Source organism: Triturus cristatus, chromosome 1_2, assembly GCF_964204655.1.
Source record: "Triturus cristatus chromosome 1_2, aTriCri1.1, whole genome shotgun sequence".
In the NCBI taxonomy this organism is placed as follows: domain Eukaryota; kingdom Metazoa; phylum Chordata; class Amphibia; order Caudata; family Salamandridae; genus Triturus; species Triturus cristatus.
In genome coordinates this window covers 663,732,026-664,780,828 of record NC_140580.1, presented here as the reverse complement: position 1 = coordinate 664,780,828, position 1,048,803 = coordinate 663,732,026, and the positions used below count along the sequence as shown (strand labels likewise).

At 44.7% G+C, this 1,048,803-nt stretch overlaps 2 protein-coding genes across 4 annotated transcripts; one reads left to right on the top strand and one right to left on the bottom strand.

The window, feature by feature from the left end:
- Nucleotides 1–99,370: 99,370 nt before the first annotated feature.
- On the top strand, nt 99,371–193,585 carry C1_2H10orf53 (chromosome 1_2 C10orf53 homolog). Of its 2 annotated transcripts, none has more exons than XM_085608456.1 (3): nt 99,371–100,306; nt 179,321–179,440; nt 193,118–193,585. In XM_085608456.1, exons 1-3 carry the CDS (start codon nt 100,210–100,212, stop codon nt 193,180–193,182), a joined length of 282 nt encoding a protein of 93 aa, XP_085464582.1. In that variant the 5' UTR covers nt 99,371–100,209; the 3' UTR covers nt 193,183–193,585. The 2 variants fall into 2 exon arrangements, with proteins under 2 accessions (XP_085464582.1, XP_085464575.1); XM_085608449.1 differs by lacking the exons at nt 179,321–179,440; nt 193,118–193,585 and adding exons at nt 154,239–154,431; nt 155,359–156,379 and having other exon boundaries at nt 99,403–100,306.
- Nucleotides 193,586–335,062: 141,477 nt separating this feature from the next.
- OGDHL (oxoglutarate dehydrogenase L) lies at nt 335,063–1,048,373 on the bottom strand. Of its 2 annotated transcripts, XM_085608426.1 has the most exons (24): nt 1,048,222–1,048,343; nt 1,023,365–1,023,569; nt 979,646–979,889; nt 895,814–895,999; nt 852,759–852,861; nt 750,673–750,788; nt 726,590–726,744; nt 725,517–725,663; nt 709,482–709,572; nt 690,351–690,530; nt 689,094–689,222; nt 683,960–684,139; nt 683,024–683,176; nt 669,971–670,073; nt 658,137–658,265; nt 640,734–640,884; nt 593,163–593,290; nt 508,540–508,718; nt 407,115–407,186; nt 383,516–383,641; nt 357,869–357,941; nt 354,129–354,292; nt 347,587–347,741; nt 335,063–343,540 (listed from the first exon to the last, which is right to left on the bottom strand). In XM_085608426.1, exons 3-24 carry the CDS (start codon nt 979,850–979,852, stop codon nt 343,417–343,419), a joined length of 3,051 nt encoding a protein of 1,016 aa, XP_085464552.1. In that variant the 5' UTR covers nt 979,853–979,889; nt 1,023,365–1,023,569; nt 1,048,222–1,048,343; the 3' UTR covers nt 335,063–343,416. The 2 variants fall into 2 exon arrangements, with proteins under 2 accessions (XP_085464552.1, XP_085464561.1); XM_085608435.1 differs by lacking the exon at nt 1,023,365–1,023,569 and having other exon boundaries at nt 1,048,222–1,048,373.
- Nucleotides 1,048,374–1,048,803: the final 430 nt, after the last annotated feature.

Genomic DNA, 1,048,803 nt, shown 5'->3' with positions numbered 1-1,048,803 from the left:
GATTTACTCAGTTTAGGAATTCACAAATGTTTCCCAGGTGCTGTGTGTAAACCGGCTGCAGTTGCCGGTTTCCAGGGGAACCACTTGGAAACTTTCATGAACATACAGTAGCGGCCATGTGGAGGCATTTCGGTTATGAACAATTGCATGTAATGCACAGCTGTGCATGAGGAACTGCCATTGAAAAAAACATGTTTTTGCCACAGGTATTTTTTTGCTCACCCCTTCATCTAAACCTCACCAATTATGGGGTGTTGGATTCTCCTTCCGACTCTTGAAAGGGGTTTAGTCTTCTCTTGGCAAGATTAAATCTCTGATGACTTCCAAAGTGGAACTGGATCAGAGGAAAGTTTGAGAATACCTACAAATACTCAAGTTTGTGTGTGCCCTTAAACTTTCAAGCGAATCCCTACCCTGGAGAGCACTCTTGACTCCTTAGAGTAGAATCTATTCTTTTGTACATACCCAACACTTTTGGGCTTTGTTAATCTAGCCTATAGTAGTGTTGAGTCACCGGTATATTATTGAAATGAAAATTTCAAATATTGTAACAAAAATATTGATGTGCACAATATAAACGAGGTAAGGATACAGATTTAATATGCTTAACTACACTTCTGTGTAGCTTGAAGAACTATTTACAGCCGCGGTCCGTGCAGGTAACATCGGTGGGGCCGCTTAGGGAGGGATTTTGAGGGACGATGCCGAGGGAAAATGAAATAAATAATACATTTTCCCTCTGCATCGTCCCTCGAAATACCCCCTTACCTGGCCCCACCACCCCACCGCTGTTATCTGCACGGACCGCGGCTGACTATTTACATAATCTTCAAGCTAATTGACGTGGAGATGAGAATAATAAAAGTGTACTCACCTCATTGATAGCCTGGTTGTTGCTATTGTTGCAATCATACTCTTGTAGAATGATATTTGTGTAATCAATATTCTGATATACATCTGAACCATCAGCCTTTGCTTAAAAGGACAAAAAATGATGTCCCTCTTTTACAAATGGCTGTACGAGGCCTGCAATTTAGACAAATGATTTGGTCAGCTGACCTGCATCATTAGATATGTTATGAAAAGCTGTGAGAAAATGTTCATATATAGACTTTTTGTCAATGTGTCCACTCACTACCAACACCGATCTAATGTCAGCATAAATACACTGCAATAAGAGTACCATGTTCTAAACTTCAAAAATGTTTATATACAGCTGTGTAGGCCAGAACAGTCTTTGAAAAAAAGATACTGGGGTGGCTTCCCTATTAGCATAAATCTGGCTCCAACTCTTATAAAATTCAGAAAGGCAATCCTGGGAAAATGGAATCTGTGCGCACTAATTACCTTCCCCCATGGCTATTCTGAAGATGTCGGTTCTTGAAAACAAACTTGAATCGTACCTCAGAAATCCTGCTGAAATATCCTCAAATATATACATAGACATTGGTCATATTTGAACCAGCGACGAATAAATGCATCACATCTGCATATAAGTGTAAAGCCAGAGACAGTCACGCTCAACTGCACCATGATTCTACATCCAAAATTAACCTCTAAGGCAGCTTGAGTGTAAGAGGCTACAGGAGCCAATTTAGGCCCTCATGAAAAGCTGCGACTAAATTCTGACCCTTGTGTAAGTGATACAGATCAGGGTATCAGAAATATGCCCACTACCACAGATAGAGTAATATTACAGTTACACGCACATACATTCATCATACGCTAGGGCCCATTTCACTAACATACGCTCCAATACTCTACCAGCAGCAAACCTGTGGGAAGAAAACTCCTAAAACACCCTGCATCTGTATCTAGGCGATAGGACCAGTTTAGTGGTTGCCTAACATAATATAAACAATCTATAAACAATAATCATAAGTCTTCAATAAACGACAAGGAAAGAAACAACCAACACCATGTTTAAAAGTTATATTGCTTTATCTAAAATTAGTCAGAGTAAATCAGAATAAATCATTTCTCATAGTTACCTATTCTAACTAGTGTCAGAACGGGTCAGGACCAGTCTCTCAAAAGTCTTTTCAGGATAAGGTCCTCAGCATCAGTCCTCAACAACGCAAGTTCACGCAGCAAGGCGACGAAAGAAAGTGTGGGGAGAGCCCTCCCTAAGCTAACATTTTATAATGCAAAATACAATGAAAACCCTCATGAATTCAACAAGTAAAATTGTAGCACTGAGCGGAACGAGAAGGAAGGGATGTAACTTTGCAACATCTTGAAATCTCTGCTTAGGAAAAGTCATAATACGCAAGCCTCGGAACAGGAACCAAAGATTAGAAACTATTAAAGTTCATTTCCCTCGGCAAACCGGCTTTAGCACAGCGTTCTTTCTGAGGCTCTTTGTTTACCAAGGACAAATCATTTCTTTTGGAGATCCTCCAAACTTGCTGATGTCCTCCCGGAAATTTCCATATAAGGACTACGGTCAGTTGTCTGTAACCGAATTCCAGCAGGGGTCTCCCTTGTCACATCACAGATTTCGCCTGCACCACAGCTCAGCCAGGCTTCAAATCATTCTCAGTCATTTCACAAAGGCCTCCATAGGCCACAATAGACCATCTTTAATTAAAGAGACAAAATAAAGATTACTACATCATAATGATTAAACAATGTTAACCCCACTAACACCCTTATGTGTATGCATTTATCTAGCTTTGCGACATATAGAGCATTAATTCAGACAGCGTTTTGTGCTCAAAATAAATAGCACACAGCAACATTTAAACATGAAAACTTGCACGTTATTGTAAATACAGAAACAGCACACATAAGCTAACCCTCGTGTAACCTTCTCTTGTGTTAGGACAAACAGGTTGATTAGTGAAACACACTTGCACAAGATAAATAATTAGTTGTTAATTATTAATAAATTAATAAAACGCATAGACATGCCAGAGCTTCAAAAAACCCCAGAATTTTCTAACAGAAAACTCTGCTCCAGCAATCCCCCCTTTGGTGATTTTATCACCAAATAAACCCAAAAAAAAAAAAATTAGTGAAAATTTAGTCCCATTTTAGGAGAAATCAGAAATGTCTTTTCCCCTTACACAACATTAAACACCAGTCACTCTTTCATCATCTCTCTTAGTCTCTAAATAAACACTCTCCCTCAATTCTTCTAATTCAATCTCTTCTGGTTCTCTTTTCGATATTTTCGAATTCTTATTTTTCTTTTCATTTTTCAATTTCTCTTTCCCTCTCCTGTTTTTACAACACACACACACTAATCTCAGTATCAGCAAAGCAACAATTATACAAGACAAGGGAAACAATATTCTACCTATAATAGTACTACCTATTTTTGCAATAAAATCCTTAACAGCTATCATCTTATTAGCTAGTTTAGTCCATAAACTCCCAGTTTCAAGTGGTACTAAATCTTCATGCAAATCAGTAATATTTTTGATATAGACCTTCAGGTCTCTACTTTCATCAGGAATGTAAGTGCAACAATGTTGAACTTTCAAAATTCCACAAACTCCACCCTCCTTGGCCAAAAGAATATCAAGGGCAAGTCGATTTTGCATAGACATGGCACGTACGGCACTTAACTCCGTATTTACCAAAAGAAATCCTCCTGCGGTATTTGTCGATAAACGATCAACCACTGTGGACAATTTCCGAATCCCATAAGCATTTAAAGAAATTCCCACTGCTGGAATCAAAACCCCAAAAATATCACCCACAATTTCAGACCAAGTTTCTCTCTTAAAACGTTTTAATAGGTTAATATCTTCTACATCACTTATTTTATCTGTATGAAAAATCTTAGGAAAAACCAAACCCACATAACATGTGCCATACCAATGGTCAGGCAACTTGTAATAAGCCTTGTTCCCACACACATAGTACACTCCTGGAAAAATAGTATCTTCTCCACCTCTGAAACCCCAACCAGTCGCAACGAAGTATGTATCATGGCACTCACTAGTCCCCACAAAATACGTATCATATTGGGATCTCCTTCTGGTAATGCATAGTTTACCCTTCTGCGGTGCATCTAGAGCCAAAGTTGGACTAGCCCCATTTCTCAACTCTTTTCCCATCTCAATGTCCCAAATAGTCTCACTCACTTCATATTTCCCTGCTTTCTCATGCATGTTCACTCTCCTTTCCTCTACCATATCTAGGAAAGCTTTCTCCTCTTCTTTCAAACTACAAGTTAAATTATTCTTAAAAATGTAATCTAATGTTAGTCCTTTTTCTTCAATAAAAATCTCACCAAAAGTGTTAGCTTCTTTAGCTGGATTCAGTTCTTTGTTCATTGGCAAATGCCCAAAAATACTATCTCTGTTAGACATCTTATAATCTATTTTCCCTAACAAATAAAAAACACTACTTAAAATACTACAAGAAATACCATATGTAGCTGGTAAATGGTGATAAGTAACACCCTCTGAAACGGATGCAGGTAACTGCATGCAGACATAGCAATCCCTTACTTCCATTGTCTTCACATATTCATATAACAGTTTAGAAAAAACATTACTAGAAAAATTGTTAATTGACCTATCTTTGTGTATGTAATTATTTCTAATTGGAACTACTTTTTGTGAATTCTTCTCTATATTAGTCATATTTTCTGTATCCATCCCAAATTCAACCTTAAAAGTAACTAATAAAACTAAAACACCCCATAGAAGCATTAATATTCCAGTACAACAGCAGCACATCTTGCACCACCTTCTAAAGAAGGCACATCTATTTTGATTATTCTCTATGTTAGCCATTCTGTTTTAATTTCTACTACTCCACTACTGTAATTAGAACTTTTCAAATCTCCAACGTTTGTTCCAAACTCTTCAGCTTCTTCAAAGATCCTTCTGTTCACTTAGTCCAAGTGAATCCTTCTTTTACTCATTTTGGATACTCATCATTTTTCACTCCAATTTCTTCAACATCAAATTGTATCAGATCTCCAACGTCAGAATCCTCAGTATCTGACTCTTCTCTGATGTCAGTCAAGAGTACTTTCAGAATTTCACCAGTATTTTCCTCAACCACTTCTCTCAAGACCACTTCCGGATTATCTTGAGTCACTGTTTCTTCTTTTCCTTCTTCAGACAGTGTCACATAAGACCATTCCGGTGATCTGTACTTTTGGTTGGGTCTTTTAACTCTTTTTATTTCTACTGGTTCTTTTGTTCTTCTTGATTCTTCTTCTTCAGCCTTTGAAGTTTGACTGGATACCTCATTCACTTGTTCAGCTCCCGATGTATTTGCTCTTATTATCCTGTATCTCAGTCTTTTCACTCTGTTGTTAGGCCAACGATCTCCTTTCACAACCTTTTTCAGCTTTTCTTTAACACTCCTTTCTCCAATCGAAGTTCTCTTTCTCAGAACTCGACCTTCTGTTTGTTCATTCTCATCATCCGATTCTGTTTCAATTGCCTTTTGCTTTCGTTTCTTAGCAGTTTTCTTTTCTTTCACAGATTCCTTCACCACTATTTGAGACTTCCCTATTTCTGTCCCTCCTCGGGTCTCCGACACGCAATCTTCTTGCTGTCTATTTGTCCCTTTACCTAGCTCCTCATCAATGTTCCCTACACCTCCTCGGGGGTCTTCCGCAATCTGTCCCTCTCTATCTTCTTCTGACCCTGTTTCTTCAAGAATAATCTCAAGTGGCTCTTCAATCTCCTCCTCTTCTGATTCAGGAGTAGTCTCAATGTGTTTTCTCTTTTCTTTTCTTTTTCCTCCACTGCTACTCGAAACTTCAGGCTCTTTCACAGAATCAGAATCTGATCTCCCTTCTGATACTCGCAGTGAATCTCTTGAAGCTTTCTCTGCTTCTTTTCTCACTGATTCTGTATCTTCAGGATCTTCACCATCACTGGAATCTGACTCTTCATAATACTCTTCACCAGTCCCCTCTCTCGGACTTGGAATTCTCAGAGTATGACTTGCATGTACCCAGTGTCTTACTCCAGCACACTTTACTGCAGTCGTTGTAGTCAGAATAACTTGTCTCGGCCTTCCCCACCTTGGAATCAAGCAATTTCTTCTTCTGTGCACCTTAATCCTCACCCAGTCTCCTGGACTTAGATCATGGGCTTGCTTCTTCTCAAGTGTGGTAGCTTCTTCTCCAACCTGGTGAAACACAGAATGAACTGCGTCAGCCAGGCCTTTACAGTAATCCAAAATCATGTCATCAGTTATTGTCATCAACTTATTCACAGGCACGAATGCATGGCGCATTGCACGTCCCATAATGATTTCATGCGGACTCAATCCTGTAGTTCTGTCTGGAGTAGATCTCATAGTCATCAAGACTAGAGGCAGAACATCTGGCCATTTCATGCCAGTGGCTAAGCACATTTTTCCAATTCTGTTTTTGATTGTGCCATTAATCTGCTCAACCACACCAGAAGCCTCTGGTCGGTATGCACAATGTAGCTTCTGCTGTATTTTTAATGCTTCACAAATCAAACTAATGAGTTCATTTTGAAAGTGTCTACCTCTGTCAGATTCAACTGTAACTGGAAACCCAAACCTAGGAATCAACTCCCTCAACAGTAATTTTGCCACTGTTAATCCATCATTCCTCCTTGTCGGGTAAGCTTCCACCCACCTTGAAAACAAACAGACTACCACTAGGACATACCTCAGTCTGTTCACTTGGGGCATTTCAATGAAATCAATTTGCATTCTTGTGAAAGGACCTCCTTCTCTGCCAATTGTCCCTAAACTCACCACTGTCTTTTTCCCGGTATTAAACTGCTGACAAATTAAACACCTTTGACAGATGCTTTCCGCAATTGTCCTAAACTTTACATTATACCAGGTCTGTTTAAAGGACCTAATCATCGCGTCCCTCCCCAGATGTCCCTGACCATGATACATCCTTGCCATTGACGACAAAATTGAGTTTGGCATTACTGGTCTGCCATCTCTGTAGACCCAAACATGGTCTGTTTCTCTTGGAGCACATCCTGCCTTAACCCAATCTCGTTTCTCTTCTTCTCCTGCCTCATCTTGTAACTGTTTCACTTCATCCCACGTTTCTAGGACATTAGTAAACATCACAGAAGGGAAAGACATTTCCCTTTTTTCTCTTTCCCTGTTAATTGATTGGTTTAGTTTCGCACAATACTGTGCCACATCGTTAGCATATCTATTGCCAACAGTGATAAAATCCTCTCCTGAAACATGTGCTGCACATTTTACAACTGCTAACTCCTTAGGCAGCTGTATCGCCTCAAGCAATTTTCCAATCAGCTCAGCATTCTTTATCGGAGTTCCACCCGATGTCAAGAAACCTCTTTGTAGCCACAGTTGGCCAAAATCATGCACCACTCCAAACCCATACTGACTATCAGTCAACACAGTTGTTCTCAAATCTTTCCCAATCTCACAAGCTCTTGTCAATGCCACTAATTCAGCAACTTGCGCAGATTTTACTCCTTTCAATGGTGATGCTTCCATAACCTCTGAAACTTTGCACACTGCATATGCTGCACATAGCACACCATTATCATTTCTCAGGCATGATCCATCCACAAACAACACATGATCATTCTCAGGCAAGGGAACATCCTTGATATCTGGTCTTGGTTTCGTACAGTACTCAAGCACATCCAAACAATCATGATCATCTTCCATCTTTATACCCACATTCTCAATATCCGGCAAAAGTGTCGCTGGATTCACATTCGTACATCTTTCAAGAGTCACATTTGATGCTCCCAAAATCACTTTCTCATACTTAGTCAACCGACTATTTGACATATGCTGAGTTCTGCTTCTTGTCAAAAGAATTGCCACATTGTGAGGTACGAATACCCTTACAGGATACCCCATTATGATCCCCTCACTCTGTTCCAGGCTTCTGCATGTTGCAGCCACAGATTTTAGACAACCTGGTAAACCCACAGCTACAGGGTCAAGTGTCGATGAGAAGTACGCAATAGGCCTTCTCAATTGTCCATGTTTCTGGATTAACACTGAAAGTGCACATCCATTTCTCTCACTGCAGTACAGTTCAAATTCTTTTTCATAGTCTGGCATACCCAGAGCTGGAGCTTCACACATTTTTGTTTTGAGCTCTTCAAATGCTGCCAATTGTTCTGCATCTAGATCCAATGGATCTGTCATGTCACTTTTTGTCAATTTAATCAATGGCTTTGCTATCAGGGAAAAATTAATTATCCACTGACGACAATATCCCACCATACCCAAGAACATTCTCACTTCTCTCTGGGTTTTTGGAGCTTTCATTTCTCTGATTATTTTGATCCTGTCAGTAGTCACTTTTCTCAGACCTTTCTCAATATTATGTCCAAGATAATGCACCTCTTTCTTACAAAACTGCAATTTGGCTGGGGATACCTTTAACCCTCCATCTGCCAGATGATTCAGTAAAGCTATGGTATCCACTTCACAAGCTTCACGTGTCTTTGATGCCACCAGTAGGTCATCAATGTATTGTACTAGCACTGAGCTTTCAGGCATGATCAGACTTTCCAACGATCTTTTCAATAACTGATTGAATATCGAAGGACTCTCCGTATACCCCTGTGGGATACGACACCATGCTAAAATACGCTGGCCAAACCTAAATGCAAAAATTGGCTGGCTGTCATGATGCAATGGAATTGAAAAGAATGCATGACACAAATCAATCACTGTATACCACTCAGCGTCATGTGGAATTTGATACAGAATCACCGATGGATTTGGCACGATGGGACAACATGCCACCACAATCTGATTAACCTTTCTCAGGTCCTGCACGATCCTGAACTTGCCATTAGGCTTTTTCAGTCCCATTATTGGTGAATTACACGGGCTACTCAATAGTTCTCTCAGGACTCCTTGCTGAATCATTTTCTCAATTATAGGAGTTATCCCTTCAATTATCTCTGGTGTCATTTTGTACTGAGGAATGTTAGGATATGCAATTCCCTCCTTCACTGCAATTTTCACTGGATCTACATTATTCATCAATCCCACATCCTCTCCTGTAAAATCCCAAACTGCTCTTTTCACTGTGTCTCTCAGCACCTGGGGCAGATCCTCCGGATTGAACACTGGAAATGCACCAATTAACTCACTTTCTCTATTTTCTAGAGTCATTCGGTAGAAAACATCATCATCTGGTGTCTCAAAAGCTATTCCATCTGGTGTACAGAAAATTGTGCAGTTCATCTTGCATAATAGGTCCCTACCTAACAGGTTCACTGGACTCGTGTCACAGACAATAAATCTGTGCATGTCTGAAAATTTCCCTATCTGTACTTTCACTGGTTCAGTAAGACGTGTTCTGATTTGTGTATTGGCTACACCAACTACTTGGATTGCTTCATCCGAGAGAGGAAGATTTCTAACATCTGTTGACCTGACAGTTGATCTTGTCGCACCTGTGTCTACTAAAAAAGTAACACCTTCTTCATTAATTTTCCCATCCACAAATGGTCCTGCCTGGTCTATTTCTAGAGTTGCACCAAGTATGCACTCTTCCTCCTCTCCTCGGCACCGTCAATAATCACCTTCAGACTCACTCCCTTCACTCTTTAACAAGTACTGTTGTACCTTGTTAGTACGTCTTGGTTTGTTTACCTGCTCATCATTGAAGAATCCCGAATCCTGACTGTACTTTTGTACCCCTCTATTCTGCGGTAAAGGTGGTTTTGGCTCTTGACTCTGCTGCTGTCTCACAACTTTCTGCTGTTGTTGCTGTTGCTGCTGGTTATTCCCTTCATTCTGCACCTGTTGATTTAAGGATTTACCCTCATTTAATGGTGGATTAGGACATTCCGACCTCCAATGTCCCAGTTGGCCACAGTTGTGACACGGGAACTTTTTCTTTGCTTCCTCAAGACTTCCTCTTCCTTTTCCTGCAAACCTTGGTCTATTCCCTGTATTATTTCCTGGATTATTTGCCTGTTCCACCAACTGTGCTTCCTGTCTTTCTGCAACTTTCACTTGTGCCCACATTGCTTTTTCCTTCAGCTTTCTTTGTTTTGCTTCAATTTCATCACTGAAATATTTTGCATGTCTCAGAATCTCATCTACTTTCTTACTCTGCCAATCCACTGTGTGTTCACGAATTCTCTCACTAATTTCAGGTCTAAGACCATATACAAATCTGTATACAAAATGACTCAAATCTTTGTCACCCAGATGTTCATCTCCACTGAATTGTTTAAAAGCCAGTATCAGCCTTTCGTAAAAAGCATGAACTGATTCTTTTGCTTCCTGTTGTGTTCGATCTATCTTAACCCAGTCTGTCTCTTTTGGAGGAACTTTACTCTTCAGGTATACCATCACCTGATCGTACTTCCTCATTACTTCCGGATCTGGTGCCCCTGTTCTTGGATCTCTTGGATATTCCTCACTAGGCCAACTCACAACTATTTTACACTCTGTCCACAAGTCTGCTGGAACAATTATATCAAACAGACTATTCAGGTCAACCCACAGCACTTTTGACAATTTCACAAACCTGTCTACCTGCCTATACCACTCGACGGGCTTTTCTCTCAATCGAGGGAAATCATTAGTAAATGATAAAATATCCTGTCTGGTCCATGGAACATGTACATATCCTCCTCCAGGTATTTCTCTCATTGGAAACTGCTCCACTGGTTTCTCTTTTTCTCTCACTGGAAATGCTGAGTAAGTTGTTCTATCTTCACATTCATCCCTTTTCTTATACCACCTATCCTTCCACTTTTCCACATCACCCCATCTACGCAATAATGCCACCATTTCTTTAATTTGTCCTGTTCTACCAGAATTATTCAAATTCTCTATGTCCTTCTCTGTGAAATCCATCCTGTACGTTTTCTGTAAAGCCTTTACTTTATCAATGTCAACTCCTTGCTCATTTGCTATCGCTCTCAGTCTATCATGTGTATTTCTTGCCCTCCATGTTATGCTCTTGCACATGAACAATAATTCACCATCATGATGACTTTTCAGGATTTCTGTCGGAACCGTTCCTGTCACAAGCTCTTCTAGTTCTATACGTAATTTAACCACATCAACAACTTGTGAATCTTTATCCTTTTTCTGAAGAACCTTCATCCAGTCATTTAGGTCATCAACTGTTATTTCCGCAGTTTTTCTCGCTGAAACTATTTTTTTCTGCGGTTCTAAAATTGGCATCCCTAAACTACTAGAATCACTAATATCCATGAATTCATTACCTGTGTCATGTCTTGTTTGTCTCAGGTCATTTCTCCCTGTCCTTTTACCTGAATCTCCTGAAGGACCAGCTGAATTATTTGCAACATATGGAACTACCAGCCCATTTTCACTTGCTCTCTGTCCGTCAAACATAGGAATTACCGGACCTATAGTAACAGGCACTGTAACAGCTTCCATATTCATCGTTAACTCTCTAATTTTCTCAGTCAGTTCTGTTGTTGTCTTTGCTAATTGTCTGGCATTTCTGGCATTTTCCTCTCTGAAAGAACTATTATTTCTTAATTCAGGTGTCATTTTTTCTTTCTCAACTGTATCTCTTATCGGAGAAACAACTGGTGTACTCTCTTCCGATTCTGATCTATATGGAGGTGGTCTCTTGTACATCATATCATTCAAGACCTCATCTTCAAACTCTCCATATCTTCTCCTATCTGTCTCAGAAACCCCTTCTTCTGAAGGAGCCGAAGCTTCAACTGTTCTCATAGGATATAATCCATCTGACATGGTAGCATCTCGCCATCTTTTCATTCTATCCTGATGTGTCTCACGATCATGTCTCCTCCCAAACATATACCTGTACTGACCTCCAGTTCTCTGTCTTTCTCGATTTAATACTTCTTCTTCCCATTCCACTAAAGCCTCGAACTGTGTAGGTCTCGGCTTCGGGTCCAGATGTGCCATCTTTTCCCGTAAATTTCTCAACACGGCCAGATTAAATGAACCATGTTCTGGAAATGCTAGAACACCATCTTCTTTAGTATAGCCAACCCAATTCTGCAACCATATACAGGTATGTAATCCATATTTCGCAACCATAAAAGATGCAGGTGTTTTCGCTGGAGGTAGCAACTCACCCTCTCTTGTCTTAACCTCTTTATCCTTGCTAAACCACTTCTTAACCTTTCCAAAGAACGTCTTTTTCTTTTTCTCTTCTTGATAATACATCTTAGCTAATACTTATTAAACTCTCTACTTTTAAGTCGAAAACTCAATTCTCGTTAACGCACCAGTCCTGGAGCGTCTACGTCACTAAGCAGCTCTTCCAATCCCTGCGCGACTCACACTAACGCACCAATCCTAGCGCGAACCCTATTCTGAATCACTATCCAATCAGTGCGCGAACCTTCTGACGTCAGTAACCGCTGCAGTCTGTGTCTCCTGTCTCTGTCACTTGTCTACCCCTCCTTTACAAAAACTCTCAGTAGACTTTGTGTGTCAAAATTTCTACAAAACTATTAGTTACAACATAAAAACATCTCCATTGTCTGCTTCGCTAACCACAGAATAGTAAAAGAGTGTCTATTTCTCAAGAGTCAACAATTTTACATACATCTCATAACTGTTTCCTCTAGGACGTATCCAAAAGAGTCTTACAATCAATAAATGTATATGCATTCACGCACATTCATACGAGAAAAATATAGTACATGCACACAGAATCCTGCTTCTCGAGAACAGCACAACCTGTCTCTGTACAGAATTATAACTCACAACAACTAAGCAGCCTACCTCTGCCCAGTTCTGCTAACAAGCTCAGAGAATACCTACTACTCCTCCCGCAATAAGCTTTAACGGCAATCCTTACGGATCCCTGGGACTTAAAACCAGAGTTTCACAGATAACCTTCACTATGATACACACTCCTTATATACTAGAAATGCCCTAATAGTAACATACAATGTCACCGATTCCGAACCCAGACAATGTGAACGCGCAACTTCTATTGTCACACGTAATTCCTTACAATCCCGTCTTTCCCGAGAGCAGCATATACACCTTCCTCTGCCCTACTACGGAACTGCTTCCACAGCTTCCAAGTTCCAGAAGCACTACATATAACTCAACATTACGACTCCAACATTTAGTATTAGTACATATACCAAAAACATCAAAAAAGATCAATAATCCATAAGCTAATTTACAAGCAATCTTATCTTATCAGATCAAGACAACCATCTAAACCATCCTCTGCTACCAGAGAAATTGATACAGATCAGGGTATCAGAAATATGCCCACTACCACAGATAGAGTAATATTACAGTTACACGCACATACATTCATCATACGCTAGGGCCCATTTCACTAACATACGCTCCAATACTCTACCAGCAGCAAACCTGTGGGAAGAAAACTCCTAAAACACCCTGCATCTGTATCTAGGCGATAGGACCAGTTTAGTGGTTGCCTAACATAATATAAACAATCTATAAACAATAATCATAAGTCTTCAATAAACGACAAGGAAAGAAACAACCAACACCATGTTTAAAAGTTATATTGCTTTATCTAAAATTAGTCAGAGTAAATCAGAATAAATCATTTCTCATAGTTACCTATTCTAACTAGTGTCAGAACGGGTCAGGACCAGTCTCTCAAAAGTCTTTTCAGGATAAGGTCCTCAGCATCAGTCCTCAACAACGCAAGTTCACGCAGCAAGGCGACGAAAGAAAGTGTGGGGAGAGCCCTCCCTAAGCTAACATTTTATAATGCAAAATACAATGAAAACCCTCATGAATTCAACAAGTAAAATTGTAGCACTGAGCGGAACGAGAAGGAAGGGATGTAACTTTGCAACATCTTGAAATCTCTGCTTAGGAAAAGTCATAATACGCAAGCCTCGGAACAGGAACCAAAGATTAGAAACTATTAAAGTTCATTTCCCTCGGCAAACCGGCTTTAGCACAGCGTTCTTTCTGGGGCTCTTTGTTTACCAAGGACAAATCATTTCTTTTGGAGATCCTCCAAACTTGCTGATGTCCTCCCGGAAATTTCCATATAAGGACTACGGTCAGTTGTCTGTAACCGAATTCCAGCAGGGGTCTCCCTTGTCACATCACAGATTTCGCCTGCACCACAGCTCAGCCAGGCTTCAAATCATTCTCAGTCATTTCACAAAGGCCTCCATAGGCCACAATAGACCATCTTTAATTAAAGAGACAAAATAAAGATTACTACATCATAATGATTAAACAATGTTAACCCCACTAACACCCTTATGTGTATGCATTTATCTAGCTTTGCGACATATAGAGCATTAATTCAGACAGCGTTTTGTGCTCAAAATAAATAGCACACAGCAACATTTAAACATGAAAACTTGCACGTTATTGTAAATACAGAAACAGCACACATAAGCTAACCCTCGTGTAACCTTCTCTTGTGTTAGGACAAACAGGTTGATTAGTGAAACACACTTGCACAAGATAAATAATTAGTTGTTAATTATTAATAAATTAATAAAACGCATAGACATGCCAGAGCTTCAAAAAAACCCAGAATTTTCTAACAGAAAACTCTGCTCCAGCATAAGCATGAGTTTTTTTCTATTTTTTGTAGTTTTATATTGCACAAACGCGGCCCGAGTGTATTGGAGCGATCTACATGAGCACAAGATTAGATTGTACAGGGTCAAATTACTTTTTCTTTTTTCTTAATGAAGTGGAAGTTTAAGTAGATTAAGTGATTTGCCCAGAATCACAGAGTGGTGTGGAGATGCCAGAACTCGACCTGGTATCCTAGTTCCAAAGTTGGCAGCTCTTACTGTTAAACCACAGCAGCTTGCTTAGATATCAGAAATCAAAGTTGAAGTTGTGCAATAATTATCACACCCCACTGTTTTCCACTGACAGATTTTAGCAGGCCAAGCTGCCTAAATTAATATTTGGGAGAGGAAGAGCAAGAAGAAAGGCAACAAATGTGAACGTTAATGCTTCAAATACTAAGGGGCTGATTACAATAGCGGACGGCCTAAAGTCCATCCGCCATCCCCCCGGGGATTGGGACCGCCCACCTATATGGTGGTGGTCCCGCACTTCAAATTACAATGCGGCTGCCACCACGGCAGCTGCAAAAGGCAGTTTTAACATTGCGGCAGGTGCTGCTGGGTGCAGCACCTGCCGCAATGTTAAAAATGCAGGTTTTGCTTTTTTGCCTGCACTACCTGGCAAGCACCACATGGTGCCTGCCAACTGGTGCAGGGAAATGTAGGGGGAACCATAGGTGCCTCCAGTGCAAAAACCAACAGCCCCAGTACAAGGGGGGCCTGCAACGGGCCCGAAGTCAATCCCCTCCAGCCTTTCCATGGCGGGGGAACCGCCATGGAAAGGCTGGGGGGGATCCAGCATCCAAATCTGGTGGGCAGTGCCTGCTAGGCACCGCCACCATTCTAGAGATGCAGGGCAGGTCTGACAGGCAAGCGTAACGATTGCCTCTGTCGGACCCATGGCGAACGGGCTTTCAGCCCGCCAGGCACATCGCCCGCCATCCTTATCTGGCGGGTGGGAATTGGCCTTACGCGCCATCGTAATCAGGCCCTAAATTCTCATCTTAAACCTAATTTCAAACTGAAGAACTTTGAATAGAGTGTATTTACCACACTTGGGAAATACGCTACCCCTGGGTAAGGGAATTTACTAGGTTTAGTAAATACTTCACCCCATCCATCTTGCATTGGGTACCTTGATGCATGGTGTGAAACAGAAGAAGCAAAAATACAAATTGAAGATACACTATTCTGCTCTGACTAAAGGAACATGTAAGTTTGACTCGGAAAGCCAACAGTTTCTGAATGCCCGTGTGATTACATTCTAACACAATAACATGAAATGGGTTGCACTTTCTCTTGCAATATAATTAAGTTTTCGATCTATTGATTTTTATGACTTTCTAGATAATACAATTGTGGAGTTCGGGCTGAGTTCAGTATACATTGTTTGAAGATTTTCCAGTGCTTGCTAAAGTAGGCACTGCTCCACATTACCGTCGTGTGGTCCAAAGAATATAATATTTCACTGTCATTGAAAAATTAAAGCACTCACCAAGTGTAATTGTTACAGAGGATAAAATCTCAATGGTATATTGTGGGATTAAGTATTACAGGGCTTCAGCGAGTCACTTCTTTGCGTAAAGGAGAGAACAATACAAAGGCCATTTCTCTATTGTTTTTTTTTTTTTTTGCAGTGACTAGCTCATCTCCCAATAGTCACCATATTCTGGCAATTAATTATAACTCATAGGCCCAATTTCTTTCTTCATTAATACCATATACACACTATAGAAGAAATTGGCCCTATCCACAAAGGCACTTACCATCCGAAAAGCACGGGTCTCCAGAGTCGGGACCTTCCCAAAACGTTATAGGGAGGAGCACAGACCTTGGGAGGTAATACAAATTAAGTATGAAAGCCCTCACTCACCAACCTGGTTGGTGACATGCTTCATCATCGGGCTCCACTGGGTATGACCGAGTGCCATCCCAGTGTGCTACAACGCCAGGTTACTGCGGAGCGGGATTTTGTGAGGTGATAGTGAATTTGGAATTAAAAATACCCAATTGAGTCAAAAAATATATAATTTAATAGTTTTGCGAATTGGGAATGATTAAAAAGGAGTGAGGGTCAAAAAATAACAGACCGGATTCACTCCATGGCTAAGGTTTACCCTGCCGTGGGCTCTAATGTGAAAAAGTAAATAAACAATTCAAAATCCGCCAAGTGGTATCAAGGTGGAGAGAAACGAGTTTAAGTAAACTCGTTTCTCTCCACCTTGATACCACTTGGCGGATTTTGAATTGTTTATTTACTTTTTCACATTAGAGCCCACGGCAGGGTAAACCTTAGTGCGTTTATACCTCCGGGGCTCACACACTCCCACTCTGGTCCTGATGAAAGCCTGTATAACATACCCAAGGCAGAAACATGTTGACCGCCATGGAGTGAATCCGGTCTGTTATTTTTGACCCTCACTCCTTTTTAATCATTCCCAATTCGCAAAACTATTAAATTATATATTTTTTGACTCAATTGGGTATTTTTAATTCCAAATTCACTATCACCTCACAAAATCCCGCTCCGCAGTAACCTGGCGTTGTAGCACACTGGGATGGCACTCGGTCATACCCAGTGGAGCCCGATGATGAAGCATGTCACCAACCAGGTTGGTGAGTGAGGGCTTTCATACTTAATTTGTATTACCTCCCAAGGTCTGTGCTCCTCCCTATAACGTTTTGGGAAGGTCCCGACTCTGGAGACCCGTGCTTTTCGGATGGTAAGTGCCTTGCAGACACTACACTGACTTTGTTGTTCTGGAACTTTTCCCTTGAGGGGACTAGTCGTGTTTTTACCCTTCCTCTTCTGTTGTTGATTGACCTATCCACAAAGGTAAATGCAAGTTTAAAAATGAAAGTGCTGTATTTACGACTGACCGGTATTCCCAACGGGATTCCTGGCAGGTGTCAGCCCTTTCCAGGTGTGGAGATCTCCATCATGAGTGCGGAGATCTTCACACCTGTAAATTTCACTTAAGGGCTGAATTTAGAGTGGTTAGTCTTGGAAGTTTGTGTTCACCCACAATAACTACATTTGGGAGCATTCACAAACTATTCAGATTTCCCTCTGCAGCATGGAACAGGTTATATTTCTTTCACTCTAGCCAAGGGTTTCATAAATCCTTTTCCAGGGTCAGAAGGGAAATGAATCAACCTCACATTTGGTGGGTGTGCAGATCAAGGGGTTTCTTCATGATGAAAAGTATTTTCCCCATTGGAAAAAAAACATTTAAAAAATTGTCCTTTGCAGAGGGGATTCTATTACTCCTTTTCAAAGTGCTATGCCATGGGGCATTACGCAGAGAGAGAATGGTATTCCGGATGGAAATTATGGACAATCATAAAATCTGCATGGTACATTGCATAGGGTGCCACATTTTATTTAGATCAAATTTTGTGATTTCCACAAAGCACTAAAACTACACTTGGATAGGTATTTAAATGTCTGAAGGTGGTTTTACAACCTTGTATTTTAATCATGCCCATGTGTGCTTTCGGATAGAGAGCTACAAAATGATGTAGCATTGAAAAACGAAAATACCATTGCTATCAATGTATTTAGCAGAATTAGGTTATCCAAAAACACCTGCACCATGGGACTCATACATGTGATTGGACAGCTATCAGTTTTAATAATGGAGCAATTATGGGAATGTTTTGGTGCAATGTTTAATTCTCAGTGCGAGAATGGGAAACTATATTTTTATTTTATTTAACAGTTTTTATAGCATAAGAGCCTTTTACTACAATTATGAAAGATATAAAGAGCAATTATCCAATAGTCAAACATTGAGAAAACATTTAATGACAGTAATAAAAATGCAGCTAAACAAAGTTCATTAATAATCATATCCGTAGGCAAATTATGATGGCTTAATTAGAAATAGTAGAAACATTTCAATAATCTTATTAAAATAAACATGAAAATGTGTGTTTTAAATTCTTTCTAAATTTAGTTGATGTACTGAGATTTTGCAATATCATTGACAAACTTTTCCTGTGGCCAGCATGGGTTTGAGACAAAAACACTTGTTAAGAGATCATTGGGCATCAGGCTCAGCTCTATCTCCTTATTACTTTACAAATTACACAGGAAATATATGTGCCAGTAGAAGGCAACTCAATAAACCAGAGACAGCATAGGCAGTGTAGTGGGATCACCCACATCACTCTACTAGTTTGCTTCGTGCCAGAGTTCTGCATGTCTACTGAAAAAAGTAACACCGAATGTGTACTTGTTAGGTACTCAAATTCTCAGATGACATTTTTCACAAACATATTCCAGTTATTGCCAAATTCTAATGCTGATTTTCTGTGTGAGAATGAGCACATGCCCAATGAGATCACCAAACTTACTTTTCATTGCACATCAGGAAACTACCAGATGTTGATCAATTTCTTTCAGTTTACAGCCTGGCTGAGCAAGACAGATGAAAAACTCTCTCATACACTGCCAAACCTGTTAAGCTGTCTAATTACCCATTCTATAATTTTTTTACAATAAACAGAAGACTCTTTACAGCCCTTCATAGTTTATTATCTGCATAGTGAAAATAAGCCTGAGTGGCTGTTTGTATTTTTATAAACACAAGTGTACCTTTGTTCACATGTCTACCAAACACTAAAACCCTCTATCATGTCGTGCATATCAAAAAGACGAAACAGATCAACAGGAAAGTAAAGCAAAGCTGCTCTAGACGCTCCACACACCACACCACTCTTTTGCAGCCTTTTATTATGGGATTGCACCCTGGAGCTAAACAAAAGTCATGGGAGCGCAGATTTCCAAAGGGAAACACCAATATTTTTGCCTCAGTGAATTTGCTCAGATGTTCAGAAAAAAATGTAATACATTTTAAAGGAAGATGATATGCAATGTCATTTTTGTCACATATTTAGGTGCCGATTCCGATCCGTTAAAACAAATTACCGTACGACTCGTATCCGTATTTTTTTACGTACGAATCGTACAAGTCCCGTACAAACGGCGAAGTACGATTCGTACGTGAAAAATACATACGAATCGCTTCGGGAAAAGTCTATGAGACGTCCCCGGGCAGTTTTACATACAAATCGTAAAACTGAAGACCGAGCGCGCAAGTACGATCCGTACCGCCCGTCCGAAAACACAAGCGCATGGAAAAGGCCCCGTACGGAGCAAACTTTGTACGACCCCTACCCCGAGTACACTTGTGCCCGGGGTACAAGTCGTACGTCCCCCCCAGCCTCCCACCCCTCCCGTGTACGTCCGCACCGTACCCCCCACCCCCCGTATGTACAGACCGTACCCCCCACCCACGTACGTCCGCACCGTACCCCCCACCTCCCGTATGTACGACCGTACCCCCCCACCCGTGTATGTCCGCACCGTACCCCAGGCGTACCCCAATCCTCGCGTATGTACGGTCCGTACGACCATTCGTACCCGGGTTTTACAGCATCGGAATCGGCACCTTAGTTTTGTAATTTAAATCCACATGAGAAACTTCACCAATGATGGCATTCAAACAAATTCAAATTTGTATTCTTGCAAAATAAATCTTAAATGTCTAGGTACTGGGGATTTTTAATAAAGAATGTGTAAAAGTTTTTAAATAAATTTAAAACAAACCTATTTTCTACTTGCTTGGTATGATTACACACAAAAGCACTTGTAGATAGCGCATACGAAAAATGCAGAAGGTTTTCCTGTGGCAGATGCTTCATAGTCATGGAAAACCTAATGGCCTGATTTACAGTGTGGCGGATAGGTTACTCTGTCGCAAACGTGGTGGCTATAGTTTCCGTTGTATTGCTTTTGCCCTAGAATATAATGCACTTGTAATAAGGAGGATTGACTATCCAGTTGGCAAACTCTAAATAACGCCCTGTATCTCTTGTTTCAGACTGGCATCACCTCCATTAAGAATATAATCTAATAATATATTCAATGTAGATCTATTACTTATCTCATTTTTAGGAACTAAAGGAAGGTGAAGCTTCTGACAGGGTCTGAGCATGGTGTGGGCCCCCCCATGTACTTCACAGAGCGACCCCCTCAAGTTTCGTTACGCCACTGGTGTGACATCAACACATACTTCACAGTTTTACCAATAGCAATGTAGATACAAGGAAGGTAGCAATCACCATCCAAATATAGGTGTCCTTAAGACAAAAGCATTACCTGGGATAGAATCCCATGACAGATGTGCGTGCCAAAATGTTGGAATGTTAATTATCATGTTGTTGCACTGAACGGTTTAAGTCCAAATACTTTCACCGACACCCTTGAGACATTTTGTGTAAGTTTTGGTTACTTTAGAGGAAAACCCTTAAGTTTCTGCAGTACCAAGTAGAAAAAACTAACACAAAAAACTATGTGAACATTAAAAAGATACTAATACAATTTAATTTGATATGAATTAATTGAAGATGTGTCGGTCATTCTTAGCTAATTCTTTTAAGAAAAGAAAACTGTGAAAATCTACAAACTTCAAGTGACAATAACATTTTTAGCAAAACCTATGGGGGAAAACAGTTAAGAAAGCTGCCCAGTTTCTGAATTCTTCTGATGTCAAAATATTGTGCCTCTAGACACGGAACACAGAATGTTCACTGCAATTAGAAGTGATTGTGGACTATAGGAAAGTCTACATTTTGAGTCTTCTAAGTGACCAACAGTCTTGTATTGTTAGAAAGAAACTGGTGTCAGTTAATGTTGAGTAATATGAAGAAATGAGAAATGTTGTTGCCAAGGAATTCTGTTCTTAGATTGTTCTCAGATTGGCAACTTTTTCAGACATGTCTGAAAAAACACAATTTACCGGTTGGTACACTGTGCAGTTGCCAAATTAATTTTGTGCAATTTATTCTGTAAAAAAAGATTTATCAATAAAATTGCCTCACTATATAAGCAATGCATGTGGCCATTTTGTGGTCTACACGTTGTGAAATAAACAGTAAATATTATAGTGATACTTTTATTTTTTTACAAAATAGTAGATATTTATGACAGATGTAAATGTGATACATTTATTTTACTTTTAGTCTAAAGATATGGGCTTTGATGCCATTTAAATCTATATATTAGAAATTAAGAAACATCATCTGTGTTAATAGCGTAAACTGTCAAATTTTATGTGTTGAACTAAAAGTGAATCAAGAAAATACATTTACGTTACTCTTGCTTTTATTTTAATAAAGAAGCAATTCAAACAATTTTCTCCTGTCTAATATTTTTTCATTTTAGAATGTTTCAGTAAGTAGTTAATCATCAAACAGCACTTTTAACACCCAAATCTAATTTACAAAGCTCTTGATGAAAAGGTTGGAATCTGTTTCTGGGTGATTACTGCTATATTTGTTCTACAGTTCTGACTTTATTGAGATTCACAATCAATTCTAGAAGTGCAACAGGAAATCAATGAAAGTTGTAGATCTTGGGACATGTCCAGTGCCAGTAAATCGTGTTTAAAATGTTCTGGTAAGTTTGGAGGAAAACCCTGAAGTGTCTGCAGTACCAAGTAGGAAATACTAACCTAAAAAAGTAAGTAGACATTAAAAAGATGCCAATACAATTCATTTTAATATTAATTATCTGAATATGTATTGGTCATTCCTAGTTCATTCTTTTTTTTATGTGAACAATTCACAAACCTCAACTGACAATAACATTTCTAGCAAGACTTATGGGGGGGGGGGAGGCTAAGAGAGATGCCCAGTTTCTGAATTCTTCTGATCTCAATGGATTGTGCCTCTAGACATGGAACACAGAATATTAACCCTCAATTAGAAGAGATTGTGCATAATTGGAAAATCAACATTTTGAGTCTTATAAGTGACTACTAGTCTTGTATTATTAGAAAGAAACTGGTGTCATTTACTGTCCAATAATATGAAAAAATTAGAAACATTGTTGCCAAGGAATTCTGTTCTAAGATTGCTATCAGATAAGCAACTTTTTCAAACAATTCTGAAAAAACATAATTTACCGGATGGTACAATACTGTGCAGTTGCCAAATACATTTTGTGCAATTTATTCTGTAAAAAGAAAATATATCAGTAAAATTGCCTCACTATATAAGCAAAGCATGTGGCCATTTTCTGGTCTACACGTTGTGAAGTAAACAGCAAATATTATAGTGATACTTTTATTTATTTTACAAAATAGTAGATATTTCTGACAGATGTAAATGTGATACATTTATTTTACTTTTAGTCTAAAAATATGGGCTTTAATGCCATTTAAATATATATATTTTAGAAAATAGGAAAAATTGTATGTGTTAATAGTGTAAACTGTCAAATTTTATGTGTCAAACTAAAAATGAATCAAAAAAAATACATATCCGTTACTTTTGCTTTTTTATTTCATCTGTCTAATATTTTTTCATTTTAGTATGTTTCAGTAAGTAGTTGGCAATCAGCAAACATTAATTTTAACACCCAAACCTAATTTACAAAGCCCTTGATGAAAAGGTCGGAATCTGTTCCTAGATGATTATTGCTATATTTGTACTACAGTTCTGACTTTATTGAGATTCACAATCAATTATAGAAGTGCAACAGTAAATCTACGACAGTTGTAGATTTTGGGAACATGTCCTGTGCCAGTAAATCATGTTATAAATGTACATTTTAACATGTAACTTTTTATCCACACAGATAAAAAATTTTAGCCAAGCATGAACTCTATCCCCTTCACACCCAATAGGTGCTCTTCTGCTTTAGTCCTCAGGGAAGGCACTTACTCCTGGATTTAACAGAAATACATTTATATGGCTTTCCAGTGTGGGATATTACCTTAACTAGCTTTAGCAAAGCAAATGGAAGAGGCCTAGGCATGATGGTCATTTGTAAAAAAATAAAAAATGTAAGCATATGCCACAAAAAAAGGGGGGGGAAAAAACATGCGGCCAAATAATTGTGGCAGTCATATGCTTGCAATAAAACAGTTTATGAAACAAACTGATAGAAGATTATAATTTTAGATCAGTACAGGTGCTTCCTAGCAGCAGGTGGACTTGGAACAGGAATGGAAACCCTTTTAGGTTTTATTGAATATCTGTGGAGAATATGATACTGCTTGGCACAAAGAAAAGTTAGTGCTGTCTTTGAATTACTGTAACCAAAAGACAAAGATATAGTTTAAACACACAAGCATGACTGAAACAAATACAATAAATGATACGCAATAGAAAGAATAAAGCAGTAATAACATAATTGTATTGTGACACAACCCCTAGCCATGAAGTGCATTACTTTTTATGGGATGTGTACATGAGATCAGGTAAAATGCCATCACTCATAGTGCAAGAGAGCCAATGGTTGAAGTAGGCTGACCTACTGCCTCAAAATGTATGATTTGATGTGTGAAAGCAAAGTGTAAATGACGTTTGAACAGACCAATTGATGAAGAGGGCTAAAGCAAATTCCCTCTATGGTTAAATATTATATGAAGGTATTTTTTAATTAAGTATTGAGTTGAATTACAATAAGCTGGCTAGACAGATGAAGGTGTCTTTAGGTCAGACATGAAAACGTAGCATATACATTTCTGGGTGTGTACTGCATTGTGTAGGACCAACCTTTATAGAAAGCACAATCTCATCTGTATCCATGATGATCTGTATCCATGAATTTGAACAGACCAATTGATGAAGAGGGCTAAAGCAAATTCCCTCTATGGTTAAATATTATATGAATGTATTTTTTAATTAAGTATTTATTTGAATTACAATAGGCTGGCAAGACAGATGAAGGTGTCTTTAGGTCAGACATGAAAATGTAGCATATACATTTCTGGGTGTGTACTGCATTGTGTAGGACCAACCTTTAGAAAGCACAATCTCATCTGTATCCATGAACTTGCAAGTGCAGCAATTCTTCTATACTGGCAGATTTTGTACATTTGTAAGTGCACTATACTATAGTACGATATCATAAATACCGAGTCAGTGAATCATTAACATTTTTATATTTGCACAATAGAGAACATTTACCAAACAATCAAGGACACACTAAAGTTTTTTAACCTTAAACATGACAATGTGATTGTGAGGCAAATATCTACTGTAAAAACCCAAACCATAGTAGAAAAAAACTAATGCAGTCTTTCTTACTGTGTTTTATTCTGCATACTTAGTTAAAACAATCCTCTAAAACTCCAGCTCCAGGGAAATATAATGCACTTTTTATTACAGCACCAACAAATGCTTTGATGTTTCTTTAATTTCACATTGTGGCCAACCTCAATTTTTATGGTAAACAGCCATTCCATCTTTTAACAGGCAAATGAGAAATTTCATAAACCCCAAAGCAATGATACCTGATAATTCAAACCAAAAACACTATTTTTATTCTCTTTGTAATCAGCCAGCAACTTAATAAGGTGTTTATTTGGAGACTGGCAATGCTTAATCTGTAAAACTTTAACACTTTTTGCACATCTGATATGTGCTGTACAGTTGGGCACACATGTGAAAAGGTAGGAGAAATTAAAAGATTTTCTCCTACTTAGCACTTCCCTTAGAGGAGAGACATTCATGCACACAAAGCTGTGTTTAACAATTTTAGTAAATAGGACTTTGCATAAAAAACAAGAATTAGAGCTTGGGAATGCCTATGTACCACCCATGGCTCCCCTTAATGCAAAGTAGTGTCAAGCAGTGCAAATCGTAGTTTGCGATCGTTTTAGGGCTACCTTCCAGAACAAAAATGTTTTTTACTGTAAATATTTTATCAAGACTTTGTACCAGTTAGCATCACTTTGTGTGACTTTGCAACATGGATATCAATTAAGGGGTGCTAATTCTTGTGAGCCCCTGTCCTCAGAGGTGGCAACATCAGTGCTAACAATAGAAGGACTCTGCACTCATTTTCTGTCGATTTTTGTTCTACTAATAGTGAATAATATTGCATTAATCACTATTAGTGCAATGTAAAGGAGTACAATTTAATTAAGCATCTGAGAATCCTACCCCGGATTATATGGGATATATTTAGCTCTACAGAAAAAGCTGATAGTGTAATCTGTAACACATAATATAACTGTCCACTGGTGATGACAGTCTGGCCAGGTATTTGATTGAAGGTTCCTACCTGATTATAAAGAAATATACTATATACATTGTACACTCAACGATGCAGATCGGCCCTCTCTGTTATTTCAACTCTGCCTATAAAACAAGCAAACTGATATAATGCACCATGTTGACTGCGCTGTGATGTGTCTCAGACCTTACAGAAAATCGTCAATGATGTCAATGAACCCGTATCTCATTCAGAATGTAACAAGATCACAACTTGTGTAATCATATTTAAATTTTAAATATAAAATAAAAAACTGTTGGAAAGTAGATATGGTGTTAGTTGTGAGAAGAGATGGAGTTGAAGTTGAAGAATACAGGTATACATAAGCATGAGTTGAAAAAGATGCAAGCAAGGTCCTGATTTTGGTGGATTTGGGAGCCAAGATTCTTATTATTTTAAAGAAATCAAGTTCAGAACAAATTAGACTAATAACATGCATTACCACCCAATGTTGCTCTGAGATGAAAAGGGTATAATTACAATGGTATTTCTGGGCCAATCTGAGGTTCAAGAGACAGGGTAAACTTCGGTATACACACACTGGCTTGGCAACGCCTAGATATTTCAGAATAATGTTGAAGGCAGGTACAATGGAAAACGTTTCTCACAGGACATGACAGAAGTGAGTTTGAAGGTCTGTTGAAAAGACATTGGAGGGTTTCATTGGGCAAGGTAGGGAAGTTAGAAGGTTTTGTTCTTACTATTGAAGAAGCAATGATTGACATTAGGCACAAACTGTCCAACATACTGTTCAATGTGAGAAATGATGTGTCGCTGTTATTGAAAAATGTGTGCGATAAAGACCCCATGAGCATGACCGTTCGGTGGCCAATTTAGGCTTTCAGGGGATGTTTCATTGGGAGGGAAAAGTCGAGGTTTCATCGAAAAGTATTAACAAACTGGCATTATCTGATAGATTTCAGAATGATAATGAATTTGGGAATAATGGAAAAAGTACTCTCAGTACTTGACAATAGTGAGCTGGCATAGTAGTTGAATCCATATGGGAATGTTTTCTAAAAGAAGTTACAGAAATTACAAGGGTTTGTTCATACTATTGAAGAAGAAAAAGTTGGTATACAATCATAAAAAGCTAGGCCTACCTGTTTTGTCATGGGTTATCACTATGCATTCAAAAATAGAATATGAAAATGTCACCATTATTAGGCATTCAAAACATTACCAAAAATATGCACCTATTTTGACTTTATTCCTAAAAAATGTCATACCCATGGACTACTTTAACCATTAAACAAGGTTGCTTAACAACCACAAAGAACCCAGAAGCTCAATTGGTGCACTATACTCCGACAGACCACCAAAAGGCCTGAAAACTGGTTAACCTCTGCAGGGTCACTTATTTGTGGCAACCTCCAAACCAAGGTGTCAGGCTCTTGTTGGGGCTATGAGGCTCCTGGCAGCCCTGAACAACCTGTTGAACACTTTGTGGTGCCACTGTTTTTTCAGTAGGCAATACAACCAATAACTCAAATTAGCAACCTAGAGCAGTCAGGGTGGAGATTTTGCTCTATGTCAGTGTTTTCTCTCCTGACCCTTTGATGTACACGTCAGTTAGCCAAGAGGTTTTTACTTTCTACTTTCCTTTGTTTAATATGCCCACTGGCCAAGCAAGTACCCATGTTCTTGTTGGGCGCCCGCAATCCCATGTGGCAGGCAGGGGACCCAATTCTCTACTGCCGCCTTCAATGCTTAAATCAGGGAATAGATGAGAATGTGCTACACAAATACTGCTATTAACATGATACTGGGGCTAATGTTAGGTCACTTACTTTCAAAAATATATTTGAGCCGTCATTTATTACTTTCATGCCAAACCCCATTGAATTTACAGTTAAGGGGGCTATAGTTGCAATCTCTCTTGGCCCAAATTGAAAGACCCCGGGTCTCGATAGAGTCCCAAAGGATCCCAAGAAAAACGAGGTGGACAAAACAAGGTGGATTTATGCCCTGTCCCCTTATTAATAATGTTCTCCATAAGACTTGATGATGTAATCATCTAGAATCTTGGTCAAACTTGATAATTGTCCTCATTTATGAAAAGAAAGTGAGGACAACACTGCGATAGACCAATATCTTCAATAGATTCAGCGTTGAAAGTTGCCCAGATGGTTCTGATTGACAGACTCTACTAGTGAGATGAGGATAATCATATTTTATCTGATATACAACAAGTTATTTTTGGGGGGGTCATCATTGAGCAGTGCCTTAACGTATGTCTCATGTTAAACAAGTATTCTGTGCAAAAAAAGGGTTATGTTCCCTTAGCTTTCATCGACCTGAGTTTGGCGTTCCATTGAGTCAACAGAGTTAAGTTGTAGTCTAATATGCTCTCTCTTTGCTTTGACCCTGGTGTGGTAAATTGCCTGGGCAAACTATATTTGAACATCTCTACCAGTTAGAGATAGGGGCAAAGGCAAATGCACTGGCTCCAGCAAGGAGAGCCCCAAGGCTGTGTTCTTGCCATCTTTCTTTTAATCTTGGATATCAATAAATTATAACCTACCATGGTGGCTCAAGAATACCTCACGGTAAGAGATGGGTTCCCACCCTCCTATATGCTGATGATGCAGTACTCATGCCTCAAACTACCAACAGGTTAAAAAAAACTGGTTGTCACCTTTGTACAGTTTATGAACCAGCTTAACTTGTGTACTTATCATGCAAAATCTTTTCCCAAGGCTGTTGCACCAAAATCGATGCAGTGACAAGGTGTTTAAAGATACAGGATACAACAAATAAAAAGTGTAAGAAATTGGAGTATTAGTTGAGGGGGTGATGACCTACCTCAAAGAATGATCGCAATCCTTGTCAGGGTGAACCACCAGAGTGGCTAAATAAACCAGTGCTCAACCATCTAGTAGCTTAACACAGAGTAGTTCAGTTTAATTTAGAGGCAATATGTAAAGTATTTATGCAGTACTCAAATGGTAATAAAGTGAAAACACAACCCGAGAAAAATCCCAAACCAATTTAGAAAAATAGTGAATAGTGAAATGACAGCAATCCAATAAGTAGAACCGTCGGTATGAATGTTTAAACTTAAAGTTAAAAATAGCGTCAAAAGTGGGGTGTGGCCTGGAAAGATGGCCAACAGAACGTAGAGGTCGCCTTTACCAGCAAGCCCATCTACAATCCTTATGATAATGTTTCCTGGAGTGCATATGAAGGCTGCTGCGGAGTGAGGGGGATCACGGTGGAACTTGTGGACAGCCCTGGCTACTTTTAGTCATCCTCAAAACTTTTGGGATGCACTCCAGCACAGGGATTGTGGCAGCCAAGACTTTGATGGCCATTTTGGGTGTTGCCATTCTGGTGCATAGAACAGCGGAATCTGGAGGGTCTGGGGACTCAGGCAGACGATCACTGCCAGGTGACCGCAACAGTGTGCCGAGCCTGTGGGTCTGTCCGGGTGGACTGCAGCCTCAGGGGTTAGTGAGTGTGACCAGGGCTGAAGCATGGCCGCGTGCATTGTGTGGGACCAAGCCGTAGGCTGGAGGTTCTTGACTTGGAGCAGGAGACACACTTAAAGCACACGGTGTTGGCCCCCGCTAATGCTGGTTAGGGGCTTTACCCCTTTGTTAAGCCTTGACCCATAAGACAGTATATGAGTTCAACCGCGGGGCAGGTTGTGAAGGGCGCTGGTTAAATAATAAAAGTGATTGACGGCGGTGAGCAACAAGGTCCGGCCATTGAGGACTGGAACCCCCAGAAAAGACCAATGGTTGGTTAGAGGTACCCCCTGAGCAGGGGCGGTGGGTGAGATTTTAAAGTGGTGGGCGCAAACGAATTAGCATACAGCACCGTAGCGAGCGAGCGCAGCGAGCGAGCCCGAACCCCAAAAGGGGGGTTTGGGGGGTTACCCCCCCCCTAAGAAAATGTTGAAAAAAAAGAAGAAAAATCGTGCATTTTCAAGCAAATTTGAGAAAGCAGAAAGGTTAATAAAGCAATTGTGAAAGTGCAGTTATTACATTAATAGATGGCATAACATAGGTAGCTGCTTATTCAGTATTACCACAGAGCTTCATACATTCTGTCCTATTATGCTCAGGTGCTGAATTCAGACTATAAGACTCATGGAAATCTCAGCTCTAAGAGTAGATGTGTCCAACATAGTTCCAGGAGGGCCAAATCCACGGCAGATTTTCAGGATAAAATAAATGTCGGTAGAATTAATCTAAATGCTACTCATTTACATACTAATTACATATTTTGAATCTGTGATGATGGATCCGGCTCTCCTGGACCCCTGCTTTAGAAAATGACAATTTTGTGTAACGTTTGTTGCTTTTTGCTGCACCCTAAAATGGATACCTTAGCTACCGTTAGTGTAGCGCCAGCCTCAAATCAGAGATAACATCTAATAGAAAAACATAATAGTAAAGGGTACACTTATTTAAAGAGACAGCATGCATTTTACACAGGGCCGTCAGACAGAAGGGGCTTTTGATTTGGGACTGTACTTTACAAGGCCCTTCGTTGCTGCTTCAAATGTATACATTATAAAAACAGGTCTTGCTTGCTTTTGTGGCATAATCGCAACATGGCAGATAATGGCGGCCGCCTATAAATGGCAGCATATATTAGTGTAGCCTTCAAACTTACATAATTTATTTCTAGTCTGAACGACATGGTCGTGCTGCCGGAAAACCATCTTACTGCCTGATTTTACTGTCTTTATGATTACCAAAAGCACACGGTACTCCTCTGTGAAGGAAGATTTCAAATGGAGTCCCATCTCTGCTCCCAGAACCCTCGGAATATTTGTGTTGAGTGTCAATCAATGAAACGTTAGTTGGCATGGTGCTTCAACATAAAACATCTCCCAGACCCTTGTGTGTTAAAAAAAACAGAAATAAATACATAAAAGACTTTAGAAAAATTGTCTGACAGAAAAATAAAATGTAAAGTCCTCCTTCCCCTGCTTTGTTTATCATGTCTGTATGGTGGCCAAAAGCATCTCAAAGTAATTTCCTCTGGCTCATTACATTTAATTAAATGCTGCAGGAGGTGCTCAATATTTAGTATAAAGGCAGAAAAAAATGGATGAGGACGCAATAACCTTCATGTGAAGAAAAAAAGAAAATTAGAACAACCCATACGCTGGCGAGGCATTGTGCATTTTTGTTTCCAATCGCCACCGTGCAGAGATGCCCACGGAAAAAATTGCCCACCAAGCATATAGTTCTACTCATGTCCATCCGTTTGAAGTATAAAGCCGAAAATAAAACAAACAAACACTCAAAGAAAAATGTTTGTCATTCCATATAAAACATGTAAGAAAAACAAAGAAATTATACATATGAATCAATTGCCGCCATGAGACTCACTGAATCAAAGGGCATAGCGAAAATCCTCCTGTTCCCGACTCGCGCAAACTCGTGTCAATATCCAAACATTGCATTACATGTTGCCGGCCTACATTTTAAAAAATTCATTATAGCAGCCAAATGCAATTCCTATCACGTGCATTGTGCGCAGCATTCAGTGAAGTTTCCCATGTGGCGTACAGCTCGATAGCCTGGTCACATTAAAAAATACAGGCAAGTACCGCAACATGAAATGCGATGCTTGGATATTGACATGAGTCAAAAGGGCCATGTGAGCCAACACCAAAGTGTCTTCGAACGTAAACTACTGCTGTGGAGTGGCATGTAAAAGGCTTAGTGAATCAGGAATACAACACCCAGAATGCAGCAGAATGCAATAGGTAAATCCAGGGCCGGAGTTCAACACGAAATAGAAGACAACCAATCCCAGGTTCAAAAGTCAAAGGATTGAAAGCCAATGGCCTCAATGACTCAAAACAATGCCTACCACCCAAGCATAAACAAAAACGCCAAATTAACAAGTCCCACACTCAATCCAAAGACAGATGGCATACATTCAATCAAAGACAACGCGTAAGAAGAACCAATACCTCAGAAACCCACGGACAAACCGCAACTTTGAACGCTCCGGAAGAAACACCTTGCTGCAATAAAAAAAAACATGAACTGGAGTCACTCTTGTCTGAGTATCTGTTAAGGAGTGCAGACATTAAAGACCATCTGTCTGGTTCAGAAGGGTGTGCCTGATTCCCGCTCAAATATCCTGTTCCCAACATAAAAACACTTGTCTAGGAGGAGCATTCTTCTATTTCCAGAAAACATAAAATTTGGAAAGGCCCTAAGGACCAGTCTTTAAACATACTGACTGATTTCAACTGTTTAGTTCTGGTCCCACTCAATATAGCCGCAAAATGTCCACAGGCACACATTTGCACTTTCGAAAGCTCAAGATAAATATATAGGTAATGAAATGGTCTGAGGTAAAAAAAAAAACGATATTAATTACACCTGGGGTGCGGTATAATAGCTTGGGAGTGGAAAGGGATATACGGTGTGGGAAATGTAAGTGAAGGTGACAGAGGGGAGAAACAGATATGAAAAAACATTACAAAAATCCCTGACCACCAACATTCCTATGGTCTAAGGCTCACAATAAATACAAGCGAACATTTCCGACATGGTTTTTATGCAATAGCACACCTGTCCATCCCTCAATAGCCTAACAACAATCTGCCCAATATTGTAACACTTGTTCAGTTAATTGTTTTTCAACATGTCACATGAGTAGACAAGGGGAAAGAATAAGCTGGGAAATATCGAGTCTTTTTGTATTTTCTTACCATTGAATAAAAGTCTTCTAAAAACGAGTACAAATAACTGAATGCAAAATCAAAGTGCTGTCATTTCTCATAAGTCCGGAAAAATATGTTTTCGTTAAAATTATTTTATGCACTGCAAGGTTACAAAGTCAGCTCTCTGGTCAGTCCATGATTTTTTTTTAAACTGCCTTTGTAATAGGTAATCTAACCACGGTCTCTTTTGCGGTTCGATGGAACAACCAACCCTCTTACAGAGTTGCGGCACTCGCGGCACGCAATTCTCGGGGGCGGGGGTTGGGGTTTAATGTAAAATAAAAAACTTGACTTACCTGATCCCGATCCCGCGCGTGCCACCTCTGCGTCCAGTTCCTGGGTCGGTTCGGACTCCGGAGCAGGAGAAGGTCTGGGCAAGTCCGTCTGCAGCAGGAACAACTTCAGACTGCGCGGCAGGTGTCTGCAGCGTCTGGATTGGCTGAGACTCTCAGCCAATCCAGATGCTGCTGCATTAGCAGCGCCACTGGATTCATTGGCTAGGGCACAGATACGGCCCGCCCACTAGGAGACCGGGGGGCTGCGACGGCCTCTCGGGTCCCCCCTCCCTCGCTCTCCTACTGAACCTATACTAGTGGCTGACAATGCGCATGTTCTGGCTGGTCATAAAAATGACCAGCCCAAACCCAAGCATGCGCACTACGTTCTGCTATCAGATACAGTCTGACTGTCTGTCACTCAAACCTTGTTGAGTGCTGCCGCAGCCCCGCCCCCACCCCCTTCAGTGGCCGATTGCCGCGCATGTTTAGAATAGTAGCGTCTGCCGTCTTTTATCAGCGGCAGCACGAGAGTGGTGCTTGCACGAATTAGGGCAATGTGTCTAGTGGGGCTACGCCCCGGCGCCCCAATGGACGCACCGCGGCTGCCCCTGAGTAACGCTGAGGACTACCCTTAGTGCACTGAGCTGGGGAAGTCGTCTCCCAAGGTCAACAGGAAGAGGAGGCAAAGGCCAGCTGTGAGGGTGCTATGGGCTGCTGCATACTGGTTGGGACCCCCTTGCTGGGGGGGCACGACTTTAGTGTGGCCAAGGTGACAGTATGGGGCCAGGTTGGGTCCTCTGGTCAAGGTGCTGAGAGCAGTACTAAATCCCTGAAGTTCCTAGACTGGATGGATTGAGCTTGTTTCTTGGAGAGCTTAGGATGTGTGGAGTATTGTGTTGCTGGACGTTCTACAAATGGGCCCTTAAGGGATTTGGACGAATTGCAGCCCAGTGTGCAGGAGAAGCTCAGCGTTGAGAGTCCGCTCTGAGTTGCAGGTGAGGTGCGGCATGTGAGGTCCTGCTCTAGCTTGGTCCTCTTCAAAGGAGGTGATGCTGTGTTGTCCGCAGGTTATATACTGGATCCTGAGACTGTAGCTATAGGCTGTGGGAGGACCTGAGCACTGTGGTCTTGGGGGCCGCCTTGTAGCACTGGACGAGTGCGTCAGTGAGCTCAACTATCATTGAGTAGTGATCTCTGACGGTGCTTGACCACCTTGGGTTGCTCTGCTGGTCGGGACTATGTGGAAAGACAGGCATTCCAAGGTCTCTGCATCTAATACTATCACACAATACACGACCCTTCGGCAGTCATCGCAGAGGTTGATTAAGAGGAGTACGGGCTCAGAGAGTGCCTCTCCGGATCCAGAGGGAGAGCCCTCAAAGGCTGAATTCTTAGCTGCTAAACAGGGTTCGCACTCAGCATTGGAGCATAAGATTGAAACAGTATTTTATTGATGTGAACTGGATTAGAGCTGATTTGCGGAAAGTTGCTGAGAAAGTGACAAATTTTGGGAATAATATTGAGATGCTGCAGGGGGAGGTCCCAACACTTAAGCAACAAATTACTAGAATGGCAACGGTACAAGGGACCTGGAGACCCAATGGAGAGCGCGGAGGGTGCCCTTGCCACTGCAATCTACTGTTCTTTGGGGTTCTGGAGGGAGAAAAGGGCTTGTTGACAATTGACTTTCTGGAAGCAATAGATCAGGCTGCAGCTGCGTCTGAAGGGTCCCTGCAATTTTTGTGGTTCAGATGGAGCACCCGGCTATAGTGCCACCTCTGCCACCTGGGGTCCACCGGGGTCTATTGTAGCCAAAATACTCAATTGTTGGGATGGCGACTGCATCCTAAGGGTGGCTCAGGAACAAGAGATTCTGAGAGTTTACAATCATGATATTGCCATTTTCCCGGAATATACTAGAAAGGTACAGGAGCAAAGCAAGCTATTCCGTGCTGTCAAGCAGAAGTTACGTGCTTTGAACCTGCAGTTTATTTTACTACATCCCTCCAATAGAGTCACGATACAGACGGATGATACCATGCAGGTGGCAGACATGACTCCCTTGCGGATTGAGGGGGCCGTGCCTCCTAACAGGGAGAGAAGTTCTCTCTCTTGGTTGGCTCTCTCACGCAGCAGATGTGGTGGCAGAGACTATTTTAAATGCTATGTAATATACTGACCTGTGACGTTTTCCTTGCAGGTGGAACAATCCAGTGTTCGCTGACGTGTGTAGGGGGTGATTAATGGCTATGGGGTGGGGTTGTTGTCCCTGCTGTTTATGCCTGAGACCTTAGCTGATTAGTGGCGTGCATCTTGGGAACTGTGACACATTTTCATGTAATGTGAGGTTCATTCTTCTGCAGTCTTCTTGCTCCAGGGGTTGAGGTTTTCCCCGTAGGCTCAGTGGTGTGCAGCTTCACACCCGCTGGAGTCTGGGGGGTGAATAGACGGGAGCTGGGAGGGAGAGGGGGTGTGTGGGTGTTCTTATCCCGGTTGGATAAATCGGGGAGTCTGCGTTGTCCTGGCACATGGTACGGGTGCGCTTACGTAGCATAACTGTTCTGTTATGTTCGTCCTGAGGTGAGGTGGATTGGTTGCTGTTTTTGTTATTGGTTGGTTGTGCAATTCTTTAAGCAGCATTCCTGGCAGCTTGTTGAGGTATGGAGGAAACGGAGTAGTGTGGCTTGTCTTTATCGTACAGATGTGTGAAAGAATTCGTATACTGACCCGGAACATTCTGGGTCTGGGTACGTATGTTAAAGGTAACAGAGTCCTCTCCTTTTTGAAACGCCATAGGGTGGACATCGCTTGTCTCCAGGAGACACACCCCACGGATTGTGCGGATGATAAGCTTGCTAGGAAGTGGAAGGGTCAATTGTATTATATTTCTTACTCATCTTATGCTGGTGGGGGGGGGGGCCTGTTTGGGTGGCCCCGGGGACTCCGTTTGTGCTTGGGTATGTAGAAGCTAATCTGCAGGGGCAGTATGTTTTACTACATGGTAAGTTGGATGGGTGGGCGCTTTCGTTGTTCGGTATTTATGTGCTAAATGTAGCTTGCCCTCAATGGCAACTGAACTAAAGGTTGTACTCGATTGAGCTTAAACCTTGCAAGAAAAATCCTGTGTTGTGAGTTAGCACCCAAATCAAATAGGGTTCGATTGCTGGAGAGTTCAAGATAGGAAAATAAGTAATGACAGTTTTTTTCTCCTTTTGCTGCACATGCCAAGGAAACATGCCTTTACAGAAACATTCCAAGACTAAGTCATTTTAGAAATATTACTATATAAAAAATCCGATAGACACAGGCCAAAACATTGACTTTTAATGTAATTTAACCAGGGGATCTTGGTAGTGTTATCTAATTTCAGACAGTCCTCCGATACCAGCTGATTGAAGTGATTTTCAGCCTTTGTCCAGATTTTTATCCAAAGCATCAGAGGACTCATTTGAATGTGATCCAAGATGTAAACTAGCCCCCGTTCGGAATGGCAAATAGATGTCGAGGTGCTAGAAGGAACTGCCAGAAGCCTCCTGAGAAACGCATTCTTTGTTCTCTCTATGCCTAATTTATTAGTATTCTCCCAAATCCCAGCACCATAGGTAACAATCAGGAAACATTTAGACCTAAAGATGGTAACCATTTCTTTTGAGGGTTTATCCCACAGTTTGGCTACAAATCTGAAGACAGTTCCAATGCTTCTAGCAAACTCTGAGTTTTTGGACAAACCCAGGAGTTTCCAAGTCAAATGTTTGTCGAACAAAACCCCCAGGTAGGAAAAGGTGGAAACACTCATAATCCTCAAATTATTATCCAGCGTAAACGTTAATTTTCAAGATTGGCACTTCTGCTAGCGGGACTTAACGAAAATGAGATGCGAGGTGGCCATTCCCATGCAAAAAGCGCTACTTACCACATTTCGTGATATTTACAATGAAATTCCGGTATAGCCATAACCCCCCAAAACTGCAGCTAAATCCAGTTAGAGGCAGTTGTTTAAGGCCAGAAAATAGCTGGTCTTAAAACTGATGCAAACACTTGGGTCCACATATAAGATATTTGAGTGCCGGACAGCGCTGCAAGGAATATTGCTGCACTGCCTTGCGCCAAAACAAAAGGTCAGAGATGCACCCTATCAATAAGATAGTGCGCATTCCCGGGCCCCATTCATGAAAAATGTTCTATCACTGCGACAAAACAGTGTTGCGACAATTTTCACTGCACCCTCCTTACAACACCATGGATGCACCGTATTCGGTGTACGGCGCTCCATGTCGCAAACAATGACATACATCTGGAATCCTGATGTATCTGGCAGTGCTAAAGTCAAGCATTGCAACAGTTGTGTCACAAGCATGTTGCAACTCCAGCAATGCATGGGCCCAGCCTATCCCTAAGGCTCTGCGTCACCTTATGCCTGCCACGAGGCAGGCATAAGGTTTTGACGTAGTGGTGCCCTAGAACTGTTGCAGTGAAATCTGAACAATTTCACTGCGCCAATCCTACGAGGTTTTGTTGCATGGGAGCGCCCATCCTGCATACATCATACCTGATGCAGGTATAATGTGGCACAGGGCTTCACAAGGTCACGCATATGCCTAGATGCGTCACTTTGTAAATACGTCATAACGTGGTGCAAAATTCACCCTGCAAGTACGTCAAGAAAAAGACGCACCGGTGGTGTTAAACTGCCTGAAGGGGCTCTGGATCAAACCCCCCTGTCTTTTTTCCCTATGATGGCACACAATGGCTGCTATGCGCCAACGCAGGCACCCATGCGCCATGGTGCAAGGGTGACTGTGTTGCGGAGTTGGTTGATGTTGTGGCTCCATCTCTAATCGAGACATCTGCAGGTGCGTCTGGACTAGTGGAGGGCAGGAGTTAACCAGTTGGCCTTCTTGGAGTGTTGTTTGCCCGGTTAGCCTTGAGGGGTGCTAGGGTGCCAGCGCAGTTAGAGATCCATCGGTGGACGTTGTGCACTGCGGTGTTGATGTCTATAGCATTGGCGGAGTTGTGGTGCTGAGGGAGTTGTCGAAAAGTTCTTCTGTGGCCTTGATTCAGCTGCGACAGGGAGGGGTCAATTATGGCGGTTGGTACGGTGGACATGGTGAAGGCGTGATGTATACAATGGTGGTTGGTCCAGGAGAGTTTGGTGGTGTGGCTGCAGTTGTAGGATCTCTCTGGTGGAGAAGACGGGGTTGAGCGTGTGTCTGGCTATGTGGGTTGGTGCGGTGACTACCTGCTTGAGTCCGATGTTGGTGAGTTTCTCAGGAGGGTGGTGGTGTTCTGGTCACTGGGGTTGTCCAGGAGGAAGTTGATGTCTCCGAGTAGGATGTACTTGGTGGATGGGAAGGCCAGTAGACAAGGGTGCCTGCTGAGGGTGTGAGGGTGGTGTTGGACTTGGTCCGGATCTGGAGGTGGAGGTGTTCTATGGTCTCCGTTGGGTCATTAGAGTGCGTGGTCAGTCGGAGTGTGCTTTTGTAGACAATGGCAATGTCTCCTCCTGAGCAGTCAGGGTGGTCCTTGCGGGTGATATTGTAGCCGTTGGAGATGGCGATGGCGATGTTCGGTCCGGAGCGGAGATTGGTCCAAGTTTACATGAAGAAGGAGATGCCTGAAGAATTGGCATCGAGGAGGTCCCAGATATCTGTGGCGTGTTTATGGATGGGCCATACATTGAGGACAGTGCAGTTGAGATGCTCGGGTGCGCTGTTGGTCGGCTGGGCGGCCAGAGGCGCTGGTGTGTTAATGTGGCAGAAGGTGCGTTTTCAGTTTTGGCAGGCGAAGGTTGCAAGGGTATTCAGGCGGAGTGGCATTCAGGGTTGTGGGCAAGGAAGGTAATGGTGTCATAGCAGTGGGGTGTCCGGGAGGCAGGGTCCCTTGCAGTGGACATGGTCCATGCGCGGACAGCACAGACAGGCTTGCCTTTGGTGCAAATTTGGTGCACCAGTGGTACATCCTCTGCACATGGCTGCACCGCGGCCGCCATTAAGTAGTGCTGCTGGAGGGCTGGACAGCTGGGAGGCGGGAAACGCAGAAAAAGAACACTTGGAGGAGGAGGGGCTGCGGGGGATCACAGTGTCAACGAGGGAGAGGAAAGAGAAAAAGGAATCGTACATAGGCACACGAAAGACAAAAATAAACAAAGCAACGAAAAAAATACAGAGTCAACGGTAGAAAGCTATGAAGAAGAGTAGAAAAAGAGACAGGAACAGCAGTAAAGAGGGACAGAAGGGAAATCAAGCAGCAGAGCAGTGACACTGGACCACCAACGATGAGGCACAGGCAGGAGCCTGCAGGGGGAGGAGGGCCTCAAACACCTGACCTCCAGGGCATTGGAACCAGCAGCAGCAGATGGGGACAGCAGCAGCAGCTGCCAGATAGCACTTCACTGTGGGGAAGCAAGTCCACTAAGGGATAATCCCCTGTACACCCAAGAGCTCACTATCAGGGGGTGAGAAAAGTCAGCACCACCCGTTTGCCACTTCCAATCTAACAGTGGTGACCATATTCCGTGTTCCCTATTCCCTTGCAAGTAACGGTGGATCAAGTTGCATACCCAAAGGCCTGGGCCCGAACTGGCCCCCGCTGTCAGCAATGGCCGATCTCAGCGACTTGAGCCAGTTAGTGGAGTCCTCCACCAGTCTTGTGCGGTGTCCTCGGCAATGTGTGTCCTCCGCAGCACAGGGATTGCTCAGGGTACAGTGTGGGCCACCCACCGGTGCTAGGCCTGGGCCCGATACGACCCCCAGGCCTCCTCCGCTCCCCATCCCACCTTCTCCTCACCTGGACATCGACACCGGTACATAATCCTCCGCGCTCTCTCCGAATCTGTGACTCAGCCAGCAGGAGCCATAGCCAGGTGGGATTTCACAAGCCTGGGAACAGCAGTCGACGTCAAGTCTGCTGGGGAACCTCCCAATGTAGGTAATGCAACAGGGCCCCCTTAGGCGTGAGGTTGCAGTGCCCCACCACACAGGTTTGGCACAGCTTAGGTGCCTCACCCTTAACAGCGTCAGTGCACGGCCACATCCTCCGACCTGTGGTGCAGAGAAGCACGGCCCACCATTGGCAATCTCCTCCATGCCCCCCTGTGTAGTGGTACAAACCAAAACTGGGTCCTGGCTCAAAGAAAGCTCAGCTGAACTGAGCCCAATTAGCAGAAAAAGCAAAACAAACTGTCCAGACTGAGAATCACTAAAAACACCCTTTTATAGCTCCTATCATGAAAAGTAAAACGTGAGAGGAGGGCTTTATAAATTTCCTTTTTACTCAGGGAAATATTTATTGTTTATTTCTCATTTTTCTCATAAACAATTATTCATTGCGCATTTACATTTTCCAAAAAACAACATAGTAAAAATACAAATACATTACACAACATTACACAATAATCTTGATCCCCTATATGGAGATTTCAAACTACATTCACTCCTCAAACATTCATGGCCAATACACTCATGCATACAATCAACATGCACTGAACAAAGTGGACCTAATGACACCTTTCCTTTTTCAATATATTGACTGCCAAACTTTAGATAAGTCAAACTACTTTTTCTTTTTTTATGCAATAAAAGTACAAAAGGACGTTGTTAATAAGAACACCTCAAGTGGGTGCCAAAAGGACCAATCTGGTCGACGCGTTTCGAACCTCTGTCTTTATGAGGTTCTCTTCAGGACCAACCAATTTCTGTAATAAAAAGACAACAAACCCTCTTTAGATAATTAGAACAACTCAGGACCTCTAGAGAGCCATCAGCGGCTGAGCACACCCACCTTAGAAAAGTGCGTCAATATGGAACCTTAACTGTCTGTGACCAATCCAGCTTGCCCTGGGGCTGTGAAAAACAAATAGAACCCACTTATATCCTCATTCTTTCTGTCAAAAAATGTTAAAAAGACACACATAGAGACAACTGTAAGCGTTCATTTAGCTCACCCTTCGACGTAAATCTGTTGTCTGAATGGGACAGCCGAATCCTATAATAGATATTAAATTTATATCAGCCGGAGTGTAAATGGGTTCCCCCAACCTCTTGGTCTTGTAATGAATACCATAATGGCTTACGGAATTGAGACGGCTGCCTCCTTAGCCGGCTCCCTCGGTGGAGAACTATATTTTCTTCCTAAGAGCGAAAGGAAACACTAATTGGTAACCTCTTTGTGATCTCAACGGGCTGCGGGAAAATGCCATTGGATCCCGAAGGCAGCCGCTTACCTATGCAAGTTTGCGTGCTGGTCTCACATTAGAGTCCCGTGCCGGCATCTAAAACACAAAGGCGTAAAAAAATCGCCATTAGTATTGCTCGGCTGGCCATATCTATGTAGTATGCGGGGCTGTCAGAAGGAGGAGGCGCTTATCGAGATTACTCTGCTCCTCCAGCACTTCGCGGCTCCATCAGTCCGTCAGCCATACTCCTGGGAAGACTGGGGCGAGTAACAGCTGAATGCTCCCGGGTCATGATATCCCGTTGGCTCATGGGAATTGTAGTTTAGTGTGCCGATGGTTCAGCGCATGGTGGGACATGGAGTTCTTTGATGGAAAGCTGACTGATAGCCTTATTTATCGGTGCCTATATGATATGTCATCAACGTTAATACGAACAAACGAAACAGGCACGCTTTATGGAGAATAAGTTGAACTGATGTGGTCTAGCCTGGCAAATGGTAATGTGGCATCAACGGGGGACCTGAAATCAGAGTATCATGCTGTAAAAGACAAAGTTTATACCACTGGTCTAAAGATCTCCGCTATCTCATTTAGACCGTTAATTGCCGTATTGAATTTCATAATGAGCAATGCTTCACGCTGACTCAAATGGCCCTCCAAATCACCTCCTCGGGGGTCTCTCTCAATTTTAGAAAGTACTGTCCATTTGAAGTCTTCCTCACTGTGTGTTTTTGTAACCCAGTGGCTGACTAGTGGAGCATTTTCCACTCGTCGTCGAATCCTCGACTTGTGCTGGGTGATGCGCTGCCACACCTCCTGGGTGGTCTTTCCGATGTAAAGCTTTGGACATGGGCAGGTTACTGCATACACAACATTCCTAGTTTTACAATTTGTAAAAGCATTGTGCTTCCAATGGATGTTATTGAGCGTGAAGACATCACCTTCAATGGTTTGATCACAGCATGTGCAGGTCCCGCATTTGTGGTGTCCTACAATTGGTGGTAGATCTAACATGCTTCTCAGAGTCGGGGGCTGCTGTTTCGGTAAAGCCGCTCTCACAATATAGTTGGCTATGCTTTTCTCTTTTTTATATGCAAATAGAGGAGGGATGGAAAATTCCTCATGAAGATCATTGATCAAGTGCCAATTAGCGAGGATGAGTTTTCGAAGTTGATGTGTGTTAGGGCAAAACGTGGTGACACAGACTGGTCTATTGGCCATTTTCTTTGTTTTTTGCTCCAACAGTGTTTCCCTTGGTGTCCACCATGCTCTCTTGAGAGAATGTTTTAGTAACTTTTTGGGGTATCCCCTCGCTAATAAACGATCTTTTAGTTTGTTCGCATGCGCAAAATACTCCTCTTTATTTGAACAGTTCCTGCGGATCCGCAAGAACTGGCCATACGGTAGATTTTGTCTCAGACTTCGAGGATGGTTGCTGGTGTAATGTAGCGCCTTATTCCTATCAGTCGATTTCCTAAAAAGTGTGGTCTCTAGATGTCCATCCGATGCCTTCACTTTTACATCCAAAAATGTGATTGATTCATTTGATGACGAACAACTGAACTTGATGTCATTAGACCGTCCATTGAGCCATCCTACAAACTCATCAAGTAATTGCTGTGTGCCTGTCCAGATTAAAAAGATGTCATCGATGTAACGCATGTAACTAGAAATGTTTGCCAAATAAGGGTTGTTATTATATATGAAATTATTTTCATATAAACCCATATATAACACCGCTAGTTCTGGGGCGAAGGGACAGCCCATAGCCACGCCTTTTGTTTGGAAGAAGAACTGTGAATCAAATGTAAAATAGTTCTTGGACAATGAAAATTTGGCAAGTGCCAAAAGAAATTCCATGGGTACTTGGACCGGCTGTTCTCTTTTGCCCAAGAACCACTCTAAAGTCTCTAATGCTTGATCCTGGGGAATTTGGGTGTAAAGTGATACTACATCCAATGTGACCATCAGTTGTCTTGTGTTGTCAAAACCAACCGGTGCTATTCTGTTTAGGAAGGCCGTGGTATCTTTAAGGTGGGCCGGAATTTCACCAATGAAAGGTTTCAGGAAGAAGTCAATATATTGAGCCACTGGCTCAATAAGTGACTCACAACCCGACACTATCGGTCGGCCAGGGGGGTCAAGTTCGCTTTTATGTAATTTGGGCAGAACATAAAAGACGGGTGTTCTAGGGTTCTTATTCTGTAAAAAAATTAGTTCTTTTGGACCAACAAAGCCTTGTGTGTAACCTTCTTCGATGATTTGGAATAGTTGGTTTTGTAATTCCTTTGTTGGGTCCTTGGAGATTTTTCGATAGCATTCAACATCCTCTAACTGGCGTAGCACCTCTTTCTTGTATTTGTTCACATCCCAAATAACAATTGCACCCCCTTTATCCGCCTGTTTGACCACTACCGATCTATCATTCTTAAGGTCCATCAAAGCATCTTTCTCTTGTTTAGCTAAATTGTACTTGACATAGCCTCTTTTGCCTTCCATTGCCTGTATTCCAGATAGAACGGTTCTTTCAAAGGTACTAATTTCTTTAGGGACTTTGGGGCTTGATGGACAAAAAGAGGATTTTCTCCTCAGTCCTGTTAACTCTGTTGTAGCAGCTTCACTGGAGTCCGAAAAGAACGTTTTAAGACGAATTTTGCGGCAAAACTCCATTGTTTCCAACTTCATTTTCACAAAGTTTGTTGGTCTAGATGGAACAAAGCTTAATCCTTTCTCTAGTATTGACATTTCAGCTTTTGTTAGAATTTTATCAGACAGGTTGAATATCGGCGAGGAAACTAGCTCCTGTAGTACTGCCGGCGTGTCCTCATTTCCCATTTTTGGGAGTATCGTAACCGTCCTCTGCCTTGTCGTTGGCCTCTGGCTAAAAAACGTGCCTCTTGGTTTAATATTTGCGGATCCTGATTTTGTTGATTTAGCCTTGGATTTTGATTTGCCCTGGTGTTGACGTCCGTGTTCTCACTCGAGGACGATGATGATTCTGAGAAGGTGATGAATTTCTTTCGCGACCGGCCTCGATAATTCTGAAGATAGTTTCTCGAGTCGTTTTTAGTATAGAAATCTTTATTTAAATAAGGATAAGTTGATTCCAACGAAAAATTCTTTTTGTCCAACTCGAACTTATTGCTTTTTTGAATGACTGTATAGTCTTTGAACTCCGATATCTCCTTTTCAACCTTTTCCAATAGAGCTTTTGCGTCAGTTAGATGTGGATTATTTTTAATTTCTGCCTCCATATTTGTTTTTTGCGTAATCACGTCATTGTATGTTTTAGTCATTGTTATCCCCAATTTCAGTGTGCGATGGCAGAAAAAGATGCCTTCGCTTATAGTGAAGAACATATTCAGAATTTAATGCGAGAGCCACCAGTCTTTGCATCAGCCACCTTAAGTGTCACTGCAAAAACTCAGAATGAGTCGGACAAACTAACGAGATTACGCAAAAAACAAATACGGGCGGACCTTCATGGGCACTTCTTATTACAACATCTAAGGGAAGGGACAATTCCATCGGGACTACAGATACGTAACATCCCGGCCGTATTCATTGATGATCCGGTATATAAGAAAGGATACAGCTGCATAGAGACGAAATGCAGCCGGGACCTAATGGTTCTAACTGTTGAGACGGCACACAGGCTGTCTTTGGTACAATTACAAGAGATTGCGGACTTGGAGGCAGAAATTAAAAATAATCCACATCTAACTGACGCAAAAGCTCTATTGGAAAAGGTTGAAAAGGAGATATCGGAGTTCAAAGACTATACAGTCATTCAAAAAAGCAATAAGTTCGAGTTGGACAAAAATAATTTTTCGTTGGAATCAACTTATCCTTATTTAAATAAAGATTTCTATACTAAAAACGACTCGAGAAACTATCTTCAGAATTATCGAGGCCGGTCGCGAAAGAAATTCATCACCTTCTCAGAATCATCATCGTCCTCGAGTGAGAACACGGACGTCAACACCAGGGCAAATCAAAATCCAAGGCTAAATCAACAAAATCAGGATCCGCAAATATTAAACCAAGAGGCACGTTTTTTAGCCAGAGGCCAACGACAAGGCAGAGGACGGTTACGATACTCCCAACCATGGGAAATGAGGACACCCCGGCAGTACTACAGGAGCTAGTTTCCGCGCCGATATTCAACCTGTCTGATAAAATTCTAACAAAAGCTGAAATGTCAATACTAGAGAAAGGATTAAGCTTTGTTCCATCTAGACCAACAGACTTTGTGAAAATGAAGTTGGAAACAATGGAGTTTTGCCGCAAAATTCGTCTTAAAACGTTCTTTTCGGACTCCAGTGAAGCTGCTACAACAGAGTTAACAGGACTGAGGAGAAACTCCTCTTTTTGTCCATCAGGCCCCAAAGTCCCTAAAGAAATTAGTACCTTTGAAAGAACCGTTCTATCTGGAATACAGGCAATGGAAGGCAAAAGAGGCTATGTCAAGTACAATTTAGCTAAACAAGAGAAAGATGCTTTGATGGACCTTAAGAATGATAGATCGGTAGTGGTCAAACAGGCGGATAAAGGGGGTGCAATTGTTATTTGGGATGTGAACAAATACAAGAAAGAGGTGCTACGCCAGTTAGAGGATGTTGAATGCTATCGAAAAATCTCCAAGGACCCAACAAAGGAATTACAAAACCAACTATTCCAAATCATCGAAGAAGGTTACACACAAGGCTTTGTTGGTCCAAAAGAACGCATTTTTTTACAGAATAAGAACCCTAGAACACCCGTCTTTTATGTTCTGCCCAAATTACATAAAAGCGAACTTGACCCCCCAGGCCGACCAATAGTGTCGGGTTGTGAGTCTCTTATTGAGCCAGTGGCTCAATATATTGACTTCTTCCTGAAACCTTTCATTGGTGAAATTCCGGCCCACCTTAAAGATACCACGGCCTTCCTAAACAGAATAGCACCCGTTGGTTTTGACAACACAAGACAACTGATGGTCACATTGGATGTAGTATCACTTTACACCCAAATTCCCCAGGATCAAGCATTAGAGACTTTAGAGTGGTTCTTGGGCAAAAGAGAACAGCCGGTCCAAGTACCCATGGAATTTCTTTTGGCACTTGCCAAATTTTCATTGTCCAAGAACTATTTGACATTTGATTCACAGTTCTTCTTCCAAACAAAAGGCGTGGCTATGGGCTGTCCCTTCGCCCCAGAACTAGCGGTGTTATATATGGGTTGATATGAAAATAATTTCATATATAATAACAACCCTTATTTGGCAAACATTTCTAGTTACATGCGTTACATCGATGACATCTTTTTAATCTGGACAGGCACACAGCAATTACTTGATGAGTTTGTAGGATGGCTCAATGGACGGTCTAATGACATCAAGTTCAGTTGTTCGTCATCAAAAGAATCAATCACATTTTTGGATGTAAAAGTGGAGGCATCGGATGGACATCTAGAGACCACACTTTTTAGGAAATCGACTGATAGGAATAAGGCGCTACATTACACCAGCAACCATCCTTGAAGTCTGAGACAAAATCTACCGTATGGCCAGTTCCTGCGGATCCGCAGGAACTGTTCAAATAAAGAGGAGTATTTTGCGCATGCGAACAAACTAAAAGATCGTTTATTAGCGAGGGGATACCCCAAAAAGTTACTAAAACATTCTCTCAAGAGAGCATGGTGGACACCAAGGGAAACACTGTTGGAGCAAAAAACAAAGAAAATGGCCAATAGACCAGTCTGTGTCACCACGTTTTGCCCTAACACACATCAACTTCGAAAACTCATCCTCGCTAATTGGCACTTGATCAAGGATCTTCATGAGGAATTTTCCATCCCTCCTCTATTTGCATATAAAAAAGAGAAAAGCATAGCCAACTATATTGTGAGAGCGGCTTTACCGAAACAGCAGCCCCTGACTCTGAGAAGCATGTTAGATCTACCACCAATTGTAGGACACCACAAATGCGGGACCTGCACATGCTGTGATCAAACCATTGAAGGTGATGTCTTCACGCTCAATAACATCCATTGGAAGCACAATGCTTTTACAAATTGTAAAACTAGGAATGTTGTGTATGCAGTAACCTGCCCATGTCCAAAGCTTTACATCGGAAAGACCACCCAGGAGGTGCGGCAGCGCATCACCCAGCACAAGTCGAGGATTCGACGACGAGTGGAAAATGCTCCACTAGTCAGCCACTGGGTTACAAAAACACACAGTGAGGAAGACTTCAAATGGACAGTACTTTCTAAAATTGAGAGAGACCCCCGAGGAGGTGATTTGGAGGGCCATTTGAGTCAGCGTGAAGCATTGCTCATTATGAAATTCAATACGGCAATTAACGGTCTAAATGAGATAGCGGAGATCTTTAGACCAGTGGTATAAACTTTGTCTTTTACAGCATGATACTCTGATTTCAGGTCCCCCGTTGATGCCACATTACCATTTGCCAGACTAGACCACATCAGTTCAACTTATTCTCCATAAAGCGTGCCTGTTTCGTTTGTTCGTATTAACGTTGATGACATATCATATAGGCACCGATAAATAAGGCTATCAATCAGCTTTCCATCAAAGAACTCCATGTCCCACCATGCGCTGAACCATCGGCACACTAAACTACAATTCCCATGAGCCAACGGGATATCATGACCCGGGAGCATTCAGCTGTTACTCGCCTGAGTCTTCCCAGGAGTATGGCTGACGGACTGATGGAGCCGCGAAGCGCTGGAGGAGCAGAGTAATCTCGGTAAGCGTCTCCTCCTTCTGACAGCCCCGCATACTACATAGATATGGCCAGCCGAGCAATACTAATGGCGATTTTTTTACGCCTTTGTGTTTTAGATGCCGGCACGGGACTCTAATGTGAGACGAGCAAGCAAACTTGCATAGGTAAGCGGCTGCCTTCGGGATCCAATGGCATTTTCCCGCAGCCCGTTGAGATCACAAAGAGGTTACCAATTAGTGTTTCCTTTCGCTCTTAGGAAGAAAATATAGTTTTCCACCGAGGGAGCCGGCTAAGGAGGCAGCCGTCTCAATTCGGTAAGCCATTATGGTATTCATTACAAGATCAAGAGGTTGGGGGAACCCATTTACACTCCGGCTGATATAAATTTAATATCTATTATAGGATTCGGCTGTCCCATTCAGACAACAGATTTACGTCGAAGGGTGAGCTAAATGAACGCTTACAGTTGTCTCTATGTGTGTCTTTTTAACATTTTTTGACAGAAAGAATGAGGATATAAGTGGGTTCTATTTGTTTTTTACAGCCCCAGGGCAAGCTGGATTGGTCACAGACAGTTAAGGTTCCATATTGACGCACTTTTCTAAGGTGGGTGTGCTCAGCCGCTGATGGCTCTCTAGAAGTCCTGAGTTGTTCTAATTATCTAAAGAGGGTTTGTTGTCTTTTTATTACAGAAATTGGTTGGTCCTGAAGAGAACCTCATAAAGACAGAGGTTCGAAACGCGTCGACCAGATTGGTCCTTTTGGCACCCACTTGAGGTGTTCTTATTAACAACGTCCTTTTGTACTTTTATTGCATAAAAAAAGAAAAAGTAGTTTGACTTATCTAAAGTTTGGCAGTCAATATATTGAAAAAGGAAAGGTGTCATTAGGTCCACTTTGTTCAGTGCATGTTGATTGTATGCATGAGTGTATTGGCCATGAATGTTTGAGGAGTGAATGTAGTTTGAAATCTCCATATAGGGGATCAAGATTATTGTGTAATGTTGTGTAATGTATTTGTATTTTTACTATGTTGTTTTTTGGAAAATGTAAATGCGCAATGAATAATTGTTTATGAGAAAAATGAGAAATAAACAATAAATATTTCCCTGAGTAAAAAGGAAATTTATAAAGCCCTCCTCTCACGTTTTACTTTTCATGATAGGAGCTATAAAAGGGTGTTTTTAGTGATTCTCAGTCTGGACAGTTTGTTTTGCTTTTTCTGCTAATTGGGCTCAGTTCAGCTGAGCTTTCTTTGAGCCAGGACCCAGTTTTGGTTTGTAGCTGTAGGAGCGGGCAGAGGCCCGCGAGGTTGTGCTAGTGGGGAAAAAAAAGGGACCACGAGGCTTTAGCAACTTCTGTTGTGAAATACATGTGCTGTGCGTGTGTCGGATGGTTTTGTGAAATTGTCGTGCTGTTATTTGTCTAACACGTCATTGTATGTTTTAGTCATTGTTATCCCCAATTTCAGTGTGCGATGGCAGAAAAAGATGCCTTCGCTTATAGTGAAGAACATATTCAGAATTTAATGCGAGAGCCACCAGTCTTTGCATCAGCCACCTTAAGTGTCACTGTAAAAACTCAGAATGAGTCGGACAAACTAACGAGATTACGCAAAAAACAAATACGGGCGGACCTTCATGGGCACTTCTTATTACAACATCTAAGGGAAGGGACAATTCCATCGGGACTACAGATACGTAACATCCCGGCCGTATTCATTGATGATCCGGTATATAAGAAAGGATACAGCTGCATAGAGACGAAATGCAGCCGGGACCTAATGGTTCTAACTGTTGAGACGGCACACAGGCTGTCTTTGGTACAATTACAAGAGATTGCGGCTTGGAGGCAGAAATTAAAAAATAATCCACATCTAACTGATGCAAAAGCTCTATTGGAAAAGGTTGAAAAGGAGATATCGGAGTTCAAAGACTATACAGTCATTCAAAAAAGCAATAAGTTCGAGTTGGACAAAAATAATTTTTCGTTGGAATCAACTTATCCTTAGTTAAATAAAGATTTCTATACTAAAAACGACTCGAGAAACTATCTTCAGAATTATCGAGGCCGGTCGCGAAAGAAATTCATCACCTTCTCAGAATCATCATCGTCCTCGAGTGAGAACATGGACGTCAACACCAGGGCAAATCAAAATCCAAGGCTAAATCAACAAAATCAGGATCCGCAAATATTAAACCAAGAGGCACGTTTTTTAGCCAGAGGCCAAAGACAAGGCAGAGGACGGTTACGATACTCCCAACCATGGGAAATGAGGACACGCTGGCAGTACTACAGGAGCTAGTTTCCTCGCCGATATTCAACCTGTCTGATAAAATTCTAACAAAAGCTGAAATGTCAATACTAGAGAAAGGATTAAGCTTTGTTCCATCTAGACCAACAGACTTTGTGAAAATGAAGTTGGAAACAATGGAGTTTTGCCGCAAAATTCGTCTTAAAACGTTCTTTTCGGACTCCAGTGAAGCTGCTACAACAGAGTTAACAGGACTGAGGAGAAAATCCTCTTTTTGTCCATCAGGCCCCAGAGTCCCTAAAGAAATTAGTACCTTTGAAAGAACCGTTCTATCTGGAATACAGGCAATGGAAGGCAAAAGAGGCTATGTCAAGTACAATTTAGCTAAACAAGAGAAAGATGCTTTGATGGACCTTAAGAATGATAGATCGGTAGTGGTCAAACAGGCGGATAAAGGGGGTGCAATTGTTATTTGGGATGTGAACAAATACAAGAAAGAGGTGCTACGCCAGTTAGAGGATGTTGAATGCTATCGAAAAATCTCCAAGGACCCAACAAAGGAATTACAAAACCAACTATTCCAAATCATCGAAGAAGGTTACACACAAGGCTTTGTTGGTCCAAAGGAACAATTTTTTTTACAGAATAAGAACCCTAGAACACCCGTCTTTTATGTTCTGCCCAAATTACATAAAAGCGAACTTGACCCCCCAGGCCGACCGATAGTGTCGGGTTGTGAGTCACTTATTGAGCCAGTGGCTCAATATATTGACTTCTTCCTGAAACCTTTCATTGGTGAAATTCCGGCCCACCTTAAAGATACCACGGCCTTCCTAAACAGAATAGCACCCGTTGGTTTTGACAACACAAGACAACTGATGGTCACATTGGATGTAGTATCACTTTACACCCAAATTCCCCAGGATCAAGTATTAGAGACTTTAGAGTGGTTCTTGGGCAAAAGAGAACAGCCGGTCCAAGTACCCATGGAATTTATTTTGGCACTTGCCAAATTTTCATTGTCCAAGAACTATTTTACATTTGATTCACAGTTCTTCTTCCAAACAAAAGGCGTGGCTATGGGCTGTCCCTTCGCCCCAGAACTAGCGGTGTTATATATGGGTTTATATGAAAATAATTTCATATATAATAACAACCCTTATTTGGCAAACATTTCTAGTTACATGCGTTACATCGATGACATCTTTTTAATCTGGACAGGCACACAGCAATTACTTGATGAGTTTGTAGGATGGCTCAATGGACGGTCTAATGACATCAAGTTCAGTTGTTCGTCATCAAATGAATCAATCACATTTTTGGATGTAAAAGTGAAGGCATCGGATGGACATCTAGAGACCACACTTTTTAGGAAATCGACTGATAGGAATAAGGCGCTACATTACACCAGCAACCATCCTCGAAGTCTGAGACAAAATCTACCGTATGGCCAGTTCCTGCGGATCCGCAGGAACTGTTCAAATAAAGAGGAGTATTTTGCGCATGCGAACAAACTAAAAGATCGTTTATTAGCGAGGGGATACCCCAAAAAGTTACTAAAACATTCTCTCAAGAGAGCATGGTGGACACCAAGGGAAACACTGTTGGAGCAAAAAACAAAGAAAATGGCCAATAGACCAGTCTGTGTCACCACGTTTTGCCCTAACACACATCAACTTCGAAAACTCATCCTCGCTAATTGGCACTTGATCAAGGATCTTCATGAGGAATTTTCCATCCCTCCTCTATTTGCATATAAAAAAGAGAAAAGCATAGCCAACTATATTGTGAGAGCGGCTTTACCGAAACAGCAGCCCCCGACTCTGAGAAGCATGTTAGATCTACCACCAATTGTAGGACACCACAAATGCGGGACCTGCACATGCTGTGATCAAACCATTGAAGATGATGTCTTCACGCTCAATAACATCCATTGGAAGCACAATGCTTTTACAAATTGTAAAACTAGGAATGTTGTGTATGCAGTAACCTGCCCATGTCCAAAGCTTTACATCGGAAAGACCACCCAGGAGGTGCGGCAGCGCATCACCCAGCACAAGTCGAGGATTCGACGACGAGTGGAAAATGCTCCACTAGTCAGCCACTGGGTTACAAAAACACACAGTGAGGAAGACTTCAAATGGACAGTACTTTCTAAAATTGAGAGAGACCCCCGAGGAGGTGATTTGGAGGGCCATTTGAGTCAGCGTGAAGCATTGCTCATTATGAAATTCAATACGGCAATTAACGGTCTAAATGAGATAGCGGAGATCTTTAGACCAGTGGTATAAACTTTGTCTTTTACAGCATGATACTCTGATTTCAGGTCCCCGTTGATGCCACATTACCATTTGCCAGACTAGACCACATCAGTTCAACTTATTCTCCATAAAGCGTGCCTGTTTCGTTTGTTCGTATTAACGTTGATGACATATCATATAGGCACCGATAAATAAGGCTATCAATCAGCTTTCCATCAAAGAACTCCATGTCCCACCATGCGCTGAACCATCGGCACACTAAACTACAATTCCCATGAGCCAACGGGATATCATGACCCGGGAGCATTCAGTTGTTACTCGCCCCAGTCTTCCCAGGAGTATGGCTGACGGACTGATGGAGCCGCGAAGCGCTGGAGGAACAGAGTAATCTCGGTAAGCGTCTCCTCCTTCTGACAGCCCCGCATACTACATAGATCTGGCCAGCCGAGCAATACTAATGTCGATTTTTTTACGCCTTTGTGTTTTAGATGCTGGCACGGGACTCTAATGTGAGACGAGCACGCAAACTTGCATAGGTAAGCGGCTGCCTTCGGGATCCAATGGCATTTTCCCGCAGCCCGTTGAGATCACAAAGAGGTTACCAATTAGTGTTTCCTTTCGCTCTTAGGAAGAAAATATAGTTCTCCACCGAGGGAGCCGGCTAAGGAGGCAGCCGTCTCAATTCGGTAAGCCATTATGGTATTCATTACAAGACCAAGAGGTTGGGGGAACCCATTTACACTCCGGCTGATATAAATTTAATATCTATTATAGGATTCGGCTGTCCCATTCAGACAACAGATTTACGTCGAAGGGTGAGCTAAATGAACGCTTACAGTTGTCTCTATGTGTGTCTTTTTAACATTTTTTGACAGAAAGAATGAGGAGATAAGTGGGTTCTATTTGTTTTTCACAGCCCCAGGGCAAGCTGGATTGGTCACAGACAGTTAAGGTTCCATATTGACGCACTTTTCTAAGGTGGGTGTGCTCAGCCGCTGATGGCTCTCTAGAGGTCCTGAGTTGTTCTAATTATCTAAAGAGGGTTTGTTGTCTTTTTATTACAGAAATTGGTTAGTCCTGAAGAGAACCTCATAAAGACAGAGGTTCGAAACGCGTCGACCAGATTGGTCCTTTTGGCACCCACTTGAGGTGTTCTTATTAACAACGTCCTTTTGTACTTTTATTGCATAAAAAAAGAAAAAGTAGTTTGACTTATCTAAAGTTTGGCAGTCAATATATTGAAAAAGGAAAGGTGTCATTAGGTCCACTTTGTTCAGTGCATGTTGATTGTATGCATGAGTGTATTGGCCATGAATGTTTGAGGAGTGAATGTAGTTTGAAATCTCCATATAGGGGATCAAGATTATTGTGTAATGTATTTGTATTTTTACTATGTTGTTTTTTGGAAAATGTAAATGCGCAATGAATAATTGTTTATGAGAAAAATGAGAAATAAACAATAAATATTTCCCTGAGTAAAAAGGAAATTTATAAAGCCCTCCTCTCACGTTTTACTTTTCATGATAGGAGCTATAAAAGGGTGTTTTTAGTGATTCTCAGTCTGGACAGTTTGTTTTGCTTTTTCCCCTGTGTAGTGGTGGTGCGTGTTTTGCGATGCAGACCTCCCTATGTTGGTGCGCAGAAGTGCCTCTACTGATCACAGCTCCAAGAGGCACTAGGCGGTCTTCTCACACAGGTCGGCAACGTGTCTCCATGCGACCTGCCGGACTTCACGACCAGGTAAGAGTGATCGACGATGCCTCAATGTCTACTACCGCAGCCCAAAGGCTTGGTCCCAACATGGCCCGCCTCCACCGTCAGGCCGCAGCAACTCCACAGCACCTCTACCTCACACTCCGGGTCTCAGACGCAGGCCCAGAAAGGCCTCCAGAATAGGGACTGTCCACACTTCCAGCCTTTGGCTGCCATGGTGTGGCAAGGGAAGCGCTATGAAAAGTGATGCATCACTGGTTTTCCCCAGCGATGCGCCTCTTTACATATATGTAGCCCTGAATCTGCATTTCCTCTTCCCCTCAGACTCTAGCTGGTCGTCCGGGCTGTTGGGGGGTTTGGCAGGGTTGTTTACATGTACTGAACTTGCCCAGGCTGCTCCAATCTGCATTCCATTGTTTTTATTTTATTTTGTTCATTGGTGATGGACTTATAGGCTATTTTTGCCTCTAGAGGCAGAAAAGTGACGTTGGGCTGACTAACGTGAGTTTTTCGCCTCTAATTGGGCTTTCATCACTTTTCTCTTGCTGGTGGCAAACTTTTTATCGCCTTGCCGCTAGTGTTAGCAGCAGTTTTCGCCGCTGCGAGCAGATCTTATCGCCATGTAGCGACGAATTTTCAGCGATAGGCGGCGGTAAGAAAATTGCCACTAACACTACTTAGCGGCAATTTTTGTAAATATACCCCTGAAAATCAAGAAGAAACGCTTTTGTTAAATCATGAGCAACAAGAAGAAAGAGAGACTGGCATTCCAGTTCATGAAAAACTAAGGCTGAAAATCTGAGTCTCAAGAGCGGTCAAGTCCATTAAACCCATGATTGAAATTTACAACAAGAAATGTATATTGAATGTATGTTATGTGGCTGGTAAGAGGGGTTTTATTAACAATGTTAATATTCTAACTAAGGATAGTAGATTTTGACGTACTCGTTAGCCATACCCCATAGTATATCATCCTACATATGCCTTGAAGAGCTTGATTTACCCTTTCTGGAGGACATCATAAAAATTCCGCTGTTCTTCTGTGGGTTTCTTTAAAGTTTAAGATCAAAACACATTTTAATAACCAGTTATTTGTAATTATCTGTACTAGAAGGAGCCAACTAGATACTTTGGCTAAATTGTGTTCAAAATATGTAGTGTCCTTAGCAGACCTGTGATATTTACTAAAATTCCATAAAACTACAGGATCTGCTCTCCGTCACAACTGCTTTTCTTTCTAACAAACATGCCCTGGGTTGAGAATATGAATTTCACAAACCAAGTGTTAGCGCTCATGTGCTTCTAAAAACTACTTTGACACAGCAGCATTTTCTTAATCTTGTACAGTGTGCCCATCACAAATTTCTACTTGACCATTTTAGGTTGGGCATAGTCAATTACACCTTGTGGTTTGCCAGATGCTGGTCAATAAGAGATGAGGAGTTAATATGTCTGCGTGACCATACTTCTATACAATCAACAATAGATTTCATTTAATTCATTGAATTTTATTATATTGGTCAGAAGCATGATTTGGTTAACTTTATTAAAATCATTGAACTTTAATCAAGCCAAACCAGCCTTAGCACACCTACAAATGCAGAATGATGCCCTGATGTGTATGCTAATTGCTAGTTTTCTAAGAGATGCACTTAAAATCAGGGATCACTTAACTGTTAAAATATTTTATGTTCTATAATTCTATTTTGGATTTTAGCTTTTATTTACCTGTAATTTATAATCTTGATAGTATTGTTTGTATCTTATTTGTTTTTGCCCTCATATCATCAAGCAAAGGCTACCTCGGGCACAAAAAAATAAATGAGACGGACCACAACCCTAGGTTCTGTAGTTGCCACTGCCAATTAGCCAATAACTCGAGCTATAAAGCCTGGAACCCTGTGGCACATTGGTGTAATCATAGGAATGATTGGCTTTAAATAATCCCCATACATCCCCATTTCAAAAAACCATCCCACATGGTATCATCCCTACCATGGGCACCCTCAAAATTTAATTTACAATTCCGATGAAAGGCCTTCAATCAAGTATCTGGGAAGGGAAGGTTTAGCCAGTTCTTCGCTTAAAGCAAGAAGCAGAAGGTGGAATAATAGAGACCGCTGAGATGTATTGAGGCAATTGTATCATGTAATATCAACACTGAGCAGCACAAATATGGAATTTACCTTGAGAGAGACTCCCAAATGTCAAACGATGATTCTGTTCACAGTCTCCCAGATGCAAAAAGAACAGATGATGGATGAATGCTGCACAAATCAAACATCCAACCCAAGTCACAGATCTGGGTTAAATCCTTTGGTTTCTTTTGCTTGCCATGCCATTCCAGTTTGGATCCAGCCATGTGCAAATCAGTATTTCCCTGCTCCCCATTGGAACAGTCCAGCCTGAACTGCCAGGCCAGGTCCTTCCTGGACCATAACAAGCATCCTGGGACCGGTTTCAGGATATCACCCCTCATCATCAGGCTAGCTTGAATCCAGTGACATAGCAAGCATGGGACCCATATCTGGGCATACCCTTCCCACTTAGGGTGACAAATGCAAAAAGAATAGAAGATGGATGAATGCTGAACAAATCAAACATTCAACCCAGACACAGATCTGGGTTAAATCCATATTTTTCTTCCTAGCCATGCCAATTCAGTTCGGACCCAGTCATATGCAAATTAGTCTTCTCCATGCTCTCCATGGGAACAATCCAGCCTGAGCTGCCGTGCCAGGTCTTCCCTGGACCAGAAACAAGCATCCTGGGACCGGTGTCAGGGTATCACCCCTCCTCAGTCAGGCTAGATTGAACCTGGTAGCATAGCGATCACAGGACCCACGTCTGGGCATATCCTTCCTACTTAGGGTGACAAATTCAAAAAGAACAGATAGTAGGCGGAATGCTGAACAAATCAAACATTTAACCCAGTCACAGATCTATCAATCAATCAATCAATCACGACATTTGTATAGCGCGCTACTCACCCGGAAGGGTCTCAAGGCGCTGGGGGGGAGGGGTACGTTACTGCTCGAACAGCCAGGTCTTGAGCTGCTTCCTGAAGGAGAGATGGTCTTGGGTTAGCCGAAGGTGGATGGGGAGGGAGTTCCAAATCTTGGCTGCCAGGTAGGAGAAGGATCTTCCTCCGGCGGTGGCTCTGCGGATGCATGGTACGGTGGCGAGGGCGTGGCTGGTCGATCGTAGCTGGCGGGTGGGCATGTAGAAGGTCATGCGGTCGTTGAGGTACTTAGGGCCAAGGTCGTGGAGAGCCTTGTGTGCGTGGGTGAGGAGTCTGAACGTGATTCTCTTGCTGACGGGGAGCCAGTGCAGGTCTCTCAGGTGTCCGGTGATGTGGCTTTGTCGGGGGATGTCCAGGATGAGTCGTGCGGAGGCGTTCTGGATGCGTTGGAGTCTTTTTTGAAGTTTGGCTGTGGTTCCGGCGTAGAGGGTGTTTCCGTAGTCCAGTCGGCTGGTGACGAGTGCCTGGGTGACGGTCTTCCTGGTTTCTGTGGGGATCCATCTGAAGATCTTGCGGAGCATGCGCAGGGTGTTGAAGCATGATGAGGAGACGGCGTTGACTTGTCTGGTCATCGAGAGGGAGGAGTCCAGGATGAAGCCCAGGTTGCGCGCGTGGTCCGTTGGTTTGGGAGTGGTGCCCAGGGCAGGGGGCCACCAGGAATCGTCCCAGGCGGAGGGGGATGATCCCAGGATGAGGACTTCCGTCTTGTCTGAGTTCAGTTTCAGGCGGCTGTTCTTCACCCACTCGGCAACGTTCTTCATCCCTTCGTGTAGGCTGGCTCTGGCGGTGGCGGGGTCGTTGGTGAGGGAGAGGATCAGTTGGGTGTCGTCGGCGTAGGAGATGATGTTGAGGTTGTGTTGGCGTGCGATGGCTGCGAGGGGGCTAATGTAGACGTTGAAGAGGGTTGGGCTGAGTGATGATCCTTGTGGTACGCCACAGATGACTTTGGTGGCCTCGGATCTGAACGGGGGGAGGCGGACTCTCTGGGTTCTTCCGGCGAGATCTGTGTTAAATCCATTATTTATTTGCTCACCATGCCATATGCAAATCAGTCTTGTCCCTGCACCCCATGGGAACAGACCAGCCCAAACTGCCAGGCCCTCCCTGGACCAGAAACAAGCATTCAAGAACCAGTTTTATGGTATCATCCATCATCAGTCAGGCTAGCTTGAAAACGGTGGCATAGAGAGGACTTGGAACCCATGTCTGGGCGTACCCTTCCCACTTAGGGGACAGATGTAAAAAGAACAGATGATGGAAGGAATACTTAACAAATCAAACATTCACTTCCAGTCACAGATCTGGATTAAATCCATTGTTTTTTTGCTCGCCAATCCAATTAGACCCAGCCATATGCATGTCATTCTTGACCCTGCTCCCCATGGGAGCAGTCCAGCCCGAACTGCCAGGTCTGGTCCTCTCTCGACCAGAAGCAAGCGTCTTGGGAATGGGGTCAGGGTATCGCCCCACAGTAGATAAGCTAGCTTGAATCCAGTGGCATAGCAAACTCAGGACCCATGTCTGGGCATACCCTTCCTACTTAGGGTGACAAATGCAAAAAGAACAGATGATGGACAGAATACTGAACATATCAAACATTCAGCCACAATCACAAATCTGGGTTAAATTCATTGTTTTTCAGAAGCTGGAAAGCAAAATACAGGTAAAGAACATATGCTCATCATTTGCTTTGGGGCACCCATATCTTCTGTACACAGGAACCTTTTTTGGGGAAATTCTTAATATTTTGGGGGGTCCAAATATCCTATTAAGGGCAAACAAATGATTCCTCTTTAGGTTAGCAGGTTTAACAGTATGGTGTAATAGTTTTAGGGATATTTGCCATAAACCCTGTGACTCTGACCTAGGCATTATCTCTTCCCAGATCAGATGTGAGGCCTTCAAATTTCCTTCCTCAGCATCCAATAACGTCCAGTTCCAAATGCAAAACTGTTTTTTATAGGCTGCATATCCTGCAGTCTAGACTTAATCTCCCATGGTTCTCAAGCATCATGTTTTCCTTTTGCATGACAAGAGCCCAACTGCACATTGATAAGCGACCCTTGGTCTTAACCCGAAGAATTTCCTACAGGTTCTGGATCGCTAAGAGCTGCCCCAGGTAGTGATGCCCGCTTCCCTCAAAGGAAGGCTTAGAGTATCTAATGAACATTCCGGAGTACTAGGAGAATCCCAAATATGCGATAAATCAGAATAGTATGTGATGGCCAATGTCTTCCTAATTCTATACCATAAACTAAGTGCAGCCTTTAAGACCTTCAACCAGACTTTTTTAAAGTATTTTGGTGCCCCAAACTTATAGAGGAAACCAGAGGTTCTGAGATCCTTAATCATTGCTTTCAACACCCAGCCCCAGGTTGAATCATCCAGGCCCTCTAACAACATCCTACTGTTCTTAAACTGGAAAGCATCACAATATCGCCTCAAATCGGGTAATGTAAGGCCTCCTTTCTCTAATCTTGGCTTCAGTTTCTTCAAAGAAAGCCTAACTGCCCCTGAGGCCCAAATAAAAGATGTTATCGTCCCCTGGAGTTTTCCAATAACTGTTTCAGGAAAAGAGAGTGGGATACAATTAAAGAGATATGTCAATTTTGGGAGGATGGACATTTTCATTAAATTTACCCGCCCATATATATTTTTTGTGGGTGATCCCTGCACTTAATAAGCAGGATTGCCTCTAGGGATGGACTATAGACATACCCAGATTTTTTAGCTCTTACTTTATCTCCAAATCAAGGCCTGTTATATTCCAACACATAACCTCTGATTTAGCCTTGTCAAAAGAATACCCAGAGGAAAAAAAAACGAATCTGCTAACTAGTCTTATTTGAGTCTGCTATGTAGATTATAAGAGCTATCTTAGTCCTAAAACCCTATGGCACAAAAGGGATTACTTGTCGATCCACCCTAAGCAACTTGGCAAAAGGCTCGATATATATGTCAAAAAGGAGAGGGAAGAGAGGGCATCCTTACCTAGTACCTCTAGAGATACTAAACCTTTGGGTAAACAACCCATTGAGTAGAATTAGGTCTGACAGGGCTCTATACAGCTTTTGCACGGCTGAAAAAAAGACTGGACTGAAATCCAGCACCTTTAAGACCTCCCAGAGATATTCTCAACAAATTCTGTCAAATGCCTTGGCTGCATCTAACGTAACTACAGCCTAAGGGTCTGACGATGTTGTGAACAAGGTCAATCATACCGATTAGTTACTGTGTAATCTTAGGAATCTGCCATTTAGGAACAAAGACTTTCTGATCAGGATGGATTAACTGGGGTGCTAGGTTTGCCAGTCTACTACCAAAAATGCAAGTACATTCCTTATACTCGACATTCAATAATGAGTTTGGCCATTAAGAGTCTGCCTTTTTGGGATCCTTGGCAGGTTTTAATATTAACACTAAGGTGGCCTCTTTCCAGGACTCCAGTACCTCTGCAATCCCTAGGTATATACAATTAAACCGCTTTTCCCATACAGGTATTAATTACCTCTCTTAAGGGCACATGCATCAACGTATTTTGTGATCGCACACAGTGCAAATATCGGCCATTTGCGATTGCAAAATAGCCATAAGCAATGCATCAACCAAATTGGCAGACTTCCCCTTGTATTCACAAAATATAGTGATTAGCTATTTAGCAAATGACAACTAGCAAATCTGTATTAGCAATTTGCTATTTGGAAATTGCAAAATGGAACTTTGATGCATGTGCCCCTTAATAGTTTATAAAGCTCGGAGGGAATAGCATCTGGGCCCACTGCCTTCCCGTTTTTCACACATTTCAGATGTTCCCATATTTTGGCTTCAGTGAGCCTAAATCGTAGCAAGTTCCTCTCCAAATTTGTAAGCCCAGTAAGGCCCCCGTCCCTCAACCATCCCCTAAATTTTATTAAATGTGGGCAGACCTCCTCCATGTAGAGGGTTGAGAATAAAGCTACCAAATAACCCTCCATTTACCCTACCTTATTAGAGGTCTCCCCCTGAGAGTTAACTTCCAGCTGTTTTATGTTATTCCTGGTCCTCTCCGATCTTCCCTTCCATGCCAGTAATGTCCCGTTCTTCTCCCCATACTCAAACCGCCTTTCACAATTAGCCTGCCACTTCTCTCTACTCTTCCCTTCAACCTTTATTTTATACCCTCTTACGAGCTTGGCATCTATTCACCACAGGGTTGTCTGTCTGTAAAACAGCCTTAACCCAGCCTATATCTTGCTTTAAGGCACATATCTCTTCTCTATCCTGTTTGTTCATAAAAAATGTCTGGCTCTGCAGAACACCCCGTATAAAAGCCTTGTAAGTATACCAGACAATGGCTAAGGAGGTAGACCCTATATTATCTAAAAAAAAAATCCTAACTCACCTTCTCCAAAGTGTGACCAATTCCTGTATCTAACAGAAGGGGCCAGTTAACAGTCCACCGGGGAGTTTCCCACTGAGCAAGAAGCTCCACGAGCATAACCACGGCTGAATGGTTGAAGATGTGTCCTGGCAGATGCTTGACCTCTCTAACCCTCTCCAAAATGGTATTGTCAACAAAACAAAATATAATCAAGAGAAATGGCAGTACTTCCTACTATGGTATGTATGCCCCCTCTAATGGCCCCCTCTAATGGCCCATGCTATCTCGCCACACATCCACCATACCCATATCTTACAGCATGCTTTTAAAGGCTTGCCTAGTCTTTGGTGTAGGAATACAATCTCTTCTAGTTGCACAATCAAAACTAATTTACAAAAAAATGTTAAAATCTCCCCCAAGATTTATTGGAAGTGGGGACTCTAATAAATTCCACTCCAGAATCAAGAGGTATGATGGGTCGTTCATAAAATCCTGCACACAAAAAGTTACAATTAGACCACCTCATCTGCCCTAAAACCCTTCTCCCTGAACAATCAGTTTTTGAGTACCGCAATTCCACCCTTACTCCTTTACCTACAATGACCCCCTTAAAATATTTGGCTTGATCATAAATTTCGCTCTTCTAACCCGGACTCTATGAACAGATTATGCTGGGACGAAATTAGGGTCCAGATGAACTCTGAAATACCGACCTCATGGGACAGCTTCCTGAAAACATCTCTGGATGTGCTGGAATCACAAACCGCATGGGCAAACGGGGATGACAAAGAAAGTTTCATCAAAGCTGCAAATGCTGCAAGAAAAGGAAATCTTTGCTGGCTGACAAAAAAGATCTCAGCAAGCGCCAGCACGGGTGGACGGTTATCAATTCGTATAAAACCTTAAGGCCTCAAGCTTATTTATCTGCTCACTTCAGCCTGCAGTTAAAAAAGAGTTTTACAAACTTCAGAATGGGTGTGCACGCCTCAAAAGACCTGTATCCAACCTGGAAAAAGCCTTTTCTATCCGAGAACTGTCGACTATGTGGTTATAAATCAGAATCTTTAATCCACTTATTATGTGCCTGCCCAGCTGTCGTGTCCCAAAGGAGACAGAGCCTAAAATTAATTTTTAACGTCTTGGACATTCGCTCGAGCAGGCAAGCAGTAATACGCTGGCTTGAGGGCACGTCCATTATCTTGGCCTGCCGGGGTGTCAAATATATGACAATGGTTAGAAGACTTTTACATCAAGCTGACAGCGAGCAACTAGGATAGTAGTTATCTCTTTATAGTTAATCCATCATATTAATTAACCGGACAGTAACCGTCCAGTTGCCGACTGTAAACAGACAGTAAAGCCCATCAAAGTCTTGAACACTGAGGTAGGTTCAAAACATTTCACTCTTTCACAGGGTGTCAATACTTTTTATTTATGCTGTTTAATTCTAATTTGTACCCTCCCACCGGAGAGTAATTCTGCTGCTAAATAGGCAGCTAGGAGAATGTCTCCGTAAGTAGGAATTTCTGTAAATTAATTTTTAACGTAAAGCAATTGCACCTTTTATAAACGTAACGTAATTTTTATCACGATTTCTATGTACATGTAATGGGCCCGATTCACAGAACTAACTTAAGACAAAATCCTAAACTTACTACCATTTTGGTATTCACAGAAGGCACTTACTCATTTTGGTATTCACAGAAGGCACTTACTCATTTCAGTATTCACAGAAGTTAGGAGTCCTAACTTTAGGACTCCTAAATGCCTTCTGTGAATACCAAAAGTCTTAAAATTAGGATTTTTCTCAGTTTAGTAGTAGTATAGTTGGGACTCCTAATTTTAGGACTCCTAAGTGCCTTCTGTGAATAACAAAAGCCTTAAAATTAGGATTTTTCTCAATTTAGTAGTAGTAAAGTTAGGACTCATAACTTTAGGACTCCTAAATGCCTTCTTTGAATACCGAAAGCCTTAAAATTAGGATTTTTCTCAGTTTAGTAGTAGTATAGTTAGGACTCCTAACTTTAGGACTCCTAAATGCCTTCTGTGAATACCGAAAGCCTTAAAATTAGGATTTTTCTCAATTTAGTAGTAGTAAAGTTAGGACTCCTAACTTTAGGACTCCTAAATGCCTTCTGTGAATACCAAAAGTCTTAAAATTAGGATTTTTCTCAGTTTAGTAGTAGTAAAGTTAGGAGTCCTAACTGTAGGACTCTAAAACTGTGAAAAATCCTAATTTTAAGACTTTCGGTATTCACAGAAGGCATTTAGGAGTCCTAAAGTTAGGACTCCTAACTTCTGTGAATACCGAAGTGAGTAAGTGTCTTCTGTGAATATCAAAATGAGTAAGTGCCTTCTGTGAATACCAAAATGGTAGTAAGTTTAGGATTTTGTCTTAAATTAGTTCTGTGAATCGGGCCCAATGATTTTAACTAATCAAACAATAAAACTGAATTGAATTGGCTTGATCGGAGATGGCATGCTCCCTGATCCACTTTTGTTTCGCACACATTGCCCTGCTCTCTATTGCAGTCAGATGAGACTCCTGCAATGTTATAATATGGGCCATACAATCCTCCAAATACTGAAACACAGTGTTCTGCCTTCCCATAGACCTAAGCCCATTTATATTCCAAGTTAGTACCCTTATCACTGTACCCATCTTCAATTGGCCCTAATTTTCATACTGGCATCACCTATTACAGTTATACTGGCTATAGGCTATATTGCGATTACTGTAATGAAAAAATGGTGACCATGGGGACTAAAAACAATTTGTTTTTTTGTTGCATTTTTGCCGCTGCTCCCTACCCCCAGGAAACGCTCCCACCACTAACTGGCATTTTTAATACTATATGATCACTGTACTGGAGGAGAAAACCTATAATATCATAGAGTGTACCCACCTTGCCTTCCCCCAGCGCCCCAGCCCCACTCTATTCAGATACGATAGTACTCTACCCGAGGGCAGCTTAAAGGCTAGGGGCCTTTATAATGGACTCAATCCGGGAATCAACCTCCTCCGGACTACAATAGTTATACATTTGATTGTTCCACATTATGCCGAGCATAACCAGAGATTTCAGTTGAGCCTTAGCACCCAGCTTGTGGAGCTCATCCATCTGGTGCTGTTATGTGGCCTTACATAGATCTAACCTTATTATAAAGATGCATTCCTTACTAGTAAAGGGCACATTCTTTAATGCAATCCCCACTTCACTGCATAGGACATTTTTGTACTCAGAAGGCTTGGATCCCTATCTGACTAACCACAGATACTTCAAATCTATTCTTGATCTTGACCCTAAGGCCCAGCAAAATTCATGCTAGTGATCCCTCGAGCCGCCCAGGATCCTCAACTTCACCCGGCCCAGCACTGCTTGGTATGGGGACCCCATTTGCTCTCCTAAAGGACCTGGCTCCTATCCCTTGTTGCGCCTCATAGGAAGTGCCAGGACTACTAATTTATTGCTATGGTTATCAGGGGGTTGTACAGGGTAGGGCCTCCCTCTGCAGAGTCAATTTGCTCTATGACTGACTTGGTTGAAGTTCCTGTAGTATTATTGCCAGGTGGGCTTGGGTTAGCCCCCTACCTTGCCTCCTATCTCCAGTATTTTCAATAGAGAGTCTCTCCTTCCAAATCTGCAAGGAAGCGGGTGACGCCATAACCCAAAAGAAGCAATTTAAAGAGGGGTTAACTTTAAGCTGGGCAGTTGCCTTATTTCTCCCCCTACCAGCAGCTCCCAGGTTATTGGGCAGACCAGGGTACCTCCCCACACCTGTTCTTTTGGTCTTACAGGTTGATCTCTAACACTTTAAAAAAAAATACTTTCAGGTCCCGCTTGAATACAATTCGCACCAATTCTAGGATTGTGCCTTGCTCCGAAGCACCCCCAGATAGGGGTGTAGGTAGTATTGCACGCAGTGAATACCTTAAACACTGATTCAAGTAGGAAACACATGCATCCTTAGAGTAGACAGTCAGTGGTGACTCACCTTCCTCTGGCCCCTGCAGTGCAACTACTAAGGTCAGAACGCCTTTACTCTCTCCCAGGTCTGGTGCCATCTATTCGATCTCTGGAGAAGTAGACAAGGGGGAAGAAATACAAGGTCTTCCAGTACCCCAACTTTTATCACAGGCCCGCTCCTCTAGACTTGTTCCCGCACTGCAGTGAGGAATCCACGGCAGTGGTCTCATGTTCTGCAGCTCCCAGTGGGAGCAACTAATGCAGTGGGAGTGCTCGGACATGAAGACCCGACAAGGCATCCACCAGCTCTCTTACTCATCAGCGAGCCCTCACACGGCCGTCGAGGCATCTAGCCAGGAAGTTATACTCTTCAGGCAGACAAAGACAAGTAAGGAGTGCAGCTGTCCTTGTTCTCCAAATCCCTATTTAGAATACATCTAAAATGCCCAAACAGTCCTTCTCGGGGAGTGCCCTTCGACTTCGTCTGTACCACTCTATGCCACCAGAGATAAGACAATGTCCTTATTTGAAATTTTTTAAATAAAGTTTAAGGACCTTGTATTTGAATGCCACTTATCCAGTGGTGGCTCCTCAACAGGAGTGTCAGAGTGCAACTGTGGCACCTGTGAGCCACCACATAATGTCCTTGCCTGTGCACAGACTGCTAATTATTTAATGTAGCCAATGCACAGTTCAGCCATATCAGCATCTCCAGGCTCCTGATGACAGGAGTGGGAGGAGGGGCAGCTGAGGTGGCTAAGGCACGATCCATCTGCAGAGTGCTGTTTAAAAACACAGCACTCTTTAGGTGAATGCCTGGATTGCACATGCCTGAGGGTCATAATTCAACCCTGATCCCAACATTCTGGCACAATCCATTTTATTTAGCAGACATATTGTGCATGTCTCAGGCAGCAGAGTATATCTGCTACATGGGGTTGGCAAGGCACACATCAGTGCATCTCTGAGGACAGTGAGTATCGAAGCGGAATAGCAGGGACAGGATCCCAAGCTCTATCCCAGCTTCTGATGGGGATGTGCTTCCAGTCCTATCAAGAAGTCAGTAGGGGGCTTGAGGTTGGTCTTCACCTTAATCCTGGTCTGCTACTCTGTCTTGCTCTTCCTTGGGAATCGTTCTTTGCTGGTTGCAATGTTCAGTGCTGCATTCCTGCCCTGTTACTGCTTTCATGGCAGAGTTCCCAGAAAAAAAACCAATGTAAGTAAAATAAAATCCACTGGTGTTTCTCTGCGCATGCTGGAGTGAATGAGTCCATCTTTGTTAGTGTCTTTGTGAATAAGAGTGCCAATGACAGATAAAATGATTGGGAATGATGATTTTCCAATTAACATGCAACGATAATCTTGATTTTATCAAGGAAAATACAGGCTATCATTATGCAAAAACCTTTATTGCTGCCCCAACATGCAGCCCTTTATTAAGGAACAGCATATATAGCCATAACAACAACCATCTTTCTCCTTTAGGCTGTGGCACAAAGAAGGAACTTAAACTCGTTATAACATGGAACATATGTAAACAGTATATCTCCAGGAAGGATTCCAACATTCCCACCTAGTTTGATCCAATTAAAAAGTATTCCCTATGGAAAAAGGATGGATTAAGCACTATTCCTAAGAACAGACTGTGCACAACTCGCTGGCTATATATCTTACTCTTACTTCTTTCTTATTTTTATATTAATTAATTAATTGATGTATTTATTTATTTAATAAAAACCGAAATTTACCTTTCATTATTACATTTCCTCATCTACCCATAAAGGAACACAGGGTGAGGTGGGTGGGATAATAATAGCCTCCGTTGTCTTTAATGAAGTCAAGATTCTCTTTGCATGTTAATTGAAGAATCGACATTTCATTACAAGTTCGGAGGCTATCATTATGCATGTTTAAAGCTTTCTACAAATAATTGCTTACATGCTTCAATGGTCTTAAATTGAAATTTGCAAAGGTGCTGGCATTCGACCAATCTGCCGCATTGAAGATCTCAAAGAGAGTACCACCGGCCCAGAACACTTTACTTGCCATTGCACCTCTTGCTAAATGAGCACCACAATTTAACTAGTCTTCCCTTGCTTCACTCATTACTGCCCTAATCCATCTGGCTATAGTGGTGGTAGCCTCATGCAACTTACCACACAAAGTTTTGGACAATCCTGAAATGAAGGATCTATGGCAATTAATTTTTCTGTAGGATAATCCTGACTGAAACAGCTCGAATAGATAATTGGCTAAATCTGTCATAGTAGTCTCCACTGGATCCAGATCCCTTTCCATAAACCAACAATGCCATCTACACCAAACCCCCTTATATCTTTCCTAGTCCCTGGTACCCATGACTGTCCAGTAAATCCTTAGCCTTTTCTGAAAGGCCTAAGAATCTTGCAGAACCCCTGAAACTCTCCATACAAGAAGGTCCAGCTTTCCCTCTATCACCAAAGGATGCTCTTCCCTATCTCGGCCTATTAGCAAACTCTTATGCACTGGTATAAGCCGGGGTTCCTGCACTGTAAGTTCCATCACCCATGGGATCCAAACCTGAGAGGTCCAAAAAGGGATGACCAGTACTAGCTTGCACCCCTCTTTCCGAACCTTCCAAAGTACTCTCTGGATCATGGCAAACGGTGGAAAGGTATCTGCTTTTCCTAAGTTCCAATCCTGAAGAAAGGCATCTACTGCTAGGGCTTCTTGGCCCGGTCTCCAACTGAAAAACCTTGGCCCCTTATGTGTGAACCTGCTAGCAAAAAGATCTAAATCTATTGACCCTCAAACTTCCTGAACTGTCTTGAAAATCTCTGGGTTAAATTGCCTATCGCTGAATCCCTGAGGTGGCAAGAATTTCAATCTGCCCTCTGATTCTGCTAGCCTGGAATGTGACCTGCTGTCTGAATAATTTTGTGTTCCCAACAGAAATACCATATGTCCCCTTGCTAGTTTGGCTAACTGCTTTGACTTCGAACCTCCAAGGCGATTGATTATATGAAACTGCTGAGACAATCTCCATGCGAATTAGGACTACGCTGTTTGCCAAACGCAATTTAAAGCTCTTTAGACCAATCAGACCTGCCACCAACTCCAAGCAATTTATTTACAATGAACTCCCTAGACTTGACTAGAGTCCCCCCTCTCTAGGTTGTTCCAATAGGTTCCCCAGCCCAGTGAACTGGCATTTGCCTCTAAAATAAACTCTGACACATTCCCAAAATTTGTAACACTCTAGGCTGCTCAACCACCATTCCAGGTCTGAACGAGCCTCTGGAGATAAGCCTATTGAATCCACATACCAAAGCCGCTTGGGTAAACCAATTGACTTTAATCTCGGGAGGAACCTGTAATGCAGGGGGCCTGGTGCAATAGCCTGGATCAAAGAGGACAGTATACCAATGGTAGTTGCTAAGTCTCTGAGAGTTACACCCTCTTTCACTAAAATATATCTCACTTCCTTATTTTATTTATCTTTTTATGGGGCAAAAGAAGCCAGGATTGTAGAGTAGTTATCTGAAAGCCAAGAAACTCCAAGTACTGACTGGGTATCAGCACTGATTTCTCTACATTGATAATAAAATCGAGAATCTGCAAGAGTTCCTTTGTTACACCTGACTGAACCAGTAGCTCTGTCTTTACCTGACTCATCAACAGAATGTCATCCAAATATATTATAAGTCGAATCTCCCTCAAGAAGGCCACCACACGTCTTGGAGCCTTGGTAAAACACCACAGAGCAGAGGAAAGTCCAATGGGACAGAACTGCTAAACTACCCCCCTCCATCTGAACTGGAGGTATTTCTGTGAACACTCTGCCACGAGGATTGTGAAATATGCATCCTTGAAGTCCAGCTTTACTAGCCAGGCTTTTTCCTGCAGAGTATCCAGTAGAAGATAAATTCCCACCATCTTGAAGTGGTGATACACCAAATAGTTGTTTGAGGTCCCTTAAGTTTATAACTAGGAGCCACCCCTTGTTTTTTTTTCACAAGAAAAAATTCGATCATAAACACATTGGGTGAGTCTACCACATATTATTACACCTTTTTGAAACATTTGGGAAACTCCACATCCACCAAATCCATTCTCTCTTTGTCGAAGACAATCTCTTGGGGTTGAGAAGTCTGTATATAGTCCTCCCAAAAATCTATGTTGAAGTCTGATATAGCCCCTAACACCCAGAGGTCATTTGTTATCTCTCTCCACCTGTGTATGAAAAGTTTCAACCTTCTGGCAACCTTTACTGGGGAAAAACCAGCACAAATTGCTCCACATACCTTCAGACATTGAGCCTAGAGATCTTGCTCTTCCTTCTCGAGATCTCGATCAACCCTTCTGTGGGTAGAAACCAGGTGAGATTTGGGAGCATTGGCCGTATCCTCTGGAGCCTTGAGTGTACTGGTTTTGGGAACAGAATTGGGACCTGCTGAATCCTCGGTTGGCAGCCAGTCCCCTGCTGTCGACCCTTCCAAAAAGAAGTGACAATTAAACACGCCTCAAATTTTACTGGGCTTGCTTAAGGTCGTAAAGGTGGCAATGTATTTGCTCAATAATTAAATTCATATGTGTCCAAAGAGTAAGCCTCCAAGGTCTCCTTCCGCCTCTCTATTAGCTAATTCTGCAAGCTTTAGACTAATACTCATAAGGGTGGCTTTCGTTTTTCAGCTAAGAGGCCCGTGTTGGCATAACCAACATGCAGACCTCTCACTGGCTCCAAACTCTAAGGAGGTCAATGTCTATTTCAGAATCACCTACATGTAACTCCTCTGCCATGTCCAGTAGTCAGGCCAAAGGGCCTAGGACGTCCAAGAGACCGTCCTTATATTGTTTCAGGCACTGTTCCAAGCCCTTTCTTCGGTCCTTACGAGACTTAAAAAAGGAATGTAATCAGTTCCAGGTCCAAATTAGGCCTATTGTATGCCGTGTCAGCTATGAGCAGCCCGAGGCATTCGGACTGCATTAGGTTACGCTGTTGCCTCTCAAGAGATCTCCTAATCCACTGCTTGATAAAAATTCGCTACGTGAGTAAGTGACCAGCACTCGCAGCTGTGTGGGTGTTTAATAGCATCTGGGTTAAACATGTCTTTACCCAAAGGATCTTTAAATGGTCTAGTGGAGGAAGTGCCTTGCACATCATCGTCCAGAATGTCAAAGGCATCTGGACCTTCATCAGGGTCAAATACTAATTCATCAAACACCCTCTCGCTATCATTGAAATCGAACATATCAAGGCTAAGCAAGTTCTGGTTGTTTATTGTGCTGTGAAGGACACCACTTTCTCTTGCACCACGGCAGAAAACAATGTCTTTTGTAGCAGTCTGGCTACCCCGGTCTCTTGTTGCGCTCATGCTACAACATTTAGAGGACAGGGTCTCATCTCCCTTTGTCCTTTACCAAGTGTTCTTGGGTCTGTCCAGATGCCTAGTATTACTTAGGACCTTTCCACCCTTTTTGGGGTTTGTGGGTCTATCGTCATCAGAGATAAAGGAATACGCCTCCTCTGAAGAAGCACTACTCTTTCTCTTGGATATAGCAGCCTCAACCACCTCCTTAATAAAGGTCTTCAGACTGGCCTCAAAATACTTCTTGAACATACCTTCACCTACCTCCAGCTGAGGCAAATCTCCATCCTCGGCCATAACTACCAACAATAGAAAACTGAGAGTTACTAAATTATTTAAATTACTACTCCTACAATAATACCAGTGTAAAAAGATATGCTAATCCTGAATATTACATTTAAAGTATCATAAGCAAAAGAAATATTTGATTGAGATCTTCTAAAATACACTAACCCTAATACACTAACTCCAAAATTATCAAACTAACCCCAGTCTATAACTTTCCTTCTCTTTTTCTCTCTTTTTTTATGCAGCTCGACAGTCAGAGGAGACTTGGGTGGAGAGAAAAAAACAGCTGATTAACGGGCGAGGCATGGGCAAAGCAGTACACCCAACCGGCGTTTGCTGTTTAAAGATGTGTAACCATGGCAACACGCCGTGGGGAGCTCATCACAAAGAAAAATGGCGGCTGGAAAATAAATCTGCTTTAAACCTCAATAGCCACATTCAGGAAGAGCTAGGCAAGCAGGAATAGTTCCTGACGAGTTATGGCAATTATCACCGTGGCCAGGCTAAAGGAAGTACATGAGCTGAAATATGCACCGTGATCGGGGCCGTAGCGCAGCAGAGAAATCCTCCTCCCCTCTCGGCCGAGTCCCCATGTACCAGCTGACGGGAGGACCACCAGGAGCTTGAAGGCCGCACGGGAGAGCCACGAGTCAGAGGACTCATGCAGGGCAGTTGCTGAACAGGGCTGTGCGAGCGCCAGGCAGTGCCTATTTTAAACCACTCTGTGCAAATGATCTTGTACAAGTGGCTAAAAAATCTCTACAAGTTTACAAAAACAGCACCACTAACAGGAAACAAATTAAGAGGGAAAAACATCTATACGGATGAAGGAGCATACTGCAGGAATAAACATTAATAGATACCGGGAATAGAAATTATGCTTAATCCATAAATTAGAATCACTCCATCAACCTCTTTGTATTTATATAATATGCATAACACCAATAACCTATATATAAAACCGTTTAAGAAACACTAAGCAAATATTCAGGAGATGTAAAGTAGTACTTATCTGTATGAGGGAGCAGCTAATAAAAGAGGAAGATGGTTGTTCTCATGGCTATATATTCTGTACCATAATTCCAGAATGGAATATTTTACTTTATGATGTATGTTTGTTCCTTAAAGGACTGCGTTTTGGGTCAGCAATAAAGGTTTATGCATAATGATAGTCTCCGGTCTTATAATGAAATCAATGAGAGTATGATTTAGTTAGAATAAGTGAAAATGAGGATGAGGGAGACAGTGAAGGAGAATGAGTTAGAATGAATAAACGAGTGATGATGAGTCAGGGGCATAGCTATCAATTGTGTAACAGGTGCAGTTGCACCAAGGCCCAGTAGCCTGAGAGACCTGTTTACCCCCTAATTACTTCAACAGAGCACCTGTATACCAGGAGTTCAACGTAGAGCTTCCTGTGCACCAGCAGTTGTGAGCAAGAGTCACTGAGAGTGAAAGGGAGTGTCTAATTGTTATGTGTAAGAGTGAATATCAGTGATGGTGAGTGTGTGTGCATTTGTGTGTGAGTGAAAGTAAGTCTGAGTGATTATGAGTGAGAGTGTATGGGTGAGGGAGTGTGAGCGAGTTAGAGTGAAGAGAGAGTCAGTGAATGAAAGAGGCTGTGAGAATGAGTGAGTGAATGACTGAGTGAGTGAGTAAGTGAGTGAGTGAGTGGGTGAGTGAGTGAGTGAGAAAGAGTGTTTTGCTTGAGTGTTATGTTTGAGAGTATGCCAATGGCCATGACATAATCAAAATAAATGTTGGCTTATGGGGGCACCCAAGGTAACGTACTGTCACTGGCATATTGGAGGTAATTCTTGGCATGCGGGAAGACACCCATGGCAAAATGGAGGCCTCAACATACTGGAAGTAATTCTTGGCATATGGTGGCACCTATGACAAAGTGCTAGTGCCGGCAGACTGGAGGCAATTCTTGGTCTCAGAGGGCAACTCAGGTATACTGGGGGTGGGGAGTCGGGTTTTGGGGAAGCAAATCATGTGAAAATACTTGCTTTGAAATACTGAGGGTAATTTTTGACATAGGTCACCATGGGACATAAGCAGCATCAATGTAAAGTTCTGGTACAGGCATACTGAATGTACCGCTTGGCATAAGAGAATACCCATGGCAAAACGCCAGAATGGGCACACTGGAGGTAACTTTTAACATATATGGTGCACTCAAGCCACATTTTGAAAACAAAAGGGGGGGTGAAGTCACGGTAAGCATCTTTCTCTTGTCATTGGGATCTCAGAGAGGCATGCGTACAGTCAATGTTCATGGAAGCACACACGTGTTGTCATGAAAACTGTTAAAATAAATAGCAGTGCACAAGAAACTAGGGACATTATGTAGCAGCTCACAAGTGGCAAGGCACTGCCAAAATGCCCCTTTTCACGACAATGGTAAGTGCTCATTTAGAGGCTATGGCTCTGTAACAAGATTATTTGAAAATGATGTTTTAAAAAGCACGAATTAACTCCTTTTTTAAAACTATTTCTTATTAGGAGGATAACCTTGAGCCCCATTTAATGAAGCCGGGTTTGCATCATTTGCTCACTTAATTGAATTACTCACAAGTATTATGCTCCACCACTTTCAGAGATCGCCAGCTTCCACTGCACCTCACACTATGAAAAATCCAATCCCCCACATCTGCCAACTATTCCCCGTCATATAACATTTGTCTCTCTATAATCTGCATAATGTCCGATCATAAAATACAAGACTGACTGCTCTTTGCAATCTTCATAAATTTGTGTCTAATGCATTTACCTGTAACATAATTCTGTTCTACTGTTGTTCGCCTTATTTAATTGTAAAGCGGTCTAATGTCCTAAGGACTTCTTTGTACTATTGAAAACAAAATAAAAAATAAAATAACTAAAATATTCCCAGTAACATTTTAATGAGAAAGATATAGTGGTCATTTTTTCCAAACGTTCCAAGGTTGGATAAATTACAGATAATCATTTAATGGTTTTCAGGTAGCCAAAGTTTCCTTCTCATGGAGAAAGAGGAGTGTCAGAAGTAGTGGAACAAGGGGTTATAGATAGTTTTCAAGCAATATCCAAAGTGAGCATGAACAGCATTATTGGTTGCTTCCCTTACAAAAGTGAGGGGCAGGTTGAAGACGTTCAACAACAATTGGAGGAAAATAATTATGGATCAATGGGTGTAGGATACAGTGGCAGTTTTCAAATTGCAATTGTAAGCAAACTGGTTCAGTCAGCAGAACCAAGCAATTTGCACTTGGAAAAAGAGGACGGGTTTTTGGTAGATCAAGAAGTTTGGTAGATGTTAGGAAAAGGTGAGATTATCAAGGTGAAAACAAGTTCAGATTTTAATTAAGCATAACAATGAAGAAAAAAAAGAAAGATAAAGGATGGAAGCCAGTGATATATTTGAGAAGTTTGGACAGATTTGTAGTTTAAAGACATTTCAGGATGGAGGAAATTCATCTGCTGAGAAATACTTTAAAGGCAAGAGATATGTGGGAAAGATTGATCTAAAAGATGCAAATGTTACCATTCCAATAGCACAGGAAAGAAAAGTATAGCTTTAGTTTTGCTGGAAGGATCACCTTTAACAATTTTTAACTTAGCCATTCAGTTTTCTATCAGCTCAAAAGGCGTCAAGTTAATAAAGTACCTGAATGATATTTTAATTATGTCTCAGGATAAGAAGGGGTTAGAGGTACTTTTGAATCTAGTGAAGATACATTTAGAAAGTCTAGATATAATAATCAATCTAGAGAAAGGAGTTATGGTTCTGACCAGAGAGGTGGAGTTTCTGGGGTTTCAAGTGCCCACTTCACAGACAGAGTTAAATCTTTCAAAGAGAAAGGTCAGAGCTTAAAAAGAGGCGCAGCGACGTAGACTTTTGCAAGGATTATAGGCTTTTTGTATTTGCTGATTCAGACACTGTGTTCCCATCACACTACACGAAATTATGCCATGTGAAGGCAAATGGACTGAATTCTGGTTTATGGTATGTAGACAAGGCCAGTTTGCCGAAAGAGGTAAAAGAGTAGTTAGCTTGGTGATTAAAGAATTTGGAGACATGGAACGGCAGGGAAAGTGTGGGGAGAAGCCCATCTTATGTTGAGATATCAGATGCGAGCTGTCACAGGCGGGGTGCATATTGGGAACAGCAGGAAACAAGGGAGAGATGGTCTAGCACATAAATTGTGAAGGGGTTTTAGGAGAGATAGGGAGCTATTCAGTTTTACTACGTATGGGCAAAATGTCAGCAGTAAGGTTTTAAAGCGTTAAGGTATATACACTACTTCACAGACCTTGACAGAGTGACAAATGATATATGGCATTATTGTCTAGAGATCAAGATAAATCTTGTGGCAGAGTATCTTCCAGTCAGAAGAACCTGACCTCGAATTCAAGAGTGGAATTTAGGATATTTGACAGATTACAGCGATTGGATGCTGTAGCTAGATTGTTTCAAGAAGGTTCAATATTATTGGGGAACGTTAGAGGTGGATTTGTTTGCATTATGATTAAAGATTCAATTTAAGTATTATTACAGTTGTTCACTGGATCCAGGACCTCCAGTGGTGGATGCGTTTCATTAGAATTAGACAGCATGATAAGATTATGTCCACACTGTTTATTATGATTAGGGCTCCTGGTTTTATGGTATTTATTTTTTTGACATTTACATCTGTATTTAGCTGTATTTATTTGTTGTCAACTTTATCTGTATTTATCCATATTTACTATGGGTTTTGTGAAAAAAAATAAAGCTGAAACTGGTATATTTCCACAATTATTTAACCAATAAATATGCAGTCATGCTTGAATGCCTGGCAGGTTTCAGTGATACAAACACCTGCAGAAGATAAATCAATGCACTTCTATGAAAATATGCACATTTCAGTATCAGCCCTGTGCATATCTACTGCGGTTTAGGCCTCTTTAGTAAAATTCATGTATCCCCCTTACTTATCAATACACACAGGGCCATATGTATCATTCTAAATTGTGATCGCACGAATTTCGGCGTTTGCAATCGCAATTTGGCTCAGTGGTATGTATTAAAGAAAAACTGCCTCACAAAATAAGGAATCGCAAAATTTGCGATTCCTTATTTTGCAATTGCATTTAAGGAATCACAAATTGCTATTCCTTAAATGCAATGTAAGAAGCACAAAAAAAGTGCAATTTGGCCTTAAGGAATCGCAAATTACCACCAACTTCAAGTTGGTGGTAATTTGCTATTTCTATGAAAAATGCACTTTTGTGCATTTTTCAAAGTGCCATGTGGCGCACATATATGCCTTTAGGGCATGTATGTGCGCCACATGTGCACACATGTACATTTCAGGGGTGCAACAGAGTGTCCTTTTGACACCCTGGCACCCTAGAAATTGCATTCTCAATTTGCGATTCTCTAATTGAGAATCGCAAATTGAAAATGTCTTCCCATTCATTCCTATGGGCCTCTTGGCCCATAGGAATGAATGGGGAGGTATTCCTTAACTACGAATCACAATTTGCAATTCACAATTAAGGAATATGTAGGATTCGCAAAATTATTTGCAAATCCTACATACATAGCGTTTTGCCATTCTCAAATAGCGATTCACAAAAAATCCCTATTTGAAAATCGCATAAATGTATTTTCATACATATGGCCCACATTTATTGCCCTGGCAGTCATGGCAAGTGTATTTAGATTCACTCAAAAAGCACCCAATTTCCATTTTTATCCACATTTAAAAATGAATACAGACAAGAAAATAAATTGCTTTCTGTCTGTATTTATCTGTAAAAATCTGTAAAAACAGAAAACAGAGAGCCTTAATTATGATTCAGATGGCATTGATAATGGGGAGGAGGTAGAGTTGTTAAATAGTTTTAATTACTTTATTTTGGGTGGCACAGCCATGGTTTCTGGTGGCAGTGGAGGAAACCTTTGTAATTCAGACCTCAAAAGGTCTTTTGGCAGGAGGGGGAAAGCCTCTATTGGTGGGAGAGTGGTGTCCTGAACCTTCTTGTTTGGAAGATATCAGGAAATCTTGTGAGACTTGCTCCAGGAGACAGGAAGAGATATAATGGAGCAATGAATGCTTGTCTATGCTGGTACATGGAAGGGGATCTATATTTCTTGGATGCTTCTGAGGTGATGATTTTGAGTTTTTTATTATTAGAGTTATTTATCTATTCACAAGGGTGATTTGGTATGGTCAATTAAAACATTTAAACATCAATAAAAACAATAAAATATAAAGACAACTGAGCCAGGAATTGGATTAGAAATTGCTACCTTGCTATTTTTGATTTCTTTCAGAAGAGTTTCTGCTGATGTGCATGCTCTGGAGGTGGACAGCAGTTCTTTTGGGTCGGATGAAGTACTATTTGAAATTTTGGAAGTGGAAACGTTTAAAAACTCGTTTTGAGGATTTTCCACTATTCTGTGCGGTATTGTTTGTGGGAACATTAAGAGAAGAATGTTGGAATTTGAACCACATGATCTGATGCAGTTGTTGATTTCTTATTTGAAACCTTACAAGCGGGGTTACAAGGGCAATAATCGCAAGGCAGGTGAGTGTTATGTAGAAATCATGATAGTTATGAGTGCATTAAGACTCATTTCCTGCGAAGAGCCATATCGAGCAAAGTTTTTCCAATAGGACAAAAACTGAAGAGATTTTGAAGTTTTTAGAGTGGACAAATGCAAGTGGTTTTACCAAAGATTTACTTAAAGCCAATGGGGCATGTAACGATGGCAGCATTAAGAAACATGCATAATTCCTTGGAACGTTGATCTTTTCAATTCATCAGATTCACTGAATGCTATTCTATGGTTGTTCCCGTAAAGAAGTGTATGTGAAGATTCATGCAGGTCTAATTAAAGAGCTGTCGTATGGTCATGCTGTAGTGCCCGAGATAGTTAGCCTGCTATTGTGTTTTTATTAATGTTCAGATACAGCATCCATGCGATAAGTACATTTCAAGCGTGTTTTCTTTACTGCTAGAGTTCAGTAAAGAAGTGTTCAGTCATAATGTTTACCTCCACATACTTAATAAGAATCTAAACATCCTGTCATGTTGGTGCAGGAGCTTCTACATTGAATTCCTGAAAAAAACTCTTTGCAGCCAACCTTAGACAAATTTAAAGTACGAACTCCCTGCACGAGTCCAAGTCCAGAATGGTGGTCCATAAACATGCTGAGAGCTCAGATTGCTTATATTTCAAATGGCTTGATGTCATGTGTTCCACCTTCAACCAGTGGCATCATAGCCTATAATGCTTTGAATTCCTCTAGTTTTGTTATTGATATGAAGGAATAGGCTTCAAAATCTCAGCATGAATCACTCTAATAACATCAGAATTTCAAAGCACAACTGAGGTGCACCAACAGAGCTCTATTTGTGGCCAGTGTTGAAATAGTAGGTTTCCTCTGAAAAGAAGGGTGATGTTAAGCAAAGCTAGGGTATGTTTCTTTTGAAATTGGGTGTAGAGGATTCAGTATTGAAATAGCAGGGACAAGGGATGTGGAAGTCTATAACAGCATGTATGCTGCAAACAAAAGTTAACTGCATAAGCAGAACTGTGATAGAGGTCATGGTGATTGAACGGATGGTGCTGATATAAATATTGGGTTGCTTGGTGGATCTTGGCAAAAGTGAAGCTTCAGTTACTGTTGATTTCTTGTGCGCATGGATGAATCCCTAAAATTGTACACCCCAAGATTTACCTCTACAGTAAACCCGGAATTTTAATGAATCAGAGACTGTGTTAAACCTAACTTTCATGAGACAATGTGACTTGGAGAGGTAAGGCACATGTCACCACATCAAAGATATCCCAAAACAGTCAATGAATGGAGAGTAAAAGGGTCCACTCAAACCACGTGACAGGATAATTGCCATGAAGGCTCTCAGCAAATAGAGTAGTACAGAGTACTGCAAAATCAAAGATATTCCAAGTCAAAAGTGAGCAGCACAATCAGGAGAGAAATGGACAATATCCCTAGAATAGGAGAATCTCTGGCTCATCCTCATAATGTAGTGTTTATATATGTTATTTTCGCATATAGAAGTAACAGAACTGCAGATATATCGTGATATGATCAGAAATGTTACTTTCACAGCAGATCAGAGCGCACTCTTTTTAAACGCCATATTGCCTTAACACCTAAGCAGTATCCCATTAAGTGACTAATTTTCATGCTTACTCTATGTTAATGCCACCTGGATATCATTGGGCATGAAGGTGCAATGTTCCCTGAACTCAAAGACATTGCAAACACAGTCTTTCTTCGTGTTGAGGTTATCGATGAACTCAGAATTAATCTGTTTTATGGCACCAGCAGTGGTTGAAGCAAGCCAATCCACAAGTGTAGACCACTGTCTAATCGTCACATAATTCCTAGCCCCACCAATGATGGAATCACGGCTCCTAAAAAATGAAATACTTTCTGTCCAAAACGACATTTCACTCTCTTCAAACCAACAGTCCCATTCATTTCATTCGCATGATAAAATCTAGGAAACACTATAGCAAGATAGCCTGAGCCTACCCAATTATATGGCAGGTTGAAATAAGCACTCTTACAAGACACATAATAAATCCCTCTCAAAATTGGTTCCTCAACAATCAGGAAATCACCATTGACAACCTAAAGCCTTTCCCACTCTCACTCACCTACATATTTAAACGATCTAACTCATGTAGGTTCATGATGAATCATACACAATTTACTTTTTCTCTGATACTCTATTCTCAATCCTTGATGCAATTTTGACAATCTAATTTCATCTTCAGTCTTAATCTGCTCTCTCATTTTCTTCTCATCATATTTGCTATTTCATAGCACCATGAATCACTCAAAACAAGATAGGGGCCCATATAGTAGATGAAAATGTGTTTTCTCCCTTACTTTAGGCAGCCCAACACAGTTCAGGGCATCGGTGGGAGCTTTCGACTTACTGCTCGTTGGGTTACTGATAAGCATTGGTCCCAGTAAAATCCTCTACATTCAGACTTAGAAACTTTTCTGGAAGTCAGAATCCTTTTGGTGGGTCAAATCAGCAATTTGAGATCAACCAGAAGTTGGCCTTGGCAGCTGCAGATCAGTAGCAGTCTGATGGTAGTCACTGGTTCTTTTTGCAAAAAGTTCAGAACAAGATTTTTTTTAAGTGTCTAGTCTTGCAATTTTGGAGGGGGGAAGAGTACACTCTCACATCAGCCAAAGATCGACAACCTTTTGGGCACAACCTGAGGGTTAGGACTCAATGTCCCAAAATACACCAGCAGGGTCCAGGGCAAATCGAATTGGAACTGGTCAGCTGGGTTGAGCAGAAATTTGGGTTTCATGCAGGTTTGTGTTCCTGGAGCTCAACAGAAGGGTTGCCAACTAGCCCTTGGAGTCCACCCTTCTGTCCTGGGTACAAGTAGGGAGCACTCCCAGACCTTGGTATTTCTCTCCAGAGCTTCAACTGCAGGTGCAGCCCTTCTTCTGTCTTCCACAACACCAGATGTGTTCTGAAGAGGGTACTGAAGGTGCCACTTTTATGACCAGTGCTAGCCTGCAGGTGGGGGAACACTTGGCCACTCCCTAACTAATAAGGTAATAGTTTCTAGGGGTGTTCCTACCCATTTTTGCAGCACTTCCTATGAGTTTTATTGTAAACTGTCCCACAGTGCACCTCTCTATCTAAACCCAATTTGGCACCAAACTAGTCAATAATAACCATAGCTCTGCTACCAGAAAACTGATCCAGCGGGTTACCAGCCACAGATACTCAAACACCATATACTCACCTATTATTTCTGAAAAACTAGCTCTCTTTCTACGTGTTAGTTCTTTAGTGTTTTCATTGCTTCCAGTGATTCTTTTTACATGGTACACGTTTGGGAACACTATCCCGAAATACCAACTCCCGGACCACCGTTCAGGCAGCCTATAATAAGCTTTATGTCCACATACCTAATAAACTCCAGGAAATACTGGATCTGTTCTCCCTTTTACTCCCCATCCTCCAATAATCAAACAAATATGTTCACATTCACTGGAACCAATAAATACATTGTTATAGTCAGTCTTTAGTCTATGGAGGCAGATCTTCTCTTTCTTTTCAAAATCTAGGGACATCGCAGCATGAGTCTTGCCAGCTGTATAAATTTCTTCTTTCTCAACCCATTGAGGAATCTGAGGTTTCTTTTCGGAAGCTTTTCTTTGGAAGTCCTGTCTCCTTCCTCTGCTAAATTCAAAAATATCTTTACATCTTCATGTAATGAACATGTTAGAATGTTTTTGTGTGCTTCTGCTATATCTATTGTTTTCATAGTTAAGAAATATTCACCCATGAACTGTGCATCTTTAGCTCTAAGAACTGGATTCATACTCTTGCAAATAGGAATTTCTGAAAATATCACATCTAAGTTTGAATAATAATACTGTAATCTTCCTGTTCTATAAAATAAACTAGTTAAAATACTACATGAAATACCATATGTTAATGGTAAATGATGGAAAGTGACGCCTTCTGCTACTAAAGCTGGTAATTTCATACATGCATAACAATCACTAATCTCCATGGTGTCTACGTACTGTAATAATAACTTTGTGAATACATTTAAAGCAGTTTCATTATTTGTCACAGTGTGATGTAAGTCTAACTCATCTGGCGCTTCTAATTCCACTCTATCACCCTTTATGTTAGCCATACTTTCAACAGTATATGTGCTATTTTTCTTTTCTGTCATCATTAACCTCTTCTGTGCCCATGACGAGATGGTCTCGTCATGGAGCACAGTCGCGCTGTGCCCATGACGAGACTATCTCGTCATGACACCCACCCACTAGGGAAACGCCAGGCACAGGAGGGGGAAAAGGCCTGGCACCCAAAGGGTTAAATAAGGGATTTTTATGGTTAATACTAACCAAGCTATGACTGCTAAAAGTAGGCTACATATACACATTCTACAACATTTCTTTATACAATTTTGTTTTGGTCTTCCAGTAACCCTATCTTCAGCCATTTTAGTTTAAGAAGATTTTTCTTCTTTTCTTTACTTTGCTTTACAAATTTTATTTCTTTTTGTTACTTCAAGGAGGTCTCACTTCTCCCTCATCAATCTGATCTGCAATTATTTCTTCGTCGCTTTCTTCATTTAAATCTAGATTTTCAAGTTCTTCAAGAATCACATATGTCCACTCAGGGCCTTTGAACTTATTGTTCAAGATTCTAAGTCTTTGGCTTCTTTGTCTGGTTTTCTCAATCAACTGTCCAGACTGATTAGTGACTTCATTTACTTGTTCAGGTTCTTCACTTATTGTTTTTAAGTGATATTTTAACCTTTTAACACCCCCTGGCCAGTTATCACCTTTTCTGACACTTTTGGCTTGCACTGCACTTTCACTTTCCTCGTCTCTTTCGAGAACCCTTTTATTTTCGTTATTCTGTGGCACAATTTGATTATCCTCGTCTTCAGAGTCCCTCTCTATCTGTCCTTGTTCACGGCTTATTATTGTAGTTTCATCTGCCTGAACCTGTTCTTCTTCCTCTATCTGGTCCTGTTCAGGTCTTATCTCAACGTATTCTTCTTCCTGACCTTGTTCTTCTTTTCCTAACTGGTCCTGTTCAGGTCTTACTGCATGTTGCTTTTCTGCAGCCTGAATATGTCCTTCTATGCCTGTCTGTCCCTGCTCAAGCTCATTTAATTTGTTATTTGTCTGAGTATTGTTTTCTTTCCCTGTCTGTTCCTGCTCAGGGTCTCCAACAGTTTTATTCACCCTTCCCTGACCTTGTTCTTCCAGACCTGTCTGATCCTTCTCTAGTTTCCTGTCTTTCTAATCTGGTTCTGCTTCTTGTCTTAATAATCACCTCTGGTATGTCAACCACTGGTATCCAGTCTTCCTGACTTGTGCTCGGTTGTTCTTGGTCAGCTACTTCAGAATCTGTTATTATAGATTCTTCAGCTGCACAACCTTCAGCGGCCTCAACTGCTTGTGTCAGTTGTGGTTCCCTTTCCTCAGGAGCTGGAACTCTTTTGGTTTGACTGGCATGTATCCAGTTAGGCAACCCTGCACATTTCACTGCTGTGGTTGTAACCCGTGTGACCTGTCGCGGCTCATCCTACCTGGGTGCTAGGCACGACTCTTGGGTGTGAATCTTCACCACCACCCAGTCTCTGGAATTCAGATCATGTGCTTGATCCGACTGCCTGGCAACTGCGTCTTCTCCAACCTGGTGAGAGACAAAACGCACTATGTCAGCCATTCCTTTACAATAGTCTAATACCAGATCATCAGTTATATTCAACAGTTTGTGTCCTGGTATAAATGCTTGTCTCATTGCCCTTCCCATGTGAATTTCATGGGAAATCAATCCTGTGTTTCTACCAGGAACACTTATGAGTCCCATCAGAACAAGAGGTAATGCATCTGGGCAAGACAGTGATGTGGATGCACACACCTTTGCCAGTCTTGATTTGATTGTGCCATTCATTTGTTCTACCACTCCAGAAGCCTCTGGGCGATATGCACAGTGCAGTTTTTGTTCAATTTTAAATGCTTCACAGATTAACCAAATTATTTCATTATTAAAGTGAGATCCTCTATCTGATTCCAAAGTTACTGGAAATCCAAACCGCGGAATTAGCTCACTCATCAGCAGTCTGGCAACTGTTATGCTGTAATTTCTCTTAGTAGGGTATGCATCTACCCACCGTGAAAATAAACATACTATAACGAAGATGTACTTCAATCCCCTGCATGGTGGTAATTGTATGAAATCCACCTACAACCTCACAAATGTTCCTTCTGCTTTTCCAAATTTTCCACAACTGACTACTGTATTCCTGCCTGGGTTTATCTGTTGACAAGTTAAACATCTCTGGCAAAGACTCTCTGCGACAGCCCTAAATCTTGAATTATACCAAACCTGTCTAAAGAGTCTGATCATGGCGTCCCTGCCTATGTGTGTGTCTCCATGATACATTCTGGCCATTTTTGAAAGCAAACAATCTGGCATGACTGGTCTGCCATCTTGATAAATCCACACATCCTCCTCTGTTCTCCTTTGACACCCTGTTTTTATCCAACCCTCCTTTTCACTCTCTTCCACTTCATCCTGCAGTTGTCTCACTTCATCCCATGTTTCTAATGTTGAGTAGCATAAGTTTACAGCTGAATCCACTCGTTTGAATTTTCTTGTTTATTGCCATTTTATTTCTGGCACAGTATTGAGCAACCTGGTCAGCGTATCAATTACCAGCTACCACATAGTAATTTCCTGACTGATGAGCAGCACACTTGACCACTGCCACTTTTTTTGGCAATTGTATTGCTTCTAACAATTCTTTCACAAATTTCCCATTTTTAATAGGGGATCCTGAAGAAGTCATGAAATCCCTCTGCATCCAGTGCTGGCCAACGTCATGCACAACCCGTAACCATACTGGCTAGCAGTGAAGATGCTTACTTTCTAGTTCTTCCCAATTTTGCATGCTTTAATTAAAGCTATCAATTTGGCTACTTGTGCAGACTTGACTCCTGGTAAATAGGATGCTTCAACTACTCCAGATATTGTGCATACAGCATAAGTTGCCCTTAACCCCTTCTGTGCCCATGACGTGCTGGACACGTCATGGAGCCCCATCGCGCTGTGCCCATGACGTGTCCAGCACGTCATGAGGCATTCCCTGGGGAATCCCTCTGGTGTGTAATGACGATCGGCGCGCACGTCGCGCCGACATCATTACAGTGAAAGTGAAACTGAAATGAGCCAAGAGGCTCATTTCAGTTTCACTTTCTACGTGCTCAGGGGGCTATCTCAGCCCCCTGAGCACGTAGAAAGACGGGAGAGGTATCGTTGGAAAGGGGAGAATCTCCCCTTTCCAATGGTACCCCTCCCCAGGTGATCCCTGCTTGGGGATCACCACAGGAGGGCGATCCCCAAGCAGGGATCTACCCACTAGACAACAGGGAGGGGGGAGCGGCCCCTTGGGCAAGGGCCTTTGCTCCCCCCAATTAATTTTGGCAACATTTAGTCTTTTTGCCCCCCCTGGGGGGCAGATGGGGGCAGTAGCCCCCAATCTGCCCCCCCGGGGGGGGGGGGCAAAAAGCCCACTAGACACCAGGGAATTTAAAAAAAAAAAAAATAGGGGTGGGGGTTGCCCAAAACAGGCAGGCCCATGCCCCCACCCCACCCCCAATTACTACAGTCTTTCTGCCCCCCCGGGGCAGATGGGGCATTGGCCCCTAATCTGCCCCCTCGGGGGGGCAGAAAGCCCACTAAAAACCAGGGATTCGTTTTTAGTTTTTTTTTAGTGTGGGGGCTGCCCGCAACGGGCACGCCAATGCCCCCACCCACCCGCCACCATTACAGCCTTTCTGACCCCCCTGGGGGGCAGATAGGGCATTGGCCCCCATCTGCCCCCCGGGGGCAAAAAGCCCTCTAGACACCAGGGAATAAAAAAAAAAAAAATAGGAGTGGGGGCTGCCCAAAACGGGCAGGCCCATGCCCCTGCCCCACCCCTCAATTACTACAGTCTTTCAGCTAAATTTGAGGTTTGCAGGGCATTCTGGGTAAGGAAACATTGGGGGATCCACGCAAGCCATACCTCCCTGGAATCCCCCGGGTGTCTAGTTTTCAGAAATGTGTGGGTTTGGTAGGTTTCCGTAGGTGGCCGCTGAGCACCGGGCCAAAAACCCAAGTGACCCCCCTTGCAAAACCAGGTCGTTTTGAGATAGGCAATTTTCATGTCGCTTCACTACGTTGTGGGCCCTTGCCTGTCGCGGGTACTTGGGACTCCCACACGAGTGAGGCACTGTTTTTATCGGGAGACCCGGGGGAACGCTGGGTGGTAGGAAATTTGTGTCAGCCCGGTGATGCCACAACTTTCCCACACGAAAATGTGTGAAAAAGGTGATTTTTTCAGCTAAATTTGAGGTTTGCAGGGCATTCTGGGTAAGGAAACGTTGGGGGATCCACGCAAGCCATACCTCCCTGGAATCCCCAGGGGGTCTAGTTTTCAGAAATGTGTGGGTTTAGTAGGTTTCCCTAGGTGCCGGCAGAGCTAGGGTTCAAAAACTACAGCTAGGCACTTTGCCAAAAAAAGTTCATTTTTCACTGCGAAATTGAGGTGTGTCCACGATGCGTTTTGCGCCGTTACCTGTCGCGTGCACTAGGCCGACCCACACAAGTGAGGTACCATTTTTCTCGGAAGACTTTGGGGAAAACGGGGTGGGTGGAAATTTGTGGATCCACGCAGATTCCAGAACTTTCCACCAGAGAAATGTGGGGAAAATTTGTTTTTTTTTGGCAATTTTTTAGGTTTGCAAGGGATTCTGGGTAACAGAACCTGGTGGGAGGCAGTCAAGTCACCCCATCCTGGATTCCCCTGGGTGTCTAGTTTTCAAAAATGTATAGGTTTGCTAGGTTTCCCTAGGTGCCGGCAGAGCTATGGTTAAAAAACTACAGCTAGGCGCTTTGCCAAAAAAGGGTCATTTTTCGCTGTGAAATTGAGGTGTGTCCACGTTACGTTTTGCGCCGTTTCCTGTCGCGGGCACTAGGCCGACCCACACAAGTGAGGTACCATTTTTCTCGGAAGACTTTGGGGAACGCGGGGTGGGTGGAAATTTGTGGATCCACACAGATTCCAGAACTTTCCACCAGAGAAATGTAGGGAAAATGTGGTTTTTTTGGCAATTTTTTAGGTTTGCAAGGGATTCTGGGTAACAGAACCTGGTGGGAGGCATTCAAGTCACCCCATCCTGGATTCCCCTGGGTGTCTAGTTTTCAAAAATGTATAGGTTTGCTAGGTTTCCCTAGGTGCCGGCAGAGCTATGGTTTAAAAACTACAGCTAGGCACTTTGCCAAAAAAGGGTCATTTTTCACAGCGAAATTGAGGTGTGTCCACGTTGCGTTTTGCGCCGTTTCCTGTCGTGGGCACAAGGCCGACCCACACAAGTGAGGTACCATTTTTCTTGGAAGACTTTGGGGAACACTGGGTGGGTGGAAATTTGGGGATCCAAGTAGATTCCTGAACTTTCCACCACAGAAATATGGGGAAAATGTGTTTTTTTGGGCAATTTTTGAGGTTTGCAAGGGATTCTGGGTAACAGAACTTGGTGGGAGGCAGTCAAGTCACCCCATCCTGGATTCCCCTGGGTGTCTAGTTTTCAAAAATGTATAGATTTGCTAGGTTTCCTTAGGTGCCGGCCGAGCTATGGTTCAAAAACTACAGCTAGGCACTTATCCAAAAAAGGGTCATTTTTCGCTACGAAATTGAGGTGTGTCCATGTTACGTTTTGCGCCGTTTCCTGTCGCGGGCACTAGGCTGACCCACACAAGTGAGGTACCATTTTTCACGGAAGACTTTGGGGAACGCGGGGTGAGTGGAAATTTGTGGATCCACGCAGATTCCAGAACTTTCCACCAGATAAATGTGGGGAAAAAGTGTTTTTTTGGCAATTTTTTAGGTTTGCAAGGGATTCTGGGTAACAGAACCTGGTGGGAGGCAGTCAAGTCACCCCATCCTGGATTCCTCTGGGTGTCTAGTTTTCAGAAATGTATAGGTTTGTTAGGATTCCCTAGGTGCCGGCAGAGCTAGGGTTAAAAAGCTACAGCTAGGCACTTTGCTAAAAAAAGGGTAATTTTGCATTGTGAAAATGTGGTGTGTTCACGTTGGGTTTTGAGCCATTTCCTGTTGTGGGCACTATGCCTACCCCTACAAGTGAGGTACCATTTTTATCGGGAGACTTAGGGTAATTCAGATTTGTAAAGGAACTTTTATTACCTATTGACTTTCGATGCATTTCAACCTGCTTGTACCATTCAACTGGTATTTCTCTCAACTTAGGAAAATCATTAGTAAATGACAAAATATCTTGTCGACTCCATGGAACATGTACATATCCTCCTCCTGGTACTTCTCTCATTGGACACAATCTCTCTACTTTTCCTGATTCTTGATGTCATTCAACTTGCCTGTGCTTCCTCCTTTTTCCTCATCCACCTAGTTTTCCACTTGTCTAAGTCTCCCCACTTTTGTAAAATGATCATTAACTCCTTAATCTGCAATTTTTTTCCAGACACATTCATGTTTTCTAAATCTTTATTAGTAAATTCTGCTCTATATGGCTTCTGTAGTACTTTTGATCTCCCTATTTCAATTCCCATTTCGGAGGCAAGATCTGTCAATTTCTCATGAAATATATTTGTATTTCTAGTGAATGAACAGTAATTCTTCTTCACTGTAAGCATTTAGTCTATCTAATCCCACATTAACAGCTATCTCCTCTTCCAATTCTACTTTCAATTTGTAAATATCTAAAATCTTTGGTGGTGGATTTGGTTTCTCTAATCCCTGTGCCTATCTTTCTAGATCTTCTGGGGATACTATTGTTGCATTTTTGACTCCTGTGGATGTTATTAGTCGTGCTTCTTTTGAACAGCTAGGTGTAAATCTTCTCGGGGTTTCATTTACCTGTCCTCTTATCGGCAAATCCATTAATGAAATTACCAAATCGCATTCACTGGCTTGATCATCAGTTATTACAATTTATTTTCTAGGCTCGATTATAGGAGTTGTTGCAATTGGCAGTTTGGGACAGTTCGCTTTATCCCCATACAATGGAACAACGGGACCTATAGTCACGTGTATATTCAATGCATCAGGGTGTGCATTCAATTGGGTTATTTTCTGCATTAGTTCTTCTTTGTTTTTATTTATTGCTTCTCTTTCTTTTTCCTGAAGTACCCTTCCAAATATTGGACCATGTATAACCTGTGGAACCAAGGGTGGTCCCAAGGTTGGGGCACTTGGAGTAGTTCTACTAGGTCCTTCCTCATATGGTGGAGGGTTTTTTGGTTAGAATGCCCTCCATAAACTCATCTTCTGATTCACCACAACCTCTCATTGTTAAATGCTTAGTTTTCTCTGCACACTTGCCCCCTGAATGTTCCTCAGCCATTAATACAGGATACAATCCTTCTGTAATCATTGCTTGTCTCCATTGTTTCATCTGATTTTCTAGTGAATCGTGCATCTGTTTAGGGAAAATCCTCTATAACTCCTACTACTTCTGGATCTGTTGCGCTCAAATGACTCATTCTTCTAATGCTTCATACTGCGTTAATCTAGGTCTGGGCTCTAATTAATTCATTCTCATTCTCAAATTTTGAAGAATTCTCCTATTGAACGTATCATTTTCGGGAAAAGCTAACACTCCGTCACCTTTAGTGTATTCTATCCAATTTTCTAACCACACACAGGTATGGTAGTCTCTCTCCATAATCATAAATGATGCAGGTGTTTTTGGTGGTGGGATAAGAATTTCTTCTCTAGTCTTAATGGGTCTATCTTTCTTAAAGTAATTTTTAATTTTCTGCATTAATGACATCCTTCTTTTTTCTCCGTACATTTTAGGTGAGGGTCTTTTTATATATTTGTCTCTGGCAAATCCTAAATATCTTCTGTCTGGGCGATTCGCTATTAGTGTCGGATCATATTTCCACATGCACACTCCACTGTCCAATACTATTCCAGCTTCTATTTTTGACAACCAATTAGATTCTTGCTCACACTCGTGGTTTTACCAATCTCAGCGCGGCCTTTTGAAACATCAGTATCACTCCTTACTACTGACCCCTCTTTTACAATTTCGCATCAGCCACACGCCCGCTGTTTCAACCAATCCCAGCGCGGCCCTCAGTGACGTCTGTGCAACTCCGGCAACTGACCCTCCCTTCACAAGATAACACGAAAACTTATTTTCTTACAATTTTGCAATTAAAAGTTTCAATAATAACAACGTAAAAACATTCGCTACTCTGTCTGTTCCGCTAAAACCAAAGTACAGCTGATTTCTTTTGCTTCGAGTAAAACCTTCCGCTTACTCTTTATACACTGTGAGTAAAACCTTCCGCTTACCCTTCACTCAAGCTCAGACAAACCTGTTACTCCTTCGGTGTTACCCTTTCTAGGTGATATAAGACCAAAGTTTCACCAGCGAACTCTTTTGCTATCAATCACTCTCACTTTTAAACAAAAAATAATCCCTAATTTTACACTGTTAGCCCTGCATAGCTTCTCAGCGCTATTCTAACAGACGAGTAACCTCACTGCAGTGTGGCTTCCATTTACCACCCGCTATTCACTTCCCGGGAAATTTCCAGACAAAATAAAACAAAATACAAATGATTTTGTTAAACCATAAATCAGTAATCAATATTTATCACCAAACTAATCAATAATAACCATGGCTCTGCTACCAGAAAACTGATCCAGCGGGTACCAGCCACAGATACTCAACCACCATATACTCACCTAGGCCCATAAACACACACACATAGGGTAGTAAATACCGCTGGGGGGGTCAATTTTGTAATATGCTTATTATAAGATCAGTTACATGTCATTCCTAACTAATCTTTCACTCATCAAAAAGTTCTTTCCTCTGCTCAATGGACCTATTAGTTGGAACTAGTTGATGGTGAAATGACATAGAATTATATTTCCTTTCTATTATTGAAATAACCACAGATTCGGGAAAAGTTTAAAGGTTTTATCCAGTTAAATTCATGTGAGCCAAAATCAAAATACAGTAAGAACTCCATCTCTCCAAGGAAGAAAAATAAATTAATCAAATAAATCAGTCATCTATATTAGAGCGAAATTTCACAATGACAGTACTCAGAAAGGAGAGAATAGAGAGAACAGTACAATGACATATTTCACAGAAGTATAATTACCTAGAATGTTGTGAAAACCAACCCCTTGGCCAAGGAGCTGGAAGGGTCCCCTGGGAAAGATCAGGCGACAAAGATTTCAGGACAGGTTTCAGGACAGGACTCAGGACAGGATAGATGACCTCTCTAACACCGACGCCTGCGTCGCTCCCCTCTCTGACACTCTCTTCCTCCTTTAGATTCTTCTGTGATCTTCTTCTAATTTAATTTAAAGTATTGGTTCTATAATTCAATTCTTCTTCAACATTCGTTCAGCTCTAGGACAGCATCCCGGTCTCTCAGCATCTCAGCATCTCAGCATCACGAGCTATGTCTCCATCTCTAACTAACTAGAACTACCTCAATGATACCGTTTTACACTCATCTTCCACCCATTAATGTTTCAAATTATAGAAAGTCTAATTCTGATTGGACAAGCAAGGGGGATGATCATCACACCATGCTAAATTTTTAATATATTTCTTTGGTTCTTTGTTTAATGTTCCCGCCCCTTAATTTTTATTCACAGACTTTATTTCCCACCTGTATTCACATCTTTATCAACCAAAAAGTATACATATAACATTTGTTCCATTCAATATTCAGGATGTCCAGCAGGTTCCCAGGACATGTACAAAGGCGTCCTTGGACGGGATTCAAGTATCACATCATGGCTTCTGGCTTCTTATTATTGCGCGTGTGTATAGATCACATATGGTACAGGCTTCACTCTCTCTCAGAGGCCCATATACGAACTAGTAGAGAAGTCAAAAAGAAACATATTAATTTCAAAATAAAATGATTTCACTGTATACCACCTATCTCTACTCTATATTAGCACTTAGTAAATAGCTTGTTTTAGTTTCAATAAAGCAGATGCTTAACATGTGAGCTTTCAAGCAGCCATTTTAGATGCATCTGGGCAGGTGCAGAAAATTCCCTCCAAGCGACAGACTGCCATTCTGCGTAGATGCAGTTGACGCATGCGCAGTACAGTTTCCAGCGTTAGCAGCCATTTTAGATTTCACTCGAGTTACTGGTTAGTAAGACACGTAAGCAAGCTTTGTCTTGCTAAAATATGGAATGCAGTGCATATTAATTATACGATACACAATTAGTATTGACATTATGAGTTATATGAGAGGATTTCTTCGAGCAAGTCTCTTTTATACAAGTCCTTGCTCCATCAGGAGCACGCCCAGCCCTTGGGATTTCTCTCCACAGCTTCAACAGCAGGTGCAGTCCTTTTTCTGTCTTCCACAATTCCAGATGTGTTCTGAAGAGGGTACTGAAGGTGCCACTTTTATGGCCAGTGCTAGCCTGCAGGTGGGGGAACACTTGGCCACTCCCTAACTAATAAGGTAATAGTTCCTAGAGGTGTCCCTACCCATTGTTGCAGCACTTCCTATGAGTTTTATTGTAAACTGTCCCACAGTGCACCTATCTATCTAAACCCAATTTGGCAGAACCTTTCTTCCCTTGATCAAACTTGATCAAAATACAATAGTTTTGAGTCGTGAAGTTTACAATGGATGTCTGCCGGTCTTGCAGATACTCATGACTTTATTAGGTTTTTTAAGTCTTCTCCATTGGATTATGCCTTGAGGAAGCCCGTGATAGGGTGAAACTTGTTGGCTGCGTTTGTTGCTTTTCCTAACAAGGAACAAGAATAAAAGATACAAAAGACAAAGGATTTACCTGTTTTGCTTTTTTATTTGAGTGACCTCTTTTTCTGTATACTCTTCATTTTTGTTGCCTCTCTATTTTAATTCAATGTCTCTAACATTGGGCCATCTAGTAGCTGGCCTATAAAGGTGGGAAACTAGCCATATGTACTCAGTGATTATTAGAGGTGGCTCTGTAGCAGGTTCCCTAGGTGCCATTGTTTGTTCAGATGCACATATGAGATCACTGTGTTGTTCACAAGTCCACGTTTGCGCACCATTCTTAATCTTGCTTTTTCTTGAGTTCATTTTTCGTTTCTGGTTTATGACAGCAGCAATGGCGTCTACTGTGGTTCACTTCTTTCAAGAATTTTCTGTCATAAATTTAAGTTCTGGAGAAAGTTAGAGGACTGACAAAGGCTATGGATCACGCGTTTGGGGCCTATTGGCTTGTCCAATGCCTTTTAGCCATGCTGTACAGCATCAGCAAGGCGAAAAGAAAAACAAAAGTGCAATAATGCAACTGTGTCATTTTGTATAGGCCTACAAAATGAAACAATTATTCCAAACAAAAGGTTCAGAGTGTACAATTCAAAAACAAATATCCAAAAGCAATAAAAGCATGAATTTATATGAGAAAGAAAAAGAAAAAGAAGAAGAAGAAAAAGAAAGAGACCCTAATAGAAAAACATACAAAATGTATTCAATAAAACAGCTCAGTGTGTTAAGCTGGTACATATAACATAGGAACATATACATGACCAGACAAGTGGCAGACAAGGAGATGAGTACATACAAGGGAGTTTACACAATTTTTCATAAAACTCCAACAGACAAAAAAGTGTGTCCTCCAACAGTTGCGGCCACAATAGCGTCGACGGCGTTTCGACCTTTGGTGTTAATCCATGGTCATCTTCAGGACGAAAAATATACTGAGCATCCTAAACAAGTAATCTAAAATTACAAAAAATTGCATTACATCATAAACAAAAAAGGGCCAAAGAAACAGTATTATCTTACAAAAGAGGAAAAAAGAAAAAGAAAAAGAAATACTGTTTCTTTGGCCCTTTTTGTTTATGATGTAATGCAATTTTTTGTAATTTTAGATTACTTGTTTAGGATGCTCAGTATATTTGAAAAATTGTGTAAACTCCCTTGTTATGTACTCATCTCCTTGTCTGCCACTTGTCTGGTCATGTATATGTTCCTATGTTATATGTACCAGCTTAACACACTGAGCTGTTTTATTGAATACATTTTGTATGTTTTTCTATTAGGGTCTCTTTCTTCTTCTTCTTCTTTTTCTTTTTCTTTCTCATATAAATTCATGCTTTTATTGCTTTTAGATATTTGTTTTTGAATTGTACACTCTGAACCTTTTGTTTGGAATAATTATTGAATGCCCCTGGTTCAGGTGGTTTGGGCTGCCCCTGTGGTGGTTAATTACAAAATGAAACAGGCTCCTTTTATTTTTCATTTACCGATCTGAGATGGATCAATTTGACGCCTGGTTCTTTGCAACAACAACAAAATTATATATTTCTTTTTTAAACGCAGGTGATTTGACAGACCCTGGGAGAAAATGCTTAACTGGCTATCTTAATCAGTGGTGCTTTAAAAGCTATTTACAAAAGCATAGCATTTTCGAAGAGGAGTGCTAAGAAAATGATCTACTAGAAATAAAGTAAATTATAATTATGTTTTTAATATTAAATGCACTAAAAGTAACTCTGCTACTGTAGACCATGTAATATATATATATGTGTGTTTGTGGTGTTTATTAAGTGACTGCATGAAATTAAACTTGCAACCTATAGTTTTGTGCTAAAGCTATGGGACATCTTTACTAAAGTTCATGCAACGCAGGGCAGCAAGCTGCGTTGCGTGAATAGGAGAGAGCTGAACAGCATCAAATCTTCTAAGCTATGGTGTTCTTCAGCTCTCTATCTATGCTGGAGCACTTGATGCTGCCTAGCTCCAACGCAGGTACATGCATGTGATGCTGCAAGGGTGCCTGTGTTACCGGCAAGACTGTTTTGTGCAGGAAGGGACACCTTCATGTGTAAACAATCCTAAGAGGCTATTTCCTCTTTCTCTGCCGGATTCAGAATGCATCCACCATAGAAATAAGACGTAATGAGGAAAGATAAACATAATTCTCCTCATTGCGCATCTCTGTGGTTGGTGCACCATTTTGGCACTGTAGGAAAGTGGTCCTTTTTGACAATGTCACCCCCACTTTTTTTCAGGTAACTGATGTGATTTCGTCTGGACATGCTCTGAGTTCCTGCTAACCAGGTCCCTAGTGCGAGAGCTCTTTCCCAAAACTGTTTACCCAAATTGGCAAAACCTTTAGCACACTCTGTAAGTCCCTAGTAAATGGAATTCTGGGACAGGGTTATGCCCACTTCCTACAGAAAGTGGTCATATAGGGGGTGTAGTGACCCCAAAGATCAGTAGTCCTTTGACTACTAACCTACACTCCCCTAATGCCCCTAAATTCTGTATTTAGGGGAGTCACTGGCACCAGAGAAATAGATCCTGAAGACCTAATCAGAGAGAGGACCCCGAAGAGCCCCAAAAGCAGAGAGGAGAGAAGAAGAAGCTGACCTGGTACCAGCCCCGCCGGCATGTCTGCATCCCTTGTTGAAAATTGTGCCAATGTCGACTCGTCCTCCAGCTGTTGACTCCAGAAACTTGGGAGGACTGCCTGCCTTCGATAAAGAACCAAAACCTTCTGTGGAACAGTGGAACTGTTCCCTGCATCTTGTGGCAACTTCAAAAGAAAGGACGATGTGGCCTCCGGAACTGCCAAAACCCGACACCTGAAGCCACCACTGCACCCGTTGCTTCAAGCCTGAGTCAAAGTGGGCCAACAGTGCCAACAAGGTCCTCTAGCCCTCCAGAGCCTGAGTCCATCGTGGTTTCGCCCCTCGTGGACCCTCTGATGGTGTCTGCATCCTCTACACGCAGGCACCCTGTACTGCGACTGCTCCCGGAAATAAAAACCGACGCCTAAAGTCACCTCTGCATCCGTTGCCCCGGGCTGTGGAGAAGAGGACCAAGGGTGTCCCTACGTCCCAGAGTAGCCCAAAGCCTGAGCCCCCCTGTTGGTTCAGCCCAACTGGCCTCTTAGCCAGAGTCTGCAGCCTCTTCTCACAGAGACCGGTCTCCATAGAATAAAATTGACTCCCGATGCTGTTTTGTTCCCTGCACCCGGCCGCCCTCACGCCGCTGGTGGTGTACTGTTGGTGCTGCCTTGAACCGTGCCCACCACTCACCTTAACTCCTGGAGATTGGTCCCATAAGACACTGTACTATACATGTTTGCAGAACGTGTTCTCTCTTCTGAAGGATAACACTGCAGAACTCAAAAAATTGCATTGTGTCCACTTTTTGAACTGAAAAGAATGTATATTTAAAAACGACCATAACTGAACGATTTGTCTCTGATGTCTAAGCATCTATAAAGATACTTGCTATTTTTATAAAATGGCGTGGATCTCCTTCTTGAGTTGTGTGTGTCATGTATTGATCATTGTGTGTATTTGCAGATGTCTTGCACTCCTCTCAGTTAAGCCTAAGACTGCTCGACCACACTAACCCTAATAGAGCACCTTGGGATTGCTAGAGCAAGCCCTGGTCCACTTTTAAGGAAACCCCTGGACTCTTTACACTATATTTCAGATTATTGATATATCACATAAACAGCCAGCTTCCTACAGGCACAAACCCAGGCTTACTGCCTTTAGTAAATCTGGGATTGAGACAAATTCCATGAGTGGATGCATTGGAACACCCATGTTTCACCCACAGAACACCTACCACAACTAAAAGTAATGCAATATAGTGCAAGATGCTGTGTTGCATTACATTTCTTTAAAAGGTCACGCAAGGTAGTGCATATAGCCCCGTTTGGCACCTCAAGAAGCTATACTGGCTCCCGATCCAGAAGAGATGCCAGTTCAAGATGTTGACCCACGCATACAAATCCCTGCACAACAAAGGACCAGCATACATCAATAAATTAATGACCTTCCACCAACCGACCAGACACCTGCATTCCGCCTCTCTCATCCTCCCAGGCACTCCCCAGATCTGACGAGGCAAGATCTGAGGATGCTCCTTCTCCCACTTGGTGGCCAAAGCCTGGCACGACCTACCCCTCATCTTTGAACTGCCCCATTACTCCGATAATTCTGGAAAAGATTCAAGACCTGGCTGTTTGAATGAACAGACCACCGCGAAAGCAGCTAGCAACTCCAGTGCCTTTAGACCCTCACAGGTAATTTGCCATGATTTACAAATCTTAGATGATTGATTGTAAATCCTATTTAAGAACTTGTGTTTCCTTACGATGACTTGCATCACGCAAAGGCAACACAAAGCCTTAAGAAATCTGGGCCAATGTTTTTAGCTGATGAGTGTATTTCAAGTCCATGAGGAGGTATATACATAGCTGCTTCCAGTGTGTCTTTCTGTTCTTCATATTTCCTGCAGGTGATCTTTTTCTCGTCCTTCATTCGCATTTTCAGCCCACAACCACAACTGCAATGTTGGTGCTTATTCACATTGACACAGGCCTTCGCTACAAAATATATTCCAGTAGCACAAAAACTTAAGTGTTAACCACACTACACCAGTTATCCATCAAATCCACGATGAATAAGTGCAGCATAAAGGACAGATGGGCTCAGCACACATCTACAGTCACCAAGCAATCATGATTTTGGCCTGATGCAACAATGGGCAGAATCAAAAATGTTAAACAAGCTTCAACAGGAGATGTGAACGTGACAAGTTAAGCTGCAGCTGAGAAATGGGTGGCAAACGTTGACAGCAAGGGAAGAAATGCAAGGTGAGAGTCAGTGAAAAGAGAAGAGGTGAAATGGAGAACCAAACTGTAGGAAGAGAGAGGAAATAGAGTTGTTTGAGGGGAAGTGAGAGGAAGAATGAAAACTTCAGATACACTGATATTGGGTATGAAAAGCTGTTTGTGGAGGGGTTTGTGGAGAAGATACAGGAAGAGGAGAAATATTCGGTAGCATGCAGGAAAGGGAGCTCCAGGCGGAGAGAAGAGAGAGATATGAGGGCTTCAGTAGGAAAAGTGAGAGAAAGAAGTGATAATTACAGCTGTAGAAGTGACAGGTACAATAGAACATTGCAAGAATAGCATTGTTAGAGGAAAAGGAGAAGTTCTTAAGGGAGAGACAAGAAGGGATTGGGAAAGCTTGGTGGTAGAGGTGATGGAAATGGGGAGCGTTAAAGGAAAGGTGGTGACAGGGAGAAGTGCAACTTCATGAGCCAGTGGCGGTTTCTTCATTTGGGCGGAGGAGCATCACCCTCCTGCCCGCTGTGCATAGCAAGCTGCCCGTTGTAAATGTGAAAAATAAAATGCCAATGAAATGATTTAATTGCCATTTTATTTTTTACTGATGCACAGCCACAGCCTGCCCCCAAGTCGAGTTAAACATGGGGAATCTCATCTGCTAATGATTGTCAGAATTGAGGACTGGAGTAGTGGCCGGACACTCCAAAGAGCACGTCAGTTGGTCCGGCTGTCTTGCGTCGGCCTGCCTAACATTCGCACTTGAAGATCTCCAACCCGAGCTGTGTTATAACTGGGTGGAGAGCAAATACAGGCCTCCATGACCTGAAGGAGCGTATAGCCAGTCACCTCCATCCAATCCTGGATGGATTGGTTATGGGAGTTAGCTCGACTCGTGCTTGGATCCACCGACTGCAGAAGAACACCAAGGAGGATGGGCAGCCCTTGGGTAAGTAACATGTAATTTTATTTAATTCAAATGTTGGAATAATGCATGTTAGTGTAGTGATTTTACTTGTGTTTTTGTTGCATGATGCATGGTTTATTTTTGGCTTTTGGATGGGGTCTTTTATTTTTGGCCTTTGGGAAGCGGTGCAGCACTCTGCTCGTCTACCACTTTCAAATGTTACCAGCCGCCACTGTCATGTGAACATGAGAAAGGAAAGCGGCAATGGATTTGTGGAAAAGTCATAGGAAAACTGACAATAAATACGTGGGAGGAAGGGGGTGTTGAGAACAGGAAGAGCAGTTCCTATGGGTAGCTAGTTAGGGAGGGGGAGGAAGTGGGGAAGCACAGGTCTTTCTTCGTAATGCCCTCACACACCCCAAGGGATGTCATGCTTCATCATTTGGGCATTTGCCCCTCGTCAGGCCGGCGCTGCAATGCCTGACGGGCTCCCGAAACCGGGGCTCTTTGTCGGGGATCTTTTGAAGAAGCCGTATGGGTGCGTGTGGGTGTGAGGGCAGGGTAGTGCACGAGGAGTGAGGTGTTTTAAAAAAGGTATAGGGCCGTCCTACTTATTTAAGTATTTTATTAATGAGGTAGCTCTAGCCTTGGTAAAAAGAGGTGTAGAAGCCCTAATTAGGAATAATGGTCCGTAAGGGCTAATCATGTGAGGGTGTGGTCAACATGTTTCGTGCCCCAGCTGCCCCAAAAAGGGTCAATGGCACTTCGTCAGGACCAAGAATAGAACGTTTAAAGGTGAGTGCACTACCGTTTTAGCAATTAAATAAGTAGGACGGCCCTATACCTTTTTTAAAACACCTCACTCCTCGTGCACTACCCTGCCCTCACACCCACACGCACCCATACGGCTTCTTCAAAAGATCCCCGACAAAGAGCCCCGGTTTCGGGAGCCCGTCAGGCATTGCAGCGCCGGCCTGACGAGGGGCAAATGCCCAAATGATGAAGCATGACATCCCTTGGGGTGTGTGAGGGCATTACGAAGAAAGACCTGTGCTTCCCCACTTCCTCCCCCTCCCTAACTAGCTACCCATAGGAACTGCTCTTCCTGTTCTCAATATTCCATTGGTGCCTTCGGAGCAGGACCTAAATCAAAACTAGGCTCCTTGTCCCTCTCTGAATAAAAAAGGAAGGGGGTGTTCCCGGAAGCTGACTCTGAGAATAGGCAAGCAGGAGTAGATTTAAAAGGTAGACCGGAGTAAAATGAAAGGGAAGAGGAAAGTGTCGCCAAACCTGTGAGATGGAATATATCGTTATCTCCATAAAACAAGCACTAAGGTTACATTCAAAATGGTTTGTTAGCCTTTTGCCCCCCGCCTGCTTTGAGTCATCATATTTACAGTCTTTATTTAATAGCAGACGACTGAATCGCGATTCCATAATTTAATAGTATCAGCGCAACATGGTAGCTGAGCATACGCTTCTTTCTTCTCTCCGACTGTCACTGCCGCGCTGCCCGCGCACAGAAAGAGTAGCTTTAAACCTCCACGCACGAGATCCTAATGACACGGGCTTTCTGATTGGAGCTTCCCGAGTCAGACGCACTTCCTTAGCAACGGCGTCTCACCACCGAGAAACATAAGTAATACTGCGACTAGAGAGCAGAAACACAACTTGTTGGACTAAAAGGAAGGAGGTTCGAGTACTGCTGACCTTGAACACGCACAACCCCTGGCCTGAACTGCATTTAAAACAGACAGACCTCAAGCGCTTCTCCGGAGCAAATTTTAACCACTCCCGAATTAATAGTCAGCGATACAAAACAAGGCAAGAAGTCCCAAACATTTGACCTGCATGCCTGCATGTCATACCAGCCTGTTCCGATCATTCCTCACTTTTGCGAGTCTGGTTAGAACCTATGCCGCAATTCAAACACCTACAATCTCACGGAGACTGACAAACCGAAAGTAAAATCAATCGCAGAGTGCTACTCCACTACTACTACTATCAAAATAATACTCCTGCGATCCAAACCCACGACGGCGATTGATTCAGTGCGTATTTAATGAAGTAAATCGTAGCCTTGGTGAATAGTGAACTCTCGCAAGCCCCCCCTGTACACAAAGGAAAATCCCACCACCCCTCGCTGACTGCATTGGAAGTAGGAACTCCTGTTATCCTCGACGAATCCAGTGGACACTTAGTTGTATTTGACCCAGTCTAGCTCTGTCACTCATGCTCCTCGAACCTAGGGCAGTACCACAACCAATTTTGATTTTACGTTGCTTATCGCGATCCCTACATTGTACTATGTAAGTACATGAACGGTTAAATCGAAATTTCATTATTGCCACCCGACCGAGCGTATTTCAAACGTAGATTATTCCCATCTTGTTCAGATAAATCTCCCTAACTTGTGCTGAATTTAACAGTTGCCTTTCCTTACCATGCCGGAAAATGCCAAGGTGATCATCAGATACGGTCCATACAAGGGCAGCGATGGCCTGGTCAAACACCGGACATTTCGATTGGAAGGGATGGAAGGTAAAGAAAATAATTTTGGGTAAATAATATTATATATGTACGTGGCTCCTAACAGAAAAACACAAAACAATATGGTACACGCATATGAAAGTGCAGATAATTCGTAAACACACATTGAACATTTTCTTTGGAATCTATCATCATGTCTACAGTCGATCCTAATGCTGTATAATAAATAAAATACAAGGGATTCTGAATCCACCCAAATAATTTGATAAACTAATACAAGATGATAATGCAGAATTGAAAGAGACAGGTAGGATTAGAATTAAACCGAGCGAATAATTATATTTACTTATGAATGAGACTGTATGGGTAACAAAGACAAGGGGATTGCCAGTCGGAATTTGCACCTTAATTTAATATAATCTGATGGCTACCCATATCCAGTTTGAATATTTTCCCATATTGGGGGGCATTGGGTCAGGTGAAGCAGCAGAGTTGATTACTACATAGTGATGATGCTGACGAGGGATCAACTGCTGAAATACTACCCCCACAAGATTATGTAGGTAATAGTGTTTGGCTCTGTGGTTGACTGATTAACATATTGCCCAAGAGCCAATGTCATAGATTGTGACACTTCTCTCCTGAAACATAGCCAAGCTCAAGCGATTCTTAAATAACCATAATACAGCAGAACTGCTAGACATTTACCGATTATTTTTGGATGGCTGTTCCTGTAGTTGTATAGGCTTTTGGTCTATTAAGCTCTAATGCAAATAAGGGCAAAAAATGTAGATCTTCCAGTGGTTTTCTCTTTGGGTTTTCTACAATTTCTTGTCTCCACAGTCCTAGAGTCCTGCTAAGGTGCAATATAACTGTTGTTACAACAGGAATTTCATTGGTTGAAATGTAGCTGGGTGTAAAGAGCTGGTAGTGTGTCAGTCTATACTTGTCTTCTGAGCAGGGCAATCGTCACTTATTTGCTAAAATGCAATCTATTTTTAAATTGATTTCATAAATCCCTTTGGCACATCGCAGAAAACTTTATTGGAAAAATGACGTGTTCAGTTGTTCTGGCCCAATAATTGAGTACTGCGATGAATTCAGGTATGTGCTTTGAGTCTACATGTTTACCCCAGTGTGGATGCTTGTGGTAAAGTATTTATATCCACCAATCTAGCGCTAATCTTTGAATGTAGAATGGTTACACTTAAGGAGATATTCAAGCTATTGTTCCTTGACCAATGGTAAGATTAGCTACGTTATTGACTGTTGATTTGTTTATGGAGAATATCTTGAGGCCATCCCTGGGCCCAAAAATATATATTAAGGGTAGAGGGTGTGCAGCACCTCTTCTCAAGCCTAAATAGGCCACAGGGATCCCATCCTCTGGGGCAAAATTCAGTAAACAAACTGGAGGGTTTTAAACATAGCAAACACAAGGAGATGATGGATGGAATGCTGAAACTTTTCAAACACTCGCCCCCAGTCACCGATCTGGGTTGAATTCATCGTCATTCTTTAGCTCACTTTGCCACCCCAGTTTAGACACAACTATATGCAAATCAGTCTTGACCCTGTGCCTCATGGGAACAATCCAGCCCGAATTGCCAAGCCATGTCTTCCTGGACCCGAAACAAGCATCCTGGGACCGGTTTCGGGCTAACAGCCCTCATCAGCCACGCTAGCTTGAATCCAGTAGCAAAGTGAGCAAGGGTCCCACGTCTGGGCATACCCTGCCAACTTAGGGCGAACAAAGCAAACACAAGGAGATGATGGACGGAGTGCTGAAACTTTTCAAACACTCACCCCCAGTCACAGATCTCGGTTAAATCCATCATCATTCTTTAGCTCACTTTGCCACCCCAGTTCAGAGACACAGCTATATGCAAATCAGTCTTGACCCACTGGACTCAAGCTATCCTGGCTGAAGAGGGGTGAAACCCCTAAACCGGTCCTAGGATGCTTGTTTCCAGTCCAGGGAGGGCCTGGCTTGGCAGTTCGGGCTGGACTGTTCCCATGAGGCACAGGGTCAAGACTGATTTGCATATGGCTGGGTTCAAACTGGAATGGCATGGTGAGCAAAAAAACGATGGATTTAGGCCCAGATCTCTGTACTGGGGTGAATGTATGACATTGTTCTGCATTCTGTCCGTCAACATTTGTTTTTGCATTTGTCACCCCGAGTGGGACGGGTATGCCCAGACGTGGGTCCTGTGCTCTTCATGCCACTGAATTCAAGCTATCCTGGCTGAAGAAGGGTGAAACCCCAAAACCGGTCCTAGGATGCTTGTTTCCAGTTCAGGGAGGACCTGGCTTGGCAGTTCGGGCTGGACTGTTCCCCTGAAACACAGGGTCACAACTGATTTGCATATGGCTGGGTTCAAACTGGAATTACATGGTGAGCAAAAAAACGATGGATTTAGGCCCAGATCTCTGTACTGGGGTGAATGTACAGAGCTCCCAGAGCTCCGCTGAGATGCCGCCTCTGGGGGTTGGGGTTCCACAGGGCTCTGTGCTGAGCCCATCACTGTTTAACATCTTTATGTCCCCCCTGGCGGCGGCGGTGGAGGCTTACGGGGCCCAGATCGTGTCCTACGCCGACGACACGCAACTCCTCTTCACTTGTGGTAAAGATCAACCATTTGATGGAGAGAGTATCCGGGGTTGTTTGGGCAGGGTATTCGACTGGTTCCAGCATAACAACCTGAAGGCCAACTCCAGTAAGTCGGAGGTCCTATTCTTCGGCTGTGTCACCGACCCTGAGTGGCGGCAATGGTGGCCATCTGAAATGAGCCCTCCTGTACAATCATCTGCGGTTGCTAAAAATCTTGGCGTCAAACTTGATAATAAGTTATCACTGAGAGCGCACATCCTGGGTCTGGCCGGAACCTGCTTTGGTATTCTGAAGATGCTCCGCAAGTTTCTTCCACTGCTTTCTGCGGAGCATAGGCGGATTACAGTGCAGGCGCTTATCGGGTCCCGGCTCGACTATGCCAATGCCCTCTTTCTTGGCCTCCCGGACTACCTGGTCCAACGCCTTCAGGTGGCACAAAACTCTGCTGCCCGTGCCATCTTTGGCCTGCATAGGCGGTCACGAGCCTCTGGGTTGCTGCAGAAGCTTCATTGGCTGCCTATCCGTAAGCGGATTATGTTCAAATCCCTTACGTTGATGCATAAAGCCCTGTTTGGCTCAGGGGCTGGGTACCTACGGTGTAGATTGGCCTTCTATCGTCCTGCCCGCTCACTGCGGTCCGAATCTCTTTTTACTGCCGTGGTGCCACGTGTACGGAAGGCGCGGACTGGGGGCCGTTCCTTCAGCTTTAAGGCACCCCAGCTGTGGAACTCTCTGCCACTGGTGCTACGCAGTACCTCTAATCTGCTTCAATTCAGGAAGAGCCTGAAGACTTGGCTTTTTAATGTTTAACTGTTTTCTTTGCGGGGTTCTTTCTTTCTTTCCTGTATTAGTTTTTTCTTGTTATGTTATTACACACGGAGCCGCCTGTGGAAAGCGCCGGGACACTCTTTTAGAGTAGCTGTGCGCTATATAAGTTTATTTTAACATAACATAACATAACATAACAATGTATGACATTTTTCTGCATTCTGTCCATCAACTGTTGTTTTTGCAGGGTTTTAAACATACCAATAACTATTAGTAGTATGCCAATTCGACCATGTTAGCACAGGGTAAAATGCTCAGAGTTTTAAAGCCAGTAAAAATCTAAGGTCCAGTAAAAGGCAAAGGTAAAAATACAGAAAAAAATACAGAAAAATGCAGAAAAGCCGGTCTTCCTATAATCAAGATTTTGCCTATCAAATTGACCCATTCTGCCGATGTGAGTAACTGTGGTATTTGGGCCTGGGCTTAGCTGACACCAAGAGAAACCAGTTAACAAAAGAAAGAGAGAGAGGAGGAAGCATAGGCGCTCATTCATCCCTCCTAATCTTGAATTAAACAAACTAAGAGAACGAGCTCAGAGCTACGCCCTAAATAACCCAGTCATCAGGGTCATTGGAAAGGAGTCTCCCTTGCAAGGGACCAATTTGGTTTATAGAAGAACCCTCACCCACCTACCTATTTGATGGCATGCTTCATTATTGGCTTCCCACCCAGGAAGCGAGTGCTTCCTAGGTGTGCTTCGACGCCTGATTACAGCGGAGCTGCCTTTTTTTGTGCTTATGTATTGTTTATGTGAGTAGTGGATACCATGAAAGTGAAAGGTTAAAATTACCTCCAGGGTACCCAATTCTTTTTTTATTATAGTGATCCTGGGGTAGGGTTAAAAAATAGTTATTTGGACGTGAATGAGAGAATTAATCTTGCACGTCTCTTCAAAGATATGTGAAAATAATAATCCCAGTGAAGTGGTCTACATATTTCAGCCAATGAGTTTCCAATTGATTGGCTTTCTTCAGGACCTGTGGTTTAGAGTAAACCCTGAACTCACATGGACTATGCACACACGTGTGCATAGGTGTGTACGGTGCATAATTTATGGGTTTCACCGTCAGATTTTGTAATTTTTAGAGCACTAATACTTTTCGTGACATAGATCCCGGTGGGAGGCGGTGCCTATTGTCACACTTGAGTCAAGGGTAGCCGCCTGCAGGTTTACCTTCTTGAATCTCTCTTCCGGGATCTCTGTGAAACCAACCAGTTCCAGACATTTCTAAAAACTAGACACTCAGGTGAGTCAAGGATGGTGTGATTTGCATGGATTCACTACGTTTACTTACCCACATCAAACTTTGGCTAAAGTCACAGATGTTAATTCTGTGAAGAAAAATTCCAAAATCCGCAGTGATCCATCAAACTCCTACCACCTAGTTTTGTGTTCCCACACTTCTTCTGATAAAAATGGAACTGCTCTTGTGTGGCTGAGCCTATTGCTATGGACAGGAAAGCCCCAAAGAAACATCAAGATTTTGCCTTTCAAACTGACCAGATCTTGCAAAGTGAGTAGCTGTGGTATTTGGGCCCGGTCTCAACATACTTGGATTCTTCTACACCTTCTTCCACAGAATTCACTGTAAACTATAAACTTTGGATAAAATCACAGATTCTCCTCACATTTCGGTGAAGGAAAATTCCTGAATCCATTGTGAGCCACAAAATTCCTACAACCCAACATTACCAAACTCCTCCCAATACAAACGTCCCCTACGTGTGTGACTGGGCCTTTCGCTCATGACTGGAAAAGCCCAAAATCACAACTATGAAACATCAACATTGTGCATGCGTTATAGGTCATTTATAGGAAAGGTAGCATCTCTGCAAGTTTCTAGACAATCAGGCTATAAATGTTTTAAATATGACTTACATTAAACATATCTTTTTGCAACAAATTATTAACTGCTTTTTGGTGTGTTAATTTTGCACAGCAGGTTCCACTTTTTTATGTAACCATACTATCTTTTTCATAGGAAAGAACAAGACGCCAATGATTTAAGTTGTTTGTGTGAAAGGTGATGGTGTGACCATGTATTGTAAGGAATATAGTATCCTGGCATATTTTAAAAGGATATTGCTAGTCACGTCATATTTCCATGACCATATACAAGAGCCTGGCCTTTGTCCTCTATATCTTCATAGGACTCCTTGGTGGCTTGTACTATTCTCCTTGTGTACGACAGGGTGCATTTTATCCCATATATAATTGATAAATATAGCACAGAAATCCTATTTAGAAAGTGATGTTACACACATATTGTTACTTATTGTTACATATGAAGCAATATTTAAGCTAAATGGGGATATCAATGTAACAGAGATATCAGTAATACATGTAACAAAATTAATTCTTAAAAGATTCTTTACGGATGTGTAGCAGAATATATTCAGTAGACACCGATTACTTCAATTTCAGATATTTCTTGGTGAACAAGTTCTTTCCTTCTTTACTGAAAATGGAAAAGAGATGGTATTTTGGAACTGGTCAGGGAAAATTTCCCAATAAGGATGTGGACGAAGAAAACTCCAGTCTGCTATGACCCGGAGTTTACATTTCAGGTATTTACAAGTGTTTAGACAAGCTTTCTAAAAGGAGCAGGTGGCCTCAATGGGCAACCACTTACTTGTAGATATGCAGTTTTTTTTAATGTAACTCAGGAAATCTCAGTAAACTTCGCAATGCAAATCAAAACATTCAGCAGTCCCACTCAAAAACAAGTTCACCCACTGAAACAACACTGTTTGAGATGGTGGCCGAATTACATTTTAGTTATATGAACCCTGGTAACATTCCTATCATTGAGTAATCATAAGCTATTGAGACTGAATTGCTCAATAACATTAGAGGAAATACCCATTTAAAAAGTGCAGAGAGTTTAGCTCTGAATGAGTCAGAGGGACCATCTATTGCTCCCTTTATAATGGCGGATAACATGTTAAGTTCTATCAACACAACATTTTTGCTGCTCCTAAAACTTTGCCATGGAAATCCCACAAGCTGGAGCTGCAGGTAGTCTTACTGCAATTTCTGGCCACCTGCATTTCCAATCTAGACGACAAAACCAGCAATTTAGAAATAACACTGAATTTATTTCCTAGTAAAATTGCAAATGTGCATGCATGCCATTTGTGGACAAACATTGCGCATTACTTAATTTACTGAATCTTGTAATATCAAATTTTAAAACATTGAACTGTCATAAAATAGATAACATTATTAAAGAGACAGAACAGGAAGCTGTTCCAAAAACCTCTGACCCCCAAACAGCAGAAGGTAGGAAGAACACAGTTGGCATTGACAGAGCCAATAATAATCCAGAAAATTACCCAGCAATTGTACAATATATAACATCTAATTGTAATAATAATGCTTTTGTAACCATAGCTTTAAGTTTAAAACGTCTGAGCAGAAAGGAAAAGAAACAATTGAAAAACATCCATTTCTAAGAAACATTTCCTACCAGCAATGAGAACAGAGATCACAGAGGACAAAATGTATCTAATAATCAACATCATACCTGTCTAAAGACACTTAAAACTGCAACTGAAGAAAGTGAAAACCTTTACATAGCAACTTCATAAAGTTAGAGTTTAAATGTAACTAGTGAGATAACCAACCAAAAAGTGGTCAAGACCAGGTCAAGGATAGTTTTAAATATCTAGGCATACAAATCGAAAAGACGGATGCAGCATTCCTGCCGGGGAACTTAAAGCCGCAGTTAGATCGTTTGAGGAGAGATGTCGCACATTGGAGGAAACTACCAATTTCCTTGATGGGGAGGGCAGTCCTCTTCAAGATGATGACTTTACCCCGAATGTTGTATATTATACAAAACACTCCATGTCCCATACCAGATAAGTTTTTTAGGGACGTAAACAGTGAGTTGAGAATGTTGTTGTGGGATGGGAAGGGTGCACGGATAGCACTAGCCAAATTACAGAAGGGGGTGTATGAGGGTGGTTTTGCCATCCCAGATCTTCAAAAATATTATTGGGCATCGCACCTGATGGTTATTAACGACTGGGCTTTTGAGGACCGAAACAATCCAGCATACAGGGTTGATCATTGGGAGATGGGGGCAGACGGATGCTTAAGGGCTCTATATAGCCGAGGGAAGCAGGGTGGAATGCACCCACATACTCAAATAGTGCTGACGGCATGGACTAAGGCTACTCGATTTTTGGGTTGGGAGGGCCGGTTGACGGACCAGACTCCTCTGTGGACTAGTGTAATGTTGCGGGAGGTGGGGTGACTACAGGGTTTTTCAAAATGGAAACTAATAGACATAGTACGCTTAGGTGACGTGAGGCGGTGGCAGGTTGTGCTGTCGTTTAAAGAACTACAGACGAAATTTCAACTGACGCCCACGGAACACTATCGATATTTACAACTGAAGCATGCGCTGGGTAGACACCTTAAAGATGGGGACCAGATTCCTGAGTATAGTCTGCTGGAAGATAGACTATTACTAGATCCAATCCCGGAGAAGGCACTCTCATGCACATATAGGAACATTTTAAATACCTCACTTGATTTGCTACTCCAATTGCGGGAGGCATGGGAATCCGATGTGGGATTGCTGGAGGACGATTGGGCAGAGGCGGTGCTGAGTCCAAGGGAGGTGGCAACCCAGGCAAGATTTAGACTAGTCCAACTGCGACTTTTGCATAGGCCCTATTACACCAGCACACTTATGTTTAAATTGGGGCGCATACCAAACGAGGAATGTCGGAGAGGGTACAATAATCCATATTTTGTGGGATTGCCCCCCTATACAGAAATTCTGGAAGAAGGTAGCGCACACTATGTCAGAGGTGTTAGATCAAGAAATCCCCTTTGACGCTAGGTGGCATATATTGTGTGTTTCTGGGGAACAGACATGGACTAAATACCAGAAAATCTGGCTGCAGGTGGCGGCGATGGTTGCTATAAGGAATATAGCAGGGGCATGGGGGGGCAACTCAGCCGCCAAAAGCTTCTCAGTGCAAAAGAGACATGGATTGGTGTTGTGTGGCAGAAAAGACAATTTATGAAAGTTGGGGATGCCCCAAGAAATGAGAGAAAGTTTGGCAGCGATGGGAGGCCCACAGGGTATTCGGAGGGGGGGGGGGGGTTGAACATATAGGGGGTGCAATTGCGGGAACTAACTATTCTGTAGATGGGAGCAAAAGGTACAGTTACTACTGCATTATGTCTCTAGATTGTAGTATGTGTACGCCGTTGTTAATGCTTGAACCCAACTTTATAATTATGTGACCACTGATGGATGCTGACAACTGTTTAAGAAAAAGATTAAAAAAAAAAAGTGGTCAAGAAAACCTTTAGTGTCGAGACGCCTTGAAAATTCAATAGTTTACTTAGATTCCATCGAGGCAGTTAGTATCCATCGATATCACTATAATCAAGAGCCTATCATTTAAATCTGACTACTGGGATCTTTGGTTATTTACATTATGTCAAACTTCATTTCAACAGGCACAAGAGCAAGATTATTGGCGTGGATCCATATTACCGTCAATATATAAGAAGGGAGAAAGGACTGATCCAGCCAACTACCAACGTATTACTTTTTTTAATGAGGAGCTCAAAGCTTGCACCAGGATTCTTTTAGGAGAATTAGAGGCTTGGGCAGAAGAAAGAAAACAAATAATAATCAATGTCTTTCAGACAGGACTTAGATCAAATTGCAGCACAATTGACAATGTCATTACCTTGACTTATATGGTACGCAATTGTACCCACCCTCACTGATCCCCATTGTTTGCTTGTTTTGACGACTACAACACCACCTTTGGCAGGGACCACCACATATGTTATGGGACAAATTAACCAATGGCCGATTGCTCCTTGTTATAATTCAAGTGCATGAGTTAGAGCAAAGGCTGACAATGTCTTCAAAGTCTCAGATCACATATATACTAATAAAGGGCTTTAACAGGAGTGCATTATGGCACCTGTTTAGTCTCTACACTGCTGATATTGGTGAGGAACTTTTTAAAGCCAGACAGTTTCCTCCAAAAATCGACCTTCAAAAAATCCAATTCCTTCAATACACGGATAATCTTGTTATACTAAATCAAACTGCAGTTGGTCTAACACATGCATTTATTGAATTGTTAATTTATAATCAACTTAATAAACTAGTGGCTAATGATTTTAAAACCATGGAAACAGTTTTTGGTAAAGACAAAAACAAAGGAAAACAATCCTGGTTGCTTGGTTGTTCCAAATTAGGCCACACATCCTCATAAAATTATTTGGGCACTTTGTTATCTGCCAGACTCTAAGCATTCATTAACCTAGATTATATTAAGAACACATTAATACCTTAATGTTTGCTTTTTGTAGGCTAAACACAAAATTATATAGCCCCTCTGCTAAATCAACTTTGAAAATGATAAAAGCTAAATTCTAATCCATGTCCAGCTAATTTTTCAAGCTAAATTTGTGTCCATATTAGACTCCAGTGTAAGGCCTATAGAAGTTTTTTTCAGTTACCTCACTATCCACGCAGCATGTATCTGGAATTTGATTTGTTTAACCAAGACTCAGCTTGTAAATCTTCTTTTGTTTAATATTACCATCAAGTTAAACAACCAAAATTGATTCCTTAAAATATTTCCTACAAGTAATTTTTCATGAACCTAAACGTGTTTCAAATCCTCCAGTCAAATAACTAATTTCTTTTACTCACAATCTAGACCAGGACATATACAGTCCTGAAGACAACTCCAAAACACAGTTATTGCATGTTTCCTGCTCAGCAGAACTTGAAAGATTTTTACAGTCTAGCCATGCAGGTAAATGTTTTGCGTTGTCCGACCAAGGCCCTGAAGTATAGGAATAGGACAGCGCTAAATCAAAACTACCACTTAGGCCATTTTTATTTAAAAGGTCCCGACAAAAGTCCCAGGCCATAATTGGCCTAACCACTAGGGCAGAAACATGTTGACACATATTAGGGTGTAGGAACACTAAATCACCTCCAAATACTTAGCCCGTTTAATGTTAACCATACCAAAGCACCCAATATTTAAGAGATACCGGGGGTCCTTTAGGTATTTTTATTCTTTTCACCTATAGACCCCGTTAGATAAAATATCCAAAGTGCTCCCTGGAATATGATTACGCCCATCCTAGTTTATAGGGACCAGGATGTGACCCAATTATGAAGAAGCGTTCATGCAGGTCTAACAGATATCCTTTTGGGCCTCCCTTTTGGAGGCTTGAGTTCACCTGGGCTGTGGGTAATAGTATTCAGAGTAATAGTATACCTATTGTGAGTTGTATTGTGGTCAGGGCGACATTATCCCAAAAAGATCTCTCTCCTTACCCCAAAAGAGAGAACTTTAGGAAGTTTGTGAGTTATGAGAGTTATTCAGGATGCTAGCTCTTCATTAAGTGCTTCCCTCATCCTCAGCAAAATGCACAGAGTCCTCTGTTGAACTTATGTTTGCTTCAATTGGAAACATGAATGCTTTGTACAGCATATGTTAAAGTATTAAGGATCGAACAATGGAACAGAACCAATACACACACCAGTAAAGCTGATTGTACTAGAAGCGCAAATAACACTTGTGATGACATTTATTCACACAGTCATTCAGAGTCATTTGAATGTCAGAGCACCCATAAAGCTGAGGCTGTGGTGTGGTTTTTCCTCCCACACAGATAGGAAGAAACGTAAATGGCAGATGGGGATGTCGGCCACACAGGAAAAAAGTAAAGGTTGTTGCACAAGGATAAACAGGACCCAGCATAACACCTTTGTTTGGTCTTGAAACATAACAGCATAACAATACATGTAGTTGAAAACCTTAACAATAGAAGAGTTTCAGAAATATGAAAAGAGGTCAACACTCTTTTAAAAAGCAAAGGGGATTCTAAAACCCTGGTGATTGTTCTTTCTTTGGGTCATCGGAAGAGGTTAAAACATATTTTGTCTGTCGGCTGATTAGTTTACTGAAACTGTATCTCCAGTGTGGTAGAAAGTGTTAACATAGCATCTGTGAGTAATAAAACAGTGTTGTTTAAGAAGATTTACTCTATTATTTACTTAGAAACTACTGTTTAAGAAACCTTTTTTCTGCAACATTTGTTTATCGGTTTTGAAGAAAGTCTCAAAGCAAACCGTAACATCATGCAGGAGGTACAAAGGTGAAGTCACAAGTACAATAGATACATAATAATTCAGTGCCGCAGATCCCAAGAACCGTTTTACTTTTCAGTTGTGAATTGTGTGGAGCGTGTTATCTAAAATAGTCTTAACACACCTTTTGTTGTCTTTCTACACCCACTGGACACAGGGTGTTTCCAGCTAACAATCAAGTTGTGTGCATAATCTACTACAGTTGCATGTATTTTCTGTTATCTTTAACAGGTGTGAACCAAGGAGCCCTACAAGATTGTAGCATTTTAAAAAGCATTAAAATGGCCTACTGGGGTTAAAGGGAAAAACGTGAGTTCACAGTGGGGTTGAAGGTGAATGAAGCCACTTCCAAAGGTGATTTTAAGAAAGTCTAGTCTAGTCTAGTCTGATCTGCATCTTGCAGCAATCTCCTGTTAACTACTTTACAGCTGCCCATAATAGTTTAGAGAAAGGTGAAATATGGCAACAATTTTAAGCATTTTACAGTTTTTTGCTGCTATTAAGTTCCACAATATCAGAAGAAAAGTGTAATCGATAACCAACACCTATGCTCCTTGCACCAATTTAATGCTGAATTCATTAATGCAAATAAATCCAAATTAATAGGATAGTTTGTATTGGCGATTATTTTGGAAAATCACAGATAATGGCCTAATACCTTTAACCGGAAGATTGTCAGCTATTAGAAATATTTTTGAAATAAGTCAGTAATGAAGTCATAGACCATGTCATGAGTGACGTAATACATGAGGTCATAAGCAGTGCAAAGTGGAGGCACACGTTTTTAGTTATCTCTGCTAACTGTAACTGGTGAATTTCTAATGTTTATTTTAGTTCAAAACGTTATGTTGGCAGTGACCTATTCAAGTAATGATAACATCACTTTAACCTTGGTTTTTTTCAGTGAATTGCTAAGATTTTTTTAAATGTAAAGTAAAATATAATAGCAATTCCTAACTATACTGCATTTTAACCTTTGTTTTTTTCAGTGACTTTCTAGTTTTTTTAGGTCGAGGACTACCGGTCTGCCGAAGGCAGAACCGGAAGTCGGAGATTTAATGTTTCCTAGAGTGGCTATTTAGCCCGCCTCTCTTTTTGCTTCTCCTCCATTGGCTGGCTTCCTAAACGGAGGCCAGCCATTGGAGGAGAGAGCCGTCCCTCCAAATAGGCTCCGTCTTTTTCAGATTCGGGGGCGTGTTCTTGCTGTTCTTTCTACTTTTTAGCCACGCCCTTTCTCAGGCGTGTTTTTCTCTCCTCCAGCCAATGGCAAGAGGAGAGAAAAAGAAACACGCCCCCGAATCTGAAACCGCCGCTGCCTTTCTCCGAGGCATTTCTTCTTCGCCTCGGAGAAAGGCGGCGGTGTTCATGGCGTCCTCTCCCCCTAGCTAGGACAGTAGTACCTGCGTTTTACCGGTTTATTAAGTCCTCTCATGTTGAGCGTACAAAACTTTAAGTGGCTTGACCGGCTTTCGGAGTAACCAGGTAGGTGTTTGTTATGGGATGCAGCCTCATGTCGAGCCTGAAGTTATCGCTAAATTGTATGGAGCTCTCCTACAAATCCCTGCCTGTTTTCCGTTGTGTGGCAGGCGACATCTGCCTCCAGCGCGAGGCGCTTCAGCTTACAGCGAGCGAGTGATAAGGCGTAACATAACGTCAAGTCGGGCCCGCCTTGGAAAAGGGGGGCTGCGATACGACACAGCACCACCATACGAGTGTAGGTTGCCCAGCGTGGTTACATGCAGTTTGCACACTAAAATAAACTGTGCGCAGTGTCGAAATGGGATGCCTGTCAAATGAAAACACCGCAATGTCTTTGGGTCCGTGTATGAAAGTAGGTTCTCCAAAGAGGGCATGAACTTTCGGCCAGCGCCTCCCTTTCCGAGAGATTGTCCTGCGTACCCCGCCGCAGACTGCAGTGCGATGTTATTATCTGGGAACAGACCCGCCGGGCAGAGGCCTGCAGAGAACTGCGCCGTCCACGAACTCCGGCTTTGCTTGTGTCTGCGCTGTTCTTGGCTCGTCGTGTGTTTTCCTTCATGTTTCGGTGCTGCTGCTTTCACTGTTTCAGAAGTGATAGCTACGAACTCCAGTCCCCCTATAGAGTAATGTACCTAGCTGCAAGCGAGAGCAGGGGTGATGAGCAATAAAACAATGCTCGGACAAATCGATATATATTCAGCGAAGGCTGCTGCAGAAATTCGGTAGTCATGAGAGCTATGCGTTATTTCTTTTTACAAACTCCCTCCTCAGAGAAATTGGCAGCAGGGAAAAGTTGGATAGTAAATTTTATTTCTTCTGGCTTACTTTAGTCACAGGCAGGCTCTGTTTTACACTAGGTTACGGGGTAAGGCACCTGTTGCAACGATCGGTGCGTATCCAGGACTTGTTGGGTGGAAGACGGTGACTGTGGTGTTAAATGCATTTGCAGGAGTGACCTGCGTGGCCTTTCATCTCATGTTTAGCTCTTACAATAACACAGCAGGTTAATGTTCCTGCTTCACAGCATCGCCTATAAATGTCGGTTACAGATGTGTTTTATGTAAGACAGCTGAGCTCAGTGGGTTAATGTCTTTGTTGCATAGATTCGTATGCTACGTGCAGGCAGTGCAGGAAGTGAGGGGGTCAAGCTAGATCAGGGAACCAGCAGCTGTTATGGAGCCTGCTCTGGTTCTGCTGGCCTGATGGAGTATGCTGAATTTGCCTAATGTAATTTGCCAACACCGGGATGCATTCTAGATGTGCTTGTAGCATTGTATGCTTTCCGTAGAGAGCAGCAGCCTGCAGGTGATGAGGTGTCTTTCCCACTTTCACTTACAACTGGGTCCAAACACACAGGCCTCACTTAAAGAGCCATCAGTCTCACTTGTGTTCCAGTATCATCCTGGCTGGAAGCTATCTTGATCGTAGCATCTAAATGCCAATGCAATGGAGGGAAACAAAGGCTCTTAGGTTATCACTTCATAAATTCTTAAAAGAAACTGTGATTTGGAGACATGTTTTTGACTTTGTGTGTAAGAGATATGCATTCACTGTAAGAATATCAGCTATATCTGTCTGTATGAATACCAACACAAATAACAAGTTAAATGCACTAATTTATGTTTAATTTAATTCTTTAATACCTCTCGCATCCCAATATGGGGCATCTGAGCACTTTAGAGCATACGCATACATTAGAAAGAGACAATAAATCATACAAGTGTGCAAATCAATGTTTTGTTAAAGCCCTGTTTTGCTCCAGACTGAAACACACGCCATGCCACCATCTGTGCGGCATTAGCTTTGCTGCTTCGCCCGCTGCCAGGGTGAATGGCTGCGCGCGCTGACACGAAAATCTCCACAGAAGTGGGGCTGCGCCACCCGCCTGTAATCCACAGCTGAAAGGACGCGAACGAGGCTCTGTGAAAAGGCCGTGCCACAAGTCTCTGTTAGTCAGCCCGGGTCTATTTTCTGTCCCAGCCTGAATCTGACCCTGCAACATCGACGCCCTAATTGTTCGCGCCTCGGCAGGTTTGAGGTGCTATGTAAACACACTTACAAAAGCCATGCAGCCCACCACCACCTTAGGCACGCCCCCGCCCACACGGGAGCACCCCCACTGTATCCCTAGCGACCCCCACCAATTTACCTCACAGTGAGCTGCTATTGACCGCCCACTGTCCCTACTGGGAAGTAATCGGCGCCATCTGGATGTAAACAAAGCCCGGACCCCCTGGAAAAGGGGCTTTGACATTCAAGAGATGCCCCATCCCGGAAGGGCATCTTCGCACATTCCAACACAACGCCCTGGTCTTGCTGAGTCCTACCCGGGGTTATTCTGAAAACCGAGGTGTGTGTTGAATGAGTCTGTGCCAGTCTACCCAAAGTACTACAGAGTGGGCACATTTTGCCAATACAACAAACATGCAAATCCTAGCGCTTTATTATGAACATGGGGCGTCTTTAAAATCGGTACTTGTGTACCACGAGTCCCACCGCGTGGGTAAAGTTAACAAAATAACACTCTCATCACATTACACCGGAGCAGTGAGGTGCATGTATACAGCCCACGTAAATACCACAAGTGCACACTTTCAAACAAAATGACAAATAAATACTCCATATGGCATTGAAATGGAAAATTAAGATTTGCGAAAGTAACTGTTACAGTTTACAAGAAATATTCATTATATCACAAAAACGACATTTTGACTAAAAATTGAGCTGTGGTCAGTTTGCGTCAGTCATACTAACAAGTGATGCGCCGTCGACACAGTTTATATCAGTGTTTAACGAGACTGAGCACTGAGGTTGTAGTGTCCCCGTGACCATTACAGAGGGGCTTTCCCTAATGGTTACAGTTTCCATAAACTCCTCTAGCGCGTGAAACCTAAGAACTGACGTGCACGTTGTGCAGTTATCAGAGTAGTTTAAGTGCGGACGAGCGGCGCGTCTATGTCCAGTGTGTGTGAACCAGCAGTCAATGCCCGCTTGAGTCGGTTTCAGGCAATACCTAATTTCTGATGTTGACCATGAATTTTGAGCTGAGTTCAGGCCCCGCATGCGTTACAGACAGTACTGAGAAAGCTACTAATCTCGTCGCCACAATGTCCCCCTGAGGACTGAGCTCTGTTGACACAACTGTCTATCTCCCTCCTCAAAGGGGCACGGAGTGCGCAGTTTCCTCAGTCGGACCGCGCCTTCGTGCCGGATGCGGATATCGAGGCTTGCCCCCTGACTGAGCGGGGTTCACAGTGTTGTTATTGTAGTCAGTGTGTCATGGGTCCTAGTGCAAGGTAGGACATGCCTCCCCGGCTGCTGTTTGAAGTGTGAAATACAATAATATTCAAGGCTCAGTGTGTCCCTGGTGCCACTGCACCTGCTGCACCAATGGAAGCTTCACCCGTGGGGGGTCCTTTGCAGGGACGCCTGAGTGAAGTCTGTGAGGTTACAGTAAATGGCGGCAGATAGGACTTGCTTGCTCGCACGAAGATCACGGCTTGGGAGGGAACTCTGCCTTCTTTGGCCTGCAAGGCAGACAGCCCTGGGCAAGTTTTTGGGGCACACGCTCTTCTTGTCAGTGGTTATTGGTCAATGCTTCTTGTGAAATACAGGACTCGATTATTTGCAGTCGGCCTCGCATAATGCACTGGGGGTAGCATCTTCAGGAAGATTGGTGGGGGGGAGGGGTATATACGTCAGATTTCCCAACAATCACGCAGGTTAAAAAACATTATATGCACTCTCTATCTCACTACCTCACTCTCTATCACTATATCACTATCTATTTCTATCTCACTCTCACTACCTCACTATATCACAACACACTCTCTCAAAACTTCACTACATCACTCTCTCACTACCTCGCAAATTCACTCTCTCTTTCTAACTCACTAATTCACTCTCTCTATCTCACTACCTCACTCTCTCTCTCAAATACACTGTCACTTACACTCACTCTTTCACTACCTCACTACATCACTCTCTGTTTCTATCTTAATACCTCACAACATCCCTCACTACCTCACTCTCTCTTTCACTACCTCAATCTTTCTCTATCTCACATCACTCACTGTTTCTATCTCACTACGTCAGAAAATACCTCACTCACTAACTCATTCTTTCACTACCTCACTCTCTACCTCACTCTCTCTCACTACCTCACTCTCTATTTCAATACCTCACTCTCTCTCTCTATCTCACTACCTCACTCTCTCTCTGCTAATGCAATAGGTATCACATATGCAAAAAAAAAACTAATGCCAATAGAAATGACAATGCCATTTATTTAGGGATACAAAAATGATAAAAAAAATAATGAGCAATACCAATAGCTCTACCTATAATATTGCCGAGACCATTGCATTGCAAATGCTTGTTTTAAACGTAAAGTAATATGAAAATCCAGCCTACCGCTGCGCATGGGCTTTGGCTCTGTGCCGTGGGCAGTTGGACACCAGGCCTGGCTTGCAGCCAGGCCCTGTGACCAACTTCCCTGCAGGCAGTCAACCCTCCGTCCCGTAGATTGGGGTGTCATACGGTTAGAGGCCACAGGAACTCTATTCTCCTAGGCATTTTTTTAAAGGGGAGGGAGGACCCCTTCCCTGAGCCTTTTTAGGCTCCAAAGACCCCATATCCCGATTGGCCCCAGGCATGGGGTCCAATTCAAATAAAATGGCAAGGGGGCTGTGTGGCCCCCTCCCTCAGCCTTACTAGTCCCCCAGGACTCCATTCTGTGGGGCCAAATTGGGAGAAAAGGGGATGGGGGCCACGCGGCCCCCTCCCAAGCCTTATCGTGCCTTGGGTACCCCATCCACCGGGGTACAAATGGATTCTTAAGGGGAGGGGGCATGCAGCCCCCTCTCTCCAAGCCTGCTTGGACCCATAGAACCCCATCCCTTGAGGCCACATGTAATTAAAAAGGAAGGGGGCAGTGCGGGCACTCTCCCAAAGCCTTTTTAGGAAATGTATTGTTAAGGGGAGGAGTTGTGCGCCCCCCCTCCCCAAGCCTTCTAGGGCCCAGGGATCACCTCACCCAGGGCCAGAGGTTGGTGCCCCGGTACCCACTCTGGGCACCCACAAACCACAAGTTGGGGGATGCAGGGGAAGCCCCAAGGCCCCTGTGGTCTCAGCCCACTCCCTGCATAGTGTGGGAGCCAGCATTACCCCTGTCTAGAGGAAGCAGGTAATTATGCTTGCTCCCTCTGAACAGGAGCAATATGTGCTCAGTTTTTCTACCCGTAGGAGTACAGGCAGGGGAACAGAAGTCTCCTCACAGCCATTGGGAGCAGGTTTAAATCTCCCACTGGATGGGAGCAGACTTGCCTTTCCTACCCACACTACTGCAGGGGCAGGGATGGCATATTTACTTCCATTTGGCAGGAGATTTTTAAAATGCTCCTACCAGATGGGAGAAAACACATGTTTCCACGGGCAGGGAAGCTACTGTGTCCCTGTGGTAGCATCCTTGGGCACAGTAAAAGAGCTGGTCCCAGGGGATGGGGTCCCCGGGGCCTATCAGGCTCAGGGGTGGGGCTGCGTGGCCTCCCTCCCCTTTGTTTATAGTTGCAGCCCCCGGAGATGGGGTCTCCAGGGCCTAACAAGGCTCAGAGAAGGGACAGCACTCCCCTCTTCCCCAAAATAATGCATTGGACTCCGGGGGATGGGTTCACAGGGCCCGCAATTGGCTTGGGGGAGGTGGCCATGTACCCTCTTCCGCTTACTTAGGTTACCTGACCCCAGGGTTTAGGGGCCCAAAATGGGCTCAGGGAGAAGTGCCCAATCACGCCCCCTCCTTAAATGGTGGCCACACTTTTAATCTTTTTTCGCCACTATCCTGCAGAGTCGTTTTTATTTTGTGGGCATTCCCTCCATGGCCCCCCCAGAGGGCCTAGGAGGGCAGGGTATCCCTACTCTGTCCCCCTTTTATATTAGTCTGAAAAAACTGTAGGACAGGGGATTAAGAACCCAAGTCCTGTAATGGCTGGCAACAACATTTTCCTAATGTTGCTGGCAGCCAATCAGAGCACTCTCTCCTGTGGGAGTCTTACTCTCGCGGGAGCAAATTGGCCAAAATGAAAAAACACGCCAATCAGAGCGCGTTATTTTTTCGAGGGACTCTTGCAAGAGTACCTTTGACCCAACCATCTATAAATGCAATTATTTTTTAACCTTAGTTTCTCAAAACCTACTGAACGGAGTTACATCAAATCCCTTTCTGGACCAGGATCTAGTTGCTGTCAAATTTGGTGTAAATCTATTCAGTAGTTTTTGTGATAGCACTGTCTAAAAAAAGTCTATAGAAAATTCATGGAAGATTTGTATTTTAGGACCCTTCTTTTTTCCCGGCTCCCACTTAACGGATCACCTTGAAACTTTCCATGCACAAACTAGTCAAAAGGTAGCGAGAGGCTCACAGCAGAGCCAATTTAAAAATAGAGCTTTCTGATTGGCTCAGGGAGTTTTTTTCCCTTTGACCATCTTGCTCCCACAAGTGTCAGACTCCCGCAGGAGCGAGTGGTTTGATTGGCTGATGGTGACATGAGACTCTTGCGGGATCGCAACAAAAACAAGCATTGGCATAGTCAATAGGTCTCGCCTTTGGGACCTTATAAGTGTTTAGTTATCCAGCACAATATCCTTGGTGCAACAACATCAAGTGTTGCATGGCTAAACACTTATAAGGTCCAAAAGGCAAGACCTATTGGCTATGCCAATGCTTGTTTATTAGGCATAGTGTTTAATATCCAGTGCAATCACTACAATGTAGCCTGTGTATAACATTAGTCACTCTATAACAGATGACCAGCCAGTGCAAGCATCCTCAAAGCTGGATTTTGACCAATTATTGTGGAGTACACATAAATCACCTTAGTCATGTAGAATAAGGGATAGGATGTGGCGTAACTGCCAGTTGCCCCATTTTGAACTGGGGAACCAGGTTCGAGTTTATGCCTCGGCTCAAAATCCTGTTATTCTGTACATATCACTTAATCTCCCCAGTCCTACAAAAAATGAATTTGTTCTTGTGTAATGTAACTGGTGCTCATATAAAGTGCTCTAATACCTTCGGGGGGGGGGGGGGGGGGCAATGTCACGGTGTACACAAAAGACAACTGCAGTGGTAATCTAAAATGTAGTATACGTTTCGTGAATTTCAGCTATCAAACGCTGGCTGCCATTTCACAGCCTTTTGTTTTCTCAGAGATGCACAGCAATGATCTGCACGACTCTCTTAAGCAATGTACTTTGCTCTTCTTTAGCTGTATGCTGGTTTTACTTCTGATTCTCCGGGCATGGGTCGTGACAAAAAAGCATCTGGTGATCGAGTTGAGGTGTTTTAACGGACTGCGTGGCCCGCAGCTGCTCGCTTTTGTCATGGAAACGTGATATATAAGTGCACTCCGCTTTCAGACGCGCTCCTCCCTCATCCTGGGACAGTCAGCCATTCAGGTGCATTGAAGCATGACCGGATTAGTGCAGTGAGGCCCAAGGCCAACGACGAGATGTATTGTTACCTGCGGGGATCGGTTGTCTGTGTCTGGCAGCTTGAGGTATTTTTTCAGGTCCCCACACATGTGCCAGTGAAGTACTCCGAAGCGAGCCCCAATAATAGCATTCATTTCACGGCTGTTTGTTTTAATCGCTGTAAAGTTGTCTTGGGGTCTCGACGCTCAGGAACCAACACTCCTGCCTGTATCAAAGCCAGCATGGCAATATTTTTCATCAACAAACATAATTGCACTTAAACACACGGCCTGTTTAGTTTTGGTTGAGTCATTACTAATGTAGTTCCCCCATAATCGGAAATGGCGCACGGCCGTCAAAGCGGCAATTTCTAGGTCAGCAAGCACCCTGTGAGCTCGCACACGCTGCCTGTAAGAGCGAGCCCTTATGTCGTGTAAGCACCTGCGTAAAGGCGAAAATGTGTCATACGGTCAAACTGTTCTGTGCAGGTTCATAAACACAAATGTAAATAACACGAAACGATCGTCTGTTTGCCGTTGCTCGTATTTAAAGCAGGAGGAACAATCATTGGCCGCGCTGCCGTGAAATTGAAGTGGCCGCGTGGCCGTAAAAGTGATCGCGATCGCAGGCTGTAAGGGTGCCCGAGAGCGATGCACTTAATGAGCCATGATGAGAGAGAAAAGCCAGATGGCACCTCTGCTCGTAACTGTGCGCGTAACCGCACGCTCTAGGCCACACAAAAAGCTGTGGTCGGCTTTTTAAAGCCCACTCACTAAATGTCTCGCCGGAGCAGCGCACGCGCTGGCTCAGGCGAGACCTAAAAACCATAGTGGTAGCGCAGGCCCCATTCTTTATTTTAGGGGAAGGGGGCGTGAGGCTCCCCTCTCTGAGCCATTTTCGACCCCGGGGACCCCATCTCCCTGGGCCCAATTTACATATTTTGGGGAGGGGCGCCAGACCCCATCCCCCGGGCCATTTACCTTTAATAGGGGGAGGGGGCCATGGGGCTCTTCTTCCCGAGCCATTTTTAGCCCCGGGGGCTGCATCCTTAGGGGCCCAATTTAACCCCTTCAGCGCGGCGCGGATATCCGCGCCACGCTGAAGATTCCGTGCGCGGGCGGGGCCATGACAGAACGGTTCCGTCATAAGCACAGCCCAACCGACGTGCATGACGGAACCGTTCCGTCAAGCGCGTCAAAGGGGTTAATTACCGTTTCATTGTGGCGGTCACATTCTTGACCCCATTTGCTCTAACTTCCCCATTATGGTCAAAAATCCTCTTCCGGTGCCCTGGTACGACCACTTCCTGTCTTATTTTTCCTGGGCCTCAGAGGGCAATAATTTTCCGGGACAGGTTAGACATGGTCCTGCTTCCGCCAAAGTTGACCCTCTGACTTTCAGCCATGCTCTGGCAGAGTCAAGACCAGTTCATCCCACTGACCTAGAGGGAGCGCTGGCTAGTTTTTCTAGCTGGATTAAGCGGTTGGTGGATCGTCTCTCTCCTCCATCCCTTCACAGGCGGGCCAGGGATTCCACCTGAAAACCTTGGTTCTCGCCTGAACTTAAAGTGCTGAAGCAGCAATGCAAAAAATTGGAATGATGCTGGCGGAAGGATTTCTGCCTGCTGGCGAAGCTAATGCTTAGGAAAGCCCAGAAAATGTATTACACCGCCATAGCTCATGCTAAAAGCCTCTACTATGCGAATCAAATTTTTTCAGCCAGAAATAACTGCCTCATCTCCTTCCCTGGTGGCATTACACCCATCGATTTGCCGGACTCACTTAGGGTTCTCATGGCCTTGAAATCAGGTTATCTATCTGACCCCTGTGCAGCTAGGCTTATGGCTTCAGTCGCAGAGACAGTTAACCCTAAAGTCAATAGGCTCATCAATTTGTCCCTCCAGGAGGATCTTGTTCCGGCAGCATGGAAACAGGCTAAGATTCTACCACTCTTAAAAAAAAAAACGTTGCTGGTTCCACTGAACCCTGTGAGCTAACGACCCATCTCCCTTCTACTTAGTGTGGCTAAGATCTGTGAGAAGGTTGTGAATAAACAACTTACCGAATACATCGAAAGCTCGGGCTTGCACCATCAGGCCCAATCCGTGTTCAGAGCCTCTTATAGTACCGAGTCTGCTTTAGTAGAAGTCTCTGAAGCTATTCGGGATTGCTTGGACTCTGGCGGAAAAACAGCCCTGATTTTGCTGGACCTTTCGGCAGCATTTGATACCGTTCCCCATTCTTTGCTACTGGCTCATCTGGCGGACATAGGTATCTCAGGCACTGCCTGGAGTTGGTTGAAATCTTTTCTGGAAGGTCGCACACAACAGGTTTGCCTCCCCCCGTTTGCATCCCCACCACAGTTGGTGACCACTGGAGTGCCATAAGGGTCCTCTTTGAGCCCCTTTCTTTTCAACATTTACGTCACTCCCTTGATTCGGTTCACGGAAGAGCTTGAAGCCAAAATTATTGCATATGCCGATGGTACTCAGCTTCTGTTTACCTGGGGCAAATCTGAGTACTCCACCCCTGAGGCGAAGAACTGTCTGACAGCAGTCTTTAATTGGCTTTCTTTAGCACAGCTAAAGTGCAATGAGGACAAATCGGAAATCCTCCTTTATGGGAATTTCCTTCCCCAGTTTAGAGAAGCACTCTGGCCAGCTGACTACCCCTTGCCTACTTCTTCAGGACAACCCGCTAAGAATCTGGGGATTTGGTTTGAAGAGAACTTGTCCTTTTCCATCCAGATCAAGAAGCTTGTTGTTAACTGTTTCGGGATTCCTAAATCCCTCAGGAAATTTCTCCCGCTTCTTCACAGGGCAGCCAAGGAAACAGTCACTCGGGCTTTGATACTGTTGCGTATCGACTACGCCAACGCTTTGTACGTTGGCCTATCGGGCTACCTGCTCAACAGATTGCAGGCAGTCCAGAATGCTGCGGCCAGGCTTCTTTTTAACATCCCAATTAGAAGCAGTGTTAGACAACATCTGCGCACACTTCACTGGCTGCCTGTTGCCGAACGTGTTAAGTTAAAAGCCCTGGTCCTGGAGCATTGCGCCCTACATGCTTCTGGACCAATTTACTTAAGGAAATGATTTATGTTTTAAACTCCAGCTAGACAGCTTCGATCAGCTCCTCAGCTTCTTGCCCAGATACCTCCCTTTCGTCTCCAAAGAATAGGTGGCAGCTTGTTAGACTCAACGTCCTAGGGGTAGCTTGGCTCAGGTCAACAGGCTCACACCTCCCTCTGGCTTCTCATGCTTGCATCCTACCCAGCTTGCAATCTGGCGCAGCCTCACCCAAAAAGGACTCTACACTGATTAAATGTAAAACTTTATTAAAAAGACTTTAACACCTCTCTTCTTTGTTAGGCTCAGATAAGCAATTTCCTATTAACATTTCAGTAAATTTTTCAAATTTAACATTCCCCTATATGTTGAGGCACACAAGGTCTTACAGTACACAATAAACTTTTCAAACTGTGTTTTCAACAACAAAGGCTTAACCCCCTGTCACAATTCAGTCTGGCCTTTCTTAGTATGACTTGACCACTCCACAGGGTATGTTATTTCCAACTTGGCACCCCACTACTACTTCCCTGGGGCCTATGCACAGCAACTGAACTCTCCAGGTTGTCCCACAGCAGCTTAATTAATCATCATTCACCATTGCTTTCCCTTGTAGCCATTGTATCAGTCCTGGCAGCTGGAGGTTATTAAACCCTTCACACAGTTCACCTCATATCACTATGGCATAGGCCTTAGCCTAGTTCTGCGCCTGCCTCCCAGGGGTCCTGGCTTCCAGGAGGACAAAAACAACAGGTTTGATTATCACGCACCCTGAACTTAGCTGTGACAGAAATCTCCCTCTCCCCTCCCTCCTCCACCAGGCCCGGCTTACGGTACAGTCTTGCTATCCTCCGCACCCAAATGTCCTGCCGGCACTGGAGCTGCTGTCCTCTCACTCCGTGAGAGACGGGTTTGGTCGTTAGCGTTGAGTCCTCTCCCCCGCAACTGTTGGTACAAGGCCCCCGTCCGCTACGGCCTCCTGACAGTCAGATGCAGTGACTTAAGTCGGGCCCGGGTTGTCTCTCGAACTCCCCCTCAAGCGATGTAACACGCTGATTTCCTCATTCCCAACGGCGAAGGGCGGCGCTTCGGCCCCGCTTCACGTAATCAGAGGACGGCGGCCTCCAGGCTAGGCCCGCCTCCTCCCCTTCCTGCCTGCTTCCTGAAGTAACTCTCGCCGGAGCTCCAACGGAGTCGCAGACTCCCGGCCCCTCACCTCTTCAGCTAACTGGCGCCGCAAGACCAATCGGGGGACCACCAGCCACTCGACCATGGCGATGGGGTCCGCTTCAGGTAGGGACCGGACACAAATATTTTTCGGGGAAGTAAAGGGGGGAGGAAAGAGTCTGTCGCCGCACTTACGCTACCAGGAAGGCTCCGGGAGAGTTAGACATTATGGCCCAGTCTTCTTGCTACGGGCTGCGTTCCACCCTTCCACGACCAGGGTCAAAGGGCGGAAGTTAACGGGTGCTGGATCCCACACGGGGACAGTGACGGAGACCAGATAGACTCTGGGGCTTGGGCACGATCACCTCTTCTATCGGTCAAAAGGGGGTTTGGCCACAACCGGCCAGTCCTGCAATCCCAGGCAACAATGGATTCGGGGAGTAGGCGGCCCCAGGCGTTAATTCACTCCCTCGTCCATTGAATCAGGGGTTCAAACTACCTTGAGACCTTCTCTGCTACAGGGATCTCCAAGTCCCGGCTGCGTTCAGGGACCGGTCAGGTGGTTGAGGGTGGTGTCACTGCCGAAGATACCCTGGCAAATCCTGAGATCTGTCCACTCCTTGTCCAGCGCAGCCACCTCCCCACTCACGTGCCTTACTCCTGACTAGCCTGCCGCCTCACTCTCACCTAAAATGGCTGCCCTCCTGCCAGCTCTATTTATCACCTTGGGCCTGACTTGCCAGAGGGGCCCAGAAGGTTCCGGAACCTCTCATGGCAGTCATGGCCCAGGTGCTGAGGTGACAGTTGGAGCCACCATTTTCTGCCTCTCACCTTCCTCATCTATTTTCCTCAGAGGAGCACCTTGCGTCTTTCCCTCATTTGATGTGGAAAAGACACCCAGAACCTCTACATCAGCACCCAATAGTTAAGTAGACAGAAAAAATGAGGAGGGGGGAAAGGGACAAAAAAAATAAAAAAAATAATAAAAATGAGGAGGAAACTGCCAAAGGGCTGACAGGTCTAACACAGCTCTTTTGCTTTTAGGGCTGCCACGGCCTGGAACTCCCTTCCTTTTGATCTTTGCAGCATCCAGGAGCCCACCCTTTTTAAAAAGCGTCTCAAAACCTTTCTTTTTATTTAGCCAATCCTTCTTCACTTCTCAAGGCTCATGCGGGGACACTCTTTGGAGTATCCGTGCGCGTTACAAACTTCAATAACATAACATAATATTTAGGGGAGTGGGGTGCACATCTCCCCTCCCCGAGCCGTGTTTGGCCCTGAGCACCCTATCCCTGGCACCCAAAGTCTTTTTTTAAAGGGTGAGAGGTTGTCTGGTCCCCCTTCCTGAGCCTTTAAAGGGGGCTGAGGAGCCCATCTCTCAGGGCTGTGATTTAAAAAAAAAAAAGGGAGGGGGATACGCCACCCCCTATCTGAGCCTTTAACGACCTTGGGGGATGGGGGCCGGCTCACTTGCTGTGTCCTGGCGATGCCCACCCCAGGACACAGTGCTTTTTCTGCCCACATAGGTGCCTAATTAGGCTCAGGCAGGGGGGCTGCTCACCCACCTCCCTTTATTAATTACTCAACCCCAGTGTATGGAGTCTCCAGGGCCTAAAAATGCTCTGGGATGGGGACTGCATGCCCCCTCCCCTTTTTTATACAATTTGTCCCCAGCAGTTGGGATCCTTGGGCCCAAAAAGGCTCTGGGAGGGAGGCTGCACGCCCCTTCCCCTTTTAAGCAAAAAAAGGCCTGGGGGCTGCACTCCACCCCACCCCCCCTAGATTTTGGCGCAGAAGATGGGGCCCCCAGCATCCAAGAAAGCTTGGGGGCAGAGGACCACGCTGTCCCCCTCCCCTTTTTTATTTAAATTTGGCCCCAGGGTATGAGGTCCCCAGGAGCCTAATAAGGCTTTGGGAGGGGGTTACATGCCCTCTATCCCTCTAGATTTTGACCCTGGGGCCCCCTTCCCTTTTCATTGTATTGGGCCCCAGGGGATGTGGTCCCTGGGGCCTATAAAGGCTAGGGGAGGCGGGTTGCATGCCCCCATACCCTTAATATGTATGTTTTATCCCCTGGGCACACCAAAGGCTGTGCTCAGTGTGGGGTTGGCAGTCTGCTGGGGGTTTAGCCATGGGGCCTGGCATCTGGTCAAGCCCTGAGGCCAGCCCCCTGCACAGCTTGAAGTTGGCTGCCTGAGTGAGCTGGAAGCAGGGCCTGGCTGCAAAACAAGTTCTGCAGCTAAGCCCACGCCACGCATGACCAAACGTTATGCATAGCGTGGGGTTGGCTGCTAGGGGGGGAGGGATGGCCGCCTCCAAGTGGGTTGGCCATGTTGCCAACTCCCGGCTGTGCCTTGTTTAAGCTCGTGCGCAGCATGGGGTTGGTTGCCTGCGGGGGAGGGCATGGCTGCCACTAAGTGGGTTGGCCATGTTGCCAGCTCCATGCTGTGCCTGGCCGAAGGCTGCGCACAGTACGGGATTGGCTGCCTATGGCAAGGCCATGTGGGCAACACCCTGCCACGTATGACCTTCGGCTGCAGGCAACACGTTTCAACCTTCCAGTCTTCGTCACAGCCTAACAAACAATATGCGCTGTCACCTTTAAAAACATATCCATGCCAAAAAAAATAGAAAGCTTACTACAATGTTTAACAGGGCCAATAATGACATGGAAGACAGACTCAAAATATTCTATTTCTTTTATTTAAAAAGTAGAGATTGGAAATGTTTTGTTGAATTAATAAACCACAGTTAAGATGGAGTTATAACTGCAAATTAAAACTGAAAACCCACTGAAATTCACAAATTATGGCTAGGAAGTTAATCCATAATTCGCACAGACATGCATATCATAACTCGCACACTAAATGCAGTCCTCTTTATCTCAATTTCGCTATAACAGATGTAATTCTAAACATTGTAAGTATTCTTACAGGAGAAATTACTTATCATGTTACCCATAACACTACGAAAGAGACCACTATGAACGTAACATCATTTATTGGTCTCAGCATGTATTGTTATTTAATTATGTTGTGCTTTTAGGTATTGTTACATATTGGGATAACTATTGTTAGGTCATAAGCATTGCATTTGCTGTTCAAGATACATAATTTTGTTTATCTGCCTTTCAAATAATACAATCACATTTTTATGCCAAAAGCGTGTTTGCATTTTCTGAGTGGCAGATCAATCATTAATCATAAATACGTTTTTACTGCAAGTGATGGAATACTCTTTGTGTGAGAATATTTTTTATTGAGGACATATATTTTAGACAGTACACAAGAGGAGCAATTGGCACCTGCTGTTCCCCAGCTATGCAAATGTACTCATAGTCTGGTGGAACAGGTGGTATTGACATAGACGAATGAGGTCTATACACAATGTATCCCATTAATAGTGAGAAACATATTTGATCTCTTCTTTATTTTGAGAGGCCTTATATGTAAATTGGAGGAGTTAATATAACTTCTGAGTAGAAATGCCTTGAAGCTGTTCTTTACCCATAATGAGCTTTGTAAAAATAGATTATTTAGACATCAGGTCACATGTAACAGATGGGAATTTGGTAAAAAAAAGTTTGTACTACAAAGAAACAGCTGGGAATAGTAATTTACATTCAACCCCATGTATCCAGAAAAAATAGCAGATAATCCCTAAACCCAACTTTTGCTCCAGTTAATCATAGGATGCTGAAATGCTAACTATGGTAAGATTCAAGGAGAGGATATTAAAAAAAGATATTGATCAAAGCCTCTAGAAGAGTAAAAGCCAAAAAATGAGAGGAATTATAATGTCCGATTTATAGAGGAATAAGAACAAAGGGATACATATTAGATTTGGTACTACATTTTCCAGTGATTCACAGCAGGTAAAGGAAAGTCTAAACAGACATTTGACAGTTTTGACAAGTGATAATGTGATTAGGAAAATTACTGGCAATAGATCATATATAAGTTATAGGAGATCATGGACACTAAATGATATATCAATATTCAGTCATTTAAACTAAAAAGATACATCCAATTGACTGAAAGGGCTTTTTCAGTATGATAACAGCAGAGCATGCAAAAAAGCATCCATAGAATTGAGTTTCAACTACTGTAGGGGAAAAGAGAAAAAATCAGATATTACTTTCAAGTTTTGTTGATTGACATTGATAATGGTCCATTGAATTCAATTAAGAATTTACTTGTATCTACATGAGACGTCCGCAGGTTAAGGAGAAGTGTGGCACTGCAGCCAGGACAGCTGACTCCGGAGTAAGGGGCTCACGGTTCGATCCCCAGCACTGGCAGAAGATCAGCTCAGCATCACATGACTCTGGGCAATAGCACACTTAGTCTCCTCGATAGCCCCCAGCACCTTGAGACCCTTAGGGGTAAATAGTTTGTGCTTTACAAGTACCAGGTTAACCCCTAGGTGAGTGCATGGCATATCATACGTGCCACGGTGTATGGAAATGGGGTTATTGCACTCCTTAACCTCACAGGTTCTTTCCGCGTCGGTAGCGGAATGCTCCATCCGGCTTCCTCATCCTTGGAATTCATCCTTGAAATCCATCGCGGACATAATCAGGTAAACCCCTGCCGGTCCCCATCTTAAATTCCCTTGCTTACTGTTCATTGTCACTTAACTTTATTCCTGCTTCTACTTCTCCTCCGCAGGTAGTCTTTGGACACCTACTCCCTCCTTGCCCCAATGATTGCTGGCCCGCATCAGTAATTGTTTATGCCCTTGGTTATGCACCCAGAACTTTGGTACGTGCAACACTTCTCTTGCCAAATTATCGCCCTGTCCTCTGTCACCACATTCCTATTAATGATTATTGACTTTGGCCTTTAGATTCTCCTTTGGACCATAATGGCTTTGACTTGACCCCTGGCTAACATTGTATCTGCTCTTCAATTCTGCATGATCAGGTTAGTTGCCTTTCAAGTTGCCAGAGGCTTGGCATGATCACTGCCTGCCTTGTACTATTAAATTATATTTTCTCACAGAACCTGGGATTCAAAATCCCACTTGTTTATCTGCACTATAGGCACTTACCAGCATGTGCGCACCTTGGGGCTCACCTGCATCGTTATCGTAATTAATTTGCTCTATAAACCTATTCTCTCCTGTTCCCCCCTTTTCCCTCTCCATTTGCCCTTTGCTTTTCTTCTTCCTTTCTTTTTTTATTCCTCACTTCAGCAGGCATCTTTGTCAGGCAACACCCCCTTGTCCTGATGATGAGGGATGGAAACGCTGTCGACTTTAGCATCTTGACACGGAATTGTTCAGTATAACTACTGTATGTATACTGGTGCAATGGTGCCCATACTATGTTTGTTGCCTAACCGTTGATTGTACCTTGGCCGTAATTGTTTACGCCTGAGTTCTTCTAACTCTGCTTCTTGTCACTATCCCACTTTCTTTTTTCCTGTGTTTTTTTATGATGTAAATAAGTGTTTATTCTTCCATAATGAATTCTATAACACAGACTTTATTATATTGTTCCGAATACTTTATTTCGGTCAGCGGACCATAAAAGTGCAAATGTGATAGCATCATACAATACATTAAGACAATCAATATAAAAATAAAAATACATATGCAAGTGACCAGCGAGGTCCTAGATTACAACTACGGTTGGTGAACCTTTGCTCCCTTTAATATCTGAAAGGGAACATGCAAGATATGTGGTCCCTTATTAAAAGGCGCTAAAAATATACAATAATAAAAGTAACATTTAGCAAGGTGTACAATCTGGTGACCCAATTGAATCTTTGATTACATATCCCTTTTCCCGCCGAGATCAATAAGACCTTATACCTTTTAATACACAGGGACAACCTACAGGGTAAGAATAACCCCTGTAATAAAGTGCTTAGAGTTAATATTCGCTACTCCCACAATGGTAAAATCAGCTAAAAAACCTGTTAAAAACTGAATTAGTTTTAAGATGTTAAATTAAAATGGGGCATGTCCCTGTTAAAAAGTGTGTCGGCTTAGGTCTGCGTATTAATTCCCAGAAATTACTTGCACGCACACCACATAGAATACATAGACACAGCAAATACAATTGGTTTTTGGGTATCATATTTCAGGAGCCTAAATACTTCTACACAGTGTTTAAAACCCAGATTTTTGCACAGTTGGATCAACCATCTATGTCTGGCTTTTTTATAACCAGTGAAGTTCAGTCTCCACCGCGTTCCTACAGGCCGGACACCCTAAAGAGGAGGTAAAGGAAGTGACCCGAATCGGGCCACCCGGGTCACTCGCAACCACCTCTCTGCCTTACAAGAAATGAAGAGTCGGGAAGACAGTAAAGAATACAAACCATATATTTTATTAATAATTCACTGCAGCAGAGCCCAGTCTGACCAGTCTCCTAAGATGACGGCCGAGGGACTGACTCCCCCCAACATAACATCAGATATTATACATTTCCAGGTCTCTAAAAACACGCCCAGACTGGAAAATTCCAGTTCGGGCACTGATGAACAAAGGAGGCACAGAGAGATGAGCTACCACCTGCAGAACAGGTACATCTTATCACATTCTCAAGGTTGCTTTGCTTCAGCTCAGCGCTCTTCACCGTGGGACCAGGGATACGAGAGAGGAAAGGCATGCAAGGGCAGAATAAACAATTCATTAGTACATTAGGATACAGCCTTGAATATGATGCAGGGAAATAAATTGAAGCTGTCTCCTTCGTTGAGGCAGGCAAGCAATGGGACAGAGTCTGACTTTCGATCATAGTACAAAATAGTGCCTAGATTCAAAATGGCACTGCAAATGCTAACTTAGGGCCCCATTACGATGGCGGGCAGACTTACCGTAATGGAAAATGGGACCAACCGCCAGGGGTGCGGCGGTCCTGCAAGCCCAATTAGAATGCACCCGCCACACTGGCGGGCGCATTCTGGACTTTAACATTGCGGCGGGCGGTTCTGTAAGCAGCACCCGCCGCCCCAATGTTAAATAGGCATGTTGTGCATTGCCATGCACAACGTGAGAGGCACCGCGCAGTGCCTGCCACCTTGTGTATGGCAATGTAGGGGGTACCTAGGGGGTACCATAGGTACCCCTCAAGTGCACCACTCCCACCCCCCAGCAGAAAGGCCCTAATTATTAATTATGCAAATCATAATATGGATGGCGGTGCCTGCTTGGCACCGCCGCCATATTATGCCCCAGATCCACACAGCAGGCAATCGTAAAGATTGCCTGCCGGCAGAGAAGCAGGGGTAAATCAAGCACAGCTGGCGAGCGGATCGCCATCGCTGGCCACCATCATAATGGGACCCTTAATGTGCAAAATGCTAGAAGGAGTCAGCTAGACGCTTTTTCAGTCCAACAGACCCTCCTTTTAGCATTTGCTAACAATTTTGGCTTTACTAACACTACAAGAAGATTAGTAATTGCAAGGTCATACATATGCATACTAGTATTAAAAAATGCTGTCATCAATGTTCATGAGGTCATAGACACTTTCCATCATCATAACTGAGGGCTTAGTATCCTGCCTTGGGGCCTGGGGTGCAGGTGTTAACTTACTAACACAATACGCACTGCATGTTGGGAGACAATTAATACACAGGCAACAAGCGAAAGCAACACCTGCAATGGCTACTAGGAAGAGGAGTATTTTCCAACCCCAGGATGCTATCATACCCCACAGCCAACCAGAAAGAGACCAGGTGCCATTCTCTTGATGAATATCAGATGCAAGTCGGTGTAACTTCTGTATTGCAGCATAGACACTCGGGCGTGGTCCGGTATGTTCACACAGCAACTACTACCGATGACGCGACATGCCCCACCCCGGTCAGCAAGGATGACATCTAACACCATCCTGTTTTGAAGGGCAACAATTCTCATAGCCTGAAGCTCAGCTGTAATATTTGTCAGTATTCCTGCCGTAGTGTTAATAACTCCCTCTACAACTCTTGTGAGTGTTAAGACTATGCGACACAGGACCCCAGAAAGGCAGAATACCTTTCATGCATCAGTGAACTGCTGCAAAGTGGTGTATGTCTGATCAATGTCTTCAGTGTTAATAACCCTTCTAACTCTGGACAAGGATAAACTTCTACGTTACAGTCGATGATCTCTATGGTGAGTGGACATTGCTATATACACTGGGGGAAGGAGGAAGGAAACATAACAGATGCCAAACCATCCCCTGGGAAGCTATACATAAGCCTGAGACCCACAGACAAAATAGACATTGTGGGGTGGAAGTAAAGGCGGTCTATTTGTCGTGTTCATGTCATAAGTATAATTGCAAATGCTCCTTCCCACTTTAACATTTCCGAAACCTTGGACGCAGAAACTAGCTGCTGGCTACTGGCACAGGCATCGCTGTATCCTGGGTAATATTACAAATGTGGAAGGACCTAAAGTATTCAGTAACATTAAAGTCATGAAAATCCAGCATCTCATTCTGGAGCCATGTAATATTTATTTTCACTTCAAACACATTCATACAAGCATCTGGATGCAAGGTGTCAGGGGCCCCTGTCCCCTAGTTGTAAACCCTTGATGCACACTAATATACTGTAACACAGTCTCTTAATCACTGTATGTTATGTTCATTGCATCAGCATAGTAGTGAATATACACCATTGTAAACAACTGAAACCAGGCCTCACAGCTCCCCAAATAAGAAAAGTATAGGGACATCAGCAAATCATTTTTGTGCATTACAGAAGGGAGCAGGCCACAAACCCAACAATCAGTAACGTTAGTGGTATGAAGAGCCTGGTGAAGCATCTGCTAAAAAGCATTGTCAACATAGGTCTGTCTATGCCTCTCCTTGTGAGGGGAAAAAGTAACGAATACATGCTCAGAGAGAACACGACTAGTATCAATCAAGGAATGCACAGGTTGTTTTTTTTCTTCGAGGAACCATAAAATCCCAAACGCAACTACTAAAGCGATCAATACAATTATTAGCTCGACCAACTAGGACTATTTTGCTCAAGACGGGGTGCTGCTAAGGGCTGTTCTTCATCTAGAACAAGACGGCCAAAGGGGTACCTTTTTTTTTTTTTACACAAAAACTACCAGAGGAAGGTTCGTACTATGGAGCCAAGAATTTCGAAAAAAGGCACACAACAGTCCAGTGTCCGTTCGAGCCTCACTGGTACACTCCTATTATTCATCAACGATGGTGCTATTGAGCTCTTCGCAGTGGGGCTGTGCAATCACAACCCTTTCTGTATCTTCACTCCTCCCTCCTGGGAAAACACCCCCAACTTATCCTGTTCCAGTGTCTCGGACAATACACCAATCTCCCTTTCCCTAATCTATCGTTGGTACCATGAACAAGGCACATACACCCTATTCTTCATCCATGTAGTCCATCCCTACTAATCCTTTGGTGCACTGTCCCTCCGCCGAGGGCGCAAATTGTACCTGGCCACTCCAGGCACTGTGTCGTCGCGGAAAAGAATCTTAAACTCAGAGGGGGCTAGGGATTGAGACTCAAGCTTTTGTGGGCCAGAGAGAGAGGGATCCTGAGAAGCCCTAATTTCTGGGGGGGCTGCCTCATTCAAGGCATCTTCCTTCTCCTCCGTCTGAGCCCATGTCAGTTGGGCATCAGAAAAAGAAACAAAATGCTGCACTTTCTCCGTCTTGTGGTCCCCTGTGCCATCCAGGACCCATTTGGCATAGGGGAGAGGTAGCGGGATCCGCTGGCAATGCGATGAGTGGATCCAGTGCTTCCAGCCATCCACCCTTACCGCTGTCCGAGTAGCAAGTAGGACTTGCAGAGATCCTTTTCACCGTGGCTCCAAGCAGACCTTCCTCTGGAAGTTGCAAATCAATACGAAATCGCCAGGCTGAATGCTGTGTCCTGGCCTTTCCGGTAGTGGCGGCAACGCCTCATGGATCTGTTGATAAATAGAACGCAAATTTCTAGTCAACTCACATAAATAATCTACAAGCAACAAGTATTCAATTTCCAAGAAGTGCCGGGGCCGGGGAACACCCCAAACATTTGCAGGACACCCGAAAACAATCTCATATGGGGACAATCCTGTTCTAGAGTGGGCCTTCGCCCTTGTGGACAATAGGGCTAGGGGCAACCCATCTGGCCACTGTAATCCTGTGCTCTCCCTGATCTTTGCCAACTTCAGCTTGAGAGTACCATTGTCCTTCTCAACCAAACCTGCTGACTGGGGATGATTTGCTGCATGAAACTTTTGCTGGATGTTCAGACCGTCGCACACCAGGTGAATGACCTTTGAGTTGAAGTGATTGACTTCCGTTATCACTCCAAATCAAACGGGGCAAACCGAAATGCGGGAAGAACTCCTTTATAAGAGCCTTCTCCATTGCTATGGCTGTGTTCTCTTTAGTGGGATAAGCCTCAATTCATTTGCTGAATGCACATACAACCACCAGCACATATTTCAGGTTGTTGACTTCCTTTCTTTTGAAATCCATCTGGAGAACCTCAAAAGGGAAAGAGGGTGGTGAAAAGTTACCAGAAGGTGTAGGGGTACCCTTCCCAGGGTTATGTATCATACAGACCATACAATATTTCACCAGATGAGCAGCTACCCTAGGAATGTTATCATTCTTCCACACAGGGTCCAACAGTCTACATATTTCCTTCCCACTAATGTGGGATGGCCCATGTGCCATCGTGACTACTGGGAGTACATATGCATCTGGTAACATCCATCTCTGCTTCTCAGATTTGTCCGTCCAACACCCCTCATCGTCTAGCCGTCCTGTTCTCTCCTGACACATTGCTAGCTCCTCAACTGTTGCCTCACTCTGAATTTCCTTCACATTTTCCAATGTATCTTCAAACATTGCATTATCGGGTACCCATCTAGCGGAACCCGCCATAAGCATTCTTTTCATCTTTGACCCGGCTATCTCCTTAGCTGTCTGGTCTGCAAACGCATTTCCCCTCCCCACATCATCAGTAATTGTCTTTTGGGCACTGCACTTTACCACTGCTAACTTTTTGGGAAGTGTCAGGGCTGACAAAAGTCTGTAAATCAGTGGGCCATTTTGAATCTTTGACCCGTGTGAAGTCAGGAAGCCTCTCTCTGCCCAGAACCGCCCGAAGTTATGAGTGACTCCGAATGCATACTGACTGACTAATAAACCCAGTATGGTCCGAGTTTATTGGAAAATTTAAAATTCTTTGTTTCCAAGAAACCTGGGCAACAGATGGAATCCATAATAACGGTTTTCAGACATATCATACCGCCGCAATATCTTCCATTCACGCGAGTGCTAAAGGGGGATTATGCACTTATGTCTCCAATCATATTAATTTCTCCAAGATAACTATTTTGATAACGGAAACCTACTACCAAATTATAACCATCCAAGTAGACAAACATCCCATCTTGGCCCTGATAAATTTTTGTAACAATGCGCCAAGGGATCAGATAATGGAAGTGCTGAAAAAATTAAATAGCAACTTCACCAAACTCCAAAGAGATAGGAAGCATGAGGTGATTATTGTTTGGGGCGGAGATTTTAATATTGGGCCTTGCCCCTCTAGCAGGGAAGGTAACTGTAGATTACTATCTGACGAAAATAATCCTTATCACCATTTTTTTCATTCAATCCCTGGGGATTTTTTAAATGAGATTTTATTTTTACATGATATGGGCTTCTCCAATAGTTTGTGTTCCCTTCCAGTTCACTTTGAGCATACTTTCAACGGGAGTGGTTTTAACTCAATCATTGATTACAATATTTTACCTAATCGATATGCTTCATTCCTTTCAAAATATAAAATTCACAAAAATGCTATAAGCGATCACATCCCTTTGAGTTTAAGTCTAGTGCTCCGCAACACCATGCGGAATTCTCAAAGAAGCCAAGTACCTTGGGCCCAGAATCTATCTCTGGGAAGAACAAATGGCTATTCATTGCGCTGGTCTAGTATTGAACCTGCAGAGTTCACTAAGAACATTCTGACCAAGTGCTATAATTCCTTTCTAACCTGTTTGGAAGAGACAAGTTCTCACGCCAATATTCTAGAAGCTTATCCTCACCTCACGCATGAAATACAAAACACTCTGAGGTTGAAGTCAAAGGAGCACGTACACATAGTCAGGGATGGTTTGATGCAAAATGTACAAAAGCATATATTAAATTAAAGTTTGCCCTACATAGACCAGAAAGGGATAGAGACAAAATAAGGGAGTGCAGTAGGGAGTACAATCAGGTCTTAAAAAAAGGCAAAAGGGAAATAAAGTAAATGCGTGGGCTACACTTTACGAAGCCTCGCTGAATAAAGATAGTGCAGCTTTCTGGCACGCGGTAAATGCTCCTTTTTTTCTATATATAGTAATAAACCAACGATAGAGGTCACCATAGATGAAAGGCAATGGGTGGATTTCTTTTCAAAAGTTTACAATCAACATCCGGGAGATGGTTACCACGAATTCCCATTGTAGTCAACTGGGCACTATCGGCCATAAAAAACCTCCCATCGATCTTTTATTTACTATTGACGAAGTCATTCGTGCAATTAATGCGAGTAAGGCCGGCAAGGCTCCCGGCCCAGATGGTGTGCCAATTGACCTTTTAAAATCCAATTTGACCCTTTGGGCTCCATTAATAACGCAAGTACTGCATGCTTGTTGCTCGGCCGGATTCATTAAGACCTGGTCAGAGTCAATAATAGTACCTATATTCAAAAAGGGCGACCGGCACAATCAAGCTTGCTTTCGCCCAATTTCCTTGTTGGATTCTTTGGTAAAGGTAGCAGGGCGGATCGTCCTAAACCGGCTCCAAGACTGGACAGAAGACAAAAATATTCAGTCAGATGAACAATTTTGTTTTAGACAGAGGTTGGGCACTATGGAGCAAGGCCTCAATCTTAATATCTCGATAGGGAAATATGTGCAGTCCAAAAAAGGTAGACTCTATCTAGCGTTTGCCAACCTTACAGCCGCATTCGACTGTGTTATACACGGCAAACTCTGGGTCGTTTTAACAGATATGGGAGTGGACCCCCCACTGATCCAGTTCTTGAGGGAGCTGTATTGCGGGGCGACAGCTAGGGTCCGCTATGGGAATGCACTGCACTGTTTAGCGGGGAAAGGGGGGTCAGACAGGGCTGCGTCCTTGCACCGTTTTTATTTACATTATACACTAATGGCCTGGAACAAGCGATGGTGGAGAAGACCTATGATACGCCACAAATAAATAATCGCCCTATAGCCACCCTATTGTACACGGACAATGCAGTGCTGATGGCCCATACGCAACTGGGTCTTCAAAAGGCACTTCTAACCTATACTGCATACATGGATAATCTGGGAATGAGACTCAATGTTTCAAAAACTTACATAATGAAGTGTGGGAAGGGTAGTTCTAAATGTAGGAGTTTGTTTATTGGGGACAGTAGGGTGGAAGTAACCAAGACATTCCCATATTTAGGTATCATATTTGACTACAAGGGGACGTGGTATCAGGCAGTCAAAAGCAGGAGCTTACTTTGTATGAAATCCACGGCAGCACTGGCCAACTTCGCAAAGAAGCTGGGCAGAAGGCCACCAGCTAGGCTCCTGCAAATTTACCAAGCAAAATGTGTTAGTATAGCCGCTTATGGGGCTGGCGTGTGGGGTTTCTGAGATACCCAGCATATCCAACGGGTCAAAAATGCATTTTTAAGATATCTTTTGGCGGTCCCTGGTAGTACACCAACTTATAACTGCCATACTGAATTGGGCGTTTCGTACATCTCCAACATCATTAAAACCCAACCTGCCCTCTTGTGGCATAGGATCGAGACCTCCCCTAGAACTGATCTCAACCGTGATATCATCAGCGATAGTATGAAGTTGGATCAGGTCACCGAGATCCCATGGTTAAGATATATAAAAAAAAATATGCATGATCTCGGTCACCCAGACTACTATAATTTTCCCGATTCCATAAATTCTGTCTCCCGGAAAGAGTTCAAAAGAATCTGTATGACACACCTGGAGGCAAATAGGTTCCCCTTAGAAGCAAGTAAACCGTCTGTATAATCGCATCAATTGATTTTAACCACTTATATCATACAGCCGTATATACAGTTTACTTTAAGCGGGTTTGACAGATTTGTTCTGACTCATTTCAGATTTGGGATTTTCCATAGTCTGATAAGCTTACCTGAAACAAACAGCTGTTCGAACAAGCTATGCAGTTGCCCATGTGATAATCAGTCCCAGCAATCGTCAATTCATGTGGTTTTATTCTGTAAATTTTATAAAATACAAAGAAGGAGGTGGATTTTACCAATCCTAAGACTAGGGGGATGGACACCATGTAAACCAGCGTATTTATTTTGGCAATCTTTAGAAAATTAATGTTTTACAAATGCAATTGCCTGCTTTTTAAAAAAGCACTGTGAAAGCCAGAAAAATTATCCTGATCTAAAAATGTAAAGGGGTATATGCATTTGAAACCCCGCGATGAATTTGAATCTTTGACGTATTGTATTAATCATCATTTGTGATATGAATTGCTATGTTTGGTTCTTATTTTAAAAATGTTAATCATGTACATCTTATCTTTTATCTGCACTATTGATAGTCTGGCCATGATGCGCTGACAGCATGTTAGATGCAGGCTTAAGTACGGTATTAGCGTGGCCCGGTCGCATGCACTTGTTGTAGTACGTATAGGATGATGGAACTATTTTATACTGTTTCATTTTCTAAAAATTGTGCTTTACTTTTCTCCCTTATTAGCTTTTACGACATGAGCGGTCGTATTAGTATTAATGTTTATACAATTGCAACACTTCCTGGTGGGATACCAAATGCATCAAAAAGGGGATTTTAGGACGGCCATGTTGTTATTATTCATTTTAGCCACCATTTTGATTGTTTGATTGTCTTTTTATCTGGAAATCAATTTTTATCAATGTTATTAGAAATTAATTTAGAGGATTTTTCCTTTTTTATCTTACACTCGAACTTGAAGTTTTGCATTCTATGCATTTCCACTTTTTTGGGGTTGATTGTTGCTCATTTAATGTTCTTTGATACGATCTCAGTCTCCCAATGTTTTACTGTATGCATTGCACTTTTATGGTCATAAATGACTGAAATAAAGTTCGAAAGATATGGATTGTATTTTTAACAAAAAAAATAACATGAGTGAGACATTGTGCTTTTAACTTTTTGGTTTGCTTTTATGATTTTACATCCAAAAATCGAATAATGCTTGTTCTGATTCTGATTCTGCATACTGACTGTCGGTGTAAATATTGACAGCCAGTCCCTCACTCAACTCACAGGCACGAAGGAGAGCAACCAATTCAGCAGCTTGGGCCGAATGGTAAGGGACGTGTGATATCTCGACTACTGTGTGTAAGGTGGTGATGGCGTACGCCGCAGTTGTTGTGCCATCTGATAGTTTGAAACAAGAGCCATCGACATATAGTTCCCCTTGGGGCTCGTCCTTTCGTCTTTTCTGCAGTGCGGAAAATACTATCATGTACGTCCGCTTCCTCATTCTCAGATGGGAGGGGTAGTAACGTGGCTGCGTTCATCGTTTGATGGTGATGTTGATATGTGGTGTAAACAGGGTCAATTTGTAGCCAGTCAGACGGGCACTGGTGAGGAGCTGTATCTTTGTTCTGTTCAAAAGTGTGTCCACAGCATGCAGTATCATGACTGTGAGATCAGTATCAAGTACGAGCCCTTTAGATTGTCGGATTGAGACCGCCATGGCCATGACAGCTCTTAGACAGCTCAGGAGGGCGCTGGCGACATTATCAAGGAAAGCAGGGAAATAAGCACATGGCCTTTGCTTACCTTCAAAAGCTTGTGTTAGACAGAGACCACACAGCCAGCGGTTTCATGTACGTACAACACAAACGGCTTCTGGTAGTTAGGATTGCCAAGCACAGGCGCAGAGCATAGCGCTAATTTTAGTTGCTCAAATGCTTGTTGGCATTCATGGGTCCAAGGCAAACGTTCATGCACATCCTTAGTGGTCAATTGTAGGAGGGATTTTGTTAGTAGGGAATAGTTAGGGATCCAGTGGCAGCAATACGAGGTAATACCTATAAAGGCACGCATATTCCGCTGCATCTTGGGGATGGGCATTTTAGAAACAGCATTAATACGCTCAGATGTTAGTCTCCTTCCCTCCTTCAACAGTAGGTGACCTAAATAGGTGACCTCCTGTCGACAATATTGGAATTTCGAAAGGGACACCTTATGTCAGTGATGTGCCAAATGCAGCAAAAATGTAACCGTTGCATCTTTGCAACCTTCTTCTGTGTCAGAAGCTATCAGTAAGTCATCCACATACTGTAGCAACACATTACCTGAGAAAAGTGTAAGGGAATCCAATTTGCTTTTGAAAACTTAACTGTATATTCTAGGGCTTTCAGAAAATCCCTGAGGAGCTTGACAGAATCAGAAGTTTCTACCGGCCAAAGTGAACCCAAAAAGATGCTGGCTATCTCGGTGAATGGGGATGCTAAAGAAAGCATTTTTCAAATCAATCACAGAAAAGTATTGTGCAGTAGAAGGAATCATTGTTAGGAGAACAGTGATGTCGGGGACCACCTGGAACTGGGGATCCACTATTTTGTTAACTTCTCGCAAATCAATCACAAAATGATAGACATCAGGAGGGGCATCAGGGGAGTCTGAGGGCACCTTCTTAAGAATGGGGAGAATAGGGCTGTTACACACATTCGCTGCTGTCTCCTCAACCACTCCTGACTTAACCAATTCCTGTATAATTTGTAACAAAGTCCGCTCCCCGCCTGTGGTATTGTGTACTGGGGGATATGAGGCAACACAGCGTTGTCCTTTACATTGATAGAGACCGGGAGTATCTACAACAATCCCACATCTGTGTCACCTGTGACCCACAACGCTGGCGGCACGTCCTTGAATTCAACAGGAAGCGGCATATCTTTGGAAAAACACTGCTTGGTACTAGTCACATTCAGTCCTATTGTCATATAGACACCATCCGGGGAACAAGAAATGGCAGCATGCAATTTCTTCAACAGATCTAATCCCATTAAGTTCTCACCACAGTTTGCTGTCAGTAAAAACGGCAAATCTACGGTAAAGGGGCCAATGGTCAAAGCAAGGGGTTTGGAGATTGGCTCACAACTGGTACGCCTGAAAAACCTACCGACACGTTATTTTGGCCAGACAGGGCAGCCAGTGAACGAGAAACAGAGCTATTCATTGCACCCGTATCCACCAGAAACTTCTTCTCCGAGCCATGCAAATCGTCTGTGACATAAGGACCACGCTGATCTACAGGTATCTGGGCTGGTCCCTCACCCTGTCCTTGGCTGTCCTAGCTATAGGACATCCCTGTCACCTCATCCATATCATAGTCATCATGATAGTACTGCCTTCCTCTAGGGTCATCAAAATAATTTTGGTCATGACCACCTCCACCACGACCCCTTCCTCTAGGGGCCACCACTTTCTGCAACAATTCCGGGAACTCACATCACCAATGCCCATCCTTTTATACAATATGCACACTGATTCGGCCCCACAGGCACACTACTCTTATTGGTACAAGGCAACTGTTGGGTTGAACTGGTGCCACGTCCCTCTACCGTTCCCCTTAGCTGCCTGCTGCATCAACACCTTCGTTTTCAATTCCTTGTTTTTCTACTCCTCCTTCTCCCTGTGCTCATAGTACTGCGCCATGCTCAATATCACTGAAGGTGAGGAGGTGGGCCAAGTGCTCGCGGAAGCCTGCAACCAGGCAGCGATCTCTGCAAGCAGATTTGTAACCAATCTATTAACGAACAATTGGACACCTCCTTCCATTGACAAATCCTGCCTACTGAAATCCAAAAATACCCCCTCAAACCTGGTGAAAAAGTCCAACACACTTTCATCTTTCTTCTGGCGACATGCTGCCAACTTATCCCAATCAACCAGCCTCTGTGGTTTTAGAGCATGCATATAGGTAATAATGAGATTCAGCAAAGCTAGTATCTCAGCCCTAGGCTTCTCACCAGGTTTCCTCTCCTTATCCCATGCCCTGATCTCATCCCAAGAGCCACCCAACTCCACAACATGGTCCTGTGTATGCACCTGTCTCCAAATGTCCACCGGTACCAACAATCCGAAAAACATCTCAATGTCTGCCAACGTCATCACTGTCGACGAGGCAGCCTCTGTCAGTTCCTTGTAATATGCAGTCAGATTTTTCTAGGGTCGGGCAATTGGCTTTTTAGAGATAAAACCTCACTCCTTTTCAATGGAGTGTAAACCTACTGTTCTCTAAAACGGGCCTCCACTCGCTGCCTGATAATAGCGTTCTGCTGATTATGCAGCTTCAGTATCTCAGAGTGAAAAATAGGGTGTACTTCCCTCATCGCAAACTGAGACCCTGTTGTTGGCGTGTTCTGATGCAGCCTACCTCGATAACCAACCAATGTTGCAACATTACTAAATACGTCTTTAGGAGCTAGGTCGACGGCATACATGCGGTCCCAGATGTCATAAATTATCTGAGGTGCAACGCCATTAAAACACTGTTCCCACAACCCTATTAAGGTGGGAGACATATGCTTGAGGGCATGCTTCTGCACGAACGGCTCATAATCTTTCATCACACTCCACACATGTTCCACGCTATAAATCAGACTCCGAGCCCACTGCACGGCCTGGTCCGCCACCATCTTCTTCTCCTCATTTCCCACATCTGATCGAATCAGCACCCGTCCCATTTGTTCTTGGGCTGCTGCCCAGTCACCCTCATCCGATCCACGCACCGGCGTCCCAATGTTCAACAATAAAGGGGATGAGACATTCGAGGAAGATACAATAGGTGGAGGGGTAGACACAAGCGTTAACAATGGCTGCGTTAAGGGTGTGAGTGACAGAGGGAGCATAAGCGGAAACTAGAGGTGTAGCAGGAAGACTCGTATTCACGACATCTGTAACATGTGAAGCTAGAGAAAGAACGGGGGATGCCGTGGCCAAAACAGCCGTGTCAGGGGCAGGAGGACCTGTAAGGGAAACAGGAGAGGCAGAAGATGAAGGTGTCAGGACAACTGGATATATTCTCTGCAGGGTATAGGGTGGAGGAGGTAGAGAGTCTAAGCGCTCCTTCACAAATGCATCACCCTCTTCTCGAGTAACATAGGACTTGTCGCATTGCAATCAACATTTTCTATCAGCGCATTTTATCCCTTTTTCTATTTCTTCTCTATCATGCACTACTGCTTAGTCACTGTCTGCATCTTTACTCGCCTAGCCTCTTTTTCCGCTCTTATGCGCCTCTGCCTGGCTTCCTTTTACCATGCCTGAAAGGAATCAAATATTGACTGCCTACTCCATTTTGCAAACAATTTATCCTGCAAAAAATTCAATTTTTGTTCATTAAAGGTACCTGTTAATGGCCACTGAAGCTCAGCATTGTCCCTAGTATATTTGTGCCATAATGTACTAAACATAATAGGGCCAATACTGTGCTTCACGTACATGTCAACATTCGTGGTGCCTTCTGGAGGTGCAGGTTGTCTTTCCTCCAGTTGAGCATCAGCAGAACAACAATGGCACCCCCAAACACCACATTTTGCTCTGACAAGGCAGCTTAATATAAGATACGTTTAATATTCACATCAGATGACTAGCAAAGTAAATTGGTCCCCAGACCACTCCAAACGAAGGCATCCACAAATCAGTCCTCAGACTGCACCAGAGAGACAGGCTCAAGCCCCAGGCATTTTCAAGAGTAAGCCAAGTTCGCTAAATTGCCAGGCCGAGTATCCGCAGACACCCCGTATCTCTAAACGGTCCACAGACCTACCAAGTACAAGCACGTCAAGAAATGGTCTCTAGACCATACTCAAAATTAATCAAGATGGCGCCATATTCACCAAAAGTCAAGACAACTCATCTGGTGCACACAGGTCAAACAAGTTATCCTCCACTGCTGACTCTTCGGACCAAACGGTCAGATCTAAGGGTTTCGCCTTTTCGGACCCCAGTCGGGATGATCACTGGGCGAGGCACCGCCCGATCAGACAGGCGGAGTAGCTGCGAGAACTAAACTCTATTGTGTGGGGATCCCTGATCTGCCCATCCGACCCGAAGTGGCCCCATCCTCTACACCCAGTTGCGGGCGAGATGGATCAGCCCAATGGAATCCCTGTTCGGGTGCCAACTGAAGGAAGTGACCCGAATTGGGCCACCCGGGTCACTCGCGACCACCTCTCTGCCTTCCAAGAAATGAAGAGTCGGGAAGACAGTTGAAAATACAAACCATATATTTTATTAGTAATGCACTGCAGCAGAGCCCAGTCTGACCAGTCTCCTAAGATGACGGCCGAGGGACTGACTACCCCCAACATAACATCAGATATTATACATTTCCAGGTCTCTAAGAACACGCCCAGACTGGAAAATTCCACCTCGGGCACTGGTGAACAAAGGAGGCATAGAGAGATGAGCTACCACCTACAGAACGGGTACATCTAATCACATTCTCAAGGTTGCTTTTCTTGAGCTCAGCGCTCTTCACCACGGGAGCAGGGATACGAGAGAGAAAAGGCATGCAAGGGCAGAATAAACAATTCATTAGTACATTAGGATACAGCCTTGAATATGATGCAGGGAAATAACTCAAAGCTGTCTCCTTCATTGAGCCAGGCAAGCAATGTGACAGAGTCTGACTTTCGATCATAGTACAAAATGGCACCTAGATTCAAAATGGCGCCACAAATGCTAACTTAATGTGCAAAATGCTAGAAGGAGTCAGCTAGGCGCATTTTCAGTCCGACAGAGGTGCCTGCCCATTTATTAGAAAATGCGCGGAGGGGAGAGCCCCATGCCTCAAATAAAGTTTCCTAACTAATGCTGGTTGTATATTATCCAGGAATGACTCTAATTTATTATGGTCCGTGATTCCCATTACGGTAGCTGTTAGTGAACCTATGCCTGAGCTTGCCTGTAGCTAAGCAAGTTTGCCCTCCCTATTAACTGCTGACCAGTTCATTCCTTGTTATTGCAGGACATGCTATCTCTGAGTTACTCTATAAGCTCATTCTATATATGCTACAAAGTGCGTCCCTAATGAGTGCATACCAAGCTAGTTTTCCTGCACCCGGTAGACCCAGTACGTCCTTTAGTTCAGACCTGTATACAGTCAATTCCGGGGTCACCCATAGGCGATGCCAAAAATTGTCTAAGACCAATTTCCTCTGCAATCGGTCTCACGCCTAGGTCCAAACATAAAGGGGTAAGTGGGGTGCTAAGAGGGAGACCAAATAGCTGCCTGATAAAGTTGTTCTCTGACTTGGTAATATTTTTTAAAGAGCAATGCCCCCAAAGTTCAGCCCCGTACATTGTAGCATCCCTTGTTTGCACTTTATAGAGCTCCTCAATCGGACCAACGGGTTTGTGAAAATAATTCCTAAATAACTTGATCAGCCCCCCTGTTGTCTGTGCTATCGTAAGACTTGTTTTGTCTATTTGTGGCACCCAGTCCATTTTTTCAGTTAGAGTAACACCTATGTAGTCAAATATTGATACCCTCTTGAGTGGGGTACCATTCAAACAGGGATTAGGACGTGTCTTGCTAACTGGGTTGAAGACCATATATTTGGTCTCCTGAATGTTGATCTCCAGCCCCGGCATTTAACAAAAAGCTTCAAAGCTGGCAAGAACCCTCTGGATGCCCATTGGTGACTTTGAAAGCAAGAGGGTATCGTTGGCAAACATCATTGCTGGCACTTTATTGTGCTCAATCTTCAGGGCATCGGTATCCTTCCTCTCATTCAGTGTGTCAACCAGTGCATTAATATAAAGACAGAACAAGGTAGGCGCAAGAACACATCCTTGCCTAACTCCTCTGTTAACTGTAAGAGGTGAGGTAAGTTCGCCATATTTCCCATACCTGATTTGGGCATAGTTGCCTTCATGCAATCTCCTAAGCATATGCCAGAGATAAAAGGGGACCCCTCGAACACTTGATACAGACCAAAGTTTATCCCTCCCTGGGTACCAGGTCAAATGCGTTTTTTTAGATCCACAAATACAGAGGGGCCGATCCGGGTCGGAAGGGCACCGAACTCGATCCGGACGGAAAAACTACGAGCTGTACATGTGTTTTCCGCCTGACTCGTACAGCTGTACGAGCGGGCAAGTACGATGCGAGCTACGTGAAATTCACCGACCGAGTCATTTCCGGGTCCGAACCGCTCCGTATGTCTCGGTCGGAAGCTAACCGTGGCGTGCAATGGATGCGAATTATGACCGAGCCAGTACGATGCATGTGTTGGACAGCCTGTGCGAGCCAGAGTGTCCGGATCGCAAAACGTCCGGGTAGTTCCCTTTGGGGGTCCGCATCGGACCCCCTGTCACCCGCAGCCCTACGACTCGGACACATGGGGAGACCCAAGGGTCCCCCCAACACAGGCATGTATGGTGCGGATGGCACCGATGCGTACCCACTGTAGGGGGCACCCTTGCGCGAGACGCACCCATTCAGTCAATGGGAGCCCATGTACTGCAGGACTCCGGCTCGGTCGGAAAACACTCCGGATCCGGCTCGGTTGGAGTGCTTTCCGACCCGGATCGAAATCAGCACCTAAATAGAGACTGCCACCCTCTATAGACACCGTTTTCCAATAAAGGAGTTGGAGCCTAAATATTTGATCAATGATGGAAATGTTTGTTCTGAAGCCTGCTTGGAATGGCCTCAAGATTTTATGTTCTTCCATCCAGACATGGAGACGGGCCAGCAGTACCCAGGCAAAGATTTTCTGGGTTACATCAATTAAACTGATGGGTCTAATTAACGGGCAGAAGTGGTGAACCCTTTTTATATACTGGGAGGATTTCAGCTCCAGCCCAGGTTGCGGGGAGTGCCTTTCCCTGCAATATGTAATTAAATAAGGCCCACAAATAGGGCCCACAAATTATTGGTTCTGCTCGAAAGAGGTCCCCAGGTATCTTGTCTAGCCCGGGTGCTTTGGACTGGGCTATTTTACTGATGGCAATATCTATTTCAGTCAGGGTTATCTCAGGGGCGGTGCAGAGACAGAATATAGAGTACAAAATATCGAATTGCACAAATATCGAATAATTAATATCATGGTCAGAAATATCGACAGCAAGAATATTGTGGTCTAGAATATCGACTTAAGGTAAGTAATATCGATTTTAAAAATATCGAGGTGTTTAATATCAGTTGCAAAAATATAGTTAAAAATATCATTTTTTATTATTGTTATCTATTTTAGTATATATTTTATATGTATTTTTAGTACTTATAAAAAAAAAAGAATTTGAATTTTGCGCTTTTAGTTCCGTAGCAGGTTGTGGGTTTATAGGGGAATAGGGTCGTAGTAATTTCATTATATTACATTTATTGATTAAGTTTTATTTATTAATATTTGTTTAATTGAGATGCTATAGTGTTAAATGTGTAAAGTGTATTTTTAATTTATGAATTAATCATTGGTTGTTAATTCATTTTAATTAATTAATTGGCTATTAATTTTGTTAATTTAATAATTAATTTTAGGTGTGTGTTGTGGTGTTTATAAGTGTAAAGGGTGGGAAGTAAGGTATTTTTAATTGATGAATTATTTATTGGTTGTTAATTAATTTTAATAAATTAATTGGTAATTAATTATGGTAATTGTGTAATGAATTGTAGGTGCGTGTTGTGGTTTTTATAGGATTAAAGGGTGGAAAGTAATTTGTGTTTAATTATATATAGTTGTTAATTAATGTTAATTATTTGATACTTATTTGGGTAATTGTTTATTTTTTGTGCTGTTAAAGGGGTAAAGGGTGGGTATTAAATACATTTCAATTATTTAATTATTAGTTGTTAATAGTAATAGTTTTTAATTTTAAAATAAGTTTTAGTTGTGTTTTATTATTTTATAGTTTAATTTAGGTGTGTATTGTGGATATTATAGCGTTAAAGCGTGTGTACTCAATTCATGTTTATTAGTTTTTTGTTTTTTTTATTCATTAATTATATTAACTATGTAAATAAATGTAATAAAAATGTTGAAGCGTTTAGTTATTGGTGCGGTGCATAGGGTAGGAAATAAAATAAATACATTTATGGTTTGAGTAATTTTTTTGTTTGTAAATATTTTCTAGTTTAAAAGAATCATTTTTTTGTAAATGTATTTATTATTTTATTTTATATAATATTTGTAGGTTTTTGTTATATGTAATAAGTATTATAATATGTGTTCTTTTTATATGTTAAATATTTCTTTTTTTTAAATTTTGTTTATTAATTCTTATTTCTTTTAAATGTTTAATATATATATATTTTTTCCAAGTGTTCGAGTGTGAATAGTAATTTATTTTCTTCGCTATCCAAAACTTTCCTTACTGTTGCATTCACTGGAGTGGAAATAGTAATTTTTACCCCTCTGCTATCCAGCACTTACCCTACTTTTGCACTCACTGGATAGGGAATAGTAAATTATATCTGTCCGCTATCCTGCACTTTCTCTACTGTTGCACTCAAGAGAGTTGGAATAGTAATTTTTACCTCTCTGCTATCCAACACTTTCCCTACTGTTGCACTCTCTGAAGTGGGAATAGTAATTTTTACCCCTCCACTATCCAACACTTCCCCTACTGTTGCACTCATTGGAGTGGGAATAGTAATTTTTGCCCCTCCTCTATCCAACACTTTCCCTACTGTTGCACTCACTGGAGTTGGAATAGTAAATCTAATTATTTTGCTATCCAACACTTTTCCTACTGTTGCACTGATTGTATTGGGCAATTTAAGTTTAAATATTTGTTCATAGTTTAATGTTTTAATTTATTCTTGTTTTTTATATATATTTCAAATTATTTATATCTATATATTATTTTTTATATAAATTTAAAGTTTTAAAATAAATTAAAGATAATAGTTTATTAGTTATTTTAAAGTAAGTATATATATGTATAAACTATTATATTTGTGTGTTTACTTTTTTAATGATGTTTATTTGTAATATTTTGAAAAAATGTATATTACATTTATTTAAATGTGTTAAAATTAATGTTAATATTTAATATATTTAATATATATTATTCTTTATTATATATATATATATTTAAACCAATATTTGTTACATCTATATTTTTTACATCGATATTTTTGATTCAATATTTTTGTACTTACATGTGTAGGTATGGGAGTCGATATCTTTGTAGTCTATATTTTCCCCCTGATATTTTGAACATCAATATTTTTATCATCGATATTCTATCAGTGAACCCTCAGGGGCCTCACTATGAGTGGGGTTTATGCTTGGGCTGTGGGCATATCCCCAACCTCAGGACTGGTGTATAGGGCCCGAAAATGTCCCTTCCAAATACCAGCCGCTAAATTGGGCTCTATAGCCTGCTTCCCACCACTACAGCCTGTATTGAATATATTCCAGAAGGCCTTCATGTCATTGGTTGATTGGGCCATTTTCAGAGAGTCCCATTTGTCCATCTCCCAGGTTTTTTTTGCTAGAGTAATGCTGTGTTTATATGACGCCCTCATTATTTAGATTTTGGTCCTGTCCTTAGATTTAATGGCATCTATCAGAGCCAGTTTGGCCACCGGACAGCTATCATCAAATCAAATCAGGAAAGGTTGGCCTTTTGTTTCCCCGTAAAGGATTCTATTGGAAAATATATATCAGCCAGGTTGGATATCAGGATTTCATGAGTCACTGCAATTCCGGTCAGTGGGGTAAAAGTACCTTTAGTGGTTATAAACTTTCTCGCTTCCAGCAGGATCAGATGATAGTTTCATATAAGGAAGCTAACCTATCAGGATATTGTTTGATTAACGACCATTGTATTCTTCTCCTGTTGTTAGTAAGAATTAATCTATCGTCTGGCGTTGTTTTTGGGGAAAAATTATTACCAAGGACAGACAGCTCCAGAATCAAAGCACTGTGATCACTGTCATGTCGAGGCATGACAGCCTTTGCTACATCCTGGATTCTACCAGGATGTAGTTTAAAAAAGGAGGATTGACCAACTCGTTTATTTCCCAGAGTCAGATTTTGTGTGACCATTACAGGCTCTTAGAGAATAATTTAAAGTGAGGGATTTGATATGGAGAGCCAGCAGCTTCCATGCCCTAATTGGCAAGTTGTTTGGCTCAGGGATAGCCCATAGCATATCTTCTTCACATGAAGTTGCACTGTTAGAATCAATCAGGAGCTCAAATTGGCAGATGAAATTGACACCTATGACCATCAAGGCATTTTTGGTAATGGTAGGGTTAAAAAGAGCCAGTTGGTCAATAGTTGGAGATTCTTGACTGATACTTAAAAGTCTAGAGTAGACGTTGGCCAGTGCTATTCTAATCTTTGGTGCAAAAGTGAGTAGGACGCACTGGATATCATTGGAGGAAGACTCCAACTGCTTTGCCATGCATCCCACATGTGTACCTACCCATATACAAAGACCACCAGACAGCCTGCCCTTTCCCTTAGTAGTGGCATCTTTTCTAAATAACGCAAATCCCACCCGCAGTGCATCCTCCCTTGCCCATGTTTCCTGGAACATACATACATCATGTTGGTCCACAAAGGTCCCCCAGTCAGGGGAATCCAGTTTGTGTTTGAAGCCAGCAACATTCCAGGATAATACCATCAGCTTAGTTGGTTCTTTATGTTTGTCTGGATATACCGTCTGGATATCGGTGTTGGTGGACAATTTTTCTCTCAGAAGGTCACTAAAGCACTTCCCCAAATACCTTGATTGAGCACTACTGAAAGGTGCAGTGTTAACTAAGGGATTTGGGACAACTTGTGTTCCTAATACATTAACCTGACCCTGGATTTTGGGAGAGTCTTATGGGTGGGCCCATTAGGTTGTCAATTTGGAACTGACTCTTGTCCGAAGGCTCTACCCAAGTTTAACCCTTGCCCCTGCCTTTATGTTTTATCTCAGAGTACATGTTTGCTCCTTCGCCCCCGACCCATGTGTAGTGCTTGGGCTGCACAACCCTCTAGTTGGAATATCCAACACCATTGAAGCCCCTTGGCTATGGGTTGCCTGATCTGGATTATGGGTTTCTTTTAGTCCGTCTACCTCTTCTAGGACCCCATATCTATTGGCTGTGGGTAAGTTGAACAACAAGGGTCTGGGTGGTTGATACCACTGCCCCAGTTGATGTTGGTTTTGGTTCCACATGCCCTGTGCAGGGCTATTTTGAGCTTTGGCTGAAGTCACATGGTATGGTTTGTAAAAATAGGCAAGCGGAAGGGGCTGTATCACCAGGCCCACATCCAATCTAGAGCGATTTATGTGCAAAAGGTTGAGGACAATCATTGGGCTTTTAAAATTGATCACTACATAGTCCCCTTTCACATCTTTTGGTCTTTTTTTCCACCCAGCTGACCCTACGAGTCATGAGAATCTCCCCTGTGTTTTCATAGGCAAACTGCCTATGTCTGACTAGCCAAAACAAAAATGTATTCTTTAATTCAAATTGGGTTTCCTTCTGTCCAGCTTTGATCTCGGGTACACCTGCTAATACAATGCAGGGGGGTAAAATTAATAGTGGGAAGGTCACTCCTTTCATCCCTGACCTCTAAACTAGTCTCATTCCCCACCCCCTCCCTTCTGTTCTTGGGCCCCTGTGTTTACATGCGATATCTCTTAATAGCTTTGTTGGGTTGTTCTGAGTCACCACTCTTGACATCATTGTTAGCACTGCCAATGTCAATGGTGGAGGTGAAATTTTGTCAGTTTAGTGGATCTGCCTTTACTACATATATTGTAGTAACATTGTCTGTCTGACAACTAAAATCAGTTTCCCCGACTATGGCCAAGGCGGCCTTTCACTGCTCTTTCTGGCCCTGGTTTCACACAGTTCATCCAACTTGTCCATTTGTGCTACCAGAGAGGTGAGCTCTTCTCTCACAATGGTTCTAATCTGGCCCTGTAGATCTGCCACCAAGTTCGCCACCCATGATGGATATTCCAGGTCCACTCGTGTGCAGCCAGTATGACCCAGATCCAGGTCCTGGTCGTCCAGCTACACAGTGTTTTTGGAGTACCCGTAGTTTAACTTCTTTCGTTTGGCCCCCACCCATGTCATTTGTTTGGGTTCTGTGGTGTCACCCCCTTTCTGCATATGTACTTTGGATGCAGCTCCAACCTCTGTACTAGCAGCCTGCATGGACAAAGTAAAATTGGGATCCAAGGCAAGGGCAGCTAGGGGTGGGGGCAGGCCAGTCAGAGAAAAGCGAAGGTCTGGGGTTAATGCCAACCGTCTTTCAGTAAGTTCTATTTCAGTTGCCACCATGCCTAAGGCCCTCTGTAGCATCCTATCAATTGAAGTTGGTGGCAGAGATGAAGATAGTGGCTGCAACAAAGTTTGCTGCTTATTGTGGCAAGTCTGTTTCCCCATTGTAGCTAGGTATTAGCAATGCTCAAATGGACACCCACAATAGTAAGTCACAGAGGCACAACCAGAGTAAATGGTTGGAGAAAGCAAGGTGCACAATACAGGATACGGGGTGCTTGGTGCAAAACAAAAAGCAGAATCGTCAAAGATTCTTTACTGACCAATGTTGTCACCCTCCACTGCGACTGCTGCCGGGCAGAATCCTTGCTAGCTTTACACTAAACTTTGGTTGACGCTCGGAGCGATATGAGATCAGTGCAACAGCCTTTCCAGAAAACACAGAACCAAGAGGGGGCCCAGCCCGGCCTCCTCCGGTCTCTGACAGACGAGGATGGGCGCGCCCTTAGGCCGGGCATTGCCTGGGCACCGCCCACGCACTTCCCACTCCACAGAAGCTGCGAGGTGAGTTTAAGCACCTCCTGGCGCAGTGATGATGCAGTGGTACTGGAGACGCCTGGGAAGTGTAGTCCTCCTCCCCAGGCGCAAGGCTGGTAGATGCGGGCTTCACACGCCGCGGGAGCCGCGAGCTGAGTTTAAGCACCTCCGTGCACAGCGATGATGCAGCGGTACTGGAGGAGCCAAGGAAGTGTAGTCCCCCGCCCGAGGCGCAGGGCTGGTAGGTGCCGGCTTCACGGGCCACGGGAGCTGCGAGGTGAGTTTAAGCTTCTCTGGGCGCAGCGATGATGTGGCGGTACTGGAGGAGCCTGGGAAGTGTAGTTCATGTCCCCACGTGCAGGACTGGTAGATGCCGGCTTCATTGTGTTGATTTGTTCTATTTATCTATGATGTAAGGGACCATGGTTCCTGTATAATTAAGTTGCTAACAACCTGTGCACACAGGAGAAAATTAGGAAGAGGTGGAACGACCTGCAGGGAAGGATGAATTTCCTGGCCTCCAAGCATCACATGGATGCCCAGTGGACTGGAGGTGGATCTCCCAGGCCTCCCTTACAACTTATGGTCAAGGAGGAGAAGGTCTTGCAGATCAGACATCCTGACGGCTTAACAGGAATACCTATTGGAGTGGAGTCTGGTAAGTTACACCTTACAAACTCTCACTAAACTTCAACGTTCTGTTTGCTTTGAAGTTAGCTGTTGCTAATGTGTTATGCACATATTTTCATAACATAGAAACCTCAAACTATCAGTTTCAGATAATTTAGATTGTTTGTATGAATGTATTCTGTTGTCTGTAAGATTACAGGTGTCAATGCCATTGCATGTCACATGATGGTATGGTGCCTGTAAGTGTTACAACACTAAATAACCCATTACCCATATGTGTGTCATGTTGGAAGTGTCTGGCCCATTTCCAATGCATATTTTACACAGGTATGTTCCACTAACCATTTTGCAAGTGTTGAAAAGTTTTCTTTGTAATGACTACAGCTACCACAGTGCCCTATTTCTGTTTTGTCAATAGAATATTGCTGTGAAAAATTGCTCATTTTCTCTTGTCTGACAGATTTCAACATATGGTAACGTGTCATGTAGTGATCAATTCCTATTCAAAAATGGTTTGTGTCTTTTCTGAATGTTGTCCTATTCTTCTTAACCAATTGAATTGATGTTATGAGTTACACAAATCACACTGTGTTAACTCAAAAGATGTAAGGTATGTAAATTACTATGCTGAATATAAGTGTTACTTGCAAAACGTGACTCTACACTGTTCACTTGATGAATAATCCCTAACATCTATCCAAGTTGTGCAAATGTCTGTTTTGAAATCAGCTTGACCTTGGAATCGTCACCTTTCCAGGGAATTGAGCTGAATGGTTGGGGTATGTTAGGTATGTTGGAAATTGCTAAACATTAGGGTAATATGTGCAGTACCACTGAAAGCTTTCATCTCAATAATATCTACGTATTTTTTCTTCTAGATATCTACATTGTCTCAAAAGATTTAAATGTACCATACACTCTTTTACTAACAAATATGTTCTCAATTTCTCAATAGGTCCAACTGGCAGAGCACGTGGCCAGGAATCTGCCACTCCAATCCAGGATCAAGCCGCCAATGAGGACAACACTCTTGGTAAATTGGATAATGATGAGAAGCCTGGTCCATCTGATTATCATGGGCAGACGGCTCCAATGAGACTCACTGCGCCCACACCAACACCTCCAACCCTAGCTTTAAAACCTCAGCAAGACAAAGATTCCACTTCCTGTGTTCCTACCATTGTGACACAAATCGTGTGCTCTTCAGTCCTGGGTAATGTTGACACCACAGCACTTCCTGCTCCAGCTCACCCAGCAACCAGTCGGATGGGGCATACTGAGCCAAGGGCACAGGATAGTGGGGTTAGGGGCTGTGGGTTGTAGGCGTGATAATGTGGACCAGCATAGTGAGGCCACTGCGGTCACTCTCACCCAGACCACCATTGACCAAGTCTTGGGAGCCTATCATCAGTCCCAAGACATGATGGGCCAGATACTCACCGAGCTCCAGGAGATAAAGCAGTTGCAGAGGGAGCTCAATCATCAAATGGAGGCTCACAACTCCAATATGGGCCTCCCTGGCGTGGGTGCTGCAGGACATTTGCACCCATATGTACAGGGCTTTCCCAGCACCATCTACCCCTTCCTGTGGGCCTACAACATCTGTCCCATCTACATCTGCCACAGGAAGGGAGGCCCTGCCACTGGAAGAACCACCTGCAGCCACCCCTGGCCCTGCAACTGTGGATCCCACAGAGGGGTCATCCACGCATATTATCAGGAGGTGAGGATGGCAAGACCTCCGTCACCACCAGCAAGAAAACCTGAACCTAATTCCCTCCAGTGTTTGCCTACCATTCACTCTGAGGACTATTTCTGGACACCTTTGCCTTTCTGATGCCAGTCATATTTTGGACACTGGACTTAAAACCATTTTGGCTCTCCAGCTTTGGTCTCATTGACCTTGAATGACTTCCTCACTTTTTGGTTTTTATTTTCACCCTGCTTAGTTCAATAAATTCACAACTCAAAAACTCAGACTGGTGTTGTATACTTCAACTTTATCAATGCATATGTTTTCTTCCATCATAACTTTACAATGACAGAAATCGAAAGATTGTGTAAACATAGATAATTTGCAAGTAGGTAATGTTCTTCTCAAGTTTCCAACCATGACTTCGAAAAAATGTGATACCATTAAATCATCTACTACTATGTTTATTGCATTTGAGCAATAATTGTCTGTCAACATTTGCCCTACCATAACAATCCACACGTGTCATTGATATTCAGTGCCAGTTTTGACATTTCCAGTCCCAGACCTTGCCCACATTGAAAAAGAAGATATATACAAAACAATCAGATAGAAAAGGAGAATGACCATTGACTCATGTTATCAGGTGGAGTTAGATCTTCTGGCTCGCATAAGGAATCCCACATAAATACCACCAATAGACAAAAACATGGCATTACTAATTTTTTTAGACACAGGATCATTCAAATCCACTGTTCCAGTATCTGGTGGAACGCCACAACCATGTTTCAGTGTTGTGCTGGAAGAAGTATGTCCTACAATGATGAAATACATCAACAGCAACATACACTTTACACACAATGAGGATTTTGCCAATGTGAAGGGAGAGTAGCATGATTTGGCTCCACTACCACATGTGGTTTGAGCTAATAATGGCAAACATAGTGCCTTAGTGCCAACACATGACAGATTACAAGTCTAATGTATTCTTAAAATCTTCCATTCAATCACAGTGCAAGTTGCCTTGGTACAAGAATTGTACCCCCAAAGTCTGTGTCTACCCTTCCCAGGACCAATCCATGTTCCCTTTGTACTTCGAAACAGCACCATATACCTCCAAATGTCACAACTCTTAAATGTTCAAATGAAAATGAAATGGTGAAGGAACCTAAAACAGATCAAAACAAAAAGATTACCAATCAAAACATAACATGATAGACAGCTTACAAATTCAACTTTTGTAGGACACAGTTTAACAAAACAATCAGAGATAAACAATGTAACTGAACACAGTAGTCTCTTTGTCAAAACTTTGATTAACAAACACCTGATTTTTCCTGAACTTGCCCTTCCTAACAAGTTACCATTAGATACTTCTCTCATCACATCAATATTTGGTGCAACAATAAAAGTGATAACATGTAAAGATATACTTACACTCATGAGAAGATGTTGTCAATGACATCTTGACGTAAGTCAGCTCCTTCCTCTTCACCATTATCATCTTCATGTGGCATTTCTGGATCCTCACCCGGTGACTCTTCATGGTCTCCATCCTCTGCGATGTAAGGGATGTTTCATCGGAGGGAGCCTGAAATACCACTCCACTGGCCACTGTGTCCTTCGATGGGTCTCATTGAAGCGGACCTCTCCTGGTGTTGTTGGATTCCTCAGTGGTGCTAACAACCATGTGGGCATATCATCAAGGACTGGCGATAATTATCGCTAAGCGCACTTAGCGCTAGGATAATTATCGCCGGGTAATGTGGAATTTTATCGCGGAGATAGCGTGCTATTAGCAACGCTTATCTCAAAAGCGATAAAATTCCAAGCGCTAACTGCCAAATGTGAGATTATCGCTGGAAATCCAGCGATAATCTCACAAAGTTTGGCGATAGCTTGATGATAGGGCAAGGCATACTTAGCCATGATATTCACCTTACATAGGATACCATGGCTAAGTCAGTCTTGAAGCAGGCATAAGGAAAGTAGCGATAACAGAGGATATCGCTACTTTGCTTGTCGGTCTGCAGGTTAGCGTGCCCATTGATAATTGGAGAAATGTCGCTTAGCGACATTTCTCCAGTTATGTCAGGGCAGGAACGCCCACTTTGCATCTCATTAGAGATGCAAAGCTGGGCGTTCAGAATACAGGCGCTAATGCAAGGTTTCACGCAATAGCGTGACCTTGCTGATTAGGCAATAAAATTATCGCCGCTCTTCGTCCGAAAACGGACGCAAAAGCGGTGATAAATCGCCTCGTTGATGATATGCCCCATGGTCGGTTGGGATAAGCGGAGTCTCTTAGATGGAAGACAAAAAAAGTGTCCAAAAATGTTACACAATTACAGGTTATTCAAATAGGCATTTCCCAAACATTATTATTAAATATTGTACAGACCAACAAGCCAGGCTCTCCCAGGTCCAAGTTGTGACATTTGCCGGAGGTATGGAGATGTTCCCTAGAACAAAGGAATCATAGGCCAAATGGGGAAATATGCACAGACACTTGTGATGTACAAATCCTGTAAGCAGATTTTCAAGTTGATTGAATGGAAGTGTTTCCAATTCCGGTAGACCTGTCTTCTGGTACATTGTGGTACTAAGGTAATATGTGTGCCATTAATTGCCCCATCCACATGTGGTAGGCAGCCCAATCCATAAAAGGCCCCCTTCACATTGGCTAAATCTTGCTGCAGTGGAAACTGGATGAAGTTGTTTATGTGTGTCATCATTGAAGATATAACTTAATGTAACACACCACTGAAAGTTGGTTGTGACATTCCACCAGATACTGCCAGTGTATTGGAAGGATCACGTGGCCACAAAATTAAATACTGCCATGAGTTTGACAATTGTTGTTATAGATGTGAGATTTCTGTTGTGAGGCTGAAGATCTGGCTCCAGCTGATGACATAAATCCAGCATAGTTTGCCTATTCAACCTGAACTTCTTGATTATATCCCTTTCTTCCATGGTGGCAAGGTCTGGAAATGGGCGGTTCACCTGAGGCTGTTGTCTCCTCACTCTCCCAGGGTTCATATGTCTGCATTGGAACATACATGTGAACATTTGACACATTTTCTACAGCAAGATATTTGGTAATTAACACTAAATTAATGTAGTTCTACAAAATATATATGGTTTAACTACATATTTTAATCCAACATTTTGCTAATTGTCCTTTATTCTTCACAAATTACATATGTAGCCTACTATAACATTTTAATTAAAAACAATTGTAAATATTACATTTCAAATGTATTATTTACTTGGGGTGGGCAGAATTTGCGTAGTCGCGATACGCAAAGCTCCGCGAAACGGTAAAAAAATCTCCGCGAACACGCAAAAGTTCCGCGAACATGCGGAATTGCTTGTTATGCCCGTTCGCGATGCTTTTTTCCTGTTCGCGAATGCTGTTTGCGTGCTCGGGGCAAAATATCTCGGGAACACGCATTTTGAAAGCGTGAACAAGCAAAAAATTCCGCGAAGCCACGGATTGCGGAATTTTTGGCAATTCCACGTTCTCCGCGGAACGCGAAATTACCCAAATTCCGCAAGCGGAACATAATTTACCGCACAGACCTATTATTTGCACATTGTGGTTTTTTTTCCCAAAATACCATCAACAGAGGTGTAAACAACACTGTGCTAATATTGCTTTCCAGCACAGTAATGCACTACATATAAATGTTTAAAAAAAAAAAAAGAATGAGTGTCCATCAAAGTTTGAATATGTAAACAAACTAGCCCCAATTTTGAGTGGTAGTTTTGCACTTAACAGCCAATTTCAATTTGGTACTTTATTTCGGTCATAGACCAAAAAAGTAACAGTTCATCAATACAAATAAAAATGCACCATACCTTAAAAAGATAAAAAAGAGTTCATTTAAGCTATATAGATTACATGCTCAGAAATAGCTCTGATTTGATAAATGCAATAAAACCATACATTACAATGTTATGTGGTGAAATCTACATAATCAGAGGCCAAATGCTACCTAGCAAGGGATCAGCCACATTGTTTGGAGCAGGGGTAGAGAGAATTTTTCACTGAATTGGCCAGATACTCTCAAGGTACTGAGCTACAGAAAAGACCATGACAGGAGATATATCTACTCTACAGATCTTTGAGGCTACGTTAAAGTGGCGGACACCTAGATAGCGACATAGGGGAATTATCCAGTCTTTCCACTGTTTGCAGTAGTTAGGGCAAAAGAACAAGAGATGATCAGAAATTTCTTCACCGCAGCCACATGCCGGACAGTTTTTACAGCCTTCTTGGTCACCTTTCCATTTGGCTGTAAGGGTAGCAAGAGGAAATTAACCTAGCCTAAACCTTAAATAAAGTGCTTTAGTGAATGGATGGTCTATCTCATCCATGTATGTATTGGTGTTGACGCACTTAACAGTCACAAAACACACTATTTTGAACTTCACAAAAAAGGCGGGTGCCTTACATCCCCAATAGGACATTTGGAATCAGACTGGCGGGGTGGAAGGTCACCGCTTAGTTGGCAGTAAACAGCCTTAGGATAACGGTGAAAGTAATGTACAAAGACCAATGGCTGTGTGTGTTTACTCTGACTATCATGGTGTACATGTATGCAGCAGTTGGAAAAAAATCTCACTTGCCTCCTAACACTGCTGCCATCAAGACCTCCTCCACTGTTGCTGCTGTTTGTCGCCTCTGGGAGCAAAAATGCCAGGTCGAGCAGTTGAGAGGGCTACTCCGTTCTCACCAGAGGAGCTGGATTTGCTGGCACAGGAGGGCCTCTTCCTGTACGGCCACCTCTATGGCTCACCAGAGGAACAGGTCCATGTCTAAAATATATATGAGAACCTATCTAACTGGTTATTTTTCTATTAACACAGGCTACAATGTCCCTTTTGAGTTCCTGATTGAAGTCTAGTTAGTGATGTGAAATATCATACACTTTGTCCTTACAGAGGACAATGATGTTGGGGATTTCTAGGCACTTTAGAATGTTAAAAAAACAACAATAGTATGTGCTGTGTGTTTATAGCCCTAGATTCCGATTCGTGTGAATGGAGAGATGTATCTATGTATATGTTTAAATTACATGTGCTACATGGAAAACTCACATCATGGAAATTAAGAAACACATTATATACTCTTTACAACTGTACATAAAAATGTTTTCGGTACAAACAAAATGAAAATGATGTTAGATATGTGTATCACTCATCGAATATCAGGGGTCTCCAAACAGTTGTATGAGAACTAACTACCAGTAGTTCCCAGACCCCTTCAGAGTAGCACACAGCCTTGAGGTAATTTATAAGATGGGCACAAGGTCATTTTTGCATGTAAACGTTAAAGGAAGTCTATGGATATGTGACATCATGATCATCAGTTTGCAGATAACAAGACCCTGCAATGAGCAGTGTTCAGTCAGATTAGTGGGCCAGGCTGGGGCTGAGTCACAGGGTAAAAAAACTGTCCTAAACAGATATCCTTGCCAGGTCAAATGTTGAGGTGTGCTTATAAATATGCACCTGAATGCTTTTAAATGGACAACAGTTGAAAGGCAGGTTACCTAACACTTAATTTCATTTTACTATTTACTTGCTGCTGCCTCCCAGCCATCCCACTCTTGTGCCCCACCTCCTGCCCCATCGCCATACTAACTTCCTATTCCCAGACCTGTACCAAGCACACTTACATATTTGTACACATCCACTCACACAGACACAAGCAGCACATCCACACAGAAACCCAAATACAACAAAAAACACAAGCTTGGATCCGGACAGACCCCAACCCCCACCACCAACAAAGCCACAGTCACCGCAGCCACGACCACACCCACGTGTACTAACACTACCAGCAGCATCCCCTAGACACTGCACCCACCAACATAGTCACATCCACCACCACAAGCACACCCTCCGACACTGCAGCCAACACCATACTCACATGCACCACAACCTCACCCAGCACCTCCACAGCACACAGACCCACAAAACAGAAACACCCACACTCACCCACTCAACATATTTCAACAAAGCAACACACACCCAAACATGCACAACCTAAACCAGACCCACAAACACCTGCACCTTCAACAAACACATGCACAACAGCCACTTCCACTTCGTCTACCTCTCAACCCAACTCCCTTCCGACCATCTTACCTCTTGTCCCCGTGAGAATCTTAGGTGTGCCCTCGTCCTGATAACTGCCACCCCCAACCCATCCCTCTCAAACACACACCTACCTCTTCTACCCCAACCCATGCCTTCCACATCTCAACCCACCCCTCAAAAGATAAGAATCACCCGTACTACCCCCCCAAGGTACCCCTAAAAACATAAAGATCCCATCCCAAAACCAAGACCACCCTTCCCAAACCCACACCCTCCTTCCAAACCCAAGCCCACCCCTCCCAAACCCACCCCCCACCCAAATTAACATCTTTGAGGTGCGTGCTGTGCCCACTAGATGCCCATTCCTGCTGAGGTTTCCTGGCAATGCAATTGGACGCAAGCTGGGTGCCACGACACCCCTGTGCTTTGGACTTTCTGGGCACCATTGGGTCTGGCATTTGCCTTGTTTAAAACACGTTTAAAGACTTCTCATTGTGAATAATCACAATTTTTATTTTCACTATGTTTGTCCTGGCATTAATTGTCCTTGCAATTGTTTGAGTCTTTGCAATGTTTCAGTACATATTTTCCATAGCATGATGGCAGGAACTGCAGCCATTCAACATAGTTGTGGACACTTGCACCAGCAAACAGATGTTGACACATTATTTCAGGATATTTTAGTACATGTTTTTGCCTCACCTTGATTACTGATAAGTATCTACACATATGCATTGCGCCTTGTAATACAATGTTCAAATTGAAATTGTATACAATACAGGACTTGCACTAGACAAGGGGCTGCCATTGATTTTTTTCAGGTAATCTATGGGGTGAGGGTTACAGCTTGTCTAGTGTGATTGCGGTTACATTGCACTTATCCCAATGATGTGTGATGCATATGTTTTTATTATGGCAGATTTTGTCCTTTATTTAAACACAACTGTATGGAGAGTTTTTGATTTGATATCCTTTTTATGTGCATGTGTTTTCTTTTTTGGAAGGCAGCTGGCGCCAAATTAATGAACACAATGTCATGAGTGATGTCATGAGTGATGTCACTGATCATGTCATGAGTGATGTAATATGTGAGGTCATAAGCAGTGTATTGCGGGGGGGGGGGGTGCAAGTCATAGCTATGAGTGATACCTGAGCCTAACTTTAACTGCCTTTTAAATAGCCTAAGAATGCAAATGCCCAAAATCCATAGTGCCACTCACACACCCACTTACAGACACACAGAGGCACTCACAGACCCACACAGCCACTCAGACACACCTGACAAACTCATTGCCCCACCCATAAACCCAGTCACAGACCCACACAGGCACTCTCACACCCACTCATAGAATAAATGCAGCAGAAAGATCTACACCATCAATATGGAAACTTAGCTCGTCTCCACCAACCAAGAGCCAGTTTCCTAGCATTAAAGAGAGATGAGTCTCTATCTTTGCCCAAGCAAAAGCTGGACTGTCAGGTTCAGAGGTGGTTTTGTTGCTGGGCGCCTGCCGACCACAATAATCCTTGCAGTGCTTCTAATTAAACAATGCAAAAGCAAATGGTTTCAAAGTGTGCTTAAAGCATACTTTAAAACAACTTCTTTTTACATTGTTTATTTAGAACGAAACGCCCAGTAGCCAGTCTGGCCCTGGTCGGGTAAGATCCTAGTAAGTGAGCAACCCTGCCAGATCCACACATCACGTCCCCGCCAATCGTCCATCTGGTAATTTCAACTCATATTCCTCTACTACACACATTCCAGTTCTCACATTCCATACTTCACTATTACCTTATACAGATAACTCAAGCTACCCCACCTACCTTTTTATTAATACACTCCAGAACACAGTATTATGTGAATGAGTGATTCATGATTGTAGCTATTTGCGTTTAGAAAACTGTACAGAAAGAGGGACAAGGGTTACCAATACATTGAATGGGACTCATAGTCCTTTTGGTGGACTGGATTTCTAAAGTCAATAAGAGTTTCACAGTAATAACTGATGTGGGAATAATTCTGACAGCAGACAGAGCTGTACGCTGATTATGGGAGGGATCCAGGCCGATCAGCTCCTGCTGAATTGGAAATAATCTTATCACCAGTATACTAAGGCACCCAAAATACCATCTCTATTTGAGGCTGCCTTATGTGTAGACACCCTCCTAATAGAACAGGACCAAGACAGATTTGCAATTGGTTGCCCTCTGTCAGAGTGGCACAAGTATGGGCGTGCGGAAAGGTTAATTAAATGAGTTAAAATATCGTGTAACGCTACAGATAGAATGCGAAACACAAGGGGAGTAATACATTATAGCCATTAAAAAAGCCCTATAGTGACAAGCTATACACAATCGATATAACATTGAAAATAATGTTGTTATATAACAGCTTTAAATTACAGAATACAGACCATCATAATCACAATCATATGTAATTGACTCAGGATCATAAGGGCGTGATAGGACGTTGAAACTTTGACGGTATCTGCCTCTGGGAAGTATTTGAGAAAGAATGTTTATATTGCAAGCAGTCACCTTCGTAGCTATGTTGTGATTCTATCATACATTTTGTTTGATCCTTTTACCCATCAAATGCCAGACCCAAGCATTAATAAGGTAACTTTCAGTCTAGCTTCACATGTTCATTTTTTTTTAAAAACATGTTTTTGAGAAGCTGCTTTTTATGATATTTTAAACATCTTAACACTTTCAATGCTTTCTTGCGGTGCTTGCATTTTTTTTCTCTTCTCTGTTATTTTCTGTGCCAGGACTCTGTTTTTAATATGTCCACTTTACCTCAGAGTTTCCGAGCTGGTCAATTTTTCTTCGGTTATTGTATTTTTGATATTGTGTTTTATTTCAAGAAGCATGGGGAAATCAACGATGGGAGTTATATTTTGTGTACAGCACAGATAATGAGTTTTCAGCTGACAAGTAGACATGTATTGATCTGCCCTTCACTGTTCAACAAGACCTGCATTCATAGCCTGTACCTTTAGTTTAAGCTAACTGAATACCTGTATGGTGTTTTGTAAATCATAATAACAGTACCACCTTGACGATTAGAGTTTAACAAAGAAATCTAGGATTAACTATCCTATGAAAGGGCATATAAAATGTCGTTTTTGGTTTATATGCACTGAGAGTGGACACTAATAACTATTGTAATATCAAATTACATATTTTATATACAGGAAATATGGTGAAGTTCACACTTCAGTGCAAGCTCTCCATGCATCCTTTCTTCAGTTAGCACCCTTTTACATACCATATAGCTGAACAGACTTGTCACATTGGCCACAAATTAAAGGCAGTAGATTTTCTGTCTGTGGAAGTACTGCACTTTAATTTTGAGCTTAGGAAATTTCACTTTTGTCATGAACTCAAAGATCTTCCAGCAATGAACTTACTAAACTGCCCATTAGCTAAGAATTGTGGGGCAGATTTACAAGCCCCTTACGCTTCCGTTGCGTCACCTTTGTGACGCAGCGGCGTCATAAACAATGCGCCACGATGCAACATATTTGCAACGTGACGCATCTCGGAAGATAGAGATGCGCCAGTTCTTGTAAATCTGCCCCAGTGTATTCACTTTAGGATACCCGGGGGCACGTTCATAGACTCCCATGTTTACTGATTTAGATATACTGCTAGTTATGCTGCTCATAGGATGACATTTACTCTTTGTTTGCTATTAGAGGGTCCCTACACGAGAGTTAAGTGGTTTAAGAACCATAAATTAATCTGATGTGCGAACCACCACGTCAAATAATAACAAAGCAATTTAGTGTCTTACATTTGTAATGGTTAATACCAGAATCCTCATACTTTCACTGGTTGTTTTATTACAGTTCTGAAATACTTTTACCAGTCGCTATTTTAATGTTCTAAAATTGAAAGATGGTTATTAACCAGTAGTTCCACTTTAAGAAATAGAAATGCCTCATTTATAAGTTCGCAAAAATAGCACTTTTAGATTTCATACCAAGGGCTGGTAAATGTATTTTCAGCTGAATTTGGGTGGGGCTAAGCCTTAGAAGGATAAGACCAGAGCCGTAGCTTTAGGGGGGCATTTGGGGTGTTACAACCTCCCTAATAAATGTATTCTCTAGTAAATTATTGGGTACAGGTGCTTTCAGGTTCGGGTATAGTGAGGTGGCTGTCGGATATCACCTAGGATTTTTACATGCACACACAGACAAAAACATACACAACACACTCTCCTCTTAATTTTGAAATTCTTAAAACTGTTGACTATCTTGCAACATATTGTCTTTTAAACAACTCAAACAATCCACACTGCTATCCCTTTCCACTGCCCCTTAAAGCCACCTCCTGCTGTGCAGGTCAAATAATGTATTTTACCATGATATGTCAGCTTGATTGATGGGAAATTTGAGGCTGGCACCCCACCTCAATCTTACTGACCAAGCAGCGCCCATGGATAAGACCAGTGAACGTTGTCCAGTTTGAAAGCTTTACACCATAGACTATACACCTTATTAGCACAAAGCATCAAGAGTGGGGTACATATTTACATATTTGTCTTGCTGGTCATGACAAGGAGGGTTTGAGCTTTCATCTTGTCTGATACTCAGTCGTAACTGATACATCTTTAACTGCACTTTTGTTATCTTGCTGGTGCGCTAAGAAATAAAGTGCTTGAACACATATCTTGTTCAGCTTTCGAAAAAAGTTCAAAGATGGGATGGGAAACCTGCTCTCGCTTTCAACAAGCAAAGCAGAATTGCTTTTGGGCAAGGGGAGCTGCATGTTAGCAGCTCCGCTTGCCCAAAGCAATGCTGGCTCCCGCAGGAGGTGGGGAGCTGGCTGGGATAGTGGGGGCATTGGGGCTCCCCCCACGCTCCCCAACTTAAGGGCCCACCCTGGGGGATGGGGTCCCTGAGGCCAGAAGTGGCCAAGGGAAAGGGGCCATGTGGCCCCCCTCCCGTACTATTTTATTTAAAAAACAAAACAGAAAAAAACAAGGCAATGCCCCGGGGCCATTATAGGCCCAGGGAAGGGAGGCCACGCCGTGCCCTTCCCTATTTTTCTTTTTTTTTTATAAATGCTCAGGCCCTGGGTGATGGGGTTTCCTGGGCCCAAAAAATACTAAAAGAAGGGGGGCCACACAGCCCCCCTTCTAAACATATTTAAAAAAGAAAAGCTGGCATCTCGCCGGAGGCCCTGCACCACTCTGCAAACACGACCCCTGGCACGTTCTAAGTTGGGTGATTAAGTCCCCTTCATTCCTGAGGGTCTCTGGCGGCCAACTAGCCCACCAGGTACCTCCAGTAAGCCCCACACAGTGGGATTGCTGAGAGGTGGTCCGAGGCCACGCCCTTTTTTACACCACAGGCAAACACACCTCTTGGCGCACTGCTGGTGGGTCGATGAGGTCCTCTTGTGTCCTGAGTACCTCAGGACACAAGTGGACTTCATCCCTCGAGCAGCTGTACGCCAGCCGGCACGTTTGCAGAGTGGTGTAAAAGGGGGGGCTGGGCCTCGGACCACTCTCAGCAATCCAGCTGTGTGGGGCTTACTGGCGGTACCTAGTGGGCTAGTTGGCCCCCAGGGACCCTCAGGAGGCAAGGGGACTTCATCCCCCAACAAAGAGCATGCCAGGAGGCGCGTTTGCAGAGCGGTGGAGAAAGGGGCCGTGGCTTGTGTCCACCTCTCAGCAATTCCACTATGTGGGGCTTACTGGAGGTAAGAGGTAGGCTAGTTGGCCCCAAAGGACCCCCAGCAGCAAAGGTGACTTCAATGCCCACCCAAGAGCGCGCCAGGGAGCGCCTTTGCAAAGTGGTGGGCAAAGGGGGCATGGCCTGCTATGAGAACTTAGCAATCCTGCTGTGTGGGACTTACTGGAGGTAATAGGAGGGGTAGTTGGCCCCCAAGGATGTCCTTGGGGGGCCAACTACCCCTCTTGTTACCTCCGGTAAGTCCCACACAGTGGGATTGCTAAGACGTCTTCGGAAGCCACGCTCCCTTACTCCACCACTCTGCAAATGTGTCTCCTGGCAGACTACGGGATGGTGGAGAAAGGGAGCGAGTCCACTTTACTCCTGAGGGATTTTGGGGGCCAAGAAGCCCTCCTGGTACCTCCTGTAAGTCCTACGCAGTGGAATTCCTGAGCGCTGGTCGGAGAGTTAGAGCTATTGGCATTGTAAATGTAAACGTTTTTTCTAATCTTTTTTGGTGTAGAGTGGATGTATGTTGTGTGTAGTGGAATTATGTGGTATGTTGTGCAGTGAAATTATGTGAATAGAAAGTATGTGGTATTTGGTGTATAGTAATTATGTGGAGTGGGATTATGTGTTTTGGAGAGTAATTATGTGGTATTGTAGTCTGTGTCAATGAGACACAAAAAAAGAAGGAACCACTGTGGAGCACTTCTGGACTTAGTTGGAGGTATGAGCAGGGCCACTGGAATTATGTGACTGTTCGGCTGCGCCAATTTTCACATATTTAAACATTTACCCATATCCACAAACCTCTCTTCTTTCTGTGCCTCGCTTGCCTCTTTCTGCATCCCTCTTGCCTCTTTCTGTACCCCTCTTCCCTCTTTCTGCACCTCTCTTGCCTCTGTCTGCACACCTGTTCCCTCTTTCTTGATGTCATCAGTGATGTCATTCACCATGTCATGAGTGATGTAATATGTAACGTCATCAGCAGTGCATTGTAGGGGCGCGAGTTATAGTTACCTCAACTAACTATAACGGCCAAATTTCTGTGGTTTTGTGCGACTGAAATGTCCAACTAACTGTAACGTCCCTGAAACCTGTGGGTTTTTTCAGTGAACATATATATATATATATATATATATATATATATATATATATATATATATATATATATATATATATATATATATATATATATATCATGAGGAGACAAGGGGAGGTGGGCTGTTTTGAGCTTTTTTGCCTGGGCTGCTTTTGATTTCCCAGTCTTACCATGTTTAGCTCAATGATTCCACACAAAGCCAGATTGTGCTACTTTGTGTGAATTTAATTGATGTGGCTTTGCGTAGAATCCTTCAGGTGTTTGTGTTGTTTCTGCCTCGTCACTCCCACTGTGCATACTTTATCAGGGATTAGGGTGCTCTGAGTCAATCAATCAATCAATTAACTTTATTAGATCTTAAAAATAAGATCATAAAAGTGCAGTACAACATAAAGTGCATATTCAGTAATATATCACATTTCCAATATCTGAAATACAAATAGCAATTTTTTTTATATAAGATAAAAACCGGGGCTCAAAACGGTAGCTTAAAACCTTCTATTAGGTGATTACTAAATCCATCCAATTCATAGCGTAATATACAAAATTCCAAACTGGGATTAAAATAGTGTTACAAACCAATTAATCTCCTAGAGTGCTCTGAGTCCATGTAAACCTGGACCTGTATCAACGTTTGCGCGTTACAACAGAGAGTACTGCTTTACATTGTGCGAGTATTCACCATAAAGTTGAGTAAATTGGTACCTTTATGTTCTATCGGCTGCCACTATTTCTATTCATATTTGTTGGGAAATGGTCACTGAATAAAGACTGAAAATTATAGGTGTTGGAAATAGGAGTGCAGGGGTCAGTGATTAATTTGAGCCCGTGGTTTCTGGTTTTCGGCACCAGCACTTAATTGTCAGCACCAGGTCTGTGACAGTCTGCCACAAGGGGGCGCTATCTGGCAAATTTAGAGATGACCCCAACAACAGTTAATTTTTAACTCGAATATACATCTGCCACAATGGGGCGCTATCTGGCAAATTTAGAGATGACCCCAACAACAGTTAATTTTTAACTCAATATACATTAAAAATGAATATTACCTGCAACCCAAGCCATTCTTATAGCTTTGGGGCCCTGAAATAGTCTTAATTGTCACACTTGTAGGAGTATGGATGTTAGTACTTGTGTTGTTACTATAATTGGCAGCATGGCTGGAGAATATGTGGTACAAGCTGCAGTGGCCTCCTGACGAGAGCCTCGGCACAATTCTTTTTGCAAATTAGGCACTGGCAGGGGTGCTTTAGAACCCCCAAAATAACCAAGTTGGAGTTCAGAAAGTGAATGAGCAATAATGATGCCTTTAGAAATTAAATAGCTGTAAATGAGCTGTATATATGTTTCGAAATATATCATCAGCAAGGAAAACACAAATGAGGCACATTTTTAATTCTCTAGTGTGATGAAAACAAAGATTTTATTAGAATCTAAATGAATCAAGACACTTTACTTGGTGATGCGCAATGATAAATATTAGCTGAAACACAGTTTTCCACACATTATCAATTTATCTGTAAAACTGTATGCCTCTGCACATTTAGTGGCCATTGCAATGGAAAATGTGCTTTCTGTAAATGATTGTGTGCTACTACACCATGCAACAGTGTACTCCAGAATCCACCACTGGAAACATACTACCTCCTAACCACTCTGCTGCTAAATGGGCATGGCTGATTTGCTATACTACTTTATGTGACATTTGGATTTTTCACGATCCCTATGACTTTTGTGAAGTAATATTGATGTCAGACCCCCCCCATTGAAAATTGTTCCAGCACCACTGCTGAAAAAGTAATTACTGCAGATAAGCAGGAGCATTGATACTGCACAGTTAGGCTCTCTCAAGTTTTACACTTCATGTACTTCAGCACATGCACAGTCCACAGGTGCAAACATAGAAGTAGCTACTTCAACTCAAGTGGGTTTTTCTGATACTCGAATAATGCAGTACTGGTTTGGTTTGGCCTCAGTCTAGCTACATACCATGACTTTTCTACCAAGCCAGTCCCTTAGTAATGGCCTCACATAAAGGTGCAAAAGATCAAGCTCTAAAATTACAAATATTGGCCGAAGGATTAATCCTTGTTCTACAAAACTGACTTTGTGATAAACTTTAGGCAATGAATGTGGGGACCACTGTTAGAATCTGAGGAAACAGAGAGGCCTGGTTACAAATTGCACAGTACTGGGGTAATGGTACTTGCACCAGTCCTATGTAGTTATGACTAAAACCCCATGGAATAGGAAATTACTGCATGGAACTGATTTTTCAGGTCTTAAATTCACACTGATTCTTATTTCCAGAGGGTTTTAATGCATGCATTTACCACCTGCTCTGAGAAGGTGCAGGTGGTACAAGGCTTTTTCTGGCAGGGAGAACATTTTATGTGCAGAAGGAGAACAGTATGCTCCCCCATCAAAAACAAAATTAGGAGTGAGGCTTGGTTGCTGCTGCAGTCAATGCCTAATGCAATTTGTCTGGGCGGAATTACCAGCAGAACAAATCATGAATGTATCTTTGAACCAGAAAGAACCTGGTGTGGAAAATCCTACCCACTCTGAATCAGGTAGAGAGTAATTCCATGCTGAACTTTCGCTCCATCAGACTCAACATTTTGTTTCCAATGCCTATTGATGAAACCGGGGAGATCTGCACCCTCTGGTAAATAATAACACAAGAGGAGAAAGCAACTGGACAGCCATGCATGATGGGGCTTATGTTGACCTTTCACATTTAATGATAGCATCAGCAGCGGCTCCTCCGCTATGGCGGAGGAGCATCGCCCCCCACTCCCTCCTGCCAGCAGCTGCAAAAATTGAAAACTAAAATGATAATAAACCAGGTTTATTATCATTTTATTCTTCTCTACCGTGTGTGTCTTGGGGGCGAGGCCATCGGGGTGGGGGGTAGCACTGTGATTCAGTGCGCATGACAGTTTGGCTGGCTGTCTTGGGATGGCCAAAGCGTCATGTACACTGAAGCTCTCTCCAACCCCAGCTGCATTGCTGGATTGGCGAGAGCAGTCTCAGGCTCCCAGTCTCCCTGGGAGTGCAAATCGAGGGCGCTCAGGCCAATCCTGATGTTTATCTCACGAATGAGAGCAGCGTTACGATTGGCTGCAGGGGATTCTGGGAGTTTGTGCTGGCAAGAAGAAGAGCGGTGGTGCGGCAGGACGGGCAGGTACTTTTTTTTTTATTTGTTATTTTGTTGTAGTACTTCTCCCTTCCTCCCTGTTTCCCCCTCCCTCCCCCCAACCGCCACTCAGCACAGACACCAGCCACTACTAGATAGCATTCAATGTTAGCACTTAAAAAGAGCTTCCTCTGTACTGTGCTAAATGGGGAATGAGAAAACAAAGGGGCCTCAAAGTAAGCTAATGTAGGTCTTGGTACTGTCAGCTGTAATTGATTTTTTTTTCCTGGCCTCGGGAGGGAAAAACTATGCCTTCTATGGAAAAAATCAAACAATTTTGTTATACATTTCATGTAATTACATTTCATACAGCCAGCACATTAAAAACAGTGTCACTAGGACTGGGTTTTTAATTTCTGAGAAGAAGGTGACCAGACACCGAAAAAAGAGAACAATATCACTTGATCATTTGGGCGCAAAGTGACACCCTAGGACATGGCCATAATCGGTCAAACAAATTGCTACTTGTACAAAAAGAAGTTTTTACAAGGCACATTACACTATAGAAGTGGTTGATTCCCTGTGTGTCTTTGGTCCAGCGCCAAGAGACGTTCAATGACTAGGAAATAATTCTCCTGGGTAATGTTTATGGAGAGTGATTTCTACATCTAGAATCACCAAATAGTGTGCTAGGCTTTTAAATAAAAGTCCTTCAACAAAATTCATTGTAGTCATAATGCCCTTCACTGATGAAAGCATGAGTTAGGCAAAAGGTTAAAAGGGACTATGTCAGGAGATAAAGGCTCCAGCATTGAGTTTCGGCCAAAAACGATCCGTCTGCCTGGCGGCATCACTCTCAACCTTAGGCAACTTGTGTGGAGCTGAGAAAGATGGACAGGTATTTTGGTGACCTTCTGGCAAGTGCACTTGCTCATTTATAGATGCAACCAAAGCTAGTCTTATCTCATTGGGGTGAAACGGACATTCATAAAAAGTGTTATTATTCAATGGTCTTACTAGTTCTCGTTTGTGCCCATTATCGCAATGTCCCACGCCCTTGTGAATGGGACAGATTACTATTGCATGGTTATTTTCAAGGTCTTCTACATGTTTAAGAAGCAAGGATTCTTTGCAGCTTACAATGTTCACCTTAGATAACCTTTTTTGGTCTAAGTCCTCTAACCAATAAACAATACGTCCTTCTTCCGGTTTTGGGTTTCACACTTATTAAGTGTGAGAAGTGGCTGAATCAAGAGGGCAGATGTAGGCTTATGGTATCTGTGAGCGCGCCATTGGATTTATCAGCAATGCACACTCTCTTAGAGGCCAGACCTGAAGAAAAGCATTAACTTGATGTGAGTCTCAAAGGGATCTGACTTTTTCATAGGTTCATAGCACAGCCTTTTAGCAAGTAATTGTAGCTCAGCCAGTACGGTTATATTTCGGAAGACTAAATAAAAATTGCCACCTTATCTATTTGGACGTTTTGTGGGAGAAAAAAACATGGTTTCGGGGTAACTGAATTCAACTGTGTTGGCTGTACAGCTCTATCCCCAGACACGCCAGCTTCTTCGTCTAAAGAGCCAGACCTACTAGAGGCTGCTGATTCGAAAAATGCATTTTATGAAATAGGAATAATAGAATAATAATTGTTAATCACAATACACTAACTTATTGATATATAGAGCCTCATACTGCCCCTCTGGCGTTTCTAAGCATTGTAAATAACGATTATTAATTACTGTCACACTGCTTTAATGGTGCACAGTTTAACGGTCTTAGAAGGACTCAAGGCCGAGCTGGCCTTCCTGGGATTTGAACTCTTATGGGGATGTTTACAAGAAACTGCTGGAACGCGGTGTTACACCAAATTTGGCACCATCGCACTCTGACATTTTCAATACGCAGGGAGGTGCCGTATTTGCAAAAATATGGCACACCCCTGCGTTTCCCCTAGCGCTGGTGCTAAAAAAGCTACCTAGCACCAACACAAGTACCCTCGCGCGATGTTGCCATGGTGCCTGTGCTGCCTGGGTGATTGTATATGTGCAAGAAGGGACACTTTCCTGCACATAAACAATCAATAATGGCGATATGCTCTTTCAATGTGTGCTGCAGAATGTGCACACATGGAAAGAGCAAAAAACAAGGATTAAATCTGGGGCAGTGTCAAAAAGCAATGGGTGTTGTGGGGGAACACCCACAGCAGCACCCATTGCCCGCCCCTTTGCCGCAGCAGACTGCGGCGGTAAGGGGCATATTTACAAAGTGGCGTTAAGCCAAGTTAAGTGGCTTAGTGCCACCGTGTAAATATGGGGAAAAATGTGACGCTCCAGTGCCGTTAGGGGCTTGTAAATATGCTCCTTAGCCTTGACCTGCTGATTACTGATGTTGGCAGCGACAAGCGTTTAAGTAATTCAGTATATTGCCGGTGACTGATAAAATAGAATTCGTACCAAACTAATAAAAGAAACCTTACATTATAAAATAGCAATTATTATATTTTTTTCAATTTGGCAATAATTGCCGTGCAGAACAATTAAACTCTTCATGGGCTATTGGAAAACATCGGATGGAGGTCGACACAAACTGTTTGATGACTGCTTGAAACGGCCTTATTACCCAGACTGCCTGCTGAGCTCGCGCGCAGCAGCGGAATTCAAATCGAGCAATCACATTTTTCACAGTTGGCCCTGGTTAGTCTGAAGTGATTGCATGATGAGGCCTAAAGTCGCGCCAATATTAGGAAGGGGCAGCGACTGTCTTAGATTAGGCACAGCAGAGTATTTAATACTTAAAAAGAGTTCATTGGGCAACTAGCTAATTGGGCAACTAGCGTGAGAAAAAAACTGTTCATCGGAAGTTAAAGAGCGCACACTGTATTTTATTTTTGTTTGTTTGGTGTTTTGTAAAGCGCTTTTGTCATTTTGCATTTGCCTCAAAATGCTTACATTCTGTATATTCAGATTCTTCCTCATAAATGTTAGCGTGCAAAGATCAGTCTCTGAAAGTGCAAGCAAAGCAAGAAACAGCTAAAAACTAGCTACAACCAGAGGCCATTGAAGATGGATGTGTGTCCTCGTACATCCTTCCTCACGCTGTGTTAAATGTTCCTGCCTGCATTTCTTTTATTGGCTAGACAGAGTGCCTGTGCTTCTCAGAAGGGTGTCAATTACTTGCAGTGATAGAGTACTAAGGCTACTCAGTTAGGATCCATTATTAACAGTGGGAGAGTACCAGCACTTCTCAGCATGGGCCCAATACTGGCAGTGGTAGAGTCCAGCAATTCTCTGCAGGTGTCTATTCTGGCAGTGGTAGAGTATCAGCACTTCTCAGCAAGGGCCTAATACCCGCAGTGTGAGAGTTCGGCACTTCTCAGCAGAGGTGCATTACTAGCAGTGGGAGATTGCAAGCTATTTTCAGTAGTGATGCATTACGAGCAATAATGGGAGATTTGCAGCACTTCTTAGAAGGAGTCCATTATTAAAAGAAGTGAGCGAGTTGCAGCACTTTTCAGCAAGGGTCCATTATTACTAGCAGGGGTCGAGCAGCAGCACTTTCCAGCAGGGGTCCATTACTAGCAGTAGGTGAGTGTCAGCAATTCTCTGCAGGAATCTATTCTGGCACGGGTGGGGTACAGGTACTTCTCAGTAGGGATCCATTACAGGCCGAGCGAGAGTACCAGTACTTCTCATTAGCAAAGGTGCCTTACTACCAGAGGGAGATTGCAAGCACTTCTCAGCAGTGATCCATTACTAGCAATAATGGGAGTTTTGCAGCACTTCTTAGAAGGGGTCCATTATTACTAGCAGGGGCGAGCGGCAGCACTTTATAGCAGGGGTCCATTACTAGCAGTAGGTGAGTGCCAGCAATTCTCTGCAGGAGTCTATTCTGGTAATGGTAAGGTACCAGCACTTCTTAGTAGGGGTCCATTACAGGCAGAGCAAGAGTACCAGTACTTCTCATTAGGAAACAGGTACTCCTCGATTGTAAGCACCTTCATGTCTTACTCTCCCTTTCAGGCGCTGCTTCCTTTCTAGCTATGAATAAATTGTAGTCGAATAGTTTAATTTTAATTCAACATTTCTTGAAGAAGAATCAGAAAAAATCTAAATATCTCATGCAGGAGTCATTTTATCAACTGTTTGCAAAATCTAATTCAGTGTTATTGTGAATAGTGATTGACCCCTCTTTCCTAAGCGGAGATGTGTCGTGAACTAGCACCCACAATTCCTCTTTTTCACTCTTTGCAACTTTTTGTGTCCCACACAATTCTATCAGTGCACTGTATCCTGGGTAGCAAAAAGAACCAGGAAATCTTACAAAGATATTTATCGGAACAGGAACCCAAGGCATTACTGTGTCTGGGAAAATGTTGGTGCTGGGAGCCCACGAGCTCTGCTAGCCAGTTCTGTGATGAAAATGTCTTCAAAACATCAAAGCCACTGACCTCAAAATGAGCATGATCTTAATCATGGATCGATATATATACACGACTCGAAGAGAACTGTTATTCCCGATGCCTCTTCCCCCTTCTTTTCTGGGTCCCGTGCTCTCCATGCCACTGGAATCAAGCTATCCTGGCTGAAGAGGGGTAAAACACCGAAACCGGTCCTAGGATGCTTGTTTCCAGTCCAGGGAGGACCTGGCTTGGCAGTTCGGGCTGGACTGTTCCCATGAGGCACAGGGTCAAGACTGATTTGCATATGGCTGGGTTCAAACTGGAATGGCATGGTGAGCAAAAAAACGATGGATTTAGACCCAGATCTCTGTACTGGGGTGAATGTATGACATTGTTCTGCATTCTGCCCATTAACTGTTGTTTTTGTAATTGAAGTCCTATGTATGCATTTGAGAACCTTCTGCAAGAACAGGCTTCTAGAATTGCCTACAGCAACATAGAACTTGATTTTTCCGTGCAAGCTGCTGTGACCAAGGGCTTTAAGCAACAGTATGGATTTGTGGAATTCTCTTTGCCCACCACCTTTGAAACCAGATCTGGCTTTTCTAATTTGAGCTCCAAAAAACTAAGTACAAATGTAACTTTTTCAATGAGAACTTACAACCAGTACCAGGCCAACCTAGTCCTGCAAAGTAAAATATAAAAGTAGAATGCTACAAGAGAACATGATGATCCTGGTAACACCACATGACTGTGGGTGAATTGAATTGGGAAAATGATGAAATGCGAATAAAAATGTGGGTAAAGTTCATTTGAAAAGATGCATTCAAACAATCTAGGGAGCACTATGTAATAATGGTTAGAATTGCTGCTTAACAATATAATGACAAAATCATGTAATCTTGAACACATAAGTAAGGCTAGTTATCTTTCCCCAGGTTGATCCTATAAATTAATGAGTTTTTCCAATTGTTTTCAGGCTTTCGTTTGGCAAAGCACAGTTTATCGCAAAATGCATTGGGAAGCAATAAAGAATGGGTGTAGAAATCATATGATTCAATGAACAGCAAATCAATGGGGCATAATGAAAAAATATACTGCAAATAAAAATGGTAGCTCAGTAAAAAAACAGTTGCAGAAAGAAGATTGTGTAATTAAATTTCTTTTCTCCATAAAACAAACTCAACAAATTAGCTGATAATTTGATCATAAAATGAGCCCTCAAATGTCTGAGCCAGGCCGCATTAGAAGTGCAACAAGGTTTGCTGTGTAAAGGAATACTGAGACTTGATGATTTTTTCGATTCAGCTGCTATAAGTTGCCCTCCACCACTCTGGAACCTCGATCTGGAACATGCGTTCTTGTGATGTAAGGGAAATTCTGTAACTATGGCTTTTTCCAGTAGGACTGGACTCCCTCCTTTGGTGATTTGGTGTGCTCCACATCAGTTTTATGAATGCCTCATTCACAGCTCCGTAAAGTTTTGCAAACGCTTGAAAAGGATTCTATATATTTAACAAACTAACCCTCTTCCAGACTTCAAATCTCAGATATAACAGGTGAGGGGGAATCTGGCGAGAAACACAGATGCCCAGACTGCTTACCTTTACCTTCCCCTCCCTGGAAGTCTGGAAAGGAATATGGTGTTGCCAATTGGATCACCCTGTGGCCAGACGTGGCACCCAGGGAATTAGAATTTATTTACAGGTAATTGGTAAGGCCCAATATATGCTGCTGAAAGCTACTTTGGCATGCCGGTGCAGGAGACATCGAAAAGCAAGAATGTAATTTCCTCTGGCTTCTTTTCTATCCAGATCCCACAATCCATGGCAGCCTCATACAAAAAAACCTTTGTGTCCCTCATGTGTTGAGTAAAAACATTTGTTTCTTTGTCAGTAATTATCCACGTTCTCAGTGAAATACAGGGCTGACCTTCTATGTAAATTTGGGAGGAAACACTCCTCCCCACACACACCCATTCCAGTGAGTGTAGAACATTAGTTATGTGATTCTTAAAGAATAAGCCCACTTTGGGGTCGGTTTTCAGGAATCACATAAGTGACTACAGGCCATCATGTCATCATGGAGTTGCAGACCTGCCGCCCCGAATCGTTTTTAACCCCAAATCAGCTACCCCATGTCTGCAGGAGCCATTTTGGTGGAACAGTTTCTGGAAAATGGCAGCCATGTTTAGATTTGACGGCCCAGCAACCAACGGCATGGCTATGGTCTTGCTTCCCCTATAAACTTGGTTCAGCAGCAGGGTCGCCAGAATTTAAATGAGCCATTTTGTCTGATTATGTATTATGTTGCACAGTTTTATATTTCGCATGTCCTCAGCTAGTTGGCCCTTTAGCTCTCCGGCGAATTGCAGAACACACTCGCAATCATGTAATGTTTAGAAGAACAGGCGTACAGGTCCTAATGATGCCGAAAAAGGTAAATCAGGATTCACGAAATTATTTTTTTAGGTCTGTTGATTTTTATTGTTAAAAACTTGGTCGAACGGGTCTGGGTTTTTTCTCCATAAAAAGCTACTTCTCCAATTTTAGTTCAATGTATCAGTGTTCATTGCTTGAATATCTGAAATCTAATTAAAGCTATATTTTTAAAGGAATCCTCTCATTGGGTAGAGATTGGAAAATTCTTTTGACAATAGAGTTACGCCTGTACCGGTCCGAAAAGTGATTTCCCCAGAGTAGCAAAGCTTCGAAATTTGATTAAAAGACTATTTACTGCTGTGCACATAATTCACTGTGTGTTGAACTTTTGCTTTGTTGCAGCTGTGCTGTTGGCAGATGGGCACCAATTCGTTTTTGAAGAAATGCAGGACTGGAACTTGGTGGAACTCATTGTGAATGGAGAGAATATTTTTCATTGCAACATCACAGACCTCGACTTTGGTAAGGACAAGTACGGAAGCAGGAGAATGACATTTCAGAATCAATCATTTCAGTCTCATAATTCACTCGCTTGTATGTGCAGTCCATAATTCTTGGCTATGTGCACTGCATAGCAATCTTTTCAAATCCCTTTCTTCACTCTCGGTGGAAGCTTGCTGTAACTTGTGGGCTTTTAGCTACTGATATGTTGATGATTATTAGAAATACACACAGGGTTTACAAGTGACATTCAGTTTAATAATAGAGTAGTTTACTTTGTGTTAGTAGTTATGTCTCAGAATTGAATGTTGTTTTTTATTTTTTATATCAATCCATGAAAGTGCTTAAAGAATATTTATTTATGTATTCCGATGTAATATTTAGCACCAAATATTCTATCTTTGCAGCTGCTACAGAACCATTTTTTATGCATATTTCAGATTCATGGGGTAATGGAGTTCATATGTGTGATGGGGAACAGAGGATTATGCAAGCTGAGGATAATGTCTTGGGTAGAATTTGTACCCTTACTGGCACCTAAGGGGTTGGGAGGTTTAGGGATAACAGTGTGGTAGTCCATCCATCCAGGCATGCCCTATGATTTGCCACTTATTTAAGCAGCGGTGAAGAGAGAGTCCAAAGATGCTTCCTTGGTGGCGAGGGTGGGTATTTATTAAGAGGAGTAAGGAAACGACAGGAGAACTTTAGGCTGTGGATCGTGGGCAGCTAGATTCCATCTAGGGTGAATGGGGGTACCCATTCTTTAATGACCATCCTTAGACAAAGGGCTGCTTAAAAAGTTCAGATTTCAGGTTTTATGTGAGGAGTATGTGGTTTGGTTCTGCTGTCATAGTTTGGTTGATAGCATTGCAGATCCTTTGCCAGGGGGTATCTCAAAATGTCTGCTCCCATATTTAGTTTTGTTTTGTGAGATACATACTCCAGCGATTCTTTAATGCCATTCCTGAGTCAAAGGCCTTCTTAAGCAGCTCTTCTTTCAGGTTACATTGAAAAGTGCAATGTTTGGTTCTGCTCTCGTGGTCTGGTTGAGAGCGGTCCAGATCAGTTGATTAAGGGTGTCTCAAAAAACTTGTGCCTGTATTTACCACCAGAATTGTTTTGTGGGATTGCATGATCAATCCATTCAATAAGGCTTTTCTGTGATTATAATTAAATTGTGTTTGTTTTGTTTTTCCTGCAACTGGTGGTCCCTGAGAGACCTCAGTGAATATTCACCAATAAAAAATATGCCTCACAGCCTTCATCAGATATCCTGGGTCATTGCCCCAGAAAGGATATTGTGTTTATGGGATACAGGACATGATGTTAATCCTAGCTCACACGAGGAGCCAGTGAAATGCTTGTAAGGCAAATAAATACAAAAAAGCTTATGCAGCACACCCTCATATATAATAATCTGTCCAACACTAGTATGGGAAGAATTCAAAAACACAGAGTACAAATATTGGTCCAGCCGATATTGGAAAACTCAATTCCATTGATGTTAATCAAAGCCAACAGACAGTCCAAACCAAAACAATTTTCAGATAATTGTCTTTATTAGTTCTTTTTTTAAAAGATTCCCAGCACACGATCTAGCGGACACGTGTTTCGTCTGTACTCAGACTTTTTCAAGGCGGTATGGGAATACGGCAACAGTAAGTTCGAACACCGAATAAGCACAGAATTGCATAATACTGTATAGCAGGTATCCTACATATTTCTTGTGGATATGCCGTGGATCAAAATGCACTAAAATGATGTGCGACTAGTCGTAATGAAGAGTCACGGATTGACAGTAGGCCCGTTGAAAGCCACAAGATATCCCGCTCTAATGGCAAAAGCCTCAATATAAATGCGTCAAACGGTCAGTCAATACAAAATAGGAGCTTCGATAAGTAGTCAATACCGGGGATACAATTCCATGATAAGAGTGTATCCCGAAAGTAGGGTTGTCAACAGCAACTAGTGGCGGGCAATCCGCGCGCAATGATTAAAGCTTGTAAGGCAATCTAAGGCTGCGGTTCTTAAGGACAGAGTCCAGACCCATGAGGTTTAAGTTACTGCAAATTTCTTCCGCTTTTAGGAAGCACGATGTCGACTGAATTACAACAGTGAAGGTGCTCCATGATGTGGGCCCTCGTTACCTCCACTTGGTAATTGATTTGTAAAAGCGATTCACGATTGCAGGTATTGTGGGTTTGTGGTTTTGTACACGATTCGAGAACTTCAGAACTAGTTAGGGGTGATGAGATGAAAAAGGCACGAGAAAACCTATTATTTTCATATAGCTTTTAATATTGTTTTGAAGAATCTAAGTGTTATAAATAGCAGGTATTACCCATTTTAATAGTACTCAAGTTATGAACCATGGGGGAATTAAAGCCTGGGCTAGCCCTCCCACAATTGAACACTTAAAGTCATGAGCCATTATACCAGACCATTAAATACAGTACCCCAAGGATTATCTTTCCCCAGTACAGCTTTTGCCACCCTAATCATGGCCACCCAAGACAATAGTTTTTATGTAATTAACATCCAACAAGACCCCTAGTTCTTACTCCACTCCTAGTCATATGCCAGATACTGAAGGGTGGAATGAGGTGGTTGGTGGGAGTCGGGGGAAGATAGAGGTAGCACAGATCATTGGCATCAATTGTTTAACTCTCAATTCTTCTTAGATTTATGTATTTCCCTATGTTCAGTATCCTGAGAGAAGTTTAAATTCTGAGAGGAGATGCAACGACTTTTCTTGCTTTCACCGTATGTCCGAAACAAACATAAAATTATAAGAGGAGTGCTTGAATTAATCAATCACTGGTAGTTACTTCCTATGCATCCCATTCCATTACTGTTTGCTCACTCCACCATTATCGACCCAGAGGTACTATATGCAAATCAGTCTTGGTTGCACTCCAAAAAAGAAAAGCCTGCACTGCTAGAACCCTCTGTGAAAAACACAGGCACCTGCAAAAAAAATGCTGATGCATTTTTGCCCCATTAAGCCTTGTGAGTGGCGAGTCATTGTTAGCATGGTGAAGCTGAAGCCAATCCTACCTCTCCTCCTAGAGGTCGAAGCAACCCCCTTGTATGAGGTCAGTAATGGTAATGAAGACCCCTGCTAAGGGAAGAAGGGGGTGAGGGTACACTGAGAGAGGCACCTCTGCCGTTTGGCGGTTGGAAGATTCAGACAGGATTCCTAGTCACAGCGTTTCAAGTCTAGCTGTGGGTGAGAGAATTTAAATTACTAGGCGGTCTACACAGAGAAGGTAACTACAAAACACATATAGTACAGGCTGGCACTTACCCGGTGCAAGCACATGGTACACTGCAACTTGCCTCTGATGTGTCACGAAAACAACACAGTAACAGAAAATGGAGACCACTGCCACACTCGGAAGGAAGGACACTAGATAGGAAATACAAACTTAACAAATGGAAATGCAAGGCGATAATATGACGCAACCGGAGAGGAAACAAAGGAACTGGGGAACTGAACGGGGGCAAAAGTGAAAGAATGAGTCAAGCTGGGTGTGAACCAATGCAAAGCGTCATGACAACCACTGTTGCCAGACAAGTAAGCCCTGTATGAGTCAGCCATGAATACACTAACTTCTACTATTGATCTGGTCTGGATACGTGTCTGCATGTGCCAGTTCTCTAGTGCCTGGGGCTGCAACTCTGACTCTGGGAAATGTAGTTTTACATGTCAAACAGTGTCATTTCCATCGTCCTATATGCCATTCCTCCAGGTTTGCTTTCTGTTGTGCCATACTGTGTCCTGTGACCTGGCATGAAGTGCAAATTGATTTTGTGTGATAGAGGAGGCTACATGATCTGCATCATTTAAAAAGCCTCACGAAAAAAAAGTGATGGATAGAAATGCGGGACTTAACTACTAGTAATGACTCCAGTTGCATTCCAACCCATGTTTTGTGCTCACTGTGCCGAAAATACAGAGGCCAATCATATGAAAACCCCTCTTTCCCCACATCAAAAGAGACAATTAAATCAAGCATGCCTTCCCGTTATTTGGAAATATTTCTGTGTATAGCATTGGGAAGTGACCCTTCGTGGGACCCGTAAGTTATTGCAACGCGGACCCGACGAGGAGCACCCACCCGATGATTAAGCACGACATCCCTAGGGGTGTGTGAGGGCAACAAGAGACAATCCTGTGGATTGCCCTTAACGTCTTGTCCTACAAACTAGGCCGCTCTTTCAATAGGAACAGGACCCTCTTGTTGGATTGAATAGTATTGGGGATAGCCTTATTTTTTTGAAAATCTAATAAAACTGAATTTTAAAAAAGCAGCTATAACTGTGATTAAGTTTTCCCAACAGGGACTCTTGGACTTATAGAACTGATAAGCAGTTTCCAGAAGCAGTGTAGAGTAAAAGAAATGGAAACCAATGTATGATGTGCAAATATAGGAGTCCTTGGAGTATCACTCTTACAAGATGTTCTGCAATGACATTTTGGTTCAGGATTAAGACAATGAGAACACGTGCAATCATGAATTAAGTATCAGTGGATTTACAGCCATTCGCTCGTATGTATGCAGGGGCGTAACACTGGCCCCCGCATTCGCTCGTATGTATGCAGGGGCGTAACACTGGTCCCCGCGGTGCGGGTGGGCCCCGAGCAGCAAGGGCCCCCCTCAGCACAATACTCGGGCCCAAAAGCTCCGGAATAAATCCGGAGTGCGGCCCCCTTTGTCTACGTGGCAGGGGGGCCTCCTCAACTTTCGTTACGTCACTGTATTTATGTATGTTAAAATGTCAATAATTCTTAACAGTTGATTTTGTATGTGGTGAACATGATGGCTTCAGGGTATATACCCCTTGTCAGAAGTCAGTTTCTCTACAGCCAGGTTCACACTGCCCAAAAGCACTTACATACATGCATATCAAACTACCAAATATGAAAAATGGTTCCAACATGATAGCGACTGGAATCCCTCTGAAATGTAAACATATACAAATAAGGCTCTGGAAGGCTAATACAGACTTAGAGAGGTTCTCATGGGCAGACCCACACAGATGCATCATCTGCTGCTCACTCATTTGTAAGAGCGAAACTGGAACCGTATCATGATGGGCTCCGCTGCCTCAGCGCAGAGCCAAGCACCTGTTTTTATGCGCCTGCTGTGTGTAAAGTCACTTAATTTAACCCAATATGTCCCTGAGTTACAGAATCATTTTTAGACAGTGCAGCTCAGAATTACCCGTGAATAAGGCTTTCCTTCTTCTGCTTTTGAGCAGTGCTGTCTAAAATAAAGCACTAGGTCAAAAAAATATTGGGTCAAATTAATTGACTTTATGCACTGCAAGTGCATAAAAACAGGCGCTGTGCTCTGCGTTGTGCAAGAGGAGCCCATCATAATTCAGCTCCTGACATCTAACTATTCAGAGAAGCAAGCACACCTTAGAACTCCAAAATATGAAAATAGCACTTTGGTTTAAAGTTCTACAATGTGGGATGATTAGAAATTCTGGTGACATTCTTCCCACTTTTGGCAACGACTGGCTGTGAAGCTTTTTCTAAACTGTGGTCAGCTTTCCTTTTAAGAGAATTATCTGGGTTTCATGCATGCCTTTGTTTAAATCTCTTTATTAACAGGAGATCAGATGGTACAAGCTTTCTATGACAAACTCTAGTAGGTACCACTGGTGTTCCCTATGTATCCTTGATCTGTGTGTTTTAATATAGCCTTATAGCCAGTCGCAGCGTTAAGGGTCCGAGCCGAAGGCGAGGGCCTTTAACAAGGGAGCTGCCTTTAATGGCTGGTATAATCCAGCCATGGCAGGCTATAAGGCTATTAGAACATTCCACCACTAGAGGAGAATGTTCTTACAAATAAAACAAAAGCCTCGGGGAGCCCGAGGGGAATTAAATCCTAGCAGGCTCCTGAGGGCTTTGTTCACAGCAACAGCTATGAACAACAACATTGGAATGTTGGAGCTCCAGGTTTTTACCGACCATTAGAAGCCCGGAGCACTCCATTCTCTTCAATGGAGCCCCCAACATTCCAATGTTCTAATTAAGAAACAATAGTATTGTTCGAAATAGCTTTACCCACGGGAATGTCCTACAGTTTATAAATGATGGAGAAGTATTATTACAGGTAAGTTCTTTTTCCTTTTCCAATTGCTGTGGTAGATTTCACGTGGGGAACCTATGTTCAATTTGAGTACATGCATCACACACTTCCACGTGTAAATTGCTCTTCGGTTTACTGTTACGAAGCATGCATAATTTACGCCTAAATATTTTTTGATATTCTGACCCTAACTGGCTTAGTTTATTGGCCGACTGAGTCTAGCAATGAGGTTATACAAACTAAGCTTGCCTTCTCTTGCCTCTGTAGCCAAGACAACCTTCAGCTTCAAGAATGTAATTAATCTAATAATTTGCTCAAATCAATTGGGGAGCTCCAAAATTAACATGTAAGATTTATGAATCCCTTAGAATCTATGGTGGGTGCATGACTGTGGTCCTTCGACTTATTTTTGAGTTTACCCGCCTTAGAGGACTATTACAGTTCCTTCCAGGATGTAGTTGCTTATGACACCTCTGGCAAAATTAAATGCGTATCCAACATCAAAAACATTCTATCCATACTCGGCTTAGGTGAATTTTGGTCTTCTTGTCCTGCTACAAACCAACTATCCAGGGCCTCTCTCAAGAAAGCCTTCTGCGAGTACATGCACGTTGATGAAATCAGAAATATCCCAGAGGAGTCTCTTGCTGAATATTTTTTTGATTTCAAGATTGAGATGGGTTTTGAGCTCTTTTTAGATTATATTACACCTTCAGCTGCCAGGAGTATATATCTCAAATTCCAATATGGCACCTTACCTTTACTGTCACTACAAGCGAAATGGAACCTCGGCCACCTCTCGAGTTCTATAGGGCTTATTTACAAGCCCTTTGCGCCACTCGTACGTCACTTTTCCCATGTTAAAAATGACGCAAAAGGGGGAGGAGCCTAGCGCTTGACCAAGATGGCCGCGTGAGCTTCGAGCTCCCGCGACCCTCGCGCCCTCCTGCAATTATCTTGTCCTAAATCCTGTTTTTCATGCACGGAATCCTGCAGATGAGTCACAGCTGGGGCGATTGACGTTGTGCGGGCTAAGATCGCCCACCGGGAACCAAAGTTGTGCATGGCGGAAGATTGCGGCCTACCTCCGGAGGATGCCAGGGGCTCGCGTTGTCAGGATGCCCGGCCACTAGTTGAACAACAGCGGCCTTGGGAGGTGTGAACTGGCGGACGGGTGCCGCTGCACTTTCACTTTCGCTTTCTCGCCCTTTGCTTGCTCTGGCCCGGGAGTGCTTCATGTCGATCCCCTGATGTCTGGAGGACCTGCACTCGACCCTGGCTGGCTGTGGCAGTTCTGGTTGACCCTGTTTCCTCTGGCTGAGCGAGGGACGTCTTTTTGTAAATGACCGCCCTGCTGTTCGAGATGTCGGCCAAATCGGAGGTGGACAAGCCGAAGTCTAAGGCTGCCAGGCGGGGAGGCTATACCCAATCCAACAATATGGATCGCTATGCCCAGCAGAAGGGGTCGCCTGGTGGATCGGGACAGTCGCTGGAAGCACAGAAGGCCGATCCATCCCCAGCCTCGGAGTTATCATTGCAGGATATCAAGGGGGCGATTGAGGGGATGCAATCATCGATTGGGCGACAGTTCGAGACCCTGGCGCACAAGGTGGACATGATTTTGGTTGATGTCAACTTGATTCGCGCGGACCTGGGCAAAACCAATGAGCGGGTCAAGTCCCTGGATCTCAAGGCCACGGGCCTCGCGGATGATGTCTCGGAGCTCCAGGTTGAGGTTCGCAAGTTACGGTCCGCGAATGACCTCTCCGCCCGCCGGCTCGAGGATTTTGAAGGTCGGGCCCGGCGCAACAATGTGCGCCTTATTGGGGTCCCGGAAACTTCGGATGAGCTCTCCGTGGATTTACTCGTCGAGGACTTGGTGGTGAACCATCTTGCGCCTAAGGGCCTCGGCAAGTTCTTTGCGGTTGAGCGGGCTCACCGCGTGCCTGGCGGAAGGCCTAAGACGGGAGCCCCCCCGCGACCGATTGTCGCCCGGATCTTTAATTTTCGAGACCGAGACGCTATCCTGCAAGCATCGAGGGTGACAGGCCCGGTGCCTTTTCAGAATGCCTCTGTGAGCTTTATCCTGACTTCACCCAGATGGTGCAGAAGCAAAGGCAGAGTTTCCTGGGGGTGAAGAGGCGGCTTAGGGAGATGGACCTGAAATATGCCATGCTTTTCCCCGTCAGGCTACGTGTGGTGTATGAGGATCGGACTTTCTTCTTTGAATCGCCGGACATGGCGGGGGACTGGTTGGATGCGCTCCCTCGGCGACAGCCCGGCGGGGACCGCGTGGTTGGAGCGGAAGGCGACCGGGATGGACAGGAGTGATACCTCCGGTGTCGGTCTGTTTTGACTCAGCCCCGGACACACTCTACTGCAGTAATGGGAGGGCGGCGGGGGGTAGATAGGAGCTCTTTCCTCCCTTGGGGTACTTTTTGTAGATTTGTTTTTGATAGGGCGACAGGCACACTGCAAGTTGGGGGGGCTTTGCAAGCTGACGCAGGGGTGCAGGGAGGGGGGGGATTTGGGATGTTGGGGTTGTTGTTGGGGTTTTTTTTCTTGCAAGGCGTAGTAATTGTTGTCAGTATTGTCCGATTGTGGTTCTCCGGGGGGGGTGGAGGTCTCTTTGTGTTTGGGGATGGGGGGTAGGGGCTTAAACATAATTAGCTGGAATGTTAATGGTTTAGGGGATCGTATTAAACGGGGGATAGTCCTACAGTTCTTGAAACGGACCTCGCCAGATGTGGTCCTTTTGCAGGAAACCCACCTTATAGGGAATATGTGTTATGCACTTAATAGAAAGGGTTATAAATTCATTGCTCACTCGGGGTTCTCCTCGGGCTCCAGGGGTGCGGGCATACTTGTTAGAGCTTCCCTACCATTAGAGGTTGACTCCACCATTGCTGATGATAGGGGGCGCTTTGTGGCTGTGGCGGGGAGGTGGGAGGGCAGAACGTTGGTATTGGTCTCTGTTTATGTCCCCCCTGCCCTGCAGGCCTCCACGTTTGCTGATCTGGGCAAGGCCTTGTTGGAACTCCCTGAAGGGATGCTGGTGGTGGGAGGAGACTTCAATGCGGTTGGATCTGGATTGCTCGATAGGTGCCCGCCCAGGGACACCGGGGGGGCTCAGAAGTGGCTTCCCGACTTTATAGATACTTTTGGCCTGGTAGACTGTTGGAGGCTACGGCACCCCACTCAGAGACAATATACCTTTCACTCCGGGGCCCACGGTAGTCTTTCTCGGATTGATTACTTGCTCACTCTGGCTGCGCACGCCTCATTGGTATCTGAGGCTAGGCACATGGCACGGGGTATATCCGATCACTCGCCGGTGTGGGCCCGTCTGGATATTGGCCGGGTAGTGGGGGGCAGGGTGGCTCCCATTAACCCCTGGTACTTTCGTGACCCCAAGCTGCGCAGTGCGTTGCTGAAGGCAATTGATCACTACTTTCAGGATAATCAGGGTTCAGTTGAATCTGCGGTGTCCTTGTGGGAAGCGTTTAAGACCGTACTGAGAGGGGAGGCCCTTTCCTTCGTAGTTGCCGCCAAGTGGCGGAGAGACGCCGAGGTGACACAAGTTGAGGACGAGATTGCGGCTTTGGACGTGGCCTTGGAGGAGGAGGTTGCAGCGGCCACACTGCATAATTTGAGCTTGAAGCAATTGGAATACAGGGATCTGGTGACGAACGCTGCCAAGACCCTCAATAGGGAGCAGCAGGGTCGATTGTACGATGTCGGTGATAAGGCCGGGAAACTGTTGGCGTGGTTGGATAATAAAGAGCGTGTTAATCGAGTGGTGCCGGAGTTGTCGATGGATGGGGGAGAGGTTGTCATTGACCCCGATGGTATAGTTCAGTGTTTCTCGGACTACTTTCGTACGGTATACACCTCGGTCTCGGACAGGCCGACTGAGGACTCGTGCGACCTTCTGCGTGATATTGCTCTGCCCTGCCTTTCTGCCATAGATAGGGATGACCTCGATGGAGATATAACTGTTGACGAAGTGGCGGGTGCTATCCGTGCGTTGCGCTCGGGTAAGGCCTCGGGCCCAAATGGGTTGCCGATTGAGTTGTATAAGCTCCGTCCGGATAAGTTGGCTCCTCACCTGCGCGCCATGTTCGTGGAGGCGCGGGTGAATGGGTTTCTTCCGCTCGATCAACGACTGGCGAAGATTGTGGTAATACACAAAGACGGTAAGCCCCGGGATAAGTGTGGTTCCTATCGGCCGATATCACTTCTCAACGCCGAGCCGAAAATCCTTGCCAAGATCCTTGCTAACCGCCTGGTCCGGGTGCTTGGAGATTTGATCCACCCGGACCAGTCGGGCTTTATCCCGCACCGTAACACTGCACTGAATCTTAGACGCCTTCATGGAGTGATCGCTAGGACGGGCACGATGCGAGAGCCGGCCATTGTGGCGGCCCTCGATGCTACGATGGCTTTCGATACGGTGGAGTGGGCATACCTGTGGGCTGTGCTAGCCAAGTTCGGCTTCGGGCCTGGCTTTGTAGGCTGGGTGAGGTTGCTTTATGAGGGGCCCCTTGCTAGCGTCGTGGTGAACGGGCGGGCGTCGACACCGTTCGAGCTCGGGAGGGGCACCCGGCAGGGTTGTCCCCTGTCGCCGTTGTTGTTTGCCCTTGCTCTTGAACCGCTGGCGGCGTGGATACGATGGCACCCGGATATACGTGGGATTCGTTGGTCGCCTGACCACGAGGACCGTATTTCGCTTTACGCCGACGATATTCTGTTATACCTCACCTCGCCTAAGAAATCTCTCATAGTGGTTTGTGACGTCTTGACTTCTTTCGGTAGGAACTCTGGTCTTGTTATTAATTGGGGAAAGTCATACTTGTATGTCCTGTGTGGTGATGTCCCGCCTGTCCCGCGAAACTGCTCGATCCAGATCGCCCGGCAGGGCTTTCTGTATTTAGGGATCTATATTTCCACTGACCCCACTTTACGATACGAGAAAAACTTGCTCCCTCCCTTGACACGTTTGCGGCGGGACGTAGCGTGCTGGCGGCGGTTGCCGCTTTCCCTCCTTGGCCACGCCGCCCTGTTTAAAATGATGTCTCTTCCCCGTTTCCTCTATGCCTTGCAGAATACCCTTGAATTGGTCCCGGACAGTTATTTCCGAGAGGTCGAAAGCCTCCAGCGCGCGCTATTGTGGGAAGGGCGACCGCGCATAGCGATTGCTAAGTTGACGCTTCCGTGGTATGACGGGGGTATCGCGCTTCCAGACATTCAACGTTATTATTGGGCCACTCAGTTGAGCGCGATTAACCATGGTGTCTATGGTCCGGCGCTGAGCCCCGGCTACGCCATGGACCGGTGGTTGCTGCGCGGGGGTAATTACCACAGAGCGTTGTACTCGAAGTCGTTGGACTTAACCCTTACGGGGCCCACCAGGGTGGCCGTGCACATGTGGAAGGTGGCGACAGATTCACTGGGCTGGAAGGGTAAGCTTACCCTTGCCACCCCGTTGTTTGACTCCGATATTCTGGGAAAGCTTTGGCATACAAAAGGGTTTGAGAAATGGGACCTGATCGGTATATCCAGGGTTGGAGACCTTTTGGTTAAGGGTAGGGTGAAGTCATTCGAGGAGCTGCAGAAGGAGTATGAGCTAGGGAGCACGGAGTTCTTCCGATACGCTCAAGTGTGTCACGCCTTGCGGTCAGTCCTTGTAGAGGGGGAGACGGTGCCTGAGTCCTCTCCGTTAGAGGACCGGATCCTGGATGGCCATATGCCAGAGAGTACAATCTCTCTCATTTATAAGAAACTAATTAATGTTCGGGCAGATCTTCTTCTAGGGTTGCGCGATCAATGGACTAGGGATGGCCTCGAATTAGATGATGAGGATTGGCAGTATGCAGTTTCTTCTCCCAAAGAGGTCGCGATCCCAGCGCGCTTGCGGCTGGTGCAGCTTAAAATACTCCATAGAGTTTACGTGACAGGGCCTAGGCTGGTCCATATGGGTTTCTCTGAGGAGGGCTTATGTAAGAGAGGCTGTGGTATGGTGGGCACCTTCCTACATACTATCTGGGAATGCGGTGCGATCATGGAGTTCTGGAAGCGGATCCACGATGTGATGGGGGAGGTGACGGGCATCGCCATGCAGCCGGAGGCGCGGTGTTGTCTCCTGAATGTTTGGGGTCCTACTGACCACGACGCGGCACAGACTCAGTGGGTGACCCTAGGGAACATGGTAGCTAAGCGCGACATCGCTCGCCTGTGGGGCTCTACTAGGCCTCCTACATTGACAGCGTGGATGGAAAACATGGATTGGAGCATGTTTAGGGAGAAGACAGTGTATTGTGCTCGAGGGCGCCCCCGGAAATGGCACACCGTATGGGGGCGATGGAACCAGTACAGAGGGGGCATATGCCTGCCCCCGGACCCGGACCCGCCTGAGGAGCAGCTCTCCCCTTAGCATTCTTTCCGGCTTTGTATTCTTTGCTGGTATGTGTTTGCCTTCTTGAGTCTCTGCCTTCCCCTCCTTCCCTTACTATAGACCAGTGTCTGATGGACGAAATGGGGCTCGCTCCCCCCGATGGGAACCCTTTTTGTGCTTTAAGTACTTATCGCCTTGCTTGTGTTTAGGTTTGGGTTTGAGTTTATTTAAAACAGAACCTTTTGATTCTCCTCTCAGTGAAAAGTGGACGCTCGCTTGTGTTGTGTCTCTAAAGCTGCCGTACCTCCGGGTTGTCGGCTGAATAGCTGTGTCCCTGACTTAAAAGAATAAAGGTTTTTAAAAAAAAAAAATGACGCAAAAGTGGTGCTAGAGGCTCGTAAATAAGCCCCCATATGTCCAACCTGCCAGCAGGCCGAGGAATCCCTGGGACATTTTATTTTATTTCATCCCTCTTACATACGCCCTAGAAAATCCTTGATCATTCCTATATGTAAACAACTGGTTTGTAGACAACATCAGGAGGCCATACGGCTGTTGCGCACAGAATCTAAACAGTTGGTTGTTTATGCAGTTTCTAAATTTCTTATTGGAGCTGGTGTATCAGAGCCAAAGCAATGGCTTGAGTCTCTATACTAATAATTATGCTCTGACCGAAGCTCTGATCTCTATTAGACAGCTTGGCCATATCGCATGAAGCTCTTTACCTAGACTGACCCTTTTTTAGTTTAGCCTCGAGATTAGCAATTTTTATATATATTGTTATACATCTTATTATAAATCTGAACTTGTAAGGGCGGGTTGTTAAAGTCTTTTTTCTCTTTTTATTGTATTTTAGCTGTGTTTATTGCATGTATGTTTGTTTATGTGTTATGTGTTTTTATGGTTGAAAAAATACCGAATAAAGTATTTTGAAATCATGAGTTTACTGTATATTGCAAATGACACACAAACACACACACACACGCACACACAACTGCATCCAGTTTATGCCTCGAAACTACAATAAATTCCTGGAGAGAAAATTCCCCAAAGTATTGCAACCACGGTTCTTTTCAAACCTTAAAATACTTTCTTGGATCAACCTCCGAGGTAATCCGTGAAGCTTTGTTGCCTCTCATATAAATGAAGTTATGGGTGAGTGGAAGCACAGGTTTTTAATTCGTGCTCTCTTTCCCTTAGGGGGTGATGGCCAACTGGATCCACTGTGCGAGGAAGCAAGACAAGCTGTGCTAAATGCCTACTGACAAAAAAATATGTTTAACTCTCTGTACGCTGACCAGTCATTTTGCCACCTTCTGATGGATTTTAGCAAGAACAGACAGTGAACAAGATTTCATGCATTTGTTCTGTCTTAAAAGAAGATCTAGATTACAACAGCGCAGTGACGTAAACAAATAGATCCTTAATTATGGGTATTTTCTTCTGCAAAAGGCAATCTGAATGGTCTAATCACCGTACCGTCACCACCACCACCACCACCACTCCTGAAGGTGTGCACACAATGACTGATATCTTGAGGTACCTACATATGATTGTCCTTCTGCCAATGAATACAAATACAATTAAAAATGGATTGTTCTTTGTGGTCTGTGAACAATAAATCACATTTTGTAGGTGCCAGAATTATAAAATTATTACTATACCTTTCTACATCCACAAGGAAATAATTGCTACAAAATTAATGACTCCAACTATCCTGTTGGTATTGTGTGGAGAACAAATGTTATTTGTCTAGAAAACAAAAATGTGTTTGAATACATTCGATATGTGAGAGGTTGTATGCAAGATCACATTTATCAAGATCAATTATGCCCTCTGTCTGAATCTGATTAAATATTTCTCTGCGGAGTGCAGCCAAATAGTGTTTTTAGCTTGATGTTTTAGATCACAGCCAGTCCTCGGGTGTGTGTTTATTTTCTAATCCGAAAATTCTTCTGAACTTTTACCCAAATCTGTAGGAGAATTGCCCAGAAAAAAAGCTTGATATCCCAAAAATGTACTTCTGGAAGGTGTGGAGAGCCAGTGTTCTATTTCATAGGGAGAGTGACATCTTTTTGCATTGACATTTTTTTAAGCATACTGTTGTATGGCTTGTACCTCATCTGTAAAACTGTGCATTTGTCGGACAACATAAATGTGTGCATTGTGCCAGACTGATTCCATGCACACTCTCAGGATACGTTGGTCTGTTTTTCTGCTAGCCCACAGTGCACCATGTGCACCCCTAACCTTACAGGGTAAAATATGTGTGTGCAACCTCAGAACATGACAACCAAATCTCCCAAGGAAATCATGATAACAGATCTAGAACCCTTTCATTTGGACTCTCATGCATACCCAAAGAAATACGCAAGAAATACTCAGCAAGGCTTTTCAATATTTATTGAAGCATTTTAATTGTTGTGTAAAATAAGTGTGCGGGGATAATCAATAGAATTAAACAGATTAGAGTAATTAGCCTCACAAGAATAGTGAAAAAGATGAAGATTTCCAGCTTTGTGCTAAAACAGAGAATATATGCAAGTGGTTCTGTATATATGATAACAGCACCACCAAGATGCCATGTTGCAATCCCTGTCAGGCCGCAATTGTTTATTCTAGCTCAATAGCGTTGTCATCTACCGGACAATAACATAAATAACCTTTGCACAGTGAACTTTATCCTTTGTACTGAATGTTTAAAGTGTTGTGATAGTGTGCCTACGAAGTGGAAATGTAAGCAATGCAGATTCAAAGAATGTTATCCTGCATGGTCACATACACAAATGTATGTCAAAAGTCACTGTTTAAAAGAGAAGGCAACTTAAGAAATTTGTACATTGTAAATGGTGGCATTTCTAACCAGGCATATCCTGACCACATTACAATACCACGCCTTTTTGCTCTACAAACTGCAGAATTTATAAAGGTACAAAACCTAATAATTTTTAACATTTTAAAGGATATCGTTGGCCTAGTATTTCTAAAAGATCCAGTGACCTTGTTGTGTTCATTCAGTAATATTTCAGTCCATGAAATAACATTGTGCACTGAAAATTATTCAACCCGAATATTTTTTTCAGAATGTCTGCACTTGAAAAAAGTCTGTTGGTCATATTCACTGAGTGTTTGCTCTGGCACTCAGGCAACGCGAAGTGACCCAACTTCACAAATCACATTAAAAAGAAGTGACAAATCAAATTTCATGTGCAGAAGCTATTTTGTGCTGAAAGATGTCCATTGCTGTGCACCCAAATCCCTTTGTGCCACCCCTGCTAAAGAATGGAAGGGAGTGTCCCTGGGACGGGCCAGCACAAAAGCACTCAAGATTTGCTGCAAAACCGGGGGCGTGGCTTAGCCGTGCAGCCAGATGGCTGCTCTCTGAGAGGGCTCTACCGGCCAGACTCGTCAATCCTAAATTAACACGCCGGTTCGGGCATAAAAACCCAGAAATAATTTCCTGTCTGGCGAGGTGCTAGCGGAGGCAGTAACTGAAGCCCAGGAAAGTGTGCGTGCTGCGGCTGTTGGCGCCTGTGCCAGTGCGGGTGACTGGCAAGAGCCCTGCCAGCCATGGGAGGAGTCGCCGGGGAGCGCAGATCTGGCTCCGCTGTGGCTGATTGCTGTGAGTGCCAGGGGGCCCTCGTCGTTGTACACTGCTGCGGGTTGCACAGACTATGCAAAGCAACAGCTAGTGGGGGAGGTCACCCTCTGTGCCCTCCAGGAGACATCGACGCTGACTCCGCAGCGGTGAGGCCGGCCCATACCTGCTGAGAACGAGGTTGCGATCGGCGGCACTGGAAGGCTGCGCTGGACTGGGTGCCTTGCCCGGAGAGTGGAGGAGAACGCTGCTGGGCCCACAAGACTTGAGGTGAGATACGCGACGCAGTTCTGGAGGGCCTCCCCTGCCGAAAACTACCTGGCAGACCTGTACGCTGAGCCCAGCCAACATAGGCTCAAAATCGCACCCGGCTGTCCCCCAACACCATAGCAGCCAGATCCTGGAGGTGTCCCGGCAGCGAGCAGGGTCCTGCGAGGGGGAGGCACTAAGGGGCCCCACAGGACGCAAGATAACGCAATCATCTTGACTGCAGGGGGCTCCCACGCATCCAAAGTTTGGCAGATCGGCGCTCAGCGGAGAGACGACGAACGCTCAAAGTGGCGCCCAGCACCATGGTGGCCAGCGTCTAAGGGCACCCTGGTAAAAAGTTGGCACCGGCGGAAAGGGAGGACTAGATCTGTTAGCGCATGGTGATAACTATGACATAGGAAGGGCCTCTCTCTCTGTTTACTGGTGGGCGGTGGCACGCAGGATCTGACTGGGAGATTCACATGCTGACCCTTCTGGAGGTGACTCGCTAGGCTTCCGCTGAGGAGCCTGTTCAGGCCCGGAGGGTGCTGAACTCGGATCCACAAGGGCAATCTAGATAATGTGGAGTACATGACGGACGGGCGGCCCAGCCGAAGAGGATTGCAAATAGAGCAACTTCAGAGGTACAGCTGACCCGGGCTGGGCAGGCCGTGCGTACAGTCAGCGATAGACTTTGAGCAAGAGTAGTGGTGTTACTATCTACAATACAAAATGGGCAAACCAGATACTACACAATCCAGGTTGAACTTTGATAGTAGCAAGAGATTGATCAGACACACTGAATTGGAAGCAAAAGATGCTGAGACTTTGCCCAGGAAAGAGTCTGGTCAATCGGAGGTAGACCTCCGCACCCTGTGGCTGCAGATGAAATCTAGCCTCCAAAAAATAGATGATAAGCTAGATGCCATGACTACCAGATTAGACCAAGTGAAAGGGAAAGTTGAGGTCCACGAGACCAGATTAGATGCACTGGAGAATAGAGCTGAGGAAGCACATGCATTTCAAGTGGACACAAAGGAGCAGATGCTCCAAATGGAAAAAGTACTATCAGTCACCAGAGCCAAGAACGAAGACCTGGAGGCCTGCTCATCACGGAATAACCTGCGCATCACAGGGGCTCCAGAAACAACTGCCATGGTTGAAATGGAGCAGTACGTGGAAACGCTGCTCAATGATCTGTTTGGCGCGGACCTGTCTGCAATGTTCATTGTCGAAAGGGCTCACTGCTCTCTGGCTCCAAAGCCGCCGGTGGGGGCGCCACCTAGACCAATCATTGCACGATTACTGAACTACAGGGACCAGGATGTGGTTCTCCACCTGGTGCAGGAGAGAATCACAGTATAGCACCAAGGGAAAAATCTGGCCTTTTATCTGGATGTCACCCTAGATGTGCAGGCTGCACGTAGGGAATTTCTCCCGGTTAAGAGACTGCTCCAAAAGACGGATACTCCTTATGCCTTACAATACCCAGCAAAATTGTGCATTTCCCATGAGGGGAGAGCGCATTACTTTCCGGATGTAAAGTCCGATCTGAAATTCGCTAAGCATATCGGAACCATCAAATCTGCAGCGTTAAAGTCCTCAGAGACTGGCAGCAATGCAAATATGAGCGACAATGACTGAATAGCTGATGTAGCCCCGCTGGGTGATGCAAAACCCAAAGGACTGGCGTGACCGGGCGATCCCGCTGGCAGGGAAAAGTGGCAGTAATAACTTTCAATGAACAAACATACCGGCTGCCGACCTCGCCAACAAGGCCATGACTCAAAGTACACTTGTAATGTAGGGTACCGACGGACTGAGATATCTGGCCACCTCACGGTACCTGTGAGGTAGTATGCTAATGACACCTAGCCCCCAAGGGAGATCTGTTGAGTACATACTCATATGTTTGCTGGTTGGACTTGGGTGGGGGATGGGTTTGGAGGCGCAACCTAGTTGGGGGGTTGGTGTGGGAGGGTGGGAGGTAGGGGTAGTTAATGTTGTTCTTATTTGTTCTGAGCGAGAGATAGGGAAGTATCCCTTCCAACACTTTAACCAAAGCTTGATAAGACAAGTTGAGTACTACATGAACACTAGAAATCAACACCAAGTTCAGACTGTGAAGACCGTATCGAAGAGCGTCCACATGGCTATCCCGCACAAGACGGCCGAGTGGCCCCAAGCCACGCACACTCACAAATGACACCCATCACGCTTGTCACCTGGAATGTCCGTGGCCTAAACTATAATAGGAAGGTACAGCTGGTTCAGATATACCTGCTTAGGCATGCCATTGACGTCTGCTTCCTGCAGGAGATGCACCTCACAGCCCCGACACTGAACAGGCTGCGATCGAAGCGCTGGGCTTACGCAAATGCAGCGACATATTCCGACTACGCCGGGGGTGTATCAATTTTAATTCGTAGGGATCTAGGCTGGACTACATGTCTGACCATAAAAGATGCAGAGGGAAGATATATAATAGTACAGGGACATATTGGAGGCAAATACCTCACACTGGTGGCGGTATATGGCCCTAATACGGACGACCCCGACTTTTTAGCAGAATATGGGCAGAAGTAATAAAGATAGACGTAGGCATAACAATATGGGAGGGAGACTTCAATGCAATCCTTGAAGGCAGAAGGGACAGGCAGGGACCTGCGCGAACGCTACACCCTAGAGCCACTGCACGATTACAGTCTATTACGAGAGACAATTACTTGGTCGATATCTGGAGACAAATGCACCCAGACACACTACAAAGCATGGTCCAGAATTGATTATTGGCTACTGTCTGGCGAAGTTGCATCCTGGACGAGTGAGGTCAAACACATGCCACACACGCTATCTGACCACGTGCCGGTAATGCTCAAACTGCTCCTCCCGCAGATGCCCTCCAGGGCCTTCACATGGCGCCTGCCTTGGGAGGCTTTGCTGGGCCCGGTCTTCAGATATGAAATCCGCAAAGAGATATTGGAATATTTCGAGATCAACGAGTCAACTGTGCGCCATCAGGGAATGCTATGGGAGGCATTTAAAGTGGTAATAGGAGGTGCCTGCATAGCCAAACAGGGTGGAATTTTCAGGGATATAAGGCGCACATTAAGTAATATTGAGGCAGACATTTGCAGCTCTGAAAAAGACTACTACCAGTCCCAAGACCCCGCATTATTAGCCAAAAGAAGAGAACAGATTATGACATACGAAGAGGAAGCGAATAGAGAGCTGAGCTTCTTAGGTAAGCATGCGCAGGCCAGACAATATGGCGAGGATGATCGCCTGGGTAAAACCCTGGCCACAACCTTGGAAACGCCACACTCTCGCACCTACATAACTGAATTAATGTACGAGGACTCCTAAGGATCTCCAAAAGGAGGTCACTACCTACTTCAAGAAATTATACACATCCTGCATTGCGCATGACCCGGCCCCGGTGATCGAATATTGGGACACCATCGAATTGATCTGGCCGGAGGGGGCACACAGGGACTACCTAGATCTCCCCTTCACTGAGGAGGACATCATACAAGTAATACACAGCCTGCCCGGGGATAAGGCTCCAGGGTCGGATGGCCTCTCGGTTCCCTTTTATAAGACATATGCCTCAATACTGGTGCCACACCTGCTTAAAGTGTACCAGGAGGCTTTTGACTGTGGCAGGCTTCAACCGTTCATGCAGGAGGCATTAATAACCATAATACCCAAACCGGGTAAACTGCCAAATAATTGTGACTCATACTGCCCACTATCTATGATTAACATGGACAATAAGATTTATTGCCAAATTCCTGGCGTCTCACCTTTAACTGCTGCTGCCCCAGATGATCCATCCAGATCAGTCTGGTTTCATATGAGGTAGATCAACCTCCCATAATTTAGACACTCTTTGCAACGCTGCATTACCTACACCCACAAACATCTGCAATCGCTGCCCTGCTTGACGCAACCAAGGCGTTTGACACTCTGGAGTGGTCATACCTGTTTGCATTGCTGGCGCGCGTTGTCCTCAGTGCTCAGTTTAAGCGGCAGATTAAACTGCTATATAAAAGTCCAATGGCTGCTATCATCTACAACAATGCAATAACAGAGCCCTTCAAAATCTCGTGCGGCACCAGACAGGGGTGGCCATTTTCACCCCTGCTGTTTGCCATAGCGATGGAGCCCCTGGCCACGAGCCTGAGGCAACACCACACGCAACGTGGCTTACGATTCACGGTCAGAGGTCTGGTGATGCCACTCTATGCCAATTATATTACATTATATGTTGTTGACCTGCTAGAAAATCTAAACCCAATGATAAGAGGGTCCAAATCCATAGTGCTACAGCTCACAAACCAAATGGTGCGGTTTCCATTGGACTTCCCGGTACAGTGGGTCCTGTCAAGTACCTCAGGGTTTGGGTAAGTAGGGATATAAAAGAAATTTGGGAGACGAACTATGGCCGCATAGTGATGTGGCTGGAAGAAAAGATCCCCATTTGGATTAAACTGCCCATATCGATGGGGGTAGAATAGCTATTGCTAAGATGATAGTGCTGCCCACATTATTGTATTTGTTTGTAAATATTCCCATCCCTTTGACAACAGCTTTCTTCAAGAGACTCAGATCAAATATGATCACTTTGATTTGGGTGGGCAAGCAACCCAGAATTGCGTGGTTAACCCTGACACTGCCACTCCGTCAGGGCGGTTTGGGAGCACCAGACTTCCAACTATATGCCTACTGTACGCAGGCTCACTTCCTACATTATTGGTTATACCCCACTCCTTTTCAGCCACATGTGGCCATTGAACTGGACAAGATTGCCCCACTCACCTCGGCTACGGCCCTATACCAGGACTATAAACATCCCACTGGGGAGATCGACACAGTTGAGTCTTTGAGGTGGGCATGGAATGGGTTAAAAAGAAGAGGGAAGACACCAGTCTTGTTTTCCCCTTCTATCCCACTGACGCGACATCCACATTTTCCCATGTTGAAGGGCAGAGAGTCTAATAAAAATGCAAGCACACTTCGCGTAGCCGGATTTGAAGATCTGTATGAGAATGAGGTTTTCAAGGCCCCACCATAGTGTGCGGAAGGAGTTCCTCCAAACTAAACAGACACATTGTTGTATTACCAACTTAAAGCCACCTGTTAAGAACTTCATTCAAAATTTCCGCCCCCTGCCTACACTGGCCTCACTGGAACACTTTTTGTCAGACTCATCATCCAAGAAACTAGTCACCCATCTCTACACTATCGCAAAACAAAAACACCGATTGACACATCCTCGCGCGCTGGACATCTGCAATGCGGAGCTTGACAACCCTGTCACACCGGAGCAGTAGCTTTATTGCTGTGGCCAACTGGAGCAAGTGTCCCCCCAACTATAGGCTGAGATTAATTCATTTTAAATACTTCATCAGCTATATAGAACCCCCAAGCAGCTCTTGAAAATGAGGCTGAGAACATCTAGCAATTGTTGGAAGTGCAAGGCACCAGATGCTACTTTTTTGCATCTGGCATGGCACTGCCCCTTGGTAGCAGCTTATTGGGACAAGATGTCCAGCGCGATCACACAAATTGCTGGGGTAGATATTGATTGTACACCTCTAGTGGGACTTATGGATATGTCAAGGAAGTCCCTCGAGCCTATAGCTGTCTGACCACAATGTTGCTCCTGATGGCTAAAAGAGAACTGGCGAAGCACTGGGGGAGGAAGCAGGACTCATCCATTGACTGCTGCATAGACGCTGTAGCGTACTGCCAGGAACAACTCTCCAATTTCTGGGAACTCATGGCTCTCGCCTATAGACCAAAGGACATATGGGCCCCATACTCAGACTGGCTAAGGGAAAAAAGAGCGCAGACCCCCTCTCAAAAGGGTCCCCCGGTGAGGGAGTGACTGATTGGCAGGCAGTTATCATAGAATGTAACGTGATTGTTAAATGGGCTAAGTTGCTACCCATATGGAGATGCCGGTGTTGATGCTGATGGGTAATATATTTGACTTGAAATGTGGACTCCGAAGTAAATGTGCTGGACTTAAAACTGACCTAATCATACCTTGATGTGCTGTAACTTGGACGATCTAAGAAGCGATGTTGGGATGTTTTTGTCTCTCGTAGTTAAATGTTTTTTGTTCCAAGTGTCCATGATAAGGCATATGCATAATGACTATGTACTAATGTAAGCTCTGCTTTGCTATGCCTGGCACTGTTTTAAATTATTAATAAAAACCTCATTTAAAAAAATGTAAATAAATTTGCTGCAAAACCAGATTTATTAAAGTAGCGTGATCTGCCTTTGACCCAAATCCTAATGCCAAATAAAAGCAGGCACAAGCAAGATATCAAGTGCTATATCTCCTGATATGCCTAAGTGCAACATGCATGCTCTGCCCTAAAACACACATTTTACATGTCTGATCCCTGTACTGGTATATATACTTAGTAATTTGTACTGAGGCAGTGATTAATTTGTCCCGGTGTTTTTCGGTACTTGGCCCCCGATCCTCTTTATAAACGCCGGCACATGTTTATGAGAAACAATCACATGGTGACACTGTGTGTGTGTATTTCTAAGAAATGTTCACTACCGGAACTTTAAACTATTTAATATATCTGAAAAAATGATAAAACTTGAACTTAAACCTGCAGTTTAAAGTGACTTGGAGTGTGGCAGCTGCAATGGACCAGTAAATATTACCCTGGGCCCTGGCACTTAATTTTTAGCAAATTAAGTACTGACTGGAGGGTGTACCTTGAGTACAAATCTTAGGCGGGACAGTAGAGTGTCCTTTGTGCCAGAGCGCAAGGCTGTGCATGACACAAACCAGCCAGACTTATCGTAAGTGCTTCTGATTATATCGTCAGGCGTCTCTTGCTATTTTATGCCATCCATGTAACGCAGCATATAACTTTTTTTTTCCACACAGCTCTGGCTTACCTGAAGGACAGTAAATCTGGGCTGTGATGTCTGCTTATCCCATGTAATTTCCTTAATTGGGAACAATGCATATACCTAGGGAGTGCGGACCTGGGCATGTCATGGGAGACACCTCCTTCCGATATATAGGGGTCCAAATAAACTATTAATAGACTTATTTCATGGACAGAAACTTGGAAGCAGCCCTCCGACTGCGAAGAGGGTGTGTTGAATTCTGAAAAGTTCTACCAATAACTGTCATGGGCAGAATAGCATTCATGAAGATGGTGATACTGCCTCAATTATTGCATTACTGTATCAATATTCCATTACAGACAACTAGATCTTTTTTCATGGGGCTGGATTAATTGATGGTGGACTTGATTTGGAACCCAGGCAGATGCACGGTTGCTCTAAACAAATGTAAGCTACCAGTAACTGAGGAAGGATTAGAAGACCTGGACATTGAGTTATATCTTCTGGCTGCACAATTCCAGTTGGCAGCATGGTGGTTAGGTGGAGTGCACATAGGCGAAACTGAGCTAACTGAGGCAGAAATATGAGACAGAACCATGACAAACTTCTTAATGAGTAGAGGGGCAAAAGTTGGAAACAGTTCATGCCTGCTTTGAGCAACTTAAGTTGCTTGAAGAAATGCAAACTGAGGCCATGATCGGCTCAACTGTGCCCTGGCTTTACCACTGAGGTTGGTTTGCAAGAACTACTGGGCTCCTACATAGCTAAAAAGATGAAGATGTGGACTAGAGTAGGTGTAGAGACAGTAGAAGATTGATACTTGACTGGACAATTGGATACGTTGACCGACTTGGTAGAAGATGACAGGTTACTCGTAGGACGCAGTATGCACATCTGATGTTATGGAGTCCTCATGCGTGGAATACACGTTGTGACTTGCCTTTCTGAACGTTTTGAAAGTACACCCTTACTCTGGCAACCTGACGGCTGAAAATGTCATTCCGTGATCTTAATAATATCAGTTATATATACTGAACTTTAACGAGGAAGAACTCTCCACAGAAATCTTTTCTATGGACTTAAGACAAGCCTTCCAATCTTGTGCCCCGATGAAGTCCCTATGTGTTGAGACAAAACACATTGGCTGGCTCCCTGTTCCTATTTTAAAGTGGAAGTAAAGAAATAGAAAATGAAAATTAAGATCATATGTGTCTCATGATGGTTTTTGGTTTTGATGACTAGATTTTTGTTTTAACTCTGTATGTAGACTCCTTTTTGGGATATTAGGCCCAGTGCTAAATGTTTCCTGTAGACTCAAAGCATTGCTAGGGTGCTTCTGCTGCTTGTTGTGACCCATAGGTAAATGTTTCAATTATGGTGCACTAATGAATACCATATTCAATACATGGGACACTGCAGACACCAATCCCATGACACATGCAGTAACACAGTTATTATTTACGATGGAAGGGGGTCTGAAACAGGTAACTTGGTTTTATGGAGCTCTACAGTCCATGGCCAAAGTGGACATGGCCAGAATCAGACCACAATGGGAGACCAACATGGAGAGGGAACCAGATTAGAGGGGCTGGGAGAAAGATCTAGGATTCTCCCAAACAGTTTCTAGAAATGCCCATTTAAAAAATATTCAGTTGAACTACTTACACAGAACGAACTTGACTTCCAAGAGAATCAATATGATGTACAGAACTAACACACTCATAATACACTCATAGATGCAGGGTTCCACCACATGGTTGGGGACTGCCCCGTTATAGGACAATTTTGGAAGATGGTTAATGACCGACTAGAAGTAACACCCGGGAAAACTGATTTCTGCATTCTGAGCAATGCCTGCTGGGTTTATTTCTGAGATCAAAATGTAAGAGGATCGGCAACAGATTTATGGACCTGGCCTTATTGATGGCAAATAATTCCATAGCTATGTTGTGGAAATCTCAGGGTTCCTGCATACCCTGATGGTCAAACGCAGTCAGTAAAAAGAGGGTTGTGAAAATGCCCAAAAGCAGCACTGTGGAATGAGGTGGTGTTGGAATGTGAATCTAGTTGGCAGACATCAGAGGGAGTTGTGTAGACTACTGTTTAAGTTTATACATTAACTGTAAATTTAACAATATAGAATATTGCATAACCCCATTGAGACCAAGTACATTAATAAGACGCTGTGGTACCTCCTGAGACGGATTCATCCGACAAACTGGCAAAAACTCTGACCTCCAACTGCCACTTTACTTGCCACACATTTGAGGGATGGGAGTCCTGGCCTGACATGCCCCACATAAGGGACAGATCCACCTATAGATCTACTGTAACAATGACATCAGACCCACACTCGGTTTTCTTTTTTATGTTAAATAGTTAAATGTGATCATGCTTATTCACATTGTTGGCAGATAATCAACTACAGTAATGGAAATGTTTACTGGTGACCCTTATCCATTCATATATTCTGTCAACACTAATATACTTTGAAATGTCCCGAAGTAATGGAACTTGCAAGATAAATGTGTAAATCAGTAAAGGTTTTTAAAAAAATAAAGTTGATTACACTTACACCCAGTAACATGAATACTTTCAGTTGATTGTAATGAATTTAAATGTTTGCAATAATTGTGTGACTGTGATAGGAGCAATACGTGTGCACAGTGGAATACATACGAGAAGAGGGCTGACCAAGTTAATCACCGGATCACCTGTTCTTTAGGGTTAACCAGATCTCTGTGTGCAAATAGGGTGTCCAACACAGAGGACTGATGTTCTTTAAGAAACGACAAGGAGAGGCCATCCCTCTTCACTCTTCTTCTCCAGGGCATTTGTGGCTGTGATACATGAGGATTCCCACTACAGAAGCCATTTGGATCTACCTGTTTGTGGTGCCAGACAGCAACCAGTCCTTATAATGTATCATTGGAGCAACAGAAGCTTCCTTTAACCTGTATCCTCTCTGAGGTAAGACAAGCTCTCCACCTAACTAGGTGAACTTTTGAGATGTAAAGATGCAACTGAACATAACAGTAGTGGGCTGCTGATCAATTGCCAATGACTGTGCGTATAATTTGAAGACTCACTTCAGCATGTTGAAGATGTGCATCAAGACAGACCTCAATGGACCCTACAGCAGTACTTTTTAAATGTGGGTCTGAATATATGACGTTACAACGCAAACAATTACAACACATGCTTTTACAACATGGTTTTTACATTGCACCTACCATTACATTGTATGATTTTACAACACATGCCATTACAAAGCATTTTTTAAAACTACCATTACATCACATTCCATTACAATGCATACCAATACAGTGCATACCATTAAAACACATAATACTTTTAGGGCAACAGTAGGGTAAGTGTTGGATAGTGTAGGGGTAAAAATTACCATTACCACTCCAGTGAGTGCAAAAGTGGGGTAAGTGTTAGATGGTGTAGGGGTAAAAATTAGTATTCCCACACCAGTGAGTGCAACAGTAGGGAAAGTGTTGGATAGTGGAGGGGTACAAATTACTATTCCCATGTACCCCAAAACCCATACCCACCCTAAAACTAAAACAATCTCCATTACTTACCTTATAATGCGTTGTTATAGCATGTATTGTAAAGGTATGCATTGTAATGGTATGCGTTGTAATGGCATGCGTTATAGTGACATGCGTCGTAATGGTATGCGTTGGGATGACATGCGATGTAAAGGCAGTTGCGTTGTAAAAGTTGCGTTGTAAAAGCAGTGCAATGTAATGACTGCGTTGTAATGGATGTTTTCCGTGGGGCTGAGTGTTGCTTGTTTCCTCAAGGCTAACATTACATCTGATGCCCTGCTGAATCTTTGCTGGCCTACTATGCTGCTGCCCTTGCCAGAGTGAAAGACCCAACTAGACCAAAACATCCAGAGAGCTAATAATCTCTCAACACCTTGTCAGAAACAAGTGATTCCAAACAGTATAGTATGTTTAACTTAAGTAACCAGTGTTACTTCATTGTTTTTGTTGTTAATTTCTATTGCTGGGTTAATTTTGTTTTAGAGTGTGTATACATTTAGGATAGTGTTAAAAATATTTTCCTGGATGAGTGTTGCAATGCAAGCAAGTATCATTGTGTATGGGTTTAGCCTTGAAAAGACGGGCAGGAGTATAAAAAAAAGTCTATTGAAAAAATGTAAAGTTTGGGTGAGGCTAGCAGTACATGCAGTGGAATGTATTTTGTACCAAACGCCATCGTAGAAAGAGACTTGCCAAGCAAGGTGTAAGTCAGCTTCCTACAATATTTCTCTGGTTGTTTTGGTCCTCTCTGGGTCAGATAATCTAATGTGGTTATAGATGGTAGCAGCCTTAGAATGTGTGGACAGTATAATCGGATGAAGAGGTGCGCTAGGAGAGGACGATGTAGGGGGGAACTGTTTTGAGAAAGCATTGTGTACCAGGATGGAGAACTCATTATACTGGGTGCGCATGGTAGGTAGGAGACTGAGTATATGAGGAGGATAACTCAGCAAATGAAATAAGGGAACCTGAGTGATGTAACTGTGAAATGAAAAATAAGCCTTTGTGTATCCATGCTTTCCATCTTAAAGTCTTTCCATTTTTTTGAGCAAATTGTTATGCCAGATCGGACTATTCATGAATTTATTGATGGGAGTAGGAGGAGAAATTAGAATGTGTTTCAATTTTTGGATGTGAAACACAGTAACTGGCAACCAAAAAGTGGGAGGGTTAGATATGAGTATAGTATGTTTGTTAGAAAAGGGTGATAACATTGCAATTTCCAGAGAAAATCATAATTTGCTAGGAGTTTCAAGAGAATGGGACAAATAACTGTATATGCTTAATGCCAAAAGCCCTGGGATATTTGATAAAATCATGGAAGTTGATACCGCCTAAAGTCTTAGAAGCTTTTAATTTGGGCAGAGGGATTTGAGGTGTTTTACCATTCAAAAGTTATGTAGAGATAGTCTTATGAATAGAGCAGAATAATGTTTTCATGATCTTAAGAGATAACATCATGAGAAAGAAATTGACTATAGGAAGAAGTATCATTTTAATGGTATCTAAACGTCCCCATGAGGAAAAGCAAAGTTGGGCCCATTCCGGAATAAAGTGATTTAGCTTTGCTGAGAGGACGTCTGAGTTTGTTTTTAGTGTGTCCTCGACAGTTGTGCTATACCAAATATCCAAACATTTGATTCAGATGGATACATCTGCCAGTGGATTCCTCACCTTGTGAATATCCCCTGCGCCAGCAACATTCGGAAACTTTTGTAGCAGTCCACGCCAATGGGGTCGAAGACGACGTCACAGAGACACGGCTCCGCTCGCGACTCCGCTGACGTCACCGGCGCCATAAGAAGGCCTCGTCGGCGTGATGACGTCAGTTCCCTTTTTTCCGCGCCGTCGACGCCAACGGATTTCGGGAATTGCTGTTGGTAGCTTTACTGTTACTTTGTTTTTCTTCTGGGTTTTCCCTGTTTCTGTTCGAAGAAGATGTCGACGAAGAAGTCGGGTTTCAAGTCCTGTCGGGAATGTGGCAAACACATGTCGATTACAGATCCACATGAAGACTGTGTTTGGTGTCTCTCTTCCGACCACGATGTGGATGGTTGCTCTTGCTGTCGCAAGATGAGCTCCAAAGCTCTAAAAGAAAGGGAGGCGAAGCTTTTCAACACTAAGATGAAAAAAGAAAAGAGAGGAAGAAGGAAGTCAAGATCGAGGTCACGATCGAGGTCGAGGTCGGCGTTGAAGTCTACTTCGGGGCATGCTTCGCGAAGCAAGAAGCATAAGAAGAAGAGGAGGCATTCTTCTCATCATCATTCTGATAAGAGTTCGGCTCCGAAGTCTCCGGCTCGACGCCGAAAGGAATCCATGTCTCCTTCACCGGTCCCGGATTCTCCTGGTCCTTCTTCTCCAGTGAATTCGCCGGCGATGTCATCCCCGACGCCGGTTCCATCTCTGGCTCCATCTCCGGCTCTATCTCCGGCTCCGTCTCCGGCCCCGGTTGAGGATCTTCAAGTGCCGGGTGAGCCTGCGACGCCGCTTGTTCCACCGTCGGCGCCGGTTTGCCCGAGTCCGGTGATGCCTGACCAGTACCCTGCATTCCCTGTGCCAGGTCAGGACCCCTCGCAATATCTGAATGCGATGTATGGGGCGTTCGCGAGAGCCATGTACACCACTGGTGCACCTGCGGGTCCGATGGGTCCAATGGCGTTTAATTTGGGGGTGCCGCAGGTCTATCCGCAGGCCCCTTTCATGCCGTTTTTTCCAGCGATGCCGTCTTGGCATCGATCGGTGCCGAGGACGTCGACGCCGCTTCCATCTTCACCGGCGCCGGCTCAACCTCGTTCGACACCGGCTGCTCCTGCGGATCCACGCTCGACACCGGTGCCGGCGCCGTCGGATTCGATCACGGCGCCGCCGACGCCGCTTGTGCGGATTCGATCCAGAAGGGAAGCACAGAGAGTGGTGGATGAAAGGAGGTACCTTTTGGAGGAAGCTGAAGAGGGAGAGCTGGTTGAGTCTGATGAGGTGTATGAGAAACTTAAGGAGGCTAGTGGACTGGATTTGTCTCCTGAGTGGGAAATCACTCCACCTTCAGATGAACCCTCAAAAGATGTGGCTCCGTATCATGCGGTCATCAGGAAGGATGCGGAGCTGCTAGATCTTCAGTTGCCAACTACGGAGTTCAGATCGAATATTCTGACTGAGGTGCTGCATTCGCCCACTACAGTTTTGGAGCCTTTGTTGCCCTTTAATGAGGCCATTATTGACCCTGTTCTGGAGGTATGGCATAAGCCTTTTTCTGCTCCCGCAGTCTCTAAGACGGTCGCAAGAAGGTATAGGGCGGCTCCAGGGGATCCTGAGTTTTTAACGTCGCACCCATCGCCTGAGAGCCTGGTGGTTCAGGCAGCTTGTTCGGGTAAATCCAAGGGCACTTTCCCTCAGGTTCCGGGGGACAGAGAAGCTAAAAAGGTAGACCAGTCGGCCAAGAAGGTCTTTTCATCGGCCAGCATGGCCCTTAAGTCGACAAATGCGACTTGCCTGTTGGGACACTATATCCATGCGCTCATGGACTCAGCGAAGAAATTGGCGCCAATGCTTTCTGAGGAGGATAGAGCCGGCTTCAATGAAGTTTTGACTGATGCCCAGGCGGCAGCACGCCAAGTAATACAAAGTGGGCTGGACACGGAAGACTCAGTAGCAAGAGTCATGGGGTCTTCTGTTGCCACCAGGAGGAGTGCGTGGCAGAAGACTTCTGAGTTCTCCCTGGATGTGCAGTCGACTTTGTTGGACCTGCCATTTGATGAGTCTGGTTTGTTTGGTAAGAAGGCTGATGCTGCTCTTGAACGCTTTAAGGAGAGCAAGGCTACCGCTAGGTCTTTGGGCCTTCCAACCCAGTCAAGGGGGTCTTTTAAAAGATACATAGGCTTCGGAAGGGCATCCTTTCGTTCATACAGACAGACCCAGCAGCAGCAGCAGCAACAGCAGCAAAGCTCTTTGTCCAAAGGTTACAGAGGTAGAATCAGGGGTCGCTCACGTGGCCGTCAACTCTCCTCCTCCTCTTCCTCCTCCTCGGCCCCTCCCACCACCACAAAACAGCCCTAGATCCGCCATTCTGGATCATGCTGGTCCTGTGGGGGGCCGGCTTACCCATTTTCTGCAAGATTGGGAATCTGTCACTACAGATCTCTGGGTTCTGGATCTTGTAGAAAATGGGTACGCGCTTCCCTTTTGGGAATTCCCTCCAAATTACCCTCCTTGTCAAGGGGCTTGCTCGGAGGACCACCGTCTTCTCCTGCAGGAGGAAGTCCTGAAGTTGTTTCAAAAAGGTGCGATAGAGGTGGTTCCAGAGCAGGATTGGGTTCGGGGATGCCACTCCCGGTATTTCCTGATTCCGAAAAAGGACGGCAGATTGCGACCGATATTGGACCTCAGAATCTTGAATCTTTTTCTAAAACAGGAGAAGTTCAAGATGCTCACCCTTGCTCAGGTTCTTCAAGCGCTGAATCAGGAGGATTGGATGGTGTCGATCGACTTGCAGGATGCGTATTTCCACATCCCCATCCTGAAGTCCCACAGGAAGTATCTCCGGTTTACGGTAGGATCGCAACATTATCAGTTTGCGGTCCTGCCGTTTGGTCTTACTACTGTACCCCGAGTCTTCACGAAGGTGATGGCAGTGGTGGCAGCCCATCTCAGAACGTCGGGGATCTTAGTTTTCCCCTATCTGGACGACTGGCTGATAAAAGCGGAGTCGCCAGAGAAGGTGCTACATCATCTGCAGGATACAACTCAGCTGTTGTACAAATTGGGTTTCTCGATAAACGTGCCCAAATCTCACCTGGTGCCCTCTCAGCACAACCTGTTCATGGGTGCGGTACTGGACACTACTGTGTGTCGAGCATTCCCTCCTCCTCAAAGGATTCTCGACATACAGGAAATGATTCCTTTGTTTTGCAATGGAGCGTTCGGTCCAGTTCTGAAAGTCCTCCGCCTGCTCGGCCTGTTTGCATCTTGCATTCTGTTGGTCAACCATGCACGCTGGCACATGAGGGCGCTCCAGTGGTGCCTCCGCAGGCAGTGGTATCAGCACAAGGGAGATCTCAGGGAGTCTGTGAGGATCTCCAGAGAAGCTGCAGCGGATCTGTCTTGGTGGAGCGTGGAGGGCAATCTGTCCCAAGGAAAGCCCTTCCATCTACCTCCATTGGTGGCCACAGTGATTACGGATGCATCCACTTTAGGGTGGGGTGCTCATCTGGGGGATCTGGAGATCAAGGGTCTTTGGTCTCCAGAGGAAAGGTTGCTTCACATCAACCTTCTGGAATTGCGGGCGATTCGTTTGGCGCTCAAGGCCTTCCTCCCTTCCCTTCGCGGTCAGTCTGTTAAAGTCCTGACGGACAACACTACCGCGATGTGGTATATCAACAAACAGGGAGGAGTGGGGTCGCATTGTCTCTGCAGAGAGGCTCTGCGTCTATGGTCCTGGGCTCAGGACCATCAGATTTGTCTGATGGCAAATCATCTGGCCGGGGTTCTAAACGTACTTGCGGACAGTCTCAGTCGGCAGTTCTCCGCCGACCACGAGTGGAGGCTCCATCCGGAGGTGGTTCGTCACGTCTTTCGAATGTGGGGAACTCCTCGGGTGGACCTGTTCGCCACTCACGAGAATGTTCACTGCCCGTCATTCTGCAGTCTCCAGTATCCGATGCAGGGAGCGTTGGGGGACGCGTTTCAGTTGAGTTGGGGCTCACGACTCCTTTACGCGTTTCCTCCCATACCCTTGATTCCTCGGGTTCTGAGGAAGATTCGCCAAGACCGGGCCCAAGTTATATTGATCGCCCCGGATTGGCCATGAAGGGTGTGGTATTCAGATCTTCTCCACCTCTCCTTGTGCCCTCCGCTCCGTCTCCCTCTGAGGGCAGACCTCCTCTCGCAATCGGAGGGGCAGGTTCTACACCCCCACCTCCAGAGCTTACACCTTCATGCCTGGAGATTGAACGGGGCAAACTGAATTCTTTTTCTCTCCCACCTGATGTGGTAGATGTAATTTTGTCTGCCAGACGTCATTCCACCAAATCTATATATTCATATAGGTGGTCTAAATTTGTTCTCTGGTGTGGAGAGAAGTCAATTGATCCTTTGAAGGCTCGTCTATCTAACATTCTACAGTTTGCCCTTTCTCTTGCTCAGCAAGGCTTTGCTGTGGCTACTGTAAAAGGATACTTATCGGCTTTGTCGGCTTTCCTTTGCTTGCCGGATCAGCCGTCATTATTCAAATCACCTATTGTTCTTCGTTTTCTTAAGGGCCTTACAAACAGGTTTCCTCCTACTCCCTTTATTGTACCTCAATGGGACTTAAACCTTGTCTTGACTTATCTTATGGGTTCTCCCTTCGAGCCCTTACACAAGTGTCCCTTGAGACTGTTGTCTTTTAAGACGGTCTTTCTCATTGCAATCACCTCGGCAAGGAGGGTAAGTGAGCTTCAAGCTCTAAGTTCAAAACCCCCGTTTTTGACCATTCATGCTGAAAGAATGGTACTCAGGACCAGGGCTGCATTTCTGCCTAAGGTGGTACTTCCTTTCCATCTGGGGCAGTCCATTACCCTTCCTTCCTGCCACCCTCCCCCTCACCCTTCCAAGGAGGAGGAGAGACTTCACCGCTTGGACCCTAAGAGGGCGGTGAGCTTCTACCTGGACAGGACTAAGGACTTCAGAGTTGATGACCAGCTCTTCGTGGGCTTTGTTGGCTGCAGGAAAGGTCGAGCGGTGCACAAGCGCACCCTTTCCAGATGGATTGTCTTGTGCATCAAGATATGCTACTCCCTGGCTGGTAAGGAACCTCCAGAGGGTTTAAGGGCTCATTCCACTAGAGCAAAGTCTTCCACTTCTGCTTTGTCTAGGGGCGTTCCTGTGGAGGACATTTGTAGGGCGGCAACTTGGGCCTCCCTTCACACCTTTGCAAAACATTATTGCTTGGACACCGAGGTGAGGAGGGACGGACACTTTGCTCGTTCCGTCCTTCAGGACTTTCTGGTATAGAAGGGTGGACACCCTCCTCCGGGAGTGGGACTGCTGTGGGAATCTATTCACAAGGTGAGGAATCCACTGGCAGATGTATCCATCAGAAGAACAAGTTACTTACCTTCGGTAACGCTTTTTCTGGTGGATACAGTATCTGCCTGTGGATTCCTCACTGACCCACCCCCCTCCCCATTGTCCACCCTTGTATACCTTTAGTATATGATGGTGTTTCAAGTTATGTTTATTACTGTCAAAGGCATTGTGTTGTTTCTTTTGCCTTTCTACTTATTCTCCACACTGGGTGTGTTGCTTTGTATATTATGTACTGTGTATACTGTGTATATATTGCTGTCAGTCAGTCCGTGTGCCTCGAAGGCACGGAAAAAAGGGCGGAACTGATGTCATCACGCCGACGAGGTCTTCTTATGGAGCCGGTGATGTCAGCGGAGTCGCAAGCGGAGCTGTGTCTCTGTGACGTCGTCTTCGACCCCATCGGCGTGGACTGCTACAAAAGTTTCCGAATGTTGCTGGCGCAGGGGATATTCACAAGGTGAGGAATCCACAGGCAGATACTGTATCCACCAGAAAAAGCGTTACTGAAGGTAAGTAACTTGCTCTTTTGGAGGAGTTCCAGGATAGTCCGCCTCTATAAAGAGCTGTTTGATATTTAGAAAGTGATTCTACTTCTGATTTGTCTATGATTAAGTTTGTAGCCTGAAAATGAAGACTAAAGGTGAAGTTCTTGGAAGAATGCAAGATGTGAACGTTCAGGGTGTGACATAAATAGAAGAATATCATCTGCATAGGCAGTGAATCTAATGTGAGTATCCTTAATTTTAAATCCAGAACAATTGATATGGTCCTTAGTTGGTGATGGAAGGGTTCCAGTGCCTAAACAAAGAGCAGAGGCGATACCTGTCTAATACCTTCATTGAGTGGAAAATATGGGGATTGTATATCATTAACTATAACCGAGGAATGATTAGAGGAATAAAGCACAGAGATAAGTTGTAAGAAATTAGGACGAAACCCTTGCCATTGAAGAGCCTTCATTAAAAAGCACCAGTTGACTATCAAAAGCTTTCTCAGTATCCAAAGATAGAGCTGCCAAAGGATCCTTTATTTTATGAGATTTATTATTGATATTCAGAAAGGCTCAGGAGTTGTACGCAACATTCCTGTGTTGGATGAAACCAGATTGATCAAGATTGATGAGATTGGGCATCAGAGAAAGTCGTCTCAGGGCAAGTGTCTTCATGAATACCTTACAATCAGTGGTAATTAAAGAAATGGGTCTGTAATTCTTACATTTGGCCAGATCTCGGTCTTCCTTAGGAATTAGACAAATGGTAGCCTCTGAAAAAGAACCGAAGGGGGAATTCAGAGAAATAAAGTGACTAAGTAACTTAAAGAGCTTGGTAGAGTTGTTCTGCAAAATGGAGGTAAAATGCAATAGTGACACTATCTGGGCCTGGTACTTTGCCTTTGGGAAGATGATTTAAGGTAATATAGAGTTCCTCAATATGCAGTCGTTATTTTAGAACAGAGAGATCTGGCCAGGGCAAAGTTTAGGGTTAAGTTTAGAGGAGTTATTATTAGGAGCATCCTCTGTTGGCTTGGTTTCAGGAGTACATAGATCTTTATAGTATGAAGCAAAGCACACCGCAATATTGGTGTCACAAAAGAGCTTATCACCGGAATCGTTGATGATGGCTTGCACTTTAGGTAACGAGCTAGAAGAGAGCCAGCTCTGTTGTTAACACCATAGTATCTAGCATTGAGTTTAAGAAGTGTACCACATGCCTGTTCAGTTGAATGCTTGTTAAATTTCTATCTTGGCTGCTACTAAACTGTCCTGATCCAAGTTATTCTTTTTGGACATGTAATAGTTACGCTTCAGGTGCTTTATAAGGGCCAAGATGGAAGCAGACTTCTTTTTCGTATTTTTCTTTTTGGTATGGACGAAACCTATGACGAAGCCTTCTGAAGCTGCCTTGAAGGCATCCTATACAAAATGAAACACTTTGGCCGTTATTGTTAATCCTGAAATATTTCTTAACAAATGTATTTTAAGATGTGAGAAAAGAAATGTCCAAAAGCAAAGAGTTATTGAATATCAGAGCGGTGGTAGGCCTAGTGGCCAGGATATCCAGGTCTGTCAACACTGGGGCATGATCCAAAATAAATATTGAACCTATCTCAAAATTGACCAAATGCTGTCATAACTTGTACTGACGAAAATATAATCCAGACGAGAGTGAAAGTGGTGAGTGGGTGAATAGAAGGAGCATTCCTGCAGTTCAGGGTTACAGAGTCTCCAGGAGTCAGAGAGGGAATGATGAGAAATTAGTTCTTTAAAGGCTTTGCGGGAAGCAGGACAAATGAATAGAGATGTGTAAAACGGGAGGGAGGAGGAAAAAATATAGTTACTAAACAATGTAACAATCGTCCACAAACCAGTCACCTGAAAAGTAAAAAAGCATTAGATATCAGCAGGACATTGCAAAAAAAATAATTAAGTAGTTATAAGTGGCCCTAAGTTCATAGCTTCAGCTCCGTGTTGGTTAATGAAGATTTGTAAGCCTGCGGGTTCCGAAAAGGAATATGATTTATCCTTGAAAGTAATTCTGAAGCGGCAAGGATGGAGTAACCCATATCGGATGCTCATGATTCTCAGTTGGGGCGGTAGAGCAAGAAATTGCAACTGCCTAGCTGCTGAAGCATGAGAGACATCCTGTGTGAAGAAGACCTTATTTCCCGACCACTGAGGTGTTCCAGCTTTTCTACCTGCTGAGAGATTTTGCATTAGGTTGGTGAATTGAAGAAATGGGATGATGATTCCCATGGGGCAAGCATTTAAGGTGAAGAAGGTTTTTGGACCAAGACGATGAGCCAGATGTGTAGTGGGAGAAGAAGCGGTTGATAGTTGCAATATTGTAGGTATCGTTGTTTACAAAAAAGTGATCATGTTGGAGCCTTCTTAACCTTCTGGGATACCAAAAAGGCGTAGAATATTCTTTTTTGTCAAAATAATTTGGGTGGAATTTTATACAACGTGAAATAGCCCCGAAGGTATCAGGGTGCTTTACTTGAGCACCAGTTGCGTTACGGATCACACATTCATTTGAAAAAAAAAACTGTTAGGCACGGGAGATTAAGTGATTTGCCCAGAATCACAGGATGTTGAGCGTCCCTGCTGAGACTTGAACTCGGTTCCCCAGCTCTGAGATCGACCGCTCTTGTTGTTAGGCCACATCTTCTCTTTTTTTGTTTGTTTTTGTTTTTTTCTGTTAGTAGTTTGAGTTGATCAATGTCTTTAGCCATTTGTGATATATTAGGAGTGGAATCTTCAACGTTGCTCACTCTTTGTTCCACGATAGATATGCGTTGGTCATGGGAGGACCATTTGTCTTCAATTTGTTGGAAAGAGCCATTAGTATCAAGTATAAACCATTTTAGGGTCCTTAGTTCTACCATAACATCCTCCAGAGTCTAGGAGGAGATGGTGATATAGAGGAGGAATTGAGATCCTTTTTAGGCCTCTCCTCCCAAGCGCCAGAAGGTTCTCCATAAGGTCTGGGTATGTAGAAGTAGTGCATGCTGACGGGGAACGAAGAGCTAAGTAAACATTCTAGTTATTTTAGAACTCTGATCTTTACAGGCAGCTGGTAATAGGAAGAAAGCGTGAGATATCCAAGTTAATACTGTAGTGACGCATGGCTCAAGTACAACCGAAATGCAGAATGTTTGGTAGTGACTGCTATTAACCTTTTGCTCCTAGATTGCAAGGATAGTCTTTCTGTTTAATTTTATACATTCTTTCATCATTGGTGGAAGTTATAACCTGTAAACCATCCGGCTCAGTCTGGAACAGTCATTTAAGGCCCAGTCCCATGTCATTGTTCTTCCCTTACGAGTCAGGCCTATAACACTGGTAGGGGGACGATACTGACTGGTATAATCCTCAGCAGTGAACTATAATGCTATAGCTATCATTGGAAATGACCTATGCAAACTATATTTTTGCCATGAAAAAAGTAAGTTCCTAGGAATAACATTGGAAGCAAAGTGATGTTATAATTCACCAAAGACACAATTATTTTCAAGATTTCCCCGGTGTACCACTAGCATGTCTTTTGCTGGATTATTTGTGGTAACTGGGCAGTATTCCTTGTGGAAACTTTCATTTCCCACTAGTGTCCCATGGCTTTGGATACTTTTACACTCCAGTGGAATAACCAAATACTCCCTTGTTGGACTTGTTTCTCCTATGGTGATTGATGAATACTCAAGCTTTCAAGGATCTGTCTCTCCCATTTTCACTTGGGTGAGCACTCAGGAAGAATGTAGCAGGTTTGGAACTCATATACAGCATGAGGTAGTGTGGTGTCGCATTCTAGTGCTGCACCCTGACGTCAGGACCCACATGACCTCGTGGGGCCTGACGTGATCGCGCGCTGCATCGCGCCAGTGCACCAGCCATACGGAAGGCTATAGACGCACTTGCCCCTCTCTGTAACTAATAAAGTTAATTCACAACCCAGCACGAAGTCTGTACATTTGTCCGCCACAGGAACACCATAAATTGGCGACGAGCCGACTCGGACCCGCTGTCCCGGCCGCCACACCGACTCCCGCTCCCAGCCGCACTCCCGGATCGGCGCGCACTGCCGGCGCGGACGCCAGAGAGGGGGGGTGACGTCACCCAGCGGCTACACGGTGGAGCGTACCAGCCACGATCCCCCGCAGCTCATCGAGCACACATAGCGCGGTAAGCAGCCGACGCTCCCCTGCTTTCAGCCAGGCGCTGCCCCCCTACAAGACACACGTGCCTTACAGCAAGGAACTGCCCACTAGGGGGCAACAGCAAACCAAACAAGGCATTGCCCAGCGCCTTCCACTACCAGTGGTCACAGCCAGCCATGGGGGGCATGTAAGGCACTATCCCCTCCCAAGACCCAGGAAGCCCTGCATGCCTGAGCACAGCTTGGACCAGTCAGCAACAGCTTTCACCACAGCGCCCCATTAACAGCAGCTTCTCCTACACACCTCCTCCCTCTTCGTGGGCCAGTGAGCCTTGTCGTCTGCGCTCTTAAAGTCTTCCCTGTCTGGGTCCACGTCCAGGGATTTCCTCTTCTCGGGGTGTGCCCAACCTATTGCCATGTGTGCCCAGACCTTCTCCCTCACGAACCCTGTGCCGCTCCTCCCGAAGCCAGGAAAACCGGCAATGAAGTGGGCAGACTGGAAGGGGTACTTCCTAAACTACTTGTCGGCGTTGGAGGATGAAGGGGAGGAAGAGTTCTCCAGAAAACGCAGAAAAAAGATCCTACTACACAACCTGGGACCAGAAGGATTGCGGGTATATGACAACATGGTGAAAAAAACGAGGGCCACCACTGAGGTGGGTGTGTTCCAACATGCTTTAGAGGACTTAGACTCCCACTACCAGCCAGTCATCTGCACAGCTATTGATAGGTACACCTTCTTCCAGCGAAAACAGAACGACATGGAAACAGTGGAAGATTACGTGGCCGCAATCAAGAAATTAGTGAAAAACTGCACATTTGGCCACTTGCACTACGATTTAATAAGGGACTAAATAATAATGCACACGACAAGCACCAACATTCAGGAAAAGTTATGGGTGAGTGGAGAAGCACCTATCCATGAGATCATAGCCATCGTCAAAAAGGCTGAACTCTCAAAACGCTCTGCCGCCACTGCCAAGAAAGAAGCGGAGCCGAAACCTACAGTCTGCAAAATTAGCGACTCCACTGGGTCAAAAGACAAGCCGCCTGCTTTCACACCCTATTGCCAGTCCAGGCGAAGCACTCGCACTCCGCCGGTGCAAGGCGCTACCACGGGAGAGAAGAATGGTTCATGCTACAGATGTGGCAGTTGCGCCCACATGGCCAACGATAAACGGTGTCCGGCATATCGCGTCAAGCGCTCCTTTTGCGGTATAGTTGGACATTTCGGCAAAGCCTGCAGGAGAAGGCCCAGCAACGCTACAGTGAAATGCATCATGTACGACTCTGAACCCGACGTGGGAGAAGGGCATCGGGATGACGACTGCATACTATGTATTGACGACCAAGTTTGGGGCATTGACTGCCACGCCAAGAAGAAACCATTGTGCACTGTGACCATTGAAGGAGTCCAGGTGTCAATGGTGGCGGACTCAGATTCCCGGTTCACCATAATACAAAAGGCCGTCTGGGATTCAGAATTCGCCGACGTCATAGGACCCCAACTCAACCCCACGGACATACACCCGGTCATGGTGGGGTTCAGACCCCTCACATTCTAGTTCAAAGGCAGAGTGGCCACAGGCAAATTGTATGTTGCAGAGAAAGGACCCTCGCTCCTGGGATGGGCCGACCAAGGCGCCCTGGGCATCCAACTGAATCCCAGCGGTGACATTCAAGTTCTCATGACCGACGAGCCGCCTGCCCTCGCAGGAGACACGTTGAGAAAAGACTTTCCCAGCGTCTTCGGAGGCACCATAGGACAACTATCCCAATTTATGCACAAGATCGTTCTGAAAGAAGGGGCTGTACCTGTCAGCCACAAAGTGCTCAACATTCCTTTCAACTACCGGGAAGCTGTGCAACAAGAATTGCAACCCCTCAAAGAGAGTGGCGTCATTTAACCCATAGACAGCGGCGAGTGGTTGGCGCCATGGTCGTGGCGGGGAAACCCAACGGGAAGTGGCGGACTTTCTCAGTTGTTCAGCTGCCATGGAGATAGCATCAGCATCCAGTGAATGGGACGACTACCAAGTCGCATTCATGGAGGACCACGAGAGCAGCATTAGTGCCCAAGAATGGACATCAGCGTACGACAACGATCACACATTGTTGACAGTCAAAACTTTTGTCATGACGGGGTGGTCGGAGACGCAAAGAAGTATTGGGAAGTACGGGATGAACTATCCCTTAGTGATGACTCTGTCTTCCTGCTCAGAGGGGACAAAGTGGTGCCCCCAGCGACACTACACGACCGCGTCCTCACCATAGTCCATGAAGGCCACTTGGGGATCGTAAAGTCCAAAAGAAGGATTAAGCAGTCATACTGGTGGCCAGCCATCGACTCCTCTGTGGAACAACTCGTGAGGACATGCCAGCACTGCTCCAATGCAGACAAATCCATCGCCCTGCTACGACCCCCGATGGGAGAATTCGTCACCCCCGCAAACCCTTGGGAAGAGCTGTCAGTAGACATCTTGGGCCCAGTCCTTGACGCCTGGGTCAAGCCCAAGTACGTCATAGTCCTCATAGAGTGGTACTCCAAATGGCCAGAAGTGGAGATCTGCGGGAAGGCAGACACAGTCAGAATCATCTCCTTCCTTACCAGCGTTTTCTTGCGGGAAGGCATCCCGAGGGTCATCACCTGCGACAATGGACCCCAATTCATCTCGGACAAATGGAGCGCCTTCATGCAGAGGAACGGGATCAAAATTCAACATACCCCAGTGTATCATCCAGCGGGCAACGGACTTGCCGAACGCTGTAACCGTGTCATCATGGGCTCCGTCCAAGCTGCAATCAACGCAGGCAAGAACTGGGAGACAGAACTCAAAAGCACAATCTGGGCCTACCGGATAACGCCCACAGTCACGGGATACAGCCATTCAAGATCCTAAGGGGCAGGGAACCCTTTACCAAGGACAATCGCGCATGGATGAACATGACGCTCCAAAGCAAGTGGTCCCCTGCGGTGGTCAGAAGCAACATAGCCAAGGCGCAGAAAATCTACAAAGAACACTATGACCGGTGACACGGAGTCCGAGAAGTCTCCTTGGCAGCAGGTGACTGGGTCAGGGTGAAGCTGGGCCATCTCTGCAGGAAAGGAGACAGCAAATACAGCAAACCACTGCAAGTTCAAGAACTATATTCGCGTTCTGCCCTCCTGAGTGATGGAAAGATTTGGTCACACTGCCGCATGGCGAAATGTAACAAAGTCCTCCGATGGGCCAAGGACAGCACTGCGGCAGAAGCCGGTTACGACGGGGAAGCGGAGGAAACAGTGGACAGCAGCCCGTCAGAAAACTCCAATCGACCCGGCTCTGACGGGGGGACAGGGGGTCGCCCTGACCCATGCACCAGCACAGACAACACTCAGCATAGTGCACCCCAGCAGACCAGGGAGTCAGGCAACTCAGGCACCGAACAAAGGGAACGGAGCAACACAGGCATCACACCTGGAAGGGCAGAGACACACAAAGGACAGGACTCTGGCACTCGCACCCGTACAGGAAGGTTAGTGGTACACCCCACTAAATACAGAGAATTCGAAATGTAACTCCACTCATGGGATACTTTCCCCTCTTCACCTCCCCCCCCCCTCTTTTCCCCCCAGCCATCACATACAGCCCAAGCCGCAGGACTACCCCTGATGTGTGGACTGATATGTCATCTCCTTGTTATTGGAAAAAGGGGGAGATATGTGGTGTCGCACTCTAGTGCTGCACCCTGACGTCAGGACCCACATGACCTTGTGGGGCATGACGTGATCGCGCGCTGCGTCTCGCCAGTGCACCAGCCATACTGAAGGCTACAGACGCACTTGCCCCTCTCTGTAACTAATAAAGTTCAATCACAACCCAGCACGAAGTCTGTACAATTGTCCGCCACAGGAACACCATTATTCGCATTTAATAGAGTCATCCCCCAGCTGAAAGTATTAGAAATATATGCAGGTCTCTATTTCCATAGAGAATGAGTGGAAAAGTAAAAAAATCCATACCTATCGGAAAAGTCCTCCCCCTTTTTGGACCAGCTGCGTTATCACTCCGAACCTTTTATTAACTCTTAGAAAATTGTAGTGCTTGGTACTAAATCTCTGTGGTAAAACTGGTACACTGTGAAGATTGAACGTGATTAGTGTGGAGTTTCAACTTTGTCTTTAGGCAAGCCCTGGGAACGCTAATAGACTAGCTGACAATCCAGTCAATGAATCAGAACAAAGTATCTAAGATGCTATGCTAAATCAGCCTTAAATCCAAATTATATCTGCAGCTCAAGATTAATGAGGGGCTGTTTAGTGGGTGTGAGTGAGAATTTCAAAGATTGTGCTCGAGACCCAATCGCACTGCTCCCAAAAGTGAATTGGGAAGCCAAAACAAGCAAATAGTAGTGTTACTGGTTGCCAATATAAAGCACTAGACAAAGTTTGTAGTTCCGGGGTGGCCAACATACAATGGCTAGAAATGCAAGTGGTGGTAAAGAGGTTTGGGAGACATGATTCAAGACGCAAGAGGAAGAAACGGAATGATTAAATCATTATTCAGAATAACAGCTGGGTACATTCTGGTGCTTCACAGTTGGCATAGAGTGCATCATCCACCTCATCAGGACATTACAGCATTTCCCAGCACCCTCCTCTTCACTTCAGGAAGTGACATCATTGGCTTTTCTCAAAAACCATAGTTAAAAGAAGCCAGACAAGCAAACTTCATTCTCTATGACCATCTTCACTGGAAGTGGACATTAATACATTTCCCAGCATCCACCTCTTCAGGTAGTGGCAACGTGGCTTCCAGCCAACCCCATATATAGAAGACTAAGTCTGACAAGAGGACTTCATTCTCAATCATACATGTCAACAGGAAGTGACATCACAGCATTTCTGGTGAAAAAAAGATTGACTTGGTTCAGTTAGAAAAAGTGTTTGGGACGAATATATATGACTTAATAAAGAATACCCCTTTGTAGTCCATATTCTAAAGTTGATTCCTTTAAAGCCTGGTTATGCTTCATGAGTTGAGGATACACATATTACTTGGGCTTATAGTTCACATACAAACGTTGGGTAGACATTGAGTTTCTCCCCTATATACCCTAATTATTTATTAAAGAATGTATTATTGCAAAAACATATTTTGGCAATGAATTGTTATTACAAACAACCTTATTAAGGTGGTGAATGTTTCACTTAGTTTTCAGACAGTAATAAATTTAAAAAAAAGTATTATAACTACCATCATCATGATATGTGCGTGCTGATCAACAAAGTGCATGAAAAGATCAACAGTTAAAAGTAGAAATTCTCCAATGGGATGAAAGGAATCTGAAAAAATCACTTAGCAGCCAATGCTGATTCAAATATTTTCGTACCAAAGTAACTTTGATTGATACAGCCCTCAAAGGGGTATATAAGAGTGGAACGTAGAGATAAATTAAGTCCACTTTGAATTTCTTTTGCCACGTCAAATGAAAATGTCTTTTACAAGCCTATGGGCATTATGTAGAGTTTTGTGGACTTCATACGGTGGGAAGAAATATAGGACCTTTTTGATGTGCCTGAACAGTAAATTGTCATGTAAAACAGAGCTTGACAAGGGTCCACCATCATTAGTAAAAACAATCAACTTGAGAATCAGTAAAGCATTTACACACATAATTAGAATGCATGTGCACACAAACACATATCAATTCAAGCACCTTCACAAAAATCACATGCAAGGGAGAAATAACCAACTGACAATAACAGCAACCCTCTACTTCCTGTACGATCTTTAACCAAAGCCATTCATATAAGTTATCTACTAGCAGCTTCACAAACCCCCTCGTCAGACCTTTTTGTTCAGAGCTCTCACACCGCATTAACATATACTCACTCCCTCCCCTGGATTAGCTGTATGGCAACTTGCAGTACATCCACAATTTTAACCTCCGGGAAGGAGTGAGCCATTCATGAAGAGGGAACCTATTCCAACAGATTTTCAAGATTTCTCAGAAGTAAGTTCTTAGCTCTATGGTATCCCCCATCCATGAGTTACCATACCCTGATGAATCAGTAATATCAGGTGTGGTATCAGCAATGCAGTGTTCCCACATTCTTTCTAATAAGACCTTACATTTCTCATCACTACTGTTTTTGTGAGCTTCCTTCCACATTCCAGACAGTTTGCTAACAATCGGCCTGTCCTGTTGTATCAATTCTTTATGATAGTCTAGTTCTGAGCAAATAATATCCCTTTTTTCTGCAAAAAAATGCTATTGAGCTGATATGCGACAGTAGCTTTCAGTAGCGTCCAACTTTATATGAGAAAAATGTATTTCACCAAAAAGATAACCTTTCATGTGAGAGTGGCATTAGATGGCACCATGCATTTTTTACCCCATACTGAAGAGGTGATCTACAAGCTAATGTTTCACTGTTTCAAAAGCAGAAGGAAAAAGTATACAACGCACTGGCTATCCACGAGTTAAAGCAAATGATCATTTTTGTTGACTGGCATATCCCATTTTTTTAAATTAATCAGAAATATTGCCAGTAAATGTGGCAAGACGATTCCAAGGAAAAAGATAATTTTATTCAAGGGTGAGATGTAAAAAGACATTAAGCAAATGGGGTCAACACTGTATATGCATGTGACTACCACCTTTAGAAAAAAGTAAAGGTACGGGGTCAGTTACCAGGACTTGGGGGCTCCATCTTCCACAAGAGAGAGAAGAACACACAACTACAACTCAAATGTGCATCGTGGCTCCACTCCAAAAGTAACTGGAGAACTGTTTCTGGCAGACTAAAATTAATGTTATTTTATGAGAAAATGGACTTTGGAATTAAAAGCACTAAGTGAATGAGGATGAGCCAGACTGGATACCACAAGCATGATTAAGTGTGCTTTTAACACAAGTAGCAGAGCAGACAAAGAATTGTTCCCCTTTCAGTAAAATTGTCTTTCAGTAAAACATAAACTGTATTTTGGATGCAGTGATCTTTTGTTTGATTTTATTGCTCCAATACTAAAAGGTCCTAGTTGAGGTGTTTTTGTGACTATGGGCGTGGTTTTGAAAGGGGAGACTAGCCACGGTTGTTCATTGGTTATAGGCAAAAGAGTCCAACCTCCACTAGAAATTAAGGGCCTCATTTATTAAAACTGCTACGTTGCTGCGATAAAACAGAGATGCAACAGTTTTCAGTGTGCCCTCCTTGCGACACGATGAATATGCCGTATTTAATGTACAGCACTCCATGTCGCAAGGTAGGTTTAAATAACTTTGATAGAAATTAAAATAGAATGAGCTCTTACTGTTGCATTATTGCATTATTGCATTCAATGCCCACCGTCTCATTATTTGTTGCACAGTTAAATATGCATGTAATTTATGATTTAGAATATGTACTAATAAACTCCTGGTCAATCTCACAGAATAGCCTGTCAATTTTCTAACGTGGACAGGCAAGAGTATATTAAAATTATTATCAAATGATTGCTTCATTGAGGGATGCCTCCATTTTGGTCCAGATTGAATGCCATACCAATATCTGGAACAATTTAATTGTGTCCTCCAGAAAGTTAATTCCCAGTTCCTGATGACAGATAAGGATGCACTATTCTATGAAACCATGATTAGTCTACCTAAGAAAGCATTCTGAACCTTCTGAATGGCCTGTCAGTCTACGCAGCCCCACACTCCAGCCGCATAATTAACAGCTGGAACATATTTGGTATTGTATTTGAAACACAGGTTCAGAGCTCAGTTTATTTTAAAATCTGAATACAGCCTCATTTTGGAGAACTGTTGTTTCTTTCTGGTTCTCAGGTACCCAATTCCAGAGAAATCTATGTGTATTCTGAGATATGAAAAACTGGAGACTCTACTTATTTGTGCTCCACTTATTGTGTGTACATGTGTCTTAGCTGTGCCCTGTCCACAGATCATGGTACATGATTTACAAAGATTTACTATAAGATCTAATTGATCAATTTACTGTGTAAACTCGTCAAGAAGTGTTTGAAGGACTTTTGCTTTCTTGGCCATTAGAATTGCATCATCTGCATATAATAAGACCCCAGTTAGAAGACTACCTACTAGAGACAGATCTTTACATTTTGATTTTAAAACTTGTCTAGATCATTGATGTAAAGTGTGAATTAAAGGGGGGAAAGAACACACCTTTTCTGACTCCTTTTTTGATATGGAATGGGCTGGTAGTCTTTCTATGAGGACCATAATATACCCTAGCAATAGCATTTGAATGCAATTGTCTTAGGTGTGTGATTTTCGCTTCTTCTACTCCCAATGCTTTCATAATCAACCACAATTTAGAATTGATAATACAGTCAAATGCACTGCCTAAGTCAATGAAGGCTAAGTGCAAAAATCCTTTCTTAGCCCTGGTGTATTTCCCAGTTAGGAGGTTCAGGTTTAAACTTTGTTCCAAAGTGCCTATTCCTTTCTTAAAGCGGTATTGTATATCTGATAATATACAATTTTCCTCTGTCCATGTTTCCAGTCTTTCTACCCAGCTGCCTAATAGATTAATCAAGAGGGAAACAGGTTGATAAGATTTGAAATCAGCCTTAGTCCCTTCTTGAAAATCGAGACTATAATTGATTGGGACCAGGTTGTCTGTAAATCTCCTCCAAAAATGTTCCTAAGGATATGTGAAAAGATTTGTGCCCACATATCAGTGTTACTTTTAAAGATATCCACTGGGACTCTGTGAGGCCCATCCTCTTTCCTTGGGCTATGTCTGTTATTCACCGCATATGCTTCACTTCGGTCAAACACAATAGAATTATTTTTTAACCACTAGGCATATGACTATCTAAGTTACCACTTAGGGTCTCTTGTACTAGGCAAAATATATTTTTGAAATGGTTAACTCATTCTTGAGCAGGGAGCTGGCAGTCAGTGGTAGGTGTTAGGTATTCCCTACAAAATGGAGCATTAACAGTATTCCAGAACATTTTAGAATTTTTTGTCTCACTAGCCTTAACCAGGTCCTCACCGTCTTCCTCCCTGGTTCTAGTTTTCTAGTTTGTAACACCTGTTCATATCTTAGAAGACAACTTTGTATTTCTATTTGGTCCCTGGGAGATACAGGTAAGGCAATCTTTAAATGTTATGTTTCTTGGTACAGGAACTGTCAAACCATCCACAATGGTTAGTCTTTTTCTTAATATTAGGATCTGTGAGAAGTGCCTTATTTGAGCCACAAGTTAGATCACATAGGGTTCTTACCATATTACCTATTTTATTGTTGTCTAAATATATCTTAAAGTCATTTAAGTGTTGCATAACTAGGGTTCATAGAAACAAGTTTTTATTGACCTCCACCCATTTAGTCCTTCACCCATTATTTCTGATAAGTTTTTGTCTAGCGCAATAAATTAAACTCAGGTGCAACCTAACCTTAGGCCCGACATAATCAGACTGTGGTCACTCATGCAATTCGCAGTTACAGCGTAACCACAAACTGAGTAAAATTGAAAGAGATCAAACAAAAGTCAACAGTATTTGTCACTAATTTGACTGTAAACTTTGGAATAGTGTCCCCTATAGTACCACTAATGTCTCGTACAAAACAAAACTATGTTTCATGAATAAGTATTTGAATGCATTCCCAAACGAGTTATGAGCAAAATGTGCTTGCCCCTCCCCCTAAATAACAACTATTAGACATATCTCCTTCGGTGGGTGTGGACATAAATGAGCACTGAAACCACATTTCTTGTAAACATATAATCTTAAAATAAATCGGTGATAAAGGTAAGCCAATCATCATTCCTCAATTCAGACAATTTCTGCTACATTCCAAGTACTCAATTTTAAATTGGCCTTCTTGAGTCTTGACTGTGTTGTTCTTGTGCACTTGAGCGGTTTTCTGGAGAATTAAAAACTATACTGTTAGCATTGGAGGCTTTTCAATTGTCACGCTCATGCCTCATCTTCAGGTGTTGTGTCATGGACAAAGTATCAAAAGAGTAGAGAGCTTCTGCTCACTGCTAAGTTTCTGGTCATAGAGATTGCAGATGACCCTCCTCTCATTCAGTTTCTTCTATCTGGGAAGCACTGAAAAATCCTCAAATGAGAGAATCCTATATAGACTTCTCCAGTCCCACCACCTCTCACAGTGCAAATAACTTCTTCTTCTGTGGAGAAGATGATGGTTTAACCACCTGTTGAGCGTTGTCAGCTATTGATCCGAGGTAGAATAAAAAAGTCACTCTAGTTATTAAGTACACAAGCTTCCTCCTCTTCCCAGAATGGTGGCTGAGCCTTCTATTGTTGTGGTACAGAGAGATTTGATTTCGAGCCCATGAAAACCTCAGAATACCTTTTAAATTGTCAAAAAGTCCAAAGTCCAAAGAGCATGAGGTACCAACAACACCTTCCTAATCCTACCCACAAACAACTCATGAGTCATCATGCCACTGTTAATCTGCGTATGCATCACCCTGCACCACACAGCACTGTCAGTCATACTATGATTTAATATATCAGGTGACACAACCCGCATGGGCACAATGATACCAAGCCTGTGCACTCCTAATACTGTGTCCACAAAGAGGATTGAACTAGCGGGGGCCTGGGGAGGGGGTAAGAGCAGGTTGGATGATTGATTCCAGTGCTCGTGTAGAGCAGACTGGAATTCCGCCACTCGTGGAACTCCGTGGAATGACACAGAGTTCTTTGGTAACTCCGTGTAATTGTACGGAGTAGAACACCGCAACCTCCGCCCACCCCTAGTCAGCTGTTGGAGTCGTCAGTAGAAGCCACTCCAAACATGGGTCAAGTAGCACACAGCCACACAAGCAAATGCATAGATCTGCTCCCTGTGAAGTCCTAAGATGTCGATTTTGTCCCTCACTATGTTACAGCATAAAATATACATTGCATTCAGGGTACACAATCCCACATGACTCTTGCTAGTAATTTTCCATGGTTCCGGCACAACTGGATACTTCCACCACCTTTCCCACATCAATAAGTTGCAACTTGAGTCGTCTTTGGCCATTTTTCTTCTCCTTCAGGAGAACTCACCTCTTTGCTAATTACCACACTTCTTCTTGCCAACTTCGTCTTCTCATACCTTGCTACCTAATGAAAACAAAATGCTTCGATGTTAACTAATGAGGCTTTATCCATACCTACAGTAAAAACAAAAATACAAGCAAATGCATTCAATGTTGAGGGTTGAATATGAATTACATGTTAGATTTTAAACGTGAGCTTGAGCTGAACAGGTTTTTCTCAAGGCCCACTCTAGTCAACTTTAGCAGTGCACAGGGTTACAAAATACGTGCACATTTCTACACATATCATAAATGCAGCTTCTTAATACACAAATAAATTGTAAAGGATTACGAAGATATCATTCTAAATGCACCTGCATAGAAATAATTCTTGTTACACATATAAATGTTTCAACATTAGTCTACACATACACACTCGATCTTATTAACCTCACAATGGGACACATTTTATGTTAACTTCTGTCACATTAATATATAAATGTTACATAGACCTTTATTAGTCATGTTCTATACACAAATTCTTCATGTGGAGTAATTTAAATATGCAATACCCCATTATCCGTAGTAACATTAATCACACAAAATATATTTGAGTGCTGACTACGCATGATTATGATGCACTCCTACAGTATCTCAGATGGGATCAAAATTACACTTCTCCTCTAATTTCTTAAAAACTACTAATGGAGTTACAGCAAAGACACTTCTTGTTTCTTGCTAAGTTTGGTGTAATTGTGTTATGCGTTTTTTCTGTAGCATATAGCAAGGCTTCCTATGGGAATTAAAATAAAATTATATTTTTGCATCCACCCACCTTTCACCAGCAGATCTACACAAATCTTGCCATGGCAAAATACTACCAAATAAACATGTTTTTGGGAATGTTTCGCACAAATTTGTCAAACAGAGCCACAAGTTATTATCAAAAGAAAAATGGCTTTGCAATGAAAACTTTGACCTAACCATAATTGGAGAGCTTCTATCACGGAGAGTGAGATAGGATTGATACATAGATAGATAGATAGATAGATAGATAGATAGATAGATAGATAGATAGATAGATAGATAGATAGATAGATAGATAGATAGACAGACAGACAGACAGACAGACAGACAGACAGACAGACAGACAGACCCATAGATATTCTTTTTTTTTAAAAGGTTCACTGATGCTTATTTAGGAAAAGAAAATTATAATTAGAAAGCTGCTATCCCAGAGAGCGAGATAGGATTGATAGATAGACAGACAAACAGGCAGGCAGACAGACAGATAAAGAAACAGATACATAGGTATTCTTTAATTTTAAAAGTACTTTAGGTTCACTGGAGAAGTACATTAAGCAGACCCTCCAGGATATCGCGATTTCGCGATTTCGCGGTTTGCCGCGAAATCGGCACTTTTGCAAAAATGCCGCGATTTTCGCAAAATCGGCACTTTTGCAAATGATAATGTGAAATTTGATTTACAAAGCAGGCCGAGGCAAAGAGACACTGGCTAGTGTCTGCCAATGGAGAGAATCAAGTACGCTCGGTTGGTAGGGCAGAAAGATTCACTATTCTTCTAAAAGAATGAGAATCATTTTTGCCAAGGCTGCTTTTGGTTCTGCAGTCTGGCCCTGGGCGGCTCATGAACACACGCAATATCACATCACATGCAGTGGCATCCCAGGAAGAGGGTGCTGGGCCCCAATAATTTACTGAAACCCCAATAATCATGATACCCCCAATTTTACTCAGGTGGTCACATTCCATGATTCCTTCCTTGATCTAGCAGTAAGAGACACCATCCTCTACAGACATCAATATTTAATGACTAGAGTACAAATCAGGTAACAACTAAGAACAAAACATGAATGTGTATCCTCATGTAACGTAACTGGTGCAATGTAAAGTGCTCTGATACCCGATTGGATTCGGATATAAAACTCTGAAAAAAAAAAAAAACTGAGTTCTAGATCATGGAAAAGTTTAAATGGATTGTGATAGAATTCTTTATAAGTGATGCAAGTAAATTCAATACTGGTGCTTCTATGCGGGACCCGGCTGGGGAGCCTTAGTGTGGTTTGTGCTGGTTTGTTATTACGTTTCAGCTGATTAAAGAATCTCAGAACGACAATGTAGAATTGATAATTTGAGTTTCTAAGCTTCTGAACATTTCTGATAAGCTATCATCATTTCGTTATTCGCATAGAGACATTGACATGGAATTTGGACAAAGACACCATTTTAACTTAATCCGATCGCAGGATCGTGTCACCTGTAAGTGTGTAGGTTGCTTTCTTTTTGGGCACACGAGGCACGCGGCGGGCCATGGGGGGCATCATTTTTTTTTAATCACATATATGTAGCCTTGAAGCCAAACACAGTCTCTACATTGTAAATAAACCAAATATACATAGCTTCATGTTGTTAAATACTTAAAAAAACTAAGATATCTGTGTTTGTTGTAGGAAAAACTGCAAACTAAAATGCCGCAAAATTGCCGCTAAATTTCCATATTTGTGCCGCTAAATTTCCATATTTTTGCCGCTAAATTTGCTAATCCATGCCGCTATATCCTGGGGGGTCTGATTAAGTAGTAGACCTGGCACTCATAAAGTACTTTTGTGTTTTGTATTGAAGTAATTCAAATGGGAGTCATGAAATGTCCACTCAAAATCTTATAAATTTGTCATAAAAACGTATTCCTCCCCTTAAAGATCCAAGCATCACATTATACAAGCATGAGCAATATAGTTTCTGCCATGAGCCTTGAATTTGCTTCACATGAATCATAATTTTGCCATTATTGTCGGGCTGAATAACTTTTTTCATTTATTTATGGAGCATGCAAAACGCTCATGGAAACCTAAAGGTCATATGAAATGGTAGGGACTAAGAGGCAGAGAATGAGAGAAGAGTGCACTATTGGGGGCTGCAACAAAAGTGGAACAAGAGATCCGATGTTTTTCAAAGGTCCTCATGATTCTCATTGTATAACTAGATTGTGTGGCTAGTCCCACACAAAATATATCGTATTTTGTTTGGGTAGATCCAAAGACTAGAGATACGCAAGATATTGCCTAAACAATAAATTCAATGCTATTCAGTCCCTTTCTGTAGTATTTATGTTGTGCCACAGTTAAAAACAAATTACAAATTTCATGAAACACAATAAAACAAATTGGAAACATAGGGGGTTATTACGATGGCGGAAGGACCACCACCGCCAGCCATGCGATTTCCCCCCTCACATTATGATGGCGGTGGGATCCAGACTGTGACCATGGTGGACGCAAAGGCCGTCTGCTACGGAACCGCCACAGGCAATCGTTCCGATTGCCTGGTGGAGTGGTCTGCATCCATAAAATGGTGGCGGTGCCTAGCAGGCACCGTCCGCCAAATTAGGATGCTGTCTTCAGCCAGCCTTTCCATGGTGGGTAAACCGCCATGGAAAGGCTGGCGGATATTGGTTTTGGGGGCCCGTTGCAGGCCCCCCTTGTGTCTGGGGATGGTGTTTGTGCACTGGGGGGGTACCCATGGTAGCCCCTACATTTCACTGCACCAAGTGGCAGGCACCATGTGGTGCCTGCCACGTAGTGCAGTAAAATGCACAACATGCCTTTTGAATATCGCAGCGGGTGCTGCAGTCAGCAGCACCTGCCGCAATGTTAACCATGGCGGTTGCATCCTAATTGGGTGTGCGCGACCGCCGGATGTATTGCGGACGGTCCCGATCACCACCACGATGGCGGGCGGACTGCAGTCCGTTCGCCATCATAATCGGCCCCTTAATCTTTTCAATGTGTATTCAGGTCCATATTTATCAAGGTTTTGCATCTCTCTTGCGCTACGCAAGGGGGCGCAAGTACGATACAAAACCTAAGCAAGATTTATAAAGCCATGCCTGGCCTGATAATCCAAAGTAACGCAGGGCAGTGCAAATTACTGCCTTGTGTTACTCTGCAGTAGGGAGACATTTCATGGGTGGAGCGTAGGTGTTTCCACACACCCACCCATGGATTTTGATGCAGCCCCAGATTTACCATTTGTGGTAGACCTGGGAATGCGTCAAAATACTACGCCTCCCCAGATAAGGTATAACGAAGAGAAATTGCTATATTTCTCCTCTTTTTTTCCTAGGAGATTGTTTATATACAGGAAGATATCCCTTCCTGCACAAAAACAATCTGGCCTACAACACAGGCACCCTTGCCACATGATGCAAGGGTGTCTGCATTGGCGCTAGGCAGCCAAAAGTGTGCCAGTGCTAGGAAAAGACAGGAATGTGCCATACAATGGTAAATATGGCGCATTACTGCCCTTTCACTCAGTGCAGCAAGGTGGCTTGCGGCATTGAGCTGCTTTGAAGAATGAGAAATCATCCCCTTACTGTCTACAAATAAACTTCATTGTTGCATTTGCCTAATGAGAGGTAAAGTGAAGATAGAATGGCGAGAGTTTAGGACTTCTGAAGGAGAAGAAAGAAGTGGTGTAAGTGGGCAAACTATTGATTAAGAATTAGTAATTGTTCCGTTTCTCCGGTCGGAGTTATGTGTCAAACTTGATTACAAATAGGTTCCATAGACAGACATACTTGTCCTGTTCCATTCTTTTCCCAGAAAAGAGACACATGCTACTTTAGTAATTTAGGTGGATGTATTGAAATCAGAGTGCAACGTAAAATGTGTCAGAGAATAGCAGTGCAGTAGAAAGATGATGGCTCTGAAGCGTTAACCTTCAGTTCTCAAAGTTGGAAAAAAGTGACTAAAGTTACCTTAGGAAAAATAAAAGAACTGATGATTCTAGTATTTTATATTGTGGACCATTCAATGCCCTTCAAAAAACAAGTTTTGTGGAACATTCCTTTGATCAGAAGAAAGGCCTTTGATTTGCATGATGGCTTTGTGCTACAGACTGACCTCAATTTAACTAAGATCTTTGGTGGAATTCAATGAAATACATTTATGCACATTAGGTGTGTTCATGGGGCATGCTAAAGTCTGGTTTCCTTATTATGGATTACCTGAAGATTGGAGGCTTTGGTCTCGGGAGGCCTCCATAGTGGGAGTTTGCATACTCAAGCTGTTGTGAATTACGACCAGGACCTAAAGTCCCTGTTTGAACATTTCTGCAATGAGATTGTGCCTCTCCGCATGGAATTGAACACCCTTGCACAGGTTAATTATCTAATTGACTAATCATGAACATGCAGTGAGCATTTTTTTACATTAGGTTCTAATAAATGCTCTGATTATAGAGGTTTTACCCTGGTAGTAAAATATGCGAGCAGGTTCCAAGCCTCTGAGAAGGTAGTGGTTTATCCATTTCATAAGGAAATTGCTGGTTGGGTGGACAGAGCATTAAGCTGCTGCGATTGGGAAGGGGATTCCAAGGAAGAGTATTTCTGCTTTGCTTCCTATTAGGTTGACCCTATTTTGATGAATGGAGTGTTTCAGTCTTTGAGGTGGTCAGAAATGGAGTGACGAAAGGTGAAGCTTTGGCCGTCTGGTTCCGCCTTCTGAACTATGATGGGTGTCATCTTAGTTCACTCTCCCTCAATATGTATTTGACTTCTGCAAGTGCCCACTAGTAAGCATTGAACAGGAAAGAAACAATTACAAGTTTTGGGAATCATCATATTCCAGGGTGTGACAAGAACAGAAAGAGTGACTTCTGTTCACCTACTCAGTAAATTCTTCATAACATACAGTAGTGACATCACCACCCAAAAGAAATGGCCCCCACATGCAGTATGTTAGTCATGAGGTCTGACTTTGCCCTAAAAAAGCATCCTCTGATTCTCCTCTGATTCTCAAACTCTTGCTTAATTTTTTTAATGTTCTTTTTGTTGAGGTTAACTTAACGCCACAACTGGGCCACAGTCCAGCCCCACTGCAGGTTCATAAGACTAATACATTCCCCAGGACAGCAATGGAAACTAGATGCGGTCGTCATATTAGATGGACACCTTCTTTCCCAACTGAGCCAACCACCCCCTTCTAGGCCACAATGTTTGTAGAGTGAAGTTGGTTGCGCCACCAATCCTAAATGTTTGTATGTTTTGCCGGCCTCCCCTTGCTTACATGGTGTCTCCTCAGCCACTACGCAGATATAAATGCCTTCATAACACACACACATAGGTTGGGCAACGTGAGCTCGCCAGTGTCGCACTATATCTCTTTTAGGAATTAATAGGTCGGTATATACCAGTTTTTTCCAAGCCTCTCCTCACCCCTCATCTGACATTGGCCCCAACAGGGCGACTAGAGGTGTCTTTAGTGAGTGTCTTCCTGCATACCTGTGTAAGCGCATTGTGTATTTTGGACCAGTACGACTGACTTACTGGACACTCCCACACGACATGGAAAAAAGTAACCACACTCAGCTGGCAACTGAGGCATGTATTCTAATTTCTTCTTCCCAGTCTATACAGCCTAGTTGGTGTGCAGTATATCCGATAGAGCAAAACAAAATACAGGAGTAAACCCGTTAACCAAGGTGAGACCGGGTGGAATATGTATCAAAGCAACAGTGTCTCAACTGGAAATAATTAAGGAGCACAATTGTAGAGATAGTATAAATCACTTGATGGGGATGGGGGAAAAACACCAAGGAGACCACAAATTGATTTTGTAGGGTATAGAGTATTATTTGTAAGTAGTTGTAAAAGCACTACAGTACAGTTTATATACAGTAACCATAACACACAAGTGTGCACTGAACGTGCTGGTGACGGTGAACGGTGCAGTGACACAGGGGTGAGAAAACAGTGTGAGCGGCAAAAGAAATGAAAGCAAATAATTAAGTGGTCAATGGAACAAGTGCAGATATGTACAAGGTTAGTTTTCCGAATTAAATTGAATTGATTGACCACAATAATGCCACGGTTTGCGCTGGGTAGTCGACGGCACTTTTTCCTGTTCAATTCCAGGTCATCATCAGGACAATGGTTACTAAATTCAGAATAGTGCTGTACAGAGAAAACGGGGAAAGAAGGACAAGTTGAACAAATGAGGACCCGTGTGTAGGTAAAAGTAGATGGTAAAAATAGTAGGTGGAGGGGTGAAAGAACTACCTGGATTGGTAGTGCCACAGAAATCCAGACGTCAGGGGGCCGTAAGGATCCGCCAAGGTAGGGGGTCATGGAGAGACCACTAGAGAGAAAAGGGAAAGGGGGTCAAGTCTGGGACCATACAAAAGATGGCAAATAGATAAACATAATATGTTGGTTATGTGAACAGGGTAAAAAGCTGCAGTGTCAGAATAAACGGTGATGGAAAACAATTTGCATTGGTGTTATTACAGAGTAAATTAGGGGAGGCAGAAGGCAATGAGAATAGGGTAAGGAAGGAGTCGAGGGAAAGGGGGCGGGTGGTAAGGGCAAAGGGCGTGGGTAAAGGGGGGAGGAGGAGGGGGTTGGTGCGGGGGGGGTTGGTTGGAGAAAGGTTTGGTGAATAATTCAGGAAGAGAATGGAAGCATAATTATGTAGTACAAGTGCAGATAAGTAGAGCAAAATTACATAGAGGATCATATTCAGTGTATATACATGGGAGATTTAAAACTTGTCAATGAAGCCTAGGCGGGGTGTTGTCAGTACTGTCATGATACAACAATAACAGTGTTCCATTCATCAAGTGAGTTAAGCCCTTTATTACATCACATTGTGCGATCCACCTGCACTCGCATTTATTCAGGAGTAGTTGTAAGTTCCCGCCCCGGATTGGAAATTCCGGGCAGTCAATGACCTGCCACACAAGGTCGGTTTCAGAATGTTTTTTTCTTTGAAGTGCATAACAAGTGGTGCTGTCTCAATATTGCATCTTATGCGGCTTTTGTGTTGGGAAATGCGCTGTTTTATCATCTGGGTAGTTTGGCCGATGTACAGCAAGTTGCAGGGGCAACGTATGGCACAGATCACGTTGGATGTGCAGCAGTTTGAGAATTGTTTCAGTTGGTATGTGTGATCAGTAGTGACAAATTCCTTTGTGTTAAAGGTGAGATCGCACACTGAGCAGGACTGGCATTTGTAGTGGCCGATAATGGGTGGTAGCTTCCACATGGTGGTCACGGATTGGGTTTTCTTTTCATTTTTTGGCCAAGTTATGGCATGGACCAACTTGTGTGAGAGGTTGTTGCCCCTCCTGTATGAGAAGAGGGGAGGTTCCTTAAAAGGGGCATGGGTGCGAAGTATGGACCAGTTTCTCTTAATCACCTTGCTGACCTTTTTGCTTGAAGGACTATAGGTTGACACAAAGGGGATGCATGAGTTGGTACGCTTCGGGGAAGGAGAAAGAAGTACTTCCCTGTGGCTGTACCACGCACTTTTGGATGCACGGGAAACAAGGCGTTTGGGATAACCCCTGTTGATCAGTTTGTCTGAGAGAATGGCCACCTCTCTGAAGTAATCCTTGCGCCATTTACAATTTCTTCGGATACGGAGGAACTGTTCGTATGGTAGGCTGTCCCTAAAGCCTCTTGGGTGATACCTAGAATATAATAGAATGGTGTTGCGTTCTGTGGGTTTGCGATATAGAGTCATGCCGATGGCACCGTCTTCTGCATGAAGGGTTAGATCAAGGAATGGAAGGTTATTGTTTCTCACATCAGAAGTGAATGTGAGGTGTGCCTGGCAATTGTGAAGCCAAGAGATAAATGTAGACAGATCTTCAATATAAAGACGCCATAGGCTGATTTTGTTAAGGAAAGGGTTTTGTGAAGATAGAACGTGAGTGGTTTCAAGATGGTATACATAGAGGACAGCAAAGTTGGGGGCAAAGCAAGCACCCATTGAGAGGCCTTTAATTTGGAGATTTTTATGTTAATCAGGTGTGTACTGCCCTGACAAAGGTGTCTGTCAATGGGACAAACTCTTTCAAGATTGAGTCAATTTACTTGCCTAGCGGTTCCAGAATGGAACCACAACCAGACACTATGGGGCACCCTGGTGGCTCAGATGAGTTTTTATGGACTTTGGGCAGTACATAGATTACTGGTGTTCTCCTTATGGATTATTTAGGAAAGCGTGTTCTTTTTTGGATATAATATCCAACAACAAGACATGATTGGTAACAACTTATATTTGTTTGTGGATGTCGGGAAGTGGGTCAGAGGTCAAGGCACGGTAATGTGTGTTTTTGGAGAGTTTGCGTAGGATTTCCACATTATATTTGTCTATATCCATAACAACTATGCCGCCGCCCTTGTCTGTGGGTTTGATAACTATGTGTTGGTTGTCACATAAGTTGTCTAAGGCCTGTTTCTCAGAGAGTGGGAGATTATATGAGACAAATTCAGATTGATGTTGTAGTTCCTTGATTTCATGCAGTCTCTTGAAAGTCAAGATTACGGGTGGCATCATGGATGCAGGGGGAAGAAAGGTGGAGGCCGGGTGGAATTGCCTATCGTGGGGTTTGTTGGACTCAGGTTTGTCAGCAAAGAATTGTTGAAGGCGAATGCGCCTGAAAATCAGGAGTAAATACTCTTGTAATTTAAAGAAGTTACTGCAATCAGCGGGGACAAAGGAAAGGCCCTTGCTGAGGAGTGAAACTTCGTCTGAGGACAAGATGTGTTTCGATAGATTAAAGATGGGAATGGAAGTACATGTTGAGGTTCTGGGGCATGTAGGTGTGGAACCCAACCCAATAGCTAGGCTATGGTGGGCACTTGCTGTTGGGTGCCCTATAGAAACAGTGGTGTGGTTTGGGAAATTGGACACATTGGGGCTATTTCATCATTGTTAGTTGTACTTGGTTGAGCACTCACTGTTGGGGGCCCCATTGATAGAATTTGCAATCAGTTTGTTGCCCGCCCGTGTACTGGTAGTGATAGTTGGGTTTTGTTTGCCCCTGGCCGTGTCCGCGGTTTACTCCTAAAAAAAGAGTAGGTAGGAGTGGTGGTGGGTGGGGTCTATTTTGTGGACGCTCTGAGCTTGAACCTTCACCCAGGTCCGAATCTTCAATGGAAGTATTAGAAGAATCTGAAAAGGTAATGATCTGATTGTTTCTGTATCTGCCCCAGTTCCTATTCCTAGGTCCTTTGGTAAGGGGTGTTGTAAAAAGTATCAAGTAGGGTATGGGTAAGTCGTGTCCTGGTTGTAGTTTTTTATACCTTTCTGTGTTTTAGTTATTTTTTGTTCTGTTCAAAGATGTGAAATGTGGCAATAGTGCTGTTAATTTTATCGAGGAGAGCCCTAGCGTCAGCAATGGTTGTGTCCGATAAAATGATTTTTTCAAGTTCGGCAATCTCCTCGAGTTCTTTACAACTGTGCTCTATGGCTGTGTCTATACCAAGCACCATCTAATGCCTTGAGCAGGTTGGGGCATGGTGGCTGTAGCCGTTACAAAACGTTGGGTCTTGGGTAAATATAGCTGGCACGTTACGTATTTGAAGTCCCAATGGTATGGTGTCAGACTTAAGATATTCAGTTATCATACGCGTGTGCAGATCAGTGCGAATCTGTTTTTTCTTTAGATTTTCGAATCTTTCTAATAGAGCCCTAGAGATATTGGGGGCTGAGGGAAGGTGAGTGGAAATGTGTGAAGTCAAAGAAGGGCCACTCAAAATGCGTTGGATGTATTCATCCGTGCAACTAGGGGTCTCCCTAGAGGCCATGATGTGTAGAATAAATGCACATCATGTGACACAATAATGTGTGAGGTATATAGAAATACTGTCGCAACCCAGCGGTTGCTCAATGTCAGCAAAACAAAATACAGGAATAAATCCGTTAACCCAGGTGAGACCGGGTGGCATATGTATCAAAGCAACAGTGTCTCAACTGGAAATCATTAAGGTGGACAATTGTAGAGATAGTATAAATCACTCGAAGGGGATGGGGGAAAAACACCAGAGAGACCACAAATTGATTTCGTAGAGTATAGAGTATTTTTTTAAAGTAGTTGTAACAGCACTACAGTACAGTTTATATACAGTAACCATAACACACAAGTGTGCACTGAACGTGCTAGTGACAGTGAACAGCGCAGTGACACAGGGATGAGAAAACAGCGTGAGTGGCGAAAAAAATGAAAGCAAGTAAATAAGTGGTCAATGGAACAAGTGCAGCTATGTACAAGATAAGTTTTCCAATTTAAATTGAATTGATTGACCAAAATAATGCCACGGTTTACGCTGAGTAGTCGATGGCGTTTCGACCTGTTCAATTCCAGGTCATCATCAGGACGATCATTACTAAATTCAGAATAGTGCTGTACAGAGAAAACGGGGAAAGAAGGACAAGTTGAACAACACTACTACACTACTTCCCTGAACATCGTTTCCCTTTGCACACAGGTATACATTACCTCTGCCCCTGTTGCCTTGTTCCTAGTCGGTCTTCACTGTCGGTCCAGGTCCCAGACTTGACCCCCTTTCGCATTTCCCTCTAGTGGTCTCTCAGTGACCCCCTACCTTGCCGGATCCTTACGCCCCCTGACGTCTGGATTTCTGTGGCACTACCAATCCAGGTAGTTCTTTCACCCCTCCACCTACTATTTTGCCATCTACTTTTACCTACACACTGGTCCTCATTTGTTCAACTTGTCCTTCTTTCCCCGTTTTCTCTGTACAGCACTGTTCTGAATTTAGTAACCATTGTCCTGATGATGACCTGGAATTGAACAGGTCGAAACACCGTCGACTACCTAGCGCAAACCGTGGAATTATTGTGGTCAATCAATTCAATTTAAATTGGAAAACTTATCTTGTAAATATCTGCACTTGTTCCATTGACCACTTATTTACTTGCTTTCATTTTTTTCGCCGCTCACGCTGTTTTCTCATCCCTGTGTCACTGCGCTGTTCACTGTCACTAGCACGTTCAGTGCACACTTGTGTGTTATGGTTACTGTATATAAACTGTACTGTAGTGCTGTTACAACTACTTACAAATAATACTCTATACCCTACGAAATCAATTTGTGGTCTCTCTGGTGTTTTTTCCCCCATCCCCTTCGAGTGATTTATACTATCTCTACAATTGTCCTCCTTAATTATTTCCAATTGAGACGTTGTTGCTTTGATACGTATATCCGATAGAAGCACTTGAATTGTAGGAGGCATAAGTTAGCCAATACAATCACCTGACAGTTTGTCATTTTAACTTATACCCAGCCCTCCCTCTCTAGGGGGACCAGGACCTATTCCAATTTGTCTTTTAGGACGTAGAAAGGGTCGGGAGTATCGAGTGCCCTATAAATACGAGATATCCCCTTAGTCTCCTCTATCATGTCTAGAACTCACTTTGATTCAAGTGGGTTACAATCTGGAACGGCTCCAAGGTCAGCCCTGTGTTCTTCTAAATCCTGCCTGATTTGTAATATCGAGAGAACTGTGAATTGTGCCTTGCTTAAAAAATGCAGAAAGCTACTTGTATAGATTTCCTCCCACATTTGGAGTGGATTTATCACTTTTGGGACATACCACAAATATTCCCAGTCATACTCCTGGAATTGCATGAACATTGTAAATGTCAACGATTACTCAATCTGGCTAAACTTACTTCTATGGAGGTTGCATGTGTTTTATCAGGTCCATTCATTACCATGATTTTAATATTGAGTGATTAATCTTGAGGTGAATAATATGAATTTTCTATGAGTAATATTGTCTGTGTGATAATTTGTGTTCAATAATATAATTTTAATCCAATTTTTATCTATTTTTTTCTTTGAATTATGTATTTATTACTTTCTATGTATAGTATGGATTCCCATCCCATATACCTCTCCTAAACTTTATTTACATGTTTTTCTTAATGTAGTATCGTTTTTATTTTTAATTACAGAGGAGACCCGAGTGTCTCCCTTCTCTTGACCTTATTCTTCTGTTTCTTGTTCTGTGTACGCTATCTTTTATGATTTCAATCCCTAAGTAAGTCTTATGGTTAACCCTGCATACTTGTCTGACACTTTCCATTTTGTCTTTCTGAAAACTTTGTGTTTCTGATATTTTTTCCACTATTTTGGTGTCTTATTGTTTAATTTTCGATAAAATCATTTGACACTCATACTTATGTTTCACTATGTGCATTTGCACAATTAACATTTTTCCCTATTGAGAAACCCTTTACCATACACCACCATGATATTTGTTTGAATTCTTTGCCATAAGTTTCCTGTTAGCACAGTTACTACTTTGCTTGTCGATCTGACTGACTTATGACAAGCTTTTCGAGTGTTATTCATGTAAAGTGCATATGAATCCCCACAAGCCTATTGGTTTGTGGGTATGTATGCATTTTATTCTGGCCAATCACTGCTGTAAACAACACCTTTTCCTGGCAATAACCTGTAGTTTTTCAAAAGCAGATACATGGCAAGCTGGTGGATAACCCACCTTCATAAATACATATTATGATTCCAATATTCTGCATATCCTCATTCTGTGAATCAGACTGTGCAATTTAGAACCGCAAAGGTATTTTTGCCCCAAAACATTTTTTTGTCACTTTCGAATTGCCAAACAATGTTTGTAAAATTGTCTCAATGATAAAATCACCTACCTTCACACAGACCAAAAACTGTCCAGACATTCAGGATTTAATTGCTTCTACACAAACCACAAACATGCCCTGCTATTAAGCAGGAATTTTGGGGGGCGTGGTTTGCAGCCCAAGATGGTGGTCACATAGGCGACAAGTTCCAGGCCCGGGGCACTTAATCCGCCTACATATCCGTTGTTCGCCCTTCACACTTAGCTGATGGTGACATCGTAGAAACCCACAAGTCGGAGGGCTCTGAAAAAGATACTGCCGGGGTCCGTGGCGGACTGCAGCCCTTGATCCGGCACACAGGCGATCTCGGCGACGTGGTGAGCCTGTGAGGTGGGTGTGGCCTTGGACGCCGGGAGTTCTCCTGCAAGCTGTCCGAGACTGCAGCAATCGGAGGCGGCGTGCGGCTGCACGCAAGGCCCTGGATCTGGGCCTGAAGGTGCTGAGACTGCCTGGGGGGCCAATGGAGATCTGTATCGGCTCGCCAAGGTCCACGACAACTGCCGGGTAGGTGTTTATCCCAGCGGTGCTGACGAGCACACAGCGACCCCCCCTTTTTTCGGCGATGGTGGAGGATTTCTGGAGCGACTGGGGCAGTGTCACTCCCTTTCCCTTTCCCCCCTCCTGCTTGGGCACAGGATACTCAAGGAGCGCCCCCCCCCACCTGGTCCAATGACCATAATGGGTAAAGGGAAGAGCAGAACAACATCAAGATCTTGCAGGGCTGGGTCCCACTCCCCTCCTCAGAGACCTCATCTGTGTGCTCTCGGCAGACGGACGATGGGGCCACGTCTGCTCCCCCAGTTGATAAACTGGACACAATCCCTCAAGAAATTCACGATTCTAGATCTGCACTCGAAAACCAGTTGGGCACGATTTCGGTGGAACTCAATCTACTCAAAGATGACCACAGGAAATCAGCTGACAAAGTTAAGTCCGTATCATGGGACTCCCGGAGGGCACAGAGGGCCCCAACCCAACGCTTTACGTGGAAGAGTGGCTGAAATCTAGTGTAGCCCCTACAGGCCTGTCCGCGCTCTATACTGTTGAAAGAGCCCACCGAGTTACCACTCGTCGCACTTTTCCTTGAGCGACTCCCCGACCGGTCTTGGCCAGGATCTTAAATAATAGGGATCGCGACCATGTGCTACAAGCAGTGGGGGAGAATGGTCCACTGCAGGTTGACAATGCCAGAATCTCCATATTCCCAGACTATACGCTGGCGGTCCAACGTAAGCGCTTCTCGTTTATGGAGGTCAAGGTTAGGGTCCGTGCAGCAGGCCTCACGTTCGCATTGCTTTTCCCAGCAAAGCTGAAGGTCATTCATAATCAGCATTCTTTATTTTTCGACACACCGGATGCTGCATGGGGCAGGCTGGACAGGCACTTCTCGGGCACAATGTCTGCCAAACGCACAGAGTATTCACAGCCGAAATCTCAGCGAGGCCCTCAGAGGCGTCAAAAGGGTCTTATGACACAGAGCACAGGGTCCAGTCCTCCACCTCGCCAGCTGATTATGGAGGGTAGGCAGGAGGCCCTCCGGTCTGCCACGGCCTTTCGTTCTCTACGTCCACCTATCAGCACCAGTCCCTCTGAGGAGGTGAACACTGACTTGGACTCAGGAGGGAGTGTGGCACTGTTCCCTTCAGAAAACACGCAACTCAGTAATGATCCATTGGGTTAACTCCGTGATGTACACATTAAGGGGGTTCCCCTATGTCACTTGGATGTTATGTGTATACTTAATAATCAGTTCGTGAATGATGTTGATCAGTCCCTAGCCATTACCTGTTTTACTATGATGTGTATAGTATTGGAGAGGTGCATAAATAATGCTTGGATGAGTTCCGTGGCCCGGGTAATCGGCAGGTCCACTTGATACAAATGCAACGTAAACTAAGTACGTGGCATACCCCACAAGCAAAAGCAGTTGTTTACAATATATCATGTTACGCTTTATTGCAAAGTTTGGTCGAGCAAAGTTGGATCATTGGACCCAGTATTGGGTTAAGGTTGTTTTGATTAGATTGTTGCCACACTGTCCGATTGCAGTCTGGGGGGGGGGGTGATTTGGGGGGGCAGAGGATGGGATGGGAATGCACCTGCTAATATGTCTTCTTTAAAATGATGTTGGTGGTTAAAATTTACACTGTTATTTCCTGAAATGTTCAGGGATGAGGGCAATTCACAAACGGCATAGATTAGCTGCACAGTTACATCACCATAAAGCCCAAATAGTCTACCTCCAGGAGACATATTTAATACCATCGGAGTCTTGCAATTTGGTTGCGGGCTGGGTTCCCTTTTCCCTCACCGAGAGTAGAATTGATGAGCAAGGTAGATACGTGCTGCTGCATGGGGATCTCGATGGCACACAAGTTGTATTGGAATCCCTCTATGCTCCCAATGTGGACCAAGAGGCTTTCCAAACCAGAGTGTTGCAGGCACTCTCAGACTGGGCGTCTTACCCTTGGATATTGGAAGGGGATTATAATGCAGTATTTGATGTACATCTGGACCGGTCCCAACCCCCTGCCAAATACTGCCGTTGTCACTCAAGCTGCCACTCTGTCCGATGGGTGCGGGGGTGGGGACTCTTGGATGTCTGAAGATCACAACACGTTAATATGCGCAAATACTCCTTTTATTCCCACCCGCACAACTTAACACACCCATTTGGGTCACTTCCTTTGTACTCCAGATTTGTCCCCAGTGATCACACAGAGTACTCATCTGGGTAAAACCATATCTGACCATAATCCTATAGAACTGACATTAAATTAGGGCCGTGTTTCCACGCCTATCCCAATGTGGCGATTGCAGCCCTTGTACTTGGAGGATCAGGTGTTCCGTCTTACATTGGCGACTGCTATTGCCACATATTTTGATGAGAATGAGGGTACTGCCACAACTAGATCGCTGGAGTGGAAGGTTTTTAAAGTGACGATGCGGGGAGTCTCTATGGGGTCCCTGGTGGGTGTCAGACGAGAGGTATCTAGGGACATAAGGGATTTGGAGGATAAATTACAGTCATTAGAATTAGCTGCCCGGACAAACACACAGGGTGTAGGCAATCTAAAAGAGGCCAGGATAAAGTACGCCAAACTCTTAGATAAAGTACACCGAACTCTTAGAACGACTCAGAACGATTGACTTGAACGCCTATACTCTACTCACACCCTGGTCACCTCCCAAGTTGATATAAATAGAACATTTCAGGAATTTTATACTAATCTTTACATGGCTCCTTCCCTCGACACCTCAGATGCAACTGCTCTCTTTCTTAGAGCTATAGACCTCCCTACCATTACAGAATCATAGGCTGAGGAATTGGCAGCCCCACTCACTTTAGCAGAGATCCATAGGGCTGTAAATGCTCTGGCCCGTAATAAGACCCCGACTCAGATGGGCTCCCCATCGAATTCTATCCCACTTATACTTTATACAAATCCCACAGCTTGTGCTAAAACAGGTGCCACCATCTCGCCAGCATATCAAATATTTCGAGGAACACGTCAAGGCTGTCCCCTATCCATCCTCCTGTTTGTACTAGCCTTGGAACCCCTAGCACAACATTTACGTTGTACTATGGCCCCATATGGTATACCGATGGGCGCAACATTCCACTCTGTATCACTTTATGCAGATGACATGTTATTATATTTTAAAGATTTAACAGCGGACATGCAACCCATAGCCAACTTATTCGCACAGTCAGTGAAATATCTGGCTTGTGTCTTAACGCCTCAAAGTCCGTGACATATTCCTTTTATGATACCATTATCAGGCCCAATCTGCAATTTGGCAAATTGCAGTTTAGATTGGAACCCACTACTTTCAAGTACCTTGGAATATATATTTATAGGACCAGCGCTGACAATATAGATGGAAATCTGACTAGGACTATTAACTCTCTCCACTCCCAAGTGGCTTTCTGGACCACATTTCCGTTGACGACAGCAGGCCGATTGCTGCCCAGACTCCTATATCACTTTGTAAATCTCCCTGTTGCCCTCCCGCATGGATTTTTAAAACACTAGACACTTTGTTGGCATCTTTGCTTTGGGGAACGGGCCGACACAGACTGGCCAAAATGTAGTTGCCGAGTTCTGCGGGAGGAATGGAGGCCCCTGATTTTAAGGCATATTGCGTTGTCGGGCAGCTGCAATGGCTGGCGTACTGGTTAGCCGGCCTCAACATATTTGAAATAGGTTACTCCCCTGAGCGTCTGCCGCTAGGGACACTACAAGCATTGGTATGCCCCGAAGCCACCAGGGTGAGAGATCCTCCCTTTCTCCTACAAATTGCATCACATTACTGGAAGCTGGCGTTAAAAAAGTCAAAATATCTACTCCTTACGCCCCGAACATTTCACTCTGTGGCCTGCCTACCAGGCTCGGAGTGTTGTCAAATGCTGGACTACGGAGCTAGTCATAGGCTGGTACGGTGACTGTTGGGTACTTATTCCTGGAGGGCAACTTGATGCCCCATGCCGAGTATGTACGTAATAACGTAGTCCTGGACACCTTATTCTTAACGCATGCGGCTATTGTACAATTTATCCTTAGGTACTGGTTAGTCGACCAGAAAGAACACACTACCTTTCAATTATTGCAGGCTATTCACCTTATAGGTCACAGGAGCCATCCGGTTAGGTGGTTATACCGCGGTTTGAGAGAGTTTGTGTGTACTCCCCTTCAGGCCCTTCGTCTGAAATGGGAAACAACGTTAGCCAGGGCATTGAATGACAGAGAGTGGACTTTGATGCTAGAACACCCTAAGAGGGTTTGCCATAATTTTTGATTAAAAACAATACAGCTGACAACATTACATAGGGCCTATCTCACGCCACTAGCAATACACAAAATGTACCCTATGGCATCCTCGGATTGTCTAAGGTGTTCTCAATCGGATGCCGACTTTATTCATATAATTTGGGCTTGCCCCTCTCTGAGGTTGTTTTGGTCTACAGTTACTCAGGGTCTTACCCGACTTACTGATTGCTCCCCTTGGGCCACCATGGAAGCTTGTCTTTCGGGCCTCCTACCCCTTCTGAAGAAGGCAACCCTGTTACGCCGATTTGCGGGTCTGGCCTTGATGCTTGCTAAACGACTAGTCACGCAATGTTGGAAATCCCGCACAGCACCGCGCGAGGGTAGATGGAGGGAGGAAGTACTTAAATGGGCCACGGCTGAAAGGGAGGCGTTACAGCATCATACACCATCAGGTGAATAAATCCTATTAGAAATGCCTAATGCTTTAACGTCTGAAACTCGTCTAAAAGATATTAAGCAAAGTAGTGTAGCTAACTTAATGGAAAGTTGTTTCCTTGTAAGGAAAAGGTTATCAGGCCAGGATGTAAAAAGGTCGAAGATAAGATTTACGTTCCATAATGAATCATATTTGGCTTTAAGAGGACGTTTCAGTCTTATTCCTTTCATCACTCTACGAACTAGGGGGTCAGTACCGATAGAGAAGTCATTTAACAAGGAATGTCCTGCAGAAATCGCTGATCTGTAACATGCTTGATTCATAGTTATACCTCGGACTACAACTATAAATGTAAATGTCAAGGTAATTATAGAGCGCACTGTCACCAGACGGCCACCTTGCGGTGTCGCCTTTTGCGGTTTCCTGGCGCTGATACTCATACCGCTGTGGAACCCCTCCTGGCTTTCCCTGTGAAGTGTCCACTCCTGGGCACCCCCAGGGTAAAGCCAGGCATCCTTAGCGCTGTTGGGGCCGGTGTGGAGGCTAAGCAAGCTATTGCCCAGAGTTGCAGCATGGGGCCCGTGATTAGAATAGGCACCGAGGCGAGAATAGACAGGTCCGAGGAAATTGAGCCCGAGCCCCGCCAAGGCGGGAATCGAACCCTGGTCCCTGGCCAGAACTCTGTTTCAGGGTCTGCCGCTCTAACCATTGAGCCCCACTCCTCCACTATGTGTCTGTTCCTCCTCTCCCATCTTTCTCACCTCCCCTTTCTTTGACTATTTCCGTGTTCCTCTCTCCCCTCCCCCAGCCAGGTCTATAGCCCTGGCTAACAATACTGTAGGATAGGACAGAGTAGTTCATAGCGGCAAAAGTTAAGGGGAAGTTTTTGGGTGGGTTATACAGTGGGAAGGTGTTAGACCTGTCAGCCCTTTGGGTGGTCCCTCCTCATTATTATTTATTTTGTCCCACTTCTGCCTCAAACCCTGTTATAATTTTTCCTTTTTGGGAACCACCAGACTTTTTAGTGTTGATGCAGGGTCAGGGAGCCATTTTCCCTACCCCTGGAACTTCTGTCTGAGGGCCTGAGACACAAAATGGTGGCCACCCATTGTCACCTGTGACATCACCAGAACCCACTGGAGGTTTCTAGAACCTTCTGTAACATTCTAGAACCCTGTGACAGTGGGAGGCAGTTTAGAATGTTGGGAGGCCATCTCAGAGCGGCAGTTGGCAACTGACTGGAGAAGAGAGAGGACAGATATAGAAGGAGGTCGGAGTAAGGCAGCAGGGGTCGAAGCCAGTGCTTGGAGTGGGGTCCAGAAACCCACCCTTGATGCTAGTCCCTACTGACCAAGCCCAGCCTAAAGCCCTGTGTGGGACCAAGACCAGAAGAACCATCTTAAGGAACTGAACATTTGAAACCGGCCTTAAAAAGGAAGAACAGCAAGCTCCTGACCTGTTCAGTGGTTTCCTCCTGGAGTCCTGACGTCGAGAAGCCTGGAGACCGGGGGCCTGAGGTAGAGAAGCGGCGCTGACAGAAGGCAGACGTCGTACCCGGAGCCGCCAGAGGTCGAGTGCGGGCGCCGACGGAGGTCGTGGAGAGGCGCCGGAGGTCGAGTGGAGATTCATCCGAGGTCGAGGTGAGGGCGCCGACGGAGGTCGTGGAGAGGCGCCGGAGGTCGAGTGGAGATTCACCCGAGGTCGAGGTGAGGGCGCCGACGGAGGTCGTGAAGCGCGCCGGAGGTCGGGAGTGGAGATCGCACTCCGGAGACACCCGGAAGCGGGGAGGCCGTGTCCCTGCGACGCCGGAAGGCGACATCGAGACGAGGCCGCCCAGCGACATCGAGTCGAGACTGCCCAGCGACATCGAGACGAGGCCGCCCAGCGACATCGAGCCGGAGCCGCCTCACGACATCGACACGGCGCCGAGCGGAGCCGATCATCGTGAAAAGGGCAGTAAGTGGTAGAGGGGGCGTCTGAGGCCCCGTGGAGCCCTAAAAGACCATTCTAGGGGCTAGAGGGGTGTTAGAAGCAGCCTGGGAGTGCCAGGGGTGAACTGAGACTGGTGCAGTGACATCTGTGAGGGGCTGTGTAGTTTGGAGGGCCAGATCTTTAGGTTACCCTTGTTCTGCCTCAGCTTAGGCCCCAGCCTTGATCAATCTAGGTGGGACACCCCCATGCCATCCAAGTGTCCTTAAGTTGTGTATGGGCAAAGTAAGACCAAGTGACCTCATGAAAATGATTTGAACTGTAACTGTCATTGATTGTTTTACCTTATTTATTGAAGGTGCTTTATTTATTGTCATCCACTAATTTATTCCTGCACTGTATTTATTGTCTGACTGTATTTATTTGCCATCTGTATTTATTGCACATCTATTTATTCCTTGCTTAATGATGACCTGAACCTATTTATTGAAATTCCAAAGTAGTATTATTTATTTGACCTGCTCTTTTGAAGGAAAATCCCATTGTATTGTATTTATGTTATGAAACCTGCAACTAAGAGAAAATAAGATAAAGACATATATATTTTCAACTTGACTTGCATACTTTTTACGGTGTAGTGTCGTTTTTGGAACGGATGAACGCATGCTTATTGTGAGGGTGTGACGTACGCTTATCACGGTGCCTGACCCCCAACCGCTCGAGCCAAGCTACCCCTGTGCTGGGAACCTGGTAACTGCTAACCCGGTTGCCCGGTTTCCAACATAAAATTGGTGTTCAGCGGTGGGATAGAGCTGTGCTTGCGTCTACTCGACAATAACTGTGGGTAGTCCATAGGCCTACACCGGGAGTTTTCTCCAAGCGGACTTCCTAATTTTGAGTTTTGTTTTTTCCAAATTTACTTCTGGTGGTGGGAGGAGGTATTACAAAAGGTACCCCCCTGCATAGCTTCTGTAAGCAACTGTCTTCTATCCTGAGTGGGCAAAATGGAGTTTGTGTTGGAGGATGTGGAAACTTACACTGTGGTCCAACTCAAAGAGTTTTGTGAGAGAGAGGGGGTGTATTGTCCCCCAGGTGCAAAGAAGGGTGAGCTCCAAACCAGCTTGAGGGCTTGGGGGGAGGCACGACGAGAAAGTAAGGCTGAACAGGAGGACAGGGATGGAGAGACTGACCACGAGGGGGCTGGTTTGTACCAACCTGAGGTGGGGAACCTAGTAGAGGGGCCCAGAACACTTTCAAGGAAGGGCAGCAGTGTCTCTAGTGGCGGCTTATCAGAAGCAGTATTAACTGACCGGAGGGAGAAAAGACGGCTCACATGGGAGTTGGCGAAGCTGGAGAAAGAAAAGGAAGAACAGAGGATGGCTCACGAGTTGAGGCTCAAGGAGATAGATCTCCAGATCCTACGGGTCGGGGCACACACTGTTCCTAATGGTGGCAGCGAAGAAAGAGAAATCACCAGGGAACCCAAACCCTATTTGCCAAAAGACATAGTAGCTAGCTATAGTGCGGGAGATGATATCGCCAAGTGGCTAGCAGCCTATGAGGTCTCTTTAAGAGCCCATGGGGTTCCAGAGAAATATTGGGGAGGGGGATTGTATAAATACATGCCTCCAGCTGGCAGGGATACATTATTGGCCCTAGAGCAGGATGAGCAGACGCACTACCCCACCATGAAAGTGGCGCTCGTGACGAAGTTTAGACTAACACCCGATAAGTATAGACAGAAGTTCCGGGGTAGCCACAAACTGGGCACACAGAATTGGGTGGCTTTCCTGGACTATGCAAAGAAGGCATTAGAGAGTTGGATACAAGGCAGCGAGGTGAGGGACTACAAGGGGTTGTTTGATTTGATGTTGAAGGAACACCTGCTTGAAAAATGTTTCCCTGACCTGCGTCAACACCTGGTGGATAGCAAGCTGACCAATCCCCGGAAGCTTGCTGAGGAGGCGGACATTTGGGCTAGTACCCGGGTGTCCACAAGGGGGACTGGAGGGGACTCTCAAAAAACCGGACAGGGCGCCCCCCAGAAGAAAGAGGGAGGGGAAAAGAAAACGGAGTTCTCTAAAGGCCCCCAAAATAGTTTCCAAGGGAAGGGAACGGGATTCACCCCTAGGGCTAACCCACCCAGAAACCCTAATCCTGGCCAGAGTCAGCAGCCAAGGGTGGTCCATTGCTTCGAGTGCGGTGGTATCGGACACTATAAGGGAGATGTGAAGTGCCCGAAAAGACCACCCCCTCCCATCGGAGGAAAGGCCCCCAGAGTAGCTAGTGTAGTGCTCGGGGAGGAGATGCCTTTAGATAAGGGAAGGGAGTGGGCGGGTGTCACTTTAGTGTCCCTGGGAGAACGGGAGATGGTTCCTAAGATCCAGGTGCCCACAAATACCACAAAGTATGGGCAGTGGGTCACCATCAACGGCCAAAGAGGGGAGGCTCTGAGAGACACAGGAGCCAGTATGACTATGGTACGTAGCCAACTGGTGTCTCCAGAGCAGGTAATTCCCGATGTACTCCACCCTGCCGCGATGGCTGATGGCAGAATGGGTCACTACCCGGTGGCCGAGGATCCATTTGAATGGGAAGGGGTTGCAGGTTCACTTCGAGTTGCCGTAAGCCCTGCCGTGCCAGTCGATTGTCTGCTGGGGAATGACATGGAGCATAATGCTTGGAAGGAGGTGGAATACCGGACTCATGCTGAGATGCTGGGTACACCTGACTGGGCCTGTGTCAGCACAGGGTCTGCGACTACCCGGAGGGGGAGTTCGTTTAGGCGGGAGCCTAGAACAAAGGCACCGCCGGCTGCCGACCAAGGGAAGAACCGAGGGCAGGAGGAACCTGCCTCGGCATCCGCGCCCCGTGTGACGGATAGGCCACCGGAGGTGGTGGACCAGGAGTCCGCGGAGGGGGATGTTACCGAACTGGAGAACCTACCCATCCCGGCCGAGTGGCACGTGGAGGGAGGGCCGACCAGGGAGGAATTCTGCAAGGGCCAGAAGGAGTGTCCTACCCTTGAGGGACTGAGGCGACAGGCCGAAGCCCAGGCAGCAGGGAACGTTGAGGGGAACTATAATATTTACTGGGAGGATGGCCTCCTCTACAGTGAACCCAAGGCACCCATGCACGGATCGTCACGGGCCTTGGTTGTCCCTCAACGTTATCGAGCCTTCCTCCTGGAATTGGCTCATGAGATCCCCTTGGCAGGACACCTGGGGCAAGACAAGACCTTTGCCCGGCTTGTCCCGCACTTTTATTGGCCTCAGATGAAAGTGTCGTCCGACACCTATTGCCGGACGTGTGTGTCTTGTCAAGCCAGTGGGAAAACAGGGGTGAAGCTGAAAGCTCCCCTGGAACCACTTCCTGTCGTTAGCACCCCCTTTGAAAGGGTGGGCATCGACATTGTGGGTCCATTAGATCCGCCTACTACAGCTGGTCACAGGTTTATCCTGGTTCTGGTGGATCATGCCACACGGTACCCAGAGGCTATACCTCTGAGGACCATTACGGCACCTGTTGTGGCTAGGGCCCTGATGGGAATCTTTACCCGAGTGGGTTTTCCCAAGGAAGTTGTGTCCGACAGGGGGACCAACTTCATGTCAGCATATATGCGGGCGATGTGGAAGGAGTGTGGAGTGACCTACCGGTTCACCACTCCTTACCACCCCCAGACCAATGGTCTGGTGGAGAGGTTCAATAAAACCTTGAAAGGCATGATCAGAAGTCTGCCTGAAAGCCTGCGGAGGAAATGGGACGTCCTCCTACCCTGTCTATTGTTTTCTTACAGGGAAGTGCCACAGAAGGGAGTGGGCTTCAGCCCCTTCGAGCTTCTGTATGGGCACCCTGTGCGTGGACCTCTCAGCCTGGTGAGAGACGGATGGGAAAGAACTCCCAGAAAGCTTCCCCAGGATGTGGTGAGCTACATGCTGGCCTTCCGGAGCCAAATGGCTAAGTTGTGGAAGCAAGCTTCTGACAACTTGGAAGCCAGCCAAGCAGTGATGAAGGCGTGGTATGACCACAATGCTCACCCGGTGGAGTTGGAGCCTGGCCAGAAGGTGTGGGTGATCGAACCAGGAGAGCTTAGCGCCCTCCAGGATCGCTGGTCAGGACCCTTTGAGGTGTTGGAGAAGAAGGGTAAGGCTACCTACTTGGTGGATCTGAAGACCCCTTGCCAGCCCCTACGGGTGCTGCATGCCAACCGCCTCAAACCCCACCATGAGAGGCCCGAAGTCATATTGCTGATGGTGACTGACGGAGCAGAGGACGTGGAAAGCGAGCCTCTCCCCGACTTATTTGCATCTCAAGAGAAGGATGGGTTGGTGGAGGGAGTGATTCTCTCCCCGTCCCTAACTCCTGAACAGCAGGAGGACTGCCGCCAGGTCCTGGGGCAGTACTCTTCGTTGTTCTCCCTTGTTCCGGGTAGGACTCACCTGTGCGTCCATGACGTGGACACAGGAGACAGCCCACCTGTGAAGTCAAAGATCTACCGGATGACAGACAAGGTGAAGGCCAGCATTCACAGTGAAGTCACTAAGATGCTGGAGCTAGGAGTGATTGAACCTTCCAGCAGCCCCTGGTCCAGTCCGGTGGTACTAGTACCAAAAGCTGCACCACCGGGAGCCCAACCGGAACTAAGGTTCTGTGTGGACTACCGGGCACTGAACTCAGTAACCAAGACTGATGCTCATCCGATTCCAAGAGCGGATGAATTGATTGACCGGCTGGGAGCTGCCCAATATCTGAGTACCTTTGACCTTACTTCCGGGTACTGGCAGATCTCTCTGACTGATGGAGCTAAGGAAAGGTCAGCCTTCTCCACGCCCAAGGGCCACTACCAGTTCTGCGTGATGCCCTTTGGGCTCAAGAACGCACCTGCCACGTTTCAGCGTCTGGTGAACCAGATCCTCGCCGGAATGGAGAGTTTCTCTGCTGCTTATCTGGACGACATTGCCGTCTTCAGTAACAGCTGGGAGGATCACTTGCGTCACCTGCAAACTGTTCTCCAGGCCCTGAAGCAAGCTGGGTTAACGATCAAGGCCAGTAAATGCCAGATCGGGCAGGGGTCGGTAGTGTACCTTGGACACTTGGTGGGTAGGGGAGCGGTGCAACCCCTCCAGGCGAAAATCGAGGCTATCATGGCCTGGGAACCCCCCAAGACTCAGACTGAGGTCCGAGCTTTTCTGGGCCTCACCGGATATTACCGCCGCTTCGTGAAGGGGTATGGTACCATTGTGGCCCCCCTCACGGAGCTCACGTCCAAGAAGCAACCTCGACGGGTAGTCTGGACGGAGGCTTGTCAGCAGGCCTTTGTGAAACTGAAGCAAGCCATGTGCAAGGCCCCGGTCTTAAGGGCCCCAGATTTTTCCAAGGAGTTCATTGTCCAGACGGATGCATCGGAACATAGCATTGGGGCAGTGTTATCGCAACTCAATGAAGAAGGTCTGGATCAACCCGTGGTCTTCCTATCCCGGAGACTACTTCCCAGGGAACAGAAGTGGAGTGCAATAGAGCGTGAAGCCTTTGCAGTGGTATGGGCTCTGAAGAAGTTGCGGCCACACCTGTTTGGCTCGCACTTCCTAGTTCAGACCGACCACAGACCCCTTCGGTGGCTGATGCAGATGAAGGGGGAGAATCCCAAGTTGCTAAGGTGGTCTATCTCCCTACAGGGAATGGACTTTCAGGTGGAACATCAGCCTGGAGTGGACCACGCCAATGCAGACGGTCTCTCAAGGTATTTCCGCCTTAGTGATGAGAACTCCCAAGGGGTTGTGTAGCTCTCCCCACTTTCAGCTGGGGGGGACGCGTGTTAGACCTGTCAGCCCTTTGGGTGGTCCCTCCTCATTATTATTTATTTTGTCCCACTTCTGCCTCAAACCCTGTTATAATTTTTCCTTTTTGGGAACCACCAGACTTATTAGTGTTGATGCAGGGTCAGGGAGCCATTTTCCCTACCCCTGGAACTTCTGTCTGAGGGCCTGAGACACAAAATGGTGGCCACCCATTGTCACCTGTGACATCACCAGAACCCACTGGAGGTTTCTAGAACCTTCTGTAACATTCTAGAACCCTGTGACAGTGGGAGGCAGTTTAGAATGTTGGGAGGCCATCTCAGAGCGGCAGTTGGCAACTGACTGGAGAAGAGAGAGGACAGATATAGAAGGAGGTCGGAGTAAGGTAGCAGGGGTGGAAACCAGTGCTTGGAGTGGGGTCCAGAAACCCACCCTTGATGCTAGTCCCTACTGACCAAGCCCAGCCTAAAGCCCTGTGTGGGACCAAGACCAGAAGAACCATCTTAAGGAACTGAACATTTGAAACCGGCCTTAAAAAGGAAGAACAGCAAGCTCCTGACCTGTTCAGTGGTTTCCTCCTGGAGACTTGACGTCGAGAAGCCTGGAGACCGGGGGCCTGAGGTAGAGAAGCGGCGCTGACAGAAGGCAGACGTCGTACCCGGAGCCGCCAGAGGTCGAGTGCGGGCGCCGACGGAGGTCGTGGAGAGGCGCCGGAGGTCGAGTGGAGATTCACCCGAGGTCGAGGTGAGGGCGCCGACGGAGGTCGTGGAGAGGCGCCGGAGGTCGAGTGGAGATTCACCCGAGGTCGAGGTGAGGGCGCCGACGGAGGTCGTGAAGCGCGCCGGAGGTCGGGAGTGGAGATCGCACTCCGGAGACACCCGGAAGCGGGGAGGCCGTGTCCCTGCGACGCCGGAAGGCGACATCGAGACGAGGCCGCCCAGCGACATCGAGTCGAGACCGCCCAGCGACATCGAGACGAGGCCGCCCAGCGACATCGAGTCGAGACCGCCCAGCGACATCGAGATGAGGCCGCCCAGGGACATCGAGCCGGAGCCGCCTCACGACATCGACACGGCGCCGAGCGGAGCCGATCATCGTGAAAAGGGCAGTAAGTGGTAGAGGGGGCGTCTGAGGCCCCGTGGAGCCCTAAAAGACCATTCTAGGGGCTAGAGGGGTGTTAGAACCAGCCTGGGAGTGCCAGGGGTGAACTGAGACTGGTGCAGTGACATCTGTGAGGGGCTGTGTAGTTTGGAGGGCCAGATCTTTAGGTTACCCTTGTTCTGCCTCAGCTTAGGCCCCAGCCTTGATCAATCTAGGTGGGACACCCCCATGCCATCCAAGTGTCCTTAAGTTGTGTATGGGCAAAGTAAGACCAAGTGACCTCATGAAAATGATTTGAACTGTAACTGTCATTGATTGTTTTACCTTATTTATTGAAGGTGCTTTATTTATTGTCATCCACTAATTTATTCCTGCACTGTATTTATTGTCTGACTGTATTTATTTGCCATCTGTATTTATTGCACATCTATTTATTCCTTGCTTAATGATGACCTGAACCTATTTATTGAAATTCCAAAGTAGTATTATTTATTTGACCTGCTCTTTTGAAGGAAAATCCCATTGTATTGTATTTATGTTATGAAACCTGCAACTAAGAGAAAATAAGATAAAGACATATATATTTTCAACTTGACTTGCATAATTTTTACGGTGTAGTGTCGTTTTTGGAACGGATGAACGCATGGTTATTGTGAGGGTGTGACGTACGCTTATCACGGTGCCTGACCCCCAACCGCTCGAGCCAAGCTGCCCCTGTGCTGGGAACCTGGTGACTGCTAACCCGGTTGCCCGGTTTCCAACAGAAGGAGTTTAAATGGGAGGGACTAAAAGTTACCCTAAATATGTAATAATGTCAATTGATATTGGATGATGTACAATGTGGAAAACAAACAGTTTTCAGATACTTGAATGGTCATGCAAACATAATGGCTTAATTTTATTTTATGTTTAAATACAAACCTGTAATGTAACAAGCATGAGTTACGCACTAATTAAGACCTGACAGCTTGTATGACCTACCAAGACTAAGCTAGCACTTGACCCACAGATTTCATAACTTGACCTAACAAAATTTTGCTAGTGAACTAGAAGGTGGATTTGCCATCAATCAAGTTTCAACTAAAACAAATCCATTCAGCTATCAACAAGGCACAAATGTGGTAACATAAGACATTATTATTATGGTGAGTCTTGACATTTTTAATTAAAAACATGGAACAGCAGTGGCATTACTCTGCAACTGGCAGCTACAACTTTTCTTATTGGAGCCAGGCACTGGTTGATTTGATTAACTGTTTTATTTATCATTGGCAAACGTTAGTACCATGATCCCTGAGTCGGCGATTTGGGTCATACATTTTCAGATAATGCACTTTCTGGTTTGAGTGATAACTGTGCTGAACAGTGCTAATCCGAGCCAGAAACGTGCTAGTCTGCACCAGATAGGGTCTATATAGAACTATGAATTTGCCAAAATAAATTGTGAATATCCCAGCAGGCTGAGACGGCCCTGTTGCTTTTCCTCTGTTGCCCCAGGAAGGAATAGAGCTGGAAAAGAAAAATATGTTTTTACTCTCTTTTATAAAGTTTTGCAAACCCTAAAGAGCAGGTACATAGTGCTAGGTTTTATTCCATTCAGCATACGGCATTAGCGTGATAAAAGCATTTTCTTTCAACATGCACTCAGGAATTCACAATTTGCCCGTGAAGTGTCAAGTTTGACCAAAAGGACCAGTTGTTGTGCAAGATTTACAAAGTTTTTGAGTCGGGTTTGTGTTAAAAAAGTAACGCAATCCCGACGGAAAACCTTTTTGGGGATTTCAGACTAACGCAAAATGGTATTTGCTTTGGTTTGTAAGGAAAAGTAACATAAAACAGCGGAAAGCGCTGCTTTGTGTTACTTAGCTCCATGGGGGAGTTACATGGTTGGTACATGGGCATTCCCATGCAATCGCACTTGCTTTTTGATGAAAAAAATCCCTATCTACTAGCATTACAAAACAGGGTTTTGCGCCTAAAAATAACGGCACTTTAAAGCAGGCGTTAAAAGGAGATATGTTTTCATTTATCCTTTCTTTTCCGACTTCGCATGCGTGCTGCACTGTACAGCAGACACACAAAGTAGAAAGCCTTAAAATTTGTCTAGAAGAGTATTTTGTACTGGAAGATTACGCTTCCAGTACAAAACCTATGCTAGACTTATGCACAAACCCTTGCACTACGATGCAGAGCTGTGTTGGAGGTGCTCGCAGGGCCGGACTAGGAACCCAAAGTAGCCCTGGCAATTTTGTCGTACCAGCCCCCTGGGGGGGGGGGTGCAAGTGTGAAACACTGCTACTTGTTACTGAGGGACGATATTGCAGCACCCCTGCAAAACCAGTCCCCAGTAACAAAACCAACCCCCACCAGTGCAAAACCGGCCCATACCCTTACAGCCTCCCGGGGAAACGCCAGAGCCCACTACGGCCAGTCTGGGCTGGCTTCACGGAGGCAAAATTCTGCACTGGCGCTAGGGAGAGGGGAGGAACTTGCTGAATCTCTGTAAAAATGGCACTCTCCTGCTGTCACTCCATGTCACACAGCACCTTTGGGTGCTGCGCTGTGTTGCGTGACACCTTTGTAAATCTGGGGAAAATATCTAGAAAAAGCCCTCAGGTGAACATCTTCCTTTCTGTGTGTCTGTAATCTAATGTATTCGTTCAAGCACAAATATGAATTGCTCATTTTAATAATCTTAACATCTAGGTTTATGTTGCTTTAATTCATACTGTGTTCAGAAAAACATGGTTCATCCTAAAACTTAAAAACTGTGCGCAATTTAAATGCTTTCATCCAAGTAAGACTTCTACCATCCTTTTTGTGGCTTGTAGCTTAATTCTTTGCAACCATGCACACGGAAAGGGCGCCAGAACCCGATGTGAATCAAAATGCTTTGTGGGCTTGTTAGGTGTACATACGCTAAATAAATTCTTCAACACCATGCGATTTTATGTTCTTGATTACGAAATATAGCATTTTTATGTTGTGTTTTCCATTAATACCTTTTCTTTCAAAGAACCTTATTGATAATCACGTTTTTTGGTAGCACTACAAATTCTCTTGGGCCAGCCAGACGCATTAAATCAGAGCTGTTACATTTATCCAGCTGAGAGACAACCACAATGATGACCTTAAAAAGATAAAGTGGAAAAAATACGGGGTTTACCCAAAATTACCCTCCTATACCTGGGTATTGAACACTATCATATGCTAAACAAGTGGTATGGAGGAATTAATATCTTATTTATTTTGTAATAGGATACAATCAATTATCCTAACATCAGTACAAAATCCTATAGAGAATATCTTCACAAAATTAATTCACATATGTTATGGGACCGATCTTTGGGCATAAATCATTCTAAAATCCATAAACACAAGGACATAAACATTCAAAAGTGCATGTAAAACTGATATGGAAAAACACAAACACCACTAAACGGCGTGGACGCGTTTCAGCTGTCAATTTCTTCTTGGCCTCCTCAGGACAAGAGCAAATGGAACGGGTCTCTCCCTGTTGAGATATCGTGTGTGAGTCGCAACTAAAGTAAACGTCCTCATGAGGAGAACACTCCCTAAATCGAGGTCCCTCTGGTTGCGCCTCTGCTTGAGGTGCTAACACCTCTCTTCAAAGTCAGCTACCTTCTCTTATTGGGCTCACGCAGGCGGGCAACTAGAGCCAAATTTCGGGGGGGGGCTGAAAAAATTTCGGGGGGGGGGCTAAGTCTTTCAGCCATAGGCAGAGCGGCTGTAAAAAGGGGTGAAAATACAACAAAAGCCTCATTAACGAGTAAATGGTCTTTCAAAGACCTGTTAAGTACTCGGCTCCGGCTGCAATTAGACGGACGCCAGCCCGCGAGGCTGTCTCAGTCGGGCTGACACACATGACGGGGGTGGGGGGGGGGGGGGGGGGGGGCTGAAGGCCGGTGAGCCCAATGGGTGTTGCGCGCCTGGGCTCACGTGTCCGTTCTGTAAACTGTTTCCTTTTGTTAAAGAGCGGTCTCCTCTTTAAACCATGCTCCTCGGTCCTCGCCAGCAGCGTATCCACGTATGCTACCATGTGTGTTTATGGATTTTAGAATGATTTATGCCCAAAGATCGTTCCCATAACATATGTGAATTAATTTTGTGAAGATATTCTCTATAGGATTTTGTACTGATGTTAGGATAATTGATTGTATCCTATTAAAAAATAAATAAGATATTAATTCCTCCGTACCACTTGTTTTGCATATGATCTTAAAAAGATAAAGGGCTGGAAGGATCGTGCTGGGTACTCAGGTTGGGCGCTGATCTTGGCAACAAGTACATTAACCCACCGAGCTATCTCAATTCTAATTCTATTCCAGACCCAGAAGAAGCGCGCCAGCGCCTGGTGTTGTGGAAGGAATACCTAGTAACAGGTAGTGTGTGGCTAGACATCCATGGGAGGCGAGTAACACTGCGTTACCTTCCCGGTCTAGTGTAACACTGTGGCCTCTTCTTTGTCTCAAGCTCTGAAGCTGCTCTAATACACACCGGGTCCCTTATTTACAAGAAACTGACGCATCGCTGCCTTAAAGAAGCAATGTGTCAGTTTTCTTGCACCTGCGGGAGAAACCCTTGCGCCGCCATGGATGCGTCATATTTACAATAAGGCGCACCATGGCGCAGGGTTTTTTGGCACATTGGTGGAGTTGGCATGAAACCCGACGCCACTCCATCAATGCGTCAAAATACAGAGGCAATACAACAGTTTTCAGTGATGCATCGTCTACTGTATAGGTATCAATATAATAGAGCGTGAAAAGGTGGAAAACTCACCGTGCGCTCTATTAAATTGGTCCTGTATGTCACGCATACAAGTAGGCAGAGTGTACTTATGCCCTCTTGTATGCCTGACATAGGTCAGTAATGTCGCAAAATGTGTCATTTACTGTCTTACCTACCTCATACCTGTTGGAGGGATGTCATTTCCATCGTAGGAACTCACATCAGCTGGTCAACAGCCAATGCGTCATTCCTACGCCTGGGTTTGGCCGGCGTAGGGATTGTGAAAAATTGCCAGCAGTGCAGGCTGCGTGAAAAAAGTGGTAAATACAACTGCGCCACTTTCAAGGTAGGCCTTTCCGACAGAACACCTACCTTGCATAAATTAAAATCCCACACGGCGCAGGCGATTTTCACGCAGGTGAAAACCGAAGCCGCCTGTAAAATAAGTGACGCATCTGCATCCATGTAAATATGGAGCAGATGCAGTGCCGCTGTTGCGTCAAAAAAAGTGACGCAATGGCAGCGCAAGGCAACACAAGGGGCTTTTAAATAGGCCCTGGGATGTCTCGGAATGCCTAGAGAATTAGAATGTTAATGAGGCCTTGTTAATGAGAGCAATTCTGCGTTTAACTGGTAATAGAGACCGAAGCAGCTTCGTGCTGTATCATATGATGTTAGTATTTATACAGTACTTTGCATGACCTTGCAAGGCCTAAAGGGCTTTCTGGATAGTTAGCCTGCATTATCGACACAGCGCTTCATACCTCAGACGCGTTTGTGAAGCACTCCTATTTGTATGGGTCCCCTGGCACTTCTCGAAGTGCGTATTTACAGGTTTTTTGTTGGAATTTTGCCTACTTGGGACATGTTGAGTGAGGTATGAATGATTTGGACTCTGAAACACATTAAGCCGAATGTCACTGCTCATAGCCATGTGGTGTAGTGGAGAAGCCGTCACGTATGCAAGTACCTACTAACTTAAGAATGGAACGTGTGAAATGTAGCACCTCAATTTGTGTGCACCTATTGGCTCCCTAAGGGTATGTTGATTCCACCCAGTACCATGCAGAGGCCGACGTCGGAGGCACTGTTAAGTCACTAGGGATATTGCAAGGACTCCATGTAAGGGGACAGAGGGCCCGGCCTTGTAAGCCATACAGGAGTGGCCCATTAGAAGCGCTATTAGACTAAGAGAGCGCTATATGGAGTCACTGAGGGGTGACAGAGGACAGGCTTATAAAGGGGTGGGGGTAAAAGGGTGGCTGTTAAGCCACCAACAAACAATCTTTCCAAAATCTACAAAGCACCACTTCTTACCCAATAGAAATCAGTGGGACTTGTGTGCATTTCATGGATCTGGCTGAGTATGTTTCGCCTTTTGTATTTTTGTGCCATCTTTGATAGCTTATTAAATACAGAAGAAGAATCCTGTCAGATCAAAAAAGTAGTTAGCAGTTGCTCTTACGGCCAGAGTCAGATTAGGTGTGCAACAAGTACATTCCTAAATGCAAGAAACAATGTGATCATTGACTCAAAGTTCAAAATCACAATACCTGAGCTGTCCAGACCACCGTGACGGGTCATCATCGCAGGCTGCACACCCGCACAGCATTTAAGGTGCCCCTACCTCAGTGCACCCAAAGTCACCGTCCCGTGGCGGGGTGCCTGCGCCGGCCGCAAAGTATTGGGTGCCAATAACCCTGTGCAAACCCAGTCAGCGCCACGTGGTGGTAGGCCCGTGACGGCCGCAAGACCTCGGCGCCACTAACTCATGTGCGCAACAACGCATGGGCCCTTTATGATTGAGAACTGTGGAGCGTCCATGATCCAGTCACCACCGGTAGAGGGGAATGTGACGTCGTCGGCCCCTTATGTTGGCAGAGTCACATGGCCTGTGACGCCTGTGCCGGATGGGTGTGGTGTGTGTGCAAACCTGCCCTCAGGGAGTGGCTGTGACATGCTGACAACTAGACCAGTGACCTGCACACCACCAGCGAGTACGCCTGCGACGTGTAGCAATGAGGGCCCCCCCTCGGAGCGTAAGCGGAGTGGTCTGGCCTGCCGTACGCCGGACCAGCGCAGGGCTTGCAAAAATGACTCGTGCGCTCTGGGCGTGGTTCAGTCCATGTCCAGACATGGAAGTGACTGATGCGTGTGTCCCTGTTGTAGTGTCCACGGCACCCGGAACACATTATGCAATGTAGCACCCTCTGACTGGCATCCCACAGGATGAGCATCATTGACGCAAGGGAAATCACTGTCCCTACATTCATCCACACATTCATACAGAAATGATGAAAGACATAACACAGCAGTGAGTCACTGAATGTTTATTGCACATCCAGTGCAGTTTTGCAGCTGGAGTGGTACAGGGCAATGTCAAGCACACTACACAATATGGACCCGTGGAGGGCCAGCCAGAGTCCATCCGGGAGGACAAGTACAGAGGAAGAGGAAGGGTACAGTCCGCAGTCTGGTCGCCATGTCATTGGTCATCAAACAGGATATGGCAGTCCATGTCGCTGTCCAAGGTGAGTGCATCGGAGTGTATCGGGTCAGTAGAAGGTCATGGGGCCATGTGAGGCACCAAGCAGAAATAGGCCAGGTGGTGGAAATTAATGCTAGTGCCTCCTGATCACAAACCCATCCACGTCCTCGTCCCCGGATGTCTGCACTGCCCCACTTGTGGGTGTTGCAGTACCGGCTGAGGCACTGTGTGCCACTGCACATCAGGTGCCGGAGTGGATACGTCTGCTGCACTGTGAGACAGTGGCACACCAGGAGGCGGAGATGTGGATGGTGTGCGGGCAGCAGCATTTATCATCGCCATGATGAGGAACTGCAGGGCATGGTAGATCCCAGCGATGTTTCGCTGGTGTGCAGCGGTGGCTGCCATCCTTCCCGCCTCTATCCTCACCATGTCCTCCATGAGTCTCCGCATGTGTGCCAGTTCACGGCTGGTATCGCTGGAGTCCCTCTGAGCGGACAGGTGTTCTTCTCTCTGCGTCATGACTCCAGCGATGTCAGTCAGGGCTCATTGGAGACCATGGAGCAGGCCTAGACACCCATGGATGGCGTCCAGTTTGGTAGCCATGAGGTCGAACCCCACCCGCACCTGCTCAGCCGTCTCCCTCTGACCCTCCAGCACACGGCGTTGGAAGGCTGTGTGTTGTTCCTGGGGGCTTGGGAGACGGCCGGGGCCGTGGGTGCCTCCTGCTGGGTGGGTTGAGTGGTGGGTGGGATCTCCTCGATGCAGCTGGGCAGCCCTGATCCTGGCGGTGAGTCGCGGATGATGTCAATGATGTCTCGGAGGGCTTGTGCGTCGATGCTGGGGTTGTCCTCCTCGTCATCAGTGAAGAGTGGCTGGGACTGCTCTGCAGGGGGTGTTGACGGTGGCCCTGCAATGTGGAGGGGATATGGTGTATTGCAATGTGTCCAGATGTATGAAGCCGCATTGCACATGTTGACATTCAGACAGCATGGCATTGTACATTGTGACAGTCTATAGATCTGGGCGATGACCCAGAGTCATTGAGGGTGTGCACTGTCCTCTGCTTGATTGTGCATGTGTGCCATAGTGGCCATCTTCAACCGTCCCCCCAGTACCTGGTGGTCACTCACCCTGTTGCGGTTGCGTTGTGTCCTGTCGGGCAGTGTCCGGTCCCCCGACTTCGGCTACAGTATCACCACTGATGACTGTTGGCACCAGCTCCTCCATGTCATCCAGCACGAGCTGTGGCGCTGAGCCCCCACCTCCAGTCTGCATTGCTGCCTTCTGGTTGGCTGCGAGTTTCTCCTTGGTCTTTCGCTTGATGTCATTCCATCGCCTCTTGACCTCGTCCATTGTCCTTTTGTGCTCTCCGGCGGCATTCACCTTGTCCGTGATGTCCCGCCATATTCCAGTTTTGGTGCCCAATGACACATTGGAGGTGACGAACAGTTGTTGATGGTGTTCTATCACCTCCGTGACTATGATCCTGTTCGCCTGCGGACTGAACTTCATCTTCCTCTTCTTCTTGCCCATCCCTGTCCCCGAGGTCCCGGGCTGGTCGTCCGGGGTGCTTATGGGGTTGCGCTCGTCCTTTGCGCCTGCTCCGGCTGCCTCCATGGTGCTTGAGTGTTGGTCAGTTTGTGTTTGGGTGTTTTTTCTACTTTTATTGTGATTTTTCCCACCTGCCAGGTGTGTGTTGCAGGCCTGGCTCTGCTTATCGCTGATTTCCTCATCGCGCTTTGGCCCAACGCAGGTTTTTTTGTGTTGTGGTTTGTGTTTTTATCTCCATCGAGGTGGTTTTATCGCGGACATTGTCCGCGGTTTCGGCAGACTATCGCATGGTACCGCCTTGTTGTGAATTCCATGTTGACACGGGGTTATTTTCCCGCGATAGACTGCGATGTGTAAAGTTGCGTTAACATTCTTTGGTGATGTTTAGCAAACGTTCTTGTGAATAAACCTCCTGGTGTTTATAAAAAAGCTCTGTGCCTTAGAAGTAATGAATGGCCACCTGAAATGTGAACTCAATTACATCACTACCTTTTATCCATTGCCCTACCAAATCCCAAATCAATTAACACTCAAATATTTTACTATTTAACTAATTTCTTCATGAAACTGCCTGGACAGTACTGGTGGCCGCTCCTTGTCAATGGGCGGTACCCCAGCCCCAGTCCATGCAGGTAACAGCGGAGGGGCAGTGGGGCCGCGTGAGTGGATTTCGAGGGACAATGTTGAGAGAAAATTAATTATCTATTTAATTTTCCCTCGGCATCGTGCATCGAAATCCCCCCCCACACACACAGCCTCACCGCTGTTACATGCAAGGACCACGGTGGCGGTACCGGCATATTCACAACCGCCTTTCTTACTTGATTGTACGATATACATCACCAAAATGTAATGTAATGAAACAGAAAAGCTTCCATATTTCAAATATTATTCATGGGATCTGTCACCCACTTGCGTCTAATCCCCACTATATAAAACTGCAAATAAATAATTAAATGCACACCAACTACTGTGATCTATACGTTACAGTTCCAATTCCACCAATACCTTAGACTTCTATCCTTCTGATGTCGGTAGTTTGAACTCCATTACATAGGTTGATAACACAGGTTATTTACAGTATTTAGAAACGGCAGACACAACAAATAAAGATAGTTATTGCTAATTCTTACAATACCCCTACACTTCAATTAAGATGTGATGACCTTAAACTCCGAATAGGCTGTTGCCTTCTAGGCATGTGTCTGCCATGAGCCCTAAAAATGATAACAAAGAACTGTTTCCCTTATACACATCCATATGAAATGGGTAAAACAAACATGTTGTACTTGCAAGATGCCTTTTTCTGCAATAAACAAACTCTACAGTTAGGATAATTCCGCATTTGTCACTGCCAATTCCCTGTCGATGTAGTTAAAGTCGAGGAATATATTTCAGAATTTACCAGAGCTTCCTTCACATCAGCTTTTAACAGGAACATGTTATGCCCCTTGATTTATGAAGGAAGCTGGAGATCCTGTCTTATGCTGTATATTTCATGGCGTCTCCATGTGTCAGAGAAGTGCTATTAGAGCCCTTCGCTATCTCCAATTTACTGCTTTCAGTCTAGTGTTTTAAGAGATGACATCAGATGCTTGGGGCAGAGTATGGATGCTGGACTTTCAATTTATCTCTAGCATCTGCTCCTTGGAACACTAACACAGGCAATGTAATTGTGAACATTCTAACAAGGTTAGGAATAGCTGACTGTATTGAATAAAATATATGTCAGCCAAACATGCCCTATCATTGCTTTCAGCTCTGCATCCACAAGTGTTTTGATGCAACAGTAGACTCCTGTTTACACAGATTTTTGGGGTGTCGAGAAGGTATGTGATTCCATATGTGTAGAATATGCTATTGATAAAAAAATAGAAGTTTTGTTTTCTGATTCCTCCCAACATGGACGTCAATTCACCAAAATGTCCTGGATAGCGGAAGTGACATCACATACCCTGTGACCTTAATGACATCACAGGTAGTGATACCGTACGACCTTTGACCCAGAATATTCCTAGGGAGTCATGTCACATGACTTTAAACCTGATGACATCACAATAAGTAACATCGCTGAAGTTCCATAATACCTGCATGACTAATAAAACAACAAAACATAACACATCTATTTTAGATACCACCTATATTAGGGTGCTGTTATGATCTTTGAAAGGTCTGGGGTGTAATACTAACTCTGATTTATAGCAAGTGAATCAGACCTCTTCTAAGACGGCTGTGGGGTCCTGTCCTAGAGAAATTTCAAAAGAATGAAATCAAATTGTTTATTTTGAAGCACAACGTTGACATATATTTGTTAAAAAGCAATAGGCTCTAAAGGGTTACTCCTTAAATATTCAAGTCCTTTCACACTTATTCGTTTTCACTCACTTGAAGTCATTCTTACTCACACTGAGTTTCACTCACTCTGATTCACGCACACTCACTTACTGACTCTCAGACTCACATGTTATCACTTACTATCTGTCACTCGCTCACACACACATGCTTACACATATTCACAGATTCACACATACACACACTGTCTCCAATATTAACACACACTCACCTGCAAGCACTCACACAACATACATTTAAAAACTTTTTTAAATTTTACTTGCCTCAGCAGCCAGGTTAGAGAAAGCATCCAGACAATGTATATCCTTGCTTGAAGCTGTTATTTGTCAGCTATGGGCTCATGAAGGCCCACTTGGGCACTTTTACATTAGATACTTGCCCAAATCCAGCACCGACAGCCCCCTGCCATAAAAACTATAACTGAAGAGACTAGTTGGGACTGTAGGGGGTCCCCCTTGAACTGTGTCCTAGGACACCAACCCCTTTGGCCAGCTGGCCCAGTGAACTGGATCTCAAGACTTCGGACCAAAAGATAGGTGCTGTTGTACTGAATATTGTTTATTTCTTAGAATGTTTTTGCATTTAGGGGCACATTATCAAGGGCAGTATCGCCACTTTAGCGGCACTTTTTGCCGCTAAAGCGGCAATATTCTTATCGCCCTATTAACAAGGCGACGCTAACATGCATCAACGCATGTTAGCAGCCGATTTTCTAATGCTACGCATCTTAGCGATATACATCGCTAATGAGATATAAAGTAGGCGTTCCTTACAATAACTTCATTGAAAAACGTTGCAAACACAACTTCGCTGTATTATCAACGCTGCCCCGGACCCGCGTAGCGATGAGAAAAGGCACGCTAAGCCCCCATTATCGCATGATCCTAACGCCTGAATAAAACCTGCCTTACCATTACTGCCTATGGGAGGTGGATTGTATGGTTAAGTACACACTCCCCTATTACCAAGATTTTCATTAGCTCTGTGAAATTACCGTTGGGTTTCACACGCTAATGAGGATTATCGCAGTCTATCGCTGGAGAGTGGACTATGATAGCGCAGCTAAAACGATATATAAAAAATCACTTAAAGAAATGCATAAATTAATGAAGGAAGTGAGGAGAGATTTTATAGCTAAATGTATTGAGAATGCGGATTAACCTGGCAAGACTGTCTTTAAGGTGATAAACGCTTTCCTTAAACCTCGTGAGCTGATGACTGACGCACAACCTTAGGTGGAATTATGTGAGAAAATATCGGATTGTTTTTTTTACACCAAAATCCGTAAGGTCTATAATTCCTTTTCGGCTATCGTTGAAATGGTCAAATCAGACATAACTGAAAGGAAAGTACCCAGGCCCTCCTTCTCAGAATTCACTCAGATCTCACAGAAGGAGGCACTGGCGGCGATCCAGGGCTGTAAGTCTGGCTCACCGGGGAACCCCTGTCCTCCGAAACTGTGGAAAAAGCTGGCTAGCTCTTCTATCCAGATGTTGTCTGAAATATGGAACACCTCACTTACTACTGGCATCTTTCCTGACTTATGGAAGCATGCCACTCTCCTCCCCCTTAAGAAGAAGCCCAATATGGATGCAGGCGAATTGAATAATTACAGACCGATTTCATTGCTGCCTGCACCAGCTGAAATGCTTGAAAAGATGGTGCAGAGACAACTATCTAATTTTATTGAGAGCCATGGTATCCTGCACGACACCCAATCTGGCTTCTGTGCTGGTTTCAGCACTGAAAAAGCACTGATAGAGGTGGCAGATTCGGTCAGGATGGCGCTAGATTCAGGGGCATCAGCAATGCTGGTGCTCCTGGATCTTTCAGCCGCTTTTGATACGGTGGACCATTTCATATTGGTCCAGCGCCTCTCGGACATTGGGATGCAGGGTACTGTCCTGGAGTGGCTCAAATAGTTCCTCCATAAGCGCACGCAGAGGGTGGCGCTTCAACCGCATCAGTCCACTCGCAAGCACTTATGGTGTGGGGTACTGCAAGGTCAGCCTTGAGCCCTCTACTTTTTAACATTTATCTGGCCCCTCTGTTCTCACTGATTGCCAACTGGGGGGTGAAGGCGATCTCCTATGCCAACGATACCCAGTTGGTTTTTCCTTTTAAAGACCAGTCGAGTAACTTTTTTTAGAATTTTAAGAGCTGCCTAAAGGATATAGCTCAATGGATGAATAACAACAAACTCAAGCTGAATGCGGACAAAACAGAGGTTTTGTTTTTTGGTAAAAATCCGCCACCCGTTGCAGATCCGCGGTGGCCGGAGGAAATGGGCTGTCCTCCCGCCCCTGCAGAGTGTGCAAAAAATCTGGGAGTTAATAACAGACAGAATTATCTTTTTCAGCCCAAATTCAGCAGGTGACAGGAGCGTGCTTCAGCAGGCTGAGAAACCTGCGAAAAGTTTTACATCTTTTGCCTGAAAACTACCAGCGGGTTGTGGTCCATGCCACAGTAATGTCTCGCTTGGACTACGCAAACGGCCTTTATCTGGGGCTACCGGCATACCAGATAAAGAAATTGCAAATGGTTCAGAATGCAGCTGCGAGATTGATCAAACGTGTCACATTCAGAAAACATATCTCTCCGCGTCTGAAAGAACTGCATTGGCTGCCGGTCGCCAATAGAATCAAATTCAAGGCATTAACCCTAGCCTTTCAAGCATTTCATGGAACTTGCCCCAGCTATCTGAAGCATAGGCTAGGGGCATACAAGCAGGACCGTCTACTTAGGTCTAGCTCGCGGAACCTGCAATGTATCCCTTGAGTCAGGAAAGCACAGATGGGAGGTAGATCTTTCATGCTCAGGGCATCCATAATTTGGAATGCCTTGCCCAATGCCCTCTGCCAGATTACCTCGGAAACGCAATTTAGGAAAACAGCTAAAACATGGCTTTTTAATCAAGATTAATCTCCCTGGACTCCTGTTTCACGGCTTGCTTTCTTACGCGCCACTGTTGCTTTAGCGCCGAGACACCTCTTCGGAGGTAGCTGTTCGCGCTCTATAAATGGCAGTATTATTATTATTACTTCGCCTGTTAGCAAAGCGTTTCTAATACACCGGTAACACGGCGATGTAATTCAGCGATAGAGGGCAATAATGTAAAACGCGCTAAGCGCGTTTTGCGATATTTATCTCAGTTTGTAGATAATTTGCCCCTTAGTATTTAATATTTACTACTCTAGTTCTGTTTCTTTTCAAGGCAATATGTGCTTATTATCTTTTCTATTTCTGCTTCTCCTTCTCTTTTCTCTCTTTTTCTTCTTTCGCCCTACCTTAAATCTATAATGTTTGCTTCTACATTGCATCTTCAGCATGTTTTTCTCTCTTCTTTGCACTTAATTCTACCTCATTATATCTTTTCCATTATATTTATCTTTATCATTTGGCAATGTACTGTTTTTGTATTTATCACTTTTTGTGATTCAATAACATTTATTTTAAAAAAAGACTTCGGACCAAGTCCTTTTGCTTTCCAAGTCCATTATTTGATTATGGCTGGAATCCAAGTTCGCTCTGACTTTAGGGGTTTCTTGCCGCTACAACTGAAAAAGCTTCACACAGTTTTCTTTATAATCTCTTATTAAGTGTTTATATTATTTTAGTTCTTCAAACTCAATTTTTAAGTCACATGTGCTCAACTATCACAAAACTTTCTTTCAATTTACAAGAAACTGGCTGAGCACGGTGTTACACCAAAATTGGTAATGTCGTGCTCTGCCAGTTTAAAAATGCAGGGATGCACCGTATTCACAAGAATGCGGTGCACCACTGCATTATTCCTAGCGATGGCGCCAAAAAAGCTGCCTAGCGCCAGCGCAGGCACACTAGCGCCATTTTGCCAGGGTGCCTGCACTGCATGGGCAATTGTTTATGTGCAGGAATGGACACCTTCCTGCACATAAGCAATCTTTACAGGGGATTTGCTCTATCTATGTGTGCTGCAGAATGCAGCACACATGGAACGAACAAAATACGAGAAGAAATAAAACATTTCTCCTTGTATCGCCTGCTTAAGACCAGGTATTCCCTGGCAGTATTTGCGGCGCTGCCCCATACCTTGCAAATATGGGCAGCGTCAAAATGCAATGGGTGTTGTGGCAGAACGCCCACTGCAACACCCATTGCACACCCCTTTCATGCTAAGTGCTGCGTGAATAGGGGCAATATTTACAAGGCGGCGTTAAGCCACATTAAGGCGAAGGAGTTAACACCACCAGAACGTCAGAAAAAAGTGCTGTTCTGGTGCTGTTAACTCCTTGTAAATATGCCCCAGAGTTTCTTCATGGGCCTTCGTCTCATTACACTACTATGCCATCTTAATTAATAATGAATAATATGATTTGATTCACTATTAGTGTAATAAAACAAATTGTCAGAAAACAAAGAGAATGGATCCATAATCGACACACATAGGGATGAGCTGCACCTGTGTTTCTGTCACTGATTTTGCCACCTCTGAAGCAAGGGGTCGCAAGGGGCAAACCAGGGGTCACAGCTGCACTCCCTGGAGATCCCTAAATGATGTCCATGCCTCCCAGTGCTTAATTGTTAAATAAGAATAATAAAAATATTAATAATAATAATGTTGGACCTGGCCCTCTTTGCTGGGTCACCCTCAAACTGTTTGCCTTCATCCCTACTATTCTTCTAAATTTGTTTTCGTTGGCTTTATGACTATTCACTTTACCACTGCTGATCAGTGCTAAGGAGCTTGCACTCACTCCCTAAAACATGATGAAATTGACTTACACCTAATTGGAATATTTAATTTACTTATAAGTCCCTTGTAGAGTGGTATACCATATACCCAGGGACGGTAAATTAAACACTACTAGTGGGCCTGCAGCACTTATTGTGCCACTCACTTAAGTAGCCCCTTAAAACATGCATCGGGATTGCCATTGCAGCCTGTGTGTAGTTTCAAACTGCCAATTCAACTTACAAAATAATAACCTTACCAGACAAAAAACTCTGGGACAAATTTACAAACCCCTTGTGCCACTTTTGCGTCACTTTTCCCATGTTAAAAGTGACGCAAGGGGCTTGTAAATCTGCCCCTCCCTTTTTAATACATGTCACAGCTAAGGTAGGCTCTAAACAGCCCATAGGGCAGGGTGCATTGTATTTAAAAAGTCTGACATGTACTTTTAAGTTTTACATGCCCTGGTAGTGAAAAATTCTTACATGTGCTTTTTCTCTACTGCAAGGCATACCTCTCCCATTGGATAACCTTGGGTTACCTTGTCACATTTAATAAGTTATAACATTTGATTGGGAGCAGGTTGGAATGCCATCTTTTGTGTCTAAGAAATTGTAATTTAAAATCCTCTTTAATTGTAAAGTCAGATTTTAAGTCACAATCCTGAAAATGACACTCTTAGAAAGTTCGCAATTTCTTGTCTTAGCAATTTGGTGCCTACAGCCTCTTCCTGGGTCACATTTCCAGGTGTAATTGGCAGTTGGCCTTTGTTTGTTCCTCTCAGACAGCCAAACATTAGGGTGACTGGGTGTTGGCAGGATGGGCCATCCTGGTAGGATGGGGGCAGAGCTGTGTCGGGCTCCATTTGCACATCAAAGACACTGCCTAGGCTCACACACAAAGGACTTCATACTACCCTTTTGTGACTCCATGCATCCTGGGACTAGGGAGGCAGGAAATCACAGACACTTTGTGGGGGAAAACTCCAGACGTTTCTTCCCCTTCAAAGTTGGCAGCAGGTCTTCAATTTGGACCCACTCTTCAGTTCACTTCTGGACCTGTGGAGGATTCTCAGAGGACTGCCCTGATGCCTGTGGCCTGCTGTATACTTAAGAGAACTGCCCTGATGCACCAAGAGGTTTGCTCAGCTCCCTGAATCCTGCTTTCTGCCCTCAGAGGCCTGCCCTGCTGCTTGAGACCTACTTCTCTGCTTGAACCCAGGAGTGACTGCAAGAGGTTGTCGGCTGGCCTCCTTATCAGAGCCTCAGATACAAAAAGGCTCCAACCATCTTGAACCCACACCTGGACCCATCCTGAGTGAGTCCTGACCCTCCACATGGTGCCCCTCCAGTCACAGACCCTTGGAAGTGGTGCTAAAGGTGCACAGATAGCCCAAATCCAAAACTTGTGACTTAGAAAATGTTCTGTCAAAACGTGCTCTGCTCTGAGAACAGAGAGGAGACTGGAACATACCTGCTCTCGCTATGCTCCTCTCTCCAGCAGCAAATTCTGTTCAGCAGCTCCTGTCCAGAAGTTGTGATGATACCATCAGAAGATATGGGATCTTAGCATCCTTAACATCTTAGGACATTCAAGAAAACATCCCAGAGCACCTTGAGGGAGTTTTAGCCCTCAGTGCGACTAGGTTTTCCCACTAGGAGGAGAAGCCCATATGATGAACCATGCCACCCATGGTGGGTGAGGGCATTCGTCCTGAAAGGGATTGCTCCTTAGAACCAGGTTCACCAGTTTCAAGGTCAGTAGCTTGTTTTCGCTAGGTTATTTTTGTGAAGGGAGAGGATGTGGCGTAACAGCCAGGCAGCCGGCTTTGCATCTGGGGAGCCAGATATGAGTTTCGGCGTCAATTTAACAGCCTGTGATTCTGGGCAAACCACTTAATCTCCCCATGCCTATAAAAATGAATGCTTCCTACTGTTATGTAACTCGTGCTCATATAAAGCGCTTCAATACGCGGGTCGAGTCTGTGCTATATAAAACTGCATTTAAAAAAAGGCTTTTAGCAAATGAGAACATAACATTCATGGACTAGGAGGGACATTTTTTTACAGTAGAAAATCCTCAAAAAAGTAATCCAATTGCTCTTGTGAATGAAAACTATTATGTCTAGACTCATCTGTGTCTGGGCAACAACTATAGTGAGAGTAGTAGCTATAATTACTGGTAATTATAGTCCCAAGTCGCTCTGTGAAGGTGGGGCTAAAAGCCCGTATTAAGGTTACACTAGTAGTGATTATTTTCAACGTTTTTATTGAGATGTTATTTCCACACTCAACACTGTTTCAGCTAATAACTTCCATGTTGCTTCATAAACAGTTATTGTATTTCTCATTATTGAAATGATACATTTATACAGTTTCCATTTCTGTGATTCCCAATGCATTTCTGACTGACGGTCCCTTGTCAAGAGAAAAGTTGTTAACTGATGCAGGAAAATGAAACAGAACTTGCCTTAGCTCGAGGGGGTCGGAAAATGTATTAAAAAAAACCTATGAGATTGTTCAAAGTCTAAAAGAAACTAGATACAAGGATGATTCCCGTTTGGTGAAGAACTTATGCTGTGATTGTTGGTCGAAATATGTTTAGATGTGTCCCTTATTATAAGGATACTGTCCCAATATCGTTTGTGAGTATAAGATAGTGTTTAAATTACATGCCATATCCGTGACTCCACTTACAGAAGACCACAGTAAACAAGCATTTACAATGCAATAGGTCTCACACTGACATTATTTTGAGCTATTGACATTGTAAATGACATTGTTTTTGTGTTTTGTTTTTATTTTGTAAAACATAAATAAAATGCATTGTAATTTACTATGTCAATTGCTAAAAAAAAGTTTCAATGCCAAACCTATTGCATGTACACTAGTGTAGAGTTATTTTTTGCAGAGTACTTTATTGGTTCTTCCAACAAAAGTGTGTTACTGTCTCCCTGCCCCAGACTGGGCTTTAAACTTAACAGACTGCGATTAACTCAGCCGCTATTTTGTCATCAGTGCATCTTGTCAATTGTTCATCTGCCTAATGAAGGGTTACATTTGACATTGGGCGCTACAGTGGGCTTCTGTCCCCATGATTGCAATTCACTATTTTAGGTTTTAATAAAACACTGCTGGCAAAGTATGATATGCAAAACACAGCTGCCCTGTGTGATCTTAAGTACATATTCGTTCTAAGAGATGTCAACTCTGAGGTCTTACCCCCATTAGCTTTCCATAGTAGGCTAACGTGCAGCTCATTTTCCCAAAATTAGGCTAGTTATGTGGGCGTCACTAAATTGACCCTCTCAAATGCTCTACACTGAATAAGGCCTGATGATTAGAAGACGTTTTCTCTCTATCCTTGCTTCATTATTGATCAAGCGTGTTTTATTCGAGAACAACCTCTCATGTAGAAAAGTTAGCTTGTTACCCTGTCTGCTTTTATGGAGTCCTTTATTCCTTAAAGTGTGCTCTAAAAATGCCCAAAAATCACAATAAACCAATCAAAAACAACGCATGAATGTGAAGTGAGAAGCGGAAAGCTACCAGAGTTTTTGCGGATTTAAAATGTCAATTCACGCAATCGCGTGGGGTATGGCATATGTGGTGGCAGCAGCAGGAATGTTTTTGTTTCTATTTACTAATAAATATGGCATGAAATGTTGAAAATTATTTTACAAAATTAGCTGAAAAACATTTCAAATAAGCCTGAATTCTAATACCTAAGCTCCCCGCACCATAGAATACCTGAGGATCCTCACGCAAAGTAATGATAGTTTGCTGCCACTGCATCGCAAAACTATACAAGCAACATTACATGATTCAAAAATATCACCACCAGGCTACGGAATTTGTTGTTGTTGCGCTAACTAACTTAATTTTGGGACTCAAAGCCACTATGGTTTAAGGTTAATTCGTACAGGTCTGAAAAAAACATTTAGTGTGTGCATTCCTGATTACTGCGTGTTTAATACACGCCTGTACTTTTTTCTCTTTCTCAATCTGTGTCATTGCACTCGGCCACGCTTGCCTTGGGTTTGGGACTTAATGTACGTTTTATTTTTAAAAGGCACATCGTTGTTTTTTTTACAACTTCAGTCTAGTCAACACTCCATGGGGTGTGTATGAATGACTTGAATTGATGAAGTAGTTTAAAACGAGAGGGGATGGGAAATAAAGAAGTTAGTAAATGGGAACGACCGGGAAGATTTGAAGCAGCTGGTGAAGAAAGACGATAAGGGGCTGAACGAGCTTGAATCGGAGAAATAAAGGTTCTTAAGGGGAGCTGGTACACAAAATGAAATTGATTTACGTGAGCTGTAAAAGAGTGCCCCACAGATGGACTGGAGCAAGAAGCATGAGCTCTTCAGCAACTTCTGAGGCCAGTGCGCGCCACCTCGGAATGAACTCTCATGGGAGAGGAGCATGAGCGGAGTCTGCGAGGCCAGGGGGAGGTGGACAAAGCCTGGCCCTCCAGACCCTGTGTGCTTACCACGTAGCCACACTGACCAGCGATGAGAGGCGGGGACCAAAGCTGGGGAACCTTCTAGCATTCCACTCCACATAATCTCGTCAAGGCCCCCGTAACCGCTACCAGCGGGAGAGGGCTGGGCTGCTGACTGTGAGGGTTCTTACTTCATCTCTATGGTTCTCACGCAGTTTATGTAGTTGAATCCCACTCAAGAGGGCTGAACTAGATTTACATTCCTCGTATGAATGCATCTGCAGCTGGCAAAGCGACAACAGCAATAGCTGGGAAAAGAGAGTGCATGCGAGAGCTGTGAAGAGCGCTCACGCACTCGAGGTCTGGTTACTGCACCGCTGAACTCCGCCCCTCTTCTCAAATGCCTCTAGGGGCCCTCGCCACGCGCTCTCCCTGGAACAAACCAGACCCATTTAACAAGCCCGGGAGTGGTGCGCGGCGAGTAAGGGGCCAGGGAGGTGGGGGAGAGAGAGGGAGAGATGGGGGCTGGTGAATGAGAGAGGGGGGCAGGTCTCAGTGTCTGCGAACATTTTCTTCTGAAACCCTGGAGAAGCATTAACCAGCTGCATGCACAGCGATGAGAGCCTAGCGTTTCTAGAGCTTTTCTTCAACTAAAGGACCAACCGAATTTAATCCAGTGATGCTAATGATGAAGTCAGGGGTGCCGGGTTGCTTTAAAAAATTAGCCGAATGCGGAGTGTCTGACCTTGCAGCTGCCCAGGTCACCAGGAAAACTCCTACTAATTAAAACAAGACTTCGGAAACATGAGCCGCCACTACACGCCCCCTATCGATAAGAAATTTCTTCACGACAGCTGTGAAGCTAATGACCCAGTCCGGATGGGTCAAAAGGGAGACAGGGCGGTAACCAAGAAGCATCCTTTTCAATGGGAAGCCAGCATTTACCATAAATGCTAACGCAACCCAATGAAAATAATGGGCGGGGCTTCAAGTTCCCTTCTGAAATCTCCTCTACCACAATATGTTTCGCAGATGAAGCAGCGCATGCGCGCTGCAACGCTAGGCAAGAACTAAAAAGCCCGTCAGGCAACAAGGTAGACCTGTACTAAAATGACGCGTGAACGAGAGTCTATGTGAAAAGTTCACCGATAAAAATGACTAACAACATTGTAAAGTCAGAGCTGAAACTGTATTAAATGGGTAAAAATCAGTGAAAATATACTGCTGTCTTGAAAGCCAAATTTACATATATCATGGAAATTCCTCTGGCAAAAGCGGTGTCTCTGCTTCATGAAAGTCGATCAGTAGATTCAAACTCCAATTTACATGATCCATTCCTCACTGTCAATTTCTTTTACTTAAAGTACTACCAAAGCCTTTGCATTATTGCACATTAACGCGTATTTTAAATGTACTGCCATTATGCATTTCAATGTTGTACATAGCACATTTAGCCCAGATGTTCTAATAATCATAGCTTCATTCTGAAGTTTTTATAGTTAAGCATGGACATAATGGACAACCTGCGACCTATATCCCTGCTACCTTATATGGCCAAGTTAGCAGAGAAAATCGCTAACAGTCAACTCATGGAACATCTTGAGACCCATAATGTTCTCCATAAATCTCAGTCGGGTTTTAGAACTGGCTTCTCTACGGAGACAGCTCTCCTGAGGGCCACTGAAACCTTACGTGAGGGAGCAGATAAGGGAAAGACAATGGCCCTCATCATGCTTGATCTCAGTGCCGCTTTTGACACTGTAGCACACTCCATCCTGCTACAGTGTCTAAATAAAGCGGGAGTTACCAACAAGGCACTGGGGTGGCTGAGGTCTTTCTTGATTAACAGGACTTTCCAAGTCCAAAGAGGAACTTTCCTCTCTGACAGGGTGATGCTGGAACAGGGGGTTCCTCAGGGCTCCGCCCTGAGTCCCACCCTGTTCAATCTCTACATGGCCCCTCTGGCAGAAGTGGTGCAGTCGTTCGGCGTGGAGCTTGTCTCCTACGCCGACGACACGCAACTCCTCATATCGCTGACCCATGCTCCTTCTAAGGAAGCTGATAACTTCAACGCCTGTATGTCCAAACTGGCTATGTGGATGAATGAACACTGTCTGAAACTTAATGGGACAAAAACAGAGGTCCTCATTATGGGAGGCAATGAGGTTAAATGGACGACAGAGTGGTGGCCCAGCTGTCTGGGTCCTCTGCCCTCGCCTACACGAGAGGCGAAGAACTTAGGTGTATGGGTGGATAATAAACTGTCCTTTGACAGCCACGTAAAGAAGACTGTTGGCAAGTGTTTTGGGGTGATGAAAACCCTCAACCGCACCCTCGACCTGTTACCCATTAACTCCAGGCGTACCATGACGCAGGCATTAATAACGTCCCGTATTGATTACGGCAATGTACTACTCATGGGGACATCAGTGAAAAACATAAAAAAGCTACAGGTTCTACAAAACTCGGCAGCTCGCCTGGTGCTTAGGCTTCCCCGTCGAGCTCCTTCACGTCCCACTCTAGCAGCCCTCCACTGGCTACCGATCAGTAAGAGGATTGTTTTTAAAGCTATGCTCTGGTGCCATAAAATAATTCATCACAGAGCTCCGGCATATTTGTCTGATTTGGTGTCTGTGTACGAACCTAACAGATCTCTTAGATCCAAAGGAATGGGTCTACTCAAAACTACCTGCCCCAAAAAAGCTAAAATGGGTGGCAGATCATTCCGCACCTTAGCTGCTAAGCAATGGAACCTCCTGCCTCTAGATATCAGGCTGGAGAATAATGAAATCGTATTCAGGAAGAGACTGAAAACTTGCCTCTTTGCTGTGTGAACTGGTTCCTTCTTCTTTTTTTCCTCTACTGCTGCATTCTCTCTCCATAGCGCGGGGACACACCGGGAGGTGTTACCAAGCGCTCTACAAACTCCTTTAAACTAAGCAAGGACAGAGGATTCAGTTTTCTGCCACAAACCACCATATCTCCTTCCTAAGGTCTTTCCTTCTTTCCAGAAGAACAGTTAGACACCTGATTGTTAGTGTCTATCATGAGTTTAGTTTTTATCACGGCCTTTTTACTTCGCTTGCTGCATTGTAGAAAATATATAACAGAAGTGTAAAAATGTACTGAAATTAGCACTATGTGATGGCAAAGCACTGGTCCAGTGACATTGCGAACCGCACTTGCAATATTTTTGCTGCTACTATATTTTTGCAATAAACATGTGTTAGACTTCTATGCGCTTTCCCGAGTGTCTATTTTCTTTCTTATCCACTAAGCTACAATAATTGTAGTCTTGTTTAAAGGTTGAGCTCTTCCTTTCCGCCATACTTTACTGAATTCTGCTATTCATTTTTTTCAACAACTTCCATAATTAGCCACACCAGACATACACACACAGTACAAACATCCATTTCTCACACATACAGCGGCTACAGTGCAAGCATCTACTGATCCAGCTTTACTCGCACACTAAACAGGTACAGTAAAACCATCAGCAGTGCACAATTTCCTAACACACAAACAGTGGCGTAGGGCAGGGGCAGTCCACCCCGGGGGGCATGAGTTTTGGGGGCGGCGGTCTCACCCCCGCTCTTACCTGTGGCCATCATGGGGCATCAGTGGCAGGAATCACCAGAACCTCGCACTGTCTTTCATTCGCCCTCCGCAGGCGGCAATTGCAGGGACTGCCATGGGCGGCATAAGTCCTAGCTATGCCACTGCACACAAAATAGGTACAGTACTGCCATCCAGGGTGCAGATATCTGCCACAGACACCAACACACGCAAAGCAGTACAGTACATACATCCACAGCACAAACATCCCTCATGCACAGCAAGTACAACAAGCCTTCTCTATTAACTACCAAATAGTTCCACTTTTTCCAGTGGACAATACCCAATTACGAATTCATGTTGACTATATTGCTGTGCACTCTTTGATCGGCTTAAATCAATGTCTCAAAGACGTTCAAAACTGGATGAGCAGTAACTTTTTAATCTGGTGATAAGAGGAGGATCCTACTAATTGACAAAAATAGTGACACATGGAATAACAATTTCTTGCCACTATCTTTAGGAAAGCCACTGAGAATTCAACACAGATCATGTCCTTTGTTGTTCAAATGGATACCATATTGGCTATGGACAAACAAACAAAACTGTGCCTGCTTGTTTCGTGTTTTAAACAATTGTCTAAGTTCCCCCCGTTTATGCACTTTTATTATCAAAATTAGATTACTACTACCTTCATCTACTTCTTCCACTCAAGGCCAGATAGATTTCTTTTGCCACTGATTTTTATCTGTTTCAGTTTGTTTACTATCTTGCACTCTCACCACTAGTAAAGTGCTGATCCCACCACTGCACAGTTCCCACCTTTTTTCAGTGGTGCTTACAATTCGAGCTGGGGGCCTGTGGTTATTTGACACGTCCCTTGAGGAACAAGCATCGGCATACAAATAGAACATGGTGACCAGTACGGGGTTGTTTGCTCTCCCCCACGCCCCAGTGACACACTCAGGAGTGACACCCTCAGTAATGACACACCCAGTAGTGATACATCCAGGAGTGATCACCTCAGGAGAGACACACAGGACTGACAAACTTAAGAGTGACACGCTCAGGAGTGACACACTCTGGAGTGAAAGTACATGGCCCCCTGTCCCTGCAGGCTGGACTCATTAAGATGTGGCCTAACGGTTAAAGCATATGACCTCGAAGCTGAGTTACCAGGATCGAGTCTCTGCGGCTCAACCTCTTGTGATTCTGGGCAAATCACTTCATCTCCCCACACCTAACAAAACATGGATGTGCCCGTCTGCAACAGCTGGTGCTCGTGTATAGCGCCATGATACCTCCGGGTTGAGTTCGAGCTATATAAAATTGCAAGACAAAGAACACGGCTCTGCGGATCTCACACGCCCTCACACGTGCACTCACTGTCACGTGCCTCAGAGGTACTCTCGTGCTCGTGGGGGATACACTCTCTCCCCTCCATAAGTGCCCCTCGCTCCCAGAAGATTCACGCACTTCCTGCTGGTTGGCGAAGAGTGAGACACAAGCTCTCACGTGACAATGTCGGGGTATAGCGCCCATGGTTGTTAAAGTCCCCAGAGAAGCCAAAGACACTTTTCTCTTTTAGAGACATCCCAGTTGGACTGGCTCGCCAGACTTCCTTTTGTGCTAAAAGGTTTCTTATCTTTATGGAGCCATGTGTTTGGCCCCATAAAGATAACAAACCTTTTACGCCAGCAGTAAGTCGGGGCAGATAGTCAAACTGGGACGGCTCTAAAAGAGAAAAGTGTACGTCACTGGAAGCTCTTTTCCAATGGCTGGCCACCGTTTACCATAAACGGTGACGCCAGCCAATGGAAAAGAGGGGAGGGGCTTAAACCCCGCTAGTGAAAGCTACCCTAAATTGTTAAATCTCGCCAGTGAGACTGCGCATGTCTGTGCAGCCTATGCCAGGCGAGACCTAAAAATGGTGTAAATGGTGACCTTCCTTTGGCGGTCTTTGTGACATAAATTTTTTAAATGGTCTCAATTTTGTTATTTGCGAATCTCCGCCAGAACGGATGATTTATGGGTAACTGATATGTTGATCTTGAGGTTGACTAATAAGGAGGATGACCTCTTGTTTTCATATTGCTTGATACACTTGGTTGGGAGGAATACTTAGTGACCGGTTTTATTATTTTGTATGCTTCCGAGGTCACAGAAAGGACTTAACATGGTCCTGTTTCAGATGGACTGACCTCGGCGTATTTAACTGGAATAAATAACTCGGATTTGCAGTGACTACATATATCACTACGACTGTGATCCTTCTGGTAAGATGAAAGTCCTTCTTTATCTCGTGACTTTCACTTAGACTAGCAATCGTATGAACTTACACTCCTATGTCCCAATAAACAATCTTTCCCTCTCTTCTATTTACGTTGCAGAATTAGAGAGATAAGGAATCAGAAATTGAATATATGGTCAAGAAAGTAACTTGTTTTAACAAAATTAAATATACAATAAAAGAGAGGAATAGGTGAGAATTCTTTGCCTATCTTTTCCAATATCGTGGTGATTGGTGCGCAACTATAGACACTGGAACATCTCTTTTCTGGCACGTCTTCTCACATATCATAAATAGGTGCACAGAGGATCACACCTCAATTTTGCATATTGAATGCTACTTTACTTCGATGCACGAGGTATGTATGATATCTCTTCAATGTACATGAATGATTATTTTAACTTTTCTCTTGTCTTGTTTGGTGGTGGTCTATTCACGGTTGGTCACTATTTCCAGGTGGACAATGATTTTAAAGTACTGTATATATAAAAAAAACTTTTATAAATAGCATTTATATTGAGTATTACAATGGTTTGTTTTTTATATGTGATTTTTGCAGCCTTGAGGAAGCCCTGCCGAGCGAAACGGGTGTCGGCTGCCGTTTGTTTATGAAATAAAAAAGCAATAACCGAACACTCTTTCTCTGGATAAGGATTATTGTCTGTGGACTATTTTAATTAAATAGCACATATAGAATTGGACTTAATGATTGGGAATCATTTTGTTCTAACAAATTTGTATTGACTAAGGAACTCTACAGGAACTTTTTTCTGGTGTGCTTTGGTGCTTGTGATAGTAGATTGTATTTAACCCCTTGCCTGCTCATGACGGAACCACTCCGTCATTAGCCACGGGCGCCGTGTGCTCATGACGGAGTGGTTCCGTCATGCTGCGGCCGTTGTGGCCGCTCCGCCCACGCAACACTGATTCCCCGCCTGTGCGGGCGAACAATGCAAGTGGGCGGAGTCGTGACGGAACCACTCCGTCATGAGCACAGCGCGCCTGTGGCTCATGACGGAGTGGTTCGGTCACGAGCATGGCGGCGCCGCTAACACCCCGAACCCTCCAGCGCCGCAGCAAAATTCGTGCCGCGGCGAAGGGGTTAACCTACTGTTGTAGGTCTAAAAGTGTAATACTCAAGTTGGGCGAGTATTTGGCACCACGTGAGCACCCAATACGAAATTGAAATATTGTGATATTTACTGCGTATGTACTTATATTGATGTGCAGATGAAGATAGCATATTCACCGATTTTTCGTATACAATTATTTTGGCGACCATGTTCGCCTGTTCTTCATTTACTCCTTCTCTTTGCAGTTCTGACTATGGTAGAAATAGTAGCCAGACTATGACAATCGTTTTTTGTGATCCACCTTATTCTGGTTTTTCTTACTATTTAAAATTATATCTCAGTTTGTTTGATTTTAATAATTGTGGTAACGTTATTTAATACATGTGTGACTCCAAACCATGAATTCAGTTCCATACAGTGGGTTTCTTACCATCTTTTTTCATCATCTTGGCCATTTGTCTACATGGGTTTGTCTGACTCAACTTCTAACAGCCAGTCTTTGTTAGCTTTGTATTTACCAAGTTAGCATTTCATAACAATCACATAATGTTTCAAGGACATCACAGCAGCACTGATTGCACCGCATCATATATTCATGTTATCGTATAATCAGTGCTCTGTAGTGACCGTGCAAGAAACTTGTACCAATGGTGAAGGCCAAGTCTGGCACACTTTATATAGTCTATTATCTCAAGACCTTCGTGCTAACTTTCGACTTTCGGTCGCAACCACAAGATTCAGCATTATGACAAGGCATTAATCTTGCCAGAAAGTCTGAGATCCCGATATATTAAAGATTTTTGACATCGGAGAACCTGCACAGAGATGCCTGCCTGTGCAAAGGGGAAGGCTTTACATGGGTAAAAAATGGTAGCAATGTATTAAAATTACATTAAGTAACAAATGTATTTGCTAATCACCATGTCAAAATTATGTTTCTATTGCAATTCCATGTGAATCACAAGGACGATGGGGCAGCAAAGAGACGATTCCTACTTTCTTGCAGATAGACCCAGCAGTTTCCGGCTGGCTGGGATGCATCGAAGCCGGTCAGAATCCACTGCCCTAGATAGGCTGAGTACAATACACATGTCCGATAACCTGTGCTAACCCTTGGGTAGCTTGACACTGAGCAGTCGGCTTATCCTCCGGGCCCAAGTGTAAAGTATTGGCACCACACCACTGAGAAACACACTGCGTACACCACAAAAAGACTCCACATCGTATGTATAAAACACTGGTCTTTGTATTACGCACACTTTGAAATCAAAACGAGATACACATTATATATACACTTTACAGCTATATGTAATTGTCGAAATTTTCCATTACTAGCAAAATGGCATGAACAAATACGCCCTATTTAGAGTTATTCATCAACCACAACATTCGCAAATATCACATACCCTAACAGTTGCAATGGTCAAGAAATCACAAGTCTTTGACTACGCCTCTTGACCCAGCCCACAGTTACTTAACTACACCAGTTAACGATATACGTTACCCCTGCTGGCGCCACGTTCTATAGACTGACATTACTACCTAAAGTGGAACAGAACAGTTACTTAGTTTTGTCCATCTGGATTAGACCTCCAGGCACCCGGTGGCACCTGCACAAGGGCAGGATCGATATCCCCTTAGACAAAAGTTTGTCACCCAGGAAGCTGGCGCGCTTCCAAGTCTGGAGAAATGGTTCCCCTCAGGTGGAGGTGCGAGCTGTCGCAGCTCCTGGCAGCCAGCCATAGGTGCCAACAAGGCACATAAACCCCTTCAAGGTCCGTCATGATGTTCTCCACAACAAAGTAACTTGTGGCATGGGTGCAGCGAGAGGGAGCAAGCAACCTCGGACAGAGGCCGCAGTGTCAGGTACTGTTGTCCTCCTGATCTGGAGGTCAAAAACAGTCTAAGCTCCTAGCTCAGTTCCCCCAATACCCCTCAGACAACACACGCTCCGGAGTGCAAGCTAGCACAGGTCCCCTGGTTGCAAGCACGGGTCCCTCAGACTTGCAAGCTTCCCCCACATGCCTCGAACCCCTCATGTCCCAGCACCTCAGGTGGGCTGTTGATCTTTACGAGTACACTGCTCTGCACAGTGTGATGACGGTGTACGTCAGGACACGCCTTGTCCCAATCGACACTCACTTCCACCTGTTTCCGCAACACCCTGTGTAGTCCTTACAGTCTCGTGGAAATGGGGAGATCTTTTGTGTCCCTGGGATCTCAAGGACAGGAGGCTGGCCAACCCGCCCTTGGAAAGTACTTAGGGCCCCTGGCCATGGCAATTGCCACATAGCTGCAGGCCACAAACGTACTGGCAAAATCCACCAAGTGATAGCCCCCTTCCTGTAGCTCGACAGCTCCAGGCCACCACAAGTCTGTGGATAGTTCAGTTGCACTCCCTCCTGCCCTAATGATTCCTTATGTCAATGTCCCAGATTTGAACCAGCCTAGAATGGTTCCAAATCCAAAAGTGTCTCTAACTTCGGATCCTCGAGCCCCAGTAGTTATACCCACAAAGGCCTATGAAGATATGACCAGTTCAAAAAGCCACCTTTCAAATGCACAGGCCCCTCTCTAAATTTTGTTCTGTCTGCCATTCTACTCCGGGAGGTTTGATCACTATCTTTAGTGGGGCCAAGTCCCTGCCCCTTGGAATGCAGGTCCCAATTCCACCCCCACATGACCATCCCAGAAAGGCCCCTCAGAGTCAGAGGTTTGCCTTGAGCCCCTAGTATATGGCCCTCGATCAGGAATGCACAGATGTAGCTGTCCCCACAAGCACCCAGATGTGAATTAGAAGACAGGCTAATAGGCACACAGAGCCTAGAGCATTGAAATGCCCACTTTGCCAAAGTGGCATTTCCACACACATAATGTTGGATTAACTCGCACTACTGGAGAAGATTCGCAATTACGAACTCATCGATATCAAACACTATACTTTTACTATTCTGGAAATATTCCTCAATAGCCTTTCCTTACATTCTAATCCAATGCCAGATGCAGGTCCCGTTGTATCGAACACACCATCCTTTGCCATTCACGACTCTGGCATTTAACACACACGAGCACATGCACTACCTCTTCCCAACACCGCACCCTGTCCCCAGGGAGATCTCTGATATAACATGAGATATGCAGAACCTTGGCACATAGCTTTTTAAATGCCAAGCTGAGTAACAGTAATCTGTGCACATAGGCCCCACCAGGGCCAACATGTGGCACGATTGATGAGTTACCTCTGTGGATGGCACGACCTGTGCTGGAGGCCCCAGGAGGTGCATTCAAGGTACATGCCCTGGTTAGATATCTTACCTCTAAACAAGGGATTTACAGCTAATTCGAATTAGCCGGTTATGTATACACCAATGACCAGTATGTATATGACAAGCACAGTGCTTTGGCACTGAATGGCAGTGTCAAACGCGCTCAAAGTCCTAAGCCAGCAAAACAATATCCAAACATGAAGTTGGCAGCCAAAAAGGTCAGCGGAGACCTCGCCAAAAGATGCCAGGTCTAACACTTGTGATTCACGTGGAACTGCAGCAATGCTTTGTTACCCCTCATGCAATAGTACACCACTGGAGCGGTTTCAGGGTCATTCGGACTGGCCTTTCTGGAAATACCCGAAGGGCTGGTATGACAGGTCAGTGGGTGGGATGTGTTTGGCTGTTAGTGGGCCTATTTTATGGTCAGGTGGTCAGTTTCTTACTGTTGATTTCTCAGATATTAAAACAACACTGCCTACAACAACCACAAAAGCATTTTTCCATACCTTGCAAAATGTTTACACAGCTTGTCTTTACAAATTTAGAATTGCCCCGATTTACAAATGTGGGTGTTGTAACTTGCATGTACTTCCTGTCTCAGTTGTGTGTCCTACGTGTCTGAGTATAGAGAATGCTACTGATGTCATCATGGAATATGGACGGTGTAAGTCTGTTTGCGGAGAGCCAGTTGAAAGCAATTGGAGGCTGAGCAGGGAAGCTATCCTGTTCCTGGTAGGGCTATTATTTGTACTTATATCAATAATCTCTTGTGCTCAAAGTATTTATTTTAAAAGTTTTATATAGCGCTAGCTTGAGTATCTGCATGCTACATGTCTGTCTCCTTTGCTTTACACAAGTGGGACTTTCCTACCTATCTGATTCATTATTTTGGTGCCTGGGCCTATTTTCTGTCCCAGTCTGACCCTGACAACTGTCCTTGTCAAAGACAACCATCCACACGGATAGGTTCCACTTTGGAAACAACTGCCAAGAGAATTGGCTACAGTAGGCAGTCAGCAATGGACCCCTGCAGGCCAGTGGCGTAACGAAAGTTGAAGGCTCCTCCCTGCAAGGTACACGGAGGGGCCCCCACTCTGGATTTAATCCAGAGCTCTCAGGCCTGAGTACTGTGCTGAGGGGGGGCCCCCTGCAGCTTGAGGAACCCCGCACCGTGGGGGCTGCGGGGGCCTGTGTTACGCCCCTGCTGCAGGCTTCCCAGATGTACCTTTTTCATAAAGTGCCCCTTTAAAGGTCAAGGATTACAATAATGACACCCTGTAAACATGAACGTAGACCTGGAGGTGCATATTTATGAGCCCCTTGCACCGCCATAGCAACACATTTTGTGATGCTCCAGCGGCGCAAACTACAAAGTCTTATTTATGAGGTCAGGCAAAGCCACTTTGTATGGCTTTGAATGGTCTCATAGATACTGAGTAAGGCAAGGCAGCGCAAATCGATGTGTTGTCTTACTCTGCACTAGGGAGGTGCTCCATTGGCGTTGTGGGTTTTCCCACACAGCACCCATGGATTTTGATGCTTCCCCAGATTTACAAAACCATGTACACCTGGGGATGTGCCTAAACCTTACAACTCCCCAGGGGAGGCCCAACGAGGAGAAATCATTTTATTTCTCCTCGTTTATTTCCTCTTTCCATGTGTGCTGCATTCTGCAGCACACATAGAAAGAGAAAAAAGTCTCCCAGGATTGTTTCTGTGCAGGAAGGTGCCTTTTCCTGCACAAAACAAACCTGTCGACAACAGAGGGGGAGCCTGCATTGGTGCTAGGCTGCTGAAACTGCACCAGCACAGGGGGAAAGGACAGGAATGCACCTAATCAGAGAAATACAGTGAATTCCTGTCCTTTCACTTTGGCGTAGGGCAGCGCAGCACGATGACTTGCTGCGCTGCCCTATGCCAAAATCCCATTAAAAAGGCCCGGAGTTCTGCTATCTGACATTCATTCACACTCATTTGTTGTGTGCAATTCACAACAAGCAATTGAGGCAAATACAAGACTATACTGTATAAGATTGTTATTGTATTGTAATTGCATTTATATAGCGCTTACTACCCCTGACGAGGCGTCGAAGAGCTTTTTCGGCGAGTAGCATGCTACTCCGGAACCCATAAAGGATTAGTGTTGAATTAGTATAGTGAAATATGAAAGTAATTTGAGTGGTTGATAGGTTAGTCTATTATTTGGATTCAGAAGGATAGCGGAGGGATAAAAGAGGGAAAAATGTTTGCATTTATACAGCGCTTTGTACCCCGATGGGTGTTGAAGCGCCTTTTTCGACAAGTAGCACGCTATTCCGGAACCCATAAAGGATTAGTGGCCAAAATATCTCTTATAATGTAAACATAAGATCTCAAAAAAAGGCATTTGAGACCCTAGATGTTAGTGGAATACATTCCTGTTGATTTTCATCTCCATATTCTCAGGTATCTTCTCGCCTCTTCATTTACGTTTCTTTCTGCCTTTCCTCCTTGTAAGTCATTTTGCTTACCTTGCAAACATGTAAGTATGCGTTTCCGGTTTAAAAAGCTGAAAGCATGTCATTAATTGATCATAGCAACCTGACATTAGCAATCATATTTTTTAAAAATACAAATCAAAAAAGAAAAACCCTGGCTTAAAACCTTGTCATTAATTATACTTCAATTGACATACGGTTACATCTCTAAATAAGGTTAAGGACAGAAAGATACGAGTGCAGTTCATATTTATGAATATCCTTTTTTAAAAAATCATCTGGCAATGGACTTCTTCCTTAAAACGGAATTAAAGAGAAAATGTTGCACTTTTCATGATAGGAACCTGGAAATAAATTTGTTCCAATTTTTTCCAATCAGGTTAGGAACACATGGCCATGCTTCTCCAACAAGGGAGGTCTACCAAAACAAAACCTCAGGAAGGTAATGCATGCCCAAACTCTTTTGTCAGCTATTCATAGGTGGAGGGACAGTCCGAAAGATGTTGAGAAAGTTATTGCATAGATCCTCCCTAATTGTTGAAGCCATCATTGCTGCTTTGATTAACCTAAACTATATGCCACAAATTTTCAACATCTGCAACTGTCCAAGTATGCAGTTTTATGTTCAGTTGATAAACCTGCCGCTCCAAAGTAAATAAATACATAAATTATGAAAAAAACACAACACTTGTGATAGCATATACAGTTCAACTTGAGTTCCATGGAAAATAGCCAGCAAATAATCAAAATAATGCAAAGAAATTGCTATTTTAACGGACCAGAACTTCACCCTTGACCAGCTGGAGCACACAATGTTAAAATCCATATGATCCAACATTTAATTTTGTAATGAATCAAGCGCCAGTTGGTCTGTTCACTTTCTCTGTCGGTTCGTTGTCAACCAGACTCCATCGTCAGGCGGCTATCTACTAGGATGCCTGACGTCTGGTCCTGACGCGCCCTCGGGACCTGCATTTAGCGACTGCCTGACTCCTGGCACACTGTCATTACACACGTGCAGACGGACTCAGGCGGTTCTGCACCACGCGTAGCGGACGCACGCGTTCCCTTTTGGAGGCCTCAGTTGGCAGGTAAGAGCACTTTTAGTGCCAGCAGATACTACACTGCTGCAGCAAGTGAATTAGTCACTTATCACGCTCTCATTTTTATAGATACACGGATCGACGTGTACTTCAGTGCCATAAATTCTACATCTCCCAATACAGAGGGCAGAACGATTTCGTCCTGCTCCCGGTAAGGGTTCTCTCTTTTTTTTGGCACGGTACTTGTGCCAAGGTGGGGCAGACTTCACTGCATGGTCTTTCTTTACCCTTCACAGAGGCCATATTATACAACTAGGAGTGTTGTGATCTGAATGAATAAATTTCTTCACTATATTCTGCAAACCTGTGCAGCCACCAGTGTCAGCCTCCCCTTCCCTCCATGGGGTGAGTTCATACTGATTGTTTTTTTATACAGAGTAAATAGGTCCAGCTTTTGTGATTACTTGCGCTGATTCTTCTTCTCATTCCTCCCGCCACATGCGCAGTCCCCGGCTGGGTCCCATGTGAGTAAACACCCTTCTTTTAACACTATTACTTCCTGGAGGTGCACGTTTTTCTCTACGCTGACCTGATATCCTCCTTTTCAGGTACAGGCCATTCCTACCTCTCTGACATTGCCTGTGAGACTACACAAGGGCCACTCTGAGAGTATCCCCTTTTTAGGTCAAGGACCGTCCGGTCTGCCGAAGGCAGAACCGGAAGTCGGAGATTTAATGTTTCTGAGAGTGGCTCTTTAGCCCGCCTCTCTTTTTGGCTCTACTCCATTGGCTGGCTTCCTAAACGGAGGCCAGCCATTGGAGGAGAGAGCCGTCCCTCCAAATAGGCTCCGTCTTTTTCAGATTCGGGGGCGTGTTCCGTGGTGTTCTTTCCACTTTTTAGCCACGCCCTTTCTCAGGCGTGTTTTTCTCTCCTCCAGCCAATGGCAAGAGGAGAGAAAAAGAAACACGCCCGCGAATCTGAAAACGCCGCTGCGTTTCTCCGAGGCATTTCTGCTTCGCCTCAGAGAAAGGCGGTGGTGTCTCCTACCTACTTCCCCTTTCAAAGACTCGTTTCCACCCTGTTGGGCACCATCAGCGAAGTGCGACGTGAGGTCAGTTGTATGGTCACTTGTTGCAGTTATTAATATTTTTATTTTAAGATTACCGTCCCACTGGCCACTTCCATCTCCCCCCCCCCCCTGTGAATCCACCCGCCCGTTTTGCTGGCCGCGACTGGTGCCCTGAAATCCCCACTGGTTGTACTCTCGCACACAAACAGCAGCCGGTGAGGAGGCTGTGCACCACACCCATCTATCCTTACAACCCCCCCACATACACACACACCGCTGCTGCATGCACGCAGAGCCTCCCCCGCTTCAGACCCCCTACCCAGGGCTCACTGTCCCTAACAGCCCCATGCAAGGCATTAAGTGGCAGTGCAGTGCGAGTGCTGCTACCCACAAGCCAGGATGCGGCACCAGAGCTCTTCTGCAGCCCCATGCTCCTCGTCGGACTGCTGGCCGCCTGCTGCAGCTGCTCAGAAGGGACGCCAAGAGGACCAGGTACGTACCCCCGCTGTTAACTAACTTTTTACAGACACTGCAATCTCTGGCGTCCCACCGCTTCTGTTTTACTCCTACGCTCGTTGTCACCGAGCCGGCCGCGACTGGTGCCCTGAAATCCCCACTGGCTGTACTCTCGCACACAAACAGCAGCCGGTGAGGAGGCTGTGCACCACACCCATTTATCCTTACAACCCCCCCCCCACATACACACACACCGCTGCTGCATGCACGCAGAGCCTCCCCCGCTTCAGACCCCCTACCCAGGGCTCACTGTCCCTAACAGCCCCATGCAAGGCATTAAGTGGCAGTGCAGTGCGAGTGCTGCTACCCACAAGCCAGGATGCGGCACCAGAGCTCTTCTGCAGCCCCGTGCTCCTCGTTGGACTGCTGGCCGCCTGCTGCAGCTGCTCCGAAGGGACGCTACGAGGACCAGGTACGTACCCCCGCTGTTAACTAACTTTTTACAGACACTGCAATCTCTGGCGTCCCACCGCTTCTGTTTTACTCCTACGCTCGTTGTCACCGAGCCTGCTGGTGTGTGTCCGGTTGCCCTCAGGCTAGCACTTTACTCCGGTAGAACAGTCGAGGGTGCGCTGCCAGCCAGCTGACCACTTGCGAGACCCCAAGCTTTAATCCCATTGGTGCATTTTGGATCGCAGTTCAAGCTGGACCCAGATTTCGACCGACATTGCTTGCATAAACTGCAGCCTGGAAAGTGTCCGCGCTGTCTGCCGTCCTTGGCACTCTGAAGCTAAATGTGCCATGAATATAGCACAATGTACCATGCTTGCCAGGAGCTGTACTGGGGATTATCGTGTTAATAAGAGCTCATGGTTTTCCGGATGATCATAGAACTGGGGCACATTGAGATATAGTAATATGCCCAGGAGCACACCATGTGTTTGTGTTGTTATATTTCAAGTCAGCTTTGGCCACTACATCAGGAGCTATGGTAATCCCGCACAATGTATTGTATTTGTTATCTTGAAGTTGTTTGTGTCTTGTGCGCGCTTTTCGTTGGGAGCTTGTGGAACTGTGGCCCTCTGTTCCCGGCTGCCACATAAATAACTTTAAACTGAAGAGGTCTTGAACGAAGAAGCGCTGTTCGCTACGAACACTTCAAGAATGTTCTTTGGCGCTATACATGCAGATACGTGAACTCAGATGACGTGCTCTACAATACTGATTAAGTTGTCAACAACTACGTTAAAAATCCTTATGGCCATCTAAGTCCACACTGCAGGTCCCGTTTATATTTATCTTCACCTTAGATAATTTGTGTTTTTCATAACTCTCTCTACCTCACTACTCCACTCTATCTCACTACCTCACTATCTCACAACTTCTCTCTCTCAAAACATCACTCTCTAGCTCACAACCTCACAACTTCACTCTCTCTCACTCACTACCTCAATCACTCTCTATCTCACTACCTCACTGTTTCTATCTCACTAACTCACTTTCACTCTCTCTTTCACTACCTCTCTCTATCTCACTACATCACAACATCACTCTATGCTTATATATCACTACCTCATTATATATCACTACCTCACAACATCCCTCTCCCTCACTACCTCACTCTTTCACTACCTCACTCTCTCACTATCTCACTACCTCACTCTCTATCTACCTCACTCTCTCTCACTACCTCACTCTCTATTTCAATACCTCACTCTCTCTATCTCACTACCTCACTCTCTCTCTGCTAATGCAATAGGTATCACATATGCAAAAAAAAAAAGCTAATGACAATAGAAATGGCAATGCCATTTATTTAGGGATACAAAAATGATTAAAAAATAATGAGCAATACCAATAGCTCTACCTATAATATTGCCGAGACCATTGCATTGTAAATGCTTGCTTCTCATAGATGTCTCTACATCAATAGGTCCTGAAGAGACCTCTCATTGCACTAGGGGTCGAAACGCCGTCGACAAAAGCAAAGAGAACCATTTTTTCCAGCACCTATTATTTAATAAGGATGCTGTTGTAATTATTCACTTCCTCTAATGGTCGACTTTACAAATGTTGGAAACCGATTGTATATGTCACTAATATGTCACCACTGTTTTGTAGGTTCCATGCTCACTGGGGACACTTAATCACTGTTCTTTTGGAAAATTTGTAAAACTGAATGTATACTTAAATAAATAATTACTATTGAATATTGAGCTGAGTATTTTTTTTTCTCCTTCTGACATCGATGTAACCCATAGACATTGCGATTGCGCATATTAGTACCACATCCTTTGTCATTTTTCCACAGGAACCGCTGTTTCTGTTTATAACACACCTAAACAGAGCCAGTATGGAAAAAAAAATGATAACAACATGATGTTAATATCATTTTATTTTTCCTGTGGGGCGACGCTCCACCGCCTTGGCGGAGGAGCCGCCGCAGATTTGTATACATTTTCTCTCAATGCAAGTGAATAGGAGTAAGACCATGTGATAAGCAGAAACCCAAAGATAACGATTAGGGAGCAGGTGCCAAGATCTTCTTGTGGGAAAGATAATGAAAAGTCCTTGAAATTGAGATACAAGTAGCCCTAAGGGGCGGTGACTCCTCTACTTTCTAAAATTCCTCGTTTCGTTTTCCCAATATCAGAATGATGCTACGCTTCACTAACACACTTCAGAAAAAGTGCATTTTACAACATGAAGGTATGGGGCCAGATATTCAAAATATGTGTAAATGTGCAAGAATATTAAAATTGCAATGGTCGTCAAGCTGATATAAAAAAACAACATACCAAATGCAACCGTGTGCATTGAGCATAAAAAAGCATCAACATTCTTATAATGTTTTCCTTTCAACACTCTATGATGCAACGTGGTCCCTAAGTAAATTAACAATATTTGATTTTTAATTATATGTTACCATTCCATCACAATGCAACGATAAAGTCAGAAAACATCTCTCTGCGTAAATATATCAGGCGGATTTACAAGCCCCTTACGACACTTTGGCACCACTGTCGCATCACATTTTGTGACACAGCAGCGGCGCAAACAATGTGCCACATTGCGGCCCATTTACAACGTGACGCATCTAGGGAGATGTGTCACGTTGTAAAACCCTGCGTCACATTATACCTGCGTCAGGTATAATGTATGCAGGATGGGCGTTCCCACCAGGAAAACCTCGTAGAAGTGACGCAGTGAAATCTACAAGATTTCACTGCGCCACATCTAGGACGCCACTGCGTCAGAACCTTACGCCGGCTTGCAGCAGGCGTAAGGAGTGATGCGGTGTATTAGGTATGGGCCTCCCCATGAATTGCTGGAGTTGCATCGTGCTTGCGACATAACTCCAGCAATGCGTTACTTTTGTGCCAAAAGATGCGTTAGAATTTCTGACGCATCTGTCACTCCTTGCGCCATGGTGCGCCGTATTGTAAATATGACGCATCAATGGTGGCGCAAGGGTTTTTTTGCCCGGCGCAAGCAAACTGACGCATCTCTGTTTTAACGCACAGATGCCTCTGTTTCTTGTAAATCTGCCCCATCAACCTTACCGTGTGCACTGAGCACTCCATCATTTGCATCTCATCATTGGTTCATTCAATTCTTACATTCGAAGCAGTTTCAAATAGACGGCCATAGGTTTTCTGTTTCCTGCTGCGGAGTTCAAGCAGGCCCTACACAGCGCCGGATTGTGCTCAAGAGAATGTTTTTAGCTGGTCCAAACCGTATTTTAAGAAAAAAGGGTATTTCTCCACTTCAAAATACATTTAACATTCGCGGATATTATTTCTGCACAACGAGAAAAATGTCCTCGTGTTAATGCTCTTTGGCAGGCGTAAGACTGGGGTTTGTGTGTATTTATTTCATTATTGTGTACATCTTACCGTTTCATGTCTGGCTATTTTACAGATGTGCAACGTCGTTTTATTTTCACTGATGGCTTAATTGAGCACTCTCCATAAAAGTGTCTCTAAAGATCGGCCCGAGCAGCCCCATTTGTAAGTGCCCAGACATTCAAACTAAAGTGAGTCACTAAGACTGTGACAAAAAAGAAAACAAAGCCAGAAAGGCCTTGAAATACTGCTGCAAATGGTCACAGAGCAAACCCACCGACACTGAAACAAGGGAGATCGGCGCGCGAGCGATGAGCAGTGCACACACCCATCAATCACAGCCTCCTCCATTCATCTCTCTCCAAGCCTGAAGGAAACATAATAGCATCGCCTGCGTCCTTGGGCCCTTAATGTGAGCCAATCCCCCGGACAGAGGAAGGCACCTTAAGTAACCCTCGGCTAACCTGTGGGTGTCATTTATCTAGGCTTGTTGTCACAATGTGACGCAGGGGACTACAGGCGGGAAGAAGCGACGCCGAAACTTCAAGGTCACGTAATTGTAACGTATGGTGACCATCACGGTCCCTTAAGAGACATATCCTTGAATGGCGTCAACAGCATCCTGCAAGATGCGTATTTCACATCTAACTTTAAAATATTGGTGTTTAGAGGAAATCATCTTTTATCGTATTATCAACCCTGTGGGCAAGTCACAGAAATGCAAAGCAGCACATTCCCCCCCCCCCCCCCCCCCCAATGTTGCTGTTAACGATTCTGCTTCCTAAACACCCAGGCACCTATTTTCCAAACATGTTAATTTGTGTTCCTGAGTGCTTCGGTTCCAGAAGCACTTGTCCACTCATGCCTTTCGGTTTCCCCCTCTTGCAGTCCCTTTTCTTCATTCAAACACATGGAACACAAAGTAAGTAAAGTCTGGGGGATATACAAGACAATGTCAGAGGGCGGGGAACGCCAACTTTGGCAACGCTGTGCTCTGACATTTTCAAAACGCAGTGATGCGCCTTATTTACAAAAATACAGCACACCCCTACATGTCCCCTAGTGCTGGCACCCCTGCTGCATACTGCAAGGGTGCCTGCACTGCAGGAGTGATTGTTTGTGTGCAGGAAGGGACACCTTCCTGCACATAAACAATCTTTAACCACTTTGCTGCGGCGCGAATTCCGCCGCAGCGCTGGGGGGGTTTGGGGTGAGCGCGGCACCGCCATGCTCATATATATTGTTTTTTTTTTAAAACATGTTTTTTATTGCAGAATTATGAACAAAGCATCCATTAAGTCAACCTGTACCCGCTTGTCTCAAATCACAGCCATCGTTATAACAATGCACACAGCCATTCAGCCCACATCTCGGGGGCCGGGCGGCGTACTAGATCAGTGACTCAGAGTATCATGGCGATCACCTCATAGAGATGCCAGGTCCACAACCTATTATAGTATCTGCATTTATACCCATCAAACTCCCTCCCCCCCAAAAAATACCGCCAGACAGAATCAACCACTCAGAGTGGTTGGCACTAGTATTGTCTGTGTCCACAGCCTCCGTCCGCACCAACGCCCTCCCGTGTTAGCAGTGCCTAAGGCCTATCAGTCATCACCTTCTAGGCGCCCAAGGAGAGCTGCCCAGAGGCCCCGTTCCCCAATGGTCAGCGATCATAGAGCCTTCCTACCGGCACTCATCTTAACACTACAACAATACCCCAGTAACTCCCCTCCACCCTACCCACCCCCCATCTGCTGCTGATGTGGGCCATAATTGTGGGTTCTAACGCTAATGTTTGCCATTCATCGGGGTTTGCATGTAGTCTCCCCATTCTCAAGGAACCCCGCTCTCCGAACGTTCGTGCTCCGTACGCTCCAGCCGGTAGTCTTGCAGAGCTTGTACTATCATCTCCCAGGCCCTCGCCCACTCCAAACCCTTCTCGTTATCCGCCTTGGTGGCCTGTCGCCTTCTAAGCACACTCTCACATCTAGACCATTTCAACAGCTCAGTCATCCATCTCCCAACTGATGGGCCCTCCCGGGATTTCCAGTGCCATGTAATTTCTCTCTGGGCCAACATGAGACCTAGTCCGCCATGTTCATGATGGAACCACGCCGTCATGAGTCACGGGCGAGCTGTGCTCATGACGGCGTGGTTCCGTCATGACTCCACCCACTTGCGCTGATCGCCCGCACAGGTGGGGAAACAGCGCCGCGTGGGCGGAGCGGCCGCCAACGGCCGCAGCATGACGGAACCACTCCGTCATGAGCACACGGCGCCCGTGGCTCATGACGGAGTGGTTCCGTCATGAGCATGCAAGGGGTTAAAAGCGATTTGTTGCTTATGTGTGTGCTACAGAATGCAGCACACATAGAAAGAGCAAAAAACAAGGAGAAAGCAATCATTTCTCCTCGCATCGACCATCCTAAAACCAGTTTTCACCTGACCTTAGTTTATGTCGCTGCCCCATCCTTGTGCACATGAGGTAGCGTCAAAAAAGCAATGGGTGTTGCAGTGGAACGCCCACTACAACACCCATTGCCCGCCCCTTTGCCCCAGCGGACTGCTGCGGAACAAGGTGGCGTTAAGCCACTTAATGTGTAATGTAATGTGTTACCCTTGTAAATATGGGTACTGGAGCAATGGCATGGGAGCACCAGAAAAAGTGACGCTCCAATGGCGTTAGGGGCTTGTAAATATGCCCCTGTGTGTGTGAGCAGCTGAAAGAAAACAGACTGTAGTGAAATAACAACAGACACACTTTTGAGTTTGATTAAATGCTGGGTTTCTTATGGAGGCTGTGTACACCTTGCAATGTGCAAACTCTGCCCTCTTTTGCCTTATACAGCTTTAGAACATTCAAATAATAAGAGCTCTACTAAAGATGTGGCGACAGAGGACCAAACATTGCTAGTATAGACCCTCTGCTTCAATACTCCAATACCTGTCTTTTTTGCTTCTTCTGTAATTTAGAATATTCCACCCTTAGTCGGTGGAATGTTTCAATAAAATTATTATCCTCCTGCTTCGGCCTATATCTATTGCTAAGGGCCCTCTCTTGTTATAGGTAACTCGTGAACAGGGGCTTCAAAAACAGGCACAGCTCTCAGCAGTGGGCTATAATGCTGTTTTCTAATTGTTTCTTCCCCCTGTTTTTTGAGTACATTCTCCCTGCTTTCCTTTTGTTTTCATTGCTTGCTCTTTGTTTTCCCCTGTTGCTTTTCCCGTTTTCACAGTTCTCCTTGCTTTTTCCCCTGTTTTTTGAATGACCTTTCCTTGCTTTCCTTTCATGTTCATTGCGTTTCATCTTGTTTTTTCCCACTTTTTTTGAGTGCCTTCTCCTTGCTTTTAGCTCATTTTCACTGCTTTCTCCTTGCTTTTTCTCTCATTTGTTGTGCATTCTCCTTGCTTTCCCTTTGTTTTGATTGTTTTCTCCTTGTTTTTCACCCCTTTTGTGAGTGCCTTCTGCTTGCTTTCCCCTCATTTTCATTGCTTTCACCTTGTTTTTTCCCTCATGGCCACACCTGCCTGCCACCTTTTCCCGCCCATCCCTGCACTCTGCCTCCCAGATCCCCTTCCTCCTCCCATAACCTACTTAATGGAGACTGCAGCGGGCCCCATTGACCAGTCCCCAGGCCCAGCTCTCCCCATGCTACTGCATAGCTCTTGCTCCTGTCTTCTTGCTTTCCCCCCTGTTTTTGAGTGCCTTCTCCTTGTAATCCCATCGTTTTCAATGCTTTCTCTTTTCTTTTTATATCAGTTTTTTAAGTGCCTTCTCCTTGCTTTTCCTCCGTTTTCCTAGCTGTCTCCTTGTTTTCCCCTGTTTTTGGAGTGCCTCCTCCTTGCTTTTCCCTTGTATAAAAAAAAAAAAAGCAGTTAGCAACATAAGTGCCTTGTGACCCTCACAGGTGATTTGCCGTGTTTTATAAATCCTTGATTCATTGATGCTATATCATTCTGTCCCATCCAAATAACACATACTAACTGTAACTCCACTCATCCTTAAAATGAATACATTTTTGCTCCTCTTAACCGTTCAACAATTCTTGTCCTACTGGTTCTGCAACAAGCACTTTGTCCCCTTCATCAGCTGAACGACAGGTCTTCAACTGTCAACGGACCAGTTTCTTGGCCAGGATTCCCATATTTATTGCAGGGTAGATATCCATTCCCTCAATTCTTTTTGCCCCAATTTAACAGAACCTATAATATAATTTCCAATTTTGTTCGCCTGGGCAATTCACCTCTCTTTTGGCGCTGAAACACCCTCCCCTTGCCCATTCACCCAATGTTTCTGAATTAAAGTCTTTTTAATGTTTATGGTCCTTCCATTCCTCTATCTGCTCTACCAACACTCCTTTTTCAGTGGAACTACCACACCTTTAGCTACTACATAGTAAGATTTATATTCGCATCACATTTGTGCCTGCCATCCATCCCATACTTCCAACAAACTTCTTCCATCATGTTTATTGTATCAGGCAGAGACATGTTACCAGTACCACGTTGTTATTCCCCAAATATACTGCTTGTTTGTTCTCACCCCATTTCAACCAAGTAGGCAATAACCGACCATATCGCACGCTCCTTTACCCAACTGCCTTACATATCTCTTCCTACTGGAGCACACTCTTGCCAAGCTCATGATGGAATGGCCACACGTCCACACCTGTAGTCACTCTTGCTTCCCAGATTTCTACTATTTGGATGTCTATAACTCACATACCTGCAGGGCTCCCATCTTCCGATCTCCATTTTTTCCCACTACCCAAGACAAGACCACATTACTTGCTGCCTCAAAATAAATGCACACCAAATGAAATTAATGAGTACTGTACATAATGCTTTATTGTCTCAGTTTCATCACATAGCTTTATTCCCTCATTCCACATTGCACCTACCACCTCAGCTCTGAAAGTAAATGCACCAAGATACAAATTGTAAATACCCACTGAAACATCTTTGCCTTTCATCAGCAGTACACTTGACATCTGCTTGCCCCACTATATTAGTCAAGATGTCTATAGTTATCGCTTTCTTCATACCTGTATTCAATCTTCATTCCTTGACCAACCTCCCATAGTATGGGGTTCAAATTCCCCTCCCTAAGCCACCAAGGTCTCCAGCACCCAAAATTATTTTTTCATCAAAAGATCTGTATACTAATTTCCTTATCATGATAAGGATTTCCAATTCTTTCCCTATCAAATTGAACAGAAAACTCTTAACATGATCTCTCCTTTTCTCAAACCCTCCAGCTCATTCATTATCTCTAAGCTTATCTCTAAGGTTCAATGGCTGCCTATAAACATTTCTTATTCCCGGCACCAGCAATCCCACAACTAGTTGCTGCACCATGACTCTTTCTATAGAAACCCGGGTTACAAGCTTTGGCACTTCCTGAGCCAGTCCAAAGATTCTTGACATCTGCAACCAAGATAAAAACAAATTGGCTGCAGTATTGTTCAATCATAATTCATGCCTATTTTCTAAAGGAACCACGTTACCTCACCAGTGTTGGTACCCAGTTATCGTTAATTGTCTTGTTCTCTGTTGTACAGAACACTACTTTGATGTCAATCACAAACATTACTTTTAGATTGCCCATGCCTCTTACCCTTATCGTACTACCGGCACAAGTGGGTCCATGCTCTTCAGAACATTGACCACTCATCAGCACTCAAGAGTCTATCTCAGTGTAAACCAAATTCACCTGTCTCTATTGCATCTGAAAATATCTCAATCTTCCAAGTCACAGGATTCCATGGCAGCCACATTTACACACCACTTTAAACCTTCAAAAAATGCCCTGCATGTCAGTCCTCCCTTCCTAGACTCTAACCCTGTAATGAGGTTTCATCCCCCTTTCAGTGCCAGTACCTTCTGTCTGCAAAATACTCTGCCTGGTGGCACCACTCTATATAAAAATTCATGATTCACGATGTCTTCCTGTCCTTAGTGGGGGATCCTCTGGAATTCGTTCTTTCTCTACTTTTGTCAGTGTTGCACATGCCCAAGGAAAACTCTCCTGATGTGTCAGGGCCACAAACGAACTCCTGCTTTGTGAGCTTGTTTTGGAAAAACAAAAAATGAATGCTGAGTGAGTTAAACAAACATAGCACCTGCACACCTTTCAATAGTTATGAAAGAACGGCACTCAAGTCAGCATCTGCACTTTCATTACAGAGAACCCCGCAAGGAAGGCTTTGAGCTCTAAATATGGTCACCTACGCTAGGGGAGCAGACAGTGGCGGCTGCTACCTGAAAGCAGCAGTGGGGCGAGGTGTGGGAAGGAGCAGGAGGGGTGGGGGGATTGGTTAAAAAACAAATCACCTGGCCATCTGCTGCTTCTCCTACGTCCTCCTTCTGGCTTCTTGGGGGAGACAGAAAGCAGGAAGCACCAGGGCTTCCCGGGTCCCTGCAGCCAATCACAACGCTGCATTGCAGCATTTTGATTCTGGGCATGTTCCCCATGCAGGCTGTAATGCAGCCTGCATGGAGAACACGGTATGTGCGCATGACTGTTTTGGGCGACCCAAGAGTGCCGACCAAGCACTCATGCTCACATAGGGAGTGCAAACCACTCCTCCCCGTGCTCTGAGAGCAGCCTGCCCCCCCACAAAGACACCGCAACGGGGAAAACTAAAATGATAATAACCTTGATGTTATTTTCATTTTAGGTTTCCTTTTTTTACACTGCAAAAAGCAGTGGGGTGATGCCCCTCTGCATTAGTGGTGGAGCTGCCACTGGGAGCAGAGACATAGCCCGCTGTCCTACCATAGTCTTAAATACCACATGAGTCCATGGAAAACTGAAGCATAAATTGAATGCTACATAGCGAAAGATCTTTAGCTTATATTCATATGGATTAAAATGTGTCCTGAATGCAGTTTTCCACTCAATACATTCCTTGATACATGAACGTTAGATTCTAAAAAAAACAATCTGCTAGCTTAATCAACTCTGGTGAATCTTTAAATGATTCACTTAAAGTCATAGGTAGTTCTCCATAACCCATACATTATTCAATTCCCTGTAAAAAGAGTAATAGCACAGATCAAATGTCTTCTTACTTAAAAAAAGAAGCAGTTGTAGGAGAATGTAAAGTAACATTAAGGCTATATAAATCTTTTGGGAGGTAGTTCTATGATTCTTCTCTGTATTTTTCAGAAAAGGGATGTTGGACTTGGCCCTTTTGAAGGGTCATCCCTGAACTTTTTGCCTTCCTCCTGTATTTTCTCTGACCTGTTTGCTGGTTTTAGATGCTTTGGGCACTGTGCCACTGCTATTCAGTGCCACAGTGCAAGTGCTCCTTATGTTAAATTGAGCTAATGATTATTGACTCCATGATTGGGTTATTTGATTTACTTGTCAGACCCTAGTACAGTGCACCATGTGTGCCCAGGGCTTGTAAATCAAATGCTGCTGGTGGGCTTGCAGCACTGATTGTGCCACCCACAGAAGCAGCATGTAAAGTGTGTCTCAGGCCTACCATTGCAGAGCCTGTGTGCAGTCTAGTACTGCCATGTCGACATGGTAAGCGCGCCCACTTGCCAGTCCCCAAACCTTCCCTTTTCTTCATATCAGACACCTGTAAGGTAGGCCCAAGGGCAGGGTGCATTGTAAGCATAAGGTAGGACATGCCCTGGTGTGTGTGGCATGTCCTAATAGTGAATTACAGCCATTTTAGTTTTTCACTATTGCAAGGCTATCGGTCCATATAGGCCAGAATGCGCAGTTTGATTATAACACCTTATAATCATAACTGACCCAGGGAACATGGTAGAAATTCGAGTTTTATGTGCCTGAACTCAGACTAATAAAATACATCTTTTAGTAAAGTTGGTTTTGACATTCTGTGTTTGAAAATACCACTCTTAGAAAGTAGGTATTTTCTTACCTAACCATCCAGCCTGCCTCTGTTAGCTTGTGTATTGTGTGTCTGGTTTTGTGAGTGACAGGGGCTGGGGGATCCCAGGAGACAGGGTGAGTCACCACAGGGTTAAATAGACCCATCTGCATGTAGAGTGGTGGGAGGAGTCAGCTCCTGGGTCTGAATAGGGCTGGGCCTGCCTTCCACAATGCTGGCTCCACCTCCTGTGGTGCGTCTGTTGTCCCTGGCCCACACTGTCAAAGGAAAGAAGGAGTCCTGTAAACAAAGTGCTCCAGGACTGCACACAACTGGTTTGGACTAGGAAAAGGCCCCCCTGCCTACAGAGGACAAACAATTTAGTAGTATAAATATGGGGACCCAGACCCCAAGACTTGAGATCACTTCTGGAACAACAAGACAAACCTCTGCCAAGGAGAAGCACCAAAGGAAGCTGTAGGAGTTGGACTGCCCCTGCCAGTGTGCTGTGTTGGCCTACAGTGGTGTTTTCAGTGCCAAGGAGAGGAGAAGGAACTTTTAAAGAACTTTCATCATCTTGCAGAATATTACTCCAAGGGCTTGATTTGAGCTTGCCTCCTGACCAAAGTCTCAGGGATACCAGACTTCACCCCTTATGTTGGCCTGAATCTGGAACATGCTGCTCTAGCTGCTACCGAAGGAATTTTGCAACACCTACGGCCGGCGAGCGACGCCGTCTTCTGACTCGAAGCCGTGAGCGCTGCTCCGACTTGCAACAAAGACCCGACGCCGGCCACCATGCCACATCGACGCCAGTGAACGACATCGTAAGCCTGCCATAGCCGTGAGCGCTCCTCCGACTAGCGACACCGCCCGACACCTGCTGCTGTGCTGCATCGACTCCAAAGCCGACATCGCAGAGCCGATCGTCGACGTGGGTGGTCAAGAATCCATTGACATCGTACGGAACTGTGGTTTCGGCGCCAACGTGATGTCACCTCCTCTCCGGTCAGAAACCGACACCTCCCCTGCCTGCGCAAGCACCCAGGTCCCAACGCATCAGCTCCCCCGAAGCAAGGAACCGACGCTGCAACGCACCAACGACACAGCACCTCCCCGATGCCATGAGCTTTGTTCCCGCTTTTCCAAGGTACTGTTCTTTGTGGGTATGTTTTGACTCCGGGCCCGACGCCGCGCACCTCGCGGTCAGCGCCGTACTTTGGGATTTCTTTGACCTTGACGTCGTGATAACTCCAGTTGGGGTTATCTGTTGCTAAAGACTGCTTTGAAGTGAATAACCTATTTGTGACTTCTACCATCTTGAAGAATTATTATTGGATTACAGTATTGTGGATTTTTGTCGTTTATGATCTTGTGATAAGTCTATATAAAGAATACTTATTTTTATAAAACCTGTGTGGTGTCCATCTGCAGTATTTTCACTGTATTACTGTATGTGTTCACAAATGCTTTACACACTGCCTCTGAGATTAGCCTGTCTGCTCGTGCCAACCTACCAAGGGGGTGAGCAGGGGTTATCCAGTAGTGTAATTCCCTTTCCCTGACTTAGAAGCAAGGGTCCCTATTTGGTCAAAGGTACCTACCTCTGCCAACTAGAGACCCCCAGTTCTAACAAGGGATATAGGTATCAAATGGAGCAATAGCAGCAGGTTCAAATCATGAGCTGCTAAGTTGTAGTACTTCTGTAACTGAAGGTGGTAGGTAAAACCATTGTCCTCGAAAGGAAGGAAGATAATGGAGAACCACAGATATATTTTCAAAAGGCTAACTAGAATATAAATGCCATTAGTTACCAAGTGTGTGTCTACACGTAATTAAAATTACAATTCAACATATAAATACAGAAAAACAGATTAAATTGTTTAAGATCATTTATTTGTTATTGATGCAAAAGAAAATAGAATATCTATATACAAAAATGATGATTCTTTCCAAAAATATGGAAGTATTAAACAACAATTCAGACATTTTTGATATACCAGTCATATATTAAGCAAATGATAATACGGTCAATGTAAAGATTGATGTGAGCAAAGTGGTAGATGGAGACTACGCGCGTTTCGGCAAGGCTGCCTTCATCAGGAGACCGTCTATTGCATGTTAACTATATGGGGCACAAATTGATACAGAAAAAGAAGAAATATATAAGTGAACAGATAAAGTAATCATATATTCTTTGTTACTATAGTTAAAACGTGTAGTTGTATATATACACACACCTGGGCAATGTGTGTTGCGGTGGATGTTCTGCAGCTGCACCCATTGATTTTGACGCTGCCCCATATTTACAAAAGTGGCATAAATATAGGGCAGTGCCAAAATTAAGACCCAAAAAAACCTGGTCTTGACATGGTGCAATGAGAAGAAATGCTTCATTTCTCCTCGTTTTTGCGGTTTCTATGCGTGCTGCATTGTGCAGCACACATAAAAACAGCAAAACACCATGCATGATTGTTTATGTGCAGGAAGGTGTCCCTACCTGCACATAAACAATCATTTTAAAAATGACGAGTTGCAACTTCTGTGTGTGCTGCACAAAGCAGCACTCATAGAAGATACAAATCGCCATTTAAAATTGTTTATGCGCAGGAAGGGACACCTTCCTGCAAATAAACAATCATTACCACAACACAGGCACCCTTTCACTATGGTGCAAGGGTGCCTGCGTTAGCGCTAGGAAGCTGTAATTAGTGACAGCTCAGGGGGAAGCACAGGGCTGCAACGTATTGTTGTAAATATGGTGCAACCCTGCGTTCCAAAAATGGTGGAGTGCGGCGTTAAGCCAAGAAGGCTAATGCACCTTTACTTGTAAATATCCCCTGAGTTTCCTCCTGTTTCAGCTCTGGGAAATAAGGTCACAGGAGAATGGACTGAAAGTAGAGGGATCTAGCAATGGGGAATCTGAACGGCCTAGATTTCCGCCCCATCTATGTAGCGATTCCTTCACAAAGCAAACTACTCTATGCACACCTTAATCCCAATAGATCCTAAGAGGCCATGTGGCCAGAGTGTTATCCATGGGACGCCCACTCCATATCTTATAGATACTAGTACCAGTATTGAATGTTTTGGACTTTCTGTTCTTTCCTACCTCATGTAAAATGATGCAATTGGCATTTCTAACCCTACGGTACGCAAAACGTTACCTGCCACATAACTATATCCTTAGGTTCTTTTTCCAATCTGCATGGTTTTTATGCCCAGTGCATTATTCCCAGCTAATCTGCTGGGGGAGATGCTCTTTGTGCAAAATGAACTGTACTGTGTATTGTACGCCTCATAGTCTTTCTTTGGATGTTCCCCTGGAAAATTAAAATGCTTTTTTATCCTTGCTGAAGTCAGCTCCTCCCTTTCACAACTGGAGCTGCAACTCTTTTAGAGGATAGGTCTGTGATTTTTGGGACAACATCTTTGTTGTCCTGACATACTAGCTAAACAAGGTGTGTCCTCGATTCTGATCCTGTTAGGATTTGTTTGCACCCCATGAAAAAGCTTCCTAGGGCCATATTATGCTGTTTCCTTGTTTGTACCGGGCGCACCTACCAAAAGGTGCGCCCAGCGCAAACAAGGAGAGTGTGTCGTATTGGAATGAATGTGCTTTACCCCAAGGCAGGCGTGAACTCGTACTGCCCCCAGGGCAGCACATTCAAGTGAAATGCGGAGCAGCTTTGAAGCAGCCACTCCATATTTTACTATGCAGGCGGCATTCCGTCTGCACTTTTAAGTGGGGTGAGATATCCCCTTGAAGACGGGTGCAGGGAGTGACTGCACCCACCTGTGAAGGGATGTCTGGGGGTCCATAGGACCCCCTTCACAACCTCCAGAGGGCTGCCATCAGGGGGCGCACTGAAAGTGCACCACCTTTTTGTGGCACACTAAAAGTGCACCTCCTGAGAGCTTCTTTTCCTTTGCGCCTGCGTCTATACAACGCCACGGGCACAGAAACAAAGAGATCCCCTCATTTGCATGGGGCCATGTCCCCATGCAAATCAGGGAACGCCCTATGATGATAGCACTGGCGCTATATGCAAGCCTGCGCTATTTGTATTTTAGAAGGGGCAGCAAAAGCATCTGCAGCCCCTTCTGTAATACCAAAGGGCCCCAGGGGCTCGCAAAGCGGGCCAAAACACCTGTTGCGACCCGAGGGTACTTTTTAAAATATGTCCCCTGGTATACCCCTTTATCTCCTCCGATCAGGCTATGAAGAAGGAATTCACTCTGCTATATCTGCCATATAAGAACAATGTATCCTTGTCCCCAACTCTAGCATTTGCTAAATCCCTATCCTACATTTCAAAATGCCTGAAAGGGACAGCTATCACTTTGTGCAGGATCTGAGAGCTGTACATGCAGAAGTGTTACAGTTTTCCTGTTGTTCTCAACCCAGCAACTATAATGCCTTGTACACTGCCTACCACTACTAATTTCACTGTGACCGATTATTGTGCTCCTTCCCAAAGCATTCCCATAACCAGTTGTCGATTGACTTCACATTTGAAAAGAGACAGGTAACTTGAACGAGGATAACCAATGGCTATACAGAATCACCCACTATTTTGTCACAAACTCTCAAGAAAGTCCTTGATTTCTTCACTTTTACTGGTAGTTCTGCTCTTATACAGTATTTGGACAACATGTTGGTTGCCTACCATTCTTTGGACCTATGCAAACGTAATGATTCACTGTATTTACTCTCCGAGTTAGCCAAGAAAGTGCACATAGCGTAAAAGTAAAATTTTCGTTTTTTATTACCCATTCTCTATTTATGTGATAAATCTACAGCAGGAGAGAAACACTAGTCCACAGATCACATCCGAGCAATTCTCAAGTCACCATGCTCCATTATTGTGTCCCAAAGGCATACCCTTTTAGGGATAGCTGTTTTTGTTACCATTGGGTTTTGGGTTATGGTGACCCCGTTAATCCCCTCCAGGACCTCACTAAGAAAGACACCCCTGACAATATGTCATGGTCCAATGAAGCAGTAAATGCTTTTGCTTCTTTCAATCAATCAATCAATCATGGCATTTGTAAAGCGCACTACATACCCGCGAGGGTCTCAAGGCGCTGGGGGGGGGGGGGGAGCTGCTACTGTTCGAAGGGCCAGGTCTTGAGAAGTCTTTAAAAGCTGCTTTAGCTGCAGCCCCTTGTACTAGGTCTGTCGGATTATTTGAAACCCTTTACTGTTCTGTCAGGAGCAAGAGGGTTTTGACCTCGGGTACAAACTCAAGAACATGGTGACCAAAAGATACCAAGGGCCTAATGTATAAAGAGCACATTTGCAAAACGAGAAGGACATCTATACATTGCTTTTGTTGAGCTGAGGGCGGCATTTAACCTAGCCCCACAGTGCTCATTATGGGACTACCTCAAGATGCAAGGAGTCCCTGAAGACCTCCTCGACCAAATAATAAGACTGCATCATGAGGATTCTCCACAGGTTTACTGGGGACCCCAGGCGGAACTTAGTGATCGTACCCCAATACGGAGGGGAATGAGGGAAAGTTGTGTGCTCACGTCTAATCTCTTTTCACTTTACGTAAATGATGTAATAAAAGTTCTCATAGAGTGTAATAATCATTACCCCAAGTTAGAAGGGGCCCAGCGCATGCACTTTTATTTGCAGATGATACTCTCTTGCTTTCACAAACCCCGAAGGGATTACAGTTGCTACTGGATAACATTAATACATACTGTGAAAAGGGATTAAAAATCAACGTAATTAAAACCAAATATATGGTAATTAGACCCCATAAGACCTTCCGAGGGAATATATGTTTGCGACAGAAGAGGCTAGAATGTGTATCTAATTTAAAGTACTTGGGCATAATGCTTAATAGCAAGTTGTCTTGTACCCCACACATACAAAAGCATAGAGCTATTCTTCAACACAGTGCCATGGCAATATCTAAGAAGCATCAGGCAGCAATATCTAGAGCCATTTCCCCGGCCCCTGAAGGTTATAAATATAAAGCGACGGAAGCTGCTCTACATGGTGCGGAATTATGGGGAGTAGTAAATACTGAAATGTTGATATTGAGTGAGAAGAATATTATAAGGTCCTCACTCCATCACCCCTAAAAGCACTGAGCTCATTCTCCTGTTTCATGATGTAGCACTTAAAAGAGTAGAGTATATGGTAGCCTTTGGACTTTTACTATATTGGGTACGGATTTGGAAAGTAGAGGAACTTGCTCCATATAGGGATGGCACGAGGGAACTGCTGGAGATTCATAATTTTACCAGCTTCCCATCGATCCAGCATGTTGAAACCTGGTTTACCAAGCTAAGTTTAAGATCTTTCTGACACCAATCCTCACTTTGTCAACGCTTTCGGAAAAGCAATTCCCTATTGGGACTATGTTATGGCTAACCTTCACGAATATGATTGGTGATATGGAAAAGAAGGTGATTAATCAGTACTATTCACAATGTTTACTATGTGATGTGTTTATTCAACAACAACAAAACCTGGATCTTAAGACTGCATAGACACATTTTAAAGGTTTAAATAATGCACTTGCACTTTAATTTTTACATCCTTAATTGCCACTAAGAGATTGGTACCAACTGGCATCTTAGCAAGGGAGAATAAATCTATTGGGAATTTTAAATATTGTACACAGTGTTTCAATTAAACTCATAAATGGAATCGGTTCCAAATTGCTTATATCATCCTTTTTTTTCTTTTTAAGGTTTCTTTTATTATTTGTGTTGAGCAAAGTTTATTTGATTGAAGTTGGGAACTTTGGTTTTAAATGCTAACAGTAAGTATTATGACTTTTTGAATGGTTAAGAGTGTTTTAACTGCATATAGTAGATTGAGTCATTGGTAATTAACAGGGTTGCTTAGACCAAGTCCTATTGATATGAAGAATAATTCATTATTACAATTACCTTGTATTTTGTTTAATTAAGTAAATGTATGACAAGTGAATTGTTTTTTAATAATATTGTATGTCAATGGAACTGGTTATATTGTACCTTGTTTTTAAGGAAAGAATTTTCTTAAATAAACTATTTTGATGATGATGAAAAAGTGGGTTGCATGCAAAAGGAGAGCAAGAGCGAGTTCCAGTGTTTCATCCTGTGGAAAGGGAAGAAGAAGACTCCACCCCTGGAACAGAGGATCTTGGGGAAAGAGGAAGAGCGGAGATGGGCATTGGGTTGATGATGTATTTATTCTATTACGCAGGTAAGAGGGGCCAAGACCATGGACAGCCTGATGACACAGGTAGAGTGCTTTGAACAAAGAGCTATTAGGAACAGGAAGCCAGTATAAGGTAGTCAGATGCTGCAAAATAGGTGAATTGCATGGAAGATTGAGAGGAAGATGGGTAGTGGCATTTTGCACCAGCTCAAATTGAGCGGTCAAGTAATGTGGAAGACCGAGGAAAAGAAAGTTCCCAAGGTCCCAGTGGGAAAGGAAAACTGCCTGGAAAATCAATAGGAAGGAAGGGAAGGAAGGATCTTTCTTAGAAGCCGAACGCTGAAAAAACATGCTGCTAGTGTAGGAGAGATAAGAGAGAGCAGGCAGGATAGTGACGATAGACGGCTGAGGAGATAAAACAGAAATAATATCAAAGGTCAATAACAAGGTAGGAGACAGTGGAGTTCAAAGAGTTTTCTTACCAGTTTGATGTCCCCCAGAAAAGGAAACTTAGTTGCGGCAAGATTAAAAGGGTCCGACATTTCGCTGAGATTCAAACAGAGTCAGAATGAGGGTATGAAAATCAGTAGCATTGTGACAGAAGGCCGTTGGAAGAGAGAACAAATAAGAGATGTGGCTGAGGAGAAAGGCCTAGTAGGTAGTAGTGATGAGAAGCAAGTCACGAAAGATGATCCTGACTCTGCCACCTAGGCAGTTAGATCCATTAATATGAAGAATTTTGTAGCCAGAAGGTACGGAAACACTCACGTCAAGGGTGGAGGAGAACCATTTTTCCTTGAAACAAATGATATTAAAGGAGTTGTTGATTATGAGATGTTGTAATTCCAGGGCATGTTTTGGAAAATAAAGGAGGTAAGGTAAGCTTAGGCTAAGATTAATAGTACACTGGCTCCGATGTTTGGGCTAGACAATGGGGTGTTTGACGAGGTGGATCAGAGGAATGAGAGGAGAGCTCGAACAAGAAACAGTAGAGTGGGAGATTTGAGTGGCCTGGTGTTGGGAGCATCTCGGAATATGTTGGAAGGGTCCCAGAATGGTTGAACATTAGCATTGGTGAGCAGACTTACCTTTTCGAGGATGGTGAGTAGACCTGCCTTAGTATATCGGTGAAGCAGAGGACTGTTGGAAAAGTGAATTACCTTTGGTAACGCTATATCTGGTAGAGGCAAAGCCTAGCCGCAGATTCCTTAACTTTGAATTTCCCCCTGGTGCCAGTCTGGATCTGGAAATTTTTCAGCAGTACCTCTGCGCCATACTGCTCTGTAGTGATGTCGTCTTTGTATATGACGTCAGTGGAGCCATATAAGTCCCCTGAATCGCGCTGCTGTCAGTTTTCTACTGTGAAACATTTCTGCGCCAGAACGCGGAGCCACTACAAGAACTGGTAGTCGAAACAGTGTGCCAAAAAGATCAAAAAATCTTTGAAACAACAATAAAATGAAAAAAAAATGGTAAAAAAATACCAGACATGGATTTTAGGAAATATACCCAATAAAATAAATTTTAACACAGGACCACAAGAAACTGTGCACCCTAGAGAATAACCTATAAGAGGGGAGAGACCATACCCTCTATGAACCAATCATTAAAAGTAATGAATGGTACGGTAGTAGTTAAACAGAACCTACAACAACACTAACTGTTTGTTAAGTCACACCATTACATCATCTAGTGACATCACCAGTGTCAAAGTGTAACGGTACCAAGAAGAAATAAATTAAAACTGCTCACTGGTGTAAAAACCAGGGTGCAAAAGAAGTACACACATACTTTACCAACCACACCCATTTGAAAAAGGGTGGTGAACGGAACATTTAAACAAAAGCTAAATGACCAGGTCAAGGAGTTTGTTTAGACCAAACATAGATTGAGATAGTGATATCTGGCATATAAAGCCAGCAATGAAAGGCTATAACCGCTATCTCAAAAGACCTTCGCAGAGCGGGGAGGTTGGGTGGGGCGTTAAGGAATCTGCGGCTAGACTCTGTCTCTACCAGATATAGGGGTCTATCAGTATGACGGGCGGATCGCCACCGCCCAAACGGCAGTGGCGATCCACCCGCCATACTACACCGCCTGCATGCCAATTACCCCCCCCGCCATATCAGTATGGCGGGGGGTACCGCGGCGGACGGGAAGACCGTCTGCCGCTTTTCCACCCGGTCGACGAGTCAACCGGGTGGAAAAGGGTTTAATATGGTGGCGGTGTCTGCTAGACACTGCCATTCATATTAGTATGCAGGTGGAGAGCAGCCTTTCCATGGTGGCGTTGCCCCCACGGAAAGGCATGCAGAGTTTACAGTTGGGGGCCCGTTGCGGGCCCCCAGGAAGTTGGGGGGGTTGGGGTGGACAAGGGAGGTACCTATGGTACTCCCCTGCATTTGCATGCACTTTGTGCATGTAAATGTACAACATGCATTTTTACCATTGCGGCGGGTGCTGCTGAAAGCACCGCCGCCGCAATGTTAAAAATGCGTGATGCGCCCGTCAGTGTGGTGGGCGCATCCTAATCTCCCCCACGGGACCGCCGCACATATGGCAGGTGGTCCCGTTTTCCGTCAGGATGGCGGGCGGATGATGCCCATAGCGTTACAGAAGGTAAGTAACTTGTCCATCAGATTGAGTCATCTAGCCGCATATTCCATAACTTTGAGTTAAATACCATAGCTATATCCCACTGGAGGAGGGTCTACAAACTACTCCCACAAAGGTTCTCAAAGAGAAGTAGCCCGTCGACTAATGACTGACCAATTATATGTGGGAATAGTAAAACAAGAGTTGGCTCTTAATAGAGACTATGACCTCTGTTGTAGAGCATTATAAATAAAAGCAACCTTACAGGTCAGAGAAAATCAGTCCGTGAAGGAAAAGAGTTAAAAACCTTTAAGAATCTCTTGACAGAAGACTGACATGAACCTTTAACCATCAAAAAACAGGAAAAGAAGATGGATGACCAAAGGGATCAAATGCTTAATAGAAATCATATAATCGGTATTGTTGCTGACAATAAAAAATCATAAAAAACTGCTGTCCTGCCGAAATCCTAATAGGAAGGGAAAGATGAACAATACCCTTGTGTCATGATTAATTTAGTGTGGACACAGTAGCATCCACAATCATTCAATGCTATAACAGATGTATATATAGACAAATTATCTACTGGCGGTCGCCAGTATATAGTTATAGTTAGGACCTATTTTCCATAGGAAATCCGCAACATTCTATTGCCAATAAGTCTGGCGCCGGTTGATGAATCCTCGCGAAATTTTCCAAAACGTTTGGCCAGCTCCGCTCCGCTCCTACCCTGAAAGTTTCGTGGTGATTCGTCAAGTGGGGGCCGAGAAAAAAGGGGGGTCCCAAAATGTGTTTTCCCCCTGCAATTTCCCATAGGATCTGTTGTCGCAGCTACAGCCCGAACCGCCGAACGGAATGACACCAAATTTGGCAAAGAGGTAGTCCTCAGTTCAGACTCGTGCCTTTTGCATACATGGTGTGAATCCGTTCAGGAGTTCCTGATAAAATTAGAGTTAAAAGTACATATATATCTATGGCCGGGGTGGATCAACGGACCCTACCCGCACCGTAAGCGCACCCTCCCCGAACTGTGGCGCACCCTCCCGATCGCGCGCTGAATGCTAATTGGCTATCGAGTGTCTGTCTACATTCGAAACCAGGAACTGTTGGCGGCCATTTTCTGCCTCGGTAGAAGCAAGGGGAATAAGTGTGTAAACATATAAAGGGGGCAGAGTGGAAATACTCTGACCCTCTAGAGGTGCTTAGGGGGTCCGCACCCCCTGGGGCCCCCTTTTTTTCTTTTTTTTTTTAAACGGCGAAATGCGCGCAGGGTGCGCGCATCCTATCGCGTTGGGTGCACGGATTCTCTCGCGTTGGGTGCGCGGATCCAAGGAAAACAAAATTGAAAAAAGACAAGAAATCATTGGTTGTATTACAACTTTCTACACTGAAAGGTAGGGTGTATATTTCTGTTTGTTAAAGGCATGATTCTTATTGGTTAACAAAAACAGTTTGTAAGGAACATTATATATGATAAGCTGATATGTTGAAAAGTCAAGCACACTTGCTGTCTTGTTTAGCAACATTGTGTGCTGAACTTGTGACCTGTGTGCTCAGTGCAGTGTTCCATGACCTGTTTCTATGGTAACAGGCAGAAGGCAGATTGGGGGATGGGTTGAAATGTATTTCATTTGGAAAGGGTTGAAATGTTTAACCAATAGAAATGTGTGTTTGCTTTTGAATTTATGTGTGAAGGATTGTGATTTGATGTTTACATGTATATGTGTGGAAAATGAAAGGGAAACTTTTCCATTCTTTGTTTTTGCTGAAAGGTGCACACTGCAGAGATTCTGTAAAAGAAAATCTGGTGTGTGACTGTGTTAGACCTGTCAGCCCTTTGGGTGGTCCCTCCTCATCATTATTTATTTTGTCCCACTTTTGCCTCAAACCCTGTTAGTATTTTTTCCTTTTTGGGAACCACCAGACTTTTTAGTATTGATGCAGATTCAGGGAGCCATTTTATCTACCCCTGGAACTTCTGTCTGAGGGCCTGGAGCACAAAATGGTGGCCACCCATTGTCACCTGTGACATCACTGGAACCTACCAGCACCTTCCAGAACATTCCAGAACCCTGTGACAGTTGGAGGCGGTTTGGAATGTTGGGAAGCTAAGCCAGAGTTGACAGTTGGAGCTGGCAGTTGGCACCTGACTGGTGAAGAGAGAGCAGCAGAAACCTGAAGGAGGAAGGAGTGAGGCAGCAGTGGTGGAAACTTGTGCCTGGAGTGGGGTCCATAAACCCACCCTTGATACTAGTCCCTACTGACTGAGCCCAGCCTGGAGCCCTGTGTGGGAGAAAGCAAGAAAAACCATCTTGAGGACCTGGACAGCAGGAACAGGCCTTAAAAATAAAGAACAGCGAGTACCTGACCTGGTTACTGGTAACTACCTGAAGTCCGACGTCGAGAAGCCTAGAGACCTGGAGCCCGAGGTGGAGAAGCGGCGCTGACTGCAAAGCAGACGTCGTACCCGGAGCCGCCAGAGGTCGAGAGAGGGCGCCGACGGAGGTCGTGGAGAGTACCAGAGGTCGAGGAGGAAATCACCCGAGGACGAGTGTGCGGCGTCGACGGGGGAGTGAAGTCCGCCCTCCGGAGTCGCCGGAGACCGAGGTGAAGCGTGCCGGAGGTCAGGAGTGGAGGTCGCACTCCGGAGTCGCCGGAACCTGAAGAAAGGAGCACCGGAGGTCGGGAGTGGAGATCGCACTCCGGAGCCGCCGGAAGTCGACATCGATCCAAGGCCGCCCGACGTCATCGAACCGGAGCCGCCCGAAGTCGACATCGAGCCAAGACTGCCCGACGTCATCGAACCGGAGGTCGACATCGAGCCGAGGCCGCCGACATCGAACCGGAACCGCCTATCGACGTCGTCAAGAACTGACATAGCGCCGAGGCCGCCGACATCGAACCGGAACCGCCTCACGGCGTCGACACGACTCCAGCGGCGTCAGAGCTTCATAAAAAGGGCAGTAAGTGGAATAGAGGGCGCCTAAGGCCCTGTGGAGCCCTGAGAGACTATCCTAGGGGCTAGAGAGGTGCTGGAACCAGCTTGATTGTGCCAGGGGTGAGCTGAGACTAATACAGAGGGGTTGTGTAGTGTGGGAGAGCCAGATCTCTAGATTCCCCCTTGATCTACCTCAGTTTAGGCCTCAGCCTTGTCCAAGCCAGGGAGTATACCCCTCAGGCCATCCACCTAACCACAAGCTGTGACTGGGCCAAATCAGCCCATAGTATTTTAAATGTGATCTGATTTTACAAATGTCATTGTTGGCTGATATTATTTATTGAGGGTACTGTATTTATTGTATTTATCTAAGTTATTCCTGTGATGTATTTATTGTCCTGAGCTAACTTATTCCTGCACAGTATTTATTGCCTCACAGTATTTATTTGACCTGATCCTATTTATTGCACCTGTAAAGTGTTATTATTTATTTGACCTGCACTTTTTAAGGAAAAGCCTTGTGTACTGTGATTGTATTATAATTTATTTAATCAGCAACTAAGAGAAAAGAAGATAAAGAGGTATATTTTCAGTATAATTTTTAAGGTGTAGTGTCGTTTTTGGAACTGATGCACGCATGGTTATTGTGTGGGTATGACGTATGCTTAGCACGGTGCCTGACCCCTGACCACTCGAGCCAAGCTACCACAGTGTATGTCTGGGAAGACCCCATTACCACCACCCTTCCGGTGTGGGAGTGGGGTTTTTCTAACATAATTGGTGTTCAGCGGCGGGATTGAGCTGTGCCTACGTATACTCGACAATAACTGTGGGTAGTCCATAGGCCTACACCTGGAGTTTTCTCAAAGCGGCCTTCCTAATTGTGAGTTTTTGTTTTTCCAAATTTACTCTGGTGGTGGGAGGAGGTATTATATAAGGTACCCCCCTGCATAGCTTCTGCAAATAACTGTCCTCTGACCTGAGTGGGCAAAATGGAGTTTGTGCTAGAAGACCTGGAAACCTATACTGTGGCCCAACTCAGGGAGTTTTGTCAGCGGGAGGGGGTGTATTGTCCCCCAGGAGCAAAGAAGGGTGCACTCCAAACCAGCTTAAGGGCTTGGGGGGAGGCACGACGAGAAAGCAAGGCTGAGGAGGAGGACAGGGATAGAGAGCCCGACAGCGAGGGGGCTGGGTTGTACCAACCTGAGGTGGGGAACCTAGTAGCGGGGCCCAGAACCATTTCCAGGAAGGGCAGCACTGTCTCTAGCGGTGGCTTATCTGAAGTGGAGTTAACAGACCGGAGGGAGAAAAGACAGCTCACATGGGACTTAGCAAGGCTGGAGAAAGAGAAGGAGGAACAGAGGATGGCTCATGAGCTAAGGCTGAAAGAGATAGATCTTCAGATCCTAAGAGTCGGGGCACACACTAATCCTAATGGTGGCAGCAAAGACCAAGAAATCACCAGGGAACCCAAACCCTACCTGCCAAAGGACATAGTAGCTAGCTATGGAGCGGGTGACGATATCGCCAAGTGGCTAGCGGCCTATGAGGTCTCGTTAAGGGCCCATGGGGTTCCAGAGAAGTACTGGGGAGGGGGATTGTACAAGTACATGCCTCCAGCTGGTAGGGATGCATTATTGGCCCTAGAGGAGGATGAGCAGACCCACTACCCCACCATGAAGGTGGCGCTCATAAGAAAGTTTGGACTAACACCCGAAAAGTACAGACAGAAGTTCCGGGGTAGTCACAAACTGGGCACACAGAATTGGGTGGACTTCCTGGACTATGCAAAGAAGGCACTAGAGGGTTGGATTCAGGGCAGTGAAGTAAGGAACTACGAGGGGTTGTTTGATTTAGTACTGAAGGAACACCTGCTCGAAAAATGTTTCCCTGAACTGCGTCAACACCTGGTGGATAGCAAGCTGACCAATCCCCGGAAGCTTGCTGAGGAGGCGGACATTTGGGCTAGTACCCGGGTGTCCACAAGGGGGACTGGAGGGGATACTCAAAAGGCCGGACAGGGCGCCCCCCCAGAAGAAAGAGGGAGGGGAAAAGAAGAAGGAGTTCTCCAAAGGCCCCCAAAATAACTTCCAAGGGAAGGGAACAGGATTCACCCCTAGGGCTAACCCCCCCAGAAACCCTAATCCTGGCCAGAGTCAGCAGCCAAGGGTTGTCCATTGCTACGAGTGCGGTGGCGTTGGACACTACAAGGGAGATGCGAAGTGCCCGAAACGACCACCCCCTCCCATTGGAGGAAAGACCCCCGGAGTAGCTAGTGTAGTGCTCGGGGAGGAGATGCCCTTAATTAAGGGAAGGGAGTGGGCGGGTGTCACTTTAGTGTCCCTGGGAGAACGGGAGATGGTTCCTAAGATCCAGGTGCCCGCAAATACCGCAAAGTATGGGCAGTGGGTCACCATCAACGGCCAAAGAGGGGAGGCTCTGAGAGACACAGGAGCCAGTATGACTATGGTGCGTAGCCAACTGGTGTCTCCAGAGCAGGTAATTCCCGATGTACTCCACCCAGCCGCGATGGCTGACGGCAGAACAGGCCACTATCCGGTGGCCGAGGTTCCCTTTGAATGGGAAGGGGTTGAAGGTTCACTTCGAGTTGCCGTAAGCCCTGCCGTGCCAGTCGATTGTCTGCTAGGGAATGACATGGAGCACAATGCTTGGAAAGAGGTGGAATACCGGACTCATACTGAGATGCTGGGTACACCTGACTGGGCCTGTGTGAGCACAGGGTCCGCGACTACCCGGAGAGGGAGTTCGTTCAGGCTTGAGCCTGGAACAAAGGCCCAGCCAGCTGCCGATCAAGGGAAGAACGGAGGACGGGAGGAGCCTGCCTCGGCATCCGCGCCCCGTGTGACGGATAGGCCACCGGAGGTGGTGGACCAGGAGTCCGCGGTGGGGGATGTTACCAAACTGGAGGACCTACCCATCCCGGCCGAGTGGCACGTGGAGGGAGGCCCGTCCAGGGAGGAATTCTGCCAGGGCCAGAGGGAGTGCCCTACCCTTGAGGGACTGAGGCGACAGGCCGAAGCCCAGGCAGCAGGGAACGTTGAAGGGAACTACAGTGTTTACTGGGAGGATGGCCTCCTCTACAGTGAACCCAAGGCACCCCTACATGGATCGTCACGAGCCTTGGTAGTCCCTCAACGTTATCGAGCCTTCCTTCTGGAGTTGGCTCACGAGATCCCCTTGGCAGGACACCTGGGGCAAGACAAGACCTTCGCCAGTCTTGTCCCACACTTTTATTGGCCTCAAATGAAAGTGTCGTCCGATACCTACTGCCGGACATGTGTGTCTTGCCAAGCCAGTGGGAAAACAGGGGTGAAGCTGAAAGCTCCCCTGGAACCACTTCCTGTCGTTAGCACCCCCTTTGAAAGGGTGGGCATCGACATTGTGGGTCCGTTAGATCCACCTACTGCAGCTGGTCACAGGTTTATCCTGGTTCTGGTGGATCATGCCACACGGTACCCAGAGGCAATACCTCTGAGGACCATAACAGCACCTGTTGTGGCTAGGGCCCTGATGGGAATCTTTACCCGAGTGGGTTTTCCCAAGGAAGTTGTGTCCGACAGGGGGACCAACTTCATGTCAGCGTACATGCGGGCCATGTGGAAGGAGTGTGGAGTGACCTACCGGTTCACCACTCCTTACCACCCCCAGACCAATGGTCTGGTGGAGAGGTTTAACAAAACCTTGAAAGGCATGATCAGAAGTCTGCCTGAAAGCCTGCGGAGGAAATGGGACGTCCTCCTACCCTGTCTACTCTTTTCTTACAGGGAAGTGCCACAGAAGGGAGTGGGCTTCAGCCCCTTCGAGCTTTTGTATGGGCACCCTGTACGTGGACCTCTCAACCTGGTGAGAGACGGATGGGAAAGAACTCCCAGAAAGCTTCCCCAGGACGTGGTGAGCTACATGCTGGCCTTCCGGAGCCAAATGGCTAAGTTGTGGAAGCAAGCTTCTGATAACTTGGAGGCCAGCCAAGCAGTAATGAAGGCGTGGTATGACCACAACGCTCACCCGGTGGAGTTGGAGCCTGGCCAGAAGGTGTGGGTGATCGAACCGGGAGAGCTTAGCGCCCTCCAGGATCGCTGGTCAGGACCCTTTGAGGTGTTGGAGAAGAAGGGTAAGGCTACCTACTTGGTGGATCTTAAAACCCCTCGTCAGCCCCTACGGGTGCTGCATGCCAACCGCCTCAAACCCCACCACGAGAGGCCCGAAGTCATTTTGATGATGGTGACTGACGGAGCAGAGGACGCGGAAAGCGAGCCTCTCCCCGATTTGTTTGCGTCTCAAGAGAAGGATGGGTCGGTGGAGGGAGTGATTCTCTCCCCATCTCTAACTCCTGAACAGCAGGAGGACTGCCGCCAGGTCCTGGGACAGTACTCCTCGTTGTTCTCCCTTGTTCCGGGTAGGACTCACCTGTGCGTCCATGATGTGGACACAGGAGACAGCCCACCTGTGAAGTCCAAGATCTACTGGATGTCAGACAAGGTGAAGGCCAGCATTCACAGTGAAGTCACTAAGATGCTGGAGCTAGGAGTGATCGAACCTTCTAGCAGCCCCTGGTCCAGTCCGGTGGTACTAGTACCAAAAGCTGCACCACCGGGTGCCCAACCGGAACTGAGGTTCTGTGTGGACTACCGGGGACTGAATTCAGTAACCAAAACTGATGCTCATCCGATCCCTAGGGCGGATGAATTGATTGACCGGCTGGGAGCTGCCCAATATCTAAGTACCTTTGACCTTACTTCTGGGTACTGGCAGATCTCTTTGACTGAGGGAGCAAGGGAAAGGTCAGCCTTCTCCACGCCCAATGGCCACTACCAGTTCTGTGTGATGCCCTTTGGGCTCAAGAACGCACCTGCCACGTTTCAGCGCCTGGTAAACCAGATCCTCACCGGAATGGAGAGTTTCTCTGCTGCTTATCTGGATGACATAGCCGTCTTCAGTAACAGCTGGGAGGATCACTTGCGTCACCTGCAAGCTGTTCTCCAGGCCCTGAGACAAGCTGGATTGACGATCAAGGCCAGCAAATGCCAGATCGGGCAGGGGTCGGTAGTGTACCTTGGACACTTGGTGGGTAGGGGAGCGGTGCAACCCCTCCAGGCGAAGATCGAGGCCATCATGGCCTGGGAACCCCCCAAGACACAGACTGAGGTCCGAGCTTTTCTGGGCCTCACGGGATACTACCGCCGCTTCGTGAAGGGGTACGGTACCATCGTAGCCCCCCTCACGGAGCTCACGTCCAAGAAACAACCTCGACGGGTAGTCTGGACGGAGGCTTGTCAGCAGGCCTTTGTGAAGCTGAAGCAAGCCATGTGCGAGGCCCCGGTCTTAAGGGCCCCAGACTTTTCCAAGAAGTTCATTGTCCAGACAGATGCATCAGAACATGGCATTGGGGCAGTGTTATCGCAACTCAATGAAGAGGGTCTGGATCAACCCGTGGTCTTCCTATCCCGGAGACTACTTCCCAGGGAACAGAAGTGGAGTGCAATAGAGCGTGAAGCCTTTGCAGTGGTATGGGCTCTGAAGAAGTTGCGGCCATACCTGTTTGGCTCGCACTTCCTGGTTCAGACCGACCACAGACCCCTTCGTTGGCTGATGCAGATGAAGGGGGAGAATCCCAAGTTGTTGAGGTGGTCTATTTCCCTACAGGGAATGGACTTTCAGGTGGAACATCGGCCTGGAGTGGACCACGCCAATGCAGACGGTCTCTCAAGGTATTTCCGCCTTAGTGATGAGAACTCCCAAGGTGTTGGGTAGCTCTCCCCACTTTCAGCTGGGGGGGACGCGTGTTAGACCTGTCAGCCCTTTGGGTGGTCCCTCCTCATCATTATTTATTTTGTCCCACTTTTGCCTCAAACCCTGTTAGTATTTTTTCCTTTTTGGGAACCACCAGACTTTTTAGTATTGATGCAGATTCAGGGAGCCATTTTATCTACCCCTGGAACTTCTGTCTGAGGGCCTGGAGCACAAAATGGTGGCCACCCATTGTCACCTGTGACATCACTGGAACCTACCAGCACCTTCCAGAACATTCCAGAACCCTGTGACAGTTGGAGGCGGTTTGGAATGTTGGGAAGCTAAGCCAGAGTTGACAGTTGGAGCTGGCAGTTGGCACCTGACTGGTGAAGAGAGAGCAGCAGAAACCTGAAGGAGGAAGGAGTGAGGCAGCAGGGGTGGAAACTTGTGCCTGGAGTGGGGTCCATAAACCCACCCTTGATACTAGTCCCTACTGACTGAGCCCAGCCTGGAGCCCTGTGTGGGAAAAAGCAAGAAAAACCATCTTGAGGACCTGGACAGCAGGAACAGGCCTTAAAAATAAAGAACAGCGAGTACCTGACCTGGTTACTGGTAACTACCTGAAGTCTGACGTCGAGAAGCCTAGAGACCTGGAGCCCGAGGTGGAGAAGCGGCGCTGACTGGAAAGCAGACGTCGTACCCGGAGCCGCCAGAGGTCGAGAGAGGGCGCCGACGGAGGTCGTGGAGAGTACCAGAGGTCGAGGAGGAAGTCACCCGAGGACGAGTGTGCGGCGTCGACGGGGGAGTGAAGTCCGCCCTCCGGAGTCGCCGGAGACCGAGGTGAAGCGTGCCGGAGGTCGGGAGTGGAGGTCGCACTCCGGAGTCGCCGGAACCTGAAGAAAGGAGCACCGGAGGTCGGGAGTGGAGATCGCACTCCGGAGCCGCCGGAAGTCGACATCGAGCCAAGGCCGCCCGACGTCATCGAACCGGAGCCGCCCGAAGTCGTCATCGAGCCAAGACTGCCCGACGTCATCGAACCGGAGGTCGACATCGAGCCGAGGCCGCCGACATCGAACCGGAACCGCCTATCGACGTCGTCAAGAACTGACATAGCGCCGAGGCCGCCGACATCGAACCGGAACCGCCTCACTGCGTCGACACGACTCCAGCGGCGTCGGAGCTTCATAAAAAGGGCAGTAAGTGGAATAGAGGGCGCCTAAGGCCCTGTGGAGCCCTGAGAGACTATCCTAGGGGCTAGAGAGGTGCTGGAACCAGCTTGATTGTGCCAGGGGTGAGCTGAGACTAATACAGAGGGGTTGTGTAGTGTGGGAGAGCCAGATCTCTAGATTCCCCCTTGATCTACCTCAGTTTAGGCCTCAGCCTTGTCCAAGCCAGGGAGTATACCCCTCAGGCCATCCACCTAACCACAAGCTGTGACTGGGCCAAATCAGCCCATAGTATTTTAAATGTGATCTGATTTTACAAATGTCATTGTTGGCTGATATTATTTATTGAGGGTACTGTATTTATTGTATTTATCTAAGTTATTCCTGTGATGTATTTATTGTCCTGAGCTAACTTATTCCTGCACAGTATTTATTACCTCACAGTATTTATTTGACCTGATCCTATTTATTGCACCTGTAAAGTGTTATTATTTATTTGACCTGCACTTTTTAAGGAAAAGCCTTGTGTACTGTGATTGTATTATTATTTATTTAATCAGCAACTAAGAGAAAAGAAGATAAAGAGGTATATTTTCAGTATAATTTTTAAGGTGTAGTGTCGTTTTTGGAACGGATGCACGCATGGTTATTGTGTGGGTATGACGTATGCTTAGCACGGTGCCTGACCCCTGACCACTCGAGCCAAGCTACCACAGTGTATGTCTGGGAAGACCCCATTACCACCACCCTTCCGGTGTGGGAGTGGGGTTTTTCTAACAGACTGATACACTTCTTAATCTACAAAAAGGTGAGTTATTTAATTGTGAGGGGATGTATGTAGACTATTTTGATTTTAATCAGACTAATGTATTTCTCCTGCTAAAGTGTAGGTAGTACTTTTTTTCTCTACAATCTTATTGACAGTGTGTGTGCTTGTAGAAACCATTCTGTGATAAGCATTTGTGTTTTTCATGTGTTTGCAGACAGATAACTGTGCTGTTTTTATATTTTGGGAGAATTAGAAACCAGTCATTGTTTATGAATTTGTGAAATGAGTTATGTTTCTATACTAAAATGTAGTACTCCTTCTGATGAAGAAATGTGTTTTGGTATAGTGCAAGGGATAGTGTTGTTTGTCTAGAATCACACAGTGAGTATGTGTGCATTTGGGAACCACTGTGAGAGAAGCATTTGGTAACATTGTGTATTTGCTGACAGATAACTGTTTTAAAACCTGTCATGTTGTTAGGTTTTAGTAGCATTAGAAGCCAGTCTTTGCTTATGCATTGATAAAATAAGTCATGCTTTGACACTAATGTGCTGTACTTTAATATGTAGATTGTGTGTAGTCTCCTTACCCCTTGCACAGTAGTGAATGAGTTTTGGTAAGCTGCTAGGGATAGTGTTGCTTGTCTAGAATCACACTGTGAGTCTGTGTGCATTTGAGAACCACTGTGAGAGAAGTATGTGGTAACATTGTGTATTTGCTGACAGATAACTGTTTTAAAACGTGTCTTGTTGTCAAGTTTTAGTAGCATTAGAAGCCAGTTTTTGCTTATGCTTTGATTAAATGAGTCAGGCTTTGACACAATAGTGCAGTCCTGAAATATGTAGATTGTGTGCAGTTCCCTTATCACTTCCACAGTAGTGAATGATTTTTGGTAAACTCCTAGGTATAGTGGTTGTTGTCTAGAATCACACTGTGAGTCTGTGTGCATTTGGGAACCACTATGAGAGACGCATTTGGTAACATCGTGTATTTTCTGGCAGATAACTCTTTTAAAACCTGTCATGTTGTCAAGTTTTAGTAGCATTAGAAGCCAGTCTTTGCTTATGCGTTGATTAAATGAGTCATGCTTTGTCACTAATGTGCTGTACTTAAATATGTAGATTGTGTGCAGTACCCTTACCTCTTCTAGACTAGTGAATGAGTTTTGGTACACTCCTAGGATAGTGTTGCTTGTCTAAAATCACACTGTGAGTCGGTGTGCATTTGGGTAAGGATTGTGAGAAAAGGATTTGGTAACATGGTGTATTTGGTGACAGATAACTGTTTTAAAATCGGTCATGTTCTCAAGTTTTAGTAGCTTTAGAAGCTATTCTTTGCTTATGCATTGATAAAATGAGCCAGGGTTTGACACTAAAGTGCAGTACCATGTACTATTCTCTTCACTGTGTCAGAACTGAAAATTTAAAAGTTTTACCCAGGCACTGTCCTAGCAGTAGTCTGATGATTTAGTCAGTTTCCAAGTACTCATGTTGTGAACCATACTTTACCACTTAGACTGCTTCAAATGTCTATGGAGTATGCATGCAGTCTTCTAACATACTATACACTTGTCTTTCACATCTTCAATTTCCTGCGCCAAAAGCCTACCACTTATAAATTCACCCAGGCACTCTCCTTGCTGTACTCTAATCATTCAGTCAGTACCCAAGTACTCATGCAGTGAGCCAGGCCTTATCACATAGACTGCTTCAAACCCCTATCCACTATGCATGCAGTCTTCTAACCACCTAGACACTTGTCTTTCACACCTTCAATTCCCTAGTCAGTATCCATACAGTCCAGAAAACATCCTGTCACTCCTTTTGCACTCCTCTAGTGACCCATTCAACACCATGTACTAATCCATTCACTGTGCCAAAACCCAAACACTTATACACTCACCAAGACTTTCTCTTTGCAGTACTCTAATCATTCAGTCAGGGCCTAAGTATTCATGCACTGAGCCAGGCCTTAGCACATGGACTGCTTCAAACCCCTATCCACTATGCATGCAGTCTTCTAACCACCTAGACACTTGTCGTTTACACCTTCAATTCCCTAGTCAGTATCCATACAGTCCAGCAAACATCCTGTCACTCCCTTTGCACTCCTCTAGTGACCCATTCAGTACCATGTGCTAATCCATTCCCTGCGCCAAAAGCCTACCACTTATAAATTCACCCAGGCACTCTCCTTGCTGTACTCTAATCATTCAGTCAGTACCCAAGTATTCATGCAGTGAGCCAGGCCTTATGACATAGACTTCTTCAAACGCCTATTCACTATGCATGCAGGCCTCTAACCACCTACACAGTTGTCTTTCACACCTTCAATTCCCCAGTCAGTATTCATACACTTCTAGCAAACACCCTGTTACTCACCCAGTGGGTCTCCTTATAGTACTGTAATCATTCAGTCAGTTGTAGTCTTTTAGTGAGGTAGGCTTTAGGGCATGAACTGCTTCAAAGTAGTATGCACTATGCATGTAGTGTTTTAACGATCGTCACACTTGTGGTTCAGGGCTATAGTTTCTTAGTCAGTTTTTATATAAAATGTGTTTGTACAGTAATGGAATAGTATACATTTGAAAGTTATTAATATACATTTATTTGTGATTCTTTTTTACAGATACAGAACAGGAGTGTTTCTCATCTGTTTGCACTCTTCTCGTGCAAGATTGTTTGGATGAAGGGTCCTTCGGTGTTTCATCACACTTGCCGTGCCGTACGAGTATTTCTTGTTAGGATCCCCTTGCAACAGAACTCTTTTGCAAATTTTGCACGTGACCAAGGTGGCATTGATCTTTGTTTGCCCCTCGGGAAAAGTAAAAAATGTCCACACCACTGAGGGAAAACGTTGTGGGCGTGGTGCGTCCTCCAAAAATTCATCCTTAGATTCGGTGAATATTTTAAAGCGACAACATTTACAGTTTTCGTAAGTTAAACTTATAAAATTTTGTTAGCTGTAAGCATTTTATATATCTGTGATTTGTATCTTGTGGTATTTTGTTGAGAATAGCATGTTGTTTTTTTTTTAACAATCTTTTTGATTGTTTTTTTTTTGCCAGATGTTAAGTGATGAGTACGATTGAAATCACAATTTTTAGTGAAATTTAATATATTCTGAGAACAGCAAAAAAGGCAAACAAATTACTTTGTGGAAATTATGCTGTGTTGTAAAAAATGTATTATGGCATGTTATAATTTTTTTTTCCTTTTCTTTCACAGATCCAAATGTTAAAATAAGCAATTTATATGAATTTAGATTGCAATGAAAATCTGAAAAAAATGTATACCATTTTTTATTCCTATTACTGTGAAGGTAAGTTTAACTAAGTCTCAATATGCAGAATGAGGAGGTCTGCAAGAAGCTACAAAGTTGAAACACGTTTCTAAAAACACTCTGTTTATACCTATGTAGTTTTGAAATCTGACCATAATCAGATATCATGTGACCTGCAAAAAAAGAGATTTGAGGGGTTCATAATATTTCCCATTGTAGCTATTGAAGGACCGCAATAATTTCAATCATTCTTCTTTGAACATCTTTGCATACAAAACTCTGTGGTTACCTTCTATCATTCGCAAGGAATTTTAAAACCGGAAATATGTCACTTTTTGTAACATAGTTATTGTGCAAGACACTCTTTCATATTTACAAAGAGAGGAAAAGGCACTCTGTGTACTTTTTAAACTCCATGTAAATACAACCTCATTATGCACACTACTTTGCGTTGAAAGGGTGTTCTATAAGTGTTGTTGTGCATGATTACACTGAATACTCATAGAACAAGACACTTGTCTAGATTTATCAGAAATCATAAATCTCGATATGTGTGTCAATGCTGCACCATTCTAAAATTGGTGTAGGAAAGCACAACAAGGAGAATTGTTTTAATTTCTCCACATTTATATATCTTCAATGCATGCTGAAATGTTCAGCATACATTGAAGGAGAAAAATGCATTTTCTCATTGTTTTTGTGCAGGAAGATGTGTCTTCCTGCACAAAGACAAACAGCACATGACACAGATATCCTTGCACTATGGTGCAAGGATACCTGTGTCACCACATGGCTGCAGTTTAAGCAGCTGTGCAGAGAGCAGCATAGATTTGCAACGTATTTATGTACATATGTTGCATCCCTGTGCTTCGGAAGTACTACAGCACACTGTAGTTAAAGAGGTTACTGTATGATGCTGCAGCACTTCCTCATAGTTCTGCACTTATACATTCACCATACGCTACTAATGCATTCATTCACTCAATTACGTGTGTTTAAAGATCTTAAGGCCGAAATAGTGGACGCAAACATATTTCGGCCACATGTCTCCAACCACCGAGTCTCCCTGCTCGGTGGAAGCAATGGAGGAGCTTCCAAATTCAGGGAAGCTGAAATTGCCTGCACAACAAGCCCTGTAACCTTAGGGTGTTGACAAAGACAAACAGGATCATCTGGAGCAGGTTGATGATGGTGTGCAATGGCATGCTCAACAGAGACTCCTGACGTTGGCCTTGCCCATGTCCCCAGAAGAATGTTGTATAGCGACTCTCCAAAAGGAAGTAAAGGCTTAACCCCAGTGTCTCCTTGATGGAGCAGACACAATAAAGGATCAGAGGACATAGACACCACAGAAAGCTGCCTTTTTAATGACCACAGCAAATGCTACACTAGCCTCCGTCGCTATTCTAGGTGGTGAACATAAATCATAGGTAGGGGACGGTTGCAGGCTAACGTCCCCACCAAAAGCCAAAGAACCTCCTGCATGAGGCTGGCAAGGAGCACCCAAACGCTAAACTCCACCAGTATCTGTAGACTCTTCCTGCAACACTGGGGAAATGGCAACCACAGTAGCCTCATCCTCAATTTGTAGAAGACATGGTGCAGAAGCCTCAGTGGCAATAAAGGGTGTTTCCAGGGCTGACCGACGTTGAGATGGCGTTGTATCGACGTATACCGCTAAAGATGTCTCCGGCATGAACGGTGTCGAGACGGCGTTGTATCAACATCCACCACTAAAAGTGTCTTCGGTGTCGCACAGCGTCGAGGTGGTGATACAGCTCCCTCTGCGGACGCCACTGACATCATAACAGGAAGCCACACCGGGCTGTTTCCCGACGTCGAAGCAACTTTAGCTACGGAGTCAGGGTCCTCGATCGCGCCGAGGGCAAACCCGCTGGCGAACTCCCAATCAGAGTCCCTTCAACTTCTTTGGGGCCCAAAGGTGCACCAGGGAGAGGTGTTGACTCAAAAAAGACTTGTAATACTTGGAAATATACTTCCATTTGGGCCATAGTCGCCCACTCACCAGGATATGGTGGAAAGCTCGGGGTCGACTCCTGCACAACTGCCTCTGGTAAGGACCGGGAGGAACTGGCACCGGTGTCACGACCTTGCAAGGCTGAAGGCCTCCGTGACTTCGATCCCTTCAGATGGAATTTTCCTGATTTTGATGAGTGAAGTCCACGGGAACGACTTCTCGACCTGCCCCGAGCAGGAGCCTCAGAACGGGAAGGAGATCGGCGCTTCGACATTTGCCCCGTCCAGGTCCCGCATGATTTAAAGCCTTAAGGCATCAGCACTCTGTTCTAGACGTGAAAGGCGTTGAGTACGCAACAAAACAAAAAGGGCCAGAGGAACCGCTTCTCCTTCATCTGCGTTACAGCACGGAAAAGAAGAATACTGATGGCAGCGTGCCGGAGGGGACTTATATGGCTCCACTGACATCATCTGAAGACGACGTCACTACGGAGCCGTACGACGCAACCCCCGGCGCGCAGAGGTACTGCTGAAAAATCTCCGGATCCAGAATGGAGCCTGGGGAAAATTCAAAGTTAAGGAATCTGTGGCTAGAAGTCTTTATCAGATGGTAGAGTATGGGGCAGTGACCCTAGCCGTGGCAAGTATGGGCACAGACAGGCTTGTCTTTCTTGCACTAAAAGCAAGTATGTGCTTTCATCAGGTTAACATAACTAGCGGTGTCTGTAAATGCGGTAGTGAGCAGAATACAAACTGGACCCTAGTGTCCTCTGAATGCGGCTCATAGGCTGCTAATGGGAACAGATATGTAACCAAACAAAATGCAGTAACCAAAAACAAAAAGTTCCAAAGTGAAACAATAAGAGCAAGCAAAGCCCAACAGAGCCAAAATAACAAGTTAAAATACAGATAAATGACAAAGAAACAAGGCAAACAAAAACAGATTGCTAAAACAATGAAAACAGGAGTGTATTTGTTCTGGTCAATCCTTCACTGAGAATAGAAAGCTCATGTCACACTATGTTGTGTGCACACAAACTAAAGTAGATAAAAGATAAGTGTTTTCCCCGAGTGCAACGTCCCTCGGTGACCAAACTTGTTGCCCTTACAAGAGCCTGTACCCAATCACAGTGGTTCTAAACCTTTTGACTACTGTGGACCACAACTATATCGTTACTGGAATCCGTGGAAACATACGGCCATTAATGAGGGCCAGGGAACCCCCAGCCTAAGCAATATCTACGATTTGTACCTCAAAACAATACAGACAAATACAGAAACAAGTATACAATGAAAAATACACAAATAAAGAAATATTTTGTTTAATTCACAATGAAATATTGGAACATCGAAATTGGAATTTTAATAGGAAGTTTTGAGCTTTTCTAAAGAAGTTTTTTTATTCTTAAAGAAGAGATGTGCTAAGCTCTAGCATACCACCCCGTCTTTTTTGCTCCTAGTGTATGCTCTCTTTTTGTTTTGTTTTATTGAGGCCACCCACTGTCTATATATATATATATACTATATTCCGGTTGCTTTACTTGCACTGCTCCTATGAATCAAGCTAAGGATATCAACTTAATTTTTAGTCTCCACTTTCAAATTCCTTCACATTTATTGAATGCTTTATTTTTTTTTATTTTCCTTCCTTGTTTATTTATGCTTTATTGATCTTAATAATATTCAATTTTCTATACAGTCGTGGATCCCCTGAATAGGCATGTCGGACCCCCAGAGACTCGCAAACGACAGTTTAAAAACGACTTCTCTAAGAGTAAACCAGTGTGTTGTCATCTTAACTGATTAAAAATAAACCTTTGGAGTTAACAATGACTTCAGACAGTCCTGACTCCAAAGAGGTGTTCTCGCATTTACACCAATCAAATTGTGTACGTATGTCAAGGATCGACTTGATCTATTGTTCCTTCCAAAAATTGTGCTCCAGCCGAGTCATTACAAGATAAAGTGTCTCATGGCAATATCAACTGGAAAAATGCCAGTCATCATGATTTGAGACAAGTGCAGGGGCACCAGTGACAGCACCACTGCCCTCGTGAAGCACGTCTATTTGGGTCGCCTTTAAAAAAGAAATTTAGGGGCACCACTGTTTTTTTTTATTAGACATCCGGTGATATGCTTTGTAATACGAACATTTAAGTCCAAGAGAAAAACTCTTTATTCACATCATCGCTAATAGTATGGCATGAATCATAAGACATGGTTGCCATGCCTGGGGAACCTCATCTCCATGGTGGCAGGCAGGAAATCTGAGCCAGCCAAAGTACCTTTTTAACGTCCTTTTAAAAATAGGGAGAGGTGCATCCTCTTCTTTTTATCACTTGTTACCCATAGGTTCTAGTGTAATGATACCAAGGTCATGCCACTTTGGCCAGCCTAATGTGTCCATGTGGACCCTCCAGACGGGTCCCAACAGAGTCGGCTAGGTGTCGGCCAACAACACATGAAGAGGTGGAGAGTTTTGTATCACTGTAGTAGAGGAACCTTATCCAAGTTACAATTTAGGAGGGTGTGGAAAGAACATTGCAGGCCGAGTCCTGCAGAAATCTGGAACTGATTTATTAATGACAGAATACATGAAAACTATATATCTTCATGAATGTGCAAATGTTATCTGTGTTTTTTACTTTTGGTTGATCACTCAGCCAAAACATGAACATTTCATTTGCATCTGGCCTCATAGTCACTTAGTACAGGACCATGACATTCACACTAATTTGAAGCACCCCTGGTCATTATAGCTTGTAAAATCGTTTTAATGTAATCTGTGGTGAATTATTCATTTTGTATATTTTTTGCATTTCAGTTGGGAGTTTTTTTTTATTTAAGTAAGTTAGACACATTCACGTATAATTGAGTTCATGGGCTCAGTTTGTAAAACTATTTATTGGCACACTTGCTGCTGTCAGTGGGCACATACACCAAACGTCTTCACGTTTATACCTAGTTCATTTAAAGGCCCCCCTCCACCCCTCTTAGCTAGCCACCTAACAAGATAATAATTCAGGATGCTGAAGCTGGGTTAAGGGCCAGCAAGAGCAGAACATCTAGGCTACTTGCAAGATAACCAGCCATCTAATTTATGTGGCTACCTGAGGCAGGAAGTTCGGACCTGGTCTACAGTAACCAGCTGCCAGGGAAAAGTCACTTGGCCCAAAGGGTGCATTTGGTCCGACTATAACAGGCATCTCATCAATTGTTACCTGGCCAGTGATAACCAATCTAGGGAAATTTAAGGAACACATGAGCCAGAGGCCATGCTCCATTTGCCAATTAATATTATCAGGATCACAAAAATCTTGCTTGTGTTTTTTACTGATTCCATGGCGGACTGTTATTTATTTTCTTGAACTGGGTGCACAGTTGTTAAGAGACTGACATGCACTGTGCAGTGGCCGGAGTGTGTAAGTGCTTGGACCTGGCTCGTGGCTAGTGATCAATGGTAATTTAGCGTAGTGCAGCCTAGGAGGCCAGCCACTATTGGATTGGTGAATTCTCAGATTTACATGTAACAACTTTGCAAGAACTGAGCTGCTATGTAGTTTTCCAGGATGGTGATTGTCACAGCTTCCAACATGCTACACTACCAGCTGGCCGACATTTTGGGAGTCTTATTTGAGTCTGGAGTGATTTATTTTGCAACGGTTGAATTGAAAATTGGGCCTTGGGCTAGAGCCAGGATGCACTGTCTGAGTGACTGTGCGATTTACGAGTACCATTTTTATTCACTCATTCATCTGAAGAACTAGGTTGCCATGTTGCTGATTTCTAGTGCTTTTACCCTTCAGTCCCACTTTCTTTGAATCAACAGTGAATGAGTGAGTGAGTGAGTGTGTGTGTGTGTGTGTGTGTGTACATGTACTGGTTTTCTTCATAGCAAACCTATCTTCAGTAGGCTTTGAAAGTGCACATTATTTGCCTGACGTTTCTTGCTCTAAGGCATGAGTCTGCTCACCTGCTCCCATCTCTGGCTCTGACACTCCAGCCCAGTGCACATCAGTGCCAGCAGCATAGTGGAGGGAGGTGCAAGGCCCTATTGCTCTGATGGTAACAAGGAGCAGCATGGGCCAATATTAATCATTGGACTAGGAAACTGCACACCCCGGAGTAGGCAAATGTGGTATAAAGTTTTGAATGTTTTCTTGTTTATGTCTGGAGGTTCTTGAATCTGCGTTTTTTTCCACAATGTTGTGCAATAGGAACTAATGCCCTATTTTTAACACCAACTCCTGGTGTGAGCAAACATATTATGTTTATGAATATTTACACCCAAAAGTAGAACCACTTGAGCCAACTGTATGCTCTTCCTCACGATCTAGATTCTAAGGAATCACCACCATTTTCACTTCTCTCTACCAGCTACACCCAAGAGGGAATCAAAATGGGTTCCATAACTGCAGCTAACCCATTTTCAGATAAAGGGGCACATGCATCAAGCTAATTACCGGTCGCAAACAGGCCGATTCGCAGAATTGGCCCTTTTGCGAACTGTAATTAGCCTTTTGGGATGCATCAAGCCCAAAGCAATTCACAAAATAAGTAATCAAAAAATTTGTGATTACCTATTTTGTGACTATAGTTAGGGAATCGTAATTTGCGATTCCTTAAATGCAATGCAAGAAGCATTCTCAGAATGCAACTTTGCATTAAGAAATTGCAAATTACCATACACTTCAAGTTTATGGTAATTTGCAATTCCTTAGAAAAATGCACAAATTTGCATTTTTCTAAGTTCCACATGACAATTTTGGGGGTGCATTGGGGTAGCCTTTTGGCCCCCTTGAAATTGCATTCGCAATTTGCAATTACCTATTTGGTAATCGCAAACTGCGAATGGTTTCCCATTCATTCCTATTGGCCTCTAGGCCCATAGGAATCAATGGGAAAGCGTTTCCTAATAGAGAATCGCAATGTGCAATTCACTATTGGGAAATGTGTAGGAATCGCTATTTTTTAGCGAAATCTACATGCATAGGCAATTGCGATTCCTTAATCGCTATTAAGGAATTGCAATTGCTTAGCCTGATGCATGTGCCCCTAAGTGTTGTAGCTAAGAACCCCCCTGAACACTGAATCATGTTTAAAATAAGCCTAGTTTACTACAAGGCAAGGATCTCACCTTAGATCAGCTAGAATGTATGCCTGATTTAGCAGACTGGTACCCCGCCAAACAGATCCAGGACTTTGAGTGTGGATGCTGTTGTGTTGGGACTTCTTCCTTGAGGAAGTGGTATTCCCACAGCATGCTGCCTCGTGCCCCTTTAAATGCCATTCACTCAAGCCCCCCATGTGCTCGTGGTAAAAAAGGTGAAAGGAAATGAGATTTTAGCAAGGAAGCAAACCACCTTCAACCTGACCCATACACCGGAAGTGTGCGCATGATGCTGACCCATCTTTCTTACAGTGTTCTAACATGCAGTAGCGTGATCTCCATGCACTCCTTTGGTTCTCAGTCATCCGAGGAAAGTCTTCCAGTGACCACGCCGTTGCACTTTATTTTACTTTCCCTGGATGACGTTAAGTGAATTAATCATACAGAATTTCCCCATTTATTCACCTCCCTGGAATGCTGATCTGGCAGAGGAATCAGAAACAAGAGAAATGTCAATTTTCACTGTGGATGTGATGCTAATGCACATCCTCAAAGGAGCATCTGTCAAAAATGCGCTCATAAAGAAATCAAAAAACATCTCTCAGCTTTATTGTTTTATGCTCTTGGGTACCACAACATTCTGACAGAATGCCCTGTGAGTGTGATTAGCCTTTAGAAGACAGGATCAGAACAAACTTTTGTTACTGCTCTTGAACAAATACTGGTGGCATAGTGTGGGCACTCATGGGAACTCAGAACCTGCAACGCTTTAAACAAAACAATAGTTATTCACATACAATCTCACAGCTAAATTACAGACCTTGGAGCAGAGGGACCTACGTTTTGGCTTCATCACTACACCGAAACACTTTTCCTTGAATTTTATTGATGTTTGTAAAGATACAGCATCAAAACGAACACGTTTAACAACCCACGCCTGCTGGTAAACTTAAAAAAGGTAATCTGATGTTATCTCAGTATACGAAGAAAAATATATGTCTGGAGAGGTATGTACCAAAAGTTTCTAAATATTGCTTCAATATAGTAGCAAAACAGTGATGTATGGTCTATGCCAGTACTGTGCGTGCACAAAGCATCACTGAATTAGTGGTAAATCAATAAACCATTTCCTCTCACTAAAATGTCTTCACAGTCACTAAAGCTGAATCTGAAAACATTTTACATAGAAATTGTTAGTCACACCAACAAAAGACGTTTTTCATTTGAGTATATGAATAAAATTAACACACTAGGGAATCTTATCAGGTTTCAATTAAGTACATTGTGCTTTTTATTAAACTTAGATAACACACTTTCCTCGAGGTTTAAATTTTAGTAATATTTCATACCACTTGTTAATACTGGGATAGACACATTTTGTTTTTCTAACTTTTCTACCATGGTTACAGAAAATAAAACAGAATTGGTAATAAACTCACCTAACATTGCCTCAAAAGTAAAACCGTTAAATACAACCTGGAGTGAAAAGTAGAATTTACAATTACTTTTGCTCTTAAAAAAGTGGTAACACTTTATCTCTGACCGAAACAGTGTCGTCAGACAGGGCCCCATTTGATTTACTTTCAGCTCAGGCTGGGGTACAGGTCAAATGATAACACTATTGAAGGTGACTGAAACAGAAGATGACCAATCACCTAACTATTTAACAGGCACAATGGTAGTTGCAATGGAGCCTTCAACCCTGTGTTACATTTGCAAATTATTCACATTGCAAGACAATCTTGGGAAATATTACCTGCTCTTCATGCGAATAAACATATCTAAGGACTTCTAGAGCTTGTAGGACTAGTACGGCGCGATGGGGAGTGATTGATAACAAGACTCGCTCAAAGTCAATAACTTGTTCTTATCCTACGTCACAGCCACTCTTACTCTAAACTTATTGTAAGGTTAACAAGTGAACAGAAACCTACGAGGGAAGGTAGTGAAGTGAAAACCCCATATATGTATTGGCCACATATAATTTCAGTATAACTTTGTCAAACTGTACATCTACTCTCGACCCAATGACTATGACATAAAGGGTCTTTTAGAGTTTGGATGGGACAACTGGTAATAGGGATTCCTCTGTCAAATTTGTGGCAGCTCCTGTCTCCTTTAAAAGAGTGGGAGCTCATGTAGAACCATCAAAGGGCCTGCCAGTAGTCAGTCAAAGGGGGCAACCAGTTCGCTACAAGGTTGCCACCTTTCATGCAATAGGATGTCCTACAAATTTCGGGGTTTTACTAATACATATTTCACTGACTGGATTCATCATACAAGGAACAGTAGTTCTGTGAAGGGAAAAAAGACAATGGCCCTCAAACAGAGAGAAAACCCCCCTTGTGTTCCGCCATTTTCCTTTTCAGAAATAAACCCAAACTTAGGAGGTTTCTTTTTGAAAAGCTAAGATGCATTTCGAGTGGTCTGGGTAGCCTTGTAAGTTGTGTCAAAGTGAATCAGCTGCATCAGCAGATGCACTTTTGTTACAGAGGTCCCCGCCACGAAGGCAAGGATCGCAAGGAAAAACTTGTGGTCTTGTGCTGGGGAGAGGCAGATTCAAGGACCCTAATGACCAGGTGGCTGGCTGGACGGCTAGAGGGATGGCCTTCCACCAAATGTTAACTGACCCCCACAGTGTTTACAAAAAAGAAGGAGTAGTAGCTAAAGTGGCTGTCTTGACTCTAGACGAAACTGATGCTTAATAGTAACTCATGATAATCTGGCATTGGCTGTCTGAGCATAGATAATGTGTCTATAATTAAATCCTCCCACCTCAAATATTTTGCAGCACTGAAAGATGAAAAGATTCCAACACGCAAACAAATCTTTGGGAATCTCATTTCTAAAGGCAGTGCCGCCATTAGGGACAAACATTTTATTTTATGATCTGGAAGGAGTTGTGCAGCCTCAAGAGAACCTGGGAGTCCTCTGGATATCAAGAGTATCATCTCTAAACACAAAGAAGGGTTTTAAAAAAACGAATTTAGGAAGGATTTTTTATAATTCATATCAAATTCTCGGAGGAAAGTCAACAAAAAAAGAATGATCGTGGAACATTTCTTAGAAAAGTAAACCAATCTAACTAAAAGTAACACTCTTCCATTTCACTAGCCTTACAAAAAATTGAAAGCCATTTGCTTCCAGCACTTAGGATCCAAACGTGTTATAACATTTAAATCCCAAATTAGATTGGGTCACCAAAACCAGAGGTGTGTAGAGGGGAGGGAGTTAGTATGAGTATCTAATCAAAATGTATTTCCACAGCGTGCTACTGCAGGGAGAAATGCTACAATACAGTGTACTACAGATGCCAAATAGTGCTGGACCGGCACTATTCAAACTGGATGTCGGATAAAACTGGAATAGAAACAAAAAATCAAGGCATAGCCAACTGTGCAAAGGCATAGGCTAATATTTTCTAATGTTTGGGTAGCTTGACATACGCCATTCACTAATGTATTGGTGCCTCTGTTCCACCGTATTACTTCAGTGTTATAATGCGCCAACTCAAATGCCGTTAGTTTCCAGTGAACTAAGCATATACTTCAGAGACTGAGAAAAAGGGTGTAACACCTCACCTCCCAGCAGAAATTGGAGACCAAAGAATCACTCATGAGGAAAATAAGAGAGGTCCTACTTGAAGCTCCGAGAGATTTGAGAGCCAAAATCTGTTGAACTATCACAATCAATTGGCAGCCTTAGTTTCTCTTTGCCTTGGGTACCAACTTCAAAACAATAAGAACTGGATGGAAGCTTGCAGGAATTTTATCTCCAACTGTATTAACAAAGCAAACTTTTGTTGGGTTTCCCTATGACCATATGCCTCTAAACTATGTGAGCAGGATGCAGGGAAATAACTACAGCATTTTGTAGAATCACATTTCCTCTTGGATTCTTACCTGGTTGTGTTTCGTCCAGGGCTAAAGACAGAATGGGAAGTGATTACCTTACAGAAAGAGCTATGCATGATAATGGACACTAGCGGTGGCAGGATACTGCTCGGATTAGATCTACTGACAGCTTTAGTCGGCCAGCAAAGTGGACCCTTACACCTCATCCTTCAGACAGGGCCCATGGGGCGGAGGGAGACCCTCTCAGGATTCTGGTCTCTCTTTTGATTTTCAGTTTCTATCTGTCTCCTATTGCTCATCAGCATACACAGAATGAGTTTTTCGTTCATGTATGCAGATGATACCCAGTAATAGATGAATACACGTACAAGAGAAAAAACGTGTCTTGTGAAGCCTTCACATGTGTATCAGACAGCATCTCTTGGTAAATGGACCAACATTGACTTAAACTGAACTGCTATAAATGGAAAATCCCTTTATCCATGATAAGGACAACACCTGGTATGGCAACCACTTGCTGGCTACTTTAGACTGCAGTCCCCCTCCAGCAAATGTTGCCCACATTGAATCAAATCTGCAGTGTCCAAAACCTGTTTTTGCTACCTACATTCCCGTCAAGGGATTCTCTTATGTTTATATTTTATTCATAAGATTACGATACAGAGTGCGTTCATCTACTTGCATGATGATATATGCAGCTCACTTTATCCTGAGCTTCCTAATTAATCTCTACATTGGTTACAACACGTTCAGAACACTTCTGCATTTAAGGTTTTTGGCCTAAAACAGCTGATTTTGTTTCAGTTCGGATCTTTCAATTCCCCTTGATATTAGGGAAGAAAAGATTCCATTTCAAGGATCTTTGCCTGTTGCACCACATTTTCTTCTCTTTGGACCATCTGTCCTTGGTAAATATTTTCAGCTATATCACCCTCGTCAGTACCCTCAAACCGCCTCAAAATTTCTGCTTGCAGTTCCAAAAGGTAAGTAAGTCATAAGGGGTGGAATTTTCTTTTTAAATTGCTGGCATCTATTGTTTAGAATTCTCTTTTGATCAAAGTGAATCTAATTTTCTAGTTTGCAGAAAGCAATGAATACCTGTCTTGCTAACAAACTGCTGTAAAAAAATGTGTTCTCTGGCATAGGGTAACAGATGTTCAGATCATATATTGCACTGAGACCCTTCATCAAGGGTGTGCACTTTGCTTTTCTGAAATATCTTTTAAAGGAGGATAAAATGCATTTCTCAAGTAGTAGTGGTCGTCACCTAACCACAAAGTGTAACACACAGAAAGATTTGACCGCCACTGACCTAATCCTGTATTGTGTCAAAACCTTGATGGCCAGGTAGGGCATCTCAGTGCGGCCTGTATGTTTACTGTTATTCGCAGTATAAGCCTCTGGATGCCATGTATAGATACTCCTAGGTCGAGCTAAACAATACAATGCCAATTACACAGTATCGCCCAGTCTTCCCACTAACTCACTAAATAAAACGGAGGTTACGGCTTTAATTGAAAGGAGACTATTGCTCCTCACCAGACTGTAGCCACTGAGAAAATTATATGTGCTTTTTTGAATGAAAGATGGTGCCACATTTAGGTAATTTTTCAAAGTGAGGACTGTGGCGGATGATGACAAGTAATGTATGTTACTGACTGGAGGAGGATTTGAGCATGGCATTAGATTTACTAGCAAGAATCCTGTGTGCGCTAGGTTCCCGCCATACCTTTGCAGTTACATCTAAAACGGCCACTATTAGTGTGGTATGATACATGTATTATGCCTTGTTGGGCAGATTCGCTGCCAGACACATATCTTTGTAGAAAAAGAACGTTTTTTCTGTTTTTTTAAAATGGTGTTTAGTTCTTTCTGGTCTTGGCATATAATCACATTTTCTATTAGTGCCTGAAAGTGCTGAATCTTGCTGAGTAATCTTCCCCAACTGCCTCATCAGAATGTGTGTCAGTGTCCTGGGTCCAGAGTTGCCAGAAGAAGACTGTACATTGTGTACAAGCGGTGCATACACTTCATGGCAGAAGGGAGTCAGATAGTCAGACAGCATCGGTGTCTGATGATGGTGAATTGGGGAGACATTTTTGTAAATCAGCTCATCAAATAAATATCTTTAAGAGGAGCTTCATAATCACTGTCAATGCCACAGAAAGTCTTGGAGGGCTTTATCCTTGGGCCACGGGCACAAAGATTTCCAGACCATGCATGAATCTAGCTCCATGCGAAGGCTCACACCTTGGAAGGTGAGATACCCCGGCGTGTTTGGCTTTATGTCCAAAGTGATGTATAACTGTTTGTATTGGTAGGATATAGCCATTGAAGAAGCAATGAAGCATGTCATAAAAACAGCAAGGAGTCTAGGAGCCTGCATCCTTTAAAATCTCGGAGATTCACGATTTGTGGAGTCTTTCATGTGAGGCACCTTGAGAGCCTAAAAATGACTTCAATCCAGGACAGAAAGGTGTAACAAGCGGAGAGAAAGCCGCAGATGGACAGCATGCCATCATGTCAACCACTAATTCTCTACACACAGTCTTGAAGCGACCATGCACGACCATGCACTCTTCCCTTCCTCAGGGACTAGATGGCCAATCGTCGTGTGAATAAGTAAAGGCCAGGAACACTGGGTACAAAACTCAGTTCAGTGTGTAATGGGGTAGAGCCCCCACAAACATTTATTTGACCTAGCAAGGCTTGTGTGTCTCCACTACCAAACATTGGGGGCTGCTTTATTGCTACTGCCCTTTGTTGGCTTCAAAAACTATGTACTTTTGTGGGAACTGATCTCTCTTGCTTTCTACTGTTTGAGCTGGTAAGCTACAAGATGCTGATGGCTGTGCGCCATGGACCCTCGTTATCTGGTGAAGAGTGTCTGCTTATGTGTGGAGCAAGTTCTCTCAGTATTACCCAGCTACGTGCTCTTGCTGTGATTGGTAAAGGGACAGATGGCAGAAAGAGAGTGAGAATGAACCTTAAGCCAATTGCTAGTGTTAAGCTGTTTTAACACGTTGGGGGCACACCTGCGGCAGGACAGGAGACACTCACACCAAGGTCCTTGGTGTTAGGCTGACCCCCAACATGTGCGCTATCAATTCAATGGAGTGATCTCTTGTGCAAAACACTCTCTAACTGCGAATGCTCTTCCCTGATATGGAAGTGCCAGCTATGAAGCCGCTGGGAAACTAAATCTTTGATGTTCGAATTGAAAGTCAATTAGATATGCAGCGAGTGCAAATGGGGTGGTTAAAACCCAGATCGTGTCAGCGCAACCTATGAAGAGCAGACTTTCAATAATACAACTGGCAGAACAAGCATTCTTCAAAATGATACTGTGTCCACAACCACTGCTTGAGGGAATCAGTGGGATTAAGAAAATCATGCTGGCCATAGAATATTGAGTTAAAAAAGAAACAGCGCTATGTGACTGGGAATTGGTGAGCCCCCTGCAGGAAAATCTATTCTTCACAAGCAGAGAAATTAAATGAGCTTGAGATTTCATGTAGAGTAAAGGGTGGCAAGATGATGGAGGACTTGAACATTCAAGACCTCCAAAGTGTTCTTTTTTAATTGATGAACGGAAACAATTCCCTAGTACTCTTGTTGGCCACAGGGATGTTCCAATAGCTGGCTGACTGACTGCTGCAAGCATTCTGATGCAGGATGGAACAAACTGACCAAGCACAATGGCCCTAGATTCTGTTACTATTTCAGAGCGTTTGGCCAGGCCTAAAAGGGAACTCAGATCCGAGTCAGATGTTACGAGAAGAAGACATACTTTTCTTTCTTTAGCCAAACGTTTACATGCATCAACAGCCGGAGAGAAGAAGTCGGACTACAGGATAAGTGTAGACTGGATTTCTTCCATCAAGGCAAGCCATTTAGTTACACATTTTTGCAAATTGTCTAATGATACAATATTGCACCACATAAGTTAATCTCTCCCTTGCTTCCTTCTCCACTTCTTGTCTAACTGCCTCACCCAACCTGGCAGATTCAAAGAATAAATGCTGCATTATCATAATGTCAATGAAGGAGTCTGACCTTAATACTAATACACGGCTTTCTATTTCCATAGTCTTAGCATACTCTGAAAGGTTTCGAACGGAAACAAAGATATAAGTGGCTTCGACTCAAAACTCCAATACAGAATAAAAGAAAAGAAAAAACTACAGTATACAGAATTGTCACACTCAAAATGTCCCATTCCTACTTTTGCAAATATTAGGCAATACTTGCGTCATTAAAGCAAAAGCTAGTCTCTGCTGCTTTTTCATGAACATGTTTCCAACAAAGGAAGAGTAAATGACAGCTGTAAAGCAAAAAACTGGCAAAGAAAACATCAATATGGCAGACTGAGGATTGCAACTTTCAATCACGTTTTAAGGAAAATGGGAAAAGGAGGAACAGCCGTTCTAGAGTTGGTGAACTAATCACCAGACTTTGTTTACCAATGTAGTTGGTTTAATCAGTGTAGTAGGAATACAAATTCAAAACTCGATCACTTAGGTCTTGAAAAAGAATTGGACCAAGGCACCAACAAATGTTATGTCCCTCAAGAACCCCTGAATGTACAAGGAATGCTTATCCTGGCCTTGACGCTTTGGTGACTTGCACTTTAAATTTAAGGAACTTTGTGAATTTGATTCGATTGAAATGTTACACTCAAATTCTACAGTTTTGAACAAAATACATAATAAACTTGTTGTAAATTGCTGAAAGAGTCTCCACTGCTACTATAATATATTTAATGAATGAAGTTCCATGGCGCAGCACTTCTAAACTGCAATTTAAATCTGATTCAATAACCAAATTTATCAACACCCCCAGGTGTAGATTATTCTAGTGGAAAAAAGGATTCTTGCCCAAAATCTGCACAAAACACGAATAACAAAAAGTGCGTGCTACAAAATCCAACATTTCTTTCTTACATTAATTCAAAAACAATTTCCTCCAATGGCCCTGTCTTCTATCGCCTGATAGTCCCTACTGTAATGTTGCCTCGTTTTAAGATGTATTTCGCAAGGGAAAATAATGTGCCTTGAAGTTTATGCGCCTTGAAGTTGTGCTTTGGTCTGGATACTAAAATTTCTTTCCATGGAATGACTCAAGGTTGAAGGATGTGGTGAGTAGTCTCTTCAGCTCTAGGTTGTGAGTATTCTTGTTGCCGGTGGCAGGAGCAGCGGCTGGGTCACGACCAACATACCTGAATGAACACAAGGAAAAGTGAGTGGGATGGAACATTATTAAATCCAACATGCAAAGCAGTGGCATCTCCAGTCAGAGAGTTTTAATGATGGGAATTTAGTTCAAAATCAGTATGCTTGTGTTCAACATTAAGATGTCCACAATAACCTGTTTCATTAGAGAATTAATCCACCATTTTCTATGCAAATAAAAATTAATTAGAATGAGTATCAATTGGATACACAGTCACCGAATAAAAATCCACTAAACAGTCTATTATTCAAAGAACAACTACCCAGAATTTGAATAAATTGCAGGTTTTGATTGCAACTGTGTAATTAAATGATGTGACTTGGGAAAATTTTAGTGGCAAAGAATTTCCCAAGTCACATAATTTAGTTAGACCTTTGCAATCAAAACCTGCAGTTTATTAGGATTCACCAGTTAGCAGTGGGCAATGTGGCAGTAACACGTTTGAAATCCAGTCATATAATGTCTATCCATTCACTATTCTGTCCTCAGCTAGGAAAACAATAAATGCCTCATCTCTAACTAAGGTAAAATTCAACACCTTGTTGTCACATAAGAAGCTGTCTGATAACCTAGAAACAGCAAAAGTTGTTATCCTTAAATCATTGTATAACAACTAAGCTGTTCCATTGATACACATATTAGTAATGCATTTCAATTTACAATACCAGCCCAATATTTCAAAAACTGGGGCAGGTGAAAGAGCTGAATGAACAGATGGATATCTAAACAGGATCAATTCAGCATCGGCTCACTAAAATGAGCACACAGATGTCGAATCACAGGCTTTTCCATGCGACATGGATTTTGATTTGCAAAGTCCATCCTAATTTGTCAGCAGGAAGGCAGGAGGAACAACTCCCATATTACAAAAGCTGCACATAACCCAGTAAGCAAGCTGACAGCAGCAATAAGAAAAAATGCTTGATGTTCACATGGTCAGAAAGACACATTATTGCTCTAGTCCAATGTCTAAACTCTACCCATAAATTCTCATTCATACTACTAGCCACAATTAAAACAAACAAAGGCAAAGTCATTATGTCTTGCTTTACCAGTGTGTTTCTATTAGCTGCATGCAAACCAAAGGGTCATGGCACATGCATATGCATGGGAACGCATGTCTGGCAAATTTGTAATGGGTTTTCTATCAAAGAACCCCATTCCAAGACAGGTACAGTTACGCGGGAAAAAGTCATGGCTCATGTACATGTTTTGATGTGTAGCACACATATGTCACGATGCATGGCAGATATGTTTAATTTACAGCTGTAACATGAGGGATGCCCATATGGGAACAGTCAATCAAAAATAATAAAAATAAAAAGCAGAAAAAAGCGAAAGCAAAGTGCATGCAAGCACAAAAGCAGGAAGAGAGTGACCCGGTGGTAATTTGCAGCTAATAAACACCAAAAGCCAAAGGAAATGATGGACGGAGTGTTGAACATTGCAAGCACTCACCCCCAGTCAACTGATCTGGGTTTAATCCATCACCATTCTTTAGCCCACTCTGCCACCCCAGTTCAGACATGGCCATATGCAAATCAGTCTGACCCTGTGCCTCATGGGAACAGTCCAGCCCGAACTGCCAAGCCATGTCTTCCCTGGACCGGAAACAAGCTTCCTAGGACCGGTTTCTGACATTTCAGCCGTCTTCAGCCAGGCTTGCTTGAATCCAGTGGCAAAGTGAGCAAGGGACTCACGTCTGAGCATACCCTGCCAACTTATGGCGAACAAAGCAAAAGCCAAAGGAAATGCTGGACGGAGTGTTGAACATTGCAAGCACTCACCCCCAGTCAACTGATCTGGGTTTAATCCATCACCATTCTTTAGCCCACTCTGCCACCCCAGTTCAGACATGGCCATATGCAAATCAGTCTGACCCTGTGCCTCATGGGAACAGTCCAGCCCGAACTGCCAAGCCATGTCTTCCCTGGACCGGAAACAAGCTTCCTAGGACCGGTTTCTGGCATTTCAGCCATCTTCAACCAGGCTTGCTTGAATCCAGTGGCAAAGTGAACACGGGACTCACGTCTGAGCATACCCTGCCAACTTTTGGCGAACAAAGCAAAAGCCAAAGGAAATGATGGACGGAGTGTTGAACATTGCAAGCACTCACCCCCAGTCAACTGATCTGGGTTTAATCCATCACCATTCTTTAGCCCACTCTGCCACCCCAGATCAGACATGGCCATATGCAAATCAGTCTGACCCTGTGCCTCATGGGAACAGTCCAGCCCGAACTGCCAAGCCATGTCTTCCCTGGACCGGAAACAAGCTTCCTATGACCGGTTTCTGGCATTTCAGCCATCTTCAGCCAGGCTTGCTTGAATCCAGTGGCAAAGTGAGCAAGGGACTCACGTCTGAGCATACCCTGCCAACTTATGGCGAACAAAGCAAAAGCCAAAGGAAATGATGGACGGAGTGTTGAACATTGCAAGCACTCACCCCCAGTCAACTGATCTGGGTATAATCTGGTTTAGCTAATAAACACCCTCATAAAAAAAGAAAATAATATTGAAACCTGAAAGCAGGATGGAAAGTGGGATAGGGAAGCATCAAGGAGCAGGGGCGAGGAGTAAAAAGGTTTGCGGGTAAGAAAGGTGGGTGGCACAAGATCAAGCAGGGGAGAGACCAAGGAAGCACAAGGCGCTCCTATGCAGTGCTAAGTGCAATTTTTTCTTTTTTTTTTAAAGAATCCCTTTGAGTTATCCAATCTGAACACTGTGAGATAGAGATGACCTAGGGGGGGAAAACACGATTAGGGAGGAACGCTGTGTGATTGAGGGCAAAAACCTAAGAGAGACAACAAAGCCATCCGCTCATGAGTAAGGGGCTGACCAAAAACCCACATTAAAAATATTATGTAGAGGAAACAATGGGTCTACCAACAGATCTATTGTTTCCAATATATCCAATATCTAAATATGTTTCTAATACATCTTATGATCTAATGTCTGTAGCGGAGACTTAAAAAAGCTTCAGAAAATAAGCATCCTCACAATACCAAAAGGACACTTTCCCCAATCTGTAAGAACACATAGAACTTTTAAAATCTGGTCCTTCTTTTACAACGCAATAAATACATAACCATTGTGGGGCAAAATAACGTAATATCAGCTGCTAAAAATAAAACAATGTCTACTACACATTATAGTCATTCCAGCATCAGGAGTTCTATACATCCTTAACACTTGAAACTGCTAGATGTGATTTCTATTAAATCTCGTCTCCTCTTTGTGCCTATGAACATTATAGAATTGTCAATACTTTTGTTTATTCTCTTTGGAATATAATAATGTCTTTCTGGAGGCTTGTGTTTGCAGCCAATGAACGTCTCTGCAACATTCATTGGCTTTAATGTTTTCTCCAATTGCACCAACAAATGCACATCATCAGACCGACCTATATGATGTACCAGAAACAAACATTTATCCTATAAAAAGAATACACCACAAGAAATAAAATGGAGTATTTTATGGCGAACCTAGCAGGTCAGGGAGAAAGAAAACTCGAATAGGAGATAGATAAGGAAGCTATCAGACACAGACACTCTCAAAATGTATACTCAGTCTTTTCCAGAAGTCTAATAGTACATGTAAACAACTAATTGAATTACTATTTGAGATAAACTGTGGCCTCGTATATTCATAGGCATGCCAAGGTTTAGTTAGACAACATGCAATAAAAAGGACTCGTTTAGCGAATTATACTTGGCAATGTTTTTTTCTATGGCTCCTTCTTAACCTTTTTGTCCCAGATTATATTTCCATGCACACAACCCCCCAAAAAACCCTGTCTTTCAGTGGTCCCAAAATAAAAGTTTTCATTGTTCAGTGTCATTGTGTGTGATTCAGGATACTGTTGAACTGCCAGTGAATACTCAGGAGAAGTCTATGAAACCTAGGTACACAAATCTCACATGTTCAAAGACTCATTCCCCCTATGTTACAAAAGTGGCACTTGACCTTTGTTTTTAACATTTATATTCTGTTCCCGCCCTCCCCAAATACCAATCGCTCGACGGTGTAATACCATATGGGGCGAGTGTGGTTGACAAGGGCGAGGAAGCGAGGCTTGATGTAGTCATAGTATCCCATGTTCTTGTGTTCTTCCTGGCACCACACCAGATCTGCTTCAGGGTATTTCTCTACCTCCTTCTTTACCAGATCATAGGGGAAAGGGGAGATCTGAAAAGAGAGACAACATTTATTACATCCACTTCTAACTGAACTAGAATATAGTCTTAGATTAGCCGGAAGCATCTGTTTAATACAGTAAGACACCTCTTTCTAAACTAATGGTTTTGGAGTTCCATGCTCCCTATAACTATGAAAGCTGTGCTTGCTTTCCTGCAGTGGTTCTTAACCTTTTGACTTCTGTGAACCCCCACTTAATCTTTACAGGAATCCGGGGGACCCCACTGAATCATTCTTGGAATCCGGGTACCACCCTAAGTCGCTATTGAAATCTAGGGACGCAGGCCTCAGCAATTTCGCTGATTTGAACAGCAAAACAATACATAAAAATATGGAAATAAGCATTCATCACAAATAATGAAATAATGTATTTAATTTACAAACAAATATTAAAACATCCAAATTTTTATTTTCATGGGGAGGGTGGAGGTTTTCTAAATTCAATTGAGGACACTCATTCTCCATACTATATTCTGTTTGAAGCACTTGCAGTGCTCCAACGCATCAACCTGAGGACACCAACTGAATTTTTAGTCTCCAATTTCAAATTCCTCGACATTTACAGAACGTTTTAAAATGTTCTATTTTACATTTTGCCTACTTATTTATACACACTTTATTAAGATGTTAAAATTATTTTAGTTTTTAAGCAATAAGAGACTCACTGAGTAGGCGTCACGGGCCCAAGACCAGATCATGTCGGTACAGACATTTTGTAATCCACTGAAGTTTGGGCTGGGCAACTAGGGACTTAGGAACACCAGCCTCACCTAAACTGGACTTGCCTCCCAGCTCTAATGGCTTAAGCCCCAAAGTTAGCAATAACATCTTCAAATTATCTAACGCACAATAGCTTTTCTGTAGGTGTCTTCAGCTATACTAGTCATGCTCCGCACATGTTCGATGCAGAAGGGGTACCTGGCATAAACATGGATTTGTTGCTTGTGCACTAAGTTTTAAAATGTTCCAGAAATAAGGTGAAGGTCATAAGTACTTGGTTTGCATGTAATGTCAGCAATTACCAACATGTTTCATGTTGATCAATGCAATTAATGAAATGTGTTTGAGAGGTGTGATATGGAGACTCTGCATTGTTTAATATCATAACTGATAACAGCGCTGGGGTGGCAATCAATTAAGCAATTTAGGATCAGTTTCTGATTGGTTGTTTTAATGGGAAGAGATCTGGCTTAAAGGGATCAGTGCGTGAAGAAGTTGTTTTGGCAATGAAGGGAAAAGAACACACTTTGGAAGAAATGATCATTCTTGCAAGGAGACTCTTTGCTCTTCGATGACCACTGATACTACAGGAAGAGAGATCATTTATCTTTAACCACAATGACATCACAGGAAGCGGTGTCACATGACCTTTAAGTCTGATGACATCAAAAGAAAGTGACATCAAATCAGCCGCAAAGAATACTACGTCAACATTGATAAAATAAATAGAAAGGGTCAGAAAAGCAGGTAGAAGTAACTTTAAACTACAGGCAGGCAGATCTCCCTGGTCATGCTGCTCTACTTTATGCATAATCCCCACATTCAACTAGTTTGTTTGTGTGGGAGTTCTTCGAGGTATCTAGGGCCCAACCTCTGCGACTCACTCCCCTCCTGGCCCGTGCCATATTAACACCCTTCTCTGCCTTTGCAAAGCCCTTAAAAACCACTTATTCTGGGAGACCGTTCAGTCTAGCGCTCCTCCAATGCACTCTTTATGCAGTAGAAACTGCCTGAGCAAGGATTTTCAATGGAGTTATCATTCTGCACTTATATTTAATCGCTGTTGCCGTTTCGTTTTTTGCAGGGTTGCAACAATAAGGCCTGCCAGGGATACAGTCATCATATACCAATGCGCAGCCATCACATGTCGAGTTACACTCTCAAATGGCAGCCTTGCATTATTTCTAGGCATAACAGCCATGCCCAGAAAAATTGATCATATGCCCCAGCATCGCTTAAAGCGTTGAACCAAAGTTCAAATTCAAAAATCAAAACCACAGAATTAAACACACAAAAGCTCTCAGCTTCCTAGGCACAGCCTCAAATGCTCAGGACCAACCCAGACATGCAATGACAGTCTCGTGATGAGATGCAGCTATATATGTGAAGGTATATCCTCAATCCTAGTACAACCTTCCTTGTGCAAATACAGACTTACGTTTACTGCAGCCCCCCCAGTGCACAGGCAGGTGGGGTAGACTTCACATGACCGGTGTAGACCAGTGACCTCTAATGTGTAGACATAGACACTAATGCCTGGCACAGTTGCAAAATATACAGGTATGCTTTCAAAGACCCAGTAACAGCCTCCCTACATGCAGACAGAGAAGTACAGTCCTTCAATTTGCAGGTATAGCCCGAATGTTCAGTGGAGTGTCTCCATGAACAGGTATCTAGTGCAAGCTCTCCATGGACATACAGGGCCTCAAATGTGTAATATCAACTCCCGAGCACAGGTATATTCTTGAATTTTCATTATGGCCTCCTCATGCACAGATCTTCCCTCAAATGCAAAATACAGCATTCCCATGCACACGTTTGTTTTCTAGTTTTCTGATGCCCAAGGGCTATTCCTCCCGTGCAGGTATAGTATCTCAGACCAACTGTAGGCTGCTTGTGCACAGGTTTATCCATAGCCATATACAACTATTGATTCAAATATCGAGTGCATGGTACACAAGCACACATATGGCCTTAAAAACCCAATGCAGACGCCAAAATCCTCAAGCTACTTGTGTAGAGGTAGGCCAGGTTTGTCTGCAACAAGGCACTTTGGCACTCCACTAGTTTCATTTGCAGGGCCTAAGTGTGGGTCAACAGGTGTAAACTAGAGAAGGTCAACTTGGTATACCTTATACCTTCTCATACTTATTCTGCCCGCTTTTGACATTATCTTTCACTGGCCAATACCCTCTAGTTTCACTCAAGTGGTGCCTACCTAAATTCTCACGGTCTTCAATAATCATCCTTTAGACAACAAATTCTGGAAAGGACTCTACCCTGAAAACGTAATCAAACCAAAAGTAGCGTTTATTTCAAACTATGCCACCGGAGATCATCAATCAGGAATCCATGTTACTCAACATGAGATCTGCATTAGCACTCATTTGTGATATTACTGACAGCATTACATCTCACAATCTAGATTTTCCATTCATTATATTGGAACCTGTTTTTTTCCCATCACGGTACCACCATTTGACTTTCTAATACCAGAGGGTTACACTCTTCTTCACAATGATATGCTCCACATAAATGGAGGAGACATAGCGATAATAATTGTGAAATATGAGATTCTTCATCTTTTTACTCATTTGAGATTCTTCGGGTATCCATTAGGTAAATTACCAAATCCTCAAATGCTCCCTCTATATAATACAACCTTCCTCGATCAATGAAACAATCACTCTAATACAATGATGAAACACTACTCAATCGCCATTCTTCAATGGGACCTCAATATCCCTTACAACATCAGCAAAATCACATTTCCATCAAAGCTGTAATAAATGTGTACTCTTGATGACCTTCCCCAACAACCTGTTAACAAAAGAAAACATAGCAAACAAAGGATGCTTGTTTCTGTTTCAGTGAAGACCTGGTTTGGCAGTTCGGGCTGGACTGTTCCCATGAGGCACAGGGTCAAGACTGATTTGCATATAGGTGGGTTTGAACTGAGGTGGCGAAGTGAGCTAAAGAATGATGAAGGATTCAACCCAGATCTGTGACTGGGGGTGAGTGTCTGAATAGGTTCAGCGCTCCGTCCACCATCTCCTTGTGTTTGCTTTGAACAAAATAAAACATATCAAAGTCCAGACCACGTTACAGTTTCAATCCAATCTACCCATGGAGATTGATAATAAAGGACAAAATCCTATAGAAATCCTGAGAAATGCGATAAAAGCCATCTCTACACATCAACTAATGCAATCATTTAAAGACTAAGCATAACTTCAAGCATTCCTCAATACGCTGAAAATCTTACTGTTAGAAACATGCCATACTTGACAGGATTGATACAATTGATCATCTCACACAAAATGTTCATTGGGGAGAAACCCTCTGTCCTGCGACATGTCAGATACATGAACGTCAGCAAAACAAGAACCACAAAAGTAGGAATGACCAGAAGAACAGGGAAGCACACCAAGCACAGAAATGTCAGTGAAGAATTCACACAGGTCTAGCTCCCCTCACTAAGTCCATCTATTTAATAAACAGATAAATGAGGCCTCAAAACATTCCAGAACACGGTTTTAAACTATCTAAAACTTTGTCAATCCAACTCAAAAGTTAATAATTGCAAGGTACCCATTTCCCCAGCCTTATCTTGAGGATGAATATGTTAAAGCCCTCTGGTTTCAGGAAAAAAGCTCCTTATACAATTTTACTTACAAGAGTACTGGCACTGCTCTTTTACTACGTACACAGTCACTTTGTTATGCCTTTGTCCATATGCCAGACTGCCTTGGCAGTTCCTACACTTCATTTGTGTTTCCTGTATATGCCCATTATCTGATGTCAGATTCATTTAGCTCATCCACCACATTATCATTCCACCTCCTCTCATTCTCTGTCAGCACTGTGAAAGATGGGCCACAAGCTACTAACATTGACATCTTTCTTCCATCCACTTAGATTCCTTCGTAGGGCTCTGGTTTTATTATCTCTTATTGTCAACACCAAATGCACTGTACTTTACCTAAGCCACTTATCATGTATTTCTGATAGGTATTTCTAACTGCATATTCCTCACATTTAGAATGTTACCCAGGCCCCAGACTGGGACCGTTGCTACTCCCCTGTGATTGACTATAAACACAGGGGTGGTGCCCCCAAGGATCCTTGTGACTGCCTGCATTTCCAAATGGGGTTCATTTCTCTTTTAAAGCAGTCCACATTCTTAAAATCCCAAAAACATCAAGGTGAGCAGGAAATGGATCACTGACTACTTCGACAAAGGCTGCCAACACCATTCACTTGGATGACACCTTCCTCTTTGTGAATCTGTAACTACCTCCTTCGAGGTGGCGGGTACTTTTCTGCAGTTGCAAACCACTGATCATGACATGCTGCCCCGAATCGTAATCAGAAGAGCCAGCCCCTTTTACACCCCTTTCCTGTATACTATTGATTATTAGTCGCTAAATCCATTTTGCAAGGTGGAAAGTCTTTCCTGACTCACAAAAAGGTCATTTTGCAGTTGCAAACTGTGTGATTTTCTTAATCATAGGATTTGCAATCGCAAAAAGGCTTTATACATTTGGACTTAAATGTGCTAAGTCAGATACAAATGTCTATTAGGATGTCTAGATCATGCTGCCCAGAGATTTAGTGGGTTATGTAGCATTTGGAATCTCTACGACATTTGCCAAAATAGGACCTATGCATTCTAAATAAGGCATAATGGACATCTTTCTACTTTGGTTGATATCCTGCATCTTTCAAACTCTAAATACCATCTTTAGTCTAAACAAGAGTTTAAAGACAAGATATGGGGAATTCTGCCTAGTGGAGCAAAACTGAATTATGATTACTTTAATGTGGTGGGGGTTGTTAAGTTTTAGAGGGAAACTGGGTGAACATCAATGTTTCAGGAGAATGAGGAAAATGAAAACAAGAGTTTTCATATTTACAGCGCAGAAATGGCTGCAGAATGCGTGGGCTACGTCGGGTGGAAAATGGTGGCAAAGGATCCAGGTATTGGTACATAAGCAAGAAGGTTGTGGCGATCATGAACGTGAGCAGGGGGCTTCGTCTCTGAAACTGGACGGAGAGCATTTAAGCTTTAGAATGGAACAGATAAAAGGCAAGTTTATAAGTGTAGAAGACTACCACAGCATGTACATCATGTACATAATTTTATACCACAACAGGTGGATTCATTTTATTATTTGCAGCCGAGGTGTTATTTCTACTCAGTTTGTCACTATAAAGTGTCAATATGTAATGTGATATGGATATATGGTGTTGAGATATGTGTGTGTGTGTTTGTGTGTGTGTTTAAGGGTGTGTACGCTGGCATGATGTCTTTGGGATTGACTGGGCAGAATATGATTAGATTAAAAAAAGATGACTTGAACTTTCACTGCTGTCCCTGACTATTGAATATCCCTCACAGAAAGAACCACACTTTCGCGGTGCTCTGGCATGCAAAGTTAATTAAACGAAGGGCATGTGGACACATTAAAGTAAGGTATGTGGGCATGTCTAACAGGTTCCACTCTGTGCCACAATATGTTGCTAATAAAAGGGGTGGGCATAAAAATAACGTAACAAAATAGAAGACTTGAGTAACAAATCTTCTAAATCATTCTATTCTGTCTCCAGTCTGCAAAAGCTAAGATTGAAGTTTGTCATATCTTTAATGGATTTTACCTGCTCCAACCTAGTGATTGCCACTTGTTTGTCCAAATTTTGAGCGTTTCTTTCTTTGACGAGTTCGTAGTATACTTTCCCAGTGCAGAAAATCACCCGATTCACTTGCATGGGCTCCAGCGATGCTACTCCATTTTCTGGAATCAGACGCTGAAAATAGGTACCTTAAGGAAGCAGGGTACAGAGAAGGGCATAACAGAATACATTGATGAGGCTTAATAAACATTATAAACCTGCACATACTCATTTGATGGTTTAACTGTTTTATTCAACTTAATTTAATGACAGACCTTTCCCATCAACATACCCAACAGGCTGGCTTTCCTCCTACCCCTTACCTCTCAAACACTATAGAGCCCCAAATCCCCTACACCCACCCCAAATCTATAACTCTAAGACCTTACTGGGATGGTGCTAAATAAGGACGGGGCCTCGGTGACTCCTTGGTTACAGACTTATTACTATTCAGGGCTCGAAGAGTCCCAGTTAGGGCTAACAAACTGATCATGGAGCTGACAAAGCCCATGCACTCTGATCACATCCAAATAACAAGGGCAATTTAGCACTCAGAAAGCAGCAGATAAAAAGCACTATATGGAATTCAAGTTGGTGTCAAAGGCTTTAGATGTATCATTTACAGCTGGCGTCTGCTATTGCTCCAGCATGCTGGTATCATTTGTTTTGCAAGAAACAAGTGTTAGGGCTGTATGTTTCCCTCTAATGGAGTTTAGAGCGAACATCTGTAATGGGAACCCTAGCAGTACAACCTCAGGGGTCCTACGTAAAGCGGCGCTGCAAATCTCATCAATCAAGTTCAGAACTTCATCCCACAATCTCAATTTTTTCAAGCAAAGCATATGCAATAAAATGCCTGTTCCCTCTCCAGCAATAGTTACTTATCCCACACAAGTGTCTTTGTCGGCATGTTGTACCACCAAAGTATTACAGAGGAATTCTGTGCCTTTGGCGTATCTAGCTGCTTTATGTGCCCATCCATTCTTTGTGAAGAAAGTCTAAACTCAGATCATTATCCCAATGTTTTTACCCTATTGTTGATCCTTCTCCACTCTAGGTACCCAGGAATTTAAAATCTCAAAGATGACATGTCTTTTAAAAATGGAGCGAGGGTTCTGGTTTCCCCTGGCTTGAATGTTGAAGTGAGTATCAGAAACACTCTGATTCTGGAAGGATAAATTAGCCCTTCATTTGTACAGAGATCTGATAACTCTGCAGATGTAGACATCCCCTATCATGATGCAGCCACTCTCCCTTCAAGTGCAACACCTTCACTCAGCAGGGCTGGTGTGTAGACAGAGTTCGACCCAACAGAGGTAAGATAAGAAGTGATGGGAAGGATGTAAATTCTCAGAAGACGGCTATTTTGTCGTACACCCTTAATATGCGGATCGTGATAGGATACTTGAGCAATCTCTTACAACTGTATGCCACAAAAGACACATAGTGAGCTATTTTCATACATGTGGTCGATAAAGCACCACTGTTTTTTCCACTTCCTATGGCATTGTTTCGTTATGAAATGCAACTGCGCTGTCTGGTAGTAAATTTGGATGTTTGGGGCAACAAATCCACCCTCCATAAGATGACAAGCCTTCTGTCTCCTAAAATTCTCTAGGCTTATATTGCTGCACATGAAACTGTATATTGCCCCTGGGAGGCCTGTAAAAATCAAAATGAGAACACTAACATTATTTTGTAAAATGTAATCATTCTGATCGCTGGTATGTATCCGATATACAAGTGCTTTTCCTTATGTCAAGTTTGGAGCTCTTGTTGAACCTCTTAGAGCAGCAGGGTTTAATTAAATTGGACTATTTGAGATAGATCTCCTTCACAGAGGGAAGCAGGATTTCACTGCTGCTTCTTGATCTTTGGGTGTAGCTAAGTTCAAAGTGTCAAACCTCTGGAAGTTAGGTTTGAATCCCAAGACTTCTTGATATTCAGCCAGTTGTTCATCCAGGAGCTGGGCAGAGACTCTAGTGAGTTGGGGATAGTACTCAAATGTAGGTTGCATACATCGTCATCTTAAAGTGTCTTGGCCAATCCTGACTCCGTACAACATAGTGTTACTTGGTATTTGGTTCACTAAAGGTTTCATCGTTGCTACAAAGAGGAAACTTATGACACCTCTTAATGCAAAACATTTAGGAACACCTGAAATTTTCCCAGATCCCAGCACCTGGCGACTGGTAGCTGATCATCAACCAGCTCTGAAAACATAGCGTCCCCAACATTCGCCTTAAAAAATACCAGCGAGCACAGTCAAATGCCTTTCAATGATTCCTGTAATCAGTATGTTCTTATGTGAGCATCGCACTTTATCTATGAGATGGAAAACTACCTCAGTATTATCTCCTCCATATCAGTCCATGATAAAAAATTACTGATGGAGGGTCAGCAAATTAAGGGATCGATGGATTTAAACAGACTGCCAAGATGTCCATGAAGATATTTACACAGAAAGCACGATGCGTGTGTGGAAGCTACAGAATGTCGGCTTGTTTGATTATTGAAATGAGGGATTATTACATGGTGCGCCCTTGCAACACCTTTCCGCTACAAATGCGTTAAAGGGATCAATTTTTTTGCTATGAGATAGTGGTTACTATGGACTCTTTAGGAGACTCTGCAGGGAAAGGAGTTAGTCTATACACGATTTAGTGTTTGGCATACAGGTAACTCCATCCCAAACGTGACCGTACACCTTATTACAAGTGCATTATTTCTGAAAGCACTTGTAATAAGGCAGACGGATATCTGTCATGTTTGTGACAGAGTACGAATCTGCCAAATGCTAAATCAGGTCCAAGTCTTTAGAGGGTTATCAACATGTACAGTGAGTATGTGCAGCGCAGGGTTGGTGCTGTTTGCTTTCCACTGCAGCTGGATTGCTACAGCTCTATTCTGTCATCAGAGCTCCAATGCTCATGTTCACTGCTTGGCTCCCAGCCCATGGCTCTGACTCCTCACAGTCCAACTCCTGTAACAAACCAGTCTGTAGCCAATATGCAAGATGTGGTCAGTTTATCAGGGGCTGAGGCCTTTTGATTATATTAGGCTATTCTTGCATCCCTTTGTCAGGTATGCCGAATACCGTGACGTCTCCCCCCCCACCCCGCTCCCCCAGGGTTAACACCACAGGTGAGGCTCCACTCTCCAAACCGTGATAGCAGAAGAAAGTCTTTGCTGTGGATGAATCAGCGGACAAACCTCTCTGGACCTCCCTTTTCACTGAGGCCCATTATGGATGATTGGCAAAATCTGCCTTTTCTGTGCTAAGGTTGGGTAGTTCTCCCACTGGTTGAAATGCCAAGTCTCAGAACTGAAAAACCCTGGGGCCATCGATCATCACTGCTGAACACAGAATCATACAGTGTAATGCAAATAACCACCATGTAAAAGCCACAGAGAGCAAATATATCAGCCTAATCCTCCCCAGAGATGCACTTTCAGAATTTGTGTTTTTTGTTTCTCTGCATCCACTGTCACTATCCATGGTGCTGGGCGCAAACTTGCAATAAGTCAATTGCTTCACCTGTCAATATAACAACAGTGCACTAGTTAGTGCCTTTGCAGACTAAACTGAAGAAAAAAAAGATTGGTTTCACGCTACAGCGGTTTATAGCCAGCCAAGAAAGAGGGCACCAAATTAGTGGGTGGTGTGCAACATTGGAAGAGAATTCGGTTGATGCCAAAACATTAGAAACTCAAAATTTACATACCTGTCTTCATGTCTTCAAAGCTGGATTTGGCTTCTGGATGCCTCAGCAATGATTTTGGTGTGAAGATAATCAGCTGAAACAAAGAATGCGGTTAAGCTCAGTTTAACACCAACTCACCACATCCTGCATATCTCCCCTTATACTGGATAAAAAAGTATGCGAGTTATCAGTACATGACGATAAAGTTCAACCACTGTTTGAAAGTGATATATTAGAATCAAATGACTTTTCATGTGTCCCTCATAAGTCCTTGTGACCGCCCTCCCTGTTGTTCCCTATACAACCTTCCCAACACGAAGGACCATAATAGTGGAGCCCCTCACTTTTACTGTGCATGTGTTAGCAGCTCATCGACTGCAGGGGCACACGTCACAGGCAGATGATGGATTGACAGGCCGAGGCGGGAGACCAATATGTAATCTCAAAATTGGCTGTATCAGGTAAGACTCCTCAAATTCCCTACACCCTTGAGTATTATAATAAGAAAAGGAGGCCTAGTGCATTAAATAAGACCTTGTCCAGAATGAAGTGGCAGAAGATTGTTACACTACATACACAGTTACCAGAATCCTTCTGGTAATTATTACGACTCTACAACCTCTGTGGTGAACGTCTTCAGAAACCTGACACAATTGAGTTTGGATTAATAAAGTGTGCAAGCTCACACGATGAGAGTTTGCAAGATTGGCAGAGTTCAGCTGAAGGACAAGGACGACCTCTGACCCGAGGACCTCGCGTTTCAGTCACTTAAAGGGACAGTATTAGGAATTCAAGGTAACATCTGCCAGAGGCACACACGCTGCTGCTGACTGTTGCTTAGGGGGCGCCAATCCTTGCACTACCTCACTAATTCAGCGACACCATTGACAGGTGAAACTCTGCAAGTAACCTCCATTAACACCTCTGATCTGTTCATTATATGACCATAAAATATGTTATTTGGACCTCAATTAAATTAGGTTCTAAGAACTTTCAAGTATAGCTATAAATTGAATAAACCAAGATCAATTCTGTGTCCCAATGATTCTATGGGAGGAGTCGCATTGGTTGCAAAACATGCTAACTGCTTAACCTATTAAGCAGGCTACTTTTAACTAACTTGAGCAAATGGAATTATCAAAGATGAAAAAGGTGAGTGGACTCCAAAAGGGTGTGACCTAAAAGCTTATCTAATAGACTTTTCCAAGATGTATAAGTGAAAGTAAGGGTGCAGCACACTACATTGACAAGAGATGAGTGTGCCTGGCAAGTTCATAACTAGATTCTTACTAGACAAAGGATAGCTGAAAGCAGCAGGCAACAAGATATTTCTTAAACACTTTATATAGCACAATTATCCTGGTCCAGAAGCAATAACACACTTTATTAAAATACATTTAAAAGTAAGCTGCACCTTGACTGCTTGCTATTGCTAAACCGGCAGAGTGAACTGTACAAATGGGCTAACTTGGTTGTTCAATGGGGAGAGGGTGGGCTAGGGAGGGGGAGGGGGGACGGTTTAACCAAGATTCCTTGTTGATTGCAATGTAGTTGTCATTTATTGTAGATTTCCATTGTCAGGTCAAATTGTATTGATGTTAACAACGCCATTGGACATTCTCATCCTCGCTTTTCTAGCTCAGGAAATGTCACATGTAGCCAGTATAAGTCATATGTATAATGTTTTAATATAACGACAAAAGACTGTCTCTGTGGAATGGCTATTACATTTCAAACTGTTGAACTCATCAATAAAGTTTGTTAAAAAAAAAAAACTTGGTTGTTCAACTGAATGTACTTTTTTGGCAGTGGAACAGTAGTGGTAAACAACAGTATCCTCCATTTTGCTTCATCACCGTGTCACAAAGGGTACTTTCGGTGCTGCTGCCTTACACCTCTGGCGACTGACACCTAGGGAGATAATGTATTTTCTCCAGGTGGCAAACGACAGAAATAGATGTCCCCGTGCAGCCATGACTTGACATCTTAATTTTGTTTTGTTTGGGCTCTGCCTGGCAGATCCTGGCACACTTGGTGCACCAGTCATCCCTGAATGGGCTTTCCAGGTGAGTAGATGGTATTAAAGTGGACTTTGTGTCGCATCTCAGGGAAATTCTAATTACAGTAGACTTGAAACATCTAGGACGAGAAGGTGTGAACCCAAAGGTTGCTTTATTTCAAACCCTCCTAAAAGATTATAGCTCAGTGTCTTGGCACAAATAATGATAATACGGGTGACATCCACCAGGTCCTAACGTGCCTTAACTTAGACATCAAAGAGAGAATAGTCCAGCCCATATTATATGTTAGGTTAATAATAAAAACTTCTAAGGAAACAAAACTAGCAAACACTTAATCAGAAAACCTGTATATCCGGAATTTGAATTCCAACTTATGCATCTTAGCAGAATTGTCCTCATCAGCTCAACAAAGGAGTTAAGCTGTACAACGATCCCTTGTACACTGCTTACAAAATCACCACCCAAGAAATAGACCAGGAACAAAGCAAAAGCGGTTCACAGATGAGCTTTAAGGTCTCAAGGTATTGGTCACATGACAGAAAGTAATCCCTCCAATAGTGAAGCCGGCCACAAATTCAAACGCAACTATATGTAATGTAATGTAAAGTAGCTTATTCTTGTGTCGAGCACTTCCAACAATTACTTGGGGCCCGATTCACATAGATACTCCGCACACATGGCGGAGGTTCCGCAGTCGAAGAACAAAATTGCAATGCGGAGATCCCGCCGCGACTGTGGAGCCTCCACCACGAGTGCAGAGGCTCTTTGTTAATCAGGCCCTAGATCTTTTGGGGTTTTGATAGCTGAGTTAGTGATCAGTTCAAGAAGGATCATTTCTGGAGCTGGTAATTCACCCAAGTATTTTTCAAGGTCCTCAAGCGTTTTAACCAGGTCAGCTGCAGAGCGCCCACACCTGACAGCTCAAAGGAACTCTCTAGTTTAATACAAATGTAGTTTGAGAGTAAAACTACAAACAGCATTAGAGATTAATGGGTACCAACTAACAACCATGCCATGTTAGGGGTATCTCTTTTGAGCAGGCCAGAGAGACCCGGTCAACCCCAATCATGTGCACCTGAGATTTTTCACTAAAACGTTTACTGCTAGAGTAAATGGGGTCTATCCGTCTTTCATCAACTGTGTAAACACTCACCAAGCATGGAGACTCCTACATTTCAAAGGCTGGTACAAAATGCCCTCGTGCTCTCTTGAGGACTGTTGTTAAATTAATTAAAAAAAAAAATCCGTACAACATCCTGATAAAGCCTGAGTGTTCTACTCATTTCATGAAAAGAATGTCCTTGGAAAATGTCCTTGGATCCGAGAGCTCTAGCGTCCTCATGCTGCGGGTCATGAGGAAGACCCTGCCCTTTGTCTTTTCTTTGGGTAAATTGAGAAACTGGTCATGATTCGATGCCCCTGTTCTGAATGCACAGTTGCATCACTCTGTATCAGACTCGACACCGATAGTCGACCAAGATCAACCCTTGGTTGATCAGTGGATTACAAATTCTTTGGAGGCAACGCTGCCACTGACATTAAGGTCCTCACAGAGAATCATTCACCATGCTATTTGGTTGAGCAAAAGTCTTCGACTAGGGAAAACACGTTGTAAGAGGCTAGAAAGAGAATGGAGAAATGCCTATGATGACGGTTGCAAAGCAGAATACAAATTAGGTCTGAAACAGTATCACTGATGCTCCAAGGCCACCAGAGCAGCATTTTACTCGGACAAAAAAGCCAGAGTCTAAAGTTGTTTGAAGACACTTTTTAAAGTGGTCAGGGAACTGTCAGACCCTAGTAAAATATCTCAGACACCTTCGCTATCTCAAAATCAATGCGAAGAACTGGCACAATTCTTCGTACAAAAGATGGCTGAGATTCAGAGCCACCTAACGGAGGCTTATCCAGCTGATGAGCAGGTTGCTTTTACTTTGCTTAGCATGAGCACCTGGGATCATGTCCCAAGAAGGAAAGCTGATTTATTATATGTGCCATGGCCGCTCCTAAAATGGAGTCACTGCCCCAGCAGGATTTACTGTTTCTGACCATACCTCAGTCAATTAAATCGGGCTCTCCACTTGATTTGCTCCCTCCATCAAAGCTCACTCTCTTGGACCCAGATCTTTTACAAATGGTGGTTGGACTGCTCAGTGCCTCACTATGACAAGGTCCGATCCTGCCGGCCTGGAAATATGCCATGGTCTTACCGCTTTTAAAAAAGCCTAAATTCGACCCCACCAATTGGTCTAATTTTAGACCACTTTCAATGCGGCCCCTCTTCTCCATTTTAGAGAAGCATGTAAACTCACAGCTTACCACCTTGAAGTTCAAAACGTTCTGCATCCATCGCAGTTGGGTTTTAGGGCTAGGAGTCAAAGAACACCTGAGATGACTTTTGGATGAGGGTGGAAAGCCATGCTGATTTTATTAGATCTCTGCGTAGCTTTTTATACGGTGCCCCATTCCATACTCCTTGAAAGGCACAACTTTAGCCTGGATAACGTCGTTTTGGAGGACTGCTCATTTCAGGTCTTCTCAGCCAGTGCTAGATCTGAGACGTATGCCCTCACCTCGGGTGTCCCCCAGGGCTCGGCCCTAAGCCCGATGCTCTTCAACCTATACGTTTGCCCTTTGGCAGACATGATGAAGAGTTGTAGCGAACCCTGTTTTCATATGTAGATGAAACACAAATACTTCTCTCACTATCCTCTGCTCAGGGATGCAGCACTGGAGCCTTAAATCTCTGCTTGAGTAAGTTTTCCACTTGGATGGGAATTAATGCACTCAACTCAATGGTAAGAAGAGAGAGCTCATGGTGTTAGGAAAAAACCCTCAGTTATAGGGCCCCCAGCATTGGCCAGAAGCTCTTGGAGCCCTTCCAGAACTGTCCTCCAAAGTTCAGAACATTGGCTCCTGGTTGGATGAGAGGTTATCTTTGAAACTGTGGGTGGCTATAGTGGCCTCCACATGCTTCGCAGTACTGAGGTGGGTCAAAAAGATAATTGGCCTGATTCCACCGCCAGCCCAGAAAACAGTGGTTCAAGCTTTCATTCTGTCTAGAATTGATTATGGGAACATCCTATATCTGGGAGCAGACAAGAAAGTTATCCAACGTCTACAAGTCACTGAGAATGTTGCTGCTTGGCTACTTTATTGCCTTCTGAAGTATGCTTCGGTGTCCAAACTTTTATATGAGCTACACTGGTTGACTGAGGGTAACTGGATACTGTTCAAAGCTTTGTGCTATATACACAAGGCTACATTCAAGACAGGTCTGCAATAATGTCAGGATCTGGTGGTGCCTTACCAGTCTGTGCGTATGCTTTAATAATGCAACCAGTCTGTCTGTAAACTGCCGAGAGTCCATTTGGCGCGCATGGAAGGTCGTCCTTTGCGTACCTAGGCCTGATGCTATGGAATGACCTCCCAGAATCTCTGAGAAGCTGTATTTCCCTCATTGTGTTTCGCAAAAACATGAAGACTTGGCAGTTTTAGTTATGGGTCTGATGCATCCTACCTTGGTCTAGAGATAATAATAATATTACCAGCATTTGTTAAGCGCGCAGCTACCTCAGGCAAGGTGTCCCGGCGCTGGGGAGCATCGGGAAGATTAAGCGAGCTATTGCCCAGAGTCACAAGGTGCTGGCCTAACCTGCCACCGGCACTGGGGATCGAACCGTGAGCCTCCGTGTTCTGGAGTCAGCCGACCTGGCCGCTGCACCACACCTCTTCCCAGAGATGGGAAACCCTTTGGGGCAGCTGATCGCTTTACAAGATGAATTGATAATAATAATAGCAATGAATAATAATAATAATATTTGGCCTTTAAATAGTCCGAATTTTAGGATCCAGAGACTAATTCTTTCTCAGCTAAATTAGATCGCGATAATTTATGTTATTTAGGTCTTACGAAGCACCTATTGTTGTATTTACTATACGACGGCAGATTGTCTCACTGTGGCACTAATAATCTATGGCTGGTCATCTGAAAATGCTTAATTGGTTTGCTGGTTAAGCAAGTTATTGTTAAAGTAATGTGCATGACTTGTAAGACTGTTCATGGAATCTTCCATTCTTATTTTCATTACTGTTTCAATAGTTGCCAATACTCTGTGCTTTGCCTTATTCCGTTTGGGTCTGCTTTTAGCACTTAAAAAACACAGGGTTTGGGGAAGGAGGATGACCCCACTCTTATATGGCACCCAAATAGTGGGAATACATTCCCATTGCTCAATGTGTCAATAAGAAGCATTCTAGCTTTGTGAAATTCCTTGGTACTCAGACCTACTCTGCAATCTTCTATGATTCTTGCATTCACTTCTGTTTCAGCAAAACATGATATTTAGCTCAACGAGAACAAGAGGAGTCACAGTTTACATTTTACAAGAATCATATCTATTCATTCATTCTCAAAAACACCACCATGGATGACGAAGAGGTTGTTGAAGGAATAAGGCTTCTTATACCTCTTAATGAAAAAAGGCACTCCTATCTTTGTTATTACATGCAACTTCAGGTTAGGCTGTGTGAAGGCCCAAGAAAAAGATAGGAGTTTCTCTTGAGCTAGAATTTATTCAGCCCCTAAGGATAAAGGATGGGTGGGCTAGAAGTATTGCCTTTTTTTGATGAAAAACAATGCAAGGCTCCAATATGTACTAGGCCTGCGGCTTGTTTTGCAGAAGTAACTTCTACAAAAAAATAAATCTTTCAGGAGAGATTTTACAGGTCACAAGAGGCCAAATGTTTAAAGAACCTGTGATTAAGATGAAAGCCCACAAAGGTCAAATCCCGCTTAGACCTCGGTTTTTGCAGGCAGGGAAAGATATAGAAGACACATTTAATGACATTTCATGGGTTCATTGGAGGAGGATAAACACTCTCCTGCCTTGTTTCTGTCTATGGTTGCCAAATAGGTCTTGCATATGTTGATTTGAAAGAGTCGTTCTTTCAAGTACTTGAGAAAAAAACAGAATGGTGGCCACACAAAGTTTTTAGGAGTCACTAGAACATCTAGATTGTCTGAAGAAAGAAGAAACTAATAAGAGAGAAGCTAAACGTCCCAGCAACCATGTTGGCAAACAGCAATTGTAAGGCAGGATGTAATTTTTTCTTGCATTTTTCAATATTAAATCAGAGGGAGCTGAATGGCTGCCCACTGATGGAGGTGCACAAGCTCAGAAACCAGACCTTTAAAGATTTGGCTGAAACCACAAGGATGTCTGAGCTGCCATCTGGTTACTGAACTGCAGCAGAACTCTTAGAGTTACAGGTGCATGACGAAAAGCACAGAGAGTCTTCACCAGACCGTAGACCATAAGACCATCACACCATCACACCCAATGAAATGGGTGTTGATGAAGGTGTATTTCTTGTGCTTTGTTTTCAGGAGATTTTTTAAGAGGTCCCTGCCTGGATGACCCCAGTTTCCAAGTTGAAGACTGCATGGTTGATTTCCTTCATCTGAGGTGTCTAAAGGTGTCTGGTTTGAGGCTCAAAGATCAGTTTAAATATCCTCAGAATGTGAACCCAAGGCAACACCGTCTGAGAATTGTCCCAACACCAGATCTCCAAATACAGGCAGCAGAGTGGAGGTGACTCCCTGCTGTAAGATTTGTTAGTGGTATTCCTGTGAGAATCCTGAGTGGCGTGCACCTGATCAATGGCACGAAGGCCTTTGGAGTCAAGAACATTTCTTTCAAGTCCAACCTATTTATGGCCCCCCTCCCAAATGAACTCATAGAATACATTATTGCACAGATCCAGTGTCTCGGGAAGTGAAATAGGTAGTCCAAAAACTGTTTGGGCCCACAATGTGAGATTACAGGAGTCACACATGGAACAGGACAGGTTTGGATAGGCACCTCAATATCTGATCCCAGTTTAATTCAAGGTCAAGCTTTGTGGGGCTCATATGTAGTCTAGCCTGGGAACAACGCAGCTGCAATATATTAGAAGGGGCAGAAGATTACAGAAATACCAACCAACCATGGTGCTGAGCTCAAGGAAGATATCAGTTTTCTAAATGGCCTTCGCCATCTCAAGGAGAATGTTCCTAAACGACTTTTGTCCAAAACAGACACTAGAAACTTTCTGAATGAAACAAAAGAAGATTTTTTAAAGTTTACAGTGAACCCTTGGTCCAAAAGGGTTCCAAGGGCCAGGGACAAGCAAGGTGGGTAGGTCCTTTTATGAGATAATCATTCATATAAGGTCTGTTTCTCTTTATCATTTACACAACAAGTTAGATGAAACAGACCCCCCCTCACCCCACACCCCCTGGAGGGGAATGGTTGTATGGTCACTAACAGCAGACGGTATTGAATCATCATAAAATGCTGAAGAAAAAGCACTCTGAATGTGGTGATAGCTGTAGAGTATAATTGCTGCACAGAAAGGAGAATTCAATTTTTTTGCATATTAACAGATCTTTCCATCAAAATTTAAGACAGGTGTATATGTATTCAAAATAATGATTTGTTATATAGATCAAAAATTATGAATATTAAAGGGTACACAATCATAAAACATACAATGCAACCAGAAGTTACAGTCATATGAAATTAAAAATCCTTCTAAGTTCCCCGGTACCTGGGCATCGGGTGTCCCCAATCCTAGTTCTGATCTCTCCCCCCCCTCTTGAGACTCCTATAGATGGCTAGATTCCCCCTCTAGGGGAGCACGTGTTGCTATTTCGATTGAGGATTGCCTTGTGGGTTTGTTTGTGTTTGCTGTGTTTTAATTTAAAATGGAACCGTAGGACGGGGTCTGCATAATGTGACACGCAACGATGTTATCTCCTGTAAATGCTCGGCAGCGGCACCATGTGTTTTACAAATGTATACCGTATGCTCCTTATATTGCTAGCGGCCGGCCGGAAGGTTGTAGGCCCATACTTGTACAATTTTTTGAGTCCTGTAATAAACGGTTTCAAAAAAAAAAAAAAAAAAAAAAATCCTTCTAAGTTACACTTGTGAGCACCTTTTCACACAAAATCTCGAGGCAACCTGGACAATTTACACAGAAAGCATTGCCCTTAATGCAATACAACAGAGAATAGGTGCAGCTGTCGATGTTTTCGTCTAATGATGTCTGTGTCCGCTAGACCATCTTCAGGACTTTAAGTATATGGATGAATGACCCTTCAAGATTACTAAAGGTAATAGTCGGTCTTAATGATCCGAAAAATATGGAAAGGCGAAGGTGTTCACCTCTAATCCAGCACTCAATGGCTGTTAAAGCAATGACCGAGGTGTATTCGGATTTTCGTCAGATGAACACGCTGAATCTTGAGCAAGCGCGATTATCTTTCAAAGCCTATTCCACGTAACACAGACTTACGCGTGTTCTTCTTCTGTATTTAAAGCCAGTCCTCAATGCTGCTCCTCATCCTGCCCCTGGATGAGCGCAGTAAGGCCACGGACCCCGCCGCATGCGGTAAGTGTTTGCCCTGACCCCGTCACCATCATCAGCACTGGCTTGCCCCTGTGCTGTATCATGGCCGGTACCTTGCAGTCTTGGCCTGCGGTCTTGCTCACTCGATGTCCCGCAGCCCCCCACTCCTGGCAGTTCGTTTGTTTGAACTTGCGCATTTCGCCGCCATCCCGCATGGGTGATGGACCCATCCATACCATCATGCGGACGGTCTGTCCCTGCCAGTACATGAGTGGGCTTCCACGAACATGCCCCTTCTTAGATCAATTTTCTTTCAGCCTGCTCCTCACTTGGTGCTCCAGCAACCGTGAGCCATCAACATACAGCATGCTTCCAGTAACATGCCCTGGCTATTTCGTTGCATCCCAGGGACACTAGCCTACAACCGGTTCGCCCACTGATAGTGCGCGCCTATGGCTTCTGGTTCAGCACAGGGCATACCACGCAGCTGGCGGTTCCCCACGCCGCTCTCCGGTAGTGCGCGCTCCTGCCTGCTTGTTTTCTACACACCGGAGCGGACCTCCCCAACTAGCGGCCTTTGACACCTGCCCTTTTTCATAGTAGCTGGCTCTCCTCCTTGCGCACCACTAATGGGGTTTTCATGCTGCACACCCAGCTCTTTTACAAACAAATATTTGGCCTCCTGTTGTCCTCCCCCCCACCCTCCTCTTGTCGCCTGACGTTTGATACCTTGAACTATGGCACGTTTTCCCCCCTTTCGGAACTCTGTGATTCCTAATGCCACAAACCTTTCCCATTAGGTTTTTTTGGCGCACGTACCCTTTTGGCTAAAAAGCCGGGACAGAGGTGGTGAACTGCACAACCAAAATTGGTGAGTCACTCATCTCATTACACTACACATTAGTCTAATTTAGCGAATGTGTCTCAAATGTAGCATCTAAATGGGGATTACCCGTGTAACATTTTTACTAGCGCTTGTTTAACAGCCTATTTGTTTTTTCATATAATGGTACATAATGCTTGATATAATTTGTTCTCTGTCTCCACCACAGGTTGTGCGTTGAACATACTGAACAGGCTAAACTCACTGGTTCAGTATTACACCATTATTTGTTGCATGTGTTTTTAGAATTTTGTTTTCACATAGCTCACACGTTTCTATTTTAGCAGATAGCTATATCATTGACCCTGAAGAAGGCCATGACACTTTTTATAGGTCTATAGGCCGAAACATGTTGGTCCTGGTACAACACAGAAGCCTCTAATGTCGGCACCTGAGTTTTCAGCAAAAGTCTGTTTTTAATCCTGACACCGGGTAGCGGAATTAAAGTTGCAGCATAGCTAACCCCGTAGTTAGTTTTAAATCACTCACATTATAGCACTGCATGTTTTTCACAACACACCAGGCTCTCATAGGGTGTTAGTACACCTGCTGACCTCGCAATAAAAACATCCCTGAGCTCTTCCCTCACAGTGAGGGGGTTGTAGCCCACGTAGAGACTAGCAGCCTCATGCATCAACCCAAAATCCAGTCGGTAAAATACCGATTCGGTAATAGCTCCCGGTATTAAGTAAAAAATACCCAATCCCAATGCATCAACCCAAAAGCAGAAATCGCTATTTAAGGAATCCTTAAATAGCGATTCTTTAAATAGGGATTCCTTAAATACCGATTCCTTAAATAGCGATTGCATTTAAGGAATCCCAAAGTGAGATTCCTTAAATGCAATGCATCAAAGTTAAAAAATTAGCGACTTCGCTAATAGGGGGAGCAAATTACCATGAAGATGAACTGCATGGTAATTTGCAAAAACTTTGAAAAATGCACTTTTGTGCATTTTTCAAAGTTTCATGTTGCGCACACACATGCCCTTAGAGCATCTGTGTGTGCAACATATGTGCACATATCATTTTCAGGGGTGCAACAGGGTGTCCTTTTGACACCCTGGCACCCTTGAAAGTGCTCCCGCTATTAGCGATTTGGTAATACCGAATCGCTAATACAGACTGGCTTTACATTCATTCCTATGGGCCTCCAAGCCCATAGGAATGAATGGGTAGGTATTCCTTATTACCGATTCGGTATTACCGATTCGGTAATAAGGAATATTAAGGAATCGCTATTTGAATAGCGATTCCTACATGCATAGCCTTTTGCTATTCCTTATTAGCGATTCCTTATTTTTCGCTAATAAGGAATCGCAAATGGCATTGTTGATGCATAGGCCCCTAGGTCTCTCACGTGAGGAGGCACCCCCTTGATGAAGCATGACACCTCTGGTGTGTGAGGGGAACCGTCCTGAAAAGGGAATTCCCTTTTGCGGGTAACAGTACACTTAGCTATCCGCTGAATAACCCCCCCTAGCCAAACTGGACCCGGGAACCCCTTTTTTGTGATATTATTAATGAGCGGGGAGCCGGTTCTCGGTGGTCCTTAAATCTCCTCAAGCCCCCCTAGTGTGATACACTTGACTCTCTTAACCGCACAACCATTTGAACTGACGCCAGGCTACGTGCACCTTTGTTTAAGTTATTTTTCTTACACCGAGGCGAGTATTTGTGAAAAAGCTGATGTAGGGGGTGTGAGACCAAAAACCGAAAAATAGTGTAGAAAGGCAAAAAACGTACCTACCCAACAAAAGGTTCTAGATGAAAGTAAACAAAAATTGATTTAGAGAAGTAAGAAAATGAGCTTCAAAAAGTGCCTTCTAAAGAAAATATATAATCTGGACGAAGCCTTACAATCAGGAAAACAAGCACTGGTAATGTCAATAGGTCTGGCTTGAAGGGCTTTATTTAGTTAATAGTGCAAATATGGAAATATGTTAGTCTGGTACATGTGGTAGATAATTTTGGTAGACAGGTACAGTAGGTAGGTTAAGTATGAGAGTATGGTAGGTATTGTATATAGGTGAGATAGTATGTATAATAGATTGAAACTAGATTGTTATGGTAGCTAAGTAAGGTCTGCCTGGTTAAAACAACTAGTACTCAAAGTACTATTGCCTGACAGCCAGGATGGGCTCAAAGTGTCATACTGCTCACACTACCTCTTTGCACTTGTTGTGTAGTTGTGCAGCAGATTTCCCTGCAACACAGTAGCTCTGGACACCAGTGTACATGAACCAAAACAGACACCCATGGGCACTGTGGTGTCCAGTTGGACCTGCAGTCTTGAGAACCGACCACAGGGATGAGACGCTTCATTTACTGCTTGTTGGGTCTTGCTTGAAAGTGCATGGTGCTTGTAGTTGCATGTTTGAAGAACTACAAAAACATTTTCAAGGACAACATCCCATACAGAACAAACTAAAGGGAAAAGCAGCATGGTTTTACACATGTCAAGCTGCCTTATAAAAGCATACATAAAGCGCTCTACACTCTATTTCAAAGTCAACCCCTGCTCCCTGCTTAACGTTTCGTATTTGTAACTGAATGGAAACATATTTTTTTCTTTCATTAAAACTGCACATAACACTCCTGCCGCTTTATTGTTAAATACTGCTGTTGAGAGCCACTTTATACAGCACACGGACACAACAACTAAGCGCTAGATTGCATATTTTAAGCCTCAAGAACCAGAGGCAATACAGAATGAGTATGGTCCTAGAAGGTGACATGACAATATGACTCTTATATCCGAGTACAATTGCAGTATTTATATGGCAGAGATATCCTGAATGTCAGACCATAATACATTCAAATAGATCTCTGGCATATGACAGGCAGCTACTGCCTCAGTGCTAACCACATTCCAGGTCACTTTTAACATGGAAGGAGCGGCTGGAAGGTACTGGACGGAGGAAGAGATCAAAGCACAGCTCAATCTTTCGGTTTGAGAAATACATCAAAAAGCAAGTCCACTACATGCTGAAGAATAAGGACATATTTATACACCTTGATAAAGAGTGCAGGAGCTAGGGTGTGCCATGACTGGAAGTGGTGCAGAGTATAGTAAAAATACAAGAACCTGAATGCAGGCACACAACACTGAAATATGACCACAGCTCAGATCAGGGGGACAAAACCAAGGGCTTCTTTACGAGATGGATGAGATATAGACCACTGTGAGGATTTTTAACAGAATGGAGGAATAGACAGTTACAAAAGAGGAGGAGAGAGGGCACAGAGGAGGGGAGAAGCGAGAAGCAGTGAGGACAGTAAGGGAAAGTGAAGCAGAAGGAAAGTATTCTGACAAAAAGAATAACAAGAATGTCTGCTGTAGAGAATAAAATAACAGAAATCGACTGCGCTGGGTATAGAGTACATTTATAAGATAAATGAATGTGATGTAACGAGTGATAAATCTTAGCATTTTCAGATATTCAATAGTCCCTCGTGCAATCAAGTAGAAGCAATTCTTAGGAAGTGCTATGCTAGACCCAAAACGTCAATAGCATTAACTGACAGACAATAATATTTTTGGACTGATCGAAAGATTTGATTGACAAACTCCCAAGCCAATGGCTGAAGAGGGCAGATCGAAGCATTGGAGGAAGGCTGACCCAAATCTCACTCCATGTACTACTGTACACAGGAAATTGGCTTTACCAGAACTAATTAACAGAAAGATTTAATTGTGCTGCAAAATAAAACTGGAACAGTGACAGGTGAAATTAATTTCGTGTATGGCTTCTGCCTATCTGCTCCAGTTCCTTTACATGGAGAGTTAAACAATGTCTAACACACCCCAGTTGTTTTTTAAACATGACATAATTCCATCTGGCTTAATCAGAAAATCAAAAAGTAAAATGTTGTTTCAAGAAGACATTTTAAAAGATATTTTGGGGAAAGTTATTTTTCTCTTTATTAAAAGGGCGCTGGGGACCTGCACGTAATTGAACATTTTGTGCTGAAAGAAAAAGAAAATCCCATGACGAAGAAGTTGAATGAATAAGGAATGCAGCATGAACCACAATTGTCAGGATCCGTGGAAACTGATAGTGGCGAAAATGTGAATGAGCCAAAAAGCTGCACAGTATTTTGCTAAATAACTAATAATAGCCCTTTAAGAACTGTTCTTACTAAACTTTAAAACCTGATGAATAATCTTTATGAACGCAGTAAATATGTGCCTCTTCCTGTGGTCTTTTATTTCTCTTCTTTTCACCAGGACAACTTTGGGTATTAAATAATGAATAAAAAAAACGTATTAATTAATAAACAACATGAATTACATTTTCAATGCAATTGTTGAGTTAAAGTAATTTTTTAACCCAGATCACAATTCTGTGAGCATGATTTTCAAACATTTGGCTTCAAATATGGCTAATTACGAAACTACTTGAGCTTTGGCCCAACTTGAGTTGAAAACGCATGTCAAGTATCGGATACATCTGCAGGGAAAATTATGAAAAAGTGAAAACTGATCTTGTAGAAATGTTGATGGCAACAAAGTAAACATCATGTCCCACAGCCCAGCAAACAAGCATTTTAAAACACAACACTGCTTAAGCATCAAAGCACAGCATGTTCCCGCAAATTAGATTAAAGAAAACCTAAATAAAAAAGTATTTTTGAGTATGAGAATTGTCCCACAAATTTCAAATCAGATAAGCAATATAAACCTAGTTCTGAAAAGTAATTCAGTGGATAAGAGACAAAGACCATTCCCAGCTTTATGCTTCATTTAGAGTTTGGGATAGTGATTTTGTCAGGTGTCCCGCATCCACCCAACTCTAAATAGGGACCTTTGTGCCACATGTACAAAATGTTCATTCACAAAAAGTGGATGCAAGTTGGGTTTGCGCACCACCAACTTTTTCCGAGCAAAGAAAATGTTGTGATCACAAAATTCCCAATTGTTGCAGGTCGCAATCCTCTCTACTTCAATAATGAGGTAGGTTACAAATTGTGACTCACTATTTAGAAGCCATCACAGAGATGGTGGCCAGATGGGTTCAGAAAACCACCAAGTCTGCATTTAAATAAAGTAAACTTTTTTTTAATGCGATGTATTTAAAAAGGATTTTTTTTTTCTTTTAGTTTTTAGGTTGAGCCTAGCGGCAGCGCGCATGCGCAGCTCGTTCTGCAAGACTGCTGTAGTAGAGTATGAGAAAGAAGCTGCACCAACTCATCTCCCATATTTTTCATTGGCTTGTGTCATTGTCTTTCATAAATGCTGCCTTCGGATTCGTTAATAGGCTTGTTAGTCCCTCCTTAGTATGGCCTTGTCTTCATTGGTACCCTACCATGGCGACTGGCCTTTTACTTCGGTTGTTACACGGGACCTGTTATTTAGTCTGTTAGCACTATTTACTTTATTGAGTTTCACTTACTGCAGGCCAGACATGCGCAGCTTCAGCTGAAATCGTTTGCGTTTCTTTAAGCAGCATGGCCGCCCCATAACACGGGCTCCTGCTTTCAATCAATTTAACCCAGCATTATCTCGTATCTGTTTCACCGCCCTCCCCCAAGTAAAATGGATTTAAAAATGATTAGCGAATGAAGTTATGTGAATTCCAGGTAGCACTTAATCCTGTGCTAATGGGCTGGAGCTGACAACAGCAAATCAGTGTTACATGTCATCTGTGCTAAAGCCACCTAATGGGATGTTTTCAAAAGCCTGTTTACTAACAACAACACAACCACCACCACAAATACCACCACCTCCACCCCCAATACCACCACTGCCAATACCACCACCAACAATACCACCACCAATAACACTACCACCAGTACCAATACCACCACCTCCACCACCAATGCCACCACCAATACCACCACCATCAATACCACCACCACCACCAATATCACCACCACCAATACCAACACCCCCACCAAAACCACCGCCAATACCACCAACACCACCACCACTACCAATACCACCACCACCAATACCACCAACCCATATACTACCACCACAACCACCAATACCACAACCAATACCACTACTAATACCACCACCACCAATACCACCACCACCACCAATACTACCACTGCCACTAATACCACCACAACCAATACCACCACCAATACTACCACCACCAATACTACCACCAATATCACCACTAATACCACCACCACCAATCCAATTCCACCCATACCACTGTCAATACCACCACCAATACCACCACCATCACTAATACCACCAATACCACCACCAATACCACCACCAACACCAATATCACCACACCAAAGCCACCACCACAAATACCGCCACCACAAAGACCAATACCACCACCAACATCAATAACCCACCACTCCAACTCCAAAGTTAGTAAGTTCTCAATGTTTTGCGACCAGATTTTGGTTACAAAACATTGATACATACCATAATCAATCACTATTTTGAAAGGATGCTGTAAACAAACTCCTATGAAATAGCGAGTCTTTATACCTTTGGAAACCCTTTTTGCAATTCGTTAAAATATTGCCAAACTGCAAAATGGGTTTACTACATTAAAAATGGCATTTAGCGGTCTCAAACTCTTTGATTAAATGAAACACATGCTTTGTGTCTGCTAAATGGCTTCATGCATCTGTCCCTTTGTCCCCAATGCGAGCCATCGACATTTCTAAAGTAAACTTCAAGCCAGTCAATTCAGAGCAACGTTTTACTTAATGCTACCGCATGAGACAAGAGCTTCAAACAAATGGATGAGTCACAATGAGCGAGAAGTGGATTCTCAAGGGACAGAAAATTATTAGATATGAGACTAAGCGTGTTACATTTAGCAAACCTTTCTATTGCTTCCCTTATGTGGGAAAAGTGAGTTTTGTTACATTCAGTGAAATAAGACTCTACATAGAGTTATGTTAGTGTTAGTGTGTAATATTAACCAGGACAGCATTTGTTCATGCTAGAGAGGAAGTGATACACTTCATAACTGTATTCCTACAGTAGATTAATACAAACTATTGATAGAAAGCAGTAGTTCTTGACCTGTGGTCCAGCGACCCGAGGGGGTCCAAGAACCCTACTCAGGGGGTCCGCGACCGCTTAGAAAATTAAATATAAACAGTTTAATAAAGTGCACATGAATAAGCAAAATGTAAAATTGAAAATGTTAAAACATTCTGTAAATGTGAAGGTATTTTAATTTCAAGGCTAAAAATTAAGTTAGTATCAGATTGATGCATTGGTGCAGTGCAAGTGCATCAAACAGAGAATATAGCATGGACAATGAGTGGCCTAAATTGAATTTAGAAGAGCTCCAAACTTCCCATTCAAAATAAAATTGTGACTTTTTCTTTATATTTGTTTGTGAATATTTAATCATATGTGTTTGTTTGATGAATGCATGTTTCGGTATTTTTGTTGTATTCTGCTTCATGGTTAAAATCATAGAAAATGGTTAGGTTTGGTTCCAGGCTCCCAGTACTGACTTAGGGCCTCATTACGATGGAGGTTGGCATCACAGCGGGATTGAGACTGCCCGACAAGTAGTCGGTGGTCCCACCTGCCATATTTTGATAAGACCAACGTGTAGGTTGTCTGAAACTGCAGTTTTCTACTGCGGCTTAAGCTGCGGCCCTGCAAAGGGCTGCAGCACAAGCTGCAGAAGAAAAAGGCATCCATGCACCGTGTGCCAGGCACAATGTGGTGCCTGGCACACAGTGCATAGATGTTGGGGAGGGGGGGCACCACATGTGCCCCCTAGCCACTTAGCAGTGGCCTACGGGGGACGGGGGCCTTGCTTGGGGCCTCCAAAATCCATTTCTGACGGCCTTTCCATGGCAGTAGGACTGCCATGAAAAGGCTGTGGGAAATGGACATACTAATCCCTACGGTGGTGCCTGCGCAGGTGCCTGCCATTGAAGGGATTAGTGTCCGACTTCCGATAGGACAGGCACCTTGAGCCTGTTGGAGGCGGCAGTCTGTCTACCTGACCGCTGCGGTCCGACTGTCCGCATTGTAATACAGCGGTCAGACCGAAGGCCTGAATGTCTGTGAGACCGCCGCCGTTGGCCTGCTGCTGGCAGTCCCACTGACATCAAAATGAAGCCCTTAGTTGGGGATCACTGGATTCCTGAAAAGAAACAGTAGGGGTCAAAGAAGTCCAAATGTTAAGAACCATTGATACAGAGCATACCACATACTTAATTGTGTCTACGTTCTTTAACATTAAGGGACTTACTCTAATCCATGCGCTAGATCCAGTTTGGGTGCAAACTTCACAATATAACTGCCACAGTAACTGGAGGCCCCAGCGGGTTTTACCTACACGATTGATGGCAGGAAAAACCTGACGCCAGTTGTGAAGACAAACATTGCACAAACCAATTTTGTGCAAACTGGAATGTGGTAAGCACATGCAATTAGCATGTTATCCCCATTCAAGGTCTGAAACTCGAAATGGTGCAGTATTTGCATCCACCGCTAAATACTGCACATTATTATCATAAAATATGGCGCTGTAATAATGCACCAAACTTCTGCAGGATTTAGAACGAGCGCCTAAGTGTTCATATACAACAGTAGTCGTTTTTATCAACCAGAGAAGGGTGAAAGGCTTAGTAGTCTCTACCACAGTCAAACCTTTGACCTACATGCTGGTGGACAGCCATTCAACCCTATGGGTAAGGTATGAATGCTAGGCAGGAAGCTGAAGGAAATGAACAGAGCAGCTAACCCAAACGCACTAGAACTATGACTGCTCTTCCTCAGAGGATGTTCCCATATGCTGACAATACCATTCTGCTTTTCCACAGTAGAAAAACTGCTGCATGCAGAGAGAGCACATGTCTATTGCACACTGTAGACACCACAACGGCTGATTGAATGAGAGGGAAGAGCAGAAATATGATGACCCTCGATGTTAAGACATATAGGGCATGATTTAGATCTTGGACCTATATTTTAAATTTTCATCAACTAGTTTAGATATCCTTCGACGTGAATTGCTTGGCAAATTTAAGACCCTTAGTTTATATTAGTTTAATTTTTGCTATGTGGTATAATTTTCACTAATATTAGCGGTCGATGTGGGTGAGACAAACTCTTGACTTTTGGAAGGAGATGCTATATACTAAGCGTAGTTTGTGCACTTTAGACTCCTGGTTAGTTGCTGTTATGTGGAATAATTCCTCGCTAATATTGGCGTTTTTATGGGGGAGATGCTATACGCTAAGCTCTGTTTTGAAATAAGTTTTATTTGATCCTCGCAGTTGGCATGGAATCGAATCAATTACTTTGACGCCACCGGGGGCCCATCCATTGAAAATTAATCCTTAAGGTATTGACCTTTTATGTAGTATGATCATTAATTAAATTCATGTGATTTATCATGTACATTTACCTTAAGTACGATTTCCCCCTCCTTCATAAGATTACGCTGGATTAGCATATCCATCCTGTCGGATTCACTAGAGGAACCACGGACCCCAGTTCTTACCTTTAAATGACGGGTGAGACAATTTAAATACACATACATTTCCAATTACGTCCTAAGTTTTTAACTCTTGAGTGCAACGACCTGACCTATGGTCCCCCACTTATTTCAGGTTGCCCCGCCCTGTCCTGATGAAGATCCGCAAGGCCGAGGAATTAATCGCCCTCATGGCTACAAGTCGGATCGAAACATCGACGCCCATTTAATCAAGCCTGGACCCTGAGCCTTATCCCCGCGTGCCATCCTAGAATTGATTTCTAGTCTGAATTGACAAAAAATTCTTGTGATTGTACTTTGGCCAGGCTACTAAAGGACGGTGATTTACAACCAGTCCCTTTTGTTTTTTGCTTTGACATATCAAAATTCTTTATGTATTTCTGTTGAAATATTTCTTCTCATCACTTCACTCTTGAGCACTCTCACTTTTTTCTGCACGTCTCCCTCTGGAGCAACCCTTTTCAAATTGCTATTTGTATTGAATATTGTCTGGGTTTCACCAATTGATTTAAATAAATACACGGTGATCCAGAATGTGGTAGTTTTGCACTTTTTAATGTTAATTTACAAATATACTTATGCTAAGTCATAATCATTGATTAATTGAAAATGTAGCGCTTCAAGATAACTCTATACCATTGGTTAATCAGAGCGACTACAGACAGGGGCAGAGTTGGTACTTACTACCGTTTGAATTAACTTCAAAGAAACTCCGGGGGTTAACCTGACTCGCGCTTCAAATCCGCGACGCACGGGCGTATTAAATCGGTAAACAACATCAGCGTGAGGCATTACGTGATCTGTGTGAGAGAGAAAAGGGAGGAAAGACTCTCCCGGTGTTGATATATGGCACTAAGGAATTGGTTGGACGGGGTTGCCAAAAAATTATCAAAGCACACATAAATAAATTAAGGCATCTGAAATTACGGGCAAATAATATGGTATTTAGTACAAGAATCCTGAAAGGAATTGATTGAAAAACAGAGATACAGCAATAGCAATGATCTGTACAGGATTACAATTTACATTTAAAAACCATATAAAATGGATAGACAACATTGACAGACATAGTGATCAAAAGCATATCATTACATTATTAAAAGACATACTATGAGATACACATAGAACTTAATCAAACAGTGTCCCACACTAGATCCCTAGTGAACTATATGGGAAGTGTATTAAACCACTAACTATTTACGAACACATAGACCTAAATGTACTCTACCAACCACCAGATCCCTGGTGTGTCTAATGGCTCGCTACCTCAAAAATAAGGCCAGATTCATGTATTACTGAGTACAGACACTTGCCTGCTGATCTCCTCAAATTCATTTAAATTCAATTCAATTTATCATTGAGCTTCTACGGATTGCCATGACCAGAAACTACTTTACATTTCTGGGAGAATACTATGTACAAACTAAGGGCATAGCGATGGGGGCGAGATTCGCCCCAAATCTGGCTATCATGAGTGACTATGAACAACGCTTTGTCCTTAATGAGTATAATCCATATAGAGACTGCATTGTATTGTGGCGACGTTATATGGATGACGTCTTGATAATTTGGAAGGGTAATGAGGAACAACTTACATCTTTTCACCAGTGGCTCAATACTTGCTCTACTGATATTAAGTTTACTCTTGACTCCAGTAGAGAGACAATCAATTTTCTGGATATTAAAATAAATGCCCAGTCAGGTAAGCTATATACTAGTTTGTATAGGAAAAGCAGTGAGCGTAATACTCTCTTGAGATACACAAGTCATCACCCCCGCAACCTAAGGGACAATTTGCCTTTTGGCCAATTCCTGAGGCTGCGGAGGAATTGTTCCAAAAAGGAGGACTATTTTGAGGAGTCAGCAGGCCTTGTAGCCAGATTGAGTGAACAAGGTTACCCCATTAGACTGCTAAAGAAAGCATGTAAACATGCGTGGCATAACCATAGGGATTTTTTATTAGTCCCAAAGGTTAAAACTAATACCAAGGAGGAACGTCTAGTGTGTGTAACTACCTTTAATACCAAAAGCAATGCTATTAAGAAGACCATTAATCATCATTGACATTTGGTATCTGATGAACTGGGAAATAAAACGACCCCTTTACATGCATTCAGGAAAGGCAAAAATATCAGGGATTATGTGGTTAAATCTCTATTACACACACCAAGGACCCCTGGGCAGACCACTCTACGGGGGATTTAACCCATCAAGGGCCATCACAAGTGCGGCTCATGTAAAGCCTGTACCATGTCTAAAGAGATGACTGAGTTTACGCACAATGACCGGACATATACATTACACGAACACAGTAACTGCAACACTAGTGGCGTGATTTATGCAATCGCCTGCCCATGTGGGTTTATATATGTTGGTCAAACCATCCAGAGAGTCAAATGCCGCATTCTACAGCACTGTAGCCGTATACGATGTAAGGTACAAGGTGCCCCATTGGTTGAACATTTTACGATGTTTGAACACGCAGCTGACAGCCTCAGATGGTGGGTCATTGAAAAGGTTAAACCTAACCCAAGAGGGGGTGACTTTAGCACTGTGCTTAACAAACGGGAGTGTAAATGGATACATTCGTTGGACACAGTTACCCGGGGTTTAAATGAATTTGAGGAGATCAGCAGGCAAGTGTCTGTACTCAATAATACATGAATCTGGCCTTATTTTTGAGGTAGCGAGCCATTAGACACACCAGGGATCTGGTGGTTGGTAGAGTACATTTAGGTCTATGTGTTCATAAATAGTTAGTGGTTTAATACACTTCCCATATAGTACACTAGGGATCTAGTGTGGGACACTGTTTGGTTAAGTTCTATGTGTAGCTCATGTCTTTTAATAATGTAATGATATGCTTTTGATCACTATGTCTGTCAATGTTGTCACACTTAGAACGGAGGAGGCCCGAGGGATGCGCAAACACCCGATCTCCATGCCCTGGGCCATGTTATTGCACGCCTTCACGCAGGAAACAGCGGCTGCGGCGAGTACACAACCGATTGATCCCCTGGGAGCGCCAGCGCCCCGGAGCCCACCCCGGGAGCGGCACGGGCAGTCCAAGCACCCGGTGCCTCGCAGAGGCAGGCATCACAGGCCCCACCGCCAGATCCCTCATAGGCTACAACCGATTCCCCAGCCCCTGCGGCCCCCTCTCCGCATCCGCGACCACCCCGAGCCCCCCCCTTTTCTTGTTCTATCACGTTGGTCCAGCTCTCGAGCGCATAGTCACAAGCATTCCTGATAGACGACGTAGTGCACCCCCATCCCCTGGTTCCCTGCCCCCAGTTCGTTCATAGTTACTCATCGGCTGCACTTCTCTAGCCTCCGAGATACCACACAAAGGGGTTCAATCACATTGTACGGCGCCCCTGCGGCGCGGCGATCAGGGCGCGCTCCGGTAGGGCATACCCAGCGGCTGATCCCGGCCACGCACCTGCAGCACTACTTAGGATAGGGTCGGATGGCCTGAACGCCCACGAGACTGTGAGGTCGAAAGGGCTGCGATAGGGCGCTCGTGCTATGCAAGTCTCTGTGTTAATGGCGATACCACCTGTGCATGTGTATATTATTACATATAAATGCCAATAAAAACGTTTTTAAAAAAAAAAATGTCTGTCAATGTTGTCTATCCATTTTATATGGTTTTTAAATGTAAATTGTAATCCTGTACAGATCATTGCTATTGCTGCATCTCTGTTTTTCAATCAATTCCTTTCAGGATTCTTGTACTAAATACCATATTATTTGCTCGTAATTTCAGATGCCTTAATTTATTTATGTGTGCTTTGTTAATTTTTTGGCAACCCCGTCCAACCAATTCCTTAGTGCCATATATCAACACCGGGAGAGTCTTTCCTCCCTTTTCTCTCTCACACCGATCACGTAATGCCTCACGCTGATGTTGTTTACCGATTTAATACGCCCGTGCGTCGACCGCATTTCATTAGGCAGTCTCACAAGCCCGGAGACGGTCGCGGATTTGGAGCGCGAGTCAGGTTAACCCCCGGAGTTTCTTTGAAGTTAATTCAAACGGTAGTAAGTACCAACTCTGCCCCTGTCTGTAGTCGCTCTGATTAACCAATGGTATAGAGTTATCTTGAAGCGCTACATTTTCAATTTTCATCAACTAGTTTAGATATCCTTCGACGTGAATTGCTTGACAAATTTAAGACCCTTAGTTTATATTAGTTTAATTTTTGCTATGTGGAATAATTTTCACTAATATTAGCGGTCGATGTGGGTGAGACAAACTCTTGTCTTTTGGAAGGAGATGCTATATACCTAGCATAGTTTGTGCACTTTAGACTCCTGGTTAGTTGCTGTTATGTGGAATAATTCCTCGCTAATATTGGCGTTTTTATGGGGGAGATGCTATACGCTAAGCTCTGTTTTGAAATAAGTTTTATTTGATCCTCGCAGTTGGCATGGAATCGAATCAATTACTTTGACGCCACCGGGGGCCCATCCATTGAAATGTAATCCTTAAGGTATTGACCTTTTATGTAGTATGATCATTAATTAAATTCATGTGATTTATCATGTACATTTACCTTAAGTACGATTTCCCCCTCCTTCATAAGATTACGCTGGATTAGCATATCCATCCTGTCGGATTCACTAGAGGAACCACGGACCCCAGTTCTTACCTTTAAATGACGGGTGAGACAATTTAAATACACATACATTTGCAATTACGTCCTAAGTTTTTAACTCTTGAGTGCAACGACCTGACCAATGGTCCCCCACTTATTTCAGGTTGCCTCGCCCTGTCCTGATGAAGATCCGCAAGGCCGAGGAATTAATCGCCCTCATGGCTACAAGTCGGATCGAAACGTCGACACCCATTTAATCAAGCCTGGACCCTGAGCCTTATCCCCACGTACCATCCTAGAATTGATTTCTAGTCTGAATTGATAAAAAATTCTTGTGATTGTACTTTGGCCAGGCTACTAAAGGACAGTGATTTACAACCAGTCCCTTTTGTTTTTTGCTTTGACATATCAAAATTCTTTATGTATTTCTGTTGAAATATTTCTGCTCATCACTTCACTCTTGAGCACTCGCTCTTTTTTCTGCACGTCTCCCTCTGGAGCAACCCTTTTCAAATTGCTATTTGTATTGAATATTGTCTGGGTTTCACCAATTGATTTAAATAAATACATGGTGATCCAGAATGTGGTCGTTTTGCACTTTTTTATGTTAATTTACAAATATACTTATGCTAAGTCATAATCATTGATTGATTTAAAATATAGGTCTACGACCACTGTCTTTTGTATCAAATATTACCCAGGTCCTTGACTATTATTGGGTTACCCCGTTCTTTGTAATGGCCATGATTTAGATCTTGGCAGATGGCATGCCTGCAAACTCACACAGTGCCATTGTGTGACACACGATATCGGCTCCCATCAGTCACTCTCCCGGTGAGAAGCCGATAACACATGTGTCAGTGAAAACGAGCTGAAACCCACTGTAAATAGTGGGTTCCCAGTTCATTTTCCGAGGCTTTAAACTGCCGACGTCCATTAAGGGGTGTGAAAACAACCCAGGACGTCACCACCAGCCTCAGCAAGCTTTTTTTGCGAGGTGGAGGAGGGGGCGTGGGGGCGGGCTGGGGTTCAAACAATCCTCATAGGTACTTTTCGGCATGATCCCCTGCCCCTTCGAGGCCCCACCCCCTCTTCACACAGTGAGATTGTTCTTCAAGTTGGAAGGTATGGGATGGGCTATTTCATCATAACCCTGAAGATATCCCGTCCGCCGTATTACAAGCTCCATCGGATATAATGCTCTTGTATTATAGCGGATGGGTTATCCGTCACGTTTGTGACGTAGTATCCTGTCCGCCAAGATCTAGATCATGCCCATGATGTTGCTTGGCTCACTAGCATCCTGTTACCCTCACTCACCGGTTTACGAAAAGGCAGCAGGATCTGCCTCCGGAGAACGTGGAAGTAGCTGGCAGGAGTCGAGCAGTTCACAACAATCCAGTTGCAATCATACAGCTGATGGATGTCGAAGTTTTCTGTGAATTCCTACAGGAAAGAACGAGTAAACAAATGAGTTATCTTCTATCTATGTATCAATTCTCTGAAATGATTATTTCTTTGTAATTTATAAAGTTCTCCTGCAGTTTGAATATGGCAGTTTGAGAGAGTTACTTTTTTCCATGAACGCGGCAACGAGGTGCTGTTTATTCAACGTGTTTATATTTTAATTTATTGAATACTTGTCATCACTTTCACCCCGTCTCCATCCACAACGTTGAAATGCATTGTTATGCTCCAAAGTTCTTCCTGGACTACCACCTTACATTCATCCGCCTCTCGAAGAAACACTACACCCATTCCCCAAACCACCATCACCCAATTATTTCCTCTGTATTACACAAGTCTTTATCACGCTGCCCGCAACAAGTAACTCTTAATCACATAGCCCTCTCAAATTCCACTCTGTGACTGCTTTCCGTATACAACAAGTCTATTGATCAAAATACTTTTCTTTTTTTACAAATAAATGACTCACCAACAAGCGGAGCTTGAATATAATTAAACAATTATCTGAACCAAATATTTCGTTTTACTTTCCTTTGGTCCTACAGCACTTTATGAATTATTTACTTATTTACAGTATTTATATCGCGCTTTGTGTCTCCTTTTGGTTATTTCATAACGCTAGGTGATAAGCAGAATGCGGGTCAGAGTCCAATCAGTTAAGAGAGGCAACAGGTCCGATAGTCTTCAGTTAGTACTACTGAAGAAGTGGGGTTTAATTAAATGTCTGCTGGAACAGATCAGTTTTCAAGCCTTTACTTGAAGGGTTTGAATTTGAAACCTCTTTGAGCGGGTTCAAAGTGTGGATCTCCAGACTCCTAGAGGTCTGCATTCAAGTTTATTCTGTCTAAAGGCTCGTTATGAGATAAAGCTGACTTTGCTGATCCCAGGGTTCCATTTTGCAAGTTGTGGGTGGACATGCCTCGCAGGTATCCCGATCCTCTGCCCAGTAAGCAAGGTACAAACAATTCTGAACTGCCGCAGGTTCAGACACATTGTGGCACCCTATGTTCTGGACCCTCTGTAGTCCGCTGATTAGCTTTTTTGTCAACTTGGTGTAAACATTGTTACTACAAGGTTAGCAAAACCATCACAAGTGCTCCCATCAGTATTACTCAGTAGTCGGTTCAGAAGAGTACGAGGATTCTCGAGACGGGAAAGCAGCGGATTGATGCCCTTGACCCTCGCATTGACCAGAGGAACGTACAAAAGTTCAAAATCAAATCTGAACCCCATGTTCCTAACTATATGTGTTGTAGCAAGGGTTCTCTTTGATTAGCATGCTGCTCAAAGCGCAGTGAGTTAGTCATCCAAACATATACATGGTCCAGACAGCTGAATATGTTAGTATGGTTGGCTAGGCTGTTTTCCAGCTAAAAGTGGATCTCACTGTCTTCTGAGTACGTCTGGAGGTTTAACTGGTATTGTTCTAGGAGCTGTGCCTGGGGAAATTTGTAGATGTTTAGAAGAAGGCATGAAAGGGATGAGCACTGGGATTCTACACTTGACACTTTCCAAAGTGAAAACACCACAGACCCAATTCAGATATGATGGCTGTGGTTGGAAAAAAAGAACTAGACCCATTCCAAGGCAGAACGTCTGACTCCACCCTAATTCTTGAATCTACTCAACAGTACCCTGTGGTACACTGGGCAGAAAGATCAAATATTATGATGGCTTTGTGATTGTTTTTGTCCAATAACAAAAGCAAATGTTCTCTGATATGATGGCTTAGGTATCCCTTGCTGACCTGATACAGACTATTGGTCATTAAAGATGATATGAAGTTCAATGTTTCTTTGTAGCTGTCTTGTTATCTCCTAATCCACGAGGCAAAGTATGGCACCAGAATATTTTTGCCAGAATATCATCTGACACACATATTGTGTCATAAAGAACATGTTACTTACATTCAGTGATGCTCTCTTTGGTGGATACATTATCTAACTGTAGATTCCTCACCAGAATATACACAGGCACCAGACTGGATCCGGAAACTTATAAACAGCAGTGCTCCCATGAGTTAGTGGGTGGCGTCATGCAGCTTCCTTCATTCTGTTAGGAAGTGATGAAAAGGGTTGCATATTAGCGCCAACCCTGTGCACTGTCAGTTTCTTTTTGATTCCCTCAGACACAGAGCCCATAATGTATCTGAATACCAGTGTGCAGATCTGTACCTTGGGACCTTTTTAGATGAAAAAAAGAGACCTTTCCACAGTACGATGAGGAAGGCAGGTTGTGAGGAATCTATGGTTAGAGTATCCACCAGAAAGAGTGCCAACGAAGGTAAGTAACTTGAACTTCTTATGGATACTTCTAACCGTAGAATCTTGAACGTTATAAAAAGATATCAAAGCAGTACGTCCCACGATGGATGGCCTGTGGAATGGGCTCAAACCAACAGTACTGCAAATCAGAATGGCCGAAATGCCCTCCCCATCGGACCTGGCTTCTAAGGCAGTAGTGATTTGTGAATGTGCACATGGATGACCATGTTGCGGCCTGACAAATGTCATGAACAGGCATATTTTATGCCAATTCAGTAGAAACAGCCTTGGCTCTGGTGGAATGAGCTCTCAGTCCTTCGGAAGGCTGTTTCTTGAATGCGTAGCAGATCTGGATGCAGACGACTATCCACCTTGACAAAGCATTTTTCTGCACAGCCTTTCCTTTCTTTGCTCCAGAACCAAAACCCTGGAATCCCGCACCGCCTACAAAGCAGCCACCTCATCAAATCCACAAGGAAGAAATCCCTCCAAGACAGAATCCTCACCAGCGCACACAACACCAAAGAGCTCTTCTCCCAACTCCCAGCTAGCAAACTTCATCAAAGCTAACAACATCCTGGACATCTCCCATTCCAGATTCCGAAGCAACCACAACACCGGGACCGCCCCACTCGCCCCAACGACGACATCTGCTACCTCCTCAACTAGGGCGAAATTGAAGCCCTCATCCTCCTGAACCTCTCGGCCGCATTCAACACCGTCTCCCACCACACCCTAGCCACCAGACTCTAGGATGACAGCCTTTGCAGCAAAGCCCTCGACTGGATATGTTCCTTCTTCACTGGCAGAACTCAGCGGGTTAGAATACCTCCCTACCTCTCAGAACCGACAGAGATCAACTGCGGAGTGCCCCAGGGCTCCTGCCTGAGCTCCACCCTCCTCAACGTCTACATGGCCTCCCTCGCAACCATTGTCTGGAACCAAGGGCTCAACATCGTCTCTTAAGCTGACGACACACAGCTGATCATCTCACTCAACAACGAACCCAACATCACCAAACACAACTTCCAAGAAGGGATGAAAGCCGTTGCCACCTGGATGAAGAACAGCTGCCTGAAACTCAACTCTGAAAAGACAGAAGTACTCATCTTTGGCTCCACCCCTTCCACATGGAACGCCTCGTGGTGGTCCTCTACCCTCAGAACTCCCCCCACCCCGACAGACCACGCTCAAAACCTCTGCATGATACTAGACTCATCTGTCACAATGAACCGCCAGATCAACGCTGTATCCTCGATTTGCTTAATCACTCTCTGCATGCCCCGAAAGACTTTCAGCTGGATCCCAACAGAATCCAGAAAAACCATCACACATGCACTTATAAGCAGCAGACCGGACTAAGACAATGCTCTCGATGCTAGAATCAATGAGAAACTCCTTCACAAACTCCAGACTGTCCAGAATGACGCAGCCAGACTGATCCTTGACATCCCCGTCACAGTCACATCACCCAACTCCTGCGCGATCTCCACTGGCTTCTAGTCGAAAGAAGAAAAACCTTCAAATTCCTCACCCATGCATACAAGGCCCTTCACAACACTGGACCCGCATACCTGAACAGTCGACTCTCCTTCCACGCACCCAAAAGACATCTGTGATCAGCCCAGCTCTCTCCGGCACCGTCCCTCGTATCAACAAGACTAGAACGGGATGAAAGTCCTTTACCTACCTCGCAGCCAAAGCTTGGAACATCCTACCCATCCACCTCTGACAATCTCCCGCATTGCACCAGAAGGAAGGACCTCAAGACCTGGCTCTTTGGTACATGGGTCACTCCTGTCAGCTCTGGGTGTGAAAGGGAGAGGTGTCTGCCGCTAGTCTAACTGCGGTCAAGCAGTCACCACAGCAGATCTTTTGCAGTCTCCTCCGAAACCTGGATGGAATCTAACAGGTTTCCTTGGGCTGGCCCACTGTAACTTCAGGTTTCACTGCAGAGTCTGAATATGCCACCTGAAATAGTCGATGAGCAGGAGTTGGGAGGCAAACAGTCCAAAAACCATCAGAGCTCAATGCAAGGGAGCCTTTACTAATTGTGAACCCTAACAATGTTTAGTGGCATGCAATCATCTGGAGGTGGTATACAACTGACTGGTGAGCCCGCCTTCAATAGCCTGTCATCGAAGTGGGGGAAAACTGGTATCCCCAATCTCTGAAGGTGTGTCAGGACCACCGCCATCACTTTTGTGAACACCCGAGGGGCACAGGTGAGGCCGAAGTGGAGCATGGCAAATTGAAAATGCTCCTCGCCTACCCTGAACTGCAAGTAATGGAGGTGGGACCGTAGGACGGGTATAAGAAAGTATGTACCCTGCAGGGCTACCATCTAGCCTTACAGACACAGGGCAGACCAAACTTGAGAGTATCTTGAATCTGTCATTCTACAGGAAGACGTTCAAAGGGCTGAGATCTAAAACAGTATGAAGGCATCTGTCCTTCGGCACAAGGAAATAGCAGGAGTAACAACCAGTCCCTATTTACGAGGCCAGTACCCTCTCTATGACCCCTATGGATAAGAGAGCCTGCACCAAATGGCCAGGAGCTCCTCTGAAAGCCACTGTGATGTGTGTGAAAGATGCAGTGGATTGAAAAGTAATGGAAGTCACATCTGAATCTTTTGAAAAGACTCCCTTTCATTGCAGCCATCAAAGGTATGGTGCAGTTCACGGCCTTTACTTCATCAACATGAGTCAAAGACATTCAGGCTATGTTCCTGATGTTTTAGTCTTGGTTCTGGGACCCAGGAGGACAGACTTCTTCAGGGCATGCCTGCCGGCAGAATTTCGAATGGAGACCCCTATGGCTCCGTAGGGTGCAAAGATGCACCAGAGGGAGCAAGAATTGCACTGAGGATCTGAGGCATTGCCACTCTGAAGGCCGTTATCTGCTGTGAGGTCGAAGACAGCCCAGAATATTTGTGGCCTGTCACGCCCAATGTGGGCTGGGCCGTATTTGGGTGACATTGGAGGCGTGTGATCTCCATCTTGATGTACTGACACTTTCTCCATAAATTTCAAGTGGTGGGATGTAGTCTAGTCCCTTTTAGTCTTTTTGCACTGATATTTTGGATTTGACTTATCAGAAGCCTTCGATGAGGAAGCTGACATTACACAGGAGAAGCCTCCAGACTAAGACCACCTTAGAGCACGCGACTTGGGGCGGGATCTGTGCTTTGACTGTGACCTCTTCTTATGTTTGGTGACATAAAACTTTGCTTCCCGCTCTTGAAGAGCATTTGAGTGCATACGAAAACAATTGTTGCACAAACAGTCGTGATCAGAAACCAAGCATCACAAACACATCATGTGCAGATCCGTGACCAACATCTGCTACCTGTAGTTTTGTATTGGCTTGAATCCTGTCATTTCTGTTGGGGACTTGCTTCCCTAGCCACTGCTGTAAAAATTCGAAAGTCGTTGGAAAACTGAAAATGTTGGTAGCAAATCTCCAGATCTGAGTCAAAAGGCATGGAAAGAGGGGAACTGACATCAGCTCTAGACAAGGAAAAAATAATTTGATGACCTTTTCCTGGGGGACCCAGTTGATGTCTTTGCTGATTTGTACACGTTCACTTGCTTGTCAAAATTAAACGAACATTTCAACACCATTCCTATGCAGCCTTTCCCGTTAATTGAATATGCACAACCTCCTGCATAGACTGTGTCCGATTTGTCTGACTTACAAGTGTTTATGTCCTTGATGGATGATGAACCTGCAAGGGTTGACAAACTAAGGGATGACTTGGATATTGTTGAAAACGTGAACATGGACAGCGGTCTTAAGCCACGCTCCAAGTTCGTGCCCTCTGACACACATCATAACCTTGATGAATTCCAAGAGACAGTGACTAGGGATTTACACAAACATTTTTAGAGACCCAGTAGTCAATCATGCAAGAGTCATAACGTATCTCAAGCTGAAAAGTCAGCACATTTACTATCCGATGAGAGCATCGTAATAAGAAAGGCAGAAAAACGCAGAAACATTGTAATAATGGACAGAAGTGTCTACATTCAGGAAATAAACAGGCCGCTGGGAGGATACCAGCTGCTATGAACTTATCACGCAAAAACCCATGAATGCATTGGCCTCATTTATTAACATGAGACTGACTGACTATAAATGTGACTGATTACAGAGTATAGTTACCGCTCTGTAAGGAATCCACACTTCCTACGTATGTACATATTACCCAAAATCAATAAGGAGGTGAGTTTTCCCCGGGAAGACCCATCATCTTGGGTGTATCACCACCCACGTAACAACTATCAGAGTATGAGGACAAGTTTTGCAGATTTTTCTCAGCAACCTAGCAGCATACATACAGCACAGTAAGTGGGCTGATCAGGCACCACCAGATCCTGTATGTAGCTCGGACCTGCTCTAGCTCTGGTTTTGAAGATGTAGCACAGAGCTTTGAATTGAATATGCTTTGGAACCAGGAGCCAATGGAACTCTCAGAGAAGGTGAGAGACTAAGGCATGCTTCAGGAGCTGATACAGAAGTCTAGCCACTGAATTCTGAACTATCAGCAGGCGTCGTATGAGATGCTTATCTATTCCTAAGTACAAGATGTTACCAAAGTTCAGTCTAGATAAGATTAGGGCTTGGACCACAGTCCTTAAGGCTGATTGGGGAATCATCCTGATGATCTTTTTCAGCCACTTGAGCACAGCGAAATAGGTGGCGGTAACCTTGTCCACCTGAGGCTTCATAGAAAGATTCTCATCCAATGCAAAGCCCAAATTCTTAACCTTGGAGGACAGGTCAGGAAGAGTCCCTAAGGATTCTGGTCAATGTTGCGGGCCCCAGAGTTGGGGATTCTTGCCCAGGATCATGACCTCGGTCTTATCACCATTAGCTTGAGAGAGTTATTGTTCATCCAAGAAGCCATATGACTCAAGCCAAAGTTAAGATTGGATGGTCCATGACCCTGTGCACATGACAAAGAGAAGATGATTTGAGTGTGATCTGCACAAGAGAATATGGTCAAACCACAACTCTCTACAACATCTGCCAGTGAGCATATTAAACAGCAGTGGGCTTAAATCTGAGCCCTGAGGGACACCCGAAGTTAAAGTCCTCGTCTCCGATCTAGCATTGGCCGAAAAGACTTGAAACGCCTAATATAATGTAAATAACCATTTTTGGAATTAGTAGATTGCCTAGATAAATACATATCCTTTCATTTAACCATCTCACTGATAAACATTTCCCCAAGATATATTTATGACCACAGGAAGAGGTCACACTTCAGCCGGCTTCATTCATTTCCCACATATTTTATCCATGCCAAATATGCATCTTTTATTACCACATGCTGGGGTTTGTACAGATATCCAGGGGTTCTAAATTACTCTGAAGTAATTGAGAAAATAGCTGGAATGCGGCAAAATGTTTTTAAAAAATTCAGAGCAACAATCTGGGTTTTACAGCTAAATTTAGGGCTTTTTTTTTATTTCAAACAGCTGCTGTGCAAGAAAGTATTTTTTTCTAAAAATGTTACTAACAAAATGTTTGCTGTCCCAAATTGTCCTCTTCTCAAGCCTTTGAAAAAGGCTGAGCAAAAAACACATGCATTGGCAGTATTTCCGATGTTTCTGTTATATGCTTCTAGTTTGCATGGAAAATAGACGAGAAATCGATGGATTGACCAATAAAGTAATACAGTTCTAAAAACTAAATATTATTAAGAATTCAGCAATACCTAATTTCAAAAGCTATGCCCAAAAATAATAACCATAGAATTAGAAAACAGTGTACGCAAGTGGGACAAAAGTGAAATTTTTCAGAAAGGTTTACATCTGTAATGTATGTAATGTTGCCGTATGAAATGCACAACACTACTATACCACTACATTGCCCAAACTCTTCCATTCACAAAGTAAAAATAAACAACTCTCATTATCTGTCCAGAAACACCAAACAAACAGAGCTATGGCTTATAATTTTGCTTATCGGGTATCGACTTGAAGTTCGAAAGTCGAATTAATTCAAATTAGTTATCAAATAAAGCTATACATTTTAGAACTGCACCTGATGATCCTATCTCAAGGATAGGAGTCATTAGTACCTTCAAGAATGTCAGAAAGAATATACCACCATCAAATTATGAGGAACGTTTTGCAAATAGAGCTTTTTATTGACAAACACAATTACAATAGTTAGTGCAAAATCATGCAAACATCATGTGGTAGTAGCAAACGATCTGCCACGCATCTCTAAATAAAAACGCTGTCTTCTTGTCAGAAATAGAAACCGGTGAAAATCGCACCATGTCAAGGGCATTTTTGCAAGGCAGTTTTCATAGCTTTAGCATGATCGGTTGTAGCAGTGTTTGGCCTTATTACTGTGAAGATGGTTGTGATACCATAGGCCACATATGTGGGGGGGGCTGTTTTTCATTGGGAGAAGTGTGAGAATGCAGACTGGCAGGACTTTTATCACAGCCAGCTTATTTTGGTCAATGTGGGTACTGAAGGAACATACATTTAAAATAGTGTATTTTTGCCACAATTCGACATTTAAGAAAAGAATTTCAATCTACGTTAGTCATGACTTACTAGATACCACTGGATCTCTGGCTTTTTTTAATTTATGCAGTTTTTTGTTAAATTTTGTTGCAGTTTTCATATAGCGCGAACTCGACCCGAAGGTATTAGAGCACTTTACATGAGCACCAGTTACATTACACAAGAAGACATTAATTGTTTGTAGACACAGGAAGATTAAGTGATTTACCCAGAATCACATGCTGTTAAGCTAACGCCGAGACTCAAGCCTGGTTCCCCAGTTCCAAAGATGGTAGCTCTGGCCTTTACACCACATCCACTGTTGGGGACTTCTGGTGCCGGGTGACCCTAAAGCCATAAACTGACTGTTTCTATCCTTCAGGGTAAAGGTCTATCAAAACATGATTTGCCTTTTTGTGGTTTTGGCCTATTCCTCTGCTGTAGAATATGCAAATTCACACACACAACTACAAATAGGGTGTAAGGGACAATGTACCAGGTGTTAGAAACAGGGTTTGCGCTGGGGGGCTCTGTGTCAAATGCCTGTAGGGAGGTGTGAAAGTGGCAGGATACTGCATGGGGATTGAGATAAGACGGCAATCCATGAACTGAAATCTTTACCATCGGACACAGGGTTAGTTGTATGTCATGACGATGTTCTACTCCACCACATCCAAAACCAATTTTTCCCCTTGACTAGATGGGCTAAAAGGGATCATACCTTCCAAACTGGCCAAGCCTCGGGGAGAGGAAAGCTAACTGAACAACAGTAATATTTTGACTCCTTTTACGACAGATAATAGGAAAAATTGCAGACCCATGAGCATCAAGATTGAAGGGAAAGGATCTTTTGGAAAGGGAGACTACCCTTTTAAACCATGACAACCCTAAAATAATTCCTTCTCCTAAACTTGCAACAGAACCACAATCTCTGAGCAGTTATCACTTAAGTAGGAAGATGGTGTCCATCCCACAACGTTCCTGCTTAGACATCATGGTCCTGACCCTGAGAAGGAATCATTCAGGGAGCAGCACTGGTGGAATGGTGACATTTTAACAATACATTTCTCGATTGACTTTTCCTCAGCCCTTTCACTAGCACAGAAAGGTGACCCAGAGTTGTTGATGCCTAATGGGCACTTAAAATTGGTGGGAAATGCAACAATCGTTCCCACTAAATGAAGGGACCACTTGTTCATGAGAGTTTATGGGAAGTCTAGCACATGGCAAGGGAACCCCCTCCCTCATTCTAAATCCCTCTGTGTGTCCCCTGGGGAGTAGGAAGGCTTCAGAAGGTAGAGAGGGGGGAGAAAAGTGATAGGACCAAAAAATATATTTCACCTCATATGCCCTGCGAGTAGGGGAAGCCATGTTTCTACTTGGGGTTTTTGATGGAGTTTGGCCGAGGCACTTCCTCATTCTCTTTTCCTGGTGTCTAGTGAACTTATCAAATCCCTGTGAGAAGGGAGATGAAATACTTGGTAATGATCCTGATTGGGGAAGATGGGTTCAGTTCTGGTGTGCTGTTATGGGGTGGGGCCCATTATAATTCCCAATATAATACTCTAGTGCCTACTGTTTTTTCACATAACTAGGTATGGGGAATGCAGCGATAGCAGGTCGTTGGTCAACTCTACCCATGCCCTTTCTCAGGCGAGGAAAGACTGCTTGTGATGGAAGGATGGGGAGTTGGCCTTCTGCCTGTGGGGATCAGTTCAGTAAAATAACTTTTGAGGTGTGCAGTGGCACTTCCGTTCAATGTGTAGGGGCAGATAGAGGGGTTATCTGCTGATCTTTCTCCACCTCAACCCTACTCCAGTTGGACAGGGAGGGGGAGGGTTTCTGTCTTGTAGGGTTAGAGTGAGCCAGCGCCAGTGCTTGGGATACTCCTGCAAGAAATAGTCTTGGTGGCCTTTGGGGGGGCGGAGTCATGTTTGGAGATTTTGCACTTATGATGATTCGCAAGCAGGAATTATTTTGGGGTGCTTATCACTGAAAAGGGTAAAGTCCACCTTTTCAAAAGTGCAGCTGCACCTCACAGGACCTCCGGGAGCGGAGCTATGGTTGCAAGGTTCTTTGATGATGATGTCATGCAAGCATGTGCCATTTCATTCAAGAGAATAAAATAAAAAGCAAACTAGATGTAGACGGAGTTCTTGGTGTAAAAGAGAGCCTCGTCTGTCAACATTTGTTTAGAAGATGATGATTAAAATACATAGTATGACCTCCATGTCCGTAGTAACTGGTGAATGAAATGGCCTTCTCAGGCTTTTATATATTTTATCAAACATTATTATATGCTTTAACACGCAGTATTAATTAATTCCGTTAATTTTTTGTGCATGCATATGAACTGGAAATATAAGGACAGCTACCAGCATAACAACAGAGTGAACCGAGGAGATAGTGCACAGTGAAGCCAGGTTAGGTGGCATCACAATGTGCTCAAACCATGGCACAGTGGCATGATAAAGGGGGGTCACAATAATGCTTAATGGAAACAATGAGAACTAAGGTGGCATTGGAACTCCTTCCTGTTAGAAATGGGGGTCTCTAGTTGGTTTGCACCTTTGTTCAAACAGGGACCCTTGCTTCTAGTCAGGGAAAGGGGGATACACTCCTAAAATAACCCCTGCTCATGCCCTTGGTAGCTTGGCACGAGCAGACAGGCTTATCTCAGAGGCAGTGTGTAAAGCATTTGTGAACACATACAGTAATACAGTGAAAACACTACAATGGACACCACACCAGTTTAGAAAAATAAGTAATCTTTATCTAGACTTAACACAAGACCAAACGACAAAAATCCACAATACAGTATTAAGATTATGACTTTCAGATGGTAGAAATAGCTTAGTTCAATATAGATGGTAAATGCAACACTTTATTCTCAAAGTACCTTGGATGCGTCACGCAAAACAAACAAAATGGTCGTAGGGAAGTCAGTTCCTTGCGTCGGGGGAGGCGGCGCACCTATTCCTTACAGCAGCGCTGGGGAGGCGATGCGTCTGTTCCTTACCGTAGAGGAGGCGAAGCGTCTGTCTCTTACTGTGATCTGGTGCGATGCGTCAAGATGGCACCTCGATGTGATGCGACGATCCGGTGCGATGCGACAAAATGGTGTCTTTGATGTGATGCGACAACGTGGTTGCGATGCGTGCACGCCTGACGGCCGTGCGGCGAATACAATGGTTTCCTGAGCCGCGACAGGCCCTGCAACACGCTTCTCTGGTGATGCTATGGCAACCTCTACGGCGACGACACGCTTCTCAGGTTATGCGACACACTTCTTCGGCAATGCGACGGCGAATAGCTGCGGCGGCGACATGCTTCCTCGGCGATGCGACGGCAACTGCGGTGGCGGCGACACGCTTCTTCCTCGTTGCATCGCGCTTCCAGCTCCCAGTGACACGCAGTCTCTAGAGGGCCCAAACCAACAGCAGGCACCTCTCTGCAGGTAGAAATCCCAGCAAGGAAATTCAGGGGGAGCTGGTGGTGAAGTCTTTGTGTCCCTGAGACTTCAGAACAGGAGGCAAGCTCAGCTTCAAGCCCTTGGAGATCTTACTCAAGATAGTTAAAGTACACACAAAGTTCCTTTTCTCCTTTCCTTGGCAATAAGTAACCACTGCAGGCCAACCCCAAACAACAAACAGCAAAGGGGCAGTCTCCTCCTTCAGCTTCCTTGGTTTCTCTCCTTGACAAAGGTTCGTCTTGATTTCCAGAAGTGATCTAAAATTCTGGCGTCTGGGCCCCAATATATATACTACTAAATCCTCTGTTCTCTGAAGGCAGAGAGTGTCTGTGCCCAGCCAAAATCAGTTCTGTCCTCCTTGGTGCGGCTTCCTGGCAGGAGGTGGAGACAGCATTGCTGAAAGCAGACCTGGCCCAGGTAGCTGAAAGGAAAACTCCTCCCCCTACCCTCTATTCTATGAAGGCACAGGCGAGTGAAAGGAAATCTCCTCCCCCTACTCTCTATTCAATGCAGGTCCTATTCAGCCCAGCCCTGACCCATCAGACTGCTTGAGCCAGGGCTCTCCCCAGTCCCCTGTCACTCACAAACCATACATGTAATACACAAACCTAGCGGAGGCATACTGGATGGTTAGGCAAGAAAATACCTACTTTTTAAAAGTGGTATTTTCAAACACAGAATGTAAAAATCACCCACACTAAAAGATGTATTTTAACATTCTGAGTACAGGCATACTAAACTTTATTTTCCCATCTTGTTCCCTGGGTCAATTATGATTATAAGGTGTTATAATCAAACTGCCCATTCTGGCCTATGGGAACAAATAGCCTTGCATTAGCAAAACATGAAATTGGCTGTAATTCACTATCAGGACATGCCACACACACCAGGGCATGTCCTACCTTTCACATACAATGTACCCTGCCCACAGGAGTACCTTGGGCCTACCTTAGGGGTGACTAACATGTAGGTAGAAAAGGGAAAGTTTAAGGACTGGCAAGTGGGTGCATTTGCCAAGTCAACATGGCAGTACCAGACTGCACACAGGCTCTGCAATGGCAGGCCTGAGCCATACTTTACAAGCTGCTTCTGTGGGTGGCACAATCAGTGATGCAAGCCCACCAGCAGCATTTCATTTACAGGCCCGGGGCACACATAGTGCACTGTACTAGGTTCTGACAAGTAAATCAAATGAGCCAATCAAGGAGTCACTAATCCATTACAACAATTTACAATACGGAGCACTTGCACTTTGGCACTGAATAGCAGTGGCAAAGTGCCCAAAGCATCTAGACCAGAAAAAACATAGCAAAACACAGGAGGCAACAGCGAAAAAATGGAAGGGAGACCCACGCCAATGGTGCCAGGTCTAACACTTCCCAAGAGGCATTAATAGGAATACTTCTCAAACCCAGGGGGAGGATCAGAAATTTGCCTCACTTGTTTAGAGTTTACAAATATTGTCGGATGTGATGCCTAGAATGGACGTGTGCTACCGCACCTTATGCACCAGTAATTCCACTGATAAGGTTCCCGGGCCACAGTTGTGGGAGTCAAGTACGATTCTGGAAGGATGGTGGACTAGCACAGGTTGCAGGTCTATTTAAAGAAGGAACGATTAAAGACAATCATGAACTAATGAGCAAATATGACATCTCCGCTAGGCAATTCCTACTTCATGGGTCCTTGAAAGCTGCTATTCAGTGAATGTGGAAAAAAGGGGCAGCAGAACCACCAAAATACACGGTACTACAAAAGACCTAGGAAGGAGAAACTCTAGAAAGAAGGAACAAAATGGTACGGTAATTGTTCAGAGTGTTTCTTGAACATTCTAAAGGCTCACTGGACAAGCTCAGGGACAAATGGGCATCTGGCACTGGCAAACGCATACAAGGCATTGAATGCAGGCATCTCCTCTTACCCTAGGAGGTTCCAGGAGCACTAGATCCAAATTGATACAATTACATTTCTTACACAGAACATACATCATGTCACAGATGATCAAAAAATACTACCCAAATGAATCAGCACAGTGGCCCACATAAAGGAAAGCAGGTGCAGGCTTCTGTCATATGGTGTGGAGTTGTAGGAACCTGGAACAGTACTGGGAGAAGGTAGTGTGGCAAGTATATGAAGCCGCAGAAAGTCAATTCGCAGATAGTTAATTCGAGGTCTCACCATTGATCTTTCCCACACCACAAAACTGAAAAAAAAACTAGTAGGAGATTTGGTGACCTTGCACTAGTACTAGCAAGGTGGCAAACTGCAATGTGCTGGAAAGCGGTGAAGGGGAATGTGGTGGAAAGTGGGAACTAGGCAACATGGAGACAACCGGCTCAGTGCAAGAGCACACCCTTGGACATGAAGGCTAATGGGGGAGCTAAACAAATAGAATTGGTCCGAGCAATGGGATGTAATCAGGCTCACTTTCACACAGAAAAAAACACGGCGAGGACCCGCTAGCCCAGCAATGAGGGTGACAGCACCGTGTTACTGAAATATTGTAACCCAAAACTAACCCCCAATGGGGATTGGGGTACAGTAGCGTATGCTGAAGGTGTGGCCTGCTCCAACGAGGGATCACTTAGGAAACATCATAGATACAAGTCAGGCTCTAACTTTAAAAGCCTAGGTGACCCCAGTGTTAGCTAGTTTATTTATTTACTAGTCAGTGCACTCTGAATCATCAGATACCGAAATTGGTCCGAAAGATACGATCAAGACTTCATAAATGTACTAGCACACCTGCCGGCCATGTTTGTGATATAATATTCAGATCAGACATGCTGTCTATTAGTTATGTATAAAATACATCAGTATTTGTTTATTTTTTAAGTCAGTAATACTTGATGGAAAATGATAGCAAGCAAGTACTGGTAGAAAAATCCGAAGACCACAAAAATGTTGAGCACTGACAAATAAAAAGAAAAAAACCAAAAAGGGCCATATTGAAAAAATAACTTAGCAATAATTGAAAATGGTCACTGAGCACGCTTACATTTGCCTACATATTCAATTATTGATCTGTTCGTCCGGATCACAAAACAATTTGTTCTCTGGACTATTACAAGTTCTTCTTGGTAAACAGGGTAGTGTTTTGTGCGCACACCTTTACCCACTGTACCATGTGAGGGGATTTTTGATGGCGGTATTGTGTGACAAGGATGCTTGTGCACGTTTAAGGAGATGGACTGCATTTTAAATGCATAAACAACAACAACACATCACCACATTGCAATAATAGAAAAACATCGTAAGATAATAGCAATTAAAGACAATCAAATATCGATACAACGGGGAGGAGCCTAGCGCTTGACCAAGATGGCCGCGTGAGCTTTGAGCTCCCGAGACCCTCGTGCCCTCCGTCGTCTATCCTGTATATAATCCTGTTTGTATGCATGGCATCGTGTAGATGACTTGTCAGGGAGGCGATCGTTGCCACCCGAGGTCGAATCGCCCACCGGGAACCGGAGTTATGCATGGCGGAAGATTGAGGCCCATCTCCGAGGGATGCCAGGGGCTCGAGTTGGCAGGATGCCCGACCTCTAATTGAACAACAGCGGCCAGGCGAGGTGTGAACTGCCGGACAGAGGTCCCTATCCTTTCACTTTCACTTTCTCGCCCTTTGTCTGCCCAGCCCAGGGAGTGCTCGCGTCTGCTTTATTATCATTTGGACGCTCTGCATGCCACATTGGCGACCCATCGCAAGACGGAGCACTCCTGCTCTCTCTCGCTGAGAGAGGGCAGTCCTGTTTGACCCGACCTGCTCGAGCCCACCATGTCGGGCAAAGCAGAGGTGGATTGGCCGAAGCCCAAGGCCACCAGGCGGGGAGCCTACACTCAAGCCAACAACATGGACCGCTACGCCCAGCAGAAGGGGTCACCGGGTGCACCGAGCCAGTCCCCGGATACACGGAAGACTGCTTCACCCTTGGCCCCGGAGCTCTCACTGCAGGATGTCATGGGTGCACTTGACGGGCTGCAGACTTCGATTGGGAGACAGTTTGATGCCCTGGCGCACAAAGTGGATACCATCTTGGTGGATGTTAATCTGATCCGCGCGGATTTGGGCAAAACAAATGAACGGGTTAAATCCCTGGACATCAAGACCACGGGCCTCGCCGACGATGTCTCGGACCTGCAGACCGAGGTCCGTAAGTTGCGGACCGAGCATGATCTCGCAGCCCGTCGGCTGGAGGACTTCGAGAGCCGGGCCAGGCGCAACAACGTGCGCATTATTGGGGTCCCGGAGTCCTCGGACGAGATTTCAGTGGACCTGCTCGTGGAGGACTTGGTGCTCAATCATCTGCAGCCTAAGGGTCTAGGGAAGTTCTTCGCAGTTGAGCGGGCCCATAGAGTGCCTGGTGGGCGGCCCAAGGTGGGAGCCACACCGAGGCCGATTGTCGCCCGGCTCTTTCACTTTCGAGACCGGGACGCTATCCTGCAGGCCTCGAGGGTAACGGGCCCGGTCCCCTTCCAGAACGCGTCGGTGAATTTCTATCCTGACTTCACCCAGCAAGTACAGAGGCAACGGCAGGGCTTCCTGGGGGTGAAGAGGAGGCTTCGGGAGAGGGATCTGAAATACGCCATGCTCTTCCCTGCCAGACTACGTGTGGTGTTTGAAGACCGAACATTCTTCTTTGAGTCACCTGCCATGGCGGATGAATGGCTGAACGCTCTGCCTCGACGACGCACGGAAGAGGACACTGCCGTGGACGGGGACTGTGGCCGGGATGAACAAGGTTGATGTATTCGGAACCGGACTGACTCGAACTGTTTTTAGATAATGACTTGCAGTAAACACGGAGGTTGTGGGAGGACGAGGGGAGCTCTTTCCTCCCTTAGGGTACTTTTTGTAGATTTTGGGTTTGGTAGGGCGACAGGCACACTGCAAGTTGGGGGGGCTTTGTAAGCTGCAGCAGGGGTGCAGGGTGGGGGGGGGTTTCGGGATTTTGGGGTTGTTGTTGGGGGGTTTGTTTCAGCAAGGCATAGTGATTATTTCCAGGACTGTTCCATGGGGGCTCTTCGGGTGTGGGGTGGGCCTCTTTATGTTTGGGGATGGGGGGTAGGGGTTTAAGTGTTATAAGCTGGAATGTGAATGGTTTGGGGGATCGCATTAAGCGTGGGATTGTTTTGCAATTCTTGAAACGGTCAATGCCGGATGTCGCCCTGCTGCAGGAGACGCATCTTATAGGTAATACGTGCTATGCCCTGAATAGGAAGGGTTATAAATTCATAGCTCATTCGGGATTCTCCTCTGGGTCCAGGGGTGTGGGCATCCTAGTCAGAGCCTCGCTACCATTTGAGGTGGACTCCACCATTGTTGATGATAGGGGGAGGTTTGTGGCGGTGGCGGGGCGGTGGGAAGGAAGAACTTTGGTTTTAGTTTCGGTTTATGTCCCGCCGGCCCTGCAGGCCTCCACTTTCACAGATCTGGGTAGGGCCCTGCTGGACCTCCCGGGGGGTATGCTTGTAGTGGGAGGTGACTTCAACGCTGTTGGCTCCGGCCTGCTGGATAGATACCCGCCCAGAGACACGGGGGGGCTCAGAAGTGGCTTCCAGACTTTCTAGATACGCTTGGCTTGATAGACTGCTGGAGGCTCCGGCACCCCACACAGAGCCAATACACTTTCCACTCCGGGGCGCATGGTAGCCTTTCTAGGATTGACTACCTACTCACTCTGGCTGCGCATGCCTCATTGGTGTCTGAGGCCAGGCACATGGCGCGTGGTATATCTGACCACTCGCCGGTGTGGGTCAGGCTGGATCTGGGTCGAGAGGGAGGGGGAAGGGTGGCCCCTATCAACCCTTGGTATTTCCGAGACCCCAAGATGCGCAGCGCGCTGGTAAAGACAGTAGATAATTTTTTCAAGGACAATCAGGGATCCGTGGACTCGGCAGTGTCGCTGTGGGAAGCATTTAAGACCGTGCTGCGAGGGGAAGCCCTCTCCCTTGTAGTGGCTGCCAAGCGGCGGAGAGATGGCGAGGTTTTGCAGGTTGAGGAGGAGATCGCGGCTTTGGAGGGAGCGCTGGAGGAGGAGGTTACAGAGGCCTCACTGCATGAGCTGTGCTTGAAGCAATCCGAGTATAAGGACCTGGTGATGAATGCCGCTAAGACCCTCGGTAGGGAACAGCAGGGCCGTCTGTATGATGTTGGTGACAAGGCTGGGAAACTCCTGGCTTGGCTGGACAAAAAAGAACGGGTCAATAGAGTAGTGCCGGAGTTGACGGGAGAGGGGGGAGAGGTGATTGTGGAACCTGAGAGGATTGTGCAGTGTTTCTCGGACTATTTCCGTATGGTTTATGCCTCAGTGTCGGACAGGCCGCCCGCGGACTCGCATGACCTCCTGCGTGATATTGCATTGCCCTGTCTCTCTGATATAGATAGGGACGATCTAGATGGTGACATAACGGTCGATGAGGTGGCGGGGGCTATCCGCGCGTTGAACTCGGGCAAGGCCTCGGGTCCGAACGGCTTGCCGGTCGACCTGTACAAGCTATTTCCGGATAGGGTTGCCCCTCACCTGCGCGCCATGTTCGTGGAGGCGCGGGGGAGTGGGGCCCTCCCGTTGGATCAGCGACTGGCGACGATTGTGGTTATACACAAAGAGGGCAAACCCCGAGATAAGTGCGCCTCATATAGGCCTATCTCACTCCTTAACGCAGAGCCGAAAATTCTGGCTAAAATCCTGGCGGCCCGTTTGATCAGGGTACTCGGTGACTTGGTCCATCCGGATCAATCCGGATTCATCCCGCACCGTAACACAGCGTTAAATCTTCGGCGCCTACATGGTGTAATCGCCAGGGCGGACACGCTGCGTGAACCAGCTATTGTTGCGTCTCACGAAGCCACGATGGCCTTTGAAACGGTGGAATGGGCATATTTGTGGGCCGTGTTGACCAAGTTCGGCTTTGGCCACGGTTTTGTGAGCTGGGTTAAGTTGCTGTATGAGGGCCCTCTTGCGAGTGTGGTGGTAAATGGCCGGGCGTCGACTCCGTTTCAGCTTGGGAGGGGTACTCGGCAAGGTTGTCCCCTGTCGCCATTGTTGTTCGCCCTCGCCCTTGAGCCGCTGGCTGCGTGGATACGCTGGCACCCGGACATACGGGGACTTAGATGGTCGCCTGAGCACGAGGACCGTATATCGCTCTATGCTGATGACATCCTGTTGTATCTTGCCTCACCCAAGAAATCACTTATAGTGGTCTGTGACGTACTCACATCTTTCGGTAGGAACTCGGGTCTCGTTATCAACTGGAGTAAATCGTATTTATATGTTCTTAGTGGCGAGGTTCCACCGATCCCTCGAACTTGTTCGATCCAGGTTGCTCAGCAGGGCTTCGTGTATCTGGGGATCTTTATCTCCATGGATTCTGCCGTGCGATATGAGAGGAACCTGCTCCCCCCCCTAGCGCGCCTGAGGCGGGATGTGGAGGGCTGGCGGAGGCTGCCGCTCTCCCTCGTTGGGCGTGCGGCCCTGTTCAAAATGATGTCTCTTCCCCGGTTCCTCTACGCGCTGCAGAATACTTTGGATTGGGTACCGGCCAACTACTTTCGGGAGGTCGAAGGCCTCCAACGAGCTTTGCTGTGGGACGGGCGGCCGCGAATAGCTATTGCAAAGTTGACGCTCCCATGGTACGACGGGGGTATTGCGCTTCCAGACATCCGACGGTACTATTGGGCCACCCAGCTGAGTGCGATTAATCATGGGTTTTATGGCCCAGCCCTCAGCCCTGGGTATGCCATGGACAGGTGGTTGCTGCGTGGTGGTAACTATTACAGGGCGTTGTATTCGCGGTCCCTGGACTCGTCCCTCACGGGGCCCACTGGTGTGGCGGTGCGTGTGTGGAAGATGGCAACTGACTCGCTGGGCTGGAAGGATAGGCTCACCCTCGCTACCCCGCTGTTTGAATCTGAGCGATTGGGTAGGCTTTGGCACACAAAAGGCTTTGACAAATGGGACTTGATCGGCATCTCCAGGGTTGGAGATGTCCTGATTAAGGGGAGGGTGAAGTCCTTTGAAGAGTTGCAGAAGGAGTATGAACTGGGGCCATCTGAGTTTTTCCGCTATATTCAGGTGCGTCACGCCCTCCGATCAGTCCTCATAGAGGGTGAGAAGGTGCCTGAGTCCTCTCCTTTGGAGGACCGGGTCCTTGATGGTCATATGCCCGAGAGCACGATCTCGCTCATCTATAAGAAACTGATAAACGTCCGGGCGGATCTGCTTCTGGGGTTGAGGGACCAGTGGACTAGGGATGGCCTCGAGTTGGATGACGAGGATTGGCAGTCTGCTGTTTCCTCTCCTAAGGAGGTTGCGATCCCGTCGCGTCTGAGGCTGGTGCAGCTTAAAATACTGCATCGAGTGTACGTGACGGGGCCAAGGTTGGTTCACATGGGATTCTCGGAGGACGGCCTATGCAGGAGGGGATGTGGTATGGTGGGTACTTTCCTGCATATCATTTGGGAATGTGGTGTCATCACGGAATTCTGGCGGAGAGTCCATGCAGTGATGGGGGAGGTGACGGGCATTGCTATGCAGCCGGAAGCGCGGTGTTGTCTCCTGAATGTCTGGGGGCCCACTGATCACAATGCGGCGCAGACCCAATGGGTGACTCTGGGCAACATGGTCGCTAAGAGAGATATAGCGCGATTATGGGGATCCGTGGGCCCCCCCACATTGACCGCGTGGAAAGAAAATATGGACTGGAGTATGCTAAGGGAGAAGACGGTATATTGCGCTAGAGGCCGCCCTCGGAAGTGGCACGCCATCTGGGGGCTGTGGAACCAATACAGGGGGGGAATTTGTCTTGCCCCTGATCTGGATCCCCCCGAGGAACAGCTTTCCTCCTAACCTTCTTTCCAGCTCAGTATGGTTAATGGACTTCTTTGGCCCCTGCTGTCCCCCTTCTTCCTCTTTTCACGATACTGTAAATGGTAGATGATTGGGGTCCTGCCTCCCCTGGGGGGCTATCACCATGGGCATTCAGTGTTCTTGCCTTGCTGGGGGTTATTGTGTGTTTTGTGTTTATTTAAAAAATGGAATCTTTGCACTCCTCCTTCACTGTACTGTGGACGCGTCTCTGTTCCTCTTTACCGAAGCTGCCGAACCTCCGGGTTGTCGGCTGAATAGCTGTGTCCAGACTGTTGAAAATAAAGGTTTTTAAAAAAAAAAAAAAAAAAAAATATCGATACAACATCACAATATGGCATACAAAATCAACAACAAAACGAATCACACTAACTAAACTCAACAACACATCACCGTAATACAGCATAACAGCACAGTTCGGCAACACAACATTACACATAACCCGAAATGTGATAATGTTTCTTTTGCGTTATGTTAGATTGTGCTTTTGTGATGTATATTGTGTTGTTTTACGGTAGCACTGTGTTTTGTTGTTGAGATTTTGTGTGGAACTGTTGCGCTGTCTATGTGTCGCTGTTGTGTAACATACAACAGCTCTACATATTTTCAGGGCACCAATCAGCCCACACTCTCAGTGAACGAGTTTGTCCCGGCTTGACTACACAAGACAAAATGTTATTTATTTGCTTTCTCGCCAGACAAATCCTCATCATTCTCGAAGAACAGGAAAATGAGACAGATACAGGCGCCGCGCAAGAGACGTGAGAGAACGACACACAAATCCACCTGTCGGGCCTAGCATGAGAAATAGCGCTTCAAAATGACAGATGCTTCCCTTAAAAACAATGGCAAAGAGGCAGGCACCAGAAGGGGTGAAGGGAAATGCAGAAGGCAAAATCCAGGTATTTGGTAAGTCAAACAGAAAAAGCAATTCTCATAACGATAAAATAATGTCTCTCTTAAAAGTTCTTATTAAAGCACAGGTTATGCAATTTATTTTATTTTCTGTTAAGGAATCCATTTAATTTAACAACTCATACGTGGCCAATAGGCTATGGTGAAACAAGCTCTGGCGTTCGCTGCTTCCAGAAACCTAGGATAAGTGATATCCTGTCTGGTCCATCAAGAGGCCTTTTAGTCAACAGAAACACCAAACCGACGATTGGGATCAAGTTTGAGGATACTTTTTAAGACTGAAATGTTAGGTAGACATTTGTCTGAATTACCACAGCAGTAAGGGTACCGATGGAGGAATACTGCGTAAAGGCTCACAGCTCCAATGATTTGACTCTACCCAATTTGCAGTGCTTTGCGTTACTCATCCATACACCCTACACCCGCACTTTCAGGAACCTTATTACTTCAGTCTACATCTAGGATATACCGCAGTTCTCTGCGTCCCTTATTCTTTCCCCCAACACCCCGAATAAACCCCAGGACTCGGGGAACCATGGTGTTTCAGATCACACCTTGCATCTACCCGAGGTCTCTGTGGACCTCCTTCTTTAGCGCACGCTCTGCATATATCCTAGCTCTTTGAGGACCTTACTCTTATACCCTACATCCTGCGCAAACCTTAGCACTCAAGGATCCCATTCAGAGGCCCGGCTCCCACCTAACATCTACCGTAGTTCTCTGTGAACCTTCTTCCTTCAACCCAAAGGCTGCAGGCCCACCAACTAGCTCCTGGCGTGATGTTGCTGTATCTGCTCTCCGTCTTTGATCATAGAATCATGGTGTATGAAGCATACTCTAATAATAAATTAGATATATGTTAATCTAAGCCCTTGAGATGGAACTCACGACCTTCTGGTTTACCCTACAGTACCACCACCGACCTTCTGGTTTACCCTACTGTACCACCCTACTGCCACAGCCAGCGCAGGAAGGTAGCGGATGGGAAGGCAGGACTTCTAAGGAAGAGCTATTTGGTGCCAATAGCCAAAATAGCTTTATAAAGAGCGACTGTCTCTCTTAGACCCATCATATGTCATGGCGTTAGGTGCTGCACCCCAAGGCAAGATGAGAGCACCTCACCTCTCAAGTCAATCGCGTGTGACACAAAACACACAGGCTCAAAACAAAACACTCTTCTAAACAGACACCCCACACTGTTGCATGCTACCTTCGTGGGTAAGTCCTTCAGCGCCTCCCACAGAAGTAGAAGGCACTATACAATTGCCACAAAACTCTACACTGCTCCAGACATAGGCACACAGAGGCGCAGTGACACACTCCGGAGGCAGTGAGCAGGGCAGGTTACAGAAACAGAGGGAAGGATCCTGGACAGCACAGCACGTTTTAGACAAATCAACTTACAGGCCGCGCATCGGAGTCGTCAATGCTCATCTGCAGAAACCTTTCAGGCCTCGCTGAAGAATGTTCTGGGCCCTGGTAATCAAATAAGAGAAAACAAGGAGATTACAAATCTGTGTCTCACGTGGCCTTCCAGATGATACAAATGAAAAGGGCGAAGGTGGGGGATGGGGAGGCTAGAAGCATTACATTGAAACAGTTATTGAAATGAATCACGCAGCAACAGCCCGTTCACTACGATGGTTCTCAAAGATGGAAACTATATTATGACAAAATATTTATTCGCTATAAAGAAATATGCTTCAAGATGGCGAAGAATGTTGACAGAAGGGTAGAAGCACCATATACCACACACAAAAGGCCATTCTTGGGTGCTCACAATATTTAGTCGCGGCCAATGTGGGAGTCGACTGACCCTTTTACACATAGGGCCTTATTACGATGAGGAAAGGAACCGCCAGCACTCAGGTCAGCGGTTCCGACCACAGTAAACCTCCATTTCGCAGTGGCTGGGTACAAGCTTCCATTAGGAAATGGAGGTTTTGAAACACCCCTGCACCGTGTGACAGGCACCATGATGTGCCTGCTGCCCACGGTGCAGGGATGTTGAAAGGGGCCCCATTGCGGATGGCCAGGGGAGAAGGAGGCCCTGCTAGGGGCCCCCCCAAGTCAGCTTCCTAAAGCCAAACCATGCCGGAAATGCCGACATGGATTGGCTGTTGGAAACCAACATCAAAATCCTGATTATTAAAATTACTATTCCGCTCCTGTTCTGATGGGCTCAGAGCCCGTCGGAAGGGGAGTGGAATCTACCCGCTGGTTTCGTTCCGACCGCTGTCATCGAAAAACGGCGGTAGGAGAGAAATCCAGGATTTTGGCCAGAGAGCCTCTAACCGCTGGTCGCAGGCTTTCCTCCGGACATCCTAATTAGGCCCCCAGTGGGCATTTGAAGCCATAGTGGTTACCAGCGTCGTTGGGAATCTCAGATGTTGGACAAACTACTGCTTTTGCCAGTACCATAGACCACATAGCTTCCAAGAGGCATCTCTCATTTTCTTATCTTTCCGATTGGTGATATGCCATCACCTTGGCATAATAAATGACTAGCAGCATATCGAGTCTATGCTATGAGGAGGCGGCAGACTGAAATGCTGCGTATATATCACCACATGAGATTAGTCTAAAAAGGCTTGTTCTAGACTTCAGGGCACCACAATGGCAGTTGATCAAAATGGTGGATGGACCATTCTATGAAAAACTGGTGCCATCAACCTCGGCTTATCCAGCAGAGGCAATATTTTACTGCATCTCCAAATAATGATAACCAGCGTCACAAAGGAGCAATGTACTTTTACAATAATTGTGACATTTTCTTGTGCAGCTCGCATGAAACATTCTGGAACGCGTTTACAAAGCACCAAAGTTGCATCCATGGCACAAATGAAAGCCCTTTCTGGTGTATGACTCATTGTAATGTTCACATCTGCACAACCAGCGTTCTAATTCCACAAGCACTCGTCTGATATATACAAGGGTAGGAGTTGTGTGTTGAAGGGAGCGATTTAGAGCACACATTTTATGTTTTGGGACTTTGCTGCACTTATTTATTTATTTATTTGTTTTTATTTTTAACTGGTGCACAATCAATAAATTCACCTTCCCAGCCCCCAGTGACCCTTTCTCGAGCCTGCCACCACAATTTACCACCAGCACTCATAGGAAAATGAATCATTCTCTTTTGAAACCCTCAATATTGTTTCTTCATTGAATGCATTTTAATGCATATTCCTGCGTTCTATAATGAGATGGTTCTTATGCAAACTGCCCACGTACAGGGATATACATTTGGGGAACAGGGAAGTACAATCACTGAATTATTTTTCAGCTGCAGTGCACGCTTTTATTCATTAGATAAAGCAATTTATTGACAACCTCCCCACCCCATTAAATGTTTTGCAAGATTCCCAGCCAGGTGTTCACCCCATTAGAGTCAATGGGGCAACCCAGTGTCCCTCAGAACCTGGGTATTAAAAAGAAACAACTACAAGTGGTTCTGCCGGGGAGAAACGAAGTACATGTAAAGAATTAATCAACAAAGTTAAAGTCTAATACATTCTTTTGAGACTTTTAAATGAAACACACACGGGAAAACTTTCAAAGCGTAGTATTTATTAGTTCATTTCATGTCTGTCATTTCTTATGAATCTCAACACATAAGTGACATGTAAATAAAAGTGAATCAAGTGAACAAGGTTATATGAGTGACACTGTGATATATTACATGAAGTGTACACGAAATATACAAGAATTTACAAAAATGAGTAATGAAAAAGGATCTGCCCTAACACATTTTTCTATTTTTCTCAGTCCTTTTATTGCATGTTTTTCTTGGGGCTTAGAGAATTGTGGGGCATGAGCGGGAATAACTGTTGACGTTTCAACCCTGTGGTTTGCACAACTGAAATGCGTCACGGCGGGACTTCCTCAGGACTTAAAGCAGTGGTTGACACCAAGACCAAAAAGCGATAAAAGTCCACGTTCATCTGAATTGCAATAGTGGTGGATGGCATATGTTTAGAAACATTCATCAGGTTTGAAGCCCTGTGACGGTTGTATCAAATATGATCCGAAATTTTAAGGGTAGTGGTGTGAGGATTACCACCTGTGCAGTCAATGCAACAGAACACCAGCCAGGTTGGAATCTTGTCTGATCAATCAGAAGCAAGGCGAACATTCAGCCACTCTCTCACGGAGTCTTCGCTTTGACCCTCGTTTTAAGCGCATAGTGAATGTGTAGCCCTCAGTGCATAGTGTTCACCCCAAGCATGGACCTGACCGGTTTAGCCAATCTGCATCGAGCTGGCATACAATGGACACGAGAAAGTGCCACATGTTTGTTTTTGTCCAGACATCTCCGCGCTAGCCATGAGTATTTGCTGCTAGGGAATGTGGTTCACAAAGACAGAGTCTGGATGAGCAAATAACAGAAATAGGTGCTGCCGCCAAAGGATATCCATCAAGCTGTAGAAAGGAACCAGCAGAAAACATTGAATACAAGCACAGACGTGTTGAAACATAATTCTAATTTATATTACATGACTACTCGTAGTTTGTGCCCAATAAATTAGACACATGCCTCACGTTTATTCTTATAATATATTTTACTTTAATCAGGAGTAACTTTTTATTTTGGAACACAGAGGGAAGGTTTTATGAACCATATATGTGAATAAAAACAGCACCACAAAGCATAAGTGGGTTGATACATTTAATATTAACTTCGTGGAACTTTAGGAATAGGAGACAAGACCAGCAACTTGCAGCTGCGATTCACATACAGTACTATCTACTATAAAAGCAGAGGAACTTTTGTTTCGCAACCCAAAGCAGATGGCTTTCTCACAGTGGATTAATGAATAGATCACTCAGAGCCTTAATTTAGGGAGACAGTCAGAACAAATCCGACTGTCGCTGGCAACTATTGTATCACATAGTCTTACGAGAGATTCACCATTCAGCACATTGTGATATGTTCTTTTTGGTCGGCAGGACATGCTCTCAATTCTTGCTGTGCAACATGACTTGTATCTCTCGCATTTCTGCACAAATGAGAGTTCCCTTAACCACTTTACAGCAAATCTACGATTGCCAAGGGGACACACCATTTCTCTTAGTAGAGCAATGGTCTGACATCTTTCTTAACTTATCAACTAATGACAGTTAGGAAACAAGGGTCAGATTTTTACGCTTGCAAACAGCCCGATTAGCAGAATCGGGCCGGTTGCGAATGCAAAAAGGCATTTTAAATGTACAAAGGCACAACTGTGATTCAGTAACCTGTTACCCAATCGCAATTTGGGTTTGCGATTCAGTATTACGAAGGGCCGTGCTTAGGATGTCCCTTATCAATAATGAATAGCAGTGGCATTTATGAATGTTTTGCAACCGAAATGTGGTAGCAAAATATTTGCAAATTACCACCAACCAAGCGACCACTTCCCCTTTGTGAATGTTTGTAAAACCCTTTTTTAGAGCAGGCATTGGTACCATGGTTCACTGACTACTCACAGACATGGTGGTCTGCTGACCCCAGCAGGCCACCATCCCTGTGATTTTTGCGGTTCCCAATGGGTCACAAACCAAGACCTACCTCATTATTATTCATGAGGTAGGTCTATTTGCAATGCACTGGGAATTGCAAAATGTGTAATACACATATTTGTACATGGGTGTTTACGATTACCAAATAGCGAATCCCAAAAATTTGCTATTCCGCAATTGCAAACGATTACCTACCTACATCTGGCCCCACATGAATGAACCTGATGTGAACCCAGCCCTCAGTTTTAAACATAGTGATTGCCGCAGAAATATGGCTAAAAACTACTAGTGGCTATTGGAGAGAAGGGAGGAGAGTGAGAAACACAGCTGCACTGATATCTCTTTCCTATGGTAAATGAAGGCCTATATATAATTGGCGTTCTCGAGGTATGTGTGTGCAGGCTTACTCAGCAACCTCCCTCATGCAGATAGACGAGCCCTTATTGTATAATCCAGCCTAATATGAACATTAATGCTTAACCCTTTATCAAAGCACACAGTTGCCAGGCTATGATTGAATTCCCTACACATGATCTTCTGCAGGTGGTCAAGTACTGACCCAGAAGTAAAGTCACTAACCCAGGAACTCTTATCTGCATATTGAGAAGTAGACCAATAAACTACACCGTAAGTACCATCTTCCTGTGTTCCATAATTTTCAGGCTTTCTGACCATGCAACAAGTCTTGACCCTTCCTATTTCTGACACTAAGCCCTGCACCAAGGTAAAACTACCAAATCTCTCGTAAAGAAGGATGAGGGGCATTGAAGCTTATTAGGATGTCTGCATTGATACTAGATGTGAATGAAATGCTTTCATGCAAAACCTAACCTTTTTGTCACAGTGAACCAACATGGACTCCCAGTGTATCATCATTGTTCAAGTCAAATGTACAAACTGCAATGCATGAAGAAGTAGAAATGTCAGCTCTGCAGCCCAACAATCTTCCATAAAAAAGGTAACATCTCATTTGGTCTATGGGCCTTTCTACTGTTTGCAGATGGTACTGCCTCCTACGGCTCCAATTGCAACTGCTGTCTCTGGCCTCTGTTGACTCCTGGTCCAGCCTACCTCTCTGCCGATATCTGGACCCCAGGAGTACCCACTAATGGTTTTGCAGCTGACAGTGTAATCAACAATGGAAAACACCAACAACCCCAGGCATTTAAAAATTTACTGCAAATGCACACGGACAACAGTCAGCGAACAGCGGCTGTTAGCAGCACTTTTGTTTAAATGTGTCGTTCTGCCAAAAATTGATGTGAGAATGCATTTTGCGCTAAAATAGAGAACGAAATGATGGATTTTCCCATACTTTTGTGTGATTATGCAAAAGCAAATATTGCAAATTCCAAACACCACTAGAAAAATCCTGATACTTGCCAGTCTCAAAAGGGAACTCCAAGAAAATAATGAAAGAGGCATAAGGGTAAAAATAAAGAGCCAAAAAGCAGGTCCACATCAGATTGTTTGCTCCTTAAGGTGCCCACTTTGATCAGCCTGACTGCAGGGGCACGCTAGTAATTGTTATTGCCCTTTCAGCTATTCTCTCCCGGGCGTCCCAACAAAGTAAACTGGATCGGTACACCTGTACGAAGGCGGATCTATCTGACAAGAGGGCGCAGGGAGACATGCCCCAGCAGGGCGCGGAACTGGCCCCTTCTGAGCCCACTATGAAGGACCTCATGACAGCCATTACTGGAATTCGCACATCCATAGACACTCTCTCCTCTGAGATGATGCTAATCAGGGCTGACCTCGCCAATTATCGGGAGAAAGTGCAGCAGCTTGAGACCACCACAACAGTACTAATGGGCGACACCTCACAACTTCAAACTGAAGTCGTGGAGCTGCAGGCCTTCCGCAAAGTTACAGAGGACAAGCTCGATGAGTATGAAGGAAGGATGAGGCGCAACAACATACGCGTCCTGGGAGTGCCTGAAAAAATGGAGGGCCCTGCCGTGGACCTTTTCATCGAGAACTTAATCACGACTAACCTGCAACCTAAAGGTCTCTCAAAACTTTTTGTCGTCGAGAGGGCGCATAGAGTGCCGGGGGGCCGCCCGAAGCCAGGAGCTCCACCTCGCCCAATACTGGCCCTTCTGCTAAATTATCGAGACAGGGACACTATCCTCCAGACTGCCAGGGTCGCCCCCCCGCTCCGCCTGGATAATGCCACCATCACTTTCTTCCCTGACTTTACCCGCGGGGTGCAGATGCGTAGGCGCACGTTCCAAAATGTTAAAAAACGCTTACGAGCCAGAGATCTGAAGTACGTCATGCTCTTCCCTGCGCGGTTACGTGTCGAGGCGGAGGGGAAAACATACTTTTTTGACCAGCCAGAGGCCGCGTCAGACTGGCTGGATAGCCGGGGGGACCTTCGGGGGAGTGCCCCCTCGGGCAGCTGAACTACAGGGGGTAGCAGCATTGAAACAACTATGTGACGTCGGTGTCACTGTCTCCCGTTATGTGTGGCGCCTGCCTGGCGGGCTTCCCGACGACGCCTGGTGCAGCACCGTGTACCTTTTTGGGACATTGCACGCCATTGCTCAGTCTGACCCTCTTGAACAATGATTTAGATGTACTTACAATTGGGAGTGAGGATCGGGGAACTGTTAAAGCCTCCCCCCACGTTCTTCCTTTAGCTGGTTTCTTTCTTTTTCTTCCTTTTTTTTTTTTTTTTTTTTTTGAAAAACCTTTATTTTATATCAGTGACGCAGCTATTCAGCCCACATCCCGGAGGTACAGCAGCTTTAGAGATTCAACACATGCTTGCGTCCACATATCACTGACAGGAGAGCCAAAGGTTCTATTTTGCATAAACATAAATACAACCCTAAACACAAGCAAGGCGAAAGGTACTGTAAACACCAAGAGAGGTTCCCATCAGGGGGGACGAGCCCCATCACGGCCAACAGGCACTGATCTATAGTAAGGGAAAGGAGGGAAAGGCAGAGACTCTAGAAACAATCACATATCAGCGGGAAAGTCAAAGCCGGAAAAGGACTAAGGGGAAAGTTGCTCCTCAGGCGGATCCGGGTCGGGGGGCAGGCATATGTCCCCTCTGTACTGGTTCCATGGCCCCCACACAGCCTGCCATTTCCGAGGGCGCCCCCGAGCACAATACACTGTCTTCTCCCTAAACATGCTCCAGTCCATGTTTTCCATCCACGCTGTCAATGTGGGCGGCCTATTGGAGCCCCACAGCCGAGCGATATCGCGCTTGGCTACCATGTTCCCCAGGGTCACCCACTGAGTCTGTGCCGCGTTGTGGTCAGTAGGACTCCAGACATTCAGGAGACAACATCGCGCCTTAGGCTGCATAACAATTCCTGTCACCTCCCCCATCACCTCGTGGACTTGCCTCCAGAACTCCATAATCGCACCGCATTCCCAAATAATATGGAGGAAGGTACCCACCATACCACAGCCTCTCTTACATAGGCCCTCCTCAGAAAAACCCATGTGAACCAACCTGGGCCCCGTCACGTAGACCCTATGGAGTATTTTAAGCTGCACCAGCCGCAGGCGCGCGGGGATAGCGACCTCTTTGGGAGAAGAAACTGCGTACTGCCAATCCTCATCATCTAGTTCAAGGCCGTCCCTTATCCATTGGGCGCGCAACCCTAGGAGAAGATCCGCCCGAACATTGATAAGCTTCTTATAAATGAGCGAAATCGTGCTCTCTGGCATGTGACCATCCAGGATCCGATCCTCCAACGGAGAGGACTCGGGCACCTTCTCCCCCTCCACAAGGACTGACCGCAAGGCGTGGCGCACTTGTGCATATCGGAAGAACTCCGTGCTCCCCAGCTCGTATTCCTTCTGCAGCTCCTCGAACGACTTTATCTTACCCTTAACCAAAAGGTCTCCAACCCTGGATATGCCGATCAAATCCCATTTCCCGAACCCTTTGGTGCGCCAAAGCTTCCCCAGAATCTCGGAGTCGAACAGAGGGGTGGCAAGGGTAAGCTTACCCCTCCAGCCCAGCGAGTCCGTCGCCACCTTCCACACATGGACGGCCACTCTGGTGGGCCCCGTGAGGGTGAGGTCCGACGATTTCGAATACAACGCTCTGTGGTAATTACCCCCACGGAGCAACCAGCGGTCCATGGCGAAGCCAGGGCTGAGCGCCGGACCATAGACACCATGGTTAATCGCGCTCAACTGGGTGGCCCAGTAATAACGTCGAATGTCTGGAAGCGCGATACCACCGTCGTACCACGGAAGCGTCAACTTAGCGACTGCGATACGCGGACGCCCGTCCCATAAGAGCGCGCGCTGGTGGCTTTCGATCTCACGGAAATAGCTGGCCGGGACCAGGTCAAGAGTATTCTGCAGGGCATAGAGGAAACGGGGAAGGGACATCATTTTAAACAGTGCAGCGCGGCCAAGGAGGGAGAGCGGCAATCGCCGCCAGCCCGCCACATCCCGCCGCAGGCGCACCAAGGGAGGGAGCAAGTTCTTCTCGTAGCGCAAGATGGGGTCGGTGGAAATATAAATCCCCAAATACAAAAAGCCCTGCTGGGCTATCTGGATCGAACAGTTACGCGGAATAGGCGGGACATCTCCACACAGGACATACAAATGTGACTTCCCCCAATTAATGACTAGGCCCGAGTTTCTACCGAAAGATGTCAAGACGTCACAAACCACTATCAGAGATTTCTTAGGCGAGGCAAGATATAACAGAATGTCGTCAGCGTAGAGTGAAATACGGTCTTCGTGGTCAGGCGACCAGCGAAGCCCACGTATATCCGGGTGCCACCGTATCCACGCCGCCAACGGCTCAAGAGCAAGGGCAAACAGCAACGGCGACAGGGGGCAACCCTGCCGGATGCCTCTCCCGAGCTCGAAAGGTGCCGACGCCCGCCCGTTCACCACGACGCTTGCAAGAGGCCCCTCATAGAGCAGCCTCACCCACCCCACGAATCCAGGCCCGAAGCCGAATTTGGCCAGCACCGCCCACAAGTATGCCCACTCTACCGTGTCAAAGGCCATCGTGGCGTCGAGGGACGCCACAATAGCCGGCTCTCGTATCGTACCCGTCCTGGCAATCACTCCGTGGAGGCGTCTAAGGTTTAGTGCAGTATTACGGTGCGGGATAAAGCCCGACTGATCCGGGTGGATCAAGTCGCCAAGTACCCGGACCAGGCGGTTCGCGAGAATCTTGGCAAGGATTTTCGGCCAGGCGTTGAGGAGCGAGATCGGCCGATAGGAGCCACACCTATCCCGGGGCTTTCCGTCTTTATGGATTACCACGATCGTCGCCAGCCGTTGATCGAGCGGAAGAGACCCGTTCCTCCGCGCCTCCACGAACATGGCGGTCAAGTGAGGAGCAAACTTATCCGGACAAAGCTTGTACAGCTCTACCGGCAGACCATTTGGGCCCGAAGCCTTGCCGGAGCGCAACGCACGGATAGCACCTGCCACTTCGTCTACAGTGATATCACCATCGAGGTCCTCCCTATCAATGGCGGAAAGGCAGGGCAGAGCGATGTCACGCAGAAGATCACACGAGTCCTCAGTCGATCTATCCGAGACCGAGGCGTATACCGTACGAAAATAGTCTGAGAAACACCGGACTATACCGTCGGGATCAGTGACAACCTCTCCCCCATCCGTCAACAACTCCGGCACCACACGATTAACACGCTCCTTTTTGTCCAGCCATGCCAGCAATTTCCCGGCCTTATCACCAACATCATACAACCGCCCCTGCTGCTCCCTGTGAAGGGTCTTGGCGGCATTTGTCACCAGATCCCTATACTCCAATTGCTTCAGGCTCAAACTGTGCAGCGTGGACGTCTCAACATCCCCTTCCAAGGCCAACTCTAAAGCCGCTATCTCGTCCTCCACTTGTATCACCTCGGCGTCTCTCCGCCGCTTGGCGGCCCCTACCAGGGACAAGGCTTCTCCTCTCAGTACAGCCTTAGAAGCTTCCCACAATGACACAGCGGAGTCAACTGAGCCCTGGTTTTCTCGAAAGTAGTGGTCAACTGTCTTCAGCAACGCGCTGCGCAGCTTGGGGTCCCGAAAGTACCAGGGGTTAACGGGGGCCACCCTGCCCCCCGCCACCCGGCCTATGTCCAGACGTGCCCACACCGGTGAATGATCTGATATGCCCCGTGCCATGTGCCTAACCTCAGTTACCAAAGAGGCGTGAGCTGCCAGAGTGAGCAGATAATCAATCCGGGAGAGACTCCCGTGGGCCCCGGAGTGGAAGGTGTATTGTCGCTGAGTGGGGTGCCGCAGCCTCCAACAATCTACCAGGCCAAAAGTATCAATAAAGTCGGGAAGCCACTTCTGAGCCCCCCCGGTGTCTCTGGGCGGGCACCTATCTAGCATTCCAGAACCAACCGCATTGAAGTCCCCTCCCACCACTAGCATCCCTTCGGGGAGTTCCAACAAGGCCTTGCCCAGATCAGCAAACGTGGAGGCCTGCAAGGCAGGAGGGACATAAACCGAAACCAAAACCAACGTTCTGCCCTCCCACCTCCCCGACACGGCCACAAAGCGCCCCCTATCATCAGCAATGGTGGAGTCAACCTCAAATGGTAGGGAAGCTCTGACAAGTATGCCCGCACCCCTGGATCCCGAGGAAAACCCTGAGTGAGCAATGAATTTGTAGCCCTTTCTGTTGAGTGCATAACACATATTCCCTATAAGGTGGGTCTCCTGCAAGAGGACCACATCTGGCAAGGTCCGTTTCAAAAATTGCAGGACTATCCCCCATTTTATACGGTCCCCTAAGCCATTAACATTCCAGCTGAGTACGTTTAAGCCCCTATCCCCCATCCCTGAACACAAAGAGACCTCCCCCCCCCCAGAGAACCACAATCGGACAATTCTGACAGTCATTGCTACGCCTTGCAAGAAAAAACAACAACCCCAAACAACAACCCCAACATCCTGAAACCCCCCCCCACCCTGCACCCCTGCGTCAGCTTACAGAGCCCCCCCAACTTGCAGTGTGCCTGTCGCCCTACCAAAAACAAATCTACAAAAAGCACCCCAAGGGAGGAAAGAGCCCCTATCTTCCCCCCGCCGCCCTCCCATTACTGCAATAAGGTGCGAGTCACTGTCCAGGGCTGAATCGAAGCAGGCCAGCACCGAAGGTATCACTTCTGTCCATCCCGGTCGCCTTCCACCCCATCCACGCTGTCCCGGCCGGGCTGTCGCCGAGGGAGTGCATCCAGCTAGTCCCCTGCCATGTCCGGCGATTCGAAGAAGAAAGTCCGATCCTCATATACCACACGCAGCTTAGCGGGGAAAAGCATGGCATACTTCAGGTCCATATCCCTAAGCCGCCGCTTCACCCCCAGGAAACTTTGCCTCTGTTTCTGCACCATCTGGGTGAAAACAGGGTAAAAGCTCACAGAGGCATTTTGAAAAGGCACCGGGCCTGTCACCCTCGATGCTTGCAGGATAGCGTCCCGATCTCGAAAGTGGAAGATCCGGGCGACAATCGGCCGCGGGGGGGCTCCCACCTTAGGCCGTCCGCCAGGCACTCGGTGAGCCCGCTCCACCGCGAAAAACTTGCCGAGGCCCTTTGGCGCAAGATGATTCACCACCAGGTCCTCGACGAGGAGGTCCACGGAGAGCTCCTCCGAAGTTTCCGGGACCCCAATAATGCGCACATTATTGCGCCGGGCCCGACCTTCAAAGTCCTCGAGCCGGCGAGCGGAGAGGTCATTCGCGGTTCGTAGCTTGCGGACCTCAGCCTGGAGTTCCGAGATATCGTCAGCGAGGCCAGTAGTCTTGAGGTCCAGGGACTTGACCTGTTCATTGGTTTTTCCCAGGTCCGCGCGAATCAAGTTGACATCGACCAAAATCATGTCCACCTTGTGCGCCAGGGTCTCGAACTGTCGCCCAATCGAAGATTGCATCCCATCTATCGCCCCCTTGATATCCTGCAATGATAACTCCGAGGCTGGGGATGAATCGGCCTTCTGTGCTTCCAGCGACTGTCCCGATCCACCAGGCGACTCCTTCTGCTGGGCATAGCGATCCATATTGTTGGATTGGATATAGCCTCCCCGCCTGGTAGTCTTAGACTTCGACCTGTCTGCCTCCGATTTGGTCGACATCTCGGACAGCAGGACGGTCAGTCGCAAGAGGACGTCCCTCACTCAGGTAGAGGAGACAGGTACAACTAGGTCTTCAACAGCCAGTCAGGACCGGGTGGAGGTCTTCCAGACAACAGAGGATCTGTATGACGCACTCCCAACCCGGAGCAAACAAAGGGCGAGAAAGCGAAAGTGAAAGTGCCACGGCATCCGTCCGTCAGTTCACACCTCCCAAGGCCGCTGTTGTTCAATTAGTGGCCGGGCATCCTGCCAACGCAAGCCCCTGGCATCCTTCGGAGGTAGGCCGCAATCTTCCGCCGTGCACAACTTCGGTCCCCGGTGGGCGATCTTGGCCCGGACAACGTCAATCGCCCCAGCTGTGACTCATCTGCAGGATTCCGTGCATGAAAATCAGGATTTAGGACAGGATGAGTGCCGGAGGGCGCGAGGGTAGCGGGAGCTCAAGGCTCACGCGGCCATCTTGGTCAAGCGCTAAGCTCCTCCCCTTTTCTTCCTTTTTTGATGGGCGACAGGCACTCTGCATATTTTGTTCAGATGGGCAGTTTGAGGCCCAGAGTGCAGGGAAGCAGGGAGGGGGGGAGTTGGGAGGGATTGTGTTTTTTTTTGGTTGTTATTCATGTTTGTATACTCGACGGCATGGTCTCTAACTGTACACCGCAAGCTCACTCATTACTGACACACAAATGGGTACGCAATGTAACAAGGAAGTTAAAATCTTGAGCTGGAACGTTAACGGATTGGGGGACAAAATCAAGCAAAGTGTGGTGACCCAACATATCAAAAGACTCTCCCCAGACATAGTCCTGCTCCAGGAAACACATCTAATAGGCAACAAGTGTGGGGCGATGTGCAGGTGGGGATACTCGATGGTGAAACATGCGGGCTTCACGCCTTTCTGTCATCGCGCGCATTGTCATTTTAATTATCTCTCGTTCACTGGGCACTTGCTTTTAAATTTGCGCTGCTCGTGTTGCCTTACATTTTTTGCCAGCCACTAGGCGCTTGCTACTTGGGGGATAGTCAGGCTTACCTGCATTGTAATTGGTGTTGCACCCGCATTCGGCGGGATTTAGTCAGTGGGGGTTCCTGGCTTGCGGCGCTCCGACAGCCATCTTGGGTGGGTGAGTGAAGGCTTTGGGACACTTCAGGCGCCATATTGGTTGGGTCCAGCAGCTCTACTAGGCGGACCACGCGTATTGGAGAGCTATTTAAACCGCTCTTCCGGTACGATAGGCAGACCTTTCTGTCATCGCGCGCATTGTCATTTTAATTATCTCTCGTTCACTGTGCACTTGCTTTTAAATTTGCGCTGCTCATGTTGCCTTAAATTCTTTGCCAGCCACTAGGCACTTGCTACTTGGGGGATAGTCAGGCTTACCTGCATTGTAATTGGTGTTGCACCCGCATTCGGCGGGATTTAGTCAGTGGGGGTTCCTGGCTTGCGGCGCTCCGATCGCCATCTTGGGTGGGTGAGTGAAGGCTTTGGGACACTTCAGGCGCCATATTGGTTGGGTCCAGCGGCTCTACTAGGCGGACCACGCGTATTGGAGAGCTATTTAAACCGCTCTTCCGGTACGATAGGCAGACCTTTCTGTCATCGCGCGCATTGTCATTTTAATTATCTCTCGTTCACTGGGCACTTGCTTTTAAATTTGTGCTGCTCGTGTTGCCTTAAATTCTTTGCCAGCCACTAGGCGCTTGCTACTTGGGGGATAGTCAGGCTTACCTGCATTGTAATTGGTGTTGCACCCGCATTCGGCGGGATTTAGTCAGTGGGGGTTCCTGGCTTGCGGCGCTCCGACCGCCATCTTGGGTGGGTGAGTGAAGGCTTTGGGACACTTCAGGCGCCATATTGGTTGGGTCCAGCGGCTCTACTAGGCGGACCACGCGTGGCGTAATACTACTAATTGGAATGGATGAGCAGGCGCGCAGCGGGTGCGCCGTGGGCGCACCAGAGGTGCGCCAGAGGTAAGCCTGTTTGCGCCCGTTCGCGTCCCGGTTGCTCCCGGTTCGACAATGGCGGCTACTCCGCACTTGGTATATACTCGGGAGGAACTGTGTGCTTTGAAATGCCCAATGGCTCCAGATATTCAACTTACCACGCGGTCACCTACTCGGACCACTCTTTTTTGTGTTCTGCTCAATGTTCGCTCTCTTTTTAAACATCATGATGATATCGCCTTGCTAGTCAAGTCCTCCAAATTGGATATCTTATTCATAACCGAGACCTGGACTAGAACGGACAGTGGAGTGGAGCTCGGTTGGGCTTGCCCACCAGGCTACTTCATAAGACATATCCCCCGAACTTCGGGGAGAGGTGGCGGAGTGGGATTCATCTGTAGGGACACGCTCTCCCTTTCACAGCTTGAAGTAAAAGTAGTGATAGGGTTTGAGCTCATGGGCTTCTCCCTAACGGCTCGGGGTGGTACAGTATTAGCAGGTCTTCTCTGCTACAGACCGCCTTCCGGAACCGCTTCTTCCTTCCAGCAATTTATTGATCTCATCTATGATCTATCTAACTCCCATGCTAAGTTCATAGTGTTGGGCGATTTTAATCTATGGCCCTCTGGCCCGCAAGATCTGGCCTTTAGAGAATTCTGCCAAGCGTGTAGTAATATACAGCTAGAGCAGCTGGTGCAGTCTCCTACTCATGCGAAGGGGCACACACTGGACTTGGTATTTGCTGACAAGGAGCTGGTTGTAGTTAATAGGGTCATGGATCAATGCTGGACTGACCATGCTTTGGTCCTCATGTCTATCTTTTTGCCGGGAGGACTGCGAAGTGAAGGTGGTCCGGATAGGCCTAAATTCAGTAGGCAATGGTCTCGCCTGTTAAGGGGGTCAAGTCTACCTACACTACTGCCCAAAGCATTCTCTGTGGGGGATACTGTGGACAAGAGCTATGCTGCCCTTAGTCAACAAATTTTGACATTCTTAGATGAACTGGTCCCCCTAAGGAGAGTGAAGGACAAACCCATGAGAGTTAATCCCTGGTTCACTAGCGATCTTAGTCAGCAAAAACTTCGCTGTAAACAGACAGAGCGCACTTGGAGGAGAGGATACGGGGAACCGGACCGTGTGGCTTATAAACAGGCCTTGCAGGAATACAAAGTCCATCTAAGGAAGGCCAAAGCGAAGTTTTTGGAAGTTTCCCTGGCTAAGGCCTCTAATAAAGTACAGACCCTTTTCAAACTGGTGAATAATTTGGCTAATCCAGCCTGTGCAGTATCAGTTACTGTAGCATCTCAAGAACTGTGCGACTCTTTGGCCTCTGCGTTCGAGGAAAAAATTAAGACAATCTTAACCGGCCTTTCGACTTCGGGCCAGCTGGCCTCGGCAAGGCTTTCTCCACCAGAACCCTTTTATCTTTCGGGCGCTGAGGGGATTGAGGCTAAAGTGGGGCAACTTCCATTGTCCTGTTTTCCCACCCCTTCCTTGGAGGAATTTTATGCATTGGCTAATGGTGTATCCTCGGGCTCTCCACTTGACCCTTTGCCACATAAGATCTGGAAAGCGCTTCAGGCAGAGCTGCTGCCCCCGTTGTATACCATCTGCTGCCAGTCACTGGCGACAGCCGTGGTTCCAGACAGCTGGAAGTTGGCAGTAGTAACACCTCTGCTAAAAAAGGCTTCTTTAGACCCTCTATGCCCGGCCAATTATAGGCCCATCTCGTTGTTACCATTCCCTATAAAAGTCATAGAGAAGTTAGTCACAAGAACCTAATCCAACTTCCAGCTCATGTCTGGATGCAGCCCAATTTGGATTTAGGCCGGCCCATGGGACTGAGACCGCTTTGATCACCGTATTGGATGATCTACGAACGCGTGTCGACACAGGTAAGGCAGCATTTTTAGTGCTGCTTGACATGTCGGCCGCGTTCGATACGGTGGATCATGCGGTCCTATTGGACCGCCTTCAGAGAGCGGGCGTAGTTGGTCCGGCCCTAAGCTGGTTAACATCCTACCTCTGCAATAGACAACAAGCAGTGGCATTGCCACCTTTTCGCTCAGCCGTACGCCAGGTGAAGCAGGGTGTGCCTCAGGGGTCTGCGATTAGTCCGATCCTTTTCAATCTCTACCTCCGACCCCTAATCAGTTTGATAAAGTCATTCGGCATTTCAGTCACCAACTATGCCGATGACACTCAACTGATTTTCTCCTTTGAGGGCAAGGAGGCGGTTCTGAGGGACACCTTTCACCAGTGCATGTCGGCAACAGCAGAATGGCTCCGGCTTAATTCGCTCCAATTTAATGGGTCAAAAACCGAGGTTCTCTACTGCTCCTTGGATCGGCCCCCCCGCCCGCTGCCAGAGGATTTTTGGCCGGCTTCTATCTTGGGCACAGTGACTGCCGCGAGTCGGCTCGCAATTTGGGGGTCATGTTTGGGCCTAGTCTGCAGCTCGATGCCTCTGTAAACAGGACCACGGCAACGTGTATGGGCTTGCTTCGAGCCTTACGTAAAATCTTGCCGATACTTCCCTTGGGAGCACGAGCAGAAGTGGTGCGTAGTACCATCCTCAGTAGGTTAGACTACTGTAACGCACTGCTTCTGGGGGCTCCTAACACTCTGGTATCTAAGTTGCAGAGGATTCAAAACATGGCAGCCAAATTGGTCCTAGCTCTGCGTCGTCTTCGGCGGCACTATCCAATCTCCATTGGCTGCCTGTTCAGCAGCGGATCCTCTTTAAGGCCTCGTGCCTTGTTTTCATGGCTGTACACGGGCTGGGACCTTTGCCGCTCCAAAATCTTTTTTCCTGGTATCAGGCTGCCAGACCTTTGAGATCCTCCTCGGCGTTTTTGGTAAAAGTTCCTAAGATCAACAGAGTGAGGATGGGCGGCCGTGCTTTCCGCTTTGCAGCCGCTAAATTGTGGAACACCCTCCCCCTGTCGCTGAGGAGTAAGCAAGATCTAACCCCTTTTAAAAGAGATTTAAAGACCCACCTCTTTCCAAGAGCAATGTAGTGTGTTAGATCTGATGAAATTGTGAAGGTCATAGCGCCAGGATACCCTTGGGGTGGCAGTTGCGCTCAATAAGAACGTATTACATTTACGTCTGGCTCGAGGGGTGTGGGTATCATGGTTAAAAAATCGTTTCCCTTATCGGTTGTATCCACCTTCATAGACGACCTAGGGCGATACGTGGGTGTGGCAGGCACATGGGGGGGTCATAATATAACCCTTCTTTCAGTTTATGCACCTCCTGGATTGCAATCGACTACATTTACCAATCTTAGTGCTTTACTACTCACACTACCAGTGGGGCATCTCGTCATAGGAGGGGACTTTAACTCTGTAGTATCGGGCGAGTTGGACAGACACCCGCCGCGTCACTTACCCCCAACGGCACACTTGCTCTGTAATTTTTTGGACGCAATGGGTCTAGTAGATGTATGGAGAACTTATAACCCGGATAAAATACAACACACTTTTTATTCTCATGCGCATCGCAGCCTCTCCCGCTTAGACTATATAATTGCCCCCGCCTCCCAGATTGCCAACGTTCACGAGATCAGACATCTGCCCAGGGGTATTTCTGACCACTCTCCCCTCTGGGCTCACTTAGTCCTAGACCACACGCAAGTCGGGCGCATCGCCCCCATAAACCCCTGGCTTTTCAAAAACCCCAAGATACGAAGGGATCTGCTCAAGTCCATTGATGACTACTTTACAGAAAATGAACATACGGTTGACTCCCCACAAGCACTCTGAGAAGCATTTAAAACTGTGATCCGAGGGCAGGCCCTGTCCCTCATAGCGGGTGCAAGGAAAGAAAGACATCTCCGACGTCGAGCATAGGGTCCACCGGCTTGAACATACCGTCAACTCAAACCCCACGCCCGAAGCGATGCACGAACTACGACTCTGTCAGGATGAATATAGGGCGCTGGTCACAGACCGCGCCAAACAATGGGTCAAGAAAAACTGGGCCGTATATACGACTGGGGTGACAAGGCGGGGAAATTATTAGCCTGGCTTGATAAAAGAGAGCGTGCTAGTCGTCTGGTTCCTGAGCTCAAGGGGAAAGACGGTAACCCTGTAACAGACCCCCAAGACATAGCTAATCACTTCGCAGCCCATTGTCATACGGTGTACAAGTCAGTGGCCCCCCATACACTTGAGGACTCTGTTGGCCTTCTCAGGGACATCTCCCTCCCGACCCTGTCGGAGGCGGATCGCCAATTCTTAGATAGCTCCCTCTCCACTGAAGAAATTGCGCTGGCAATTCGAACACTGCGACCTGGTAAAGCTCTTGGCCCCAATGGTATCCCTATCGAGCTGTACAAGCTCCGCCCTGACAAACTAGGACACTATCTCAGATCCATGTACACTTCCAGCCTGGAGACGGGGATATTGCCCTTAGACCAGCATCTGGCCACCATCGTTACCATATATAAAGAAGGGAAGCCCAAAACTGATTGCTCCTCCTATCGGCCCATCTCCCTACTTAACGCCGAGCCTAAAATCCTAGCTAAAGTACTCGCTAATAGACTGATCAAGGTTATAGGGGACCTTGTCCATCCAGACCAATCAGGCTTCATGCCTCGGCGTAATACTGCCCTGAACCTGCGCAGGGTGCACGGGGTACTGGGTAGGGCCCCAACAATGCGCGAGGACGCGATCATAGCGTCCTTAGATGCCACTATGGCTTTTGACACCCTTGAATGGCCTTATCTATTTGCAGTGCTAACAAAACTCGGACTTGGCCCGGTCTTTATCAGTTGGGTGAAACTTCTCTATGCTGACCCCATGGCGCAGGTGGTCGTAAATAACAAAAAATCCGCCCCCTTTGTGCTCGGTCGTGGCACCAGACAGGGCTGCCCCCTCTCTCCCTTGCTATTCGCTCTGGCCCTCGAACCCCTTGCAGTGTGGATACGCAACGACGTGGTCATTCGCGGGTTACACTGGGCACCGGGATGGGAGGACCGTATTTCCCTGTACGCAGACGATGTTCTCCTCTACCTTGCCTCCCCAAGAGATCCCTCATTGTACTGTTTGACATCCTAGACATCTTTGGAAGGTACTCTGGGTTCCGGATCAATTGGCAGAAGTCTCTCATATATGTCCTCAGCGGGGACTCCCCACAATTGCCTCGAAATTGCCCGATATCAGTGGTCACTGATGGATTCAAATACTTAGGCATATTTATCTCCCTGGATCCAGCACTCCGATATTCACGCAACTTGGCCCCACCCTTGCAACGCCTTAAAAGCCACATCATACACTGGAAATCACCTCCTATTTCCTTGCTGGGCAAAGCTGCATTATTCAAAATGATGTCCTTACCACGCTTCCTTTATGCACTTCAAAACGCTGCAGACCCGGTACCTAATTCGTATTTTGGGGAGATAGAGGGCCTACAGAGGGACCTCCTTTGGGGTGGACGGCCACGCATAGCCTTAACAAAGCTCACGATTGGGTGGTATGATGGTGGGATTGGATTGCTGGACATTAAAAAATATTATTGGGCAGCTCATCTCATAGCCATCCATCATGGCACCTATGGCCCCCCGGACGCCCCGGGATTCCATATGGACCGCTGGATCCTTCCCTTAAGGTATGGCCTGCCGCGACACAATCACTGGGCTGGGCCAACAGACTAACACTTGCTACCCCGCTTTGGGACTCACAAAAGCTAGGATACCTGGGCGACTCAAAAGGGTTTGACAAGTGGGACCTGATCGGTATTTCCACTATCGGAGATCTATGGGCGGCGGAGGGAGTAAAGCCGTTTAGTACACTCCAGACTCAATACTCACTTGCTGACACAGAGTTGTTCAGATACCTCCAGGTCCGACATGCACTACGGGCCGCAATACCAAGGGGCGCCTCCTTACCAGATAGCTCCCCACTGGAGGACAGACTCCTTGACGGGCATCTGCCTGAACGTGCCATATCCCTGACGTACAGAAAACTAATTAATAACATGCGTGATCCCCTGACCCTACTACGGGAGAAATGGACGGAGGACGGTATAGAATTGGATGACGAGGGATGGCAGACAGCGATCTCGTCCCCCAAAACAGTAGCAATATCGGCGCGGCTCCGCCTGCTGCAACTAAAAGTCTTGCACAGAATCTATATAACGGGGCCTCAACTGGTACACATGGGGGGACACACGGATGGGTCTTGTAGACGGGGGTGTTCCCAGCCAGGTATTTTCATACACATCATATGGCAATGCAGGCTAATTCAGGAGTACTGGCACAAGATACACTCAATCATGAGTGAAACCCTAGAGATTGACATCCGGCCAGAAGCTCCCAGATGCCTCCTTAATATCTGGGAACCCACGGACCTCAACGCCTACGCCATACAATGGGTCAGACTCGCTTGCATTATTGCCAAGAGGAATATTGCACAGCACTGGAGGGCATCACAGGCACCCACAATAACGGACTGGAAAAAGGACCTTGATTGGTGCATGCAACGGGAAAAACCTGTGTACATTGCGAGGGGTTGCCACCGGAAATGGTCCAAGATATGGACCCCCTGGAACCTATATCGAAGTGAAATATGTACCCCCCCCAGACTTCACGATGTAGATGTCTCCCCTTCCCCGTGATTCCAACTGCATCATCATTTAATGCATTGATGAAACCTTGTGCTTGCAATTACCTATGCTGTGTTACTATGAAACTATGCCTTGAAGTCGATGTTTTTCTAATAAAAAGAGTTATAAAAAAAAAAAACAGCTTGAGCGCAGAGAGACAGCAAGAGTGGCTGGAGATGAGGCGGACAACGAAGACTGATGGCCTCGGCAATTGTCTAGGTTGAACTGGTATTGTAGTGGTGAAGGGCGACCTTTCGTCACCCTTGTTTATGATTGACGAGATGTTTTGAAGGCTCATTGGTTTGAGAATGGGGTTGGGAGGTAATGCTGTTGTTATTTTCTGTCTGCGTTATGCACTATGGTAAATTATGCAACATGGGAGCGGTCTTTACCATTAATGGCTGTGTTAATTTGGCTTCTAAGTGCGACCATCTACCATGTCGGCAAAAGTTGATAGCTGTCTTGATATGATTGATTGTATATGTTCCTGATATTGTTGTTTTGGTGTCGGGGTGGGTGGCGCAAGGTGCCGTGACCTGCCTGGGGACCTCTGAGGCAATCTGATGTGGGTCCCATGATAGTAGGACTTATCACAGAGAGAGTACCGAGTGTACTCTGACCCCCCCTTATTGCATCAAGGGGGTCAATGGGCGACTGGTGTCCTCCATGAGGGTGTTCCCCGCACAGTTATTAACTGCAGTTATCTCCAGTGAGCAGATTAGCTGCTTACTATGGGCTGGGGGGAGGGGGGTTTAGGCTGGCTGTTCAGTTATGTAGATTTCCTCAGTGTGATTGGGATGCTGGGGTCGGTGGGGGGATTTGTTGGGGAAATGTTCAGAGATTCACTCTTGATTAACAGAATACAAAGCTGGCGAATGATTGCTGTACGTAGGTCACATGCTATATATGCCGAGTATATTGTTGCAATAAGTGCAAATGCCGCAAGCAGAGGGTAGCATAAACTGGATAACGTGGAATGTTAGGGGGCTCAATAATCCAAAGAAAACTAGGCAGGTGTTGGCATACCTTGACCGTCATAATATACAGGTGGCGTTATTGCAGGAAACACATCTCACCAAGGCGGCAGCCTCCTCTATAGCCACTAAATGGGCAGGTGCCCGCTTTACCTCCTCATATTCCTCGTATGCGCGTGGAGTTATGGTCCTAATAAAAAAGAATGTTCCCTTTGTTAGCACATATGAGGAAATTGATGAAAATGGCCGCTATGTGCTCATTCAAGGTAAGCTGTGTGGTAAACCAGTTACAATAGTAAACATGTATGGGCCAAATATCGATGACCCTGATTTCTATGCAGAGTTATGGAACAAAGTATATCAGTTACCGCCTACTGCGCTGGTATGTGGGGGGGATTTTAACGCGATATTAGATCATACACTAGACCGCCGCACTACTTCAGATGCCGTCAACAAGAAGGCCACACAAGCGATTCACACTGGTATACAGACCTACTGGATATATGGAGATTGAGACACCCTGGGGTGCAGGAGGGTACATGCCATTCATATGCTCACAATTCGTGGTCCCGTATTGATTACTGGTTGATTACTACAGATGTTAGCACATGGACCACTGGGGTTGAGCATCTTCCTCATACCTTATCTGATCACTCCCCAGTACAACTCACTATGACGATACCCACCTACATGCCCCCTCAATTTCAGTGGCGAATGCAACCCTCTGAGCTCTTAGATCAAGTGTTCAGGGAGGGAGTGTGTGCGGCTATAGACAATTACTTCACGGAAAATGTAGGATCAGTGCAGAATCTCGGCACTATACGGGAAGCCTTCAAGGCCACTATACGGGGCGTGTGCATAGGCCTACAAGCTGGGGTGCTCAAATCGCTCTGTGCCTCAATGGCGCGGCTGGAAAGGGAACTGGGGCAACTAGAACGGCAGTATGAAGAGACAACTGATGCGGCCTTGCTTGCCTCTATACGTTCAAAAGTTACAGAATACAATGAGTTAGCAGACCAAGAGGTGAAGCATATGAACAGACGTTGGCAAGCCCGATATTATGGGGAAGGGGGTCGTCCAGGCCGTGCTTTGGCGAGCAGGATTGCAGAGTCCTGGGCCAAACGCTGCTTGATTCAATCAATTACAGAGGGTGGGCACACTTATTGTGATACATCGGGAATACTTGGCACATTTACACAACATTACAGAGAGATGTATGAGGCTAGGCCTTCTGCGAATGAGGAAGATATTGCTCAGTATCTGGATGACATGCGCCTTGGTGTGGTTGTCGAGGAGACAGCAGGATTTCCTGATGTATCCATTGACAGTGGGTGAGATTAGGGATGCTATCACAGCATTGCCGAATGGTAAGGCCACGGGCACGGATGGGCTCCCGGCAGAGTTCTATAAGTAGTATGTGGATATCTTGGTGCCGCATCTGCAGGCCATGTTTGATGAGGCATATGAACAGCAGCGACTCCCGGATACATTGGGTGAGGCTCTTATTATCACACTATTGAAGCCGGGGAAAGCCCCAGACAAATGTGACTCCTATAGACCTTTGTCGTTGATGTACACAGATGTCAAAATCCTTGCGAAAGTGCTGGCGACCCGATTACACCTGCTAAGTCCGGTTATGGTCTTACCAGACCAGTCAGGGTTTATCCCGGCCCGCTCCACTGCTCATAACCTTAGGACTCTGTTCGCGGTATTGCATCTCCTGAAACCTGATATGTCGGCGGCTGCGGTCTTGCTGGATGCCGTGAAGGCATTTGATTCCATCGCGTGGACATATATGTTTGCGGTGCTACATCGTATGGGGGTTCCCTATGTTTATACTAACTAGATTAAGTTGCTGTACACTAGCCCAATGGCCCGCATATGGGTTAATGGCCAGACCTCGGGTGCGATTCTGATTAGGCGTGGTACAAGACAGGGGTGCCCACTATCGCCTTTACTTTTTGCGCTAATTATGGAGCCCCTGGCCTGTATTCTACGACAATGGCATGCCGATGCAGCTTTGCGTTTTTTACAGCGATCGTTGGCAGTGTCCATGCATGCAGATGACATGGTCCTATACGTGCGTGAACCGGCAGTGCATCTAGACAGGTTGATCCGTGAATATGTAAGGTTTGAATGGTTTTCTGGCCTTGCCATAAATTGGAATAAGTCAACTGTATTCCCCTTGACGGACAGTACTACCCCATTTGAGTTGGAATGTCCTCTAGAATGGACGACTGAGCCAGTCAAGTACTTGGGTATCTGGGCTCATAGGGACTCTCAAGTCGTTGTTAGAGCCAATTATGGTACTGCCATCACGCGACTAGAAGACCAAGTAGCGAGATGGATTAAGCTGCCTCTTACTTTTGCGGACAGAGTGGCACTCATCAAAATGGTGGTGCTGTCAAGGTTTTTATACCTTTTTGTGAACATACCTATACGCCTCACGCAGCATTTGTTCTTCACACTAAGGTCATTGTTAATTACTTTGGCATGGGGGGGCAAAAAATCAAGAGTAAAGTGGGAGACAGTCACAAGACAGTATGACATGGGAGGTTTTGCTGTTCCTGATATGCAGCTTTATTATCTATGTGCTCAGGCGCATTATGCATATTATTGGCTAAAGGCTCCGCCGTATACACCACACGTTGCAGTGGAGGCGGGCGCTACCCACCCAATCTCCCTAAAAGCAATGGTTGTGAATAACGCTACAGTTCTCGAAAGGGACGAAATTGACACAGTGAAATGTACATTTCAGGCATGGCAGGACCTGGGACGTCGGGCCAAGAAGCTACCACTATATGCGCCGGTGATGCCTCTAGTACATCATATGGATATATCAGTGACTGGCGAGGTGGGGTCCCTTAGAATGATGCATGCTGCTGGGGTGCACACTATGGGGGACATATATCCAAGTGGTCAGTTTATGCAACTCAATGACTTTGTGGGTGATAGGGAAAATGTAGTAATGCTGACATTTATTTACAGCAGATTACGGGCCGCATTAAAATCGTTGTATCCCAGTTTCCCAGCAGAGCCACCAGCACTAGAAGCTCTGCAATCTCTGTATACCGCACAGAACACTACAAAGCTAGTTTCACGCTTATACACAGCCTCCCAACGTGAGGAGGCACTAATAGCAGCAGCCTCGCTAGCAAAATGGAATGCCATCCTACCACAACCACTGACGGCAGAGGAGTGGGAATTGAGTTGCCGCTTAACAGGCCAATTTGCTGCAAATGGTAATCTTAAATATATTCACTATAAATATATCCATCAGGTATATTATACCCCTGTACAACTGTATACATTTGGGTTGCGAGACTCTCCTTGCTGTAAAAGATGTGGAGTTGATAACTCATATTTTCAGCATCTAGCCTGGGCTTGTGCAAAAGTAGCAGATATTTGGGGTGAGGTCACGACCGCGTTGCCAACTATGGTGGGTGAGGTAGTCGAATATACTATGAAGATTTGTTTGTTGGGACATGTCCTGCATATCAAGTCTGTGAATCGCAAGCTTGTGGCGCTGGCGCTGCAGTTGGCGAAGCGCAGGGTCTCACTGCACTGGGATGGCCGCCCAGCACCTAAATTAGTACGTTGGCTGCAAGACATTACATACTGTCGTGATCAACTCACGTGTTATGCGGAGGACCTCCCCTGTGCGTCCCATCCACGGGACATCTGGTCCCCCATTACTGCCTACCTGCTGGCTAACACTGATAATTAATGACACTCCTGCTTTATACTCATGTGACTGTCTTGATCATTGATGCACTTGTATTTTATTACCATCTTAATTTTGTGTACACTTGTGATGACTGGCTCTTCTGTATTCTGTACGACATGTAATGATATCGCTAATGCTTTTGTTCTATGAAAACTTCAATAAACAAATTTAAAAAAACCCAAAAAAAACGTCCCCACTTTGGCGAAACTATTGGAGAAATGTGTACAAATTCAATTATGCAACCATATTGAGAACTACAACCTCTTAGTCACCAATCCGGCTTCCGCCAAGGTCACAGCACAGAATCTGCACTCACACACATTATGGAGGACATACTAAAAATGCTTGACCGCAATGAGTCATGCCTATTGATACTCCTTGACCTGTCCTCCGCCTTCGATACGGTCAAGCATGACAACCTCCTGTCCCTATTGGAACGAAGGATGGGCCTCTCGGCCACAGTGTTGCAATGGTTCTCCTCCTTCTTGAATAACAGATCTCAAAGAATCAAGATGAAGAATTCACTCTCGCACTCCTCTGTGGTCACCCTGGGTGTCCCTCAGGGATCAGCCCTATCACCCATTCTTTTCAACCTCCTAATGGAGCCTTTGGCAAACACACTGAAATCAGCGAACATTCTATATCACCTGTACGCGGATGACACCCAGCTGTATCTGAAAATCTCCACCCCAGAAGACTTCATTGCCCTCAACACTATTGTACTGAACACTCAAAGCTGGCTCACTAACAACCTCATGCTGAATACCAAAAAAACGGAATTCATCCTCATCTCGCCACCGAGCCACACACCGAATTTAGATCGATGGCTAAAACACCTAACCTCCTTTGACTGTGTTCCCCGCATCATTGACTCAGCAAAATCCCTAGGAATCACCATAGACAAACATCTGAATATGCATTCGCACATCTCTAATGCCACCAAGGGAGCTAATCACAAGTTGAGTATACTAAGGAAACTCAAACCCTTCCTCCCTCAGGCTGATCTAAAAACGGCAGTACAAGCCCTAGTGCTGCCAAGATTAGACTACGGAAGCACCACGCTCTGTGGTCTCCCAAAATACAAACTGGCTTCGCTGAGGGCATCCCTGAATGCTGCTGCTAGACTGTTATCAGGAACCAAAAGAAACAGTCACATCTCCCCGACCTTGAAAGCCCTGAACTGGTTGCCTTACGAGGCAAGAATTCACCTAAAAGTGGCCTGCATGACACACAAAGCAATTCACAACAATACACCCACTTACTTGGGTCTACAGCGGGAAAGATCTGGAGGTTGCAGACAACTACGAAGTGCGAGTACTTTCCTTCTGAAACCTCAATCCTTCCATAAGAAGAGAACTGGCTGCAGAGCTTTCTCAGGGATTGCTCCAAAGATTTGGAACTCCTTACCTCCAGTAGTGCGTGGAATCTCTTCCTTTACGGCATTCAAAAAAGAAGTAAAAATACTACTAATGAACAAATTCTCGTCACTGAGTCATCTATAAGACTCACTTATCATTGCCTACCTCCGGTGGAATGAAAGAGACTATTTTATGTAAGATTAATACCATAGCCCTTAATGCTCAATAACTGTACGTAATGTAAAGCTTAACTGGCTTTTATCTCTGTTTGCTAGCACAATCCCCTAATGTTCAATAACTGTATATTGCACAACGCCCTGCAGATTCCCGGTCCTCTATGTTTGTCACCCATATATTTTATATCTCTGCTGTACAAATGGACACATTTGAATGCATGTATACCTTCTCATCCATCTATGTTCTTGTACTGTACACTGTAAAGCGCTCTGATACCCTCGTGGGTCACGTTCGCGCTATATAAATACCTGATATCGAAGACTTGTTCAGGGTCACAGGAAAGGAGACAACAGGGTACCCTCCTTGGCGCCCGGCAACAGTTACACTATATATATATATATATATATATATATATATATATATATATATATATATATATATATATATATTCACTGAAAAAACCATAGGTTTCACACATGTTATAGTTAGCTGGACATTTTACTGATAAAAAACCATTGAAATTCCCCCGTTATAGTTAGTGCAGGCAACTATAACTCACGCGACCGCAATCCTCTGCTGATGCTAATACTGTATTTAGACACTTATTTGCCCATGTCTTCTTCCATTAAATTTTAGCTAAACATATATTACAAATATTTTTTTTTCATAAAGACACATATGTCATCAGCAGAGGATTGCGGTCGCGTGAGTTATAGTTGCCTGCACTAACTATAACGGGGGAATTTCAATGGTTTTTTATCAGTAAAATGTCCAGCTAACTATAACGTGTGAAACCTATGGTTTTTTCAGTGAATTTGCAAGGTTTTTTAAATGCTAATTCCTAACTATAACGTGTGTGAAACCTATGGTTTTTTCAGTGAATTTGTACGTTTTTTTAAATGCTAAGTTACTTTACGCCATTCGTGGCGTGCGCGCCCACTTAACGCAGTTCGTTCCGTGCGTGCACGGTGCGCTTTGCGCACCGTGCGCGCACAGTGAGCACGCGGTGCGCTTCGCGCACCGCGTGCCCACTTTACACTAGATGGGCCATGTACGCACAATGCGCTTCGCGCACCGTGCGCACATGGAGGACATATTATGCGCTTCGTTGTGAAAGGTAATCTTTTAAATTTTTAACTGAAATATATGCCATGCACAAATGGTGCCCTTCGGGCACCATTTGCACACCGGGTGGGGAGAGTATGGATAATGCGCTTCGTTGTGAAAGGTAATCTTTTAAATTTTTAAAGGAGATATATGCCATGCACAATCGGTGCACCTGCGGGCACCCTTTGAACACGGGGTGGGGAGAGTATGGATAATTATTTTTTTGAAATTTTTTTTTACCGTACGCGTACGGTAAGCGTAATCGGCGAATTTAAAAAAAAAAAAAAATTGACTTTTTGGTCTTGGGGGATCTTTGGGGACACCTTCATCAAGGCTAGGTGGTTAGGAGCTGTCTAAACAGCCCCTTTACATGTTTTTTGCCTTTGTTTTTCCTCCCCCCCTCAGAGTGCGAGAGAGAAAATGGCGGCCGCCGCTTCCTGGTTTCGACCGATTCGAATGTTTACTAAGATCTAACAGCCAATCAGATTCGCGCTCGCGTACGGTAAGCTTACCGTAAGCGCACGGTAAGCGCACCGTAAGCTGCCACAGATATATATATTGATTTAAATGCTATTTTCTCAGGAACTACTGAACAGATTTACACCAGACCTACAAAAGGCACTTCCTTGACCTGAGGACTACCTCTCTGCCAAATTTCAAGTAACTCTGTTCAGCCGTTCGGGCTGTAGCTGTGTCTAAAGGTCCTATGGAAAAATGCATGGGAAAAACGCGTTTTGGGACCCCCCTTTTTTCTCAGCCCCCGCTTGACGAATCGCCCGAGACTTTCAGGGTAGGAGCGGAGCGTAGCGCCCCACCTATTTTGAAAATTTCGTGAGGATTCGTCGACCGGCGCCAAAGTTATTCCAAATAGAATGTTGCGGTTTTCCTATGGAAACAGGGTCCTAACTATAACTACCTACTGGCAACCGCCAGTAGGTAATATATATATATATATATATATATGCTTTCAAAACGGCCCACTTTTCGGCTCCTGGGCGCTCTATGACGGTGCGTCAGAGGTACGGCAGAGCCAAGCCGTTACTATTCATCCTTTTTCCCACACAGGGCTTCCTCGCGCACTCACGAGTCAGGTAGCGGTTATGCAGTGATGCAATTCAATTTTTATTCCATTTCATTTCAGCATGCCAGTTCTACAACTCTACGCGTTTCGGTCTCCACTGAGACCTTGTTCACGAGACTGACAACAGGAACTACCATTTTTTTCAAAATATAGGCCACACATATTACTCATTGCGTCATTTCCTGCTACAACATTAATGCCTGATGGTTTGAACCAGGATGAGGAGCTTTATTATCATCTATGAACTGTCTGGGATAATGTTCCATTATCAAACAAATGCGGATCATGTGAAATTGTAGCAGAGCTTAAACTATAATGCGTCTCATATATATACATTTTTTTCAATAATTTTTTGTAGATGTTTTTAGGAATATTATTTGAGTGGTAGAGGTTAGTAAAGAAAAAGAAGGAATAAGGTAGATGAGAAATAGTTCAAAGAATTGTTAAAAAAAATTCTCTTTTTAATGAATAATCACCTTGGTAAAATCCCAATAATTATATTTAATTAGACATAGATCGAGCAACAGCAGTATAAAGATATGAGGAGAGTATTTAATCCCAGCTTGAAGTAAGGCCCATCAGGGGGCCAGAGTGTATGAAGGTTATAACAAATGAGAGATAGATTCAATTGCCCACTGGAGGGCTTTATTTGTCGTTTGTATACTTTTTAACATCAATGAACCAAGCGTTGGTGGATGAAAGCGCGGTTACTGATTATATACGCGCAGAACATAATTCAATATTAGGCATGAGTAAAGAAATGTCTAATACTTTGAGACCATAATGGTATGATCGAATTTATATACTTTTTATAATGTGTTGATCAGTCGATGTTATAAAGCACAAATAACACAAAAAACAAAAAAAACTACAAAAACCATGATGCTTAGCTGCCTGTAGCAGGAAATGACGCAATGAGTAATATGTGTGGTCTATATTTTGAAAAAAATGGTAGTTCCTGTTGTCAGTCTCGTGAATAAGGTCTCAGTGGAGACCGAAACGCGTAGAGTTGTAGAACTGGCATGCTGAAATGAAATGGAATAAAAATTGAATTGCATCACTGCATAACCGCTTCCTGACTCGTGAGTGCGCGAGGAAGCCCTGTGTGGGAAAAAGGATGAATATATACATATATACATATATATCTTTACTGAAAAAACCATAGGTTTCACACATGTTATAGTTAGGAATTAGCATTTAAAAAACCTTGCAAATTCAGTGAAAAAACCATAGGCTTCACACACGTTATAGTTAGCTGGATATTTCACTCGTAAAAAACCAATGAAATTTCCCCGTTATAGTTAGTTAAGCTAACTATAACTCGCGCGCCCGCAATGCACTGCTGATGACGTCACATATTACATCACTCATGACATGGTCAGTGACATCACTCATGACATCACTGATGACATCTCAAATGACATCACTGATGACATCACTGATGACATCATCCAGTTAATGTGTGTTTTTCTGAAAATTAAATATGTTTTATATATCTCAAGGTCGATGGAAGAATAAATGAGTATATAAGTGTCTAAATGGATGATTTGTTTTTGAAAAATTGATTGTATTACTGACTGATTAAGTGTATCTTATTGAATACATGGCTAAGTGAGTAATGTTTAAATGTGTAAATACCTGTATCAGTCTCTCACTTTGTGTATAAGTGGCTGCATGGGTTGGTGAGCAGCAACATGAGTGTCTATATAGGTTATTAGTTGGTTTTTTGAGTATCAGTATGAGTGTCTGAGTGTCTGTATGGTTCAGTGGGGGGTATTACGTAGTGCATAAGTGCATGAATGAGTGACTCACTGTTTGTATGTGTTGAAGACAGCATATGTGCAGGACTGTATGGGTGGAAGAGTGTGTGTATGGGTGTGTTAGTGAGTGAATGGCTGTCTCAATAGTGTCTCTATGAGTAACTACATATGTTTTAAACTAGTATATGTGACTATTGGTGTATATAAGTGAGTGTATGTGAGAGTGAGAGATTGAAAGAGTTCCTGTATGAATAAGTATGTGTTTCTATAAGTGATTGTTTAAAAGACTAAGTATGTGTAAGTTTCCGTAGAAGTAAGTGTGGTGGTGTGTGTATAACTGTATATGCAAGTAAATGGATGTTTGATTCTTTATTAGCATGAGTAACTATGTGTGTGAGTAACTCTATGGATGAGTGGCATTGTGTTACAGGATGTATAGGTGTATGAGTACATATGATGTGTGAGTACACGAATGAGTGACTGTACAGGACTGTTTGTGAATAAGTGGATGTTTATGTGGATCTTAGAATTATTGAAGAGGTTGTTGTAATTGGTATTGGTATGTCCATTTTTTTGAAAATTTCAGTCTCTATTTTTGAATGTGTGTATCAAAGGTTATATTAGGGTGAGAGGAGGTCTGCCACTCTATCACATGGATGATGTCATCAGTGATGTCATCAGTGATGTCATTTGAGATGTCATCAGTGATGTCATGAGTGATGTCACTGACCATGTCATGAGTGATGTAATATGTGACGTCATCAGCAGTGCATTGCGGGCGCGCGAGTTATAGTTAGCTTAACTAACTATAACGGGGAAATTTCATTGGTTTTTTAGGAGTGAAATGTCCAGCTAACTATAACGTGTGTGAAACCTATGGTTTTTTCACTGAATTTGCAAGGTTTTTTAAATGCTAATTCCTAACTATAACATGTGTGAAACCTATGGTTTTTTCAGTGAATTTGCAAGGTTTTTTAAATGCTAATTTCTAACTATAACGTGTGTGAAACCCATGGTTTTTTCAGTGAATTTGTATGGTTTTTTAAATGCTAATTCTTAGCTATAACATATGTGATTCCCATATTTTTTTTTATTGATTTTTTATGATTTTTTTTTATAAATTCTTATATTAAATGTGTTTTTTTTTTAAAAAAAAACAAGTTTTTTTTAACTTTTTATTCTCTTAAAACACTATGTTTTTTTTCTAAAAAATCTGCAATATTTCAAGTTGTCTCTTTATTTTTTTTACCAAACAGGTAAGATATATTAGTATAACTTTGAAAATATTAGTTTTTTTTTTTTTTTTTTTTTTTTTAGTGCGCGTACGGTAAGCTTACGGTAAGCGTACGGTTTACGCAATGTCCGTAATTTATCTACTCTGTTTGCGTATAGTTACGCAATTTGCGTAGCCGCGCGTACTGCGCGTGGGGCGCGTACGCGTGTACGCTACACGCGCACGTTACGCGGAAGTGTTGGGGAGTGACTGTTATGCGCGAGCGCGTGTCTTTTTTACGCGCATGCGTACTTTTGCCGTAAGCGCACCGTAAGCGCACCGTAAGCGTAACGTACGCGCACGGTGGGTCATGTGATCATGAAACACAACTTTTGATTGGTTGAAACTACTTTCAGTTCTAGAACTCTCCTACACCACACCCATTCCCCTCATTTCTGCTTGTGATCCCTTAGGAGAAGGAGCTGGGTTGTCTTTGTGATACGATGGCAGAACAGCAGAGCTCTTCTGAGAGTGAGGCTAGCAGCACTACCTTGAGGCAGAGAAGGAGGAAAGAAAAGACCTCTTTCATATGGGAGTATTTTACTTTTCCAGAGGACAAGAAAAAGGTAAATGCACCCTTAGTGACTTGTAAGCTGTGTGGCCGTGTACTTTCAAGAGGGAATCCCAACAAGAAGTATTCCTTCGGGAATCACACCATGTTGAGACACCTTAAAGATGTACACAGAAGGACACATGCTCGACATACTGAAGGTAACCCTTCAGTAAGTCAACCAAGCACATCCACAGCAGCTCAGCCTGGTCCATCATCTGCAGGGCCGAGTCCATCTTCTGCAGGTCAGGTGAGCCCTTCATCTGTGGTGGGAGCATCTCCTTTTTCTTCTCCTCTGGAAACAAACCATCGTTTTTTGAGGGTTGAAATACGGTGCGCCACTTGTCATGATCTAATTTGTCATAGGGAGACCAGTGTTTCCCTAGTGAACAATAAAATAGATCAGCACATTTGTCGTACCGACTAATATTCCCATTCTTTCTTTCCTCTGTCCCTGCATGAACACAACGGCTCTTGTAAGAGCCAACCTTACCTTTCACCTATTTTTTATATATGTTTTAAAAACTTTTTTTGATTTTTTTTTACGGTACGCGTAATTATTATTATTTTTTTTTTAAAAAACACTAAAAATCAATTATCACATTACAAGGTCCTTGAGAGACTACAATGAAAAACTGAAAATGTGATTGTGGAGAAGTGGAAAAAAAAGACCATGACATTTTTGACTTACCATACCTACTCAAAAAAATATTTATTAATTTAAATTTAATTTTAATTGCTTTAAAAATGGTTCTAGTTTTCGAAAATTTTCTATCTCAATCTGAAAAAAAAGAAAAAAGTATTAATATTTAATAAAACATTTTATAATACAGTACACATATTTACATATTTTTCAAAACATTTTTTTGCCTTTTTTTGGCAAGTGATAAACACTTTTACAGACTGACACATTTTGAATCCACTTTTCAGATTCTTAAAAAAGCACATGTCCAAACTGCTTTTTCAGACCAGCACCATGTGTAACCTGGGTGACTGCCTACACTCCAGCAAGGGCAACCAGCCTTAGTGATGCTGAATGTATTTGCATTACTGACTGAAACCTCAAACCCCACTCGCTTGTGAATACTGTGCATGATTCCACAGGGTAAGCAGCTGGGTGTGTGCTAAGAGTCTGCTTCTGCACAAAAAAATGGCTCCCCCTTTCCATCTAATGCAACTGTGAAATCACCAGAGCAATACGCAATAAATCTTTGCCTGTAATTCCTCTTTGCACACAGAGTCATGTTTTCATATTAGTCACAAAACGAAATTTCTTTGCCAATTTGAAAGCACACTTACTACTCTTTTTTTTGGCAAGTGATAAACACTTTTACAGACTGACACATTTTGAATCCACTTTTTAGATTCTTAAAAAAGCACATGTCCAAACTGCTTTTTCAGACCAGCACCATGTGTAACCTGGGTGACTGCCTACACTCCAGCAAGGGCAACCAGCCTTACTGATGCTGTATGTATTTGCATTACTGAGTGCAACCTCAAACCCTTAAAGTATTCCTTATTTTTACCAGTACACCTTAATTTATCGTGAAAACGTAGTCCATATTATTTTACATGTTCCTCACATTTAAATTTCTCCCAAAACAGAAAATGATAAACACAACTTCAACAAAAGGAATTCCATTTCTATTATTCATTTCTTAATTTACCATATACATCCCCTCTCAAACTCTAAACTCACCTTTAAAATTAGTTAGCTGTGAAAGAAATGTGGCACTCAAACAGCAGATTATCAGAGCCAGGATCTCTGTTCTTTACACCTCTCTCCTCTCAGCAGAACCAGATAATGGCAAACTTTCCCTCTCTTTTTCCACACATATACATGTTAATTTCAAATCTCAGTGCTTCCCCCTTTTTTTCAAATGTAATCACACATTTCTATTGGTTGAAAACCAACCCTTTTCCAAAAGTACCCTTCCCCCAACTTGACTTCTGCCTAGTACCCTTCCCCCAACTTGACTTCTGCCTGCTACCATAGCAACAGCTCATGGAACACTGCTTTGTTGAGTTAGGTCAGAAGTTCACCAAACAATGTTTCAATTCCACAGAGCAAGAGTGCTTGACTTTTGAAACCTAACAGCAAATCCATAGTACTGTTCTTTGGTAACACATTTTTCTGTACCAATACAAAACATGCTTCTATTAATTTACACATACAGCCTAGTTTTTATTCTAGAATGGTATGAAACAGCCAATCAGTTCTTTTTTTTATAAAAAAAATATGTATGCCTCCATTTCCAAACTGTCTTTCATTTCTTTTTACCATTCTACTGAATTACACCTCCTGAGTGCATCCAGTTCTCCTTTGAAGATGTTCACAGTGTGGATTGTAGGGCACAGCTATGTCTTCTGGAGTGAAAAGTATGCAGAGAAAACAGATATGGTGAGAGACCTTGCTTTGCCAAATGTAGACATTAAATGGATTCGTCAGAGAGGGTTAAAGTGGCACCAATTGATGCCATTGGTGAAATCCTTCATGCAAATCCAACACCCTGACCTCATAATAGTGCACTGTGGTGGCAATGACCTAGGCACTTTGACTGGGGTAGGTCTGGAAATGCTTATGAAGGACACCTTTGCACAACTGTTTTCACTTTTCCCTAAAACTGCCTTTGTGTTTTCTAACATATGCCAAAGGCAAAAATGGAACTGGTCCAATCATTTCTGTCCGCAGATTGACAAAGCAAGAAAGCACGTCAACAAATCTGTTTCTGCTTTCCTCCGTGACTATGGTATGGGTTCCATTTACCACAACAACTTGCGTTACGACATGCAAGACATTTATAGAGGAGATGGTGTGCACTTCAATGATGAAGGGAACAGAGTCTTCCTCTTGAACCTTAGACTCTGCATCGGTACTTACTTGTAGGTACCACTAAAAAATCACTTCATAAACACAACGGCTCTTTTTAGAGCCCCCTAATATCTAAACTCTTAAATCTGCATTTCATTTCTTTTATTTTATTTTTTTTCTACCGTACGCGTACGTTGAGCTTACCGTACGCGTACCCCGCGATTTTTTTTTAAAATCAATAAATGTTTTCCTTGTACTTTTCTGTCCTTCTTTGACCCCCTTAAAAAATGTTAGGGGGTCTGTAACTCTCTCCCTTGCCCCCTTTTCAAGATATCACTCTTTTTTTTCTGAGTGAAACACACGAAATGGCGGCCGCCGCTTCCTGGTTTCGACCGATTCGAATGTTTACTAAGATCTAACAACCAATCAGAATCGCGCTCGCGCATGCCACCGTACGCGTACGGTAAGCGCACCGTAAGCGCACCGTAAGCGCACCGTACGCTAGCTCAGATATATATATTGATTTAAAGGCTATTTTCTCAGAATCTACTGAACAGATTTACACCAAACCTACAAAAGGCACTTCCTTGACCTGAGGCCTACCTCTCTGCCAAATTTCAAGTAATTCTGTTCAGCCGTTCGGGCTGTAGCTGTGTCTAAAGGTCCTATGGAAAAATGCATGGGAAAAACGCTTTTTGGGACCCCCCTTTTATCTCAGCCCCCGCTTGACGAATCTCCCCGAGACTTTCAGGGTAGGAGCGGAGCGTAGCGCCCCACCTATTTTGAATAATTCGCGAGGATTCGTCAACCGGCGCCAAAGTTATTCAAAATAGAATGTTGCGGATTTCCTATGGAAACGTGGTCCTAACTATAACTACCTACTGGCGACCGCCAGTAGGTAATATATATATATATATATATATATATATATATATATATATATATATATATATATATATATATATATATATATATATATATATATATATATATATATATATATATATATATATATATATATATATATATATATATATATATATATATATATATATATATATATATATATATATATATATATATATATATTCACTGAAAAAACCATAGGTTTCAGGGGTGTTATAGTTAGCTGGACTTTTCACTTGTACAAAACCATTGAAATTCCCCCGTTATAGTTAGTTCAGCTAACTATAACTCGCGCGCCCGCAATGCACTGCTGATGACGTCACATATTACATCACTCATGACATGGTCAGTGACATCACTCATGACATCACTGATGACATCTCAAATGACATCACTGATGACATCACTGATGACATCATCCAGTGAATGTGTGTTTTTCTGAAAATTAAATATGTTTTATATATGTATATCTCAAGGTCGATGGAAGAATAAATGGGTATATAAGTGTCTAAATGGATGATTTGTTTTTGAAAAATTGATTGTGTAACTGACTGATTAAGTGTATCATAGTGAATACATGGCTTAGTGAGTAATGTTTAAATATGTAAATATCTGTATCAGTCTCTCACTTTGTGTATAAGTGGCTGCATGGGTTGGTGAGTAGCTACATGGGTGTCTATATAGGTTATTAGATGGTTTTTTGAGTATCAGTCTGAGTGTCTGCATGGTTCGGTGGGGGGTATTACGTAGTGCATAGGTGCATGAATGAGTGACTCACTGTTTGTATGTGTTGAAGACAGCATGTGTGCAGGACTGTATGGGTGGATGAGTGTGTGTATGGGTGTGTTAGTGAGTGAATGACTGTCTCAATAGTGTATTTATGAGTAACTGCATATGTTTTAAACTAGTATATGTGACTATTGGTGTATATAAGTGAGTATATGTGAGAGTGAGAGATTGAAAGAGTTCCTGTATGAATAAGTATGTGTTTCTATAAGTGATTATTTAAAAGACTAAGTATGTGTAAGTTTCCCTAGAAGTAAGTGTGGTGGTGTGTGTATAACTGTATATGCAAGTAAATGTATGTTTGATTCTTTATTAGCATGAGTGACTATGTGTGTGAGTAACTCTATGGATGAGTGGCATTGTGTAACAGGATGCATAGGTGTATGAGTACATATGATGAGTGAGTACATGTATGAGTGACTGCATAGGACTGTTGGTGAATGAGTGGATGTGTATGTGGATCTTAGAATTACTGACGAGGTTGTTGTAACTGGTATTGGTATGTCCATTGTTTTGAAAATTTTAGTCTCTATTTTTGAATGTGTGTATCAAAGGTTATATTAGGGTGAGAGGAGGTCTGCCACTCTATCACAAGGATGATGTCATCAGTGATGTCATCAGTGATGTCATTTGAGATGTCATCAGTGATGTCATGAGTGATGTCACTGACCATGTCATGAGTGATGTAATATGTGACGTCATCAGCAGTGCATTGCGGGCGCGCGAGTTATAGTTAGCTGAACTAACTATAACGGGGGAATTTCAATGGTTTTGTACAAGTGAAAAGTCCAGCTAACTATAACACCCCTGAAACCTATGGTTTTTTCAGTGAATTTCTGAGGTTTTTTAAATGCTAATTCCTAACTATAACGTGCCTGAAACCTATGGTTTTTTCAGTGAATTTCAAAGGTTTTTTAAATGCTAATTTCTAACTATGCCTACAGAGATAGGACATGTGAAGAAAGAAGAAAAAATGCACAGAAAGAAAAAACAGAAGTGCAGAAAGAAGCAACAGAAGTCCTCAAAGACGAAGAAAAGTGCAGGAAGAAGGATAACGTGCAGAAAGAACAAAAAGAAGAGCAGAAAGAATCCTTGTTGCAAAATCATCCTGTACCCTCAACTTTTTCAGACGGATACTGGTGGTAAGTGAGTCTGACTAACCAGTCCTAGAGCCAGTGCTATGTTAAAAGACACTTAGAATACAGTGAAAACACCTACATACACTAGGGAACATTATGCGTTGGGGTCCCTCTGTGATTAGCATGACCTCTTCTGTAAGCCCCTAGTATATAATGGGGCAGGGGGATTAAAACTACCTCTTTAAACAGGCCACAGGGCGTTTTTGCACACGTTAACTCAGGCCCCGTCCCCTCCCTTCACCACTGTGTAAACACGCCATGTGTCTGTTTTTAGTTGGGAGATTAAGTTCATTTGAATCCTGAGGGTCCCTAGGGTCCAACTAGCCCACTGGGTACCTCCAGTAAGTGCCACAGAGCTGCATTGCAGAGAGGTGTTATAAGTGGCACGGCCTGGACCACCTCTCTGCAATGCAGCTCAGTGGCGCTTACTGGAAGCACTTGGTGGGCTAGTTAGCCCCCAGGGGCCCTCAGTATTGAAGGGAAATTATATCCCCAATTTAAAACGTGCCATAGTGCGTGTTTGCACACGTCACCTCAGGCCCCGTCCCCTCCCTTCACCCCTGTGTAAACGCGCCCTGTGGCTGTTCTAAGTTGAGAGATTAAGTCCCCTTGAATCCTAAGGGTCCCTAGGGTCAAACTAGACCACTAGGTACCTCCAGTAAGCGCCACAGAGCTGCGTTGCAGAGAGGTGTAAAAAGGGACTTGGCCTCAGAACACCTGTCTGCAGCACAGCTCCCTGGCGCATACTGGAGATGCCTGTTGGGCTAGTTGGCCCTCAGGGACCCTCAGTATTGAAGAGGAATTAATTCCCCAACTTACAACTCGCCAGGGGGCGCGTTTGCAGAGTGCTGCAAGGAGGGGGCGTGGCCTCCGGCACGATGCCAGTCTTTTATTTATTTTAATTTTTTAAGAAGGGGGGCTGTGTGGTTCCCCTTCTTATTCTAATTTATTGGCCCTGATGACCCCCTCCCCCAGGGCCTGTCTCCTAATTATATTGTTTTGACCCCAATCCCCAGGGCCGGCCACTGTTTTTTATTATTTTTTAAAAATATATATTTATAGACACACCTAGGACATGCTGGACAAACCGTACGTACCTATCACCATGACGATTTGCGTGATATTTGCGTGATATTCATTAATGAATCCACGTGGAATGTATTTACACCACTAGTGAAGCTCTGACATGTCTGATGCCCTACCGTGCCTAATCCCGGTAGACACCCTTGTCGTTTATTTATACAAACATGGGTAGCTATTGACGGGCACATTCAATACACATGCACACCAAGCCATTCAAAGGGGATTCGACAAAAATTCGACCAAAACTATGCAGGAAACCCCCCTCACGGTTAATAAAACACACATCCACTGCCGGATGTGTAATACTTTTTATTTTACTCTCTGGAAAGGGGACGAACATCACTTGAGAGTCACAGCGCGCTCCTGGCAGAGCCCAATGCTGTGTTACACCCACCATTGCCTGCCGAGTGCCACACACCTCGGTGTTGTATTCCAGCAGCTAGTGCATATGCTATGACACTCTCTAGCCCATGTGCACTGTAACACCACCCCGTGAATATGTCATGCCACACTCGTCTTCGCACGGGTTATATTGCCCCATCTAACGTGCCTTCCTCGATGCCTATGTTATAACGCACAGTGCTATGCCATACATATTACAATCTGGGATCCATATCTTTATCACAGTGCATATGCAACGTTACACTCCCCAGCACATATTTTATATTACAACTTTAGAGACTAGTTAGGTTACACAACACTGCCCTGTGCATATTACACTCCAAGGCGCATATCGCATAGCACGCGCTAGTGCCTGTGCTATCTCGCGCTCTCCAATGAATCTGTCATTGCGCACAATGTATTGCATATTATATTTCACGCCCGGTTCATCTTATATCACACTTTTTGGTGCATAGTTTATACCATACACTATATCTAGTTTTCATTTTCAATCGTGCTCTCAGGACTATGTTCTATATAACACTGTGTTCACCTACCCTTTTCACGGGCATTACATTTTGCGATAGGGGGTGGAGGGTCAGGGGGTGTTTCTGCCAAGTGAGCCCGGAGTCACAGTCACAAACGGCCTCTTCTTCCTATATAAAAGTGAGATTATGCTGAATACTTGTTCATATTTTAAGTAGTTCGCACAAACAATAAAGTTCCTAATACCCGCCTTCTCTGAACAGTTAGCTTGCTGCCCCATCCCCCTCCTCCCTATCCTCTGTTGTGTGAATCCATGGACTAGCCTCCTCCCTCCTGCCATGCATGGTCTGATGTGCTGCCACTGCCCTCAATTTAGTATGATGTACCAGTCCACTCCTCCTGCCCTCCATTGCCCAATTCTATGCCCCATCATTGACCTCCTGCTTAAACTCTGTGCTTAGCTTGCTGCCCCTATTCTCCTTCCCCCTGCCCTCCGATGTCTTTGTGCATGCCCCTGCCCCTTCCTTTTTGCCCACCATGTTCCATGGACCTGCCACTCCTATCTACTCTGAGTGTTCTGTTGAGCTGCCACTCCCTTCCCACCTGCCTAGCATTGTCAGATGACTGTAACCTGTCCCTGCCACCTCCACCCTGCCTGTCCACATGCCATGCCCCTATCCTCTTCCTCCTGTCCTACATGGTCCATTGTACTGCCACACCCTTCTGCCCTCCCTGGTCTGTTGTGCTGCAACTGCTCCTCCTGCCTGCCCCGTGCGGTCTGTTGTGAGGCCCCTTCCCCTGAAGTTTCTTGTCTGTGCACAGGTCCTGACCCTCCCTTCTATCCTCCATCGTCCTTTGTGCATGCCCCTGCACCCTCCTTCTTGCCCATCATAGCCATTGTGCTGCCACTAACCCTCCCACTTGCCATGCATGGTCTTCTGTGCTGCCATGGCCCCCCCCACCTTCACGGTGTGTCTTGCTTCTAGTGCCCATCCTGCCTGACCTACATGGCTATCTTGCTGCTCCTGCCCTGCCCCCTTGCCCCAGCCCTCTGTTTACATGTGCAGACCCCTACTCCCTCCCTCCTGGCTTGTCTGTTCCATTGTAATGCCCCTGATCCGTCCCTCCTGCCCTTTATGGTCTGTTATGCTGCAGCTTTCTCTTCTGTCTGTCCATTATGGTCAGCTAGCTACCATTGCCTCTTGCCCTTCTGTTCTCTGTTGTCCATGTGCATGGTCCTGTCCCCTCCCTCTTGCTTTCAATGGATTGTTGTGCTGCACTCCCGTCCCGCATGCCCTGTGTGGTGTATTGTGCTGCTGCAAACCCTGATGCCTGCCCTGCAGGGTCAGTTTGGTGCACCTCTCCATGTCCCTCCTGTCCTCTGTTATCCAAGTCCAAGTCCCTACCCCATTTCCTTCAATGATCCAATGTACCATACTTGCGAACATTTTGAACTTGGTAAGAGGGAGATTTTGAAAAAAACACTGGAGTATTGATTTTCCCCTTTGAGTTACATTGAAAAAGAGGAGATTGTAGACAGGAGACAGATCAAATAAAGCCCATTTGAGCTTAAAAACATTGGACGTTTCCTGGCTGAATCGGGTCTGTTGGCATGTATGGTTGTACTACCATTGCCTCTTCCTTCTGCCCACAATGGTCTATTACATTGCCACAGCCTCTCTTGCAAGTCCTGTATTGTTGGTTTGTTGCCCCTGCCCCCCTTTCCACTGCCCTCCATAGTCTGTTGTGCTGCCACGGCCCTTCCTGCCTGCTCAGTGTGGTTAAATTGTTGCCTTTGCACCCTCCTACCTGCCTTCAGTTTTCAGAGTCCGTGCCCCTGGCCTCTGCCTCTCAATAGTATCCTAATGAACAACTAGATTGCTAACATTCTATATTTATTACAAAAGTGTGGAACGCCTGACGTCATCTTGATGTAATCAAAACTGTAATACCTAGAGCACTTCCTATAGAAATTACATATATGAGAGGGTCTTATTGGCATCAAAATTATGGTTAGTGCTCTAAAAGACTAAAATGAGGACATATTTTCTGAGTTTTCAAATAGCGACAAAGCACTTTTAAATTATTTGTTATCTTTATGTTTTTTTATCCAGTTGACCACTTGATTAAATGTTGCACTTAGGGGAGAGGATGTGGTGTTACTTCCAGAACTGCAGACTTTGCAACTGGGGAACCAGGTTGGAGTTTCTGCTTCAGCTCAACATTCTGTGATTCTGGTCAAATCACTTAGTCTCCCCATGTGTACAACCAAAATGAATTTGTTCTTGTGTGATGTAACCAATGCTCATGTAAAGCATTCCAATACCTGACAAGTCTGCACTATATAACACTGCAAAAACACAAAATAATACATGTTTTGCACACTTCTATCATTGGGCTATATTTGGGCTACATCTGGGTGATTTTGGGCTACATTTGGGCTCTTTTGTCTCCGGTGGCCATCTTGGGAGATTTATTTGTTATGAAGTTTCCTAATTTCCTCATGTACTGCAGTCTCCTCAGTAGGAAATGCTTTCAGTTTTTTACTTTGATTCCATCATGAAGGTATTCAGATATGTCACACATTTGCCATAAATTCTGAAAGTTACCACTCTAGTTGCTCATTGGATCACTGTAGTAAAACTACTGTTCACCATGGAAGTCTGCTCCTGGTATTAAAAGTGCATGTTTCAGTCTGCATGTCAGAATTTTTTAATGAAATAGAAGAGGATTTGAGAAGTCACTCAAAATGTGCCCTCATTTTCTTTTTTCAGCATTAATCATAATTTCTATGGCAAAATGAACCCCCTCATTGTGTTCCTTTTTAAATTAAATGTTTTAAGTGTTACCAGTTTATTCCAATCAAGATGGATTCAGGTGTGCCATACGTTTGTCATAAGTAAGACTGTTAGCGCTCTAGTTGTTCGTTAGAACACTCTGGGACATTCTGCCATTGGGCTATACTTGGGCTACATCTGGGTGATATTTGGGCTACATTTGGGCTCTTTTGTCTCTGGTGGCCATCTTGGGAGACTTATTTGTTATGAAGTTTCCTAATTTCCTCATTTACTGCAGTCTCCTCAGTAGGAAATACTTTCAGTTTTTTACTTTGATTCCATCAAGAAGGCATTCAGATGTGTCACACATTTGCCATAAATTCAGAATGTTAGCACTCTTTTTGCTCATTAAATCACTGTAGTAAAGCTACTGCTCACCAGGGAAAACTGCTGCTGGTATTGAAAGTGCATGTTTCAGTCTGCATGTCAGAATTTTTTAATGAAATAGAAGAGGATTTGAGAAGTCACTCAAAATGTGCCCTAATTTTTCTTTCTGCAGCACTAATCATACTTTTTATGGAAAAATGAACCCCCTCATTTTGTTCCTTTTTAAATTAAATGTTTTAATAGTTACCACTTTAATCCAAGCAAGATGGCTTCAGGTGTGCCATATGTTTATCATAAGTAGGACTGTTAGCGCTCTAGTTGTTCTTTGGAACACTCTGGGAAGCTGCAGTAGAACACAAAGGAATCAACTGACAGTCTCTGCCCTTGTTGGATGTACATGTTTTACTGAGAATGTCAGACTTCATTCTCACATGACTGAGAAAGATAATGTGAATTTACAGAAAATAAGCTCTCAGTTTAGCTTATAGATCACCTTCCAAACCTCTGTGGGAAAAGCATGAGAAAATATTTTTCTCTCAATCATGATATCCCAGCAGAAGGCTTTTTCACATGGTGAAATCCCCTTAGAACATACCACAATTCCTAAAATGAGTATAGTACCATCAACAAATGATTTATAATGTAACTAAAGTCTTAAAACCTTCTATTAACTGCAATGCTTTTTAATGAGGTGCTATCATGTATATTGGTCCCAAGATGGCTGCCAACACTTCTTGGATGAAGTGCTGACAGCCAATCAGATCTCAGGATGAGATGTGTGGTTAGGCTCCGCCCACATATATATATGATTTTACTTTTGATTTTCTCAGGAACTACTGAACAGATTGACACCAGACCTGCAAAAGGCACTTCCCTGACCTGAGGACTACCTCTCTGCCAAATTTCAAGTAATTCTGTTCAGCCGTTCGGGCTGTACCTTGGACTAAAGGTCCCTATGGAAAATTGCATGGGGAAAACGCGTTTTGGGACCCCCCTGTTTTCTCAGCCCCCGCTTGATGAATCCCCCCGAGACTTTCAGGGTAGGAGCGGAGCGGAGCGCCCCACCTATTTTGAAAATTTCGCGAGGATTCGTCAACCGGCGCCAAAGTTATTCCAAATAGAATGTTGCGGATTTCCTATGGAAACACGGTCCTAACTATAACTATCTACTGGCGACCGCCAGTAGATAATATATCTATCTCTTTATTACCTACTGGCAGTCGCCAGTAGGTAGTTATAGTTGGGACCTATTTTCCATAGGAAATCCGCAACATTCTATTTGGAATAACGTTGGCGCCGATTGACGAATCTTCCCGAAATTTTCCAAACTTTTGGCCAGCTCCGGTCCGCTCCTATCCTGAAAATTTCACGGTGATTCGTCAAGCGGGGGCCGAGAAAAAAGGGGGGTCCCAAAACACATTTTCCCCATGCAATTTCCCATAGGACCTGTTGACGCAGCTACAGCCCGAACTGCTGAACGGATTTACACCAAATTTGGCAAAAGGGTAGTCCTGAGTTCAGACTCGTGCCTTTTGCTTAAATGGTGTAAATCCGTTCTGTAGTTCCTGAGAAAATTAGAGTTAAAAAGATAGATATATCTGGGCGGAGCCTAAACAAACATCTCATCGTGAGATCTGATTGGCTGTCAGTACTTCATCCAAGAAGTGTTGGCAGCCATCTTGGGACCAATATACATGATAGCACCTCATTAAAAATCATTGCAGTTAATAGAAGGTTTTAAGAATTTAGTTACATTATAAATCATTTGTTGATGGTACCATACTCATTTTAGGAATTGTGGTGTGTTCTAAGGTGATTTTACCATGTGACAAAGCCTTCTGCTGTGATATCATGAATCATGTTTGAAAGAAAACTATTTTCTAATGCTTTTCCCACAGAGGCGTGGAAGGTGATCTATAAGCTAAACTGAGAGCATATTTTCTGTAAATTCACATTATCTTTCTCAGTCATGTGAGAATGAAGTCTGACATTGTCAGTAAAACATGTACATCCAACAAGGGCAGAGAAGACTGTCAGTTGATTCCTTTGTGTTCTACTGCAGCTTCCCAGAGTGTTCTAAAGAACAACTAGAGCGCTAACAGTCCTACTTATGACAAACGTATTGCACACCTGAAGCCATCTCGATTGGAATAAAGTGGTAACTCTTAAAACATTTAATATAAAAAGGAACAAAATGAGGGGGTTCATTTTTCCATAGAAAGTATGATTAGTGCTGCAGAAAGAAAAATTAGGGCACATTTTGAATGACTTCTCAAATCCTCTTCTATGTCATTACAAAATTCGGACATGCAGACCGAAACATGCACTTTCTATACCAGCAGCAGTTTTCCCTGGTGAGCAGTAGCTTTACTACATCTAATAAGCAACTAGAGTGCTAACATTCTGAATTTATGGCAAATGTGTGCCACATCTGAATGCCTTCTTGATGGAATCAAAGCAAAAAACTGAAAGCATTTCCTACTGAGGAGACTGTAGTAAATGAGGAAATTAGGAAACTTCATAACAAATAAGTCTCCCAAAATGGCAACCAGAGGCAAAAGAGCCCAAATGTAGCCCAAATATCACCCAGATGTAGCCCAAGTATAGCCCAATGACAGAATGTCCCAGAGTGATCTAACGAACAACTAGAGCGCTAACAGTCTTACTTATGACAAAAGTATGGCACACCTGAAGCCATCTTGATTGGAATAAAGTGGTAACACTTAAAACATTTAATTTACAAAGGAACAAAATGAGGGGGTTAATTTTGCCATAGAAATTATGATTAGTGCTGCAGAAAGAAAAATTAGGGCACATTTTGACTTCTCAAATCCTCTTCTATTTCATAAAAAAATTCTGACATGCAGACTGAAACATGCACTTTGAATACCAGCAGCAGACTTCCCTGGTGAGCAGTAGCTTTACTACAGTGATCTAATGACCAACTAGAGTGCTAACATTCATAATTTATGGCAAATGTGTGACACATCTGAATGCCTTCTTGATGGAACCAAAAGTAAAAAACTGAAAGTATTTCCTACTGAGGAGACTGCAGTAAATGAGGAAATTAGGAAACTTCATAAAAAATAAATCTCCCAAGATGGCCACCAGAGACAAAAGAGCCCAAATATCACCCAGATGTAGCCCAAGTATAGCCCAATGACAGAATGTCCCAGAGTGTTCTAACAAACAACTAGAGCGCTAACAGTCTTACTTATGACAAACGTATGGCACACCTGAAGCCATCTTGATTGGAATAAAGTGGTAACACTTAAAACATTTAATTTACAAAGGAACAAAATGAGGGGGTTCATTTTGCCATAGAAATTGTAATTAGTGCTGCAGAAAGAAAAATTAGGGCACATTTTGACTTCTCAAATCCTCTTCTATTTCATAAAATAATTCTGACATGCAGACTGAAACATGCACCTTGAATACCAGCAGCAGACTTCCCTGGTGAGCAGTAGCTTTACTATAGTGATCTAATGAGCAACTAGAGTGCTAACATTCAGAATTTATGGCAAATGTGTGACACATCTGAATGCCTTCTTTATGGAACCAAAATAAAAAACTGAAAGTATTTCCTACTGAAGAGACTGCAGTAAAGGAGGAAATTAGGAAACTTCATAACAAATAAATCTCCAAAGATGGCCACCAGAGACAAAAGAGCCCAAATGTAGCCCAAATATCACCCAGATGTAGCCCAAGTATAGCCCAATGACAGAATGTCCCAGAGTGTTCTAACAAACAACTAGAGCGCTAACAGTCTTACTTATGACAAAAGTATGGCACACCTGAAGCCATCTTGATTGGAATAAAGTGGTAACACTTAAAACATTTAATTTACAAAGGAACAAAATGAGGGGGTTCATTTTGCCATAGAAATTATAATTAGTGCTGCAGAAAGAAAAATTAGGGCACATTTTGACTTCTCAAATCCTCTTCTATTTCATAAAAAAATTCTGACATGCAGACTGAAACATGCACTTTGAATACCAGCAGCAGACTTCCCTGGTGAGCAGTAGCTTTACTACAGTGATCTAATGAGCAACTAGAGTGCTAACATTCAGCATTTATGGCAAATGTGTGACACATCTGAATGCCTTCTTGATGGAACCAAAAGTAAAAAACTGAAAGTATTTCCTACTGAGGAGACTGCAGTAAATGAGGAAATTAGGAAACTTCATAACAAATAAATCTCCCAAGATGGCCACCAGAGACAAAAGAGCCCAAATGTAGCCCAAATATCACCCAGATGTAGCCCAAGTATAGCCCAATGACAGAATGTCCCAGAGTGTTCTTAAGAACAACTAGAGCGCTTACTGTCTTACTTATGACAAACGTATGGCACACCTGAAGCCATCTTGATTGGAATAAACTGGAAACACTTAAAACATTTAATTTAAAAAGGAACACAATGAGGGGTTTCATTTTGCCATAGAAATTATGATTAGTGCTGAAGAAAGAAAAATCAGGGCACATTTTGAGTGACTTCTCATATCATCTTCTATTGCATTAAAAAACTCTGATACGCAGACTGAAACATGCACTTTTAATACCAGCAGCAGACTTCCGTGGTGAGCAGTAGCTTTACTACAGTGATCTAATGAGCAACTAGAGTGCTAACATTCAGAATTTATGGCAAATGTGTGACATATCTGAATACCTTCTTGATGGAATCAAAGTAAAAAACTGAAAGCATTTTCTACTGAGGAGACTGTAGGAAATTAGGAAACTTCATAACAAATAAATCTCCCAAGATGGCCACCAGAGACAAAGAGCCCAAATGCAGCACAAATATCACCCAGATGTAGCCCACATGTAGCGCAATGACAGAAGTGTGCAAAACACTTATTTTTTTGTGTATTTGCAGTTTTATATAGTGCAGACTTGTCAGGTATTGGAGTGCTTTACATGAGCATTGGTTACACCACACAAGATCAAATTCATTTTGGTTGTAGACATGGGGAGATTAAGTGATTTGACCAGAATCACATAATGTTGAGCTGAAGCAGAAACTCCAACCTGGTTCCCCAGTTGTAAAGTCTGCAGCTCTGGAAGTAACACCACATCCTCGCCCCTAGGTGCAACATTTAATCAAGTGGTCAACTGGATAAAAAAACATAAAGATTACAAATAATTTAAAAGTTCTTTGTCACTATTTGAAAACTCAGAAAATATGTCCTCATTTTAGTTTTTTAGAGCACTAACCATACTTTTGATGCAAATAAAACCCTCTCATATATGTAATTTCTAAAGGAAATGCTCTAGGTATTACAGTTTTGATTACATAAAGATGACGTCAGGCGTTCCACACTTTTGTAATAAATATAGAATGTTAGCAATCTAGTTGTTCATTGGGATACTGTTGAGAGGCAGCGGCCAGGGGCACGGACTCTGAGAATTGAAACCAGGTAGGAGAGTGCAGAGGCAACAATTTGACCACACTGGGCAGGCAGGAAGGGCAGTGGCAGCACAACAGACTATGGAGGGCAGTGGAAAGGGGGGCAGGGGCAACAAACCAACAATACAGGACTGGCAAGAGAGGCTGTGGCAATATAATAGACCATTGTGGGCAGAAGGAAGAGGCAGTGGTAGTACAACCATACATGCCAACAGACCCGTTTCAGCCAGGAAACGTCCAATGTTTTTAAGCTCAAATGGGCTTTATTTGATCTGTCTCCTGTCTACAATCTCCTCTTTTTCAATGTAACTCAAAGGGGAAAATCAATACCCCAGTTATTTTTCAAAATCTCCCTCTTACCAAGTTCAAAATGTTCACAAGTATGGTACATTGGATCATGGTAGGCAGGAGGAATTGGGGTAGGGACATGGACTCGGATAACAGAGGACAGGAGGGACATGGAGAGGTGCACCAAACTGACCCTACAGAGCAGGCATCAGGGTTTGCAGCAGCACAATACACCACACAGGGCATACGGGACGGGAGTGCAGCACAACAATCCATAGAAAGCATTAGGGAGGGGACAGGACCATGCACATGGACAACAGAGAACAGAGGGGAAAGAGGCAATGGTAGCTAGCTGACCATAATGGACAGACAGGAGAGAAAGCTGCAGCATAACAGACCATAAAGGGCAGGAGGGACGGATCAGGGACATTACAATGGAACAGACAAGTCAGGAGGGAGGGAATAGGGGTCTGCACATGGAAACAGAGGGCTGGGGGCAAGGGGGCAGGGCAGGAGCAGCAAGATGACCATGGAGGTCAGGCAGGATGGGCACTAGAAACAAGACACACCATGGGGAGCAACAATCAGACTAATATGGCATACACACAGACCATGGAGGGAAGGTGGGAGGGGGTCAGGGGCACCTAGCTGACCACACAGGGAAGGTGGGAGGGGCCATGGCAGCACAGAAGACCATGCATGGAAAGCGGGAGGGTTATTGGCAGCACAATGGATGGCTATGATGGGCAAGAAGGAGGGTGCAGGGGCATGCACAAAGGACCATGGAGGATAGAAGGGGAGGGTCAGGTCCTGGGACAGACAAGAGAGTTCAGGGGAAGGGGCCTCACAACAGACCGCGCGGGGCAGGCAGGAGGAGCAGTTGCAGCACAACAGACCAGGGAGGGCAGAAGGGTGTGGCAGTAAAATGGACCATGGAGGACAGGAGGAAGGGGATAGGGGCATGGCAAGTGGAGAGGCAGGGTGGAGGTGGCAGGGACAGGTTACAGTCATTTGACAATGCTAGGCAGGTGGGAGGGGAGTGGCAGCTCAACAGAACACTTAGAGTAGATAGGAGTGGCAGGTTCATACAACATGGTGGGCAAAAAGGATGGAGCAGGGGCATGCACAAAGACATCGGAGGGCAGGGGGAAGGAGAAAAGGGGCAGCAAGCTAAGCACAGAGGCTAAGCAGGAAGTCAATGATGGGCCATATAATTGGGCAATGGAGGGCAGGAGGAGTGGACTGGTACATCATGCTTAATGGAGGGCAGTGGCAGCCCATCAGACCATGCATGGCAGGAGGGAGGAGGCTAATCCATGGATTCAGACAACAGAGGATAGGGAGGAGGTGGATGGGGCAGCAAGCTAACTGTTCAGAAAAGGTGGGTATTAGGAACTTTATTGTTTTTAAAATGTGTGTCTGTGCGAACTACTTAAAAAATGAACAAGTATGCAGCACAATCTCACTTTTATTCAGGAAGAAGAGGACGTTTGTGACTGTGACTCCGGGCTCACTTAGCAGGAACACCCCCTGACCCTCCACCCCCATCGCAAAATGTAATGCCCGTGAAAAGGGTAGGTGGACGCAGTGTTATATAGAACATAGTCCTGAGAGCACGATTGAAAATGAAAACTTGATATAGTATATGGTATAAACTATGCACCAAAAAGTGTGATAGAAGTTGAACCGGGGCGTGAAATATAATATGCAATACATTGTGCGCAATGACAGATTCACTGGAGAGCGCGAGATAACACAGGCACTAGCGCGTGCTATGCGATATGCGCCTTGGAGTGTAATATGCACAGAGCAGTGTTGTGTAACCTAACTAGTCTCTAAAGTTGTAATATAAAATATGTGCTGGGGAGTGTAACGTTGCATATGCACTGTGACAAAGATATGGATCCCAGATTGTAATATGTATGGCATAGCGCTGTGCGTTATAACATAGGCATCGAGGAAGGCACGTTAGATGGGGCAATATAACCTGTGCGAAGGCAAGTGTGGCATGACATATTCACGGGGTGGTGTTACAGTGCACATGGGCTAGAGAGTGTCATAGCATACGCACTAGCTGGTGGAATACAACACAGAGGTGTGTGACACTCGGCGGGCACTGGTGGGTGTAACACAGCATTGGGCTCAGCCAGGAGCACGCTGTGACTCTCAAGTGAGGTTTGTCTCCTTTCCAGAGAGTAAAATAAAAAGTATTACACATCCGGTGGTGGATGTGTGTTTTATTAACCGTGAGGGGGTTTTCTTGCATAGTTTGGTCGAATTTTTGTCGAATCCCCTTTGAATGGCTTGGTGTGCGTGTGTATTAAATGTGCCCGTCAATAGCTACCCATGTTTGTATAAATATACGACAAGGGTGTCTACTTGGAGAGTACCCACCGGCGGGGGCGCCGGGATTAGGCACAGTAGGGCGTCAGACACGTCAGAGCTTCACTAGCGGTGTAAATACATTCCACGTGGATTCATTGTATGCATAGTCACCTTTTAATGAATATCACGCAAATCGTCATGGTGATGGGTACATACGGTTTGTCCAGCATGTCCTAGGTGTTTTTATAAATATATATTTTTTTAAAATAATAAAAAACAAAGGCCGGCCCCGGGGGATTGGATCCCGAGGCCCTAAGTGGCCTGAGGAGGGGGCAACGCAGCCCCCCTCCTAAAGAATAAAAAATAAAAAAAGCCCATGACCCGGGGGTTGGGGTCCCCTGGGCCGATTAAGGCCTTGGGAGGGCCAAATTAATTTTTTTCAACAACAAAAATTAGGGTGCAGGCCCTGGGGGATGGGGTCCCCAGGGCCAATAAATTAGAAAAAGAAGGGGGGCCACACAGCCCTCCTTCTTAAAAAAATAAAATAAATAAAAGACCGGCATCGCACCGGAGGCCACGCCCCCTCCTTGCAGCACTCTGCAAACACGCCCCCTGGCCAGTTGTAAGTTGGGGAATTAATTCCCCTTCAATACTGAGGGTCCCTGAGGGCCAACTAGCCCAACAGGTATCTCCAGTATGCGCCAGGGAGCTGCGTTGCAGACAGTTGTTCTGAGGCCACGCCCCTTTTTACACCTCTATGCAACGCAGCTCTGTGGCGCTTACTGGAGGTGCCTAGTGGGCTAGTTTTACCCTAGGGACCCTTAGGATTCAAGGGGGCTTAATCTCTCAACTTAGAACGGCCACAGGGCGCGTTTACACAGTGGTGAAGGGAGGGGACGGGGCCTGAGGTGACGTGTGCAAACACGCCCTGTGGCGCGTTTTAAGTTGGGGAAATAATTCCCATTCAATCCTGAGGGACCCTGGGGGCCAACTAGCCCACCAGGTGCTTCCAGTAAGTGCCACTGCTCTGCGTTGCAGAGAGGTGGTGCAGGCTGTGCCCTTTTTTACACCTCTCTGCAATGGCGCTTACTGGACGTACCTAGTGGGCTATTTTGCCCCTAGGGACCCTCAGGATTCAAGGGGACTTAATCTCCCAACTAAAAACGACCACAGGGCATGTTTACACAGTGGTGAAGGGAGGGGAATGGGCCTGAGTTAACGAGTGCAAACAAGCCCTGTGGCGCGTTTTAAGTTGGGGAAATAATTCCCCTTTAATCCTGAGGGACCCTGGGGACCAACTAGCCCACCAGGTGCTTCCAGTAAAAGGCACTGCGCTGCGTTGCAGAGAGGTGGTCTAGGCCGTGCCCCTTTTTACATCTCTCTGCAACGCAGCTCTGTGGCGCTTACTGGAGGTACCTAGTGGTCTAGTTGGACCCTAGGGACCCTCAGGATTCAAGGGGACTTAATCTCCCAACTTAAAACGGCCACAGGGCGTGTTTACACAGTGGGGAAGGGAGGGGACGGGGCCTGAGGTGACGTGTGCAAACACGCCCTGTAGCGCGTTTTAAGAGGTAGTTTTAATCCCCTGCCCTATTATATACTAGGGGCTTACAGAGGAGGTCATGCTAATCACAGGGGGACCCCAACGCATAGTGTTCCCTAGCATATGTAGGTGTTTTCACTGTATTCTGAGTGTCTTTTAACATAGCACTGGCTCTAGGACTGGTTAGTCAGACTCAGTTACCACCAGTATCCGTCTGAAAAAGTTGAGGGTACAGGATGATTTTGCAACAAGGCTTCTTTCTGCTCTTCTTTTTGTTCTTTCTGCACGTTATCCTTCTTCCTGCCCTTTTCTTCGTCTTTGAGGACTTATGTTGCTTCTTTCTGCATTACTTTTTTTTCTTTCTGTGCGTTTTTTCTTCTTTCTTCACATGTCCTCTCTCTGTAGGAATAGTTAGAAATTAGCATTTAAAAAACCTTTGAAATTCACTGAAAAAACCATAGGTTTCATGCACGTTATAGTTAGGAATTAGCATTTTAAAAACCTTAGAATATCACTGAAAAAACCATAGGTTTCAGGGGCGTTATATTTAGCTGGATTTTTCACTCGTACAAAACCATTGAAATTCCCCCGTTATAGTTAGTTCAGCTAACTATAACTCGCGTGCCCGCAATGCACTGCTGATGACGTCACATATTACATCACTCATGACATGGTCAGTGACATAACTCATGACATCACTGATGACATCTCAAATGACATCACTGATGACATCACTGATGACATCAACCTTGTGATAGAGTGGCAGATCTCCTCTCCCCCTAATATAACCTTTGATACACACATTGAAAAATAGAAACTAAAATTTTCAAAACAATGGACATACCAATACCAGTTACAACAACCTATTCAGTAATTCTAAGATCCACATACACATCCACTCATTCACCAACAGTCCAATACAGTCACTCATACATGTACTCACTCATCATATGTACTCATACACCAATACATCCTGTTACACAACGCCACTCATCCATAGAGTTACTCACACACATAGTCACTCATGCTAATAAAGAATCAAACATCCATTTACTTGCATATACAGTTATACACACACTACCACACTTACCTTCTGCAGAAACTTACACATACTTAGTCTTTTAAACAATCACTTATAGAAACGCATACTTATTCACACAGGAACTCTTTCAATCTCTCACTCTCACATATACTCACTTATATACACCAATAGTCACATATACTAGTTTAAAACATATGTAGTTACTCATAAAGACACTATTGAGACACACATTCACTCACTAACACACCCATGCACACACTCATCCACCCATACAGTCCTGCACACATGCTATCTTCAAAACATACAAACAGTGAGTCACTCATTCATGCACCTATGCACTACGTAATACCCCCCACCGAACCATACAGACACTCAGATACTCATACTGATTTTCAAAAAACCAACTAATAACCTATATAGACACTCATGTAGCTACTCACCAACCCATGCAGCCACTTATACACAAAGTGAGAGACTGATACAGATATTTACATATTTAAACATTACTCACTAAGCCATGTATTCACTAAGATACACTTAATCAGTCAGTTATACAATCAATTTTCCAAAAACAAATCATCCATTTAGACACTTATATACCCATTTATTCTTCCATCGACCTTGAGATATACATATATAAAACATATTTAATTTTCAGAAAAACACACATTCACTGGATGATGTAATCAGTGATGTCATCAGTGATGTCATTTGAGATGTCATCAGTGATGTCATGAGTGATGTCACTGACCATGTCATGAGTGATGTAATATGTGACGTCATCAGCAGTGCATTGCGGGCGCGCGAGTTATAGTTAGCTGAACTAACTATAACGGGGGAATTTCAATGGTTTTGTACGAGTGAAAAGTCCAGCTAACTATAAAGCCCCTGAAACCTATGGTTTTTTCAGTGAATATATATATATATATTTAGCAACAAAGAGCCATCCATGCGGGAAACTGCCTTGATCCCTATGTAACATGGTATCTTAGAAGTAAGACTTTATACGAAGACATTCACACATAGCTTACAATCCATATATTACACAGCAAAACGGGATGGTAGTTTAGAGCTTCAACATGGGCTTTACTGAGCTTCATTCTCACCATGGAAATGGCAACTCAGAATGACCCAAATATTGAATCTGATTTTAATAGGCCTTAAAACAAGGAAAGCAAATGAGGTGAAAATCAAACTGACTCTTGTTTATAAAAATCAGCCTCTGCTTCGCTCTCAGTGTCTATTTCATTTCACTGAGAATCTCTTGGTGTCAAACATCACTGTAACACACAGTTACTCATCTATTATTCTATATGTTATGCATGGCTCTCATAGAGAGTCATTAGCATGTACAACTGGATTCTAAATCCATGACGTATATAGTGGGGGGACAGAACTTTTTAACCACTGCTGCTACGTCATAAATGAATTTCAGGCTGCTCTGGCTGGGCTCTCTGACAGCCTATCTGAGCAGCGCTTGAAAACAGAGAGCACAGCTTTTGGAGCAGAGGGAAGAGAAGGCAAGAGTGGTGGGGGTGGGTGGCACGAGGCCCTGTATTTCTTTTTAACATTTGGGACAGGGAGGACAAACTGGATCCCCCATTATTCCTCTACGTAGCAGTTGATAGCATGGGCAGATGATTTAGGGGGCTATACGTAACATAAAATAATAGATGGGTAAAAAGCGAATTACAAGGATTCTTTTCAAATCTGTGTTCTAAGCGACATTACAGGCAACTCGAAATTAGCTCTTGTAATATGTTTGATGTTACACAGAACCTCTCGGTAGAAAACATCCTTGTAATTCACTGTTAACCATCTATAATTCTAATATGTTATGCAGAGAGCCAGTAGTGTGAGCAACTGGATTCCAAATCCAGTAACTCACTGCTATGACATAGCAGCAGTGGGGAACATAACTTGTTAACTTTTTGTGTTTGTTAACTTGTTGTGCTCTGGAACTAGTGCCTCGTTGTTTGTCCAGAAAATGCATCATGGTGCAAGTAATAATCGAGCTTTGTCATCAGAGTTATCAGGAAGGCTTTGAAAGCTAGATGGACTGCTTTGAGAAGTTGATAGGATAAAGCTTCTCCCAGCAAAATCTCTGTTTTGCACCGTTAGAATATCCCGGCCGCTCCTCAAACCATCAAGCATGTATCAGTAACAATCCTGTGGATCCGTAATGATCACTTGGAAATGAAGTTCCTCATGGAATGCCACCCCTTTTAAAAGGCTGTTAGATCACCATGGAAGATGTTGCTTTTCAGGTAGAGACAAAACAGCTTGTCATCCCAGGTGCCTTCCCCGTGTCCACAGATCCTCCGCACACTACTGACAAGGTCACTAATAAAAGCTACCATTTGGCACAACGAAAATGCATGAAATCACTGATCCAAGAAGAGATGAAATTTGCATAGATGTTTGGTTCTGCGTAGGTGATGAAAGTTATGCCAAATGAATGATATTCGCTGTTTCAAAGGAAACACGCTACCTTGGCTTGTATCCAAAGTCTTGTTAAGGTAATACAGAACCTTGATTGGCATTTAAGTGGATTTTGGGAAGCTGACTTGAAGGCCTTGACAATGAAGGAGAAACATTGTATTTTGAAAGTCTTGCATTGACTTCTCAGGTTTGCGGGCCTGGATGAGCCAGTCATCCAGGCAGAGACAGATGGAAATTTCATTGCAGAGGAATGCAGCTTCTACTGCTAAACATTTGGAAAATGTCCAATAAGCCAATTTGAAATAAAAGGGTAAGACTGTGCACTAACTGCATGATGTCAGAAACTTTGTATGTTTCTTCCTTGTAAGTATGTGGATGTAAGTATCCTGAGAGTTCATACCATAGCACACACCCATCAGGTGGACAGCCAGATTGTTGAATCATTCCATTCTGATACACTCTTTGGTGATCTTGAAATCTAAAATCAGCTTTGACTCTTACCTCTGATCCTTTTTTACGAACTAGGAAATAGCCTGAATAAATGCCTCTGCCACTCTGAACAGGCTGAACAGGTTTTATGAACAGTTCTCTCAGCTGTATAGCTGTTGTCTTTACTCAGTAAGATCAAAGGGAACTTGGGTACTGCTGCTAGAAGAAAAGACAGCTCTGGTGTCTTGAAATGAATAACCTACCCATGTTTGACAATATATAGCACAATTTGCCCTGTAATGCTTGACAAGTTACTTACCTTCGGTAACGCCTTATCTGGTAGAGACTCTATCTCGCTGCAGATTCCTTACCTTAGAATTATCACCAGGCATCAGACTGGATCCAGAATTGTTTTAGTGAGCAGTAACCCTGCGCGCCAGTAAGTGGCATCGCCGACTTTGTCCACGCCAGAAGTGTAGTGAGTGGTACCTATAGTGGCGCAACCTCAGCACGCTGACGTTAGTTTCTTTTTGCAGCTTTCCACACCAGGAGCAAGGAGCCACAAAGAACACTGACCACTGGTGTGGAAAACTAGGGTCCTGAACGGATGAAAAAACTGTCCCTAAAAATCCAATGGCAGAGCAGGAAGGATGAGTCGGTCGGGAATAAATCTGCGGCTAGATGGAGTCTCTACCAGATAAGGCATCACCGAAGGTAAGTAACTTGTTCATCTGATATAGATTTCTAGCCATAGATTCCTTACTTTAGAATAGATAGCCAAGCAGTACCTCCCCGAAGGTGGGTCTGCAAAACATTTTCCCACTAAAAAGTCTTGCAGGACCGAGAGGGCAAAGTGCCCATCCCGACAGACCTGACTGTCCAGGCAGTAGTGTTTTGTGAATGTGTGCAGAGGCCCAGGTTGCTGCCTGGAAGATATCCAGGACTGGGACTCTGCATGCTAACACAATGGTCACAGCCTTGGCTCTAATGGAATGAGTATGCAAGCCCTCAGGGGGTTGCTTCTTGGCCACACCATAGCAGATCTTAATGAAGAGTACGATCCATCGGGAGGTGGTCCGCTTCTGCACGGCCTTTCCCTTCTTAACTCCGACATACCACACGAAGGGTTGGTCGTCCACTTGGAACTCTCTTGTGCGGTCAAGGCAGAACGACAACACTTTTCTGGGGACAGTCAGTGGAATCGCTCCTCTTCTTTAGAGGAATGCCGCGGAGCAGGAAAGTAGGAAGGGTGAAGAACTGGCCTACATGAAAAGGAGTAACCACTTTTTGAAGAAAGGAAGCTCTAGTGCGAAGAGCCAGCATGTCTGGGTAGATGTTCAGGTACGAAGGCTTGGATGACAAAGTCTAACGCTCACTGACCCTCCGGGCAGGTGTAATTGCCACCAGGAAGGCCAACTTGAAGGTAAGGAACCTGAGAGGACAGTTGTGCAAGGGATCAAAAGGAGTGCACATCAAGAACTTAAGGAATAGATTATGGTCCCACTGAGGTATGATTAAGGGGGAAGGAGGAAACATATGTGGCAAAACTTTCAAGAACCTATGTACAATAGGAGATTTTAAGAGTGATGGCGGGTCAGGCAAACGCTGAAAGGCTGATTTAGCCCTTTATGGTGCTCAGAGCAGAGTCCTTCTAGGCAAGGGGAAGGATAAAGAGAAGGACCTGAGAGAGGGGGGCAGAAAGAGGGTCAACCTGTTTCTCAGCACACCATGCCACAAACTTGCCTCAACGGCAGGCTTATACCGTCTTGGTAGAGGAACGGCTGGCTGGCAAGATAACACTGAAGACTTCGGGCGGAAGGTCGAAAGCTGTCAACTGTTGCCACTCAAGCTCCACGCAAGAAAGCGAAACGTTGACAGGTTCAGGCAAAGAGCCCTCTCCTACTGTTGCGACAGGAAATCCTCCCTGAAGGGGCAACCTGATCGAAGAACAGATGGCCATGCTCAACAGCTCGGAATACCAAACTCTATGGATGACTTGGGCCCAGTCGTTCCTCGTCTTCTTAAGAACTCTGGACAGGAGGGATATGGGCTGAAAGGCGTGGAGGAGACCCAAGCTCCACTCTCTGAGTGAGAGACTCTTTGGAAACACCAGCATGCAGAACTGCTGACATTGCATGTTCTCAGCAGTGGTGAACAGATTTAACCAAGGCTCTCCCCACTGCAGAAAGAGACCTTACACCACCTCTGGTTGGAGACGCCATTCGTGCTAAGCATCTTTGGATGAGTTCATCCACCCTGGCGATGAGAGAACGCACCTCTATTACTGTATTATCAAATACTATTTTCATTATGCATGCCTTTTTGCTCAAATATCAATATTTTATGTGTAGTCTATTCATGTGGTTCTAACATAATTCTCTTGATCCTCAGATGTGAATATGGCATTTGTTCCAATAAACTATGTGGGTGAAAACTGAGGGTGTGTAATAAGGTATTACTGTCTGTTTCTTTCTATTTTATATCTTGAAGAGTAACCTGTACATAAAAATTGAACCGAATCTTTGTGATTAGTATATGTGAATATGGTCTAGGCTGGGCATGACTGGCATGCAGGGCAGACCTCACGTGATGCCCTCATACAACAGAGAGCTCCTGCCTGAGCTCAGGGATAATGTGGAATGAAATATTCACGAAGGTCCTTTGTAATGGCAAGCTATGTTGCATTGCAAGTTGCTGCACGGTGGGATCTCGGCTCCCCATAGGCATCTGCTCAGCCACACTATGTAACTAATCTAGCCAGTGAAGGTGCGCCAAATGTTTACTTAGAGTTACACAGTTTGAAAATGCATTAAGGTACGGATGAGCCTGGAATCTGTGTGCCAGTAACATTTTTATGTACAACAGAACTGAGATTCAGAATTTTAACCCAAATCTCTTAAATTGCTTTCAATTTTTCTATTCTTTAAAAAAAAATGTTTTATTGAATGCAATAATAAACTTAAATACATCACAGTTTTCAATGTTGGCAGTTTTTCTTTACATGGTGACATATTGCTCAAAAACAGTGATGTGAAAACCAAATCAAATATTCAACACACAAAAAAGATCCCTGGGGGGCCTTTCTCATATGTTCACTGTCAATACGGTGCGCCTACCAAGTTGAACAGGGGCACGTCTCATCTCTTCTATATGCTTTATATTTTTCTAATAACACATTTTATTGAGGTTTGTAATAACAAGGAAAAAGAAGCATTTAACAACATTAGCCCATTATTCTGGGCAATCCATAACACCATGACCAATTCATGTTTGCGCCAAACACCACTTCATGTTTCATGAAGGCACATAATACAGATCATTTTGTAGCAGAAAAGGTCTGTATTTCTGCTTAGAGAGACCAAGGCCCTCGAGTACACAGCTCCAGTATAATACCTCTAAATTGGGCGAAGTCTATCCATATTTTCCAGTGTTTATGTGGACATTCTCTGGCCATATAGATCGCGCCCTCCGGACCCATGCAGGCCCAACCCTTTATTTCATCCCTCCAAAGATGGAAGAGGGGGGAGGGGGGGGAGTGGGGAGAGGGGAGAGGGAGGGAGTGGGGAGAGGGAGGGGTTGGATCTTTCCTGCCCTAGTCATGTCTCTCTGGTGACCAAAAGACCAATCCACAACAGCCGCTTCTCTGGTGACCAAAGGACCAAACCACAGCAACCACTTCTCTGGTGACCAAAGGACCAATCCACCACAACCACTTCTCTGGTGACCAAAGGACCAAACCACAGCAACCACTTCTCTGGTGACTGAAGGACCAATCCACAAAAACCACTTCTCTAGTGATCAAAGGACCAATTCACAACAACCACTTCTCTGGTGACTGAAGGACCAATCCACAACAACCACTTCTCTGGTGACCAAAGGACCAAACCACAGCAACCACTTGTCTGGTGACAAAGGGACCAATCCACAACAACCACTTCTTTGGTGACCAAAGAACCAATTCACAACAACCGCTCCTCTGATGACCAAAGGACCAATCCACAACAACTGCATCTTATAACTGTTACTGTCAAGATCCACATTAATATGCAAGAGGGCAATACTGGGATACCAAGGGATCAGCCATCCCCAAAGCGGAGAGCACCCCTCTCAAAAGGAGGCAATCAACTCACAAATCCAGACAGCGTGCATCACGTCTCCATTGTGTATTAAGCACCAAAGTGGAGAATTCACCTGTCCTCTTTTTGACTATCTATATACATTAAAATACATTAAAATATGTGCGGTTTAAATAATTCAACTGGATGAGCCTAGATTGTGATGCTACGGCAACCCCCTCAAGTCATTATCCGTTTGCGGACACAAGTCCCCTTCCCAAGCCTCAACTAAGCATGCCTAGGAGTCAAGTGTGTTATTAACAAATGACCTACAGATTTGAGAGATCTTATTTACCTGGAGTTCTTCCATCAATAGTTTTGCCTCTGAGTGACTAAAATCTGGGAGCTCTGTTAGTCGCACAATGTGGGGCCTAAGGGAGCATTGAAGTTGCAGGGAACAGAAAGACTAGTTATGGTGATGTTCAAATTCTGTCTGTAAAGTTGTGTAGGATTTTAGAGTTGTCCTGGCCATAATGTCGCCCACTCTGAAGATACCGATGGTGTCCCATTGCTGGAATCCTGGTAATTTTGGGTCCCCTGAAGGAGCCATCTTCTGGCCTAGAAGGGAGTCTCTTTTGTAAGCTTAGTCTTCCAACGTAGGTATTTAATCTTGTTGTGGGGGTTGCTTTCATTTTTGTTTTTTAGCACTTGAGCAGGGACAGGGTTTACTATTGTCCATCCTAATCTTCTATTCTTTGGGATCACAACAGTAAGTGGATGAAAGCTAATTATTGGCATCAATAAACTATGGGGCAGAGGCAACACTTGGAAAATTCACATTTATTTTTCAATGTGGCCCATTATAATACTTCTAGAATATTATATTGCTTACTGAAAGCCATGTCACAGGGTAAACCTATCCAGAATCAATCAATCAATCAATCAATCAATCAAGGGTTTATAAAGCATGGTACTCACCCGAGAGGGTCTCAAGGTGCTGGGGTGGGGGGGGCTGATGCAGCTCCGGATCAGTCAATGAGCCTGGTCTTGAGGCACCTCCTGAAGGTGTGCAGAGTGGGAGAGCATCTGATGTTGACTGGGAGCTGGTTCCAGATCTTGGCTGCGACATAGGAGAAGGCTCATCCGCCTTCTCTGGTTCTGCGGATGCGTGGGGTCTCTGCCAGGGCGAGGTCAATGGAGCGGAGGTTCCTTTTGGGTACCTGGAAGTAGTTGAGGTATTTGGGTCCGATGTTGTGGAGGGATTTGTAGGAGTGGGTGAGTAGCTTGAAGGTTACTCTCTTCTCGATGGGGAGCCAGCAGAGGTCTAGTAGGTGCTGGGTCATGTGCTCGTGTTGTGGGGTTCCGAGAACAAGACAAGTACTTTCGCCACAAGAAGTGTTTGTTAAAGTTTGTTACACTTTATGCAAAAAATCCTTCAAATACTATATTTGAAAGAAATAGAACCACCCCTTGAATTAGGTACCTTCAAACCGTAACAGATTCACTTGATGTTACAGAGCAATGGTATGCTACAATACCCGTTGCCGTACTCGAAAATAATTGTACATAAATCCCTAAAACTTTTATAGTTCCTAGAAGATAAAACAGCTTTCAGCATAATTGTTACACGCTTGGACTACATTCAATTCATATGCTCACCATTAAAGGCAGCCTTATTTAGGGGAATGCTTTCCATTTCATCTTAAGCTGAAGTTAAAGGGATATCGATTTGATCTGATCACGTGCGGAAAAGGTTGTAGACTGATTGGCTACAAGCAATAGTCTGTGTAACATATTCTTTGTGTGTGCCCCGTTCGCTTAACCGCTTTTAAGTGATGACTTTGTGATCGTCTGAAATGCGTAGTGGTTCGCACCTATCAACAGACACTGACGCCATGTCTCTAAGAAGAGCACTCACGGCTGACCACTAGATTTGCATTGGCACTCCTGAAAAGCGAGTCAGCGAGTTGCCACAGTATAATTGTACAGTCACAACTTCCGCAGGCAAGGGGCAGACACATTTCTAGTAACTACCAATAATGCAATGCAACTCAATGTGCGCAATGATGAACAACACTTTACCTTCTTTTAAGAAGCTGGGCAGGTGCCGTATGAGTACATGTTCAGCATGCACTTCGACTTACTTAAGAAATTGTTATTTTGAATGTTTTTTTACTTAACTTACATAAGACAATCACCAACTCGTATTACGGCGGAAATTATCGGACCGGCCGGGACACGGACACATTAGATTGAAACGCTTCGTTAAAAAGAAAAATGTCCCCATTTATGGGATGATGAGAAGAACTGCAGGGTGACTAATGGAGTGAATTGCCAGTGAACTAATATTGAGCCCTGATGACGTCCAAGCGTGGACGAAACACGTAGGCTGATGTATTTGGGTTATATGAGTTCTTGGATCTAGAGTTTTGAATATATGTTTATCAAAAAACAACAGAACTTTTTCACAAAGCAAGCTTGCCTATAGACTTGATTCTTATTGGATCCAATAATTGATTAATTACAATTGTGGGAATGACAACGCTCCTTTAAAGAGTTGGTGATTATATGAGGACTGTGGCCTACTGGTGGTGTGACTACTGAGAGTAGAGCATTGAACAAGTAGAAAATAAAATTGGGGAAACAACCTGAAATATTCACCAGTGCACACATGTGGGGGGCCCTCATCACCTTCTGTATTGGATATATTACATAAGACAATATTTATTCTTTTTAGAATTTTGAAATGGTTTTAACTGGCTATGCACATAAATTATTAATTCATTCACATGACCCACCCTCCTTTCTCTCTGCCTTTAACCGGATTTACACCTGCTGAAGTACCTCCTTACTGCCACTCATCCAATTTGGACTGGTTGCATGGTGGCAACATTCTTTTGACAGAAGGGAATGTATGAGGGAGTGCTCCATATAGATAATTGTACAATGACAGATCCCAAGTCTTTTCATTTCCTCCTTTCAACTAAGGACTATTGCCTTCTACAGCAGATGTACGTCCCACATGGCTCCACTATTGCTCCACTTTCTCTTCAACTTCTTATCACTCTCCTGGACCTCATATCCTCCTTCAACCTCATCTGCAACAACTAGGCTGATAAGAAAATCATTTTAAAGCTCAAAACACCAATGATATCTAAACTCCTGTGGTCTTGCCCAATGCCGCCAAGTACCAAACCACTGGATGGTAACGCCTCAACCAAATGTCATCCCTCCACCACCGAGCTGTCAGGACTAGGGCTTATGAGTGGTTCTTTGTGGCACTAGAAAAGGAAGTTACCAAAATAACTTTCTAAATCAATGCCATACATTGGGTTAATTTGGGATGAGGGTAACTTAACAGCATAATCTCATTATGGCAAAACACACTTCTTAGTGAATCTCTGTTCATCCCCAAGTAGACGTGGTACAAGTGGCATGCAATTACTAAATAAATGCTTGCTAAGTTCAAGCAGTACAAACAATTTTAAAGTCAAGAACACAACACAACAAATTTCTCAACTCAATTTAGAAAAAATTAGAAAAACGTAATAAGGAAAAAGACACTAAAACCATTTAATAAGAATAAAGAGAGATGTGCATCTTTACGTTTTAAGTCAAACAGCCCCCCAAAAAAGTAAAGTGCAGTTGAAACACAACTGTTTGTCGTTGACTGAGACCTAGGCACTATTTCAGGCTAACCCTGTAGAGTATAGTTCGGATACACACAGTGGGCCATCACAGTCAGAGTTTTTACCTTCTAGCTTAGACTCTGAAATGGGATTCAAAATACTTCAACAGGACAAGGCTCAGGGCGGCAAGGGTCCCTTGAAGTCAAATATCATTGTAGTCAAAGCTGTTAGTTTTGCGCCAAGAGCGTGGAACAAAACCTTTGTAGCTTAGTGGGTCAGATTGATTTACCATCTCGTTTCGGTCCAAGAGTTTACCTCTTAGCTTTTAAAATCCTTCTGTGGGGAATGGCTAAGAGCCATTGCCATTCAGTGCTCCTCAAGGCCTTATACCTTTACTTCAAGGTCTCTTTAAATCCAATTTCAGCACAGTAAAAACTCCAAGCAGGACAAAACTGGTTTTCATGTTTGCCGTAGGTACAACTTCCTAGGGCAAGAATCAGCACTTCGGTCGGGTCCTCCTGAGGTGAAAATAATTTCCCACTTTTCCCCAACTGCTGAGATGATTTCTTTTAGTCACACACTCAGTCTTTACCTCATCAGGGCAGGCTTATAAGTACCAGGACTCTTTCTTGCAGGATTCAGTCCTCTGTGGTCAGGTGGGCCTTCTTGGAAGCAGGAGTCATTTTATTTTCTCTGTCCCTGAAGCAGACAGACAGAAGGCCAACCACTTGAGCTGGCACTGAGTGACTTAAAGAGCAGTTCCAGTCACTCAGTGCCAGCTGGAATCAACAGTCCTTGAGTGTCTTCTTCCAGCAGGAGTCATGAATCTTCTTTCTTCCAGCAGTGCCGTCATTTTCAGGAGGAGTCTTCCAATGCTCAGGAATGTTGTGAGGAGGTCTAGTGATGTGCCAGTCTTATCCTGTGCACTGATCAGTGACTGGAGAATTTCCCCCCACCCAGTTCTGGCTACCTTCCTACGCTATGCCCACCTTCATCTGCAGCACTTCCTCTTCGTCTAAATGAAAAATTAACCAAGAGATCCTGTTTCAAAATGGTAGAACTTGCCGGCAACCAAAAAGGCCTAATTACTGCTTTCTAATTACTCCCCTGCATAGATGAGCTCTAATCCCACCTAACAGGGTCCAAATTGTGTTCCCCTCCCACTGTGACTGAAGCCTGGCTGTAAAGAGGGTCCGGGGGGGGGGGGGGGGGGGGAGGGAACCTTCTAAGGCATATCTAACTGAAAAGAAGAATTGTCAAGGCCTTCCTTTGTTTTGGCAGGTGTTTCTGTACACTCCCAGAAATCTAATTCCTGCTAATCGGTCAGTAGTTAACACCATTCTGTCCTTCCTGTGCTCTGAAATTGGCCATTGTCTCCTAAGCCAGAGTCATTAAATCTCCAGCCCAGGACATGTAGCCCAGCCATGGATGAGTGATGAGTGACAAAACTGGTTTTAAGCATGCGCTGCCTTAGGCAGCCTAAAGTGCATTTTTTAAAGTTACTTTTCCAATAAGATTATAAAAATATGATTTCAACATTAAATCGGATTTTGAAAATTAAGTGAAAAATGACTTCAATTACATTTTTATAGCATTTTCTCAGGCAAAGGTATATAATACATGCTTGAATCACACCTAGGCACGACAAATGTTGCTGACCCCACACAGTGGAAATACCTTCAAGACCTTCAGTTACTGCAAGGGCAAATCTGTTAAATATAAAATAGTGGTACTTTTCAAATGTTAGGCACCCCACCTTGTGAGCTTATAAGACAAGCTTTATGGGTTACTTAGTAACATATAAAATATGGTTTCTTACAAACCAAAGGCACTTTCCCCTGCCATATGTTACTGTGCTGCTTTAAAGTGCAGCACAGTAAGAACACAGTGGTGAGCCTGTCAGCCACATATTTGTATCCTATATGTGGGTGGTGTAAGTACACACTGAGGTCTATATAATGACATTTAACTCCCATGCAATTGGTACATTTCCTGTGCCATATACTAGAACTTTAGAGGAAATTTAAATGGACCAATTGGGTGAATCCAATTTTACTAACAATTTTAGGGCCAGAACACATACACTGTGACACCGAATAGCAGGATTACAATCCACAGGGACCTAGTTCTATCAAAAATAATGTCCAGAAAAGGTGGAAAATCCAGAGTGACCAGGCATAAAAGTTGAATTGGCTACCATCATGTGTTCCTCACACCAAGCATTTCTTTGCCTAGATTTTCACCATGTAGTTCAGAAGACCACTGAATTACTGCTATTGCACCTTGACTATGCTAACAGACTACACCTCGGAGCCTTTCTGCTCTGCAGGCTTCACAGAATTTGGAACATACCTGCAGACACCTCCATAATCTATATATCTGATAAACAACTCATCAGCTCTCTAACCTCTTGAGTCTCTCCTGATAGGCACACATATCATCGTATTGGAGCACTATTCCTTCAAGTCCGAATCTACTGCCAAACAAAATTGTTACCTTTGGGTTCGCCCCAATCTTGAACATACCTCCCTTTAAACAGTTCTGCACTGGTAGGAGCTCTTTCACAGACCAGATGGCCCAGCTCAGGAACTCAGCTCCTACAAAAATAAGAATATTTGGCAACCACACTGAATTTTGCAGAGCCTTAAAAACTTGGCTCTTACCTTTCGCATAACTGTATCTTACAAACCACTACTGAAGATGACTGCAGGTGCAAATGCATCTATTCTCACACTTTCTGAAACAACTAAAACGAATGTGCAGCTAAAAGTTCTCCACACCATGTTATGTTAAATTATATGGATTTGAGGAGCGAGACTTATCCCACGAAGAGTAGACACTGGAGCATGTGGGTAGGTCATCTGATGGGAGTTAGTTGAAAAGCCAAGTCTTCAGCCTCTTGCGGAATTCAAGAAGCGAGGAGGGGGCCCTGATGTGTGAAGGTAGGTTGTTCCATGTTTTGGGTGTGATGTGGGAGAAGGCTAGGCTACCCGATCTGCTTTTGCAGACATGTGGGATGTGTGTAAGCAAGAGTGAGGCGGAGTCTGGTGGGTTGGTGGAAGTGAAGGTGGCAGTTGAAATATGCTGGTCTTATGTTGTGCAGTGCCTTGTATGCATTTGTGAGGAGTTTAAATTTGCAGCGTTTGTGTACCGGCAGCCACTGAAGTTCTCTGAGGTGTGGTGTGATGTGTGTGCAACGTGAAAGGTTCAGCATGAGTCTAGCTGTTGCGTTCTGGATGGTTGGAAGTCTTTAAAGGAGTTGACTGGACATTACGACATAGAGTACGTTACTGTAGTCTAGTCTGCTAGTGACTAGGGCTTGAGTGATGGTGCACCTGGTGTTCGTGGGGATCCATTTTAAGATTTTTCTGAGGATGCATAGTGTATGGAAGCAGGAGGAGCTGACTGCATTCACCTCTGAGGCCATGTTCAGTTTGTCATCTAAGATGATTGTCAAGTTTCTTTTGTGGTTAGTGGGTATAGATGTTAGACCAAGCTCTGCAGGTCACCAGGCTGAGTCCCCAGGGGAGTTCTTCTTTCAGAAAATCAGCACTTCTGTCTTGTCCGAGTTGAGTTTCAGGCAGTTGGTTTTCAACCATTCCACTATGCAGATCATGCATTTGGTGAAGTTGGATCTGGTTGTGGAAGACTTGTCAGACATTGAGAAGATGATCTGGGTGTCATCGGCGTAGGAAATGATGGAGATGCCGTAAGTTCTGATGATGTCAACGAGTGGTGCCATGTAAATGTTGAACAGGGTAGAGCTGAGAAGATGATCCTTGAAGGACTCTGCAGATCACGTGCTTTGGCTTTAATACATAGAGTGGGATACTGACTCTGAGTTCTCACTGTGAAGAAGGAGCACATCCATTCGTGGGCTAGACCTTGAATTCCTTTTGCATGTAGTCATTTGAGGCTGGAGATTGATACGGTGGAGGTCTGGCAGTATGAGTGCAGCTGTTTCTCTTTGGTCCAGTAACGTTTGGATCTCATATGTGGCAGCAATAAGTTCTGTCTCTGTGCCATTGTTGCTTTGAAAGCCTTACTGGGTGTGGTCTAGAAGACTGTGGAGTTCCAGGTGGTTGGTGAGTTCATGGTTAAATGCCTTTTCTATAACTTTAGCTGGGTACAGTAGAAGGGTGATGGGGTGAAAGTTGCTGATCTCTTTGGGGTCTGCTGAAGGTTTCTTGAGGAGGGCCCAAACAGCAGCATATTTCCAGTCTTTGGGGAAGGGTGCGGAAATAAGAGAGGAGTTAATGATATGAGTGAGGAATTTGATGATCAATGGTCCTACTAGGTCATAGAGAGGGTGTGGACAGGGGTCTGTGGACGGTTTTCATGATTGAAGTGGTCTTCCTTGGTGAGTGTTCTCCAGTTGGTTAGGTTTGTGTCCGTGTGGGAGGTGGGCAGGTTGCTGATGATGTCCCTGGCGTTCGGTTGCTTTTCAAAGTTATTGTAGAACTTTTCAATTTTGCTGTGGAAAAAGTTGGAGAGGTTGTTGCAGAGTTCCTGGGAGAGGGTAATGGAGTTGGCTGAAGCTTCTGGGGTAGTGAACTCCTTGAAGATGACAAAGATATCTTTGTCGTTGTTGGAGATCGCTTTGATCTGGTCGGTGAGGGATCTTCTCTTGGTATTTCTCAGAAGACGGTAGTAGTGCCTGGGAGCAGCCTTGTAGGCTGATCTGGCGTCAGCGTCGTGGTTGGCTCTCCATTTCATTTCCACCTGTTTGCCTTATATTTTGGAGTTGAAGATTTCTTTCATGTGCCAGGAAGCCTGTTTTTTGTTTCTGCAGTGTTTATGAGTCTTGATGGTTGCAAGAACATTAGCACAGTTGGCGATCTACTGGTTAAAGTTCATGATGTCCTTGACTAGGTTGGTGGTGTTGGGTTGCTCTATTTCAAGTGCGCTGAGCAGGTCAGTTTCCATTATTCTGTTCTAGTTCCGGCTGGGTAGGATGCTGCCGATGGGAGTTTCAGCTTGTGGCATGGAGATTTTGAAGTGGTTTTGGAATGGTCAGGCCATGTGAGCGGTGAGGTGGAGTGGTAGCTGATGCTGTTGCCGGAGGCGAAGATTGCATCTACAGTGTGTCCTGCGTTGTGTGGTGGTGGGCGACGAGCTGGGAAAGCCCTATGTTGAGCACGCTCTCAAGGAGGACAGTGGAGCAGTGGTCAGAGGGTCTTCCAGGTGAAAAGTGAAAGCACAGAGAAGTAGGAAGTCCTAGGAGTTGATGGTGAGGGGGGTGATGAAGTCATCGATGAGGTCGCTGAAGTTGCTTTGTGGTCCGAATGGTCTGTCTGCTAGGGTGCCCCTAAGGGTGGAGCTGCCATTGGTTGGTAAAAGACACACAATTGATGGACGGAATGCATAACAAATCAAAACATTCACCCCCAATCAAGAGATCTGGGTTAAATCAATCATTCTTTTGCTCACTATGCCACCCCAGTTTAGACCTGGCCATATGCAAATCAGTCTTGACACTGTGCCTCATGGGAACAGTCCAGCCCGAACAGTCAAGCCAGGTCCTCCTTGGACCGCAAACAAGCATCCTAGGACCAGTTTCGGGGTTTCACCCCTCATCAGCCAGGATAGCTTGATTCCAGTGGCACAGTGAGCCCAGGACCCACGTCTGGGCAAACCTGGCAGACTTAGGGCATGAAAGCAAAAGACACGCAATTGATGGATTATTTATGATGTTTAACATTTGCCTCTCCAGACACCTTGACAATACCTATCAGTGGAATACAGACTTGATAAGCTCCAATAAACTACACTGAACTGTATCTGCCACACAGACATTTCTTTTTTTTTTTTAATTGGAAGATTTCATATCTATCCAACAAATGTCCACCCACAAGCTCGCTGTATCAAATGGAGGGGAGTGTTTTTTATTTACATTGGATATTACTGAGAACAAAGTATCCCAAACCGTTGTTTTAATGGACAATGTAGGTCAAATTGGAATTTCATTACCTTATAAGAAGTCGCCATTGGACCTAGTGCCTTAACTGGGACAGAGAAAGGCAACCTGCATAGCTCGGGACAGCGTGCACCCCAACCTCAAGTTCATTGTAGCAGGCTTCAGGCTATTTCATTTGCACCTCAGCACATAAGGCCATCATGAATGTGTGCTGAAGGCACTCTGAGTCATACAGACTGAAATCCAGGGTCAGGGTTTAACTAACAGTCGCACACTCCTGGGCAGGAAAAAGTAGTGTCTCAGGAGAGGGGTTCCATGGCACACTGCTTGGATTGGGCATCAGGGGATGGGGTCCCTGGGGCCGATCTAGGCTCAGGGATGGAGGCCCAATGCTGCTCTGAATAATATAAAAAGACCCTGGGGGATGAGGTCCCCAGGGCCTCCTTATAGAGTCTTGTGGAGAGGCTAAGTGCACCCCCTCCTAATAATATGAAGGAACAGGGGATAGGGGTCCCCGGAACCTTCTAGAATCTTGGGAAGGGGGGCTGAGTGCCCTGTTTCCAAATAATATTAATGGCCCCTGGGGATAGGGGCTTCAGTATCACTGTTAAATTTCCCTTCAAAAAAATGAATTAGGAAATGTGTTTTCAGACCCCCTCCTTTTCTCAAACCCCGCTTGACAGACCACCTCAATGAAGGAGCTGAGGTGGAGGAGTTTTTGTTTGGGGGTGGAGGGGAGTTTTGGGAAGATTCGTCAAACAGTGCTAAAGTCGCAAGCACACCAAAAAATGTTGTTCCTATGGAAACATGGTCCAACCTATAAGTACCCAGCGGTTACTGCTACATGGAGATATATATATTCACTGAAGAAACCAAAGGCAAAAATGAAGTTATAGTTAGGAATTATATCTTACTTAAATTTTTTTTTTTTTTTTACATTTCTTTTTTTATTTGCAAAAAACAAGGCCACAAAATGGTCAGTACTTAAACAATAGAGTCATTACAACACCGGTAACAAACAGTGACTGTGTGGGTCAAAATGTCATTTGAATGAACTCTAAAAGCAGAATAAGTTCAATCGATAGTCTCCAAGCTGGACCGACGGGCCTGCGGAGGCTCACAGATGTCACCTCTATATTCGTTCCAATTTGACCACACCTCCCCCCACTTTCGGGGGCACCCTCGCGCCGTATACACAGTTTTCTCCTGCAGCATACACCAATCCATGTCTTTTTGCCATTCGGCTAATTTCGGCGGAGCGGATGCACCCCAGAGGCGGGCGATGTTTCTTTTTGCCACCATTTGCCCAAGTGTGACCCAGAGTTTCCCTTTTGCAGGTAAGTCTGTGGGTTCCCAGATGTTCAAGAGGCATCTCTTAGCCTCTGGGCGTATGTCTACCTCCCATACCTCCCGCATGCAAGACACCACTCGCCTCCAGTACCTCCGCACACTCGGGCATTCCTACAGTATATGGAAGAAAGAGCCAGTCTCACCGCAGCCCCGCCTGCAGAGCCCCTCCCCCCTCTTCCCATCGCCTGCAGTCTAGTGCAGGAGACGTATACTCTATGCAATATTTTAAGTTGTATGAGCCGAAGTCTAGCCGAAATCGCCACCTCCCTAGGGGATGCCAGCGCACTAACCCATTCCTCATCATTGATCTCAAGTCCATTGGCCACCCACTTCTCCTTAAGGGACTCGAGTGGATCAGGAGGATTATTTATCAGTTTTTTATATGTGAGTGAGATGGCATGCTCTGGCATGTGTCCGTCGAGCAACCTGTCCTCAAGTGGGGAGGCCTGTGGGGGCTTAGTCCCTGGTGGTATGTTGGATTGGAGGGAGTGCCTAATCTGCATATATCTGAAATATTCAGTGCATGCTAAGTCGTATGTGTCCTGCAAGTAAGCAAAGGATCTGACCCCATCGGGCCCCCACAGGTCTTTGACCTGTGAGATACCAATAAGGTCCCAGCTATGGAACCCCTTTGTATGACCCAGGTTGCCCAGTCTCTCCGACGCCCACAGGGGAGTGGCCATGGTCAGAGTGTTGGACCAACCTAGCTTACGATTGCCATATTTGCACCGAGTGTTTCGTCGGTCCTGTGAGCTGATGTTTACCAGGTTTAGAGTAGAGCGCGACTTCATAATTCCCACCTGGGAGTAACCATCTATCCATCCCGTAACCTGGGTCGTTACCGTCACTATAAGTCCCTTGGTTGATCGCTGACAAGTGAGCGGCCCAGTAGTACTTGCGGATATCCGGGAGGGCTATCCCTCCATCGTACCATCCCAGTGTGAGTTTTTGCAGCGCTATTCTAGGTGTACCTGACCAGAGGAGGGCCCGCTGCGCCGCCTCTATTGCCACAAAGTAAGAATTCGGTACCAAGTCCGGATAGTTTTGGAGGGCGTAGAGAAACCTAGGACTTACATTTTTTTAATACCTTAAAAATTCACTGAAAAAAGATAAAGGGTAAAGGGGACGCTATAGTTAGGTAAAAATGTCAGTTAAAACCTACTGTTTTAAACAAAAAAAACACTGCAATTCACCAGTAATACTCAAGTAACCATAACTCGTGTCCTAAGGTAACTATAACTCACGGACACACCATGCACAGATTTGTCAACAATGTTGTTATTGCAAACGTTGCAGTGATATTATCAATATTGTCATAGAACAAACATCAAATGTTAGGTAATTAGCAGTGCATGGCGAGTGCACGAGTTGCAGTTACCTTAGGTCGAGTTATAGTTACCTTAGGGCACAAGTTATTGTTACTTGAGATAACTATTATTGGTACATTTCATTTTTCTTTGTTTAAAACGGTATGTTTTAACTGACATTTTGACCTAAATATAGCGTCCCTTTAAACTTTGTTTTTTGAGTGAATTTCTAAGGTTCTTTTTAATTGCAAAGTAAGATGCCCAACAATAATATCACTTTAACCTTTATTTTTTCAGTAAATTTCTAGAGTTTTTTAAACATAAAGAAATGTGTTATTACCATACGTAACTCCAGCCCCATGCTGCATAGCATGGGGTTGGTCTCAGAGGCCCATTCAACTCTCTGCCGGCAGCTAGCCCCCCACAGCAAACGGCCTTTGGCCAGGCACAGTGTGGAGTTGTCCACTGGTGTCCAACCCCACGCACACAATCAAACCAAGGCTGTATATGACTTGGGTTTGGCTGCAAGGCCTGCGGTAGCAAACACCACACACAGCCTTTAACACCAAAACATAAAAAGTGGGCCTATTGGCTTAATCAAGTGGTGAGCATCCCAATGTATATAAAGCATCTAGCTGTTACTGTTCTCCAAAAATCACCAGTATTTTAAATCAAATCTATATTTTAATAACTTACACAATGCACTGTTTAATAACAATGATTATTATAAAAATGTTTAATAAAGTTTTAATAAAAAAATAAATCAACGTGTCTGTGAGTCTTTCTTTTAATATTGTTTTTATGAATGCATTTGGTGGGTTGAAAATTTTAAAAGAAAAACTCAGCCATGATTTTTATTTTTTTACATAAAGCCAACATGTACCTTTGTCTTTCTTTTACCATTTTTGAGCCCAGAACATCAAATCATAAAAGCAACCACACAAGGTTCTTGCACTCCAGCTGAAGAACATACATCTCCAGCTCGTAGTGCTTTTAAAAAAATAAGGGACATTCTCCTAGGGTCATGGATTTAATGACCCTGGAGACTTACTGTTTTTTTTTTTTTTTATGTTGCTTGGGGGCTACTGGACTACCTGCAGTACCCCACAACATTAAACACATACTTGGTGGTGCCTCTACCTATTCTCGGGGCACCACAAGCATGAAACTATTGAATTTTAAAATGCCCTATCTGAGATGCCATCAGTGATGTAACTGCCCATGTCATGAGTGATATAATATGTGAGGTCATAAGCAGTGCATTGCGGCGGCGTAAGTTATAGTTATCTAAAACTGCTGAATTTCGCTGACTTTGCATGAGTGAAATCCGAGCCTAACTTTAACGTCCTTGTAACCTTTATTTTTTCAGTACAGTTCTAAGTTTAAAAAAATTCTATTTCCTCACTATAACATCCCTGTAACCTTTGGTTATGGAAATGAATTTGAACGTTTTTTAATGTTAATTCCTAACTATATTGTCCCTGTAACCTTTGGTGTTATAAGTGAATCTCAACATTTTTTAAAAAGTTTATTTACTAACTATAACCTGAAACCTTTGAGTGTATGGGTCTGTGACTGGGTGTGTGAGTGGCTTTGTGGGTGTGAGTAGCTGCATGGGTCTTGAGTGGGTGTGCGAGTGGCTGTATGGCTCTGTGAGTGAGTGTGTGAGCATCTGAGTGGGTGAATATGTGTCTGAGTGGGTGCATGAATGAGCGTCTGAGTAGGTGAAAGTGTCTGAGTGGGTTTGCGAGTGCCTCCATGAGTGTGTGAGGTAGTTTGTGAGTGAGTGCATGAATGTCTGAATGAGTCTGTGAGTGGGTGAAAGAGTATGTGGTTCTGTAAGTGGGTGCATGAGTGTGAATAGATCTGTGAGTGGCTGTGAGAGTGTCTGAGTGGGTCTGTGGTGGATGCATGAGTGTCTGAGTGTGTTAATGCGTGGCTGTAAGAGTATCTGAGTGGGTATGTAAGGGGGTACATGAGTGTATGAGTGTGTCTATGAGTGTGTGTGAGTGTCTGTGAGTAAGTGTGCGAGTGTCGGAGTGGGTCTGTGAGTGGGTGCATTAATGTCTGAGTGGATCTGTGAGTGCCTGAGTGTGTATGTGGCTGTCTAAGTGTCTGTGTGGGTGTGTCAGTGTGAGTTACTGGGCCACAACGGAACCGCACCTGCCCCTTTATCCAACAAGAGTCCACTGTTTTGCACAAAATATCTACCCAAGTAGAGCACTTTCCTCTAGTTAATTACTAAGTGCTACCTCCTTGGGTAAATATCCAGTACATAGTCTACACTACAACTGCACAATGGAGCACGAGGAAATGTCACCAGTGACCTTGTGTGTGTTTTGGCAATGTGATTGTTGCTTCTGAGTCTTTACACAGAAATCAGTGATAACATGACTACAGAGAGGACAAAGAGACTAAAAAGAGGTAAATCGCCAACACACAACAGTACTTCCTCTTAGCTATATAAAGTAAGTGCTTCTTTGTTTGGTGTAGATGTCCTCATATTTCTTGGCATGAAGAGCACATCAACAAAATCGGTGGGTAACTCACTAGGGGGCCTTTTGGTAAGCTGTCTGTCGTCCTGTAAAAAGGAAGGATGACCTTTGCGGGGAGTTTTGCCCATTTATTAGAAGGGAAACGGGACCACGCTGCCCAACTCCACGGCCTGATTTTGGCCCGGGGACCTCATCCCCCAGGTCCCTGCCACACGTCAATGGGGGAGGGGGGGCAGCGCCCCCCCCCCCCCCCCGCCGGACTTATTTTGGCTCCAGGGACCCTATTTCTCAGGGCCCGGCCTTGAAATACTGGGTGCCCTGCACCCCACCCAGGGCACCCAGTTAGCAGCGTGGGAGACGGTTGGGGGGAGCCTGAATGCCCTTGCAGTCCCTGCTGACTCCCAGCAGGAGCTGGTATTGCTCTCACACACAGGGAGCTGCTAAACATGCAGCACTCTGTGTGAGAGAGCAACCATTTCATCTGCGTCCCTGCCCGCTTCACAGTGGGCGGGAAACAGATCTAAACTCCACTCCCTGCAAGCAGGAGCGATTTGACAGAAGGGAGCGGAGTTTTTGCTCAGACTTGGAGGGAGCTGTCACAGCTCCCATCAAACCCGAGCAAACAGCTATGTTCCGGGGGTGGGCACCCCGGGACATTGCTGGATCCGGCCCTGATGGTGTGGGGTCATCAAGGCCAGTAATGGCTCCAGGAGAGGGGGCACACAGCCCCCTTCTTTCACAGGCCTGCCCGGAAAGGTGGTGGTCCTCAGGGCCTTTTATGGCCTGTGAGGTGGGCCACCCATGGGAGGTGGGGATTCCCTGGGCACAAAGAAGCCCAGGAAGGGGGTCACCCTTCATTTATAAAGATAAAGCTTTGGGAATGTGGTGGTTCCAGGGGCTCCAAGAGTGATACCCACTCCGTTTTTTTTTTTAATGCCCCTGGGATCTGGTCCACCAAGGAGCCCCATTCAAAGCAAGCGCTGGAGCCAGCACGTATTTATTTTAATCATTTTGCCGGAGTCGCTGATCCGCTTTGGCAAATTTTTTTATTTTTTTAAATGCTTTTTTGCACTGGTGGGGTCCCTCTGACCAAAGAGGTCAGGCTATTTCTACCCTGCCTCCTTTTTAACATCCTAAGAACGCTGCCAGTACTTCTTTGTTGAAGTACTGGCAGCCAATCACATTTCAGCACGGGAAATGTTGGATCCTTGGAGGAACCATGTCCCTAGCTATCCAAATTTGGTTTTCCCTTAATATCTCTAAAACTAGTGAACGGATGTACACCAAATAACAAAAACCACTCTTTCTGAACCAAGAGCTAGCTTTCTACCAAATCTGGTGTAATTCTGTCCAGCAGTTCGAGCTGTAGCCATGTTCAAAATTCCTATGGGAATTAACTAACATAGGAAAAGTACTTTTTTTGACCCCCCCCCTTTTTCTTGGCCCATGCTTGACGAATCGCCTCGAAAATTTCCATGCACAAGAAGACCCACTTGACACTTTGTTTAGAATATTTTGTTAGGATTCATCAAATGGCGTCATAGATATAGGCAAGTCAATAAACGCTTTCCTGCAAACATTAGAAATTCTAAACTTATAGCTACAACTGAAATATATAATTTAAGCACCACCTTCAATTTACTATAAGTCATTCACCATCGTACACAGTGTTGTCACCTCACTTGCGACACTACATTAACTATAACTCGCCCGTTCTTCATGCACTTCTTATACCCTTGCATATAATATGACTCATAGCATGTGAAAAAATAGCATTGATAAAAACACTCATGACATTTTAAATGACAATTTCTGGGAACACAGTGCAGGGTAGAGTAGAGAGTTATAGTCAATGTAGTGTGGCGAGTAAGGTGTACAGTGGAATAGTGTAGAGTGGAATGGAGTAGAGAGGAGTGGCATACAGTGAAATAGTATAGAGTGGTGTACTGAGGAGTGGCATAGAGTGGAATAGTGTTGAGTGGAGTGGCGTACAATGGTGTGGTGTAGACTGGAATGGCACACAGTGGAGTGAGGTAGAGTGGAATAGCTTATAGTAGAGTGGTTTAGAGTGTAGTTGCATATAGTGGAATAGGATAGAGTGGAGGGGGTATGGTGGAGTGACGTACAGTGGAGTGACGTACAGTGGAGTGGCATACAGTGGAGTGGCATACAGTGGAGTGGCATACAGTGGAGTGGCGTAGAATGGAGTGGCGTACAGTAGGTTAGCATAAAGTGGAGTAGCTCACAGTGGAGCGGCATAGGCTGGAATAGCGTACAGTGGAGTGCCGTAAACTTGAGAAATACCCAGAGTTCTCTTATTCTTTTTTTGCACAATTTATGCATCACTCTATGCCTGAAAGGGTATTGTTTTGACTTATACTGGGTGCTACCTTGTGTCTGGACAAAGCTATACCTCTCCGAAGAGCTCTAATGAGAGCAAAACATGTGTCAGTGGTTGCTTTTATTCCATTCAGGTTGGCTTGGATGGTATTTTACCAATCCAAAGCTGCAATACTGTGCCTGGAGTGGTAAAAGGCTTTGGCCATTTTACAGCTCGGCATGGATAGCACTGTGCTAATTCTATGCTTAAAGACTTTGCTGTGGAAATGGCAAAATACTTTGTTCCTTTCTATCTCGGCATGGATGGCACTGTACTAATCCTATGCTTAAAGACTTTGATATAAAAGCAGAGTGGCCTATCATATAGTAGAGTGGTGTAGAGTATAGTTGCATATAGTGGAACAGCATAGAGTGGAGTCGGACATGGTGGAGTGGCGTACAGTGGAGTGATGTACAGTAGGTTAGCTTACAGTGGAGTGGCTCACAGTAGAGTGGCGTAGGCTGGAATAGCGTACAGTGGAGTGGCGTAGACTGGAGTAGCGTACAGAGGAAAGGCATACAGTGGAATAGTGTAGAGTGGAGTGGTGTAGAGCGTAGTGGAATACAGTGAAAGAGTGTAGAGTGGCATGACATACAGTGGAATGGCAGTGTTATTGCGTAGAGTAGAGTAGCATACAGTATATTGGGAATGCAGTGGCATGTAGTGCAGTGGCATCTAGTGGAGTGGCCTCGACTGGAGTGAAGTGGGGTACAGTGGAATAGCATACAGTTGAGTGTCGTAAATTAGAGCAGCATAGAGTGGCATACAGTGAAATAGTGTAGAGTGGAGTGGCATAGAGTGGAGCGGTATACAGTGGAGTGGCTTGGAGTGGAATAGCATATAATGGATTAGCATATAGTACAGTGGCATACAGTGGAGTGGTTTAGACTGGAGTGGTATACATTGGAATAGCATATCATAGAGCTGGTCAATCTGCCACTAGCAAGCGATGGAAGGGGGAATTTCTTAAATGGGCCACCAGCGAGGGTGCGCTGCGGTATCAATGGGCTCATAGGCGCAATGATGATAAGGCGCTAGAGGCGGCAGCTGTGTGGGAGGCGTTAGTGCAGGCACTGCGAGAGTATGAGCCAGACGTGGATGGAGACGACCGAACCGGGGATGAGGGGATTACCCCGGAGCAAACTGGGCACATCACATAACTTGAATCATTGGTATTCCTTGGACTGTATGATATTAGAGAGCGGAGATGGACGCATGCGTTGTTGAGGAGGACTGAGGGAGGGGGAGGGATTTGGAAGCTGAATAGGGGTTAAAAATAGAGGTTTTGTTATGCAGCTTATTGGTTATGCGTTGTATAGGCCGGGAGGGACCTTTTATGACCCTGCTTTAGGTAGGGTAGGATTGGCGGGGGGCTTGTGCCTAATTTGCAGGGTGGATGGTGAAACAACTTGTGTAAGGCTTTATATGTGGCTGTGCGACAAAAAACCAATAAACTATGTTTAAAAAAAAAAAAATAGAGCTGGTCAATCTGCGAGTCCATGGCAAAAAAAGCAAGCACAGATTCTAGCGCTTGCTTAAAATAACCCCCGGGCGGGCCAGGTCCCGGGTGCATAAGGTAAATATAGGAGGGGGGGGGCGCATAGGCCCCTACTTCTATGTCTTATCAAAGCTCCGCCACCTCCCCGGGGCATTTTTAATTATTATTTGACCCACTTGACCCACCCACAGCCCCGGGGACCACCACCTCCCCGGGGGCACTTTTAAAATTGAATGTAGGCGGGAAGTCCCAGCAGCCACCACCTCCCGAGGGCTAATTATATAGAGGGGGCCTTGCCTTGCCCTGCCCTGCCCTGGGGACAGCCACCTCACCAGGGCACACTGATCTTTCCCCCTAATTAATGCAGGGGAGGCTTTACTTATTTATACTTTATTTCTTTTTTTTGTTTTTAAATCGGGTTAGGCCCCGGGGACCTCCACCTCCACCTCCCAAGGGCAACAATGCAATAATGAAGGGGGTCCGTTGAGGACCCCCGGCCCCAGGAACCACCACCTCCCCGGGGAAAATGTGAACAAAGGAGGGGGCCGAGTGGCCCCCTTCCAGGAGCCCAACATGGCCCTGGGGACCGCCAGCCTCCAGGGTCGGCTCCAGCAATGTCCTGTGGTGCCTATCCCTGGGACCTTGCATTTGAAATGTCATGAGTGATGTCACTGACCATGTCATGAGTGATGTAATATGTGAAGTCATAAGCAGTAAATTGTGGGGGCGCCAGTTATAGTTAGCCCAGCTATAAGTATGTTTTATATATATATATATATATATTACCTACTGGCGGTCGCCAGTAGGTAGTTATAGTTAGGACCCTGTTTCCATAGGAAATCCGCAACATTCTATTTGGAAAAACTTTGGCGCCGGTCGACGAATCCTCGCGAATTTCTCAAAATAGGTGGGGCGCTATGCTCCGCTCCTACCCTGAAAGTCTCGGGGGGATTCGTCAAGCGGGGGCTGAGATAAAAGGGGGGTCCCAAAACGCGTTTTTCCCATGCATTTTTCCATAGGACCTTTAGACAGGGCTACAGCCCGAACGGCTGAACAGAATTACTAGAAATTTGGCAGAGAGGTAGTCCTCAGGTCAAGGAAGTGCCTTTTGCAGGTTTGGTGTAAATCTGTTCAGTAGATTCTGAGAAAATAGCCTTTAAATCAATATATATATCTGAGCCAGCTTACGGTACGCTTACCGTAAGCTTACCGTACGCGTACGGTGGCGTGCGCGAGCGCGATTCTGATTGGCTGTTAGATTTTAGTAAACATTCGAATCGGCCGAAACCAGGAAGCGGCGGCCGCCATTTTGTGTATTTCACTCCGGTAAAAAAGAGTGATATCTTGAAAAGGGGGCAAGGGAGAGAGTTACAGACCCCCTAACATTTGTAAGGGGGTAAAAGAAGGACAGAAAAGTACAAAGGAAACATTTATTGATTTTAAAAAAAATCACGGGGTACGCGTACGGTAAGCTTACGGTAAGCGTACGGTAAAAAAAAAAACAAAAAAAAAATGAAATTCAGATTTAAGTGTTTAGATATTAGGGGGCTCTAAAAAGAGCCGTTGTGTTTATTAAGTGATTTTTTTGTGGTACCTACAAGTAAGTACCGATGCAGAGTCTAAGGTTCAAGAGGAAGACTCTGTTCCCTTCATCATTGAAGTGCACACCATCTCCTCTATAAATGTCTTGCATGTCGTAACGCAAGTTGTTGTGGTAAATGGAACCCATACCATAGTCACGGAGGAAAGCAGAAACAGATTTGTTGACGTGCTTTCTTGCTTTGTCAATCTGCGGACAGAAATGATTGGACCAGTTCCATTTTTGCCTTTGGCATATGTTAGAAAACACAAAGGCAGTTTTAGGGAAAAGTGAAAACAGTTGTGCAAAGGTGTCCTTCATAAGCATTTCCAGACCTACCCCAGTCAAAGTGCCTAGGTCATTGCCACCACAGTGCACTATTATGAGGTCAGGGTGTTGGATTTGCATGAAGGATTTCACCAATGGCATCAATTGGTGCCACTTTAACCCTCTCTGACCAATCCATTTAATGTCTACATTTGGCAAAGCAAGGTCTCTCACCATACCTGTTTTCTCTTTCACTCCAGAAGACATAGCTGTGCCCTACAATCCACACTGTGAACATCTTCAAAGGAGAACTGGATGCACTCAGGAGGTGTCTTTCAGTAGAATGGCAATATGAAAAGAAAGACAGTTTGGAAATGGAGGCATACATATTTTTTTCAAAACAAAAAGAACTGATTGGCTGTTTCATACCATTCTAGAATAAAAACTAGGCTGTATGTGTAAATTAATAGAAGCATGTTTTGTATTGGTACAAAAAAATGTGTTACCAAAGAACAGTACTATGGATTTGCTGTTAGGTTTGAAAAGTCAAGCACTCTTGCTCTGTGGAATTGAAACATTGTGTGGCGAACTTCTGACCTAACTCCACACAGCAGTGTTCCATGAGCTGTTGCTATGGTAGCAGGCAGAAGTCAAGTTGGGGGAAGGGTACTAGGCAGAAGTCAAGTTGGGGGCAGGGTACTTTTAGAAAAGGGTTGGTTTTCAACCAATAGAAATGTGTGATTACATTTGAAAAAAAGGGGGAAGCACTGAGATTTGAAACTTACATGTATATGTGTGGAAAAATAGAGGGAAAGTTTGCCATTATCTGGTTCTGCTGAGAGGAGAGAGGTGTAGAGAACAGAGATCCTGGCTCTGATAATCTGCTGTTTGAGTGCCACATTTCTTTCACAACTAACTAATTTAAAAGGTGAGGTTAGAGTTTGAGAGGGGATGTATATGGTAAATTAAGAAATGAAAAATAGAAATGTAATTCTTTTTGTTGAAGTTGCATTTATTATTTTCTGTTTTGGGAGAAATTTAAATGTGAGGAACATGTAAAATAATATGGACTATGTTTTCACGATAAATTAAGGTGTATTGGTATAAAAAATGAATAGTTTAAGGGTTTGAGGTTGGACTCAGTAATGCAAATACATTCAGCATCACTAAGGCTGGTTGCCCTTGGTGGAATGTAGGCAGTCACCCAGGTTACACATGTTGGGAAATATAGGCAGAGATTTATTGTGTACAACTCTGGTAATTTTATATTTGCATTAGTAGGAAAAAGGGGGAGCGATTTTTTGGTGCAGAAGCAGACTCTTAGCACACACCCAGCTCCTTTCCATGTATAATCATGCACAGTATTTACAAGCGAGTGGGTTTTGAGGTTTCAGTCTGTAATGCAAAGACATTCAGCATCACTAAGGCTGGTTGCCCTTGCTGGAGTGTAGGCAGTCACCCAGGATACACATGGTGGTGGTCTGAAAAAGCAGTCTGGACATGGGCTTTTTAAAAAAATCTGAAAAGTGGATTCATAATGTGTCAGTCTGTAAAAGTGATTATCACTTGCCAAAAAAAAAGAGCAGTAAGTGTGCATTCAAATTGGCAAAGAAATTTCGTTTTGTGACTAATGTGAAAACATGACTCTGTGTGCAAATAGGAATTACAGGCAGAGATTTATTGCGTTTTGCTCTGGTGATTTCACAGTTGCATTAGTAGGAAAAAGGGGGAGCGATTTTTTGGTGCAGAAGCAGACTCTTAGCACACACCCAGCTCCTTTCCATGTATAATCATGCACAGTATTTACAAGCGAGTGGGTTTTGAGGTTTCAGTCTGTAATGCAAAGACATTCAGCATCACTAAGGCTGGTTGCCCTTGCTGGAGTGTAGGCAGTCACCCAGGATACACATGGTGGTGGTCTGAAAAAGCAGTCTGGACATGGGCTTTTTAAAAAAATCTGAAAAGTGGATTCATAATGTGTCAGTCTGTAAAAGTGATTATCACTTGCCAAAAAAAAAGAGCAGTAAGTGTGCATTCAAATTGGCAAAGAAATTTCGTTTTGTGACTAATGTGAAAACATGACTCTGTGTGCAAATAGGAATTACAGGCAGAGATTTATTGCGTTTTGCTCTGGTGATTTCACAGTTGCATTAGTAGGAAAAAGGGGGAGCGACTTTTTGGTGCAGAAGCAGACTCTTAGCACACACCCAGCTCCTTTCCATGTATAATCATGCACAGTATTTACAAGCGAGTGGGTTTTGAGGTTTCAGTCTGTAATGCAAAGACATTCAGCATCACTAAGGCTGGTTGCCCTTGCTGGAGTGTAGGCAGTCACCCAGGATACACATGGTGGTGGTCTGAAAAAGCAGTCTGGACATGGGCTTTTTTAAAAAATCTGAAAAGTGGATTCATAATGTGTCAGTCTGTAAAAGTGATTATCACTTGCCAAAAAAAAAGAGCAGTAAGTGTGCATTCAAATTGGCAAAGAAATTTCGTTTTGTGACTAATGTGAAAACATGACTCTGTGTGCAAATAGGAATTACAGGCAGAGATTTATTGCGTTTTGCTCTGGTGATTTCACAGTTGCATTAGTAGGAAAAAGGGGGAGCGATTTTTTGGTGCAGAAGCAGACTCTTAGCACACACCCAGCTCCTTTCCATGTATAATCATGCACAGTATTTACAAGCGAGTGGGTTTTGAGGTTTCAGTCTGTAATGCAAAGACATTCAGCATCACTAAGGCTGGTTGCCCTTGCTGGAGTGTAGGCAGTCACCCAGGATACACATGGTGGTGGTCTGAAAAAGCAGTCTGGACATGGGCTTTTTAAAAAAATCTGAAAAGTGGATTCATAATGTGTCAGTCTGTAAAAGTGATTATCACTTGCCAAAAAAAAAGAGCAGTAAGTGTGCATTCAAATTGGCAAAGAAATTTCGTTTTGTGACTAATGTGAAAACATGACTCTGTGTGCAAATAGGAATTACAGGCAGAGATTTATTGCGTTTTGCTCTGGTGATTTCACAGTTGCATTAGTAGGAAAAAGGGGGAGCGATTTTTTGGTGCAGAAGCAGACTCTTAGCACACACCCAGCTCCTTTCCATGTATAATCATGCACAGTATTTACAAGCGAGTGGGTTTTGAGGTTTCAGTCTGTAATGCAAAGACATTCAGCATCACTAAGGCTGGTTGCCCTTGCTGGAGTGTAGGCAGTCACCCAGGATACACATGGTGGTGGTCTGAAAAAGCAGTTTGGACATGTGCATTTAAAAAAATCTGACAAGTGGATTCATAATGTGTCAGTCTGTAAAAGTGATTATCACTTGCCAAAAAAAAAGAGCAGTAAGTGTGCATTCAAATTTGCAAAGAAATTTCGTTTTGTGACTAATGCATGACTCTGTGTGCAAATAGGAATTACAGGCAGAGATTTATTGCGTTTTGCTCTGGTGATTTCACAGTTGCATTAGTAGGAAAAAGGGGGAGCGATTTTTTGGTGCAGAAGCAGACTCTTAGCACACACCCAGCTCCTTTCCATGTATAATCATGCACAGTATTTACAAGCGAGTGGGTTTTGAGGTTTCAGTCTGTAATGCAAAGACATTCAGCATCACTAAGGCTGGTTGCCCTTGCTGGAGTGTAGGCAGTCACCCAGGATACACATGGTGGTGGTCTGAAAAAGCAGTTTGGACATGTGCATTTAAAAAAATCTGACAAGTGGATTCATAATGTGTCAGTCTGTAAAAGTGATTATCACTTGCCAAAAAAAAAAGAGCAGTAAGTGTGCATTCAAATTGGCAAAGAAATTTCGTTTTGTGACTATTGTGAAAAGAAATGTAGTAATATATTTAAATAAAATAAAGGAATTTTTTTTTAGTTTTTTTCAGGTATTGCTGAAGAGCAGTGAACAAAATTTAAGATGCCTACAAAATCCAGAGTTCAAAAAACTCACAAAAAAAACCTATATTTGAAGACAACTGGAGGACCAAAGTTAGTAGAAGATGCTCATGTTGGGAAAAAGAAAAAATCTTCTGGTAAGCAGAAAAAACAATTTCTAAAAAATATATTCAAAAGAATGAAAAATGTACAAAATGTCTGTACTGGAAAGAATGTTTTGAAAAGAAAAGGACAGGAAAAAATTGAGAATTTAGTTAATGCAAATATACCTTCTGCAACTGAAAAGATTTACATAAATAGAAAAACAGCGTTTAAAGAGATACGTAGAAAAATGTTTCAGAGAAGAGTTATGTCCAATTTGATAAAGGATGTGAAGAAATATAAGCAAAAGAGTAAGTTTTATAAAAGAAAAAAAGAAATTGAAGCCATTGCAGCAAAGGCATTAGAATTAAAAAGGAAACTATTCATTTTAATTTTGAATAGGATGCGTACATTAGACAAAATGGTTAATGTACTGAAATCACATAGCAAAAGGAAAAGAGTAGTGAACAGAACAAACTTTTGTAAAGTGTTTTTAGGAAAGTGGATGCATAGTTCAAGTAGTGAACCTTTTTTTAATGAAGAGAGCTATTTTCAAAGTAATAGTTTGCTGCATGCAGTTGACACCAGAGGTCGTGCTTACGAAGTAAAAAATGGTTACATAATGGAGAAGGAGATAATGGTTCCAAGAGATGAGGTACAAGTGATGGCGGATGAGGCTATGGGGAGACGTCCTAAAGCCCCAGTGTACACTTGGAATTGTAGTAGTATTTGCACTGTGCGTCAGGAATCTATTGACAAATTTCGTGAGTTTCTAAGAGAATTTAGTAAAAAAAGTATAAAACAGAAGATTAAGGTGCTTCAAAGTCTAGATCCGTGCAGAGTGAGAGAGAATACTGGTTTGCAGGGTCATTCTCTGGCTTGTCTATCTAGGAAAGTGTGTAATAGTGTTTTCCATCATTTTAGGATGTTGGCTGTTCATCATACTGAAATGAGAAAGTTTGTGAGACGGTTGTATTTTGCTAAAAGTCCAGCAATAAAGTTAGATGAATTGAATAGGGCTCTGTTCCGTGGAACGGTATCAGATGTAGAGAAGGTTGTTGATGAAATTCAGTTTTGTTACTTTGGTCCTGAACAAAACAGTGCAGAGAAGGACACAGTAAATGAGGAAGAAGTGGAAGAGAATGTAGAACCCTCTGTAAGTAAGACATTTAATGATCACATAACAAAATTTGCAATAATCTCTAATGAAAGACCAAATATTACTTGTATTTGTTGCCGCAGAACTCATTATAGAAAACAAACCAGGTATGTTGATCTCTACAGAAAGAGTGAAAATGAAGATAATTATAAGTGGAAGGATTTTGCCACATATATATTTCTTGAAAATTGTTTTGAATTGGGTGAAGTACAGCGTATTTGTAAATACTGTTACAACAAGTTAGAGGAAAATAGAATGCCGACCAGAGCAGTACATAATAATTTAGAATTGGATGCTATTCCTGCTGAACTTTCTGAATTAAATACATATGAGTCTATACTCATTCAATGTGTTCATCCGTTCCAGACCATAGTACGTATGGAGCCCAAAACTGGTAAATTACCTCCTTCTGATTTACTGAGAGGTTTAAAAGGTAGAGTGGTGTATTTGCCCTTGGATTTGAAAAAAAATATGGAAACTATTGATGCGGATACTTTGGAAACTGAACCATTAATTATTCTGGTTAATGGTGTACCTACAAAGAATAAGAAGATTTGGCAGGAGCTGGTAGATGTACGGAAAGTACAAAGAGCAAATTTGTATTTGAAAAGGAATAACAAATGGTATGAATCAATTTATATAGAAGAAGAAGAAGATTTACAAGAAGACACAGAAACACCAACTGGACAAATTGAAAAAGTGGACAAGTCAAAGGAAGAAGAAATTTATGAACATTTTAGCATACATCCTCTTCATTCAAAAGAAGTTATGGGAGACAATATTGATCTCTTTCAGATGAAGAAAGCAAAAGGAAGTCCCGTGAGTGTATGGGAGGAGAGCTTGGAAGCTCGATGTTTTCCCCAGCTGTTTCCTAAAGGAAAAGGAGGACGATACGATGAACGTCCGGAACAGATTCCAGCTTCTGAGTATCGGACTACAAGACTATATGCTGAAGATCCCAGATTTCGACAAAGTATTCATTATTTGTTCCATCTTTTATTTGAAAGCGACTTGTCTGCACTGTCTTATGCAGTAAATCACATTTTAAAAAGTGGAGTACATTTACAAAATGTGTCTGCTAAGGATTTTATGGAGAAAGTGCAGCACCGAGATGATCATTTGGAAACACAACTGATCAATCTGATGGCTTGTCAGCGTGGGACAAATGAATATTGGTACCGACGCCATGGTGAATTAAAATGCATGTTACGGAATTTAGGAACACCAACATGGTTCGTTACCCTAAGCTGTGCGGAGTACGCTTGGGATGATTTACTGGATTTTCTACGAGAGGCAAATTCAAACATTAAAAACATCGAATACAAGACAGCAGGAGAACTGTGCTCATTGGATCCGGTTAATGTTTGCAGATATTTCAATCATAGATTTGAGGCTATGATGTCCTTCATCTGCAATAAAAAAAATCCACCTCTTGGAGAAGTAGTAGATTTCTTTTGGAGAAAAGAGTACCAGGCAAGAGGTGCTCCTCATATTCATATGCTGTTGTGGATCAAGGATGCCCCAAAGTTTGGAACAGATACTGATGAAGCAGTGTTATCTTACATTGAAGAATATGCAACATGTGCTATACCAAAAAGCACAGAAGAGAAAAAGTTAAAGGAGCAAGTTTTACGTTTCCAAAGTCATCGGTGTGGAAAATACTGTCGACGGAAATACAAGAGCAAAGATAAATACTACACTAAATGTCGATTTGGATTTCCTAGACCTGTTCTTTCAAATGGAAGAGTAAACAGTTTTATGTCAGCTGTGAGACATACTATCACAAGAAAATCACCTAAGAATACCTACAACCTTAAAAGAAAAGAAGAATCAAAAAATATAAATGACTACAACCCAGTCATTTTATCCATGTGGAACGCTAACATGGATATACAGTATGTAGCTGACAATTCCATTGCTGTTGCTCGATATGTAACATCTTACATTACAAAATCAGAAAAAACAGAATTGAAGGAAATGTGGGAAGAGATTTCTCACGAGAAGACTGTCAGTAAGAAGCTGTACAGTTTCAGTTTGAAGATGTTATCGCATCGAGAAATTGGATCCTACGAATGTTCAGATAGGTTATCATCTGCAAGTCTCTACTCGAAGTCAAGAAGAATAATTTGGGCAAGTTTAGGCCTTGCAGCAATGAGAAATCGGGTACTAAAATCTGTTGGAGAAATTGAATATTTGGCCGAGAATGACCCAGAAAGTACAGATATTTTGAAATCAAACATGTTGGACACATATTATCCCAAGAAAAGTCAACATCTGGAGAACATGTGTCTCTATGAAGTGCTGCAGAACTACATTTATTCACGGAAAGCCGCAGAAGACATCAACAATGGAAAATATAAAGTCATTGGTGAGGAAGGATGTTTGGTGAAGCAAACAAAAGGAAGTTTGATAAATCACAGGAAGCTGAGTTGCGACACTACTGACAAGAAGGAATTTTACTACTTGGCTCTTTTACAGCTGTTTAAACCATGGCGTACAGAGGATGAACTACTGGGAGAATTTCAAAGCTATGAAGATTCTTTTAATGCTTGCAAAGACAGCATACAATGCAGTACATTCTCAAGTTATCTGCAAATGTTAAATGAAGAAATTGAACAGGAAACTACAATTGCAGCAGAAATAGCTAGAGACAGTTCTCAGGACAGCCAAAGTTCAGGAACACTCAGTCAAGATCCCCTAGGACAACCAATCGTTGAAAATGAAGCATCAATAGCCATGAATGAAGTTGAAACGGCTATGAATCAAGCTCAAGAAGAATTTATAGACTTACAAAATTTGGAAAGACAACTGAACGAAGAGCAGCAACAAATTTATGAAGAGATCAGAAACAAAATTGATCACGGATTTCTACATGAAAAAAAAGTGCTCATGCACATCATTTCATCCAATCAGGATGTATGTAAGCGGACAAGCTGGAACTGGAAAAAGTTTCCTAATTAAAGTCATCAGAAGCTACCTACAGCAAAAAACGGATTCTACTTTGTCTTGTGTGGTTACTGCTCCAACTGGGTTAGCAGCATATAACATAAAAGGAATCACTTTACATCGTTTGCTAATGTTACCAGTGGAGCATGAGAACAAAATACAATACAACAAGCTAACTGGAGAAGCATCCTTGGAAGTTTCAAGAGTCTTGAAGAAGATGCAAGTTCTCATTATTGATGAGGTGAGCATGGTTTCAAACTTAATGCTTGCCTTTGTGCATTTAAGAATGCAGCAAATTCTGAAGACAGACTATGACATGTTATTTGGTGGAAAACACGTCATAGTTTTTGGAGATCTTTTGCAACTTACTCCAGTTAAAGGACAACCAGTGTTTAATACTGTGACACATGAAGACACAAAGAAGTCATTGGGAAGCATCGGAAATACAAATATTTGGTCCTTCTTTGAGTACAAGGAACTTACTACTAATATGAGGCAAGCAAGCGATGAAGAATATGGAAGTATTCTGAAAGATATCAGAATTGGACTACTCACAGAAGTTGGCAAAAAAGCATTACAGAGTTGGCTGCTACATAATTTATTTCCAAAGGAAGAAATAGTTGCAGAGAAGATATACAAGAACATTGCAGAAAAGAAAAGTATCATCTGCTTAATGCCAACTCTACGTGAATGCTCAATATTCAATGAGGAGCTTTTGAAATTGGAAAAGGAAGAGATCAGGAAATTAGAAGCAGTGGACAAAATAGAGGATGGAAGAATTACTGTCACAGTAACAGGCACACTGAAAAATAAATTGGATTCACTAGACAAGAACATTTCCAAAACAGCTGGATTAGAAAAAAATCTATATGTTTGCATGAACTGTAGAGTATTTTTAAGGAGAAATTTGGATGTTGAAAAAGGTTTAGTTAATGGAGCTATGGGAAGAGTTGTGGGTTTTATTAATTATCAGAAAAAAGATGGAATTGAATGTTTAAAAATAAAATTTGATCAGATAGAAGAAGTTAAAGACATTTGTCGTTGTTCAGTTCGTTTCATGCTTGTGAAAGACTTATATGTACGTAGGAAGCAGTTTCCGTTTTCGCTAGCATATGCTGTAACTATTCACAAGTCTCAAGGATTGACTGTAGATTGTGCATTTGTGAACATTGGTTCAACTGTGTTCAAAGAAGGTATGGCATATGTTGCTTTGTCACGAGTGAAAACATTATCAGGTTTATTCATGATAGACTTTGATGACTCAAAAGTTAGTGCTGATACAAATTGTGTAAAGGAGTATAATAGATTAAGAAGAAGCTATGCTCCTCATTTAGGTCAGTATCCTGTGTTGGAGAAACGTGTAGTTTATCGTAAAAGGAGAAATGAGAATATCTGTGATGAAGATGTACAGAGGAGGAAAAAAAAGAGGAGTGATGTAATTGCAAGCAAAAAGAGTAAGGAAAAAGAAGAACAGGTTGTAGGATGTCATTTTGAAAATAGCTCTGGTGTCAACTGCTACGCAAATGTAGTGCTGAATGTTGCATTTTATCTGGAAAGTTTGCAAGAGCAGATAATAGTAAATCAGGGAAAAAGATTCTGTTCAGAGCTGAGTCTCCTTTTTCAAAAGCTGAGTAATGATAAAACTTGAATAGAAAGTGCTACTGAAATTAGAAAACTTTTAGATGTATGTTCAGGACGAACACAGTTTTCTCAAAATGAACAGCAAGATGCACACGAATTTTTGATGTTTTTTCTTCAGGTACTGGAAGAAGAAGAAGTTGCAATTGATAATTTATTTGGTCTCTCTTATAAATGGGAACATAGTTGTGAAAACTGTTATAATATATGTGGCTCTAATGTTGATAATGAAAGGTTTATTTTTTTGACATTGCCAGAGACTAAAACAGTCACTTTTGCTAAATTAGTTAAAGATGCTAATCATAGCATGCAATGCGGTGAGTGTCAATCTGACATGTTTTCAACATTAATTTTAAAGGAATACGGACAGTATGTAATTTTAATGATGCAACGATGTAGAGCTGATGGTTCAAAATTGGATACTTTAATAAAGAAGTTTACAGGACAGCAATTATCAATTTCAGGAAAAACTTTTGTAACTGTTGCAATAATTTTCCATGAAGGACCTACTGTTACTTCTGGACATTACACAGTTTATCTTAAATGTGAAAAAGGCTGGACACTGTGTAATGATTCCCAATTGGTTTTTAAGCAACGTTTGCCTTTTGATTTAGCAAATTCCTATCTAATCTTCCTGAAACCTAAATTTTAGAGAGACTTGGCAAGATCTGGACAAAACAATTTTACCATCTGATTGGATTACCATTGGAATTTTCAAAAATAAAGATTTTTTAAATTATCATTTGGCCTAATGGAAAGATAACCAATTGTAATGTGGACTTTTTTAATTTTTAATGAAACTTTGGAAAACCAAAAATTTAGAGAAAATCGGTAACATCTGCACAATTTAAATTTTGGAATGTTATTGGAGTGCCATTGGAAATTTATTCAAAAAAGATTTTTTGAATTTCTATTTGGCCATGTGGAAAGGTAACCAATTCTATTGTGGACTTAATATATTATTAATAAATCTTTCGGGAACCAATATGTTACAGAGAATCGGTGAGATCTGTACAAATAAAACTTTAGAATTTTATTGGATTACCATTGGAAATTTAATCAAAAAAGAATTTTAAAATTACTATTTGGCCTAAAGGAAATGGAACCAGATGTAATGTGGAGTTATTTGAGATATAATATTGTGATTATACTTCTGAAACAAACATATCAGACGGTATTTTAAAGAAATAAGTATTGGTATTAGATGATATTTTTTTAGAATATTATGCATTTCTATAATGTTAAGTTTAAGTAAAAAGAGATTCTGGGCTTTTTTAATACAATCTTTGAGATTGTTATTTTTTTTGCCCGCTGTAAAATGATGAATGCAATTGCTTTCACAATTTATAGTGAAATGCAATATATTCTGAAAACAGCAAAAATAAGGCAAAAATATTTTTTGATAAATATGTAAATATGTGTACTGTATTATAAAATGTTTTAAAAATATTAATACTTTTTTCTTTTTTTTCAGATTGATATAGAAAATTTTCGAAAACTAGAACCATTTTTAAAGCAATTTTTTTTAAAAACAAATGAATAAATATTTTTTTGAGTGGGTATGGTAAGTCAATAATAATAATTGTAGTCTCTCAAGGACCTTGTAATGTGATAATTGATTTTTAGTGTTTTAAAAAAAAAAAAAAAAAATTACGCGCACCGTACGCGTACGGTAAAAAAAAAAAAAAAAAGTTTTTAAAAACATATATAAAAAAAAGATGAAAGATAAGGTTGGCTCTTAAAAGAGCCGTTGTGTTCATGCAGGGACAGAGGAAAGAAAGAGTGGGAATATTAATCTCTGCGACAAGTGTGCTGATCTATTTTGTTGTTCACTAGGGAAACACTGGTCTCCCTATGACAAATTAGATCATGACAAGAGGCGCATCGAATATCAACCCTCAGAAATCGAGGGTTAATTTCCTGAGGGTCAGCAAAAGGAGATGCTCCCCCCACAGATGAAGGGCTCACCTGACCTGCAGAAGAAGGACTCAGCCCTGCAGATGATGGTCCAGGCTGAGCTGCTGTGGATGTGCTTGGTTGACTTAATGAAGGGTTACCTCCAAAAAGTCGAGCATGTGTCCTTTTGTGTACATCCTTGAGGTGCCTCATCATGGTATGATTCCCAAAGGAATACTTCCTGTCAGGATTACCTCTTGAAAGTACACGCTGACACAGCTTGCAAGTCACTAAGGGTGCATTTACCTTTAGCTGGCCTTCAGGAAAAGTAAAATAATCCCATACATAAGAGGTCTTTTGTTTCCTCGCTCTCTGCCTCAAGGTAGTGCTGCTAGTGCTAGCCTCACTCTCAGAAGGGCTCTGCTGTTCTGCCATCGTATCACAAAGACAACCCAGCTCCTTCTCCTAAGGGATCACAAGCAGAAATGAGGGGAATGGGTGTGGTGTAGGAGAGTTCTAGAACTGAAAGTAGTTTCATCCAATCAAAAGTTGTGTTTCATGATCACATGACCTACCGTACGCTTACGGTACGCTTACGGTGCGCTTACGGCAAAAGTACGCATGCGCGTAAAAAAGACACGCGCTTGCGCGCATGCGCATAACAGTCACTACCCGACACTTCCGCGTAACGTGCGCGTGTAGCGTACACGCGTACGCGTCCCACGCGGAGTACGCGCGGCTACGCAAATTGCGTAACTATACGCAAACAGCGTAGAAAAATTACAGACGTTGCGTAAACCGTACGCTTACCGTAAGCTTACGGTACGCGTACCAAAAAAAAAAAAAAAAATGTATTGCTAATAAATTTTACGTTTATTTTATAAAATATATTAAAAAAAACATATTATAGAATTTTAAAAATTTAACCATAGTCTTTAAAAAAGGATAGAAAATTAAAATAAAAATATGTAAAAAAAAAAAAAGAAAGAAAAAAAAATTAGCATTTAAAAAACCTTGCAAATTCACTGAAAAAACCATGGGTTAAACACACGTTATAGTTAGGAATTAGCATTTAAAAAACCTTGCAAATTCACTGAAAAAACCATGGGTTTCACACACGTTATAGTTAGGAATTAGCATTTAAAAAACCTTAGAAATTCAATGAAAAAACCAAAGGTTTCACACATGTTATAGTTAGCTGGACATTTCACTCGTAAAAAACCAATGAAATTCCCCCGTTATAGTTAGTTCAGCTAACTATAACTCGCGCGCCCGCAATGTACTACTGATGACGTCACATATTACATCACTCATGACATGGTCAGTGACATCACTCATGACATCACTGATGACATCTCAAATGACATCACTGATAACATCATCCTTGTGACAGAGTGGTAGACCTCCTCTCACCCTAATATAACCTTTGATACACACATTTAAAAATAGATACTAAAATTATCAAAACAATGGACATACCAATAACAGTAACAACAACCTATTCAGTATTTCTAAGATCAACATACACATCCACTCATCCACCAACAGTCCTATACAGTCACTCATACATGTACTCACTCATCATATGTACTCATACACGTATACATCCTGTTACACAATGCTACTCATCCATAGAGGTACTCACACACATAGTCACTCATGCTAATAAAGAAACAAACATCAATTTACTTGCATATACAGTTATACACACACCAGCACACTTACTTTAACAGAAACTTACACATACTTAGTCTTTTTAACAATCACTTATAGAAACACATACTTATTCATACAGGAACTCTTTCAATCTCTCACTCTCACATATACTCACTTATATACACCAATAGTCACATATACTAGTTTAAAACATATGTAGTTACTCATAAAGACACTATTGAGACAGTCATTCACTCACTAACACATCCATGCATACAGTCATCCACCCATACAGTCCTGCACACATGCTGTCTTCAACACATACAAAGAGTGAGTCACTCATTCATGCACCTATGCACTACATAATACCCCCCACCGAACCATACAGACACTCAGACACTCATAGTGATACTCAAAAAACCAACTAATAACCTCTATAGACACTCATGTAGCTACTCACCAACCCATGCAGCCACTTATACACAAAGTGAGAGACTGATACAGATATTTACATATTTAAACATTACTCAGTAAGCCATGTATTCAATAAGATACACTTAATCAGTCAGAAATACAATCAATTTTTCAAAAACAAATCATCCATTTAGACACTTATATACCCATTGATTCTTCCATCGACCTTGAGATATACATATATAAAACATATTTAATTTTCAGAAAAACACACATTCACTGGATGATGTCATCAGTGATGTCATTTGAGATGTCATCAGTGATGTCATGAGTGATGTCACTGACCATGTCATGAGTGATGTAATATGTGACGTCATCAGTAGTACATTGCGGGCGCGCGAGTTATAGTTAGCTGAACTAACTATAACGGGGGAATTTCATTGGTTTTTTACGAGTGAAATGTCCAGCTAACTATAACATGTGTGAAACCTTTGGTTTTTTCATTGAATTTCTAAGGTTTTTTAAATGCTAATTCCTAACTATAACGTGTGTGAAACCCATGGTTTTTTCAGTGAATATATATATATATATATATATATTGCAAGGTGTATTAAAGAATGAGTGGGTGTATAAGTGTCTGAATGGATAATTTAGTAGGTGCGTGACTGTATAAGTTAGTGATTAGACGTGTCTTACTGAATGCATGGGTTAGTAACTAAACTATGTCTGTATCAGTCTGTCAGTTGTTGTGTAAGCGGTTGCATAGGTTGGTGAGTAGGTAAATGAGTGTTTATATGGGTTATTGATTGGTTGTCAGAGTATCTGTATGGGTGCCTGAGTGTCTGTGTGGGTGAGTGGGGGGTGTATGACTCTGCATAGATGTTCGAGTGGGTGATTCACTGGGTCTATGGGTTCAAGAGTGCATCAGTGGTGGACTGTATAGGTGGGTGAGTGAGTGTATGGGTGTGTTGGTAACTGAATGGATGTCTCAGTGGTACATGTGTGAGTAACTACATATGTGAAAGGCAGTATATGTGAGTGTTGGAGTATATAAATAACTATAAGTGAGAGTGAGTAATTGTGAGAGGGGCTGTATGGATGAGTGTGTGCTTCTATCAGTGATTGTATGAGAGAGTAAGTATGTGTTAGTATCTGTATGAATAAGTGATGTGGTCTGTGTACAACTGTATAGGTGAGTAAATGGGAGTGTGATTGATTTTTTGCATGACTGACTAGGTCTGTCACTAACTCTATGGGTGAGTCGCAATGTGTGAGTGTCTGTATAGGTGTATGAGTGCATATGATAGTGTTGTATTGATGAGTGACTGCATGTATGAATGACTGTATGGGTGAATATGTGGATGTGTGTGTAGACCTAGGACTCAGTGAGTGGGTATGTAGTAACTGGTATTGGTGTATCTATGGTTTCGAAAATGGTAGTCTGTATTTTAAGGTGGGTGTATCAAAGGTTATATTAGGGTGTGAGGAGGTGCATCAGATTATCACATGGATGATGTCATCAGTGATGTCATCAGTGATGTCATTTGAGATGTCATCTGTGATGTCACTGACCATGTCATGAATGATGTAATATGTGATGTCATCAGCAGTGCATTGCGGGAGCGCGAGTTATAGTAAGCTGAACTAACTATAACGGCCAAATTTCTCTGGTTTTGTACGAGTGAAATGTCCAACTAACTATAACGTCCCTGAAACCTGTGGTATTTTCAGTGAATTTCTAAGGTTTTTTAAATGCTAATTTCTAACTATAACGTCCCTGAAACCTGTGGTTTTTTCAGTGAATTACAAAGGTTTTTTAAATGCTAATAATTTACTATAACGTCCCTGAAACCTATGTTTTTTCAGTGAATTCCAAAGGTTTTTTAAATGCTAATTTCTAACTATGCCTACAAAGGTAGGACATGTCAGGAAAAGGAAGAAAGGCGCAGAAAGAACCAAGAGAAATGCAGAAAGAGGCAACAGAACTTCAGAAAGAGGAAGAAAGGTACACAAAGAAGCAAGAGATATGCAGAAAGAACCAACAGAGGTGCTGAAAGAGGCCTTGTTCCAAAGTCATCCTGTGCCCCCAACCTTTTTGCTGATGGGCACTGGTGGTAACTGACTATGACTGACCAGGCCTAGAGCCAGTGCTATGCTAAAAGCCACTCAGAATACAGTGAAAACACCTACATACATTAGTGAACACTATGGGTTGGGGTACCCCTGTGATTGGCATGACCTCCCCTGTAAGGCCCTAGTATATATTAGGGCAGGGGGATTAAAACTAGCTCTAAGTCAGAGGTGCAGAAACATTCTACTTTAACTAGTAGATGCGTTTGCAGAGTGGTAGAGAAAGGGTGCTGGGCCTCCGACCAGCGCTCCAGAGTTCCGCTGTGTAGGACTTACACGAGGTACCAGGAAGGCTTCTTGGCCCCCAAAGTCCCTCAGGTGTAAAGTGGACTTCATCCCCACACCCGTAGTCTGCCAGGAGGCAAGTTTGCAGAGTGGTGGAGAAAGGTGGGCATGGCCTCCGAAGACGTTTTAGCAATCCCACTGTGTTGGACTTACTGGAGGTAACAAGTGGGGTAGTTGGCCCCCAAGGACATCCTAGGGGGCCAACTACCCATCTTATTACCTCCAGTAAGTCACACAGAGCAGGACTGCTAAATTCTCATAGCAGGCCATGCCCCCTTTGCCCACCACTCCACAAACGCGCTCCCTGGCGCGATATTGGATGGGGATTGAAGTCTCCTTCGCTGCTGGAGGTCCTTTATGGGCCAACTAGCCTACCTCTTACCTCCAGTAAGCCCCAGACAGTGGGATTGCGGAGAGGTGGACACAGGCCACGCCCTCTTTCCCCACCACTCTGCAAACGCGCCTCATAGCGTGTTGTAAGTTGGGGTATTAAGTCCCCTTCATTCCTGAGGGTCCATGGGGGCCATCTAGCCCACCAGGTACCTCCAGTAAGCGCCACACACCTGGATTGCTGAGAGTGGTCCAAGGCCATGCCCCTTTTACACCACTCTGCAAACGTGGCTCCTGGCACACTGCTGCTTGGGGGATGAAGTCCACTTCTGTACTGAGGTCCTCAGGACACAAGAGGACCTCATCGCCCCCAAGCAGTGCGCCAAAAGGCGCGTTTGCAGAGTGGTGTAAAAATGGGGGTAGCCGCGGACCACCTCTTTGCAATCCAGCTGTGTGGCACTTACTGGAGGTACCTGGTGGGCTATTTGGCCCCCAGGGACCCTCAGTATTCAAGGGGACTTTATTCCCCAACTTAGAATGCGCCAGGGGGTGGCGGGAGGGGGTAGTGCCTCCTGCGAGATGCCGGCTTTGTTTTTTTATATATTTTTTTTTAAGGGGGGCTGTGTGGCTCCCCTTCTTTTTATTATTTTTGGGGCCCTGGGGACCCCATCCCCCATGGCCTGAGCCCTTTTTTTTTTTTTTTAAACAAAACAAAAAAAAGGAAAGGGGGCTGCGCGGCCCCCCTCCCGAGGCCAATTTCGGCCCCGGGGACCCCATCCCCCAGGGCATGGCCAGAAACACGTTTTTCATTTTTTAATGGAGGGGGACCACGTGGACCCCTCGTGAGGCTTTTATTTGCCCCGGGGACCACCATCCCCCCGGGCATTGCCTCTTTTTTTTTTTTAAATCGCAGGAGGAGGGCCGTGTGGGCCCCCTCCTGGGCCACTTCTGGCCCGGGGACCCCATCCCCCGGGGCATGGCCTCGCCGGCTCCCCACCTCCTGCAGGAGCTAGCATTGCTTTTGCACAAGGGGAGCTGCTGACATGCAGCTCCCCTTGTGCAAAAGCAATCTGCAGGGAGGTGGTGGTCCCCGGGACTTGGGGGGCCTGCGAGGCCCCCCCTTATAATTATTATAAGCCCCGTGAAGGTGGCGGTCCCCGGGGGGCCAGCGGGGCCCCCCACTTCATAATTAAAAATGCCCCGGAGAGGTGGTGGTCCCTGGGGCAGCGTGGGGGGTTAGGACCCCCTACGCATTTTGCTAATGATGACCCCCACATTCAATTAACTAAGCCCCGGGCAGGTGGCAGTCCCCGTGGCAATTAAATACTGGTTGCCCCCGGTCGCCTTCTGAACCAAGAGCTACCTTTTTGCCAAATTTGGTGTAATTCCGTTCAGCAGTTCGTTGTAACCTGTTTCAAAATTCCTATGGAAATTAACATAGAGAAAATGTGTTTTGGGACCCCCCTTTTTCTCGGCCCCCGCTTGATCAATCACCCTGAAACTTTCAAGACAGGAGCTGACCGGAGCGCCCCATTAGTTTTGAAAATTTCGCGAAGATTCGTCAAATGGCGCCAAAGATATTGGCAAATCAAAAAATGCTTGTCCTATTGAAGATACATTCTAACTATAACTACCTACTGGCGACTGCCAGTAGGAGATATATATATATATATAATGTAAAAGCACATTACAATCATTAATATTTATATACATGCGAAATGTGCGCTAGGAATGTGTCCTGTACTTACCAGGAACTCTTAGCAGAACATACAGCCCAGCCTTCAGATTTCAAACAAATGAACAAGGAGTAGCTCAAACTGTGTTTACAAATCACAAACTACTTAAGGATTTTTGTCTGTAAAATAAAAAGTCCATAATCCAATCTTTAGTAACTAGAGATCTTGACTCTTGAAACTCACCATCCATGTAGCGAAGTCCGGCTGCAGGAACACTGAAGCACAATTGCCTAATAAGGTTATCAAGCACCATAAGGAAAGTTATACCCAAAAATATAAGACGGCTACCATCTCTACAGGCAAACAAGAGGCTTTTGTTCACTGGGAAACGTAATTCTCTGCCAGTGCTCTGCCACGCAGGCGTGATCCCAACACAGGTGTGGCCTGATTTCAGTCAGCGCCATCACTCTGTAATGATCACCAACCTCTCCTACAATGAACGGCACTCAGCACGGACCGTCTTAAAATACTGCTTCCTAACACTCAAACCAAACTTGACAATAAGTGGCACCTCCAGCCACACACTCTGACACCCAGAACCAAGGTCTGTGTCCAAAAGGGTCACCACCGTGTGCAACCTCCTTAAACCAGGTGTGACTACTGTCAGCTCGCTGGGCTATAGAGGACTGACCATGGTGGCAGCAAGAAGATTATATTATCAAGTCTGCCGACTGCTCTGGAAGGGCCTTAAAGGTGCTCGGGTCTGAAGTAGGTGCTGCTCAGACAGAAAAGGGCGCAAAGGGACCTGATAGCACTGGGGCTACTGAACATTTATCATGAAGCCTCTCTCTGCCTCGCAGTATTCTTACATGGTAAGGTACAGAACCTAATTTAATATAAGGTCGTGTACTACATAGTATTATGTACGCCTCAAAGCCTTGAAACTTAAATGGAACTTGTAACAACTGGAGATAAGACAACAGGGCATATGCCCATCCAATTAAATCTGTGTTTTTCAGAAGGCTTCTCAAACTAAAGTATGAGGAAGCAGAGATTTCCAAACTGTTCCAAAGTACCAAGCCCCTTACAAGAAAGGAAAGCTCTTGCAGGAGAATACTGTATGAAAGACTGGCTCACACAGACTATAGCTGTACCTTCTAGCATATAAAGCCATATATTACACACAGCGAAACACATTACATAGAACATTTGTGGATTAAAATGTATGGCTGACTAAAGGATTAATCTTTAACGAGTGTGATCATCCTCATTTCCAGTGTCATACTCTTTCCACTCATGTTTACCCTCATGACAACAAACAAAATGGCTTCATTGACTTCAATGCGGTTATCCTCTTTTCAAACCTATATACTCCTCCAAAAAGGGTTAATTCTCAATTGACTTTAATAGGATCACCCTCTTAAATATCTTACTGTAATTGGCAAGTCAACATGTTGATGGTCATGCTTCAACTTAACGAGACACTCAAGTACAATTTTCATGTTTTGGTCTTGGAAAACATTCCTGGTTGCTTAAGCACTGGCAGCATCATTCATTATATAAAGGTACTGTCACTTTAAACATTCTATTTCAGCCCAATTTGTAAAGTTACTTTCTCTAACAACAGTTCTTTTCTAAAAGTCAGTGCCTGAGTCAAACCACAGCTTTAAGGCTTGACAAACTGAATTGGAAGTTATAAAGTATCATAACCTAGAGATCTTAACTTCTCAATAAAAGGAGTAGGGCCTGGATGCTTGAAAGCCCACAGTGTTACAATTAATTTCACATAACCCCCTGATGACAGCTAACCCTTTCATTATTATGGGTATGAGCACAACTGAAGGTTTTGGAGTATGCTCAGAGGAAAATCTTACCATGCCTTCCATTCCGTGAGGGAGCAGTAAAACAATCCCATTGTGACGGACCCATTTGGCCTGGCCAGTGCTGATGAACTGGTCAATGATGCACTGGGCAGTGTTGTGAAAGTCCCCAAATTGAGCCTCCCAGCAGACCAGGGCGTTGGGGCTGGACATGGCAAAGCCCAATTCAAAACCTACAGAAAAAAGGACAAAAGTTACTCATGACTGTTTATGTCATGTATATTCTTTGGACTTTTTATGCAGGTGTGCTGCTTGTGAAAGACACCAGAAGAAAGCATTGAACCATCCCCCAAAGCTCTAACAATTACATGACACAACATATACACACCCGCACACTGCCCAAAATTAATAGGTGAGGCTCGCCTCAGCAGTCTGCCTATCTTGCCACAGAAGAGGAAGAATGGCTAAAATCCCATACTTTGATGCTTGAATGAGAGGAAATCATACAAAATCTGTGATGACAATGGTTTTGTGCCATACATATTTTGATTATTATTCATTGTGGTTACAACTGATGAATCTTTGATTTGGTGATTTCCCTGTCTTAATAGGACTAATTTGTCCTTTTTTCTGCTCCCAATTTTACTAATGTATTGTGTTGTTTACTTGATTGTATTTGCCAATGGGCTTTAAAAACTTTTAATTAACATTTTATTTATTTTGTATAAACTTTGGACACTGTCAGTCTTTTATCAAATATCTGTGCAACATTTTATATTGTGTGATATATGTGACTATTTGCGAATTCTTGAATAAATTTGTATAAATCTTTTTTGATATTGCTTATTTTGATTACATCCTTGATGTCCATTCTCACCCTGCTATTGTGAGGTTTGTGTTGATTTCTCTTATTGGCAAGGAGGTCCTACTTTTGTGACTAAGGTCATTTTTGGTGCCCCTCTCCTTTGGCCTAGGGGTCCCTCTCTCTTTATTTATAAAATCCCATACTCAACAGAAATTGGGTCTCTGAGGCAAGATTGCCTCATATAATGTTCTAGGCTTCTGTATTGAGCACCTTTTTGCACCAAGAGCTGTTTACATTGACTGTCTTACGTTGTTATGTGAATGTTGTGATATTATATATCACAATCAAGGAACAATTCGGGTGCTCGTCTTCGTGTCATTAATTTGACATACTTTTATATCTACTGTGGAATTTGTGTTATCAGATTGATAGATTTTTTTTACCCACAGGACATTTGTGTTTGATCAGTAAAATTGACACCATTCTGGGTATAAGAGTCTGTCTTTGTTTTTTTATATTTTAACCCAGGCAAAAGATTGTCACTAATGCATGAGAAAGGGCATAACCCAGAGGTTCTGTATTAATTTTCCCCTTTCCAAACTAGGATAAATAATCTGGTTGCCATATGTTCATGATCTGTAGGTGGTTTGGAAAATTGCCTCTATAAAATGACCAGTTAAGGGTGTGTTTATAAGTCAAAGTCAAAGTAGTCTTTATTTTCGATAATTTCAATCACCAAAGACACAATGAAAATACAAAACATTATTTTTCATACACCACTAGGCAACAAGATTCAATATCAATTCATATAAAAAATCAAGTTAAAATCTTTAAATAAATTAGAAATTAAAAGTATATATTTTTTATAAAAAGCATTAAACATTTCATAAAGCACATGTAATACCCATATATATAGCAGCAAGAGTGTGATGGTTATCTAAAAACTATACAGATAATAAACCCAGAGTCAAGTAGCACAGGGCCCTAATCAAGTTCTACAAGTTTATTGATGTTATTTCTGCGAATGACCCACATCCAACTCAAGTACTTAGCCATAGCAATAACTATGTCTTCCCGCAGGTTTGTTTTCAAAATGCGGAAGGCCGTTAAACTTGATCTTGTGCCCAGATTAGAACAAATCGGCTTTAGATATTTATTTCTCGGGCGTTTATATGCAGGACATACAAATAAGATATGCATTATAGTCTCATCCATCAATTCGCATGAGGGACATTTGGCATCTATTTCATTTTGCCATTTTCTAGTAAAGTTTTTTATGGGCAATGACCCTACTCTAAATTGATGGAACAATTTCCTGTCACTAGGTTTCGTGATAAAATTCCAGTATGCTTCAAATCTCGGTGCTATTTTATGTTCCAAGAAAATACCAGTAAGAGAGGTATTTTGTACTGAAGACAACGACCTAGTGTTAATCATGTTCCAATAAGGTTCCTTATAGTCTTTTTTTTTAAGGAAACCTATTGCTCATCGGATCCTCCCACAGATAACTAAGACCCATGTCAGCCAGTGTACTCTTTATCTTTTGTAACCATTTAATTTTGCATGCCAGGTCGATTTCTTTAACATGTTTCAATGCGTTCGCATATGGTAGTAACTCTGGCGTAGTCCAGAGCCTTCTCCAGTACACTATGGGTCTATATGGTGCTAACTCCTCCAATGTGGTGCAACCCAGATCTAAAGTAAGAGGTTTAAGTGGCGTGGATTGTGGGAGGCCTGTCAATCCTCGCAGGAACTTATTTTGGGCCATGGTTAATGATGTTATATTTTCAAAGCCCCATAATTCAGCACCATACAGTACCGAGGCTCTGATCTTTGCATTGTATATCACTAAGGCTGGGCCTACCGGCTTAGTATGTGAAAGACGAAATTCTTTTAAAAGGGCACCGGCGAGTTGGGCATGCTTTAGTGCCAATATGTCAATCTGTGGTTTCCAGTTTAGCCTTTTTCCCAAGGTCACACCCAGGTAAGTAAATATGTCTGTTTTTCAAGAATGGCATTATCCATTACTACTCTTCCTTTTATTGATTTATATCTATGTAAAACCATAAATATTGTTTTATCTACATTCACCACTAAATCATGGTCTTTGCAGAATACCGTAAATCTGTCCAATGCCCGTTGCAAGCTCATTTGTGTCTTAGACAAAATTAGGGTATTATCTGCAAACATTAGAAGTGGAATCTTAATGCCTGCTAATGAGGGAGCGTCTGTTGGATGTGATAAAAAAAATGTAAAAGCCCTATTATTAAAAACCGAAAAAAGGGTAGGTGCCAAGACACACCCTTGACGTACCCCTTTGCATACAGGGAATCGTTCAGTGACGTTCCCCTGGGATCCCCACCTAACCTGGGCATAGATAGACTCATGCAATTTTATGATCACAGAGAGAAGTTCAGGAGGCATCCCTGCTTCGTTTAGAGATTCCCAAAGTTTATTACGGGGGACTAGATCAAATGCAGATTTTAAATCTATAAAAGCTGCATATATGGTTCCTCCTGCCAGGATTACTGTGGTCCAATAAATCATCATAAATCTAAAAACTTGATCTATAGTACTAACATGGGGGCGGAATCCAGCCTGTAGTGTTGATAGAGCTTTGCAATCATCTATCCAGACAATTATACGGCTCAGCACGAGCCGGCCCTTAATCTTTTACATGGTGTCTATCAAACTTATTGACCTATAATTTTTTTGGGCTGGTACGGTCCCCTTTTTTATAGATCGGTATAATCTCGGCGCCGCGTCAAGAGTCTGGGATTGGTGCCCCTCTTGCTATAGCATTTGCTAATAAATGGATGTATTTAGTCCAGTTTGCTTTATCAAATTTAAATAGATCAGCAGGAATGCAGTCCAGGCCGGATGCCTTTCCCGCCTGGATTGCATCCAGGGCTGTTTCAACCTCCCTCATCTCAAAAATCTGTGACGTCTCAGGAACTAAAACAAGGTTTGGTTTTGATATATTTGATGGGATAGAAAATTGTGCATCAAAATAAGAAACCCACTGTTCCGGAGCAACATTGTTTGCCGGGTTTGCGAGAATTCCCCACTCCCCCATTTTACAATGTGCCAGAATTTCTGCATATCTTTCCCGGAACTAGCTTGCTTCAGTTCTTCCCATCTTAGTTCGTCGAACTCCTGTTTAGCTATATGTTAGGCTTTTTTATATGCAATCCTTGCATTTCTGACCCCCTCTATTTCCTTCCCCCTTATTGCATGAGACAGATTCCTATACGCTACTCTACAGTCCTTGTTATACCACTTGGCTGATTTTTTTGGAGCTTGAGTCCTTGTATTTTTAGTCTTAGTAAAAAAAACGTTTAATTTAGTGAAGAGATCTTCATGGGCTTTTATAATTGCATGGTTACTGTCAACATTGGGATCTAGTGCTGAAATGATTAGTATCATATTTTCCAATGCTGTCTTCATCAGCTCTAAGTTATGTGCATTTCCCAATAGCATTGACCATTTTACCCTTCTCATATCATTTGTCATGATTACATCAGATGTCACTATCTCAGTATGATCAGATTTGCAGCCCAGACCTTTAAGATGTAACGTTAGCAATAGGGGGTTATGGTCACTCTCTGTTCTCGGTTGTATTGCCATATCTATAAGTCAAGGCCAAAGCTCCACACTAATAAGAAAGTAGTCAATACTTCTTATGTTGTTTATAAATATTTGGCAGCTCCATGGTTCTTGTGCACTACTGCAGTGGGTGCAAGGTAGGATCTGAATAAAAAATGATTTTAATGTTAATGTTATGTTTATGTAACTGCGGGTCGTGGCCCACTGGTGAGTCGTCAGCAGAGTTTTGGTGGGTCGCAAAAGTCCAAGCAATACTTAAAGATGCCTTTAAATTCTGTATTTATCTTGTCACATTTTCTGCACTTAAAAGACCGAATTCTTCTTCTGATGATGTTGTTTAACATGGGGACTGATGTTTACAAACTTCTCTCACTTTGCAGTCAGAGAAAGCGAAGTAAAGTGAATTATATGACAATCTTGCTGGGGCACATGAACTGTGAAAAGGAATGCTGTCATTTTTCGTAACACACAACAAAATTTAAATACCTGTAAATGAACTGTACACATTTAGCAGTTAGGAAAGCAAAAATGAAGAACATTTTGTTTTGTAATTCTGAAATGTGATGTGATGTATACAAAGACTTTAAAAGGATCAGAACAAATCAAGACACTTTACTTGGTGATGCAAATACTAAATAGTCACTGAAATGGGCTTCCACACATTATCATTTGTATGCAGTGTAGCTTTATCAGTAAAACTGTTTGTCTATGCAAATTTAGTGACCATTTCAATGGAAAATATGCCATCTGTAAATGACAATGGAAAATGTGCAGTCTGTTAATGACAATGTGCTACCACATGATGCTTTAGATACATGAACAAAATCGCCAGCTTCATGTCCATTAAAGCTAAGTGAGTTGCTAAAGTTTGTCATACTTAAATCGGGTTGTGGTTCCAAAACATTTGGGAAGAACTCTTTTAGTGTGTAACCTGCTCTTGGGATGAAAAAGTCCTCATGGTAATTAACTTTGCACCCTTGCCCCAACTCTACTGGCATTTGGATCCCTAATGCTGAATTTTTCCACTCAAATATAGATAATTTGTGCCCACCACGTGATAGGCCTGGCTCACAAAATGCAGTCTTATTGGGCCGGGAGGGGCACCCAGACCGCTACGCTCATAGTGGCGAAAGGCTACTGTCTTTACCAGAAGTTAAGCAGCATGACCGCAGTGGTGGTAGCATACCATTTAGTGATCAGTACGAGTGAACAGGTCCTTTTCACCTGTGTCACTGGATTGAGGCCTAAAGGCTCACTCATTGAAGGTTCCGCTGTAGTGTTCTTAACTCACCCATGAACTACATCGAATTTCTGTGTACTGCTGTGCAGTGCATGTGTTGCGTACATGTGCTGGGTGTATATGTGTGCCTGTAAATAGTACAGTACAGCGATAATGCACTGTTCAGTACATGTATGTTATGTGTATGTGCGTCTTTGCATGGTACAATACATGAAGGATATAGTGATGTGCAGCGTATGTCCGTTATATGCATGTGCTGGGTGTATCTATGCCTGAGAATGGTACAAGGCAACAATGTCTCAACCAGTAATCATTTAAGTAAGACAAGTACAATGAATAACAAGTCAATGTCAAGCAACAGAAAATAAGGGAGACCACAATAGTTTAAAGAAGACCATAAAGAATGGTCGGTTCTTTAAGGTAAATGTAGTTGTATCAGCACAACATTACATTATTTTGGTGCTAACCCAAAAATACACTGCGCCCAAAGGTGCTTGTGAAAAGGTGAACAGCGCAAGTGACATGTGAAAGGGGAGATAACTGAGAAAATGGCGCAAAAAACAAGAATAACTCATGGTTAAGGGAAGAGGTGTGGCGCCGCGGCCAGGGCGACTGACTCCGGAATCTGGGGGTCACGGTTCGATCCCCGGTGCCGACGGCAGATTAGCCCAGCACCATGTGACTCTGGGCAATAGCTTGCTTAATCTTCCCGACGGCCCCCAGCGCCTAGAGACCCTTAGGGGTGATTGTTCGCGCTTTACAAATGTGGATTATTATTATTATTATGGTTACAAAAACAGTCAATAGGACATTTATACAAGGTTTTAATTGGTTTTTGAAACCATGATAATGCCTTTAGATGGGCTGAACAGTCGACGGCGTTTCGACCTGGACAATTTCAGGTCATCATCAGGACTGGCTTACTTTGATTTGGTTGGTGCTGTGCAAGGGATTAAAGATAAAGGGGATTAAAACAGGAGGGTGACTAGAAAGACCATTCTTTATGGTCTTCTTTAAACTATTGTGGTCTCCCTTATTTTCTGTTGCTTGACATTGACTTGTTATCCATTGAACTTGTCTTACGTAAATGATTACCGGTTGAGACATTGTTGCCTTGCTCAACATATTTACCTGGTCTCAACTGGACTAACCGGTTTTCTCCTGTTGTTTATTCTTGTGAGAATGGTACAATACATGGCAGACGCTAAGTTCCATTCTGGGAGACCCAGGGCTGAATGTTAAAATATGAGGAGGTAGTTGATCCCCCCCCCCCCCATACAGATTTGTGTATTGCTGCATTCCTGTAAGCTGGGTGGGACAAACTCGAGAAAGGGAGAGCCAGGCTTCCAGTACACTTCAAAGAGTGGTCTTTGATTCAGAGAGAGGGAACAAGGTAAGGGCCTGGGCACATCTCAGAAAGGAGATAGGGCTGATCAGAGAATAATAAAGAGTACAGCTGGTGCCTGGGTAACTTTTTGATATATATATAGCACTGTGGCTGACATCCAAGGGTTGAACTTCTTGTCACTCCCATCGCCTCTGTTGTGGGGCTATCAGATTTGGAGTTGCTCCTGCTGTGACAGAGGGGATAGAGGAGTGGACAACTCAAAAGGAAGCAGACCCCCAAACTAAACTTCAAAGACTCAGACTCTAAAACAAATTTGGTGTCTTGAAATGGACAATAACAAGGGGAGCTTGAGACCTCAAAAACTGTCAACTGTGAAGTGCCAAGTGGGCTGTGGCCCGTGTGGGTTGGAACCAATTCGGTGACCCTGTACACTAGAGTGGACCACTGGGACCAATCAGGAATTGTGACCTGGTCTAGATCATCATTGGAGGAGAGAGGCCCCCGTGTTGACCCTAGCAGACCTGCATCATGACTGAGGACCACCTCCAGGACCTTCTCAGCCCCCACCCCTTGTGGGAACAGCTGATGAACTTACTCAGCTTAGAAGAGCAACAAGAACCCCCCCCCCTCCCCGGCTGCAGCATAACTTCAAGTGAGAAACTCAAGGACCGCCAACTGCAGCCCTCCTGGGTCATGGGCAAAGACCTTACCAGAGACAGCTGCTGCAGCTCCAGCACCCGCTTAGGGGGCGTGCTCGGAGATTCTGGTCACTTTGAACCTGCTACTGCAGGTAAGACTGATTCTGGCCAGTCGGCCACAAAGAACTTAATAAATATCGGTCCGGTGCTACAACACTTTTGACTTTAATACAGAGTTGGACTCCTGAGACTCGAACTACTAGTGGGGCTTCACCTGAATGTCGCCTATAGTGAATGTGTAATGACTGCTACCACTAGCTTGAGGGAAGTGGACTAAGGACTAAGGGATTCGCCTATGAAACTCTAGAGCCCTGATCTCAGTGTATTGTTTGTGAATGTCGTATTTTACTTTGTAGTAGTATATAAATACTTATTTTATCACAAAAGGTAATAATTGACTGGACAACCATTTATTGCTGCTGCTGCATGTATTTTGAGGTGTGAGCCTGTGTTCACCCTCTTGTGTCTGCCTCTCCACCGCCCTCTGAAAAGTCTTGACCTGCGCAACCCGTGCTACCACAGAGTCAAGTGCTGAAGGGGTACTTTGAGCAGTTGCTAGGGATCTATAGTAGGACAGGCCCTGGGACATCAGGAGTAAAAGGCCTCAACCTCCAGGATTGGGCCTAGTAACCCCTGATTTCCCCGTGGTCCTCTGGATGGGATCTAATACCTCCTGTAGCCATTTTTGTTGGACTATTAACCAGAGACCCTGACTTCAAAGCTGGATGTGGTTTGTATCTCAGCACCTCAAGCATGATTTTTGAAAGTTGCACTGTTTGTGGAAGCCTCATTCTTGTGTAGATGCTTTTGAAGGTCACTTGCTCAAAGTTTCCCTGTTTCACATGTAGTTAGACTTTCACCTACCTGTCTGAAAATCATAACTTAAGTCCATGTGATTTTATGCTAGAAACATGCAATGAATGAATTTGTGTACACATGAGAGATATTACTGGAACTGCTGTTTCTCATTTAGGAGTTGTATATGCCCCATGATTTTGTCTTTCTGAAAACGTCAACATTCGAGGACGTGCTGCACAAGATGTTGAGTTTATCTTTGTAATGGACTTCAGAAATGCAGGCCAGAGATCAGGGGATTTATTTACCTCTTTGGTCGGGTTATAGATTCAAGGTAAGAAGTAGACTGACTCACCCTCTAAGATAGAGCATTGTGAGAGGGAGGTTCACTACCTCTTGAATTGGAAACGAAAAGTACGCTGAGAGGACGGAAATTCAATAAGTGGTTCAAGAAGTCCAACCAATATTTGACAATTGTGGCTGTATTTTATACAGGGTAGGGGGCAAGTGACCTTGAATGAGTTTGGGCCTGCTTTAGTGAACAGCAAAGGGTTAGGTAGGTTGAATATTGAGTTTATGATGTTACTTGGGGCAAAAGGTGATTAGAGACTAGTAGAAATAGTAGGAGCAGATCATTATGGTCAGCTGGAACAACAATATTGTGTGCCTGATTTCAGTTTGGCGGATGGGATTTGCACTCACAAACGTTGTGTATGTCAGCCGCCTTACAAATGCATTATATTGTTGGAAGGCGGACCCCGAGGAGTCGGTGAGACCACCAAGGGGGGCCCTCGCACTGCACGAAGTAGCCAAGCGCTGCCGAGAAGTCTCCTGAGAGATCCTTCTCCTATCACGTACTAGCACAGTAACACCACCACACCGGACTCAAGGAGGTTGTCTCAAGACAAGCAATTCTTTATCATCAATAAAAGGTTACGAGTTCAATATTTACACGAAGGAATCGATGGATCCACCTGAAGTCTCAATGTCTCTTTGGAAGGGTAGAGGTAGCGGGACAGTCTTTGGCAGGAATGTGGTACGAGGGTACCTGGGGCCCAGTTCTTATCCTCAAGCTGGAGGACCTCCGCTCTCGGAGGGGTCGAGCCGCGACGGCGTCAGCAGGGCTCTGGCGTACAGTTCGTGGAGAGCCGCGATTCAATCAGCAGGGCTCTCAAGATGGTTTCTGCTCAGCTCGAGCCGCGACGTCGTCAGCAGGGCTCCGAGGAAGGTTTCAGCGAGGTTGGGCCGCGACAGCGTCTGCAGGGCTCCGATGTTCCAGGTGGTTCAGAAAGGGTTCACAAGAGGGAGCCGCGACGCAGTCAGCAGGGCTCGTGATGTTTCCGACAAGAGTTCTTCTCCGTAGGGTCAGCCGCGATTCGATCAGCAGGGCTCTCGACTCCGGGATACAACTGCCGAGCTGTGGTGGGGTCGCCCCAGATATAGGTCTGGAGCCCTTTGATGTCCGGACCTATGCGCCCGAGGGGGCGGAGTGGCCGGGTGGAGGTGGCCAGACGCCCAGCAGGAGAGGCGCCAGGCCCATGGGAGTTGCAGGGCGATCACACCTCGAGAGGGGAGGACAGTTGGGGGTCCCATCGATACCGTCCTCCGCCGGGGGCGATGAATGGTTCCTGCGGCACCCCCTGGCCAGTCCGTGGTGCCTCGATGTCGGGGCTTCGCTGGGGTCGAGGCCGGGTTGAGCGGGGTCGCGCCGGCTGGTGCACGGGGTGACGTGGATGCCAACAAGATGGCGGAGCCATGAGGAGCATGCGACCACGTGCAGTTCCGGGTGAAGGGCCTTGGTGCAGTTCAGACGGGTGGCCCGTGAAGGCCGGGGCGGGGAACGGCCACAATCCAGGGGGTTAAGGACCACGCCACGAGGCCGGGTCCAACAGGCGTCCCCCCCAGCCGAAGGCATGGAGAGTCCCCCATCTCCTTGGGGATTCTCCTCGTCAAGGCGGAAGAAGCGGGACAGGCCGTCGGCGTTGGCGTGGTCATTGCCGGGCCGGTGTTCGACGTCAAAGTCCATCCCTTGTAGCGAGATGGACCATCGCAGCAGCTTGGGGTTCTCGCCCCGCATTCGCATTAACCATTGCAAGGGCCGGTGGTCGGTCTGGACCCGGAAGTGGGCGCCAAAGAGGTAGGGCCGGAGCTTCTTGAGGGCCCACACCACAGCGAAGGCCTCACGCTCAATAGTGCTCCAGCGTTGCTCCCGGGGCAGTAGTCGCCGGCTGATGAAGGCCACTGGTCGGTCGAGCCCCTTTTCGTCAGTTTGGGATAGGACGGCCCCGATCCCATACTCGGAGGCGTCCGTCTGTACCACGAACTCCTTCTGGTAGTCCGGGGCCTGCAGCACCGGAGTAGTACACATGGCCGTTTTGAGGGTGTCGAAGGCTGTTTGGCAGCGGGGTGTCCAGTGTACCTTCTTGGGCTGCTTTTTGGACGTTAACTCTGTGAGGGGGCCAACAATGCTCCCATAGTCCCGGATAAACCGCCGGTAATATCCGGTGAGGCCCAGGAAGGCCCGGACAGCGGTCTGGATAGTGGGGGGTTCCCAGGTCTGGATGGCATCTATCTTTGCTTGGAGGGGGGCCACCTGCCCGCTCCCCACTTGATGGCCCAGGTAGGTCACGGATCCGTGGCCGATTTGGCATTTGCTGGCCTTGATTGTGAGCCCGGCCCGCTGGAGGGCGGCCAGGACGGCCTTCAGGTGGAGGAGGTGCTCGGCCCAGTGGTTGCTGTACACGGCAATGTCATCTAAGTAGGCCGCGCTGAAGGCCTCAAGCCCGGCCAAAACCTTGTTCACCAGTCTTTGGAAGGTGGCCGGGGCGTTCTTCATTCCGAAGGGCATCACCCGAAAGTGGTAATGCCCATCCGGAGTCGAAAAGGCGGATCTTTCTTGGACGCCGGGGGTGAGCTGGATTTGCCAGTACCCGGCGGTGAGGTCCAGCGTGCTCAAGTAGCGAGCGGCCCCTAGGCGGTCGATGAGTTCGTCGGCCCGGGGTATCGGGTGTGCGTCCGTCTTGGTTACTACATTCAGGGCTCGGTAGTCCACGCAGAATCGCAACTCCGGGGGGTGGCCGGGAGCTGCGGCCTTGGGCACCAGGACGACAGGGCTGGCCCACGGGCTGTCGGAAGGCTCGATGACCCCCAGGGCCAGCATCTTCGCTACTTCGGCCTGGATGCAGGCCCGCACTCGGTCAGGCACCCGGTAGGCTCTGTGTCGTATGGGGGGGTTCTCCCCGGTGTCGACGTCGTGGACGCACCAGTGGGTCACCCCCGGGGTGAGAGAGAAGAGGGCTGCGTAGTCCCGCAGTAATCGCTGGCAGTCGTTGCGCTGTTCCGGGGTCAGGGACGAGGCGAGTTGGACCCCTTCGATCGATCCATCGTGAATGTCGGATTGCAAGAGGTCGGGCAAGGGCTCGGAGTCGTCCTCGCCCCCCTCGTCGGTCGCCAGCAGCAGGCTTAGTTCGGTCCGGGCGAAGTGGGGTTTTAGCCTGTTAGCATGTAGGACCCGGAGGGGGTTCCGGGGGGACTCCAGATCGACCAAGTAGGTGACGGGACTTTTCTTCTCCACCACCTTGAAGGGCCCGGTCCACTTGTCCTGGAGGGTGCCGGGTTCGACCGGGGCCATGACCCATACTTTCTGACCTGGCTCGAATTCTACAGTAGAAGTGTTGCAATCGTACCACCGCTTCATGTCCTCCTGGCTGGCCTCGAGGTTGGCTTCGGCGATGGCTCGGAACTTGCGGGTCTGGTTTCGGAGGGTCAGGAGGTATCGGTAGACGTCAGGAGGGGCGCCTCGGGGCTTCATCTCCCAGCCCTCCTTGACCAGACTGAGCGGTCCGCGGACCGGGTGTCCATACAATAGTTCAAACGGGCTGAACCCCAGGGACTTCTGCGGGACCTCCCGATAGGCAAACAGGAGGCAGGGCAGCAGGACATCCCATTTCCGCCTGAGTGGTTCTTCCAGGCCCTGGATCATCCCTTTCAATGTTCGGTTGAATCGCTCAACCAGTCCGTTCCCCTGAGGGTGATATGGGGTCGTGAACTTGTATGTGACCCCGCACTGTTGCCACAGGGACCGCATGTACCTGGAGATAAAGTTCGTGCCGCGGTCGCTCACCACTTCGCTGGGGAATCCCACTCGGGAGAAGATCCCCATCAAGGCCCGGCCTACCACAGGGGCCGTTATGGTTCTGAGCGGGACCGCCTCCGGGTACCTGGTGGCGTGGTCCACGAGGACCAGGATGAAGCGGTGGCCCAGGGCGGTTTGGGGGTCCAGGGGTCCCACAATGTCGATTCCGACCCGTTCAAACGGGGTGCTGACGGCGGGAAAGGGCTGGAGGGGGGCCTTGACCCGACCCCCCGTCTTTCCGCTGGCTTGGCAGGTCTGGCAGGACCGGCAGTGGTTGTCCACATCTCTCCGCATCCGGGGCCAGTAGAAGTGGGTCACCAGACGACTGTACGTTTTGTCTTGCCCCAAGTGTCCGGCGAGGGGCACATCATGGGCCAGGTTGAGAAGAAACTCCCGGAAGCGGAGGGGGACCACCAACACGCGGCTGGCCCCGAGTTCTGCTACTTTCTGTTCACTGTACAACAGGCCCTCGGCCCAGTAGATCCAGTGGGTGCCGGTCTGGTCACCGTTGGCTTGCGCGGTCGCCTGTTGTCGGACCCCTTCGAGAGAGGGACAGGACTGTTGCTCTTGCTGGAACTGCTCTCGGGTGGGGCCCCCTTTGTGTTGCCATTGCGTCAGCTCTGGTAGGGCGCTCGGAGAAGTCATCTCTTCGGGGGAGGATTCGCTGGACCCAGGGTCGGTGTCCGCCTCCTCCTTGCTGCTGGCGGGAGGGGGTGTGAGCCCCTCGGGTCGGGCGGTCCCGGAGGTCGAGGATGAGCGGGGGGCCTGGGCGGTCATGGACCGGGTGATGGCGCAGGCCCAATCAGCCAGTCCCAACATTCGGAGGTGCTCTCGTCGTTCTACTTGAGCCCAGGGGGAACTCTCCAAGTCGTTCCCCAGGAGGCAGTCGACCGGAGCGTCGTCGCGCACTGTCACCTTCAGCAGGCCCGTCACCCCTCCCCACTCGAAGGGGACCAGGGCCATCTGGCATAGGCTTTCAATGTTGTCGGCCGTCCGTACAGGGCACATCACATTCGGTAGAATCTGTTCAGGGGTCACCAGGTGGCAGCGGACAGCGGTGATACTGGCGCCGGTGTCGCGAAGGGCTTCGGCCCGTTGTCCGTTGACCGTGACCTGCTGCCGGTACTTCTGGGTGTTGGTTGGGATGGGGGTGCAGGGTACCATCTCCCGGCTACCCAGGCAGACCAGGGACATGGCTGCCGGCTCCCACTCAGTGTTCTCTCGGTCGAGGGCCTCTTCTTCCTCTTCTCCTCCCCCCAAGGCGGCGGCTGTCAGCTGCCGGGGCGGGGGCCCGCCGGCCCCGTTTCTTCGGTTCAGAGGGCAGGCCGGGTCGCTGGCAAAGTGTCCGGTTTGTTGGCAGCCATAGCAGGTCACTGGTGGCCGTGGTCCGGGTCGGGCCGGGCCCACCCTTCGTGCTAGGCTCGGGGAGAGAGGTGGCTGCGGTGGCCCTCGAGGGGGGCTCCTGGGGGCCCCAGCGGGAGGGTCTCGGTTCCTGTTCGGCCCCCCCCCCCACCGCGCTGGCGTGGGGGTCCGTTGGGGTTCCTCTGGTACTCCCCCATTGAGCTCCGGGGGACCCGGGAGTTGACCCATCGATCGGCCTCGACGGCAAGTTTTCGCGGGTCGGTCATTTTGCTGTCGAGGAGGTGCTGTCTCAGTTCCACGAAGCAATTGTTGGAAAGATGTTCCCACACGATGAGGTCGACCAGCTGCCCGTAGGTGGTTACTTTGCTGCCTCTGATCCACCCTTCTAGGGCCCGACTAAAAAAGTCCACATATTCCACCCATGTGGTACCCGGGATTTTCTTGCAGTCTCGGAACCGCTGGCGGTACATCTCCGCTGTTAGCCCGTAGCGGGTGAGCAGGGCCTCCTTCATGTGATCGTAGGAGGTCATCACCTCCTCCGGTAGCTGGAGCAGCGTGTCCCGCCCTTCACTCAGGAATCGCCCCCACAGGCCTGCGCCCCAGTCTTTTCGGGGCACTCGATGGGAGGTCATGGCCACCTCATAGGCCTTGAACCATTGTTGGATATCGTCATTCTTGTAATACTCCTTGACGACCTCCTTCGGGATATGTACCTTGGCCTCGGAAGGCGGTAGAGTGTCTCTAGTACTGGGGGTGTTGGTCCCTCCGTTCTTGGCTTTGATCTCGAGCTCCTTGAGACTGCGCTCGTGCTCAAGAGTTAGTTTCTTTTCCTCCAACTCCCGGTGTCGTCTCTTCTCTTCTATCTCTTCTTGAAGGCGTAGCTGCTCGAGGGCCAGTTTCTTTTCTGCCAGCTGGAGTTCGCCGTCCAGTCGCAGTCGGGCGAGCTCTAGCTCGTGGCTCCGGACCTTTTCCCGCTCTCGTATTTCTTCTTCGGAGAGGCCGGTTTCTAGGCTCTTTCTTCCTCCGGTTGCCGGGGTCAGTGCGGTTGCTGTGGTCTCCGTCAGGGGCAAGGGCCCTTCTTCCTGGGAGGGGCCTGCCCCGGCCTCCAGCCATGTCCTCAGAGCTTTCTGCATCTCTTCCTTGGTACCGAGGCTGGTGGTTGCAATGCCTTTGTCTCTGCAGAACTGTTTTAATTCTTTGTGCGTATATTCTTCCAGCCGTTCGGGCTGGAACTCCATTGTCGCGTTGTTTTCCTGGCTGCTCATGATGCTATTCGTTTGGATGGGTAGCTAGTGGGTACTGGCTGGTACGTACTGCGTTCGGCTCGGATCCCGTCGCTGGCCACCAAATGTTGGAAGGCGGACCCCGAGGAGTCGGTGAGACCACCAAGGGGGGCCCTCGCACTGCACGAAGTAGCCGAGCGCTGCCGAGAAGTCTCCTGAGAGATCCTTCTCCTATCACGTACTAGCACAGTAACACCACCACACCGGACTCAAGGAGGTTGTCTCAAGACAAGCAATTCTTTATCATCAATAAAAGGTTACGAGTTCAATATTTACACGAAGGGATCGAGGGATCCACCAGAAGTCTCAATGTCTCTTTGGAAGGGTAGAGGTAGCGGGACAGTCTTTGGCAGGAATGTGGTACGAGGGTACCTGGGGCCCAGTTCTTATCCTCAAGCTGGAGGACCTCCGCTCTCGGAGGGGTCGAGCCGCGACGGCGTCAGCAGGGCTCTGGCGTACAGTTCGTGGAGAGCCGCGATTCAATCAGCAGGGCTCTCAAGATGGTTTCTGCTCAGCTCGAGCTGCGACGTCGTCAGCAGGGCTCCGAGGAAGGTTTCAGCGAGGTTGGGCCGCGACAGCGTCTGCAGGGCTCCGATGTTCCAGGTGGTTCAGAAAGGGTTCACAAGAGGGAGCCGCGACGCAGTCAGCAGGGCTCGTGATGTTTCCGACAAGAGTTCTTCTCCGTAGGGTCAGCCGCGATTCGATCAGCAGGGCTCTCGACTCCGGGATACAACTGCCGAGCTGTGGTGGGGTCGCCCCAGATATAGGTCTGGAGCCCTTTGATGTCCGGACCTATGCGCCCGAGGGGGCGGAGTGGCCGGGTGGAGGTGGCCAGACGCCCAGCAGGAGAGGCGCCAGGCCCATGGGAGTTGCAGGGCGATCACACCTCGAGAGGGGAGGACAGTTGGGGGTCCCATCGATACCGTCCTCCGCCGGGGGCGATGAATGGTTCCTGCGGCACCCCCTGGCCAGTCCGTGGTGCCTCGATGTCGGGGCTTCGCTGGGGTCGAGGCCGGGTTGAGCGGGGTCGCGCCGGCTGGTGCACGGGGTGACGTGGATGCCAACAAGATGGCGGAGCCATGAGGAGCATGCGACCACGTGCAGTTCCGGGTGAAGGGCCTTGGTGCAGTTCAGACGGGTGGCCCGTGAAGGCCGGGGCGGGAAACGGCCACAATCCAGGGGGTTAAGGACCACGCCACGTGGCCGGGTCCAACATATATCCTATGGCATTTGTAATATGGCGTATGTGATGTCACATTTGTGACGGATTACTCGATCTGCCAAACTCTAAATCAGGCCCTAGATAACTTCCTTTATCTTTGAGATAAGGAACTGTGAGTCGGCAGATCACTGTACCAAATTGTAAGCAGCAAGGAACATGGGTGCAGATATACTATCAAAATTTGTTACAGTAAAAAAAACCTTGGAGTATGTGCAAGGAGGTATGATCCACTGTGTGCATGGATCTGCTTATACAGTTCATTCTGTTACCAAGTAAGAGAAATCTTAGGACCCCAAGACAGAACAACAGATATCTGTGCAGCTTAAGGAATTAAAAAGAAAAGATCGAAAATTAGGTCAAAAATACAGAGAATTCAGGCAATTGAATAAATGTGATATGAGTTATTTAATTGGCTAAATACAAAACATGTTTTGTAATCCTCACAGTGTCAACAGGGAATGGTGTCGGTGAAACGGAGCCCAGGTATCAGCCATAGGGCTCAACTCGATTACAATGAACCCTAGTCCCATAGCTGGTAATCAGTTACTCATAGTTGGTAGTACTCAAAAACCAAGGCCATAGAGCAACTGACATACACATTGTCACAAATATAGTGAGGCAAGGTAGAATGAGAAACGGAGAGTGGTCTCTAGAGGACCCCAAATTAAATAGGACCGAGTAAAAGTAACAGATAACCTCATATGAAGATTAAAATATGTTGGATGTTTTCCCAAACTCATATTTTTTACAACTCAAATTGTTATTCGCTATTATCTGTTTATCTGTGGCAGTGGCAACCTGAAAGGTTCCAAGCAAGGATGAAGGTGTAATTTTCCACTGTCTGGCTATGATGATTTTTAATATTCCTATGGCGGACATCATCAAATGTCAAATGAATATAATTTTGACTAATTTGAGATCTCTCTAGAGATCTATTCGCATTCCTTTGATAACTTCATATTCACCACAGAAGATGCATTAAAAAAAGGCTTTCTCTCTTATATTGTTTTTCTTCTCTCTCTCTCTTTAAATGTGGTCACTCATTTATAAATATATATCACACACACAAAACCTCCGAATTAGGAGCCTCCAACCCTGCAGGGTGGCCTCGGTAAGAACAGGAACGGAGCACCCTGTAAATCTGAAGCAGCGAGAACAACAAAGAAAGCTCCGAGGCCCAGTGTCTGGCACAATCTGGCGTTTTATTTCAATGTGCTTAGTGGCGGCACACAGGATTTCCTGACGCATTTCGGCTCCATTGTGAGCCTTGTTCACAGCTGAATAACATTTGCCTCGTTATATATATATATATATATATATATATATATATATATATATATATATATATATATATATATATATATAGTTTGTTAGTAAAATCCTAGCAGATGCTATGAAGATATATTTCTCTGTGTAACACACGTATAAAGTTCTAATGCATAATTGTTATATTCAAGTTTTAAAATACTCAATAAAAAGAGTTTCGGGGATAAAAATAAAAGGCAAGAATTAACTACCGAAATAATTAAAATACCTGCTCAAAGAATTACCACAGTGACTAAAATTCGACTTAACAAAAAAAACAAGTAAAAATAAAATGTGGGAGGGGACAAATAGGCACACATGCAAGGGGGCAGGGAATGCAAGGTGGACGATAAGGAGCAGGGGAAAAGGAGACATACACATCATGTTCTTAAAAAAAAAGTGAAAAACAAAGTAGCGGGAAGGGGAGACCTGGGGGTTGAGTCTGTGCTCCCCAAATAAGACAGTTTAGGGGACAGGCAGAGGATTGAAGGCCAGACAAGAACTATCCAGTAAAAGGAAAGTTTAAAAAAACATAACAGGAGAAAGGGATGCGGCTATAGGGATTAGGGGCCAGGGGATGGGAGCACAGTGGCGAAGGAACACATAGGTCAGGTGTTGTAATGGGAAGAACAAGGAGAATGAGTAATATGCCACAACCCCTCCCCCCCCCCCCCATTAAGAAAAAATGGGAGTGTTGAACAGAAAAAAAGAGCCATAAGTAGTGGGATGCTGAAAAACAAACATAAAAAGAGCGTGTTTCCCCAAGAAGGGCTTTCACAAGATTGAGTCAGTCAAACTGGTAAATGCTATTCAAGCTGAAAAAATAGACAGAACAGGTGAGATGAAATGGGAAGGTTAGAATAGGTCTAGACAGTTTGGTTTTCACCAAAATCACATACACCTTGTCAAAATAATTCTATATTCTGATATATTCACGAAACATCAATTTACAGTTGCAAAGTGATATACTCAGTCACTAAAACTGTGTAATATTTCATGTGAGGCATTTTGGTCACAGGCTGGTGCATCCGAGTTGGGGATGCCTTAAAAGGCAATTGATTTTGTGAGAATCCTCACATTCTTACCTGGCTCTGTATGACCCAGTCTATGGTAAGAAGTATACACCTCCACGGATAGCAGAAAATTTGCATCCTGAGTGAGAATGTGTGCTTAGGCCCGGATTTAGATTAGGACAACTTAAAATATGGCCTAGAGTTTATTACATCAGTGTCCAATTATTGAGATTTGGAATGATACACGCGGATCGATGAATAAGAGTATGTGGGCAAATGGGGAACTTCATACGTATTATTTTGTTGCTCCCAAAAATGAAAAGAGGTAAGGCATGAAACCAGGGATATTCTGAGCAAAGTGACAGAGGTCTCCACTGAATATGATTACAAAATAATGCTGTTAAGGGTCTGGACAAAAAAGCCTTGCCTAAGTACAGAAAAATGTTTTGTAATATTGTGGTGATGGTGGCCCCTGAGATATAGCTTGACTGTGGAGATGCAGAGGGCTTCTGTGGAACAATGTATGGTGTTCAAACATGGACTGGTTTATGAAGGGAGGTACTGTCTGGAAATATATGAGAAATTCTGGTTTTCGAGGAAGTGGTTTTCTTGCTTCACATGAAATGAAGAATGGTATTATTAAAATAACAGGTGGACAAACCTGACAGGGAAGCACCTGGTTGGAGGTAAGATGTAGTGTCCTTAGGAAAGCTGTGAATGGCCTCATGGTGTTTCTTGATGTGATTATATGATATTGTAGGTTGCAGTTAACTGTATACCCCCTGCGGCGCTTAACTTAACCAATGTACTGTTTGGAAACAGAAATGTCAAGAACCAACAAAAACGTGTTTTGCATAATGAAACTGAGGAGGGTACATCGCCTAAAGTGGCTGGGTGGTAGGGAAAGAGGTTTCCCAGCAGGGGAAAACATCTATCACTTGGACAAAAAAAAGCAAACGTTTTAATTTGCAAACGCATGCATGAGTAAATGCACACGTTTTACATTTCAGCATGCAAAAATGCTTTTGGATAGGAGGAAAGAATTTCGGGAGTATACTTGGGAAACAGTGACCGCTGCAGCATCACAGAAGTACATCAGCAAATCTGCAAATTCGAAAAAAACTTGGATATTTACCTTAAACACAGGAGCAAAAATAGATGAGTAAAATTCCAGCTTTTCATTTAGAATTGACCTTAAAATTGCATTAGATATGAATTTAGTAAACAAAGAACACTTAAAGATATAGTACAGCTTTAAAACGATCAACTGCAGCAAAGGAGCTTGAAGTTCTTATTCTTATTGACCAATGTTTTAAGTCGTAAGGGAACTGCTACTACCATACACAGCCCATTAACTCAAGTGAACAATAAGAACAGGGGAAATGAAACTGAGGCTACACGTAGGAACAGGTCCATGCGGGAAGAAGATGGGAATGGGGTGAAAAAAATCACAGGGCTACCATAGATATTGCTATACATGTAAAAAGGTAAAAATACAAAATAGGAAGGGAACAAAAAGGTGACTGGGGGAATGTTTTAATTACTCTCAGCTACTCGTAATCACTCGGGAACACATTCTAGTCCATTGTGTTTTGCCCAATGTGCCACTTCGACAGATCAGCCCTGATCCTGCTCCAACAGAAACAGTCCAACCATAACTACAAGCCGAGTCTCCTCTGAACGGCAAAACCAAGCAACTCCAAACCAGTTTTGGAGTATTTGGACCTCATCAGTGAAGTGCAGAAGTTTGGCCAAAGGCACTCTTGATCCGGTTGCTCTGCGGGATGACAGTCTGTTTCGGAGATCTGTGTGTGACTTTCTGATTATAGGCTCAACTCCTCAAAGGTCAAATTTACAATTAGGCAGGTGGTTTGGCAACATGCTAGCAGGGGTAGCTCCTCTGTTGGAGTGGAGGAGTGTCGCCCCACTTAAAATCCCCCCAAAACCCCAGAGAAGTCAGGACAGGGTGGGGTTGCTGCTGTTGTTGTTGCTGTTGACTGACAGCAGCAGGGAGGAGAGGGGGCTGGATGTGCACTGTTTAAAGAGCCCATGTCATTTTGGCCAATCATCTGGTGATGGCCAGCTACACATGTGCACTCAAAACAGCTCTAACTGTCTTAAGAGAGCTGGGTTAGAGCAAGCCAAAGTCCCCACAGGCTGCTCCCACCAATCCTGGCGCTGCTCTCATGCTGGTGAGAGCACCACCAGGATTGGCCAAGGGAGTTTCCGGTTGGCCGGTCTGCATTCGGAGAAAGAAGATGTGCTCATCTTGGGGTAAGTTTTTTAATGTTTTCAATATTTTTTGCACGCGCCCAAAAGCACCCCCACCCCCATCCCCCTAACCCACAGTAGATGACGGCCGCTACTCCATGCAAGGGTGGTGTGTAACCCATCAATCAGCAAACCAAGTGGAGCTCTGCACACCATAGTTGAAGATCTCAGCTGGCTTTGTGGAGACCATCTTGTAAACAGTCGCCTGTCTGAAAGAAGGAACACTTTTAGCAAAAAGATCATGCTCGCTGGGATTTGTTTTTTTTCTAGGAGCTAACCCTCATAGCGGGCATTTGTTTTAGAAAATGAAAACAAATAACAAATGCTCCTGACGTAAAGGTAGCCTTCTCTAGACCTGTGAGCTGTGGGCCCTGTGGTGGATGGGCTGCCAGCAAGGAGTTTCTGTCTATGAGCTTCCAAAGGTTGACCCAGCTGGTGTTTCAATGTTGGAAACTCAGCGGTTCCTCCACCGACGGAACCACAAGTTTGGAAAGGTGAAGCATCCGCCACTTTATGATAGCAGATGACCAGGACCCTCCACCGCATGAGGACCAATTAGTCTTTGAATTTTCAGTGGAGGATAAAATGGGTACCACTGATTTTGGTGATGATGACCAGCTTAAGTGGCACGAGGCAAATCAGTTTGTAGTGTGCTCATTTTATCACCAAATTCACAAAGCGCAGAAAGCGGCAAACAGCTGCAAGTGTGCAGGAAATAAATGGCATGGAGGAGGGTGACAATAAATCCAATGTCATCCTTCTATTCTCTCTCAAGTTTCCACCCTCAGTTTTCAAACCGGAAAAGCTCGTGAATAGTTAGGTTAAAATCTCTTCTTTATTGAAAAAATGCGATTTTTTTTTTGCTAGTTTAAAAGGCACAAGCAGAAAACACATTTATTCGCTGTTCTTACAACTCTCTGAACGCCTTGATCCCATTACAATAGTCTGGGGATTTATGTTACAGCAGAAAAGACGTATTACCCGAAAGTATTACAAAGTCAAAACAGTTACTGTAATTCATGAGTAGCAGAGGCTCGCTAACAAAATGTATAACCCATCACTGGCTACAACCTCATTTAAGCATGTCTTTACTATGGAAGGAGAATGGCGATTTGCAGCAGTTTCTTTATTTAAAACGTAATTGTGAGTCACTTTGCCCCTCACAGCAATAGGAAAATATACAGAATGGTATTAATGCAATATATGAAATATAGAACGCTAAGGAAGTTGGCACAATGAAAAGGCTTATTAAAAACTAAGCTAGGGCAGTATCAAATAAAAATGATGGAGAGAATAAAGGTAAAATGTACGAGGCAGTCATAAGAGAAATACGAATGTATACAGCCCCATTAGCAGAGAAATCGGGTGTGTTGTGTCACAAGGGTCTTCCATCTAGCCACTTCTTTTCAACGTCTTGTCACTGCAACTTATCAACAATCGTAACTGAAAGGTGGTCTCGCATTCTGATGATCCTCTGCTCCTTGTACAACCGCATAAAAACACTCAACGTTCCCTTACCAACTCAAATCGCATGTTCACCCAGAAGGGTATCTTGGTGCTGAATAACAGATGTTTATTGTTACCCAACTTAATGGTACTCACTTTATTGACCTCAGAAGGATGAAAGGTTGAGTGGACCCGCCAGGATATGAACCTATGACCATGAGGTCAAACACAGACCCCTAAAGTGAACGCATTAGTCCATTAAGCCACCAGACATGGCTTGGACAAACGTCCAAGCTTGGGTGTGACCAACTTTCCTCAAGCTTAATGGCAACAAGACCAGGCTGCTCCTTCTTGGCACCAAATGCAAAGAAAGCACAAGTCGATCTGGCCTCTACACTAGTTCCACCGCACCTACCAGTAGCCATGGTGAAACCAATAGGGTTCTAGATCAATGAGAATCTGTCCTTAAACACGTACCCAATGCGGTTTTAATTAGCAGAGAGTTTGTGAAATAAACCCGCTTGCCAGTACCTGGAGGACAGGCGCTAGACCACGAGCATCCCAGTTACACTCCTCAGGGGTGAGTGGTCTCCAGATCACCAAGGGTCTCTCCAGGGGTGCACCGGTGCAGCTCGTGCACCAACGCCGCCGCACGCCGGAGTGGCCAACAATGAGTCAATGTGCAGGCAGGCTAGCAGCGCCCATGCAGCATGTGGATTATCCCCGTTCCTCATCCAAGGTTTGATGTTATCAATATGCCCATAACCAGGACAAGCGGATGAAATCTTTCGCTAAAGGCAATTGGGTCGACTAGGCTATGTTGAACAAGTTACTTACCTTTGGTAACGCATTATCTGGTAGAGACAATATCTAGCTGCAGATTCCTTACCTTTGAATTGCCCAGGCTGAATACGGAAATGTTTGCTCGAGCAATATCCCTTGCACGTACCATCGGGTGGCTCCATTTGGATCCACGTGACGTCTTCGGCGTCCTTAGCGTCAGTTATAACATCGTCATCACCTATATAGGTGCCACCCAGGCACACGGTCAGTACTTTTCATTTTTTCCATGCCAGAAGTGCAGCGTCACAAAGTAACTGACGACAACGTGTGCAAAATTAGGGCCCTGAAAAAGGGAGTGAAACTAGCCCTAACAAAATCAGTCCACAAAGAGGCATGGGTGGGTCTGTAAGGAATCTGCAGCTAGATATTGTCTCTACCAGATAATGCATTACCGAAAGTAAGTAACTTGTTCATCTTCTAGCTGCTGATTCCTTACCTTTGAATTAGATACTCAAGCCATATCCTCCTGGTGGTGGGCTGTGGACCAATTCCTCACACTAAGACGTCCTGCAGGACCGAACGGGCACAATGCCCATCCCTGCGGGCCTGACTGTCCAGGCAGTAATACTTGGCAATCGTGTGAAAAAATGCCCATATTGCTGCCTTACAGATGTCCAGGACTGGGACACCCTGAGCCACGGCCATAGTCGCAGCCTTTCCCCTGGTGGAATGGGCTCTTAATCCCTCAGGGGGCTGCTTCCTAGCCAGGGCATAGCAGATCTTAATGCAGAGAATGAACCAGCGAGAAATGGTCCTTTTCTGCACTGCCTGACCTTTCTTAGCTCCCACATACCCCACAAAGAGTTGGTCGTCCTCCCGGAACACTTTTGTGCGGCCAAGGTAGAACGGCAACGCTCTTTTTGAGTCCAAGTGGTGGAGCCACTCCTTTTCCTTAGAGGGATGCGGGGGAGCAAATAAGTTGGGCAGCGTGATAGACTGACCCAGATGGAATGGGGTCACCACCTTCGGCAAGAATAAAGCACGGGTGCGAAGCACCACTTTATCTGGAAAATACATTATCAAGGGAGGCATACAAGATAGCGTCTGCAACTCACTCACCCTCCGGGCAGATGAGGTCACCACCACAAAGGATGTCTTGATGGTAAGCAGCCAGAGGGGACAATTGGGCAGATGCTCGAAATGAGCACACATAAGAAAAGTGGGGACCAAATTAAGGTCCCACTGCCGCAAAAGGGCATGGGCAGAAACAAGTGAGCCAGTCCCTTCAAGAACCTATTTACAATTGGAGACCTAAAGAGAGAGGGTTGGTCTGGCAGCCGCAGAAAAGTGAATAGAGAAGAAAGAGAACCCTTAAGACTACCCAAAGCAGAGTCCTGCTGGGCAAGGGTAAGAATGAACAGTAAAAAGAGAAGCAGAAAGAGGGTCAATAAATCTTTCTGTACAGCATAATACAAACTTCTGCCAACGGCAGCAGTATATTGTCTTAGTGGAGGACTGCCTGGCCACCAAAATAACATTGCATACTTCGGAAGGAAGGTCAAAAGCCATCAACTGTCACCGCTCAATCTCCACGCATGAAGGCGAAGAGTTGAGAGGTTTGGGTGGAGGACCCTCTCCTGTGGCTGCGACAAAAGATCCTCCCGAAGGGGCAGCCTGATCGGAGAATCGATGCTCATTTTCAGAAGCTCTGGATACCAGACTCTCCTTTCCCAATCCGGAGCCACAAGAATGACTTGGGCCCGGTTGTTCCTGATCTTCTTCAGAACCCTGGGCAGGAATGGTATGGGCGGAAAGGTGTACAGCAGGCCTGAGCTCCACCCGCGACAAAAGGTATCACTGAGCAATAGTGGCCTTGGAAACTCCAGAGCACAGTATTGCTGACACTGCGTGTTGTCTTAGGTGGTGAACAGATCTAACCAATGATCTCCCCACTGCCGAATAGACCTTGCGCCACCTTCGTATGTATTTGTGGTCCGCTAGGCATCGACGGCTGAGTTTGTCCGCTCTGGCGTTCAGAGAACCTGCCAAGTATTGGTTATGCCCTGCTGTTCCAGCCATGTCCAGGGACGCAAGGCCTCTCAGGAAAGGGTCCACGACCCCGCCCTGTTAGTTGCAGTACTACATGGCGGTGGTGTTGTCCGAGAACACCTGCACTAACTTTCCCTTGACAGAGGAAAGAAAGGCCTTCAATGCCAACCAAATCAATCGAAGCTCCAACAAATTGATGTGGAGCGACGACATCCGCCGGAGACCAGTGTCCCCTGATCACCACCTTTCCCAGATGTCTGCCCCATCCCACGAGTGATGCATCTGTCACCACTGTGAGATCTGGGTGGGGAAGGGACGGGGATCTGCCTGTGACCCATTTGCGGTTTGTCAGCCACCACTGAAGATTTCAAGCATTTCCCTCCGAGGTCTGGACTAGGTAGGTGAGATTCCACCGATGCTGCGTCCATTGGAAATTCAGGCACCACTGCAGAACCCGCATGTGCCATCTGGCATGATTCACTAGCAGGATACAGGAGGCCCTGTGGCCCAGGAGCCTCAGAGTCTGTCTCACCGAAATCCAGGAGAGGCTGAAGCATCGGTATCATAGCCTGAATATCCTGGACTCGCTGTTGGGGAGGATAGGCCCAAAACTGCACCATGTCCAGAACAGCTCTGATGAAAGGGAGTGAATGGGAAGGAGTCAGGTGTGACTTCAGCACGTTGATAGTGATCCCCAGTGAATGCAGGAGGCTCGCTGTAGTCTGGAAATGGGAGAAAATCGCCTTTAAGAGCCATTAGTCAAGATTGGGGAACACTGGAACACCTGATCTCTGCAGATGAGCTGTGACCCCCGCCATCACCTTGGTGAACACCCGAGGGGCAGTGGTGAGACCGACGGAGAGCATGGTAAACTGAAAGTGCTCATGCCCACCGTAAACAGCATGTAGGGGCGATGGGCAGGCAGGACGGGAATATGGCAATAAGAGTCCTGCAAGACCAATGCTACCATCCAGTCTATCGGGTCCAAGGCAGATCAAACCTGAGCAAGGGTTAACATCTTGAACTTCTCTTTTCTGAAGAAGTAGTTGGGGGTTCTGAGGTTGAGGATAGGACGAAGGCCGCTGCCCTTTTTAGGGACCAGAAAGTAGCAGGAATAGCAACACAGCCTATTTCTGGAAACCAAACCCTCTCTATGCCCCCCTCGGCCAAGAGAGTCACAACTTCCTCTCGAAGTAAGGTAAGGTGCTCCTCTGTCAGCCAATTGTATGTATGAGGCATCGAGGGATGGGTAGCCTCAAAGGGGAGGGAGAAGCCCCTTCGGATTATCTGTAGAACCCACCTATCCGAGGTGATGTCCTGCCAGTGGTGGAGGTGATGGCGTATCCCAACATCAACCGGACACTCATGATCGGGGAGGATCGGGGAGGATCGGACTAGGAGGATTTGGAGGCGGAGGAGGGGAGGGTTTGTAGCCTGACCTGACCTCTGGCCACCCAACCCACGGGGTCGGGGCGAGCCCAACCCCGCGGCGAACTGAGGTTACGGAACATGTTTGGTCGTCTGGCTAGGAAAGGGCTGGCATGGCTGGAAGCCCCTTCGGTAGCCACAAAAGGGGCAAAAGGCAGACGCAGGACGAGATGACACAGAGAGTCACAAGGACTTGGGCGTAGCCCATGACTCCTTGAAATGCTCTAGCACTACGTCCGCCCTACACCGAAGAGACGAGAGCCATCAAAGGGCCTGTCGGCTTGTACATTCCCAGAGAAGCCAGATGTTCTCAGCCAGGTGTGGTGCCTAACGGCCACTGTCAAGGAAATCGCTCTGCCCAGCGAGTCTGTCATATCAAGGCCACAGCTTATGGTAAACTTGGCTGCATGTCTCCTGTCTGCAACAGCTTGGGAGAGGACAGCCCGGGCCTTCTCCGGGACTTGTGGCAGCACATGTGCAACCGTCTCCCATAACGAAAGTTAGTAAAGGCCCAAGAGGAATGCGGTGTTTACCGTCCGCAATGCTAGACTGGTGGAAGAGAATATTTTCTTGCCAAAGCTATCCAGCCTTTTGGATTCCCTATCCAGGGGTGCGGAAGGGAACACACCACAAGAAGTAAAGGCTTGGACCACCAAGCTCTTGGGGTCGGGTGAGATGTGAGGAAAGATGGGTCGCCCAGTGCAGATCTATGGCGGTGGGCAATTGTTCTATTCAAAGGAGCTCCTGTGCTCGGCTTGGACCAGGTGCCCAAAAGAACATCAGTCAAGGCCTTGTTAAATGGCAAGAAATGTTCTGAGGTGGAGACGCCAGACTGCAGGACCTCCATCAAGACATTGGTCTTGACCACCACAGTAGGAAGCTGCAGGTCCAAGACCTCTGCAGCTCTACGTACCACCATGGCAAAGGAAGCTCCCTCCTCCGTAGCCAGGTTAGGAGGGGAAAGCATGCCAGGCCCTGGAGAGGCATCCATGCCACTGACATCACACAGTTCCTCATACCAGTCCAGTTCTTGAGAATAAGGCAGGACCTCTAAGGGGTCCTGCGTCCCGTCCAATCTTCCTCTAATCCAAGCCCCGCCAAATAAGGCTGAGGATTCAATATAGAGACTGAGAGCACTGCCAGCGCCAGCCTTGGTGGACGCCCGGCCGGCTACGTGTCATCAGGGATGAGAATGGGGCTGACACAGCAGGTGGGCACTGGTGGCGTCAGGAGTCTCAGCATCGGACACAGTGTCGGGGAAGGTCGAGGAGGTACGACTGGCACCGGTCCGGATCCAGGAATAGATGCATGAGGAGCCATGGGCGCCAGAGCCGCCGGTGCGGAACCCAATGGAGCTTCTTCCGCTGAGCCCGCGGGCCCGAAGGTGATCCAGGGGGGGGGGGGGGGGGGGGGGGGGTCAAGCAGCACAAATATGGTGCACATGACATCATAAAATTCCTCCTGCACGTTGGGTGACGGACAGGGTGAAGTCAAAGCATGCTTTGACGTCTTGTGTTTTTTGCACTGCTTCTTACCTAACCCGTTCAATAACTTCGAATGGGTGGATGAAGACTTGGAGCCCCTGGAGCGGCGCTGGGACTTTCTTCTTGACTGAGACTGGGAATGAGACCTCCGAGGCGCCTGACACCGGGCCTCAAGCAACTTTAGGAACCGCTCCCTCAAAGTTTTAGAAGCCATTGCCCGACAGGCAGAGCAGCACCCAAGACACACAAGGTGGGGATCCGTGACCGACATGGCGCGGTGACAGGCGCCACATGGTTTGAATCCCAAGATCTTTTTGAACATGATGGGATTACCTACCCACCAAGGAAAAAATGTCGACAAAAAGTCAAAAAAAGGCTGTTAAAAAATGACAGGGGCAGCTCTTTTCAAGAGATCCGCACTGGCTGGCGCGGAAAGAAAGAACAGAACTAACGTCAGCGCACTGAAGTGGCGCCCAAATAGACGACGCGTACGTCAGGATGTCAAGCAGAGTCGACCAATGCTACCTATTGGTGCGCAGGTGTACTGCTCAAGAAAAATCTTCCGGATCCAGTCTGACGCCTGGGAAGTTCACGGGTAAGGAATCTGAGGCTAGATGGCTCTATCAGATAAGCACATCTCTAGGTCTGTTAGCCCCAAATATAAAGAGGGAAATATTTGTACCATAAATGCTAGGAATGTAATCATCTACACTTGGGAGTATGATTCAGTCAAAGATTCACAGTTTCAAAAGGTGCAGGGTGGCCTTCCTACGGATGCTAGGCAACGTTTCAACCTGTTTTCATGCTGGATCTTTTTTAAAGTCTGCGTTCTCTATTATAAATCACTAATGTTTCATAACTTTTGCTTTCTTTCTATTTATTACTCTTGTTTTGTTCTCTTTTGTACTTTTATGGGTGTTTTTGATAACATTTGTAATAAAGTTTTATTGATTGATTGATTGACTCTATGCTCATCACTCAGCCTTCACTCTATCAGTAGTCACTCAGCCTTCACTCTCTATCAGTAGTCACTATCTCATCCTAGGAGTGAGGAACATGTTACACATAGTTTGGGATTACTGGCCTTCCCAAGACCCGCAGGGGCTTAGTTTTCCCTTGAGGAAAAAAAGACACTCGACGGAAAGGAATGTTTATAAATTACAACCACGTATAAAAAGTAGAAAATGTGGACTAAGCAACATTTACATTTTGTAAGTGCCCAGATTTTCATGGAAAAGATCAACTTGTGTAAAACTTTGCAACTTTTACACATTTTGTCGTAGTTTTTGAAAAAAATAAACTGAGGTCACAAGAAAAAAAACTTTTAACTTCGCACACCACCCAATACCAATCCAGCTGACTGCCAGCACAATGTCCTGCTCTATGAGCCTAAATAAAACACAGTACAGATCAAATTCAACTCCCCTGATCATCAAACACACCCCCAAGAGTTCTGAAAAAAGTACTGAATAACCTCAGAAAACCCAGTATCTTTTAAAGATAAAGTCAAAGTGCTACTAATGAGCAAGTTCCTGCTCAAAGGCTCATGCACTTTAGTAGCCTTCCACATGTGCTATACCCATGTAAAGTTCTGGACTCCTATGATCATGTATATTTTGTGGGGAGCTTGGTCCTGATGGACACCTCCTGTCTCATTTTGGGGCATAGCACATCCGGTTTAGCTCTTGGTTTTGTTGAATGTTTTACTGTTTCTTCCTTCCTGCCCTCTTGTAATGCGCTCTGATACCCTCGTGGGTCATATTAACGCTATATAAATTAGATAAGAATTAAATAAATTATAGATTCTGACATTGATTCCAAACATATGCTTGCACTCTTCAAGAGAGTTGATACATTATTTAACCTAAGATTTTCTGTGTAGCTTTCTTCATACTTGGTAATTCACACAGAAAAATAATTTCCTAATTAGGGGTGATTGGAGCCAGGTAATGGGCCTACACCGTGACTCCTTTCTTGTCTGAGGTTCCTGACTGTGTGCAGAAAGAGATACCTGCAGGCTCTTAATTAGGTAGTGGTTTGCGAAGTGTGCCTGCTGGCAGCGCCGGCAAAGGCCAGCACCGCGCGCCTTGTCATTCCCAGCACGCGCAGCGTGACATCAGTGCAAAGCAGCCAGTGAGAGCTGGCTGGCAGGTGTCATGTAGCTGTCACTGAAACTTTGCAAAATGGGTGACGCGAGGGTCGAAGTTTCCCTGGGATGAGGCACCCTTAAGAGGTAACTGGCCACTGCGAGCACTTCAAAACCTGACGGCAAGGCGTCTTTGAATGATTGTGCTGGGACGAAAGTCATCTGCATGGCTTTATAATGCTGCAGAGCCATGCTTTTGCACGTTTCCCAAGAGCCTTGGGTGTTTTTCTTGGGTGAGTCTGACAATCATACAAGCCCACAAAGGGTACTTTTTAAAGGTTTGACATTAGCCAAGACCCTTCGATTTTATTAAAATTATACGTTTAATATACTTACTTATACGGTCTTCGAGACAGCCCTCGTCATGCATGTGTGTCTTATTGTGTCATTCACATTTTTTCCTGCCCTCTATAGCATACAGCACTGGGCAAGGGATCAGCCAATTTCAGATACCGGCTAACTTTACTGAGACTAATGACATTCTGTCCTCTCACAAGCGCACACCCATGCAACAAGTAGCTCATGTCAGAGCCAGGGACTATTATGGCAATGTGTTTTTTCAGATCAAAAAATATTTTTGCTTTTAGCCAATGTTTGTTTAGATGAGTGCCCCACAGCTTCTCCAACAATCAAGTTTTGCAAAAATCATGAGAACTAAAAACGAACGTTGACTGTTAGCCAGTGCCAGACCTACTGGATTTGCCAATGTTTGTTATTTGTAGTCATTGTTAACCAGTGCATAATTTGAGCTGACGGTTTATGGTGCTCAGCACCGGCACTTAATCATCAACACCGGAGCATTTCATGACCACCAGTTAAAGACAAAATCATTATTTCGAGGAGATTAAGTAATTTACCCAAAATCCCAGATGTTGAGCCGATGCCAACATTCGAAAGAGGTTCCCTAGCTCCACAGTCGGCAGTTCTGGCCATTACACCACATCCTAGCCCCACTTTTATTGTTGTGTAGCTGGTTCTGTTTTAGCCGGCGCTAACAGGAGAAATGGGCTGGTGCAAGCTGCTTCCTGACAAGAGCCCCTGTACTTATCACTTTACAAATTAAACACAGTTGTTAACATCACAGCTGGGCTCTGTCAAGGGAATCCAAAAGTGTACCCTTCTTTCTGAGTGAACATGGCTGCAGCCCTCTCAATTCAGGCTATGAGGTGACTGACGGTGATGACAGAGTTAATACCTACTGGCTTACCCCTGTTAAAGAGCCATTCAGTCCATATGGGGTCCTTCATCTTGGGAAACATAATTTACAAAAATATTTTAACCACACAGTGCCTTTACCAAGCAGCTCTTACAAAGCATTTTGTTACCACGCATATGCATTTACCACGCATGGTAAGTATAGCTGAGGTAAGTATATGCGTTTGTATTGTGTGTGTGTATATACAGGAGTTTAGGGGTGGGTATGGGTATAGGGTGATCAAGGTTGCTTTAGAGATTAGAGGTGGGTAAGAGTCGTAAGATTATTGGGCTGTAAGGGTTTTATTAGAGTTAAGGGGTTGATAAGGATATAGGGTGGTAAGAGTATTTTAGGGCTTGGAGGTAGGTAAGGGCATACAGGAGTACGTTTTTTTTAGGGTTTAGGGGTGGGTAGGGGTACAAGGTGTAAAGGTATTTTCAGGGTTTAGGGATGGGTAAGGGTATTGGGTTGTAGAGGGTTTTTTTTAGCATTCAGGAGTGGGTAGGAGTATTGGGTGATAAGATTATTTTTAGGGGTGGGTAAGGGTATCGTGTTGTAAGGGTATTTTAGGGTTTAGAGGTGGGCAGGGGCATAGGGTGGTAATGGTATTTTTAGGGGTTGGGGTGGGTAGGGGCATAGGGTAGTAAGGGTATTTATAGGATTTAAGAGTGGGTAGGGGCATGGGGTGTGAAGGGTATTTTTAGGGTTTAGGGGTGGGTAAGGGTATTGGGTTGTAAGGGTGTTTTTAGGGTTCATGGGTGGGTAGGGGCATATGGTGGTAAGGGTATTTTTAGGGGTTGGGGTGGTTAGAGGCATAGGGTAGTAAGGTTAATTAGGGGTAGGTAGGGCATAGGGGGATAAAAGGTATTTGGTATGGTTTAGTGGTGGGTATGGGCATAGGGTAATTAGTAAAGGGGGGGTTGGGGTGTTCCCCCCAATAAAAATAAAAATAATGTATTCATATAAAAGTATAGGGAGTTAATAATGATATATATCACTGTTGGACTTGGCCCTTCTGGCAGGTTCACCCCTGAACTTTTTGCTTTTATTGGTGACATGGTGGTAGTGATTTTTGGTTTCTGCGCACTTTCCCTGTGTCCCAGAGTAAAGTGCGGGCGCACTCTGAGTGCATGAGGTGAGATAGGCCTGCCCTCCCATAGGAATGCATGGGGAATGTATGTGTCCCTGGTAGTTCCTGATGCGTGGGGAGTGCATGCTTGAGTTTGGTATGTGCGGACTCGTGTAATCGAATGCTTCGCAATGATGTATGATGCGTGATTATGTCATGTGCGGAAGTGCCACTTCTAGGAGTTGGCATATTAGTGTAAAGTGTGTCTGGCGTGTGATTGGCTGGAGCTGGCTGGTGAGCCTGGCTCCAGGAGTCTGGTTGGGTCTGCCCCAGTGGTGAGTGTGAGATTAGCATGCGGATGGCTGGGGAGGAGTGCACCTTGGACCTGAATAGGGCAGGGCTTTCCCCACACAATGCTGGCTCCGCCCCCTGTGGTGCGACTGATGACCCTAGCCCTGCCATTGAATAGAGTGAGGGGCTGAGCACATCAAGGGTGCTCCCCAACCACCTGCGACTGGTTCTCCCCCTCACCCTGAACCCAGAACAAAGGGAAAAGATGTATAAAAATGGGGCTGTGTCCCCACAGAACTGTTCTCTGCCAGGATCCTACCTGAGGGGGGCTGCTGCTGCTGGACCAGAGGACCGCCACTTGGACTACCTCCCTGCCTGGAGGCCCAGTGAGCTGGCTCTGGATCCAGCCTTGGCCCCCCACCCCTGCCCTGCTGTGTGCAGGGGAGACTTTTGCTGGACTTTGTGGTAATTCGCCCCTAAGCGCTGGGAGCGCTTTATTTGTGTCCCTCAAGCGCCTGGAAGCGCTTTTATTTGCCTTTAGCGCTCGGAGCGCTTTATTTCTGAAAGCCGGTGCCCTCCCGGCGTTTGCCCCGTCTTTGCCGATCCTGTAAGTCCCCTGGCAGGTGCCCACCCTGCCAGGGACATTGCCGTGGTCATCGGCGGGTGCCCACCCCGCGTAATTAATTATTTCTATAGCGGGTGCCCACCCCGCTTAGCTCTGCCTATTTTTCCCCTTTAATACGAAGGCGGGAGCCCACCCCGCGCTTCGGAGAAAGCCGAGGAAGTCACCGCCGCGGCCCCTACGAGGACAGGAAGCCAGGCAGTGCTCGTGTGATGTGGGCGGGGCCTCGTCCCAAATCAGGAAGTCGACGGGAGCCTACCCCGCGCTCCTGCAACGAAGTGAGGAGGAGGAAGCAGTCCGGCAGCCTCGCCGGATCCCGGACGATGTCCCGGTAAGCCAGATACCGAAGACAGCCCCACGCACCCACCGGAGGAGGCGTCCCCTGCAGTGAGGAGGCCCCGCGTCAGTCCGGTGAGTGAGGGCACTGAGGGGGGTCCGTGCTGCATTTCGCTACCGCCGGCGGCATTGTGCCAGAGCGCCTGACGCTCCAACGAAGGGGGCAATAAAAATAAATATAATGTATTCATATAAAAGTATAGGGAGTTAATAATTATATATATCACTGTTGGACTTGGCCCTTCTGGCAGGTTCACCCCTGAACTTTTTGCTTTTATTGGTGACATGGTGGTAGTGATTTTTGGTTTCTGCGCACTTTCCCTGTGTCCCAGAGTAAAGTGCGGGCGCACTCTGAGTGCATGAGGTGAGATAGGCCTGCCCTCCCATAGGAATGCATGGGGAATGTATGTGTCCCTGGTAGTTCCTGATGCGTGGGGAGTGCATGCTTGAGTTTGGTATGTGCGGACTCGTGTAATCGAATGCTTCGCAATGATGTATGATGCGTGATTATGTCATGTGCGGAAGTGCCACTTCTAGGAGTTGGCATATTAGTGTAAAGTGTGTCTGGCGTGTGATTGGCTGGAGCTGGCTGGTGAGCCTGGCTCCAGGAGTCTGGTTGGGTCTGCCCCAGTGGTGAGTGTGAGATTAGCATGCGGATGGCTGGGGAGGAGTGCACCTTGGACCTGAATAGGGCAGGGCTTTCCCCACACAATGCTGGCTCCGCCCCCTGTGGTGCGACTGATGACCCTAGCCCTGCCATTGAATAGAGTGAGGGGCTGAGCACATCAAGGGTGCTCCCCAACCACCTGCGACTGGTTCTCCCCCTCACCCTGAACCCAGAACAAAGGGAAAAGATGTATAAAAATGGGGCTGTGTCCCCACAGAACTGTTCTCTGCCAGGATCCTACCTGAGGGGGGCTGCTGCTGCTGGACCAGAGGACCGCCACTTGGACTACCTCCCTGCCTGGAGGCCCAGTGAGCTGGCTCTGGATCCAGCCTTGGCCCCCCACCCCTGCCCTGCTGTGTGCAGGGGAGACTTTTGCTGGACTTTGTGGTAATTCGCCCCTAAGCGCTGGGAGCGCTTTATTTGTGTCCCTCAAGCGCCTGGAAGCGCTTTTATTTGCCTTTAGCGCTCGGAGCGCTTTATTTCTGAAAGCCGGTGCCCTCCCGGCGTTTGCCCCGTCTTTGCCGATCCTGTAAGTCCCCTGGCAGGTGCCCACCCTGCCAGGGACATTGCCGTGGTCATCGGCGGGTGCCCACCCCGCGTAATTAATTATTTCTATAGCGGGTGCCCACCCCGCTTAGCTCTGCCTATTTTTCCCCTTTAATACGAAGGCGGGAGCCCACCCCGCGCTTCGGAGAAAGCCGAGGAAGTCACCGCCGCGGCCCCTACGAGGACAGGAAGCCAGGCAGTGCTCGTGTGATGTGGGCGGGGCCTCGTCCCAAATCAGGAAGTCGACGGGAGCCTACCCCGCGCTCCTGCAACGAAGTGAGGAGGAGGAAGCAGTCCGGCAGCCTCGCCGGATCCCGGACGATGTCCCGGTAAGCCAGATACCGAAGACAGCCCCACGCACCCACCGGAGGAGGCGTCCCCTGCAGTGAGGAGGCCCCGCGTCAGTCCGGTGAGTGAGGGCACTGAGGGGGGTCCGTGCTGCATTTCGCTACCGCCGGCGGCATTGTGCCAGAGCGCCTGACGCTCCAACGAAGGGGGCAGTGCTTCTCGAGCCTGCGAGGCTCCAACGCGGCCCATAGTGTGTGCTCGAGTCCCCGAGCGGGACTCCAACGGTTGGGGCATTATTCCTTTTGAGCCCCGTGAGGCTCCAGCAACTCGGGGGCATATTTGTTTTCAGAGCCCACGAGGCTCCAAAGAGGCGCATGGTCCTAGAGCCCACAAGGCTCCAACGTTTTAGGGGCACCATTCTTTTCGAGCCCAAGAGGCTCTAACGGGGCACATTTGTTTACAGAGCCACAGAGGCTCCAACGGGGCACATTTGTTTACAGAGCCACAGAGGCTCCAACGGGGGCATTTCTTTGTTGTTTAGAGCCCAGAGGGGCTCAGGGGACAGTCAGTTGGACAGAGCCTGCAAGGCTCCAGCGTTGGCCCCATCATTATCCGACAGCTGCCCAGCACTTCGTGGCCATTACAAAAATGGGGTGACCCATGGTTAAGGGACCTGGGTATAATCTTGATACCAAAAACAATGGTCCTTGACCAATTATTAATACATCTGAGCCTAATGCTTCGCTTAGTTAAATAATTTTCTGATCCTGAGCTCGAAAACAAAAATCTTTTTAAGAATGGAGCTCACAATATTCAATATGCAATTCAATCTAACAAAGAACAACATCCAAATCATTTATAAATTATTATACATACGTTTATTATTTTACCATTTGAAAAAATTAATAAGGCAGTACGAGGTTGCTCCAAAGGGAACGTGCATCAAAAGAGAGTGATTAAAGGGTGAATGAGTGAAACAAGGAATGGAGACATAGTAATAAAGACATTCAATTGGGTTCCAACAATAAGGATTGGTTGTAATTCACCGTCCAAAAAACCTGGTCACATTTATCAATTGCAGAATCGTATTCTTATATTTCAAAAAACGACCCAATAGGTGGTCTGGCACGAAGGACTGTTATGTGTCCCAGGTAGTGAGGAGTGGGCGTCGACGTTTTGACCCGTCTTGTTGGCCTTAGGAGATTTAAGCCTTGGCCGTGGGGGTCTTCATCAGGACCAGAGAGGGGCAACCTGACTGGGTGATGGTCTTAATCAAACACCTGGAACATTAAAACAAAGGGGTGAGGATGTTGTCCTAATTAAAAACAAGGATTAAAACCGAGGTCCGTCATTATGAATCATATACCTGATCGGATTAAGGAATTTAATTCAAGGGAGGTGGCCCGACTTCCAATGGATGGAGGACTGGGTGTCACAGGCTGGTCATTCCAAGCTGTTGGAAAGAACAATAATGAAATGATTCTAATTGTCGGCGATACAACCTACACGTAATTAAACTAAAGTCAGAGAGTCAGTTTAGAAAAGTCGTGTCGCCAGGTACACCATGGGTGGAGTGTGCCACGACGTATGGGCTTGATTTAATCAAGTGAAACAATAATTCAGACTAAGAGAAACTAAATTTGTGGCGTGACATAAAAACGACCTGTGAAACCAGACTAGTACTCATTCAATGGCAGAAGAACATCTTACGCGTAAGGCGCTAATGTGTAATACTTCTGCGCATGGGGTTGATTAAATCAAGTAATTCAAACTAAAAGGAACTAAATTCGTAGCATGATATAAAAAGACTAGTACTCATTCAGTGGCGGAAGAAACATCTTACCGCGTCATGCGCTAATGTGTAATTCTTCTGCATTGGATCTGCCACTAATTAGATGAATTCGCCGAGACGTATTGTTCAGTCGGGGCTAAAAATCAAATGGAACAAAGTGAATTCTGAGTAAGCCTGGGAATTAAATTGAAGTGTACGATCCCGGAGCTGAAGGTAGATATAGTCTTACCGAAAGGCACACCGTATGTGCTTAGTCACGGAGCGTCCGTCTCCGTAGAAGCTCCCGCTCAGTGTGAGCTCGACCGCGTGTACGTGTGATTACCGGGGCAACCGTCTACGTATTAATGACGGTTACCGGGGTATGAACAGAGTTGAAAGACTAACGGGGACTATAGAGGTCCCGGGGAAATTCAAACCTGATGCAAAGTTGTTTTAGCCAAAAGTGAGCAATGATTTAACATATTTAAGCAGGATAATACCTAAAAATTATAATACAAAAAAATTGTGACATACTTAAAAGGGGAGACTTCCCATATATACGTACAAACAATCCATATATTGGAAGACAAATAATTTGACAAGACCATGTTGCCATATACATTGACATAATGCACATATACGTACAAACAATCCATGTATTGGAAAACAAATAATTGGACAAAGCCATGTTGCCATATACATCAACATAATGCACAACCACAGTTATACAATGAATTTCTACAGGAACAGTCTAAGTGTGTGGAGACTGAGCACTGAGCCAACATTTATGCAAGAAGGGACCATGTAACTACGGACTACTATAGTGTGTAAGTAAAGGCTGCCAAGAGTGAAATTATGGCTCTATCAGCAGCTCATGATGGAAACTTGTTTGTTAATTTCCTCAAGTTCGTTAAGACCTCTAGTTACAGTATCTAAGGAATGGATCCATCTGCACTCACGCTTGTTCAGTATGTCAGAAAAGTTACCTCCTCTAGGATTAGGTTTTACCTTTTCCAGTACCCACCACCTCAGACTGTCTGCTTTGTGTTCGAAACTGGCGAAGTGTTCCACCAACGGGGCACCGGGTGTCTTGCAACGGATATGACTGCAATGTTGCAGTATCCGGCACTTCACTTTCTGGATGGTTTGACCCACATATAAAAGTTCACATGGGCAGGTAATCACATAAATAACCCCAGATGTATTACAGTTACTGTGTTCCTTAAGTGTGTGGGTATGGTTGTTGTGTGTGAATTCATTTATCGTTCTGGTCAAAGCACATGCTTTAGACGAACCACATTTGTGGTGTCCCATGATAGGGGTACCCCATAGGGTGGTCTGTCCTGACATCTGATTGGTGGTTAGTAGAGATTTGATCAAATGGTCTCTAATGTTTTTACCTTTTCTAAAGGCGTGCAACGGAGTAGGTATATTGCCTAGTTCGTCAGCCACTAGGTGCCAAAGCTGGTTAATGGCCTTTTTGATGACATTGCTCTTGGTGTTGAACGTGGTCACACACACCAACCGTTCCTCGTTGTTCTTTTCTTTAGATTTGGGGGTTAACAGGAATTCCCTATGATTATACCAGGCCCGTTTCCGTGCTTTCTTCAGAAGCCTGATTGGGTAACCACGATCTATCAGTCTAGACAGTAAACCCGCTGATTCATCAAAGAAATCTTCTTTTTTAGAACAGTTCCTCCGAATTCGCAGAAACTGTCCGAAGGGTAAGTTATCCCTTAGGTTCCGGGGGTGGTGGCTTGAGTAACGTAATAGTGTGTTTCTTTCGCTACTTTTCCTGAACAATGTGGTGTATAATTTACCCGATTCAGAGTCTGATTTAATCGTGATGTCAAGGAAATCAATGCTTTCTCTGCTATAGTTCATGGTGAATTGCATGTCTGTTGAGCAAGTGTTCAACCAAAGATGGAATTTTTTGAGATTCTCTTCTTCACCTTGCCAGACAAACACAACATCGTCGATGTATCGACGCCATAGTTCTATACACTCACTGTATGGATTTAATTGATTGAGGACATACTGGTGTTCAAATTCACTCATGTAAATAATAGCTAAGTTTGGAGCAAAGCTGGCCCCCATCGCCACGCCTTTCGTTTGTACGAAGAATTGATCCAAAAAGGTAAAGTAATTTTGAGTCATTGCAATTTTAAGTAAGGCCACAATGAATTCCTTGGGGACTGGGTGTGGTGCAGGTCTAGCATTAAGTACTGATTCAATACAGTGAAGGGCTGCCAATTGTGGAATGTTTGTATAAAGGGCAGTTATGTCCATAGTCACTAGTAGATGAACATTCGGATCATAAGGGTATTCATCCATCAGTTGTATAGTTTGCATGGTATCCCTTAAATAGGTTGAAGTATGCTCCGCAATGGGTTTTAAAAACACGTCAATGTACTTACATAATGGTTCTAAAGATGTATAAAAATGGGGCTGTGTCCCCACAGAACTGTTCTCTGCCAGGATCCTACCTGAGGGGGGCTGCTGCTGCTGGACCAGAGGACCGCCACTTGGACTACCTCCCTGCCTGGAGGCCCAGTGAGCTGGCTCTGGGTCCAGCCTTGGCCCCCCACCCCTGCCTTGCTGTGTGCAGGGGAGACTTTTGCTGGACTTTGTGGTAATTCGCCCCTAAGCGCTGGGAGCGCTTTATTTGTGTCCCTCAAGCGCCTGGAAGCGCTTTTATTTGCCTTTAGCGCTCGGAGCGCTTTATTTCTGAAAGCCGGTGCCCACCCGGCGTTTGCCCCGTCTTTGCCGATCCTAAAAGTCCCCTGGCAGGTGCCCACCCTGCCAGGGACATTGCCGTGGTCATCGGCGGGTGCCCACCCCGCATATTTAATTATTTCTATAGCGGGTGCCCACCCCGCTTAGCTCTGCCTATTTTTCCCCTTTAATACGAAGGCGGGAGCCCACCCCGCACTTCGGAGAAAGCCGAGGAAGTCACCGCCGCGGCCCCTACGAGGACAGGAAGCCAGGCAGTGCTCGTGTGACGTGGGCGGGGCCTCGTCCCAAATCAGGAAGTCGACGGGAGCCTACCCCGCGCTCCTGCAACGAAGTGAGGAAGAGGAAGCAGTCCGGCAGCCTCGCCGGATCCCGGACGAAGTCCCGGTAAGCCAGATACCGAAGACAGCCCCACGCACCCACCGGAGGAGGCGTCCCCTGCAGTGAGGAGGCCCCGCGTCAGTCCGGTGAGTGAGGGCACTGAGGGGGGTCCGTGCTGCATTTCGCTACCGCCGGCGGCATTGTGCCAGAGCGCCTGACGCTCCAACGAAGGGGGCAGTGCTTCTCGAGCTTGAGAGGCTCCAACGCGGCCCATAGTGTGTGCTCGAGTCCCCGAGCGGGACTCCAACGGTTGGGGCATTATTCCTTTTGAGCCCTGTGAGGCTCCAGCAACTCGGGGGCATATTTGTTTTCAGAGCCCACGAGGCTCCAAAGAGGCGCATGGTCCTAGAGCCCACAAGGCTCCAACGTTTTAGGGGCACCATTCTTTTCGAGCCCACGAGGCTCTAACGGGGCACATTTGTTTACAGAGCCACAGAGGCTCCAACGGGGCACATTTGTTTACAGAGCCACAGAGGCTCCAACGGGGGCATTTCTTTGTTGTTTAGAGCCCAGAGGGGCTCAGGGGACAGTCAGTTGGACAGAGCCTGCAAGGCTCCAGCGTTGGCCCCATCATTATCCTACAGCTGCCCAGCACTTCGTGGGCAGCTGCTCCGTTTAGGCCCCTGACTCTGCTGGACGCAGTGCGTCCTAGCCCCGACAAGGCCAGTTGGCCTAGGGACTGCCACAGGTGGTGGCTAATGTGAGTTTTGCTCTATTGTTCCTAACCTGCACCTCTGAATGTGTTTTTATGCGTCATGTGCCTTGTGTTTACACCTCTGAATGTGTTATTATGCGTCATGTGTAATGTGCTTTTACCCCTACAGGTATTGTGACTTAGGTGGTTGTTTTCTCCTAGTACAGGTGGTGCTAGTGAGGTCCTAGTTCCCTGCGCGATTTTCCTAAGGTGGTTAGGGTTGCGTAGGCGGTACTTACCTGTTACCAGTAGTTACTGGTTGTGTGCTATATGTGTTATTTTGTGCTACAGTCATTTTATATCCTATGTGCTAAATTCTAAAAGTGCTAATTCCTGACAGTGGTCCATGTGGCCCTGTCCCCTGTACATATAATCCCTTACAAATTCTGCCCGTGCCTGTTGGCACATTGTAAAGTGTGTGTTTTTATCTAATGTGTTTTGGTAATACAAAGGCTATTTTTATATAATACCTTGTGTGGAGTTTCTTTTGTGGTGGGCCTTGGGTGTTGTTGCTGGGTGCGCGCGCAAACGCTTTACACATTGCCTCAGAGATAAGCCTGACTGTTCGTGCCAAGCTACCAAGGGGGTGAGCAGGGGTTATCTTTGGCGTGTAACTTCCTTGCCCTGACTAGAGTGGAGGTTTCTGCCTGACTTTGGCGCAAGCCTTAGCCAACCAGAAATCCCATTTCTAACAATCACTTACCTCATTTACTTACCTGCGAGGTTAAGGAATGCGTGGTAAAGGCACATGTGTGGTAAAACAAAACCAAAGGGGATGATGGACGGAGTGTTGAACATTGCAAGCACTCACCCCCAGTCAACTGATCTGGGTTTAATCCATCATCATTCTTTAGCTCACTCCGCCACCCTAGTTCAGACATGGCCATATGCAAATCAGTCTGACCCTGTGCCTCATGGGAACAGTCCAGCTCAAACTGCCAAGCCATGTCTTCCCTGGACCGGAAACAAGCATCCTGGGACCGGTTTCGGGTTCATAACCCTCATCAGCCAGGCTATCTTGAATCCAGTGGCAAAGTGAGCAAGGGACCCACGTCTGGGCATACCCTGCCAACTTAGGGCGAACAGAGCGATACCAAAGGGGATGATGGACGAAGCGTTTGAGCAAATCAAACACTCACCCCCAGTCAACTGATCTGGGTTTAATCCATCATCATTCTTTAGCTCACTCCACCACCCCAGTTCAGACATGGCCATATGCAAATCAGTCTGACCCTGTGCCTCATGGGAACAGTCCGGCCCGAACTGCCAAGCCATGTCTTCCCTGGATCGGAGACAAGCATCCTGGGACCAGTTTCGGGCTAACAGCCCTCTTGAATCCAGTGGCAAAGTGAGCAAGGGACCCACGTCTGGGCATACCCTGCCAACTTAGGGTGAACAAAGCAAAACCAAAGGGGATGATGGACGGAGTGTTGAACATTGCAAGCACTCACCCCCAGTCAACTGATCTGGGTTTAATCAATCATCATTCTTTAGCTCACTCCGCTGTGTGGTAAAGAAATGCATTGTAAAAAATGTGTGGTAAAGATCTGCATGGTAAAACAAAGCGTTGTAATATCGTACAACCCTTCATCTACTTTCTACCTGGGAAATGTATTAAGGCTGCTTGTAGGGTGTATAGGTTTGTCTGTTTTTTTAAGTAGATTGAGTATATTGTACACCACATGTGTGTGTTCTGTGGAAGATGGTTGTCTCCTTTGTGCTGGTGATGTCTATCTTGGACATCTCAGCCTGCATATACATACTTGCATGCCCCTCATATAACTGGTTTGCTGGTTGGGTGAGCAAGGCAGCCACCACATTTGTTTCAGAGCAAGTTTTCACAACCCATGGAAACCCACCCCTCTCCTGTTTCATGTACTGTTGCTATCTCTCCTGATGATGGAGCCTGCTAATAAGGTGAATATACATAAAACATTAGACATCCCAAACTGGTCTCACTGCAGACACTGGGGAGGAAGTCTGCACATTTGGGCAGCAATAGCAGGTAAATGACTCACTCTGGACTAGAGGATCCTTGAGACTTTGAAAACCACAGGCCCTACCACTGGCTGTGAAAATTTGTCTTGACCACAACACAGGGTAAATCCTGGCCCCTCAACCAGTACTGAGTTCACCCTTTGTCAAAAGACACCAAGGAAGTTTACACACCGGTGTAAGGCAGAGGTTTGCACCAGAAGTGGAAACTCTGCATGGTTGTCATTCTCTATCTACACTGGGTAGTCGTGAGGACGATTCTATCAACAGAGACTATTGAGGAACTATAACATTGCCACAGATCAGGTGCCCAGGAGAAGCAAGAACTACACTGTTGAGAAGCTTCTCAACTTCCTTGAGGAATCAAGAAGGGTGCTTATGGTTTGGCCTCAACCTGTATCATTCCCTAGGGTGCTTTCAGCACCCTTTTTATGCCCCCGGGGTTATCACAACCCCCAGCATGGAGCCAGGTCACCCAGGCAGGGGAAGGCTGTCCTCATTCACCTGAAGCATTGTCTATTATTCTTCTACAGTTCTGTAAACTTAAACATCACTTGTAGCCAGTAGTTAACATTGTCACACTTAACTGCTGACGGTGTACCCTGGTCCACGCAGGTGCTCATCACTGGAAAATCTCGACCACAACTAGTAGGGAATGAGTCATGGGCACCTGAAAATGTTGGGCACCTATTAGGATGGTATGATATCATAACACTGTAACCAAGATATCGTCTGACATAAATATTATGTCCTAAATATCGATTACAAAAAATTGCCTCATAGGAGTTAATAGAAAACCTACAACAATCTAGAACCAACTAGCAGAATTTTTGCAGACGATATTTAAACATGATATTTCAGCAAGACAAAATGTTTGCTAAAAGTTTTCAGTTTTGTTTGCACCATTTCCACCTGGACTTGGTGTCCTCCCGTTGCGGGAGGAGGGCGCCTTTTGGGAGAGAACGCACACGACATGAAAGTTTGGGATTCATACATGTGAATCTACTTTAAACTAGGGGTGGGCAGAATTTGCGTAGTTGCGCTACGCAAAGCTCCGCGAAACTGTAAAAAATCTCCACGAACACGCAGAAATTCCGCGAACACGCGGAATTGCTTGTTCGTGATGCATTTTTCCTGTTCGCGATCACTGTTTGCGTGCTCGGGGAGAAATGTCTCGCGAACACGCATTTTGAGAACGCGAACAAGCCATAAATTCCGCGAAGCCGCGGGCCACAACATTTTTGGCAATTCTGCGTTATCCGCGGAACGCGAAATTACCCAAATTACGCAAATTCCGTGAACGGAACGGAATGTACCGCCCAGGCCTACTTTAAACCCCCTCACGAAGGGCTTAGTAATACAGCTGCAAATGCATTGTGGATATGTGAAGCACATGGTGTGCACAACTCAAATAAATATGAATTCTTAACAAATGCAATGTTTGGTAAGAAACATGCCAGAATATAAGTAACAAATTCACTAAACAAGTATTGTGAAAGAAATGTATTCATCAATAAGAAAGGTTAACGTAACCAATAGCTTAGACAAATCAAGAAGTTCATCTAAGCTCATTCATATAAGTAGTGTAGAAGGTCACAGAATACCGATCCCATGTGGGAATGGTAGAAACAAAACATATACCGGGAACCCAGTGATCAGCAAGGCACAACGAATAACTGCACACTTAAAAAAAAAAATCCACAGATTAAGGGATAAAAGATACAAAGATTTCCCAAAATTATGCTATTACACCACGTTGTGTACTTACACACCGTTTGCTGTAAAAGATTACCTGGAGCACACACGAATAACACAAATAGAAAGAATATGAGCAGCTGTTGAGCCACTTGTGTTTTTTGCACATTTTCTTTTAATACGACATGCAAAAATTGACGCAAGGACGAATTTCACACTTAAATATAGCCCTAAATGATAGATTTGCATTTTGCATAATTGTGCGTGATTTTTTCAAACTTTTACGTAATTACACACATTTTCAACACCTTTTGTGCATGGGAATCTTGTTTGAGTGGTACGTTTTGGGATAGGCCTTTTTAACCCGTTCAGTGCTCATGATGAGCTCAGCTCTTCATGAGTTACAGTGGAGCTGTGCACATGACGAGCTGAGCTCGTCATAACTGCGGCGGCCCGCCCACGCACGATTAATTCCCCACCTGTGCGGGAGAATTAATGAGTGGGCGGGGTCGTGACGAGCTCAGCTCGTCATGAGCACAGCTCCACTGTGAGTCATGACGAGCTGAGCTCGTCACGAGCACAGCGGTGCCGCGGCCCCCCCCCCCCCCGCACCGCGGGGGATTTACCCCCGCAGGGAAGAGGCTAAAATGATAGGTCTCACTATGTTATTCATGAGTATTCTTCAGAACACAAGCAGTTACATCACAGTAAAACCTGGGTGCCACTATCGCTGCTTGTATCCTGTACCTCAAAAGCCAATTTTTATTTGAGAAATCCAGACGACTCTAAACATAACTTGGCTGGCCCAAATTGTCCTCATGGGAGAACACTGACCATAAGGCAGTGCTTAATTTGTAAATAAATAAGTGCCAGGGCTCTCGTCAGGAGGCCACTGCAGCTTGCATCACAAATTGCGCCTGCCATGCTGCTAGTGATAGTGATAGCAACAGCACAAATACTCACCCTCACGCCTATTAGTGTGACAATTCGCACTATTCCAGGCCCCTAAAGCTATATAAATGGTTTGTGAAGCAGGTAATAGTCCTTTTTAATGTGTTTAAATTTAATAATTGACTGTTGTGTTCAGATTTAGAATAGCTAGACAGCACCACCTTGTGGCAGACTGTCACAAACGCCAGTGTAGACAATTAAGTGCGGGTGCCGAGCACCGGAAACCACTGGCTCAAATTAAGCACTGCCATAAGGTTTACTATTATTGGTAATTCTACCAGCACTCTACATGATGAAGATAAACATGTTTGCAGTCATAACTTGTGTCCAGAAGGTGCTAGAACCGTCTGGTGTAAGACATATATCTGCTTGTAAGTGTACTATTTTATTACTGAATGGATACTGAAGTTATTCAGTGTTATCTATTGTGGACGACCTATTCTTAGTCTTTAAGACTCGCCACCTTCTGAAGTAAGTCTTTATTACTCTAAATTGCTTCTATAAACTTACTGGCCAGCTTATCAAGAGTTGTTGTAGTCACAAACCCTGCAATTCACAAAATCAGCCACAGACTGTCTTTAAAGTGTGTCGCAGACACATAAGCCATTATCCCTACCGACATTGTAATTGTAATGTTATGACACGTAAGTGAATAAAATCAGTACAAAATGAATGGCATTTGAAGTAGGAAGGTAGCATTCCCCAAAATCATGTATATGAAATACAAAAAACTTCTTTTCAGCAAGGATTGTCACAACAACAGCAAAGTTGAGGTAAAGTAGCAGAGTGTGGAGAAAACTGAGACCAGACCTAATAAAGGTTTTTAATAGCTAAAGATATCCGCACTAGACACTATGGTTCGTGGCAAAGTCCTGCTCTACTGGGTGGGCATACGATGTGAAGTGTTCTTTGAGATCTGATGGTTTCTGACCAAAAATAGCTCCCAGGAACCCAGGACAGTTAATATGCTTTGAGGATAGTAAATGAGACCTCTTAAGTGTCCAGAAAATTGTGCCATCTTCTAAGGTTAGGTTTTATTTTAGCTCTTCGGCCAGTATGGGCCTAAGTGTGGAATTATGATGCTTGTATAATACCACTCTCAATGCCTGCTCAGACCCTCCAGAAGCCAACTTTTATTTTCCAGTTGTACATATACAATAGCAACAAACTGACAGGCAGACACACCCATTCAAGCTCCTACTATGAGACAGGGCTAGCTGAGATCTTATTTGCTGCAGGCGCCTTCTAGATTAAAATCCATCATATTAATGTCTAACTTCTCAATTATGAAATTGTAAAATTAGCACAGAGCATCTAGCTACTGTTGCAGTAAAGGGTTGGAGACCATTCATTTCAGTTGTGGACCCACCTAATTCAAGGTTGTTCTGACACATTCAGCACTATGTTAGCCATCAAAGACAACTACAAATTCATCTTGACTGCATGCAATACAAAGATGTGTTCATTGTCAGCATAGTACAAGAGAAATCGACTGCAGGAGGGAAACAGGCCCAGAAAGGGTTTTACAAAGCTGGCATAGGTGGTCCGGGAAGTATATCTGTGGATTCAGAAGGTCAATGGGCTGGCAGAGGATAGATCTCAGAGCCTCAACCCTCGGTTTATGATGTGAAGGATTGGTCTGAGCCATTTAAAACTGCTGGTTAAGACTTTGGCTGGTATATGCAGGCAACACAAGAATATTTGTGTTCCACCAAGCCAAATGCTGTCAAGAGAGTTAACAGTATACTAAGCAAGATGAGGAACCCTTTGTTTGTAATGCTACGTAAACCCAAATTAATCTCAATAAAACAGTGTTGCTGCATGGGTTAATCGTACTCTTTAACACTGTGTTGAACTGTTACCACGTTGTGAAGATTTTTGGAGTTGAATAAAAGGCCACCTATAAGAAAGTAGCTCTTGTGTCAAGGGAGGTCTTACCAAAGGAGATACAGGAGTGTTTTAGATGTCACAATGGTGTACACCACATGACACCCCTTGTTTATGTTTATTTGTAGAATAAAAATAAAAAGGAAAATCTAATTTTAGAATTTTACATAAAAATAGCAATGTTTATTATTCTGCATTGAAGGGGTTATTCGCCTGGTACGGTTTTTTTGCTCAAACCATTTTATCAAATTTTACAAAAACATAGGTCTACTAATTATTTTTTTACTCGTTAGGCAAGTGATTGAAAAACTTAGCATACTGTCATAATAACTGCTGACATTGGCACAGACCCACCCGAAGAGCTCCAAACATGAAAATCATCTACACTCCCAACCCAGTAAATCTGTAAAAAAGAGAACACAAAAGAAAAGAGTGAGGAAATTATGGGGAGGGGAGAGGAAGTGGGTGGACGGTTGTCTCTTAGAGATAATATCCTAGGCTGGTCTATGATGTGGAAAATGAATCCTCTAATAGTGAAAATGTGCTCGAAAGATCAATGTTGCCCGGTAGGACCAATTTAATGCTAAGGGGGACTCATCTGGCTCGACAGACCAGGATATGTATGTGCGCTCGCGTTTATCGCATTGTTAGTTGTAAGGGCTAGATTGGGATCCCACTCACCCCAGGAGGGCATGTGCGATGCGTCAATTCACTTAGATCGATCAAAGAGCTGCAGTGTTCGAAGTCTCAGTAGTGTGAAGCAGTGGTATTTCAACAAGGACATGTAATCTTTTAAAGGTTGCCATTCGGCAACAAATCTCTTTTCAGAGTGGGATATTTCATGTGTTATTTGCTCCATGGCTAATGCATGCCACAACCTGTGAAACCAGAGTGAGCTCGGTGGAGTCTTTTTTTCAGAATAGAGCAATAAATTGTTTAGCCACTCCTAACGTGTGACAAATGAGTGTCCAAGCTTCGCTTGTCATACCTTCCATGTCTGGTGGTCTCATTCCTAGGACCAGGATATCTGGGTCAGATGGGAGTGGATATCCCAGGGCCCCTTTATTGTGATCAAGTATTTCCTTCCAGAACATTTAGATAAGGGCACAGGACCATCATACGTGCACAAAAGAACCCGTCTCTAGATTACAATGACAGCATTGTGCTGACGCTGCATGGAATATTCTGTGTAATCTTGTAGTGGCTAAGTACCATTGGTATATTACTTTGTATGCTGATTCTCTTTAGGCGGTACTTTTTAGCATTTTAGATATATCTGACCATAGTTGTTCCCAGTTCTTAATTGGAAGTTAACTTCCCAAATCTCCTCCCAGTGTGACTGGCATGGATGGATGGTGACTGGTTTAGACAGCAAGGTAAATTCTGGAGATTAGGTCGTTAGTGCCAACATAGAAGCAAACTAGTTTTTCAAAGTATGTGAGTGGTCTTGTAGCGGGCATGATATTAATCGGGTGCAGGGTCTAGTGTATTAGCTGATGGTTTTGGAGGGCGAATGTCTCAATAAGATGAATAACATTTTTTATAGTAATCAAACGAGGAAGATGTCTTTCAAGTTCCTACAGTCTCCCTCAGCCCATTCAGGAAATGACATCGGAGACATAACGTGTGAAGTACAGGTGAGTTCAGAGATAGAAAAGTGGGGAGGCTTTTTCTTACAGCCATGTGGTCCCATATCTCAAGGACAGTTTTAGCTAGAGTAGCTACGTATGTGCTTTTTGGCCGAGCGTGTCGAGGAAGCCATGCTAGGTCCCAAAGTGTCCTAGCTCACCCGGTCAAATGCGTTCAAAGTGTCAAGAGATAATAACAGGCCTGGGATGTTGCACCTGGTTGCTTTTTCGATCAGGTGATGATATCAGCTCTATGATGATTGCCAATAAAAATAATATTGTTGGGATCTATTAGTCTGGGAAGGAGAGGGTCTAACCACATCGCTAATATTTTTGTGGACAATTTTGCATCCGTGTATAAGAGCGCAATCAGGCGATAAGACCCGCAGTTAGATGGGTCTTTGCTCAGTCTGGGAATAAGACCAATCTCTGCTTCACACATCAGGGAAGTAAGGCTAGTTCTCTGGGATAAGGAATTAAACAATACAATTAAGTGATCTTGCAGGGAGAACAGGAGCATTTTATAACACTCCAGTGTGGGGCTTTTAGGGCCCAGGGAATTCCCTTTTGGAATTTATATGAGCGCTTGTCTAAGTTCAGCAGAGTCTATTGGGGCTTCAAGCAGCTCCCTATGGTGAGGAGTAATAGGGGCCCACTCGCATTTGCACACGCATGCCTATATGTTCCCATATTTATCGGTCCATTGGTCATAGAAGGTTTGATAGAAGTTTTGGAAAGTATCTCACTTTTCTTTCTCCTTAGCAGTCCAGTTATCCAGTAGTGTTATTACTTGGAGAATGTATGATTTAGTCCTATTGAGTCTGATTTTAAATGCAAGAAGAGCGCCCACCTTGTCCCCTATTTTGCAGAAGCTCTGGCCTAGCTTGAATAGATTTAATGACTGCAATTCTATTAAAACAATAACCTCTCCTTCTAACACTAAATTGTAAAGGAGCTTACTATAAACCGAGAGAGCACTAACTGCTTTTTCTCACATCCATTCTTTCAGGAACAATGTGACTGGGCTGTTCCCCCTACCAGTTAAAAGGTGGTAAAGGTGCATCAGTGTATTTTCTAACTAGCTTGTCAATTACAGCAATGACCCAAAATATCACGTGCAAATAGAGGACAGAGCCAATAAACATGCCTTACTGAGGTATCCAAAATCCTATTGAACTTCTTTTATTTTATTTCTCTTAGTAGGTCTACAGTCCCTCCCTAAACATATCACCACAGCCTCTGGAATTTCCTCAACAAAGGCACCTTTGGATTTCAATAACTGACCTATAATGGACAAGGTAACTAGGGACCCAAACAAATTTAAGCTATGCATTTGCCGAGAGACAAATGTGGATGTAGCTATGGTCCAATCAACTTTATCAGGTTCAGTTGTGACCACGTTGATTATGCTAAGGACTACACAACTTGTGTTTTAAATTACTTCTAGCTTTGGGTCACTCCTCAGCACATGTTCGAACATCCATGGCAGGAGCCACACTGTGTGTAGGCTGAGGAGTCATTACATCCTGTCTTCTACAGTTTCCATGGGTATAATAAAGAAAATACAGATTTAACTCTCAAGTTTGCTGGTAATGGGATTTCATGAATATCCAAGAGTACCCAAAGCCATTTGTCAGTACACCTATTGGGGCCAGCTTTGAGGGCTCACCTATATAGGATGTCATTACACACTTCACCAATAATTATTAATGCTCTTAAAGTGATACTACTCTTTATACATGTTCTGTGAAGAAAATCTCTTCACATTCTCAACTGCCTCCTTTCTTAATCCAAAAGACATCTGTAATTGAAAACATTTAAAGAAACGCACCAGACATGTGATATCAAAGTGGAAAAGGACAAAGTTCTTAATTGCATGTATTTGTCTTAGTTCTACAACTCTCCCTCAGCCCAAGTTGCTTCATACCTCTTCAGGAAGGTCTGACTTCTTCCACCAACACTTGACCCAAAACTTTGCCAATGTTTTATTTTTATCTGACTAAGGGCCACAGCTATTTGGAATCACTCCTGTTTCAAAAATGTAGGACTCGGAAACTTTGTAAAATACCCAAATGGACCATACTCCTCAGTCGCCTAATACACAGTTATACAATTCATATATCACTGGAAATAGATATCGGATTGGAAATCTATTATCCAATTATCACTGGCAAATTAGGAATCCAATAATCGATGAATTCTGGCTATCCAATATTCTTTATTGCCAACAATATTGATATCTTGTTAAACAAAAGTCAAGATTTAGTCAAATGCTGACTCCAACTCGCTAACAGTAGAAAGTGCAGCCAGAGAGAAATGATCCTCCAACTATGAATCCCTGAGACAGGTCTCAAGATACAACTTGATATAATATCACAGAAAGCCCTTCTTAATCTCATTTCGTTCTGTCTCAATTATCGCTGTGCCAGGATTTACTATGTCCGTATCGATTTAAATCGGTTTGCAGATTACTTGCCACGCAAAAAAAAACAGTTAAACCTGGTTATTCTCCGAAAAACACATTTGCAACACAAACCTATTTTGGATAGTCTCGGTCTAAAAATATTTCTAATTAAAAATGTCTTCTGCAAGAGTTTGTTTTTCTATATTATCAGAAGATTCAGTTTTTCTATATTATCAGAAGAATAGCTCATCAAGTTAACATGATTCAGTCTAATTTCCAGGAAGTTCTTCCTGGACTAGACCTGATAATCCCCCACCCCACTTGTTAGACCCGGGATCCCTGGTTGGCGGAGGTAGGTACCTTAGGCCAAATTGGGACCCGCGATTCCACGTCAGGGAAACGAAGGTCACCTCTTGAGATAGCTCCGCTCACCCCCTTGGTAGCTTGGCACGAGCAGCCAGGCTTATCTTCAAGGCAAATGTGTAAAGTATTTGCAACCACGCTCACAGCAACCGAATGATGACACCACAAATAGACTCCACACGAGTTTTATAAAAACGAGTATAAACTTTATGTAAAAAGATAAACGATAAGACCACACAATATGAATACAACATATGCGTATTTGTAATATTCCTTCTGGCCGGTTGTTAGGCCAGCCAGCACTTGTAAGTTCTGGCGATATTAATGAGCACTTCCAAACAGTCTACTGTAATCCTAACACCATGTTATGCAGATCGTAATTCTAGAATCAGGCACTTTTGCAATGTACAAATAATGAATGCGTACGCAACAATCAGGTACTTTGCAATGTAAAAATAATGCAATGCGTAATACAACCACCAGGTATGTCGTTATGCAGAAATAAGGCAATGCGTAATGCACTAATCAGGTAGTTCGTTATGCAGAAACAATGCAATGCGTCATACGACAATCAGGTAGTTCGTTATGCAGAAATAATGCCATGCGTCATACACTAATCAGGTAGTTCGTTATGCAGGAATAATGCAATGCGTAATACTCTAATCAGGTACTTCGTTATGCAGGAATGATGCAATGTGTAATACACTCCAGCACCGATCAGGTGCCTCAGGCGGTCCCTCCGCCACTCGTGCTAACTCGCAGGTAGCCTCTGACAACAGTTGCCCCCCACAACGGTATGGTATAACACACAAAGTGCAGCTTTGCTATCCGGCCCCGGTACTGCCACTCCCTTGGCAATAAGGGCCGCGATACGAGCCAAAGCAGAGGCTCGCGCTGCTGAACTGAGGAAGAGGCAGACAGCGTCTCCCTCCGAGCCCGCGTCCCCACCCCAGGAGTCGACACACATTACCTGGGGGCACAAACTCACTCTCCTCTCCTCGTCCAGCGACTTGGGCCTCTGATGCAATCTTTGGGACTTGGCACGGGGGGCTCGGGCCGGCGGCTCAGCTCTTCCGGGGCTGCCGGTCCGGGCTGCTACTGCTACGAAGATCTCAGGCTGCCACAGCGCACACACATACAGCGTCGCTGAGACTTCCATGAGCTTCGGGTGCACGATTGCCGAGCATTCCACACGAAGGTCTCAGGCTGCACGATGGACACGCACGCAGAGTCACCGAGACTCACTTTAACTCCGGGTGCACGATAACAAGGCAATCCTCACGAAGGTCTCCCGCTGCACAAACCACACGCACACAATGACTGGACAATCCTCACAAAAGGTTCAGGCTACAAAAAGCACATGCACACAGCGTCGCTGATCCTCGCTTGGACTCCAGGTGCCCACGATCACAGGGCACACCTTACGAGGGTCTCAAGCTGCAACAAGCACGCGCACACAGCGCCGCTGAGACTCTCTTGGAAACTTTTGTGTTCCTGAATTTCCGAAACAGGGAGACAGCTCACCTTGGGCCCTTGGGGATAAGTTACTTCAGGACACAGCACAGCAAAGTCCTTTCAAGCAGGGGGACACAGCACACAGCAAAGTCCCTTCAGCCTTTCCTTGTTTAAAACAGCAAACTGCAGGACAGCCCCAGAACACACAGCAAGGGGCAGTCTTATCCTTCAGTCTATTCAGTTGTTTCTTCCTTGGCAAAGGACCACGAAGTAGCTACAGTCTTGTTCAATCTTGATCAAGCCATTCTCCAAAGTTCAGGGGTTTCAGCTCTCATAGTTATACCCCTCAATGGCTTTGAAGTCTTTGTGTTTCGGGGGCACTGACCCCTGTTCAAACCAGTTCTGGCTGCCTCCTTGCCAGTGACACCTTCTTCCTTTGATTAGTGGGGTCTGGATTCTCAATCACTCAGCAGGAGATGGGACAATTGTTTTATAGCAGCAACCCAGGCCTCTTCGCCTCTAGGGGCTACTCCTCCCCCTACACTCCAGATGCAGGTCAGCCTGTTGCTGCCTCACCTCCTCCCCTGGGTCAAGACATTACCCAGATCCTATCGCTTTCAAATCCAGACAGTCAATCCACAACCAGGCAGAGACACACAGAAATGTTAGAGCACAAAGACCCAGCCACTTCTAAAAGTGTGGCTTATAAACACACAATGCAAAAACAGCCTTCATAGAAAGCTGCGTTATTACAATGTGAGTTCAGGCATACTAAACTTCACCTTTCCATCTTAAGCTTTTGGGAAGATAGGCTGGAAAACATATTACACAGCCTTTCCATTTTATTCTATGGGCAAGATGGCCTTTCAACAGTGAAAAACGAAATTCAGATTATTTCACTGTCAAGACATGGTACACACCTTAGTACATGTTCTACCTTTCACATGCACTGCACCCTGCCCAGTGGGTACCCTGGGCCCACCGTAGGGGGTCTGATGTGCATAAAAAGGGAAGGGTATGGTCTGGAAAGTGGGTGCACTTCTCAGAACAACATGGCAGTGTAACAAACTGCGCGCAGGCACTGCAGTGGCAGGCCTGAGTTCCCTTTTTAAGGCTACTTGTGTGGGTGGCACAATTAGTGCTGCAGGCCCAGTAGTAGCATTTGCATTACCAGCCCTGGCACACATAGTACACTTTACTAGGGACTTTACTAGTAAGGCAAACATACCAATCATGGACAACCAATTACCATTACACTTTACACTGGGAGCACTTGCAGTTTGACACTGATCAGCAGTGGCAAAGTGCCCAAAGCATCTAAGTTAGCAACACCATGTCAGAAAAAAAGGGCTAGGGGGGAAAGCAAAATGTTTAGGGAACTTTAGCCAAAAAAGGGCCAAGTCCTACACCACTTCAGAGGGAGCCACAACCGGGGCAGTCTGATATGAAACCTGGTAGAATTGTTAACTTTATACATTGTAGGGCTCTATACATAATAACCAAAGTAGTCAAGTCTAACTTGGCTTTTAAACTGCTCACTTACACAGCTGAAGTTGCCAAGCATATTTTAATCCAAAGTAATTGAGTAAACCCTGTATTTAAAGGTGTGTGAATTATCTTTGTGTAGTTGAATAGTGCTTTAGAGTTTACTATCCACGGGGGCCAAGATGCAATAAAATTACCTGCCATTACAATTGGGACTAGACTGGCAGTCCACTGGGCCATCCTGTTTGGGGTCATAATAATTCATCATTTAAAATTAAACCCTATGTAAGTAATCTCCAATGTACACCCTTATCTCTTATGATTCGTCTATCAATCCTTGTGTTTTTTTTTTTATTGTTTTTTAGAAATTATGGCTATCACCCCCCCCATCTCCCTCTCTCCCACCGGAAGCACTGATGCCCACAAAATGGTGAATTTCCTGCAGCAAATTATATTGTGATAGTACATTTTCTTTGTCTTCAATAAATGCAGCGCATGTCCTGAAAGGGAGAAAACGCTGCCTTTTTACTCTCCAGGAAACTCATCACCATGTTGCAATTCCGGCTTTGTATGAGACCATTCTCTTTCACCTTCACCTGTCATATTTGTCTTAGACACCATTTCCTATTCCAAGATAACAATCTGACATAGCCATCATGCCTAAGAGAAACTTCTTTCTGATATGACAACAGCCCCATTTCCCTGCATTTACTCTTGAGAAAAAGCAGTTTTGTATCCATGAATGTCCAGCTGGGAGGTTTTCCGGAACACCAGGCCTAGCCCACCTCTCATCACCCATCCTTTGCCAGGAGCACTGGCCTACTCCCCACTCACCCTAATAACCTCACATCCACTTACAGCACATTTATCTTATGGCCTGTGCAATATTGGCTTGTGTCCCCTTCTGTCAGAAAGACAGAATAAGCAGATGGAATCCATGCATTCACAGAGCTATCAGAAAAGCTGAACATATATCAAAAGTTAAGCTCTGCAGGGCTTTGAAAGATCACATTCCGTGGCAATTTGCAGTACACTCTCCTGTATTAGGAAATCCTGAAAATACAATACTATAGATCCCGGCTTTCTATCAGCCTATGGGGGCCCTCGCGGAATAAAATGGCCCCTGGCAACAGTCCTGCCAAGTATCACGCATCAGGCGTGATGCTAACGCATTTCAGTGTGGTGCTTCGCATCACCGCACTGAAGTGCATTGTCACGCATTTCTGCAGATATGTCTCACCGTGCTACAATGTATCTTTATGTGATTATTCTGCGGCGCCATGCGGCTCTGATTCAGACAACCTGACTTAGGACTGGGCTCAGTCAGGTTGTTTGATACAATTGGCCGGTGCACTGCAGGGGACGTCACGTCCTACTGGAGCGACGCAGGAAGCTTGAGGGGAAGGTTGGCGCCTTGGAGCCTCACTGGTGTGCGGGTGGCTGGCGCTGTCTTGTCTCAGAGCTGCTGTCTGTTGCTGCTCATAGGGCATGGCCACCCGCTCTCTGGGGCATTCGATATCTGCCGCCCAAGGTAAATTTAATATTGCTGAACCCGGCCGGCCGAGGGAGACTGCAGTGGACCACGTTGGAGTCGTCCGTCACACTCACGGTAAGGTTCATTCAGCGGCCGCCAGGAAGACAGTACTCACAGCAGGGACAGTCAGCTGTTTGTGTAATTTGTGTTGGGGCAGCGCGGCAGAAAGGTATTATGTAAATGCATGTTGTTGGGTTCCATAGCTTGAGGCGTGAATTTTGGAAAACATTGTATTTTGAAGTCCGTTAGAGTGAGCTTATCGACACTCTGTGGAGCAATGGAAATTGTGTCAGTGAGGGCGCTTTGTTGAAAAACGGAAGGCTGTCTTTCTCCTGGTTTGTAAATCATGACGGCTTAATTGGTGACGTAGAGACCTGTTTGCAAAGGTCAGTGTTAATTGTGGTGCGCTTTGCGGCTACTATAAAGCAGCTGTTCACTTCTCCGCATGATAGCGTGTTTTCGCAATATAATTTTTTCGCCGCTTTCCTGCATAAAATGTTGCTGTTTTGCGGGCATGTCTTTGTAAAAAAAGCTTTACGTTTCTAACCCTTCTGCTCATCGAGCCAAACACAGTGTTGTACAAATCATGATAAATAAGTGGTAACAACTTTAAAATATGTATGTTTGAAAGAATTAATGAACATAATATAAACTTTAGTTGTACACACTGCTAAATAGACATAATATGCTGTTGAACTTGAAAGGCACTCTGGGCCTTCACGAAAGTGCAATGTAGCTTATGTATAGCACAGGATATCCGCCACCCTCAGCCTGTGCCCCAGCCCGGGCCCCTAGGAATTGTTGTTGTCGCCTGACAACACTAGAACTCTCCTTCAACACGTGCTCTGAGTCCAGGACTCGGAGAGGCTGAGCAGGTGGTGTTTAGGGCAGGCCCACCTCTCACATTAGCCGAGCAGTGCCACTATGACCCGTTCTGCATAGAGATCTCCTCACCACCAGCGTTGTGACTGGGGACAGACTGACTTGGCTACTGTACAGGAGCAGACACAAGGTATTATTAAATTAAGGCTACCACAGAAATGTCACACTGATGAGGGGTTAAATTTACCTGTTGAAAGCATTTGACTGTACCAATGATACATTGCATATTCCCTAAGCTACGATCCATTTGCCAGGGCACTAGGTTAGTTCCCTTAGATTTCTGGTGATTTGCAGCAGGTTTAAGATTTTCTTAGAGTTTCTTGTTGCTCAAATGGGTGTCATTTCTGATATTTATATATGTTTCCCTCGTCTTTACGGCTTGAATTTGCTCGTGAAAAAGTGTCACTCATAGTGGTTGAAATGTCACTCATAATTACACTGATTTTATGAAAATGTCACACATAGTAATCTGAAACCTTGGCCGCTATGTGGCTATTGACAAGCGGTTTGCCATTTATCAGCACATAACTGCATTAGAGATTAGATCCAAGGTTGCAGTAATCAATCCCGCTCAAACTCCCCTCCTACCCTAGCCAGCAGCAAGTTGGCTCGCCTGGCACAATATTCCTGATCCTTTAGTTTTACTAGAAATCTTTTAAAGGCCTTTTCTGTGCCCGCGCTCTTCTCTCATCATCAGCCTCAGACTTGGTCACGCAAGTCTCAAGCCTGAAGACGCAGTAACTGAGGCATTTCAGTACGCTGTCAAGCATTTTTATTTTCTCACCAATATGCTCCACCAATGTTGTTTACTCCAACTGAAGATCTTTTCCTCCCTTTCCTCACAGCAACACGCACTGTTTTTAATGACCATCCACCTACTCCATCGGGCGCCCTCTCAGCCAATGAGACAGCATGCTCACGCTTTTCTTCACACATGACTTAGGTACTTGGGCCAGGGCATTAGAAGTCAGGGAATTGACATCTCACTCTTCAGCAGAGAGCTCTCCAAGGAGAGGCCCACCTGAGCTCCCCCCTCGCAGTAGTCATGCTGGTTCAGCTCTTGGAGCGTATATGTCATTTTTATTACGGCAAAGGCGTGGCCTTCCTGAAGTATAGATCATCGCTAATCAGAGACTCAGAAATGAACTTGGGGCTGGATTTCTATATCTTCAAGATCGTCAGGCCGCCTTGGCTTTAAATGAGTCTTTGCCCTCGTCTTTCTGGATCTTGCTGAGCTAAATGGGAGAAGGGGTTTGTTGTGGTGACCACATGGCTGCCCAAGGCATTAACAGTAAAATGTCTGCAGCTGACAGAGTTTTGTGCCCTTCTTAAGGCATAGCAGAATTTTTTCCTACTGGCTGTAGGTCATTGTGCCAAAGGGTGAAAAAGCATGGGGAATGCATTTTTGGCACTTTCACAAGGTAAGGCGGCTTTGACTATGGACAGTGGTAGGCTTCTCCTTCTCTTCGTAAATGTCAGCTACAAGCACTCACGAGCAGATAGTGATGTGCTTTTCTTGATTGTACATGCTGCACAGCTTGCCCATGAAAGTTCCTCTGCTACACCGCTCTTGGATTGTTCCAATAATTTTCCTCCGGCTGGGGTCTTCAACAATGTGTCCAAAGTCCGAGGATACCAGTATTCCTGTCAAATCCTCACCGAGGCCTGGCCGCGGAGTGCCACCAACAGACACAGGACCAGAATCTACTTTAGTACTGGTTGTCTCTCTCTATTCTCAGTTATACTTAGGGAGAGATATGTTAAGAATTATTTTCTAAAATAAAATGTGTGCACCACAGTAATGTTTTTTCCCTCTTGTTTTGCATCTAGTTGTGCACTGTACAAATATTTCTACATACATTAATACCCAAACATTTACTATAAACTGGAAAAGCTATGAGGATAGAGGTGTAGTAAGAAAACTGTCTACACTTTCTTTAAAACATAACCAAGACTGTTCCTTAAAGAAAAGTAAGTTCGGTTATTTCCCCAAAAGAGTAATCAATGGATTTCCCCAGACTGCAGTTAATCCCAGACTAATTTAAAATAAAGATTAAGAGGCCCATTTCGTCTTCTAAGCAGGCATGCTTGAGAAATTGCGCAATCTGGACGGTTTGTAAGCCAATTCTTTGCACAGAACGTTGGCCCCTTAAATACAAGGAGAGAAAATGCCATTTTAATTAGCTGAGATGACAAGTCATTATCAGACCAATCACAAATCACATCAATATCAGTGGCATCGAGGTAAAATGAAGGCAGATTTCAAACAATCATCAGCTTCATCGATGGAAGAGGGTGCCCTACTGCACGTAACGAAATGGAGCAAACGACGCACATAGACTCACGCTTTACCTCTGTACATTACAAACAATTATGTGTAATCTCAGTCTGAGGAAAAAAAGATGTCTGCAGTTCGCCATCAAGCGCACGAAATGGCTATCATCAGCAGATGTTTAAAAACAGGCACAATTCTGTAGACTCAAACAATTAACATAATCTTATCTGCAAAATGATATGTAAGCAAACTGCGTGGTGGAAATATACACAAAATTAATTGATCTCCAGTGAAATACACCAATTTTACTTTTTTCAAAACTGGTCATGAGTGTAGGGATGATATAGTGTCAAAAATATCTTAAGGAGACAAACTTAAAGCAGTTGATGACTGGCGGTACATTCGTTCCAATAATAAATTGTTGTAAGACATCCACATAGCCTTCAACAACTTGCACAACATATATAAAAACATGTGTGTCATACGTTCCCAAGCACACTGTTCCATTGGTGGTGAAACTAAACTTTATAAACTAGACCCAATAAGGCCCACAATGCCCCTGGCTCTACTTGTATTCTCTTTTAGAGGATGTGTTCTAGCATTTTGGTGAGGCCGGTCCATGGTCGGAGTGGTGTAGACTCATATGCACATAACTGGGCCCCAGTTGTTACGGCATATCACTACCTAAAAAGTAGGAGGGGGATGGTACTGAGAGTAATTATTCTGTTCCAGACACTTCACAGATTTCCTCATATCACTTAGGTGCGATCTACACTAAGTGCTGTACTGTTGGGCCCAATGGACCATGCAAACCAAACACAATTTAACAAATTAACCACTGAAATGGAAAAGCGGTCCAAACAATTACCCCGGCACAAATGGCAAAGTCTGCCATACTTTATTTCGCACAGTCACATGGTGGAGATGTAAATCCATGGCCGAGGTCAAGCTGTCCCTCGCCCAAGAAAGGGTAAGATGTAAACAGGGTAACTGAAACAGGTCAAGGATTGAAATATGATGTGGCAAAAACAGGGTTCAAATCCTGAGTTCTTAAAGGCCTGTTCACCACTTTGTGTATAAGATGGGTAAGTAGTAGCAGCAACATTTCTCTTGATCAACTCAGTAATATACATTATTAAAAGGGCCCCTTCCCTCTTAAGTATAGGAGCATGCAGCACTTTATTTTCCTTCCTTGGTCAGGGCTCAAGCAAGTATGCTAAGAAATAGCCTCATAACTTTACAGTTTAGCTTTCCTCGCTATGCCTGCTCAGCTAATGCGCACAGCTTTTATTTACTCCTGAAAGGTAGACAGGTGATAACAAGGTACCATAAAGTAATGCTCACTGCTGATTAGTAAGTGGCAAAATGTACAGCTGTTGCCAGAAGAAATGGGATCACTGACTAACCAAGAAGGGCTCTTTTCTGAACTACCATATAACATAATGTGCAACGAAATAGTGACATACCTCACAAAGTCACATTAAATGCTGCTGCAAATCTGTACGTGAACTGGCATGTGCACTTGCCCCTAAAGGGCCTCTGAAATCCTTCTGGGACTTGGCAAGAGTTAAAAGGCGGACTGTACATATTTATGGCCAATCCACAGTAGGGAGTTTATTAAAAGAATTAATTACAGTGCATATATTTCAGAGTGTACATTTTGTTTCTTTACAGGCTATGTACTCAACAGCAACAGGTACATTTATTCCATTGACTCAAGCTATGCACACGTTTGAAAACTGTTTAACAGTCACGATATTTCATCTGAAAATGTTGCTCTGAATGAAATACCTATTTCATACTTCGAAGTTCATCTTATGTGTTTCAATATTAGCCCCAGGCCCATTACTAGAAGAATAAAATGTTGAAACTATGAGCCGATACTCTTGAAGATTTGCCAAACTCAATTAATGCCTTTATTTGAGAGATCACATCATCAGTTCTCACACCTAATTTTCAGTTGTCATCCTAAAAACGAACAAAGTAAAAGTTGACTTTCCTTGGAAAATCTGAGCAAAACAGTTGTACATGTTCCATGGTTCCAATGGCTCCCAAGCACATCCTAATCAGTGGGGTCTTCTGAAGGATAAACTTTTGTGCACCAATAATGGCACCAACTGGAGTTTGTATTAACCATAGTCACATAGAAAACCTTTTCATCCAAAGTTTCCATTAAACCTTGAAAGCTTCCTTAAGTGACCCTCCACAGCACATGTTATTTCCTTATACAGGAAACCCTTTCCTAGATCAGAATTTTCTAAATTATTAGTCACAAATCATCTTTAAAGTTCATACTTGGGAACAGGACTGTGCATTAACGTCAGGACCAATGAGTGTTAATAAGATTCCTTACGGCTGTTTAGTATTTGAGGTAGCATTAGCCCTTTCTCAACAGTGAAGATGGACAAGTATAGGTAATACCAACAGTTGTAAGCACAGAATCTACCAAGGTGCAAGTTCCTCACCGGTCAGCAAGAAGGCAGCTCCAATTCTTATGTTTATTGTTGGTTCTCCCAATGTGTCTAACTTGCGAAGCCAAAGAGCCTGGTAAATTCTTCATCTCCACTAGTAATGGACAAATGTATGCAATTTATCAATATTTGGTAATCATTCGACTAAATGACTCTGCAGATCTATATTTTTTTGGCTGTATTAATCACCAGCGAAAATGCAGCTGTAGCAAAAGACACTGTTGACTTCTCATAGTTAGCCTCTAAGAAGGCTCCTTATATATGCAGGAGCCAGCTACATTCACTGCCCTTCCGGGCTTCTGGCAGCGCGGGGGGGGGGGGGGAAACTGTGCAGGAGAGTGAAACGCAAGTGTTCCAGCCCAAGAGGACCCTTCTTCTCAGCCCAAGGCCAAAATTAAATGCTCAGTGAGCTAGTGCCCTCCCATCGGCTCATTAAACTGGAGCAAAGCGGTGCCCCAATTTACCGCCACAGTGCTCGCATTCCTCTGGTGGGTGTGAACACTTGCTGATGGGGAGCGCTCTATGCTCATTTCATTTTGAACAATTCTCCATCGTCCTGATCCTCCGCAGGGGGGTGGGTAGAAAGTTGACTGATAAGCTGCTGCGATAGTGGCTTCCTTCATCTAGCGGCACTGGGGCCTACTATGCAGGTCCCAAACGAGGGGACCTGATAATTGCTGTTTTTTCCATCCTCAATGGGCTGATTGGGAAGTGATTTGGTTTGTTTAGCTCCCGGAGGTGCAGTCTAGCCACCAGGAGTCTTCCTTTTATACCTCCTGACCTCCAAACCTTTGTGATATTCAGAAATTGATTTTTTTCAACTGCTATCCCTTTTATTCCTTCCTGCCCCTTAATTCCTCCCACCCGGCTGACTATGGCATCTTGGCAGTATCCAGGACTTACTGTTCTGTCTGCGCTCTTGATACATTTGATTGGCTCACGATCTTCCTCAGCAGCACCACAAGGTTACGCAGCCCGCCTGCACTCCCAAAGACCCACGGCCTCCTGGTCACTTCCAGGATTCCTGTGTGTTCAGCAGGAGTCCTGGGTCCACCTTTAGGACTCTCACCCAGAGGACCAGTAAACTGAATTTCCAGGGAAACACTGTCCCTCAGGGTCCCCTGCAAATCCACCCTCTACTGAGTCACCCAGAGGGACATGAAAGGTCAGTACCACTGACCCTGGAGACACAGGTCCAGAGTCCAAATCGGTACAAGCCCAAAGTGTTCCACCATTGCACACGGGGGTTTCTCCATGAGGTGTCCATTCGACCTTTTCTACTTCAGAATACTGTGCTTCTCAAAGTCTCGAAGTTCTTAATACCAGAGTCTCAGAAATACTCTCTCGGAGACCCTCAATCACACATTCACAGTCTGCGGTGTATATAATGCCCACTTAGTGTGGTTTGCTGCATAGTGTCATCATATTATTATTATTATTATTAAGCTTATAAGGCGCATAGCTACCAAAAAGGTTTCCCAGCGCCGCCATACAGGACAAGTGTGAATACTTTAGTTGTCGTGGACCTACTGATTGAACAGCCAAGCCTTTAGGTGTTTTCGAAAGTTACTGAGAACAGTTTCTTTCCTAAGGAATAAAGGAAGGGAAATCCAACAGGAGAGGACCTAGGTAAGCAAAAGACCGACCACCTAGCCAAGAACGTGAGATCCTAGGTACTACAAACTTTGCTTGAGTAGCGGAACGGAGGGACCGCGACGGAAGATACAGGTGAATGATGGCCTGTAAATATTAGTATTATATTATATTAGGAGTCATACGTGGAATCTGACATAGCAACCTAGCTGCTGCATTCTGTACAAGTTGAAGCTTACGCTTCACCTCCTTATTGGCTCCCAAGTATAGGATGTTGCCATAGTCCAATCTAGATGTTATAAGTGCTTGGATTACTGTTTTTTGCGTGGGACTAGGCAGCATTCAAAGGATCTTCCTGAGCCATTTCAGGATAGTGAAGCAAACCGAAGCTACTTTTACAACTTGCTGCTTCATTGAAAGCTGGTTATCAATAGTCACACCTAGGTTGCGAACTTGGGTAGCAGGTGTAGGGAGAGTCCCCATTTCAAGAGGCCAATGCTGGGGGCCCCAGAAATCTACATTGTTACCCAGAATGAGAACCTCGGTCTTCTCCCCAGTAAGCTTCAATGAATTAGTCGCCATCCACTGCAATTTTCCTAAGCCCTGTCTGAAGAAAGGATGAGTCTGAAGACCTGTTTGCCGACAGAGAGAAAATTATTTGAGTATCGTCGGCATAGGAAAAAAATAGACAACCCTGCTTCTTCTGCAATCACAGCTAGCGGCTTAACATAAATATTAAATAACAGCGGACTCAGGATAGAGCCCTGAGGAACACCATAGGGGGATAAATGAGTTTTTGATGCTGCCTCTGATGAAAAAACTTGAAAAGTTCGATTATTCAAAAAATTACTAAGCCATCTGAGTGCTGGGCCAGCTATCCCTAACGAACGTAACGCCGTCAGTAACATTGGGTGAGACACCGTGTCAAAAGCGGCGCTTAAATCAAGTAGAATCAGCGCCGCAGTCTCCCCAGCGTCCAGATGTTCCCGTAATTTCTCTGTTAGCCCCAAAAGTGCTGTTTCGGTCGAAAAACCTTCCCGAAAACCTGACTGTGAGGGGTGTAAGAAATTTTGAGTGGCAACAAATTCCGTTAACTGAATATTGTAAAATGTGTTTTTCCAAAATTTTGGAATACACTGGAAGCAGGGAGATAGGGCGGAAGTTGGAGAGCTGCTCTGGATCAGCATTGGCTTTTTTTAAAAGAGGAAGAACCATGGCATGCTTCCACTCAGCAGGTATAATGGACTCGCAAATGGAAGAGTTCAGTAGCTCCATGATCACGTTTAAGACAGGGGCATCCAGTTTTTGCATCACTGGAACAGGAAGTGAATCATTTGGTGAGCCCGATCTAAGACTATTTAGGATCTGCTTAAATATAATAACATCTAGAAGCGCCCAGTTTTCAAATAAAGATCTAGCATATCCTTGGTTCTCCTACAACTGTTCCATAAAAGCAGAATCAGATGTCAGAGCGACATAGTTATCAGGCACTAAAGAGGCGACTTGTTTCGTTTTAAAAGTCTCATAGATTTTTTCAATTTTAGTGAGGAAAAAACCAGCCAAGTTATCACATTGAATTGCATTGAGAATAGGGGGGCTGGGAAGATTATCGGTACCAGACAAATTTCTGACAACTCTAAATAAAGTTTTGGAATTGTCCTGTACCTTTATTATAGTGTTGTTCACAAATTCCGCTCTGGCAGTGTTACACAGAGAATGATAGGCTCGAATTGCTGTTTTATAGGCAATCTTGGAGTTGTCAGTATAGGGTCATAGGGTCTGCCACTTGAGTGTCACGTTCTCCAAGTGACATCAAGACCTCCACCAGGAGGGAGACTGTCTGGTTGGCGACAGTTGTAAGTGAAATTAAAATCACCTCCTATCCTGTAGGTTAATCTTTATTGTGAGAAAGGAATAGGATAGGGCAAAGACCAAAAACAAAACAGTGTTAAGTGGAGGAGTCACTGATCCACAACACCTAGTGGTTGGGTCTACATGTTTCGGCCTGGAACAGCCCTTGCAAGTCTATGGCGTTCAACAGGACAAGAGGTATGGAAGTCTTACACTTTAGGGCTTTCCGGGGCTGTTTACATGGGTAGACTCACTCACCTGTCTTTGTCAGACAGCACACTTTGCTCGAGACGGAACGTGATTATAGGTGTCATCTCTTGGCCTATAACTTAAGCAGACATTTCAAAAGCATCATGGTATGGAGGATTTTAGGATGGAGAGAGACATGCAGCAGTACTGCGAAGGACGGTTCTGAGCCAAGCCATTACCTTTGTCCTAAAATTCTCTATACCATGGTGCTTTTAAAATGTCTGCTTAAGTTAAGCCTCAGGGACCACTGGATATGGGATGTGGGTGAACTAGAAGACATTAACAGTACAAATCCTACACAGGGCGTACTACAATAGGGACAAACTACACACAATGGGCAGAGCTGCAAGGCCGACATGCTTGTGGTACAGACAGTAATGCTAGAGGGGATTTCATGCACACCCTATAGGGATACCCCCTCATCTGTGGGTACTGGACTGCGATTCCGGGGTACTCGGTAAGGTCCTGTAGGTGGTACTTCTGGCTGAACCCACATATGTCATATTAGGTATCCCAAATGATGTAGATATTCCACAAGATCACCTTCTCTTCACTGCTCTGGGCCTAGTAGTTGCAGAACGAGATACAGCACATAGGTGGAGGGTGGCGGAAGTTCCAACAACTCAAGAGTGGAGGAGAGGTATGGACCTTTACATGGCAGTGGAGAAGGTTGCATATCCCAGCAGAGGTTGCCCCCGAAAAGTCTGTAAGCTATGGTACCGGTGGATCAGATACTATGGGCTTAATCTTGTAGATGATGCTCGGAACAGTCCGTGAAACCCTTGGGTGAATGCGAACTGTCATGTGCCCCAGGGTCGATTGGTCAGTAAATAAGAATGTGGCATTTGAGGTGAGGTTATGGGTTTATGCCTGTCCACACTGCAGTATTTTGACTCCCTTGTACCACCATAAATATGAATTTACAGCTAAAAGATGTATTACAATCTATGTATGTGTCCACCATACAACTGTTAGCACTGTTTGTTTTTCAATATGGTTACACTGAAAATCGCAAAATAAAAAAGATATTTGAAAAAAAAAGTGACGGACATGGTGGTTCGCTGACCCCAGCAGGCCACCATGCCTGTGATGGCTGTGACTCCTAATGGGTCGTAAACTGCCACCTACCGAAATAATATTCATGAGGTAGGTTGATTTGCGACCCACTAGGAATTAGTACGTTAAAAATAAAAGTATCATACATTAGGAATTGCGTTTTCCTAATTGCCATTTGGAGAAAATCGCACATTTTGAAATCACTAGTCCCAATGTAAGTACATATGGCCCCTAGGTCACTATTAGCATTGCCATCAGGGCGGGTGTAGGACCTGGGGTCTCCAGGCCCTATGGGGCGGTAACATGGCACGAGCCGGTCGGGCAACCAGTGGACTGTGTGTTAAGCAACTATACAACACGCACTCCACACGCGACGAGGAACACACACAATAAGTGACGCCACACCTTAAAAGTTATGTAATTGCTTAAGTTTATCCCAGTAGGTCAAGCTAGATGCAATTCACGAGGCAACAGTACATTTTCATAAGTGGATACCACAACTCTTGGCAAGGTGCATGTCATACAGGGACCATCAAAGAGGGCTATTCCCTAACTGCCACTCAGGGGTGATATCCGTACTGCCTGCAATGAACGGGGCCACCTACACTTCGGGACGGAGCATAAATAACTGGGTGATACTCGTAACCATGGGCATTTAGCACGTTAACAGTAAACATGAATAGCAGAGCGCTACTCGTAATTAAGGACATTCAGTGCATCAACATGAAATATGCATAACAGTGCGCTACTCGTAATTACTGGCATTCAGTGCATCAACATGAGATATGCATAACAGTGCGCTACTCGTAATTAATGGTATTCAGTGCATCAACATGAGATATGCATAACAGTGCACTACTCGTAATTACTGGCATTCAGTGCATCAACATGAGGTATGCATAACAGTGCGCTACTCGTGATTAATGGTATTCAGGGCATCAACATGAGATATGCATAACGGAGCGCTACTCGTAATTATTGGCATTCCGTGCATCAATCTGAAATATGCCTGACAGAGCGCTACTCGTAATTATTGATATTGCGCACATCCATATACAACCTGAATCCCCGAGTGTTACTCGCAAGTAATCGTAGGGAGCACTTCAAGGCAGTCCCGGTGTACACGGAGCAGTTAGTCGGACATGCGTGGGACTCGCAGAGCGCGTCTCGCGGGCCCCGGTGCAGTTCGTAGGGCACCACGCTTCAGTGCAGTCCTGGGGGGCACCAAGAAGGGATCCCTCGGCGGGGTCTCTCCGGCGCGATGACACGGGGAACTCCCACGGAGAGGGGGACCCGGGCGAAGGGTGCGGTGTGGCTCCCAACCAGTAGGGGGCGCACCGGGGACAATCCCAGGCTCCGGGCTTACCTCGATCTCGGCGTCCGCTCCAGCGACGAGGGGGAACTCCGCCTCGGCCTCGCGACTCTCCTCACACAGCTGCGACGGCAGCGACGGGGCTCCGGGCTTCTCCGCGGGCCTCGCGACTCTGCAGGGCACTTCCTCCGGCCTCCAGGCCGCGGTGGTGAGCGCGCTGGCGTCGACGTCACAGGGGGGTGCTCAAATTAAGGATGGGGGTCTGTGCTCAGCGGAGCACGCTGCCGGGGGTCCCAGACCAGGTCAGGGAGCGCAGGGGTCACAGCGCTAATACCTGGTCGATCTCCGGTGGTTCGGTAATCTGCTTTGCATAGAGTTTTAAGGGTCAGTCTGGACACGCAGTCTCAGCTCTTGCATATAAGGTTAAAGTTCAATCTGGACACGCAGTCTCAGCTCCTGCATATAAGTTTCTTGTTCTCAGGTATTAGATGAAGTCTTGTTGGCGCAGATGTATCTGGCGCCCTTAAAGAGGGTTCTGTTACAGGGGGTAGGGATGGAGAGGGCGACTAGGTCCTTCCTAGTCAGGCTGGGCAGAGGTTCTCTGGGTCCTCCTACTGCTGGGCAAGATCAGTGGGTTTCACAGGGTCCCTCACTCACTTAAGAGGCAGCACCTAGATCCTGTCACTCTCAGAGGCATAAGTCCCTGGCTAGGCCCTACCGCCTACACTCCTGGTGGATTCTTCCAGGTCTGCTTCACCCCAATGGCCAACTCACCACAAAAGTTTCCCTCCCTCTCTTAAGTAGCCCTAGGTCAGGTGACCTCTAGCCAAGGCGGCAAAAGAAAAACCACACCTCCCTTCTAGAAGGTTCCAGCACATTCCAGGAGCTTCCCCACTCTACCTATGGGACAAAAAGGCGGGCTGGAGTCGCAACATTGTTGTGGGGTTCCAGCCAGCTCCTGGCAGCTAGGGTGCTACTAGAACAGGCCACTCTGCAGTAGCAGGGGCCTGTGGCAGCCATCTTGGGTGAAGGGAGCACCTGCACCTTAACACTACAAAAACGAAAAAATTCAGGGAAAAAGGGCCAAGTCCAACAGCGGGGAAGCACTGTTTCTCAGATCATAGTTAAAAACCCTCATTTTTAATAAATACATTACGCCGATAGGTGGCTCCACGTCGCATTGTCTGCTCCGGAAATGACGTGCACAATACATATATAGGTGCCCCCCAGCAAACTGACCTTAGTTTTATGACTATTTTTCCATGGCAGAAGCACAGAGCCATGCTGAGGTATAAAACCTGTGTGTCGTAGTGAGATCCTGAAAGACCTCTTGAAGGAGAAGTTACAGTTAGCAGATTGGGGAGGATAGATAAGGAATGTGCAGCTAGACAAAGTCTCTACTAGATACAGCATTACCGAATGTAAGTAATTTGTTCATTTGATAGAGACTTCTAGCCCAGACTCCTTACCTTACAGTAGATACTAAAGCAACCTCTCCCAGGAGGAGGATTTGTGGGCTGCTTAAAATAAAAAGTCCCAGAGATTCAACAGGTGAAATGCCTATCATGCCGGACCTGACTGTCCAGGCAGCAGTGTTTGACAAATATGTGAAGTGTGTAGCGATGCCCCCGTGGATGCCTGACAGTTGTCCAGGGCTGGGACTCAGCAAGCTAACGTGGTGGCTGCACCCTTGGCTCTGGTGGAAGTAGCCCATAAACCTTCATGGAGATGCTTTTTGGTTAGTGCATAGCAGATTTTAATGCAGCGTACAATCCATCTGGAGATACTTCACTTGTGCACTGCTTTGCGACAACAAAACCCACAAATAGTTGATCGTACACTAGGAAGTCTTTAATACAATCAATGCAAAACACTAACGCTCTTTTTTGATCCAGGCAGATGAGTCTCTCCTTTTCTTTGGAAGGGTGAGGTGAAGCAAAGAAACAAAGAAAGTCAGCAGCATGATGTTCTGTCCAATGTGAAAAGGTGTCACAACCTTGGGTAGAAAGGATTCATGGGTTCTAAAGACCAGTTTGTCCAGAAAGAAGGTAGTACAATAGGGTTGACTGAGAACGCCTGCAACTCACTAACCCTCCTGGCAGATGTAATCGCAACGAGAAAGACTGTTTTGGTGGTGAGCAGTGGAAGAGAGCAGCTGTGCATGGACTCAAAAGGTGAGCACATAATAAACGTATGAATTACTTAAGGTACTATTGTAGCATAATGAAAGGTGTGGGTGGAAACGTGCTGTAAAAATAGATACGGTTGATCTGGAAACCGCAAGAAAGCAAAGAGGGTCAAAAGATATCCTTTAACTGTGTCCACAGCAAGGCATTGCTGAGCTAGCGAAAGAACAAACATAAAAACTTCAGACATGGGTGCAGTCAGAGTGTCAACTTGTTTTGCAACACACCAAGCCACAAATTTGACACATCGGCAGGTGTACACTGTTTTGCTTGAGAAACTCCTGGCTGCCAAGATGACATCATATGCTATGGGAGAAAGGTCAAACACTCTCAACTGTCTCCGCCCAATCTCCATTGCATGTAGATGGGAGAGTGTGCAGGCTCTGGTTTAGAACCCTGCTCTGTCGCTGTGACAGGAGGTCCTCCCGAAGGGGCAGCCTGATTGGAGGACTAATACTCATGCTCTGGAGTTCGGGATACTATGCTCTCCGTGGCCAATCCGAAGCCACAAGGATGAATTGGGCTAGTCGGTCCTTATCTTCTTGAAACTCGGGGCAGAAGTGATATCGGTGGAAAGGAGGATTGAGTTTCACTTAAGACAAAATGAGTCTCTGAGCGAGCGCCACCTTGGGAACTCCAGTCCACAGAAGGGTTGACATTGTGTGTTCTTGGCGGTGGTGAAAACATCTAACCAAGGATCTCCCCAGTTGCGGAAGAGACATTGCACAACCTCCGGAAAGGTGCCGCAATTTGTGATACGCACGGCATCGCCAGCTTAGTTTGTTCACCCTGACGTTAAGGTGGTGCAGGACCAGGAAGATCTGGTGTACCAGCCACATCCAGAGGCCCAGAGCCTCCTGGGACAGTGTCCAGGATCCCACTCCTCCCTGTTTGTTGCATTACCACTTGGCGGTGGAGTTGCACATTCACTCTTGAATCAGCCTTCCCATCATGGATTGAAGGAAGGCTTTCAATGCCAAGTGTATCGCTCTCAGTGCCAACAAGTTGACATGGATCTGAGACACCACCGGTGACCAGAGTCCCCTGATCTCCACCTGTCCCAGATGGCTGTCCCAACCCAGAAGTGATGCATTTGTCACCACTTTGAGCTATGCGTGGGGAAGGGAAAGGGGTCTGCTACTGACCCAATCTCGTTTTGTCAGCCACCATAGCAGGTCTTTGGCAGTTCCCTCTGATAGCCGGACCAGATCAAAGAGATTCCCCTGATGCCGCATCTATTGGAACATCAGGTCTCAATGCAGAGCTCGCATATGCCAGCGGGCGTGTTTTACCAGCAGGATGCAGGAGGCCATTAGGGCCACCAGCCTAAGAACCAGTCTCACTGAAATCCATGCTAGAGGCAGAAACATCGATATAATAACCTGAATATCCTAGACTCGCTGCTCTGGAGAATAAGCGCAAAATTGCACTTTGTCCAGAAAGGTGTGACTTTGGGTTGTTGATAGAGAACCCCAGTGAATGCAGAAGGTCCACAGTACTGTGGAGGTGGGAGATGACTGCCTGGGGCAAGCCCACTTTCAACAGCCAGTCGTGGAGGTAGGGGAAGACTAAAATTTCCAGCCTTTGTAGATGGGCTGTGACCACCGCCATCAACTATGTGAACACCCGAGTGGCGCTAGTGAGCACAGCGAATCAAAAATGCTCCTGACCTGCCATGTACCCCAGCTAACATCTGTAGGCTGGCAGGATGGGAATATGAAAGTATGAGTCCTGCAAGTCCAGCGCTACCATCTAATCTCCAGGATCCAGGGCAGACAGAAAATGAGCCAGAGTGAGCATTTTGAAAGTTCCGTTTTCATGAAGTAGTTGTGAGAAAAAAGGCACACTGGTGTACAAATGTCCGCAAAAAGTCACAAAAATACAGTTAAAAAATTACCCTGGGGAGCTCAATCCAGATCTGCGCTGATGGTGCCGAAAAGAGGGAACTGAGGCCAGCAGAGTGAGGTGGGGTGTGTTGGCATCTCTATAGGCACTGTGCATGCACTTCTGGCACGGATGACACAATGTCACATACCAGCGTGCAAGGGGACTGCTGCAGATCCAGTCAGACACCTGGGGAATAGTCTAAGGTAAGGAATCTGTCACTACAAGTCTCAATCAGATATGCCTTTTGACGGATTTCACTTGTTTGACGACAAGGCAGATTCAAGCCTTGGAATACTGTTAGGCGAGCCGAGCCACAGTATTTTCATTGAGCCTCTCTGCAGCTGCCACACAATTTTCCCAGCAATTCATTCCCTTCAAGGATACTCTAGAGGGTTGGCATACAGGCAGCACTAGGCCTTTCCCTGCTCCCTCAGTAGGTACCCCAGTCCTTTCGGGGTGAGGGCAGACAATGTCAAGGTCATCAGGGACAGCGATCATCCAAGTCCCCCAACCCTGAGGCATCAGCTTTCAAGCCATTTTAGCTTGCTCTCAGTCACACACGACTACTCTAGAAGGTCGAATCCAACAAAGGATCACGTCTGACAGATGGGTTCTCTGGATGGTTGAACGTGGCTATCATATTCCATTCCTTTCTGACACAGGATCTTCCACCCACATCAGAGCAGCTTTCAGAGAAGCCGCAGGCCATTTGTTACAGGATGTGCAGGCTCTCTTGTATAAAGGGGTCATGGAGACGGTACCAGACTTGCAAATAGGGACTGGTTGTTAATCCAGTTATTTTCTTGTGCTGATGAAGGACGGAGGCCTTCATTCTATTTCAGATCTTTGTTCCCTGAACACCTTTCTGTGCAAAGACGGATTCAAGATGCTCAGACTGACCTAGGTTTTGTCAGCCTTGGATCTGGACAAATGGATGGCAGTCTTGAACCTGCAGGATACACATCTTTCTATACCCGGCCTGCAGTCCCACAGACGTTACCAGCAGTTCAAGGTGGGTCAGGAGCATTTTCAATTTTGCTATGCTCCCCTTTGGCCTCACCAGTGCGGTGGTCGCAGCACACCTTCAGACGATGGAAATACCAGTTTTCCCTAGGCCGATGACTGGCAGTTGAAGGCAGGTTCACCACTGTCAGTCGTAAACCACCTCCAGACCTTGACCTCATTGGGGCTTAGACTCTACGTGCCGAAGTCACATCTGACTTCTTCACATACCCTCTTATGATTGGAGCTATGTTGGAAATGGTGCAGTTCCAGGCCTTCCCTATGTCACAAACGAGTCCAAGACATTCTGACTATAATCCTAATGTTTCAGCTTCTGCCCTGGGTCTCAATGAGATTGGCTGAGGCTTCTTGGCCTCTTGGCTTCCTGCATCCTGCTCATTGACTAGGTAACCTCACCTTTATGCCATCGTAATTTAATTTCAAAAGAACAGTTGGTACGCGGGGCTGCATTCTAGCCCGTTCACTGGTGCTTTCTACAGTATTACCTGCGTATGCTGGGAAATAATTAAACCAAAACATTTTTACTGTGGTAAAAAAACACAAGTCTTTTCTGTCCAAGTGCATTTGCTACTCTTGTCTTTGAGCCAACCTGTAACGGTAAGGCAGTAGGGTCACTCAAGCGTGGTTCGAAACAAAATGCACTTAAAGACATTCATTGACAAAGTATGTGCTTACAGGATGGAACTCAGTCCAGGGGAAGCTTCCACAAAATCAACACTATCACACAAAGCCAATGATGTCACATATACCCCCTCAATCAAAGTAGATGGAGGAGTGCACTGGTGAGCAAATAACTTCCTTCATACAATACCATGGGTACTCACCCATCCCTCTATTCTGTGCCAGTCCTCCTCTCATATATCCAAGTATTTTTGATGGACTGCGTGGCTGCCATATTGCCAATACCCTTCCCTTAAGGTAGTATTTTCACACTGAACCAGATCGCGTTTGAACTGGCCAGGTGGCATAACGTTGTACCCTCCCAAAAACCAAACAGGTACCTGCACCTTTATGGGTGGTCTTGCTGCCTACTCGCGTGGACCAAGAGCAACCTTTCTTACGCCTGCCTTGTGAGTGCCAAACAGTGGTTCTGATCAAAGGCAGACAAAGGCAGAAGGAGAAGTCAACTGACATGGAGCAGGAGCGACTCTGCTTCCAGCTGGCGAGTGAGCGGGAAACTGATGCTTCAATCACAGGCAGACTAAAGTGGGGGAGAAGCAGCAACCCCTCTGGGCCCTGATTATACCTAAAACTGTCCTTAACTATCTCTACAACAGTTGAAAAGAGATCTGCCTACTGCTCGCCAGATTTTTATTATATAAAATCGACATCAGCAACTAAACAAGCAAATAATATTAATATTTAAAAAACGGAACCTCTGAGTCTGTATGTAACTGTACCAGAGATGTTATCGAATATATGACCTTTGATGTCATCTGTGACCCAAAAGAGAAGTTTTGGTTGTATAAAAACATTGCAATTCGATGATGTCGAGGGATGTAATTAGGTTACATTCGGTATTTCGCCATGCAAGCAACCATCACTCTGAAACCAAACATGAAACAAAAGTAATATGCTACGACACATGCCAATTCCAAAGAGCTCTTGGATTTAACTCCAGAGAACAAACCAAGGGCTAAAGACACACTTGATAAATGTCTTTTTATTGTTTAAAGTACAAACGATCAGAGACAGAGATACCCAAGACTACGTGGAAAAAGCCGGTTAACAATAATAATCAACTATAGACCCCATTACAAATAAGACACCAAACTGTGATATGCCACCTTTTCAGAAAAAAAGAACTGAGCAAAACTGTGAGAATAATTGAACAGCACCATAAATGCACGCAGGATGGCTCTTTTAATATTTTCCATCTCTCTGACCACAAGCCTTGAGACGGAACAATTGAACTGGGAATGAGACCGCACTATACACTAATGGAGGCTGAGGTGTTTTTGTTTTGTTTAAGTAACCACTAGCTTATAAGAAGAGCCAAACCTCATTAAGGATAATTGGCTGTTGATAGTCTGTGTCCCGACAAGACAAGAAATGTATGCAGAGATGAATGTTTCATCAGTTCTACAGACAGCGCATAACAATTATAGGAACACATCCAAAAAGTGGCCTGGAATTAAATACAGCCAGCCGAAAAAAAAGGTTACTCCTGAAAGAGTAGGAAAAAGCCAGTGCCTCAACCTGGTGATTTGCGTCAGTCATTAGTGGAACATTTTATAACAGACTGCGTAACAGGGATTCTTGCACCCCAAAATCCACAGTTGTATTCCTAGGCCTGGGCGGAGTTTGTGGAACTCCGATACGCAGTACTCTGCGAAGTGACATAAAAACTCCGTGGAGTTCCGCAAGCGGCGGAGTGCGGCACGAACTGCAGTTCGTGCTGATCTTCCTGCCGCTCGGTTAGAAATTCTACCCGAGAGGCAGCTCTCGCTCGCTAACTTACCGTTGGCGGGCGGGGAAAAAACTTCGCTGCGCTAAGTGCAGCGGACTGTTCTGCACTCCGCGAGCTACGCAGAGTGCAAAAAACTTTGCAAACTCCGCGAACGGAGCAGAGTTCACCGCTCAGGCCTAATTCCTATTAGTGTTTAAGTTTCAAGAAGAGCAAACGTCCTGACCTTGATTACATTTTTAATGGCAAAATAATTAGATGCAGAATGGAGGAGAATATCTAAAATGGCAGCCATGTTGTCATGTCCACACAAGCTTCACCAGGTTGTGCAGTGCTTTCAGGACACTAAGAACACACAGATCCTGACTTTTTACCTTACTCTGACATTTCGGCACAAAACAGGCAGAGTGGCATACTTTGAATATGTTTTGTCTTGCTCTCAGAGACACACAACAAGCTGCTTATGAAACGTCTCTGGCTTTTTCTCACAATAAACTGGCGCAATCCTTGTAAAAGGTCCAGGTGAGTTCTCGGATACTGTATTGGCACATTCTGTGTCGCACTGATTCACTGCTTGCCCGCAAATGCTGGAAAAGTAACTCAATGTCTCATGAGATACGCTAAAAAAGATCTAACTTTTACTACCCAGGTAATCCTGTTTGGGCAGAGGTGAACAAGGCTGTATTAAAGTTGAACTGCGGTAGATATTATTTAATTGAATAGGTTGTATCTGTGGAAAACTACAGTGTACATTTTTTCTTATGTACATTTTTTGTCATGGAGTTTTTTGATACCAAATGCCCACTTTAGATATATATCTTCAGCAGAGATGTTTTTTAGGAGTAGGTATGATGGTTTTGCATTCCCTTGATTTTTAAAATATATTTTTAGTGATTCATGTGGCTATTTAGACATGTTATTTGTCATGCAACTGCGTCCTTATATCAGAACTCCAACTAAACTGCTGTCGTGTACAGGCCAAGCTGCTCCTGCCCACTTTGCCTCCATTAATGAGCCGGCCGCGTTTCCCAGCGCTAGCTACATTATCATTTCATTGTGACCACACCGGCAATATTTATGCCGTTACCATTTCCTACATATGTTTCTTAGAGAACCATTTTGTTTGTGGTCTTCAAAGTATAACAGCATGCAGTCAATCCTTTCTTGCAAACTCACTTTTCCCAAACCCGCATGACAGTAAAGCACTTACAAGCAAAGGACACTGTAGCTAGCGCCCATAGGGCAGTTCACAAAGATCCTATGGGTCGCAATTGTGCTTGGTTCCTGCTCTGTTTGTCACTCCTACATCCTTCAGAAATCTTATATCTCAGTCAGGGCTGGATTAACCATGAGGCAAAATAGGCATGTGCTTAGGGCATCAGGCGATAGGGGCACCACAGAAATGTGCCCTTGCCGGATTTACCATAGACCATATGGTGCAAAACTGCAAATGGTGCTGCTGAACCTATAAATAAAGTAAGTTTTGTTCATTTCGAAAAATAAAATTTTATTTTACAATTTATTATTGTTTATATTCTGAATTAGACATTTTTTTGTTTTTTCGAGGTTTATATACCGCGAACTAGACCCAAATATATCAGGTGTCAGAGCGCTTTACATGAGCACCAGTTTCATAACAGATGGACACATTCGTTTTTGTTAGGCACGGGGAGAGTAGGTGATTTGCAAAGAATCACAGGATGTTGAGCGTCCCTGCCGAGACTCAAACCCGGTTCCCCAGCTTCGAGGTCGACCGCTCTAGCCGTTAGGCTACATCTGCTCCGCAGATCTATATGGGGGCACCAAAATGTTTTAAGTGTTTAGGGCCTCTAAAGGTCTTAATCCTGCCCTGGTCTCAGTCCTCTCATCTCTGTAGGACTTATCAGTAAGAATCAGTTCACACCTTTATTTGTCACCTCTTCATCCTGCAAGAAAACAACGCATTATCAGGTTTTCAAGGTTTTGTGTTATGCTTTTACTGTTTTGCCCTCATTTCCGACATACTTCCTGCCACTTCTTCCAGGGTTACCTCGATGGCAGAGGGAAAGAACTGCTCCCTGCTTCGTGAGAACAAAGCGCTGCAACCTCACCAAGAGGCCCTGTGATTGACACAACTTGCCCAGAGTTCCTCTTTTCTTTCAGCGTCACCTTTTATGATCAGTTAAAATGGCCTTCCTTCTATCGTCCTTCCAGCCCTCTGCACGCAAAGCAAAATTGTACACCAAAGCGACACTTTGTGTAGCAGTCCTTGAGGATGGTCACCTTTATGTGCTTTTAATATAGATTTTCAAGTCGCTTATTAACTGGTTGATGGATATTACTACGCCATTACAGTCGTTTTTCTCAGTTTATTGGGACAGCCATTATGACAGTGTTTGCTGATGAGAAGGCAGCTCTGCTCTTGATGTTAAAACTTTTGAGAATGGAGAACAATTGAAGCGTCTTAGTAGATCCTTCTAGAAATGCCGCTCTACATAGGGGAGTGAGAAGTTGGGCAACGTGATTACTCGGAACTTGTCTTTTTTTTAAACTATGGCCAGCTACTCAAAGGAGACAGCTAATCACAGTTTCAAAAATAAATGTGGGGAAGTGTGTCAGGGGTCCTGTGTAAAAGCAGGTCCCTTTTTCTGATGCCACAAAAGGCCACTCAGCGGATTGTAGGGTGGGGGGGGGATGTTGGGGGTGAGGGGGTCCTGCTTGGTAGTTGTTCACTCCATCCCCAGTCTCAAGCATCCTCTCTCCACCTTCAATTGACGGTGGAGGTCTTGCCTTCTCATCCATCAATTTCCTGCTCCAGGATGTCTCTAAGTATGGCACCCTGAACCATGATAGGGCATAGGGAAGCAGGCTTGGAATTTGTACTATGTATTGTGTAGCTTTGCACAGTCGGAAAACGAGGGCCTGATTAAGAGTTTGGTGGACAGGTTACTCCATCACAAACGTGACAGATATCCCATCCGCCCTATTACGAGTTCCATAATATCCAATGGAACAAGTAATACGGCGGATGGGATATCGGTCAATTTCGTGATGGAGTAACCCGTCCGCCAAACTCGTAATCAGACCCTTAGACCTTACCCATAGGCCAGATTTTGATTACTATGCACAGTAAAAAGACTACGCTATTACGTACTTTATTCGATTTTAATGACTGTAAATGTCTTCTAATCTTTGGTTTGATTTAGGCATTGTTTAAATTCTGAAGGTTGAAACCTAACTAAACGTTCGGTAGTGGGGATGATCGTCCTTGTTTTTTTCTTATATTGTGCTCCTGAATTTTGGGAGATTTAATTATAGGAAGAACAGCTTGTATGGCAATAGAAAGCAAAAAAATGGAAAGAATTTAATTATAGTTTTGTTTTAAGACTCATGAAATAACTATTCTTTTTTAAGCAGGGTGTCGCTACTTTTTTGTGTTAATCTGCTTATTGCAGTTTAAATCTTTCAATTGAGCTTGGTCACACGGTTGTCAGCGGAGAATATTTCCCACGGCATACTGTTTAAGTACAAATACTTTCACGAACTCCAAGCAAAGAGTTTTACTACTATATGACGTCCTTGCAGAAGGAAGGGTCCAAGGACGAGGTCTTGCATCCCCTAAAACAAAGGAACAAACATAGGAATGTTGATGCTCCGGGCTTCTACCAACCATTAGAAGACTGGAGAACTCCATTGTCTTCAATGGAGCACTCAACATTCCAATGTTCTAATATGGTTCAGGAGCAGAGAATGATTTCTCTTTGTTTTATGGGGACAGGTATGGGGGGCATGATCTGCCAACTACAGCATCCGCAGAGGCAGTGATCTCCAAAGCTAAGTCACTCTACAAGCCTTCAGAGGTGCCCACAGTGGGTGCATGAGAAGAAAACCGTGCATGCTTGCTTATACAGACCTCTGCCTTCCGGCCTCCACGACTCTACAATTCTCTCTTTACACTGCAAACCCCCAATATATGTATCCATACTAAAGTGCCAACATCAGCATACTGATAAAGCGCCGCACATGCTAGTGCCTTGCTTGCCACTCTACCTCTTAACATAGGCACTTTGATCTACGGTGATTAACCAAATGCCAAACAGTGTTTTCTGCTTTTGCATTTTATTAATCAAAGTAACAATACTGTTCTATTTATTCTTAGACAACCTTCACAGAATCGGATAAGCTTGTAAGGCCAAACCCTTCTACTTGTTCTGCATGTATCAAGAGACACCAAATGCGGCACTGTTTTACGTCTCCTGGTCTCTTAACTTTAGCCTTTCCCTATTTCAGCCTTTTCTGTACACTTTTCTTTTCTTTGTTTTTTTAAACTGTCAGTGTTTTATACCTTCGAATGCACAGGTGCTGGAGACATGTAATGGATATGGTGTTATCCAAACAAGTGGTCCTGGGACATATTACAACATAGAGGAGACCTAATTCGTCAGTTGGAAGAAGTGCTCTTCTCATATACACCCATTCAGCTATTTACCTGCAAAAATAATTTTAGAGCTTTAGATTACTCTAGACTCTCTTGATGTGCATTTATTCCCTAATCTATGACTCCGAAAAGCATTTTGTTGACGTTGACGTTTTTTGGACGTTAGCAACAGCTGTGTCAGTATGGCTCATGATGATACCCATAATACCTCACAGTGTATCCGCCATCTTCAGAATCGATTTCCCCCTACAGTGTATTTTTTTTTCTCTCAGAGTTTTATATAGCGCAAACTTGACCCGAATCGGGTATCAGAGCGCTTTACGTAGCACCAGTAACGTTACATGAGGACACACATTCATTTTTGTGAGGCACGGGGAGATTTACCCAGAATCACAGGATGTTCAGCGTCATTGCCGAGACTCGGACCCAATTCCCCAGACTCGAGGTCGACAGCCCAAGCCCTTAGGCCAACTCCTCTCCTCAGCTTCCTGTTTCTGAAGCTAAATATACTGCTCAGAATATATGGTAATGCTAATTTTATTTTGAAATAGTAGAGCATCATGTGAATCAAGAATAGTCTGAAACTGCAAAACCATTGATAGAGGTAACAATTTTTTCTTTTGTAGCATGAAATATTCTAAGATCTGCATGCTTTCAACCAATTTCAAAGCTGTACCCCAATACGGAAGTGGGGGTGATGAAAACATAATTTTTAAGTTTGTCTTACTGTGGCCTCTTGCCTCGCATGAATAACACAACATGGATAACGCATAGTTAGTGGCTAGGCCTGCCCACATTTTACTCAATCCTGTAGATCATGGATCATTTGGACCAGTGAACCCCTGAGGCCCTCCAGATCGGCTAGCAAGATCTCTCTGACCATGACGATAAGGCATGGCACTACTTTATTCAAGAGCGTAAAAGCTAAGCTAGCTGAAGAAAATATTTTCTTCTTAAAGACACTGTTACGTTTCAACTCCTATCAGTGGGGTTCTAAGAAAAATAATTCAGATTCATGTTATTTGTGGTTCCTGACACACAATGTCTCATCAAAATCTCAGGGTAACCTGGGGCTGTACTTTGCTGAATTGCCACATGTCGGCTGAGTGCAGGTGCTGAGCGCTGCTTAGACCAAGTGACCATATGAATGTTCGTACGGTACTCATTAAATTGTAACACTGGCTCAGATCAAGTTGTTTTTTTTATTCTAAGGGGAGAGTGAGAAGAAATACGTCTATGTACAGCTTCCCAGTCTTATATACTAAACACAACAAGTACGTAGCTCCTTAATGTTCTGATCATGAATCTTAGATCTCATGAAAGAAATCTGATATTCCAATTCTGGAAGAAGACACCTCACATACATTGTTGTGACATGTTTAATCCTTGGTGTCCTATCGCCCTCAGGGTAGGCGTACCAACCATGAGGAACTCAATGAATAATGGGAGTTCTTAATAAGAATTTCTGGATATGTTAGGATCCAGTAACTAAAAATATCTAGTGGGAAACCCAGAGTATGTTTCTCTTTATTTATAGGGTACCATGGTATAATTAAAAGGAATCACATTGGGATGTTTCCTGAATTTAATGATGGATACATCCATTTACCAACATGTTATGGCCTCTTAAGTTGACCACCAGGGTCAAATGTCTTTTCAGGGTAGTGTATTATGTCTATGCCTACCTATCAACAGTATGAGTTACACTCCAGGTGTTAGTGATGAGACCTACCACTCTCATACCATAGTAATGAAGCAGGAATACCTGAATATAAAGACAAACAATTTTTAGTATACATATTTTATCCATCTGATAGTGTTTGCTATAAAATATGTGCCTCTATCAGCACACCCCTGGAATGAGTATTTCAAAAACAAACAAAATCGTGGAGTGCCCCATGTGTAGAAACAGTGAATATCACAATGAAAAATATGCTAACACTGCAAACGTGATTTTTTGTGTGTGTTGTGACCTATCATAACTTACTCGCCTTAGGGTTGCTATTACGAGGAACACCGCCCTGTAAACACACACTGCAAAAGGTTTTAAATGATTGCTTATAGTGTCGCCTAGTCTTGAACATTTATATTCAGTTGTCTCCAAAGTGGTGCATGGCAGTCATCCCCCATTGTCGCAAGGATTGATCGCCATACATAGGTTCATTCATGCGGTCACTTTACTTCGAATTAGTCATGATGCGAGTTTCTTTTTAACCAGGTAACAGACACCACATTTAAAATTACACAGGGGACACGCAAAATAACAACATATAGGTGCATTAAATAAATGAATGATATTCATAAAGCACACTATATAATGGCCTGTTTGCACGAGATATTTGTTTGCTTATTGTAGCATATGTACTTCATAGTGGAATATTATTCAAGTCAAGCAGCAATAGTTATGTTTGCCTACTGGACACCCCATTCTACTTACATTAATTTGGACCCCGTAAAATCCTCAATACGCAAAGACAGACAGTAACATAAACCCCAGCGATGTCCCAGTTTTAAGGGATTCCAATCGTTAGTTCAGACACGAAGACCCGATTCTAGCTTATATCCAGAAATTCCTATTGAGGACTCACATTATTGTTCAAGTTCCTCAAGGCAGCCGTGGTCCGTGCAGGTAGCAACGGTGGGGCGGTGGGGCCGTGTTGGGGGGGGGGGGGGATTTCGAGGGACGATGCGGAGGGAGAATTAAATAAATAATTAATTTTCCTTCGACATAGTCCCTCGAAATCCCCCCACGTGGCCCCACCACCCCACGGCTATTACCTGCACAGACCACGGCTGCCTCAAGGTGATATTTACCTACCCTGAGGGGGAGAGGACACCAAGGATGAAGCATGCCACAATAATGTGGGTGAGGCGTCCTCTTCCAGTATCTGGAGATATGTTATTTATTTCATGAAATCTCAGATGCAGTTTGACCTGGTTGAAGAATTTTAGTCCATAAAATGGCTTTGGTTTCCAAAGAAGGTAATTTCAAATCATGTGCTTCTGCGGTTGTTCGTACTAAGACAACTAAAGAAGCACTTTCTTCCGCTTGTACACCAGGTGGAGTGTCCAGTTCTGTCTCTGGTGAGTTTGCAAATCTAAGTACAGCCCACCATCAGTGTAATGAGGGGAGGAGACTGCCTGTCCTTTGTCATCATTAGTGTAGTGATGGACATTAGGCATGCCCTGGACTGCTATAAACTCAGGGCCAAAGTCAGCCTTTACCATCCGATAGTACTGGTGTCCTGGGCGAGGCAAAGTTTGAGAGTCACGTTTTACAACTTCTACATGATCTTTAGTTATATCATAAAGTGATATAGGCCTGGAATGGGCCAACAACAGTTTGGGATCAGAACGGCTTCTGTAATCAGCTCCAGAATCAGTATTGGCACTGGCACGGAAGGAACAGGCTTAGACCCTGGGGCAGATGTGGAAGTCTGAATGGCTTTGGTGCAGCCCCATAAAGGAGACCCAACAGGGCAGTCAGAGCTGATGGAGGATCAACCGGCAGAAGTCCTGCTGAGGGACGCTGCGAATCCTGAGGGCCCAAAGGTGCACCGGAGGGAGCGGACCGGGTCTAAAATATCTGCAGCATGGCCTCCATGAAGGCTTCTGCTGTGGGGCCACTGATGGCCTGTGGTATTCAGGGTGCACCGTGGCCAACAGAGGAGCTGGATCAGATTTGTAAGGCACTGGAGGCGAGGAACCTTTTGAATGTAGCCCTCGCGACTTCTAGTCTGATTTCGAGTGGCAATATGGCAATATGGGGTCTAGTCCCATTTGGCCTACTTGCGCTTGTGGCATGTTTTTGAATCTGACTTATCTGTTTGAATTTGACTTAGATGGAGAGTGACCTCATGACCTCGACTATGAATGAGTCTGTGACTTGGAGTGGGAGGAGGACCTCTGTTTTAAAAGGGACATCCTCTTATGCTCAGCGACATTAGGTTTCACCCAGTGCTCCTTGACTGACTTTAGGTGCATAAGGGCACACTACCGACTTCGAGTCATGACTGGAGCTCAGGCATTAGAGGTACACTTATTGGGGCCCTTGGCCAACATCTGCTTCCTACAGTCATGGCATGGCATGAACTGTATTTGTTTAGGGGAAGACATTGTCCCACACAGTGACTGAAGAGAATTCAGAGTCTTCGAAAAACCGAGAAATTGGGAGCAGACCTCCATATCTGCACAGGACAGCACAGTAAGAAAGGAACTGACAAAAGTGTGCAGGGGTGGAACTTATATGCAGCTATGCAGTAGAACGTAAAAGGTGGTGTGCAGTCACTTTGGATCAATATGGCGCCACCCACCAGCATACAGGGTGAACTGCTGGAAAATGTTCTGGGTCAAGTCTGGTGCCCGGGAAAATTCTATAGGTGAGAAATCTAATTTCGACATATTCATCAGAAAGTTATGATAGGAATACAAGGCGTAACAATATCTGGAAAAGCCATCAGGTGCAACAAACAAGTGATTTAAAAAGTTTATTTCAGAATAGAAAATACTTTTTTGATAGTGTTTTACAAACAGAAGATTGAAGGATAGCCAACCATGATCTGGTGTAAATTAGTTTGAACAACTAAACATCTTTGCCAAAATCAAACACAACAAAACAAAAGTAAAACCTGGAAGGTCCATTGATTTGGAGGTACCTACCCAAAACTCCATACTCTGACAGAGAGCTGTTACACACAGTGTAGGGAGCCTGGTTTGGCCACAGATGGTTCATTGGTACACACGTCCTTTTGTCAACATCTTGGTCATGAAGTACATGGTGACGATGACTGTATTCAAATACAAAAAAAAGATTGCTGGAAACATACTTCTAAAGAGATCACTGTGAACATGTGTATGAGGGCCACATATGTAAGATACAATATTTAGAATTTAGGCAGAAAACTGTTTAGATTAAAGAGGTTGCTGTGAACGCACAGAAAGTTGAACAGAAGTCAAACATTTGTTCCTATAGGATTATAACTTCATGTGAAACTAAATTCCAAAGGGATTTACAAAGAATCTCCGGAGAACTCCTAGAAATCTGGAAGTCGCTGATATCCAGGAATACTCACATGTGCTGAATTAATGCGTGTGAAATTTGTACGTGGGGAACGTTCTACAAGCCTAAATGTGGATTTAGATAGTTCATAGGTCTTCTCTCCATTGAGAACGCCTTATTACGCCTTAAAAATAGGGTTGGTTTTGTCCCGCTTCCCTACCCGGGAACACATATTATTGTTACAATTTACTTTAAAAAACTGTGTATTGAAACACAGAACAAAACCACACCATGTTCAACCAGGGACCAGGCATAACAATAATTTCAACATAAATAGCTTATATCCAGTAGGGCTGTGAGCAATTAATATTGCAGAGACGAATGGGGGGTGGGAAGGGTCAGTGGTCTTGCATAGACTAACCTCAAAATGGTGCACACTGTTAATAAAATCGTCTCTATTGAGTCCTGGGCCACAAGTCTGGGCCACCAAGACAATGTGACAACCCACAATCTACTACAGGCAAATGCAATAAATGTAAACGCAGACAGAGACCATAGATCAACACCAAAAGAACACAAGAGTCACAAGTCCTGGACTACAGACAACATGAGTCCCAAGTCCTGGACTATCATCAAAAATGCAGAAGCCTGTGACAAAATGTGTCGCATTTATAGAAACAATTACTCGACAACAAAACTCACAGTGTGGAGGGTAGAAGCACTCTGGCCTAGGCACCCCAGACAATAAAGGTTTTTCTCAGTCCCTGTATGTCTTTCCTTTCAGCAACAGTTTTAAGACTCATGGCTGGGAACAAGGGGAACGACCAGCCCTGGGATAACATTTCCTTCGACCCGGTAGCTCATCTTAGGACCAACTCTTGCATAGTTCATCCTAGAGGATTTGAAGCCCTGTGCGAGAGCCTCATCTTGCTTTGATCGTATTCCTTGAAAGAAGCCCCTCCGCCTTCCTCAGGACAAAGATGCTGAGTTGCCGGTCAAGGACTATTGCTTTTGGAAAGAAATCCTCAAACGAGTTATTTAACTAATGCTCTTTTCTAGACCATGGCCAGCTAAACATAAGCTGCCATTCTGCAATTCTGGAACTTATCCTCTAAATGGGGACTGAAGTGCTGAAAGTTAGTGAAAGTCTTGCTCGTTTCTCATACTTAGGAATGGAAGACCTCCACTGTGCTTGTTTTCTTTTCCAATATATGTATTGCTATTTCCACCCCATGTAACCTTGCCAACAATGCATATAACTTGCCCTCTACAGCCACGATTTTGATCTCCACACTGTTGACCTTTCTTGTGTATCCTTCCCATCAAGGTCAGAGTGTTCTCACCTCTGGACAGGCTTGACTAGCTGTCTTTATTGGAGACCACATGTTAAGGAGATTCAGCACTAGAGTGCAGCCTAGAACAGAATTATTCCTCCGAAAGGGCAGCATTTTGGTAATCTTCTCAGATGCTTTTATGCTCCTAGGAAGACAGATCTTATGAGTCATTCCCATGCTAGTCACCCTCCAATCTGCACAGCTGCAATATGGCTCAGTACACTCAGACATGCATATAGGGGCAATGAAGCCCAGCTGTCACTGCACCAGCCACCACCATCGAAAGATACGTCAAGAGAGAGCAAAGAGTCCTGCAGAAATGCAGGAGATTGATAACACGCCCCCTTCCACTTTCGCCTCACGTCACAAGGAGATCTAATCTGATAGACAAACAATTTTCTGGGTGTCTCACTGTTTGCACCCTCAAGGGACCATGACCGGCGACCTCCCACATCCATCAAGCACTCTTCATCTAGATGAGCAGTGCCACAAATGCCATCTTTAGTTATTTAATTTTTTGTAGTCCTATACACAAAAAGCATCACTATAATGCAGTCAGTTTTCATCAGCCACTAGAACAAACTTTAGAGAAACAGTTAAATCGTTTCCCAGTCACAGAACATCTAATTCAAAGGTACCTCAAACGGTTTTCATTTAGGCCATATTCTATGCCCACACTCAGCATTCCTTCCGTAACACTGCCATCTTGAAAGTACCAATTTGAGTGTACAGAGGCAACCAGGTTGTGGGTCCACTTGAGAGAGAGGTGCTCCTCGACAACTCTTGCGTCCACTAGCACCAGGAGCACTAGTGAGCGCTGGGCACTGATTCAAACTGAGAAATTCTGGCAAAAAAAAGTGATTGCGATACAGAGAACGGAGGAAGTATCCATCCCAATGCTCATGTAGCCACATTACTCTTGAATGTGTTCAAAGTGGCCAACAACCGGAGGGAAGTATGTGTACGCTTGCAAGGTAACACCTTGAGAAAACGCCCCAACCTTTGTAGGTAGGGCCACTCAAATGCTAAATCTGCGAAATTTCACCTCATCCGTGGAATTTCGGCAGAAGCAAATGTATTTTGCATACATAAAATTCCATCCAAATTAAACTCTGTGAATCAAGATAGACAATTTATGTTACCAAAATGGTCATACTGTTCTCCTAAATTCAACTTTGGTGTACAAAATTATTCCTCAATTTAGTTCACAAAAAAAACTGCAGTTTTTGGTGAACTGTTCTGAAGTCACTGAATGCTTTTTCTAAAATGACAGTTGAACACAGAAAGAGTTATTTGCTTAGCTGGTGAACATGAACATATGCAGAAAGTGTTTGTGCCGATGTCTGTGTGTGTACACACACACACACACACGGAAAGAGAGCGGGAAAACAGGAAAAGGCAAAACAGGTCTTCATTTATGGTCAGCGGAGGAGCATTTCTCTGAAATGCTCATTCTATATATACAATTAGCCGTCCACATTTTTCCGTGAGCTGCATGTTTATTTTCTGTGAAGTATCATAAAATGTACTGAAAAAAGAAACTCATGCAATTTATTATAATGGCTTATTCTTTGTAACATGCATGTATGTATGAGTGCTCATGTGGAGCAAACATAGTTGAGAAGCAACAGATCACTAGACAGCAGGGTGACCCCCTCCCCGAAAAGAACAGTCCTGAAACACTTACAGTAAGGCCAAAGAAGGAAGGTAACTAACATGTGAGATGATAATGTTTAAAGAATAACTCTGGCTTCAGTCTTTTTCTGAATTGCCAAGTGGTATTTTCCTTCCTGTATTACCAACCTGGTAGTGTCTTGGCTTCTAGCATGGGATTGTCCTCCACAGAGGTTCTAGCAAGTTATGCTGGTTTTTTGTTTCTGAAAACCTAGTAGAGATCTCTCTCTTCTTAAAGATGATGTAGGCCTGGAGAAAGATTCAGTGAAGCTCCTTCAATGTCAGGGTGATATGGTCGAATTTTTCAGGCACTTTATTAGATAAACCACATGATTGAAGATGCCTTCAGTTTCAAAGAAAAGGGTGGGTTCACTACTGTGTACACTGTTTATCTGAAGACTACTTGTGGTAGGAAGCATTTCACTTTTTCAGGCGGGAGAGGATGCACCAAGCAGGTTACAATCTGTATCATGCTGCGTTCAAAGGCAAAAGAAGGGGGGAAAACTGTTTCTCACTAGGCGAGTGAGTGTATGGGACAGAGAGCAAAGGGTCTTGAAGGAAAACGATTGGTGAGTGAGTAAAAAGTGGAAGGGGAGAAGAGAGAGTAAATAGGTTAGTGTCATTCATGAGGTGGGCATGGAAAGAGAGTGGGTGATGCAAGAGAATGGGAGCAGAAGGTTGAGAATGGTGACAAAGTGAGTGTATGGGATAAAAGAGTGAAGGTGGGTCAGTGGGACCGTAGGACCACTGAAAAGTGAGAGAGCCAAACAAGAGGAGGTCAACGGAGGTACTGAGAGCGGGGGGAGGAAATCAGGGAGTCACAGACTTTGAAATTGAGTTAAAGATAGGGGAAAAAATATGGGAAACGAAGGCAAGCATTTTGTGAAAAGATGTGATATATAAAACAACGTTGCTTTTATCCAGCAACGTACTTTTTTAATTTCCAGTCATCTGAACTTGGTGGCTCAGAAAATATTGATTAGGTGCCTACAATATCTGGCTTGGGAGCCAGCGGCTACTTTGGTACAAAGTTAATCTACAGCCATGTAATCAAAGCACTTTGTTTTTTATTTAACACAAAGTGCACATCATCAGAAATTTTTCAAAAGAAATAAAATGCAGGTATGTGCACAAATATATATTCGTAAGAGGAAAATAACTACCGCTTTGTGGAAGGAGGACCAAGTATATCTGTGAACAGAACATACTATGAAGTAATTTTGCCAGAATACCTCTGAACTTTTACAACAGCATCAAAGTCAAGAGCTTTATTGATTACTTGTTGATTTGCTAACGATTTACACAAAACATAGAACAGAAAAAGTAATTTAAAAGGTGAGTAGATGAGTGCAAGAAAGAGAACTAAGTACAGTACAGAGCTCATTACAGAGAGTAAACATTATCAAGGGTTGCTGGAGGAAGAGATCCATAAAGGTAGTAAACGAGAGGAAATACGATTAGGCCAAAAGCTAATTGGCTTAAAAAGGCACCAGAGTCGTAAAGGAGTCTCATTAAAGGCATGAACAATGACGAAAGAGACGATTAAAAGACAGAACCGAGTAATCACTACTTAATTCAATTGCGATACACGTACATAGCAAACAATATTTTGCCTGTAGCTTCCAACAGGAAGGTATGTCCACAAAAGCCTCGATTTAGGTCTAGCTTGAAAGCCTGCTGGTTGCCATACCCTCTACTAACAATTCGAGTGGGCTTTTGACTTCACCGTGAGGAGTATCACTCACTCATCTAATGTTATCGGCGTTTCAATGTATTATTCCAAGTCCTGATGAGTGCTTGCATTGCAAGAGGGAGTAATTCTGCATCTCAAAATACCTACGAATCCTCACACATTTATCTCATAACCACACATTTAATTCATTATCTCATGGATACACTGTATTCGGAAAACAATATATTTTTCCCTGCAGCATCCCTTTTTTGTGATGTTTTAATCAGGACTCAAAATGCAAGCTGTCTCTTTCAAAGGTCTCATGAACAGCTGCAGGCCCGTGCAGGCAAGAGCGGTAGGGTGGTGGGGTCCAGTGGGGGGGATTTCGATGGACGATGACGAGGGGAAATTCATTATTTACTTAATTTTCCCTCATCATCATAAGTCGAAATCCCCCCCACACCCTCCATGGGCCCCACCGCCCCACCCTCTTACCTGCACGGGCCACGGCTGCTCATCAACCACGCAAGTGGAGGGACACTTGATAAAACAATGTATTTTTGAGATGGGCGGCTTTTAGGGAACAGAAGTGCCCTTCATACCATCTGAATTTTACCCACTGTAGCTTCAGTACAAAGCATTTCGGATTTTAGGTAGTGTGTTATGCTAAACAAGTCTGTGCCCTCACAGCTCTCCTGCTTTGGACAGACCCTACTGCGGTAGAAGGTAGCTAGATCCACCAGGTTAGGATACAAAGCTTTGTTTATTAAATAAAGATATATTACATACTTATGCAATATTTCTGCAGCACAAATCTAGCCAAAAAGCAGTGGAGCGCAGTAAAGGCTACAGAGAAGCATAAATTCAATGATTGATAGGAGAGGCAGCTGTTTTGTGAACTTCTAATGCATTGTGATGTAGTGTTCTTTAAAGTGGTGCTTTTGGAACGGGAAAGTCCCCTGCATGATGATGCACATGTACCCCAGCCTATTTACCCAGGTCCATGGATATCTGGACCCCTGGTAACAAATTTTGTTCATGGAATAACACAGATGATGCGTGTGCGCAATGACTGAGGCCTGTCCCAAGTTAATGCGGGGTCTGGTTAGACCAGGAGGGGAGAGGCAAGCGCTACCGTTGTGATGGTAGAGGGTTTCTTCCCTACCGGGAGTTAAATGACACAAGTACGATGGAGGCAGCATAACCATTTTGTGTTTAGTAGTAATGAGAAGTGTGAACAGGTCTTTTTACCTGGAGTGGGCCTACTTACCTACTGATGTAACGTTCCATGGCAGTGTGCCTAAATTACCCTTGGCCTCCATGGATTGTGAGTAGCACCAGACAGCACATGATACTTGTGTGTGTGAGCTAGAATGCATGTGTGTGCTTGTGTATGGTACATAATATGAAGGCCTGTGGGTTAGGACTATAAAAGGTGGGAGCCAAAATCCCACACTTTGTTCAACGCTACTGTTCATCACAAGAGATGTGATCGTCCAGACTTCGAGTTGCTGCATCCAGGATTGGGGTCCAAGGGATGCCTGTCCCCCTGCTGGGTGGAGGACCATCATGCATGAAGCTAAAAACATTTGCCCTGTGCCTGGAGCACCCACCTTCTGCCTACCAGTTAAGACTAGTGTGCACTGCGAGGAGGAGGCCTGGATGGAGTAAGGATGAGAAGGGATCCTGGCAAGTGGATCATGGTAAGCAGAGTGTGAGGTGCCCTGTCCCAATCTGGCCGGTGTTGTGAGAGAGCCATCTGCTCTCAGGCAGAAGTCAATAATCCCAGTTGGGGAGGCTGTGAAGTTGCAGGCCGTAGCCTGCTGTCACTGGTCTTATTGGGGCAGTCGCCCATGTCTGACACACCAGTATACCTGGAGGTGACCACTAACACTGGTGGGGCCATTGATCATTGCCACTGAGATTGTTGGGGTATCATCTATTGCCACTGAGGCTGTTGGGGCCACCGCCCATTGCAACTTTGACTATTGGGGTCGTCACCCATGTCTGTGACTCCTGTAAGCCAGCAAGGGGCCACTGAGACTGTTGGTCACATCAACTAGAAGAACCAACTCTGTGGGGAATGTCGGCGATGCCCATGACCCCCAGATGCCAGGAGGGGGCCACTAAGACCATTTGGTCATCACCTGTGTCAGAGGAGCCCCCGCGACCATTAGAGGGACTCGGGGGGGGGGGGGCTGGGGGAGACCGTGCAGCATTGCTCCTACTGCACCACCTTAATGGTGACAAGGAGGAGCTGCTGCATCTGGAAGGTGTCGCCATCTGCAACCGCCTCAGTGCACCAACCTCACTGACAGCAGGCGTGCGCAGTGCAAGCTGCTCTTTGTTATAGTGCTGATGAGAGGTCCCAGGTTCCTGGTCACTTCTGAAAGCTGCTATTCGGTGAGACTGAAGAAGAGCAATAGGCCCTTTTGGAACTTGTACAAGCTTGACGCTTTAAAATCTGGGGAGCTGAACTTTCGAGGTTAAAGCCAGACACTAATGCGCAACACTAGTGTGAGTCACACTTGGAGTTACTTCCTTAAATCCGCCAAGGATGCAATGTTTAGCGTAGAGAAAAAAGAAGCGGGAAGGATCAACCACGGGTGGCCGCACCCCACACTAGAGCACTAGCCTTGAAAGACCACTGTGAGGTTTATTTAGTGTGTTGTGTTTTGCATGTATAACAAATACTGCGTCACTATAGAAAGTAAGTATTGGACTGGACATTCAACTTATTGAGGTTACTATGGGTCTTTTGTTTCAGTAACTACTGCTTGCCCGTGATCCTCTGAAATGGGTTTAGACAGGGGTTTCTTCAACTCTTTCCTCAATGGGAGAAGCATCGGGAGGTCCTAATGGATATAGGGATGTTGTTGCATATCTTGGATGCACAAAAGAGCCTGTTGTCTTATTTTTTGTCTTTTACACTTCATAGGCTGCATTCTCATATTGTCCTAGCTATGGGTGTGCCAAGAACCACCAGAAATGATGAACTTGTTTGCATAGTGGGAAGAAGTGCAGGCCCTGGTGGCTTTTTTAAATGATACAACTGATGTTGAAGATTGTGCAGGACAGCAAGTAGAGCCAATGAAGTTCCATCAGGATGGCGGTGATGTGATCATATTTCTTCAGGCCCTGGGTGAGACATGCTGTGGTGTGTATGATGCCCTTAAGGGGTGCCAGTGTGGGAGGCTGTCAAGCAGGGCATTGCCATCATCCAGATGTGAGAAAATCAGGTCCTGAACAGCAGTGCTAAAGCAGCTTTCTGGAACAAATGGTTTCACGTTCTTTAGAAGATAGAGCTGGTACTAGGGCATCTTTGTTATTTTGTCAATGTGATGCTGGAGGGTAAGGTTGGTGTCCAGGGTGAATTCAAGTGACCTGGCAGTCTGTAAAAGCTGGGGTGCTATGCTGTCAAGGTTCTTGTCATCGAGCCAGGTTTGTACTCTTTCCTGTTTGTTGTTCACGGCTAATAATAGGAATTCTGACTTAACTGGGTTGAGCTTGACATTCAGGTCTGGATGATGTGCAGACAGCTTCTCAAGCTTTGAATGTCTGTAGCGGAGAAGACTTTCAAGTAGAGTTGCGTAACATCAGTAAATTGGCGAATCTTGATGCTGTTGTCAGTGAGTAGAGAGCCAAGCAGCTCCATGTAGAGGCTGAAGAAGAGCGGAACAGTATGGCACGCTGGGGAGCTTCGCAGGTAACAGGGTTCTTTTCGGAATTGGAGTGTCTAGCGTTGGTTAGAAAGCTAGGAGGAGAAACAGTTATTGCTGTTGAAACCCATTTGAGACTCCAGGGTGTTTATGTGGTAGGGATGGTTATGTGTGTGTCGAAGGCAGCTGAGAGGTCCAGCAATATTAGCAGGCACGGTCAGCTTCATATTTGGGAGCAGCAGGAGTTCTGCAAAAAGCAACCTGGGAGGGACAAGACAAGGCGGATGCAGAAATGTTGTAGTGTCCCTAAATAAATGTCTAGTTGCAGAATTTTAACATTCTTAGATTTGCCACAGTGCCTGTGAGGTTCCAGTGTTTGATTGCAGTGGCGGCTGCTTCCAGGATGCAGCAGTGTGGCGGGGAAAGGGGAAGAGCGGAAGGGAGGTTTACAAAAAAATATATATATTAACTTACCTGCCGGCCGGTTACTGCCACCTCTCCTCTGTCTTCTTCAAGGCTTCTGTGCAAGCAGGAAGCACCCGGGCTCCCAGGCTCTCCATAGCCAATCACAACGCTGCAATGCAGCTTTGAGATTGGTCTGAGCGCTCAGCCAGGGAACAGGGGCCTGGGCATGTTCTCCACCCAGGCTGTAGTGCAGCCTGGGTGGAGAACATGCAATGTGCGCATGACATTTTGGCCAGCCCGTGCGGGCCGGCCCAACTGTCATTGCGGACCTTACAGAGTGCCCACCACTCCTCCCCCTGCTCCTCCGTCACCAGAGCAGCCCCGCCCTCAAAGCTGCCAAGCAGCAGGATTGGAACAAATAAAATGATAATATATTAGCATTTTACTTGTCCTTCTTTGCACTGCTAAAAGCAGTGGGGCGGCGCTCCTCCGCCTTAGCGGAGGAGCCACCACTGTTTGTTTGCAAGGTGACTGCAAGGGAGGAGATCCAGCACAGAGAGAGATGTTGCACACTGCAGCTTTAGAAACACGTTTTATTTTATTTTCAGAGATGCTTATAAGAAAATAAGTTATAACATGAAGCCTCCACCAAACCTTCAGAGCAGCCAGCGGAGCCCTCATTAACTAGATTAAATGAAAAGTCAGTCCACCCCTACCGTGCACTAAACTTTATCTCACTCCGCGTATTCTTCATTGAAAAATGTTTACAGTACAACTTTCTTCATGGTCTGTTTATGGAAACCTTTAGGTCTTGAGGACAGAGAAAGCAGGTTGACAAAATCAAAAGGTCTCGTTTGTGCTACTGTGGAAACTTTGACAGCGCCTGTCTTCCATGAGGACAGTGGGATATAACAAAGCTTTTTTCAACTTTCCTTTCAAAGCAACAAAAAGATTAAATATTATCTTCGTTTTTCATTTCAAAGTAAACATATTGATGCCTTTCTTCTTGAAACAAATGACGGCCATAATTCAGCCAATCTACTTCGGAGATTACCTGTTCGACATGCGGCAAGTGTATAAAATGTGTCCTGACAACTCAAAACCTGTCTGTAATTCCTGTAAACCCCCTGGTAGATTAAGGAGGGGAGGTAAACACATAAATACTGTCAAGCTATCTAAGAAAAGCATAGGGGAGGGTCTATTGGTACTGGAGGACATGGCGTCAAGTGTCAGTTTACATAACTCTCTTCCTCTTTCGATCAAGACCAGCCTCCAAATTCAGGGGTGTAAAACCCTGAAGGCAAAGCTTAATTGCCACCTCACATAGCCCTAAAAAAGTGTATGTGCATCTAAGCAGGAATTAATCCATTCATTGAATAAGATTAAAGAAAACAATTACAAACAAACAAATGAATAGTAAAACAAAACAAATAATTGGGAATTTGTCAGTTTTTGTCACTTAGAATACAAAAAGCAAAAAAGATATTATTCAAGCTGCACGTGGAAATTGAGGAAATATATATCTATTTCTGTGTCTGTCAATTTATTTGTAGGTCTGTATTCGCAGTTTTACCCACAGAAAGGAGTTGTTTACTTTCTTTGAATTCTCAGCCTGGTTTTTGTTAATTACCCATCCTTATGAGTTATTAGAACATTGGAATGTTGTGAGCTCCACTGCAGACAATAAACTAGCTCCGGGCTTATAATGGCTGGTATTAGCCAAGAACTCAAACATTCTGTTTATCTCTATTAAATTTATAACATTCCACCCTCAGTGGGTAGACAGTTTTAATAGCCTATTAGCCCTTCTGCCTCGGGCTATGCCCATTGTTAAAGGCCTGCACATTGTTATAGGCCCTGTCTGTGGCTCAGGCCTATAATTCGGCCTTTAACAACTGGTACAGACATCGGCAGCGGGCTTTAAGGTTATACTGGAATACTGAGAGCGCCACTGAAGAATTGAGGCGCTCCGGGCTTCTAATCGTTGGTATAAACCAGGAGCTCAGACTTTCCAATGTTTATCTTTCTGTTTCTCTCTTTTTGTAACACTGCAAGTATTCTCGTGGATAGCCATCTTGTTCAAAAAGTTATGGCTGACAAAATAAAATACTGTGTTCAAACAATCATCCTGAGATGCAGCTTAGAAGCAGAGATCAAGCTTTGAGTGACTGAGGTCAAGGTTCAAGCCTAGGTCACTCCTTTATGTACTTCCTCCAAAAATGTGATTTGGGTACCCTGGCTTTTCAGCCCGGGATCTCCTGAGAAGCTCTCTCTGACAGGGTTTCCGAAAGCCTGCGCTCTCCTGCGGCTCTTTTCTTCCCCACTTTTACACACCATTGATCCCTCAATACTCTGCGTCATACAAGCTTTTACGTAACATCACATTAGGCAGGCTGACAATTCGCATGGATTCTGAAATGCGTGATTGGCGACCGGGGGGCAGACACCAGCCGGCTCCTCTTTTCATCCGTTCAGTCCTGGCAGCCACGTTACCGGCTGGACGCAGGGCGGCTCGGCGGAGTCTGCCCCGCCTCCACGCCGGAGAAGCCGAACATATTGGAGCGATACACTCAGTTGCCCGGACCCATTACTCAGGCAGTTAATGGATTACAGTAATTGCTCCAGTCATCTCTGTTTTGATAATGTGCCTCGGTGCCCCGTTCACATTCTGATTAATGGCGCCTGGGAGAGCTGCAAGGATGGATGTGGGAGGTGTAGGAAACACACTGCTGATGACGGGCTGAAGGGGCGCCGCGGATGTACGGGCGGGCCTGCTGGTGATAAACACTCAACAGGTGAACTGCGGTGTAAACGGTAATTAACAGTCATGTCGGTGTTCTGTGGCAGGGATGACGTACCAACCATCGGTGCAGTTCTGTAAAAATAATGGTGCCCTTTCAAAAACACTCTCTCTCCCCCCCTCTGTCTGTCTCTCTCTCTCTGTCTCTCTCTCTCTCCTCCTCCACCCCCCAAAACCGACAAATGTACACCTCCTCGGTCAGATATTCTGATATGCCTAATTTGTAGAACAACTAAAACAGAAAATGTGTGTGTATAGATGCACACATATACAAAGATGTGCAAATACATACACTTTTACACTCACTAATGCAGACAAGTATGCAGATGTAGAAGGCATCACACAGCTACTCAGAGTGCATAGACATGCACTGCAGCATGTGAGAAGAAATAGGCAGGTATGGATAGGCACGCACACAAATTTAAACATCTACACACCTGCTCAAGCGCCTGGATACCCTCTGGGTTATTAGTGAGGTATACAAATCATCATAACATAACAAACAGAATTATGCTTGCGTACTCAGACAATCAACGATAAACACAAATTACTTTAACTACAAATGGAAATTTAGAGAGGCGAATCATACACCGCAGGCGCGCACGTATGGGACATGCGCACTCCAGCAGAGTATATGCCTGCTACATACCATTAGCTCCTTATGCTCGGCCTGACGTGTGGCCCACAGCTTGTTGCCACGTCTGTCACCTCACAATGGCCCCTACAACAAGTCCTTTCATAGTAACTTCTGCTGCTTATCTTCATGTGTGGTCTTGGCCATCTACAAGCCAACTTGATGCCAACCAAATGAACAAGTTACTTTCCTTCGGTAACACGCTTTTTGGTGGATACTCTATCTACCTGTAGATTCCTCACCTTGAGAATAACCCACAGGCACCAGACTGGATCTTCTAGAGAACCTTCTGAGCAATGCTCTTGTGTGCAGGGAATTGTGGCGCTGCAATGACTTGATAGATGTCCAGGAAGGGAGAGCGGAGCTGCATATAAGCGCCGCCCTTGCACACTGACATCAGTTCCTTATTGTTTTTCCTTCCCTGCCTCTGACACAGAACACTTCAAATATATTGTGGGTGACAATGTGCTAAATTCTAGGTAGGAACATTTTCATGATGTTCAGACGTCCACTCCAGAGAACAGGCTAGTGGAATCTGTAGTTAGACAGAGTATCCACCAGGTAAGTAACATCTGATGAAAACTTCTAACCACAAATTCCTCACCTTTAGAATAAATACCAATGGCAGTACCTCCCAAAAGCAGAGGGTCATGGAGTGGACTCGGACCAGAGGGTTTTACAGGAACAAGTGGGCACAATGGCCCTCCCATCAGACCTTGTTGTCAAGGTAGTAATATTTCATGACCGTGTGCACCGATGCTCACATTGAAGCCTGGCAGGTAGCCAGAACAGTCATCCCCTTGCTAATGCCTTCATAGCAGCCTTGGCCTTGGTGGAATCAGCCAGCAGGCATCCAGGGGTTGCTTCTTGGTCAGTGTCTAGCAGATTTTGATGCACAGGACTATCCATCTTGGCTAGGTCCTGTTCTGAACCACCTTCCATTTCTTTGCTATAGAGGATCCTACAGAGAGCTGATCATCTGCATGATGATCCCGTGTGTCGTCAATGTAAAAGTTTCATGCCCTTTAAGGGTTGAGGCGATGTCTCTTCTTCTCCTCTGAAGGGTGAAGTGGAGTGTAAAAATCTGGCTGTGTCGTAGATTGGCCAAAGTAGAAATGCTATATTTAAATCAAGATAAGAGAGATAGAAGGAGATGTGGTCCATTCACCTTCCGGCAAGTAGTCTATAATCAAAAAAAGAATGGATCACTTGTACCTGTTTTCCAGGGTTATATGGTTTTTCATCTATTCCTTAAAAAACCCTCATTCACGTTTAGGTGGTTTGTAGGACGGTATATCTTGATTCTCCGCCTAAAGAACGTGACAGCATCATCATTGGGTTTTGTTTATGCTTCCTCCACCCGGAGGGAACCACTGGATTTTAACAGTAGTGATCAGAAATAAAAATTGTGATAAAGTGCTCGTGTTGAGTGAAAAAATATGTTTAAAAAAAGAGTTTAGTCCCTCATACTACCTGGACTATGTTTTTATTATTGTCTGGTGCATGGGAAAAGAATAAAAAAGGGGAAAGTTGTGCAGAACGGGCATTTAGTGAGTCCACTACACAATCAGTCCGAATAGTTGGTCGACATGTTTCAGCCCTTTCTTCGCCCCGAAGGGTCGGGGGGCTTTCGTCAGGACCTTGAAGGTGTTGAAAGGGTGCTGGGATAAAGGGATAATATCCAGAATCAAAAAAAGGGGGAGTTCAAATGTCAATCTGTAGAACTCCTAAAGAAGGTTATCTGCCTGTGGGGGACAAAGAGTACAGGGGTAAAATGACATCAAAGTCCTTGCACATTTGGTAGGACATACGTCGAAAAACCAATGTTGATGCAATGCTAAATTAGTGAATCTACCAATGAAGCAAAATAAATGGCAAATCTTCTAGATACAGTTTAAATAAAATGCAAGTGGTGTTCGAACACGTAGCTAGTAGTACAACAAATTTCGAGGCAAAAGCATATATAAAAATGGCAACTCTTATTCCAAGATATCTGTATGTATATATGGTCATTTTTCATTAGGCTGCTTGGTGTCAGTTGCATGGCAGTGAGCTGAAATAGACCATCATCGATATGGTAGTTGATACAGCCGTTTTTTGTGCGCGGCCGCACCTTTGTACTGCTAAGCTTAAAGTTTCTTAGCCCTAACAGGAATTGGCACAATGTGGTGCTTAAACAGTGTGTTAGTGTGATCACAACATGTATGAGGTGCAAACCGACAGAGAGATAATATGTGGAAGACAAATCTTGCTCAAAGATATCTGTTTCTCTTTACTGATAAATACGTGGTGGAAAAATGCGCCATTGTCGGTTTGTAGGTCGCTTATTGTGCAGGATAACACTGGGCGTCTTTAGCCCCAACACATTTTTACAAAATATGGTGCTTAAGTCGCGCTTTTACTGTGATAGTAGTAAGGGAGGGGCAAACAAAACGGAAAAGTAAATAAATAGTGTCGTCCGTGTACCTTCTGGTGCTTCTATTCGAGGCTTCAATAAATAGGTACGGATGCGGTTTACTGCTGTAAATAGTGGGAAGAGGGAGGGGGGGAACAACAAAACAAGGTTTACAAGTAAGGATTAGCAGTGAGACAACGTTACGTGTCTTCTCTGAAGGCGGTCATCTGTAAGTTGTTCCTACCGGGTTTTCGCAGGATGCACGACTTGTGCTGACGCTGTCTTCCTGTTTGTATGCTGCAACTCGGTTAGGTGTTTATAAAAGGTGAAGTGTGTGGAGGGAAGAAAGACTACTATTTTATTGATGTTGACAGCGAACAGTGTGTTATATTAAGCAGTGTGTTCTCTAAAAATGGCCACTAATTATGGTTGTTAAATAGCTAAAACATTAAGTTTATGCTAAAAAATAGCCCTAGGTACAATCAGTCAGAATTTAAGTTCTGGTTCGTATTTGAGAGACAAGTGGTGTTATGTTAATCACAGTTTGTAATTTTTTGCATTTTATAAATTTATAATTTTATAAATTTATAATACATTAAGCAAGGGAATTTCGTCATTCAGCCCTATGAGGTTCGTTTTTAGACGGTGCACCCATCTTTGCTCTTTCTCAAATAATAGTTTCTCAGCATTAGATGGTTTTGAGATCAGAGTCTCTAGGACAATCCATTTGAGGTCATCAAGGGTGTGTGGATGATCAATATAATGGTTACTCATCTTGGTGGTACCTCGTTTGCACTTGACATTGCTTCTGTGTTCACAGATTCGTTGTTTGATTTTACGGCAAGTCATCCCAATGTATTTGAGTTTACAGGGACAAGTAATCATGTAAATGACATGGGTTGTATTGCAGTTTGTGTGTTGTCTCATCGTCCATTTTAGATTTGGTGTTAAATCGATGGATTTAATAGTTTCTGTAAGATGGCATACAGAGCAATGTCCACAAGGAAAGTGGCCTGTCACTGGTGGCATACGCCATAGGGTGTTCGTTATGGAGTTAGTCTTTAGTTCCAAAGGTCGAGTGTGGACTAACATGTCTTTGAAATTTTTTGTTCTTCTGTTAGCAAAGAGGAGTTTAGGCCAGTCCAGGTTGCCTGATGTCAGTATGCGCCAGTTTTTATTGATAATTTTCTTGACTGCATTACTTTTTTTTTTTTTTTTTTTTTTGAAACCGTTTATTGCAGTTTGTAAAAGTTACAGGTATGGGCCTACAACCACCCGGCCGGCCGCTAGAATGACAAAAGCAGATTGCATACATACAATAAAAGTCTCTCGGCAGTGAAGAGTAGTAAAACAGGAGTAATCAATGGTGCAGGCCACACAGCTCCATGCCCACAGTACGGTTCCCTTTTCTTGGAACAAAACAACACCAAAAAACCACACCCGCAAGGCAACCCGTGATCAAAAGCGACAGCGCGTGCTCCATAAGTGGGGGATCCAAACCAGCAGCAGAACTCTGGAGAGGGGAATGGGAATAGATCAGGGACTGGGGGACCGCGCGCCCGCGGCCGAGGGAGGGGGGCCGTCTAGGGAGACGGAGCAGGCGAGGCAGCCGGTAGCAGCGGCGGCTCACAAATACCCCCGCGGTAGGCGTTCCAGGGGCCCCAGAGTTTCACCCACGCCCCAGGCTTACCTCTCGCCACATACACCACCTTTTCACGAAACATACACCAATCCATATGCTCTTTCCAGGCCGACACCGCAGGGGGCCTCTGGGATCCCCACAATTGAGCAATGTCGCGCTTGGCTATCATGTATCCCAGAGTCACCCACCGCGTCTGCGGGACCGAATAGTCAGTCGGTTCCCATACATTCAGCAAGCATCTCCTCGCTTCAGGCAGCAGCGCGACACGCGTGACCACACGCAGGACCTCATGCACGCCACGCCAGAATCGCTCCACCCTCGGGCACTCCCACAGTATATGCATGAAAGTCGCCAACGCACCACAGCCACGCTTACACATTCCGTCACCAGCAAAACCCATACGCAGAAGCCTTGGCCCCGTCACGTAAACCCGGTGAAGGATCTTGAGCTGGACGAAACGAAGGCGAGCCGGGATGGCCACCTCTTTCGGAGAGGCCACCGCGGAAATCCAATCCTCGTCGTCCAGCTCCAGCCCGTCGGCAACCCAAGCCTCGCGGAGACTAGTCAGCAGGCACGATCTATCGTTGATCAGTTTTTTGTATATGAGGGAGATCGTGCTGTCCGGGACATGGCCATCTAGGACTCTGTCCTCCAGGGGGGAAGACTCCGGAATGGATGCGACATCCGGGAAGACGGAGCCCAGCGCATGGCGAACCTGTAGGTACCGAAAGTACTCACTGCCCTGCAGCTGGAACTCCGCCTGCAGCGTCTCAAAAGTTTTGAAGCCCCCCCTCGTCCAGAGATCTCCCACCGTGCTGATTCCGATCGTGTCCCACTTCTCGAAGCCCTTCGACGTCCACAGGGAGCCCAACCTCTCAGACGCATACAGCGGTGACGCCCGGGTCAAACGGTCCTTCCACCCCATAGCTGCATTAGCCGCGTGCCAGACACGCACCATGACACGCGTCGGTCCCGTCAAACGGGAGTCGGGCGCGCCAGCGTAGAGCGCTCGATTGTAATCGCCACCGGGCAGGAGCATCTTATCCATCTCAAAAGCCGGGTTCAAGGCGGGCCCGTAAAGGCCATGATTAATTGCAGCTAGTTGGGAGGCCCAGTAATACCGTTTAATGTCCGGGAGGGCGACCCCCCCATCGTACCACGGGAGCGTCAATTTAGCCAGAGCAATGCGCGGCCTCCCGTCCCAGAACAGGCGCCGCTGGAGGCCCTCCACCTCACGGAAATAGCGTGCCGGGACCAAGTCCATAGTATTCTGGAGGGCGTAGAGGAAGCGCGGCAGGGACATCATTTTAAACAAGGCCGCTCGGCCGAGCGGCGAGAGCGGCAAACGCCGCCAGCGCACCAAGTCCTCCCTCAAGCGCCGGAGGGGGGGTAGCAAATTCCGCTCATAGCGGGCCTCCGGGTCAAGAGTGATATAGATACCCAGGTACCGAAAACCTTGGGAGGCAATCTGGATCGGACAGTCCCGTGGTAGGACCGGAGCCTCCCCGGAAAGCACATAGACACAGGATTTCGCCCAGTTGATGACCAGGCCTGAGTTGCGACCGAATGAGCGCAAAACATCAACCAGGACGATCAGTGATTTCCGCGGGGAGGCGAGATACAGAAGGATATCGTCAGCATAGAGGGACACACGGTCCTCATGCTCGGGGGTCCAGCGGAGACCACGGATAGAAGGGTGCCACCGCAGCCACTCCGCCAGGGGCTCCAGGGCCAGGGCGAACAGGAGAGGCGACAGGGGGCAACCCTGTCGCGTGCCCCGCCCCAGCGCGAATGGGGCCGAGACTCGCCCATTCACCACCACCTGCGCCAATGGGCCCGAGTACAGCAGTTTGACCCAGCTAATGAAACCCGGGCCAAACCCAAATTTCGCCAGCATCGCCCAGATGTATGGCCATTCAAGCGTATCAAACGCCATGGTGGCGTCCAAGGACGCCAAGATGGCCGGCTCCCGCAAAAATGGGACACGCGCGAGCACCCCGTGTAAGCGCCGCAGATTGAGCGCCGTGTTGCGGTGCGGTATAAAGCCAGATTGGTCTTGGTGGACCAAATCGCCCACCACGCCAATCAACCGGTTGGCCAACACCTTGGCGAGGATTTTGGGCTCCGCGTTCAAGAGCGAAATCGGCCTATAGGATGTGACCCGTTCACGGGGCCTCCCCTCCTTGTGGATCACCACAATTGTGGCCAGACGCTGGTCCGGCGGGAGGGAACCCCGCGAGTGGGCCGCCAGGAACATCGCGCGCAGGTGGGGCGCCAACACATCCGGGCGTAGCTTGTATAGCTCGATGGGAATACCGTTGGGGCCCATGGCCTTGCCGGATGCAACCGAGCGAATAGCCAAGGCAATTTCGTCCGAGGTGGGAGGGGCGTCCAGCGAATCCCTGTCCTCCACCGTAAGGGAGGGCAGAGCGATGTCCCGAAGCAGGGCATGGGAATCTTCCTCCGAGCAGGGGGAAACCGGGGAGTAAACTTCGCGGAAATAATCCGCGAAGCAGGAGACAATGGCTTCCGGCTCAGTGACACATGCACCATCCACACTCTCAATCAAAGGCACCACGCGGCTCGCTCTCTCCCTCTTATCCAACCACGCAATCAATTTGCCAGCCTTATCACCCACATCATACAATCGCCCCTGCTGCTCTCTACTGAGGCCCCTGGCCGCCTCCGTGACGAGGGCCCGATAGGCCGCCTGCTTTAGGTGTAGGACATGCAACTTGGCGTCTGTAACCCCGCTCCCCAGGTCACCCTCCAGTTCTGCAATCTCGGCCTCTACCCGGGTCACCTCCTCCCGCTCGCGCCGCCGGGCATGGGAGATAAAGGAGAGGGCCTCCCCTCTGAGAACTACCTTAAAAGCCTCCCACAGGGAGATGGCCGAGGGGACCGACCCCACATTCTCGTCGAAATATCGCTGTAGGGATTTAATCAAATCGGCACGAATGGTGGGGTCGCGCAAATACCATGCATTGATTGGGGCCACCCTGCCATCCCCCCTCGGGAAGACATCGAAATGCAACAACAATGGGGAGTGGTCTGAGATACCCCGCGCCAGATGGCGCACCTCCCCCACCCTCCCTGCATGGGCCGCCGGGACAAGGAGGTAATCAAGCCGCGAGAGGCTACCATGGGCACCCGAGTGGAAGGTGTACTGTCGCAGTGCAGGATGCTTTAATCGCCAACAATCCACCAGGCCCAGCGTGTCCAAAAGGCCGGGCAGCCACGCCTGTGCCCGGGGGAGGTCCCTAGGGGGATGGCGATCCATAGACCCAGAGGCTACCGCATTAAAGTCCCCTCCAACCACCAGCAGGCCACTCGGAAGGTCCAGAAGGAGGTGCCCCAGGTCCGCAAATGTGGTGGCTTGTAACCCAGGCGGGACGTACACTGATATAAAGATAAACACTCTACCCTCCATTCTTCCCACCAGAACCGTGTAGCGTCCCCTCTCATCATGGCGCACCTCATCAATCTCCAACGGGAGCGAGTTCTTAATCATAATACCCACCCCCCGCGAGCCCGAGGTGAAGCCGGAATGGGCCGCCAAACGATATCCCCGCCGATTCATTGCATGAAAGGAGTTACCTATAAGGTGCGTCTCCTGCAGGAAGACAACATCTGGTGAAATACGTTTTAAGTACTGCAGGACCACACCACGCTTAATCCTATCCCCCAGGCCGTTAACATTCCATGACAACACAGTCAAATCCCTACCCCCCATCGTACGTCGAAACAATCGGTCGTCCCCCATCGAGCATCCTAAAAACAACAACACAGTAGCGGGTTTGCCTTGCGGTGCTAACAAACAACACACCCCCCCCACCCCCCGGTCCCAACAGAACTCCCCCCTCCCTGCACCCCTGCATGAGCCCAGACAGCCCCCCCAAAGTGCAGTGTGCCTGTCGCCCCATAGCTAAATACTAACTAGTCCCCCAGAGGAGGAGGGAAGCCCCCAACAGACCCCGCACGACCTCCACAGGAGGGGAACATACGCAATCAATAAATGGTGAAGGAACAACGTCCAGAGCAAGGCCTATTCAGTCACCCCTCAATTCTGATCCGGCGGGCCCTCCTCGCCAGCCGCGCCCCCCCCACCACCCCGGCCCCGATCTCCAGGCAAAGTGTCCAGCCAGTCCCCAGCCGCCTCGGGCCGGTCGAAGAAGTGCGTGCGACCATCCACCTCTACCCTCAGCTTAGCTGGAAAGAGCATTGAGTACTTGAGGTTCAGGTCCCTTAGGCGACGTTTAACACCAAGGAAGCTCTGTCGCTGCTTCTGGACCGACGGAGTAAAGTCTGGGTAGAAATGTACCTCCATGTTGTCAAACTTGACCGGTCCCTGTTGCCTGGAGGTCTGGAGGATAGCATCTCTGTCCCGAAAATTAAAGATCCGGGCAATGAGAGGCCGCGGCGGGGCACCAGTCTTAGGTCTGCCCCCGGGGACCCGGTGAGCACGCTCCACCGCAAAAAACTTACTCAGCCCCCGGGGCTGGAGATGGGTCAGGATCAAGTCTTCCACGAAAAGATCCGCCGCCTCCGCCTCTCGTCCCTCCGGCACCCCCACAATACGGACATTATTTCTCCGGGCCCGACCCTCGGAATCCTCCAGTCGCCGGTCCATCAGGGCGCTCGCCTGTCCAAGCCGGCGCACCTCCTTCTGGAGGGCCACCACGTCTGTCGTGAGGCTCGTTGTGGTGTGGGCCAGGGAGTCGACTCGGTCGTTTGTTTTGGACAAGTCTGCCCTCACAAGGCTCACATCCACCAGGACCGAGTCTATTTTCTGCGCTAAGGTATCGAAACGCTGGTCCACCGAGGCCTTCATCTCTGCGATGGCGCCCATGACGTCCCGGAGGGTCAGATCCACCGGATGAGCAGATGCCTCCGTCGGGCCCACCGGGGATGCACGCGATGTCTCCGGAGAACCCTTCTGGAGCGTGTAGCGGTCCATACTGTTAGCCTGGTGCGCCGTGCCACGGCGGGTCGTCTTCACCTTCGCCCGGTCGCCATCTTGTTTGGTGGACATGCTGGCTCTTCCACCGTCGTGTCAAGCTCCCCGAGCGGGCCGCTATACCAAGTCACGGGTGCCAGGGGGGGGGCAGGGGGCGACCACCGAAACGCGGGTCAACCCACCGCCGGCGGGTCAGCCGGGCTCCTGGACAAGGCCACACCACCGCACCCCGCTCCGCCGCCCGACCCCGCTTGAGAGCAAGGAGGGCGCAAAAGCGAAAGCGAAAGTGCGGGGTACGCGAGTCGCCCAGCCCCGCTCGCCGCTGTTATTCACTTTGTCCCCGGATCGCCCCACTACTCCAATCCGGGGGGCCGGCGAGGAGAAGGCCGCAACCTTCGATCGATGCTCCCTCCGGTGTTCGGGGTCCGATTCGAGCCCAAAAAACGGGTGGCGCCTCAGCTCGGGTTCCCCGACACAGTCCCCTCAACAAGGACAGGATATCGCCAGGATTAATTCAGGAGGTCGCGGAGGTCCTCGGGAGCCTCGCACCTACGCGGCCATCTTGGTTGCGCGCTAGGCTCCTCCTCCTTGACTGCATTACTAGCGGTGTTGTATGTTGTTACAGATGTTAGTTGGTCTGAAGGCCGAGTTTTAGGTGTTGTCTCAAGAAGACTCTCTCTAGGTTGATTTCTTGCTCTTTTTTGACATTTATTGACAATTTTGATGGGATAGTCACGTTTAGAGAGTTTTGTGCAGAGGTCTTGTGCTTGTTCCTTGTATTCTTTAAGCTCGCTGCAGTTCCTTTTGAGGCGTAAAAATTGGCAGTATGGTAAATTTTCTCTGTACCTTCCCAAAACTGGTACAGAGGATAGCCTGCACAGTTTTCATGACTGGTTAAACACACGAGACCAGTGCCTCAAGTTCACTGTCAATGCTAACAAGGACCATCTAGACTTCCTCGATCTCAACATCTTTGTGGTCAATAACACCATCAAGACCAAAACCTTCTTCAAACCTACCACTAAAAATAGTCTAATTTCATTCAACAGTTTTCACCCACGCCCCCTCAGAGAAAATTTACCATACAGCCAATTTTTACGCCTCAAAAGGAACTGCAGCGAGCTTAAAGAATACAAGGAACAAGCACAAGACCTCTGCACAAAACTCTCTAAACGTGACTATCCCATCAAAATTGTCAATAAATGTCAAAAAAGAGCAAGAAATCAACCTAGAGAGAGTCTTCTTGAGACAACACCTAAAACTCGGCCTTCAGACCAACTAACATCTGTAACAACATACAACACAGCTAGTAATGCAGTCAAGAAAATTATCAATAAAAACTGGCGCATACTGACATCAGGCAACCTGGACTGGCCTAAACCCCTCTTTGCTAACAGAAGAACAAAACATTTCAAAGACATGTTAGTCCACACTCGACCTTTGGAACTAAAGACGAACTCCATAACGAACACCCTATGGGGTATGCCACCAGTGACAGGCCACTTTCCTTGTGGACATTGCTCTGTATGCCATCTCACAGAAACTATTAAATCCACCGATTTAACACCAAATCTAAAATGGACGATGAGACAACACACAAACTGCAATACAACCCATGTCATTTACATGATTACTTGTCCCTGTAAACTCAAATACATTGGGATGACTTGCCGTAAAATCAAACAACGAATCTGTGAACACAGAAGCAATGTCAAGTGCAAACGAGGTACCACCAAGATGAGTAACCATTATATTGATCATCCACACACCCTTGATGACCTCAAATGGATTGTCCTAGAGACTCTGATCTCAAAACTATCTAATGCTGAGAAACTATTATTTGAGAAAGAGCAAAGATGGGTGCACCGTCTAAAAACGAACCTCATAGGGCTAAATGACGAAATTCCCTGGTTTAATGTATTATAAATTTATAAAATTATAAATTTATAAAGTGCAAAAAATTACAAACTGTGATTAACATAACACCACTTGTCTCTCAAATACGAACCAGAACTTAAATTCTGACTGATTGTACCTAGGGCTATTTTTTAGCATAAACTTAATGTTTTAGCTATTTAACAACCATAATTAGTGGCCATTTTTAGAGAACACACTGCTTAATATAACACTCTGTTCGCTGTCAACATCAATAAAATAGTAGTCTTTCTTCCCTCCACACACTTCACCTTTTATAAACACCTAACCGAGTTGCAGCATACAAACAGGAAGACAGCGTCAGCACAAGTCGTGCATCCTGCGAAAACCCGGTAGGAACAACCTGCAGATGACCGCCTTCAGAGAAGACACGTAACGTTGTTTCACTGCTAATCCTTACTTGTAAACCTTGTTTTGTTGTTCCCCCCCTCCCTCCTCCCACTATTTACAGCAGTAAACCGCATCCGTACCTATTTATTGAAGCCTCGAATAGAAGCACCAGAAGGTACACGGACGACACTATTTATTTACTTTTCCGTTTTGTTCGCCCCTCCCTTACTACTATCACAGTAAAAGCGCGACTTAAGCACCATATTTTGTAAAAATGTGTTGGGGCTAAATACGCCCAGTGTTATCCTGCACAATAAGCGACCTACAAACCGACAATGGCGCATTTTTCCACCACGTATGTATCAGTAACGAGAAACAGATATCTTTGAGTAAGATTTGTCTTCCACTTATTATCTCTCTGTCGGTTTGCACCCCATAATTGTTGTGATCACACTAACACACTGTTTAAGCACCACATTGTGCCAATTCGTGTTAGGGGTAAGAAACTTAAAGCTTAGCAGTACAAAGGTGCGGCCGCGCACAAAAAACGGCTGTATCAACTAACATATCGAAGATGGTCTATTTCAGCTCACTACCATGCAACGGACACCAATGAGCCTAATGAAAAATGACCATATATACATACAGATATCTTGGAATAAGAGTTGCCATTTTTATATATGCTTTTGCCTCGAAATTTGTTCTACTACTAGCTACGTGTTCGAACACCACTTGCATTTTATTTAAACTGTATCTAGAAGATTTGCCATATATTTTGCTTCATTGGTAGATTCACTAATTTAGCATTGCATCAACATTGGTTTTTCGACGTATGTCCTACCAAATGTGCAAGGACTTTGATGTCTTTTTACCCCTGTACTCTTTGTCCCCCACAGGCAAATAACCTTCTTTAGGAGTGCTACAGATTGACATTTGAACTCCCCCTTTTTTTGATTCTGGGTATTATCCCTTTATCCCAGCACCCTTTCAACACCTTCAAGGTCCTGACGAAAGCCCCCCGACCCTTCGGGGCGAAGAAAGGGCTGAAACATGTCGACCAACTATTCGGACTGATTGTGTAGTGGACTCACTAAATGCCCGTTCTGCACAACCTTCCCCTTTTTTATTCTTTTCCCATGCACCAGACAATAATAAAAACATAGTCCAGGTAGTATGAGGACTAAACTCTTTTTTTAAACATATTTTTTCACTCAACACGAGCACTTTATCACAATTTTTATTTCTGATCACTACTGTTAAAATCCAGTGGTTCCCTCCGGGTGGAGGAAGCATAAACAAAACCCAATGATAATGCTGTCACGTTCTTTAGGCGGAGAATCAAGATATACCGCCCTACGAACCACCTAAACGTGAATGAGGGTTTTTTAAGGAATAGATGAAAAACCATATAACCCTGGAAAACAGGTACAAGTGATCCATTCTTTTTTTGATTATAAACAAAGTAGAAATGCACCAAGACTTTTGTTTAAGAAAACTGGCTGGTCTTCAGCACTGACTTATCCAGGAAGAAGGTGGTATAGAGAGGTTGCACAGAGAGTGTCAATTCATTCAGGCGCAGCACAAAGGTAATAACAATCAGAAAGACTGTTTTGAAAGTAATGTCAACACTAAAATCAAGTACCATTGCAGCATAATGAAAGGCTTCGGGGAAACATGGGAGTCAGACCTCTGATAAAAAAGCATCACAACAGGCGATATAAATAGAAAGGATGTGGCCTAACGGGCTAGGACAGTTGATCTCAAATCTGGAGAACCGGGTTCGAGTATCAGCAATGACGCTCAATATCTTGTAATTCTGGGCTAATCACTTAATCTCCCCATGCCTAACGAAAATGAAAGTGTCCTTTTGTAACGTAACTGGTGCTCATGTAGAGCGCTCTGATACCTTCGTGTCAAGTTCGCGCTATATAAAACTCCCCCAAAAAATAAAAATAGAGCTAGTTGATCAGATAAAAACAGAAAGGCCGAAAGAGCTGGCAGATACCCTTTATCCTCTTAACGAGGTGGCTAAGATATTTATGTCTACCACACTTCCACACTTAAAGAAGTCGGAACACTTGTTTTATCTGTTAACACTTTGATTATCCGCTAATTTACACTTCCTGATTTCAGCGTAGGGACGCCATTTTTAGGGGGCAATGCCCTAGTTGTTAAATCACGAAGCAGGTGCAGACGCTCACATCAATGAGGTCTGCCCTTCAAAACACAGCTGCAGCGCGAACGCACAGATTTTGATGACCACATTTTTGGGGGCGATTTAAGAGGCACCAAGCACTTTTTAATTATACTTTCGAAAATTGTTATTTGCGCTGACAATACTGAAAAGCTTGTATTGTATTGAATTCGAGCTGAACCACATTGCGTTTACTTTTAAAATACCTTTTATCTTTAAGGAAGTCAGAATCCTTGTTTTATCTTTTGCACTTTGATTCACTGCTAATTTGCACTTCCTGGTTGCCGCATATAGCCACCATTTTTTGGGGCAGCGTTCTAGCGGTTAAACGATGAAGCAGGTGCAGACACTCAAGTCAATGAGCTCTACCCTTCAAAACACAGCAGGAGCGTGACCTCGCAGTGGACATGTGCAGCCAGTATGCCAAAGCCCGTCTGCGCCCATCCATGTCTGGACCGCGGACAGCGCCAGCCCCCATGTCTGTACCTCTCCAGGTGATCCTCTGTCTTTTAAGAAAAGGGGCCAGAGCTTTAAGAATCCAGCACCAGACTTCACTACCTGTCAAGCCTCTGAAGTCAGCACTATATCTCGGTGCAATGGGTCTGGGATGTGACCCACATACATCCCAAATAGGTGGTTATAGGGCACCACTGTCAATAGCTAAAGGTTGACCCTGCACCCGAGAAAAATGAGTATTCTTTTGTATAGATGTCGTAGTACATCACGTTTAAACAATGTAAGAATATTTTAAAAACACAAACTAGCTTCCCAAAGAAAGTAGAAAGTCACGTGTCTTGATTGTAGTCAAAATGAGTCTTTTCATTGAAAATCACTTGTTCTTTTAAAAGCACCACACAATTGCTTGCCAACGCGTTTCATCCCTCTTGGGACTTCTTCAGGGCTTAGTCAAAGTCTGTATCTCTAGTCGGTGTTAAAAGTAACTTCAGGTCAACCTTAACAGCAGCGCCAGTGAAACTGTATGTTTATCTTAAAATTTGCGTTGTCGTTATTGTATCCTTATTTATCACTATGCATCAAAAGATAGTTCATATATTAAAACGATTCTTAAAGTGGCCGATGTTTCAAAACGAGTGCTTGCTTAAAATTTCGATTCCATGATTAGTAATCCTCTGTCTTCTGACTTTTTGAAATCTCTTAAACATATTCCTCCTCAGTGTGGTCATGTTTGGGACCCATTCCATATTGAGGGTCTATTATTCTGGATCATGTGCAAAGGTGAGTATGGTTTATTAGAGCCGTCCTTTGCTACAGCCCTGCTTACAGGCTCAATAATAACTCATTATCAGGCGGGCTCATTAATGCTGATCACTTAGCAAAAATAGATCTCCATTTAGATTTTCTTTTTATCACTGAAACCTGGCTTAAGGAATGGTGTAATCCTGATATTGCTCTAGTCTAGCCCTTCCTCCAGGATATACTGTCCTTAGACGTGACAGAGATGAGGAACGTGGAGGTGGCATGGCCATCATATTCCCCAATACATTTCAATGCAGCACTTTTGATTTAAACTCTCTGTGCCTTATTCAGAAGGGCTAGGATTGGATGAGGATTGGGAGGGGCAGCAGAATCCCTTAGAAAACCTGCTTTTCAATGAGGAAATGGACTAGTACAAGGACCTGGGTGATGCCAGCGGCTTGGACACCTCCCCAGAGCCTGACATGTCTCCTCCTAACCTGGCTACGGAGGAGGGGGCTTCATTTGCAATGGTGGTACGTAGGGCTGTGGAGGTCTTGGGCCTAAAGCTTCCTACTATGGCAGTCAAGACCAATGTCTTGACAGAGGTCCTGCAGCCTGGTGTCTCCACCTCGGACCCCTTGCTGCTTTTTAATGAGGCCTTGACAGATGTTCTACTGGGAACCTGGTCCAAGCCCAGCACAGTGGCTCCTGTGAACAGAACTATTGCCTGCCGCCATCGCCTTGCACCGGGTGACAAAGCTTTCCTCTCCAACCACTCAACTCCTGAGAGCTTGGTAGTCCAAGCTTCTACTTCATGTGGTGCGTTTCCTTCTGCCCCCCCCCCCCCCGATAGGGAATCCAAAGGCTGGACAGATCTTTTTCACCAGCCTTAAATTGCAGTTGGTAAACACTGCATGCCTCTTGGGTCATTATTCCTATTCGCTATGGGAAGCGTTTGCGCAGGTGCTGCCACAAGTTCAAAAGGAGGCCCGGGCTTTCCTATCCCAAGCTGTTGCAGACAGGAGACTTGCAGCAAAGTTTGTCATACGCTGTAGCCTAGAAACAACAGATTCTCTGGGCAGAGCGATTTCCTCGATGGTGGCCATTAGGTGCCATGTGTGGCTGAGAACGTCTGGCTTTTCAGGGGATGTCCAAGTCAACTTCATGGACATGACCTTTGATGGCTCCCTTTTCTTCGGAGACAGGGCGGACGCTGAGCTTGAATGCTTTAAGGAGTTGCGGGCTACGGCAAAGTCCTTAGGCATCTCAGTGTCTTCCCAGGCTGCGTCCACCTTTCGCTCCTTTCGAGGCTTCGGAAGGGGCTTCCAACAGCGCCAGCCCTACCCAAGCCAGCAGACCGCGCACGTTCAGCAGCCTCTGCATGGTTCTCGGCACGGTTCACCTCAACCCCGCGGGTTGGGAGCCATGAAGTCAAGTCAGGCCAGAAACCCCTTCCCCTCTGCCTCCAAACCTTCCTAGTCCTATCCTACCAGTTCATGGGCGTTCAGGTGATGGAGGGATGCACCATCACCTCCACCACTGGCGGGACATTACCTCGGACAAATGGGTTCTGCAAATAGTTCGAAGGGGCTACTCCCTCCCCTTCAAGACTACCTTTCCTTCCATGCCTCCAACTTATGATCGGCTGACGGAGGATCACCTTGTCTTACTTTGCGAGGAAGTCAAAATTCTCTTGGCCAAAAGAGCTATAGAGAGGGTTCCCTGGGCAGAAAAAGACTGTTATTGCTATTCCTGCTATTCTCTGGTTTCAAAGAAGGACAGTGGCCTTCGTCCTATCCTCGAACTCAGAGCCCTCTACTACTTTCTCAGAAAAGAAAAGTTTGAGGTGCTCACACTTGCTCAGGTCCTGCTTGCCCTGGACCAGGGAGAATGGATGGTAGCGTTGGACTTGCAGGACGCCTATTTCCATATCCCCGTCCTGACTGCCCATCGGCGCTACATGCAGTTTACGGTGGGCCACAAGCACTTTCCATTTACCATGCTCCCCTTCGGCCTCACCAGTGCCCCTCGTGTGTCCACCAAGGTGATGGTGGTGGTCGCAGCTCATCTGGGAGATCAGGGGTTCCAGTCTTCCTCTATCTCGACGACTGGTTGTTGAAGGCGGGCTCTCCCCAAGCAGTCATCTCCCACCTCCAGACGATGGGGAACCTCTTGCTTTTGCTGGGGTTCACTATCAACGTGCCAAAGTCACACCTGACTCACTCTCAGACACTCCCCTTCATCGAAGCCATCTGGACACAGTGCAGTTTCAGGCCTATCCTCCTGAGTGGCGAGTCCAGAATATTCAGGTTATAACACCAATGTTTTAGCCTCTATCCTTGATCTCAGTGAGAATGACTCTGAGGCTGCTGGCCCTCATGGCCTCCTGCATCCTGCTGGCAGATCATGCCAGGTGGCAAGTGCGGGCTCTGCAGTGGGACCTGAAGTTCCAATGGGTACAGCATCAGGGGAATCTCACTGTCCTAGTTCAGATCTCGGAAGGAGCTGCAAACGATCTGTAGTAGTTAGTGGTTGACAAACCGCGATTGGGTCGGAGGCAGACCTCTCTAGCTTCTCCAACCGGATCTCACGGTGGTGACATATGTCACTTCTGGGATGGGGCAGTCAACTGGGAGAGGTGGAGATCAGAGGCGTGTGGTCTCTGGCGGATGCCGGGCACCACATCAACTTGCTGGAGCTTAGAGCTATTCATTTGGCACTTGAAAGCCTTCTTACCATCCCTCAAGGGAAGGCTAGTTCAAGTGTTTGCAGACAACACCACCACCATGTGCTACTGCAACAAAAAAGGTGGGGTCGTGGACCCTTTGTCAGGACGCTCTACGCCTCTGGACTTGGCTGGAACAACTGGGCATATCCCTGGTGGTTCGACACCTGGCCGGTTCCCTGAAGGCCAAGGTGGACAAGCTCAGCCGTCGGTGCCTAGCAGATCACGAACGACATCTCCAGAAGTGGTGCAAGGTCTCTCTCAGCAGTGGGTAGAGCCTTGATTAGATCTGTGTGCCTCCGAAGAGAACGTACAATATCAGCAATTTTGCACGTTGGGGTTTCCAAGGCGGCTCTCCCTTGGCAACGCTTTTCGTCTCAAGTGAGGCACTGGCCTCCTGTATTCCTTTCTGCCCATACCGCTCCTGTCCAGAGTGCTCAAGAAGATCAAGAGCGACTGGACCCAAGTCATCCTTGTGGCTCTGGACTGGGCATATAGAGTTTGGTATCCTGAGCATCTGCAGATGAGCATCGATCGCTCGATCAGGCTGCCCCTTTAGGAGGATCTTTTGCCACAGCAGCAGGTCCTCCACCTGAACCTGTCCACCCTCTGCCTCCTTGCGTGGAGATTGAGCGGAGACAGTTGACAGCTTTTGACCTTCCTCCTGAGGTTATTCTGGCAGCCTGGCGTCCCTCCACCAAGTCGGTATACACCTGTCGATGGCAAAAGGTTTGTGAATATTGTACAGAATGATCAGTTGACCCCATGGCTGCTTCCTCTCTGACATTCTTCTTTTCATTCTTTCTTTGGCCTAGCAGGGCTCTGCTGTGGGAACTCTGAATGATTACCTTTCAGCTCTTTCTGCTTTTCTTGTAGGGCCTTACATATTTGTTTCCCGCCTCCCCATTTATCATGCCCCAGTGGTACCTTTACCTGATTCTCACCTATTTGATGTGTGCACCTTCCGAGACACTGCACAATTGCCTCCTCCGGCTGCTTACTATCAAAACAGCCCTCCTAGTGGCAACAACTTCTGCCAGGAGGGTAAGCGAATTGCAGTCTCTATCCTCTCACCCTCCTTACCTGACCATCTTTCCAGGCAAAGTAGTGCGCCACACTAGGGCTTCTTTCTTGCCTAAGGTGGTGACACCTTTCCATCTAGGGCAATTTGTCACCATGTCCACCTTCTATGCTCCTCCACATCCTTCCAAGGAAGAAGAGTGTCTCCACCGTCTGGACCCAAAAAGAGCGTTATCCTTCCTTGACCGCACTAAAGAGGTCTTGGTGAATGGACAACTCTTTGTAGGGTTCACTGGAGCAAAGAAGGGTCGTGCTGTGCAGAAGAGGATGATCTAACGTTGGGTTATCCTCTGCATAAAAATCGGTAACACCTTGACAAAGAAACATCCTCCTGAAGGGCTTAGAGCTTATTCAACCAGGGCCTCGGTGGCCACCTCAACTCTTCGGCGTGGTGTTCCAGTCCTCAACATCTGCCAAGGGGCTACGTAGGCATCTCTGCACATGTTTGCCAAATATTATTGCTTGGATAACCAGGTCCATGGGGACAGCCTTTTCGTCATACAAGACTTTCTGGTCTAACACTTATCCTCAGTCCCTCCTAGGGGATGCTATTTCTTGGGTATCTGTTCTAAGGTAAGGAATCTGCGGCTAGATGTCTCTATCAAATGGACAAGTTACTTAACTTCGGTAACGCCTTATCTGGTAGACATGATCTAGCTGCAGATTCCTTACCATCCCACCCATCTTTCCCGCACTGCGGATCAGTTTTTAGTGTCAGGGCTGTTGCCCTTCAGGGCTGTAGTTGTTTTTTAACACACCATGATCAGTTACTTCATGGCTCTGCGCTTCTGGTGTGGAACGTTGTGAAAAGTACTGACGCCAGCGTGCCGATATGGCACCTATACAGAACGTCCTGGCCGATACGACGAAGAACACGACGCCTAGGATGTCACGTGGAGTCGACCGATGCCACCTATCAGCATGCAGGGGTACTGCTATCAAAAAACTTCAGGATCCAGCCTGACACCTGGAAGTTCTAAGGTAAGGATTCTGAGGCTAGATCATGTCTCCTCCAGATAAGATGTAACCAAAGGTAAGTAACTTGTCCTTTAGGATTACCACACAAGCTTAGCTTAAAGACAAGTTGGACGTAGACCACTACCAAATTTGCACGCATTAATGCGGACTTTAACTTGGTGAAGCTTGATAGGGCTTGTGGTTTCTTTACATGCAAACCTTTTTTTCGACATCTGTATATGGTGTGGGTTTCTACTGCCACACCGGTTGCCCCTACGTGTTGCTCATTTTCATACCACATATGATGAGAATTATCTTTAAGATTGTCTTTACCCCCTACTCTTCCCAAATTGCCATTTCATAGGTCATATCTAAAGTCTCTCCCATTTGAAATACTATTTATTACATTAGTAACACAATAGTGTTGCATATATTGTTTCACAGTTACCCCTGATGAAGGGTGATAGCACCCAAAATGCATTGGGTATCTAAAATTGAAACCATCATTGATGATGTAACAAATGTGAAGTAACATTTGTGTAAAAAAAGATTTGACGTACAATAGTAATCATGTTATCAACACACTGAAACGCACTAGTATGTTGATTATGTTGTTAGAAATCTGTTTTTGAATTTATATAAGGAAGGTCAAAATAAGCCTACAGGCTTTTTCAGCTGTGCGCTTTGATTCTAGGAAACCAGAAGGTTGGCTAGGTTCTTGCAAGGAAATACTGGATACCATGAGATGGGCAGAGGGCTTTCTAAAACATTTTGGCAAAAGCGCACCATACAAGTAATGTCAAATGGTAAGATGACATAAAGGCAGCTCTAAATATGCAGGCAAAACTTTCAGCAACTTAAGCCCAGATTAAAGCCTAAAAGAACACTTGATGGGCAGAATGCAGAACAATGTCGTACATTCACCCCAGTAAAGAGATATGGGCTTAAATCAATCGTTTTTTTGCTCCCCATGCCAATCCAATTTGAACCCAGCCATATGCAAATCAGTCTTGATCCTTCGCCCAATGGGAACACTCCAGCCCGAACTGCCAAGCCAGGTCCTCCCTGGACTGGAAACAAGCATCCTAGGACCGGTTTTGGGGTTTCACCCCTCATCAGACAGGATAGCTTGACTCCAGTGGCATGGAGAGCACGTGGCCCACGTCTGGACATACCCGTCCCACTCGGGGTGACAAATGCAAAAAGAACACTTGATGGACAGAAAGCTGAACAATGTCTTACAGTCACCCCAGTATAGAGATCTGGGCCTAAATCCATTGTTTTTTTTGCTCCCCATGCCATTCCAGTTTGAACCCAGCCATATGCAAATCAGTCTTGACCCTGCGCCCAATGGGAATAGTCTAGCCCGAACCGCCAGGCCAGGTCCTCCCTGGATTGGAAACAAGCATCCTAGGATCGTTTTTGGTGTTTCACCCCTCATCAGCCAGGATAGCTTGACTCCAGTGGCATGGAGAGCATGGGACCCACGTCTGGGCATACCCGTCCAACTCAAGATGACAAATACACAAAGACGAATGATGGACAGAATACAGAACAATGTCATACTTTCACCCCAGTACAGAGATCTGGGCCAAAATCCATTGTTTTTCTGCTCCACATGCCATTCCAGTTTGAACCCAGTCACATCCAAATCAGCCTTGACCCTGAGCCCAATGGGAACAGTACAGCCCAAACTGCCAGGCCAGGTCCTCCCTGGCCTAAAACCAAGTATCCTAAGACCGGTTTCTGGGTTTCACCCCTCATCAGCCAGGATAGCTTGACTCCAGTGGCATGGAGAGCACAGGACCCACGTCTGGGCATACCCGTCCCATCGGGGTGCAAATTCAAAAAGACAAATGATGGACAGAATGCGGAACAATGTCAAAACTTTACCCCAGTACAGAGATCTGGGCCTAAATCCATTGTTTTTTTGCTCCCCATGCCATTCAAGTTTGAACCCAGCTATATGCAAATCAGTCATGACCCTGAGCCCAGTGTAAACAGCCCAGCCCTGTCAGTCAGCAGCGAGAGGCTTGTAAATGACTTCACAAAATTGACCTGGGAGGAGGGAAATGGGGGGAAAGGGCAACATGAGGGTCAGAGAGAACTATGCACTTGGCAGAAAGTAAAAGCAAGCTTGCAAAATAAACAAGCTATGACGGGGTGGGGGGTGAAAGTAATAGCCAGGGCAGGGGATGTTGGAGACAGATGCCAGCAAGGTTGGGGGTGACAATGGGAGTGCCCCAACAGCGGAAGGAAACAGTACTTTCGCGACGGGAAACTGGAAGTCTTTTCAATTTCAAGTATTTTTTCTCTTTTAAGTGAAAAAATAAACAAAAGCAAGCTATTAGATTTGGACTTTTATATAACAAGAATATCTATTTTAAGCTGTTTCATGGGGATTCATTGAAACAATTTGATCCAATTTCTTACATTAACAAGACTTATAATTACAGTATGAAATCCCAAAATACTCCGCCACAGCAGTTTGATCATTAACTGCAGCTGCAGCGTACCAACCAGTGTTGTGCTTTAGGGCTCAATGTAACTTTTGTCCTTATTAAACTGTCAAATGTTGAGCCTTTTTTGAGTTTTGCTGATTCTGATTGATTAATTTAAAAATGCCACGTAATCCATTATGCTCTGAGCACAGTATTGCCAACACTTCGATATAAACATGTTGCACCACATCATGTAAAGCAGATGTTTAATAGAAATATAATACTGATCACCAATGGTTATTAATTGTCTCTTTGTTCAGCTGGTTGAATACTCAGTGCCACTTTGAACAAAGATCATTTGTCAAATTGCCAGGCTGTGCAATTAGTGGATGCAAATAGTGTGAAATATTAGGTAGTGAGCCACTGACACACTATTGCACCCGTTCATTTGAAACTGCTGGCATGCACTGCTGGCATATGGATCTGTTTTGAAAGGCAATGTGTCCCTGTTCAGATATTAATATAACCCCCTCAAACGTTTAGCAACTTTAAAAAAAAAAAAACCTTTTTTATTGGCATTTATATAATTGTACATACAACAACACATCTGGTAATGCGATTGATATAGACATACAAGCAAGAGGGCTCAATCGCGCCCTGTGTCCCTCAAACGTTTAGCAACTTACACTATATTCAGTTTGAGAGGAGAAATGCTTCCATCCAAGGCCCAGGTGTACAATCCTTCTGCAACATAACGCCGCGTGAAAAATAGCAGTGCTGTGTTGCACCAGTAACAGAACTCTGTGCAGCACCCTATTTCCAAATAGTCGTCTGCACAGATGTAATCAATGGGGCTTGCACTTGGCATGACAAAGCATTTCATTGTGGCACTAAAACCAACCAGGTGAATTGGATCTGTAACAAAGCAACGCCCTCCAATACAATTTCCTACGCAAAATAAGATGCAGCAGGGCAATCTATGTTAGTGGGTTTTGACGTAAAGTACACATGAAACATATAACATATAAGTATTGCACACGAAAAACTCATTGCCTTGCTTGTGTATGGTTTCACATGGGGTTAGGTTTTCTTGTAAAGCCAGGGAAGTCCATTGTACCTCATTTGGGTTTGCATCAAAAAGTAGGGGAGTTTACACAGGTCTGCTCAGACATGCCCCTTTTGTGCGGTCCTTCATGGTGCATGCAGTTTGAGGGTTTGCAGGAGTCTACTTTTTGAGGTAAAAAACGTTAGCACTTAAAAGTTGAACTGCGCTGCCATTTGCACTGCGAAGCACATTGCACATGCAAAGTAAATCTGGGCCTAGAGTCACTCACATGGGCCGGGATAAGGTTGGAACATATCCTGAAAGTTTAATTGGGAACTTACTGAGAAATCTGTGGTCATGTGAGAAGTTCTCAGTCAGTCAGGCAGTTAGTCATTCAATAAGTTCTCATATTTCACCATGATATGATCAAGGTCATTGTGGCAATGTGGGTGCGCAAACTTACCACACCCAATTAGTGGATTTGCAGCCCAGAAGGACATTTCACACAAAAGTAGCCACATAAACTGTAACAACTGATTTACTGCTATGTGTTACAGTGAGCATGCACCCCAGCAGTGTGGATGTTGCATCACTGAAGGTGTTGGTTGTTTTGTCGTATGCCTTAGGTTTGTGGCTGTCCCCAGCTGAAGAATTGACATGCAGATATCTGGTTGACCAACACTCTTGTGCCAATAACTTTTATTCTCTAATGATTACAACCATGATAGCATTGACTTGCCAGAAGTCATCAAATCATGCCAATTGGAGGACTCCGGCCCACCCTCTTCAGATGCTACTTTACCCCGCATGTAGCAGTCTGCACGATCTGTATCACTTTCCACTTTACACCCCTGGACTGACCACCCAAGCTAAATCTTGATCTTGATATGTTTTTTCACAAAACAGGTCTCTTGCCAAGCAATTCCCCTCATGATGCACTTTATCACCATAGGTGTAACAAGTTTTTATTGTGGTCTTCATTGATGACTATTGTTTGGGGCTTGTCATCTGGGCCACCCTCGGTTAGAAAGGGAAATGTGTAGTGTCAGAAGGATTTTCCACCTGTAGCTGTGAAATGAAACACTAACCCTGTGCATTCACATTCATAATTCTGCTTATAGTCAAGCCCAATCTACAGAGTAAGAGACGGCATTTTTTAACAAAGAGACACCACTGAAAGATTGGATCTCTCCTTTCGGCTATTATGGCTGGCTTGGGTCAAGTACTCACAGGGTGTCTTGCTGGTAATTCTGGTAACTGACTATTTTTCCCAGATTGAACCTCTCAAAAACTTTGTTAGCTAGAGCACTACAATTAGCCATAAACTAGAGGTGGACGATGCCTAGCCTGGCTCAGACCCAAGGCCTCTTGGTCTCTTTAACGTAAAACGAAGCATGCTTTTGTGTGACTTCTACCCATCACCCACGCAGATATATTCAACAAGAATTAAATAAAATGCATGATTCTTTGCTGTAAAGGCAGGGAGAGAAAGAGAGGCCTAGCTAGTGGCTGAATTGTACAATGTGGAACTAGAAAACCTGGACTCAATCCCAGTTTCCCTGCTAGGACAAATTGTGTAATCCTAGACGAATATATTATTTCACTTTGCCTCTTTTTTAGGTTGCAATCACTTGCTAAATACATCTTGGGGACATTGAGAAAGTTGACCTATGAATGCAGTCTGTCTGTCGCTTGCCGTTGGCTTTGAGGTTTGTAACTCACGTTTTCTTGCTTCCCATTTGCTTGCATTATTTGTTTTAGGTTGTCTAGTTTGAGTTCGTACCTTCCCTTGCCCAAACCTTATTTACAGTATCCTTCAGATTGCTCCCCTGTAAACAGGCCTGTAAATTTTGTTTTTATCTCATTACATTTGCTGTACATTCAAAGACCAAAGTCAAATTTCAGACACTGTCTTCCAAGGGCGTTTGTTTACTTTTCTTTTTCTGACTTCAAAGTGAGAGGATTTATGTGACAATCTTGCTGGATACTGTGGGTAGGAAAGAGTTTTTTTCTAGCACAAACTAACATTTGAATGAACTGTGTAAGTATTTCAGAATATACCAGAATTAGGAATACAAATGAAGCACATTTATTTTTCTTTCTGAAGTGTGTTGGAAACAAATACTTTAATATGATCAAATCGTTACACTAAGGTAATGTGATTTCCACATATTTTCATTTGTGCACTGTAAAGTTTAATTAATAAAACTGTATGCCTGTGCAAATGTAATGGTCATTTCAATTGAAAATGTGGTCTGTAATGGCAGTGTGCCACCACACCATGAATACTCCACTCCACAGCACTCTACTCTGCACCACTCCACATTACACAACTCCAAGCCACTGCACTCTACGCCTCTCTCCTCTACCCTGTACCACTCTGCTCTATGCCAATGCACTCTATGCCACTCGACATCACTCGAGTCTAAGCCACACCAATCTACTCTGCAAAGTTTCACTCTACGCCACTCTGCAATACTGCACTCCATGCCACTACACTCTTTGCAAATACAATCTACACCAATGCACTTTACTGCATAACACTCAACTCTAGGCACCTGCACTCTCTGCCACTCTAATCTACTCTGCACCACGGCACTGTACAACACTTTATTGTACGCCATTACACTGTATGTCACTCTATGCACCTGCACCACTCCACTCTACACCATGTCACTCTACTCTGAAACAATCTACTTTATGCCACTGCACTCTATGCCCTTCTACTCCACTCTGCACCACTCCACTCTATGGCACTGCACTCTACACCACTGCACTCTACTCTGCATCACTGTACTGTACACCATCTCTTTGCTACACTACTCCGCTCTATGCCACTGCACTCTATGCCACTATACTTTACTCTGCACCACTCTATGGAACTCTATTCTGCACCACTCTACAGCACTGGACTCTATACCACTCGACTCTACTCTGCGCCCCTTCCCTCTGCATCACTCAACTCTATGACACTACACTCTACGTCACTGCAATCTATGCCACTACACTGTACACCACTGCACTGTACACCACTTTATTACACTGTGTGCCATTCCAGTATGTGTCACTCCACTCTGCGCCACTTCACTCTTTGGCACTCCACTCTGAGCGACTGCACTCTACTATGGACCACTCTAATCTACACCACTGCATTCGATGACGCTGCATTGTACGATGCTGAATTCAATGCCACTGCACTCTATGCCACTATAGTCTGCAACACTCTATGCCAATGCACTCTACACCAGTCCACTCTACTCTATGCCACTCCAGTGTATGCCACTCTGCACGATTCCACACTATAACACTCCAATACGCAACACACTCTGCCACTCCACTCGACACTCTACTCCACTCTTCGCCATTCCACTCTATGACACTTCACACCACTCTTCCTCTGCGAAACTAATTTTAGCTATGCTGATTAGCAGCCACGCTGGTGTACAACATGGCTAAAACACTTTGGCAAAACCAATAGCTCTTGCATAGTCTAGACCTATTGGCTTTGGCAATGCTTGTCTTCATTGTTGCATATGAGAGCAATATGTGTGCAGAGAATGATGGCTGTACAAAAACACCATATGTTTAATATAATAGACTATGATGCTGCATCGATAATAAGAATGTAGGCCACATATAGTGTGCAAATGACATCTGACTTCTGTCTTAGTTCACTAATGGCATTTTAGTCGGGGAGGCAGGTAGAGGGCCTTAATGGATGTAAGCTCAAGTTTAAACACTGAGGGCCATATGTAGGAAGCCTAATACCGGTCGGTAACGGCCGATTTTCGGTAAATATCCCGTTACCGACCGGTATTTAGGCATTTGCTATGTAGGGGGCATATTTCAGGATTCGGTAATTTACCGAATCGGTAAAATTACCGAATCGGTAATTTTACCGATTCGGTAAATACCGAATCCTGAAATGATATGTAGGTGACACTCAAATGAGTGATGTCTAGGAAAAAGAATTCGGTATTTACCACCAAATATATGTTGGTGATAAATACCGAATACCTAGCAAAACGTAATATTTTGCTGATGTCAAAGTGCCATGTGGCAGACATACATGCCCTTAGGGCATGTATGTGCGCCACATGTGCACACATGGACGAATCAGGGGTGCAACAGGGTGTCAATGTGACACCCTGCCACCCATGATACTGCCTCCCCCATTACCGATTCGGTATTTACCGATTCGGTAATGGTAACTGGCTTCCCATTGATTCCTATGGGCCTCCTGGCCCATAGGAATCAGTGGGAAGGTATGCATCATTACCGAATCGGTAAATACCGATTCTAAATTACCGACCCTTTCCGAATCGGTAAATATTACCGATTAATTACCTACATCACATTTACCGATTCATAAATACCGAATCGGTAAAATTCGGTATTTATGAGTCGGTAAATGTGACCCTACCTACATATGGCCCAAACACTTTTATTAAATGTGCCTCAGTGCAGTGATATAATTAATCTGATGCACCAAGGGAAAAATGATTGTGGTTGCTAAAAAAAAAACACTTTTTGTGAAGATATTTTGAAATATTTCTACATGAGGCTTCTTGTTGCACGATTTCTCAGTGAAATATTTTGAGGGCTCGGCCGTGCACGGAATCTTAGAGCCAAGCCAGACCTTAATTATTTTGTAGTCTCACACACCTCTACCACAAACTCAAAACTAGCGGCTACATAATTGCAGTAGCAAACGTGGATCAACCAACGGATCTGCTTTCTTCTAAAAGTTACTCAGTAATAGTGAGTAGGAACACACTCCATGCTGGGCCCAATTGCTTTCAACTCTCCACAGAAAAGATATGCTTACAGTGGTGGAAGTGATCCTTCGAAATAGAACAAATAAACTTTAAGGAATATTCGCCCAAAAACTTTTTAAACAGAATGTTGTTGACTTTCGAGCGTGACAATGAGGTTATAGCTGTTGTAGGCACAACTCGTTCAAAGCCATACTTCATTAAAAAAAAAAACCACAATAATTAAATGACCAAACTGTGAACGATTTATATTTGACCATAATGTGCAATTAGTAAAAATGTCAAACCATGCTTATAGCTTTGCATACTTTACCCACATGAAATTGACAATGTCCCACTAAATGTGTACGATTTCTGCTCTTAGTAGTGAGCTAACATTTTCTTTAGATTGCGCTTGTTCTTTTGGTTTTCATGAAAAGAATCTGGAAAGGCTATGGGCCAGATGTATCAACATTGTATTTTGCGAGTCCTTAATAGCGCATTTTACAGATTCGCTATTATGGACTTGCAAAATGCAATATATGTAGCATTCGCAAATAAAATTGCAATTCCTTTGCATTCCTTATTTGCGACTCGCAAACTGCGAGTCGCAAATAAGGAATGGCTTCCTAGTCATTGCCATGGGCCTAAAGTCCCATAGGAATGAACGGGAATGGCATGCACAATTAGCGAGTACCCATTAGGTACTCGCAAATTGCGCATGCAATTTCAAGGGTGCAAGGGGGCCAAAAGGACACCCTGTTGCACCCCTGAAATATGCATGTGCACCACATGGCACTTAGATAAATGCAAAACTGTGCATTTTTCTAAGAATTTGCAAATTACAAGTTGGTGTTAATTTGCGATTCCTTAATGCTAAATCGCAATTTGCGATAGCTACGAGAATTACATTTAGAGAATCGCATACTGCGATTCCCTAACTGCATTCACGTTATAGATAATCGAAAATAATTGCGATTACCCATATTGCGAATTCAAAAATGTTGATACATTGCAAGACGCATTTTTGCGTTCGCATACGGGCTGATTCTGCGAATCAGGCCGTTTGCGAACGCAAAAAGCGTTGATACATCTGGCACTATGTTCTTAATCAAAGAGAAGGAAAGAGCGGGCATCAGGGTGTTCGTTCCTGTGGTCACCATCCTGCTTAAAATGGGCTAATTAACTAGCAGAGCTGAAGCCGGGACGCTCAACATCCTGTGATTCTGGGCAAATCACTTAATCTCCCCATGCCTAACAAAAATGAATGTGTCCTCATGTAACGCAACTGGTGCTCATGTAATGCGCTCTGAAACCTACGGGTCGAGTTTGCGCTATATAAAACAAAAAAAAGCACCTCTAAACCTCGATGGGCAGTGGTCCCACAGAATACACACATTTTGATTAAAGCATAGCACCAGCAAACAGCAAAATTCGTGACTGGCCTGAAACTTCCACAGTAGCCAGGATGAAAAGAAAGCTTGTAAAAATGTTACCTTTTCAGAAGCGCCACCAAGCATTATTCCTAACTAGCCTGAATGTTGTCAAAAAACATAATGACAATGTGAAGGGATTCTTCGTGATCTAATGGGAGACATGCATGCTGTAAAACTGTATTTACCTATAACAGTACGTCTGTTCACCTTTAGGAGAGCTTCTTTTGATAAAGAAAAAACACGTTGCATCCATATTGTTTTTTATCTTCTATATTATATATCTTGTTGAAAAATGTAAAATCATTGTTGTCACAGACTTTATTATATATTTATATATATATATATATATATATATATATATATATATATATATATATATATATATATATATATATATATATATATACACATATATATAACCAACAAATTGCCGAAGCTTTGGGAACGCACACTCGTCGAACTGAACCAATTGCCTTTCTCTTAAGGGCATATCCTTGCACTACTGCTCCGTAGTTAGACCTGACGCGTTTCTAGGCTCTTGCCTTTCATCAGAGGTCGTTCAAACACAGGTGAGACTGGAGTGTCTGGTTTTCTTTATTTAATTACAAGCCGCGCCCTCGTGGAGTCAGCTAAGTGCTTGCGGTGCATGTTGGGATTAGAAGTTCATCCAGACAATAAAACCTTGGTAGGTCCCTTTCACCATTGCATTAAAACTATTTTTCACCCATCGTGGGCCCCAGAGTAGAGTGCGAGTTTCATTAGCCCCAGTTCGTCGAGCCGCAAACGGGTCCGGACACAGTTCCAACCCACGGCCTCCTTAGAGTGAAGAGGATGGTGCTGCTCCCCGCGGCACGGCGGCCGCGTAAAGTATAACCAACAAATTGCCGAAGCTTCGGGAACGCACACTCGTCGAGCTGAACCAATTGGCTTTCTCTTAAGGGCATATCCTTGCACTACTGCTCCGTAGTTAGACCTGACGCGTTTCTAGGCTCTTGCCTTTCATCAGAGGTCGTTCAAACACAGGTGAGACTGGAGTGTCTGGTTTTCTTTATTTAATTACAAGCCGCACCCTCGTGGAGTCAGCTAAGTGCTTGCGGTGCATGTTGGGATTAGAAGTTCATCCAGACAATAAAACCTTGGTAGGTCCCTTTCACCATTGCATTAAAACTATTTTTCACCCATCGTGGGCCCCAGAGTAGAGTGCGAGTTTCATTAGCCCCAGTTCGTCGAGCCGCAAACGGGTCCGGACACAGTTCCAACCCACGGCCTCCTTAGAGTGAAGAGGATGGTGCTGCTCCCCGCGGCACGGCGGGCGCGTAAAGTATAACTAACAAATTGCCGAAGCTTCGGGAACGCACACTCGTCGAACTGAACCAATTGGCTTTCTCTTAAGGGCATATCCTTGCACTACTGCTCCGTAGTTCGACCTGACGCGTTTCTAGGCTCTTGCCTTTCATCAGAGGTAGTTCAAACACAGGTGAGACTGGAGTGTCTGGTTTTCCTTATTTAATTACAAGCCGCGCCCTCGTGGAGTCAGCTAAGTGCTTGCGGTGCATGTTGGGATTAGAAGTTCATCCAGACAATTAAACCTTGGTTGGTCCCTGTCACCATTGCATTAAAACTATTTTTCACCCATCGTGGGCCCCAGAGTAGAGTGCGAGTTTCATTAGCCCCAGTTCGTCGAGCCGCAAACGGGTCCGGACACAGTACCAACCCACGGCCTCCTTAGAGTGAAGAGGATGGTGCTGCTCCCCGCGGCACGGCGGCCACGTAAAGTATAACCAACAAATTGCCGAAGCTTCGGGAACGCACACTCGTCGAACTGAACCAATTGGCTTTCTCTTAAGGGCATATCCTTGCACTACTGCTCCGTAGTTAGACCTGACGCGTTTCTAGGCTCTTGCCTTTCATCAGAGGTCGTTCAAACACAGGTGAGACTGGAGTGTCTGGTTTTCTTTATTTAATTACAAGCCGCGCCCTCGTGGAGTCAGCTAAGTGCTTGCGGTGCATGTTGGGATTAGAAGTTCATCCAGACAATAAAACCTACGTAGGTCCCTTTCACCATTGCATTAAAACTATTTTTCACCCATCGTGGGCCCCAGAGTAGAGTGCGAGTTTCATTAGCCCCAGTTCGTCGAGCCGCAAACGGGTCCGGACACAGTTCCAACCCACGGCCTCCTTAGAGTGAAGAGGATGGTGCTGCTCCCCGTGCACGGCGGCCGCGTAAAGTATAACCAACAAATTGCCGAAGCTTCGGGAACGCACACTCGTCGAACTGAACCAATTGGCTTAATCTTAAGGGCATATCCTTGCACTACTGCTCCGTAGTTAGACCTGACGCGTTTCTAGGCTCTTGCCTTTCATCAGAGGTCATTCAAACACAGGTGAGACTGGAGTGTCTGGTTTTCTTTATTTAATTACAAGCCACGCCCTCATGGAGTCAGCTAAGTGCTTGCGGTGCATGTTGGGATTAGAAGTTCATCCAGACAATAAACCCTTGGTAGGTCCCTTTCACCATTGCATTAAAACTATTTTTCACCCATCGTGGGCCCCAGAGTAGAGTGCGAGTTTCATTAGCCCCCAGTTCGTCGACCCGCAAACGGGTCCGGACACAGTTCCAACCCACGGCCTCCTTAGAGTGAAGAGGATGGTGCTGCTCCCCGCGGCCATGCGGCCGCGTAAAGTATAACCAACAAATTAAAAGATAAAACCCCTTTGCTATTTGCGCAGGCTTTGCATCTGATGCATGGAAAAAAGCCCATCATTTCTTTTAATATGCTCATTCTCTGAGGTATTTTCTCCAAATGACTTTTGACTAGAATATCCCTAAGTGACCTTGCTTTCTTAAATGTTACCAAGGGATAAGCAGTAATATCGTCACATATAACACTATCTGTTTTCAGAATGTGCCAGTTCTTTTTCAGTATATGTTTTAAATGATTAGCTTCCGTAGAATAAGGGGTAACCATCCGGAATTTACCCTTTTCATCCCTCGGCTTTTCCTTGTCAGATAGATAATTGTCTCTTGGAATTCCTCTCACTTTACGCAGCGTGGTATTCAACATTTTGGGATCATATCCCCTCACAGAAAACCTAGCTATACTTTCTGAGGCGGCCGCCTCAAAATCTTTCTCTTCAACCTAAGTAGTTCACCATATGGTATGCTTTGAACCAGTTTGGGTGGATGGCTACTGGTTGCAAATAGTGTAGAGTTCCCTGCTGTGGACTTGCGGTATAGGGCTGTGTGTATTCTACCCTCTTCTATAAACACCTTCAGGTCCAGGTAGTCCACTGCCACTGGACTTACAGTTCCCGAAAAATGTAGATTAACACTATTGGTGTTTAGAGCAGCGATATATCCAAGATCCGAGTCCACTGTCCCCTGCCACACAATGAACAGGTCATCGATATATCGATACCACTTAATTACCTTAGCTGTGACTAAGAGGGCAAACACTGTAAAATTTCATAAGAGATATGGATAGGATGACCAGATTTTCAAAACTAATAACGGTGACTTCCACAGATGTAAAAGTAGCACTAAATGTTGACACTGAGTTGGGATGGAAACGTCCCCTGCATGGTGATGGAAGTGCACCCCAGCATGGTTATCTGGACCCCTGGTACTTACTTTTGATTATGCACAAACATGGATCAGGCCTGTCTCATGGTAATGTAGCCATGTTAGATCGGGAGGGGTGCACCAAGCAATACCCTCATAGTACTAGACAGCTACAGTCCTTGCCAGGAGTTAAGTGACATGATCATGGTGATGGCAGTATACTTGCTTAGTAGTAATCTGTGAACAGGCCTGTGTCACTGGAGAGGTGCCTATCATGTAAAGTTTCACAGCTGTGCACTTAACTCACCCTTGGCCTACATGATGACTGTACGTTGCACCATACAGCGTGTGATGCTTACACGTGTGCTGGGATGTATGTGTGCCTGTGCATGATACATAACATGGAGGCCTGTAGGTTCCATTTTGGAAGCCCATGGCCTGGAAAAGCTATGTTGAGGTAAGGAGCGCAACAACTCCCTGACAGTAGATGTGGATTGCTGACCATCCTGAGGGCTGGGTGGGAACACATGCACTGGAGGAAGGGGAGCAGGGCACATCTTTGGTTCCGGAAGTGTTACCGGTCAATAGGTCCTGCGATCATTGTCAGGCAAGATGGTGGGTCTGGTAAGGTTTGCCTGGTCGGACCAAGGATGCAGAAAAGCATATTTCATTGGAGGCTGACAGCCATGTGTGATCCGTGGTTACTGCCTTAGGGCTGTGTTGTGGGTCAATCAGAACTGAAGAAGTCAGTCATGCTACGGCAGAATGTTATTTTTTTGTTGTTGTAACTTTTATTTATTGGCAATTCTCAAAAACAATGCAGTAGACAGCGACCCATAATACATAGATGGGGTTGAATATATCGGTGAGGCAGGTCCAGTTTTGTGCAGTTTAGCGCAGAGGCATCATGATATGGAGTCTGATTACAGATGGTGTACAAGAATACCTGGGGGGATGGAGGGGTAAAGGGGGGACATAGAGGAACAGGAGGAGAGGGACAAAGGGCTTGTCAGGTGAAAGTGTGCTCAGAGCAGGGCACAAGCGAGTGGACATTTAGCTTGTCGGTCACAATGGTTGCCAGTGGCCAAGTCTGTCGGCATGAACATTTGCTAGCATCTCTGCGGGAGGCCATGTTCCTTCCTTACGTCCCTACAAATATATGCAGTAGACTAGCACCCAAGAAAAGAGAGCGAGGTGAGGAACAGTGGAAGCAAACAGGATGAACAAAAAAAACAAAAATGACAGTCCACCGTGTATCACTCGGAGGCAGAAACCCTTGGTCTGCTGAGGGACGTGGACTATATATGCACTATCTATGTGAGTGCTTGACAATGATTAGCATCACACATTCTCTCTGTCAGCTCGAGAGCATAACTATAATCATATGCCATATCTTTGGGGACTATTATTGAACAGCCATATGAAGACAATGATGCCTAGTGGTGAAGTTGATGAAAAGGAGCTAGGTAATTTCAATTTGGCTTTCTCATCTGACCACATTGCAGGATCTTAGGCCTCTAAATTAATTTAACTATGTGTTGTTTCATTATTTCTTAAAGTATGTGAGCACTCAGTAATAGACTGGATATCTGTGAATCAATTTCTATGGACTTGCTATGTTATAGTTTTCTGTTGAGAAATGCATTCTCATCAAAATCCATTTTCTGGGTGCTTCTAGAACACATTGAGCTATTCATATATGACTAAACTAACATGTAATGTAGGTGTGGCACTGAAAAATCGCGTTTAGCCGTTTGTTTATGAATGTATTCAATCACAAATTACATTTATTGAGTAAGTCCCCGCAAGGATGGTAAACACGCTCAAGTCCCCCACAAAGAGGGTTTTGTGCGTGCGATTAAATAACAAAATATCTGCAAATTTGAAGCACGATCTTGTGTTTTAAAAAAAAAAAATCTGTTATTGGTGTTATTTAAAAACATTGGAAAAGGTTAGTCCCCCAAGGCAAGTATCCACACATAGTCCCCCACAAGAATGGTAACAGCTGTTACTACTGCTAAGTTTAATGGTACTTAATTCAGTGATCTCAGAAGAATGGAAGGCTAACTTGCCCTGAAAGGGATTCAAACCTCATGACTTTCCGATCAACATATACCTCTGTAATATTCAACTCATGGAGCATTTCAACCAGTTAGATGGTTAGAGCGTGTAGTGTGAAAGCTTGAGTTTGGTGTAGTATGGCATGTTTGATACATGCGTTTTTATGTGACGATGCTGATGTGGGGGTGAGGTGTGTGTCCAGCACCTCAGTTCTATGGGGACAGTAAGTCAATTCTACACAGATACATAAAAAAGACTTGACGGTATGTGTGTCAGCAAACCAGGTGTGAAAAATATCCATGCTGCACTAAACTGCTCTGGCTCTTCTGGCACACGACTCACCTAAAAGTGCCTCTTTCAACATCTTGACCACTCAGTCGCACGTGTATCCCTTCCTTCAACAGGGAGCCAAAGGCCATGTACTCCGCCAGGGCCCAGTCCACCACTTGATTTTTCGTCATCTCAGATCGGCCTTTCAAGATCCGTGTGAGGCCTGTGTTGAGTTGGGCGACAAAAGGAGGGAAAATGACAAATTAATCAGTTCCAAAATGATCCAGGTAGGTCCTACATTTACGGCACAGCTGTTGAGGTAAAAACAAGTAAAGCGCAGTTACTGTTTTCAACCAATGCCAGCTTATGTAAAAAGGGCTGTGTTGCAATTAAATATACATTTTATAATACATAAATATTAAACAGTGAAACCTTTATCGAGAATAATAAAAGGACATCAATGGAACAACTCCATGTTTTATATTTGACGGCAGTCTTAAATCAGAACGCAAAAATATTCCACTATTCTGAAAGTCTGAAGAACTTATCATAATCCTTTTTATTGTATGATGTGAACATCGCCCGCTTTCACTTTAATCTTGAACAGCAAAAGCATCAAGTGAAGCCCTGGAGGGGGCATAGCATCATATACATTTACTTGATTGAATAGTCTATTCCTGCATTTCACAAACTGCTCTCTCACTTTTTGTGGCACAAAAAAAACAGCCTTAAGAATGAAACAAAAAAATCTAAATTATTGTGTAGGAGAAAAGATACAGCCCCCAATCCCGGCGACCTTTTCTTAGAACATTTCGCCCCCAAAATAAAGGCAAGAGGGTACACACACTTTGACTGGGACATGCACGATGCAAGCAAAGCCAGACAGACACTCATTACAGTGTTTGACTCTGCTAGTGTTTTTTTAGGTCTCGCCTGACCCAGCGCATGCGCTGGTCTGGCGAGACTTTTTGAGAGGGCTCCAAAAAGTGCTACCAGGCCAGCCTAGAGCTAGAGTGCATGTGCGCGGGCGCGCGCGCCACGCTTGACCGCAATTACTTTCACTTTCGCCGCTTTGATATTTGATCACGATCGTATAGCCAATAGGTCTCGCTTTTGGGTCCTTAAAAGTATTTAGTTATGCAACTGTAGCATGGCTAAACACTTATAAGGTCCCAAAGGCGAGACCTATTGGCACTGCCAGTGCTTGTATACACTTCCTACAACATGCAAGTCAGGCAAAAATGGTGATTGAATCCTGCATCAAAACTAGCTTCTTATAAGCTGGCACTAACTCACAAGTTGCATGACGTTCACGTTCTCAGCACTTATTTTCTAAACTCTCTTACATTTTCTTTGTATCTGGGCACCCCTAGCCGTTGCCTTGTGGTCAGTCACGCTTGGGGTTCGCTGCACCCCATCACTGTGGGAAATGTTTTTGCAGGGCAAGAAACTTGCAAACCGTAGCCTCACAAATTTCAAGATGATGGGAAAAACAATTACCAGCACTAATTCAGCCAACCCCTTTGTTATAAAAATTCAAAATGTGACTAACAGGATTCGCGGGCCATGACTCACAAGTTAAAATGGCAGAGATATACGAAAAGTTTAACCCATTCAATCCCACTTAGCACCTTTTTTAAATGATATTATCTCAGAAACTACTGAGCAGATCCACATCCAACAAAAACATACTTTTTGAGAAAAGTTCTACTTTCATGCAAAGTTTAGTGTAAATCCAATCAGCCGTTAAGGTTGTAAGTGTGAGTAAAACTTCCTATGAAGGCTAAAATGGGAAACCACTCCTTTATCTACCCCTTTTTACCTTTCCTTATCCTGCTTAGATCTTCACAAAACTTGGCAGTCTGAAAATCAGATGACTGAATGAGTAGTTTGGCAGATTTTGTGCAAATCAGTCGATTGGGTAAAAAGTTATACGCAAATCGAAAAATGCCTTTTCCGTGGGAACGAAGTGGGACCCATAACTACAGCTTGATGACCGCCAGCGTGTAATATGCAGTTTGCAGAATGATACCTACTATTTATTTCCAATTTTGAGTGTGAGGAGAGGCATGACTCACGAGAGGGGAAGCTTTGATTTTGCCTCTTTCAACAATGGTAATGAAAAGCATTGTACACTCTGCGCATCTCCATATATGGTTTATGACATGGCATTTTTACATAAGGCAATAGCGAGACCTTTTCATTTTACTAAACTTATATTACAATATACCCACTTATATGTGGCTTTCAGGGTGGTATCTTCATCTGTTGATCTGTTATAATGTCACTCACATTTTTCTTCCATCCACTAAAGCAAACAGCATTGCACAACGGATCAACCCAATTCAGCAACTGACTAACTTCACTGTGAGTGACATATTTTTCCCTTTCACATGCTAAATGGTCCCCTTAATGGCCTGTGATGACTATGGAAATGTGGCTTTCTGAAACCAAAAATATTTTTGCTTCAAGCCAATGTTTCTTTTTAGATTGATGAGGGCCTGTCGGCTTCCCAACAATAAAATTATTCAAAATCCACAACAAAAAAGATTTTGAAAAAGCCAAAAGACTGGCAAACAAAGCCAGACCTATTGGCTTTGACAACTTCTGAATTATGTGTATTTGTTTTTAAATAAGGTATTAACCAATCCAAGATTCAAAAAGTTTACGTTTGTTTAACAAGGTAACATCACACTTAAAAGGCCTCTTAACCCAAATTATTATAGCACACTATCGGTGAGGCACTAAACACTGATTTTTTATGGTCAGTTTTGCTGTACCGTGCTAATAAATTTGATTTTGGGGATCGTGATAGCATTACATGGTGAGATATAACCCCCACACCACATAATAATTCAATTTCCTGTACAGCATATGTAGGAATCTGGCTTTGTATGTACTATACGAAAGTAAGATATAGCGTGCACAGAGCCCAGTGGCTCACTAAAGGTATAGCTAAGGCTAAAGTAGATAATACTAACAGCTCTGCTTGTGGTAGTGTGGTTGAGAAGTTAGGCTTATCAGAGGGCTGTGTTAAGCATGTATTGTACATACTCAGGCAAGAAATGATGTCACACACTCAAAGACTGATAACAAACAATTGTTGTATAAAAAGTTAGACTTCGTATTTATTTTAAGAACCCAAAGGTCATTTAAAGCAGGTAAAAGCAATGCTTTCAAAGTATCAAGAATGCTTTGCAATAGAAAATGCAGTTCTGTTTAAGAATATTGATAATGCTTTGTACAGTAATGAGTTTCTTTTGCAATTGTAACAAAATACAGTTTTAGAATTCAATGCAATGTTAGCAGGTAGACAGTGCAATACAATACATTTTAATGCAATCCTATGGAAGAAAACAAGGTGAGAGACTTACAGGTAAGTACTCGGTTTTGTGGGTTTGTCTCGAGTTTGTAGCACTGACACAGGCCAAGGGTCAAGTATATACAGGCAGTGCACCCTGAGAAGCACTGGGTGCAGGGGCCAAAGCGCAGATGGAGGCCCAATGTAGTGCAATGGAGACAGGGGGTACTCGGTTGCAGGTAAGGATCTTGTGGTTCCTGGCCAAAGCCGAGGGATCAAGGTTCAGCACAAAGCAGTGTGACATACGACCCAGTGTGCAAAGTGGCGTCGGATTCCCAATGGAACTCAATGGAGGATGTTGGTTGAAGAAAAATGCTGCAGCCTCGTTTCAGGAAGCTGGCAGAAGGTGTCACACAACTGAAGAGGTTAGTTGGATAGTGGAGGGATGCCAGTACACCATTGGTTGGGCACACCAAGGCCGTGGGGCAGCGGGTGCAGGGGTGTCTTTGGAGTCAGGTTTCTCTCACCAGCTCTGGTCGCCGTCAGGGGACCCTTCAGGTTGAGGCTGCAGACGTCGAGACGAGATCTTTGAGTGGTCAGCCACCGGTGCAGACGAGGTCAGAATCGCCAGGGAGACTTCACAGGTGAGATGGTTCACTCGGATTAGGCCCGTGGGCTTCAGGTGCAGAGTGTGAAGAGGTCGCGGATCAGTCCGGATCCAGAGTCCTTGTAGTGGAGTTTCTGTGTGGGCCAATCCGTGTCCCTTGGTAGAAAAGAGTCTTTATTGAAGGTGGCCCAGGCTCTTGAGAGGTGCTGAGCGCAGGAAACACCAGTTTCTTTGGTGCAGGGTCGCTGGAGGAGGAGACAGGCCAGTAGGGCTGGGGCTAAGTCAGTTGTCTTCTTCTCCTTCCACTGCTGCACAGTTCTTCAGTCCTTCTTCGTAGGTCGTCGTAATCGGAAGAGGTAAGGTTCAGGGGTGCCCCTAAATACTAGATTTAGGGGCACTACAGGGATGTGCAGGTTGGGACTAATGGGTCCCATCCTTGGGGAGTCAACAACCCCTAGTATGCCATCCTCCAGTGGGAGGGGGGCATATTCCTCTTCCTAATTGGCTGAGTCCCCTCATCTTCAAGATGGAAAGGACTAAGATGTGTGCTTCACCTCGCCTCCCCCACCTGAAGGGTGGGGTTGGCAAAGGTGGGCACAGCATCCGTCCTGGCTAGGTTTTTCCACCGGTTCTCACTCCCAAATGGGGGTCATAACAGGTGAGAGCCAGTTTCTGATAGCAGCAAAAGGCTGGGGGTAGCTAACAAAGGCAGCAGGCCTTTGAAGCTCCCTCTTCGAGGACCCTGCCCATCCTGGGGGGGGGGAGGCATGACACCTCTGCCCAGGATGTGCTTTATTTCCAGACCCAAAGAGTGGAAGGCTCTCTACACAGGGGTCCAGAAACATGTCTGGTGGTGACATATGGGGGGTAGCCCTTCAGGAACCACAACACAGCTGGTCATGTTTCAGGGGGCATCTCTAAGATGACCTCTGAGTACATTTTACATTAAATCCAACACTGGCATGGTTTAATGTGCTAAGAAGCTTAATATCAAATTTTTCAGGCTTCAGTAAAGCCATCATGATGCTGTGGAGTTCGTGATGACAAACTCCCAGCCCAGTTACTCAAAATGGCTTCACTGCACTTACAATGTCTGTGAATGGCACAGACACAGTAGGGGCATAGTGCTAGTGTAACTGTACCCTCACCTGTGGTAAAGTGCACCCTGCTAGAGGGGTGACTTACCTATGCTACAGGCAGTGGTTGTGAGGCATGGCACCCAGGGATGGGTGCCATGTCGACTTTTGGGTTTGGGGACTCACTCTGGCACACAGGCTGCATTAGCAGGGTGTATGTGTTGGGGGGGGGGAGTCTCTGAGGGTGGCATAATACATGCTGCAACCCTCAGAGGCTCTCTCTGGTCACAAGGCCCTTGGTATCAGTGGTACCTTTTACAAGGGACTTACAGGTGGGTCAGAGGTTGTGCAAATTGTGGATACAAAGGTACAGTTTTGGGAAAGAACAAAAGTGCTGGGGCCTGGTTACCAGGATCTTAGCACACACAAGTCAGGTTGGCATCAGTTCTAGGCAAAATGTTATGGGGTAACCATGCAATGCTGAACAAACGTATTTGAAGGTGCTGTCATGTGTGATAGTGATCTAACAGGAGGCTCAGTAAAATAAAGTGTTTGCCTACGGTCACACAATTTTGCAAAGCAGGAAAGCCGGGACTGATCTCAGAGTTTCCAGTTTCATACTTAATGGTTCAGCCAGTACATGGGTATCTCTTTCTAACATCAGTGTTAAAGCTTTGTCCTTAATACTTGCACAATGTTATTAGAGCGTAGATGACAAGCATAATCCATATTTTACTTTTGGTAGTTGTACACAGCACGAGCCTGTGTCCAAGAACATATGAGCAAGTCAAAAGAGACACAGACCGAATTGCAGGTTATTTTGTTTGTGGCACAGGGAGATTTGTCGCGAGTCACAGGATGCTAAGACGAGGACGGGATTCAAACCTGTTCCCCATGCTACCTGGTCAGCTGCTTTAACCACAAGGCCACATCAACTTCGGTGAAGGCTCAACCCTTTTTTGGGTCTGAGGTTCTAAGAGGACATCGAGCTGAGCCAGAGCTTGGCATCTGGCTCGAGCCTTGTTCAAGATGTCCATGGCTCGCCCACCTCTACAATATAATTTGGATCACTGCTAATGGTTTGCAACCCATGTTCTGTACTATGTTAGTATACAATAAAGACTTGCAGAAAATTCCCCAAGGATGTCGTGGGAGGTGTGGTCTGACTCCCGGGAAGCCCACACCTAAATAATAATATTAATAATAATTCTGATTCTAAGTCTCTATACGGTTCTTCTTTGTGGTACAATCTAAGGGAGGGGTTGTGGGACACCAGTCCATTTCCTTAACTCTGCAGGGACCCACAATGTCTAACAGTGTGCCCCAGAGGTCAAAAGGAATCTAGCTATTATACAAAACAAATCACAGGCCTTACAGGGTAGGTTGTAGGCCAGAGGCCATATATGAAGGGGCCAACGGTGCACTTTATAGCCTTTTATCCAGCATTTCCAAAGTGCAGGAGAATACAAATGGCTACCACTATGCAGCATATTTTTTGACAGTACTTGCCCGCAGCGCGTAGGCCTGGCAGTACATGATCTTTAGTCTAAATGGATAAGAAACTAATTGTGTTTTTTACTAGGTTTATGAAAGGTACTGATTGTATTTTATTTTCACTGTTCTAAAAATTGTTTATTGTTAATTGTTTTCTTGAATTGATTTGTTTTGAATTGAAAATGTACATACATTTAATTACAGATATAGATGTTTGTATAAAAATCTTTAGTTGGTAAAATAAGTTTGCCTCGTACCAGAAAATCTGTCATATTTATGACAGGCACCGACAAAATCCATGAATAAACTATCGCTAAAGCCAGAAGAAAAACACAAAACACACTAAAGTTCAAAGGTGATCTTACGAAAGACCTGTGGTTGATTCCAGCATTTGAAGGGACCTGTGCGGACACTTGAAACGAGAGGTAGAAAAGCAGTGTAACTCACACCCAAATGTCTTAAAAAGCATGACAAACCCATAGTGTTTCTATATTATGTGCACAGCCTCAAAGCTAGTATTACTAGATGCTACTGTTCTCTACTCAAACAGTACTTGATTTATAGACCTCAGTAGGCAGAAAGGGATGAGCTAGCCGTGCCTGGCTTCGAGCCTGTGACCAACAGTTATTTTAACTAAGGTTTGAATATTGCAATGTTGGTTTAACCTCTTGGCAGTTTTGGTTGGACAAAAGAGAGAGGGTTGGATGAAAGAGAGAGGGTTGGACGAGAGAGAGAGAGAAATCCTGTTCTATCGTCTGCCCAGGTTTTCTGGATATTATCAAATATGTGAAAAACCCTTGGCCATGAGGCCTTTCAGTAATGTGTTATACTAACGATGGCTGTCTCATTCCAGAGGGGTCACATAATTCCAGCGGTACCACTTAGCTATAGTTGTCTAAATGCCTCCCACGCAGGCAAAACGGCTTTGCAAATACTCTGTGACTTTTTCTCACTTTTAGTTTTGTTGGACGACAAGAACATGGGACTGCCTCGGCTTCAACATGGTCATTACTCATCTAGGAGGAAATAAAATCAACAGATTCACTTCAATATCAGTCATTCTTTTTCCACCGTTTCCTAGTTGTCTGACTTTCAGTTCATATCCCTGTGGCAAGGTTTTTTACCAGCTCTAATGTGAAATGTCCTTTCCATCTAGTTAGTGAGTCTTGAACTTGCACAGTTTTTTTGATGTGGACATGGAAAAATGACAGTGTCTCTGAAAATTCTAATACTCGAGCATCAGTCCAAGGTTTTGGAACTGGTTATCTGGCCACTGCCAAAGTCAACTATTTTTATTTATTTATTTATTAACAATATTCCTGTAGCTAGGCCTAGCCACATGTGCTGAAAGCTCTTCACAGGTAACAATGAGTACATACATTTTGGAGCATTGGAAAACAGCAAAAGCCTCAACTTGGAGCAAAAAAATATATGTAGTCTTTCGGTGGGTTGAAGTTTGCCATCTAGGGTGGGATGGTGATGCTCTGCCTTTAAGACAGAGTTTGAAGAGGAAAGTCTTTAGCTCTTTTCTGAATTTGAGAAACTTTGGCTTGCGTTTTATGTGTTCAAGTAGACTGTTCCATTGTTGAAAAAGCTTTGTAGAGGATTTCAATTCTTTTCCACTCTACTTTGCATTCAGCATTCTAGGCCCATGTTGTAAATTTGCAAGTTGATAATGAAATGCAGTAACAAGGCATTATTGTTACAAGAAGTATGATTTTGAAATCCATGGTTTTACCAAATAAAAGTGAGCAACCATAAAACAAACACTGTATTTTTAGCAAGACGTAAACAAACTTTTAGACCATCATAGGGTGTCCTTCACTTGCGTCTTGCTATTAAAGCTTTAGGGGTAGCTTCACAGTGACAATTATTGGAGTTTTTGTACTGCTAGCTTCTAGGAAAAGTTTAACCAAGCAGGGTTTACGAACACTGTTTGCAAATCAAGATTTGAGAGGAAACAGTCACAAACTGGACTATAGGGCTGAGCCATAATGTTCAGCATTGTATAAATGTTTCTCTAGAAGAAATTGGTTCCCGCCTTCAAGCCCTATTTTAATGTCCCTGTTTATCAACTAAGCAAAACCTTTCAGTTGTACTTTCTAGAGCAAACCAGGCTGAGAAGTAGTCTGAGCTTAAAATTATGGGCTTTTGTTCAAAATGCACTAAATAAAGCTGTTTTGATCAATTTTTTTTAAAACATGGGCAGGTGTATAATATTGGAATCTCTTCAAAAAAAGAGAACAGAATGAAATATTTATACATATGTGCAGAAAAGGGTTCTTTGCAAATGGGCATGGGCTGCTGTGAACTCCTAGAGCTGGTAAGCATTGTAAAATGGATGTCTTTTGAATGAGCAAGCTCACATTGCGAGTATGATAAAGTGATGCCATGCTCAGATTGTGGCGGGTGTAATGGTTGGTCTTATCAGTCCAGATGATGCTAGCTGTTTATTTAATGTGCCTCACTAGGAGGAAATCCTAGAAAATGGCATTGTCTATCGTCTGAATAATGAAGTGCTGAGCGGTGGCTTGTAGCTCAGTGTTTATACTGTATTAGCCTGGACATGGGAAATGGCTAGCTATTAGCTCAAATTACTTAAACTTTCTAAATTTAGAGACAGAACAGGGAGATCCAGTGGACTGGTGGCCTCTGATGTGATACCTATTACATATGACAACAAGCGTTATCTCCCGTAAGAGTAACGTCTCCAAGTAGGCACACCTTGATTGAAATATCAACAAAATTCCATGAAAAGTATTGAACTTGCTTTTGTTTGATTGTTTAATTTCATTTGATTTAATTCCATGCTATTGTATTCATAGTACATGGTAACTTGTGTCTTTCATTTCACATTTGTTCTGCTCAAAGCATTTCGGGCTAAGCCCTTCTTCAGGGGCCTTTGATTCTGAAAGTATCAACAATGGTATATTTTGTAACCAAATGTGGACAACAACGTGTAAATACCATCACACGAAGCGTTAGTAAAACAAGTGGATGAACGACCGAACTCGGACCGTGTTGTCAAAATGGAAGCAGTTACAGTTTATTGGTGATTTTTGTTTTGTTAATGGTGCTCAAAATTGTGTGTTTGATCGAGGGAGTTCTTACGTGACTGTCAAACTCCTGAGCAAACGTGTACTGAAAAAGCTGTCTCCTGCGATTGTACGATTCACCGGTGTGTTAAAACCGAGGTGGTATGCTGAACTTTAGTGACATGCTAGATTTTTCCGTGTAGCTATTTTCTAACGGTGAGTTCGTCCGTGAAGTGGTGCCTATGATGGATGGTTAGTACTTAAAACGAGCTCGAGTGAGGGTAAAAAATTGTGTAAACGACTGACCTTTAAGGACAGTTAGTTTGTTCTAATAATGAAAAAGCTTTCATCAGGTAAACGCTGCGGTCCAAAGTTGACAAAGTAACCTGTGAATAATGCGCGGTTATTACCGTGGTATCAAAATTGTGAAGTGTAACAAGGAGCGGAAGACCGCGTACTCGCTTACCGTCGACTGTTATTAAGACGCGCCAATAATCTCCGTGTTCTGTGCGTTAGTATTCCATGTCACACAGTGAAACGTATTAAAAAAAAGGTTCCGATCACGTGATTAATGAATAGTGAAGACATACTCCGAGTGTCGATTGTGCTCAACGAAACGAGTGAAAAGAAGTGAAAAAAAAGACGACGAAAATCATATTAATGTGATCTCTGCGGACGGTCTGCAATAAAGTTATGTGAAGGTGACAATTAATTCTGATTCTAAATCGGAAAGCAATCCGAAATGATTAGGTGCATGTCCCATAATACACAACATTTAGAATGACGATAAAACATGAATGCCCATATCTACGTGCTGATACAATGTTTTCTGAAATAACCTAATAACATAAAACAATTAATCGCCAATTAAACAGCATTTCAGAAGTGTGATATATCGTCGCCAATTTCGAAAAAACAAATAAGTAGATAGGATATGTATAAATACAGATTTTAGACATCGTATGATGAATTAGCACATATAAATACAGTCATGTGGCTCACTGTAATACTCTCCGTTTAGCACTATAAAAAATAACCAAGGTCCAAACGTTTGTTTAAACCTTTTGGTTGTAACGTCGACAGACGGTGTATCCAAAAGGATTCTCTCCTTAGTAAGTGTTGTGAGTTATCTCTTCCAGGTAATAGTGGCACTTGTTCTAAGATACAGAAACGTAGCTGACTGGAGTTGTGATTGAGTTAATTGAAATGTACAGCAACTGTAGATTTCACGTTTTTTAATCGTATATTACTTTTATATTCGATTATACGTGTTTTTCTTTTTCTTTGTGTTTTACCAACATACACTAGTCCGCAACGACATTTTAGCATGTAGATTACGTTGCTGCTATCACAAGTTCCTGTAACTTTGAGTTTGATAGAAGTACCTTTTGTGGGGTGAGATATTTAATTTCCCTTAATTATTGCATTACAATTGCCACAATTGTGAAATGGAAGAGTACATTGATATAATGTGGCTTGTGTATCTGTTTTTTCGTAAAACAATTCTTTGAGGTTACGGGTGCGTAAGTATGCAAATCTTGGATTGGTTGAAAAAATGCCTTTGAAATCTTCCTCAAGTGAAAACAAGTGAAACACAGATATGTGTGTACAAGTTTTTACGATCTTACCGACTTAAACATTTCTTCACAAACGTAATGGAAAAAACAGATAAAGCAGATACACCAAAACAAGACACTTTAATGGGACTAAGAAACAAAAGCAAATATTTACCACCCGTCAGTCATAAAGTACTTGAAGCTTTTGAAAAAGTCATCCTTAAAGACATTGAACAAATTTTCAAACAACCAAGACCCAAAACTACCAATATCACGCAAAAAGAAAGACAAGCTTTAAAACAATTGGCATCAAAAAAAGAAATAACCATACTTCAAGCAGACAAAGGTGGAGCTCTTATAATCATGGATACAGATTTTTATATAAAGAGTGTTGATGAACACGTCAATGACACTGAAACCTACATGAAAGTAGACACAGACCCCACTCACGAATTCTTAAAGATCCTGACACAAGTCATTAACAACTCCATTGACAGTGGTACCATCAGTGGAAAAGAGAAAGAATATCTGATAAAGATTAACCCATCCATTCCGTATAGTTATATGATCCCTAAAATACATAAGCATGCTACCCGACCACCATTCCGACCTATTGTATCTACGATCAACTCCATACATGAACCCACAGGCAAATTCATCGACAGGCACTTACAGACCATCGTCAAGAACATGTCAACTTACATCACAGATACAACTCACTTTTTGAACATTTTGGAAGATCATAAAGAACTTTACACCAAAGAGATTATCATGAGTACGATCGACGTTAAATCACTGTACACTTCAATCCCACATGATTTAGGTTTAACAGCAGTGGAAAGTTTTTTGGTATAGAGTGATAAAGAAGATGATTTAAAACTATTTTTGATGGAGTTACTCCATTTTACACTTTTTCACAGTTATTTTCAATAGAAGAAACAATTTTTGCGTACAATAATCAGGTACATCTATGGGAAACTGTGCCGCACCTTGCTATGCCAATATCTTCATGTATCGCTTTGAACTAGACCACATATTACAGCAACCGGAATGGAGCAAACATCTCATCCTATATAAAAGATATATTGATGATATCTTTATTCTTTGGAAAGGTTCAGAGACCACACTAACTAAAGCCATTCAAAACCTGAACAAAGTCAATGACAGGATTGAATTCACATCCACTATCATCAGGCATCAAATATCTTTTCTAGACGTTTTGATCACAAATGACAATGGCACATTAAAAACAAGCGTATTTAATAAACCAACGGACAGAAACAATCTGCTACATTTCAAAAGTTTCCACCAACCATCATTAAAAAAACACCTACCGTTCTCACAACTTCTCCGGATTAAAAGAATCGCTTCCACAGAGGAAATTTATAACAAACATAAAATAATCACTTTGGAAAAATTTAAACAGAGAGGATATCCCGAATCCACAGTAAACAACGCTATGGAAAGAGCACAAAAGTTGGAAAGGAGCAGTCTTTTAACTTCAAAATCCAAATGCGACGAACAAAGGTCCGTGTTTGTTTCCAAATTTTGGAGCAGAAGCTATAAAATTAAGAAATCTATTCTAAAACATTGGCCATTACTCGCACTTGAGGAAGATTTCAAAGGCATTTTTTCAACCAATCCAAGATTTGCATACTTACGCACCCGTAACCTCAAAGAATTGTTAAAAGAAAATACAGATACACAAGCCACATTATATCGAGGTACTCTTCCATGCCACAATTGTGGCAATTGTAATGCAATAATTAAGGGAAATGAAATATCTCACCCCACAAAAGGTACTTCTATCAAACTCAAAGTTACAGGAACTTGTGATAGCAGCAACGTAATCTACATGCTAAAATGTCCTTGCGGACTAGTGTATGTTGGTAAAACACAAAGAAAAAGAACAACATGTATAATCGAACATAAAAGTAATATACGATTAAAAAACGTGAAATCTACAGTTACTGTACATTTCAATGAACTCAATCACAACTTCAGTCAGCTACGTTTCTGTATCTTAGAACAAGTGCCACTATTACCTGGAAGAGATAACTCACAACACTTACTAAGGAGAGAATCCTTTTGGATACATCATCTGTCGACGTTACAACCAAAAGGTTTAAACGAACGTTTGGACCTTGGTTGTTTTTTGTAGTGCTAAACCGAGAGTATTACAGTGAGCCACATGACTGTATTTATATGTGCTAATTCATCATACGATGTCTAAAATCTGTATTTATACATATCCTCTATACTTATTTGTTTTTTTCGAAATTGACGACGATATATCACACTTCTGAAATGCTGTTTAATTGGCGATTAATTGTATTATGTGATTAGGTTATTTCAGAAAACATTGTATCAGCACGTAGATATGGGCATTCATGTTTTATCGTCATTCTAAATGTTGTGTATTATGGGACATGCACCTAATCATTTCGGATTGCTTTCCGATTTAGAATCAGAATTGTCACCTTCACATAACTTTATTGCACACCGTCCGCAGAGATCACATTAATCTGATTTTCGTCGTCTTTTTTTTCACTTCTTTTCACTCGTTTCGTTGAGCACAATCGACACTCGGAGTACGTCTTCACTATTCCTTAATCACGTGATCGGAACCTTTTTTTGAATACGGTTCACTGTGAGACATGGAATACTAACGCACAGAACACGGAGGTTATTGGCGCGTCTGAATAACAGTTGACGGTAAGCGAGTACGCGGTCTTCCGCTCCTCGTTACTCTTCACAATTTTGATACCACGGTAATAACCGCGCTTTATTCACAGGTTACTTTGTCAACTTTGGACCGCAGCGTTTACCTGATGAAAGCTTTTTCATTATTAGAACAAACTAACTGTCTTTAAAGGTCAGTCGTTTACACAATTTTTTACCCTCACTCGAGCTCGTTTTAAGTACTAACCATCCATCATAGGCACCACTTCACGGACTAACTCACTGTTAGAAAATAGCTACACAGGAAAATCTAGCATGTCACTAAAGTTCAGCATACCACCTGGGTTTTAACACACCGGTGAATCGTACAATCGCAGGAGACAGCTTTTTCAGTACACATTTGCTCACGAGTTTGACAGTCACGTAAGAACTCCCTCGATCAAACACACAATTTCGAGCACCATTAACAAAACAAAAATCACCAATAAACTGTAACTGCTACCATTTTGACAACACGGTCCGAGTTCAGTCATTCATCCACTTGTTTTACTAACGCTTCGTGTGATGGTATTTAGACGTTGTTGTCCACATTTGGTTACAAAATGTACCATTGTTTATACTTTCAGAATCAAAGGCCCCTGAAGAAGGGCTTAGCCCGAAATGCATTGGGCAGAACAAATGTGAAATGAAAGACACGAGTTACCATGTACTATGAATACAATAGCATGGAATTAAATCAAATGAAGTTAAACAATCAAACAAAAGCAAGTTCAAGACTTTTCATGGAATTTTGTTGATATTTCAATCAAGGTGTGCCTACTTGGAGAAGTTACTCTTACGGGAGATAACGCTTGTTGTCATTTGTTATTTACAATTGCGCCCAGAAGGGTTTACCAGTACGGCACCCACCACTTAAACAAAGTAGATTACACGGAACATACCTAGGAGTGCGATAAACCACACCCCAATTGGATACCTATTACATAGCCATCAAAGATTTCTTTTTCTAAATATTTTTATTTTGTTTGGTAGCAAACCCCCATAAACAATCTGTTATATACATATATATAGAAATAAAACAAAATGTTATCAATGTTATTACAATTCAAAAAATGTCACAGATAGCTTAACACCAGTGGATTCGTTGCAACAGATAATTTTGTCTACAATTTAGCCCTACTAGAACTAGAGTTGCCCAAAAGTGCTAATGTATTATTGCCTCTGACATCTGAAATTACAAAGCATTCACTGACAAGATGTTTAAGATTCATAGGAGCAATTCCATGTAGCTACGTCAACATTTTGCCTAAGATAGGTTATCCATTTCCACATTGGCCATGGCGTTCTTATGTAGCCAAATGTAGACCTTGAATGTGTGAGAGGTGGATCAAGCTAGCTGTACCCCTATTATAAGAGTGCCGGGCATTAAAGGATTCCACTATTAAAAGACATACATCGACCGTCCACGAGTAATCGGCTTACGCAATTTCAAAGCTGGTCTTAAAAGCCTCTTGTTGTAAAAAAAAAGAATTCCCTAGGTTTCAAATTTACACACCACATATTAAAAAAAAGTTGCACAGGTAAAATGTCTGAATTTCATCATCAAGGAAGGCTTGCAATTGATAGGTGCTGCTCTGTGCAGACTAAAATGGCAATTTAAAAAAAGAGCCTGTCCTTTTCTCCAATACATTCTAAACCAAGCTCAAGGTGCACAGTCTCCCAAAACGTTTCCCCAGACTCTAATACACAAGTTGTCGACTGCATGCATCATGTATAGTAATCAAACAGAGCCATCATCCACAGGTATTAGGAGAAGCTTCCCATTAAAAGCTTTGGTCAAAAGTGATATCTGAAGGGAACCACACACCTTATAAAAAGTGAATCTCTACTTTCCACAACATTCTATGATCAAATGACACCCACAGCACTTTTTGTATGTTTAGTGTTGGTACTTCAACAGACCATCTACCCCTATAATTCAAGGCACCAAAGTACATTATGCATGTTTTATAAATTGACTACTAGGCCATTAGTAGCAGCACAACTAAATAATATATTCAAAGCTCACAGCATACCAACGGGTGTCTTGGCCTTCCCTAGTACTGCAAGCAGGTCAGGTAAGTATAAATGAAAGAACAGTGGGCAAGGACACAGATGCCACACCCCTCCTGTACAACTCTATCATCTAGCTAGCATCTCATTGATGCCCAAGTCTTTTCAAACAGCTCGCTAATTACAGTGACAAGCTTATAAGGTGTGCCCCACATCAACATCCTTCACCACAAAAGGGCACAAACGTCTTTGTCTAAGGTGGTTCTGGAGAGCCTAAATGACCAATACAATAGTATTCGCCCATTCATTCGTTCTAGTCTTTAAGGTCTGGCTTAAAGGCAGCTGCAGCTATCTTGTTACCCTCAAATACTAAGAAATAAGAAAAATAAAAAAATACATAAATAAATTAATACATAGAGGGGCTTTGGGTCAGCCCTTTTCCTCCAATAGTCTGGTCAATTGTCATTCACATTCTGCTTCTGCACCCAAAAGCAAACATCAACTTCAGCCATTCACTCTATTGCACTGAGAGTGCACATACACCTAAAAGTTAGTTCAAGTCAGTGCCATAGTTGATGGGCCAATGCTTTACTTTGCTTTTTTCTTTCCATTAAATACCCTTTTAAGGTCTTGCCTACAGTCAACTCAAGCTGGTTGTCAGAGACCTCATCTTATAAATACATTTCCTTTGTTTTTTGTAAACGCATTGTACATACACGGCTGCCAACTTGTAAGATGCGTTCACATAGCAAACGTTAACAGGTCAGGCTGGTGTCCATTCCCCGCAATACCAGATAAATGATAAATGTCATGCATAGTTATGCGCAGGGCTCGAGGTCTCTCCATGGACATAAAGCAAGCTTCCCCTAAATATTGACTTGGAACAACCCCAGGAGAATAGAAAAACACAGCAAAATCATATAAACCTTACCAGCCCCTCAGCCCTCAGCAAACCCTATCACAGAACCTAACAATCTGAGGTAAGAAATGGGAGGGAGGAACTAGGTGGTTTTGCAGCCACTCTTCCCCCTAAACAGCCTAAGATCCTGATGCTTGTTGTGGGATGGGTTGAAGCTCCAACCAACTTCCTCCTCACTTCCTCCACTCACTGCACCAATAAGGAACAGAACAAGAAAAGGGGGATTAAAAGGAAAAAGACTGGGAACTTGAGAAGAGAACCGAACCATCACTTAGGTAAAAGGAGCTAACATAGGGAAAAAATACAGATTTGCGATGTTTCCAGGTGAGGATGTGAGCACAGGTGTCCTTGAGGCTTCACCACGGGTAATATCATAAGTATTCCTTGGGTAAGTTTTGTAGATGGGGTTGGAGGTCCAGAGTAATAGATGGGCCCCTATTCTTCTGGCTCATGTAGCAAAACATGGGGTAAAACTTAAATATCATGAGCTGACACATTTTCTACTCAATCTTAATGCGTTGAAAGAAAAGGCAAGTAATGACACAGTAATGCACTGAGCGAAAGCACAGACCAGGACCACATGTGCTCAGACTTCCAAGTGGATGTGGCAATGAATTTGACATTCAGAAGAAAGGTGGGCTGAGGACATTTAAGAAATTTTGACCACAGAGTGACAATGGAGTGGCCAAGGAAACCAAAAGAAACAAACATTTTAAAAGGATCTTAGAAGAAAAATCTAAATACTCAGCTGACCTCCATGAATCTTGAAATCCGACACAGGAACAGAGCTAGCAATGTTGCCAATATGATCCAACATTTCCAAGGGGATGCCAGTTGAAGGACAGGTCATGCACTTAGGCTCTCCTTCCAATGTAAAAAAACCTATAATAAAACAGAGTTACCAAAGGGATAGTTGAGCAATAGTAATTTCCAATGGTGTATATAATTATCCAGCTGGGCATATCTTCATTACTGCTGCAAACCGTTAGCTCTGCTAGTTAGTGGTGAAGTTGTGGGAGAGAGAGAGAGACAAAGATAACGTGTATGTGCATCACACATGCATCCATGCATGTCCCAACCATGGGGTCTATTCACAAAGAGATATTCATCAATGATAAGTAGTTTACAGTCAAAATATCTTTTGTTTCTCCTGCCAGGAATTGACAGAGGAATTCCTGGTGGTCATAAATGCATTTACAACTGTAGATGTCTTTGTTACGGGTGTGGAGAAATTCACTGTGGTAAATCCCACTTGAGGGGCGGGAAGTGGCCATTTCAAGGTGTGGTTTGCCTTGGAGGTTTGGGAACACCCAAAAACATGTACATTTGTGGTCATTCACAATTCTGTCTCTTACCTCTTTCAATCTAGGAAATGGTCAGAGATTGAGCACAGCAAAAGGCTGTACTGACTCCCCTTCAAAAATGACAAGGGGAACTAATCAGTCATACTTCTGGGGGTTGGTGGGGGAGTGTAGGATAATGGGTTTCCGCAAAGGTAAAATAATTTTCCTGCAAAGAAAAAAAACTAAATCCAATGCATTCGCAAAGGAGACTCTATCCCCCTGTGTGAAGTTCTACACTACGTGAAAATTCACAAAGGGGAAACAAAAGCCCTTAGAAATTGTGACATGACAAACAAGTTACTTACTTTCTATAACCCTTTATCTGATAGAGACATGATCTAGCCGCAGATTCCTTATCTTTGAATTTCCCAGGCGTCAGACTGGATCCGGAAGATTTTGCTTTGTACAATATCCCTGCGTGCCGGTAAGTGGTGTCAGTCAGCTCCGCGCAGCGTCATCCGCGCTGGAAGTGACGTCCGGGTCACCTATATGGACGCCACCTCAGCGTGCTGACGTCAGTAACTTTTCACAACTTTCCACACTAGGAGCAGGTAGCCATGAAGTGTACTGACATTGGTGTGTTGGAAAACTAAAGCCCTGAAAGGGATAAGGCCTGACCCTAGTAACCTGTCCACAGTTCGGGGAGGATAGGTGGGTCGTTAAGGAATTTGGGGCTAGATCATGCCTCTACCCGATAAGGTATTATTGAAGGTAAGTAACTTGTTCATCTGATAGAGACATCTAGCCGCAGATTCTTTACCTTTGAATATATACTCAAGCAATACCATCCCTGGAGGAGGGCCTGTGGGCAAACCTACACTAGAAAATCCTGCAGGGTTTAGACGCCAAAACAGCCGTCACTGCAGACTTGACTGTCTATGCAGTAATGCTTGGTAAACATGTGTGGAGATGTCCTCATTGCGGCCTAACAGATATCCAGGATTGGGACTCCAAGTTGCAACATCGTGGTGGAAGCCTTAGCTCTGGTGGAATGAGCCCTTAAGACTTCAGGAGGTTGCTTCTTTGCCAGAGCGCAGCAAGTCTTGATCCAAAGGATTACCCACCGTAAGATGGTCCTCTTCTGCACCACCTAATCCTGCTTCGCTTCAACGTTCCACCAAAAAAGCTGTTTTGATCATGAGCAGCGAGAAGAGACAATTATGTGAGGATGCAAAAGGAGAGCACATGAGGAAGGTGAGAACCAAATTAAAGTCCCACTGAAGCATAATGAAGAGGGAAGGTGGCAACATATATACAGACCTTTCAGGAATCTATGTACAGTGGGTGGCTTGAATAAAGAGGGTTGGTCTGGCAGCCTCAGGAAAGCAGACACAGCAGACAGAGAACCTTTTAGGGTGCCCAAAGCAGAGCCTGCTGGGCAAGAGTCAAAATAAAACGCAAAACATCAGAAAGAGAAGCAGAAAGAGGATTGAAAGACTCCTCTGTACAATATATTACACATTTGTTCCATCCGCAGACATATACCGTCTTGGCAGAGGGACGCCTTGCTGCCAAAATAATATTACAAACTTTGGGAAGAAGGTCGAATGCTATCAACTGCCGCCGCTCAATCTCCATGTAGGAAGGTGTAGAGTTGACAGGTTCTGGTGGAGGACCCTCCCCTGCTGCTGCAACAGAAGATCCTCCTAAAGGGACAGCTTGATCGGAGGATTGATGCTCATTTGCAAAAGCTCGGGATACAAGACTCTCTGTGCCCAATTGGGAGCCACAAGAATGACTTGGGCCCAGTCGTTCCTGATCATCCTGAGAACTCTGGGCAGGAGTGTTATGGGTGGAAAGGTGTACAGGAGGCCTGATCTCCACTCAAGATGAAAAGCGTCTCCAAGCGAGAGCGGCCTTGGAAACTCCAGCGTGCAAAACTGCTGACATTGCACATTCTCTGCAGAGGCGAACAGGTCTAACCATGGTTCTCCCCACTTCTGAAAGAGACCTTGTGCCACCTTCGAGTGGAGATGCCACTTGTGATCCGCTAGGCATCAACAGCTGAGTTTGCCTGCCCTGGAGTTTAGGGAACCTGATAGATGTTGAACAAACAGGGAAATGCCCTGCTGTTCCAGTCATGTCCAGAGAGGCATGGCCTCTTGAAAAAGGGTCCACGACCCGACTCTGCCCTGTTTGTTGCAGTACCACATGGCGGTGGTGTTGTCTGTGAACACATGAACTAGCCTTCTCTTGATGGATGGTAGAAAGGCTTTCAATGCCAATAGGATCGCTCAGAGCACTAGCATGTTTATGTGGAGTCCAGATTCCGCCGGAGACCAGAGTCCTCTGATCTCCACTTTTCCCAGATGGCCGCCTCATCCCAGAAATGACGCATCTGTCACTACTGTGAGATCTGGTTGTGTAAGAGAGAGAGTTCTGCCTCTGACCCAATTGCGGTTTATTAGCCACCACTGCAGGTCTTGTGCCGTTCCCTCCGAGATCTGGACCATGTCGGAGAGATTCCCTTGATGCTGCACTCACTGGAACTTCAGGTCCCACTGCAGAGCCTGGATATGCCATCTGGCATGTGTCAGATGCAAGAGGCCCAGCAGCCTCCGAGTCACTCACCGAAATCCAGGATAGAGGCTGAAACATCAGTATCATAGCATGAGTATCCTGAACTCGCTGCTCAGGAGGATAGGCCCGAAATTGCACTGTGTCCAGAACGGCTGTAATAAAATGGAGCGTCTTAAAAAGGGAGTTAGGTGTGACTTTGGCATGTTGATAGTGAACCACAGCAAAAGCAGGAGGTTCTTCGTAGTCTGAATGTGGGAGACGAGAGATTGGGGCAAGCACGCCTTCGGCAGCCAGTCGTCAAGATAGAGGAAGACTGGCACCCCTGATCTGCGCCGATGAACTGCGACCACCACCATCACCATGGTGAAGACCCAAGGGGCTCTGGGAAGGCCAAAGGGGAACGCGGTGAACTGAAAGTGCTCATGGCCTACCGTAAACCGCAGGTAGCGCCGATGGGCTGACAGAACGGGGAAGTGAAAATAGACGTCCTGCAAGTCCAACTGTACCATTCAGTCTCCCGGGTCCGGGGCAGACAGGACCTGAGCTAATGTAACCATCATGAATTTGTCCTTTTTGAGAAAGTAGTTGAGGGCTTGTAGGACTAGGATAGGACGAAGGCCCTTGTCCTTTGTCAGAAAAAGAAAGTAGCGGGAATAACAACAACAGATTACATCTGGCACGAGAACCCTTTCTATGGCTCCCTTGACCAAGAGAGTCATGGCTTCCTCCTGGAGCAAAAGTAATCCTCCGTCAGCAGGTCGTAGGATGGAGGTATGGGTGATCTCGAAGGAGACGGAGTAGCCCCTTCAGACTATCTGGAGAACCCACCTGTCCGATGTAATGGTTTGATAGTGCTGGAGGTGATGGCTGATCCTGCCACCAACTGGTCACCCACTGTCATGAAGGGGGAGACTAGGAGGGTTTGGAGGCTGAAGTTGCTGGGGGGGTGGGGGTAGGCTAAATTGACAGGATCTCTAGCCGCCCGACCCGCGTGGTCGGTACAAACCATGCCCTCTGCCGCACAGAGGTTAGATAACTTGCGTGGCTCGGTGGCTGGCATATGGCTAGCATGGCAGAAAGCCCCTTCCATAGCCACGAGAGGGGCAAAAGGCAGACTGTGGACAGGCGGCCACTGAGAGGCCCACGGACTTGGTTGTAGCCCGTAAGTCCTTAAAGCGCTCCAGCGCCGTGTTGGCCTTGTCTCTGAAGAAATGGGTGCCATCAAAGGGCATGTCCATGAGCAAGGCCTGGACATCCCCCAAAAAGCCAGATGTTCTTAGCAAATAGTGGCATCTAACAGCCACCATTGAGGTAATCACTCTGTCCAGCATGTCGTTCATGTCTAAACCACACCTAATCGAGAACTTTGCTGCATCTCTTCCATCTAATAATGCTTGGGAAAGGATGCCCCGGGCCTCCTCCGGGACCTGTGGCAGCACTTGCGCAACCGTTTCCACAGAGAGTGGGGTTAACTGCCCAATAAGCATGCAGTGTTCACAGACCACAATGCAAGGCTGGCGGAAGAATATGTTTTCGTGCCCCAACTGTCCAGCCTCTTGGATTCCCTGCCCGGGGCCAGAAGGGAACGTGCCATGGGAGTAGAAGCTAGGACCACCAAACTCTCGGGGGTAGTGAGGAAGTTTGGGTCACCCAGAGCAGGGCGATGGGCAATCATCCTGTTCACAGAAGCCCCTGTACTGGGCTTGGACCACGATCACAGTAGGACGTCTGCAAGGACCTCATTGAATGGGAGCAAGGGTTCCGAGGAGGAAGCTCCCGGCTGCAGCACCTCCGTCAAGATGTTGGTCTTGACTGCCACTGAAGGAAGCTGAAGGTCAAGGACCTCAGTCGCCCTTCGCACCACCATAGCATAAGATGCTCAATGAATCCAGTCCACTGACCTCAACCATTTCCTCATACCAGTCCTTTTCCCCACAAGGCTGGTCTTCTAAAGGGTCCAGCGTCCCCTCCAAATCTTCTCCCACTCCTAGCCTCTCAGAATAAGGCTCAGGAAGCGACCTACGACCAGTAGTTCCTGTCGGCACCGGTATCGGCGTCGGTAGACACTGGTTTGGATTCCAGTCATCTGGAATCAGAATGGGGCTGACGCTCCTGTTGGATACCGGGAGCATTGGCATTGGGCCTGGTGCCAGGGAAGGCTGCAGTGGCATAAGCAGCGCCTCTCCGGATTTATCCTTGGATCCATGGGGGAGGCTTCGCACTGGAGCCGCCGGTGCGGAGCCTAATGGGCACCCTTCTGGCAAACCGGAGGGGTAGGGGCGCTCAAAAATGAGTTTCATGGCTCATATTATTTTTTATATGAGCAGGGGTCGCTCCGGCTCCCGGAAAAGCGGGGAGGTGCTGAGTGGGCCTGGGTGCAGGTTCCGGAGAACCTTGAACTCTGATGTTCTCGGAACTGTTTCGTGCGGTCCAAATAAAAGGAGAGCGCACGTTTTGGGTCCAGACGGTGGAGCCGCTCTTCCTCTTTCGAAGGATGCGGAGGCGGAAAGAAGGTGTCCAAGGTGACAGATTGCCCAAGATGAAAGGGGGTCACCACTTTCGGTAGAAAGGAAGGACGAGGCCGAAGGACAACCTTGTCCGGATGAACAGATAGAAAAGGAGGCTTGGACGATAGAGCCTGGAGCTCACTCACCCGTCTAGCCGAGGTGATGGCTACCAGGAAAGCAGTCTTAAGAGTCAGAAGACGAAGAGGACAATTGTGAAGAGGCTCAAAGGGAGCGCACATCAGAAATGTTAAGACAAGATTCAAGTCCCACTGAGGCATTACGAAAGGGACAGGAGGGAACGTGTGAGTAATGCCTTTAAGAAAGCGTGACACTACAGGGGACTTGAAAAGAGAGGGCTGATCAGGAAGCCGTAAGAAGGCAGAGATGGCAGCAAGATAACCTTTCAAGGTGCCCAGGCGTCGGGGCCGGAGCCTCCAACGGTGCCGGGGCAGGAGCCGCCAGCGCGCAAGGTCGCCCAGTCGAGTCCGCGGGGCCCGAAGGCGCGCCAGCGGGCGTCGACGGCGGGGCCAGGCTCCTCATGGCCGAGAGGAAGGCACTGACCTTCGCCGGCGTCGCGTCAGTCCCAGGGACCGGCGGGTATGGGGACACGCGCGGCGCCTATGGCGCCGGCGGAGCCGCGGGGATGGAACCACCCTGACCCTCGGCCGAGTCACGCGACCGGCGAGGGGAGTCCGAAGAGCGGTGTCGCCTCTTGGACTTCTTGGAGCGCTTCGACTTACCCGAAGACTTCGAGCCAGACGAGCGACGATGTCGAGTGCGGCTCCGCGACCGATCCTTGGACCTCCTCCTGGACCGAGATCGAGAGGGGCGCGGAGCCGAGTGGCGAAGCACGAGAAGCTTACGGGACCGCTCCCGCCTAGCTTTCGAGGTCAGGGCCATACAATCGGAGCACGACTCCGCGTCGTGGTCGAGGCCCAAACAGTACAGGCACCGGCGGTGATGATCGGTCACCGACATCAGTCGGTGACAGTCGTCGCAGGCCTTGAAACCAGGCATCCTACCGGCACCAGAGTCGATAAAGTGACCAAAAAGAGTCAAAAAAGTTAGTCAAAAAATGACTAAAGGGGTAGCTCTCCCGGATCGGCGCTTACTGGCGCGGAAAAAAGAAGAACTGACGTCAGCGTGCGAGGGCGGCGTCTAAGTACTCCGACTACGTCATTCCGGCGCACGACGCCAACGACGGACGCGGAGCCGCAGACGACACCTAGCGACGCGCAAGGGGTATTGCTACAAAAATCTTCCGGATCCAGTCTGACGCCTGGGGATATTCTAAGGTGAGGAATCTAACTAATGTGTTTCTTTCAGATACCACAGGCAAACCAAATGCCGGTCTGTCACCGACATGGCACGGTGACAGGTGCCGCACAGTTTGAACCCTGAAGTCTTTCTAGAGGACATGACTACCTACATACGAAAAAAGTCAATAAATTGTGTCAAAAAGTGACAGAGAGTAGCTCTCTTCACTGATCAGCATTTAACTGGCGTGGAAAGAAAAGAACTGATGTGAGAGCGCCGAGGTGACACCTATATAGGTGACGCGGACGTCACTTCCGGGGTGGACGACACTGACGACGCAGTGTGGAGCCCAACGATGCTACCTACAGGTGCGCAGGGGTAATGCTCGAAGAAACATCTACTGGATCCAGTCTGATGCCTGGAAAATTCAAATGTAGGGAATCTGCAGCTAGAGGTCTCTATCAGATATTGCCAGTAGTATGCCCGGTAACCTGTGCCTGGCACAATGTTACAGATATACTACTGGAAATGCTTGTTAATAGAAAAAAGTATCAAGTCTGCACCCATGCATCAGGCAACTTCCACAGGTGCAGATGAACAAGTTACCTACTTGTGGTAATGTTCTTTCTGGTGGATATTCAACTAGCTGCAAATTTCTCACTTATTAAATTCCCCAGGGCACCAGACTGGATTGGGAACTTTTTCAGCAATTGCTGCAGTGCCCCGGTAGGTTGGGCAAATTACTTCATGGTGGCCTTGCACTATATCTGGAAGTGATAGCACCAAGTCATATACACAAACCACCCCTGTGTGCAGATGTCACTTTTCTTCAAAACTCTTCCACACGCTCCAACTCGAATCGACCATAACAGATTGTAAGCATTAAAGTGTTCAAAGTCTAACTGGGACCTTTTCAACACACTAAAAGCACACCCCATAGAGTAGTGAGGAATCAGTGAATAGATAAACCATCCCTCCGAAAAAGCATTTCCAAAGTTAAGTAACTTGTTCTTCTAATGAATTCTTCTAACTGCAGATTCCTCACCTTTTCAATAGATACAAAAGTAGTAGTACCTCCCAAAAGGTGAGGGGTCTAAGAACTGGACTTACACCAGGACATTCTGCAGGACTGGGTGGGCCCAAGGGTAGGACGGTAAACTGGAACTGTTCCGACTCAACCACGCAGGACTGGCACATGACTTTACGTGTCCTTCAAATCCAGGACATCTAGTCTCCCGGAATCAGGGCAACGAGGACCTGGGCAAGAGTCAACATCTTGAGCCCGTCCTTCCATAGGAAGCTGTCAAGACCGGATTGTTTAATATCTGTCTAAGCCATCCTTATTTTTAGGGCACCCCCTGACCAATAGCAATTGAGCTTCCTGGGGAAGGATGAAGACATAATTTGCTAAAGTCTCAGCAAGACCAAGAGGAACAAGAGGAAGAGCAGACATAAAAGGGAGGGCATAACCATGTTAAACAACTTGCAGCACCCACTGATCTGAGTTAATTGTACGCTCGCTAGGTAGATAAAACAATATCCTGCCCCCTATGGTGGCCCATTACCATTTGAGTGGAAATTAAAGCACCTTGGCAGCAGCCATGGCAGGTGACAAAGAGGATGACAACTGCACTCCTTGCTCGTGGCCACAGCCTCAGCTGCCACAAAGCCCTCTTAAGTCAAAACCGTCTGTAACGGCTGAAAGGTATACCTTTGGTGATAGGGGAGATTCCACAGTTATCCTCTGAACTTTTGGTATTGTTGAAGCCAATGGCAGGGTGACCTTGGCAAGACCAAGGAGCGGGCCACAGCAAAGCTATCTTTGAAGTACTCCGACACAGAATCAGCTTTGTCTCAAAAAAGACTGGAGTTGTCAAATTGTATATCCGTAAGGGATGCCTACCCGTCCCCAAAAAATCCCATTGGTGCACATCCATGCATGACAGAGGATCACCACACTGGTGCTCAAGGATTGGCCCACACAGTCTGTCGTACCTAGAGCATATCTCAATACAAACTTAGGCGTGTCCTGTCCACTATGAACCATTTGCATGAACACATTCCTGAAGTCCTAGGGAAGACCAGGCCAAATCTCACTAGCCATATCCCAGAGGCCCTGTTTTAGGAATCATAATTATAAATTATTGCATTTCTGCCTCATTTCATTTAAATTTTGTTAATCTCAAACAGAACCTATGTTTATAGTTGAAAAATAACAAATTCACGTGTCTCATATATTTAGTAAAATCACATTACATTTCAAACACAAGAATAAACAATATTTAAATATCATCAATATAATAATGAATAGAAGTCTCTTTAAGGAATTCTACTTACAGCAAATCCAAGGATAAACAAACCTAAAATATAAACATATGTTAAAATTCCTAACAATATACTCTGCCGCATTAAAAATTGAGTTATTCCAATCTGATCTAAAGCACTATGTCATCTTAGCAGCTTTCTTTGTGTAAATGTAAAAGGCTTAAATTGCTCTATTAAGTGGGTTATCAAATCAGGTATTTCTCAGGTATTGAGATTTCCTTGGGTTGATATCTAGAAAAGTAAAGCATACTGCCTTAAAAACTTAAAGGTAATTGTTAAGTTTTACTAAAGCTCCCTCCTTATAACAGGCAGAATTCAGATAGTCATGCTTATCGATGATTTAAGTGGAAAAAATTTAATTGACTTGTACATCACTCATTCCAATACTGTGGATTCTTTGAACTAAGTGTAGGTGTTAAATTGCCTCTAGTTATTTCAATAGATCGTCCAAAATAGGCCTTTCTGTGTACCCTAGGCAACTGAAGATCCAATTCTTCGGCAACTCTGTGGACTACATTCTACTTTTAAGGAGGCCCCACTGGAAGTCTCACTCTTATCTCAGGTGAATTAACCAGGCTAGTAGCACTTTGCAAGCCTAAATAAAGGCCTGCATTCTTGCAATGAGGTGGGAGTAAATTAAGCGTCTCCTTGTCAGCATCTTCATGACGAGGAACATTTTGAAGGCCCTTGACAGAGTCTGAATCCAATCAAAATTAAGTCTGTAGCCTCTGATAGCACTGGAGTTGAGGTAGTGGCACTGCCTGGGAGTCCCCTCCGGGCAAGAGGCAGTACTTTAGTTATTTTGTAGATAAACATCAGCTGGGCGTGGGCCGAAGTTGGCACTGGATCTGAAACTGATGTTGGATTGTATCTGGAACTTGCATCCCTGGAGCCCAAATCAGGAGTGATCAGTACCAACTTCGCCTTCAATGCAGGGGTGAATGTATGAGCCTTAACATGGCTGGTGTTCTGAGGGTCCCAACAGGATCAGGAGGAGCCGGGGCATGCACAGCTGGTGGAAGTCTAACTGTGGGCCCCAGCGGGTCCATGGGCATGAAGGCACTCCAGAGGGACCCAGTTTTGTCTAAAAGATTTACAGCCTTGCCTCTTTGAGAGCTGCATAATTGATGACAGCCTGAGAAGCTCTGGCATGGGAGAACCAATTTAGATGACGGATGCAGAGTCAGATCCTTTGAGTGTCAATTGTGCAACTTCTTCCCAAAGTGCGAATGACAGGAAGTACAAGAACCTGGTATGGACTTCTTACTTTTATGACAAGATTTTTCTTTCAATTTTGTCTTTGAGTTAGACAAGGACAGATATTTGGAGCAGGATTGAGATTTGGAGAATAAGGGGCCCCAGGACTTGAAGCAGGAGCAATCCCGGGAATCGCAGCTTGACCTACCTCGTTTCTTATGCTTGGGGACATACAGCCTCACCTTGCGCTCCATGTTAGCCTGCAAATGCAACAAGGAGCATTTCTCACAGACCTCCGAGCCATGCTTGGACCCTAGACAGCACAGGCTGATTTCATGCAGATCAGTAATCCACATCAGCTTCCTGTACTCGCTGCACAGTTTGAATCCTATAGTCTTCAGGGGAAACATTGTGGTCTGCGTCACAGGGTGCAGAAATAAAGGAACTGATGTCAGCATGCAGGGGTGGTCTCTATATACAGCTCCTGGCAATCACTTCTGGACAAAGTGCCAGGTACCGTAAAGTCTGGTGGTAACAAGCAGGAGCAATTGCAAAAAATGTTTCCGGATTCAGTCTGGCACCTCTGGGAATGAGGAATCTGTGGTTAAAAATATCCATCAGTATTACTACTTTTTGGGGTGAATAGGGCCATATAATTATATACTAGAGAACAAGTCAATGCTATTTCTGCAAGCTTCACATAATACTTTTGTCTAAAGAAAAATGGGAGTAAGGATGTTCGAATTTTGCCAAAATCAGTGACATGTATGTATTCCACGTCTTTCTTTTCACATTAATTACATTTTTCACTCTCACATTCTTTGAAACCTGGTGGACAATATCTATGAAAGTAACCATAATCAGTACCATGTTTCTGTGAACTGCATGACTACTTTCCTACTAAAAAAGGGGGTTAGAATGCATAAGGGGGTTAGAATGCATGCCCAGTCTAACTGAGAATCATATTTGGCACTAGTGTCTGTATTTGAGGGTAGGCATTAATATTGGAGTGAACAAGGACAGATCACTTGTGGTGATTTACAAAATTGTATGTTTCTTCTTTCTGTACCAGTAAGAAAAGTTCAGAATTGTAGCTGTACACCTCTTAAGAAACCTACTGAAAAAATGTAGACTTAAATGTAATACACTAGCAACTGGAGAAGTATGCAATTACTGCAGAGAGATTTGAATCCTCAGGGCTAGGTCAACATGTAAACCTTAATATGAATTGAAAGAAATGCATCACTACAAACAATGCATATATGAAAGAATGATATAGGCACAGAAGTGATTTTAAACTAAATAGCAAGGAAGTGATTTATGTGGTATCAACAGTGCCATCACATCTGGGCTGAAACAGCAATGGTAACTACACAACATGATAACTAGATCCCTTATACTTATACTTCAAGCCAGTTAACTACAAAGTATGTTTTACCTGGCCAAGGTGAATCCAGCCAGTGCTTAATATTCAGAATCTTCTTATCTTTAGAGTTTGTATACGCTTCGTCACATATTTTATCGTATTTTGCTATTTCTTCCTGTAGGGCAATAAGCTGGGGTTAGAAATATAGGGTAAACCTTTTCTAAGAAAACATCAAAGGATGAAAAAAGGTTTGTGGTACAACATTTATTAATCACATCTTCTTATACAACAAAAGGAAATAAATGCCAGCTTGAAAGGGCTACTTCTGGCCCACTGATTCCCCACAGTTAATAACAGTGAAGCCATCATTACTTTGTGTTGGGACTAGCCCTGTACAAGGAGAGATACACCTTATTCTTAGTCTTGAGCTGAGACCCTGAGAGTCCTTACTTCAACAATAGATTGATATAAAACCTTTAACCTCACTACCCTTTGTGTGTTCTCTCTCTCTCGCTCCCTCAGACCAGAATCACACTCGTTTTCTTTACGCAAGCAAAGTCAGTTCCTAACTCAATGAAAGCAATGTATTGGCTTCATGTAATCACCTTCCCCAATCCACAACCCTGGAAACGAACCCTCACCATCAACTAATTTCTCTACTCCCACCTACAAGACCGAGAGCAACCTCAAAGCCAAGAACGTTTATTCCTATTATTAGTCTAAAATCTGAACTGTCTAGAAAACACTCTGCAGCCTCCTAAAGGCCTATCTTCCTACACCCACCCCTCCCACCACCTATGCAGCTCCTTGCATTCTCTGCTGTATGGCTCCTCAGTTCACTCCTCTTCCAAAAAGACCTCAGGTCTGCAGTGCTTTCACCCTACTGAAAAAGCAGAGCTGTGATACTCTTTTTCGGTCACCAATTACTTCCTGGAATCCAAGCCTCCCTAATTTTCCAAAAGCCTTGAAAGTCAATCACGCCAGCCACTCTTGCTATTCCTCTATCTTACTAAATGCACTCCATTCTAGTTTACACAATTTCCACTACACACGGTCACTAATGCCTCTAAATTTACATGCCTCCTAACCACAAACACCCCTCTTCTATTCATATTATACTTAATCTCTCCGCAGCATTCAACACAGTTGACCACCTCACCATGCTCCCAACTCTAGTCAACTTAGAAGTCACATAGAAGGCAGACAGCTGGTTCTCCTCCTACACTTTTAACCACTTGTTGTCACTCTCCTGGTGCTCCTTACGCAATGCCTCCAACTCCAACTAGTTGGTGTACCACAGGCCACAGTTGTCAGATCCCTCATGCTGCATTCCTTTTTAGCAATTACCTCATCTGTCCTTTTATTTAATCTATACGCCTATGATACTCAAATAGATTTTTCCTTCTGCTCCTTCATGCTTCTCCTCCAAACTAACACCTCAGACTATTTAGCACCTATTAGGCACTGGATGGTACTCCACTTGTTAATGCTGAACTCCTTAAAAAAAAAAACTTCTACTTTCATTTCTGACTGCACCTACCTCTCTCACCTCATCATAGATATTCTAACACTTAGAACCCTCTGATATTATTCAAATCGGCAGTACTGATTCTTGATTAGCCCCCAGCATTGTTACTGCTCCACAAGCAGTGTCCTGAATTCAGAGCAACCCCTCACGGTGTTCAAAACTTTTGTTTCCCAACAACATATTTCACACTAGTCCAATAACACTCTTCCCATTTTGTCTACAAACCAGAACAATAAATGAAACCATCTTAAAGACAACAATACCACTTCCTTCAAATTAATGAAATCAAACTGCACGGGCCCACTGATAAAGCTACCACATGGCAGTGCCATCAAGAGCTGCCACTCCATCCACATCAAATGTTACGATATCAGAGAATATAAGGTGAGAACTGACTTGCTGGCGTTAGTACCTGGCACTTTTTCTGAGCCTCATTTAGACATGCTAGGGGAACCAAGAAAGATCAAAGACAGTGACAATACAGCACATGAGCTGTTTGCATACTTTATGATCTCACTAATCACTGTACTAACTCAGATGGGAGGATTGAGGGAGTGAGGACTCTATGGAAGATACAGACATGACAAATGGTTTTAGGCCTTCTGACTTGCACCACTGGGCAAACTTATTTCAGAGATCCTCATAAATGAAAGTGAAATCATATGGAATGGATAAAGCATGCTACATGAATAGTCGAGACTGAAGGCATCCCATAGGAACCATTCTAAGGGAAGTGTATGGCACAAAACTGAGGACACCTCCAGTTCTGCACTGTGACAAGGAGAGCTACCCATGGACACCACAATATGGAAAGATTATTTCTGTTACCCAGGGATTAAGCTTCCACTCACATTCCTCCAAAGAAAGGTGATGGTGAACATCCACTCTCAAGACAAGAGTGTCTGAATTCGATGTTGCTGTCAGGGAAGTGCCCAGTTGTTGGGCCTCCCCACACAGGATATATGACCCTAAACCGCCTGTCTGTTGATGTAGTGGATGTGGTGGTGTTCTCCAATAGAACTTCAATGGCACTACCTGAAAGAAAAGGGATGAAGGGCTTCATTGAATAATGGAGTGCCCACATTACCAACACGTTTATGTGCACCCCAGAACAATAAGGAGTGTCAGTAACTATTGTGGTCTGTAGATTCAAGAAAGAAGGGATGATTCACCAACAGACTGGAAGGACGTATTCATCAGTGCACATTTGGTAGGACAGAGTCAAAGATCTGCACCGGGGCTGAGAGGTTCCCCATATGCTGCAGTTAATGTCTCCTTCAGCACCACCGAAGGGTCTTCATCTGCCATCTAGCATGTGGCAACCACAGGACTCCTGAGGCCATAAGGCCCAAAAAGCACAGGACTTGCAGAACTTGGATCAGAGTCTGAGCAAGAAGCATCAGAATCATATCCTAAATAACTGCAATTGTCAAAGGAAGAGAAAAATCCTTCACAGGGGTGTGTCAAGGACCACTCATTTGAACATCTCTGTCTGCTTAGGGGCTAGATGGGACTTGAGTCGTGGTGTATCCTCAAAACCTTATATACTGCTATTGGAATTGTTTCACCAGAAAGGCTTTTCCCAGCAAGCAAGCTGTAGCTCTGCTATTCTTGAATCACTCCAGGGAGAAGTCAGTCTTCTCTCCAAACAGCTGCTTTCCATTGAAGGATATATGCATGAAAGTTGTCTGGACATCTCATGAGAATCCACTGAAACGCATCCAAAAGCGGTGATGTTGTTGTGTAGTTCCTACAAATCCGTACGATCTGCGCATTGTTTGGACATAAACTAAGGGCTGTCAAGATGGTTCCAGACACCCCCGCAGGATATGTTGGCCAATAGACCAGCTAGGTAGCAGTGCCACCATAAGCCCCCCTAACCTACCAGGGAGCGCATGGTTTCCGGCAACCACTGAACATGACTACCCTGACTATCATTGAAACAGCACAGAACCTTTCACTCAGTCACTCGTGCTCACTTATTCTCACAGAAATATACAGAGAATAAACAATGGGTCGTTATATTCTTGCATAAAATATGTGTGCTGCAATGATTAGTAGACAGAAGCAGAAAAACATGATTACAAGCACCAAAAGTATTAAGAGTAGATATAGTTCTATCATGGTGCTGAACAATTGTATATATGCAGGCATATAAACAAGGCAGTAATCTAGTGTACTCCAACTATGCAAACCCTACTCTAAGTGTACCTAGAGTGTGTGTAGGTGTAGAGCCAAGAATCCCCCCAAGGGACAATCCAACCCCATTACCTGATGGAATAGAGTGAAGAACCCCATCTTAGTCACTAGCTGGACACCCCTCAAGAGATGTAAGCCTGCTGCATGGTGATTTCTCAGGATGCAAGGACCCTGTCAGCAGAAGTACCTGTTCTACTAATCAATTGGGATGCTCATCTTTTATAATAGAAACTAGCCTTGCGATATGCGTGTTAGATTAGCGATGTTGTACATTTGTAGATAGCCCTGTCGCCCCGTGGATAAAGATAGTGAAGACATTTGTACGGAGTAAGGAAAGAGACCTTGTATATGATGTTTAGGGCGTTGTGATAATGTTGTGCAACGCTAGATGTAAAACAAGTTTAGTTTCAGAGAAACGAATCCAACATTGTCATGCATGCAAATGTATGCAAAAGGTCACAGCTTGGAAATGTTATTCGTGAGGACAATGTAAGAAATAAGTTGCTTTGCTACATGGGCCTAAGCTGGGAATATAACAATGTAGTGTGACTGCCATGTTCATGTATCAAGTCACCATATCTGCTGAATCTGAGCTGCACTTAGCATCCAAACCATCCAAATCACCTCGACCAGATCGGAGAATTACTTTTTCAAGGGATCCTGTAAACGGTCAGTCAGTTTAGTCAGCTCCCAAAGTGTGTGGAAAGGCATTTATGTTCAAATTTACAGAGGAAGCAAGGGTCACTAGACTGTCCGGAGAGAGGTGCGATAAGAATTTCAGTTCACAAGGTGTACGTTTGTAATGTTGACTGATTTGTCTATGGTCTACTGGGCCTGCAAAGAGCTTCTGCGAGGCAACTAGTCCAGGCTCCAATAGTGCCACATTTAAGGGTAGAACTGAAACACTAAGTTGAGGATGGATCAAAGTTGTGCAATTTCTGAAAATGTTCTCATGTTCAATCCCTATGTCCCCCACCTAATAGAGATCACTGCTAAGTCTCGCCTTTGTAACAGACAATCCCTTCTTCTCTCCCTCCATTTGCCACCTAAAGATGAGTTTCACTCTTCCTGGAAATCAATTAGTCACATTCTCAAATCTACCTATATCAGAATCGAGTCTTCTTTCTTTTTACTGTCTTATGCCTTGTCAGGTCTGGATATCCAGGAATAGATCATTAGGGCCATAGGGGTTTGCATGAGTTATTTGCCCTTGGTTGGCTATTTGACTTCTTCTTTCTTCTTCTTTCTTCTGGGACAAATTCTCCACTTTTCCCCATTGGGTTCAAGGAGTTCCCTACAGTATATATTCCTCCAAACTCCTATTTCTCCCTGCTAAGGAAGACCAGCTTGGAGTGTCTCCCTTCTGCACCAGCCGAAATCCCTATGCAGGGATTTCAGAATTTCACCTGATCCATCAACACTTCATCTGAGAAGTGGCCTTTAGAATCTCACATATCAGTACCACAATTAGGACATTGCCCATGGGGCAACTCCAATATCAAACTTATCAGTCCTTCATTCTAAAATGAGGCCCACATCTGAATTCCCTACTGACACCACACTCCAACCGATAAGTTGCTGTCTGGTGGCCATCAGCAGTATGACAGTCAGGGCGCTGGAGCAGTACATTATATAGTAAGCAATTATCTCATGTCTGATCCCATCAGCTGCATCTCACCTTTACTATTTCATTGGTGATTGCCCCTACCTTCATGTTACATCTCCCAACAGATCTGATGGGTATGGCAAGTTGCAAATCTTTCTGTCACGATTCCCTGTTCTGTTTTCTGGTGGTTCCACCCAAGCATCAGCTAAGGACCAGAAGAAAGGGTCTCTCCAAACCACAGACCGTGAACCACCAGGTGATATGTCCAAATCGAAGGCGTGTACCGGGCAGCTGGTTCCATCCCCTAACACCCTCTCAAGCTGTTCAGCTCTTTTCTCATTCAGTCGTGGTCTCCACAAAGAGGAGGACTCCAGCATTGCAGGTGATGCAACTGTATGTTGCTGTATGTTCAATTGGATCCACACTGAGTTTGTTAGAGCTTACTCTGCCTGAAGGCCATTAGTGCCATTTTAGATTCAGACTTACATGTGTGGGGAGATTGCTTTGGATGACCACGACAAACAGTTAAAGAGTCTTTCTGAGTAGGGAGGGGTCTTATTCTGTAGGACAACATTGTGTGTGTGCCGAGCTAGGTGTGAGTGCATATCTTTGTCAGGCTGAGACTAAGTTCACATTTTCAAGGCGATATTAGGAGCAGAAGAGCTCCTGATTATAGGTCCACCACATCCCTTGATGTAGCCAAATCCCATGTACAATATTGTATTTATAATGTAAATAATATGTGTCTACTAATGTACAGTGTTTAATGTTCATGTGACTTAGCTGTCTAAGTTTCACTATTCAAATCAATATGCATCACTAATTCACTTTTAAGTTCTCACCCTATTGTAAATGCTCTTTTATATTGGGCTGATGCTATGTACAGAACATATGATGGAAGGGATACAATTATAAATAAATACAAGTACTGCCTTTCGTAACGGTATATCTTTTCTTAGGACTGCACCCAGAGAGTAGTGTTTCCAAAATGTATATATGTGACACAGTGCTGCCCTATAAACCTCACAGAAGCTGTCTTTGTTCTAGCATAATGAGTGTGCATTTTCCACACATTATATCTTAATTTCCTACCATGAGTCACACAAACTGAAGATTAATATTTGCCAACGCATCAAAGCATGTCACTTTCAAAGTATGTATTTCCTGTACCAAAAAGGGTCACAGCAAAGAAGAAAATAATCATGAGAAAAGGCATGAATAGTTGAGAAGCACTATTTTGTGTTTATTTAGAAGCAGAATATGGTTCTGAGATGGAAAGAGCCTCGATGTAACACTTTGAAAAGGTTCCGAGTGTCTTCTGATGGCCAGTTACATGTTATATTACTGGCATTTATATATCTAACAGACAACCAATAGTACAATTGTATAGCAGTGTTGATTATCTCTTTCTTTCTACACACTTCAGAGGTTTCTACCAAAGACTGGTCTCTGTTTCATCCATCTCAAACCTCTACCAAAAACTCCCTCACACCCCACTCCTCCTTAAAGAATCTGTGAGTCAAGTGGATAATACGTAACAAAACCATGCTAAATGGACAAGTGACATACCTTAAATTCTTTTACGGCACACTAACATATCTCAATGCCCTTCCATCTGTCTTGTGATCTGGTACACTTTTCGGGATCTTCAACAACAGGAGTAAACGGGTTTAAGAAACTGAATGATAGTTCCTCCGGAAGTAGACAATGAAAATCTTAACTGTATGTGTGGAATGAAGAAACCCCTCTTATTTCTGAAGGGGGGCTCCGGCACCACCATGCGGGGTGGGGGAAGTGGGTTGGTTTTTCCTCCCTGCTTATAATTAGGCCATATCTGGTTGGAATATCTAGGCTCAGCTGTCACCTAATTTATGATGTCTTTATATGCTAATGAAAAGGAGGACATGTATACAGAAATGTCAATTTTTAGTAATGTCTAGTAATTTAAGAAAGCATTTCCTATAGATCCCTGACTCCTGCAAGTCAGGATGAATAGCTGTGTATTTTGAGTTACGCCTTAAAGCAAAGTGCAAGACCTGAGAAAATCCAAAAAGGGCTAATGTTCCACTTGAAGACAGTGAGGTCAACACTCAATTATATGTGTCATTGTGAGACCTACAGATTCAGTCTATTTACACATTCCTCAGACACAATAGTGTCAAAGGCAAACTGGTAATGTGGAATCCCTATTGTCTGAATACAGAGAGGAGGGCAATGAGTACCACTTTGCTTGTTCTGGTTGATAAAGCAATTGTTATATTTGTATACACCAAGACAATCTTCCATTGGAGCCATGTGAGAAAAAACTTCATGCCTAAAAACACCTTGCACTCCAGTATGAAGATAGATATTGAGTGACCAGGAATCTCATCATTTGAAGCCAAGGAGGAGACTCCCTTGAGCAGGGACTCCCTACTGAAGTATGGATTGAAAAAAAAGTTGAAAGCTCTATCGGAGTTCCCCTCATGTAAGTTTGGCTTGTGATATTATGTGGATGTACAAGGCTGTGAGCCTCTCAGTGTTTAACAACCACAATGCAGAACCACTGTCAAGAATCATTTAGGTGACATGAAAGTCATTACCAGGGTCTGGACATACTTTCCAGGAAGGACATGAATGCTCTGATAGCTTACTAAAAACATAGGGGAAGTTTAGTGTGAAAAATAACCCTGAGCTTAACCATTTTTTTGTGTACTGATTCCTCCCCCAGAACACTAGAAAGTCCCCTCGAGCAGAATATGAGACAATTGGGGACAGAAGAGGAATCCATTGTTTAGAACATTGTTTAAAGCTGGCTGCCAAGGAGTCCGAGGTCAGCAAGATAGGTGTTGGCAAAATCTGGTGATTCAGCCTCTTAATGGAATAGAAGTGCTGCTTAACTGACAGAGATAAAAACAAGCATTTGCAATGCAATCGGTCTCGCCTTTGGGACTTTATATGTATTTAGCTATGCAGCACATTAGCCTGGGTGCTGAAACATCTACGTTCTTTAACATGGAGTGAAAGTTAGCACCAAACTGCGTGACACGCCAGGTATGGGAACACATGGAGAGAAATATTGCCTGTTTTTAATATAAAATCAGGGCCTTTGGTGGTCATATCACTGAAAATAAAAGATTTGAACTAAAAATTATTGTCTACGGCTGTTCGTGGAAGACAATATCTATGGACTGGAATCTAGAGAATGCTAAAAGTGATTCTGGTATTTTACTGACCTCTGCTGGTCTTTTTCTATCAAGAAAGTTAAATTGAGGCAGTTGCCAGAATGTTAAAAAAAAATAAAAAAAAGTCCCTCAGCAGAAAGCAATTCTGGTATTTAACTGACCTCTACTGGTCCTTTTCTATTAAGACAGTTAATAGAGGGAGTTGAACAGAAAAAAGTCCCTAAGCGGAAGCAGACAGTTGTAGGGCTGATCACCAGATCCCACAAAGTACATACACGTTTAATTATATACTAATATTTAAGTATATACTAAAGTATATACAAGAGGTCTCAAATGCTCGACCTAAAAAGGGCACCAAACCTCTCTGATGTCAGTCTGAGTCCTGCCTAAAGGTTTTGAAAGTGGCATTTCATTTCAGTCTTGTACATGTATTTCCTGATATCCATGAGCTTAAATGTGTTAACATGTTAGGAATTGCTGTGCACTAACAATGGTGCTACCCGAAAGGATAAAATGCAGGTATAGTCCTTCTTAATACAGTGGTTTAGGACCTCATCTGTAGTTTAAGACAAGAGGTTGCTGTTGAATGGTAGATAATGATAGTATCCTGGGAACCCTGGCTGAGGAAACAGAACTTCAGCTATGCTTACCTTTTTAGAGGATGGTATTGGACACTGGCTGTTCCAATGTGACTAATTATTATTATTGTTATTACAGAATTTGTAGAGGGTGACAATTACCCATAGGGCTTCCTGGCACCAGAGGAAGGGGAGCACTGCAGAAGAGTTCAGTTATTCTAAAATCTGAAACATCCATGCTATGATATTCTTCCTGAACTTAAGTTGATCAGGAAGCATTCTGATTCTGACTGGGAGGGTGTTCCAGAACTTGGCTGTCAAGAAAGCGAAAATGTTTTGCAGAGGTTGATGGGACCTGAATTGAAAGGGCACGATGGGAGATACATAGGGCCATAATGATAGTGTGCTTCTGGTTGGTAAGACAAAGCAAGTCTTGTAGGTGCGCTCTAAAGGCACACAGGGCTAAAGCTTAAGAACTAAACAGACTGCAGAGTTCTGAACCAGTCAAAGTTGTCTAGAAATGCAAGTGGGAATATCAATCCACAAGGCATTACCATACTCCAGGTGGGAAGTAAGGAGTACCCGAACAATGGTTTTGCGCTCTGAGATAGGAAGATATGTGAAGATTTTACTAAGTATCGTCAGGATGGAAAAACAGTTACTGGTCCCCTGATTGATTTGGGAAGAAAAATAAGCTTGTTATCAAAGATGAAACCATGATTATGGTCAAACGCATTGGGTGTAGGTCCAAGTTCAGGGGCCCACCAAGGGGATGAGAAGAGGGGTTTTTATTAAAAATAGATACTACGATTTTCTCTCTGTTGAGCTTCAGGGACTTATGCTTGATCCATGCAGCAACACCAGTCATACAATTCCAAAAAGCTTTCCTGAAGGTGCATACAATTTTCCGATGTGGAGATAATGATCTGAATATCGCCCGAGTAGGACATAACGTCAAACTGGAAAAAGCGGATGAGAGCAAAGGGGAGAGATTTAAGCTTTGAAAAGAGTGAGGCTGAAAGAGGAGCAATAAGGGCTGTAGCACCGAATAAGAAGAGATTCTAATTGATAAGGAGGAAGAGAAATAATTTGGGATCAATCTGTAAGAAAAAATCAAATCAATCTTAAGATAAAATGACAGATACATATCTGGTGAAGGGTGGCAATTAACACAGTATGTGATACATTATCAAATGCTGCCCTCCTTGGTCTAGGATCAGCCTGAGGGTATTCGATATTCATAGTAAAGCGGATTCAGTACTATATACGGTCCAGTATGGTGTTGCTTTTATGGTAGTGAAAGAGTTGAAAATTGACAGAGTAAAGAAATTGGGTGGTCATTTTTTGCGTTTAGCAGAATCAGCCAGGGTTTTTTGAGCACAGGCGAGACAATAGCATGTTTCTAACAGACAGGGACATTTTCCATTGAGGAGAGGTTGCAAAGATCTTTTAGAGTAGGATAAGTGATTTTAGCTGCCAGAGAGAGAACTGAGGGTGGACAGGTGTCAAATGGTGATGCAGACTTAACGGAATTAATGAAAGCATCGATGTTTTTGGCAGACATTAGGATGCCCACTTTGGGGCCTTAGATGACAGATCCAAAAAAGCTAATGATTGCAGCAAGGGTTGCACTGTAACGTTAAATAAATGTTGGTCATTTAGTCATTAAAAAAGTTGAATAGCTAATAGGATGTGTGAGTGCATGTGTCAGTATGTTTGTGTGAGAAGGTGTTTGTCTATTTGTTCATGGGTCTGCTATTGAGTGTGTGTCAAAGTATCAGTGAAGCATTCACCTTCCAAAGGTTCTTCAGAATATTGTTTTGTAAATGATGGGCAGCACTACCACTCACTGATTGCTGATTAGTGAACTAAGGAATGTCTAACTGAAGACAAGCCTGGATTTGTCTGTCAATGTTCTGTGAATGAATGACTCATTCCTGCAACTTTGATGGAATCAGCGGGTTTTTAAAAGAGGGGAAAAATATATCATAGACAACTTTTATTGCGCTTACAGGCATGACAATTACAAAGAGCACCACATGAGTTAGCTGTCAAGGGAAGTTGGCGAGAAAAAAAAAGAGAAGGCCTTAGTACTGACAAAGAAGGAAAAATAGTCAAAGCTTAAAGATGTAGTCCTCATTGGACCATCTACTGTTATCACACCTTTACTGACTGCCAAGGCACAGTTTCCAGTTCCACTACAAGGCAGTTACGGTTCTAAAAAGTCTGCATTAGGCAGGAGTATGCTTTAAAAGAGACAAGAGATTTAGAGTCCTATATCAGGAACAACCCCACTAGAAATTTCCTGTAAAGGGCTCATCACAACGTCATTTTGAATACCTGATCAATACCTGGCTGTTTATAACACAAAAAAGCAATGTACTGTGGTTTCATATAAAGATCTGTCTATTTTATCAACAGAAATAAAGAGCATTTTGTGAGGGGAAAGTTACATTTGGCTTGTACAACACTATAAGATGAAGGGGCGGGATGGGGAGGGGCCTTTCGGTGGGAGTTTAATAGCTACCCTGGGAGAGTTTGTTAGATGCACACTGTAACAGGTATGAATACACAATAACAATTTTATGCTGTAAAGTTTGAAAACGCAATAAAGACATTTAAAAAAAAAAAAAAAGATACATTTGGCTGGAATGCTGTTTCTTTCACAGCCAAGAAGCACTGGACTAAACAATACGAATGAGATGTTCAATGTTTAGGTTCTTGTTCAGCAAACACAAAAAAAACAATTCTTCTGACAATGCAGCTAGAACAAAAGATACAGTTCATGGATTATGTCTCAAAATCAAGTACACATGCAGCAATTATCTCCCATAGCACTAGAACCAACAACTCATGTAGCAGCTTAATTAGGAAGAATTTCTTTGTGGATTACAAAAACTTACAAGTGTGTTATAACCAATAAAGCTAATGATAAAGATGTATATTGCAAGGGTAAGCATTTACTGTTGTCATGAATATGTACACCATTTCTCTGGAACAAGTCTAGGCTTTTCCCATGGGAAATCCACCACCAAAAATGCAATAGTGTCCTTCCCACATTGAAAACCCACCAAATGGTTTTCATTTTCAGTTGCAAGTCAGGTATCACATTCTTTTAATTTTATCTTGCCCCTTCATTTCCTACAATTCTGCTTTTCCGAAGAAGAGAGACAGAGTATCTTGGCTGAACAGGAGAGGGCTGTGACGTAATTGAAAATGTCATCGACTGACATTGCCCATCTCCATCTTGCTGCCCACTTCTTAGTATTTTTTATTGTACAGTGCGGTACCCCAGAGCCTTTCCTCTTTTTTACGAGGTTGTGGCAGGTAAATACCAGCATATGTCCTCTGCCTTATTGTCTGTCCTTAAACTTTTCCTTGCTGGCACCTGCTCTCCTACAGAGTGCAACTCATGGTGTGGTAAAGTGGGGGAAATGTTCTGCAGTGTGGTGCTGGCGCTAAAACCCAGCTGGAACACTAATGAATCTTAAAATGACTGGCTTGACTCCTCTCAACCCACAGTGTTGAAACATGATGAAAATGTTGCAAGCACCACAGTTACTATGACTTGTATAATGATAAAGTTGTTCACATAGGAATAAAAAACTAATGTTTTCTACTTTTTTACTTACAGGTTTTATACACCTAAATGTTATTAGTTTCAAGCAACATATTAAATGAAAGAAGAAAACAGTCGCATTTATGGTTTGCAATCATGCAGTACCATACTTTTTTCCTTTAACTATTTGTTAAATGATCAGCACAATATTTTTTTATCTACTTATGAAATAGTCACTTTGGCTTACTGTTGGCACACTAATACATTACAATGAAACGTGGGCATGACCCATATATCTTTGGTCATACACAGCTCAGGGTAACAACATTATACTGAAGGATGCTTCATTTCACTTTTGACACATCACATGAATTTAATTAATGAACAATTAACCCACAACCTTTTACTTTTTACAAAAGAAAAGCCACACAACAGTCACTAAAGACCAAAGACACAAAAGACACAGAGGTTTTCTTTGGCGCATTCTATACCTCAAATTCTTGCAGGGACACAGTTCCGTCCGCGATTAGCTTGTCGGCATACTTTTTTAGCACTGGGACCTGCTTTTGGATTTGCTTGTACATCAGTGGCTGGGTGAACATGGGTTCATCCATTTCATTGTGACCGCTCCGACGGTAGCAGACCTGCAAAGGAAATGCTTAATTATCCCAACCAGAAGGAAGAGTGGGACACAGTAGTGTAATGAAGGCTTGAAAAATCATGATAAGAACCAGGATGCCTTTAAGAAACAACTTTAAAAAACATTGGTCTACGCATAATAAATGTTCAAAAATCTTTGCATGGGATGAAGCTTCAAATAGAACAAAAACTGAAACACCAAGAAACTTCACAGAGAACATACCATATGGTGCAACAGGATACACAAACACTTTGCAACGTTTTATAAGGCTTAAGACAATGAAGCAGTAGTTAGACAATCTGTATAACTAGACTACATATAGGTGCACTAGATAAATAATTAAAGTAAAAGTATCATGAAAGTCAAAAGGAAATCCTTAATGATTGTTTGAATAATTGAAAGACCAAGAGAAAGAAAGTGGACACCACTGAAGACATAAGAATACCAAGGCTAATACAAGACAGTGATCCAAATTATCGTGCCATATCCAGGGAGTCCTAATCTGCTCATGATCAATTTTAGGAATAGGAATAGATATGATGTAAACAGTTATTACTTGGAAGAAACATTCACAGTGTGTAACACTTATCCTAACATGGCACCACTCTTTCTCTAGATACAGCATATAATAAAATCAATGATCTTTGCTACAGACCTTACTCCATTCAATACTACATGGCATTTTCACTATCATGGTAATTTCATGAAGTGAAATGTGGCAGGGTACATATCGATGTTGGAAGACATTTACTTGCTTCGCAAACAACTTAAGGAAATGCACACTCACCAAGTCTATCACTACATCTTTGTTGAAGGTATGCCTCCATTCTGCGGCAACGTTGCAGACATACATCACTGCTTCAGGATCATCGGCATTCACATGGAAAATGGGAGCATTGACTACACGTGCGACATCTGTTGGGTAAGGAGAGGAGCGGGCCATTCGGGGATCAGTGGTGAATCCAATCTAAAAAACAGACAAAATTGTCACTTGTCTACTAGTTTGTTTGTTGAAAATTTCATCCCAAAGCTACTCTTCTAAGCTAAGTCACTGATATTCAATCACAGATTGAACGGCCCATGATTCCATGTCACACAGTGTGATTTATGTTATGTTCATTGTTATATTATGCAGTGCCGTTAAAGCTTGAAGACATTCCAACATGATTGTTTCAGATCCAAACCAATAGGTAGATAGACATAAAAGCAACAAATAATGGTCTTGTTGAAGCTGCAGATTTACTCAAAACAGAAGGAATAATGAGCAGCTTAGATCTGAGTTTCCTAACTAATTTATACATTTAAAGGGGGGCTACTTATTTAAAAACATATCTTGATTTCCCTCGCCATACTTAACAAGATAATGTCTTCAAGCACTTGAAGTCATAAAGAGGAGCACTGGCAGGAAACACGTAATGATCATTATGGACAGACGGCTGCAGGTCTAGGGGCACCTCTAATATCAGACACTGAATGGTAGAAGCCTTGCCCATAGCCAATTGACCTTACTGTTGAATATTGATCTCACCTGGGTGGGTGGCTGAAGATCCGGGGCTTAGCAAAAGGTAGACCCTATAGATGCTTCTTTGGAAAGACAAACCCTTCTGCCACTGAAAGGCAGTACTAAAGAGTCCAGCATTACAAATGGTGTGCATCCTCAAACACAAAGCAAAGAGGTTCTAATGAGACTATCAGAATCTAAAAATGAATTTATGTGGCTAGTTAATCCAATGACCATGATACCAGAATTTAAACAAGTAATCACTTTAAACGTCTCTGCGAACAAAAGGCCATGGATAATAAATGCCTGGTATTACCCACAGATAAATCTTTTTAAAACATGGCTTTGTTGTTCCTGCAGAATGAGTAGAATCAGGTGTTTCCAATGTAGATCCACAAGTGCCAGACCCATCCATTTTTGAGTGAGCTACATTAAGATTTGTTGTAGGTAGATTATCTTATGCACAAATTCTGAAAATCTGGCGTGAATCTGGTCAAGCCGGACACATATCAAACACACACTTTTGTTGTAAATCAGAAGGAATCTCCCAATGCTCAAAAGAGGTCAGTAGACTCTTTCCTAATTGCTGTATATTAATATGAATACATATTGAATATACTACTTTTAAAGTGCACAGCTGTCAAAGACGTACCGGTGCTCTTTGCGGAAAATAAAGATGATGTGGATCAAATCGACTTGAAGAGCCAAGTTTTAAGCCTTTTCTTGAAAGAGAATTCATCCGGAGAAGCCCTATAGATAATGGCAGGGCGGTCCATATTTTAGAGACCAGATGATTAAAAGAACTGCTTCCCAAACATGCCTGCCTAACTGGGGGAACCCTGAGTAACAGTTTAGTGGAAGATTCTGGAAGGGGCATAGTGTTAAATTCTCCTTTGGAGATAAACAGGACCTTTATTATGAAAGGCATGGAATGTAAGCAAAAGACATTTACAAGAAATACGCTTCCGAACCTGCCGCAGATGTAGCTGCCTTAGGGGCACTGAGATGGGGTGCCGTTTTGGCTATTGAGAAGCAACCGAGCTGCAGCATTCTGAACTAGCTGTAGGCGCTGGAGAAGGTATTCCAGAAGGCAAAGATAGGAATATTTGCATAACCAAGGAAGGATGTAATCAAACCGTGTTTTCTAGTTTTCCAGGCGTATTCTGGGATCAGGCGCACACATTTTAAAGCTTTTTAAAAGTGAAAAGCATGTACCTGAGACAGCATTCTCCTGTGGGGAAAAAGAAAGTTCAGAATCGAATCAGGCACCCAAATTCCTGTCCAACAGCCACAGAGATGGAAGTGGACCAAGTTCCAAAGGCCACCAGACCCTGGACCAAAGGGAAGGAGAACAGCAGAAAAGTAGAACCTCTGTTTTCATGGCGTTTAGCTTAAGGCAGTGCTGCTTCATCAAATCTGCCACTCGTAACAGACAGGGTCAAAAAGACTGCTGTAAATTGCAGTTGTCCTCAGAGAAGGGTAGCAGGAGCTGGGAATTGTCTGCATAGGACACTACCTTAAACCCCAAAAGCTGGATAATGTCTGCCAATAGAGCCATATGGATATTAAAAAGAGTCTGACTTAGGGCAGACCCCTGAGAAACACCAAACAGATGTGGTGTGGAAGAAGATAGGAATGGAGGGAGAAAAACAGATTGGGCGTGATCAGAACGATACGACTGAATCCATTGTAGTACCGGACCTCCAATGCCACTGTTAGATAACCACTAAAGCAATAAATGGTGTGAGATCATATCAAAAGTTTATCAAAAAAGGAGGGGTTTGGCCCAAAGGATTAGAGGGTAGGTAGGGCCAGTTATACTACATAAGAAAAAAATTACCTATACCTCTAGTGACTTCAACACTTATTCATATGAAGTAAGATAAACGAAAATTAATACGTTTACCTAAGCAGTAATTTCTGCCTTTTATTTATTTTTTAAATTAATATCTTTGATCACAAAAAGAACACATAATGAACTACACGAAATACCACATTAGTACTTACACAGTGAAAATGAACAACGTGAAAAATGTGTTTTGACATACAATTACAAATAAACTCATAATAATCAAACATCGAAGCAACCAAATGAAATGTCACAAAGAACAATCATTATATACACAATCCGAAATACAAAGTTGTCATACAAATTGATGAATTAGACAACTAACACCCTTATATTTGGAATAAATTAAATCCTCTGAAATATCAGGGACACAAGGGGGTATATTTGCAATATTTAACCAAGGAGTTGAGTTCCTTTGTCTGCCGACGCGTTTCGAGTGCCGGTTAAATCAATTGCCGCACTCTCATCAGGGCTGGATTAGTCGTTCTCATGAACAGACTGCATTATGCCGATTAAATGTAACCATCAGCAATATGTAACAAGCAGTGGTTGCCAATCTGGTTTTCAATATTGCGTGGCCAAGACGATTTATAAACAGTAGACAGCAATTGCAGATCTTTACTTTCAGGGAGAGGGGCCCAAAGGCGTGGCCCCACAGAGGAAGTGTTGTAACAAATGACGGTCCTTCACTCTCTTTAAAAATAGTTCGTGGCTAATAAAGCTTCAGGCTCGAGGTTTCAAGTGGGGATTTGTCTCCATTATTGCTAGCAATAATCGAGCCTATAATTGGAGAAGACCTCGGGGTCTGCAGATGGCTATTTCAGGAGTAGTAGTACATAGGCATGTTTCTAGGACTTGGGAACCATCACCTGACAAAGGGAGTTGTTCAACAAAACATTAATTAAAGGGTTGATAATGAGCTGAAAAGAGGTACATAGAGGGCTAGAAGGACACAAGGGCAGACAGGGTTCACTGATTGAAGTAAAGGAACCTGCCACACGGAACTCAGGGTAGATGTTTTTAATATATGAATGATGTGCTCCAGTGGGACTGGCATCATCCAATTCAAAGTGCTACATTTTGTTATGTACTTGCCACAGCATACTTCAGTTCCCTGTTGCAGCACCAAGCCTACTCTTGTGAGAAACATTTGTATGTAAAAGTGCAAGACCCTGTAACGATCCGCATATGGCTGTTTGATTTCAACCTGCTCAATGCCCCACATATATAGTTTCTTTTTTATTTTTCGTCCTCAGCACTTCCTATTTTTTGTCAATTCTGATCAAACTTACCATGTATTCCATTCGTGCCAGTGTTCCTGCTCGAGTCAGATGTGAGCACATTATGTTATGTTATGTTAACAGGCATTTGTAGAGCGCAGCTATCACTCCGAGGAGCATCATGGCGCTAGGTGAATCGCTAGATAGACAGGGTAGACAAAGGTGGAAAAGTGATTTCAATGAGTGCACTGCATAGTGCGTAAGGGGCTGTGAAAATCCAGGTTTTCAGGGCCCTTCTGAAAAGAGTTTCTGATTGAATAAAACGAAGGTGGTTGGGGAGTTGGTTCCAGGCTTTGGAGCCAATCATTGCGAGAGATTTACCCCCTTTTGAGACACATCTAAACACTGGGGGTTTTAGGAGATTGGCGTTAGATGATCTAAGAGTACGGTAAGGTACACAGCGCGCAAACCTGGTCCGGAGGTTGAGAGGACCCGAGGAATGGAAGATTCTAAAGGTAATCATCAGGATTTTGAACAGGATTCTTTTGTCAATAGGTAGCCAGTGTAAAGCTTCCAAAGCAGTAGATTCTGATGATCTCCTGGGCCATTTCAGTAGTAGGCGGGCTTGTACCATCTGGAGTTATAATGTTGTGTGGAAAGCACAGACCCGAAAACACAGTCCCTCTTCACTGACTTAAAGACCCACTTACACCACGTTAGTAAGCTCCATTATTTGTAAAATTTGGGAAAAAAACACTCTCAGCTAAGGAAGTAACAAATCTTACTCAGTATATAAAACAAAACACAAACTAATTCCCGGACAGAGAGCTCATAAACTCTGTGTCCAAAACAACCTGCAGTCTTCGTAACAAGGCAATAGAATGGTAAAAGAAGCAATTCTTGAAGCTGTAACAGTTCCTTCAAAGTAGTTAAGATATGGTTTCCATTCCTTGCTAGATAAATGTTCCACTCCAATGTTTTGAAGAAATTGAAAAGGTGTTATTCCTTTCGAATGTGGAATAGCGTGGGCTTTCACCTTTACTTTCTCTGCATAGTCCTTGTTATAGCTCGATGATCCTTAACCAAGATAACTAGCAGTTTAGCATTTGGAATTACGGTCCTTTTTGATGTTCATGTAAATAATGTGCAATAGTTACTCTACTTTTGACATATTTATGGATTTAATGTCTTTCACCCTTTCAAGTCCTTATTTTCACTGTATAACATGACATTTCTCAAACACACAAACAGGATAAATAAAGCAGAATCGGCCCAAACAGCTACCAAAGAAACAGGGGGGAAACGTTTGAACATGTCCTACAGAAAACGAGACATATTTGAAGTAGGATACCTGATTATTGACTACAACATGGATAGTACCATTTGTAGTGTAGGACGGGAGATCGCTGAGATGAAAGGTCTCATAGACAACACCTTGTCCAGCAAAGGCAGCATCTCCATGTAGAAGGATGGACATGACCTAAAAACATTAGGGTAAAAATATATTTGAACGATCACTTCAGGGAAAATAGCTGAGTGCTGCAGGTAGGAAGAACTCATGTGTTAGATGTGCTAAGGTAAAAAAAACATTTTAGTTAAGGCCACTTTCAGGGAGTAACAGGAATTCATTATCAAATGAATCTTCTTGATTCATTAGAATCCATACCCCAATAGTGCGACCAAGAGTTGTTCCTGAAAGCCATCAGTCCTATCACAGTTCAACTTTACAAAAGAGGACATCCACAACCTTTTATCAATTAACATTTGCATAGTAGCGCAATGAATAATATAAAGCCCAGAAACCACTATCTACTTGACAACAGAGATCTAGTAACATCTATATACTGTTTCGTACTGATTACAGCTGGGCACATGTTTAAACGTTAGGGCAAAGGCATTACTGGTGAATTTCTGAATTAACATGCTAAAGGCTTCTGCCATCCTGGTAAATAGCAGTACATTCACAAGGAGGCTCATAGCTACCAATGTGAAAAGCCATCAGAAGCCAGTACAACAAATGTCAAGTGCTAAATCATTGCTCAAGCAGACAAGGGCACTATGAAACCAAATATTTATCTTTCATGGGGCTCCTTCGCAACACTGAATCACTTAAGATTGGTTATTCTGGGGACTATGTTGATGCAACAAGTTAGAATTTTCTAAAAACCACCATTCTAATATGTGCGCTCTGAAAAAACATTAGCTAACAAAATTGCTCATAAACTTTATGCTCATGTCGAAAGCGCAATAATTATAATTCTATGTTAATGCCTCTGTTGCGGGGAAACACAAAATGCCTTTATGGTAATTCTACAACTCTTATTCCTAGCTCTTCCAACTTCACAACTTAATGGGATCTGTCTGTGCTGCAGCTAGGACTGGAAATCCTTCACCACAAGACCAGCCCAAGAAGAGGAAGCACCAAAAGTGCTGCTTCCTGAATCCTGTCAAGAGGCAGACAAAAAACAGGAACAGGGCTGGAAAAACTGGTGCTGCAATGGCAGAGGCATTGACCTTCTCTGCGTAGACTAGAGCAGAGAAGCAGTTGTAAAGAAAGCATAGCACGACAGACGAGAATGATCTCACCGCCAGCTGAAGAACATCTTACCTTTTTACCTTCTGTGTCACCACGATAGAACTGCTCGGCTTTGGTCTTTCCTTGCACCACGGGGTCCACTGCTTCCAGGTGAGATGGGTTGGCCACCAGCGACAATGTGAGGTTCTTGTTTGTGGCTCGGTTAATCCTTTCATGGTACATTCCAAGGTGGTACTTGACATCCCCGGAACCCTGAGCAACAAGTGTGACAGGTCAGACAAAGCAGACAAGAAATAGCAACTGCTTATTGTGAACACAGCCTTGTACAACAGCATCCACTGAATGCATTCAGTATCCATTCTAATGATCTTCGATATTAGTACTATAATGGGATAATGAGGAGCACAAAGACTTATTAAACAGTTATGTCATTTTGAGGATAAAGAGGAAAAATTATCATTCACAATAGCAATGCAATAAATCGGAACAAGACACAACAAGTGCTGGTACCATATTAATGTTATCAATCAGTATCATTTCCAAAGCTTTTCTGTTTACATGTCCCCGTAACTGGAAAAAATATCTGTAGAACTGTATTGCTTATTAAAGGCCTATCCCTTCAAGGAGGCGGGAATTCAACTCCCAAGATGCACTGAATTCTGATTGTACATGTGCATCATAAACCACTTCAACTTTATCAATAAAGACATATGAACAAAATGTATCACACAGCCCAGGTGCCAGTTAAGTAGTCACGCAAAAGGCAAACAAAAAGTCTGTACTTCTAGATTTATGCTAACAATACATAAGAGCTTTAATTAAAATATTCTGGCAAAACTAGTATGAGAATGTTGAATTTGTAAATAAATGTGTACCTTGTATTTAATTTATGATGCCCTAAAATTCTGAATTACAATGTCAAATGTAAAACGTATCGAGATGGTAGTATGATCAAACAGACTGGCATTTTTAGTTCCCTATATACACACTGCCAGTTTATAGTGCCAAAGGTTGCGTAAGTGACCTACAATGTCATATGGTCAAAAACAAAAACTTCTTTCACGTTTACCAAGTGAGCACAGGAATTCAGCAATCTACTCACATTTGCATTGTGACACTCTCATTTGAGGGTTGTTATCCTCCTCCGGTGGGTATCTAAGGGTTAATAGGAAGTCCATAATCACAGCACCTCCAGATATGATTCTGACCAAAGGGTGTGGCCCACGTCTACTACTAGCCTTCACGTCACTTATTCATGACTGAAATTCTATAACCAAACTCGTTATCTTTTGAGGAACTGCAAATCATCAGATACACAAGATAATGAAATCATGGAGCCACATGATCTAAAAGCTAAACTATGGCACTGAAAGAGTATTTCAACCTGGTCAGAATGGCTAAGCATGGAAGATGAAATGGATAAACCCTAACTAATAATGTAAGGATGAAATGGCACTTAATTAGGAGCCTCACGTGTCTTCTTTATGTATTGAGTTTTAGTTAGTATATACACAGCAAACCTATCACCAATGTCAGAGCGGGGGGAGCAACTATAATTTTGCAGGACACCGCAGGTAAAAATCTACTTGTGAACTCTATTGTATAATTTGCATCAAATGATGAATGTAATACACCTTGGACAGTTAACTGTTTACTAGCACACTTATATATATTTTATACAACCCTCTTCCGTCACAGCTGCTCTTTCTCTCAGCCAGTCTGGGTCTTCTTTCCCTATACTCCTCCTTCCCCTTTGTCTCCTTCTACCTTAATGTCTCTTGAAACTCTCTCTACCTCACTGTCCCCCTGCCAAGGGAGTATCTCCCTTGGTATATCCTTTCCTAATTTTCCCTCTTTCTCTACCTTCTCTTTCTCCTTCCTATCGTTCACCTCTCTCTCTTTCTCCCTATACCTTAGTCTATTTCCCACTCTTTATTAAATGTCTCTTCCATTCTTCTGGAATCATCTTGCAAATCCCTTCATTTTGATTTCCTTTCTATTGTATCTATGATTCAGTTCAGTTCTCTCTCTTATACAATCTTCCATGCCATCCATCCTTTCATAATCTGGTCACATTCTTGATTGCCCTTTCCTCCTCTGTCTGGCTCATTGCCAATTTACTCCTTCCATCTCAAGGCCTTCTCTGTCTTCATTTCAAGGTCTCTACCCCTTTCCATCCCATCCCATCACCACCCAACATCTCACATATATGATGGGCCAAGGCACAGTGCAAACAAATAGATAGTCAAAGACCACCTAATACTAGAATAGAAGCCACTTTAGAGTATACTTTAACAGACACAACAGCCCAATGACAACTCACACGCACAACATGCATCCTTTCATCCCCACGCAAGTTGTCTAGTCCTGCTGCCTTCACATTTCACAGACGTTTGATGGCTTGCTGATTTTTCCTTGGTCGGTCTGCTGCTGTCAATTGGCAAGTTCTTGTCAGTTTTCTGTGTATCTGGTGGAGGCTGCGGCATGGGCTGGCTTAGTAGTTCTTCAAAGTGCTCCGCCCATCTTGCTGTTGGCTTTGTTACCCATGATTATCTTCCCAGCTTTTTCTTTAACAATTCTTTCTGGTTTGCTGTATCTGCCAGAGATTTCCTTATTATGTTGTAGAGTTCTGTTCTTGCATGTTTCCATGGCTTGCTGCTTCCTGGACTTTTGTGGCACTACCACTGATGAATCTTAGCTTGTCTGCTCTTAAGCTTCTCTTTCTTCCTTGTTGGTTTTGGTGTATTCGCCTTTAGCTTTTGCTTTTCCTGCTTTTGTGCCTGTGGTGTTGACTGCAGCTTTCTTTCCCTTTCTCGCTTGAATTTTGGAGAGATTCTCGGTGGAGATCCATCCTTTATGCAAGTGTTTCTTGGGACCTAGTATCTTCTGGCAGGTTGTTATCACTGTTTCTTTGATCTTTTCCCACTGACTTTCTACTGGGCCTCTGTTGTCCTCTAGTTCTTGTAGGACTTCAAACTTGTTACTAAGGTGACTGAGTATTCACTCCGTTTCTGTGCATCTTTGAGGTTGGTGGTGTTATATCGCTGGTGTTGGTTTGTCGGTTTCATCAGTTTTAGTCTGGCCACAACAAAAAAGTTTGATAGAGCTATACATATATTTTCTTGAAGTTCTCACAGGCTATCAACCAAGTTGAGGTTTGTGTGTCCACTTAAGGTAACAGATTTTCATCGCTTTAGCAGAGCTTAAACTTTCATTCATGTCAGAATGATCAAAGAGCTGGTAAACAGTAGAAAACATGTGCTAACAGTAGCCGCAGAAAATAAGGTATGCCAAAAACAAAAGAAAAACAGGAGTAAGAATGTGCTGAAGTGCAATAGAAATGGTTTGGTTGGGCTTATTCAGGTGAGCTCCCCCATCCAAGGACAGGCAAAGGTATCAAAAAGCCCTACCCCTTGACTTATGAATGCAAAAAAATTATATTTTATAATCCCCAAAAAACCTGCCATTTAAATGTTCGCTATTATTATTAAAGACAACATATCTACTTCGGAAGAGGAAAAAGCTGTGTTGGAGGCATATAAAAACACTTAACCCCCAGGAATTAACATATACCAGCATAATAACAAAAGCATAATCAACCACTGAGCCCTTCATTCTCCCTCCCTGACGAATTAAATGTCTATACCACTTTAATATCAGCTCTTCTGCCAACTTATTTTTTCCCTGCTTCCATCGCAAGGCATGAGTGTAATTGTCTCGATGTCTTTGCACGATTTACTCACAGGCTAAAAACTTTATTAAATACTTAAATTAGCGTTACTAATGAAATAAACAAAGAGGGGATAAGGTTTTGTTTAACAGAAGTACATTAAATTTACTAACCAAATTAGCTGAAAGGGAAATATGAATTGCTAATTACACTAATGCATTTCCCAGACTACGGTTTTTCATATGAAACAAACTGTCCTACGTAGACCATATCGAATGACAAAATATATTAATAACATTGCACTGGGGTTAGAGGCTATTTATTGTAGCATAAGGTTGTTCATCAGTGGCACTGGACCCAATGCTCAATGCACAGAGCCGAGTCCCCTCTTTGAGAGGGAATAGCAGGGGCTTTACATGCTAATCATTTATTATGAGAGACAATGTCCCGGGCACACGTAATTGGGATCAATTTCTGGTCATGCAAGGTCTCGTATTCAGACAGAATCTGTGGTCCACACCAGAATGATGATTTTACATGTATTTAATGAATGAAACAACGAAAAAGCAACTAGCCGACACGTGTTTCGTCTCATTAGGGAGTGATCCCGTGACTTCTTCAGCGCTGAACAGAGCTGCGATGTAGGTAGGGTGAAACGGCAAGCTGATGATAATTCCAACCTGGCTGGGTAGTAACGTGGGGTGTGACGAGAATAAGGAAGGCCAAATCCTTTTTTAATGCACAGACCTAAAATGCGGGCGCATGTGTCCTAGCGATCCATCATGAGATGTAGGAAGCCGTGTTGAGTAATAGATCACGGTCCAGTGTTCGGAGCGGGAAAGGCGGATAAGCCTGAACCGTGGGGAGTCCAATAAATGAGGAGGGGTGTGGAGTAACACTGGTGCCGTATCGCTGTCTGAATACGAGACCTTGCATGACCAGATATTGATCCCAATTACGTGTGCCCGGGACATTGTCTCTCATTTGAACTTGTGGGTTTCTGGACTCACATATCCACGGGGGTTTTCAAGGTGTTTTTCCCACGACCTGGTAGCACCGTACATAAACATAGCATAGCTGACATACGCATAATAAGCTTGAGCGCCATTCCTCCTGTCAATACTAAAAAACCTTACACGATACAGTAATCATTTATTATAACAAAGGTTTGTGCTAATTACATTGATTACAAGAAGAGTGGTGTTCTAAATTAAATATTAAAATGTAGATGTTTACTACGACGTATTTTTTTAGAAATTCATTTTTTTTTCAGCTTGTTAGGTATGAAGTATTTTTTTTTTATTCATTTTTTTCCAACTCATGGCACCTTCATATTAGAGATCAAAAGCAGCTTCTTGGGTGTTTTCAATCTCAATGGAAAAATAACATGGGCATGGAGGTGTAACTCATGAGGGTTTGCATGGTGTAAAATGGACTTTAGGAACAACTCCAACTATGTACTTTACGACTATCTTTCACAGCCTCTGTGTTACCCAAACACAAGTAAATACATTTTTGGTACTCTTTGCCTCTAAACAGGAGTTAATTAAACTGGTTCTACTTTCTTTTTTAAACAAAGCAGATCTTATACAAGTTGAAACCTTGAAATTAAAAATAAGGCAAAATAACACTGATTTTGTTATCTTGTTATGCTTTCATGAAGACTCTTTTCGTTGAGCAACATGTACTAGATATTGAAAGCCATAATACCACACATTTAAATAAGTCACAAAGGGCCCGATTTAAAATGCAATTTACAAAAATAATATTAGTGTAAGAGTGCAAAACCACAATCCTGAGGAGATAGACGTGCAATGCCGAGCGGATAGCCCACCACAGCTACAGAAGATTGATGTGGAGCTGAGATTACACCGGAGACCAGAGTCTTCTGAACTCCACCTTTCCCAGGTGGCTGCCCCAATGCAGAAGTGACTCATCAGGCACCACTGTCAACTCAGTGGAGAAGAGAAAGGGGGCTAACATGCACCCAACTGCAGTCTGTCAGTCACATAGCAGATCTTCCACTCTCCTTCGAAATCTGGCCCAGGTTGGAGAGATTCTCTTGGTGTTGCACCCACTGGGACTTCAGATCCCACTGCAGAGCTTGCATATGTCAACTGGATACTTCACCTGCAGGATGCAGGAGGCCATTAGGCCCAGTTCCCAAAGAGTCACTCTCACCGAAGTCCAAGACTGAGGCTGAAACATCAGGATCATAGCCCAAATATCCTGGACTCTCCGCTCCGGATGATAGGCATGGAACTGCACTGTATTTAGAATGGCTCAGATGTAAGGGAGATAGGTGTGACTCTGGCACATTGACAGTGAACCCCGGCATATGCAAATGGTTCACAGCAACCTGGAGGTGGGTGATGACTGCCTGGCGTAAGCCCACCTTCAGCAGCCAGTCGTTGAGGTAGGGGAAAGACTGGAAACCAGACCTCCGACGATAAGCTGCAACCACTACCATCACTTCAGTGAACACCTGGTAGGCACTAATGAGGCTGAAGGGAAGCATAGCAAACTAGAAATGGCCATGGCCAACTGCGAACCACCGGTAACATCTGTGGGCTTGCAGGACGGGGATGTGTAAATAAGTGTCCTGCAAGTGCATCCAGTCTCCAGCGTCCAGGACAGACAAGTCCTGAGCCAAGGTGAGCATCTTGGATTTCTCTTTCCTTAGAAATGTGTTGAAAAGGCGCAAACTAGCCTAGGATGAAGTCCTCCGTCCTTTTTTGGCACCGGAAAGTAGAGGGGAAAAGAAATATGCTCTACTTCTGAAGCAGGCACCCTCTCAATTGCTCCTTTGACCAGAAGAGCCTACACTTCCTGATAGAGCAAGGATAGATAATCCTCCGTCAGCTGTTGTTGAAATAGTGGCAAAGGTGGAGGGGTTTCCATTAATGAAAGGATATACCCCTTCTGCACGATCTGAAGCACCCACTTGTTGGATATGGTTATAGATTATTGGGGCAGATAGTGCCTGATCCTGCCACCAAAAAGATGACTGTGCTGGACGATGGTTGCACTAAAGAGGCTTAGAGGCTGTGGCAGCCGGAGCGGTGGGGGACTGGCCAGCACGCTGGGCTTGGTTCTTGCATCCTCTTTGGGATCTGCAACCTCATCCACAAAGGGACTGGGTAATCTGTTGGACCGTTGGGGATTGTTGGCATTGCAGAAGCCCATACGTGCCCTGACAATGGCCTCTGTAGGGGTGAAAGGACTCTTGCTGGGACTGAACAGTTACAGAAAGCCTGAGAGAGCTGTTGGTGACCCGGGTCTCCTAAAAGCATTTGAGCCCTGTATCAGCCTTGTCATCAAATATACGAGAACCATCAAAGGGCATGTTAATCAAGAACGATTGGACATCCCCGGAAACCCAGTGGACTGCAACCAGGTGTGGAGACGCAGAGCCACCTTAGAGGCCAAGGCTTTACCCAGGGAGGCAATGGTATCCAGTCCACACCTGATGGTGAACTTTGCTGCATTCCGTCAGTCCACTAAGACTTGGCTCAAGATAGATCCGCTTTTCTCTGTTGCACAGGAAGCAACTGCACAACCGAGTCCCACAAAGCATAGAAAAATTGGCCCAAGAGGCATGCAGTTTTCACCAACTGCAAGGCTAGGCTGGTGAAAGAACAAATGCACTTCCCAAAGGTGTCAGCCTTTTAGTTTTCCTGTCCAGTGGAGTGGAAGGGAACGCATTTGGGTTCACCTTGGCGGTTGATGCCTGCTCAACCATACTCTCATGAGAGGTGACTTCAGTCAATCATGCATTGCACCTGTGAAAGGTTTGGACCAAGCCCCCAGGAGAACGTTGGTCAGAGCTTCATTGAAGGGGAGCAACGGTTCACCTGAGCCCGCTCATGGGTAAAGCACCACGTCGGTAAGGACCTCCGATGCCTTACGCATCATGGTGGCAAAGGATGCGCCTTCCTCAGAAACAAGGCTAAGAGAAGAAAGCATGCTAGAGTCTGGAGAAGTGGCAAAGCACTTGGAGTTGGTGTACAGACACCCATGTCTGTACACCAACTCCTTCTGGTTCAGAGCATATCAATTTTCTTCAGGCTCTGGATCCTCCTCTAGGGAGCCAACCCTTCCTTGGCAACTCTACCTTCAGGAAGGGAAGGTATATCTAGGGGCAGAAAGTCCAGGGGTTGGGTAGGGCCTAGACGGCGCAGGCATCATTCTCTGGTACTATGATGGGCTTGTTGTCGAGCAGTGTTGGTGGAGTCGTGGACGGTGCTGGATAGAAAGCAGCCAGGGTGGAAGAAGGCACCTATTGCGGGGTTAGTCCAGATCCTGGGGCAGATACAGAGGTACTGGCTGGCATTGGGCGTGGACTCGCCGGCAGTAACCCAGTCGAAGCACCTTACAGCTCATTGTGGCCCAAAGGCATGCCAGAGGGAGTCGGTGGCCCATAGATTGCATGCATAGTGTCGTAGAGCTCATTTAATTGAGCAGGAGTTGCTCCTGGAAACTCTGGGAAACGCACAGTGGGGCCGGAAGCTAGCTCAGCAGGTTGCGTGCAGGAGCAGTGCCTCCAAGCAGGAGTCTGGGAGGTGGATGCTGAAGAACGCTTCGATTACTTATTTTTGTGCTTCTTCGAAACCGATGTTTTAGAGCCGGAAGATGAACGTACACAGGCATGGCCCCCCGTGATCTCCCTCGGGAATGGAGCAGGACCTTCTTCTGCCATGCCACTGGAAGCTTCATTGGCCGCTCACCGATAGCCTTGAGGTGCATAAACTTGCACTTGCCACAGGCTTTGGGATCATGACCCAATCCCAGGCACCAGAGACAAACCAAGTGAGAATACGACAATGACATCTGTCTGTGGCAGTTCCCACAAGGTTTAAAAGTTGTTGGTTTTGGAGGGAACATGTCCCAAAGTACACTAGGAGCAAAAAATCAAAAGAGGGCAACAAAACATAAAACAAAGTGGTCAAAAAGTGAGTGAGGTAGCTCTCTGGAACTGCACTGTTGGCATGGATAGAAAGAAACTGATTTTACACACCAGTGTGGTGCTTATATGGGCACCTTGACATAACTTCCCACACGGACAACACCAAAGCAGAGCCACAATAAAAAACAAGCAATATCGCTTGCTTTCTATAGTGGGGTTTGTAAAACTTTGGTTTATAATCAATGTATAATCTAGTGGTAGCGGGGTGTTGATACCATGGTTTGTACAGGCTGGATGTGCAATTGTATGACCCACAGCTACCACAACAATGTGGAGTCAATCAACGCCACTACTGGCGCGCAGAGGTACTGTTCAAGAGTGCTGTTTAACACTTGTGGAATATTCTAAGGTTAGAAATCTGCACTTTGAAGTCTCTTTCAGAAACACTTTCACAGACACAAAAAGTCAAACAAAAAGGCAAAAATATATATATTCCATCTGAATCCAAAATAAAAACGATGCCAATAAAGAATAATAAAATACTTTAATGAGCAAATATGCACAGAAGCTACCAATTCCATTTCTCAAGAATTCAGTGACAAACTGGCCAATCATTACACATCTAAAGTAACATGTAGGAGTCTTCCCTAAAAAATAAAAATGCCAACAGCCGCAACCCATTTCTGATAAAACCCTTGAGGGAAAGGCAAATAAATCCTCTATGCTCCTTCAAAGAACCATCACCAACTGAATTTCTGGATTCTGTCAAAGCGAGCAAGCCAGTCGACCGTCCCTTTAACCCTTGTCCACCTCAAATCTTCAAAAACATTTGGCTATAAAATTTAGTGGCCATCCTAGTCAGAACACACATCCACAACTCCTTAACAACAGGAGTTTTCCCATAAGGCATTAAAAGGCTTACATACGCTGGTTATAAAACAAAAAAAACTAACCTAGACAATCAAAACTTGAACAACTACAGACCCATAGCAAATAGACCATTCTTGGGCAAACTTTCGCTCGATGTCACACTTCATCAAAGACAATTTGATACTTCCTGACTTCCAAACTGGATTATTTCCAGGAATAGGCACTGAATCTGCCCTAATCTCTATCTGGGATGACCTTAAAAACACAGTAGACCAGAACAGGGTTCTCACCCTTCTTATCTTGGACCTTTCAGCAGCCCTTTACACAGTGGATCCTGAGACACACTAAGTCAAAGCTTGAGGGAGCCAGAATAGAGGGCTCAGCTCTCACATGGATCACATAGTACCTACACAATAAAACAAATATTATACATACACCTCCATTCTCTTCTAAACCATACAGCTTTAAAGCAAGAGTCCCTCAAGGCTCAATCATCTTACCCATGTTTTTCAACATGTATATGAAATCATTGCCAGATCTCATCTAACGTGTTGACTTTACCTGCTATAACTATACAAATGACAAGCAGATAATTCTGAAATTGGAAAGCCTAAAGGGCATTGGAACATCAAAATCTTCTGTTGCCTAATGCCTGTTGCCAATGGATGACATGGAGCCACTTCAAATGGAATTTCTCCAAAACTAAAATATTCACCTGTGGTGACTGGAAAACCTATGACCCTCCCCATCCTCCTGGTCTGAAGATTTAAGACCACCACCAAAAACATCTAAGGAGGTAAGAAACCTCAGAATTACCATGGACACCAAGCTGTCAATGAATGAACAAGTGGATAAGGTAGCCAAGTTTTCTCAGAACAAAAACACTGTGGCGCATCTTCCTGCACCTAGGATTCCCAACCAAGGTTCAAGCTGCCATCTCTCGTGTCCTATCAAAACTGGATTACGTTAATGGTCTGTATCACGGCTCACCTTTATCAACCATGAGAAGATTATAGAGAGTTGGTAAACTCCTCCAACATATAAAGCCACAAGCACACATCTCCCCTGCCTTGAGAGCCCTACAATGGTTACCAGTTGCCAAAAGATTCACTTTCAAGCTGCTATATATCACACACACAGCAATACATGTCAAAGGACCAAGCTTTTATTACAAAGAAAATTTTAAAATACTACGCTTGAGAAAGGTTCCCCGCCTCAAAATTCCTACATACACAAAAAAAACAGAGGTGGAACATTTTTCTCTGTTCAAGAGCTGGCTCTTCCCCATATGACGACTGCACTCACAACACAACAGTGTACCACAACAGTATACTCAGACCTGAGATGAAGTTGTCATTACACAGTTGCTTTTGTACACTGAACTATGCAAATACATTTATATAAGGGGAAAATGTATATTACACCACAGGATACATGTGTATGCCAGACCATGTCATAATTCCTGCTTCTATATAGATGTAGGTGCATATATATAGAGGGAGTTCATTCCTGTTACTAAAGCTTTATGAAATGTCATGAGTATATAACCACATTATATATGTGCACATCAATTTGGTAGTATGTCGCGCACTCCTTCTTTAATCGTGTTAACAGTTTCATCCAATGTCAACTCAATAGATTAGTTTAAGCGTGCTGGGTGGGAAAGAGAAAGCCTACCTCTGAATAAAACTCTGCGTGTCATGCAAGTGTATAGATGCACTTGCCCGTGCCCACACTGCTGTGAGATGAACACACTTCACAAAATTAGCAAAACCTCAAACAATGCTTTTCTTGGTTTCTTAATACATTAATCTGCTCATTTTTACCATCACATTTACAAATGTATTGCACAAAACTCTATTACATCACGTCATTTTAACTTAGAAAGGCATAATGCATGACTTTTTAACAAAAAACCACAACATAATATTGATCAACAAAATGCTTTCTGTGGTTGTTTCCCAATGCATTTCGGGATCAACTGACCCCTTCGTCAGGGGTACTGTAATGAAACATAAAATCCAATGTTAAACATACAGGGAGGAACTGTTCTATTACACATTACAATATCACAATATTCACATTAAGACCAATGTCCCACCTCAGTGTTTTGAATAACTTTTGTGTGAACAAACCCATGAAAAATACTTTCCATCTAAGTGTCATGTTAACCAACATAAAACAATCATCACCTAGTGTTTTACAGGTCCTGTGACCACTTCCACCAATTCTGTGCTCGAACTCCAAAAACCACTATGAGAAAACCACCTAACATTTCCAACTAAACACTCATGTATGTCTATTTAGTACCCGGTAAGACACCTACTCGATGAAACAATTTGCCGCTGGAAATTGCTTCAGAATGAGGCTGATTTTAAGGGTTGTTCAAAAACAAACCCTTATGTGCCTTCACAAGCAGTCAAAACTTAAAGGAACTCTTAACTAAAAAACCATCAAACATCAGATTAGGAGAACCGGGAATGAAGTAGTGTAACAATTGTGTCCACTGCAACAACATAATTACAGACAATATAATCGCACATCCACAAACAGGGAAGATTATCAAACTGCATGACTCCACACTTTGTAATTCCATGTATGTGGTGTACTGCATTAAATGTCCGTTTGTAAGACGGAAAGGAAAATGAAAGTCAGGATTACTGAGCACAAGAGCCTCATACGCAATAAAAATCCTAACTAAAGTCTGGCTATGCATTGGATGGAGTCTAATCATGCTATCCCACAATTGAGATTCTTGATCTTGGAAAAAATCTATCTGAATCAGGAAAGAGACAACGCTAAATGGCTATAACAACGGGAAAGGTGGTGGATAAAACATAAGAACACCATGATACCTTTCAAACGAAAAACTGGATATGAGTTGCTATCTATGATATCACGTGTTCAAAGATACTCACCTCAGGAATCACATTACAGTCCTAAGCACCAGCTTTCCACACACGTAGACACACAATTTGTTTCAATTGTGGGTTCATTTGTTATGAGTTGGTTTAAGAGATGATTAGTTCAATATAGAGTGTGTGAAATAGGCCTAAGACAACTCTACATGACAAAGGATTGTTTTTTGTTTTTATCGTGACATTTCTAGAAATGTTTTCGCAGCACCATAAAAAAGTGTTCAAATAACATAAACTGTCCAGCAGACAAGCACACAAAGAGCAAACAGGTTCACATAAAACATTTGTGAGAACTTAGCAGAAAAGGTTCTTAGGCTGGTTGAGTGGTTTTATTGGGCGCCATAGTGATTGTTTGGACTCAGGTTGTGGTGGATTTTTTTAATTCTATATATTGGGGTACTTTGTGTAATACCACATTATTGAGTCACTACGTCATTGACACGTGCGGATTTTCGCAGCAATTCAACTTTTGTGAATAGCACTAGTATGAGTACCCAAATACGCCTGTAGTGATCGCTTGGATTTTTAGGTCAGGGTGGACTTTGAAACACACACATGAGATTCCTTCTCGGTGTGGGGTGATTTTTGTTGTTTTTGCCAATTGATTGATAATGCCACCAACATTTAGAAATCATTGCCATTAATTAGCTTGAGTTATCAGCACTAGCAGCTTATTTATAGAGGTATGGTTATAATAGATTTGATAGTGATTAGCAAGACGTAAGGCAGTTCAAGATGGCCGCCATACTCATCCGCAATGGACCAAGTGAGTCCGTTGTTGATGTCAGACACAAAAAGAGACTTATTCGGAAGGAAGACGCGGAACTTTTAACATCGTGGTTTGGTGCCTCGAGAAATGGTGATACGAGTACACATGGAGTTAACCAGAAAGTATTGTGGTGAGAGGAAAGTGAGGCTTTTTGAGCCGAGCAATTTCTGGTTAGTGCCAGTTTTTCATGGGGACATTTCATTTTTTAACAGCTACGGTGCAGGCCGTCCAAGATCAGTGTTGAACTTGGCAATTTTGAACGGAAACGAGGTATTTGTTGAGGATGTTTTAAGAGTTGAGTTGAGTTTATGTTCAGTTATATTTTCGAGTCTACCAGTGTGTATGTTTTCTCTGCCAAGTCTTTCATCGAGTGGGTGTCTTACCGGATACTACATAGACATACACGAGTCTTCAGTTGTAAGTGTTAGGTGGTTTTCTCATAGTGGTTTTTGGAGTTTGAGCACAGAATTGGTGGAAGTGGTCAATAGACCTGTAAAACACTAGGTGACGGTTGTTTTATGTTGCTTAAAGTGACACTTAAATAAGAAGTATTTTTTCATGGGTTTGATCTCACAAAAGTTATTCAAAACACTGAGGTGGGACATTGGTCTTAATGTGAATATTGTGATATTGTAATGTATAATAGAACAGTTCCTCCCTGTATGTTGAACATTGGATTTTAAGTTTCATTACAGTTCCCCTGACAAACTAATCAGTTGATCCCGAAATGCATTGGGAAACAACCACAGAAAGCATTGTTTGTTGATCAATAGTATGTTGTGGCTGTTTGTTAAAAATTCATGCATTATGCCTTTATAAGTTAAAATTACATTATGGAATAAAGCTTTGTCCAAATAATTTGTAAATGTGATGGTCAGAATGAGCAGAGTAATGTATTAAGAAACCAAGAAAAGCATTGTTTGAGGTTTTGCAAATTTTGTGAAGTGTGTTTATCTCAAAGCAGTGAGGGCAGGGGCAAGTGCATCTATACAGTTACAAGACACGCGGAATATGTGCACATTAAACCATGTAAATAATGCTGCTTTTAAACTGGATATTTATATAGAGGGGTTTACTCCAGCTACTAAAACATTACCACGTATCATGTTTATATAAGTATGTATAATTATTTTCAGTCTTGATATATAAAAAATACTCTTTTTCAACCTCTGTCCCATCCCTCCTCTCTCTGACTCATTGCAAACCTTTGTGACTACTGCGAACTTTCAAACATCCTCTCAAACTTCCCCCTCCCTTTTAAGCGATGTCACCCAAGTAACAAGCACATACATCAACTACTTAAAAAAACAACTTACATCTACCCCTTTTCCCACCATTCTATCCCTACTCTAAACTCTACTAAACCCACAAGGAATCAAGAGCACAAACCAATTACAACTAATGCACACAGGGACACTTTTTTAAAGTAATCTACTAACTTGCAAACTCTAATTTTGGGTTACAGAGTATCGTGCTACTAGCACTACATAAATACAATTTACAATTACACACAGTATGGGGGCTGTACTGACAAAATTGCCAAGCTGCTTTTGGTTCCCAGTCCAGCCATGAGGTGTAAATCTGCTTTCATGGTAAGAATAGCAAGGGTCACCCTCCGAACCCTCCCCAAAGTAGATGAGATTTTAAGGGGAAGAAGTGGCATGTCACTACACAGAAATTGAAACCTAGACAAATACTTCATCCACAATATTGGCATTAAGTATTTATTTACCATTCTCAGCGTCATATCCACTTACTTATACGTGTGATAAAGTGGTAAGGTTGATATTATGGATGCTATATTTGTGAATGTTGTTTTTTCGACTGCAATATAATTTAAGAGCTCCAGCAATAACAGTAGCATCAGGAAAAGACCCTTCCTATAATTATTGTAGTGTATTTCATTTCAAGGGGTAGGTTAGCAACATGATTGAAGATGGCCTTTCCCATTAATAGCCAGGCTGCTGAATCAATGATGGTACAAGATACATCGCACCCAGTAGAACACAAACCATGCCCAAAGCAGATGCATGACTACAACCTGTCTGGAACGCACACTATTCACTCACCACCCGATACAGGACAGCAGGCGATTTCAGTTGAAAAATCTGCAGCTGGGTTCACCAACCGTCAGCTGAGTACTGAAGTTAAATACACTTATTCTGGTAAAGTGCTGAAGGGAGAACACTGCTTTTTTGATTGATAAATCACAGTCTATAAAATAATCTGGGAAATTCCATAGGTAAATTGTGCCTGACACTAGTCATAATGCTACTTTTGGGATGCAGCACCTTTCTCTGTGTAACCATGGCCCTTCTGACCTAGCACGTCACAGTTAAATTTGTAAACCAACTACTTAAACCTTGGATCAAGTTGAGACTACAAGGGCTTTTATTCATACAATTACCTTTTGACTAACAATCACTACACTTCAATTTCTTTTTGGCCTCAATCTTTTGTCATTTGCCTATCAAAGCATCAAAACCCACTGTGGCATACAATGCATTTGCATTACATAATTACATTTTTTTAAACTGAAGCACACCAGCAGTGACACTTGGGTCCTTCTTTAACTTTGCAGTCTGTACAGAGCACAGAAATGTTATACCAAACTGAACAATTTCAATCCCCTATTCGAGTCATTCTGATAGTTTACTTAATTATATTATCATATAGTAAACATTGGAATTTACTTTAAAAAATTTACAAAACTGGTAAATGCATTTTGTAATGAACCTATGTCCACAAACATCATTGCCCATTTTGTTTCCAATAGTAAAAAGATGAGTAAGAACCCTGGATGGGTCTGACCCAAGATAATTAAAGGTAGGAGGTGTAAGAGTTTCATCTACCTCCCACTCTTCACAAAACATTTGAGTTTTTCTGGATATATTTTTTACTAGGGTGGCTTGTCTTTAGACAAAAGTCATATATTCCCTTGTATTTGTGCAAGGTTATTCTTGGGACAAACAACTGCTGGATATGTGGTATGTGGTAACAACTTCTTTTGTAAGATTACATGTTTGTATTCGTTTAAATCATTGTTGTAATTAATTTTTGTGTCAAAGCCCTTTATTAGCATCAGTAGCTAAAGGTATTTTTTGTAGACTTTATACATGTAAAGGCAGGTAAAGCAATGTTCCTGATTTTTGTGTCTCAGTGCTACGCATCCCATCTTTCTTTCCCGTATCAACTGGAAAGAAGATCTACTGTGTCGTAGGACTCTGTTTGAGATCAGATTCCATGTGTGCTCAAGAAAGTATCCTCCTAACCAACTGCAAAGTCTTTGGATTCTTCACAAAGTAAAGTATTGGTACAGCACCAGCCCTCCTGACTGAAGTACCGCTAGCTTCATATATACGAAGTAAGACACTGGTGTCATTCATAGTTGTATGTCAGCATGATGAGCTTTTAAAGAGACCTTAAGCTGGGCGATTTAATATTAAGCATGAAAAACAAATAGTGTTCTAATGTAAGCATCTGCTGGCTGACACTGCAAGCTGCAACTGCCTGCAGTATGTCGGGAAAGTAGCATCCGCTAGCAGTTTAACATGATCGAGTACCTGAACCTCCTGACCCCACTCAGCTTCCCACCAGCAATTTCTAAAGACAAAAGCGAAACTAGGCACTTTCAGCAGAGGAAAACTTCAACTATAATTGACCTGGGAGCGGGCTTCAAAATGAGCTTTCTGTGGTGAATTGTTTGTGCTCCAGGAAGAGGCATGGTAGACTTGGTGATGGCTGACCATTTATGTGCAATACTGGTGACAAGGTCCAATAGATAAAGCCACTGAATCTCCATAAAGAGACAGCATTACGTTTAATATTTTTTATCTAACCGCGACCTTTCATATACTCAGTTTTATACACAGCATTCCTTCGGCTTATGGATTTTTATACCAATTGAGGTTGATTTCCTTATACATTTAGATACATTTTGCTTAATAATTAGAGCAAAATATTACATTTCGTAAACATCTGAAAACTGAACGTGAAATGTCCTTACCAAATAGAGTAATGTTTAATATATTCGTAAGGACATTTCACATTCAGTTTTCGGATGTTTACGAAATCTGTAGAATTACAACTCACGAGCTGTCACTTCTGAAGGATAGAGTAATAAACAATGTAAAACCCCGGGGTCTATTGAGTGCTAAGAAAGTGTGGAAACCACTACATCAACAAAAATTACAAAAGTGAAACACAACCTAGATATGTCTTTGGGCATATCCCTTTAGAGGACGAAATCCCTCACTCACCAAAGGTGACATGCTTCATCATTTGGGATTCTCCTCCCAGAGGAAACGCCTAGTTCCTCTGGGGGCTACAACTCCCTCACTGTGAGGGAGGAGCTCAGGGATGTTTTTATAATTGAGATGTTCGGATATACTAAATCCACAAATGTAGAGCTAATGGTATGAGTGAGAGCGCAGCGCAAAGAAAATGCAAGTGAAAAAAGTGAAATTTAAAAATAGCTCAAGAACGTGAGGCACAACTTTATTCGTAATAAGAAGGCATGGCTTTCATCAGGATCTACATAGCTACTGCGTGCAGAAGAAAGAATGTGTAATTAACACAAGCAAAGGATACTATAAGTACACACTCTTTCAATGTGTTCATAAATGGTGTAATATACCCGTAAGCACTGGGTAAGTCACCACACCTCTACCTGGCAACCGCTCAGGAAGGGAGCACTGCTCTGTCCGTCGGTACGCCAGCGCTACAATGAGCCTGGAGCCGGTTAATTACTCATTTTTTCTTCTGCACGCAGTAGCTATTTAGGTCCTGATGAAAGCCGTGCCTTCTTAGAGGCTATATGGCTGAAACATGTTGACCAACAATTCCATCACCACGGTCTAAAAAATCCGTTGACTGCTGGTGCACTATTATTTTAACCTTAGCCAAGCACGTATTACGAATAAAGTTGTGCCTCACGTTCTTGAGCTATTTTTAAATTTCACTTTTTTCACTTGCATTTTCTTTGCGCTGCGCTCTCACTCATACCATTAGCTCTACATTTGTGGATTTAGTATATCCGAACATCTCAATTATAAAAACATCCCTGAGCTCCTCCCTCACAGTGAGGGAGTTGTAGCCCCCAGGGGAACTAGGCGTTTCCTCTGGGAGGAGAGTCCCAAATGATGAAGCATGTCACCTTTGGTGAGTGAGGGATTTCGTCCTCTAAAGGGATATGGCCAAAGACCTATCTAGGTTGTGTTTCACTTTTGTAATTTTTGTTGATGTAGTGGTTTCCACACTTTCTTAGCACTCAATAGACCCCGGGGTTTTACATTGTTTATTACTCTGTCTTTTTGGGGGAACAAACCCTGTGCGGTCTAAAACATTTTCCCTCAGACCCTCCGGCTTTTGAACCGTAATTTGTTAGTGACTTCTGAAGGATAGCCTTATGCTCTGCATAAAACTAAAAAGAAAACAATGGTAACTTTTCAAAAGTTACTTTTTTCCTGGCTTTTACTGTAGTTCTGGTTTGAGGCCTTTGAATGCTTCTATCCACCTCCATCTACTACAGGCCAAATCCTTACTAAGTGCGTGCAATGTTTCAAAATTGAAGTGTGTGACAGGAAATGGCAAGCTACTGGTTGGAAAACAGTGATTCTGTAAAAACAAAATGGAAACCTTAGTGTGAAGTTTGAAGGTAAAGCAAAGGAAGAGTGGGGTTTTTGTATAAAAGTGTTGAATAAAGTATGTTATTGAATGGCTGAGATGGGGGTGCTTTCATTTTTAGGTGGAATGGTAATGTAGAATGCTTGGTTACTAAGTACAAGATTAAACAATTGGAGGGAGGGCCAAGTACATCTTTGGAGACAAGTGATAAGAGAGTGACTTTGAGGGAATCGTGAGCTAGATTTTGGCAAGAGACTGAATATTTTGAGGAAATATAATAAAAAGAGCATTGATAACCTCTGAACCTTTTAATGTCACTGTTACCATGTTGAGTCCCATGCCATTATTACAAATTACTAGGCCTGATTGCGTGGACAGATATCTGCACAAATGTTTATCAACAAGAAATGTGTTCACAGAAACAAATAAGGCAGAAAAGGTTCACCTCATCAGAAGCCTCAAGTTTTGGGTCAAACTGGCAAAAAATCTGCTCCAAATCCTTTCGAATCACATTTGCAAGCACATTCAACCGTCCCCTGCAAAACAAATGGCAACAGTTAGCACTGTAAAATGCAAAGGTCATAAGTCAGTACTGACAGCAATATTTAAAATGATAGCAGCAATTACATATTTAAGGCTTAAAAATCTGTTGAATCTGAAAAAACGTTTTTCAGCTGTTCGCTACCTCACTCCCAGAGGTGGGACCACGGTCGCTGGGCAAACAGCCCATGTAGTTCATTTCAGTAGGCTCTATATTCTGGACAAGTCCATCTATGGGATAACACTGAGCGCTGTTTGCAATAAGCTGCTACCGTATGTCCCCATGTACTGTGATCCGAGTCTCATGATCCACTCCCAATTCCTCAGCCACACCGCCTTGGGGAATTATCTTCCCTTCAATCTGCTCCTACTGTCTGCCATGTCCAGTTTAAAAAAAATTGAATTCTTAGCCTTTTATTCACTCTAGGAATTCTACAGATGTGATGCATTCACTGTGTATTATGTCCACTTGATATAGCAGATAAGCAATCTCAAATGCAACTATTGCTAGTAGTATAATATTACTGCTTCCATTGCCACTACTACTGCTACTATTGAACTGGCCCGTAATCTCCAGCACTTTATCCCCAAAGCTAAAATCACTCCAGATCATCCTGACAACTACTGCATACACCTGTACTCATTCAGTGTATTCAGTATATCAAACAATCTGCTGGATATATTCTAGAGACAACATCACCCAGCAATGAGCATAAAGTCGATACTTGTTTCAATCATAAATGATATTTTCAAAAAAATTAGAAAGGACATATAACTGAGATTTGTCCACCATCCTACCAAACAGAATACATCACAAACTAGATAAGACAGGTGGCAAGGTACAGTGCCGCTTTGTCTAAAGTGGCAGATTACCGTACTAAAATACATGAAATGCATTTCTCCATTTTGTAAACAAAACAAATACACTTCTTGTATTACAGATGATCTGAACAATCTATCTCATCTTCCAGTCAATAAGGGATCATGACCCATCTCCCCTTACATGAAAAAGTTACCTCAGTGGTAACCCAGCAGTCTAGAAAAATACATACCAATACAACTGTGGTATGCTTGCTTATAGATATCCCCCCCCCCCAAACTTGCTGGGTTACTACACCAAAGCACTATAAAAACGTAAAGCCCTGAGATTGCCATTACAAAGGCTGTACCTTGTTCAGGATAAGTACAGAAAATGTTTATTTTGATTTCAAGGTTCTATAATATATTTATGGGGTAACTGTACATTTAACATTGTTTTTAAACACATGAAACAGACTGATAGGGCTAGTGATAACACAAGAATTGGAGTAAGACTACTAAGTAAGTTAGAGAAACTCTATAGATAAGGGAATAGATTAGGTTTAGTACTAGGGTTCGGGTAGGTAGAACAACTTAATTTAATTAATATAAATGAAACTAAATTAATAAAGGATTATGGTTAGTAATGGGGTTAGGTTCATTATTTAGTTAAATTAAATTAAATATACTATTAACAGGAGGTCAGTATTAGTGGCAGTGCTAGGCTGTTAATTATTTAACTTACTTGAAGTTAAATTAGAGCTCAGAATTAGGTCAAAGACACTTACTTAAATTATCTAATTTAAATTAAGATTAGGATTAGTAATGTGGCTTCAGTAAGGAAAATATTCAATTTAAACATATTTAAATTAACAGTTACTTTTAATTTTAGAATTAGGTTAATTCTAACTATTTTAATGTAATTTAGCATAAGGGTTACTTTAAGGTTAGCAATTATATTTAATTACATTTGGTTAGTTTAAAACTAGGGATTCAATTAAGTCTACAATTTTATAATTGAAAAGAATAAATCAATGGAGATTAAACTTCTGGAAACAGGAGCCTGATTGGAAACATCATTACGATTCACCCCAGGAACTGCTGGGTCTCTGGGGTGAGTTACCCAAGTGCCATAGCTGAGGATGTTTATACTGAATGCAGCACTGATATTTTATATATCTGAAAAGGGAAACATCTTGGTCGACTAAACGGGCCTTTGCTTCATCAGTTTTGCACTAAGCAGGAAGAAACATGTATGGGTTATCCTACACATGTTTGTCACCAGTACTAAGCACCTGCACCAATCTTTTGCTCTCCGACTCAAGCCCTCCTGCAAAACAGTAGCACACATAATTCTCATGTGTGGTACAAGACAGGACATTAAATCCTTAGAGCAGTGGTTCTTAATGTTTGACTTCTGAGGGCACCCACTTAATCATAACTGGTACCCAGGAACCCCCAATGTTCAGCACATTATGTTTTTACATAGAAACCTAAATATATCAGTAACATCTTGTTTGCCTTGTTTGTTTGAATGTTTTGAGTTGTATTTAAGATTACAGGCTCAATAGCCATCACATTCCACATGATGCTATAATGCCTGTAAGTGTTTGTACTCCAAATAACATATATGTGTTTCACACAGTAAATGTCTGTTCTATTTTAATGTAGATTTTCACAAGGTATGTTCAAGTTACAATTTTATAAGTGTTGTGAATTTTTCATTGAAATAACTACAACTACAATGGTGCCTTGTTTCAGTTTTGCGAAAATAATATTGACATTTAATTTTGTTCATTCTCCCTTTTCTATCATATTTTCACATATTGTAAAGTGTCATTTATTGATCAATCTCTATTTAATGCTCTCTTTTGGAAATAGTTAGTGTTGAATTTTGAATGTTGTCCTTTTCTTTTCATGTAATTGAATTGATGTCATTAGTTTCACAAATCAAAGTTTGTTAACCTAAAACATTTAGGGCCTGTAAATTTGTATGCTGAATATAAGTGGCATATGTGAAAAATTTACTCTGCACTGTTTATATAATAACTAATTCTAAACATCCCTCTAAATTGTGTAAAAGTCTGGTTTTTAGCCTGCTAGTCATCGGAATGGTTAATTTCACATTTCTCCTCTCTACTATGTAGTGTTGAATGCTTGGTACATTATGTGTATACTTACTAATTTATTTTTTTCATTTAAAGGACATCTTCTTACCTGCATATTTGAAGTAGTGTTGTACGAAATATAAACTGATTGTGTAATAAATTGCAATTACACTGACATTTCTAATCATGATATTTAATTCCCTTTCCCTTTTAGGTTGCTACATTTATTCTCTTCAAATTCATTGGATGTGTATGTATTCCACACTTTTACAAAATATTATTTGTTTTACATTCATAATAGGTCCAACAGTCAGAGTACGTGGCCAAACATCTGTCACTCAGGATACCTCCACTCCAGCCCAGGATCAAGCATCCATGGAGGACTCCAATCCTGTACGTCCGGATGAAGAAGAGCGAACTGGTCCATCTCGTCTGCCTTGGCAGACGCCTCTAGTGAGTCTCACTCGGCCCACACCTACACCTCCCACCCCAGCTGTTACAACACCTCAGTTACAGATACCGCCACTTCCTGTGCCCAAAGCAATATCCCACCGATCTTGTGCATCCCAGTCCTGGTTGCTGTTGAGACACCACCACCACCACCTCCAGTTCAGCCAGAAACCAGTGGGATGGGGCACAATAGGCCAAGGGCACAGGGTACTGGGGGTAGGGGTTGTGGGAGGGATTCTGTGGGCCAGCATAGTGAAACCACTGAGATCACTGTCACTCATGTCACCATCAACCAAGTCTTGGGATCCTTCCATCAGTCCCAAGGCATGATGGGCCAGGTTCCTACAGAGCTCTGGGACATGAAGCAGTTGCAGTGGGAGCACAATGTACAGATGGAGAATCTCAACTCCAAATTGGACTCCCTGACTCGGGTGCTGCGGGTCATTTACACCCATATGTGCAGGACTTTCCTGGTACCAGCTTCCCCTTTCTGTGGGCCTACTAAATCTGGGCCAACTACATATGCCTCCGCCACAGAAAGGGAGGCCTAGACACAAGCGGCAACACCTGCACCCAATTAAGTCCCTGCAACTGTTGAGCCACGAGCACATGTTCATCTGGAGCACCAGGAGAGAATGGCAAGAACACCACCAAGAGACGCAGAACCTAATTTCCTCCAGTGTGTGACTACCATTCACTCTGTAGACTATTTTCTGAACACATTTACCTTTCTAAGGCCAGTTGTATTTTGGACTACAACATTTTTTGGCTCAACAATTATTGCTTCATTCACCATGAATGGCTATTTCTCTTTTCGTTTGCTAATTGTTTTTCTTCCTTTCTTGATTTTATTTGGTTTTGCTTAATGAAAGCAAAAATAACAAAGACAAAGTCTGGTGTTTTGATATTTTCTGTATTCATTATATTGTTTTTCTTTCCAACATACATTTCAAAATGTAAACAACCAAATGATTGTGTATTTATAAATGAATTGAAAGTAGGTCATGTTTCTCCCAAAAATCTACCATGACAACAAAATACAAATGCTAAAAACTCATCGACATGTAGTTTATTACATTTTAAAGAGACTTTTCTGTCAAATTTTTCTTAAACATAACAAACCATACATAACACAAATACTCAGTGCCATTTTTACACTTCCAGTTCCACACTTTGCCACCATGGAGGAAGGGACCATAATCAGTTCCACGCCTTGCCACCATGGAGGAAGGGAATATATTCAAAACAATCAGATTCAATAGGCAAAAATATAATTGGATTATGTCATCAGCTGGAGCCAGATCTTCTGCCTCACAATAGGAATTGTACAACAACACGACCAATAGTCCTAAATCTAGACAGAACTCAATATTGTGGCCACAGGAGCATTCAAATACACTGTTGCAGTGTCTGGGGGAATGTCACAACCAACTTTAAGTGGTGTGCTACAAGAAGTTCCTTCTAAAATGATGAGAAGTGTCAACATGCTCATACACTAAACCATTTTACCAATGTGAAGGAGGTGACTATGCGTTTGGTTGACTACCACATGTGGTTAGAGCAAATCAAGCATCACATATTGGCTTGGTGCCACCATTCAACAGAAAACAAGTTGAATGCAATCTTAAATACTTCCATTCAATCACTATGCAAATTGTTTCAGTACAAGGTATGTACACCCAAAGTCTGTGTGTGTATTGCATAGGAACAACCTATGTTCCCTTTGTACTTCGCAACAGCAGCATTTAACTGCTAATGTCACAACTCTGAAATGTCCAAATGAAGATTAAATGGAGAAGGGTCCTAAAACAGATAAAAACAAGAAGGTTAATTAAATTACATTTCAAAATAGAGGCCTTACAAATTAATTTATTTGAGGACACATTTTCAAAGAACAATCAATGATGAGCAATGCTAATGAACACAGTAGTCAGTTCAGTTCAGTTCAAAAATGCTTTATTCGGCATGTTTAAACAGCCACATAGCAAACATGAAATAACATACAACATCATACAATAAAAACTTTAGAATAACAGGATATAGACCAGTTACATAGAAAGGTACAACATAGAAATAATTGATATGCTGACCCCAAGAAATTGTTTAGGTTACCATCCCCGTATAAAGTGCCAGTGCATGATAGGATGAACAATATAAAACAGATAAAATAATTCCAGTAGGCTTAAAATTTATATGACCAAAGAACAGACATGCCGGTTAGAGTGCAAAAGAAATGCAAAGTAAAGTGCAATTCACGATTCTGGACATGTGCAAAGAGTCGCTTGTATTGCTCACTCGCTAAAGTGACAGTGCAACTTATGGAAGGCCAAGAGAATTACATAATAATAGATTTCCTGGCACACATACATTTCAAAATATAAGTAGCTGTATGAAAACATATATCTGCACTCTCCAGATTAAACAGTAACTGCATTGCGCTCTTTGTAGTCCGGACATTGTATTTTAAAAAGATAGGTTTTAAAAAGTGACATCTTAAAAATACATACAATTTACAAAAAAGCATAAAATGGCAACAACTCTGTTTGGATGAATCATCACATGGGCATAAAATATTACTATGCTGCCTGGTGATAGGAAAGGACACAAGATGGTGTACTATTCCGAGCCTTAGGCGGGTAAGAACAAAGCGATGAGATCTTCTTGTGACTTCGGTCAGATATGGCTGAAAACCTTCTTTTAGATTATTTTCACCATAGAAGACATAAGTACACTGTTTAAGACGGACAGGATCTCTAGATTGTCTTGTATAACGTAAAAAAGACACCTTGAGATCTAATTTAGATATACTGGCAGCTTCCTCGGGAATTAAAAAAGGATCTTGATTGAAAAGGAGCTTGAACCAGTGATAGATATGTCTGAGCCAAGGTATATACAGACAGTAGTCCACCCTTAGACAATCTCTGACAGTAGTCAAAGTGTCGAAACTTTGATCGACAAACATCGTTGCACTGGATGTCACTTTACTTGGCCTTTCTAAATAATGTGTAGCACAGACTTTAACCTCACTACCTTAGAAATTGGTTTAACATTTCATTTAATAAAATTCATTATATACTTACAGTCATGTGAAGAGGTTATCAATGACATGGCTCTTCATGGTGGTCTTCATCTGCAGTGTATGGGATGTTCCGTTGCAGGGCTATGTTGTGTAACATGCAGTAGGCAATGGTGATTTTGCATACCTTCTCGGGTGAGTAGAGGAGGGCTCCACCAGTCTTGACCAGACATTGAAGTCTGGCCTTTAGGAACACAAAAGGCAGCTTCACTGGCTTCTGTGCTCTTCCATGGGCCTTATTGAAGCGGACTTCCCCTGGCGTTGCTGGATTCCTCTGTGGTGTAACAACCATAGTCGGTTAGGATAAGCTGAGTCTCCAATATGGGATGCAAAAAAATGATCCCAAAAATGTAACACGTTTTAACATCATTACACTTTACATTAACCAAACAATATAGTGACAGATAGTACTTACCAACAAGTCAGACTGTCTCAGGTCCAAGTTGTGACATTTGCTGGGGTATGCTGCTGTTCCATAGTACAAAGGAATTATGGGCTGATACACGAAAATGCACACACACACTTGTGATGTACAAACCTGGTAAGGAGACAACTTGCACATTGATTGAGTGGAAGTTCTATTGATTGCAGTACACTTGTCCTTTGGTGTGTGGTGGCACTAAGGCAATATGTGTGCCAACAATTGCTCCAACCACATGTGGTAAGTGGCCCAAGGCATAAAAATCGCCCTTCACATGGGTAAAATCCTGGTTTGTAGGAAACTGAATGAAGTTGTTGATGTGTCTCATCACTGAAGAAGGAATGTCTTGAAGCACACCATTGAAAGCTGGTTGAGACATTCCATCAGATACTGCCACAGTGTATTGGAATGATCATGTGGCCAAAAAATTGAGTACTGCCATTATTTTGACTATTGATGGTACTGATGTGGAATTACTATTGTGAGGCAGAAGATCTGGCTGCAGCTGATGAATGCTTTTAAATGGCAGAAAAATTAAATGGAGAGTTATTAACACAAACAGTTTACATTTCACAGGCTCTCAGTCACCCATACAAATATATCCCCTTCATAGGCACACATGTTAATACATCCCCAAAGATCACGCCCTCACTGATACACCTGGCAGACCTTTCATAGTGCCCTTAGTCATGGTATTTAGTTCAATCCATAGTATCTGGCTCTATGGACATTTGGCTTTCAGTCAATGTAGCTGGCCGTGGGGGTGTCTGGTTACAATGTGTAAGCTGTTTAGCCTCCAGTATTTCAAAACAATATTCACTGATAAGAAGTAGCACTCACTACAGAAAAAGTTAGAGTCTCCTGGCATTGATGATGTCACTGGCCAGGATTATTGAATTTAGGAAAGATAAGGGTAGTAAACAAGTTACAACAAAAGTATGATTTATTGTTTATTTTGGCTCAATGAAAAACAAAAATATATTGTGTAGTAACACTTGAGTACTGCTTGTGATTGATGTAGTAAAAATGTGTTACATCAATACAGACAAACAACAAGTCACAAAACAATTCTTTTTTTCTTTAATTGCTTGTATTCATACAGGTCAACGCCCATCAGAACAAGCATTGGCATAGCCAATAGGTCTCGCCTTTGGGACCTTATAAGTGTTTAGCCATGCAACAGTTGCATAACTAAACACTTATAGGGTCCCAAAAGCGAGACCTATTGGCTATGCCAAGCGGCCGCGAAAGTGATCGAGATGGTGAGCAAACATCAAAGTGGCCGTGCGGCCGCTAAAGTGAGAGTAATCGCGGTAAAAGTGGCGCGCGCGCCCGCGCACATGCACTGTGGCTCTAGGCTGGCCTGGTAGCACTTTTTGGAGCCCTCTCAGTAAGTCTCGCCAGACCAGCGCATGCGCTGGGTCAGGCGAGACCTAAAAAGGACATATGGAAGCCCATCACCAAGAAGGTGTTGACCCTGGGGGGCTACAAGCGGTGCACCATTCCCTGTCGGAAGAGGGATGAGGACCTACGATGCTGGACCAAGAAGTCCAGCTCTGCAAGTCATCCCCAGGTGGGAAGTGTATGCGCTACACCCTGACCTCTCTAATGGCCCGCATACTTGCAGTGGCCTATCTGGTGCTTGATGGGCAGATGAGAGTCCAACAGCAGCATGAAGGGATAAGTCCTAGGTTGAAATGAACATGTAAAATAACACATTTTTGTTACAGCAAATAATTTTGCTATCAGCATTAAGGCTGACACATGGCTAACGCAGAAGAAGAGTTCTTGAAGGTGTACGTTTTGCACAAGATGCATGATTGTTGGGAAGTGGGTTATTAGTAATGGCAAATGAATATCTGCCACTGCCAATAAGGCCACTAACACAATATGGGGCTAAGTCCAGGTCTTAGAAAGTTATTCCCCTGCTCAACCTTTGGTAGCTTGGCTGCGAGCAGGCAGGCTTAACTTCAAAGACAGGTATGTAAAACATTTTAAAACACCAGTAAATAATTAAGACACCACACACAATAAAAATCCAACACTAATTTATAACAATAGGAAATATTTGTATCTTTAAAATGACACTCGCACAAACAAAATCCAATGTAGGGAACCGGGGATACAATTTTTTTAAAGATTTAGCACTATACAGCACATAGAAACCTATATCACCTATTGGGACATCTGGTCGCGCTAGGCTGATTCAAAGTCAAAGTTTCATGCCGACTGTGATGGAGCCCTGCGCGGCTACCCCTCACGGTAGTTTTCCTTCAAAGTTTTTACCCTTTGACTTAGAAACTTTTCTTGATCTTTTCTTCCCTTGAAGCTCTCAGCCAATCTGGATTCGGTGAGTGTTCGCCAGCTTGCCTTGTGACAAGTTCCCGGTCAAACGTGGCGAAGTCCGACCTTCAGAGCTTTCCCTCAGGACAAATCAGGGATACAGGTAGGCTTGCAGTTGAAGGTGGGCGGCTTGGCTCTCGCGGTTGGTTCAGGTCACCTTTTCTGCGTTCTGACTTAGAGACCTCTATGGAGCTTTTTTTGTGGGGTCCCTCGATGCTCTTCACCAGGCCGGCTTCGATGAGGTTTCGCCAGCTTGGGTTTCAGCTTACTCCGGTCAAACTCTGGAAATGGGACCTCCGGAGCTTTCCAGTAGGACGAACCTGGGCGGCAGGTCGGCTCGTGGTTGAGGGTCACCGGCTTGGCTGGCCAGGTCGAGTTGGTTCACTTATGGAGCTTTTTTCCAAAGTTGCTCCAAACTTCTCTATACTTATGGAACTTCTTCCTGAAGTTCCCCAAAGGGTCCAAAAGTGCCCAGAACATACTCCAAGGGTCTGGAAGCTCCAAGATGATCCTTGACAGTTTAGGATTTCATTTCCCACAATTCACTTGAAACTCTTACAAATCCACTGGTAGTACTCTAGGCTGAGGAATCTTGGTGTTGATGTTCCAGGTGAGCTCTGTTAACGTGTAGCTTGGAGGGAGTCCACTCTTTAGTCCTTTTGAAGCAAGTTAGGTCTACAGGGCTGTAGTTCAGATTGTGCAGCAGGCGCAATCTTCAGAGAGCAAGGCCTGGTTGGTGCTAATCAAACTCCTCAGTATGGACCCTTCTTCTCTCTTAAGTTTCAAGCAGCAGATCGGAGAGGCTCTGGCCCTCTCAGATACTTATTTCAAGTTCTCTGGATCAAGCAGGAGGGCACTCATGTCCAATGAGGTGCAGAGCAACATCCCAGGGTATAACCACCTCCGACATGTGGTACTATTTTCTACCAGAGAGCACCAATTCTGCACAATTCATAATGGCATAATGGCTGATTTTCCAGCAGGGAGAGAAGAGCTGGCTAAACACCCCTACCCTCCTTCCGGGATGGTTGATCTCCATGGACTTTCCCCCTTGCCTCTGCTCATTACTTCCTTAATCCCACCATCTGGCTGGGTTCAAAGAGGAGATGTGTAAATTGAAACTGACTTCTTCTGTCTGTCTCCTCCTTCCATTGAAGAATATGGTTTACAACCCCTCCCCCTGCTCTGGCATTCCTATGCAGCAGAACCCAGGGGCTATTTATCACCTCATCAAAGGAGCCTGGCTAATCCACTTAACTTTGACCAATCAGGACAGACCACTGGTAGGCTGAATTTTGGCTTACAGACAAGAAAGTAGTATAACTTCTTGTATGTACACTTTTAGAGAAACTCAACAATAAATATTGTTGGATTTATCAACACCTTCTTTGGAAGGTCTTTGAATGGTATCTCTATGATTCTCCTAGCGGGAATTATTAGCTAATAACTTCCTGACATGTTAACCTATGTGGCAGTGGATTTGCAATGGGAAAAGTGACTTGGGCCATTTTTCCATCACCAGGCCTAATAAAAACACATTTTATAAGGGCCCTGCCTATACCTACAGGACCCCACATCCCTGGGATACCTAGGGGAGACTTTAGGGGTTCTGAATATGTGAAGATATTGCATATCCTCGCTCCACAGTGCTCCTAGCACAAAAGTCGATTTTGTGAAGCACTTTATCATAATGTTGGGAGGGAAATGTGCAATTTCACTTAACGAAGGGCATATGAAACTCATTTTATAAGGGTCTTCCTTATAAATACATGACCCCCACCCCTGGGACACCTAGGGGAGACCCTAGGGGTGCCTAATACGCTTAAATATTGTAGTTTATCAACTTCTAAGTGCCCCAAATACCAAAGTCGAGTTTGGGCATAATTTACATTTAAAAAGCAGTCCTGCAACATAGGGCATGCTTTTAAACTGACCTCAGGCTTAAGCAGTGCACACATGCAAGTACAGAAAGGGCTGCTGTCCTCTAAACTGCCATGCCCTATTATATACTAGGGACTTAAAAGTCGTCTTAATTCCCCTGCCCTAATATGAAATAGGGCCTTATAGGGGAGGTCATACCAATCACAGAGGTACCCCAACCCATAGTGTACCCATGTGTATGTAGGTTTTTTCACTGTATTCTAAGCCTCTCTTTCAGGATAGCACTGGCCCTGGGTCTGGTTAGGCAGAGCCCAGGGTCAGCCAGAGTCAGTTACCACCAGTACCAGTCAGTAAACAAGCTGGGGGGTGCCCAGGGCACAGGATGACCTTGCAACAATGATGTTGTGTTTTGTATATAGATTTGTGGAAAAGGATACTATGCGATTGTTGTTCACTACCAAAGGACTGGTTTCAGCAGACACATGCCTGCCTAAACAACCAATATACATCAGGTTGTTTTATCTTATCAGATACAGTTGTACTAAACAGGCCACTAGTCTTCATTGTGTCAGGTGAGATGCCTGTTCACTATTGTGAATGATGTAAGGATAGCCCTATTACATGTGACATAGCATAAAATGCACTTATGATACAGTGGACGTACCAAACGTCACATTGGTAAGCAGGTTTTATGCACAAACGAGTGAGCAAGTGAGCCAAAATGTCTAATAACATCAATGGCAGCATTTTAGATTGAAAACATATCCTAAATGTGTTTTGATTGCAAAATACTATTTCATTCATGTTAAAAGTGACAGATTTGCATGGTGTCTTACTCTTTCACAAATGTGCATGTAAGCCAGTCTGTCTTTTGGAAAATATTTGTGAGAGGCATACAATTTTTGGAACAACACAGACAGGGATGTGTATATATTGGTGGCAGAGTAGTACATACCCAAGACTATTTTTAATGTCCTTGATTATGTCCAGATGATAACTCAATGATGGAGAAAAATGGGCTATTTAGAGGGACTTTTGCAGATGGAATGTTCCATCACATACATATTTGTGTAGCCCATCTGGAAAACTTAAAATCAGGCCCACTCATGACTCATTAGGCAAATGTAGAACTGCTTCAAAGTGTAATATGTTGCATATTGTGAATTACGTTTGAATATTTGATGTACAATGTACATATGAATCAGTGTATGTAATATTTTCTGTGCTGTTGTACCAATATTTGGCTAAAGAAATCCAGCACATTTTGCAAAACAATTTCACAAAGGTAAAACAAAGTTTTAATAACTACATATATTTTGTTTTGGAGTCAAATGTGAACATGTTTTTGCTCTGAACTGAAGTGGATTAGAAATGTATCAAGGCCTATGTATTTACTTATGCTGTAGAAGTCATTTGTCAATCTACCAAAAAGATTTTTTTCTTAATTTCTTCAACAGCATACGTATCTACATAGTGCGTGAAACATTGATAAGCTACTTCAGTACAGAATCCATATGATATTTTTTATGTTTGAAATATACTTTAGTTACTTGAAGTAAGAGTTCCCATTGTGAAATGCCCAAAGAAAGGAAACTGCCTTTCAGTGTATACAAATATACGTACAACATTGCAGTATTTGTTGACGCACATTGATTCATAATTACTTATAGTGAATGAAAATAATGTGAAGTGTTTTGCCTTTTAAACACACTGTACAAAGGTATGTTTGGTGTATATCCTTTTGGGTAACACAAGTTCACTAATCTAAACAACAAAGCCCAATCATTCAGAGGTGGTAAACAGTTCTAGGAGAGAATTGAAAATGGATAAGAGACAAGATCACACATGATATAGGAGCTATCATGGGTAACAACAAAATTGTGACCAAATGGTTTCTGGAAATGTTGCCTACATGCATGAGCTTAAGTTCATATAGAACCAAAGTTTGAAAGCCTAGCAGTAGGTGAAATATGAAAACTTGGAGAATATATTGTGATCAAACTTCATGTTCAGTTCTATTTACACAGATACTTTAATACTATTGTACATGTCTTTATAGCATCTTCAGCAGCTGGCAAAAGGGACAATAGCCGCGTAGGCGGGGAAGCAGCTGGCCACTGTGGGTGCTGAGACCACCAACACCGAGGGACCCAGTGGCACGGAGAGCGAGGGGACTGAACTAGAGACCACCAGCTCAACAACGGCATCTTCAGAGGCCTCCACAAGCAAGAAGTCCCTAGTGGTGGCAAGCCCTACAGAAACTTTACCAACTGCATCCTTGTCTGCCACCCAATGAACCATCTCCACCCTCCTTCTTGCTCCCCCCGGTTGGCCAAACCCACCCCCCTAAAAGGGGTGGCTTCTATTTCGCTGCAGGCACCTCCCCCCTGCCCCTGTCTACCCAGCTGCGCTAAGTGAGGAGGCAAATGGCCTCCTATGAAATATCTCTGTAGGCCAGAATGCACTCCTGAATGCCATCCAGGGGCTTAGTTGCCACAAGCAACAAATGTTAGCATACCTGGAAGCCATTCATAGCGCTATGTCTGGCCTGCAGAGAGCATTTACAGGCCTAGTCTCTTCAATGACCGCAGCCTCCCAACTAGCCTAACCTTGTGCCCCAACTCAAGCCCCTTTCCCATCCCCATTACCAGCCCTGTTTCAAGCACACTCACTCCTTTGCATGCACGCACTACAACAGACACACTACCACTATGCCTGCCCCCCCACACCCACGACCACCACCACATCCACACCACCCACAACCACATCCATCACCACCCACACCCACCTCAACCACCACATTCACAAGCACACCCGCAAGCACAACACCCACCACCACATCCACATGACCCAGCACACCTACAAGCACCACTACACCAACCACCTCATCATCACACACCTACATGCAAAATAACTACCTCAAACCCAAACGCCCACACTCACCCAACCAACATACACCTGCCAAGAAACACACACCTAAACATACAAAACATAAAGCAGACCCACATGCAACTGCAATACCAACAGACACGCATCTCACACACTGCAACTCCCTCTACCTCCCAATCGCAACCCTCTACTACCTATCCAGCCTTTTATCCTAATGACATTTCTTTTTTGCTCTGGCCTTGACCCCCTCCAAATCCAAACCCACCCCTCCCAAATCCAAAGTATCCCTTACCAAACCCAAAACCACCCCTCCCAAACCCAAAACCACCCACCCAAAGAAATGTCATTGAGGTGCCTGCTCTGTGCCAACTAGATGCCCCTTCCTGAGGAGGTTCCACTTGGCAGTTCAATTGGGGACAAGTTTAGTGCTACGGCACAGCACTGCATTTTGCCACAGACTACTGGTGTAAAACAAAACTGAATTTGTTATTGAGAGAAGTATCTCATTGGTTTAATAAACCACTATTAAAGTTTCACTAAGTTTGTCATGACTTCAATTTTCCTTTACAATTCTTTGATTCCTAGCAATGTTTCTGACTAAAAAGTGAAGAACATATTTTTAATTACCATTTTGGCAGGAAATACATCAGATATTTTTATTGGCAACTTTGTTAAGTTCATACACTGGTTAAAATAGTATGTGATGGTCATTTGAATTTATGTGCAAGCATTCATCCTGATAATGGACACGTGCATCAACAAATAGATGTTTAATGTTTTCAAGGTGTTAAGACGGTTGAATTTATTTCTACTTGATTAGTGATATGCATTATACCTGAAAAGAAATGTGTCAAGTCAAATCTGGTGCAATACCATGAATTGCACTAGACAATGGGAAATATTATATGGATAAATATATTAATTGATTAAAGTTTGGGACTGACATTGGTTTTACAGGTATTTAAAAAGTAAAGGTTATACCTTGTCTAGTGCAATTTCTACATTAATGTGCATTTCACTTGTCCCAATGATGTGTAATGCATATGTTTTAATTTGGCAATTTACGCAATTTATTTAAAGACACTTGTATGGTCACTTTTAGATTTTTGAATGAATGTCCTTTTTGAGTAATTGTTAATTGTTTTGAAGACAGCTTGCACCAAATTTAGAAATACAATGTAACCATACAGTTGTGTTTTTTTAAATTGCTTAAACGGCAACATTACACACATAGGCATTGCACATTGGTATGCTATTGCTTTTAAGACAGATTTAAAAATGCACAAGTCCAGTGTAAATGTTAAGAGACAAGTCAAAAAGAAACAGGTAAAAGAGTAGCTACCTTCAATTCCGGCCACAACGGGGTTGATTTGCTTCATCGTCAAGGCAGGACTTGGAAGATCGGGTCCATGGCGGTAAAAGAAGTATAAAAGTGAGAGAAGGTGCGTTTCTGCCTTGTATTCATTCCAATCCGCCAATTTAGGTGTGGAGGTTTCCCTGTCACAGTTGCGTTGTGAATGGCTCACCGGACAAAGTGGCAGTACTCCCTCCAACAGCTGCATTTCCCTATAGCGCTGTCATCGCGGGTGAGAACATCTGACGGAGATGGCGGGACTCTGACTATCTTTCGTCCATGGACCCACCTACATCTAAATTCAGCAGGCAAGGAATCCAATGGAAAAGCGACGGAGGGACCATTACCACCAAGATCAGGCCCTTAATTTTTAGCCTACATTTTCAAATTCCTTTACAATTATAGAATGTTTTGAAATGCTAAATTGTACATTTTGCTTTTTTATTTATATACACTATATTAATCTGTTAATCTAGTGGGCTTCGCGGACCCCCAGGGGGCAAGGGACCACAGGATAAGGACCACTAATTCAGAGAACTCTGGTTGATCATTCTATCAAAGATATTTCCTAAGATGTGTTGGTCAGAGAAAATGTTCTGTGCTGATCTAGCCTGCATTACCTGTGTGGCATTCCCAGGATGACATATTCCAGCCCCATCTCGCTTGACTTGTCAATGATTGTCTTCAAGGCAGGGATCATCACTTCACAACCTTCTAGGCCAAAACGCTTCTCTGAGGACCACTTGCGAGCAAGAAAATCTTCAAACCTGGTGAAATAATGAAAGGAGGACAATAAGAAGCATCTGTAACTTCTACCTCTTTATGGAGTGGTGTTTAAAGTACAAACATTGCTTTTCTGAGAAAATTAAGAAGCTTATAATCATCATGGCAACTGGATAATGCAACAATATATTTATTTAACATTCTCTGAGGAAAGATTTCCTGAATGTGAAAGGAGCAACTCTCATCATATGTATAAGACAAGAGAATACATGGCATATTGGTCACATCATAGCCCTCTTTTCTGGCAAAAGGGGAAGGAGCAATAGTAGGAAGTGGTCAGGGGACAGGGAAAGCAATGACGGAGGAGGGAGGGGATACTGGACAAGAAATGATAGAGGGAGGGAGCGTAGACATGCCAAGATACAATGGGGGTGGGGTCAGGTGGGATGTGGGAAGCAACAACTGGGGGGCATGGGGAGAGCGGCAGGAGAATGGGTTGAGGCACAAAAACACTGGAGGAGGGCAAGGAAACAGGCAAGCAACGTTGATGGGGTAATAATGCATTAGGGGAGGGAAACCAGGCAAGCAACGACAGGTGGAAGAGGAAAAGAACAACAGGAGGAGTGGGCAAGGGAGGGAGTACTGGGTGAAGCAACAACACAGAAAGTGGGAAGGGGACGGCAAGCAATGACGGGGTGGCAACAACGCTTAGGTCATCTTTTTATAACCTCAACTCTCCAGCCAGTAAAACCACCATTCAGCTGATAAAAAACAGAACCACTAAAACAAAACTGTTGTCTGGGCTGGCGAGCTGCACAAACACTGTCTGGTGGGATCCAGTGATCCAGCTACATTAAACAAGTAAGAATAGAATCTCAGTCTGTAAGCACAGATAGTAGCCAACATCTGAGGGAAGCAAAACTGAATGTACTTGCAAACATTGCGGAACTAAACTAAAAGTTGTTAATACCTAGTGGAACGGACAAGCCGCGCTAGTAATGTCCTCTTCTCATCATTTGTAAACTTCATGATGCCTGGTGCCTCAAACTTCTGTCGGATCCATTGGCACTGCTGAACATCATTGATAAACATGAATTCTAATCCAATGTGCTGGCAATAGGAATTCTGGAAAGCAATCCCAAAACAGTGTAATTCAGTTTTCCAAATATAGTCTTTAAGGGGCAAAAGCTACAAAAGGGCGCAAATGAAAAAAATATATGATTTGTAACATACAGACATTTACAGACCGGCAGACAGAAAATATTGGGCCAATTCAGATTACTCACTTACCAACCACACTGCAAGTCCTGCATCTCCACTGGGCTTTCAAGTGGCCTAAATTCATTCACACCTAGCACCAGTTTTTTTAAAATTCCATTTCTGTTTTATGCCTCAAGGACCATCAACTGGGATCAAATTTAATGTGCCAGCAATGCTTTCAGTAAACAAATAAGCTCTCTAACCTCCACCTAATATACTGCCATCTAGCTTGAAGAATTTTTCCATTGGCAAAATGATCTTATGTAAAATGCCAAATGGATATGCCCAACCCATGGTTTTTAGGTTTCGCTTGGATAGCACATGTGCTGTCTCTGTGAGACATGCTGTTTACAGCCGGTGGCCTTCCAGGCCACCCATAGCGTACCATTTGTAAGCTTCAGTATCATTCTCATTTCCTTCGTCCCTGTTTGTCACGGCATAAAGGGATCATGTCCTATTCTTATGTCTGAGCCTAGACAGAATCATGAACCAAATACTTGTGTCAATCCGCTGTTCCCAATTTTGGAGCTACTTTTTTTTTTGTGTTCAAACACTCCATATGAGTGCTTGTATTTTCAGTCTGTCTCACATCTGTCTCCCATATCCGTGTCCATGTAGTTTTTAATTCCCTCTGATCCGCCCCTTTTCCATGCTGCTTCTTTTCCCTCCCAACCCCTACTCTGTAATCTATGCCACTGAACTCCACTCTATTCCATTGCACTCTACACCACTCTACAAAACTCTACACGCCACTGCACTCAACCCCACTGTGCTCTTTTCTGTACCACTGCACTCTAAGCTACTGTACTCTGTGCCACTTCACACCACTGCACTTTACGTCGCTCTACTCTACTCTGCACCACTCTATTCTACACCACTGCCCTCTGTGGCACTTCACTCTGCTCTGCATCACTCTACGCCATTGAACTCTACGCCACTGCACTATACGACACTCTATGCCACTGCAATCTATTCTAGGCCACTCGACTTTACTCTAGACCACTCCATGCCACTGCACTTTACACCACTGCATTTTAGGCCACTGCACTCTACGGCATCCTACTCTGCACCACTCTATTCTATGCCACTGCACTCTACACCATTGAACTCTATGCCAATGTACTCTACTCTGTGCCACTCTACTCTAGGACACTGCACTCTACGCCACTCTACTTTGTAACACTATACGCCACTGCACTCTATTCATCTGCACTCTACTCTGTACCACTCTATGCCACTCTAATCTGCACCACTCCATGCAACTTCACTTTACACCACTGCACTTAAGCCACTGCATTCTATGATACTCTACTCTGCACCACTCTACTCTATGCCACTCCACTCCACGCTACTACACTTTATGCCACACCACTCTAGGCCACTGCACTCTAAGACACCAACTATACTCAACTTTGCACTACTCTACTGCCACTGCACTTGACACCATTGTACTCTATGCCAGTGTACTATATGCCACTCTACTCTGCACAACTCTAATCCACAGCACTCTACCCCAGTGGACTATATACCACTCAACCATACTCTGCACCACTCTACATCACTGTACTCTACTCTGCATCAATATACTCTACTCGCCTGAACTCTACTCTGCACCACTTTACTCTACACCACTTTACTCTACACCACTACAGTCTATGCTAATGCTCTACTCTGTCAGTCCAGAATAATCTACCCCATTTTATTCTAAGCCACTCCATTTTGTGGGATCCTACCATAAAATGATTAAAAGGCTGCCTCAGACAAACCTGCAAAAAACGTTATTTGTAGAATATTGCCTTTCGCAGCAATCAAATGCATGTGTGGGGTTTAATTACTCAAGTATCCTTCCTCACGGTCCACATGTTTCAAACTTCCTAGAAGATAATGAGGCGTTCATCAGGACCAGTATTTTAAGAATCCCTATGTATTGCCTAGTCCTTAATATGTCAAGTAGTGGGGAATTACCCCTACTCGTATGTCATACTCCTATTCATACCATGCATAACGTTTATGTGGACAGCCTAACCGGCTAAATCATTGGTTGGTATAGGTATATTTAGCTCTTCACTCCTTTTCTATTGAAGAGGGAGGGTCAAAGTTCTTAGTCACATATATCACCACCACCTTACTTTAACGTCTCTTAACCCTTTGTTTTTCAGTGAATTTCTGGGGTGATATAACTATAGATAACTTTAACTGGCACCCCTGCCAAGCACTACTTATGACGTTTCATATTGCATCCCTCATGACATGTTAAATTACATCATTGATGGCGTCACTGGTGACATCTCAAATTATATTATTGATGAGATCAGTGATAACACCGTTGTCATATACAGCATAGAGTTACTGAGTGTACATGTGTGGGTAAAGAGCATGGAACAGCATGGATCCTGTAGACAATTGTAACTATTGTGTATTTTAAAAGTCATATGCTGCACCGTTTACAAAGCACTAAGGTTTGGGGTGGAAGAAGTACTACATGTTAAACAAGGTAAAGGCTGAGTGCAAATGATATGGCTTGCAGAGGTATGTTTGATACTACATTTTGGTTTAAAGCCAAAGCCTGTACTAAAAATGTGTGACAAAGGCCATAGCAGTTGTTGACAATTTATTAACCACCAGAGAATATCTAGGCACAATCCCATGTTAATTAGTTGTGATCTTGGTGATCGAAATTAAGTTTATGATGATGATTTTAATTACATTACTGTGGTACAGGCAAATTCTATAAGACCTGCATGTTTACTTTTAAAACTTCATTAAATATTTTGAGTCATTAAAGATTATTTGATATTGTAAAACGTTGGGTTGGCCAAGTTAGATGGAGTTTCTCTCATACTGGCATGTCACTAAGGTTGAAGGTCATTATGCCCATCCCAGGAAGAAATGTAGGGTATTTTAATAAACTACGAAGCATTGTCTATGTGGCTTGACAGAAGGTGTGTATACAGTGGCAGATGTATACCTGTCAACCTCCAGACTTAAAATCGCAGGTCAAGTGTAGTCTTTAAAAGGGTAATCTATTAAGGTGAGTAGAGGATTATCCACAGGTCTAGCATGTTTAATGAGTCCACATATCCTACAGGACGATATCACAATTAATGTATGATGTCATCAGTGATATCATCAATGCTGTCATTTGAGATGTCATCAGTGGTGTCATCAATGATGTAATTTGACATGGCATGAATAATGTGAGATGTGAGGTCATAAGCAGTGCGGGTGGTGTGCAAGTTAGAGTTGCCTCAGTAAAGTATAACTGGTGAACTTCAGAGGTTTTTGTTTTTAAACGTTTCTTCTTACCTCACTTCAATATCCATCTATTGTTTCACTTTAGCCTTTGATTTTTTTTCAGTGAATACACACACATACACACATAATATTCATTACGCAGTGGCGGTTCCCACTTTGTAGTTAGATTTAGGTCACTGGCTTACATAGGAAGAGCATTTCTTGTTCTGCTAATTCACTTGGCACCATTTGGCGAATCTTCACAAAACTTCCCCAAAAAATAAAAAAGTTTATCCACCTCAGGTCCTTCCTGGAAAGTTTTTGGGTGATCCAACAAGGGGAAGCCGAGAAAAATGGGAGTCCCAAAACGTCTTTCTTCCATGCAATTTCTAATAGGAATTTTGGGAAGCGATACAGAAATAAATGGCAGAACAGAATTTCAACCAAATTGGCAGAAATTAAATGAATGAATGAAATTAAATAAAATAAAAACATTTTTATAAAGCGCACATATACCAAATGTTTTTTTTTTTTTGTTCCTCATTCGCTATTAATCTCACTTCAAATTGCTCTCTAGGTGTCTGTACTTTCTCTTAAGAGCTGAGGAGTATAGGCTGTTGGAAGTGGGGCCCCGCCTACTGGTACCAGAAACACCTTGGAGATCAATAAAGAAACCACTGAGATACCTCTTCTGCCAAGCTCTAAGAGCAAGATGACTTTAGCCGATAAACCGCCACAATACCTGGCAGTACACGGCTTAGCCCAAAGAGTTTAATGGCATGATCATAGGACTCAGAGAGAGAGAAAAAAAAAATCCACAATTTTACTTCGTCATCTGAGCCGCCCATCTAAGTTGCAAAGGCTTCCAGAAAGCTTTCTTCTTGTCACTTCCTTTTATGGCCAAATCCAATTTAGAGACTGCCAAAACTGAAGACTGCCAATCCGCAAAAGTGGGAGGACTTGATTCCATCCATTTTATACAAATTTGCCTCCTAGCTAGTAGAATAGAGTAGAAAAGGAGCACTCCAGCGAGACCAGTGATTTTTTCTGCAAGGCCAAATATTATTAGGGGTTGATCCATATTGATAGTACAGCCCAAAACACTTGTCAGAAAATCACTGACTTCTCCCCAGAAAGTGGCAAGAGAAGGGCATTCCATAAACATATGTATATCTGAGGCAGAACCCTGGCCACATTTTTTTACAACTAACCGGTGGCCCATTGGAAATTAATGTCAGTTTGTGAGGAGTAAAATAGGCCCTGTGGATGGTAAACAGGTGGTTTCTTTTTAACCAAGCTGGTTTCACAACTTCATGTAGAATCTTACATGATTTCTGCCATAATTTGGCACAGTCCTGTGTAGGTAAAGAGCCCCCCCACAGTTCCTCGGCTAGCTTGAATTCGCCATCTACTTCTTCCAACAGGGTTTGATACCAGAAGGAGACTTCTTTCCTCCCAGGGGCTTGGTGACAAGCTGGTGTTACCACAACCCATAGCATTTTTTCGTAGGCAAGATTGAACCCAGCTTGCCAGTTGATAATGTTTGAACCGGTAGAGTCCTCCCCCAACCTTATCCTGGAAATGTTCCCAGGAAATAAGGATGCTTCCAAGGAGGAGGTCTCCCCAAACCGCCAGCCCCACAGCTCTCAAGGGTTTAGCCAGTCTATCCTTTAGGCACTCTGGGGTGCCAGGGGAATCACAAAGGGGAGCCAAGCTGGAAAAATAATTGAGCCCCACTGCCCCTCTCACCTTAGCCCAAGTTTTGGCTACCACCTGAAGAACCTTCAGCTTAACTTTTTTTTTAAACTTTGGATCCCCAAATTTGAACGAAAAGCCCTCTTCTGCCAGTTTACCACCCATGAGCATAGCCAAGAACATCCCTTCGACACCAGTATTCACAGGCATTTTCAGTAACATGCGTGAGTGTGAGAGTTGGAAAGCCCAGGCATACAACTGGAGGTCCGGCAACTCCAGGCCCCCCTTTTCTCTTCTCCGCCTCAGGTTTTTCCATGCAATCCTAGATGATTTGGATGCCCAGACAAATGAATGGATTTTTCAAAATAAAGGGGAATACAATTAAAAAGAAATGTAATCTTTGTTAGTATCGTCATCTTGATCAGATTAATTCTTCCCAAGATAGACAAAGGAAGTATGGCCCAAGATTTCATTAGCCTTTTACATTCCTTTACCACTATATCAAGGTTGATCTCTGCAATTTTTGTAATATCCTGAACCACATAAACTCCGAAATATCTCATTTTGGAGCTGGGCTGGTGATACTGCTATGTCTCTGTTAGATTCCAAGTCATGATTTCCTTTTTGGCGGCATTAATCTCATATCCAGAGACAGAACCAAACTCCAGGGCTAAACCAATGACTGCTGGGAAGGCTGACTGTAAATCAGCAGAGAAAACCAAGATATAATCGGCGTACAGGGCTACCTTCCTCTCTCACTCCTCATACTTAAATGGCTGGATATTGGAATCTGTCCTAAGGCGTTGAGCAAATGGCTTAATGTAAAGATCGAATAGAAGCGGGGAGATTGGGCAGCCCTGTCTAGTGCCTCTAAACGAATCTGTAATATTCCCAGGGAACATGGCGGCCGCACGTTAGCCGCTAGCTCCCGGAGCTCCCGCACCAGCCACCAATGAGGTGAAACCCAGGGAGAGAGCCGATTAGAAACCGGCCAGATGAGGGACGGAGGGTTTATCCTTCAATCACCGACAATTTCTGTTTGAAAATCTTACCCGCATTTGTTGCCGATTTAGCTGCAAGCATTCCCCCCCGAGAGGAACGTGAGACGCCAGGAATGTGCAGAGAGGAGGCGGGGATATGCCTTCCTTCGCCTCCCTGTCTGCTGGAAGCCGCCCTGGAGCTTCGGAGAGGGCGCAAGGCGGCCGCACAAGGCTTCCTTAGGGGAAATGAAACAACAAGTATTTGCGGCTTTTTTCAGCGTGTGAGGGACTCTAACGACTCTCACGAAGATCTCGCACAAGAGCAGGAGGAGGACGATAATAGTGCTAAGGTCGGAGAGGGAGGGGAGGTGGTTACCGGTGATACAGAACAAGGTATTGGAGGCAAGGGGGTCAGGTCCTTCATTAGCGCAACTTTCTGGTAGTTTTCAGACCTTCCAAAATGCACAAGAGTTTTTCTCCCCTGCTGCAAGCCCCTCAACAGTAACCAGGAGAGTACAAAGGACAACTAAAAAGGGGGTCACAGTTGGCAATAGGAAAGCCAAAGCAAATATAAAAATAAGTATTTCTGGTAAAGCAGACAACGGGAAGGATACCCCCGATGCTTATTCACCGCAAATTCTCACTGCTGTTGGGCTTTCCCCTGGTGGAGTAGAGGCTTCCCCAACTGAAGGAGCTAAGTCTCTAAGTGGTGACTCTGCCTTACAGGTCTATCAGGTGAAGGGTAAATCCATTAAACCTAAGAAATTAAGGACCAGGGCAATTAGCAGTGTTGTCAAAGTGACCCCGTCGCTACGCTCTTATTTTAGGATTCAGCCAGAAGTGCTGGTCATTGGTGCGCAACCTGAACCCCTGGAGCAGCGCTCGGCAGATATAATTCCTCCTATAGTATCAGAACCTTCCTCGGGCACAACCCCTATGAGCATGATGGAGGCAACATTAGAACCAGGAACAGTTTTGGTCCCCCTGCAAAGTGATCTAGGGGAGCCCTCAGAGGGTAGAAGTGCTCTAAGTAATGACCTTTCGGTCGGCGTTCTGAGTCAACCACAACTACAGGCAATCGACAATGTTCAACAGTAGTATGGGGGAGGAACGAGAAAGGGATACTCTTCTGGCGTTGCCATCTTTATCCTTACCAGTAGGTCTGGAGGGCCTCTTTGCTACATTATCAGAAGATATAAAGAGAGGATTTGCAGTATCCACAGTGAACCAAGGGGAAATAAGGAATTTCTGCGAATCCCTGGAAAAAAAAGTAGACCTCATAGATTCCAGGACCGTAGCCCTTGAGAATAAAGTGAACGAATTGAAAGAAGATATGGGTCAGGCAAAGTCGGACATCCAACTTCTGAAGTCTGAACATTGGGACCTTAGAGATAGAGTGGAGAAGTTAGAGAACAATGCACGCAGGAACAACCTGCATTTATTGAATGTACCTGAAGGTAGCGAAGGATCCGATATTCGCTCTTACATTGTCTCTCTATTTAAGACCTCGTTACAGCTTGAAGACTCGGAGGAAGAACTTAGTCGGGATATACAGAGGGTACATAGGGATCCTTTTCGTAGGAACCCTAACAGGTCCAAACCCAGGAACATTCTCATCAATTTCCTTACATTCGCCTTAAAGGATAAGATTCTTAAATCTGCACTGAAATTGAAATCTAGAGGGGCAAAGAAATTCTCGTTTGAGATACGGTCAGATCTCTCAAGGTGCACTTTGAAGAGACAATGGGAATTGGGCAAGAGGCTGGAAGAGCTAGGGGCAGTAGACCAATTAAAATTCCCGGCCTTTTTAAAGGTTATGCACAACAATAAAATGTACAACATAAGATCGGTGCAGGAAGCGGATGAACTGCTTAATAACATCAGTAAAGGGGGGCCATAGTAAGTCTATAAGTAAGTTAACATGGTTTACCATAGGAGGTATGCAGTTGGGGAAGTTGTTATTTCTATCCTCTCCCATATAGAGAAATTAAAATAACTTTAGATTTTAGGCAAGAGAAGTTAAGTCATGAAGACAAGCAAGGTGGAGGCCATAACTACTTAAGTCCAATGCTTCTTCCAATCGATCACGTCTGCTTTGAAGCGTAGTGCAGTTGGGCTTCTCTGTATTTTATCATCATTATTTTTTTTTCCTTCTCTCGTTTTGGGTTTCTTTTTCTTTTTTTTTCCCCATTTTCTGATGTCTGTACTTATGATACTTTCAGGATGACAGTTTCGGAGCTGGGCTGGATTGTATGCTGGCATTTATGGCATTTATGCTGAGCTTTTCAGATGATCTAACATGAGTCTCATACAGATTTTGTCCTGGAACATTAATGGTCTGCAAACTAAACCGAGAAGGGACAGGATAATACAGTATCTCCAAGACTCACCGGCTCAGGTTTTGATCTTCAGGAAACACATCTCCTGAAAGAAGAGATATTTTCTCTTCTTAAAAATCAAAGATGGGTGGGTTCATATGTATGCACGAACCAGACAGCTAACATCAGAGGAATCCTTATGATTTGTAAGAAATCAGCCAAAGCGCATGTTTTCAGCAATTGGTGGACCCAGTAGGCAGATGGGTGATTGTTAGATTCAGGATAAAGGAGACTCGGTATACTCTGGTCGGCTACTATGGACCGAATTTTGATGACCCCTCTAGTCTTAAGATAATTTTCTCTCATCTATTAGATTTTCCTGAGTCAATAATTCTACCTGGGGACTTTAATATAGTTCTGAACCCTGTGCTGGACAAAACTCCAAATAGTAGAGCTGTGGCCCCTTTAAAATCCCGGGACTTCCTCCTGTAGGCTATGGAACAATTTATGTTGTTAGATATATGGAGAGAAAGATCGGGCTTGCAGCCAGGTGTATCGTTTGGAAATCATAAATATCGGCACCAATCTATAATAGATTACGTACTGATAAGTAACTCATTGAGAGAAAGAGTTAACAATATCTCATACCTGGCCAATCATCTTTCAGATCATTCAGGGGTCTTGCTATGTTTGAATGGTCCAGCAGTAGCGCCCGCTCGTACATGGTCGTTTGACCGTTCTTTACTCTCGATGGAAGAAGAAAAGGTTTTCTTATTGCAGGAAACTGAGTGTTTTAAAAAAAAAAAATCTGGGGTCAACATCAATAACTAATGTATGGGACTCTTTTAAGGCCTTCCTACGTGGCCAAATTACCAGTAGAGCCAGCTTTAGAAACAAAAGCTATAAGGAGGAGATATCTTCTCTTGAGGGAAAGTTGAAAGATATAGAGGCTGAATTATCCTTTCTAGCCTCTCCTGAAATTCAGCAAGAACGGAAAGCCAAATGAGATAGTTTAAAAGAGAAGTTGGAAAACATCCTTCATTCCAGGCTTATCCGTAGATGGGAGGCTAGTAAAATCGCCCACTTTGAATATGGGGAGGGTGCAGGCAAGCTTCTTACCTGGAAAGCAAAATCTGATCGGGCAAGAAATAATATTAATGAGAACATCAGCGGAAATGAAACCCTCTGTTCAGATGGGGAAATCAGCTAGGCCTTTCAGACCTACTTTCAGGAGATTTATTGTGAGGACAAAAGGCTAGATGTAGCCAGTGTTCAAAATTGGTTGGGGAATATTCCCCTTCCCTCCTTTGGACCGGACCAACAACAATACTTGGACCAAGCTTTTACCCAAGCTGAGGTTAGAGAAGTCACCCAACGTTGTAAGACCGGGAAAGCGGCAGGTCCTGACGGCCTTCCGGCAAAGATCTGTAAGATGCTGGGAGATAAAATCGTCCCCGCCCTAACGCAGTTGTTTAATTATGTGCTGAAGGCTGGTTTAGGGCTCCCAGCTTCATGGAATGACGCTTTAATAATTCTTATATTGAAACCCGGGCAACCTCCATCAAGCTGTGGGTCATATAGACCCATCTCGCTTTTAAATGTAGACTATAAAATCTTCACCTCCATTTTGGCAGCGAGATTGGGTCTTATGGTGGGAGATGTTCTCCACTTATATCAGAAGGGTTTTGTTAGGAACCGGCAGCTTTCAGATCTCACGTATGCTCTCATTGGTGCTATTGACCTCGCCTCTACATATTCCCTCCCATTAGTGGCTATGACGTTGGACGCTACCAAGGCCTTCGACAGAGTAAATTGGATCTACCTGTCGGAGGTCTTGAGGAAGTTCAACTTGGGGGAAAAATTCTGTCACATGGTCCAGTTGATTTATCGGAACCCTTTATGGCTAGGCTATTGGTTAACATATACCAAATGTTGTCAAAAAGCTAGATTTTTACTCAGAAAGTGAGCTTTTTTTTTGATTTGGTGTAAATTTGTTCAACCATTTTAGAGAAATTAAGGTTAAAAAAATAGTGATAATATGACAGTTGGTTCCACAGGAGTACCTTGGCAATCCTGTGACACTTCAAATTTAAAAAGAGAGAGAGATCTGATTGCCGAGAGCCCATTTTTTCCTCGGTCGGTCCTCTTGGTCCCGCAAGACCAAGTGATCTTACTACCTGGCTTCAACACAAAGAGACATGTGCAGCCACCATTACACTACACAGAAAGTCGCTGAATATCTTCCAGTGTGAAAAGCTTATGAAAAGCTGTAATATCCATTGTATAATGTCATCAGTGATGTCATCAATGATATAATTTGAGATGTCATCAGTAATATCATCAGTGATGTCATTTAACTTGTCCTGGATTCCAACCAATGTCAAAATTCAAAAGGAAGTTTCATCAGCTTGTTTTTGTCAGGCTGCTCACCTCCATTTCATGGTTTCGTGAGAATGAAGTAGAGCCAGTACGACTGCTTTATAATTTCCTGGGATCTGTTTTTTGAGGATGCATTATTTCTTCAAGACTAACTTAGTTGTCAAAAATTCCTGCTTCACCAAAGTAAGGGGGTTGGTGAACCATCCTAAGATATTCTTGCACCTAGGTGCTTTAAACAGCAATGACAAGATTTGTACTTTGCAAGAACAAAGTTTCGTATGAATTGAACAGTTCTACAGCAGAGGTTCCATGAGCTGGTGAGCAAATACTGCCAGAAGAAAGTTTTGGAAAAGCGGTTTGCATGATCTCTTATGTGACCTCTTCCAGTTCTCAACTGGGAAGGCACTGAAGGAAGTTTTGAATGAAATAGCACTGTGGGCAGCATCCATGCCATGGGAACATTATTTATTAGTATTATGTATTGGAAGCTAAGGTCACATATGTGGGAAGTGGCATCAGTAATATATTTGTTCAGATGATGCACTTCTAATGATTTATTTTCTCAGAAGTATGAGGCAATGTTGCCCCTGTAATCTGGAAAAGGATGAAATATTGGCCCATTGGTTAAACTACACAAGTAGGTGGGGTCTAATGGTATTTATTTAGGATTCGGAATTGATTACTTAATCTGGGGGATTGCATCAGATCAATATTTAAATGATGATACCTAGGTCAGCTAAAATTGTACAACAAGGGCAACTTCAGTGAACGGCAAAGCAGTATTGGGGTGGTTGGTCTTAAGTAAATGGTATTGCCCAATTTTCTTGACTGATGATGAAGGAGGGTGTGTGTGTGTGTATTAAGGATGTTATTCTTAAGAGATCAGTAATTATGTATAGGGGTCAATTCAATGATTACACAGTTAAGCTAAACTGCAAGTGAATGGTCATGTTAAGCCTGGATGAGAGCATCTTGGGTGATTAGTGGGTAAAAGGTGAGGTCATTGGAGATAAATTAATTTGTGAATGTTGCTGAGAGTGATCATGGGAACTGTGAGTGGTTGAAGTTGAGGGTTGAAGCTCACAGGGGTATGAGTTTTGGATCTATGCAGGAAAGTCTGTAGACCTAGTAGTGTTGGTAGATTAACAGAGCTGTGAGTTCTGCATGTGCATGGTCAATACAGTGGTGGATCAGTGGTATTGTCAGCATATGGAATTGTGTGACCTAAGAGGCTGTGGGTGTGTGGTGTAGATAGAGTTTGATTGAAATATCTGTTCATTAGCTTGCAGTATGAATTGCAAGAGTGAAAACTGTATTTCAGATTGGACCAAGTGGAAATATAAATGGGGTAATCTGCTACAATTATATCTATGAAATTCATGAGAAACTCAAAACATAGGTTAAAAGGTTTCAGTGCACTGAATAATAAGTAACTATAATAGCAAGTTGTGAGAAAGCAGGACCTGTTAGCAGTGTCCCCCCACTTTTTGCCTCCATTTTGACTGCTAGGTACTGGTTTTTCTGATTCTGACTGCACCGTGGGCTCTGCTAACCAAACCCAAGGACTGTGCTCTAATTAAAAGTATTTGGTAATTAGGTGTATTTACAATTGGCTCTAACATCCTAGCATTAAATCCCTAATGTATAATAGGGCATGTAGATTTAAAGGCCCAGTAGACTTCATGCACTTAAGTGTGCACTTCTGTGTTGCCTGCTGTCAGTTTAAAGGCAGCACTGCTTTTCAGGCTGACCTTACATTAAGTGCATATGCAAATTCAAATTTGGAATTAAAGGTACTTCTAAAGCCTCAAACGACCTTATTTTTACAGATACGTCACCCCTAAGGTCTCCCCTGGGTGCCTTAAGTATAGGGTTCCTTGTAACAAGAAGCAGGAGGATTATAATAGCTGATTTATAAGCCCTGGTAAAGGAAAAACTGCCAATTTCGTTTTTGCTCGCTGTAGAAAACTAACTCCATAGGCTAAAATGGGAATATTTTATTTAAGTATAAATATTGACAGACGAGAGCTAGAAATGTCATTGAAAAAATCAAAATGGTAGTTATGAAAAATCCAAGAAAACAAGAAGCTATAGTACCTTCTTTTCTAAAAAGCCAAAATCCAGCCTTCCAGCTGCCCTCTCCTGATTGACCAGCCTTTGCCAGGCTGAGCCAAGCTGTCTTAATGAGGTGTGAAGTGACCTGCTAGAGAGGCAAAGTATCCCTGTGGGTGGAGAACAGCAGAAGAAAAAGTCAGGATGGCGTTAGAGTAGCCAGACTGGTCTTCAAAGGGAGAATGACACTTTAGGACAGCACAGGCACGCCCCCACATCCTGCTCCCCCAGCCAAACAGGACCCCTTGTTATTAGATTAGTGAAGGGGCTGGAAGGAGAGTGTTAACACATTTTTGCCACATCATTGGGTTGGCTTAGTCGGATCTAGCCCTCCAGGAGAAAGTTTCTCCATTTTGTATTTTGGAAGATAGTGCTTTCTGGGACAAGAATATGCCATACTTTGGAAGAAGCAGATATACCCGAGGGTGGCACCCTGCATCCCACTGGTCAGGGGTGCCCCCCTGCTTGATGCCCAGGAACACTGAATAAATATGGAAGAGCTGCCAAGCAACTCAGATCTACTGCCTCAAATAACAACAACAAGAAGGACCCTGAGCTGCACCCAAAGGACTGAACTCTGAAGGACTGCACCTGCTGTACAATCTGGTACTACAGCCTTAAGGACTTTGCCTGGCTTCACACGGATTAAGGAGTGGACTCCCTGAAAGCTACAGGTTACCAGAGCTTACCTGCATTATCTCCACCAAGAAGTTCCCATCCTGGAGCGCACCAGTAAACCTTTAAGGGTTTGGCTGGGTGCATTGTGGGAATTGTAGTCCCAGCATCTCAAGGACCATCTCAGAGCTTTCAGACCATTGGATTTGTGTTTTGGACACTTTAAACCCACAAAAGGAATTTCAGGAAGAAGTTCCAGATGTTTCGAGCAGCTTTTGGAGAAAGCTACATAAGGTGACTGACTTGTTGATTACAGTCAAGCTGCCAACGTCAAACCGCAACCCGGCCTGGGTTTCAGATTCACCCGTTGAAAGCTTCGGAGCTCCAGCCGTCGACGAGGCTTTCAGGAATCGACCACGGCCTCTTGCAGAATTAAGCTGACGACATCGACGTGGATATAGCTTGAAGAAGAACCTCGCTTGACGGCGAGTGAAAATTCTCCAGAAAAGCTTCTAAGTGTGGAGGTAAAGTTTTGACCGAGGCTTCTCACTAAGTGTATCCGAACACGGCTCTATCGCAGTCAGCGTCAAACTCTTGACTTTGTCCCGGTTAAGTGCGACCAGATGTCCCAAGTTGGCGCTATTGATTATTAAGCACTAGAAAGTGTCTATTCTTTAAAAACTCATATCTCTGGATTCCTACATAAGATTTTTCTTGTTTAGTGTGATATTTTTGTTGTGTCTTACTTATTGAATGTATTGGTTGTTTTTAAATGCTTTACACACGTCTCCTAAGTTGAGCCTGCCTGCTCGCTGTCAGCTACCAAGGGTTGAGCATGGTAATCATTTATTGAGACCTTGACTGGACCTTTTGTTGTTTTTGTGGTCTTATTAATAGTGATAGGTTCCTACTTATCACTACTAATAAACCACTTTCCAACAGTGTAATCTCAAGTTAAACTGGGAAGTAGAATATCATTTTCAGAGCAGGAAATCATATATTAATAAAGAGCAGCTGAAGGGTAAATTTCTAATCTTTCAATGAATAAGACAAAGGGCAAGGTGGGTTTGGCGACAGCAGTGCAGAAGATCACTTATCGAAACACAGAAAAGACTCCTATTCACTGCCATGCAGAGAACAGCTGAAGATAGTATTTTCTCTGAGACTGATTAATGTGGGAAATCCTAAGAAGAGGCAACCATAGCAGCCTCAGGAGCAAATTAAACTGGTATGATGTGGAAAGGCAGACCAGTTTGGTAAGCTGAAAGGGAAATGGATGGTAAGGAATCTGGTCCGGCTGTGCAAACAGGAACTGACCTGGAAGCAGGACAGAGGGTAACATTTAGGATAGATAAGAAGAAGAAAAGTGCTGAGAAACAAGTGAGAAGGACAAAGTGGAGTGAACAGGACTGGGAGGGCCAGGAAAATAATCAGCTTAGCAGCGGGATAATTCCCTTGTAAGCGTCAACATAAGAAAAAAGTTCACTCAATGTTCAAGTATTTTCAATAAGAACAGGCTAAGTTAAAAAAAAAAATCCTCAGCATTGTCAACACATTGCTAATGATACTCAACGTCTGAGCCTTTGAAAATACAATACAGATCAGTCAATGTCTGAAGGTGAAAAGTTGATATAAATAGTGTTGTAAATGGCATGGTGAATGGTTTCATAAGCAATTAACATAATGGTTGTTAGGGGTGGCTCCAAGGGAGTCACAGGAGTAAATGAGTGAGCGGGAGAGAGAGGTTGTTTTAAGATATACTGTGTGATGTTGTTAGTGGCTGTGAGTTACAGTGGTATACTTCTAACAATTTAGGTGCTAGCTAAGTGTGCAATGGAAGCATAGAATGAGCTGAGTAGTGAGTGGTCGGGCTGAGTGTAATCAAGAGTGACTGCGATGACGTGGGTGTGTAATGATCTGTGTAAGACAAAGAAAATTGCTTGAGATAGAGAAGCAGATTTTGCACATTTGCTGGCATTTACTCAAATTGATTCTTGTATGGTCATGGTTAGCTGGATGTTATTGAATTGGCCCATAAATCAAGTGGGTTATTGTGATCGCATATGTGCTTTGGATTTTCCTATAAATGTTTGATTTTGAACAGATTAACTGATTTGTATTTCTGACAAATATTTTTATTTCAACTGACTTATGACTTTAAAACTTCAATTGTGGAAGAATTTGTTTGATGCAATAAACTATTTTCTTATCATTCTTCTCTTCTGTATTGTCTAGGCTATATTTCAGTTTAAAAGGTTTGAAATGGGATGATTATGTCTTTTTCTACTTCTTGATCTATAGTAGTGTAGGTGTAATGTCTCATTCATAAAGAGTGACTCAACCATTCTGTTTTATTGTTCTTATTCTCTTGTCATTGATAGTGTTCTGGGTGGCCACTTTGATGGGACCCGAGGAGCAGGCTCTTGTGTGGAGGTTAACTTGAATAACAAAAGCAAGATATGATGGACAAGAGAGTTTTCAAGTTTTACCCAGGGTGTTGTACACATCTCGGGGGAAAAGTGACTAGGATTGGGTTTGCTACAGTCTTCTGGCAGCCTAGTATGATTTGAATTTTGAGAAGTTAAGAAGTTGGTAGTTGGAATTGAGCGTGATAATGTTCTGGGTTTTTTCCTTACACAGAAACTATTTGAAAAGTATGTCAATTTCTTTAAAAAAGGTAGGTAACAAATGTAGTGGCACCATTGTAAGAGTGTATACAATATTTAGACTGAGTATCATTACGGTGGTGTAAAGGCGGCCATACCATTATAAGCTGAGGGGTGACCAGTTCCATAGTTTATCTACTATTTTTTCCACCATTGTAACCTGATTCAAATTTAAGCAGCGATCAAGATTGTTTGAGAATCGGATGCCCAAACAGTTTATCGTAAACAGGCACAATCTAAAATTGCAACTAGCGAAGAGTTATTTGAGCCATAGCTTAGTTGAAGGGAGTATTTCAGTATTTTCCTGATTAAATGTGTATATCCTCAGATAGAGGAACATAGATTGACTTCATCTTTAAGGTTAGTTTTCAAATGTTCTATGTTGTTTATAAAGGATACTGTCTGTGTAGGCAGATAGTTTGTATTTATGTGAATGTAGTTAGATGCCCTTAATTTTTGGATTTTTTAAAAATTCTTGTCAGCAAGGTCGCCTGTTCCTTTAGTCAGTTTCGGTGGTGCAAAAGTGGCTGGAATGATAAGTTGTGTGCATGGGAGAAGGCTGTGGTGTTTGGTATTGTGAGCTGCTGAGGGAGACTGGGGATGGATGTCTGTGTGGTGATATTATTTGCTGAGTGTAAGTGGTGCAGGAGTGGTTGATTGTCATGTGTTCTCAGTGGCTGCTGGTGTACTGTTGCCAATGCCCGTTTGTGAAATGTGGCGTGAGCAGCTGAGGGTGACTAGTGACGCTAGTGTCTGAGGTTGAATGCTGTCGTAAGTGGCAGAGTTTGACTTATGATTGGACTTGCTGGCCTAGAGCGAGTGCTGTGGAACAGTGGCAGAGTATTTAATTTTGTGAGTGGGCTTTTGATGAGGACCCAAGAGTGGTTGAATGAGAATGCCAGAGAAAGTGTGAGTGACTGAGGGAAGTGGAAACGTTTTGGTGTTGTAAGTGACCTTGAGTGAGTGGTGGTGTTACTGTGTTGTCAGTGAATGTGGAAAGAGGTGGTACGAGTGGCTTAGGATGCAGGGCGAGCCTAACCATAAAAAGTTAAAATCAAGCGCAAATGGGAGAGTACAGCCAAAAAAGTAGTGAAATCCTCCTACTGGGAAACTGGATTTGTCTAAGGACTATCCCTGCAGGGATATCACAGGATGTGATGGAATATGCTACTTACCAGTATGCATCTGTTCTTGGCATGTAGAGCTGCAGATCTATACACTGTGCATAGATCGCCATCTGGTGTTGGGCCCGGATGTTTGCAGTTTGTTTTTCCTCTTGGAAAGTCTTTGGAAGTCACGAGGTCGGTGACTCCTCCTTTGGTTCGTATTGCGCATGGGCTTCGGCTCCATCCTCAGATTGTTTTTCGCCAGCAGGGAAAGATGGAGCGTAGTAGTAACAGTAAAGAAACCCATGTGTGTTGTATCTAAATAAGATAAACTGGAACGGATACAGGTAGCCAGGGAGGCGGGTGGGCGTGTATAGATCTGCAGCTCTACATGCCAAGAACAGATGCATACTGGTAAGTAGCATATTCCGTTCGAAGCATATGAGCTGCAGATTATACACTGTGCATAGATTATATAGCAGTACCCAACCCTAGCGGCGACCACCGGCATCCGTTGCAGCCTGGCCCACACTAGCTTGTTGCTTGGTTTGCACATCTACACAGTAATGTTTTGTGAAAGTGTGCGGTGTTGACCATGTCGCTGCTTTGCAGATGTCATCTAGTGGTATGTTTCCTAGAAAAGCCATAGAAGCCCCTATCTTCCTTGTAGAGTGGGCTTTAGAGGGAACAGATAGCGTTCGTTTTGCTTTGTGGTAGCAAATCTGTATGCATTTTACAATCCACCTAGCTATCCCTGATTTAGAAATAGAGTTGTCTTTATGTGGTGGAGAGAAAGAGACAAATAGCTGTTTGGTTTTTCTGAAAGGTTGTGTTGTTTGGATGTAGTAAAGTAAGGCCCTTTTAACATCCAGTGTGTGTAAAGCCCTTTCCGCAACGGTTTGAGGTTGTGAGAAAAAGACTGGTAATTCTACCGACTGGTTTAGATGGAATGGAGAAATGACTTTGGGTAGAAATCTTGGGTTGGTGCGGAGTACAACCTTGTTCTGATGCATTTGGAGAAAAGGTTCCTGTATAGTGAGTGCTTGTATTTCACTAACCCTTCTGAGGGAAGTGATGGCCACTAGAAAAGCTGTTTTCCATGTGAGAAATTGCAGCTCACATTTATGTAATGGTTCGAAAGGGGGTCCCATTAACCTTGTGAGAACTATATTCAAGTTCCAGACAGGTGAGGGTGGTACTCTGGGTGGAATTACTCTTTTGAGGCCTTCCATAAAGGCCTTGATGGCAGGCACCCTGAAAAGTGATAGGTGCTGCCTGTTCTGTAAGTAAGCAGCAATTGCTGCGAGGTGTAACCGAATGGATGTATATGCTAGGTTACACCTTTGTAGATGGAGCAAGTAACATATGATGTGCTGTATGGTCACATTTAAGGGATTGATTGTGTTGTTTTGGCAATAAACAACAAATCTTTTCCACTTTGCAGCATAGCATGCCCTAGTAGTAGGGCGTCTAGCTTCCCTGATAATATTCATGCAATCAGGGGGAAGGTTATGGTATCCGAATTCTAGGACCTCAGGAGCCAGATCGCAAGGTTGAGCTGAGCTGGGTCCGGGTGTCTGATCTCTCCATGGTTCTGGGTTAGGAGGCATGGTGAGAGGTGCATCTTTTGGTGTGGTACTACCGAGAGTTCCAGCAGTGTGGTGTACCACGGTTGCCTGGCCCATGTTGGAGCTACTAGGATCAGTGTTAGGGAATGCTGTTGTAGCTTTCGCACCACTAATGGAATTAGTGGGAGAGGTGGAAAAGCGTGTGCAAATTTGTTTGACCAGTTCATCCATATCGCATTGCCTTTGGACAATGGGTGTGGATATCTGGCGGCGAAGCTTGGGCATTTTTTGTTGTCGTGGGTGGCGAATAGGTCTATGTGTGGATGCCCCCACATCTGAAAGAACGGGTGAAGAACTTGTGGGTGAAGTTCCCATTCGTGAATCTGTTGCGTTTGTCTGCTGAGCAGATCTGCCATGGTGTTTTGGACTCCTGGGACGTGTTGGGCCAGGAGAAAGATTTTCTGTGGAATTGCCCATCTCCATATGCTCTAGGCTAATTGAGAGAGCTGTGGAGAGTGTGTGCCCCCCTGTTTTTGAATGTAGTACATGGCAGTCATGTTGTCTGTGCGAATGAGGACTGCCTTGCCTGAAATCTGCGTCTGGAAGGATTTTAGGGCCAGGAAGATTGCCAGTAACTCCAGATGGTTGATGTGGATTAACTTCAGTTGCGGCGTCCATGTGCCCTGTACTGTGAGATGTAACAGATGAGCTCCCCAGCCGGAGAGCGATGCGTCTGTTGTTAGGATTATTTGTGGGACCGGGTCCAGGAACGGTCGACCTTTGGAAAGGTTTGTGGTGTTCCACCACTGCAGAGAGCGATGGGTGCGACCGTCTACCAACACCAGATCTGTCAGTTGCCCCAGGGCCTGGTTCCACTGGCGCGCTAAACACTCTTGGAGTGGACGCATCTGGAGTCTTGCATGGGGCACTATGAAGATGCAAGAGGCCATCATCCCTATCAGTTGCATAAACACCCTTGCTGGGAGAGAGTGTTGACATATTAATTTTTGACGCAGAGCCTGTATAGTTGCAATCCTGGCAGGATTGGGATAGGCTATGGCTTTTGAGGTGTCTATGGTGGCACCGAGGTATTGTTTTGTGTGTGATGGTACCAGGTGGGACCTTTGGTGGTTCACCGTGAAACCTAGCTGGTGAAGTAGTTGGATTGTAGCGGCGGTGTGTTGCACACATTGTTCGTAGGACGTGGCTTTTATTAGCCAGTCGTCCAGATACGGGAAGACGTGAATGTGCTATCTTCTGAGATGTGCCGCCACTACTGCTAGGCACTTGGTGAATACCCTTGGTGCTGTTGTTACCCCGAACGGGAGCACCTTTGAACTGGTAGTGTTGCCCATCCACTACAAATCTGAGGTACTTTCTGTGAGCATGGTGTATTGGAATGTGAAAGTATGCGTCTTTCAAATCCAGAGTGGTGAGAAAGTCGTTCTGGGAGAGGAGTGGAAGAGCCTGTTGAAGGGTTACCATGTGAAAATGGTCTGAATGTATGTAAGTATTTAGAGGCCTGAGATCTAGGATAGGTCGTAGAGTCTCGTCTCTCTTAGGAATCAGAAAGTACAGGGAGTAGACCCCTAAATTTTGTTCATTGATGGGGACCTGCTCTATGGCTTGTTTTTTGCAGGAGGGAGACTACCTCCTGTTTTAGTAACGTGGCATGTTCTTGAGACATTGGGCATTGCCTAGGTGGAATGTTTGGGGGGTAGATGTTAATTCTAGGCAATACCCTGAATGAATAATTTGGGTCACCCATCTGTCTGAGGTGATTGTCTCCCAGACGTGAAGGAAATGTTGTATTCTGCCCCCGACCGGAGTGGAATGGTCTGGAGGGAGCGGGGGAAAGTCATTGGGTAGGTGGTGTGGCAGAGCGGGCGGTATTTGTCTTGCCTCTGCCTTTATTATTATTACCTCTGTATCCGCCTCTTTGATAACCCTTTGTGAAGGTAGATTGAGGAGGGGATTTGTAGGACGTGGATGCACTATCCGAGGAGTAGCCCCTGCCTGTGCCCCGAAAGGAAGAGCGGCGAAAAGAGCGCCTAGGAGTGTGTGACTGTAGGGCTCCCATGGATTTCGCCGTATCAGTATCTTTTTTCATCTTTTCGAGGGCTTCATCAACTTTTGGGCCAAATAGATGATGTTGGTCGAAAGGGTGGTTTAATATAGAGGCTTGTACCTCAGGTTTAAAACCTGAAACTCTGAGCCAGGCATGGCGACGGAGAAGGACACTGGTGTGTATGGCCCTGGAGGCTGTATCTGCCGCATCTAGGGCACAGCGTATAGAGGTATTAGTTATTGTTTTTCCCTCTTGGATCAATTCATTCGCCCTATTCCTGTATTTTTCAGGGAGATGGTGCATGATGGTCTCTAACTCATCATAATGCGCCCTGTCGTATCTGGCCAATAGCGCTTGCGTGTTGGCGATACGCCATATATTGGCGGCTTGTGACGCAGTGCGCTTCCCTGACGCGTCTAGGAGCTTGGACTCTTTGTCAGGTGGTGGTGCTTCGCCTGACGCCTGAGAATTCAAACGCTTCCTAGCTGTAGATACCACTAAGGAATCCAATGGTGCAGGGCCTTTAATGTATGAAGGGTCTGTGGGGGGCGGCTTTGTATTTTTTCTCTATACGGGGGTTTAGGACCCTGGCCCTGACTGGGTCTTTAAAAACCTCCGGTGCATGTTTGATTACTCCCTTTAACATAGGTAGAATGGCAGTAGACCTATGTGCATTATCGAAGGTGTCTAGGAGAAAATCTTCCTCCACTGGGTCAGTATGTAACTCCACCCCGTGGTAATGTGCCGCCCTCTGTAGTAGGTGGTGAAAGCCTAATGAATCTTCTGGTGGGGATGGCCTAGATGGGTAAAGGTCATCCTGTGGGACATCTGGGATGTCCGGATTGTTATAGTTGTTCCATGGGTCTGGAGATCCAGTAGGGGTGGGGTCTTGTGGCACATCTGCTGGATCATAGTAAGGGTCCCCTAGATCGTCTGGGACTGGAGACAAGGTTGGAGAGCGATGAGGCAGGGGTGGAGAAGGTGGAGGTGGGGAGGGTGGAGGAGGTGGAGGAGGTGGGGAAGGCACTCTTAAAGGGGAGGTAGCAGTGTCATTTCTCTTTGGAGGTGGAGGTGGAGCTGGTTTGTCCAAGTGTCTCTTTTTTGAAGACAGTGTCAAATGTCCAGTTTTTGGATCCTTGGTAAGTGTCTTTTGCAGAGGATCCGGTGTGAAAAGTTCTTGCGACACTGGTTGTTCGGTCGGCGCTGAGGTTTTCCGGGCCGACGGCTTTATAGGTTTGTCTAAGCCGTGCTTCTTCAGGACCTCCGATTTTTTGGTCGGTGCCGAAAGAGGCTTCGGCACGGGAGTGTCGGTGCCGAGGGCCTTGTGATGTTTGGTCGGCACCGGGAGGACAGGTTTCGACAACGAGGACTTTGGTGCTGGGCTCGGTGTGGAGGTGGAAGCTGATTTTTCTTCGGTGCCGAAGGGTGTCTTTCGGTACCGCTGGTAGGCTGGCTCGAGCCCGAGCTGCCGGAAGGCTTAACAGGCTTCTTTACCGGACACGAAGGTGGGGTGTGAGAAGCAGTATCCTTGGTCTTGCCTAGGCCCGAAGGCGAAGGCGTGACCGAAGCCTTTTTGGGTATCCCGAAGATGTCGAGGAGTGCGCCATGTTGCGTCTGGCCCTTCGATCTCGAATAGTCTTTTTAGATCGAAAAGACTTGCAGGCGGGACAGTCTCGAGCCTCGTGTTCAGGGGAGAGGCAGAGGTTGCACACCTCATGAAGATCGGTGTGGGGGAATTTGGACCCACATCGAGGGCACTTCTTGAAGGGAGTTCTTTCCATCAGCCGAGACCGGAGCCGGAATAGGCCCGAAGGCCGCCGTCGACGACCGGAATCGAAGAAGTGCCGAAGAGAAGGTGATTAAGATGATTTATTATCTGAAGGATCTCGATGAGCGAGGATTTTGCGTCGATCGCTGAACTGGAAAAGTTCGGAACCGGAGCGCGAAGTATTACATCCGAGCCCGATGGCGGAAAAAAACAATCTGAGGATGGAGCCGAAGCCCATGTGCAATACGAACCAAAGGAGGAGTCACCGACCTCGTGACTTCCAAAGACTTTCCGAAAGGAAAAACAAACTGCAAACATCCGGGCCCAACACCAGATGGCGATCTATGCACAGTGTATAATCTGCAGCTCATATGCCTCGAACATATTGTTTTTCTGGGTAGGGGATTTATTTTTTTAAATCACTCCACACCAAGGGAAGTCACAGGATGTATTGTTATTCTGCTAGTTAATGGCATTTTCTAAGGGTCTACAAGCAACATGGCGCCACACAATACAATGTCATTCTGCTTGGGGCAGAATTTTGTCATATGGCTACTTTACCTGAAAGAAGAGTCCAGAACGTTATATCAGGCCAGAAACACAACAAGCTGGAGGTACAAAAATCCTACAGGCCATGAAGTAAAACACTGAAAGAAGATCTAAAACATGGAAAACAGACATAAAATTGACTATCAAGATCAAATTTCAGCTATTTGGCATGCCTTTGATTTGCCAATTTAAAGCCGAAAACTTAAACCCTGCATTCTTCTCATGCTCATGCAGGTAAAACACATCTGATGTTATAGAAATTGAAATTATCATGTTTTCACATAATTTTCCTGTTTTTTCACTTCAATGTTTTAATTTCATAAACTGTGCAGATGAATTTAGGAGAGAAATTAAATTAACATGAAAACAAAAATTCAGGAGAATGTGTTTCTCAGTTATGCTTTTTTGGGTTAGAAATGTAAATATAACAAGTATCAATCAGGTCTCAGCCAAAGACTTGACACAATATTCGTCACTTGGCTGAATATTGCAATGGTCTTTTTGATACCACACCTAATTCCGCACTCCGAATGTTCAACCTAGTGCTAGTTCCGCAGTCGAGTTTCTTGTTTTAAACTGAGTCTTATGGACTTAGGCCTGAAATATTTCGAACAAGCAAGACAAGGTGCAACTTCTTTTAATGTTCCAGGGGTCGGGTGATGCAGCTGAGGTCCCAGTCATCGGTATTGAGGAGGAACATCTGCTAAAAAACACAACTGTTAATGCAATACTGACCTCCAGCCTCCGAATGATCTCCCTCAAAGAGAGAGCGCTCTCGCTGCCTCCGATGTACGTAGTTGTAGGTAGCCGGAAAACTTTGTCCAGGTCCGACTCGTGCAAGCCGTAAAAACCTGTGTCGTTAAGGGCCAAGAGAAACATCAAAAGGCACAAAATGAGCATATTAAACTACATCAAATGCAACACAAACACACGAGTAAACACTACAGCACAATGGGGCATGCTCGAGTCTGAAACCGGATTAATGCACTCAAGGGTTATGCATGTTAGTGAATTACAACTAATTTGGCGTTGCATGCAGACAGCACTCAGCGGGCACAGGCGCATAAAGAGATTTGAGCAAAGCTGCAGGATGCAGGATCCAAGTTTGATTCTATTGAGCCATTTCACCTTGCGTGGAGGACAAACCAAGCGCCCAAGGGGAATAAAAGATTGATTCAGAATGATGAAATATGCACGTAAATTTATAAAGTGCCTTCTGATCCTTCAGATGAAGGGTGAGGAGTGGTGCAATATGGTTTCAGTGCTACTGTTGTCCATGCAGACTTGCTGTGTGTACAGCGGACTATGAATACTGCTACAAAATAAGCAACTAAAGGAATTCCATCAGTCAAGCAAGCCAGCAGAGCAGCAGCAGACCCTCTAGGTGTAAGTGCAAATCTTAGTGCTGATCCTCCGGCCAGATGCCAACATATGCTCCCAAATCATTGCCCAATCAGTTTGTCTGCTCAGAAAACAGATGGTGATAATTGGTGGCTTCAAACCTTCATGGCAAAGGACTTCCACACACAGAATACAGCAAAGTCAGACATTGCCTTCTGCACAACACTGGACATACAAGCATTTACTCAGGACCAAGACTGGAAACTTACTTCTGCTAACTTAAATACACACCTAAACACTTATCCTGCAGCATTGTAATTAATTCATCCAAGCAGAATACTGTTAAATAAGGCATAAACCTTTTTAGAATACAGTGCCCTAGGGCTATTCAACACCATTATTTTTTGTAGCAACATGCAATCAATAGAACTGGTCCACTCCACTTAAAAAGTGGGGAATTATCAAAGAAATTAACATTTACAGGCCAGTGGAAGAGGAGGCTTTTGACAAGAATTACGTATAAGCTACAGCAACATGATCAAAGCACTGTTGCAAAGCTAGACAATTCATTCTGATTTGTCGGCTTCCGTAACAAGTTTAGCCTATATTAATGTACACCTGGCCTTATGCCGGCGACGCCATAGTGGACATAAGTTTAAAACCACATCTTCCTGCGGACACAGTGCTGTGTTTAAACCAACCCAAATGTTGTGATGATGGTAGATTATGAACAGGCGCTGTGCTACGAGCGGTCCACCGTAGCTGTACATATTTGTATCCGTGGCTCCTGGCGGTGATGGCTCTGGATGGAAATGTGTACTCAGCCATGTTCATAGAAGGTGTGTTGTGTGGCCATCTGTGCAACAGTGCTTTCTGCTGCTGACAAAACCCACCACGTAGGCTCTTCTGAGAGGACATGGTCTACAGAAACTAATACTGCTTACTTATACTCTCTCTCTGATGGAATCCTTCCATTGGAAGAACTTCACAGAGAGGCAGTCAAGGCAATCAGGAATGACAACCGGACACTCCCAGCAAAAATAGAAAGAAAACCCTACTTAATATCACTGAGTGATGTCGACAGTTACCAATTCTCACTATCTAGCTCATCTGTGGTGGTTACAAATATAAAACACTAATAATAAAGAGCAATGCTATGTCAGTGCATTCTTGTCCATGTTTCATTGTAATGTTGAACATACATCAATCGGATTTTGCTCCACCCTGACAAAAAGCCTAATTGACTTTAACACATTACAGTCTTCATGTAGACTTGGTACTAAATGTTAAATTGCCAAACTTAAGATTTCTGAACCGCTATCCAATTGAAAAGTTAAATGTCCTTTAGGCCCTTACTGCTTCCCACCTGACTCCTCTCTCTCCCTCACAACATCTTCCCCTCAGTTCCCACTTCTCCTGTATCTAATACTGCCTACCCTTAAAACTGTGCTACCTACCTGGACTTAAACGTAAATCAATAGCTAACTCAAATGGTGATCAGACAATTGTCTTCTTTATTCTTTAATCCCCCCTTCGTTTCACTGACATTTTCTAGAGAGTTGTACCAAGTCTTGCAAGACTTCTGGGGCCGTATTATACAAGTGACCTGGGTATGCAACGGCTGTGTGCACCTGCGTGCGCCCCAGGGCACTTTGGTATTACAGAGGGGGCCACAGATGCTTGTCTTGAGGCGTCTCCTGAAGGTCAGCAGGTCCTGGGTCATACGTAGATGAGGGGGGAGGGTGTTCCATGTCTTAGCAGTGAGGTGAGAGAAGGATCTGACGCCGGTGGTTGTTCGGCGGATGCGTGGGAGGGTAGCGAGGGCGAGGTTGGCGGAGCGCAGTTGGCGGTTTGGGGTGTAGGAGGACAGTCGTTTGTTGAGGTATGCTGGTCCGGCATTGTGGAGTGCTTGTGTGTGTGGGTTAGAAGTTTGAAAGTGATCCTCTTGTTGACCGGGAGCCAGTGCAGGTCTCGTAGGTGGGTGGTGATTCGGCTGTGGCAGGGGAGTCCGAGGATGAGGCGCCCACCTCTGTAATACTGATAATGCTGGTGCACATAAAGCACCTGCGCGATCTTCAAAGAGCGTCACCTCATTTGCATGGGTGCGTGCTCCATGCAAATGAGGGAATCCCTTTGCCGCTATATTACAGACGGGGGTGCAGAGGCAAAAAATCTGTTAGGAGGCGTACTGACAGTGCAGTGCGTCCCCTGATGGCAGGCTACTGCAGGGGGGAAAGGGGGTCCATTGGACCCGCCCAGACATCCCCTTGCAGGCAAGTGCAGTCACTCACTGCACCCCCTTCAAAGTGGAGGCGGGTTGTCGCCTGCACAGTGAAAATACGAAGAGGCTTCAGAGCAGCCACTCTTTTTTTCAAATGAATGCGCTGCTCCCAGGGCAGCGCAAGTAAGCGGCTATCCTGGGGGCAGCACATTCATCATATTATGGCACTTTCCTTCATTGCACCGGGCAGACCTTTGGAAAATGGAAAATGCGCTGCAAGTATAATACGCACCCTGATCTCAGCTTCACCCTTGACCTAACTACATGAAGGTGGGCCACTCACCTGAATGGCTTGTACCCTGTATGGCGAATCCACATTTGAATTACTGAATGTAATGAATATTGTGGTGCAATAATATAATGGACAAAATAACTGAGACCAAAATATCGAAAGGTAAGTGCCTATATGTACCTTGAATATGCTGCTTGCCCTTTGGTCACCCCAACGAGCTTTGATGTAACTAGCGGCAGACCAGCCTCTGAGTGAGCACCACCCCATGTGAAGGGGGCCACGAGTTCCGAAGCACGAGGCTCAATGTGGAGCACGGCGTGTGCATTGAGTGCGGCTTCACTCCTTGGTGCTCAATGTAGAGCTATGAACTTGGCAATTATTAAGGAAGCAACCATCTATGGATAAGTAATTACGGACTACATCTCCCATTAATCATTGCGTTTTGTCTCATCCAGAGCAGCTGCATATCAGCGGACGATTGGATTAAAAAGGAGGATGTGGCCCGGCTTGCTTCCTTCGACTGCGGTGTCTCTGAGGAAGTGAACTACGAAACGCGTCAGGTGGCAGTCGTATGCTAATAGACTAAGAAGCGAAGCTGAGCATACCAATTAAATGCTTTTACTGGGGAAAAGAGTGTCGTGTTCGAGTGCTGCTTGCCCTTTGGTCACCCCAACGAGCTTTGATGTAACTAGCGGCAGACCAGCCGCTGAGCAAGCACCACCCCATGTGAAGGGGCCACGAGTTCCGAAGCACGGGGCTCAATGTGGAGCACGGCGCGTGGATTGAGCGCGGCTTCACTCCTTGGGGCTCAATGTAGAGCTATGAACTTGGCAATTATTAAGGAAGCAACCATCTATGGATAAGTAATTACGGACTATATATATATTCACTGAAAAAACCATAGGTTTCACACATGTTATATTTAGCTGGATATTTCAGTCGTACAAAACCATTGAAATTCCCCCGTTATAGTTAGTTCAGCTAACTATAACTCGTGCGACCGCAACACACTGCTGATGACGATACATATTACATCACTCATGACATGGTCAGTGACATCACTCATGACATCACTCATGACATCTCAAATGACATCACTGATGACATCATCCAGTGAATATGTGTCTTTCTGAAAAATAAATATTTTTTATATATGTATATCTAAAGGTTAATGGAAGAATAAATGGGTAAATAAGTGTCTAAATGGATGGGTTTTTTTGTAAAATTAATTGTATAACTGACTTATTAACAGTATCTTAGTGAATACAGTGATGTAATATGTGACGTCATCAGCAGTGGATTGCGGTTGCGCGAGTTATAGTTAGCTGAACTACCTATAACGGGGGAATTTCAATGGTTTTGTACGAGTGAAATGTCCAGCTAACTATAACGGGTGAAACCTATGGTGAATTTGCAAGGTTTTTTAAATGCTAATTCCTAACTATAACATGTGTGAAACCTTTGGTTTTTTCAGTGAATTTGCAAGGTTTTTTAAATGCTAATTCCTAACTATAACGTGTGTGAAACCTATGGTTTTTTCAGTGAATTTGCAAGGTTTTTTAAATGCTAATTCCTAACTATAACGTGTGTGAAACCTATGGATTTTTAAGTGAATTTGCAAGGTTTTTTAAATGCTAATTTCTAACTATAACATGTGTGAAACCTATGGTTTTTTTTGTGAATTTGTAAGGTTTTTTAAATGCTAATTTATGTATGTATTATTATATTTTTTATATATTTATTTACAATAAACTACCTATGTATATAGTTACAGATTGACTGTATCCTGTAATATGGAATGGCTCAGCTCTTTTTTTTTTATTTGGATAAAGTTGAACAGCATAGGTAATATCTTCTATAAACTTATAAACAGTTTAAAATGTTCTTTTTTTTTTAAGGGTTTTTCACGGTGCGCGCACCCCGCGATTTTTTGAAAAAAAATAAAATGGTTTTTTCACCCTTCGGGGTCCTTCAGGGACCCCCTGACAAAGGCTAGGGGGTCAGGAACTCTCTACCCTGCCCCCTTTTCACGTTCTCCACCTTTCTTTTTCACTGTCACACACAAAATGGCGTCCGACACTTCGTGCTTTCGACCGATTGGAATGTTGACTGACATCTAACCACCAATCAGAATTACGCTCGCGGACATTTGGTGCGCGCCCCCCGTGCGCGCATATAGATATTTATGTACTTTTAACTGCAATTTTCTCAGGGACTACTGAACAGATTGACACTATATATGCAAAAGGCACATGCCTGACCTGAGGACTACCTCTTTGCCAAATTTCAAGTAATTCTGTTCAGCCGTTCGGGCTGTACCTTCGACTAAAGGTCCTATGGGAAAATGCATGGGAAAAACGCGTTTTGGGACCCCCCTTTTTTCTCAGCCCCCGCTTGAAGAATCACCCCGAGACTTTCAGGGTAGGAGCTGAGCGGAGCGCCCCATTCGTTTTGAAAATTTCACGAAGATAAGTCAACCGGCGCCAAAGTTATTCAAAATAGAATTTTCAGATTTCCTATGGGAACTCGGTCCTAACTATAACTATCTACTGGCGACCGTATATATATATCTACACACACATAAACGGAGTTACCAATCGTGCTCTCAGGTCTTTGCAAAAATCCAGACACAATACCAAAGTTAGATTTGGGGGTTTATTCCTTCATAAACCCTCGGTGACGCGTTTCGACTTCGAAAAGTCTTGATCCCACAACGTGTACTGCAAAATGCGATTGCTTACATACATTTTTCTCATAAAGTAAAAATAGAAAATGGACCATTGGCTGTATACAAACAGTGTTGCTGAATTGCCCTGTCCGCCATTTCGGAATGGTTACATGGTGATAAATGTTGCCTTTGTAAAGCATGTCATCGCACAATGCGATATTTGGCCATTTAATCCTTGCATTTGCTAACTGTTTCCGCAAATGCGTACTTTCCACTACAGGGTCAGTAGTGTGGCATGATGGTGTACGGAGTCAGGTGCTACCGTGTTTACTGTGTGTGCAAGTTGTGGGGAAAATACCTGCCTTGATTACGTACTGTCGCCATAGTGCATGCTGGTACGTGTAGTCTGTGTGAGCTTCGCCCTCAGATCTAAAGAGATTCTACGTGAAGTATTCCGTGGCTTACTGATAGATGACCTGATGCCTCGCGCCGTGCACTACTAATGTGGATTTGATAAACCGGAGTAAAAGTGCACTCAGATTTGCTTGGTTGGTATGTATTGCTGAAAAAATCATGTCCCTTGTTAGTGGGTAGATCACCCTGTTGCAGTTGTTTAGATTCAGCACAATGATCCCTGGTTAGTGGGAGAATCTGTAGGCTACTTGCATATGTATGTGTAGTCTTGCTCGTGTGTTAAAGACCCTCTGTACCCCTCTAGTGGAAGTGTTGTACATGTATTTCAGAACCGCTGTTGATTACTGCAGTGTATTCCCAGTCTACCTCCTAGTTTGTGCACATGTTCTACAAACTTATCTATAAAACACACAAATAATGAACAATACGCAGTGCAAAAAACAGGTCTTATCTGTGGACGTGGTTGCAGCAGAATGGCATCACAAAGAAAAGGTTAGGGATCCCCTTGTCACAGGCACAAGACATGGTCCCTTCCTTTCCTCCTGAAAAAGATGTGAGAGAAAGAGAAACAGAGAAGAAAGGGGAAAGAAGAGAATGGAGTTACTTTCCGCTTGTTTTAACACATTGTAACAAAAATGCACAACAAAGTTAATTGCTATTTCTACACTACTAGATCATGTGTGGTGGTTGCCTGTCATGGGGGTTCTCAGTTATTACACTTCTTGTAGATGTATACCCATTTCCTCGTCCATGTTATGTCCATTAGGGTAGCGTGTGGACATCCCTATAATGTGTCTGGCTTCACGTTGTCTATTGCGATTGCCTCCTCTTTTGTTGTTCAATACCTGTTCTATGGCATAGTGTGAAAGTTTCGCACTGTAAGAGGAGTGATGTGTTTCAAAATTTCGTGCAATGGGGTACTGTTTGTCCCTATTATTGATTGCCCTCATATGTTCAAGGATTCTTTTTCTTGCCATGAGGGTGGTGCTCCCCACATATCTTAAACCGCAGGGACACTCCAAAATATATACCACGAAAGTGGTATTGCATGTCAAGAATTGTTTGATGCTGATCAACAACCAAGGTGAATTACAACGAGAATACCCCGACAGCGGGAGGAGGAAGAGGAAGAACAAGGGTCACCAGAACAAGAGGCACAAGAGGTGCCGGCAGAGGAGAGAGAAAAGGAAACAAAATGGAGCAAGTGGGATTCAAGCAGACATGCTCCAAGAAACAACAATGATGGATGACGCCACTGTAACACAAACCATCATAAACCTCTCACACAGACCCATAGGCACCAAAGACAAAAGAACCCTATGCTTAGGTCTATCATTTTGCCCTGCAGCACCCATGAATTATGTTGACAGTAGAATAGATATTTTCAAATTTTGCAGGAAAATGAAATTTAAAAAATGGCACAAGTTGAAACCCACTAAATGCAAAGAATATCATCCGACAGAACGCACTGTACACGAGGAGGCATGAACAATAGGTGATGTGGACACTCTGGTAGCATTACACGAATTACAGGAAGAGCGAGAGGGGGTGAGCATGAGCTCAGAGGCCCAACATATTCCAGATGAACTAGAAATTGGGCACGACAAAGCAATGTGCACCAATTTCAAACCCAAATCGAGCTTTTTACCGACCATGAACCATGATAACATTGACACATTCCGAGAGCAGGTGGGAAGAGAACTACTCAACTACAGACAAAAGAACTGGTCCAAAAGAATGAAAAATGTAAACATAACCTCACACTAGGACAGAGAAAGGCGATGCAAGAACTGGCGGAGGACAATAGCATTTTCATAAGGCCCGCAGACACAGGGAGGAATATCGTGATTCTCTCCAGAGACATATACATTAAGGAAGCCATGCGGCAGTTACATGACAGAGAAACCTACACTAGTACCACCAGAACTGAGTATAATTCCAGCATCACACACATATGGGAGAAATTGGCAGACTGGAGGGACAAGGGACTCATTGAATGGGAGTATTTCTGTTTTCTCTAAAAGGACTACCCTGTCCTTCCATTACTGTACCTTCTGCCCAAAATTCATAAGGATAGAGAGAATCCCCTGGGAAGGCCCATTGTGTCATCACGGGGCAGTGTGACTGAGAATGTATCCCACTATGTGGACCATTTCCTTAGGGACTTCGTAAGTACCATGCCCTCATATGTTAAGGACACCAAAGACTTTCTTAAAAAGATCAGTAATGTGGCATGGCAGGTAGACTTCTTACTTTTAACCCTGGACGTCAACTCACTATACACAGTGATTGACCACAAGCAAGGTATAAAATCATGTGCTAGATTCCTCAAACGCAGACACATTAAGTACTGGGGACATACACAGATGTTACTTGACATGATCAGTTTCTTTTTATCGAACAACTTTTTTATGTTTAACAATCAGATCTTCAAACAGACCCACTGTACTGGGATGGGGACATGTTTTGTGCCTAGTTTCGAGAAACTCTTCATGGGGGCCTGGGAGGAAGACATCAGGAAAGACAGTGAACTTAATTCAGATTTCTCCAAAGTGGCCCTCTGGCTAAGATATATTGATGTTTGTAGATAAACCCAATCGGAACACCAGAAACCTTAGGCTCACGAGCAACATCAGTGGGAAGGAGGTAGAGTACCTAGACACAAGAGTACAGATAAAAACCAACACTATCCAGACCACACTGTTTAGGAAGTGCACAGCAGGAAACACTGTATTGCATGCCATGAGTAGTCATCCAGACAACCTCAAATGGAGCATCCCCTATGGGGAGATGCTAAGGGCCAAAAGGAACTGTAGCTCCAAGGAAGGGTATCTGAGAGAACAAACCAACATGATAAAAAGGTTCCAGGAGAGGGGCTACCCAGCATGAGTCCTTAAAAAGGCGGTAGAAAGAACAGAGAGAGTAGAGAGATACACCCTACTGAGCGACACCACCAGAACTATGGAAGAGAACACTGGGGATAATGACGCACACATTATCCTCACACACAGCGGGGACACTAATCACATACACAAGTCCATCATACAGAAATGGGATATCCTCAAAGGTGACCCTGTGATTGGTAGCACAATACCCACACGTCCCTTAATTATGTACAGGAGAAGCTGCAATCTCAGGGATCTCATAGTACATAGCGTCCTGAAAAACACATCCGCCACCAGAGGCATAGATCTACAATGCTTTTTTCCATGCAGCCATTGCAACAGCAGTTTTAAAAAAGAATTCTGGAATACTAGTACCAATAACATGATCAGCATCAAACAATTCTTGACATACAGTACCACTTTCGTGGTATATGTTTTGGAGTGTCCCTGCGGTTAAGATATGTGGGGAGCACCACACTCATGGCAAGAAAAAGAATCCTTGAACATATGAGGGCAATCAATAATAGGGACAAACAGTACCCCATTGCATTACATTTCGAAACGCATCACTTCTCTGTCAATGCGAAACTTTCATACTATGCCATAGAACAGGTATTGAACAACGAAAGAGGAGGCAATCGCACACTCAAACTTAGACAACGTGAATCCTGACACATTATAGGGATGTCCACACACTACAATAATGGACATAACATGGACGAGGAAATGGCTATACACCTACAAGAAGTGTAATAACTGAGAATCCCCATGATCTAGTAGTGTAGCAGTAGCAATTAAGTTTGTTGTGCATTTTTGTTATAATGTGTTAAAACAAGCGGAAAGTAACTCCATTCTCTTCTTTCTCCTTTCTTGTCTCTCTCTCTTTCTCTCACATCTTTTTCAGGAGGAAAGGAAGGGACGATGCCTTGTGACTGTGACAAGGGGATCCCTAACCTTTTCTTCGTGATGTAATTCTGCTGCAACCACGTCCACAGATAAGACCTGTTTTTTGCACTGTTTTTTGCACTGCGTATTGTTTATTATTTGTGTGTTTTACAGATAAGTTTGTAGAACATGTGCACGAACTAGGAGGTAGACGGGGTATACACTGCAGTAATCAACAACGTTTCTGAAATACATGTACAACACTTCCACTAGAGGGTACAGAGGGGCTTTAACACACGAGCAAGACTGCACATACATATGCAAGTAGCCTACAGATTCTCCCACTAACCAGCGATCATTGTGCTGAATCTAAACAACTGCAACAAGGTGATCTACCCACTAACAAGGGACATGATTTTTTCAGCCATACATACCAACCGAGCAAATCTGAGCGCACTTTTACTCCGGTTTATCAAATCCACATTAGCAGTGCACGGCGCGAGGCATCAGGTCATCTATCAGTAAGCCACGGAATACTTCACGTAGAATCTCTTTAGATCTGAGGGCGCAGCTCACACAAACTACACATACCAGCATGCACTAAGATGACAGTACATAATCAAGCCAGGTATTTTTCCCGCAACTAGAACACACAGTAAACACGGTAGCACCTGACTCCGTACACCATCATGCCACACTACTGACCCCGCAGAGGAAAGTACGCATTCGTGGAAACAGTTAGCAAATGCAAGGATTAAATGGCCAAATATCGCATTGTGCAATGACAAGCTTTGCAAAGGCAACATTTATCACCATGTAACCATTCATAAATGGCGGACAGGGCAATTCAGCAACACTGTTTGTATACAGTCAATCCATTTTCTATGTTTATTTTATGAGAAAATGTTATGTAAGCATTCGCATTTTGCAGTACCCTTTGAGTGATCAAGACTTTTCGAAGTCGAAACGCGTCACGGAGGGTTTATGAAGGAATAAACCACCAAATCTAACTTTGGTATTCTGTCTGGATTTTTGCGAGTACCTGAGAGCACGATTGGTAACCCCATTTATGTGTATGTGAATTACCGGTTTTCTCCGCCTGCATGGTGTCACCCCTCTATGGGCCCAGGATCTTTGGAAGGAGTCTCTTTGCTTTGATATATATATATATATATATATATATATATATATATATATCAGCTCCTGTTTCAAAGAAACACACTGCACTCGCGGGGTCCAGTTTCAGGTAACTTTATTATCAATTTGCAAGGACACGTTTCGGCAATGAGCCTTCTTCCTGCTTGCTTTTGATCGAAGCGGCGCTGACATGATTGTCTTTTTTATCTTGCAACCTTGATTGTCATTGGTTGCCTTACATATCAGGAGGAAGAGGATTGGTCAACTGCGGACCAATGGCAAAGCCTCTCTGGTTCAATACGCAGATTTTTTCCCCCATTCGAAAGTGTACTTCATCGAAATAATTCTGAATTCACTGTGTGTGTGTGTGTGTGTGTGCGTGTGCGTGTGCGTGTATATTCACTGAAAAAACCATAGGTTTCACACACGTTATAGTTAGGAATTAGCATTTAAAAAACCTTGCAAATTCACTTAAAAAACCATAGGTTTCACACAAGTTATAGTTAGCTGTACATTTCACTCGTAAAAAACCAATGAAATTCCACGTTATAGTCAGATCACGTAACTATAACTTGCGCGCCCACAATAAACTGCTGATGACGTCACATATTACATCACTTATGACATGGTCAGTGACATCACTCATGACATCAATGATGACATCTGAAATGACACATTGTGCATTGCGGTCGCGCAAGTTATAGTTACCTGATCTAACTATAACGTGGAATTTCATTGGTTTTTTACGAGTGAAATGTACAGCTAACTATAACTTGTGTGAAACCTATGGTTTTTTAAGTGAATTTGCAAGGTTTTTTAAATGCTAATTCCTAACTATAACGTGTGTGAAACCTATGGTTTTTTCAGTGAATTTGTACGGTTTTTTAAATGCTAAGTTATGTATTTATTTTTAATTTTTGCGCGCGCCCATTTCGTACCGTGCACACCTCGCCATTTTTTACAAAATATCAATTGTTTTTTTCTCCCTTGGGGGTCCTTAGATTTATATATTAAATGTGATTGTTAATTCTTTTTTATTTTTTTATTTTATTTTTTAATTATTAAATTTATTTTTCATACTTTTTGGTCCTTCGTGAACCCCCTGACGAACGCTAGGGGGTCTGCAACTCTCTTCGTTGCCCCCTTTTCATGTTATCAACCTTTGTTTTTCAGTGCGAGAGACAGAAAATGGCGGCCGATACTTTCTGATTTCAACCGATTCGAATGTTTACAGTCATGTAACCACCAATCAGAATTGAGCTCGCGCACAGCACCGTACGCCTACGGTAAGCTTACCGTAAGCGCACGGAGCGCGCCTATAGATATATATATTGATTTAAATGCTATTTTCTCAGGACCTACTGAACAGATTTACACCAGACCTGCAAAAGGCACATCCCTGACCTGAGGACTACCTCTCTGCCCAATTTCAAGTAATTCTGTTCAGCCGTTCGGGCTGTAGCTCGGACTAAAGGTCCTATGGGAAAATGCATGGGGAAAACGCGTTTTGGGACCCCCCTTTTTTCTCAGCCCCCGCTTGACGAATCCCCCCAAGACTTTCAGGGTAGGAGCGGAGCGTAGCGCCCCATTTGTTTTGAAAAATTCGCGAGGATTCGTCAACCGGCGCCAAAGTTATTCCAAATAGAATGTTGCGGATTTCCTATGGAAACACGGTCCTAACTATAACTATCTACTGGCGACCGCCAGTAGATAATATATATATATATATATATATATATATTACCTACTGGCAGTCGCCAGTAGATAGTTATAGTTAGGACCTATTTTCCATAGGAAATCCGCAACATTCTATTTGGAATAACGTTGGCGCCGATTGACAAATCTACGCGAAATTTTCCAAACTTTTGACCAGCTTCGGTCCGCTCCTATCCTGAAAATTTCACGGTGATTCGTCAAGCGGGGGCCGAGAAAAAAGGGGGGTCCCAAAACACGTTTTCCCCATGCATTTTCCCATAGGACCTATTGACACAGCTACAGCCCGAACTGCTGAACGTAATTACACCAAATTTGGCAAAGAGGTAGTCCTCAGTTCAGACTCTTGCCTTTTGCTTAAATGGTGGAAATCCGTTCAGTAGTTCCTGAGAAAATTAGAGTTAAAAAGATAGACATATCTGGGCGGAGCCTAACCACACATCTCATCGTGAGATCTGATTGGCTGTCAGTACTTCATCCAAGAAGTGTTGGCAGCCATCTTGGGACCAATATACATGATAGCACCTCATTTAAAAGCATTGCAGTTAATAGAAGGTTTTAAGACTTTAGTTACATTATAAATCATTTGTTAATGGTACCATACTCATTTTAGGAATTGTGGTGTGTTCTAAGGTGATTTTACCATGTGAAAATGCCTTCTGCTGTGATATCATGAATCATGTTTGAGAGAAAACTATTTTCTCATGCTTTTCCCAGAGGTTTGGAAGGTGATCTATAAGCTAAACTGAGAGCATATTTTCTGTAAATTCACATTATCTTTCTCAGTCATGTGAGAATGAAGTCTGACATTCTAAGTAAAACATGTACATCCAACAAGGGCAGAGACTGTCAGTTGATTCCTTTGCGTTCTACTGCAGCTTCCCAGAGTGTTCGAAAGAACACCTAGAGCGCCAACAGTCCTACTTATGACAAACGTATTGCACACCTGAAGCCATCTTGATTGGAATAAAGTGGTAACACTTAAAACATTTAATTTAAAAAGGAACAAAATGAGGGGGTTCATTTTGCCATAGAAAGTATGATTAGTGCTTCAGAAAGAAAAATTAGGGCACATTTTGAGTGACTTCTCAAATCCTCTTCTATTTCATAAAAAAATTCTGACATGGAGACTGAAACATGCACTTTGAATACCAGCAGCAGACTTCCCTGGTGAGCAGTAGCTTTACTACAGTGGTCTAATGAGCAACTAGAGTGCTAACATTCAGAATTTATGGCATATGTGTGACACATCTGAATACCTTCTTGATGGAACCAAAGTAAAAAAACTGAAAGTATTTCCTACCGAGGAGACTGCAGTAAATGAGGAAATTAGGAAACTTGATAACAAATAAATCTCCCAAGATGGCCACCAGAGACAAAAGAGCCCAAATGTAGCCCAAATATCACCCAGATGTAGCCCAAGTATAGCCCAATGACAGAATGTCCCAGGGTGTTCTAACGAACAACTAGAGCCCTAACATTCTTACTTATGACAAAAGTATGGCACACCTGAAGCCATCTTGATTGGAATAAAGTGGTAACACTTAAAACATTTAATTTACAAAGGAACAAAATGAGGGGGTTTATTTTGCCGTAGAAATTATGATTGGTGCTGCAGAAAGAAAAATTAGGGCACATTTCAACTTCTCAAATCCTCTTCTATTTCATAAAAATATTCTGACATGCAGACTGAAACATGCACTTTGAATACCAGCAGCAGACTTCCCTGGTGAGCAGTAGCTTTACTACAGTGATCTAATGAGCAACTAGAGTGCTAACATTCTGAATTTATGGCAAATGTGTGACATATCTGAATACCTTCTTGATGGAATCAAAGTAAAAAACTGAACGCATTTCCTACTGAGGAGACTGCAGTAAATGAGGAACTTGGGACACTTCATAACAAATAAATCTCCCAAGATGGCCACCAGAGACAGAAGAGCCCAAATGCAGCACACATATCACCCAGATGTAGCCCACATGTAGCCCAATGACAGAAGTGTGCAAAACACTTATTTTTTGTGTATTTGCAGTTTTATATAGTGCAGACTTGTCAGGTATTAGAGTGCTTTACATGAGCATTGGTTACATCACACAAGATCAAATTCATTTTGATTGTAGACATGGGGAGATTAAGTGATTTGACCAGAATCACAGAATGTTGACCTGAAGCAGAAACTCCAACCTGGTTCCCCAGTTGCAAAGTCTGCAGCTCTGGAAGTAACACTATATCCTCTCCCCTAGGTGCAACATTTAATCAAGTGGTCAACTGGATAAAAAAACATAAAGATTACAAATAATTTAAAAGTTCTTTGTCGCTATTTGAAAACTCAGAAAATATGTCCTCATTTTAGTTATTTAGAGCACTAACCATAATTTTGATGCAAATAAGACCCTCTCATATATGTAATTTTTGAAGGAAATGCTCTAGGTATTACAGTTTTGATTACATCAAGATGACGTCAGGCGTTCCACACTTTTGTAATAAATATAGAATGTTAGCAATCTAGTTGTTCATTGGGATACTGTTGAGAGGCAGAGGCCAGGGGCACGGACTCTGAAAATTGAAGGCAGGTAGGAGAGTGCAGAGGCCACAATTTGACCACACTGGGCAGGCAGGAAGAGCAGTGGCAGCACAACAGACTATGGAGGGCAGTGGAAAGGGGGGCAGGGGCAACAAACCAACAATACAGGACTGGCAAGAGAGGCTGTGGCAATATAATAGACCATTGTGGGCAGAAGGAAGAGGCAGTGGTAGTACAACCATACATGCCAACAGACCCGTTTCAGCCAGGAAACGTCCAATGTTTTTAAGCTCAAATGGGCTTTATCTGATCTGTCTCCTGTCTACAATCTCCTCTTTTTGAATGTAACTCAAAGGGGAAAATCAATACCCCAGTTTTTTTTCAAAATCTCCCTCTTACCAAGTTCAAAATGTTCGCAAGTGTGGTACATTGGATCATGGTAGGCAGGAGGAATTGGGGTAGGGACATGGACTCGGATAACAGAGGAGAGGAGGGACATGGAGAGGTGCACCAAACTGACCCTACAGGGCAGGCATCAGGGTTTGCAGCAGCACAATACACCACATAGGGCATGCGGGACGGGAGTGCAGCACAACAATCCATAGAAAGCAATAGGTAGGGGACAGGACCATGCACATGGACAACAGAGAACAGAGGGGAAAGAGGCAATGGTAGCTAGCTGACCATAATGGACAGACAGGAGAGAAAGCTGCAGCATAACAGACCATAAAGGGCAGGAGGGACGGATCAGGGGCATTACAATGGAACAGACAAGCCAGGAGGGAGGGAATAGGGGTCTGCACATGGAAACAGAGGGCTGGGGGCAAGGGGGCAGGGCAGGAGCAGCAAGATGGCCATGGAGGTCAGGCAGGATGGGCACTAGAAACAAGACACACCATGGAGAGCAACAGTGAGACTATGATGGCATACACACAGACCATGGAGGGAAGGTGGGAGGGGGTCAGGGGCAGCTAGCTAACCACACAGGGAAGGTGGGAGGGGCCATGGCAGCACAGAAGACCATGCAGGGCCAGCGGGAGGGTTAGTGGCAGCACAATGGCTATGATGGGCAAGAAGGAGGGTGCAGGGGCATGCACAAAGGACCATGGAGGATAGAAGGGAGGGTCAGGACCTGGGCACAGACAAGAGAGTTCAGGGGAAGGGGCCTCACAACAGACCGTGCGGGACAGGCAGGGGGGGCAGTTGCAGCACAACAGACCAGGGAGGGCAGAAGGGTGTGGCAGTAAAATGGACCATGGAGGACAGGAGGAAGGGGATACGGGCATGGCATGTGGACAGGCAGGGTGGAGGTGGCAGGGACAGGTTACTGTCATCTGACAATGCTAGGCAGGTGGGAGGGGAGTGGCAGCTCAACAGAACACTCAGAGTAGATAGGAGTGGCAGGTCCATGGAACATGGTGGGCAAAAAGGATGGAGCAGGGGCATGCACAAAGACATCGGAGGGCAGGGGGAAGGAGAATAGGGGCAGCAAGCTAAGCACAGAGGCTAAGCAGGAGGTCAATGATGGGCCATATAATTGGGCAATGGAGGGCAGGAGGAGTGGACTGGTACATCATGCTAAATGGAGGGCAGTGGCAGCACATCAGACCATGCATGGCAGGAGGGAGGAGGCTAGTCCATGGATTCAACCAACAGAGGATAGGGAGGAGGTGGATGGGGCAGCAAGCTAACTGTTCAGAGAAGGTGGGTATTAGAAACTTTATTGTTTTTAAAATGTGTGTCTGTGCGAACACTTAAAATATGAACAAGTATGCAGCATAATCTCACTTTTATTCAGGAAGAAGAGGACGTTTGTGACTGTGACTCCGGGCTCACTTGACAGAAACACCCCCTGACCCTCCACCCCCCATCGCAAAATGTAATGCCCGTGAAAAGGGTAGGTGGACGCAGTGTTATATAGAGCATAGTCCTGAGAGCACGATTGAAAATGAAAACTAGATATAGTATATGGTATAAACTATGCACCAAAAAGTGTGATATAAGATGAAGCGGGGCGTGAAATATAATATGCAATACATTGTGCGCAATAACAGATTCATTGGAGAGCGCGAGATAGCACAGGCACTAGCGCGTGCTATGCGATATGTGCCATGGAGTGTAATATGCACAGGGCAGTGTTGTGTAACCTAACTAGTCTCAAAAGTTGTAATATAAAATATGTGCTGGGGAGTGCAACGTTGCATATACACTGTGACAAAGATATGGATCCCAGATTGTAATATGTATGGCATAGCGCTGGGCGTTATAACATAGGCATCGAGGAAGGCACGTTAGATGGGGCAATATAACCCATGCGAAGGCAAGTGTGGCATGACATATTCACGGGGTGGTGTTACAGTGCACATGGGCTAGAGTGTCATAGCATATGCACTAGCTGGTGGAATACAACACAGAGGTGTGTGGCACTCGGCGGGCACTGGTGGGTGTAACACAGCATTGGGCTCAGCCAGGAGCACGCTGTGACTCTCAAGTGAGGTTCGTCTCCTTTCCAGAAGGTAAAATAAAAAGTATTACACATCCGGCGGTGGATGTGTGTTTTATTAATCGTGAGGGGGGTTTCTTGCATAGTTTGGTCGAATTTTTGTCGAATCCCCTTTGAATGGCTTGGTGTGCGTGTGTATTAAATGTGCCCGTCAATAGCTACCCATGTTTGTACAAATAAACGACAAGGGTGTCTACTTGGAGAGTACCCACCGGCGGGGGTGCCGGGATTAGGCACGGTAGAGCGTCAGACACGTCAGAGCCTCACTAGCGGTGTAAATACATTCCACATGGATTCATTGTATGCATAGTCGCCTTTTAATGAATATCACGCAAATCGTCATGGTGATAGGTACGTACTGTTTGTCCAGCATGTCCTAAGTGTTTCTATAACAACAACAAAAAAATTAAAAAACAAAGGCCGGGCCTGGGGGATGGGGTCCCCGGGGCCATTAGTGGCCTGAGGAGGGGGGCAACGCAGCCCCCCTCCTAAAGAATAAAAAAAAAGAAAAAAAGGCCATGCCCCGGGGGTTGGGGTCCCCGGTGCCGATCAAGGCCTCGGGAGGGGGGGCCAAGCGGCACCCTTCCAATTTTTTTTTTCAAAAAACAAAATGAATGGGCAGGCCCTGGGGGATGGGGTCTCCAGTGCCAACAAATTAGAAAACGAAGGGGGGGCCACACAGCCCCCCTTCTTAAAAAAAAAAATAATAAAAGACCGGCATCGCGCCGGAGGCCACGCCCCCTCCTTGCAGCGCTCTGCAAATGCGCCCCCTGGTGAGTTGTAAGTTGGGGAATTAATTCCCCTTCAATACTGAGAGTCCCTGAGGGCCAACTAGCCCAACAGGTATCTCCAGTATGCGCCAGGGAGCTGCGTTGCAGACAGGTGTTCTGAGGCCACGCCCCTTTTTACACCTCTCTGCAACGCAGCTCTGTTGCGCTTACTGGAGGTACCTAGTGGGCTAGTTTGACCCTAGGGACCCTTAGGATTCAAGGGGACTTAATCTCTCAACTTAGAGCGGCCACAGGGCGCGTTTACACAGTGGTGAATGGAGGGGACGGGGCCTGAGGTGACATGTGCAAACACGGCCTGTGGCGCGTTTTAAGTTGGGGAAATAATTCCCTTTCATTCCTGAGGGACCCTGGGGGCCAACTAGTCCACCAGGTGCTACCAGTAAGCGCCACTGCGCTGCGTTGCAGAGAGGTGGTCTAGGCCGTGCCCCTTTTTACATCATTCTGCAACGCAGCTCTGTGGCGCCTACTGGAGGTACCTAGTGGGCTAGTTGGACCCTAGGGACCCTCAGGATTTAAAGGGGACTTAATCTCCCAACTTAAAAACAACCACAGGGCGTGTTTACACAGTGGGGAAGGGAGGGGACAGGGCCTGAGGTGACGTGCGCAAACATGCCCTGTGGCGCGTTTTAAGAGGTAGTTTTAATCCCCCTGCCCTATTATATACTAGGGGCTTACAGAGGAGGTCATGCTAATCACTGGGGGACCCCAACGCATAGTGTTACCTAGTATATGTAGGTGTTTTCACTGTATTCTAAGTGTCTTTTAACATAGCACTGGATCTAGGACTGGTTAGTCAGACTCAGTTACCACCAGTATCCGTCTAAAAAAGTTGAGGGTACAGGATGATTTTGCAACAAGGCTTCTTTCTGCTCTTCTGTTTGTTCTTTCTGCACGCTATCCTTCTTCCTGAACTTTTCTTCGTCTTTGAGGGCTTCTGTTGCTTCTTTCTGCATTTCTTTTTTTTCTTTCTGTGCGTTTTTTCTTCTTTCTTCACATGTCCTATCTCTGCAGGCATAGTTAGAAATTAGCATTTAAAAAACCTTAGAAATTCACTGAAAAAACCATAGGTTTCAGGGGCGTTATAGTTAGCTGGACATTTCACTCGTACAAAACCATTGAAATTCCCCCATTATAGTTAGTTCAGCTAACTATAACTCGCGCGCCCGCAATGCACTGCTGATGACGTCACATATTACATCACTCATGACATGGTCAGTGACATCACTCATGACATCACTGATGACATCTCAAAGGACATCACTGATGACATCACTGATGACATCATCCTTGTGATAGAGTGGCAGACCTCCTCTCACCCTAATATAACCTTTGATACACACATTCAAAAATAGAAGCTCAAATTTTCAAAACAATGGACATACCAATACCAGTCAACTATGCCAAGCAGTATCCCTCTAGACCTATCTTACTTTACTTTATGTGGGTACAAATGGAAATAGATATCACAACTGTGTATACATTTTTATATCTTTTTTATTTATAGTTGTTTTTTCATTGTTTCTTCTTGATTAGTTACTTCTTTACATTATTTTCTCATACAGTAAAATTCATCTCTTTAAAGTATATGATTTTATCTTTTTTATAAAATACAAACTCAGAAAAAACGTTTTTTTGGTTGTCAAAACCATATGAGTTTCAACAATAATTCACAAAATAATAACCCCACACCAATCACACCTCTAAAATTACTGCATACATATCACTTTCATATAACACCTTTCATACTGCTCCCCAAAGAGAAGAACAACGAATGCAGAGCTCGTCCACGACAGGGCGAGCCGCTGGGTTCTCTGATAGATAACTGAACGTTGGGGTGTCTCATACAGACTGGTCGACGCACGTTTCGGTGGCCTAACAATCTTCAAATGCCACCTTCCTCAGGACCTGTTGCTACGTGTATTAATCACGGGCAAGGGTGGGGGCCTGAATTTCTGAAAATCAATAAGATAATGTTACTTAACATAATTTTATGTAATATCATGTACCATGTATCAATCCCACAGGAGAATATACAGTTTATCTCCAAAACATTATTTATTTAAAAAACCCTTTATAACTGTCAGGTTAGCAATAGCGCTGCTGAATTCATTGCCCTCTGAATAGTATTACTAATATTTTACTTGAATGAAGAGAAAAGAAAGTGAGAAAACCAGGATAGATAGAGGATAGGTGGAGTATAAAGTCTTAACATCTAGTTCTGCATCTCTCCACCTATAATTCTGGGGAACATGCTACAAATGATAGATATGAGGAAAAAATGCCTGAATCTACCTGGTACAAGGCGACAGGGCTCACTAGTAGTAGTATTTGCATGTGTAGTTTCCTCGATTTTAAGAGAGATCTGCTTGACTCTGGCTATTACTATAAAAAATAATGATGGTTAGCTAGTCTCTTTATAAATGGTATATCATTACTGTCTGCATATTTTCCCAATATATCATTAAACAACATACCTCGTATATGTCTGAGTCACACTAAGACTGTAGGGTGGGGCCGTCAAATCACCACGTAATCAGTTTTCAGGGTCTTTTTGTTTGAAGAGACTGGTTGCGTTCAAGGTACATATGGTCCGTTGTTAACCTATATTTGGTAATAAGGACTAGGGATTAATACCTCTCAAGTTGCTCATAGTACGAGGTAAAGTGGATTGTACCATTTGTAGAAAAACCACTCTGTTTATAAAATGTAACCTACTTGCTCAGGATTTTTCCCAGTCTTGTCTTTGTAGATTATTCTTAGTTCTTTTTCTTTGAGTTCTTGTCTGCTGTGGCTATCTACATCAAGGTTTGAGGTCTGTCTCTTAGTACCCTGACAGACGCTGATAAAGGAAACGGGATTAAGAGAAAATTAGCTAGTGTTATTAACCGCGGAGCCAGTATATGCACATATATTCTTTGGCTCTGATTTACCATCCTTTCCCATTATGGTGTTTATAACACTCGACAATTAAGGGTCTATATCATACTAGTGATATTTTCCCTCTACAGCGTCTCAATACACGTAAACTGGGGTTTAATACCTTGTTAACTCTCCCCTACGTGAGATAGTTACCTCCCAGACCATGAGGCACAGTTTCCCTTTTACCCACTGCATCTGTTACGGTCCGAAAGTCTACTATTTACGGGGTTTATTTTAGGATAAACCAAATTACCATTCCCAATGCTTACGTTGGAGCCCAAATACGCACAGTCTCGTTAAAAGGTATCTCACCTATCGGTTCGTGATGCGTAGTTTTCTACGAAGGATCTTAACATGGTCCGGCTCCGTGTGAGTCAGAGGCGATACTGTTGCCTTTTATATGCTTTCTACCCTAAGCTAATTTTAAGTGATTGATTAATATGAGACACCTGCGGCTCGCTATCGGCGGGCTGTATGTCATTTCTCCGTACATATCCTCTTCGTGGAGTGTTCCCGGTAACTTTGCCTCCATCTTGGAATGGTTTTAGAGAAATGGTGCCCTATTGCGACTCTGATAGATCTCACGATATCACGAAATGTTTGTGCTATTATTTGCCCCGTTCTGCTATAGAACCTGAAACAAGATGTTATATCCATTCTGTTTGCTAGGCATAAAGCCGATATCTGTTATTTTGGTAAGCCCAAAGTGATTGTTTAGCTGTATTTTTATCGTGAAATATTGGCGCCATATTGGAATGGGTCAATCCTGATGTACGTATATCAGGCAGTATGACTCTGTTCGTCCCGCGAATCTAAGACAACATAATGGATAGGGTAGATACCAGTAATACAACAGTTGATTGTAATAAAAGCAGATATCTGTGCAGAATACCATTTGTATTATACATACGATTAGACGTTGTATATCTGTACTGGAATTAAATAGACGGAACATTGAGCACGATTCACTCGTGTCCCTTGTCCAGACTGTTGGTTATTTGTAAACCCGACTTGGTTGCAATGCTATATACAGATCACAGAGCATGGACATCGTGTGAAATACAATGGGTATTAATAGAATAGCTTCTTAAGTTATTAAGGGAAAATCCTGTACGAAACGTAAACGCCATTATTTGATAGAGGACTGATCTCAATACTCCCATATTAGGGTAGAAAAAAATAGAATAGGCATAAGTGGTGTGTTACGCCTGCCACATCCTGAATGTGAACTCAGGCTTTCAGCTCTCGTTGTAGATAATCTTACGGGACACATATTAGCACATAGTGTATAATGGCGTCTAGTTGCTACACCAATATCACACTTTCACCTAATACAGCTATTCCTACTTCATCTGCCTGAAATTGGATGGTGGGACAGTGTTTATAATTATATGGCAGCTTATTATGTACAAAAGCAGCAAATAGTCCATGGCATCATCGTCTTCTACGTAAGATTTAAAGATCCTTTAACTAGTATGCCAAACTATTTCCTCGTTCAGACCGTTCTTAACTGTGTCTAGAGTATAAATCCAATAGTTCTCACGTGTTTTTCTCACTTTTTGTGTTTCCTTACCTGGGATATTTTTTATCTTTTCAAGGATCAACCATCTTAGTTCATTTTCATTATGACGAAGGTCAATGCAGTGTTGTACCATTGGACTAAGTAGTTTTTTGGTTTTAATGGCAGATCTGTGCTCACTGTAGAGAGTTCTGAACTCGCGTCCTGTCTCCCCTACGTATCCGAGAGCACAGGGGCACAAAATAAGATACACAAGGTTGTGACTTCTACAGTTCGTGAAGTCACGCAATCTGCCTGCCTTTCCTTGGTAGTTCCATGATTCAGTGACTAACGCGCTTTCACAGGCAAAGCATGAGCCACATTTGTGGTTGCCTAGGATCGGGGGTCCTACTAACGTAGTTTGTGAGTTGACTTTTCTCTGTTTAGGCCTTGTGTTGACCAGGCTATCCTTGATATTGCGGTTTCTGCGATATGCAAGGATAGGCTTTTGGATGCTCTCTTGGTCCTCATCTGCATTGAGAATATGCCAGTTTTTGTTTAAGACCTTTTTTAGTTTGAAGTTAAGGGTTGAATGATTCACAACACAGACTAGTTTGTCGTTCTTCGGACGTGTGTTGCCTGCTAAAAGGGCACCTCGGTTGTAATATCGTGCCCTTTGGTAAGCGGATCTAATCAAACGTCTCGGGTAACCTCGTGCAATCAATCTCTGTTTCAAGTCCTCCCCATATTTGTCATAGTCTTTGATGTTGGAACAATTGCGTCTAATACGCAAAAACTCACCAAAGGGGATAGAGTCTTTTTGGCTATTCGGATGGTAACTAGAATGTGCCAGAATGGTGTTTTTAGAAGTTGGTTTTCTATAGAAGCTGACAGAGATCTTACCATCTTCTGATTGTATCATTATATCAAGGAACTCCACTGAGACCGTGCTTCTATGGCTGTCTCCTGAACGCGGCTTTCTGCTGCCCCTGCACGTACCTGGGGCCTGGGCGTCTTTGTCCCCGAGTGTCCTGCTGTTGCTCTGTCCTTCCCCCCCCCTCCCGCCGCCGCGTGTCAAACCTTCGTGGCCGCAGCGTGGAGGGAGGGCGTGCAAGGACTACATTACCCAGGATCCCCGGGCCCACCTCGGAAGCAGCGTCACCGGATTAGCGCCCGGAGGCGCTTAAAAATCGTCATCATACCCCGCGTCGCGGGACGCGCGCGGGCGGCGCCGGGCTGAGCCCGGGCAGAGGGCGGGCCGTCTGTGGCCGTCCGGGGACGAACTGGGTCGGGTCGGCCTGGTCCTTGACAACGTGTTCCCGGGTTATCAAGGTCTGTATATTTGTCATCATTTCTTACAGCCATGGGTAAAAGGAAAACCCCTGAGGGAGAATCGGACTCTTCACGTTCCCTGCCTGTGAATTCTAAGACAAGGAAGTCTAGAGCAAAGAAAGCTCGCCAACATGCAGCCAGTAACTGTGTAATGGACCGCATTGAGGTTATAGTTGATGAATGCGGGGAACTACTTAATGCCACCCCTTTGCCGGCTATTGGTGGTAGAAATGTGTCTACTAAAGGTATTGTTACAGTTCCGGATATGTTCCTCTCGAAAAAGGGTGGGGAGGAACAATCAAGTGGGGTAAGGGGCAAAGCTGTGGTCTCTATCACCCCCACAGTATTAACGGATGCGTGCCAAGTTCACTCTGACAAATCCCCTTCTGACTTTAACTGTCCCCCGGGTATAGCTTGTAGCAACAGGTTTTCCATTCTGAGTGAAGTTGATACTGATGCTAGTTGTCCAGCTCTGCTTTCTCCTGCACGCTTGGATACAAATATAGGTCCTCTTTTACCTCAAGATAGCTCTATCATTAACCTGCCCGAGGGATTCATGGGGACTGAATCCTGCAAACATGATATAAAATCTCTGTTGGTTCTAGTGAAAAACCTGCATTCCCTGATTGAGACTATGCAACTCAAGATTGATACATTATCAACCACTGTCATGAAGTTGGGGGAATCTAAGTTGGTTACCGATACTCATTCTAAGCTAGACTCTGTTAACTCGGAGAGGGGTTTGGTAAAGGTCCCCATAGAGGTGCCTGATGGGCCGCCAGTAACGTCTAATGTTAATGCTAAGAATCTGCCCCATGTTTCTCACCCCGTGAATATCCAGTCTCGTTTCTTAGCTCCATCAAGGGCTAACTTTGCCGCTGCTTGCACCCCACCTTCTGTTAGACATCCTACCAGAGCCTCTCCTGGTATGCCTCAGGTATTACCACGCGCTGGAAGACCTTCCCTTATTAATGAGAGAACTGGAACCACTCCTAGAGGTAATCCCTACCATCAAACTCAAAGATATGGGCCACACAGTCGTACTTTTCACCCACGAAAGGTCCTTATGGTAAATGTTCCAAGATTGTCCTCTGGGTCCCAATTTGAAAGCAGTGAATCTCTGGTTAACAAGGTCATACACTGGCTCAGGCATGTAAGGGGTTGCTGCTCTGTAATCAGAGCTGACATAGAGGGAGCCAGAAGGATTTCTCAGAATGGTAATAGGATGGACCTTATAGAGGTCACTTTTTATGATCCAACCTTAGCAGATAACCTCATTAATCTTGAGTTCAGAAGTTGTCCTCCTGACTATTCTACAATCCAAATCAAGTCCTCCCCTATTCAAACTTCTTGCTCAGGTGGTGCTTGGCCACAGTCCTTGGGAGAGTCCGGCCTAGAATTAAATGATTGACTTTGTAATGAAGTTAGGCTAGTGGTTTCCCCTGTTTCTCCTCAGAAAAACTGAGGAAGGATATAAAATGGTTTACCCAGGAAAAAGCATATCCATATCTCAGAAGCAATTACTATCAGGAGTGGCAAAATGAAAATGAGTCACACACCTATGCTAATAGCAATAAAAGAATTGTGGTCACTTTCTCAGATACCAATTCATCGGAATCAGAAGGTGATGTACCTAATAATTATGAAGACACTTACCAAGGTCAACGACCATATAGAGGCAGAGGTGGGGACCACCAATCCTACTATCAGGCTCCAGCTCCTTTTTTAGGGAGAGGCCGGAACAGAAACAGATATACGAAGTCAGACAGGAGAGGCTATCAGCTAATGGACCCTCAACCTCCTCAAATGTACATGAGGACCCGCAACCAACAATATTGGAAAAACTGAATATTGTAGCAAAGACAGACACCATACCTATTTTTAACATCTCCACCCATATACTGAAACCTGAGGAAGAAGCCATCCTGAGCAGAGGACTGTCCTTTGTACCGAATACATACTGTAACAAGTTTAAACTCATGCAGGACATCTTTTCCTTTTTCAGGAAAATTCGCCTAAAAAAATTCTTTTTGGGCAAAGATGATGGTGAACCTGATACTAACCTATCAGGATGTAAATTAAAATCTATATTTACACCCACTTTGGAAATGGTGGGCCCTGAGGTTGCCATTTTCGAAAAATTGGTCCTTAATGACATAAATAAATTAATGAAATATAACCATCAGAGTAAACCTAACCTAACAACTGGAGAAAGAACTGCCCTTTTAAAACTCCAAAATGCACCAGAAATCACCATTAAACCTTGGGACAAAGGTGGGGGCATTGTCCTTATGGATACCTGTAAGTACGAGGAAAAAGTTCACCAAATGTTAAATGTGGCTGAGCACTACAGGCCCATCAAAGCAGGGGCTCTGACCAAGTTGAAAGACCTTGTTGACCGTACTACGAGTAAAGCCTATGCAGATGAGACTATATGTGAAAAAGAATATTTGTTTCTTAACAAAACTAATGCAATAATTCCAGCACTGTATGGTGTGCCAAAAACACATAAGAATGTGTTGGACCCACCATTACGTCCTATAGTCTCTTCCATCAATTCCTTAACTGAACCACTATCGAAATATGTGGATACATTTTTATGCCCACTCACAACTCAGTACAAATCCTACATCAAGGACACACGGGATATCATTAATAAACTTGAACATGTACCTTATGACCCCAATAACGAGATCTTAGTCACGCTTGACATCGAAGCGCTATATACTAATATACCACAACAACAAGCAGTGGAAGCAGTCAAGACTCTCCTAGAAAGAACACAGGGAGAGAGACCAAACGACTTTATATTGGAATGTTTAGAAATAGTGCTGAAAAATAACTACTTTGACTTTAGAGGGGACCTCTATCATCAGATTAAGGGGACCAGCATGGGGGCCTCTTGTGCCCCCAGTGTGGCCAATATATACATGGGCGAGTACGAATTGAAACATATCTTCAATGAAATAGCTCCAAATGTTTTAAGATGGCATAGATTCATTGATGATATTTTTTTCATTTGGCGAGGAGACGATGAAACCCTGACTACATTCATAGAATGGTTAAATGCCAGTGACAAGAATTTGAAATTTACCAGCCATAGAAGCACGGTCTCAGTGGAGTTCCTTGATATAATGATACAATCAGAAGATGGTAAGATCTCTGTCAGCTTCTATAGAAAACCAACTTCTAAAAACACCATTCTGGCACATTCTAGTTACCATCCGAATAGCCAAAAAGACTCTATCCCATTTGGTGAGTTTTTGCGTATTAGACACAATTGTTCCAACATCAAAGACTATGACAAATATGGGGAGGACTTGAAACAGAGATTGATTGCACGAGGTTACCCGAGACGTTTGATTAGATCCGCTTACAAAAGGGCACGATATTACAACCGAGGTGCCCTTTTAGCAGGCAACACACGTCCGAAGAACGACAAACTAGTCTGTGTTGTGAATCATTCAACCCTTAACTTCAAACTAAAAAAGGTCTTAAACAAAAACTGGCATATTCTCAATGCAGATGAGGACCAAGAGAACATCCAAAAGCCTATCCTTGCATATCGCAGAAACCGCAATATCAAGGATAGCCTGGTCAACACAAGGCCTAAACAGAGAAAAGTCAACTCACAAACTACGTTAGTAGGACCCCCGATCCTAGGCAACCACAAATGTGGCTCATGCTTTGCCTGTGAAAGCGCGTTAGTCACTGAATCATGGAACTACCAAGGAAAGGCAGGCAGATTGCGTGACTTCACGAACTGTAGAAGTCACAACCTTGTGTATCTTATTTTGTGCCCCTGTGCTCTCGGATACGTAGGGGAGACAGGACGCGAGTTCAGAACTCGCTACAGTGAGCACAGATCTGCCATTAAAACCAAAAAACTACTTAGTCCAATGGTACAACACTGCATTGACCTTCGTCATAATGAAAATGAACTAAGATGGTTGATCCTTGAAAAGATAAAAAATATCCCAGGTAAGGAAACACAAAAAGTGAGAAAAACACGTGAGAACTATTGGATTTATACTCTAGACACAGTTAAGAACGGTCTGAACGAGGAAATAGTTTGGCATACTAGTTAAAGGATCTTTAAATCTTACGTAGAAGACGATGATGCCATGGACTATTTGCTGCTTTTGTACATAATAAGCTGCCATATAATTATAAACACTGTCCCACCATCCAATTTCAGGCAGATGAAGTAGGAATAGCTGTATTAGGTGAAAGTGTGATATTGGTGTAGCAACTAGACGCCATTATACACTATGTGCTAATATGTGTCCCGTAAGATTATCTACAACGAGAGCTGAAAGCCTGAGTTCACATTCAGGATGTGGCAGGCGTAACACACCACTTATGCCTATTCTATTTTTTTCTACCCTAATATGGGAGTATTGAGATCAGTCCTCTATCAAATAATGGCGTTTACGTTTCGTACAGGATTTTCCCTTAATAACTTAAGAAGCTATTCTATTAATACCCATTGTATTTCACACGATGTCCATGCTCTGTGATCTGTATATAGCATTGCAACCAAGTCGGGTTTACAAATAACCAACAGTCTGGACAAGGGACACGAGTGAATCGTGCTCAATGTTCCGTCTATTTAATTCCAGTACAGATATACAACGTCTAATCGTATGTATAATACAAATGGTATTCTGCACAGATATCTGCTTTTATTACAATCAACTGTTGTATTACTGGTATCTACCCTATCCATTATGTCGTCTTAGATTCGCGGGACGAACAGAGTCATACTGCCTGATATACGTACATCAGGATTGACCCATTCCAATATGGCGCCAATATTTCACGATAAAAATACAGCTAAACAGTCACTTTGGGCTTACCAAAATAACAGATATCGGCTTTATGCCTAGCAAACAGAATGGATATAACATCTTGTTTCAGGTTCTATAGCAGAACGGGGCAAATAATAGCACGAACATTTCGTGATATCGTGAGATCTATCAGAGTCGCAATAGGGCACCATTTGTCTAAAACCATTCCAAGATGGAGGCAATGTTACCGGGAACACTCCACGAAGAGGATATGTACGGAGAAATGACATACAGCCCGCCGATAGCGAGCCGCAGGTGTCTCATATTAATCAATCACTTAAAATTAGCTTAGGGTAGAAAGCATATAAAAGGCAACAGTATCGCCTCTGACTCACACGGAGCCGGACCACGTTAAGATCCTTCGTAGAAAACTACGCATCACGAACCGATAGGTGAGATACCTTTTAACGAGACCGTGCGTATTTGGGCTCCAACGTAAGCATTGGGAATGGTAATTTGGTTTATCCTAAAATAAACCCCGTAAATAGTAGACTTTCGGACCGTAACAGATGCAGTGGGTAAAAGGGAAACTGTGCCTCATGGTCTGGGAGGTAACTATCTCACGTAGGGGAGAGTTAACAAGGTATTAAACCCCAGTTTACGTGTATTGAGACGCTGTAGAGGGAAAATATCACTAGTATGATATAGACCCTTAATTGTTGAGTGTTATAAACACCATAATGGGAAAGGATGGTAAATCAGAGCCAAAGAATATATGTGCATATACTGGCTCCGCGGTTAATAACACTAGCTAATTTTCTCTTAATCCCGTTTCCTTTATCAGCGTCTGTCAGGGTACTAAGAGACAGACCTCAAACCTTGATGTAGATAGCCACAGCAGACAAGAACTCAAAGAAAAAGAACTAAGAATAATCTACAAAGACAAGACTGGGAAAAATCCTGAGCAAGTAGGTTACATTTTATAAACAGAGTGGTTTTTCTACAAATGGTACAATCCACTTTACCTCGTACTATGAGCAACTTGAGAGGTATTAATCCCTAGTCCTTATTACCAAATATAGGTTAACAACGGACCATATGTACCTTGAACGCAACCAGTCTCTTCAAACAAAAAGACCCTGAAAACTGATTACGTGGTGATTTGACGGCCCCACCCTACAGTCTTAGTGTGACTCAGACATATACGAGGTATGTTGTTTAATGATATATTGGGAAAATATGCAGACAGTAATGATATACCATTTATAAAGAGACTAGCTAACCATCATTATTTTTTATAGTAATAGCCAGAGTCAAGCAGATCTCTCTTAAAATCCAGGAAACTACACGTGCAAATACTACTACTAGTGAGCCCTGTCGCCTTGTACCAGGTAGATTCAGGCATTTTTCCTCATATCTATCATTTGTAGCATGTTCCCCAGAATTATAGGTGGAGAGATGCAGAACTAGATGTTAAGACTTTATACTCCACCTATCCTCTATCTATCCTGGTTTTCTCACTTTCTTTTCTCTTCATTCAAGTAAAATATTAGTAATACTATTCAGAGGGCAATGAATTCAGCAGCGCTATTGCTAACCTGACAGTTATAAAGGGTTTTTTAAATAAATAATGTTTTGGAGATAAACTGTATATTCCCTGTGGGATTGATAAATGGTACATGATATTACATAAAATTATGTTAAGTAACATTATCTTATTGATTTTCAGAAATTCAGGCCCCCACCCTTGCCCGTGATTAATACACGTAGCAACAGGTCCTGAGGAAGGTGGCATTTGAAGATTGTTAGGCCACCTAAACGAGCGTCGACCAGTCTGTATGAGACACCCCAACGTTCAGTTATCTATCAGAGAACCCAGCGGCTCGCCCTGTTGTGGACGAGCTCTGCATTCGTTGTTCTTCTCTTTGGGGTGCAGTATGGAAGGTGTTGTATGAAAGTGATATGTATGCAGTAATTTTAGAGGTGTGATTGGTGTGGGGTTATTATTTTGTGAATTATTGTTGAAACTCATATGGTTTTGACAACCAAAAAAACGTTTTTTCTGAGTTTGTATTTTATAAAAAAGATAAAATCATATACTTTAAAGAGATTAATTTTACTGTATGAGAAAATAATGTAAAGAAGTAACTAATCAAGAAGAAACAATGAAAAAACAACTATAAATAAAAAAGTTTTAAAAATGTATACACAGTTGTGATATCTATTTCCATTTGTACCCACATAAAGTAAAGTAAGATAGGTCTAGAGGGATACTGCTTGGCATAGTTGACATTTTCTCTTTCCCCCTGTTCCCTGACCTCAAATCAATTCATTAGGGGGTTACCTTTTTTTGTATGACATACCAATACCAGTTACAACAACCTATTCAGTAATTCTAAGATCCACATACACATCCACTCATTCACAAATAGTCCTATACAGTCACTCATACATGTACTCACTCATCATATGTACTCATACACCTATACATCCTGTTACACAACGCCACTCATCCATAGAGTTATTCACACACATAGTCAATCATGCTAATAAAGAAGCAAACATCCATTTACTTGCATATACAGTTATACACACACCACCACACTTACTTCTACAGAGACTTACACATACTTAGTCTTTTAAACAATCACTTATAGAAACACATACTTATTCATACAGGAACTCTTCCAATCTCTCTCTCTCACATATACTCAGTTATATACACCAATAGTCACATATACTAGTTAAAAACATATGTAGTTACTCATAGAGACAGTCATTCACTCACTAACACACCCATACACACACTCATCCACCCATACAGTCCTGCACACATGCTGTCTTCAACACATACAAACAGTGAGTCACTCATTCATGCATCTATGCACTACGCAATACCCCCCACCGAACCATACAGACACTCAGACACACATACTGATACTCAAACAAGCATTTACAATGCAATGGTCTCGGCATTGGTAAAGTTAGAGCTATTGGCATTGCTCATGACATTATTTTTGTTTATGTTTTTGTTTCTAAAACATTTAAAGAAACGGCATTGTCATGAGCAAGGCCAATAGCTCTAACTTTAACAATGCCGAGACCGTTGCATTGTAAATGCTTGTTGTTTTAAGCATATGTGGGAAGTGCTTTCATGTAGTGCGTGATGACACGGAGATGCGTTTAACTATATTTAACCCTGCATAAAGTGCTGTCATGTGTCAATCTCAGAAGTTACTGAAGGCCTCAAAACCTCCTGCAACACACCCGAAAGAAAGGCTGTCCTTTACTTTACTGCTGACCTAAAGATCTTCGTAATGATGCCGGTGGCACAGAGCGTCCCTGTAAGTAACGGGCAACGACTAGGGAAAGGGTCAATAAAAAATAATAATAAAAAAAAAAAATTAACTTAACCCCCCGCAGAACAGTACAACATATCAAATTATTTTTTAGGGCAAGGTCATTTTGAAATACACTAGAAATAAAAGAATAATAAGATTGGTAGAAATAAAGTCAGGAAACGGAGAGAAAAAAAAAAGGCATGGGACCCACGTGCAGAGAGACTGACTTGCAGATAGCGGAGGTTGTGGCAACGCGGCGAGCAGGACAAAGTTGTAAAAAGATGGAGGTTTATAGAGAATCAGAGACGTGCAGAAAATCCTAAATGAAACTTGTGAACCCAAATTATATTTTAAGAAAGATTAAGGCGAAGGGCGAGCTTATGTGCAACTCGCAAACTGCATAAAAGGTGTAGGGTTGCTCTGTCAAATCCCATATTTCAAGGGCTATATAAATAAACGCCGACACTCATTCCAACTCCCGCACCACCTGATCGCAGCTACGGGCTAGGCCCCTCTGCACCTGCACAGGAGCAGGACCCGGCTCAAAGTGGAGCTGGTGCCGCCCTCTTACACAGACGAGGCAAGCTTCGTGCCCGGGCATATCAGCCAAATCAAACCCCGGCAGGGTGTTCACTGCTGACAGCGTGAGTGCCTGCGCTTGGGCTTCACATGCACGCACCCTACTGCTCCCCCACAGGCCCGAATCCATCCCCTCCCCTACCTGCGAGCAGAAGTACGATCCTTGGATGCCCAGCTTGATGCAGGTGGGGCACTGCAGCTTGGCCTGGCTGCAGCAGCCCTGCATCTCGCACACTCGCCTGCTCTCCACGGCCGCCATGCTGCAGCTCCTCCTGCCGCTGGCAGCGCACACTCGGGCCAGGGGAGGAGAGACGGAAGGAGCGGCCCCAGGTCCGCCCAGGCTGCAGCGGGGAGGGGTGAGCACGGATAGGCCCACCGGAAGGTTGTGTGTGGGGGTAGGGGCCGCTGCAGGACACACCACCGCCTTTCTCCGAGGCAGAGCAGAAATGCCTCGGAGAAAGGCAGCGTCCTTTTCGGATTCGGGGGCGTGTTTTGCTGTTGTCTCCTCCCTGAGACTTCTCGCAAAAAACACGCCCCCCGATCCGAAAAGGACGGGGCCTAATCGGAGTGACTGACCTCTTCTCCAGTGGCTGGCCAGCATTTACGAGGCCAGCCAATGGAGAACAGGGGAGAAGAGGGGCGGGTTCAAGCCCCTCTTCTCCAAGTCATTAAATCTCGGAGCGAGACTGCGCAAGCGCAGCCTTCGCAGCCGAGACCTAAAAACCAACTAATTACCTATATAGACACTCATGTACCTACTCACCAACCCATGCAGCCACTTATTCACAAAGTGAGAGACTGATACAAATATTTACATATTTAAACATTACTCACTAAGCCATGTATTCACTAAGATACACTTAATCAGTCAGTTATACAATCAATTTTTTTTTAAATCATCCATTTAGACACTTATATACCCATTTACTCTTCCATCGACCTTGAGATATACACATATAAAACATATTTAATTTTCATAAAAACACACATTCACTGGATGATGTCATCAGTGATGTCATTGGAGATATCATCAGTGATGTCACTGACCATGTCATGAGTGATGTAATATGTGACGTCATCAGCAGTGCATTGCAGGCGCGCAAGTTATAGTTAGCTGAATTAACTATAACGGGGGAATTGCAATGGTTTTGTACGAGCGAAAAGCCCAGCTAACTATAACGCCCCTAAAACCTATGGTTTTTTCAGTGAATTTCTAAGGTTTTTAAAATGCTAATTCCTAACTATAACGTGCCTGAAACCTATGGTTTTTTCAGTGAATATATATATATTCACAGAAAAAAACATAGGTTTCAGACACATTATAGTTAGAAATTAGCATTTAAAAAACCTTAGACATTCACTGAAAAAACCATAAGTTTCAGGCACGTTATAGTTAGAAATTAGCATTTAAAAACCCTTTGAGGAGGGAGGAGCCTAGCGCGCATCCAAGATGGCCGCGTAGGCTTACGGCTCTCGAGGGCCTCCGCAACCTCCCACGTCTATCCTGACTTAATCCTGATTTATTTGACGGGCTTTTGCTGATGAACTTGCGCTGAGGTGCCACCCGTTTTCCAAATTCGGATCAGACGCTGGGAACCGGAATGGTTGCGCTCCGAAATTTGCGGCCTGCTCTTGCCTTGGTCCCGATCTCGAGTTGGTGAGGTGCCCGGGTATGAAGTGAACAACAGCGGCATGCTGGGCTCGACCTGCCACGTACCCCGCACTTTCGCTTTCGTTTTCAAGCTTGTACTCTGATATCAGCTGAGGGACTTTGGTGCTTCAGAGAGGCGCGGATGGCGGAGTGTCTGGCCTGCCTCTTGGACTATACTCGGGCTTCCTGTCTGTGACGGCTGTGTTCAACTGAAGTAGCTACCTGGTCCTTGTTCCTGGTGCTGGCGGGTGCCAACTTTGGTGGCCTCCGGACGATGGCGGCGAGACTAGACGGAGACAAGTCGAAACCCAAGTCAACCCGGAGGGGAGCCTATACTCAGGTCAATAACATGGATCGTTATGCGCAGACAAAGGGATCCCCTAGTAGTGGCTCGCATAAATCGCCTGAGAGGTCCAAAGAGGTCTCGGGCCCTTCGTCAGAATTGACCTTGCTGGATGTTATGGGCGTCATTGAGGAGATGAAGGCTGCTGTGGGTCAGCAGTTTGATACCCTGGCTCATAAATTGGACGCGGTCCTGATCGATGTGAATTTGGTCAGGGCAGACCTGTCCAAAACTAACGAGCGGGTCGACTCTTTGGCTCAAGCTGCGTCGAGCCTAACTGTGGATGTGGCTGCCCTGCAGACGGAGGTCCGTAGGTTGCGGGTTGCCAGTGACCAGACGGACCGTCGACTTGAGGACTCCGAAAGCAGGGCTAGACGGAACAATGTTCGTATCATCGGAGTGCCGGAAAGATCGGAGGACTCTGCTACCGACCTTTTTGTGGAGGATCTGGTGATCAATCGTCTCGCGCCCAAGGGACTGAGCAAGTTCTTCGCGGTGGAGCGGGCCCACAGGATTCCGGGTGGCGCGCCCAAAGTGGGTGCTCCCCCGCGGCCTATAATCGCCCGACTCTTTCACTTTCGGGATAGGGATGCTATCCTTCAGGCGTCGAGGGTGGCCGGGCCGCTGAAGTTTGAGAACTCTAATGTCAGTTTTTACCCGGACTTCACGCAAGCGGTCCAAAAACAACGGCTGGGTTTTTTGGGCGTCAAACGGCGCTTGAGGGACATGGAGCTGAAATATGCGATGTTATTCCCGGCCAGGCTGCGGGTTGAGTTCCGGGGTCGCTCACACTTCTTCGACTGGCCGGAGGCGGTTGGAGACTGGTTGGATGCCCTGCCTCGGAGACAGGATTGGGACGGTCAGATGGCGGCGAGCGGAGAGGGTTTGGTGCAGCAGGACTAGAACTTGGTTCCTGGAGATGGACTGGACTGGTGACGTCTTGTACCTTGGCTCAACTGGACTCTAGTTTGGGACACTATGCCCTTCAAATGCTGGAGGTTGTGGGGATCTTATTGGGGCCTTTTCCTCCTTCTGGGGTTCTTTTTGTGGTATATGTTAGGGCGACAGGCACACTGCGAGTTGGGGGGGCTGTTTGGGCTCATGCAGGGGTGCAGGGAGGGGGGAGTTGTGGTTGGGGGATTGTGGGGGAGGGGGGGTGTTGGGGACTGTTCGTTTGTTTCGCAAGGCAATGTGAAGTTCTCTGCTGACTTGTCCGGGTTGTGCTCTCCGGGATGTGGGCATCATGCACGGGAGTGGGATGGGGGGTAGGGGATTGGGAATCCTTTCGTGGAATGTGAATGGATTGGGGGACAGGATCAAGTGCGGGGTGGTGTTGCAGTTTTTGAAACGGATTTCGCCCGACATTGTTTTCCTGCAGGAGACACATTTGATTGGGAACTCCTTCCATGCCCTAAATAGGAGGGGCTATCGCCTTGCCGCTCACTCTGGTTTTACTTCTGGCTCAAGGGGAGTGGGTATTTTGGTTTGGACCTCTCTCCCATTGGAGGTGGACGAGGTGCTTCACGATGATAGGGGGCGCTATGTGGCACTGGTGGGGAGATGGGAGGGTAGGACTGTTTCGCTCGTTGCTGTTTATGTGCCTCCGGGGTTACAGACGGCTACATTTGCTGATTTGGGGCGTCTGGTCCTGGGACTCCCTGGGGGGGTTCTAGTGTTGGGGGGTGACTTTAACGCTGTTGTATCTGGGTTGGAGGACCGTCGCCCTCCCAGGGATCTCCCTAGGGCCCAGGCCTGGTTGGGTGGCTTTCTGGACACTTTGGGACTTGTAGATTGCTGGAGGTTGATGCACCCGGGACAGGCGCAATACACCTTTCACTCGGGGGCCCATGGGAGTCTCTCGAGACTTGATTATATGCTTATGCCGGCGGTCCAGGCTGGGATGATTGGGGAGGTGCGTCATTTGGCCCGAGGTATTTCTGACCATTCCCCTATATGGTTGCAACTGAAGGTTGTCCCCGGGGCAGAGGGGAGAGTAGCGCCCATTAACCCCTGGTATTTACGTAACCCTAAGATCCGCGCGGAACTGGTCAAGTCCACCGATCACTACTTCAATGATAATGTGGGGTCGGTGTCGTCGGCTGTCTCCCTATGGGAGGGATACAAAGTGGTGATCAGGGGGCAGGCCTTGTCACTTATCTCCCATGCTAAGAGGTGCGGGAGAGCAGAGGTGGTTCGCCTGGAAACTGAAATAGCTGAAATGGAGGAGGACTTGGAGCGGGGTGTTACTGATGAGAAATTGCATGTTCTCGGCCTCAAACAATCAGATTATAGAGCGCTAGTCACGGATGCCGCTAAAGAGATGAGTAGAGAGCAGCAAGGACGATTGTATGATGTGGGGGATAAGGCCGGAAAGTTGATTGCTTGGTTGGATAAGAAGGAGAGAGCGAGCAGGGTGGTGCCCGTTGTGGAGAGAATGGATGGAGTTCGTGTGACTGACCCTGTGGAGATTGTTGACTGGTTCGCGGATTATTTCCGCGGGGTATACTCTCCGGTTTCTGTGCGTTCGGAGGAGGATTCTCATCTGTTGCTTAGAGACATTGCATTGCCAGCCCTATCGGAGGCTGATGCAATATTGATGGAGGCGAAGTTGTCGTCAGATGAGATCGCTTTGGCCACTCGCTCGATCGCGTCTGGTAAGGCTGTGGGTCCTAATGGTCTTCCCATTGAACTATATAAGTTGCGTCCCGATAAGATGGCGCCGTATCTTCGCGACATGTTTTTCGCGGCACGTGCGGCGGGCTTCCTCCCGCCTGACCAACGTCTCGCCACCATAGTTGTGATACATAAAGAGGGGAAGCCGCGAGATCGCTGCGCTTCCTATAGGCCCATTTCGCTGTTGACTGCAGAACCCAAAATTCTGGCCAAGGTATTGGCTAATCGGCTGGCCCGGGTCGTGGGCGACTTGATACACCAGGATCAGTCCGGTTTTATACCCCATCGGAATACCGCCCTGAATTTGAGGCGGTTGCACGGCAGCACTAGAGCGGAGTTCATACGTGAGCCGGCCATCTTGGCATCTTTAGACGCTACTATGGCGTTCGACACTTTGGAGTGGCCGTATATTTGGGCCGTGTTGGCGAAATTCGGGTTCGGCCCTGAGTTTATTGGTTGGGTAAAATTACTATATGCTGACCCACTGGCTCAGGTTGTGGTGAATGGTAGGGTGTCGGCTCCCCTCGCACTGGGGAGAGGTACGCGGCAGGGTTGTCCGTTATCACCCCTTCTCTTTGCACTTTCTTTGGAGCCTCTCGCCGCCTGGTTGCGTTGGGAGCCGTCGCTGCGGGGCATTAGATGGACGCCGGAGTTTGAGGACCGTGTCTCCCTCTACGCGGATGATATCCTTCTGTATCTTACCTCTCCCCGACAGTCGCTAATTGTATTGGTGGACGTATTGAATTCCTTTGGTCGCAACTCTGGCCTGGTCATTAATTGGGCCAAGTCATGTGTTTACGTCCTCGCGGGTGAGGCCCCCCTTTTGCCGCGGGATTGCCCTATCCAGATTGCTACACTGGGGTTCAAATATTTGGGAATCTTTATCTCTCTGGATCCCGCGGTCCGCTATGAGCGGAACCTTCTCCCTCCCCTCCAGCGATTGAAGGCCGACGTCGCGAGGTGGCGACGACTTCCGCTCTCGCCGCTCGGACGGGCGGCATTGTTTAAAATGATGTCGCTACCTCGCTTCTTGTACGCTTTGCACAATACTCTAGACGTCGTGCCAGCCCGTTATTTCCGTGAGGTGGAGGGTCTTCAGCGCCAACTGTTCTGGGACGGGCGGCCGCGGATCGCTCTCGCCAAGTTGACGCTCCCTTGGTATGATGGGGGGGGGTCGCCCTTCCCGATATTAAAAGATACTATTGGGCGTCTCAATTGGCGGCGGTGAACCACGGGATATACGGTCCCGCCTTGAATCCGGCCTTCGAGATGGATAAATTACTACTCCCGGGTGGGGATTATAATAGGGCGCTGTATTCGGTGACCCCGGATGCACGGTTGACAGGACCCACGCAGGTTGCGGTGCGTGTGTGGCATGCGGCGAGTGCTGCGATGGGGTGGAGGGGTCGCTTGACTCGGGCGACGCCGTTGTATGCCTCCGAGCGGCTGGGTTGTTTGTGGAAAACGAAAGGCTTTGAGAAATGGGATATGATTGGTATATGTAAGGTGGGTGACCTTTGGGCGAAGGGGTCTTTTAAAACGTTTGAAATGCTTAAAACTGAATACAAATTAAATGATAGAGAGTACTTCCGGTATGCACAAGTCTACCATGCGCTGTGTTCGGTCTTTCCGGACGTTGCTGCTATCCCCGAATATTCCCCGTTGGAGGATAGAGTGTTAGATGGCTATGTGCCCGACAGCACTATCTCTCTGATCTACAAAAAACGTATTAATGATCGCGCGGACTTGCTAATCCGTCTGCGGGAGGCATGGACGGGCGACGGCTTGGAACTGGACGATGAGGACTGGGTAACGGCGGTGGCCTCCCCGAAAGAGGTGGCGATCCCGGCCCTCTTACGATTCGTACAGCTGAAGATCCTCCACAGAGTGTATGTCACGGGGCCCGGTTTGCTACGTATGGGTTACTCGATGGATGGAATGTGTAAGCGTGGATGTTTGGAGGTTGTGCGATTTTGGAACGGTATCCACGCTGTAATGGAGGAGGTCATGCACGTTGCTCTGTTGCCAGAGGCTAGGAGGTGTTTGTTGAATGTCTGGGAACCGAATGACTATAATGTGGCACAGACGCAGTGGGTGACTTTGGGATACATGGTGGCTAAGCGTAACATTGCACAGCTGTGGGGTTCCCCGAGGCCGCCCACGGTCGCGGTATGGAAGGAGAATATGGACGGGTGTATGTTTAGGGAAAAGACGGTGTATGTGGAGAGAGGCAAGCCTGGGAAATGGACTAAGGTATGGGGTCCATGGAATTTATATCGTGGACATATCTGCACCCTGCCTCTGCCGTTAGAGGTCGATATTGCTTTGTCCCCCTAGCCACACATTCTGCGGGATTGTGTGAGGTGTGTTCCATGCTTTGTCTCCCCGTTGCCCCCCGCTGCCACTTCCTGTCAAGAACTGCTTTAGACACTGTCCGTTGTCCCCCGTCCTGGGTAGCGCACGTTGCTATTTCGGACTCTCATTGCCTTGAGTGTGTTTTGTATATAACAAAAAATGAAACTGTCTTTCTTGATTGCTCTCGGCCTATAGCCACGGCCTGTTGCATGTGCTCACGGACTGCCGGGAGCTTCGCCTCTGGTTCATTTGAATGTGTGGCGTTGCGTTGCGGGCCTTCGTGCTCTGTAGCGGCCGGCCTTGGTGGTTGTAGGCCCTTGTATGTATTTTATTGTGTAATAAAGGTTTCATTAAAAAAAAAAAAAAAACCCTTTGAAATTCACTGAAAAAAACATAGGTTTCAGGGATGTTATAGTTAGTTGGACATTTAACTCATAAAACCAGAGAAATTCCCCTGTTATAGTTAGTTGAGCTAACAATAACTCGCGCCCCCCAAAATGCACTGCTGATGACGTCACATATTACATCATTCATGACATGGTCAGTGACATCACTGATGACATCACTGATGACATCTCAAATGACATCACTGATGACATCATCCAGTGAATGTGTGTTTCTATAAAATGTAAATATGTTTTATATATATATGCCATGGTGTATTGAAGAATGAATGAGTGTATAAGAGTCAGGATGGATGATTAAGTAGGTGTGTGACTGTATAAGTGAGTGATTAATTGTGTCTTGCTTAAATCATGTGTTAGCGACTGATACAGACATTCACACAGTTTAGGTTGTCAGTCGGTGTGTAAGCAGTTTTATGGTTTGGTTAGCAACTAAATGACGATCTATATGAGCTATTGATTGCTTGTCTGAGTACCTGTATGGGTGCCTGAGTGTCTGTGTAGGTGGATGGGGGGTGTGACTCTGTGCATAGATGTGTGAGTGGATAATTCACTGGGTATATGTGTTCAAGTCTGTATCTGTGAAGGGCTGTATGGCTTGGTGAGTGTGTGTATGGGTCTCTTGGTGAGTAAATGGATGCCTCAGTGGTATATGTGTGAGTAACTCCATATGTGAAAGACAGAATATAGGAGTGTTGGACTGTATAAATGACTATATGTGAGAGTGAGTGATTGTGAGAGTGCCTGTGTGAATGAGTGTGTGCTTGTATTAGTTATTGTATTAGAGTGTAAGTATGTGTTAGTATATGTTTAAATAAGTGACGTGGTATGTGTATAACTGTACAGGTGAGTAAATGAAAGTGTAATTGATTATTTCCATTACTGACTAGGTGTGTGAATTACTCTATGAATGAGAGATGGTGTGTGAGTGTCTGTATAGATGTGACTGGATATGATAATGCTGTATTGATGGCTGACTGTATGTATGAGTGACTGTATGGGTGAATGAATGGATGTGTGTGTAGACCTAGGAATTAGTGAGTGGATATGTACTAACTGGTATTGGTGTGTTCATGGTTTAAAATATTATAGTCTGTATTTTAGAGTGGGTGTATCAAGTGTTATATTAGGATCAGATAAGGTGCATCAGATTTTGACTTGGAAGATGTCATCAGTGATGTCATCTGTGATGTCATTTGAGATGTCATCAGTGATGTAATCAGTGATGTCACTGACCATGTCATGAATGATGTAATATGTGACGTCATCAGCAGTGCATTGCGGGGGCGCGAGTTATAGTTAGCTCAACTAACAATAACAGGGGAATTTCTCTGGTTTTATATAAGTCAAATGTCCAACTAACCATAACATCCCTGAAACCTATGGTTTTTTCAGTGAATTTCTAAGGTTTTTTAAATGATAATTTCTAAATAAAATGTGCCTGAAACCTATGGTTTTTTTCTGTGAATTTCTAACGTTTTTTAAATGCTAATTTCTAACTATAACGTGCCTGAAATCTATGTTTTTTTCTGTGAATTTCAAAGGTTTTTTTAATGCTAATTTCTAATTATAATGTTCATTAAACCTGTCTTTTTTGTCTGTGTTTTTTAATTATCAACCCATTCTCAACTTGGTGAAAACTGCAAATCTCACCACTCTTTTTACATCGATACCTTACGCCTACAAAATCACCACAAACAAGAGCCAGAACTAACGCTAATGAAATGCAAAGTAGGCGTTCCCGTGCAAAAAAAACACGAAAACACCACTTCCCCATATTTTCAACGACCAGTCAAATCTGCAATGCGATCCAAAACGCAGGCGATAAGTCGAGTTAGCAGTAACAAATTAACATCAACCTTTAACTGGTGTAAGGAGGTCGACTATCTACTCCGTGAATTGGACCCAACTCACAGCCACATCTAAAGACCAACACGTGATAAGAGCTACTGATCATGCAGGTCCGACACGCAACAAGACCACAACACCCAGCGCCACCACCACCAGAACCTCCCCCCCACACCACCCCCCCTACCACCACCAAGGCAGCACAAAACAGGACAACGGACCTTCCCAAAACACCATGCCCCTCAGCCACACAATAGCTGAATGTTGCGAAATGTGGCAACCAACTATATATGAAGGAGGCAAGTCACCCTTCAGCACACAATGCCAAGTGTAACGCTGATGTGCTGCACAGACCTCACTATGCAAAGCACAAACCTCTCCATGTGGAGATATACTGTTGATACTTGTAGTGTAGTGCACAGTGGACGCAACCATGTTACCTCAGGCAGTGGGGAAGATCTCGGTCATGTAGCTGTGTTGTCCCCCCCTGGAAGCGGAAGCAGAGTGGGCTGCTCCAACGTGCGCCACTCCAGCGTAGCAGTATGAATAAATAGGCCAGGCCCTACGCATGGTTCACTTGAGGGAAGACCAACGAGTCTGTTACAGCGGCAGCCCTCACCCTGGCATGTGGCTGCTGCCATAACCGCGGGCCTCCTCGACACAGGTGCCCTGTGAACCCAGCGGCACAGCACCGCAGACTTATGTCTGTACCGACTACTGCCTTCGATCTACACTGCGGACAGCAGTGCTCACAATTCAGATGCAGTGGCGATCGCAGATGTTGCAGTCCAGTTCGCAAGACACTTTGCTTCCAGTGCGGCCCGCCCAGACCACGCATCATCGCACGGTGCGCACACGCTGTGTGCTTCAGATGCTACTAACTCACTGCCCCACAAATCATCGCCACGTAGCTGTGCGCCCATCCTGACCGGTGCCTCCGCCCTACACTGGGGTTACACGGTTCACAATTCAAGATTAGTAGCGACGCAAATTGTGTAAGACACTATAATGGGTTAAGAAGACCACATGCTCCCAATCTTTGCAGCTCAAGTCAACGTCACCTGCCTGTGGGCCTTTGCTGACCGCTGCCTCTGGCCTACACTGTGGAAGACCGGTGACACATGGTGCCAACTAAACCTGTTCAACACAAGCCGATCCCACATGTGTAACTGTATCCTGAGTCCTCAATGGCAGCGACCACAGCACCAGACTCCCTTCGATCAGCGAGGGGTATTTCCACATGGGACACCGGCGACACGTGGTGCCACTGAACCTGTACTACGCAAGGTTTGTTTGGGTCACCAACGTATGCACGTGGCTGTGGACCCTAGCTCACCGCTATCTCTGGCCTACACTGTGGAAGAACGGCGACAAATGGTGCCACTAACCGTCTTTAACACAAGCCGATCCCACATGTGGAACTGTGTCCTAAGTCCTGAATGGTAGTGACCCTAACTTCATGAGACAACCACAGCACCAGACTCCCTTCGATCAGTGAGGCATATTTCCATATGCAACGGCGGCGACACGTGGTGCCAATAACTCTGTTCAACACAAGCCGAACAATCCCACATGTGGAAGTGTCTCCTGAGTCCTGAATGGCAGTGACCCCAAGGCCATGGTAGCGACCACAGCAGCATACTCCCTCTGATTAGTTAGGCATATTTTCATATGCAACGGCGGCAACACGTGCTGCCATAACTCTGTTCAACACAAGCCGAACAATCCCACATGTGGAACTGTGTCCCGAGTCCTGAATGGCAGTGACCCCAAGTCCATGGCAGCGACCACAGGAGCATACTCCCTCCGATTAGTTAGGCATATTTCCATATGCAACGGCGGCGACACGTGGTGCCAATAACTGTTCAACACAAGCCGATCCCACATGTGTAACTGTGTCCTGAGTCCTGAATGCAAGTCACCCCAAGTCCGTGACAGCGACCACAGCACCACAATCCCTTCGATCAGTGAGGCATATTTCGATATGCAAGGCCGGCAACACGTAGTCCCACTAACCCTCTTTAACACAAGCTGATCCCACATGTGTAACTGTGTCCTGAGTCCTGAATAGCAGTCACCCCAAGTGTGTGGCAGCGACCACAGCACCACACTCCCTTTGATCAATGAGGGGTATTTCCATATGCAACTACAGACTCCAGTAGGCAACTAACTATCACAGTCCTACACCCTACATATTATCCTTTTAGTATCCTCGCTTCAAGAATTTCTTTTTATATCAGTTATAGCTTTACTACAATGACCAAATTAATCTTCAAATGCAAACTAACATGGAATAGCAGTCTACACTACAGGCAGTACAGCTCGCAATTCCAATTTTAAATGCTAATTTCTAACAAGATTGTTCTCAGAAAATACAACACTTCGTCAATGTATGCTATACTTATTTCATCTTTGCATCATACACCTACACTGCACTCAGTAGGGCTCGCAATGAAAATTATTTCTTCATTCATTAACTACAGAGTCCACTAGGCAAGTAACTATTACAGGCCTCAAATCTACATAATATCCTTTTAGTATCCTTTCTTCTTGAACATTTTTTATATCAGTTATAGCTTTAGTACAATGACCAAATTCATTTTCAAGTACAAATGAACCCTCAGCAGTCTACACTGCGGACAGCAGACCTCACAATTTGAATTTTGGACATGTGGTGCCAACTAACACTGTCAAACACAAGCTGATCCCACATGTGTAACTGAGTCCTGAATGACAGTGACCCCAAGTCCGTGGCAGCGACCACAGCAGCATACTCTTTGATCAGTTAAGACATATTTCCATATGCAATGCCGGCGACACGTAGTCCCACTAACCCTCTTTAACACAAACCAATCCCACATGTATAACTGTGTCCTGAGTCCTGAACGTCAGTGACCCCAACTTCGTGGCAGCGACCACAGCACCAGACTCCCTTCAGTCTTATTTGTTGTTCTTTTCTTTAAATACGTTTTTTTTATATGTAAATCTATAAATGACTAAGATTCTTCTTTGTCCAACCGCACAGGAACACTTCCAGGCCCAAGAAGGTTGTTGGGGGTATGATGGTAATGTGGGAAGAGGGTGCGTTACCTGCTGATGTGGGGAGAGGCAGCGTCAAAGGGGTATCTATCACAGAAAGAACTCCGATATGTTTTCACAAATGCCTCGGACAAATGCCAGCTGACGGACTGAATCACAAAATTGTTTTTCAATGCTTATGTAGTGTGAGTTATAAACAGTTTGCACCCAGGCTCGCAGAGGGCCAGCTGCGGCCCGTCCACTCGGCTCACAGACAGTACTACGAGCCGTCCGCGTTATTGTAGCTATCTCTGCCCTGTTCCGTCATACGTCACGCCACGCCACTCCACTGCGATTACGTTCCAAGTTGGCCCCACATAGCTACCCGTCGCAGGCGTACTCACTGTTGGTGTGCAGATCAGTGGTCTAGTTCTCAACATCTCACGGCCACTCCCTCAGAACAGGTTTGCACACACACCACACCCATCCGGCACAATATAATAGATCGACAACGTCACATCCTTTATTGCCGGCGCTGACTAGATGGCGGACGCTCCACATGTCTCAACCATAAAGAGTCTTTGAAAAGTTGCGCAGAAGGTTAGTCGCACCCTGATCTGTATAGCCATCAGGGGCCTACTACCCCCTTGGCACGGACTTCAGATGCACAGGGTTAGTGCCACCCGAAGCTCATATGGCCATCAGGGGCCTACCACCACGTGGCACGAACTTAACTTCCACAGGCTTAGCGGCCCCAAAAGCTGATGTGGTCTCTGCCATTGATGACTCAGGACTCAGCGATATGTGTGAGATCTGCCGGGCCGTGGAGAAGATGATGTGGTCTCCGCCATTCATGACTCAGGACTCAGCAACATCTGTGCGATCCGCCAAGCACCTGATGTGGTCTCCGCCATTCATTACTCAGGACTCAGAGACATATCTGGGATGACTTTTGACGGGCACGTGGAGTGCCCACTGCTACACACTCCGGTGGCACCAGGTAATTATTTGCTCATGGATGTGCAGAGGCGGCAGTGTCTCTCTCTCTCTCTCTCTCTCTCTTCCTTCTTTTCCTTCTATCTCTCTAACTCTCTCTCTTCCTTCTCCCTTTCTCACTTCCTTTCTTTCTTTCCCTCTCTTTTTCTCTCTGGCTTTTTTTTCCTTCTCTGTTTCTCTGTGCCTCTCTCCTTTGATATGCCCATTAGACACGTCCTTATTTTGTGCTTTATTTTCCAGGCTCTGTCGTCGACATCCATGGTCCCCACAGGAGTGTTCCGCCTTCTTGTTTTCTATTATTTTTGTTACATTTTATTTATTCGTTTATCATTTATATGTGAATAAAAAATAAATTTTGCAAATAGTTTTTCGTTTATCATTTACATATATATTTATAAAAAAGAAAGTTAAATAAAAAAAATTAATAACGTTTTTGGTTGTTCTCTTCACTGCTGTGTGACTTTTTCTTGTTCTTATTACTGTTATTTGATGGAGTCCACCATGGTTTTAAATTTTGGGGCACTTATCGTGGGAATACTGGTGCTGTCTGCAGTTTACACCAACTTCTGAACAGTGTGTTAGATTTATCTCAACTTTACTTCCATTAAAGTGCTGATAATGAAATGCAGACTAGCCGTTCCCGTACAAAAAGACACGAGGTGCACCTTTGCAATTTATTCTAAATACTAAAATTCTGCATTGAATTGCACTGAGGTAGTGGCTGCACTTACAGTGTACACACAAAATCAATTAAGAACTCTCATTGTATTTATATTGATTGGGAATAGTGCGTCAAGTGCTGGACCTTGACGAGATACACTGCTCAGTTCGTATATTGTTCTGCACACGAAAAAAATCACATCACAACTTTCACACCAACTGCAATGTGAAACAAATTCCAACGATAAGCCACGTTAGCACCAGGTATTTTACACCTGCTTTCTGCTGGTGTTAAGCAGGACGACTACCTGCACCATGAAACGGAACACAGCCAAAAGCTACACCAGAACACCCACAGGTGCCATAGATTCAATGAGCATGATGCAGGGATACCCATGAGGGCCACAAGACTCATCGCAACAACTCCAGGACCGCCAACTCCCCCCAAACCCCCGCATCTGAGCAAGTGTGTCCCTGTGGTCATTGTCTTAGCAGAATAGGCACGAGCCCTGCAACATCACAGTGTCCTGTCACCTCAGCGTTGGCAGTGTGCCTGGACTTGTAGCTACGGACGCATCCTCCTGCATGCACAACCGGCATGTACTGGTCTGGAGTACACAGGTCAGCGCAGGGGTGTGCATATCCGGCAAGGGGAACAGGGTGTCTTGGACATGTCCGTGTACAGGAAGTGCGGTAAGTGTGTCTGTGTTCTGGTGTGGCCTGCCACAAAGGCCGCAGCACTCAATGTTGTAAAGTGCCATGCACCACCTCCAAACGGCACTGTGATGGTGTAGTTTGAATGTAGCAGGAAATGCGCGAATAGGCATTACAATGGTGTGCCGTATGAGTGCACGAGATACAACAGCGCACCGTAGAAAAGTGTGGGAGCTCGTGGGAGGGAGAAGCAGCTGTTTGGCAATGTATCACACAGTGAACTCGCCCATGTGCCACGTGCTGGGCATCTCATCCATGATAACCACGGTCGCAGACATCCCACAACACCAACGACTGGCCTTTGTACACATCCTGTATGAATGCAGGATGGTTTTCACTTCTATGCTCGTTCAGTGGTGTGATGTTAGCGGGTTGTGTGTCTTGTGCTCCTTGTTAGTGTGTTTCATTTTGGCCATTGCTTGTCTATACTTGTGCTGTACTTAATTGTGCATGTGTGCCATTCTGCCCATCTCCCCCCGTCTCCCCACTCCCTGCTTCTTCCTCTTCCTGGTGCTGTTGTGTCTATAATTTTGTTGCTCCACACATAAACACATGTAAAGAACAAATTAGAATAGTTCCTTGATTCTTTTAGGTTTCAAAACTTCTCTCTATTGGTTTCTTTTTAATTTTCCATATAAACCGTTTTTTAAATATTCAACAACACATAGAAGTCAGAAGTGCAACGTATTCTATCAACACACTTTCTAGAACATTCTACAACACGTGCAGGTTAAAAGTTCATAATTTTTTTTAAACTTAACGATTTTTTTTGCAACATTTTCTCGAACATTTAACGGCACGTGCAGGTTAAAAGTTCGCGATTGTTTTATGTTCGAACAGTGCCTTCCAAATGCAAGTAGAACAAAATATCTGCCAATACTAATAATCAATTTTGATTAATACTACAAAAGGCGGCGCGAGAAAACTTAAACAAACCACACCGTCACTACTTAATAGTGTTTATTCAAAGGATATTTTTTTTTTGTTCATTCATATTTTTATCCATAATTACTTTGGACACTACTGTACAGAAACATAAAATATTTTTTTTTCAAAAGAACAACAGTACAATACTACAAAGTTTAAGACAATGACTAGCCAACAATTTGGCATGTCTCAACATTCAACGAACATACTTGATCATTCATACACCATTCCTCATTCATCAAACAAACACTCACATGTCCGAACCTTGGTTCCTTATATCTTTCAAATTTGATGGACCAAGGACCTAGGCCAAACAAGGAGACAATTCACCAACTTGTTTAAGTGTGCATAAATCCTACTGATGGTAATTGATTTTATAATTGATACTCAATTGTTTTCGAATGCACACCAAAATTCACATTTAAACCATTGTTTGGCATATCAAAGCGAAAAAAGGTCTACGCGTTTCGAACCCACTGTTTTTTACAAGGGGTTCTCCTCAGGACCAAGACACGACGCTCACCAATGTGTACTATTTCAAAATTCTCTAATATGAAGCCATATATAGATAGCAAGAAAAGTTCGTAATGCAAGTAGAGGCATCCGCCTCGGTTGGCTTTTCTCTTCTTTCTTTGATTAAATCATTTTTATGTAAGCCCGGAGCTGCCGTATGTTTTTAATTTGATTAGAAGATCTTTATGTGTCATCCAACGGCAGGGCACAACGTGCAAAATCGTTTGCCTGCGAAGAGTATCGCAGCCGCTTCTGAGCAGTTACAGCGCGAGATTAAAGAATTGTGCCCTGTCGTTGGATACACCAACATGAGAATCGAGACAACGATTGTCAAAGCTGGCTAAAATGCAGCAGACCCTAGACTAATGTTTCAGCTCTTAAGAGGACAGGAGGCAGCATGGGCCTAGCAAAGGTCACACTCCAACCGGGCAGCATCGACGTGACAGGTCTAAATGCTCAATAAATTACTGTCTTTTTAATACAAAGCAGCAGAGTGATTAACTCGTTGATGAATTGCATGCAATGTCGGAATTAGGAATGAAGAAAATGATGAACTGCATAAGACACGATGGAATTCGTTAGGAAAAAAAATACATTTTAAACCGGGATATTGATGGGTGAGGAGGAAGGCCTCGCTTTGGTGCTGCAGTTTTCTGGAGGTTATATTGATCCATAGGTCATAAAGCAGTGAGGTAATGGAGGAGCTTTGCAAATCACAACACCCGACCTCTAGCTGAATAAAACATTTGAACAGCAACGTCATTGTGGCTTTTAACAGTCAAGGGAATGAGCTCCTAAACCCTCAAGAACAACCCTGCATCACCCCCATTCTGCACGCGTTCCACTGCATCAGTTTCAAGGCACTGAACTCCTAATTAGAACCAGATTACAAGTGGCCATTTAGCAGTGGTTGGTCTGAAACCGGAGTTTGCGCCCAAATCTGTATTATTAAACTTGTGGTAATTTTACAATATTTCGAAATAGCTCAAAAATCATTTTTTTCGTGCCCCGGTGGTTGTAAAATTAATTCGGACAAAAATGTTTTTCTGCATTCCACACTGAAGCAATAAAAGAGGGCAAAATGTTTGGCCTTGATTTTTGCGCGGTTGCAAAGTTTCTTTAATATGGCCCTAACTACACTTGTAGATCATGCTTTGTATGTTTCCTTACTGCCTGGCACTTCAATAAAAAATGCTTCCGCTCCACTCCTCGGAGCATTATGGAGAGAAGAGCGTCACCAATTATCCAGTAGGAGTACATCTGGATATCCCAATCACAGTGGCTACAACTGTGGAGGGGAAATGCCCTTCGTCCCCATTTATGCTCCAACTCAATATCTCAAGGCTGCGGCTACAACCGTGGAGGGGAAATGCCCTTCGCCCCCATTTATGCTCCAACTCAATATCTCAAGGCTGCGGCTACAACCGTGGAGGGGAAATGCCCTTCGCCCCCATTTACGCTCCAACTCAATATCTCAAGGCTGCGGCTACAACAGTGGAGGGGAAATGCCCCTTCGCCCCCATTTATGCTCCAATTCCCCTCTTTGCATCATACAACCTTATATCAGACTCCGACAAGGATATCTTTATGGGTACGGGAACGAAATGCAAACGATATGCTTCTCTCTATTTCCAAGAACTAAAAAAAATACTATCTTGAAAGGCAGTGGGGTGCAGTTGGACTAAGGGGTCCTCAGGGGATCACTGGTGTTAGGCCATACAGGCAACATGGAGGAAGCCCTACTCTTAGGCAGCAATTACACTTTTGAAGATTTCCCAGCCTTCTGTCAACTTTCGATGCTTAGCTGAAGGACAATTATGCACAAGGCATGTGTGCATTCAGTAGTGGAGCCTCAAGCACCATATGTGAAACAGGTAAAAGTCAACTTCCAAGGAGTTATATCTGCAGGGCCAGTTTGCCTTGAATCTAGTTATCGACAGCATAACTGGGTTTCAATAAATAAAAGCAGGGAAGCCTGAATGCAGCAGAAGATTCGTGCCTGCAAGGATATTGAGAAAGTAAACGTCCTTACCAGCTGTCCAAGGTATCAGGTTCCGTCAAGAAACAAAAGGGGACTACGAGCCTTACGGGAGCTAGCAAATGCCGCTAGAGCCCGATCTGGGAACACGCAAAACTGTGCATGATCCCAAAGTGTTTCTTTTCTGATGTACTAAAGTGTTCTGGTCTACCTTGTGTACACCGAATTAATCCAAAGAAAGAAAGCTTGTGTGCACGTGCACTAGGTTTAGTTACCATTGATTTTTTTTTTTTTTCAAATTCGATAAAAAGTTTTATCATAAAAGAAGACAATAAGCAATACAATACAATAAAATATACAGAACAGGGAAACATCGGTATAAAATACATCCATCAACTCCCATTACACTATAAATGAATAGAATATGAAGACAATAAGAACAATGTCGGGCAGGGTGGAAGTCCTAACCATTGTCTTTACACTGTTGGATGGAAGTGGGGGGAGGCTTTACAACGCTTCATGCGTGACCGCCAAGCACTACCCAAAAATGTTGCGACTCCGCAAACCATAGCAATAGAAGAAGTATCAGTGCTGAGTATCCGCAGAGCCATTCGGTGGCATCTAAGGCCCATCCCCTTACATAGCGGTTTTAACCAGGTCCTCCTGGCTACCCTATATGCTGGGCAGGCAAAAAAGAAATGCGCCACGGACTCTGTAGGTGCTGCGCAACCAGGACATGAGTTCGATCGGCCACTCTGCTTTTTCCATCCCGAAGTAAAATCGTTGACTGGGAGGATCCCAAACCTAACCTTCAGATAAAGAGCTCTGTCCAAGGGTAACTCAATATAGTCCAGGAACGGTTCAAAACTCCTACCCCATTTGAATGACAAGAATCGCTCTGTTAGAGAACCCCCTAAACTACTGGAGAGGGTCTCCTTCTGAACTAGATCCCAGTACAGCTGTTTAATCACTAACTTGGGTGGTGGTGTTTGACTTTCCCAAGAGTCACCTAAACCCAAAAGGACCATTGATTTCCTTAAAAGCAGATACAAAACAATGTATTGCACTAGGCAGGTCTTTCTGCAGGCAGCTGCATTTGAAATTGATCTGCTCTGCAAATGGAGCCAACCTTGACATGCGCATTGTGTTTGGCCAGCTGCCTTGGGGTTGGGGTGGTAGGTGTTGTTAGCAGCTGCGAGACTTTTAACCCATTATATACGCGGGTTGTAAACCCAATCGATGCAACAGAATCAACTGCAGAAAAATCTTTTCCATTTTACGTCCTCATTATCACCGAACTGTTCTAGGATAAACCTTATTGTATCGTTAAGCAATGGCTTTTATTAATTAAGCAAATAAATAAATATTATCAAATAAGCGCAAGTCATGCAGAAAAAGTGGGCTCTCACCACGAGGTGCTGGAGAGAGGGACCAGGATCCATGACCTATGCAATGACGGCTTCCTCCACTAGACTTGAACAATAGGCATTTGTCTTCTAGCTTGTTTGGCTCACGCTAATTTAATTATTCGGGGCCATTTCATGCTCTGTCAAAGTACTGGCGAGGATCACAGAGCTTTGGACTTAGGAGAGCCCTGCGCCGGCAGGTTCATCCTAATTGAGGCTGATACTGCTGCTAGGTTGGCAATCAACCTTAATGCGACAACGCCCAGTCAGTGGTTCCGTAATAAAAAAATTGACAGTCACTGCTTTGATAACAGGAGGCAGGGGCTTCTACAAACAGCATCACCAGGAAAAGCATAATGCGCTTCATTGGACTTAAGCGGTATACTGCGGTCAAATGCTTTAAGGAAAATTGTGTTTTAGTACCAACCTAATAATCAACCCACTTCCATTCTATTGGTTAGTAGTGAGTAAGTAAAGCTTTATGTTTAGTTAGTTAAAACCATAATCATTTTACAATGAAACTGTTATTAAAAGGATAAAAGAAGCACCAATATTAGCCATAGCAAGGATAATGTTATACAGTGAATTAAGAAGCCATATATACGATCTGAGTTTGAGAGTCTGAAAAATTCCAGTGACTTGCCCGATCTTCTTTAGACAGTAAGTAAAACAAATAAAGTGCAAAGTTGATACCCCCAAGGTGTACTGGGGAGGATAAAAATGCACAGCACTAGGCCAGTGTGAGAGGCACATTGGGCATTTTAGAGCGATGAAAGGGTCGGAGAGTGGAACCACTTTCCTTTTAGTGTGTTATGCTTTGCGGGATCAAGCCATGAAGTAGTCCGTAATCAGTTTTTGCGCAAAGGTGGCGGGGCGGGGAGATGCAGAGCAGGGGTCGAACTAGGTCTTCAAGCTTCTTGACATACCTAGATAGGGTCAGTGTGAGAGAAGCACAGTGACGATGCCTCTAGGCATGAGAGGATTTCCTTCTTTTGATAAATTGGTTTAAGGAGAGATCATATGGGGGCGTCGAGCGTGGGACAGCAGCACAGAAGGTGCAGTCATGATTCTTTCTTATAATTGTACAATCTGCAGGCCCCCTCCTTTCCCGATGTGGCCCACTGGTTGAAGTCGGCCACTGGTAGCCCTAGCAGCGGCATGAATAGGATGTCTTTGTGGACCCGTCTGTTTATACCTTCTGAGAGTTATGGTTGTGACTTCCCCGTTAGGTAGGAATCGTTCAGGGAGGGATAAGATAGTTGAGGACTTTAAGGAGAGGATGTCCAGCAGATGTGAGGTTAATTTCAGCTGCCTGTTGATTACCTTTTTCCAGGCTGCGTAAGGGAGAACATCCAAGTTCATCACAGTGTCTTCGATTTGTGAAGAGGTTAAAGCTTTTTGCTCTTGTCAGAGCCAGGGATTCCCAGGGCTCTCAAATGTATTTTTCAGGCATGCTTTGAGTGTGTTTGCTGGTGCTTTTAGGACCCTTCTATAAAATTTCAGGGTGTCAGCCTCGCAGGTGAGGGATTGTCTTGAAAGGCCAAATTCCAACTGTAGTCTGGTCCTTTGTATGTATCTGGGGAGTTGAGATAAATGCTTATAGGTCGTACGTGGGCGTGAACTAGGTTGGGGGCGCAGGCCTCTGGGAAGGCATGTTGCCCATATAGTAGTGCCGGGAGAAGAGAAGCTTTCATGACCTTTAGAATGGGTACTGCCAAGGCACTGTTTAAGTTCCTATTAAGACAGGTCCGGCTATATATGATGGCTCCGGCTTTATTTTTCAGGGCAGCCAGGTGGGCCTTTGGTCTGGCGGTTGCGTTGAACCATACCCCCAGGTTTGTATGCTCCCATGAGCCAGATTAGAAGTTCCTCTTTTCTGCAGTGGCTAAAGATCAGGACTTTGGTTTTGTCCCGGTCGATTGTAAGAAAGTTGGCCTTGTTGTATTCCTGGAGCTTTCTCAAGGCTCGTTGTCAGCCGCGGCCCATACAGGTAAGAGCAGTGAGGCCTGGTTGGGGGTGGGGGAGATCGACAGACGACCACGAAGGAAAACTAAATAAATAACAATTTTACTCTTGTAGTCTGTTGAACCCCCCCCCCCCCCCCCCCACCCGGCCCCACCGCTCTTACCTGCATGGGCCACGCCTACTCGTTGGATTAATACTTTGGTGTGATCCATTATGACGATATCGTCAGCATATTATGAAATGTGTAGCTTTGAGTAGCTGAGTTGTAATGGTAGCATGCAGCTACACTACAAGAATTTCCACAGGTCAGCTGTGTATAGGTTGAAAAGGAGGGGAGTGAGGACGCACCCCTGCTTCAGGCCGTCATTGGTTGTAATTTTAGAGGATACAGTGGTGGGGTCTGTTCTTACCCACATCCGAGTATTTGAGTGCATAGAGATGATGGCCCGAGAAGCTGCAGGTAACCCCACGCGTTAAGTTTCCTCCAAAGAGTGTTACGGTCCACCTTATCGAATGCAGCACTGTAATTAATGAAACAGCTGTAAAGAGGGGGCTGGCTTTTTTTTGCTGCACAATGACTCAGGATGGCAAGAGCTGTGATGTTATTGATTGTATGAGGCAGCAGCGCGAAACTAAGTTTTGAAGTAAGGCAAGATGTTGTTTTCTGCGACCCATTCCAATAGCTGTTTGAGAAGAGACGGGGCATAAGCTTTGGTCTCTAGGTCCAGGAGGGCCATAAGTCGGTGATTAGATCGAATTGTCGGGTCTCCTTTTTTGAAGATTGGGAATAGGGTGGAGCCCCTCCATGAGTCTGGGATCTGTGCAGCAACGTAGGCTTGGTTGAAGAGGGGGGTTAACACCTTAGCCCAGTCCTCCTGGGTGCATTTAAATATACTGGCTGGGACGCCATTGGGGCCTGAAGCACCAACGTTTTTCATGGCTTTTATGTATTTACAGACCTGGGGCTCCGTGGTCAAAGCTTGCGTTTCCCTAGGCGTATGATCTGCAGTCCCCGAGCCAGGAGCGTCGATAGGGCCTAGAGGCAGACTGTTGTATAGTGATTTGACGTGTCTTAACCAGGATTCTTCTGGAACCGCGTTCCTCCTGGAGCAGTTGGGAGATCTGAGTTTGCAGAAGTGGGACAGGCTTTTTTCTTGCAACATTTGGTGCATTTTTCGCCATTCCTTTTGCTTGGAGTTTTTCTTTGTTGCACAGGTTAGTTTTTTGTACTTTTTGCATAGATTGGCAGTGTTCTTTGCAGTGGGATTTAGTTTGTGAGTGTGTGTTGCCCTCCTCAATGCTCTTCGTGCAGTGATAATAGCCCTGGTTAGGCAGCTTTCGGATCAGGTCCTTGACGAGGGTCTTGGGGTGGTGATGGGAGGCACCAGATCCCACCAGGTGGACCCTTAACTTGTTTATTAGGTCATTCCATCTGCAGTAAGAGTCTCCCAATGAGTTGTTGTTGGATTCTATTACATTTTCCAGCCACTTGCCCACCTTGGAGGTATCTGATGCTCGCCATTTGATTCTCCTGACTAGTTTGTGTGCTTCGGTCTGCGAAGATAGACCAACTTCTGAGACACTGGCGGTTGTGGCATTTAGGTCAAGTATTACAATTAGGGGGTTGTGGTCCCTTTCTGGGTGGTCAGGGCTCTCCAGTTTGACCAGGTGACTGACTAAGGGGGCTGGCAGGAAAATGTAGTCTATTGTTGAGATCCCTTTAAATGTGGCGGGGACACTTACAAACAGATTAGTGCTCAGTGTTGAGGAAAATATATTTAAAAAAAGGAAATTTTCCACAATTGTCAACTGCATCATCCCAACTAAAAACATGTATTGACAAAGCCAATAGTTCTCGCTTTTGGGACCTATTGGCCTTGCCAATGGGTTTTAACTATGCTGCACAGCATTTGTGATGCTCTGCAGAATGGCTAAAGAATTTAAAAAAAAGAATTGTCGTAGAAGGTGCGCGCACCACGCATGCGTGCATCAACAAAATGACACAGTACTGTTTTTTGTTACCGATTCTAGTTGGATCGGTAACTTAAAAGATTTACAAACATGCCAGGGAGGGACACTGAAGCAAAATGGGGGACACAGATGGGCAGGGAGGCAAAACGGAGGACCCAAGTCGGGTATGAAATGACACGGCGATGGAAACAACATGAGAAAGGGATGCAAAGCACTCAGCAAGGCAAAGCAACATAGGGGCGCACAGAAGCCCGCAGTGAGAAAGAGCAAACAAAGACGAAGAGCACAGAAGCACATGTTGAAACATAGCAACAAGGAAATGGGGGAGCAACACGGGCGATAGAAACAACATTGGAAGTGCAGAGAAGCACGCAGGCAGATGGAGCAACATCGAGGGACAAGCAGAGAAGTGCACAGGGAGTCAGGGCAACACAGAGACTGGGTGGGCAGAGAAGCACACGAGGGAGACAGCTAGACCAGTGTTTCCCAAACTGGGGTCCGAGGACCCCCAGGGGTCCGTGGCACATTCCCAGGGGGTCCTCAGCCAGCAATTTTAAAAGCACTGCAAAGTTCTTTGTGAAATTAGCAGTTTGAGCAACTATAAAAGTGTCAAGAAAATGCCAGTGATTAATGTACCTGCTGGAGAGAGATGAGAGTTTTGTCCAGTGGCAGCTTTGACTTATCTAATGTGACACAGAGAGTTAATATGCCTACTGCAAAGAACGTGTACAATGCATTTTTAAAAACAGTATTTTATGTGCCTAGGTCAATGGGTTACTGATTTTGTCACAGAGATTCTTTCGTCACTGTGCAATTCATAAGGGACAATCGTAATCCAGCAGTGTCCTATACACTGTCATCAAAGAGCTGCTTGCAAACTGCATGGTAAAAGTTATCAACATATGTTTATTCGCAGTCTATCATTATCCTGATGCTGCTATGTTCCCACTTCCTGCACATGAACAATTTTGTAATGCTGTTTTGTCACTTCTATGTATGCTGCCTAATGCAGCACACATGGAAGTTACAAAACGTCATTTTTATTAAAGATTGTTTATGTGCAGGAAGGGTCACCTTTCTGAACATAAACAATCAAAGGTGTTTTCCTTTTTCCGTTGGAAAAAGCAAAAAGAGGAGAAATAAGGCATTTCTCCTCATTTCGCAGTGTTAAGACCAGGTTTTTCATGGTCTTAATTTGGGTGCTGTCTCCTATTTAAGCTGACCTTGTAAATAGAGGGCAGCGTCAAAATCAATGGGTGTTGGAGTGAAACGCCCACTGTAACTCCCACTGCCCACCTTTTTCACGCTAAGCATTGCGTGATAGGGGGCCTTATTTACAAGGCAGCGATAAGCCACAATAAGTGGCTTAACGCTGCCTTGTAAATAAGGTGAAGCCCCTATTGCCACAGGAACATCGCTAAAAGTGACGTTCCCATGGCGATAGGGACTTGTAAATAAGCCCCTAAAATCCTTAGTAATTCGAGTATTTGTTTTGTGTGCACACGTGCTTTTTTTGTTTTTTTAATTACTGTTTTAATGTTTGAAATTTGAACCCTACAAGTTGCTTGGGGGTCCCCGGCTTTCAGTGGTGACTCAATGGGGGTCCTCAGGAGTCAAAAGTTTGGGAACCACTGAGCTAGACAACACAAACACGTTTGTAGAGACCTTAGGAGAGCTGTAACAATGATAATACATGTATTACACTTACCTAAAAATAACAGGGCGGTCACCTCAAGTTTCGAAATTCCTTTAATATTTTCTCTGGCAGTTTAAAGTTGGTATCTTAATAAGCCAACGACTACTTTATAGAATGAACTGCAGTGACATGCCAAAATTACAATAGAGACGGCCACAGATTTCACATCTGTCCCACAGCTCCCTCCCTGTAACCTAAGTGGTAATGACAGTATTCCCACGCATGTTGGAAAATAACCTGAATATCGATGTGTCAATCAAAATGTCAACACAACAGTCGCACCAAGATCAGCTGCTGAATTTTGCGTGCATCAAGCAGGTAATTAAGGGGGGGGGGGGGGTACCGTAACAGACATATACACTGCACCAAAAGCACAAACATGCTCAGAAGGGATTTCCTTATTTAAAATCTTTAAGAGTTGTTGGGCCTTTCCACTATCACTTTTAAGTAGAGCCGCACTGTCTGAGATGATGGACCTGCCACGGTTCCTTTACGTGCTACATAATACCCCCTATCTGATCTCTCATACATAGTTTCAGACAATTGAAACATTTGTGCGACTGCTTTTTTGGGATGACAGCTCCCAAAGAATTTCTCTACAAAAATTGACAAGGGGATGGTACGATGGGGGAGTGGCAGTCCCAGCTCTGCGTAAGTACTACTGGACTGGCCAACTCATGGTGGTCAATCACTGGGTACACTATCCTCTGGAGGACCCTGCATATAGTATGGACCGCCATAATATGGAACCAGGGGGGTACTTCAGGGCTAATTACGGAGGCGATAAGGTAGAATCCTTTCCGGAGCCAACCGCCACTACATTGAAGATTTGGAAAGAGGCACTTACAGCGCTTGGGTGGAAGAGTAGACTCACTCGTATGACACCATTGTGGGATTCGACATGTCTGGGACTGTTGGGAAAACATGGGGGATTTAGGAAGTGGGACTTGATTGGCCTCTCCACTCTGGGTGATCTATGGGCAAAGGGGGACATTAAATCATTCGCAACACTACAGCAAGAATATCAGTTAGCACCATCAGAAACCTTTTGATTCCTGCAAGTGAGACATGCATTAAGGGCTATAATCCCAAGGGGAGAGGATGTTCCGGATTCCTCTCCACTAGAAGACAGGGTGCTTGACGAATGTCGTGAGAAGAAGGCGACATCTTTGATTTATCGTAAAATTATACAGATCCCCTGCTAACCCTTAAGGCCCGTTGGGAACAAGACCTACAGCAGATGGAAGACAAGGACTAGATGGAAGCTTTAGCTTTGCCCAAGGAAGTAGCTATTAGATCACGGTTTAGGCTGGTACAATTAAAAGTACTCCACAGATTCTATGTTGCCCGCACAACCTTTGTAAAAATGGGTAGACTCGATCTCCAAAGTTGTATTATGGGGTGCGGACAGGAAGGCTCCTTCTTTCACATAATATGGGACTGTCCAGCTATACAGATATATTAGCAAAATGTGATATCTTGCATGCGTGAGGTACACATTGCAGAAAAGGCAGAAATCCGCACAGTGGTGTCTCCTAAATATCTGGAGCGAAACAGACCTTACCAGTAAGGAACGTATTTGGGTAACATTGGGATGTATGGTGGCCAAGCGGAATATTGCAAGGCTATGGGGTGCCTAAACGTATTCGGACTAGACAGACTGGAAAAAAGATAAGGATTGGTGCATGATAGCCGAAAAAGCTTTATATGAAAATAGGTGTTGTCTAGATGAATGGACTAAAGATTTCACTTCATGCCCCTCTCTTCTTCCTTCCTACATCGTTATCTCACCCCTTGCAAGCTCTTTTTTGATACTGCTCTCGTCCTTTTGACGGTTTTCCTATCTTTCTCTTCATCTTTTCTCAATTTTCTGCCTATCTCTCTCTTGTTCTGGGTCAAGTCTTACGATGAAAAAGAAATCCAGGTTATTAAAATATTAGTGCTGGCCCATCACCAGCGTCTTTCAAAGACACCAACAAAAAGTTGATGAAAATATTTGCAGATGGGAGCAAGACCTCTGACCTCCTGGTCAGGGACCCTGCCCTCTGCCTCAGCAATTCCGCTGTTGTGTCACTGCCGCTGCCCCCTACGCCTCTCTGCGAAGGTAGGTGTTCGAGGCCCTCCTCCACCCACCTCATCCCTGGTGGGCTCTTATGCTGGTCCGCTGTAGTCTGTCTTTGTGTTTGTGCCTGTTTTTCTGTCTTTTTTGTTATTGTGCATTGTATTTATTATTTATTGTGTATTTAGTGTGCCTTGTATTTGTTATCTGCTGTCTTTCTGTTTATTGCTGAGTCCTCAGTGCCTGTTTCCTTTCCTGCTGGCTCCCGCTACTGCCTCCCAGCCGCGCTCCCCCCTTCCCTATTTAATGGTGGCTGCTGTGCGTAGAGCCCATCTACGCCCATCCGTGACCCGACCACAACCAGCGCCAGGGACCCTGGCTCTCCAACCACCCACCGCTACGACTTAGCTGACCTCCACGGACTCAACCCCAGTAGAAACGAACAACTGCAGCTGGACATCACCCACGGCCAGTTCTCCAGCCGACACTGCCAACAATCCTTCACCATCCTCCGCACCTCCACGGCTGTCACACCCAATCCGGACGCCAGCACCCCGAAGCGTTGAGATGCATCCTCCTCACCGTGCGCTCCCTGCACAGACATGCTATAGAGATCTGCGACCTCCTCAACACCCTCTCGCCAGACGTCGCATTCTTCACGGAAACCTGGACCAATGCCACCTCCGCCCCTGACTTCGCCACCGCCATCCCCAGCGGATACAAGATCCAGAGGAAGGACTGCCCCAACCGTTTAGGAGGAGAACTCGCCATCGCACAAAAGAGCTCCCTCCAACTCTCCACCTCCAGCACGAGAGACTCACCATCCACCACCAAACACCTCCATTTCCAGATCTAGACCAGCCCCAAAATTGCCCTACGCAGTACCCTCGCCTACAGACCCCCTGGACCTTGAACTTTGTTCACCATCACCGACCTCATCGCGCCTCACGCCATCGCTTCCATGGACACCATACTCATCGGGGACCTCAACTTCCACCTCTACAACCTCAGTGACCCTAACTCCGCCACCCTCCTTGACAACCTCGCCAACCTCGGACTGAAACAGCTCATCACACCCCCACCCACAAGGCAGGACATGCCCTCGAACCCCATCTTTGCAGGAGGAAACAACTTCCACTAAAGCCAGACACCCCAACCCCCCTGGAGGGACCACCACTGTGTACACTTCTCTTTCGACAAAACCACTGCTCACAAACCTACACCACGCCCACCATGAAGGAACTGGAGCAAGGTCACAGAGGAGCACCTCAAATCCACCTTCAACCACGATCCCCCTCCCGCCTCAACCAACGTCAACTCTGCAGCCAAAGAACTACACCAGTGGATCACCAACTGCGCAGACAAACTTGCCCCCCTTCGCAACACTGAAAAACAGTGCCCCATAAAGGCCACCTGGTTTACCACCGACCTCCGAGAATCCAGTTGCACCTGCAGACGTCTCGAGAAACAATGGAGGAATAGCAAAACCGCCGAAAACCAGGCCACCTACAAGAACGCCATGACAAAATACCATGAAATCATCAGATCCACCAAAGGGACCTTCATCCGGAACAAAATCCTCGCTAACTCCAGCAACCCAAAGGAGCTCACTAGCATCATCCAGGAATTCACCAAACACTCCAGCTAAGCCACGGATGTCACACCCTCCCAGGACCTCTACAAGCTCAGCTCCTACTTCCATCTGAAAATCAAGGCCCTCTACGACAACTTCAGCGAACAGACTCCAGAAACCACTCCTTCCTCCAGCAACGACAGCCAGCCTACCATCGCTGCCTGGACCCCGGTCACCACTGAAGATACCGCCACGACCATGAAGAGCACCTACTCAGGAGCCCCCATGGACCACTGCCCGCTGCACATCTTCCATAGAGCCATTGCAGCCATAGCACCTGAGCTACGATGCACCATCAATGCCACCTTCAAATCCGGCACCTTCCCCAACGACTGGAAACACGCAGAAGTCAAGCCCCTCCTCAAGAAACCCTCTGCAGACCTGAAAAACTACCGACCCATCTCTCTTCTTCCCTTCGTGGCCAAAGTCACTAAGATGATCGTCAACGCCCAGCTGACCAACCTCATTGAGGAGAATGCCATCCTTGACTCTTCCCAATCTGGATTCTGCAGCAACCACAGCACCGAGACCAGCCTTCTCGCCGCCACTGATGACATCCGCACGCTCCTCAACCAAGGCCACACCATGGCCATCATCCTTCTAAACCTCCACAACACCGGACCCAAATACCTCAACGACAGAGTCTCCTTCCACATACCCAAGAGAAACCTCTGCTCAGCTGACCTCGCCCTCACTGAAACCCTACGCATCCGTAGAACAAGAGCGTGTGGAAGAGCCTTCTCCTACATTGTGGAAAAGACCTGGAACGAGCTCCTGATCAACATCAGATGCTTCCCCAACTCTGCACACCTTTAGAAAGAGCCACAAGACCTAGCTCTTCGGCTGACTCGGAGCTGCACGCCCCCCCCCCCCCCTCCCCCCCACTCCCAGAGCCTTGAGACCCTCACGGGTGAGTAGCGAACTTCACAATTCCCTTAGATCGATTTGGAAAGAGGAAGAGATCTTTGCCCAAATGCCACATGGAGGACCGTTTTCCCTGTTACGAAAAAAACAAGCACTTGCAAGCCAACAGATCCTGCACATGTTATCTACTGGCTTTGCCAATGGTTATACCCGCCCCCAGCGGGCATCTGGGCATTGCGACTGTCAACTTTGAATGAGCTTTCTTATGTATCAAGAAAAGCTATTCAAAGATGTTTGCCAAGAATGCAAACGCATTTACAACAGGCATCTTTCAATTAGTGTTCTTAGGTTTTAAGAATATAAATGCACAAGAACAGGCAGCCATCTTGGAATAGATATAAAACCATTTTAAGATAGTACAGTGGCAGGGCGGAGCCTAGCATCAAGACCAAGAAGACAGATTAAGTCAGAGCTCCTGACAGAATTCTCCAGAATCCTTCAGTATGCTGTCCCCACGTGTGGGAAGCTAATCTCATGTGCCTGCCTTCCACGCCAGGGAGCCAATACAGAAGTGGATTGGCAGTTTGAGCCCGATGAGACTGATTTTCCTGACCATGGCCTAAGCATTTTTGCTGTGTGTAACATGGCGCTTGCGGATGGATGGTGTGGCCGGGAGAGTTGACTCCGAGCTGAAGCCAGAAAGCGAGCCAAGCTGCACCCAATAAAAGTGCTATGGTAACAGACTGAACAGCAGACTGCCCGAGCTACCCCGCAGAAGACAGAGAGCTGGGACTCTGGAGACTTGTTCTGGTGGGAGAGAGGAGCTGAAAAGGACCATTTTTTTGGTGTTCAACTTTGTCCGGCGGAGAGGGTGTTCTTGTGGTACAGCCCGACTGCCTAGGGGCGCAGAGTACACTGTGCTGAGGAAGCTTAGGCATGAGGTGGAACTACCCTGGGGGTGTGCGGCTCAGTCCATCCGGTACAAGGCCACCGGGCCTATTGAGGCCCCATGAACCCCTCTAGGGCTGGGCTTGACCTGATATCTGAACTGGTAGGTGCACGCTGAGGCTACCTCCCTCATCTGTGAGTGGGGCACACTTGCACCAGTCTGGAAGGCTTCTCCTGTCACCCTGTAGGTAGCATTGAAACTTCCACTGTAGACCATTAAAGTGTACTGGAGGTCAGAGACTTTGTTCAATTCTGCACTCCCTGAATTAGTAGCTGCTCTCCTGCCGGTGCACAAGCTATATTTCAGCAACCTATACAGGAATGTTCTAAAAGAGCCCCTAAATGTTACCCCTGTAGCAAAAATGAGTGGAGCAGGCTTTTTGAGACGCTCAATTGATCTGGGGTAGCGGCAAACTCTATTTTTGCCAGGAACAGTCAAAGTTCTGGATACATTACCACTGTAGGTAGAGACAGGCCTCCCAGGTAATCCCATCAAACTAGAATGGATTAGTTTGCATAAACTCATAAACGCATAGGGCAAGAGAGGTGAGTTAAGAGGCGCAGAGTCCAATGTCAAGCACTGAACCAATGGGAGCACACATATTAGCGGCAATCTAAAGCTCCAGGCAAGCCCTTGAGAACAAAATAAAAACCATATCACTAGAAGTATACTTGTGTACAGACCTTCACAAACTTAGTGATTGGTCTCTGGCAACTGAGAAGTCAGTCGGGGAAGTGGAAGTCTCAGAGCTGATATCAAAGGTGGACTCCAAGTCAGACTTGGTTCACAGATTGGATTTTAGGGTGGGGGATGCGGAGAGAAGATTCCAATGAAACATTCTCCTCTTTGTAGGATGTTCTGAAAGGGCAGAGTTAAGATACCCCAAACACTTCCTGGAAAGATGGAAACCAGAGGGCTTTTTTCCTGCTTCATCACACAGAAGGCCCACAGGGCTCTAGTGCCTCCACTGCGAGTGTTCCCTAGGGCATTCATCATAAAAGTTCTTAACTATAGGGATAGAGATGCTATTCTTCAGCAAGCTAGGAGAGCTGTAGATTTGAAGCTTAAAAAGACTATTCCTTGACACTCAGAAATTCCTTCAAAACTGTGAAACAAAAACTGAGAGCCATGAATATTAAATACTTGTTAATGTCTACGGGGAAGCCACGTGTTACACACAATGGGCGTTCACACTTTTTCAATTCCACGGATCAGGTGTGGGATTGGCTGGAACTGACTAATGGATGGAGGAGGGGTCCTTGACAGGCTGAGGAGAGGTACTCCATTGGAAGTTAGAAGTACTGGCCACAGTGCTAAAAATACCCACGACAAGTCTCAAGAGTGATGGTCAAGGATGATGTCACATTGGAGCTAAATTGAAGAGAGGATCGGAGAACTTGTCGCAATTTGGACAGATGGGCCAAGCCTCTATGAGTAGTACTGAACCTAAGAATATGGCTTTTAAATATAGAACTCCAGAGACCTAAGGCCTTTCACCGCGCCTGACATGATGAGTAAGCAGTAAACTACTCAAGGTCGGGTAACTATCAATGTGCACTGCCAGACAGGGGGTTCAGGATTGTAACATCAATCTTATCATGATTATTGACGTACCGTATATTAGAAATGTGGGAACTACAGTGGGGCTACTGTTCGTTTGGGAGGAAAACACTCCTGTGGTATTAGCAACTTATCTGACTTAAGGGCGTACCATCCTCTGACTTTGGTTTAAGAGTGCAGGGGAAGGTCCCTCGAGTCGTCTGCCAGCCCTGCATTCGAGCAGGGAGGGGGAGCTTGAGCCGCACTATTCTTCATTGTTATTACCGGAATGTAAACCTGGTATAGTCACTTAGAAACGTTTATTTTAGTCATTCATCAAATGGCATTCACTCACAATTTTGTACACAGAGTGCTTAACCGGGGGATGGAGTTTGGGAGCTTTCACTGGTTTGGTTGCAATAATATGGATGTCAATGAACATTGGACGCAAACAGCCTTAGGCACACAAAGGAGGTGGAGTTGATTCTGGGAATACAGTATTTATTACAAGCACACATGGTGGACCAAATTGCCACCCCTTTAGAGAACAATGGCCTGGACTATTAAGTATCTTACCCGGAATGTCCATGGAACGGACTGAATAATTTTATTTAAAGATATGGAGTCCACACAAATCTTCGACGATACTCCATAAGTATAGCGTTTCCCCAAGAGAGAGATGCATCTCATGACAGTAGAGAAGGAGAAGCTTAAATAAAAGTTATCAGTGACAAATGTTTTCATCCATTTATTTGGTCCATGAAGGGGGAGTTTGATAATGGCGGCCCCAAGAGAACGCTTCTAGTGCAAATACTCTAGCGCTCATCAGAGGGTAGATATGTGTTGGTATGTGGGCCACTGGATGGCAGAGAGTCACACACCTCACACTCATTTATATCTCGAGCCAAGACAACAAAACGTTCTTCTGGTCCTTATTGGATTTGGGTGCCCCATATTTGGACGGTCCTATGATCTGGGTGGGAGACGTTAACTGTATTCTAGAGAAAACAATAAATAGACACCTCCAGAGAACATTTGAAAACAGCTATGACTGGTACACTGGGGGAGGTCATGATTGAATGGATAGATATTTAGAGAGAACTGCACCCTAATGTAAAGGAATTCTTGTGCTACTCAGCTACATACAACACGCATAGTAGACTAGATAGGATATTAAAATCCTACATTATTAGTATAAATTATATATACATTTAGTATTTACACTATACTTTATTGATTCATTCCACTCTTCTGATGGAGCTCTCATCGATGTGGATATCCTATAGCCCGATGCCCAGGACATATTGTTTGGGTTCAAGGGCAACACGTTTTCATGTGTATTTTGTCCGTGGGCCCAACCCCCTGAAGCACAAACCCTTTGGCTGCCAGTTTGCAGTACCATATTATGGATCAGGGAAGGGTACTGTCTGCAGTTAAGGTAATACTTTTGTCCATATATTAATGCTGTTCAAACTTGTATTTATGGTTAATTAAATGAAACCTTTATTACTAGGGTGAGCGCTCTAAGTACATGTTGTAAGCTCTGACTGCACTACTGACAGTGGTTCAGGTATAAAAATGTGGAAACACGTTTTCAAAGTTTGGCAATATGAGGCTTTGTATAATGCTCCCAGAATGCTCTCTGATGTGATGCAAATATTTGCAGAAGCTTGAAAGCAAGACTGAGGATTATTTGCTTTCAAAATTAAATGGCCATATAAAAATGATAGCAGGAACAAAAACATTTAGCTAAAGTACTGTAAAATTTCAGGTACCATTTCTTTGCAGCATCATTTAGTAACATGTGTTGATGCATGCTAGTATTTCCCAAAAATATTCATAATGGCAAATCAGTGTAACCAGTTTCAATAAGATTATGTGAAACAAAAATAAACAAGCATTGGCAAAGCCAGCAAATCTGAAATTGGTGGTCAGCTTTTGAGTTTTGTCAATGTGTGAATTGTTTTGGAATGGTTTTTGTAAAACCTTATTGGTGTGGGAGCTGCTGGGCCCTCACCATTATAACAAACATTGGCAGAAGCAAACATTGTTTTTGGTCACAAATAGCACACACTGCCACAGTAGTTACTGGCACTGAACAAAACTACTTTGTGTGCCGATATGCTCCTTGTGAAAGTGCAGAGTGAAGTCCGACCGCGCAAGTACGATCCATCCCGTGCGTCCGATGTTACACCCGTATGGTACAACACCGTCCGCACCGAACTCCCATAGCAACCATGGAGACATGTGCCCACATACGCGCCGAACCCCCCCCCAGCCCCCGTGAGTACGCGGCGACCCCCCCGTGTATGTACACCCGTGTATGTACGAGTCGAACCCCCCGTGTATGTACACCCATGTATGTACGAGTCGAACCCCCCAGTGTATGTACACCCGTGTACGTACGAGTCGTACCCCACCCGTGTATGTACACCCGTGTACGTACGAGTCGTACCCCCACCCGTGTATGTACGGTGCGTACCCCCAGCGCGTAGCTCTGGGGGTACGCACCGTACATACACGGGTGGGGGTACGACTCGTACGTACACGGGTGTACATACACGGGTGGGGGTACGACTCGTACGTACACGAGTGTACATACACGGGTGGGGTACGACTCGTACGTACACGGGTGTACATACACGGGGGGTCGGCGCGTACTCACGGGAGCTGGGGGGGTTCGCCGCGTACTCACGGGGGCTGGGGGAGGGGTACGGCGCGTACCGGGCCCCCTAATCTGGTCGTTTCGCGGCGTACTTCGCTTTTCCGGCACTTTTTGGGTGCCGTAAAAATATTGCCGTCCGGACTGCTGTCGGTTCGAATCGTACTTCCTGGTTCGTGAAACGCTGCCTGAAAGCGTCCCGACGTCACGTCGGCGCTTTCCCGGATCACATTTGTATGTATGTTTTCGTCGGTCGGTGTTTTGTACGACTCGTACGGAAATGGTGTTTCCGTGCGAATCGTACTTGCATGTTTGTGAAGTTTTACAACGGGTACGAGTCGGACGGAGAAAACGCTCCGACCGACGGTTCGTACCCGGTTTTTCCAGGATCGGAATCGGCACCCAAGTTAGGGGCCCAAATATTAAAGAAAGTCTCAAAAGTGCACCCATGGTATATGTCCTTGCATTAAGTGCATCTATGCGGCGTTCGTGAATTCCCAAGAATGTACAGATGTAGGACAAGAAACAGTACTCCTAGAGTGTGAACTGGATTTTAGCATGAGCAAATCTGCTAGCGTAGATTTTCTCATGCAAAAATATGAGTGTTTGCATGTTCACTTTCCCTCCAACCACTTTTTTCCCCAACTCTGGAAGAAGGTTTACGTCTGCCAATGTCAGGAGTAAATTTCCAACATTTCTCAGTATGGGAAAGGATTAGAGAAGAGTTGTTGAAAACCCTTAAAACATGCAAGTTAGTAGGTTTCCACAGACTCAAAGGGGCATTCTAACCCTGGGACTATTGCTTACCACTACCTTCTGCCCCAGTATGTAGATCTGTCGAAACACAACATAAGGGGACTGCAAGTATTCAAACACTTCTATGGTATGAGCCCTGGCATAATCAGAGAGGCAACTCAGAACTCTTATATAATGAGATTGCTGCCTAAATTTGTGACCACACTATATGGCACCAAAGGGACAAGTGGATTTTGTTACAGGACAAGTAGATTTATGACGGAACCTGCCCCATGGACAAGTAGATATTTTATTAGATTCCACACCCCTGAACTCTTTGTTGATGGACCTCAGGCCCTTATACCCCATTACGGTTAAATCCACCAATGAATGAATGACACAAACCTTCGCAGGTACAAAGGTACCACACTTTTGCCATATTTCACTGTATTTACGGGATAATTGGGGGTCTACAAATAAAGTACTTAATGAATGGAAAGCCTTGAAAGTAGTGTTGAAGGGCAGCTGTATGAATACATTAGATGAGGCCAAGATGCAGTTATTAACTACCCTGAAAGCACAGGTGGAGAGGGTGGCTATGCTGCAGAGGCAGGAATCTCTCCAATCCCCAAAAAAGCTTAAACTAACAGAAGGCAAAAGGGAGTTAGGTGAAACCTGGGATGCTCTTGACAGACTCAGACTAACAGACTATATACAAAGCTTACACATTGAGGGGGACAAATCGAGTACATTAGTGTAATTGATGTTAAAAATGGAAAAACCTATCTAATTCATGCCGGCCTGTAAACGAGTTGAACGGGACGCTGGTTGTGACCATAACACAACACAACACTGACGGGTTTTTAACAGATTTATATGCGCAACCGGTGCAGGGCAAATGACCCCCACCCCTCAACTTGATATAGAACAGGCAGACAAATTAGAATTGGGAAAATGAAAAGAAGAAATATTAAAGGCTATTGAAGTGATGGTGAGGGGGGAAGGGGTCGACTTCCTGCAGATTGATATAAGACATACAAGCTCCATTTCCTAGAAAATTACTGGATGTGTGCAGTGAAGCCAAACAGCTGCCATTATCCATGAGCAAGAAAACCCAATAGTAATGCCTTGGAACCAACCGCTTATAGACCCCTGTTTATGATGAACACTAACTAGGAAGGGCTATGATGGACAGTGGGGGGACTGACTGACAAAGACCATTCCAGTGTATACCCGGCACAGCTCCCTAATGAACATACTCAGGCTCACACATGTACTGAATGACACTAAGAAAATGGAAGAGGATAGTGCCCTTATCACCTTACATATAGAGATATAGAGAAGGTGTTCGACACCCAAGAATGGGATAACATGTTTAAGGTTCTAACAGAGTACGGATTTGGTAGGAACTACTTGAGTTGGGTCCAGCTGTTGTATAGCAACCCCATAGTGAGACTGAAAACTGGTGGCATCATTTCTGACAGCTGAAAAATAGAGAGGAGTGCCAGAAAGGGATGTCTGCTCTCGCCCTTGGTATTTGCAGTTGCACTTGAATCTTTAGCAATAAAACTAGGAACCCAGCTGCAAGGGTGGGGAATTGTAGTGTGTGGAATAGAACATATTCGGGGCTATTTACAAAGGTAACTTACACGTGTGAGTAATTTAAACAAGTAATTTACTCCTACAATTTTGAGTAACCTTACTACTTTTGGTTATCAGAAACTCCAAGTGTAAAGCTACTAAAAAATGTAGACTTTTATATCTCCACCCTATAACACAGGGCTGGAGCAAAAATGTACAAGTGTAAGTTACTGCTGACAAAAAGAAACAGTAATAAGTCCAGCACCACACATGGCCACCCACTGATACTGCAATGCCCTTCCATAGAAAAGAAAGGATATTGGGTCATAAAATAAAACCTCGCAGGAAACAATGTTAAATTAAATTATTTAAAATAGTTAAAAAAAGTAGATGAATATGATTTAATGTTCATGATGTATGAAAATAAAACATACTTATTATTTTATTATTAAATATTTTAACTCCCTTTTTTAATTTACAAGTTAATGTATCATGACAATTTAATGAAATACAATTAAAGTGCTTATAATTAATTCTATACACTTTTTTTTTTTTTTTTTTTTTAAAAGATTTTATTGTGCATAAAAGGGTTACAAACACGGGCCTACAACCACCAGGGCCGGCCGCTAGTAGTCAAAGTGTTCCAGCATATCAGAAAACAATGGCTAGCCCACAGGGGCTCCGCACTATCACAGTAAATCAGACTGCACATAAAGGAAATCAGAATACACACTTTTAGTATAAATAACAAAAAAAAAAAAAAAAAAAAGAAAAATACAACAAACAAGGCGAAACGACTTATGAAGGGCGGCGAACACCAGCCGGGGGAGTCAACACCCAACCACCCGAGGGCGGTCAAGAAAAGAAGACCTGAGAGGGAGGGGGGGGCAACGAGAGAACCAAATCTGTACTCCGAAGTACGAGATGTACAAGGAACCCTCAAGGATCAGGGGGACGAGGCAACCCCGGACGTATCTACCAAAGGGGGAGCACAGATAGACCCACGATACGCGTTCCACTGCCCCCAAATTTTACCCCAAGCCCCCGGTTTACCACGGGCCACATACACCGTTTTTTCCCTGAACATGCACCAGTCCATGTTTTCCTTCCAGATGGACACGGTGGGAGGCCGCTGGGAACCCCAAAGCTGCGCAATATCTCTCTTTGCAATCATGTTCCCCAAGGCCGCCCACCGAGCCTGAGCCGCATTGCAGTCATTGGGCTCCCATACATTCAGCACACAACGACGCACCTCCGGCAGCAGAGCGACCCCGGTGACTCGTCTCATAATATCATGCACCCGGCGCCAGTATTCCGCCACCTCGCGGCATTCCCATAGGATATGGAGAAAAGTAGCACTGAGCTTGCAGCCACGCTTACAGAGTCCGTCGTCTGAGAACCCCATCGAGACCAGGCGGGGGCCCGTCACATATACACGATGGAGAATCTTAAGCTGGACCAGGCGGAGACGGGCCGGGATGGCCACCTCCTTAGGGGATGACAGTGCAGTCTGCCAGTCCTCATCGTCCAGCTCCACCCCATCCCCCGTCCATGCCTCCCGAAGACGCACCAAGAGGTCAGCCCGATTGTTTATCAGTTTTTTGTAAATCAGGGAAATAGTACTGTCGGGGACGTGGCCGTTGAGTATGCGGTCCTCGAGAGGCGAAGAAGAAGGGACCGTGGTCCCCTCCCCAAAGACCGAAAGCAGGGCGTGCCGAACCTGTGCATAACGGAAGAACTCTCTGTCACTAAGCTCATACTCGCGCTGAAGCGCCGCGAAGGATTTAACCGCACCTTTAACCCACAGGTCCCCCACTCTGCTGATGCCGATTGTATCCCAGCGCTCGAAGCCTTTCGTTGTCCAGAGGTTTCCCAAGCGGTCTGAGTCGAATAGAGGAGTGGCGCACGTTAAACGCTCACTCCAGCCCATCGCCACGTTAGCCGCCTTCCATACACGGACCGCAATCCTGGTAGGGCCCGTAAGGGCCCTACCAGCAGACCGCGAGTAAAGCGCTCTGTTATAGTTACCGCCGGGGAGCAGGAATTTATCCATCTCATATGCCGGGTTCGAACCAGGAGCGTACGTAGCATGGTTAATGGCAGACAGCTGGGAGGCCCAATAGTACCGTCTAATATCAGGAAGCGCGATGCCCCCGTCATACCAGGAAAGAGTCAGCTTGGCCAACGCGATACGCGATCGCCCGTCCCAAACCAGTCTGCTCTGCAAACTCTCCACCTCCCTAAAGTAGGCCGCAGGAATGACATCGAAGAAGTTCTGGAGTGCATAAAGGAATCTGGGAAGGGACATCATTTCAAACAGCGCCGCGCGACCAAGCGGAGACAAGGGCAGCTTACACCACCGAGCCGTATCTGCCCTCAAACGCCGAAGTGGAGACAGGAGATTCTGCTCATAGCGGACCGCCGGATCCAACGAAACGTACACCCCCAGGTATTTAAAGCCGGACTGAGATATTTGGAGCGGAAGCCGAGGCGGCAAGAGAGGAGAACCACCAGAGATAGGATACACACAAGATTTGGACCAGTTGATTATCAGACCCGAGTTTTTCCCGAAGGAAGTAAGGACATCAAAGAGAACATTGAGCGACTTCCGCGGTGAGGTGAGATACAAGAGAATATCATCCGCGTACAACGAAACCCGATCCTCGAAGCCCGGGGCCCACCGGAGCCCTCTAATCGAGGGCTCCCAACGGAGCCAGGCAGCGAGCGGCTCCAGGGCAAGAGCAAAGAGCAGCGGGGACAACGGGCACCCCTGCCTAGTTCCCCTCCCGAGAGCGAAAGGCCGAGAAACCCGCCCATTGACAACCACCTGAGCCATTGGTCCAGCATAAAGGAGCTTCACCCAGCCAAGGAACCCCTCCCCAAACCCAAACTTCGCCAAGACAGCCCAAAGAAATGGCCATTCAATGGTATCAAAGGCCATCGTGGCGTCTAGGGAAACCAATATGGCCGGTTCAGCCAAGTACTCAGCCCTAGCAAGGACGCCGTGCAGACGCCGTAAGTTAAGAGCGGTATTACGATGTGGGATGAAGCCACATTGATCCGGATGTATCAAGTCACATATAACGCTCAGCAAGCGATTAGCGAGGACCTTAGCAAGGATTTTGGGTTCGGCATTCAGCAGGGAAATAGGCCTATAGGAGGTACAGCGGTCACGTGGCTTACCCTCCTTGGGAATCACTACTATAGTAGCCAGACGCTGGTCGTCAGGAAGGGAACCCCTCTCGAGCGATTCCTGAAACATATGACGGAGGAAAGGCGCGATTTTATCCGGGCGCAACTTATATAGTTCAATCGGCAGGCCATTGGGGCCCATAGCCTTGCCCGAGCGGAGGGAGCGAATCGCAGTAGCAATCTCTTCGACAGACAAAGGGGCATCCATCAGCTCGCGGTCATCGACGGATAAGCCGGGCAGGGCAATATCCCGAAGCAGAAGACGAGAGTCGTCCTCATCTCTCTCGGACACCGGGGAGTACACTGCACGGAGGTGGTCAGCAAAACACTCAACAATCTCACCAGGCTCAGTCACACACACTCCATCCGACACCCGAAGCTCCGGGACCACACGATTCACTCTCTCCTTCTTATCCAACCAGGCAATCAGCCTACCCGCCTTGTCTCCGGCGTCATACAACCTGCCCTGCTGCTCCCTATATATAGTCTTGGCAGCATCAGTGACGAGAGACTTATATTCAAACTGCTTCATGCTGAGGGCATGCAGCCCATCCGGGGTGACACCCGCCTCCAAGGCTGCCTCCAGCCCCGATATTTCAGTCTCCAGCGTCACAACCGCCTCTCTCTTGACCCTCTTGGCCTCCACTATCTGGGACAGGGCATGCCCGCGGAGCACTGCTTTGAAAGCTTCCCACAGGGACACCGAGGACAATACCGACCCCTCATTCTCAGAAAAATATTGATCAATCGACTTAATCAGGCTATCACGGATCTTGGGGTCTCGCAGGTACCGAGGGTTAATAGGAGCGATCCGCCCAGCGGACCGCGACCCGGTGTCAAAAAGCAACCACAGTGGGGAATGATCAGAAATACCCCTGGCCAGGTGTTTGACCTCTCGAATCCGAGTAGCCTGGGCCGCGGGCATAAGGAAATAATCCAGTCTGGAGAGACTCCCATGGGCCCCAGAGTGAAAGGTGTACTGACACTGAGCCGGATGCATTAACCTCCAACAGTCCACCAGACCGAAGGTCTCCAGGAGCCCGCCCAGCCACGCCTGGGCAGCAGGGAGGGCCCTGGGCGGATGACGGTCCAGGGCACCCGAGACAACCGAATTAAAGTCCCCACCCATAAGCAGAAGACTGTCAGGAAGCCCAAGCAACATACGACCCAAGTCTGAGAAGGTGGAGTTCTGGAGGCCCGGGGGAACATAGACTGAGATCAAGGAAAGGGACTGCCCCTCCCACCTCCCAGTCAGAGCCACATAGCGCCCGCTATCGTCTGGGACCACCCTGGTGATCTCCAACGGAAGTGAAGCTCGCAAGAGAATGCCCACCCCTCTCGAACCAGTGGTGAAACCAGAGTGGGCCACAAGTCGATATCCCCCCCTGTTCATAGCCCGACAAACGTTGCCAACCAGATGCGTCTCCTGTAAGAACACCACATCAGGAGTCAAACGACGCAGATATTGCAGCACAACACCCCGTTTGATACGGTCCCCCAATCCATTGACGTTCCAAGACATCAGTCTCAACCCGTCCCCCCCCATCCCATCCAGTAGATCAAGGGCCCCCTAGCAAAGAGCTCAACACCCAAGGATGAACCATAGCCAATACTTCGCCTTGAAAACAAAAAACACAAATGCAAACAACCCCACCCACCAACCCCCCCCCCAACTCCAACACCCCCCACCCTGCACCCCTGCGGTTCAAACCACCCCAACTTGCAGTGTGCCTGTCGCCCTACAAACCCCATTCTACGAAAAGACCCCGGAGGAGGGAGGGGACCCGTCCCCGCCCGCTCCCCACACACAACATAGTGAAACAAAATGCACAAAAGAAGTAGAACCCAGCCGAACAGTACAACCTGGCAGAGTCCGGGACCATAAGTCACTCCAAAGGAGACCCACCACCCTCGGTACCGGCAGAGGGCCCAGTCCGGTCACCCCGGTCTGGCAGCGAATCCAGCCAGTCACTCACAGTCACAGGAGAGTCAAAAAAGGTAGTCCGATCTTCATGTTCCACTCGGAGCCTTGCAGGATAAAGCATAGAGTACTTGAGTCCGAGGTCCCGGAGACGCCGCTTCACCCCCTGGAAGCCCATCCGCTGTTTCTGGACAAGTTGGGTGAAGTCCGGGAAAAAGTTAATGGACGAGTTCTCATGTCGGACCGGGCCATGAACCCGTGAGGCCTGCAGAATCGCGTCTCGGTCCCTGTAGTGGAAAAGTCTCGCAACGATAGGCCTCGGGGGGGCACCCGGTCGCGGCCGGCCACCTGGGACTCGATGGGCCCGCTCCACAGCGAAAAACTTACTCAGGCCAGCGGGAGCAAGATGTTCGAGGATGAGCTCCTCGACCAGAAGATCAACCGGGCGGTTATCGGAGGTCTCCGGAACGCCTATGACGCGGATGTTATTGCGGCGGGCCCGTCCCTCGAAGTCTTCCAGCCGCCGGGCCATCAGATCATTGGCCGACTTGAGATCGCCGAGAGTGGCCTTCAGGTCCGACACGTCCATCCCAAGGGAGGACGTCCGCACATCCAGCGATTGAACCCTCTCGTTGGTCTTAGAGAGATCCGCCCGGATTAGGGTAATGTCAATGGCCACCGTGTCGATTTTACGGGCCAAGGCCTCGTACTGTGTAGCGATGGTCTCTCTGATGCCCGTAATGGCGCCCATGATGTCCTGCAGGGACAGATCCGGAGAAACGGACGGGCCACCACTGGTGTCATCCGGGGGGACATTGGCTGTCCCGGGGGATCCTTTACCCTGAGTGTAGCGGTCCATGTTGTTCGTCTGGACCGGTCCCCCACGTAGGGATGTCTTGGTCTTACGCCTCTCGGGGTCTCCCCTGCCTCCCATGAGAACCTCGATCGGCGAAGGGGACCACCGAGGAAGCGTCGAGGTGGCACAGACCAGGCAGACGTGTGTCGCACCACAGGCCGCAATATGGCGGAGCGAAGGGACCACCGTCAATGAGCACACTGGCAGCAGACGAAGCCACCGGCATCAAGCGAAGGCAAAATGTAAGCCCAGTCGCACCAGGCAAGTCCACAGTCCAGCCCCTCAAAGACCAAAAGTGAAACCGAAAGTGATGTGACGGCCACTGGCCCCGCTCCGCTGCCGTTGTTGTTCAACTACGCCCCGGCTCCACAGATCACCCTCGCATCGGGCACTGCCGTAGGGTGGGCCTCAAAAGTTCAAACCACCATAACTCCGGATTGCCAGGTCCGATTTGATTTCCGAAAGGAGTTTAGTGTTCAGCCAGCATTCGTCTCCCAGATTCCATCAACCGGGTCAGGATAGATTCAGGATAAATTCCGAGGAGCAGCGAGGGTCCGGGGAGCCCTGTGCTCACGCGACCATCTTGGATGCGCGCTAGGCTATACATCACTTTTAATAATTATTACTGTATTTTTTTATTTTAAGAGGGAGTCAGTCTTTCAATACTACAATCCCCATGATGCATTATTATTGGCTTTGTACTGCATGGAAACTTTTGTAATCCATATGCCTTTCAAATAAATAATATATATATATATTTTTTTTTATGTACATTAATATTTGCAATAAAATATTTGTATTAACTTTTTCCCACCCCACCTGCAGGGGTTTTGTGATAAAGTGTAGGGAAAAGCAAAAAGTTGTTCTTAACTTGAAAAAATAATGAAAATATGTTTCTGTTAATTAATAATGTACACTCGGAGGAGCCAAGATGGCGACCGGAGCAGTCGCTTGAGCGCCCGGCTCCGTCGGCCCTTGGCCTCGGACTTTCATCCTGATTCCTATCCTTGCCGATTTTCGAGGTGCAACGCGTGCGACGACGCGCAGACTGCGCCGCCGCTTTCCCGAAGTCTTAGCCCGCCCGGATGCCGGAGTTTTTGGTGCCTTTGTTCCCCGCCCTGGACCCCTGCTCTACTGTGGCCTCGGCCGGCCCCCTGGAATCGTTGCAGTCACCGGACCCGCTGGTGCAAATCTGAGCCCGAGGTCCCGATCCCGCCTCACGCCACGCACGGTCGCCAGAAGAGCCGGGAGAGAGACGCCCGGACACCTCCTGTACCCTGCATCTGATGGGCTGGAGCCAGAGGGTAAGCCCCGGTGTGGCGGGTCTCCTACCCCGCTCTGTGGACCACGCTGTAGAAGGCTGCAGACCCCCTTCTTCTATGGTCTAGTCGGCTGCAAAGAGAGCCTGAGGGAGGGGAAGAGACTGCTGGCTTTCATCTGTTGCGGCGCAGACCTGTTGGGAATTGCCTCCTTGTCACGATCCCCCCCCTGGCCACGGTACCGTTCAACGGTAAAACATGGCGCTGATTGCCTGCTCGCTGCTAGGGGGTGATGCTCCGGTCTCGCCCGCTGCCCGCTTCGCCCTCCCTCTACCAGACTCCAGCTCCCCAGTGCCGTCCCGGATTGCTGCCGTTGGGGGGACGCAGCTTCCGCTGACATACGGCTCCGTGCTGGCTGCCCTGCGGGACTTTCGTCTGCAATTGTGTGTCGGCTTGCAAACGCTGAGTGAGCGGTTCGACTCTACACTGTCTGCTGCGGGCCGTGAGCGCCCCGTTTGTGATCAACAAGACGTGAGTCTGCCAGTGCTGTGGTCCTCCTGCGGGGAAGCAACGACTGGGTATAACGGTGCTACACTGGTGTCTGCATTTGGCTTTCCCGGCGCTCAGGATCAATCGCTCTCCTGCTCAATGGCAGATACTTTGTTTCCCCGGTCATTGCTGCCTGCTTTGTTGTTGCCTGCCTCACCGTGCCCGCAGGAGTTTCCAGCTGAACTACACCTGGCGACCTCGAGGAACTGTTCACGGTGGCCTACGACTCCTTTTATGTGGAACTCATGTACTTTACAAGCCAGGTCTGGATTTTATATGGTGTGCAAGGGGACCTCAATAGATGATCGGCGGCCATTTTGTGACTCTACTTCTCCATCTTCTCCCAAGTGGCCATATTGTCTTTGTCTGTTCGGGATGCGGGGCATTCACGAGGGGGCGGGTCTAATCGTACGCCCGCGATCGGGCCAGGGCTAGATTACTTTCTATCATCATGGCTTCACGGCCGGGCTGGACTGGGACTGGAATTGTCTACTTATGTTGTGCGCACTCGTCGCGATCTGTCTGCCTTCATTTCCGTGGTGTTACATGCTATCTTCCCACGACCGCCTTTGGGTGTAGTGGGGTTTCGGTGTGTGGAGGCTTGGTTGGCCGGTGGTGTCGGGCGCTCCTGAGGATACGTGGGCTCCTCCCCGCCTCCTTTCTTCTTTCTTCTCTTAGTTTCTTTACTCTATTCCTACTTTCTCTCTCGTCTATATTTCGGGTTCATTGGGCGACAGGCACTATGCTGGGGGGGGGGGTAGGCCATAGCCTCCGCATTGGTGTAGGGTGGGGGGGTAATTTACTGTTTCTTTTTTAGTTCTATGGGCCTCTTTCTTTCATGTCTCTGCGCTATACTTGTTTCGATTCGGGGTCCGGGTGTGGGGTGGATTGAGTGGGGGCGGCTTTTAGGGGGTGCGTATTTACTACTGTGATGATCCTGTTATCTAATTGCATCGCCTTACTGTATGAGATTTTCTATGGCTGTTTTAATGATGCTGCTGCTCTCCAGTGTATGAAGCCGACTTGCGGACTCGAATCTCCTTGTTTCTATCCTTTACTGACTTTTTTCCCGATAAAAATTTTTTTTTTTGAAAACCTTAAAATTAACCTTCACTTCTCCTTCCCCCGGTGTCAAGGATCCCTCCAGTGTATGAATCCTGAATCGTTGCTAATCTTGACCTTGACGCACAGGGGATGTATTGTTTGTCTCTGTGCTCAACCGTATTGTGGCCGGCCTGATGGTTGTAGGCCCGTATTTGTTCTTTTACTATGCACAAATAAAGGTTTTTAAAAAAAAAAAAAAAAAAAAAAAAATAATGTACACTCATTTTATATATTTATTTTAAATGTCGATCAAAAGAAAGAATGTCACAGCACTTTCAACATAATTATGGATTCCAATTTTTTATAATTTGATAATATTAAATTAAATTAGTTATTTTTCTGAGATTTAACTAAAAAAATAAACTTCCACCTACATTTAAAAATAAATATGGAATAAATATTAAAAAATGACGTACATAGTTAAATAAAAGTAATTTAATTATATTATAATAAACATTAATGTTGCATTAATTTTTACATTCAAAAAAGGTTATTCAAATGTTTTATAATTATATAATCATTTTTCATTATTATTTGTTGTTTAAAATTAAATTAGCTTTATTTTTACTTTTACACATTTTAAATAACAATCTATTTATTTACATTAATGCCTATCAGGGTTTACTTTAACGCCCTACCTACATTATTTTCAATGGAGGGTGTTGCAGTACAAATGGATGCTGTGGTGCTGGACTTATTCCAGCTTTGAGTTGGAGTAATTTTCTACTGTTAGGGGACCCTTTTTGGCTACGTAACTTTAAAAGTGCAGTTTGTGAATAATAATTGGCTTACTCTTGTGTGGGTGGATGCATGTACCTCCCTAAACACCTCCCGACCTTGCCCCCAAAACCCTCCTCACTCCTCTCTAAAGCCCTCCCATTTAGAGTAAGATGCACCTTTTTACAGCCACTATCTATGGTCCCTCCCATATTTACTACTAAGGGCCTCATTACGAGTTTGGAGGTGCGGAGCGGACCGCCATGTGGGCAGCCTGTTTCTGCACGCAAAACCCCTGTGCGCACCGCCCTCCAGATTATGAGATTCCTCTTGTCTGGCAGGCTTTTTTTGGGCGGTGCCTCTAAAAATGGGCAAGGCAATAGGAACGTCATAACAGTTTCTGCACGGCACAGGCGTTAAAGTCCATGCCGTGCAGGAACTGGGATGCATGCACACAGGGGGGGCACATGCATCCCCATGTACATAAGCAACATTGTTTCAGGACCGCCAACATTTTTATGGAGTAAAGGACCTCCATGACACCGCTGGCGGTCCAGAAACTCGTAATATGCAGAACGGTGCCGCCGTGGTACCACCAGCATATTGCTGAGCCCCTGACTGCTGCGCCACCGCCAGGGAATGGCGGTTCCCTAAGTAGTAAGCTTACATTATTGAGGATCTCCGTATAAAAAAGACAAGCAATGTAGAGGTGGATATTTACACTCGTAAATTTGTGAATGGCTTTTTGTAGCACTTTAGAAGATGTAGTCCAAAATGCAGTTTAGTTAATTGCCCCATTCTGTCTTTGGCAAAGCCATTAGGTCTGAAATTGGTAGGCAGCCTTTTTTTTTAGTCAATGCGTGACTTGTTTTGGCATGGTTTTTATAAAACCTTATTGGTGTGAGAGCTTTCAGGCCCTCACCATTATAACAAACATTGGCAAAAGCAATAATTGTTTTTGGTCTCAAAAAGCACACATTGCCACAGTAGTAGTTCCTGGAACAGTACAAAACAACTTTGTGTGCTGATATGCTCCATGGGATAGAGCAGAATGCTGTAACTCACAGTGAAGCCAGCCGATAGACAGAGAGATAGAAATAATTTTAATAAACACTAAAGGTCATGGCTAACGCCAGACATAATTAGGGGCCCAATTAAAAAAGAGAGTCTCAAAAGTACACCATGGTATATGTCCTTGCATTAAGAGCAGATATATTTACGGCTTTCGGGAATTCACAAGGATTTACAAAAGTAGACTAAGAACATCATTTTATCATGAGCAAATATGTATGTGTAGATTTTCTCATGCGCAAATCGGAGTGTTTGCAAGTTCACTTTCTCTCCAACCACTTTTTTCCCCAACCCTGAATTAAGTTTTAAGTCTACCATTGTCAGGAGTAAATTTCCAACCATTCTCAGTATGGGTAAATATTAGAGAAGAGCTGGTAAAAATCCTTAAAACATGCAATCTAATAGGTTTGCACAGATTCAATTGGGCATTCCAACCCTGTAACTATTGCTTACCACTAACTTCAGCCACAGCATGTAGATCTGCAGAAACAAGGCAACTTAAGGGAATTGCTAGTATTCAAACCCTACTATGGTATGAACCCTGACATAATCAGAGAGGCTATATATAATGAAATTTTGTTAAAGGACTAGTAGATTTATGAAACAACCTGCCCCATGGACAAGTAGGTATTTTATTAAATTCCACCCGCTGTTTGTAATTTTATTATTTGCCAAGACCGCTCCAACACATGACAAAATGGTACTCACCAGAGTACAACCGAGAAAAGAGGCTAATACTGGGTTCTGTCAATGTTGAGTCCCTCCTGGTTCTGTTTATGAGTTGGAGGTGGGGTGAAAGGATACCACAGCGGTATCCATAACTAATAGGACTGTTGGGAAGAGCTTCGTACACGGCAGAGAAGACAGTTCAGCAAATGCGACCTTTTTCCAGGGTGGTAAGTATCTGGTATTTTAGCCCTTTAAGCAAATATCACAGGACTAGATAGGGATGCAGTGGAGAGAGGGAGGTTGTACCTGTTCAGGGGACCTGTACTCCAGGGATGCGTTTTTCACGTTAGCCGAGGTCCAGGAAGCCTTTGCAGTATAACCAACTCAATTTCTCCAGTATGCTAAGTTAGACAGAATTGCAGAAAAATTTGGACAGGTTGCCCACAAGCCCCTAAACCCTCTCAAAAGTTTGCGACCATAGTACAGGGCTATACACAGGTCTCCTACTCCAAAAGGCACTAAAGCCAGATAAAAATGGCAACCTTTAGACTGAAACAACACTGGGAAAGAGATATACAAATCCCAATCAAGGGTGCAGAGAGGGCTAAGCCCTGCTCTCAGATGCGAGACATCTTGAGTAACATCATGAATTTGCAAAGCTAGGTTTGGTGAGGGCAAAGCGATGTTAAGCCTTAAACTGGCTGCAGCAAGGGGCACTTTTAGAGAGAGTAAGGGAAAAAGATATGCTGAAGTGGACAATGGCAGAGGAAAATATGTCTGAAAATTGTCAAAAGAGAACCAAAGACGGCAGAGGGCATGATTAGCAGGGTGGTGGGGAGGGAGTGCTATGATTAACCACTTGGTTACAGCAGTAAATGAGAAAGAATCATAGGCTTAGCTCAGACTCACTGAATTAGTGATATATAGAAGTACATTAGTCTTGATGTGAGCCGCTTGTTGACAATAGATGTCTGTGAAATATACATGTAAATTCTTCTTCTTTCTTTTTACCTTTGCCCTGTGCTAATGATTTGAGTGCTGGACATATTATGATATTCTATGACAGCAAATAGTTTGTTATGTTTGTATGTTCTAGTCCTGTTAAGGATAATCAATAACTGAAAAATGAAGATTAACTCCTTGAGTGCGTGGGTCGGGAATGGTCGATACACGTACACCATCCCCAGTGCGACAGGCGGCCACTGGCCGACACCCATGAAGGTTTATAAGAATCCTTTGGTGCAAGCACCGGAGGTTTCCTTTTTTAAAAAAGGTGGGGGAGATGCAGAAAGGCTTCAGTGTCTCTCCCTGCCCCCCGCACATCTGTGCGTGGCACGCTGACATCACAGTTTCCACACCAGAGCAGTGAGAAGACAGAGATAGGTTTTATCTCCTGCTCCGGTGGGAAAAAGGGTCCGAAAAAGGCCTGCCAGCGTTTCAAGGAGGCCTCAATGGAAAGGGGAGATTCTCCCCTTTCCATCTGGGTATCCATCCCAGAAACAACATAAAAGGACCAGTTTCGGGTATTACCCCTCATCAGCCAGGACAACTTGACTCCAGTGGCACGGCAAGTACGGGAGCCAGCAACTGATGGGTTAAAAAAAGGATAGTACAGTGCCGGACGGTGCTCAGACAGCGACAGGGTGGGGAGGCAAGAGCAAACTGGGGATAATTATTAGGTTGAAGACTACTGCTAAAGACTCCACTCTACAACATTCCACTCCACTTCATAGCACTATGACACTCTAATTCACTCCACTACACTGTATGACACTCCACTCTACACAATGACACTACACTCTACTGCACCCTATTACACACTACTCTACAACACTCCACGCAACTAGACTCTATTCTACTCCACTCTATGACACTGACACTTCACGCCATTCTACGCCAGTCCACTGTACTCTACAACACTCTTTGCCACTCCACGACACTCTGTGACACTCCACTCTTCGACACTCCACTCTTCGACACTCCACTCTACGACACTCCACTCTACGACACTCCACTCTACGACACTCTATGCCACTCCACTCCGCTCCACCCCACACTACCATACTCCACTCTATGCCACTCCACTCTACGCTATGACACTGACACTTCACGCCACTCTACGCCAGTCCACTGTACTCTACAACACTCTATGCCACTCCACTCTAGGACACTCTTTGCCACTCCACGACACTCTATGACACTCCACTCTTCGACACTCCACTCTTCGACACTCCACTCTTCGACACTCCACTCTTCGACACTCTATGCCACTCCACTCTGCTCCACACCACACTACCATACTCCACTCTATGCCACTCCACTCTACGCTATCCTACGACACTCTGCAACACTCTATGCCACTCTACCACAATCTATGCCACTCCACTCTACTACAATCCACTCTACAACACTATGCCACTCCACTCCACTCTACTACACTCCACACCACTTTACTCCACTCTACGCCACTCCAGTCCACTCTACGCTACTCTACAACACTCAATTCTGTGACACTTGATTGAATGTCACTCCATGACACTTAAGGTCACTTCAATATACTACACTACACTTTACTCTATTCTGAGACACTACACTCTACGACACTGCACTTTACTGGATTTGTTGCCACTTTACTCCACTCTATGCCACTCCACAACACTTTACGCCACTCCACTCTCTGCCACTAAATGATACTCCACTCTATGACACTCTGCGCCAATCTACAACACTCTATGCCAATCTAACCAAACCCCACTCTACGCTACTCCAATCTACACCACCCTACAACACTTTGTGCCACTCTACGACACTCAATGCCACTCCATGCCACTTTACTCCATTTTACGACACTCAGCACTGCGCCACCCCACTTTGATACTTTACTCCTCTCTACACCACTCGACTCTACTCCAACACTTTACTCCACTCTCTACGCTATGCCACTCTACATTCCACTCTGTGCCCCTCCATCATTTGTCCCTCCACTCTATGACACTCCACTCAACAACGCTCTACTCTACTCTATGACTCCACTCTAGAACATTTAACGCCACTCTACAATACATTATTCCACTAGTTGCTACTCTTCGATGCTCCACTCTAATCCCCTCCACTCTCCACCCTACCGCTCTACAACCCTCCACTCTACACCACTTGACACCAATCTATGCCCCTCCACTCTACACTCCTCCACCATAGGACACTTTATTCCACTCTACACCCCTCCACTACAAGACACTTACTCAACTCCATGCCCTACACTGCACCACACTAAACTCTACGACACCGCATTCTGCTGCGCACCATGCCACTCTACACCACGACAATTTATGCCCCCCACTCTACGACACTGCACAATACTCTACGCCACTGCACTCTATTCAACCTTCCTCCGCTCTAAGTTATGTCATTCCACTATACTCCACTCCACGACACTTTATGCCACTCAACTCTACTTTACAACACTTTACTCCCCTCTACGACACTTTATTCCACTCTATGCTACGCCACTTCACTCTATGCCACTCAGTTGTACTGTACAACACTCAAAGTTACACTTTATTCGATATAAAATATTAAATCATAAAAGCATAATACAGTTAAACAAAAAAAGACATTTGCATTGAAACATTAAAAAGAGAAAAATTCATCATACTTTGATAATAAAAGGGATGATTAATACAAGATTAAAACTTATGATAAAATGCTAAAACCTACGAAGCATAATATAAAATCAAGTACAGTTATAATTAAGCAAAATCCTGCATACTCATTCTAAATCTAACTACTCCTTTCAGAAATTTAGCAATATGATCGGTGAACAACACTTCATCAAGAAACTACAGCTTAATAAAAGCGGGGCGGCACTGTCTCAGTCCAAGCCGTTTTAAAATTGGTAATATCCATCTTTTCCTGATCAGGGTGTAAAATTTACAAAAAAAGATAATATGGATTGTGGCCTGGGCCGATAAGTCGTCACAGGGGCATAGACATAAAGTGCGTGACCCATCGTTTGGCTTAGGGAACGTTACCTTAAGATGAAAGGTGGCTAGGCGAAAGCGCATCAGGAGCATCGTGTCATGATCACCCAGAGATGAAGATAGATAGGGTTGTAACCCTAGTTGTGTCAAGAGTAGCTGGTGTTCTCTGACAGATGGTTTCATCACATTAATAGACAGTCTCAACATCTCTAGGTGCTCAAGGCATAATGATCTTAACTCTTTCCTGGTGAAATGGGACAGACTGTCAGGATTGGCATAAAACTAGAGGTGACCCAAATCGTTCATAAAACTTTTGACAAAGGCAAGCCATGAGATGCTCGAAACCCATTCCATATTCCATATTCATTAATCACATCCCGGTTTAACACGGTCGTTGGGCCAGTCCACACCTTATGCCAAAGTAAAGCTGGTTGGATTTTGATTAAGTCCGATAAGTATGAAAGGCCTAGCTCTGCGTGGCAAAGGAACATAGCTGTGCTATTTGGGACGGCCAGGAGATATTTTAAAAACCTGTTCTCGGCCAGCTGGAGGGGCACTATGTTTTCAAAATCCCAAATGCCCGCTCCGTACATGGCTACAGGAATGCATTTAGCTTTGTAGATAGTTAACATATCACCAATAGGGCGCTTCCCTAGTTTCCTTTAAAAATTAATCAGGGCTCCAATAGATTTTATAAACAGAAGCTTTCTTGTGTTGATGACTACGCCCCATGAGCCCTTTTTTTTCAACATGATACCCAGATAGGAAAAATGATTAACAAATTCAAGTTTCCTGTCATCTATGCAAATGTCTCGACACTTAACGTTGGGTTTGCTACATTTCATGACAAAGGTTTTAGTAATGTTTATCTTAAGATCCAACCTCGTCATGAAAGACACTGAGCTCGGGGGGCGCTAGAGGGCGCACGGTCAAGATGGCCGCGAATCTGTAGGGCTCCCGCTACACAGAGCCGTTCTCCTGCATTTCTCCTGATCGAGGCGTATAGCGGAGCTGCTGCCGCCGCCCGCTTTCGGCTGCGAGACTCCGGCAGCCCCAGGAGGGAAAAACGGGACTTGGAGCCGGCTCCCTGCTGCAGATTTCGGCTCCGCCGGCTGTCCCGACGCCGCGCGTGAAGCGCACTGGAGGTGGTGGCCGGCTGCGGAAACTAACACAGACCGCGGCTTGCCACGAGGGGCCCAGGCCGCGCGCTCTGCCGGTCACGGACTCGGGCGGAGCGTGATCGGCGGGAGATCTATGGGCCCACTGACGACGCCCTAGACGACCGCAGGATTCGAGGGAGCTGATGGTCGTCCTGGTGCAGGCATCATCTCCGAGCAGTGTCGGAGCTACGGGACTTGCTGCGAGGGTCATATTTGACGGAAGACGGCGCTGTGTGACGCGGACGACGGGGCTGGTGCCGATGCTGAGGACCTGGTGTGGCCGCCGTCTGAGCGGAGAGGATCTCCCGCTCCTGCTGCAATCCCCTGGGTGGAGCCTCGGAGATCGCCCGCTACAGTGACCGGGTGAGGAGTGTGGGGCTGTCGTCTGGAGCCGGGGGACCCGCTGACACTGCGTGGGTGTGTCTATCTACGCTGTGAAACAAACGGCCCACCTGGATGCCCCCGACCGGACATATGGGGAGTCGGGCTGCCCTGCTATCTTGTGCGTCGCTGTTGCGGCCCAGCCCCCAGCGGTGCAGCATACTGTGGCCCGGCGTTTGAGGACAGTCCCGGTGCTGGTGGAAGGCGGAGGTGCGGAGAACTGCGGACCCTTTGAGCGGCGGAGCGGCTCCTCCCGGTACTGCGCCAAGGGAGGCACATAACTACAGTTGGGCCATGCTTCATTGCAAGCCTATCGTCCGTGGGAGGCACTGAGTGGCTGGCCAGACTGTTGGAGCGGGCTGGCGAGGACGGGCTGACATCAGTGGGGAGTGTCGGTGCGATAAGATAGATCAATTAAACATAAACACAGCATTCGATGATCTAGCAAGCAATTAATCTTAGAAGAATGAATAATAGTTCAAAAAACGTAACAATTTATTTTTTGTATTTCATATGAATTTCAAATCATTCATCAACTCCTTTAGATATGTACAAGAAATGAAACAGGCTGTATATACAATAATATTTGCAAAACAACGACGCAGTGACAAAGTGAATAAGGTGACTCGGTGTGATCGTGAAAAAAGTGAATATTTACAATGTTATGTTTGTGATTGTCAATAAAATACACAGAAAGTTTTTTACACAAAAAGTCCTCAGCTGAATTATGGATAGGTAATAACCCTTGTATGGCACAAGTCCTGATTTATCTGTATATACAAGGAATTCCAAATAGTACGGGACTGTGGAACCGTCAACGTTTCGACCCTATATCGACCAGTTGTTCTATACAGTCATATCGGGTCTTCTTCAGGACACGGGGAGTGTATAACAGCCTAATTGTAGGTGATAGGTCAATTGTCCAACAGTATGACGTGGTTGCCGCTCAATGCCGGTCAAAAGAGAATACCAGTGTTATAGAAGGTCTAGATTCGTCTTCGTCTGTTTATTTACTCTTATTCTTCTTTTGCCATTCAGATTAACGTGCCCGCTGTGAGTCACTGACTTCAGGATAGATACTTTGTACTGCCGGAGACAAGGTCATCAGGATAAAACTTCGACTGATGTATTAAGTATATTTTCTTGGTCTCGGGGAGTCCGTCCGAAGCACGCCACCAGGACTGAGGCGCCCCTGGCGGGGGTCCCCGGGCGCTTGGCGCTAACGACTGCGGGGGAGCGTCCTGGGACTCTGCCGACGACTGGCGTAATTGCTGGACCGAGGGGAGCTGTGCAGTGGACGGATCTGTCGCGGGCTGCGCCCTGTGTGGCCGGGGGATACGACGCTCTTGCACTGCGGGGGGGCTGACTGGACGAGGCCGACTCTGCTGGAACGCCATCGGTGAGTGTGGGGACTCTGCGGCCCTCGTCACCTCCGGAGTCTGGTTGTGGAGGTGGGAGTTTGGCCCCTTACCACCTGGCCATCACACTGTCCATGATCGCCCTCCCTGGAATTTCACCTAAGGATTCGTGAATGCCGTCAGCACAGCAGTTGGCCATGGGGCGGCTGCGGAACAAGCAGTCTGAGGGCCGACCTCGAGTGGAGGGTCCGGGGCTGGCGCCTAGTCGCACTGAGAGAGATGCGGAACCGCCGGTGTCGACACTGGAGGCCAAAATGGACGCCATGCTGGCGGCGGTGGACCGCCTGGGCAACACCTTGGAACAGAGTAGAACGTCACTGGAATCTCGTATCGATAAAGTCACAGTGGATTTTACCCTACTGCATGCTAATCACCGTAAATTAGCGGACACTGTTGCCAGCCAGAGTCAGCTGCTGCAGGATGTTCAACCGGTGGTACGTAGCCACTCTGCAACTTTACAAGACTTGATCGATCGAGTCAACACTTTGGAAGACCGCGCTGAGGATGCAGAGGGCAGCTCTCGACGTCAAAACATACGAGTGGTGGGTCTACTGGAAGGGGAGGAGGGGCGGCATCCGGAGCAGTTTGTGGAGGGGTGGCTGCGAGGCATACTCCCCCCCGGGATGCTCTCCCCGCAGTTTGTGGTGGAGCGGGCGCACAGGGTGACGGCGCGGAGGCCTGTCCCTGGGGCGAGGCCACGTCCCTTTCTGTTCAGACTCCTTAATTACCGCGACATGGATGTAATATTACGCGAAACAAGGAAGATGCCTGCCCTGACAGTAGGAGGTGGCACGGTGATGCTATTTCCGGATTACACAGCGACAGTTCAGCGGTGGAGGAGTAACTACCTAGAGGTGAAGCGTCGGCTGCGCGAATTGCAAATCCCGTACTCGTTGTTGTTCCCCTCACGCCTACGGGTGGTTACGAAAGGGAGGACACACTCTTTCGACGCTCCGTCTGAGGTCTGGGACTGGCTGGAAGAAACAGGGCAACACAGTGGCCCGAAACTTCAGGACCTGAGCGCTGGAGGACGTCGAGAGCGGCGGCCGTGACGACGTCGGCAGAGGGACAGACGCGGAGGGACGGGGCTGGGCCTTCCTGCAGCGCCTAGCGCGGAGAGAATGCGACTGGAACGCCAGGAGGCCCTTGAAGCGGTGGCGACACTGGGGTCTGTGAGCAGTCAAGGGGACATACCTGCTCGCGAGCATAGCGATACTGAAACTGACAGATCCTCCTCTCCAGCTGCCATACTCTCGGAGGACCAGATGCTGCCGGTGGTGACACCGCAAACTGCTGACATTATCGTGTGAACACTGCCTTGTTGGGATCCGAGCAGGTACTGGTGCTGTGGGGGGGGGTGAAGTACCTCTCACTGAACTCCCATGGGATTTGGGGTTGTAGACCTTACTGTTTTCCTCTTTGATGTCACGCGGCCCCTCCCCCCTTGTGTCAGTGAGTGTGGACTAGCTGAGGTTTCGCTGATAGACTGGGGGGCAGCGGCGATTTCCCCGCCCAAGGAGTGGAGGGCACGGGACACACCTGATCCAGCCAATAGACGGTGGGCGACGGCGGTGCGCACGCTCATACCCCTGGGGTGTGTTTTGACACAGCTGACAACCCAGTAGGCACACAAAGCGCAAACAAGGGTGACATTAGGCTCTATTGACTTGGGATCAATTACTCTGCCCCTAGCGTCCACCAACTAACACCTGACCTAGTATCCTATAGGTCATTGAGTTATAAGTTTGGACGAATGCCCGTTCTGGGGTTTGCCCTCGCAGTTCTGCAGTTTTCGGTTTTAGTTGAGTGCACTCAGCAGCGCACCGTCGTTTGTTTGTTCATTAGTTTCTTGCAGCGAGCGACCATGACAGTTGTGGTAGTAGTCCGTCCCTTTGGCTGGCCCACTCCCGGCCCTGTCCTTCATATGGTTCTTCTTCCTTCCCGATGGCGGACACTGAGTTAGTTACGTGGAACATACGAGGTAGGCACACACCGGCGCGCCGCTACTCTGTCTTTGCCTACCTCCAGCGGTATGGTGTGGCCATAGCCCTTCTCCAAGAGACCCATATGACCCAACCAGAACTCGGCAAGCTGCGCACTAGGTGGAGGGGACAACTGTTTGGGACCACGTACTCTGCGCATGCCCGGGGCACACTTATCTGGGTAAGGGCGGGTACACCCTTTGCATGCACAGACACGGTGATTGATCCCGAGGGGCGATACACGCTGGTTAGGGGGAAATTTAATGGGCAACCTATACTCTTGGGCTCGATCTATGCCCCAAACGTCGACCAAGCGTCGTTCTTGGATCAACTCTCAGTGGCGCTGGCGCCGTACGTGGGTCTTCCATGGCTACTGGGTGGGGACTTTAACGCGGTGCTTCACACGTTCCTCGACAGGTCATACCCGCCACTCCGCAGCACACAGGCGATCTCGAACGCGAGAAGTCTAACGGAATGGCTGGCACGCTGGGAGTTATGTGATGTATGGCGTGTCCTGCATCCGAGCGATCGTCTCTACTCGTACTACTCGGCGGTACACGACCTTCATGTCCGCCTCGACAGGGTGGTGGGCTCTCCCTCATTGACCCCTCTGATAGCTCAGGCGGAATACCTAGGCCGGACCCACTCGGATCATAATCCGCTCCGGCTGCGTCTCTGCTGGGACCCGGGAAGACCTCCTGTTCCGACGTGGCGACTACAACCTGCTGCTCTCGAAGATGCGGAATTCCGTGCCTCGCTCGGCATGGCGATCGAGCAGTTCTTCGACCTTAACGAGGGAACGGCGGGGAATGCGCTGCTGGAATGGGATGCCCACAAATCCACAATGCGGGGGCACTGCTTGGGTGCGACGTGGAATATCCGTAGGAAGCTCATGTTATCGCTCGCTGCCCTGGAGTTGCGCCTTCTGTCGTGTGAGCGCCATGGTGAGGGAGGAGGTCGGGACTCGACTCGGCTGATGCGGCTCCGGACGCGCCACGCTGAGCTGATGGAGCGACTGTGGTGTCATAATTATGCTGCTCATTCGGCTCGGGTTCATGCGACGTCTGATAGGGCGGGCGGTTATTGGCCTGGTTGATCAGACAGGAGGCGGTGCATACACCAATAGAGTCTATCCGCGGGCCGGACGGGACGATGGTACATACGCAACGGGAAATCCACCACGTACTGACAGCACATTATGCGGCCCTATATACTTCGACAGGGCGCAGGCTGGAGCGGGATCTGGATCAGTTCCTGGAGGCCGCCTGTCTGCCCAGGGTCCCGGGTGCCGATCAGGAGACTCTGGTGGCCCCCCTCACGTTGGAGGAGATAGGTGAGGCGATAGCTTCGCTGGCCTCTGGGAAGGCGCCTGGGCCGGATGGCCTTCCGGCAGAGTATTACAAAGCCTATCGAGAGTCCCTAGTACCTAGGCTGTATACGCTGTATCTCACGGCCCTTGAGGAGGCTACCTTGCCTGCCTCAATGAGGGAGGCCTATCTGATCTCCTTGCTTAAGCCGGGGCGTGACCCTACCAACTTGGGGTCCTACCGCCCCCTTGCCCTTCTCAACGCTGACTATAAAATCTTGGCCAAGGTCCTAGCGGAGAGGCTGACCCCAACGGTGCCGGTGCTGGTACACACAGACCAAAACGGGTTTGTGCCCACACGCAGCACCTCTCTTAACCTGCGTCGGTTTTTCCGTGTGGCCACAGAGGGAGCGCAGAATTGGCCGAGGGCGGGCTGTTTGGTATTGGACCTTGAAAAAGCCTTTGACTGCCTGGAATAGGGGTATCTGGTGGCAGCGCTGTCACATTACGGGCTGGGCCTAGGGTTCCTCCAAATGGCGGCGCTCCTTTATAGAAATCCTGTGGTGCGGGTGAGAACTGGCCCGTATATCTCCGATGCTATCCCGATTGGCCGTGGCACCAGGCAAGGGTGCCCTCTCTCGCCACTCCTCTTTGCGCTCGCAATAGAGCCTTTGGCTGCTACCCTACGGAGAGTATTGGCAGATGGCATTCCGATGGGCGACGCGACTCACCAGGTCTCCTTATATGCGGATGACCTCCTGGTCTTCATAAAGGATGTGGGGTGCATCCCCGGGGACCTGGAGCGCGTCCTGACTGACTTTGCAGCGCTCTCCGGACTCCGAGTCAACACCGCTAAGTCGTGCCTTTACGCGTTCCGGGCTGATACACCGGACCCGCAGTATTGCTTGGGGGGAGTGCCAGTAAATGGCGGCCGGACACCTTCCGATATTTGGGCATCCAAATGTATAGGCAACCGGCGGACCTGGTGGAGGGCAATTTGGGTAAGGCGGTGACGGCGGTCAGGGCCCAGATGCGGTTCTGGAGCACCCTTCCCCTGACGGTCACGGGGCGCTAATTAAAATGGTGGTCCTGCCCAGGCTCCTATACTATTTTGCTAACCTGCCTATATATATTCCGGCATCCTTCTTTACAACCTTGGAGCGTTCGCTTCGAGATTTTGTATGGGGTGACGCGCGCCACAGAGTGGCACTACCTAAGTTGTACCTCCCCACGGGTCAGGGGGGACTCGCGATGCCGTGCTTTGGGCATTATTATTTAGCAGCACAACTACAATGGGTGGCCAGGTGGCTGGCGGACAGGGAGCGAGACGACACGGCGACCACGGAGCCCCCTATCCCTCTGGCTGACATTGTTGCATCGTTCCATCCGACCGCAGGGGTGTTTAAACCGAGACCCCTACTCGTTAAGGTGGCCTATAAATGCTACCGCGGTGCCCTCTACCTGACCTGGAGGTGTATCCCTTATGCCCCTGCTGTGCCGATAGAGGGCTCCCCTAGTGGGCAGGGGGTGCTGCGCTCCGCTGAACTCGCAGAGTGGCATGCGGCAGATCTTTACCCACTGGGTGACCTATATCGCGATGGTGCTCTTGTTCCGTTCGCCTTGTTGGCGGAGGAGACGGGGTTATCGACTGGTCAATTCCTTTGTCACCGTTCGCTTATCGCGAAGTTGGCGTCCCAATGGGGAGATCTCAAGGAGGAACTGGAGCAGCACCTAATGGTGCAATATCTGCATGTCCTGGGACGGGAGAGGCACTTGATACGCTGGTTTGCGGCCTCCCTACGCACGCATGCGGCGACTGACTTGACCCCACTGCGCCGCAAATGGGAGACGGACCTGGATAGTCCCATGGCTAATAAGGAGTGGTGCAGAGCACTGCAGGGCCCCACACGGATCCCCAGGAACATGAGGTTCCGTCAAATTCAATATTTTATTCTACACAGAGCATATCTCACGCCCGAATCTATAAATAAGTATTTCCACCGCGCAGACGCAGGTTGCCCACATTGCAGGGCGCTGGACGCTGAACTAGTTCACATGTTGTGGAGCTGCCCCGCGCTGACCGTGTACTGGCGGATGGTGCACGAAGCGCTGAGTGCCTGTGTGGGGGGGCTGGCGCCGCCGGAGTGGTCGGTCTGCTTACTACACTTGTTCCGCAGAACCCCTGCCACGAAGGTTGCCGCTAGAGTTTTTTGATCTAGGCCTGGTGGTGGCGAAGCGGCTGATTACCAAACGTTGGAAGGCGACGGAACCCCCCCGAGCACGAGCATGGCGGAGCTCACTGCTGGTATGGGCGGGAGCTGAGGGCACTGCCCTCTTGCGGGAAGAAACGATGGGCCTCAGGGGAACACCAATAGCACACCAGTGGAACGCATTCTTGCAGGCCCTGACACAATTAGATGGGGACACCCTGAGACCCCGTGACACGCACAATGGGGATCCACTTACTGAGGTGGGGGGAGCGGAGGCCAAGGTGGGAGTCGGGCATGACCAGGACCATGTGGGCCTTGGCTGACTAGGAGGGGAGCCGGGGAGCGGAGTGATGTTATCAATGGAGCTGTATGCAGGAGGAGATGGGGGGCTGATGGAGGGGGGTCAGACCGGGGGACGAAACGTGGGGATATTATTACGACTGCCAAAATTGCTGCTGCTGTTGTTATGTAGAGGCTCTTCTTGTTCTGCCCTCTTTTCTTACTGTTTAAAGGAACTGTTTAGAGGCATACCACAGGGACATACGGGAGGTTTATGGATGGCTCCTACAGGGGAAGCTCCCCAACGGAACAAGAGTACACGTGGACTGTTGAGATAATGGTAATGGTCGGGAGACCTGTAATGTTCGCTTTTTCCAACAAGTGGGGGTGGCACTTGCTCCTGTTTGTTACCAAACTCAGGCCTACAGATGTACCTTTAGTATTGTTTCAATTCTTATCCGTCAAATTGTTCAAATGTACAAGCTCCTGTGATTATATCCACAAGATGCCAATAAACAGATTTCATAATAATGGAAAAAAAACAAAGCTCGAGACAGTTTTCTGAAGTCCTAGAGGGGTACGGGACAGGAGGACAGCATCATCAGCATATAATAATGCTCCAATTTGCCGACTGCCGATACTAGGTAAGTCCTGGCCCTCCCTTATCAATGTAGTGCCCAGACTGTTTATGTAGAGGGTGAAAAGAAGGGGGGCTAATACACAGCCCTACCTGATGCCCTTCTGAGTGGAAAATTTACGGCTGCGTTCTCCGGCTGGCCCATAACGAACGCTTGCCTGGGCGTCTAGGTAGGAGTGTTTAAGGAAATTTAGCACCGACTCTTCCACTGCCATAGATTCTAGGATACTCCAGAGTTTCGTATGGCTAACACAGTCAAACGCTGAACTTAAGTCGACGAAACACAAGAAAAGGCTCCCCTTTTTGGCATTTACATATTTACCCCACAAGAGGCTTAAATTTAGGCCCTGCTCTATTGTACCAAGCCCTTGACGAAACCCATACTGCAGCTCCGAAAGGATACCCGTAGCCTCTACCCACTGCTGTAGTCTGTTCAGGACAACACACCTAACTACTTTCACAATAGAGTCCAGGAGTGAAATCGGTCTATAGCAGGCCAGGTCATTGCGATCTCCTTTTTTGAAAATGGGCACAAGGATAGACTCAGTCCAAGTTGCGGTGAGGCCCTGTGTACAACATGCCGTCAGGACCATAGTAATTAAAGGACCCCATAGCTGAGGGCAAGATTTATATAAGTCCACCGGGACACAATCAGGTCCCGGGACTTTTCCCTCCACACTCTCATTTATGGCCAAAATCACCTCATCTACATTGAAGTCAATTTCGATAGGAAGATAGTTCTTGTGCCGAGTTATGGAATTCTCACACAAGCTCTGATTTTCATTGTCGCAGTATGGCCTTGATAAATGGGTTACCCAGTCATCCTCTCCAACCGTGATTTCTATACTTGGCATGTTATTGGCGGCTAGGAACGGGGCATTCACCGCCTGCCAGAAGCCTTTGGAATCCCTTGACTCAGAGGCTTTCTTGAGTGACAGCCACAGGTCCCTTCTTATCCCCTCCTTACGGTCTTTTAGCGAGATTCTATAGGCGGCTCTTGCCCTTTTTATCACTTCCTGATCTCACGGGAGTTTATATAAAACAGTTTTTAAATTAGCATGTGCTTTCCTGCAATTAGATTCAAACCAGCCTGTCTTTGCAGTTGGTCAATTCTTCGAGTCCAGGGACAAGTTTTTTTGTATGGCCATTGTGAGCATAATATAGACTTAGTTAACTTCAATGTATCTACCCCCTTCCATTTGATAGTTCAACCGTCAGTTCTATTTATAACTATGTCAGGTGCGGGTATGACAGAAGAGCACCTGGATAGCACGTTGGCCAGTAGGTCCATAGTGATGCTAATAGGGTAGTGATCACTAAATGCGACAGAATGAGTTTCAAAATGTAAAATTCTGTCAGCATATCTGTTGGAAACTAAAATGAAGTCTATAGTTGAGAATAACCCATGGCTATTGAAAGTCTAGTTACACGGAAAAGATGGTGAACATAAATTATTTGCAAAGCCCAAATCTATAGAATATTTAATGTGGTTTAGATAGTCTCCTAGAGTGGTATGCGGGAAATGAGAGATATCAGCGTCATCATCAAATGCTAAACCACAATTACCGCTCTTCGCAGTAACGCAAGGGCCAATGTTAAAGTCACCGCACCAAATTAAACACAAATCCACTTTAGATGACTTTTGTATTTTTCTAAATGCTTTTGAAGTTGAGACAAAACAAGATTGATTTGCAACAAATGGAAATTATTATAAAAATTAATTAAAATTGTGTTGTGTGAGGCGTCGATATACATATTGATAATTTGATAATAAGTATTGGAGGTCATGAAGTCTATCTTTTTTACGTTAAGCCTATGAGAAATGTTTGTACACAAACCACCCTTTTTCCTCCCACACCTGGACGAGACAGCGGGTGTAAAGAATGCTTTGTACCCATTAATATGATGTGGGCTATCAATCCAGGTTTCCTGAATACATATAATGTCGTAACCAGCAATAAAGTCATGCCGGGCAGGATTTGTAAGTTTAGAAGCTATTCCCGCCACATTCCATGATAAGATTTTAGTTATACTAGATCTGGTCTCCCCCAGGTATGAACTTTTCTTAGGAGTTAAGTTGCAGTTTTTTAATAATAGAATGATGGACAGGATTTGCAACGAGGCTAGAATAAGAAGGGGTTAAATCTATCAACTCTGCTCCCAATTCTGTAGGACAATGCACAATAGTGTCAATAACTGCGGTATATTCAGGCAGGTTATCGACCTGAATCCCCATGTTGCCATTGCAGGGGCCTGCACTTGGGTCGCCTCTTTGTTCTACGACACAGTGTTTAAGTTCCAAACAGTCAATTCCTGTCCTGGAGGGTAATCGATGATGGCCTAATAACGGGCTGTGATAACTATGTGAAGCAGTGAGTCAGTCTATGTCTTCAAGAGAGGGAATTTCAATTCTGTTGTGGGTAGGAATGGTGAAGCGGTGGTGGTAAGTAGAGTTAGTAAGTCTCGACTGAAAGGGGTTAGGGAATGAATTCTTGGGGGATATAAATAACCCAGGGTAAATACGTTAATACCTTGATTGGTCACATATTCACTCCTAAGTCTCCATAGGACTTCGCTTACCAGTCTCGGTGTTCTGAGAGTGAGGACAATGCAATCACCGGGGTGAGATTTTTCCCTAATCCCAACCCATCCCACTCTTCTAACCATCCTAAATTCGCTAAACAATGCTTCAGTTAGCCCAGTTTTAGAACCAATTCAGCAAAGAGATTTATTTCTCAGAGCCTCCCAGGTTTCGTTTATCTGGTGAGCCAGGGGTGGTACATTTGACAATATGATTGTATAGGGAGTGGCATCAGGTGGTAAATCAAGTATCACATCCTCCAAGTCCCCAGTAGGAATGCAAGGTGGAAAGGGTACATTTAGCACCCTGGCCCCAGATGGGACTGCTCCGTTGTTTCTGGCGTTACTGGAGTTATCTGCTGGCACATTTACTATAGGTTGAGTAAAACCCGCCAGGTTGGGGGCAGCTACCTTTCCACTTACAGCAGCAGAAATTGAAGGTTTATATGGGGGGAGTAGTTTCATGTACATCAAAACAACTCATAACTAACTCTTCAATGCCTGCTACCCTAACTGCCAGATTTGCCACAGGTTCTACAACTGCAGCATAGAGAGCATCCAGTCTAAGGCATAATAAATCATGGGCCGCTTTAGGACTAAAGTTATCGATTGGCAGCATTGTAGGCAAATATGGCAGATTTGGAGATTCAAGATGGCCCATCCCGTTAATTTTTAATTTATCAAATAAATCTTTAAGCTGCGCGAGAGCTGTGATTAAATCAAATTCCCCAGCAGTATCCGGTACAATGTCACCTGAAACACTATGATTAGGTTCAGGCAATGCTGCGTCAGTCTGTGTACTGATAGTACTAGTTTGTGTTACGGAGATAGAGTACCGGAACCGTTTAAATTGTGACCATTTTTGTGCCCCCGTGCCCTTGCTTCGCTTTACAGGGGGATCTTTTGGCCTGGTCACAGTTTGGAGTTTGGTAGGCCTTGACCATGTCTGTGTCCTTGTAACAGCCCCAGGGCCGACTTCATTTTCCACAGGCAATACTTCAAAATCATGTGCGGGGTGAGTTTGCAAAAGCCCTTGTGAATTGGAAGACAAAGAAAGTTGTGATGTTTCTCGCGTGATAATGGGGCTCGTCGAGCCCAAAGAGGAACACCTCTGCAGGGTTGAGGGTCCAAGGGAAAGCCGCCTCTCTGTAAGTTCGATTTCGTGGCTGAGCATAGATTCAGCCCTGACAATAAAGGCGTCAAGTGTCCCCGCCACCCCCTTACATTTGCTCATTTTTTAATCAGGCGTTGCTGTCGCAGTTCACAGGGCGGAGTTAAAAGCAAAAAGCCCAGTACATTACCTTGATGGTCTTAATGTCCATGAACCGGTGTCCCTGCCCTCGTTGTTAGTGGGAGTGCCCAGCCCAGCCTCCACCGGGCTACGACGGGCGTGGATGGGCCCGCCCTTGGCCCGGGAGCAGGTCCCGTGCTGCGGAAGCCCGCGGTTGTTTTTGTAGCACCTCCTGGTGCCTCCTGGCGCTGAAGAATGATGATTGCAGCCAGGCGTGTTGAAGGCAAGGCAAGCTGGTCCTGGAAGTCCGGCGGGGCAGGAATGCAGCAAGAGCGGGTCAATGCTAGTTTGTACTTTTGAACAAAGGGCTGGAATTAAAGAGGTGCTGAGTATCTTTATTTGACCCAGTTTCATAAAGCGCCCCTGCTCTGAGGCCCTATTTTTGCATTGTTAGGTCTTAAGTGTTTATTTTACATTTAAGGTCTCTTTAAGCGAGGGTGGGAGTCTGCCCTTCTTTCTATCCCCGTATAACACGAATATGGCAAACAGCGTTGGCTCGTCACTGGCACTAAACACTGAATGAAACTGTTTTGCTAAGTTCAGGATGTTAGTCCAATGCTTGCAGATTCTACAACTTTACTCCCCTCTACAACACTTTATTCCACTCTTTGCTACGCCACTCCACTCTATGCCACTCAGTTCTACTGTACAACACTCAAATCTATCCCACTACACAACGCTCCACTCTAAGACACTCTACACCACTCCACGACCCTCCATTTCACTCTACTCTACTCTATGCCACTTCACTCTATACCACTCCACTCTACACCACACCATTCTACGCCACTCCACTCCACTCCACGCCACTACACTATACGCCACTCCACTTTAAGTCACTATCTCACTCTATCCCACTCCACTCTATGTCACTCTGTTCCACTTAACATCCCTCCACTCCATGCCCCTCCGCTACATACCCCTCCAACCTACTCCACTCTATGCCACTTCACTCTACACCATTCTACACAACTCCCTCTACACCACTCCCTGCCCCTTTACTCCATTCTACGCCACTGTACGACACACTACTCCAGTCTACTCCTATCTACACCACTCAAAGCCTTACTCAACGACACTCCACTCCACTGCACTCCATAACTCTGTACTCATTGGTACATCATTCTAAGACACTTCACTCTACGCCACTCCACGACACTCTAAGTCACTCCTCTCCAATCCACTCTCTTCCACGCCACTAACTTTAAGCCATGCTAGCGTACAACATGTCTAAAACACATTGGCAAAGTCAATAGCTCTTGCATAGGCAAGACCTATTTGCTGTGCCAATGCATGTTTAAAAAAGAGAGGGGGTGATAGGGAGGAAGGGGAATAGGGAGAGGTAGAGTGGAGAGAAATTACTCCCTCATATGCAATACAATGCAAGGTCCCATGTAAGCAGTTGAAGGATACATGATTTTAAATCAAAATACAATGAGGTGAAGTGTTCCTTTTAGAAGACATACACAAGAAAAGGAAGAAAGCCATCAAAAAAGGAGCAATAAAGCTTTATAGCCAACAAAGCCATCCAATCATTAGTAAGGGGCTGACCCAAAGCCCAGGTATGTTTATATCGTTCACTACAGGTTTTCAACAACTGGTTGTAGGCGAAATCAGAAAAATGGGGTGAGTAGAGTGCAACCCTACTATTTTGCTGAACTCTAAACATGGTGGTTTGTCAGCTGGTAACAAATCCTCAAAGTACAAGGTAAGGAGGAATTTGGAAGACTGGCTCGCTGCAAGAATGTATTTTCAAAGACATGACTGTTGTGAATTCCAACAGAAATATAAACCTATGAGAAGTGCAGACTAAAGTTTGCACTGATTAATAGCCATTTGTTTTGTGAATCAGGCTCAGAAAGTATAACATCATTAACTTGACAAAAAGGTAGATAATGAATGGCTGTTTTTGTTTTGTATAAAATGGTGGGATCCAACAGATCAGATGCAGCGAGCTGGAATGAACGCTTGTACCGTGAGGTCCCTGTGATCACATTCTGTGGTAGTTAAGAAAACATTGCTTCAAGAGGTTCAGGGACATGTTTTAATACAAGGGTACCTAGTGACTCGTTTGGATCTTCTGGTTCAAATTACATATAGTTCATAAAGTAGGTTGGAGTGAGAAACGGCAAGGACTTTGAGCATAGTGGAAGGTATAGGGTATAATAATGGGCATGACAGAACACGCCACTGGTAAAAGAGACAAGGAAAAATTATCACAGCAAAGTAGAAAGGAGGGAAATAGTCAATAAGTGAGGAAAAAAGAAGGGTGATTAAAGTGAAAGATGACGAGAAATAAGAGGAGGAAATGTGGAAAAATGGCAAGCCTTAGCCTCGTTTTTGTTTGCAAATAGTTTAAAGCAAATGTAATTTCAAACTAAATAACATTGGGGAAGAAAACATTTTTTGATAGAAAAAGACACATTCAAAGAATTAGCAATTCAATTCGATCTGAACCAGGTCCAATTCGGACTAAAAATTAAAAAACTCATGACATAGAATCATTGCAAGGCAACACACGTTTTCATCACTGGCACAATTTGACTCCACATGCAACAAGCAGGAAGGAGTGTTACCATCACTGATGAGACAATCACGATGAAGGAGTTCCTGTGATTCCAGACCAGGGTTTCTCAAACAGGAACGAAGGAACTAGGGTAGGGATACCAAATCAAAGCGATGGTGAAACCAAGGCTCTTTGGAGACCTGGCTATTTCATAAGGCTGAGACTTGAAATTTAGGCCTGAGGGACAGTTTATTGTGAGGAACTACAAGTAAACCTGTGTTTGGGATTTTTTGGGGAAGATCCTCATTTTTTAAGGAAAATTTCCAAAGCAGACTAATGACTTCTACAAAACTGAGAAACCCAGTTCTGAAGCACAAGTAATTACACCAAGAAGAAGATGGGATGAAGAGAATCGGGAAGAGGGAAGCATGAAGCGTGAGAACAGTGGTGTCCCGGCAAAAATGCTACATTCACTGAGAGCATACTAATGTAGGCTACAGTACGCCATAGTTGTCCATTTTAATATCCTGTAGTATCATGCAAGGTCTTACAGAGAAAATCATTATAATTAACCATCAAAGTACAGTGGATAACTGTGTTAAGTTCTGAGGGACCAGGAAAATAATCAACTTATTTTAAATTCACATTTCACAATCAAACATCCAATTACTGGGAAATTCAGGCACTGTTTATGGCGCACTGTAGGGGCAAGGGGCGAGGGCTCAGCTTGGACCTACAAAGCCAATTTCATGAAAGCATGTGACATGCAAAACTCTCACCCAACTTATCAAGAGTAGTTATTAAATCAGACGGAACAAATGAATCCAAGTCGGCATCGAGGATTCCCAGAGGATCCAGCAGGGCCACGTGATGTCCTCGGATCTGGATGGAGTGGTTGCATTAGGAGAGGGAGGGAGAAAAGGAAATGAACAACATTTTGCAGAATGTGAAAAAGTTAGCAGTCAGGGGAAAAGGGAGCTCACCTATTTTTAAGCGCTCCACTGCCTCTTCACTCACTGAATCATGACAAAAGATTCTGGTGATACCCAGAGGGTCCAGGTTCGCAATGTGGTGACCCCTGCCCTGTAAATGAGAGAACAGGCACTGACTCACTAACCCTACATCTAGCTCCCCTCTCTCTTTCTGTACAAGCATAGCTCCCAGGCCCCTACAACAGATGACCCAAACAAAAACTTAACAGAAAAGACGGTACATGGAGGTGCAAACTTTCTAACCAGAAGCAGAGGGAGAAAAGTTATGGGTCTCAGGAGTACAGAGAGAGTAATGTCAGAAAAGACTGAACCGCTGGCTATTGCAGTCTAGAGCGTTGTCCTGGTTACAAAATTAGTATAGCCGTACAAAATGAACTTTGATATTCAAATCACTTTACTGATTGCAGATTCTACACAAATTAATCTGCATACTGGATCAGGAGTGACATTGTCTGTCTAGATCGGACATAGATAATATAGGTGGATCAGAATCATCTTTTAAGAGACATCTGTACACAGAAGACAGTTAAAGGATCACCCATTTCACAACCTCTTGTAAAGCAGCAAACACTTTATAGTCTCTGTTAGAAATGGGATTCCTGGTTGGCAGATGTAAGCACCCAGGCCAGGCAGGAACCACCACTCTAGTGAGGGTAAGATAAAAAGACACTAAAAATTAACCTGTGTTCAACCTCTAGTAGCACTGGCACAGAGGGTCAGGCTCATCTGAAGAGGCAATGTATAAAGTATTTGTGCCACGCACACACACACACACACACACACAGTAACACAATGAATCCATCACAAAGACTCCACACAGGTTTAGAAAAATAGAGAATATTTATCTGAGCAAAATAAGAGCAAACCAACAAGAATCTAATCAGTAGAAGTCAAGATAATCATTTTTAAAGAATACATGCAAAAACAGTGCTTAGAAGTCAATAGCTCTAAAAGGTTATTTGAGGTCATGCTGGACCAGGGTAAATCCAAGTTCAGGCCAACCGCGATCGAGGAACGGCCGGCTACAGGACTCAGACAGGTCCCGCTAATTGAGCAAAGTGTCGAAGACTCGAGGCGAGTGTTATATCTTTGTAATGTAAAGATTGCATTTGTGCTTTTATGCAGAATGTCTGGGGTTCCCTGGCAACCTGCTTTTTTTATGTTGCATGATTTTGGAATGCACAGGAGGGCAGTTGCTAGAGGGAACCGCTGATGCTGGATCAAGGGTTGTTTCACCATACTAATAAATCTATATTTAAACCATCCTGAGGGGGGTTCTGTCTTCATAAACTGGCAACGAGGATGGGATGGAAGCCTACCCAAGGACCCCAAGACTCTTAACAAGAGTGTGCTGTTGTTGTGGTGTCTTCCCGTTCATCTGGGAACGAGAACTTTAGTCCAACCCTTGATCAGAGAATAAGGAACATTCTCGTTCTTAACCTAGCAAGTGGCTGGAGTGAAGTACACGTGGGTGCGGTAAGTGTGATACCGTTATGGGTGTTTAGCGGGCTCATTGCTGGTTTTTGGGCAACTGTCAGTGGATCGCACACAAGGTCTTGCACTCCTACGGGCGCTTGAGCTGCCTGCACATCACTACATGTGGCAAGAGAGCGTGCCCCGGCTTGGATGATGTTCGCAAGGTGTGAGGCTTGGATGACGTCCGCATTGGAGTGACGCTGCCCCACGCATCTCTATGCTGGTGTGAGGGCGTGCCTCATTCTTGGAGTTAGGCGAGCGTGCAGTCGTATTATGTGCGTGCCGCCATTTTAGCAGAGAAAAAGCAGATCTGTCTAACGCCGACTTCGCATAAGTGATGCGTTTGACAGCGTGCGAACAGTCATTTATCTAGCAGCTGTTCAGCCTCATTATTGTGCATCATCGAGAGCAGTGATGCGCACGCCTATTACTGGAAGCCGGTAATAACTTGCGCAACGTGCCACCAAGGAAGCCCAGCGTCAGTGACAGGCACACCGTTTGTGATTGGAGTCTAGTCACGGTGTCATCGGAAGATCAAGGGCATTGAACCCAGGTGACACGCACACCGTGTGCCAGCCAAGGGCATTGCGTGTCCCACGTTGCTTTGAATCGCTCTGTGACACGCACACCTTTCAAACTGTGAGCGGCAAGTACTGAACTACATTGTTTTTGTAGTATTATACTGCTATCTTCATTAAGGCGTCATGACAACGCAGTCTATTCCTGCACCACCTTTGTTGCTGCAGTCCTGGCCAGCCATGCATGGATTGGGAGGATTGGATGGAAACTTTTGAGATGTATCTAGAGGCCATTGGGCGTGATGTGCATGTGGCAAAGAGGAAGCTGGCGATCCTCAAACATTGTTTGGGCTTAGAGGGAAGAAATGTTTCTAAAACCTTACCGACCATAGAAGGAAGGGACGCAGATGAAAATTCTGATGAGGATGGTGGTGTGGATGTGTATGAAGTAGCTTTGAAGGCTCTAGGAGAGAATTTTGGTAAGAAAGTAAGTGTGGTAGTAGAGAGTTACAAGTTTTTTTCGCGTGCTCAGTTACAGGGGGAGTCTACTGAACAAGCTGTAGCGAAACTGTGGAGGTTAGCAGTTACCTGCAAATTCAAGGACATGAGGGATGAAATAATTAGGGATCAGATGATAAATAGAATGTTTAACATTAAAGTGCAAGAAAAGTTACTGGACATGAAGGATCCCACAGTGGAGAAAACCACAGAGTTAGCGAGAAGAATGGAAAATACCTCTAGGATTGTGAAGGAGTTGGGAGGTGTCAGTTCCAGAAAGGACAACCAGGAAGAAGCAGTTCACAATGTGAACAGCATAAAGAAGAGGGTTAGAGAGGGTGATGAGGCAAGAATTGGCGAAAGGAAAAAAGAAGGGGTGAAATTCACATTCAAGGTTTGCTAGAGGTGTGGTAGTTCGAGGAACACAGCTGAGGCAAGCCATTGTCCTGCTGCTAAGAGAAGGTGCTACAAGTGCAAGAAAATGGGGCATTTGGCGAAGGTGTGCAAAGTAAATGAGTTGCCTAGCCATAACAAATCTGTAAATTTGATAAAAGAGGCGGAGTTGTCAGAAAAGGAAGACATTTCGTGTGAAAGTGAGGAGGAGGAAGTGGAGGTACTGATGATTGAAGCTGCCAAAGTCCTTAGCTGTGATGGAGGCAAGATTGATAGTTATCGCCCTCCGAAGTGTGTGATTAAGGTTAATGGGAAGGCGGTACAGGTCTGGGCTGATTCGTGTTCCCCTTTCACCATTATTGACAGAATTACTTGGGAGGGTTGGGGTTTTGGTTTGGATGGGTTGTTTGCTATCGATGTGACACCTGAAGGGTATTGTGGAGATAAATTACCTGTTTTGGGTTACGTCACGACTGAAATATGCTTCCAGGACAGAAAAACTGTGGGCAAACTTTACGTCATGGAAAAAGGAAGATGCCTACTCGGTTGGAAGGAACAGCGTGCTTTGGATATCATTTTGGATCCTAATCATCCAGAGTAGGTTTTACTGATGTCATCTTCTGACACCAACGTATGGGTCACGAAGTTTCCTGAACTTTTCAAGAACAGTTTAGGGTGCTTGAAGAAATTCAGACATTTCATCATATTGAAAGATAAAGCCTTGCCTAAAGTGCACAAAGTGAGAAATGTTCCATTGATGTTGAGAGACAAACTAAAAGAGGAGTTACACAGGTTGTACAGAGAGGGGGTAATAGAGCCTATAGAGGCGTCCGAGTTGTTGAGCCCAATTGTCATAGCAAGGAAACCCAATGGGAACATCCATATGTGCATTGATCTGAGGGATCTGAATGGCAACGTCTGAATCGCTCCTCATCCTCTCCCTCGCATCAATGAGATGTTGGCGAGTGTGAAGGGGGGTACGTGTTTTACCACGATAGATCTTTCCAGTGCATACCATCAGGTGTTATTGCATGAAGAGTCAAAACATCAGACCTCATTAATCACTCCTGAGGGAGCTTTTCAGTTCATCCGTATGCATTTTGGGCTAGCTTTGGCTTTTGCCATTTTCCAAAGGGTCATGCAGAGTTTATTGGTGGACCTGGAAAATGTATTGGTGTTTCAGGATGATGTTTTAATGTGGGGATGTGACAAGTGTCAACATGACAAGGTTTTGGAAAAGGTTTTAGAAAGACTATTGGATGCTGGTCTAATGATCGGTCTTGAGAAATTTAAGTTTGGGTTGAAAGAGGTAGAGTATTTAGGTCACACTCTAACCAGCGAGGGAATCAAGCCCAAGCGTAGCTTAGTGAAGGCCATTGAGAATGCATCTTCCCCAGGAGACAAGGATAAACTGAGGTTTTTCCTTGGTCTCACGGAGTACTACTCCAAGTTTGTGCACCATTTTGCTGATAAGGTACAAGAGTTAAGGAATCTTATGAAGATGGGGGTGACATTTGAGTGGACAGACAAGTGTCAACAGGCCTTTGATGAGGTGAAGAAAAGCATAGCGAGTGTAGTCACTTTGAAGTCTTGTGATCCGGGTGATGAGACCATTATTACTACTGATGTAAGTAATCAGGGCCTAGGTGCTGTTATCATGCAAGTGCACGAAGGCAAGGAAAGGGTGGTAGCTTTTGCCACCGGTACTTTAAGAAGAGCTGAGCACACCTACTCCACAGTAGAGAAGGAGGCCTTGGCATGTTGGTGGGGGGTGCACCATTTTCGGATCTATGTGTGGGGTACCAAGTTTCATTTACCCACTGATCAAAAACCACTGGCGGATTTATTCTAGACGAGAGGTGCATGTAGGGCGACTCCTAGGATTACTAAAGGCTTTTTCGCCTTCAGCAATACATGTTTAAAGTGAAATGTGTGCCAGGTGCAAAAAACGTCAATGCCGATTGTTTCTTCTTTTAGATTACCCTGATTTAAGGCTTACCTACGATTTATATTTGAGCAAGACGGTTCTTATCTTTGTCAACCATATCTTACCAGACGAACTGAGGCTTCCTTTGTCCTCTGAACTTCTATATTGTTCCCGTAAGTTCCATTTATTGGTTGTGTAACTCCCACTAGAGGGCCCGCTTATTATGGCGAGTTTACATTTATTTAAAGCTTCATAGGCTGATTGCTATGAAGGCCCCCTGTGATTAATTTGTACACATTTCTTCCTTTCAGTCTCGGGCATATACTGTCGAGCTGGCCGACCACCCTGATATTGATAATCTTTTGGTTTACCGTGGTTCCGAAATACCCATTGCCCATCTGATTTCCTGGTCTATTTGATCGCGTCTGGTTTTCTGATATTCTGAAGTGTGTATTGTGTTTATTATTCTTTCGGTCTTCTAGGGTCACACGACATGGTGTTTTCTGCATTCCTGTTTGTCACTCTTTTATGGTTCTAGAGTGCTTTATTTCTCTCAAATTTCTCTTTTTTTTCTCAAATTCCTTTCCCTTGACTATCTATATATAATATCACCTTCCTACATTGTTTGTTTACTCTCCTTGGTGCATTAGCTTCCTTTCTATAGTATGTTATTATGTATTTCTTACCATATTGTATAAAATGATAACACAGATGTCTCTTCCTCCACAGATCTCACTTTCGAGGCACAGAAAGTCACACTTTTTTTTATGTTTATTATCAATGATTGTTTATATGTTATGTTCAGTTGTATATAAGAAAAATACTTTTTTGTTCTTTAAAATGCCATCAACGCCCTGAAGAAGGAATGCTCCGAAACGCGCGTCGGCGTACCTGTTGATAGGCCAAATTGTCTGCTTGTCTTTCTTTTTTGTGTACTTTTTGCATGGTTTATATATTTATATGATACTTTGTTTGATTTTTTGTACCAATTGTCATTTTATATGTTTTTTTGTCTGTAAACTTTATTGCCTCTTTCACTGTAGCCTGACAAATAGCTGGCTCCTAATAATCAATTTTGAAATACCAAGAATATTTTAAACTATGTATGTGTAAACAAAAAATTTATTAATTCTATATTTTTATAATAAAAAAAATGCAAGAAAAAGCTATATAAAAATTCTTTCTGTTTTCTTCTGTGGAATGGAGATGTCATCCTATTTATAGGGGTTCTTTTTCTGTATTTTGAATTGTTTAAATCCCTGCTTTCTTACCCCGCTATTGTAGTACAGGGACCCTCTGAAGTTTATTTTGCTTTAATGCCGATTGTTTATCCAGGTTACCGTTGGAGTGGGGGCAGTATGGAAAAGAAGACAGAATGGATGGTGAGAGAAGTGAAGGATGTGTGTGGTGCCATTAGTGAGGAAGAGTGGAAATTGCAGTTGATGAGGAATGTGCCTGTGTCAAGCTTATGGGGACATTGTCCCATAAGCAAGGCTGGATATTGCGCAAGGACTTGGAATCCTTCAAACTTATCTGGTCCAAATTGGTGGCTATTGAGGGTGTTGTGAGAAGAGGTAGTCGGTTGGTGGTGCCCACCACGCTGAAGGAAAGGTTGTTGACGCTCATGCATGAAGGGTGCGACGGGATGTCCGCCATGAAAAGAAGAGTCAGAGAAGGTTTCTGGTGGCCAGGAATGAACAGCCAGATTGAGAGGTATGTGTGGAATTGTATCGCTTGTGTATGTAACGACAAATCTCATGCTACACAGGCGCCGACTATAAATAAGTCCATCACCTTTGCCCAGTCGTCTGTGGGACAAAATTGCCATTGACATTTGTGGGCCTTTTGAAAACCTTAACGTGAGTGAAAAACATGCCATTGTCATGATTGATTACTTTTCAAATGGCCTGAAGTTGGATTTGTAAGAGAAGTTAAGTCGAGTGTGGTGATTTCTTCTTGTGAAGACATCTTCCGGAGGGAGAGCTGTCCTGCGGAAATCGTGACAGACAACAGTCCCCAATTTGTGTCTGAAGAGTTTGAGAGGTTTTTGATCAACGGGGGATTCAAGCATACCAAAACTCCTATTTACCATCCATGGGGAAACAGTTTAGTTGAACGGTTTAATAGGGTGTTAGTGGTGTGCATCCAACTGGAGTGTGTGGGTAACATATGCTGGAAACGGCAAGTCAAAGACATGTTGTGGAACTACAGAACCACTCCTCATTCAGTGACCAAAGAGACACCTTTCAGTTTGCTCAAAGGGAGGGTGCTGTGCACTGTAGCTGTCCCTGCATGCACTGTAGCTGTCCCGGCATGGATAAACAGAGAGAGGAGGCGGAGTGTGGATCTGAAGCTCCTGCAGGGCACGGTGAATGAGTAGCAAAAGGCATATAGTCAGAGACACAACAGGAAAATTATTAAGCCTGGAAAACGGTTTGAGATAGGCATGTTTGTGAGAGTGTTCCAGCGTGACAGAGTAAGGAAAGGTTTGTCGTGATGGTCTTGTCCCAAAGGGGTGGTGGATATAAAAGGAAACAGTGTGAAATGTTCTGATGATAGATGGTGGAATACCAGAAAGGTATCCGTGTGTAGTGCAAGGCTGTGTGGGTGTGACTTCGAATGCAGAAGTATTTGCCCCTGCTGTGAGACAATGAAGTAGGCGTACCAAATCGAAACCCAAAAGGTTGCACGAATAATGTGCGCACATAGAGGCCAATGTTCTTATGTTTGTTTTGTGTTCGCATGTTTTCTTTCTCCTTGGGCTTTTTGCTTAAGGGGAAATGTGTTTATATCTTTGTAGTGTAAAGTTTGCATTTGTGCTTTTATGCAGAATGTCTGACATTCCCTGCCTACCTGCTTTCTCTATGTTGCATGGTTCTGGAATGCACAGGAGGGCTGTTGCTGCAGGGAGCCGCAGGCGCTGGATCAAGGGTCGTTTCACCCTACTAATAAATCTATATTTAAAACATCCTGAGGGGCTCCTGTCTTCAAAAGCGAGCAGTTGAGGAGGCGCGCATTGTCGTTGATCAGTGGATGGAGTTGAGCGTTGGCATCGATCCGCAACACTGATGAAAGCTTTGGTGTTAAACCTCTTTAAGATGCAGACGCTGCGTCGATGTTGAGCCGCGCTGTCCGTTGGTGTTGATAATATCAAAATGGGGTAACCCAGTATCCCTCAGAACCTGGGCGGATTATCAAAAATAGTACAAACGGTTCTGTCGGGTAAACAGTATTACTTCAAGAAACAAACTTCATTTGTATGCATATACGAACACACATAGAGACCATAAGTAGTTTTTCAAAAAGGCTTTATGAATTGCATCATTCATAAATAACTAATGACAAAGGCTGTCAAATGTAAAACACAGTTGTGACAAAGTGGCATAAAGTGACATAAAGTGCTCAGTGCTGTGGTGAGAAGTGCGTAATATATACAGTGTGATTTTTTGCAGGTACTGATAATTTACAAAGGCCAGTTTAAGCGAATAATCGAAACAATCTGCAGATCGATTGAATCAGTCTTTTGTGCAGAGTATTTCCAACTGATCCTTCAACAAGTGTCGACGTTTCAACCCAAGGTAGCGTTATTCGCTAGTCAATACGGGTCTTCATCAGGACAGGGAGTGACAGCCTATGAAATAGTAAGGAATATGGTCAGGTGCGTTCGAGAGACTGAATGCCGTCTAAAAATGTGCATGCAGGGTGGAGACTCACCAAAAGTAGGAGGCCCAATGTCGCTTGTAGGGCGATATGTAAAGGGAGGCAAGAGCAGTTGTATCCTGTTCTCCCTGGTTAGGAATCAATTCAAGAAATTAGGATTTAATAAAAGCCCTGTCGTGGCTAATAAAGTGATCGCGTGATTGAGGAGAGATTGATAGACTCACTTAGTAAATGCGTGAATTCTGTTCAATTGTTTGAACAAATCCGCGTTGGGGATTAGTCGTCCTGTGCGGGAATGCGTGAGCATAGACAAAGTTTAGTCCTCCAGAGGGACGATTCACTGTCAAGATAAAATAAATAAATGAGCTCAGTCACGATTTCAAGTTCAACCAGGCAAGGCGGCTGACTCAGGGAGGGGGGGGGGAGGACTTGGCGCGCACTCACCATCTGAGTTAGTCTCGATTCCAGCAAATGCTTCATAATCAGCAGCGCGCAGGCAAGCGTCCTGTCATTCGCGAAGTCTGTTAGCGAGCGTGACAGGCGCTGTCAGTTAAATGTATAAAGGGGCGCGTTGGAATTGGCGCGTGCGGCCGCGTCATGTGCCGGTTGCTAAGAAACGCTCGTGACTCCGACCTCTGAGTCCTGATTGGTTGTAGTGGGGGATCCGGATTGGCTGGAATGTACGTTGCTAACGTAACAACGTCAAGCTTTCGTTGCTAGGGGCCCCGGTGTGTGTACTCAGATTGGGGCGACGTCGAAGACGTCAAACCTTCGTTACTGGAAATTGTTAACACAGCGCTGTCCATTTAAGCGCGACCAGTGATAATTAGGAGCGGTCTCGTGATGACTCGCCTAGTTAAAATCAAAGAGTGAATTGAGTGTCAATCCATGGTATATCAATTGGATTACGAACATAATGTCAACAAATCCTGCATTAATATAATTTACGTTAGAAATGAAACAAGGTGGCCCAGTGAGGACTTGTCTACATGTATTCAAATTGTTTACATACATCGGGTGTTTAAGAGGCATTAGTGAAGATGATATAATCAACGAATAAAAACTTATATATTAATTATTAATACACCAATGGCTTTTCTGCAAACATTAGGTTCATGTGAACATTTGAGAATGTTGAGATTATGTACATTTAAAAGGTCAACAGAATTACGGGTGGTTTTGACGCATCTGACCTATGTTATTTCTGTATTGGTGAAATGAATACATAAAAATTAAAAATTAAAATTAGAATTCTTATCTAATAGTGTGCCAACCATCTCAAGCGTTTTAAATACACAATTCAATAATTAAAGTATTGTATAGATATACATTTGATCAGATTACAGGTGATTTCAAACATGGGAGTCTATGCAAAGTTTTCTAAGACATATCTGATTGCCTCAATTTATAGCACAACCTGGTCTATGTCAAAGCAAGGCACAGCGTGGTCTGTGTCCCTAGCGGCACACAGGGGCATGCACAAAGGAATCATGTTGCAGTATTACCCATAGCCCTAGAGATATTTAAAGGCTAAAGTTGCCCCATCTGTCTTGCAGTCTCCTCAATTTCGTTCAACCCGGTCTGTACAGAGTTGAGCAAATGGATCCATCTACACTCTTTGTAGTTTAAGGTCCCGGAAATTGCACCACCTCTAACATTGGTGCTGACTTTCTCTAGGATCCACCATTTGATGCTGTCAGGAGGGTGATTGTGTGTCACAAAATGCTCGACCATAGGCGCCCCTTGTACTTTGCACCTAATCCTGCTTGTATGCTGGAGAATTCTGGCTTTTGCTTTTTGGATGGTTTGACCTACATAGATAAGGCCACAGGGACAAATAATGGCATAGATAACCTGTGAACTGTTACAATTGGTAAACTGGGGCAATTTGTATGTTTTATTTTCATAACTGAAGCTATTCCCCTCCTGGCAGAGGTCGCATGCTTTGCATTGCCCACATTTATGGTGTCCCGACAATGGTGGCAGTCCAAAATAGTTCCTCAGATCTAGTTGTTTCGGTGGTTCAAGAAAGGCTCGTACTAACGAGTCTTTAATGTTTTTGCCCCGCTTGAATGCAAAGATAGGGTCTTGCTGGGTCATCAGTTCACTCGCTACCAGGTTCCAGTACTTTTTCACGATTTTTTTGATGTCATTGCTCCTCGTGTTAAATGTTGTGACACAAACGATGTTGTTGTTTGTGGTGTCTTTAGTTTTGACTTCTAACAGCTGTTCTCTTGGACAGTACCAAGCACGTTTTTTCGCTCTTTTCAGCAGACCCATGGGGTAGCCTCTCACCCTCAGGCGGTTCGTGAGGACGTCAGATTCCTTAAAGTAGTCCACTCTACGAGTACAGTTTCTTCTTAGTCTCAGGTATTGTCCGTAGGGCAAGTTGTCTCTCAGATTACGGGGGTGGTGTGAGTTGTATCTTAATAATGTATTTCGCTCCAAGGGTTTGCGATAGAGATCACAATACAAGAGCCCTTCCTCCACTCGAAAAGTAAGATCCAAGAAATCAATTGACTCGTTGTTGCTAGTCATAGTGAATTGTATATCGTTGGACCTGGCATTGAGCCACTCATAGAAGTTATTAAGCTCAATTCTATCCCCGGACCACACCATGATGACATCGTCAATATAACGTTTCCAAATTGTAATCTGGTTGAGAAATGGGTTTTGGAGACTGTATAGATGTTCCTCTTCGTAGTTGTCCATAAAAATATTGGCCAGGCTCGGCGCATATGTGGCTCCCATCGCCACTCCTTTACACTGGTAGTAGAAATGTTTCTGAAAAATAAAATAATTCTTTTTCATTGCGATCTCTAAGAGTGTGATCAAAAAATCGGTCGGGATCCAGTGGGGTCTCTCTCGTTCATCCAAGGTAGTTCTGATAACTGCCAAAGCTTTGTCTTGAGGGATTGAAGTATATAGTGAAGAGACATCCAATGTGACGAGCAGTTGTGTTTGTGGATCGAATTCCTGCCCCTCCAAAAGTTGGATAATGTGCATAGTGTCTCTCACAAAAGATTTTGTTTTGGGTACCAATGGTTGCAAGAAATGGTCGATAAATTTGTTCAGTGGTTCCAAGATTGAGCCGCAACCAGAGACAATTGGTCTGCCTGGTGGTTTCAATAGTCGCTTGTGCACCTTAGGTAACGTATAGATTGTGGGGATACGAGGTTCTTTGTTGTTTAAGAAATCATGTTCGTGTTTGCTCAGGAAGCCACAGTCCAGTCCATGTTTGGTCACCTGTTGAATCATTGATTGTATAGTCGGTGTTGGATCTTTTCTGATTAATTGGTAACTTTCTGGATCTTCCAGTTGGTGTTCAATTTCATCCACATAATCCTTGGTGTTCTGTAGTACCACAGCTCCACCCTTGTCTGCTGCTTTGATAATGATTGAGTCGTTGCCGCTCAGGGAACGTAGTGCCTGCTTTTCTTCCTTGTCAATGTTAAACTGGATGTATTTTCTCTCATTCAAAAGTTGCATGGTTTCATGGAGAACAATCTTTTCAAATGCTAGAATTTTCTCACTCATTTGGTAAGCATTTGGGGTGAAAGTTGAAGCCGGCCTAAAGTTCGTCGCTGATGGTGCTGGGTTGAAAGAATTTTTGCTAAAGTAATATTTCAGCCTGATTTTGCGAAAGAATTGTTGGAGCTCCAGTTTTACTTGAAATGAATCAGGTATAACAGTAGGCACAAAGGACAGTCCTTTAGTGAGAACATTTCTCTCAGCATCAGTCAAGTTATGTGTTGACAAATTAATTATTGGTTCTTTGTGATCAGTTGTAATGAGCTTATTTAGACCTTCGATCTGATCTGTTGCACCAGTAGTGTCAGGTAAAGCTCTCAGTGGTGCTGTGGTATCTTCCGTGTCAGTATTGTCAACCACAACTGTCTGTTGTACTCCGCTGTCGATGCTCTGTTCAGTGGCAATACTCATCATATTCTGATTCGGTAACAAAGCTTCGTTGTTCATGTTATCAGTGTTGGTCAAGACACTCTGTATCTGAGTATTAGCACTGTTTCACTGGTTTTCAGTGATGGTCAGAGTACTGTATATCTGAATAGTAGTCGGAGTACTCTGTGTCAGGATGTGTGCACTCGGGCTACAGATATCTACCACCTGTATGTTTGTCTCCGGGTTGATATTTCCCCGTGTGTTTCCGGTTGGTAGAAGCGAACACGTGATGTTCCTTGTTGTGTATTCCTGCCTCTGTTCCAACCCCTTGGTCTTTCCCAATTCTGTGCTCTGCCACCGCCCCTGTTGGTTTGGCGGTAGCCTTCCCCTAAAAAATTGGGGCCTTGGTTAGCTTGATAACAAGTGGAGGGTCTGTCTAGATCCGTATCAGAGCCACTACCAAAGGAAGAATCTGAGAAGGTTTTGAATCTCCTGGGGCCCTGTCTGCTTTTATTTGAGAAGAAACCTTGACTGTCTTGCTGATAATAATCGTCAGATAGGTAAGGATATGTGTTGTTCTTATCGTAACTTCTTATGTCCTTAGCTAGTTTATCCAACTTCCTATTCAGTGTGACTGTATTAAATTCTGCCAATGTTTTTTCTGCCCGCTCTAGAGCTTCTCTAGCATTAGAAAGAGCTCTGTCCTCAAGAATCTCCTTCTTAAGGTCAGAGATTTCTTGCGTAAGTTTTTTAACGTACTCAATAGCAGTCTCCACACCGAGAACCATCCAGTGTCTGGAGCAGTTATTGGCCACGTAGCTGAATCCTTCCCTGAACTTGGGGATATCTATGAAAATTGCTGGTTCGTTGCGTACTTGCAATCCCTTGGGAATTATATTTGAGGACAAGTACTTGGTTAGAACGTGCCCGTGAAGGCTTCCTGAGCAAACACGAACATGATTTCTTAAACAACAAAGAACCTCGTATCCCCACAATCATTACGTTACCTAAGGTGCACAAGCGACTATTGAAACCACCAGGCAGACCAATTGTCTCTGGTTGCGGCTCAATCTTGGAACCACTGAACAAATTTATCGACCATTTCTTGCAACCATTGGTACCCAAAACAAAATCTTTTGTGAGAGACACTATGCACATTATCCAACTTTTGGAGGGGCAGGAATTCGATCCACAAACACAACTGCTCGTCACATTGGATGTCTCTTCACTATATACTTCAATCCCTCAAGACAAAGCTTTGGCAGTTATCAGAACTACCTTGGATGAACGAGAGAGACCCCACTGGATCCCGACCGATTTTTTGATCACACTCTTAGAGATCGCAATGAAAAAGAATTATTTTATTTTTCACAAACATTTCTACTACCAGTGTAAAGGAGTGGCGATGGGAGCCACATATGCGCCGAGCCTGGCCAATATTTTTATGGACAACTACGAAGAGGAACATCTATACAGTCTCCAAAACCCATTTCTCAACCAGATTACAATTTGGAAACGTTATATTGACGATGTCATCATGGTGTGGTCCGGGGATAGAATTGAGCTTAATAACTTCTATGAGTGGCTCAATGCCAGGTCCAACGATATACAATTCACTATGACTAGCAACAACGAGTCAATTGATTTCTTGGATCTTACTTTTCGAGTGGAGGAAGGGCTCTTGTATTGTGATCTCTATCGCAAACCCTTGGAGCGAAATACATTATTAAGATACAACTCACACCACCCCCGTAATCTGAGAGACAACTTGCCCTACGGACAATACCTGAGACTAAGAAGAAACTGTACTCGTAGAGTGGACTACTTTAAGGAATCTGACGTCCTCACGAACCGCCTGAGGGTGAGAGGCTACCCCATGGGTCTGCTGAAAAGAGCGAAAAAACGTGCTTGGTACTGTCCAAGAGAACAGCTGTTAGAAGTCAAAACTAAAGACACCACAAACAACAACATCGTTTGTGTCACAACATTTAACACGAGGAGCAATGACATCAAAAAAATCATGAAAAAGTAATGGAACCTGGTAGCGAGTGAACTGATGACCCAGCAAGACCCTATCTTTGCATTCAAGCGGGGCAAAAACATTAAAGACTCGTTAGTACGAGCCTTTCTTGAACCACCGAAACAACTAGATCTGAGGAACTATTTTGGACTGCCACCATTGTCGGGACACCATAAATGTGGGCAATGCAAAGCATGCGACCTCTGCCAGGAGGGGAATAGCTTCAGTTATGAAAATAAAACATACAAATTGCCCCAGTTTACCAATTGTAACAGTTCACAGGTTATCTATGCCATTATTTGTCCCTGTGGCCTTATCTATGTAGGTCAAACCATCCAAAAAGCAAAAGCCAGAATTCTCCAGCATACAAGCAGGATTAGGTGCAAAGTACAAGGGGCGCCTATGGTCGAGCATTTTGTGACACACAATCACCCTCCTGACAGCATCAAATGGTGGATCCTAGAGAAAGTCAGCACCAATGTTAGAGGTGGTGCAATTTCCGGGACCTTAAACTACAAAGAGTGTAGATGGATCCATTTGCTCAACTCTGTACAGACCGGGTTGAACGAAATTGAGGAGACTGCAAGACAGATGGGGCAACTTTAGCCTTTAAATATCTCTAGGGCTATGGGTAATACTGCAACATGATTCCTTTGTGCATGCCCCTGTGTGCCGCTAGGGACACAGACCACGCTGTGCCTTGCTTTGACATAGACCAGGTTGTGCTATAAATTGAGGCAATCAGATATGTCTTAGAATACTTTGCATAGACTCCCATGTTTGAAATCACCTGTAATCTGATCAAATGTATATCTATACAATACTTTAATTATTGAATTGTGTATTTAAAACGCTTGAGATGGTTGGCACACTATTAGATAAGAATTCTAATTTTAATTTTAAATTTTTATGTATTCATTTCACCAATACAGAAATAACATAGGTCAGATGCGTCAAAACCACCCGTAATTCTGTTGACCTTTTAAATGTACATAATCTCAACATTCTCAAATGTTCACATGAACCTAATGTTTGCAGAAAAGCCATTGGTGTATTAATAATTAATATATAAGTTTTTATTCGTTGATTATATCATCTTCACTAATGCCTCTTAAACACCCGATGTATGTAAACAATTTGAATACATGTAGACAAGTCCTCACTGGGCCACCTTGTTTCATTTCTAACGTAAATTATATTAATGCAGGATTTGTTGACATTATGTTCGTAATCCAATTGATATACCATGGATTGACACTCAATTCACTCTTTGATTTTAACTATGCGAGTCATCACGAGACCGCTCCTAATTATCACTGGTCGCGCTTAAATGGACAGCGCTGTGTTAACAATTTCCAGTAACGAAGGTTTGACGTCTTCGACGTCGCCCCAATCTGAGTACACACACCGGGGCCCCTAGCAACGAAAGCTTGACGTTGTTACGTTAGCAACGTACATTCCAGCCAATCCGGATCCCCCACTACAACCAATCAGGACTCAGAGGTCGGAGTCACGAGCGTTTCTTAGCAACCGGCACATGACGCGACCGCACGCGCCAATTCCAACGCGCCCCTTTCTACATTTAACTGACAGCGCCTGTCACACTCGCTAACAGACTTCGCGAATGACAGGACGCTTGCCTGCGCGCTGCTGATTATGAAGCATTTGCTGGAATCGAGACTAACTCAGATGGTGAGTGCGCGCCAAGTCCTCCCCCCCCCCTCCCTGAGTCAGCCGCCTTGCCTGGTTGAACTTGAAATCGTGACTGAGCTCATTTATTTATTTTATCTTGACAGTGAATCGTCCCTCTGGAGGACTAAACTTTGTCTATGCTCACGCATTCCCGCACAGGACGACTAATCCCCAACGCGGATTTGTTCAAACAATTGAACAGAATTCACGCATTTACCAAGTGAGTCTATCAATCTCTCCTCAATCACGCGATCACTTTATTAGCCACGACAGGGCTTTTATTAAATCCTAATTTCTTGAATTGATTCCTAACCAGGGAGAACAGGATACAACTGCTCTTGCCTCCCTTTACATATCGCCCTACAAGCGACATTGGGCCTCCTACTTTTGGTGAGTCTCCACCCTGCATGCACATTTTTAGACGGCATTCAGTCTCTCGAACGCACCTGACCATATTCCTTACTATTTCATAGGCTGTCACTCCCTGTCCTGATGAAGACCCGTATTGACTAGCGAATAACGCTACCTTGGGTTGAAACGCCGACACTTGTTGAAGGATCAGTTGGAAATACTCTGCACAAAAGACTGATTCAATCGATCTGCAGATTGTTTCGATTATTCGCTTAAACTGGCCTTTGTAAATTATCAGTACCTGCAAAAAATCACACTGTATATATTACGCACTTCTCACCACAGCACTGAGCACTTTATGTCACTTTATGCCACTTTGTCACAACTGTGTTTTACATTTGACAGCCTTTGTCATTAGTTATTTATGAATGATGCAATTCATAAAGCCTTTTTGAAAAACTACTTATGGTCTCTATGTGTGTTCGTATATGCATACAAATGAAGTTTGTTTCTTGAAGTAATACTGTTTACCCGACAGAACCGTTTGTCCGTTGGTGTTGAGCTGCTCCGGCTGTAGAATCACTGTTGTCGAGCAGCCGCTGCTTCAGCGTTGAAGGCGAAGCGTCGGTTCTGATCGGCGCAAAGTCGCCAATGCATCAACGTCGATGTGGAAAAAGCTGCAAGAACACTTCTGAGGCTCAAAACTTGAAGAGGGCACCTCAGGCAAGGTTAAAACTCACAGAAGGCAGAGTCCAGCTGCACCAGCAGAATTGCAAGCAGTCTTTTGTGTCCCAGAGACTTCAGAAAACAGGCAATACGCCAGCAAGCCCTTAGAGATCACTTGGAGGAAAGGCAGAGTCCAGCTCTCCTTCAGCAAAGTCAGGGAGCAGCAGGCATCAGGCCAACAAGCTGAAAAGAAGTCCTTCCAAAAAAGTAATCCCTCTGAGTCCTTTAGGCAGCACAGCAGTCCTTCTGTCAGAGGTTCAGTTCAAGATCCAGAAGTGTCTTGATTTGGTAGGTTCAGAGCCCCATTACTTGTACCCAAAAGTACCTTTTATGGACGGGGTGACTTCAAGGAGCTCTCTGAAGTGCACAAAGATCCCTTTAAACCCAGTCCTATCTGCCAGGATATCTGTGGCGGGTAAATCAGTGCTTTGTGCCTGGACAGGACAGTATCCATTGAAGTGTAAGTATCAGCCCCTCTCATTCCACTTTGCTTAGGAAGACACATCAGAATGCAGATGAGGGATCAGAATGCAGATGAGCCTCACCCTTCTGTGTTTGTGGCTGCCTAGAGGAAATGCGCAAAGTGTAACTGTCACCCAGTCCAGACATGTATTGGAGACTGGCTTCAGGCACACACAGCAAAGTTATGAGCAGAGACTCGTCCACTTTCTAAAAGTGGCATTTCTAAAATAGTAATTTCAAATCCAACTTTACCACTAAAGAGGATGTATCATTACCATTCCCAAAGTTATGAAACATGATTTAGCTACTCCTTTCTAATTAGGAATTGCAGCTTAAAGGTGTTTTAAGGAAATACTAGTGCTAGTCTATTAGAGGAGTAGGCTAATTCAGCTGTTTGTCACTACCTGGACGTGTAAAACTTGAAAGTACATGTCCTACCTTTCAGTTACACAGCACCCTGCCCACAGGGCTTTGTGGAGCCTACCTTAGGGGTGACCTATGTGTATAAAAGGGGAGTTTAAGACTTGGCAAGTGGTTGTAAATGCCAGGTCGAAGTGGCAGTAAACTGCACACACAGGCCTTGCAATGGCAGGCCTGAGACAGGTTTAAAAGACTACTTGTGTGGGGGACACAACCAGTGCTGCATGCCCACTAGTAGCATTTAGATGACAGGCCCTGGGTATATGGTATACTACTTTACAAGAGACTTATAGGTAAACTAAATATGCCAATCAGGTAAATACCAATGTCACCATTTTTTAGGGGAGAAGCATGTGCACTTTCGCACTGGTCAGCAGTTGTAAAGTGCTCTGAGTCCTAAGGCCACCAAAAAGATACAGCAAAAAGAATTGCAAACCAGGCAAAAGGTAGGAGGGAAGACCACCCTAAGGGTGACAGGTCTTACAGTCTACAACATCACCCCACACCTACTTCACAACACCATTGCAAATACACATCACCTTAAATTCTCTATTAATTCACAGCGTCTTTCCTGCCTCAAATTTTGCGAGTGGCACCAAGTTCACAACCTCATTGATTCCAAGTACAGCATGGTTTTTCTTACCTTGGGAGAAACAATACATCTGAGAAAAACTTGATTAGGAGCTCTGACTGTGGTCAGCCATTGGGAGGTGCAGTAAGATGTTTTTTGTCTCGATAGCAAATGCAGGCCGTAATAAAAGCCAATACAGAGGAAAGTCAAATGTCCAACAGGAGAAGCTACAGTTCAAGATCCCTTTTACCCAAAAGTTGGTGCAGATTGCTGCTTGGTCCTTGCTCGAGCCAAATAACATCTTCTCATACTACGGCACGAGAACTAGGGACAGATTAAATATCCTTGCCAGAAAACAAAAAACAAAGCAACAGCTGAAGGATTTAACACTGAAAAAATTGAAATGTAACTTCTCAAGCTCATGGCACATTTTGCCATAGATAGAATTCTGTCAGGCAGACAATAAGTCTTTAAATCTGATGTATGAAGGAACTGTTGGGTCTAGAAGTGTTGCCTCTTTGGGTCTATGCCACCAGAACACAGGAGGCTACTGATGAGGTACTGCACCTTGGCAAATAGTCAGCTTACAGCACTGGCTATTGGCTTGTGGGGCACAATTCTCCCGCATCAGTCAAGCCAGTTGTGAGAAACTGAGTTCCTGGATGAGGGGGTGAAACCATTCTCAAGCAGCAAGCACAATCCTAGTCAGGAGAGGCACTAGCAAAACCCAAATTATCCTATGCTCAACCCTCTGGTAGCTTGGCAAAAAGCAGTAAGGCTTAAATTAGAGGCTATGTGTAAAGCATTAGTGCAGCACTTCACATAGTAATTACGTGAAAAAACAACACATGAAAAGTTACACACCAATTTAGAAACATGGATCAAACTTTAATGAATAACTCAAGATGAAAACAAGCAAGATCCAATCAGTAGAACTGGAGATATGCAATTTTAAAGATTTAAGTGAAAATAGCGCCAAAAAGCCCAAAGCGCCACTCGTGGCTATCTGGTTGTGCAAGAGAAGGCAAAAAACACAAAGTCAGGCCAACTGCAATGTAGCGTGGGTTGGTTAGTCCTGCTGAAATGTTAACATTCTCAATCCAGTGCAAAAAGCCCAGCATGCAAGAAGCAGGGAAGCGCCGAGGATGGTCGACAATATAGCACGAATAGCAGGCCTGGCGTCACGAAAAGTTGCTGCAGTGCGAAGATCTTGTTGTCGTCACGAACGGTCGGGCCGGAGCATCAGGTGCCACTCCCCGCAAGCTGTCGATGATGTAGCACGAAGAGTCGAGTTGACTAAACTTCACGTTGGCGGACAGTGCAAGCGGCAAGGTTTTGGTGCCAACGCGCCCATTCGCAGTCACAAAAAGTCCCAAAACTTCAATTCAGCTCCATGGAGACCACACCAAGGATCCAGGACCTGAGGGGCACTACTTGGGGATCAGGGGCTTACTCCAGCTGGATCTGTGTGCTGGTTCAGGTGGTTGGTATTATTATTGAAGTTTTGTACAGCGCATTGCTACCCTGAGTAGGGTTTCCCAGCGCTATGTACTTCAAGGTATATCTATCTGAAAAACGGACGCCATGAACATCTAAAAACATCCAGGTTTTTAACAGCTTTCAGAAAACTGAGAGCGATTGGCAAGATCTCAAGGAGATCGGTAAGGAGTTCCACAGCTAAGAACCCAGGTAGGAGAAATCCCGGCCCCCTTGATGGGTTTTCCTCACTCTTGGGACTCTGGAAAGATTTTTAAAGCAGGATAGCAGGGCACAGTTTGGCTTGTGAGGCGAAACCAGAGATCTAAGGTACTTGGGATTTGAGTCCGCCATGAGTTTGCACGTGTAGCACAAGGCTTTAAAATGCATTTGTTTCTCAACTGGAAGACAGTGGCGATCCTGTACGGGTCTAGCAGGTGAAGTATGCTTGGGGGGAGGGTGAAGTAAATTGCTGCTGCATTCTGGAGTATCAGAAGCCACCTCAGTAATGCCTTCGTGACCCCTAAGTAGAGCATATTTCCATAATACAGTCTGGAAGTAATCAATGATTGGAGTCACTGTTCTCTGAGCTGAAACAGGGAGGCAGCCAAGTATTTTCGTTAGCCATCTCAACACTTCGAAGCAGGAGGCCGCTACCTTGGTAATTTGATGGCTCACTGAGAGCTTATTATCCAGATAAAAAACAAGATTTTTAACAACATGGACTGGGTTTGAAGCTAGACCTAGAGCGTCCGGGCCACAGATCAGGCTCCTAATGGTGGGGTTGGTTGCCCACTAAGAGAATCTCAGTCTTGTCCCCATTCAGTTTGAAGGAATTACTGTTTATCCAGACAACCACTTTCATGAGGAATCTATTTTAGGCATTTGCCCTGTGAATTTCATTAGATGACAATGATACCAAAATCTGGGTGTCATCTGCGTAAGAAGAAAGCAAGAGACCGCAGCTCTCTACAATCACCCCCACTGATCTACGTAAATATTACAGAGGGTCAAGCTGAGCGTAGAACCCTGCGGAACACCAGATAAAAGAGGATAACACTTTGAGCAATGTTGTTTTGTGTAAACATGGAACAAACAGACTAGCAAAAAATTATCTTAGCCAGGTCAATGCTTCACCCTGCACACCTATCTCATCTAGGCTAGCCCTGGGAGTCACTTTGAGAGTCCTTGGTTCAGGCACAGGTCCAATCCCTCTGTCTCAGACAGAAGGACAGCAGGTCAGCAATCCAGCAAGGCAATAGTCCAGCAGGGTAGCAGTCAAACAGAGTAGCAGTCCTTTCAGCAGCACAGCAGTCCTTCCAGGCTGAGTTTCAGTAGGTCCAGAGCTGTACTGAAGAGTTAGTGTCTGAGGTCCAATATTAAACCAGGTGCCTCCTGTGAAGTGGGAGAAACTTCTAGAGCAGTGGTTCTTAACCTGTGGTCAGAGGACACATGGGGGTCTGTGAACCCTTCTCAGGGGGTCCATGACCATTTTACAAAATTAAATAATATTAAAATAAATGAGTTAAAATTAATAAAGTACATACAAATAAAGAAGGAAAACTGCAAATTTGAAGACACTTTCTATATTTAATTGTGAATTTAACAAACTATATTAATATTTGAGCATGTATTTAATGTATACTTGTTTTTGTATTTTTGTGGATTGCTTTGAGGTTCAAATCCTAGAAATTGCTTTAGGGCAGGGGTGGTACCCAGCTTCCAATAATGGCTCAGTGGGGGTCCCCTGATTCCATTAATGATTCAGTGGGGGTCCACAGAAGTCAAAAGGTTAAGAACAGCTGTTCTAGAGATTTCCCTTTGAAGTGTACAGGTTTCCTGCCTTCTCTGCCCTGGCTCCACACTAATTACAGGGGGTATGCAGCCCCTTTGAATGGAGGTAGGACACAACCTATTCAAGTGTAAGTAGGGCTGTGCTTAGCTCCGCCCTCCCATCCTGCCAGTGATGGCCCATCCAGGCACAGCTAAGCTCTCTATTGTATGTGGTTGTCTATGAGGAATACACAAAGCCTAACTGTCAGCTACACCCAGTTACGTTACCCAGAGACAGAGTGAAGGCACTAAATGGCTAAGGAAGGAAAATGGCAACTTTCTAAAAGTAGCATTTTCAAAATTGTATTTTAAATTCAGATCACTATAAGAGAGGATTTTTCATTACAATTCCAAAGACACCAAACGGTTACCTGTTCCCATCTGGTAGTTAAAGCTTATTAAATGTAATAAGGCAACTCCAAGTTTATCCTATTGGAGCGGTAGGTCTTGCAGTACTTAAAAGTGAATTCAAGGGTTTTTTCACTACAAGAATATGCAACTAAAAAGTGTATGACCAACTTTTTAAATACACTGCACCCTGGGCTGTCCAGAACCTACCCTGTAAATGAATCATATGTATTAAAAAATTTGATTTGGCCCTAGAACAGGGGTTCCTTTGCCAGGTCGACATAACAGTTTAAAACTGCACACACAAGCTGCAATGGCATACTTCAGACATGTTTAAAGGACTACTTAAGTGGGTGGCACAATCAGTGCTGGAGGCCCACTAGTAGCATTTCATTTACAGGCCCAGGGCACAGGCAGCGCCACTTTACTAGGGACTTAAATTAAACATGCCAATTGGTTCTAAGCAAATTCTACCATGTTTTAAGGAAAGAGCACTTTAGCACTGGTTAGCAGTGGTAATGTGTGCAGAGTCCTAAGGCTAGCAAAAACGAAGTCAGCAAAACAGGAGGGTTGAAGGCAAAAGGTTGCAGGGAGACCACCCCAAGGATGCCAGGTCTAACCTGTGTCCCCCCCAGATGAAAGTGAGGGAACAACCCAACCTCCTGGGAGTTTTAATCTCTAAGGCGGACAAACCTGGAGAGACCATTAACATTGGAGTAGTCTGTTACCTGACGGTCCTCCACCGTAAAGCCCATTCCTTGTAGGGAGATAGACCATCAAAACCGTTTGGGATTCTCACCCCTTAGGGGGGTGAGTAGTTAGGGTAGGGCCCAAGCGTGACCACTGCTCAAACAGGGGAGAGCTCTAGGTGGGGTCCCCCTACCTCAGAGGTCAGTTCCACTCCATGTGATCCTCCCGAGGTTGCTGAGGCCCCTTTGCAGCCATAGGGCCAGTGTCCTTCCCCACTGTTGGTGCAGTGTGAAAGTGCCTGCACCTTTCCTACCTCTTGTAGGAAGAGGCGCTTAGCTAAGGTGGTTAAACGTATCTTTCGCCTGTCATGACAAGCAGTGGGTGCACTAGCACCAAGGTTGTGCTGGGCCTGCATCCAGCCTGCAAGTCCCAGTTGGCCTGAGCCCTTGCACCAGTGATGCTACTAGGTTCCCCCCACACCAGTCTGCCAAGACGGGCCGGTGTGCGAGTTGACACCAAGGAAGTGCTTAGCATGAATCCTGACCACCACTGTCGGCCGGATAGCACACGGACACCACGGGTGTCCTGGAGACCCAGGCTGCCGATTTGCCACTGCAAATTGGTGTGCGTGCTGGTTCTCATGTGGAGCCTTGAGTTACTCCCCTGTAAATTCCACAGCGTCTCCCTCAGCCTCACCCCAGACTGTGGGAGTTTCAGGAGTGGGTTTCCCACACCCCTTGCCCTTCCTCTTTTTGGCAGGCACATGGGCCATTCTTCCAGGCTCCAGGTTCTCCTGATTACCCTTTTGGGTGACCATCGACCGTGTGGTCTGGCATACCCACTCAGGCAACCCTATCATCAGCAGGCATGACCTGTCCTCCACCTCTTTCCAGATGGTGTGCTCTAGGTCATTGTCTAGCAGACAGTCCATAGGCATGGATGGACTCACAGCTACCATCAAGAAACCTGAGAATCTCCCCCATGCAAAGAGAACCAGAGCCACTGGATAGTGACTCTCATGGTGGTCAGCTACAATCACCGGGTCATGCAGGCTCCAGTGTCTCTCAGAACCTCTACCCTCTGCCCATTGATGGTGACCACTGCCTGTATTTCCAAGTATTACTAGGAATGTGTGTCTCGGTTACCATTTTTGTGTCACTCGGGGGCACTAGTGCAACCCTTACACTGCCCTCCCATACTATCTGGGGCAATCTCCTCCCCAAGTGCTACACTAGTCAGCGCCAGTGTCTGCCTACCAGTAGGGGACTGCGCCTACTTAGGACACTTGGCTTCTCCCTTATAGTGCCCAACCTGCTGGCACTCATAGCACTTGGGGGTGCCTTCCCTGAGGACTGGATTTGGAAGTCCTGACCCTTAGAACTAATTAGGGACCTTTAGAGAGCTCCTTGTTTTTATGTTTCTGCCTTCTTCTGGTGGGGTCCCTGCCTACCCTTGTGGTGATCCCCTCAGATATCTTCCTGTGGTCTGCCTCCTTAGCAAGCTCCCTAGCGTCACTGAGCTTACTATCAATCAAGTGTTGGCACAACTCTGGAAAACATTTCCTGAACACGTGCTCTCTTGCAAATAGATAATACAGCCCTTTGTAATCATTCATCTCACTGCCCTTCACTCAACCATCCAGTGTCTTGCAAAAGGAACCCACGAAATCCACCCAGGACGGCTGGAGCAGCTTCTAGCTGTCCCTATACTTCTGCCTGTACTTTTCTGGGGTGAGGCCATATTTCTTGACAATGGTTTTCTTTATAGGAGGACATCTCACCCTGTCCTCTTTCTCTAGGGCCAGCAGAGCATCGCTCCCCTCACTAGGGATTTGCTTCCAGAGGCTGGCCCCAATCCTCCACAGTGATCCTATGCATCTGTATAGCTACCTCATCAGCTTCAAACCAATTAACAATATTTCCCCCCACACCAAAGTCAGGCACTAGACTTTTAGGAATGTGGACACTCTTATCTCCAGAGGGCACTGCAGGTACACTGCCACCATCACTGCTGGACCCTGCCTGTCTGGCCTTGATATCCAGCTCCTCAAGACTCCTCTCATGGGCCAATCGCTTCAAAGTAATCCATGATCAGTTTTTCCCTTGCTCTCTCAGCCTTCTTTTTCTCTCCCTCCATTGCAGGATTCTTCCGCTCCATTTTTAACTGGGTATGCAGCCTAAATTACCTTTCAGCTTTCCTGTCCACCAGGTCCTCTGGCCACAGGCCTTGAGAAGACACACTATTCTCCGCTCTGGCAGGTAGCTCCAATCCAGGGAATATTTTATTCTCCCCAGCTAAATGCTGCTTCTCAGGACAGGTATCCAAGCCCTCTTGCGGCCTTGTACCCAGAGCCTTTTGGAACTCTGCCTTCCTGGTGCGGGCAACCCCCTCTCCTTACATAATTCATCGAGCTTAGCCACTGTGTAGCTCTCCATGTTGAGGAGTTTAAATTCCAATCTTGCAGGTGAAGCCCCAGACACAAATAGTCAGGTAGAGATAGGGTGAATTTGGAAAAAGCAAAAAGGCAAATCAAGGAGAATATAAACCTCCAATTTTTCTTAGATTATTTATTTGGGATTTTCAGTGTAACACAAAATCATGTTATGGCACTGCACAAACACAAATTGTAATCCTTACGGCTGATCACAAATGTGAGAAATTGGGTTCCTTGTTGACGGGGTGAAATTCTACTCAAGCAGCAACCCTAAATTAACCTGTGCCCTGGTAGCTTTGCACAGAGCAGTCAGGCTTAACTTAGAGGCTATGTGCAAAGTATTTATGCAGCACTTCAAACAGTAATACAGTGAAAACATAACCCAAGAAAAATCCCACACCAATTTAGACAAATGGGGTACAATTTGAAATCAAATCAAATGCGCTTTATTCGATTTCTTTAGCAATAAAAATCATAAAAGCACACATTTTTATAAACAAGCATTTTTCACATTATATTACACAATACAGAGTCATAAAAAAGATCCATATGTATTCACAGAACAATCCCAAGGACCTCACTATAATGAGCTTTACATTGTATTCCGGTATCTAATAACAGACCTTAAAAAGGAGGAAATAGCCATAGTAGTTTGTTCATTTTCCAGAAGTTGTAACCTTAAGAAAGCTATTCTACATTGTCTTAGGCCCCAACTTCTTAGGATAGGGATTAAAAACGTTTTTCTCTGTAAAACATAATATTTACAAAACAGTATACAGTGCAAAGTTGATTGTGTTGACATATCATCACACGGGCACAGGGACAGATTTTTTGACCAATCATTAGTTTTTGGGAAAGTAGTCATTCTAAAAAAAAGACCCACAACGAAAACGGGCTAGAAGCATACGACAAAAACTACTCTGAACCTGTACCAGATAGGGCTGTATCCCAAAGCATATTGTCATCAGATGGTTGTCCATGACTGTTTTCTTCTCTTTCTCTGCAAGCCATCACTTGTTCTCTAGGTGGTTCAGGCTATATGCTTTTAAAGTTTTTCTAGATATCGTTTCCATACTGGTTGGAGAGTCAAAATATTCCGGATGGCCAATATCGTGCAACATGCTTTTTATGTAACTGATCCATGGTATATTAGCCACCCTGTCCAAAATAAGACAATCCAAAATTACATCTCTGTTAAAACCTGTCTCCATAGAAACCCAGACCTTATGCCACTATAAGAGGGGATTGATTCTCATGATGTCAGAAATGTATGGAAGGCCAAGTTCCCTATAACAACTGAAAGTGGCAGTAGAGCTGGGGACCGCCTGCAGATAACGGATGAAAGTATTTTCACAGCGTTGAATTTGTTCTTCGTCTGTGATGCCCCAGATACCTGCCCCAGATGTCGCTGTTGAAATGCATTTAGATTTATAAATATCTAGTAACTCTGGCACGGGTCTGTCGCCTAGTTTCTTAGAGAAATTAATAACTGCTCCTATTGCTCTTGAAAGAGTTAGTTTCCTTGCATTCATAGCCGCTTTCCAGGAGCCATTCCTGTCAAAAATAATACCCAAATAAGAGAATCTGTCCGTGCTATCGATTTTTTTATTATCAATGAAAATGTCACATGTTTTACTCCTTTTTGTTCCACAACTCATTGTATAGGTCTTACTGATGTTTACTTTTAGGCCCCTGTCTTTCATGTATGTAACAACATTTGTGACAGTTCTTTGTAGGCCTAGCTATGTCCGCGCCATGATAACTGCGTATTCCGCATACAATAAAATAGGGACAGGGATATTCTTAATAGTTGGGTAGTCTTGTCGATGTTCAGTCAGATGTTGTCCTAAACAATTAATATATAACGAGAAGAGGAAAGGGGCAAGTATGCACCCTTGTCTCACCCCTTTATTTATACAAAACTTGGTTGAACACTCCCCCTGTCTCCCATATCGAACCCTCGCCCCTGCCCCCCTGTACAGTTCCTTAATAAATAATAGCAAAGGTGGATCAATATCCATATCTTTAAGAATGCTCCACAGTTTGTCATGTATAACACAATCGAAAGCTGAACTTAAGTCAACAAACGATAAGAAAAGTTCACCCTCCTTTGCTAGTGTGTATTTACCTATAATTAATGATAAGTTAAGTCCCTGCTCGGTTGTACCGAGGCCTGTGCGAAATCCATATTTGATAACACTCCTGTCTCTTCAGCCCATGTCTGAAGTTTATTTAAAATGACCCTCCCTGCAACTTTCATAAAAGCATCTAATAAAGAAATTGGGCGATAGCAGCTTGGTTCATTTCTATCCCACTTTTTGAATATGGGGATCACAATTGCGTCCTTCCAGGTAGGAATAAACCTATGACGATTACAACTAATTAGGACATTTGTTAAAAGCGGGGCCCATAACCCAATATTAGATTTATAAACATCCACTGGGACGCCATCCGGCCCCGGTGCTTTCCCAGGGGCATTCTTGGTTATGGCCCTAATAACCTCCTCAAGGGAGATGTCAATGTCTAGGGGAAATACTCTAGACTGTATATTATCTTCAGTCCCCGTTACCACTGTCATTGTCTCATTATAATCAGTGGTCTCATCGTTGTAGAGCCCCGCGAAGAATTCTACCCACTTCTCCTCCGTGATTGCTATGTCAATGATATCCGTCTCCCTATTCATGAAAAAGGGAGCAGTGACCGCTTTCCAAAAACCAATGTTGTCTTTCTTTATACATGCCTTTTTAATTGTGTCTTCCGTTTTTTTAATGCTAATCGATATAAAGTTCCGGCCTGTCTTACTTCTTCCTTACATCTAGGTTCACTATGCAGGACATTTTTCAAATGGGCATGCGCCTTGCTACATTCTTTGTCAAACCAGCCCTGTGATTTGTACACTCTTTGTCGCTGCTCCCTCATTAATAATTTCCGGGCCTCATCTGTTATCTTAAGAAAGGCATCAAAAATTTCTACATCGTCCCTAGTCTGTGAGAGACATATTTCTATATCATCCAGTTAACTTTTAACTAATTATTTAAGGAAAGCCACAGAGTCCACTTTTGCCCAATTTAAAGTGTACCCGTTTATACTAGCAAGATTAATATTAAAATTATAATGTGTATCCCTGTTTGTACCTCGTCAGCCCTCTTACCGAGAGATCTAGACTAATCGGGTAATGATCACTCATTAAAATGTCAAGGGTTTTACAGGTGGAAATGTTGCAAGAATACCTTTTTGACATTAAAACAAAATCAATGATTGAATTACAACCCCTCCCGTTAAAAGTAGGCTCAAAAGGTACAGGGGGTAGGCACAGTTCATTAGCATATCCCAGATAAAATTGGAATACCATTTCATTTAACAGGTCCCCCATAGTTGTATGCGAGAAATGAGTCGGTGTTTCTTCCTTATCCTCGCCTAAGCCACAGATACCCTGTTGACTATATTGGCACAAGAAACAACCCATATAATAAGCATATCCCCAGGCATTTTTTCTTCTATATTTTTCAGAGTTCGACAAAGGTCTGCAAGAACATTTGTCATCACCGTTTTGGGGATATTATTGTAAAAATGTATTAACACTGTACCCTTTTCTCTACCCATACTCACTGTTAAAATCTGGTAATAATCAATCACACTTACAAGTTTCACATTAGTGACCCCTGCCACGTTGGAGACATAAGTGCATAAACCCCCTTTGTTTCGCCCCGGCTTGCTAATACTGGCTGGAGTGTTAAAGGTTCAAAAGCCATTTATATGATTTTCTTCAGTTACCCAGATTTCTTGAAGGCAGATTCAAGAATATTCTTCTATAAAATTTAACCACTGGGGATCTCTTACTTTAGTTGATAATCCCGCAATGTTCCAAGTTAATATTTTACACGGTTTAATGGTGTTTGCCTTGAGCTGCCCCCCACCTGCAGCGTTAGTTGTCATATTTCTCGTTTGGGTATCCCTTTGCAGAGTCGATGTTATTACTTTAGTAGGTCTATTTCTGGTTTTGCCTTGGGTTTTAACTAGGTTTACGTATCTGTCCCCGCCCTCCATGGTGAAGTCTGGGTGCAATATGCAATCTCTTGGGGTACAATTTAATTTAGAAATTAAGACTGAAATGATGAAATTTCAATCAACTGAACGAGAGATATGCTATTTTAAAGATTTTTAAGTGAAAATAGCACTGCAAAGCTTAAAGTGCCACTCGCGGCTATCTGGTCGTGAGAGACTGGGAGAAAGCCACAAGTTCAGACCAACCGCAATGGAGCATGGGTCGAATACAGGGAGCAGGTTAGTCCCGCTGAAATGTTACCTTCTCAGTCCAGTGCAAAGAGTCCCATATGCGGAGGAGGGGACCGCGGGTACCAGGGAAGTGTCACCGACAGTTGTCGCCTTCGTACGAAGATCCTGTTGTATTCGGGAACAGTCAATGCTGTAGCACAAAGAGTCGGGTTGGAGGAACTTTGCGTTGGCAGACAGTTCTGGCAACAAGATTTTGGCACAACGAGCCCGTTCGTGGTCGTGAAGGGCCCAAAAACTTCACTTCAGCTCCACTGAGGTCACACCAAGGGTCCAGGACCTCAGGGGCACCACCTGGGGGCGAAGGGCTACGCCAGTTGGGTCTGGGTGCTGGTTCAGATAGTTGGGAGCCTGTAATGTCCCTGTGGATCTGCATATGAGGATAGCAGACTAGCCCTTAGGGTCACTCTGAGAGTCCTGGGTTCAGGTGTAGGGGACGATACACAAAACCTAACTGTCAGCTACACACTATCATGAAACCCAGAGACAGACTGCAAGCACTAAACGGCTAAGGCAGGAAAATACCAACTTTCTAAAAGTGGTATTTTCCAAATTGTAATTTCAAATCTGATTTTACCATAAGAGAGTATTTTTCATTATAATTCAGAGACCAGTAATGAACCAGGTTACTCGTTCCTATTTGGAAGTTACAGCTTATTAAATGTAATATGTTAACTCCAATATTATCCCATGGGAGAGGTAGGCCTAGCAGTAGTGACAAACGAATTTAAGAGTTTTTCACTACCAGGACATGTAAATTAAAAAGCACACGTCAAACTTTCAGAAATACACTGCACCCTGCCCTCTCCGTTGTCCTGAGCCTACCCTAGAGGTGACTTATATGTATTAAAAAGGAAGGTTTGGGCATGGCAAAACGCTTCTTTTGCCAGGCCAACATGGCAGTTTAAAACTGCGCACACAGGCTCCAGTGGCAGACCTAAGATGTTTAAAGGGTTATTTAAGTGGATGGCACAATCAGCGCTGCAGGCCGACTAGTAGCATTTAATTTACAAGCCTGGGGCACAAGTTGCGCCATTTTACTAGGGACTAACAAGTAAATTAAATAAGCCAATTGGTTATAAGCCAATTCTGTTTGGAGGAGAATGCACAAACACTTTAGCACTGGTTAGCAGTGGTAAAGTGCGCAGAGTCCTAAGGCCAGCAAAAACAAAATCAGCACAACAAGAGGATTGAAGGCATAAAGTTGAGAGGAAATCACGCCAACGATACTAGGTCTAACACCAGCCCTTTGTAGGACACCGAAAGAACAGAGACAGAAACCAAATGGCTGACACTGTCCAACATTAAGGGATGTTCTCTATGTTGTGAGATGCTGGTGTGCAATAGACATACAATCTACAGCAGCAGCACCCCAAGTGGTCCAGGGCCTCAAAATCGATTTGCAAAACAAAGATGTTACTATCTCACACTAACGGCTCTGACAAAAGTGAGTGAATTAGGAAACATATGCTTATATTTTCCTTTTCAATGTAATGCGAATCGCGTGCCATTCAATTAAATTGAATTTATACTTTTTCCCCTGTAGGCAGTGGTTTATTGAAAATTACAAAGCTTATGCACCTGTAACCCCTAATATTTTCTTCACAGTGCACTTTAGGATCACTTCGTCTCGGACTGCGACCTGTGTCTATGCAGGGGTCATAATTATGAGTGGGGTAATGAAGTCTGAACCCTCGTAATTTTCCCCAAGTATTGACAGGTTAATCCTTCGAATATACACCAGATGGAAATGTTGTATAAAGATCAGGGCATGTAGATATTGGCGTGGGAGAGTTTGGCAATTCTCTATTGTATGTCCACTTTCAGGAAGCAGGAGAACCTGGATGCAGAGACCACGACCATCATGGCCTGGATTCGCTCTGCTTTAGATAAACTTGTCCCAGAACGATCAGAGCTCACTCGGAAAAAAGGGAAAGGAGCTCCTTGGTTTGACGCATCCCTTAGGGAAAAGAAGCAAGCTCTCAGGAAGGTGGAGCGAAGTTGGAGACGGGATTATGGGCTTACAGAGTCATTAACGTACAAAACTCTTCTAGCCAGTTATAAACGGGCCATCCTGGCTAGGAAATCCGCCTTTTATGAGGGCCGGATCAGGGAGGCTACGAATAAACAAAGGGAAACCTTTATTATTCTAAGGGAACTCACGCAGTTGAATGATAATAGCAGCGACCTGGCCCAGCCTGACTGTGACACCTTTCAAGGATTTTTCCTCCAGAAGGTGCAGGATATCCTGATGGATATTACTACGCTCTCTGATAGCTTACCAACGCAACCTTGTTCAGACAGCTTGCAGTCTGCGGGGGCTTTGCTTAACTTCCCGGATATCGATGGGGAGCACCTGACAGAACTGGTTAGCTACATCAAATCAGGATCCTCCAGTGATCCCTGCCCCCCGAAAATCTTCAAACTGGCTTTGCCAGGCATTCAACCCCAGTTGCTGCATTTACTGAATGCTTCTCTGGAAGCGGGTTACCTCCCAGCATCTCTGAAGGAAGCCAGAGTCTCCCCACTTCTGAAGAAAGCGGGCACTGACCCCAAGGCACTGAAAAACTACAGGCCTATTTCTCAACTGCCTTTTCTAAGTAAGATCTTGGAAAAACATGTTCTGAACGCAGTAGCCAGTTATCTTGAGGAACACCATCTCCTACATGCCAGGCAGGCGGGCTTCCGACCACAACACAGTACAGAACTGGTTATGGCCACGGTCACCGACGAGCTAAGAATAAGAGCAGATAATAAACAACCCTGCGCTCTGATTCTGCTCGACCTATCGGCAGCTTTCGATACGGTCAGCCATTCCATCTTGCTGAGCCGTATCGCGAAGCTGAGGATTGCTGGCCAGGCATTCAAGTGGTTGGAGTCCTTCCTGTCGGGTCGCACTCAGAGGGTTCAGATGGGGGACCAGCTATCTGGGATTAAGGATGTGACATGGGGGGTGCCTCAAGGGTCCGCACTCTCCCCTTTATTGTTTAATATCTATCTGCAACCCCTGATGGAAGAACTCACGCGCAGGAACTGTGAGGTCTTTAACTACGCAGACGACACGCAGTTACTGGTTCGGCTGGGAGATACACCAGAGGCCCATGAATCAGTTAGGAATCTTCTTAGATTCACGGTCAACTGGATGACTAACAACTTCCTCAAAGTAAATGCAGAGAAAACGGAGGTGTTGGTAGTAACCAACAAAGCCAACCCCTGGGATGATTTGTACTGGCCCCCAGAACTCAGCAAAACTCCTATCCCCGGCACAGTAGTGAAGAGTCTTGGCCTAAAGATCGATGCGGACCTTACCATGGCCCCTCAAGTGTCGGCTGTGGTGGGTTCCTGCACAGCCGTGATGCGGCAGTTACGCAAGCTTACTACCATTCTCTCAGCCTCCACGCTGCAAACCATCGTCTCAGCGACTGTCATCTCGAGGCTAGATTATGGTAATGCTCTGTATCTGGGCTTATCACAGAAGCTGATGAGGAAACTGCAGGTTGTGCAGAACGACGCGGCCAGACTGGTCTTCTCTCTTCCTAGAAGTTCGCACGCATCCATTCTTCTTCGTAAACTGCATTGGCTTCCGGTGAAGCTTAGGGTCCAATTCAAAGGCCTCTGCATGGCCCACAAGGCGCTCTTTGGCAATGCCCCAGAATATGTCAAACAGCGCCTGAGGAAGTATGTTCCCGGTAGGCCCTTACGCTCTGGGTCTGTCTGGCTCAACCCAGATTCAATCTAAAAACCAAAGGAGGTTGTGCTCTCTCAGTACTCATTCCTCAACTTTGGAATGATCTTCCACCTAGTCTGAAGGAAGACTTTCACCTACTCTCCTTCAGGAAAAAATTGAAGACATATTTGTTCGGAAAGGTAACATCTTCGGTCTAATTGGAGCAGGCAGATGGATGTTGAGGCGTCATTATGTTCTTGGTCTTCTGTCTAGCGCTTAGAGACCGGTGGTGATAGGCGCTTTATAAGAATCCTATAACATAACATAACACTTTCGAGGGGCTAAGCTTTTAGGCAATAATTACCTCACCCGATTCCAGTGGTATTAAATTTTATTGGGGGCAATAATTACCCTTAATTCCCCCCCCCCCCCCCCCCCCCCCCCCCAGACACTTGCAATCAGGGGCACAGAGGCTACTCAGTGGCTGTGCAGGATGTGGTATCATCTGGGGCTCCACTGGCTGAAGCTGTGAATGGCCCTCCATGCAGACTGAACGCCTCATGGTTCTACGAGAAGATAAGACAATTTGGCAGCTGACTGCTTAATATTTCCTGGTTTGTGTGTGTGTGGGTTCTTTATAAAGGAATAATGTGCGAGTCAGGAGCTAAACTGTGGATTTAATTCAAGAAAGAACATTTTATGTCTGCTCTCAGTATAAAATGATTTCTGCAAGCTATCATCTTCCTGGCTTATAGCCAACCATGACGCTACTCAAGTAGCAGGTTTCCTACTGAGTTTTTCTCTGGTTTTCCAAGTCTAAATGTGGCCTGCTTTGCGTCTGCTTTTTCCAACGATGAATACATCCTACCCAAGAGCTGGCTATGGGAAGGTGGAGAACCTGCCTTCTCTTAGCTCCCCTGCAAATCATGAGAGCCTCCCATGTTGTCAGGTTAGGTCAAACTTGGATGTATCTCTTATATACCAAGCAAAGAGATTTTCTGTATCACATTCACAAATTCTTGACTCCGGGGGAGGATGTTCCTGTTTGGGTTTGCTATTCACATGGCAGGTGCAGATACACTGTCCTCATCACAGGCACCTTACTCTGTTGATGTAAGGGACATGACGCTTTATACACCTACCGGAGTCTTTGGAACCTCAATGGCCAGACTGCTATTGGTTCCCTGATTTCTAGGCGTAAGGCTCGGGTGGCGCCTTTCCACTTAAGCTTCAACTTCATCCCTTACATAAAAATTTAAAGACTTGTCTGTTTCCCAAAGCTTGATTGTTCATGTTATTTCCTGGTTGTTCTGCTTTAACCAGTTTCAACGAAAGTGTACCTTATAGGTGCTCTATACAAAACTCCATATAACTAATATAAGGGTATTAGAGGCATATGTAACTGATGTTGCATAAGGAGTGTAGTATATTGAAATACATTTCATGGTGTACTTGTTTAAGAGAAATTTGATTATTTGCTGGCTAGCTTCAACTATGACAGCAAGGTGGAGCTAGTCTGGCTGCCAAAAGGTAGGGTGAACCCCACCCCAATTTTTAACAAGCACACCCAACACCATAGTCTAGATCATCCAGGGGCAGTTCTTCCTTATTAAAGGTACTCTGCACTTTACTCTCAACAAGTAGGGACCACACCGTTTCGAGAAAGCCACAGGAGATGATATCCTGTCTAAAATTGACGTCTGCACATATTTAGCCATTTAATTTAAGAACTTACTGAAAACATTTCTAGTACCTCCTTATCCAAAACACGCGTCAACCAAATCTCAGTTAACCTACACGAGTTAGCACAAACAAGTGTTGCACAAGATAATAAACTAGTATGCCTCAATCTTTCCAGTGTTCCTTTCCTGTGATTCATTTCAATACATCGCGACAAGCTTCAAGTGCAACACAGTGCACCATGCTTCACGCACTGCGGTCACTGCTCGCGCCCTGTGCACAACCAATGGATATTACATTCATGGTTTGTTGCTGATTGCCTATGCCACCAAATAACCAAACATAATATGTATCACTGTTGTCCACATAACATAGTGAGGGCATGGCCCACCATGGGGAAGAAAATGAGATTTCAGAGGACATCAGAGCATATGAGTAGGGGTCCCGAGCCCTGTACCAGAGCCCGGAAGGTGTATCAACTCAGAACAGGCACAGAGGCCGCCCCAGAGATATGCGCAGCACCTGACTCACCTGCTGAAGCGCCCGCTTCTAGGGCTGGAGAGTTGAGGGTCCCCCCCACACATTGCCCGAGTGTTGTGAGACGAGCCTGGCTCCTCCGGGGAGAGAGCGGTGGAGTGCTGCGGCCTGGCTGGGCGTGTCCCCAGTGGGCGAGTGGTTCCGATCGGGCGCGCTGCAGCAGGAATGAGCTACGAGTGGTCCGGAGCCGGCATGGAGGCGTCAGCAGTACTGTACTACTCCGAGAGGCCTGAGGCTGCGGTGAGCGTTGTGTGAGATCACCGATCCCCCCCACCGAGCGACACCAGTTACTGTGCTGCATCCACTGGCATTCTCACGCAACTCTCTCAGATAGTGCAAATACTGGATGCAAGCACTTTGGAGGTGAGCAGACAGCCATTAAGAGGGTTTGGGAGTGGAACGCCATTTCTGCCACAAGCCTGCGCCGTAGGGCTAACTAGATTTGCCTGACTTTAAGATGGCTGCCAAGATTCACTCCCCTTCCGATCCTTCTACCCTTGCCAGCTCCACCAGCCCATCTCTGGACTCTAGACTTTTGGTCCCTTCCTGATTCTCATTTTTATCTGGTGGAGTCCGAAATGTATGACCGATTCCCAGTGGAGCTGCTCCGACAGCTATAGGGGAGACAGGCTCTGGCTCACCGCTATGGCCGTCACCTACCCAGCCGGACCTCGGACTTATGTCTCGTCTCTTTCTCTGTGGCGGACTCCCTCCCTTGGACTCCCTGCTCTCCCTGGCCTCTTTCTTTTTTGTGGATCTCGTTTTTCATGGTCGCTAATAACTCCTGTTATTGAATTTGTAACCTTTCTGTAATTAATGTTATTATTTTTGTAATCTTGTAACACGCTGTTTCCTTATGTAAAGCGCTCTGATACCTTCGGGTCTAGCCAGCACTATATAAAACTCAATAAATAAAATAAATAAATAAGCCTCAGCCCCTACAGCACTGCATCCTTGCCTGTCCTCTGCATCAATGAAGAGGTATGAGTTTACCACGACAAAGGCCATATCAAAAGCCCTCAAAGGCTTTACCACTAGAACCAAACAGGTCCCTTCATGGTTTATCATTTAGTTGAAAATGCATTAATTATTCAACATTTTCAAAAAAAAGCATGCGAGCGATCTGAAGGAATGCCTGGAAAGACCTCCTCCTGGCAAGCCCCTCGCTAACAGCTATGCCAGTTCCCAGGGGATGTGACTGGGCCGCACAGAGCTCCAGAGGAATAAATTGTTGCCTTTGGTGTAATTTGCCATTTCATTAAAATGCCAAAGGTCAGACTCCAGGCGTTGTGTGCGATCAGGCGTTCAATCAATCTTAAGAGCCGCAGTCAATTATTACTGTTATAATATTTTTAACATAGATCCAATTACTGCCTGTTCTTTTGCAGGCGAGAGAGGTAAACTCAAGTCAAAATCCTTACTAATCCGCTGTCTGACCCCTCGGAAGAAAAATACAGGATACAACATGGCAGCGTTTTTTCACATGTTTGACAGATACAATAGCATTCAGAGGTGGGGGGGGGGCAGAATTGCAACAAACATCGTCGTGGACAGGGGTAAGGGAAATGAGACCACACACCTCCCTTCCCACTCATAGAACACAGGTCCTGGTAAAGTATAGCGCGGGGAGGTCACAATCCCACCCCAAGCCTGCTCCTGCAGTCAAATAAGGGGGGGGCGGGGGGCACCTACTAGTTCAATCAATCCTGTCCCGATGTAATATCATATCAGGCGATACGTGTAGACCCGATTCTCTCTCCCTGCCACTCTCACCAGTTGCATCTGTATCACTATCCCCATCAGTCCCCTCTCGCACCTCCCCGTCGTCTCGTTGCCCACCGCTTCCACCCGCCCAGACGTGGGTGCCTTGTTCACTTTGCCACTGGATTCAAGCTAGCCTGGCTGATGAGGACTGTTACCCCAAAATCGGTCCCAGGATGTTTGTTTCCAGTCCATGGAAGATCTGGCTTGGCAGTTCGGGCTGGACTGTTCCCATGAGGAGCAGGGTCAAGACTGAGAAAAAAAAATAATTCTGAACTGGGATGGCGAAGCGAGCTAAAGAACGTTGATGGATTCAACCCAGATCAGTGACTGGGGGTGAGTGTCTGAAATGTTTCAGCGATCCATCCATCATATCCTTGTGTTTGTTTTTTTCACCGCTTCCACGTAGCAGCTCTAACATGCTCGACCACGTTTCAATATCCGTGACCCTTCGGAATCTTAGTGTATTGCCCATCCCTCTCTGGACCTCTGCTGTCCTACTCTGGCAGCGCATAAAAGACGGTTTGGATAAAAATGGCCAGTGGCAAAAAATTACATATCCGCAAATAAGTGGGCACATTTAAAAATGTGCTTAGCAAACCCTTTGATCCTCCATCAATGAGATCCCTGGGGATGACCTTGGGAAGTACCACACTCCCAGTCCTAAAGGCCCCATCATCTAGAGTGAGCGGCTATCTGTTCCTCATGGGGAGAAGCCAAGAGCATTTTGCAAAAGATGCTCAACAACCTGACACCTGCACAATGTCCCCAACCCAATCATGTAGGCGCTGAGCATCCTAGCAGTTCCATTTCTTTCAGTCTATGTAATAATCACCTATGTATCAGAGAGCGAGTTGGCGGGGTCATTGAGAGGGAAGAGGGCTGTAGGAGCACACATGACACAGCCCCTTACCTTAGACTGACGGGAAAGCCAGGCGGTTTAGGTGAGATGTGCTACAGCATACATGGGTCGAAGTAGGAGCCTTACTTGGAGTTTGGCCATGCAGACTTGAGGAAAATACATTACCTTTTGATATTGCCTTTCTACATTTGAACAGTAATACATAAAGTGGGTTCTGATTCTTTCTCCTCTTTTTTTCTCCTGTTTAATTCTCTGAGATTGTGGTGAATCCTCAATGAGAAGCAGGTCCCCTGGCCCAGAAGAAATTGACACCATAACAGGAGACAATCTAATAGGTTGGTCAGTCGTAACTAATACATCTGAGCATGCATAATTACTTTTAACAATGCATTAAGCAACCTAAACCAATAAATTCATTAGGTTGTTCTAGACACATTTTTAAATCACATAAGACAAGAAAAGCGGATTTCTTGATAGACAGAGGACATCTACACGGCAAGACCACAACACCATCCTTTTATGATCATAGTGGCTTCAGTAAATTCGTCACGCTCAGCTACCTCTTTCTTACACTCAGAGAATTACGCCTAAAATGATACGCCCCGGGCACTGCAATGAATCTTGTGTCACCATTGGTTGCTTCCATGAGATGTCTCCTAACTTTTTACAAGAATATTGTATTCGCCTGAGTACTCCGCTTTAAAATAAGCACCAGCAGTAGTAACACTGAGCCTAATATAGGCCAAGATTAGACCCTGTTTAGTATGTACAAGTTTTGTACGGGACATCACTACTATACCAATATGCATGGTGGTGACTAGAAGGGGTTTTTGTGAGGTGGTACTGGTACTTGTCCAGTCGGCTGTATTGACAGTGCCACTGACATCAATGCACAGTAATACGATGAGTAGGGCAACTGCTACTTTGTTGTCAGATTTCCTATATCCAAACAACTCTAAATGAGCCTGTAAGTATCAACTCTGAAGCAGGCACTCAAAATACAATTTGCTTTGTAGGGACCATTTAGAGAAGCTCCTGTTGGAAATCTTCTGGCACTCCCTTGCCAAACAGCAAAGAATTCCCAAAGGACTATATCTTCTGATTCACCGGTTCAAGCCACCAACCGTAACCCATATTTTGATTGTAGCAGTCAGTTGCTTTTTGACTTCTAAGGAAAACTTGAGGAAAACAAAGCTAAGAGGGCCCTTCAACAGACTTAGAGGGGATTTAGCAAAAGCTACAAAGAGAAAAGTATGATTATTGTTTATGACCAGAGGACCCTTTGTCCGGAGCAACTTTAAAGAACATCTTCATCACTGTGGAACACTGTGTACGTTTTTTTTGAAGAAGCTGAATTTCTCTAAAAAAGAAGACTTTTACTCAAGAAACCACGTTGACAGCACCAGGCACCATAGTTTCATGACTCTTATGAGGAAGAACAGGTTACTTTTAAAATTGGCTTCATATGGTCCAGTTCCTTTACAAAGTGGGTTATGGTAGCAGTCAAGCAATGAGCTTCTTAGGTAGCCAGTATAAACCACATTGCAGTGCTCCAATTGGGCCATTAATAGTGATTCGATGAGATCCACTCAACGCTGTGTTTCGAGGAGTGGTAGAGTCTTGTACAGCAATGACAGTTGCTTTATTTTACTACACCTTTAATTTGGAGGATGAATAAAATCACTCGGTCAATTCATTTTTCTTTACTAAAAAGACGCTATCAGCCAAACACCTTTTGTGCAGTGCAAACATCATTTAAATATGTTGCTAAAATAAAACATGCAAATTTTGAGAGGAGAAGTATACTACTGTAAAGACAGGAGCCTAAAATTGGCGAGGAAAGTGAGTAAAGTAAGGGCAAGCTCCTGATTACAGTGTGTTAATGTCTCCATGCTCTCAATTATAAACTTTGCCAAATAGCCTGGTTTCTGGAATATGAACAAAGAGAGAAGAGAGAAGGGCATTACAATGAGTGAGGTATGTCACTCGGGGCTCTAAGAGGAATGTATATGTCAAAGAGCAGTACCTAATTTGAGCCGGTGGTTGCAGGTGGGACCCACAGGCACTCATTTATAGTCACAAGCACATATTTTGCCTCAACAGACTTTGATCCAGAGCAAGAGAGAGAGAAAAACTAAAGGGGAAGAAGGAGGAAGAGAAAGACTGAAAACAGTGACAAAGAGAAAGCAGGGATGAAAAAGAACCTGTAAGAGTCAGATAAAGAGACAAGGAGTGTCTGGGTGTGGATTATAGAGGCTTGAGGTGGAAGCAAGACAATGCAGCTGTGGTATTCAGCAACCTGGCCAAGAATAGCGCAGTCTGTGGGCTTCTGAACAAAACGTTTGCCCACAACACTTATTTCCTTATTTATTTATTTTAAAACAAATTAAGCACTGCAGGAGTCTGGGATACTGGGGTCATAGCGTCTGTGACCAAGTTTCTCAATTTAATGATTAATTTCTCAATCATGTGGTGGTTATTGTTTTGGTTCAACCTCCTGTTCATGGTTTCATTCTCCTCCTCATTATTACTGTCCACGCTTCATGCATGCATTTCTCTTGCAGTAATTTCTGGAATTTAGTTTGCCTGGAGAAATGAAATAATTCAGTTTATTCCTTTGAAGATATTAATGAGGAATATTAGGTTGGTCTAACCCATAAATATTTTTTAGTATCAGGTTAACAGAGGAATTAAGCAAGGCACGTTGCACTTTATTGCCTACTTTGCACAAATTAAATTGAATTGTGGTTTAACCAGCAATAGTGTAAATAGGAACTCTCAGGCGTAATGGGTCTAATAAGTGCAACAAGATCTATGAAATGAAATTACTGTAGATGGTGTCTGCAAATCCAGTTCCTACCCTGAAGCTCTGAATGCATTTTGAAGGTTTTCAACTGTTTTTTAAGATGGTTCTTTTAAAATGATATTTATGTATGATGTGCTACATGGTAATTTAATTGTGTCATATTGCAAGTTTTAATTAACTGACCAATAAAAGTATTCATTCATTCATAATGAGGACTATGATCTCTATAAGAGCCAATACTTCTGATGCCTCCAGCTACACCATGCCCTTACTCCATATATAGAAAATCAGAAAGAATACCTAGAGTTCAACCTGTTGGAGGTGAAGTTGTTAATGGGGGATATGCGCATGCACAAACTATTCCACCTGTACCGCTCACTGGTGTGTAACACACCGACTCCTTTGACAAGTTGAAACAGAGGTGGAAGGATGATCTGGGGATGGTGACTGATGATGAGCATCAAGAAGCGGGAATGGTGCCACGTGAAGCAGTTACTACTGCACAGTTTAGATTAATTTAGTTGAAATATCTACATCAAGGATATCTTGCTCATGTGAAGTTGTGGAAATATAGCCAAATCACTGTCTCACTGAATCTTAGATGCAAACAAGAGACTTTATACATACAGTTTGAAATCTCTCCAAAATAAAACCCTCTTGGGAAGAGTTAACTAAACGTTAGAGGAGGACACAAAATTTGCATTACTGCACATGACAAATGACACATCTCTAGTTGCTATGATTTGGGATTATTAGGGATTGGCCCGATGATCACCAAAAGAGACATTGCATGACCCCGGTGCAAAGTACCACCACTATTACTGGAAGCACAGCGCAGAGGGATGGGTTATTGCTTAGCATTGGAAATCCTGGTGCTAAAGCGAGAGGCTGTTCAGAAAAGCATTTGAAAATATATGGGGAGTTTGTGTCTATATAGAGGAACTGCATTGGATGTATTCACTAGGGCACAAAAAACTGATGATCTGCTTGAGTTAATGTAAAAGCGAAGAGTTGAAAGAAGCCTCTTATTGGGCGTGTTAATCTACTCGACCTCTTGTACATGTGATTATATCATTGAACTCTTAAGTGACTGGCATTATAATGTAATGTATTACTTAACAAATGGCATTAAAATATATATTTTTGAAAACAGGCACATATGGGTGGCTGGAAGGGAAATGGGGATAGACGTGGGTCTATACTGATGAGGGTAAGGGCCAGTTGATTGAATGATATAGGTGCAGATTTTAGCAACAGCGACTAAAGAGACTTACCCGAAACTGCCTGTTAGTCAATGCAATTAAAAAGGGACTGAAATTGAAGAATTGCTTCTGCTGCTTTTGCAGGAAGAACTACTCGAAATCCAATCTTGGCTGGAGCACTCCTTCCTGTGAGCCACTGATTGCATAAAAAGGGATCAGTGTGCCATGCTTCTTACAATTGTGCTATGGGGAACTCTTGAATGAGGCCAGTAAACATTAAGATTATTCTAACTTTATGCAGCATGCCACTCTCCTGTTTCATGGTTTACCCTAAGATCTTTGGAGCATTAATATAGCACAAGAAAAACAAGAACGAGTATGTGATACGAAAGATGCTTTAATAAGCAATAAATGAGTTGAATCATACTACAATGTGTAACAACATACTGAAACAACTTTGCTAAAGACAAAATGAGGGAGTGCAACATGGATAAAAAAAGTGGGCCAACCCTACACTGATCACAGAACACACAGCTTCTACTTTCCATGTCAACTAACACATCCTGGGTTATGTGATTCACTAAACCATCTCTAACTTTGGCAGCACAGTCTTCTCAACATGAAAAAAGATCTGCTTACCTGGTACGCCCGAATCAAGGACTGCACTGCCAAGTGGTCCTCAACCAGCTTTTCTGCATTTACTGGGTTCATTCCCAGACTCTGGCTCAGGGCCGCTCTAGACTCCAGTCTGGCCAGATGGGCCTGACTCAGCCCTTCTCCACTGGCGGCATCAGGATCCGATTTACGAAAAAATACATCCCAAGACTGCAGGGGCAAAGGATGAGAGAGAAGGAAATATTTTAAGGGGAGCAACTACCACACGTACGTCTTTGAACAAAATCTTTTTACCCATGACAATTTGCCACAATCACAGGGATAGCGGCCTGCTGGGTTCGGCAGACCACCATGCCTGCGAGTGCTTTTAAATGAAACTATCTGTTTTTTTTATACAGGCCTTTAAGGAAAACGGGATGCATTAAAAAGTGAAAAGTTATACAAATCTTTTTTAGGGTTAGGCAGTGGTTTCATGAACCGCTGGCTACTACTAACAACGATTTTGACAACATTCACCTCAGGGACCTCTTTCTGTTTGTAAAGGTGTTAGCACCGTTTTTGAGTTGGTGGTAAAATATTAACATTTTGGGACCAGATTTCAGTTGCAAAACATGAATACGTATGGAAAAGGTATTTGGAAGGGACGTCCTAAACATGTCCCTTCCAAATACTGATTCCTTATTGTTTCCTAAGCCCGTTTAAAAATTCAGAAAACCTTTTACAAATTGATAATTAGGCTTTGTACATTTCAAGAAGTGTTTTAGAGGTCGCAAACCCTCAGATTGACCAAATCTGAGGTTTTGCGACGTTAAAACACCTTCTACATGAGGCCTGGTGCTCCCTTATAATAAAATGATAAATCCACTGATGCTTTTCAATAAGTGGTTCAAAGGCGTGTTGATCAACAAACAAACTAAAGTTACATTATATCAGAAATTCTACCAAAGAATAGATCTTACTTATTTAAAACAGTACAATATCATCATGAGAAAAGCAGACAAGACGAGCAACGTTGGTCTAATGAACAATGAAGATTATGATACAGAAAACCCAGGCAGCTTAATCACAGGATTTGTTAAAACATTGTCCATCTAACTAATACCTGAAAGTGGCGGAGGAAAAATTCGAAGTATGGACAGATAGGTTACATTTAGTAGTAAGCACAGACAATGACAGGTCATCAAAAGATCAATAGTGGATAATAACTATTATCTGTTATGAAATTAAAGCAACTACAGTTGCAGAGTAATGACGAGAAAAGAATGTTTCGCAAAGTGCAGCAGCATGTATAGAAAGCATAATGCAGAAAGGTAAACATGAGCTAAGAAGGCTGAGGTGGTTGTACGCCTTGTAGGCTGGAAGCGAAAAGGACGACTGTTCCTATTAAATGTATATGTACACACGGATGTAAAGCATGCACAGCGTTGTTAGCCTAACGCCTAAAGTTCAGTATTATAACTTTAGTATCATAACTGTAACGACAGTCATCGATTGATTAAGACATTAGTAGTATTGTGAGACGAAAAGCATAAAACAAAACGTGAAGCAAGTACCACTAACACTGCAAATACGCAAGGCGTTAAAAGAAATTCGGTCCCTGAAAGCTGAGAAAACTACACGAGAAACTAAAATGACTGATTTCTAAATGGAGTTAAGAAGGAAGAACGACTGCATATGTGTTCAAATAAATGAAAAATAAGGCTAAAAGGATTTGTTCCTTTTAATACACACTATTGGCTTTTACTCTGTACCGTAGAACCGTATATTTACATCCAGTGTTTATGACTCTGGCATACAAGGACCATCACCCTATAGATTCACGCATTACTTACTATGCTACCCTTTAACAGTAGTCAGAGAAATGAATACACCTGTTTTTTTCTTTTTCTCCCATTTTTTCGACTGATGGAAAATGGTATCACACACCACCTTTGTTCGTTTATGCATCGTACTTGCAGTGTCAGAAAACAGTCAAAGCACACATCTGATTGTACGAGAATGGAGCATGCCAGGTGCGAGGACATCCAAATACCTGCAGTTAATGTAGCGTGCTCTATACTATGTGTGGTTAAGGATAAAGATGAGGTTTTTATTCCAAGGTCTGTAATTGTCCAGCCTGACTGCCCTACTGAAGCCTGCCATGATCTGAAGCCCAGTTGCTGGATCTTTGTAAAGCCTGCAGCTACATTACATGGGAAAGGACCCTACCAGATGCTGCACACCACCAACAATGATGTGAAGCGCTGACGGCGCCCCGCCGGGGTGCATTCTTCCCAATGCCAAAGACACTGGTTCCACCACTTCTTCTGTGGCTGCTGCTGCCAGCCAGTCTCCAGCTACCTGACCTTTCCCTCTTAAGCAGTCTGCATGTTTGTTATTCAGAATCCCTAAATATCATTCTGGATCTCTTGCCCTAACCCAGCTCCACTGGTTGCCAAAACACAAGCGGAAAAATTTCAAATCACATTGTATCGCCTTTACGGCTCTTAATGGCATCGGGCCTGAACACCTGAAACAAAAATGTACTTGGTACCATCCATCCAGAACCTTGCATTCCTCATCAGCATGTAATGTCATGATTGACAAAATCAAAAAAGCTACCTGGGCCTGCAGACGTTTTACCTATTGAACACCAAAGAGATGGAACTCCGTGCCTGTTTCCCTTAGAACCAGTACAAGCCTTTACGCTTTCAGAAAAGGCCTGAAAACATGGCTTTTTAATCAATGATCCCATTTTGGGAACGGTCCTTTGAGCGGCATTGTCTATCTGCGTTTCTTTTTCTGTTTTCCTCTACATCAGGTAGCGCCTATAGGGCATTAGCTGCACTAAATAAATAATTTCATTTCATTTCAGTGCAGGTTTCAAATAAATGGGTTTCACCGTCTGCATCCTCACAGCCTCAGCCCAGACAAGATGCTGTTTCTCCTTTTCGCCACTGCCAACGTTGACTGTGCTGACCAGCTGCCCACCTGTTGCAGAATCCCACTATGGTTCTGTCCTTCCATCTTTACAGCAGGTCTGTACCTCATCAAAGTGACTGCCACTCTGCATACCAAGGCAACACCAATCTGCATATACAGGAAGGGGACTGACAAGGCTTGACTCTTCTGGCTGGATCTGCAATCACTTACTCACTAATGCTCGAGAAGTCTTGATAATGATTCCCACATACTTCAGTAAAGAAGACACTTATCTTAACTTTTAGTTTAATGGACATCGCTTGGAGCACTGCCCATTCCCTGCAAACATACCGTGCATCATGATGCCCCATTTTCCTCATCCAATTATAATTCCTGAGGCTATCGATCTTGTTTAAAATGTTCACAGAATGTTTTGTGAGACTCGTAAAGTATTTAACATGGTCATTGATGGGATCCCAGACTATGTGCACTATATACCTTTTAAATTATTTCACGAGTCCTGGATTTCCACAGTCGGCCCAACAAAGAATATGAGATATATTTTGTCTATGGTAAACAAGCCGACCCCTGGCTGCCATTGGACTGTTCTGGGATTTGATACTCGTATTTTACACCTACCACCCTTCACACTCCTGCCCAGTTTCCTCATTGAAAAATATTACCCCCTAAGATTCCTATTCTCTTCCTTATGTAGAAGCTTGACAGGCTATCCATGAGACCTGACTTGACGCTAGAATCTTGGTGGAAGCAGCTAATGCTTCCGCTATCTCACTGCTACCTGTCTACGATCAAATCAATGTCTGCTGAACTGTTATTTAACAAAACAGAATAGCTCTGAATGCTGTCCTGAATGGTAAGGGTGGTGTCTGTGCCATTGTAGGCTCAGAATGTTGTTAACTGCATATCGAACACCTCACTTGTGTGCCATTCATCGTCTCTCAACCAATAAAGGCGTTGACCACTCAATTTCTTTTACTATGACTGCAGAAGAATGCTACCATGGCCAGCCTAGAGCTACAGTGCATGTGCGCGGGCGCGCGCTTAGGAGCAGAGGCTGGCAAACCTCGTCATGCTCATTTAGCGCCCGCGATCACTTTCACTTTCGCCCGCGATCACTTTCGCGGCACCCCCTTTGATGTTCTCATTCAAAGAACATCAAACATCAAAGAACATGTTGTTGTGTTAATGCTTTGCTGCGCCCGTTTGACTTACAATGTGCTTTCTCTTTCCACAAACTCGATGTTTGTGTTCCTTTATTTTGAGATGCTTTTAGTATTACTGTTTTGTGACTTAAAGAACATTAAGGAAATGTTACTGTGAAACTGGACAACGTTCACAGTGTTTATTTCTGACCGCAGCGGCTGCTTCATGTCCGTTGCTCCATTCAGGGAGTCCTTTCGTTGGCGCTTTCATGAGGACATGATGAGGAAGCTGGAAACTTTTGGCACATTCTCTTTAAAAGTACAGCATGTTGGCGACTGGTTAATCGATTAGACCTATGTAGCGCTTTAGATCTCAAAGCGCTATGGTGGGTGCAGCAGTTACAACTCATGAAATATGGGGTGCAACTCACAAGGAGGGGGCAGGTTTGAGAGCACATTGGCTGCAATCGAACTCTTAAGATGATGGGCTGTGTGTATCCATTATCAGCACTCAGTCTCCGTCTTCAAATTGATGTGGAAGGTCTGGGGACTCCTTTTTCCGAATTAAATTACCTTGCTGTCCAGCTACAATGCCTGAGCAGATGGCTCTCAAGATGAGACATGAACTGACTCACATCCACTTCAAATAGATGAATTAAATGGTTTCTTGCACACAAACACCAGTTGACTCCAATCCCATTCTCGCCTCCTCAGATTTGGTTTATGGATCTATTCTCGTGCACTACGCCTCACCCGGTGGATGACTCAATATGCCCCAGCCATTCCCCTTCTGAGGCCTTCCCAGCCCAGGATGCCCCTTTAGACAACAGAACCGAAGCCAATGGCATCCTTCTAGCCTAACGACCTTGAGCGACCTGTTCGAAGAGGACATCCTTTTGTTGTTTGATGACCTGGTACACTGGACCGATCTTCACAGGGGCCACTTATTATGTTACACACCTTCTCCAAATACTGGTCCATTACGGACACAGAGTCAGAGTCGCATTCCTTCATTCAAGCCCTCTTCACCATGGGATTAGGTTGCAGGCACATCACTTAGTTTTATTAAGCCTTGCTCTCCAACACAACTCTCTCGTTATCAACACTACATGACAAGTCGGTGATGGAAGCAGTCAGGGCACTTCATGAAAAGTAATGGACATAGGACCTTGCCTTCCCATACGCAGTATCTCGAAATGCTAAATTGAAACTGATACAGTTATATATCCTAAACAGGGCCTACCTCTCTCCCACTATTATTAATAAATGCTTCACGCAAGCGAGCGCCACTTGTCCCCATTGGTCTGCATAATCCGCAGACTTCTAACTTGTGGTTTAGGCGTGACCCTCTTTGGGGCCTTCCTGGTCTTGAATAACAGATTCAGTATCAAATGTCAGCTACCCCTTCACTCTAAGAATGCATCATCAACCCAATGTTAATACTTTCATCCAAGATCCAGGCAGGTTCTACATAGACCCAGGTCCCTCCCCTGTCATTCTCTTTTACCCATAGCTACCTGTTTTAGGTTTTGCATTTATTTCTTACCCCATACCACGCAACAGTGCTCACACTAGTATAAGCCCACTGGCATTCAGCAAGGGACAGCATATGTTGCATGATTTTCTGGCAGGATATCGAGTAAACACTGGCGTCGCCAAATCTCTCTTTGTCGCACATTTTCGCCATTTCTGATGTATGGATATAACAATTGTTTATACTACTGTACCTCACAATGTAATGATGAAAACCCCAAAAACAAGATTGTGTTAATAAAAAAAAAAATGAAGTGGAAATAAGACTAGGCAGCCAAGAAATGTGGCAATCCGGTATTTAGCAGCGCTGGCGGCTGGCTTCTGAGAATAACTTTGAGCCCTGGCACTTATTCTTTTACAAATTAGCCACTGATTAATGCTACAGTATTACCAGGGCTTTAAGTGGGCCGGGTCCTGCGGGTGCTCAGCACCGGGTCCTGCTGGTGCTAAAAAGCAGGTGCTGAGACGGGTCTCTATCGGGCTCTCCATATTTGCCCTCACCCTCAGGATAAAAACAAAAATCTTACCTCTGCAGCAGGGCCACCACTCATTGCCTTTGATATAACTTCAAAAAGACTCGTTATAGTTCTTTCACAGTCTCATAATCTCAGAACGGAAGCATTTTCAATATTATACACAACAAAGCCATAGTTGGTGCTTATGTGTCTTATGCACCTAACAACCACTAGCAAAGCCAATAGTCCTGGCTTTGTGTAGGTGTAATATTACTTGTTGCATTATATCTGGATGCAGCGACAGAAACAGCAAAATACCAGTCGGGAGGCACACTATGCTAAGCAAGCACAGATTTGTAGTTCACGTGTTTTAAGCCACGCCCTAATTGCATAGGCCACGCCCCCTTTGAAGTTTGCTCATCCCACTCAAAACTCTGAGTATTACACTATTGTGAAGCACTTGAGTGTCTGTCTCCCTGCCTCAGTTGGTATGAACTCAGCATTTTCAGCAAGTTCATACCAATAATTCCACGTGACGAAAAGCGACTCCGTGCAGTGTTTCCATTCTCATTTATTCTCCCGCTTCTAGAGGCAAGCTGGGAAAGTGCTGCAGCTCCCGTCGCTCGCGCCCGGCCGTGGAAGATTAATTTAGCAAGAACACAAAAAAGACGATTTCCTTTAGACACTGAGCCTCTTGAATGTATTGACCGCTGCGTGGAGTAGTCTGGACATATCGTCAGGAGAAAAAAGCATCACTTGGCTACACAAAATTCGTTTTCTGTCCTGGTAATTGTTGTACGCACACATCAATCAAGGCCTTCAAAACCTCTCAAGTATGCGGACTCCTGTAGAGTGTGAAGTGATACAGGCTGCAGGCAGCTGGGCGTCTCACGGCGCCTGCACCCGAGGTGCAACAGCAGACTGCACGCAGGTTTCTTCTCAAAACCGTGGCACCTTCGTGGAAATGAAATCTATACTTCAAGCTAGTAACTTATAGTAATACATTCAAAGAGGTGGATTTAGCGCAAAGGCCTTCTTCAGATCAGGCAACAGTAGTCTTTGAGCTACGAGTGGTGGAAGTAGGGTGGCAGGTTATTATATTATGTATCTACTTTTCTCCCTTTGTCCCTTCCCACCTGCAATTTTGAGTACGAACTATTATTGAAAGCCATTTTTTTTACTTCCCAGATTACTGACCCCCTGTTACTGGGTAAAGTTGAACAGTTCTTTCCTGATCGAATCTTTTAGCATGCCAGAAATCATACTCCAGGGTCAGGGAGAGAAAGTGGTATCCTGCTCCAGTACATCAAGGATGCTTGTTGAAACAAAAAGACATGTGGGCCAGATGTACGACCCGTTTTTGCATGCGCAAACGGGTTTGCAACCCGTTTGCGCATGAAAAACCTCATGGGCCATGTACGTAGCCTATTTAGCGAGTCGCAATTTATTTGCGACTCGCTAATTAGGTTTTTAGATTCACTATTAGGAAGGGGCGTTCCCTTACTAATAGCAACCAAAAAGCCATGTACCAATGTTTTGCGAACGCAATTGCGGTCGCAAAACACTCGCAAATTACCACTCTCTTCAATAGGGTGGTAATGGAGTCGCAAATGGGACGGGGTCCCCAGGGGACCCCTTCCCCTTTGTGACTGGCTCATAAAATATTTTTTAATGGCAGGCAGTAGCTTGGGACCACTGCCTGCCTTAAAAAAATTAAATGAAAACGTTTCATTTTTTTTTTTTTTAAATGCAGTTGCATTAAAAAAAACAGCTTTATTTAAAAGCAATTCTAGACATGGTGGTCTGCTGAGCCCAGCAGGCCACCATCCCTGGGAGGGCCTGTCATTACCAATGGGGTCACAAATTGCGAGTGGCTCATAATATTCATGAGCCTCGCATTTTGCGACCCCATTGGGAATCGCTAACAGTGTCTCTGACACTGTTCTACATCCCAATTTGCGAGTCGCAATTGCGACGCAATTTTCGAGTCGCAAATTGGGTGGTCGTACATATGGCCCTATGATTTTCCGTGCTAAGTACTCTAATGGATGCCTACAATAATTAACACTCATGTAAATGCCCTGCGATAAACCTTCTTAACACACGAGGATATAAGGCTCCATAGTCTATTGATTCATCCAAGTACGTGAATGTTGGCACACATGCGGAAATGAAAAAATTTCTTCATCTGAGTTTAGAGAGCAGTACAGGCAGTGATGCTCTAGATAGTAAGAAAATGAACCCTCCACAACCACCTAGAAGAGCTCCAAAAACATGAAAAGGAACTGTGTACTCCTAAACACCTGATCCAGCCCTTAGGTTCACCTAAAAGCTGAAATCAAATTGAGTTCGCGGAGTTCCCACGAATTGACCAAAAAAAAAAACAGCCGCGCTGCATGGAGTTCACCAAGCGGCAGAGTGTGTTACGTCACACAGTTCGCTCAGATTTTTAGCACCGGGTGTACCTTGCTGTAAAATAAACGTGAACAGCACTACATGCAGCGCAAGAGGGCACTGCTTGTCTCTGCCGCTCGAGTAGATGTTCTCCTCGAGCGGCAGCTTCCTCAACGTGAACAAGGTTTTTCAACGCAAGCGGTGGAAACCATCCGCAACTGCCCGCGTCAAGAAATCTCGTTGGAAGATGGTCTGGAGTAAGAATTACCTCGCTCGTACTCGCCAACTTAACAGCGAGCGAGGAAAAAATTCTGCTCAGCATGTTTTACGGTACTCTGCGCGCTATGCGGAGTGGAAAAAAAACACAAACTCCGTGAGTAGAGCAGAATTTCACGCCTATGCCTACTTTTCGTCTGACAACAAGAAGTTGGCATGTAACTGTAAGCGCTGCCCTATCTCACACCCTTTTTTTTTTACTTCATGTGTAAGCACTGCTACAAGTTGTATTGTATTGTAATTGCATTTATATCTCTTACTATCCCTAACGAGATGCTAAAGTACTTTATGGCAAGTAGTATTCTACTCAGGAACCTAAGCTTAATGGCGAATTTAGTGATTTCTAGTTATCGTGTTCAGTCTTGTGTTCTAAGAAGAAAACCTTATGTGCATTAACACCGTTCGTTTGTGGTGGAATCAGAGGGAGTTAGAATGTCCCAAAGAGGCGTAAGATATGTTAGTTCATTTGAATGATTGGGAGCGTGAATAGATGGTGTAGAGGAAGCACCCACTAGAGAGTTAGATGTCAATGCTAGAGGAATTCAGGGTTAAGTTAGTTTGTGGGAATGACTGGAGGGGTGTATAGAAAGGGTAGAGGAAACCTAGGAATTTATTACATTGCAGGAAAGCGATTATAAGTTTGTGAGACGCAAGCAGGTGTGGGATATGGGTCGGGACAGGCAATACGCACAAGCACATTTTGAAAAGTAAAACTCATGGCGTGCAGCTTTGTGTAGGAACTGTATAAGGACATGCAATTTGGAATCAGAGTCGAATAAATGGAGCATGGCAGGCAAAGATTTGCAGATATTCGATGGTCATAAATCAAGTCCCTTTTGTTTTGTGCAGGAACTATGCTGCAATATATTGGGAGAAAACTTGTTGGATTCCATGCAATCTTGAGCAGGTTAAAGTAGTAAAGCAGAAAGAAATGAGTATTTGTATGTTTGCCTGTACTTCTATTTTGCATGTGTTTAGACAGGGACAGTGTGAGAAAAAAATCTGTTAGCAGTTAGGATTGACTGAGGTCTTGTATAAGATCTTGACTTGGCTAAAGCTTCTGACTGTGGACAGAACAGGTTTTATTCTTGTTGTGTGCCCCATTTTGTAGAAGCTAATGTGTCAGTGAAACCATGATGGTCAGGTTGAAATAGCCTGCTATTAACCATTCCTTTAAATAAATTCCAGCTGGTTGTCAGTGGCTCTTATTTGTGCTGGAAAATAATTCCATAATTTGGGAGCCTATACGTAGAAGGTAGCGCCAACAACAGTTTTGTGTAATGTGGAATGATTGATTACGGTGAAATTCTGGGATGTGAATTCCTACATTGAGAGTATTTGTTGATTTTCATATGGAGGAATTCAAGACCTTTGTTTTGCAGTGTCTTGAGAGCAATACATAAGAGTTTGAATGAACAATGTTTGGAGACCAGTAATCACTGGAGAGCCTTCAAGGCAGGGGAAAGGTGCGTGCCTGTCTTTAGATATAAAAGCAATCTTGCAGCTCAGTTCTGAATTATCTGGAGTCGTCCCATGGCTAAGAGAGAGATCAATTGCATAAACATCTTTTGACAGGATGAGTGATTTTGTTGGTTAAACCTTTCGTGGAAATTCAGGTTGGGTAAATATATGAGAGTGTTTTCATAATATACAAAGTTGACTTGATTAGTTTGTCCACTTGAACATTCATTGAGAGTGCACAGTTGATGAAAATGTCACGGTTCTAAACTTATTTTGATATTTTTGGGATAGTCATAGATATCTGGTCAGAGTATTAATGGATCATACATTTCCCAGTCTCCAAAAGTGAGTATTTCCGTTTTTGAAGCTTTGAGTTTAAGACAGCTCCTTCTCATTCCTTGGCATAAGACTCTGAGACAGTTTATGAGTTTGTAGATTTTTATGTCTTTGAGGATTTCCGGTTTGAGAATTAGAAGTGTATCATCCACATAATTATAGCATATAAGATCAACACTGTTGATTAGCTGTAGAAATGGTTTCATAAATAAGTTTTAAATTAGTGTGGAGAGACGACAGAACCATGGGGAATTCCTTTTTGTTTATTTTGTAAGGTGTCGAGAAGAGCAGTGTATATATATCACATTTGCCCTGCCATCAAGGTAGGAGAATACACAAGCAAGTGTTATACCATCAACACCAATTTATTTGAGTCTGAGAATTAAGGTTTGATGGTGAACTGCGTTGAACGCTTCGGAGACATCCAGGAGAAAAAGTGCTCCTACACCATTTTTGTCAAAAGTACTTTTTAAGTCACCCCATATTGGACTTAGAGCAGGTTATGTGACTTTCCCCGGGCAGAATCCTATTTAGTAGTCTGAGAGTAAACGGTTCAAGAAATATTGCTCTTGCAAAGAGTTTGCCAAGGAGAGGTTCCTTAGAAATCTGTCTACAGCTACTAGGATCTACTGGTGTCAGGTTGCTCCTCATCAGTATGTTTTCTTTAAGCCCTTTGCAAATATTCCTATGGTTAGAGATTTATAGATTATATACAATGTTGGTATAGTTGCTGATGCGGACAGTAGAATTGTTCTGAATGTTTGTGGAGGGCATAGGTCCAAAGGGTAGACAAAAGATCTCAAAATGCTGTCACTGTTTGTCAGAAGGACAATAGAGAGTTATGCATTCTTTCTTGAGTGCTTGTATTAGGTGGCACTTCCAAGAGACAGCTATTTCTCGTTTGCTAAATACGAGTCTGTGAGGTGGAGTTGTAAGTTTGTTGCAGAAGTCTTGTGTGTAAGGAATAGCTGTTTGAGTGCTTTTCAGTGTTTAAGATTTCTGAAAGCATTATTTTGGAGTTCCTTGATTGGACATTTGGTAATACAGATATTTGCCTTTGTGATATATGTTAATAAATTCAGTTGTGCCTTTGAGGTCTGTGTAGTATTTTCCTAAATGGATTCTTTTATTTTCTGGCAGGGGCGTTGAGGTCTTAAAATGTGTCCATCTATTTTTTAGGTCTTGTAACTATGAAAGCTGTGGTTGGAGGAGGAGATTGTGGCTGATTTTCTGGGTTTGGAATCGGGACATTGACTGATGTAGGATTTCAAGTGTAATGGAAGCGAGAGAGGGTGTGGGAGGGGATGTTAGTTCAGGAGTAGGAATAGAGTAGAGGGATAGGCACTGGATTGGCATACAAGGACGGCAGAGGTAATCTGTGGGAGGTAGAAAATACTAACGTGCGAGATGGAGGGAAGGAGCAGTGGGAACAGAGGTTAACTATAGTGAAATAGCGGGGTGTATAGGATTGGGAATGATTACAGACTGAGTGAACTGTTGTACTGTTGGGGAAGTGGTGGGAGTTGATAGAGTTGGGCGGGCAAGATGGATGTTTGGAGAGGGTGAGGGGATGTGGAGTGATTAAGTAGTGACAAGGGTGAGGAAGGGACATCCTATAGAGAGGGATGGGTGTATTGTGAGTGTGGTTGCATGTGTGGTTCAGAGAAACGTCAGTAAACAGCTATTGGACTGCAGTACCCCACCAATCCTTATGCAAGATACCAAACACTTCACGCATAGGCCCCAGTAAAAATACACTCTGTCTCCACCATACGCAGCAAACAGGGTAGCCCCTTGACCAACACTCTAGGTAATAGTGGACATGATAATAGTGGATATATGAATAGTTATACAGATGCTACAATATAATATAAAGAACTTTGGATGATGCCTGCAAACAACAACCCCAACAAATAATTCATCTTCGGCACACTGAGAACAACCCTGGACTCCGATGCCTCAATCTGACAATTCTTAGCACTGCACCTTCTAAAAAAATGCTGATATTAGCTCCGTTAATTAGAATGCTTGCAATCCTGCCATTAACTGCGGATGACGCTCTACATTCAAAGTTTATTAAAAGTCTGGAGCAGGGGGGAGGAGCCTAGCGCGCAACCAGGATGGCCGCGTAGGTGCGAGGCTCCCGAGGACCTCCGCGACCTCCTACATATATCCTGACAATATCCTGTCCTAGATGAGGGGACTGTGTTGGTGAGCCCAAGCTGAGGTGGCACCCGCTTTCCGCTTCCAAATTGGACCTCGGACTCCGGCGGTAGCACCGATTGAGATTTCCGGCCTTCTCCACGCCGGACCCCGGATTGGAGTTGTGGGGTGATCCGGAGGCAAAGTCAACAACAGCGGCGGGCTGGGCGCGGCGGCTCGCGTACCCCGCACTTTCACTTTCGCTTTTGCACCCTCCTAGCTGTCTCGGCGAGGTTGGGTCGCGGGGCACTGTGAGGTAGTGTGGCCCCGTTGGGGTGCCCTGCCGGCCCGCCGGCTGTGGCTTGCCCCGTGGCCCAGTGGTGACCCCCCCCCCCCGGCTCCCGTGAACCGGCTTGTCCGCCCTTTGCGACGTCCCTTGCACGGCGGTGGGACTGGAACCATGTCCACAAAGCAAGATGGAGATCGGGCAAAGGTGAAATCGACACGACGTGGCGCAGTCCACCAGTCTAACAGCATGGACCGCTATACCCTCCAGAAGGGATCTCCCGAGGTGCCGCGTAGGTCCCCTGAGGGCCCGACTAATGCTCCTGCTCTGCCCGCGGACCTGACCCTGCGAGACGTGATGGGCGCCATCGCTGAGATGAAGGCCTCGGTGGACCAGCGTTTTGATACACTGGCGCAGAAAATTGACTCGGTCCTTGTGGATGTTGGCCTGGTAAGGGCCGATTTATCCAAGACTAATGACCGGGTCGATTCGTTGGCCCACACCACATCGGGCCTCACGACGGATGTGGCAGCCCTCCAAAAGGAGGTGCGCCGGCTTGGCCAGGCGAGCGCGCTGATGGATCGTCGCCTGGAGGATTCTGAGGGTCGGGCCCGGAGGAACAATGTCCGTATTCTCGGGGTGCCTGAGGGACGGGAGGAGGCGGCGGCGGATCTATTCGTGGAGGACTTGATTCTCACCCGCCTCCAGCCCCGGGGACTGAGTAAATTCTTCGCGGTGGAGCGGGCCCACAGGGTTCCCGGGGGAAGGCCCAAGGCCGGAGCCCCCCCGAGGCCACTCATCGCCCGGATTTTCAACTTTCGGGACAGGGACGCTATCCTGCAATCCTCCAGACTACAGGGGCCGGTCAGACTCGATAATATGGACATAAATTTTTATCCTGACTTCACCCCAGCGGTCCAAAAGCAGAGACTAAGCTTTCTCGGAGTCAAACGTCGTCTACGGGACCTAAATCTCAAGTATGCTATGCTTTTCCCGGCTAAGCTGCGGGTGGAGTTGGATGGCCGTACGCACTTCTTTGATCGTCCCGAAGCAGCCGGGGACTGGTTAGATACCTTGCCTGGGGATCGGGATCGGGGGGGTGGGGGGGGGAGCGGTGGGGGGAGAGGGCCCGCCGGATCAGGACTGAGGGTCTAATATTATGCCTCGCTCTGGACAAAATTGATGTCACTTTTGACTGTTCGCCTGTTCGAGTAAGTCTCCTCCTGTGGAGGTCGTGTGGGGTCTCTTGGGGGTTCTCCCTCCTCCTCTGGGGGTTTAGTTAGTTTCACCATCTATGGGGCGACAGGCACACTGCACTTTGGGGGGGCTGTTCGGGCTCATGCAGGGGTGCAGGGAGGGGGGAGTTCTGTTGGGGGGGGGGGAGTTGGGGTGGGGTGTTGTTGTTCGTTTTTACCACAAGGCAAACCCTTTTCTGTATTGTTTTTAAGGTGCTCTCCGGGGGACGATTGATGGCTCCTGTGTGTGATGGGGGGTAGGGAGTTGACTTTGTTGTCTTGGAACGTTAATGGACTGGGGGATAGGATCAAACGAGGTGTGGTCCTGCAGTATTTGAAACGAATCTCACCCGATGTAGTCTTCCTGCAGGAGACACACCTTATTGGAAACTCTTTTTGTGCCATGAATCGGCGTGGCTATCGTTTGGTGGCCCACTCGGGCTTCACATCGGGCTCACGGGGTGTGGGCATTATGGTGAAGAACTCGCTACCGTTGGAAATTGATGAGGTGCGCCATGATGATAGGGGGCGCTATGCTGTTTTAGTGGGGAGAATGAAAGGCAAAGTAGTGGTTTTTGTATCGGTATACGTCCCACCGGGGTTACAGGCGACCACTTTTGCAGACTTGGGGCGCCTCCTCCTGGGCCTTCCGGGGGGACTCCTAGTGGTTGGGGGGGACTTCAATGCGGTGGTTTCTGGGACTCTGGATCGTCACCCCCCTAGGGACCTCCCCCGGGCCCAGGCGTGGCTATCTGGCCTCTTGGATACACTGGGATTGGTGGACTGCTGGCGCTTAAAACATCCCACGCAGCAGCAGTACACTTTCCACTCGGGGGCACATGGTAGCCTCTCACGGCTCGACCATGTCCTTGTCCCGGCGGCCTATGCTGGGAGTGTGGGGGAGGTGCGCCATCTGGCGCGGGGTATCTCAGATCATTCCTCGCTCCTGTTCCATTTTGATGTCCTTCCGAGGGGTGAGGGCAGGGTAGTTCCCATCAATGCCTGGTACCTGCGCGACCCCACCATTCGCGCTGCTGTGATTAAATCCCTGCAGCGATACTTTGAGGAGAATGTGGGGTCCGTCCCTTCGGCTATCTCCTTGTGGGAAGCCTTCAAGACAGTCCTCAGAGGAGAGGCCCTGTCCCTCATTTCCCATGCCCGGAGGCGCGAGCGGGAGGAGGTTACCCGGGTGGAGGCCGAAATTGCTGAATTGGAGGGTGATTTAGAGGGCGGAGTGACGGATGCTGCACTGCATGTCCTACAACTTAAGCAGGCGGCCTACAGGGCCCTCGTCACGGAGGCGGCCAGGGGCCTCAGTAGGGAGCAGCAGGGGCGACTGTATGATGTGGGTGATAAGGCGGGCAAACTGATAGCGTGATTGGATAAAAAGGAGAGAGTGAATCGTGTGGTCCCGCTGATTGAGAGGACGGATGGTGTGAGTGTCACCGAGCCAGAAGAAATTGTCTCCTGTTTCGCGGATTATTTCCGCGAGGTGTATTCTCCGGTCTCTCCTTGCTCGGAGGAGGACTCCCATTCCCTGCTTAGGGATATCGCGCTGCCCTCCCTCTCGGAGGAGGACAGGGTGTCGCTGGATGCCGCTCCTACATCCGACGAAATTGCCCTCGCCATACGTTCGGTTGCCTCTGGCAAGGCCATGGGCCCAAATGGCATCCCTATCGAGTTATATAAGTTGCGACCAGATGTACTGGCGCCCCACCTCCGTGCGATGTTCCTGGCGGCCCACTCGCTGGGCTCCCTCCCGCCGGACCAGCGTCTGGCTACTATCGTGGTGATCCACAAGGAGGGGAGGCCTCGGGACCGGGTCACATCCTATCGGCCTATCTCGCTTTTAAATGCGGAGCCCAAAATTCTCGCCAAGGTGCTGGCCAATCGGCTGGTCGGCGTGGTGGGCGACCTGGTTCACCAAGACCAGTCCGGCTTTATCCCCCATCGCAATACAGCCCTTAATCTGCGGCGCTTGCACGGGGTGCTCGCACGTGTCCCATTCGTGCGGGAGCCGGCCATTTTGGCGTCCTTAGACGCCACTATGGCGTTTGACACGCTTGAGTGGCCATACATTTGGGCGATGCTGGCGAAGTTTGGATTCGGCCCGGGCTTCATCAGTTGGGTCAAATTGTTGTATTCGGGCCCATTGGCGCAGGTGGTGGTGAATGGAAGAGTTTCGACCCCATTCGAGCTGGGCCGGGGCACGCGACAGGGCTGCCCCTTGTCGCCGCTCCTGTTTGCGCTGGCCTTGGAGCCCCTGGCGGAGTGGCTGCGGTGGCACCCCTCCATCCGTGGACTCCGTTGGACCCCCGAATATGAGGACCGTGTGTCCCTATACGCTGACGACATCCTTTTGTACCTAGCCTCCCCACGTAAGTCACTCATAGTCCTGGTTGATGTTTTACGTTCATTCGGCCGGAACTCAGGCCTTGTCATCAACTGGGCTAAATCATGCGTGTATGTGCTCTCTGGGGAGGCTCCTGTCCTTCCGCGGGGTTGTCCGATTCAGATTGCCTCTCAGGGGTTTCGATACCTGGGTGTCTACATTACTCTGGACCCAGAGGCTCGCTACGAGCGGAACTTGCTTCCCCCTCTCCAGCGCTTGAAGGAGGACGTCGTGCGCTGGCGGCGCCTGCCGCTTTCGCCGCTCGGCCGGGCGGCGTTGTTTAAGATGATGTCGTTGCCACGTTTCTTATACGCTCTCCAGAACACTATGGACCCAGTCCCGGCGCGCTACTTCAGTGAGGTGGAGAGTTTACAGCGCCGCCTGTTCTGGGACGGGAGGCCGCGCATTGCCCTGGCGAAGTTGACGCTCCCATGGTATGACGGGGGGATTGCCCTCCCGGACATTAAACGGTATTACTGGGCCTCCCAGCTAGCTGCAATTAACCATGGCCTCTACGGGCCCGCCTTGAACCCGGCGTTTGAGATGGACAAGATGCTCCTGCCCGGTGGCGACTACAATCGAGCGCTCTACTCTGGCGCGCCCGACGCTCGCTTGACGGGACCTACGCGTGTCATGGTCAGAGTATGGCATGCGGCTAATGCAGCTATGGGGTGGAAGGACCGTTTGACCCGGGCGTCACCGCTGTATGCGTCTGAGAAGTTGGGTTCTCTCTGGACCTCGAAGGGCTTCGCGAAATGGGACATGATAGGCATCAGTAAAGTGGGGGATCTCTGGTCGAGGGGAGGATTTAAAACATTCGAGATGCTGCAGACGGAGTTTCAGTTGCAGGGCAGTGAATACTTTCGATACCTGCAGATCCGTCATGCACTGGGCTCCGTCTTCCCAGACGTCGCCTCCATCCCGGAGTCTTCCCCCCTGGAGGATAGAGTGCTAGATGGCCACGTCCCAGACAGCACGATCTCCCTTATTTATAAAAAACTGATTAATGATCGATCGGGCTTGCTGATTGGCCTTCGCGAGGCTTGGGTCGCCGACGGTCTGGAATTGGACGATGAGGACTGGACCTCCGCGGTGGCCTCTCCGAAGGAGGTGGCTATACCGGCTCGCCTTCGCTTCGTCCAGCTTAAGATACTCCACCGGGTCTACATGACGGGGCCAAGGCTTCAGCGTATGGGCTATACTGAGGATGGATTGTGTAAGCGTGGTTGTGGTGCCGTGGCGACCTTCCTGCATATCTTATGGGAATGCCCGAAGGTGGAGCGATTCTGGCGCGGTGTGCACGAGGTCCTGCGAGTGGTTACGCGTGTTGCGCTGCTGCCGGAAGCGAGGAGATGCCTGTTGAATGTGTGGGAACCAACTGACTACTCGGCTCCGCAAACGTGGTGGGTGACTCTGGGATATATGATTGCTAAGCGTGACATTGCGCAGCTGTGGGGATCCCAGAACCCCCCGACGGTGTCGGCCTGGAAAGAGCACATGGACTGGTGCATGTTTCGAGAAAAGGTGGTGTATGTGGCGAGGGGTAAGCCTGGGACATGGGTGAAAGTGTGGGGCCCCTGGAACGCCTACCGTGGGAGTATTTGCGCGCCACCATTGCTGCCTGCTGCCTCTCCAGCCCCGTCCCCTTAGCTGACCCCTCCCCCTAGCCCCGGGCACAGGGTTCCCCCAGTCCTCGCTCTGTTTCCCTTCCCCTCCTTGGATTCCTCTGATAGTTGGGGTTCCCCATTGGGGAGCACGTGTTGCTACTTTCGACTGTAGGGTAGCCTTGTGGGTGTTGTTTTTTTTTTTGTTGTCTGTATAAAATGAAACCGCACTGTGACGTATTATGGCTGTGGCCCATGATGTTGATGACTCCTGCTTATGCTCCTTTGTAATGCCAAGTGTTCTATGAACGTATGCCATATGTTTTTGCCATTCCTAGCGGCCGGCCGGAAGGTTGTGGGCCCATATTTGTATATTCTTGAGATTTGTAATAAACGGTTTCAAAAAAAAAAAAAAAAGTCTGGAGCAGGGACACGAGGCATACGGGATGAGTTTGCTAATTTTTCTGACTGCAGGGCATAATATTGGAGTGATGATGATAACAGTCTGGTTTACTAGCGTTTTGCTAGGCATTAAACTAGACATTAACAGCTGTTAATTACCCAATCTGTTAATTTTGTGACCTTTCCCATAGCTTTGATCCAGAATTGTGGGCATGGCAAATAACAGCCATTAATGCAGTAAGAAGGATAAATAATACTACATGTTGGAAAGTTTCAATTAAGTCAGAATTCTAACTGGGGTTAACAGAGGTTTAGGGGTCCCAAGGTCCAATCTTTTGTCCTGAGACATAAACGCAATTAGACGATACTGAATGTTGCAGCAAATACCAGTCTGTCGAGAGGAAAAGGGTTGTATAGGAAGTCAACATTACAATGTCTTCTGAGGTCAAAGGGTGCATGATTTCACTTTTAATATCCCTGACATTTTGGTGAGTCAATGTCTATGACTTTACAGTGCCCACAATGTAAATCTTCTTCTTTGGTATGTGCAAATAATCCTTTGGAATGTCGGTCCTGTTTATCTAACAAGAACTTCTGAGGTTGTTCATGACAAAACAGAGCACTGCTAGAAAATTCCTCTAAGGCATTCTAATGGATTCCACTATGATTCTCATGTTCCACCAGTGCATGTCATAAGAAGGAAATTGAGGTAATCAAGGAGTACCAATGCCTGTTAAAAAAACATTCAGATGGGGCGTGTCCAAGATGGCGCCCGTGTAGGAGCAGTCCTGCGGAGCTCCGCTATGCCGATTTCTTAACTGGCGGATCCTGGGAGTCTGGCCCGCTCTGGGCTGCCGGTGCAGTGATATCAACCGGAAGCTCTTATAGCTGGGAAGAGGCGCAGCGACGGGTGCAAATGACCCGCCAGACACTAGCCCCGGCACCAAGAATGCGACCGCGCGAACTGGAGCGGTGCAGAGAAGCGATTGAGGTGCCCAGGGCCCATCAGCGACGTACCTACACACCGGAGAGCTGCGTGGGTGTGTGGCAGAGGCCGGCAGGCTGTAATCGTTTTGAGGGCAGCAAGGACGATGAGCCAAGGAACAGTGAGGCAGCCTGCAGACAGATCTCCCTTTCCCCTCTTCACAGAGCAGCTCACAGCAGGCTTGAGAGGGAGTCAACCTGTTCTCCCCCCCCCTCAGGCGGACTGAATCAGCGAAGCGGGAGGCCAGGCTGATGGACGGAAGCTCCTGACAGCAGAAAGACGGGGATGCAGGAGAGGAGCATCAGTAGGACGTGAAGACGAACGCAACAGGCCAGTGGCACCAGCTCCCATTAAGTGGAGACCAGAGGCCTTACCAGCAGGGAAAACAGAGTGGAGCGGGAGGCCCCAAATACCACAAGGATCCCCAGCAGTGGGACAACATGTGGGGTTGCCCTTGATAATTAATGCCTGGAATCCAGTGGGAATACGGACGCGGCCCACCACCACGCCCAGATAAAAAGCGACTGTGGGGACTTTTGGCAGTACTCATGAGAAAAGACCAGTCCTGCGTGCTCTTAAGGAAGTTGCTGAGAACACTGCCCCTCCACCCCCACCCTCCCCATCCTTTCTCCTGATTACCGAAGGCTCTGCCCTGGGTGCCTAGAGTCAAGTGGCTGGAGGGGGGTCCTCTATCGACTGGGTTTCCCCGGGAGATCGCCTGAGGCCGCAATAGTCTCTTCATCGCACGGGTCCTCCGGAGCCCTGATGGGGAGATTAGACAGCCTGATGGCGGAGGGGGCACAGAGCTTACGAACAGGAACGCATCCGGCAGGCAACGTTGGAGGTGGATAAGATGACGTCCACCAGGATCAAAAAAGATCTCACTATAAAAGATCTCTTTGTCAAAAGCTCCTCCAAGCCGGCAGGGTCCGCCCCAGATTCAGCCTCGCTGGACCGCTCCTCCTTAGGGCCAGCAGGGGGTCAAGATGTAGATGAAGATGGTCCAGTCACAGGCAGATTTATGGAGGCCCTCTTCAGCACTCTGAGGAAGACATACCAACCCTGAAAATGGAGATGACCAAGGATGTTAAGGAACTATGCCACAAAATGGGCGAGCTGGAGCAGCATGTGGACTCTGTGGAACAGTCTGGCGATGCCAGAGATGAGAAACTGGAGGCGTGCTGTAGCGAAATTCTAGAACTTAAGGACCGCAACACTGACCTCAACTACTATCTGGAAGATCTAGAGAACAGGTCCCACCGATCCAACACTAGAACACTAGAAGTAAGGACGTTCTGCTGCAGGCGGATGCAGGCTCCCTGGAGGACTACGTTCTACGGCTATTCAGTCACATTGTCCCAGAACTGGAGTGGAAGGATCTCCCCCTGGACCGCACACACAGAGCAGGACGTCCCTCACAGATGCCTGAAACCCCACAGGACATTCTTACCTGCCTTCATAAGTACTGCAAGAAGGAGCTCATCATGAACGCAGTGCATCTCCTTTGAAGGGATCAAGGTCCGGCTGTTTCAGGATCTGTCTCCCATTACTTCGCAGCGGCGTCGCAATATGAAACCAATCACTGAATTCTTGATAAACAAAGGGGTGTGATACAGGTAGGGGCAACCTTTCTGCCTCGTCTTTGTCTGGAACGGAGAAACACATACAGCCCTCACACTTCGGAGGCGGCAGCAACCCTGGGTCTGGATCTAGAGCAAGGCAACCATGGGGGTGACCCCAGGGTTTGAATTATTAATTCTTGATCTTTGTTCGAAGGACGTGGCAGAGGGCTCCTGCACCTTTCCACATCCCGGAGAACTGGCAAGGATGACCGACGACATGGACCCCTACTACCCTGCTATGTAATTAATAGCTCCTGACCAATTGTTGATTTTGATTTTCAAGTTTCAATGTTTTGTTCATTTAACAAATGCTTTCATGCTCCATATGTATGCAACACCGTTACCCCTCAACGCCTCCATGGGGCAGGAGGACACCTCACGGTCCAGCCTGGGCCACTTACAGCTGCCAGCACCTATACTGTCACATTGTGCGGATAATTAGCCTCAACGCAAGCGGCCTGAAATCGCCAGCATAGAGAAAAAGGACTGGTGTCACATACGGTCGAAGTGGTTTAACCGTTAGTTCTGGTCTGCAAGGCCAGGAAAGAAAGCAGGGGTAGCAATCTTTGTGTCCACACGCTTTCAGGGACAGGTCCTTCAGACACATTCTGAAATCACGGGCCACATGCTATCCATTCAGATCTCTCTTCATTGCACTTTCACTGTCGCATGTCTTTATGCACCTAATGACCACCAGAAACCCTTTTTCCGCCAGGTGGTTGGTACCATTCTCACTACACCAGATATAAAAGTTTTGATGGGGGGGGGGGGCTTTCATTTGGTGCCAGACACCTCCCTAGATCGGACCCCCCCCCCCCCGAGGGCGGGCCCAAATGGGGCTCTCACTCTGCAAGGACTCTGGGGGCTTGCAGACGTGGAATTAGTTGACACTTGGAGGTCACTACACCCTTCCACAAAGTCTTATTCCTGCTTTTCAGCCACGCACCAGTCCTATGCCGGAATCGTCACCTTTCTATTTTCGGCTTCCCTACTCCCAGCGGTGGCGCAGACAGACATCGAGGTGGCTTCCATCTCGGATCACTCTCTCATCCAACTCACACTGCGCCATCCTGTTTGCAGTCAGGGATCCAGGATGTAGCACCTTAATCATAAATTGTTATCTTCTGACCCGCAGTCAAAGAAGTGAAGGGAGTCCTCATGGACATCTCGCAATCAACGACAAACCACACACAATAATAGCGATATTGTGGGACACCATTAAAGCAGTAGTGAGGGAAACCTATATAGCCATAGCGGCGCAGCTTAACGGGGAATGCAGGGATAAGTGTGCAGAGGTGGAGATGCGAGTGAGGGACATGGAGGAATTGCATAGACGGACAGGCTCACATAAAGCACGACAACAACTGACCACTGCTAGAAAACAGCTCATGGCCCTGCAGCAGAATACATTCATGATTTTTAGTGTGTTTTTAGTGATGATAATATTATACATACTCGTTTTTAGAAATGTTTCATATTTGTGCACATCTTGGAGTACGATATGGGTGTGATGACCCTTGTGTTGGTAACCCAAACCCAGGGCTACGGAGTTTGGGTATGTGCCTATATGGATTGTTTTAATGCAAAACTATTGTATTGCACATGCACTTGTATGGACAAAACAACCGAAATAAAGTTCTTTTTGAATTCGAGTCTGATGCAGCAGAAAACGCCCTCCTCCACACAAGGCAGAAATATTATGCAGAGGGTAACAAGGCGGGGAAGCTCCAAGCCCACAGACTACGTGCACAAACTCACGCACACTAGATACACACCCTGGTAGATCAGGACCAGCATCTCTTGACGCAAGACAAGGATCCCGCGGCCAAAGTCGGCCGGTTCTACGCCCAAGTATACATTGCGGAACCTCTGCTCTCCACACACTGCTCCTCGTACATGGAACGGACCCCCTAACGATATTACCGGAGCCCAAAGCAGCGCCTCTGGATGCAGATATAACCGAGTAAGAGGTCCTTGAGGCAATAGGGAGGCTTAAGTTGGATAAGGCCCCTGGCCAGGACGGGTACATATCCACCTTTTACAAAATATTCACGGAGCAGTTGTCCCCTATATTGGCCCGGCTGTATAATTCTTTTAGCTCCTCTAGAACCCTTGCAGAGTCTATGAAGACTGCAATCATAACGGTCCTGCTGAAACCGGGGTAGGATCCTAAGCAATGTGCCTACTACAGCCCATATCATTGCTTAATGTGGATGCAAAGATATTCACGGGGATTCTCGCCAATAGACTGGAGCAGTATATGCCCGGATTAGTAGACCCCGACCAATAGGGCTTTATTCCTGGACATACGTGTGTGGACAATACAAAGTGCCTCTTCCACTTAATAGATGAAACTTGCCGTTCACGGATACCCACACTGTTCCTATCAATAGAGCTGAAAAAGTGTTTTACCCAGTGCACTGTCCCTTTCTGCGGTTGGTGCTGGAGGCTATAGGCTTGGGCCCTCGCTTACGGCAGTGGATCTGGGCCAGCTATGGCGAACCGGTGGCACTTTTACGTGTTAACAACTCACTATCCCCTTCATTCCCTGTTTCTAGGGAAATGCGGCAGGGGTGCCACCTTTCCCCACTCCTGTTCGCATTATATATGGAGCCACTGGCGGAATGCATTCAAGGGCATCCTCTCATTGAAGGGATCTGGATTGGTGGTCAATCCCACAAGATCACGTTATTACGGGGACGATGTACTGTTAGCTATTACCACACTTTGACAGTCGCTACCCCCTCTGTTGGAGGAACTCATATCATTTGGGGAAGCATCTGGGTTCAAGGTAAACACCGCCAAATCCCAAGCACTTAATTTCACTTTCCCACAAGACGAACAATCACACCTAGCAAAGATGTTTCCTTTTGCATGGGTCACACAGGGAATTCCCTACCTGGGTGTTCAACTACTCCCCACTATTGAAAAATCTGTCTCGCACAACTATTCCGTACTGCTGACTGTCATGCGATCTCTTATTCAGTCCTGGAATGGGAGATCCATTTCCTGGTTGAACGCATAGCAGCCGTGAAAATGTTCCTTCTGCCCAATATCTTATATCTTATGCAGGTGATGCCGTTACAACCGCCCCGCTACACAATGAAGAAACTTCAATCATCTATAGAGGCTTTCAACTGGAGCAGTAAGCGAGCCAACGGCCAAGAGCTTACATATCCCCCGGCGGCTAGGGGTGGCTTGGGTATACCACATCTGGCGCTACTACCAGGCCGTTCAACGGCGATATCTAGTGGAATGGCAACGTCCACTCAAGGAGAAGCACTGGTGCTTTCTGGAGCAGGCGGTGGCGGGAATTCATATATGGAAGATACATTGGCTTCCTGTAGGAGCTGCCCACCGGGAGTGTACATCTCCCCAGTGGTCAGGTCCACAGTCGGGGTCTGGGATAAACTCTGTACTTCTCAACACCTTTCCACTCCAGTCTCTCCCTTACCCCAATCATGTGGAATGTGGACTTCCTGCCAGCACTGCATGGACTGACATATTCACAGTGGCAGGGAGCCAACTGCAAACGCATAGGTGATCTCTTTGATTCTTTGGCTCCTGTACTCTAAACATTGGCGCTATGTAGCAGTTCGCCAATGGGTGACTCTCCCGTCGATATGACCCTATGCAAGCAGGCCACTTACCCCTTCGAACGCTGACTCTTGTCTAGGCGGGATGACCGTTGCCTACTGTCCAACATCTACACCTTTCTGAGCACCTCTGCCAATTTCTTGATCTTGCCAGCCAGAACGAGGTGGGAGATAGAATGCGAACGGCGATTCATAGACAAGGAATGGACTGACATTCTACACCATGCTCGCACGTCGGCTAGTAGTGCCTCGGAGAGGGAAACACTGCTTAAAATCGTAACAATACTGGTACAACACACCCGCCCGTTTAGTTGAGAAGCAAATGGGAAGAGATGGCAAGTGCTGGCATCACTGCGGCCACTCAGGTACACTCTCCCACTTGCTGTAGCATTGCCCCAAGCTGCATCGCTACTGGATGGAAGTACTCGCAGACACTGACCAAATGTTTGACACCAAACTACCCCGCTTGCCCAGTTATATCCGATTGGGGTTAACTGACGCCATAACATATCCATTACGTTCCTCAAAGGGGAGGGCCATCACCCCTGCACTGTGTGCTGTGAAGCAAGTCTTGCTATCAAGATGGAGGACAAACACCATACCCACGCACACAGAATGGACACACATACTCTGGGACTTGCTAAGTATGGAAAAATTAACAGCAGTCGTAAATCACACCCTACCCAAGTTCAAGAAAATGTTGGGACCCCGTTTAAAATATCTATCCATCCACTACATTTCTTGAACTATCTTATACCCAATATACTTCCTCACGTCTGACACACAGGCGGACACCTAAATCTTAGCATGGTGGGGGTTGAAAGAGGAATTGACACTGCACTACTATATACAAGCATGTTTTGTTCATTGACTTCCTTTTTTTGGGATACCCTCTGTTATCAATCCATACCTCCCCCAGCTTTTGTCTCTTTGCCGGCCATTGGATGTAGGCAAATGATGTTGTATACTAATTCTGAAAAAAAAACTTTCAGATGGGGGCTTATGGTCATAAACACAGGTAAAAACAGAATGAAGGAAGGCCTGTTAAAAGAGAAGCGTGTAATGAAAGGAAGTAATGGCTCAGGGTAGCCTCAATAGGGTCAGAATATGCAGCAAAAAGGATAAAAATGGACAATGGGTTAAATGAATAACCGTAATTTGTAGCCTGCAGACAGACTAGTACAGCTGGCTGGAAATGTCTCTAAACTAGTGTTTGTCCCATTCGGCTTGAGATGATAAAAAGAAAAGAGGAGCCTGAAGTGCATTTATTACAATCTGCCCAAAAAAAGGCTTGCTGAATTCCAAGACATTAATTGAAAGCAAGGTAATAAAATATAAAAGTCTTGTAATCCAGTAAATCTTGACAGAAATTGTAATCCATGAAGGGAATACAGATTTGACAGTACAACAAGCTAACCTTGCTCAGTAAGCATCTGACCTTGCGTTAGGCACATTCTCATAATGACACTTCTGGCATCCAACAAATACAGTGGATACAAACAGAGATCTTGTGCACAGAGTTAACAAGATGGTGGATATTGTAGTTTCTATTGCAGAAGCATTCCTGCACCGTAGTCATGTTTAGCCATTGACAACGGTTGCCCTAAGTGCCAGGAGCGTTCAGGCTCACAGTTACAAGTCACTCTGTGATTTTTATAAAGAGCTGACTCTCTGAGCTGCCTATTGGGCCACCTAGAATGAAGGCACACGTGTTTAATTTCAGACCATGGCATTACCCCATTTCCCGGGTACCCCAGAGCCACCAGTGAGGTTGTATGTAAGAATTTGGGTTGTTGGTTGACTGGGCTGTGAACCCTGGTCAAATGCAAAAAGAACAGATGATGGACAGAATGCAGAAAAAATCAAATATTCACCCCCAGTCACAGATCTCGGTTAAATCGATCGTTTTTTTCGTATGCCACGCCATTCCAGTTTAGACACAGCCATATGCAAATCAGTCCTGACCCTGCTCCACATGGTAACAGTCTAGCCCGAACTGCCAGGTCAGGTCCACCACTGGACCAGAAAAAAGCATACTGGGACCGATCTTGGACCATCATCCCTAATCAGCCAGACTAGCTCGAATCTGGTGACAGAGCCAGCACGGGACCCACGTCTGGGCATACCCTTTCCACTTAGGGCGACAAATGCAAAAATAACAGATGATGAACTAATCAAACATTCACCCCAGTCACAGATCTGGGTTAGATCCATTGTTTTTTGCACGGCACTCCATTCCAGTTTGGACCCAGCCATATGCAAATCAGTCTTATCCCGGCTCCCCATGGGAACAAATCCAGCCCAAACTGCCTAGCCAGGTCTCCCCTGGACCAGAAACAAGCATCCCGGGACTAGTCTCGGAGCATCACCCGTCATCAGCATGGCTAGCCCAAATCTGTTGGCGTAACCAGCACGAGACCCACGTCTGGGCATACCCTTCACACTTAGGGCGACATTGAACAGGTGATGGACAGAATGCTGAACATTCTAGATGGCTTGGCAGTTCGGGCTGAACTGTTCCCATGAGGAGCAGGGTCAAGACTGATTTGCGTATGGCTGGGAATAAACTAGGGTGGCACTACGAGCAAAAGAACAATGAATTTAACAAAGATCTCTTGACTAGGATTGAATGCTTGATATGTTCCACATGCCATCCATCATTTGTGTGTCTTTTGCTTTTTCGCCCTAAGTGCGCCGGATATGCTCAGATGTGGGTCCTGGACTCACTATGCCCCTAAATTCGAGCTAGCTTGGCTGATGAGGGGTGATACTCCTAAATCGGCCCTAGGATGCTTGTTTCTGGTCCAGGAAGGACCTGGCTTGGCAGTTCAGGCTGGAGTGTTCCAAAGAGAAGCAGGGTCAAGACTGGTTGGCATATGGATGGGTCTAAACTGGGGTGGCATGGTGAGCAAAAGAAAGATGGATTTAACCCAGATCTCTTGACTGGGGGTGAATTTTTGATTTGTTCTGCATTCCGTCCAACATTGGTGTGTCTTTTGCTTTCCTGCCCTCAGTGTGCCGGGTATGCCCAAACGCGGGTCCCGGGCTCACTGTGCCAATGGATTCAAGCTAGCCAGGCTGATGAAGGATGATACCCCGAAACCGGTCCCAGGATGGCTGTTTTTGTTCCAGGAAGGACCTGGCTTGGCAGTTCGGGCTGGACTGTTCCCATGAGGAGCAGGGTCAAGACAGATTTGCATATGGCTGGGTCAAAACTGGGATAGCATGGTGAACAAAAGAACAATGGATTTAACCAACACAGATCTCTTGACTGGGGGTAAATGTTTGATTTGTTCTGCATTCCGTCCATCATTTGTATGTCTTTTGCTTTTTCACCCTAAGTGCTTCGGCATCATACTCGTCTCTTCACTCACCATGAACTGCCAGATCAACGCTGTTTCCTCCACATACTTCAACACTCTCCGCATACTCCGCAAGACCTTCAAATGGATCCCCCCGTGTCCAGGAAGACCATCACCCACGCACTCTTCACCAACAGACTGGACTACGGAAACGCGATCTACGCCAAATCAACAAAACTCTGCTCCGCAAGCTCCAGAACATCCAGAACGCTGCAGCCAGACTCGACATCCCTTGACATCCCACGACATAACAACATCACTCAACACCTTTGCAACCTCCAATGGCTCCCCGTCAAAAAAAGAATAACCTTCAAACTGCTCACACACACCTACAAAGCCCTCTATAACTGATCCTATTCCTCAACGAAAGAATCTCCTTTCACGACCGCCAAGATAAACAGCCGCTCTGCCGACCTAGCCCTAGCCACGGTCCCCCGCATCCACAGGGCCAGAGCGGGCGGCAGATCCTTCTCCTACATCGCGGCCAAGACCTGGAACAAACTCCCCCTCCGCATCTGACTGAGCCCGACATTGCACCTATTCAGAAAGGATCTCAAGACCTGGCTCTTCGGATGACCACGGAGCTGCTCGAACCCCCCCTTCCCAAGCGCCTTGAGACCCTCACTGATGAGTAGCGTGCTTAGAAAATCCCTGCTTGATTGATTGAGTGAGGTGGGTATGCCCAGACGTGGGTCTCGGGATCACTGTGCCACCAGATTCAAGCTAGCCTGGCTGATGAGGGGTGATACCCTAATACCGAACCAAGGATGCTTGTTTCCGGTCCAGGAAGGATCTGGCTCGGCTGTTTGGGAAGGACTGTTCCAATGAGGAGAAGGATCAAGACTGATTTGCATATGGCTGAGTCTAAACTGGGGTAGCATGGTGAGGAAAAGAACAAAAGATTTAACCCAGATCTCTTCACAGGGGGTGTTTGTTTGATTTGTTCGGCATTCCATCCATCATTTGTGTGTCTTTTGCTTTCTCGCCCTACGTTCGCCAGGTATGGCCAGGCTTGGGTACCGAACACATTGTGCCACTGGATTCAAGCTAGCCCGGCTGTTAAGTGGTGATACCAAAAAAACAGTCCCAGGGTGCTTGTTTATGGCTCAGGGGGGACCTGGCTTGGCAGATCGGGCTGGACTATTTCCATGAGGAACACGGTCAAGACTGATTTGCATACGGCTGGGTCTAAACTGGGGTGGCATGGTTGAGCAAAAGAACAATGGATTTAACCCAGATCTCTTGACTGAGGATAAATGTTTGATTTGTGCCACAATCCCACCATCACTTGTGTGTCTTTTGCTTTCTCACCCTGACTGGGGATAAATGTTTGATTTGTTCCACATTCTGTTCATCACTTGCGTGTCTTTTGCTGTATCTCCTTAAGTGCACTGCATATGCCCAGACGTGGATCCAGAGCTCCCTGTGCCAATGGATTCAAGCTAGCCTGGTTGATATGGGGTGATACTCCGAAACCGGTCTGAGGATGCTTGGGAGGACCTGCTTGGCTGATGAGGGGTGATACCCCGAAATCAGTCTGAGGATGCTTGGGAGGATCAAGACTGATTTGCATATGGCTGGGTCTAAACTGGGGTGGAATGGTAAACAAAAGAACAATGGATTTAACCCAGATTTCTTGACTGCGGGTGAATGTTTGGTTTGTTCCGCATTACGTCCATCATTTGTGGGTCTTTTGTGAGCCCTGGTTGATCAGCAACCATAATTCTTGTCAGGGTGAGGCACAAGCCAATCCTAAATTAACCTCTGCTCAACACCCTGGTAGCTTGGCACAGCAGTCATGATCAACTTAGTGTCTAATTCATTACAACACCTAAATCTCCTTGCGAGCCCCCCTGCTGCACCCCCCGCCGTTATTCAAAGTTGTCTCCCTCGGCCTCGGGCCACCGCGCTTACTCATTCCACCTTGCCTGTTTCCCACACGCCGTCCTATAATACCACTGTCACGCTCCTCAATACCAGATCTGTCGTTAGCCATCAGTACGAGCTATACGACTTTCTCGACAGCCACAACCCGGACCTCTTGTTCCTAACAGAGACCTGGCTCAAGGCAGACTCCCTCCCCAATGTCCTAGCCGCACTCCCCCCCTCTTATTCCATCATTCGTGCGGATCGTCCGGAGGGCAGGAGAGGTGGTGGAGTAGCTCTGATAACACACACTGACTCCCCCTTTCAAATGCTCCCCTCTCCTCTTATCCCTGAGGTAGACTGTCTAATAATCCGTGCCAGCTCTCACTCTACCCCCCTCACTGCTGTTCTTATCTATCGACCCCCTCACACAACTCCCAATTTTGTTTCCTGCCTTCAGGACATCCTCGCCACACTGGTTATTAACAACTCCTCAGTGTTGGTGTTGGGTGATTTCAATTTTTGGCCCAACGATCCCGGCGAAACCCCCCTTTCCAAAGAATTCACCAGCCTCATGACAAGTCTTAACTTTTGTCCCCTCGTTCACAGCCCTACCCATGTTCATGGCCACTCGCTCGACCAGGTTTGGACTCTAAATATCCCCTCCACCTCTCCTGTCATCTCCCCCTGTTCTTGGTCGGACCATTTCTCAATCTCCTTCTCCCTCGCGTTAGCCCCTGTGCCTATACCTCTTCTCCCAAAGAACATCTGGGCTAGAAAATGGGGTAAGGCAGACCTGCCATCGCTTTGCTCATCCTTGGCCAACTCTTGCCCTGACCTCTCGGGCCTCGCCGCCCCGGACCAGCTGACTATCATTGATGGCTGGCTGACCCAGGCAGGTGATAAGTTTGCTCCCCTGAGACGGGTCACGGTGAAGCGTGCCCATGCTGCCAACCGCTGGTTTACCCCCGATCTCAAGGAGAAGAAATTAGCCGCACGCAGAGCAGAGCGCGCATGGAGAAGAGAATACAGTCCCGCCAAAAAAACCATCTACCTCTCTGTGCTCAAAGCATACAAACTAAGTATACTTGACGCGAAGACCCTGTTTTACTCCAACAGGATACTAGCAGCCGAATCTCAATCTAAAGAGATTTTTGCTACAGTACATGAGCTTGCCTCTTCCAACAGAGCCACGGCCTCGATCCCCCCTTCTCAACCGCTTTGTGACTCCCTCAACGATTTTTTCGTTGATAAGGTCGCAACAATCAAGGCTAATATCTCCCCCCCTTCCCTCACATTCACTAATCCCTCCCCCCCGCTATCACTTCCAAACTCACTTCCTTCCCCCTTCTGACCACAGCTACACTCCTTCCCCTGCTTCAAAAGGTAAAGTCAGGTTCCCCCCTAGACTTTGCCCCTGCTCGTATCCTGCGAGAAGCCTTCCTACACTGCCCTACCCCTTCCCTTACACTTTTAAATGACTCACTCAACTCCGGAGTGGTCCCCACCGCCCATAAATTTGCGGCAGTCATCCCCATTTTAAAAAAACCCGGTGCCGACCCTTCATCCCCTTCCAATTACCGTCCCATTTCCATGCTACCCTACCTGGCCAAGGTTTTGGAGTCCCATGTAACCAGCACCCTGAGCACCTATGTGGAAGCCAATCACTGCCTCTCCCCCCGGCAGGCGGGCTTTCGCCCCCTCCACTCGACGGAGAAGGTAGTGATTTCAGTGATGGACAGCCTTCGTGAGGGCATTGATACCAACGTCCCTCAGGCCCTCATTCTTTTAGACCTATCCGCCGCATTTGACACGGTGGACCACTCCATCCTCCTTACCCGTGTCAAGGCGGCGGGTATAGAGGGCCCGGCCCTCACCTGGCTTAAGTCCTTCCTAAGTGACAGGGCTCAGGCTGTCCATCTTGCTGGCTTCACCGCTGCCCCTCGTAAGGTTGCGTGTGGAGTTCCCCAGGGCTCCTCTCTTTCCCCTCTTTTGTTTAATTTATACATTTACCCCCTCATTTTTATGTTACAGCAGCTCGAGGTCACGGTGTTCAATTACGCCGACGACCTCCAGCTAATTTTTGACCTCTCCCACTCCACTTCCTCTGCTTCAAATGTCCAATCCGTCATGCTGTTCATCCAGGATTGGATGAACTGCAACCACCTCAAACTCAACCCGGACAAGACGGAATTAGTCCTGACCAGAGGTGGTTGCAGTCCTTGGTCCCCCTCCCACTGGCCCTCCTCACTTGGTGCTCCCCCGCTCCCAGTTCCTAAGGTCAAGACCCTTGGCATCCTCCTGGACCCCTCACTTTCTGTTCACTCTCAGGTCAATTCAGTTGTCTCTTCCTGTTTCTTTTCCCTTCGAATCATCAGGAAGATTTCTCGTTTTTTTTCTTTACCTGCCCTAAAAATCATAGTGATGGCCATGGTGCTCTCGCGCCTCGATTATGGGAACATCATCTATAACGGCGCCCCAGCCTACGCCACCCGCCGTTTGCAGCTAGTGCAGAATCAGGCTGCCCGCCTGATCCACGGCCTGCCCAAATACCATCGAGCTACCCCCCTACTGCAGGCCTTGCACTGGCTGCCGGTGAAAGAGCGTGCTCTGTTCAAGCTTGGCTGTACTACTTTCCAGGCTAAAACAGGCACTGCCCCGGAATACATCTGCTCTGCCATCACTCCCCACATACCCGGACGAGAGCTTAGGTCTACTCATCAGGCTCTGTTAACCATCCCCCGTTTCAGCAAGAAAAAGACTGGCGGTACAAAATTCGCAGTGCTCGCTCCTGTTTTTTGGAATTCCCTCCCCCCGGAACTCCGCATGTCATCTTCCTACATTGAGTTCCGGAAGGGTCTTAAAACTTTTCTCTTTTCCCGCGCTTACAATGTTTAAATTCTCCTCTGCTCCTGCCTGCTTCTCACAATCCAACAGCGCCAAGAAACCGCTTGGTAAAAGTGCGCTTTAGAAATGCTTTTAAATTCAAATTCAAATTCAATGTGTAAGGTATTCGTACAACACTGCAAACAATAATAAAGTGAAAACACCAAATATAAAGGATCTCACGCCAGATTAGAAAATAGAGTATTTTTAATATCTAGAACAAGACCAAAATGACAAAAATCCTATTAGTAGAACCTGAGATATAAAAATGTAAAGATTTTAGAAAAAGCAGCGCCAAAAAGCACAAAGTGCCAACTGTGGATATCTAATCGGGCCGGACCGGGATAAAGTCACAAGTTCAAGCTGGCAATGATGGAGCACGAGCTGGCTACAGGGACCCAGTTAGGCCCACTGAACAAACTACTTTAAGTCCTGTTTGTAGAGTGTGGCGAGGATCCGCTTCGAAAAAGCGGCTCGCAGTCGAAGCAATTTGTCAGTTCTGAGGAGTGGCAAGGCTGCGATGCAAGGTCCTGCGGCATAGTCAATGATCCCGCCAACAAGGGCTTGCAATGTGAAGACCAGCACGAAGGATGTATCACGCAGTCATGGCAAAGCGTCAGTATTGAGGAGCTGCAATACAGAGTCCAGTGTAGTCATCGAGGCTGCGGTCGCCGAGGGATGTGAGGGCCTGCACTAAGGATGGGTCACGCAGTGGCAAGTCCAAAGAGGCAGCGGAGTGATGCAGGTCTCTGCGATAGGTCCAATCCACGCAGTAGCAATGATGCATCGGTTCTGCTCGGGGCTGCGCTGCAGAGAGGATGTGTCAGTTCTGCTGGGTCCACGAGGCTGTCAGAGCATCTTAGCCCAACTTCCCAGGGTCCAGGAATGCCGTGGCACCACTTGGCAGGGTAGAGACTCACAGATGGCAGAGTCCAGGCAGCGGGTTCACTGTTGGTTGGCCTTTCTGTCCCTGAGGCTTAAGTCAGGAGGCCAGCCAACTGGAGCCACTGTGGTTTCCTGAGTTCAACAGATGCAGGTCCAGTCCTCACCCAGGCAAACGGGCAGCGAGTCATGACTGCAAGGCAGCACTCCATCAGAGCAGAAGTCCAGCAGAGAGGCAGTCCTTTCAACAGCACAGCCATATTTCTTCCTGGCAGAGTAACCACAGGTCCAGAAGTGTACTGAAGAGTCGGTGTCTGAGGTCCAGTATTTATACCCAGTTGTGCCTTTGAAGTGTGGGGAAGCTTCTAGAGGCTTGCCTTGGCTCCAGACTAATTACAGTGGGTAGGCAGCCCTTGTGTGGAGGCAGGACACAGCCTATTCAAGTGTAGGAGAGGCTGTGCCCAGCTCCTCCCTCCCATCGTGCCAGTAATGGTCCATTCAGGCACAGCTAAGCTCTCTATTGTTTGTAGCTGTCCACGAGGAATACACATATCCACTGTCAACGACACTCAGTCAGGTGACCCAGATACAGGCTGCAGGAACCAAAAAGCTAAGGCAAGAAAATGCAAACTTTCTAAAAGTGGCATTTTCACAAAATTGTGTTTAAAATCCGGCTTCACCTTAAGTTAGGACAAACATGAACTGGTTACCTGTTCCCATTTGAACATTACAGCTCATTAAATTAAATAATGTAGCTCTAATGCTATCCTATGGGAAAGGTAGACTTTGCAGTAGTGAAAAACGAATTAAGAGTAATCAATACCAGGACATGTAACTTAAAAATATGTCCTACGTTTTAGGTCTCGCCTGACCCAGCGCATGCGCTGGTCTGGCGAGACTTATTGAGAGGGCTCCAAAAAGTGCTACCAGGCCGGCCTAGAGCTACAGTGCACGTGCGCGGGCGCACGCCGCGCTTTACCGCGATTACTTTCACAGCTTTGACGTTTAATCGCGATCGCGATCACTTTAACTTTTGCGGCCCCACAGCCGCTTGGCATAGCCAATAGGTCTCGCTTTTGGGACCTTATAAGTATTTAGTTATGCAACTGTTGCATGGCTAAACACTTATAAACACTTATAAGGTCCCAAAGGCGAGACCTATTGGCTATGCCAATGCTTGTTTAATACTTGCACCCTGCCCTCTGGGCTGTCCAGGACGTACCCTAGGGGTGACATATTTATTAATGAGGAAGATTTGGGCCTGGCAAAAGGTCTATTTTGGCAGGTCAAAATGGTTGTTTAAACCTGCACACACACAGGCTGCAATAGCATACCTGAGACCATGAGACATTTACTATGGTCTTATAAAAAAATTAAATATGGCAATTGGGTATAGCCCAATTCTACCATGTTTTAAGGAGAAAGCACACGCACTTTAGCACTGGTTAGAAGTGCTATAATAATCTTTATTCAGTTTAAAAGGAAACCATAAAGATACACATATACATTTTGCAAATTTAAGAACAATATTGGATAATTAATTAATTTATAAAAGGCTTTTTAAATTTTGAGTTTAAAAATACATTTGTATAAGTAAAAAGTTGGCATTTTGCAACTAATCATTCAGTAAAAACAGTTTAACAGATGTTATGCCAGTACAGATCATAATATTGACAGACGGAATGACAAATACAGCTAGTTCAATAATTGGCTTCTAATTCTGGCGTATAAAGTGCATAATAAATTCATGAAAACAAAAAATGTATATTTTTGTATTTATCAAATCATTATGCAATCCAGGATAATCCTATAATGCCAATTAAGTCTTGAAGAAATAAAGCACATATATTAACATCTGACGATATTAGAATGCAAATACAGCCTACGAAAAGAAGCTATAGCTTAAAACAAATATAGCTAGAGCAGAAAGAAAAATAGAACCCATCAAAACTCCAAACCCTTTCTCTTACGAGTAAGGTTTACTTAAAATAAATATCTTCTTAAATTTTCTGGGATGTATCTGCTTTTAAAATTATCAGTTCTTCTAGATATGTCCTGAAGTGGTAAAGTGCGTAGAATCCTAAAGGCAGTAAAAATGAAGTCAGCAAACAGGAGATTTGAAGGCAAAAAAGTTAGGGGAAAAACCACACCAAGGATGCCAGGTCTAACAATGTACATCAAGGTTTGCTATCCATGAAACATCCATCTCACTTTGGAGACATGTACATAATTGAACAGGACCCAGGACTTCTACTCAAAAGCATAACCCTTCTCAAAAATGAGTTGCGTCAATTCTCATCAGTTGAGACACTTGGCTGACTTTTTAAAAATATACTATTGAAATTATCGGGCATCAGGTGAGTTGAGAGCCCCATCTAGAGTGTGTCACTAATACAAAAAGTGGTTTATCACTGCCGAAACGCCGATAACTATTATAAATATGGTAATTCATTTCTGTAAACAGCGTAGATTCTGAATGATAACCCAGCGGACAAGCTTCAGACTTCCTAACTTGATTATTCTTCTGTGATAATATGGCACTGATGTCAGTGTTCAAGGCACTCACTTGAAAATTGATCTCAAAGCAGCAAAGATCAGTTCACCTTCTTTGTTATATTTTGTTATATGTATTTGTATAGCGCACTAAACCTGTGAGGATATTCTGGCACTGAACAGGTTGTGTACCTAACCTTGACCTCAAAAGGCTGGTTATTTGAATAGCCAGGTCTTCAGTTTCTTGTGGAATTCAAGAAGAGAAATGGTGACTCTAATGTGATGTGGGAGGTCGTTCCATGCTATAGGAGAGGTGTAAGAGATGGCCCATCCTGCGGATCTGGTTCTATGAATGCATAAAATGTGTGCCGGAAGGAGTCCTGCGGAGAAGAGGTGTCTGGGTGGTTTTTGGAAGAAGATGTGATTCTTCAAGTACATGGCATCTAAGTTGATTAGTGCCTTAAACGTGAAAGTGAGGAGTTTGAACTGTGTGTTTTTGTGTACTGGGGGCTACTGGAGCTCCCTGTGGTGCTGTGCGGCGTAAGGTGAGTTCTGCATGGGAGGTTGAGTCTAGCGGCTATGTTCTGGATGGTGGGTAGTTTTCTGGGGAGTTGCTTGGTGATGCGGGCGTAGAGAGTGTTTCCTGTAGTTCAACTTGCTAGTGACTAGGGTGCAAGAGACATTTTTTAGGTCTCGCCTGAGCCAGCGCTTTAGCGCTACTCTGGCGAGAGCTATAGAAAGCGGGATTTGAAAGTGCAAACTAGTGCTTTTCAGGCCGCCAACTACAGTGCATGTGCGCCGGGCGCGCGCGCCATTTGTCAGCCTGCTAATCACTTTCTCGGCCGCTTTGATGTTCTCAGTGAGCCACTGAGAACATCAAAGCGGCCGCGAAAGTGATCACCATTTGCCACCCCCTCCCGTATCCCACTTCCTTACCAGGCCTTGTCTTCATGCAGTTGCTAATTCCATATTCTCGCCCTATCTTCATTCACTTCTCGCCTCTCTTTCCCTCCTCGCTTAGCTTCTCTGCCATTTCCTGGCTTTTGTTGTCTGTCACTGTCTGACTTTGCCGTAACTTTCTATCTCCCCTTCTGTCTTACTTTCACTTTCAAACCTTACTTCTCTAAGTCCCTTTCTTTTCTTTCACCCCTCTGGTCTTGTCGTTTCTTTCGCTCCTTAGCCTTGCCTTCCTTAACTCCACCGCCTGGCTCTCTTTCCCTCCCTTTTCTCTAAATCTGCCTTGCGTTGTTTTTCTCTTTTACTCACTTTCTCTTGCTCGCTGCATCTTTTACTGCATTTCCTACACTCGTACAGCCATCGCTCTCCCATGCTCCCTGTAGCTGACGTACCTCGGTGTATGCATTGGATAACAGGATGTTTAGATGCAGTGAGTCACATAACGCACACAAGTGCCAATAAGGAAGGAGTGACCCTGGGCGCTGCTGCCTGCCGTGTCCAGGCCACGCGTTGTGGTTGGGGGGGGGGGGCTGCTGATGACAGAGTGGAAAGTGCTTTTGTGAGCAGGGGGGAATTGGCGAGGTCGTGAGTCGGTAGCGTAAGGGAAGACGATCCCAAAGTAAGGGGTGGACGTGTTTCTGAAGATTGCTCCCTCCCCACCCATGAAAAGGCCTGCATGAATGTGCCTCCGGAGACAAGAGGATGGTATCACGCCGGACAGCTCGCCACCAAATGTCGGTCCAGGCTACCAGTCACTCGGGAAATGATGCATACTCCACTTCTGGAGGAGGGGACATGGCAGTCATGAAGACAGAACTTCATGTTTCTTTCGTGAACCTACAGAACATTTCTCTCCCCCGATGCACTTCGAAGCAAAATATGGGCAGCCGAGTAGTCGCAGTCTACAGCTGAACTATTCGTGACTGTCTGTAGAATTGCTCTCCGTGGCTACCACTTCTACTATTTCTCTCTTCTCCCTGTTCGACTTCTTTCTCTCTTTATTTCCTGTCTATCCTGCCTTTTTCGCCTTGCCTCTCCTCTCTTCTGTCGCTCTTCCACCCTCTCTCATTCATTATCTCCTTTTCTCCTCCCCTATCTTCACTTCTGTGTCTGTTTGCTGTTATCACCTTGTTTCTTTCATCCTGTTTTCTTCCGCCCTATGTGTGCGTGTGTGTGTGTGTGTGTGTATATATATATATATCTCTCCTCGTCACCATCCTTGCTTCTCTGCCAATCTCTGTTCTCTATCACGCTCTTGCCTGTCCACCTCTGTTTCTCCACCACCCCTGCTCCCAGAATGTGGCCACTTTCTTTTCCTTCTCTGGTCTCCTCTTTCGCCTAATCTCTCGCTGTCTTTTCATCTGCCTTTCTCCCTGTTTCAACCCTGCATTGCATCACTGCCCACCTCTATCAATTTATTTTCTCATTGGCTTTCTACATTTTATGGCCTCAAGCTCTGTGCCTCTCTCCAGACTGCCAACCCCTCGTTCTTCTATGTCTCACTCTCCACAGTCACTGCCTGCCTGCCTCGGCTTTTCGTTGCCAAAACACAGTTTGCTCTTGAGTATCCATTTCCAATCGCGCATCCAGCAACAGGCTGTACCAGGGTAACGTTTTATTAGAAATCACGCAGCAATTCGTTTAATCAAACCGTGGGGAAATGTGTCACTAGCTCAGCCATTTTAATTCCAGGCTGTGTGTTTATCCTGGCCCTATTCGTAACTTTTAACTGGCCTGTCCAGCTTCACGGAGGTCCCCCCCAAACAGCCCTTTCTTGCATTGGCTCAGGGGAGTTCGGGTACACACGCTACTTAATCAGCTGTGAAGTGCACGTGCTCTCTGGAGGGCCTGCCTGCACTCTCTACCTACATCAGAAGGGGAGATGGACTGTCTCACTCTATTTGCGTGGCCTTCTCTGCCATCTCATTGGACACAGTGCAGCACGTTATCTACCTCTTACCCACTAGTGGACGACCCCGCCAAAGTGTACACTTTTCCCCTGCACATGACACCCTGGTGTCAAACATTGCGTAGATGCCTTTAGAAGAAGTTAGACTGCCTGGGGTTCATCTGTCACAAACTGTGGTAGAGCAGAGCCCTACTGAGGATGTCATGGTTTCTTCAGAAATGTAAACTCCCTGAGTTTACAGTCACAAACTCTGACTGGCAGTTTACTTCCGTTGCCCAAGGAAGGTAGTCTATTTGGTGTTCTCAGGGGTGTCAGCATTTTCTACCTAATGGTGTAGGTACATAGAGAGGCCCCCCTCCGGACTCACTCAGTAGGTCTCGGGCCAGGGTACTGTGCTGACGGGTCTCTCTACAGCTTAGGTCCTCCTCTAGGCTGCGGGGGCCTTTGTTACCTCACTGTTTCTACCCCGACTGACCATTTGGTATGTCCTGGCCCTGCTTTTGCCATTCCTTGTCTCGGGGTCTTGAAGGCAGTGACATCAGCAGAACGTACCCTGGACCTCAAGAGTCAAGAGTCCAGTTTACTTCTTGAGATTTTCGTTTCTTGACTTTACAAGCAGCTCTGTTGCATGAGGGAGGGGGGTTGTGTGTGTGTGTGTGTGTGCGGATTTGAAAGTGCAAACTAGTGCTTTTCAGGCCGCTAACTACAGTGCATGTGCGCCCGGCGCGCGCACCATTTGTCAGCCTGCTGATCACTTTCTCGGCCGCTTTGATGTTCTCAGTGAGCCACGCGGCCACTGAGAACATCAAAGCGGCCGCAAAAGTGATCACCATTTGCTACCCCCTCCCTTATCCCACTTCCTTCTTGTATTTTTGGGGCTTACACTCTCCATGCCCTCGGGCTCCTTCGTGCTGCTTTACCCTTCCCTCTGCTTGTGCTTCCTATCTCCTCCCACTCCTGTTCTTTCTTTTTTTTAAAGTCATTTTACTAAGCGCCAACGCGAACTGAAGGTATCGGAGCGCTTTACATGAGCACCAGTTGAAGCACCAGTTAATTGTACAAGGATTTAGGCCGGGTAGATTATGTAATTTGCTCAGAATCACATTCTGTTTAACGAGTGCCGGGACTCGAACCTGGCTCCTCAGTTCCAAAAGCCAAAGGCAGCAGTTTTAGTGGTTACGCCACACCCTCACCCCTATGTTAGCCTTGTACATGAGAAGAACGCTTACCCCATTAAGCATCTAAACGTTCCACTTCGGCTGATTCAATCCCTATGCTCAGGTAAAAATCTGCATTTAATACCGATTCACCAACGTTTAGGAAGAAGTTGGAAATCTATCCCTCATAAATTGCAGCCCTTGATGTGCTTGCATAGATTAACAGAAATAACCGTCCGTGTGATTGAAAATCTACATTAATTGGGACCCACTCTGACCAAATGTGGTTTGTGCCTTTCATCCTTCAAGTGTCTATTGTGGCTTGTGGGTCTCGGGGAGCCTGCAATCTGATGAAGAAACAGATCGTCCGTTTTTGTGTTTTTATTCAGTGCTTAAAGCCAGTGGTTTCCAAGGGCTTGCAGTTTAGGCAAATAACGGAGATAAGGGGGAAAAACGCGTATTGCTCAGGAGCACACAATTCAGGCAAATGGGACTTACAACCTGTGCTCCTTGTGTCAGAGCGTGCGATGCAATAGATCTCGCATTTACGCGATTTGAGCTATTGCCATTGTAAATGACAATGCCTTTTATTTATGTTTTGGTTTTTAAAAAGAAATAAAAGGCATTGTTATTTACAATGCTAATAGCTTAAACTTTTGCAAATGCGAGACCTATTGCATTGCAAATGCTTGTTCTCATTTTGCTTGGGAGCTATTTGAAGATTTTTCTCAGCATCTCTAGAGTGTGGACGCAGGATGCAGTAATGGCACTGACTTGCACTGAGATGTCCAATTTGCTGTCAATTATGATTCCGAAGTTCCTAGCGTGAGTGCTGGGCATAGGTGTGTGACACAGTTCGGTCACCACCAGTTGGAGTCCCATGTCGAGGTGTTCTTGCCAAAGAACACTACTTCTGTCTTGTCAGTATTGAGCTTGAGACAGTTTACTTTCATCCAGTTCGTGACTTCAATCATGCAGGCTGTGAACTTGTTACTTGTGTGGGGGTCTTGTCTGAGAGGGAGAGAATGATTTGCATGTCGCTGGTGTAGGAGAGGATGCTTATGTTGTGTGCATGGATGGTGTTGGCCAGGGGTATCATATAAGTATTGAAGAGGGTGCGGCTGAAGGATTAATCTTGAGGTACTCCACAGATTAGTTAGCGGGCTTTCAAGAAATAAGGTTCCAGGCTGACAAGCTTGTATTCTGTCAGTTAAGGAGCAACTCTATTGAAAAGGGGGCCCTTGGATGCCAATGTTGTGCGGGCAACTGATAAGGATGGAGTGAGAGACAGTGTCAAAAGCTGCAGAGAGGTCCAGGAGGATGAGGGTTGACATTTCTCCTCTGTCTATGGTCTTGCTGATGTCATCTGTGGTGGTAATGTGAGCTGCTTCTGCACTGTGGTTGGGCCTGAAGCTAGACTGTTTGCGGGAAAGGAGCTGGTGGTGGTTGGTGGGGTGTCGGTTGGTGAGAATCTCTAATACCTTGGCTGGGTAGGGTAGCAGGGAGACCAGTCTGTAATTAATGAAAGTGGCCGGGTTGATGGATGGTTTTTTGAGCAGGGGAGTGGCAGTGTCCTGTTTCCAGCTGTCCAAAAATGTGGCTGAGTCGATGGAGGCATTGAGGATGGGCGTTAGTGCTTTGCTGATAGGAAGGAGCCCTTTGGTGACGGCACGTTGGGAACAGGGATCAGATGGGGCCCCTGAGTGGATGGGTTTCGTGGAAGTTGTCCTTTCATCAGTGACGAAGGTTGGCCAAAAGGTCAGGGTTTGTTCTTCGTCTATTATAGGAAGTTGAGGTGGGAGGGTAACAGTGTCCAGTTGAGGGTCAAAGTTGCCATATATGGAGATGATTTTGTAACAGAAGAATTCCAAAAGTTTGCTGCAGAGGTATTGTGAGGGGGATATGTTGCCGGAGGGTGTGGAAGGCACTGTGAATTCTTTGAAAGTAGCAAAGATTTTTCTGCAGTTGTAAGTGGTGGCCTCAGTGAGGTCTGCGAAAGCTGTGCACTTCGTGCTCCAAAACTATTGGTGGTAGAGTCTTAGGATGAATTTGAAGACCTATTTGTTTGGGACATCTTGGCTAGTTCTCGACCTGTGCTCCAGTTGCTTGCATTGACTTTTCGAGATTCCGAGTTCCTCTGTATACTGATGGTGTGTGGTCAGGCGCTTGCCGCTGGGTTGCACTTGGGGGAGGGCAGGGTGATGACACATGCCATGATCCAGCCATTGAAGTTATTGATGGCCTTCAGCAGGCTGCTGGTGTGGTCAGGCCAGTGTGTGGAGACTGCGGAAGCCCAGTCCTTTTCAGTGATGTTTTTCCAGCTGTGGCGAGTGGGTCCGGTTGTGGTACATCTGTGGATGTGCTGGACTGGCATGCTGAAACTTAGAGGGCATGGTGTGTCCAGATCATCGGTGATGGCCTGTTGACTGTGATGTTGCTGAAGGAGGTGAATATTGGGTCGAATAGGTGTCCAGCGGCATGGGTGGGTCCAGTGGGTGCTGCATGAAGCCACAAATTCCAAGGTTTTCAAGCAGTGCTATTGAATTTATGTTAGTCCCCAAGAAGGATGAAGGCGCTGGAGTTGATAATGAGGGGTGCAATGATATTTGTAATTGTCATTGCCAAAATTGGTGCGGGGTCCTGGCAGCCTGTAAATGAGGGTTCTACAGATGGACTAGTTGGCTGTGATATGTATCTTGAATACAAGGTGCTCCATGTAATTGGTGGGACGGTGCATGAAGGTTGTTCAGCTGATAGTGTCTTTGAATATGATAGCAACTCCGGATTTAGTTGGTGGTCTTGCTTAGCGACCTTGTAGCCGGTGAGGACGGCTGTAGCGATGTCTGCTGTGGTGGCTGGCCTCAGCTACGTTTCTGTGAGGAAGAGCAGGTCCACGGTGTGGTCATGCAACAGGTCCCAACAATTTGCAGGTGAATCCTGTGTTGTGTGGTGCAGTGCATCATCAGTGTGGCAAAAGCAGCAGCTGGGGTTCAGGGCAGCAGGGTAGCGGTGGGAGGACCAGGGTTTCTGGCACTGGGGCGGTCAGGGGGTGAAAGATCGGAGACAACCCTGCCTTCAGCACTCTAGCAGTGTGCCTACTGAATGTCTACACTGCTGCGGCCATTAAATAGGTCCTGGGAGGGGAGCGCAGGGCCCGTGAGCAGGCAGAGAGGGGCGCGGGATGCAGGAGGGCAGGAGGCAGAAAAAGGTATGTAGCATGGGGGAGGGAGAAAGATTGGAAACAAGGGCCCAGGTAGGGGCACAAGAATAGCATAAACAGAGAAAAAGAGGCACAAACGGGCAAACAAGAGAAAAGGTTACAACTAAGATGAACACAAGAGAGCAAAAGCAAGAGAACACCAAAACACAATAATAGTCAACAATTACTGACGCTGAAGAGCGAAAATAATATAAAACAAAGGACAAGAAAACGAGAATGACCATAAATAAGGGGTGCAAAGGGAGTAAACTACTGAAAAAAACAATGGGTAAAAATAAGATAACAGTTACAAAAGGGGAGCAGAGGAGCAAAAAGCAGAAAACACACTTTGAGCAATCCCAAGCCCATTTTAACGAGTTCTATCGTAAACAATGACATTCTTTTGGCACCCCTCTGTTATAGACGATGTGTAAGTTATATCACAAAACTGATTAGTTTGAAATGGGTGTAGAATCAGAAATCATCTGAGCTAGGGAGTCCAGGAGCTCATTATGCAAGCCACACTGGAACACAATGCCCAAGGCTGTTCTGAAGAGGTGTCTTTAGATGCCACTTTCTTAAATGGGGTGAATTTAGAGGCTTTATAATGTTATACCTGATGAATATGGAGGAACACCTCCTTAGATTGTCAGTCATACCTTAGCTCAATCAATTTCTTGAAAAGCTGAGTCAACCACAGTCCAGCAATACAGAGTTATTTTGTCGTTGGTATGGTTTGGGCCAGGTGAAGCATCAACCTTACAAAATTGGCCAACACGGCTTTGGATTGGTCAATAATTAATAGCTTGGGTTTCACTAGGAAATGCAACAAGCACAGTCTTGTGTTCAATAAAATCTCTCTCTCAATTAAGAGTGTTTTAGAACTTATAGTATTTATAGAACTTGCACAGGAGCATGTGAGGTATTTGCATCATAATTTGGTAAACAGGCCTCTAAGTAAGCAGCCACTAACCTGGGCAAGACTGGAACTATATGGTTATTTGGCTTATTTTGGATCTTATGCATCCTACCCATGAACATTGTATTCTTTTCCCAAAAGGTCTATATGTCGGCTTTGATCTCATGTTACTCATGCAGGCTCTTGAATGTTCATAGCAATAGATGGCATTTGCAAAGCAAGCCCCCTATCATAAAATCAGGTGAAGGATGGTATAAGGGTCAGAAATACTGCAAACAGAGAGGAGTCCACTGGAAACTGCAGTGGGGGAGCTACAAAAGGTTTTTTATAACTGTATTTATTATTTCACTTTACACACAGACCTGTGTATATTGCAAAAATAAGCATATGAATCTTTAACAACAGAATAGCCCTCCCCCAACTCCTTACCATTTTTATAGTAGATCTTATTTTGTATACTATGGGATCTTCCACTGACAAAGCAAAAGCCTTTAAAATATAATTCTAGGGTTGCCTGTAACACCTGAATACATTGTGGAGAGGCTGACCCCTCCCCACCATGCACCCGAGGTCACCACTAATGCCCTCAGCATTGAGATCAGCAGAATGATCATATATTACTTTCTGCCACCTTCAAAGCTATGCTAAGCTCCGTGGGGAGTCCAGTGAGCTCATTCATCCTATTAAATGAACAGAAATTAATAACCCCTAATGGGATTTCCCCATACAGTTGTGTACCCCACCCTGTGAACAACCAACCTGGTGCTTGTACCAATGTTCCCTGGAGATCAGTCACAATGTAAATGCATACCCAGATACCTGGTCCTCAAGGCAATCCATGATGAAGGGCTCAATCTGTTCCATGGACATAATCAGACACACAGTAGAGCAGCATACAAAGACTTTCTATCCACAGTAATGGTCCAAGCAGCGGAACCTGCGTTCGGCAGTCAAACACGTTACCCTAGAAATGGTGTACGAAACCTTTTAGGAACATCACTACCGATATCCTACAGTCACACTGGACACCAAGGAAGGGCATGGGCACTACTCCGACAGCCAGCCTGCTGAGTGTTAGAGGTTGTTGTGGGTCACAGTAAGCAAGCAGATTTGTGCATCCTCAGAAATAGTATCTGAAAAGGTACAAAAGAAGCCAGCATGACAGCAAACAAACCTGCTCCACTGGCCCCATACAGTCATGGACCAAAGTAGCCAAGTGTTCTAGGAGTGTCTGGGTACAGAATCACAAGCTGTAATGTTGCGTACCTCCTTTCTGCTCTCCCGCTCTCTACCACATCGTCTCAGTCTCTCCAGGGTCGGAAGAGGAAGCAGCCAGGCTCTCTCCCCCTAAGCCAATCACAACGCTACAATACAATGCGATTGGTCCGAGAGGGACAACCAAACAGTCATTGCGCACTTGAAGTGGGCAAACCACTCCTCCTCTGCTCTGAGAGTAGAGCAGCCCCGCCCGCTACGCAAAGCTGCGCAGCAGGAACAAATACAATGATAATAAGCTCGAGTTCTTATCATTTTATTTGTTCTTTCTTTCAATGCTTTGCAGCAGTGGGGCGACGCTCCTCTGCCTTAGCCGAGGAGTCGCTACTGAGCTGAAATATGTGCAATATCACTCAGAGTGGGAAGAAACTTTTTAAGGATATTTATTGCAGTAATGTTTTCTCGGCTGGGATCCTCCAAGTAGACATCCCAAGGGATACGGCGTGTTCTGGGTTTAGTGCACTCCTTGGTGACAACCTATCATCTGCAGCGGAAAAATGTGGATTAAAAACTACAAGGATTTGGGTGCTGCCCACCTGACAGGTAGACTTCCCATTCATAGGGCTGGGCAGCCACCAGTTGAGCCTTGCTACAGTGTATTATTGCCAACATCGCTTTGTTTAAAATTGCGTTATTTTATACTCAAATATTTTGTCTCAATGTATTTTGATTAGTTACTTCTAGTTAACACATTGTACTAAAAAGCTCAATTATTCGTGATTAAGCTACGTGATTGCATTTGTTTTTTCTTTGTTTGTGTATTTGTACAGCTGTATGATTTTATGGAAGTTTACCGGAACACATCTACATGCCACTGCTACCCTACAGCCAAGCACCCATTACTTCATACTCACCAGAGGGAGACAGCTGCAGTAGGTCACTGCCGTTGTGAGGCTGACACAACCCATTTTTGAAAGCCCACCCATTGATAGCAGCAACTCACCACTGTCAGACAGCTGCCGCCATCCATTCACTATCAAAGTTGATCCTCCGCAGTCAAAAAACTGTTACCACTAACACTTCCTGGGAGGCACTACATCACAAACTCTGCCCCAGTACATAACTGCTACTACTGGCATTGCATAGCTGCATGGCCAGGTAAGGTCTTCCATTTACTATTCACATCTAAGAAGATGTCAACACTGCCACATGACCAAGCAGTTGCGCAAACCATGCTATACTCCAAGGTAAATGCAACTACCACTTTATAAAGGTGAGAAGATGGAGTAAAACACCTCTGTGACTATTCAGCTGTTAAGTATTATATATCATATGTATATTATTAATGCTGTTGTTATCATGTGTACTTTATATGTTTTGGAAAACATTGCAGAATAAAGAATTTTGATAGGTTGATTTGATTGACTATTCGGCTGAAACCAACTACTCTCTGTAACTAGAAATTGCCTTGAGCCATTCCAAGTGGCCAGGCAGCTGCATTAGCAGAACTCTTTACAGAAGAACGCAGGAGTCTCCCACTCTACTTGGACAGACAGTGGCTGCAGCAAAATCCTCTAGGGCAGACAAATTAAACCATATAAAACTCTTCACAACCAGACAGCTGCCGCAACCCACTTACCATTCATTGTTGGACAGCTGCCTAAAAGCAATACCCATGTATGTAGAGTCAACGCACACGCTCTCCATAGGCTGGCAGCAACTAACTTATCATATCTAAACAAACAAGTAAAGTCATCTACTGCAATCTACTGCCACACAGAGACCAGCCAGCAAAACTCACTCTACAGCTAGCAAACTGTCTCAAGTAGTTGCCCTTCAACAGCTGTTCTCTGAAGACGGACAGAGGCCATAACTATTGTAAGGCCTCTGAGAACCCCTTATCGCAACCTTACCCAGGTCAAACAGCTACCCTCACCTTTGCCTCTCTGTCAGGTAGTTATGGTTCACATGCAAGAATCCACTTTTCATAAATCTCAAAGTCAAGATTTTCCTCATTCTAGCTGCTAACTGGGAACAAAGGACTAAAGACTAACTGTGGGGAGGGCAGTGAGGTTAGTAAGGTCTGTACTCCACAGCCCTTCCTCTCTTTCATTTACCAGCGTCAACGCCCCCTTGATACCTTTTCAGAAGAGTGACATGCACGTGAAACATTGATTAAATGACTTCCGAGACTATTAGATTCCAGATACATTTTCAGTTTCACAAGTACAGCCTTTATGATTGTCATGCTTGTACACAACATATTTCAAAACAATCTCGACGGGTCACCGGGTCAATAGTCCCTGGCAGGCGAGCTGCACATGTCACCCCATACGTCTAACATCCAAAGGGGCAGGTTTGCAATCCATCATGTGACAGTAATAACTGAAGGTTGTCAGGATGCGGACCAGTGATCTATGCTCCTGACAGGCCTCTGCGGTCGTAAATAATGGCGCCATTTCAGTCCCCTCCGTTCCCAGAGGAGCCTCAGGTGTTAGGTGCTCGTGCTGGCAGCCGTCATTTGTAAAGATTCAGACATGTTTCCGCCTGCCTCAAACCCCTTATCTAGCGCGCGAGAGGGACAGATCTTAGATATTTCGTGAGCCTTCCACCACGCCAACATGCTACCATGACCTTCAACAGCTTGTTCCCTTACTGAGGGTCCTAGGGCTGTCTCCAAGTCCCCAAACACTGAAACTAATTCAGGGCGGTGAAATGACAGAGGTGTCGCCTAGCAGCTAAGTCCGGAAATGAGCAATTAATTAGTCCTGGCTTCTACACTTGGATAACTTGTGCGATATTGGGCTAAATGTACTGGTTCCACAGAATTTGGCAAGTTCGACTGTCAAGTTTAAAGCTTTACCACAAAAAAAAATACCTAACTGGAAGGGAAGCAGAACCCCCTGGAAGTTTTCTCATTGTCACCTCCAGAACCAAGACACGCCTAGGGTTAATTGTCAAACGACTCATACTGATTCAATACAGCAAGCATGCTTTGTCGGGTCTGCCTCGTAGATTATGCACTATTATAGATTATGATGTAATGCTGAGGATTGGTCCAGAGCTGAAAGCAGCAGCGGACAGTCAATAAAAGATGACAATGAACGGTGACATACACCGCAGCTGTGCACAAGCAGCGGGCGTGCTCTTTTTGCCTAATGGAAACGAAATGCAAAGACACATTTGAAACTATTTTACATTTTTTTTTATATCTATTGGCATTTTCTATATTGACAGTTACATAAGTGAAAAAGCACCCGAGGCATAACCTGATCTTGTCCATACCACGGTTTAGGTAGCGTAGATCCTTCAGGACACTTCCGACTGACCAGTCACTTGATCTCGATAACTAATCCACCATATAATACCTTGGTACTCTCCTTCTACAGTTTGCTCCGGGAAAATTGCATTAATTGCCAAGTTACAGATATCATAACAGAGAACTAAAACATGCAAAGTAGCTAGCATGGTAACCAGTGCGGCATCCAGTGGTTTTGTAAATAAAGTGTAAGTTCAGGTTCTGTACCTATCTAATGGAGGTGGTTCAATTTTGTGCTGGGATGGCTAAAACTACCATAGGATCTAGGGGGGTCTCGGTGAGTCTAAATGTAATTTCCCACATGTCATGTCTCAATGCCCTAAAGTTGTGCCTCTTCGGGGCCTCCCTTGCCTACTCCCCATTCTGAGTCTCAGTAGTGGTATTCTCTGCATCATCTATTCCTGCAACACCTCTGCCCACAACTCCGCTATCGGGTGCCGACGTATCCCTCAGGCATCTTCCCCTATCAGTGCTCTTTCCTCCACCCTGGGCCACACTTGCACACCCAGTTCCCACGCCTTCACTGTGGGTCCCATGCTCGTTTTCCACCTTAAGGCAACACGTCGTTGTACAAGGACCAAGGCCAGGTATACGAATCTAGTGCCCACTTTCTTAGCTTTGGGTCTGGGGAACAGCTCCAGAAGGCAAACCTCCGCTGTACAGGGCAGCAAGCGCACCAGCACTTCATTAAGCAGAGATATAACTGTGAGCCAATATTCCCATATGTTTGGGCAATCCTACACAATATGCACAAGCCCAGCATCCAGTTCACTACATCTCGGATATTGCTGATCTATATTCCCATTCATAATGCGTAGCCTATGTGGAGTGAGATAGGTTACACATTTGAATTTGTTGTTAATTAAAAAACACATCTCGCTGAAGCCATTGGCAGCTTGTAGGTCTAGCGCAAGCCCTCTCGGGATATCCTATCCAGAATCTCAAAACCAGCCAGCTTGTGTGTGAACATTTGTCCCAGTTTCCGCAAGGAGTGCATGAAGAGATGCTTGAGAAAGTGCAGTTGTAAAGTGGAAAATAGAACTCATGTCAACAGCAGCCTCGCTGTGAAGAGGGGAGGATGTTTCTAGTAGCCAACTTTTCAGGGAGCTTAGGGACGTCAAGTAAATAACTTTGGTTACTTAGCTAGACCTCTACACTACCTTAGTTCTCTTTACCTCTCTCACCCAAACCAAAGTGCCTCGACTGACCATGGGTGACATGGCAGAATAATATGCAGGGATATTACATTTTGGATCAAAAGTAGCAGTGATACACTTTCATGATCAATTTTATCAAGCACAGGCAAAGCCAATGGGCCTGTTTGTTTTTTGAGTCCTGATCAAAATATTAATAAAAAGCCTGCTGCAGGGACAATGCTCAGGGGACTACATGACACAGTTGTTTTGTTTCTGTATGGATTGTTGTTTGTACTGATAGACTGAAAAAGGAACTCAATAAATAAATCCTTTTTAAAAAAGCCTACTGCAGTGACAAAAAATATTTCTTTCTTGTAATTTACTGTGTGAATATTCAGAGTACTTCTGTGGTGTAAAATAGTCAGCTTTACATTGCAATGCAAGCACTCAAGAGGACATTGATTGAATGATATACCAAACAGCCAACAGCATGTGGTGAAAGGGAAATAATCCTTCGCCGGAGCCATAGTCCACTCCATGTATAGTTTATATAATAGATAACAATAGGTCAAAGCCAGACCTAAAATGCCCCCACTGCTAGAAAGCATACAGCGAGAATCAATGTACCAATAGGCCAGCAGTTCATAACCTGTGGACCGTAGACCCCTGGCAGCCGATGGCCTCTATTCAGGGGGTTTGCAGACCCATATGACTAACCATTATTTTCTGTCAATATTTATAAGCATTTGATCTAAATACCTGTATAAAGATGGCTCCTCCTATGAGGACAATAGTTTCATCAAGTAACAGCGTCTGTTAGCATTCAGATATGCTCCAACCTGGACTAGCAATTATCACCTGACTAAACACAATTTTGAATTGAATATGATTTTCCAGACAATCATAGGCATCTGCACACTTAAGAGAGGCAGTGTTGAAAGTGCTCAGTGATCTATGCATGTATGCAGAGGTATATTGCCCAACAGGGCCTTCCAACCTGCACATTCTCACACCTACTGCCTTACATGGATAGGCACATACACATTCCAAGCACCTGCACTTCTTGTATTATAAAAGGAAAATTACTGCACTTTTCAGCAGAGCTGAAAAACTTCCTAACAGGGTACCAGTTCCTAAGGATTAAGGACTTCATTGGGCTGGGATGCAGAACAGGAGCCTAGCTTTTCAGCCTAGTTAGCAAGACAAAGATCAATAGGTACTCAGGCAAAGGGAAGGATAAACCTACTTTTTTTTCTCAGAAGTGAAGACAATCTACAAGTCTCTTCTTAGAGGTACATACATATAAGAAGAGGGGCATGTCTGCAGCTTGGTGACTGTAGCGGAATCCTACCTTCCCAGGCAAATGGGGAGAGGGGCGATAAGTAGATTGTTCTGTTGTTCGTCCACTGCGGTGTCTGGTAGTAGAATTGTAGCACAGGAGAGAACATTCAAACCGGGAAATATGGGCTCCAATTACACCCTAGTCTTGCATGCCCAGTGTGGGTTTATGAGACAGCCAAGGTTACGGAAGGCGGGCACAACCTGAGTAAGAAAGCACCCGGACCTATGCTCTGACTGCAGCTAAAAAGGAGATTTGGAAAGACTGAAGTCCATGGTGGGCACTGACTGCTAATAGTCACAAGGTGTTAATGAATAAGTTAGTCTTAGTTGACATTTGTTTCAGAAGATGGCTGGTTAGAAGAGTAAAACCAAAGGGGATGATGGAAGGAGTGTTGAACATTGCAAGCACTCACCCCCAGTCAACTGTTCTGGGTTAAATCCATCATCATTCTTTATCTCACTCTGCCACCCCAGTTCAGACATGGTCATATGCAAATCAGTCTGACACTGTGCCTCATGGGTAGAGTCCAGCCCAAACTGCCAAGCCATGTCTTGCCTGGACCGAAACAAGCATCCTGGGACCGGTTTCTAGCGAATCAGCCAGGCTAGCTTGAATCCAGTGGCAAAGTGAGCAAGGGACCCACGTCTCGGCATACCCTGCCAACTTAGGGCGAACAAAGCAAAACCAAAGGGGGTGATGGACGGTCATTCTTTAGTTCACTCCGCCACCACAGTTCAGACATGGCCATATGCAAATCAGTCTGACCCTGTGCCTCATGGGAACAGTCCAGCCCGAACTGCCAAGCCATGTCTTCCCTGGACCGGAAACAAGCATCCTGGGACCGGTTTCTGGCTAATCAGCCATCATCAGCCAGGCTAGCTTGAATCCAGTGGCAAAGTGAGCAAGGGACCCACGTCTGGGCATACCCTGCAAACTTAGGGCGAACAAAGCAAAACCAAAGGGGATGATGGACGAAGTGTTGAACATTGCAAGCACTCACCCCCAGTCAACTGATCTGGGTTTAATCCATCATCATGCTTTATCTCACTCCGCCACCCCAGTTCAGACATGGCCATATGCAAATCAGTCTGACCCTGTACCTCATGGGAACAGTCCAGCCCGAACTGCCAAGCCATGTCTTCCCTGGACCAGAAACAAGCATCCTAGAAGAGTAGACAATTCTAATGAAGAGAGACATCCAAAAACGTCTGACAGAACAGGAAAATGACAATTATGAAGGTACTTGTTTAACATAATAAAGGACTCCATTCTCCGGGGGAGTTTTCTTTCTTTTCGTAGACTAGGTTTATGTCGGGGCGACAGGCACACTGCGAGTTGGGGTGGCTAGATGTTCTAGTGCAGGGGTGCAGGGTGGGGGGGTGTGTCATGGGAGTTGGGGGGGTGGTGGTGGGGGAGTTGTTGTTGTTTCAGGTTAGTTTTACACCAGGTGATCGATGTTCTGTTTTTTGCTCTCGTAGTAGGTGGGACGATCGCTGTGGTTGGGATGGGGGGTAGGGGGTTGCATATCTTAACATGGAATGTCAATGGTTTGGGGGATCGTGTGAAGCGAGGGGTGGTGCTACAATATCTGAAGCGTCTCTCTCCTGATATCGTCTTCTTGCAAGAGACGCATTTGGTGGGCAACTCCTGTCAGGCATTGAATAGACGGGGCTACCGTTTGGTGGCCCATTCCGGCTTTACTACTGGGTCCAGAGGGGTAGGCATTATGGTCCGAGCCTCTCTCCCGCTGGAAATTGATGAGGTGAAGCACGATGACCGGGGGCGTTACGTAGTGCTGGTTGGCCGGTGGGAGGGTAGAACTTTATGTTTGGTTTCAGTTTACGTCCCCCCTGGGTTGCAGACTACCACCTTCGCGGATCTGGGAGGTCTATTGCTTGGGCTCCCTGAGGGCCTGTTGCTGGTTGGTGGGGATTTTAACTCTGTTGTGTCTGGTAGAGAGGATCGACACCCGCCCAGAGACCTCCCTGGGGCGCATTCTTGGTTAGGTGGTTTTATTGACACTATGGGACTGGTTGACTGTTGGAGAACGATGCACCCGGGGCTGGCTCAGTTTACGTTTCATTCTGGGGCCCACGGCTCCCTGTCTAGATTGGATTATGTACTGATGCCGGCCGCCCAAGCCCCAATGATTGGGGAAGTTAAACATCTTGCTCGTGGCATCTCGGATCATTCCCCGGTGCTGCTCCACTTGGATATTGCCTTGGGGACTGGGGGGAGGGTGGCGCCGATTAACCCCTGGTATCTCCGTGACCCCACAGTTCGTGCCCAATTGGTGAAGTCCCTGGACCGGTTTTTCGGGGAAAACCAGGGTTCCGTCGCGTCAGCTTTGACATTGTGGGAGGCCTTTAAGGTGGTGATCCGTGGGCAGGCGCTATCCCTGATCTCCCTTGCTAAAAAGCGTAAAAACGAAGAGGTAGTGCACCTAGAGTCTGACATAACTAGTATGGAAGGGGATCTTGGGCGGGGAGTCACGAGGGAGAAACTTCACCCCCTTAGCCTTAAGCAGTCGGACTATAGGGCGCTGGTTACGAATGCTGCGAAGCTCGCTGGTCGGGCACAGCAGGGGCGCTTGTATGATGTGGGTGACAAGGCTGGAAAACTGATTGCGTGGCTGGAAAAGAGCGAAAGAGTGAATCGAGTGGTTCCGGTGATTGTGCGTGCTGACGGTGTGAGTGTCACGGATCCCGGAGAGATAGTGACTTGTTTTGCAGATCATCTGCGTGACGTCTATACGTCGGTTTCGGATAGGCCGGAGGATGACTCTCGTCAATTGTTACGAGATATTACGTTGCCATGCCTCTCTGTCTCCGACAGAGATTTGATGGACGCGGCATTGACGAATGATGAGATAGCACTGGCGATTCGCACACTCCGCTCCGGAAAGGCTTTGGGACCGAATGGTCTGCCGATCGAGTTATACAAGCTTCGTCCTGAGACGCTGGCGCCTCATCTCCGTGAGATGTTTAATGCATCGCTTAAGGTGGGCTCCCTCTCGCTGGACCAACGGCTTGCAACGATTGTGGTTCTCCACAAAGAGGGGAAGCCGCGAGACGGTTGTGCATCTTATAGGCCTATCTCACTCCTGAATGCCGAACCAAAAATTCTTGCGAAGGTCCTGGCAAATCGACTGATTACTGTAATTGGCGACCTGGTTCATCCGGATCAGTCTGGTTTTATTCCGCATCGCAACACCGCGCTGAACCTGCGGCGCCTACATGGAGTTCTCGCAAAAGTCGACTGTATCCAGGAGCCCACCATTTTGGCGTCTTTGGACGCCACGATGGCGTTTGATACGCTGGAATGGTCGTATCTTTGGGCAGCACTGGCCAAGTTTGGTTTTGGACCCGGATTCATTAAATGGGTGAAACTGTTGTATGTGGAGCCGCTGGCGCAGGTGGTGGTGAATGGTAGGGTGTCTGCCCCCTTTGTGCTCGGGAGGGGCACCCGCCAGGGTTGCCCCTTGTCCCCGCTTCTTTTTGCTCTTGCGCTGGAACCCCTGGCGGCATGGCTGAGGTGGGAACCCTCTATGGCGGGTATCCGGTGGACTCCGACGGTTGAGGACCGTGTGTCACTATACGCTGATGACATTTTGCTCTACCTCACCTCGCCGCGGAAATCATTGATGGTGATGTTCGATGTTTTGACCTCCTTCGGCCGCAATTCTGGGCTTGTTATTAATTGGGCTAAGTCCTGTGTATATGTGTTGGTTGGCGACCCCCCTCTTCTCCCTCGCGGCTGTCCGATTCAAATCTCTCAGGCTGGATTTAAATATTTAGGCATTCACGTCTCCCTGAGTTCAGCGGATCGTTACTCTCTGAACCTGCTGCCGCCGCTTCAGCGGCTTCGGGCGGACGTAGTCCGGTGGCGGAGGCTTCCGTTATCGCCGCTGGGCAGGGCGGCCTTATTTAAAATGATGTCTCTGCCACGTTTTTTGTACGCCCTACAGAATACGCTGGACGTGGTGCCTGCACGATATTTTCGGGAGGTGGAAAGCCTGCAGCGACAGCTGGTGTGGGATGGGAGACCACGCATCGCTCTTGCTAAGCTGACTCTTCCATGGTACGATGGTGGCATAGCTCTTCCTAATATCAGACGGTATTACTGGGCGTCCCAGCTGGTGGCAGTGAACCATGGGACGTATGGCCCGGCTTTGAACCCCGCGTACGAGATGGATAAGCTACTGTTGCCGGGTGGGGATTTCAATCGAATGCTTTATTCCAAGAAGGGACGCGCTAAACTCACGGGCCCCACGAACAATGCTGTACGCGCATGGCACGGCGCCACTGCTGCTACGGGCTGGAAGGGTCGCCTGACTCGGGCGACTCCGCTGTATGCTTCTGAAGAGTTGGGCGGGCTGTGGCGCACTAAGGGATTTGAGAAGTGGGACACGATTGGTATTAGCCGCGTTGGAGATCTGTGGGCGAAGGGCGCTTTTAAAACGTTCGATGTCCTTCGGGCCGAATATAGCCTGAGCGATAAGGAATTCTTTCGTTACGCGCAGATCCGCCACGCCCTGCTTTCTGCCTTTCCGAACCCGGCTGATATCCCTGAGGCCTCCCCTTTGGAAGACCGTATACTTGATGGTTACTTGCCAGACAGCACCATTTCCCTGATCTATAAAAAAATGATTAATACTCGCGCTGACCTCCTCACCCGCCTGCGAGAAGCATGGGTCGCTGATGGCCTAGAACTGGATGACGAGGACTGGGTTGCGGCTGTAGCCTCGCCGAGAGAGGTGGCCATACCCGCTCGCCTCAGATTTGTGCAGTTAAAGATACTACACAGGGTCTATGTTACCGGTCCCCGCTTGCTTCGCTTGGGATATTCGAGTGATGGTTTATGTAGGCGTGGCTGTGGCCTGCTTGGTACTTTTATGCATATTTTGTGGGAATGTCCAGTGGTTGTCCGGTTCTGGACTAGGGTGCATGCAGTGATGGAGGAGGTCACTGGTGTGGCCCTACTCCCGGAGGCGCGGCGCTGTGTGTTGAATGTGTGGGAACCGACTGATTGTGACGCAGCCCAGGAGCGCTCGGTGACTCTGGGTAATATGATAGCCAAAAGAGACATCGCGCAGCTGTGGGGCTCGGGTAGGTCTCCTACGGTGTCGAAGTGGAGAGAAAACATGGACTGGTGCATGTTCCGGGAGAAAACCGTGTATGTTGCTAGAGGCAAACCCAAAAAATGGAATAAGATGTGGGGTCCGTGGAATTCTTACCGTGGTGATATATGCACGCCCCCCCTGGTGATCGCCTCCGATGTGGCCCTGTCCCCTTAGCTCGGATATTCCTGTTCCTTCCTGGAATCGGTACATGTGTACTTCCCTGCCCCCCCTCCCGCCTCGCCTAATACTAGCTTTTGCCTATAGTGCCGCTGAGAGGCGGCTGCCCCCCCCATGGGAGAGCAAGTCCCTGCTTATATAGTTTTCATGCCTGGTTTTAGTTTTGTATTGTTGTTTTTTTCTCATAAAATGTTAATTCAAAACCTTCTTGTTGTATGGAGTCTAGTTGTGGGCCGATTAGCCGCCCCCCCCCCCGTGCAGGTTGCTCATTTGCTCGCTGTATTGATTTTCCTTTTTGCACACTAGCGGCCGGCCTCGGAGGTTGTAGGCCCGTGACTGTACATAACTGCTGTGCCAAATAAAGGTTTTTAAAAAAAAAAAAAAATAAAGGACTCCATTGTCTCCAAGTACCACCTCAGTTCTGACCCTAGTTCTTAGTGTGTTATAGTCTACAGATCAGCAGTTTTCCAGTTATTACCAGGACTGTGACAGTATCAAATGCTTCTTTAAATGTGTTCCATGACTGACACATGGAATCGAGGAGGTCGTGAACCCTTCAGCTTTCGCTGCTGAGGATATTCTAACAGTGAAGAACCTGCTAGCGCAGTGGATCTTTCCCATTCAGACAGTTAGGAAAAGGGTGGTAACAGGGGTGATGATGGAGAAAGGCCGTGGGTAGTCACTGGGAAGATGCTGGTGGGCACAAACTCATAACACTTGTTGGATAGTCATAAAAATCCAAAAGCTGTTTCACACCCCTTCCTTCTGGTGCTACAAAAGGTCACCAATAGGAATCCACCTGTTTAAGGTCAGACATAGACCTGTAAATCCAGTTTTCTTTTGTACATTTGTATGCACAGCTCTGAGATTTTTTGAGAAACCCACAAAAAGGTAGTAATTTTTCTAAATTTGCACTTACTAATCCCTTTTGTTTTGGAAATAGTAAACAATTAATTAATGTAAGCGAAACAAAATCTTTGCATACTTGTAGACTGAATCACTCTTGTTATCAGTCGTTGAATTGTTATTCTCATTACCCATATTGTATAATAGCTGACAGTCTGTGTGCGATACATAATACCCACATAGGTGAAACATATCTATTTGTAAAAAAAATTACATAGAACTGAGAAAACTTGCACGTAGGCCTCCGGCAAAGTTTGATAATGCCCATCGATGTGTCACACAAAACAACAACCCGAAGCCGAGCAACAGACAACTGTTCTTCAAAAGCAGCCAATCTGTGCACACATGTGTCAATGTTACGAAAACCAGGCTGTCAGCTTTCAAAGCCACCAGCTGAAGCTGCACCGACAACTATACATTCTTGCAAACATTACCAGATTTTCTTTTGGTAAAAGCATAACTACTACAGGCGGGGTCAGCTGCAAATACTGCCTTGCATGTCACAGAGAAGTAACCTTGTTTGACTTACAGAGAGAGACCGGATATTGCAAAGTCAAAACGTGGGACGTTATAGCAAGGGTGCTTTGTTACGTGAACAATGCACTTGGTCTCGGAAAATATAACCTTTGTACCTGTACATTCATTTGCAACTAACAGCATTTAAGCTATACATCAAGCTAAACAGGCCCTATTGCATTCCCTATGACGTCAGGTGCCGCTCTACTTTAAGTGTCTGCATATAATGTTAACCAGTAACTTGAAAAAATATGGAGAAAAGGGCAACCGTGCAACCTGGCCTCTAGTTAAACACAAAGTAAAAGGCATAGTTCATGGCCAGGCTGAGGAAGCTGCAAAATTCACTTTTCTGTCGGTGTCCAAAAGAAAACAGCACAGCGGCATCAGAACCAGAAAAACCCATATGGCCAAAAGTGAACATGATGTCTGTTAAATGATCTTCAGCCATGCTAATTGTGCAAAGTATCCTGTTCAATGTGCGGCACAATTATTTGACATGTAAAGTGCCAGGATGTTTGCGTGCCTCTGCGGCAGATGATTTTCAACCAAGGTTACCTCCTCCATCATGTGGCGACACAGGCAAACTTAAGCACTGCTCTTCAAGACAACTGGCTCATTCAATGGTGCGCTCCATGGTAGACGTTGGTGTGGAAACAGTTTTTTTTGGTAATAAAACTGCTCAATGGTTTTTGTGTTTTCACACGAATATAACACATGGGAGTGCTGAATACTTTTGCTGTGTCCAGAAGTACCAGAGCAGACAACAGAGTTGAGACGTTTTTAGGTCGAGCCTGGGCAGCGCATGCGCTGCTCTCTGAGGCATGCTGTATTGATGTAGGGACTTGAAGCTCCGTTCACTCTCCGCCCACATTTTTCATTGGCTTGTGCAATTGTCCCCTGTAAACTGTGGCTGTTCATTGGTCAAAAGGCTTAGTAGTCCCTCCTTAGTACCGCCTTGTCTCACTTTGTAGCCTCCAATGGCGACACCCCTGTTATGTGTGTTGTTGCTCCGTAGGCTTTAATTACAGCCTCCAAACACTATTTTCTCAAATAGTTTTGTCCTCCCTGCTGTTGCAGGCAGGACACACTCTCCTAATGCTTTTAATAAAAAAAGTTATAGCATGCATTTGCAATACAATAAGTCTCTCATTTCCGAGAGTTTAAGCTATTGAAATTGTAAATGACAATGCCTTTTATTTATCGGTTTTAAAAACAACAGATAAGTAAAAGGCATTGTCATTTACAATGCCAACAGCACAAACTTTCATGAATGCGAGACATATTGCATTGCAAATGCTTGTTTAAATCAACTCTTACTTAACGACATCTCTGAGACAGAGCTTCTTTGGTGACCCATCAACCTAGGAGATAAAGCAAATTTGGTGACAGATATCAACTCAAGGGCAATAAAGAAACAAAGCAAACCCGTGCCCCTTGCACCTTAAGGGATATCCTGTAGGTGTATGATCTTCCTCAAGCAACTGGTGAAAAGATATCGCAAAACTTGGCTTACGTTGTTCCATGACATTTCCCAAAGATATTTCTGTTCTGCCTCCCTCACACTGGGAAAATATCTGTTAGGAAGACACACTGGATATACATTTCCTGGGTCTCCTCATTAAGTGAATTCTAGATGTGTAGTTTTTCCATGTACTTAGGGCCTCTAAGGACAAAAAAAGATGAAAGCTCATGCCATTAATTTAAATAAAAAAACGTTTGGGAAAACTTTATTTCAAGCAGCAACATCAAGACCATAGTTAAATAGAAAAAAAGCTATAGGCGGGCACAAGACGATGATTTTTCAATAAACAAGTTGTTTACAAAAATTAAGAAGGCGGAGTCTGTGCCGTGTATGACACCTTGAGATATAAAACGTTTTTGGGACTGTTTGATGAAGTATTTAAAGTGACAGAAGAATTAATCCTGCTGAGTCAAACGCTTGGAAAAAAGTACTTTGTCTGATTAGGTCCACCATAAGGGGTATACCAGAGTGTGGCACGCCTTTTTGCAACTAATTTGTGAGTTGGGAAATTAAAATGAAAACACATCAGGGTACTGGCCACAGCCTAATCGATGGCTCGTCTTAATATTGCTTGCATGCCACTTGACCTCCAGTCCTCCTTGTTTTGAGACAAAACAAAAAAAAACTTAAAGATAACCACACAGTACTGTAACGAAATGATCACACTCTTTTGCTCTAGACTGGCAGGCTGGAAGTTATGCACAGTAACCGCCATACCCTGAACTACACAAATTGATCGCCATTAAGAATGTGGATTTGGAGGTGCAGGGGCGGCGCAACAACATACGTGCAGTGGGTCTACCTGAGTCCACCAACACAGAGTAGATGGGTTTATGGAGACGCTGCTGATTGATTTGTTCGGACGGGACTCCTTTCCCCTTACCTTTGTCATGGAACGCGCGCACCGCACGCTTGGACCGCACCCCAATCCAGGTTGCCCCCCAAGACCAATATTAGCCCATCGTCTCAACTTCAAAGACAGGGACACCACGTTGCGGATGGCCCGAGACAAACGCCCACTTGAGTGGCAAGGCTCTTCCATGTCAATTTACCCGGACTTTACTGCGATGGTGCAGGAGGCCCGAAGGAAATATGCAGAAGTCAAGGCGAATCTTCGCAAGCTAGGACTGCGTTATGGGATGCTCTACCCCGCCCGCCTAAAGGTAGATGTGGATGGCCGCTTACATGTCTTTGACTCCCCTCATGATGCTCAGGAATTTTCCAGGCCTACTCCAAGTCAGGGCGGCGGCGTGGATTCCCCTCCCCCGCATCATTTACCTAATATCCCGGACTCTGGTGAATGCGCGGCTCTCTTCTTGGCTAGTTAGAAGGACATTATCACCGTTCCGGATGGTTTGCTGTTTTGAGTCTCATTGATCAAGCTGCTGACCACTTAACTCATATTTCCTTTTCACATGCCAATGCAGTGAGGACAGCCGCATGAGGCAGACTGTATTTCACCTTTACAGGTATCATTGTTCCGACAGATCCGGGGATTCGGCGAGGTGTCGCCACATCCCTAGTGCAGATGCACTTCCTATGTTTACCACAGTATTGTAGAATGTTTATTTTTCCTTTATGTTTGAATTCCACAGTGGAGGGTTGGGTATTTCCCCCGAAGGTTGGTGCGAGGGATGGTTGGGGGTGGGGTGACATGTGATGATCAGAAATGTTTTTGCAACATCTTTTGATTGTTTCTATTTCAGTACAGCAACAGCTACTCAGGCCCTTACAGTTTGTATTTCTCTGGTACAGATAATGGTTAACAGGGTGCAACCAGAAGCTAATATCACAATAATGTCCTGGAACGAATGGGGCCTTAATAACAAACGCAAATGTACACAAGTATCTCATTACCTACAACGGCATCAGGTGGACATTGCTTTCCTGCAGGAGACGCATTTGGCACCCTCTGCCCTGCCCACCTTGGCTGCCAGCTGATGAGCGCACAGATACTTTGCAGGTTACAGTTCTTATGCTAGAAGGGTCGCAATATTGATTCACAAGCGTGTTCCTTTTCGGGAGGTGGCGGTCTATAGAGATGCTGCTGGGCGGTTCCTGTTGGTCAAGGGATGTTTGCTGGAGCACTCGGTGCTACTAGTCAATGTTTATACACTAAAAATCGATGATCCAGACTACTTTAGTGCCATTCACACACAAATTGAACACAAGGCGGTGGACCAGATCTGCTTGGGGGGGACCTCAACATACTTATTCATCCCAACAGAGACAGCACAGCATCCACCGATGACACAAAGCCCAGAGCCAGGCGCTCACTGTTCAACATCAGAGATGCATACGGTCTGGTTGATGCATGGAGACACCACAGCCCCAGCCAGAACGAATGCACCCATTATTCTGCCCCACACACTGTCAAACCACTACTCCCCTGTACTGCTGCAACTGCGGATCCCTCGTGCCAGGGGTGTGGAAAGGCCATGAAGATTCCCTGATATGGGCTTACGGGACACATTGTTTGAATCAGAACTTCGGGATGCAATAGTGGAGTATTTTGCACTCAACACTGGCACCGTGGCCACCAAAGCCACCCTATGGGAGGCTTTCAAAGCTTACACAAGGGGAGTATGCATCTCAAAGAGCGCTGGGGTGCTCAGGGACTTGCGTCGCACATTGTCACAGCTGAAAGCACAGCTGGCGGAGATTGACGGCAGCGACCCTGCCATATCCCACCCCACTCCCTCCCCCCCACTTACAATGCTGTGCATCCCTTATGGCTGAGTTCAGAGTGGCGACATAGCATGAGGCACATTATCTAGGTAAATATGCAGTAGCCAGGCGATACGGGGTGGGGGAGAGGTCGGGCAGGACTCTAGCCAGGCTAATGCAACAATCTTGTAAACAGACATACATAGCCGAACTGCACGGACAGGATGGTTCGCGAATAACAGGCAATGTAGGCGTACTCAAGGAGGTGCTTATTTATTATGCAGACATATACACATCCTGAGCCACAGTGGACACAACGGCCTATAGGGACTACTTGGACGAGGTCTGGCTTGACAAGGCACACCGCAAATTCTTGGCTGAACCCATTACAGAAGATGAAATAACCGAGGCTATCAATGCAATGGACGGCTCTAAGGCACCGGGGCTCGATGGGTTCTCCGGCTACTTTTACAAAAAGTTTAAGACAATCCTGGCCCCACACCTCATAGATGTGTACAAGGAGGCGGTAGAATCGGGAGAGCTCCCCCCCCACGCTGCGGGAGGCGGTTATAACACTTCTTCCTAAGCCTGGAAAAGACCCATTAAAATGCGGCTCTAATAGACCATTTCCCCTTCTTAAATTTGATAACTAGATCTTAGCCAAGATACTGGCAACGCTGCTTGCCCTAATTATCCACCAAATAATCTCACCTGATGGACAAGGGAGAAACAGCGGCCCTCATCCTCCTAGACCTCTCCGCGGCATTCGACACGGTCTGCCACCGCACCCTAACACGGCGCCTCAGCAACATCGGTATCCAGGACAAGGCGCTGGAATGGATCATCTCCTTCCTCGACGGAAGAACACAGCGAGTCCGCCTACCACCGTACAAGTCAGAGGCCTCCGAAGTCATCTGCGGCGTCCCCCAAGGATCATCACTGAGCCCCACCCTCTTCAACGTCTACATGAGCCCCCTCGCGGCCATCGTACGCAAACACCACCTCAGCATCATCTCCTACGCCGACGACACCCAGCTGATCCTCTCCCTGACCAACAACCCCGCCGCCGCCAGAGCCAACCTGCACGAAGGGATGAAAGAGGTAGCCGAGTGGATGACGACCAGCCGCCTGAAACTGAACTCGGACAAGACGGAGGTCCTCATCCTGGGCTCTTCACCCTCCGCCTGGGACGACTCCTGGTGGCCTCCCGCCCTGGGCACCGCGCCCAAACCGACAGACCATGCACGAAACCTGGGCTTCATCCTGGACTCCTCCCTCTCCATGACCAGGCAAGTCAACAGCGTCTCCTCGGCGTGCTTCAACATCCTACGCATGCTACGAAAGATCTTTTGGTGGATCCCCTCAGAGACCAGGAAGACCGTCACCCAGGCCCTCGTCACCAGCCGACTGGACTACGGCAACGCCCTCTACGCCGGGACCACCGCCAAGCTCCAGAAGAGACTCCAGCGGATCCAAAACGCCTCAGCCAGACTCATCCTCGACATCCCACGATCCAGCCACATCTCCGGTCATCTGAGAGACCTTCACTGGCTCCCCATCAACAAGAGAATCACCTTCCGCCTCCTCACCCACGCACACAAAGCCCTACACGACCAAGGCCCGAGCTACCTCAACAGCCGAGTCAACTTCTACGCTCCCAAACGCCACCTCCGATCAGCCAACCACGCCCTCGCCGCCGTCCCCCGCATCCGAAGAGCGACTACAGGAGGAAGGTCCTTCTCCTACCTGGCCGCCAAGACCTGGAACTCCCTCCCGTCCGACCTGCGCCTGACCCAAGACCACCTCTCCTTCAGGAAGAAGCTGAAGACCTGGCTGTTCGAGCAGTAGCGGCACCCCCCCTCCCCAGCGCCTTGAGACCCTACGGGTATGTAGCGCGCTTTATAAGTGTCACTGATTGATTGATTGACCTGCTCAGTCGGGGTTCATACCGCACAATTCGACCGCCCTGAATCTTCGCACATTGTTTGCTACCCTGCATAGAATCCCTCCCTCAGTGCCCGCGGCAGCTGTTCTGCTTGATGAGGAGAAGGCTTTCGACTCCCTTGAGTGGCCCTTTTTATATTCCACGCTGGGCCGTCTTGGGATACCGGAACAGTTTTAACAGTCATCAAATTATTGTACAAGCAACCCAAATGGCACACTAACATCCTCGTTCCCGCTTACACAGGAGGAACGGCAGGGGATCCCGCTCTCCCCCTTGCTGTTTGTTATAGCATTGGATCCTTTGGTACGGCACCTACATGAGAAACATCTTCACTGCAGTTTGCAGTTTAACACTGGTCCTCTACTCCTCATTCAGTAAGCCGATGATATCATACTTTATGTGTGGCATTCTGATGATAACCTTGTGCTGCTCCTTCATGAAGTTACTAGGTACGGTACCCTCTCCGGCCTTTGTATCAACTGGGAGAAGTCAGAGGTCTTTCCGCTGACACCTGCGCCCTGTGACAGGACAGCGGAATATCCCTTGGTATGGTGTTAGGACTCTGTCAAATACCTTGGCATCTACATACACAGGGATGCGGACTGCATCCTGCAGCTCCATTACATTGACGCCATGGTGCGAGACCTGGGTCATCCTATCTCTGACTCACAGTGGAGTCGCTGCTGTATACAAATACGCAGAGTTTCCCCCAATCACAGGCACACGTTGCTGCATTTCAAGTTTCTTTGGCAGGCATACATGACACCAAGTAGACTACACCACATGGACCCATCCCGCCCACACACGTGTTCCAGATGTCACTCCCCAGAGACAGACTTTGTACACATGGCGAGGACATGTGATAAGATTGCTAGGTATTGGAGGACTGTCTTTACGGAACTCTCTTGTATGATTGAGATAGAGCACACACCCTCACCGCTATTGGCACTTATGGGGTACACTCGACCTCGCTAAACCCAAAATATTTTGTCGCAATCTTGCTCCTCATTGCCAAAAAGGAAGTAGCCATAAATTGGAGTAGCAAATTCTCACCCACATTGAAAACATGGTCGCACAGCTTGACACATTGCTGTTGTTGTAATAACTTTATTTCGGTCCGTCGACCATTAAAAGTACAGATACATAAAATGAGAATAAAAAACATTTAAAACCATTAAGTTAAAAAAAAGTTCTGCCTAATGCGCCACATGTACAACAAATAACGGGAAACAGCAAACACAATGGGAGGATGGGTATCATAAGTCAATATCCTACAAGCATATGTGTAATGCGAAAAACCGAGAATCCTACAAATAGAAATCAACCAACGTTTTCTGGGTACAGAGTAGGTGGGACAAAAAAATAAAACGTGGGAAATATTCTCAGTATGGTAAGAACATGCAGGGCAGGCTAAAATATTTGACTTAGTCCACTTAGAGGTAAAAGATCTAATAGGAAGGGTGCCATAACGTAGCTGAACATACAGCTTGCGGGCCACTGGGGGTTCAATTAGGTCCATAAATGCCTCAGCCCTGGGCTCTGTCTTTATTAAAAGGAACTCAGATGATAACCTCCCCACAGAAGATGAATTCATTAACGTCTGGAGATTTGACGTATAAATGTAGGAGAGGAGTGTTTTCTTGGATAACCCAGCGCAATTAATCTCCGGTGTATCCCATAGTCCAAGGAAACCAAGCCGGATGCAAAGTGCTTTAATATGCCTAAGCCAGGGAATCATTTTGGATCTAAGAACAGGCCAAATCTCAATAAATTCAGCTCTATAATCAGCCAATTCGGGGACAGACCATAGCCTCTTCCAGTACATGATTGGCCTTGCGCCTATCAACTCCTCTATTGGAATAAGTTCAAGATCAAATCTCAAAGGGATCAGCGGAGTACTAGACGGTAGACCAATCAAGTTTCTAACAAAAGACTGCTCCACCCTCTTGAGATCACCAGACTGGGACTGCATATGCCCCCAAAGTTCAGCCCCAAATACTGCTGACATCCTTGCTTGACGACTATATATAGTAAGGGCAGGGGAGACCGGCCTATATGTGGATTCCTTAAAAACTTTGGTTAGTCCACCTGCTAACTGGGTGAGCCTGAGTGTTGATCTAACAATATGTTTGTGCCATTCAAATTTCTCTGTAAGGGTAACGCCCAGATAAATGAACGTTTTAACCCTTTCCAGAGGGCTGCCAAAGAGCACAGGATTAGGACGGGTACGTTTTGGTGGGTTGAAAATCATAAATTTTGTTTTTCCTATGTTGATTTCCAGCCCCCGAAGATGACAAAACTCTACAAATGCGTCAAGGATGTTTTGAATGCCCGATGATGTTTTGGACAACAAAAGAGTGTCGTCCGCAAACATCAGAGCGGGCACTCTGCCTGTAACCAGTCTAGGGGCATCGATGTTAGGTGCACCCTTCAGATGTTCAATAAGGCCATTAATGTAAAGGCTGAAAAGAGTAGGAGCCAAGACGCACCCTTGGCGAACTCCTTTCAAGACTGGAAATTGGTTTGTGAGTTCTCCGTTCCTTCCAGACCTAACCTGAGCAAAGTTATTTTGATGTAATTTTATGAGAATGGCCAACAGGTACGGCGGGAGACCCAATTCCGCAAGGACTTTCCAAAGTTTCCCACGCGGGACCAGGTCAAAGGCTGCCCGCAGGTCCACAAATACAAGGTAGAGGCTGCCACCCTCGACCTTGGCTGTTTTCCAGTACAGGACCTGTAGGCGAAATATCTGATCTAAGGTGGAAATGCCGGACCTGAATCCTGCCTGGAGAGTGGATAAAATCCCCTTTTCCTTGATCCACCCGAGGATCCTATCCAAAATAACCCTCCCCATCAGTTTTTGAGAAGTATCAATTAAACTGATGGGTCTGTAATTTGAGGGGATTAGAGGACAACCCTTTTTAAGGATCGGCATAATTTCGGCTCCTAACCAGGTGGGCGGTAAATCATTGCCCAACAAAATCCCATTAAAAAGGGTAACTAGGTAAGGAGCCCAAATTTTTGGTTGTGTCCCAAAAAGGTCCCCATGCAGTTTATCCAAACCAGGAGCTTTTTCAGGGAGTAAATTTCCCAGGGCAGTCTCAACCTCCCGTAAGGTAAATAATTCATCACGGGCAAAACATTGGCTAGCAACACTTGACCGGGTAAGGTCTTCAGGCATATTAAAGGTATGGAGTTGCTGGGATTCAATATCATTGTTGGCCGTATCACCAGACTCAGAAGTGCCATAGAGGGCGCAAAAATGGCTTTCCCAGACAGAGGGGGCAATGTTAGGGGCAGGGGCCAAACTGTGGCCGCTAAGTCCAGAGGCTACAATAGTCCAAAAAAGTTTCGAGTTGTTGGTGCCAAGTGCAGAGCCCAGATTCTCCCACTTGGCAGCTTCCCAGTCCTTTTTAGCATCGTTGAGCACCTTCTTGTACGAGGAGCGATGTAGCTTAATGGCTTCCCTATTTCTGGTTTTTATGGCGCTAAAAAGAGCCTTCCTGGAGGCTCGACAGGAAGCATTGAACCACTGAGGGGACGAAGTCCTTAATGGATTGGCCCTCCTCACAGGGCAGAGAATATCCTTAATTGCTGCCACCAGATTAACATGGATATCCGATGCCCTGTCTAGGTGTCCAACTTTTCCCATTGCTTCAATATATGGGATAATGATCTTATATAGGGCAGCTAACTTTACATCGGACAACTGGAAAACCGGCCACTTAACTCTTCGCCTACAATTTGAGATAATTAAGGACACATTGCAACACGAACAGCAACACTTATGCACTGATGCAACCACCCACTCCCAGGCCCCTCGACATATGGCAGCCATACCACTCATATTTGTTAGTCGTACAGGAGCCCCCGCAGCCACATAGCCCTCTAAGCAGTGGGATAAGCGGGGAACACAAGCATCCATTAGGTAGGCCCAGACGCAACAGTGTTTTATTTGCACTTCTTTATCCTTCGTTATTCAGGATTGTCATAATTAATCATTGTTTTGATGACTTATGCATGTATATGGACCTGATGTCAACATCAACCACAGTCAATATTATGCTGTACAGTATCTTTGTTTCAGTGCTTATTATAAACATCAATAAATATATATATTTTTTAAATCTAATCTTGCACACAACCTGGATTCTGTGCAAGCCATAATCAATAGACATATCTGCAGTATAGAATAGCATTGTCTGTGGCTTTGGCCTGTGGCTACTGGGCAGAAGTTGAAACATGCACTCCCATTGATAAGAACGCTACCACCAACGCATAGATTGGACTGAAATGGCAGTAGTTGCTCTCTCTCAAAAGGGGTTATAGGCTGTCTCTGACAAAAACATACTGTGAAATGGAGTTTTTGCAGTGGGCTCGTATGATTGACAAGCTCATTACTGAAAAATAGCAGGATTGTTCAGAATCGTACAAGGGTATTGTTGCACAACATAACCAAAGTTTTGGAGAAGACTTGTCACAACACAAATCAAGAAAAAGACCTTCAACGATTTCACAATCACTGCTTTACTCTGATATTTTTTCCATCCTACTTCTCTTCCTATTTGCCTACTGAAAACTCCTGCTTTTCCATCTATCCACCTTTTTCCATGTCTTGTGTGGACAGATGGTTGGTTGCTGTTCCTCTGCAGGTGGCAACAAGGTACGTTTTCACTAGTAGGCATCTTTACCAATTCTTTCTTATAGGGGCACCTGTGGTAATGGAATTAGAGACAAGCTGGTGTACACAATCCACACCCTGATCCTTTGTTTCAGAAGGCATTGAGCAACAGGAGGCTATAGTACAGAGCTACATGTGGGACCTCCAATGCCAGTGTGAAATTGTGCCCAGCAAAACAGCTCCTCAGCAGACTAGACAAGACAGGGCACAAAGATGTAGGCAATGTTAGGCAGCCGCATGGAAATGTTTAACCCCAAGTTGGCATCTGTTCTCGCAAAATGTGAATCAACTAGGAATATCTATGCAAGCATGGTGACTCTACAGTCTGAGCAGGAAGGCAAATTTTAAGCCAGAAATTTGGAGGCCCCAATTTGGAGAGAATCAGCGAAAAGAGATGAGTCATGGCTCTTGATGTGACTTAATCAAGATTAGCTTTTACAGTTGAGAGGAGGCCTTATATTCCCACTGATATCCTGACGGCCAGGCAGGGTTTGGGGCTTTTATATTATTGATATGTGGTAGAAAAAAAGGGAAAAAACTACACTGATGGCATGTTAAATAATGGAGATGCAGTGACTGAGTTTGGGCACAATACTGCTATTTGGTACTCTTGTACATGCTTTGTCTTACACATCCCGCCCACTTTTGCGTCCCATGCAGATCACTGCCTACTTCACTTTAGCACCTGGCCTTTTACTGCACTACCATCACATCTCCTGAGGGAGTCATGTCACTAGCCTTTGGTGCATCTGCTCCTCTCACCTGACCTTATTGGACTGACACTCTTCTTCCTCTGCCAAGCCAACTACTTAATGCCTTCTCCCACAGTGTCCAGGTAAAGGGTTAAGACGTTAAAGGATTCTTTCTCTGGCATTTGTCCAGTGTGAGTGGTTACAACCTCAATGGGCCTCTTCCATTGACCTCCTCTATCCTTCTCCTCATTTCCCTCTTTGCCATTCCTTAAACTTCTCCAAATTAGATTTTTCTACAGGATTGCTCACTAACTACCCCTTAGTAACATCATGTTATCCCTATTAGCAAGCACTCCTATACGTTTCACTGACCTGATCCTGAGTGGGCCCAAAGTCCACTCGATCTTTCAGCACCTCTCCTCTACTAACTCATTCACCTCATCCACATTAAGCTATTTACGTCCCAACTATTTTAACTTTAATCAACATCTAAACTTTAGTGCACCAGATATTTATTAGAGGTTGCCCCCTTCAGCCTGAGAGAACCAGTCAGATATTACACTCAGTGAGTGTTACAGCCACACCCTCCTAAGAGTGTCTCTCTGATGCTCCTGAGTCGCCTCCTCAAAACCTAGACCAAGGTCTTTAGTTCAATGCCCATTCCTATGAGTATTAGACAACTCTGTCACTCCTAGGTGGATTCCTCAGAGCACATACCATGGCTGCTTGTATTCTACCCATTCCTATAGATTGATCCTTGATGCTCTTGGGTGGGTTCCTTAAAGCATACACTGTGAGTGGTATTAAACTGCCCCCACTAATGGGTTTCTTCCTGTTGCTTCTGGCTGGACTCCTCAAGCCATGTACCATTGCTGGTTGGAAAATGCTCATGCATACAGACACTATATAACTCTGGCACTCCTGGGTGAACTACTCAAAGTATATAGCATCAGTGGTTGTACAACTGACCATTCCTAAGGGCTGCTCCCTCTTACTCCTGGGTGAACTGCTTAGGACATATTTATAAAGGCCTAGGTGTATAATGCCCATTCCTGTACCTACTGCTCTGCTGGACTCAGAGCTTCTCGGAAAATTGCACTTCCCAAGAGTAGCATCTTTCAACTCTTTTCCGCTTTCCTTTTTGCTATTGGTTTATCAATGGCTTTCCAGAAATTCACCCTCTTCATGAGAAGGTAATTCACTCTGTTCTTAGCCTCTGGCCCTGTCATGTTCTCCTCTGCCTTTCAGCTATGTGTGTACTCAAGTACCACATATTACACACAAAACAATTAAATCGGTAAAAAATACACAAACAACACTTAATAACTAATACTCCCAGATTTCTATGAAATATTATTTTTTCAATACATCAAAATGAGGTCCCTAGGTGGTGGAGGTTTGCACTCTGTCCAAGTAGGGACCATCACCCTAGTCAGGGAAAGTCAGATACACACACTAAATTAACCTGTATTCACCCTCTGGTGGCTTGGCACAGTGCAGTCAGGCTTAACTTAAAAGTTAATGTGTTAAGTATTTGAGTAAATCACTGAAAATGCCACGGGTGTACTAAAACCCTTCCTGCCCCCGGACCTGCGCTGGATGATTAGTCGACTACACAGTTGTGGTTCTGGCGCATGTACCATATGGCTAATATGCCGGAACAGATGCAGTGAACTTGACAACCTATAGTGGTTGCAAGCAGAACAACCTGAACAGTCAAATCTACTGGTTAAGTATTACACCATTTACTTACTCACGTGTATTTATGTTTTTCTCACGTTGATTGCACTTATTGACCGCAGTAGTTGAATAACTTACCCTGAAGAAGGCCGTGACACTGCTTTAGGTCGTTGGCCAAAACATGTTGGTCTAGTATTCGCAAAGCTGCCTCTGATGACGGCATCTGTGTTTACCAGCTTTTCACTGTTTTTAATCCTGACACTGGATAGCTGAATAAAGTTATAGCATAGCTAACCCGTAGTCACTTTTAACTATTCACATCACAGCACTGCATTTGTTTTGCACACGCCAGACTCACATAGGGTTTTAGTACATCCGCCTTGACATATCAAAAACATCCCTGAGCTCCTCCCTCGCAAAGAGGGGGTTGTAACCCGCGGGGAGACTAGGTCTCTCACGCGAGGAGGCCCCCCTATGATGAAATATGACACCTCTGGTGTGTGAGGAGAATCTTCCTGAAATGGGAAACCCCCCCCCCCCCCCTTATGTGGTAGAGTACACTCACTCTGTTATATAATCCCCTTTGAATCCGGACCCGTGGCTTTTTCAGTGATTTAAAAAATTAGTGGGGAGGTGGCTCACGCAGGTCCTAAAAACTCCTCCAGCCCCCTGGTGTGATTACTTAAGTATCTGAGTAACACTTAAATTATAGTAACCTCAAAAAGACTCTAAACAGGTTTAGAGCAACAGTGAATATTTATCTGAGTAAAACAAGACCAAAACGACAAAAATTAAATCAGTAGAAGTTGAGCTATAAAATGTTAATGAATAAATGCAAAACAGTGCTAAGAAGTCAAAAACGCTAAAGGTTACTTGTGTTAGGCAGGGGTAAATTTGAAAAGTCCAAGCGACCGTGACGAAACGCAGGTTGGATACAGTTCCAATCGGGTCCCGCCCTATTTTTTTTTTGCATCTCAATTCTTTATTTTAAAAAAATCAAAATGATATAAACAATGATCAATAATCAAATAAAATTGTACAAGTACCACAGTTTCATACATAGACAATTGAGTGTTACAGCAGAATAGAAAAGTATTATTACAAGAAATAGAGAATCTTCTCAAGTTGAGCCAAGAGTTCAGTTCGTAGGGAAGAGGCTTGCCGGGAGCACAGTGAGTATCATTGATGATGGTCCGCGGTGCAAGAAGAGCCGCCGAACGTTGCAGACAAACAGGTGGGGGCCTCTAAGGCGGCGATGCTGCTGTGCAAAGAGACAAATTTGCACCCGCTCGCGTTTATCCTTCGTGCGAGCAACGCTCTTCCGGAGTGAACGGGCCTGTTCACTGTCACGAAGAGCCTGAAAGCTTGAATCAAAGGGCCCAGAAGCTGTACATGATGAAAGCAGCTGCAGAACCCACTGTGAGGCCCAGAACTTGGAGGGAGCACCCCAGGCAAGGGTAGGACTCACGGGAGGCAGGATCCAGCAGCTCCAGCAGAATTGTAGGAAGCCTTTGTGTCCCTGAGACTTCAGAAAACTGGAGGCAAACCAGCAGGCCCTTGGAGTCACTCTGAGTTCAGTCCTTGGCCTCAGCAGGAAAGAGATTTGCAGGCAGCAGGGCAGCTCAGCAAAGCAGAGAAGCATTTAATCAGAACAGTCAGGCAGGGCAGGGTGCCAATCCTTCAGCACATCAGCCTTTACTTCAGCAATCCTTCAGCACAGCAGCCTTTACTCCAGCAGAGTTCTTCCCAGGTCCAGTAGTGTACTGATTTGACAGGGCTAGAGCCCTGGTACTTATACCCAAAAATGCCTTTGATGTAGGTGGTGACTAAGAAAGGAGTTCTATGAAGTGCAAAGGGGTCCCTTTCAATCCAGCCCTAGCTCCAGACTACTAGTGGGGGGTAAATCAGCCCTTTGTGTGAGGGCAGGACAAAACCTATTCAGATGTAAGTGCGAACCACCTCTCCTCCTTCCTGGCAAGGAAGATTACCAGTATTCAGATGAATCCCCTGTCACACCCAGCCCTGTGTGTTGTAGCTGTCTAGAGTGAATGCACAAAGTGTAGCTGTCACCCAGCCCAGACGTGTATTGGAGAAAGGTTGCAGGCACACAGAGCAAAGTTAGAACAGAGAAATGTCCACTTTCTAAAAGTGGTATTTCTAAAATGGTGTTGTCAAATCCAACTTTACCATTAAAGAAGATTTATCACCACCATTTCAAAAATATTAAACATGAAGTAGCTACTCCTTTCCAATCAGGAATTCAGCTTAAAGGGTGTTTTAAGTAATCCCCAATGCTAGCCTACGGAAGGAGAAGTCCTCACAGCAGTAAAAAAAACACATTTAGCTGTTTGTCACTTCCAAGACATTTAAAAATTAAAAGTACATGTCCTGCCTTTTAATTACATAGCATTCTACCCTTAGGATCACTTTAGGGGTTACTTATGCGTAATAAAAGGGGAGTTTAAGGTTTGACAAGTGGTTTTAAAGGCCAAGTTGAAGTGGCATGAGACAGGTTTGAAAGGCTACCTGTGTAGGAGGTACAACCAGTGCTGCAGGCATACTAGTAGCATTTAATTTGCCGGCCCTGGGTATATGGTATTCTCCCTTATAAGGGACTTGCAAGTACATTAAATATGTCAATCGCGTATACATCAATTATACATGTTTAGCGAAAAAGCATATACACTTTAGCACTGGTCAGCAGCGGTAAAGTGCTCAGAGTCTTAAAGCCAACAAAAACAAGGTCAGAAAAAGAGGAGGCGGAAGGCAAAAAGCTTGGGGTAACCCTGCAAAAAGGGCAATTTGCTACATGACCCCCACAAACCTGCAGCCAGGGTAGCCTAATCAATACCTTGATGGACTTCCCTGCTTAGGGTGATAGTATATGAACAATAGCCGGGGTACTTGCCAGTTCTATGCCTCTCTGAAACTGGTTGGATCCCTCTGTCTATGCTTTCTAAGGTCACTAAGTTGCTTCTCCTTACCTGGAGACCCCATCTGTGCAGCACCCAACCATACCTTCTTCACAGATGCATCCCAGTAGGCAGACAGTACCACCATGGCCAACAAAGTGATATGGCTCATTCCAGCCCTTGGGTATGACTTCTGTCCCCAACCCAAAGAAAACTCTGTCCACAGGTACAGCAACCAACAGAAGCCGCTGACAGCTGTCAGTGTCAAGAGCAAAGCCCCGGGGCATCTAGGGGTCTCTTTCCTCTGTAGTTTTTCAGAGAGGGGGGGCTGTAGCCCCAGGTGCCTTGCATCCTTTCTCCACTCTAACTCCCACCAGTTCAGAGGTGGTATCCTGCAACTGGGCCTTCAACCCAGGGTCTGTGCCCTTGGCTGGACAAGAGTCAGGGGTGAGTCCTTCCTACCCCTGCCCCTCCATCTGGGGCTCTGTACCCTCCTTTTGGGAGTGGTAACCCCAGAAAATTGAACTGTAATGGCGCCTGTGGTGGCAGACCCTCGCGGTTCACCTGACAATGGGGGCAACTCATTTCCCAGAATGCAGTCAATGGGCTTAGGGGGACTAACTATGACCCTTCTCTGGGTTACCTCCCCACCCCAACCCACTCAAGAGACACCAGGGCCATCAGGTGGAAAAAGTCCTGCCCATGGGCTGGAGTCGCTGGTATACTGCTACGGGGAGACTAGATCTTCCACAATCATGGTCCTGCTAGCTCCAGTATCCCATAGAGCAGTGGCTGGGACCCCATTAAATCCCACCTGGTGAAAGTGACGACTCCCACCCTCAGGGATCACCAACTCATCCTAGCTGACAGAGATCATAGCATGTTCAATGACCTACCCCTGGGGTCTACAATACCCTAAGGCCTCATGGGCCAACCCTGTAGAATGCCAGACAGTGGGTGGTTTCTGTGGACAGACAGAGTTCACCTGCTTGTGTTTTAACTGGGTACACTAACGCAGTGTGGTTGAAGGTGGTTACCCTGGGCCACCGTCCACCAGTACCTCTCTCCTTCTGAGAAGGGACGTGGGAACCCTATCCTTTATCCTAAACCTGAGACTTATCTGGATCGCCCTTGACCTTCCCCTCACTGTTCTGGGGGGAACCTGAACCACCCTTCTTGGGGTCACTCCCAGGTATCTTTTTGCTAGACACCCTAGTGCTGAACCAGATGTCTGCCTCCTCAGCAAGCTTCCTACAGTCAGTCAGCTTGCTATACACCAGGATATGGTGACGATCTGGAAAACAATTCTCAAGAATGTGCTCCTTCAAAAATAAGTTGTACAACCCTTTAAAATCATCAATCTTGCTGCCCCTCACCCAACCCTTCAGTGCCCTACCTGTGGTCCAGGAAATCCACCCATGTCTGTGTAGAGAGTTGGTGACTAGCCCTGAACCGTTGCCTGTACTTCTTAGGTGTCAAACCAAACTTCCTGACTAAAATGGGCTTCATGGCAGTATAATTGGCCTGGTCCCCCACCTTTAATGTAAGGAGTGTATCCCTCTCCATCGTGGGCATGTACCACCAAAGACTACCCCCTTCCTTCCACCAGTACTACTCTGGGACCCTGTGCACTTGTAGGTATAATGTTGCTGGACCCCACTTGTACGACTCTCATGTCCAGCTCTCTCAGGCTGTGCTCATGGGCAAGTGTCTTCTCTTAGATTGCCACCCTCCTTTCTTCACGAGCCTGCTCCAACTTGGCAAGCTCCGATGTTATTATTCTTTCCTCCCTCCTGTCTGCCAACTCCTCTGTAGACAAGCTCTTTGAGGAGACACTGCTCCCTGCTCTGGTAACCACTACTGCTCCTGGCAAGTCCTATCCTCACCGCTGATCACCAAGTTTAGGGGAGAAATGTTCAGGTATAGTGAACTATGCTATCATAACTTCAACAACGCTATGCTCATAACCTCATACATGACTATCTGGAAGTGCAGTATACGTTACATGTACAAAACCCCAAAATTGAATTTTTCCATGTCGGAAAATTCAGAACAGTCTATAGTATGATAGTTTGGAATATGTTAGTGGAGTCAATGGATGGTTGATAAGCTGTGAATGTAGATGGGTGGCACATGTGTTCAGGTGTTGTTCATATGTTGTTTTTGTTGTGTTGCTATTTTCTTGAGTTGTATGATTTGTGTTACTGGGGGTGTTTTTGTTTAAATGTGTTTTTATTGCTGTGTGTTTAGTAATCTTATTGTATTTTGCTGTTGCTGTGTTGTCATGTGTTGTGCTATTATCTTATTGTTGTTTATCTACCTAAAGCATGTGCAGGAATAATGTTATTTTAACCCCTTCAGCGCGGCGCGGATTTCCGCGCCGCGCTGAAGATTCCGTGCGTGGGCGGGGCCATGACGGAGCGGTTCCGTCATGCGCACAGCGCAACCGACGCACGTGACGGAACCGCTCCGTCACAAGCGTCGAACGGGTTAAAGATGAATGTATATATTGGATTCGATGCAGAATTACAACTTCTATTGCACTATGTTTTTGCATGTATTTTAACTGTTCGTTTTCATGGACCGTTGAAATATGATATGGTGTGCCGTGCAGTCTGGTTTTCAGATTTTATTACTATGTTTTTGGTGTGATGTTGTTTTGTTGTGTTATTGCTGCACTGTTTTACAGTGTTATTGTTTTGTTTTGTCTTATGATCATTTTGTGTGTTGTACTCTGTTGCTGCCTTCCGTTGCTTTGATATATTGTGTGCTTTAGTTTTGTTGTTCTGTATCAGTGGGAGTGTTCTGTTGCTTTGCTGTCCTGTCATGTTACTGTCGCACTGATGTTTTGTAGTTATTGCTTGGATGTGTGTGGCTGTTGGATGTTATTACTGCAATATTTAAAATAAAGTGATGTCCCAGGGTTATATTAACTAGAACATGTCTATAAATGGACCCATCAGGTTGTGCTTTGTCTCTTATAACTGTGCTCTCACCTTCTCTATTTTCTAACCTTCATCTTGTGGGATAATTTAGAATAAAATATTAGAACTAAATATAAAAAACGTACATCCTTGCCATGTCAACAAACCACTCCTCTCACAATGAAATGTGAACCCTCTGGAATGAAGATCCGATTATTACCTATTAAGCTGTAAAACTCCTCCACCACACCCCCACAGTTGCTCCCACCCATCCGTTTCCAATTGTTAACTCCCGGGTGCCATAATACGCTTCATACCCAATTCGCTATTATTACTCATCCATCTTTAACCCCTTCGCTGCGGCGGGAATTCCGCCGCAGCGCTGGGGGGGTGGGGGGGGGGGGGGGCAGCGCGGTGGCGCTGTGCTCATGATGGAGCCCCTCCGTCATGAGCCACGGTTGAGCTGTGCTCATGACGGAGTGGTTCCATCATGACTCCGCCCACGGCGCTAATCGCCCGCACAGGCGGGGAATTAGCGCCTCGTGGGCGGAGCGGCCGCCAACGGCCGCGGCATGACGGAACCACTCCGTCATGAGCACACGGCAACCGTGGCTCATGACGGCGTGGTTCCGTCAGGAGCAGGGGAGGGGTTAAAGTCCCAGTTACCTCTACTCTCTGGAATCATTCATTCACCTTAGTTGAACCCTCACTATTTTGCATGCTTTTTACTAAACCATTATGACCCCTACTCAGCTCCTCCTGAACATGAAGCCCAGGGACTTCCTTCTGAACTTTTAACCCCCCCCACCCCGATATAAATGAAAGGATCTTAACTTGTATTACATACTTGCTCCCCATAACATGACTAACCCCAAGTTGTCCCCATCATCTTTACACGCTTTGCCCTCCGAATTTAACTGCATCTTGTCCTCTCTCGTCCCCTACTAACATGAAGGAGAAGGTGGTGACAAAGTTCATGAAAACAGTAACAGCTGTACCACTTGTGGGCATAAAATAAAATAAGGTCACAACCCTACCCTCACCAGACATGTTCCCAAACAACCAGGCACCCTATCCACCTTCTGGTCCCCCTCTCCAGTCTCCATTCTTTGTTTCTCTGGCTCTGTCTTTCAATGCCTCAGCTATGACCCTCTTATGGTTTTACCATTTCTTGCAGGGTGCAGGAAAAAATAATTGCACACTATTGAGAGCTGATAGGCAAAGGACCTGCCCCCTCCCCCTCCCTGTTGTGTTTTCTTCTTGAGAAAATGAGAGGATGAATAGCGAAGTACTCTTGAAGGCACACAACAAGAAAATAACTAATTTATGAAGGTAACAACCATGTAAAGATTTGAAACAAATACGTAAGCATGTGAAATAAGAAGGCTTTTCAACAGCAAAGAAGGGATATGGCTACATATGGGGGCATGACGGTTAGGTTGAAAAGTAGATACGCCACACAGTTTTGTTATAGATGGAGGTGCTGTGACTATTAAGCTTGATGCCCTAAAAAAGAGCACTCACCTTAACCAATGGAGGACCAATTAGTGCACAGATGGGCAATATGTAAATGTAGATAAATATTACTGTTTGTTTGCCAAATAGAGAGAAAAAATGATTTTCTTTGCTTATCCTATTTCTAGGAAACTGGACTTAAATGTCTGTTTTTGCCCTTATATTTCAGACTCTCAGTTGGCTAAATTATCTCCTTATATCTTGCTCTTTTTCCCACTATCTTTACACTTTTGTCTCCCCCACAGTCATTCCTCTATCTCTTTTGCACTATTACATCTTGTTATACCGCACTTTTTTGTCTCTCTCCCTCGTTCACCTGCTGGATATTTCCTTCTGTCACTTGCAGTCTTCGCTGTCTTGGTGCAAGTTGCATTGGAGGGGGCTTCAATGCACACTTCTATGCCCTGAGTGGACACTAGGCTGCTGCAATCTCCTCTCTGAAAAATTCACACCAACCATCATGTAATCAGCCTGAACCAGCAGTGCACTTTGCCAACTCCTGGCCACCTGATTATAGTTCTGAGGTAAATCAAACACCATCCTGACCCAAGTCACTGGAAATAATGTTCTAACCAAAACACCCCTACTACTGCAGCAGTTAATGTAACTTACCATTTTTCCTGTGCCCCTGAAACATGACCTACAGCATGGTTTGGTGACAGTCCCTGGGGAGTCATAGGTTTTATATAGTTGCCATGTTGCCCTGTATCATCTGAGACGCATTCAACCAGTGATAGCTTTTTATCCAACAGCATTTAGAACCGAGACTTGCACCCTGGGTTTGATATCATCAATAAGGACATACTGTGTAAATCCTATCCAACATTTCCGTACAAAGACAAAGCAACTCATAGAATTACAGCCATCTGTATCAATGGTGAGTAGCTCGCATCTGCCTATGGTTAAAATTACGAAAATAAATTGCTATCAAAAATACCTAAATATGGCAAGAATAAGCTGTCAGGCTTCACCAAGTGTGGCTCCAGGTATGACATCTGTGCAAATACAATAACTTAGCTGCATTTTTGGAAAAGTTTGTTTTGTAACCAAGCTGCCATTCAAATCAGTACGAACTTCAAATCAAAATATCTTCTCCAAAAATGAATCTATGCTTCGCACGAAATTTTGTGAGATTTGCGGTTCTTTCAGTGAAGCTAAATTAGGCCCAAAGACACAATGTCCAGAAGTCCCTTTTCTCCTACCACTGACAAAATGAATGCCAAGGAGAAGCCCTGATGGAATACAAAAATAACAGCAGATGACTTTACTTTGAATGGAAAGGCGATACCTACTAGCCGAGTAACATACAGCATCTCACAGGACTGGAGCGGCTACACAAAGCCAGCTTGCAGCCAATATAGCTCTGAAAATAATCAATGAATTGGGATTTTGGACAAAAAAATACCTTAAAGTATTTTAACAACACAGTATTAAAAATGTGAAACAATGCAAAATCCTCAAAAATGTTTACGTTCTAGCTTTGGTGCTATAGCCTATCTGGAGTAGCCAAAGGAAAAATGTACAGATACAACATGCATGAAGTTCACAAAATCTGCATAAAATGTTTTTGCATGGCATGTTCATTTCTGTCTTCCTATGTATATAAGACCCTCCCACCTTGTATTCTCCAGAAACTTGCAAGGATCATACATTTCTTGGCAATCCTCAGGTAAACTTCCAGAAGGTGGTGAAGGAGAATTTGCTTACCACCATGCAGATGCCAATAATATACAAAGAAACCTGTTAATGTTTTACTTTCATCTTGCTACAGTCAGAATTAAAGGTTGCCAAGGATGATCCAGGAAAATTCTCTTCACAAAGAAAGACTGCCCATTCCACTCAAACTGACTTGTCGATCAGATTTGACACAGTCAACTTTTTACCAGAGAAGCATTATTGCCAATGACTTTTGGCCCTTTCATGCTCCTATCATATGTGTACAGGGAGTTTAATGAGGAAAAGTTATGACTTTTAAAGAAATCTGTTTCAAACATGGAGGCTATAAAACAGGCGATTGGAGATACTTGTGTACCTATTTAAATAATTTAAGATCTGCCACAGAAACAAAATCATAGTTTCTGCAGTAGGAACACTTAGGTACCCATAAGTAGTGGTGCTATAACATAGCTGAACATTGTTTTTTTTTTTGTTTAACATTTTTTATTGAATGTTATCGTTTCAGAAAACACACAGGTTAGAGTGATACAGGGCATGTATATCAATTTACAGACGCATTAATTTTACAGCTTACAATGTACCGCAAAGTTTTCAGAGGCCTTACAGGTTAGACTGGGTAATAGCTGAAAATTGTTATTGTCACAAACAAAATCAGGCTCATATGAACGAATATGGCACAGCACAAATAATATCCCCAATTCACTTGAAAAAATAATACCCTAACGTATCCTATGCCATGAAACTGAATGAGATTCTGAATGAGTGGCCAAAGAAAGTACAAAAGAGAATTCCTGGGACACAGAATTGGTCAATCAGAAGACCTGGGTCCTGCAAAAATATCTGAGAGTTTTTGTGAAGCTATTGTACCACAAGTGCTAGCCACCATAAACTATTTCCCCTGCTGTTGACGGGTCTCAGACATCTGCAAGTGGGCCAATGTCATATCTTTCTGAGATACTCATTGTGGACCGGCTTAGCCAAGTTTGATTTCCGCCAATTTCAAATCTAGTCTACAAGGCTAACTGTTATGACTGTTGCAGAACTTTAAGTGAGTTCTACAATATAATCTTTTCCATTCTATATCAGCAAATGTTAAAGTAATTTTACACATTGAGACCGATACAAAGGGTGTCAACGTGCTACACCTACTAAATATCTGTCAGCTATTTTATCTCCATCACCAACGCAATATTTTTCGACTGCCTCCAAAAGGCTGGAGTGGGGTTTGCGGGCTTACATTAGGTTGCATATTTTCTTAGTAGCGGAAATAAAAATTTCTCTTTCCTGCCAACTAATTCCAGGAATTATCTAATACCCTTGGGATTACCCAGAAATGTAATATTTCACAGCATGTATTGAATTTAGATTTATGTTCCCTTGACCTCTTTAGTTTCTTGATTTACATGCAAGTTTTGAATCCAGAATTCTTTCCTGGCTATTCCACATTCACTTTCTGCAAGCCACCAAGCATATATTTATGATATCCAGTCTGATGAAACAACACAATTGGAAAGTCAGCCTAAAACAGAATGAGGTACTTATCTTCAGTGGTCAATCATATCAGTGACTTTTCTGCACTGCTAATAATCATAAAAAAGAAATCAATAATCATAAAAAAGAAATCTGGGCTCGCAAACAGATTGTGCATTTAGCCTCTCTCCTCGTATGAATTCCATAATTACTTTTGCGTTTGCCACATTAGTCAAATGAATGAGATTCTGCGTTTTCGAACCTGTGTATCAGATTTACTACCTAGCATAGGAGGGATGTTTGCAAGTGAAATTGCTAAAATGGATATGGTCAATTTTGCCATTGGCTGCCTGTTAGATGTGGTTTAGCTGACCATGAGTAAGGACAGCCTGCCCTTAACCAACTCACTTCTACCTTAGTTCATTCTAGTTCTTGAATGGATGGAGTTAATTCACATTATTCAGTTTTATTTTTTTCGTATACTTCACTTTCAGAGGAGCTGAGCCTACAGAGATGGCAGCTAAGGCCACTGGAAATCTCCTCCTAGCTTCCACAAGAGCCCGACTGGTGCTGCACATCCATGCTGCAGTCCGCTTTTAGGCCCGTTTTAAAATAAATCAAGTTACTAAAACAGTTAAACTTTAACTTCCGTTGCCTTGTCATATCAGTTTGACTCACAGTGACCTTGGCTCCTTCCCATCTATCTCTCTTTTAGTTACTTATTTTACATAACTGTATGGCTGCTAACATCATGGGTCCTTTCGAAGCTGTGGCTCGCCCTCTGATTCAACTTTGGCAGAGGCAGTTTTTACAACTAACTGACTAAAAAACGTTTTTTTCTTTGATGCAAAAAAGGTGGGGGGGAGTGAAGCAAGAGCCCTGTTATTTCTCCTGTTGCTGGGCTTCTTACTTTCTTCAAAATGAGGCATCTCATTATTTTGTCATTTTTCACCCATGGCGAACTCTAAAGGATTCCACAAATTAATTCCATTCCATCAACAAGTCCAGCAATTCACACAGCCACTGGCCACAGGTTTTCGTGATTGAATGTAGCCAGCCCAATACAATAATCAACATCCTACTCCAAGAAGCTATCAGGAGTGCCATGATTTCACAAGGTTCAAAGAGGAGGAACCGCCATGAATGTCCAAGAAACAAAACTATGAAATGAATACCCCTCCCCTTCGACGAAGGACTCCACACTTCGATGAAGGACATTCAAGTCAACTTTGCTTTTGTAAGGCATTGACAATCTGCCTTATCTCAAGTGACTGATGGAAGCAGTCTATGACTCAGTAACAACTACAGCGTTTTGGCAGCAAAATTGCCTTGTTGTGGCATATACGGCAGTTTAATAACGAATATCATGCAATATTGAGGATATTGTACCGAGAGAAAAGTATTAGCTGCTCTACTTGCCGGAAACTGAGATATATTTGAATGATTTACATATTTGTAATTGGTGGTTTGCACTTTTGTTTCTCCCCAAGTACTACAAGGTAATGGTTTCTTCCATTTCTGAATTCTTTCTGCTGCTTTAGCCATTACAATTTAAGAAAGATGGATTTCACTTAATCTGTCAGCATTAGTTTTTTTTAATTCACGGAATGCTAAGAGCTGCCCACAACCAACTTAAGGGCAATGTTTTTAAACATACATTTGTGTAGAAGCCTTTCAATAACAATTCATGCAAGTAAACTGAATCTATGTATATAGAGTTAAATCAAGAGCAAAGCAAATTGTTCAAGTGTACTCGATTCACAGCATTTTGATTTGCCACTCTGTCCCCCTACCATGACCAGCAACAAAACACACAAAATATCCAACGTGCATAAGAGCGAAATGCTTCTTGCAGGTTCAATTTAAAAAAAGGTGCAAAGGTTGCACGAAAAATTGACCTGTAGTAAAAAAAAAGTTCCATCAAGATACACAGGATTTATTACTAAAAATTTGAATTTTCGTCTTCAACAATCCACAGATTTTGCAATGCTGACACTTTCACGTAAGAGTCAAGGCCGGGCTTACCTTATGAACGCTGTTGGGGTTCTCAAGCCACGCATAGTACATTTCCTCCACATAATTCGAGCTGGTCCCACTTAGGAAGGTTTCGGGGCCCGCGGATGAAAAGACGCGGTTGCCACCAGGACATATCTGTGGGGCTGCAGAGTACCTAGAGAGCAGCGGGAAGGCGCAGGGTCTCAGCTTGGCAGCCAGCAGCCTCAGATGGGTCATGGTGATCGGCGTGTGGGCATAAGACAAGAGTTCGAGCCTGAAAAGAACGAGGGGTAAAACTGTGAGAGATGCACCAGACAGGCATACCAAAAAACTGAAGACTTCTTAACTAACTACATCAATGTTTGCATACAGTAAGCAAAGGCTCTCGGTAAAACTGAGAAAATCCAGTTTTCCTATTAGGTGCCCTTGGACGGGAACAGGTTTATCCTGTCAGGTTAACCCACAAAAAACTGACTAAATGCTAGTTAGATACAGATAAGACACGTTCCACTTTAATGTAAAATTTACGTCATATCACTTATTATTCAGCAAAACCCAATGTAATGCAGGATCTCATCACGCCAAGCAGAAAAAGCGCTCATGAGAAATCTTTAAAGCAAGTTTGACAGACACACCTATGTGGAAAGATTCCCCTTCAGACATGCGAGGACACCAGCAGTACAGAGACTTGAAACAGAGAAATATGTTGGCTATGTAAGAGGAACCTAAAATGGTTTCATAATGTTTATTGGCACCAGGTCAATCATCTACCTTCATAAAACTCTGCCTAGAAACCAGAGCGGCCCCTTCAGCTATCAACATCTACATAACCAGGTGCACTCATTACAAATGACAACAAGCATTGGCAGTGCCAACAGGTCTGCCTTATAAATAAAAGTGCCTGTTGTGTCACTGATGAATTAAGTCATCATACGTGTACTCTGTCACTCATCTTTCCAGTCATGCCTCCATTCATCTGTTCACCGACTCATTTTTGCATTCACTCTGACACAACCACAACCACAATAAAACACAAAATGGGCAACATATCCAAGATACATTAAAAGAATACAGGTAGAAAAAAGAAAACATGCTGCTCTCTAAACACAGCCGGAATATGATTAAAATAACGAAACGAAACATAGCAGTTGGTGTCTGTATTGCAATGGTGTATATATTTTTTCGTAGTTGTTAAGTTCTAGCATGGCCACCACATTTAGAACCATCACGTTGTCCATCATGAAACAGTAAAGCAATGATACACCAGGGACAACTGCATTCCATAATGGTCACCTGGTTTAGATGAAAGTAGCCGTGCGGGATGCGGCGCACTGCAGTTGAAATGAGAGACAAGCAAGTGGGCACCTGGGGTCATGTAGTATACTCTTAAGGATATTAATATAAAAAGTTGGGAAAGCAAAGAAGAGAAAGGGGGCCTATAAATAGAGAAAATCGAAACTAAAGGGCTGGCCATATAATGGATGTGCACATGTGATAAGAAAATGCAGTCATTCATAAGGCAAGAGGGCCAATGACTGATGTGGATTAAACCATCACCCCATGCAGTACACGGTCACGGATGGGAGAGTGTAAATGACACTCATAACCACCAATGGCAGAGAAGGACTGACCCAAAGGCCCTCTTTGAGGAAATGTGGTTTATTATATGGTGTGGTTGTGCGACCTCGCTGTGCAATAAACTCACTAACCTGTCTTTGATCCACTCAGGCTCGTTTGTAAAACAGCGCAACCATAGGGTAGCTGTGGCGTCAAGCAGTCACGCTTTAACAAAGGAACAAGTGCAAAGCATATTGAAGTTCCAAAACAATTGAATAACAAAGAAACACGACACAAAGGAACACCAATTTATAAAAACAGATTTTACTTTTATGAATTTTTAGACACCAAAATGAACAAAATCCACCAAAAGTTTCTGGAGATATAAATTATTGAGCAAACCATAAATCACAGTTTCCCACTCAAAATACAAACAAACATTGCCAACTACAGCTAATAGCGTTTACTTGGAAATCTTTTTATACAGTTGCGTTCAGGTACCCCGACCCACATGGGCAACCAACTCAGGCAGGGAGCAAGTCCCAGGGGGCAGTAAGACTTAGCAGGACAGTTACCTTGCAGTAAAAGCAGTCTCCAGTCGAGTTCCAGGCTCTATGGGAAAACAGCCATATATATCAATGGAGTTGTCCTGATGCAAGGGATACAGGATGCTCTAGATGCTGAGGATGCTGATGCAGTTGACTGGGGTCTTCCTGGAGCCAGCCCTCCATCCAAGAATGTCGTGGGGCATCTTTGGCCACAGAGGTGAATGTCCCTCAAAGTCGAGGTGAAGTCCAGTGAAAAAACAGTTGGCACTGGTCTTCGGCTACAGTAAAACTAGCAGATCCCTTTAACTGCATCTAGTGTCCGTCTTAGGCCACCAAACTGCACTTTGAGGACTCTCTCTGGTCCAGCAGACTCAGGTGAAACTTATGAGTATCGGGGCTCAGTCTCTCAGGCTGTGCTTTAGCGGTCAGCGGCAACTAAGCGCTTGTGGCCTCCAATTTGCCAAGGCGGCTTCTTCAGCATTTGTGGCCCTGGAGGTGTAACAGTAAGTCAGACAACTGACTCTTGGAGTTCACCTTTTCTGTCTGTGGCTCGGAGGACGACTTTTCCTCGAGCAGCGCACCACAGGTACAGTCCACATTTTGCTAGCCCAGGAGCAGCAGATGCAGTCCAGTCTTTGATGCAGTCTCTCTTTGCCAGGTCCAGGAAATAGCAGGGCAGTCCTTCTTCAGGCCTCTCTCTAGCACAGACATGTTCAGAGGTCTAGGTGTCAGTGGAGCCAGTTCTATCACTTAACTTGCTCACAGGGGATGCACTGATTCCTAGCCAATGGCTACCAGGTCCCCTCTTACTTGATGATGACTTCCTGCAATGTGTGGCATCTAGCTATAGCAGAGTGCAATATGTTGCTAACTGCCAAGATGCTAGAACCCTTCTCTCGGTGTGTGGGGCTTGGCAGCCCACTTAGAAGTGTGGCTACCTGAGGGCTACATGTCCATGGAAAAACCAGTTTGGCAACTGTTTTACCCTCTATGTCCCCGATGCCAACCTGTCAATTTGAACAAAAGAGCATCCCCTCTCATGTGTGTCCACCACATGCCCTTCTATGGTGGAATTCCAATTGAAGCTCACTTTTTGGGCCCACACCTAGTGTGGCTTCCTGCCAGGGAGAGGCAACACCTCTTTCAACGGCAAACCTCTATTGTGTCCTTTCCTGGGAGCCGTTCCCACCTCCACCCTGGAGGCAAGGAGGCTGTCTTGTGGTCAGCTACTGCAAAAAGGCACTGGAAATCTTGGGAAACAGAGTGGTAACTTTCTAAAGTTGCCTTACATTCAAAACTTACATTAAATTCGACTTGGGCATCAAATCAGGTTAATGTAATGATTCTTTTGATACCTTGAAGTGCCAACTTTAGTTGTCCCAGGTTATCACATCTGAGTTGTTAGCGTGTAACCCTGTACTCGCTAATGTGGCTACTAGCCTGTCTACAGTAAATAAGAGAAGTTAGGGAGGCGTGACCTAGCAAGACGGCCAATCAGACATGCCAAAACTGTGCTCCGCTCACCAAAGCAATAATACTTTAATAATCCTGCCTGATTGAAACCTGAAAAGCCCATCAACTAATGACCAGCAGTCCTGCTGTATAAAGATCGCTCAGCCGAAACCTGCAGCGCTGTTGCGGAGGATGCCGGGCAGTGCTGTGGCCTACCTGAAGGCAGGGCCGGGCCTGAAAGCCGACATTGGGGCTGGGAGAGTTGTACTGCAGACAGAGTTGCAACGGAACTGTGGAGGCAGACGGCCACAAGTTAGCTGCATCTCAGGGCTGCGCGGAAGCTCTGGCAGCAACAGCAGTGGCCAGGGGTGACAGACAGAGTTGTCTCGCCTCACCGCGCTGTGTGTTGGAGTGACGGGTGCTGGTTAAGACCAGTGCCGAGCCACGCGGCTGCAAGATCAGCCTGGCATGCCCTCCCCCTTCCTGGGAGATGAAAAAGACTAAGGTGACATGATCGGAGGCCCAAGGAGAGAATGCCCCCCCGAGCATGAAACCTGCATGGTTGAGGAGAGGTGGGATTCGAGCATGCAACAGAGGGGAAACAAAATGGCTAAGAGATGGAGGGGGCAAGCAACAGATAAGCAGCACGGCGAGAGTTGAAATGTGCAGGCTGGACACCGCAGTGAGAGGAGCAGTGGGGTACTTCTCCTGTCCCTCTGCCAAGCCTAGTGGAGGTGGTCTGGAGACACTTTTAAATGGAAAGATAGATAGAAAGGACACTTCGACAGCTGAGTAGCAGCCTTCCTTGAGCGGAGGGTGTATGAGGAGATAACTGTAGGGTGTGCTGAACGGAACTCGCCCTCGAAATGTTAGAATGGAATAGATGAGGGGGCTGCTATCTGTGTATAGTGGTTGGCACATTCAGGGACGCAGCAACATGTGAAGGGATGGACCAACACCCCCATCTTTTAGCACATAGACTGTTAGACTGTATGTCTCCCGAGGTGGGGTAGCACACACAACATGGGTAAAGATAAGAACCCCAGGGCAACACCATTATGCAATATGCGACCCAGGAGAGCTCTATCTCATGAAGTACCAGAGAAACAGGGCCTCAGCAGATTAAGCCGGAAGAGGCGCCTTCCAGGGCGGACATACTGGAAGCCATATATGGATCGCGCACCACCTTGAAAGGAAAAAATAAATGCAATCACTACAGAGGTTGGCTTCCTACTCACTGACACTTCGTAAGGTTGCAGACAGTGTAAGGAATGTGGAACAAGCACTCACTGAAGTGTGTATAGAGATTTCGACGCTCAAGGACCAAGAAACATGGCTGATGGTAGCAACCAAAGTATTCGAAAGTAGAGCCGAAGATGCTGAGGGTTGATCCCTTAGGAATTATTTGGGGCTGCTGGGCTTCCCAGAGAGAGCAGAGGGTAACTCGGCTGAACATTTCTTACAGGAATGGATCACATGCACTTTGGAACCGAAAACGTTATCAAAGATGTTTGCTCTTGAAGGGACCCACAGAGGACTGCAGCTAGGCCACTGCCAGCCCCCCCTATGGTTATGATATCCAGAATTTTTAACTCTGAAGACAAAGATTGTATTCTGCGTGCCGCCCGTTAGTCGGGAAACTGTGCTATAAAAATCAATAAATTGCTATCATCCCGGATTATAAGAGCAAAATGCAGGCACAGAGAAATTCCTATATGAATGTTAAACCAAAACTCAAAACTGTGAAGCTACCATACCTGTTGATGTATATCCCACACGCCTTCAGGAGATAGTCAATGAGAAAACCAGCTTTTTCGAAAGATCAGAGGATGTGTGGTCCTGGTTGGAGGAAACAAAAGAAGGGTGCCCCGACCCAGACAAAGGGAGACTCATGTGATCCCGGAACTCAAGGCACCGGTATGTTGCAGTGATCAGAAGACCTCCAGAGTCGACTCACACCCAAAGTGGTGGTGCATGAAGATGGTATACTGCCAGTGAACCTATAGAGCGCAATGAGAGTGAACAGTCAATGGAAGAGCACTGCCTGTCAAGAAATCAACACTTGCCGGAGGCTGAGCACCAGAAGGAGTAACATGGATGCCTGATAAGGGGGAAATGTGTATGACAATCTGAATACTATGTGTAGCTGGCATGCTAGAGTGAGAACAAAGAGCATGGCTGCCACAGAGAACTGAGAAATAATGAGTTTAAATGTGGCGGAACCAGATTATATATTCAGCAGCAGGACTTAATAGGCTTAAGAATTAGGGCTTGATAGGACAGCTGGAGGGAGTCCCGAGCAGTACTTTACCCTGTGCTTGAGTCTGCCTCCCTTCCACGCATTGAAGGAGTTAGTCAGTGTTTGAGTATTCGTTAGACTCAAAATCTTGGCATTTCGGGACCAGGAAGAATAGGTTGGGACGCTGATTCTAGCCATACATGATAGGTTAGCACAAAGTTCTGTTGTTAAAGTTATGTGTCTACCTGAGGAGGGTAGGGGAAGGGGAAAAGTTCAGCATGCATTTTTTGAATAGTTACTGAATACTACAGTGGAAGAAGTGGAGGGTATTTTAGGTTGTTCATTGCAGCCAGATGTAATTTAGAAGATAAGAGGAGCGTGGACACCAGACAGGGGTAGAGGACTGTGGGACTTGCCCTGAGAGTTACCACCCACATACAAGGTATGCAACAATATAAGAACATGACGTGGAATGTTAGGGGGCTGGGTGGGTATGTGAAGACGATACTTTACTTGCAGGAAACACATATGGTGGATGAGGAGGAATCCAAACTAAAAAAAGAAATGGAGAGGGCAGCTATATTCATCGACATATTCTTCATATGTCCAGGGGGTGTCCATCTGGGTGGCACTGGGTGTCCCCTTTAAACTGCAATACACCGAATCAGACCCTTGAGGCAGATATATCCAATTACAAGAGATGCTAGATGGTACGGAAGTTTGCATCCTGAATGCCTATGTCCCAATAATGATGAAAAAGAATTTTATTTTAGGATGCTGGCCTTACTGCCTGTATGGCTGATACAATACTGTGGGTTGGGGACTTCAACAGCATACTGGATGGAGACATTGATAGGTTACCCCAAAGGTGATCCACAAAGCTGGGTATGACTGAGGCACTGCGACAGGCAATGGAAATGTGGGCTGTGTAGACCTCTGGAGAGCAACGTACCCAGACTCAAAGGAATACTCCTGCCACTCCCTTATGCACAGCACATACAGAAGGCTGGATCGCACCATGGGGACGGCAGCGTTGGCATGCTGAGGTACAGTCAGCCAAATATCTAGGGGTATTTTTGCTTGTTTTTATTTTATTTCTTGACAAATCGTAAGAAGCATACAATCTGCCTGGATACATAATGGACGCAACACTACAAAGTCATTCATACCTGCATGTTATAGTGCACTACAAAACACTGTTCAAAACATCGATCATTTCAAACTATAAATACTCTTGGTGCTTGAACAGGTATATCATGATGACATCTCACAACACAGAGTGGGAGAATCTATCAAATCATAGATTCTCATATTGCGTGGGTCCCCGTTTATAAGATAAGACCCTGTCACTCCCATCATCATAACATAACAACCATGTCACACAAATATGCGCTCATTTACCCCCTTTCTCCATCAATATCTAGTAGTCATCAGCATCTACTCCCGTCCTGCCTCCGAGTCCCCTGTGTCTTTACCCGCTAAGTATATGTGGTATGGGGTCTAGTAGTCTTTAGGGTAGCTCCGGGGTGGCAGACGTTCGCTATATACATCTGACTGCGTGTTGCAGTATACCATATCTGACTGCCACTCCTCCAGTGTTGGAACAGGGTCCCTCGCCCATCGCATTGCCACTCGGCGCTTGGCAAGCAGTAGGCCAATAGCCATCTGAGGGTATATTTATCAGACCATTTTCTCATGATACTCAAAAGGTTAGGGCTGCACGATGGTCCCCCTAGTTGAAGACCATCATTTAAGGCCCTCTTGGACACAGCCTGTATGGAAATGCTGGGCAGCGCACGGTCGGCCTATTTGGGAGATAATTAGGGATCAACAGCCAGTACAGGCACGGAGTGGGAGTCACTGAAAGGTGTCCTGCGGGGAGAATGTATCAGTAAAATCTATGGTCTTAGAAGTCAGCTGCAGGGGGATCTGAGAGAACTGGAAGGCAGCCTAGTAGATATACAAAGATGGGAAAGAGATTCTCTTGATGCACGGATGGAAATGGTGACGATCAGATGGACGATAGGAGAAACTTGGGATAGAATGGACAGGCTCGCACGGAGGGAGTATAGACAGAGATTGCATAGAGAGGGCGACAAACCTTGCAAGCTCTTAGCTTAGGTACTCAAACGAGAAACTGAGAGACCCCCCTGTTATGGCACTGAGTAGAGAAGACGGGACAACTGCAAGGTCGCAAGCAGCGATTAATAATGCACTCCGGGATCATCTGATGGGACTGTATGGAAAGGAGCAACAGACTGACCTTGAGTCTATCACTGCGTACCTGGCGTGGGTAGTACCACCAATACTCCAAGAAAAGATTGAAGCGAATATCACCCCAGAAGAGCTGAAGGAATCAATGGAGAAGATGGCTGGAAGCAAGACATCGAGGGAGAGATGTCTTTCCAGTGGAGTTTTATCAGGCCTTCTCAGCACAGCTGGCAGAACCGTTGCTAGAGGTATATCGGGAATCTAAAAGGAGGAACATGTTACCATGCACCCTAAGGGAAGGAGTGATCTGTATGGTGCCCAAACGCCAATACAAAAGTGCTATGCAGGATCCATGCAGCTGCATGCGGTGGTAGGGGCACTGCTGCATGAGGACTGGTTTGGCTACATACTAGGTCATAGCACAGCCATGAATTTGAAGCGAATGATATGTCCTGCATTTGATAGAAAACAGTTGAGAGGAACCTGTGCTGCAGCTGGGTTCAACTTTAATATAGCACCCCTAAGGACAGACTTGGAAGCGGCAGGGTAGTTTCCAAGGACTGGGCAGTGAAACGCAGTTTGTAACAGGGCTGTCCCCGATCCCCGCTATTGTTTGCCCTGGCACTTGGCGAAACTCTACTCATTTAGGAGGTAGGCTACCTCCTTTTCATCAAAATTGTAGCCTAGTTATTTCTCTGATCGATTTTACTGCTTTTGGGGAAGCTGAGGATTGTATCTATTATGAGGTGAAACCTAGATTTTTTTAAAACACTACACGGTTCTAAGAGCAGGGCTATACATTGAAACACATGCTCTTTACTGAACTTACTGACATCATCACAATGAAGAGGTCTACTTTCCAATGAAGAGATGCATTACTGAAGTGAAAACTAACTAAAATTATTAAAATTTTAATAAAACACTAAAAATAGTTCAACTCAAAATGGACAAGCAGTACACAAAAGGCACTCAGTTAACTCCATGATGTTTATTCCCAATTATGCCAACTAGATTCGAAATCACATAGTCCTTTCATCTCATTCAGGTCTGATAAAATGTAATGGCCCTATTACTTATCTGTAACCCAAATTCCTCATGAGGTCAATACCACCTCTAGAGAATTTAAACCAGACCAAACCACAAAATGTTGAAAAGGCGACCCAAATCTACCCTAGCCTGGGTGTCATAGAATGTGCTGACATTTACCACATTCTCCTGTTACTACTATGCATTGTCAAAGGCCTAGATAGAGAGAGAGGGCAGGTCATGGTGAAAACAGTGAGGATGAGTAGGATGAAGAGTATTGAACATTACCGGTGAAGTTATCAGTGTTTGTCATCTGAGTGTTTATATATACCCAAGCATTGAGGACTTCAATAAGACACATAATCCATAATTACTAAATGCAAACTCATGAAATTGTAATGCATAAATGGTGACTGCAATGTAATAGTAAAAATAAACAAATAATAGATCATAAACAAAGAAATGCTGTATTATGATTTTACAGACTTGAGAACTCCTCAATCATAACGTTCAGCATCCTTCAGTATTCCTTGCAATAACAATACCTAATGAAAGCGTATTTATATTCCCAAGTAACAGTTCCACATATTTCTTTACAAAGGCACTTTGAAATTCTGCCCAAAAGGCAGGTATCCCTCGGGTAGAATGTAGTTGAATACATTCAGGAAGTGGAACATCTTGTTCTAAATAAACCAAGGAAATGATGGATTTCATCCATCTACCTATGGTCACAGCTCATACACTATTAACCTCTTCAGCGCTGCGCGGATTCCCGCGCAGTGCTGAAAGATCTGAGCGCGGGCGGGGCCATGACGGAACGGTTCCGTCATAAGCACAGCCCAACCGGCGTGCATGACGGAACCGTTCCGTCATCGGCATCGAAGAGGTTAACATGACCAAAAAAGTAACAAACAAGTGGTCTAATTTTCTGAAGAATCTGGACCTATCAGAGTAAACCAATAAAACTCTATTAACCCAGTAAATGCAGGAATTTTTCCTGAGAGGAAGGGTGTTTTGGCGATGGTGCTGCATTGCTTATTCCATTGACTGTGCAATGAGTGGGGTTCTATGTGGTTCCCGGGGTGACATCTGATTATCAGTGTGGGTGTTAACAAAATTCGGTAATTATTTTTTTCCCCCACAACTTTGTTAATTGGCATTTCTGTTACTCAATCACAGATATACGGTATTTCTATAATGCAATTGGTACATTAGGTTTTGACATTGCATATGCTTTAATCATATCCTGGCGCCATGCATGTACTCTATACTCTGCTCCCTTAGCCCTTTGAATGCATCATCAGATTGATACCCATAGTGCAAAAGAGGCCTCGCTGAGCTAGTCTCATCTTACTATCTCTTGGGTATTGCCTACCCGGCAGTTGCCCCCTCTAGGTTTACCTATATGACGTAGGATTAATGAACAGAAATTAACAACAAACTAAACTAAGAGAAAATAATAATACACTATAGTTTGTGTAAAACTTGTCTCCGCAGGTCGGTGTCTCCCCTCAGTGATGTATAGGGGGTCAAGAAGTGTACTCAGTGCTTCGTCGAGCTGGGGAAAGCTTCTCTAGTTAATGATATCAACCATGTGGGGATTTGGGCCCTCAGTGCATTGGGGGAGAGGGAGAGAACCTTTGTATATTTTGCTTTAGTCAATCTGTTTTGCCCAGTCTCAAAGAGAATTTAGGCATTTTATCCAGGCATCCCCAGTCATGCATTTCCGTCATCCTCACTATTCGTCAGAATGGGGAGTTCCCAGGCCCACATTAATTCCTTCACTGGTCTGCTATGGGACGCCTCCTTAAGCCTCTCGCCTCTTCTCTAGACAGTGCCCGCCCCCCTGCCTCCGCCCAACCCGCAACATAAAATTGGGTGATTATCGGTTGGCCAAATATTAAGATCTTTGGCTTGGAATGTGCACCTTACTTACATGTTGCATCAGAGTTAATGTGTGAGTGAGATCTGGAGCGTCCTACCAGACATCGGTCTCAGGGTTTGGGTTTGCTGTGGGTACAGTAACTGCTCTAAACTGGATTTTAGTGTCAGATGTGAAAGAACACTATGATTACCAAACCACACTGGCTACAGACACCCCCAACCCTCAGACCCCAAGTTTAACGTGGCCAAGGACTTTTGTTATTTTGAAAAAGCCTAAGGCAGTAAGGTGGATCTCGCAAACTTTTACCTCATAGTTTGAGATGTGTTCAGGAGTCAATCCAACCTACTAACAAGTGGCACGCACAAATGTGGGACCTCAAGGCACCCACTCCAGAACAAACCCGGGCCTGCAGTAGTTCAGAAGAGAACTGGAACCGCTGCCTGTGACCTGAGAGGAGCCCTAAAGGACTAGACCTACTCCCTTTTGTACCCAGGACAGAGATGTGGACTCCAAGGATCATAAGGCTGGCCTCCTGTACAAGCTACATGTGTCATAAACTTCCCCTTTCTTCCTCTGTACTCTTTATACAATCCATATGTTCTGTCATGATCTGACCCGGTCACACTATGCTATCAACATGTGCTTGCTGGTCTATTTGCACTGTGACTCTCAACATGTACATCCTATGCTATGCTGTTCATTGCGCTCGGTCACAGTCTGGTCCCGTTGCACTGTGCTGTCAAACATGTGCTTACCGTCCCGTTTGCAATGTGCCTATAAACATGTGCTTGTCAACATTATGATCTTACCTACTGATTTGTAGTGCTGTGCCTAAGAACGTGCTACTGTGTACACTCTTGCTGTCTGGAGGCTAGGTGGCTCACCATCACATCTAGAGCACTCAAATGCTGCCGTGTTTGAGTACCTTCCATTGCACACAAGTTGGGATAACATGCATTATCAGTATTGCATCTCCTTTTCTAGAGAAGCATAAGAACTTGCAGCCGCAACTTCTCACAAGATTCACAAGGTCCTGGGCGCAATTTTGGATCGGTGCGTCTATAAAAGGCAGCCACTCCTGGAAGAGAACGCTTTTATAGACATGGTTGGGAAGATCGTGGCTACTGTTCCTGAGAGCAGTCACTTTGGGGGTTCCTGCCACTCTGCCAGGAAGTGGAGTCAGGGGAGGAACAGTGGCAATGCTTGGGCGACTGCTTTTCTGGGAATCCAGTCACTGCCCCTTGAATCTCTGTAATCAACCTACTCGAGTTGTTAGAAAAATACTGTTTCATTCAAGTCTGGGCCTTCCTGAGGGCGATTGTTGTTTGGGAAGAAATAACGTGTGGATAAACTGTGATAATGAAGTAAGGAATAATTCAGAATGAATTGCAAACTCTAAGGAGTTTTGTTGCCCACGGTGTTGTAGAATTATCCTCCATTGAGGAAAACGCAAGGAACTCTTAGGATTATTGTTGTGCACAAGGCTTATTGGTCAAACCAATAGAAGCTAACCACTTTTCCTTTTCAGGTAAGGATAACATATTGTTTTACTAGTACATGTTAAAAGGCTGCATGCTGATACTGCTTCCTACAACAGACAAATTTAACTGGAACACCATCTCATTCCAGGTCTCCCTCCCCACAGTACCCTGCCTAATTAACTTTCCCTCATTTGGCCACCCTGAACCTCTGGAATAGTTAACTCAGAGTCGGTGCAGCCAGAAGGTGGGAATTTGAGGGTACTGCTTCTGCGCAACCAGAGTCTTGCCAGAATACCAGGCCCAATGGTATTAGTTCCTCCTGAACAGTGCCTGAGAATGTCAACTAAGATGATCCATGTAAAAGATCCTAGTGAACATGCAGATGGATTTAACTGCAACCCAGTTAGAGAAGGCAGTCTTGGGTAGCCAGGTTGCTCAGATCCAGAGCCAGCTTAGTACCCCTAAAGCTCCACCTTTTGTGAACTCTCCAGCCAATCCAGTCCCTACAACCCCAGCTCCTGCTGTTTCAGTCACCATACCTACCCCAGTGACACATGTCCCCCTAGAAAGGTTTTATGCATCTATTTATCTGGGTTCAAACCTTTATTAAGCAAATCCAACTTCATTTTATGGTTCAACCTACTGCTTTCACAGATGCGCAATCATGCGTAGGCTTCTAATTTCTCACTTGACTGGAGATACAGCAACCTGGGCTGTCGCGTTAGTCAATTCAGATGACATGATCACCTATTTTATAACTGGAGAGATTTCAAAAAAGAATTTGAAGGGTAGCAGGGAGGGGGAAGGGGGGTTTACGTTGGGGAAAGTTGTTTTGTTATTATAGGTTTTTCGATTACCAGTTATACGCTCAGGGGTGGATCAAAAAGTACAAATGTCATCTAAGCATTAAAGAGTCATCTACAGGTAAGAGCATTTTGAGACAGGGAGGGAAGGGGGGCGGGGGGACAAGGATATCACTACACAATGGCGAATCCCGAGGCCTTTTATAAATCAGTAAAGCTATTGTCCTGGAACGTTAACAGCCTTAATAACGGGTTACAACGGACAACGGTGTTGCAATTCATTAAAAGGTACTTCCCAAATATAGTCCTGTTACAATAGACCCATCTTCTGGGGAACCAGTGTAGGGTCCTAAATAGATTTGGGTATACCCTACTAACACACAGGATACATGTCTGGTTCCAGGGTAGCCGGTATATTGTGCAAGGCATCCCTCCCTTTGGACAGACCAGTTAGGGTGGCTTATAGCGATAAGTGGCCAATGGGAGGGTAGGACATTGAACCTTTGTTCGATATATGAACCTTCTGGTTTCCAATCCGCCATACTAGATGTTGTGGGTCCTCTACTATTAGAACTCCCTGAGGGCCAACTGGTAATTGGGGGGGACATAAATGACATTGTCTCAGCCGAACTGGGCATCCGGGTGGGATGTGGGGGGACAACAGGACGACGACTAGGCCCACTGAAGGAATTCATCCAAACCATGGGCCTCTGTGAAAAATGGAGACACCAGCACCCCCTTATTAAGCAATACACACATAGTGCAACTTCACATCAAAGCCTCTCCAGAATAGACTACATTCTAACACATGCCCAGGGTCTACGGGAGTTTCATAAGGCAGCACACATTGCACGTGAGGTTTCAGACCACTTCCTACTTGAGGTAGTGCTGAAGGGCCCTCTGAGGGACCACACCCTAAAATCGATCCCTGGTATCGAAAAATCTGAAAAATCAAACTAGCCATTATAAAAGGGGCTGGACAATTTTTTGAAGACAATGTGGGTTCAGTAGCTTCGAAGGTGACACTCTAGGAAGCATTTAAAGTAGTTCTCAGGGGCCAGGCTCAGGCACAAATCGGAGTGTCAAAGAAGGAAAAAAAGCTTCAATGCCTCGCCCTAGAGGCTGCCATTTCCAAATTAGAGACCTAGATGGTGGAGGGAGGGGCGAGTGACGCACACCTGAAACACCAACTTGATCTCCGCCAGAGAGAGCTTCGGGCCCTAGAGGAGAATAGTGCCAAAATACAGGCGACCATAACACAATACAGACTCTATGAAATAGGAGATCAAGCAAATAGATTTCTGGCATGGCTGGACAAAAAAAAACTGAAAACAAGTGGGTACCAAAAATAGTAGACAATAAGGGCTGAAATGAAAGGACTGGCAGGGAGATAGCCGAAGCAATTGCTACTTATTACGAGCCCCTATACACATATTCGTTCAAGAAGACGGAGGCAGACTTTATAGAGTTCCTCCGAGACATAAATCAGCCAACATTGTCCACTGAGGAGTGCACGATGTTGGAGGAGGACCTGTTGACAGAGGAAATCAAAAAGGCAACCCACTTATTGCAATCCAGAAAGGCGGTGGGGCCAAATGCCTACCGGTAGAACTATTCAAATGAATGCTCAAAAGGACTGGGGAACTTCTCCTTAACATGTATAATGGGGCCAAGGAAGAGGGCAATCTCCCCAGGACCAGAGAACGCCAGTTATCATAGTAACACCCAAAGATGGAAAATCCCCTGTGGAGTGTGGGTCATACCGACCGATATCGCGAATAAATTATGAGTCCAAAGTACCAGCCAAAGCACTATCTTCCCATCTCTGTAAAGTAATCACCTCCCTTATACGTCCAGATCAAGCTGAGTTTATGCCCCATAGAAGCATGAGGCTTAACCTGCGTCGGTGTTTTGGGGTCCTTCATGCAACAACCGCACAGACATCAGACCCAGAAGCACTGTTGTCATTAGACGCCAGAATGGCCTTCGATAGTGTGAAATGGAACTACCTCTTTGTGGTCCGGACCCGCCTGGGCTTGGGACCCAATTTCGTTAATTGGGTGAGGCTCCTTTACCATCAACCATGGGTGAGGGTACGAGTCAATACAAAGGTGTAACAGGAGTTCGAGATCCAGAATATTATTACAGGGTTGCCCACTGTCCTCTCTTTTGTTTGCCCTGGCCCTCGAGCTGCTAGCTGCATGAGTAAGAAAAGACCCCCTGGTTTGGGGTAATCCGGTAGGAGAAGAATGGGAGGAACGTATCTCCCTTTATGCAGACGACGTTCTGCAGTATGTTAGAAGGCTGAGACAATCAATGGAGAGAATACTGCAGATCTTCCAAATCTATGGAAACTATTCAGGTTACCGCATTAACTGGGACAAATCTCTGTTATTCCCATTGATGGGAGGCACACCAGTCCTTACGACCCGATGCAAGGCTGAGACATCAGGCTTTAAATAACTGGGGATATATATAGCTAGGAACCCCCAGGAATTCTACCAGGAAAAATGCAGAGAAGCAGCGGATAAGATTCTCCATAGATCCCAAACATTGGCGATCCCTACCGCTTAAATTAATGGGACGTGCAGCACTATTTAGAATGATGACGCTCCCACGGCTGTGATATGCAATTCAAAACAAACCCTACAAGATCCCCAAGTTATTTTTCAAAAAAATTGACACCAAATTGAGGACGCTGCTATGGAGCGAGAGAGCTCCAGGTATAGCCCTAAGTAGACTACAAAAAGGAGTTTATGAAGGGGCTTAGTGGTACCAGACGTAAAGGCTTACTACTGGGCCTCCCAATTGGTGTGTGTTAATGCAGCAACAGTTCGGAACCAGCTTACCGAGTAGAGAGATAAGCAATGGGACTCGGGAGATAACCCTCCTTCCTATATAACAAAGTGAGGTCGAGAGACTTACCACTACGGGTGGGTCTGCAAACTCCACTGAGTTCACTGAGTTTTTGCTACTTTGCGATACGCTAGGAGTGTGAAGTTCGGCAAACTCCGCCTACCACCAACGGCACGGTGTTTAGCTGCACTAACTTACACTGTGGGTCACTGAAACACATGATTTGCGTTCCAGCCAGGCATGACACCATTTTGTTGAGTAATTGATGGGAAGAGGCAGCACGACAAACGTCAATTGCTTGACAAAATGGTGACACGCCTAGCTGGAACGCAAAATATGCGTTTCAGTGCACTATGTGACATAACCAGCATTACACCCTGCAGTGCAGTGTGGGACACAACTGCTGCGAAGAAGACGGCATGAGAAAATAAACTTGGCTTTCCTGTTTCGAAGGGGAAATTTCTCTCCAGTCTAGAGCTTTCCATCATGCTCCTTTTACCTGCCAGGTGCCAACTTGACTCTCATTTTTTTGCTTTAACCACTTTGAGCGCATGATAGTACGACCTGTCACGTGTAACAAAGCTGGAGCTTCCAACATGTCTACCTGGCAGGGGGAAAACGCCAAAGGTAGGTGGATTCTCATTTTTTCAAATTGTTTTCCTTTGAAGTTTCTCCCAACACTGCAGCTGCATGTCATGGGACAACAGCACGCACAGGGAAACGTGAACACGTTTTGCCTACAGCCATATTCCATCATTGAAAACAATGCACCTGCAGCCCTTGGTCTAATTTAGAGGGTCACTTTGTAATTTAAAAAAATGACACGCTTTGCAACTATCTTTGCTATGGTGCCGTTTGCGTGCGCTAATCGTCCTCTCGGCGCAATGCTATTGCATATTTATTCTTTTGTTCGTCACATAGTTGGGCAGGTCCCATTTACCCTGCTTTAATTTCTTGTTTTTTCTGTAAGACGAAAGACCTGCTTTTACGTTTTAATTGCATTCGGGTACATCTGTGATGGGAGGTTTTAAATGTATTTGCTTGCTAATTGAATTAGGCAGTAGGATGCTTCTTTTATGTTACTATATTTTATATATTCTTCGTGGTGCTGATGAATTATTTATTTTTTAAGAGAGAAAGTTTAGTGCTTCGACAGCCTCGCTGCTGCTGCTTGGTAACTCTAACGTAGAGATGTGGATTGTGTTCACAATCTCATTTCTAACCCCGGGGGCTCAAAAGTTCTTAATTTACAACTTTATTATCATCCAGTCGTCTGGGCCAATAGGAACATTGTAATTTCCTGTGATGACCTGTGCCCAATATGATAGAATGCGATCTCCTGTCAGGATCGCTGGGCCAAAGGTCATGTGATCCTTTTCCACTGATGTCTCTAGCTGAGCAATACCTACTCCGCCTGCTCACGGAACTCCGCGGAATTCAGCTGAGTTTTTCGATAACTCCGCGGAATTCCTACTTACCACCACACACACAAACAGTGGTGAGGATGTGGAGAGCAGCAACCACGTTCCTGGGATGGGATGGGAAACTAACCAAGAGGACCCCAATCTGGGACAGTGATCAACTTAAATTGGGCCAACTTGGTAATTTGGGGAAATGGAAACTATTGGGCCTAGACAGACTAGGACAGTGTTTCCCAAACTGGGGTCCGAGGACCCCCAGGGGTCCGTGGCACATTCCCAGGGGGTCCTCAGCCAGCAATTTTAAAAGCACTGCAAAGTTCTTTGTGAAATTAGCAGTTTGAGCAACTATAAAAGTGTCAAGAAAATGCCAGTGATTAATGTACCTGCTGGAGAGAGATGAGAGTTTTGTCCAGTGGCAGCTTTGACTTATCTAATGTGACACAGAGAGTTAATATGCCTACTGCAAAGAACGTGTACAATGCATTTTTAAAAACAGTATTTTATGTGCCTAGGTCAATGGGTTACTGATTTTGTCACAGAGATTCTTTCGTCACTGTGCAATTCATAAGGGACAATCGTAATCCAGCAGTGTCCTATACACTGTCATCAAAGAGCTGCTTGCAAACTGCATGGTAAAAGTTATCAACATATGTTTATTCGCAGTCTATCATTATCCTGATGCTGCTATGTTCCCACTTCCTGCACATGAACAATTTTGTAATGCTGTTTTGTCACTTCTATGTGTGCTGCCTAATGCAGCACACATGGAAGTTACAAAACGTCATTTTTATTAAAGATTGTTTATGTGCAGGAAGGGTCACCTTTCTGAACATAAACAATCAAAGGTGTTTTCCTTTTTCCGTTGGAAAAAGCAAAAAGAGGAGAAATAAGGCATTTCTCCTCATTTCGCAGTGTTAAGACCAGGTTTTTCATGGTCTTAATTTGGGTGCTGTCTCCTATTTAAGCTGACCTTGTAAATAGAGGGCAGCGTCAAAATCAATGGGTGTTGGAGTGAAACGCCCACTGTAACTCCCACTGCCCACCTTTTTCACGCTAAGCATTGCGTGATAGGGGGCCTTATTTACAAGGCAGCGATAAGCCACAATAAGTGGCTTAACGCTGCCTTGTAAATAAGGTGAAGCCCCTATTGCCACAGGAACATCGCTAAAAGTGACGTTCCCATGGCGATAGGGACTTGTAAATAAGCCCCTAAAATCCTTAGTAATTCGAGTATTTGTTTTGTGTGCACACGTGCTTTTTTTGTTTTTTTAATTACTGTTTTAATGTTTGAAATTTGAACCCTACAAGTTGCTTGGGGGTCCCCGGCTTTCAGTGGTGACTCAATGGGGGTCCTCAGGAGTCAAAAGTTTGGGAACCACTGGACTAGGAGATATCTGGAGAGGACAGGCATATATCACGTTTAAAACCCTACAGCAGAAATATGCAGTGGGTCAGGGTGAGTGGCTCAAATATATCCAACTGGGACATGTTCTTAGAAACTATATACGAGAAGGGGTGGTCCTCGAGGATGCATCCCCGTTGGAGGATAGACTGTTGACTGACCACCCTGACCGGAAGGGCAATATCACTGATATATAAGAAAAACCTCAAGAACTCCCCTGACCCATTGGGAACACTAAAGAATGCATGGGAGGGCGACCTAGGCCAACTAGACAATGAAGAATGGACGGAAGCCTTACAGGGCCCGCAGGAGGGGGGTGATCCGAGCCAGATTGCGTCTGATCCAGTTAAAAGTCTTACACCGAGATTACTATCCCAGGACGTTGCTACATTGATTGCGACAAACTGAGAGTAGGCTATGCCAGAGAGGCAGGAAGGGACTTTCTTCCACCTGCTGTGGGAATGCCCCATGATACAATCATATTGGCTCGAAATTGGGAAAATCATGGCCAAAGTGGTGGGAGCGGAGGGGCCCAATGCAGCCCAATTGGTTCTTATTTAGGGTTTCAGGCGAGGAAGACTGGCCTAGATACACAAGACTCTGGTTGACCCTTGCCGCAGTAATTGCTAAGCACAATATCGCAGAACACTGGAGAGCAGCTCTCCCCCCAAGGTGTCGAACCGGAAAAATGACATACACTGGTGTCAATAAGCTGAGCATACAATCTAATTAAGCAGAAGGTGCCCAAAGAAATGGGGAAAAATCTGGGACCATGGCGGACATATCCGGGTCTGTAAGGAGCGGGGTAGGGTCTGGGACTTCAAGCATGTTGTCATCCTGTAAATGGTTCACGGCCTCCTCCTACAAGCCAGACTGTAATTCCGAAACTATGTATCTGACATGTTGTTTATGGAGCACAAAACAATAAAAAGAGTTTAAAAAAAAAAGATTTTGAAAAGATGTTTGATCAGAGAACCATAACAGGTTACACTGATAGAGAACTGTGAGATATCAAACTGGACAATAGGGACTTGATTACCTATGTAACCCAATTCAATCGACTAACCTCTGAGACCAATTGACCCAAAAAAGAAAGCTGCAGTTTACTATTGAGGCCGTAAGGACAAGTTGAAAGATATTCGGGCCAAATAGGACCCCGGCCAGTAACTTGTACTGACCTCATAGACCTTACCTTATGGCTAGACCACCGGTTAGCCAAACGAAAAGGTGAAGGGAAAGCCTGAACAGAGAATATTCGTGTGATCCAAGGACAGGGTAGACTCATCATCCAAACACTTTACAGAACCTATGGAGATTGGTGGCATTCAATGACCTTGGATACCTTAGGAAAAATAACTCAGTCGAAAGAATGGTCAGCTTGTTTATTGTACAGAAAATGGTCATTTTGTGCGAGAGTGTTCAGCAAAATCAAAGATCCCTAAAAGATTGACCATAAGCTTTCCTGGCAATGAGGTGGTAAACTAAAGAGCTTAAGGGCTAACCAGGAGGGTCGTTTGAGCTTAACAAAACAATCTCCCGACCAGTCAGGGCAAGCTCAGCGCCGCACCTTACAATGCATTGATAAAAAAAATTGAGAGTGAAGATGCATCCATAGTGGTCATGATAGACTCAGGGCCCACTGGAAATTTCAGTTACACCAAATATTGCCATAGTCTAGAGATACCTATGATTAGCAAATATCGACCGGAGGCACTGAGAGCCGTAGATGGTACCATGCTGACATCAAGGCCTATCATCGAGCAAACTCAATTGGTTCAAATGACGTATATTTAAGAATTACTGAGTAACAGGGAACATGTACGCTTTGAACAAATAGATGCACCACACTCTGGGATCACTGCGGGAATGTCATGGTTGAAAGCTCTTAACCCCAGAATTGAATGGGGAAAGAGAGATGTACATTTAATTTCTGAATGGTGTAGCTAAACCTCTCAAAGATCCCAATCATTCCCTGGTACTAGTAATGCCCTAGCAACAACTCACTTGATTGCAACCGCTGCCAAACAGGATATTACTCTCCCTCAGGCATACAAATCCTTCTCAGATGTCATGTATGAATACAGGCGGAAACTCTCCCTGCATAGAACATACGACTGCCAGAAAGATCTAGTCCCAGGCGACAAAATACCATTCACAGGATCTATGCTTTCACAGAGCAGGAGTACCAAAACCTGCTGGATTGCCTGGATAAATATCTTCATTAGAGGTTCTTCTGGCCTTCTAAAGCTCCAGCCACATTCCCCTTAAAGCAATGAAGAACCCTGAGTCTGCATTGACTACAGGGCTCTAAACAACATTAGGGTTAAAAACAGATACCCACTTCCACTCATTCCAGTACTATTGAACCAAATCAAGTCTGCTATCATCTACATCACACCTGACTTGAGAGGGGTCTACCAACTAGTTTTGATCCATACTGGAGATGAGTAGTAAACAGCTTTTAAAACCAGCTAAGAGCTATTGGAATACTGTATAATGCTGTTTCGGTTATGCAAAGCCTCAATGACATTTGAACTTCTGGTCAATGATGTCTTACAGGAATTCTTAGATAAATTTGTCATGTCATTGTGTACATCAACTACATTTTAATCTACTCCTGAACCATGAAGAAGCATGTGAACCGTGTTAAAACTATCCTAGCAACCTTACGACAGCACATCCTCTACTTTAAGCTCTCTAAATGTGAGTTTCATACCATCACAGTGGAATTTCTAGGATTTTTTCTGACCTTTCAAGGCATCTCGAAGACCGAAAACAAGATCAAGGCAATTAAAGACTGGCTGCAACCCCAAAAGATTGAAGACATTCAATGGTTTTTGGGGTTCACAATTATTTATAAGTTTATTGACCTTTCCTCATCTAAAGTCACTCATATTATCAGGCTTTTAAGAAACAGGATAACGTTTAGCTAAAAAAAAGGAACACAATCTGGCCTTCCAAGCCTTAAAAGCTGCTTTCACAACCGCACCCATTCTCAACCACTCGGACACAACTAGACCATTCACAGTGGAAGCTGAGACTTCAGAAGGAGTGATTGGAGCAATACTTCACAAGTGACCCAGCAAATGGACAAATTCACCCTGGTAGCTTATTTATCCAAATGAATGCTCCCAATAGAATAGAACTATACTATTGCTGAAAGAAGCTGCTAGTCATTCGGTTAGCCTTTAAAGAATGGAGACATTACCTCCTAGGGGCATGATTTTCCATCACTGTTTATATCCTGACCATCGCAACCTCCAATTTTTTAGATGTGCTAGGGCCATGTCATCAAGACAGTTGCGATGAACCTTATTTTTTGCAGACTTTGATTTTATCATTACTTTCTGCCCAGGGAGTGATAATAACAAAGCTGATGCTTTGTCATGTTATCTCAATAACATCCCAAAAAAATGTTCCACTCCACCTCTCATGAGCTCTCAAAGTCATTGGAGCCACTATCATTGACTCCTTTCTGGAATAAACACGGGTGATGCATGGACTGGTTATCAGACAAGGAATCTGCAGATAAGGGTAGTGGGACAGATGGGGAGGGCAATGTTTGGAATGCTTTGAACCTGTGGTGTGTCAGGCTTGTGCCTCTTTTCTTGCTGGCACCCCTTTGATGGCCACCATAGTAATCCTATCCCTTGCCCTGTGCAGTTGTTGAAGTACAGCGCGTGGGTGGGGGGGCAGGAGTAGGTTACTGTGACACGTATTTATGATGTAATTTGTTGTAAATACATTTGAAACAATTAGGTAATTGGGAAGCTCAAGGCAAGGTCCGCTCTATATGCAACAAATTACCCTTCCAGCGAGAGAAGCTCTTTATTCCAGCCATGACTCTTCAGAAACAAGTTGTCCTATGGTGTCACGTCCACCCACTAGCTGGACATCCTGGCCGTTCTAAAACGTTAGTGAGTAAATGAAACTTTTGGTGGCCGGAATGGAGAAAGGACGTGTTTCCTTGTGTTAAAAAAATGTGACATTTGTAACCAGGCTAAATCAGACCACTCACCAACAGAGGAGCTTCTAAAACCATTACCCACTCCCAATCAAGTTTGAGAGGACGTTTCTTTAGACTTCATTACTGGTATCGCCAAAAACCAAGATAAAGATTCTATCCTCGCAATCATAGATAGACTCTCTAAAATAGCACATTTTGTTGCGTGCAAAGGTCTGCACTCGGCAAGCGAAACTGTATCCTTGATCTTAAATTACATGGTCCGCCTACACAGTCTTCCTATACCATAATGTTAGACCATAGACCCCCATTTATCTCCGGGTTATGGAAAGCATGGTGTTCGGCCCTGGACATCTGACTTCATCTTTCTACTAATTCTCATCCTGAGATCGACGGCCAGAGCGAATACGCCAACCAAGAACTAAAGATATACCTACGATGCTATGTGCTGAAGTCTACACATTTCTGGGTAGATTTACTATGGGAAGCCAAATTCACATAGAGCACTATGCATCATGCAGCACTGCAAATGTCTCTTTTTTTACGCCACTATGGTTTCTACCCTCAAAACCTACCTGTAACAGTACTCTGTATCAAAAGTTGAAATTCAAAGTTTAGCTGTGCACCTTCAGCGCATTGTGTGTTTGTTGCAGGACATTCACCACAATTGGATGAAGGTTAAAACTCAGTTCAAAAAGGTTACAGATTGACGGCGACACCCAGGACCTCAATACTACACGGGGACATAATGCAGCTTTCTACCAAAGTCTTACATTTTAACCCTTGTAACGATATCCATTCTTGGACCACTCAAGGTGGTCTCCCAAATCAACCCAGTCACGTTCAAACTCAATCTCCAGCGCTCAAAAAAAATCCATCCTGTGTTTCTGAAACCTGCCTGTGCCCATTCTACATCTCCCAGTGTCGGTTTGTGACCACTGGAAATACAAAATGCAGGCAATCAGGGGTATGAAACTTTGCTATGGGAAGACATGGTACCTCTTTTCCTGGAAAGGTTATGGTCCCAGGGAGGATTCCTGGGAGCCTGCAATGGCACTTCACTATCTTGATATCCTACACCGTTTCCATACTCATTGTTGCTGCCGTCTACCTCTACCCTGGTTTAATGGACTTTGGGGTGGGAGAGTGATGTCATGAAATTCGCCTTTCTTCCTCTGTCCTTTTATAAAGACCATCTCTTCGGTCAATCAGTCGCACTGTGCTGCTAACAGGCTTGCTGGTCTATTTGCACGGTCTCTCTCAACATTTGCACCCTTTGCTGTGTCCTTCATTGTGTTCTGTCATCCTCTCGTCCTGTCGTGCTGGGCTGTCAAACGTGCTTACTGCTCCGTTTGCACTGTGTTTCTAAACATGTGTTCATTAACATTATGCCCTTACCTTGTGATTTACAGCGCTTTGACTTGCAACATGTGCTACTGCGTACACTCCTGCTGTGTGGAGGACAGTAGACTTGCAGTCACTTCTGGGGTGCTTGAGCGCTGCCGTGTTGGAGTGCCTTACATCGCACACACATTGACACTAACATGCATTATTTTTCAGTATTGCACCTCCTTTCTCCTAAAAAAGCATAGGAACTTGCAGTCACAAGTTCTTGCGAAGTTTGACGGGTCCAGGGCGCCACCTTGGATTGGTGCATCTAACAAAAAAGGCGGCGATCCCGGAAGAGAGCGCCTGTTATTGGGAAGATCACTGCTGCTGTTCCTGAGAGTGGACCCTTGTGGTCCCTGCCACTTTGTCAGTAAGTGGCGTCACAGGAGGAACAGCAGAGGAAATCAGGCGATTGCTTTTCTGGGAATCCAGTAACTGTACCCAGAATATCTGTACAACTCATGTTTATTCAAGTTGTTGAAGATAGTACTATTTCATTCAAGTCCGTGCCCTCCTGAGGATCGGTGATTGTTGTTTGGGAAGAAATACTGTGTATATAAACTGTGATTTTGAAATAAGGAATAATCTAGAGTGAATTACAAACTCTTAGGACACTTGTTGCCCGGAGTGTTGCAGAATTATTCTACGTGGATGAAAACTAATGGAACTTTTAGGATTATTGCCGAGCATACGGCAATAATCCTAACTCCTTTCCCCTCATCAGACCACTCTCTGAAATATTAAAATCAGAGTGTGTGCTGCCAGAAGGTGGGCATTTGAGGGTACTGCTCCTAAGGAACCAGAGTATTGACAACATGAATAAAGCAAGCGGCATGAGGCCTTTTCCTGGAAGTATCCAGTAGACCTGTGGCAACTTGACTTAGACTGACCCTACTGTTGGCATCTGTCTAACACTCTGTTAGTCTCAAAGGGCCTCCCCTGAGGTCCTGAGGGGCTTTAGAAGTGTATGCCTATGGTGGATTGGGATATAAATGACTAAGTCAGAAGGTATATTCTTTGACCATGACAAATCCAGTTGGGGTAGCCGACCCATGATCCACTGCGGTCAGCCTCAAATTGCGCCTTGGTCCCGGTTCACTATGACTAATGACTATCATTGGCGAGTTGTGCTTTTTGTCACTATTACTACTCAAAAACATACATTACATATCTCTGGTTCCCCTTATTGGATTTTTGTTGTTTCTGTGCCATTTTGTTTATTACATTTTACTTTACTTTCCTAATTCAGTTTGAGATTTTTATTGTATTGCATTTTGACTTTATTACTGTTTTGATACAGCATACATAGTACTTTACACATTACCCTAAGTTAAACCGGTCTGCTCTGTGCCATAGCAAACATGGTTAATTTAGTGACTTTAATGGGTTCACCCTGACAAGGGTTTTGATTATTCCATTCATTGAGATGGGTAGCCATTGACCCAAAATAACAATCCATTTACTTTCTTACACATATGGAAAAATATATATTTGTCTTTGATAGCGAAAGAAAGGGGAGGGGTGTTTGAGATATTAAGCTAGGCTCTTCTAGGGATTAATCAACTAGGATAAATCCAATGTTTCTTGAATTAAGCAAAGGGTTTGTGACATCAGTTTTCATATGCATACAAGGAGAACCTGCTGAACAAAAACCTCTATTCTAAACATAATATTCAACCCTTCTAATAAAGACGTGCCTAGTATGGGATTGCGTAAACCAGCCATTCACTTCAAGAAATCATACTGTCATTTTTGGAGGCCTGTGTGAAAGAAAGCATTGGTTTATCCATGTACATGCTACAGGGAGTTACCTGATGTCACAGGACTTCTCCCTATGGAATGTGTTCCTTTCACACTTTTGCCCATTGTATGACTACACCTTTCCCCTTTCCATTGTGCCATAGCAGAGATCACATTAAACGTCGAGTTCACGGTAATGGTTATTTTGGCCAATAGAAAAAAAAGATGTGCAACTTTTGTCGCAGCTTTGCCTTTGTGAGTGGCTAATCCCAGTATGCAACTTTCTAATGTGCTATACTGGTTCTGCCCTACTGTGGTTTACATCAGGCCACACACCATTTGCCAGAACATTTGCTTGAAAGGTAGTCTCACATCATGTCTCTTAAGCCCTCCTGTTTAGAGTTGTATCAAGGACAGATTGCAGCTAGAGTTGGATTTATTGTCCAGATTGTCTGTGGAGATATAGACTTGATGAAAATGATTAAATCTGTCTTGATTCAGGCTCTAATAAAGGTCAGGGTGGCCGTAGTTGGCATTTCAGAAGATAGACAATACTATATGAAAATTAACACAATTCTTTGTCACCTCAAGGTGTTGCAGTGTGCTGGTTACTGAAAGAGCACAGATCAGCCTCTCTAGATAGGGGCATTTCTTAATTCCTTGAAGTTGACAAATGGTATTATCATCTTAGTGAAGACTCTTGGAGCTTAGCAGAGACCAAAGTGAAGAATGCAGAACTTACAATGATGTTTCTGAAAACAAAGCTTTAGGAACATCTGATGGCAGTTTCTAACAGAATTGTAGATATATGCATCCATCAGATCTACTGTTAAAAAATATAGAAGCAGGAACAAAGGAATTATTCTTTGTTTTGTTTCCATCTTAAATGGAATATTCATCTCTCATTTATTTGCTCTCTTTGGGTCTATTACTATTCGAAATCCCATAGTTACTTTGGGAACCAGGAAAATGGTCTCCTTTCCCCATCTCAGACACTGAAACAGGAAATACAGCTTGCTTCTTCACCAGGTCAGCTATCCCTTGCCTCCTTATTCTTTCTTGATGGGAACTTCGGTCAAGGAGTAGGCAATGCTTACTTTGTAAAATAATAAGTGCTGGGTCCAAAACTTTTGCTCAAAAGCTGCTGCCAGTGCTGCAGAAGGAGTGTGTGTGGAATAACAATGCTGCATAAACTTGATTCTGCCTCGTGCATCTTTAGCCCATCCCTAGACACTTCCTTCCCCTCTTTCACACTCCTGCATATTCTTTTTCGTCTCTGCTTCCTCACTTTGTCACAGTTTTCAATCTTTCTCTTTCTTACCCTCTTTTGTATTTTCAACTCTCTCGTGCTAGGTCAAAGGCTGATATGGAAAAATAAGTGTTGGTCCCCAAAAATGAATGCCGGTGGGCCCAATCTGAAACCACAAGTTTAAATTATGCACTGAGAGTAAGTATGGTCCCCACATCTGGCAGAAGAGATAGAAATGCTATCTTGTAGCCTCTTTGAACTATCTTCAAGATTCGGGCATCTGAAGTTTATTTTTCCATTCTTCCGGGAAATGCAGAAGATGACCTCCAACCGGAATTTCCGGGCCACAGCTGCCTGGTAATCAGCACAAGTAGGAACCAGATTTTTCCTCAGAAGGATCCTGTTTCTACTTATTTGAATATCAACAGGCAAAGCTCTTTCCTTGAGATTTACTGAACTGCTCAAATGGTGGCTGCCTTCTGAATGATTGTCTAAAAAACAAATTGTATTTGGAAGCGCCAGATGATTTACAGTGCTAATGTTTAAAGGAACAGGAAGTCTCCTTTGACTAGTCGATGCAGCTCATCCTCAGGTTCAGAACCAAAAAGAGCAGTGCCATCAAATAGCATGCATAAAGCCATAGATCTCTCGGCTACATCTGTATTCCAGACCTTTAATAACAAGTTCCACTGGGCTGTTACTGAGGCTCCACTGGAAAACGATGACACTCACCACATTAAAAAACATATGATGCGGACGATCTATGTGGCATTCCAGCCCTTTGAATAACTCAGCATGCAGCACCATCTCTAACCATTTTGAACAATGTTTTGAATTCTGAAATTAATGATTGTGAAGTATAACCACCAGAGATTTCTGCTCTTACACCAAGATCAGAGCCTGGCTATATTTTAGATCTTAATCAAACTTTTTGTTCATTGAATCTTTCAGCATATTCTCATCAGTTACTGAAGTTCTTCCTACAAGGCTGGCCACTAAAGAATCAACAGGAATAGAATCAGACACATTGGTGTCCGTGTGTCCTAAAGGATTAAGTTACAACATAAATCACAGCTTAAGTATCACATCAGTGTCTTTCCACTTCCACTATCTGATAATGACATCTAACATACGAGGGTGAATAGAAAGTCCTAGTATAGGGGGTTCACAGAAAGTGATGAAGGAGAATTTCTTCAGACACTCCAGAAGCCTCAGGCACTGAAAATCCCATATTCACCCTAACATGGTATAGGATCTCTTGACACATATCAATAGTGATACATTTCCCTTTTAGTTCTCCAAGAGGAACTGCATCATCAATATCAATGGATACAAACAAATCAGAATACATCATGTCATCTTCAGTAACTTTCCTAGTTAGAGTAATATAAATCTTCTAATCTAAAGGGACTATTGCCCTTTCGTCCTTGTCAATTCTTATGCCATGCCTAGATCTCTTACGAGAGGGAGACTTGGAGGAATCCGAAGAAAAAGAGGTACGCTTTCTTTTGGTTGTATGCTTGCCCATTATGTAGGATAAAAGAGTAATACAAAACAGGAACATGCAAGAACTGCATTAATAGCAGTCAGTCACTCAGTACAGGCAGGAATGCAGGACCCACCAATGTTATCCACCTTTCCCAATTATAATGCATCACTTTAATAGAACACGGAGACTCCCTGCTTTGAAAATGAAAATTAAAGTCTGCTCATGAGCTAAACCGCTTCCAACCACAATGCATACGCTAAATGCAGACACTTCCTCAGCACTCATATACAAGATGAAGCAGTCCCACAGCTGTGTCTTTTAGCAGCTGAAAGCCACATGCTAGTCAGGAAAAATGTGTTGGAATGCCAGCGCTATTTTGGCACAAAGCTGGGGACGGGGTTCACATTTTCAGAATGTTCTGGTATTTCCTGTCTCTGGAGGTGGGACTGAGCTTACAAGTAATGATTAGGATGAGGGACAGAAATAATGTGATTTTCTTTGATGTCAATGTTGTTCGGATATGAATTTACCTTGAAAGATGAAAAGACAAGGGGCGTTTGGAAAAACAGGAACTTGTTGGTTTAATTAAACACACAGCCGGGAGAGCAGCAATATAGTCATGTCTGAAGAGTGGCTAGCATTATGTACAGTTTTCAAGTACAATAAACCAACTACACATTCTTGTAGAGAAAGTAAATCCAGGCCTAGTCATAAACCATAAAATCAACCATCAGATAAGGGGGCACAGGTGGCTCTCAACTTTGTGGGCCAGTGTGTATGTCCTGCATGGGAAGCACATGATCACTGTGTGTAGTATACATGCTGTGTTCTGATTGGCTGAGAGTTTCTAACTACATGTGGCACCTGACTTTGTGGTATTTTGGGAACTCGGGTCCCTTTGGCCAAACGTTTTTTATTGGGGCGAATCTACTCAGACCTTTTGTGATGTAGCTGCTTATCTGTGGGATCGATCTGGGCATTCCCTATTCGCACGTTTGTCTTTAGGCCAAGTGTAACCTCACCTGTGACCTATCAATCAGTAGGTTTGGGTCTCAGAACCTGTCTGACCACGTGTCTCTGACTCAGGGTTGAGGGGGAGGTCATCTCAGGTGGATTTGACAGCAATGATACGAGTTTGTTATTACATGTTTATATAACATGGCAGTCATTGATATCACATTCACCAATATAATTATGCGTACATTTGTCATGGCGTAGATTGACATCATATGGACCGGATGGACATTGTTATGAGTATATATAGCATGGCGTACATGGACATAGTATTCATCGATATTAACATTCCCCCTTCTAGTTTAATTTTCAACTACATAATTTTTCTCATAGTCGCATCATTCAAAGCTAGGAGTGTTTCTGTTGTGTCTGCTATCCTTTCTCTAGCTATTTGCATACTACCTGATTCGAGAACTGCATTTTTACAGCAGGAAATCCCCACTTTTAGGAAACCACACAATAGTAGTCCAAAAATGAGAACCGAAAGCAATGACGTGTATGGTTTTGTCACCCACAGGTGAAGCCAGGAAACAATACTGTGAAAAAAGTCCTGGATCTTCATGTCAGCTTGTAGAAGATGCAGTGCTTGGATGGCAAAAGCAAGAGTTCCGTTTTCGAGGTCATATCCAGGAATAAATGTGCAACAGGAAGCACCGATCTTGTCACACACCCCACCTTCCATCGCGGTCATCAAGTCCAACACATACCGATGTTGCATCACCATGAGGCGGGTGGCTTTAGTTCTTCCCTGATAGCATTTAGGCTGAGCTCAGTGTCGGTAATCAATTAATCAAAATTTCTTTATTTCGCTCAGGGAAAAATGGACCCGAGATATAGGCGAACTTGACGACACCGAATGGCAGGGGGCAATAGCGTCCCCGCGTGAAGTGGGAATACCCTCGAAACTCAGGTTAGTGCAGCTCAAAATTTTACATCGTACCTACTACACTAGACTAACCCTCTGTAGAATAGGGGCGACCCTGCACCCGTACTGCCTGAGGGGATGTGGGGAGGAGGGCACGTTTTATCACACCATATGGCAATGTCCGAAGATCGAAGCGTACTGGGTAAAGGTAATGAGAACGATATCACAAACAGAGGAGGTGTCACTGGTGCCAGAACCCAAGAAGTGTTTGTTGAATGTTTGGGAGCCGAATGACCCTACTATCCCAGCACAAGATTGGGCTACACTGGGGATAATGACTGCAACGCATAATATTGCCCAAACATGAGGTTCGGAAGAGTCGCCCACACTCACCGCATGGTGCAAAGACATGGACACAGCAATGGTGGCCAAAAAAGCAGTGTTCATCAATCGAGGATGTCCTCGAAAATGGAATAAAGTATGGAGGGCTTGGAATAAATTCAGGGGTTACATCTGTGAACCACCCAGGCTGCAGACAGACGAGGTTTCTGATGAGGAGGATGGAGGGGAGATATGAGATTAACAGGGAATACTGTTAAACCTATGACTGCGGATAATAATGATGTGCAAAATGTCAAAGGAATGTTTAACAATGGACTGCAATGTATGTAAGTGCTATATGATTGAACGTTGCATTGTTTCTAATAAAAAGAGTTAAAAAAAAAAAAGAAATCTTGATTTCAGTTACACAAACCATAAAAGAAACAACCATACAAATCGCAAAAGTATCGTATTAGACTAAAAGAGCGTTTTGAAAGACAAGTGTGTAAATGAAGAATAAAAGGCGCTCAGGTAGACATAATAAAACAGCATGAAGATGACATAAATAATGCAATTCCCCATAATTCTAAATTTGGGTCTCTCTGGCAGGACTATGGGACTAAAGTGCAAATGCAATGTCAAAATTTGTGCAAGTCAGTTTACGGATTTGTAGCCCACACATTGAGCAGTAAGGAATATTTGCCACTTGTGTAGGAATAAGGCCCTTTCGCAAGTCACAGTAGACAAGATAAAATACAACCATAAAAGCAATTATTTAAGAATATAAAATAGCAGCATTAGAAGTTCAGTCTCTATTTGATCTATCCACACCAGTCGACGCTATTAACTGTGCCCTCCTTCTAATCGCCCAGAAATGGCCTTGGAATTTTGCAGTAGCACAGGCGTAAAGGGGTCTGGCATGTGACTTTAATATCTGTGTCGTTAATCATCGACAGTAGTTTCCACCTGGTTATCTGTAGCCAGCAGGTGTTTGCCTTTGCTTGTACAGTGAAAAAAGGTATAGAACCTTCTGCGTTCACCTGAATGCCAGAAAACAGTCTGAATTCTTCTGGAATGCCCTTGTTCTGAGCCCAGTCCAAATAGTTAGCGGTTCTTCTTTGAGCCTGATGCAATAGAGTTAATTTCTTCTGTAGCGGATGTTGGAACAACTCAGGCAGATCTTCTCCAGGGATGGCCAGGGTTAGGGTGTGTATGGTCATGAGGGTGCAGAGGCCCCGCCATCCGGGGACAAGTTGTGCATAGGCAAATTCTCTGCATTGCCAGTGGTAATCCATCAACGTGGTGGTGCCCCATTGCAGTTCCGGCTTGTGCAGTATTACTTCACAGTTTTCATTGGAATCAAGTGGTATTGTTCCTCTGCCTCTAAAACACAAAGAATACAGTGTACATTTCCATACAATTGGGGGTTGCCCTTTCCATTCCATACAATGTGTACTTATTCATCTCGGTATCCCAGATTTCTTGGCATGGGGTATCTGTGCTGGTGTTTGACCCACACACATGGGATTAATTTCCTCAGCATCATCAAGGTGAATGGGCCTGCATGGGAATACCATATATGGGGTCCATTTTTTATTAAGAAAGGCTACCCCAAATAGTTTAAGGGCTGCCCTAGGACCACAGACGGAGGCAGGAGAGGATGTTTTTGTGCACTGGTACAGTGGTTTTCCTACCTCTAAGAACCTCTTCTCTATGAAGTCTCTGGTAAAAAGTGCTGTGGGATGAGGTTTACTACTGCTCTGTAGGGTTCTACTCTATTGGGTTGTATCTTGGCCCTACTCCTACATAGGCACAGGTGGATGAGACATTTTGCTTTTTCAGGGGCTTTTTATTGGGTAAGTAAAGCCTGTCTGCGCCTACAGTGTGGGGTATCAGCAAACATATGTAACACAACCTGTTCGTGGTTTCGATTCCCACGGTGGTCATGTGCTGATACCATGTGTTGTGTAGGAGTACACTGTGAAGTGAGTGTGGAATGCCAGCGTTTTGTTCAGTGTAAGTGAGGTGGGAGAGGCCACTACTCAAACGCTGCAAGAATGTTGTGGTAGGCTTCATGAAACTAAGCAGATATCTGGCTTTGGAGGAGGGCAAGAGCACTCATGCTAGACAGAGAGAGTACAAAAATACATAAATACATAACTTTGGAAACATTTGCAGATCTTGGGATGGTCTCCAGGGGAGATGTCTGTCATCTGGGCGCCCAGGGGTGTCTGTGCTTGGTCTGTTTATAAAATAGTGTCCATAAATGCAGCTTGCCATCTGTGTTCTTGAGCAAATGGGCCATGTTGAAGTCCTTTTGGGAGCTTCAGCTGAAGGGTTTTGCTTGCAGCAATGATGGTGCACATGCGGCTCAATTGCTGACCTGTTGGATAAGAGCTGTGGGTTGTAGGTTAGCTTGGAAAAAACACATTGTTATACAGTTTTTGGGAAGTTGTTGTGCCTCCATTATAGGGGTACATTCTGTAGCTTCACTAGGTGTGAAACCTTTTAGAGGGGTACCGGAAAGAGGTGGCAGTACTTTAGGGAACGGTAAGGTTAGGTTGCCTTGGGGTTATTTTTTGGGTACTTTGGTCTCCCCCCCTCACCCCCCTGCTATAGCAGGGGAGAATACTTTACTTTGTGGGGCTGCTTTCCTAAAATTTTTGTGTGTGTGTGTACTTTTATCAGTGCTGGGGTTTCCTTCTGGCCTGCAAGTGTGTCCTACAATGTGAAGGGAAGTGGATGTGTAATGATTTTGAGTGGCTTTTTGGGTAATACCGATGTTTCTGTGACATAAGCATGTCCCTCTAGTCTCAGCACTTGGTGTGTAATGAGGTCGTGGGGTTCTCCCCAATGGAGTTGAGTGATTAGCTTTCGCCATTTTTCTGGAAAGTTAATGTTTTTTGGGCTACTTTTGGGCTTCTTTATGCTGGTTGTGTTGGCCATTTACCTATGCTTCTGGACGATGCTACTTCTAAAGCAGTATACTTGAGGTAGTCGGGGAGTTGCTCATGACCCGTCTGTGGCTCAGCAGAGGAGGGACTAGGCTTATTTGCTGTGCTTTAACGAGAGTCGGGGTGCAGTTAAGACTCGCCGTGATCGGCCCGATCCAGGTAATGCTAATGGCTTTGATTGATTTTCTCTATGGACTGGGTGTCGTGTGGTTGCTTGCTTCAGAGTTTTGAGGACATCCTTGTCCTAGGTGTATGGGAAACCTGGCTCCCCACAATGGAGCGTCTGCCTCCTTTTGGAACTGTAAGGGGTCCTCTATTTGGTGGAAACTGTGGTGCTGTTGAGATCTACATAGCTCGTCCAAGGCTAGATTTGATGTTAGTTTTATTGCACCAGTCAGGTTCCACCCTGCCCCCTCAATGGGCTGTCTCCCCACCCAGGGCATGGCCAGCCAACCCGCCCCAGGGGATCAATAGCAGAGTAAGGCCCAGGCCCTTGCGGTCACCTGGATGGCGAACTCTAGAGCGGATTCCCTATTGGTATAGTGTACTGCTGCCCTAATGTTGTTCGCGAGTGCAGGTAAGAAAATGTGTCTGGAAAGGGTATGAAGGAGATACGCCATGTTGGGGGGTGGTTATGGACTTACTGCGTGTTTGCATTCTGAAAATGTGCAAGGGCATTGCCTCCCAAGACAATCACCCCTCCTTGCCGTGGCAGTGGCCCCGGTCCTTGCTGGCCTGCGCTCTCTGTCTGCTGCGGCTGTTGCCATATGCTCAACCAACCACCCAGCCCCTGCTGTGGCGGGGTGGCAGTTGCCTGATTTTCCCGGAGGCCGATTGTATGATGCATTTGCGTTGCTCTGGGCTTGGTTTTGGGGATGGGTATTCTGTGGGAGCTGTCCTGAAATTATTCCTTTCTATGCGGGATACATTTTCGGCATCGGTCGGCCGTGTGGCCCATTCTGTGACAATAGTAGAACTCTATGAGGCCTGGTAGAAGCCAGCTTCCCTGACTTTTGCCGCTAGGACTGGGTGGATACATTTGGAGGTTCAGAGGTGGTGCTCCCTTTAAGATTGGCGCTATTTGTACATTTGCAGCCGACACAGCCCCCTCGAGGAAGGCCTTTTTCAAATTTTGTTGGACCGGCTTGTTGGTGTCTCTCTGGGCCTGCTCCTGCTTTCCCGTGCCCTTCTCCTGTCTTTTTTGGTAATAATGGAATATGTGGGCCTGTATTTCTCACCAAGGTCTAGTGCAGAGACCTACTATGCCATCTAGTCCGCTCTATTTCTAAGTGGACAGTCCTTTTTCGACTATGTTGTAGAAGAATGCAAGCTAGGGACCCGTGTCAGTCCAGGGCTATCCTGTCTCTTGTCCCCTTCGTTCCCTCATTCTGTTTTGGAAATCAGACACGGTTTCCCCAGGCTTCATGCTCTCTGCCATCAATCCTCCTACATCTGGGCAGTCAAGGAACATCTCGCTCACGGTCGTCCATATCTGGTGTCTAAATAAGTTGAATGTGGCCCCGTCATGCTTGGTGTTGTTTAGCGTGAATGCCGGAATGTGGGCTCAGCAAAACACTGTTTTGGTCTGCTCTCCGATGAGGCTGCTGAACAGACTTTAGATGTCACCTATAACTAAGTTAATTCCCGTAGTGTTTTTCTCAAAGCATGAGATCCACTTTCCTGCCCCGTCCATCAACGGGGGAAGTTTGTTCCTGGGCCCTTCTGTATCCATCTGTGCCCATGGCACATAGATGGTCCCGGACGCATCCTTCTGTAGTAGCAGACCTTATTGGCATGGATCAGCTCCATCGGTTTCTCCCTAACATAGCGTTTCTATCTTCTCAGACATTCCTGCATGTAGGGGAAGTATTACAATCGATCTCCTCCTCCGTGACGGATACGGTCTTTTGCGACGGCCATGTATTCTTGGTTGAAGGATCTGTCCTCCGGCCAAGGTTTATCATACTGGCCCTCCCTTGCATTCCAGCGAGCTAGCAGGTGGCAAAATGGTCACACGAACACCTCGCTTTCTTTTCTGGACACAATCTCTCTAGGGGTCAATTTGCCTGACCGGCACGCTCACTGGGAGTGGCGGACGTCCTCGTCGTCCCTTTCGTGCATGCGTACAGGTGTAATTTGCTTCTCCTATGTCTTAATTGTGTTTCAGTTAGGCTATCTTGATTTCTTATGTCTTGGTTGGCCCCTCTCCTATGCCAGCGCCCAGGTGGAGTTTGGATTTCTGTTAGGGGCTCTCTTCTGACTCTTCCCTGGGCTCATCCTCATGTGGACCCCAGGACCTAGCTCTGGCTTCCTCTAAGGGAAGGTGTGTTGTTCTTTCTTCCCTTTGGGCTTCCCAGGCGAGAGCTTTTTCTCTCTCTATTCTCAACTTGCACCTTTCCTCTAACTCTCACCTGGGCTGCCTCCTTTTCTCAGTACTGTGTGAGGTTCTCCTTGGTAGCGTTTTGACCTCAAGCTCGCTTCCGAATGCTTCCATTGCAGCCTGAGCAAACCCTGGGGGAGCATATCCTACGGCTCCCCCCTCAAAGTCAGATATTGGGGACTGGGGCCCTTATCCCCCCCACCCCACTGTTGGTATCATCATCTAGAACTGCTAGGAACCTCCCTCTAACACTAGAGCATTCTGTGGGGCGGTTTAGAGCATGCACTCCTTGTTCCACTGGGGCTTGATGTGTTGCAGTCGATGGGTGGGGGGGGGGGGGGGTCGAACTTCGGGGGAGCCTGGCACCAAAATGAGAGCGGGCTGGCCTCACCTGGGCTGGTTGGTTTGGTAGTATTCTACCCTGGGTCTGTTGTTTTGCTGCTCGGTGGGGGGCCATCGGCCCCCTCAGCCGGTGGGTTGGTGTAACCCAGCGCTAGGAAGGTTGGGATGGCAGGCAAGAGAGCACCTCCCTGCCAGTGTATGGTGGGGGACTTTGCAGGATGGGACTGCCTCGAAGATGGCTCATAGTTCTAGTAGGGCCTCTCGTTTAGCCTGCTTCTGACCTACATCTCTGGTCTGTATGTGTGCTCTGGATGGATTCTATTATGTTGGGATCATATGTCCCCCACTCAGGACATGGGCATGCGTACGCCTTGGTATGTGCATGCCACTCACTGCAGTGTTTCTCTAGCTTCCTAGGGTGTGTGGGGAATCTAGTTTACATGTGGTCTAGCTGTGACTCCAGGATGAGTTAGGAAACTTTGAGGAGTTTGTAAACTTCTGATTTAATTGAGTTTAAATAATGCTAAATTCTACTCTGATCATGGGAATATTGTGTATAGAGGTGTCGCACAGGGGTGTGACCCTGTGAGCATACCAATGACAGAGGCTAGGCTGTATTATACGTTTTGTGGGTTTATTATGGTTCAATAACAAAGTATGTCATAGAACGGGCACTATGTCTCTCTCCCTCCTCCTCCGGGACAATCATGACGTCGTCCTCTCCTTCCCCGGGGCTCTCGTCTGGCGTTGTGGCTCCGACGGACATGAAAGGAAGGGAGACCAGATTTTAGTGGACTGTTCTTTGGGTGCTAGATGGATTGAAGGGGGATGGGTAGTGAGGGTCACCGGGGTCCACCACCAGTAAAAAATCACTCGAAAAGAGGGGAAAATCGGTGAGTGAGTCGGATACCCCGTTCAAAAGAAGCCCGTGACCTCCCCGATAAGAGCTCCCAGAGAGACAACTATCTCCCTCCCCGTGTTGAGACCAATCCCAGGATCCGGCCCCGTACCTTTCCCAGCCACGCTCCTCCGTGCGCGTGGCAGGGCGAGACGCCGTGTAGGTGGCCTCCTGGCTCTGCCGCTCTCCCGTCTCCTCTGCCTCCGATCTCCGAGTCCCGTCCTCCGTCCTTCACCTCGCTTTCTGCCTCCATCGCTGCTCGCACTCCGACTCCTCTGTGGGCTTTCGCGCCGGTCTCCTCGCTGGTTTCCGCTTTACTGGGGCCGACCGCAGCGGATTGGTGTGTTGTCGGTGACGTCAGAGGGGGCGTTTCCGCCACCGATGTGAGCCAGCCTGCATTAAAGGGGCCGTCTGCGTCCTACAGATGGGGGGGAAACGTGCAGTCAATGAGGGTTTTCTCCATTCCCTCTTCTTCTCCCGTGCCCATGCGACACATCCCTCCCCTCGGATTTTCCCAATCGGGGGAAATCGGGTATCGGGAGAGAAAGTCCGCATTTCCCTGGTCCCTCCCTTTTCGATGCCGCACTTCAAAGCGATAGGGCTGTAAGGCCAAGAACCACCGGAGGATGCGCTCATTGTGGCCCTTGTTGCGCTGGAGCCAAGTGAGAGGGGCATGGTCTGTGAAGAGGATGAAGGACCTGCCTTCCAGGTAGTACCTCAATTTATCCACCCCCCACCGGACGGCCAAACACTCCTTCTCTACAGTGGAATAAACCTGCTCTCGGGGAAACAGCTTCCTACTGATGTATAGAATGGGGCGTTCACAACCCTCAGCGTCTTCTTGGGAGAGCACTGCCCCAATCCCAACCCCAGAGGCATCGGTTTGGAGAATGAAGGGTTTATGAAAGTCGGGGGCCACCAACACTGGGGAAGAGGTGAGGGCATCTTTGAGAGCCTGAAAAGCAGTAGCTTCCCGATCCGTGGGGGCCCGTAAGCGGGGAGAGCTCTGGGACTTACGGAGGAGATTAGTGAGGGGTCCAGCCAGATCAGCAAATTGGGAGATAAACCTCCTGTAATACCCAACTAGTCCCAAAAACGCCCTTAGTTCCCTTTTTGTCCTTGGGTAGGGTAAAGCCTGAACAGCTGCTACCTTTTCCTTTTGTGGTTCCATGTTTCCATCCCCAAGCAGAAACCCGAGATATTTCACTTGTTGAAATGCCACTCTGGATTTCTTCGCGTTTATATGGAATCCCGCTTTGCCTATACTGTCAAACACACTGGCCAGATGTTGGAGGTGATCGGCCCAGGTTTTTCTGAAGACCACTATGTCATCCAGATAGGCAGAAGCGTAAGGTAGATGGGGTGTTAATAGGGTATCCATGACCCGTTGAAAAGTGGCCGGAGCCCCATGCAGCCCAAAAGGCAGTACAGTAAAATGGTAATGACCAGAAGGAGTTGAGAAGGCGGTCTTCTCCTGATCAGCAGGAGCTAGGGGAATCTGCCAATAGCCCTTGGTGAGGTCGATAGTTGTTATGTATCTGGCCTCACCAAGGCGTTCCACCAATTCGTCGATCCTGGGAAGAGGATAAGCGTCCTGTTTGGATACTCTATTGACGGCTCAGAAGTCTATACAAAACCGGATACTTCCGTCCGGTTTCGGTACCAAGACTACCGGGGAACACCAGTTGCTATGGGACGGTATGATCACTCCCGTTTTTAGCATCTGCTGAATCTCGTTTTGGAAGGCCGCTCGTCGGGCCTCAGGTATCCGATAGGGTTTTTGTTTGACGGTAACCCCTGCGGGGGTAGGGATGGCGTGTTCAGCCAGGTGTGTCCTCCCCGGTAGCTCCGAGAATATACCAGAAAACCGAAGAAGAAGAGAATCTATCGCCTCTCGCTGAGTTGGGGACAGATCGTGATTAATAGGGACTTCCCGAACGGTATGTACCAGAGGGGTGGTGAAGGATACGCTTTTGGAAGGGCCCGGAGGGGTTCCTAACCATTTTTTTAATAAGTTTATATGGTACAACTGAGTTTTGGTTCGGGAGATCTGTAGACCGTACATAGTTCTACCCAACTTTTTCATAATCCTGAAGGGACCCTGCCACTCTTTCTTCATCTTTTGGGTGGAAGTGGGTAACAACACCAGGACCCAGTCACCCACACTGAGCTCTCTCCACTTCTTCCCTTTATCGTAAAAGTATTTCTGTTTGGTTTGGGCGATGGCTAAGTGCTCATGGGCTAAAGTCCGTAATTTATGCAATCTGGACTGTAACTGGCGGGTATAATCCAACAAAGCTTCTACTTCCTGTTTCCCTTCTTTTTCCCAGCTGTCTTGGTTATTTCCAGCAGAGTTCTGGGTTTACGACCAAAGAGAAGCTCAAAAGGGGAGGCCCCCAGGCTGGACTGGGTCTGGCTCCTTAGCACGAATAAGGCTAAAGGCAAGAGTTGGTCCCAATTTTTCCCATCCCCAGACAGAAGTTTTTTGAGAGTCAGTTTAAGGCTTCCATTGTAACGCTCAACTAAGCCATCTGTCTGGGGGTGGTACACCGAGGTTTTTATGTGTTTGATGCGTAACTGGAGGCAAACCTGTTTCCTCAATTTTGACACGAAGGGGGTGCCCTGATCAGTGACTATTTCCCTAGGGAATCCCATCCGAGAAAACACTTCAACCAGGTGCTGGGCTATGGCAGTGGAGGTGGCTGTTCTAAGGGGGAAGGCCTCCGGATAGCGGGTGGCATAATCTACCAAAAAAAGGGCATATTAATGTCCTCTACTGGACTTGGGTAAGGGTCCTATAAGGTCCATCCCTAGTCTGTCAAACGGGGTGCCTATGATGGGTAGGGGTTGCAAGGGGACAGCCGGTGGGACGTACGGATTGCGTCGTTGGCATATGTGGCATTCCTGACAATACTTCTGGATCTGGGCATAAACACCAGGCCAGAAGAAGTGTTGTAGTATGGCTTGCCCTGTTTTTTCTGCCCCAACGTGCCCCGCCATAAGGTGGGCGTGTGCAAAAAACAGTATCTGGTCCCTGAAGTCTGAGGGAACAAGGAGTTGAGGAATGGCGTCTTTTTTTGCTAAACGGTACAGTAGACTGTTTTGTTCCACAAAAGGTGGGATATGCTCTGTTTGTGGGGTCTTGTTCTGCCCTGGCTGTAGCCCAGGCGTTGACAAGACTGGCGTCGTTTAATTGGGCGGTTCGAAAGTGTGTATCCCTAGCCCAGGGTTCGGAAGTCAGCATGGAGACTTGACATTGTTTTGGGGGACTGAGAGCTTCCCTCATCATGGAGGTATAACAGGGATTGTCGGTCCCTAAAATGACCGGTTCCGGGAGGTGTGGGAGCACTCCCACCGTTGCAGCCATGGTGGCCCCTGTGTGTGTTTGTAGCTGTACTGTAGCCAGAGGGTATTCCCTAACCTCCCCGTGTACACAACGAATGCCCACCCTCCTGCCCGGTAGGACCCAAGAGGGGTGGATAAGCTCTTGTCTTGCTACTGAGTGCTTGCAGCCGGAGTCTAGAAGGGCCCGTACTCCTTTCCCCTGTATCCTTACACTCACATAAAACACTGGTTCTGTTTCCTGAGCGAATAGGAGAGAGTGGGGCGAGTAGCTCACGTCCATGGGTTCCTCCTCTCTCTCCCTCTTCTTCCTGCAAAACCTGGCTATATGTCCCCATTCCCCACACTCATAACATTGGGGAGCTGAAAAAGGGGTATTGTCTGGCCGTGTTCCTCTGGGTCGTACGGGCTCAAGTACCGGCTTAACGGGTTTCCTGTCTCCTTTTCCTTGGGTAACCTGCCTTGCAGGTCGTTCGGGCTCTTTGTGTGGGGGGGGGGGGGGGGGGGGGGGGTCGGCCCTGAGCTCTGGCATAAGAAGTGGCCATTTCTACGGCCTGTTCCAGAGTTAAACCGGCATGTTGCTTTAGCCAGCGCTGGCTGGGATAGGGTAGGGCTTCAAGGAATTGCTCAAGATAGATTTTCTTCATTACATCCTCCATACTGGAGTCCTGGGGTTTTAGCCATAGGTCAGCTGCTTCTTTCAGCTTGAAGAAAAGGGTTTTGGGTATATCCCCAGGGGCCCGGCCGTTCCTGTCGGAAGCGTAGTCTGTAAGTCTCATCGCCCACTCCTAGCCTATCCAGAATGTATTGTTTTACCAGGGCATAGGTGGCGGTTCCATCCTTGTTCACGGTTTGATATGCTGCTTGTGCTTCGCCGACCAACAACGGTACCAGGTAAAAAGGCCATCTCTCCCCTGCCCAAGCACTAGCCCGGGCGGCCCTTTCAAAGTTCAGAAAGAACGCTAACGGTGTAAACTTCTGAAGGGGGTCCACAGCTCCTGGTGGTGCGGCCGCTCTAGCCTGTCCGAGCGAGGCCACAAGGAGGTTCTGACCTTCGGCCAGTTTCACTAGGTTCTCGGATTGGGTTTGGATAGCCGAGGTAAACACAGCCCGATCGGCTTCCGCCTGGCAGGAGGTACGCTCTATGGCCCATTCCAGCTTAGCCTGGCTCTCCTTCATTTGATGTATGAGGGTGTCCATCCTGTATCGGGTGGGGGTTCACAGTTGGGTGCTCCTATCTGGCTCGCCACTTGTCGCACAGGGGTGTGACCCTGTGAGCATACCAATGACAGAGGCTAGGCTGTATTATACGTTTTGTGGGTTTATTATGGTTCAAGAACAAAGTATGTCATAGAACGAGCACTATGTCTCTCTCCCTCCTCCTCCAGGACAATCACGACGTCGTCCTCGCCTTCCCCGGGGGTCTCGTCTGGCGATGTGGCTCCGTCGGACATGAAAGGAAGGGAGACCAGATTTTAGTGGACTGTTCTTTGGGTGCTAGAGGGATTGAAGGGGGATGGGTAGTGAGGGGTCACCGGGGTCCACCACCAGTAAAAAAATCACTCGAAAAGAGGGGAAATCGGTGAGTGAGTAGTATACCCCGTTCAAAAGAAGCCCGTGACCTCCCCGATAAGAGCTCCCAGAGAGACAACTATCTCCCTCCCCGTGTTGAGACCAATCCCAGGATCCGTCCCCGTACCTTTCCCAGCCACGCTCCTCCGGGCGCGTGGCAGGGCGAGACGCCGTTTAGGTGGCCTCCTGGCTCTGCCGCTCTCCCGTGTCCTCTGCCTCCGATTTCCGAGTCCCGTCCTCCGTCCTTCACCTCGCTTTCTGCCTCCGTCGCTGCTCGCACTCCGACTCCTCCGTGGGCTTTCGTGCCGGTCTCCTCGCTGGTTTCCGCTTTACTGGGGCCGACCACAGCGGAATGGTGTGTTGTCGGTGACGTCAGAGGGGGCGTTTCCGCCGCCCATGTGAGCCAGCCTGCATTAAAGGGGCCGCCTGCGTCCTGCAGATGGGGGGGAAACGTGCAGTCAATGAGGGTTTTCTCCATTCCCTCTTCTTCGCCCGTGCCCATGTGACAAGAGGGTTGTGTTGGCAATAACTACTGGTTATGAGCTCTAAAAATGATGCATCACATAAAACACTTAACAGTAAACAAAGCCAACGCAATGAAATACCTTGTAAGAAAGTGCAATGGTTAGTTCAGAACAATACGAGTTGCTTTACAGCACCGGAAGAGCAAATATGGAGTACTGACTTGTGGAAAAAATGGTTGCTTTTTCATATACCCATAAACTTTCTAACTGGACATAACATTTCAACATAAAATACAATTGCAAAATGTACCAGCACCACAACAGCAACAATGCATAAACTGAAAACCTTAATGAAAACAGAAGAAAAACAATTGAGAGCAAAAAAATACTTTGTCCAAAAAATCTTAGCTCGCTCTTAGCGCCTACTGCCCGATGAAGAGAGAATACTCTGCGAGGTACACAGAGCTAAGTGAGCCCAATAGTCTGTCAGTATTGGCTCAGGGACAAAAATAGCAATGATTTGTGTGGAGAAGAAGGAAAAATCTGACAATTATCAGTCCTCCCTGGCCAGATACAAGCTTTACGTTATTCACCAAGGTACAAATTTTTCCCTAACGTCCAAAGTACACCCTATATCACGCCAGGGCCTATGCGTACTATCTGTGTAATGCTCAGTGGTCCAAGCAAAGAAAATAAATAAGTGACCCTATATTACACCCAGGGCGTATGTGTACCATCTGTGCAACGCTCAGCTGTCCAAGTGAACTAAACTATAAACTACCTTCACCTTCCCTAGCTTGCTGACTAGGGAAAAGGGGATCTACACACTTTTTCTACTTTGCACGCATCACATACTGGGATTAAGGATCAGATGTAGTCTCTTACCCTGTGACGGCGGCCTCCAGACAGACCTCTGCCCCGCAGATTCAGCAGAGCTTTTAATCAATTATGGCGTCTGATTAGCGGTCTTGTTGCGCAACTGCGAACCCATTCAATCAAGAGTCCTTGTCTTTCGGCAGCAGTTGGGCGTGATTAACCAATCTCTCCTGGCTGGTTGGCTCACCAACGTGTTGCTCAGATATGAATTTATCTTGAAAAAATTAAAAGGCAAAACAGGAACAAGTGGTTTTAATTAAATGCAGCGGCCGGTACAGCAGCAACAGAGTCGTGTCTGACGATTGTCTCCATGTTCATAGGTTTTGGTTGGCATTATATACAGTTCTTGAAGTACAATAAACCGATTACACATTCTTGTAATCGACTTTGTGGAGATCCAAAGAGGGCCAGTGTGTATGTGTCCAGATGTCCGGCATGGGGAGTGTGCAATCACTGCTTGTAGTGTGCATGCTGTGTTCTGATAGACTGAGTGTTCCTTACTAAGTGTGGTATTTTGGGAACATGCATCCCTTTGGCCAAACGTGTTTTATTGGGGCTAATCTCCCCTGATCTTTTGTGGTGTAGCTGCCTATCAGTGGGATCGATCTGGGATTTCCCTGTTTCCGCATTTGACTTTGGGCCAAGTATAACCCCATCTATGACAGTAGGCTAGGGTTTGGGACACAGGGCCTGTCTGTCCACGTATCCCTGAGGGGTCAACCCCTCAAAGCAAAACACAAGACTCGCATTATGAGAGACCTCAACCTTAACATGATAAACTCAATCCCCAAAAACAGACTTCAACCCCCCCCCCCCTAATTTGACCAACCTTGACGATCTTTCTGAGCATTACTTTAACACCTTTTCTAACATTCTTGACTCGGTTGCTCCGAATCAGCTAGAAAGGATCCCAGTCAAACTCTCTAAACCATGGTTTAATGGTGCCCTAAATGACGAACGGTGCAATCTAAGACTCTCTGAGACACTCTGGAGAAACTCGCCTTCCACCACAAAGCTCTCTCAACTGAGGAAAAGGAGGAGCGTTTACAACAAACACATATGCTTGGCAAAAATCGGACACCTCAGATCTCAACTGGATGGAGCCAAAAATAGACCAAAAAAACTCTTTGAAATCATTAAGGAACAATCTAACCAATCCTCTAACCAGAGCTCTACTACGTTATCCCTGCTCCCCAATGGTGATGACTTTACAGCTCAGTTCGCTGAAAAAACAATGAAAATAGAGCTGGAGCTATTCCCCACCGCCCCAACTTTGTTATCCAAGATACCACCCAAAGAATCAGGGGAGGTGGCAGAATCCACGACAATATATCCGCCTTTGGGCAACTCTCTCAAAAACAACGCATCATGGAGCAGTTTTCTCCTACCAGACTGCACTGAGATACTTCGCAACATGGCATCCATCAAACCCTCCAACCACTTTGGTGATCCTCTACCCGCCAAGCTCTATAAAGATTTAATCTCAGACATTCTCCCTCTTTAGTCCAAGATCATTCATGAATCCCTCTTACAGTGAAAGATTCAGGACTGCCTAAATGTTGGGCAAGTTACTCCCATTCCTAAGAAGCCTAACACGGACCTATCAGACCCAAACAACTTACGACCTATCACCAGCAGCATGACTCTAGCGAAACTACTTGAAAAACGCGTTCATTCACAGCTCTGCAAACATATTGAGAAATATCAATTCCTGGATCCCCATCAGTCAGGATTCAGAGCAGGGCACAGCACTGAAACGGCACCAACTCACAATGTTTATGACGCCGTGAGAACCCTTGACCAAAATGTCCCTTGTCTCTTGATCCTTCTAGACCTGTCCTCAGCCTTCGATACCATCAAACAGGAAAACTTGATTGATCTCCTACAACATAGGATGGGATTGTCGGGCCAGGTACTAAATTGGTTTTCCTCCTTCCTTCACAACCGCACGCAATGGATCAAAGTTAATCATGAACTCGCTTCAGTACCCCTGTCCTGATTGGAGTCCCCCACGGTTCTACGCTCTCGCCCACTCTCTTCAATCTATTTATGGAGCCTCTTGCGGTCATTCTGAACAGAGCCAACATTCAATACCACATGTATGCGGATGACACGCAATTGTACCTGAAGATCTCATCTCAAGAGGACATAAAAACTTTAAATGCTGCACTTGCGCACACTCAGCAATGGTTAGCCCAGAATCATCTTCTACTAAACACTCTCAAAACAGAATTTCTTTTTATCACCCCACCTAACCACTCAGCTCCTACCCTTGACTGGATTAAACACTTAACTTCTCTGAACTGCACACCTCATGTTGTAGACTCTTCAAAATCTTTAGGTATCATCTTGGATAAACACCTAAACATGCAAGGACACATCAGTGCTACTACTAGGGGAGCCAATTTCCAACTCAACACACTGAAGAAAATCAAACCATTCCTCCCCCCGAAGATCTCAGGCCGGCCATGCAAACCCGGATTATCCCTAGATTGGAATATAGGCTAGTGACCCTCACAGGGCTTCCCAAGGCCAGCTTGGCCCCACTCAGAGGTACCTTGAATGCTTCAGTGAGGCTTTTGACGGGTTCTAGGAAATTTGATCACATTTCACCCGACCTTTTGCAGCTAAACTGGTTATCTATTGAAGCTAGAATCCTACTCAAGATAGCTTGTCTGACTCAAAGCCATACACCACAATACCCCATACTACCTAGCAAATAAACTTGAGCTATCGGGCTGCAGCCGGAACCTCAGAGTTACGTTCACCCTTCTCTTGAAACCTCCAAGATTCAAAAAGAAAAGGTCGTACAACTGTGCGTTCTCCGGTCTTGCTTCGAGAATCTGAAACTCCTTGCCATCCGAGATCAGATAAAATCCTTCCACTACTGCCTTTAAAAAATTGGTCAAAAGAATACTAATGAACGAACGTTAATGCACTGATCATGCTTGTGTGTTTTGTTAATAACCAAACTCTTGAAGTATTGTCACTGATGTACTATATGACTTTTATCTTATTTTGTTTCCAGGCCTCAATAGCTCCTTTAACTACATCAACTATTGACTTGGCTCGTTCCTTCTCAGCCAATTTTCCTTGATGCACATTGCACATCTTGGTTCTTCCTATTCTATGATGTTTTACTCAGAGCGCTCTACGGCGCCTCATATACACCCCTTTTCTTTATTCTTGAATGTTTTCCCACAGGATGTAATTTCACTCACCTCCTTTATATGCTCATGTGTTTTATTAATAACCATAATCTTGAAGTATTGTCAATGATATTCTATATGTTTTTATCTTTTTTTATTCCAGTTCTTGATAGCTCCTTTAACTGCATCAACTATTGATTTTTGGGCTTGTTCCCCTTTTTTGTTAACATTCCTTGATGCACATCGGGGTTCTTTCTATTGTATTATGTTTTACTCTGAGCGCTCTATGATGCCTCTGATACACTCTACTCTTTATTCTTGAATGTTTTCTCACAGGTTGTAATTTCACTTGCCTTCTTTATGTTTCGTATAATTGCCGATGACAACTCTGTAACCCATTTTGGTCTTGTTCGCACTCTATAAAACTTTTCAAATTAATAAATAAATCTCTGACTCTGGATTGATGGGGAGGTCATTGCGGGTGTATTCGACAGCAATGATACGAGTTTGTTATTACGTGTACATATGAGATGGCGGTGATTGATAATATATTTACTGACATTCTCATTATTATGCATACATTTATCATGACATACATTGACATCGCCTGTACCGGTATTGACATGGTTATGTGTACATATATCATGGCGTACATTGACATCGTATTCACCGATATTAACATCACAATGCTATCATCGAGCTATTTTGTCATTTAAAACGTTAAAAATGCTTCCTCGAAGTGGACACTGAATGCTGATGAGTAATTAATTAAAGTAAAGGGGACGCTTTGTCTGTTTGCTACACTCCTGCCGTGACGGGAACGGCTGTCAAGTGAATCTTGCCTTACCTGCTTTCACTGCCACGAACATTTCTTTGCCGTAAGGGGAACGGCCCGTACACAGCACCACATGTCCCAGGGGGCAGTGCTCGGCCAGTAACAGGCGTCACCAGAGGGCGTCAGGGGGCCAAGACCATATAATCTGCACTTGCCTACCGCAGCGCGGGACGCGCCCGGGTGAAGCCCGGGCCAAGGGCGGGCCCGTCCCGCGCCCGTCATCGTCAGGAAGAGGCAGGGCACCCCCCCTAACTTCGGCTTCTTGCCTGCGCCTCCAAGGTACTGTCGCACGTCCGGTGTCATGCTTGCACCGTTGAGAATTTCTGGATTGTGTTTTTTTGTATATTGAGACTGCAAGGGGTATTTGCTTGCTAACTGTCATTCTGGCGTTTTATCATATGATCCTATGATCCTTGCAGGCTCTACATCTGTATATTGGGGCACTACGGTGCTCGACATTGTGGCTATACAAGTGCTCTCTAGAACCATTGATACTGCTAGCACTATTTTCTACGTGTCATCGTTTTCTCATAGTAGCTCATTAGCTAGTACTCTGGTTTGCATTTCAACAAAGGGTAGGGAAATGGTAGGGAAAGGGAAGCGTACAGGGGGGGGGGGGGGGGGACAGTTACTGGTACTCTAGATCAGTTTATAACTAGGGCTGTTCGGTCCTAGAGCACGAAGTTGCCATAACCGAGCGGCGACTTTCTACTGAGCCAATGCATGCTAGACGCTCATCTATTGGGTCAGTAGCATTAGTAAAGTCCCCTACTAGGCTAGTAGGGCATGGTACTAGTGATTCATCTCAGCATGTAGATCTTGAGACTAGCCCTATTATTTTTCAGGACAGCAAGAGGATCACTGAGGCTTCTGGTGTGGTCGCCTCTGTAAATGAAAGTTCCATAAGATAAGTAGCATATCCCCAGACAAGGGCTAGTAAAAAAAATAAAAAAAGATCTACCAATCCAAAGAGGAAAAGAGGTGGGGATACCCAAGGCGGGAGGCAGTCAAAAATTCCAAAAAAACTAGAAAATTTTACCAGAGTGCCTGGTGTTTTACTAGTTGGGGATTGTCAGGTATCTGGCGTGGCTAATAAATGCCTCACTGATCAGTCACAATCCGGTGAAATGATTTCTCAAATTGAACAGGTGGTCCGATCACTAATACTCCCCCTCTTAGAAAGGGTAAAACTGGCCAACGAAAGAATCGAACGTCTCGAACAAACGATGCTTGATAATTTTTGTTCTTTAAAAAATGCTATTAAATTAGTAACAAATGATAGAGCAAAATCTAATGCAACATCTTTGGGTGCACCTACGTCGATCCCTATACTTAATCCCACTGCTGATCCTGTTGTGACCACTAAGGATAGCTTAGGGGTTGATTCACAAAAGGTTTTGGTTAATGCCAACCAAACTAATTCACGGGCAGGCCAAAAAACCAACGAATCTGGGGGTAACATTAATAGGGAAAATAAGGGTGTGAGAGAAGTCGTAAGTAGAGAGCCCTACGATAAAACTATTAAACCTCCCAAAGTCCACATCCATCTTCCCCCAGCTTCTTTTCCCTACGTTGCAGTATTAACTGGTGTCCCCGAATTAAAAGATGGCAAGTCTGAATCCTACCAAGAACTTAAAAATAAAGTGACATTCTGGCTAAATAAGAACAGACCAATCCCCGACAATATGAACGGGAAGATTTTATTTGTCAGAAGGGTCAGTTGGGTTGGATCCAGACCACAAGATATCGCAGGCGACTCTATTATTGTGAATTTTCAAGACAGGAGCCTAGTGCGCTTTATCTGGGATTGTCCACCTCTTGGGGACCGGTCTGGGATAGGGGTGCATGACCTAAGCTATTTTTATAACTTAGCTTCTCATCAAGGCGGAAGAACCAGACAACATTGGGTAGGGAAAGGAATTCCCCCAGGGTCTTTTACCCCCTCCTCCGATTATTACAATGGTTGGTGCAATTTAGATTACCAGGATTGACCGGTGATAGAAAGTTCGAATCCATTGGCCTCCAGGGATGCCACTGTAGACGTAGATGCGCTTATGGTTGGAGTAGATGAAGTGGACTTTGTCTCACCCGGGACGTTTAACGTAACAAGGGTCCCAATCTTACATATGAACAGAGAGAACCAGAGTCAACACGAAGTAAGTCCTAAAACTAATCATCAGGCTAAAAAGCTGGGATCTGGGTGGGTTCAATGATCTCGCGGAATGTTGCTGGCCTGAAGGCAAAAATTGACTCTCCGGAATGGGTTGAGTTCATTGGTAACTTTGATGTTTGCCTTTTTCAGGAGACCTGGTCCTGTGAGCCTCAGTTCTTGCTGGGCTATTTGAACTTCCATGTTCCAGCATCTCAGGGTCCCAAAGGGCGCCCCATGGGTGGTTTAACAATCTGGGTCCGCCAAGACTTATTTTCGATGGTTAGCGAGCTACCAACAGGGTCTCCTGACATCCAATTAATCAGACTATCCCTGGGCCCACTGAGTGATATGGACATTTATAATCTGTACCTTAGAGGGAACAAAGGGACAAGATCTCGGGCCCTGGTTAACTTGGATTCCCTTATTGATCAGCACTCGAGTGAGAGGGTAGTCCTCGTCGTGGGGGATCTGAATGTAACCTTTGAACCGCTCTTGGACCCAGACCTTTGTTGGGGCCTTGAATCTGAGGAAGAACAGCTTTGGGGTATTCCTGGACTTGATTTAGAACCAATTAAAAGGTGGACAGAGGCCGCAGTGCAGGTCAACGTTTTCTGTTATGAGAGAGGCTTGAGGGCATTGAATGGGAGGACGCAGGGGGATAAGGAAGGGGCCAATACTTTTGATAATGGCCGCTATAGGAGTAGGATTGACTACGTCTTCTGTAGCATGAAGTTATGGCAATTCGTAAAAGATATGGTGGTTGATCCAAGATCTGAAAGTGACCATAATCCTTTATGTGTAACACATTGGTGGTGGAAGGTTGGTAATATAAAAGAAGAGGTGACGAAATTTAAGCTACTTGAAGTAGTCCCCTCCAATGATATGCGCAGGCTTAAGTGGCGTGTGGTTAAGACCAATGACAAGGCCATTGATAACATTGATAATCAGTTGACCAAAGTTACATCGGAACTCGAGGGTCTAATGGCCACTGCGCCAGGTAGTGCACTAGCCACTGGACTTCACAAAACCTTTTTTGAGGGAATACGCTGGCATTTTCTGAAACCAGCAAGAAAAGACAGGAGGGCACCACTCAAGCGTCTACGATGGTATGATGCTGATTGCAGGAGAGCCAGAGTTGATCTGGCTGCAGCCCTTTCTAGTGGACACAACGATCGTGTGCAAAAGGCTAGACAATTATACAAAAAATGTATAGGTCAGGCTAAAAAGAAATGGGACGAGCTCTATTGGTCTGACCTGAAGGGTGCTAGCCATGCCAGGGACACCAGATTATTCTGGAACATCATTAAGTGGGGCAGAGGTGGCCAGCCTGACAGACCCTCAAACCATGTTACACAAGAGGAATGGTTGAAATATTTCAAACCCCAGTATGCATGTGTCTCTAAATCTAATCCCACCTGGGAGATAACTCATGTTCTTTATCGCCATGGCCCTTTTAATACCAATGATGCCTTAATGGCTCTGGGATCCGTAGCAAGTGGACGAGCTCCGGGACTAGATGGAGTCCCATCTGATCTTTTTCTCCACAATAAAAATTGCTGGAGCAAGTATATTACATTACTGGCAAATGCTGTGGCCGAAGGTGCCCCAGTCCCTAAATCATGGGGGGGGGGGGCTGTCATAATCCCAGTGTTCAAGAAGGGTGACAAGACATTACCAGGTAACTATAGACCAATCAGCCTGATAGACACAATCCAGAAGGTTATAGGGAGGATGGTTTTGAACCAGATACTAGAGTGGATCGAAGACAACAAGATCCTGTCCCCTTTCCAAGCTGGTTTTCGCAAACTAACTAGTACAGTGGATCAGGTTTTTCGTTTTGTGCAACTCCATTGGAAGGTGGTTACTTTGGGAAAAGGCAGTCTCTATGTTGCTTTTGTGGACCTAAGAGCTGCCTTCGACCTTGTGCCCCGTCTGCGGTTGTGGGCGGTGTTGGAAAAATTAGGGCTCCCCGCAGAAATTCTGACCCTGATAATGAGGCTACACGAGACTAATTTTGCCAAAATCCAGTGGGGAGGACCAGGCGATGTTACTCCCAAGTTCCCGGTAGAACGTGGTGTGCGGCAAGGCTGCACCATGGCCCCAACGCTCTTTTCGCTATACATCAACGGGATAGTAAAATCCATGCTTAGCGTTAATACAGATGCCCCAAAGTTGGCTGGAGTTATTACTCCGATATTGAGGTTTGCGGATGATACGCTTATCGTATCAAAAACTCCGAGTGGCCTGCAAAGAGCTTTACTAGTCTTCGAGGACTTTTGCCTTGGTCATGGCCTGGAGGTAAATGTGGCCAAGACGAAACTTATGGTTTTTAACCCACATCCAAGCTTCAGAGGGAGAAAGTTTTTTATGAATGGGCAACCGTTAGAAATGGTTGCCAATTTTGTTTATTTAGGTATGCATGTAACTAAAGACAACAAATGGAGCAAGCATATAGAGATGGCTGCCCTGAAATTTAGACAAATAACGGGAACATTAACCAGGGAGCACAAAAAATCTTTTATTAAACCCATAAGACCTGTGCTCCAAGTGTATGAGGCAAAGGCCCTAAGCTCAGTTCTGTATGGGGCAGAGCTATGGGGGCTTCCCTCACTATAGTTGAAAAATTCTTCCGTAGTATAACAGGCCTTCCTCAGAGTACCCCTATGGTTCCTCTAAGATACGAGTTAGGCAGGAAGGCCATTATGGACATAGCTAACCTCCGTCCGGTCTTATACTGGCTAAGGCTCTGGACTACTCCGGAGCTTTCCCTGTATGCTAAAGGACTTATGGATGTTATAAAACTAGATGTCTTCCACAAGATCGGATGGCTGAGGAAGCTCCGCCAGACCCTGATAGCCTTGGGTATGGAGGGGCCGTGGAGCGACCCAGTGGCTGCACTGTTTCCCTCAAAGAGAATACTACAAATGATCTATTGGGAACGGGTTGAACAACGTGTATGGAGTAGAGCAAACTCCTCTGGGATGACTGGTTGTTATCTGGAGGTAAAGATCAGACCTGCCCTAGAACAGTATTGGGATCTGATCACGAAACCCGGAGATAGGAAGCTCTACTTCCAGTTTAGAGCCGGTTCCTTACCACTTAGGTCTCTTACAGGAAGATGGACTAGTGCCCGTGAGGATACATGTCCTGCTTGTGGGTTACAGGCCGAATCAATCGCCCATTTTCTGTTTGTTTGTCCAGTCCTTGCCACCCCAAGACGAGTATGGTTATCTCCTATGTGTAGAACTTTAGGTACCAGGAGCTGTGCTGTTGCATTAAGAATCCTACGCACTTTACCAATTATTTCAATATCATTAGCCAAATTCTTGGGATGGGCATGGACTCTAAGGGCTCAGCCTCCAGCAAACATTTGAAGTGTCCTCATCAACCTATTTGAGCTAATGCAATATGATGAGAACCTCATTAATTGATATTCTTTTACTTTGTAGTCGATGTGGGTGTTTTTAATTATGTAAATCTTAACATTGTAGTCATCCGAATTGTTTAATGCTCTTTTAAAAAAATAAAATTTAAGTATTTATCGATGGATTTTAAAAATTGTATTGGGTTTCTTACGTCATGTTTGGTTATATGTTTGTGTCTTTTATGATCCTTTTAATCGAATAAAGACTGATGATGATGATATTCTATATGTTTTTATCTTTTTTTATTCCAGTTCTTGATAGCTCCTTTAACTGCATCAACTATTGATTTTTGGGCTTGTTCCCCTGTTTTTTGTTAACATTCCTTGATGCACATCGGGGTTCTTTCTATTGTATTATGTTTTACTCGGAGCGCTCTATGATGCCTCTGATACACTCTACCCTTTATTCTTGAATGTTTTCTCACAGGTTGTAATTTCACTTGCCTTCTTTATGTTTCGTATAATTGCAGACGACAACTCTGTAACCCATTTTGGTCTTGTTCGCACTCTATAAAACTTTTCAAATTAATAAATAAATCTCTGACTCTGGGTTGATGGGGAGGTCATTGCGGGTGTATTCGACAGCAATGATACGAGTTTGTTATTACGTGTACATATGAGATGGCGGTGATTGATAATATATTTACTGACATTCTCATTATTATGCATACATTTATCATGAGATACATTGACATCATCTGTACCGGTATTGACATTGTTATGTGTACATATATCATGGCGTACATTGACATCGTATTCACCGATATTAACATCACAATGCTATCATCTAGCTACTTTGTAATTTAAAACGTTAAAAATGCTTCCTCGAAGTGGACACTGAATGCTGATGAGTAATTATTTAAAGTACGATTGATTTTATATAACTTCTGATCATTCAAACATTATCAGTAGTTGATCCATCCTCCTTTTCTCTGGACTATATGGCTCTCAAATGGAGTCAACCCGCGTGAAAGGGGACTTCACTGAGTCAAAGGGAAGAAATTAGAAAAACCTTGACTTACATTCTAATCCCAGCTTCACCACTTATGCTAACTATGTGATATTAGGAAAATTCACTATCTCCCTCTGCCTCAAATCCATAATCCGTCAAAACTGAATATAGGGAGAGAAAAAAACCACCATTATTATTGGACCTAAATGAAACCGGGCATATACATTATATCTGAAAACTTATAATGGATAGGGCTTTAAGTGGCAGGGATGTGGAATTCATATAGCCCGACACGCAGGACATATTGTTTGCGGTCAAGGGCAACAAGTTTTCATGTGTATTTTGTCCTTAGGACAAGTAGGCCCAACCCCCTGCAGCACAAACCCTTTGGCTGCCAGTTTGCAGTCCCACATTAAGGATCACAAAAGGGCACTAGCTGCAGTTAAGATAATGTTTTCGTCCTTATGTTAATGCTGTTCAAACTTGTATTTATGGTTCATTAATTGAAGGCCTTTATCGTTAGGATGAGCGCTCCAAGTAAATGTTGAAAGCTTTGACTGCACTACAGACAGTGGTTCTAGTATAAAAATGTGTGCACACGTTTTCAAAGTTTAGCAATATGGGTTATGTGTAATGCTCCCAGAATGCTCTCTGATTAGATGCAAATATTTGCAGAAGCTTGAAAGCAAGATTGAGGATTCTTTGCTATCAAAATAAAATGTTCATAAAAAAATGAAAGCAGGAAAAAACATTTCCCTAAACTACAGTAAAATTTCAGGTACCATTTATTTGCAGCATCATTTAGTAACGTGTTGATGCATGCTAATATGTCCCAAAAATATTCATAATGGAAAACCAGTGTAACCATTTGCAATAAGATTATGGGAAACAAAAATAAACAAGCATTGGCAAAGCCAGTAGGTCTGTAATTGGTGGCCAGCTTTTTAGTTTTGTCAATGTGTGACTTGTTCAGGTATTGTTTTTGTAAGACCTTATTTGTGTGGAAGCTGCTGGGCCCTCACCTTTATAACAAACATTGGCAAAAGCAAAAATTGCTTTTGGTCTCACAAACAACACACTGTCACAGTAGTTACTGGCACTGAACAAAACTACCTTGTGCGCCAATATGCTCCTTGTGAAAGAGCAGAATGCTGTCACTCACAGAGAGGCCAGCCGGGAGAGGGGGAGAGAGAGAGAGAGAGGGAGGGGGAAAGAGGGAGAGAGAGGGAGGGGGAAAGGGAGGGAGAGAGACTGAATTTTAATAAATGCAAAAAGTCATGGTCAACGCCAGATCTAATTAGGCGCCCAATTATTAAAGAATTTTTACGTCAATCTGTTTACCTCTGACACCATTGATCACACGTTATTTGATCTGCTAGTCTATTTAATGACTGCGATTAGAAACAATTATTTTCTATACTTCATCAATTTGTACTGGACGAACACTACTTCATCTCAAATTGCACATTATAAATGCAAAAAACAGTGATAAATATTTACATTTGTACAGTGACTTTTTGTACAGTGACTTTTTGACATATCAAACATAACATTGCAGTGAATTTGAAATTAATCGAAAAGTCAATTTTTTAGTGTCAAAACAATCCGAAAATCAATTAAATCATTTGTCCGATATTGGGTTATCTTTTCAAGAACTTTAGCTGGTTGGCTCCTATAGTTCTTACTATAATTGCGGTCCTAAACAGAGTCAAGTTCGAAGCTTTGTAAATTTAAACGAGCAAACTTGGTTGTTTTAATGTGTGTGCTCGGGTGGGCGTTATTTTGCCTTCGTATCTCCCACCATTATTAATGATCTCTGTTTGTTTGCCAACGCGTTTCGACCTTTGACATTGGACCTATGTCTTAGTTGTTAGGTCGTCTTCAGGGCTGGTGTTTTGTTGGAATCGGACGTCTATCTCTGCAAGGACAGAAAATGTCTGTTTTAATTTTTATGTACAATTGGGGTGTTGTGAGGGCAGTGGTTTTGTGCTAACTTACGCTCATTAACGGGTATGGAGACTTTTCTTCTTTTTCTGCAATAAATAAATGAATTGTAAGTGTGGTGGTACTCTTGGTTATCTTGTGGTTATTGAATGGGTATCATAATACGTGTCCTACCTTGCCGTTCTGGTTGTGGGCTGCCGGCTCACGAAGTTAACTTGTTTTTTCAAGTCCGACTGGTTTCTCTCTGGGGGACAAGAAGTGAAATGGGTACTAACTTCTACCTGGTACTCGCGCTGTTGCCAATCAAGCCTAAGCTTAGCTGTAGTCGATTAGTCACTACCTCTCTTTTTTTGTGATTGTTTCCATGATGCTATGGATACGTAGCTTTCCTTGGTTTACGTGCCTCGAACTCGGTATTTGCGCTTTTAAAGCATAATCAAACAACTTGCATGTCGGTCAAATTGCCCGCATTAGGGAATATCTTTATCTTATTTCTTTTATCGTTCCTGTTACGCGCGTCTTCTTTAGCGGTGTTCTAATGTCCCTACATTGTGCTTCCTGGCTCGTACCTTTGTTAGTGTTGGTTTTTTCCGGACTTGTTCGATACAGCGTCGTAGCTTCCGCGTCCTCGGCTATTCTCCCATTTCCTGCATGTTCGGAGTGCTTGGAGAACGTTCTTGGCGATTGGTTCGTCTATATCGAGGTTGTTCCGGCGTGATTACGTAGAACGTAGTCATGGTTACGGAGATGTTGTTATGGAAGACGAAATTTTTCTTTTTTTGTTGTTGAATAAAACTTTATTGTTTGGCTGCAGATTCAAAGTTGATTGTACTTCTGTGAGAAAGGACCATTCCTGGTTTTCATTGACCTGTCTTTGTGGATGTTTCTATTTGATATATCTTTTACTCTCTTTCGGTGTCTTAGGCCGCGAAATGGTCGGTGTATTCAATATTATCTTCTATTGTTTTTACCCTTCTCGGAGATTTGAGGCGTGTTGGATTTTTGTAGACCTTTTGTCAATCATATTTAGACAAGGGTATCGTCTCTTTCACATCGAATGCGCTTTGCCTTTTTGTGGCGAACTATTTTGTTGCAGGTTGGTCTCAGGGAGGTCCCAGTTTTTGTGTGACTCGTCAGCTTTTCTCAAAGATTCTTCTGTAGTGTTGGTAGGAATGTATCAGATATGTTGCTGGGTCCAAGAGCACCATTGTATCCTACACACTTGATCAGTGTTATTGGCTTCTATTCTGTATCCGAATATGATGTTGGTACGGAGGGGGAGATATCGTGTCTGTCTCCTGTTATATAGTATGTGCTATTTCCGTCATTTCATTTAGTCCATTATCTATGGTACCTAGGAACATGATGGTTTTTGCTTCCATTTTGGATAAAGTAGCGTCAACGTTTTTTCCTTGGATATGGCGTAGAACTGTCCACTTGAGGTCAGCAGGACTGTGATTTTTCTCGATACAGTGGGATACCATCGGTGCATTCTGAATTTTGCATTTAATTCTTGAGCGGTGTTGGGAAATTCGATTTTTCACGGGTTGCGTGGTTTTCCCAATGTACGCCAATTGACAGGGGCATAGAACACAGTAGATGACATTGTGGGTGTTGCAGTTGGTAAAGTTGTCGTGGATTATATATTTCTGCCCGTACTCGAACTTAGTGCCTTCCACTGTGCTTTCACAGGATACACATGTGCCGCACCTTTTGTGTCCTTTTACTGGAGGTAATGAGAGCATGGATCGCAGTGATGCCATAGGTTGTTTATAGATTGTATTTGCACGTACCAGTTTTTCTCGTATACTGCTGTTTTTTTTTAGGGCAAAAATTGGTATCTGTGTGAAAGATGGAATGCTTTTTACTGTATCCCAGTTTTTTCGGATAATCTTTTGCATCTCAGTTGTTCTACTTGAGAAAGTCGTGACGCATACCAGATTTGGAGTTGTTTTTTCCTGTTTCAATGATAGAAGAGACTCTCTGGGCGTATACCATGCTCTTTTGAGTGCCCTTTTGAGCAATTTTTTGGGGTAGTTCCTTTTTAGCAGATTTTCCATTAGTGTGTTAGCATTCGTGAAATAGTCTTCTTTTTTGGAGCAGTTTCTCCTTATTCTCAGAAACTGACTGTACGGAAGGTTCTCACGTAAGTTGCGTTGGTGGAAACTTGAATAATGGAGAAAAGTGTTTCTGTCAGTTTTTTTGGTGTATAGTGTTGTGTAAAGATGACCTTCTTCGTGTCTTATTAGAAGGTCCAGAAAATTCATTTCTGTTTTATTGTAGGTCATGGTGAATTGAATGTTTGGGTTTCTGTTGTTCAACCATATCACAAATGCTTCTAGAGTTTGTATCTCGCCTTTCCACAGCATGAACACATCGTCTATATATCGACGCCATAGTTTTATATGGCCGTCGTATGGGTTGTTGTTGTATACCCATTTCTCTTCGTATAGTGCCATAAACATTATGGCCATTTCTGGGGCGAAGGGACATCCCATCGCAGTTCCCGTGACTTGCAGGTATTGGATATCATTGAAGGTAAGAAAATTGTGTTTCAAACATATTTCTGCTAGTTGGACGAGATGGTTCGTTGGTACATTGTGAGGTCGAACTCTTTTTTCAAGAAACACTTGTAATGCCTCTAGGCCCCCTTCTTGCGGGATATTTGAGTATAGGCTGACAATGTCCAGAGTTACAAGAATTTCGTTCTCTTCATCAAACGGGAAATTTTCCAGCGTATTAATTGCCTGCATTGTATCTTTCACATAACTCGGAGTGTCTCTGATCAACGGTTTTAAGAATGTGTCCACATATTTAGCTGGCCTCTCTAGTATCGAGTTTACTCCTGAAATTATGGGTCTCCCTGGTGGATTCCGGGAGTCCTTATGTACTTTTGGAAGGACGTACATCATTGGAGTCCTAGGGTTGTCATTGATCAAATATTTTGATTCTTTTGTTGTCAGCCAGCCTTCTTCTTTGCCTATGTTGATGATTGGCAGAAGTTTTCCTTTGATTTTCGAGTTCCAATCTTCATTGGTTCTTCTATAGTATTTGTTGTCCGCTAGTTGACGCTGTACCTCAGCTTCATATTTTTCCCTCGGCCAGATAACAATTCCTCCTCCCTTATCTGCCGGTTTAATTATGAGGTTTTTGTTCTGTGCCAGATGGTCTAATGCTTCCGTTTCTTTCTTTGACAGATTCCATTTTATATAAGGTTTCTTTTTATCAAGGTTGTCTAGATCTCTTAAGACGTTTTTCTCAAATGTCAGGAGTTCTACGGGCATGTTTTGTGTATTAGGAAAAAATGACGATGGGTCTTTCAAGCCGGAGAAGTTTCGAGATGTAGTTTCTTCTCTATCTTGGAAGAATATTCGGAGTCTCATTTTTCGGAAAAGTTGGATTATTTCCATTTTCATTTGGGTGAGGTCTGGTCTTGCCGTCGGGATGAATGATAGGCCTTTTTGAAGGACTTGGATTTCAGCTGGTAAAAGGGCTTGGTTGGATAGATTGTATATAGAGCCTATTTCTTCCGTTACCAGCGGTATACGTTCCTCCTGGTTGTGATCTCTCCTTGGTGTTGGTTCGATTGGGGATTGTACCATCTGTTTGCTCGTGAGCGCCCTCTTGGCCGGCTGTTGCCTCTGTCTAAAAAAGGTGCCTGCTGGTAGAACGGTCTTTGTTGAATGTTTCTGTTGTCGGTTTGGCCTTCGCTTTCACTTGATGTCCCGGATGAGGATGACGGTTCTGAGAAGGTGATAAACCTTCTCCTACTTCTGCCTCCGTATGTGTTCAGTATTCCGGTGTTTTGGGACTGACTGTAGTATTCCTTTTCCAAGTAGGGATAAGTTTTGATTATTGAGAAGTTGATTATATCTTTTTGTAATTTGAATCTTTTCGCTACCTCTGTGTTTTTTTTGAAGGTGGAATTTTCTTTTTCTAGTTTAGATAGGATGTTCTTGGCGTCCTCTATTGCTGAATTGTTAGCAAAGGCTTCTTCCAATTCTTGAATTAGTTCTAGTTCTTTTATGCTCAAGCGTTCAGCGGTTTTAATGGAATGGAACATCCAATCTCTTGAACATTTTGTTCCGATGTGGCTAAATCCTTCGAGATACTCTGGTTGATCTGTGAATATCACGGGTATGTTCTTGACTTGTAGGCCTGTTGGTATTGTGCCAGCTCTTAGGTGTTCTAATAGTGCTTCTCCGTGTAAAGCTGTCCTTATCTGTTTTTTCTTCAGTCTTGTGATTTTTTCCAGGTCTGTTTGCTGGGCAAAGCTGGTAGAGTTCTTTCCTAGGTTGAAAGTGGACGGACGTTTAAGGAGTTCTTCGATATCTTCCTCCCTAAAACTTAAAGTTTTGGGTTCTGTCATTGATATGAGTGACCTATTGTATGTGAGTTATTTTTAGATTAGTCTCAAGGTGTGGGAGCGTAAGGTTAACTTGTACTTTTGCTGTTTCAGGGACTTTGGGTCTAACAAAAGTGCTGGAACGGTAGTGTTCAACCGTAGTGATGGACCCTAGGATTTCTTTGTTCTAGGGACCGGGGGTATATTCTTTACCCAGGTAGTAATACTCTACCTTTTAACCCTCGTGGGCCAGTGCCCACTCCTAAGTGTAGATATGAAAAGATGGGGGAGATTCAATAAGGTGTAACAGAGGCTGGAATCTGGAATAATTTTTACGTCAATCTGTTTACCTCTGACACCATTGATCACACGTTATTTGATCTGCTAGTCTATTTAATGACTGCGATTAGAAACAATTATTTTCTATACTTCATCAATTTGTACTGGACGAACACTACTTCATCTCAAATTGCACATTATAAATGCAAAAAACAGTGATAAATATTTACATTTGTACAGTGACTTTTTGTACAGTGACTTTTTGACATATCAAACATAACATTGCAGTGAATTTGAAATTAATCGAAAAGTCAATTTTTTAGTGTCAAAACAATCCGAAAATCAATTAAATCATTTGTCCGATATTGGGTTATCTTTTCAAGAACTTTAGCTGGTTGGCTCCTATAGTTCTTACTATAATTGCGGTCCTAAACAGAGTCAAGTTCGAAGCTTTGTAAATTTAAACGAGCAAACTTGGTTGTTTTAATGTGTGTGCTCGGGTGGGCGTTATTTTGCCTTCGTATCTCCCACCATTATTAATGATCTCTGTTTGTTTGCCAACGCGTTTCGACCTTTGACATTGGACCTATGTCTTAGTTGTTAGGTCGTCTTCAGGGCTGGTGTTTTGTTGGAATCGGACGTCTATCTCTGCAAGGACAGAAAATGTCTGTTTTAATTTTTATGTACAATTGGGGTGTTGTGAGGGCAGTGGTTTTGTGCTAACTTACGCTCATTAACGGGTATGGAGACTTTTCTTCTTTTTCTGCAATAAATAAAGGAATTGTAAGTGTGGTGGTACTCTTGGTTATCTTGTGGTTATTGAATGGGTATCATAATACGTGTCCTACCTTGCCGTTCTGGTTGTGGGCTGCCGGCTCACGAAGTTAACTTGTTTTTTCATGTCCGACTGGTTTCTCTCTGGGGGACAAGAAGTGAAATGGGTACTAACTTCTACCTGGTACTCGCGCTGTTGCCAATCAAGCCTAAGCTTAGCTGTAGTCGATTAGTCACTACCTCTCTTTTTTTGTGATTGTTTCCATGATGCTATTGATACGTAGCTTTCCTTGGTTTACGTGCCTCGAACTCGGTATTTGCGCTTTTAAAGCATAATCAAACAACTTGCATGTCGGTCAAATTGCCCGCATTAGGGAATATCTTTATCTTATTTCTTTTATCGTTCCTGTTACGCGCGTCTTCTTTAGCGGTGTTCTAATGTCCCTACATTGTGCTTCCTGGCTCGTACCTTTGTTAGTGTTGGTTTTTTCCGGACTTGTTCGATACAGCGTCGTAGCTTCCGCGTCCTCGGCTATTCTCCCATTTCCTGCATGTTCGGAGTGCTTGGAGAACGTTCTTGGCGATTGGTTCGTCTATATCGAGGTTGTTCCGGCGTGATTACGTAGAACGTAGTCATGGTTACGGAGATGTTGTTATGGAAGACGAAATTTTTCTTTTTTTGTTGTTGAATAAAACTTTATTGTTTGGCTGCAGATTCAAAGTTGATTGTACTTCTGTGAGAAAGGACCATTCCTGGTTTTCATTGACCTGTCTTTGTGGATGTTTCTATTTGATATATCTTTTACTCTCTTTCGGTGTCTTAGGCCGCGAAATGGTCGGTGTATTCAATATTATCTTCTATTGTTTTTACCCTTCTCGGAGATTTGAGGCGTGTTGGATTTTTGTAGACCTTTTGTCAATCATATTTAGACAAGGGTATCGTCTCTTTCACATCGAATGCGCTTTGCCTTTTTGTGGCGAACTATTTTGTTGCAGGTTGGTCTCAGGGAGGTCCCAGTTTTTGTGTGACTCGTCAGCTTTTCTCAAAGATTCTTCTGTAGTGTTGGTAGGAATGTATCAGATATGTTGCTGGGTCCAAGAGCACCATTGTATCCTACACACTTGATCAGTGTTATTGGCTTCTATTCTGTATCCGAATATGATGTTGGTACGGAGGGGGAGATATCGTGTCTGTCTCCTGTTATATAGTATGTGCTATTTCCGTCATTTCATTTAGTCCATTATCTATGGTACCTAGGAACATGATGGTTTTTGCTTCCATTTTGGATAAAGTAGCGTCAACGTTTTTTCCTTGGATATGGCGTAGAACTGTCCACTTGAGGTCAGCAGGACTGTGATTTTTCTCGATACAGTGGGATACCATCGGTGCATTCTGAATTTTGCATTTAATTCTTGAGCGGTGTTGGGAAATTCGATTTTTCACGGGTTGCGTGGTTTTCCCAATGTACGCCAATTGACAGGGGCATAGAACACAGTAGATGACATTGTGGGTGTTGCAGTTGGTAAAGTTGTCGTGGATTATATATTTCTGCCCGTACTCGAACTTAGTGCCTTCCACTGTGCTTTCACAGGATACACATGTGCCGCACCTTTTGTGTCCTTTTACTGGAGGTAATGAGAGCATGGATCGCAGTGATGCCATAGGTTGTTTATAGATTGTATTTGCACGTACCAGTTTTTCTCGTATACTGCTGTTTTTTTTTAGGGCAAAAATTGGTATCTGTGTGAAAGATGGAATGCTTTTTACTGTATCCCAGTTTTTTCGGATAATCTTTTGCATCTCAGTTGTTCTACTTGAGAAAGTCGTGACGCATACCAGATTTGGAGTTGTTTTTTCCTGTTTCAATGATAGAAGAGACTCTCTGGGCGTATACCATGCTCTTTTGAGTGCCCTTTTGAGCAATTTTTTGGGGTAGTTCCTTTTTAGCAGATTTTCCATTAGTGTGTTAGCATTCGTGAAATAGTCTTCTTTTTTGGAGCAGTTTCTCCTTATTCTCAGAAACTGACTGTACGGAAGGTTCTCACGTAAGTTGCGTTGGTGGAAACTTGAATAATGGAGAAAAGTGTTTCTGTCAGTTTTTTTGGTGTATAGTGTTGTGTAAAGATGACCTTCTTCGTGTCTTATTAGAAGGTCCAGAAAATTCATTTCTGTTTTATTGTAGGTCATGGTGAATTGAATGTTTGGGTTTCTGTTGTTCAACCATATCACAAATGCTTCTAGAGTTTGTATCTCGCCTCTCCACAGCATGAACACATCGTCTATATATCGACGCCATAGTTTTATATGGCCGTCGTATGGGTTGTTGTTGTATACCCATTTCTCTTCGTATAGTGCCATAAACATTATGGCCATTTCTGGGGCGAAGGGACATCCCATCGCAGTTCCCGTGACTTGCAGGTATTGGATATCATTGAAGGTAAAAAAATTGTGTTTCAAACATATTTCTGCTAGTTGGACGAGATGGTTCGTTGGTACATTGTGAGGTCGAACTCTTTTTTCAAGAAACACTTGTAATGCCTCTAGGCCCCCTTCTTGCGGGATATTTGAGTATAGGCTGACAATGTCCAGAGTTACAAGAATTTCGTTCTCTTCATCAAACGGGAAATTTTCCAGCGTATTAATTGCCTGCATTGTATCTTTCACATAACTCGGAGTGTCTCTGATCAACGGTTTTAAGAATGTGTCCACATATTTAGCTGGCCTCTCTAGTATCGAGTTTACTCCCGAAATTATGGGTCTCCCTGGTGGATTCCGGGAGTCCTTATGTACTTTTGGAAGGACGTACATCATTGGAGTCCTAGGGTTGTCATTGATCAAATATTTTGATTCTTTTGTTGTCAGCCAGCCTTCTTCTTTGCCTATGTTGATGATTGGCAGAAGTTTTCCTTTGATTTTCGAGTTCCAATCTTCATTGGTTCTTCTATAGTATTTGTTGTCCGCTAGTTGACGCTGTACCTCAGCTTCATATTTTTCCCTCGGCCAGATAACAATTCCTCCTCCCTTATCTGCCGGTTTAATTATGAGGTTTTTGTTCTGTGCCAGATGGTCTAATGCTTCCGTTTCTTTCTTTGACAGATTCCATTTTATATGAGGTTTCTTTTTATCAAGGTTGTCTAGATCTCTTAAGACGTTTTTCTCAAATGTCAGGAGTTCTACGGGCATGTTTTGTGTATTAGGAAAAAATGACGATGGGTCTTTCAAGCCGGAGAAGTTTCGAGATGTAGTTTCTTCTCTATCTTGGAAGAATATTCGGAGTCTCATTTTTCGGAAAAGTTGGATTATTTCCATTTTCATTTGGGTGAGGTCTGGTCTTGCCGTCGGGATGAATGATAGGCCTTTTTGAAGGACTTGGATTTCAGCTGGTAAAAGGGCTTGGTTGGATAGATTGTATATAGAGCCTATTTCTTCCGTTACCAGCGGTATACGTTCCTCCTGGTTGTGATCTCTCCTTGGTGTTGGTTCGATTGGGGATTGTACCATCTGTTTGCTCGTGAGCGCCCTCTTGGCCGGCTGTTGCCTCTGTCTAAAAAAGGTGCCTGCTGGTAGAACGGTCTTTGTTGAATGTTTCTGTTGTCGGTTTGGCCTTCGCTTTCACTTGATGTCCCGGATGAGGATGACGGTTCTGAGAAGGTGATAAACCTTCTCCTACTTCTGCCTCCGTATGTGTTCAGTATTCCGGTGTTTTGGGACTGACTGTAGTATTCCTTTTCCAAGTAGGGATAAATTTTGATTATTGAGAAGTTGATTATATCTTTTTGTAATTTGAATCTTTTCGCTTCCTCTGTGTTTTTTTTGAAGGTGGAATTTTCTTTTTCTAGTTTAGATAGGATGTTCTTGGCGTCCTCTATTGCTGAATTGTTAGCAAAGGCTTCTTCCAATTCTTGAATTAGTTCTAGTTCTTTTATGCTCAAGCGTTCAGCGGTTTTAATGGAATGGAACATCCAATCTCTTGAACATTTTGTTCCGATGTGGCTAAATCCTTCGAGATACTCTGGTTGATCTGTGAATATCACGGGTATGTTCTTGACTTGTAGGCCTGTTGGTATTGTGCCAGCTCTTAGGTGTTCTAATAGTGCTTCTCCGTGTAAAGCTGTCCTTATCTGTTTTTTCTTCAGTCTTGTGATTTTTTCCAGGTCTGTTTGCTGGGCAAAGCTGGTAGAGTTCTTTCCTAGGTTGAAAGTGGACGGACGTTTAAGGAGTTCTTCGATATCTTCCTCCCTAAAACTTAAAGTTTTGGGTTCTGTCATTGATATGAGTGACCTATTGTATGTGAGTTATTTTTAGATTAGTCTCAAGGTGTGGGAGCGTAAGGTTAACTTGTACTTTTGCTGTTTCAGGGACTTTGGGTCTAACAAAAGTGCTGGAACGGTAGTGTTCAACCGTAGTGATGGACCCTAGGATTTCTTTGTTCTAGGGACCGGGGGTATATTCTTTACCCAGGTAGTAATACTCTACCTTTTAACCCTCGTGGGCCAGTGAAAGTCATAAAAGCGCACCCATGTGTATTTGCATTAAGTGCCGCTATATGGCTTACGTGAATTCCCAAGAATTTACAGGAGTAGGACAAGAAAAAGTACTCCTAAAAAAATATTTGTTAACTGCATTTTAGCATGAGCAACTATGCATGTGTAGATTTGTTCATGCGAAAATCTGAGTGTTTCCAAGTTCACTTTCCCTCCAACCACTTTTTTCCTAACTCTGGAAGAAGGTTTTCGTCTGCCACTGTCGGGAGTAAATTTTCAATATTTCTCAGTATGGGAAAAGATTAGAGAAGAGTTGCTGAGAACCCTTAAAACATGCAAGTTAGTAGTTTTACACAGACTCAAACGGGCATTCTAACCCTGAAACTATTGCTTACCACTACCTTCAGCTCCAGTATGTAGAGCTGCAGAAACGTGGCAACATAAGGGGATTGCAAGTATTCATACACAACTATGGTACGAGTCCTGGCATAATTAGAGAGGCTATATCAGAGCTCTTATATAATGAGATTGCTGCCATAATTTGTCGCCGCACTACATGGCACCAAAGGGACAAGTGGATTTTGTTACAGGACATTCCAGGCAATTACCGCTGCGCTTGTTTTGATGGCTTCATGTTGTCGGACGATGGTCATAATTCTCTCTGTAAGGAGGCGGCTTTCACTACTTGTACTAATGGCACTTTAAGCGTTCACACTGATGGCGATCTGTAAAGACTCTGAAGTGTGTGATTTTCACAAACAAACCTTGGGAGACGCACACGAAAGATAGTCAATGCACGTGGGGGTGGGGTTTCATCTCTTCTTTTTACATTTAGAACTTTTTTTGCAAATGGCACAGCAACTGCTACCTGTTTGTCTTAGACGCAGCTGTTGTGGGTGGGAGGACGGAGCACAGAGATGAAGAGACAGCAGGTGAATAAATCCATTAATCGGATTTATGGTGGTTATTTGTGCGGCACTGGAATGTGTTTATGGCAGCACTGGTATGCATGGGATGACGAAGACGGCGGGATCGTGACATTTCACAAGACTGGCCTCGGTGTGTCAGGAGTGTGTTTGAAGGGACAGGTGTGTTTATGATTTCACACGCGCTGCTTGTGATGGGGCAATTAGGCTCAATCTGGGGCTTTATCTCACGGGGTGGGTTGTGATAGGGGACCTGTGCACTGGTACGTTTATGTGTGTGTGTATTCATTCCATTGTATAAACTGGGTGTCGTAGCACAAGCGATGTAGTGTGATTGCACAACTGCGTTTACGGATGTCTGAATTCACTGTATATTTATAGTGCCAGAAGTGTTTACAGGATAGCGCCTACCATCACTACATTGCTTAGAAAGGGACATATGTACATCAGTTTGTGCATGACATCACTTATAGATTACCCCCACCCCCCTGTTTTGCCAGCCGCGACTGCATAAGCCCTCCGATGCCCCTTGACCAAGTTTGCGCTGTATAAAAACTACAAAAAAGGCCGTTGACCTGCCTTTCAGGTTAGCACATTCTGTTGTCTTGCTCAAAAAGATCTTTATATGCAAAGGGCTGCAAAGCATTTGAAAATGATACCAATTTGTCACCCTTGAGTTTAATTTCACTTTTCATAGATCTTCACTCGTTTATTTATTTTGCATGTTTGATGTCAGTTTTTGTCTCAGTCAAGGTTTGCTAACTAACATACATCGACACAAAAGTTGCCTGGATTTCCACCCTACCACTTTAAAATGTCACCAGCCGCCACGGCTGCTTCTGTCATTGTATCCAGATACATAATACAAGTAATATTATTACACCAACAACAAGCCAGGACTATTGGCTTTGTCAATGGTTGTTCGTTGCATAAGACAAATAAGAAACAACTATGACTTCATTTTATATAAACATGAAGAGACTGTGAAAGAACTATAACGAGTCTCTTTGAAGTTACATCAAAGGCAGTGAAGGGTGATAATGCTGCAGAGTTCACATTTTTTTTTTTTACACCCCGATAGTGAGGGCAAAAATGGAGAGCACGCTTAGGGGCTCGTCTCAGCACCTGCTTTTTAGAAGTGCACATGCTGAGCACCGGCAAGACCCGGTCCACTTAAAACCCTGGTTAAGGAATAATGCACTGACTGCCCCGGGTCCCTTCTTCCAAATCTTAATTTTCATCCTTCTGTCTATGTTCCACTTCCTTAACAATCTTCAACTCAGTTAAAGAGTGTGTTTGTTCTCTTGCTTATTGTATCCGCGTTATTGTCTGAAATTATCAAATCCTCTTCTTTCTGTAGACTGCTCCTGTTCTAACTTCGCTGTCGCTCGCCTCGTCCTTTGAGCTACCCTGCCTCCGCCTCCTTAATGTCTGGCCTGCCTCCACTTCCTGGCCCTGTAGTCAGTCACCGGTCTCCCCTCCTCCTTTTAGCCCATCTATTATGCCACCGAGTAGTGTTGCAACTGAAGAGGAGTAGCGACAATACCCACCCAACCAGCCCCTCCCCCGGCGCCGTCGCTGAACGGTACCCTGCTTCGTACCTGATCACGCGATGCGGCGACCGACCACTTTCAACGCCTCGTCAGGTGTAGTAATGGATAATATAAATGCAATTTAAACACTTTACGCAACCCAAATCCCGCTCCAGGTCAAAGCGCTCGAGGACAGCTAGCGCGGTGACGTCACAGAGGGCAGCGTGAGCATCTAAGAAAGGGGCGGAACCGTCCTGCTCTGAAATTGAGCACGTGACAGGGCTGCTGTCTGTGGTGCTGAAGCGCTGGAAGCTGTGGTCGTTTGGACGTGTTTTCCGGCAACGCCGTCTACAAGGATACTTGACAACGACTTGCCTATTCTGTCTGAATCAGAGTCTTTGCTTACCGTATTACTTTCACTTGAGCAGCCAGGGTGGAAATAACGCTTGTTCTAAGGCAAGTGAGGTGGTTCTCCTCTATACCTGTAAACCTCTATAATGTTCATTTATTTTCGTCTTTCGTTAATACAGACTGCTGGATTTCTTAAAAAAAGAAACAGAAACTAAGTGCCGGAGCGCCAAGCTTATTTTAAGAGAGCGGTACAGAATATCGATGTTGCTACCTACAGAGTTGCTAAGTTTGCATGTTTGT

Bases quoted from the DNA above. Each gene is read 5' to 3' on its own strand.
- C1_2H10orf53 (XM_085608449.1), top strand. From the start codon at position 100,262: ATGGCCTGGTCAAACACCGGACATTTCGATTGGAAGGGATGGAAG. The intron at 100,307-154,238 runs GTAAAGAAAATA...CTGTGCACACAG, and splicing joins TCGATTGGAAGGGATGGAAG to GAGAAAATTAGGAAGAGGTG. The intron at 154,432-155,358 runs GTAAGTTACACC...ATTTCTCAATAG, and splicing joins ACCTATTGGAGTGGAGTCTG to GTCCAACTGGCAGAGCACGT.
- OGDHL (XM_085608435.1), bottom strand. From the start codon at position 979,852: ATGACCCATCTGAGGCTGCTGGCTGCCAAGCTGAGACCCTGCGCCTTC. The intron at 383,642-407,114 runs GTAAGTTGATTT...TCTTTCCTGTAG, and splicing joins ACGACTCCGATGCGCGGCCT to GAATTCACAGAAAACTTCGA. The intron at 343,541-347,586 runs GTATTACACCGT...GTGTTCATTCAG, and splicing joins AACCACACTCGCCCCATATG to GTATGTTGGTCGTGACCCAG.